Raw genomic sequence first — 1,153,433 nt, 5'->3', positions numbered from 1 at the left:
CATTTACCCATCTCTTGCTGTTGATTAGGATATTTCTGTTTTGGACTCTTATTAAGAAATCACTGGAGAAACTGAACATTTTGTTTTGCTTTATATAAAAAAATCACCATTAGTTGCCCCTAAATTAGACTTCTGTTGAAATACCCATAAATAAAGAACAATTACCATCTTTAGAGGTAATTTGTCAGTAAAGCCTAAAGGATATTAAATTATCATCTTCTTGTTACAGTTGTTAGGGTGGTTTTCTTAACTTCAAATTATTTAAATAAAAACATTCAGGCTATCTGATGCACTAATTACATGCTTGATTTATTATGTGTTGAATGTAGGTTGCTTAAAGTGCTCACAATTGTATTACATATCACTCAGAATCTAGTTATACAATACCATGATTTAGCATTCAACAAGTGAACAGGAAATCCCATTTATAATCACAGGGCAAAAAAACATTATTAGTTATTTTCAGGCTACGTTCTTTTAAACAGAGTGTTGATGCATTTTTTACTTTAAGGTTTTTGTCCTTATCTATCCTACTGGAACCTGAACATATTCAACTTAAGACCTTAAAGCTTGTTTTTCCTTGCTGGATATTGGTTGTAATTTATTTCCTTGCTGCCTTATTTAAGAAAGAAATGAATAAAAAGATACATAAATGTATTTTTAGATCTCGTCAACATCCAAGCCTGAACCAGGGGATTCTTGGGAACGCCCATCAGTATGGGTAACTGGGAAATGTCAGTATCTGAGTTCTGGAGATGTTTCCATCCTTTTATGCAACTGCTGGCCCCTTGAATCACGTCAGTACAAGTATGTGAGTAACTTAAGGACAGTGTTTCAGTGTGGTCCTGCATAATGTAGGTGACCGAAATTGTTTTCTGCAGCAGCCCAAGGACAAGATGAAATGTTCCCTATGCCAACTAACATGGGGCTACTTGCAATGCAGCACAACTGTGACGTGTCATAATCAACTTCTACAGGTTTTATTAGATTGACTCCAAAATTTGAAGGCTTATTTACTTATTGGTATAGGTTCTAGAGCCATAGTTATCCTGTTACAGATTGTTAACCCTCCCTGACAGATATCTCCTTCAAGCTAGAGTCTGGAAGGGAACTACTCTTTCTCGCTTAGCACGTGGATTGAATGTCAGAAGTAGCTGATTAGTTCCAAGTATATGGTTTGATCTCAGGGCACATTCCCTTAAAGCAGTCTTCTAAGAATGACCCAGTTATCTTTGTCTGGCTGGTGCCACTAGTTCTTCAGAGATTAGCACAGCTTTTTCTCCTGGACTGCCACTTTTCAAAACACTCTTCAGGACTTTCATGTTATTCTCCTTAACACCATTGCCATCCTTCTCTAGGCCATCCATGATATCAGAAATCTCATTAGGAACTCCTGCTGAGTTATTAATGATTTTTGAGCTATCTACACATCCAGCTATGATATATGAAGTAGTGATGCTGCTGCCCAAACGTTTTTAACCATGAAAATCTGACATACAAAATTCCCTCCCATGACTAAACTCTAATCTTCCTCGCTCCTCTGTGCACCAGATGGCTCAGTGCATCAGCAGACAATAAAGGAAAAGAGAAAAGCTGTTGAGCATTGAAGATGGAAAATAAAATTAACAGTTAGGTGTTGGATAGCTTGCATGTTCCCTGATTATAGCACATATGACATCTGAACAATTATTTAACTGCAGTCAACCTAACAGATTAGCATATAAAATAACAGGATGTTCCTGTTACTTCCACACAATTTAAATGTCAATCTTTTAGTATTAATACTTAACATTTCTTTTAATTGCATTCTTCACAAATTGTAAATTCCATATGCCGACTATTCAACCTACATATCAGTTTAATTACTCTTGTTGCAAATTAAGTTTTTGATAAATGCAAATAACAGCTCACTAGTCATAGCACCAAAAACATAATTTATTATATAGAGTATCATAATCGCTCACCAAATAGGGGGTGGTGATATTTCTTAGAATGAGAGAAGCATGCAACAGAAGGCTATTTAACCCATTGTGCATGTGTTGGTTATCTGAAAGGTCTACTTGATTTGTCCAAATTCCCCTTTGAAATTGCCCTGGATCTGCATTTTTTTTTATTTTCAATTACATATACGATTCCCTTTAGAAATTTTCCATTGGTTCTGTATTATAATCTTTTTACGTAAGGCATTCCAGATTGCAACAACTCATTATATAATTTTTTAGTGGAAATATTCAACCTTTAAAAATTAGGAGTGGAGCTAATGCTGTGCATTGTAACAGTTAAGATTCCTATAAATTCAAAATTTCCAGATCTAAATAAAATGTTTTAAAACTTTGCCTCAAATTCTGGCACGCGGTTTTGAACTTGTTACAATTCTGTCAGTTTTCACATTCCCCCACCAACACTAAATGCTTTTTAGGGTCAACTCATAGAATTGTAAATTAGAAAAGAAAATTAGATAGTTTCTATATCAGACAGCGAACCCACACCCAATTCACAGCATGCTACAGTTTATTTTATTAGCCAAAGTAGACATTCTTACGACATAATCATAATACACAATCAAAGTGGTCACCAATCTAATTGCACTTAGTCCATATCGTATGTACGTTGGCAGGAAACTTCCACCACTGGAATTCATAAAACGGTGAATTAAAAAAGTGTTATATACTAAATAGCTGCTTTATTTTCAAAACTTGAAATCTTCACTGGATGAATATGCATAAGCAGGCCTTTTGCTTATTGGCAAAATATGTGATATTGGTTTAAATGGTGAAGAAACAATAATGAATTGTAGGAAAATTAATTTGCTGATTTAATTAAATACCTGTGCAGATTTGTCAAAATTGCCACCTGTGTAGGGAATTTTCTCATATTTATACGAACCCCAATCTTAATGTTTTCTGAATCTAGGTATTATCCCATGGTCTCATAATTGGCAACTAAACTGAGAAAGACAAGAAGCACTGAGTCAAAAAGATTACAAGGGAAGATCCAAAACGCCTGAAATCATCAATAACGTTCCAATCCAATCCAGTCCCATTGTCAATCAGTGCACTCACAAATTTCCTTTAAACATATATGTGTAAGGATGAATAATGTAGTTTATGCATAATGTGAATGCTCAAATAAAATTCAATATGTTTAATTGGTCATATTACAGAATCAAACATACATATCCACGGTAGACTGTGGATTTTTAATGATAAAAGCTAAATAGATGCATAGTCCCTTCTACTAATGCTTGCCAGCTTTCTTAGGAACAGACACATTTTCTGTACACATATTCTCAGAGATCTTTGCACCTGCTTACCCATAAAGGAATATGGACCTATCTTATTATATCTGCATATTGCAGACACCTGAAGTCCTGTGAGAAAGTTGCAGTTGCACAGGAGTAAAATTCTTATTTCTATACTTTTGGACAAACTCCAAGATACGTACATCTGGGTTATATAAGAAAATAAACACAATTGATGACTAATAAATATATTGTAAAAACATCGTGCAGAAAATACGACCAGGTAATGAGTGGCCAACAATAGAAATCCTGACGAAGAACTTCTGCCCCTAAAGAAAAGGCTAAATTAAATCTGGCTGGGCCTTCTTGGTACTGACATTGGGTACTGGATATTTGATGTATCAGTGGTAAGGAAGTGACCTGTTCCTACCACTGATATACCAAAAAAAAAGATAATAGCACTTTATTTTGATTCCTACAGGATTAATAATAGCCTTGTAAATGGGACACTATTTAAAATGAAATAAAGTTTTCTTATTTTAATCTTGCATAAAGAGGCAGCATTTTGCCTGACATGAAATTACAACTTAATTTTACCAGCATCAGGACACTAGCAGCAAATAATTTGTAAGGATTTCACTGCCAGAACAGTCACATCAGCTGCAAGCAGAATCATGGCTGTATCTCTAACTTCTACTCGTGCATACCAAGGCAACACAATAGTAGAGAAGCCTTGTAGTTTCTGCACTTAAGTGTAAAGCTTACATGATTGACAAGTGTTTTTAAAGTGGCTACATATGCAGGTGACTTTCTAACACAGGTAACTTTTCATCTCAGGTTCCCTTTGTTCTTTATGATGATTTAAAACAGTGTATGGTCCAAATCTCTGTCATTTGCATGTATAAGAATTTTACAATAAATTTATGACATCAGTTATGTCTTTATTTTGCAGTTTTGTTCCCATTCATCCATTGTTACATTCAACTATGAGATTATTGGGTGTAAAAAAATTGGGAATTTATAAAGCAACTTACAAAGAGCACCCAAGGAGCTTCAGAGTCAATGATTAGCTGACTCTGTCACATGAAAGTAGATTCCTCATTTAGACTCCCCACCAAGGAAACCATCCTCATGGCATCCATCCTCTCAAGCCCCCTCAGAATCTTAAAATTTTCAATGAGATCACAGCTCATTGTTCTAATTTCTGGAGAATTTAAACCCATTCTGGTCAATCTTCATAAGACAACCCTCCCAGTCTAGGAATTTGTCTAGTGGACCTTTGATACACTGCCTGTAAGGTACATATATTCTTCCTTAAATAAGGAGATGGAACCAGCACGTGCCTTAGCTGTGGTTTCTCCAAAGCCCTGCACAGTTGCAGCCAGATTTCCATAGCCTTGCACTCCATTCCCCTTAATAAAGGTAAATATTCTGTTTGTCTTTTAACACTTGCTGTGCTTGTGCGAAGACTGTCTGCATTTCTTGTATGAGGACACCCAGATCTCCCTGAACGTCAACATTTAATAGGTTGACAGGATTTAAACATGTTCTGTTTTTTATATTCTTCCCACCAAAGTGGATAACCTCAACACACTTTACCTATTTTTATTGTCCACTCACTCCACCTACTTATATCCCTTTGTACACTGTTTGTGTCTTCCCTACATATTTTCTCCACTTTGTATAACCAGCAAACTTGGATACAGTGCTAGAGGACATTTTATATTCACCTGAGAAAGTAGAGGGAGCACCCTTTAATATTCATCCTGAAGATGCCACCTCAGACAGTGTGGGACTTTCTCACTGCCACACTGAAATGCCAGCCCAGATGTTTGTGCTCCAGACTCTGGAGTAGCTATTGAACCAATGTCTTCTGACTGAAAGGTGAAAATGCTACCAAATAAGCCAGAACTATTAATTTATAGAATTATTAATTTATTAAAATATCTGTGTTTAACATCAGTTTTTTACCAATATTTTTTGAGGAAGGTTCTGTTTTTTATGTGTACTTCTTGCATTTTACTGGAGTTATATTTCCAGAAGAACATCTAGTATTTTCATCACCTTCACGTCTGATGTAACATCAGCACAAAATATTGCTAAATGTTCTACACTTTTGCTCATTTTTGGTTTGCTAAAACATGGTCACTGGTGCCAAATTGGGTCCAGCAATAAGAGAAAGGCATCATCTCTTAAAGACACACTCCCCATGGCAGCCAGATAGAAGTCATGGAGGAGAGAGAAGCTGGAGAGGACGTGGAGAGGATAATTAGGTTCTCTGGGAGAGGGACATAAGTGCTGGTGAATAAGGGAGATGCCAGGTGCAAAAATCCATGTACAGAGCAACGCTGGAAAAATATGGTATCACTGGACATGTCAAGGCAGCCATAAATACTACTCTTTAATGCTGACACTAATTCAAAAACACACACAGTGTTCTTGCATGCATGTATCCAGTTACACACTCCTACAGTCCCGTCCTTTTTTCTCAGACATTCCCATAAACAGTTGCCCACTCCCCAAGCCCATCCACAAAGATTAAGCCTATAGATGTATAATGAAAGATTAATTGTTTTATATCTCCAATTAGACAGAAAATGCCAAGAATCATAGGAAGACAATTTGGATGGAAAGAAGAGAGGGTCCTCCTCATTGGTAGAAGTATTATCCAGTCATATATTCAATGATTCCTTCAGTAAGTCAGTTCTCTAAAAAGCTCCTTGCTGGTTTGTGCACAGTCTGAACACCTTGAAGGTGTGTGAACAATCTGCAGTGAATATTGGTGCTGCCTCGTGAATTGTTCCATTGTCAGCCCAGTGGCCCTTTAAATGGAACCTAACATGTATAACTCTCCAGATTGTTCTCCTTCTTTTGCTGAGACTGTCAACCACCATCATTTTCTGGACCAGGGATGCCCGCTTTATGGTGGAAAAGCTTCAAATGTGCATTGCATGACTATTAGTTACACAAGTAAAAGTCTGAGTTCAATGTTCAAGGAATTGCTGCTTGGTAGCCTGGATTCTGATTGGAAGTACACAGTTCAATTGGTATGATTTCACCCAGAACTTATCACTAAGGTGATCTATTCTGGGTCAGATTGGCATTAGATCACACAGTACTGAATAAAACCATCAATTCCTAGACAAATGGAGACACAGGAGACTGAAGATGCAAAGAATGACCTGGAGAAAAGAACAACCTGCTGGAGGAACTCATTGGGTCAGGCAGCAGGAATCCAGATGAAGGACCTCAAACGAAATGTTGGCGTCCATTTTTCTCCATGCGTGCTGCCTGAACCATTGAGTTCCTGCAGCAGATTGTTTTTTAATTCCTGGACAAGAGTGGGGATATACAATGGGATGACTTAATATGGGATGGATTGTCATTTCCTGCATATAAACACACGAATCAGGTGCAGACGTGGGCCACTTGGCCCCTTGGCTGATTTTATTACAACCTCATTTCTGCTTTCCTACCTACCCCTGGCGAATGTTCACCCTCTTGCCTATTAAGCATCTATCTACCACTATTTTAAAAATATTCAAAGACTCTGCTTCCACCATCCTTCCAAGGACTCACGACCCTCTCAGAGAAAAAAAGTTCACCTTATTCATGCCTTAACTGTTGTAGAGCGACCCCTAGCTCTAGATTGTCCCACAAGAAGAAACAACCGCTCCACATCCACCTTGTCAAGACTTCACAGGATCCTGAAGGTTCACTTAAGTTTACAATTGTTTTTAACCATTATCCTGGTGGGTGGTTACTTGTAGAAGCCATTCCATTCTCATAAGATTTTCCTGCATCTTTTTATTATTGCTAGCAATCCTGTTTAAACTAGAAACTACCCACCCAAGCAGAGATGTAACATTTGGCATAGTGCCACTACCCTTTATGCAATCGTGATGTCACAAAGTTTTTTTAAAATGTGGAGTTATTTTTGCAACCTTCAAAGTCATTATGAGGGAGGATAGGAAAGAAGAAATAATAATTAATGTTCTCCCTCTACTCTTCCTAAAGTTCCTGAAACTTGAACTCAGTTTTCTATTTGTATAACCAACCAGTCCAGGAATGAATCCATCTGCTTTTATTGATAGTGACAAGGCTTTTGTCACTGTCAGTCATTGTTGTATAGGGTTATTTTGTCAGGCTCACTTCCTGGTGTGACTCCTTGCTAGTTGGAAACACTACAGAGGTAAATTTGAGACCTGCACCTCTGCCGAATGGGGTTCTACATTGGGAGTTAAACTTCCTAAAATTAATAAAACACACTTGTGGATAAAAAGTAGATGTCTTACTGCATTCCTTGTGCAAGCTAAGATCTCTGAATATTTCCATTATCCCATCTCAACGTGCTCAGACACTGCAGTGCACAGAGTGTACAATTTGTGCACACTGTCCCAAACCAGGATATCATCACTAAATTCTGCAAAGACAGTGATCTTTAAAAAACAAGAAGCAATATTTGAGTTCAAGAGAGTTATCCAGTTTTTCAGTTCAGAAAGGGAGCAAAAAGTAGAAGTGATTCTAAAATCAGTTTATCATCCAGCTCTAAGTACATTGAGTAGTTGATTTGCCCACAATCCCCTGTCTAAAGAGGGGTTGTTATGCCACCTTTCGTACAAGGCTCTGTATATCAGATCATTCAGTCAGTTTGATTAATTTGAGTAAAGAGTACACTACATTTTAACAAGTCAGCATATGGTGTGTTTGATAGCAGACTGATGACCAAAAATCTATGGCAGTCGTGCAGTCAAAGGGTTCAAATGACGATTATATACTGCTTTTGTTTGCCTCTCGTAGTCTACAGCATTATGGAAACTCTTGCAGCCTCTAAAGTCAGAATGCTTACTTATTGTTTTATATCTTGTAACAAATACTATTTTCAAAACCAGTTTCAGGATATTAAAAGTTAATCAGAAACAACATGCAAATATGAAATAACATTGTTTCCCCTGGCCTTTTAGGGAATCACAGAACCAAACATGTGCCTTCAAAACACAGGTAGCTCTTTTAATTTGGAACGTCATAAATCAGCTGCAAATTGCAGACTCTTTGGCTGCCTTGGCTGCAGTCCCAGAATCCCTGCCAAGCCCTTGTGGCTGTCAAATGCTCCAGATCATGCCCCAGTGATCCATTTTCACGCTCAGACCCTGGAGCGCCAATGTGAAAGACCCCAGCCACACTCAGCAGATGGCCAACACACAATAAGCGGACAGAATGCCAGAGCCACATCATTAACAACACAAACAACATAACAATGGCAGAGCAGAGAGCCAGCCACCCTTCAGAGCAATCCATCCTCAATGCACTGTTTTGTTACCCATATATATATAAAACAGCTATCATAATGTTAATATTTAATGCTTGGGTATAAGAAGCAAAGCTAAAAATAAAATGCTACTTCAATAATTTACCTAGAATATATCAGTCAAAACTGTGGGTTAAGTTACAGTGCCAGCACTTTATTGTTTCTTCCAGGATTTGCTTGGTTAAAGAAACTCCAAATACACAGGAATAGAATTTGTGTGCTTGATTCATCTGTGGATCTGCACTGAGTCTTTAAAAGATGCTGGCTTATTGCTAGGGTGGGCACAACTTTCAAATGTTTTTCTGACATTGGAAGACTATTTGGATCTTGAAAATGTGTTGCGAATTGGCCTTGAGGCATTTTTCCATCTGCAAGGACGTTATGGGTTCTCAGGAGCCCATGGTATTTTAAGTAAGGGGCAGAATTTAGCAAATCTCACCATTTTCAAACCTCTTGCTAACTTTCGGTGGCTTCATTTTTGGACAATAGTTTACAATGGTTCTGGGCCTTCAGATAAGATTGTAGCACATGAATATGGTGAAAAACAGGTGAACAACAAACCTGGTGACCATCACCCAGGAGGATTTTGTTGTAAGAGAATGTGTATGCTTTTTTTTCAATCTAGCAACTGATTTCTTGATTCGTAGGAGCCTTTCTTCTGTGAATGGATCGGTGTTATTTAACAATCATCATGAGTACTTTCTAAAGAAAGAAATTGGATCAGGTGCCGTTTTCAATGCAGCAGAACAAGAACAATGGAAATTTTCAATTGTTTGGTCGTGTGTCCCAGTAAAAGTCTGCACTATTTTTCTTTGCAAAGAACCAAGTCAGCTGATCAATTTTTTATTTGTCACTTAATGCATCAGTGATACCAAAATGACCAGACCCTCTCTGTCCTTTAAGGAGATGGGCATATCCTGGTGATTCCCCAATGCCTGCCTCACACCAATCCCTACACCCCAATACACGCCTGGGCAGGGAAGTTTTGACTGCTAAAGGAAGTTATACAGTAGTAAATATGAAATAAGCACACTTACAGGAGATGGTCCTCAATGCATGATTCTAATACGAAGAAAATAATAAGGAGCTGACAATCTTCACACAAAACTATACATTTTAATCCAATTTTCTATGTCTAGCTGTTATTTTATATTCTAATTTATCACCTAATTATTTTGGGTAGTTATCATTCTGAGTGTTTCAAACAGAATCTTCCAGCAGATTGCTAAAGGCTTCACATGTACAAAAACACAGAGCAGCTTCAAGGAATAACTTGCTAAAGCAAAGTAAATTGAAAAAGTATGATTTACATAACCATGCAAGGGGACCTCCATCACTTATGGCAGGTTTTCACTGAAATTAGAGAGGCAAACTCCTTGAAAATCAACAGATTTTCAGGAGCCATTCAGATGAAGTGCAACAACCAACACCAAGAAGCTCTGACGATCTGGCATCTGATTGTTCGGAAACCTTGATAGTCCAGCATCTGGCTCACCATTCTCGGGCATCCAGAGCTGGGGTCTGGAAGAGTCAGGAGCATGGCTGCAGCCAGGTCTGGAATACCAGGGGTAGTTTTGCGCTCAGAGCTTGGTCCAGAGTGTTTGTATATTTTCTGCTCCCTTTAAACCCACTGGGTTCACTAGAACATTTATTATGTTATTGTGCAACATGTAAAAACAGTGAAATAAAACATGGTTTGAACATTAATGGGAGTAACACTCAATAGTCTGGAAAATCTGTTAGTCTGGCACCACCAAAATCCCAAGAGTACCAGATTATCAGAGTTTTACTGCAGGACAAAAGTGTTTCCTGCACTGCAGTGATCTGAGTGTTGTGTGTTGAAGATTAACATTGAGGATGTTAAAAGAATTATTGTCATTTTCCTTAGAAATATGAGGCCTTTCAATATGATCCTAATTTTTGTCCTAATTTATTCCATCATTTTAATTTTTGTTTTCATATTTTATTGCCTTGTGAGATAGGAGACCATCTGACCCATCAAGCCTCTATGCTAACTCTCAAAGCTATCCCATCACTCCATTTCCTCCATTCATTCTGACACGTCCATCAACTCCCCCCAATTGTACTGCCACCTACCAACACTAGGGATGATGTATAATCGCCAGTTAACCTTCTGCCCATCGTGTCTGTGGGATGTGGTAGGGATCCAGAACACCCGAGGGAACCCCATGTGTTCGCAGAGTAAATGTGTAAACTTCACACAGAGAGCACCTGAAATCAGAATCGAATCCAAGTCACTCAAACTGTGAGGCAGCAACACTAACTGCTGGACCACTGTGCAGGAGATCTATAAGAATCACATTCAGAAAACAGAGTAAAAATTGCCCTATTCCTTAAGGAGATTTAATTGCAAGTTATTAATTTGCTGCTCTTTCTGTGGTGGCTTTTATCCTACTTCACTGTCATTTCTTTCTGTCAGCTTCCTCTAATGCTGTGATAACTGTGTTCTAACCAATCTGTACTTTGGAGAGAGGTCATTTCACAGCAACACTAAAGTCTATTTGTACCATGTGTACAGTAGTGGGGCCAAATCTGTAAAACTAAATGCAAGCTAAGTACCAAAAGCTGCACCTGAGATCGTTTGACACCACAGAAATCAACTCCAGATGAACATGTAAAGAGGGCATGGGCCAGAGCACTATGCTGTTGAAATGAAAAGCATTGTAATGCCTTGCAGAAAATCAGTAATAACATCTAACTATAGCAAAATCGTGTGGTGGAGCAAACCATGAGTCTCTCAGTAATTCATTCCAAATAGTTGCCAACCAGTTCCAATTCTAGCTGGGTCCATGTAATCAATATGGCTTTAAATTATTTCACTCTATTGTACCATGGCCAATTATGAAAGTTCCTTTATTTAACAATGAACGCCTACAGTCATTGTTACATTTGATGGACTTCTACTTTACCATGTTATTAGGTACAGATGCCTGGAACTTGGATTCCCATTCATTTGGTCCATGAAACGTGCTGCATGTGGCAATATTTCCCATTCCAATTCCTGCCCCCCCCCAAAAAAATTTGCAAAGTTAGCCAGAAATATGTGAAAAGTAACACCGTGCTGTTGAGCACACAGATTCATCCACTAAACAGGATCTCATTGTTTCCCATCTGGACTCTTGTGCAGAGCCTGCTGCTGCCTTGTTATTGCCACAGTGACCACTGGCAACTGAGTCAAGGCTTAAAGAGCCCTCCTCATGTCTGCCACAGTGGAGCGGCTGAAGAGGCTGCCATAGAGAGGAGGGAAAACATGGGAGAGGGGCGATCTTGTTCTCCTATCTGCTTGTGCACTACCCAAATGGTAAACTGACCTGATTGACTCTTGTACCATGAGAGGAGCCAAGACACCCTATGTTACAGATTGATCAATAGGCTGGTGATTGCAGCACACAGCTCACACGTGAATATCAAACAAAAAGGCTGTGACTGGTGAAGGAAGCTCCAGTGAATAATGCACCTTAATGTTTGCCATTGAGAAGTAAGGCTCAGAGTTGCTAAGTGCAATGTTACAGTGCAAATCCTTTAATTAGTGACTCATTCCAAACACCTAGGCAATGTGTTCTTGCTTTTTTTTTGGAAGTTAATAAGGAAGGTCTTAGGTTTTGACCAAAATCACTAATTTTTGGCAATGAAGGAAATGTGTGCACCACTGACACCAGGCAAACCTTAGATATTCTAACCTGGATTCCACCTGTATTGCCAGTCCAACTGTTGTTAAGTGATCTAAAATTGATTGCTTGCACAATATTACATGTAAAGATGGCTTTTATGTACGTTTCGGACAAAAAGAATGTGCACAAATAGGTCCAACAGCTGGACTTCAATTTTACTTCAATCAAAACAGTACTTACCTAGTTCAATGCTTTCCCCCATGTTGTATCATCCACATGCAACTCTGTCCTTGGAGAAGGGCATTTTTGTGCAGAGACACAAAATGAGCAGTGGGAGAGGAACGAGAATCTATCAGCATGAAAGCTTTTTTTCACCCTAGACGCAATGAAGAGTGTTTTCAGTGGAAATTATTAAGAGGGTCAGGAATTAGATCTCAGGCTGATTTTTCTGCTCATTAGACAATAAGGTGAATTTCAGTGCTCCTGAAATGAGATCAGTTCACTCTTAGACAATGAGAATGAAAGTCTTACGATATGTTAGTGCACATTGTAAAAGAAAGGAACAGGTGGAATCTGTATCCTAAAGTATCCATAGCCTTTGATCCTGATACACCAGGATCTACCAGCCTAGAACCGCTCCCACTAATTCTGCTGGAGTAACTGGAATGTGGATAGGATGGGGGTTGCTTCAGTCAGTTTGATAAAACTGGTAGGCACCCACACCAACATGGACAGTTTTGAGGTATTCATAAAGCTATGGGAGGGGAAAGGGAAATGGATGGAAATGGTTGTGAGAAGTTGGGCCATTGTTACAGAAGGAGCAATGGTCAGCTCTTGCCTTTGGGACAACAGCAACAATATCAGCAATGGTCAACAAAGGGTGACAACCATGCAAAGGTTCTCAAATCATCTGATATTCCACACAAAGAAAATCCCATTTTTACAAAAGTATCAGAGGAAGATAAGATGAGACCATTGCACTGTCCATACATGGGAAGCAGAAACCATTATTCCACTTAAGTTTACCTTTGCAAGGAATTAAGCAAAGTCAGAAGATAAACCCACCATTTTAGTTATACTTGCACATATTTTATATTTTGAAACAGGGCATATGGCACTAAACAATAGAAGTCCAAAAAGTTAAAGCTTTTCACAATTTTTGATATTCTCAATAAACCTATTCTTTCTCTAATTTGTCACGGCCACTTGCATGAGTTTGGAAAACTCAGTGAGGTTCAGCTGCTGGACATTCACATTAACCTTGAAAACTGTGATCTGAATTCTGAAAACTGAAGAGTTAAAGCAGCCTTCCTCACCAACCCTGTTCCATATGTTGTACTCTGTAACTCACTAAACTCTCAGAATACAATAGGACTTGTCACAAACTAAGTTATTTAATAACAGACAGCTTCAGATTGACACCCAGGAACAAAGGGGATGCTGATCTCTGTTGTACAATGAACATGCTCGGCAGATGTCAACTGAGCACAAATCAGGCATCTACTCATCCAGAAATGTTGGGTCTGCTCAAGGGCACACCGATAATGATTTTCTTTCCGAACAGGTAGAAGATTATTGATAAATGATATAACCTTAGATATAACAGAGAAGACTTTTTTTTACGGAGACCACCCTCTGAGGAATCTCCTCACCTTTGCTACAGAGCCAGAATGAACATTCAGTCAATTAATGGGAAAAAAGAGAACAGGTGTGTGAGCCAGGGAATGGTTTGGGATTTTTAGCCCCAGATACTTCACATGTACTCGCCTAAGAGGTCTCACATGGAAGAATGCAATTAACAAGCTACAAGTCAATATTTAGTTAATTCTTATGGCACCAACCCCGCAGTGGTAGTTGTGGACATTTAACATCAGTTGTAGAGACCGTGTGGATGTGTGAGCGTTACACAAGCTCTGCTAGTTTTGAGCAGAGCATTGCAGAGTTGAAGATTTTCAGGGTGGGGGAAGGGGGTGGTAGGAGCTTAAATGGTGGGACTATGTGCCAGGCCTTATTTATAACTAAGTCCTCATTCCAGGACCATATGACCAGCTGTGCCAAGACTTGTTTACAACACCCCACTCTGGGATCATGTTACAGGCCCAGTAGCACTCCTGGCTTGCATCGATTCTGGCATGCAAGCCAAGATATCAATATTAATTATGTAGAGACTGTAATTAATTGAAAACTAATTTAATCTAATTTTCTCAACCTGAGTGGATAATGGGTACATGTAGGCATTAAAATTATTTTACACAGCTCTAATTTCTTTGATCAATGTTGATGGGAAGAGCCAATAAAAATCAGAATATAATTTTATAGACATACTTTTTAATGATTAAATTTTTAATTGGAACAGGTAGCTGCTAGTCAAAAGGAAAGAAATGGACTAATAGAGATCGCTGACATCTTTAGCAACAATGTCCTGCTCTGGAATAATAATAGTTGTTTTTGTTCATTGGTTGCAGTGACATATGGTTGTATGAATGGCACTCTGAGCCTGCCCTATGGTGAATCTGCCAAAGCTATTGCCCTTACCGCAACAGCATGAAATAGGGACTGACGAAATGCAGGCCAACATTTACGCCTGGAAACACAGGCAGTCACTGGAACTCAGGGGGCTAATCAATCTTTCAGGGTACTGAAGGGGACGGTTCAGGCATTACACACTGTCAGCTGGGAGAGCCAGTGGAGCATTGAAAACAGCACAATGATATGTTGTGGCAGTATAGGGTGGGAGTGGGACTTTATACTAAGAGCTGGAAAAAAATCATAAATATTAGATAGGAATAGTAAATATATTCACTCACACTGTGCATATCATAATTATACACATGATTTCAGAGATGTGATAGTCAATATTACTATTGTCTCAGCTTGAAAATTGCCCAATATTCCACAATACTAACGACACAAACAACTGAAATTATGTTTGTGGTGACCCACCACTAGCAGAACATATAATTGCCAGTCCTGGAATATGCCACTTTAACTAGTTTGTGATAAAGAAATCCACGTTAGCATATGATTGATGACAGAGCACCGTCACTGAATTAATGGACGCATGTTTCAATCTTAGTATGATTGAAAAAAAAAGATGCGGTGATAAAATTCTCAAAGCTGCACTGCAAATAGTCACTCTCAAGTGGCTATCACATGCCCTTTAGTGCTTCAGCAATTGGCTGGTAATTAATAAAATATAGTAATGTCAGCATATCTGGTTGTTGGTTAGTTAGGAAGTATTACATTTGCTTCACTGCCAGTCTGGTTCAGTTGATAATGTTCTCATTCTTGAATCACAAGGTCGGTGGATAAAGCCCCACCAGGGCATAAAATCAGAAGACTCAAGAGTACAGGGTGTGGCCTGTACGTCAGAGGAACTTGCAATGATCATAGAATCATAGAGTCGTACAAACTGTCATAGAAACTGGCCCTTCAGCCCGCTGAGTCTATGCCATCCATCAAGTACCCACCTCCACTAATCCTACACAAATCCCATTTTATTCCCACCACATTCTCAACAAATCCCCCCAATTCTAACAATCACCTTAACACTAGAGGCAATTTACAATGGCCAATTATCCAACCAACCCACACAGCTTTGGGATGTGGGAAGAAACCAGAGTACTCAGAGAAAACCTATACAGTCACGGGGAGAACGTGCAATCTGCACACAAACAGCACCCATGGTCAGGATCAAAATCTCTCCACTACTTGTGCCACTGTGCCAGCTGATGAAAACCTCCAAAGGAATTTTTACAACAAAAAAAGGGTTTTAAATCTCATATAATGGATAGGCATCCAGGGAAGTTAGAAGAATTAGGCAAGAAAAGATGCAAATGGTTCTGCGATGCACAAGCTGAAATATACCATGCTTGAATAATGCAAAACATGAGATAAAAGCATTTTGACAATTGAATCCAGGATAGAAGAAACATGGATGCCAGCAATGCAGGTGAGGTAAGTAAGAGGAAAAAGTTTATATTTCTTACTCTTCTCTTTCACCAATCCATTGGGATTGAGGATGACTTGCTTCCACTTCAGTTCCTTAGGTACAGATGTGACTGCTGAGGCTGATGTGGAAGCTGCAGACTCTGTCACAGGTGTCACAGGAGAAGTTTGCCAGGCCAGGTGAATAGGTGGTATGTGAGGTAATGCATACCTTCCACTGCTTACACTGGACTTCTATGTGCCACAACGAATGGCCTCAAGGTCACCAAACCACCCTGAACACTCCTCCTCCACTCTGAATGGTCATGGGCCCAGGATACTTATCTGTGAGGATATTACAAGTTTTCTTTCTCTCTCAAACTGGTTGTGTCATTTCTCAAAAGAATTCAGAATAAGATATCTATTCCGGGACTCTGATGCCGGGCATACAATTGATGTGTCCTGCCCAATGGAGCCAATTAAGCTCTCAAGGCTGAGGATGTGGGCCTACAAGAGGACATTGACATTAGATCACTTACCCTGCCTATGGATTTGGAGGATTGTGTAGAAACAGCGCTGTTGGTATCTCTGTAGCATTTCGAGATGCCTGCTGTAGGTAGTTCATATCTCAGAAGCATACAGGAGGACACTACTGCTCAGTGAATGATGAGCTTTACATAGGGTTTGAGTTCTTAATGTTCAATCATTTCTTTCCTCAAACGGCCACATGCTATGCTGCGCACTGAAGTTGACAATGAATTTCATTATCAAATCTGTCTTCAATGAGTGGCCCCTGAGATGTGAAAAGTGATCCATATTTTCCAGGGTCTCCTTTGACCTTCCAAAAGACTTTGACTACTTCAAGAATCAACTGAATATCCTTTGTAAACTTGGCTGCTCTTGGAAATTTTTCTCTGTCTTATATCTGCTTCAAGATGGCAAGCAAGCCATGATCTTAACCACTTCAGACCCAATTTCAGTGTAGATTGATGTCAAGTAGGCTGTGTTATCACTCTAATTTTCTTCACCACAGTTCTACATCTCACCTCCCACAAGCTTCCCACAGAAATGGAGCTAATCTACAGGACAAATGGAAACTTGTTCAAACCTACATCTCCTCTACACCAGAACCAATTCTGCCTACCCCCCCCCCCCACCTCACCCCCAATTTCAGTCACTGAACTGAATGTTCAGAGGCCAAGCTCCAAAGCGTTGTTGACTTATTCACTGAAACATTTGAAGGAAAGGGCCTTACACTCAACATCCATAAATCAAAGGTCTTGCACTAACCTACCCCTGCCTACAATAAAGGGCCACTGTGAAGAATGAAAGTGCAGACTGCACTAACTGCATGTGTGGAGAAATCTTTTCTTTTTTTTTTCTGTATTACATTCAGTCATTGGAATCTGCCGTAATTTTCATTATTATTTCTGCAAAGTTTCAATGGTGATCTTAGCCTATAACATAAATTTTGTAAAAATGCTGCAGGTATACCTTCAGTTATAATAAAGTTAAACTACTAAATTATACCAAAATATTCAAGCTATGATGGAGGCGTATCTAAGGGATGTTATAACTGTGACACATACATGTGTTTCATTTCATAGGCTGTGACAACCTATTGTTAACGTTGACAAGAACACATTAGTGAGTTTACAATTATTAGTGACACCCAATAATTATACAAAGAAGGCCCGAAGGTGGTTAGGAAGGTAGTTGGGAGAGACCAACTGATTCAGTTCACTTCTCCCTTCAGCAAAGCACAGTGCCCCGACGTGAGCTACTCCATCTAGTGGTTGAGTTGAAACCAAAAGTACTTGGGGTTGAGACTGTGCTTGAACCTGGTCAGAAAATAGTATAACTTCAGCCAATCCCTCAATCTCCCATAGTTGCTCCAGAATGCACACAAGCCTTCAATTTCAGAATAAAATTCCCCCTGAAGCAGAACACACACAAAGATTTTCTTTTGCTGTCTTTGAGAAACCTCTCTCTTTGTCTATCCCTTTGTTTTTTTTGAAATAGGGAGTTAATTTCCCCGAGTTTCCTTCTCAGCAATCCAAACGTAACCATAAGACGCACTGCGTATAATTTGAGTAAACATTCAAGTTTTATCTTGACTGGTTGAAGTAATTGAAATGTCATTAAATGTGTCATGTCCTCTATTAGTATGGACTTGTTTGTCTAAACTTGGCAGGGTAATAAATGGATCTGAAAGTTTGCTAATTGTAAATTCAATACTCACCAGCAATCAATTGTTGGTGAAAGTGGTTCACTGCAATCTAGATCTAAAAAAACAAACAACCACTCCCTAACTCCTTTATTCATATTAATATCGAATATGTATCAACTAATAATTCACGTACACAGAAACGTTGTTTAGGTCAGATATTCAATGCAAGGTTGATGTGAATGAACAGCTCAATGAAATTTTAGACTTGCAAAAAGTAACTCATTCTACATGAGTCATGATATTTTAAACCAACAGTGATAAACAGTGGACTGAAATCTTCTTTTATGGGGATTGGTTCATTTAATAAGTGCAATACTTAGCATCCAGTCAGAACAGGAGTTGCTTTTAGCTTCCAGATTCTTGTCACTTGCATCTGCCAGCAGATCCTTATTCTCTGAGCTGGGGAACACACTCCCTGCTCAACAGTCTTGAAGCACCATTGGCTTGATGTTAGCTTTGAATCTGAGCAGATTTTGTGATGATTGGCAGAACCTTAATGAAATTCAGCAAAATTTCATATAATGACACAGAAATTGATAATACATATTTTATAAAATGTATGCACCCAACCCATTGTTCAAAGTAAGAAATGATGAACTGAATTCAAGACAAATAATAAAATTAGATAGAAATAAATGACAAAGCACATTTTTCCCGAAGGATATTGCACAGACTTCTGGCCTGTCTGCCACTCAATGGATCACAGCTGACACTCTACCTCAAACCACTTGTCTCCCTGAGTCCTACAGTTTTCAAAACTCTATCAACCTTACCTTTGAATATATTCAAAGACTGAATGTTGATAGCCCTCTGAGATTACTTAACCATATATATTAATGGCTGGACTCTTCCTCTGAGACCATGCTTATGGAAGTCCCTTAGACCAAAGCAAATTGCCTTGCAGCATCTACCCTACCAATCCCTATCTAAATCTTGCAAGCCTCAAGGAGATTACCACTCATTCTTCTAAACTCCAATCCTACTCAACCTTTCCTCATCCAAAGTTTCATCCTTGTGATTCCAAGCTGCACTGCCTCTAAACCAAGTATATGCTTCCTGAAGGGCAGAGACCAGAACCTCACAAACAATTCCAGGTGAAGTCTCACCAAAGTCCCGTACAAGTGTGGCAAGATTTCCTTAGTCTCAAATTTAAAACCTCCTGCATTTGAAGGCAACATATCATTTCTCTCCCAATCCGTCTACGTTTCATGAATGAATGTACCAAGATCCAGTGGTCCATCAACATTTACCAATTTCTCACACTGTGCCCTCATCATGGCTGGAGTTCCCACCTAATTTTGTATGACATGTAGCAGAAGAAAACTAACAAAAAGACAAGTATGATATTGAATATAGGTTGAAAATTGATCAAGTACTATCATGTACACTTTTAATTTTTTTGGTCATTAAAGTACTGGGTGATAATTTTAACATGATAATACTTGTAGTTGTAACAGTACATTTTAAAAGCTGAATAGCCCAAGCTTATTAGGCCTGATATTGGGTTGTCATGCTTCACTGGAAGGGAACACTTCTCACAGCACTCCTGGACAATCCCTGTAGTGCTCACAGCAGTGCAGAACCCTGGTAAAGCTTGATGGATAGAATCATTTTCATTACTCTATTGCAAGGGTGATCTCAATCCAGGCAAGCTTCTGCAGGGCCAATATTCTTCATAATGAAGTGGTTTTGGACTCAACTCAGTTTAGACACACGAGTGAGTGCTCAATAATTAATGCACAATGAGTCCAAGTACAGTATCTCACTTATCTCACACTTTTTACTACTGACAGCAATGGCTTGTTAGACAGTGCAGTTGAGAGCCCACCACTTGGCTGAGTTTGAAGTCACATGCTGGCCAGGTGAGTAATAGATGATAGATTTCCCTTCCTGAGGTATAGTAGTGACTTGATGAGTTTATGATAATATGGTAGTTTCATGCTTTTTTTTCCACATTCATTTAATTCCTTCTATTTTAAGAGCCCATTTGCTGCATTGAGATTTGAAATCACCTTCAGACCAATACTTCTACACACTGTACTAGCCCAGCACCAAGCCCAAATACGTCCCCTCTTTATAGTTTCCAGCCACCATCAAAAGTATCTCCCTCCCCCCATCACCCTCACTTCCATCACCAAGTCACCGATGCCATTACATTGCACCAGAATTACAAGGACCAGTTGGGCCCATACTACCATTAGACACAGGGAAAATGAATCAAGGAGTCATGCAGCAACCCAGTCATTCTATATGTGCAAAGCTCAACTCAGATGAGATTCCTGATTTTAAGAACAGAGCAGGAACCAGGAACAGGCCCTTTGGCCCACAATGTTGTGAAAACTAATTAAGCTAGTAATTAAACGCCTAACTAAATTAATCTCTTCTACCTACACAATGTCCATATCCCTCCATTCTCTACACATCCATGTGTCTAACTAATAGCCTCTTAAACAACTCTATCATATTTGCCTCCACTACGACCCCTGGCAGTGCATTCCAGGCACCCACCACTCTCTGTGTAAAAACTTGCCTTATACATCTTCTTTGAACTTATCCCCTCTCACCTTAAATGCATGCCCTCTAGTATTAGGCATTTTGACCCTGGGAAAAAGATACTGGTTGTCTACTCTTATCTATGGCTCTTGTAATCTTATAACTATCAGGCCTCTGCCATTTCAGAGAAAACAATCCAAGTTTGTCCAACCTCTCCTTATAGCACATGCCATCTAATCCAGGCAGCATCCTGGTAAACCACTTCTGCATCCTCTCCAAAGTCTCCACATCCTTCCTATAATGGGATGACCAGAATTGAATGCAATATTCCAGATGTGGCCTAACCAGAGTTTTATAAAGCTGCAACATAACTTCCTGACTCTTGAACTCAGTGCCTTAACTAATAAAGGCAAGCATGCCATACACCTTCTTTACCGCCCTATCAACCTGTGCAGCCACTTTCAGAGAGCCATGGACTTGGACCACAAAATCCTTCTTTGCATCAACACTGTTAGGGGTCCTGTCATTAACAGTGTACTGTCCCTGAGGAGGAGGACCACAGCAAGTAGTTCTTCATTTCCCTTATCCTTAACTGGACCTGGCTCAGCAGCAGTAAGTAAAAAGCTTCTGCTTCTATCCACATATACCCGCCATAAGCTCCTGCAATGCTGACGTACCATGTGAACTTTGTTTTTGAAGCTTATGGGGCAAACTCAATCTCTTGGTGTTATTGCAATGTTTCACACTCCAGCCTAAACATAATCCTAAATATAACACCCTTCTGTGTATATACTATACCCTTCTGAATTAGTTAACTGACACATAGAATAGCCAAGACTGAGTGCTGTTCTGCAGAAAAGTCATCATTGTCTGTTATATAAAAGTTACTTCAATATTCTGGCAGTAATCTATTGACTGATGGCCCTGCTTTCAGACCAGCCATAGAGCTCAGAGATCAGCAGCTGTTTGATTGATTGGTTTTAAATTGGTGCAACTGACCTGAACTTGACAAGGGATCTTTAAAAAATGAGGAGGTGGCAATGCTGCAACTGTTTTAACCCTTTGACTATTGAGCTTTCAGGATAAAGTTCAGAAGCAATGCAGATTTAGTTGTAACTATAGAACATTAGCTCTACCTTCACAGGAAGAAAATGCTCATTTACAGCCAGACAAACTCAGTCACAACAAAACGGAATGTCACTTGAAGGAATGCTTTTGGGTGTTTGCAATTAAAGATGAGATTCACATTTTCAAATTTAATTCTGTGCTTGCTTGTTCCTTGGTGTGAGAGAAAGTCAGAAGGACAAGATTTCTCCTTTGTTGGGATACAGCTGTTAATCCATGAGGAGCTCTCGAGGAAGTAATACAAAACAGAACTTCAATCATTGAAGGTGATCATAAATAACCAATTGATGCATTTACAGAATAATTCATTGGTAACAAAGTGCTTTGGCATACCTGAAAACACAAAAGGCACCAGGATGTTTGTTCATCAATGTTTCAGCTTATGGTTTTTTATGGTTTATGGTTTTATGTTTTTGGTTTTGTGTGGCTATAATCACAGACTAACCTTTTGGGTGGAGTTAAATTCCTTTTTGTTCATGAAGATTACAGAATCAATGTTAGAAACTTGTAAGCAAATCACCAACAATACCCTGCACTTTTTGTAAAGCAATAACATGGAAAAAAGGTACTGTATTGTCTTGTGCTGATGCCTACTTTCCATGGGAAATGCATGAAGCAGTGACCCCTTGCAAGCTAAACACTAATCAGTCATTTGATGGCAACATTTGGCATTGGACCCCAGCTGTTACATGAAAGTATCTTAATGCATCAATATTGAGGGAGGTGGTCACTGTGACCCCTTTATCAGACCCTTCATAAGCACATTTGAAGATATGAATCTTTCCACCATCTCACAGGTGTGAGTGATAAACTCAGACTTGTCCAGGTTGATTGGTTTTTACCAGGCAAGCAAACTACAACTCTGTTGGAAAAGTTTTTCCAAGATTCATAAGAACATCCAAAAAGCGGCAAAATGAAGGTCACCTAGTGCATTGTGATCTTCTGAATTGGAGCTGTAGCAATTGCTACTGAAGTATGTCAAACCGGAACAATGCAGCAACTGACCAAACAGCAAGTGCAGCAGCAAAAATAATTCATGGTTTTCAATCACACTTCCTAAAAGGTGCAAAGTTACTAAAGGGACCTTCAAAGTACAAGTTTAGTCTTTTCTTAGTGTCAAAACAAAATGCTCCTGGACCTTTTGAATCTATTTGCAAATTTTTTAATGAAGAAGCTGCTTGAAAACATATAATCATCTGCCGATTTTAAATCATGCAATGCTTAAGAAATAGGGCTTTGGTCATCAGGTGACAAACAGGCGCCTAAGGCCAGAAATAGTATTGCAAAGAATAACTGGGAGAAATGGATGGCAGCACAGATTATCCACGGCTTTACAATACTCTTTGAAATATACTGTGGCCATATTAAATTGTGATTTTATACCCACAGATTGGTAAAAGATTGAATTTTTGAGACTGAGCCTTAGTTGGTTATTAACAGTGATCAGACTTCATGCTGGCCGACAATGCATTGGGTTGCCTGAACTAATTGTAAGGTGCATCTGCCAACCAGAGGAAGTGCAACTTGATGTTCAATGCAGCAATTGCTTCATGCCTGACAAAACATTCAGTGTAAGATTAGAGAGAAATTAGATCAGCAAAGTAATCAATATTGTTTACTATTTATCCTCTGTTGTCCAATCTGTTTCCTTAAAACTATCCATTGATTTTCATAATTCAAATTATTTGCATGGGATTGGCTAGAAATTGTTCTGCCTTTTATGAACATATTTTCATCATTCAATTCATTCTTTTCAAAATGTTCCTCTACTGACTGAAAATATTTCACTGTCAAATGATAAGTTAATAAGTCTCTATCAGTAAACTGTTTTCTATTTCTATTTCATATTTATTGCAATTCATCTTTTGATATTAAAAGTAACTAAACATAATTATCTAATACATATTTAAAAATATTTAAATACATATTTTTCTCATTAATTAATTAATTTACCAATTTAATTAGTACTTCTGGTATTTGAATCAGGTCACCTGATTTGAGTGACACAGATGGTTTCCTTTGATACACACGAGATGATCAATAGTAATAACTCCAAAGACTAACAGCTGCAGAAGAAGACCCCAAGTCTCTGACTCAGAGAGGAACTCACCACGCCAAATCCTGGGCAGGGTCATCTGGAGTGGGTAATATCTGAACAGACTTAATGAGTTTTATTGTGAAACTGCTAAAAGAGTTGTGTAACCAAAGAGTTCATGGTTTGTTTTAGTACTATGCAGTGAATCTGTGAGTTGTTTGAACTAATCGTGATTAATAAAGAAATACAGTTAATGGACAAAGTCATTGGTGTGCTGCATTTAACTTGGTTTAATTGGCAACACTATATACTTCATTCTCCAATCATTACTACAATGCATTTTTATCATAGAATCATAGAAATTTTACAACACAATTCAATCCATTGCGTCCCTGCCCACTGATTTCAACTTATTCCATTGCAAGTCATGGCTCTTCAATTACACATCCAAGTGCTTTTTAAGCATAATAATGTTTTCTGCTTTCACTGCCTCTTCGGAAAGTGAATTCCAGATCCCAGCCACTCATTGGGTGCTTCTACCAATAATTTTCAATCTATGCCCCTTGTTGTTAACCTTTCTGTTAAGGGAAATATTTACTCCATCTAATTTCAGACAACTCAACTAAGTTTCCCATCATTCTGTTCCAAAAATAAGACCAAATGAGTCTATGCAATCTTCCATCTTAGCCGAAGTTTGCCTTTGGAAACATCCACCTAAATCTCCACTGCACCATCTCCAGTGCAATCGCATCTGCCCTGTAATGCAGTGACCAAAATGATACACAATACTCAAGCTATGGCCAAACAAGAGTTGTATGCAATTGTAGAATAAACTCCTTTCCATCATTTGAAAAGGAACTTGCATTCAGAAAGAAACTTTAAGATTCTGATTAAGTTGCAAGTAATGAATTGCTGTTAAAGGATAGTCAGTGTTATTCTATCGGACAAATATTGCAGCCAACTTTCACACAGCAGGGTCCCACAAACAGTGTTGAAGGTAAGTGACCGGTTAATCTGTTTTGATTATGTTGGTTTAGGGAAAAATGTTGACTCGGGCATGTGGAATGTCTCATTGCTCTTACCTGAATAGTGGCCCGAGCAGCAACACGTTATATTGCACCATGATTTTGTGCACTGTGCAGTTCAGTTTCAGTGGAAAATAAAGTAATTCAAACTCATGGTATGAATTTGCAAATTCGATGAATTTTCTCCGAGGTCTTCTGTGCATCAAACACAAATATATGCAGAGGAACCCAAACATGCACTGGGTCATACAATGACGTGATACACACCTGGATACCATGTCTGTAACTTTTGTAGACACATGGCCCTCATTTTTCTCTGGACACATGCAGAAGCAGGCTGTCATGGACTGAGCAGATTCTAGTCCAGGATTGGGAACCAGGTCAAAGTAGGTCCCCTTTAGTTGATTTATTTACCCAGCTCTCCTCCAAGAATCCTCCCAACCCACTAGGGAGCTCCCAGCCACGCACAAGCTTGCAGCCTTCATCCAATAACTCTCGCCTTCTGATCTGCCAACCAATGCCCTCTGCTTGACCAAGAAGCCCACAACCACAACCCTTGATCACCAATTACACCATTCCAGCCACTGTTCAGACACCCGGTGATTGATTACATGTCCATCCTAACTGATCCCCAATAGCTGATCCTCATCCAACCTTGCTTAAGAACTTGTACCAGTGGCTCTATCATGGATTAGTGACAGTCTCTACTCTTCTAATGCCTGAATTTTGCAAAGGAAAAGTCATTTCATGCGCAAAGCTATTTCAATAATGCACTATGCCTTTGGCCTGTTGTGTTATTTAATTTCTCAATGATGGAATCACAGTCAAAATGTTCACTGGCCTGTTGAGAAGTAACTGACTATTGAGTCTTTACAGATGCCGACCAATATTGAGACGGATATCATTTAGTCCTGCCTGAACCATCAAACGCGGCCTTGCTTTCACAACTAATCAGTAAGGACTATTTCAGTAGTGCAGTGGTTTCATCCTAAACAACATGTCAAAATTCATGAGCAGGCAGAAGCTCGCAATCTTCTGGCAAAGAGCTGAGAACTGAGGCAACCTGATACATGGCCAGATGATTCCCCCTCGATAGTTCACACAGAGGGGATAGCTTTAATGTAGTGCAATGGCGTAAAATGAATGCTATCAAACCGCAGTCTGCTGTACAGTACCTGCAATTTTTATCTCTATAACAGTGACATTCAATTCAATCTCACCCATTTTACCCTTCAACATAAAATTGTAATTACCTCCTGGGATTTAAAACTAAGTGCAATCTTCAGGTGAAGTTGGGAATAATAACAGTAAATAATTGGTCCAGGGCTTGCATGTACAATTTGGAAGCCTTGTCTTCTCCCCTTATTTTGTTTACCAACTTGAGTTGGGATGACTGCTAGTCATAGTTCCACATAAGACCGACATTAACATTGATTTGCATTAGAGACAGAGGGGCAAGACGGTGTTAAAATGAGGCACTGTGATTGGTAGGAGTGTGACTAGTTCTTTCATAAATGTGGGATTAATTTATAATACAAAAAATGGCTTAACTAATGTTGGAAGTGCATTCTCAGACTTGTGGATGAAGAGGTTAGACTATGTCCCCATAACTCACTTCTAAGACAGGGGCTGAAGTTCAACTGTAAGTCAACATTTGAACTCAAGTCTTGTACCAGTTGCCAGGTGAGGCAGTTTATAGAATGCCATTCATTTAGGTGACAAATCAGCATGAAAATAAAAGGCCCCCATTGCATTGTTCTTTCACTCGAGGTTTTGCAGAAATACTGTTCCTAATTTCTCAGTGCTCAACTATTCCTGTTTCTCTGCTTCATCTTTCCTTAAGGTTCAATGTTAAAAATGTGATTAAAATGCATTTAATGGCATATAATCTTCATGGCACAAAAGGAGGGTTTCAGCCCATGAAGCCAACACAAGCTCCTTTTAGAGGAATCCCCTCAGTCCCATTCCCCTACTCGTTCTCCATTGCCCTACAAATGATTTTCATTCAGGTGCCTGTCAAATTCCTTTGAATCATCATCCACCATCTTTGCAGGTAGTAAGAAAGTTCTTCCCCACTTCTCCTCTATATTTTTTGCCCAACACTTTAAATGTGCCTCCTGATCCTTGAATCAATATGAAAACAGCTTCTATCTCTTCAACTTTTCGGGTGATATTGTACACCACACCGCTATCAAATTTCAGCTCAAACTTCTCTGCTCCAAAGAGAACAATCAGTCATCCTCGAGCCATTATAGTAACTCCCTCCTGTAACCTCTCCAGGGCCATCATATCCTTCTGAAGGTAAAGTGAACAGAATTGGATAAATTATCCAGTTGTGGCCTAACCAATGCTTTGCAAAGGTTCAACTCCCAACTGTTGGACTATCTGCCTCTCCTTATGAATCCCGCAATCTCATTTCCTTTACTAACCATTAACTCATCATAAACCGCCACTTTCAAAGGTTTATGCACATAAATAGCCAGGTCAGTCTGTTCCTTAGCACTCTTTAAGTCTGGTCATTTTATCTGTACTGTCTCACTTCATTCCTTCTGCCAAAGTGCATCACATATCTCTATTATATTTCATCTGCCCATTCTACTAGCCAATCCACAGCATCTTGCAAACTGTTACTATCTTACTCACTATCCATCGCATATAATGCCAGGACCAGAAGGCTTCAGGTTGCCCGGTAATAACTGCAGACCAACTCAATGACCATAGTAATGCTAAGATGCACCCATTGTTATTGGGGACATGAAAATTGGTGGTGTTGTGGATAGCAAGGAGGGTTGCCTAAGGCTGCGGCATGATACAGATCACCTGGAAAGTCCAGTAGAACAATGGTGGATGGAAGTTAATCCTGACAAGTGTCAGGTGATGTATGTTGGAAGGGGAATCAAGGGTAGGACATACACAATAAAATGTGGGGCCCCAGGGAGTGTTGATGAACAGTGACACATTGGGAAACAAGTCCGTAAATCCTTGAAACTGGCGACATCAGTGGAGAGGTAGTGAAGGCGGCATATGGGATGCTTGCTTTCATCAAGAGAGAATATTAGAGTTGGAAATTCATCTTACAAGTGAATAAAACATTGGTTAGGCCACATTTGGAGAAGTGTGTGCTATTCTGGTCACCACACTAAAGGAAGGATGTGATTGCTCCGGAGAGGGTGCAGAGGAGATTCACCAGGATGTTGCTTGGATTGGAGAATTTCAGTTACAGGAAGAGATTGGATAGACTAAGTTTGTCTTCCTTGGAGCAGAGGAGGCTAAGGGGTGACCTGATAGAGGTATACAAAATCATGAGGGAGATAGATAGGGTGGATTGTAAGAATCTTTTTCTCATGGTTTGGGTGTCTAAGACAAGAGGGCATAGGTTTAAGGCAAGATATAGGAAACTTAGAGGGGATTTTTTTCCACATAGAGTATGGTTAGAATCTGGAATGCGCTGCCTGAGGAGGGGGTGGAGGCAGGTACTCCCACAACATTTAAGAAGCATCCCAACAAGCACTTGAATCACCAAGCGATAAAAAGCTGTGGGACCTGATGCAGCTACGCGGGATCAGTATTGATCAGTCCAATGGGCGGGCATGGACATGGTGGGCTGAAGGGCCTGTTTCTGTGCTGTAAGACTCTTTGACTCTTTGGAAGGGCAAATGAAGGAAATTCATGATCCCCAGAACAACCTTGTTTATTACTATTGATACAAAACTCAAACAATGTTCACATAAAAGCTTTGCAAAATCTGTAGCTGTTTAAAAATCTGGACTAAAGAACTGCATTAGAATGCATCTGAGTCCTCAGGACACCTAAGATAAACAAGTCTCTGACATTTCTATAAACTCACAGAGTAAACAGAAGACACCAGGTTGCAGCCACTGAGTCAGAAAACAATAATTCAGGGAGTGGACTCAGGTAATGTCGCAAGCCTTATGAATGGTTGGATTACTGCTCACTCACGTCCATCCAGGATACTTTGCACCATTAAGTAGAGGTTGAATTTTTGCTGACACCGCGAGATTCAGCTTAAGGCAGGTTGGCAGCAGCCAGTTTCTTTGCTGTCACAATAGCATTGTGTTCCCATGTTCTGACAGCAAGGGCACACTCATTCTCCCTCAACCAGGACATGATGCAGTGGGTGAGGGAAGCAACCAGGAATCAAAGGAAGACAAACCAGGGCATTTAAACTAAGAACAAAGAAATGTTTTATCTCATTCTGACTCCAGCAAAGACGCAGTGATTTTAAAAGATACATAACATTTGTTCCTTTTCTATTTGATTTGATTTATAGAGGAACTCAAAATATAGAGCATTTATTGTGAACACCTCTAAATTAACAGTTGTATTAAATCTTTGTTGCACAATACAGGTTAATGGGGGTGACTGTAATGCAATCTTATTTTAGCAAGTTGCAATCTTGTTTGAAAATACTGACACATCCTCCTACCCAAAATGCAGTAAGAGTTGTGAGGCTTGTGTAGGGAAAGCTCAGCTCTACTCTGCATCCAACTGTCCACATCATCACCCCACCACCACCACCACCACCCCCAACCCAAGCTTAATCTGATTAAAAAAATATTTAGAAACACTAAAACGACTTTCCTTTCTCTAAAAGATCACTTTCAATGATCTAATCACCAACAATTGTATCAAGGTTTGGATGGAGAGGGGGAGAGCGGAGAATGGTTGGGTGGTGGTAAGAATGCTCCTGCTTTAATATTCTGAATAAACAGAGAATGCTAGTCTTGTTATTTGTGAAAATTGGTGAGGGCAAATCAATTCAGCACTACACATCTTTTAACTTCCTCTCTAATTGCTCCAAACATTGCGTTATATTCTTCGATACTTTTGGTATCTACTGACACAGCAGCAACCGACAGAAACAAATACAAGTCAGTCTGTAGAGAAGGAAAGAGCTCTGGTGTACCATCAGAGCCTTTGAAAGGTGCAGGGATAGGGTAAATGCAATGCCTTTATTAAGAATAAATTGTATTTGACATGATTTGCTTTGAACTCCAGCACATCATGCAATGTTGTATGATACAATGATTAGTTAGAATCTATTCTAAATACAATCAACATCATTTTATATGCATGAGTTTTCTTGGTTCAATGTGCACTATTAAGTGTAATTGCAGTACATAATTTAATATTCAGATTTATCATTTATCGTTTGATTTGCAGAGTTTAGTTAAATGGTTACTTCACAGACTTATAGCATATTTGTTTTGAATAAATTAGCTATCATTGTTATTGACAGTATTAGTTGAAGACAGAGCAAATGTATGTTTGGAGAAGTCTTTCTGCATATTGAGGTATAAATTAACACAGTTTTTTCAGAATGACAGGTCTTTCCTGTAACTATTTAATAAATTCAATAGAACAATTAGTACATTCTTCAGAGCAATTAATACAACATTAAATCACCAGAAGATGGTAATATTTCAACATATGGAACTACATGGAAAAAGAATGCATCCATGCTATCATACAGCCGGTACAGGTAAATGGTTTTATTTCCTAAGAGCTACAACATCCTAAAGTGGATGAAAAACGGGTGAGAGCTGAAACAAATAGCCGCACTGGGAGTAAATCTGGCATTGGCTTAAACAGAGCCATAAATCATTGACCTGACACAGTGTGTGAATGCACTCGCAGTGGCTGCCAGGGCCAGCAGAGCTGCAGGCAAACTCTGGGCAGGCCATTTATCTTTAATGAAACAACTCAGGACCCAGCCCACACAATGTACAATGGAGTACAGCTTTCTGCACACAGGCTCTCACCTATGATGACATTACAATGCAGTGCATTTCAAATAAAAAAATGCTAATGTGTACCATATATAATGGATGTGATTCCATCTATGGTTGATGGACTGTTGGGATATTATCAGAATTTATGCCTTATAAAAATTCTGGCTGGGAAATAAATGCAAAAAAACAAAAGCAAATAAGAAAGACTTGCATTTATATAGCGCCTTGCATGACTTCCAGACATCTCAAAAGAGCTTCACGGGCAATGAAATAGTTTTGAACTATGATTACTAAAGTATATACAGGAAATGCTGCAAGAAATTTGCATGCAATAACCTTTCACAAACCCTAGTGCAATAATAACCAGACAATTTTTTTTGTGTGATGTTGTTTAAAGGAAGAATTTTGGTCAGGGCATTGGAATAACTACTCCCCTTCAAAATAGCATTGGTTTCTGAGAGAGCAGGTGGGGATGGGAAAGCAAGTACTTCTGACAGTGCAGCACTGCCTCAGAACAGCACTAGAGTCTTTACTCTCTATTTTAGAGAATCTATGAATACAGTTAAGTGCAAGTCCGTGATCCCACACGATTACATGTTTTAGAAACATAACTTTCATTTCTGTGTGAGATATATTCACAGTTGTTAATAAAATCTCTTAAAAAACATATCAATGAACTTGCAATCTGCTGTTAGTGCGATAGTATTCTCCCTAGGCTGTGAATATTTTATGATTAATCATTTATTATGGTACAGGATCCCCCTCTTCCTAGGGCTGGACAAGGTATGGAGAGAAAGATGACGCATTAGAGGGATTTTAAAAAATGCTGAGAGTTTTAAAAGTAAGGCATTGTTTCACGGGCAATCATTCTGAGGCAGTATATTCAGGAGTGGTGAATGGTGGTGACTTGGTGCACAATAGGACACATGCTGTAGGGTTATCAATGACCTAAAACTTACATGATAGAAGCAGGATGGCTGGCAGGGAGTACACTGAAGTAGTCAAATGTGGAGGTTAAAAAAGTCCTGGTTGAAGGTTTCAGCATAAGATTAGATGAGGCAGGAGCCGATCCAGCCAATGTGCACAAAGGGGGAACCAGGTAACCTCGGTGGTATTACAAGAATGTAGTCCAAAGTCCATCTCAGCACCAACGCTGTCAGAAGTCTGCTTCAATTTCAAACGGATGTCAGGAAAAATATGGAGGGTGAAATATCTGTGACAGAGAAACATCATCAATCAGGAAACATTTATGCTCATCCAGCACTGGAGGCTGGACAAGCAGCCTAGCATTTCAGAGATACTGAAGGGTCGCGAGAAGCATTGGTGAAGTACAGCAGGGTGGTGTGAGCACACCTCCACACACACTGGAGCTGCTTTGCAGCAAATGCTTCCAATGACAATGTCAGGGAGCGGCCAACAGATAAGAAACAGGGGTGGGTTTTGGATAGCTATTTGATCGATATTAGTACAAACAGCATAACCACAGGAAAGGAGTCAATGCTGCTAATTTCTGGACAGGACTGAATAAATAAGAACAGAACCAGACAACAGCTCTGCACCCAGCTTCATGACATTGAAAGGTCATTGGAGAAGGATAGTGTGGCCAGCTGGCTGTGGACAGCTCAAGTTGCCACCCAGTTAAGATGCAAGCAGATCTGCCACCTTTTCAACCAAAGGCTGGGGCCGCTACCTCCACATTTCCCAGCCAATGGGTGCGATGAGGATGTGCAAAACTCAATTTCATCTTTACTATCAAAAGGCAGGTTGCAAGCATTTGCTGGATCAACAATGGATCCTGGATCCTGAACTTGGCTGCACTTCTCAAAATACCACGAGACGGATTGCAAGTGAACTAAGAGACTTCAAGATTTCTTCTTCTTCTTCTGTCCTTCAGGATTGAGAATGACTTGCTTCCTCTCTGTAGGTTCTGAAGTGACGGATGAGGACTATACGTGTAATTGGGGTGGGAGCTACCTAATGGGGCAGGCCAGTGGGTAGTTTGTGAGGTGGTTCACTCCCTCTGCCATTTCTGCTGTGCTCCCACTGCGTGGACTCGAGGTTCTTAATACCGTACTCAAGGTCCTTTACCACACTGAGCAGTCATGGGTTAGGGGATTCACAGGAGTCGGTGGGGGTGAGGCATTTTCTCCAGGCACATCAAAGAATCTTTTCCTCTGTCTGCCCGGTAATCTCTTCCCATGACAGACCACAGAATAAAGTGTCCATTTTGGGAAGTGAGTCTGGTATCAGTTTCAGGGTTTGCTGAATCTTGGGGGCAGGTATGAAGATGATGTAGCCTGCCCAGTGTAATTAGGACCTCAGTGCTGAGATGTCTGCCTGGGAGAGGGCACTGGCATTAGCTCACTCATCCTTCCAGTGGATTTGAAGGATTTTGTAGCAACACACTGATGGAACTCTCCAGTGTCTTGAGTTCCCTGTTCTAGGTAGTCCAAATCTCACAAGCATAAAGCTGCCCAGTAGACCATGAGTTTTGTGATTAGTCTGAGGTCTTGACCTTCAAACACCCTTTTCCTCAATTTTACTGCTGGCTGGATGGCATGGTGAGAGCTGCAGACACATACAGGCATTAAGCTCAGAGCGTGCTGACAGCTAACCTGGGATTCTGTTGAGAACTGTCAGCTAGCTTCAGTGAGTTCTGTACTTCCTATGCACCACAGTGCAAAGCTATGGAATGTGCTGGAGGGCAGATGTCAGTATATCTGACCTCTCACTTTGCTCTAGACTCACCATTGAGTGATTTCTGCAGCTTACCGAGCTAAAGGACCAGATCCACTTCATACCTGGACTTCATTATACACCAGTCACAACTGGCACATAAAATACAGTCCCATACATTTTCATGGGGTCACTGGCATTCACTAAAAAGGCAAGTTTAACTATGTTTTTGTTTATTTTTCCTTATTTCACTGAATGTTTATTTTAATTGATTGGTGGTAGTTTGACGTGTATTAAAACAAAATCTGTTAATTATGCACATTTTTCAATTGCTCATCTCAATCTATCCAGCTACTGACATTCAACCTCATAGATGGATGATGTCATTCCTCTGCCCATTCATTATCGGCGATGGGGAGATGCGGCCTCACAGCTACTTGGTGACAAAATTCTATCTCCAACAGCCAACGTTCAGTCATCATTGGGTAAGGTAGTTACTTGCACAGCGACAACTTTAAATATTCTTATCTTGACTGTTCTAATTCACATCTTCACTCCCCTACAGGGACTTCACTCATCCCACAAGATGGTACCAGCTCAGAGAAAGTCACTCAGAGAGCTCACCATCTCAGAGCTCATGCTGAACCATGAACCAACTCAAATACTCAGACTTCAGGGGGAGCAGGAACAGAACATCTCAGGGACAGAAGAAAAAAATTAATGCTAACAGGCCCCAGTATGCATGCTTGCATAGAAACTGGAGGTGTTGGTTGAACTATGATTGGTCTGAAGTACAGGATGAGTGGAACATCACGCAGGGCAATTAGACAAGTGCAGGCAGGCCCCCACTGACAGCTCATGCACTGTATATGTTGCCTTGAATTGGATGCATGATACCCTATGGCCATGTAGGTACCACCACTCTGCAGCATCATTCAGCAGCTCATCAGAAGCAGGGAAGTACAGGAGAGCCAAGGGAGGGATTATGATCAGGGAACTTGATCAAAGCACTTTTCCTCATTATTCTCTGCCCCTCACCACCCCATCCTCAGTCAATATCCCACGTGCTTTGCGTCTCAATGACTACGTCTGGCCCTGCAGAGGTGCAAATGGAGTAGCTCGTGGCTGGGCCTTCCTGGGCTGTAAGATATACGGTATATTGACCGAAAGTGTTTCACGATAGTGTAGCGGTTAGCATAACACTATTACAGTGCCAGCGACCCGGGTTCAATTTCGGCCACTGTCTGTAAGGAGTTTGTATGATCTCCCCGTGTCTGCGTGGGTTTCCTCTGGGTGCTCCGGTTTCCTGCCACATTCCAAAGACGTACGGGTTAGGAAGTTGTGGGCATGCTATGTTGGCGCCAGAAGCGTGGTGACACTTGTGGGCTGCCCCCAGAACACTCTACGCAAAAATATGTATTTCACTGTGTGTTTCGATGTACATGTGACCAATAAAGATATCTTATCTTATCTTAACCAGAACCTGTTGCCTGCCCTAACCTCTACTGAAGCCACAGGATTCAACCACTTGCATCTCCTGTAGGCCTAATCTTCAATACTGTGCTGTGCTGTGCTGTGCTGTACAAGGAGCTGTAAACCAATTCCATTCTGAAGACCTTGGCTGGTGTATCCAGAAAAGGGAGAGAGTTAAAATACTTTAAACGCATCCTCGGTTTGCTATGAATTGCTTAATGAGACTTCAAATGACTTTAATCATATTGCTTCTGTGTTACGTCCATTGTGTTCCCCATGGGTGTCATCTGCCATGTTTCAAGGGGCCATTCCTCCTCTCTGGGCAGCCAGCTGGTGATTCTCCCTGAACCTGGGAAGAGATCATGGAAGTTACACCACAGGACAAAGGCCTGGAAATCTTCACACCACTGTACAAACTGTGATTGCACATCAGCTGCATGTTAAACACGTAGAAACTATTGTAGTGGATGGACGTGCCTGGGTGATTTGGAGCTGCCTTGATTGCCACATGCACATGGTTGATCCCACTTTGCATCTCAGGGAAAAGAATGCTTGAAGACTAACATCACAAACCCAACATCACACTCACGGTCTACTGAGCAGCAGCAATCCCCATCCTCCTGTTTGCATCCAACGCCTGGATACCTCAAAGCACTGGAGACATACCACAAGCACTGCCTCTGTAAAATCTTCCAAATCCACTGGCAGCAGTCAGCAAGATCTGGCCTGATGCCTGTGTGCGTCTGCAACCCACACCATGCCTTCCCACAAGCAGTTGGATTGAGGACAAGAGTATTTGAAGATCAAGACTCTGGACAAGGGCAAGACTCATGATCCACAGGTCAGCTGTGGCCCGTGTCCTCCTGCACACTTCTGATGCCTGGACTACCTACAGCAGGCACCTCAAAGCACCAGAGAGGTACTAACAAGAGTGCCTCTGCAACATCCTCCAAATCCACTGAAAGCATAGGCAAACCATTCAGCATGTTCTACCAGCCCAACATCCCCAACATCAAGACTCCAATCAGCATCAACAGCTCTGGTGGGATGGCCACATCATTTCTATGTCTGACTTTTGGAACAATGACTCTACTGAGCTCCATCAAGTCAAGAGATTACCAGGAGGTTGGAGAAAACCCTTCATGAACATTCTCAATGCCTCTTTGGAAAAAATATAACATTCTCACCAACATGGAGATATCCCTAGCATAAGACCACTTAAAGTGAGAGATGTAGAGGAGAAGGGATGAACATACTGAAACTCTTGTGGAGGACAAGTATAATCAGCAGGAGTGCAACAAGAGTCTGAACAACCCACCTGCAGATCCTACACAGGACGCACAAGTCACATTAGAAGCTGCAGAGCTTCTGTGGAAGCAAGTTGCCCTCAACTCCGAGGGACTCCCCCTGAGTAGCCCATAAACCCAAGAACAAATTCTTTCTCTCTGCATTTTTTGCAAGCAAAGTTAAAGTAAATGGTCACCCTGGAAAGTAGTTTATCAGGCTCATGACCATCTGCAAGGCCCTACAAATGTCTCCAGAGCTCTGGGAAGAAACCCAAGGCAAAGAGCTGAAGGGGGTGGGGGGGGGGTGGGGTGCAGGGCAAGGTGTCATCACCGGGTCCAGCAGACAACTGATCTTGCTCCAGGATGCTGCAAGTATCTCCCACCATTTAATACCCTGAGCCCCGTCAGACTCTGGTGTTCGGTTATGAAGAGGAATAATTATCTGTACACCTTGTGTGGCAGGTATCATCTCCTCTGAGCTATTGCTCTCTCTGCTGATCCTTTCCCTCCTGTATGTATAAGAAGCAGCATACTGCTGCTCTTGAGACCATTGTTCATCATGATACAGCCATGAGGAACTGTGAAGTACAATTTACAAATTGCCAGCTCTAACGTTTGCAAACTGAAGGGAAATCAAAGTTAATAAACTTGGATCCAATCATGACAAAGCTTCTTGAGTCACATAGGATGGCAGACGCAAGGCCACTGTCATTAATGCCAGATTTGCTCTGTCATGTCTTCAGCCTCTCTATAATAGCACTGAAATCTCAACTTGGTTTTCACTGGCAAGCTCCAGGAAGCTCAGGAAACCTGTTTACAGTCATTCACTCATTTGTAGTCCCAAGCACTCGTTAATATTCATCTTAATGAGCAATTTCGACATTGAATTTGTCATCTGGTTCCACCCTTTGTAATTTCCCACACAGAGCCAAACGGGTTCAGGTGAAGATAGAAGACAAGGGTTGAGATCCCACTTCCAGCATACCATTGATTTTTTCACATTTAATCTTCTTCCTACTCACACAAACTCACCAGTCACAAAATCTCTCTCATTGCAACTGAATTTTTAATGATCAGTTTTGGAAGCCTGCAAAACTCATTTAAATTTGTCAACTTTCCACATTGAATCTACCACAATGATCCAATGTCGGAGGGGAATACAACAGCACACGGGGAACGCCTGCACAGGAATAACAGGGCTTCCACTTTAATTCACCATCCCACTCCTATTCTGGCCTCCTGCACTGTTATGAGGTCCACTGCAAGCTCGAGGGACAATACTTCAACTTCCATCACAGCCTTCCAGACACAATATGAAATTCTCTAACTTTCATTAATGTGCTTTCTCTTCCTGTCTGTATAGGAACCATTTAGGCTTGCCAGCCTTTTTTTTTCTTTCCTCTATGTATAGTCTGGCCTGCTGGATATGTCCCACATTGGCAGCACATTACACAGTCATAGTATCTCACCTGCCATGTTACTTCACTTTACTAAAGAAATTCCCTTCATTCTACTCGCACTTTGATGTTAAACTTACTTGCTTCTGTCTTTGTCGAGTCTGATGTAGGGTCTCTCACTGAAATGTTAACTATTTCTCTTTCCACAGATGCTGCCTGACCTGCTTCATTTTCCCAGCATTTTCTATTTGCTGGTTTTATATCATATTAGCTCAGATTTATATTTATCCTACTCATATTGGTTTAGTCTGTCAGGCAGGTCTCACCACCTTACCATTAACAACACATGATATAGACCAAGAAGCTTAGTGTGCTGGTAACTGCTGCCATTAGCCATTGTGACTCGTCCTATCACAGACATACCCTTTGTTCTACACATCCCTCCTCCATCTTCTCTCCCACTGAAACCTAACTTATATCTCCTTCTTTCCCAGTTCTGGCATATGTTGCAGACCCGAAACGTTGAACATTTGCCTTTCCACAGATGCTGCCTGACCTGCTGAGTTGTTCCAGCAATTTTTGTTTCAGATTTCCAGCATCTGCAGTTTATTTGATTTTCAAATTTCAATAGGCCTTAAATGCTCTATTGTATGTTCCAACCTTCTAGAGGAGGACTCGTGTCAATTTTAGAAGCTTTCTATAGTCTTTGCCTGGTTACATAAAAAAATCATTGTGGAACTTAAAAATCAGCACAGAAGCAAATGGCATGTCAATAGCACTGAATAAGGAATTAGTGAAAATAGTCAATAAATAGTGGTCACCTGTTTCCAATTGATCAGTGTCAGAGTTCTATGTCAGAAGAATTGTGTCCTGCAAATAGTCTGTGTGTGTGAAATCCCTGTCCAGCTCAATTTTGCTGCGGTGTGTCCTCCAGGCAGCCTCCGTTTTAACACATTTGCTGCAAACTCTTACATATGCAGATGGTTTACAGGGATTACTGGAGTTCTCTAGCCTGCTTTGAGCAAGGGCTCTTGTTCGTGGCTTCAAACCCATTTACTCTGTGCTAGACACAAACAGTAAAATGGGGAATACTCCCTGTGGATACAATGTTAATGCTGTTAGTATTCAAATCTGCATTTAAGCTGCAATTGATTCCTGATTTCTTATTCCTGTTCAGCATTGACATATTCAGTTAATGCTTACTTATGTCACAGTAATCTTTTCCTTCGGTTCCATTGTAATTAATCCAATAAGCTGCAAATAATATTCACACACACATGTGTGAGTGTATGTATATTTCTGCATTAATCTGTTGTTAAAGATACAAAAAATGAACATGCTTATAAACCTAAAAGTCCGTATGAATGTTACACATTGCAAAATGTGCATAACACAGACAGACAGAAACAATGTCTCCTCACACACACATGTAATGGCACCAATACAATTTTGATTTATTTATTTTTAAACAGAATGATAAGCATTTACATAAGAATGCAAGAAGTATCAGCGGGTATAGGTGTTTAACCCGGTTTTGCCATTCAGTAAAATTATGTCCAATCTTTTACCTCAGCATCACTTTCTTGCACTAATCTCACATTCCTTGATTTCATTAATATCTAAATATCTGAACATAATGTTAGCAAATATAGTAATGTTTAAGACAATGTAGAGTCATAGAGGCATACAGCATGAAAACAGGCCCTTCAGCCCAACTCATCAAGTTGCCTTCCTGAGCTACTCGCATTTGTCTGTATTTGGCCCAGATCCCTCGATAACTGTACTCGCTTCTACCATTTCCTCTTTAGATCATTCCATACACCTACCAACCTGTGTGAAAAACTTGCCTTTCAGGTCCCCTTTAAATCCTTCGCCTCTCACATTAAGTCTATGCCCTCTAGTTTTAACTCCCCTACCCTGGGAAAAAGACTGTGATCATCTATATTATCCATGCCCTCATGATTTTATAAATCTCTATAAGGTCACCCATCAGCCTCCTTTGCTCCAGGGAACACAGTCGCAGCCTATCCTGTCTCTCCTCATAACTTAGGCTCTCTTGTCCCTCCTCATAATTCAAGCCCTCCAGTCCAGGCAACATCATTGTGAATCTTTTCTGTGCCCTCTTTAGCTTATTCACAACCTTCCTATAGTATGGCGACCATAACTGCACACAATATTTCAGGTCCAATCTCACCAATGTCCTGTACAGCCGTAACATGATCTCCCAACTCTTGCACTCAATGCCCCATCCAATAAAGGCAAGTGTGACATACACCTTCTTCACCAGCTTGTCTACCTGCATCACCACTTTCAGGGATCTGTATATTAGTAACCCAGTTCTCTCTGTCCTACAACACTTTCCTCCCTCTGTCATTTACTGTGCAAGTCCTGCCCTGGGTTATCTTCCCAAATTGCATCATTTTATACTTGCCCGAGTTAAATTCCATCTGCCATTCCTTTGCCCTCTTTCCCACATGATCTAGATTCTGTTGTAACATAGACCACCTTCTCCACTGTCCACCACACCACCAATTTTGGTGTCATCTGCAAACTTACTAGTCAAGTCACCTACATTCTCATCCAAATCATCAACATATATGACAAACAACAGAGGGCCCAGCACTGATCCTACAGCACACCACTGGTCACAGGCACCTTCCGAATCCTCCCACCAAGCCAATTTTGTATCCAATTGGTAAGCTCAGCCTGGATCCCATGAGTTTTCACCTTCTGGACCAGCCTACCATGCGGGACCTTGTCAAAAGCCTTGCTAAAGTCCATGAAGACAATGTCTACTGCCCTGCCCTGATCAATCCTCTTGGTCACCTCTTCAAAAAACTCAATTAAATTCCTGAGACATGATCTCCCACACACAAAACCATATTGACTATCCCTAATCAGTTCTTGCCTTTCCAGATGCAGATAGACCTGTCTCTCAAAATCCCCAGCAGTAAATTACCCACCACTGATATTAGCTCATTGGCCTGTCGTTCCCTGCCTTGTCCTTGCAGCCCCTCTTAAGTAAAGCCACAACATTAGCCACCTTCTAGTCATCCAGTACCTCACCAGTGGAGAAGGAAGATATAAGAATCTCTGCCAGGGCTCCAGCAATTTCTTCCCTTGCTTCCTACAATGTCCAAGGATACTCTTGATCAGAACCCAGGGATTTATCAACCTTTATGTGCCTCAAGACTGCCAACACCTCCTCTTTCATCACATCAATATGTTTCAGTATATCACAGTTCACTTCCCTGAATTCCCTAACTTCCATGACCTTTTCCACAGTAAATACAGATGAGAAGTCATATTCATCACCCTGAATATTCACACCACCTTGAACATTCACATCCCCCATCACGTGAAGCTGCAATGCGTCCTCCACCAGAAAATGTATCGCAGCTTCACATCAAAGCTATTTCAATAGCATCATCATCACCAACAAGCACAGGGAAGTAAATGTTTGGGAACACAGCTGCAAGTTCTCTGCACACTAAAATAAAGCAGAAAATACTGACAAAGGGTCTTCAACCTGAAACTTTAACTGTGTTTCTCTTCCCACAGGCTGCCTGACCTGCTGAGTATTTCCAGCGTTTTCTGTTTTTATATGCAGTTTTTTGTATTCTCTGCACACTATCCTAACTTGGAAATGCATCTCAGTTTGTTCATTGCCACTCGATCAAAGTCCTGGGACTCTCTGCTGGCAGCATAGGGGGAGTCCTTCACCCAAAGGACTGCAGCAATTCAAGAAGACAGCTCACCATTACCTGCTCAAGAGCAATGAGCGATATTATTGGCACTCAGAGAGAATTTTTTTTTAAATGGCTGGAAATTCCTATTTGCCAATCATACTCACTGGTCATCTCCCTTCCAAATGTGCTCTTAACTGGAGCAGACCCCAATACAAACATCTATAAAAACATTGACTCCACACTGATCAGAGAGGCTCTGGACAATGCAAGCCCTTGACAATCATCAATGAGACCAAAATGCAGTGAGAACCAGTTAAGCCACGTCCGAGCCTGAACTTCCTGTTAAAGCTGTCAAGAAGCTTAAACATTCTGACATTCAAAAACAAAGACAATTCAAAAAGTATATATTGCTATTAATTTTTATATATTTATAAGAAAAACAAAGATATTTAAACATATGAAACAAATATATTTAAAATAACAATTGAATCAACATAATTTACCTTCTACCTACCCTTCTCCCTCACATATGGAAGTGCTGGGAAATTTGTGAAGGTTTGTGCTTCATTGCCAACTCTATGAGGTGTCCAACATCAGAGTCCAATCTGAAAATACTATTACTTGTGTAGAAGTTCAGGATTTTTATCTATATTTGCCCAAGAGTCCTGCAATTGTGCACAGTTACAGAGCTGAAAGCTAAAAGGTTCATGCAGTACCGTTGGCCTTTAAGCAGAAATTTTAAGCCACTGATAGATAAGAATGGTGAGAAAATGAAAAAAAGGACAAAAGGGCAGGAAGTTATCACTGAAATCATTGGCTCTCCTTTTGAAGTTCAAACTATCCCACATACAAAATATAACATGGGACACATTAAATTTGAAAACGAAAAACAACCATTTGTGCAAGCTGGTACTTCAGATATTTGTTTCAAAATTTACATTATAGTTGGTTTGTCAGACCAAGAGGAGATGTAAATTCTCTGTAGGTAATTTACTGACTACTAACATCAAACCTTCTCCTGTTCTTGTTTTGGGAGAATTGTTAATAAATACAGTAACTGCTGGTTAGTAAGGGCTGGCAGACCAAGCCCAAACCATACCCAGAACATCAATGGAGTAGTAAGCAGCAACTCCACAACACTTATTTTTAATTGTACAGTAAACAGTCAGACACGCCACCTTGATTTTGTTTCTGGCAGCAAGTGCAAGGGCTAGGTTGAGCTACGTTGAGCTAAAGGTAATTGTTACATTAGTCTTTGTGATTTTTTTTATGCCTATTTACTCGTTCTTAATCATTTCAATTCATAGACATCCATGTAGAAAACAGATTAACACAGAAAACTCTTTAATCTTCCATAGATTCTCATCATTTAGAAAATACACAGACAAACCAATGTGGCAGGCCAACAGCACGTGGCACAGGAAGCTAGGGATGGGCAGTCAGCAGCCACAATGGAACACCTGACAGTAAGGCTGGCCCCATCTCCTCCACCTACAAATACGCAGACACTGTTTCTATTTTCATAGATGCTGGCTGACCTGCTGAGTGTTTCCAGCATTTTCTGTTTTTGGATTCAGCAGATTTTTGGATTTTCAATTCAATCACCACGACCTGTTTAGGATTCAGGGCCTGGTACAGCAAACTGAACCATCAGATATTGGGAAATGCCATCATAAATGATTTGCTGCATAACACACACCTAAAAATTCCGCAGCTTTTTTCTGTTGATCTTCTCCAGATTGTGCTAATATTAGTGGGCACAAATAAGTGGAAACTCAGTTTTACAGTGTTTTCCCTAAATTAGAAATTTCTCCTAATACAGGTTTGCCTTAATGGAAAACACCCATCCCATACATCAATGTACCTTTAATATGCTGTTATACAGATGCAGCTTTTCAGGCAGTAGGTGAGGTGGATGCAGGGTTCCATTCTGAACATCGCCCTCTGCCAACATGCCAATGAAATGGGTTAGGAATCCATCCTCCATTGTATACACTGCATGAGTGACAGAGTGACATGTGCAACATGCAACAGAGCGACATGTGCACGTTGAACTCCAAAGTCATTGGAACAAAATTCAGAAGCAGAATTCAACCCTCACATGATGCCTCTCCTGCTTTTAGTTCATATAACATGAAACAAATTCCTCAGCTATTGTGCTCTATTAATACTATGTCCAATTTGGAACCAGAAAAATTCAGAATCATATTTTAGTCAAGATAGCAACAGCATTGGAAAGAGAGTCTGCAGGCCCCAGGTAGAGATATATTTAAGGTTTTCGTCCAGTTCCACAGAGTGGGAGTGGGATAGAAAATTAAATCCCTCTCTGACCTATTTGTCTGTGGCCTCTTGCATTGTAACAATGAGGCCCAATGCAAGCTTGAGGAACAGCACCACATCTTCTGTCTGGGCACATTGCAGCCTTCTGGACTCAATATGGTATTCTACAGCTTCAGTTAACTTGATTTCTTGGTCTATGTCAGTCATCCTTCTCTGGAGGTGGAGGGTATATCCAGCCTAACCTATCCGCCCATCTTCCTGCTCTGCATTTCACAACCCCTACATTCTTCAGTCTATGGTTTCAATCTCTATCTGCTCCCATTCACGCATTGACCAGATAACCTTGTTTACAGTTTATCCCCATGGTCACTCCATTTTTATCCTATCCTAGACATCCCCTCCCCCACCCTCCCTGTAGCTTAATGGGTTGCTTTACTCTCCTTATTTCTGATGAAGGGTCTTGGATCTTAAACATTAACTCTGTTTCCCTTCCCACAGTGGCAGTCCGACCTGCTGAGAATTCCCAACATTTTCCATGTCTCATTCTTTCCTTAGCTTCCCTGTCTCAAATTTTATACCAAGTTCTGTTAGTACAAATCACGTGAACCTCTCTTTATGCTCATAAGGGGGATTTTTCTTTGATTCTTTCAATTTCAGCATTGACAATTTATTAATAATAAAGGAATGTACTTGGGTGTTTAAAGATGAAAAGTAGTTTCAAGCAGGCAGTGCCACCCACAGGCCAATTTGTTGCAAGAACAACATACAAGGATATATGTGTCTTTATTTGAGTCCAACTGGATATCAGTGGATTAACAGCAAGAGATTTTGGGGGATAGTCCATATTTATTTTGTTTACGTATACTGGAAGCTTTTAAAGCTGACATAAATACGGAATGTTGTATGCCTCGTTTTTCACAAGATTCCGATCTATGGTGGTGCTGTCTTGTGTTGAATCTGACATAAAATTGATATCAAGCTCCAGGAATTTTTTAGGAAGCATAATGAGGCAGAAAATGGTAGACTTAATAAAAGATAAAGATGTTGCTAAAACCCTGTTAAATCAATGGTAGAGCTAATAAAAGATAAAGATGTTGCTAAAATGGCAATATATAACCAACACAGGAACAATTGAAACATGTTTAAGAGTGGAAGTAAGGATGAAGCAGGGACCTTCTAAGACAATTGCACTGATGCAATTAATTTTGAAGTAAGCTTGCTACGATTCCCCATGCAACCAAAGTGAAGGTGTTTCACTTTTGTCAAACTAAAGCTGCTGAATGTTTTTTTGGGACTGGATGAGGGATCAGGTAAAAGCCACAAAAGATTATGATGGTTGGAATCATTCTATTTAACAAGGGGGGTGAAAATTGTTCATTGTTGGCAACTACCTACTTTCAAGTCAGGCAGATCAATCTTTGATGAGATTTTCTCAACTTAAATGGAGGTCCACTCCAGATGGATTAGTTAACTTGTCCCTGGTGAACCGAAGGCTAATTACTTTATCCTGGAGTGTTTAATGGAATCCAATCTCTGGTAATCTAATGGCAATATATCTATAATATATTAAAAGTCTTACGTCTCCACTCATTTCCCGTCTTCAAAATATTACTGGTCTGACTTTTTGGCCACACTCTCATATCAACTTTCCCATTGTGAATTCCTCCATCTGTGTTTGTAAGATGAAAGTTGTGTCTCTGAAATTTATTGTCTCTCATCAACGTAACAATTCTTTTTGTATTTCTTAACTTGTTCACCTGAAGAGCACAGAAACTCCTCTTCAAATATCTCTGCCACCCTGTGTCCTTTATTATCTAATACTATATAAAGGAACAACAAATTGCATTTATGTAGCATTTTTAATACCCTCAACTGCTTCACAGCTAATTAAATACTTTTTATATATAGTAATGAAAGAAACGTGGCAGCTGAATGTGCCCACAGCTATTATATACACTTGGCAATGTGGTAATAACCATATCAACTGATTTAGTAACATTGGTGTAGGGAAAAGCATTGATCATTTACTAGGAGGAAAACCCTTGTTCTTTTTCTGAACATTCCCAAGCAATCTTTCCCATCCATCTGAGAGGGGAGGCAGGACTCTGAATTGAAAACGCATCAGAAAGCCAACACAACTGACAGTATAAAACAGATTCAGTATTCCACTGTCAGACAGCATTTTAAATATGTTATAATTATGTTTTAAAGGATTTGCTTGACATATTTAAGAAAGGTGACTATATGCATTGTAATAAATACAACTGAATCAAGTTTATTAAGGAAAGCATTTTAATCACAGCATAAATTATTATTTTTTAAATATAGGACTATTTAATCATGGTGTAAGTTATTGAAAATTGTTTTTAAAAATATACAGAAACAGTCTTTCTAGTTATATTTTGATTTTTTTTAATCCAAATATAACTAGTAAGATTTTTTTAATTAGTATTATTCAAAAGCTTTTAAAGCATTCTTATTAGTTTCCTTGCAAGTAAAAGAACCTTGCTTTTTTTTTGGGGGGGGGGGAAGGAGGTGGACTTCAACAAAGGTCTGCATTGGAGCACAATTAGCAAAATCTTGCCATGGTGACAAATTTATTCTACAGACGTGGCCAATTCAATTGGCAGGGCCTGCTTCTAGCACAATAATTTTTAAATTAGCCAAAGAAGTCTTTGAAATTCGAGTTAGTTGTCCTGAAGATAATATGTGCTCAAGTCTCTGTGATCATCCGTGCTGGTTTGTTTGCCAAAAAAATTGCAACTCTAGACAAATTTGTGAGACAGATGCAGAAAATGCCGTTGAGTTTTCATTCACCGTAAATATATTAAGAATCAGAAAATCTACTTTCTATCCCAAATTGTCTTTCACTTTGCTCTGCAAGCTGCTTTTGGGTCTATCTTACATCAATACTTTGTGTTCTTCCCTTAATGTCACCCCTTTTGTTGACACCACCTGCTCCAAACCACTTCCAGTCTCTCTCCTCTTGCCCATCTTTTCCAAATCAATTCCCCTCCTGCCCTGGATCCTTCCTTACAAACACAACCTACCCACACAAATCTAAAAAAAACAAATTCTGACAGAATCTTTGATACACTGCTTAATTATCCAACCTCGAAACTTAAAATTATACATTTGGGTCAAGGGTTTATGTTGTACATGACTGCAAATTCACACGCAGCAAATAACTTTATTAATGAGTCACCACCTCAGATATGAAGAGGTGATATAATTCTTGGATTTCACAGCAGGAAATAAATTCACCTTTACACCAAACTTGATCTTGAGGTGCTCTACAATTCAGGTTAAGCTTTCAACCATTATCACAATTCCAGAATTTGTATCTTTCTACTGCTGTTAATCAAACATTTCTGCAGTATTTTAGTGGTAGAAATAGATGCAGTTGCAGGTTTGAACATACATCTCACCAAACTAGGGCTTTAATCAGTACTGGAATATACTGTAGCAGTCGAATGCCACTTGTTGAGGAGGACTTATTGTGAACATTAATTTTTCATTTGCCACAGGAAATAAGCTGTAAAAAGACCAAAATAAATCGCATTACCTATGCTGGGGGAAAATTAGACAGAAAATTGGTTGAATATGAAAAATGGAGCATATGGGATAAGAGAATGCAAGAACATAGAAAAAGAAGCAATAAAATGTTGGAGAAAGTGAAGGAATTGTTTGAAAACTAATGCATTGCTCTGCTATTCAACTCACAACAGCCAATAGACTGCTTACCTCAAATTAAAAGACAATTGTTTCAGTATTGCAGGTCAGTGATTCACCAGCCAACACCAGCACTGGATAATTATCTGTGTTGGAATAGAATTGAGAAAAAAATGTAAATAAATAATTTATATTAACATAACACGTGTGAAATGCAATGATTCCAAAGCTATCAGAAAATAGAATCAAAATCTCAAAGAATGCTTTCTGTCAATCACATTGCAACATAAAAGCAATAGCTGTAATTTGAAGGTTTTTAAAAAAATTATCCTTAAGGCATAAGGAGGAAATTTGCAGAACAAGTTCCCAAAAGATGAAATGGTCTGGATAAAGTTCATGGTCAATCTTTATAGGAAGCAATTTCATTGTATAAAATGCCCTATTATCAGTAGGATATAGGAATATCCTTATTTTCGATACTGTTCTTTTTTCAAAGCAGGCTGTTCTAATTGCATAGAAGTGTGTTTCCTGATGACAGCCAGACTAAAGTTCCTCTTACCACAAGCAGAAAAAGGCCCTCAGTGACTTTAAGTTAGCAAAATAGGTGGAACAGAAGAAATAAAAACATTACAGAACACACTTCTAACAATGAGAACAATTTCCAGACATTTTTCGTTGAAGTTTATCTTCTATTTATCTCCCTTTCTAGGCAGTTTGACTGAGATTCTGTGTGTTCCTGTATAAGGGTCTTTTCCAGAATTGCCATTAATCACACTCTATTTGCCTTGAAAAATTGAATTGTGAATGAAGCAATCTGTAAATTCTTGAGATGGAATGCCTTTACAGCACTAAAGTAGTAACTATACAAGATCACTGCCTAAGGTTTACCAGCTTTTTAAATGCATTTGACATTTTGCTGTTTTATATGTCTTCCTGCTCTGTGACTCGGTGCTACCCCACCCTGCTCCCCCCACACAATCTTATGACCTTAATTCTTTAGTCCCATTGAGGGTAATTTCAAAATGGTGGGCACTCATTCTCCAAGGGAATATTACACTATTGAAGATGTCAACTTGCAAACAAAATATTAAACCAAGATTCCTTTAAAAGAAGGGCAATGCATTTCTCAGGCATCCTGGTCAGTACCTTGAGAACACACAGAACAGCTCAGATGGCCATTTATTTCATTGTTATTGTGAGTATTTTGGGTACAAATTAACTTATCTTCACATTATAACATTTCAAAATGATGGTGAAATGTTCTGAGGTCAGGATTATCATTATATGAATCAGCTCTTCAATCCTTCAGTGAGGAGCAATCTAACTTTTGGCAAACAACATGACAGCTTTGAGCAACTCTCATTAGAAATAAATTATAATGCTTATAAAATACCTACAGCCAGCAAAAGGACAATGGGTGGGATTTTGTGCCAAATGATGAGTTGCCCACACTCAACACTGACCTATTGCAAAGTCCATTCTTCCCTGGTGCAGGTCTCCTCACGAAAATTTCCCAGGTGAATCCTGAGCTGCAGAACAAGGCTTTGCCTTCTACACATAGATCTCATCATGAGGTGGGAAACCATAACCAGCACCATCTTAAAAAACGATAAAACTTTAATACCTGTCTAATTCATGCCTTTCAACTTAGCCAGCTGTCAAACCTGTCAAAGCTCCATGAATGTTGCTGACATTCAGAAACATTCAAAAACATTCCTAAAATATTGATAATAACTTTCAAACTACTTAAAAATAAATTCAAAATTATCTAAAAATTTAAAAAGAAAACTTAAAATACACTAAAATATCTCAAACCATTAGAGTTTTAAGATTCTTACACTTACCTTAATCTATCACTGATTCTTCCCCATTAAAATCAATGGGCAGTGAAATGTGAGAGAGAGAAATTAATATCAAGGAAGAGAAAGAGATAGTACTTCTCCAAGTCTAAGCTAGTGAAGATTCTACAAGCAGATTCTGCTGCTGGACTCCCTGAGGAGCCTGTTTTCACAGTACCGTCATACAATCCCCAGCAAACAGCTGCCAGAAACTCTGCATTCATGTACTCATGTATGGAAATCCCAAATTGCATGCTACTTATGTGGTTACGTGCAAACCCCTCAGTGTTTCCCCACAAGATTGTACCCAATCTAAATGGTTGTTGGATGCATTTGGGTATAAAGTAAATCTTCATAACTTGGCTGTAGCTTGTAATTCATTAGGGTTTTGAATCTCCTAAGAGAGTTTAACTTTCCATGGAAATTTATTCTCTAAGCTGAGTAAAAATCTACTTACAAAGTGATCACAAATTTGGCTGCAATCCCCTGCTTTGATCATGTGATTGATACACCTTTAATTTGGGCTACAACGGTGATGCTAATATACAATAATCTGAGCCCTTCAAAACAGCAGTAAATTTTTTGCATCCACTGCTTGCAACATTATAACCAAAGGTACAGGCAATTCAGCTGGAAAACGCACAACTTTAAGAAAGGATGAACAGGGATCTAAAGTGATATCAGCAACTTGGTTCTGAATCATTCCCTCTTGATTTTTTTCCACAAACCAACACTGACTTTTACATTAAACAAAAATATTTTATTTTGAAAGGTTACAAATGTTTGAATTCTGGGCAGCACGGTAGCATAGCAGTTAGCATGACGCTATTACAGCGCCAGCAATCGGGGTTCGATTCCCGTCGCTGTCTGTAAGGAGTTTGTACGTTCTCCCGTGTCTGCGTGGGTTTCCTCCGGGTGCTCCGGTTTCCTCCCACATTCCAAAGATGTACAGGTAGGTTAATTTGGGTTTAAAAAAAATGGGCGGCGTGGACTCGTTGGGCCGGAAGGGCCTGTTACCACATTGTAAATAAAAAAAAATTAAAAATTAAAAAATAAATTTCTTACCAGCATATTCTGTCCTGGGTACCACATAGAGAAACAGTGCTCTGAGGCTGACACAGTATTTAGTATTCAGATTGCAAAGTACATCATCCGTAAGGAGTGCTATAATAAGAAAATTATTCATAAAATCAACTGAAAGGTCAAGAAAGGTTAAAGAATTGTTTAGTAAGGTTAGGGAATTGTGATAGGAACCAGTTCCTTTCTAATTAGTGTAAAAATTGGTAATTTATTCATGCAGCACAGTATGGGTTTCTGCATGTCTCGAGGTCAGCTCCTGAATGAAGGTGCTGTTAAGTGGGTAAGAAGCCTACACAAGATCAATGGGCTGAATTTCAGGGTTGTAATGACAGCAAAGCCATTGTCATCAAAACACTGTGCAACTGAGAGCAAATGTGGGATTTCAGCGAATGTGTAATTTAATGGGGAAAATCTGACCAATGCTGTGGATGATTTAGGGGTCCTCCACTTGCTGCCTTCTCAAATGGAACCAGGAGAAATCTACGCAAGGTAAAATACCCTGGAAATGATACATTTTGTTGCCCAAGACCCAAGTGAATTTGTAAGATTGTACTAAGCCACAATTACTGCCCAGCCAACCCTCTGGCCTGTAATAAATAAATTTTATATATGTGAATTGTTATTCTCCTACATTAAAACTTGCATTGGGAGTACACAGAAATCCTGCTCAAGCAGTGGAAGGAACACACCTCCTCCCAAACTCCCGACCCACCAGCCATCTCCTGCCCCATCTGTGAAACGTCTGCAGTTTCCACATTGGCATAATTAGCCACCTCAGAACTCACAAAACCAGAGCAGAAGCAAATTACCCTTTATCTCAAGGGGTATTGGTTTATTATTGTCACGGGTACCAAGATACAGTGAAAAGCTTTTATTTTGCTTGCCATCCAGACAGATAGTGCCATATGTAATTACATTGAGGTAGTAAGAAGAAAACAGAATGCAGAATATAACGTTGCTGTTACAAAGAAACAGTACAGGTAGAGTGCACTTCAAGGGCCATGACAAGGTAGATTAAGAGATCAGGAGTTCACCTTTCAACGTATGAGAGGTCTGTTCAGGAATCTGGCAACAGTGGGATAGAAGCTGTTCTCGAGTCTGGTGGCTCATACTCTCAGACTTCTGTACCTTCTGCCTGCTGGGAGCGGGAGAAGAGTGAATGACCAGGGTGGGAGGGGTTCTTGATTATGTTAGCTACTTTCCTGAGGCAGAAGTCAGAAGATATATCCAAAAAAGTAGCGGTTTATTTACAAGGCAGAGCACTTAAAGCATTGATACATTGGGACTTTTAAGCTTTTGCTACTGCAGATTGACCTTCAGTGGCATTGTTACATCATTGAAAAATTAGACATACCACATGACTCTCCTGTCCAACAAGGTTGTTAGCATTAACACACACACAACAGCATGTCCATGTTTAAAAATACAGTTCCATGTTATAGTTGAATGATACCTGATGGGTAGTCAGCCAAAATATATTCCTGTGTTTAATAAAAAGAAGTATCTTTGTCAAAGAGGTGACAACAGCCAGTACATTTTCAGTGGAACAACTTAATATTTAAATGTTGTCATGTTATTTTCTACAGTGAAAACAAGCTATAACACCCAGCAAAGAAGCAAATATTTAACCATCATGTCCACTTGGCACTTATCTAAAGGAAAGATTAATTATGAGCAGAGAATATAATTGAATAGAAGCTAGAGGCGACCTGGAAACAAACAAGTGACAGGAAGGGTGCTGAATGGGTTTAACAATAAATTGAACTCAGGAAGACCAATTAAGTACCATCATCTCTAGTTCCAGCAAGATGACAGACTTCTTCCAATATGGCTTTGGTATAGTAGTGTTGAATAATAGCTGGTTAATAACCATGCAGTAGCTTGCACTTAATTGGACATAAGATTTTATGCTGATTAAAGTAAAATTCTATGATAGCATTGAGTTATTTTGTGAAGCTAATTGCCACTCATTTTGGAAATCATTGTCTTGATCTTAAATCAGATGTGTAACTCACTCCTCCTCTTACCTACTGTACTTCCTGATGTTCCTGATGCATGATGTTGGTGATAGGTTTGGCCCACAATGCAGACACCTTTGAGTAATAAATAGATGGAAAATCACTGGAACAAGCCTGACAAGCCTTAAAAATCACCCAAATGCTGCATTTAATTAAAATATAGCTTTTGAGTATTTATGGTCATTAACATGGGCTACGTGTATATCAGCACAAGAAAATTAAATAAGTTGTGCCAAGTAAATCACATCCATTTTTCAAATACTAAATGGTTGTCCAAGTCTTTAAAATGGCAGGCATGCCCATTAAGGTATAGATGTTACGGTAGTGTAGTGGTTAGCGTAACGCTATTACAGTGCCAGCAACCCAGGTTCAATTCCAGCTGCTATCTGTAAGGAGTTTGTATGTTCTCCCTGTGTCTGGGTGCTCCAGTTTCCTCCCACATTCCAGAGACGTACAGGTTAGGAGCTGTGGGCATGCTATGTTGGTGCCGGAAGAGTGGCAACACTTGCGGGCTGCCCCAGCACATTCTCAGTAATGCAAAAAGGTGCATTTTACTGTGTGTTTCGATGTACATGTGACTGATAAATATCATCATCATCATGTTACCCCACCTCCCATCTCCTCCTTTCATCATGATCCCAACATCCAGTCTTCACCACCATCCCCCCAACCCCAATGATCTTGTATCAGATATGTTACCACCACACACCTGAGAACTGACCTCCACCTCCTCCCACAATTGCTCGAGCCAATTTCACCCTCATTCCAGGCTGCCTTCCCTTTTCCATTAGAACCCAGCCCAGAGCTACTGCTGGAGTTTCAATGGTTAATGAGTACCTCAGTTGAGCAACGTAAGTATCTTTGCCTCATTCTTCCAGTACGGGAATTAACTTTCATGCCCATGCGGTCTGCCGAGGCAGTACTAACAAACTACAATCCTTTACACTTTGTTATCCAATGCCAGCATAAGACAAAAGCAGTACTCACCCCCAGCTTTGACAACAACCTCACTCAGGAGCCTGAACATGTACCGATTTATAATTTCCATTTGTCATTTCAGCCATCCCATGTCAGTGTTCATTTCTGGGTTAATTAATGGCAGATTTGTAATGCGAACCTAAACTCATTTGGGATTGGTTTGTTTTAGAATTGGTCAATGTACTTCCAGCAAGAGTCTAACCACCGATGCGCCACCATTACCAAATGCACTACCATCATCATCCAAGGGGGTCACCGTCATTGACCAAACACCAGGCTACTGGAGAATCACATGAAATGCTGGAGGGACTCAGCAGGTCAGGCAGCATCTATGGAGGGAAATGAACAGTCGACATTACAGACCGAGACCCTTCATCAGAACTTCATCTACTGGAGAATCAGAGGCAGGGTATCCTGCACTGAATGGCTCACGTTCTGATACCCAGAAGAATTACAGAGGCATGGAACACAGAGTCATACACCATGGAAACAGACTCTTTCAACAACTGAGTCTGCACCTACCATCAAGCACCATTTACACTAATCCTATGCTAATACCATTTTATTCTTCCCACATTCTCATCAAATCCCCCCAGTCCTACCACTTAACTACACACTAGAGACTATTTACAGTGCCCAATTAACCTACCAACCCACAGTTCTTTGGGTTGTGAAAGGAAACCAGAACACCCAGAGGAAATCTATACAATCACAGGGAGAACATGTAAACTCCACATAGTCAGCGCAAGAAGTCAGGATTAAACCTGGGTCCCTGGAGGGACAAGGCAGCATCTCTAAGTAACCCCTTGGTTGAAAATATGTCAACAATCTAACAGGCGCAAATCAGGAATGCGATAAAATACTCCCTACTTGTCTGGGTGCATTAAATTTCCATAACATTCAAAAGTTCACAGCACCCACAACAAGGCATCCCACTGGATAGGGACTCTAATCAGCACCCTGAAGATTCAGTTCCTCCACCAAAGGACAAAGGCAGGAGCCATGTGGTAACATCACCTCTGACAAATTCCTACCCGAGGCACACACCATCGCATTTGGAAATACGCCACGATTCCTGCATTGTCACTGGGTCAAAATCATGGAGATCTAACAGCAGGATGGGAAAGATTCCACCACACAGACTGTCGAGTTCAAGGAGGAAGCTCATTAATTACTAGCCTTGACAGTGATAGCTACCTTCAATGACAGAACAAGAGTAGAACCCTTAAATTTGGCAGAAACAGAATATTTACCATATGACAATCTGGGATGGATTCAAGTCTACTTCCTAGCAGTGATTGGATAATAGCTTCTCTAATTTATCCTTCATTGTACACTCCAGAGTAAATATTGGCTCTGTCCTGTAATCTACAATGATGATCACGGTCCACATTACATTTCTCCCCAGTTTCCAGGCACGTCAGTTTCATGAGTTGCTGTGAACTGAAATGTGCTCCTAAAAATAAGTGGTAGAAACAGATTCAATAGCAACATTCAAAAGTAACTGGATATTGTCTTCAAAAGGAAAACAGTTAGTGGATTATGGGAAAAGAGCAGGAGAGAGGAATCAATTGGGTAACTCGTACAAAGAATTATCACAGGCATGAAGTTCAGAGTTGGAATGGGGAGGGAAGGTGAGCAGATGGAGCAACAGGGATTGTTGGTTTACCAGCAAAGAAAAGGTGGAATTAGCAGATATGTCTGAATAGATGCTCTTGAGCCTGCTAACAAGATTTTCAGAGGCTCCACCCAGCTTTTGATAAAGGTGAAGGAGGAATGAACATTAGAAGCGGGTTAAAACCAGTTTCAGTCTTATGATTTCACCCTGCCCTCAGAACAAGAATCCATCAATTCAAATCCTTAGTCTCCCTAAATCCATCCTATAGTGCCAGTGAAGTCAGGTCAACAGATCCTCTAAGCATAAAAATATGAACCAACTCTTTGAGGTTCTGCCAGTTCTTCATGTCATTTATTCTGCTGAAGTCCAGGACCATCTTACAGTGCTTTCAAAACCCAGAACCATTCTCCAGTGCTATTTACGTTTAATGCCAAGGGAGACCACAGCATCTACTATCTGCTGTCATGTTATCATAATTAGCTGCATCTCCCTTAATCCATTTCACATCCATTCAGAACCCCTAAATTGCGTAACAATTTTAAAAAATCATTGTTTGCAGATAAGTATGCATGTGTCATATAATAGTTAACATCTGGAAATTATTTTAGGACTCTTAATAATTTTTGGTGTGCAAATATTTATTATTTGTTTGGTGGCACTGTCTTACGGTTAATGATGTTATCTAGACCTTTCAAAGGTGCATTGAAGATTTGTGAGTCACTCCCAGGTTTCTGCTTTTCTCTGATAGCTTGCACCTAGGGGACCGGTATGTTATTTTACAAGTGTAAGTTGCAGTCCCATCAAACTAACACTTTAATTGTCACACTGAGTTAATTATTCAATAGTAATTTGAGATGACTATTTAAATTATCATTCCTTTTTTTCAGTTATTTTGAGCGTTGGTCACACTCACATTTGGTTTATTTATTCTTTGCTTTTTTATCAGCATCATTGAGCTGCAAGCAGAAGATCTTTTATTCATCAGAGCACAATATAAAACAGTGGCTTCTGCGTAAAGTTGCTTTCTTATTGGAATCCTTTATTGAGTAACACAGGCCTTGGCTTCCAGCTGCTGAGGCAAAATGAGCATTATCTCATTGTAATAATGCAATTCTGTCACCTTCTTATTATCAGCATGATAAAAGATGAAATATTCACAGATGCTGCCCTTCTAACCTGATCACAGCTTGATATTGCAGGCTGAAAATGAGTTTTATAAGCTTTAATATACTCCTCTGCTGAGTGACCTCTGAAATTAAACATTATTACAGAGCGGATATTTAAAAAGCAGGGCTCAAATTACATCAAAATGAAAATATTAAGGAATATTAAGAATATATTGAGTGGTGTTCATTGCTTTTGGAAGAGTATGTGGTATATTACTGGTGGTGCCACAGACATCACAAATAAACAGCATTGCAAATAACCCACATGGAAATTCCTATATATAATTATGCCACATTAATCCATTGGGATGAATATTTTTTGCCTATTTAGAGAAATCAATAGCTATAAACAAACTTTCAAAGAAATATACTGAACAAAATCAAAGGTTCATTTTGTTAAAGAATGCCTTTATAAGCTCGGCAAAGTTTATATATGCATGAGCTGGGAGTAGCAGAATATGTATTTTAACAGTCATGACTCCAGGTTGAGTTTACAATTACAGTGGATGGCATAGCCTTATTTTGTACATATGGTTTTTGAAATTTGGATCAGAGAAGTTTATTTTCATTATTTAAAAACCCAATAGTGGATTTTTTTTACACACACCTTTTGAAAAATAATAACCTACAATTTATTCTCAAACCCTCCGTGTGTTTATAACAAAATCATCTCACACAATGTTTATAGTGGCATCAAATCATTCAGAGTAAATGGGAAACAGAGCAATTAGAGATGAGTGGTCTGAGCTGATTCCATAGTATTGCAGAGTAACTGCTAATTTATATCTTTAGTTATTTAATGAATTTTATAACATGAAAAGTCATGTCTCGAAAATAACACCGATTGAACAGTTTAAGTAAATTGGAAGGTGCACAGTGCTAATTGTATGTGACTAACACATGGGCTAAATTCCATTTTATAATTGGTGTTTATTATGGACATCTTCAATAAATTTTAATACATACTAATGCAGAAAAGCATGCAGCCTCCCAAACATGTCAAAACTCTGCCCACCAGCTTTTGTTTAAATAATTTAGTAGCAATCCTTCATTTCGTTAAAAATTTCCTATATAAAGTTTATGCAGAACTATTCTTTAACTATTTCATTAAATTACTAATAGAACATTCTTTTTAAATTGCAATTTTTATAGAAAGCAACACAAAATAAAAGTCTGAATCTACAATTAAGCAGATCATAAAAACTGTTACTATTGATTTCCATTTTATAGACACCACAGTTACTTTAGATGTATATTCTCTAATCATTTCAATAAAAAGGGAAAATATTTTCTGTTTGGTCCCTTGATTTTGATACTGGATCATGGCTTATCTGACCAGTTACCTGTTTTTGTTTCTTGTCACTTGGAAAGCTTATCCAACAAAAATCTATCAATCTCAGCCTCAAAACAATCAATTGACACAACTGCACGATTGACACAATTGGGCGATTGAGTTCCAAGTTTCTATTTATCTTTATATGATAAAGTGCTTCCCGATCTCACTCCTGAATTACCTAGCTGTAATTTTAAAATTATGACCCCTTTATTGTGAATAGTCACACCCAAACAATTAGATTTTCTGTACCCAACTTCTGGAATTTGTTTATCTGTGTTGATTGCCATCATATGCAAGTTCTGTAGCTATATTTTCCTTCAAGAATTAACTGCAAAATGCATCTGCAGTACAGTACTGCTATAATTGTTTCACAGCTTTTTTGCCAGTGATGGTGCCCTCTTAACAAAATTGCCTTCTATGTATTAATATAATAAATTAAAGAATTCCCATCGGTAATAGCAACCGACTATTTTCTAAAAGCAAAACAAAATTTTGAAATCTAACTGGGACAGGTAAAGGAAGGTTAACAGAACCAGTGCAATTTACTGTGCAAAATGTGAAGTGTTTTAGTGTAATTTTATGACCGATTATTGAGCCATTTAGAGTCTATACCATTGATTTGTTTGTTCTCCATTTGACAGGCTTCAATATTACTTCTTCATTAGTGTGATCTGGAGAAAGACACCTGGGGGTAAACTATTCCATTCTGCCTCTAAAGTGTTGTATGTATTGATATTGGGTTGGCAATTCTTAAGTTCCCAAAAAAAAATATTTTGTTTCTTCTAATATTTCAGTTGCTCCTCAATGCAAGGGTCAGCTCTTGAATTCCGCATTGGTCTGCTTTGGCGTATAATTTGACCAGAAATAAATCATGTTTAGTTTTAATAGTCCTGTGCTCAGGTCAATTTTCATAGTGCTGGAAATGCTCAGCAGGTCATAGAGTCATAGGGTAATACAGCACGGAAACAGGCCCTTTGGTCCAACTCATCCATGCCGACCAAGATGCCCATCTAAGCTGGTCCCATTTGCGCACATTTGGTACATATCCCTCTAAACCTTTCCTATCCATGTACTTGTCCAAGTATCTTTTAAATATTGTTATTGTACCTGTCTTAACCACTTTCTCCAGCAGCTCGTTCAGAACAGCACCTATGGAGAGGAAGATGGTGTTAATGCTCCAGGTCAAGAACGCCATCAATATTAACCCTGTTCTTTCTCAACAGATGCTGCCTGATCTGCTAAATACTTCCTGCATTTTCTGTTTTTATTTCAGATTTACAGCTTCTTTTTAATTTCTCAAGTTAATTCTAGAACATTATGACGATTTTGAAATATGAATATCTATAGCATTGCAGAGAGGAGGGGAGAAGCGATGGTGGAGGTGGAGACTATTAACAAGAATTCTAAAATCACAAATAATTAACCTACATAATGTTAGTGAAGGTCACCAGATCAAACCACTTACATGGACAATGCCTTCATTGTAGTGTGTGCACAAACATGACACCAAATGATCCCGGATCAACCTGGGCAGTAGATGACCATTATCCCTCTACAATGACAAGATTGAGCCAAATTTGGGGGGAGATGCTAAAAATGCAACCTGACTTCTCAGCATTCCACTTCCTGATTTGCGGTTTCTTACTGCATCCATTCAGGTTGCTCTCATGATGTATCTCAGGAGTTGTCCTGCAGTTCCAAAGATTTTTTACCATTTCCTCCACCAACTCCTGTTTCCCAGATTCCAACTGTTGTTCTGATCTTCCTGCAGCTGGTTTCATCTTTTCAGCATTAAATGGCCTATGTATACCTTTCTGGACTTGCTGCAATTAGATAGCACATTCTTATGTTTCATGCAGTGAATTTTGGGGGCACTCTAAGCAAGGAAAAGGAATCTTGTATTGAAACACACTATCAGGTCTTCATTAAGCCATTCTTCCTGTTAGTTATCTGTGGCTCACTTGGTAGCCCCCTTAACCTCTGAGTGAGAAGATCGTGGGCTCCAGTTCAAACCCAGACACATAAGCGACCACCATGTTGTTGGAGGTGCCAGATTTTAACTGAGACTTTAAATCAAGGTTCTATTTGCTTTCTTGGACATACTTAAAAATCTAATGCCACCATTTTGAAGAAAGACAGAGAAATTATCCCAGTCATGCTGAACACTATTTATCCCTCAGTTAACATCATTTAAACATGGTGTTTCAGAAGGGAACCAGTGGCATTCAGTTGCTCATGGGCAAGTATGTCCTGGTCTTATGTTGATCTGCCAGAGGTCCAGGACGATCTGAGTGATAGATGTCAGCACACCTCTCACCCTGCTCCATTGCCCACATGAAGCCCAACGTACCGATGTACTGGGATTTTTGAATATATTGCTAGGGAAACCCTCCCACGACCAGAAGGTAATCAGAACCTTATACAAGATCAGAATCCTCATTCATTTGAATAAGAATTCCAAACTGGAGTGTAGGAAAAAAGGGAAGTTTAGTTACTTTAACTTACTTTTAATATTTTAAATTAGTGTTTTAATGTTTTAATAATTGTTTTTACTTTTTAAAATATTAGTTTTATGTTTTTAATTACAGAAGGCAATGCTAGTACTTTATATGTGTCTAAGTATCAAAAGCATTAAATAACTGCTGTAAAACCTTACAGGATTTGCCAGCCAGTGAAGCCCCAGCCTTTTCCCCTGTCAAACTCTGTCAGGGCATTTCAAGGAATGGCACCTCAACAGCTAGCCATCTGAATTCTACTCACAAATGAGGCCTTGCTAATCTCACTGTACAGCTCCCAGATCAGGAGGTCAAGCACATTGAGTTCCATGATTCCATTCAAGTTTAGTACAGGTGTGGGGACCAAGCAGGGGCTGAGTCCAGGCTGTGGGCCTATCAGGGATTGATTGGGTCCATGACCTGGCCATCACTGCATTGCTGCTCTGAAAGCTTGCTGTGCACAACTTGGTTGGTAATCTTCATTCATTTTGACAGTGATGAAACTTCAAAAATATTTTATTAGCTCTGGAGCAATTTGGGATGTCCTGAAGCCATGAAAGGAGCAATATAAATGTAAGTCATTCTTTATAATGTAACAGGTACATACTGTACCCAAAGATGCCACAATGGCTAGGACCACCTAGGTAAAAGGAAAGCTCTTCACATAATGTTACCAAGTACAGGATTCTAAATGGAAAGAGATCCTGTTGATAATCCCCTGTTGCCTGCAGTCAAGGAGAAAGAGTGATCGTTTCTGTAAGATCTGATGGGATCCATAGAACAAAGTTTCGTATGTTCAGGAAAGGCGGCTCCTTGTTACACAAACTCCTTTCAATGTCTCGCCCTTTAAGAAAATTACTCCGCCTTTCCAGTTTTTAAGGCAGATGGCGCAATCTTTTTCTGCATTATAGTGCTTGCTCATTCATTTATCTTATCCAGATCCACTTGAAGCCTCTCAGCATCCTGCTCACAATCTATTCTGCCATCCGGTTCCGTATCAAATGCAAACTTGGATATATAACACTTGATCCACTCTTCCAAATCATTGCTGCAGATTGTGAGCTAGTCAGTGCCTCCCAACCCTAAAATAGCCTAATTATTCCTACTCATTGTTTTCTGTCAGCTATTCAAACCTCAATGAACACTAGTACACTATCCCATTTTCAATTTGTTCTAATTTTATTTAATAACTTTGTTCAATAGTGTGAGGTGTTACATTTGATCTCCCAAAATGCAAGGGGAAAGCATATGGTTAATGGAGGTACCCTCAGCAGTATTGATGTGCAGAGGGATCTTGGGGTTCAAGTCCATAGATCCCTAAAGCAGCAACACAAGTGGACAGGCTGATAAAAAAGGCACATGACATGCTTGCCTTCATCAGTCAGGGCATTGAGTATTAAAGTTGGCAAGTCACGTTGCAGCTGTATAAAACTTAAGTTAGCTCATATTTGGAGTATTGCATGCGGTTCAGGTCACACTATGGGATGTGGAAGCTTTGGAGAGGGTACAGAAGATGTTCACAAGGATGTTGCCTGGATTGGAGTGTATTAGCTACAAGGAGAGGTTGACAAACTTGGATTGTTTTCTCTGGAGTGTCAAAGGCTCAAGGAAGACCTGATGGAAGTATATAAGATCATGAGAGGCACAGACAGGGTAGATAGTCAGTCTTTTTCCCAGGGTGGGAAATTCATATACCTGAGGGCATAGATTTAAGGTGAGGGGGGAAAGTTTAAAAGGAGATTTATGAGGCAGAGGGGTAGGTGCCTGGAATGCACAGCCAGGGAAGGTAGTAGAAGCAGATAATATAGCAATGTTTAAGAGACATTCAGACAGACGAACAGGCAAGAAATAGAGGGAAATGGACTATGTGCAAGCAGAAGGGATTAGTTTAACTTGGCATCTTGGTCAACACAGACATGGTGGGCCCAAGGGCCTGTTCCAGTGTTGTACTTTTCTATGTTCTATCTTCTTCGGCGGCACCTAACTGAGGTGCCTTTTAGTGTGTGCCATCCGAATGTCCAAATACAACACAGGTATTGATTCACTCTCATTTATTTTGCTAATTTCAATCTCAAAACACTCTAACAGAGCTGTCAAACATGAATTCTCTTTCATAAATCAATGTTGACTCTGCTCTTTACTATTATTAACTTCTCAGTGCCCTGTTACCACCAGAACCTTGGAAGATGACAACCAATGCATCCATTATCTCTAGAGCCAACTCTTTCAAAATCTTGGAACACACTTTCTCCCAATCCATTTCACAGGATGGGATCTTACATTCAGTTAATTTAATTTGCCTCTGCAGAGGATACCTTCCCGGTTGCTTTGCTCTCTTAATCAACAGCACCTTGCACTCAAAGTGCAGCAAACATCCCAAAGCTTTGCACAGATAATACTCTACTGTCACTCTTTAAAATAGGTGAACATGTCTACTGAAATACCAGGCAGTGGAATATCTTTCGAGCACTTACCCAATAATATCATTGGCAGATTTTTATTTTCTTGAGAGTTATATTCTGTACTTTTACCAGGCAAGTGCTTCACTTTTATTATCTCTTTAGTTTATATGCTGGGATTGAGTTTCAGTGAAGGGAACTTCATTTGTGAAGGAATGGAGAAAATGATCAAATTTATAGATTTTCATCTTTGCCTAGTTGTGTTTAGGTAAGGGATTGATTCTGTGCTCAGAATATCACCTCTTTATCTGGCCCATAATTTGATACGACTTGTACTGCACTGTACAGCATAAAACAAGCAAGGATGGTATTTGAAGTATTTTTTTCCAGCTTCATTATCCATTATCTGAGCTAACTTCTTGCACCAGTCTCACTGCTCTGCCTCAGTACTTCCAGTATCTTTAGCGTGCATCTTCTTCTCCACCTTAGCTTTAGAGTCGTGCTTTAATTAATTCAACGTTTCCTTCCAACATGGGACTTTATGGATCAGGTGTCTTCTCTTTCCTCTCTCTATCTCTCACCATTCTAAGTATCAGAGTGTTCCAAAGCCACTCTAGTCACAGCTGTTCTCAGTCTGATGTATTTGTCATCATTTACAATGATTAAAAAATTCTTCTGGACTGTTCATTATTAGTGCACTTAAGGTAACATAGAATGCATGTGGATTGCCCTGGAATTTTTATAGTTAATAATAAATAGCGAAATTAAAGCTGGCAGTATGAAGAGAAATGGTTGATGCATGCTAATGACATTACTCTCTGCTGTTTTAACAGAGACGTTAAAGCATTTAAAATAAATGGGCACAACCTGGTTTACGGAAGGTTGCAGTGAGTTAAGGAAAAAAGCTGTTTTCTCTTGAGCTGATCACTTGATTCTTCATTATCCGCCCTGACAGAATTTATTCTTTCTTAGGCCAATCTTTAGTTGCCATAGTTACTAAAAGATAAAGGTGGAAAAGTCAAAACACTTTACGATGGGCCATAACCAATAATTGTCTCAGGAAACTGCTCTAAGAGAAGGTTTGTTAAAAGGTTTAACCCTCTATGTACTGAGCCATTGTGTTGGATTGCAATTTACTAAACAGCTTTTCAACTTTTACAACCTCTTGTTAGCTATGTTTAAACAAAAAAAAATGAATTATAAGCTATAACTCTGGGTCTGTGCATTGGTCCACCTTCTAAAAGTAATAGCAATCATATTTTTTCTATTGGTTAAAAATATCTTGAAAGAAAATTGAAGAGAAACTTCCTAAATTGCAGAGCCATTATTTCACATCTCCAGGTTTGCTTTTGTCTGTCCTGTGACTGAAAATACTTTCTTTTTGCCCTGCCTTTAAAATCAACAGGCTTTTCAATGGAAAATGTATTGTTACCTGCTCTCAGTTTGATTTTCTAATTTCCTTGTTACCCTTTGTTGTGGGATCCTCTGGGTTTCCTGAGCTTCCCTGCTCTGCTTCTCTCCTCTTACTCCAAACTTCAGCGAATCCTCCCCCATCCCCATTTCCCCTCGATTAGGTGGGTCACTGGCAGCCTGACTGCCAGCACTCCCCATTTTGTGAATTTTACTCCCACACAAATCCACAAGCCACTTTTGGGGCATTCACACAAGGCCAGGATGAAATTTCCTGAATCCCAGGCTACAGAGACAGTGGTGGTGTATGTAGGAGCAGGGAGGGGGGCAGTTGGTAAGGTCGGTCCCCTCCCTCCCATTTCATAGTTTGTCCTCACAGCTTTGATTCCCACCCCAAGCTATGGTCTCATTACTTCACAGGGAAGAATGGTTTTACCAAAAGCTAACTGCGCCAATTAGCAAATGGATATGGGGATTTTATATTCGATGTTTATGTTGTTGTCTTGGGCTTGTACGTCCATGAACAGCATATCAAGCAGTGTGCTCAAGCAGCAAAATTTTCATATTCACAACAACATCCAAGCTCTCCTTCTGTAGATGGGTGGTTATCATTCATTCAGACCTTCCATTTCTGCTTGATAAATGACACCCTGGGGGCTCAGGCCTTGCATCAAGAGCTGCATATTACTTCTCAGTTAAGAGGGAGGTGATTGGGCTTAAATAGGTTGTTCCAAAGGGCTCAGACATGATGCTGCAGCCACTATGCTATTCAGGCTGCAAATAACCAGGGATTAATTGAATGTCACCTACTACAGACATTTGTCAAGGGTACCATAATTAGTGGGTAAATCAGCTAATAGCCAGCTCATGCACTAATATCGTCAAAATGTGCTGCCTCTGTTTATGACTAGCCATTTCAAAACCATCATATTTAACCAACAACTTTGTTTGTACCCAATTTAGTACATCAAAACGTCGGGGCAACATCTTTATCTGTCAATGAAAATTGTTCTGATCAAAAATTCACCTTCCCAATATTACTAATGCGATCTGTCGATCTTACAGAATGAGACAAAAATCTGAAGAGTGAAGGATTCTGATCTTACTGGTAACACCACAGGCTCCAGCTCAGCACCATATCAGCTCTGTTCGCAATGCACAAGTACAAGCAGCAGCGTTCATTAGCGACAATCATTTCGCTCAGAGGATGGTTAAAAATCTAACAGCGTGTCCAGATGAGTATTTTAAATGTAAATTGTTATCGGTGCTGTTAAGCCCACTCAGTATCACATATATTTTAGGCTATATTCATCCTAATTATTTTATTTTTGTGTAACAGAAGGATTTCTCAAGATGGCAGCTAATCTGAAAAGAGTTACATCCGAAAAGAGATGGCAGGATCTTTATAAGACCTGATGGAAAATCTTGCTTTGGGGCTTTTGACTGGACAGTCAGAAATGTCACAGTTCAAATCCGATACCAAAAGAAAGATGTCATGCACTTTATTTGGATGTTGCTTCTGTTTCTCATGGTGTCGGGATTTACAATGAATTTTCATTGGCTGCAAAGAACTTTTGAAAGCTCAGGCAACGATTCTTGCTCCACAACTGTTTAGCCCCGTCAAGTTTCTGGTACAAGTTGTGATCCTTTTTTGTAATTATTTTGTTAGATTTATTTAATCAGATTATATGGAAGCTTTTTAAAAGCAAAATGATGGGAAGTAATCATAGGCATATTAAAATCAGAAAATTTGACAATTTTGTTATAATTAACCAAAAAATAAAATGAACAAAAATATTTAAAAGTCAAAATGTTCTTTTGAAATAATAATAACGACACTGAGATACAACCATATTGATCAACACATCACAATTTTTTAGATTAATACTTGATGAAACTTAATTGGACATAAAAACATGAAGTTCCAATAATGGAGTTACAGGGAAGAAAGGTGGATGAGCAGTTTGTATGACTTAGAGAAAAACTGACAATAAATTGCTCATGGCATTATCACTCATTAATGAATCAAACAACAACACTTACAGAGATGGTGATTCAAATTCGCTTGGACCATGGCACACTCCCTATTCAAAGTAGAATTGGTAAATATTTGAAATAGAATATAAGGCATTTATTTTACAAAATGTCTTTGTACAAAGGAATGATGTACCATTTGAGCGTCAGTGTTATTCATCAATAGCACAATGTGTCCCGCGGTTTAGCAGACACTTAATAATAGATAATTGCATTTTAACTGAAAGGAACTGGATTGTTTTCTTCAACAATTACTTCTATTTGATCTCAAAGAGTTATAAAGTACTGATCATTAGTGGCAGTATCAAGCTTTAGGCAATTTGTTAAGCTCAGGGAATACTATTAGCATATAAATAGCCTGAAGTGACTGCAAGGAGCCAGTATATTTTGATTGTTATTTTTTTTGTTTCACACCATAGTCAGAATCCAATTAGCATTTTTGAATTTGTTTTTATATAGCAGAATAGTGCACCCTTTTTTCCTTTATAATGTGGAATGTGCAGTGGAATATCAGGATTATGCTGGTATCTGTTAGAGTTGCCTGAGACTCGTATCAGAGAGGGGAACGTTTCACTGTTTTACAGGAATACTTGGGCTGCTGTACAACTGGCTTTATGAAGGTGTTTCGACTGACACGTCTTTAACTTCTGGGATCACAATTCTGCTGTCAGGATAGGCAAGCCAGTTTTAGCTAATTAACGACAGAGCGCGGGCACAAGGTTGCTGCTGCCTTTGCACTCCAAACTAAACAGGAATTAATGTAAAAGCAACATTGCAAATCAAGCAAAATTCGGCTCAAGTGTCAACCTCAAAGGACAATGTTGCACTAAATGGACTTTATTAGATTTTTCATGCCGCCAATGTAATTACCTTACATACTAGGTAAATATGATTAGTTCATTTACATGTCCAGCTGGGAATTGAAAGTTTAAAAATTAAAGGCAATTGTTCCCATCTTCTGTTAGAGAACATTTTCTGCTTCATTGTTCCCAATGCCTGCCAGGGCATATATCAGCAATTTGCACATCCATGGTCTATGATTTTCAGACCATTAAGTTTATTAGTCATAAATTCATGAGCTGGGTGTGAGGAGAATACACTCCTGGTGTGTACCATGACCACTAGCAAGGAAAATCTCTGTGTTCTGTCCCAATAGGAGATCACCAAGATCTTTTATGAATTTTCTTTCACCAGAAACACCGAAGTGCAACTCGAATCACAATCCCCTACCTCATTTATCCTCCTCCCATCCTGAAACCTCTCCAGTTTAGAATTTTGAGGAATGTAACTGACCAAAGAATTCAGTGGTAGGCACGGATATCAGCTCTCCTGAGAGTGGCAGAGTTAAGGACGCCAAAAATATTGTATCTGGTTGCCAAGGCTCCAGGATTACCTTGGAGTTAAAGATTAATCTTTATATGGAGAATTCCAAGCGCAAACTGGAGGAACAGCACCTCATCTTTTGTCTTGGAACCTTGTAGCCTAACAGCATGAACATTGAATTCTCCCACTTTAAGTAATCCCCACACCCACCCTCAACCATGCCTCTTCTTTTCTTCCCTTTCCTAGCCTATTTTTTCTACCCCATTTTTTCCCTCCTTCCCTTTGACCCATCCCCCAGTGGATCTGCTCTCCCCTCCTCCCCCGCATCTACCTATCACCACCTTGTGCCCACCCTACCGCCCCTCTTTTATCCACCTATCACTGCTCTGCTTTTCCCTCCTATACAGTATATCGGGCTTCCCCTTTTCCTATCTTCAGTCCTGAAGAAGGGTCCCGACCCAAAACGTTGACCCCCTGCTTTTCTCCACAGATGCTGCCTGGCCTGCTGTAGTGAGACAGCACATGGCTGTCACGTGACAGTAACGACACTGACCCCCGCTGGTCGGAGGACAGCATGACTCCTTGGATCGGAAGTGATACCACTGTCAATCAAGGTGCAGCTCCACCCACCCCTCAGGTGTGAGAGTACCTTTTGTCTCTGAACTTGCCTGACCATTGGCTGTGGCAGGCACCTTTGTCCTTGACCCTCAAACCATTGGCCTGTTTAAATCACTCAGTGAGGCTCCACCCAGCCTCCTAGCACCATAAAAAGGGTTGCAATCCCCTAGCCCTTCCTCTTTGATGACCCCAGGAGTAGTGAGAAAATGCTGCAGAGATCACTGGTAAGAGTGCATCACCACATGGTTTGGGAGCATTTCACTCAGACTCAGGGTGCATTAAGGGCCAATGCTAGTGTGGGTCAAGCATTGAAGTATTATATCCTGAAGTTGTACATTATTAGTGTGTGTGAGTGTGAGAGTGTGTGAGTGTGTGAGTGTGTGTGTGTGTATATATCTTATCCTAGTTGCAATCCCCCCCCCCCTCACGTTCGCGGTCTCCTGCATGTGTGTGTGTGTGTGTGTGTGTGTGTGTGTGTGTGTGTGTGTGTGTATCCGTTCCCATCCATTCTGTCCCAGTGTTTGCCTTTGTGATTAAACTAGTTTTGATATCCAAAGCTCGTGTCCAGAGTCCTTCATCCTTAAGGCTGAAAAAAACCATTTCACACAACACCTGCTGAGATCCTCCAGCATCATAGTGTTTTTAATCTCCAAGGTACTTTGGCAAAAAAGCCAGAAGTAAAATATTAAGGACTTATTGAAATTGTGTGTTTATTTTTAATTAGTATAGTGTGTGCATATATACCTTCAAGAACAACGTGTACCATATGGTATGACTTCTGACAATTGTTGTATCGGCCACTGCTGCTGCTTGAGTGTTAATTGCGTTCAATAAAGGATGTTTGATTAGAGGTACTGATCTTGCGTGTTACCTTACTGCACAACAATAAAGAAGAACTTATGGATGGCACTTAGCAAAACAACTGGAACTGGGTAAAATTTTGATCAGCTAAGTGGTGGCTGTTGAAAGCAAGATGATGCACCTTCTAGTATTTCATCCAATCAGATGTGGGAACTTTACTGCCACACCCAAAGTACAAATGAGCTTGGCTGCTTTTTGTTTTTAAAAAAGACTCAAGCTTTTCATTGCAACTTAAGTTAATATAGATGATGGAATGCAGGTTGGTTACTGGAAGCAAAATAAGTCAGAGCTTCGCTCTTTAATTATGGAGCTCCTGCAAAGCTAACAGTGAACTGTGTTGGATTTAATGTGGGTTAACCTTTATCAGTAAAATGGATAAAAAAGCCACGCTGAATTCAAGGGTCTTGTCCCTGTGCCAATACTGGAACACTGGCCATAAACTCTGAAGACATGGAAGTTTAAACTTACTCTGACTGCCTCTCAAGTGATTCAATTTCTTTCCTAGACTGTACGCTTTTCAAGGTCTTATCAATGTTTTATGGAACTACATTTTGGCCTGTTCCTTATAATATCAACATGTCATTACTCTCTTGGCCAGATTCTGGGACACAGCAGCTAAAATTAGCAATTGCTATCAAAAAGAAAACAATTTGATTCATTGTATGGATAAGTTCCATTGAAATGGAAATGAAAAGGAGCACCTCCCACTTCCATGCCAGCCTTACCTACCTCTAAAAACCCTCTTCTCTCTCACTGCAATACCCTCAGAACCTCAGGAAGAGCTGGTCACGTGAAAGCAGCAACTCCTTACCATCCAATGAGTGGCAACCGTGCTGTGGTTCTAAGAAAAGTGTTAACTACTGAATTCTGCTTCAGCCTGAAGTCCCACATCTCTAGGTTCTGTGGGAGTTGTGGGCACGCTAGGTTGGCACTGGAAGAGTGGTAACACTTGCGGGCTGCCCCCAGCACATTCTTAGCAACACAAAAAGACATATTTCACTGTGTGTTTTGATGTACATGTGACTAATAAATAAATATGTATATCAAGAACAGCTACTTCCCTTCAACCATTCAGTTCTTGAACCAGCTGGCACGACCCTAGTCACCAGAGCTCAGCAACACTATGACCACTTTGCACTAAAATGGACTTTGTCTTTTTTTTTGGTTTAATTGTGTTCTTTCTTGTAAAAGTTGTGTTGTTTAATTTATGCTTAATGTTTTTCTTGTGAATGCGGCTTATATGATGCTATGCACCTGTGATGCTGCTGCAAGTTAGTTTTACATTGCACCTGTGCATACATGTACTTGACCATATGACATTAAGTAAAAAGTTTTGCAGTTTATTATTCTGTTACAAAAAATTTTTGAAATTAAATAAAGTTCCTTAACATCCAAAAATACATCACACTCAGCCTTAAATATGCTCAGTGAGCGTGCAGGCACAATCCTTGGAAACAGAGTTCCAAAGACTTACAACCCTCTAAATAAAGAAATTTCTCCATCCAAAATAGCCAGCCCTACAACTTGAGGCCATGTTCCTTTCTCCTTTACTCTCAAACCAGTTTCTCAGCACGTATCCAGTCAACCTTTTTTTTTAAGTCATCACTCATCCTTTTTAAACTTTAGTGAATACAGACCTTAAATGCTCCTCATAAGCCCCTCATTCCAAGAATTAATCCAGTAAGTTTATGGGGCATTGTCTCAAAAACACATGCATCTATCTTCAGATACAGAGATCAAAACTGCACAAAAGAACTCCACATATAGTTTCACCAGATCTTTGTACAATTATGGCAGGATTTCTACTCTACCATAAACAAACATACCATTTGCCTTCCAAATTCCTTACTCTAGTCACATGTTAATTGTCCATCTTGCATTTGCTAATGCATGTAGTTTATTAGAGAAACAAGGGACTACAGATGCTGGAATCTAGATGAAAAACATTATGACGCTGGAGGAACTCAGCAGGCCAGGCAGCATCTGTGGAGAAAAGCAGGCAGTCAACGTTTGGGGTCAGGACTCTCCCCATGAATTCTGTTTGCTCTGTTGAGTCTTTCCAGCATTTTGCTGTTTGTTTCTTTTTTTTTTAAATCCTGCTCACTTTCCCACCTGTCTTGGTGTCATCAAACTTAGATACAGTCTATATCACGAACGTAGAATAAAAATAATCAAGATGCAGCATTGATCCCAGGAGCATTCCACTAATAACAGCCTAAGAACTTGACGGAGATTAATTTATTCTTACTCTCTACCCATTACCCAATCCTCTATCCATACTAACATGATAACCCCAATGTACTGAGGCCTTATTTTGTGGAGCAACCATTTCTGTGGTACCTTATCGCAGGCCTTTTAAGAAGTCAGATTTACTAAAGCTAGTAGTTCCCCCTTATTCATTCTGCTAGTTACATCCTCAACAAATTCCATTAGATTTGTCAAACATGACTTCACTTTCAGAAAGCCAGGTTTATGATGTTCTAAGTGCCCTTTTACAACATCCTGACAACGGATGTCAGACCAAGTTACCTGTCATTCTCGATTTTCTCCCTCTCTCTCCTTTTTTGAATAACACTGTCAAAAACTGATTTTGCTAACTTCCAATCATGTCAGACCTTTCCAGAATGTAGTGATCTTCCAGAATTCCCTACTAATACCTCTGCAAGATTTTAAAATTTTAAAGTGTGGGCCATTAAATCCAGGGGACTTATTGTATTTTAGTCCCTTTCATTTCTACAGTACTTTCTTTTTACAAATATTAGCTTTCTCTTTCTCATTAGATTCTTGATCCCTCGGTATTTTTGGTGAATTGAATTTATTGCACCTTGCACTGTGAAGATGCATGGAGAATATTTGTTTAATATCTTAGCCAATTCCTTATTCCACAAGATTACATTCTCTGCTTCTGCCTCATTTACTTTTGCAGCCTTCTTGCTTGTTACACAGTTCCAATAGCTCTTGCATTCTTTTTAGTAAGGGCCAGGCTTTCTGACCCAAAGCCTGCACTTGGCTGCACTCCTCAGTGGGATTCCAGGTGTCCAACAGGGGGCTGCACCAGAGGTACCATCTTCCACCCGTCTACCCTTGCTACTAGCAACCCTTGTGCTGCACTTGGGTTCCTCACCGAGTGCAGTAGAGCAGCACAAACCTCCACAGACTTCCCAGCTCCCAGGCCACTGAAGTGCAACTTTGCAGCTGCATTCAAGTGAAAAGAAGACATCAGCTGTCACAAAAAGTTTGAGCCTTCCTTTATAAATTTGTTTCACTGTTTTTGATTGTTTCTAAAAGTTTTGTCTCATCATACTTTTTTTTAAAAAGTTGATAATTACATTTTTAAATGTGCATTTTATTTTTTGCAAATTCCAATTGTTATTGAATATTCATGACTGTAAAAATATTCAAAGAGGGTTACATCTTTAACAGCTAATGAGCCTGAGGCAGGCCATCACGAGCCGTCAAAACCCTTCATGGGTATAGCTGGTAGCCTCCCCAAGGTAGCATCTATTCTGCACTCCCCTCATCCAAACCACCGCCACACAGTACCAGCGTAAAGTCCCATTCTACAGTGCTGGTTATCCAGTCAGGCTCAGCACAGTTCAACTGGTACCCATCCAAATGGAATAGCTCCCAGTACTGAACCAAACATCCTGCTGTGTACACCACACTTTGTAACGTACATTCAAATCTCCAAACTATTCAATCTTATGTCAATTTGCACATGGCTCAGGTAACAATACTTGAGATTCTGTGTTTTAATTTTATGCTTGGCTTCTTGTACTCTTTCAGTAGAACCTCATTCCTTGTTGTCCTTAGGTTATTGGTTCCTACATGTACAATGGCAGCTGGACCACCACCTTCCTTTCCAGTTTCAAGGAGATTTCATTACCTCTGGCTGTGGGCAGGTAATATAACTTCTGGAAACCCACAGACAACAGTATGTAGATCAACTCTAGGCTGTCCTATCTATTCTTCCACACCCCTCACCCCACTTTTTATACTGTCCACTGTCACTCCACACTCTTTTCATCATGCCCCTCCCATTTGAGTGGCTTCAAATGCTTTGATCAGATTGCCCATATTCCTTGTAGGCTTTGTGCTCGTTGTTACAGGCAGTGGGTATCTTGTATCTATAGGGCAGGACCAAAGGCTGCCAAAACAAAAATCACTGCTTTCATCTGACCCATAATGCACAATCTCCTGTCACTGATCACTAACCAAACATAAACCTTCACCTAACTGAAAGGTTTGAATGCCTTATGATCAAACTGTCTAGGTTACCCTCCCCTCGCTGATGCACCACAATATCTGCAGATCAGCATTTCTGAGCCAAAGTTGCTCAACAAGCAGATATATATATTACAAAGGTTAATGATCGAGACCTCACTGTTGTCGAGTTAATCACAAACTGTTACTTTTAATAGATTATAAACACAATTTGGGTCTATTAATAATCACATGCTTATTTTACAGAATTCCTCAACAAAAATGTCCTCAGATTCTTTTCTTAGCTGTGATAAGACTTCGCTATACTTATCAAGTATTTATCAAAGTGCCCACTTAATCACTTACTTTCTGTTCATTCTTGGTGAAGATCATAATCAAACCAATAAAGGATCAAGTAACTTCAAAAGACAGCTCCGTGATGAAGGGACTTCTTTAAATTCTTCATACTGCAGAATAATTACCTGTGCACTAGGTAAATACTGCTAGTTCATTCAGATCTGCAGTTGTTTGCTGCATGAATATTTAAATCTATGCTTCTATTTACATTTAAATTAAGTTTCTACTGTAATAGAAGAGCTAGTATACACAATATGGTAGAAATATTTAAGTAGATTATCAGCATGGATATCTTAACATTGAAATGAACAATATGATTTTAAGGCTTCAGTGAATTGCAATATAATGATTCAACAGAAATATCACAAACTCAGTTGATTGAGTGTCTTTGAATGAGCTCTTCATTGACTGTAGCTTGTGGAATTTATTATTTTAGCCTTTTATTTTACAATGCAGTGAGGTCCAGTGGCACAGCATTTGTCAGAGTTCAGTTAATAACAGAGACTTTCAGATGTTCAAAGCAAACTTATGTAAAGTTGCAATGTCATTTTAAGATCTTACACAAACATCTATCACAAACATTTCTAGGTCAGTGGAAATTCGCATAGAAATTCCTGTCCTTAATTATGGGCACAAAGTATTACCAACACAGACAGTGACTTTGGTCTGTTTGAAGGTGTCTGAAGTTTTAGTGTTTAAGATCGGTTGTTATATTGAATCAAATTTCAAAAGTGGTTCTATTTATACTATTTCTATGATACATACTGGATGTGTAGTTAAACACATTTGAGTGTTTAAACATTACATGCAGAGATGACGTTAATGGCGTGAAAAACCAACACATTTTTCTAATGTATGCTACTTATTAGCTTTGCCATTATTTTAAATTATAGCCACTTAGTGCTGAAATATTGAGGTCAGTGGCCTTCAACTACAGATCAAAAGACAATTTTTATTTGCAGTTTCAGCGGTTCATTTAAATATAGAAATTGTTTTATTATGTGATAGTTAATCTTTTAAAGTATTGCACAGGGAGAGTCAAGACCAAGTGTGCTCTTCAGGTGAAGGAGGGGTAGAGGGCAGGGAATAATTGGACCAGAACATACAGTCTAATTCAGCCAAGTTTTAAACCCTTTCATTTTGTCTTTGTTTTGTATGACACTGTGATTTCCTATGATAATTAGCTAATCTTAAAGGAATACAAGCAGCAGAGTAGAGGATAACTCCAAACATTAGCAGGAGGTGAAAACTAGCAACATTGGATTGGTCGTCTTCAAGTAAAGACGAGCAGAATGTATAAACTGTAAACAATTTCATGCATCCAGTTTTACTGTGGCTGATGTCGAAAGTTACTTCCCTCAGATTTCTTGAAGCATCAAAACTTCTCTGTAGTACAGATTATACATTAGTGGGTATTATAGTGTGAGCACTAATGGAAAGGTACAAATGTAGCAAAGTTTACAAAGGCAGTCTCTAATATAAATTTTGGTATGGGAATTTATGTTAAGATAAACTTCTATGGGCAGAAAGTGGAAATAAACATATGTTTTAAATTATACTGCAGACTTACCTTGCCATGTGAAAAAAGATTGTTTCAAGCTGTACCCGAACAGGTTAATAACCTTTATTTTACCAAATGAAGGGATATTGATCATTTTCGACACGTTCACCTGTGTTGAAGCATCCAGGGCAACGTGCTCCTCTGCTAATGAAACAGTAAGAACCAGAAGCCTTGTGTGGGGAGCACAACTGTATTCCAAGAGTCGAGTATCCATCATTCTTTCACCCTCAGTTCAAGCAGGCTTGTGCAATGATGCACATTTACTTGAGATGGTTCCTGAATAAATGGCCAGAGAAACAATGCTGCATTGCCAAAGATGACATATTTTAGCTGAAATGTTAAACAGAGACCTTGCATGCTTTGTTCAAGTGGCCAATGACATAAATGAAGACAAAGCCATGAAGCTCTTTCCAAGCATTTAACAAGGAACGCAAACAAAAGATTTTGATGTTAGTGGGATCTGGTGTGCACATGCTGCCATTACCTACACTTTCTGAATTTCAGGAGCACACTTACATCTTTTGCAAATGAAAATAAGGCCTGCCGGCAAAGACGTGCAATGAGTTTTGATGATGCCATTGATTCAGTCAGGACCTTCCTTCCCACTGCTCACACTTCAATATTGCAAGAAGATGGCTTTCTGCTCCAAACAGGCCCAAACTGTTTTGAGTTTGTGTAATGGTAGGTGCCAATCTACCGTTACACAATCTACCGACAACACAACTTCCCTCAAGTGGTGAACTGCTACTTCCTTGTCAAATTTTGCACAACCCAGCAATCAGCTCTCAGTGCAAGTTTTTCCCTTTATCTGCAGCCTATTCAACATATACTGTAGGTATCCAATATTTGGCATCGTCAACTCTCTGCACTTCTCGTAAAAGGGTGTAAGAGCATCCAGAGAGTGCAACCAGCCCTATTTTATTCAGTCACAAATTAGTGAGGCAAACAAAAAGTCCATGGATATCATCTGCCTGTACAAAAAAAATCTCACAGTATCAGACTGCTTGTGCTAAACCAGTCCTCAGAGCAAAAATCTGCACAAAACCTCATCATTAACAGCAGATGGATTTGGTCAAGCTTGGAATTCTTGTGCGTTACTTGTGAAATCCTTAATTCATCCTTTTGAGGCTTGTGCTCCTGAACTTACTGCAGCCGATGTTTAAACAGGAACATCACAAATGGTTTAATATAAAGATAGCTCTGATTTGTCAAAGCTTGTTGTAATAAGGTTTAATCAGAGGTTATATAAAAATTTGCTGGAAATATACGACATTGGTATCAGCAGAGATGGCAACCAAGATTCATGGCTAAAGCAACTCACATCAGGTACAGCACAGTTCAAAGTCTTCAGAACATTTAGTTTTTCTTCGCCTTGCAATATTGGCCTCAAAGTACTTTTCAAAGCTAGTTATAAACAAGGCTTTGACAATTTTGACAAAAATCCAATTTCACCTTAAGTACAAACTGTTTTTCCTCACAGCAATATTGAACCTCAAAGACTTTAAGGTTCAGTTGATGACACTAAATTCCAAAGCTTTATTAAATGAATCCGTTAAGTCTTATTACTTGAACCCCTTTGAGTATTTCTGCTGTTGACTACCAAATTATAACAAGATTATTCCTTTTCATCTCACTCATAAAATCCTAATACATTATTATAAAAACTTTTCTACTACAGGATTTTTTTATTATTTTTTTCATTACTTATAACCATAATTTCCCATAATATCATTTTCAGAACTAGAAGCCAATACCAAATTGACCTAATGTTTTACGAGGAAGTTTCTTTTTGTATAGATTATGCAGAAAGATATAGAAATATCCTATGTTCCTGTGGCCTGAGGCAGCTACACTTTGTACAGATAGTCCCTGCTTTATCAGCAATCCAAAGATGCCCTGTAAGCATTTGGCCCTAACCAAGGAATTCAAGCTGATCCTCAACTTGCCCGACTCCAGCGTCCCTCAACAGAACTTCCAACTTTTCCTACAGATGTGCGCGGTGCTCAAGGCTGTCCTGCCGTTAGTAACCGACAGAGATGCATGGTGTTCCCTCAGATGGGAGAACCAAGAACAGTTACAATCAGAGCTTAATATCAGACCTAGACTATTCAGGGAGGAAGAAGTAGTACTTTATATAGTAAGGGTTTTAAAAAAAGAGGCACCCTCTCCACAGAAATGTTGGGCAAATGGAGCTTTCAAAACTGAAACAGATGGATTTGTGTTCGTTATGGGTATCAGTAGATATGGAGTCAAGATTTGAAATTTTAAATGAGGTGCAGAGTAGGGCAGCCCGAGTGGCTTATTCCTGCTCTTAATGTTGCCACAATCTTTGATATCATTGGAAGATCATACTTTTCCCTTGGATCTTCTGCCACCTCATCATTTGGGTTATGGGATCTGATGGTCAGGATAGTACTAATAGTCATAATATTAAGACAGGATAGTGCCACGTGCATGAAACCAGAATAGGTTTATGCACAATTACCCAGAAATTGGATTTATTAACATGTTTTTTTGTGTGTGCAAATCACACACAAAGCTATTTTCCTCAAGTTAAATTGCCCTTGAGATCAGGTAAAATCATGCCCTTCAGAAAATTACACTGTGCACTTCCATGCGGTTTTAACTTTACTGTATCTGCTATTTTTCCATCATTACATGCACACCTAATTACATGACTATTTGCTCAGAGGCCACTTCTGTTCTTACTGACGTAAAGTGGAGCTTTTGGAGGCAACCTACAACTGTTGTTGAACAGTCACAGTAGAACTCGGCACACATCATGCTACCTTGTTGCATTATTTAAAGAGACACTTCTCTGTCATCTGCCTAGTCGTCTCTGCAACTTCAACGCTCCCTACAGGCTTTCAGCTTCCAAAGTCCGCAAATAGTTCTACAACTAACACCGAGTATTATCTCGTATTTAGCTACTGATTTACTAATTCAATGGATGTCTCAGTGGTAGCAACACTGACATTTCTCCATTACTAGAGTGCTATAATGCCAATGACTGGCCACACTGATTGGTCTGAGGACATTGGGGGAGGAACAAAGATACCCGTGAGTGAACAACCTTCTCCCATATCCCACCTGAACCTCTCTGAAGAACAGTGGGTCTGAGGGTCATGTTTTCCATGCCGTTATCCCCAAGAGCTGGAGTGTTGAGTCATCGAGTCTCCCTTGGTCTTCACCCAATCACAGACATTCCCTTTGTTCTCTTCACAGATCTGATGAAAGGTCATTGACCTGAAACATTGTCCGTTTCTCTCCACAGATGCTGTCTGACCTGCTGAATATTTTCAGGCATTTTCTGCTTTTATTTCAGCTTTAACTGTTAAAAAACTCAGTTTCTTAGTCTTCTCGCCTTCAGAACTATTCACTACAAACTGTACCGTATGCATTCCAGGCACAGATAACTTCAATGGATCGGTTCTCTATATAGAATGTATACACATATGGTCACACATCCTGTTCTGCAATTGTTGCTTCAGTATAATGGTCTTGTAATTGTGAATAAATTGCATTATATATTCTAAACACCAAATTACTCACGTTACATCTAACACTAGAATAATAATTTTTAAGAACTACTACAGCAGTTACAACTATACATTGTGTTTGGTGCATCACTGGATAACAGGAATTTATTTGTAACAATTACTACTTACTTGCTTCCTAAGACCCCTTGTGTCTCTCTTTTCATACCATCTGGCTTCCAATATGATTTCCCACGGAGACCAAACTTTTCCTTTCCCCTGCTCTACAATTTGAAACTCGTCATCTCTTCTGACTCTGCCTTCCTGGACTATCTCCAAGGTGTTCAACCCTGACATGATCTCTGCCTGCATCGCCGAATTATACCCCAGGCAAAAGTGCTCAACTCCTTAAGCATCATCAACATAGTGGCAGCTAATGGGAGAGTTAGTAAGTTCGCAGATGACACAAAGATTGGTGGCGTTGTGGATAGTGTAGAAGATTGCAAAAGCATATAGATCAGTTGCAAATATAGGCAGAGAAATAGCAGATGGAGCTTAATCCGGCCAAGTGTGATGTGTTGTACTTTGTGAGACCAAATGTAAAGGGACAGTACACAGTTAATGACACGACCCTTAAAAGTGTTGATGTACAGAGGAATCTTGGGATCCAAGCCTATAGCTCCCTGAAAGTGGCTGCACAAGTTGATAGGGTAGTAATGAAGGAGTACGGCATGCTTGCCTTTATTAGTCAAGGCATTGAGTTCAAGAATTAGGAACTTATGTTGCTGCTTTATACAAGTCTGGTTTGGCCACGTCTAGAGTATTGCATTCAATTCTGGTCACCCCATTATGGAAAGAATGTGGAGGCTTTGGAGAGGGTGCAGAAGAGGTTTACCAGGAAGCTGCCTGGATTCGAGGGCACATGCTACAAGGAGAGGTTGGACAAACGTAGGTTGCTTTCTCTGGAATGGTGGAGGCTGGAGGGGAGACCTGGTAGAAGTTTTTAAATACTGAGGGGCATGGATAGGGTGGACAGCTGGTATCTTTTTCCCCCAGGGTCAAAATGTCTAATACTTGAAGGCACACATTTACGGTGAGAGGGGGCAAGTTCAAAGGAGATGTGCAGGGCAAGTTTTGTTTTTTTAAAAATAGAGTGGTGGGTGCCTGGAATGTGCTGCTAGGGGTGGTAGTGGAGGCAAATATGATGGAGGTGTTTAAGAGGCTCTTAGATAGGCACATAAATGTGCAGAGAATGAAGGGATATGGACATGTAGGTAGAAGGGACTAGTTTAGTCGTTTTTTAATTACTAGTTTAATTAGCTCAGCACAACAGTGGGCCAAAGGGCCTGTTCCTGTGCTGTACTGCTCCACAATCTCTCAAATGTAAAGTCCAGCATATTAAACAGCTATGTCTGAATTCTCTTTTTTGCCTGTCTGCACACTAAGGAATCCAGCAACCCCTGATCCAAAAACATCTGGAAATTGCACCTCTTTGCCAGTGTCTTTACTCTGGCCAAGTACTTGCTACTTCTCCTACCCCCCACTTCTATGTGCTAAATTGTAACTTTTGAAAATTTCTGATATTGCAAAGTGAAAAGTATTTCTTTGGGGTTTTCACTACTTCCTCCTGAGACCTTGTCTGTACTTTGGGGTGCTGGTAGACTTACCAAGGTCTCGTTAGTCACCAGCCCTGCCATCAGTAACAATATCATCTTTTTCTTCTCACATAAGGCAGCCTTGCTCTGTTCTGTATCCTCCCCAGAACCTGTTTTCCCTCAGGAACCTTTTCATTTGTTTCATATACAGTAGCACACAAATAGTTGGGTATGCTTGCATCTCTGGACTTCACTAAGACATTTGCCATATCCATTGCCTGCTTTTGCTGCCCTAACCTGTACTGTTTTAACTTCACATGGGTCCTGCAACAACCCCAACAAACAACACCCCATCCTCATTGTCAATGTAGTGTCTGTAGACTTTTTAAGTGCTGCTGTTCACTAAAGCAAAAAATTTACTTAAATCTACCAAAAGAAAATTATTTAAGCCAGTAAACTTACGATTCTCGCATTGAAAAATGTCTCCTTCAACTCTACTCACTCTCTCCAGATCAAAGGTACATCTATGGGAACTCACCAGTCTTTCTGTGGGATAATGTGGAACAGTCTTTCAGTCCAGCTTGGGCCCCCACCCTCAACTTTATTTTTACTGTACATTGAGAACTGTATCAGTGCTGCTTTTTGCATTTATAGATAACTCAAAAATATCACTTTTGCTGCCAGTTTCTACCCTGCTCTCCCATTCACAAGGCCCATCTCTGACTCTTCCTTTTCTGAATCTCTCCATCGCCATCTCAGGGATAGCTATAAATATCCGTTACATGCCCATAAATTCCCACAACTATTTGAAAAATACTTGCTCCCACCCTACAATGACTTCATTTCAATTCTCCCAGTTCTTCTCTCTCCATTGTACCTACTCTGATGATGAGTATTTGTACTCAGGAGCCTCAGATGTCTTTATTCTTCCTGAACCATGGATTCTTCTCTACCATAGTTGACAAAGTCTTTGAAACATTCACCCCTTTTCTGCACTTCTGTTTTAGCCCCTCTCCTCCCAGACAGAACAGGGATAGATTTCCTCTTATCCTTGCTTTCAATGGATCATCTTTCACAATTTCTACCACCTTTGAAATTTTATCACCAGGCACATCTTCACCACCAACCCGCTTTCATAATTCTGAAGGGACTGTTCCCTTCAAGACTCCCTGGATTGGTCTTTTTTCTCCACCAACCACTCTCCCTCTCACCTCATTTTGCCCATGCAACCGCAGGGACATCTCTTCCTTTCCCACCATCCAAGGACCCAAAAAGTCCTTCCAGTTTGCTTGCACTTCTTCCAGTCTAGTGTACTGCATTTGGTGCTCACAATGTGGTCTCCTCTACAGTGGAGAAACCAAAGGCAGATTGAGTAACCACTTTGCAAACCACCTGGGTTTAGTTCACAGGACAACCCTGAGCTTCGTTGCCTGCCACTTTAATTCTCTAGCTCCGCACCCCCACCCCCCAACCTGCCTGTGCCCTCCTGCACTGTAATAATGAGGTTCACCTTCTGTCTGGTGAGATTGCAACCTTCAGGACTCATTGGTGAATTCTACAACTATCTCTGTCTGTATCAGAACTGGCCATTTCTGCAGTAGGTTATCCATCTGTAATACTGCCTCAGTTTTCCTCTCTCAATGGCACTGAATGCAGGATTTCACCCGAAACATCAGCAATTCCTTTCCTCCCACAGATGCTGCTCGACCTGCTGAGTTTCTCCAGCAGATTGTTGCACTATCTGAACTGCTGGATACTTCCCACAGAACTGTATTTCACTTTTACTTTGTATTATTTGCACACTCCCTCCCCCTCTCTAATTGCACTAATTTCATTGTACCTTTGTTCACATTCTCTAACTACCTTCATTAATACATCAGAATGACTTTATCTACTATCTTACTCCCATGGCAATCCTAGCCTTGTCCTATCAGAGGTGTTCCCTTTGTCCTATCCATTTCCAACCCCCTCCCTTCCCCACACACTCACTCTGCAACTTAAAACCAACTCAAGGAGGTCAAACAGCATCTGTGGAGGCAAAAGGCGCAAGTCGCTATTTCGGGTTGAGATCCTGCATGGATTTACACCTTCTGCCTCCACAGATGCTGCTCGACCCACTGAGTTCTTCCAGCTTTCTGTTTTTGTTCTAGATTCTGGCATTTGCAGTCTCTTTTGTCCTAAAACTACCTTGTTTGTTCTCTCTCTGCCAGTTCTGACAGACAGCCAGGCCTGGTACAACGATGTTCCAGAAGTCATACCACATGATACACTCAGTTCTTAAAAGTACAGTTCCATAAAACACAGCATATCCACACGAATGATGAATTTGAAGGTTTTAGACAACCACAGTAGCAGTGAATGGGATTTCAGGCTTGAAACATGTGCATAGTAAATCATTGACAAGTACAATTCACAGAAATGGAGGAAGAGGCTCAGGTGGCCTGGTAGCACAGACATGCATGACAGAACCAGTCTCACCCCAGGGATATCAAAGCAGAAACTGCTACCCAGGTAGGGCAAAAAGAGTCTCAGGTTTATGAAGCAGGTCATGGCTAAAGTGTTGTTTGAGTCATGGAGACCAGCAGAGATAATCAATCACCATCTGGTGCTGGTACCTGAAGGCACCAACCCTTTCTAACACAAAAGCTTTCAGGGAACCGAGAGGGATTCTCAGAAATTGCCCAGTTATTTGAATCTAATGCTTTATCCTTTATACACTGAAGAAAATGATTGACGACAAAGTACATTTACTTGTTTTCAATGTGTTTGTGCTGCTGCTCTTAACCCTTTCTCCATGCTGTCTGTGGATGACTCATTGTTACTGAACCCTTCCCTAGTTATAGAACTGCACTGATAAATGATAGCCAGCTGGCAAGCTCCATGGAATATAAAAGACTAGCGACTAGTGTCTAATCCCGATCAGTCCTTTTCAGCATCATGAGTCTGCTGTGCTGTGGATTAATTTATTTCAGAGGCATTGCCTGCAATTCATGCAAGACTAACTGATGAGGGTGAACCTGCTCCAACTGCGCTGTTTGGTGCGCGGAACTCCTGGAGAGCATTATTCAAGATGTCCGATGATCTGTGGGAACATAAAATGGTAGCGGCGTAGAGGCTTCAGAGTTATTCCCCTGCTGCTAGAGCCAGTCAGCAGTTATTCATGCATTATTGTCTGCATGTGCATACTGCCCAGGGATGTGGACCTTGTGCATTGTGCAATTTAGAGAAATCCCATTGTATCTCCCATCCCTCACATTGTAGTGACTAGAGCACTATTACAGTGCTTAATTGAAGATACTGATCTGTCTCCATAAGCTCACAGCACACCATTCCAAGTGGAAGCATTAACAAGTTAGGGCAATCCCGAAGTCAATTAGCAGTTAATGTTAAGCAAAGATTCTACAGGTTGGATGCTCTCTAGAATTCTCCAGTTGTTGTCCTAGGTACACTTAGTTAAAATTCAAAACAGTGTGACATAATTGGATTTATTTTTAAATAACAGTTTTGACTTTCAGAAGTAGCATCTCAATCCAGTCTCAGCATCTTGCAAATCCTCACTTCCAAGTCAATCAACATTGTAACAGAGGAATCTCCATCTGGTTGTAGCAGACACCAGCTTCCTGTCACTTTTCAATCCTTCCTTTAAATGTGAAAACAGGTGCAAAGAAGACAATGAGAGTGTATCTGTAGCAATACCTTCATTCTCTTGATCATCCTTGCATAAATAATTGGCATAATTATAATCAGCATATATATTAGGCATATATAATTGGCATAACTACTTTGTTCTCACATTCTCCATCTTTGATGATATTTCTTCACATAGCCTCATACTGCCCTTAAATGGTATTTAGCTTCATATCCACCAAGGTCCTCATACTGCTGTTAATTATCTCAATAACAAAATCTTGCTGGTTATCTCCTTGATATACTTTGGGGCAACTTGCCACATACAATATTCAGACAGTTATGTTTCATTGCCGTGGTCACCAATACAGAATGGGATCGGTAGTTAAATCAGGGTATTCTCAGTTATTGTTCAGCTACCAACTACAGTTAAAAATGAAACTCTGATAATCTGGTATCTGATTGTTCAGAGATCCTGATTGTTTGGCAATTGGCTCACTCATTAGTTCGGAGTGCAAGCCAGGGGTTCCAAGTGTGATTGGGGTGTGCAGCCAGCGTCAGGGGTGCATTCGAGGCCAGGCACAAAGCCAGAGCTGGGTTGGGGTCCAGAACACCAGTGGTCAGGAACAATGAGTAAGTTTGGAGCTGGAGTTGGAGTCCAGAGAGGTTGTACGTTTCCTGCTTCCTTTTAAACTCACCAGGTTCACTGGAAAATTATTATACTAATGTGTAACCTGTTAAAAAGTGAAATAAAAATGTTTGGGTATTATTAGGAGTAACATTTTATAGTCCAGAAAATCTGCTACTCTAGCACCATAGTGCTGAGGGTGCCAGATTATCAGAGCTTTACTATACAAGTAACATACCCCCTTACAGCCCATTCACAAGCAATTGATATTAACAGTGAGTAAGTGATTTCAGTGACCATGGGAAGTACCAAACAATTGTCACTGTGGGGACATTAGCTGCCTGGTTTCTTTACTACTAACAGAATTACACTCTTAGAGCATGAATACGTTCTCAGTTTCAGTAGTGGCGAATCGGCTACAATGAGAAGCGAAGGAGCCAGATCACCTTCAACCCAGTCGGCTCCTCATGTCTGCCCCAATGAATTAATTTACATTTTGTGACTGTGAAGTTCTCAATAACCCAAGGCCCTGCCACCACAGCCATTCGAGAGGTGGAGTGAGTCACAAACAGTGAATGAACTGTCCATGCCCTTGGACCATCCTGATTGCTTTCATTGCTGATTCCAGAGCAGCGGAAGGTAGTTGCTACCTTTTCAGACCTCTGGTATCTTCAAGTTTGTCGTTGTGGGCACACATACCCAGGATAGAAATGCCATGAAAATCAGCTCTTTGCAACAGCAGTGCAATACATTACAACCAAATTACATAAATTACCAAATTATACATAATTTAAGCAATAACAAACAACATTAGTTCAAGTTGAGGGAAATATAATCTGAGGTAGAATTAGGGCTTTCCCAAATTGGTTCAAGAACCTGATGGCAGTAGGGAAGAAGCTGCTGTTGAACCAGGAGGTGTGGGTCTTCAGGCTCCTGCCCGATGGCAGCAATGAGAAGAGGGCATGGCCCGGATGGTGGGGGTCCTTAATAGTGGATGTCACCTTCCTGAGACAGCATCTATTGTAGATGTCTTCTATATGTATGTGTATATATGTACCTTCTATACATCCACACTGTAATGCAGAGGCATAGAGGTCTGGAATGGTCTGACACATGCACTGCAGGTAGTGAATGGAATCACCAGTTCACTCACTACAATCCGACCTTTATTTTTAAAAAAGAAAATCTATCCCAGAGTTTTATCATCATTCCGTGGAAGAGCCTGTGATAGAAAACCTGATTTCATACAAGGCATAATTTCAACAATTTTAATAACTACAAGCTCTGAGACATTTAGTCAAAAATGTATTACTACATAAATATTTTATAGCTACCCCGTGCCAGCATCTTGTAAATCCTTGCGTAATGTGGTATATCTTGTATTACCATGTATATACTTGCCATTTCATACTCATTAACTATTCACTTTAGAACAGAGCACAGAGTAATGAACAGAAAGTGTTATAAATATCTGAACTCATAGCCGGGACCAATTTGTGATATAACTGAGACAGCAATGATTTGCATCAGACCTCTCTTTACCTGCAATGTCAACCAGTGTGGGATGACCTAATGGTCAGATCAATGCTGGAGTACTTATCACTGCTTAGCTGGTGTGCTTCTACCTGCCACCATATTGAAGGGGTGTCTGAGGCACTGTCCAAAGGCTCATAGGATGCCCTCATGACCACATTCAAATCCAAGTCCAATGATGCAATTCAGCCTCCAAACCCAAATATACCCCACAAAAAAATGCTGCAAACACTCAGGTCAGGCAGCATCAGTGGAGAGAGAAACAGGGTTGATGTCCCAGATCTGAGATTCATCAGAAATGGACACCTCCAATCCCAGTTTAACATGAGATCACACAGGTTCCAGCAGTAACATCTATCCAGATTAGTCTCCCCAAGTGGCAGAGATTGGATATTGGCACCTATTGCCACAATGCAGCTGGGATCGTCAGGAGAGTTTCCAGCATCTACAACATTTCGTTTCTATCTTATTTTGCCAAACTTGTCCTCTGCAGGCTTCAGCTGCTTATCAGTTGTGTTATTCATTAGGATGAAAGTGCAGTTGGATGAAAAGGAGAATTAAAAAAAAATAAGCATAGGTTTGGTGTAGTTGGGTGCTTGATGATTTGGCACAGACTTGGTGGGTTGAAGGGCCTGCTTCCTTACTGAATGACTAATTACCTACTAGGCAACACAAAGAGGTTATGAAGTGATGATTACACATGTCACATCCAGGTTTGGCATGCTAAAAGTTGATTCCTTGAGCACATGAAGAGCCAAACATCCAGAGGCTGCACTTCTCCCTGCAGCCTCCTGCACTGGAAGGTTACATTTTGCCAGCAGCCCTCAATGTCATCACAGCCTTTAACAGCATTGCCAGTGGCTCCTCCCCATCTCCAGGGGGGAAAATCAGCTACTTCTCAAATGCTGCACTATGCAGGTCAATGATGCTCCTCTCACCAAGGTTAAACAGTTCTATACCTTCCCACTGACCTCAACGTCAGCACGAGAGAATGGTTGGGGGGGGGGGGGGGTGGAATTACAGAGAGGGAATCTTCCTCACGTCAGATGTTGCTAACAGAGGCTAAGGCACCAACCAGCAGTCAGGTACAGTTAAAGCTGCCCACTCTGCCAATGTCCAAGCCATCTTTGATAAGAGGAAAGGTTCATGCAAATCAGTGCAAAGTATCCAGGCAGCTGCTAGAATTCATTCCTCTTGTGATAATCAATGATTCCAATATTCAGCACCTTCAGGGACGTGGCAGGAGAACAACTGGGCAACAGAGGGTATCACCTATAGCAGGTGATTGTGGCACCCCTCCACAATACCAGCACACCTGGGTAACACAGTAACACCAAGGTCAGGGACAAGCAGAGTTATTACTGAGCACACCACAGGAATGTAGCAGCAGATCAGAGGTTTGTCGTAGCATGTTTAGGGGCAAGATGAGGAAGTGGGGAGAAGAGAGCCACCATTGGACAATGCAGCAAGAGGTGCGAAGGGCAAGTTATCTGCTCTATGTGGCCTTTCTCCCATCACCCAAGAACTTTCACGGGAACCACCTGCACTAATACTTCTCATTATATCCTCCACCATTCCGTTCATGGTATATCCTTAAACATTAAGCTAACAGCCAACTTCCAATCTGTGAAGCACAGCGGATACAAAAGAAGCTACAAATCTGTACTGCAGACCAAGGCATCATGTCATACAAGCAATGAATCTCATTCCAACAACAACATTGTCTTCCAATCATTTCTCTCCCAAGGATCAACCTTGGTGCCTTCTTTATGAGATTTTCCTCACTACAAGGTGGACCCTGGTCATCTCAGCACAAGACGGCTGCTTAGATTGGGATTGTTGTCTGATCAGCCTAGTAAATGTCTGACTATGGACTGATGTACTTGGCTTCTCTGTGCATGTTCCTGGAAGGTCCCTTCCACTGGATATCCCTGCTACTCATTTAAGCTGGGTGTTTCATTCCTAGCCTCACAGAGGGAGGGATGGAGAGCATGGTCCCACACCTTTAGAAGGATTGGCCTCCCCTCAGGCCTGTCCTTCTGCAGGAGCCTGAAGCTTAGAATGAACTGGAGGAGCAAGAGAGCAAGAATAATACAGCTATATACTTGATAAATACTTATCAAAATAAGATTAGCAGTGGAGAGTCAGCAGCTTTAAATTCCTGGGCATTAACATATCAGATAACTGGTTCTGGGCCCAGCACAGAGGGAATCATAAGGTAAGCGCGCCAGCACTTTTACTATCTTAGGAGGTTAAGGAGATTCAGCTTGTCACCAAACACATTAACAAACTTCTACAGATGTATCGTTGAAAATATCCTGACTGGTTGCACCATGGTCAGATATGGCAATTCCAATGCGCAGGAATGCGAGAAGCTGCAGAGAGCATTGGACTCTGCCCAATAAATCACAGGCACATCCCTCCCCACCATCGGTAGTATCTACAGGAGGAGCTATCTCAAGAAGGCAATATCCAAAGATCCCCAGCATCCAGGCCATGCCATCTTCTCGCAGCTACCATCAGGCAGGAGGTACAGAAGCCTGAAGTCCCACACCACCAGGTTAAAGAACAGTTACTTCCCTCCAACAATCTGGTTCTTGAACCAACTGTCAAAACCCTAATCACTACAGTTCAGCAACACTATGTCCTTGGTCATTTTGCACTAAAATGGACTTTGTATTCTTTCTTGTAAAAATTATTTATGCTTTTCTTGTGAATGCTGCTTATCTGATGCTATGTGCCTGTGATGCTGCTTTCTCATTGCACCTGTGCATACATGTACTTGTGCATATGATAAACTTGAATTTGACTTTTAAAATACTCAAGGATACAAACATTCAGCTGTGACAATCTGCTAACCCTCATCCTTGTGGCATGCTGAGACTTCTAATGTCCTAGGCTTTGTACTTTGTTGAATAAAAAAAAACAAGGTACCTCTCCTAAACACACCCTGTCCCTAATTTCATGCGCAGTGTTGTTCTGCAGATTGTGAGAATGAGACTTCATGAGTGGTGATGGAGATGAGCAAGGACTAAATACAATGCACAAGCTCAGAGGCTGAAGAGAAGCAGGATGGAATGAAGATGGGAAGGTGTTAAATGTAAATCTAGATGGAATGTGCAGCTGGGAAAAAGTGTCAGAGTTGATGGATATGCAAGTGAATGCCACTGTGTGAAGAGAAAAAAATAGGAAGAAATTTGTTTTTGAGAAGAGGAAACATGTGCCATTCCTACTTTGAGATCACACCTCAAAAGATATAATGGAGAGGTCAGAATTGAGAATTCTGAGGAAAGAGTGAAAAAGAGTGTTAATTAAAGAAAAGAATTCACCTTTGATCCTGTGAGGTCCTTGAATCTCTTACTCTTACAGCAACTTTCATGGCATTGAATCTATCAACTACCTCTCCTGCTCCATGGATGCTCTTGTAGATGTTGAATGGCAGCTCTCTCCTTGCCTTGACCTCCTTCAGGTGGACCTTCAGGAGAGCATCACAACAGCTGCTTGATGACTCATTAGCCCCACCAGAATAGTCTCCACAGTGTTGGAGCAAAATGCAAGAACAGGAAATACTATCAGAGGTCTAGAGTGGGCCACATGGAGCAAAGTGGTTTTCTCCTCCCCCCCCCCAAAAACAACACAATCCGATGGGCAGTCCATCAGCCACATTAGAATAAGAGTCAGAAATCTAAAAAAACATTGCAACTAATACCCACCGAGAGTGCAAATACAACACCATTACATTTTAGTTCAGGTTTAATGGGCCATTTGTACTTTCTCTACCCTTTAGGTTCATATCCAACAATCATTCCCAATGAATATAAGTAGTGTATTCAAAACTGGATGCAGTTACATGCAGGGATAAATTGCCTGAGGTACATTGAGACATCAGTGGAACCCTTGTGAAACATCTGGTACAAAGAAAAGACTATAGTAGTAAATAATAAAATTGACAATAGAATCAATTTGGATTAGGTGCTCTGGTGTGTGGCAGTATTGTGATGACTTTACATATTTTCATGGCAACAAAAATTAGGATTTTGTTTAGTTGGTTATTTACAGAAAGTTGGTTAGTGAAGTAGAAAGAGCAATGTCCTTCAGGGACCCAAGTTCAAATCTTGATAGGACAAAAGCTTTCTGTGTCTGCTGGCTCTGGTGATCATAGATAAAATAAATTTGTTTAGTCTCAATCCATTTCCTTGAAGACATTTGGTCCTTAGCCCAAAACTGCCCCTACATTAGTGCCAGTTGTCAGTCTCATTCAGAGAGATTGTGGATGGCTGCTGTGGGAAATTAATACAGGTGCACTCAGGCCAACTCTTCTGAGAAGTGGTTGGTAAGTGAGTGGAGGCCACTAAAGTGTTACAGAAAGCAGCACAAAATATTTACAGCAGAAAAAGAGGCCATTCAGCCAGCAGGTCAGTGCTAGAATTAATGCTCCACACAAGCTTTCTCCCATCCTTCTAACACGGCCAATAATTGTCCCATTCAATTTTCCCCTCACACGCTTATCTGATGTCCCTTATCAATTTTGATAGCCAACACAGAAAATTTTAAACTCCCCATCTCCAGTACCCCTCATCTCAATGAGCACCAAAAATGTACCCAGATAATTGATTATTCAATGAAGGCAATCCAGTTACTTGTTGAACATGTTGTTTACCACCAAGTTTCTAATACTGCTTAGGGAGAGTCCAGCACATACTGCTATACCCCTGCAAGGAGGGAAAAAAGAAACCTCACATCTCTTCTTACGTAAAATATGTCATCAGCAGAAAAGTTCATAGTATAAGTATTTTCTTTGCCTTTTAAAAGACTTCTGACTTAGTCTGTCTTTCTCTGGGATGACAGGACCTATTCCTATTCAGGAACTTGGTTATTAACCATCTTCTGTGACAAACATCATGTGACTGGGGTCAGTAGCTCACTAGTCACTGGGAAGGACTACCTGCCCAGATTAGTTTTGCTTTGAGTGTGCACGTTAGTTAGCAATTAGAGCCTGGAAAGGACTGTTTAAAGTAAGTAAAAATGTTAACTAGTTGTCTGCCAAGTCACCATGATTTAATATGCATTAATATGGCATACATAATTTTCAGTTTATATCCATAGAGCAAAGAAAATATTGAACTGCATGCACTTTTAAAAACAAAATTAAATGCCATTTTAAGCTGTTAAATCCACATTGAACTCATGGTGAACATTCACCATAGCCAAAAGCCTTTAACCTGGAGAAGGTCTATTTGTAGGTTTCAAAGTAATATGGGTGGGAAAGGTTAAGTATCTGGTTGCCTTTTTCCATGAGAAATAAGGACCACAAAGAAGAGGGGAAAATCAAAAATAGCATTGCAATATTTGGAAGAAATAAGAAACTATTAGATTATTGAAACATTATAACTGGCTACCTATGGGACTACTCAGAAGACTTTTCAAAATACATTTCTAATAGCATAAAACCAATCAGAATGTTAAACCACTGTTGGTTCACTTAAGGTTCCATCAACTCTCTTCCCTTATTTTTGTCACCTCACCATTAAATGTCATTGATCCTCAATTGCCCAGTTCACCCCTTCCTTAAATCATTAAATTCACTATCCTCAGCATGGCTGTCAGAAGAATATGTAAATATTATGTCACAGGATCTGTGAGCGTGAGGTAATGTAATGACCTGACCAGAAGATAAATGACATAGAAATGTGATGAATGTCAAGCGATCTAATTCCAAGAAGGTTATTAAAATTATGAAAGAAATGCCCCAGGCCTCCTTCAGAAATCATATTGCCAGCAAGTTATTGTTTTGGGGGCAAAATGCTCTTGTAATGTAAAGCCGTCCACCCTGTAGAGTGTAGTCATGGTTTTGTAAGTGGATTAGGTAGTGAGGAATTGTTGAAGCTAAAGACAGAGTTTAGAAAAAAATATTTTGTCACAGATGTCATGGTATCTGTTTAATCTAGGTTTAAAATAGTGCAAGAAGAATGCAACACCTTTTTTAAAAATGATGAATAAATGTTTTGATTTTTATCTGGATGAAAAATATTTATCTTAAGGAATATTTATTATAATGTCACTTTATTTTCCTGTTATATTTATTAGTGCAGGAAATTTGGGTTCACCTCGTTGTGCTCATTAGAAGGCAGCAGGTTCTAAGTGGCACAGCAATGAATTCACATCCTGCACAAGTGTTTTAAGTCTGTGACCAGCACACTTTCCAGTTTTCTGGCCAAGCTTGGAAGGATATCTCACAACAATAAAGTCATCAACAAATAATGAAGCTGTCACATCGCTAACAATTATGGCAAATGCTGAAAATGCCTAATGTCCTAACTTCCGTTAGGTTGGAAAACAATGTTCTCAACCTTGAGTTTAAGCTCCAACTGAGAGAACTGTCATTACACATCCACACTCAAACATACCTTCATTAATTGATCAAGCTACTTCCTTTTGACTTAAAAACAAAATGGTAGCAATAAGATTTGAGTTTACATACATGTTTCCAATCCAGTGAATTAGTGATCTCAACCAAATGTCTGGTGGAAGTTACAATTGCCCACAAGGCAAGTCAATAGTTAATTGATGCTTGCATATGGTGTCTGGAAAAGATCTCAGAAGAGGCTTTGAAGTCCTCTAATTGATTAGTGCACCAAAACAAAAGGGGGGGGGGGGAAATGTTCATTAGAATTACAAAGAAATAAACAAATGTGAATTTGATCCTTTCAAATTTGGCAGATAGCAGTGATATTGTGTTATTAAACAGAGATTCCTAGTACCTAATCCAAGATCATTCTTCCTCCAAATAATTTGGCATAATATTCCCCTAGGGCATGCAAAATGAAGCAAATATGTCAGGTCACTAAGTTCCTGGTTAAATAAATATTTTGACATGAGCAGCAAATTGGAAGAAAAAAGACATACTTAAAAAAATTGTGAATTAAAGCAACATAATAAGCAGTGGAAAAATCCTACAACTAGTTCCAGAGCAGAACTTGGACAATAGGAGACTTTCAATGTCTCACCTTATGGGCAGAACATCATCACATAAGTGACAGTCCACATGGTGATGTAAAATATTCTTAACAACAATGTCAACAGCTTTTATTTGTAAGCATTTTCCACATTGGAAACTGTATCAAGATGCTCCAGAGAACTATTCTCAATCAAAATTTGGTACAGAGCCACATAAAAGATACTAGGACAGCTGCCTTATAGCTTAGTTAGAGAAGTAGGTTTTGGGGAATATTTTGCAAATGGAAAGAGATCCAGAGAGATGAAGAAACATTTCAAGCACTTAGGATCCAGGCAGCTGAAGCCACAGTCACCAATAGTGGGGCAAATGAGCAGGACTTGGTTAGGACAAAGGCAACAAAGCTTTGGTTGATCCTAAATTCATGAAGAATGTTGAGGAAGACTGATCAGGATCAGATTGGAATGGTTATGTATGATAGGTAACGAAGGGATTGTTACTGTTCCAACAGCAGATAAGCTGAGGCAGGGCCAGAGTATGGTGCATCACCAAAGACTCCTGCAAATTTCTACAGCTATACAGTGGAGAGCATTTTGTCTGGTTGCATCACCACCTGGTATGGAAGCTCCAATGTGCAGGATCAAAAGAGGCAACAGAAGGTTGTAGACTCAGCCCCCCTCACCATTAAGGACATCTTCAAGAGGCAGCGCCTCAAGGCAGCAGCATCCATCATTAAGGACCCTCACCATCCAGGACATGCCCTCTTTGCATTACTACCATCAGAGAGGAGGTACAGGAGCCTGAAGACCCACACTCAATGTTTTAGGAACGGCTTCTTCCCCTCTGCCATCAGATTTCTAAACAGTCTATGAACCCTAATTCATAATTCCTCTTTTGCACTATTTATTTTGTAACTTATAGTAATTTATGTCTTGCACTATACTACTGCCGCAAAACAAGACATTTTACAACATACATTAGTGATAATAAACCCAATTCTGATTCTGTTACAGAACTAAAAATGGCAGTCTGAGTAATGGCATAGTTTTGTGGTCAGAATCTCATCTTCAGGTCAAACAGTTGTGGAGGTCAGAGTCACTTTGAGAGATTTGTTGGGAGAGCTATGGCTCAGATGTGGAGTTTGTGGCAGGGACAGAAGACAATGTATTCCAGTGGTAAGTCAAAGGAAATTTCTGCTCATCCAGCAATGAATGTCAGACAAACTCAGTCTGACCATTTAGAGAGGATGAAGGGTTGATGCTGGGCAACACCAGCAATACGTGTGGAAACCGAACACGTTTCCAGATTATATTGCCGAGAAGCAGAATGTAGACAAGGATACAAGGATGTAACACTGATTATTACTTAGTCATTATACCTTTACTTTTAACTCCTCTCAACTCCAAACATTGAGCTTTTGGATTGTAATCCAGCAGGGATCAATCACCCTGTGATTCATCAATAACAGCCATTCTCCATGTGAATACCTGGAGAGGGCACATCAGTGGGCTGTGTGTGGCAACACAGAACAACTGTGACCACATGACTCCATCTCTTAGAGCAGAGATGGATCTGCCAATCAGCAGGAATTCATTGACTTAACAGTTCATCCAAATATAGCACCAGTGTGCTGCTTCAGGATATGTCAGCTAACGCCACTGACTGGCAAGCAGATCAGAGTCCCGATCTTGATCCAAAAGTCATTTGTCATAATTCTAGGAGTCCAACAAACAGAGAACCTGGTACTCTAAAGGTGCAGGAAAATGTGTGAATGAGAGCAGATTCAATTTACAGATCCTTTATTGGTCAAGGTAGCTCTCACTTCCTTCTAACTGACAACTGTTTCAGGCATATTACCACAGATTACTAAACCAATGTTTATGTCTTTCACTCCTAAAAAGAAATACTACCAACGTTAGATAAATTAGACAGAATTTCTTTGTTTTTCCACAGTGGTTATATCACAAGTTTCTACAAAACTTATTTGCATTATTACAAATGCAACCAGTCACCTTAAAAGAGTGCAATTATGTAGATTTTTCTTGCATTAGAAATATTGACTTTTGTATTTAAGAGAAGCAACAGGGTAGAGTTTTATTTATATAATGGAAAGTGGATCTAAAACAAAAATCACAAAAAGCGCTAATGGCTTAGTCTTACACTTATGAGTAAACTTATTTTAGATATTATTGACTTTAATATTACTTATACTGAACCATGTTTCAGATTTTGTTTAGACGCATTCACCTCATTCGTTGTGAATTATACATTCGTTAATGTGCAAATATTGTAAAACATACCCCATCGATTCCACTGCACCAAACAAAAGAGAGCTCCAACACTCGCAAAAGTCATTAATTCTATGCCCAATTTTGCGGGTAGGATCAGCTGACTAGCTAACTCACCATATACTCAGGTAACTTGTATTTAAAATTACCCAGGTTTTTTTTTGCATTGGCTCGGTCAACTTCAACCACATTGTACTGATAAAACTAATGCATCCTAAAGAAAATGCTGCATTTTAAATCCCAACAGGCACAAGAAAAATGAATCAGAAAACAGGATTTTTTTTGAGCTGCTTTCATCCTCTTAATTAAGATGATCACGACCCAAATGATTGCACGGGAATTATGCCTTGCTCGTCTCTGCCTAATTAGCAACGAACAAAATGCGGACTTTTAAAATAAAGCCGAGGAAAAACATCAGTGTAACATCTCTCGGCAGCGTCCCTACTTCAAAGGGACAACGGGCTGCTTTGTGTCGTAACGAAGTGAAAAAAAGTGACACAAGTACTCCGGTCACAGCGCACTGCTAATCAAGGGCAGCGAAGACAAACAATGTACCTTTGCGCCCATTAATGAGACCGTTTTCCTGTTAAGGAAAGGCTAACAACCTTTGATGTGCTCCATTTGATGCTTTGTTCGCTCAAAGAGTTGCTGCTATAGAGGGCATGTGAGCTTTCATCTCCATGTAAACACACACCACACACACAAAGGTAATATCTCCGTTAGATGCAAGAATAGGCCTTTTATTTTTAATAAATGATCTTTTATCAGCTGGCCTCAACCGAAAAAGGCTCTTTTTTTTTGTTTTTGGTGTATCGTGATCAAACGAAACATGCTTCACAGAAAAGACGTCTGAGACTTGCGAGAACCGAGATGCAAATAGCGTTTACCTGCAATTGAAAACTCTTAATTGGTCAGACAAAGAAGCAAATGCATCCAGCTTTAAACATAAATATATTATGCAAGCTATTGATTAATTATGCATGCAATCGGCAGAGTACTTCATCGTTTCTGCTGGAAAAAGTTTCACCAAAATAATGTAAAAAAAACCTTCCAATTTTCCGTTTGGTCTAATCTGAAAGTAACTCTGTGGAAAGGATTTTTGGTGATTAAGGTTCTGCGTCTAATTCTGCTCCTTATCGAGGATTCCACAAACTGATCAGTTACAAGCGATTGGATGTGACAGTAAAATAGCATGTATTAATTAATTACAATGTCACTGAACAAACCATAGTGTGAAAATACCAGGAGAGAAATAGTTACATCTTTAAATTGTTTAAAGACAGGTTAAGTGTTTGTTCTTCTTATTTTAAATTTTTGAATTATTGATTTTCAATAGCTTTTGAATATTTCCAAATATCAGCAGATATTTGACATCAGACTATCCTCGGGTGAGAGTTAGCCAGTTGGCAGAGTTTTCCAGCTACTTTACAGGCATAGCTTGTTCTCCCTCCCTAGGCATACAGCATAGCCATTTATGATTGGAACAGCTTTAGAGAGCAGGTTCACAAATGAAATCCTCACCACACAGGTCCATGAAGAAGGTGGGCAGCTCGCCACTGGCAATAAATTCTGGTCCAGACTTGTGTCAGGATGGGTCTGGGCTTCTGTCAGGATTGAATCTGGTTTGTGCCAGAATAGAACTGGGAATTAGGCCAAACTGCATCAGATTAGTGCAAAAATAGAATTGCGATTTTTGCAAGAAAGACTAGGGATTGTGCCAACACAAGCTGGGATCTTGCCAGATTTCATTTTGTATAGAATTCCATTTCAATCTAGTTATATGGCTTCTATTTTACTGAAGAAGTTGCAATAGCAAGACCAGTGTTATCTGTCAGTAAATGTTCAAATAGGATCAGACTCTGGGAGTTATTTGCATTTTCAAGATCGTTCTCAATTCCCTAAGATATGGTAAAGTAGACAAATCTCAATGAAATCTAAACTTTCCTCCATCAGTGTAAGGAAAAGCATGCTGCTTAATGGCATGTTCAGGCTGTAAGCACAGCCTATCCCCCACCTCCACTTAATCCTCTCAAGAGGACGAAAGCAGCTCAAAAGAACTGCTCCCTTCTTTTCACAAACTCCAGTCTGCTACGTGCCTGCACACTGGATTTACATTCTGATGGATGGACACATGCTCTGCACAGAGAATTCAAAATGCTGACGGATCGGTAGCAATGGTCGGCAGGTGGGAATGCCCAGTAAAATGGATCTCCTTGGCTGCTGGCGTTGGAAAATTTCTAGTTTTCATTACAATTGCTGTCAGCTGTACAAGACATTGCTGGGATGTAGCAGCATCAATATAGCACAACCCCAATGTATAAATGCCATTTTGCTTCAAGTGCAGCTCACTGATTTAAGAGAATTTAGATAAAACAAGGCCATGCATAATCATTGGTGTGGCAGCCAGTCTCGCTGACTGTTTTCCTCATTCATTTTAAGTTTTGGCAAGGGCCTGACCTTGATGAATATGCAAACAAGATGCACTGCAGGAACTTGCCAGGGCTCCTTTGACAGCACCACTCAGATCCACAGTCTGAACCACCTAAACATCTTAGGGCAGCAGGTGCGTGGGAACACCGTCACTTTCAAGTTCCCCTCTAATTCACACATCATCTTGACTTGGACATGCACAGCAATTCTTTCTTTATCTTGAAATCCTATCTCATAGCACTACGGGAGAACCTTGTTTACCTGGAATGCCATGCTTCAAGAAAATGGCTTTACACCTGGTTGTTAATTGTTAGCCTGATTTACATCCCAAGAATAAGTTAAACAAAATTTCATAAATGAGGATGAATGGAAAGCAAAACTTCCAGTGTAAAAAAATGACAAAGCAAATTCAAATGATGCCTTTTTACTCGTCAATTGACAAGAGACATTTCCATCATTTTAACATGGGCTTCATTTAAAAGAGCATTATTTTTTCTGTGCTGATGTGCATTATCTTGTACTTTTATAACATTTTCTGCCTCCATTGTGCCCCATTTGTAATGGTTCCTGCAGGGTTCTTCCTGTTGTAGCATTTGGAGGGTAATTCCATCTCTCACTCCATTGGCACATTGTGCAACTGTTTACCCATTATATTTAAGTCTAACGTATTTGGCAAAAACAGGATATTTTAGATGGTAGGCAAATGAAATAAAAACAGAAAATGCTGAAAATTCTCAGTGGGTCAGACATCATCTGTAGAGATAGAAACTGAGTTAATGTTCAGGTCAGGATTTTTCCTCAAAACTGTGATAAACGTTAGCTCTGTTTCTCTCTCCACAGATGCTGCCTGCTTAGCTATGCAAACGTAGCATTTTCTCTTATTGTTTTAGATCAATAATTTTTGGCAGGTTGTACAGTAACAGTAGAAAAGATTCAACCCCATTCTTACTGGATGTTCACACCCATCCATTTCCAACAGGGAAAAGGCAAAGTCTTGATTTTTATAAATCTGCTGAATTTGGTCTCTCTGCCAGGTGTATCAGCTGTGACTCAGATGGTGCAATCATGCCTGTAGGTCAAGAGGATTGTTGGAAGGTTATGGATTCAAGTCCATTCCAGGGTACAACTGCATTTCTTGGAAGGTATTGCATTGTTGGAGTTGACAGATGAGGTTCTACCTACTCTCTTGGGTGTGTGTGCTAAAGGATCCAAAGGCATTGTGTTGAAGAAGTTATCATAAGAAACCTGGCCAATATATGTTGCTTAATTGACATATTTAAAACAGATGATTTGATCATGCTCATTTTGTTCTTTGTGGGAGCTTGCTGTGCATAAACTGGCTGTCTCTTTCCTAACATTACACCTCCTTCTCTCAGTCAGTATTAATCTTCTCTCAGTCAGTATTAATCTGTAGTAATCACATAAAATGAATGGAGCCCTACTTATGTGTTGGGCTAAATGCTGGACAACTATTTCAATGGGTGGGAACGTTATGCAAATTTATACTCCAAATCTACAGTTAAAAACACTAAATATCCCAAATTATAACAGAAAATGTTGATCCAAGCAGATGACCTTCCATCACTTTCTCTCACCACAGATGCTGCCTGACTTCCTGAGTAATACCAGCATTTTTTGTTTTTATTTCAGATTTCTGGCATCTACAATTTTTCATAAACCTTTGCAAAGTAGAACAATGTACCATTACAAGAGAAATGTATGCTGAGAGTAAAATTAAAGGCCACTTTCTACTGCATTATATATTGCAACTTCATTCCAGTCTCAATTCAAGCAAGAACCCTGCAAGGCTACTTGGGCTGGTGAATATGGATTATATAACCTAGTGAAGAACAAGCTACTGTACAGAGAACTCATGAGATCTGATAGACCTTCTAAATACATTATAAACCTACTACAGAATATGCTTTCAAAGTTGTGAGAAACCAGGCTATTGGAAGGTCCAATATCTTGCAATTTCAGACTCAACACCTCCCTTTGCAACTAGATCCTTGACTTCCTAAGCAACAGACTGCAATCAGTAAGGATAGGCAGCAACACCTCTGCCACAAATACCTTTAACACTGGTGCCCCACAAGGTTGCATCCTCAGCCCCCTACTCTACTCCCTATACACTTACGACTGCGTGGCCAGATTCTGCTCTAACTCCATTTACAAGTTTGCAGATGATACCACTGTGGTGGGCCGTATCTCAAATAACGATGAGTTAGAGTACAGGAGGAGGTAGAGAGCCTAGAGGCATGGTGTCATGACAACAACCTTTCCCTCAATGTCAGCAAAACAAAAGAGCTGGTCATTGACTTCAGGAAGGGGAGCAGTGCACACACTCCTGTTTACATCAATGGTGCTAAGGTCAAGAGGGTTGAAAGCTTCAAGTTCCTTGGAGTGAACATCACCAATGGCCTGTCCTGGACCACGTAGACGCCAAGCAAGCTCACCGGCACCTCTACTTACTCAGGAGGCTAATGAAATTTGGCATGTCCTCTATGACCCTCACCAATTTTTATCAATGCGCCATAGAAAGCACCCAATCTAGATGTATCATGGCTTGGTACGGAAACTGCTCTGCCCGAGACCACAAGAAGCTGCAGGGTTGTGGACACATCCCAGCACATCACGGAAATCCGCCTCCCCTCCATGGGTTCTGTCTACACCTCTCGCTGCCTCAGTAAATCAGCCAGCATAATCAAAGACCCCACCCAGCCCAGACATTCTCTCTTCTCCCTCTCCCATTGGGCAGAAGATACAAAAGCCTGAAAGCACGTACCACCAGGCTCAAGGACAGCTTCTATCCCACTTTTATAAGACTATTGAATGGTTCCCTAGTATGATAAGATTGACTCTTGACCTCACAATCTACCTTGTTATGGACCTGCACCTTATTGTCTGCCTGCACTACACTTTCTCTGTAACTGTAACACTTTATTCTACATTCTATTATTGTTTTCCCTTGTACCACCTCCATGCTCTGTTGTAATGAAATGATCTGTATGGACAGCATGGAACACAAAGTTTTTCACTGTACGTCAGTACATGTGACAATAATAAACCAATTTACTAATTTTGAGTCTTAAAATGATCTCCTTCGCATAGAATGTAATCGAGCTAAACAGCTAGATTTCCACAAACCCTGACTCAACTCTAAACATTCTTTCTCTGTTTTATATAAACGTTATCTTCTTTTGCCGAAAGTAATTTTTTTTACCATTATTGGATAAAATAATGTAATTTTCAAGAACTGAGTTTACAAAAATGGGAGATTCCTAACAAATAAGTATGATAGGGTGTTGCCATGACTGGCCTTCTTAAAACCAGGAGATTACTGTAACTGGATTTGTTATAGGAAAATATTTCCACTGTGACTTTTAAGCTGATTTTATATTGGTAACTTCTTCCAGATTGTGAGAGCTGGGTGAATGTGGACTGCTGTTTCTCCCCTGTATGCTACTTAATCCCCTCTCCATAGCCCAGGTGGCAGCCTCTTGGATTCTGGTTAAACAGCTTTCTACTGTGATACTTGAAGGAGAGACTGCAGCAAAATGACCTGCATAATGAAAGCTAAACACTTCTTTCTTTAAAACACAATTCTGGGGCTCCAGGCAGTTGCAAGAGAATAGCGAATGGTGGTGAACATCTAACATCAGGATTAAGTGAAACATTAGACAGTTGGTAGCTGCAGTTCACAATACTTATTGCAGAGGCTGTCTGGTATTATAACCAGGTCTATTAATGAGCTTGGAATGCACATTTTAGCCTTTAATAATCTCGATGCATGATAAACCTGGAACAATATCTAAGAAAGTGAGATGGAATGCAAAATATGGAAAAGCAACACATTGGAAAATAATCATTTCAAACAATTGCAAAGGAGGGGGTAAATGGAGGGACACAGTGTTGATACATGTAAAAAGGATATTTACAAATAAATTTTCACTAACAAAAGAATACCCAAATTTTACTGAAATGAAAATTTGGTTTTCCATCCATAGAAAGAAGTGGGTCTCCATTACAAATGGGTATGATCAGGATACACCAGCAGTTCCTCTCCCTGCTCATGTGAATCAAAAATAAACGTATTTAGTTGAACTAGAATGATGAATACAGGTGACCCCTGTGTTACGGATGGGGGGAGGGGGTAGTTAGTTTGCATTCCTAGAAATAGTCAATATCACAATTTTCCACATTGCAAAACCATATTATCTACGCATGTGTCATGAAATATAAGGTGAAAAAAAATTGTGTTGATTCATTTGTTTTTTTTGCATAAGTTCAGTGAGAGCAAATTTTATTCCATATCTTAGATTTTGGGTAGTGATTTGTGAATTCAGTGAGGGTGAATATCCAATACCCGAATGGATGTAATGTGGACGTTGCCTGTAACTCTATTTATTCTGTACATACTTTGAAAAATAATACTAATTTGAGCAAATAGTTATCATTATTTCATGTTTAAATTGAAACCACTGCCACTACAACTTGGCTTTCTCAGGGATATTTCTGCAAATTAACGAGTTGAGGTCTGAATCAGGGGAAGCTCTAAAAGTAGCAGCAGTCTTGATGAGCAGGATAGGATCTCTTCTAGCTCTGTGCTTTCTAATGAGAAGTACGGGCTACCAGCTCATCTCACTGAGTAAGCAACTGCAATCCAAGAATTGAGAATGGCAAAAGTGCAGCTGATAAATTGGAAACTGGAACATTCTGAGGAAATGAGGGTGGAACCAAAGAAAGTAGGTTAGAAGAAAGTCTAGCAAAATAAAGAGGAAAAAAGAAGCAGGAAATCTCTTGAATTTCAGACAATGTTGACTCAATGGCACAGTTCTAAAGGATGTGCACGAGCAGAAAGTTCTGGGTGTAAGAATCCATTAATAGTTGAAAGTGATAGGGAATGTTGACAGAGCAGTTGGTAAAGTATATGGGATCCTGAGATTCATGAAAGGAAACATAGAGTACTAAAACAGGGACATCATGTTGAACCTGTACAAAATACTGGTTAGGCCACAAATGGAATCTTGTGCCCAGTTCTGGTAGTCTAACTTCAGGAAAGATGTGAAGGCTCTGGAAATGATGACTTAAGATTTTGCACAAAGAACACGGAGAGGATGTGAGGATAAACGTTCTTATCCAGAGAGTAGTTCTGATCTGGAACTCACTGCCTTGTAGAGGTGTGGAAACTGAATCCATCAGGGCGTTCAAAAGGGAATTCGACAAGAACTCTAAAAAGGTGCATTTGCAGAACTGGAGGGAAAGAGTGGTAAATATGGACTGACGGGATCGGTGCATAATGAGCCAGTATAGATTTGATGGGCAGGATGGTCTCCTTCTGTGCCATAATAACTATGATCTTTGATCTATTGCACTAACACCAAAAAAATGGGCAAGTTATTTATATCACACCAATAATGAATGAAGAACTAAAGGAACCATTAAATCTAACAAACAGGACATGGAAGTATTTAGATGCCATAAGAGAAGGAGACCAAAGGAAAAAGAAGATACTAGAGAAGTTTTAAAAAATCAGGAGGCAAATAGAAAATTTAAAAGTCAGACTATGAAGGAATGTACAAAGAAATGATAAAGTGTTCTATTAAAACTAAATTAATAATGTGAAAATTCAAGTAGGGATAAGACCACCAAAGGGTAAGCAAGATAAACTCGCAGGTAATGACAGTGAAATGACAGTATTGAACAATTACTTAGGCTCAGTTTTTACTAAAGAAGATAACAAAACAGACACATCAATCCAGGATATTAATATTAAAAAGAATATTAATAGAGTTGTGATAGAAGAGGAGAAAATAATTGGCAAACTTACAAAGCTACAAGAGAGTGAGACGCCAGGTCTGGTTTGCGTGCAATGTTATAGACCCCAGGCAACTGCAGGAAAGATTCCAAAATCACAAATTCAATCCCCATAAAGAGGAGGCAGTGCCAAAAGTGGTGAACAGCTGATATTTCTATAACCAAAAAAGGGATAAAGCAAAACTTGGGAAATATAAACCGGTCATATCGATATTAGTTTGACATCAGCCTAATGAATAAATACAGGAATCTATAGCAAAACGATAGTAAAGCATTTACTGGCAGAAAGTATAATCCAAAGAATTTGGTTTCTGAAATACTGTCATGCTTAACTAACCCAACAGAATTCTTTGTTGAGGTAATGTGTAGAGTGGACAAGGTTAATGCAGTCATTAACATATACATGGATTTTTAAAAGGCCCTCAACACCAGACAGTAAACTCATGACAAAGGTCAGAGCATGTGGAGTTGGGAGATAAATAACCAGTTAGATTACATATTAGGTAATCAGTATAAAGCAGAAAGAATGGGGTAAGGGATAGTTATGCAGATTACAGGAAAGCAGAAGCAGAGTTCCATACGGATCAGTGCTGGGATCAATGGGCCAGATTGTGCTGACAGCTACTGGGTGGTTTGGTCAGCAACCACTGTCCGCAGGTTCTAGACTTTGGGCGCTACAGCACAACAGTATGTAACTTACTGGAGGTTAGACAGTGGCACATCTGACCTCCCAATGCACCAAATGTTCAGCAGTGAGTCCAGGGGCAGTTCCTTATTTTACTGAGTCGAGGGTCTAGATAGATTTTCTATCTGGATCCTTAACTTCACGTCGGCCTTAGTAGGCACACGAGCAGTGACTCTATTCATTTCAATGGACATCAGTAAAAAGTGAGTGCAGATAAGTGATTTGTCTTTAATAATTTCAATTAATATTAATGTTTTCATTAACTTATATAAATTGTGTGCTTTTAAATTTTTTTAATTATGTAAATTTATTTCAACTAGTTCTAGTTCTCTCTGATCATCAGACACATTTAGAGAGAGTGGAAAAGGCCTTGGACAGCAGCAGTTGTCAGAAGGCCATCAGCGTGATCAGGGGGTGCGGGCACCTCTGATCGGCAGTGCCATGAAGAGCAATTGGTAATGTCCTGCCCACGCGTCAGCTCATCTCAGATTACTGCAGTGGTGAAGGTAGAGATGAGCTGGGAGTCTGCCTCCCACTGCACACTATAATCAGATTATAGCCATGTACTGCAAAGATATCAGTTACAAGTGAGTGAGGGGCTGCCTTACTGACCATGGTGTGTATTAGGCTGTTTCAAATATTGAAGTACTTATGGAATGAGACAAATCTCCCAGTGCAGAAAGACTCATTAATGCCACTCCATTCTGCAACCATCCACCATTGTGGATGCTGTTCAATGAAGAAGTACAAACGTACTGCGCACTTTGTATCCAGCACTTTGTTTTATTTTAAATTTTTAATCAGTATTTAAATTACTTAAAGCCATTTAATCTCTTTTTAAGTATTTTTGATTATCAGAGACATTTAAAAACAATTGAAGTTTGACAGGAAAAGGCCATCAAGGTAGTTCAGAGGTGGAGCCTTGGGATCTGCTGCCTGTTCCTCTTTGTGTGATCCTGATCGCCATGGCAGCCAGACTGAGGATGACTGGAACCACAGAGATGCATAGGGCAAGTGAATAGTGTGAGGATGGGCGGGAGGGGCTGCAGTGGTGGTGGGGGGCAATACAGGCATCGGACGAGATTGAGCCCATTGATAACGTCATTAATAAAGTACTTACACTGTTAATTACCAGGCTTATCCTCCAACCTCCCAGCTGACATGGATATGATTAACAATGTGTATGTTATAATAAGTTTTTTTTCAACCAGATCTGGCCCACTATTAAACAATGGCAGTTGTTGCAGTCTGCCCAAGGAAAAGCAGTGAATTTGTATCTCATATATTTATATCAGAGTATTTGTTGTACCATACACTTGGAGTCACAAACTGGGAGACCTGCTGCACTGGAATTGTAGTGCTGGTGCTGATTAATGGTTGAATTTAACTTTATAACAATGCCATACAAACAAATTTGATGATGCCCTCAGTGGCGAACATCATCATTTCTCTTAAACCATTCATATTGTTGGAATTATATAAAAAGAGAAAAATAAAATAGATCATATGTTGGAAAATATACTATGTTGTTTGCTACTTAGGTGAAATGAAAATGTTTATTAATCAAGATAATCTTTAAATATGAGCTTCAGTGGCACAATCAGTTAGCACGCGGCACTTATACAGCAGTACAGAGTCAGCAATGCCGAGGTTGTGAGTTCGAGTTTCACCTGGAGCGTATGTTTTGGACAGGCATGGTAGTGTAGCGGTTAGCATAACACTATTACAGTGCCAGCGACCCGGGTTCGATTCCGGCCGCCATCTGTAAGGAGTTTGTACGTTCTCCCCGTGTCTGTGTGGGTTTCCTCCGGGTGCTCCAGTTTCCTCCCACATTCCAAAGACGTTAGGGTTAGGAAGTTGTGGCCATACTATGTTGGCGCCGGAAGCGTGGTGACACTTGGGGGCTGCCCCCAGAACACTCTACACAAAAGATGCATTTCACTGTGTGTTTTGATGTACATGTGACTAATAAAGATGTTTTATCTTACCTTATATTTTAATTGTACTTAAATCTAATCCAATTATAGCCATTCATTACATGGTGTTAGTTACAAATGAATGAAGGAGCTGCATCATTTCTTGTCCCTAATCATCATGTGCATGAGGCTATTGCAAATATTAAAGTACTTACAGAATCAGAAAATCTTACAGCAAAGATTGAGATCGTTCGTGCCAGCACCCTCTGCTGATGGTATTGATTTCTGCTGGGTTATGACTCCACAGATGCAATGCTTCTCTCATGATCCAAGAGACTGAGCTTAGGCAGTTTGTCATCAGGCTACTTTGCTTCAGAGAGTACCAAAGCTAAAACCATTCCATTCTTATCCAACACTCTGGGAAGGACACCCCAGCTGGGGTCTAAGAACACCCAGACAACTCAGTGCACACCCCATCCCTTCTGTAGGCTGAGAGTCCTGAAGCTAATTATAACATTAACTGCATTCCAAGCTGAGCTGAGAACCCAGACTGAAGATTAAGTATGGTCCAATTGGTTGGCACCACACAGCAGAAGTAAAGAAAGATTAGTTCTCATGGTGTAAATTTGCTTTTTCCTCCATGATTTATTCCACCCTGCATTTGATTCATCATGCCACATAGAAGAAGTTTCCTTCCACACTATGCTACCAGTCCAGAGTGGCTGCCCTTTGCTTCATTATTTTCCCATTCCGCACTTTCACCTTTGTATCTCTCCATGCCAGTCTGGCCAGGTATGAGAATTTATTTAAGAAAAAGTCACCAGCAGGAGCCACATCTTTAGCTGATTAACTGGCCATCCTGGACAATCTATGATCATCAGATAGGAAGAAATTTTACCACCAAAAGACTACTTTCTAAATTAAATAACATTTTAAACACTGAATATTTTAGTCAAATTGGCTATGTATCTGAACTCTTACAGCGAACACTTTCTTGTGCACAAGAATGGAGCTGCTGATTGAGGTTTGTCAAATGTCCAATCTCGTCCTGTGGCCCAAGTAGGGCACACAATCCTGTCAAGGGATGTAAGTAGAGGCTTGGTTTCCTGGTATAGTTGCTCCTCAGGTAGGGTGTTGTGTGTGTGTGTGTGTGTGTGTGTGTGTGTGTGTGTGTGTGTGTGTGTGTGTGTGTGTGTGTGTGTGTGTGTGTGTCTGTCTGTCTGTCTGTCTGTCTGTGTTTGTGTGTGTATGTGTCTGTGTGTGTGTGTGTGGTGTCTGCATGGTGTGTGTGTGTGTGTGTGTGTGTGTGTGTGTGTGTGTGTGGTGTATGTGTTGTGGGAGTGTGAATGGAAGATAAATTAGAAAGGTGCTCTGCCTTGTTTTAAACCTCCTTCCCAGCTTTCGCTTGTATTGACCCAAACTGATGGATAGAAGCATCTGTGCTCGAATGATCACGTCTGTCTCATCCTGTTACAGTGTGTCACTTTGGACAGCTTAGATGAAATGTTCTGAGGTGAGGTGCATTCTGACTCCTGATGTCTAGAATATATCATGTACATTGAAGTTATCGCATACTTTTTCTGCAAGGCATGCCGCTGCTTGTACTTGTCAGCTTAGTTTGACAGAAGCCACTGTTCAAGACTGATGAAGCACTCCCAGTGTGCTTGCAACCAGAAACTTAACAAGACTTGGCTTCCAGTGCTAACCGACATGAGTATATATTTGTGTACGGCAATATAAACTGGAATACTTCTGAAAAAAGATCTTCAGTGTAACTCAAAGTTATGGAATTTTCAAACAAAAATATGAAATTAAAAATCTTTTGGGTAATGCCTTTTTATACTATGGCCAATGAGCTATAAGTAAATCCATTGCCTACTGAAGGCAAAGTAGCTGAGTTCTGAAAGATACAGGAATGTACTGTGAATAGGTTGCTGCAATCCATTAGCCAGAATAGGTTTTCTTTTTCTTCATTCAACTGTAATAAATCTTTCAGGAATCCTGTTAGCTGTCTTTAAGTGAACAAAATCTCATGCTAATACTCAAATGCCCATGATTTCCAATGGTTCAAGGTATACTGAGTTTGAGGGGGAATTTAAATGCTTAAGTTTTGAGGATGCCGTCTGTACTCTTGTTGTACCTTTAAACATGGGGAAAATGTTATACACCGGTGCCCTGCTTAGTGCTACCATACAGAGCGCTGAGTTGTTTTAGCACTCTAGTTCTCCAGGAACATACACCCGCTATACATAAGACATTCACTCAGACTGCATACTGAGCACTACTGTGTCAGAAGCTGGGTGCAGGGAACTGGTGTCATCCCTGCCAGAATCACTCATGGTTCAGTGGTGAGAGGCTGCCTGTGAGGGCTCGTGTTGAGCAGGCTGGGACCAGTGTGGTGGCCACTCATTGCTGAGATGTGGGACTCCAGACTGCACTATGGGTGGCACAGAGAGTGTGGGTCACTGGTGGGGACTGACAGCACCTGGCTCATGAGATGACACCCAGATCCTCTTACCTTCTCTTGTTGGACATGATGGAACCTGACGTTTCCTTTTTTCTTTGTTTAGCTGCACAGTTCTCCCCAGCCCAGTTATTTCCCTATGGTAACAAGGTCAACAGTATGTTGGCCATTGATCTTGTTACCTAGAGGGTGGAAAGGATAGTTGTTAGTGACAGGTTCACAATACAGGTCCTTCCTGGGTTACGGGCGCCTCGTACATTCGAACAAGCATTTGAGTGACTGACAGGACAGATGAGAATGGATTTGCCGGCTGCTGCGCGGTGCAGGCATCTTCTGCTGGATGGGAACGATGCACTTCCACGTGCCTTCTCTCCCTACACCACCTCTCCCCCCGTCCCCTGCCCCCCTGCCAATAACAATCAGGGGCGGGGTCGAGCCGAGCAGAGCTGGGAGCACTGAGCAGACTCGCTCGCTCAGTCACTGTGTCAGTGAGGGTGACTGGTGGCCGCTCTTCCCACACCTACTCACTCTCCTGCCACAGCTGTTTCCACGATCCTCTCCCACACATGGTCTATGTTCATCTCCAACACAAACAGTTTGAGTTAGGAACAGTTCTCAGGAACAGAACCCTGTCATAACCTGGGGACTGCCTGCATAATGCATCTCCCTATATAATCCTATAATGATCTATTTTAGCACTGATAAGATAAGATAAGATGAGATTATTTATTAATCACACGTACATTGAAACACACAGTGAAATACACCTTTTGTGTAGAGTGTTCTGGAGGCAGCCCGCAAGTGTCGCCACGCTTCCGGCGCCAACATAGCATGGCCACAACTTCCTAACCTGTACATCTTTGGAACGTGGAAGGAAACCGGAGCACCCGGAGGAAACCCACACAGACACGGGGAGAACGTACAAATTCCTTACACACAGTGGGGGGAATCGAACCTGGGTCGCTGGCACTGTAATAGCGTTATGCTAACTGCTGCACTCTGAGGTACCATGTAATATTTGATTTTCTGAACAGGTTTTTGGCTCTGCTGATTTCTAGAACTCTAGAGTCAGCTATTCAATGTTTGATTTATCAAGAATCCCAAAACAGGGTATACAAGAGACTGGCTCAATGGGAACCAATCCTATTTTATGCAGATCACCACCCATCCTCTTGTATAAGCTTCACCTGGAGTATTGTGTACAGTTTAGGTCACTCTGTTGTAGGAAAGACAACATTAAGCTGGAAAGACTGCAAAAAAAATTTATGAGAATGTTGTCAGGACTCAAGGGCCTGAGTTATAGGGAGAGGTTGGGTAAGCTAGGACTTTATTCACTGGAGCGTGGGATACTGAGGGGTGAATTTCTAAAGGTGTATAAAACTGTGAGGGACATAGATAGGGTGAATGCACATCTTTTTCCTGGGGAAAGGGAAACAAAAACTAGAGGACATAGGTTTAAGGTGAGAAGGGAAAGATTTAAAAGGAACCTGAGGGGCAACTTCTTGGGTTGCCATGGGAAGTGGTTGAAGCAGGTACAATAACAATGCTTAAAAGACATTTGCACAGGTACGTGGAAGGGAAAGGTTTAGAGGGATAAGGGCCAAATGCAGGCCTATGGGACTAGCTCAGATGGGCATTTTGATCAGGAAAGACGAATTGGGCCAAAGGGCCTGTTTCTATAGCTCTGTGACAAAGTAGGCCATCATATCCAGGGCCTCTAGCCTGTTCTGCCTTAATGAAGCATAATGCCAAATATTTGCCTTGTCCCTATATTCATTCATCTCTTGGTTTAACAAAAATCTGTCTCAGACTTTAAAGTAACAATCAGCCTAGCATCAATTGTCATTTTTGGAAGAGAGTTCCACATTTCTATCACCCTGTGCACGTAGAGCTCTTTCCTAAGTTTGTAACCCCTTCCTAATAATTTAACTCTTGCAGATCCGGAGCATGTTGATAGTTCCATGCTGCATTTTCTACAAGGCCAGCATATTGTTCAAAAAGAGTGGTGCTCAGAAGTGTTCACTATACTCCAGCTGTAGTCTATCCATGGCTTTCACAGTATAATCTCTGTTCCTTTTGTACTCAAAGCCTCTAAACATAATGGACAGCTTTTGATTATCTTCCAAACAAGTCCAGAACATTTTAATTATCAACATACATTTACCCCCTTCAACCTCCAAATTTTTGTAATTTTCCACCATTTAGGAAACATTCCATTCTATTTATGTCCAGGTGGATGATTTCCACCTGGCAAAGCTTCCTCCAATCACTTAGTCAACTAATCTCTAATTTTGCACTTCCATCCATGCTGCTTCTAATGCTGCCAATCTTTCAATGGCCACTTCCATGCTAGTAATCGCACTTTTATGTGTTTTTTACTTCTTTTGGTTTTATGTTTTCCCTTACCTCGAAACCATCCATGACTTTTTTTTGGCAAAGAGAGCTCTTTCCCCTGAGGGATGTACATTGGTTTTGTATCACTTGTTGGTTCAAAGTTCCACGTTCCACCTAATTTATCCTTTCAGTCTGGTCCAGCTCACATGAAACCTGCCCCAATTGTTCTTTCACACGCTGTTGTCATTGCTCCAAGTGATGAAGCCCCAACTATCTAAACCTTTCTTTCAGTCACATGTATATAAAAACTTTGGTTAGGCCACACTTGGAGTATTGTATGCAGTCCTGGTTGCCCCATTACACAAAGGCTGTGGAGGCTTTGGGGAGGGTGCAGAAGAGGTTTACCAGGATACCGCCTGGATTAGAGGGTGTGAGCTATAAGGGGAGGTTGGCCAAACTTGGGTTGCTTTCTCTGGAGCGTCGGAGGCTGAAGGGAGACCCGATAGAAGTTTATGATTATAAGTGGCATAGGTAGGGTAGACAGTCAGAATCATTTTCCCAGTGTAGAAATGTCGAATACCAGAGGACATGCATTTAAGGTGAGAGGGGGAAAGTTTAAGGGAGATGTGTTTTTTTACACAGAGTGGTAGGTGCCTGGAACAGGCTGCCGGGGGGGAGTGGTGGAAGTAGATACGATAGTGGCATTTAAAAGGCTATTAGATGGACACATGAATATGCAGGGAATTGAGGGATATGGATCACGTGCAGGCAGAAGAGAATTAGTTTAATTTGGCATCATGTTCAGCACAGGCATTGTGGACCAAAAGGTCTGTTCCTGTACTGTTCTTTGTTCTATGTTCACTTGAGAGTCATAGAGCCATACAGCATTGAAACAGGCCCAACTGGTCCATGCTGATCAAGATGCTCCATCCAGGCTAGTCCCATTTGCCAGCATTTGGCCCATAACCTTCTAGACCTTTCCTATCCATGTACCTATCCAACTGTCTTTTAAAAGTTGTTATTGTACCTGCCTCAACCATTTCCTCTGGCAGCTCATTCCATATACATACCACCCTTTGTGTAAAAAAGTTGCCCCTCAACTTTCTATTAAATCCTTCCCTTCTTTCTACCCTGCGAAAACAATTCTGACTGTCTACCCTACCTATGCCACTTATAATCTTATAAACTTCTATCACGTCTTCCCTCAGCCTCCAACGCTCCAGAGAAAGCAACCCAAGTTTGTCCAACTTCCCCTTATAGCTCACACCCTCTTGATTCCTCAACCCTGGGAAAAAGACTTGAATTGAATTGGTTTATTATTGCACCGAAATACAATGAAAAACTTTGTTGACTGATGAAGGCCAGCTGCCAACAGCTTTCTTCACCACCCTGTCTACCTGTGACTCCACTTGTCAAGGAACCATGTACTTGAACTCCAAGGGTCCCCTGTTCTACAGCACTCCCTAGAGCTCTACCATTCATGGTGAAAGTCCCAACTTAATTTGACTTTCTAAAATGCAACACCTCACACTCACCTGAATTAAACCCCATTTGCCATTCCTCGGCCCACTTACTCAGCTGATCAAGATCCCCCTGTAATTTTTGATAACCTTCTTCACTGTCCATTATACCGCCAAGTTTAGTATCACCTGCAAACTTACTAATCATGTCTTGTACATTCTTATCCAAATTGTTGATATAGATGACTTTCTTTTGCTAAATATCCTCAAATCAACTGGTAAATAATAATCCAGATATTATAAACCTGTAAGATCCTGTTCTTTAACTCCTAGTTCCTGATATTCTCCAAACAAACGTCTTATGTAGTTGGTTCCCTGTGAACGTAGAATGACTGGATCCTTTTCTACTGCCTCCACTATCCCTTCAAGCCATTTTAATATCCCTCACCTTAGCACCAATGAGACTCCCAATATTATTTATAAATGATGTTGAGTGCTGATTATTAAATCCCTTACAAATTCCAAATTTTGCTTCCCTACCTTTTTTTTTCTTTGAACAGCCTTCTGCTCTAAAAAAACTCGCAGTTCTTCTGGCATGTTTTATCCACAGCAAAAAACAAACTGCTGGTGGAACACAGCAGCATTGGAACCCAAGTTCCTCCAGCAGTTAGTTTTTTTTTGCTCCAGATTGCAGCATCTGCAGTCTCTTGTGCCTCAGTTTTATCCATACCCTCATAGATGGCGAGTACATTACACCTATTGAAGAGGATCCATTTCAAAATTTCCTCATAATCTGCTTCAGCTGGATTCCAATGCTCTTTCCATTACTGGTCACACCATTCTGATCCTGCACCTCTGTATGATGTATGACCATGATCTGAAGCAGGTTATCAGATTCTCCTCCCACATCATTATGTGCCTGAGGGTCCCCAAGTGGTTGTCCAGCTCAGTGACAGAGAGTTCTACATGGGAACCTTAGACAGATTTGCCACAACAGTATTGTTGTCTTCAAACTTCCATATTCTACAGCCCAGACAAAAAACCTGCTCCACTGTAACTAAAGTACTTACAGTTAAAATTAACCTGTAGGTTCATTTTAGCTTTAAGGCCGTTTAAGGCAAACTCAAATTCTAACCACTAACAAAAAAACTAAATACCAAATACATCAACCATCAAAACAACCACATTTACTAATCATTAAAAATAAGCAATAACTGAACTATTGAATGTAACCATTCCTCATGCTGTATAAGGCTATGATGTTACCTTTCCAGTCCTGCCTGTTGCTTGTACTCCAGTGGCATCTGCACTTCCTTCTCAGTGCTGGGTCTGCAGTTCCCCTCCACCGCTTCTGCTGCAGCTCTGCTCCACTGGAGTTCCTGCCGTTCCTCTTTGCAGAGATGTCTGCACCTCCCCCCAATAGTCTGTCTGCTGTTCCACTCCACAAGTGTGTTTGCAGCTCCTCTCCACTTTCTTTCCTTCCAATCTCTGCTGAAAACCTGCCCATATGGTGCATTCACCCTGTTGCCATATATTGAGGTTTAGCTTAACTTGGTGGTACAGACCATCGGCACCCTACAGCAACCATTATTTCTCTTTATGGCTTATATTGCCCCAGATTATTTTCAGAAGCTTAAATCTTCTTGCTCCTGGAGATTTGCAGGATATTCACTCCTGAAAGAATTAAACTTATTCTTCCTTAGGTGTTTGGGTATGTTGTTATTCACAGGAAAGGGACATCAGTGGACAGGCCAGCAGTTACTGGCCACCTATAATTGATCCTTGTGGCTTGCCCGGCCATTTCAATGGACAATTAGCTACAACCGCATTACCATGGGCCTGAGAACTATCAGACCAAATAATGATGCCAGATTCCACCCCCCCCCCCCCACAAGTGACAAAGTGAACTGGATGGGTTTTATTTCCATAATCACTCTCACAGATGCCACTTTTAAAAATCTTGACATTTATTTAATTAACTGAATTTAAAACCCTGACTGCCCAGGTGAGCACATGGTTCTGGATCATGAGTTGATTCAAGGTAAGTTCTGAGGAAGGCTCTCTGACCCGAAACCTTGACTGGTTTCTCATATGTGTCTTCTCCAACAAGGACGCGGTGGTAACTGGATTTGTACACTTGCAGAACTAATAACGTGGCAGTGCCTGATAGCCGATATCTCATCTTACATTACAGCACAGCAGAAGTTGTGGTAGAAGTTCAGACTCCCACCAACTAATCTCTGCCTGCTGCTCAGCGATCTCAGACCATGCCACCTTTATTCTGGGTTCCACTATTCAAATGGGCTTGCAGGGTCTCAGAGTAATCTGCCTTGAGGTTGCTGAGGTTACTGAGGACAGCTCACAGTGAGTAAAAGTGCCAGTGGATATGTTGTGGTCTGAAGCTGAGCCTTCCAAGTCTAGAAATGCTTGAGGTGTTTCTGCATTCTCCTCCACTGAAAGTCAGCAACCTTCTACCAGCAATGCTAGAACCATGAGGTTAGAGTTGCTTAAAGCAAATGGAAGACAGGCACTTAGAATATGTACAAGGGTAATTAATCGATATTAATATGTAATTTGGTGTGGTTTGAGTTACAAATTTAGTTGGAATATTAATTTTATGCTGGTTTTTAATTGAACATGTGTCATGGTTCGGAGTGCTGGTTCTTGATTCTGCCCCTTATCCCCATTGATGGGGCCTTGTTGTGCAGCACCTGGTTTCCATGCACTACTATTTGCCTAATGACACACACCTGAGTTCCATCAGGAGACTAGTATAAGAACCCTGGTTTCACAAACAGTGGTTGCCAGATTATTGGTCTATCTTTGGGTATGCTTTGTCTCCAGGCTGCTTAGAACTGTTAACTCTACAGCAGTCCCAGTTTTGTGGTTTCTCCTAGAAAATTCTCCTAGAAAACCCTGTTTCCATGTTGGGACTCCGTCTCAGAGTCCTGAGGCAAGATTCCTTTGGTTTGTCATTCTGCATTTGGTACCAAGGAGGCATCCTGACTCCAGTCTTGTCGTGGTGTTCTGCATTTGGGTTCTCTGTGATCTTGCTCTTCACGTGACATTGTGACAGCATATGTCTCGTCTTCCTTCTTGACCCACTCCACCATCTCTTCTTCCTCCTCAGCTGCTCAGAATTTGGCTGCTAACATTGGGTGAGCCCTGATGGTTTGGTGCTTGTGCTGCATATGGCAGACATTCGCCCTGCGAAGCACTTCAGGGCTCTTGTAGGGCTGTCCAGATCAAAAACACGATTGTGTGAGCGTGTCAGTAACCTGCAATTTTAGACTGCATGTGGCAAGGTGATGTTCATTATATCTACACCTATATTCACCTTGATTAAGGAAATGCATATCTTTGTTAATTGGAGACAGAAAATAAGAGTTTCACATTTATGATTACAATCTTTGGCGATGCAAATCTCCCACTGTTTAAACTAACAAAGAGAAGGTCTTGTCCTAATAAAGGTAGCTATGGATCTGTTTTTCACACTGGTGCAGGATCCCTCCTGCTTGGGGATAGGGCCGCTCGTCAGGATCATTCAGGGCACTGCAGCAGGGAGGTGACCTATAGTCAGGATAAAATATTAATGAGGCAGCTGAATTTTAATTTTGGTTAAATTCTTCTGACTTCAGGCTGTTAACTTTTTTCTAACTTGACTGGGCCAACAGTTCAGCTCAGCTGCACAAGAGCAAAAGCAAAAATAAAGAGAAGTTGAAAAAATATTCCCAGCTCTCAGTGGCAGCAATGATAGATGGTGAGTGTAGCTGTCCCCTTAAGAATAGCCTGAACATTAATGATAACTCATTCTGTTGGATGTATAGTCAGCTCTACATATCGTCTGCAGACACGTACACAGAGACACATACACACACTGAGGCATACACAGAGATACACACAAACACACACACACTCACAGAAGCACGTACACTGACAGACACACACATACATATTTGCATATACACATGCAGACACACATACAAATTTGCATATACGCACAGGCAGACATACACATACACAAAGAGGCGCGCACACACACACACACACACGCTGCCACATACCTTCATCTCCATGGTGGCATAAATAAACCTTGCTCCCACCTTCCCACTTCAATACTTCTGCCACCGTTGCTTATAGGAGTGTAGCAGCAATTGGAATAAATGGATTAAAAATGAAAATAAGACAAGGGAGAAGTGGATGAAAGTCTCTGTGAAATCAGGGGACTTGAAACATATTTCCTCCCTATAACTGCCTGGCCCTGTTATTGCACAACATCCCAGGCAGCTGGATGTTGCTGTACTACTTGCCCTTTGTGGAAGAGTTCTTCCAAGTAAACACCTTTAACCATGTCCATCAGGCAGTGATCAGTGTGGAATGACACTGTGGGACAGGGACAAGATGAATTCTTGTGGGTTTGTTCCCTCAGCAAATGGTCCAAGCCATCTCACCTCATGGCCAGATTTGACCAACAAGCACCAAGACCTCTCTTGGCTGGCGGTGAGACGTGCCCTCCCATTCAGAGCTTTCCTCTACAGATGACACATCACCCCAATGTATGCTGCCCTCAGGACAGCCGCGGTGGGGAAGAAAGGGTCACCCACCTTCTTGCAGACTGTGCATTTGCTAAGAAGGTGTGGAGAAGGATGCAAGGGTCCGTGTCCTGGTTCACCCCCTACAGCTGCGTAGCAGAGGACCCTCTGATCTACGGGCTGTTCCCGGGGACACACACCGAGACAGACATGAAGTGCTGCTGGAAGGTCATCAACTCGGTTAAGGACACCCTTTCGTCTGCCTGAAACTTGTTGGTCTTCCAGCACAGCGAGATGTCCGTAGGGGAATGCTGCCGACTGGCACATTCCAGGCTGCAGGAGTCCGTGCTGAGGGACGCACTGAAGCTCGGTGCAGCCAATGCTAAGGCTCTGTGGGGAAGGACCACAGTCTAGGCTCCTTCCACTACCACACATGGAGGGGCAGAGTTGGGTTGGGAAGCCCCTGGAGCAGTGAAAGGGGTTCACCTCAGGGAGTCATATGAGTGGCAATGGTGCTATGTTTGTTTGTGTTTTTTTTCCTCTTTAAAAGTTTACACTACTGAATGTAACAACCATGAATGTAATTTTTTTTGGCACTGTTTCTTCCTTTGTATATATTTCTTATTATGAATAAAGTTTGCTTTTGAAATAAAAAAAACTGTGCTAATAGGTCAATATGTTTATCAATAAGAGAGATCCTTGCAATCTGGTTCACTAGTAGGAATATCAAACATTTTCATGAAATATTTTAATCTGATACATTGCCTGAGAGCAGGACACCTTGTACACAACACCCTGCATTTTGGTTTGTCAGTAAAGAGCAGTGGAATTTCTTCAGATAGAGTACATTCACCATACTCTCTGGTTCATAGTTGAGAGGAGTGGAATGTATTCACAATATCCTGCAATCTGGTTCCATGAGAGAAAGTAGTGAATTATACACACAGCCCACATGGTTAACAACTGGGAAATTAATTTGCAGCTTCCCCACTCCCACAACGACAAAGTACAGTGCACTCATGGTCTTCTTCATAGATAGACGCTTGGGATGGAGGATGCACCACAGTGAAGAGTAGAAGATGAGTGCACGTGAATTCTTTCAACGTATGGCTGTCGCACACCAGCTCCAACACGGTCCCAACAGAGTTGGGTCTTAGTCTAAATTAGCACACACACTTACATGGACAGACACTCACAGACCACATGCAGAGCACTCAATACACACATACACACACACACACACACACACACACACACACACACACACACACACACACACACACACACACACACACACACACAAAAGGCCGAATCACACACATTTATCCACAGCCTCCCTCTTTCATCTCCAACCCCATCCCTTCCTAGTTTCCCCTCCCATCCATCTGACCCCTTCTCGCCCCCTTCCCTTGTCCAATATCCTAGTCTTCCTATCTGCCCTTTCCAGAAACACATTCCACCAGATCTCCTTCTTCTTACACCCCCTCCTCCTCGGCTCCCCACCCCACCCCCATGCTCCAGCCACCATCCAAGTTGTGGACCCTAAGCCCCCAACCACCACGATTTACATGCTTCATGGCATCATCCAACCCACCGCAGGAGTAACTCCAACCATCCTCCCACAGCAGTGCGAGTGGGTGAAGGAATTTCAGTGTTGGCTTTGCCAGTGGATGCAGGGGTGTGGGACCATTCACCTTACTCTGCCATCACTGTCCTGCTCAGGCTAATTTTGTCCCCTTCAGATTATTACCAAGTCTCAGGCCACCTGAGACCAGCACAGACAGCCAAAGGTGCAAGAAACCCTGGCACCTCTTTGCTCAGTGGCCTGTGTAACAGGCCTTCAAGATCAACAGCTGGAAGGCCTCAAGTGCCACCAATTTTGCAACACCATGTTCTGCATGACGTGTTTGAGTGAGTGACAATTTTTATACACATACTATTCTCACTTTCGGACTTTGCATTAAAGCCGCCAATACAGCATCAGAATAGTGATCAGTGCCCCTCAGTAGTCCCTTTGCTGATAGAACTGATTGACATTGACCATTTCTTACAGCCACAATCCACCCCCCCCCCCCCACCTTTAAGAGGTGCCAGGCTTTAATTAGTAAGGTACCTTAAGTGATCCCACTGATAATATGCAGCCAGTGAACAGTGTGGTCAGCACCAGAGTAATTGGGGACATGGTGATCACACCCAGCAATCTCTCTGATTGTTTCCAGGGACTGTCAACTTTATCAAACAACCCCTGGAGCTGCCCTGGACAAATGGGCTGAAAGTCTGCCTCCTGTGCCACTATAAGAAAAAAAGTAGCTAAGATATTGCCAAATGGTGTTTGGAATTAAAGGATTAAAATAATATTCCTCACCTTACTATTCACATCTCTCACCTTGATAAATAAATTAAATAATTGAAATAACTTCCCATATTATTGTAACACATTAAAAATAATTTGTGAAGTAATGAAGAATAAAAATTGGGGTTCTCCTATTGTCACAAGAGTTCTGGAAGCAAATCTAGAAGGCAGGTAAAGCTCTATGTGCTGCTGCCAATGCTAATTTATCGATCCTGAAGTGACGTTATTCAGAGAGTCAAGAGTGTGTACCATCGCTGCCAAATTGCCAAGACCACTGACAGTATCCTGAAATACTTATAATAGGAGTCAAATTCTTGGGAGTTGACATCTATCAGTACCCATAATCTAGCACAAGGTTTTTATAGTCTTCAAGGTGACAGGAAATAGAATATGTTTATAATAAAATTATATTCAGTCTCCTTCTCAAAGCTTATAGCCTGAGGATGAATGATGCTGTGTGTTTCTGTCATAGTCCAGGAGCTCCAATAAGTGCTAATATTATTTCCTTTCAGCACCATATTATTTTAATATACTATGTATTATAATTATTTAAAAAATTAACATGAGCGATACGTTAACAAGATATACCATGCACCACTGTGACAATAAGTCTCCAGAATACATAGCAGTGTTACCATGAACACTTTTTTAAGAAGTATTCAACTTGTGGTTAACCAAGTATTTAATTTGTCAATGATAGAACAGAACTTTTGCTGTTTCTCCTCAGTGTCTGAATCATCAAAACTAACTAAGTGGAAAATGTTATGGAAACTAAAGTCCAATTAGGTCGAAACTGTATTTCAGGATATTAAGAAAGTATCATTATTTCTGAAAATGTGTTTTAAATACTTGCTTCACTAATGAAGGAGCTATACATAATCTACATTACCTTTGAGCTTTCAATCACTATAATATCGACAATTCTTCCAACACTTTCTCTTTTTGTATCTTGCCAGTTCAGATTTCCATTTAAGTAATCCTTTATTGTAAGAATGAAATGAATGAAATAGCACACTGCATGGCAAATAGTGAACTCTTCTACCATTAGGGTATGTGTTGGGAATAGTATAGACTCCTCCCATACTGTACTATTCTCTTCCTGTGCTGATGAGTTTGTAGATTGGGATAAAATTACTTGCACTTAATGTGAGAAAATTTGGAGTACTAAAATAGTAGCATAGTTCTTAATTCCAACAAAGATTTTGAAATTATTTTCTACTGACTAAATAATAGTTTTTAATGAGCTTTGTTCATCAATTCATACCTTTGTTTTCATTGAGCTTCACCTTACCACAGTGACGACTACATCTGGTTCAGCTTATTATCTTCATGCCATGTACTGGGTCTATATACACCTTTAAGAACCATGTGTATTGTGTGGTAGAACTTTTGATAGATTTTTATATCAGACAATGCAATTAGTTGACTTTGGTCACCATCAATAAAAGGATGTTTGGTTAGTGTACAGCAATATAGAAAAGCCTACACATGTTACATTGGTGACTACTTTAGGAAATTGCTGGGGCTGTCGAGAAAGAGCAGTAAAGAAGGCAGATGGTGGATGTGGGGTGGGTTTGGCAGATATGTTGATAAGCTGGGGAAGGAGGAGAGGTCATAACTATTTTGCCATTACATAAAATGGATGGAGGTGTTCCTGAGAGCAAATAATATCATCCAGGTGCAGGGGAAAGCAAGAACAGAGCAACAGCCATTTGTGAGGAGGAGACAATAGTGCCCTAGTGATTGGACCCTAGACATACAAAATACCACAGACAAGATCACCCACAGGGATATTGGAAGAACTTTGAAGGGACATTTCACTCCAGCACCTTCAGAGGTTTTTGCAATTTACACATTCAGTTTGTGCAACCAAGGAGTAGAAGAAACAGGGAAATTACGTCACCAGGTTAAAGACATTGGCTGTAAGTGGCAACCTTCTGAATGTTTTGGATCAGGCAATGCAGGAATGTTTGGTGTACAAGCTGGCAAATGATAGAACTCAAGTAAAAGAGTTGGGCCTGCTGGATCTGCCATTCAGAATGCAGGTAGATTGTCACTGATGTAGAAAGGGCAATGAGCAATGTGCAAGTGTTTCACCTGGGAAGCAAACCCGGGAGTGGCGGTGTGGTCTTCCTCTTCATGCCTGAGTCACATGGATGCTACAAGCACCTTTTGCAATGCAGTAGGTTACACAAGTGTCAGAGTTGGGAATGCCATGAATCATGTGAGAGAGAGAGGAAGGATGCCTTGCTTTGGCTGTCATGGAAGCCTTCCAGCCTCAGATAGTCTGTTCAAGATAGTCTTAATTAATACTGAATAGAACACAACGCACAGGTGAACAGGTCTCTGAAGAGGACAACTGCTGTTAAGTACTGTAAGCCCTGTTTACCTTGGATGCAAGGAGGCAAATATGTGAATGGTCCTGTTGGGGCATCATCCACATGTTAGAATCAAAGAGCAAAGGGGTGGAGCTGGGTGCTGTAGGTCTCAACAACACATTGGCAGCTTCCTTATAAGTTGAACAATCAGTATGCTTATTGATACTGTATAATAGCAAATCCATCATTCAAAGAGCAAGATATGTCTGGGAAGTACCTCAAGCATTTTTTGTTGAGGCAGAGTACACCAGTGTTAGGCACCTCAGGAGTAAGCAGTTTTAAAAAGGACTGTGAGCTGTTTGGATGGTACAAGACAACCATTTCACCAGTGTTAACGCCACTGGAAAAATGGAAGTGAGAAGTTCAACACAGAATGTTATTGTGAATCCATTTCAGTTATTTTATGTTGTATTTAAGATTTAACTAATACAACAATTTAATGGATGTTGTAATGTAGCAATGGGTTTGTTATTTGTGCTTCAAGGGAGAGGATGCTGTATGTGCAGATATACTTTTATGAACTATGTGTAACATGTAATATGACTTTTGATACCCTGTTCTATCAGCCTCTGCTGTTGGTTGTTTGGCGTCAATAAAGAATGTTTGGTTGTAAGCCCTATCCTTGTTACTTGCCCTCCATGCTACCGTTATCAGGTCTGCAAAATTTCCCAAAAGTTTTGCAACCAATGGGTTATCTTTTGTAATATAGTGACTGTTACCATGCCAACAGACATGGGAGACAGGCTGGACATTGTAAGACTTCATAAACATCAAACTTTCTGATAATGGGTAGAAATTCATTCTCAGTTACCAGTACTAACAGACACATCTAGAAATTGGATTATGCCGTGCCACATTTTTGCAAGTTCTACAAATCACTTTAATGATAAGTAAGCAGAATGGAAAATCGGAGACTTGCTGGAGATTGCATAAAGACTCCTGCATGCTATCTACTCATCCAGGAGCATGCATTCACAGTGCCGGTAAAACCAGCTTCATTGCAACCTAAAAAGGATCTGCATTAACAAGTCTCAGTCTGGCATTGGTAACCCCTGGAAGTGATGTATTTACCTTGTATTCCCTCAACAACCCCACCACACCATCCAGCTGGTGACACCCAACCCTCCAATTCACAATGCTTGCTTGCACTTCCCCAACTCACTGATCTGCCAATACAATATACCCAGCCACTGACTACCAACCTCCCATGCCCTAACCATCATATTTCAACCCCTCATCTCAGCCCAGCCCAGTTTGCAGGCCCCCTGAAAACTCTTACAATCTCCTCACTACTGATGCCCCTGAATCCTACCCCAACTGGCAGAAGCAGTGTATTGTATGGTTCTAATATGCACTTTAACTTTGGTGACCAAGGATGAACTTTCACCCTGTCACTTTTGGCAGTGTTGGTTTAAGAAGAAAAGTTTATCAGGACCTTAAGCGAACCAGTTCCATTTTTTTAGAATAGTACCATGCAATATTTTTCATCCAAACCAAGATAGGTGTCTGATTATACCTCACCTGGATGTTGGCTGCTCTGTTAAGAGATAAGATAAGATATCTTTATTAGTCACATGAACATTGAAACACACGGTGAAATGCATCTTTTGTGTAGAGTGTTCTGGGGGCAGCCCGAAAGTGTCGCCACACTTCCAATGCCAACATAGCATATCCACAACTTTCTAACCCATATGTCTTTGGAATGTGAGAGGAAACCGGAGCACCTGGAGGAAACCCACGCAGACACAGGGACAACATATAAACTCCTTACAGGCAGTGGCCGGAATTGAACCCGGGTCACTGGCGCTGTAATAGCGTTACGCTGACCGCTTCTCCCCTGCTACTACACTGAAGTGTCTGCTCAAAGTCAAAGAGAATATTGAGTGATGCATCAATAGGTTTAATCTGACTGCGCAGCCATAGTTTTAAGGCAAAGTGGAGTTTTAGAAATAAGTGGAGTATAATAGATTTTGTTTTGCCAGTTTGAGATAAAGAAAATTCTTCTGCATCCAAGACTTGAAGCCACTCAAGTCATCAAGGAGCAAAGTAGTGGTGGAAGAATCAAGAGTGGCAGCAGAAAGTAAAGCTGGCATCACCACTACTTGTATGAAAGTTTTCCTCCCTACCAATGAATACCATCAGTGAGGGGTGACATTGAGTCAAAAAGAAAGGGAACAATGCTAAAGTTTTTATGCATGCCCAGTGCAAGTATAAGGATTGAAGGATAAACATCCATTCGAGAGATATAGACCAGGCAGCAACCAGAGAAGGACTGTGGGAGAGATAAAAATGTTAGGAGATTCATAAAGATGACCACAGATGGTTCTACTGAAGACTGAGAACTCCAGACACTGTAAATTTTACAGTGCATTGTTCAGTACTTTACACACTTGGTAATTTGGACCCAAACTGCAGAAGTTTGCATTTACAGTGTGATCTTCCCTTCACAGAGATCCACATTAGGAGCTGCTGTGCAAGCTACTCAGACATTGCTGGTATCTCTCTCTCTCTATTTGCATGCCACTGAAGTGATATCAAGTACAATGGCATATAGACTGACATCTTGATTGCTTAGGATCTCCATTGAGTGGGAATTCTGATACCAGCTGGTTCATGCTGTGGATGAGAGGGAAATATCCCCACTTGGCACAGCTTGAACAACCTTCCTAATATCATGATGAATGACTGGCCCATCAGGTTGCTTATTGCATGAAATTCATTCCCAGTCAGCAGCACTAAACATGCGATACGTTAGCAATAATGCATCCTACCATGAATGCAACATTCACTTCTAAATTTTGGAGCCAGACTGCAATGCACCATCACTACTCTGTCGCGTGTTCAGTGCCATTGACAAAAGAAAGATAGCTTTTCCACCTAGCTGAGCTATTGGCTCTGGAGCTGGTCAGCTGGAGTACAAGAATGCTTTGGTTCTTTCTAAAGGTGGCAGCACCCATCACACCACAATTCCATCCTTTGCAAAGAAATAAACAGAACAGTGAACAAGAGAATGTCATGAAGAATTTGCCAATATTAATTTCTGGGAATATGCTAAAAAGTACTTTTAATTTATACTCTTCAAAACACTTAGTATAAGAAACAGTCCTTTCAATGTCCAGAAACTGATTTGAGTTGCTGTGGTATTTATAACTGTGGAATTAGAGAACTCATATGCATAATCCCAAGTGTTTAATTAGATGGTTCTGTTTGAGTAATATTATTCTTTGACCAGTGCTGTCAGTGATCTGTTGCGTTCGGGTAATAAATCAGTTCATAAAGCATCAGCCATGAGTTACTAGAAGTGCAACTTAATTGAGCACTTAATCAAGCTCAATCTCTACAGAAAGTCCATCTTAAAATTTACAGGAATTTATGGACTTTACAAAAAACTTTAGCCATAGCTATATCATCATAGAATTATGACGATGGAGAAATAAAATGATAGTAAGTTAAAAACATTTCTTCAATTATTTCAAGCTAATGTTTATTGAATTCTAATAAATGGTCCATTAGTGTATGGGGAATACTGCTTGGATCTATGGACTGCTTACAAAAGATTGAGGGAACTTCACAAGTTTAATAGGTATTTTTTATTAACCTTTCCTTATATATTCAGATTTCCCTTTTTATTCCACAGTGGGTGCTTGCTGTATGCTTTAGCTGAAAGCCTGGGTGATGAGACGGTTGTGGAGCAGGGGAAAGAATGTTCTCACTGATTTGGTGGCATGTTTTGTTTCCAGAATGACAGACAAGGTGACATCTCCATCTCAGTTCTTCCTCTAATTTCCCAATGCAAAAAGTAATCGCAAGCAGCACCCTACATTATTCGATTAATCAACCTTTTCAGAATTAATGTCTCTTGTGTACAAAAGTTCAGATGAAAGTCTTCAGTGCAATTATAGTATGTCAATTTTGTCACTAAACGTTTGTTACTCTTAAAACTGCTTATGTCTACGAAAGCTATAATGACTGAAAAGAGAGCTTCCAATGTCGAGGAAGTTACATTAGCCACAACATCAACCTGAATGATATCAAGGCGCCAATCTTGCGACAGAACTCTTTGAGTCTGTGGGCAACAGCTATTTCAGTAACTGTGCCAGAGGACAACCTATCTAATGTGCCATCACCTCTCCTTTAATACGTACAGGATACATTTGCAAAGCATTGGTTAAAAAAAAATACATTCTCCTTTGCAAAAATGTAGAAAATTTTTAAGGAGTTAATACCCAAATAATTAAAACTTTCATTTTGTACTTTAACTGCACATCATTGTTGTTGGAAAATGTTTCTCATGTTCTACTTAGGAGCGAAAAAGTAATTATAGTCACCCAGCGAGATCGGGGTGCTGACCTCCTAGAGTGCTGTGTGTGACACACAGTAAAACGATCACGTATCTATTTCTGTGGCAGCTTATAACATCAAATCGCCAAGGATCAGGGGAAAATACATTGCGATCTGGTAAGTGGCAGAAGTTAATAATTAGTGACAATGATTGACAGGTATGCTCCATCTGCTGCACTGCAGCCGGAGAGCATACATTCAGCAACTGTCTCTAGGCAAAATTAATTCCTCTGGGAAAGAAAAAGACTATGATTGACAGCTACCTTGGAGACAGATCGAGCCACAATGTCGTTGCCAGTAATGACTTTTGTGTGTAAACATCTGAGCAGGAGAATGGGTGTGCAGATTAGTAGGCTAGCCACCAATTAATATATTTTTTTAAATAGTTATTCTCCTAAAGTCCTTAATTTACCACTCCCAAAGTTTTAATTTATTGTTTTTAAGCTTTTATTTCTGAAGCCTTCCCCATTTCATTATGAAGCAAAATATTTAAGAATCTTTATACCTTAGCACATTCCTGAGAAAGATGCTGAAGCTGAATAACAAGTAAATCTGTAAAAATAGCCTTATGGTTTGCGTTGGATTTACTTTTCACTGCACCACTGCTTTGGGAATCCAACTTCCACCAAATGAATCAACTTGCATATGGTTTAAAACAGTGAAAACTTGAGCCAATATGCACAATTAATTCTCAGAATAAACTGCTTACTTTAGTAAAATGATCCACCTACACAACAAAACGCATTGCAGTTGTTTTGTCCATTGTGAATATACATGTTGCTGGCAACAATGGTTGATTACATGTCGCACTTGGATGGAAGTAATTGACAAGCAAAGATATTTTCCTGCTTGTTTGGTGTTGATTTGGCTGCCTAATGCTCCCATCCCAGTTGATTTAGGTAGTGATTTGTTAACTACATACTTTTCCAGTATGTTCACTTCATGAACCAAGAGGGGTACCTGTATAAGTTATCCAGTTTTAACAGATTTTAATGAGCTAATTTCTCTAATAGTGTCACAATGATATAAAGCCTTGCTTAGGTCGCACCTACTGTTAGAAATTATGGGCTTGGCAACATTGGAAGGAAGGCCTTGAAAGGAGTATAGTGTATCACTATACCTACCTTGTTAAGAGCTAAGAGTCAAGTAAAAATAGATTACCCAAAGACATAATCTGAGGGAGGGAGGGAGAGAGGGAGAGAGAGAGAGCGCAAGGGAGAGAGAGAGAGACAGAGACAGAGAAAGAGAGAGAGAGAGAACGTGTGTGTGTGTGTGTGTGTGTGTGTGTGTGTGTGGTGTGTGTGTGTGTGTGTGTGTGTGTGTTTCAAATGAATGAACTAATCCCACGACCAGAAATGGCTAAAGATGAATGCACACTAACTCACTAAATGCTTGCATCCCAGAATCCAACAGTTTGGTTTCAGTTACATCATCTAACGCCTTAAACAAAAATTGCAAGTATCTCAATGCTTTGGTCTGGATCTTTCCTGTCACTAGAGAGTAATGACGTGCCTCACCATAAAGAAACCTTTTAAAAACCAAGCACTCACACAGAATTAAGCTCCTTTTGTTCTGCTCCATTCATTTTCATTGATTTTGTATTTAACCTTTCTGGCTAAATAATACAGGTTGGTGAAAGGATTTGGATTTCTGCCTGAGCAACTTACCAAAGCTCATCAGTGTTAGGGAGTTGAAGATAAATGTTGAAAAATATGTTTGGGTTAAATGTTGTTTTAATACAAATGGAAACTCAATTTCAGGCTCTTTGGTCTTATAACTCCATCACACCATCTTCTCCCACATTATTACAATACTGTGTCTAAATAGATAAGGGAGAGATACAACCAAACGTTCAAGTAAATCAACATTTTTTATAACTTTTATCTTAATCGGTTTCTCATGGGGCTTCTTGAACTGTGTGTCCTGGTAGGGTGCAGTAAAAGGATTGCATTTGTGCAATGGACGTTAGTAATTTCAGACTTCCTAATTGGTAACATGTTAGCTTTCACCATGGAGACCGGCAATTGAGTGGAATGTTTCTGCTGACTATATTAAATAATTGACTATAGCCAATTTCCCACCATTTAACAGGAGTCAACTGTTAAACCCCACTAGGATTCAAGCCTGTGCCAGGTAATCCATTGCCTCATTTCTTTACATGTTTTTACCAAAGCACAAGATAGCAATAATTTTGCTGAGTAAATACTTCTTTTGAAAATGTGTAACATAATTAAAACTTTTCCAGAGCTGAAAATCAGTAAGGGATCAACTCAGGCTTCTTCTGTTAAATATAGTGTCAAGCTACATAGATCAGAAGTTACTGACATCTTCAGGATTCCACTTATTTAAGATTTCAGACCCCCAGACATTTTATTAATAAGGGCAGTGGATTGTCGCTCAATATAATTTGGACATAAATGCAGAAGTGGTTTAAGGTACGGTAGTGTAGCAGTTAGTGTAAGGCTTTACAGCACCAGTGACCCGGGTTCAATTCTGGCCACTGTCTGTAAGGAGTTTGTACGTTCTCCTCGTGTCTGCGTGGGTTTCCTCTGGGTTTTCCGGTTTCCTCCCACATTCCAAAGATGTACAGGTTAGGAAGTTGTGGGCATGCTATGTTGGCACTGGAAGCGTGGCGACAATTGCGGGCTGCCCCCAGAATACTACGCAAAAGATGTATTTCACTGTGTGTTTCGATGTACATGTGACTAATAAAGATATCTTATCTTAGAATGTATCCAAGTATATATTTGCAATAGTAGCAAAGTCTCTAAACTTGATTCTCTCTTCTTCAGTACTTCTGCCATTGAATGGAATCTGCCATTTTATTATTTGTGTAACATCTGCCAGATTTTCAATATTAATTGCATAATCATTCTTCTCTGTATTTTCACACCTTAGAACCAGGATGCTTTAAGAGTTAGCTTTCTATTCTTCAGCTAGTTAGCCTGAGAGTCCAGCTGTAGTGCAGAGCGGACAATGTCCATTTATTTTCCTGCATTTCAGCAACCTGTTGTTGACTGTAATGTTTCAGTGTTCAGTAGAGATGTGAACCCAAGGAAAATGCAGAGAACTAGCAATAATCATTTAAATGTTTTAAAGTTTTTGAATTTGGAGGCCTTAAAATGTAGGTCTTTGAGATATTAAAGACCAGTGCAGCCAATGGAAGAGACAGGATAGGCTGGAGGGAAATAGAACTCACTATCATCTCCTTATGTTCTCACAAATTAGATATTCTTCATTACAGAGCATAACACAATTCACAATTTACACAGAACCCCTCTTTTGTCCATACTAGATTTCATACAAACCCAAACAGGTTTCTAAAACTAACAAGCTTTACAATCGCCCAAGCTCCAGAATTTGGTTTAATACGTATACATAAATCTCTAATGGAACGAGCTTAGTCATACAGCAAAGAAACGGGCCCTTCAGCCCAACTGGTTTATGCCAACCAAGATTCCTATTTAAGCTTGTCCAGTTTGCCTGCATTTGGCCCATATCCCTCTAAACCTTTCCTATGTACCTCTCCAAGTACCTTATAAATGCTATTAATGTACCTGCCTCAGCCACTTCCTCTGGCAGCTTATTCTATATACCGACCACGCTCTGGGTGAAAAAGTTGCCCCTCAGGTTTCTATTAAATCTTTCCCCTCTCACCTTTAACCTATGCCTTAGTTCTTGATTTCTCAACCCTAGGAAAAGGGCTGTGAGCATTGACCCAATCTATGCTCCTGATGAAAAACGTTATGATGCTGGAGACCTGGCCTGCAGCGTTCCTCCAGCATCATAGTGTTTTCATCTAAATATTGCAGCACCTGCAGTCCTTTGTTTCTCTATCTATGTCCCTCAGGATTTTATACACCATTGTCCAACCTCTGACAATGGAAACATTCTATTCAGTTCCCAGCCAACATGATGAAAGTTATAGGTTGGGGGGCCTGAAACTCCCTGCCATCAATTGCGGAAACCTCTAGCATGCATGTCAGTTAAGCCACACACTAGGTACCCACAAGAATTTTGGAATGATACTTTGTGAATTCTACTTCAGATGAAGAGTTAGTAACAAAACTAATTCATCTTATTTCCTAATGACCCCATCATTGGTAAGATCCTCAAGACAATGTTGCAGCAAATAAATCTTCTTTGTGCAGGCAAATGCCACCTTGGGGGCTAAGCATGATAGGATTTTGAAGGGAGACTTCATCTCGCTCATTTCAACACATTGAACCACAATGTGGCTGACAGTGCTGAACCCAGAGAAATGCCCCTTTCCATTGGAAGTGGAGGACTTGATGAAGTAGTATCAAGACCCAATGGTAGCAGACTCTGCTCCCATTTCCCCAAATCTTCCATTTGATGTGCATCCCAGTGAGGTTTGGTGATATTTTATATTTCCGCATGCAAGTCTAGTCAGCGGCTCTGCTGGTTACAATGGTACTTTACAACCATGGTACATTATGATACAATATTATTTAATATGATACAATAAAATACAATACAAAAATGGTACAATACAACCATGCAACTCTGTTGAAGCAGAATCAAATGATAAGGTTTAAAAATACCACTCTTTTACAAAGATAGTTGGCACAGAAACCTGTGCCTTTGTGCCCATTAGCATCAGTTTTCAGTAAAAGACATATATGCCTTAAAGTCCTCCAGATAAGCCTATTTGGTTTTGACCACTTTCAAGCCGTGGTGGGTTTGCATTTCAGTGTGGACTCGTCCATGCTGCTCAGTATTTTAAACTCATATTTGGCTAGAAATAAATATTCCCATTGGCACTCCCAAACCTCCATGACAAAATAATTTCAAAATCATTGTCTACTGCATTTACAGAGAGAAGCTATACCAGATCCTTTGGTTCTGCTGTGAAACTTTAATTCACAAAGGCAGCTTTGTAAAGCCCTAGTGCTGTTTCCTGATTACATTGGAACATTATGTTCAAAGAATGAATGGTTTTACATTTCAAAAGATAAGTGCTGGTTATTTATTATCAGTCTGAATACTCAGATTATTTGAATCTTCAAAATAAGTGTGTCCTTTTCTTTCATTCATCTTCAACAATGAATCAATTTCTAATGCTGATTATAATCGGAGTCGGAGACCTGCAGTGAATTAAACAATTCATAGTGCTCTTGGCATGAAATAAAACCTTTCGTTTGATTTCTATGCAAAAGTGCTCTTACAGTCCTCAAAGGTTAGGGGGACGCACCAAATATGAATTTAAGATTATTCGAATATAGCACTATCAAGCAAATGGTCATCTTATTTATTCAAATATTTGAGTTGAATAGTTTCCTAAAAAGTAGTTCATTATCCATATACTTTGTTGCATTTACCTCATAGGAAATACTAGATTGAGAGAACATTCTGTTTATGGCATGAAATTGCAAGTAATTATAACCTTATTTAACAATATCCCCACAATAAAATACTCCTAACAAAAGGGTGGGCAATTTTTCCTGTTTAAAACAAAGTATTTTTTAAGGTATCAGCATGCCTCACCAGTGAGGCCTTTACCCCCACACAGTCCACATGAGCCTGTCTGGAGGTCCCTACACCTCATTATCTGGACATACCATCCTCTACCCAATCTATCCCGACCTTGTCAGGAGCTCCAACCAGTATCACAGTAGGGTGTGAGAGATGGCCCGTGCATTTTCAGTCTTGTGTGACCTCTCCCTCATTTGTACGATCCCATGTGAAGTCACAGTCTGCTGGTGGAATGGAAGCCTTTGGGATTTAGCATTGAATTATTCCTGATGTTTTGTACAATACAAGTCCTTCAATCAACACCACTAAAATAGATTATTTAGTCAAAATTACATTGCTATTCCTGGGAACTTGCTCTGTGCAAATTGGCTGTCATGTTTTTTCAACAAACTACAGTTTATTGACTTCCAAACAAGACTTAATTGGTTGTAAAACACTTCAGCATATCCTGGGATGATGATGAAAGCACCATATAAATCCAGAGCTCAGATGCTGTGCAGGATGTCATCAATGCTACACTGAACCTAAAAAAAACTCTAAGCCTTAAATTGGATTGATTAGCACCCACCTTTTATGGAAAAATTGCATAAAAATCTATTTAACCCAGCATCAATCACACTAGCGATCATTTCTGGGTGAAATGTTGCCCAACAGAAAATTGGACCAGGAACTTCCACAAGCAGAAAATGCTGGAAATACTCAGCAGGTCTGACAGCGTTTGTGGAAAGATGTGCCAAAGTGTTTTATAGATAACTAAGTCTTTTTATTGATGTGCAAGTTTTGTTGTTTGACAATCTTCACACAGCAGGGACAATGTTTGGGTCAATGACCCTTTATCGCATTTCAGATTTTCAGCATTTGCAGTTTGGTTTCGATTTTCATTCCCATAGTGGCAGTTCAGACATTTTTCTGGCATCAGATAGGCACATTGTTCTTCACACATTGCTCATTTCTGACCTTATTGACAGAAACTGGGGCACAATGGCTCAATCTACAATCACCCAAGAACAGTCACAGTGGTGTCGGAACTGTGGCAGAGAAGTGTGCACGGAGGTGATTGACGCACAGCCTCCTCTTGTCATCCACATTTGGTGAGGCAGGCCTGACCATTTACTAACTGTCTGGCCGTGCATTCGTATCAGCCTTGGCATGAAATAAACCTCAATAAGTAATAATAAATAAATAATAAGTCCCAATCCTGGTCCTCATCTGAATTATCTGGAACAGTAGACATGAGCAGACTCTATCCTCCTCTCTTATGCCTGGAGCCTGCTGCCCACTAGTGTATCTCCCTGTGACTCACATCCTTCTAACTAAATCTGCTGACCAGTCTCCCAGGTGGTTTTGTGTCAGGCACAATGATGCTCTGTTATCATCAGTGACATCATCCTCTCCTCCTTCCATCCCCTCCTGATCCACATGCTCCTCTTCCAGGAAGGTGGGAAACAAGCAGGCCAAGTTATTATAAAAACAGAAACACCCAGCAGGTCAGGCAGCATCTGCGGGGAGAGAAACAGAGTTAACGCTTCAGGTCAATGACACTTTGTCAGAACCGAGAAAGAGAAAAGGAGGTAGATTTAAGTGGCAGAGAGGGTGGGGTGGGATAGATAGGTCAAAGGGAGTATCTCTTAGGATGAGGCCAGGGTTGCTGTGGACTTCAGTATAGATGAAGTCATCTGACTGAGGGGATAATGAGGGCAGTTAGAGAGATGGAGCGAGAGACAGACAGACAGACAGACAAAAGGAGAGAGATCATGAAGCTAGAAAATGAGGGCCACTCCCGTTGCGCTGCAAAGGAATAGTGGAGGATGGTTGCACTTATAAAACCTCCTGTCTGGCTCTTCTATCGGCAGCCCAGCCCAGGAACGTCTTCTGGCACCCCAGGACCTCCCTCCTGACATATATCTTATGGATGAGGACTTTAATGACCGAGTGAAATGTGGGTCTCCTCTCTCTCTAGCTCTCCCTCCCCCTCCTTCTCCCTCTCCATCTCCATCTCTCTCTCTCCCTTTCCCTCTCTCTCTCATCTACCCTGCAGTATCTTTCTCCTCCTTAGCCACCATAGTGTTTGTTGCCATGCACAGTGTGCAACAAGTTGTCAGCAACTTCAGATTTAAGTCGAGCCTGGACCTGTTGGGAACTGTGCAGGCCTTGTTTTAGTATACGTGTAAACTGGGTGTAAATTACCCACGCACTGTGTCCAACACCCTTTTTGCCAATGCCACGACCTGAACAGGAGTTAGTGCTAAACACGACAATAGTTTAGCACACTGAAAAATGAAATCCAGTATCTAGACATGAAGTAGCCAAGATAAATTTTACGGAGGGCTTTCATTCAACTGCCCTACCTACTGTCTTCCAATATTTCAACATGTCTTCTTGTAAATGTAATTTTTTGGATAAACACATTCCACTTGATCCCACGTGACCTGCCTTATATCCTTACCGTAACTAAGTTGTGCAAACTTAAATATGGTAGCCAAGGTCTTGGCTAAAAATCTTAAAAATACAGCGACAAAACTTAGCATTGAAAATAGCTCCAGCTCAAGAAAATTCCATCACTTTGATATTCTCCTCAGTACATGCCAGATCCACATTAGAATGCAGACGTTGTGCCAATGCCCAATGCAATTCTGTAATGAAAAACTCAGGATGTAGCAAGAATCTCAGGAACTTCAGCAAAAATCTATACAAGCCCTGTTATTACCATTGTTTAAGATTGCCAAAGAAATCATCTCTTAATTCCTCGCACACAACATGGGCTCCACACCAGCACAACCAGCAATGTTATGCAGAAAACCTATGCCAAGACTACAAAAGAGGATGAGATAACTTGAAGGCTAGAAATGAAAGAAAAACAAACAAGTGGATAATAGTCCTTATGTTGGAAAATATGGGGTTAATAGGCTTGGTGCATGCTTTCCTATTAAGGATGCTGGAATACGTTCTATTTAACCATCAATGGTAACAAGAAAGTTTGCAGTGGAACTAACTGGGGCAACTAAAGCTTTCGTCTCCAGAACCAGTGCTAGAGCTAGCATTGGCTCTAAGGTAAAGAGACCAGCTGATGAAACAACAAAATGACAAACAGGCTTGACCATCCCGGGAGCAGAAATCTATAATAAGAATCTAAGCTCCCTCCCCCCTCCAGCCCTGATGCAAGAAGATCTCTATATAAAGCAGGCAATTTGCTTCAGCCAGCACAAGCAGGTAGAAAAAGAAATTTTTTTGGAATAGATCCATGCTGACTGCAGTTAATATTCGGATTGGTTCAAAGGAGCAAGAAGTAATCCTAAATCAAACACCAAAGGGCTGAAGAAGTAGTAACAACTGTTCTGTACCCACTGCCTGTCTAATCTGGTTTGGTAACTGCATGAGCATCTCACATTATTAACTACCTACTGTGTAACATGTGAGTTACAACCTTACATGATCAGATAATAAGTCTTGTCAGTTTACCAGAATGGCTGAGGTCTGAACTCTTAAAATCCTGACAATGAAAACTCTCCTCAAATACAAAATTTGAATAACTCTAACCAACTTGAATATTATCAAAAGTTAATTGAAAGAAACTTAAATATTAAGCACAAAAGGGGAACATGCAGGCAGGTTCAGCAATGGAGAGGACAATGAGGCCAAATAGGTCAACAGACATGATAGGAAAGAGTGATACGTCAACAACTTGCATTTACGCAATGACATCAACACTGCAAAATATACCCATGATATTTCAAGGGAATGTTATTAAAATATTGTTACCAATCACATAATAGGATATGTTATCAATTGTTTAATGAAAGGGAAAGTCAAAGGAGCATCTTAAAGGAGTAAAGGTAAAGAAATAGAAAGATTGAGGCTTGAGGAGAATTCTAGAGCTTGGAACCCAGGCAGCTGAAATGGAAAGGCTGCAATTTTGGAAAATTAAGATGTTCAAGAAGGTAGAGTTGGAAGAATGCAGATATAATGAAGGGATGTGGGTCTGGAGAAGGTTATAGAGGTAGGGTGTGGTAGGGGCAAAGGAAGGATTTATATTTAAGGGTGAGAATTTTAAAAATGTGTTGGCCAATATTTAACAGTTGATTGGAAGTATGGAACCCACAAAGAAACATCTTCAAAGAATATACATATTCAGTAGACTACCCTGTCACCCATATAGTTCATATCCTTTCTGAACACATATCCTGCAAACCATCTGTACCTTTCATTAACGCAACATGAATATCTCTCACCATTTCCACAAATGCCGGGTTTCATTCTCCTTGAACTTCATCTCCTGCTGGGACATCAGGAAACAATGACAACATTTGGAGAACACTGACAGTGACCTGTGGGGAAGAAATCAGTGGGTTTAAGAGGAAATTGTTTTATATTAGTCTTATATTTCTCTTCAGATTGTTCTTTTGTCAACTATTAATTAAAAATGTCCTGGTGAATTTCTAAAATGCATTTTCAGAGCTTTTGGTTTGGAAAGATTTCATAGTAGAATTAAAAAAAACACAGTAAACTTGAATGGGATCACATTTTCTGCTACTTTCCAGTTCACATTTTGCCCCGTCTCTACCCTCCATAGACTACCGATGTTAAGCATTTCAATTGCCATCATGGCATTATCTTCTCATAGGTTATCCGTACCTTCCTGCAGCCAGCACTATCACCTCAAGGCTTACTATCCTTCCAAGCTCGTCACAATCTACCTGAGGCCACCAGGGTCCCTTTAGCCTCCAGGGATGTCTATTAGTCATGACATTCATAGTAACTAATTAGAGCATTCTCTGATACTTGTTGTGGTGAAGTTGTTTATTTGCTGGAACCATTTTGAATACATTTGATTAATTTACTTCTTTCTGGTTTGTGTTACCATTTCCCAATTTATGTGGAGATTAAAGTCTCATATTTTCATAGAACAGTACAGCACAGGAACAGGCCCTTCAGCCCACAATGTCTGCACTAAACACAATGCCAAATTAAACCAAATCTCTTCTGCCTGTACACGGTGCATTCCTTGATTCCCTGCATATTCATGTGTTTATCTAATAGCTTCTTAAACCCCACGACCATATCTGCTTCCACCACCACCCCTGGCAGCTCGTACCGGGCATCTATCACTCTCTGTCTAAAACACTTGCCCCACATATCTCCTTTAAAATTTCCCCCCTCACCTTAAATGCATGTCCTCTAGTACTTGGCATTTTGACCCTGGGAAAAAGATTCTGACTGTCTATCCTATCTACACCTCTCATAATTTTATAAACTTCTATCAGGTCTCCCCTCAGCCTCTGACACTTCAGAAAAAAATTCAAGTTTGCCCAGCCTCTCCTTATAGCACATACCCTCTTAATCCAGGCAACATCCTGGTAAACCTCTTCTGCACCCTTTCCAAAGCCTCCACATCCTTCCTGTAATGGGGTGACCAGAATTGCACACAATTTTCCCTCTTACATCTCCTTGATTGGAACATAGATATACTTCTCTAGTGAATTATTGCAATTAGGATACATCCTTCAATACTCTTTTGTAGTTTCACCTGTTAATTGGATGAGAAGATTCTATTGCCACAAGTGTATGGTTATGTCCTTTACTTTTACCATTTTTCCATACCTTTTCTACATTTTCAACCCTTGATTTTAACGCTGGGCAAGGGGTGAGCAAGGGTGTAGTGGAAAGGGAGCCAGTATCACTCCAGCTCAGCAAGACAAGGCAAGAGCCGTTTTAGTTCCCAGCCAGCATCTAAATCAGTTTGCAGAGGGGGCCAGGTTGGCAATCCAAACCACTTCTGATGGCTGCTCGTGTGAATGAGGACATGCTGAACTTCCTGAGAGGCCCTCATCATTGTCAGTCTGACTGCAGTCCAGTGTCAGACTCCTCAAGTGCTCCAGTTATAGACACCAGCTTCCTGCAGTTATACTGGGAAACGTGAGCACTAAGCCGGCAGCAAGTTAGAACAGGTGAGGGAACAGCAAGTCAATGCATTTCAATGGAGGGGAACAGTTTGAAGAGAAAGAAGCAAGTTTCAGGTAATAGATAATTTTTAATTTGTTGAGTTTTTAAAATCTATTTAATTGTTATATGTACTTTCTGGCATTTAAAGTGTTTTAAGTATTCAATTATTTAAAAATTGTAATCTAAATTTTAATGTTTTATTGGTGTGATTAATTTAAAATAGGCTTTGAATATTTTTCAGAGACATTCACAGATTTACAATGTCTTTTGACAGTTTTACAGGTGGGGAATGTTCAACCCCTAAGTGGCAACGTGATGCTGAACAACGCCTTGTCACTGTTTAGCTCCTTGCCACTAAAGATCAGGCCACGTCAGGAGCACAAGTTGACAAACGGCAGGTTTGCAAATGTTAAAGTTATACCTACCACATAGGTCAGCGTTGAGTGCAATGTCACTGGCTGCAAGTTATGGGCCAAACAGTTGAAAAGTTCCTAGACCTTCTTGTCACAGGCACAGACACTGCAAACAGAGTTGATGCTGGTAATCACAGAATGCTTCTCTCACCACTGTGAGTTGTTGCATTAATTCTCAAGATAGTTTAATTAGAGCATCAGCAACCTCAGCTCGAGAAATCCCTTACTAACCCTCTCATTCCTTTACTATTTTGCTTTTTAAAACCTTTTACCTTGATCTAGCTTTGGGTCATTTGTCTGACTACCTTCTCACATGGCTCCATGGTTGATAATCTTTAGTACCAGCTTGTGATGTTTTAGTTTGTTAAAGGAATTATGTGAGTATTTCTGTTGAAAGGAGGAAGGAAAAGTCACCACGAAGTAATACTGTCTCTTGCCCAACCTTCCCTAAGTAACAGCAGTGGCAATTCCTATGGGAGAATTTCAGGAACTAGCTCACTTCCCAGGCCTGATGCTGAGGGTGCTAGCCCAATTACACTTATGGATGCAGAGAAGCATACAACCTGACTTCTTGCAACCAAGAGGTGTCCTGCAAAATGAGTACGTACATATGCCTCAGCAGTTGTCACAGGCTTTTGAACTACTTTTAATGTCTGGATTCAGTGATGTGAACAGCAGTAGGGTGGGAGGCCAGGCTGTTTTGGACTTCCCTTCAGAACCAATTTAGCCCATTGGCACATACACGAGTACCATGAAAATGTCTAATAAATGTTTCTTTACACCAGGTACCTGTACCTCACCATACTTGTGCACATGGCAATAAACTCAGCTTCAGGTACATTGACAATATACAGTCAAAAGTAGAATCTTAAGTGAATTAATGATTATAATATTAAACCAGCAAACACAAGTATTTTAAGTGAATACTACATGGTTGGTAACAACTGAGTTAAAATATTAGGCCTTGGTAATATGTTGCAATCCAAGTGAAATTGTGCTAAACACTAATGAAAAATCTTCTCTTAGGCAAGCAATGGATGCCAGCACATGAGCTTAGCAATAATAACATAAAATAACAATATGCCATTTTTTTAAGAAGCTGTGAAAAGGATTAATGTACAATTTTTTACAAGAAATTAGTGACCTAATGAAGTGGCTAAGAATACTGTCATGGATTTTTTATTAGATCTAAATTATGTAGCACAGGAGTTAAGTGCCTAACACATAATGACATAATGAATAATGACTGAAGCTAGGCTGCTAATTTGTCCCAAATCGAGGCAAGGCTGAGGGTTAACTTGCCAGAAAATGTTATATTTTCACACCATTTAAAGGCTTCTGGGATCAGTACAACAAACCACTGACACTATACCTTGGGATGCATCAAATATGTTTGGCATAGTGCAAATCTTGAGTGTCCTGTTGTCTCCACAGTTGGATTTCTCTTCAATCTAGTCAAACTCAACAGTTCAGTAACTGCAATCATCCATCTTGTGCAATTGTGACTCTAGAGGCGGTTAGATTTTCTGATTTTACTCAATGTACATGACGTGGCGTCAGAGCAATCGTGAAGGAGTGAACACAGGGAGTCAATTTACCTTAAATCACTTGGATCAGTTAATTTGCATGAATGTATTATCTCCAGTTCAGATGCCCAGGAAATTAAAGATTCCAGTAAAATCTTGTATTTCAGATAATATATTACACCCACTTGGATAACTTTCCTGTTTTCATATCTTCAAGCCCTACCACTGAGTTAAGCATGTAATGTAAAGAGTTAGTTCAAACTGTACACACTAGAGAAATAGTAGTGGTTGGTTTGCCACTAGTTTTATATTCTTCCAACTTCCTCTTCTATTCAAGTCAATGGAGGCTGGTCCAGTAATATGACCTCTGACGTGCCCTTACAAGCTACTTAGTTTTTGTTAAAATAGTATGAAGGTCCACAGTAGGAGTAAAACCAAGAGACTACCCAGCAATGACACAGGCATCCAGTTCAATAGCAACAAAAGAGGTTCTGAACTCAAATCAATCCTGAATCACTCATCACAAAATCTGCTTTTTGGCAAAACGAGGATAGCTTGTCCCATAGATTAGTAAAAGGACAGCCTATGTTAGACATCAAAGACTCCAGTAACAGCAACCCTGGGTATGTGATCTCTCACTGGAGGTGTGATGCAGTGGTAAATATTCAGGGGGAGGTGCCTAGGATGCCTCAACATTGACTCCAGACGCCATGTAGTTCCCATGTCATCAGATCTAACCCAGGCAAGGGACACTCCTCCTAATCACCACCTGTGCCCTAAGCTGATAAATCAATACTCCTCCACATTAGTAACATTTAGAAGAAGCAAGGGCACAGAATGTACTATGATTTGGAGACTTCAAAGTCCATTTCTGAGAATGGCTCAGAAGCAGTTTATCTGACCAATCAGCCTGAATCCTGAAGGATAGACCCACTGTACTGAAGTTGCATCATCTAAGGGCAAAAAAAAACTGCTTCTTTTTCAACAACCTATTGCAGCTGTCCACAATAGTATAGCAAGAGTCCGCTTGGTAATAAAGTTCCATCATCACACTAAGACATTTCCCAATGGGTGGAGCCATCAGCATTTAAATGGGATTGAGTTAGAACAGGTTCAGACAATCAAAGCCAGGAATGCATGAGATGCTGTGAGCCATCAGCAGCAGAACTGTAGTCCAGATAGTCCTACAATCTGCAACCATATGGTCAGACATACATCTCACTTAGACAGGGGGCTATGCCTGATTCAAAGATGAATGCTGAAGAGCATGCCAGCAGCAACACTAGGTGCATCTAAAGATGAATCACCAACCCAGTGAAGCTATAACACATGCATGCTAAATAACAGAGTAATGTGTCATACACAAGCATTATTAGTCTCAAATGCAGCAAATTAAAGATCTTCAGAACTATAACTTCCACACGAGGATGGTGATGGACGATTAAACAATTTGCAGGATGGAGAGATTTCAGGAACATTTCCATCCTGAATGATGGTGGAGCACGACTCAAGTACAGGTGGCAATGCTCAACTATTTACAACCAACTTCAGCCACAAATGTGAGGTGAATAAAAAACAGGACGGCCACCTCCACGTCATCAAAGCCGGTCTTCAATCAATTCAATTCACTCCACGTTCTATTAAGAAGAAACGGTTTCCTGGCAATATCCCAGATCAACAATATCCACAATGAATACTGTTCCATGAGGAAACTGAAGGCTGGTTATTTTGTGATGAGTGATTCACCTTCTGAATTGGCAAAGGCCTTCTATCCTCTACAAGGCACAAGTCTGGTGTGTGATCAAATGTTGTCCACTTGCCTAGACCCTAATGCAACTGCAACAACATGAGAAGCTCAACATTCAGGACAAAGCAGCTCATATGATCAGCACACTAAAATACATTCGCTCTGCCCACCATCTATTACCTCAAGAAAATAGGCAGACCTGCAACTTGTCCCTAAAGTTGCACAGTGTCCCGATTTGGAAATATATTGCCATTCCTTCATTGATGTTGGGTCAAAATCCAGGAAGTCAGCACTAACGCTTGGTGTACCTTCACCATATATACTGCAGTGGTTCCGAAGGTGGTTCTCCAAAGGCAATTATTTATTGTTGGCCTTGCTCCCTACAGCTCTATTCCATGAATAAGTAAATAAAACAAATTGGTCCAATGTTAAATGGGTATCCAACTACAGCAACCTGTTTCTTCCCCACAGGAAATAGGTAGGTTGGGCACTCTAGACTGATAGTTCTATTAGTAGTGAGCAAGTGCTGAGTTGTCAGACAACATACTTTCTGGACGTTAAACCAAAGTCACAATCTGTAGCTCTTTTACCCATGCAACATTTTAACTGAACTTATTTTATTCTTAACAATTAAAACAAAAGCAAAATTAAACAAGAAAACCCAAAATTTTTGCCCATGACACAGGCACCCAGTTCAATAGCAGGAAAAGACGTTGTGCACAAGAGGTAGGTAGTGATGCTGAAATCAGGAATTAGAGTCAATTTTATTTCATTTTCTGGCCTCTGAATTCTGAGTGCTATTTTTGTAAGCAATCTGCAGTATTTGTCAGTATATGGCTGTTGTCTGTAACAACACATCCAGGTGGCATACTATTCCATATGTGCTAAATCTTGGTGTATTTGCTTTAAAAAGAAAAACATTTTGTATTAGTTAAATTAAATTATATGATAATCTCAAATGATTATTCATTGAACCCATGTATAGGAAGAGCCCATCTACAATGTAGGCTGTCAATGTGGTCACACGGAGAGATGACACTGCAGCATATGTCCTCCTACTGGTCTTAAATAGTTGCCTGGTGACCTGTTTTAATGCTTGGTCCATGAAACAGTTACCTGAAGACAAAGGCATATTTTAGAAGATTAATCTTGTTTGCACAGATAATATGTATTGTTCATTTTTTTTTCCTGTTGATATATTCAATTGAGTTACTGAATGGATGGTTGAATCTCATGCTTTGCAAAATCTCTCTTATCTGCAACAAATAGAAGTGTTAATCATTGTTCACATAAAAGTTCCTTGGGAAAGCAAAGAACACGTTTATCAGAGATGCAAAAGCTTCATTACTGAGTTGTGTAAGATTGCTCCCATCTCCTTCAAGTGAAGTTACTAGTATTCCTAGTTATTCTTTGCCAAATTATTTAATGTAATTTATAGAACTACTCTTGCAAATATTTCACAAGTGGGATAATTAAAACGAATGACAGAAATCTGATTTGTTTAAAAGGTCTCACGTGTTTCTAACTTCTTTCTTTGGCCATCTTCTAACTTTGCTTCTCCTCTCCGTAAAATTAAATAAATGCTAAGGTACAGTTGTTTCACAGGCACTGATTACCCCTCAGTACTTTACTCAAGGGTTCAAAATTGATCCTGGGGAATGATTGCCAGCAACTCAGACATGAACTAACTGGAGAAGAGCCTGACTGGCTGATGGGTGAGAAGACATTTTCAAAGTGTAGTCATTCACAGGATGAAGACCAACATTAACTTCCCATCTGCGAATCCCCTTAAGGACACAGCAGCAAAATGCTGACCTTTTCATGAAGGCACTTCCACAATAATGTTGGGCAGGAAGTTCCAAGACCTTAACCCAGCCACAAAACAGGTGATACATTTACAAATTTGCACGGCAGAGGACTTGGAGATGGTGCTGCACCCATACAACTACTGCCTTTGTTTCTTTAAGTACTTGAGATCCTTTGAGCTGCTCGTCACTAATGGTAAATCTACTGCACCAAGTGGTCAAAGTTCCAAACTTGGTTCTCTAGTTTCCCTGTTCTAAACGTCTCCCATTTATTTTCCTTTCACCATTTATACACACTTTAATGCTTTAATGGCTTTTAGATTTTGATTGAGAATCAGTTTATCTGTTGTTTACCAGTCTATTTCTTCATTTTCCCCAGCCCTTCCTTTTATCAGTCCTATTAATAGGCTTCTCCATCTCCTGTTCAGTGTTGAAGGATGCAACCCTAGATCCTAGAACATCTGTTCTCCACAGCACACACTGACTGACCTGCTGTGTGTTACCCACTTCAAGTGTTCCCAAACCATCTTGTAAATATTAAACCTGTATTGATTTGGAAACTATTTATATGCCCAGGAACTGCATTGCTTGACAAATCTGAAGTGTCATTTCTCACACTGGCTTTTCATATGCCAAATGCTCAAGATGACACACTCTTATTGTCAAGAAATGCTGCTGCTAGGCATTTAAATGCAAAACAAAAAAGAAATAAAATGTTTAATGGATCAGCAAATGAACTTGACCTTTTCAGAATTGCTCGCATGATGGTTTCAGACTGCCCACATCATATCAAAGCAATTAAAACAAATTAGCATCAACGATAGAAAACAGCTCCTACAAACCTAAGGTGTGCCCAGTCAAAGTGGCTTCCTGCAGATCAGCTGCAAAAGAGCTGCTTGAACATCACTTATGGATGCTGCCTTCTAATGTCATGTCACCAGTTTAATGAGACCTGAGGGACTGCCTAATATTTTTTGGCATAAATTGTTTTTTAATCTTTATGAAGTACTGCAGTAATAGGCTGAGTAGAATGTCGATGTCTGTCAGGTGGTGGTTAGATTTCAGTAGAAAATCATGCTGGGTGCAAATTATGAAAAATTATTTCATTAATCAAAATTCTTCACATTGCTTTCTTTACTAATTACATTTTGTTTATGACTTAAGGGCCGCTAATTTATTTTCATATTGAAATGCACCAGATTCAACCTACACTCTTTTGTAAAAAGCTTAAAGAATTTCATTGTTGTTGTTTTAATAATATTTTATTTCCATGTTTGCCAGTTATCATTGATGGTCAGTTTTATTAAATTGACATTGCTGTTAAGAGCTTGCTAGATTCATATATGTGTTAATATAATTCAGCTCAATTACTTTAAATAAATATTTAGTTTTGGATTGAGTCAATAAATTCATTTTGCACCAAATTACAACAAATATATGAAACTGTTCTAAGAGCATTGGAATAGATGAGAAATATAGATTAAGAGAGAGTTAACTTAAACACTATAATGATCATTTACCAATGCCTGCAGTTACTAAACTGCTTAGTTAGTAGGATCTGCTGATCAAGTGTGCCACCTGCTGACATGTCTCATAGATGCAACCAAAGCAAATTAGTTTTCACAAATTCAACATCATGAAAATGAATGACTGCAAATTCAGCTTGTTAACTCCTGGAGACAGGTTGGTAACAAGCTTTGTCCTCATTATGTGCATCTGTGGTTATACCTGTTGTTACTGCTCTAATCTTCATTAGCTGTCAATCATAAATTTTTGGATTCCTTCATTTATGAAATGTTTCAAATTAAAACAGTATGCAGCTTTTCAAAAAATTATTTGCTCAGTGGTAGGGGAAACCCACTGACATTTGCAAAAATAATGCAAAAACTTAAATCCTGCAGATCTTAGAATCCTGGAATAAAAATTATGAACATGGGCATGTCAGGCAGCATCCATGGAGAAGCATCCACTGTTTCAGGTCAACCAGCTTTCATCAGAGCTGATTAACTGAATAATTCATCATAGCTGAATAATTAACTTGCTTATTAGTCAGTTCTGAGGAAGTGAACAAATGAATTTATCACCTTGGGTTAACACAGAGGAATAGCAAATACTTCAATCTGCAAAGTGCTTCTGTAGGGTCTAGAATAAGTTATGCTTAATTATCTTAAGAAAAAGGCAAAGACTGAAAAGTGCAACAGTTCTTGGGCTGGTCTTAGCTAAAACCACTGGTTTATCATTAAGACTTTGAATTTTTTTTGCCAAAGGAATGCAATTTATAGCAGCAGTGGAATTGGAAATAATTGGGGAGGATGCATGTGCTGAAGGCATGAGGTGTTGTAAAGGACATTTCATGCACTAAAAACAAGTATTTTGAAGCTCATCATAATTAATTTAATCTTCACATATCTTTTCAAAGCCCAACACAATTCCAGCCCTATGATACTCAAGTTAATTTATTCACCCAAAAAACATTGAGGGAACTTTTATTAAAAGGAGAAAATTCTCACAACAGTTCACAGCTAACTAAATTAATAAAATTTGGCACGAAGCCACACAAGGAGAGACTCAAGCAAAGAAACAGGCTTTTAGAGTACCTTTAAAGGAGGAAAGAGGCAGATGGGTAGGGAAGGGAATTCCAGATCTTAGGCAGCTGAAGTTGCAGTTGCTAATGGTGAAAAAAATAAATTCAGGAATGGAGGTATTTTGCAGGGTGAAGTGAAATGGAAACAAGGATGACAGAGGCTATGAAGAGATTTGGAAACAAAGACAACAATTTTAAAATTGAGGCATTGTTTAATAGTGAACAAGCATGGCTGATCCGTGAGTGGGACTTGATGCAAGTTAGCACACAAGCAGCCAGGTTTTTAAATGATCTCAAGTTTAGAGGGATCAGTCACATTATACATTGCAATACTGAAGACTTTAGATAATGAAGGAATGAAGTTTTCAGCAGCGGATGGACCATTGCAATGGCCAAGTCAGGTGTTGTTACAGAGATGGAGATAAGTAATACCAGCCACAACACAATTTGCAGTTCAAACTCATCACGAGGGCAAAGGTCCTAAAATTACAAACTCTGGTTCAGTTTCATCCAGTTGCTTGGGAATATTTTGAAACTGGTGGCTGCAGAATAACGTTTACAGCAGGATCCAAAGACAATGGCCCATCCAATTTCTCACAGAAATAGGCTACAGAAGTTCTTGGAAGAAAATATTTATTTTTTTTTTACATATACACACACACACACACTTGTGCCTGACCCACCATTGTCCCAAACCTGTAAGGCCTGCAGTGTAGCAAATTTTTGTTTTGCGTTCACCTCCATTGGTGGGGAGAGGGGGGCAGATGGTTAAAGAATGAAAAAGTTTAAATCTTTCAGGCAGGAGCCAAATAGCCCATTTTATTTTTTCCCCCTTGGCTTTTAATTCAGGGAGAACTACTGCCTTCTGGTTTGAAGCACTCAGATGTTGATGAGGTGATTTGAACTCTCACCCTCAAGTTTAAATTCCAGCAGTATAACCACTGGCCTACTGGTCCAGCCTTTCCAAAAGATCTAAATGGTTGATACCGACAGCTTTCAATCCCAGAGAGTAGCAAAAAGCTGGTAAGCTGACCCCATTTATAACCGTCAGTTTAAATACTTGGCATCAATAAGAGGGTGCGTTGATACCTAATAACACATTTACCTTTTCTAAAGTGATAGGAGTTTCTCTTTCTCCTTCCTTCCTACCCACCCCCACCTCCAAAAGGGGAAACTATCAGCTGTGGAAGGAAGAGTACCTAGTATTTAAGAGTGTGTCTACCCTATTTAATGGTTTGAACCTGGAGGTTCCAGTACATAATTGAAAGTGCAGTTACACAGTAAATAGTAAAATAAAAATCCAGCACTTAATGTTCTGTAATCTAACTAAAGTTTTAGTCCCTGAACATGGAAAACTAAAGAAATTAGAACATTGCAATATGTTTAAGTTACCCTACCAAAAGATGGCAGACTTAATGGATCAAGTGACCTCCCTCTGCTATAAAATTATAGAAAATACAAAATATCCCCAGTGAAATAATACATAAGATTATAAGCCATCAGAAAGAAGGTAGATTTGACTAAAGATTCATCCATCATTCTGGCTGCACACTCCAGTTGTTGGACAGATTTTTCTACTGTGGATTTTTAGATGGCTCAAAGGCCAATCAGTAAAAGTAAGATGAGTATTTATAAACTTTTTTTTAAATTCTGATGTTCCTTTAAAGCACCATTTAACTGGGGAAGAATCACAATGGACATTGTTTTAGACTGTTTATTCAGCAAATATCAAACCAGCTTTTGGCGTTTTCCATTTGGGTTGAAACTGCAGGTGAAAGATTAGAGTTAATTATCTTTGTATTAAAATCCTTATGCATCTTCTAGTTGTAATACTAGACGTAGTTAAGATGGTTTTATATTAAAGATGCCCAAAAGCAAACAAAACATAATGGTAGTGGGTGACAAGAGACCACTCAAGATTTTTAGCTCAGTGGGTTTCTGATAAGTTGTCAGCAGATCCAAAGAAGTTGCCCTCACCAGATGCAAGTAGTTTTGCTTGATCCTGGTAACCCTACCCTAGAGTTATCCATTTCTCTGATTAAAGAGCATCCAATGCTCCATGTTCTCACAGACCACCACTCATTTATACTGTTGTGAATCTCCTGCCCTCTGCTGGTGCAGGGCAAAACAAAGTTACTGCAACAAGTTTATTTTTCTAATCCCAGATTATTTGTAACATTTGACAATGCTGGTTCAAAAGTCAAAATAATTATTGATTGCATTTCATAAAACATGAACAGTTAAATTGCATGCCTATAAATCCACTGGATGTCCTAGAAAAATGAAAGTAGATTGTTAATAATAAGTCACATACATCAGCTCCCAGGAACTTTTCATTTTTTTGCACTGCCTAGAACAACCAACTACTTTTGTCCAGCTGTACAACACCATTTGAAATTTGCAGCGTTAGACAGGCAAGCCCAGAATTGTAAGGTTAAACTTAAATTTCTTGCTGACATTGATGGACAAACTGCAAATTGAAATAACTATTGTAATTGAAATAATTGGAATTGAAATATTTGATTACAATTAGAGGAACTGGTTTAGTATGGGGAGGGAGGGCTACAGAGAATTAAACGTCAAGTGGGAGGAATGCAGGGAGCGGATGAAAGTAAACCAGGGAAAGTTGTGAGCGTGGCATGCAGCATTTTCTGCAGAGCTGGGAGCAACAACATGGTGAATGGAAATGGGGCTGAGGTGCAGTCAATAAAGGGAAAGTATACCCTCAGGACCTTATAGTAAACAAGTGTATGAATGGGAAGAAAGGGTCAGGGACCAAAGAGAAATAGCATGTTTCAGTTCTACATTGCAAGCTCCAACCACAGTACACATCAGTAGAGGGCAGTTACACGTGACAGCCGCAAACTGCAGTCTCACTCACTTGGAGCAATAAATCCCACAATCAAAAACCATCTGGAGATCATACTGAGTACGCAGTCAGGGCTCCAAGACTCACCCAAAATTAGGCCTCGGACCTCACCTTAATGACAGGCACATTCCTGCCACCTGCTGTATCTTTTAACATAGTGTAGATAACACATGGGACCAGACTTGAGCCAGTTGCATTGCTGGGCACGCAGCAGCAGCAAATCCAGGAGATCCTGGATAGGCCAAAAGGTGCACCCAGTGAAATTCTGAGATTTTATTTCTTTCATCTCCTGCAGCCATCCCTTTGAAAAGGTTGCTGAACTGTAAAATCTAGTCAGGAGCTTGCACACTGCATGTTGTTTATTCCACACTTTGAAGGCAAATTCTGAAACTGGGTTTGGACCTGCATTGTATATTCAGTTAAATGCTTACTTCTTACACTTATAAAGGGCTGCCTAAGAAATGTAGACTACAGCATAATAAAGGCCAGAATTCACATCCAGATACTGTAATACATTGCTTACATTAAAATATGCAAAACACAACTAATTCCCATCCAAATATGTCAAAATAGTTTTTGCTGAATACAGGCCAACTAGTGTGTGACCTTAGGCCCACCATGAAGGTAAAATCCCAATTTCTGGTGTAGAGCTATTTCAGGTGAATTAGGACAAAGAAAAAGGTCAGATCTTTAACTGGTCTTTCTTCTGGTGTTTCCTAAACCAGGTACAATTTGACAGATAGAAACTGGATACATTAACTATAGGTTCCAATTTGAAACAGTACACACAAATTAGTATCTTAACTTCAAAACAATGAAGATGGTGTTACCTACTGACGCAAAAGATTAGTGGGTTGCGTTAGTTTATTGTAATTTTGAACAAACCTTGGGTTATTTTCCTTTCGGGTCCCATTATCTTGGATTCTGATGGGCCTCTTGACAAACATATCAAAATACATTGAACATATACCACAATTCTTGTCAACAATACGAGTTACACACAGTTCTCTGATGTTGCAAGTCCAATAGTGTTTGTGAATTTGATCAGGCCAATTCTATATGTGGAATGCTACTGTTATCATGCACAAAATCCCAAAAGGAACAGGAATCTTTACTTTTATTAATACTTGCTATTCTCTATCAAAATATGACCAATTATCAAAGATAACCAGCATCAAAAGTTTGTCAATTATGACTTTCTCTGTAAAACGGTATTTAGGATGGCTACCAGCAAATGAGACAACTCAGTGCTTAATTAACACAATAACTACCAGTACTGTCTGAAAACTCTCAAAGAATTGTCTTGTAATTTCAATTATGGGCACCTTAAGTGTGGTTTTCCTAAAATCACCAATCGTTCTCATATTCTTTTGTTTTTAAGATTAGGGACAACAGACTGTCTCGGTAGGGAATGGAACAACAGGGAAAGGGGAAAGAAAACAATGCCACGCTGGAGATGAAAAATTACAATTTATTCTAGCACACGTTCTGACATCAGAATGTGCAGCTCCTTTTGGAGACAATACAAGGATTCAGTAGGCCATGTGTAAATATATAGTCTCATTACACAAATAATGAACCTGGGGGGGGGGGGGGGGGGGGGGGGGGGGGGGGGGGGGGGGGGGGGGGGGGGGGGGAGTGGAATTACAACGGCCATAACAGCAGCTTTGCAACAAACAAGTCAGCTTGGTGAAGTCTTAAAACAGGGTATTTCAAAGAAGCTGATAGTAGGCAAGCAGGCTCCATTTTGGTACAGGATGCCGATGCACAAGCAGTTTTTTTAAAAGATATCTTCCACTTCTAGGTCCCCATTTTTACCCATCACTTTAGAACAGGGACAGCAAATGAACAATACCAAGGACTCTTCCAAATGCAATCAGACACTGGGTGTGCTCCAATGGATTAAGGTTGACCACACCTCCCAATAAATTTACCAAGAAAATACCTCAGAGTTATCACTCTAACCATTAACAGATCAAATTACAATGGAAATAAAATTACTTTAGATTAGCTTGAAGACCTGTGTCTTAGTATTTCTAGGTACACTGTGTGGTTTAGACCAAAACCACATACGAGGCTGCACACTCTCCAAACTTCTTTAGAATTTAATATTTTATCAAAATGAAGCTTCTGAACAGTTTCTCACACCCTTCTGATTACAATTAAGAGATACATGGCAACTAAATCTATACTTCTGTTCCCTTGCTTCATGTGTTGATAAATTCTAAAATATTTTAATATAAATCTGCTTCTCTGACAGATTTTATTCAGCATTTTGGAGCAAGCAGATTCAATCATGGGAATACAACAGTTTTAGACCTGGAAAATTCAAACACATGCCTTTTTTTTTTTACAATAACTTGTATACCAACCACTGAACAGGACTGTTTCTGATGACCAATGGAAAATTTGAAACAAGTACTTACAAGCTGGACCCATGCTCAATGAAAAGAAACTTGGTTGTACTAATTCTCCATCTCACTTAAAATGTTAGAATAGTACTGAGAAGATTCAGGATTCCATGAAGAGTACAAAACATCTAATGCCAGTTACAGATTTATTGATAACCTAAGTTTAAAACAGTTTTGTGAAAGAAAGCTATAAATATAAAGGCATCACGTTACCAGATGAGGAATATGGAGAGTTTAAGTGAATACTGAAGCAAGTCAACATCACAGTACACTCAAGAATCACCTGCAGTGTGTCGGTATCAGATCTATTCACACTGTGAATGCATACAGTGGCTTTTTTTTAAGGGAGTGTGAAACACAGAAGTAGTAATAACAAGGGGATGTGCATTAGGATATGCAATATTGTTGTAAAAGTCTGTCATACAGTATTGTTTAAATACATGCTGGTTATTACTTAATTGCAATATCTCCCTCTTTTACCTATATTACTTGATTGACCATCTCGCCAAATTTTCCATCTGAGTAGTTTCCTTTTATCAAAGTAACGTCTCAATTCACTTTGTATTATTAATCATTGATGAAATCCAGTAATGACCACCAATGCTTGTAGTCATTATTTGTAGCATTTTGAATGAAATATTATTGAATATAATAAAGATAGGCTTCACACTCAATTCACCTCATTACTGGCACGTATGCAAATATTCTGCACCACTCAAAAAGAACTGGATCAAAATTAAATAAGCTTGTGACAATAGTTTCCTACACAAAACCGGGGCAGCTGCAATACAATTTGCAGAATGCTGACAATTACTACACAAAACCACACAGCAGGTTCAGCATTTCCATTTTACTTCACTCAAGCCTCCAGCCATTTTAGTGAAACCCAAACATCTCTCTTTCAGTTGTGCTTTTTTGGCATTTGCAGTGAAAGTGATATTTGACTGAAATTGTGGGGGAAAAGAAACTGCATTCTGCAGTGTGCTCAAGGAATGGTCTTAGTGCCAGCACTTGCATACACATTTGGAATCATTCTAAGCAGTAAGCAATGCAGATGGTATCTTCTTGTGACCTTGTACAAATCCCTCTCAAAACTATAATTGGTCTTTTCATAAAAGGTCAGGTGACTGTAGTTGTTTTAACATTGTAGTAGTATATGTGCTGCTACTTCCAATTATTTCAACTTTCACCTTGGGTCCACAAACCAAAGCCTTCAGATAGGGGGCACTGAGAGAAAATAAGTTGTGGGACGCAGTGGAATAGAGGGAGGGGTATTTATAGCAATAATTCAAGAGTTGTAGAAATATTTAGGCCATGAGAATGATGTTAACTTATTCTATCTGTACAATAGTCTGTACAAAAGGCTAATCCAATGGAAATATTATTCTGGCATGATTGTGGGTTTGGTACTTTGCAAAGCCAGCACTGCACTGACACAGCTAGACCTCCCAGTGTACAGATACAGCTTACAGAATCGCTTAGCGTTAATCCACAAAAGTTCAGTACACAATGTCCTTCTCATCAAGAGAGAGGGCACCACTCTAGTCCTTAATGCAAGTCCTGATGTGCTCTGCTTCATTTTCTGTCTACTGCTGCATTAGCAGACTTGGATCACAGGAAGGTTGGCACAGTCATCCTTTGGTTGGCTACACAGCAGCTCTGGGTGTGCCATTGTGAGTTACTGTCTTCATGTTCTGCATATTGACTTGGTGGCTGCTTGGTCTATGAGCACTTACTCCAACCTCAAATACCTCATGGATGGCTTTACGGAAACAATGGAAATTGTAGTCTATCAAACCTGTAAAAGAAAGCAGCAACTTAGAAACACTTCAGATCTTCACATTCATTCACCCAGTATCATAGCTGCACAGTTTTGTTGAGGTGGAAGATTCTGCCAAGATCATGAAGCACAAGGAAAAGAGGAAGTTATCCTGCTTGGAGGTGATGCAAATTACATTCAGCTTCATATATGCAAGAAGATACAGACAATATCCTTTAAAGTAGTTAATCCACTAAGTAGTAAATGCAAATCATTTGCAGCATTCTATAATACTGAAATTTCATTATACAGAGAAGTTCATTAAATAGTATATATATTATGTAGTCCAAGTGGGAATCCTTTGTTTTCATGGTATGGTGCTGACTGTTCCAGACAGGTTTTTCCACTGCAGTCATTTCCTGAAACAACTCATGACATGTCCACATTACATTCCTGCCACTGTCAAGTGTACCGGTCTTTCAACATCAGCTCGTTAATTTTTTCTTTAAAAAGGAAAGAACATTATAGAATCAAACTTCATATAGATTTATTAGATAGGTAAAATTACTGAATTGTACAAAAGTATTAAAAACAATACTGAAGGTAAAATCTGCAAGTAAGGAGTTTACAATATCAAATTAAAAGTACTTTGAATCTGACAGCAAACTGTTCTATTTAGTATAGTATAGATCCCTCGAAGTTGCCATGCAAGTTGATAGGGTGGTTAAGGCGGCTTATGGTATGCTGGCCTTCATTAGTCTGGGGAATTGAGTTCAAGAGCCGCGAGGTAATGTTGCGGCTCTGTAAAACTCTGATGGACCACAGTTCTGGTCACCTCATTATAGGATGTGGAAGCTTTAGACAGGTGCAGAGGAGATTTACCAGGATGCTGTCTGGATTAGAGAACGTCTTATGAGGAAAGGTTGAGTGAACTAAGGCTGTTCTCTTTGGAGCATAGGAGGATGAGAGGTGACTTGATAGAGGTGTATAAGATTATGAGAGGAATAGTTAGAGTGGACAGCCAGCACCTCTTTCCCTGCACAGAAATAGCCAATACCAAAGGACATTTGTTTAAGGTGAGTGGAGGAAACTTTAGAGGAGATATCAGAGGTAGGTTTTTTATTTTATATACACAGTGGTGGATACCTGGAATGCATTGCCAGGGATGGTGGTAGAGGCCAACGCAATAGGGACTTAGGTGCATGGATGCAAGAAAATTGGAGGGATATGGGATGTGTAGGAGGGATGGGTTAGATTGATCGTGGAATAGGTCGGCACAACATCACGGGCTGAAGGGCCCCACTATCCTATGTTAACTCATCCAAATAGCAATTTGCCCACGTACAGCAATGACACCCTCTTCCCAACAATACCTCTCTCTAACTCAGTCTCTGAATTGCCAGTTTGCTCAAAATCCAGTGCTAGATCAGCAGCAATTTCTCTGTAAAATTTTGGTTAAACCCTTGCTTCTGCAAGAAACTCCATTCCCTTGTTCCCATCCAGTCCGTCTATGCAGAACTAGACAACTCCCAATCTTGGGATCATAGTTTACACCAAGAGCCAACAACTAATCCATGCCATGATTATCCGATCATTCAATTCCACCTCTCTCAACTTCACCCTTACTTCATCTCACAAGCTGTTAAAAATCCCTTCCTTGCCTCTGTAACCTTAAGACATTACCACTCTTTGCTGGCCACTCTCTGCAAATCTAAGGTCCCCAAAACCTGCTGCCCTTGTCCTAACTTACACCAATTTCCATTCACTTATCACTCTGGTTAAAGTATCAACAATATCCTCACCTACAAGTACGTCCATGGTCTTGGCTCCCTTTTCCTGCAACTTTCAGTTGGGCCGAAGGGCCCGTTTCCATGCTGTATGACTCCAGGACCTTCACCTGCCCTGCAACCCTCCAAAATATTCATGGTCCTCCAATTCTGGCATCAAGCTTTCTAGATTTTCATTATTCCACCAACAGTGTCGGACTGCCTAGACCCTAGGTGCTGAAAATTACCTTATAAATTTCCCCACTCATTTCTCCTCCTTAACACACAAAAAAACTCCCACTTGATAAAACTTTGGGTCATCTGCACTAATATTTCCCTATGTACATCAGTGATAAGGATTGTTTCACGTTGAGTGGCAATTAAGCAATGAAGGGGTTGAGAGACATTGCAAGATAGAACTGGGTGTTAGTGTAACTGTGGAGACTGGCAGCTTTAGGCTAAAAGAGCTGTAGCAGAGCATGCAAATATGAAAAAATTTGCTTTGCATTATTTTTTAATTTTAATTGCACTAATAAACTCCACTTGCCATCAGGCTTAAAACTTTCTCAATTTAATGTTGTGCAATACTTTACTCAAAAGTCTGCAAGTAAACTGTTATATTCCTTTACCAAATTAAAAATACTATATAAACAACACTGAAAAATCTTAAATATTAGGACTATACCACGGGTTGTGTCCAATTAACAAAGTAAATTTCAGAGAACAAGAGATTTTGGTGAGCTAATCTAATCTGAAAAGTAACTGATGTCATTGTACATTTAACTTTTGCATTAAAAGAATTAAAAGCATCTAACATAGTAATTATATTTAAGACTTAAGTTATGCTAGTACATTTTAAACTAGAAAACCTTGTAGTTACTTTAGAAATCGGGTACAATAAATGAGAATGTCTTTTCTGCACCTGAAGTGTTCCAATGTACAATGAATATTATACACAAGTTAAATCTTTGGAGTGCAGTCATAGGTCCAAACATATTTCATGACTATTTCCAGTGGATGGTAATGTATCATATACACTAATGACAACTAAACAGCATCGTCTTGTGATACCAGCATTAGAACTGAATTGGACAAAACCTGTTGCATGCTCATTAACAAAATGGTAATTATTAATGGTAAAAGTTCTGTGTAGGAATTGGTTACTGATGCGTTCTCTCAAATTGGCATGAGGATTGTTCTTCATCTTTATCTATGATCTAATAAAGACATTACTCTGTGGATAATACAATATATACTCCTGCATGCATCTTTATGAGAAAAATAGATCACAGGCAGATCCAGAAGCTATTGGAAATGGCTGGTAGATTTTAATACTGATATGTGTTGTATTCACAAGGGTAGGGGAAATGCTAAGGAGTATGTTTACATCATGCATGATTGCAAGCTCAAGGTACTCAGTGGGAGAAGGTTATTAGACATGAATTACTGAAGATCCACAAACAGTGTGGTGAGGCTACTGCAGAAGAAATATTAGAACATTTTGACAGACCATTAAGTAAAGAAATCCTGTCCCTGTCCAAGCTCGTAGTTAGATTTTATCTAGGATATTGCATATAGTTATTAGTCTCATCAAATACCAATAATATAGGCAGAGAAAAGAGGGGGCTTTGAGATTAATACCAAATTTAAATGCCTTTAGTTACAATAAGCTAAGAGATCTCCCCATTTGGATAGGTACATGCAGGGGCAGGGCTTAAATGGATGAGCCGAATGCAGGAAATTGGGACTAGCTGGGTGGGCACTGAATTTGGCATGGACGAGTTGGGCCGAAGGGTCTGTATCCATGTAGTATTGCTCTATGACGCTCTACAATTCCTTGATCTCGCCCAGCACACAGTTTGGCTGTTAAGTGAATTTTTCACTAATTGGTCTACATTTTCTTTTCACATTTCCAAGGCATTTCCTTGGCTGGCAACCAGTTCACTTCATCTAGTCCTTCATTTTCGCATGTTCAGGAAACAAATATTCACTAAAGTTAATGGTATAACTCTGTAGCTCAGAACACTAGGAAACAACTGAAATTAATCTAGATAGAGATACAAAGCCAAAAAGTAACTTTTGGCTAAACAGTACCAATACAAATAAATTGCTAGCATTAGAGACCAAATCAGCACAAAGAAAAAAAATTGGAGAAATTCAAAAGCTATACAGGAAAGCTACTTTAATCCAACAAGTACAAAGTGTGAAAGTTAAGGTGATTAATGATAGGGAGATTTGGTAAGCATAACGAAACACTGCAGAAGACATTCAATACTGTTTAGCTTTAGCTGGTATTTCTAAATAGCTCAAATATAAAAGAAAATGCAATTTAAGCTACGAGTGGTACAGTGGCTAGAGAATTATGTTCAACATGATTAACATTCAGAAGCCATGTATCAAAGATCAGGAACCATGTATAGATATTTAAATTAATCTGCTTCAAAACATGCAAACTTACTCAAACTAGGAGGAACCATTCAGCAAAGCTTGAAGAAAACCAACAAAGACCATTAAAATAAATTAGGAAAGATAGTTAAATGGCTGTAACTAGAAGCTAGTGTAACCAAGTCTCTGAAAAACCAAGCAGAATAAATTGACCTGTACAAATCTGGTAGGGAGAAAATTTAGTGCATTTATGCTGCTACAACATTCTAGATCCTATTTTATATTACCTTTTCTCTCAAAGCTTTCTTCTCTCAGAATGCATACAAGAGCAAGAAACCTTGTCACTTCTTTAAGGTAGAGAACTGTTGTGTTGTTGAGTTTGATAATTGCCATAGACTCCTTATCATATGCACTTCCAGTGCCATCTTCTTTAAGTCTGCAACCAAGATAATTTATCATAATTTTACTTTCATGGGGTACTGATTATACAATTCCTACTACTACTACTAAGGAATGTGATTGGGCACCATGGATTGTATTTTAAAGAAGTTCAACTTACAGAAAAATAAACATTGAAATATTACTGCAATGAGGGGATTGGAAGTTATCATGCGATTTCAGAAAGTGATAGCCATTATACACCTACATTGTCTTTACCAACTTCACAGATCCAGTGGAAAGAGCATCTAAAATAGCTAAGGACTCTGCTCACCAACCTCAGTGCTAGCAGTCTTTGGCTGTCTTAAGGAGAGAGTGTTAAGTTTCAGACTTCAAACCCAGAACAAAGCTCATGGCCTACCAGACAGCAGTGATCCCAAACCGCCTGTATGCTTTGGGACATGAACAGGAGGCCTTTCAAAGCACTGGGGAGATACCAACAACACTGTCCGCACAAAATTCACCAACAGGATAAGTGAATCAATGGCAGCATGCTCTTCCAGGTCAACATCCCTGGCATTGCGACCTTAATCATATGCAATTCCCGTAAGCAGGCTACATTTGCACGCCTGACACCAAACTTCCAAAACAGATACACTGAAGAGGAAAGGATGCAAGGATGTTTGAGGGCTCCTTGAAAAAGTATCATATCCCCACTAATTTGTGGAAATCCCTCATAAATGATTGTTCAAAATAGAACAACAATATTTGAGACTCAAATCCATTTCTCAAGAGCACAATAGTACTATTTCCCAAAATGTCCCATCAAGCAGCTTCTGCCTCATTGATGGCAGAGTCTGCAGGTGCCACTTTAGCCTCAGCAGCTACCCATTAGTCCACAAAACTAGAACACAAGGTATCTTTTGAGTCCGAAGAAAAGGGAGTAGTATTTAGTTTCAGTCACTAGATGGCAGAATATGCACAGCTTCCCAAAAGTCCAATGTTCAAAATATTACATACTTATGGGCAGAAGTATACAGCACACTACTTATTAGAAAACTGACCACATTCTCATATGCAAACATTTTCAGTGTTATTCCATTTTAAATTTTAAAAGTAACAGACAAAACCGAAGTTGAGAATGCTGCTTTTCAAAAAAACATTGTACTCGTGGCTTCATAAGCAGAGGAAGTAGTACAAAGAAGTACTTTTATTTATTGACTGAATACGAATGTTGTATTTTTGCCCTTTCCCAATTGCCCTCAAAATGGTGGTGTTGAACTGGCTTCCTGAACCACATTTAGACTTTATAATAGTGATGTGCTACAACTTGGTAGCCTACTAGCTCTTTTCAGAGTCAACCACAATACAGTCTCAAACCAATCACACCACCAGTCTCAATCCCCGTCCTTCTCCAATAGCCCATCATATATTTCCCTTTTAATGATCACCCACTTCCCTTTTAAAACTTATTTTTCCAATCTGTGTTCACTCTCCTTTTTAGCAGTGTATTATAGATAATTACAACTATTTCCTGTTTTAAATTAAAAAAAACTTTTCACCTCTCCTCTGGTTCATTTGCTGGGAAGAGAGATCCAGCAAAGGCAATAAATTCATTTTCCTGTGAATAATTCTGTGGTTTCATGTTCACCTTTTAGTTGCAATTTTTACCTTCCCATTAACTAATTAAGTGAATTTAATTCTCCATATTGTCATGGTGGGCTTTGAACTGCTGCCATTTGATTTTTAGTCCATACCTCTAGATTAATAGTGCTATAAATGAACCATTATACTGGTATTCTCATTACACCCTTGCTGAGTTGTGTCCAATTCTGGGCATCAGAATTTAGAATAAAAATGTCAGCATCAGGAAGGCTACAGAGATATTTGGTTGAACGTTACCATGAATGCTGGATCTCTGTTACATGGAAAGTCCAGAGAAACTGGGGTTGTTTGCTTTAGAGTGGACACATATGGAAAAATTAATAAAGATACTCTTAATTATGAAGATTTTAGTTAGTGAATGAGAAACTATTTCCTATGTAGGAGAGTAGGTAACCAGATGCCACAGACTTAATATAATTGGCAAATGAACCAGGAGAGATGTGAAAAGTTTTGTTTAAAATAATAAACAGTTGTAATTATCTATAATGCACTGTGGGGAAAAAAGTGAACACAGATTCAAAAATAACTTTCAAGAGGGAAGTGGGTGATTGTTCATCCACTTCCCTCTTGAAAGGGAAGTGAATGAACTGGGCTACTGGAAAAGGACAGGGATTGAGACTGGTATTTCTTAGAGCCAGACAGATAATGGGCTAAATGGCATCCTTCTGTAATGCATCATTCTATAAATGTGTTAACAGAAGAACGTCCTCAAATTACGAACAAGTTGAAAATGCTGGCAAAATTATCTAAGTGCTATCTTTATCTCTCTCTCCACCCCCCCCCCCCCCCCCCCACTCTACAATAATCAGCTGTTATCTGTTTGGTTTCATGGTACAGAATGTGATCAAGAACTGCAAATGCTCATTCATGTTTATGCTTCTTGCTTACCCATAAATGCAGGAGACGTCAATCACCACATCTATCATATCACAGCATAGCTCATATGACTGCATGTCTACAGGTGAACTGTCTGTGGCAATATAGATTTTACTGACTACATCAAAAAGAAAGGCTTTTTCAATTCCTGAATTCTGTAGGGAAACAAAAAGTCAAAGTTTCAACATTTGACTTAAGCTTTTATAAAAATTATTAATTTAATAATCACCAACATAAAACTTCAATATGTTATACATTTTTAAAAAGCTTTTGAACTGTTACAGCAGTCACTGCAGTAAAAAGATGCCAAAACTGCTTAGATGATGATGCAAACAGAAGGAGGCACTCAGGATAGCAATAGCCTGTCTCTTGGGTTCAACTTTTCCCTTCAATGAATACATGGGTGAGTCTTCTACGATCTAATAATTCAGTTATTTCAATACTAAGCTCCCATTTTGCCAAGTTATTAATAATGCTTAAATTATTCATGATGCAAGCACTTAAGTATTATTGGTCTATAACTTTAAATAATTTTGAACAGCATCACTTACCAATTAAAAAACTTGGGCTGGAAGGGCAAAGCAAATTAACGGAAAAGGCTACAGATTTGCAAAGTCTAATGAATTATGGCATCCATTAAATACTGATCTCTAACAAGTATTTTGATGAAAACTTAGTGACTTAATTCACTGTGCTGGGAAGAGTGAAGGAGACCAAAAAAAATCTTCAGAAAACAAAGTTATAGAGAAAAAAATATCAAGGTAACCAAAGGCAGCTCATGTTATCCCAAAAACATGTGAAGAACTGATGAAAGGCTGCACTATTTCTCAGGTAAGCTGTTAACACATTTCTGGCATCCCATTATTGTCACAGATAGGCTTTATGATCCAGGCAATTTGCCTCAATTACTGAGCCAGTCCCAGTCTGAGAAGACCTCAAACAACATTATTGGGAAAGAGCTTGTAAACTAAAAAGTAAATACTGAAAAATCAGAAGTCAACCAGTTGTCTTCTGGGTCTATTATTGATTTACAGCTCAGAGCTGTCAAGTTTCAGAAGTGTTAAATGAACAGTTGACCAAAAAATTTGTAGTGAACCACAGCAGATGATCTTTACAATTCCATTTCCAAGAATACTTCAAAACTGCTGTCTATAATCTAGTTCATCCATCAAAGCTTAGTGGCCTACATTGGCTCCTAAATTTTAAAAACTCACCCCCATTTTCAAATCATTCCATGGTGTAGCCTCTAATTATAATCTTCTCCAGGCCTGGAACATACTGAAATATCAGTATTCCTCCAAATCTGCCTTCATTATCTTCAAATTTAAAATCGCTCTTCCAGCTGCCAAAGCCCCATGTTCTGGAATTTTTCTCACTAAACCTCTCCTTTCTTTATTTCTTAAAAATGGCTTCTTTAACCAAGCTTTTAAAAATGGCTTCTTTAACCAAGCTTTTGGCCATCTGTACCAAGTTCTCCTTATATACGTTAAATTGAACCTTTGTCTGAAAATACTGTTCACAAAAACGCCTGATGTGTTAAGGCACAATATTAATAGAAGCAGTTGCTGCATTTTGCATTGTTGTGATGGTTCAGCAAGACTACACAAGACACATGGTAAAACCATCAGTTAAATTCAGTGTGATAACAGATAGCTTCAGACTGTACAGCAGAATACAAAATATCAAGTAAATGTCTTTTTAAATAATAAAAAAAAGCTTTATGTTCAATTCTGCAATAAATACTCACCGATATAAAGATGTTAAGTAGATTTTCCAGTGTTGGTAGTTGTGGGATAAGTTTCTGTACTACTTTACTAAATGCTTCAAATATTGAATGATCATAGATGCTGGTTAAGTAAAAGCTGATAAAGGAAAGGGAATATTGTCAGTAACACTGAACAGATCTAAATCCATCAAGTCAGAAACATGAAGCTGTCAAGTAGTAAATTTACCCAAATAAAAAAAGTGTAGTAATCAACATTTTTGGGAAGCATATCAAAATAGATGGTGCACTTTCTTGAACAGGCCAGCTGCTGCAAGAAAACAATTAGTGAACATTAAACCCACTTGTTCCTACAGGTTACGTATTCTCATTTTCTGTTGTATATTGTAAAGACTTTTTCTTAACTCCCATTTCTGTAAAATTGGAAAGAGGCTGTTAACTATACTGCATTGTGGCAATGTAAGACTTTTTGGAATCTTTATAGCCACAAGTACAACTTGGAAAATTGACAGTATTAAACCAAGGTTTTAACTCTGTACTTTAGCCAATAGTGTATCATTTTTGTTTAATTTTCAGAGAATTCTGCAATGCAGACTCCTCTTTGTCAGACAAACCAGCCTAGTGGCCTATACAGGCAATTAAATTTCCCTGTGACTTGCACCAAAGCAACAAGATTGCATTATAACCATTGAGGATGGATTAGATTTTATTGCCAACAAATCACAAAGGATTGCCACTCATTTGATTATTTTCACCAGCATCTATAATTACAATTGCTTATTCTTTTTATGGCCACAAGAGGTGTCCGCCCTACAAACTGTTTCACCAGTTGTTACTTTTCTAACAGTAGGTAGCCTGTCTAAGAAACTACACCATCCATTTTGATAAGTTTCTCAGAAGTCTGTTTTTCTAATGTTTCTATTTTATATCATACCAAATTTGTGTAACCAACAGTCAGAGATAATGAATGCACTACAAGACTGTAATGTGACAGTGAATGTGCTGAGGTTACAGTGCACTGAAGCTCATGTTTAGGAGGTTTCTACGTAGAACTCCTCCTATGACGATCTCACCTTCTGCAGTTATGGAGACACACAGAAAATAACATGATGTCTGAAAATAAAACCAGTCATCTTGGACATGTTCTCTTGCATTACTGTTAAGTGCTGAGGAACAGATATCCATTTATTTATTACACAGGTAAAGATTCCAAAAAGTCTTACATTGCCACAATGCAGTATAGTTAACAGCCTCTTTCCAATTTTACAGAAATGGGTGTTAAGAAAAAGTCTTGTACAATACACAACGGAAAATGAGAATACGTAACCTGTAGGAACAAGTGGGTTTAATGTTAAACTGAAATAGTTTATTTTTGGAACTTAGGGTCTCTAGAGAATGTAGGCTGGGTAATAGCCTGCTGTACATTGCAGTTCAGTCTGCAAGGGTTACAGGAAGCTCGGAGTCACTTTAATTCTCAATCTCAACCTAACCACCCTACATTGCTCTAACAAAGCTCAAGGAACAGCACCTCATCTTCCATCTGGCCACTTTGCAGCTTTCATGAATCAATACTGAATTCAATAATTTCAGGTAACCAAACCTCTCTCTCCAAGACATGGTTGTATTTTTCTTTCAATTTATTTTTTCTCATTTCTGCCAGTTTTTAAAGTAATTGTTGCCTTGACAACTACAGTCTGCACAATATCCCCGTTCTTTCCACCTAGCACTCCTCTGCAATTTAAAACACACTGCTTTCTCACTTTTCCATTTCTGATGAAGGATCCACAATCTGAAACATCCACTGTGTTCCTCTACATCTGGATGCTGCATGACCTGCAGAGTGCTTCAAGCATTTTCTGTTTTTGTTTCATATTTTAGAAAGGGTTTCCTCAAATCATTGCATTAAAAATGGTACTAAAAGTAGGAGAGTGTCTTTCCCAAGTACTACATGACAAAAGAATCAACATCTTCCAATTCAAATAGAACACAAACTGGTTGGTTGGTGATTAGCCTGATTGAATTTATCCTGCTTTTTGTGAACATAGCTTACTTGTACAATTTTACCTGAAGCATCGTCAGGTGGAAGCTTCCTCTATCCGTTAACTATTTAATTGTTCACCATCATTCCAAACTAGATACGACAGATCTCTGACTTCAATTGGAAATGTTGTTTAAGGGATCACTTAGATCTGTCTACTGCATAATGTTGGAACTTCAAAAGGTTAACATCTCCTTTTCAGCATGCCAATTCTGGCGTGTCCTCCTGAATGTCTCATTTGAATCAAAGTTATCTCCCAGCTTAATTATTACAGTAGACTAGTGGTTAGTGTGACACTATTACAGTGCCAGCAATCAGGGTTCAATTCCCCGCTGTTAGGAGTTTGTACGTTCTCCCCGTCTGCGTGGGTTTCCTCCGGTTTCCTCCCACATTCCAAAGACGTATGGGTAGGTTAGCATGGGCGGCACAGACGCATTGGGCTGGAAGGGCCTGTTACCATGCCGTGAGTTAAGTTTTAAAGTTTTTTTTAAAAAATATGCCAGGCCAGCAGGTTACATATTGTAGTGGTATTGTACATTTTTGCTGCTACTGCTGGTCCATAGCACCTCATAGACCCCCAGGTGTGCAAGATATGTTTCGATTTGTACACCACATCATACAACTGGTGCCATACAACTCAAAGCAGCACGTCCTTAGTGTGAAGATGGTACTTCTCCACAAGGACCGTGTAGTGGGAACAGACAATGATGCACCTGCCACAGGAAGACTAGCAAGAAAAAGTTAAGGTCATTTCCCTCTCATCTGGTTTGCTTACTGCCTGTTGCAGACCCAATCTGCAGCTATATCCTTCAGGACTTGGTCAGCAGTGCAATTACCAAAGTACTAATGCCCCCACCGGATGCCCATGCCATTTGCCTCCTTGAAGTGCAGTACCACATGGAGATGTACCAATTCATTAGCTGAGAGAAAACAGTAGCTAGTTATCAGGAGGTTTCCTCACCCATATTTGTGGTGCTTGTAGTCAATGTTGAGGACTTCTGTAGTTACTTCCTCCTACCTGTATACCATTGTATCTCCCCCTCTGATAAGGTGAACCTGCCCAGAAACTATAATGGAACTTTATCTGCAACATGTGATTGTGAGCATCCCTGTCAAACCACAGGAACATTTTTCACAATTTAGATACCCTTGCCCCAGATGCTTGTGAGGAGCACCCTCCAAGGGTGAACTTATCCCAGAGCTGCAGTTAAAGCTATTTAGGCAAAGTTTCACCTGTCTAAAAAAAAGAGGCAAGAAAGCAACACTTGTAAATGATTAAGGTTAGCTGAAGCTCTAACAAAATGATGACTGTGAAACAAAATGGATTGCAATGATGGCAGAATACAAATAAACAGTTGAGCAACAACTGTCACCAAGGTGTCAAAAAAAAAGTTGAAAATAAATGATGCCAAGAACCAGAAGCAGAAAGAGAAAATGATGAATACACAAACCAGGTGAGCTAGCATCTGAATACTTTCCCACATCCTTCAATTTAAAACTTTTTCCCTGTTGCAATATGCAGGAAAGGCATGTTGCTAACAATGCAAGGGCAATAGGACATCTGGAACCTCAGCAAACAAGAGAACAACAGAATCTCACAGACAATGAGAGTCAAGTTCACTATTTGTTCCAATCCATGCAGCAGAGAGAATGAGAGTCAAATCAGATGCAGAAAGGATGAACATTCAATTAAGACACAGAAAGGAAAACCATTTAAAAAATCTTCACTATCTTTTTTTCAACAACCAGATAAGGCTTTCTGTGGCAAGTTTAACCAGCAATTAATGTGCAAATCCAGAAATCTCTATAAAATAGAGGAGATAAGGGCAAGGTGTTTATGCAAAGCAAATGGTGGAATACAATAAATTGGCCACTAAGTCACAATTCACTGTTTGTCTTTTAGAATTTACACTCCATTATTAATATGCATCATTAACATCTGTATCCAATCCTTAGAGAAGGATTATAAAAATGTTTTAGTTTGTCTTTTAGAATTTACACTCCATTATTAATATGCATCATTAACATCTGTATCCAATCCTTAGAGAAGGATTATAAAAATGTTTTAGTGTTCAGAACAACCACAAAGTTGGAAGCAATGAGTAAAAACCAAGACCTGTTACTTCAGAGATCCTCATCACAAAACTAACATGCTGTATTTCTTAAGGGGAAAGAATAGTTCACTTTAGTATTGAAACATCTGATAGCAACACTGCTTACCTTAGGTGGAGTTTCTCTAAACCAGCATCAGCAAGGTCATCATTGGCCCGCTGGTGAATGTCTCTTTGGGTTTCTATCTTGTGATCATCTGACAAACCATCTACTTTGTGGATGAATACTTCAAAATTAATTTCAGGATTGACTTTGTATGCTCTCGATACTGTCAGGTGAAGTCTTGCTAGAGCTTCCATATAATCATCCTGTCAAGGACAACATTCATCAGTAATCTGCTATTTGCATGGAGGCCAACAGAGCATCAAAAAATATTTGCAGCACACATGTGGACCAGTAAAAAGCAAATCCAAACAATCAGTTTTGCAAACCAGCGATCACTGTACTCTTCAATTTATTTTTCTGTCAGTCAGCCAACAGTCACTATTAGGGCTAACTAAAGAATTAATTAGAAGGGTATTTGGCAGGTGGGGAAAGATGAAGAAACAAGAAAAACAAAAGCATTTGACATTCCTATTAAATTTCACTAATTACTTTAAACTTTTTATAGGCTCTGTATAACATTTTCCTGGTGGAAACCAAATACTAATCCTGATAGGATATATTTACCGACAGGACATATATACTTCTGCAGCAAAGGACAGCAGTTTGCCCCTGGCACCATAATAGCACAGATGCACTGGGGCACAACACAATTTACCTTAGCATCAATTGCTGCACCTTCTGCTTTCTTCAATATATGTTTACACTTTTTCTTTCCCTTTGTTGAAAAGAAAACTCCATACCCTCAACCAAGTTTAAGATACTTATTCACAGGTTGTAGCTTTAACCAAGTAAGGAATGCCATCTCACAGCAACAGTTCACAGGTGCCATCAAGCCTGAGAGAGATAAGCTGCATCTATTTTAAGTATACAATCCACAAAAATAAAGACTAAAGCATTACAGATACTGTTTTCATACATTACTCTTACATGCTTTGTACTGAAGGCCAGTACTCATCATTTCATTTCCACAGCAAAAGCCTTCTCCAAATTATCACCCCGAAAGTAAAATACCAGAGATACTGGAAACATGCTATTAAAACAGAAAGTACTGGCAATTTACTCAGCAAGTCAGACAGCATCTGTTGAGAGAAACATCCAGTACTGAAGGTCAATGAGCTTTAGTTTTTAAAACTTTTCCCAAGTTCTGACGAAAATGTTTTAAGTTGCTGAAAAAAGTTGAGGGTGGGGGAATAAAGGGTGTTGAAAAAATGGAAAATTTGATTGGGTGGAGATCAGGAGAGATGACAAGTGGTAGCATCACCAGCTGAAAAAGGATGGTACAGGCTAATGAATAAACAAAAGCTATCTGGAGCTGGTGCTGAGCAGATGATGAATGGTATCTGAAATTCCCGAGAACGATAGAGAAAAGAAAACTGAAATGCGAGACAAGACTGGAATAGCTGATCATCTGAAGTTATTAAATTCATTGTTGAGTCCTGAAGGCTGCAATGTGTCAAGTTCCTCAAACTTATATTGAGATCTGTAGGCAGAATGTCAGTGTGAGAGTGGATGGAGAATTATAGTGACAGGCAATTGGAAGTTGTCGCCAATTCTCCACTCAACTTCCACTGACCTTCATGAACTTTAAACAATCAGCCTTTCCATTCTTGTATTGCACATTCTCACAGGAATTGTTTTTTTTTCACGCCCTTCTCTTTACAAACTTCGTTCAGCACCTCCTTTTTATACCACCTCCACTTAGCTTTATTCTCTAGTCTTTACCACTCTTTTTCAGCCAGGACCACCACTTGTGTAATTCAAACTCTCCTAATCTCTAACTCATCACAGATACTCTTTTCTCATCCCACCACATTTTCTCTGCAAAATAATTGTAAAAAAGTTAGAAATGAAACATGAGGAAAGACCATTGTTCTGAAGCATTACTTCTGTTTCACTTTTGACAGATGCAGCCTGACTTACTGAGTATTTTCAGCATTTTCTGCTTTTAATCCTTGAGCTTGAACCTTCTATTCCAGGGAGATATAAATCCTGAACTTATCTAATGTCCACAAGTAAACATGCAGAGCGCATTGATGGCGGAAGAGGAGAGAGAAATTGAGAGGGCCAGAGTGTGAAGGAGATGCAAAGAAATTGAGTGTGTGTGTAAGGAATGTCACAGAGGGTGCGGAGGTGAACACAAGAATCAGAAGGACATTCTTCCCCCCACCATTAAGTTCAAGGATCAACACCACTTTCTTGCACTAATCTCACATCCATTGATCTCTGTCATTGATATACTCAGCGACTGAGCATTAATCTGCAGAGAAGTTATTGTCTTCATCTCTTCATCTGTCCCATGGGATTGAGGACTACTTTCTTCCACTCCACTTGAGGAATGAAAGAGTCCTATATATAAATTCTTTTAATATGAGGCATTCCATTGTCTACATATCTTTGTACATTAGAATTAAATTTCATGACATTAGATAAGTCCACTAATTTCACCTTTCAATAATTCAAGACATTAGTTGATATCCAACATAGACAAGGAACGTCAAATATTATGTTTAGTTAAAACTGGGCGAGGTTAATTAAACCAGGAAGCACATAAAACAAGTAATTTTAAAGTCAATAAACTCTGTTCTCATATCTACATACCCCATTTCTGGTTACTTTTAACCCTACACACACCAAGATGTCAATATAGGGGCAGGAAGGTTAGTGAGCTACATTGGGAGTTTAGCAAGTACATAATGGAAACGACCCTTCCATGGTCCTCATTTGTATGTAATTATATCTGATCAATTGACACAAGTAGTTTCAATTACTATGTGAGCATAGGAATTTATAATGGAAAGATTTGACTAGAAGTCTCAGGTGGAAAATGTAATATAGCTTTTGCTTTGCATGGTCCACCACATCTCCCCCCTGCTCCCAAGAAAAATTACCTGCACAACATTCCCTCAGATGTACTAAAAATGTAGCTGTCAGTGACTGAACCTCATCAAGTGCTGAGTTTTATGAGAATTGCCTTGAATTCATCATGGAGCTCATTTGTATTGTAATTTATCAAATCAAGGCACATTTCAGGTGATCCGAGACCTGCATAAATGAAAAGTATCACTAAAAAATTGTACATGTACTGAACCCCAAGTCACCTTGCAGGAATGTTAAACAAAATCTGACAGTCACATAAGGCTTAACAGAAGAGATGTTGTTCAAAAAAATGTTTTAAATGAGCATCTTAAAAAAGGTGTGGAGATTTAGAAAGCGAGTTCCAAAACTTAAGATGTAGGCAAAGCACAGCCACCTACGGAATGATTAGAACTGAATATGCAACAGGCCAGAATTTGGTATCTTAACAGAATTTAGGACCGGAACAGGTTAGAAAGCCAGGAGGTAGCAAAGCCATAGAGGGATTTGAAAACAAAATTGAGAACTTTCCTCAAGAAGCCATGTTGGTTATAAAGCACAGGGTCAATGGGTGAACTAGCTACAAACAACAGAACTTTGGATGAATTTATGAGAGGATGGGAGGCTAACTATTCTGTTACATACATAGTTAATGTTTAAAGTTAAGTTTCAAATAAGCTATAGGGATAAAAACCCAACAAATCATGTAGCAATACATGATCTATATTTATAAAATTATGAGGGATAGATAGAGTTGAACATACATACATAGTGGTGGGTGCCTCAAATGCACTGCCAGGGATGGTGGTGGAGGCAGATTTGATAGAAACATTTAAGAGGCTTTTAGGTAGGCACACGAATATGCAGAGAATGAAGGGATATGGACCACGTGCAGGCACAAGGGATTAGATGTCATTAGCTTAATTAGTAGAGCATAACATCGTGGGCCAAAGGGCCTGTTCCTGTGCTGTATTGTTCCATGTTCTAATACACAATATGTCTTGTCTTATTCAGTCCATTAAGCTGCATTTCTATAAACCAAAGTATACTCTGTGATGGTCTGTATACTACCCATTATCTTTCACGTAGCAAGATTCTACAAGCTTCAATTCCCAAGAAGTACTGACCACAACTTAAATATCCATCCTCAATCACTGCAGGACCATTTCACCAATACAATGAAACAGATGCAGCATTATGTATGACAGCAAACAATCCAGGAGATCAAGATAACTCAATGAGTTAACATCTTGCACCCTTCCAAAGTTGTGGAAAGGATTGGGATTCTGTGTACTGCGCAATACAGCATTATAAATGAAATACTTAGGAAATTAGTTTGTCAATTTATTCCCTTCAAAATGGTTTGCCAATTTAATTAGGCAATATATATGGCAATTTGTGCAAAAATGGTGTTTGAAAAGCCAGGATTAGAAAAAGCTGCATCTTGTTTAAGCAACCTCTTTCACAATACACTGGTTTAAATGCAATGAGTACTGTACAAATTCCAATAATCACAGCACATAGTAAATTGCAAATGATGCCAACACAAAATCTTCCAATAACTGCTAAACTGCAAAGTTTGAATAACAGGATCTCAGAGTAAACTAAACTAGTTGCAAGGACTACCTTTTTCTCAAGGCAGACGTACTCAATTTTATATAACACAGCTGCAATGATACCCATGCTCCTTGCCACAAACTACGATATAATAAGTGTTTGGTCTTCGCACAAATCAAAATTTAAGAGACTTTTCATCCATGAAATAGTCAATAATTGAAAAGATAACTCCTCACAGAATGTTTTCAGCTTGTCAAGAGAAATAAAAGAACACATGTTATACCGAGTCTAAGGTGTTTCCAAAGGCAGCAAAGCTCACATCAGCTCAGTTCTTGCAAGAACAGTGGACAACAATTGTCTGTCCAAAGAGGTGTTACAGTTTACCATGCAACACATCCTATAGAGTGCACTGTTCAAGGTCATCACTAAATGACTTTTTCCAAAGCGCTCAAGTTGTGTCTGGTACAGCTTTGCTCTAATTGAAACAGCAACAATGTCCAGCTGACCAACTTCTGGTCACTCCATCAAATCAACATTCTTGATAATATGGTAGGAATTGCAAGGAACCACAAAAATCTAAGTGTGTTTACAAGTTCAACAATGAAAAGTAATCCATTCCACTACTAGCACAAAATGTTTCTATTAACAAAGTACAATCTTTTCTCGCATCTCAAGGTGACATTTATAAGCCTGAAGCTATCAAATGCCACAAAGCAGCCTGGTTATTGATGGTACTACAGGGGACAGATATGCAATTAAGGTAGTTGTCAAAAAGCTGTCCAACAATGAATATATTTGCCGCATTTTTATATTTCTGTACTAAAATAAGTGTTGCAGGTTTGCATAGCCAACTCAAGCTGGAATTACTGCACAGCACACCACAGGCAAATAGAATCATCAACTCACTGCCATGGCCGTGGTTCTGCAAGCAAGCAGTTTCAGCAATGAGAGTTTTGAAATCCAATGAATTTAAATGTAGGACACTGACAACTTGTATTATGCAAAGTTCAAGGTGACTCAAATGAAGTGCAGTATTCAAAAAGTTCAAGCTTTGCATTGTGTCTCACACAAAGACACACACATCTCTTTGAGGAAGAGAAACAAACCCAGCAAGTACTTGTTGCAACACATGACTGGAAACCACACATTTCATACAAAAATGACTATTCTCAATGAAGGCCTACCAGGTTTCATGTATGGACTTTCGAGATAAAGCTCCAGCTGTTTGAAAGCCAGCTGGTTAATGGCAAATTATTGGACTTCCCTTCAGCCTCTGTTATTTAAGGGACAGAACCACAACCACTACCCTTCAACAATGAAGACATGCACATTTGTCAACCTTTTCCAAGCATTCTGTAGCAGACCATCATAGCTGGAAGGTGTTGCATTCATCAACATTTACTGTATTCCAGTGCAATGACCAATTGAAATCCAGGGAGCAGCGAGTGCACCATTCTGTGAAGCACAAGATGCACTGCTGCCATCTGGGCAGACGCAAAGTGCAAATACTTCCACACATGAACTTCCAGGAGAAGGACTATTTTACTTTGTATGCCAAAGTTACCATTACTAATTTAATGCCAGGCAAAGCAGAAGCAAACTCAGTTAAGAAAGTGATTAATGGTGTTATGCAACAAATGGTGGTCCAAAAGTAAATTCTGTTGTAATTACAGGGTAGTGGTCTTGCATGCAAAACTGACAGTTTAATGATGTATTGGTATGAGCAATATTGAAAATTTCAAATTGCAGTCCCACTCGACACAATGTCAATCCCCACATGCTACTCACTGATCATTGACTCTGAAAATTTGCTTTTCCCCCACCAAAGGGGTTAGTCCACCCAGAATAACCTAGAGAAAACTAAAATAAAAACAAATATTGATTCTTATAACTTTTGCTATTTGTTTTTTTTTTAAAAACTGGTTGACCTTATACCAGGAATAGCAGCACTGCAGATGCAAGTATTTCAGGATTCTCAGTAAAAGATATGAACCCATTTCTTCTACTTTAGGTTAAAATTCAATTCAATAAAGAAACTAATCTGAAACTTACTGCAAAACAAATTCTTGGATTTATCTTCCAATATCTTTCCAAGGTACTTACAGGAAGACACAATAGAACTTTTTTTCTGGAAACAATGCATTCAAAACTAAAAGAGACATTCCAATAATTTTAGAACTTTACAGCTCAAGTATAAAACCATCTGTGATAATCTTCCAAATTCATATATTAGCTTATTTTCAATTGATTAAATGACTCCTAACTCCTAATTCAAAAGAGAAAAATGCATGCAGAATGTTGCTCCATATTGAAGCTGCAATAGCTTGATTATTGTAGTTGTACACAATAAATATTGTTTGAAGGAAGAGAAATGTTTTCTTACTAAACACAAGTTAAAAGCTTCAGGATAAAACCCAAATCATAACACTGTCAATAACAAAAATTACTCTTTTTTAAAATAAGTCTTGTGACATCACAATACTTCCAAAATGAGAAACAAGTCACTGGTACCCATTCTGATTTATATGCATCATATCAAGCAGTGAACATTAAAAATATGAAAACTGAGTGCAACACTAATGGGCAGCTAATGGCATTGCAGAAACCTTGAAGAAGTTTCAGAACTTGTCATTTTTCACTTATGCTTCATCAACTTTTCCAAATTCTCCCCTATCTGTGAAAACTGGCACTTCTTGCATTATGCATGTTCATGGGCAATGCCACTCACCACCTGGACCATAATTAAAAAGTGGTTATTTTCAGTTTAGGAGGACATGGAAATGGCATAGTAAGCTAGTGGTAAAGTGTTCAAAAACACCACCTCCAAAACTTTTACCTTCTAAAAAATTGAAGTGTCAATGTAAACTAATTTGACATTAAGGTGTGTGAGAATATTTCTTAAACTGAACTGAAAACATTGCCCTAAATAAAAATAGAGCAAAAAAAACCTCAATTCTGGAAATATTAAATTGTCTATAATTGATCAACACCCATACTAATGTAAACTAGTCACTGTAATAGTAGGATACAACTGCACTGAGGAGCACAAACTGTTCAAATATTGTTAATTACTGACCATAAAGAGAAGTCACATCTAAATGTATACGTGACAAAGGAAATCTCATCTCTTTTCATATGAAAAGTGGCATTAACTCAGTTACAGAAACAAAGTGCAGCAATTTCTTGTGTATTGAACTACTATATCCAAAATGAATAATTTCTGCCTATACTTTGTATGGAAAACTTACTTAATACCTTCCAAAACATAGTATTTATTTTGTTAATTAGATGTGCTGACCTTCCTACACTTTCAGTTATAGAGGTGTTATATACCAATTAACCTACTGTATGTCACCTTTCATAAATTACAATGCAAAACAAAAAGCCTCCAGTATTGGTGAAAAAGGACAAGGAGGGAGCATAACCTTAAATCTGCACAGTAGACCAGTTATTTGTTGATAGGTTCAGGCAACCTCTGAATCAGAAGATTCCAGATTGAAGTGCCATGTTGGAGACAAGTAGAAAAATCTGGACGTACACTCTAATATAATATTGAGAGAATACAACACCATCTGAGATGTCATCGTTCCATGTGACATTGCCTGTTCTGCCTGATACAACATCCTTTAGTGCTAATTTTAAGAGTATGTTATCCCTAGATTGCTAGCCAATACTTATCCTTCAACCACTATCACTGTTATTTACCCATTAATTATGAGAGTTTCTCTGAATGTAGATCAGCTGAGATATTTCTGACTACCACAGTGACTACACTGAAAGTAAATAATTGGCTGTAAAATATCTTGGGATGTGGTAAAGAGTCACAAAAGATTCTACATAAAGCAAACCTTTATAGATAAAATGCAAGTAAAATGTATTTTTCTTTTTTTTTTGTAAGTATCCTATGGCAATTTAGTACAGAAAATGTTTTGCTTCAAGAAGCTCACCATTAAGGAGCAACTAAAAGCCAATTACCAAATATTTTGTGAACATGTTGATTTAGATATGACAGAGTCCAAATGTTGTGCAATTGGTGAATGTAGAAATACTAGATCAGCTCAATGGCATTGCACAAAGGAAAAAAAACAAAAGTGCACATTTGTACAAATGAAGTATTGCTGCACACCAATCCTATAGCTGTCATAATCATACACAAGATTATGGCAAGAATAATAGTAACTCCATGGACATTGCTCATTCAAATCCTACTGTGCAAGCTCATCAGTCCAAGAGTGAAACCAGTTTACATCAGTACTGCAAATGCACCCAGTAGAGAAGAGACAGTTTGAAACAAAATGTAGAATATTCAGAGAGCAAACCTGAGGCAGGATTAGGAATGAAAAGCAGCTAATAGCTGAAGTTTCATAGAAGCAAAAGGCAAGGACACAGCAGATGGGACTGAAGTAATCAAAGGCCAAAATTTCAGTTGAGTTATTGCTGATTGTGATGCTGTTGGAAGCAAGTTTCTAAAGGTTATTGTGCCATGGTATCCAATTTAACTGTATATTCACATAGATACAGCATCCTATAGCACTAATTTTAAGAGTAGGATATTATCCCTAGATTGCTCAGCAATACTTATCCTTCAACCACTATTGTGCATTTGCAACCAGCAGATCAGAATGCTCACACTATTTCTCAATAACCCATTCAGAAAAGTATTGCTCAAAATGTCAGCCCTTCATGAAACTTTATTCAAACTTGACTGGAGGAAGTTTTTGTTATAATTGCTTGTAACCTTGTTTTTTTTTCTAAAATGTCTCTGCTCCCAGCTTCAAGCCAGAACTGTACAGACAACCATTACCTTCAGTTTTATTTGTCAAAAGATGTATTCCAAGCCAGAAAGTGTAGATGACTTTCTCTTCCAACTGATCTCACATAACTGCATTCCAAAGAAAGACGAGTTATATCCTACCATGAGTGTTGCTACACCTTCTGCATTAAATTTCTGTGTGATGGGAGGTTGGTTTGGGGTGGGCATGGAATTGTAGAAAACAGGAAGAATTAGGATTAGAACGTAGGATGAGAAGCCTAAAGGAGAAAATGTAAAAGACCCATTTCCCTTCGGATCAAAAATCAGGGCAAAATTAAAGTAATTAGAATCAAGAGAGAAAATGATAAATCTTTTCACCCAGAGGGTGGCAGGTGTAGAAATCATTACCACACATAAATCATGTCTGGATATGCATGCAATCTGCAACATGGATCAAATGCAGGGATGAGCTAGCTAATTCTTTCCTGACTACCATGGATACAAATGAACCAAATGGCCATCTGCACCATAAACATTCCATGATTCCGTACACACCTTATAGGAGGTATATAAAATCATGAGGGGCATAGATATGGTGGATGGTCACAGTCTTTTCTTCCCCACCACCAAGAGTAGCGGAGGGAAGTCTAAAACTAGAGGATATAGATTTAAGGCGAGAGGAGGAAAATTTAAAAGGAACCCAAGGGGAAACAGAGGGTGGTGGGTATATGGAACAAGCTGGAGGGATGGGTACAATTAAAGATATTAAGCCAAGAAATATGGAAAAAAATTTTAAAAAAGACCTGAACAAAGCTACCCTACTCAGATACATCAACAATATAACCTCTACAGAGATATATCATTCAGACACTTCATTCCAATGTTTGCTTACTTGATTTCAACTGCAAGTGCATTTGCTGAAACTATTTTCAAACCTATGAAAGAGATTACCACCATCATTGACTTCCATGTATAAACTTAAAATGGTCATGCTGTGTTACTTTAACTGTCAGTTTCAGTCAAGAATGAACAGAACAGTGGCACTACCAAGTTCAAATTAAAACCAGACAGAAACCCCCAAGGGAAACACTATCACCTTTTCTAGTAAGAAGCTTCCTTTCAGGCCATAGTTCCCCTAGCAGCATTATTCTTGATTTCTGGTGCCAGTATCTCCATTTATGTTGTTTACATCCTTTAAAATACAAATTGAAATAAAGAGAAAAAAAATACAGAATTCTGAAACTACACAGAATTGGACAATACTTCACTTTTAGTCTCAACATATAATGCAATGTAATGAATCCCAACACATCAGAATTCCATTGAAACATCCAGCTGCAATGAGATCAAGGAACCCTCTATTATCTAGAACAGATTCAAAAGCAGAATCTGGTGATTTGACCAAGAGCAGAAATAAGAACAGAACATAGACAGCCCAACACATTCCAAAAGCAAAAAACTGCAGGATGCTGCAAGTCAGAACTAAAAACAGAAAATGCTGAAAATACTCAGTAGTTTGAGCATTGGTAATGCAAGAAACAGTTACCATTTCAGATCAAAGACCTTCCATTAGAACACCAATAGCATTCCAAATTTAACAGAAATGGAAATGTTTAATTATTAGAACTGTAGCTTTCAGCATTTGTTAAAAAAAATGTAATAATAATGTCTGACAACTTGTTCCTGCTAACTTGACTTCAAGCACCAGAGGATCTGAAAGTGGCAAGTGAATTCCCCTACCTGACAGCTGCATGTTGAGTACTGGATTTAAACTTCTTGGTTATTTGCAGACAGAAATCACAGATGAAGACACGTCAAAACTAAAACTGCGATTTAAGTGCAAAAATCTTATTTATGGGATTGGTAACAGGAGTATTTACTAAAGTTCCAAACTTAACTGTGAGAGATCCAAGAAGTTGATTGTAAATTTCACTTCTAACAATAGCAAGATCTGAGACATACCAACATGCTACCCAAATTAGCAAGTCAGAAGTTAAAGATCATGAACCTCCTTTTTTGATATTTTCTTACAGAGAAAAGTTTAAAATGTTCCATTCTTACTTAAAAATGAGAATGGGCATGTCAAGCCCTGGGAGGTAAAAAAAAAATCCCAAGGCTTTGAAATGTACATGAAGTTTAATGCTAAAATTAGAAGAAATAACAGAGACAAGAAATAATACTTGTGCATGAACTGGAAACAAATACCCAAACTGCATAGTGCTGTCTTTAGCACTCAGATAGGGCACTCTTATTTTAAGGAAACATGCAGCAATTATGCTAACCTGCAGCAAAGAATGGAACAGAAATAAGATGATAACCATTTGCAATAAGAGAAAATCATAATGCTGCTATTCATATTTTGATTATTTTACACTAGGAATTCTGTTAGTATGGAACTGAACGCATTCTACAAATGCATATACATAATTTACTTTCTATTACCCACAATATATTAAGAATTATGAAAGGGGATGTTAAAAAGCACCAGGTAATTAATAATTACACAAGGTATTGACTGGCATTTTCTGGAGAAAAAGAGGTCACCATTTTCTTCAAGAAAGCACCATTCATTTTACGAAGAGAAACAAAGCACTGCAGAACTGTCCTGAAGGGTCCTGACCCGAAACATTGACCGCCTGCTTTTCTCCATGGATGCTGCCTGGCCTGCTGAGTTCCTCCAGCATCATTGTGTTTTTCATGCATTTTACAAATACTAGACAAGGATTGGATTATTTTTCATCTCAATTTAGGACAGAAGTCATCAGACGAGTGGGTGGGAATGTACAATCCTAGCTTAGCACCAAAATGCCAATGTGCCAACTTAAGATTGACCACGCAAGTCATATGCCAGCAGGTTCTGTATCTTTTAGATGACAGCTCCATTTTTAAGCATGGTGGTACTCCAAATACCAATTTTAATATTAAAGAACTGAAAGGATAGAATACTATTAGAATTTATTGTTTTAGAGGCAGTCTACTAAATTTCTTGTTCTAAAAGTTTGAAAATACTTCTGGAGGTTTGTCCATACCTGAACACTCCACAGTTCAGTACTTCCATTGCAACAAAAGTTGAATAGATAACATGATGTTACATATACTGTTCACTACTTCACCTCTAAAGATGCTTCAAAATAAGCATACCATGTGGAAACCCTCTGAAAAATAGTCATTGAGGGCCACAAAATAAACATATATATCACATTTGTAAAAGAACAAATACAGAATAGTAACTATTCCAAATGTAACACGGCATTCATCTGTCAACATAGTGAGAAACAAGCCTATTTAAGGTTTGCCTGGGCCAAAGCTCCTTAAACACATCCCGATAATCCCAAGGCACTTCAAGATATGGTTAGCTGTTGAATTCGATAAAACAAAGTATGGTGTTTAGGTAGGTAGGTATTTTTTTAATATGCAACGGAACCTACATAATTTCAAATATTCGAGAACTGCTCAGTGAAATTACCACTTAAAGAGGTTAGAGATAACTTCAGCAGTGTATCAGCTCCCTCCCCTCCATCTTAAAGAGATTACATCACTGGTATAAGGCTGTCCGCATTGTAAAGCCCTCCGTCAATGCGACTGGGTTTTACCTGCGCGTCTATCACGAAGATGAGCGCTCCAGTGCCCCTGAAGATCATCTCATAGTCAAAGGTAGGGTCGAAGAAGTCCACCTGCCCGGGGAAATCCCAGATCTGGAAGTTGACGAAGGAGCTGTTGGAGATGTCGTCCTTGTAGATCTTATTGGTGCTTTCCAAGAAGAGCGTCTCGTTGGGGGACATCTTGTGGAAGACCACCTTCTGGATGGACGACTTGCCGCTGCGCCTGAGGCCCATCAGCAGGATGCGGGGCTTGCTGTCCGACTGCGACTCGTTCCCTTCCATGTCGGCTTCTTCCACCCCATAGCCGAAGTCCTTGGGGAAGGAGTCCACTCCGCCGTAGCTGCCGGCCAGCGGCTCCTCGTCGCCGTACTGTATGGACATGTCCGAGGTTGAGCCGCCACTGCTACTGCTGCTGCTGCCGCCGCCCTGCCCGGACTCGGCCGCACTCCGCTGGACAACGGCGCTCGACGCTTCCCTGACCGCGCAACCTAACCCGCCTCACCTTACACCCCGCTTCCTCCTTGTCCGCCCGCTCCGCTGATTGGTTGCGCCCGCCCCCGGCGTCGGCCCCGGCCGCCCAGCGCCGCGCGCCCATTGGCCCTTCTCGACGTCCGTCAAGCGCTCGGCGCCGACAAGTTTGGTGGCGTCTGTCATGTGTTAGAATCACCTGACTTGTCCTGGCTTCCTCCCGTGCCAGGAAGCAGCTTTTGGCAATGGAGCAGAGGGGGAAGGAGGAGGATCAGGTGGAGCCGGAGGTATGAGAGCAGGACGGCAGCTAGGCTGATAGAGGGGGGTGCTGATGGCTGCTGTGGAGAAGTAGGATGGAAGGGAGAGATTGGTTTTAATGTGGTTGAATTCTGGCACTATGGTCGGTGCAGTCCCAGCCGGTGAGCTGCAGTCCCTGTGACCAGAGTACAGGCTGCATCATGTGACTGGTAGAACGTGATTTGTTTAACAATGTACAACAAATCCATGAATTGTTTAACTAATTTAAGGCAGGTTTGATCTCCTGATTTGATTGTAGAATGCTGTTGTCATGGTTTTTCTGAAAATATACAGCAAAAATTAAATACTTTATTTTCAAGGTTAGAGTGTCTATCCATTCTTAAGACTTTGATCTCCTCATTATAAAGAACAAATTCTTTAGGGTCTGGAAAGATGCATTAAAGTGTGCTACGTTGTAGGCTAATGTATTTTTTTCCATGGGCTCATTGTTGCACAATTCAATTACACACGAGGACCAAGGCTCAATGTTCCGATTTTTTTTCTTTCCTGTTCTTCAACATTAAGAAATGAGCAGGAGGAAATGGGTAGTTTGTGGATTTAGTTCATGGAGTAAGAGGTGAGGGATGCTGGGGTGTTGAGAGGGTCAGAGATGGCTGGGAAGGGTAGAGTAGGGCAGGGTGGGGGGAAGGGTAGGGTAGGGCAGGGTGGGTGGAAGAGTGGTCAAGGCATTAGTTGGGGAGGAGAGAAACTGGGATTTCTAGGGCCAAGTCAGACAATTAGTATGATGCAATGATATCTGCTGCTCAGGAGAGGAATCGGATAGGAATTAGGTTGGCGTTGCTATTCAAGGATGAGGGGCAAACTGGAGAACCTGAGAGAGAGTAACTGCAGGATGAGTTTTTACTTAAGTGTTGGACACCATGGGCTGCAACCTGCTCTGGTAGGACTGCTTTAAGTTACACTAAAGCAGGCCTCAAGGTCTTGCAAAGACCAGCTTCTGCATGAGTGACATGCAAGCACCAATGAAATTTGTGGAAGTAACATCTGTTGACACACATTGGACTCCACTTGCAACATCCGGCAATCTGGGTTTCTCCACGTCACATATGTGAACAACTCAAATGCAAAATTTTCAACTAGGCAAATTCTACTATGTGTCATGTATAAACATAACATTATGCAGTGGGATTTCTAGACAATGTCCTATATATAGCATCTCTGACACACAGATAATTAGACATAAATGGAAAAATCAAGCTGAGCCAAAAAGTAATTATGAAGAGAAGTGACTAAAAACTTTATCAAGGAAGTACATTTGAAGAACAGTCTTAAAATTGGGGGAAGTAGTGAAGTGCTAGAGGGCTTTTGAAAGAGAATTACTAAGTATGAGATCTGGAAGGCTGAAGCCACAGCCATCATTGATTATGATTCCATTTCAATTGCCAAAATTAGGGTTAAACTTGGTAAAGTTAGGAGAACTGAGCATGCTATAGTTTTGTTGTTCAGCCATTCCTTTTTTTAAATATAGTGTTTGTTCACCTTTGCCAACAGGAAGCATTAATGTTATGTACTTGTAGATGGCTAAATAGGGTTTCCTGGGGAAGAAGACATCAATTCCTTCTGCAATATACAGAGCAGACAGTTGAACCACGATATTAAAAAAAACTGTCTAATTTTCTCTGAAGAATTGAAGTATTTAAACTACTGTTTTCTGATTATGAACATTCAGTTTCATATTTTTTATACATATAATAGCACAGAAGAAGGCCACTGGCCTGTTGGGTCCATGCTAATCACCTTTGTTTATTTTTTCCTTTATCTTATACTACATAGTAATTTATAATAGTGAATTAACTTTCAAGCACATCCTTGGGGTGTGGGGGAAGACTGGAGTGCACAGAGTGAATCCATAGAGAGAATGAGACAAACCCTGCTTAGATGGCACTAAGGTCAGGATTGAATACGGGTCCTCAGAGCTGTGAGGCAGCAGCACTAACTGAGCACCACTGTGCCATCCTATTCAATCCACAGTGTACATTTACTTATATTTTAACATGCAACTTTTTTAGAAAAGGATCTGACTCAGAAAGAATAATAATACACACATGAAATGTTACCGTTCTGAGCTGTAAAACAATATTAACTGTGAAAACTTCATTTAAATTTATGTCATTCGTGACAGCCGTCCACTCTTGACAAACAAATGAAAAAAGTTGTACCTCTGTCTGTACATGCTGCAGTGTTTGCAAATTTTTATCCAACAGTTTACTTTTTGCAGAGGCAAAACTTTTTATGTAGAGGATTGCACAAATTAGTTGAAAAGTCATTAATCAGGTTTTATGGGTTCAATGAGGGAAAATATTAACTAAGGTATCAGTGGAATTCCCTGAGCTTTTGAAGAGCATCATGTGATTTTTGAACAAGAAGGCAGGTCCTGAATTTAATATCCCATCCAAAGGACAATAGCACTAACAATACAATGATGCACAGAAGTTTAGGTCTGGATCATGTGTTTAATTTCTGGTATGAGCCAGGCTTTGAAGTATCAGTGTTACAACTGAGAAAATCAGTCAGTGCTTTTAGAGGAAATTTAACTTCCAGGTCAACCAGTATAACTCAGGTTATTCAGGAGTTAAAATCTGTGATAGAGTAAACCCTGATTTCCTATCATCATCTTCCTGCTACTAGTTAAAATGCACCTGAATCAAGTAGCTAGAACACATTTCAGCCAAGATTCTATTGTGTAAGAAATATTTACAAGAACTAAAAAAAGGATGGTGGTATGGCCTTGCCTAACTTTAGATTATATTATTGGGCAATTAATATCAGATATTTAATTTTTTGGATACAAAATTTAGATGTAATTCATTGCCCCAAATGGGTACACCTTGAGCACCAATCAGTACTTGAATTTTCATTAGTTTCTATTTTAGGAGCTTCACTCCCTTTTGCACTTACCAAATTAAGTAAACACGAGTAACCCAATTGTTAAACATACAATACGAATATGGTTTCAATTTTGTAAATTTTTCGGATTGAATAAATTTAACTTGTCAAGTCCCCTTCAATCCAATTTTTTCTTTCATCCATCCATCCAGAGTTGACTCAGCTTTTTCCATATGGAAAAGGAAGGGAATAGTATGTTTTCATGATCTATTCATTGAAAACTGTTTTTCATCTTTTGAACAATTGTCTAACAAATACAATTTGCCTAGATCACACCTTTTTCAATATTTGCAGATTAGAATTTTTTTAAACGCTGCTATACCCTCTTTTCCGACACCTTACAAAACTGAAACTGCAGAAAAAAATTTTAGGTCTTACTCCTTATCAGAAGGGCTTGATAGCAATAATCTATGATTAATTATGAAAATACGTCCAGAATCATTGGACAAAATTAAGAATGAATGGGAAAGCGAACTCCAGACATCTTTACCTACAGAGACTTGGAAGAAAATTCTTCATTTAGTTAATACATCTCCAATGTGTGCCAGACACTTGTTGATACAGTTTAAGGTAGTTCACAGGACCCATATGTCCAAAAATAAGCTAGCTCATTTTTATAACCATATAAATCCTATATGTGATAGACGTAAATCGAATGTGGCTTCTTTGACACATGTTTTGGTCCTGTCTTGGAAAAATATTGGAAAGACATTTTTAACATTATTTCAAATGTATTGAAGATTGATTTATAGCCTCACCCTATCACTGCAATTTTTGGATTACCAAGGATAGAGTTTGGCCATTTATCTGCTTCTGCTAACCGTATGATTGCTTTTGTTACATTAATGGCCAAATGATCCATTTTGCTTAAATGGAAGGATCCAATACCTCCTACTGCTTTTCAATGGTTCTCTCAAACTATATCATGTTTAAACTTGGAAAAAAAATTAGGAGTGGTACTGTTGATCCTTTGAAGATATTTGGAGTCCATTTATTCAATATTTTCACATGATGTAGATCCTCTTTCAATAACTTTCCAACTTAGAGGAACGGAGTTGACGACATAATATTGTTCTGTTTCTACTGAGAAATTTTAGCCCAGTCTTTTTTTTTCTTTTTGTTTTTTTTTTGAAATTTTTCCGTTTAGTTTATATTGTTTATAATTTTCCTTATTGATTTGGGTTTTTTCTTTTTTTTAATCTATATAATCTTTTTCTTTCTTTTATATTATATTCATTTACTAAGAGATCGTTGGATCTACAGATTTTATATTTTATTGTTCTTTATGATTATCGATGCCATGATAGTTATCCTGATCTCTTTGTATTACACATATAAACATTGATGCTATATATCAATCTGTATTAATTTGAAAACTAATAAAAAGATTGAAAAAGAAACATCCTATTGCGCAGCGAGGGCCAAAGCCACTTTTTTGGTGTACTGGGCAGAGAATCAAAAAACCTGTTGACAAAGGAATGGATGCTATAAAAAAACCACGAAATAATAATTTACATGAGGATGTAAGGAACAGCAATGTACCACACTACCATGACAAAACCCTATCCAGGAACATGTCATTAGGTTGAAATTGAATGAGGTGATTGGTGACATTTGGGGGCATCAGTGGTGGGATGCAGTGAATGTAAAAAGATCCCATTTCACTTTTTATAGAAGAGCAGAGTAGTTCTTTCCAGCATTATGACCATGATGTGTCACTTAACCAACAGCACTAAAACATTGCTCTTTGTGGAATATTTCTACAAAAACTTAGTTGTCATATTTCCTATATTACAACAGTGACTCCACTTTAAAAATGTGTCATTAGTATAAAGTGTTTAGGAAGCTTAGTGTGAAAGTTTCTAAAGGAATGCAAGGTTTTTATTTATGTTATAATAATATTGGAGCCTGTTAAAATAATGTCCAAAACAATCAAGGCTGTTAAAATTCTGACCTATTATGCTTTGCTTGTGTTGGGTAATAACACAGCAATAGAAATGCAGTGCTTAGTTTTTAAGATGGAGATTACTTGTCAAGATGAGCTCTTTTAGAAATTGAAGATATAATAACATCAAGTGTAACATCTCATTAGTATGTTAATTGTAATCTATAAATTTGCCAATGACACTACTGTTGTTGGCAGAATCTCAGATGGCGATGAGGTGGTGTACAGGAGTGAGATAGATTGGCATGTTGAATGGTGTCACAACAACCACCTCGCATTCAACGTCAGCAAGAGCAAGGAATTGATTGTGGATATCAGGAAGGGGAGGTCAGGAGAACATCCACCAGTATTCATTGAGGGGTCAGTGGTGGAAAGGGTGAGCAGCTCCACGTTCCTGGGTGTCAACATCTCAGAGGATCTATCTTGGGGCCCAACACATTGATGCAATCATGAAGAAGGCACGCCAGTGGCTTTACTTCATTAGGAGTTTGAGGAGATTTGGTATGTCATCAAAGACACTTGCAAATTTTTACAGATGTACGGTGGAGAGCATTCTGACTGCATCACCGCTTGGTACACAGGCTCCAATGCACAAGATCGAAAGAGACTGCAGAGGGTTGTAGATTCAGCCAGCTCCACCATGGACACAACCCTCCCCGCCATCGAGGACATTTTCAAGAGATGGCGCCTCAAGAAGGTGGCATCCATCATTAAGGACCCTCACCATTTGGGACATGCATTTCTACCATCGGGAGGAGGTATAGGAGCCTGAAGACCCCCACTCAATGATTCAGCTTCTTCCCCTCCGCTATCAGTTTTCTAAACTGTCCATGAATCCATGAACACTACCTCATTATTCCTCTTTTGCACTATTTATTTATTTTTGTAACTTATAGTAGTTTTTATGTCTTGCACTGTATTGCTGTCGCAAAACAACAAATTTCACGACATATGTCAGCGATAATAAACCTGATTCTGAGTTGTTCTGGTTTTATTTTCTACATATGATCTAACCTGCTTTATACTAAAACTTAATTACAAGCTTAAAATGTGTTTTCAAATACGGGTGATGCCCTCTATTTGCTGTGAGTTAACTTCCCTGTAATGATGTTTCCTTTTGTGATACCTTTTTTAACATGAGGCACATTTGATGTATACCAGAGGTGTACCATTAAACTATTACAAGATTACATTGGAATCAATGGAAAAGTTTGCAATCATAATGCACAGATATTGAAATATATAAATTTTAAAAAATCTGGAGAACATATTATCTATGAAAAACCTTTCTACTCTGGAGGCTTTTTCAATCACTTGTTTCCATATTAATTCCTAGGTGACTGATATTCATTACATAATATATTTATATAATAATATAATTTTATAAACAAGAAGTCAATTAAAATGGACAAGCTAAGGGCCTATTTCTGGAATAAAATCAGTAAATTCTGAAATAGCATGTCAGGCCCCATCTGTGGGAAGAGAAACAGAGTTAACATTTCAGATTGAAGACCCTTCTTTCTAGAAATTGTTTAGTCTTCATTTGCTTAATCACATATTGGAGCATTAAAGTATGAATATTTCATGACAACATGCAAACAAATGGTATATTATATCACTTCAAAATAATTGAAATTAATTGTTAATGCACGAAATTGAAATCATTGCAAATCCATTTCCTTTATTTGCTTTAATATTATGAAGCATACAATGAAATATCAATGAGTACTCTTGGCATTTCAGCTGATTATTATTCTCTCAACCAATACCACTAAAACTGAATGAACTAGCAATTTCTCTTGTTGCTGTATGTGGGATCTTGTATAAATTGTATACCATGTACCATGTAACAGAGCTTTGTATTCTATTAGGTGTGAAATGTTTTGGAATTTGTGCCAAGAAACTGAATTGCATGATAAGCTTTGTTTCAGTGTTAAGTTGCATTAGCATGATCATTTGACATATCTGCTGATGTCACAGTACTTTTTTCTAGCATTGCTCTGTTATATATGGATTCTACCTCCTGGTGTATATATTGTTCACCAACACTTCTGTGTCTTTCTCAAGTAAATCCTGATGCTCTCTTCATGCCCTTTCCAGCCTCTTAGCCACTGGCAGCCACGCTGTTGGCTTCCCTGTTTGCTGAGCAGAAATGTGTTGAAGACGCAATAGACTTGGATGCTTCCACTGGACCTATGCAAGTCACAAGTGAATTATTGTCAGTCGAGAGCACTCAATTGTAGACTATTTTTCAGTCTTCTGGAGGACCCTATTTGGTGTTAGCACTAAATATAACAATGCTTTAGTGTACCATGAAATCCAATTTGTAGGCAAAGATATTATGGTCAATTTTCTTGATGATTTATTGGTTTATCCTGGTGACTTGTTTTTCTTTGACTATATAATAACACATAGCAGAGAGTATACACACAGGAAGCCGAAGGAAGGATTTTAATTGCTCAGCTGAATACTTCAGACACATTTGAGGTTTTCCTATATCCTTCTTTGTATATTAAATACTGTAATATTGTGACATTTTGATACATTTGCTAAGTATTGGGTTCCATCAATATTCTGACACATTTTATTTGATATTTTCCTGAGAATAATATAAATTCACCAAATTGTAATGCCTCAAAAGTTTTATTATATAAGACAAGCAGACACTGCCTCACTGCTCCGATGACCTGGGTTTGATCCTGACCTTGCATGCTCTCTGTGTGGAGTTTGCCTGTTCTTTTCATGATTGCATGAGTTTCTTCCCAGTGCTCGAGTTTCTTCTCCCATCTCAAAGATGTGCTAGCAGAGTAACTGACTATTGTAAGTTTCACCTTAATGGCTAAGGGAATCAAAGGGGAGTTCATGGGCATGTGTAAGAGAAAATAATATGCAGGGGTACAGGGAAATAAGGGAATAGAGAAAGAGGTTAAAGTGATTGCATTGGGAGCCAACGTGGGTGGAGTGCTGTTGGTTTACAACCTTCCCATTTGAAAATTCCTCTTCCAATTTTTACATTATTATATTACTATAAAAGGAGCTTATGGGAGTGATTCAATAAATGATTATGTTTTAAATAAAAAGTTTTGCTGTACATTTATTGCATTGCATAATATTTTAACTATTATTGTCATGACATATTGTCAGGTATGAATCCTGACTATATAATTTTGATCAGTGGGGTGCGCTATTGCAAGATCCATTGCCATTGAGACATGTTTCCAAAATGTGTATCTGCAGCAAAGTAATTATTGTCTTTTACAAAGTATTTGCTGATACTTTTTTTTCCCTTTGATTAGAATAAATGTCTCCTCTCTTTTAACTCACAGTTTTAAGGTGGCAAGGTGAGGAAGCAGCTGTTTGTTACTGTTTGTGAATATCACCGATTCCATGGAAATCCATACACCCCTCACCATTCCGGTTAATGGGATCTTTTCTGTAGATCCTTTACAAAGTTGGTTAAACATTAACATCTCATTAAACATCACAATCCAAACATTCATGAGATTAACTTCACGAAATTCTGCAATGTTTCCAAGTTTGAAAATTGTTGCTAGCCATTAATATGGCAATGTATGTTGACATTCCGGTTACAACAGTGACTAGAATTCAAAAATTCTTCATTGGTGTATTCTGAGGTCATGAAAGACGCCACAGTTCTTTAATGTGCATTAGCCCCAACCCCTCCAAATTCCTATCCATCTTACCTTGAACTCTTTGTTTAAAGTCTCCAATCAGCTTTAAATCATAGATCAAAGTCGCTATTGACATAAAATGTAATTACAGCAAAGATAGTGAAACTACAGTCTCTTGGTTCCAGTCATATAGAGAGAATCACTAGCAATGGTATTCCTTCTTATCTCCACATTACATTCATCCATCTCTGCAGCGCTTGTTGACCAACAGTGCATCCTGGTTAAACTATGCCATGATTTTTAAATTGTCATCTTTGTCTTCATATCTCTGAATACTCTCTGCATCTACAGTCCCCCCAGCCTAAAAGCCTCTGAAATATCTGCACTCCCCAGATTCTGCCCATTGGTTATACTTCGTTTTAATTGAACTACTTTTGGAGGCTGTTTCTTCAGCTCCCAAGACCCTGAGTTCTCAAATATTGTCCATAAAGCCTTCTGCTACTTTGCCTCTCATCCTTTCAGGTTCCTGTTGTGAGAAAGGTTGTTTTGGTATCTTAAAGATAAAAGGTATCTGGACACACAGTCTTTGTGCTTTAAAAGGAGGATCTTATTCACAAAGACCGACGTGGGAACAGAATGTGAGGGAACAAATGCACCCTCGCACACTCGCACTAGGGTGATCGCCAAACGCGGGGGGGGGGAGTCGCAACAGGGGTGAAGTGCACACACGCTCACACACGTGCAATGAACTAGTACAAACTATCAGGGAACGAACAAATACATTGTCTGGACCCCCTGAATCGGGACAAACAACGGCTCTACGCTACTGGGAATCTACTCAGGATGCTCCTAGACCCCTGTGGAAGTGCACCATCTCACCTGTGGTCCCGACCCCAGCAGCAATCGGAAAAAGAGGAAGAGAGCCCATGTGTACCGTCTTTTATAGGGCTGTAGCGAGGTGGAGCCCGCTCAGGTGAAGCAAGCCAATGATTCAGGGTCAAGAACAAGGGTGGGTTATGAGCCAATCCTCAGGTGTGCTCTTTAATGGGTGGGGCGGAGCCAGACCCCTGATTGACAGTGGTACAGCTTCCAACCTGATAGGCAACGGTATCATCCGACCATGGGGGTCAGTAGTGTTGTCACTGTCATCTGACCCCTGGCCTTTCATACTACACCTGTGTCTGCGTGGGTTTCCTCCGGGTGCTCCAGTTTCCTCCCACATTCCAAAGACGTATGGGTCAGTTAACATGGGTTTAAATGGGTGGGCATGGGCTGGAAGGTAACTCATTGTTACTGTGCTGTAAATAAAGTTTAAAGTTTAAAAAAAAGTAATAGAATTTTCATTTGTGACCCACACCGAAATATGAATCAGTATCCTCACGTCTTTGGATGGTTAACTTTCAGGTTCCTGTCAGAATGAGCAAGTTTACCAAAAGGTATTTTTCTGTGAGACTTCCTCAAAAAGTTTCACTCTGATCGTACAGTATTTATTTATATAATGCATTGTTGTTCTCTTTTATCTGAGATTCATCTGTTATTGTATCACCTTTACATTAGAGTGACTGGTAGAAATTCCAAAATAATTTCTATTAAAATTACAAAAAAAAACTACAGATGTAATTGTGGTAAATTTTGGAGACAGTTGCTTCATACATTTGCTTTCACACAGATGGTATTTGATCAATTACAGTAACTACCTATGAAGGTGCCTGACTAAAGTCCAACGCTATCTTTCATAGCTTGTGTAACACTTGCAGCATCATTAATAAAAGTGTCATCACTAACTGCAATTAGGGTAAAATGAACAGCTACTTAAACAAAACATTCCATCTGGTTCTTTAATTGGTAATTCTAAACCTGAAACAAAACAAAAATCACATTGATTATAGATGTAGCTTGGGGTCAGGACCTCGTGGACACATTGTGGATAGATTTCACCAATTTCATTCTTAGCTCTTCACATAATCATAGATGGTAATGTAGACTAGGATCAATGAATAAGTGGAGGGTGTCATAGAGAGAATGGGTTAGCTAAAAGGCTATTCGAGAAATATTGGGGAAGACAAAGCAAAAAGTTGAGTCAATTATTTTTGTATGGATAGCTTTTGATGTGCCTTAACAGTTTATTGTTTCAAGTTATAGCAACTTTAGCTATTAACTCTAAAACTGACCTTGGCCATAAATTAATTGATACCAGGAAAGCAGTAGACATAGAAATTTTTACTTTCTAGCGTTGTAAGACATTCAAGCTGGACCTTTCTCTTAGTTAAGTGACTCTCATTTTAAATAAATTTATTCTACAAATTCACATAAAGATACTTTTCATTATATTCTTACAATTAATGGAAAGGAACAAATGTGATATTCGTAATTTTCTGAATTTAAGAAACAATAGTCAATGTAGCAGTCTACTGAGATTGTTGTCAGCAGTTTTCAGAGGAACTACCTAAATACAGAGGAGAATAATAACACCAATCCTTCTGTGTATCTAATTACATGTTTCTCCATGTTGGAGGCAACTTAACAGGAACAATAAAATCTTATTGGACAAACAATTCTTAAAACTGCTGGTGGTGCTACATAGTTGAAGCAAGACCTATTTTGGACTCCCCAGTTTGTCTCTGAAGGCTTGTTCCAGATGTTAAATACCTAAATAAACTTGAGAATGCAACTCAGTAGTTGAATCGTTGTGGGGTAATTCTCCCATCGCCACCACCCCCATCGCACCTGGATGGGCAGGACAGAGACAGCAAGGGCTGTGGAGTGGGGAGAACATGAAAAACTTGAAGACAAGCCTGCTGTTCCTCCAAAACATTTCCAGTTTTGAGGGAAGCAGATTGGCAGACAGACAATAAATTGGCTCCAAGGAGGCATGTTCAGAAAGGAAGAGCAGGCATGTTTCCCCCTCCAACTACAACCCCACATTCCCCTCCACCATCCATCCTCTCCCAAGTTTGCCAAGCTTATATGCTTCTGTCTTCGTGATTTACTGATTCCACATTGTCAAAGTCAGAAGACCCCACCCTCAATCGTACTTGTGCAATCAGACACCCCATCAATCAGATCCCCACCTGCAAATACACACCTGTTTCCTCAGGCTTGTTTCCTTGGCTCTTCTCCAGATGTGATTCCTTCCCAAAACTATCCCCATCAGCTGACCTACAATCTCTCCCACCCTCTCTCCATGCTGCTCCCAGCTACCAACCTGCTTCTCAATCTGACATTTCCAGGATTCTGAAGCACTCCAATGTACGTGCTCCCATTCTGACTCCCAGTAAATATTGAAGTCTTTCTCACCCCAATTCCAGTAAAGAAACCATGTTCAGACTTAAATAAACATATACATTAAGCAAAAGATTCAAGTACCTGAGCCATTACTTCTATTACTAGTATGAGATGGCTCCAATTTTTCTTGAAGATTGCTGGCACAAAGATCAGGCACTACAATTTACTTCCCTTATTCTTCACTGCTGGTTGAACAATGTAATCTTAAAAAACTGGTAGCTCCTGAAGTAAAATGTGAACTTCAGGTCATGGATAATTTCAACGCACCCTCCTCTCTTGGTTAGCACATGAAAATGTATCCATTCCTTGATGTCTGTCCTGTCTTGTAGAAATGAGAATAAATATTTCTAATATAAAAAAGGCATCACAGTTTGATTTTAAACTTGGGATTGTTCTGTGAACTTGTATTAATTGAAATTTAGTGAGCTAATTTTAGATTTTTCAGGATTATATTATTGGGTATTGTGAATTTCATTATTAGCCATTTCTGACTATAGCAACTATGCAATATGCTTAATTAGTGACCTATACCAACAATCCCTATATAGGAGATTTTGTTGAGTGGTGAAAATCCATTTATTATAATGTCGCAGTACAGCATGAACTATTATAATGATACTGTTGGATTGCATTAAAATAGGTAAAATGGAAGAAATATGTTCATCACCTTGATAAATATTTTTCTAAGTGGTAATACACTTTAAATGGTACTTTTAAAAATGCACACACTGTCATTGTAAAGAGTACATCATATTTATCAGATAGAATAAATCTGCATGCAATAATCCTAGAAGTCATCTGAGATCAGATCTATTGGGATGTCTTAAAGAGAGACGGAGAGTCCAAAGCATTAGGCATTTTGGGAAGAGGTGGTTTAGAGTGAATATGTTAAGAAAAGGAACATGCGCTTTTAATGAGACAACTGCTGAGAACTGTTTAGTTTGCTTTATAGCAACACAACTTGCTTATATAGCATCTTTCATGAAGTAAAACATCCCTTGATACATCCCAGAAGAGTTATCAAACCAAATTTGACACGGAGCCTCAAAAAGACATATTAGGGCAGTTTACCAATCAGTTGGTTAAAGAATTGCATTTTAAGTAATGTCTTAAAGAAAAGAATCAATTAACCAAGAGATCACTGACCTGAAATAAATGGTCTTAGAAAAGGCATAATAGGGATTAGAAGCAAAACTGGAGAAAGATGTGAGTTCAATGCTTGGGCAAATGTGGATAATTTTATCATTGCATTGCTGTGAATTGACAATGGGTGTGCTTATCAAATACCTGTTAATTACTAATTGGTGATGTTAGAACATTAAGAAATTGTCACAATTAAAATGCCACATCATTATTATAACCTTTTTACTATAAGTGTTAAATTCTCCCTAGCTTTTCAACCATGTATTTTCATTTTCCCAAGGCCTATATGAATTAGACAACTTTCTCCCAGGCCTTCATTTGTGGCTGCCCTTAAGTAGCTTTGATAGGTGTGCAGCACTGTGGTGGTTCAGTAATTTTATTTTTCTCCGATTTTCTCTGTGGGGGAGTTGCTCCTCAGAAGATTAGAGCTTCCCTGGAAGTGAGGTGAGCACCTGGCATATTGTGGAATAAAACCTACTATACACTGCTCTCAGCACCATAGTTCACTGCACCAGCCTCTGGGACCACCTTTGCTCTATTACCAATATTAAACCAATTCTATAACCACAGTACAGTAGGAGTATCAAGTCTTTCCAAAATCCAAGTGGACAATTGGAGCATAGTTGACAGTAGCTGTATTGAAACATTGATGTCATTCAATTCCAGCACTTTCCTTCCTTACAAATGTCAGCTCATATTGTGATAAGAATGCCTCTATTGCCCCTCAGTGCAGTGAAATGAGAGATCTGTCTTCTCTCAGCCTATTAAGTACAGAACTCACTGCATTCCCAGTGAGTGGAGAACATATAATAATTCTTTCCAGTTCAAATGCAACATTTCAGCAGCTCCTAAAACCATTGGTCACTGACTCTGTTTTTTCATAATGGTTAAGAGCTGAAGTACTGTGATCTGAAAGGGAAAAAAGGAGAAATAAATGATCATGTCACAAGAATTAGGCAATCTTAACAATTATCTTACAGCTGAATGATGAGGAGGAATAAATTGCCACATTTTCCCAACATGTTGCAGCTGTAGTCTGCTAATTGAGTCAATTTGAGTGTTTTCCCAAGTAAGATCATGCTAATTACAGACAAACTCATGGATTTAAATAACAGTTATTACATCATTTAATTGCATCACTTCTATTTTCATACTTGGTGCCTTGGGACATTTTGCTGTATTAAAGACAGTACATAAATGCATATTGCTGTTACGCAGGCAGATATTTGTTTCCACCCTTTTTGCCGATCAAAAGGATTAAGAATATTTAATGATGAATCTATTGATCACCATCAGACCATCTGAAATATTAAATTATTGGTTCATTATATGTTTAAAAAGTATTTGAGGTAAATCAATATTATTATATTCATATTGATAATACTAGAGATACTGAGCTCTGAAAATAACCCTTTCTTTATGATGTTGTTACAGGAAAAGTTCAATGACGAAAAGTGTCATTTCATTCTCCTAGACGAGCCAGTTAAATATTATCCCTCACCCCAAAGATATGAGGACATCTGTAAAATCTCCGTTTGCCCGATAATGAGTGAACACTTCCTTCTCAAAGGAAGACACCCACCTATTTATGTGCAGGCTGAGAGAACCAGGACTTCAGGGACCTACCAATGTTCAAAGGTTATTTGATTCACCTTCACTTTCGTTTTACATTTGCATACTGATGAAGGTAAACAAAAATGAGGAATTCATGAAGGATAAAAGAAAGATAATAGCACAGCCCACCCAGCTGAAATTCAGCATATTATCAACCTTAATAAGTTAAGTCATCCTTTGATTCCAAAACCCTAAGTCAGCAAATCACACAAGGTTTTCTCATGGCCGCAGTATAAATCAGTCTCTTCCCCATTCCTTCCCCCCCCACCCCCCACCTCCCCACTTCCTCCCTCCCACAGACCTCATCAAATCTGGAACAAGGTTCAATAGCTTATGAAGGTATTAAAGATCTCTGCTGGTCACTGTAATAAAGAGGACTCTTTATAATACTGTACTGTATGGTTTGCCTAAGTATTTCCAGACGTATAGTTGAAGATAAAGCAGATCGTCCAAGCTAATTAAAGAGCCTGAAGTATATGACCTGAAAACTGCTGGTGGATGTGGCTTTAATTCTCTGACCTATATTGTTTACATTAAGTGAAATCTGAAGAGTTGCAATGGAGAGAAAATAATTGGGGAAAGAAAGGTCAGAATTATGCAACCTTTTGGAAGAATTCATTAAAGTATTATTGGCGATGGGCAGAAGAGGGAAGGTCAAAGACTGGGATTTTCAGTGAAGGTTCCCAACAGCTCAACACCCTTTCCCACACTACTTAGAAATATATAAAATCTCATGCACTATTCCATTATAATGAAGCTTTAATTTGTTACTACTGTAGACCCCAAGTGTGGTTACTTGGCATTCAACTAGTATCAGATTTATGGCACAGCCCATCATTGTTTCCCTTATACTAAAATAAATCTAAAATAATTCTGGAATGTTCACATTACAGTATGCAGTCAATGTGCCTCATTCTTCCATAAATAGAATGAAAACTGATGAAGGTAGAAGTATTAAAACGCTAAAATACATTGGATGTTCAATCACACTTAGGTGGAAAATTTGCTCATAACGACCTGGAGAATATTTGCAGATGCTCTCATTCCAAGACATGGCTTGTTTCATTAAAGTCCTTCCGGTCATGCTGGGAAACAGACTGCATTTCAGCAGATGGCTTATCTGCTGCAGTTCCATCCTTATCAGACACTTTTCAATGACGTGCAAGTACCATTTGAAGTGACACAAAGATGTATTGTTAATAATACAACCAAACTGATGCACTGTGCTTCCAAAATGCAAGTTTTTCTTTCATGATAACACAATCCCTTATAAAACTACATTTTTCTTGTAGTATCAGATTTGGTCCATCAAACAGCATATATGAATTATTCACTTTAAGGCAAAACCTTGATAAACTATTTGCAAATTCAACACATATGGATAAAAACAATTTATGCAATAAACAAGTTGTTTGGTTCTTCATTGTGTGCCCTCCAAGTAACCATTCTAAACCAGAAGCTGGAATTAGGACCAACTGATAAATTTGTTAAAAGTTTGGCAGCCACTCCATAACTAAAGGCTTGCACTCTCACTTTATTCCTACAGATGGTGCAATTCATAAGCTCTCCTTGCTGCAGAGCAGATCAGTAATACTTTATCTTAAATACATATCATGAAAGAGAACCAGACCCTATCCTCACCTAAAATCATAATATACCAGGTGATGATGAATCTGTGGAAGGATCAAAACCCTTCCTTGAAATGGAATGAAAGCTTTGTGTTGACTTACTTGCAGCAACATGCCACATTCTGACAATTTTATAAAATGAAACCAACATCTCAAACGGAAAAAAATGAAATCATGATTAGAAAAAAACACTTGTAAGAAGAAACGAAATGTACTAGACTGATTGTGAAACATTTTTATTAATATTGCACAAATACTCAGTAAAATTTAGAAAAAAGTTTCAGAATCAGCCTTTTACATTTCATTAAGTGCTCTTATATTTCCTCAATAGAACATGAAATATGTTGAGTCATTTGTTAAATTGGCCTTCATGGGCTTGCGGCTTCAATGACAGGTTTGAACCGAGATGGTAAGAATTAGCCTGTTTGCTCTGCAGAAACATTCAATGAAAGGGAAGACAGTTGTACTTCATGCCCTTTCATAAATATTTCTTGTGGATGTTATTTTATCATACTGCTTACTCCTATAATAGTGTAAAGATTGATGAAAAGCTCCTCTGACAGATTCAAATGGTGGCGAATTTAAAGTTGGTGCTTAGTTTTGAGTTATTTCTGGAACTACTTCTCTAAATATCTTTGGCTTTCTACACAATGGGCAGGCACAGTAGTGTAGCAGTTAGCGTAACGCTATTACAACTCCAGCGACCTGGGTTCAATTCCAGCCACTGTCTGTAAGAAGTACGTTCTCCCCGTGTCTGCATGGGTTTCCTCCAGGTGCTCCAGTTTCCTCCCACATTCCAAATATTTATGGGTTAGGAAGTTGTGTGCATGCTATGTTGGCACTGCAAGCGTGGTGACACTTGCAGGCTGCCCCCAGAACACTCTACGCAAAAGATGCATTTCACTGTGTGTTTCGATGTACATGTGACTAATAAATATTAATAAATAAATATTATACCAAGAAGTAATGAATCTGGTTGGATGATTTCAGTTTTTCCCCATCAGTAAGGAAAAAACTATTTTAAAATCCCCTTCTTGATATAATCTGAATAATCATTATATTATTTTATCTGATTGGGATATGCTTTGATAATTTTCAATCAGTTGCTTGTACTTTCACAGACCAAATTGTACGCAATATCTGTACCGAGCATCTGGGAAGATTGTAAAGGAATATATGTCCCCCTGAAGTCAATAATCAAAACTGACCTCCAATAACTGTTTTGACAAGCCTGCCCCGTGGCCAATACCAGTTTCACACTTCAATATTGGTCTGTTAAAATGTGTTGGCAGCATTGAAGATGGCACTGGCCTGTGACAAGCTAGACCCACACAGGGCACACTTCTACTTTAATAAGGATCTCAAAACTGAGGAATGCCTTAGCTCCCTCAGTCTGTCCTTCCTTGCTATAAACAAGAGAATTCACCTAACCACCATTTGAGAAATATTTCCATCCATTCCAATGAAGGGTCTTGGTCCCTGAACCGTTATCTGCTTCCCCGTCCACAGCTGCTGCCTGACCTGCTGAGTTTTTTTTTCCTTTTTTTGTTTTATTTCAGATTTGCAGCATCTGCAATTTTTTTAAAATTTTCATTTCGTAAATTACTTGTTTAAGTGTTAACTGTGTCTGATACAATGGGTTCCAAACCTTTCACTTCTTTCTCAATGGGAAAAAAACAAACTTTTGAAGGTCAAATAGCCTTAATGTGTATTCAATAGTGTCGAATAAAGAGAGATCTGTTTTGGGCAGCAGAGACTTTATTCACTATATCTTGGTCGTACTTTCATATGGCATGTTGTACTGGCATCACACCACCTTAATCTGATGATAACCTAAGAATCTGAGACAAAACAACCTTAGTTTGCTAAGAACCAAATTATATACTCTTGTATGCAACAGAGATAAGGTATTAATTAAACTAACGCTCATATCTGGAGATCGGTGGGAGCACGCCTGCCGCTGGCGTTACTTGCCAATGACATTCTCCGGGAGGGAGAGAGGGCCTGGGGGCTGTCGCCGTTTCCACTATGCTTCGATTCTGAGCTGGATTCACAAATTGAATCAGGGGTGTCAGGTCTGCTGGGCCGTTTGAGGTCTGTTTTTGAAGCTGCCCTGGACCGGGTAGCACTGAAGCCACATCTTCCCTTGTTACTTGGTTCGGATTCTGTGGCAGAGCCGCTGCGCTCTACCACTGTGGCGCAGTTAAAAGAGGCACTGACCCGACGTGGCTTGCGAGTGGTGCTGGCTGGAACTGCAGTGAATGATGCCATACCTGCGTGAAGGGACGGGTACAATACCCCGGCTGTCGATAGTTCCACCTGACTGGCTGAGTGGGAGCTCGGCATGGAGCTGCCAACCGGAGGGGAAGCAGCGTTTGGGTGCTCCAACTCTTCGCTACGTTGGCTTGGAATCTCTGATCCATTTGACTTTTTTTGTCTTTCATTGGTGCTGGATGCTGCATTGCAATTTGCGTTAAATTGGTTGGCCACTGGGTCCTGCTGCTCAACTTTCTGAAATTGTTTCTGGTCATCTTGAAGGGCTTTGAATCCAGAAGGCGGTGTAAATATTGGATACATTGTGGACTCCACTTGTTTCTCAAGCAACAGATTGTACCCGCTGGGGGCAGTGGGGATCATCGTTTGTGAGGGTCTGGATGTGGAGACACAGATTTGCTGAACACTCGAGTTTTTCTGTGACTTGTTTATGTAGAGATCACCCACGTCCTCTTTCAGTTTGGGGTAATATCCAAAGAGTCCCAGTTCAATCTTCTTACAGCCTAAATGGATGATTTCCAGGATGTTTAAGAACAAGGAAACCGCAGCAATACTCAACATGAATAACATGAAAACTGTTTTCTCAGTGGGTCTTGATACAAAGCAATCAACAATATTGGGGCAGGGTAACCGCTCACATTTGTACAGGGGATCCAGTTCAAGTCCATAGAGCAAAAGTTGGCCCATCATAAATCCCACCTCGACCACAGACCTGGTGAGGATGTGTAAGACGTAGGTGCGCAGAAGAGACCCTCTCAGTGGCGCCTTGTTCAACTTTCTGCGCTCTAACTGTCTTAACTCCCGTTCCAACCTTCGCCTGTCTTCCAGCATTGTCTCTGTTTCTTCCAGTTCACCCTTCAGCTCAACTTTCTTCTTCTGCCTTTCTTTTTCCAGTGCCCTGAGTCTGTACAGCGCATGGCCCATGTACACCAGGGATGGCGAAGACACAAAGATTACCTGCAAGACCCAATATCGGATGAGAGAGATTGGGAAAGCTTTGTCGTAGCACACGTTCCGGCATCCGGGCTGCTCTGTGTTGCAGATGAATTCTGACTGCTCGTCATTCCACACGTCTTCAGCAGCCACTCCAAGGACAAGCATGCGGAATATGAAAAGGATTGTCAGCCATATTTTCCCAACGATGGTGGAATGGACATGTACTTCCTCCAAAATCCCTCCGAGGAAATTCCAGTCCCCCATCCTCACTGCTTTATTTCAGTAGGGAATCCTGAGAACAAAGATTATTATAATGTTAGAAGCGCAATTTGATCAATTCATAGTAATTTGATGCTTTGTAAATCGACAGGTTTGTTAGGCAAGGTATTTGTGGGCGCATAAACAAGAGTAGTTGGAGTTAAGATACGGATCGGTCAAGGCACAAGTGCCATAAATTATGGAACAGGCTCGATGGGATAAATGATCCATTGTTGTTCCCACTTTCTTGTACTTTAAGGGGACTCCATGGTACCAAAGGAGATTGGCAGGTTAATTTTCTGTTTGGTCTGTACAGCATTTGACAAAATTACATTAGTGAACACCTCTTCAAAGTACCTGTTACCAACAAGTACCTTAGAATATATGTGGAACACCCAAATTAACTAACAATGATATTTAATTTTAATACATTCCATCTAATAATGTGCATATTTGGTATCAGCCTCGCTTATCTCCACAATCCCTTTCATGTACACTGGATAAAAATTATACTGAAGTGTTTTCATAAAGTTTAACTCACCATGGAATTAACCACCAGAAATTCGGAGTTCTGATGGATCCCATAAGCTCCCATAAGCTAAATGGGCAAGGGAAGGAAACATCATATTGGGCTTATATATAAATGGACAGGTTCACAGGATGGAAGCGATGAAGGAAAATTTACCTATAAAGACTTGTGCACAAGTGGAGTTCCCTGAGACAGAGAGGTATGATTTTCTCTGTGAATGTGGAAGTGGATTTATGATTAATTATACCTGACTTGAATCCTAGAGGTGTCAGTCACACTTTGGCACTTATGCTGCGACAAGATTCCACAAAATCTTAAAATACCATCACATGGTTTACCATATGTTATACCAGTCTTTAAAGGTCAAAAGACAGGTGCAGTAACAGCACATTGCCAAAGCACTCTGAATTTTAACATTGCAGTGTCAAGGAAGCCTGCTCCCAGCCATTTCATTTCAACTGTCAGGGAGACTACATAGGGAAAAGGGCAGGGTGGGGAATCAGCAGTTGACACTAGGAAGAAGATTGAGAGAAGGATCTCCTGTGGACTCAGGATATTACATTGGGGAGAGAATCAGTGTGGGGCCATTATTCTGCACTCAACCACGTAACTGCCTCTATAGCATCAAATGCCTAGTAATGGAAGAGACCCCCTTGTCTGCCATTCTTACGTAGCTCTGGAATATTCATTCAAAAATTGCAGAAGGAATGTGACAACATCTTGTGACTCCAACAACAATTATGTTATTTAAGCATGTCGAAAGATTGGAAAATCTAACCTCTTCTGTAAACTTTTTTTTCATGTCAAGTACACAAAATTGTTAATGTTTCAGAACTTCACACAATGTACCACAAACATTGTAGTTAAATTAAAACAATAACACATAAATGTTATTCAGAGTACAGTCACTGTAATAAGCTATACCTTATGTTTTTATGTATTTAGTATGTTTTTCAAAATTCAATTTCTGTAACTGTAGTGATTCTGCACCTAAAAAAATCTATGATTTACATAAAATTCCATATGGCTGCATCATTACAGTGAATGCTCTTCAGATTTACACTGAACGCAATTTTCAGAGTATAGCAGGAACTGACCTTTGTTAAATCCATTGAAGCACCTGGCTGTAGAATCCAAGCACATGCAGGTTATGTACCTATACTTTAGGTTCAGCAATCCACTGTCAAAATGGGAACAAACTGAAAGGTACTTTTTGATGGCTGTGCTAAAGTAAAGACCGGTGTGTTTGTGAGTGCTCCTGATCTGTGTCACTGAAGCATTTATAGCGAGAGATAAATCAATTTGCAATGGATTGCATTGTGGCTGCAAGAAGAATAACCTAAATCAACATCCCTGTAATGGTGAGATGGATGCCTGGAGGATATTCTGTCCTGCCTACAAAACAATTAAACTAAGACATTTCAACAATAAAGAAGAAAGATTTTGCATTCATATAAAATCAAAATCATCTACAATCTTTTGAATTAAATTATACATTTCTAAGTAAAGATGCGGATAAAGTGGATTTTGTGAGGTTCGTGTCATCTGGATAGGATCAGCTGATCAATAATGTTGTATTTAGAGTGAGGAACAAATCAATCGGTCATGTCCAATTTCACACTTAACTGAATAGTCACCCAATTCAATTCAAAAGTATATATTTCTACCAGCTGTGAGGTGATGTGACTTGCCAATCTCTTTTGGTCAATGTAATTAGGACAAAGCTTGAATTATTGATGCAAGGAACAGGTTTGATGGACCAGTGGTTGCTTCATGTTCAGCTCAGGATGTTCTCCTGGGTTTTTGAATTCCTGCACAACTGGAATGGCAAGTAGCAGAGATGTCTTCTATGTGCAGGAGGTCCTGGAAACACAGTCTGAGAAGACAATGAGCCCATATTACCTTGGTGACCGATGCCAGAGTAATGAAAAGTGAGCCTATATGAAACGCCAAAAGAAGTCTGATGACCTTATAAGATTGGTCAAGGTCAGTAAACACATCCTTAAACGCCATATTGAACTGACTCCATTCCTAGCCTCAAGCACTGCTCAAATTACTCCATCCCTATCACCCCCTCCCAATAATTTATACAAGTTTGGACTTGTGCTCATTTGCCTCACCAAACATACATCTTAGGCTTTCACACCACCAGCCAACCCACACATATGCTTTTTTTGGGAACACTAAGTGCTGTTTGAGTAACAAATGCAACTGCCTTGCACTACTGTCAAAGTAAAAGCCAAGGTCAGGGTCAATCTCATTCTTAGTAACTTGACCTGGGATCCTCTGCTGAGATATGGCACTCTGCTGCATTGCAGAAGATACACGTAGCTCTACCAACAAAGTGGGGAACCTACCTTTTTTGATAAGTGCAATTTTTACATCATACCTGGAGGGGGAATTGTCTGCAGTGCAGGGATCTCAAAAGTGCAAGCACTCGTAGAGAGTGCTCCTGCCTTTGCAGAGACCTCTCTGGCAACTTCATGCTATTAGTGCCCTTTACAGAATAAAGCTGCCTCCCGCATGGATTAATCTTCAGAAGCCTGTGCAGGTTCATCAAGAGATCTCTATTTCCACCAGCTCCCCTTCTGTCATTGTAACACACACTTGTTCTTTGCCAACACTCTCCCCAGCAGCTGAAAGAGTTTGGTTGTATAGTCAAGTAACTTTAAAGTGCTACTTCCTGCAGTCAGAGTTTTGAGAAAAGGTGCAAAATATAAGGAAAATTTGTAGCCTAAAGCCTACCGTTCCTGAAAGGGGGTTGTACTACAAATTCGAACCCATTATTGTGTTTTGAAACCAGTGCTAATGATCTTCACTTTTTTTAAAGAGCTCTTTGAAATGACATTAGGAAGATCACTAATATCAATTTTAGACACAGACAAATTTCTGGACTAAAATCCATGTGACATCACAGCTACTGTTGGGCAGGAGGTACAGAAGCCTGAAGTCCCACACCATCAGGTTCAAGAACAGCTACTTCCCTTCAACCACTTGGTTCTTGAACCAACTGGCACAACCCTAATGACTACAGTTTAGCAACACTATGACCACTTTAATCACTTTGCACTAAAATGGACTTCGGTTATTTTTGTTCTTGAAAAAGTTGTGAATAATTTATGTTTAATTTATGTTTTTCTTGTGAAGGTACGTGCAGGTAAGTTTTTCATTAACCTGTGCATACATGTACTTGTGCATATGACAATAAAGTCAACTTTGACTTATTGTGATAAAGAAATTCTGACTTTGTTTTAAAAATAGAAAATGCTGGAAACACTCAGCAGATCAGGCAGCATCTGTGAAAAGAGAAACAGTTAACATTTCAGGTCAGAGACCTTTGTCAGCACTGGAAAGAGAAAACAAGTTAATATTCAGGAGCAGAGAAGATGGGGGACAGAAGGGTAGAACAAAGGGACTATCTCAGATAGCATGAGACCAAATGAGTCAATATAATAGAGTAGCAGTTAGAACAGTTATTCTTCATGGTCTTTGTAATGTGTTGTTAATACCAATGCTGTAGCACATGCCCAGCTGAGCAGACTATACTAAATGAAAAGGAAAATAACTGAGCCAAGATGTTGTCAGGCAGAAATGGCCTGTTCAGTTACAGATAGAAAGGAAAAGATAATGAAGTAAAGCTGAAGAATTCAGTCTTGAATCCATTTTGCCTCATGCTTGCGTTGGGCCTTGTTGCAACAGTGCGGAAGGCCTCAGGCAGGTAGATCAGAGTAGGAGTAGCACAGGGAGTTACAGTGGCTTTGTTTTTCCTCTTGCAGCAGGAAGTTCTGTGCACCAACGAACAACAATGTGATTAAACTGTCAGTTAAATGTGAAAAGGATTAATGCCTAACATTAGAACACATAGCAAGGTAAGAAATACGAGTTGAAAGCAAAATACTGCGGTAATGTGGGTAGTAGTCCACATAGACCCTCAAACTTGTGTCTTTGTTCAACCAGATCATGACTGCTCGTCTGTCCTAACCCTTTTCCTCATACTCCTTGGTTTACTTTGTGTCAAAAAATGATTCCTGCTTGAATGTTTTCAAAAAGTAATTAACTAATAGACAGGGATTCATCTATGGACACTGTTTATATAGATTTCCAGAAGGCATTCAATTTTGTTCATCATACGAAACTATTAGCTAAAATTATAGCTCCTGAAATTCGTGTCCCACTATTGACCCATTTAGGAGAGTGGTTAAACTGAGAACACCACACCCCCCTCTGCCCACAAAATAAAGATTCTGGGGGTGCACTCAATATGGAAGCAAGTGGATATTTGTGTCCCTAAGGAAATTGCTGGGGCCACACATTCATTTCTTAATGGCCAAGATAACATAAGAGTTCATTCCTCTCCCTCACAGTGCAAACACTACAGCATTCATTCCCTCACTCTTACCAGTACAAACATTACATGGTTCACAATCTCACCCTCACATTGCAAACACCACCGGGTTCATTCGCTCACTCTTAACAGTGCAAGTACTTCATGTTTCATACCCTAGTCCATATGCCAAACCTTCTATGAACCACGCATGCTCAAGGTGCCAATTGTGAGCTGCAGAAAAACGCCAGCAGATCTTAATTGTTATGGCTCAGACCACATGCTAATATTCATAAGGCTCCATATCCTTGAGGCACACAACCAAAGGCAGGTTGGCATGAAACAGACACCACAGTATGTTAGACAAAGGGCGTTAGAAGGGGAAAGACAAATGCAGCAGCTGCCTCTCAATAGAACATCCACCATTGCAGTTTTGTTTGAGATGGAGGAGTGAAGCAATTAGACTTCTACTTCCATATTCATTGTGTGATATAATTGTAATTTCCCGAATAAATTTTCCAGTATTCAAGGATTATTGGATCCAATCTCATACTACTCCCTGCTGATCTTTTCAGTAACCTGCAGTATTTCCTTTATCTGTTATATTATGGTTGCTTTTCCCCCAATATTAGTCTGTTTTTAAATATGCCAGCAGATATATCTGCTTGCATAAGCTTCATCTTAATTAATGAAAGCATCTTATTTTGGGACATTTCAGGTCAGATTTTGATGTCCAGCAATTGCTAGCAATTTACTGGTGGTGTCAATAATTCCCTCTTAACTTTCAATGAAGTGATTTACAGGCTGCAAGGCACCCGTGACTTAAAATAGATAATGGTTTTCCATGTCACATTCTTACATTTACAGTCTTTGGAATCACCGTGGGTCATATTGAATTGTCAATTCATTTACATCATTACAACCAATTTTTCACTCAGCTGCTAACTGCACAACAGCAATATTTCACATCCCATAGTTTGGTGGCAATTGCATGTGGCAGGGCAGAGTGCAGTACAGATAGGGGGATCCAAGCCAAAGTCAGTTACATAAATTTCACTAAGGAAAGCATATTAAAGGCATAAAATGTAGCATTTGGCTCAAAGGTTCCTGAAATGGAATAGAACATCCATAAAGTTATGGTTATATGTATGTATAACATGTTAATTTAAGTTTATGTTAACTTATGTTTGTCATGTACTGTGCTACTGCTGCGAAAAGCTAATTTTCATGGCATTTAGCCCCTGTGTATGTACGCCTATGACAATAAACTTGAACTTGAAACTAGAAACTAAAAATGAAAATAATTTCAACTATTTGTTAATGATGGCAGTACACCATTCATCTTCAGACACTATGCATCAATTTTTATTTTGAATTGTGACTCTATAAAGGAGCAAAATCTTACACTACCTACACAAATAACCCATGTTATTCTTGTTAAATGCCCTCAAAGTAATGGAAAATTCTAAGTGCAAAAATCAATTTTGCTATATTTAACTAGATGTCACTGATGTTATGATCACTGACTAAATGAGGCCAATCATTACAGTTATTTGCATTTAAAGGAGAACTTATCCTTATTCCACAAAGTAGCTTGGTAATTTCTGTAAGAAGATGAAAACATTTTAATATAATATTTTACACTAATTTTACACTCTAGCAATTATATTATTCCACACCTGGTTGAAAATAATCTTCCCAGATCATTGACTAGATAAAGTGTTGTTGATCCACACTATGCTCGTGTGGATCAACTGTTCAGAATCCTGTAGTTTAATTGAGAAGCTGAGAACTATCCTGTAGAGGAACAGTACATTGGATGTGGCGAGGATGGTTGGGCGAATAAATGAAAGCCATTGTTGTTGTTGCTCTTTACATAAACAAGGGGCAACTTTTCCCAAAGTAATTTCTTAACACTCTAGTCAGCAACTTTGTGAACTATGTTCCAGGCATTCTAATCTAATGTCTATTAGATATCTTACAGGTCCTTGTGTTCACTATAATAGTCAATGGGTGGAATGACTACCAATCAAAATACTCCAGCACTGATAGTGTTGTCTATGCTGAGGTACATCAATATGATAAAAAAAATCTGCTACTGGTATCACTGAACCTAAAAAGATTCTTGTTCTGAATTATTCAGCTGCATCAGAGATTTGGAGCTACATTCATGATTCTAAACCACTAGTGATGAGCTGGTGATAAGGATTATGGAGATCCTAGTAAATCAGCATGTATTCTGTTGAAAATAATAACACACGTACATTTATAATAATGGAAACATTTGGAAAAATTCACCACTTTAGTTATATCCTAGTTAATTTTGCCTACACATGGACTTTGTGGGAAAGTACCCTTTGGTATTAGTTAATATTAAGATTGTTAATTTGAATTTTGACTATACATTTTTCTGAATTTAATTTTTTAACAATGCAAAAGTAATGAAACTTTTAAAAGAATACATTTAATGTAAGGTAAGTTCCACTTGAGTATTCATACAATTCTGAACGGACCCAAAGCAAGATGAATTTTGAGTGCAACAAAATACACTACACATGCATCATTAAAGTTCCACTTTAATTCAATTTATTTTTCACAATCAAAACATGTACAGGGAAATGAATTATTTAGATGTTCCATTCATTTGTTAATAGACAAAATTGGCATCAAAATCATTTTAAAGTACAGCAATTTCCCAACTTACAAAAATTTAATTTACAAATTTTTGCTAGAACAACATTTTGGGATACTTTTAGATATCCAGAAATATTTTTCACTATAACGAATAGTGCAGGAGTAGTGCAGAAATACTGTGCCGAAATGCCTATAATGCATTTCACTCAGCCTTTTCGATTTACCAAATTTTGCTTAATAAAGTGTTTGCCAGGAACGTCTCCCTTTCATAAGTCAATGAATAGCTGTACATCAGAGGTCCACATTTCTGCCCAGGCTTCCAGAAGTGGATCGAGACTGGACTGGAGTGCACTGGTCAGTTAGAAACTACAAAAGTGGTTCAGTTTGTTTTCACATTTAAAACAAATGATGCTTGACAAATAGAGCTAAATGGTGTTCAAGTTTGGCACTGGAGTAGCTGAGAGCACAGGCAACTTTGGGGAAACTGTACGGGTTCTAAAAAACATGCCAGTATCAGCTAAAATATGTGCTACCTGGCTGACCAGCAGACAATATTTTCAGTTATGAACATACATTAAAACATTTAATTATTAAACTATTAAAACTGTAAATAGACATTTAAAAACTTCCCAACAGATATAAAAATGATGGACTTGCCCTTTACAAATATGCAAGTTGAACTATTTGAAGCGTTTTAAGTATTAATTTAATAAAGAACTGCAAGACTTTCACTAAAATAAAATTAATAAAAACAGTATATTTATAAATCAGCCTTTGTAAAAGCAATGTATTTGTGTGCTCATTCTGGGGGGAGCAAATCATCTGTTCCCATACATCAATTTTCAAATGCTGTAATTTCTTTATTTCCCCCAACACACAGGCACCCTTGACCATCGCTCCAGCATCACTGAGGGCAGAGGGTTGGATCATCACTATACTGACTGCAAATGGTTGTACAATTAGGGCAAAAATAAATACTGCATGGTATTTTTTGCTGTCCAAACAGTGAAACTTGTCAAGGGTGAATCAAGGACTGCTGTAGGTCAGCCTGTCAGAAGAGCACTTTCAATTTGTTTTGTATCTCTCATTCCTGCACAGACTTTCAATGAGTGTCATTGGTTCATAATGCCTCTAATCTATAAAACCTCAAATAATCTCTTTCCGTTGTAAAGAGACTGCATGGTATACATTGCTGTCAAAACAGTGAAGCTTGTCAAGAATGATCATATGTGAGTGAGACTTGGGTTGTACTTTGTAGGTAGATGAGTTCCTGCCATAAATTTAAATACAGGCTTAAATATGATAGGTGTATTTTGGTACATACATAAAGGGCAGGTAACCAAACAAACGTAATCTCAATACAGGTATTAGTAACATTCTGTTGATAAAAATAAACCATATGTACCTGCATTCCTGCAAAACAAATGTTCACTTCTTCACTACTTTCCAGACCAAAGATCTTGTTAAACAAGCAACCAAGCAACTGCACACCTGAGTTATCAACCTCCAAGTTACTAGTGCAACATTAAACATTATGGTTTTGATATTTCCCACATCTCAGACATGTCCAATGTGACATGTGGATTAATTGGAATGTAAAACTTAGTGCCCCACCACTTTCAGAACAGATGTCTCCTCACCTTGAACAATTAAAGACTCTAAACATTGAATTACAGAAGCCAAAATTGCTTAGTCTAATCATACAGCACTTTGGACATCATGGAAGAACTGACATACAACCTTTAAGTTATTTCTAAAATATTATTTACAACATAATATCAAATATGCCTCTAACCTCTACTTCCTAAAATTGATACACACCTCATAATATTACCATGAAAGTGTTTGCCTTATTGAAATGAGCTTTTATATGACTTTAATATATGATATACACCTGTTACGAGGTTTCCTCACTGCAAACTCATCTCCTGAATTACGGAGTGGGTGTCCCATCATTTTCCATCCATTGAAATTAACAGACAAAATCGGGAAGCATGTACCCAAATTCCAGGTATATGTCTTCAGCTGACAAAAGGTACATGGCAGAAAAGCAATGAGTAAAATTACCTGTTACCTATTCATTCAGTACAGTATAAAGTAAATAAACCGATATATGCAGTTATTGGCTGTTAAAAAGGACAATATCCAATAACACAATTATCTTTTTGCCATTTACACATAAAAACTGCAAGCAATTTCTAATCTCCAATATTTCTAGTAATATAGTAGCTGCAGAACAGTCCTCCACCATGCTATAAACACATACTTAATGCTACATTTCAAGAATAATGGTAATCTGCAGCATGCATTTAACTTCTCGCCACCGCATACAAATCATATTTTTGAGATCATAATGTTTTTGTATCCATCATGTTCTTCGGGCAGATACTGCAACGTTTAAATTTCCACTTAGTCAGTCACTTGTCACGTGAAGATTATAATGGATTCAAAAACATCATTATCTTAAAATATGATTTCCACATAGCTTTAATAATCATATATAAAAGACAAATGCTCAAAACAGCTTTTAACCAAGGATACATTGGAAGGAAAAAGAGTAAAGCTTCCCTAAACTGTAGGGCAAACTACTGAACCATAGGGAACCAAGGGTTATGGGGTACAGGCAGGGAAATGGAGTTAAGGCCTGGATCATATCAGGCATGGTCTTATTGAATGGCAGAGCAGACTCAAGGGGTGATATGGCTGACTCCTGCTTCCATTCCACATGTTCATTGGTTTTTCAATGACAGCCAATGTAATCCAAGATAGAGACATAGAGTTGTACAGCATAGAAACAGATCTTTTGGCTCACCATGTCTATGCCGACCGTCTGCCTATTTATACTAATCCCACTTGCCTGCAATAATTCCATATCCCTCTATGTCTTGCTCATTCTGGTGCCTGTCCAAAATGAATCATAAGAAATAAGCCCCTTAGTTTAGATCTTTCAACTGGCATTATTTTAACATCAGTAATAGTCTCATTTATTTTAAACAGGTTAATGCCAGGGTTAAGATAAGATCACCTGGTAAAACAAAACAGGTGATTAACTGCCTTGGCACTGCTGACATTTCCTAAATTATTTATACTTTTTATGTGACACCTTACCTTACCAAGCAACATGGATGTATCTCAGAGAAAGAATGTCACAGAAGCAATGGCTGCCAATCAGGACACCACAGTATAAGAGGTTTTCCAATTAGAGTAAAATAATAGTGAACAAAATTTAGATATATAAAGGACCAAGTATGTACTGAGATAATTTAAAAACAACTTGCAGAAAAACAAAGAAAGTGGCTGGAATTCAAAGATGGTTTGGGAAATTCTACAACAGAAGTTTAAGGATCCAGTTGTCCTGAAAATGAGCCTTAAATTTCTAAATCTGAAAGTAGCCGGATTGTTGATATTAATGCAGATAATTCTAATCAAGCCACAGTGGGCACAGAGTTCAGTTTGCGGCTCATCCATTCAAGGTTGTAACTATTTTAGTGTACAAGAGTTTGCAATTTCGGAACTGGGCAGGGGGTGGGGAGGAGTAGATAAACCACTGACAGTCATCCTTCCTGACAGAAAGAAGGAAATTTATAGGACCATTATAAATTCAGGAACAAACAACTGACCAAGGAAAAAAGAGCAGTTTGTCACTCATTCTCTTTCTCCATGACATGATGTGATCAATAAAATATAAGACAAATTATCTTGTGGCAAGGATTAATAGTAAGTCACTTGGTGTTGTGTGGTGTCGTGCAAGATGATTGTTCCAACTGTGCTTCTCTGTGTTCATGTTGTTAATAAACCATCGATATTACTGTACATTTTAAAAAAACAATAAGACCAATTTATTACCCCTTCCCCTTACTGGTTAAGAAGCAGGAGACAGGAAGATGTTGAATATGATGGCAAACACTACACAGGCAAAATAGGCTAAAATCGAAGCCCAAAATCTAGGATCCTTCAAGAGTTTCTGGTCATAGCAGCTGAAAACCACGTAACCAATTGTCATTCCGGCTAAGCCACCTGCAATGTGAGCCACAAAGGACACCTGTAGAAAGTAAGAACCCCAATATTAGAACAAGGAATCAAAGTACTCCTTTGCAACCTGACTGTGGTGAATAAAGGATAATTACAGGCCAACAGCTTTTGGACTCAGTTTAATTCCTTCAAACCAATCATTGGAGTTCAGCACTTATTCCAGTTGACAGTTTAGAGCATTAAATTCATTCAGTAAAGTGACCTAATTTGTTGATCTACTTTCAGTTTACTTTCACATGCAGTCACTGTAGTTTGTTGATGGTTTAAGAAGAATGATTGCCATAGAAACACAGTGCTATATTTCCCTCCATCTGTTTGGTTACTAAAAAAGTTAATGTGCATATGAAGTAGTCTTTTCTGCTTTGCACAGGTGCCAGCCTTGGTAAAACATAAGCCTTAAAGTGAAAGCAGCTCTCCTCATCCCCTGCCAACAATGTCATTATAAAAAAATCAACTTACATTTTTTTTGTCTATTGAAAACTGTTGAGATTTTCACATAGCTATTCCAGAGTGACATTTTTTTGTGTATTAAAAACTGTTGAAATTGTCACAAAGCTGTTCCAGAGTGATATTATTGGACTGTTATTTATGGGACAAAACTTAATCCTGGAGACACAAGAGGAATGACACATGGCTGTTAATAAAACTTAATCCTGTTTTTCTTTGCTTCTTTGGAAACAAATAGGATTTTCTAATGCATCGGTGGAAACAAGCAGCAATTAGGGTGATATGACACCATAAAGACAAATTTAGTTTTTACTTTGTACGAATTGATAGCAGCTAAGCTGGTAATGGAGGTCCTGCAATGGATTCCACATCAAAAGTCAGTCACTGTTTCTACTGATTGGTATCTGGTGCAGTAGTTGACACATGAGCATAAAATGAGGACTAACTTGGCCTCAGCTGAGAACCTTTCCATACACAAATGGCCTAAGGAACCTGACCTTCCTACAGAGATCCACTTGGATGTTGCAGCAGAGAGTTTTGAAATGTCTGAGATAATAACCCAGCACAGAAAATGGTGAAGAGAAAAAATTAATGGAGAAGCAGTGCCAAGAGAAAGCAGGGGGGTGACTCCCTGAGCCCCAGTTTCAACATGTTTTAGAGGGCCAATGGATAATCAGAAATAAGGGAGCATATGAATTCAGGTAAGCTGTTTGGTGTGTTGCTATACAACATATATTGAGGAGCAATGAAGCAGACTTTCAGAAGTTTTGACTGGCACCAAAAGGAAGAAAGAATCTGCTGTTCAGATTTAGAGCATTGCCAGGTTGTGTCCAACCAGTGGATGAGACATGTTGGGGCATCTCATCCATACTTGTACAAGATATTGTGAAAGAACTGATGATGCCACAGCATCAGTACTCTAAATTGACGGGCAATCACTTATCCAATTTCGGGATGTAATTTAGTCAACACTTTTTCTAATGTAACCTATGTTCTCAGTAAATATCAGTTTTTACTATATATTGGCTGAAGCTTTCAAAATCTTTGAGATAATTACAAGCATACTTCTCAACTCTGATGCACTGTGGGGAGTGCTAGAAACAGAAATCCCACTCAGAATTCTGAATTACTTCCATCACTGTTATAAAATATTCCAGTATCTTAATGAATTAGAATTAGATCCTCATCTCATTGTGTCTCCATTTAGATCCTCATCTGTTTGTTTCAAGTTTAAGCAGTTGTTTTGCATCTCCTTGCATCCCTTTTCATGAGGCAATAAACTCCAGCAAGAACATTGTGCTATTCCACATCCTTGGAACTAATTTGCATCTAACACTGAGAAAAGCACGTAGTGAGTAATTCATCTGCATGCTTCATACACTGGTATTTTAATAAGTTGAGGCCTGTTATCTATCAGGATAACCTACTGTGTGCAACTGCCCAAAGACAAACACAAAAAGCATTATTATGGCTCCTGGTTGTTATTATTAAATAGAATTACAGCTCCAGTGAAGGACAATACAGTATAAATGCACTGAATCCCTTTTTACAATTTATACTTGATAGTTTTGTTCTTACCTTCTGCATGTATCTGTGGTTCAATTTGTTAAAGCAGGAATTAAAGCAGCTCTCAGCAGGGGGAAGCCACAGCAGCAAGGAAGGAAAGCCAGAAAAATGTTAAACTATTTCACCAAAAGCAGGAAAAGGCTGAAAGAGTGGGGGTGGGGCTATCAAAGTGGTTAGAGCTATTAATGGACTTCAGAAATATTCTACTTCAAAATATTTCCAAGCAAGTAAAGCTAATTATCAAATCACTAATATATATTTGTTTTTAACATTCTGGGTTGAGAATCTTGCAGGAACCCACCCAACACAACTGATTATGACAGTCGGATATTGTCAAAGGTTTTGCTGCTTATTACGGTGTCTGTAAGCTCCATATGGTCCTTTATACACCATGCAGAACTAATGTCAGCTTGGGAAACTAGGAGACTCTATACAGTGAGTTCATAGTGACATTCTGGGTAATTTTGAGTGCCTAGTAATGTAAAACAGATGGCATCATCACCCATTAAAAATTTCAAAATAAACAAAAATCATCCAAATGTCAAAACGACCCCAAAGATCTTCTTCACACTGAACACCAATCCAGCTCAAAATAATGGGATGAAGGTCACTTCCACCAGTACACTTGGAGAAATTAGCTCATAATGTCTCTGTTATTTGGGTAGCTGTCAGCAGGAACACTGGATCATGATTACAAGTTCACATCTGGCAGGCTGATGCTAGGAACTTACGGCAGTTAGAGAGACTACACCACAAAACTTTGTGTAGCATACAGCTGAGAATTTTTTTTCACGTAACAATATTGGATTCAGAATTGGATCGCCCATAGAAGAGAGAGGGTGGTGGTAGATGGAGCGTATTCTGCCTGGAGGTCGGTGACCAGTGGTGTTCTGCAGGGATCTGTTCTGGGACCCCTGCTCTTTGTGATTTTTATAAATGACTTGGATGAGGTTGTGGAAGGATGGGTTAGTAAGTTTGCTGATGATACAAAGGTTGGTGGTGGTGTGGATAGAGTAGAAGGTTGCTGTAGATTACAACAGGATATTGATAGAATGCAGAGCTGGGCTGAGAAGTGGCAGATAGAGTTCAACCTGGATAAGTATGAAGTGATATACTTCGGGAGATCGAATTTGAAGGCAGAATACAAGGTTAATGGCAGGACTCTTAGCAGTGTGGAAGAACAGAGGGATCTTGGGGTCCACGTCCATAGACCCCTCAAAGTTGCCACACAGGTCGATAGGGTTGTTAAGAAGGCATATGGAGTGTTGGCCTTCATTAGTCGGGGGATTGAGTTCAAGAGTCGCGAGGTGATGTTGCAGCTCTATAGAACTCTGGTCAAACCACACTTGGAGTATTGTGTTCAGTTCTGGTAGCCTCATTATAGGAAGGATGTGGAAGCTTTAGAGAGGGCGCAGAGGAGATTTACCAGGATGTTGCCTGGATTGGACAGCATGTCTTATGAGGATAGATTGAGCGAGCTAGGGCTTTTCTCTTTGGAGAGGAGGATGAGAGGTGACTTGATAGAGGTGTACAGGATGATAAGAGGCATTGATCAAGTGGACAGTCAGAGACTTTTTCCCAGTGCAACAATGGCTAACATGAGGGGACATAATTTTAAGGTGATTGGAGGAAGGTATAAGACTGGAACGCACTGCCTGCAGAGGTTGTGGGGGCAGATACATTAGGGACATTTAAGAGACTCTTAGATAAACATATGAATGATAGAAAAATAGGGGGCTATGTGGGAGGGAAGGGTTAGGTCGATCTTAGAACAGGATAAAATGTCGGCACAACATTGTGGGCCGAAGGGCCTGTACTGTGCTGTAGTGTTCTATGTTAGTAGCAGGTCCTATTGGTCACACTTGTAGACTGGATGTTTAAATGCTGCTCTGGAGTAAGGATGAGAAGGATGACACCTAGGAAGGAGAACATTCGTAAGCCCCTCTCAACCTCCACTGCACTGACCCACCTTCACTTCCCAATCTGTCAAATCCAACCCCCTGATCCACCAAGTACAAAGCTCTGAACCCCCTACATTGCCCTGCATTCGTTCAATCATCCATCACTATGTGAAATCTCTTCCTTACATTACCCCATGCTCATCCAACCATATATCACTCTGGCAAAATCTCCCCTTGCGTTGTCCATACACCCAGACAACCAGCTGTCACTGTTGGTTTCCTGACCTTGCTGCTGCAACCATTGAGCACGCACTTTAGGGTACACTAGCTGTACCTCTACAAAACAAAAACATCAGCACATGTGATGTTCTGATGAATATCAGAAAAAAGACTGAGAAGCTATCTAGAAGGTAATTTCACTTGGGAATGAAATCAAGACTAGGGACCTTAAACATAACAGGGAACGCTGGAGAAACTTTTTAATCCAGAGAGTGGTGGGAATGTAGAACTTGCTACCACAGGGAGTAGTTGAGGTAAATAATGAAGATGCATTTAAGGGGAAGCTGGAACAGCACATGAGGAAGAAAGGAATGGAAGACCTTTGTTGTTAACTGGTGGCGGGGGAGGCACCATGTGGGGCCATACACCAGCATGGATGTACGGAAATAAAGGGCTTATTTCTCTTTTAGTTTCATTTTTTAACAAGGACAGGAGCAGTGTTACCGTATAATTTTTAAAGAGGAAAGAAGCCATTCCTTTGAAAAAGAGATATTTGCTTCCAGAGTATTTTTATGGTGAAAATGGGAAGAAAAATATTGGATAAGAGATATGAAGCACATGGAGGAATACTCCTACATACTGCTTCAGGATTTTTCCCTACACTGGAAAAGTTGCTGAAAGACAAGAGACTTTGTCATTGGGCAATTTATGCACAGCAAGAGTGCACAAGGGTGAAATGACAAATGAGCAGCTAACATGTTTTAATGACAATGGTTGAGTAATTTATGTGGACTAGAACAATTGAGCAACCCTTCTAATTATCAACAGGTGGATGCCATTCCTAACTTGTCTTTGAAAGGACAGAAGGGACTTTACATCAATGCTTTATCTGAAGGATGGTGTCCTTTTAGTGCAGCACACCCCCAGTAGTGTAACAACGAATAAGCCTTAATTGTGTCTCAATTTTCAACACCAGGACTTAAACCAGCACCATTTAATTCAGATGTAAAAATGTAATCATTAATTTACAATTATTATACAACATTACCAAGCACTACTTTGTTTGCCATTAGAAAAAATATTTGTTTAATCCTTGGAGTAAGCCATTAAATGTTGCATACAAGAATCTATCAGTATCAAGAGGTTTTAATTAACATCTATAATACTTACACGGAAACCAGTTCCTTCAACAAAGAACCTTCTATATAGAGCAAAGCCCACATCAGTGCCCACTGAAAGAAATAAATTCACAATATTAATATGCTACATAATACAGAATAGCAAGGGAGTATAGGCCAATAACGGCAGTAAACGACACTAAATATTTCAGAACCAGGGTCCCAGAATCTGGGCACACAACGTCCACTTTTTCTTTAGTAAAGCGACAGAAGGCTGCATTTTAGGAGGTACCTTCTTCCTGGAATGAAAACATTTAAGCTAAAATCATTCATGGGAGAAGTATTAAAATAAACCAACGGTGTTGAGCATGGAATTGTATATTTTCAATAGAATACATGGATGGAATGTGGAAGGAACTACAGTCCCTGCTTCAAAAGGTGCGTTAAAGCAGTGGTGAGTGGGGAGAGATGTCAGTTCGTGCAAGACCACCCAACACTCAAATTCTATTGCACAAGGCCTTCTCTCCATCAAATCCATCATAGCAGAAATATATCTGCTAGGTCACAGATTACAGGAGTGCTTGGACAGCTTTAGCATGGAGAGAGCACTAGGTGCCAGGTGGGACCACTAGGGAGGATCAGGCATGGTGTGAGGGTGGGAAGGGCCAGAGCTATTTGGGAAGCCACATCAGAGGATGGAGCAGCATTAGAGAATGGGTATATTGGAAGACGGAATATCAGCTGACGATGTAATGAGAGTGTGCACCTCAGATTTTGTGTCTGTACAGTAAGCAAGCATGTCCCTCTTAACTAGTGCTGATGCAGACCTGAATTCTCCAGTTCGTTGGGAGTAACCTGTTCCATTTGCAAACTCGCAGAAGTATTCTACATATGAAGTGCCGGGCATGCTGTTTGATGTCACTGCACATGTCTGATAACCTCTGTCTGAAAGCATGTCGTACATGTGGAAAACTTGGAACAATGTTTGGTGGTGCACATCCCACACACAGTCGGGTTTTAGATTATCAGTCATGTAGCACAACATGAAAGAATTACTGGACATAGCATCCACCATTCTTGTCTTTTAGAAGCACTACAGGACATGAGCATTGGTAATAAAGTCAGCACTTATTGGTGAGTCTCTTTTGAATTGCTGCAGTTTGTGTGGTAACGAACAGAGGCTGACTGCAGGATTGGAAGATGCTGTCAAGGAAGGTTTTGCAAGTTGCTGCAGTACATTTCATGATGGTAAGTACTCCAGCCATAGTGCACCAGTGTAGTGGGAGTGACTGATTAAACTAGAGAAGGAGGTGTCAAGCAACTGGGCAGCCTTGTCCTGGATGGTGTCAAATTTCTAAGTGTTGCTGGAGCTGCACTTATCTAGACAAGTGAAGAGTATTCCATCATGCTCCTGACTTGTGGCTTGGAGATGGAGAAATGGATTTGGATGTCAGTAGGTGAATCACTCACAGTCTCTGACCAGCCTCTGACATGCTCTGAAAATATTTGTAATGCATGTTACTTAGGGCGTTTTATGACAAAGGTCACCTCACAATGTCAAATAAGCTCCTCCCACACAACACTATAGCAGTGCTGTAGCACCACTTAAAGCTACAAAAGACCTTTGCCTGATATTTTCTAACTATGTATATGGCAGCCAATGTCTACACCTAACTGGTAATGTTGGGTGGGTGGGGCTCAGGGACAGTCCTGTTAGGTGGGTGGACCACATTACTATAACACAATAATACAAAATTTAAGAACACTTACCTATTATCAAAATAAAGGCCAATCTGAAAACACCAAATAGTGGCACCATTTGCTTAAAGTTCTGAAATCAAACAAATAGACCTATTATAATTCTATGGTTGTTTTTAAGCACAAGATAGATTTATTTTCTGAAAATAGTATATTGTTAAAAATTAGCATCAGAATGTCTTTATTTATTGCTGTAAGAAAATCATTAACCAATTACCATATTTGTAAGGTCACATCAGGCAGTTCAAAAGTATCTTTTTATAATATGCCAATGCTTTAAGAGTTTTCCTATGAGAGGAATGTATAGAATGTTTGGTTGTGCAGCAGATGTGGGTAGATTTGCTGCTTTTGCATCAAATTTTCCTCCCACACCACTGATGAACATCATGATCTGTCGCATCTCATTACATCTGTGAGAATGTTCAATAGCCCCATGATCTATGTAATTGCAGAAGCCATTCTCCATTAACAAATCCTGAACTGCTTGCTTATTAAGTGTTTCTCAGAATCTGATAACAGCTAACGCTCTCAGTTAAAAATCCCAGCCCTTCACTGCAAAATCCAAGTAACCTAGTGAGTACCAAGCTTGTCATGGAACATTAGCTTCTTGCAGGTGTGGTTGGTTAATTGGATAGCTTAGTAAATTATAGATTCTCTTCACATTCACTAAATGCTATTGCTATACTACCACAGGGTGTTGGACTCATTGTGTATGTACAAGTGTAAAACTGGCATCAAATTGTGGTTCAACAATCAGTTATGAGGACGAAATGGTTCCCATGCAGCATTTCCTGTCAAAATTCTTTCATCTTCAGTAGAAAGGAAATGTTTTCTTAATATGTTATTCTGTTACAGTTTTTGTTGAATTTTGTAGAACTTTTGGCTGACTTGTATGCATCATTAGCAGATTTCAGCTGCTTCTGTGATTAAGAAAATATTGTGAGTCAGCATTGGCACCATTTTGTTAAAGCATCGCCATGGAGTTACACCTCTATCATATCTTAAATGATATTCGGCATGTCCCACGTTGGATGGGCATTGTAGATTACACATTGGCTTTAATGACCTGAATTAAATGAAATGTAAAGTTTATTGTCACTGTGTCCACGAAGATAGTCAATAAATGGGACTCCTGAGACAGATAAATTTCTGATAGGTGAGAGTACAGGGGATTCAAAATGAAAGCAATTAAATGGACTTTCAGCACAAATCAATCATAGGCTAACTGAATGGTAAAGCTGTCACAAAGGGTTAAATTATCTACTCTTGTTCCCATTTCTCTGAAATTCAGTTATGCAAGATGATGAAACATCTAGAGTTTACATTAGGTCAAAAAAGAACAATAGAAGCTCCATGCAGCAAATCCATACACAATGATTTCAAATTTCCGCTGTTTGGAAATCTTCTTCCTGAAATTTGTGGATAATAGCTAATTTCATGAAAGGACTATGTATAGTAATTCCAAACTAGATAGTAACACACAGGAGTCAGTAATAACCCAGAATGCGCATCTCTATCCCAAAAAAAAGCGAATTCTCCTCCACATAATCAAAAGCTGAGGTTTCCTTTAATGAAAACTTTATGGTTCTAATCCTATGACACCCGCCTGATGACTGATTCTCATTTAGAAATCCTATACAGCTTAGCTTAATTAACTTTCAAAAACAAACACCTAAGGCTAGTTAATAACACCTGACTCCTATAAAATGTGCTTTCATTGTTCAGTTCTAATTAAGAGCACTATGACATGAATGTTAACATATCCTTTCTCTCTTTGCGAAAGTTGAATAACTTTCTGAGTGCTTCTGGCATTTTCTGTTTATATGTTATTGTATGGTAGTTTGCAGTAGTTAATAATCTATTAAACATTCAGTGCATTGCTTTGGTCAGTCAGCTTTGCTTTCTTTACAGCTGGGGTCAATCAGTGACTGCAGAAAATGCATGCTAATTTTCAGTACTACAAGGGAAAAGGCCCCACATCACATTCATAATCTATGTAAAAGCACTAAAATTTAGTTTCTTAATTTTTGTTCAATAATACCATTACCATTCGTGCCAGAATGGAGATGGTTGGAGAGAGCCTGCTCATTCTGTACGTTTTCCATATCTGGAAATGATTTTCCATGGTTATAGATGAGAATCTAAGTTGGCCTTATCTACTGTATGTTCAGTTTGATATATCAAAAGATATCTGTCAGCTTTAAAACAAAGCACTGGTACAAAATTAAATCTTTGTTAAAAATCTGATGGACATAATGTACATCAGCATAATATACAAGTGTGTCTGTCCACACGCTCCCCATTTACAGTAATGCCCAGAGAGAGTCCATGGATTAACTAGAGTGTGGCAGGAAAACAAAAAAAAGGGGAAAGACAGTTGATCAAGAAGATCTAGCTTATGTTTAGGATCATTCCCATCCTTTACAACTACAAAATGTAGCTGCTTCACATTCATCATTAATAAATTCGACAGCTATGAAGAATTTTATGAACTGGAATGCAATCACTGACTTTCACTTCTCAGATCAACTCATCTTGTCATCATCCAGCAGCTTTCTGGTCATTCTTTTACTTTGATTTGGTGGTGGTTTCTGGAACTCAGGTGAAGATACAACCTGATATCAGCTTTCCACCAAGGCAAAGAGATTGGAATTCACAAGTACAATTTAAAAACGGTAACTTCCGATGCAAATGTATTTGAAACAAAAAGAGACAAAGCTGATGGATTTGCGAAAACGGAATTATGACCTCAATAAAGGGAACAGAAGTAAACATTTAGAATGAAAATTCATGGGGAATAAAGAGTGAAGGATAGCACTGCTCTACTTTGTGTTAGTAGTCTCCTTGATACCAACGTTTCTGTGTGAGATGCCCAGCGAGGCTAGGGAGGGTCTGAGTCTGATACCCAATTTACACCCAGCTATTTTACTAATATTCTAGTTGAGTAGGTTAGCATAAAGTCAGGACTGTTGTTACAATATGATCATTCTGCTGCACACTTAGAAATCCACAGTACTCATTTGTGGCAGGACTGAAGAAGGCAGGGATTCATGGATTCTTCAGCCCTGCCACCCTGCCACAAATGAGTACTGTGGATTTTTAAGCATGCAGCAGAATGATCATATTGTAACAACAGCCAGAGTAGCCACTCTACAAAGTGCCTTTTCATTCATTTTTACATATGAAAGATGGACATTCTTTATTGGTCATTGGGTTTGGAAGTCACAGCGCCAGCTGAATCCTAATTATAAAAAAGTTCCTCAAAGTAGCGCAAGAGACAAAGTTAAATGAACATAGACAGTGAGCTTCATACATCTGTGATGTAAACAGATGTACTTATTTCAAGTTTTAAATTTTTTTGTATGAAATCTCAGCCAGGAATATTGGCAACTTTTCACAGCTTTCTATTAACAATTCTCCCCAAGTAGTAGGTTTGGCTCTGGATATCCGTATTTATAAAAGAAAACAACAAAAAAGACAGTACAATGAAGGAGAAAGACTGTGAAATATTGGATAAGAGAGAGTAAAATAAATAATGAGGGATCTAAGAGCTGTAAAAGTAGATTGATTACCAGGCCTAGTTAAAATGTCCTTCAGCTCGTAAGAGAATTGAGGGAGAAAATAGTGGGGGCTCCAACCATAAATTCCTAATCCTCTTTAGCTCCAGGCAGAGCACCAGAGAATTAGAAAACCACTTGTTGGAATAAAGGAGGCTGATTGGAGTTTTAATCAAGATGTCTAAAATTCTGAGTGTGTGGACAAGAAGAAATCAATATTAGGGAATATAGATTTAAGTTAATTGGGAGAGTTAATGAAAACCAGGATATTTACATAGTTTGATCCAGGTCACTATCTTGCTGGGCTATTGCCAGTTTGTACAAAACAACAGAATGAAACAATCCAAGTTGCAAGTTGTCCTAATTCAAAGGAGGAAAATTCACAAAGGGACAAGAAATTAAGTGTAAAATGAGAAAATTTAATGAAAGCATTAAGATATTGAGATGTAATGAAACATTCATCACAAATGTAAATAGACTGAAAAAAATGCAAGAGAGGATACCAGCCCTAATAGTGTAATGATTTTTAAAATCACAATACCCCAATTACAAGCAAGAGATGTACTTTAAAAAATATTAAAATTAAACAACAATGCAGCTTTGTTGTTATTTATATTTTATTACTCCATCAGCCACAAAAAAACTCGGACATGGATTGGACAGTGGTTATGAGAAGAAAACATAATACAGAAAAGGCTTTAGAAAGAACTTATCAATGGTAATTTAAGTTTTTTTTAAAAGACTCGGTCAAACCATTTGCTCTATCATGCTCAACACATAGCCAGCTTACAACACATTGTGAAACAAATTTTCGTTAATTCTAACTACTTACCACTATTACATTCATAAAGTAGCCTCCCATTAGGGCATAGCCTCCACCTGAAGCTCCAACCAGACTGAGCAAGGGATCAAATATTGAGCTAGCCAATGAACCTGCAAAAATAAACGAAGGATAACTTCCCCTGCCCAACTTCAAGATGCCCAAGGGGTTGTCCAGTATTTTTAAAATCAATGTTCATCAAGAACAGTTTTGTTCTTTCTTTCAAGATGTCAATCAAATTATTCATATTAAAACTCACAGTTCCAATACCCAAAAAGAAAAATCATGCTATGCATAATATGCTCCATTTAATCTTTGCATTTGATTAATTGATTACCAGTCATTTAGAAAAAATTCAGAAATGCTTTACTTTCATGTTCCATTCAGAACAAAATACAATTTCAACTGGGTAAAATTCTAGCTAAGAGCAAAGGGATCATTTTCCAATAATTTGGATGGATCATATAAAAGATTAAATCACTTCTTGACAAAGTGATCTAGTTTCTCTCCTTTCCACCCTGACCCTCATTATATACTGCATTATTTGAAACTGGAGCAAACAAATGCTCCATGCATCTGAATGACTGGTAATACAATAAAGCACATTGCATGATGATTGAGTAAGCCATGGTATGTTACATGTGACCACATTCCCTACTATCACACAATCCTGTAGGTGACAAAGACAAGAAATTAACCAGCTTGATAAATTTAAGGTATAGTTTCCAAATTAGTCATCCTGCCATTGCATTATGATGTAATGTACCACAAAGTTAGTTCCTCAAAGCAGAAGCATGAGACCTAGTTGGAAAATGTGATTCCTATTAGCTTGTGGAAGCCCTAGTTATTTTAATATAGTTCCAATTTCTCATACAATCTCTGAGGCAGGATTTACACCGGTCACACACATCAGCTTGCAAGGATGGAACCATCACGGCAATATTCACATTTTTTATTTATTCATTCACACAATATGGATATTGCTGCCAATGCTGACATTTAGTATCCTCTCTAATTGCCCTTCCGCATTACAGGCAGTAAAGATTCAACTATGTTGGTGGGTTTGGCGTCATACTGGCTGGACTGGATAAGTGTTGTGGATTTCTTTTCCTGAAGGACATTAGTGAACAAAATGGATTTTTCCAACAATCTGTTTCTCAGACTTTAGTTTAAATTCCAGATTTATTAAATTAGTTTAATTTAACTTTTCCAGTTCCCATGTTGGGATTTAAATGTATGCCTCTGGGTCAATGTTTTAAGTTTTTTAATCCAGAAACTTAACCATTGTCTTACTGTGCCCCTTGGGGGGGGGTTTGACATCAGCATGGATTCAGTGCTTGAGTGGAGGGTGTGATGGGAATGGGGATGTGGTGATAGTGACTAATAAACGCACAACATTCTGGTACATGTTACAAAGTGCAATTTAAGCAAGGGTATCTCATTACTATTTTATTGCTGGGATTTACTCCTCCACTGTACATGAGCAGAACAGTGCATTACAGAACCACATGATCAAACTACATAAACAGTTCACAGATGCAATGGTGGAGGAGGCTCTGAGTTTGTGAAGAAGCAGGACATTGGAAGTAAGAAGGGTTGAAATGCACTGAGATATCCTAGGAGATCCTCCAGGTGAAGCAACAAAAAGGAAGGAGATCCTGTTTACCAACAAGATGAGACAGTAGCTTGCAGCTAAGGTAAAGGTATGGCTGGAGATGACTCAAGACACCTAGATTCCATTGTGTACACCACTCACCCAACAGCACCCTCGTAGTCCTGTCTTATCAACCGTACTCCTTTCACATCACTTGTTACACACATTGAAATATTAAAAGCATCTATCAATCTATCTCAATCACAGCCACCATGTGTAACCTGATAGAATTTCACTCTGCCCCTCTAATTCCCAACATGTGCCCACAAAAGACTGTTTTACACATCACTCAAAGGCACTCCAGATGTGATGCATCTACCTGGCTGGAACCCTCACTGAATGCACTGCATCCCTTGAATACATTCATGCCCGCAGACACTTTTTGACAAGTATTGAGAATGCAGAGTACAAGGGAGCAGGATGATCAGAGGTAGATCGATAAACATCAGCTCCTCACAGGAGCTGCTAGACATTCCTGCCTCTCTTGGAAATGGCTTTGGAGGTACTGGTGTGTTTTGCTGCGGGTGAAATGACTTAATCTCTCACACTCATAGTTCCTTCAAGGAAGAGTTATTTAAACATGTCCTTAATTAGTTATAGCCATCTTAATCCTATATATGTCAACAGCTCCACATTCCCATGTTTACATCATATCCTGTCTCTTCACTTCTTCAGGGCCAGTATACAGAACAGCAGCCTCCACCTCTTATTGAAAGAAATTCTTCTGAAGAGCTCACTCCTAGTGAAGGTGCACTGTTACGGGACACAGCAATGAATGTTTTTGTTGCTTACAAGCTACAGGAGTGGCTTTGCAAATTATGAATGCCAACTTGTCCATTGACATCAACCTCCAAAGCTTCACGATTTGATATACAGATGGCCCAGGAGGTATGATGCCAACAGGGAAGATGAATGCAAACACCTTTCAAACTGTTTCCATAACTCTGCTGTGGTTGTGATGAAGTTACCCCCACAATGGTATTAGGTAGCGACTTCCAGAGTTTTGACACCTCAGTGATGGAGGTTCCGCCAAGTCCAGATAGTATGCGTTTTGGATGTGAACATGCAGGTGGTAATCATTTCATGCAATTGGTGCCCTTAAATTTTAATTATAAGGTGTTGTTGGAGCAATATTCACCCAGTATAGAGTATTTCATCCTCACTCTTGTCTGGTCTTTCAGATGGTGGAAATCCTTTGTGGATTAAGTAGCGAGTCCCTCGCAGTAGGATCCACAGACTTTCAAATCCCCTTGGAGCTCCTGTTATTATCTGGCAGCTTCAGACGTGATTCCTGTCAACGATTGACCCCTGACTGTTGATAGCGGGGAGTTAGGTTGAACATGTGGTTAGAATCTCTCTCTCTCGTTGGATACGGCCACTGTTTGTACTTGTGTGGTGTATTGCTTGTCAATGATCGTCCAAGGCTGAATGTTGTTGAGGTTGTGCTGTGGCTCTCTCCCCTGCCCCTCTTAACTCACTCCCTTGTGGCTCCAGATGACATTTTCCAAGGGACATTTAACTTGTTCTTTCAACACATGAAGGGTGCTAATTTGTGTTGGAAAATAGGAACAGGGATCATGATGCATGATTAATCTGCACCCATTTCAGCCAAAGCAGAGAGCACACAAAATTCATCCTGGAGCCTCACTAACAGGTTGGTAATGACCAGCCAGTAATGAGGAAACAGTTAATTGTTATTGTCTTGTGCTACACCATGGGTTTAATTTTAGGAGTGGCTTTTATCACTGCAAGCTGTCCAAAGGTAATTAAGCTCAGGCTAGGAGCTCTTAATGGGGAAGTCTGTTGTGGCTTCAAATGGAGGTTCTTCCACTTCTGGTGAAATAGTGTTGTAGGAGATGGCAGAGGAAAACCAGGGAGCACGAATCCTGATTCTCAGCATCATCTACATAGGTATTGGTAGATGAAGTGGAAGGGAGAGAAGCCTTTTACCCTTATTGTCAAGGAGCAGTCAAAGCACAGAGCCAATTGGCAATGGGAGGAGATGGTAATCAAGGAGAACACTCGGAGTGCAGTCCCAGGGATGCGGAAACTGTGTCAAAGGATGTTTAAAGCTTTCACATAAGTAGTCAATGTCAATGAAACATCTTAAAAGTTCTCTCCTACTATTCAAACAGTGTGTGAAAGGCAATGCATTCATATCACTCACTCACCAACAATCTTTGTGAATCATTAGCCAGAACAAGCACTGATATACCCCGCCCATTCTAATGCACTTGTTACTTCTCTGAGCTTTACACTCACAGCTTGTGCACTCTGCCATATATCAGCAAGTACCTCACTCAGAATATTGCACAGCACATGTTACCTCACTCCCCCCTCTCTCTGCTGGATGCAGTGCCACAGAATTGGTGGTTACAGCAGAAGACCCGCAGGGAAGTAGTTGAATGCCCTGACTGGAGGGAATGATAGCAATAAGGAGAGGAGCAGTCACAGAATCTATCATCAGTGACAAAGCAAGGATGGTGGGAGTCCTCAAGGTGATGTGGGGACAGTCCAACCAACTGGAAGCTTGTAATGTTAGTGAGCCACCCTCCCTCACAATTCTTCTCCTGGAATAGAGAGCATCAATCACCCACCTAATTGAGCAGCACGCTCTCATTATGGTGGGCTGATGTCACCACCTGGAATGTGCCCAAGGTGAAGAAAACAAAGGCCATCATCACCCTCACAGCCACACACAGTGCGGTTCATGCCAAGCTCTGGGGCACAGTTGTTGTTGTGGCATGTTGGCAGATCTCAATCACTGTTTCCTTGATGAAGTGAAGTCTCTGAAGTTACTTCTCCTTAACCAGGTTACTTCTGCTTAACTCCTGCTCAATTACCTCTAGCCCTCCCTTGATAGGCAGGCTGCCCTGCTCTAGGAGTTCTCCCCTCCTTTTATCATTGCTGGAGGCCTTGAGTAACTGATACTCATGCATCCTATCTTGCTGGCAAGTGTTGGCTGATATTGTGATCTGCCTACCCAACAGATTTTCAGGGGTAATTGTATAAGTGTTCTGGTGTTTGCCCCAGTACGCCAGCCAGTGCGACTCCTGCCACAAATGTACACCTGTGTGCATGACAGGCACCATGTCGAAAGCACAGTTGGAACCACAGAAGAGAGGCAATGTTCAGCTGAATTCTGTGCCCAGGGATTTTTCTTGAAAGTATCAGGAAAAGGGAGACCCTTTAAAGTTGCAACACGTGTGACTTATAACAGCTTGGAGGAGTCAGGACAATTATGCTGCAAAACTAGCTCTTCCATGTTTTGCAGTCCTTTACAAAAGGATTTGTGTGTGAAAAGTGCATGATGCAGTGTGGAAAAGAGAATTATATTATAAAAGGCTGGTGCAAAAGGTTGCTCACAACATGAACTTGTATGTGAGCACAGATAAGTTTACTCCTGATAAACCTTCAGCCAGACTTTCCCGGTTGGCTGATTTCCCTTTCCCTTTTAAAATTAACTCATTCCTGAGTTCCAGACATATAATGTGCACCAGTCTACAATGTGGCACAGCAGGTAGGGCTGCTGAACTGCTCCAGCAATCCATGTTCGGTCCTGGCCTCCTATGCTGTCTGTGACTGCGAGCGTTTCCCCAGGTGCTCCAGTTTCCTCCCACATCTAAAGACTATTGTAACTTGGCTACTGTAAATTGCTCTTAGTGTAGATGGGTGACAGGACAATGTGGCGGAGTTGGTGGGCATGTGAGAGAGAATAGAGCTACTGGGAAATAAGTGGGGGTATGCAACTAATGGGATTGCTCTCAACAGACTCATGGGCCAAATGGGCACCTTCTGTGTCATAAAACTATGAGAATTATGAAACAGGAATTGTAACTCACCTCCAATCACACCTGCGATGTAGACCAGGCCAACCCGGTGGCCTTTGTGAACCAGCTCCAGAGGGATTCCCAGAATAAGCTGCATGAGAAGGTTCCCTATTAAGTGCTGAACACTGCCGATATATAAAAACACAAACAGGTTATTCCGAGTGATAATGCTCCCCAAGACATCTCCTTATTTCTTATACTTTCATGGCCTGTCTGCACATTTACTCCAGGGAGTCTAAATGAAAAAAAGCTGTTCAAATCTAGTCACTTTTGAAGTTGTAACATATATAAATATATATATTTAAGAGATTATAGTCACACCCTACTTATTTCTGCCACGTACAACCTTCAACCATAATTATGACACAGAGTTGTTTTCAGAAGTCAACATTACAACCATGTGATTTCAGACATTTTCTGCACATTAATATTCTACAATAAAACAAGATTAATTGGATAAACACTTACCCAGCATGCACCAGCATGTACGAAACAAACCTCCAGGCCTCCTGCCTCTTATCAGGCCTATAAATGAAGGGGCTTTCCCGCACTCCTGTATCAAGGGTAATCCACTGCTTCTGAGGCATCCAGACAGCATAATAAATAAAAATAGCCAGCTGAAAAATAAAATGAGAATTTCACAATGGAAAATGGAAACAAATTTTTTCTCAAGATAATTAACTTAATCCACCACAGATTACAGTTGCTGTCCTCTTTTAATATTCACAAAATCCCAGAAAGTGCACGTTTGGGTTGAAATTGGCTTTTTGCATCATTTGTTTTGTAGCAAATCCCCCTGTGGTATGGGTAATTGCCTCTGCAATGGAATTTTGGTTGTCAGTGTGATTAGAATCAGTGGAAGAAGCCAACCAGCACTTGCGACCTTGAGCAATCCCTGACCTGAGCTCCAAAGGGACACAAGTCGATTCTCCATGATGATTTCAATCTCAGTGCAGACAGTATCAAGAAACTCTGTGTCAGTACAATAATCAGCTTCCTTGTTCTAATACGTCCAATAGGCTTTCTGCTGGAGTGGAGGTCTTCTACTGGACGAGCGTGAGACTGTCTGATCTTCATTGACTCCACCCCAGAGGCAAGATCATTTCAACCTCAGCACACAGACCACTTGGGGTGTGTGTGTGTGTGTGTGTGTGTGTGTGTGTGTGTGTGTGTGTGTGTGTGTGTGTGTGTGTGTGTGTGTGTGTGTGTGTGTGTGTGTGTGTGTGTGTGTGTGTGTGTACACACACTTAGAGGCCAAGCTCCAAACCATTGTTAATTCCTTCACTGTGCAAGAGGATGGGCCTTACATTAAACATTCAGAAGGGAAAGATCCTCCAACAAATGCGCCACCACACAACACAGCCCTGCGACAGTTTGTATTCTCTTAAACTACTGAAATTGTATTGAACTACCTTTAAGTGTCTCTGATCACCAGAGGCATTTAAAAGCAGTTCAAATGCTTTGATCATAGACATAGAACTGGTCACTAAAGGATCTTACTGACAGACTAGTAAGCCATTAAGATCTTCCTCATGTCCCCATAAAAGGTTCCATCACAAGCATAAAGGATTCCAGGAAGATGGGAAGTTTCATTGTTATAATGCAGTAGGTATCATAGTTCTTCAACATAGACAGAACATCCAATGGACTCTAATTTCTCCATTAGAGTCATAGAATCATAGAGAGAAACAGCCCTTTGGCCCACTGAGTTTGCACTGACCACCAACCACACATTTACACTAATTCTATATCAATCCCATTTTTTCTATGACTCTATCAATCAAACTTCATAACTCATTTTATCATCAGTCCCCCTTATTTGTGTAAAAATCATAAAAAAACTGAATGCTTGCTACAGAGGATGTAATTCTGATCAAAGATTTCAGCTTATAACCCCAAAGTGCAAATGCACATCTCAAAACCTTGACAATCAGTTGAATACTGAGATTGAGGTGCTGACATCTGACGGAGAGGTTTTTTTTAATGCCGTTTGTTTCTTTTGATATTCTTAATTACTGATGAATAACAGAACAACTCAGCCACGATACTTTATCTCAGAATATATGAACATTGGTATGTAGTGAAAAAGGTTAATCTATCTAGTCATGCCCAACATGGGGCTGTGATATTAACTCTTGGGAAACAAGCTCATTTGCAATGGAGAAACTGAGATTTTTTTTTCCAATCATATGTTCTTCATTATATTTATGAGCTCAAGATTATAATATGTCATTATTGCAGACTCTACCTCAGCCAAACTTATGGAGATAATGAAGAGTGGTGGAGGGAGGCAATTTGCTCTTTCCAAGTAGCGACTCCTGACTTCTTCAGGAAGCATCCAATTAGACACAGTTGTATGAAGTTTGTCACACCATGTGCAACACTGAGATGATTCCCTGTTCGCCTCTTCATTAAGGTTTTCATTTTCTGCATGCCTGGGCTTCATCTCCATCTTTACACCTGAGCAAATCCTAATTCAATGTTACCTGCTTAAAAAGAAAGTCACAGCAGGCAATTACAAAGACATCAGTAGCCAACAGTTCCAAATTACATTCCCAAAATCAGGCATATCATGCTCAGTTGATGAGTAGAAACAGGAAACTGAGGCACATGCTGTATTTAGTGTGGTGCAGTGCCCTAATGTACCACTAGACCTGGCAACTATTAAAAGCACCAAACTCTGTTGAATGGTTAGCAAATCTGAAAATGTTCACTGAAGTAACTTTACCACACAATTCCCAAATCCTTTGTTTTTCTACCTAACTAAAACCAAAAGTATCTGCCCAGCCTATCTGGGCAATTGGAATTAGTAGATTATTGGCTGAAAAGAGTAAAGTTATCAGATCAGATCCAATGATTAATTAATGTCGCTCTTCAGGCATGTTCTGCAATGACCTATCTTTCCCCTATTTTCCCCAAGGGCCTGAATGGACCCTTTACTATTTCTTTTCTCCTTGGTGACATCATTTTGATGTATGCTATCAGATCCATGTATAGGATGATGAAGTGCTTCATTGCTACCATCTCCCTCAACCCCCCCACCCCCCACTTCTCAGTATTAAATGAAATTCAGTCTTTGATGAGCTAATATAGATTCATTTAAGCAAATTTATAGTATAGGAGGTAACGTATTGGCTTGGACAGAAACTAGGCATAAATGGGTCCTGTGCTACAATGAGTAGTGTGATCCAGGAATTGGTCCTGGGACCTCAACTTAATACAGTATATATAAATGACAGATGAAGGCACCAAATGTAAGGTTACTCAATTTGATGATGACACCAGGATAGACGGGAAAGTAAGTTATAAAGAAGACATAAGCAGGATCTGAAGGGATGTAGAGAGGTTAAGTGGATGAATACAAATCTGGAGTATGATATAGGAAAATGTGAAATTGGCCATTTTGGCAGGATTTATTTTTATAAAGCATGTTATGTAAATACTGGATGATTACAAAAAACTCTGAGATGCAGAGGATCTGGGTGTCCTATTGCATGATTCTCAAAAGTACATAATTACAAAAGTGTGTGTGTGTGTGTGTGTGTGTGTGTGTGTGTGTGTGTGTGTGTGTGTGTGTGTGTGTGTGTGTGTGTGTGTGTGTGTGTGTAGCATGCTTACATCAAAAGAAGATAAAGGACGTAATGACGTTGTTGAGGTGGTCAGTCGAAGTCAGAGGAGAGAGAGAGAGAGAGAGAGAGAGAGAGAGAGAGAGAGAGAGAGAGAGAGAGAGAGAGAGAGATAAAAGGGAGAGAGACACCAGCCTGCTAGTTTCTCTATCGATGGATGAGAAACAATAACTGTCTGTCACTGCAATCCACGTATGGAAATTGGAAGTAATCCGGTGGAGTTCACTTTGTTGCTGACCTGTAGAAGGAAACAGGTACTTGTGTGGACGGCCACGATTTGGATGCTTTTCGGGGTGAGGAAGGCACTACTGAGTAAACACTGAGGTGTCGTTTGGGTTCCATCATGGAACATTTGGATTTCATAATTACTCTCTCTATGTTCTCTACATCTACGTCTTATCTTCAGACAACGGTGGTTGTTGAAGAAGCCTTTGCTCATGTTTCACCTTATGGCTTGCTGAACTGAACTTTAAGAACCATTCCTGGACTTGGAGTTTGGGACTTTGCCACACACACACGAAGAGTTTAGTTTTGGGGTTAATGTTCAAGGTTTAACTTTCATTTTTCTTATTATCATAAGTAGTGATTAATAAAATAGTTCTCAACACTGAATCATGACTCAGTGTGTTTCTTTTGTTGCTGGTTTGTAACAAAATTGGGGGCTCGTCCGGGATTGTTCCCCAGATTGACGAGATTCGTTTGGGATCCAATCCTAAAATTGACGAGGGAGGTCTGAGTTTGAACAAATTGGGGTCTTAGTGGACGACTGATTGTGGTCGGTCTGATAAATTTTTTTTTAATTGGCTTGTGTGTGTGGAAACCAGCAGCAATGGATATTGAGGCATTTTTGGAGTCACCAACCCTAAAGGGATTGGAGGTGGTGAATAAGGATGATTTGGTAAAGATTGCTACAAGGCTAAACCTTAAAGCAGTAAAGCGGTCTATGAAAAAAGCAGTTATTCATAGAATGATAGTTGACTATTATTTGGAGAAGGAAGTGTTTGAGGTGAGTGAGGTAGTTGAGTTTCCTGAGATTAAACCAGTGATATTGGATGTGACTTCTCAACTAGTGGATTTGGAGGATTTGGAGGAGGAAGAATTAGAACAGTTAGAACAGTTTCCTGGGAGTGAGTCAGAGATTCCTGATGGCCAGGTGCAGATAGTAAAGATGGAGTTAGAACAAACGCGAATGAAGTTCGAGTTGGGACAAAAGACAAAGAGGCAGAACGAGAGCTAACTCGGATGAAGTTAGAGGCTGATCTAGCAATGAAGCAGATGGAATTGAGGAGGATGGAGCTGGATAGGGAGTTGAAGGAAAAACAGCAGCAGCATGAGTTAAAAATGAAGCGAGAGAGTTTAGAATCTGATTCTGTTGATGGTTTTTTAGCCAGTAGGGAGGTTCGATTAGTCCCTCCTTTTGAGGAAGATCAGGTTGATCAGTATTTCCAACATTTTGAAAAGGTTGCTGTGAGTTCAAACTGGCCAAAGGAAGGATGGGTTCTTATGTTACAGAGTGTAATTGAAGGTAAAGCTCAAGAAGCTTATTCTGCTTTGTCTGTTGAGGATGCAGCTGATTATACCAAGGTAAAACAAGCTGTGTTAAAAGCCTATGAATTGGTACCTGAAGCTTATAGACAAAAATTTAGAGACTTGAAGAAATCTGCAGATCGGACATACATGGAATTTGCCAATGGAAAGAGAATATGTCTTGAACCATGGTGCATGGCTAAAAATGTAGATGGGGATTATGTTAAATTGACAGAATTGATGTTAGTGGAAGACTTTAAAAGATGTGTCCCAGCTGAATTAACAACATATTTAAATGAAAAGGAGGTGGAAACTTTACAAGAAACTGCTAGGTTGGCAGATGATTATGTTTTAACCCATAAATCCAAATAGGAACCACCTAAATCCTTTCAAAAGAGTTATAAAGACAATCCAGGTAAACCGGAGATTAAATTGGGAGGTAATCAAAAAGGGAAGGATGAAAAGAAGCCAGTGCTGGAGAAACCTGTTGAGCGTACTTGTTATTACTGTAAGAAACCTGGCCATGTAATAGCTAATTGCGCCCTTTTGAAGAAAAGGAAGGAAGCCGTGCCCAATGCTTGCTTTCAGGTAATTAAAAATCAAAAAGATCTAGGAGATGTTGTTAAAGATCAGTCCTTGCCAAAGGTGAAAGCTGAAAAGTTGGAGGAGGTGAGAAAGGAATTCCGTTCTTATGTATCAGAGGGTTTTGTTTCACTGAAAGATGGGTCACCCCAGGTGCCAGTGAAAATCCTTAGAGAAACTGGGGCTTGCCAATCTCTCTTGCTGGACAGTGTTTTAAATTTTGGTGAAGAAACTGTCACTGGTGAGGTAAATCTAGTGCAAGGCATTACAGGTGACACCACGTCTGTCCCTTTGCACAAGGTGATTTTAAAGTCAAAGTTCGTAGAAGGACCTGTCGAGATAGGGATACAACCTAGTTTACCAGTGGAAGGAGTTTCTTTGTTATTGGGGAATGATCTTGCGGATGGAGAATTTGTCCCTGTGGTACGGTTAACGACCAAACCAAGGGTTGATGAGTCTGAGAATGATCCAGATGTTTACCCATTCTGTGCGGTGACTCGAGCTAGGGCTAAAGAATTAGCCAAGGCTGACAGTCCAGTGCAGCCTGATGTGGTTCCCTGTGACAGTCCTAAACAGGAAGAAAATTATGATGACTTGTCTGAGACTTTTCTCTCTTCACTGGAGGAACAAAATCCTTGTAGTGAGCCTGAATTTAAAGATTTGCCTTTGTCGAGGAAAGAATTTATGGTGGAACAGACGAAGGACCCTGAGCTTACAGAATTGCAAGGAAAAGCACTCTCATGTGATGAGATTGAAGAAGTGCCAATTGGATATTATGTCAAAAATGGAGTGTTAATGAGGAAATGGAGACCTCCTCATGTCCCTGTTAATGAGGAATGGGAAGTTATTCACCAGGTTGTGGTTCCAAAAGTTTATAGGAATGAGATTTTAAAAATGGCCCATAGTATGCCTTTAGGTGGTCATTTTGGTGTGAATAAAACTGTAGGGAAGATCTTGAAACAATTCTATTGGCCTGGTTTGAGAAAGGATGTGGCGATGTTTTGTCGAACCTGTCACACATGTCAGATGGTAGGTAAACCAAATCAAAAACCCCCTGTGGCTCCGTTGAAGCCAATTCCTGCTTTTGGTGAACCCTTTTCGAAGGTGATTGTGGACTGTGTTGGTCCATTGCCAAAGTCTAAGGCTGGAAATCAGTATTTGTTAACCATCATGTGCGCAACTTCTAGATTTCCAGAGGCAATACCCCTTAGAAATATTAAGGCCAAGACTGTGTCAACGGCTCTTTAAAATTTTTTACTTTGGTTGGTTTGCCAAAAGAAATCCAGTCTGATCAAGGCAGTAATTTTATGTCTAATTTCTTCCAACAACTAGTCTATGAGCTGGAGGCAAAGCAGATTGTATCATCTGTACATTACCCAGAACCTCAGGGAGCTCTGGAGAGATTTCATTCTACTCTCAACAATGTGCTGAAGACTTATTGCTTTGAAAACACAAAGGATTGGGACAAGGGCATTCATTTACTTTTGTTTGCCATTACAGAATCAATACAGGAGTCATTAGGACTTAGTCCGTTTGAGCTTGTATTTGGACATCGGGTGAGAGGACCTTTAGAATTGTTAAGAGAACAATGGGTTAATGAGGAAGTGCATTTGAGTCTGTTGGACTATGTCCAAAAATTTAAAACTCGGTTGGAGGGAGTCTGCCAGCTAGCGAGAGAGAATTTGAAAACCAGCCAGATAAGAATGAAGACATGTTTTGACAGATATGCTCGGCCTAGGACATTTGCAGTGGGACAAAAGGTGTTAGTATTTTTCCCTAGCCAAAATAATCCATTGCAGTCTCGTTTTTCTGGACCATATATTATTGAATCCCGAGTAACTGATTTGACATATATAATCAAAACACCAGATAGACACAAGAAACACAACTCTGTCATATAAACATGCTGAAGCCTTATTATGAGAGAGATTCAGTTGTGGCCATGGTGGATGATATGAAGGTTGTTTCTAGAATGCCTGATGTTGATAATGAGGAAGGCCAATTTAGACCAAATATTGTTCCATCGAAACTAAAAAACCAAAATATCCTGGAGAACCTTGAAACAAAGTTGGACCATTTACAAGTTTCGCAAAAGCAACAGATGAGAGAATTAATTTTAAAATTTAAAAATCTGTTCCCAGATGTTCCAAACAGAACGTCAATAATTACTCATGATGTTGATGTTGGGGATGCAAAACCAATCAAACAACACCCATATCGAATGAATGTAGAAGACAGAGTAGGAAAGGCTAAATTTCTTACAAAGATTGACTTATTAAAAGGGTACTGGTGTGTTCCATTAACAGATAGAGAGAAGGAGATTTCTGCCTTTGTAACCCCTTCTGGATTGTATGAATATAATGTTTTGCCATTTGGAATGAAAAATGCTCCGGCAACATTTCAAAGAATGGTTAATTCAGTGATTCATGGGTTAAAATATACAGATGCCTATATTGACGACTTAGTGACCAGGAATGATACATGGGAGGATCACATCTCTGCGTTAGAAAGGTTGTTTGAAAGATTTTCCAAAGCTAACCTTACAGTTAACTTGGCTAAAAGTGAATTTGGCCATGCCACTGTGACGTATCTTGGTTATGTTGTAGGTCAAGGCAAGCTAGCTCCAGTTCAGGCAAAAGTTCAAGCAATATCTGAGTTCCCTGTTCCCACGGGTACGAGAACTGTTAGAAGATTTTTGGGAATGGTTGGATATTATCGAAAATTTTGTAAAAATTTTGCTGATGTTGCTCTTCCCCTAACTAATCTTCTGAAGAAGGGAGTAAAGTTTGTTTGGACAGATTCTTGTCAAGAAGCATTTGAGAAACTGAAAGCCATTTTATGCTACCATCCTGTGCTCAAATCACCTGACATTGAAAAGCCATTTTCATTAGCAGTAGATGCCAGTGATGAAGCTGCAGGAGCTGACCTTGATGATAATGACCATCCTGTAGCTTACTTTTCAAAGAAATTTAATGAGCATCAAAAGAATTATTCCACCATAGAGAAAGAATTACTGTCGCTTGTTTTAGCCTTGCAACATTTCATTGTATATGTTTGCACCGCTCAGAAACCATTGACTGTGTATACAGATCATAACCCATTGGTGTTTCTGAGCCAAGTCAAAAACAAGAACAGAAGGGTGTTAAACTGGAGTTTAATTTTGCAAGAGTTTGATCTCATGATAACTCACATTAAAGGTAAAGATAATGTGATTGCTGATTGTCTTTCCCGATGTTAAATGGGAAACATGTATCTTTACTAATCTGATATTCTGTAATTCTGTAGCATGATAATTATTAACACTACTAACTGTAAGCATGGTAAAAAAAAATTTCTTGGAAAAAAATTCTCTTTAGGTGGGAGGTGTTACGGACTCGGTGAATGTCCCTTTAAGATAGAGTTAGTAGTGTGTGTGTGTGTGTGTGTGTATCTGTGTGTGTGTGTGTATCTGTGTGTGTGTAGCGTGCTTACGTCAACAGAAGATAAAGGACATAATGACGTTGTTAAGGAGGTCAGTCGAAGTCAGAGGAGAGAGAGAGAGAGAGAGAGAGAGAAAAGGGAGAGAGACACCAGCCTGCTAGTTTCTCTATCGATGGATGAGAAACAATAACTGTCTGTCACTGCAATCCATGCATGGAAATTGGAAGTAATCCGGTGGAGTTCACTTTGTTGCTGACCTGTAGAAGGAAACAGGTATTTGTGTGGACGGCCACGATTCAGATGCTTTTCGGGGTGAGGAAGGCACTACTGAGTAAACACTGAGGTGTTGTTTGGGTTCCATCGTGGAACACTTGGACTTCGTAATTACTCTCTCTATGTTCTCTACATCTATGTCTTATCTTCAGACAATGGTGGTTGTTGAAGAAGCTTTGCTCATGTTTCACCTTATGGCTTGCTGAACTGAACTTTAAGAACCATTCCTGGACTTGGAGTTTGGGACTTTGCCACACACACACGAAGAGTTTAGTTTTGGGGTTAATGTTCAAGGTTTAACATTTTTACTTCTAACATACTAACATTTTTACTTTTATTTTTCTTATTATCATAAGTAGTGATTAATAAAATAGTTTTTAACACTGAATCATGACTCAGTGTGTTTCTTTTGTTGCTGGTTCGTAACACTGGGGGAATGGAATGCAAATCCAGGGACATTATGCTCCAGTCATAAGGATCATTGGCAAGGCCACATCTGGAGTATCACGTCCAGTTGTGGTCTCTTTATTTAAGGAAGGATGCTAATGCATTGGAAGCAGTTCAGAGAAGCTTTACAGACCGACATCTGGCATGACAGATTACCTAATAAGGGAAGTTGGACAGGGGTAGGCTTGTATCTGCCAGAGTTTAGAAGAGTGAAAGGGGACTTGATTGAAACATAAAAGATCCTGAGAGGTCTTGACAGGATATGTGTGAAATGGGTGTTTCCTTTTGAACTAGGGATGACTGGATAAAAATAAGGGGTTGCACATTTAAGCCAAATAAGGCAAAATATTTTCTCTCAGAAGGTTGTGAATCTCAAATTCTCTTCCTCAAAGGGCGGTAGAGACAGACTCTTTGAATATTTTTAAGGAAAAGGTAGATAGATTCTTGATAAGCAAGGACTGATTGTTTACTGCGGATTGACTGGAATGCAGAGTTGAGATTACAATCAAATCAGCCATTATTTTCTTAAATGGCAGAGTAAGCACAAAGGGCCAAGAGACCTTCTCCTGCCCTTAATTTATATGTTCATATCCTTATAATATTTCCATTCATTTGAACATTGTAAAGGGCCACAACACAAACTCCTTTCAGCTAATGACTCTGCCTCACCATAAAAACATTTACTTCCACCACTGTAACTTTTCCCATCTGCATTCTGTCTCAATCCGTCTCTCCTGCAATTCTTACCTGAGTCTCTTTTACCTAGAGATTCAACTGTTCAAATGCTTCCTAAGTCCCTTCTCTCATCTTTTACCCTTCATAGATTTGAACTCATCCAAAACTCACATCCCAACTCACACTAATTTCCTTTCTCACATCACATGTGATCAAAGGCTAGCTTAGCATTGCCCCAGTTTTAAAATCCTCACCCTTTGTTTTTGACCTTCACCCTCCCCATGTTTTTAAGCATCCAGAACTTGTCCAACTCAGGACCCTTGTGAATGTCTGATTTCCATTGCCCCACTAGTGAATTAACCCTCGTGACCTGAAGCTTCTGAATTCCTGTCTAACACCTCTTTGCATTTCCGCCTCCCTGTTGAAATCTTGTAACCTACCTTTTAATTATGCCTCCTGATATTTCCTTCTTTAGTTGGTCTCAGTTCCTGTCTGATTATGCTCCTATGAAATGCCTTGAGCTATTTGCTATTTTAAAGGTGCTATGTAAATGCAAGTTTATATTATTGATGAGATCATGTGCTCCACAGGGTACGTGGGGAAGCTGGAGGAATGACTTTTTTAACTGGTAGATTGTGAGAAAACTGGGAAGTCAGTTGCAGCTAAAAATACATTGCAGTGATCTGAAGTTGCCTCAGATCCTGGGGAGGAGAGGCTGTGAGAATGAATGAGACTGAGAAGTTGCTTGAAAGTGGAGGTTGGGCAGTGAAGAGGGCAGTGCAGCTAAAGCAGAAGGGAGGAAGGGGAGGATTTGGAAGTAAAGGTGGAACAGAGGATGAAGCAGATTAAAGGAGAGCCTTAGTAAGAACACTGATGGGAAGCAGGAAAAAAAATCAAGGATTTTAAAGGAAATCCATGACGGAGGAAAGAAATTGAGTGAGGTGCTCAATGGGAGGTATTACCTCAGATGAATGGGAAGAGACAAAGGGAAAATTTGGGAACAGGTCCATTGTCACAAATGTTTGCATAGAACCAATGACACCCAGGTAATGAGGTGTATGTAAGGGGGGAGTCATTACTCGGGAACCTTTTTTTTGTCTGTCTGTCATCTAATCAGCCTGTCATTAGAATTATCTAAAATAAAATTATAATTGATCTTGCTTTTAAATGAAGTAATCACTGGGAGCAGAGGAAGAAGTCAAATAAGGGAGGGAGGGAAAGCAAAATTATGGACAATCTTGATATTTAAAGTACTTCATTATTTTTCTCCTGCAGGAACCTGTTCTAATAAAAAAGATTCTTCTCTCTGCAGGTTCTGACTTTGCATACAATATGGATCCTTCGGAGCATTTTCCTTCCCACACCCCAGATATTCTACCACCTCTTCTAATCAGTAAGCATGACAGATACAGAATAAAATACAGGAAGACTTCAGAGCATATTTGGAAACTGCAAAAGCACATCAGAACCATTATTCTACTGGAAAAACACACAAAAAGACAGGAAGTTGATTGCTGATTGTCTGGCCTATTCCCAAATTAATTGGTTGTTTACAAATCAATGTCTATTTAAACAGGAAATGACGCACAACAATTTAATTGTGGAGCATTGGAAAGACTAACAAGAAGTTTATAAATGACTCGTTCTGAACCCTTGACACCAGATTATCTGAGTGTGTGGTTACTTGCTTAATGAAAAGGGGGAAAAAATCCTTCAGACAAAATTATTTGGTTTGACCCTAGTTATTTATATGAATTACACCACAGACTCTTGTGTATGTATTTTTAGGGCCATAATCTTTCACTATGTCATAAATTCTAATTAAACTAGCAACAGATTCATCTGGAAAACACATGTTAATCTGAGGAAAACTTCCTCAGTTGTACAGTAACCCCTTACCATTTTTGTATTTAACTACCACAGTTTTGTGAATTCGCAGTTGAAACCCATGGGTACAGTTTTCCTCTACCTCCACCTGCATCCCATATGGGGAAGATTTGAGGTGGAAGTAGAAATGACTAAGGATGCTCAGCATAGAGGGTGAAGCAGGTAAGAAGGACACAGGTAAGGATTGGTGCTGGGTCAATGTAATAATCCAAGATCCCTCAATGTCCATCAGCATACATGGTTTAGTTGTCACTTTGAGCTCATTATCAATCACTTTCCTGTTTGTTCAAGCCACCCTCTATCCTACTAAGAATCTTCCAGCATCTCCTAGCCCTTTTTGCATTACCCTCTAGAATATCCATTGTCTGATGAACAAGGTTGTTGCCATCCCTGACATTATAGAACATAGAACATTACAGCACAGTACAGGCCCTTCGGCCCACAATGTTGTGCTGACCTTTTATCCTGCTCTAAGATCTATCTAACCTCTCCGTCCCACATAGCCCTCCATTTCTCTATCATTCATGTGGCTATCTAAGAGTCTCTTAAATGTCCCTAATGTATCTGCCCCCACAACCTCTGCCAGCAGTGCGTTCCACACACCCACCACTCTCTGTGTAAAAAAACTTACCCTGACATCCCCCTTATATCTTCCTCCAATCACCTTAAAATTATGCCCCCTCATGCTAGCCATTGTCATCCTGGGAAAAAGTCTCTGACTGTCCACTCGATCTATGCTTCTTATCATCTTGTACACCTCTATTAAGTCACCTCTCATCCTCCTCTCCAAAGAGAAAAGCCCCAGCTCACTCAACCTATCCTCATTAGTTTGGATGATTGCACCAACATCCTAGTAGACAGAAACATGGCTCAGAGATGATGACGCTCTTCCCCTGACTGAAGCCACATTTAAGAAGTACCTACAGCCCTTGAATTGCCAAGATATGGAAGGCTGTAAATGGGATTAGTATGAATTGGTATGATGGACATGATGAGCCGAAGGGCCTTTTTCTGTGCTGTATGAATCAATGATTCTAAAGTGTGATTTGAACCTGCTCTGATTTGCGCAAGGCTTATGTTGGAGGGTATAGTCAAGCAATTCAACTTAATTTCAAAGGGCACTCACTGTCTTGAGCGAGTTAAGTGGATGTCTGTTTAGTCACTTACCCCCAGACTTGCCGGGACCATACCGTTCTATTGGCCCTCAATCTGCTCTGGCAACAATCAATCATTAATCTAGGGTTATACCGAGAGCAAAGAAAACCCCAGCATTGTTTCTCCATCACCCTCTTTTTCCTTAAAGTTATTTCCTTCTCCCCTCACCTCCATTCCCATCTTCAGCTAGCTTGAGAGGCTTCATCAGCAATGCTCTGTTTTAACTCAGCCTGCCCAGGGAGAATGGGTGAGCTTTGGGTCTGATGCCCCTTTCACAACCCATTTAATTTTACTCTCCACTCTAATGAAAAATAAAATCAGAAGGGGCACAACATTGGATCCATCCCATATCTGACCTGGAAAAAATTGTCAACGCTTCAGATCTGAGATCCTTCATGAGAACTGGGAACAGAGAAGGTGAGGGAGGGATGGGTAGAACAGAGGGAGTATATCTGATAGGGTGAGACTCAGTGAGTTAATACAGCTGTTAGAGTAGCAGTTAGAAACACTTAAAGCTTCTTCGTCTGTGCGTAGTATAATATAGTCCCACAGTCTTGTTATTAAAAACACACTACAACGACAAAGAAGCATGATGTGTTTCTAACTGCTAATAACTGTTTTAACTCATTTGGTCTCACCCTATCAGAGATGTTCTCTCCATTCTACCCATCCCTCCCCCACCCTCTCTGCTAATGAAAGCTAACTTGCTTTCTCTCTTTCCCAGTTCTGACAAAGGGACACCGACCTGAACAGCTAACTTTCTCTTTCCACAGTGGCTGCCTGACTTACTGAATGTTTCCGGTGTTTTCCGTTTTTTGTTTCAGATTTCCAGCATCTGCAATTTGTTTCCGATTTTTTTTATTGACTCTTTAATTTAGCAAAATTTCAGCTTGTCACTGTATCTGCAGTGTATTCAATCCTCTCTGACTCCGACATTCCCTTATATTTCTTTGGCTCTGAGGACAATGTGTGTGTGTCAAAGACCTTACACGTTACAGGTAACTGTTTTGTTGTTCTTCCTTACTTCCTATGACTTTTCATTTACCCAAATCTCAGTCAGATCTTATACTGCTGAGATTCCCTGGGAAAATATTTAATGGCACAACTAATTAAATGTTTTAATAGTCACCAAGGTAATTACAGTGACAATTAATTTGTGTCACAGAAAAAAATTGTGTTTGGCCCTAGGTTTCTGAGATACAAAACAATTGCCTTAGAGATGGGAATCAAATTTCCATTAAATGAAGGCGCTCTTGTGCCTGAGTGAATAAATTACCATCTAAGGCACATTCACAAATTACATAGAGGAAAGAAAATAATTTAACTGAAACATGCTGTGCATTAAAATTCACCTTTTAATTTAAATCCCTATCTTTACTGAAAAGCAAAAATATAATTTTGAAGCAGGAATCCAATGTACCTATATTAAGCAGTACCAGCACAATTTATCCAAAACTGTGATCTCAGTCATAATATCAAAGCAAACAATTAGAGGCCTCACCATGCTGAACAGGAAGTTGTTGCCAAGGATGATTACACCAAGTGAGTCAACAATAGCTTTCAGTGTTTTGCACATTGTGCAGTGCCACAGTCATTCTTTTTGCCTCATCTGGGTCCTAACAGCCTTGGAAAAGCTCCAGAGCAGGGCTACGGAAATGATTCCTAGTCTTTAGAACTGTTGTTGACTCAGATAGGCAGTGTAGGTCCGATAAATTCATGGACTTCCTTGTTACTAAAAACGATTCCATCTGATCAACTGCCTATGTCACTTCCCTCTTTCCCATGGCCCACTGAGCCAAACTTCCTCTAATATTCCTGCTGACCTGATCCTCAATGTGCACCATCTTCTCATTTCTCTTTGTTCTCTCTTCATGCCCTCTCTGAACTCATTTTAACTATAAACCACACTTGCCACTCCTTCAAATTTAATCCCACTAAATTACTGACCATCCATCTTCTATTCCAGCTCCCAGGTTAGCTGATATTGTTAACAGTGCTCTCGCCTCTGATATAGTCTCTCTTGTTTTCAAATCTTACGTCATCACCTCTTCAAAAAAAACTCATCCTTAAACCCTTACATAATACATAGTTGTTGTAAAGGCATCCAAGTTGATGGAGAACCCAGATGCTAACTAGTACATGGAAGAATTGCACCACTATCCCTTTTTATTTTACTAATCCCATAATTTCTTTCAATTCTTCTCATTGTTCACCTCCACTGTCAGGGAGGTAAGCATTAAGTCGATGATTCTGGATAAGATCGAGACAGCAAAGAAATTTTCAAAATCGCCTCCAATATAGTCATATATTTTCCACACTATGTAAAGGGAACTCTGCCTCCCTGAATATTTTAGTCACATAAATCTGAAAACACCCTCATTCCTCCCTCCATTTTAGATGCTTCAAGCATTAGGAGAAGTCATCAGTGAACAGGTTCAGAAACTGCATGTTTGTAGGCAAATTATTCATCTGCAAAGGCATTGGGACAGTGATAGTGATGGATTGTAATGACTCTAATATTAATAATAATAAGGTTAGTATAAAAGGTATAGAGGGCACCAAATTCCTAAACTCAGGATTTTTTTAGTCACTATGGAGCAAGCTCAATAATGGAGGATAGGGTACATTTCTGGATTTGGCAATGCTAATATTTTTGCAATTATCATTGTTGCAAAATCTGCAATTTCGCTTTCAATAGTGTTAATCTTAACCCAACCACCCAGCAGAAATCACGCTGATTTTCAGACAAAACCATGCAGGGGACTTGGCCAACGTCATCCTGCACCAATCCCACTGCTTTCTACTGTAACCTCCTCTTCAGGACGGGTGTAAAGCTAGAAGGTAAAGAGGTCCATCTTTTAACTTTCGGATCATATCATTAAGTCCCTCTGCAATGTTAACTGCGGCCTAAGTAGGGAAGCCATTGAGGCTTTCCCCGCAGGCTGACAATAGCAGGACTAGCAGCCAAAGCCAAAAGGGATTTATGCAAGAAAATCTTCTTACTTTCCTTGTGGAAGAGCAAAAATGGACTATTTAAAGCTTCTTACTTCCCAAATTTCCTCCCAAAGCCCATCCCCTCAACTTTTCCTTTAATTGTTATTGCACCATGAAACTAACAGTGACAGATTTCTGCAAGTGCACAATTTAATAAGGAAATCTGAAATTCCTAGTAGTGACCCCTCCCTTCTCCACAATCTCTGCAGTTTGCAGACACTGTCAACAGAACTGACTTGAATTTACATGATCTTAAGGGACTTACAAACTAGTCTCACGTTGAAATACAACAAATACCTTAAAATGCAAGAACCTTGATGTTGGCAACCAGTCCTTTGGTGCTGGATGGCACCCTCCACCAAACATACTTCTGCTTGTATCAAGCGGACAGACGTTTGGTGGCATGGAGATAAGACCCAAGATTTGAAATCACTGATTTTGAAGAGCCTCATGCTTCCCATTAACCTTTCCCTATTAAAATCCAGGCTGATGTCCAATTCCATCTATCACATTTAAGAAAATAATTGGTTTTAAAAACATAGCAAGGCACAGAATTATAAAATGAAAAAATAATATATGAGTAAAAATATAAATTACTTATATTTTTATCATTTAAAGAGGAGTCTTTTACTTTGGGGGATATTCAAGAATACGATCTGGTAAACTCAATGGCAACATGTGGATTTAACAAGGTGAGGGTGCAACTTGTTTTGTTAATCCAGCTACCCCATAGTCCATGCAACCAAACTCATCTGCCCTATTCAAACTTGACTCATTTTGACCCCTTTCAAATCTCAAATTTGCTATTCCTTTTACGTGATGCTTTTACATTCAAACCTTTGAAATATACATCTTCATTTACAGTTCTTTAATTAGTGTTTGCAACAAACTACTCCCACTAAAAGGACACTATCACTTTTACTTTTGTTCGAGGAATGGTCTTTCACTTGAAATGTTAACTGTTTCTCTTCCCACAGATGCGGCCTGATCTGCTGAGTATTTCCAACATGTTTTTTTTTTACGATTTCCAGCTTCTGCAGTTTTTTTTGATTTTCAATTACTTTTAAGTATTTGGAATAATTGAAAAGTATCAAGGGTGAAAGTGGATATAATATAACCACATTTTTGCAAAACATTTTAAATTTTATATGTCAGTCTTTACAATCCTCAGACCAAGAATGTGCCAAATGTTTAATAAACTGTGATATTCCTTTGGTGTATGAAGTTTTTACAGTTAAAGAGTCTTATTTCAGGACCTGAAAGGGGGAGAGCAGTGTTAAATCATCGTTAATTTACTTAAATCAAGTGATGGAATTGCTGACTTTTGTGGAAGCATAGAACAAGGAATAGTAGCAATATCAACTTCAATGAAAGGGAAAATTGAGTGAGGTGTATAGTGATTGGCCCAATACCAGTTATTTTACACCTGTGGAAATTCAAAATTCCAACCACTGTTTCAACACAATTCAAACTGTTTGACAGACTGTCTCCTTGTCTATCAAAATGCTGCTAGGTGAAATTTGTTTGGCGATCTGAAGGTACTAAGCACACATGTAGAGCACAAAGCCATCCACAGTTCTACACAATTTACTATCCATTTGGCAGTGTCCCACACCTTGGGATGTTGACTTGACAAACTGAAATGAAACACCAGTACACCTCCTCTCAGTTAGGGATTATGAGCATTGTTGACAGATGTGAGAGATTCCACCCTAAGTCTAACTTTTGCAGTTCCTGTCGCTGGAGACATTGATGAATCTCCATGTATTTGCATAAATTTTACTTTTCAACAACTCCTACCAATAAACCAAAGTGATGTTTTTGCCATCGTTTATTACTGAGGTAATCCCAACCACATCAACCAATTGTGTCGTCATCACAATATGAGTATTCTCAGAGGTCAGATCTTTGGTTTCAGGCTTTGGCACTGAGCAGGCATGCAAAGAGCAACATTGAAAAGCTATATAAAAACTATGGAAATGTATTTTATGTAAGATACAAAAATATAAACAATACTATATACCTGTATAATAATCCAGATTATACATGGGTGGGGGGGGGGTCTGAATTGTTTGTGGGGTTGAAGTATAATAAAATGTCATGGATTGCAATTTACATAATCTCAGGCACATCAGTGACGAAAACCATGAGACGGAAAAATCAACCTGTGCTCCATGGGACACAATAGGAAATGTCAGAAGCTATTTGTGGAAAAAGTATTGTGTATTATTTCCCACTTGCTCAATGGCTAATCACATGAAAGTGCCTTTGCTGAGGTAAATGAACAATTACACACAGAACACACGTCTCATTATGTATTTCACTTTGTTGTTGTTTTCAAGTGCCCTTAATTTTTAAATGCACAGCAATAAATGGGGTGAAGTCACACTTATATTTTAGGATGATTCTCCTATATTATAAAGGCTGGATGAATGCAACTCTTATAACATTACAGATGTTAACATCTTTCAGAATTTATGTTCAGTGTTTATTTGTCCACTGATGATTTCTCAATTCTGCCCTCTTCTTTCAACTCTTCAACCACTTAATGAGTCACATCTTCCTACGTGCATTGAGAAGACCAAATCTCTAACCACCTCTTTCTTAATGGTGCAGCTAGTGGAGCCACTGCCTTGCAGTGCCAGAGACCTGGGTTCAATCCTGGCCTCAACTGCTAAATGTATGGAGTTTGCACATTCTCCTGTGACAACATGGGATTCCTCTGCATGCTCTGGTTTCCTCCCACATCCCAAAAATGTGCGGATTGGCTGGTTAATTGGCCACTGTAAATTTCCCCTAGTGTGTATGTGTGTGGTTGATGAGAACGTGGGGAGAATAAAATAGTGGGATTAAATGTAGGATTAGTGTGAATGGGTAATTAATGGTTGGCAGGGACTCAGGCTGAAAAACATGTTTCTGTGCTGTATCTCTCTGTGACTCTGACACTTTTACCATAGATCACTTTCACATGGAGCCAGACCATTTACAATCTTCCCCTGCTATTTGGTACTCAACTGAGCTTTCAACTATATATTCTATCAACTTCAAGTCTCCATGCTTTCTCATCTGCAACTTTTCTTATTTCTGCCCCCACTGCAGCATCCCTGAGGCGGAAACCAAATGGATGCCCTTCTCTTCTGAATACTAATAGTCTCTGCAGATTCTTTATCCTCTATAAACTTGAACTTGTTACAAATACTGCCACATGCATCCTATTCCATAATAAATCCTGCTTAACGATTATCAAGTTTCTCCTGCTCCCACAACATTCTTCTCAAAATAATTGGTTCTTTTCTATAAATCCCATCAGTATCGTGGCCAACTCCATCTCCTCAAACACTCTATCCCTCTGACCCAGGCCTTCTATGCATCGCCCCAGTTCTCCATTAGAGGTGTTGTCTTCAGCTGCCCCAGGGAGTTCCTGGAAACTCGGAATCTGGTTCACTCTCCCGCCAGCTTTCAAAGAGAAGTTCATTTGGGCGATTGAGTGATCAGCAGCCTTCAAAGAGAGAATAATCTGAGAGAGGTGGGGGGGGGGGGGGGGGGGGAGGGGTGGTGACATTGGTCAGAGAGAAAAATTGGAAATGTCAACGTTTTTCCTGATAATCCCAAACTTCCGAGAACGTAAATATTTCATGACCTGTTCCACGTTCACACTGGTCGGCTTCACTGAAATTGGCTTTTGAAAAACCATATTTTAATAAAATATAGCCATTTATATTTTAGGCAGAGAACTGCAGCTTTTAATTTGCAAACATGTCTATCCAGGCGCCACTGAAAGAAGAAAGCAACCCTGTTTAGTCTAATGCGGTAACCGAATATCCCTCCCTCTCACAGCATTTCCCGGGTGAACACATTAACTGCCACCAACATTGAAGGCTTCACCATGATGACAATTTAAGGAAAACTGCCGGCCAGATCAACTAATTGAAAGAGCAAGAACGGCTAAGTCATCTCACGGCTGTTGATTCCGATCGATAGTTTACAAGCGAATATTTCAACTGAACACAAGGATATCACGACCCATAAAATATTCTCGCTCGATACTTACAAGTTCAATAACCCCGGAGGACGAAGAAGAACTTGTTTACCTGGATCAGCGCTTTTCGTATAATGTCTGTCAGCTCGCTGTATATCAGATGCTTTTAAACGAGCTGGTGCTGTGATTCCGAAGCCCACGTCCACCAGTCCGTACGTTTTACAGATTCTCCGCAATCTCCCAAAACCTCGCTTTTGCCCATAAAAGTTTTGATCAATTTTCCGGACTCTCGGGACCGTGCTGATTGGTGCATCTGAAGCCGGAAGGATCTGCAGAGGCTGAACTAGCTGTCAATTATCTTTTGTCTCCGAGCAATATCCATTGTCTGCTGGGGGAAGAAGCTTTCGTAAAACATGGAAAAAAACACAAACATGAAGACAAATAGCCACCGAACTACTTAATCGTTTAAAGCTATACCATGTGATGCTGTCACCATTCAGTTGCGTACTTCAGGCCATTTTCAGGGCAAATGCCAGACAGTTTGGTAGGATAGAAACTTGTTAAAGGAAATGGCTGCATGCAAAAAGTGTTTGATAAAATAGTTTAGGCATCGAGAGGCAAAATGAGCCATCTTGCTCACATGACAATTTACGGTGATGGGTTTCTAGAATCACAGTTTAAAGTATCACATTAATTATGTTAATGCTATTTTAAAAGTTGTCTTTAAAAATGTACTTTCCAATGAAAATAAGGATAATTTCTTACATTGCAACAGTAACTGCATTTTCAAAATTCTTCATTAGTTGTAAGGTGCTTTGGGACGTGCAGAATTAAAAAAAACTCTATATAAATGACAATAACAACATGTATTTACCTAATGCCTCCAACCTAACTAAACATCCTAATCCCCTTCACAGAATAGTTATCAAACGGAATTTGACAGTGAGCCATTTAAGGGCAGATGAGCGAAAGCTTGGAAAAAGAACCAATAGGAGGAAAGAGAGGTAGAAAGTTTTAAGGAGGGCATGTTGGGGTTAGTGGCCTCAGTGACAGAAAACATAATCACCATTGATGGAACAATTCAGGAATGAACAAGAGACCAAAATTACAGAACACAGATATTTCGGAGAATTTCTCCCGGAGATCCAGTTTCCTCCCACAGGTTGGTAGGTTCATTGGCACTGTAAATTGTCCCAAGTGTGTAGGTGAGTGGTAGACTCTGGAAAAGGGGTGAGTTGATGGGAAGAATATATTTCAGGAAAAATTAGGGAGGGAATGAAATTTCTCTGTGAGTTGCCATGGACTCGATGGGCCGAACGCTGTCCTTTCTGCTACATGGAGGAAGAAGCTTTCAGCAAAATGTGTTTACATTACTGGGAAATATGGAAAGAGGGGAAGGACTGAGGCCATGGAAATTTTTTAAAACAAGCAGGTAAGTTTAAAAGTTGAGACATTGCCCGGCTGCTAGCCCCAGTTGATGTGTGAACGCGACTAGGCGTAGTTAGAATAAGGGCAACTGTGTTTCAAATGCTACGTATATGGAAGAAGATGAGAAAAATTCGCCAGGAGAGTGTTGGAATTGTCAAGGTCAAAGTTAACAAGACATGGATGAGGGTTATGGCTTCAGATTATCTGAACCAAGGCAAAATTGGACAATGATAGAGAGATGGGAATGAACAGTCTTTGTGAATCTGCAGGTATGTAGTTCGAAGCTCACCTCTAGGTCAAATATGACAACACCATGACAAATATTCAGTTGCCAGTGTGATCTGTGTAGTGACCAGGGAATGGAGAGGGAACAGAATTTGTGATGATAATGTCTTTGTGCTTCCCGATATCAAATTAGAGAAAAATTCCGTTTATCTAGTGCTGAGTGTGAGACAAGCAATTTGATCATTTAAATATATACAAAGAACCAAGATGGGTGGTAATAAGATAGGGTTGGATTCTCAGACAGAAGCCGAATGTTTTTTCAGATGATTTGCTAAAGGGCAGAATGAGAAATAAAAGGGAGCTAAGGAAAGATCTTTGAAGAACACCAACAGTAACAGCAAGGGAGCAGGAAGAGAAGCATCCCTATAACCAATGTATGGAAAAGAGTGGAACCAGGCAAATGTGATCCCAACTAGCTGGGCGATTGTGGAGGGGTATGGAAGGGGGATGGTGTGGTTAACCTTGTCAAAAAATACCCAAAGGGATGTGAGGAGATAGGTTACCTTTGTCATAATCATAAAGGATGCCACTAAGTAAATGCAAGTTGTTCTTTTATTCATCTTTAGTTTTATATTTCACTAATATCAAAAATCAATAATAAATCAAGAATTTTACATTTTTCTATTTTCAATTCTTTTTTCTTGTTCTTTTTCCTTCTAAGGTTCCATAGCTGTTGGTGCTCCTTTGGCACTTCAGTTTACAACCATTTCGGAATCTAACTTGGACAATTATCAGTAGTGGATTCTTCTGTTTCACGTTGCTTTAATTTTTTCCGCAAACATGCACTTCCAACAAATGTTATTGGAAAGTTTTAACAGAGATGCTCGGCTAAATCACTCCTTTCCTTGTGTCTTTCCGCAGGAGTACAAAATTGCTCCAACGTTTAAAAAGGAGAACTTCCTGTTTAAAAGTCACCTTCACCCATGGTAAAAGTCATTTCTGAAACATGTCTATACAAAAGACAATGCGGCAATGTCAAATATGGTGGCGGTTTTCCTCACAGAACGGCTGTTACTGTTATCGACAAGTTCTTAATTACTACAACACGAGATCATCACTCAGAAACATGTTCGGGTCAAACTTCTTCATTTCTCTGCAGAGATAGAGAACTCCGTTGTTACCCCGACTCACCGTTGGCTGCAGCTAGTCAGAGTCCAAGGGAGTCTGTCTGTACATTGATTAGCTAACAGATTTATACAGTTCGAGTACGTGAGAAATGCTACTATTTTCAGGATGAATTATGAGGCCTTTGAATTTCATAAAAGTAAATAACCAATGCAAGTTCAATAAAAGAACTGATAATAGCTCTGCTCAACTGCACAATTCTTTGCAAGATTTTACTTGTAAGTGCTCATTAATCCCTTCTGCTTATACTGTTCCATTACATTCATATAACTAAGCATCAAACTCAACATAAATAAAATATGGAAAAGAATATTGGTAAAACCTTGCCAAATCACTTTTTCCCAAATCCTGAGATTTGTGTGGTACTGAAATCTGTTTTTTTATTTTACAACCACCAAATATTTATGCAGTACCTTAAGCAGCAACTTACGGTAATTTAAGTTGTTACTGTTTACATCAGTGTAAGTATTTTTACTTCTCAAGACTCCCACATAAGTAAATAAATGCAGAATATAAAACAAAGCCAAATCTGATATTTCTCTTTGAAATCATCCTCAACATAGGACGGATTGGTTGCACTGTTCTATGATTCAACATTCTATATGCTGTCATTTCCGAAGTTATCTGGGGAGAATTTCTCTGGTTGTCATTGCAAAACACACAAGAGACTGTTAGATCACTGAGTTTACTTGCCTCCATACATTCAGTTCCACTGGTTAATAGACAAATTACTTCCCTCTTTTCATTATCCATTCAGTACCTTAACACGAAGTCCATGGACTATATATAAACCTCCTACTTTAAGCACTTTAACCTTCTGACCTTGAAAGACACTTCTTAAAATCTCTTTGACCAAATTCTTGGATGTTCCTTTTAATACTTTTTTTTCTTTGATTAGTCATCAATTTTGTTAGATTATTCCTCTGTCCACTTATGCATTGGATGTAAAAGGAGTAACCTTAATGGAAGGTGTTATTATACTAGAATCACTGGAAATATGCTTGGGGTTCAGAGCTTTTTTTTTAAACATTTCACATATTCTTGGTGCTGTGCCCATATTCTTTCACCTTTCCTGTCAAAGTTGGCACTTTTTTCCTCGTTCATACTGGTTCCTTTCCCCACTACCCTTCAGTTCCAGGTGACATTGTATTTCCTTAATTCTCTGCATTAAAGGCGGCTCATTGTCCCATTACTTAAACTCCATGCTGGTGCACTCTTTCCCACTGCTCAACTAACCCCATTTAACTCTAATATTGTCTACCCACTTCCTACTACAGCCAACTTTGTTTTGGTATTTTCCCCTGCCTATATTTAGCTGTGATCGATTCCATCTACCCTTCCCTTCCTTGTTGCTTCATGGTGGCACCAGCCAACCTAACCCATCCTGAATGTCACACTGACATTTTTAAGCATAATTTCTTATAATTAATGCTTTAAAATGTCTTAAGATCACTCTGGTGCATATAAATTAATTTAAAAATACAATGTGCAAATGAAAGCAAAGAAATGGCAAAAATGTAGTTTCATTCAATAAGTGTGCCTTCTTAGGCAGTCCCTTGAAATGAAGGATGTCTTGCTTCCATCCACTTCTGTAGGTTCTGAGGTGACCAAAGAGTACTGTGAAGGAATCATAGTCAGTAATAGGTGCTGCTTGAGGGGGCATGAGTGTATTTTATGAAGTGGTGCACTTCTTCCATTGTTTGCACATGGCCTCTGCATGCTCCTGTTACAGAACCAAGGTGCTCTGTGCTTACCTGGATGTTGCTTCTCCATCTTGAGCAGTCATGGAGCAGTGATTTGCATCAGTTGGCAAGGATATCACAATTTTTTTTCAGAGACTGAGAATTTGCTTGCAATCTAGCTAACATTGTGTATATACCAAATCAATCATCACTAAATACTGTAACTTGGACTTTTTTGGTAATGTAGACACAAAACAAATTAATAACAAATTACCACCCTTGGCTTGGTGATTTATGCAAAAAGAATTGTTTTATTGCCTTTACAAACTAGAACTCAAGGAACATTAGACCTTAGTGTGATATTCTATCACTTACAGGCATGGGAAGGAAATGTGATTTATAAGTAAATCATGGCTTGTTCCGCAAAGATTTTAAAAAATCTGGAAATTGTGGTTAAAGATGAGCAATGCAAAGCCTTCAAAGAGAAGACTGGACATATTCCAAAGAGGGGGAGGTGAAAGACAAAGCCACATATTTTGTCCAGGAGTAATGACTTAAGATTCCCCACCACCACCATTAGCCTACAATTATTGGGTTAAATCTGTAGCGTTTTCAAGCCTGCAGACTTTGGGAATGACTCAGGGAGTTTAATAGAGTAAATTAATAAATAACATAAAAGAAAACCAAAATGTCATAAATGGTACAACAGTCTAAGGGTGGGGCTAATTAGCAGCCATTAAAGAAATAGATTGTGAAGGCAGAGAGCATGTTTGAGGTATTAAATGATTACTTTGCATTTACTTCAGTAAAGAGATCTGTGTATGTCAAAACAATGATAGAGAAAATGGATAGAATAAAATGAAATACACTTAGATCATTTAAAATATAGGAACAACTCCAAGTGAAAAAGACAGAACATCTGGCCTTAAAACGGAATGTATCCTAGGCCAGAGCGAAAACTGAAAACTACAGATGCCATGGTTGCAATCATAGGAACATAAATAGAAAAAGAGGTATGCCTGTTCCGCCATTCAATACAATCATGACTGATCTTTTACCTCAGTGCAACTTCCCTGCGATAACCTTATTCTTCTTGATTTTTCTAGTACCCAAAAAGGCACAATTAATACAATTCTTCTTCCCCCTTGGTGGATAGCTACCACTTATTCTATCTCACTATCCTCTCTTCAGGGGAGTAATTTTGGACAATATCTGATATTGTTGAATAGTGGAGCAGCCTTGGAGGACCAATTGGCTTGCTTATGTTTTAAACTGCTGTCAAATTTGTGGCCATCTATTGCACCTGAGTGGACAGTGACAACAATCTCTATACCCACCGTTCTCTGTTGTCAAAAAACAAACTGCAGGGTCTTGACCTGAAACATCAACCATCCCTTTGCCTCCACAGATACTACCCAATTTGCTGAGATCCTCCAGCCGTTTGTTTTTTTTAACTCCAGATTACACAATCTGCAGCCTTTTATGTCTCCAGTCTCTGCTGTCACGCAGGTCCACAGGGTTTTAATTCCCTACTATGTATTAATGACATAGTATTAATATTGTATCATCAATACTCCAGGACATAAATGAGAAAAAATGTCCTTTCAGGGAATTAGAACTCAGGAAAATGAAGGAACAATTTCTAATTCCTGTAATGCACTGCATATTCATTCTAAGGCTTAATCTTATTTCCCCCATTTACATGATCTCCTTTAGAAAATCCGGACTAGACTTGTTGAAGTTGTTAAGATAATAATGTTCCTAAATTGCTGTTAGCAGTCAGATAGAACTGCAGGCTGCACATGTTATTTTACTGGTAACTGTTAATGCCCCAACAGCCTTCCATCACAACTAAGGTTGCTCTACGATCTATTGCCAACCATGTAAAACATTGAAATGAGTTTTATTAATTGATCTAATAACTCACATTAAATACCACAAACAGTAGAAAATCAGACTGATTACAAAAGTGAAATGAATCCTAACTGCAAGTAAAATACTTCAAGAACATGTACTAATTGTGATTAAAAAAACTTATTCATGAACAAATAACACATTGAAGAGATATATTAGCTTAATTTACCCCCCCCCCCCCCCTTATATTTGGAACCACTCGTTGCTGAACAATTCCTCAGTCCTGATTTAACTGGGTCTTGCTGTTAAGTTTTTCAGCTCCACTTTGGTGTAGTTCTATTTCCCCCGGAATCTCCGGTTGTTCTCCCATCAGTGCGTCTCCAGCTCCCTCCTGGCCCTCTGAAACTTCCGCCTCCTCTCTACCCCCCTCCGCTTCTTGCTCCTTCAGACTCGGTGCCTCTCGTCCCTCTTCTTCCAGCTCCGGCCCTTCTGCCCCTCGCTGCTCCTGCCGGCCCAGTTCTTCTCCTCGCTCCCCCGCTCGGCCCATCGGACTCCCCGGCTCCTCTGCCGCCGCTTGCCCGCCCTTCACGCCACCAAGCTCGGCGACAGCCTGGTCCTCCTCCTCCCCGCTGTTCTCCAGCTCGGCTCCCGGCGGCCCGGCTGGGGCTGGGTCCTCCTGCTGCTCAGGCTCCTCCGCTCCTGGGCTCCTCCTCGGCTGCTCCCCCTCCATCACCTTCTCCTCGGCGGCCGCGCGCTCCTCCCGGGCCGTTGAGCTGGGGCCCCTGGGCCCCTCACCCTCTGGGCCCGGCGAGTCGACGGCCCCCGGCTCTCTCTGCTTCGGCCCCCGCTGATCCTCCAGGCTCTCCGGGTCAGGCTCCCGGCGCTCCCCCTCTCCTTGCTTGTCCGTCCCCGCCCTCTCCTCCCCGGGCTGCAGCTCCCCCGCCAGGTCCTCGCTGCCCGACTGCCCCTCGGTGGCCTCCCTCTTCCTCCCGCCCCGGCGGTGCTTCTCCTTCTCCCGCCGGCTGGTCAGGTGCCTCTTCCTGCCGCGGACCTTGCAGCCCTTCTCTCGGTTTCTCCTCCTCCGCCGGATCCTCCAGCTCCGGTCCCATTTCTCCCTCTGGACCTCCATCGTCGACGCCTCCAACCGCCACTCGCTTCAAACGCCCATCCGCCGCCCTCGCGCTCCCCAACCGCCCCGCTCGCGCTCGGCCCCACCCGCCGGCGGGCGGCTGCAGCCGGCGCGCTTACCCGCCTCCCGCCAGAAGATGGAGCGCATGCTCAGTCCCACCCTGCAGCCGACTCGTGCACCCGCCAGAAGCAGGTGCGCATGCTCAATCCCAGCCGGCGCGTTTACCCGCCTCCCGCCAGAAGACGGAGCGCATGCTCAGTCCCACCCTGCAGCCGGCGCGCCTTCACTGGCGCCTCACGCCCACCAGCCCACGCTCAGTGCTACTTGCTCGGCCGGCTCCACCTCGGGGCTGACACGCGTGCTCTTTCTCCCCACCGTCGTCAAGCGCTGGAATGCCCAGCCGGCCGGTTATTTGCCCCGCACTAACTAGCACGTGGGTTACCTGGCTTGTTTGTAACCTTTTGCACCGCTGATACTGCCCTTGGGGCAAAGGCACTGTTCCTCGTCAGAAGGTGCAGCAAACCTAACCGCCCCCCCCCCCCCCGTGTCTTTACAAACGGTTGTAGAATTAATGAGTTTTCCAAGTAATCCTTTCCACATCAACTCTCGGTGTGGTCGCCGATGTTGGCATTGCAGTCGTTCCTCTTTTTCACAGCATTCAACATTGCTTGGCTTGGTCCTGCTCCCAAATAGCTTCATTTCAGCCCAACGCATGAATTCGATCTAAAAATTTAAAGTTGCTTGTACAATCATTTTTTCCCTTTTTTTAAACCGTGCTTTTTTTTTCAAAAAGAGCAACTCTCCTCCAATTTGAGCTGGATTTTCATGACTTCAGGGTAAATTACTGACATACTATAAGACACTTTAAAAGCAAAGGCACAGGCGATTGTATACTGTAAAAAGCAACAAATTCCTGGATTTAAGACCAATATCGCAAGAGGCTCCTTTGCTCCATTTAAGTCTTTGAGTCAGTTCACAGTCAATACTGGTGAGGTTCTCCACTGTTAAAGCCTCTTAAGAAAATTCTTTCACACGCTATTATTCGATGCGTGGAGCATGAGCAGTTAACCATACCTAACCTTATCTGACGAGACTTCTTGAAAAAAAAGTGAGTGCTTGTACAGTTTTGAAGTGAGCAGTTGCGGCCGTTGCAAAGAGAAACGCCGCTTCCTTCACGCTGGTCTTAAATCCTTCGCCCATAGCTTCCCCATCTTCGCCCAACAAGTGCTGCAGAGGGGCATGAGGCTAGAGCAGAGATTGGGTGCAAGAAAATACCAAACAGCTCTAGCGTCTTCATGGACTAGTGCAATTATAGGGCAATTTGATTCCAAGATGTTACAAAACCTAAAACCTTTCAATTACCGCATTATATCAGTTATTTCTCAAAAAGCCCATTACTCACATCCCGAGGGCCTCTATAAAGAACGACCAGTAACAGCAGCAAGTGGAGTTATAATTTACATGACAAAGCTAGTCCTACAGGCAGATTAGCCATATCCTGGGTGCAATCCATTTTGCAGTTTACAGTTGTATCTAGAGTGGAAGACAGCATAGGATGCAAAAGAATGAAGTAAAGCTGAAGTAAATTCGGTCATGTCTGGTGTTAACATGTCAGATAAACTTACCCTGGATCTCGAGGTCATTTTGTGTTTAAATGCTTTAATATCTTTAAATGTTCTGAGCTTGAGTACTGGTGGAGATCGCATAAGTAATGAAGGTGGCGAACTCCAAAGCGGAATAGAATAAACTGCAGGAAGACTTGAATATAGGATTGGAAGAGCAGATGAACACCACCTCTTAGAAACGAATTTCTCTGAAGTAACCCACTAGGGGACTTCAGAAACATTCAGGAAAAGACTGCTGCTCAAACTGAAAGGAAATATTTGCCCGACTCTTCTACGTAGTGGGACTGCCCAAGGTTGCCCATCACCTGCCCACATAAAATTGTTCAAGTTGAGCCTTGGTTAAAAAATAAACATTTTAAAGATTCAAAAGCATCAAATACATTTAACTCCATTAAATCGACGTGTAAATCACTTTGTACTTACCCAGTTCCCTCGTAAATAGATCGGAGTTGGGCTCCGTTGAGACCTAAACTACCGCGCAGTCATGGGAGTAAATTCCAAAAATTCCATAAGATATTGCTGCCAATTTTGTAGGAGATGCAAACACTGTGCTTGGAAAACAGGACCATGCTCAGGTTCCAAATGGACAATAAATTGAGGCTGTTGTAATAATGATCTGTAGCACTGAGTCCAATGTCTGATTTAAGGTTAGCATCAGCCAAAATAGTGAATTAATCCTGATGCAGATGATCAGTGCGCCCATATTTAAAATTGTGAGTAGAGATTAGCCCTCACCATAGCAAAAGGACACAGGTTTGTACTGTAAGAACTGATAAGAGCTACTGGAATGAGCGGGGGAAGAGAATATGAATGATTAATTCAAGAGATCAAATCGGCCCTGTACCCACTGAAAAAGTTTGAGAGATGATTTTTTCTTCAATAAAGGAGTAATGAAGGGGAAAAACTTCCGATGCTGAAAATCCGAAACAAAAATAGAAAATGGAGGAACTCTGTCAACTAGCATGGAGAGAGAAATAGTTTCGGGTCAATGACCTTCATCACAACTAGAAAAAACTACTATAAAATTTAAAATAGTATCATCTGGGATGTAGTTATATCTAAACATTAACTTACAGTAACTATGGTCCTTCATTATTCCACGGGATCATTAACACCCACCTACAAATGCCCCAGTTTAGCAATTCATCTGCGAAAGTTTTACATGCTAGCTTTTTGGGTACAGGCATTAAGACCAGCACCTTCTGATTAATTGACGAGATACTGCAACGCGCGTAGACTGAAAAATGAAGTACAATATTTGGGATGACCTACCCATTGGCAAAAGAGCTTTAAAAATCTTGGTATTACTGCTTTAGTCTGGAGATTATTCATTAATCTCTAATGGAATTCATTAGAGGATGAATTGCACAAATAAGCTAAAGACGACAGAGCAACTATCAGTTGTAACAGGTCTCCAATTATCCCTATGTAAAGTATCATATCTGGCCAAGCTCAAGACTGCCACAATGTGTTGCAAAGTGGGAAAACATTTATTCATGCAATTTATACACAATAGACCTAGCAAAATAACATTAAGTTTATCTGGTGGTCCCAACCATTTCAAATTAGCATGGTATACCTCTGGAAAGAAATTTTCCAGGACAAATCTCAAATGGATTTAAATTGGGTAGGACTCGATTAAGTATTTTTTTTCCAAAAAAAGTGTCACTATTATGCAAGCTTAGTTTTCTTGCAGCTTTAATTTGGTCATTTCCTCAATTTTAATATACTTTCCCCATTAGAAATCATATCTTTACTTCAGTTGCATTACTTGAGATTTCTACATAATTATCTTAAATACAAATTGTATTTACAAGCACTTTAGATGAAATTATTACATCTTACTTGAATCTTGGAACTTTTGAGTAAAGGCTGTATTTGAAGAAGACATTTCAATGATTTATGCTATTAAAAAACTTGACATGATAGGGTACTGATTAAAGAGCAAATTAGTAAGAACCCAGTCATTTTTCCTCCCCAATCTGTCTGTTTATACAGGAGAGCAAGATATTGGACTAATTTGACATAATAGATTTTGGGCTGAAGGAAATCTTTTCTGGTTAATATTTGCTCATCTTGAAGTGAAAAAGATTTGCAGAGATTTATAGAGTCAGTACCACAGATTGTCCCCAAATACTTTGCAGTTGGAGACTGATTGCAGTCAATGAAGAACCTGTTATACACAAGCAGCACAGTAGATAATTTGTCTACAGTAAGCTTTTATACAAAGAATACAGCAATAACCAATATTTATGTTGATGAATACTAGCTAAGACATGGGATAATTCCCTTGCTTTTTTGAAAATTGTTCCGGAGAGAAATACTTCCAGCTGCTGCTTCAGTTTAATATCACCTACAAGAGATGGCACATTGACCATTTAACAAACTACATTGGAATGTCAGCCTGTACTTGAGCTCAAGACATTGAAGTGGAGCATTGTCTCATGTGACATTCCCAAAGTCTCTTATCTAGTTAGCACAACCTTCTATTCCCTCATTCTTTATTGGGTATTTGTGATACTCCTATTGATGGTCTCTAGATGTTTCTCTCCCTCCTCCTCCCCACACACACACAAATGGATACATTACTTCCACTTTATCAAAACCTTTGCCAAATGTTCAAAACCCTCTACTAGATCACTTCTGACTTTTCTGGTGGAGACACCCAATCTGTTCAGCTTTTCCTGCAATACAGCCTTGCATTTCTGGTTCCTCAGATCTTCTCAGCACCATTCCCATGATTTCTAAATCATTTTGTAATATACTGCTATATCTTAACATGTCATTCAGACCCAAGTGTTTTGGTCACAATTGTAATAAAGGATATAGGGAGATCAACTCGGAGTGCAAATACAGCTAGTTTGCTCCACAACCTACAACTCAGGTCCTTGCTCCTTCACATGCTTAGAATTCTGCCACTGAATCAAAATTGCTTCTTTCTGCCAAAATGCTCCTCGTGTCTGTATTAAAATTTCATCTTCAAATTGTACCATTCCATGATCTTGACATCAATTTATGGATGACAATTTGGAAATACACATTTAAAAACACCATACATATTCAAGCCATCAAAAGGATATTAACACTGGGGTCTTGGGAACATCTTTGCCTCCAGTTTGCAAAATCATTTACTACAACTGATTTTATCTTAAGTCAATTTCTTTCTGCAAAGACCCATTCTTTATCTCAACTTCCCCTGCACCTTCACCTCCTGTTGCCAATACCCTGTTTATGAGAAACTGCCCCATTGGTAGAAGAGTGGGTGAGACTAGAACTAGAGGACATAGGTTTAGGGTGAAAGGTGAAGCATACAAGGGGAAATCTGTGGGGAAACTTCTTCACTCAGAGGGCGATGTGAGTGCAGAATGTGCTGCCAGCAGAACTGGTAGATGCAGGTTCAATTGTAACATTTAAGAGAAGTTTGGATAGGTGCATGGATGGGAGGGGTTTGGAGGGATATGCTCCAGGTAGATGGGACTAGGCATTAGATCAGGTTGGCATGGACCAGATGGGCCAAAGGGCCTGTTTCTGAGCTGTAGTACTCTATGACTCCAAGGACATCAGTTGGAAAGAGTCACAGGGGAGATGCCTCAGATGCATAACATCTGAAAATTTCAGAAGAGGATTTGGGGTATTTTAAAATGGCCCCGTTACTATAGTCTGCAGAGCAAAATTTAGCACACATAGTCCAATTTGCAACACATTATCCAAGCATAGACTTTGCCAGTAAAAATGCAACTCTGCTACCTCAACATCTTAGCAGGAGTTTAAACATAACAAATGGGACAATTAACCAATCTTCGATATCCTGGGTGATGTGCAACCAATGTAGCCATTACGCATGGCTATTGATAATACTCAAATACAGGTGCACTGGGTTACTGAACAGCACCCCAATATTTTTGCAAAAATAAATACTTTGCCATCATTGTTCTTGATAGAGGAACACAAATGAAATCCACACTAATGGACTATCATACACGCTGCACACTTAGGCATTAATTCTGAGATACCAAAAAACATTTGAACAATTTCACCAAGCCCACTGCTCTTTATTGCAATCTTCCAATTTCTATTTAATTGAGAGCTGATGTTTTTTTAAAATTATATAATATAGAAAGAAACTAGCCACGATCAGGAATAAAAGTGGAAACCAAAAAAAAACTTTATGCAGAAAGTTTACAAAACCCTTTCAAATATACAAAATTGAGAATCATAGTTGGTATTGTATTTGTTTAATGAATTTCAATGAAACAAATGGCATTGAATGGTGAAGTAAAGTAACTTTCTAGACAAAGGCATGGTCTCCACAAACAATACATCTATTACATGGAACACAAGTGGCAAATATTACCTCAACAGAAGGGCTATTATTTGCTTTATAAAGAGGCAACAGCCTTGCCTCTGGCTGTTCTGCATGTTAAGTAAGCACACATTCTAAAAATCATATGACATTCCATGAAAATGTTGAGTGATTAGAACAAGTTTGTGCCCCTTCTGCTACTTTAAAACCTAGATCTGTTTCCAATTTGTATTCCAAACATACACCTATGGAAAAACTAGTCCTAAGCACTTACAATTTTTAAACCTCCCGAAAATAAAAAAGCTACATACAAGTTTCAATTTTGACCTTTATTCTGTCATTTACATCCAGCAAGTTTAGTTGCTAGATATCCTAATGCAACAGGACTCAGCTCTCTTTTCATACTGCCATTTTCTATCTTGTGACCTCATTGAGTAATAGTCTGGGGGAAGGTACCAAGGCGGAATTGTAGAAGAATCAGAGGGAGAAAGTACAAAAGAAACAAGGTTTTAAATACATAAACACTTGCTTTACCATCACCCAAACCCACTCTTAATAAATTCCTCTTTGCTATCTCCCACAGTAGGATCAGCAGAAACCACTTTTGGAAAGCAAAGCTCACTTGCTCCAGTAACCTCCACTAACTCCAGTAACATTTCCTATGGCAAATTAGTTTAAAGGAACGGAAGATGGTGGGGGGGGGGGGAATGTGTGCCCAATCACAAACCAACTGATTTTAGCCATCCTTGATGCATGTAGCTCAGGAGGACTTTAAACCTTTCATGAAGGTTTATAAAACAGTAAAATCATGGAATGCAATCCAGTGTTCTAAGCCATTACTTAGAAAACTCCAGCAGTGATTTTTTTTTTAAAAAAGAGCTCAAGACCAATTGTAAAGAAAATCAGTGAACCTGACCCAGACTGGAAATAAAACACAGACAATATTCAGATGAAAAATGTGACACTAGAATTAATCCTGCATGATGTATTGGATACCAACCAACAGAAGGGAACTTGAACTTTTGATGAGAAAAAAGAAATTGTCAAGGGATACAGGAAGATACAAGAAAGGACAAGCATCTATAAACTGTTGATACACCAACCAACCTGATCAATGTTCTCCCTCAGCCCGTCCTCCCTCACTGCATTCAAGGAGCCCCAGTGTGGTCACTGTACTCCCAACCTTTATCACTAGTTCTAATAACCAAAGTCAAAGTACTGTTTATCGTTTCCAGCTGCACCAGTTACACCACTGAAAACTATAATATTGATCTTAGCATTCAGATGCAACTAAACATTGACAATAATAGTGAATCACTAAAGTTTGATGTTTTAACTTTTAATCTTAACATTCAATTTCAATTGTGAAAATGTACTCAAATCATGTAAATGCAATTTCCATTAAAAATGCCAAAGGGAAGAGAGAACTGAAAGAAAGCATTACTATAATACAAAATATCTTAAACTTCCTATCACATATGCAACTACATGGCAAGGTTTCAAGAAAGTGCAAGCTCCAAACTTAACAGCATGCTTCCTTGTATAATGGACACCACAAATGTGAATGTGTGTAGTCATGCAAAGGAGGTATGTAACTGCCTATAAGAACCCTCATTCTACAAAGTAACAAGTTGTTTTTAAATAAAAACACTAACTTACAATGGATTTCTGTGTCCTGACAACAGAGGCCAAAAACAGGTTTACCATCTGACTGTTTTCATAAGGCCACTCTAGATTTATTAACAGAAGTCAACTAAACCATAAGTAGATAAAAACTCAGGCAAACAAGCACATCCAAGACCATTAAATGTTGCAAAACCAAATTTCAAACAAGGTTTCACATCCCCAATTTATACTAAATGTTTACATCAAAATAGGATAAAGGAGATGTCTGATGTCAAGTTTTATTTTTTTTAAAAACTAAGCTTGTTAGTACCATACAGGGCAAAATATACAAAGAACAAGGTAAAAGTTGCACTTTTTGGTTAGGTATGTTTAAGAAAAAATTGGAATTCATTCTAACTGAACTAACCTTGTTATTTCAGAATATTGTGGAGACAATTGTCACTGCAATGCCACTATTCATCCTTGTAATCTGTTAATGGGATACTGAAAATCCTTCAGTTCTGTGGTCTAGATACAGATGACCAACAGCTGGATTTGGAGGTCTCCCAGATTAGATATTCAAATTAAGAGTCCGCACCATACCAAATTTCTCCAAAGAGGCCAGTTGCTGAATTTTAGCTTATTCCTCCAATGCATCTTGTGATATCAAATACGAATGTATTTGAAATACACTGCAAAAATCACACTGGCCAAGCTAAAGCCCAAAACAATTACCAACAACAGTGGGAATCAGAAGCATCTTAAGCTTTTTAAAAAAAAAATGCAGTTCACATCTTACAGACCTATCCAATTCTTAAATGTTGGCACAAGGTTCAAAGCCAATTTAAAACCACTGGTTCAGATGGTAAAAAGGCTACATTCGTTTAAACAGATCACCTCTACAAAACAGGGTTTAAAAGGAAGAGCACAAGAGTAGTTAAGGCCATTCAGACAATTTTAACCAAAATACAATGAAAAACAGCTTTACACCAGTTTACAAATGATTGTTTTTCTTCATTTACACAAGTTAGCTCCATCAAATTAATGGCATACACCAACCCATACCCAATTTGAAACCAATCTGTTTGGCAATATCCATGTATACAATTCATGTGTGATCAGTTAACCATGAAAGGACAGGTATTATTTCAGATCCAGTCTACTTCAGTCCAAGTGTGGAATTTAAGTCCCACTGCAGTTCCCCAGCTCAAACTGAACCCAATTACTTGATTGGATACACACATACCACTTGCCGTCAGGTAATAACATTACAAAATGTTTGCAGCTGACACAACACAATACTCCACTGAATAAAAAAATAAAATCTATTCTACAAGGGAGATTTCTGCAGTAATATTGTAGTGCACTATTTTTCAGATCAACAGAAACAAATTTCTACTTCAATGACATTCAAAATTCAGACTAAATCACTTGTGACAGAACTTTAATCCTTTCAAAAAGGTTTGAAGGTAACATTCCCATTTTCAGTGCCACTTCTTAAAAAGGCAGATTTAACAACTGTTGCTTGGTATTCAGCTTCTTGAACTGGAAATAAATGGCAGGTTATTCTCACAGTAGCAGAGTTAGCAGTGGAAAGTAGACAAATCTCTGTACTGACAGCACATTGACCAGTAAAGTCAGATTTTTGTTTTTTTTTTGTTTCATTTTTACAAGAGGTAGGGTGGGCCAGCGATGAAGAGTTAAAATCCCTCAAGTTGAAGGTGGGTAAAACATGGCACCAAAATTAGTTCTCATAAGTACAGCAGCTGACTTGAGGTGAAAGCCAACACCCGTTCAAGCACAAAATGCTTCAGGACACATCTGTAAGAGGAAAACAAAACTGTTATGCAAAGAAAAACAATTTCTACATTTAGAAATGTCTCTATGATCAAAGTTCAATGTACTCAGTCAGCCAGTTAAAATAAAAAGTTCCTTTAAAATATCCATGCAAATTACATTAAAGTAACATTATGAAACATTCTACAAAGAATTCTTCAAGGAAATATTAGAACTTCATTACCATAAACAGAAGTGCCAAGTGCATCAACTTGCACAAAATCAGCGTGGAACGTAAAACAGAAAATAGGAACAGTGAGCCACATGACCCCTCAAGTCTATGTCACCATTCAATATGATGGTTGGTCTGGCCCAGGTCTCACTGCCAGTTCCACATAGATCAGAGAATTGAAGGCTATCCTCTAGGATAAAATAAAAACTTGAGAATGTACAGCATTCATCCTTCTTAACATTAACATTTTGGAATTTAAAATATTGTACCAATCATGTAACTTTTTGGCTCAATCCATTGAGAATTATGCTCAAGGAAAAGGGAACTATTTCCCTCTTAGCTCATCACTTGATTGCAATAATTTATACATGGCTGGTCCAATATATGCCAGCTGCTCTCCAGTACTTCAAAACAGCCAGTCTTCCTTCATGCAGAAGCCATGGATGAAGAGTACTGACAGTTAAGTCAGAGGGAACTGTAGGCAAACGCACTGCACAGAACCCCACAATTAGGCTCACTGCAAATCAAGAAGTGATACCATTATCACAGCCACTCGTTCCTGAAAATCACAGGCAATATGGTAACCAGACTGAATAAATGCATTCCACATGAGGATCACAAAGGTCAGGAATGACTAGTGGCCCACCTCAGTATGCAGAAGTCTAGTGGGAGCTACATGTAGATTTGTGGAAGTTTGTTTCAAAAGATTCAGTTCTGGGATGTTGGATGTTCTACAATGCTTCCTAGATACTGAAACATCCACTGATATGCATCAGTGTTTCTTCAGACCAGAAGTTAGAATTGAAGCAAGTTTGGGGCTCTCCCCCCCCCCCCCCCCCCCCCCCCCCCCCCACCAGGCTGGGGGGAAAGACTAAAAGAGAAGTCATGGTGGTGCTGCCAGATGAAAAGAGGGATGTAATGGCTTGACTGGAGGCATAAACAGATGACTGTCTGAAATAGAGGACCGAAATATCAACTCTCTACAGATGCTGTCTGAGGCTCTGAAAATTTACTGCATTTTTTTACTTTTGTATTTCAAGCATTAATATTTTCTTAGATGACATTTTAAGCTCGCCTTGCTGACTTCCCATTCACTACCTTAAGCAAATTAGTACTTAAATATTGAAAAGTTTCATTGATCCATCACTCCAGATCTCAACTCACTACCTAGTTTCTAAAATCCCCAATTTAAATTCTCCACGATGGCCTTGTCCCACAATCTCTCACCAACTCCAGCCCTAAATCCTCAAGAGTACTACCTGTTTATTTCCCTCCTTAGATGCTGCCTGACCCGAGTTCCTCCAGCACTTTTTGTGTATTGCCCAAAAATTTGGCCTTCTGGTCATTTATTCAATTTCTGGTGGCCATTAATTTAGCAAGTAGATCCACACTTTTGAAGTCATCTTTAAATTGTCTGCCTCTCCAACTTCCTCTCAAAATGAAAATTTTAAACCACCGCACCCATTTAAACAAAGGGCTAAACCATCCAAAGTGTAGCCCTCCCAGCTTTTGGCCAAATTTTTGGTCAACCCTTCAAATATTCTTTGGCTCAACACCCCTTAACTGGCTACTCATCAAATTCAGCTTCAAAGGCCATCCTCTGCCTTCTCTTTTCAAGATACAGGACAAACTGCTTAACTGGAACCTAGTTAATCTTCCATCTTGTACTTTCACCACTATTGTGAAGTATGGTGGCAGTGTCCAACCATATACAAGATGCATTACTTCTATGGCACCTCCCAAAACCCCAAGTTGCCCTTGCTCTGCTGGGAAGTGTAGCAAGAGTACAAGGACACCATCACTACAACCTCCACAATCACATCGGTCAAACTTCAAAAAAAAAAAATCACTTATTCATTAGGACTGGAATTGGGAAAATTCCCTACCACTTATTATGAGTTCATGGCAAAGGCCATCACCATCCTGAGGGAAAATTAAGGATGGACAATCAAAGTTGACCTGTGATACCTACACATAAAATAAAAAGCATGTTAAAGACAACCTGATGACAGAATGAATCAAGTAATCCCACAATAAATGGATCACAGTGCACAGCAGAACTACAGTTATAACAACAATCGAGCTCCAGAACTCAGCACACCTAGCCAAGATGTTCAAGTGCAGACAAGCATTGATATCTGGCAAAGAAATATGGAGAAATACGAGGGCATGTCCAGCCTACAACAAAGAAACAAATCCAAATTCCACCCTATTCCCAATTATAGAAGTCCTCAACAGTACTTTAAAGTACCACCTGCTCAACAAACTTCCAACTCAATCAAGTGGACTTCACTAGGATAATTCTTCATTATTTAGTTAGACATGAAAAAAAAACAAAGTTGCAAGGTGAAAGTGACTGTACTTGTTATCAAGCAGAGTTTGAAGTCAGAAGCAGGAGTCAACAATCTGGAGGAAACTACTCCAGTAAATGGAAAATAAAGCTGTATCCAAGGTTGAACTACTACAATTACTAATTCTAGACTATAAAAGCTCAAAATTGCAATCATTAGCAAACCACTGCAATGTCACACTTCATTCATTCATCCTTAAATAAAGCAGCTCATACCAACATACTTGGGCTAATAAACAAGTGCCAATGATCAAAAAGGAATAAGTTAACCACCTTTTCACAGCATTCAATGAGTTCAGCATCAATATCCAGGTGATCACCATGCAGGAACAACTCCAAGTATTTTAATGCTGATGAGAACTATGAAAATGTCAGAAGCCAAGTGGCTCGAAGTATATGCTAACTAGCATGAAGAAATTCTCTCCACTTTCGTACTAAGGTACAGCAGCAAGAAACCCAAGCAATATGCTGTAATCCAGGAAAAATTCTGACTAGGCAATTCACCTTCCAGCTTGAACACCTATCCCTGACAAATATATACATTTGCATAATATGCTCAGCAACTCACCCAATCTTCAGCAACTCCCAACAAATCTCACCTTGTAAAGGTGCACAACTCAACAACCAAGGAATACCCTATCCTGAAGGAAAAGTCTTCTATCAACTGTGGTACCTGTTAGAATAAGTAGCCCATTCAGGGCCGAGACAAGAAAGTTCTTCACAGAGGGTGATGAATCTTTGGAATTTTCTACCTTGAGGCGGAGGAGGTTCAGTCATGAAGTTCATTCAAAACAAAGATTGATGGAGTTCTGTTTGTTAAAGATAATCAAAGGACATGGGCATACTGCAGGAAAGTGGCATGAAGGAGGAAATCAACCACAAACCTGCTGAACAGTAGAGCAGGCTCAAAAGGGCCTAATAGCCTAATCCTGCTCTTATTTTTTTAAATATGTTCACCATGTAACTCCATTTTATAGCATGGCGGTCACAAGGACTAGAGTGTTTGAGAGGCAATTCAATAAATTACAACTTTTTCACACTCCAAACAATGATAGACTATTAACAGAAACTTTACTTTTGGTGATGTTTAACTAGACTTTAAAGATCTTTGCCCTCCCAGTGCAACACGTCCATAATTTCAATAAAGTCAGAATTCACTTTTGCTCAAACTGGACAAACAGATAAATCAGTGGTCTACAAAATTGTTCAGAGCTAGTTGGAATACTGCTGCTCAGAAAAAGGTTTTAAATTGCTTTGAAACTTTCCATTTGGGAAAGAGTATTGAACAGCAAAAGTGAATCCACAATGGCCAGTCACATTATTTGACTGTCAACTGGGCCTGGAGTATGATCAAGTCTAATTACTCTCTACTTCCACATCTTCCCAAAAAATCTTCAATTCAACATAATTCCAAAGTCTACAGATGTCCACTTACAGCTGGCAGGTCGTTCTCCATATCGTCTCATAATCTGGTCATGTGTGAATTTCACAAAAGCATCATATTGTTCTAAAAAAAAAGGATTTAAAAAATTCAGCCCAGTTCTGACAGACTAAAGAATATTTGTTTTAAAATCACTTGGATTTGATTCAGTTGAGAATGTTACAAAGTTCACTATACACACTCATCGATATTACGATCAATGAAAAATTAGTTTGTAAAGAGCTTTTCATTATACATCTCTCACTACAAAAAAAATTCACTAAAAACAAGTTTTTGACATTCATCGTGCCATTTTACACAATGATCAATATTAAGTAATTTCTTTTCTTCCCCTCCCAAGCTGGAGGGCAAAGAATGATCACTGTACAAAGTGGAAAGGAAAAAGTTGCCTTTGGGAGAGCATTTTGGGAACAGTGATCACAACTCCCTAAGTTTTAATATAGTTATGAATAAGGACTAGACTGGATCTCAAGGGAAAGTGCCAAATTGGGAAAAGGCTCATTACAACAATATTAAACAGGAGCTGGAGAATGTAGGTTGGGAGTAGCTGTTATTCGGCAAGTCCACATCTGAGGTGAGAGTTGTTTAACGGCCAGCTGGTCAGAATTCAGGACCAATGTGCTCTTTTGAGGAAGACAAGGTTCATGAATCTTGGATGACAAGAGATGTTGCAAATTTAGTCAAAAAAAGAGCATAGGCAAGGCTTAACTCAGACAGGACCATTGTGAAATAAGAAAACAGAAGAGAATTTAAACAGAATCAGGAGGGCTAAAAGGGGCCATGAAATGTCCTTGGTGAATAGGATTAAAGAAGCCCAAGGTATTTTATACATACATTAAAAACAAGGTTAACTATGGATAGGGTAGGATCACTTAAAGGAGGGAATTTATGCCTGGAACCAGAAGTCAGTGAGATACAATGAGTACTTTGTATAGGTATTCACTGAGAAGGACATGGAGGATAGCAGATCAGGGAGGGGTATGCTGATATTGGTGTTGATATGAAGGACATGGTGGGGTGTTGGGGCTCTTTAACATTAAGGTAGATAAGTCCCCAAGACCTGAGGGAATCTATCCCAGGTTAATGAGAAAGGCAAAAGGAGATTGCTAGGGCTTTGACAAAGATCTTTGTATCCTCTTTAGCTACAGGCAAGGTCCCAGAGGATTGGAGAATAGCCAGTGTTGTTCCTCTGTTTAAGAGCAATAGAGACAAACCAGAAAATTATAGGCCAGTGAGCCCTCCATCAATGGTAGGGAAATTATTAAAGATTCATAGGGATAGGATTTACTCACATCTGGAAAAGCATCGACTTATTAGGGATAGTCAGCATGAGGATGTCATGTCTTAAACCAGAGGTGGTTTTATTTTGCGGTAACAAAGATAATTAATGAGAGTCGGGCAGTGGGTATTTCATACATGGACTTTAGGAAAGCTTTCAATAAAGTCCCTCATCGTAGGCTGATCCAGACGATCAAGGCATATGGAATCCATGGAGATTTGGTAGATTGGATTCAAAATTCACTTGGCCATAGGAGACAGAGGGCAGCGGTGGAGGGGTGTTATTGTGACTGGAGGTTTATGACCAGTGGTGTTCCATAAGGATCAGTGCAGGGACCTCTTGTTTGTGATTTATACAAATGACTTGGACAAAAAATGTAGGTGGGCTGATTAGCAAGTTTGCAGATGACAGAAAAATTGGTGGAGTTGTGGATAGTGAGGAAGGTTGTCCAAGGATTCAGGATATAGACCAGCTGGAAGTGTGGAGAGAAAGGGCAGATGGAGTTTAATCCAGACAAATGTGAGGTACCGCACTTTGGGAGGTCAAATGCAAGAGGAAAGTATATTGTAAATAGCAGGAGGACTTTTAAGAGCATTGATGTATGGAAGGATCCTGGAGTGCAAGTTCATTGTTCCCCAAAAGTGGCAACATAGTCAGGAATGGAACCATCATGCACCAACGTAAAAAAACTCTAAATGACCCACAGTTTTGAGCTCCACCCCCTTCCCCCACAATATAGTATATACCCATTTTCAACATTAATCACACACTTCTCCAAAAGTTAAATTGTCTCTATTGCCTTTGAAATTGCATTGTCTGAATACTGCATGTTAACAATTAACAGGAAGAGATAAGGGAAGACTGTTAGAGAAAAGACCTTGGAGATTTTAACTGAAAGCAGAGGAAATCTTTACTACTGTCAATTAACTCTATATTAAATTTGCAGGACTGAAAAGGAGACAGTAAGGGAGTGGCATTAATTGAATAATTACTTCAATGTGACCAACAAGGGCAGCATTCCTCTTTGTATGCTGAAGGGGTACTCCATTTATTAAAAGTCAGATTCTTCAGTACAAATCAAGAACCATTTCTCACAAAAGTTTATGTACTTTGATTTCTACAGACAATTTATCCTGGTGGCAAGTCTGGTACAAAGTGGAACATTCCATCTCACAGCTAAGTGAAAAAATCTTTACCATAAATATTCAAAGACCCACTCAAAATATTTGAAGTTTAAAAAAATCAAAATGAAGGTGGAGAATAGCAAGCACAATTGTCAGGAAAGAGGAGGGACTGAAGTTCCCAATCAAATTTTTAATATTGAAATGTAAAAGATTTCCAGAATTGTAGATTTCAGTGGGTGATCTGATGACAGATAGCTACAACTAGCAAGGACAGTCAAAATACTGAAGCCCATTTTACAGCTTCCACCTCCCCCCCCCGCCCCCCACCCCACAGCAGTGACAGGTGACATAGTACAAAAGCCTGTAAATACAGCATGCCAACAAAGATGGTCACCGCAACTTGTGTCTGACACTATTTTTGTGGTTACATTTTCCCCCATCTCTTCTGCATATATCCTTTTAACTCTCTAGGTGATTATTTTTGTGATGCTCTTGCCTGCAAGTTTTGTGTTTAGAACTTGTTCATATTCCTCCCGGATCTTGCTTTCATGGTCTTTAAGGAGACGCTCGCAGATTATCCCAACCTGTCGTAATGTGAACAATGGCTGATCTTTCTTTGATAATGTACCTATGAAAGAAACAAAGCTCAGACAAATATATGTAGCCAAAAATCACTATGGCCATGACTCCATTAAATACAAGGTTTATATGATATTGATTAAGTATTTACAGTTCTCATTTACTTTATGCCCCATATGTACTCCCAAACTGAAGTTACTTCTGCAAGGAAATTTGGAAACCACTGAGTGAGATGAAGTACAGAAACCTGCCAAATGATATATCAAATGGATAATGTACAATAGCCAGACAAAATAAAAGTAAAAAGACAATGACTAAATGACTCTGAAAAAGACTGGAAACTAACAGAGGGAACAGTCTGTGAGCACAAGGGGAGAGAATTGACTAAAAAGTCAGTTTTTGCATGGATGCAAAGGGCATGGCTGAAGTATACAAATTATTTTTATGTCATTATCAAAGTGGTGGTTGTTGCCAAAAACAGAAACAGTAAAAAGGGAAAGCTCAGGTAATAGATGGGTCAAACATTAAGGCAGCTGGCTGTGCTTAAAAACAGATGATACACAGCCCAGGGTGCATCCTATCTGGGCAATCAAGTGGCAGTAGACACCACAGAAGGGTTGACCATAATCCCCCAATCCTACCTGTAACAGAAGTGGTACTTGAAGATTGGAAAAAAATCTTATTCAAAAAAAGGATGCAAGGTCAAATCTGGCAATTACAGGCCAGATCAATGTTGTTGGCTAGGTAACTTTAATTAATTTTCCATGAATATTTCTTAAAACAGCTAAACTACTTAAGACCCATACAATTCCCAAGTAAAGAAACAGATCATGTAGATACAAACAAGTCTTCTGAAGGTGGCAAGAAAGACCAAATAAATGATTATAAGGACATTAGGCTTTATAAATAGAGCCGTAATTTAAATATTGTATCCAATTCAGGTCAACACATTTTGTGGAAGATGTAAAGGCCTTAGAGGAAGTAGAAAAAAAGTTTTACTAGCACTCTAATGATGAGGAAAATAATAGAGTACATTTGATAGCAGTGTACAAAACTCAAAGGCCTTTAATAAGGTAAAGTAAGGAATGTGATTTTAATAGAAAAGGATTTAATGACCAAAGGATATAGATTAAAAATAATTGGTTTAAAAAAAGGAGCACCAGTAGATATGTACTTAAATAACTGAGTAGGTAAGATCTAAAACACAGTATGGCAGATACAGATTCCATTGTAGCCAAAATGGAATTGGATCAATATTTGGAGAATTAATTCTTCAGGGATGAGCAAAAAGGCAGGAGAAATGAGTAACTCGATTGCAACAAAAAGTGGCAAAGGCAGTGGGCCAATGGTCTTGTGCGAGAACAATTTTATGAAGTGAGACAATATCCACCAGGATGTGGTTTGTAATAAACCTATATCAGATGTCAAATTCAACATATCCCGTCTTATTTTCTTTCCCTCACCAACCTGTGCCCCCAATCCTGCCCAGATTGCCTTCATTCTATGACTATAGTGAAATGCATTAAAGACAAGTACATTGCTCTTAGACAAAAAGACCAATTTTGCAGATTGCTCTTAACCGTTGGATGATTTCATCTTTTCCTGCAATTAATACATCTTAACTTCAAAATCACTACTGGACACGATGGACCCTTCCCAATTCAAAGTTCCAAAATGTAAAACTGGTGAAAGTACAATAGCTTAATGTGATAGTTTTTTTAAAAATTCTGGGACACCGTTCTGGTTAATTTTTTTTGCCCACTTTCACACATTGCCCTTTAACTTTCAGCTGTGACAGAAGAATATCATTATGTTACCACCTTCTCCAGAGTCATGGAAAATTGAAGCACTTCTGAATTTTTACAGCCACTGATCAATAACCCCACCTCATGCAACCACTCTCCAAATGAAATTCACTATAGTCTTCCATTTAAAATAATGCAAAAAGACAATTCATAAACCAGGGTCAGTCAGTGTGTCCAAGTTACAAGCCTGGCTCCAAAACACAAAAACATGGAGCCTACAGCATGCCTTGGTTTTGCTTCCTAGAATGTACTCTATTTGAAACATTTGCCCAAAAGAGTAATCATTTTAGGTTTGTCATTTACTGAATATACACACAGTTTGAAACATCAAACCATCTACTTTTTATTTCCATTAACCAGAGGCTTAATGGGAGGCAAATCAAGTGATTCTTCATCCTTTGATTTAAGTGGGCTAGAAAGTACTGAAAATTAAAATATTTTGGAAATCTTGCTTACCCGGTGAAGTTGGTGCATTTAATAACAAATTATTAGATGATCCCTCAGCAGAACAGTTTGTTTCACTTTGATTAAAACTTCCTTCTAACTGTCGCCTCCATTGGAAACGGCTATATTCTTGTTTGATGTTCTGAAATATTTGTTCTGAAATTTCAATAGGAAAGTGAAAGTGAGGAAAAATAAATGCAAATTATAGCTACATGTCTCAAGGCCAAGTTTTTGAAAAATCTAAAATCATAAATGCAACATACACAAGTGTATGCTGCACATTTAAAAAGGTGAACCTAGCACATGTTCTTTTAATGGTAAATTGAAACAAGACAAATCACAAACCTACCAGACTAGTGACCCAGATATTTGGTCTGAAATGAGAAGAGGGCTCAAAGTGACTCTCAGCAGCTGTGAAGATTTTTTTTAAATAAAATCTAGTCTTGGTAGTGTTGACAGAATTACTGGATTGTCATGGAAATGCATCTGGTTCACTCATGTCCTTCACAGAACTGGCATTAAAACAAGTCTGAACCTGCAACATACAGTTGAACCGAAATGGCTTAGCAGTTGCACCACCAAATGATACATTAAAGCTGAATAGAACCAGGTGGACCACCTGGCATGGACCTAGGTACCAAGCTTGGATAACCTAGTCCACTTTACAAAAAAAGTTGTCCTCACAAACATCTGAAGATTGGTATCTAAACTGGGAGAATCATTTCAGAGTAGTGAAGCAACCACCTGACAGTTGTACTGATAAACATAGCTTACAATGTATCAGACTCCTCCACAATTCCAGAGCCCCAACAAGACAAGGCTACCAGACGAGGCAGTACTGGAAAAGAAAGAGTAACTCAGGGAATCCTCAACATGATCTCTAAAACCAATGACATCTCATGGTATCAGGTCATGGGCAAGCGAGCTTCCTTCTAATCATCTCCTACAGACATGGCTGCCACTTTGAGTCTGTGGCAGGTAGTGAACCAATGAGGGAAAAAACAACACGACCACATTATCAATATGGCAAATGCATCTGTCCATGGAAGTATTGATAGAAATGACTATTGCACAGACCTTGAAGTGCCATCTTTACAAAGATGTCAAGAGGACTCAACAGAAATAAAAACAAACACCAATGACAACAGAAGATACCAGAAACACTCGGGTCCAATTGCACTTTTGCAGAGAGAAACAAGTAATATTTCAGGATGAATCACTGTCAGAAATGGGAAACAATCATTTCTCTCCCCACAGATGCTGCCTAACTGCTGAGCATCTCCAACACATTCCCATTTTCTTCACATGTCCAGCACCTCGTGTTTTGCTTTTAAACTCAAAACAGATCTGGCAGCTCAAAACTGGGCATCCACAAGATCCTGTAGACCTTCAGAAGTGTGACAAATCCAAACTGCATCATTCAAGCACTTGCCAAGCTACATGATCAGAATCAAGTTTTTGGGGGGGGGGGGGTGGGGGGGGGGTCATCAGACCTTGTTCAATGGGTGCAAAGGGGCATGCCAAGATTAACACCAGGTATACCAAGCCAAGCAAGTCTACGTCAACAGATCAGATCAAAACTCAGCAGTTCCTGCCATACCCCAGTTACAAATGGCAGGCAGCTTCAAGAACATACCATCCTCAGTGGCTGGAGAAATACAAAGGATAATATGGAAGCAGCCACAAGTACCAAGTAGATAATCCATCTCAACTTTCTCTTGGGATCCCCATCACAGAACCCTGCCTTCAGCCAATTTGATTCTATGTGGCCTCAAACAACTGAGAGCACTGGATAAAGGCCCTGGGACTTGTCTGCATTACAGCTGTAATATTGGTGACTCGCACTCCAGATTGCATAGTGTTCTGTGACCAAACCCAGACGAATATAATGTGGTCATTACTTCCTAGTCGACACGTGAAGCAGCACTTACCAAAGACCCAGTCTTTGTTTTGCTAAGACTACTCAGCTCCAGCCTTGGTCCAAGCATGCATTTTGTTTAGTAAAACTGAAATTAATGAGCATCAAGGGAAAACATGAAGTGGCAAATGTTCCTCAAGGCAGTCCTATAGCCAACATCAGTGACCACTCTTCTATAATTAGGTCAGTGACCGATTGTAGCTCTAACAAAAACACACCACCATTCAGGACAAGCAGTTTGCTGGAATGACACTCCATTCATCACCAGATCAGCTGCCACGTGCACCATCCACAAAATCCATGACATTTATTGAGAATAATGGCAGTAAACACATAGGAACATCACCTGCACATTCTCCTCCAAGCCACATACCATTCCAACTTGGAAATATAATAGCCATCCCTTCATTGTTGCTGGGGTTAAATCCCAAAACTCCCTAAACCAACTGTATAGTGGAAGCACTTGGAGGTCTGCATTTCCCATTATTGTTACTTGATACTCATCCTTTCTTCAACATCCCAATCATAAATCCTAACCTTTTGCATGACCAAGTTATTGAGTCTTAATCCCTGCCATATGAAGCATTTACGTCTGCAATTATTTCACTCTGCTACCCAACTTGCCGTTCTTGATTTTCAGTTTTTCTTTTGGATTTCCATCTGCAGTTTTGTCATTTCTGATTGCCTTTGTTTCATCTTGTAATTCAACTTCATTTTGTTTCCACATCCACCCAACACTAGTGAACTGAGATCAAGTCAAACTTGACTGAGCAACAGAGTCAACATTTTGGGCTCTGGTGAAACACTACATCGATTCCTATGTGCAGTGTTTGCATACAATTCCTTAAATGAAGTTCAAAATACCTAACTTTATAACAACATTAATTGGCCATCCTCAAAGTTAAACTCTCAATTTCAAAGTCTAATTTTCCTTTATTGTTGGTTTTAGAACAATACTCAAGTACATGCAAAGGCAGGAAGTGAATAACTTGTGTCACATCTTCCCACTGAGCAGCTAGAAAGCACCTGGTCTTCTCAGCTCATGTTTTCAACATAACAAGAGATGATTTTGACGTAATGAATACAACTTGAAAACTGCTTTGCTGTGCACCACCAAATTTGCTTCTAGACTTTTAGTTGCCTGCAAGTATTCTTGAGTTAGTTTAACTGAATTGAATTCAACCAAAAGCAAAGTTTGCATTAAGTAAATTACCACTATAATAATAGTCAAATATTTAAATTTGTTTCAACTTTCTAACAGTATTTCAGATACTTATACCAATGCTTCCTTTAAACATTGGTTTTGGAAGATAATATAGAAATTCCCAGTTAAGCCCATTTCCAAGGAGCCTCCAAATTAGAGGAATTTAGGTTATTCCCACTTCTGCACAATGTTCAAAAGCTCTTATTTTGCACTCAATTGCATGCCTACTTCCTATTCTGACTGAGAAGACTCCTTTTCCAAACAGCAAGTTCATCAACTGCTGCAGACCTCAAGGGTGCATCCACAGTGGTTGGTTAGGAAATTCAAGGTTTAAATCCAGCAAAGATGAAGGGATGACAATTATACGTCCAAGTCAGGAAGTATGCAGCTTGGAGAAGACTGTGCAGTAGGAACACCAGAAGTGTGCAGACGCACAAAAAAAATTGTACAAAGAACATTTCTCTACTTAGGTGACCATTTACGATTTAAATGAGATAGCAGTGGGAGCAGAAAATGCACACTTAGGAGCAAAAGCTGAATTCTGTCAGTGTTAAATTTTTTTAAAAAATCAGGGAAGTTAACCCCATTAAGGATGTGGAGGCTGTAGAGGGTGCAGAGGTGGTTCACCAGGATGCTGCCTGGATTAGAAAGTATTAGCCATAATGAGGGTGGACAGGTGGATTGATTTCTTTGGAGCAGAGGAGAGATCAGATAGAAGTTTACAAAATTATGAGAGGCACGAATAAGCTGGTAGTCAGAGGAGTCTCTTCCACTAGAGTAGAAATGTCAAATACTAGAGGGCATACCTTCAAGGTAAGAGGGGTAAAATTTAAGGGAGATATGCAGAGCAAGTTTTGTTTTTACACAGAGTGGTAGGTACCTGGAATCCAGTGCCAGGGCAGATGTGATAGTGGCATTCAGACAGACACACGAACATGAAGGCAACAGAGGGATTTGGATCACATGCAGGCATATAGAATTAGATTCATTTGCTATCATAGTTGGCACAGACATTGTGGACCAAAGGGCCTTTTGCTGTGCTGTCCTACGTTCTAGCATCCAGCATGAAGTATGCATTTTTCTATCATTCACAGGATGTGGGCAAGTGCAGTACATTTGTATTTGGTTATATACTGCAGCTACAGTGGCATCTTCAATATTGAAAGATATGATATTTAGTGCCTCTTACTTCCTTATTTCTCCTTCTCCAAGGGAGACACCTAAAAAATTCTCATATTGAAGTTTCCTTGCAAGAATCCTTAGCTGGCTTTGGTTTTATTGTAGCATTGTAACACTTCATTATAATTGATACAAGAATAAACAATTCCAAATGTTGCTTTCATTTCCATGACAGCAGAAATTACTGATAAGGAAAAGAGGTCCACAAAAAAAGTAGACAAAATTAAATCAGTGAAATAACCAAAACAACTGGGAACACAACGGTCTTGTAACCAACTAGAAAAATACTCCAGGATTCATCTGATTGAACTCTTCTTTCTGAAGGACTGATTACATTGGTTTTTAAAAACCATTTTTAAACTCATGAATGCAAAGATAGTGGTACAACTATTTTACACAAAGTATTTGTTCATGAAACTTTTTCCACAAGAAACTGCTTTATTTTGCACCCATTTTCTCAAACAAACTGGAATCTGTTCTAATGAAAGTGTTCAATAAGGTGAAATCTGGTTTCTAGTTTCTTACAAGACCAGTGTTGCCAGATGTTTTAGTTATTTTAAAATCATTGCAAATTTAAATTAAATCTACCAAAACTTCAGATGTCAACTCAGTACTCCCCAACAAGAGGCAAGATTGGCTTCATTTTTCTTGAAGACAGTTCTTCATTTTTGTTACAGATAAATTATGCTAGAACTGTTTAACATTTTAATGGGACTTGAACAATGTTTTAAACTTTAAAAAGTTGCCATTTTAAAAGTCTTGATGCAGCAACATATGGATTAAAAAAGCTGACAAGTTAATGACTGCATTTACTCATACAGTATCTGTAAAGCATTTATTACTTAAATTCCAATTTTAGGCACTAGAATGCCATTCCAATTCCATAACATTGCTGTCTTTAAAAATCTATTGACAAGTTGCCAAGACTAGCTAGTCCATCTTTAAAGCTAGAAGTACCTAGCTCCAACTGAAAGAAAATCCAGCTTTAGCAAATATTTGATCCTTTGTTTCATGTGCTCAAAGTTGGTTGTAAAGCACTTACTGACGTCTTGAGACAAGGCTACACAAATGAACAAATCTCAAAATGAAAGGCCAGAAAAATAAGATTTTTAAGATAATGCCATCACAATGGAATGAGTATACAATTAGGGGGCTTTACTCCAGTTATAAATCTATTTTATTCTCTACTTCCCTCTTTCCATTAAACTGTTTTGCTAACATGTAGGCTTAGAGAGCTTCAGACTGAATAAGATTGTAAACAATAGCAACCATTTGCATTTAAAACTGAATGCTTGAAGTGATTTATTGGACACTACTAAAATATGGCTTAGAATATTCCACCCAGGGGAAATTAAAATCTAGGACAAAAATATTCACTGTTGTTGTCAAGCATAAATTCACAACACAGTCAAATACAAAGTTAACAAAAAGTCATGGGGCACAAAAGAAACAAACATCACTAAGCAGTCAATGCTAGCAAAGGAAAACAAAAATCAAGCACTTATAAAGCAAGCTGTCAATTCTGAGACATCTAGATTAAACAGATAAAGCAATGTCCTGTACCCAGTTACAGGAATGAATTATGAGAGATCAGCTTTAAAGTAAAGGCAAACATGGAAGACCAGAGAAGCAGAATTCTGACATTTTTGAACAAGAAACTGAGAAATCAAAACATCATAAGTGGAGGCCAAAACTGTAGAGCTAAAATTTGGAATAAATTTCAATGTCAAATTATAACATGTACTGAGATAGATTAATCAGGAAGAGAGCAGAATGGCATCCTCAGAATAGTACCAATAAACCAAGTTTTCATGGCAGTAAACCAATGTCATTTTTAAAGAGCATGCTCAAAAATGAATGGTAGTTTTAGGCACCTCCTATCAACCAATTCTCAGGTTGGTGATGCCTATAGTTTCATAAGCATCACCAACCCAAGAACACCGTTCTCTAACTACCCTCTTCACCTCCCACACACCAACTAAGCTGACTGCTCAGTGCCAATTATGTGACAGCATACAGTGTGTGGGCCATTCCCATAAAGTTAGTTATTCACCTCATCAAATCTGTTTCCAACAAACTTCACTTCTCTTAACATTGTAGCACAAATACAAGAAGGACAGATTACCAATTGGGAGACCCTGCTGTGTTTAAACTTAAAGTTGCAAAGCAAAAGCATTTTTTTTATTGATCAAAGCACACCAACTAAGCTAACATCCACCTTGGATCCATAAATAGTGTACGTGCTTACTGTGCAAATTCACCAAATGCACACATCTACACAAAAACCCAAAATATTAATATTAATGAAGTTTATGCAGTGCCTTAAGAAACAGGCTTGCTTCCTCAATGCACCAATTAAATAATGGACCATTCAATGTTTTAAACCTATTCTGCCATTCAACAGCATGTCTGATCTTTTGCATCAGCACTTTTCTGCACTAACCCCATATCCCTTAATGTCTAAAAATCAGTCTCCAATACTCAGCAACTGAGCCTCCACAGTTCCTTTGAGCAAGGAATGTCAAAGGTTCACCAGCTCATGTGAAAGAAAAATTGTTTTCCTGAATGACTAACTTTTTTTTGAGACTGTGACCCCTGGTTCTGGACATGCATGCCAGAAGAAACACCAACTCACTGTGCCCCTAATCTTTGCAGGAAATTTGAAAGTGTCAGTAACATCAACTCAATCTTCTAAACTCCAGAAAATGTGGGATTAATGTGATTAAATCATTCTCCCTATAGCAAACCCATACATCCTGAAATCAAAGTGATCTTTTGCTGGATTCCTAACACAAGTACCATTCTTTAGTTAGGGAGACAAGACTGATACATAACATTCCAAATAGTGTCTCACCAAGGTCCTACAAATCAAAGTGAAACACTTCTACTCATGCTCCAATCGTTATTGAATAAACACCAACGTACACAAAACATCAACATGCCTTAACTACTCACTGAAACTGCTTGTTCAATTTCATTGATTCCCATTCAGTGAACCCAGGTGCCTCTGAACACCAACACCTTTCAGTCTCTTCCACTCATAATGAATCTGCATTTCTAATCTTTAATCAAAAGTGGATAATCTCAATTTTCCATATATGCCGTCTGCTATAGTCTTACCCAGTCACAGAGCCTACTCATATTGCCCTTCTGTATCCTCTTGAGTCCATACTGCCATCTAGCTTTGTATCATCAGCAAATGGCTCACCTCAAAACATATTTTTATCAATGATTAAAATCCTTGTTTCAGTTTAACGCGATATACATGGCCCTTTAACTATCCGGAAAGATCTGTTGTCCCCCACTTAAAAACTAAACGTCAGTTTTAAGTGCAACGTACACTTGGCTTCTGGATAAGATTGTAAAACAATTCTATACGAATTATTTTCTTCCTGCGTTACAAATATTACTACACCAGTATATTGTAATAAAAAGGATGCAATTGTTTTTTTTGCACCATGACGGTAACTACGACACCTAGTACAGACGATACAAGCAGCAAGGCTGGGAGACCTCACATTTCTGCCCCAAAGCTCTCCCGTCTCTGCCAAGTTGCACAGTGTTAAAATACTGACTGCATTCTCGTGAAAAAGCCTCCGAGGTGTGTGCAGCAGCGATCAAAGACGACTCCCCTCGCTAAACAAAAAAATGGCAGCCATTTCCGAGTGGGTGGCTGTGAAAAAGGAACGATGAACCGTATCGATTTTTAAGATTACCGGTCGTAATTTAACTACACACACAAAATAAAACAATCGGCGTTTCACAAGCAGGGCTGCGGGAGGCTCTACACCAGGGAGCGGAGTTGGGGAAGCAAGGCTGGATGCATTGCCCAGGAAGCTGCACCCTCTATCACCCAGACGCGTCAAACCTCCGGCGTTTTACTGCCATTGTCTGGCCGTGCCAGCGCTCTGTGGCGCCGACTCCCCCCCTTCCCCCGCCGCCTCACCTGGGGTGAGTCTGTGCGCCGACGAGCTCTCTCCGCCAAAGGCCGCCGCCTCCGTTTTCAGGTACTTCTGCGGCGAAGGTGCCCCGGCGCCGGGCCCCGTTAGAGGCATGCACCGCCTCCTCTTGGGCGACTGAGGGCTGAGCAGCGCGTCAAACTCGACGCTGCGCTTGAGAGTGGCCCCGCACGCCATGATCCGCCAACACCAGCTCGCCTCCAACGCCCAGAGCTTCGCAACTCCGACCGGCCCGGGAGGGAGGCAACGTCCGGGGGCCCGCCCGCCCGATTTAAAAAAAACACACAAATAATCTACTTCCAACGTATTGTTTCGCGAAAGGGTGTAAAACAAAGGTCGGGGAGCAGGGAGGGGGTCGGACAGCGGAGTGAGGCCGCCCTGTCGCTGTGGCGCTTCCCCCCCCTCCCTCAGCCACTCGCAGCTTCGGCTCCTCAAACAACAATGGCGTCTCCGGCCGGACTCCCCGCAACAGCCTCGCCTTCAGCCGCGGCGCCTGCGTCACAATGTGGGCAGTGCCACCCGCGGCCCTGTTTGGGGGGGGGGGGGCGGGTCGTGAGGCGACCCGGGCAAAATACACCTGCCTCAGCCAAACCTGCTCAGTCGGTTATCCCTTACAATTATTACTACTGATTTAATGGTGAGTAACGATCCTTTTCAATATTCCGTCAAGAGACGAGCTCTTGGGCGGATGTCATTCATGCGGAAATTACCTCCCCTCCCGATCATTTCCAGGAACATTATTAAAGAGACAGGATCCTTCCCAAGGCCCGCAGAGGCTGGGGTCAGCACTGAAAGTTCCCAGCTCCACCCATCTCCTCCAGTTCACTTCAAAACTAATCATTGGACGAAATCTATGACAAAATTGATACTTATTAAACATGTGAAAGCATCCTGAGAAAAGTAAGTTTGCAAGACTTTTCAATGTACACCTTGCCTTCAATGGAATAGTTTTGTTTTGCTGTTAAACATCAACATCACCTTTTCAAGATGTTCTCTGACTTTTCTTGCTCATTCAAAATAGTCATGGGAGCAAGAATATATCTAATCCTACGGCCACCAACACGTTGCCAAGTGGTGGCTGTTCAAATACATCTTAATAATGTCATCCATAACGATCAATTGGAGTCATACAGCATGGTTACAAGGCCCTTCGGACCAACTAGTCTATGCCAACCAAGATGCCCATCTGAGCTGGTACCATTTGTCAGTGTTTGGCCCATAACCTTCTAAACTTTTCCTATCCACGTACCTGTTCAACTGTCTTCTAAAAATTGTTATCGTACTTGTCTCAATCACTTCCTCTGATAGCTCATTTCACATGCATACCATTCTCTGTGTGAAAAAAAACTTGCCCCTCAAGTTCCTATTAAATCTTTCCCCTCTCACCTTAAACCTATGCCTTCTAGTTCTTGAATCCACAACCCTGGGAGAAAGACTGCATTCATACTTGACCACAGCCAACATTGTCACATTTCCAGCAAGGATCTCTTAATGATAATCAAAAATAACAACTGTAGTTAATAAACAAATATGATGGTATATCTAGCTGAGTAACTACCGATTTTAAAAATGACATTCAAAAGCAAAACACTGCACATTCTGGAACCGTAAGATAAAAACAGTCAATGCTGGAAGTACTCAGCTGATCAGGCAACACCTGTGAAGATAGAAACAGTTAACATTTCAGGTTGAGAACCCTTCATCACAGGTGGAAAAAGTTAGAAACAAAATAAGGTTTAAGTTTTAGAGAAAGCAGGAATGGGTGGAGAGAACAAAATGGAGAGAACAAAGTCCATAATGGAATGGAGGCCAAAAGAGACTGAATGACACAAGTGGAGGTGGTCCTGACTGAATGAGTGTGGTAAAGGTATGTCTGGAGGATGTGTAAATAGGAGACTATCAGCAACTACATTGCTGTAGGTCTGGAATTATATACAGATGAGACTAGGTAAAGGCTGCAGATTTTCTTTCCTCAGACACATTAGTGAATAGGATTGGTTTTCATGACTATCAGCAGTTACTGATGCTATTTTTTTTCTAGATTATTTAATTAAATTAATTTAGTCTCCCATTGTTATGCTGGATTCAAACTCATGCTTTTGAATCATTCAACCAGTCCTGTCAGTTACCCAGAAGGTATTTCACTATGCTACCAACAGCTTTGTCAATGGTTGGTTTTAAGGAGCATCTTAAAGGAAGAGAAATGGTGGAGGGGTTTATATATTGAGCTCCAGAGCTTCGAGCACAGAAGACATCAACACATTTCATTGGGAATTTGTCAAGTGATGACAGAAGTATTTTATAGGGACGCACCTCATCTCTGAGTTCTAGGCAAAAATCCTGAATCATTAGCAAATAATCAGCAGAGTAACATAGCTTTGCAGTGTGAAATGATGTAATGGAGATGCTGCTGAAATAAGTTAACTCAAAATAGAAGGTTGACTTCCTATTATCAGGTGGTTGCTGGTGTCCTAGCAATCAGTTCAAACTATATTGCAAGACATAGGCTGGTTAAGGTAGAAGAAAATGAGTGTTCTGAGAAATTGCATCAAGATAGGATATTTAATGCATCTTGGTATGTTTTAAGTCTGATATGTACACTTATAGTGGTATTATAATATGCTAAATGGCTCCCACCGATTCTCAGGAAATACTTCTTTGCATGATTCATCACTGGAAGGATTTTCTACCAGTACCAAAAAAGTGTTGGGAATTATTGAGAGCAAGCAGTTCAGAGTTGTGGGAGGGATCTTCGTTGTGTCCCATTTCTACCATTTGTTCAATGGGGAGACTGTGTTTGGGATTTTTCATTATGTTTTATGAGCATGTAGATTATGGCTCAACATAATTTGTGCCAGTGCTTTGGCAATGAAACTGAAGACCATTTGCCTCATGTACCTCTGTAGCTTTGCCCTTGGAGGACAGGGTCACTCTCGGTTTTGCTGCCCCAGGATTATTACAGGTTGCTGCTGCTGATCGCTGCCACTTCACAAAATTTGGTGCTGACTATTGCATTAGAGAAGTGATCCACACTCATACCCAAGGAGAGGAAAACATCTAGTTCTCCTTCAGCCCAGGGGTGAAGACAGAGTGGGGTTAGGCATTTGGCTGAATTGCAAGCTTTCCCAAAGCATAGGCCTTCAGAGACTGCACTCACATCCTTATAGTGACCTCTCTGGAACTTCCTGCCAGAAGCACCTGGCTGAGCTCTGGATGGTCTTTGTGACCCTCATTGAGAAGGAACAGACTTCCTGTGTACACTGCTCTTCACCAACCCATCCAGGTCATTTTGACCCCTATGGGGCACATTTCCACAGCTATACCATCTTTGGAGTATCAATTTAATTGGTAGCAATACTCTCATGTAGCTGGAAGAGTATTGTTTGTATTGTAGTATGTCCCTTTAAAAGCTGCTTCCAGAGATTGCAACTGCCATGCTAAATGCTGGGAGCTGCAAAAACTTGCAATGCATCAAAAGGGAACAGTGCTGAAATTGACAATGCCACTTTCAGCACAGCGTCATGCAGAGAAATCTTACAGCACTGTTCTGTGAAACTCACAATGAAGACCTTGTTCTTTATATGATTTTCACACAACGTTAGGGCAACTTAAAATGTTCTTTTAATGTGATTAAAAGGCAGTAAAACAATTTTTAATCCATAGTCTCAGTCAGGCGACAGAAATTCACCATTGTTCTCACTTCCTCCAGAATGTATGACTGAGAGTTACGTCATAGCCTCCTTCCAAAAATTCTAATGTTGTGTTGTCTTCACATGGTTTAAATCATTGAATGGGGCACTAAATCTCCAATGCAGTGTCTCAGAGTAGTCAAAGAATGATTTGGTTTTAAAACTACGTTTCTCCATCCACATGCTATTGAAAGGCACAGGTTCTTCGCTGCAGTCCCACATCTCGAATCAACGTAAACAACAACAGCTTTTTATATAAAGCATTAATACAGCAAAAGGTCCCAAGGTGCTTTATAGGTGTGCCATCAAACAAGGTTTGCCACCAAATCACATAAGGACGTACTGTGCTAGATGATGTAAAGCTGGATAAAGGAAGTGATTTTTAGCAGCTTTGTAAAGGAAGAAAAATTGGTGGACAGGTTTAAAGCCTTGACAACTGAAAGCCTGGCTATCAATGGTGATGCAACTATTTTTACAGTGCATAACTTGTAGTCTGGTCTACATTTGAAAAATGATTATTTAAATTTAACTGTAATCTGCTATTGTTTTTCCATATACTGCATCTGATTGTTTTTGGTTAGTTTAGAAACCTGCGACTTTGCCTATACATTAACATTAACAAGGAATGCAATTGACTGTTCTATTGAAACAGTAAAAGGTTGATCCATAACCATGATATCTGATGATCATAACTGTGAAAGAGTTAACCAGGAGGAGGCTTACAGGAAGGGAGAGTAATGGGACAGATTAGGTGGGATGGTCAAGGAAAAATGGAAAGTGGAAGGAGAGGCATCTATTTATTTGAATAAGAATGTTAATGTAACAGAATGTGTTTTGCATTCAAATAAGAATGAACACTGAACTTTGCAAATTAGGGTAGAAAGTGGTATCTCGGTGCTGGTATGTCAATAGCATTACCATCTGGTGATAGAAGGTTGTTAACAATCTACGAAGGCAGATATTGCTCACAGCCAGTTACATGGAAAACTTGTTATATTGTGTAAAATATTAAAAAATTATTTACTGCTTGAAGACAAAAAGGATTGTTGTGTATATATACATAAAAGGAGAGAGGTTCCCTGGAAATGAGACATGTTTAGGAAGAACTCGTGAGGATGGACATAATCTCATTTGAATTTTATGAGTACAATGTATATTCAAAATTGATTAGCAGAGTGTTTAATATTTTTTACTGTCTTTATTCTCATATAGCTTTTAAAAGGTCTTTTATTTCATTAACATAATAAAAAAAATTTGAGTCTATATTCAGGCATGTTTACCAATGGTCAGGGAAATTTTCACCTCCAGGAATAAGTAGCTGTGGGTTGGGTAGCAAATAAAAATGTAAAAAAATTGAAAAAGCCCTTATTCTGCTTTCAGCTTGCCCACTCTTGACTTTTACAGAGGCCCTTTGGTGGCACATTCAGTCATCAAGCTTACAAGAAGAGACATGGTCTTTTAAATATTATGAGGACGGGTACCTCTGAATTAAACACTTCCTTTAATTTGGCATACAAAAATAAACGAGGACTGATTAATCATGGATATAAGAGCCTTTCCATTTAGCTGTTGGATTCATTTTACCTTACGTGGATCACCTCATAATTGAGCAACCCTTCCAACCTTCTGATAACCCTGACCTTTCCACTCTTCCACAACTCCCTACCTTCAACCTTTACAACCTTGGGTCTCATCATGGTGGTGGTCCTTTTGGTTTCACCCCAACTCTTCCAATCTCTGCCCTCCAATGCCAGTATTGGTTCAACCTAGTCATTTTTGGTGACGACCATTAACATCCAATGTTCAGAGTATATGTCTTGCTTCATCCAAGTGGTGTTCAACATGCACAAGTATCGTTTCATCATCTAGGTGGTAATCAATGTGATAATTTCTGGCCATAAGACTTAATTAAGTCTGAAGCCAATGTTAGGGACTTCTAGGGTCACATCTCCTGACTATATATCACTGCTGCCACTGCTCGTGGTCTATCTATAGGGAAGAAATATTTGAAATGGTGATGGAAGAGTCTGGGACTTTGGTTAATATGTATGGTTCCAAGAGCATAAATCTGACAAACTAAGAACATAAGAAACGGAAGCAGGATTAGACCATTCAACCCCCCCTGCCTGATCTGCCATTCGGTAAGATCTTGGCCAACTTGTTACCTCAGTGCCACTAACCCCATCCCTTGATTCCATTAATAGCTAAAAATCTATTGATCTTAAATAGATTCAGAACCTCCAAAGCTTTATTGGTTTGAGTATTCCAAAGATTTGCTACCCTCTTTTCATTTCTGTCCTGAATGGCCAACCTCTTATTTTGACCTTGTGACACCTTATTCTTGATATCCCTGTCAGGCGAATATACTGTAGGACCAGTCTGTAGGATAACCCTGCCAATTTTGGCACAGGTTTCCAAATATGTCTGGTTCTATTCTTCAGATTTGTATTACAGCAAGTAATGATTTTTTTTACCTATTTTGTTGCCAATATTTTTCAACCACTATAATGCCAAGACATCCTGGCTTCTACCAGGAAATATCGGAAATGACCTATTCATCAGAAGTGCTGCTTTAATAGCCAAAAGAGATGCTGTAGTACATTCTTCTTGGAACTTTCTTGCTTTTGATAGATTCTTGAAAGATCTTGGAATTTGATAAAAGTTTGAGCAGTTAAATTTTCAGTAGGTTAGCATGTGTCTCCAAGGAGTTTACTATGCACTCAAGGTGAACAAATTGGGCTCTTTGATTCTGAAAACAATACACATTTCACACATATTTGTCCTTAATTACTTATCATCCAGTGTTAAGTAAGGAATAGCTGCTTCTATAGTCAAAAGTTTTGGTACTATGCTACACTGCACAAAAAAGAAATTGAATGTAATCACATCTCCCCTATACTGGCAGTCCCTGGGTTACATAATGGTTCCATTCCTGAGAAATGTCTAAAGCCCATCTCTTCATAAGTCAGAAACTTCCATTTTCTATAGTAACCCACATCATATGCTGTACATACATTTGCTTTAATTCTTCCATTTCATTAAATAATCACCCTAACACTACCCATAATTAAACTAAAGGAACTAAATAATTAAACTGTATCTGGTCATTAATAAATACTATGAAACGTTTTATTATTCATATTACTAGCCTGAAAGCTTCTTGAAAAATGTTTGGGAGAATTTGCATAAAGTCAGATTTCTGTAAGTCAGATCAGTCATAGTCTGGGAAGTCCCTGTACTCAAAGCATAACGTTCAAAGGAGTGAGTTCTCCCTTGTATGACCATTTGATTCTGTGTTGTGCCATTGAATTCTACATGAGCTAAGGTGGGTGAAGAACTGCCAAGGGCCTGAATTGAGTTGAGACGTTTTTCCATACTGTTCTTGGTGCAAAAGTAATGTTGTGGCTCACAATAATGTTACCTGTGAATATTGCATAAAGCATGACAACTTCAGCTGCGAGCTACATAAAACAGTGTGTTGGGTTTCCTTATATGATGTTCTCACAGTTCTCAGCATGTTGTACAGCTTTGAATGAGACAAAGTACAATTCAAGCAACATTCCTTCAGCCACATTGGAGTGTTGTTGGTAAGTGAAAGTTTGCACAGTAAAGGAGGAGGGTAACAGATTCTTCACAGAGGGATGGAAGGACCTGGACAAGTTCTTGAAGAGTAATGCCTGCTGAAGGCATGTTTTTTATTATGTAAGGAGACCATGGAGGCTTCTCAGAGCTAAGGGCAGTTTCTTCTGGATGGGGGTTGCTAGGAGGTCTCTTTAAGGGCATATGTTATTTCTGAATGCCTGCAATTTGGGTAAGACCATGATGCAGCCAAATGCCCATGCCTGCTCTACATGCTCCTGTAGGCTAAAGACTCATCTCCTTGAGTACAGACTTTGGCCCCTAAAGCAACAGAGATCAGCAAACAATGAACTGTAGCAGAGACCAGTGGTAGCCTGGAATGAGGCAATTAAGCTGAACATGGCTGTGATCCTGAAGTCCAGAGGCAAAAGCAACCAGGATCAAATGACATTGTTGGAGGCCAGAAATGTCACTGAGGACAAACAAAGGAAGATGGTTGTGGTCGGTGGAGGTCAATCATGCTTCCACTCCAAGAGTTCCTAAGGGCAATGATGAACTTCAGCTGCTTAATCAATAACCTTCCTTCCTTTAATTGCACAATGTTCAATTCCATTCATATACTCCTCAACAAATGAAGCAGCCTCACACTGCATGCAGCAAAACCTAGACAACATTCTAGCATGCGCTCCTATGTGGCAAGTAACTTTCACACTCCAAAAGCTTCAGGCACCGATCATCCCAGACAGGAAGGATCTAACCCCCCACCCTTGTTATTCAGTGGCATTACCATCATATTTTCCTCCATCAAAAGCCCACGGGGGTCACCACTGAGCAGAAATTCAACTTTACCAGCCACATAAATACATGTCTATAACTGCAGGTCGGAGGCTGGGCATCCTTCAGCGAGTGACTCACCTCCTGACACCCCAAGGCCTTTCTACCTTCTACAATGAATAAGTCACAAATGCAGTAGAATTTACCTGGATGAGTGCAGCGCCAACTATCAAGAAGTTCGACACTAGCCAGGACAAAGCAACCTACTTGATTGCCTCACCATTAATCACCATAAACATTAATTCCCTCCAATACACAGTGGTTGCAATGTATCCCCTCTCCAAACTTCCCTGCTGTTACTCACCCAGGCTACATTCACGGCACCTCCCAAACATGTGGATTCTGCCAAGGTCAGCCATGGGAATGCTACCCTCTGCAGGTTCCCCTGTAAGTTGCATACCCTCATCACCAGTTCTTCATCACCTTTGGGTCTAAATCCTGGAAACCCTGCCCAACAACACTGAAGGACTGATTAGTTCAAGATGGATGCTCATCACCACCTTCTTAAGAGCAATTAGGAATGGGGAATAAATGCTGCTGACACCCCAAATCCCAGAGAATGAATATAAAATAAAATGCAGTTTGAATATTTAACCTTTTAAATAGCATTATTTCAGAGGAATTGGGGTTAGAGAAACCTGGTTATTCCCTATGTAAGTCAGAGTTGTCGCATTTCAAATCAGTGGTGGTAAAAATCTCACTGGAAATGAATTTTACATCTAGCACCCCAGTAGGCATTCCCGTCCTGATGAAGGGTCTGGACCGGAAATGTCGATTGTTTATTTCTCTCCATAGATGCTGCCTGACCTGCTGAGTTCCTCCAGCACTTTTTGTGTGTGTTGCTCCAGATTCCAGCATCTGCAGAATCTCTAATGTCTCTGTAGACATTCGTGGGGTTGTTTTTTGCTGAAAACAAAATGCTACCGAATATGAAAGTTCCACGGAACAATGAGGAGTTGAATTTCCCAAGAGGCATCAAGAAACTCAGCTATGTACACAGATTAACTTGATTTTCAATAGCACAGCACTATTCTTTTTGGAGTTATATTAATGAATTTCTAGCATCATGTGGTCTCAATAGCTGACATGTTATTACTGTATTCTTGTTAGCCTGCATACTTACAGAGATTGTTCGGTTGTCTGCTGAAGACATTTGGTTTTCACATATAAGATATTTAATTGTAAGAATGAGAAGACTGGAACCTCTGGAAGATGTAACAAATAAATTCCCGAAGAACTACATTTGCTGCACACACATCCAAGGATGAGGATAATGTGCACAAATTAAAGGGAGGACCTCATTAAAATTGATTTACTCTGTTTCCTACCTGGCAACCAGCCAATGGGAAAGCCTGTTGCCTGATGGCCAGGAAAGCCTGTAGTTCAAGGCAGAAGCCAGCAATCACCGAAAATAATTCTCATCAATCAAGAAGATTGAGGTGGAGGAGACAGAAGGAGGAAGGGAGGAAAGGATCAGTATCAGGTTGGGCATGGTCATTGTTGGATGCAGAGTCCAAACAGAAGGAATCAGATGAGGAAGATTTGTTTGTAAGCCTGGTGGAAACATTGCTACTCCCTTTGGCCCATTAGTATTACAGGAAAGGTCTGTTTTTGCATTCCTACAGTTTACCCCTACCTTAAACTGGCTTTCTTAAGTCCTGGACGCTCAGCTACTAGTTCCAAACTGATGACAACTTTAAATATTGTAATTATTGTAAGTCTTATTTAAATATTGCAATTAGTGTGCAGTCTCCCAGAAAAATTATCTTGGCCAAACCCCAAACTTTAATGGTTTAAACCTGAAGTAGATATGGTCATTGCTGGTTGCAGTCAAAATTATTCAATGTTTCTCAGTTTTAACAATTTAACCACCCTTCCTCTCTTTGTCAAACCAAGTGTTGGGAGGAGATTAAAATGCCCCTCTTATGCAAGAGCAAGTCTCAAAAGGTTTTCCTACAGCTTTACACCTCCTTAGCAATAGTCTGCTGTCCGCTTTGTAAACTTCTGGAACCCTGTTGGAAAATTTTATTTCACATTTTGATTCTGATTAACAAGCGATTAACTGAGAAAAAAATCTGATCAACATCAACCTGTTTAATGTGCACTAATCCATTTCATGGAGTGTCTTGTGAAGCATGTTAGCACATAAACATATTTCTCCTTAATATTTTTTATTGTGACCAACCTATATCTGAATAAATTTGAAGCCTATAATTACAGTCTACTAATTTTATAATAGATATCATTGTGATTTATATTTTAATAATATTTTTGGTATATCTTATTTCCAAATTATTTACTAATTGGGGGCTTTCTGTAGGTTTACACCATAAAGAACACTTTGACCGAATTCCTCTGAATTAAACAAAGAATTTAAGAGTTTTAATTATTGTCCTAGAATGACACCAGGGGCAAGTGGTTTCAGCTCCAAGATGAGGCTGCAGAAGTGTTTCTTTGGGCAAAGGAGGCTGAGAGGAGCTTTGATAGAGGTGCACAAAATCATGATGTAGCTACATAGGGTCAATAGAGAGAAATTGTTCCCATTAGAGTAAGGATAAGGGGTCACAGTTTTAACGTGAAGAGCAAAAGATATAGAAGTGATGACCTGGGACTCCCAGCCTGTAAGTGCAGTGGAAATAGAGCCAATCAGTGCTTTCAAAAGGCATTAGAATGCACATTAGAAGGAACATAGTTTGTGGGCTCTGATGAAAGAACACAGTAATGGAACTGAATATGTTGCTCTTCAGGGAGTCAGGATAGAATGGATGGGGTGAATAACTTCCTTCTCTGTTTGGGGTTATATAATATGATTTTAATATTGCAGTGCCAACCAATTACAAATTTGAATAAAAGCCTTAGAACACATTTATTGTCTTTGCAGAGTAATCTGCATGTCACTTTGCTGGGTTTGTGACTGTGAAATGACGCCAAAGGTGGAACATTGTCATTATATCTGCCAGTAATGTATTCACCCTTATAGAAAGTTTATTTAAATATTCCAGGAGAGTCATGCCAGTGTGAACTTTTTCTAAAGCCTGTATAATAGCTCTGTGCTGTGCTGTGCTGCTATGGATGATCCTGTTGATATACTGGACTGGTGTGTTGTCACAGCATCAGGATAGGAGAGGATGGGGAACAGGGAGGTCATGTGGCCTGGTTATTTTAGTGTCTAATAACTAAAGCTCTTTTATTTATCTGTTTCCATAAAGTTATGTCAATTTCCCAATGACAATCATATTTACCAGGATTGCTTGCTTTTGATCACTGCATTCTGGTTGTCATCCATTTACTGTGGCAAGATAATGAATATATTCAGTGCCTAAAACACTCAAATTTCTCAAATGATTAAGGAAATGTTTCAGAGTGGGTTTGCAATACAAAGAAAGCTCAAATATGTCAAAGAGGCCATATAGTTTTCTCAAGGAAATTCTTGATTGCAATTGCTTTTGTCAAGAAAAATCCAAGGAATTTGTTGTGAGCAGGAACATCAGTCATGTATTGCACCACTTTAGCTCGTCCATCAAGGTCAGATCCTGCCACTGCAATATGTTGCATTCTGTGCTGTTACCAAAGGTGCATTTCTATTCAACACTTTAAAATGATGTAGCCAAGATTACAAACTGGCGTTACAGAATACTGCAAACAAAATCCCATGTTGTACCATTCAGTTGTACCACTTCAGTTTAATGAATATGTACAATAATGAAAAGTTAATCATATAGTTGATTTCCTTTGAAAGTAAAATCATTGGACAGAACATGGCTGCAATTCCAGTTCTCATCCAAACAAAATGATGCACACTTGAGTTCATAATATAATTTACTTAAATGATTTTTCTGTCTATGTTATGGAATATACACAAAATGGAATCCATAAACAATCCATAATTATATAAATATCACATTCTGGTTTCATTATTTTCTTTAATAATGCATGCAGATAATCAATAATGTGAAAGAAGCTGCTATTTATTATCATCAACCTCAGTAAAAGTTAAACAAGGTCCAATTATCAGTAATGACGATTTACCAAATGTTTATTTGGTGAGTTATCACAGGAGACTGGAAACTCCATCATAAATACTGTATATTATCACAGCTAGCAAACAAACTTAAGTAATAGATCAGGAATATACAGCAATCCATAGGTTAAAACAAGGATCTTTAAATCTAAAATGCAGCTGCTGGAAATCCAGAAAATGTTGTATATACTCAGAAGGTTAGGCAGCACATGTGAAAAGAGAAACAGAGTTAACATTTCTGCTCTAAGTCCTGTCATCAGAACTGGAAAAAAATGTTTTAAGTTGTAGAGAAGGTGAAGGGAGGAATGAATAGGACAAAGTGAACATCAGCGATAAGGTGACACCAAGGTTGCCAGGAGGATAAGTTGCAGAGGTCCTCCAGTCAGTGGGTTAATGGGGTAGTTAGAGAACAATAATACAAACAAAGATGCATAGATTGTTGTGAAATAAAGAGTGATGTCTTGAGGAGCAGCACCTCATCTTCTGTCTGGGCATGATGCAGCCTTCAGGACTCAATTTCAAATTCTACAACTTATGCTAACCTGTTTTCCCTGTCTGTATCAGAACTGGTCGTTTCTCCTGTAAGTCATCCATCTGTGATTCTGGCTCAGTTTTTCTCCTTCCGTTAGCAAAGACTGACCTGCTGGGCACGTCCCATAGCCCTGCATCTCAGAACATTTTACACTTCTTGGTGTGCTTTAGCATCCTCTAACTGCTCCAGTTAACCCAATGACCAGAAGAATTCTACAATGTATCCCCATGGTAATCCTAGCTTCACCCTGTTACAGATGTTCCCTTCATCCTATACATCCCTTCTCCCATCTTTCCTGTAAATTAAAAATAACTTGTTTTTCTCTCATTCCCAGTTCTGATGAAGGGCTTTTGACCAGAAATGTTAACTCTGTTTCTCTTTACACGAATATAGCCTGACCTGCTTTCCAACATTTTCTGTTTTTATTATCTTTAAATCTAAATTGTGAAACTCAACAGAACTTTTGTTTGTACCAGTTCTTGGACCAAACAGCAAAGCTATTACTATGTACAAAAATACATCAATAAAAAGTATTCACATTGTTATCAGCTCTTCTGGTTTGGCTCAGTAGACTTGTTTTAACATGATGAGAACTTATCATTTGCAAACAGATTAGTGGTTACAATGTGGGATTATGATCCAATGAGAAATTTTAATAAAGTTTCCCATTTCTGAACTTGTTCTATGTTACCTCTAAGATTAATTTGCCACGATGTTTATTGCACTAACTCGACAGAAAGGTATTTGTTTGTTAAAATTGTGCTACATATTGAAAATCCATTGCAGAATTTATGAAACATGGTCACCCATATACAGTGCTATTTGATAGTGAATGTGTAAAGGCGCTGTTAACATTTTGAAATGCTGATGAAATTGACACCAAAGTCAGGAATACATACTAATATTTTCCTACAGAAAAGTTGGCAAATGTGATTCTTAAATTCTGTAACATATCTGAAGTATCAGTACATAGAAATTCCATCAATGGGTGAATTGGGATCACTTGATGCCTGAAAATGTGTTCACTTGAAAGAAGTCCCCAGTCATGTGGATCCAAATAAGTACCATCAGCTAGACTGCTTTTCCTCTTTGCATAAAGTAAATTGTTGTTCTGAAAGTTTTGTTGTTCAAGCAACGAAATATTTCACACAGGCATGGTGGGTGAGGTACTATTTTCTGAAGTTACAGGGCTATACTTATCACATGATGAACAAACACTTATAATTTGGCTTTTGATCTGTCCATCAGACTCCATACTGCTCTCCAGAGATGACTGCTGCTTCTTGCACCCAGACAATATGTTTACTATTGAACGGCGCATATCTTTGCTCCTTAGCGCATAAACAATTGGATTCATGGTAGAATTTAGCAAACATAGCATGCTGCAAAAAGCAAACACCTTTTTGGTATCTTTGCTTACTTTGGCAAATACATCATATGTCATTAGAGCCAAGGCTGGAGACCAAAATGTAATCAAAATGATTAGTATTAGGCCTAGCGTTTTGGCAAGTTTAATGTCCATACGTTTGTGTCCTAATTTTACTTGACCTTTCCTTCCTTCTTTCTGTTTCTCCATGTAGACTGAATGAAAATGGGCCTTCCATAGAATATGTATATAGGCATGAATTATTAAAACTAACAGACAAGTTATAAGCATTATCCAGCAAATTAAATAGGCTTCATCAACTAAAGGAAATAGCTCGGAACAGTAATTATGTGACTCACAGCAATTCCATCCCATTAAAGGAAGTAAACCTATAAAAATAACAATTAACCACATAACTAAAATGCAGTTCACTGCTTTCCTCTTTGTTATAATTGCCCTGTATTCAGAAGGCCTGTGAATGCATATGTACCTGTCAATAGCAGTGAAGAGCAAACTGCCCACTGAAGCTGAGAACGATGCAATGACACATCCCAGTTTAAACAGAAAGATGTGCTTATTGTCCTTGTACTCAAAAACATGGAAGCCAACAAAACTGTAAACAAATACAGCACTTGCCATGAGGTCGGCAGTTGCAAGGCTAGTAATAAATAAATAAGAAGGTCGACTTCGGAGCTGTGGAGTAAAGAATATCACACATAAAATGAAGATGTTTTCCAAAATAGTAAAAGGCCCCACTGTCAAACACAATGTGGCAATAATTTTCTTTTGGCTTTCTGTAAGGATTAGGAAGTGTTCGATAGGCAATACTGTATGGTTACAAACTATTTTATCCTGTGTGACTGTAGTGTCAGAAATGAGTGAATTTGGAGTTGAGTTGGAATTTGGAGTTGAATCATTTCCATTCATTTTTACAAGCAGAATATTTAAGTTCTATCCTTCAGAATTACTCGGTGCTTCTAAAGTTGATTTAATCAGATTGAGGACCTCAAAAGATGATCTTAAACATGGAATTTTCAGTGTTCTTTAATCTCTTCAGCACCAATTCTCCACTTTATACCTAAAAAAGAGAGAACATAATTAAATTACTAAAGACACTTTAATTTGGCAATCTGATGTGTTCAGAAATTTGTAGAATACATATTATGGCAATAAAATTATTTGCATTGTTGTTTCGTTATCCAGAACTCAGTGGAGTCCAACACCACTTCTATCCCAAGGGACCTGCAATATTTCTGGGAGATCAATAACGTTTCAGATTTCTGGCCCTTCAGTACCATTTAGAACTAATTTAGAATAAGCATCAGGAAAAGTAAACTCACGAGAATGCATCTCATGCAAAACTCTTAACGTATCTTGTTGGTAAGAATTTTTTGTCAATTTTAAAGTGGTTATGTTGTGATATCATATTTTTGTAATATCATGAATGGCACAGTGACACTTGTAACAGACAGTGCTGTATTCAAGAAGTGGTAGAAAGACTTAGTGTTAAGAAAGGGTTGTCAGATTAGAATCTATTAAGGCAAGGGAGCTCATGCACAGTTTTCAATCACAGCTTCCTTGCTGCAGTGGTTATTGGTTTTGTTATTTCCCTCTTGCTGTACACAATCTCAGCCACCACCATTTGTTTCTACCTCTCCGTTGGCCCCTGGAATGCCAAGACATTCTTACTAGCACAGTTGAAGCATACACAGATGTAATGTTGCCTTTGTGCATTGCCTGGGTTATCTTCACCTAAATCCACCAAATGAATTACCCTTTTCTAGCCTTTATAATAGTATTACTTTGTACTAGTCAATTTCAGGGCAGATTTTTATTGACATTTCTGTATTTTTTTTATTCCCTCCATAGATGGCGCTGGATAATACAACATAATAATCCACCATCAGTCCATTAGTCAAATATGTAATAACTTTTAGAAACGCCAGTACTGATCAGATATGGATATATTAATGGGATGAAAAATATGTATAATATTATTCAGACAAATTAAGGTTGCCTGTGTTTTACAAGTCGAAATAACATCTGTTGAAGTCACCCTACCCTCAGGAATTTGAACAAAACAGAACCTAATTTATGTGGTTAAAATCTCAAACACCAATCAGCTTGCTTGGAAACAACATTTACAATAATTTTTATATAACTAATACAGACATACAGCTTTCATCCTAAACACTTTTGGATCTTGTTTTCCAGTAAGAAAACAATTTGTACAGAAATATTAAATGTTATTTAAATTCCTTTCTAACTCTTCACTCCAACTTCATGTAAACACAGTTCTTCCTATAATGCTGGGAGATTCCAAATGCATTGCATATCCCAAATGATAGATCTCTGAGAATATTTTGCATATGTTCACAACAGTGGGATCTCATTGAAGTTCCATACACCAGTGATAATGATTAATAAATAAATCAGTGGCACAAAATAAATAGTTAATTGTGCAACATTCCACTTAAACAGAAAATGTGCAACATTCCACTTAAACAGAAAATAAACATAAAAAGGGGTGGTATGTATGTGTTATAAAGTGCTGTTTGTGAATTATTGTATTGATGTCCCCTAAAAATATTTTACCTACTCTTTTCATGAAGGATTTGTCAACAAACAAATTAATAGACTATTAATATATAGATGTTAGCTATCAAATTGAGACAAACTCGTGATCTTTTGCATTTGATTAATTTAACAAAAAAAGAAGAAATGTCGCTTAGATGGTATATTGTTTGGGGTAAAAATATGGATGGAGGGAGTGTTGTAAGGTGAATGGAAAACCTGATGGGGTTGAGGTATTTGACTAATCTTGAGGTCCTGAATAAACAGGAAAAGAGCAGTAAAATAAGTTTTCTTTTGAATGCAGTGGGATGCAACAAGAAAGAAAGTAGTGCCTGACTATACTCAGAGTTTCACAGGAACAAGGAAAGATGTCCAGAGACACATTGGCCCTAATGCTTCAGCTGTAGTCAACAAGGAACAGAAGTGTGACAGAGTTGAGACGGAATAAGACAAGGGTTTGCAGATATAAGAGAAATTTTAAAGTCTTCAGTGGATCTGTGTTTTATCAATGGAAGTGTTTGGCGGAACATAGGAAATCTATTTCTTTGACTAACTTTAAATTTTTGACAATGTAGTTCCTCACATGATATATTTCAAATGATACAAAGGCTACCACTATAGGTTTTGGCTAATTATTTAATTCCCTTACTAAATTATATTTTGAGACTGGATGTTGAAGGGAAGTCTAAAGGTCTGGGATTATGCTCACCTAAGGTCTATACAAAATGCATGAAATCCACAGGCAAATTATCAAATTGAATTATAGCTTTACTGACATATTGGGTGTTGCAGGGATTTTTTTTCCAAGAGTTCAGTCTGATGATCACTTATCTGATTCATGTAAAAGTCTAATTTGAAATAAAAACTGAAAATGCTGTAAATACTCAGCAGGTCAGGCAGCATCTGCAGAGAGAGAAAGAGTTAATGTTTCAACCCAGTAACCTTTTGTCAGAGCTGATGAAAGAACTGACAGCTCTGATGAAAATTTAATTACCTAAAACCTTTCCTCACAGATGCTGCCTAATCTAATGAGTACTTACTGCATTTTCTGCTTTTATTTCAGATTTTCAGAATCTGCATTTTTTTCGCTTTTCGAAAGCCTAATATGAAAGAGCTGGTGTATAACCAAAAGAATTCCACCTCCATAAGCTTCACACCATAAGTATCTTGATAATTAGGGTTGGGGTTAGAATGTATTATTGGTGAATAAGTTAAAAATGATAAAAGCAGGTGTTTTCAGTGGTTTATGATTTCCATTTTGATTTCCCATTTCCATTATTTTTTCTCTATCAGTCTGATGTACAGTGTTCTAACCCTTCACCATAACATGTAAAATACATGATTCACTTTTCAGTAAACACATAATATCCCCTCTCAAGGAGAATCTATGATACAAAATGGTTTCTGTCTTAGTTCCAGTTAGCTTTAGAGGTCTCCAGCAGTTGCACGTAATGGGTAATCTACAACTAATTCAGAAATTCTGGCTCTGCTTTCCAAATACATTCTCATCCTATTTCATGCTTTTCCACAAAAAGAGGGTTGAAATTGAAAGAGCTATGTTTTAAAGAGCCATTGCGAGTCAAATAAACTATGTGGCATTCTTTGAGGAAGTCTGTTGATGCAAAGGGTGGACGATGACTGAAATAATTTAGTGGATAAGGAGACATAGACTCTAAAGGTTTTCAAATAGGAATGCTCACTTTGTGTTATGTTACTGAACTAATAAACTAGAAAATGCAAGTTCAAGTCCCACCATGGCAGTTGGCAAGTCCAGTTAAAAAATAATCTGGAAATAAAAATCTAGCAGCACTAAAAGATAATCACAAAACCATTCAGATTGTTTTGCCCATTGTTTAACTAATACAGGCAGTCCCCAGATTACAACAGGGTTCCATACCGGGGAACTGTTTGTAAGTCGGAAATGAACAAAAACCGCACGTGGGAGAGGATCGCAGAAACAGCTGTGACAGGAGAGTGAGCTGGTGAGGGAAGAGCAGCCATTAGCCATCTTCACTGACTCTGTGAGTGAGCAAGCAAGTCTGCTCAGTGCCCGCAACTCTACTTGGTTCGACCCAGCCTTGCCCCCAGTCGTTGCGGTTGGCAGAAGGACATGTAGGTTTTCAGAAAAGAAACTAGCCATCTCTACACAATTTGACTTGTTCATGCCTCCATTAGCACATCAATGTAGTTGACTCTTCACATTGAAGTAGCCTAGCAAAATACTCAGTGGCATCAAAACAATTAGAAATAGAAAATACTGATTAACTACCTTACAGTATCAATGCATGAAATCAAGACAAAAAAATTGTGAATCCAGGATTGTCAAACCTGTAACGCCTCCTTCATTAGCATCTAATGACTTAAGTCAAAGTTGAGAGAACTGTCCAGCAGATGTAGTCCCACTTAAATTACCACCCAATTAGCCAGTGATGAGTCCGACCTTGTGACCATATTTATCATTTTTCAAATGAAATCATGTCAAATGACTAACTCTGGTTGAATGAGAAGTCAGAAGATCATAATGGGAACTGCAATAGATCATCTTGATAATCAGGAGTCATGTCTCAACACTGAACTACACGTATGCCAAATGGTATAGGAAATCTGCAATGAAAGTGGTCCCACAACCAAAAGATTGTCAAAGTTTGAAATTCTGTCAAATACAGTCAGAAATGGCTGTAGATAATTAAGCAACAAGGAAGGTGGGTATCAATTAACACTCATTACCATTCATGGTCTGCCTTTAACTATACAAAAGTAGACTGATATATTGGTAAGCACCTTTAATAAGAAGTGTAGAGTGGATTATGCTCTTCAGTTTTCAATTCACAGAACTACTTGTGTCGAGATCCTAATACAGCTTTGACCTGAACACAGACACAAGATCTGAATTCCATATGGGACATGGATATTTTTGAGTCAACAGTTGATTGAAGGTGCCATCAATGGAGCTGGTTAACTTTCCCATGGCTTGCGTTATCCTGATTTAAAGGATGATGATGGAGCATATTGCTCTAGGAAATCTTAGACTCAAATATCTTCCATTGCTACATCAATAACTTTGCATTTGTTAGAAAGTTGGATGTGGAATTTTTCAATAATGATTTTTTCAAATTCCTCAGCCAACAAAATAGTGCAGCACAACCTGAAAATATCCAAGCTTTGGTTGGTATCTGCTAAGTAACATTTACTTCACTCAAGTGCCAGACATGAACATCTCCAACAAGAGGGAATCTATTTGCCTCCCACTGATGTTCAATGGGATTTTTTGTAAGTACTCCCTTGCAGTTGAGCCATGACTTTCTTCTGCTCCACATATGTGGTTCTGAGGGGACCTATGAGCCATACGTAGGATCTTTAGACTCTGCCACAGTGGGGCAAGAGGATAGAGCAGATGGGTGGTTAGCATGGGGGATGGAGGGCTCCTTCCACCATTTCTGATGGGCTTCTGTGTTCTCCCTATGAAAGGGCATGAAGTGCTCACTGCCTTCCTCAATGCATCTTCTCCATTTGGATCAGTTACAGGCCAGGAACTGCCATGATTCAGTGAGCATATTACAATTTTTCATGGAGGCTTTGAAAACATCCTTGAAGCATCTTCTCTGTTCTCTTGGTGGAGCTCAGAGAAGTGTGTTTGTTTCTGAGTCTGGTGCCAGCCATGCAAACAATGTGGCTCACCATTGGAGCTGGCTGAATACGATTAGAATCTCAATGCTGGGGAGGTTGGTCTGAGAGAGCGTGCTGCCAATGGTTTGCCTATTCTGCTAATAGATTTGGAGGTTTTGTGGAGTTCATGTTGATGGTATCACTTCAGTGCATTGAAGTGCCTGTTAGATGTAGTCCATGTTTCCAAAGAATTCAGAAGGCAGGGATCATGCTGGGGATCACCAGGAGCTTGGTGCCAGGTTTGAGGTCTTGATCTTCAAACATTCATTTCCTCAGATGGCCAAAGACTTGCCAAATACTGGAGGGGGCAATGAAGTTTGTAACTGATGTCCATCGTTGCTAAAAGATTGCACTTGTGGTATGGCCCATTTTGGTGGCAGCTAACAGGAATATAGATATATACTCAAGACCATTTAAAACTGAAAACTGTAGTGGAAACTACTGCAGTAAATAACGTGTTTTTAAGCCATTTAAATGTATTTGTGATCCTATGAATGTTAGACAGGCCCGACAGACTCGGCAGAACAGGCCAACCACAAGGTGAATTCAGCAGCTGGAAACATCAGGGAGGCCTCCATTGTGCCAGAAAATGTGGTGCTGAGGAGGACCTCAGGTAAGACTGAAACATAGGGGCTTAAGACCACCCCTCCCCAGCATCCTTCTGGCCAAAATACAATTGCTTGAGAACAAGACAGAAGACCTGAGAGCAAGATTGCTTTATCACAGGCATCTAAGGGACTGCTGTGTGCTCTGTTTCACAGAGACATGGCTCACCCCTAACTCTCCTGACACGGCACTTCAGCCCAAGGGGTTTTCAATCCACTGCATGGACCGGAATGCAACATTGGGTAAGGGAAAATGCAGTGGCGTCTGCTTTATGATAAACTCATTGTGGTGCACGGATGTGGCGGTCTTGTCTCATTCCTGCTCCCCCGACCTGGAACATCTGGCAGTGAAGTGCCGACCGTTCTACCTACCAAGAGAGTTCATCCTGACTGCAGTCTACATCTCAGTTCAGGCAGACATCGAGCTAACTCTTGAGGAACTAAGTGCCATCAACAAGAATGAAGAGGCATACCCCGACTCCTGTCACATCATGGCAGGAGACTTTAATTAGGCTAGTTTGAAGAAATCTCTGCCTAACTACCATCAACACAACATCTGCAACACCAGGGGACCCAACAAACCCGACCACTGCTATATCACTGTCAAGAGCATCAACCACTCCATCCCTCGACTGCACATTGGTAAATCCAGCCATGTGGCTGTGCTGTTTCTGCCTGTGTACAGACAGAGACTGAAGAGCGCAGCACTGGTGAAGAGGACAACGAAGAGCTGGACAGGAGAGGTGGAGGAGTGAATTCGGGATTGCTTCAAGTCAGTGGACTGGACCACGTTCAAGGATTCATCAGTGGACCTAAATGAATATGCCACAATAGTCATCAACGTCATAAGAAGAAACGTGGATAGGTGTGTATCCACAAAAACATTTCGAGTCTTCCCCAACCAGAGGCCCTGGATGAACCAGGAGATTTATAATCTGCTGAGGGCTAGATCTGTGGTGTTTAGGGCTGGTGACCCAGAGTCATATAAGAAGTCCTGGTATGACCTCCGGAAGGCCATTGCGAGCCGACTAAACTGGAATCATGGACGGACACTCAACAGCTGTGGCAGGGCTTGCACAATATTACTTCATACAAGGCAAGATTGGTCAGCATAAGTGGTAACCAACCGTCACTCCTAGCTAAACTCAATACCTTTTATACACGTTTTGATAGGGAGAACTATGACACACCCACATTTCCAGATGACCCTATAATCTCAAGAGGGTGAACCCATGAAACATGTCTGGTCTAGATGGCATACCAGGCCAAGTTCTAAAGATCTGTTTGGAGTAACTGGCTGGAATATTTATGGACATAGTCAACCTCTCGCTTCTGCAGTCTGAGGTTCCCACCTGCATCAAAAAGACACTTATTGTACCAATGCCCAAGAAGACCTGGTGACCTGCCTCAATGACTAGCATCCAGTCGCACTTACATCAGCTTCAAGGGGTTGGTTTTAGCGCAAATCAACTCTTGCCTCAGAGATTACCTGAATCCACTTCAATTTGCCTAGCATCACAATAGGTCAACAGCAGATGCGATTTCTTTGGCTCTTCACTCTGCTGTGGACCATCTGGACAACAGGAACATGTATGTCAGGTTGCTGTTCATTGACTACAGCTCGCGTTCAATACAATCATCCCATCCAAACTTATCATCAAGTTTCAAGACCTGGGTCTCTGTACTTCCCTCTGCAACTGGATACTCAACTTCTGCATCAGCAGACCTCAGTCAGTGAGGATTGGTGACAACATCTCCTCCTTGCTGACCATCAACACAGGTGCACCCCAAGGCTTGTGCTTAGCCCCCTGCTCTACTCCCTACATACACATAACTGTGTGACTAAGCACAGCTCCAATGCCATATACAAATTTGCCGATCACGCCACTGTTATTGGACAAATTACAGGTGGTGATGAGTCAGCGTACAGGAGCGAGATAGGACATCTGGTTGAGCGGTGCTGCAACAACAACCTCTTGCTCAACATCAGTAAAACTTAACTGATTGTTGACTTCAGGAAGAGGAAGGGGAGTGAACATGCGCCTGTCTACATTGGGGGATCGGCAGTGGAGTGGGTCAACAACTTTAAATTCCTGAGTGTTAACATATTGGATAACCTGTCCTGGGCCCAGCACATAGATGCAATCACAAGGAGGGTGCGCCAGCATCTTTACTTTCTTAGGAGGTTAAGGAGGTTCAGCTTGTCACTGAACACTAACAAACCTCTACAGATGTACTGTTGAAAGTATCCTGACTGGTTGCATCCTGGCCTGGTACGGCAATTCAAATGTGCAGGAACGTAAGCAGCTGCAGAGAGCAGTGGATTCAGCCCAATACATCACGGACACATCCCTCCCCACCATCGGTAGTATCTACATAAAGTGCTGCCTCAAGAAAGCAACATCTATCATCAAAGATCCCCAACATCCAGGCCATGCCATCTTCTCGCAGCTACCATCAGGCAGGAGGTACAGAAGCCTGAAGTCCCACACCACCAGGTTCAGGAATAGCCACTTCTTTCAGCCATTTGGTTCTTGAACCAACCTGCACAATCCTAATCACTATCTCAGTACAGCAACACCACTTTGACCAATTTGCACTGCAATAGACTTTGTTTTTTTTGTTCTAATTGTATTCTTTCTTGTATAATTTTATATGATTTATGTTTTTCTTATGAATGTTGTGTTCGTAATGCTATGTGCTTGTGATGCTGCTGCAAGTAAGTTTTTCATTGCACCTGTGCATACATGTACTTGTACATATGACAATAAATTCAACTTTGACTTTGGAGGGTGTTCCATGTTTTCAAGGGTCCCATTGTGGACCTTTCATGTCAGAGACAGTGTTGTGCTGCAGTGGCTTGTTGGCAGAGAACCTTTGTTCTGTGAATGTTTCGTGTAAAGCCCATTCTCTCATGGACTTCGGTGAACAGATCAACAATGACTTGGAACTCAGTATCAAGAGTTAATATACTTCAGTGTGTCTGCAAACTACAGCTCAATGACTGAGGTTGGAGCAACCGAGGAGCGGAGTGGAGGTGATGGAGGTTGAATGGTTTCGCATTCTTCCTGTGAATTAGCTCCACTTCAATGGGAAGTTTATTGGATATGAGAAGCAATATTGCAGCAAGAAAGGTCGAGAAGAGGGTTGAAGCAATAACACATACAAGGTGGTGATGAAATAATTTCATTTGCCTTGGTGCCTCAAGAAGCTTCACATCATCCAGGTAATGCACAGTCTACTGGATTGGTACCTCATCACTAGCCTAAGCATCCACAATTCTATCATTGGTATACCGTAGCTGCAGTGTATACGAAATACAGAATCCACAGCAGCAATTCACAAGGCTTCTTCAATAAGACTAAGCAAGCTCTTGATCCCCATTACCCAGAAGGTTAAAGCCAGTATTGGAACTCTGTCACCTTTCCAACTCTTTCTCTATCCTGACTTGGATAAGAGTCATTGGTCTTTGAACATTGCTGATTCAAATCACGGAACTCCTTAATGTGCTACTCTATTGGCATCTTTTGTGAACGGCATAACCTCTGCTTAGTTTAATGCAGTGCAGCCTCACCACTGAGCTCCCCTGGCCTCTTGTCCGATCTAAGTGCTCAACTCACTGAAACATGCTAGTTCACGAGAAAAATTGAACCCTAATGTGACCAATTTAGTGCCCGCGATGAGCAGTTTGACAACGGCTCTTCAAACAAGTGCCTGCTTTAGAGCCTCGCAAATTGGGCACAATCCTAGTCAAGGACTCAAAAGTCCGGGGATCTGTCAGAAGCAGCAGGTACTGGCCCAGTCCCAATATCGGCTTTACCACAAGGTGCGTGTCCGTCCTCCCCTTTCCCAATAACCAGAGGACCAGTTTTAGGACTTTCCAAAACAAACTTTTAAATGTTCAAGTGTCCTTTGTGAAGCCGATGTCTTTATCTCGCTGAGCAAACGGAACTACAGATGGACTGCCCAAGTAAAACTTCCCTGCTCACGGAGAACAAGCCCCCTCTTCTTCAATGCCCCGGAAGAAACGGGGCATGTACAGAGCAGAGCGAGATGCAGTATCTGAGGCACTCTAATGAATAGCCGCTGGTGAAGAGGGAGTCTAGATCAAATGAATCTGGCACCGCGCTCACCATGGCGCTTGGTGTGGGCTAAGAATCCTGTCAAATTTCCCATTCGCTGTTTTCAGAGCGGAATTGGATCATAACGGATGCCCCCGAGTCTGAGGTGACGAGAGCAGAGCCAGGTCCCAGGTTAAACGTGCAAGAGTGTCGCGCGGAGATTGCACCGGTTAAACTTCCCTTCCTTTAATCCCACGGCATTCTGGAGGCAAAGGCGACCCTTGCCCATCGCAGTTCTTCAGTCCAGGGTGGATCGAGCCTCCCCTACAGTCTGACGTAGACTGAAGCCAGCGAGTAAAACCAGGGGCAGTCACCAGTCTTCCTAGTGTGGACAACCGGCACCCAGCAGTGAACATCTGTTTTCCTTTTACATTAAACCATCCATCTAGCCATCCACATCTCTTCGAATTAAACCCTCACTTTAACCCAGAGCTGTGTCCACATTCGGTCCTTTTCAACTTTTTTCCCCTATTTCTCATTTCTTTTTCCCTTTCTTTTCTTTGGAGCCGACTCGATGGGCCGAATGGCCTACTCCCGCTCCCTTGTCTTGTGTGATCTTGTGAACTGTTTCAATGCTGCGGGACTTGAGTCAACAATTCAGATGAAAGATCAACGACCTGAAACTTTAACCATTTCTCTCTCACAGATGCTGCCTGACCTCTGACTATTCCCAGCTTTTTGTTTTCCTTTCCATTTCCCTCGTGAACCGCGTTTGCCCCAGGTGTGTCTGAACTGTAATTTCTGTGCATAAACCATGCCAGTGCTAAACGAGAGTTATCACCGTGTTATCACCAAGTTATCACTCGGGAATAGACTTGACAAAGTCTTCTGTATTCAAAAGCATGGAACAAAATGTATATAAAAATACCATAAATTCTTTGGTAGGAAAGCGATGCGTTTTTCATCGTTTTATTTGCTGCATGGGCAATTCTTCTATTCGCATATTCGGTTCTTCCCTCCATAGTGGCATCTAAATTGCCCGGACTGGGTCGCCATCGAGAACAGCACAATGACTTGGCAGGGGCTCCACTCTCGCGTTGGAAGCCCTTATAAACAGGTTAGGCTGCCGCTGATCTATTCTCGGTAAGTTTAGAGCAGTTTCACGTTTTCTTCAATCACACATATCTCCAACTCCCATCTCAGTACCTATCTCATTATCAAGAAATGTCAAGGCTGCATTCTTGTGAATTAACGAGAACTTGACTGACTGTTAAAAGGATACCGTTCATTCTGAGACACAAGAGACTGAAGGTGCTAGAATCTGGAGAAATAGACAATCTGCTGGAGGAACTCGGCGGGTCGAGCAGTATCTTTCTTAAGGGGTGGAGGAACTGTCGACCCCTCGGGTCGAAACCCTGTATGCTGATTTGGGACCTTCCACCCGCAGCCAGAGAGCTGAGAGCACCGGTTCCATTACCGGCGGAGACCGCTTCCAGCGAAGATCTCTCCATTTGCAACGCCCGGAGTCACGAATTTCAGATTATTTTGTGGTGAGGGCGAAAAAGTCGTCCCGAAGGCTGACCGGAGCTCGGATCAGTTACTTCCCGGGGCAGTGGAGGGAGCTCAGACCAACTTCTCCATGAAGGCTCCGCTACTCAAGACGCTGCCGGGGTATACAACCCACAAAACCGGCAGTTAAAACTGTCCCTACAATTCCGTGTGTCAATCCTAGATTATTGAAAACCGAAGGCAGTAATTTCGTTCGAACGAAAATCTTACCAAGCATGTAGCCAAATTATAACTTCTTGAATTTTTGGACGAAATATGTATTTACAAGGGCAGGGCAGAAATCAGTTTCAGTGGAAGGCTGCATTTTAATCTCTGGTATTTATTCTTACCTGATTACACTTCGCGTGTCCCATGCCAATCACCGTGTCTGGATACAACTGATCGCCTCCGAGGAATGTGAAGTTGGCTCCTGGCGTCTGACAGGTACCGCTGGACCCTGGATACCAAACCCCTCGGGTCGTGTATCGTCCTCCTCTCAGATCGCTTGCCGCCGCTCTGTTTAAACCACCTCTGTGTATGCGAGTTCCTCTTTGCCTCTCGCCCTCTTGCAGTCTTTCGGCTGCTGGTCTCCTGTCACTGGGTCCTCCGCTCTCAGTCTGCAGCTCGCTCTTTCACAGGTTACAAGGGAAATTCCCCAACACCACACGCTGGTGTTAGACCATCAGCGTTATCGATGCGTCACTCTCTGCGAGGAACCTGTTCTTACAGGGCAATGTATTGCCAGAGACCCAGAGAGACACACTGCCAACCAAGCTGTTTTGACTATGAGTTATTAACCTGTCCCTCACATAGCAACCAACCAATTATGTGTCTCCCTGCTGTACTGGTAGGCTGGACTCACTCTGAAAGGTCAAAGGAAAATTTACTGTAGAAAGAGCTTCAGGGGCACCAGTCTCCGGTGACTGGTAACTTTCGATTGGATCATTCTCACCAATCAGTGGCTCAACTGCTTTAAAGAAAGAGCATGGGATCCAGTCATAGCTTCATGGAATCAATCAGCACAGAAATCGGCCTTCCAGCTCACCACGTCCATGCCAACCATCAAGTACCCATCTATAGCATGTCTATAGTATAGCATGGTAGTGTAGTGATTAGCATAATGCTATTACAGAGCCAGCGACCCGGGTTCGATTCTGGCCACTGTAAGGACTTTGGATGTTCTCCCCTTGTCTGCGTGGGTTTCCTCCAGGTGCTCCAGTTTCCTCCCACATTCCAAAGACATAGGGGTTAGGAAGTTGTGGGCATGTTATGTTGGCGCCGGAAGCGTGGCAACACTTGCGGGCTGCCCCCAGAACACACTGCGCAAAAGGTGTATTCCACTGTGTGTTTCGATGTACATGTGACTAATAAAGATATCTTACTAAATGCTTATAGTAATGCTTGGTACCAGCTGCCTATTTCTCAGTAATTCAAGTGCTCATCTAGATCCACTACTTCTTGAATGTTCTGAAAGTATTTGCCTCCACCAACCCTTCTTGCAATGTATCTCAGATTCCAGCCATCCCATGGGTGAAAAGATCCTCCTCAGATCCCCTCTAAACCTCTTATCCCTTACCCTAAATCCATGCCCTCTTGGTTTTTGACACTCTCTCATGAGAAAAGTTTCTTACTTTCTATCCTATTTGTGCTCCTCACAATCTTGTATACCTCTATCAGCCTTCTCCACTCTACGGAAAACAAACACAGCCTACCCAGTCTCTCCTTGTGTTGAAAACCAAAATACTGTAGATGTTGGTAATCTGGAATAAGACAGAAAATTCTGGTAAATAATGTTTTGATCAAAGGTTGACAAACTGACCTGAATTTTTTTCCCCTCATTTTATGGGAAATATTGAGATCATTGGCAAGACACAAACGAGATATGATGAGTGAAGCACCTAGAGGACACCCTGAGAGGAATAACATGGTATTGAAGGGGGCACTGAGGTGGCAGTGAGAGGAGTTGTGTGAGAACAGTGACTGGAACAGTGAGGAGGCAGCAAATTCAGCACTGAGGACATTAACTTTATGCCTTAAAAATGACCAAATGTATCAGTATCTGGTTACATTCAGTTAAAATAAAACATAATTTTTATAAGTGACTCCTGGAAATGTTTTGGATTGTAAATTTCTTTCCTCCTTCCCCCTTAGAATGTACAACATCACTGTCCTGTTATTCATTTATACGGAGGTTACTTGTACTGTGAATCTTCAGATATTTCATTGACAACATCTGAAAGAATTGTTCCTGTTATTTGGGTTGCAGACCCTTGGCCTGTTGGAATGGGCAGATACATGGAAAATGAAATTTAATGCAGGGAAATGCAAAGGAACACATTTGATAGGAAGAGTGTGGAGAGACAATATAAATTCAATTACATAATTCTAAAGAGGGAGATTCTAAAGATCTTTGAAAGTAGCAGGCATGATTACAAAGTGTTTTGTAAAGCATATCAGGCCCTGGCCCTCATAAATAGAAGTTTAGAATCTTCTTTATTTCAAAAATATACTTTATTCATTTTATATATAAATACAGTTATTATTTTTTATTTTTGAAAATGTGAATATTTCACATTGAAAGCAACTGGCTCGGAACAATGTTTCCTCCAACATGGTAAAAGTGGGTTAGAGTGGGACTAGTGTAAATGGTGTTCGATAGTCGGCATGAACCCAGTGGGCCAAATGCCCTGTTTCTGTGCTGTATCTCTCTATGGTTCTACCTGTCCCCGGTGTTGCAAAGGATGGGCCTGGCCCTGTTGCTGTGCAATATCCCAGTCAGCTGGATGTTGCCGCACTACCTGTCCTTCGTGAAAAAGTTCTTCCAGACCAACACCTTTGACCACAAGTCCATCAGGCAGTGGTCAGCATGGAACATCCTGCCGACACTGCAGGAGAAGGACTCGATGGATACTGTGGGGTGGTTCCCTGAGCAGACTCTCCAGATCATCTGGCAGAATGCCTCATCACCAGAACTCACCAACAAGCACCAAGACCTTGCTTGGCTGGCGGTGAGAGGGACTCTCCCAGTCAGATCCTTCCTGCATGGTCGAAACACCAGTTCCAGCACACACTGCCCCCGGGAGGACTGCGCTGGGGACGAGACTGTTGCCCACCTCTTTGCGGGCTGTAGGTTTGCGAGGAGGGTGTGGCGAAAGATGCAATGGTCCTTGTCACGTTTCATCCCCAGCAGCTGTGTAACAGAGGATTCTCTGATCTACTGGCTGTTCCTGGGGACACACACAGAGACGGACATCAACTGCTGCTGGAAGGCCATCAACTCGGTGAAAGATGCCTTTTGGTCTGTCCGAAACTTGCTGGTCTCCCAGCACTGCGAGATGTCCGTAGAGGAATGCTGCTGACTGGCACATTCCAGGCTGCAGGAGTACGTGTTGAGGGACGCACTGAAGCTGGGTGCAGCCAACGCAAGGGCTCGGTGGGGAAGGACTACAGTTTAGGGTTCTTCTGCCACAGGAGAGGGAGGGGCAGGGTCAGGCAAGGAGCCCCTTAAAAATTGTAAATATGGGATTGGGGTATCTCCCCAGGGAGCCACACGAGTGGCATCGGTGCTGTGGTTCTTTATAAAAAGGTAACACCAATGATTGATCAGTACACGAATATAAAGGTTTGCACTGTTTTATGGTTGTATATAGATTTTATGATGAATAAAGTTTATTTTGGAATTTTAAAAAAGTATCTCTCTATGACTCCATGACTCTAAAATCAAGGAGGTAGACTTGCATTGAGAAACATTGGTTCGGCTACAAATGGAGCATTGCATCCCATTCTGGTCAAGCATATTAGGAAGAATGCGAAGGCCCTATATAGGGAGTGGAAATAACTTACGATAATGTTTTCAAGGATGAGAGATTTTAGTTATGATAATAGATTGGAGTCTAGAATTGTTCTTGGAGCAGAGGAAACTGAGATGAGATTTGATAGAGGTATGCATAATCTTGACAGGTTTAAAGAGGGTAAGCAGATGGAGAGAAACTGTTCCTGTTAGCAGTGCATCAAAAACAGAGGACAGAGGATTACAGTGAGGGCAAAAGGTCCAGGGGTAATACAAAAAAGAATAATTTTAAGCAGCAAATGGCTTTGATCTAAAATGAACTACGTGAAAGTTTGGTGGGTGCAATTTAAATTGAGGCTTTCAAAAGATAATTGAATAAATTTTTGAAGATTAAAAAAATTGCTCAACTATGTGGAAAGAACAGTGACAATGGAACAATCAGGCTGCTGTGGAAAGAGACTGCACAGAGTTAATGCCTGGAGAGGCCTCCTGCACTGTAATAATTCTGTGATCCTTTAATTCTATAACTCTACACACACACACTGAGTATTCAGACACAAGTCTCCATATTAAGACCTGAGATGCTTAAGAAAGAAAGCAAGTCACTCCTCAGTTTTTGCTTTAATCTACATGTTTTGATATTTCACTTATCTTGCACAAGACTTCTGATATGAAGGAAATTGCTTCATAGGAAATGACTATGAGATGTGGCAAGAGACTTTAGTGAAAGAAATACAAACATAACCTAACAGCTTAGATATCTAAAATCTGGTTTTTAAGATGAGGACCTGGCAGATGAGTATCACAATATGCAAAAGTTGTTTCACAGTGATCATAATCAAAGGTTTTCGCTGCCTTTGTTTGTATAAAATCATATATTCAATGTACTCATGTATCTGGAATCCACTTTCTATTTTATATTGCCTCTTTTGCCTTCTTACCAATCTTCAAAGATTTGTATATCAGCACACATATGGAAAGGCCTTAGGACAGAACTGGAACAAGACCAGAAGACTACGCGAACATCCTCATTCACGGCAGGTTAATCTAGGCTAATAGTCCAGTGCAATAGTAAGGGAGGGTTTCACCCTCTATCAGATGAGACATACAACTGAGGACATGTCTGCTTTCTCAGACGATATAAAAATTCCCATGGTGCTATTACAAAGTTTCCTCCTGTGTCCTGGCCAATGTTTTTCTTCTCACCCTGCATCACCAGGACAGGTTCACATTGCTGCTTGTAAGTACTTGTGGTGAAGAAATTACCAGCAATATTTCCTGCATTTCAACAGTGACTACATTTCAAAACTATCTCATTGGTTGTACAGAGCTTCTGTGGGTCCTGAGAATTACATGTAAAAGGTGATGTTGAAATTGCCAATCATTCTTCTTAGATGAAGCTCAAATAAGGGGCCTGAAGTCCAATGATTGAAGAAACTGGTGGCAACAGAGTTCTCTTATAGGTAAACACTGTGCCAATTATCCAATTATTTACTTTCCCCGCAATGATAAGAATTTTACTGTTTGCAGTGTGCTTACTTTGAATGTTCTTCCCTCTCCCCTGCTTACTTACCGCATCACCACCCCACAAGATATCCAATTGAGCCCTTTGCTTTGAATGGTTCAAGCTTCTGTTTGGCTGCTCTGTCCGTGTTCCTCCTGCAACTTCCCTCCGTTTTTGTTATTTACCAAGTTGAGTATAAAAAAAATTCAATCCATTTCATCTTATTCCTATTTAAAGCTAATTCATCTCAATAGAAAGCAAAGTAAGCTGTCCCAGATCAAATTCATGTGGCACAACATTAATGAAAGATATTAGAGGTGGGCTTTTGGGGACTGTACTAGTCTGGAGGAGAATGAGTGAACTGACTTGTTAAAAAAAGAAATTCTCTGCAATCCAGTGCTATAGCCCAGTAGACCAGATTGCAGGATGTTCCTGTCTGTTGCAGTTTGTTTTAATCACTGTGGATCTGGTCACTACCTAATTCATTCTGCTAGGTCCATCAACCTGGCCCTAAAACAGGAGGAACCATGCTCCAGACCATCATTGACTCATTCACTGAAGCTTCTGAAAGGACGGGCCTCATATACAACATCTGCAACACACACATCTTCTGCCAACCTCCCACTGCTATGCAACACCATCCTACATCAATAAAAGTTCCACGACAAGATTCTAGAAACTGTGGATCACCTCCCAAATCCCAGAGCTACCTCTAAGCAAAGACAGACAACAGTGATGGAATTCACCATTGCCTTTAATGCAACAACATATAATTTGGTCATCTTCAGAAAAAGGCATTTGAAGCTCAAGACTAGCAGTATTCCTGTCATATACACTTCTGACACTTGGACTTATTGCAGCAGGTGCCATAAGATAAGATATCTTATCTTAAGATATCTTTATTAGTCACATGTACATCAAAACACACAGTGAAATGCATCTTTTGCGTAGAGTGTTCTGGGGGCAGCCCCCAAGTGTCACCAAGCTTCCGGCGCCAACGTAGCATGCCCACAGCTCCTAACCTGTACGTCTTTAGAATGTGGGAGGAAACCAGAGCACCCAGAGCAAACCCATGCAAACACGGGGAGAACGTACAAACTCCTTACAGACAGTGGCTGGAATTTGCTGACAGTTTCTGGTGCTGTAATAGCGTTACGCTAACCGCTACACTACCCTACTTACCCCCAGGTATGCTGCCTCCACAGAGTTCTTCAAATACACTGCCAGGATAAGAGAATCTATGTTGATGTCCTCTCTCAGGACAGCATCCTCAGTACTGAGGTCCTAATTACACTCAGTTGGCCCTGTTGGACAAATTCACCAGACTATCGACACTAAACTCTTGAAACATACACTCTTTCATGAGCTCAGTCACAGGAAGAGAATACCTGGAGGACAGAAGAAAAGATTAAGGGATACTCTTAATATCTCCTGGAAAGAGTGCAACATCCCCAATTACTCCTGGGAATCCCTGGCCCATAACCACTCTGAGTGAAGAAGGAGCATTCAGGATGGCACTGAGAACCACAAGCCCTAACACACAGAAGACCAACATACGCAGCAGAAAGAGTTCACCATCTCCCATATCATCCACCCACCCATCCCTCAAAGCACCTTTAGCCCCACCTGTAGCAAAATCTGCAGGTCCCACATTGTTCTCATTCATCACCTCAGAGCCCACGGTACTGGAATGGTAGCAATTCATCCTCAATCCCAAAGGACCGATAATTAGAAGAGGGGTGTATATTCTATTGTTCATTATTTTGCCATAATTAATAGATAAATCACTTTGTTAGATGTTTTGTCATCAAACACACAGGATCTGCCAATAGCTTTGAGATCTTTCTTCAGTCTATAAAAGCCTTTGAGCTTGTAACTGATCTCTTTGAGGCTGTTTCCTCTAACCAGAGAGTCTACAACCAAGGAGCACAGTACCAGGATTGTCTCAGGAAGATTATCAAACTCATTTTGACATCAAGCCACAAGGTGGTATGAAGATAAATGACCAAATGTTTGGCTAAGAGTTAGAATTTAAGGATCATCTTAAAGGAGGATGAATCGGAGTTGTTTGGACAATTAATTGCAGGTAGGGCCTTGGTTCTGAATGCACTCATTGTCAGCAATGTTTGAGCATTTTGGAGTTGAGGAAGAGGCCAGGTCTGAAGGGGCAGAGAGATATTGTAAGGTTGTTGTTGGACTGAAGAAGATTTCAGAGATATGGAGGTAAAAGATCATGGGGGAATTGGAAAAGAAGAGTGAAAAATTTAAAATTTGAGGCCTTATTTATTTGAAGCCTAAGTAGGTAAGCAAGCTTAGGTTGATGAGTGCATAGGATTTTGAATGAGTTAGGGCATGGGATGGAAAAAAAATACATGAATAATTTATGGAGTGTAGATTGATGGAGACCAGCCTGAAATGCATTGGAATAATCAAGTCTGGTGATAAAAGAGGCATGTATTAGAGTTTCAGCTGCAGATGAGCTCATCTTGGGGTCAAATATAGCACAAGGATTGTGAACAGTTTGGTTGTGAACAGAAAGGGACAGAACAGTTGGCCCTCCAAGCAACACACAACATGCTGGAGGAACTCAGCAGGTCAGGCAGCATCTATGGAGGGAAATGGACAGTCGATGTTTCAGGTCAAGATCCTTCATCAGGTTGGCCCTCCGTCTGGCAGTACCTCCTGAATTTTCTTCAGTTCCAATGACTGGAGTTTCATATAGCTGTAACATAATTTCCTGACTCTTGAACTCAATGACTCGACTAATAAAGACAAGCATGCCATACATCTTCTTTACCGCCCTATCAACTTGTGCAGCCACAGGAGCTAGGGAACTATGGACTTGGACTCCAAAATGCCTCTGTACATCAACGCTGTTAAGAGTCCTGCCGTTAACTGTGTACTGTCCCTTTACATTGTATCTCCCAAAGTGCAACACCTCACACTTGGCTGGATTAAACTCCATCTGCCATTTTTCTACCCATGTCTGTTACTGAGCTATATCCCGCTATATCCTTTGGCAATCTTCTACACTACAACACCACCAAACTTTGTATCATCTGCAAACTTACTAACCTACCCATCCATGTTTTCATCCAAGTCATTTATATACATCACAAACAGCAGAGGTCCCAGTACGGATCCCTGCGGAACTCCAGCCAGAATAAGTCCCATCAACCACTACCCTCTCTCTTCTATGGGCAAGCCAATTTTGAATCCAAATGGCCAAGTCACTGTGGATCCCATGCATCTCAATCTTCTGGATGAACCTCCCATGAGGGACTTAGTCAAGCACCTTACTAAAATCCATGTAGACAACATCCACAGCTCTACCTTCATCAATCACCCTTGTCACCTCCTCAAAAAACTCAATCAAGTTAGTAAGACACAACTTGCCCCACACAAAACCATGCTGACTGTCCTTAATTAAGCTATGGTTTTCCAAATGCTCATGAATCCTATCCCTAAGAATACTCTCCAATAGCTTCCCTACCACTGCAGTGAGACTCACCGGCCTATAGTTTCCAGGCTTATTCCTATTTCCCTTCTTGAACAATGGAACAATATTAGCTACACGCCAGTCCTCCAGGACCTCACCTGTAGCTGTACAGGACACAAAGATCTTGATCAAGGCCCCAGCAACCTCATTTCTTGCCTCTCTTAATAACCTGGGGTACATCCCATCAGGCCCTGTGGACTTAACCACCTTAATGTTCATTTGCTTCGAGGAATAGAATTAATTATCAAATTTAATGATCAGCATTCTAATGCATAAAAGCAGAGGCACAGACCTGAGATTTACAGAAGACAGGAAGTGAAAACTCTCAAATGCTAGAAACATTATCACCATTTTTAGGTATCACCAGCAACCCAACTTTATATCCATCTGTCAGGATAACAATGCATTGTTAAACAATATAAATAGAGTTAATCGGGAAATTATGTTGAAATCTACCATTAAATCCTGGTATTTCCGAGCTCATAATGAAAAGTGCCATTGCAGATGCTGTTTATAATTTTATGTGACATTAATATTTACTCTTGTCTGTTTAAAGTGATTGATTTTATGTGTTAAACAGAGCAATTCAGCAGTGTTCGAAGAATCCAACCAATTTCAGGAGAAATAAGACGTTGGCAATGTAATCATTAATCTAATAAAGGAAATGACATGAAGAATCTTAAGATATGTGTAATATACATTAAATGGCAAGTGAATTATGGTCAGCAGCATAGGTGGGATGCAAATAAACTTTATTGTGTGATCCACACTGTTTCCCAACAGCAAGATAGAAAGATTGTACGAGGTAGAAATTTAAATGGGAACATATTGTGTGAATTGTAGCATTCATCTGTGGAAGTCTATGTGATGTTAATCCAGTTCTGAATTAGCTTGTTCACATTGGGGGTAGGGAATGAATCTTTAGGACGCTGGGCCATTGTGAATACAAAGAACCAGATAGAGGTTTATTCATTGTGGACCTGGCTATGGCCTATAAAACGGCCATTTATTAAACTCCATCTGAACCACTGAACACATTTTTTTTGTCATGCCAATTTTGAGTATTATGAACAATGGCCAAAGATTTCTATTTTACAAATGCAAGGACTTGAAGGAGACAAGTCAAGAGAAATAACTGGGTGTTCCATGTTGGATTTGGCCTGTTCCTGCACTCACTGCCCAAACTTAACTGTTCCAAACAGGAAGGATGGGATGAGGCAAGGCTTCAAGAGGCGACTGGGCTTCAAGTTTCATATCCTAAGGCTCCTTCCCCAGAATGCCCTGATGTCCTTTGACAACGCACCACTGTCAAAGACTTTAGGACTTTGATAGCCTGGAACATTTAAAAGCTATTCAAATAAGATTACAATTAACCCAAAAACAGTATTAACAAAGTTTAAAAAATATTAAGTAAAGCTCTGTGAAATGTCACAAAAATTAGAACCATAAAATAAAGTTAAATAATTTACATTCTACCATTTAGCATTTTCCACAGGCTCAGTGGCTGCTTCAGCTGAATAGGTTCACTATTCATATACCAACCAGTCCTGGTGTTAATCCGGGACTGGATTAAAACATTCAGAAAAGCCATTATGCATGGTGGGTTTTTCCAGTATAGCATTAAAAACCCAGCCAGTTATATTCTTAGTCACCTGCATTGATGAAATCACAAAACACATATCAAATATACTATAAAAATGGCTGAAGCCAACCTATTACCTAAAAATTGTTTACATCTAATCTCTTGCAGTTTAATGAGTTAAAAGATGATTCATGAATGAGAAATTTATTTAAACCTATTCCTTGCAGTAATCTTCCAAAGTAGTATCCCGTTACACACACATATATATCTATATATTAGGAATATAAGCTGAAAATGACTTTCATCATTATTACATACAAGAAACATGAATGAACCATAATTACTATTCTATGATTATCTATTTTTCTGGCCAATAAATGTTCTGGTTTAGTGATATTGCCAATTTCAGCTAAGTGAATATGAAGGTTTTCTTTTATGTTTTTTTTAATTGCTTTAGCAGTATGATTCAAACCATGAAAAGATGAGAAATTCATGGGAATTTTAGGTCAGAGATACTAAACAGCAATCTTGATTGTAGTAACTTGAAAACAAGAATAACAGCCGGTGGCTTCACATTACCAGTTTTTGTGCTTCTCTCCTTCCCACAACCACAACCTGATTACAATCTTTCAATAGAGTGATGTTTTATTAATGCTTCTGTCATCAAAAACTTAAAATCGCCTTACATTTTTACTTGCATGTTTCTTCCAACTTTTTTGGGCACAGAACAAGCACATTGGCTGTGGATTAGACTCGATAAGGAAATTAGCCGAATTAAGGCACTTTTTTTAATGAAGGTTTAATTGGAAAGCAGCAAGGATTGATGTTGGAAGCTTAATGTTCCTAGTTAGCATTCAGAACTTGGATCAAAATCTGAACATGAATTGATCAGATTTGTTGGTAATGTAAAATAAGTGCTGACAATATTGGAAAGGCAAATTTAGATTCAATCTGAGGAAACGTTCACGCAAAAAGTGCAATCAACCCATGGACCCATCTTCAGGAAAGATCAGTGCAAATGAGTGATTTGGATGCCTTGGCACATGTGTTATATAATTTCACCTGCTTTAATTAAATTTTAGATAGCTTAAAATCAGTTTAGGTGAATTAACCTCTGCTTGTCCGATTATTGATCCCTCTTTACTGATATATGCCTTTTGAGACTCCAAAATATCTAAATTTTAATGTAAACTTTTGTCATGAGGCAATTCAGTCATTTTATTGATTTGGTTATCGTTTTATAATTGATAGAAATTACAATTTGTGAATCACCCAGAACAGACGATTCATAATTTTTGGACTGTTTTGTTCAATTTTCCGAAGGACAAAAGAGTAAAGCTTTTATTAAAAAAAATCAGAGTTACAAGTTATAACTGATGATGAGGAAAATTTTAAATGTGATGGATTTACCACTTTCAACCAGGATGAGGAAGGAATTGATTGGGATGGAAATTATGAACAGAGTTAATGACCAGCTGTGATGAGATTTAAATTCAAAATGTACTGTATGGCTTACTCTCCCGTCTCCCCCCGTCAACTCGAAGACAGAAGTGCACCTTTAGACCAAGGCCTGTTTCCAACTGGATTTTCTGGGATATTTGTATCTGATAATAAGAGAAACCACAGCTTCAGTTGCTGCAATTGAACTGCAAGATGAAATCATAGTTTCTGTTATTCACTGAATGCTGAACATATTTTACCATCAAAGGCAGCCATTCTACCCCATCTCTGGAAGTCAGCTCATTTGTCATGATCAGCCAAAGCTGCCATGAGATCTGGAGGCACTTGGTCTTAACAGAACCCAAAATGACCATTGATGAGAAGGCTATTGGGATGTAAATGCTGCCTGATGGCTTTGCTGTTGACTCCTATTGGTTTACTGATTATTGGGAATAGGCATGAGGGATGCTAATTGGTTAGGTTTAATTTGTCTTGCATTTTGTAGACTGGGCAATTTTCAATGTTCTTACCAGTGTTGAAGTTTTAGGAGTGTGACCAGTATTGGAGTTGCATTCTATAGTATTATAATTCTCTAGATGGGTGTTGTCAGGGTCTGTATTCAATGCTGCTACAATTTGCTAATCTATTTCACACTGTTGTAATCATATTGGCTGAAGAAAGCTGGAGAACTCAAGAGGAGGCCCAGGAGGACACCCACTTAACATTTCTGGCTGAGATTGTTGGGGATGTTAGATATTGAATGGGGAGAGTCATCAAATTGATCTTTCCATTAATTGCATAATTGTCCACTACCATTATAACTGGCTATTGGCAGGGTTTTATTGCCTCATTCAAATTTGTTTGTTGTGGGATCACAGTTCAACCTTTAGCATGTACCTTCCATTTAGTAAGCAATGTGGCCCTTTCTCGCACCTTAATTACTGGGAGATTTTGATCTGCTCCTGACATGCCTTATTTGAAATAAATGTGATCAACTGTCTTGATGTTGGTGTAGAATTGAGGCATGTTCCAGGAAGATTGCAGATTGTGCTGGTATACAATTCTGCAGCTGCTGCTAACCCACAGCACGCGGTTTATAGATTTATTCTGAATCTATAATCATTATTGTAGTAGTGTAACATAACACTAAGAAAGGTGTTCCCAGTTTGAAGATGGAATTTGGTGCAGTGATCCATTCTGTTATGATTGCCATGGACCAGGTCATGTGGATTTTTCCTTAAGCCCAGTATGATAGTTCTGTTCTTAAGGACTAGGCCAGCTATATCATCCGGGACCTAATCAGTTTGATCACTGGTGCTTTGACAAAACCATGTTCTTTGAGGTCAACAATAATCATCATCCTGTATAATTCTATGAATCCTGAGGTGAGTAATAAGTCCCACACAAAGTCTGCAGTCTCTGCCACAGGTTGGGGCCAGTGCAGTTTGACAGGGTAAGTGGGTGGTTGTTTGGATTGTTGCTTATTGCATGTGCTCCCATTGGAGAGACTTGGTTCTCAATACTCTCCTGGATGCTTTTCTGTCAATTTGAGTGCAATTGGGAAAAGTATTCCCATGAGTTGGTGACTTGGCTCCCATCATATGGATATTACTAAATCTGTTCAGTAAACCACACAATGCTCTTTCCAAGTGAAGTTCAGCATGAAAGCTAAGAGAGGACAATAGACGATAGTTATCAGGATGTTTCTTTGTGCATGGTTGACCTGGTCATGAGACTAATTGGGCAAATAGGGTAATTCTCCCCCACACCACTAAACACTTACTACTGTGCCCTCACCTTTGATGAGTGTAATGGTGGGCAGGATATTCTACAAATTGTGATGCAAGAAGCCAGGATAGATATGATTTGATTAGTTTGACCAGCTGAGGTGTTGCTGAACTAACTTGTGGAATGACTCTCCAAAGCAGTGCCACAATGTTAATGGGGAGACACTGCAGGCTAGATGGGGCTGGGTCTGCCTGTCATCCTTTGGTCACAACAAGTTACTTCTGTTTGACTCCTGCAATGATTTAATTTCAAACCTGATGTGATACAAATGGACCAGGTTGAGAAGGATGGCAGGGTTCCTTATCCAGAGGACATCATTGAACCATGGTACTTTCATAAGCATCGGAGACCTTCAGTTATTTATACTTATATGCAAACTTTCTTTGGAAAAACTGTACTCAGACTGTCAGACAGGTGAGGTTTGAACTCGTGCTGTATGGATATTGATTGCAGTAACATAGCCATTGACTACCATAACCATGCACTACAGAAGTACCACAGAGTTAATTTTTCTGTGCAAGATAGGCATTAGATGGGCAACTAGCACAGTTTTCATTGGATGGCAGTATTCCTTTAACTATGAAGAATTATATTATATTTATGGGGTATTGAGACTCCCTATATCAGCCTGTCTTGGTTGAGACAAAAGTGACCGGAAACTAATAGTCATGTAAAAGACTGAGAGTTTATTAAGTACAAAATTGTGCAGTTAACAACAAATGACAATTAATTAGTTCACAGTTCTTAGTCTCTGGAATCACACAGGTGATGTTGTCGTCAGTCTGTTGTCTGTTCTGTCTTTCCTGTGTGAATCTTTCTTTCATGTGCTTTGCTTTATCCCTCAATCCTTAGGAAAAGGCCACTCAATGTGTTCATATAGCCTTTAACAGAGTCCACTTGATTTCATTGGCTGTAATAGTCAAAAAAGCTCCTCGCACTGAAAACCAAGGCAGTCATTGCCAACACATCTAGCATGGCTCCATTTCAGTTGTCAGCAAATTTCATTTAAAATTTGTTTCAATACATTTTAAATTTTTTTAAATTAATTTTGCTGTGTATTTATAATTTTAATCAATGAACTGCAGTTTAATATGTTTTAAACAAATTTATTTTTCCTTATTTTCATAGCTTTTTAAAACCATTTTTAATCATTTAATATTTTTCAACTATTTCCAAATATCTTTGGTCATTATGGACATTTACAGTAAGTATTAAGGCCTTTGAGCAGCACAACCTATCTGTGGGCAGAATCTTACTTCTGCTGCCTATGACTCAGTCACCATTTCACAGAATGACTGAAGCTGCAATGCAGGCAGGACATTAGGAAATGTGCAGGCATGAATGGTGAGTGCAGCCATAGGGCTAGTGCTGGAGCCTTTGTCTTCTCACCTTGTTTGTTGAGAGGGTTGTAGTATGTGAATAGTCAGCATGAGGTCTGAGTGATAGAGACTGTTGGTAGAGGAGTGGAAGACATGTGCTGTAGCTCCAGGGACCTGGGTTTAAACCTGACCTTGGCTGCTGACTGTGTGGAGCTGCACCTTCTCCTCGTGACTGCTTGAGTTTCCGCTGGGTGTCTTGGTTTCCTCCCACCTCCCAGAGGTGTGCTGGTTGGTTAATTGGCTACTGTAAATTAACTCTTTGGTGCCTGTCAAACAGAGGTAACAAACAGAATCAAAGGGGTGTTAATAGAATGGCCGAGAAAGAATAACTTGCAGAGCTACAGGGAAGTAGCAGAAGGGGAATTGATGGGTTTTCTCAGCCTGGAGTTAGCATGGACCTAATGTCCTTATTCTGGATGGTATTAAGTAAAACAGCAATGAGTGATATGAGGCTAATGGTGCACTTAGTGGGATGTAATGTTTAAGGAGAAGTTTATTGAGCTTTAACAAAAAGTAACAACATCAAACTTCTAGCATTTTGTTCTGAACTGTCTTCTCCTAGAACCTTTGCAATGTGTTCTTGGAGGATATTCTGGTAATCTGCCAATTGATCATATCTCTACTTCTTTGCAGCTGCCGAAACACACACAGCTTATCTCTCCATGGTGTGCCATGCTTATTTGAGCAATTTAAACCTGCTGTCTCATTCAATCCCACCAATTCCTGAAACAATGCACCTGCCCCTTGGCTTTCAGCAGTGCAGACTAACTTCAGCTGGTGCTAACCACACATGAAACTGCCCTCCAACCAAGCCGGAAATCAATGTAAGAGCACAGCTTCTTCTGGCCCAACACTACAAAGATGTTAATAAGGAAGCAGAGCAAAATTTGTGTGCTGTTTGCATAATGTGAAATAGGCAAAGGTCCATCAGACTTCACTATTCCTGCACTTGTTTTCCTGCTCTTTCCAAGCACGTTTTAATGAAATCTAGCATTTTGTCTGTTCTTTGTTTTTAATCGATAAATTTTGAGTTTGTAAGTTTGGTACAAGAGAGAAGGCAGAGGGTAGTGGTGGAGGGGTGTTTCTCTGACTGGAGGTCTGTGACAAGTGGTGTTCTGCAAGGATCAGTGCGGGGATCTCCATTGTTAGTGATGTATTTAAATGATCTGGATGTAGATGGTCTGATTAATAAATTTGCAGACAACATGAAAATTGGTGGAGTTGTGAATAGTGAGAAAGATTGTCACAGCATACTGTAGGATATGGATTTAGGCAGAGGGAAGTGTACAGTAATTGAAGGACCCTTAAGAGCATTGATGTACAAAGGGAGCTTGGGGTGCAAGTTCATAGTTCCCTGAAAATTGGATAGGGTGGTAAAGACAGTGTGAGACATGTTTGCCTTCATTGGTTGGGGCGCTGAGTATAAAAGTTGACAAGTCATGTTGCAGCTGTATAAAACTTTAGTCAGGCCACTTTAAGGATATTGTATGCAGTTCTGGTCACTGCATTACAGGAAGGATGTGGAGGCTTTGGAGAGGGTGCAGAAGAGGTTGATCAGGATGTTGCCTGGATTGGAGTATATTAGTTATAAGGAGAGGTTGGTGTTTCCCCTGGAGCATTGGAGGCTGAGGGACGACTTGATAGAAGTATATAAAATTATGAGAGGCATAGTTAGGATAGGTAGTCTACATTTAAAAAGACATATGAACAGAGGGATCTGGATCACGTGCAGGCAGATGGGATTAGTTAGATTGGTATCATGGTCTGTGCAGATATGGTGGGCCGAAGGGCCTGTTGCTGTGCTGTTCTATGTTTATGAAGTTTTATAGAGTCATAGAGTCATAAAGAGTCATAGAGTTGTACAGCACAGAATCTGGTCCTATGGCCCATCATGCCCATGTCGACCTTTCTGCCCATCTATACTAATCCAATTTGTGTGCATTGGATCCATGTGCTTCTATGCCTTGCCTATTTAAGTGCCTGTCTAAATATCTCTTAAATGACTCCACCACCTCTACTCTGAGTAAAACAAAATCTTTCTCCTCAAATCCCCTTTAGAACTCCTTTTCCGCACCTTAAACTTATGCCCTTTTATTTTTGATACCCTTACTGTCAGAAAAAGTTTCTATCTACCCTCTCTATACCTCTTACAATTTTATATACCTCTATTGGATCACTTCTCAGCCTCCTTCACTCCAGGGAAAACAAACCTAGAGGACCCCATAACTAAAGTCCTCCAATCCAGGCAACATCCTAGTGAATCTCCTCTGCACTCGCTCCAGCACAACCACATCCTTCTGGTAATGTGCAAACCAAAACTGCACGCAATACTCTAAGTGTGGTCTGACTAGTGGTCTGTAAAGTTGCGTCGTATCTTCCCAACATTTATATTCTCTGCCCCAACCTATGGAGGCAAGCATGCTATATGCCTTCTTCACCACCCTGTCTATCTATGTTGGCACTTTCAGGGAGCCATGGACTTGAACCCCAAAGTCCTTCTATTCATTAACATTCCTTAGCACCCTATCATTTATTGTATGTATCGTACCCCAATATGACTTCCCAAAATGTCAGGATTAATTTCCATCTGCCAACATTCTGCCCAGCTGTCCATCCAATCTATATGCTGTTGTAGTCTTAGACAACCTTCCTCGCAATCCACAACACCAGCAACTTTCACGTCATCTGCAAATATACTAATCATACCTGCTACATTCATATCCAGGTCGTTAATATATATCACAAACAACAAGGGTTCCAGCATCGATACCTGTAATACACCACCAGTCACAGACTTCCATCACTTCCACCACTACTCTCTGCTTCTAATCATTAAGACAATTTTGGATCCAATTAGCCAACTTGCCTTGGATGCCATGTGCCTTAATCTTCTGGCCAGCCTACCATCTGGGATCTTGTCAAATGCCTTATTAGAGTCCATATGGACAACATCCACCATCTTACTTTCATCAATCTTCTTGATTATCTCCTCAAAAAACTCAATTCAATTAGTGAGGCAGGATTTCCCCCTATCCCTGATCAGCCCTGTCGTTCCAAACGTACATAAATCCTATCCCTTAGGATTTTCTCCAGTAATTTCCTTACCACTGACGTAAGCCTCACCAACCTGTAGTTACCTGGTTTATCCCTGCTTCCCTTCTTAAATAAACAACATTAGCTATCCTCCAATCTTCTGACACCTCACCTGTGGCTAACAAAGATGCAAAAATCTCTGTCAGCGCCCCAACTATCTCCTTCCTAGCTTACCATAGCAACCTGGGATAGATCTCATCTGGCCCAGGGATTTATCACCCCTTATGTGTGCCATGACACCTAACACCTCTTCCTTCTTAATACTGCTCCAGGTTATCCAGAAACCTGTCACCTCCCAAACTCACGATCTCCCAAGTCCTTCATTTAGGACCTCACCCACATCACCTGGCTCATAGATAGATTACTCCTTCGGCCCGTAAGGAAACCCACTCTTTCCCTGGTTACCCTCTTGCTGCTGAAAGAATGTCCTGGGATTCTCCTTAATCTTAGTTGCCAAGGATATTTTGCTCTACTAATTTATTAAGTTCTGTCTTACACACCTTAAATTCCTTAAGAGACTTCATTGATCCCAGTTGGCCTCTACCTGCCACAATGTTTCTTTTTTTTCCCTGATCAAACTTTCAATATCCTTTGCCACCTAAGGTTCCCTAATCTTGCCATCTTTGCCTTCATCCTTAACAGAACATGCTGGCCCTGAACTCTTACTAACTCTCTTTTAAAGACTTTAGTTGACCTCTGCACTTTATGTACCACATCAATATACAATTGAGCAAACACTCATGTCCACAGTAAAAAATTATTCATCATAGATGCAACTGAATTTAACAGAGAATTCAAACTTTAACTGTACTCAGTGCAATATTAGCAATACAATGCTTACTATAATCTTAAGAAATGATTTTGCACCTGGATTTAATTGAAGGAAATTAATTTATATAAATCTTTGATTAACATAGATGTCAGTAAATTGCATTTTATGGATAAAGAAAAGATAGACGTATTTAAATGGTGCCTTTGCATCTCTATCAGGACATCCCAAAGTTTCTTTTACATTCAATGAAGTATTTCTGAAGTGAGGTTATGTTGTAATGTAGGTTCCATGGCAGCTACTGTACACAGTAAGATCCTACCAACATCAAAGGGATAATGAACAAATAATGTGTTTTGGTGCAATATTAAATGAGAGTAGTATTAACCAGAATGCTGGGGTCTCACCTCCACTCTTCTTCAAAATAATCCCATCAGATCATGAATATCCACCTGAGGGAGCAAAGGACATCAGTCTAATGTAATATCCAGAAGATAATGTGTCCAACATGGTAGCACTCCATAGGATTATCAACCTGGATTGCTGTGCTGAAGTTCCTGTTTGAGTCTTTAACCTGGAGCCATCTGAATCAAAGGCAAGGGAGCTACTAATTGAATCCAACATTTATACATAGTTATCACCGAGCCTGATTGTGGCTGTTAATGTCTAGTTGTTAAAATAATGGAAGTGGGTAGATTTTCCTAACAATTTTCAAAGTGATGAACACAGCAATGATAAACAAAACATTTAATTGTCACTGAAATACAGAACACTCTTAACATTACAGCATGAGTAGCAGAAACCGTGCTGGGGCTCGTTCAGCAAAATTATTTCAGATGTAAATATAATTCAGATAGTACCGTAGGAATTATCAAAGGCATGTCACTGGCTGCAGCAAAGAAAATTTTCCAGCTAAGTTGCATCCTTTGCTCCTACTGCACCCTTGTTATAAATCACAATGTCACTGAAAGACAAATGATTAAAATGTACCCCAAGTATGAGTTTCCTTTGCTATTGTTAACCACATTTCCCACTCACCTTCTGTATTCTTTGCAGCAAGAGATGTCTGAAGAAGCAATTGATAGAGGAGGTTCTGCAAAAAGGAAACAACTTTCAAAATTCTGTGATCAAATGTCAATAAAGCAGACTGTTATCTCTTTGCCCTGTATTTTACTTAAGCATCTCAGCAATAAAGTGTATAGATGTTTCTTTGCAATATTTATTAAAATTCATGGATTTCCCAGAGAAGGTATACTGTACCCGCAAGCACGGACAAACTGTAATCCATTTGGGGAAGGGAGTCATGTGATGTGCTTGATTGTAACAATAGAACAGTAATATTGACTCGAACAAGTTGTTTCATAATGGAATGTGAGAACTCATGTGTTCTGCTTTTCAAATAAACTACTACTTCTTCGATTATAAATACGCTGTGCCTTAATGTGTATAATGTGGAAGGGTAATTGGAAGATATTTTCTTAAGGCTTTGCCTCTAGGCTTTGTTTTCTCTTTGGATAAGAGAATTCCTTACCATTCAACGAGATGGATAAGAAGTGACAGACTTTTGTCTTTTTATTGTTCATTTGATGTTATCTACCAAGTCCATGATAGATACTGCACAGATGTACAAAACGTAAACATTACAAAAAAAGATGTTCCAAGTTTGCAGCTATTTGCATTATGCTGTTGGTGCCAGATTACAATCAATGCCAGACTTGATCTGACACATTATAGCAGGGCAATACATTTGTCAGTTACTGATGAACAGAAAGTAATTTTTCTTTTCAAGGTCAAGACCTTAAAGTCTGCACTTCAGTCAAGTAGATTGCATCTAATTCACAGAAAAGAAGTGAGTGACAGGAGAGTGGTTCCCTCTATCTGCACTGCTTCAATGTCTGTGTCACTTGTTCAGAAAGTTGTTTCTTCAGGGGACTTCCTTGGCATTTATCAACAGTCCAGGACAGTCTAGATCTGCAAGACTTTCTTCTTAGAAGAATCATGCATCTCTGCTGCATGCAGAATCAGGAATCTCAGCAATATCTGAGCCATCAATTTTTAAGGTGCATTTTGCTCTATCGGTCTCAGTCCAGATCTTTAGGAATGATGTAATTGATCTTATTAGATAATCAAGATCTGATCCAGATAATTTCATTGGGATCACAGAGTACAATGTTATAAGCTATTTCAGTCAAACTAGATTAGAATTGCCTGTTCTTGACCCTGTGGCCTTTGGATGAGATGAGCACGGAAAACAAAGGAAACATGGATGGAGAGGAAGACATGGTCTTAAGCGAGCTGTCAATTTTTTCCATTTACCCTACTTGTCACTTGTTCTATTGGCCTTACACATGTTCTTTCCTTGTTTTAAAACAAACTCTTTGGAATTGCTGGGAGGCCATTTAGAAGCCTATCACTAGCCTTTGTCAAGGGTGATTGTGCACAGCCACAGAGTAAAGGAACACCTTTTACTGTGTGTTGTGAATTTTGCATGAAATGTTTTCTAGGGCTAAGGATCATTGATTTTTTTTAACTTTCAAAACCATAGCTTTATTTGTTATATAACCACACTAGCAGTTTAGGTAGTGCTGTAGGAAGCCAATTTCAGTGATTCGCAATGGTCTCTTCAAGGAATCCATTCTTGAATCTCCAATACACCACTTCAGCTGCCTTATGTGACCTTATGTGTTTCTTCTTTTGACTTTCACTCTCCACTTAAATTTTTTTTCTTTACAGAGCAAGCATATTTACCACAGGTCGATTCCGACGGGTGAAATCCTTGAGCCCCACACTGCCAACAAAGAGTGTCTTCTGCCCCCTGCCAAATGACAATATTCCCTTCGTTATTTTCACTGTACCTATGTTACTCACTCATTAGGCCCTGGAATGTCAAGTAAATTCACTCTTTATTTGTACAGTAGGTATTCAACTAAAGCTGCAGGCATAAAAAAACATTGTTACAAGATACGTGACAAAGTCTCTAAAGGTACTAACCTTCAGGTATTGTTCTCTCAGCAATGAATGGGCGTACACCACACTTGCCACCAAGATCAGGAAGAACACTGGGCAGAATTTGTTCCTTATTCCTGTTAGTTTAAAGCACACTAAAACATCACCTGATTCCATTTCTAAAACCTTATCCAGAGAAGGAAAGCTTTAAGGAAAGTTATAAACAGTTCTGGATTTCATAGACCACAATATGGGAAATGTGAGGTTTGGTAGGAAGACTGAAAGTGGAGTTAATAGAGAAAGTGATGCTTCAGTGACCCAGGTTCAATCCTACCTTCCAGTGTAGAGTTTCCCCATGACCATGTGGTTTCCTCCAGGTTCTCCAGTTTCCTCCCACATGCCAAAGGTGTGCAGATTGTTGGGTTACTTGGCCAGTGTAAAATTGTCCTCAGTGTAGGTGAGTGGTAGAATTGGTGGGAATGTGGGGAGAGTAGGTTACATGGAAGATTAGTGGGGGAATGGAACTGCTCTGTGAGCCTGCATAGTCTTGGTGGGTCTAAGGATCTCATTGTATGCCGTAAGGAAATATGGAAAACAGAATGAGAAACCAGTGAATGTTGGTGGCCAGAGGAACCTGGACATTGCACAGTAAGCAGCCAAGAAAGCAAATGGTACATTCGTTTTTATTCTAAAAGGATTAGAGTACAGAAGTAATGTAATCTTGCTACACTTCTACAGGGCTTTGGTGAGACCACTTCGCAAGTGTTGTGCTTGATGTTTTGGTTTCCTTAGCGAAGGAAAAATGCACTGGTAGCCCAAAGTAGATTCACTGATGATTCCTGGAATGAGGGGGTTGTCACATTGAGCTGAATTGGCCAAACTGCCCTGCAGTTTAGAAGTATGGGAGGCTGGGAAGTAAAAGTCTCTGAGAGCTCTTAAGGGGAATAAGAAGGCTGGAGAGTCTAGACTCTGGATAAGGGGGACAGCCATTTAGGATGAAGTGAGGAGAAATATCTTCTCTCCTATGTTTTTGAATCTTTGGAATTCTCAGTGGGCTTTGGTTTTACAATATTTGAGTAGATTTAAGGGTGAGATCAATAGATTTTTGAATTTGAAAGTAATCAAGAAATGTGGTGATTACAGAAGACAGCGGGTTTGAGATTTAGGATAAGGCTTGATCTTGAGAATTGACACAACGTGCTCAAGGAGGAGTATAACCTGCTCTAAATCTCCTTCTTATGCTTATGTGCATGGTTTACTTTCTATATCAAGATGTTCAGAAATCCAAATTCTTCTTGTTGGTGCTAATAATTTCTCAGATGTTGACTTCTGTTTTCATGTATATTCAGATCCTTCACAAGAAATGTACTTATAACTTCTTCAGTATTATTTAACACATTGAAATTCAGGCACCTTGAAATTAATCTTCAATCTCAGTCAAGAAAAAAATGAGATAAATTAACCCATACTACTGTTGAATGTTCAGTGTGACGCAGCTTGGTTTTAGTTGAATTACTGCAAGAATATTTCTACCAGCTGCCAATAATTCAATGGCTACAAGAAGTTCTCTCTTGAATGTGGGAATTCCCACAGGCAGCCAATTCTTGTTATGGTGATGTTCCTTGGATTCAGTTGAATAAAGCCACCTAATTGAAAAGGCAAGGAAACCACTGCTGGAGAAATTTCAATCATTTTTGAAGTTAGACTTCTTCTCAAAGTTATCTCAAAGCATCAAAAGATAATTATCAGCATCAGTGGATTGTAGTTGGAATCAGTCCATTTAATTAATCAGTTATAGAGTAGTGTATGATAGCAACATAATTAATAAATATTGTCTTTGAATATTTTTTAAAATTGAATCACTGAATTGTAATAGTGTTTGAATATTTTTGGATGTTTCTGAATGTCAGGGTCATTCCAAAACATTCAAAGTCCTTGACAGGTTTGGCAGTCAGCTAAGGGGATGGGAGCAGCGACATGACTTAGCTGGCTGTTGACTCTTTCTTCAGCCATTTCGTGAGCAGGGATTGTTTTGACCTGTGCTGTCCCTCACCACTTCGACCAAAGTGCAACTTTCATTTGCACTGGCACCCCACTCAGTGTTACCTCGCAGTATGATGATTCATCAGAGTACTTTCGGTCATCCAGTTCAACCACTGACAGGTACATACCTCACTGTACTTTAAAAAAGACTTCTACTCAGACTGTGCACCAATGTGCCAGGAACCTGATGTGAACCCCTGGCCTCCCTACTGCTGTATACTGCTGTGCCTGAAACCTGGGTGCTGGGAACTTGGGACAAATCCAGCAATGGATCACCCATAACTCAGTGTTGGGAGTCATAGAGTCACAGAGTCATGAAGACACAACACAGAAACAGGCCCTTCGGCCCAACTGGTCCATGCCGACCAAGATTTCTAAGAGAGGCTGACTGTGAGGTCCGGTTTCAGGAGATCCGGAGTTAGTGGTGTGGCAGCTTAGCGTTGAGGTGTGGAGCTTGAGGCTGCACCCTGGCTAGTGTGGTAGGTGTGGGATTGGCAGTGGCTGTTCCATGTGTTGACAGACCACCCAGATTCTCTTGTTGGATGTAAAGAGAACTACTATTTGGTTGTACAGCTCTATTCTTATTACCATAGAGAAATCTCTGGGCTGGGAGATCTGTGCAGCCAGTAATAAAAGAGAAAGGGAAACAGCTGCTTCAATCACACCACAGCCTGCTCAGAACCAAGCCTCACAGGTAGCCTCTCTACACTGAGCTACAGGGAGATTCATTGATGGATTTATGCCAAGTTCCAAGAACAGCAGTACTGTAAGTAACACATCTATTTCTATATAATGCTATACTGATAATGCTGATTCCATTAGTGCTTGCTACTGGGGGTGAGTTCTGAGTGGTATCCGAGGTACCAGTATATGGAGAAGCACGGTATAATTAAGAACTTTGCGAAAATTAGGTAAACAGGGATTGCAGAATTACGGTGAATGCAGAAATACCAAAAATAATCATTGACGTGGTTAAATTTAGTAATACAGACTCATTACCCTCGAGAATTTAATTTTGCATTTGATGAAAAGGAGATCTTTCTGAATTGTGAATTGTATTGCAATCTTTTAACACCAGGGTTCCATTTTGAATACATGCTTCATGAAATTGTATGCTTATCAAAAAAGTAATTCCTGTAAATAAAATGCAGCAGGGAATTGTTTTAAAAATGTAGACAGAGATTTATGGCAACAATTATTTAAATCATAGGGAACAGGGTAACGTAGATCAAGTTTTTTCAAATGGAGATTTTACTGTAATTACCAATTGAGAGAAATATTCCACTGGAGTAAGCATGGCTTACAAAAGAAGCTAATGACAGTATTAGATCCAAGGATAAGGAAATGAAATTGCCATAAAAAGTAGCAAGCCTGATGAATAGTTTAGAATTCAGCGAGAAAGACCAAGAAGAGAATTAGCATATGAGAGTAAACGTGCAAGTAACATAGAAGCAGACTGTAAAATCTTCTACAATTCAGTAAAAAGCAATAGATTAGAGAATACACAGGTAAATCTCTTACGGTCAGAATTTATCATGGGGAAGAAAGAAATGGCAGTGCAATTAAAAAAATTATTCACAAAGAACTTCCCAGAAATGGCAGGGAGCAAAGGGTCTTGTGGAAATTACATCCAAAGACGTACGGGTAGGTTAATTTGGGTTTAAAATGAGCGGCGCAGACTCGTTGGGCCGGAAGGGCCTGTTACCATGCTGTAAATAAAATTTAAAAAAAAAGAAATTAGTATCAGTTAAAACAAGGTACTGGAGAAATTAATGGGACTGAAAACCAATAAATCCCCAGGGCCTGCTAATTTGCATCTCAGACTACTATAAAAATAGTGGAAGCATTGGTTGTCAAATTCCAAAATTCTATGGAATATGGAACAATTCCTGCAGATTAGAGGTGGCAAATGTAACCCCACTATTTTAAAAAGGAAGTAGAGTGAAAATATGGAACAACAGACCAGTTAGTCTAACATTAGTTGTGGACAAAATGCCAGTCTGTTACAAGGGATGTAATAACACAACATTTAGAAACTATCAATGGGATTACACAAAGTCAATATGGATTTATGAAAGAAAAATCATATTTGACAAACCTGCTGGAGTCTTTTGCAGATTTAACTGGTAGAGCAGGTAAGGGAGATCTAGTTAATATGGCATATTTGGGATTTTCAGATAAGAGATTAGTGTGCAAAATTAAACAACATGGGGTTGAGGGTAATATAGTTGCATAGATAGAAAATAGAGACTAGAGATAACTGAGACTTTCTTGGAGTGGTAGCTAGTGACTAATAGGGTACTACAGGAAACGAAATGTAAAATTTCTAAGTTGTTGACAGTGTAACACAGTGTAGGATTGTAAGTCGTGAGGAGGATGCAAGGAAACTTGGAGACAACTTAAACAAGTTGAGTAAGTGGGGTGTTACAAACCAGCAACAAAAGAAACACACCAAGTCATGTATCAGTGTTAAAAACTACTTTATTAATAACTACTTATAGTAATAAGAAATATAGAAATAAAAATGTTAGAATGTTAGAAGTAAAAATGTTAGATCTTAAACATTAACCCCAAAAACTAAACTCGTAGTGTGTGTGTGGCAAGCTCCCAAACTCCAATTCCAGGAATCGTTTTCAAAGTTCAGTTCGGCAAGCCATAAGGTGAAACGTGATCAAAGGCTTCTTCAAAACCACCATTGAGTGAAGAGGAAATTTGGATGCAGAGAGAAAATAGAGAGTAATTACGAAATCCAAATGTTCCACGATGGAACCCATACGACACCTCAGTGTCTACTCAGCAGTGACTACTCCACCGCATCTGCCTCACCCTGAAGAGCACTCGAATCATGGCCATCCACACAACTACCTATTTCCCTCTACAGGTCTCCCTCTCTCTTCATTGCAAGAGGTTTTGAGTACAGAAGCAAGGATGTCTTGTTACAATTATACAAGCCTTGGCGAGAACGCACCTGGAGTATTGTCTGCAGTTTTGTCTCCTTACCTAAGAAAGGATGTACTTACCAGAGAACAGACGCAGTGAATGTTCACCAGACCAATTTCTGGGATGGCAGGACTGTCACATGAGGAGAGATTGGGTCAACTAGGCCTGTATTTATCGGAGTTTAGGAGAGTTAAAGGGAATCTTACAGGAGAATTAAGGATATGAAAGGCCATGCTGTCTCCTTTAGTTCATCTATTCAGAGAGGTTCTAATATCCCACAGTGGTAGAATGTTTCTTGAAAGATTCCAAGATCTCTGTCTTCCCTGCTCTTTCCAGAAAGGAATTCTAAATGCTGACTACTCGATGTGTGAAGAATGTCCTAATTTCATTCCCAAGATTATATTTTCTACTTTGAACTGATATAGTCTGGCTCTGAATGCAACTGAAAATACATTTAATTGTGAAAGTTATGTATTTTCAAAATCAAAAGCAGCACATTTAGCAGGCCATCAGCACCTTTGGAGAGAAGAGATGAGGTTTTGGCTCAGATTTTGATGCCAAAGAAATAGAGTTTAATGGGATTCAATCATCTGGTAACTTGTGATGCGGAAGCAAATCACCTCAAATTTCTGTATTATTTGTTTTTTTTTTATTTTTATGGTTTTCTGTAATACACTTGCAGAAATGGTTGTTCACCTCTTAATCTTCCCAAGATTATCATAAACTGCTGAACTGTTGCATTAAACTTGCTATAGAAAGAAAGGGCTGCCTTTCACAGTAGAAAGACCCTTTTAATCAATTTGTAGCGACTCACCGTCCGGGCAAGCGAACCGGCTCAGCAGTCGGGTCGCACGGTGTCGGAGCAACGAGGCCCAAGATGGCGGCGGGCCTTCGTCTTCCCCGAGCGACGGGGAGAACCCGCGTGCGGGAAAGACTTGATGACGTAGCATATACGTCATTGTTGGTTGCATTGGGCGGGAACAGTCTCCCTTGAAATGCACCGCGCAAGGCGGGAAATAAACCAGTTCTTGTTTGGCAATCCTTCGACTAGCGTCTTGTTTTATTTCACGGTAGCAACCACTACATTGGTGACCCCAACAGTCCAAACGGATTTTGGACCCACATAATGGATGAGATGCTGGCATTGGCCGAGGGACACAAGCCATGCCTGATGTTCGAACAGGCCTTCCTCGAACAGCTCCCTGATGACATCCACCTGCTGTTAGCTGACGCCAACTTCAGCAACCCCCGTGAGGTAGCCGCCCGGGCAAATGTCCTATGGAAGGCCAAACGCGAGAGCGGTTCATCCATCGGCCAAATCACCAGGCCGCGAACCCAACGCCCACCTCATCTAGTCCCAGCAACTGAGCAGCCACACCCCAGGAAAACAGACGACGACACGGGCGACCAGCTGTGTTTCTACCATCAGAGGTGGGGTGCGGAGGCCCGTCGATGCCGCCCACCCTGCAAGTTTCAGGGAAACACCAGGGCCAGCCGTCGCTGATGGCTAGAGTGGCTGGCCGCCGACAGAGCCTCCTATTCATTCAGGACAAGAAATCTGGATGGCATTTCCTCATTGATACTGGAGCAGAGGTCAGTATTTTGCCCCCGACCGGCCACGACACTCGTAACAGGCAACCAGGTCCTGTACTCAATGCCGCCAACGGCACAACGATACGATCTTTTGGTACCCGTACACTTCAATTACAATTCAGCGGCAGCCGTTTTACCTGGACCTTTACCCTTGCCACCGTTGCCTGACCACTCCTAGGAGCCGATTTCCTTCGGGCCCACAACCTGTTAGTCGACCTGCGAGGGAAGCGGTTAGTCCACTCTAGCACTTTCCAGACCTATCCCCTGGGAGAAACCAGCCTACCAGCCCCGCACCTGGACTCCATTTCCCTTTCTGGCGATGATTTCACCAAGCTCCTAGCCGAATTCCCATCAATTTTGGCACCTCAGTTTACAAATCCTAGGCCCAAACACGGGGTACGACACCACATCATTACTACAGGGCCACCCCTTCACGCCCGAGCACGACGACTACCTCCAGACAAGCTCTGCCTGGCAAAGGAAGAGTTCCGTAACATGGAGGAGCTGGGAATTGTTCGCAGATCAGACAGCCCCTGGGCTTCCCCCCTGCACATGGTCCCCAAAGTCACCAGAGGGTGGATGCCATGCGGCGACTATCGCAGGCTGAATGACGCCACCACCCCGGACCGCTATCCCATCCCTCACATCCAGGACCTCGCAGCGAACTTACACGGGGCCCGCATCTTTCCCAAAGTGGACCTCGTTCAGGGATACCACCAAATCCCGGTCCATCCGGATGACGTCCCCAAAACTGCGATTATCACCCCATTCAGCCTGTTCGAATTCCTTCGAATGCCGTTCGGCCTTAAGAACGCCGCCAGACTTTCCAGCGACTTATGGACGCAGTAGGCCGAGACCTGAACTTCGTGTCCATTTACTTAGATGACATACTGATCACCAGCCGTAACCACCAAGAACACCTTTCCCACCTCCGCCAGCTGTATTCCCGTCTCCGCGATTTCGGCCTCACGATCAAACCGTCCAAGTGCCAATTCGGACTTGACTCTATCGATTTCCTCGGCCACAAAATCACCAGCGACGGGGCAACACCCCTACCCGCCAAGGTAGACGCTATCTGCCATTTTGCCCGCCCCAACACAGTCAAAGGCCTACAGGAATTCCTTGGGATGGTCAACTTTTACCATCGGTTCATCCCTGCAGCAGCCAGTATCATGCGCCCTCTGTTCTCACTGATGGCTGGTAAGGGCAAGGACATCACCTGGAATGACGAGGCTGCGGCTGCCTTCGTTAAGGCCAAGGACACCCTGGCAGACGCCACAATTCTTGTACACCCTAGGACAGATGTCCCAACTGCCCTCACGGTGGACGCGTCCAACACCGCGGTGGGTGGGGTACTGGAACAGCTAATCGAAGGCCGTTGGCAACCCCTGGCATTTTTCAGCAAGCACCTCAGACCACCTGAACTGACATACAGCACTTTTGATCGGGAACTTCTAGCACTGTATCTGGCGGTCAAGCATTTCCGGTACTTTCTAGAAGGCAGGCCTTTCACCGATCATAAGCCTTTGTCCTTTGTCTTCTCCAAAGTCTCCAACCCCTGGTCAGCTTGTCAGCAGAGACATTTATCCTACATTTCCGAATTCACAACGGATATCCAACATGTCTCCGGAAAGGATAATGTCGTTGCTGATGCACTTTCCAGACCAACCATCCACAACCTGTCCTTGGGTGTCGACTACACGGCCCTAGCTGATGCACAGCAAGCCGACGACGAGCTGCCCACCTACAGAACCGCAGTCTCGGGCCTGCAGCTCCGAGATTTCTTGGTTGGTCCAGGTCAGCAGACCCTACTTTGCGACATCGCAACAGGTCAGCCCCGCCCTATAGTCCCTGCAGCCTGGTGGAGACTCGTTTTCGACTTGGTACATGGGTTGGCGCACCCGTCCATTAGATCAACTGTCCGACTGGTCGCCAGCAAGTTTGTCTGGCATGGTCTGCGCAAACAGGTCCAGTGAGTGGGCCAGGACTTGTCCGCACTGCCAGACATCGAAAATCCAACGACACACCAAAGTCCAGCCACAGCAGTTTGAGCCTACCCGTAGGAGGTTCGACCACATACACGTCAACCTCGTGGGCCCTCTGCCGGTTTCAAGAGGACCCGGTACCTCCTTACCATCGTGGACTGGTTCACGAGGTGGCCAGAGGCAACCCCCTGACTGACATCACAACTGATTCCGCGCCTGGGCGCTGCTCACAACTTGGGTCTCACATTTTGGTGTTCCGGCCCACATCACCTCAGACAGAGGCACCCAATTCACCTCCAGCCTCTGGTCTGCATTAGCGAACCTGCTAGGGACGCAGCTGCACACCACCACAGCCTACCATCTTCAATCAAATGGGTTAGTGGAACGTTTTCACCGCCATCTGAAATCAGCCTTGATGGCCCGCCTGAAGGGTCCTAACTGGGTTGATGAACTGCCTTGGGTCCTGCTCAGCATACGCACTGCCCCCAAAGAAGACCTCCGCGCTTCGTCAGCTGAGCTTGTGTACGGGGCGCCCCTAGTTGTCCCAGGGGATTTCATACCTGCCCTTCGAGACCCAGGGGAACAACCCCCAGCTGTCCTACAAAGACTGCGCGACAAGCTCGGCAACTTGGCCCCGATTCCCACCTCGCGGCACAGTCAAGCCCCATCCTGTCAGCCCAAAGAACTACGAGACTGTAAGTTTGTTTTCATTCACAGGGGCACACCTCGGGCGCCGTTGCAACGACCATATGAGGGACCGTTCCGAGTCATCAGGAATAATGGATCCACCTTTGTTTGGACTTTGGGGGCAGGGAACAGGTTTTCACGACGAACCACCTCAAACTGGCCCATTTAGATCTGCAACAACCGGTCAAGGTTTCAACGCCGTGACGCAGAGGCCGACCCCCTAAGCGGCGGCTGGCACAGCCCGCGGACCTTGGGGACTGTATCGCCGGTTCTGGGGGGAGGGCGGGTTGTGTAGTGACTCACCGTCCAGGCAAGCGAACCGGCTCGGCAGTCGGGTTGCACGGCGTCAGAGTTACGAGGCCCAAGGTGGCGGCGGGCCTTCATCTTCCCCGAGCGACGGGGAGAACCCGCGCGCGGGAAAGACTTGATGACGTAGCATATACGTCATTGCCGGTTGCATTGGGCAGGAACAGTCTCCCTTAAAAGGCCCGCGCAAGGTGGGAACATAAACCAGTTCTTGTTTGGCAATCCTTCGACTAGCGTCTTGTTTTATTTCACAGTAGCAACCGCTACAAATTGGTCAATACCAAAGCTGCAGGCAGCCCTGCTGCAACATTGCCTCAGCAGAATGGTCTCATCCTCCCATATCCACAAGGGAAAGCAGGAGCTGCAATTAAGACCAGAAATGATTAAAATCAATATTTAAGCCAGAGGGGTGTGAAATGTCTAATTGCAGAATTACTTGTTATTCCTTACACTTAGATTCAGCTCAATTAGACAACATCAAAAGCCAACGGCAGATATCACAATGGGAGTGGGATGGATGTCCCCTGTCTAACAATCCCTAACAGGATGGATAATTTAAATTGCAAGTAACAGATTGTTTAGGGTTGCACTTACAGATACAATGGAAATACTTAGTAAATCAATTACATAATCATTGCTGATCTCCACATAATAGAAGTAGGTGTAATAGTTTCAAAATTATTCTACAGTATACATCTTCAGACCTGTCAATCAACCTTGTGTTCATGCCTAAAACTACAAATGTTCAGTTGATTAGAGTCTCAGGCATATCCAAATGGTCATCTGAGAAGTCCAGGATAAAAAATAAAAGAATGAGATCATGGGATTTCAAGGAAATTGCAATTTCATGCAGTGTTATTTTATAACAGTATTTCAATCATATTTTTATGAAATGGAGTCTTAATTTATGCATTATACATCCTGAGGAATAATAACTGCAAATTCTGATGTAAGTGAAGGAAGAGGACATACATGAAAGAAATATGGCACAAATGTTAAATCAACTGAAAGCAGTGGTTTGAATTTTACATTTGTGAAATGTAAGCCACAGAAGTGAACTGCTCTCATTAAAACAAAAACAGGAAATGCAGGTCAGCAGGTCTGTCCTTAAGCAATCACTTACCAGGTGGCTCCACTCCAGGACCATCAAGTTGCAGCCACTTACTTCGGAAGCGTGGTAAGAGGGCTGGGCTGCAGGTGAGGTTGAAACAGCGTTAATACAAGACCCTCCTCCCCATTATACTACTAGCTAACGTCCAGACCATTGAGAACAAAGTTGATGAACTAAGGGCAAGACTGACCTATCAAAGAGAACTGAGGGACTGCTGTGTGCTATGTCTCACTGAAACATGGCTTACACCTGCTTCACCTGACTGTGCCATTCAACCTGAGGGCTTCTCAATTCACCAAATGGACCGTACAGCATCCTCAGGCAAAGTTAGAGGCGGAGGGGTCTGCTTCTTAATCAATAACTCATGGTGCTCTGATGTGACGGTCCTAACAAGCTCCTGCTCACCCAGCCTGGAATATCTAACGGTGAAGTGTCGACCATACTACCTGCTACAGGAGTTCATTTCAGCTATCCTGATGGCAGTCTACATTCCCACCCCAGACAGACATGAAGCCTGCACTCTGTGGTCAACAACCTTGAAACAGGATACCCTTCATTATTGCAGGTGACTTCACCCAGGCCAACCTCAAGAGTGTGTTACCAAAGTAGTACCAGCACGTCTCCTGTCACACCAGGGGCCCTAGCACCCTTGACCATTGCTATTCAACCATCAAAGATGCCTTCTGAGCCACCCCTCACCCTCACTTTGGTAAATGTGACCACCAGGCTGTGCTCCTCCTCCCTGCATACAAACAGAAAGTGAAACAGGAGGATCCGGTACAGAGAATTGTGCAGTGCTGGTCTGAGGAAATAGATGAGCTTCTACATGACTGCTTTGAGACAGTGGACTGGTCCATATTCAAAGACTCAGCTGCCAGCCTTGATGAGCATGTCACCACCATCACAGACTTTATCAGCAAGTCTGTTGAGAACTGTGTACCAAAGAGTACAATACGGGTGTTACCATACAGGAAACCATGGTTGAACCGGCAGATCCACTCCTTACTGAAGTCCAGGACTGCTGCATTCAAATCAGGTGACCCGGACCTTTACAATAAGTCGAAATATGACCTCCAGAAAGCTATCAGGAATGCCAAGAGACAATACTGGTTCAAAATAGAGTCCCAGACCAGCCATCAGCTATGGCAGGGCTTACATGATATAACGGGCTACAAAACAAAGTTGGACAGCATAGTTAACAACAGCGCATCCCTTCCTGATGAGCTTAACGCATTCTATACACATTTTGAACAGAAGGGGTGTGGATTGTCACTACCCACCCTGATAGCCTCCATTGCAACTGAACCCATGGTGACCGCTGAGGACGTAAGATCAATCTTCTGGAGAGTGAACCCGAGGAAAGCATCTGGTCCGGATGGTGTCCCTGGCCGTGTGCTCAGATATTGTGCTGATCACCTGGCGGGGGTATTTTCAGACATATTTAACCTCTCCCTGCTTCAATCTGAGCTTCCCACCTGCTTTAAGAAGACCACTATCTTCCCGGTACCTAAGAAAAACAAGGACAGCTTCTATCCCGCAGTGATAAGACTATTGAATGGTTCCCTTATATGATGAGATGGACTCTTGACCTCCCAATCTACCTTGTTATGACTTTGCACCTTATTGTCTACTTACAATGCACCTCCTCTAGAGCTGTGACATTTTAGTCTGTATTCTGTTATTGTTTTTACCCTGTACTACCTCAATGATCTGTGTGAATGGTATGCAAGAAAATTTTTTTACTGTACCTCTGTACAAGTGACAATAATAAACCAATACCAATACCAAATCAAGCAGCATCAGTGGGGAGATAAAAAGAATCAACTTTTCTGATCCTTCATTGCAACTGGAAAAGTGAGAAAACAAGTGTGTTTTAAGTTGCAGCAAGGGGCAGGTGGAGAGAACAGAGGAATGTCTATGATAACGTCCAGACCAAAGTTGTAAAGGTAATAATACATAAAAAAACAGCATTTGGAACAAAATGATATAGAGACAAATTGAAACAATACAAATTTGAAACAAAGGTACAACTGAACAAAAGGGGTTTACCAGGAATCATTAAACTTAATATCAAGTCCCAAATCTCATAATATGCCTAGTTGGAAGATGAGGTGCTGTTCCTTGCTGACTTGGGCTTTGTTGGAGTAGCACAAGAGGTAAAAGACAGGTCAGAGTGGGAGTGGGACAGAGAATTGAAAATGACAGGTGACTGGAAACTAAGGGTCTCCCCTGCAGACTAAACAGAAGTCACTGAATCTACATTTGATTTTTCTGATGTAGAGGAGACCACATCAAGAAACCAAGTGTGCAGATAAAATTGGAAAAAGTTCTTCATCTGGAAGGACTGTTTGGATATCTGGAAGGTGGAAAGAGAAGAGGTAAAAGGACAGGTGTTGCATCCGCCACCGTTGCATGGCAAAGTGCCGTGAGAGGAGTGGTTGATGGCGAGGGAAGAATGGACCAGTAATTGCTGAAAGAACAGTCCCTTCAGAATGCTGAACAGCAAAGACCAGTGTCTGGTGGTGAAATCCTGTTAGAGATGATAGAAATTACAGCGGATGTGGAAGCTGGTTGGGTGGAAGGTGAAGACAAGAGGAACCCTCCCCTTGTTATGGCTAGGATGAGAGGAGTAAGGAGAGGCATGTGGGAAATAGAGGAGATGCTCTGTCAACTTTGGTAGAGGGAAAGCCACACTTGTCATAGAAAGCTGTCTGCCAATAGGTATCTAATAACACAAAGCAAGAGAACTTCCCTTATCTGAAATGGGAATTATTCAGTAAATGAAACAGATTACTGCTTCTTTAGCTTTACCGTTGTCACTGCAAAACCAATCTGTACAACTCTAACATAATTGCTGCCCATGTTTGAGTGGTATAAATTGAGCGAGGAAAGTAACAAGTGAGTGACTTACATGGGGAAATGTGACTTGATTTGCCTGGAATCCAGATAAGAGCCCAATCTGGTGAATAATGGCTGATTCAGAATTAAATATTTCATCAGGTCTCTTATAGTTTATAATAGGTAGTGATGCATAGAGTTTTGCTTAATAGAGCAGAAAGGAATTAAATCCTTTAAAGCAATTATAGTACCACTAATGGGAATTAACAACTCAATAAAATTATACAGTTGAATACTGTGGCGAGTTTCTCAGCTTGTAAGACTGCAATTTATTTTTTATCCTAATAGAACAAAGCCTTAAAATGCTTCTTAAGTCTCCGTTCTGCAAATCGAACAGGAGCCCACTCAATACTGAATAATGTAAGCAGGAAATGAGATAACATTGTACCACCAATTCTTTACTCCACAATTCCATCAAGCAAACTTCCCTGACTGAAGTAGGTGGACAGGTAGTGCTTGATGGGTTTGGTGGGTTGTTTTGGATATTTCACTCTTTCTTTTGTTTGCTCCTGACTTGATAGATTTATTGTTTTGGAAGTTGACTACTTTTTTTCTGTGAAAAGCTATTGAATAAATCGCAGTTACTTTGAGTTCTTCATTTCTCATGTGAATAGGTCTGTACATTTTACATTGGGCTTCATTAGAGGCTTAGAACCATTGACCATTCATACTTTATAATCATGTTTTAGAAATTCTGGGCTACTGCTTTCTCTTTGTCACCAGTTGAAATACATTGAGAAACTCATCCATCTGATCTATGACCTTTCTTGTGCAACTTCAACTGTCCACACATGTACGAAATGATCAGGTTTGCCGGTTAAAAATAGAAATGGTTGACATTCTCAGAGGGATTGAAGAACATAGTTTAACAATAATGAATGTTTTCTACAGCCTGTTACTTACCTCTGTCTGCCAGTGAAGAGTCTGTGTGGAAGAGATGTTGTTAAGGGTGCTACTTTTAACAGATGCCTGCTCAAATTTGAATCACTACACTGTACTATAAAACAGAATGTTTCTGCAGAAGAAAATCATGTTGAAAAACTTAAGTGGCTTACATTACTAACAAATAGAATGATATTTATCCTTCTGCAAGCAGATAGCAATACTTTGCTTTTGTGCTTTCTGTGCCCTTTGATCACCTGCAAAGGGCCTATGCACTATCCAAAACACTGAGCCGCCGAGCAAAGACCTCTTTGGCAGGGTAAATACAGTGCAGTTATTTATAGTACTCAGTCCAGAAGGTGTCATTACGGCCTTTCATTAGAACAGAATTACAAATGAATTACTGAAAAGTGGGCAGGTCTTCATTGATCACAGCATAATTTTAAATTGCAATCGATTTTTTTGTAATGTCCTCCCAAGTCATCAACTCAGTCCCTGTACGCCTGACCAAGAATTTAAAACAAGTGCTACATATTGATACATTTCTAAGCATTTGGCCAAAATCAAATCTTGGAACATGGTAATATATTTCTCATTCAAACAGAAGAGAATGAACTTATGCCCTTATCATTATTCAGTCCTGTTATTTTCCCTTCACCGCCCTTTCTCAATTTTTACATTATATTTAACTTTTCATGTTTACATAATTACATCTCTGTCAAATCTATGATTTTCAAATCACAGTTAAAAGGGTGAGATAGTGAAAATGGATTGGAATACATGGATATTAGTCAGATTCCTGTTTCCTTTGAATTTGGCATTGCATTCTGTGTGTCCTGTGTGTCAAAAAAACTTTTGTTAAGAAGTTTTAGATCCGGCAACAGGGAAGTAACAACACTCCTTTCAAGAATGACCCGATCCAATTTTCCAAGGATCTAGAAAGAAATTGTAATTGACTCAAGTAATTACTTATTGATGTTAGTAAACTGAGGCATGGAAATTCAGTTGGGTAGCTTCTTTTTTCCTGTACAACGTAAATGAAAGTTGTATATTTCTGGAGTGGACCACAACTGTGAACACTTCTGGAAGTTCAATTGGTCACTTCTGGTCGTGAATCGAATTGTGTCCTCAAGGAGTGAGGATACCCTGGCAATGGAGCATGGGTGCAAGGAATTTCATGACTTCATGAGATATGTCATGGTAAGCTGCAGATGCCTGAAAAGACAGAGAGACCATTCCAGAAGGAAACACAGAAATGTGCACATGGAAACACATACATGCATGCACGTACTCACACGGGCGCACACACACACACACACACACACACACACATGCACAAACCAGTCGATATATGCATAATCACATAGACCTCTACAGTGGCCTGGGCACATCTTTGATATGCAAGTTTCCTAACCCACTGACTCATTGAGCCACCATGACCATTATCTCTAGTTTGTTCACAAGAATAAGATGTGATCACTGTATGGTACACTGTCCTATTCATTCAGATTCTGTTGGAAACACTCAGCAGGTCAGGCAGCAAATGTGGAAAGAGAAACAGAATTAACATTTTATGTCAAAGACCTTTCATCAGAACTGGAATGGAGGTAAAAGGTCTTTGACTTGAAACTTTAACTCTGTTTCTCTTTCCACAGATGCTGCCTGACCTGCTGAGTGTTTCCAGCATTTGCTGTTTTTATTTCAGATTTCCAGTAGTGGCTTCATCACTCTGACTGACACTGTCTCACCTTCCATCCTGTGCCTCACTCAGGCTTTGAGACAACAGGCAGCATTGAGTAGAAGTTTCATCTAAGCACGTGACCTTGCTCATATTCTTCAGCCTCTCTACACTACAGACTGAGAAAACCTGTACCATATCACTGCAGCGGTAACAGCAGCCAGTCAGTAGAGAGAAGGGAAGGTGCTTGGTCAGGGAATTGGTTTTCCATTTGGAACTTGATGTGCAATGAGAATTCTAGCAGGACCTCAAACAAAGATAATGAAGAACCTGAGCCTTCTCAGCATGTGGGCTCAGAATAAATATTTATATATATCTTGAGATGAAAGTTGCTGGACTATGAATGTAAAGTTTCATGTGTTAAAGCCCAGAAGAACAAGACAAGAATGAAGGTGGAGTCTAAAGATGTCATGTGGGAACTTCACTCTTATTCACATCATTTTAAAATAGCTTCATTTGTGAGATAAAAGCAGAAATATTCAGTAGATCAGGTAACGTCTGTGGAGAGAAACAAAATTACCATTTCAGATCTGAAACATTGGGATGGAATATACTGAGGACTAGTATGTGCACCTGACTTCTTGCTCCCACCCATGGACCCACAACTCACCTGTGTCAGCTTTATGCTAGCTGTAGCTGGCTCATCTAGTATAATCCCATTCAGTTGAATGAGGTTGTTGACCTTAATTTAAAATGTAAGAGAAGTTAAGGTTTTTGTTATTTTTCTGTGTATTTATGTTTACAATTAATCAACATCAATTTAATGTATTTTTTAAATGTTTACTTATTTGATTTTTTTTTAAATACTCTTTAAATTTTTTGATCACACATAAAAAGGGTGAAACAGCTGTGGTTGGAGTGGGATCTCGTTATGCGACTGCTGAATACGGGGTTACCACTAATGGCTCACTCTGCTAACAGGACAACCACGGAATTGAAACCTCCAGGTCACTGGGAGCCATCCATTTGCAAAAGTTTAGTGTGGCTCCAGAGCTACCACAGGGGACAATCTATGGGCAGCGGGTTGAACTGAGTATGATCTGTCCCATCAATTTCGTTTCTCTCTCCATAGATGCTGCCTGACCTGCTCAGCATTTTCTGTTTTTATTTGAAATGTACAGCATCAGTAGTGTTTAGGTATTTTCATTTGTGGAGTGTGTTTTAAAGATTAATGTTGCCAGATCAAAATTTTCAACCTCATACCTTCAGTACAACAGACCAAGTATCTGCAGAACTATTTGGTTTAAGTAAAATATAATGATTTTTTATAGCTTGAAGAGAATTGGGAACACTGACCAACAATTACATAAATTGATGGAACTAATGTTGCTAATTGCTTGTATTCTGTTAAAACAAAATAACATAGACAAATTGTTCCCATTAAGCTGAATGAAATGTTAGTGACCCACTACTGGTTTTCTTCTCTTGGCCTTCTGTAGGTTAATTCCATTTTGTTTTGTCTGCTGTATTACTACATTTCCCAATTTTAGGTTATTGAAACTTATGTTCAAAAAAAAAGTCTCGTTTTGCAAAATACACCTGAATTTCGAAATGTATTAAAACAGAAGTGTGTCTGAACAAGCTTCATTATTCATTGTTTGGGGGAATTCCTTTGTGAACTGGGAGTTATCTATTTCATTACTGGTTCTGTTAAATTGTTTGTCAGTAGAGTTAACTTAATTACATTGTACATCTTGCTCACGCATTTTCAGGGGTGGGGTATTCAATGATATAGATAATATTATGTGCATAATCTTTTGCATTTCAATCCAATAGGGATGCAGGGACGTGCTTTCACCAAGTGATGCTAGAGTTGGTCATTTCATATGAAGTGGTTTTAAGTAGAGTGTAGTCAAGATTTATTGACTGTACTACTATTTTAATATATCAGGTTATAGAGCTTTAAGAGAAAGAATTATTTTATCCCCAATAAACTGTGCACAATAATACAAAATCATTACATTGAAAATCAAAACAAAACTGCAGATTCTGGAAAACTGAACTAAAAACATAAAATGCTGGAAACACTCAGCCGGTCAGGTAACATCCATGGAAAGAGAATCAGAGTTAACACTTTAGATTTGGGACTCTTCATCAGAACAGGGAACGAGAGAAAACAAGATAATTTTCAGTAGCAGGGAAGATGGCTGAAGGATGGGGCGAACAAAGAGAATATCTCTGATCGAGTGAGACCAAATGAGTTAAAGTGGAAATCAGAATCAGATTATGCCCATGTTATGTGTTGCCCAGGAGGCCTGACTCTACTAATGGAGAGAAACAACTGAGCAAAAATCACCAATGGATGATTGGCAGAAATGGCCTGTTCTGATGCAGGTAATAAGAAAAAGTGAGTTACGTAAAGCTGGAAAATTCAGTATTCAGTCCATGCGTAGATGGAAGATGAGGTATTGTTCCTCAAGTTTGCATCGGTTGTTGTTGTAAAAGTTTAAGAAGCCACAGACAGAAAAGTCAGAGTGGGATTGGGATTGTGAATTAAAGTGGCAGGCAACCATAAGCTTGGGGACACTCCCGCAGACTGAATTTAGGTGCTCTGCAAAGCGATCACTCAATCTGCTTTCGGTCTCTGCAAAGTAGAGGAGGCCACATTGTAAACAATAAATGCAGCAACCTGGATTGGAAGAAGTACAAGTAAACAACGGCTTCATTTGGAAAGATTGTTTGGGTCCCTGGATGATGGAAAGGGAAGATGTGAAAGGACTGGTGTCGTACCTCCTGCAGTTGCATGAGGTAAGATGGAGAATGGTTGGTGGGATGGACCATGGAATATGTGTTTGGTGGTGTCCTATGGGGAATTTTGTTGGAGCTGGCTGAATAGATTGTTGATTGCACTGTTATTACTGCAGTGAACCATTAGACTATATGACAAACATGCATCTATTTCAGGATTCTTCCAATGGATTTCATTTTAAATGTACACTGGAAATCCAGTGGAAAACCAGCCAGGCTATGTTGGAATATTAAAAAAAAGGTGGCAACGAGGTCATGTAAACACACGGCAAACCAATATTGATCAGAAGACAAATAGCCACTAGTAATTAACCATCCTAAAAGTTATCCAAACCAAAGTGATTAGTGGGCCTCTTAAGGGTAATATTGTGAAATTGCATCCAGCTGTAAAGCACTGTTGTATGGCCACAGGAGTGCGTACATTCTCAAATTCATGAGATGCATATTCCAAGATTAAAGCATGATGAGAAACTCAAAATATTAATTAGTTGTACAATGAACTCATGATTAAACTAAACTACATACTATGCTGACAATGGCAATTTGCTAATGCTATAGTAATTGCTTATCTAAAGTGTCAGATGAATCAAAGGGAAGTGAGTTGATGTGTATGAGAGAAAGAGGCCTACAGGGAAATAAGAAGAGAGGGAATGGGACGAGAGAGATTGATCTCCTGGGAGCCAGCATCAACGCAATGGGCTGAATTGTCTCTTTCTGTGTTGTAAGTTGGGTAATAAACATAGCAGAAATGTAGCAAAGGCATAATTAATTGTTGATTAACATACTCATGAAATATATAAATGTCTTGTTCTTATTACATTATATTTAAGGCTTAAACTTGCTGAATGAAGAGATAGAAATCCTAGGTGTCATAGAGTCATACAGCATGGAAACAGGTCCTCCAGCCAACTGGTCCATGCCAACCAAGACGCCCATCTAAGCTGGTCCCATTTCCCTGCGTTTGGCCCATATCCCTCTAAACCATACCTATCCGTGTACCTGTTGGTAGCGTACCTGCCTCAACCACTTCCTCTGGCAGCTCATTCCATATACTAACCACTTGTAACGAAAATATTTTAAAATTTGTTCCTTGTTCTTTCCTGATTCAGCAGCAAGAGGTGTTTGCAAACAAGGGAGGCACTGTACACATGTTAAAGGTTATAGAAGGTTATAGAAACTACTTTACTAGAGTTATATGAAGAATAAAATACAGAAAGGAAGAAGAATACTTAAAATACAGAAGGAAGCAAAATAATGCTATTCAACCAATCAATGAATTGATCTGTATAATGCCAGAGGGAGCCTTAGGTGTCCAACAGCCTTTCACACAGCCTTCTGTACTTTTCCATTCCTTAGTGGTTCCAGCCTGTACCTTCTTATCATTCACGACCTTCGGCCTAAGCACCTAACTTAGAAACAGAGACAACGGATCTGTAAGGAAGAAAACATTCTTCACCAGTATCTAATCTCAAGGATGTGCATCTGTACTCCCGTAAGTTCTCAGAACATTCCCACATTCTGAGCTGACACCATTTTGTGTTACACACTACTGCACATATCAAGGAGGAATCAGAAATGACTTTTGGTTAATTTAACTCTTTCCTTACACCACTCTCTGGGTGAAAAGGTTGCCCCTAGGTTCCTATTAAATCTCTCCCCTCTTGCCTTAAACCTATGTCCTCTTGTTCTTGATCCCCCAATTCTGGGGAAAAGACTTTGGGCATTCACCCTATAATTTTATATTATATAGCCCCTCATAATTTTATACACAAGGTCACGCCTCATTCTCTGACTCTCCAATGAAAAAAGTCCCAACCTGCTCAACTTCTCTCCATAACTCAATCCCTGGAGGCGCGGCAACATCCTTGTAAGTCTCCTCTGCACGCTTTCCAACTTAATAGCATCTTTCCTATAGCAGGGTGACCAAAACTGAACACAATATTCCAAATGCAGTCTCACCAACATCTTGTACAACTGCAAAATAACATCCCAACTTCTATACTCAGCGCTGTTACTGATTAAGGCCAGTGTGCCAAAAGCCTTCTTCACCACCTTGTCTACCTGTGAGCCACTTTCAGGGAAGCATGTACTTGTACTCCTATGTCCATCTGTTCTACAAACCAATAGAGTTCTTGTGCTAATGGTGTGCTTAAGTTGATGTTAGGTAGAATATTCCAGAATTTTGAGCAGTAGCAAAAAAAGAGGTTCCCTGGTATTAATTTTGCAGAAACATTTCCATCACACTTTGCAAGCCATAAACATCATAAAACATAATGTAATGCAGAGCAACTACAGTTTGATATTTGAATATCAATTTACAAAGCTGAGCATTTTTTCCTATTTCATTATATTATACTGGTTGAAATACCCAGCAAAATGTTGTATTTATTTAGCACCTTTAAAATTGGAAAATGCTTTTCACAGGAGCATTGTCAAATAAAATTTGGCACTAAGCCACATAACATTGTAACAGAACAGATAACCAAAAGTTTACTCACAGACGTAAGCTTCAAGGAGAGCCTTAGAGGAACAGAGGTGGAAAGATTTGCAGAGGGAATTTGAAATCTCAAGGCTTTTGGCAACTGAAGACATGACTGTGAGTGGTGGAATGATTAATTTCAAGGATAATCAAGAGGCCAAAATAAGAAGTAAGTCAAAATCTTGGAAAATTATTGTGGTAGAAGAAGTTACAGAGAGAGAATGAGTGAGTTTATTGGGGATGTGATAAAGAAATTATCAGACAAGGAACCTATGTTGGTGATGTCTTGGCACCAGAGTTGATGAGCTCACATTTTTGGAACATAAGATGGGAATCTGATCGGGAAAGCATCAGAATAGTGCAGTTTAAAGATGACAAAGTCATTGGTCAACTAAGCTAGTTATGGAAATATAAGTGGTAAGAAGGACTTGGGAAAATAATTTGAAAGATATGACAGTGGATAAGCAATGCAAGAAGTTTAAAGAAATAATTCCCAGCAAACATAACTTCCATTGAGGAACAAAATCTCTGCCGGAAATGTGACATGGCAACAGCTAACAAGGCTGGTTAAGGCCAATTACTAGATTTAAGGAGAATGCCTAAAATGGTGCCAAAAATATATCAAAGCTTGAGGATTGGGAGGATTATGATTTGACCCCTATGCTATCAGTCGTGTTATCCCACCAGAGAGGTCGTATTTGACAAATCTGATTTTTGAAGTTGTAACTAGAATAGATAAGGGAAAACCAGTAAATGTGGTGCAACAAACTATTAAACAAAATTAGAATGCATGGTATTGGTGGTAATTTACTATCACAGATTGCGGACTGGTTAATGGATGGAACACAGAGATAATGAATAAATGGATCATTTTTAGGTTTAGAACTTGTGACTGGTACGGTATTCAGGGTTTGATGCTAGGGCCCCAGCTGTTCAAAATCTGTATCAGTGGTTTTATCCATTGTATTTCAAGTGCATTTTATCCAAGGTTACTGATGATTCAGAACTATATGGCTGAGTGGACTATGAGGAGGATGTGGAGAAGCTACAGAGGGTTATGGAGTGGTTAAGTTGTTGATGTTTCCCAATTGTGTTATTATTTTCTAACTGCCTTGTCAGCACTTCTTCAATCATAGAGCCCAGCACTTATTCTACCACCAGTGGCAGGCTAACTGGTCTATAGTTCCATGGTTTTCTTTCCCCCTCTTTTCTTAAATAGTTAATGTGAAGAGGAATGTTAAATGTTATTGAACAGTCAACTGCACGGAATAATTCCTTCCCTTAATGCAAAAACTTTACTTCTTTCTACAATTTTCCAAAAACCAAGCATGGTATCAGCTGCCCATTGCTTTCTAATGAATCTTATTGTTTGGGATCTCAGTACAAAGTCCTAGTGGCAATGTATATGTGGATCCCTGCAAACCAATAAAGGAGAGACCCACTTTTGATATACATTTCACACTTATATTAAACCCAATTTCAATGCAATAAGTAATTTTTGTCAGATGAAGGACAAAATTAATAACTTGTTCCTGCCGTCATAGCAGATGGTGAGTCACCAGTTGTAGTAACTTCTTAATCAACAGCAGCTCAAGACTTGGAAATTTCCCCACTTCTGCTACCCATGGTCTGATGTTGAGGTATTTGGTTAACTTGCATCATGTGGCTGCTGTCTCACTTCCCCATTTATAAAAGCATCAATCTTCCAGACAGAGGGGGTGTGGGAAGTTAGCATACCAAGCATGGTTTTCTTCCCTTCAGCCTTTCCCAACCTACAGCAGTTACTACAGTCAGAAGCCCCACAATTCTTTATGAAATATCAGCCTATTTACCTAATTTGCATTGAGTTAATGGTCCACCTGAATAACATGTAAAAGAATAGTGAAGACCTTTATTTGGATGTTACAATGCAAGGGTACATAATTTATTTATTTTCCTCAATGGAACCTAGGTAGCCACATGCTTCCTTTTTATTGTACTGCTTTGTTACAAATAATGTAAATCTGCTGCACTTCACATCAAAGAATTGTCATGGCTCAGGAGACTATTCAGCCCATTGGCTTTATGCTAGCTGCTAATAGGGCAATTTGCCAGTCCCCTTCCACCATTCTCTCCCCACAGCCTTGAAAATTATTCCATTTAGGTATCTTTCCAATTCCCTTTGAAGACACTGATTGGTTTCTGCCATCCCTATAGGCAGTGAATTCCTAATCATGGCTTTTCTCAACTTAAAAATCTATTTTTGTTTCATTTCACCCTTGAAGCTTTAACCCAGCATTTAAAATCTGTGTCTCCTGGTCCTGCTAATAGGAACAGCTTCCCTCTGTTTGCCCTACCTAAACACGTTATGGCAAACAAAATAGTGAACCATAAACTATTTTACAAAAGAAACTGAGCAGAGAGATTATGGGAAGCTGCAACTTTGTGAAATCTCATCAACCTCGTACAATGCTCATATCAAGGAAAAGATTTCCAGCTCCTTTCTCATCCACATAAGGGGAACAAAGAAAACATGTTGCTCTATACGCAACCTCACTCTCAGGTCTGGCTCCAGTCTTTCCCTCTTTCTCTCCCTCCACCTCAACTTCCCTTATCTTGTTTATTAACGCAGCTCTTCAGTACCTTGTTGAACATTTAGCATATCAGAGTACATTCTTTTCTCTCTTTCTACATCCTCACCGTGAGGGGATGTATTGGTATTGGTATTGGTTTATTATTGTCACTTGTACCGAGGTACAGTGAAAAGCTTGTCTTACAAACCCATCGTACAGGTCAATTCATTACACAGTGCAGTTACATTGAGTTAGTACAAAGTGCATTGATGCAGTACAGGTAACAATAGTAACAGTACAACGTAAAGTGTCACAGCTACAGAGAAAGTGCAGTGCATTAAGGTGCAAGGTCACAACAAGATGTGTTAAAATGCATTGATTCATCTATTGTATTTAATAATTCTTGACCTTCACCACAAAACTATCTTTGCTTCTTCTTGCAATCTTCCAAAACCCAAGCATGGTATTAGCCATCTGTTGCTTTTTGATCTCTTTTGCCTATTCAGTATTGATCATGTCTTACACTACAGGCATAGCAACATCATAATGTGGGATAACCCATTGGCTTACTCCAATGCAGAACCAGCATGCTATGGTCATCAGTGCCTCTGTCCCAATTCTAGAAGGTGTGGATGTAGCAAAGGAAGCTTCTATTCCACCTTAAAAAAAAACCCTGGTTCACAACACAAAGAGAGACAAACTGATTCTCCTGGGTGACTCCAATACCAGGTTCACTGAAGACAAAATCCTCTGCATGCCATGATTAGATTTGAGGGAATAGGGACAATTAACTCCAATAGAGTCCTCTTCCTGTCAAAATACATCGAACACTGCCTTATCATAGCCATCAGATTATTTTGCCAGAGAGAGAAGCAAAAGACACCATAGTAACAATCTAACCCAGCCACTGGAACCCATTAGATTATATCATCGTTCAAGTAAGAGGCTGCAAGGATGCCTGCATCACCCGTGCTAATGGCAAGTACCAATTTTTCTCGGTGAGCTTGGCCACAAAACAACAGCGCCAACAAATAAGTTGCTGCAAGAAAATCTATACTAAAGCCCTCAAAGGACCTTCAAAGACAGCTGTTCTCAGTCACAATCATCAAACCAGATCTGGTAGTGAAGCCAAGAGTCTCTGCACAGGGGCTATTTATTGTGGGCTTCATGGCAGTACAGATATACTGCAACTCCTGTTGGTTAGGGGTTGTTTATGTTGAGGGTGAGGTATATTTCAACATTCAGAGGCTGTGCCCCAAGTCGCTGTCAATTTGTTTGCTGAAGTTTGAAGAGAATAGGCCTTATATACTTAACATTACAAGACAAAGACCTCTCCCAACCCTTCCCAAAACACCCTCACTGATGCAACAGTGCACTCCAACAACAATGGTCCACAAGGAGACACTGAAAAACATGGACTACTACCACACCTTGATGAAGGCAGACGTCAGTGATGAAATTCACCATTGTCTTCAGTGCACTAGCACAACTGTTGGCCGTCTGGGGAAAAGGCCATTTAAGGATCAAGACCTCAAGCCCGGCACAAAACTCAGTCTAAGGGGCAGCAGTGATCCTGCCTTCCTCTATGCATCTCAGACATGGACTGGCAGCCTCTTGCAGTCCAACATTCCCAGCATTGTGGCCCTCATTATACTCAGTCAGCTAGAAAAGGCAGATCATACCATTCACAAGCTCAACACCAGACTCTGAAACAGACATTCTATTCCAAGCACCATCATGGCAACAGATTACCAGATGCACAGAGGAAACGATGCAAGGATGTTCTGAAAGCTTCCTTGACAATGTAATGTTGCCACCATATTGTGAAAATTGTTAGCCTGTGACTGCTTAGAAGGAGGAGGAACATTTGGGGTGGCTTTGAATCTACACATCAGGTGTACAACAGAAGGAGTGCACAACCTTCCAAACTATTCACTGTCCCCTGTCCCCACATTGCCAAGCACCTCCTGCTCCACAGAACACAGAGTTGGCCGGCTCAAAGACTCACTAAATTGGAATAGAATAAGTTATCCTTGATCCAAGGGACTACATTATGTTACTTCATTAAACAGAGGATCACTGGGATTTGGAATATGTTTTGCCAATTACAGGGGATCAATACAGAAGCCAGAAGAGCTATTAAGAAGAAAAGTTGGCAATCATTAAAGAAAGATACTGGGAAAGAGTAGAGAAAAGGAGTCAAACAATCTTCCAAATAAAGCTATAGACTTATTAAGAATAATTAACATCTTTAATGTTGTTAAATTCTACAGCATTTCTAGCCCAAGAAGCAATGCTGTGATTTGACGTGATAAGAGTTTAACATTACACAGAAATTCATAACCTCAGTGCAAATGCAGTTAGATGAAGCCATACAAAATGGGATTATAGTGTTATGCACTGAACAGGTACGAAGGGCACCTTGCTTCTTGGTACAGCCACACTCGATTTTGAAAAAGCCAATAAAGCAAATGTGCAATGGCAGCTTTGAGGAACAATCCAATGAAGCCTTCAGTTTATTAGAATATAGAATATATTGTTAACTCTTCTAACAAATTTAAGGGCCAAGAAAATCAGATATTTTTCTCCTGAAAATAGACTATTTCACCTGAGGTAAAAGATCCATTAGCACTTAATTTGCCTCTGAAGAGCACCTTCAAAAGCTGTTTGACCACATATCATTAAGTAATGGAGTTTTATTCAGCAGAGTTTGTTGGCTACCTGGTGTATTTTAGTGAAATAGATTAGCTACCTTTTATTGCAAGAAGTAGTTTTTCTGTTTATTTTGGTTATATAAAAAGCACCAAGCAAAATGCAATAATTTATCAAATTAGATCCATTTTCTCTGTTCCTGTTTATTAAATGGCCATACCCAGATCGAAACCCATCCGAACTATTTAGGGTATGGTTGAAAGATAGTAAGTATCTCCACATCAAAATTTAATGTGCAAATAGAATAATATAAATTAGAGCCATCCAGCCCATCATGTTGATTCTGGCTGAAAAAGAGCAATCCAAACTAATCGCATTTCCCCAGCTCAGTCAGTCTGTAGCCTTGTAAATTATGGCACATCAAGTGCTCGTTCAGGTACATAAGTATACAGAAGTACATGGAATACTAAAGCAGAGAGGTAATGCATCAGTTATTTAAAGGACTGCTGAGACTACATCTGAAGTACTGTGTAGTGCGTTGGTCCCTTTATTTAAGAAAGGATATAAATGTGTTGGGAGTAATTCAAAGAAAGTTTACTCCACGAAAACCTGGAACAGGAGTGTTGTCTTAAGAGGAGAGGTTAGAATGGCTCAGCTTGTATCCACTGGAGTTTAGAGGAGTGAGAGGTGACTTGATTCCTGAGGGGTCTTAGCAGAGAGGATGTGAAGAGGATAGCATCATCTGGTCATGGAGTGTTCCCTTTTGTGAAAGACTCTACAACCAAGGGTCACTGTGTAAAAATAAGCAGTTACCTATTTATAACAGAGATGAGGCAATTTTTTTTTCTCAGAAGGTCATAAGCCTTTGGAAATCTCTTCCTCAAAGGGCATGGAAGCAGTCTTTGAATATTTTAAAGGCAGAAGTAGATGGATATTTGATGAGCAAGGGGATGAAGGCTACTGTGGGCTGACAGGAATGTAGAGCTGAAGTTACAACCTGATCATTCATAATCTTACTGAATGATGGAGCAGGCTTGAGGGGCAGGTGTTAGCAGTAGTCCTGCTTCTAAATCACATGTTGGCACATTCAAATGTGCTGTTTAAATGTGCTGAGGGTTTCTGCACCCACCACCCTTTCAGGCACCAAGACCCAGGTTTCCCGTCACACTCTGGGTGAAGTTTTTTCCATCAATGCCACCCTAACCTTCTACAAATTACCTTCAATCTATGCTGGTGTTGACTTCTCTGTTGGCAAAACAGGTGCTTCTTATTCAACCCATCTGAGCCTCATGTAATCTGATATACCCTGATTACAAATCCCCTTAGCCTATTGCATTCCAAAAAAACCTAAACAATATTTTAGCATATCTAAAATTCTTCATCCAAGGCAACATGCTTGAAAGTCTCCTCTGTGCCATCCTTAAACCATGGCAACCTTACTATAATGTGTTGATCAGAATTGTAGCTGTACTCTAACTGTGGTCTAACTACTATTTTACACACCCCAGTAATGATCCTCTATTCTTACGTTCTATGGAAAAAATATGTTGACAAACAAAGGAATAATGCATCTTATTGGGATTCATAATATAACAAGTATAAACAATAATAACTATATTACTTATGAAGATAGTTAAGATTTATAGTGGGGGTCAATTCAGTCTTTGTCCCCAGTCCTTCTGCCTTATTATATTGTGTCCTGGGGTTGAAATGATTGTCAAAGAAATGCCAAAATCTATAAGAACATTAATTACTTGTCCATTTCCATTTTCTTCAAATAATACCATGTTTGATGAAGCATATTGTAAGTGGAAACTCCTCATATTTACTGACACTTCAGAAACAATGGGGAACTAAGCTTTATAATTGGCTTTCTGGCACTTGACTGACAGCAGAGTTCAGCTGTTGATCAAATAATCTAAACCAAGGTTAAGAATAATGGTGAGCTTCTGGCACCCATTCCATCTCCAGAAGCAGCACACTGGTTTCCAGTTTGGGTTTGCTATTTTGTCAGCATTGCCTCATGACCCTCCTGCCCAACAAATGAAAAAACAAGGGATAGTGGAGAGGAATGAGCACAAGATAATAACCGTTTGCCTCTTCCCCTGGCTCCACACTGAGGCAGGCATATACTAATGCTATTGAGAAGTTTCCTTGAAGGCCTCTAGAGGTTTCTTTAAGGACTATGTGCTTGGTCTGCTGCTGACCTGGGAAAGCAATTCTGAGCTTGCAAGTTCGACTAACCTTGAGAACTCCAACATTCAAGCTGTGTATAAACTGTAATTACATTATTGAAGTAAGGCTTGAGCATCATTCAGACAGCTGCCACGGCCACCTAAAAGAAGCCCCTGGCTGATTTAGCAATGGATTGAATTCCAATGCAGTTTGGGTATGAGATATCACACTGTTGAAACCACTGTTGTCACAGCTGTAAAATAGCAGCCGTAGTGTTGAATTTTTCTCTTAGCTACCTTCACCATTTGTGAAAACAAATATCTGATCTCATCTCCCTGAAGCACCATACACATGATATATTGATCATACTTATACATTATTATAGAAAATGACATTGCAGCTCATCATCACTGTTTGCTTTTTCAAAGAGCTATCTAATTCATCCCACTAACTGGTTCTATCCCTCTAGCTCTGCAATTTTTCCCCCCTTACTGGCATTCATCTCTTTTGGAAATTACTATTGAATTTGTTTTATCTGCCTTTTCCTATAAAGCATTCCAACTCACTTGAATTTTAACTTGATTTTCTCAATCACAATGAATGAGATAGTTCCCCCAAAAGATAATGACACTGGCATATGATCAGTAATGAAATACTGTAACTTCTGTCAATTTGGTTATTATTCAATTTGTTACATACAACAGGTACTAAATGTAGCTACTGCCTGGTACATTATTACCAGAGATGCTGCACGTGTCATATGGCCCAAGAGGGTTGCAAATGCTGACTCATTGTCTATATTCAAAGTTGTGATTGATAGATTGTTGAATTCCAGGGATCAGGTGATACAGTGGTTTGATAGCAAAGTGGTTGACTGATATTAAGTAGCTAAGCTAAATACCCTGTAGCCAGGATTACATTGACCATCGACTTCTTTGAGGCAAGTCTCCTCTTGCCACTTCATCATAGTTAGCTGTTGTAACTTGCACCTCCAGTCCATCATCCTTAATTACTATACATCAGCCTTAATGACTATACCTGCTTTAAGAAGACCACTATCATCCCGGTATATATGAAAAACAAGGTAACGTGCCTTAATGACTACCGCCTGTTGGCTCTGACATCCACCATCATGAAGTGCTTTGAGAGGCTGGTCATGACACGTATTAATTCCAGCCTCCCAGACAACCTTGACCCACTGCAATTCGCCCTCCACCAAAACAGGTCTATGGTGGATACCATCTCCCTGGCCCTACACTCACCTCTGGAGCATCTGGACAGTAAAGGCACCTACGTTAGACTATTATTTATTGACTACAGCTCTGCCTTCAATATTATAGTTCCAAGCAAACTCATCACCAGACTCCAAGACCTGGGACTCGACACCTCCCTTTGCAAATTAATCCTTGAGTTCCTGAGCAACAGACCGCAATCAGTTAGGATAGGCAGCAACACGTCTCCCACAATTATTCTCAACACTGGTGCCCCACATGGCTGTGTCCTCAGCCCTCTACTCTACTCCCTATATACTCATGACTGTGTGGCCAGATTCTGCCCTAACTCCATCTACATGTTTGCAGATAATACCACCCTCGTGGGCCGTATCTCAAATAACGATGAGTCAGAGTACAGGAAGGAGATAGAGAGCTGAGTGACATAGTGTCATGACAACCACCTTTCCCTCAATGTCAGCAAAACAAAAGAGCTGGTCATTGACTTAAGGAAGGGGGTCGGTGCACATACACCTGTCTACATCAATGGTGCTGAGGTCAAGAGGGTTGAGGGCTTCAAGTTCCTTGGACTGAACATCACCAATAGCCCACCCTGGTCCAACCACATAGACGCCACAGCCAAGAAAACTCACCAGTGCCTCTACTTCCTCAGGAGGCTAAAGAAATTTGCCATGTCCCCTTTGACACTCACCACCTTTTATCAATGAACCATAGAAAGCATCCTATCTGGATGCATCACGGCTTGGTATGGCAACTGCTCTGCTCGGAACCGCAAGAAACTGCTGAGTGCTGTGGACATAGCTCAGCACATCACGGAAACCAGCCTCTCCTCCATGGACTCTGCCTATACTTCTCTCTGACTTGATAAAGCAGCCAGCATAATCAAAGACCCCACCCACCCCAGACATTCTCTCTCCTCCCTCTCCCATCGGGCAGAAGATACAAAAGCCATGAATAATGTACCACCAGGCTCAAGAACAGTTTCTATCCTGCTGTTACAAGACTATTGAAGGGTTCCCCCGTACAATAGATGAACTCTTGACCTCACAATCTACATGACCTTGCACCTTATTGTCTATCTGCATTGCACTTTCTCTGTAACTGTGATGCTCTATTCTGCATTCTGTTATTGTTTTATCTTGTACAACCTCAATGCACTGTGTAATGAATTGATCTGTATGAACGGTATGCAAGATAAGTGTTTCACTGTACCTCAGTACAAGAGACAATGATAAACCAATTCCAATTCACGTACTTTGTATATGCATTCCAATCTCACTTTATTCTGATTTTCATTCAGCCTCTGATCCTTCCTACTTCCGAACTATAGAATAGCAAAATTCATTTTGTAAATGGAATCTCACCACGGATTACATGGAACACTGCAGATTCAGCACAACAGGTGATAGACTCAATCACTGAATCTCCACTTTATGCTTACCAGCCAAGTAAAGATATACACACCTTACTTGAAATCAAGGAAGTAGAAAAATAATCCGTTTGCTGAGAACTTTCTGTCTGCATGGCTTCACTTGTGATGATGTTCAGCCTTCACCTGTGCCACTATCTCTATAGTTCATAAATGTGGTTCTCTCATGTTGCAATATCACATAATTAAAATAAAAGTTATACATTAACTTTGTTTGTTAGCATGGCTTCAATACAAATGACTTGCTTTTCCTTCTCCAGCCTTTTTCCCATGGCAAACCAAGCATGTTGTATCTTTGTATATCTGTTTCAGTACTCTTCAATTTCATATAAAATGACCAATAAAATTCAAATAGCAAATTGAGATAAAAAGCAACTGAAAGATTTTTCTAATGAGAGTCATTTTTGAATTTAACTCTAACTCACCGAACTGGTTAAAGTTTTAGTAATGGTGTCAAAGGAGTTAAATAGAAGTCTTCATCCAAGAAATATGAGTTCAAAGTAGGCAGGCAATTTAAATTTGTTTATTCCAAAAATATTCTGAAATCTTTATTTTTAGAAAAAGATAATATCAGTAAGAGTGACCGTGAAACAACTGGATTGCTGTAAAAAAACATGTACTTTATTAATATTTTGTTGAAAGCTGCTGTCCCCAGTAGGACTGGCCTATAGTGACTTGAGACCTGTGGCAATGTGTTTAATTGTCCCCTGAAGCAGCCCAACAAGTCACATAATTTAGGGGCAATTAGTGGAAGACAATAAATGCTGACCTTGCCAATGGCACCTATGTCTTATGAAAAATAAACTTTAAAAAATTGGAACATCTCATTGCCCTCTAAGATATGAAGTTGAAACATCAACAAGGACAAGATTTGAAAAAAACAGGTTAGTTGCTGCAGGGGTCAGGGAGTCTTAATGTAAGTTATTCAAATCAGTTTACCACATTGATCACAAGATCACAAGACAAAAGAGCAGAAGTAGGCCATTCGGCCCATCAAGTCTGCTCCATGAGCTAAACTAAACTATTCCTATCTAGCCCCAATTTCCAGCCTTTTCCCCATAGCCCTTCATACCTTGACTAATTAGATACCTATCAATCTCTTCCTTAAACACCCCCAACGATCGGGCCTCCACAGCTGTATGTGGCAAAGAATTCCATAAATCCATGACCCTCTGGCTAAAGAAATTTCTCCTCATTTCTGTTCTAAACGGGTACCCTCTAATTCTAACCCTAACCCTCTAAGATATAAAGTTGAAGCATCAACAAGGACAAGATTTTTAAAAAACGGGTTAGTTGCTGCAGGGGTCAGTGAGTCTTAATGTAAGTTATTCAAATCAGTTACTGCATTGATATGTTATGGACAATGTCCTATAATCAGTCTTCTCAGCAGGCTTTTGTGAAAGCTATTCTCAATTAATTCAGAACAAAACAACTTTAAAAAAGATGTCCAATTTAACTTTGTCCTTTATTTGTAAAGAACTGTGAAGCTAACTTTTAATAAGGCTGGTTAAGCAATGTTGCTGACATCAAAATTAGGGGTCATTTACAGAGAAATAGAAAATCAAGCAGTAAATAATTTGTGAAATTCAATTAGCTGAATTGTACTGGAGATTAGCGGACCCTACTCCCACTTGAGAACATCTGGTATAGTAATTATTGCATTATTATCCTCTTAATTGGAAGATGTTTACAAACCCTAAATAACATTCTGAAAGAGCTCAACTAAAACCACTGATGTGCTATTAACTTTTGGAGATTATGTAAAGGTTTGAGTAGGACATGAAGTCATTTTCTTCAACGAGGTAATAAAGCACAGTCTGCAACTCAGTAATAAATGATTCTGCACGCATTCCCTTTAAAGGAAATAATGATGAGAGAAAAGCCAATCAGGCCACGTTCTGAATGACTTTCCTGTTTATTTTCCTCTCTGCTGAATAACGCAATAAGGAAATTTTCACTTAAGTCATGCTTGTGCAGCTCAAACAGAGGGACTAATTAACCCACAGGGAACTCATCCGACTGAGTTTCTGCCCATTCTGCCTCCATATCAATCAATCTGTGACTGCCTTGGACAATAAAGCAGTAATGATGATGCAACATCCTCAGTCAAATGTTTTATCTTTACCACTGTTGGAGTACCGAATATGAGGAAACTGTACGCATTTAGCATGGTTATATTCCGGTGAATATAATCTGTCACGAGAACATTTGATTAGTGCTTTCGTACTGCACCATTCTGGATCACGGAAAGGGCAGGTGTTCTCTGGACTGGAGGAAGTCTGTGAGTTTAAGGTGTTGTAGCTGGACTCCTTTAGCATCAGGGATTTCCTGCAACTAATCACCGGGGAATCCCTGTGGCAGAGCACAAGAGGATTGCTCTGGTGCTTCCAGATTTTTCAGAATCAACTTACAAAAAAACCAGACAGGTGTAACTCTGTTTAATGTGCCTCCCACATTACAGTAAATAACTAAACTTGAGACACAAGAGAGACTGCAGATGCTGGAATTCGGAGCAATACACACAAAATGCTGGAGGAACTCAGCAGGTCAGGCAGCATCTATGGAGGCAAATGAACAGTCGATGTTTCAGGCCGAGACCCTTCATCAGCACTGGAAAGGAAGAGGGAAGAAGCCAGAATAAAAGGATGGTGGGGGAGGGGGAGCAGCACGAGCTGTCGGATGATGGGTGAGTTCAGGTGAGAGGGGAAAGGTCGGTAGGTGGGGGACGGGAGATGAAAGGGAATGATGTGAGAAGCTGGGAGGTGATAGTTGGAAGAGGCAAAGAGCTGAAGAAGAAGGAATCTGATAGGAGAGGACAGTAGACCATGGAATAAAGGGAAGGAGGTGGGCAGGTGGTGAGGGCTAGGGAGGGGAAAGAGAAGGGAGCACAGGAATGAGGGAAAACAAAGGGAGAGAGGGAAAAAAAGGTGGGGGGAGAACAAAAGGGGGAGAGAAAATGGAGGGAAAGATTACCGGAAGTTAGAGAAATCAATCTTGATGCTGTCAGGTTGGAGACTACGGAATATGAGGCGTTCTACCTCCAACCTGCATCTGGCCTCAATGGCAGTAGAGGAGGCTGTGGACAGACATGTCAGTGTGGGAGAGCTCGGGTCTCACCGAGGAGACCCGACACAGATTGGGGGACCACTTCACTGAGCACCTTCGCTCTGTCTGCCGCAACAGCCAGGATCTCCCGGTGGCCAGCTATTTTAATTCCACTTCCCATTCCCACACTGACGTGTCTGTCCACGGCCTCCTCTACTGCCACATTGAGGCCAGATGCAGGTTGGAGGAACAACGCCTCGTATTTCGTCTCGGTGGTCTCCAACCTGTAGGCATCATCATCATCGATTTCCCTAACTTCCAGTAACCACTCCCCTCTGTCTTCCTTCCCCCCCCACTTTGTTTTCCTTCATCCCTGTGGCCCCTTCACCCCTTCTCTTCCCCCTCCCCTGCCCTCACCACCTGCCCACTTCCTTCCCTTTATTCCATGGTCTACTGTCCTCTTCTATCAGATTCCATCTTCAGCCCTTTGCCTCTTCCACCGATCACCTCCCAGCTTCTCACATCATTCCTTTTTTTCCTCCACTTCCCCCCCAACCCCACCTACCTTCCCCTTCTCACCTGGACCCACCTATCACCTGCCAGCTTGTGCTCCTCCCCTTTTATTCTGGCTTCTGGCCTTCTCCTTTCCAATCCTGATGAAGGGTCTCGGCCCAAAACGTCAACTATTCATTTGCCTCCATAGATGCTGCCTGACCTGCTGAGTTCCTCCAGCACTTTGTGTGTGTTGCTCCAAATAGCTAAACTTGCAGAAATGGTTCTTCCATTCGAAATGTTCCACTTTATGCTAAAGTGATTGCCTGTCAGAAGAACAGTTATCCACTTCTGCTCAGCTGCCTCAGTAATACCTTTCTAATCCACTCACTTGGCCTGTGCATCTAATTATTCATGGCAATAAGCAGCAAGCCATCTGCAACTGGGCAACTACCCTGAGCACTGGCCCATAGATATTTTCAAAGGGTATTCATTTATTTGTTTTGATTCATTTTTAAGAGCAACTCAAAAATCATTAATGTTCTGTGAGTGGAAAATGTTGTCATGATTTCTCCAACAAAGATCAGGGTTGAGAAACATCTCTTTATAAAATGGAAGAATTTCAGTTAAAATATATACTGAACAATTTGGGATTGGACATAAGAGAGCCCATTGTCAGAACTGGCAGATGGCACAATATTAAGGAGCAATTAGCTGTACAGAGGATTGTGAGAGACTTCAGGACATTACTGGCAGGTTGATAGATCAGGGAGGTACGAGACGGACGGACTTTAATGAAGGGAAATGTAGGGGTGATATATTTTAGAGGTGGGGGAGAGATAAGGAGAGCAAATTTACACCACAGTATATAGCAAATAAGCAGTTTATGTGGGAATCATGCAATCAAACCATTTACGTGTGGAAGGATAAACTGCCATCTAAAAAGAAAGAAACAAGATTTTAGGCTTTATAGACAATTATGTATATTACAAAAACAAATAAATAATGCTGAATACAATTTGCAATCTAGATTTAATGAAAGTACTATGGCTTACTTTGAATAGCACCTATGGAGGTGCATGGGTGGGGCAGAGCACAGCAGGCTTTGTTTTTCGAGGCCCTGCCCCTGCAAAGTTCAGTAGACCCAAGGCAAAAGACATCATGTGTACAGGCTGTACACGTTGGAAAGCTATTCTTCTGTGTGCACTGTCATTAGTGGCCTGGAGCATTAGTTCGGGTGGGGAACTTTGGAGAGAGAAGCCTAGGTAGTTGGGTGTGGATTCAGACATTGATTGAAGGAGTGAAATTGAGACTTGGAGAGTGCCATTGCACTCATCTTTCCTGACCTGGTTAGGTCAAAAAAGTCATTGCTATGCCGAGTTCAATGCTTCTGTTGCCAACCTTCTCCACCAAATCCATGTATATCTACTGCATAGTGGCTGAGGGCTTCTTCCTTCCTCTGCTAGAGAAGAGCATCTCTCCAACTCTTTACTCTCCCACCAGTACACACAGCATGGGTTGTCCTGGCTTCATCTGCTACTTGTGTTAGCTTTGTCCCAAACCTCTCAATATCTTCAATTTCTTTCTGTTTATTAGCTTTTTATGTCCTCAATTGAGACCATATCATAAAAGTTTTCACCAAGGCCAATGCATTACATTCAAGGCCAAAACAAAGTAAAATTACAATGTGGAGCTGCAGTAAAATGCCCTAGCCAGATAGATTTGTTGAATATTAACCAGGTATCCCACCCAATATTAAGCACGAGTACCAACACACCCCTAATATTGAAGTCTTGGACTTCAGCAGAGCAGCAAAAGTCCAGAGAAGATTTAATGGATATCTTCGATGTTTGGAAAGCTTTTGCACATTTCAAACAGGAACCATTAACAAGTTTCTGTGAGAGACAATACAGCTAAGATTGCCATCAATAGCTTAAAAAGAGAGGTAGATTTTTGGGTGGATGTCCCATGGAATCCTTTGCTGGAAAACGTGGTAGAAACAAAGTTAAAATATCTGAGTATATAATTATTTGAGAAAGTAAAATAGTTTGGGGATAGCACCTAACTTGCAAACCACAATGGACCAGACTATACATATTCCTTTCTCTGTTGTATGAAGGACACGTGACTCTCATTTTAGAAGACAAAGTGGACTAACAAGCCTGTGGAAAATCATTGGCTCAGTCCATTAACCTAGATGTTACACACACAACTGAAGTGAAGGTATTCTTGTTATAACATATCGGGGAAACTAAACCAAGGGAAGTTGTTTCTAGGTTCTTATTTAAATGAGAAAACCTGATTTACTTCAAAGCCCAATATTAATTCTGTCCCTCAATCGCTATGGGAAATTCAATGTTATTGAAGAGACCTTCCTTCCATTACAAGGTCAGAGTAGTGCCGGCACATCCAATTCTAATTTGTGTAGCCTCTTCAGCAATGTATATTCACATTGCTCTTGGCACTTACATGTCCCAGTTTTATTACATTAATTTTCTGCAAGAAAATACTATCTTTTAGTTATTACTTTCTCTCTTGAGGAAACAGCATACTCTGACAGATGTGTCAACCAGTCAGAGATATTCCAATCATAGGAGTTTAAGTAGCTTTAGTTGACCTCTTGTTATTACCTGCTGGTCATGTTCATTTACAGCATTCTGTTTGCTAATCTTAAATGCTGAGTATACATACCAGTAACATTTGGCACAACTCTGTTCAAATATAGGGACACTCCAAATGGCTTTATGAATAATTACGGACTTCTGAAATATCATCATTGTTGTAATTTGAAAATGCAGGATATTGAAATTAGAAATCTGTTTCAACCTTGTGCCAAAGTTACTTGTGGTGCTTGATTATTTTTCTAACAGGATGAATGTGAAAGGCAAAGGTTCAGGCTGTTTGTACTATTTGGATGAGAGTGGATTGCATTTGGTTTCCTCTGACACAAAAAGAGTATTTTACAGAGATTGAGCAAGTGAACAGAGTTCCTAATGCTCATATGTAACAGGTATTGCAAAGGTTATACTCCAGTTAACCTAGTGAGTTTAGAATTATGGTGCATCCTGGAATATTTGCATACCTTGGACCTCTATTCAACAACATTGTAGCACCTTTACCACAGGGATTGCAGTGGTTCAATAAAAAAATCCATCCTCAAGGACAACTGCCTACACCGCCCAAATTGCAAGAGTGAAAGATTAAAACTACATCTTGGATTTTGACTCATTGCAAAACATCAGTTTGTTAAATACAAAACCTGTTCATGGAATTCAAAAATATTAGTTGCTTAAATGTTATTTGTTTTCCAAACACGTAACAAGAAATGGACTATTCACGGACAGTCTGTATGAATTTGTAAAGGCACAGTAATGCTTGACTGGTTCAGTTGGTTAATCTGGGGGATTTATGGGTGTTAAAATATATAAAGAGTAATAGATATAAAATAGGAGGATATTTTGGAAAGCTGTTCAATAAGTTGCTACACCGGACACACACAAAAAACTTGCATATAGCATTAGAATGATGCTACATCAATGGAAAAATGTTAAGGTAACAAAATCAGAACACAAAGAAGAAATGTGGCATTGAGATGTGTCCTTGCATCTGTTTCCCACTTTATTCTGTGCTGTAAAACTCTATGGCTCTATGTGAATGATTTGAATATAAACACAAGGGAAGTGATACCAGTAAATCTGTTTATACCACATCAGCAGCATGGCAAAGTGTGAGGATGTAGAGACTGCAGAAGGAAACAGTGGGTTGGTCTGGTGGAAAAATATGATGCAAATGGCAGTGGAATGTGGTAAGGCAAATTCTGGGAAAACTAGAATGTAAGAAATTTTATCTTAAATAGTTAGATCCTAAAGAGAATGGAGGCAAGTGAGATCCAAATCTTTAAAAGATGAGTGCAGGATTAAAAGATTAAAACAAAAAAAACATTAAGGTACATTGAATATAACTAGCAAAGTGTGATGTTGAATTCCTAACAAGACATTAGTTGGTCATAGGAAGAAGATTAGAATCAGGGAAAGAACATAACAAAGATCTTGCAGAAAAACATATAAAAATGGGAAGAAATGGGCACATGGTTAGACAATATTACAACATCTATCCATCTAATCAGCATTGGTATTTATCTTCAGAAAGAAGGAAAAAAGACTTATTTTTATAGCATCTTTTGTGGTCTCAGATGATCACTAAGTCAATTACACTCAACAAAGTACTTTCAAAGTGTGATCACTCTTACAATGTGAAAACAAGAGGTTTCAGATCTAATCTCACCCACTCCGTGCTCTGCTAATTCTTGGAAATTGTGCAGGAAGTTTAAAAAGTGCTTTCTCATTGGTATCGGTATTGGTTTATTATTGCCACTTGTACCGAGGTACAGTGAAAAACTTGTCTTGCATACTGATCATACAGATCAATTCATTACACAGTGCAGTTACATTGGGTTAGTACAGAGTGCATTGAGGTAGTACAGAGTGCACTGATGTAGTACAGGTAAAAACAATAACAGTACAGAGTAAAGTGTCACAGCTACAGAGAAAGTGCAGTGCAATAAGGTGCAAGGTCACAACAAGGTAGATCGTGAGGTCAGAGTCCATCTCATCGTATAAGGGAACCGTTCAATAGTCTTATCACAGTGGGGTAGAAGCTGTCCTTAAGTCTGGCGGTACATGCCCTCAGGCTCCTGTATCTTCTACCTGATGGAAGAGGAGAAAAGAGAGAATGATCCGGGTGGGTGGGGTCTTTGATTATGCTGGCTGCTTCACCAAGACAGTGAGAGGTAAAGACAGAGTCCAATCCTTCACGAATAGATAGTATTAGGTTTTTGATGCAAGGAAGATATTCAAAATTATGAGCAAAAGATATTTTGAATGTGTAGCAGTGCAAAGTTATTTCCACTCAAGGCAAGTTTGTAAAACTGTGGTAAGGACCGAGAATTATCATTGAAAGAATGAAGGAGATATTAGAAAATGTTTTCTGAAAGAATTATTCCAAAATGGAACATTTAATTTAAAGACTTTTGGGACAGAGTATATTACTAAAAATTAAATAGTGTTTCAATCTGAACAGGAAGAAGACAATAAGAGAAGGATGACAGAAATAAGATTGTTAATGTAGATACAAATTTATATTATGTATGTAATGTAAATTTCAAGGCAATGTCTTTAAAAGATGCATCTTGAGTGTATATTGGACACGGAGAAGGGCAGGAAATGGAAGGAAAGGTATACATTTAGTGCTATAGGAAGGGTGCAAATTAAGTAATTGATGGTTGGAAATTCTCTGTCTTCTAATTTTCAATCTAATGATCTTCATTGGCTAGACCAGTTTTCCCGTTTCTTAACTATTTATAAACAACTTTAAATGATTTGAAAATTCTCTATTATATAGCACCAAAACCCACAACTCTGTAATTAAAAACAATGCCATATTGATCTATTTGCAAATTTAACATTTTATAAATTTAAAAAATGCCAGAAGCACAATTACAGACAGGTCCAATCCCACATGCCAGAGCCACTTAAACACCAAAGGGACAACTGCTGGGTCTTGGCATAATGTCAGAATGGATCAAGTCCCAGCCTTAATGTGGAACGGCCAGAGCAGAAACAATGAATACAATACATTGAATATTTCTGACAGAATTAAGGCTTTGCAGCATCACAGAACAACAATGCCCATCCATCTTAGGAACTATTCAGTAAATCAATTTGACTATCTATTCCTCCAGTGTTAGAAACTTGGTATTTAAGATGCAATTTTATCTCATTTAAAGAGCCCAGTGTTAGTTCAGTACAATTGTATCCCTCAATAATTGAAATCCATGCCTTTAAATTTCTATCCCTTCATTAACTACAAAGTCAGTCTATATAGTTTATAGTTTTTCAGTGTGATGCATGCAGGAATTTATATAAAATTCTCAATTTGTCCATTGGATGCTGAAAACTATCAAATAAATTTGTGCAGCCAAAAGAACAAGTCAAATTTATCTTAAGATAAAAAGGATATGGAGTTAAATTGTGCCTACTTCCAATCAATGAATCTGTAGGGAACTATTGGAGGTTAACCATTTGTTGTCCAGAACATCTCAGACATGTGCATAGCTTGTTGAGACACAGAGGTCAGAGATCAGCTGGAGGTCAGGTGGTGATGGTGGAATGTGATGTTGGACCCACTGCACATCCGACCATCAGCTTCACAGCAGGGATACAAACAGCAACCTCATTTGCATGAATGGGGTGAACAACCATGTGGAAAAGCTACGTTCAGGTAAATACTGGAGTAATTTTATGTTATTTTAATTACTTGCTGGCATTTGCATGTGTTCTTAATTAAATTTACTTTATTTTTAACATTTTAAATAATTTTAATTTTTGTAACTATTTACATCTGGATGAATACTATTTAAATGTCTCTGAATAACACAGCTGTTAAAGATTGCAAAGGTGGTTCAAAGGTGAGGCTCCTTAAATATGCCAGCTGAGGCCTAATCACTGGTGGGGTCTTAATACATGATTCAGCCTGACTTCAGCCCCAGAAGGTCAAGAATGATTGGACAAGAAAGATCATGTTGTCAGCTATAGGACCAGGAGGGTTAGATAAATGATCAAGGGTGAGGGAAGTGGGGTATCTAGGAACAGAGGAAGAAGTTACTCTGAAGCGGGTGAGGAGAGACATGGAAAGGTTCAGGAGTTGTGTGGAGCTCACAGAAATAGTTGCAGGAAATGTATGAGCTCTTCACACTTGGAACTTGATGGTTTATCATGGAGAAATGTTTGTCCTTTGATTCTCCTTGTTTTGAAGGATTATTTTGGAATCCTAGAAGGTTTTCATAAAGCAGAATAACAATGGGAGAGTTTGACATGGCAATTGGTAGATAGGCCTATTATGCCCCTTCTTAAGATTGCCCACTCTGAATGTGAATATTAGAGTTGATTCAGGAAGGTTACATTCATGAGAAAGCAACAAAATTAGCTTTGAAAAAGGGCAGCAAGGACAAGAGCTCAGTTTAGAAGGGTAACAGCAGCTGAGGTATCAGAATCAGAATCAGGTTTATTATCACTGACTTATATGACCCAGCCTAGAATAACACATTAAGCTGAATTGCGTAAAATATCTCTACACTGGAGACAGAAAACTAATGTTTTGAGAGACATCATATCATGAATGCAACTGCCTGCAACAATCAATGGAAGTGGACCTCACCTTTCTATAGCAAGATATAGACATCGCACCATGGCAGACTACTCTTTCGCTTCAAGTTTACCTTTCATCAAGTACTATGCATTGTCATGTCCAAAGTTCAAATTTTATCCATCTGACTACTTGAGGCGTTTATCAGAATCAGAATAAGATTTATTATCACTGACTTGTATGACATGAAATTTGTTGTTTTGCGGCAGCAGTATAGTACAAAGATATAAAATTAATGTAAATTACAAAAATAAATAAATAGTGCAAAAGAAGGAATAACAAGGTAGTGTTCATGGGTTCATGGACCATTCAGAAGTCTGATGGCGGTGGGGAGAAGCTGTTCCTAAATCGTTGAGTGTGGGTCTTCAGGCTCCTGTAACTCCTCCTCGATGTTAGTAATGAGAAGAGTGTATGTCCCAGATGGTGAAGGTCCTTAGCGGTGGACTGGTCCACAAATTGTGATGGACTCCACAAATTCTGATATGATGTTTTTAGGTACTTCTGAAAGACTAGTAGTTAGGAAGAACTGTTCAGATTTATTCATTATAGTTCATTCATTTCATCATACATGGAAGGGCAGAAGAGAGGAAGAGGATTGAGAGTTAGGAAAAACATTTGAGGTAGTGGTCCAAGGTTTTCCTCTCATATATTGGGAAATATAACATCACCGAGCAAGATAGTACTATTCTCAACCATTGCTAAACTAGTGGCAAAGTCTTGTTTTGTGACCTATCCAGCACAGTGGTGTAGCTGGTTCAATCACTTCCTCTTTGCTTCAGTGACCAGGGTTCAATCCTGACCTTGGTCCTCTCTGTGTGGAGTTTGCATGTTCTCCCTGTGACCAGGTAAGCTGCCTCTAGGTGCTCCAATTTCCTCCCATATCCCAAAAACACGCAGGTTGGTAAGTTAATTGGCCACTGTAAAAATGCCTCTGGTGTGAAGGGTTAGCATGGGAATAGGATATGGGTGAAAATCAAAAACCCTGCAGATGCTGGAAATCTAAAACAAAAATGCTGGAAATACTCAGCAAGTCAGGCTGCGTCTGTGGGAAGAGAAACAGAGTTAACATTTCAGGTTGGAGACCCTTTGTCAGAACTCATGGGTACATGGGTGCAGAATGGCAGGCATGGACTTGATGCGCTGAAGCACCAGTTTCTGTGTTATATCTCTCCACGACTCTATTATGACAAAAAGAAGCGCATGGTCAAAGGAACAAATTAGCTTCAGTCCAGGTGAAGGGTCTCGACCCAAAACGTTGACTGTCCATTTCCCTTCGCAGATGTTGCCTGACTCGCTGAGTTCCTTCAGCATTATTTTGCTGCAGATTCCAGCATCTGCAGTCTCTTGTCTACAAATTACGTTATGATGCTTTTAGTTACTTCTCAAAGACTAGAACTTATGAAAGACTGTTCAAATTTATTCATTACAGTTCGTTCTTTACAGAAATTGAACCTGCATATGCAGCCAACAGAAAATGGACAAAAATCAAATTAATTTCCCTCAGCCTCTGTGTGTATGCTGTAAATATCTTGTACTTGGTAAAGGAATGTAGTAACTTGTGGCTGGGACACATACTTCATATACACACATGCAGATGTATACAAACAGACACAGTCCTTGAAGAATATTGCAATTAATAGCTCTCCTGACTAACATTTCCCCCTTGAGCAACTTCACCAAAAATGATTTTGTAATTTACCTGTAACTGTTTGTAAAATGAGAAAAGGTAAGGTCAATGTGCCATCAGCCATCTTCCCTTCCTCATAAAGTCTTAATTTCCCCTTATATGTGACAACACATGAGGGAGGAAATGTGATAGTTTATGAAATAGCATGTAGTACATTATAAATTATGGTCTGGTTTGTTACATTCCACATTTTTGTGATCATAAAAGTAAAAAAAAATAGGTTGGAATTTGAAAATAAATGTAGGTTAGTTCGCCCCTGTGACGGGAACAGGCTTTAATGTACAAAAGCTTGAAAGCACATACCAGCGGACTCGAGGACAGCTTCTATCCCACTGTTATCAGACTTTTCAATGGACCTCTCATATGCTAAAGATGAACTCTTGATCTTCCAGTCTACTGCCCTTGCACTTTATTTGTGTACCTGCACTGCACTTTCTCTGCAGCTGCAAAATTATATTCTGTTTTCTTTTTACTAGCTTGATGTACTTGTATATGGCATGATCTGACTGGATGACATGCAAACAAAAGCTTTTCTCTGTATATCGGTACATGTGACAATAATAAACCAATACCAACGCCAATGTTTGAGTTTTAGCTCTAGAGTTATTTACTTGAAAAACAACAGTGAAAGAGTGTCTCATTGCTTTTATATTGCCTTTGGCGGGGCTAAATGTCCCAACCAGCAATTTGCAGAAAACAGTAGTGACACACACCCACTATTTGTGTAAAATAGCCAGTTAGTAAAGTAAGTCTTCATTCCAAAACTGAATTAACAACTGTCCTACCAAACAGAGCTGCATCAATGAGCGTAACACACAGTGCTAAGAACAGGCATGAAGCTGGATGTTTAGCAGCAGGAAGGAGGAAGTGGAATATGAGAGAGAATTAGTCACGAGCAATACGTTATCTTTGATCATGTCTGCATCTCTCGTGGCCACGCATAGAGGTTATTAGATCAACCCCTTTGGCCTAAAGTGCAGGCACTGAATTCCACTAAAGTCCTCTCACTGCCATTGACAGCAAACCTTGATGGCTTTTTAAGGATCTCTCCACATTATCCTCCAGTGGCCCGAGAGCAAGCTGGTGGTGGGGGAGAGGTTGTCGCACTCATCTGTGGTCCAACACCTGCAGTGTTTGCCCAGCTGTGGAAGGGCTTCCATAAAGCACGTAGCCTTTATGGATTAGGGTTGCTTTAGTGAATTAGAGCTGGCTAATGCTACTACTGTGCTAATGAGGTCTGAGCACAAATTTCCTTCCACTGGCTCAAAGGAACACTGGCTAATCACATACTGCAAGTCCCAAGCCTATTTTCCAGCACCATCCAATTTGTAGCCTAATTATTTTTGCTTAAGGCTCAAAAATTTAAATTCATAACTTGATTTTGCATGGGCTGAAATTTCAAAATGTTTGACACTCTGAATGTACCAACCTATTGAATCCTGGGTTAAACAGATCCCCTGACTTTCACAGCGAGCTTGCTGCTAAAGCAGCAGGTTCCTAATTGGATTGTTCATATACTGCTGTTGGATTGATGATGAAGATTATGATAGTTGGCTGATTTATACTGTTGGTTTTCAACTGCAAGAGCTGCTGAACTCATTTTATTGCCCGTTTAAGCAGTCCAATGTTTTTGTGTTGCTCCTTATGATTTTTATTTGTGCTATTGCCCATGAATATTTCAGCAACATCTTGCATAGCGAAATGTAGATTAGATAACAATTTTTATCATAAGTTTTGCAAATTATGAGATATTTAGAACAAAGAACATAGAACAGTACAGCACAGGAACAGGCCCTTCGGCCCACAATGTTGTGCCGAACTAATTAAGCAAATGATGCCTAATTGCACTAATCCCTTCTGCCTGCACATGGTCTGTATCCCTCCATTCTCTGCGTACTCATGTGCCTATCTAAGAGCTTCTTAAATGTCACTATCGCACCTGCCTTCACCACCACCCCCGGCCCTGCATTCCAGGCACTCACTACTGTCTGTGTAAAAAGACTTGCCCTGCACATCTCCTTTGAATTTTCCCCTCTCACCTTAAAAGCATGCCCTCTAGTATTAGGTAGTTTATTAGGTAGTATTAAGTAGTTAATTTATTTGGCAGTCAAAGACATATGCTGCATTTGTAAACTTGTTTCTTTAAAGTGCATTTTCACCCCAGTTATCTGCCATGAAAAAGGAGTGCATGGTGTATGACAGAGAAACGAGGTTATTGTATTCTGACTGCAGGATTATGGGTAAAGGTTGTGTTCATGTCAGGATAATCCAGCCATCCAGTGAGAACTTAAAACAATCCTTACTCATTTGCTGCATTCAACTGATTCTAAAATGATTGCGAGGCTTTTAGCTCTGTTAGTTTAGTTAGATGTCCATTCCTCGACTGATGACACTGTGGGTGTTTTCATCCTATATTTCCCTTTCACTAGTGTGATAGCCAGGAATTATTTTGTTATCTAACTCTATGAAGATCACTTTCTTTTCATACAGAAAGTCTCTCCTCAATGCTCAGCTCTTTGACAAGAGAGATCAGGCTTGTAGTTCTTGTCCGACACTTGAATCTGTTCCTTGTCCCAAGATCGATCTGCGGTTAAACCGAAGCACCTTAGTCACAATTGCCGCCCACTTCCTCTGAATTAGGTTCGTAGGTCAATGTTCTGTTGGCTCAATTGATTGTTGCTCCAGGTTACTGGGCACTGAGCCAGACCACCAGTTCATTTTAATTTGATCCTATTCTATACCTGCACTGTTTATGGGCTTCTCTGAAAATGCTTCCTAGCCTGCTGAGAATGTTCAACATTCTCTTCCAGCATCTGTAATCTTTTCCTTTGGTGCTTGGTTTCCTTTCCTTTTGGCCTGTGGTAGTAGGTAGGTGGGTGGATGGAGTGGAAAGATTGGATATGGAAACTGGCATTTTCTGGGGGAGGGGGTTGGGATCAGAATGAGGGGACCGGCACATTGACAATGGTGTGGGTATAAAACACGCCATCCAATTTCTTAGGGATTGCAAGATTGGGAGGTTGGTGCATCACTCAGAGGTTGTGGTGATGGGTGTGAGTGGAGCGCAGGAAGTGAGGTGATGACTAGCATTTGTTGGGGTGAACATAAGAAATAGGAGCAGGAGTCGGCCATCTGGCCCGTCGAGCCTGCTCCGCCAGTCAATAAAATCATGGCTGATCTGGCCGTGGACTCAGATCCACCTACCTGCCTTTTCCCCATAACCCTTAATTCCCCTACTATGCAAAAATCTATCTAACTGTGTCTTAAATATATTTAATGAGGTAGCCTCCACTGCTTCCCTTGGCAGAGAATTCCACAGATTCACTTCTCCCTGGGAAAAGCAGTTTCTCCTCATCTCTGTCCTAAATCTACTCCCCCGAATCTTGAGGCTATGTCCCCTAGTTCTAGTCTCACTATCAGTGGAAACAACCTTCCTGCCTCTATCTTATCAATCCCTTTCACAATTTTGTTTCTATATGAAGGTGGTGGGGGAGCTGTAGGTTTAGGGTGGATTTTTGGATCAGGAGGCAGACTGGATATCAGGGAGTATTGAGGGTTCTTTCCAGTGTGACTAGAGGGGAGAGAGGACCCAAGAATATAGATGAGTACTTACTTATCTGCAGGCCTCCCAATTCACTGTGCCAGTGTGAAGACCATGAGGTCCTTAGAATGGTCAATAACAGGCACCCCCGGGACAACGAAGCCAAGTTCCTCTGCGGTGCGCCAAAATGAATATCACGTGGACCCCTGTGTCGTGATACAGAAATCACATCAAAGTTGCAATGGTGTTTGATGACAGGAAGTACTTGGTTGATTCTTCTGAGTGATAAGAAATGGTCTGGAGATGATTAAAATCATATTTTGCTCCAGACATAATAGGTTATCAACAGCCTAACTCTGGAAAAATTACATGGTGCTATTGATTTCCCAGACACAATTAATAGCAACTGAGGCAAGTACATAGTGCTGGCGAGAAACTTGATATTCAAAAACAATTTTATTTGCAGTTTACCTCTGCATTTGTAAAGTTATTTTTTCAAAGATCAAGTTCTTCCTTGGTAACTTTGACAATTCACTGCTTGAAAACTCAGCTCTCTAATAGGATCTAGTACTGTGTTGATGATCTGATTTTATGTAAAATCGGGTGTGGTTGGAGATGTGTGTAAACAGATCACAGAACTATAGCCTCCTTCAATCTAAACTGAGAGATACTCATGGTATTGGAGTGAGCAGCAGGACAGGAAGCATGTAACAAGCATGCACACATACTCAGATCTTATTATGGGTTCTTTCTTGCTGTTACAACAGACATTTTCATTTTTATCACTGCCTTCTTTGAAGATCTCCCAATGCTCCCCCACCACTGTCTCCCGATTGTCTCCTTCCCTGGGGAATCTCTCCACACCTCTCTCCAACCTACCCAACTACACCTTACCCTTTCCCACACCCCACCAAGATCTTCTCCCTATTGCCCCAGTACTACCTAATGATCATCTCCACTGAACCACATCTCCCCTTCCAACCAACATCCAATTCTGGTCCTCTATAATCTCACTTCTGTAATGGCAGGTCGTAGTATATATATGTGTGTGTATATATATATATATATATATATATATATATATATATACATATATCGGTTGGTAGACTTGAGATATGTGATCAACAAATTCCTGTGTTGTTGATACACTGTTTTAATGTATAAATTGCTGAAAAGTCTGTATGTATCTACAAAGAAAGCCACTTTAAGAATGCTACCTTCCACAATGCAAGTTCTTTTACAAATAAATAACCTTTGTTTGTAAGCTTAAATAATTGTCTATCCTCCAGTATATTAGAGAGCGATTGACAGAAGATACTGAGGCACAGAATACAAGCCTTTTGCATATGTCTGCACAGGTGAGCCCTCTCCTAGTATGTGCCCTACACTGAAATTTCTGGATCTTGATGTCCTGATGGGGAGTGGAGAGGATGTGTGGTGGTGTGGTGGGATGGGGTTCCCTGCACTGTCTCTTCAATATATGTTTTCGTTCATGTAAGAATCTCTAGATCAATAAATTTTGTAAATTGATTGCTCAGTTACCTTTAAGAAGTGTGACTTTTAGTATCTGTAGTGTATGTGAGTCCATGTATGACATACGTGATGGTGTATATGCACACATACATGGTACAGAGATGGAGTTGGTGAGAGCATAAAGGCGTTTCATAGGCTTTGATGATTCCCGATATTTCTCAGCAATCCCCACACTATTCTGGCGAACACACACATACATCAGTGTCCAAGGCATACTTTGCCTTTGGAGAAAGTAGCAATGACTTTAAGCAAAGCACTGGAATATGCTGTGAGAGTAATGGTGTCAATCACAGAGCAGGTCCAGCTGGGGAAAGCAATATTGTTCACAAGGAAATAAAATTCATTACGTAAGCCAGAAATATCAGCCTTTGCTCCTCAATGTCATTCATTCCTGTGACTCAACCAATATTACCCTTGGAGGATTTTTAGTGACATCCATAAGAATAAGGAACAAACCATTCAACCATCCATCCTTCTTGCTGGCCTGAAATTGCCAGGAACACACAAGGGACCACAGGTACAAACCAACAGCTCCCAGACCCTGTTGCAACACAATGATGGTGCAATTAACTTTGCCACAATACAATGCACTGATATTGATGTGGGTGGTCCGGCAATGATTGCACTTACCAGCTTGCTGAATTTGCTGCCACTCTTCTCATCCATCTACAGACAGTTCACATCCTTAGTTGCATGCTCCACATTTTATTACACCATTCGCACGGTGCAGGCATTCCATTCTAACGAGGACTGGTGATGCACATAATCCAGAACATTGTGGTGAACGTAGAGGGGGCAGTGTTACAAGACAGCTCACTTCTCTTTGCACCCCAGGAAAAACAGTCTTAATAGAAAACTGCAGAGTGGCCACTCACCATGTACCACTATTGTCTGGGCATTCAGCAGATATGTGCACTAAGTGAGAAGCTATTTGGCCAACAACTCACATTTTAAATGCATTATATACCATCAACAGCAGCTAAGTAGCAGCGTGTATTCAATACAATAAGATGCCATGTATTGCTTCATAGAAGCAGTGAAAGACTCATTTTGACATCATGGAGTCATGCAGTCATAGAATTGTACAACATTGAAACAGACCATTTGGCCCAACTCATCCATACCGCCTAGTGGGCACCCTTCCATATTAATCCCACCTCCCGGCACTTGGTCCATAACCCTCTGTGTCTAGGCAATTCAACTGCTTCTTAAATGCTGTCAGCAACTCAGCTTCAACCACTCTCTCAGGCAGTGCATTCCTGGTATTTACCACTCTATGGGCAAAGAAGGTCCCCCTCAGATTCTTAAATCTCTTCCCCCTTACTCTTCCTCACTACAATCAGGTTCTTGAACTGACCTAGACAACCTTAACACTACCTCAGACCATATATTTTTTCTCTCTCTCAATCTTACACGTGTCATTTATTTTGTTGTTTATTTTGTACATGTGTAAGTTATTGTATAATTTATGTTAATTTAAGCTTATGTTAACTATGTAATGGACTGTGCTGTGGCTGCAAAAAACTAATTTTCATGGCTTTTATACCCTGGGTATGTATTCCTATGACAACAACAAACTTCAATTTGAGCTTGAACTAAAACTGTGTCCTCTACTTTTATCTACCTTTGATCTGGAGAGAAGTTCTCTGCAGTCTATATCCCTCATAATTTTATATACATCAATCATATCCCTGCCTCACCTACTCTGCTGCAGGGAGAACAGACCTGGTTACTCCAGTGTCTCCTCATAACTCCAGTGCTCCATCTCAGACAACGTCCTGGTGACTCTCCCCTGCACCCTTTCCAATGCCATCACATCCTGGGAGGCCTGCTCACTTCACCACTGGATACCCTGCCAATGCTTAGACCACACTGCTGGAGTCCAGTGTGGATGGGACCAATGGCCCCCACCCCCAGAAACATCCTTGAAAATGTTGATAACCAGCAAAGCCCTACCCTAGCTAGAGAGATTTCTTTATTAGCCACATATACATCGAATCACACAGTAAAATGCATCTTTTGTATAGAGTGTTCTGGGGGCAGCCCACAAGTGTCGTCACGCTTCCAGTGCCAACATAGCATGCCCACAGCTCCTTAACCCGTACATCTTTGGAATGTGGGAGGAAACTGGAGCACCCAGAGGAAACCCATGCAGGACACGGGAAAGAACGTACAAACTCCTGTACAGCTTGTCAACTGTCAATGTTAAGTAATTTAATACATGTTTTCTGAAGTATAAAAAAAAAATTAAAATTAAAATTATGTTCTAGAGTAGTACCTGTAAAAATATTTACTGCTGAAACATTATGTAGTTTGCTTCCGGACTGCTGATTTGACCTGAAAAACTGAGAATTGAAGAGGTGATGATGCAATGACACAACATCGCCACATGAGAGGGTTCGGTATTGCCTTTGCACTGATAGGTGTGAATTTCCACCAATGAAGTGATGTAGTCAAAACAAAATTTGATTGACCATCGATCTGCAGCACTCATGGATAGAGCTTATTGAGTTCAAACCTTACAGTCAAGCGCCTCAACACAATGAACATGCCAAACCTTGAAAGTGTTAAATAAATGAAAACTTTAAAACTGCAGATGCTGGAAATCTGATAAACATGCGGAAAACACTCAACAGATCAGGCAGAGTCAGTGGAAAGAGAACTAGTTAACACTTCAGGTCAAAGACCATAAGAGCTGGGGGAAGAGGGAAAACAAGTTAGTCTGAAGTTGCAGAGAGGATGGGTGGGGGATAGGACAAAGGCAATATCTCTGATAGGCTGAGGCCATGATTGGCCTGGGGATAAGTTGTGGAGGTCGTCCATTCAATGGGTTGATGGGGACAGTTACAGAAAGAGAAAACTAGCAAGAGCTGTAAAGTGAACACAGTTGGAGAGTGAGAATACGAAGAAAGGACACGAATGTGGGGCAGTGGGACATGCCCAGCAGGTCAGGCTATGCTCATGGAAATGAGCCTTTATCACAGATGGATGAATTACAGCAGAAATGGCCAGTTCTGATACAGACAGAGAAAGTGAGATACCTGAAATTGTAGAATTGAATATTGAGTCTGGAAGGCTGCTACATGCCCAAAAGGAAGATGCTGTTCCTCAAATTTAGGTCTCATTATAACAATGCAGGAGGCTGCAGACAGAGGAATCAGAGCGGAAGAATTAAAATGTCAGGCAAGAGGAAACACTGAGCCCCTCTGTTGATTAAACACACTCACTGCTGGCATTCACCATTGGCTCCAAAGTCATAGTTAAAGATCTGCATTGTCAGCACCACCATCTTTTGGATTAGACATGGAAGTAAAGGTTTATTTGCACCTTCAACTGGATTCAAAAGATTTCCTGGCCCACCAAAAAAAATTCAGAGGAGTTTTCCTGGTGTTCTGGACATTGTTTTGCAAACAACATCACTGGGACAGATTGACTGACATTGATGAAAAACACTCTGATGCTGGAGGAACTCAGCAGGCCAGGCAGCATCTGTGGAGAAAAGCAGGTGGTCAATGTTTCGGGTCAGGACCCTTCTTCAGGGCTGAAGATAGGGAAAGGCGAAGCCCAATATATAGGAGGGAAAAGCAGAGCAGTGATAGGTAGATGCAGGTAAGAGATAGTGATAGGCACCTTGTGCTCACCCCACCTCCCCTCTTTTGTCCACCTATCACTGCTCTGCTTCTCCATGGATGCTGCCTGGCCTGCTGAGTTCCTCCAGCATCATTGTGTTTTTCATCTAGATTCTGGCATCTGCAGTCCTTTGTTTCTCTAGTATGACTAATTATTGATCATTCAATGCTACTTCAGGGACCTGGAATGTTTGCAGAATGGCTGCCTCATCCTACCTGTTACAACATGAACTGTACTTCACATCTGGCTCTAAAGTTTCTTGGAACATTTAAAAAATATACAGGTACATGTGGTTAATGGGTGTACTGAACGTTTGAAATACTTGCTTTGACCAAACTCACTTAGGTCAAACCATACAATTTATTTTTAAATATTAATAGAAAACCAAGAGCAAGACACATTAGTCAACATCTGAAAGTTTTCTCACTGGATTTAGATTAGCTAGATTCTGATTATTCTCCACCTCCACACCAATAAAAATTCTTCTCAGATTTTCTGTAAATGAATCCACCTGCCCTTTGTGGTGTCCTCTTTCTAAAAGCATCTCTCTTTGCCAGCCTGTGTCCCAATTAGTCTTTTCACCTCCCCAGCCACAGTGGGCTTTTAATGACTATACTGCTGCATGCACAGCTTCTGCAAAGCAACCTCCACCTAACAATTTAACTAATTTTTCTTCAGTTACCAATTATTAAGAAGATACTGATATATCAAATGCTATGGGATCAGCCAACATTCTAGCTATTGTTTTGAAGTCATATGGCCCAGAACCCAGCACAGTTCCAACACTGACATTGAACTGGACCTGGGCCATTCTGTGGATGATTTCTGAGCATCCACAGAAATCATCCACAGTAGAGAATTCCAAAGTTTCACAAACTTCTGTGAAAAAATTCCTCCTGACCTCACTCTTAAATGTTTGACCATCTATCCCAAGACTGTGCCCCTGGTTCTAGACTTTCTAGCCAAGGGAAATAATCTTTTAGCATCCAATCTGTTACATCTTTTCAGGATTATTTAAGGTTTAATGAGATTATCCCTCATTCTCTTAAACTCCAGATTTGTAGGCCCAATCCACTCATTCCTTCCTCATAAAACTTCCCCTTCAAAAATCAAAACTTGTTGCAGTCTATCAAGGTAAGTATAACCTGAGAAAAGGAGATAACTGTAAACTGTAACCTAAGTTATGTCATCAATGTCCTGTACAATTGTAGCAAGACTTTCTTTCTCTTGTATTCCAAACCAGACCCCTTACAATAAAGATCAACAAGCTGTTTGTCTTCCTGATTGTTTACAATTTCCATATGGCAACTTTCAAATACAAGGGCAACCAAATCTCTGACACTAACATTTATAAACATCCTATTTTCCTATCCTTTCTCTCAAAGTGAATAACTTCACATTTTCCCACATTATACTCCATCTGCCACCTGGTTGCCCGCTCACCAGCCTGTCTATAACTCTTTGCAATCTGTTTGTATCGTCATATCTTTGCAGCACTCAGTACTGAACTCTGGCAGTTATGCAGAAATTTTAACAATTCTATGTTACTGTTCTGCTGAGGTTAAAAATAGTCAGATAAACACACTGTTCACAGAAGCTCTATGCAGAAGCTTAGACACACATGTTTTTATCATTGCCAAGCACAGAGAAGGCTGATAACCCCCAACTTTATTGATAATTTCGGAGTGGATTGTCAATTTATTAAAGCTGTTTCTCCAAAGCTGAAGGAGAAGCAAAGTAATCTAAATTTTTACCTTGCTTGCATGTTCTACAACTTGTATAAATTTGTGAAAACTGGTGCTTCAGATGTAACTATAACTTAGAACTAATTAAGATAATTGTAAAGAGGTTATTGTTCTTTTTCAGTGAAAGATGAACAGAGAAGTTGGATCACTTTTCTCATATTTTCACAAACTAGAGATCAGATTTATAAATGTAAACTCTGTCATTCCTTTGTTGACATTTAGCTGGCCTTTATTGTCTGCAGTCCTGCTCTCTCTTGTGTTCTGCTGCTGCCTAGGAAGCCTAATGTGTGTCAACGGTGAAGTGGTTGTTTCCACCCCTTTCTCTTCATCGAGCTAAAAATAAGCCTTTAAAAGTAGTTATTAACAGCTGCCTACATATTCCTATGCCTTTGTCAAATGGTTTTATTTCTCCATAACCTCTGGTGGATGATTCCAACATCCTGTGCAGTTTAGAACAAATAATTCCAATCAATTGCTAAACTGTAGTTTGAAAGGAGAGCTTTATCCAGAATTGTGTAGTTCTGTTTCTGAGTGCCTACATCTTGTTCAGTCAACATAGAGGAATGAGTGTGGAGGTCTCAGATGGACGGCTTTATGAAGTAACTGCATGTTAGCATGCTGAGAAATGTTTGTACTGAAAGAGGTTTCCTGGTGCCTGATTCTCTGCAAAGTGTTTTCAGTCAGTACCAAAAAGTTGAAGTGCGTGCCTATTTGTGCAGAGTGTCCATGTGAACATGTGAGTTTCCTCTGGGTGCAAACTGGCAACTGTAAATTGCTCTTTGGTCTAGGTTAATGGGGGAGAAAAAGGATCAAAGAGGAGTTAATAGACATGTGAGAGAAAGTAAGTTGCAGGGGTACAGGGAAATAATGAAAGGGGGAATGGGACTGGTGGGATTACTTTCCTGGGAGCCAGCATGGATTTGATAGCCTGAGTGACCTCCTGTGTCATTATAAATATAAGACAAGATATTTAGGCTAAGTATTCATACTGCTTATTTTGTGTGATTAATTTCCAAATTATCTTGAATGTACTTACAAACTTGCGGTGCATATTAATTGGTGCTGCTCTCTCTCCAAATGAAGGTGGATTATTCATTAAACATCTTTGCTTTTAGTAACTGGTAGTTAACTGTTCCTTGAGACATTTTCAGTAACTGAAGTACGATAACCAAAACATCACAGTGAAAAGATGTTGTCCCTTTCTTATATCAATCAGTTCATTCTGATGGCTGAGGTAGTTCTGGGCAAATTTAATAGCTGAGCAGGTTTACTCAGTTTTCCAGGTATGGTGATGCATAGAGTGGATGAAGTCTTACACCTGAATGAATGCACTGAAGTGAAATTAAATTGTGCTCTCTGAGCTGATCAATTGTAAGATAACAATTACTTTAAAGAGCATGAGACAAACCTTACCCTTGAAAATGTTTTAAACTAATTGTTACATTGCACCCTATCATAGACGTTCACTCTGTACTCACAAATATTTGGCTCAGACACATTTCGACTTCATTCTTGTGCATTCATTCATCTATAAAACTTCATCCAGATCTGTCCATCATTATACCTGGAAACGTGAGTGAACTTGCTCAGCTTTGCCCAGAGCAAACTCTGCCGTCAGTATGAATTGATTTATGTAAGGGAGGAATAACAACTTTTCATGGTGATATAGTTGTTATAATGCTTTAGTCACTGAAAGTATGTCAGGAAACAATGAACTATCCACTATTAAAAAACAAAATTGTTTAATGAATAATGCACCTCCAATTATATCGCATGGGATCCGGGGGAGAGAGCAGATTGGATTCATAATTGGCTCGGTGGTAGGAAGCAGAGGGTGATGGTTGAGGGTTGTTTTTCGGACTGAAGGCCTGTATTTAGTGGTGTGCCACAGGGGTCGGTGCTGAGACCTTTGTTGTTTGCAACTTATATAAAGAATTTGGATGTGAATGTATAAGGAATGGTTAGTAAGTTTACAGATGATACTAAAATAGGTGGTGTTGTAGATAGTGGAGAAGTATATGAAAAATTACAGGGGAATCTTGGTCAGTGAGGTGTGTGGGCTGAGGATTGGCAAATGGCTTTCAGTCCAGATAAATGTGAGGTGTTGCATTTTTGGAGATCAAACCAGTGAATGGTAGGGCCCTGAGGAGTGTTATGGTACAGAGGGACCTAGGAGTGCATGTGCATAGTTCACTGAAAGTAGCGTCACAGGTAGATAGAGTGGTGAAGAAGGTACTTGGCACGTGGGCCTTCATCAGTCAGGGCACTGAGTATAGGAATTGGGAAGTAATGTTGCAGTTATATAAGACATTGGTGAGGCCACACTTGGAGTATTGTGTACAGTTTTGGTCACCCTGTTATAGGAAAGATGTTATTAAACTAGAAAGAGTCCAGAAAAGATTTACCAGAATGTTGCCTGGACTTGGGGGCCAGAGTTACAAGGAGAGGTTGCGTAGACTAGGTCTTTATTCCCCGGAACATAGGATTTGAGGGATGACCTGAAAAAAGTATATAGGATCATGAGGGGCATAGACAGAGTGAAAGCACATAGTCTTTTCCCAGGGAGGCGGTGCTAAGAACAAAAGGGCATAGGTTTAAGATCAGAGATGAGAGATCATCAGGGGCAGTTTCTTCATGCAAAGGGTGATACGTATTTGGAATGAGCTGCCAGAAATAGTGGTTGAGGCAGGCACATTAGCAACATTTAAAAGTCACTTAGATAAGTACATGGACAGGTGAAGTTTGGAGAGCTATAAGCCAAAGGTGGGCAGATGGGACTAGCTCACTGGGCAACACCGTCGGCATGGACGAGTTGGGCTGAAGGGCCTGTTTCCATGCTGTGTGACTCTATGACTCTAATTGATATGCACCGCAAGTTTGTAAGAACGTTCAAAATGGTAAGGAAAGTAATTACACATAATGAGCAGCACGACTACTTAAAGTTAAGAGAAAAAAAGAAACCAATTGAAACAGAAAGTTACATCCACATTTGTGGAGAGAAATAAAAGGCTGCTGACCTTAAAACTGTTAAATTTTGTACTAAGTCCTGACAGCTCGGCATACCCAGGCAGAAGATGATGTGTAGCCTACCCTGAGTATTGTTGGAGCAATGTAGGAAGTCAAGCCAGAGATGTCAAGGTGGAAGTGGGATGGAGAATTGAAGGACAGGTGTCCAGAACTCGGGGTCTCAGTTGTGGACAGAACAGAAATGTTCTGAGAAACAGTCACCCAGTCTGTGTTTGGTTTTAACAACGGCAACACTGGAGTTCTCATTGTGAGTGCCAAGTGCACCACTCTCAATTAGAAGTGCAAGTGAAGTGCTGAATCGCCTGGAAGGTTGAGTCCCTGGATGTTGGGAAGGGAAGAAGTGTAGGCAGAGCAACTCCTGCCATTCCATGGGAAAATGCCATGACAAGGGGTGTGTTTGGTGAAAGTAGAAGAATGGACCAGGAGTTCACAGAGGGAAGCGTCCCTTCGCATGCTGATAGGGGTAGGTGGGTTTGGTGGTGGAATCCCATGGAAAGTGATGAAATTATGGTGGATAATCTGTTAATCTGTTGAATGTGGAGACTGGTGGGTGAAAGGTGGAATCCTATCCTTGTTCTGACTGGGAGAAGAGGAGGTAGGAGAAATTAAGTAACCACTCCATCTTTGTTCTCCTTAGACATGGTTGTACCTTTCTGTTTGATTTTTTTTTCCTTTTTTCACATGTCTCTAACTACCAGCTTTTAAAGCAATTGTTGCCTTAACTTTGGTCTATTCCCTATCACAGATATTCCCTCTGTTCTTTCAACCTTCTCCTCTCTGGAACTGAAAACACTCTTGTTTTCTCACTTTTCCAATTCTGATGAAGAAATCTTGACCTGAAACATTGAATCCATTTCTCTCCCTGTGGATGTTGCCTGATTTGCTGAGTGCTGAGAGCATTTTCTGTTTTTATTTTGGATTTCCAGCAACTGCAATTTTTTTGCTTCTTCTGATCATGAGTTTTGTTTCTCTGCATATGGTGGGAAAAGGGCTTATTCTTTGTGGTGTAGTGGTTAGCGTAACGCTATTACAGTGCCAGTGACCCGAGTTCAATTCCGGCCACTGTCTGTAAAGAGTTTGTACGTTCTCCCTGTGTCTGTGTGGGTTTCCTCTGGGTGCTCCGGTTTCCTCCCACATTCCAAAGATGTATGGGTTAGGAAGTTGTGGGCATGCTATGTTGGCACTGGAAGTGTGGCAACACTTGTGGGCTGCCCCCAGAACACTCTACGCAAAAGATGCATTTCACTGTGTGTTTCGATGTACATGTGACTAATAAAGATATCTTATCTAACCTTATCTTAAATACATGTTACAGATGAGAAGAACATTTTCTTTCCCCTGCCTGATTTTTCACACTCTTTTGCTTTCAGTGGTATTAGGAAACCATCAGTTCTGAGCTGCTCTTGTCTGGGCAGCCAGCATGAATTATCTTGCTTCAGTGAGCAAGATTTTGTTTCACGGATGCATGAAAATGTCTGTGCAGCGATGGATTAATGATAGTGCTGCAATTGCTGGGCTCTGTCTAGAAATATATAATTTCTCAACATTGTCTTGAAAATAAACATCAGCCATCACTCATGAGGGTGTGTAGGGAAGGATGATTGAGCTGCTCATGTTTAGTATATTTTAGGATTAAAAAGTAAGCATTAAATTGTCAATCACCCATTCACCATTATTCTTCTCTTCAGGTTGAATTCAGTTCACCCGACCTGACTTCAATTCCAACCAAGTACCATCCTACGCAATGGGTGCAACATATCCAGGTTTTAGAAACAACTTATTCAATAGTAGGGAATGAATAAAATTCAGTTAATGTGCTCAGAGTGGTCAGCTAATGCAAACAATGGTTAGTTTCAGCCAACTTAATCCCTGGTGCATTTCAAAACCTGAAATGAAGGGTTTATAGATTGTTTGGTTTTGCATTCATTATTTTTACAAAGTTTTAATTGTTGAGTGTGAATGAGTGCATCAGTAGAAATGAAAGGAAAGAGTTACTTATGGTGACAGTACCGAGTTAACATAGCTTATCTTGTGCAATTTTCCTGCTAATTTATTTATCTTCAGTCTGCCTTGCTTTATTAACTTCTAAACCCAAACTCCCAATGTTCTTAATGTGTTTTATCCTTTTGGATATTGCTCAGGAAAAAGCAGATTAAGGGATGAAGTAAGATTAAATTTTATCCCTAATGTAAAGTAACATAATGTTTAATTGGCATAAAGCAAAAAATAAAAACAAAGCTATATTTTTATTCAGGCTGATCATTCACAGTGCATATGGAGAGACCCAGTTTAGTAAAGTGGAATTCGAAGAGTATGCTGGACTGCAGCTGCTGGGAAAACTTTTGAGACATTGAAGATCCAGAGAGAATTGTTTTTTCAGTGTAAGAGTTAATGATGGATGGCATTTTCACTGATTGCATTGTCACCAGAAAGTTACACAATCTATGCTCGAAAGAATACATCCTAACTCAAGGCAAAGGTGCTTTACAGACTGTACACAGTTATGATCGCAAGTGACAGTTTTCACAAATAAAAACAGAAAATGCTTGGATAACTCAGTAAGATAGACAGTATCTGTGAAAAAGAAAGCGTTAATGTTTCAAGTCCCAGATCCTTCATCAGAACTGGGAAAGAGAAAAACAAGTTAAGATAGCAGACAAGGTGGGGAAGAATGATGGGTGGAACAAAGGGCCTCTGATAGAGTGAGACCTAATCTGTTAGTTAAAGGGCAGATAAAATCTGATTAAGTTTATCCAAAAATAGGAAAAAGCAAAAAAAAAAGCTGGCATAAGTAGCTGGTTCTCATACAAACAGAAAGAGAGTAAGTCATCTAAAGTTGGAGAACTCACGAGTGAGCTGTCCCATCCCTGGGACAACCTGCCTGTCATCTTACACTCCTCTTCAGTCCACCAATCACCTTGGACTCCTTTCTTACTAACCGCCTCCTCCTCTTTCTGCGGGCCATCTCACCTCTCCACTCTCAGTGCTGATGCAGGGTCTTAACCCAAGATGTTGACGATTCCTTTCCTCCCACAGCTCCTGCTCAACCCGCTGATTTCTTCCAGCAGATTGTTTGTTGCCTCAGAATATGGCACCTGCAGTCTCTTGTGTCCTCACCATTGAGTCCTGCAGGCTACAGTGTGCTCAGACAGAAGATGAGGTGTTGTTTCTCGAGCTTGCATTGAACCTCGTTGTAATTGCGCAGGAGGTCACAGCCAGAAAGGTCAGAGTGGGAGCGGGATGGGAAATTAAAGTGGCGGGCAACCAGAAGCTCAGAGCCATTCCTGTGGTCTGAGTGCAGGTGCTCCACAAAGCTGTCACCCACTCTGCGTTTGGTCTCCCAAGCATACGAGAGGCCACATTGTGGACACTAAATGAACTACACTAGATTGGAAGACATGCAAGTGAATTGCTGCTTCCCCTGGAAAGACGGCTTGGATCCCTCGATTGAGGGAAGAGGTGAAGGGACAGGTGTTGCGCCCCCTGTGAAAGTTCTAGGTGATGGGGAGACAGGGACAGAGGGGCGGATCACAGAGTTGTGAAGGGAGCAATCCCTTCAGAATGCTGAAAGGTGAAGGGAGGGGAATGTGTGTCTGGCGGTGGAATCTTGTTGGAGTGGGCAGAAATTGTGAAGGACGATCCATTGAATATAGAGGCTGGAGGGGTGGAAGGTACGGACCAGGGGAATTCTGTTCTCACTCTTGTCAGGAGAAGGAGGGAGGAGAGCATAGGTGCGGGAAATAGATGAGAGGTGATCCAGGCTCTGTCCACTATGGTGGAGGGGAATCCATAGTTAAGAAGGAAGGCATTTGAGAGGCACCTGTGTGAAAGGTGCCATCATTGGAGCACGTGCTACAGAGACAGAGGAACTGAGGGAATAGGATGGAGTCCTTACGGGAGGTAGGGTGGGAGGAAGTATAACCGAGATAGCTGTGGGAGTCTGTGGTCTGGTGGTGGATGTTGGTGGCTAGCCTGTCCCCTGAGATGGAGATGGAGATGGAGAAATCCAAAAGGGAAGAGTCAGAGATGGACCATGTGAAAGAGAGAGCAGGGTAGAAATTGGCAGCAAAAATGATGACGTTTTCAAGTTCTGCTTGAGTGCAAGAAAAACATGAATGCTGTTATTGATGTAGAGGACCTGAGTAGAACTGAAACAAGGATTGTTCCGTGTTGGCCTGAAGAAATTAAAAATCTGCAAAACAGCTAGCTGGAACAAATCAAGTGCAGTCGATGAGTAGACAAATGTCTCTGTTTTCACCATGTGGAAGAAGTGGAGGCTGCTCTTGTGACCATTTTGTGAACTGGTTTTCTGAACTAATTCTTGTTGGATTAAAGTAGTCAAAAGTGGCCCTGCCGATGATCTGCTACACAAAGATAGTTTCCAAACAAGAAATTATTTGTGCAATGCTCTATGATTAGGTAGAAGAATCAACTTAGGCTTATAAGGAGATTAGTGTGTGTCCATAAACTGAAACAACCTGAGCCCAGTGTCTGATTTGAACTGGCTGTAACTGGCTTGAAATGGCCTGATTCAGGGAAAAGCAAAGGAATGACATCAGAGGCATGTCCTTATTTGGGAGAAGAGCAATGAGGTAATGCTACCTGTAGTCTTGGGCCAGAGCCAATGAAAAATGGACACAGGCTAGCTCAATAAATCAGAACCAACAGAATTGAAGTATAATGGTTTAGAACTGATAAGTAAAGAGAATGAAGGGTTTAGGATGTGTAGTAGCGAGAACTCTGGGGAGACTAACTATCGCAAGGAAGACCCCCATGCCTGGGGCAAGGAGAAAAAGGATCAATCATTTGGCCAACGGCAGATCCCGTATTTTGGTGTTGTAAGTGGGAGAAGTTGTTCGGGTGAGTACGGGTACCAAAGGAACAATAGCATTCAGGAATTGTTGACCCAGGGTCAACAAAACTTAGATCGATATTTGTATTGATTTAATAAAGTTGATACAGTAAAGTTACAAGTTTATGTGGTCATTTACCTAAACTAAGTTAGTTGAACAAGGCAAGGGTCAACAACTGGGAAACTTGGCCCCCAGAAAAAGAGCTGGGGGAGAAGTTTTCACTTTGTGGGATGAGTCAAACTGGAAGCATTTGCATAATTGCTCTGTATAAGCTCATTGTTACCTTGAATTTACAGTGCTCAGCAATTATGCATGCCATCTAGATTAAATAACATAACTTTGTGGTTCAGTAAAATCATAACACGAAAAAAACAGAAGCGGGGGTCATCCCTCATGGCTGCTCTCTCATTTAATAAGTTCATAGCTGATCTTTTATCACAATGAATGATACATTCCAATGGATTCTGGGCCATTCTATAGAATCATTACTGGCTTTGAAATTTATTAAATAAAGGTCCTATCAGCTTTTTTTCTAGATGGTAACCTAGTAGAGGTAATATTTAAATACTGAGTAATGTGAAAGTAGTTCATTGTCTTAATCGAAGCGCACCAATACACTTCGTAGACTGCAACGACTAATCTTCAATCAATAGTCTTCCTTCCCAGTGATAATATCCAGTACTCTCCAATATCAAAGTGTTTCTACATATTGATTTTCATGCTTCAATACAGAATATCCCACGCTTAATTTTATGACTTTGTCCCTTGGCATTGAGTCCATATATTTAGCAAAAAGGAATGGTCTAAACAATTATTTATTCTGTTAGCTGCAACTATTCTTATGTAACAGAATTGTGCCTGTAGGATTTGGGGAGTCAGGAGACGAGCTACTCACCACAGAGTATTTGGTCTCTGATGTGCTGTTGGGATCACAGGGAGTACGTGGTCGATTAAGTTTCTGATCAGGTTTGTGGCTGGTTTGGGTTTAGTGAGAACAATATCATGGAGTGTCAGGGAGACACACTTAAACGTTACCTTATGTTATATGGTTATATCCTGTCACTTGTGTGGGGCAAATATTCATTGCCATTTATCAGCCCATGCATGAATGCTGGCCAGATCTTAACTGCATGTGGGCATGGACTGCTTCACTACCTGAAGAGATGCAGATGGAACTAAACTGAACATTGTGTAACTGACAGTGAGTATCCTCATGGTCCTTACAGTGAGCACAGGAAGGGAAGCTGCTGGAAGGTCTCTCTCCTGCTGACATCAGCTGTCACTCCATGCGTATGCTCACACCTGCAGAATGGCTACTGTAAGGAGTACTGATAGCACAGCATCTTGTGACCTAAACTCTGAAGGAAAGCAAAGTTTATGCCAGCACAACACAAGAACTACTTCTTGCGTTTTACATGCAATAGGGCATGTGTTTTTGCTCAAAGATTCAGAAGAGGTCGCATTTTCAACATGCACATGTAGATGTGTAACATTGTCTAACGAAAAAATAAAGTGGGTTTACATTGTTAATCAGGCATAGATGCAACAACTATGCATCAGACCATTTCATATCTGACCTGGGAGTCCTCAGAGCCCACACTGGGTATAAGTGATGAAATATTGTTCATTTCTATCACTCCTGCTTCTTAGTTTAATAAAATCAAGGCTTAAAAAAGTTAAACAAACACAAAATTATATTCTGATGTTTAAATTAGTGGAACAGAAAATTAAAATGTCATATAAACAAAGACAGTGTCATACTCCATACACAAGGAAATTAGTCCTCAATAACAAGGCATAACATGTTGTCTCACAATTAGAGCAAATATTAGTAAATTATTCAGAGAATTGTGTAAACGATAAAATACAAGGTGATCATGAATAGTCACAAAATGGACTATTAACTGTCTTAATGATGTACAGTTTAAAACTGAATAAAAACAATAATTTGAGAACGAACATGAGAGTGAAACAATCTAATTTTCTAATTTCTTTCAGTACTTCTAAGTTAGAGTTGAATTTAAACTCCGTCTCACAAGAACACAAAGCAGGAGTAGGCCATCTGACACTCCAAGCCTACCCCACCATGTACTATGATCATGGCTGATCTATGCTAGCCTCAACTCCTCTTCTGTGCCATTTCTCCACACCCCTGTATTCCTCAGTCTATCAAATATTTATCCACCTCCACATTAAATATTCTAATGATCCAGCTTTCCCCACCCGCCGGGCAGAGAACTCCAGAGATTCACCACCCTCTGCGTGAAGAAATTTCTACATACATAATTTGCACCATATACACACAGTGAATGGGACGCATTTAGCCAGGTATCCAATTTACATCCCCCCTAATCTTTAGCACCAGTGAAGTCATTCAAATGTGAAGTTGGGGAAGACCTAAGTTGGTCTATCAACCCCACCATGATCTGAACCTGCCGCTTGCATTAGATTATAAGCAGGGCATTAGCATGAAGGAATCTATCAATACTGAATGTAAAATAACTTAAAACATATGAAATAAACTCAGATCCCAAAGATCCAAAGGGAATCTGCCCAACTTTAACCATTACTTTGGCAGCTGCTTGGCAGAACCAAATAGAAATTGTCAGGGATCAAGTTTAAGGAAGTCAAGGAGTCATGTAGCATGGAAGCAAACCCTTCGGCCCACCAAGTCTGCACTAACTATCAAGCACTCATTTATATTAAACCCATTTCATTCTCCCCCACAGTTCAACTCCCCCAAGATTCTATCACTCACCTACACACTAGAGGCAATTTTATCATAGCCCATTGACCTACCAACCTGTACATCTTTGGGATATTGGAGGAAACCCACTCAGTCACAAGGAGAATGTGCAAATTGTACAGAAAGCATCAGCTGGGGATTGAACCTGTGTCACCTGAGTTGTGAGGCATCACTATGCTGTTCAAGTTCTGATATACCTGCCCCTTAGAAGGAAAATTATCTCAATAGGGATGCACCAGAGTCAAGACCTCGCTGCAACTGGGTTCCTACTGCCTTCTTTGTGCTCCATCATGGATCAGCAGGCCTCGTGATGTTAGCCACATCTGCGTAGAACATAGAACAGTACAACACAGGGACAGACCCTTTGGCCCGCAAAGCCTGTGCCAAACATGATGTCGAATTAAACTGAATCTCTTCTACTGTGAAAGTCGACCCGCACTGTAACAAAGCAGACAACAGCAGAACCAAGGAGCGTACTAAAAGTTCTTTATTTCTAATGCTAGTGGGAGAGGGGGTACATGGAGGAGCAGTCAGCACCGCTCTTCCCTGAACGTGGTCCGACTCAAAGAATACAGAGTGCTAACTTAGTTTAAATGCATTGTTCTCCGGCTGGTGTCCACTTACTGCACAGGCGTACCCGTATTTGGGTATGCTTGACCAGCTCATGCTGCCATTGGTCAAGCCGAGACTGCTGTGTGCAGCCAGACAGGTTAACACATCTTTCACAGTTAGTCACAACCGTGTTTCCTTGTGGCCTTGAGGTTTCATAGCTCAGTAACTTCTTATCGATCACGCCACATTCTACAGAAAGCAGATGGCTAAAGCTTTTACAGCAGCTGTATAACTAGTAACCCTTTGTTCACCAGAGTTCCCTTCCCATTGTCCTCCACACTACCTGCACATGATCCATATCCCTCCATATTCATGTGTCTATCTAGAAACATCTTAAACGCTACTATCGTATCTGCTTCCACTGCTACCCCTGGCAGCCCATTCCAGGCACCTACCACCCTCTGTGTAAAAACTTCCCCCACAAATCTCCAGAGAAAACAACCCAAGGTTGTCCTTATCTCTATCTACAAAGGTCTCAACAGGTTGCTCCGTGGATCTTAGGCAAGGTGCTTTTTTAAATCTTATCACTAGAGGTTTCCCTGCAGGTTAGGCTGCCCTGGATATTGCACCCTCCAAAGCAGGCAGTTACAGATACTGCGGGCACACAGGATGAGCAGTGGAGGTACACTCGGAGTAAACTCAGCAACTATCGAAAATGAGGTGGACTCTTGATGACCTTACAGACTCTGGGAAGGCAGTGGTGAAGCCGTCAATGACCCAGGGGTTACAGCCTGTGGATTTTTGGGGCACAATCTGTAGCCTTGGTGATTCATGCACATCAAAATGTTGGTTGCTTGATACTCCTTTACTGCCATATCTGCATCTATTGAACCCACTTGTAATCCTCTCTATTCAAAGCCCTCCTGTCTCCCTGTTTGCTTTTCCTGAGTTTTTTTGTTTGAATATTTGTGAATGTTTAAAAACTTCAAAAACATTTAATACTATTGACAGCTTTAGCAGCTTTTAATCCGTGGGACAGGGCCTCACCATCTCTCAAGGCCATTCAGTGAGCGCAGCCAACCACTTGCTCAGAGAGTTCCTGTGCTGCATTACACTGTTCTGGGTATCTGATCATCTGAGAGTTAGATACCAGTGGAAAGCTACTACATCATGGACAAGGCTGGAAGAAACAGTGTGGTCCACGGACAGATGACTAGTGATTTTGCAGTCACTGGAAGATTTGTATTCACGTTGTCCAGGAATGCTGAATGGATGATGCCCCAAGACACCCTGGTCCAAGTTTCCCCACAAGTGCTCATTATGTGTATCATTGACTTGGAAATCATCTCAGGGTTGCCAGGGGAATCTGATGACAGGAAGTGTCCAGTACAAAGATTGCAGGTGATGCAAAACAACCCAGAAATGATCATTATCATGTATGACACAGGAAAAAAAATAACTGTGTAAGACTGAAAAAAAACATTATGCTATTACATTTCCAGCTAGCTCTTCCAGTATCATTGCCATCATGAGGATAAGTAGGCGACAAAAATGTTATTCATAGAATCACATTCATCCTCACATTACCATTAGTTTATCTTCCTCTCCCCTGAGTTGCATGTGTTTCTTTCTTTGTTTAACCAAATACAGAATGATTATTGCTGCAAATACCAGTAAAAGCAAGCCCAGAGCAATCCAGATGGCCATGGAAGTGATTTTCTTCTGTTCTTCCTCTCCTGAAACTGAACAATATGTAAAAGTGAAATAATCATCAATCATGTTAAGTCATCTTTCAAAACATCTGTGACTGCAACTTCAATGGAACTTTCCAATTTTCCCATTTACACCTTCCCTTCCAAGTTTCTGGTTACCGGAGGAGATCAGAAACCCCTATGAAAGCATCGCCACTGGTTTTTTGTCAAGATATCCTATAATTCTGTAAATGCACATCAAAAATTATTCATGCTGCAGTCTGAGAAAGAAATCCCCATTGTAAGAATTAAAACGATTTTGCAAATGTCTGCCCCCCTGCATTAAGCTCCACCCATTGGGAGTGTGTATCAGAAATTTACATAATTTCACCACAGATCATGACTAAACGTCAAAAAGTTGTAGGGCTCTGCCCTTAGGAGTTTCTATCCATTAAAAGGTACAAACTGGAAATTATAGAGAATGAGCCATGATGTCTTGCAAAATGTTCCACTTGTGTACATAGGTCTAGATGCAGATAATAGGGAAAAGTGACCATGTCCATATTCTTTATAACTGAACATACCAAATATCCAATTCACTGAAAATTCAAAGGAGAGAAACTTATTGTGGAGTAAAAGAAATAACTCACATGGCAAAAGGAGGTTGAACTTCCTGATAATAGTCTGGTTAACAAGATGGTTCTGTATTTCAACCATGAAGTTACAATAGGTCTTTGTGTAAACAACATCAAGGATACTTTCGAGTGAGTAAAGTCCATCTTCAGTTTTAGCAAATGAAACTTCAGGCTTAAAGAGCCTGCTATTATCTTCTGCACAATGCCAGAAAACAGATGCCTCAGGATAACCTTGAGATGTTAGAATGAAAGTCACACTAGATGACTGCAGTTTGACCAGCACTTCTGGCTCCTTGTAGTAAGCTGTGAGTTATAAAATGAAATTGATTAGATTATCCAGCAGAGATTTACTTCCTTTAATAATAAATAGCTCTTGATGCATCCACATGGTTTCTGCATGTTCCAGATATAAAACCAGATGAACATGTTGGAAAATCACCCATGTCACACAAGGAGAAACTGGTTATCTTGTAATTACTGTCTGCGGGGAATGACTCAGATCCTTGGAATATTTATCAGCATAAACACAGGAGGCTTTTGTTATACATGGAGAACGTAACATGGAATCTTGTCAAGTAAAGAAGGAAAATTAGATTATGAAAATAAGCTAGCAAGAAATATAAATACAGACAGTAAGAAGTTCTACATATACATAAAAAAGAGAGTAGCTAAGGTAGATTCAGTCTCCTGGAGGACAAAACTAGGGAATTAGTAATGCAAAATAAAGAAATAGCAGCAACATTGAATAAATATTTTGTAACTGTCTTCACAGCAGAAGATCCTAAAGGCATCCTAATAATGATAGGAAATCAGGGGAACAAAGGGGAGGAAGAACTCTAAACAATCACAATCACAAGAGAAAATGTACTAGACAAACTAATAAGATTAAGCGTTTATAAATCACCTGGACCCGATGGCCAGCATTCTAGGGTTTTAAAAGAATGGTTGAGGTGAATGCTTTGGTTGCAATCTTTCAAAATTTTCTGGATTCTAGAAACGTCCCTGTGGATTAGGAAAGTGAAAATATAATGACGCTATTCAAGAAAGTGAGGAAGCAGAAAGCAGGAAGCTATAGGCCAGTTAGTGTGACACCTGTCAAATGCTGGAATCCATTATTAGGGAAATTGTAGCAGCACATTTAGAAAATCAGGATATAATCAAACAAAGTCAGCCTGCTTTAATGAAAGGGAATTAGAGTTTTATTTGAGTCCTTTGAAAATGCAACAGGCAAAGGGAGTAGAGGAGAACCAGAAGACAGAGTGTATTTGGATTTCCACAAAGCATTCAAGAAGATGCTACATAAAAGGTGCTACATGCACAAGAGCTCATGGCATTAGGATCAGTGTTTTAGCATGGAGAGAAGCCATCCAGCAGGAAACAGAGGGTCAGGATAAATGGATCCTTTTCAGGTTGGCATGCTGTAACTGGTGGAGTGCTACAGGGATCAATGCTGGTGCCTCAATAGTCTATGAACTGTAGCTAAATTTGCTGACAATGCAAAGGCAGTTGAGAACACAAGTTGTAAGGAAGACACAGAGAGTCTGCCAGGTAATGTAGATAGGTTAGGTGTGCGAGCCAAAATGTGGCAGGTGGGTGTATTGTGAGGAAATGTGAGGTTCCAAGATTTAGGAGAGGAGGTTCCAAGATTTAGACCCAGCAATGATGAGACAGCAGTGGTATATTTCCAAGAAGGAGACGCAAGAGACTGCAGATGCTGTAAGCTGGAGCAAAAAATAAAATGCCAGAGGAACTCAACAGGTCAAGCAGTATCTGTGGGGGGAAAGGGATAGTCGACATTTTGGGTCAAGACCCTGCCAAGTCTGGATGGTGAGTAACGTAGGAGGAAAAACTGCAGGCAGTGGTGTTGCCATGTGCCTGCCACCCTTGTACTTCAGGGTGTGCTGTGGTGGAGAGAGTGGATGTTCAGGGTGGTGGAGAGGGGAGCTAATCAAGTGCCTACTTTGACTTGGACAACATTGAGGCTATTGAATGTTGTTGCACCCATCCAAGTAAATGGACAGAATTCCACCACACTCTTTGTTATGGTGGAAATGCTTTGGGTAGTAATAGGGTGAGTAACTCACCATCAGACCTGATCACAATATTTATGTGACTTAGTCCAGTTGTAGTCAAGAGAAACCCCCAGAATGTTGATACAAAAACAGAAAATGCTGGAAACATTCAGCACTGTCAATGGAATAAGAAACAGAGTTAACATTTCAAGTTGAAGACACCTTGTCAGAACTAATGAAGAGTCTCCGTGTGAAGAAGGCTCTTTGACTCATTAACTCTGTTTCTCTTTCCACAGATGCTGCTTGACCAGTTGAGTGCTTCCTGCATCTTCAGCTTTTGTTTCAAACTTCCAGCATCTTGATTTTCATTTAGCCCAGGATGTTGATGGTGGGGAATTTGTTGAAGGCAAAGCCATTGAAAGTCAAGGCTAGGTGATTAGCCTGCCTCTTGTTGAGGATGGGCATGACCATCAGCTCATGGTTAAATGCTGCTAAGGTCTTGCTGCTTCATTTTTTGAGGAGTCATGAATAGAATCGAACTCTGCAATCTTTAGTGAACCTCGCACTTCTGACCTTACAATGAAAGGAAGGTCAATGATGAAGACCTAGAACACTGCCCTAAGGAATTTCTAGAGCAAAAAACAAACTACTGGAGGAACTCAGTGGGTCAAGCAGCATCTGTGAGGGAAAGCAATTGTCGACGTTTGCTGGAGGTGATAAGCAAGGACCATTCCTGACACCCTTCACCCACCGGATCCCCTCCCACACCTGGTTTCATCTATCCTTCTCCTCTCCCCTAATGGCTCCCATTCTCACCTTCCCTACTTATTAGATTCCAGCACTGGGAACCTTTATGTCCCCACTTAATACCCTTCACACTCCCCCCTCCACCTGCATTTATTTTTCTTTGTCTGCACCTATAACCCAACTGCCTCTGTCTCCCAACCCCTTCCACACCTTCCCCCCCCCCCCCCCCAAACTGGCTCCATCTGTCCATCATCCTTCACCTATCGCCTACTGGCCCCTGTCTCACCCCTCCCCCTCTCCTCTTTATGCCACCTTCCCTCTCTACTCTCAGTCTGGATGCAGGGTCTCAACCTGAAACATCAACAATTCCATTCCCTCCACTGACGCTGCTCGACTTGCTGAGTTCCTCCAGCAGATTGTCTTTTTGCTCTAGATTCCAGCACCCGCAGTCTCTTGTGTCCCTAAGGAATTCCTGTTATAATATCCTGGGGCTGGAATGATCGACCTCCAACAGCCAGAGCTATTTTACTTTGTGTGAGGTATGACTCCAGCCAGAAGGAGTGCAAGTTGAGTGACCTTGCATTTGGATTTTTAAATGCAGTTTATAATGTCACATTGTAATTTGTTGTGATAAAAATAATTTCCACGAACCTACTTAATATTTTTCCCCAAAAAACTTGAACAAAGATTTAAAGCCAGCTTACCTGCAATTGCCAATGACATTGTAGCTTCAGCACTTCCCAATACACTGCTGACAAAACACATGTACAGGCCAGCGTCCTCAACTCTAAGTCCATCCAACTTCAGTGAAACATTGCCATTTTTGAATTCCTCAGGAAATAGACTTGTTCTGCCTGAATACTGTTTATTCTGTTGAGCAAGCTGATCTTTGCCATAATGGTAACTGTGCACCACCTCGTTGTCCGCAGTGCGTTGCCAGGTGATTACAATGTGTTCAAGTGAGGAGTTACCAGTAGCAGTAAAACTACATCCAAGGACAATACTTTGACTGTGGATACCAAGTAAAGTGGTCTTCGGTATGGTGACATCAAATGCATCTGGAAAAAAAATAGTTTTTAAAAATCTTTCAACATTTTTGCAGTCTACTGCTTATATACAGCTATGTTAGTTAGGGTGCCCTATGGGATCACAATTCAACGCTCTGAGTGGGAAGATCCCTCAAGGATCAGCAGCAACCACATCAAAGTAAAACTTGCACTATTACTGCCCAGTGAAGTTGCCAGTCAGTCAGCAAGTTCAGACAAGTGGTGCAATATCTCCTTTGGTGCGTGGTTTTCATGATGAAAACCGGTGTGAAGATATCTCTTTAAATTTTATACATGAAGAATGAGTGCTTTGAGCACAGGAGTAAGCGTGCTTGCTCATCTTCAGTGTGCCTGATTACGGGGTAGTGCAAAAATATATCACTCAGTCCTTGTGCCTTACCAGTGTGAAGCAGATACAGGTAGTTCCACTATGCCGTGTATTTAATTGCTTGTAATGCGATTAATGGATCAGGGAACACTACTCGCTTTACATGGGCCGCATGATGGCAATGGGGAAAACCTGTTCAAACCTGTGCAACTGCAACCAGTTCTGCTATAACATGACTTTCTATAACGCGAGGTTTCTTAGGAACATAACAATTGTGTTATAGCAGAACTAGCTGTACTCACAGTATATAAGACAAAACGGACAAGGGTCATACAGTGTTTGAGAGTATGGTTCAAAGATGTTCAGGAACTTTGGCACCAGCTTTCATAACTTGTAAAATTAGGCTGGAGTTAGCAGTCAATTCTAATTCCTCCAGACATGCATTAACGTTACAGGGTTATGGCTGAGTGATATTATCAGGAAATCAGCGGAGCCGATAGTCCAAATGGTAGGGGATCTTTGAAGACAGTAATTTTGTTGTTTAGGCATGGTTAGCCAAATAATAATGAAATGAAAACAAAAGAAATGGAGCAATTAACACATTGATGAAAGATCTGTTATTCAAAAGTTACAGTGCTGTAATTTTCACAGTATTCAGGTATTTCTCAGGCATTCAAGAAACTTAAGACATTTAGTTAAATGGTCCACACAGAGTAATTCCAGAACTGACTCAGTTCTATTGTATAAGTACTGCTGAGATTTATAACATCAGGCATTTGTAGGAAGGAAGCACATGGAATAGTGAACCACGGCCACAGAAATGACAGGATTTTAATTTACTGTTTACAAAGTTGATCAGTAATTGAATCTGGTACTGGATTATTGGTATTGGTATTGGTTTATTATTGTCACTTGTACCAAGGTACAGTGAAAAAACTTGTCTTGCATACCAATGGTATAGGTCAGTTCATTATATAGTGCAGTTGCATTGAGTTAGTACAGAGTGCATTGAGGTAGTACGGGTAAAAACAATAACAGTACAGAGTAAAGTGTCACAGTACAGAGAAAGTGCAGTGCAATAAGGTGCAAGGTCACAACAAGGTAGATCGTGAGGTCAGAGTCCATCTCATCGTATAAGGGAACCGTTCAACAGTCTTATCACGGTGGGATAGAAGCTGTCCTTAAGTCTGGTGGTACGTGCCCTCAGGCTCCTGTATCTTCTACCTGATGGAAGAAGAGAGAATGACCCGGGTGGGTGGGTCTTTGATTATGCTGTCCGCTTCGCCAAGGCAGCAAAAGGTAAAGACAGAGTCCAAGGAGGGGAGGCTAGTTTCTGTGACGCGCTGGGCTGTGTCCACAACTCTCTGCAGTTTCTTGCAGTCCTGTGCAGAGCAGTTGCCGTACCAAGCCATAATGCATCCAGATAGGATGCTTTCTATGGTGCATCGATAAAAGTTGGTGAGTGTCAAAGGGGACATACCAAATTTCTTTAGCCCCCTGAGGAAGTAGAGGCGCTGGTGAGCTTTCTTGGCCGTGGCATCTACGTGATTTGACCAAGACAGGATATTGATGATGTTCAAAAAAGCAACACTTACTAAAACGTTTAGTAGTAGAAAGATGTAGAGATGCAAAAAATAGTTGGTCCTGAAAACTAACTGCATATAAATTGTGATCAATTACTGAAATTGGTGACATCAATGTAAATTCACCACCATTTTTACAGTATTGAGCCTTCCCAAACATGCCTATGTTTCCCACTGATCAACAACTCTTAAATGACTGCAATTCACTTGCAAAGGTTTCTAGCATTTTTAAGGTTAAAGTTCCAGATAACTATTTTCCTCTGACACAACAAATGAAACGGCTTTTCTTTTGAAAACAGCAAGCATCATTAAATGGGTTTGAATATCAAAAAATAAACTGGAAATCTTAAATAAAAACAGAAAATGCTGGATGCACTCAGCAGATCAGGCAGCATCTGTGGAAAGGGAAACAGTTAATGTTTCAGGTCAAAGTCATTTTGTCAGGTCTTGACATGAAATATTAATTTTGCTTCCTTTCCACAGATGCTGACCTGCTGGGTGTTCCCTGCAGTTTCTGTGTTCCTTTCATAAGGTTACTGTTTTTATGTGAAATAAGACTTACCAGAAAGTATGGCATGTCCCCACAGAATTAAAATGTGAAGCATGAATTTCACTCTGTAATGGGGTCCCAGGAGATTAGATTCCTAGAAAGTGATTACATTTGCAATTGATTAAAAGTAATTCAAATACACATTTTTATAAAAGTTAATTCTGAAATCCAGTCCCATCATTTTAATTCTTGATCTCCTCACCATACATTTACTTGCTAGATCAGAGGTTCGCTGTTATGTTTTAATGAGGCCCACTAAGTTAAGGGGGTGAATCTTGTGAATGGCTCCTTATTACAATATTGCCATGTGAATCATGGGTTTACTTCCCGACTTTGCACATGGCACGCAAGCATCTCGCAGTGGAAGCACAAGTGAGAAGCGTAGAACTGGCTGGGGAGGGAAGTCTACAGCTCTGAACGAAAAGTTGGGAAAATACTCCTGCAGTATCAGATTTCATAAAATCAGGTCAAGGAGTTTGTGAATAAGAAAAACCAGATATCGTGCCATATATTACATTTCTGTCCTGACCATATGTGTTTGCAAACAAGCAAATACACTTACATGAAGACAGTGGTGGCAAACTTGACCTTTGATTTCCTTCCATGGAAAGGGACATTGGAGAGGATGTACACTTGGGTGGATGGTGAAGCAGCTGGTAAAGCTGTTGCCTCACAATTCTCGGGACTGGATCCTACCCTGACCTCCAGAGTTATCTATCTGGGGTTTGCATGTTCTGCCCTTGACCGGGTGGGTTTTTTCTGTGTTTTCTGGTTTCATCCCACATCCCAAATCATGCTGGTTGCTGGATTAATTGGCAAGTCTAAATTACCCCAAGTGCAAGTGGGTGGTAGGAGGGTCAGCGGGAGGGGATGGTTAATGTAACCTGTTCTCCCCCATATGCACAAGGAAATAAATGGGGGAATGGATTGGTCTGAGAGATAGAGAAGGAGGCTGAATGGCCTCCTTCTCCATCATAAGAAGGTATAAACAAGACAGTCACTTCACTGCAGTCCATTTTGTCCTGCCTCCATAGATTAACTTTCTTGCTGTTTCACTTAACTTAGGGTAAGGCTCAACCAGCAAAACATGCAGACTTCCCCAATGTTTCTTCAAAAATCAGCAAGTTCAGCTTGGCTTGTGCTAGGGTATCTCATCCAGCCGGATGCCAATTGAGGTCCATAAACAGCATCTTGCCTTGTATAACGATGAAATAGTGGACCAAGACTCTGCTTGTAAATGTTATTGATTCATTGATTGATGTTGGATATAGGCACAACCTGTCCTGGCTGCGATGCCATTTGCAATAAATGTTGCTCAGAGTCAATGTGTTGTGGTAGCTTGGGGAATGGGCAAGAAGGTGTTCTGTCAGAGACAATGGGAGAGGAGCCAAGGGAAAGGGAAGAACTGAACAAAACTTGGAAAAAACGCATTACGAAAATTCATTCCGTTTGATGCTTAAATTATGCTCAAACATGCCAATAAGTCTTGTTAAGGCTTGAATTTCAAGAGGAAGAGTGTCTGAGATATGGATTTGTACCTGGAATCATTCATTATAGATCTTGGCACAGATTCATAAGATGTCAGCAGTACAGTGGAACTGTACACCTGTTACACTGCAATGAAGAACATGTCTGATCTGGTAACAGCCTGTTACACAAGCCACTTTTAGCTGCTGTGTAAAAAAATTCTATCTTGGCTACAAACTATACAAACAGCTAAAAATTAGGCCACTTCAAAATTTTGATTGTTTTCCTGAATTAAAAATGTGACCAAAATTAGAGAATTTTACATTATTTATCAAAGTAATTAATTAATAACGCCTTTTGTGACTATCAGCAGATACAAAACTAATTCCTTACCCAGTCATACAAAGTTCTGACAGTCACTTTGTTCTGTGCCTCCATCCCCTTACCCTGTCCTGCCTGAAAAATATTTATCCTGAGTGAACATTCACTGTCCTGGCATCAACATTGAATTCTCTAGTCTCAGGTAACCCACATCCCCTCTGTTCCTTTCTCTCTCCTTCTGATCCACCTAAGTCCTCTTGCACACCTTTTTTCCATACCCTACCACCCCCTCCCCAGCCAGTTACCTAGTTTCTTTCCCCCTCCCCTACCTGGTTCCACCTGCCTATCACCTACACACTCAACCCAATGGGTCCCCTATCCCCTCCTCTCCCCCACTGTTCCCTTCTGGCCGGTGTCCCTCCTTCATCTGGTTCAATTCATCACCTTTCTTTCCCATCAGATTCCATAATGTGCAGCCCTTTGTTGTCTCCACTTATCACCTCCCAGCCTCCGTCGCTCTCTCCATCCCTCCCTCCCCACCTGACTCTAGCTATTTTTAATTTCAAAATAAACTTTATTCATAATAAAAAATATGCAAAGAAAGAAACAGAGCAAAAACAAACCTTAACACTCATGGTTGTTACGTTCAGTAGTGTAAACTTTAAAGAGAAGAACACACAAACATTGCACCATTGCCACTTATGTGACTCCCTGAGGTGATACCCCTTTCATTGTCTGAGGGGCTTCCCCACCCAACTCTGCCCCTCCATGTGCAGTAGTGGAAGGAGCCCAGACTGTGCTCCTTCCCCACAGAGCCTTGGCATTGACTGCACCCAGCTTCAGTGCGTCCCTCAGCACATAGTCCTGCAGCCTGGAATGTGCCAGTCGGCAGCATTCCCCTACGGACGTCTCGCTGTGCTGGAAGATCAACAAGTTTCGGGCAGACCAAAGGGTGTCCTTCACCAAGTTGATGACCTTCCAGCAGCACCTCATGTCTGTCTCGGGATGAGCCCGTGGATCAGAGTGTCCTCTGTCACGCTGCTGGTGGGAATGAACTGGGACACGGACCCTTGCATCCATCTCCACACCCTCTTCGCAAACCCACCTGGCTCCAGTTGCCCATTAACACCTTCTCACCTGGATCCACCTATCGCTTGTCAGCACATGCCTCACTTCTTTATACTGGCTATCTCCCCTTTACACTCACAGTCCTGATGCAGGGGCTTGACCCAAAACATCAACTATCCCTTTGCCTCCACAGATGGTGCCTGGCTCTGCTGAGTTCCTCCAGCAGTTTGTTTTTTAGAACACATAACACCCAAAAAACCAAACAAAACATTATTCCGGCCCCAGCCAACACATGGACATGTATTACAACACAGAGATGTATAACATAAAAGCAAACACATGCCAGCTGTGCACTACACACCAAAAAGACGCATTTCACTGTGTGTTTCGATGTACATGTGACTAATAAATAAATACCTTATAAACATCTTAACAGATATACAGCACCATCACTGTAGGAACGAAGGCAATAAGGAGTTGGTGTCCGAACAATGAACGATTTATTGAAAACTGGTGCGCACCAGGAGACCAAACAAAGCTGATCTACCTGAACATGATTTTGGGACAGCCTTATTCACCTCTCTGCATATGTGATTACTCAGAAAACTTAACTAAGTTTTGATTGTCACATTTCTCCAATTACATCATTACACAGACTTAATTACAGTAAAACTAGGTTTTCATTACAGAATAAAACACTTAATTATCCATAAGTCTAACTTAGTTAACAGCAAACCTAAGTTTCAGCCACAACAATAATGGCGTACTATAACATAATCATTAAGGCTCTGTACCTTGGTGCAGTTACAGCTGCATCCCATCTCTCTATTGTTGAACCTGATCAGTGATTCTATTACCACATCAGCACAAGCTACATCCTATTTTACTTGTTATTAACTCTCTCTATTCCTACCCCTACAACAATCACCAATATCAAACAGCATACATTACACACACAAACCAAATATACAGCATAAACGCACACACACACCACACAACATGCCATACATAACATTCACACACAAAATGAAAAGCATTTCTCCCACTCTCCAGTCTTTGCCGAGAAATGTTTCCGGATTTAACACTTGCAGCACAGCATACTTAACAGAATGAAAACAAAAAGTCACCATTTAAATCTTCCCTCAGCAACCTGGTGAGTCCACCGTTCCTCTCCTGTGTACTTCTATGTACTTCAGTCAAACTTTCTTTCCAAAGGACAGTCCCGTACTCACTGAAAGTGTGTTCAGCTGGCTTTATTTACTGGGAGTAGCCTAATGATGTTACGTCACATTGCTATGGCAATAATATGTTTACAAACTTTAACTGCATTCCAGAAAAAGTCTTAGTATTCGTTCCCATGTAAAACTGTATCCTTGGTAAACAGCTTAAAAGAACACAGAATATGGGATAAAAGCAATTACTTTATCCCTAAGTATTCCCAAACTTCTATGTACCTCAATCAAACTTTCTGTTCAAAGTCCTGTACCAATAAGTGCAGGAAGCATGAGATAAACTGTACCTACATTAACAAGGCTTGGTGGCTGTGCAGAAAAGGCAGTTTGTGGTCTGTACACATCAAGAAATTGACCAAACCTTTTGTCCCAGCATTCCTGAATGAAGCAAAGAACTATGTAACAAATTTCCAAAGAACAAACTGTCAGAGCAAGGAGATACAGGAAGCGTCGACATATATTTGTTGAAGTTTAACCAACCCTTTACTCTGATCCCCTCTGGCTTTGGCTGTCCACAGACCCCGAAGTTCATAGGAAAGTAACGCCTTGACTCCAATAAGTCTGGATTTATCCTCATGGCTTTGGAAATGTTAATGTTCTTATTATTTTTGGGAAAAAAATCCCTTGATCAACTCTATGCAAAAAATGCAGACAAACCCAGAGCTGTTCCAATCAAAACACCTTTGTGTGATGACTATTAACTTGTCATTTTTTCCATCTAGTTACACACATGTAATGCACTGAAATTATGCCAAAGGTAAGGATGGCATATGATATCAGACAAACAATGGGGAGATTGTTTGGGCTGAGTTGCAGCATACTTAAGACCAAATTGAGGAGGATGGGGTGGATTGTCAGTGTGGTAGATTTCAGCTTAAGGTCAAGGGGAAGGTGTACAGACAGCTGATGACAGCTAGAAGAGTTTTACCTTGAAGCGACAAACTCTCACCCAGTTGGTGGCTACAGTTGGGAGGGGTGACCAGGTCAGACACCAAAAGCCGTGCCTCATCAGATCACTTGCAGCTTGACTCCAATATTGGCCATGAGTTAAGCTAGTAACAGAGATGGAAATCTGAGGATACCATAATGTCAGCCATAAAGGAAGTATTACTGAAATCCCTCAGTCAAGTTCGGATTAATTCATCAGACTATGTAGTTGCTGTCCATTATCAATAATTAAATCCCTCTGTTGGCCTCTTTCACAACAGGCAACAGTTCAATCCCTGCCCATTGTAAACATAGGTAAGCATGGGAGTGATGTTTGCCCTTCAACTCTTGACGCTGCAATCCCTCCCTTTCCTGCCATGCATCCACTCTGCATGTGACCGCTTCCCCAACAGTCTGCTGACCTCTGATTCACCCATTCTGTCGCAAGGTTCTCACCTTCTATCCCCAATCCGCACACAGAGGAGTGGTTGGTTCCTGTTCCCAGTCGTACCACTCCCCCACCAAATGCTGGCCAATTAGAGGCGGTGCCTCAAGAAGGCAGTATCCATCATTAAGGACCCTCACCACCTGGGACATGCCCTTTTCCTGTTACTACCATTCAGGAGGAGGTACCCACACTCAACATTTCAGGAACAGCTTCTTCCCCTCCGCCATCAGATTCCTGAATGGTCCATGAACCTCATTATTCCTCTTTTGCACTATTTATTTATTTTTGTAACTTACAGTAATTTTTATATCTTTATGTTTGCACTGTACTGCTGCTGCAAAACAACAAGTTTCACAACATATGTCAGTGATAATAAACCTGATTCTGATTACTTGGGTTTAACCTCAGGATAGGAGGGAATGCTTTCCCCTGCAGAAATATACAGTGCCCAGCCTCTTGCAATTGAGGCCTTTGACCCTATGTTAGGATCATTCTGGCATACCTTAACGGGTATTCCAAAAGTTCTATACACAAATAAACACGAAGAATAGACAGACGCTTCTGCAACTGCAAACGCAAATTCAAGATGATGTATTGCCTATCTGGTGCTAGAGTCACAGAGCAGTTACGGGTCCTTCTAAAGGGGGATGACAAACAGCCAGAGGTTGTGGTCCCCATTGGAACTACAACATAAGTAAAACGAGGGATGAGGTCTTGCAACATGAATTTATGGAGCTAGGTCGCAGATTGAATAGCAGGTTGTAATTCCTGAATTACCTCCTGTGCCTTGTATCAGTGAGAGGGAGGAGTGAGACAGAGGCTGTTCGGTGGAACCAGAAGACATGAGTTGGGTGCAGAATGATGGGCAGATGGAGCCAGGAGGGAGAGGGGTGAGTACTGAGACAGACGCTGATAGGCGATATGTGAAAGCAGATGTGGGCTGGGAAGGAGGGGGGGGGGGGGAAGATGAGCAGTAGGAACCATGTGGGGGAGGGAATAGAGAAGATGAACCAAGGCAGAAGAAACCTGTCAGCCTCTGCCCCTGCCTTCGCCTCCCCCCCTGCCTTCGCCTCCCCCAACTGGTTCCATCTGCCTCATCAACAACCCCCTACCTGCTTCCACCTATCACCTACCAACCCATCTCCCCCCTCCCCCTCTCTATACGGCCTATCTTCCCTCTGCACCCTCCGTCCTAAGGCAGGCTCTTAACCTGAAATGTTGAGCATCCCTCTGCCTCCACCGATGTTGCTTGATCCACCAGTTTATGTTAGTTCTTTATTTTGCAGAGGTAACTGGGCCCCTTCTTTGAAATGTGAACCCAACATTTTAAAACTTTGTGGCTTTCACAGTTACACAAACAGCAGAATCACTCAAACTGCGTGACTAATACGGGGATTGTATCCTGGTAACATTTATACCCATAATATGAAAATATCTTCAATGAAACACAATTTGCATTCAAAGACTAAATTGCTTTAATATTCCATGTTCCACACTCTCTAAATCTGTCACTCTTTATGTATTGACTACAGCTGCACCTTCAGTACTATCATTCTAAGCAAACTCATCTCCAAAGTCCTAAACCTGGGACTCAACACCTCTCTTTGCAGCTCGATTCTTGACTTCCTAACCAACAGACTTCAGTAAGGATAAGCAGCAACACCTCCACCACTATTCTCAACGCTGGTGCCCTACAAGGCTGTGTCCTCAGCCCCCTACTCTACTCCCTATACACTCATGACTGCGTGGCCAGATTCTGCTCTAACTCCATCTACGAGTTTGCAGATGATACCTCCATAGCGGGCTGTATCTCAAATAATGATGAGTCAGAGTACAGGAAGGAAATAGAGAGCCTAGTAACATGGTGTCATGACGACAACCTTTCCCTGAATGTCAGCAAAACAAAAGAGCTGGTCATTGACTTCAGGAAGGGGAGTGGTGCACTTGTTCCTGTTTACATCAACAGTGCTGAGGATGAGAGGGTTAAGAGTTTCAAATCCCTAGGAGTGAACATCACCAATAGGCTGTCTTGGCCCAACCACTTTGACACCACAGCCAAAAAAGCTCACCAGAGAGTTGCGGACACGGCACAGCACATCACAGAAACCAGCCTCCCCTCCATGGACTCTGTCTACACCTCTCGCTGCCTCGGTGAATCAGCCAGCATAATCAAAGATCCAACCCACCCCGAACATTCTCTCTTCTCCCCCCTCCCATCCAGAAGAAGATACAAAAGCCTGAAAGCACATATCACCAGGCTCAAGGACAGCTTCTATCCCACTGTTATAAGACTATTGAATAGTTCCCTGGTACGTTAAGATGGACTCTTGACCTCACGATCTTCCTCATTGTGACCCTGCACCTTACTGCCTACTTGTACTGCACTTTCTCTGTACTGTAACATTTTATTCTGCACTCTGTTACTGTTTTTTTACCTTGTACTGCCTCAATGCACTGTTGTATTGATCTGTATGGACAATATGCAAGACAAGTTTTTCACTGTACTTGTACCAATTGAACAATTTACCAATTTATTTTCTTCACCATCTGCTCCATTAGAAGAAATTTGAACAAAACCCATAGAGAATACGCATCTAATTGTGCAGCAGCAACTACCTTAATTTGCTGCCAGTTCCAAAGTGCAATGATATTGTAAGATAACTGTTCACCCTCAGTGGTTTGTGCAGTAGCTTTACCAATTTCTTTCTTAATTTAACAAGTTCTTTATTTTTTTTCTTTCTGTATGTTCATTCAGTTTTCATCCTGTGTTTGATTAGATCGCAGAAATGCTTGTCCGTGCTCCACATTCACTACCCAGAAACGACTCCCGCAGACCGGGACAACACGCCAACAGACCCAATCCCGCCACCCAGCGATGGCCCTCGACGTCAGAGCCGTTACGTAATTCGAGAGGGCAGGGCCAGGACCCGTGCGTGAATGCGTGTTTGGAGAGGGCAGGGCCAGGACCCGTGCGTGATTGCGTGTTTGGAGAGGGCAGGGCCAGTATCCGTGCGTGATTGCGTGTTTGGAGAAGGCGGGACCAGTATCCATGAGTGACGAGTGACAACATGATTGGAGAAGGCGGGACCAGTATCCGTGAGTGACAACGTGATTGGAGAAGGCGGGACCAGTATCCGTGAGTGACAACGTGATTGGAGAAGGCGGGACCAGTATCCGTGAGTGACAACGTGATTGGAGAAAGCGGGCTGTTTTTTTTATTCATTCGAGGGATGTGGGCTTTGTAGGTTGGGTCAGTGTTCAATTACCCATCTCTGGTTGTTCTTGAGAAAGTTGTGGTGAGTTGCCTTTTTGAACTATTGCAGTCCTCGATATATGAGTGTGCCCACAATGTTATTTGGGTGGGGTTCCAGGATTTTGACCCAGAGACGGTGAAGGAACAGCAATGTGTTCCCAAATCAGGATGGTGTGTGCCTTGGAGGGGAACTTCCAGGTGGTGGTGTCCCCATGCTTTTGCTGCCCTTGTCCTTCTAGCGGGTAGAGGTTGTGGGTTTGGAAGGTGCTGTCTGAGGAGTCTTGGTGAGTTGCTGCAGTGCATCCTGTAGATGGTACAAACTGCTGCTACCGTGTGTCATTGGTGGAGTGAGTGAATGGTTGTGGTGTCTAAAAAGTGGGCTGATATGTCCTGTATTATGTTGAGCTTTTTGAGTGTTGTTGAAGTGACACTCATCCAGGTAAGCGGGTAGTATTCCCTCATACCCTTGACTTGAGCCTTGTAGATGATGGACAGGCTTTGAGGAGTTAGAAAGTGAGATACTCCACATGGGATTCCAGGCCTCTAACCTACTCTTGTGTAGATGGCTACTCCAGTATAGCTTCTAATTAATGGTAATCCCCAGGATATTGATAGTGGGTGGATTCAGTGATGGAAGTGCCGTTGAATGTCAGGGGGTGCTAGCTGGCTTTTCTCTTGTTGGATATCATCATTGCCTGGCATGTGTGGTGTGAATGTTACTTGCTACCTATCAGTCCAGGCCTGAATATTGTGCAGATCTTGCTGTATTTAGTTGTAGATTGCTTCATTATCTGAGAAGTTACGAATGGTGCTGAGCATTGCACAATCAGCTGTGAACAACCCTACTTCTGACCTTATGATTGAAGGAAGATTGTTGATGAAGCAGCTGCAGGTGCTTGGGCCTACCACACTAGCCTGCAGAACTCCTGGAGAGATGTCCTGTGGTTGAGATGATTGAGATGTCCTGTGGTTGAGATGATTGAGATGTCCTGTGGTTGAGATGCTAAGTCTAATTCCAACCAGCAGGTGGTTTCCCCCTGACTGCCTTTGACTCCAGTTTACCCTGGGCTCCTTGCTACCATACTTGACCAAATGCTGCTTAGATGTCAAGGAAAGTGACTCACTTCACCTCTGGAATTCAGCTCTTTTGTCTGTGTTTGGACCAAGACTGTAATGAAGTCAGGAGCTGAGTGACTTTGGTGGAACCCAAACTAAGCTTCTGAAAGCAGATTGTTGCTAAATAAATGCTACTTAATAGCACTGTCAATTATCCCTTCCATCACTTTGCTGATGATTGTCTGGGTTGGATTTGTCAACAGGACACACCTGAACAATTTTCCACATTATTGGTTAGATGCTAGTGGTGTAGCTGTATTGGAACAGCTTTTGGCCAAGGGCACAGCAAGTTCTGGAGCACAATACTATTGCTGGAATATTGTCAGGAATGTTGCTGTATCCAATGGCTTTAGCTATTTTGAGAGGGTGAGGCCATTACTTATGTGTGATGCTGTAATTGGAGAGGGTGGGGCTCATGTTTCTGGTGGAAGCAGTGATTGGACACCTCAGGTCAGGACCTGAATCGGAGTTCCAATTTTTAGATATCTTTATTAGTCACATGTACATCAAAACACAGTGAAATGCATCTTTTGCGTAGAGTGTTCTGGGGGCGGCCCACAAGTGTCGCCACGCTTCTGGTGCCAATGTAGCAGCTGGGGGCAAAAAATACTCGTGATCGAAATGTGAAACTAAAACAGAAAATGCTGGAAGCACTCTGCACGTCATCTGCATCTGTGGGGGAGAAAAACAGTTAATCTTCAAGATCCTTGGTCCAGTCTGGGAAAGAGAGAAAACAAGAGACTGGTAGTCCTTTGTGTTCCTGCTTATCACCCTCCAGCAGCTGTCTCCCTCTCCCTCTTCACCCTCTCCTCCCCTACCTCACTCCACTTGCCTCTCATTTTTTTCTCTTCGTTTGCCTCCCTCTATCATCCACCTGCCACTGCCTCCCAACTCCCCTTCCCTCTGCTATCTGGTGCAACCTGCTCATCATTTTTCACCACTCCTCAGTCCAGTAATCACCTCGGGCTCCTGTCTCGCCACTTCCCCCTCTCTTTATACTGGCCATCTCCCCTCTCCACTCTCAGTCCTGATGCAGGGCTTCAACCCGAAATGTCAACAATTCCTCCCTACCACCATCCACCGCCACCCCACTGATGCTGCTCAACCCACTGAGTTCCTCTAGCAGATTATTTGTTGCTGTGGGAGAGACAAAACAGTTTTCAGCAGCAGAGAAGGTGGGGGAGGGATGGGTAGAACAAAAGGAATGTCTCTGATAGGGTGAGACCATGTGGGTTAATAAATGCAGATACCAGCACACAAAGTTTCTTAACTGTTAGTCACATGTACATTGAAACACACAGTGAAATGCATCTTTTGCATCAAGTGTTCTGGGGGGCAGCCCACAAGTGTCGCCACACTTCTGGCACCAACATAGCATGCCCACAACTTCCTAACCCGTACGTCTTTGGAATGCGGGACGAAACCGGAGCACCCGGAGGAAACCCATGCAGACACGGGAAGAATGTACAAACTCCTTACGGACAGCGGCTGGAATTGTACCTGGGTCGCTGTCGCTACAATTACGCTAACCACTAAACTACTGTGTTGTTAACAGTGAGGCAATGGGCTGGACTTCTTGTCTGTATCAGAAATGGCCACTTCTGCCTGTCATTGTTTTGTTTCAGTTTTTCTTATTCTATTTGTGTACTCTGGCATGTCCACCTTAAAGTGTATATATAATGCACCCATTAACCCATTTGGACTTGTCCTATCGGAGATATGCCCTTTATTCTACCCATTCCTCCCCACTTGCTAATGAAAAGTAGTTTGTTTGCTCTCTTTCCCTTTTTAGAACAGATGCTGCTTGACCTGCAGAGTGTTTCCAACATTGTCATACTTCTCTAATCAAAGTGTCAAAATAACTTTTGATAGTGAATGTGTCAAGTCAGAGAAAATATAGATCGTACAGGTATTGTGCAAAAATTGGCGAGGTGATTGGATTTGATGTGATGTTGGGCCCATGGCTGTGCAGCACGAAGGCTGGGTCACTCCACAATGGGCTGAGGGTCACAGTACAGAAGGGTTGGATGGATGGCACCTATTGCCATTGATGAAGCAAAGGCTCATTATAAATTACGCAGTGCAAAGATGTGCAGTTTCTTAAGTAGTCCCTTGGCATGGAAGGGGACTGAAAAGAATATATAGCCCCACTTCAATAGGAAGCTTGTTAGGGTCAAAGTGCAGCTTTGTAGTGAGGAAAATTGGAAAAAGTGTCAGGGCAATAGCTATGAAATGGTCAGGTGGATCTCTGCAGTTTATATACTGAGGCATTAAATTCAAAAGCAGAAAATTTTCAGATTGAAATCATGGACAAGTTGTGTGCAATTCTGTCTCTGCTTCAGAAGTGATGTGCTGAGATCTCAACACTGAAAATGTTAAAATAACTGAGATTTATGTCTAGGTAAAAGGTTTCTGTGGGTGAAAGTTCACAGGAGGTAAAATGTGATGGAAGAAACTTGTTTGTAGTGAGCTGTGGGGGGCAATACCTTCCAAATTTTAGTAATTATTTCAGAGGATGAAGAAATGTATAGGAGTTAGTGGTGTTATAGGGTTCAGTGGTGAGGAGTTGGTGAAAGACAACTTGCAAGTATGGAGGCCTCATCATTATGTAGCAGGCAGAGAGATGTCAAGTACCCCAACAGGCTCTGCGAAAGAGATACTGGGAACCACCGAACAAAGAAACACAGTGAAGGCAGGTCTCATGATCGAAACCCAGTTAGTATCAAGGTGAGAACATAGCCGAGACAACTTTACAGCCCTGTGAACTATTACACAATTCTGGAGAAACAGAACGAGCAAGTAAGGATGTTCTATGTCTGATAAATTGTAAAGGCACAAACCCCACATTCATAATTAACAAAAATAATGCTTTACGTAATTGTGGAATTTGAAGGAGTTAAGGAAATGCATATGGATAAGGATTGGACTTGTAGCTGTCTAATTGTATTTTTAATTGTTTTTAATTTTAAAAAAATTAAGCAAGGTCTGGAAAGTATGCGAAGAAATCTATAAAAAGGTGCCTTATGAAGTAACTGACAGCAACAACTCTGGAGACCAACCATTGCAAGAAGACCCTGAGGCAGGGACTTGGAGAAAAATCTGTCAGATCGAACCCTGGCCAGGTTCATCTAGAGCAGTGAGTTTGGCAATTGTATGTGCACACGTGTGTAGTTGAGAATAATTGTGATTAACTGTCTGAACATGATGCCAATCTAATCCCATCCACCTGCACGTGGTCTGTATCACTCTATTCGCTGCCTGTTCATGTGTCTGTCTAAATGCCTCTTTTCTGGGAAAACAAACAATCTGCTGGAGGAACTCAGCACGTCAGGCAGCATCTATGGGAGGAAAGGAATTGTCGACGTTTCGGGTCGAAACCATCCTGACCCATCGACGATTCCTTTCCTCCCACAAATGCAGATTGTTTATGGCCTAACTTTAGTTTTATACAGCTACAACATGACTTCCCGACTTTTATACTCAATGCCCCAACTGACGAAGGCATTGTCTGGCATACTGTGACATAGTGTCTTGAAATCACAACAATTACCATATCTTGGCATCTGTTGTCAGCTAATTGCAATGACTTTTGCTTGCAGCCAGTATTAGCTGCTGTAACAGCAATGTCTCCAATATCATTAGTAACTTCTTTTAAGAGGTGAAATAAAATGTAACTGGAGAAGGTTTGGGGAATCACTCTGCAAGTTATTTGGATATAAGAAAGAGGAATAGGAGAATGTAAGACCCCAGGATTTTGGATATTATTGAGGGATTAGGAAGCCCTGAAGATGCACAGTGAGAAGGCAGTGAGAACCGCTAACAAATGGGTTAATGTCAAGAAACCCCAACCAGGAAGTCATTGCCCTCATGTGAGTGATCAAAATTGATTAGATTAGATTAGATTAGATTAGATGAGTTTGTTGTCATTTACACCAGGGTGCAATGAAATTCCTTGTTCGCATGAAGCTCACAGAGTAAACAGTGTACATGATAATATTACATACATAAATAAGTACAACAAGTGCAAAATGGCAGAATGGTACAAAGACTGTAGTGCAAAAAGAAATGCTAAAATGACATAGCGGAATAACAAAGAGATAATTAAGAGTATGACAACAAAGGTGACTGGTTCAGAAGTCTGATAGCAGTGGGGAAGAAGCTTTCTTAAGTCTGGATGTCCGGGCTTTCAAGCTTCTGTATCTTCTCATCAAAGGTAGTTGCTGAATGCTTCTTCAATGTCATGTCATCACAGTAGACTCACCCAATGTTCAATTCGTGCACACTACACATATCCCCACCACCCCACCCAGCAGCATCAGTCAACAAATAATTATCCGTTTCATCCAGGGTAGTGGATTCACATCGTATACAAAACATTGCAAGCCTCGGGCTCACAAACTGCTACTGTTGCACCCAGAACCACATCATCCAAATGGATTACACAACACTCACTGCTGCAGAAGGAGGTAATGCACTTTGGAGGAAAAAGAACTAACTGGGGGAGGGGCATTGTAATATACTAAAAGGCTCCTATTCTAACTGCATGTGGTGACAGGAATATAATGAATCACTTATCATTCTCCCATCAAGATTTGTCTCAACTAAACTTAATCAAGTCTGAGTCTTCTGTGCAAGGAGTATAACTTGTTCAGGAATGTGGTGTTCCTCTGTAGTTTAACAAAAGTTCTGCCAGTTGATGTCATATTAGACTCAGAAACCCTGGTAACAGTGCTGAGGAATGGTTTAAGTTCTGTAATGTTTGTGGTTTTCTTTCCCTCCACAAATGCTTCCACATTTTCTTTGACTGGGGTTACAGTGTATTTGCTTATACTTTATGTCCAAGATAAATTTCTTCTTTCTATATAAATGTGCATTTACTTCTTTTGAGCTTTATCTTGTATTCATGCAGCCACCTGAACAGTTCTTCTGGTATTTAAAGATGTTCTTTTCCAATAGATCTAAATCCTATAATATCTTGGAGACACAAGAGATGCTGGAATCTGGACCAAAAAGGCAGATGGAGCCAGGTGGGTGGGTGAAGGTGGAGACAGCTGGGTGGGTGATAAGCAGGAACACAGAGGTTATCGGTGCTGGATTCTGATAAGTAAAGAAGGTGATAATGGGAACCATCAGGGGAGAGGTGAAAGGTAGATGGAACCAGGGGCAGATAGAACCAGGACCAGATTTGGTGTGGGTGGCAGGGGGGAGCTAGTGGGTGAAATGTGCGGGTAGGGTGGATGAAATGAGGAGGGGGACGAAAGGTGGCGTTGGGGGAGGGGGTATGGGAAAGGGGACAAAAAAGGGGAAGACTGGAGAAGGAATAGAAAGGGGGATTGCGGGAGACAGTAGAAGAGAAGCCACATTTCTTGAATTCAGGAAATTTGGCTTCCCTTTTACTGTGGTCAATGAAACGTTTCTCAGACTCTGCTCTCACCCTACCTCCCTTCAAACAGAACAGAGATAGAGTTCCCCTAGTCCTCGCCTTTCAGCCTATGAGCCTCCACATCCGGCACAACATCCTTTGTCATTTCCGCCAGCTGCAATGAGATCCCACTATCAGATAAATCTCCTCCTCCCCGCCCCTTTCTGCCTTCTGCAGGGACCACTCCCTCCATGTCTCCCTGGCCCACTCATCCCTCCTCACCACCCGTCCCTGACCCCTGGCTCTTTCCCCAACAACCACAGGAGATGTAATACTTGTTCTTGCACCACCTCCCTCACCACCATCCAGGCACCCAAGCAGCCCTTCCAGGTGAGGCAGAGATTCGCATGCCCCTCTTCCAAACTCGTCTGCTGCACTTGTTGCTCCCAATGTGGTCTCCACTACATTGGCAAGATCAAGCACAGACTAGGCGATTGATTGGCAGGGCACCTGAGCTCTGTCTGCAAAGGCCATCCTGAGCTCCCAGTTGCACTGCCACTTCAATTCCCCTTCCCATTCCCACACCAACCTGTTTACCCCTGGATGTCTCCACTGCCGGGGGAGGCCCAATGCAAACTGGCGGAACAACGCCTTGTATTCAGCCTGGGTAGTCTACAACCCAATGGTATGAACATCAAATTTTCCAATTTTGGTAATCCACATCTCTGGTGTGTTTATCCCCCCCCCCCCCCCAAAACTCCTCTGGTCCTCCCATTTTAGTCCCCCTCCGCCACCTGGTTCCATCCACCTACTACCAATCCCACCCCCCATCTGGTTCCGTCTGCCCTTAACCTCTCCTTTAATGGTTCCCATCATAACCTTCCTCAGGTTCCAGCACTTGTTGCCTTTGTGTTCCTGCTTATCACCCACCAAGCTATCTTCATCTTCCCCTCCCTTCCCCTTACGTGGCTCTATCTGCCTTTTTTTTTGTGCCTACCTTCATCTATTATCCACCTGCCTGTGTCTACCAACTCCACCCCTCCCCATCACCTACCTGGTTCAATCTGCCTGTCATCCTTCACCCTTCCTCAGTCCACCAATCACCTACTGGCTGTTGTTTTGCCACCCCCTCCCCCTCTCCTCTTACATTGGCCATCTCCCCTCTCCGTCCTGATGCAGGGTTTTGACCCTGGAACATTGACAATTCCTCTCCCCCCACAGATGTTGCTCGACCTGCTAACTTGCTCCAACAGATTGTTTGTTGCTCCTGTAGTATTTTGTCTGTTGTACCTTGAAATATCTTTGGAGATGATTTCACACATAAGGTAGCCTTGTTTAGAAATACAGGCCTTTTGTGTGCATTAATTATCAAATATTGCTGACTCTTATCAGCATTCAACTGAGCAGATCAAGCTGGTGAAAACATTGGCTCCTGCATACAGTTAATTAGTACTGCTTGTTATCGGTTATCTGGCTTAATCTTCCCTTGTAATTACCAAATATTCAAACAGCTTTCCTTGCTTTAGGTAGTACCGCACTTGGTCTTACCCAGCTCCTCTGGCTTGTCGTCACTAGAACTCCATTTCATTCTAACTTGCCCTCCTCTTCCTGGTTCTTGAGCACACATAGGAGAGGTTGAGGCTCACTATAGGTCAGTTTTGATATGAAAGGGACATTACAATCTGTAATCCTGTGGAGATATCGCCACCTTTGCATGTGGGTGTCACTGGCAAGACCAGAATTTATTGCCTACCCCTAATTATCATTGGGAAGGTGGTGGGTGGTGAGTGCTTTCTTGAACTGCTTCTATCCTTCTAGACAAAGTACTGCCACACTGCTTGCTGATAGGGAGCTCCATGAGTTTAGACCCAGCAACAATGAAGGACTGGCAATGTATTTGCAAGTCAGGATGGTGTGTGATTTGGAGGGGATCCTGCAGGAGGTGGTGGAGCCATGCACTTGCTGCCTTTGTCTTTTCTGGTGGTAGAGGTTGTGGGTTTGGGAGGTGCTGCTGGACTAGCTTGGGTGAGTAACTGCAGTGCATTTTGTAGATTGGGCATATTGCACCTGCTGGTGGCGGAGGGAATGAATGTTTAGGGTGGTTGAAGGGGTGCCATTAAAGTGTTTGCTTTGTCCCAGCTGGTATCGAACTTCCTTCTTGTGAGTTGTTGGGGCTGCACTCATCCAGACAAGTAGAGTTTTCAGTCAAACCCTTGGCTTATCCATTGTAGGTGATGGAAAAACTCTGGGTGTCAGGAGGCAAGTCATTTGTCATAGGATACTAGTTTCTGATTTATGTTGTAGCCCTGTTGTTTATGGGAGTGTCCTAGTGAGTTTCTGCTCAGTGGTGATCTTGAGGATATTGATGGTGGGTAATTCAGTGGTGTAAATACCATTGAATATCAAGGACAGATGATTGGAGATGGCCATTACCTGACAACTCTGTACTACAGATATCACTTGCCATTCAGCAGCCCACACCAGAATGTCATCTGGGCCTTGCTGCATGCAGACATGGGCTGCTTCGTTCACTGAGGAGTTCCAAAGGGAATGGAGCTGTACAATCATCAGTGAATATCCCCACTTCTGACCTTGTGATGGAAGGAAAGTCATTGATGAAGCTCCTAAAGATGTCTGGATTGTACACTGCCTTCAGGAACTCCTGCAATGATTGACTCCCAAAAACTGCAATTATCTTCCTTTGTATGAAGTAGGATTCCAGCTATTGGATTACTTTTCCTTCTGATGCCCATGATTTTGACTTGGTTGTTCTGCTTTCTGCCTAGCCACAATATGTAAATACCACATAAACTCACTTCCTCATTGTTCGATGCTGTGTAGGCTTCTCTGTGACCTCATTGCTGTGAAAACTTCCCCTCTATGAAGAAATTGCACCATTGGAGTTGCTTTGGCCAACAACCTTAGCTGTAGACTTGCATGTTGAGGATATGTCCACTTTTTCTTGACAATGAAAATACTTTGCTATCTTAAATTAACATAGATGTGGTTGATGTCTTCTGTGGCAGCTCTTTTGTGCTATGGTCACTCATGTGCTTTGGATTCTGTGATGGAACTTTACGTGAGTTTCTCTCTGTGACTGTAAGCTGTTGGCCTTTTTGTACTTTGATATCTTTTAGCCTTCCTAGATATCATTTCACAGAATTGCAAGATCACATTTGAGATTCTCTGTATTTTATAACTTTGATTGAATTCATTCGATTAATCTACAAACTCATCACACCTCTGACTCATTAACCAAACTCAATGCCCTTCTTAATGCAAACCCACACTGTTGGGCATTTCAGGTGCTCTCTAATTCCAACACACATGCACACACATAGACTGTTACCTCACAGCTCCAGTGACACGGGTACAGTCCTGACCCTCTGGTGCTGTCTGTGTGGAGTTTTCACATTCTCCCAGTGACCGTGCAGGTTTCCTCCCACATATGTGGGTTGGCGGGTTAATTTGCCCCTTGTGTAGGTGAGTGGTGGAATCGGGGGGTAGTTCATGTGAATGTGAGGAGAATAAAATGGGTTAGGGTAGGATCAGTGTAAAAATGGGTGCTTGATGGTCAGCATGGATTCGATGGGCCTAAGGGCCTGTTTCCGTCAAGTTTATTGTCATGTGCCCAAGTACGGTGAGGTACAGGTACAATGAAAAACTTGCAGCAGCATCACAGGCATGTAGGTACAGACAGCACACAGAATATAAATTATACAAGACAGTGAAGAGCGAGCAGGGAAAAGGACTGGGGGTGAGGGGAGACCTTTAGTGCAAAAAAAAAGACACAATCAGTGCTAAGTCCACGGTAATGCAAGGATGGTCCGTAATGTTCCATTGCTGAAATAGGGTTGTGCAGGTCGGTTCAAGAACCTGATGCCTTTGTGACTCTCTGACAGATACAGCTTAAGCCGTTCCATGGGGTGCACCTACTTGGATAGCCCTACTCTTTGCAGGAATTGTTTTTTTTTATTTTTTTTATTTACATTGTGGTAACAGGCCCTTCCGGCCCAACAAGTCCACGCCGCCCATTTTTGTTTTTAAACCCAGATTAACCTACCCGTATGTCTTTGGAATGTGGGAGGAAACTGGAGCACCTGGAGGAAACCCACGCAGACACAGGAGAACATACAAACTCCTTACAGACAGCGACGGGAATTGAACCCTGATCGCTGGCGCTGTAATAGCGTCGCATTAACTGCTACGCTACCGTGCCGCTATCCATGCCCAGGGCCTTATTACACCTCACTGATCCTCCGACACATCCAGAGTTTTGGCCAGGATTCTCTCCTATGTCCACATTTGCCGGCACTCACTCACGATGCCCAGAAATGCTGTCATTGCTTCAAGCTGCTGCTTCGTTTTGCTTCCTGGTTCATTTCTTTCACGCAAAGTCCATTTTGTTTTTACATCCTCCTCGCCTCTATGGCCTGGCCTCACAAAGCCCTTCATCTCTCTGTACAGCAGTGCTTGTGTGGGAGGCTGAAACCTGAGGTGCCCTTTCTCTCTTTCCTGGGGTCATGGATCTACGCATGAGAGCTTTGGAGGAGTGTTTAACACTGAGAGAAGGCTCTAATTTATCCAGTGGTGTAATCCATTGTAAGTATCTGTCTAGTGTAAATCTTCTTAAAATTATCACTTCCTGATGAATGTTTGAATGAAGATCAGTTCAGGTCAAGGTTTTTAACTTCTTCCCTTTTGAACAGAAATATTAAAAATGCATGCACATCAAGCTTGTTTAAATTGTTAAAGTTACATTGCTTTTTTTTCTGTGTCAATATAGCAGGCTGAAAACTGCAACGTTATAGGGATTAATTACTGCAGATGGTTAAAGATTGCTTTTTTATACACAAGAATATAACCAACAGCAGAGTTCTCTATCTGTTGCCAGACTTCTAACATCTTTCGGCATTCTATATAATACCCAATCATCATTGAATGAAGGTGGTACATCAGTGTTAGTAATAATACTGATTTCATCCCAGCTATAAAGTTTGAGATCAGTAGAGAGGATGAGAAAGCGTTACTATGCCTCATTAATACTGAATATGTTTGTTGAAAAATAAATTACGGTCAACTGTATTAACATTGTCAGTGGAAGTTCTGGTAATGGTACTCCTGAAAACGTATAATGTCAGCAATTTTTGGCTTCTGGACATGGGAATTAGTCATAATGCCTCAAATCATTAACTCTCCAGCAGGGGAATGATATTCCCATCCACAAAGCATATCTTGTCAAAACCAGAATGTTGATATTAATGTGCACAGCGAAGTGGCTGAAGAATGAGCAGTATTCTGGACGGAAGAGGCATGCTGATTTTCTGCACTGTGATGGAATAAACAGGAAGGAGGTCAGTGCAGTTAGTCTCCAATGAACACATTGAACAGAAGGGCTGCTGAGATTAGAGACTGGGTCATTGGAGCTGCTCCATTAAAGGGCAGCACAGAGAGCCTGTTGGAGAATACCAAGAGGGTACGCAATGAATCCATTGACTTTCTAAAAGCATCTCACACCTCTCAAGAGAAGGTGGCTCTTAGCTTGCAATGGGTTGCAGTAGAATTCAGAAGGACCACGACCAAAAAACAGTGATGTGTGAAAAGAGAAGCAACAAATTTGGACCTTGGAGGGCTAAAGTGGATTAGAATAGTGGATCTGACAAAATGTAGTGGTTTATCTTTTAAAGGCAGAGAGGAGACAATATAAAACAATTTTGGATTTAAAATACGTGAACCAGCTGCCTGTAATTCACTTATAGACACAATGGTGGCAGTAGTGAAGAGATTTCCTTGTATCTGAAATGGGCTTCATATATTTAATGAATAGTTTTTTGAGGAACCAGTGACTAATTTGTCTGTCTGGTTACCCTGGAATCAAAGATAAGTGAGGGTTTCCTGGATATCCCAGACTGCCAGGAACTAACAGATCAAAGGTCTCTGTTTTCATGGTGCATCCAAATAAGATAAGATTCTTTATTAGTCACATGTACGTCGAAACACACAGTGAAATGCACCTTTTGCGTGGAATGTTCTGGGGGCAGCTCGCGAGTGTCGCCACGCTTCCGGCACCAACATAGCATGCCCACAACTTCCTAACCCGTACATCTTTGGAATGTGGGAGGAAACCGGAGCACCTGGAGGAGACCTACGCAGACACAGGGAGAATGTACAAACTCCTTACAAACAGTGGCTGGAATTGAACCCGGGTCGCTGGCTCTGTAATAGCGTCACGCTAACCGCTACACTACTGTGCCTGCCCCACTACCATGCTACCGTACTTTTTAAATATGATGAACACTTCCTCGTCTACCACCCTTTCAGTTAGAATTCCAGACCCATACCATGCCCTGGATAAAAATCCTCACCTCCTCTCTAAACTTTCTACCAATTACTTTAACTCAATGGCCCCTGGTTTTCATCCTGAAGGAAATTAATCCTTCCTATTTACTTTACTCATCATAATTTTATTCACCTCAATTAAGACTGCAGCTAGCTTCCTCTAGCCCAAAGAAAGCCATTCTACCCAACCCAATCTTTCTTTGCAGCTAAAATTTTCCATCCCTGATAGCCTCCTCTGGTCCAAAGGAAGCAATCCTGGCCTGTCCAATCTCTTCTCATAACTAAAATTTTCCAGTCTTGATGCATCCTTCAACGTCAACTAAGTTGTTCCATGTGTTACGGACTCAGTGAAAGTCCCTTTAAGGTAGAGAGTGTGTGTGTATTTGTGTGTGGGGCGTGCTTACGTCAATAGAAGATTAAGGACGTAATGACGTTGTTGAAAAAGAAGAGGAGAGGAGAGAAGAGGAAGGGAGAGAGACACCAGCCTGCTAGTGTTCTCTATCGATGGATGAGAAACAATAACTGTGTTTGCCACAGAAATCCATGTATGGAAGTTGGAAGTAATCCGGTGGAGTTCACTTTGTTTGCTGACCTGTAGAAGGAAACAGGTATTTGTGTGTGGACGACCACGATTTGGATGCTTTTCGGGGTGAGGAAGTCACTACCGAGTAAACACTGAAGTGTCGTTTGGGTTCCATCGTGGAACATTTGGATTTCGTATTTACTCTCTCTATGTTTCTCTACATCTACGTCTTATCTTCTGACAACGGTGGTTGTTGAAGAAGCCCTTGCTCATGTTTCACCTTATGGCTTGCGGAACTGAACGTTAAGAACCATTCCGGAACTGGGAGTTTTGGACTTTGCCACCCACACACACACGACGAGTTTAGTTTTGGGGTTAACGTTCGAGGTTTAACATTTTTGAATTCTAACATACTAACATTTTACTTTTATTTTACGTATTATCATAAGTCGTAATTAATAAAATAGTTTTTAACACTGAATCATGCTCAGTGTGTTTCTTTTGTTGCTGGTTCGTGACAAAATTGGGGGCTCGTCCGGGATAGTTCCCAAGGTTAACGAGATTCGTCCGGGATCCAATCCAAAGATTAACGAGTGTCGTCTGGGATCGTTTCCCAGATTGACAAGATTTGTTCGGGATTCAATCCAAAGATTTTTGAGGGAGGTCTGATAAATTCTTTTTAATTGGCTTGTGTGTGTGGAAACCAGCAGCAATGGATATTAAGGCATTTTTGGAGTCACCAACCCAAAAGGGATTGGAGGTGGCGAAAAAGGATGATCTGATAAAGATTGCTACAAGGCTAAACCTCACAGAAGTAAAGCAGCCTATGAGAAAGGCAGATATTCAGAGACTGATAGCTGGCCATTATGTGGAAAAGAAGGTGTTTGAGAAGGAAGTGTTAAAACAGTTTCCTGGCAGTGAAATAGCAATTTCTGAGGCACAGGTGCAGCTGGCAAAGATAGAGGCTGAACGAGAGCAAAATAAATTAGAAGCTGAACGAGAACAAAAGAGATTAGAGGCTGAACGAGAGCAAACCCAGTTAAAGAGAGGCTGAACGAGAGCAAAATAAATTAGAAGCTGAACGAGAGCAAGAGAAATTAGAGGCCGAACAAAAGATAACTCAGATGAAGTTAGAGGCTGAACGGGAACGGGAACTAATTCGGTTAAAGTTTGAGGCAGAGGAGAAGGAAAAACAGAGGCAGCATGAGTTACAAATGAAGCGAAAGAGTTCGGAATCTGATTCTGATGATGGTTTTTCAGCCAGCAGGGAGGTTCGATTAGTCCCTCCTTTTGAGGAAGATCAGGTTGATCAGTATTTCCAACATTTTGAAAAGGTTGCTGTGAGTTCAAACTGGCCAAGGAAAGGATGGGCTCTTATGGCACAGAGTGTGATTAAAGGTAAAGCTCAAAAAGCTTATTCTGCTTTGTCTGCTGAGGATGCAGCTGATTATACCAAGGTAAAACAAGCTATATTGAAGGCCTATGAATTGGTACCTGAAGCTTATAGACAAAAATTTAGAGACTTGAGGAAATCTGCAGATCAGACTTGTATGGAATTTGCCAATGGAAAGAGAATATGTTTTGAACGATGGTACATGGCTAAAAATGTAGATGGGGATTTTGATAAATTGAAAGAATTGATATTAGTGGAAGACTTTAAAAGATGTGTTCCAGCTGAATTAACAACATATTTAAATGAAAAAGCAGTGGAAACTTTACAAGAAACTGCTAGGTTGGCAGATGATTATGCTTTAACCCATAAACCAAAATGGGGACAACCTAAAACCTTTCAAAAGAGTTACAAGGACAATCCAGGTAAACCGGAGATTAAATTGGGAGGTAATCAAAAAGGGAAGGATGAAAAGAAGCCAGTGCTGGAGAAACCTGTTGAGCGTACTTGTTATTACTGTAAGAAACCTGGCCATGTGATATCTAATTGTGCCCTTTTGAAGAAAAGGAAGGAAGCTGTGCCCAATGCTTGCTTTCAGGCAATTAAAAATCAAAAAGGTTTAGGAGACATTGTTAAAGATCAGTCCTTGCAAGAGGTAAAAGCGGGAAAGTTGGAGGAGGTGAGAAAAGAATTCTGTTCTTATGTATCAGAGGGTTTTGTTTCACTGAATGATGAGTCACCCCAAGTGCCAGTGAAAATTCTTAGAGATACTGGGGCTAGTCAATCTCTCTTGCTGGACAGTGTTTTAAATTTTGGTGAAGAAAGTGACACTGGTGAGGTAAATCTAGTGCAAGGCGTTACAGATGACACCATGTCTGTCCCTTTACACAGGGTGATTTTAAAGTCAAAGTTCATAGAAGGACCAGTCGAGATAGGGATAAGACCTAGGTTGCCAGTGGAAGGAGTTTCTTTGTTATTGGGAAATGACCTTGCAGATGGAGAAATTGTTCCTGTGGTACGGTTAACAACCAAACCAAGGATTGATGAGTCTGAGAATGATCCAGATGTTTACCCATCATGTGCGGTGACTCGAGCTAGAGCTAAAGAATTAGCCAAGACAGACAGTCCGATGCAGTCTGATGTAGTTCCTTGTGACAGCCCTAAACAGGAAGAAAATTATGATGCCTTATCTGAGACTTTTCTGTCTTCATTGGAGGATCAACATCCTTATAGTGAGCCTGAATTTAAAGATTTGTCTTTGTCGAGGAAGGATTTTATGGTGGAACAGACAAAGGACCCTGAGTTGACAGAATTGAAAGAAAAAGCACTCTCATGTGAGGAGATTGAAAAAGTGCCAACTGGATACTATGTCAAAAATGGAGTGTTAATGAGGAAATGGAGACCTCCTCATGTTCCTGTTACTGAGGAATGGGAAGTTATTCATCAGGTTGTTGTTCCAAAGGTTTATAGGGATGAGATTTTAAACCTGGCCCACAGTATGCCTTTGGGTGGTCATTTTGGGGTGAATAAAACTGTAGGGAAGATCTTGAAACAATTCTATTGGCTTGGTTTGAGAAAAGATGTGGTGATGTTTTGTCGAACCTGTCACACATGTCAGATGGTAGGTAAACCAAATCAAAAACCCCCTGTGGCTCCGTTGAAACTAATTCCTGCTTTTGGTGAACCCTTTTCGAAGGTGATTGTGGACTGTGTTGGCCCCTTACCAAAGTCTAACACTGGAAATCAGTATTTGTTAACCATCATGTGTGCCACTTCTAGATTTCCAGAGGCAATACCCCTTAGAAATATTAAGGCCAAGACGGTGTCAAAGGCTCTTTTGAAATTTTTTACCTTGTTTGGTTTGCCAAAAGAAATCCAATCTGATCAAGGTAGTAATTTTATGTCAAATTTTTTTCAACAACTAGTCTATGAGCTGGGAGCAAAGCAGATTGTATCATCTGTATATCACCCAGAATCTCAAGGAGCTCTGGAGAGATTTCATTCTACTCTCAAAAATATGCTGAAAACTTATTGCTTTGAAAACACAAAGGATTGGGACGAAGGTATTCATTTACTTTTGTTTGCCGTTAGAGAATCAATCCAGGAGTCAATAGAATTTAGTCCGTTTGAGCTTGTATTTGGACAAAGAGTGAGAGGACCTTTGGAGTTGTTGAGAGAGCAATGGGTTAATGAGGAAGTGCACTTGAGTCTGTTGGACTATGTCCAAAAATTTAAAACTCGGTTGGAGAGAGTCTGCCAGCTAGCGAGAGAGAATTTGAAAAACTAGCCAGATAAGAATGAAGACATATTTTGATAGACGTGCTCGGCCTAGGATATTTGCAGTGGGGCAAAAGGTGTTGGTATTTTTCCCTAGCCAAAATAATCCCTTGCAATCTCGTTTTTCTGGACCCTATGTTATTGAATCTCGAGTGACTGATTTAACATATATAATCAAAACACCAGATAGACGCAAGAAAACACAACTCTGTCATGTAAACATGCTAAAACCTGTTTATGAGAGGGATTCAGTTGTGGCCTTGGTGGATGATGTAAAGGTTGTTTCTAGAATGCATGATGTTGATGTTGAGGAAGTCCAATTTAGACCAAATATTGTTCCATCGAAACTAAAAAACCAAAATATCCTGGAGAACCTTGAAACGAAGTTGGACCATTTACAAGTTTCACAAAAACAACAGATGAGAGAATTAATTTTAAAATTTAAAAATCTGTTCCCAGATGTTCCAAACAGAACATCGATAATTACCCATGATGTTGATGTTGGGGATGCAAAACCAATCAAACAACACCCATATCGAATGAATGTGGACAAAAGTAAACTTGTTGATCAGGAAATAAAATACATGTTGGAAAATGATATTATTAGACATTCAGCTTCAAATTGGAGTTCGCCCTGTGTTATTGTACCTAAACCTGATGGAACTGTTAGATTTTGCACAGATTACAGGAAGGTGAATGCTGTAACAAAGTCAGATGCTTACCCTATTCCTAGGGTGGATGATTGCATAGATAGAGTGGGAAAGGCAAAATTTCTTACAAAGATTGACTTATTAAAAGGGTACTGGTGTGTTCCATTAACAGATAGAGGAAGGGAGATTTCAGCCTTTGTAACCCCTTCTGGATTGTATGAATACAATGTTTTGCCATTTGGAATGAAAAATGCTCCGGCAACATTTCAAAGAATGATTAATTCAGTGATTCATGGGTTAAAACATACAGATGCCTACATTGACGACTTAGTGACTGGGAATGATACTTGGGAAGATCACATCTCTGCGTTAGAAAGGTTGTTTGAAAGACTTTCCAAGGCTAACCTTACAGTTAACTTGGCTAAAAGTGAATTTGGCCATGCCACTGTGACGTATCTTGGTTATGTTGTAGGTCAAGGCAAGCAAGCTCCTGTCAGGCAAAAGTTCAAGCAATATCTGAGTTCCCTATTCCCACAGGTACGAGGACTGTTAGAAGATTTTTGGGAATGGTTGGATATTATCGAAAATTTTGTAAAATTTTTGCTGATATTGCTCTTCCCCTAACTAATCCTTCTGAAGAAGGGAGTAAGTTTGTTTGGATAGATTCTCTGTCAATAAGCATTTGAGAAGCTAAAGCCATTTTATGCTACCATCCTGTGCTCAAAACACCTGACTTTGAAAAGCCATTTTCATTAGCAGTAGATGCCAGTGATGAAGCTGCAGGAGCTGTGTTATTGCAGAAGGGTGACCTGATGATATTGCCATCCTGTAGCTTACTTTTCAAAGAAATTTAATGAGCATCAAAAGAATTATTCCACCATAGAGAAAGAATTACTGTCGCTTGTTTTAGCCTTGCAACATTTCAGTGTATATGTTTGCACCGCTCAGAAACCATGACTGTATATACAGATCATAACCCATTGGTGGTTTCTGAGCCGAGTCAAAAACAAGAACAGAGGCTGTTAAACTGGAGTTTAATTTTGCAAGTTTGATCTCATGATAACTCACATTAAAGGCAAAGATAATGTGATTGCTGATTGCTTTCCCGATGTTAAATGGGAAACATGTATCTGTACTAATCTGATAGTCTGTAGTTGTATAGCATGATAATTATTAACATTAATTAACTGTATGCGCGGTTAAATTTTTTCTGGGAAATTTTTTTTTTAGGTGGGAGGTGTTACGGACTCAGTGAAAGTCCCTTTAAGGTAGAGAGTGTGTGTGTGTATTTGTGTGTGGGGTGTGCTTACGTCAATAGAAAATAAGGGACGTAATGACGTTGTTGAAGAAGAGAGGAGAGAGAGAGAGAGAAGGGAGAGAGACACCAGCCTGCTAGTTTTCTCTATCGATGGATGAGAAACAATCAACTGTGTTGCCACTAGAAATCCATGTATGGAAGTTGGAAGTAATCCGGTGGAGTTCACTTTGTTGCTGACCTGTAGAAGGAAACAGGTATTTGTGTGTGGACGACCACGATTCGGATGCTTTTCTGGGGTGAGGAAGTCACTACCGAGTAAACACTGAAGTGTCGTTTGGGTTCCATCGTGGAACATTTGGATTTCGTATTTACTCTCTCTATGTTTCTCTACATCTACGTCTTATCTTCTGACAACGGTGGTTGTTGAAGAAGCCCTTGCTCATGTTTCACCTTATGGCTTGCGGAACTGAACGTTAAGAACCATTCCGGAACTGGGAGTTTTGGACTTTGCCACTCACACACACACGACGAGTTTAGTTTTGGGGTTAACATTCGAGGTTTAACATTTTTTGAATTCTAACATACTAACATTTTTACTTTTATTTTACGTATTATCATAAGTCGTAATTAATAAAATAGTTTTTAACACTGAATCATGCTCAGTGTGTTTCTTTTGTTGCTGGTTTGTGACACATGTGATTCTTCTTGGACTGAAAATCCTGTTTCTATATCCAGTGTAGTGAGTGATCAGTGCAGGAGCTTAGGATCACTCCACATATACACATCTATAAACTACCAACACAGTGATCATAATATTTTGAAGCTCTTTGCCATAAGTTACTCATATGTTAGCTGTTCATGTGGGAAAACATGCAGGGAGGAAACAGTCCAAAGGAACAGATTATTTTTAATTGATGATTTTTTTTTCCAATCATGCTTCTGCTGTGTCTTTTGGTTCTATTCACATGGCTGTAATCAAAATATTCAAGTTTTTTTTTGGTACTGCAGTGATTATCAGGGAGATGGGTAATGCAGGTGCCCATTTCAGGGCTAGTGCCTTTTTTTGACATTGCAGGTGGCAGTGTTCCCATAGGCATGCTCCCCTTCTCCTCAGTGGTACAGACTGCCATTTTGGGAAGTGCTGTTGGAGTGGTCTGGGCGAGTATCTGCAGAGCATTTTGCAAATGATATACCTCACAGCCATTGTTGCTGGAGCTGGAGTGAATGCTTAGGTTGGTGAATGAGGTGCAAATCAAGTGAGAATTGGAATTGGTTTATTATTGTCACTTCTACTTAGGTACAGTGGAAAAACTTGTCCTACATACCGTTCATGCAGATTAATTCATTACACAGTGCATTGAAGTAGCACAAGGTAAAACAATACAGAATGCAGAGTAAAGTGTCACAACTACAGAGAAAATGCAGTGCAGATAAATAATAAGGTGCAAGGTCATAATGAGGTAGATTGTGAGGTCAAGAGTCAATCTTAACATACAAGAGAACCATTCAATAGTCTTATAACAGTGGGATAGAAGCTGTCCTTGAGCCTTGTGGTACATGCTTTCAGGCTCTTGTATCTTCTGCCCAATGGGAGAGGGGAGAAGAAAGAATGTCTGGGGTGGGTGGTGTATTTGATTATGCTAGCTGCTTTACCAAGGCAGCGAGAAGTATAGACTGGGTCCATGGAAGGGAGGCTGGTTTCTGTGATGTGCTGAGCTGTGTCTACAACTCTCTGCAGTTTCTTGCGGTCCTGGGCAGAGCAGTTGCCATACCGAGCCGTTATGCATCCAGATAGGATGCTTTCTATGGTGCATCGATAAAAGTTGGTGAGTGTCAAAGGGGATATGCCAAATTTCTTTAGCCTCCTGAGGAAGTGGAGGCACTAGTGAGCTTTCTTGCCTGTGGCATCTATGTGGTTGGACCAGGACAGGCTATTGGTGATGTTCACTCCTTGGAACTTGAAGCTCTCAACCCTCTCGACCTCAGCACCATTGATGTAGACAGGTGCATGTGTACTGCACCCCCCCCCCCCCCCACTAAGTCAATGACCAGCTCTTTTGTTTTTCTGACCTTGAGGGAAAGGTTGTTGTCATAACACCATGTGACTAGGCTCTCTATCTCCTTCCTGTATCTCTACTTCTGAAACTTATTCCATTAATGTTAATGGAATGAATTACAGAGGTATAGTACAATGCACTGTATGATTTTCTAAGCGTTTAGTAAATTCAAGTGTTTCTTTCTTTAACCAGTTTGCATTCAGTGAAAATTGGCTTTCTAATTAGTGATCAACTGCCCTTTCAATCTAGTATAAAGAAAATCAGCCACACACAGATAACCCCTTCCAGCACTCAACACACTGATGAACAAGGTTTTTACCTGGCTATTATTGTTTCCAATTTCATGAAATTTAACCTTCATGGAAATATTTCCACTGACTGATAGGTCACAACAGTGGGCTGCTTCGTCCTGGAAGCTGTTCTATTTCTTGGATCCATACTCACCCAGACAAATGGAGTTTTGGGTGTCAGGTGAATCTTTGTTGCAGGTTACTCAACCTCTGACTTGCTGTTGTAGCTATGCTATTTGTAGCTGGTGCATTTGAATTTCTAATCAATGGTATTCCCAGGATGTTGATGGTGGGGGCCCCAGCCATGCTATTGCCATGGAATGTCAAGAGTAAGGTGCTAGATTCTCTGTCAATGGAGGAAATCATTGCCTGATTGTTGTTTTTGCCATAAAACTAGTGGCTGGAAGAACCCAGTGGGTCTAGCAGCATCTCTGGAGGCAAAGGGATGGTTGACATTTTGGGTTGAGACCCTACATCAGGATACTTTGTGGCACTAATGTTACTTGCAGCTTATCAGCCCATACTGGAATGATGTCTAATAGTGCTGTGTGCTAGCATGAGCTGATTCAGTTGTTGAGTAGTTGCAAATAGAATTGAACATTGTACAATCATCAGCAACGTTCCCACTTATGATCTTTTATGATGGAAGTAAGGTCTTTGAAGCAGTTGAAAATACTTGAGCCTAGGACACTGCCCAGAGAAACTCCTGCAGTGATGTCCTGGGCTGGGATGATTAACCAACAACCAGCTTTCTTTGCTATATTGACTCTAACCACTGGAGTGTTTTCCTTTCACCATTTTTACTATTGCTCCTTGACATCACACGGGGTAGGTCAAATGCTGTCTTGCTGTCATCTTAATGTGCCTCTAGAGTTCAGTTAATTGTCCATGTTTGGACCAAGACTGTGGTGAGGTCTGGAGCTCAGTAGTCCTGGTGAAAACCCAAATGTGGCATCAGTTGGCAAGTTCATAGTGAATAAGTGCCACTTGATAGCACTGTTGATGACATCATCCATCACTGAGAGTAGACCAATGGGGCAGTAACTAGCCAGATTGGATTTCTTTTTTGTGGGCAGAACCTCATTGGGTACATGCCAGAACACTATGACTAGAGGGAGGATGGTTCTGGAGCACAGGTCTTCAGTTGGGATGTTGTTTGGCCAATAGCCTTTGCTGTAACCAGTTCTTTTACTGGGCTGAAAAGTACCCCACCTAAACATGGAAATCTTAATGCATGTGATGTATGCTCTCTGACTGAAGTATGATGCCTCACTGAATTATCTTCTGCTGCATGACAAACAACTTTAATCTGTCTGAGCTTCTCAATGTGGACAGGGTGGACTATATCACTGTATTTGTTGAAACAGCTAGCATACCATCATGAACAAAACAGTTAATTCATTCTCTAATAGAGAATAAGCAACAATTTCTGAACAAGGTGAATACAAGAGTAAAGAACAAATGACATGTTTCCAGTACAACTGCAGTTTATTTACTGTGATTACATCAATAACAAATCAAACTGCAGTATTTGTATGAATCAACAGATAGCCCCATGTTAGAAAGCTCCATTAAAATAGTTATACACCTTAATCCCAAAGCAATTCTGTAATATTGGAGTGAAGTTGGTAGAGAGGCTTCTTCCATTCTTCCATGACTGGCACCAATATTCTTGTATATCCTATGAAGCACCAGGGACTTGTTGTAGGATCTGGTCTTAGACATGAACTGATACTGATTTTGGAAAGCAGTAACTAAAGTGTTAATTTTCAAATCCCCAAAAAAATCATTTAACTTGCTTTCAATAAGCATCTATTAGTTTAGTTTCTCATTAGCAAAAATATTTGATCTTACCATTGTTGTAAAGATTTGTACATCAAGTTCACCTTCAAAAAAAAACTACTGGTATTACTTGGAGTATTGCTCAACAGTACTATCACCTGAGCTTTGCTCTAAACCAACCTTTGAAAACTCATGTTTTGATCATTAATCTTCCCCAGGTAGCACAATCTTTTTAAAATCACAAGTAATGCAAAGCAGTATGAAGTTATCAGTTTGCAAAAGTCATAGCACTTAACCTCAACATCTGGAATTTGTGGTCAATAATTCAAACCTTGGTCATGTTTTTCATTTCACATCCACTGTATAATCTTCATTAAAAAAAAATGATCAAAACAATCATGTTTATTCACTTTTAAAATCATAAACTAAAATTTGTTTCCTTTCTTATTCTCAGTGGAATTAACAGCTTTTGCTGATTATGAAACTCCTTCCATTTTCACTGTCCAACCATTTTTTGAGGGGACAGTAAATGGAGAAAGAGGGGACAAGAAGATGAGAATGCCTTTGGTGGGAGAAGTCTTCCATTTCAGAGGCCGTGGGATTCCCAGCATTGTTACCTGGAGAAAGGACAAGAACATGAAACAGAGGACACTCAATCCATCAAGCCTGTCTCTCTTCCCCACCCAAGCAGGTACAATCCACTCTACTACTGAGACTATACCATCATTTAAATCTCTTCAGGAAACTTCTCACTAATAAATCAAAGCAAATTCCAATATCCATATTACCCTATGCTCCACATTACTGCAGAGTTATATGTGCCTCAGGGAGATTCAAGAAGGAAGGATGCCAATCCCAAGGTGATTTAACTCTTAAAGAAACCATTGTTTCATGCAGTATTTAGTCCGCTAAACCAGAAGAACATAGACAGAAGCAAGAGTGGATGATTTGGTCACTTGCACCATTCTGCTGTTCAATAAGGTGGCTGTTTTTTTCCCTCAGCACCATTTTCTAGCATTAACCCCTATCCCTTGATTCCCTTAACATCCAGAAATCTATCAATCTGTCTTAACTGCACTCAGCAAATGAGCCTCTGCAGTCTTGGGTACAGATATCCTAAGGTTCACTACCCATTGTGTGAAGACATTCCTGAATGGCCAACCCCTTATTCTGAGACGATTCATTGTCTAGTCGGGCGAACCGGGTCGCGCAGCGTCGGAGCGACGAGGCCCAAGATGGCAGCGGGCCTCGTCTTTCCGAGCGACGGGGAGAACCCGCGCGCGGGAAAGTCCTGATGACGTAGCACTTACGTCATTGTCAGTTGTTTTGGGCGGGAACATTCTCCCTTAAAGGGCCCGCGCAAGGCGGGAAAATAAACCAGTTCTGTTTGGCAATCCTCCAAGTAGAGTCTTGTTTTATTCCGCGGTAGCAACCGCTACATTGGTGACCCCGACGGTCCAAACGGCTTTTGGACCCGCAAAATGAACGACAGCGCAGCAGCCAACGCAGTGGCCCTCAAGCTGCCCACCTTTTGGACACTTCGGCCCAGCGTCTGGTTTGACCAGGCCGAAGCGCAATTCCACCTTCGGCAGATCACCTCCGACTCCACGAAGTACTACCATGTGGTTAGCTCTCTGGACCAGGAGACAGCTGCCCAGGTTGGAGACTTCATCCAGTCGCCTCCGGAGGAAGATAAGTACCCGGCTTTCAAAGACCTTTTGATTCGGACCTTCGGCCTCTCCCGTCGTGAGCGCGCTGCACGCCTGCTTCATCTGGACGGCCTGGGGGACAGATCCCCATCCGCCCTAATGAATGAGATGCTGGCATTGGCCGAGGGACACAAGCCATGCCTGATGTTCAAACAAGCCTTCCTCGAACAGCTCCCCGATGACATCCACTTGTTGTTAGCTGACGCCGACTTCAGCAATCCCCGTGAGGTGGCTGCCCGGGCAGATGTCCTGTGGAGGGCCAAGCGCGAGAGCGGCTCATCCGTCAGTCAAATCACCAGGCCACGAGCCCAACGCCCGCCTCACCCGGCCCCAGCAACCACGCCCCAGGAACGCAGACGATGACATGGGTGACCAGCTGTGCTTCCACCATCAGGGGTGGGGCGCGGAGGCCCATCGATGCCGCCCACCCTGCAAGTTTCAGGGAAACGCCAGGGCCAGCCGCCGCTGATGGCTATGGCGGCTGGCCGCCGACAGAGCCTCCTATTCGTTCAGGACAAGAAATCTGGACGGCGATTCCTCGTTGATACTGGAGCGGAGGTCAGTATTTTGCCCCCAACAGGCCACGACACTCGTGACAGGCCACCAGGTCCTCTACTCAATGCCGCCAACGGTACAACGATACGGTCTTTCGGCACCCGTACGCTTCAATTACACTTTGGTGGCAGCCGTTTTACCTGGACTTTTACTCTTGCCACCGTCGCCCGACCACTCCTAGGAGCCGATTTCCTTCGGGCCCACAACCTGTTAGTCGACCTGCGAAGGAAGCAGTTAGTCCACTCTAGCACTCTCTGGACCTATCCCCTGGGAGAAATCAGCCCACCAGCCCCGCGCCTGGACTCCATTTCCCTTTCTGGCAATGATTTCATCAAGCTCCTAGCCGAATTCCCATTGATTTTAGCACCTTCGTTTACAAATTCTAGGCCCACACACGGGGTATGACACCACATCATTACCACAGGGCCACCCCTTCATGCCCGAGCACGACGATTACCTCCAGACAAGCTCCACCTGGCAAAGGAAGAGTTCCGTCACATGGAGGAGCTGGGGATTGTTCGCAGGTCAGACAGCCCCTGGGCCTCCCCCCTGCACATGGTCCCCAAAGCCACCGGAGGGTGGAGGCCCTGCGGCGACTACCGCAGGCTGAATGACGCCGCCACCCCAGACCACTATCCCATCCCTCACATCCAGGACTTCGCAGTGAACTTACACGGGGCCCGCATCTTTTCCAAAGTGGACCTCGTTAGGGGATACCACCAAATCCCGGTCCATCCGGATGACGTCCCCAAAACTGCGATTATCACCCCATTCGGCCTGTTCGAATTCCTTCGGATGCCGTTCGGCCTTAAGAACGCCACGCAGACCTTCCAGCGGCTGATGGACGCAGTAGGCCGAGACCTGGACTTCGTGTTCATTTACTTGGACGACATACTGATCGCCAGCCATAACCGCCAGGAACACCTTTCCCACCTCCGCCAGCTGTATTCCTGCCTCCGTGATTTTGGCCTCACGATCAACCCGTCCAAGTGCCAATTCGGACTTGACTCTATCGATTTCCTCGGCCACAAAATCACCAGCGATGGGGCAACACCCCTACCTGCCAAGGTGGATGCTATCCGCCATTTTGCCTGCCCTGACACAGTCAAAGGCCTACAGGAATTCCTTGGGATGGTCAACTTTTACCATCGTTTCATCCCTGCAGCAGCCCGTATCATGCGCCCTCTGTTCTCGCTGCTGGCTGGTAAGGGCAAGGACATCACCTGGACTGACGAGGCTGCGGCTGCTTTCGTTAAGGCCAAAGACGCCACAATGCTGGTACACCCCAGAACTGACGTCCCGACTGCCCTCACGGTAGACGCGTCCAACACCGCAGTGGGTGGGGTACTGGAACAGCTACTTGAAGGCTGCTGGCAACCCTTGGCATTTTTCAGCAAGCACCTTAGACCGCCCGAACTGAAGTACAGCGCTTTTGATCGGGAACTTCTAGCGCTGTATCTGGCGGTCCGGCATTTCCGATACTTTCTAGAAGGCAGGCCTTTCACCGATCATAAGCCTCTGTCCTTTGCCTTCTCCAAAGTCTCCGATCCCTGGTCAGCTCGTCAGCAGAGACATTTATCCTACATTTCCGAGTTCACAACTGACATCTAACATGTCTCCAGAAAGGATAATGTCATTGCTGATGCACTTTCCAGACCAACCATCCACAACCTATCCTTGGGTGTCGACTACACGGCCCTAGCTGACGCACAGCAAGCCGACGACGAACTGTCCAGCTACAGAACCGCAGTCTCGGGTCTGCAGCTCCGAGATTTCTTGGTTGGTCCAGGTCAGCGGACCCTACTTTGCGACGTTGCGACTGGTCAGCCCCGCCCTATAGTCCCTGCAGCCTGGCGGAGACGCGTTTTTGACTCGGTACATGGGTTGGCACACCCGTCCATCAGATCTACTGTCCGACTAGTCGCCAGCAAGTTTGTCTGGCATGGCCTGTGCAAACAGGTCAGTGAGTGGGCCAGGATTTGTCCGCACTGCCAGACGTCAAAAATCCAGCGACACACCAAGGTCCCACCACAGCAGTTCGAGCCTACCCGTAGGAGGTTCGACCACATACACGTCGACCTCGTGGGCCCTCTGCCGATTTCAAGAGGAGCCCGGTACCTCCTTACCATCGTGGACCAGTTCACGAGGTGGCCTGAGGCAACCCCCCTGACTGACATCACCACTGATTCCTGCGCCCGGGCGCTGCTCACAACTTGGGTCTCACGTTTTGGCGTTCCGGCCCACATCACTTCAGACAGAGGCACTCAATTCACTTCCAGTCTCTGGGCTGCATTAGCGAACCTGCTAGGGACGCAGCTGCACACCACCACGGCCTACCATCCTCAATCAAACGGGTTGGTGGAACGTTTTCACCGCCATCTGAAATCGGCCTTGATGGCCCGCCTGAAGGGTCCTAACTGGGTTGACGAGCTGCCTTGGGTCCTGCTCGGCATACGCACTGCCCCCAAAGAAGACCTCCGCACTTCGTCAGCTGAGCTTGTATACGGGGCGCCACTAGTTGTCCCCGGGGATTTCATACCTGCCCTTCGGGACCAAGGGGAACAACCCCCAGCAGTCCTACAAAGACTGTGCGAGAAGCTTGGCGACTTGACCCCGATTCCCACCTCACGGCACGGTCAAGCCCCATCCTGCCAGCCCAAGGAACTACGGGACTGTAAGTTTGTTTTCGTTCGCAGGGGCACACCTCGGGCGCCATTGCAATGACCACGAGGGACCGTTCCGAGTCATACGCAATAACGGATCCACTTTTATTTTGGACATTGGAGGCAGGGAACAGGTTTTCATGGCGGACCGCCTCAAACCGGCCCATTTGGATCTGCAACAGCCTGTCGAGGTTGCCACGCCGTGACGCAGAGGCCACCCCCCTAAGTGGCAGCTGGCACAGCCCACGGACCTTGGGGACTGTATCGCCGGTTCTGGGGGGGGGGTTGTGTGGCGACTCACCGTCTAGTCGGGCAAACCAGCTCGGCAGTCGGGTCACGCGGCGTCGGAGCGACGAGGCCCAAGATGGCGGCGGGCCTCGTCTTTCCGAGCGACGGGGAGAACCCGCGCGCGGGGAAGTCCTGATGACATAGGACTTGCGTCATTACCGGTTGTTTTGGGCGGGAACATTCTCCCTTAAAGGGCCCGCGCAAGGCGGGAAAATAAACCAGTTGTGTTTGGCAATCCTCCGAGTAGAGTCTTGTTTTATTCCGCGGTAGCAACCGCTACAAGTCTAAATTTATAGCTGGAGACGTCCCAATACCTATCTTTGGAGAAAATGTTATTTGGCCAAGCTTTAACTACACAAACTTAATGATTTGCAAGAACAGATCTATTAAATCTCATACAACTGTGGAAGGGTTTCATTGACACTGTTTTAATACTGCAATCTAACATGAGCAGGAGCAAAGATGCAGATGAGCAAGAGGTGGAAGAAAATAGAAAACAGAGTTACTGAAGCCTGGCTGAAGAGTTGGAATGCAGAATAAATATGCAGGTTTGTGTGCGCTTCAGGAAGATTAGAGGAGGAAGGATGCCACTATATCAAAAAGATTATTGAAAGGGAAGAGCTGGAACTGACACAAGGTCCTCTTGGATGGATCTGGATCTGGCATGACGAGCATCACAGGTGTCAACAAAAGTGGATGTACTGCTTAATGTGGCTTCAGTTGAAATAATAGTAAATGTCAATACCTGATTATCAGCTGGAACTTGGGGACAAAGTATTTGTGAGGTTATTTATTTCAAAGTCCTCTTCTTAAAGGGCCTTGAAATAGATTACCCAACAAATACTACACTGGGGGGAAAAAAGTTGAGGAAAACCCAAGGGGAGAACACTACTTACTTCATTCATAGCTAGTAAGGAAATAATAATAAACCAAGTTTACTGAGGAGCAAATTATCACAACAACATATTTTAACTACAAATTATTTGTAGAAGGATAAAGCCAAGTGAGAAAACAGCAAAATAAAAAGGATAAATAACTGAATTGCTGCAAAAAAAAGCCAGAAGGACTATTGAGATGGAGGAAAGTGGAAAGTAGATAGGGGACTTTTACAAATTTCTTTTATATACAAAAACAGTGCTATAATCCCAGGAACAAGTCAAGCATGCAACATGAAAACAAAGGATTACCTCAGGTATTCTGAATTATTCAAAGAATAAATAGAATGAAACAAACTTCAGAAAGTAATGAGGGGAAAATGGGGTAAAAAGTGAATACAGCAAAAACATATAGCTGGTGGCCACAAAACATTAAGTACGTCAGCAGCAAGAAATGATTCAAGAGGGATATTGGATCACTTTCAGTAGTGTGGGGTGAGTACAAGTAGATCATAGATGAGAATACAAAAGTGGAGGAATGACTACACCATACTTATGGTTCTGTTACCAGTCTAAGTGTGAACAGGGAGAGGATGTCCAAGTACAGAAGGTATGAGGGAAGCTATCAGACTGGGATATCCTTAGAATCAAAGGGGAGATATTATTTCCTCAAACAAAATAATTTTTTGGCATTTAACAAACATGCAAGTTCCAAAAGATATTCAGTACCCAGAGGATTAATACAGAATCAGACTACTGCAGACAAAAAATGCAAGGTGGACTCAGAATGACAAGGAACACAGAAAACTATCAGAAGTGACAAAAATAAACAAGAAAGCAGCAAACAATGAATTGAACAAGGAAGAGAAAAGGATTAGATGAGGAAAATGGAGTATAAATCTTATTCAATTTTAGGATAACAATTACAGAACTTGAGTAATGTCTGCATAATTCACAACTCCATGAATACCAGGGCAAAAGCAAAATCAGCAATGGAATTTCATGATCAATCTGTCCATCAGAACTGACTGAAATCATTGGGAAACAATGAAAGGCTAGGTAAAGGCCAAGAAGCTGGCATGGAACAAAACAAATCTGAAATACTTACAGTGGTGTTCAGCGATGTCTTTGGTGAATCCAGCTGAAGGGTATTGTCAGTGGGCCATTTTGTGAACACTGCATAAACTGAGGATCCCTTACTGGTGTACCTAGAAGAAAAAGCACGGTCCAAGGGTGAGCACGGAATTAAAACCAGAGCTTTCTGTGAAACAGGACTGAAGCCTAAACAGCGTGAGAATATGGTTATTGTCAAGTGCTGTCTGACTGATTAACTCAAGTGGGGTATATAAGCTGACGTGATCTAGTTCAGGTGAATGGTCTGGTTCAATCCTCTATACACCAAGTAATTCTAAGATTTGAGTACTCAGTCCAAGTGAAACTATCTGAAGAAATCAATGTGAGCATTGAACATTAAATTGACTTTTCCCACTTTTTCACTAATTACAATAAATTCAATTCTGACAGTCACAGACCTGAAACATTGACCATTTCTCCTTCCACAGATGCAGCTTGACCTGCTGAGTTTTTCCAGAATTCTTTTTATTTACATTAAGTTCACTACCCAGCACAATCTGTAGGATTCAGATTTTATGCATCTATTAACATACCAGCATTGAATCTCCCCACACAGTTCTAACAATGGCATGGTCTCCTACAATATACAAAAGCTAGATCACACAAGGACATGTCCTAAAACTAAGAAAAATAATGAAACAGAGACCCCCTGACGTCACATCATTTTGATGGTTAACAACTGCACACTGGTGATTAACTGAAGAATATCCTGACATTTTCACTGCTCAGACAGTAATATGTGGGTCTTCAAGTGTTCATCCAGTAGAACTGAAACAGATTTTATAACTAACATTTACCCCAAAAGGGACTGATAAATGTGAAAAGATGAACAACCACCACCACACAATCTGCTGCTACACACATGGCTACAAGTAGGAAAGGCTACATGCAAACCCTCGTGATGGCTGTCAGTAACCACGGCACATGGTGTGAAATATTACAAGAACAAAGTACCATGACTGACTTTCAAATTATGTCTAAATGAATTCATGACATTGGCACCACCAGATAGTAAATTGGAAATGTTTAGAGTTTTATGCTAAATACCTGTTTTTATACTTTTATTGCTCAAGATCTTTATTTTTGTTCAAACCCTCCAAGGCTCAACCATACCTTATTTCATTGATCCCTTCTACTGCAAATGGCCCATCATCAAACCTGTCACTTCCCTTTGCTCCTTTCTGCCTTCTGCATGGTATATACCCCATTCCCATGGCCCCTATACACATTAGCAGTGTTGATGAAAAGCACATTATTTTAAATTTACTAACTTATTCCAATGCTGCAGGAGGCCATTCAGTTCATTGGGTTCCATGCTGGCTCCCAGCAGAGCAATCTCATCAGTTCCATTCCCCCTTTCCTATCTTCCTGTAGCTTACAACTTGATCTCGCTCACATGCCCCTTTAATTCTTTTGCCACTTACCTACACAAGGGGCAATTTACAGTAACCAATTAAACTACCAACACGACTTTGGAATGTGGGAGAAAACAAAGTCGTCACAGGGAGAACATGCAAACTCCGCACAGACAGCATCCAAAGTCACGATTGGTCCCTGGAGTTGAGGCAGCAGCACTAACTGCTGCACCACTAGTGAATGTGAAGATAGGAATAAATGATGGTGCTACAAAATGAGAAGAAATGAAACAGTCGCACTGCATTTAATCCTGATAGATACCATATTATGTTGGTGGAGTTCTCTTTCTGAACTCGCCACGGTGTTGATGCATATATTGCTTCACCATTAACACGCAGCCACTGACCCATGCCACGCAACCTTTCCTCAAAGATTGGAGGGATGATGCCATCTTTGGTCGGACCAATGTTGAGCAGGAAGTTGCCACCATAAACAATGGTGTCCAGGAAACTCTGCCAGAAAAAAGGGAGATATTGCAATTGTCTACAATATCCAGTTTCTATTCTAATTCCAGGCCTTGTAACAACTATGAAACAGCATCTATTTACACCATTTCTCAACACCAGAGAACCTACCAATTTACTATTGTCCACATCACCCCCATTTTGCTAAATAAATAGTAGTAATTGCATATGATTAACTAGTTTTAAGTGTCAACACCATGACATAACAATACTTAGCGAAACGTTTCCAATGATTTTGCAAAACCATATGCATGAATGTAACTCAAGGCAAAGCACATCGCAACATCATTTGATGGCACTTTTGGGAAACTGACTTTTTTCCACTTGGATCTGTATTCTCTCCATGAATAATATGTTCGAAAGATGCTGATTCCATACAAACCAACCAAAATGTACAGAACTGGATTGAAGACATTTTACTGTGCCCTAATTAAATATTAATATTCATGGCTATTTACCAGTAGGCTTCACAACTGAACCCAACATCCCTGCACTTTCTATAATAATTGGAAACACCTTATCCAAAGTCAGTGGCACAAAGATGAATTGTAATGTCCACCACAGACTGAGAAACAAAGAGGAAACTATCTGGTCTGAGTGGCTTAGCTTCCCACAAGTTAAATTCTTTGATCTGCTTGTTTGTGAACAAAGGTCATCCCAGGAGGTCAATGCACATTTGCCTGGATTCACTTTCATTCTACTGACGTACAATATTGATTAACCTGGACTACATACAGTGATAATGGATGGCAGATCTTCCACGTCACTCATCCGCATATCTCTGCGATATCCCCATGACCATTTGTCGAGCGTGGTACACTTCTCCCATTTATGGTTCTGCAGTTTGGTGGGGCTGTATTTGTCTGCACAGTTGAAGAAGCCGCCATGTTTACAGGAACAGCCAGCTCCCCAGCGGTCATTAGTTGCCACAGTATCCTAGTGGCAAAATTATAAATACAAGATTTTTTTTTAAATAGCATTTTCACAACCTCAATGTTATCAAATACATTACAGCACTTTTTTTTTTAAAAGCTGGATAAATGTAAGAAACATGCTAACCAGTTATCACAAAGCAAGGTCTCAGTACAGCAAAGAAAAAGTGATGTTGGGCAAGGGATTTTGTTTTTTTTATATACATAATACACATAAAAATAACCAGGGAATACCATTTTTGTTTTACAAGTAGAATCAATATGCAGGGGGCTGGAATGGTTTCAATAAATTTCCTCTGCATACCATAAAGTGTGATGGAAAGTATCCTCATGGAGAAATAAAATTCAGTGATATAGAATGGCAAGAACACAAAATGGCACAACTCTACATGTCAAGGACATCTGGGAGGTAAATAAAATTAATGCTGCAAGAAACGAAGAAAGCACAAAATGAAATGGAAACAAAAACAAGCAAACCCAGAGTACTTGCACAATTAGATTACTGTAGGTACAAAAGGAATTTGAAGTAAGAAATATGCATGAAAGACGACATTATAATAAGACATTTCCATCAATTTAAAACAATTTTTTTTTAACAAACTCAAACAATTTAGAGTTGGTAAACAGATGAATGCTCCATCATCCATTACAGTCGTAAAATGCAGTGACATTGTGTTGCTGTCTGCAAATGACCCAAAGTGTGTAAACAAAGTGAAGTTTCAGCAGCCTCAGGTACAATGATCACAGTTTGACACGACCTACAGGCTCTCCCAAGACCAAAATCCAAATGCAGGATATTAACTCTGCTAAATTCATCAAAATATAGGGGAAAACAAAGCTAGGGAGGGGAATTGTTTAATTAAACTTGTTCATTGCAGATCCAATACCTTTAAAAGATATACTGCTAAACACAAATAAAATTAGCTTGGCTAAATAAGCCTGATCCTAGATGGGCTAAGGAGGAAATTAAAAATGAGATAACAATGGTCATTATTAACTGATAATCATCTGTACTGATCCTATGAATATTGTTAATATGTACCTTGACAGGGCTATCATTGTAAAGCCAGGCCAGAAATTCAGTGGAATTCCAGTAAGTGTCTGGTGCTTCCCAGGCACCATCTGACCAGATTATATCTGGTTTATACCTATCAGAATAAAAGAAAACAAATCCCAATTATTTCCAGACATCCATAATGTAAAACCCAACCTTGTTTACCAAGGACCAACACAGTCATATTTAAAAATGGCTCAGACTATTGATTGTTTTGGAATTCAACTGTAGGGAACTATAGCAACTCAATTAGTTTTAGGGCAACATTAAAGACACACAAGATATTTTCAGTATTGGTAATAGGATTACCAACATCATGAAGCTCAGAAATAAAGCTGCACAATATCATGCTGATGAATTGCGAATCTGAAATTATTTTGTCTGTTTACCCAATATAGTTGTTAAACCACATGGGGAAAAAAAGAAAATTCATCATATTATACTGCAATATAATTTTAATTAACTGGAGCAATATGACAGCCTTTCAGATGAAGTGGTGAAATGAATGATTCCTGCTAATATTTTCTGCCTGGAAGATTCTACAATGTTCAAGGCATCCCCTCGTCTCTGTCCTGCCATCAACTCCATAAATGAAACAGTAACTCTTCCTACAGATGCAGCCTGATCTGCTGAGTATTTCCAGCATTTTCTGTTTTTTATTTTAGACTTCCAGCATCTGTATTTTACTTGAGGCTGATCCTTGGCATAAAGCAAAAGTGCCATCTACTGGTCTACCTGATAAAGGGATAAAATTAGACACATGGTACACATCAATGTGTTAACTAGTGATGAGGAACATTCACAGATAATATTTCAAAGCTCTGTCATAGAAACTAATCATATTGCATTACCTTAAGACCAGATCGTACAGTTCTGGTAACGTTTTTTCCATAACAAATTTCTGGGTCTTGAATTTGTTTTGCTTATCGTATAAGTAGAGAGGGTTAAACCACTCAAAGAGAGAATGATACACTCCATAATGTAAATTCCTGTTGCAACAGAAGAACAATTCCAAATATTAAATTCAATTGGACTTTCAGCTTCTTTTACATCACCTTAATATATGGTTAAAAAAGACCCAGAAAAACAGTGCAAGATCAATAACAAAAGTCATACTGGTTATAAATGATCACAGGATTAAGCTTATTGTTCCTTTGACAAAAGAGGAGTGCATCCACTGGAGAAGCCATTGGAGTCCACAGTGCATTTGAGAATCCATGAGGATAGAGAACTGTGCCTCAAATTACTTAGTTGAGACTAAATGAGACATGTTTAAAAAAAGAGGCATTGCGTGGACATATACCATGACAAATATCAAGTGCTGCTGTAAGATCATCAGTAAAAACTGCACTTTGGTCTGCTCAATACTTGGTTTTCCAGCGCAACAAAGCGTCTGTAAGTGAATGCTGCCAACTGGCTCATTCCAGACTGCAGCAGTATGTGTCATGGGACTTTGTGAAGCCAATGCAAAGGTTTTGTTGAGAAAGGACAGAAATCCAAGGTCCTGCCTCCACCAGACATTGAGGAGTTGAATCCTGTATGACATCTCCTCAAACTCTTGAAGGGTGTATTCAAGGAGGCTACGAGTGGCATTGGTGTTTTGTAAATAGTATTGACTTGATGATACTATGAGTGTAAAGAAAGACATGTACTGTTTATATTGTGTATCCTGTATATATGTTAATGAATAAAGTTTATTTCTGAAATAAAAATAATTATGAAGTGTACAACTCACTTTACAAAGTGCCAAATCATTGCCCTCAGCAATGCATTTCAATGGATAAGATTCAGGTTCAATCTTTATGAAAAGAAACCTTAGCTTCTCACAGCAGTGCTTTCTTTCAGGCACACTTTAGCCCTTAATTAGCAAAATGAATTTGCTGTATGAATTTCCAAGAGCTGTAAACAAAAATAACCTTGGCATCTTTGTCAAGATGTTTCCCATTATAACTTTATATCTAGATGAAAACATCCCTGTTCAATTCAGAAATATCACAAAAATACACTAAAGGTCCAGATGAAATAAAGACCAACGTACCATTTGCCTTCCTACTTGCTTCCTGTCCTTGCATATTAACTTCTGCCGTTTATATACAAGGACACCCAGGTCCCTCTGAGCAGTGACACTTTTCAGTCTCTCACAATTGAAATAATATTCATTCTGTCATGTCTTTGCCTATTCACTTAGCCTGACTACATTCCCTGAAGTCTCTCTGCATCCTCCTCACAACTCACACTGCCACCAAAATGTATCATCAGCAAACTTGGATGTGTTATACCTGGACCCCTTATGATACAGACTGTGAATAGTTAGGGCCACAGCACTGATTCCTGTAGCATCCCAGTAGGTACAGCCTCCTACTCTGTATGTTCTGCCTGTTAACCATACTTTCATCCATGTAGTATATTACCCCAATTCCAAATGCTTTTTGCACCTTATTGAAGACCTTCTGAAAGTCTAAATAAACTCTATGTGCTGTGATCCTTTATTCATTCTGATAGTTACAACCTCAAAAATATTCAATGGATTTAACATAATCTCTTTCATAAATCCTTTATTATAAAATTCATAATTATTTTTTAAGCAGCCATGTGTTAAGAGGCAGCAAGAAAGATTGTCCAGAATCCATTAATACAGAGGCACCAGTCTTCAACCCATTTCTATTGTTACCTATATTGACATTATGGATCCTCAGTCTAACCCCATTGAACTGACACAGATCACATTGAAATCATACATAGACTCCTACTGGGCATAGCAGAAATATAGCTGGGGAAATCTCAAAATATACAGAAAAACACCATTAACCTGGAAGGATCAGGGCTATGATTTTTTTTTCAGTTAATTTGGGCAAGCAATGCATGTGACATGACTATGAGGCAATATGGGATACTTGGCCAAATGTACCGGAGACATCACTGCCAAGCTGGACAACACAAAGAGCTCGAGTATAGGAATGCAGGTTAACAAGGGCACATCAAAACTCTGAGCCAGGAACATTGAAAAATAGATGGATACCCATGGTATTTATGAGATGGACAGCAATCAACAGCAGACTGGTGTCAATGGGCCAAACACCAAAGGAACAATATGTGCAAAACTAAAGCCATCAGGAACTTCCCCAAATACATAATATTAAATACAGACCGCTTACGAACTGCAGCTGCCAGGTCACCCACTAGATCTCGATGTGGACCTGTGTCAATTGAGTTCCAGTTCCAGGACACAGGCGATCCCCAGTTTGTGAACCCTTCATGGTGCTTTGTTGTCAGCACCACATACCTGAAATTAAAAACCACAGGAACACATTTAAATACAAACAATCAATGCCAATGGGCAAAGAATTCTTGGATAGATCTAAGAGCTTTATTTCAGAAAAAATGCAGACCAATGCTTACAATTCAAGCTGTGTTCTTGGCATTTTAAAAAGAGTTCTATAAATTAGAATGTGTTTGAAATTTTTAGTGCTTTTAATTTAGAAGTACTGTAAAGATTTCCTTTTCACCAGTTTTTAGGGATACACAAGTAACATGAAGAAATACCATTCCTGGAACAAATCTGCATGCATTTAACAAAGATAAATAACCTGCCAAATTGCATTACAAGTTACTCCACTGGTTTTACAAACAGTGGTAGAAAAGCAGACTCTCATCATAGAAGCCCTCACTAGGAAATGCCAGTCATCACATCTGAAGCACTGCAATCCATTGCAAATTATCTTTGTAGTGACTACCTCAAATGTTTAAGTACATTAACTAAATGGAACCTTTATCCATCAAGATAAAGTACATTAATGAAACAGACTTTACTTCTTAAACAATGCAAAGATTATAAAGAAATCAATGTAGCCTCATTTCTGGTTTCAGATGCAATACCACCACCGAATCCTCTAGAAATGCTTCCCCGTTTTGCTCCACCCATCCACCATTAATAAATATTGTCTACCAATAAAACCAGATGGATTTGATTATATATTAATCTCACCTGGGACAAAGCTTATAGGAAAATATATTTTTAGTCTTACAGCACAGAAGGAAGCCCTTCAGCCCACCAAGTCTGATTCAGCTATTTATGACAATCATCCCATTTTATTCTCCCCACCAACTTCCCCAGATTCAACCACTCACTTAAACACCGACTATATTCTTCAGTGGGCTATTAATTTACTAATCTGCACATCTTTGGGATGTGGGATGAAACCCGTTCAGACACAGGGAGAACACGCAATATACACAGATAGCACCAGAAATTGGGATTGAACTTGCATCCTCAGAGATATGAGGCAACAGCTGCGCCACTATGCTACCCATATTTGTTGGGATGAGCAATCACAAATGCTTTTACATTGATGAGAGATCTCTGCAAGCTTTTGTGTTTACAGGTGCTACTAGACTGGAATGTTTCTGCTATTTTCTCTTTATATTTCAGGTTTCCAATTTTGATTTCCAACTTTCAATAAATTACAGAAGAAATAATTAATTGCTGATTTCCTTCAATTTTTACAGTGGAAACAAAAATCAATGAAGGGAAGCAAGTTAAAACACCACGCCTATCACAAGCCTGCAAGCCAGAAATCTCATGGAATGGGGGCGACAACACTACTGCTACGTCCTTCTGAGAAGAACTGGTGCCGAAATCAGTCAGTATCGAGTTCAACATACGTTCTAGAGTTGCGGAGAGGGAGTTGTCAGTACCAACCTTGTTTTTAACAAAAGATCATTACAAGTGCTAATCAACGTCAGTTCAAGAATTCTGCAGCCTTAATATATACCAATAATACTAATATATAATATATACCAGTTTCAGGTGTCTTATGATCGTGTCACGTGATCGCATCTCACGTGATCCCGAGTGTCACGTGTTTAATAATGGCACTGGGAGCGATGTTTCAAACTCAGCAATGTGACAAAGGCGGTATTCCCCAGACTAAGTAAAATTAATTAAACCCACTGAATTCCTCCTGCAGATTCGAGTGCTGCAAGGTCATATGTGTATTGATAAACACGTCACTGTGGCTTCTTTTAATATTTGCCTTTTGTCAACGTAGTAAATATTAAAACAGGTTTGCAATCTCAATCACTCGCTGAATGCTGACGGTCGCTAGGTTTTGACTGTTTTCTTCACTGTACCTGGCTCCGGATTCCTGGAACAATTCCGCCCATTGATCCGGATTGAAAAAGCTTGCGGTGAATTCTGGAGCGAACTCGCTGTATTCGAACCCCGGTGGGTAGTTCTTTGCCATAAACTCCACATATTTAAGTGAATGCGCCCCTTTCCAGTTCCACCAGAACCACTCGCTCCCGAAACTGGGCACAGAAAATACTCCCCAGTGGATGAAAATCCCAAATTTACTCTCGTCATACCAGCCGGGTAAAGGCCTGCTATCAAGACTCTTCCAGTTCGGTTGGTAGCGGCGATCGGAAGGATCCCCGGTACATAAATACCCAGTAAGGCAAATAAAACTAAAGAAAGTCTTCCACCTCATGATCTGCATCCTTTGCAAATAAAGCAGGAAATGAACGTGCCTGTTACGTCACTCTTCAAGTATCAGCTTTCAATTGAGCAACCAATGTTGTCATTAACTATGAAGACGGCAATAGCCTCTCTTCAGTGGAATTTTTTAAAATGTCGTTTTCATTCTAAATGCTATCTCTTAACACACGATGTGCTCTTTTTGGAATGAACATAGCTGCTTTGTATGTTAATTGTAATCGGAAATGTGATCATTACTGACGTGCTAGCTTTGATGGGATGACACGACTTGATATGAAAATGTTGACTTGAATGATCTGTATTAAAATATTGGAATATTTTATTAATAAAGTATATTTAAAAATTACAAACGTTTTCACACAAAGGCTGAATGGTTTGCCCTATATATAGAAGGGACATCTTGGAATTTACTGCTGGAAACCAAACCAAATCATCCAAAATTATATTTCCTCATGTCAATTTAACCAATGTCTTTGCACAATACATGCAAATTTCTGGTAACCTCATTAACAAGAATGTAAATAATCACCATCAAAAGTATAGAGCCCACTCCAAACTTCCTTTTCAAATATGAAAATCACAGTGAGGTCAAAGTTCATCATTGGTGGTCTGTGTGTTATGCACCACTTGCAAAGCTGGATTCTGTTGAAGTCAATGCCCAGAATTTGCAGTCAATGACAATGGTTTCTGTTCTTCCTGACATGGAGAAAAGAAAATATAACAAAAGATCATTACAAGTGCTAATCAATGTCAGTTCAAGGGTTCTACAGCCTTAATGATATTAAGCTGGATGAATTCTCACAGACAAGAAATCAGGAAGCAATTTTTAATTAAATTTCTAAACATTACAAAGTGTGCCAAAGACCAGAAGGTCTTGATGTTGATTGAAGCTGAAGTATCATTAACAATTATTTTTAATAATATTTTTAAATCCCTTATGTTTTGAAATATTCTTGAAAAGCAAGGAAATTGTAGTATATACAAATAATTTAATACTTAGAGCTATACATTCCCTTCCCGAGCATTAAGGCCCTAATGACAGTCATTTGATTCCATTGCATGCCTGATACCAGGCTCCCAAAACAGACACTCTATTCTGAGTTCTATGGGGGAAGAGATTACCAGGCAGCAATTGGAAAAGATTTAAGGATGCACTTAAAGCCTCCTTGAAAAAGTTTGCAAGATTCCCACTGACTTTTGAAAATCCCTCACATGACCACTCAAAGTGGACAAAGACCCACTGTTGTTGGTACTGAGAGCTTTGAGTCAATGCATCAGGAGCATACAGAAGCCCTGCATAAATGGCAGGAAGAGCAGACCACCTCACAAACCACTCACCCCTCAGGCACCTCCTGCTTCATCAATGGAAGAGTCTGCAGCTTCCACAAAGGCTTTAATCAGTCATCCCAGAACCCACAAAAACCAGAATGAAGGCAACTCAACTTCAATCCCAAGGGATAATCGAAGAAGAAGCAGTAATTATGGTGTTTAATGTCATTAAAAGCTTGCTTAGACTTCATGCAATTTTGCACAAGATTTTCAGGGTATTTTGTAATAGGATTAGTTCATAAATACCTTAAATCCACCTCAAATTCAAGTGATTGCAATGCAGAAGGCTGCAAACAGGCATGCTGAAACAGAGCAACTTCAGGATTTCCATTTTAAGTTATATGCGTGTGAATTAGTATAAAAATGCATTAAAAAAAGGAGCATAGGTCTTTGGAAGTGCAATGTAGAATATTGTTCTTGTATAAACTGAGCCCTGGTTGAATTGTGGAGCTGGTTTAATGGGCTGAATGACCTACTCCTGTCCTTTAAATCTGAATGCACTTTAAACCATCAGTGCACATTGATAAAGCAATGAAAGTAACTTTGCCAACAAAACCCGTAGGGCTGTTTATGATCCTGCATTGTAACTATAATCCACAGCAACACAACCTAAAGGTTAAAGATATTCTGCAAATGGTTTCACTTGGAGAATTAACTAATTAAAAATACGTACATAAATAGTACAAAATTCACCCCAGGTATGCACCTTCTGCTAGGTCTGTCATTTATCACCTGTTATTTTTCAACATTGTTAGAGTTTAATTTCTACTGAACACTGTAAAATGTAGGTTTTTTTTACAAATAATAATTGCATCAGTCAAAATTTGAACCCAACAACTCTGATGAGTTAGGCAGCTTGTCTGACATCGATTATTAGATGAACAGAAATGTCCCTCCATGAAATATTGGAAAAACCAAATCTTTAGTCCCTACCACAAATCCCCAGTTGCTGACTCCATCCCTCTCTCTGGCAACTTTCTGAAGCAAAATAAAACTGCAAAATAAAGCTAAGTTTTTGACTTCTTGTATGCTCCTTCATCAAGAGTGCTTAAATCCATTTCCATAACACTGCTTCACTCCATCCCTGTCTAAGTTCACCTGCTGCTAAGACTTTTATCCAGGCCTTTGTTATCTCTGGACTTGATTATTACAAAAAGAACAGAAAATGCTGTTTTGGTTAAATTAGTTTTTGATTAGTCAGTATGTTTAAAAATGACACCAAAATTGGTGGCATAGTGGGCAGTGGAGAAGATCATCGAAAATTACAGCAGGATCTAAATCAACTAGAAAATGAGCTAAGGAACAGCAGATGGAATTTAACTCAGACTAGTGCAAAGTGTTGCATTTTGGTAAGCTAAACCTGTATAAGACTTGCACAGTAAATGGAAGGGCCCTGGAGAGTGTTGTAGAACAACGAGACCTAGGAGTACAAGCACATAGCTCCCTGAAAGTGGTGACACAGATGGACAGGGTGGTGAAGAAGGTGTTTAGTACACTTGCCTTTATCAATCAGGGCAGTGAGTACAAGAGTTGGGACGTCATGTTACAACTGTACAACACACTTCGGAGTATTTTGTGCAATTCTAGTTGCCGAGCTATAAGAAGGATGTCATTAAGCTGGATGACCAGATTTGATTCACAAGGATGTTATCAGGTCTGGAGGGCGTGAGATATAAGGAGAGACTGGATAGGCTGGGGCTCTTTTCCCTTGAACATAGGAGGCTGAGGGGTGACCTTATCAAGGTTTATAAAATCATGGGAGGCATAGATGAGGTGAATGGTCACAGTCTTTTTCCCAAGGCAGGGTTGTCTAAAACTAGAGGACATAGATTTAAGGTGAGAGGGGAGAAATTTAAAGGGGCTTCAGGGGCAACTTCTTCACACAAAGGGTGGTGGGTATGTGGAACAAGCTGCCAGAGGAAGTGGTAGAGTTGGGTAGGATTACAATGTTTTAAAGACATTTGGACAGGTACATAGATGGGAAAGGTTTAGAGCGATAATAGGCCAAACTCCGGCAAATGGGACTAGTTCAGGAAGGCAATTTGGTCAGCATGGATGAGTTGGGCTGAAGGGCCTTTTCTTGTGCTGTTTCGTGCTCTGACTCAATTCAGCCTGGGTCAATGAGGACTTCTGGTCAGAAGAGTATAGATGGCCCTTTAATAAGGGCATTGCAGCATTCTTTGTTACTTTCATTGTTAAAACTTGCCCTGACATAGCACCTTCAACATAAAACACCTCCAGGAATTTCTCAGCGATGCAATTAAGCAAAAGTTAGAATATGTTAACTTGGTCAAAGAACTGGATTTTCAAATGACTCTTAAAGGAGGAAGTTAGTGAGTGCAGGAGTTAGGGGGGAACTGTGGCAGAGAAAGGAAGATGTCAGAAAATTTGAAGTTGAAATTACAGATGGCAATAGTGGGGCAAGAGAAAATGGAGGTGAGAAACATACCAATAAGTCAGAGCAACAGAATTTCCTCAAAGAGAGGCTTGAGGAAGGTATAAAAAGAGTTGAGGATGGTACAAAGTGATATTTACAAAGATAAGTGATGGTACAAAGATAGTGATATTTATAGTAAAGTTTCATTGTTTATTAATGTTACTTATAATCAGATTACTGATTTATAATTGGTCTCATCTCACCAGAGTATTAGCCTCCTTTGAGATGACTGGAGAAGCACACGTAAAGCCATGAGTCAAAATATAGCATCAAATTCATACAACAATGAAGTCTGTTACCTTTATACCTGGGATACTTTTATAGCATTAATACTGTGCAATGGAAAATATCTCTGCCACAAGGATGTGACATCTTGTGGGAGACCCTGAAACTAATAGGATATCTATTGAAGCTTCAAAATATATTACAACTTGCCCAGGATAATGGTATGGATAATCAATCGACAATAGTACTATATTGAAAATACCATCACCAAGCACAGACATAGTTCCAGTAACTGAAGCAGTTTGTGAAAAAAAATGTATTTTCATTTCTCGGACAATCATTCACATTTTTAAGTAAATGCATATTTTTCTATTCAATTTATATACAAACAAAAACAAATCTGGACCTCCAACTTGGGCATGATTTAAAATCATTATTGGTTTAAAGCATTACAGGTTCAATTATCAAAATCATATATAATCATTTAGAATACAACAATTATTCAAGCCTAAAAATAAATAATTAGGCTGACAGCAAATCTCAAAGCAATCACCTCAAACAAACACAGTCAGAATATAAAACAGACATTACAATAGAACAAGCTTAACAATTTCGGCAAGATCAAAATCAGGTGAACATTAAAATATATAAAATGTATTTATGTATATTGCAATATCATACATCTTGACCTGTACATTTTAAAACCATGATCACTTAAAGCATATCTATTCATCCTCCTTTCCCATGTAGCTCAATGATTTGGGTCCTCTTTGTATAAAGAATATTTAATAAGTAATACAAAACATATATCCAGCAGTGCCCATGGTCATGGAAGGCATCCAGTGAATTCATAGGCATCCTACATGTGCGCTCAAAATGTCACCTGACTGCTCACTAAATTTCAAAGCAAAGGCATAAAGTCAGAGAAACAATTTCTAACACTGTTCTCCACCTAGACAAGCAGATAGTGGAAATATAGTCTGACAATAACTTGAATGTGAAGAAGAATTGTGAATGTGGGAATATATCAGTTGATGAATATCTCTGTACTAATTAATGAGGCAAACAGAATATCAATGTAGTGAAAATAAATGCAAGTTATTAGGGTATGGGTACAAGCACTATATCTGTTCATTCAAAGAACATTTTATAAATATCCAGATATCTTAACATGAGGCAACAAAGGTTTCTTCACTGAAGGTCAATGAGCCCAAGAATGAAAGTTATTTACCTTAACAAACTGAGGTGCAAAAGTAGATAATAATGCAGTACATTAATTTCCTTAACCAAGAAACAAATAATATTGTTTCATGCTAAGTGAAAATACCTGCAGATGGCATGGGTATGCCGCAAACAAATGATGATTCGACAATAATAAGCAACTAAAAATGAGAAATGTTCTGTCACCTGCAAATACCTGAATTCTTAATAGCAAAGCAGGTAAACATATTGACGGATAAATAGATTGGTACTGCCTGCAGCACCATTTCCCAAGTTGGAATTAATATGATAATCAAATCCTCCTTTCTCTTACCACAGACTTTTACATTTCTAAAACAATCCAAACATATGGGCTCTACATTTTTGTTCATATCTGGTTCTGTGACATCTGGTTATAAACATACAATTTGAAGTCTATTTTGAGGATAAACATTTGTTGTGTATAAAAGGTATATTGAACAGAATCACAGACCGGTTCCAGTACAAGGCCATTTGACCCATCATGCCCATGCTGGCTCTCTACCAGAGCAACATGATGGTGAACATCTGAACATAAAAATAATTTTTAATATTATACCATGACAGAAACCTAGATATTTCTTCAAATCTAATCCTGCGGATCTATCTTCTCTTTAACAAACATGTGTTGTACAAGTTCTTCACCATAAGACTTAGTCCCTTTAAATATTTATACAATATTCATCATGTAACACTTTAAAACAAAGTTTTGCAATAGTAACTCAATATTTTGAAGAAATACCATCTCACTTTTCCTACTAAACAGAAATGAGAAACAACTAACAAATTGTTGTCATTAACATTTTGAGATGCAAATAAATGTGCAAGTTGATGCAACCTCTATTTAGAACCCCTCAGTTACTCTTATACTTTTCTTCCTTTAATAGAAATGTTCCAGCACAGAATGTTTCCTCAGACACCCTTCTCAATTTTATCATGAACTTACACTTACTCATCTGCATCGTCCAGGATTTCTTCTACTGCATGAACTTCGTTGCTCCCTGGATCTTCTCCCCCTGAACTCAGGATCTCAGTGTCACCATCAGGCTCTGTAGAAATCCAGCCAGATTCTTTGTCATTTTCCTGAAATTCCCTGTCATTGTCTGGATGTGCATCCAAGTCGATAGGCTCATCATCATGACCAGAATTCATTAGATTTACACAGTTATTGCAGAGCCCAAAGGATCTGCCATCATGTTGTACAATTTTGGCTGCAATGCCGGTGAATGGCTTCCTGCAAACTTTGCAAATAATGACCTTTCTAGACTTGTGGATCTGGGAAAAGTTCAAACAACACAAAGACATGAATGAAACAAAAAAGGAATGCACAATATCATTACGAACTGAAATAGACTTATTGCTCTTGATCCTATACAAACTGCTGGAGGAACTCAGTGGGTCAGGCAGCATCTGTGGAGGGAAATAGATAGTCGACATTTTGGGTCAAGATCCTTCATCTAGTTCATTGCTCTTGATAATCACAGAGATAATAAGACAAGTTGTAAATGTTGAAAAGGAGGATTAAGTGATGAATTTAAGAAAAAATGAAAGCAAAGTCATGTTGTAATGCAAGCAAACAGCATCAACTAACAAAATCAAGACTCATCAATAATTCAAGTTCAATTGCACCACTGGTAAATCAGAACGGTTCACTATTTACAATATATAGAAACACAATTGTGACACATAATAGCAGGATTCTCAGAGGTTGAGGAAAGGCAGAGCTTTAATAGTTTTAGAAGTTTTTATGTCATAAATTGTTTGTGATTTAATGGATTTTGATGTTAGGTAGAACTATTTATTCAACTTTCCCCTAACTTTGTCAATATCAACGAGAAAACCACAAAAAATAGATTATGAGGCAGAAAAAAGAGTTCCACAAATTAATATTTGATGTTGTCCAAGTGACAATGCCATTGTGGACCAGCTGATGTTTCTGCCAGTTGCACCTTATTACTTACATTATTGTCCAACAGGTGCTTTTTTATTTAAGAAGATAACAGCATAAGTAGGGGGTTGAGTTCCTATGTCTATTGCCAAAAAAAAATTGTCAGCTTTAATAAACATTGAGACTTCACACTCACAGTCAGGAGGTGACTGCGGAGATGCTCAAGTCGTGTGAATCTCTTTCCACAGGAATCACAAGGATATGGTCTCTCCCCTGTATGTGATCGAAGATGTCGCTTCAAGTCAGATTTCCGCTTCACTGTATGTGTACAGAAAGGGCACTTGAATCTCATCTTTGGTAATATATTGCAGTCCCCTTAGAAAAAAATGCAGACATTTAAATAAAATTGAAGATACTTGCAATTCTAAATCTGCATATAACTAGACCAGACAATGCAATACAAAAATGTGAATTATAACAATAGAACATTACTAATAGATTTTAAGCAGCTGAAAATCTAAGGAGGCTGATAATGTCTGACAATGAAAGTTGTATTCTTGTCAAAATCTATCTTACTTACTCAAAGTATGTAGTAACCTATTGTTTTCCCTCTGTATACCTGACATTTGCTCCTTACAACTTAATATTGGGCAAGTGCTTATATTTCCTGTCCTAATTTCTCCTCACAAAGCTGTCTATTTGATTAGATAACACCCCTGCAAAACACATTGGAATGTCTACGTGCTTATATAAATGGAAGCAGTTGCAGTTGTAAACAAAAAGCAATTGGAATGGACAACAGTGCCTTTCAAACAAATTAATGGGCTTTTGAAATGACTATGTACAACTAGACATGTATGCATTTGAACTGTATATTCATGGTTAAATGCCTTCAGATTAGCAAGGCAAAAGATAAAACAGATTTACGTTAAGATGATGAGATATCCAGACACTAAATACCAACACTTTGCCTCCACCTTTGGCATTAAAGAATGAGTGCTGTGCTTACCTGCACTTTCTCCATTCCAGTCACCTACAACTTCCACAATGGTAGGCATTGGAGGATACCAGTCTTCTGCCTTTCTACCTCTACCTCGAGAAGGTTGCTGTACTGAGTCACTGTTCCTTTGTGGCAGAGACAGCACATCTGCCTGATGCCTGAAATGATAACTCACTGGCAGGCCAATTGGCTCACAATCTGATCTTCTCTTCTCATCACCCTGGGGAACAGTGTTTGTGTGTTCAGGTGTTCTTGCATTTGCACCCGAACCACACAAGCTATTGGCTTTGTAAACAGCAAGTTCAGATACTTCCTGACGAGCTTGATTATTGACAAAAGAGATTGGCAACTGGTCCCTGGAGCAGGGAAGGTTTGAAACTGCCTGATGAAAGTTGAAATTCCTCCAGGAATGTCCGACAGTACCTCCCAGATCGGAGTTCTGAGCATAACAGGAGTTGCTCTCCAGACCACGGCTGCTGGTGAACAAGGGTGCTGCTTCCTCACATTTCATCTCACCATTACTGGAATGTCTCAAGTATCTCTCTTTTTCACTTATGTCTAGGGATGATTTGATGAAGTTCTTGCAGACACTGATCACATCTATCATCTGCAAGTAGCTGGCAGCTGACATCACATCAATCACATTTTGGCTTGTGAGGAGCAATCGCCCTGAATATATGAAATCTAAAATAATTGTAAATGCATCTGCAGAAAAGACGTCAAACGTGGCTACAGTGGGCTGTCCCAGATCCTGGGCATTATGCAGAAGCAGCATACGGAAGTAGCCACTGCTGGCAAACAAAACATTACGGTGACCCTTAAAGACTCTTCCCTCCACAATGATACTACAGTCACAAAACATTTCCTGTTTGCGTTGTTCATTTAACTGTTGAAATAAACGGGCTTGGTGTGAGGAGATCTCCATTTTGAGAGCTGCTTGAGGTTACATCAGTCTGCAAAGGACATGAATAATATTATTTTGCTAAGATTAGAAGAAAATACAAATCCATTCCATATTCCAGTTCATCCCAAACAGTTCAAGGTAGCGAAACTTAAAAGGACTTTGTATGTTTTTCTACAACTTTTAATCAACTTATGGAAGAAGATGACCATCCAGAGATCATAAATTTAAAATATGTATCAAAACAACCGAAAGGCAAATGAGGAGAATACACTCACTCCGACCCCACACTAAGATCTAAATACTATTACCCAAAAGGTTGATGGAAGCAGATTCCATTGAGATTTCAAATGGAAATTGAACATGTATTTGAAGACCAATCATTTGTAGGTTTATGGGGGAGAATGAGCCTAAGTTTAGAAAAGTGAGGTGGACGCATTGAAATACATCAGGTTGGCAATGAGGGGTTATAGGAATCAGACAGGAAAACAGAGCTGAGGCCAAAGTTCAAAACAACCACGGTTTTACTGAATGACACAGCAAGCTCAAGAGGCTGTGTATGCCACATCTTCTGTTTATGTTCTAATTGTATAGAAATAATAATTTTAAACAGTATGTCCATAAGGATGGAATTGGCACAGGTGTGATAGGCTAAGTGGTGGCCTTTGTCATAAAAGTCATTCATTCTCCAATTTTAGCTCATAAGTTGCAGGTATCCTCCATTTTTGGGGATTTAGATAGAAAGAAAATTATACACTTGGAACATAAAAAATAGGTCATATTACCCTTCAAGCCTGCTCTGCCATTCAATAGTATCACAGCCAATTTGATGAAAATCTGAAAAACCTGCAGATACTGGAAATCTGAAATGAAATCAGAAAATTCTGGATAAAAAATCTCAGCAAGTCAGACAGCATCTGTGGAAAGAGAAACAGACAACATTTCAGATCTGTGACCATTCGTGAGTCCAAAATCGTTGACTGTTTTTCTTTCCACAGATGCTGCCTGATGTGATGAGTTTCTCCAGCATTTTCCGTTTTTATTATGGCTGTTTTGATCTTTGGCCTCAACTCCATTTTCCTCCCTGATCCCCAGTCTGATATATTTCAATGGGGTCACCTCTCATTTTCCTGAAATCCAGGAAATATTGTCTCATTCTGTTCAATTATCTTCAAAAAGTTGTCCCAAGATAGAATTTGTATTTTAATAAAGCATGGCTTAAATAAGTGAAAGCTTTCAGGTCAACTTACAAATTTCCTAGTTCACTACAATTCATTATTGCCCAATTGAAAACTAGACCTTTCATATATAATTGGGCTTTGCCTTTCCCTAGCTCTTCCTGCCCTATCACTCTCCAGGAATGCCTCAACTTCTAACCCATTCCAACACACATGCAAGTTATGTAGAGTTTATATTAATTTAGATCATATACCAGTACAACGCTGGATAGGCCATTCGCCCCATGATGTTGTGCTGATCATGATGCCAATTTATATTAAATGTCCTCTTCCTGTGTATCATCCATACCCCTTCATATTCATGGGTCAAACTTAAGTTTATGTTAACTCGTAGCATTTTTACCCTGTATACAGTATGTATGCCTGACAACAATAAATTTGAACTATTCTTTGCTTTTTCATGAGCGACCGTGCTTTCACCAGCCTTGGACACGCCCTGGTATTCTCTCCGAAAACCTTACCAACCAGTGACTGTTGATGCCAACTTCCTTAAAACTTACCTCTTTTGGCCAAATCAACGCCTTTTTATGAGAAAAACAAAAAATGCTGGAAACACTCAGGCAGCAAGCATAGCGGTTAGCGTAATGCTTCACAGTGCCAGCGACCCGGGTTCAATTCCAGCCACTGTCTATAAGGAGTTTGTATGTTCTCCCCATGTCTGCATGGGTTTCCTCCGGGTGCTCCAGTTTCCTCCTACATTCCAAAGACGTACAGGTTAGGAAGTTTTGGGCATGCTACGTTGGTGCTGGAAGCATGGTGACACTTGCGGGCTGCCCCCAGAACACTCAGCACAAAAGATGTATTTCACTGTGTGTTTCGATGTACATGTGACTGATAAAGAAATCTTATCTTAAAAGAGAAACCGTTAACTTTTCAAATCAAAGACCCCTTCGCCAGACACTGCCTGACCTGCTGAGTGTTTCCAGGATTTTCTGATTTCACATTTCCAGCATCTGCAGTTTTTGTTTGATTTTCAATTGATGAAATCTTTTAATGTGACTTGGTATTCTCTGATCTGGGAATCACCCTTGGCCCGTTCAACGGTGTGAAAGGCGCTATACACGTGCAAGTTGGTGCCGGACGACCACACTGCTGCCGTCCAGGGTACGGGTGTCCGCACAGTGGGGCTGAGGGGGGCAGTGGTTGGGAAGGGACGACTTCATGGGGTTCCAAATCCCAATTTTAGCTTTTAAATCCTTGCTGGAAAATGAACCACCAGTGATTCGCTGAAGTTGAGCAGAAACAGCCTCTACACTTCCCTTGATGTTGAGAGGTCCAACTGATGGCCGTAACGTGACGAAATTGGACGTAGAATAGAGGGGAGGAATAAGATTTACTTTAATATGCAGACATTGCGCCCCCCCCCCCCTCCTCCAACGCGCAGAAAGGACTGGCATCGCACGACTGCAACTGGAGCAGAGCGCGGTCGCCTCAGGCTGTGCAGACCTGTGTCGTCCAGAGTCCGCACGATCCCGACTGGTCGCCTCGAGTGCTAATCAAATGGACGCTGTGCAAAGGACAGCAGGAGAGGAGAGCCCGGGTTTGATCCGCCCGCGCTCGACATCAGCGCCGCGCGCAGCTCCGGGCGGGCGGAGAGGAAACCGCGCGCGAGACCTGGGGCAGCTCCGGGCGGGCGGAGAGCCCGGCGCGAGACCAGGGCAGTGCCGGGCGGGGAGCCCGCGCTCGAGACCAGCGCCGCGCGCAGCCCGGGGGGAACCGCGCGCGAGACCAGGGGCAGCTCCGGGCGGGCGGAGAGCCCGGCGCGAGACTAGCGCCGTGCGCAGCCCGGGAGGAACGAGACGAAAGCCCGCTCGACATAAACGCCCGTCGCCCCAGTGCATGGGCTGCATCCTCTGCGGGCGGCAGCACCGCCAGGGTGGTAACCGCCCAGTCACCCGGTGTCCCTTCCCACCACCCTTCGGTGGGCTCGCTGCTGTTCCCTCCGTCTGGGAACCCCGGCCCGTTACAGTCAATCACAGCAGAAAGCCCCGAATCCCCTTACCCAGGACAGATGTCGCTCTCCACCCGGTCCGACCCGGACGTGCTTTTAACGCCCGGATTTACACCCGGAGGCACTTAAAAGCGAAGTATAGCAGACCACTAAAGCGCAATTGTCGTCCCAAGTACCGTGGTTTTACCTGTATTGGATACTCTCCAACTACACGGTTTGATTTAAGCATTTGCCTCGGAAGATCAGCGGGCGTCGGCCGCGGAGTCGCCTGAGATGGCAGGGTAGCGGGCTGTTCCGCCCACATAACTGGTGCCCTGGGGCTGGGCTGCAGAGGAACAGTGACCGCAGCCAGAGAATGGCGTTGAAAGGGGCGAAGCGCCAGACCAAAAACTAACAGGCGGAGACTGAACAAGTTCATTCCTAATCACACACTCACTCTGAACGGTTTATAAATGGTACACAGCGGTAGAAGGATTGAATGTTTAGAGCGATGGATTGGATAGCAGGCTGTAGAGAAATGGTTGTGAGTACTGGTTATAGCAAAGGCTTTGTCCCGGACACTCCCGATCACTCCAGTCACAGAAGTACTCTTGCAACTACACCATGACTCCTCGATGCCACACTGGGCCATGTGCTGCCTTAATGTCAACGGCAGTTATTCGCACCTTACCTTTGGACTTCAACTCTCATCCACATTTGGACCAAGGGTGTGCTGAGCTCTGGAGTCAAGTGGTCCTGGCCAAGCCCAAACGGGGCATCTGTGAGCAGGTTAGTGTTCAGTGCTGCTTGCTAACACTGTCAATGGCTTCTGTCACTGGCGGGGCAGTAATTGATCAGCCTGGATTTGTCTTGTTCTTTGCGAACATAACGCATCTGACCAATTTCCCATATTGTCCAATAGATGCCAGTGTTGTAACTGTTCTGAAACGGTTTGGCGGTTGCGTGACTGAAGCTGGAGCTCAGGGTTTTCAGAACAACAGATAGGATCTTACTGGATTCCAAAACCTTTGCTATAACCAGTAGTTACAACCATTTATCTACAGCACAGGGAGTTAATAAAATTAACTGAAGACTGGCTTTTGTGATGGTGGGAATAAGTGTTGTAACGTGGAAACAGGCCCTTCAGCCCGTCAAGTTCACACCCACCATCAAGTACTCATTAAAACTAATCTTACACTATTTCCATTTTATTCTCCACTCATTCCCATCAACTTCTTCACAGATTCAACCCTTCACCTGCATATTTGGGGCAATTTACAGTGGCCAATTTACAACTTGCACAAGTTTGGGATGTAGGAAGAAACCAAAGCACCGGGAGGCAACCCACACCATCACGGGGATAATGTGCAAACTCCACACAGGCAGCACTGAAGGTCAGGCTTGAACCCAGGTTGCTGGAGCTGCAAGGCAGGAGCTCTACTAGCTGTGTCACCCCATCCAGTCAGGAACACTGCTCTTCCACTTCGTAAGAATACCTGGATGAGAACAGAGATGCAAGGGTTGTCAATCATTTCCAAGAAAATTTAACATGGAAAGCCTGCATGTCACTTTCTGCAGTTAGTCATTTAGAGAGAACTATATAGCCAAAAGCTAGTTCACTAAAACAAAGCCAATACCTTTTTTTAAAAAAAACTTATTTTTAAAGGATAGAAGTTGAGCAAAGAAAATGTGCTTAATGTTGACTTGGGTCTGTAAAATAAAGCAGCGTAACAATTCAGACCAGGGTTCATCTTACTAAAGAGTTAAGTCCACCAATTAGATTAGAGAAGTTCAAATGAGGACAAATGTAAAATACATTATACCCATTGTGATCTTCACTGGATACGATTGTTACATCTATGGATTACATGGACATACATTAGATAATTGGACAAGGTACTCAAACCATTTGAGAAAGTGACCAAAGTTACAAAAGTTTGTAGCAAAAAGTTGAAAAAAGAAACTGCTTACTACCTCCAAATGGAACTAGCTTAGATGGGAATCTTAGTCAGCATGGACCAGTTGGGCTGAAGGGCCCATTTCCATGCTGAATGATTCTATGTCCTCCAATGAGTTTACCTCAATTTCCCATGATCCAGAATTGGCTGCATCACATCTGAATAATACAAAATATCTTAACTACATACAATATGAAAATGTATTTTAATAATCGTAATAGAGATACATGGCTACAATGTAGCTAACCTTTTAAGCACTAGATCACATTTGTTGTTGAGATTATGGTGATTATGCGAACAATTAAAGATGTCACATTCCACAAAAGATACCAGTTTTTTTCGTCTGATATTTGCAATATAGTTAACAGATATTAAATTATCAATTTAGAAAAAGTCAAAAACTGTCATATTGTTGAATGATCATAAAATACTCGAATTTACAATTCCATTGCACCTACTGGCACATTGACATCAACAATGTCCACAATCTATGAAATTCAATGCTGAAGCACCAAAACAGATGGTTCACTAAAATGTGAAGGGTGGAAAAAGAAACTTCCTTTGAAGGAAATAGGATAACATACTTAAAACAACAGGTTCACATCGAAAAAAAGTGTCCACCAAGTCACATTAGCATTTAGCATCCTATACATTGCAGAGTTGCAACCAGGATCAGTTTGCCCTGCAGCATTAAATGTCATCGTGGAAATGTATTGCAGCTGAAAGCGGATATAAACTCCGGATTTAAACCTACAATGTGGAATTAACATTTGTGCAGGCAAGATTGCTATGGGCATCATAAATTTTCTTATCAGTGTGGAGTTAAAAATGTAATCCTATTTAAATGCACTTTTCCTTTTGGGGAAAAAAATCCTTCCTGACCAGTGCAGTGATACAGGATTTTGGGTGGACCAGTTTTGCCAAAAGAGAACAGTGGAATAGGGAGTTACTGAACTGCTGTGGGAAGAGGCACAAAATAAAAAGGAATGGACACCACAAGTTGTGCATGCAAACATCTTCATGGCTACCGCAGAACAGCAACAGTGGAAAGAAGCTGGGAAGTTGCCTGCCGAGAACTCTATTCAAACAATATGAAACATTGTGGTACTTGATCCTATGGTGGAAAACAAGGGGCTCAAAAGTGGCCAATATATTTTAAAATTGAACCAAAGGAAAATCCAGTCAGATGTGCATCAGTTACGAAGTCTCAGAGTCTAATGCAGGGGAGCTAATTATTATTTCATCTGAAAGGCTTCAGAATGACTGTAATCATATACAGTCATAAATTCTATTCCTTTGCCAGAAGAAAGACTGTTACATGGGAGGTTGAGAAAAACAAATTCACTCTCTTTGTTCTTTTAAAAATATTTCTACTCGTCAGTAATAATATTGCAATCCCAACAACTCTGCTGTAAAGGAATATGCCTCTACAATAATTCTGCACTTGGAACCTGTACAAATTGTACAAGATTTTTTTGATTTTATTTTAAAGACAGAGCCCACTTTTAAGAGGACGTTAAAAGGTACACCTTAAAATTTAAAGAGCATTTGAAAAGGACATTAGTTATTTTATATCTCTGAATATTATGGCATCATCCAATGGGATTGAAAGTGCTTGAAATGTGGAGTGGGGCCGTGTCCTTTTTATTGTACTGATAATAGCAACTGAAACATCAAGTTCAAACACAATTTGTAGTTATATTACCTTTAACACAGCAAAGTATACGAAGGTAAAATTTGACACCAAGCCACAAAAGGAGATACTCGAGCCTATGATTGAAAACATAAGTTTTAAGGAATAAACAGAAGCAGGATGATTTAGGGTTAGAATTCATTAATGTTTCGATAGTTGAATGTGAGGTTCAAGGAGTCAAAAGTGGAAGTATAAAGATTTCTTAATGATTATAGACCTGAAGAGATTTATGAAAATTAGAGACAAGGCCATGTAAAGATTTGAAAATACATGAGATTTTTAAAAACCAAGGCATTGCTTAACAAGGAGCCAATGTTGGTCATCAAGCACAGAGGTGATGGGTGAGAGAAACTTGGGTATGCCGACCTTCTTTACAGTATGCTGTCCCTCATCTCATGATTGTTGTGTTATATACAAAATAAAAATATCATCTACTTTTATGGATTTCACTGCAACGAATTTTATTGATAACCAAGTATTTTTAAGCTGTGACATGTTTGCCCCTACTGGCAGAGACTGGGCAGAGTTGAGATTACAATCAGATCAGCCATAATATTATTAAAATAGCAGCAAAGGCCTACTCTTGTTCCTAATTCATATGCACCCTGTTCTCCCCATTCATCCTTCATTCCCTGCCCTCGGCCACTAGAAAAGTAATCTATATGTTACATCTATGTTAATAGCACTATTACTGCAGAGTATTATGTATCAGTCTGCACTTGAAACTGAAAACATTCTGGAAATTTGCACAGGAGATTGAAATTTGTTATAAAGCAACAATTTTAGAAAGTTTCATTTCAATGAATTAAAAAAATCCAAGAAGCTTTTAATTGTACTGGATCCAAGCATGAACAGGAATACTTGGATACTCCATGCCATCATCAAATAGGGAGCTACATATGGGTTCATTACTGGTAAAGGTTTCTCTGCAGATCTACAAAGTCTTCCATTTTCATTGATTGCTAGTAGCTGAGCTACTTTGCATCTCTTTGCTGCACTGGTAATATTGTTATACCCAGTGTAGCTGTAGATTAGAAATTCCTCTTCATCCACACACTCAAGTTTCCACTTGACCCTGCCCAACAGAGTGGGCAATTTAACTGATTGCATATGTTAGTGGTGTTAATTCCAAATTTGGTTAGATAACCAATGCAATAGCACAGTTTCCCTCAAATCATCTGTACCCCAAATAAAACTGCATAAATGATCCATAATTTATTGGCAATGTAGTCACATTTACTATCAATGGAAACAATTAGGTGAGATCCATATTCTATTACTCTAAACCAGATTTAATATCCAGGTGCCTGAATTAAGAGTACTAACTTGCTCACTTGATTTTTTTTTATTTACAGCATGGTAACAGGCCCTTCCGGCCCAACGAGTCCACGCTGCCCATTTTAAACCCCCAAATTAACCTACCCGTACGTCTTTAGATCTGTTTTACTCTCAACTCTAATCAGATCAAAAAGTTAAACTTATTGAATTTATGATATCACTGGAGTCCATCCAAACCATCCCATCCATTCTAGCTTCTAGCAAAGCTATCCCATCAGTCCCATTCCAACCACCCCCCACCCCCCGAACTGGCCTCCAGATCAAATACGAAAATCATTCCACAACTGTTGGTTATAACTTCAGCTCATGGCCCTAGGCTCTGGAATTCTATCCTTAATCCTCTCCATTCTTCTATGTATTTCCTTCTTAAACAAGGAAAAAATACGGAGCAAGTTTTAGGTTATTTTGCCTAATATCTCATTACGCAACGTGGTGTCAAATTTTGTTTGTTAATGTTACCATGATGCTTGTTGGGATCTTTTGGTACATCAAAAGTCTTATAGGTACAATTTTGTGTTGCAAACAAGTTTGTGCAGATAAATGACAAGTAAACATTCACAAAATGGGTTTCCTCACATGAACTATGGGAAGGGAATATATTTGAATCCATAGCAATGGGATGGGGACAAAGGAACATACAATCATTTTTTTGTTCATATTCTAAGATTAGTGCAGCATGATTCTGGCCTTAAGCTTAAAGGATTCTCTGTACCTAGTCAAAGAACATTAGACTCATTACAACTGAGAAACAAACTTTATAACATGCACACATACATTAAAATCACATCCAATCAGTAATTATTAAAAAGATGAGCTTTAAAATGGTGCCAGAACTAACAGCAAACATCTTGACACCAAGGGAATGATGCATCAATCACAGGGTCTTTGTTTCCACCCTATTATTATGTGGACAATACAAACAGTGACAGCTTATTGATTTAGGGCTATCAAACAGCAATATAACCTGTCAGAGTGACAATGGTGAGCATTCCTTTCAGACAAGCATTTTGGTCTTCTACTTGTTCCCTTTAAGAGGTCAAATGTGAATTAAGTAATTATTGCTGTTTAAAGCAGTTCTGATACATCAGAACAGTATTTTATATTGGACGAGTTTTAGCTTCTTTTCCAAGTTGCTTTTAAATGCTATTTTCTAGCCCTTAAATTTTACCTTCTAAAGTGAAGAATAGGGATCATCAAGCTCTCATCATTACAGCAATTCATTTTCCACTACTGTTTAACCAAACCTGCAGGTTTCCAGGAATGGGGACAAGTTTTCCCCACATACAATAAAAAGAAAGACAAGACAAACAGAAAAAGACAATAATGAGAATGGTTACAATTGTCATAAATATATAGTCAAGTGCTGGAGAACTTTCTTCAGTTGTTTGAAGTCCACCCTGCCTCCCTCCATTTGTGCCAGATCCTGGTTAAATAATGTTCAGTATCACACCCAGGACTACGCAATCCAGTGGCTCTGGCTATTGGCCCCTAAATAAGAGTCTCAGAGAACTGACTTTACTCGACCAAAGGAACACCAACACAATGTTCACTATGTACAAGTTAGAAAACATCCACATAAAATTCAAAGGAGATCTGAATGCACTACCACCATTTTTAGTGCTTTTTAAAAAAAATCTTAATCCACATATCTATGCAATGCAGAACATTTCAAGCTGTTTGATCTTGAACTAAGTGACTAATTAGCCAATGGCACCAGTCAACCAATATTTATTTGCCCAGAACAAGTCACTTAAAGTAGAATTAGCACAGTCCCATTGTATTTGTGGAGATTCTTTCTGGAAAAGATATTCACAAGCAATAATAATCAGCAAAGGCTGAAAGGGAATTGGCTCTGGATTTTACTTTGGTTGTACCAGCAGATATTTGGCTCTTTCCATTTAAGAAATTGTCACAGAAAGAGGCTTCCCAGCTTCTTCCATTCAGGTTGGCAACCATTCTGTAATATTCTTCTGTCCAGTTTACCAACTTCTTATTGGACTCCTTGGGCAGGGGTCCATTGCAACTGTTGATACCCCATTTGAAAATCAATAAGGGATCCATATTGACTGGAGTTTCTTTGGCCTTGAAGTTTCCAACATTGTATAATGGTAAGTAACTGCATTTGCTCACCATGATGCTTAGGGAAGAACATTTGCAACCCATCTGGAGCGGGAGGAGTAAAGTGTAGCACTAAATAAATCCTTCACTATCTGTTAAACTTCTCTGAATCTGTTGCTTGTCATCCACATTGTCTCCAGCAGACTCATTCTCTTCACTTGATTCTATGTACACAGGCCAGTTCGCATCTTTGTCCTCCTTCTCCTGGGTTTCCAAAACCTGCTCAGTCTGGCTTAGATTGACTGGAGATGTTTCCTCATTCGTTGTCATCACACACGTACAACTATCGCAGAGGCCAAACCGCCTTGCACCATGCTGCAGGTTGCTGGTAAACGTTCTCCTGCATCCTTTGCAGACAATCGGTCTGTTAGAACGGTGCACCTGAGGGAAGTGGAAGTCAACATGTGTACTTCAATCTTTGATGAAACACAGATGTTCGGATTGAATGGTACACTTCAGCATTTTAAAAAGTTAAAATAAGTCCACTATCACTACAGTCTTTTACTATTTTTGTTTCATATTTTAAAAACTATTTCTATCTTTGCGTCATCTGAAAACATGGGTATCTGACTTTCTATCCCATCATTTTACAAACTTCAGCAAGGTATTTCAAACATGTCATTCCCCATTCAATTTTATGCTGACTTTTTCCAACCAGCCGAGTATTTTTTTCCATGCCATGCTACATGACCTGGCATACAAAATATTAAAGAAACCTGCCACAAACAGACACTTCCTTTTGACTGAAAAATACAGCCATTTGTTCTCCATTTTCTGTGATCCTCACAAATCAGAATCTAAATTGACGGGTATTCTCTTCAATTTTCTGTTATCCTTGCTACTTGATAGCCTTATGTCGGGCATCACAACTGTGAAAAGAAAAATTGCTGCTTTGATAACTAAATCACTAGAGCAATCACCTACTGGATTCTAAAAGATGCAGAGCTGCAATCAAAAACAGTGCACAGGCAAGTCAAATTAATAAATATCACAGATCTGAGTCAAAAAAAAACAGCCTTGCACAAGTAATCATCAACCAAACTTGCAGCATTGTTTGAAAAAGTACAAGGTGTCCAAGTGTCACAGATGGTAAAGACCTAAGTGTTTAACTGATCCATAATAAAAATCTGTAACAATCCAGATTTGGATTATATCATATTTGTTTATCTTAGTTGGAATGGCAGATTGGTTGTTCCAGATCTTAGATAATCTGTTGTGTACAAATGGCAATGATGAATTTTATGGTGGTCCAACAGTGTTAAATTCAGCTGTGCATCTAAACAGCCCAATATATACCTTTACAACTGCATTGCGCATTGGTATAGCAATAGGAACTACTTGCATCTGAGCAGAGAGTATTGTATCTTTCACATGCACTACTTTATTCAAAGGAAGACAAGACTGAAACATTTCAGTGAAATGAGACCAGATATAAATTGTTATGCTACTTTATTTTACAGACAGCAATTCTGTAAAAACCAGTGTTGGCCGTGGATTGGTTGATGAAATCCTTGCCTCAAGGAATCAAAAGGTGGATTATCTAAATGCAGAGAGACTGCAAATGAGAGAAATTCAGAGGGATCCAGAGCAAAAAACACAAACTGCTAGAGGAACTCAGCAGGATCAAGGTGTTCTGGTGCACAAGTCACAAAAAGGTAGCAGGTCCAACAAGTAGTAAAAGCAGCAAACGGCACATTGCCCTTTATTGCAAAGAGGGTGGAGTTTAAGAATAGGGACGTCTTGTTACATTTGTACAGGGTGCTGGTGAGGCCAACTGGAATATTGTGCAGTTTTGGTCCCCTTACCTGAAAAATATAGTAGCATTGCAGGCAGTCCAAAAGAGATTCACCAGGATAGAACGACAGGATTGTCCTATCAAGAGAGGCTAGATGGTTTGAGTTTGTGTTCCTTGGAACGATCTTATTCAAACACATAACATCCTTGTGGGGCTTGACAGGGAGTTTGTTGCGATATTTTCACTAGTGGGAGTCACAAAAAAAGGGGACAAAGCCACAAAACAAGGGGCCAGACATTTAAAAATGAAGTGGGTAGAAATTTCTTCTCTCAGTGGGTAGTCAATCTTTGGAACTCTTTTCCCGCCCAGAGTGGTGGAAGCAGTTTAAGGTGGAGATAGATAAATATTTGAAAGATCAGGAATTGAGGGTTATAGGGAACTGGAGGAGTTGAGGTCAGCATAGATCAGCCAAGGTCATACTGAATGGCAGGACTGGCTTAAGGGGCCTGGTTGCCTACTCCTGCTCCCAGTTTCTTGTATTCTTGTAGCGGTTACATTTGTGTGGATTCAAATCTCAGTCCACAGACTAAGCACAAAAATCTAGACTGCCATTCCAGTACAATATTGAGAGAGTGCTGCACTGTTGAATGTTGTCTTTTAAATGAGATACTAAACCAACCCCATCTAATCAGGTGGACATAATCAGGCACTTATACTATTGGCACCAAGAACAACAAAATCCTTGCTTATCCTCATTGTCCTGGTAAACTTGTATTTCAATGAAAAAGTTAAATAGATCTGCATAAAAACTCTTTGGAATGGTAATCATGAGATACTGGAATTTGTGAAAACCCATTTGATTCACAAATATCATTCAAGGAAAGGAGATCTCCTATTCTTACCTATATGTGACACCAGACCAACCAACAGACAGGTTGCCTCAGCTTGGGGGGTAATAAATGGTGGATAATAAAAGCTGGCCTTGACAGTAACATCCATATCCCATAAAATTAAAACTCTCTTTTAAGTAATGAAAGTAGACCCACTTTCCTGACTGGCTGCTTGATTCTGACTGGATCTAGATTTTGAATACCAGATTTTCTTTCAGGCACAGCAGGCAAATTTGCATGTCTGCCTAATATTTTCCTTTGTCCTTTCCTCTATGTTCCCAACCAGAGTGCAGTTCCTCTAATATCTCTATTCCATAAATTACTAATAAATGTATTAAAAGAATTGGTTTCTTTTGGGCCCCAGGTTTAAAATGTTATCCTACTCTCAAAATTATTGTAAAAACCTACCCTATAGGCTACTTCCCCTTTTCAGTAAAGCCGCTTTCTTGAACAATTTCCAGCATCTTTGCACAACCTGTTCTCTATCGAAATGATTGACGATTGCTCACTTATAAACAATACACAGCACAGAATATGGACAACCTTCTTAGCCAGATCACAAGGTTCAAAAAGCAAATCTTGAAATTTATCCCTTCACCTGTAGCCTGTCTAGTTCAGTTGAACAGTCAAGAAACATGGTCTTTCACCATCAAGACCATGGGAGCAGAGTGGCTGCCCAGCAACAGACGTTCAGGGTAACATGGCAGAATGAATGTAGCCCCAGCTGATGCCACAACCCAGTCTGGAAAGACTCATCAAAAACACCACTGTATATGTTGCCTACCAATCCCACCTTTATGGTCCCTTAAAAAATTTCCAAGAAAATTCATCTTTCACACTGAATTCTACAATAATATGATGGAGATATATAAAATATAAGGCAGTGAACCACAATAATTTACAAACTGGATCAGCTAAGCATAATTAGAATTTCCAAAGGCACATAGGTTAAAATATTCAGATGGAAGAGGGGTATTAAGTAGCAAAAGTATTAAAGCGATAATAACAACATTAAGAGACATTTAGACAAGCACATGAACATGCAGGAATTGAAGGATATAGACCATATGTAGGCAGATATGCAGTTTAAATTGGTATTGTGGTCAACACAGACAACATGGGCCAGAGGGCCTGTTCTTGCGCTGTACTGTTCTATGTTCTAGGTTCATTGAAATTTTTGTTTATTTCAGTACTACTCAATTGAAAATAAACTTTTCACAAAGCAAATAACAATTCTGGGTTATTTTGCTTTACTCCATAAGTTCAACTGTGCACTCCCTGCTGTGGGTCATACTTATGCATCCGACAAGATGTCCATATCAAACATGCATCAAGTGACTTGATTCTCCAAGCAGCAGCTTTGGAGAGGAAAATAGCTCATGTTGCTCTGAGTGTATCTGTCATTAGGCACTCTGATGCTGCACCATGCTGACCCCCCATCATAAAAGACCCACTACTTTCCACTGTCTTATGGACATTTCCACTGATGGTACCATTCAGTGCACAACAAATCCCACATTCAACTGCACCCCTCTCCTTCCACCCCACAAAAATCAGCTGAGGCCTAAATGCCAACATCCTAAACTCTCTGACCACCTATGCTCCTGGATCTCTCCAAGTGTCTCCAAATGACATTGATCTTCAATCTACTGAACATTATTCCTCTTTTCTCCCCCAATCCATCTCAATCAGTTCTCTAACAGCAAAACCATCCCACCAGGGCCTAACCTGGTCCTCCATCCCAGGCACGGTACATTTGGAGTACATGAAGGAAAATGTGTAACAGCTATTCACTGATCCCCAAAACCTTGGGCCTTGAGTGCCACTGAAACCTACTGTGGCAGGCCAGAAATGATTCTTGGTGTACCAGACAATGACCACATAGCATTTTCAACATACTACTGTTTCTAGGCCTATTTTTAAAAAATGGTAGAAACAAACAGAATTGAAAGCAATGATAGTACAGCAAAGATTGCTAAGCAATCAAAATAAATTGATGGCAACATCTGTAGACAAACCCAAACAGTTTGCTCAAAAGTTAACATTATCGAGTTAAAATTTCTCAAAAGTAGATTTTTTTTTAAAAAGGAGTTTGTGGTGAAAGCAGATTTTTTTTTTGTTAAATAGTACGCCCATGATGGTTTCCTTGGTCAATAAACTGCTACCTGCAGAAGTATGCAGTACCAGACATGGTTACAGGATAAAATGTGGATCATTTGAGAAACTATGGCCACACTATAATGAGGTTCAGTGTTGACTGGAAAAAAAAACTACAACAGGATGAGACATTTTGCCAAAATAAATGGAAGGCAAAATTGAACAGAATTGTAAAACAGTAATAGGAAACATTTAAACAGGAAATGCAGAGTCTAGAAAAGGTAAAATGGCAGTGTGAAGAAATCCATGATTCATGAGTAGATCAGGTGGAGCTCAAATCTTAAACTACAGTTCTCTAAAGGACAGCTTTTGTTTCAACCACCTTGTTGGAACTTTTTGAGTACGTAACAGAATAGTGAAGAAAAATGTCGAGGATGTGATTTAAAATGGACTTTAGAAAAAGAATTCAATAAAATGCAAAGGAAATACAGCAAGGATATTAGCAAGGAATCTGATGATAGATTCTAATAATTTTCTGGTAATCAAATGACAGGTCCTCAGTTACTTATTTTTTCCTTTCTTCTTAAAAAATTGAGAGACATTGGCAATTTCCCAATTTAGGGACAATTCCTGAATATACAGCACTTTGGAAAATTATGACTAATGCATATACAATTTCCTAAACATTTTTTTTTAAATGCACAGGAACAGAAAGCATCTTAAAATCTGTGCACCTTGTATTTTCCCCCAAATAGCTGTCCCTAAGTAATAAATGGGTTCCGTTTTACAGGCATAAGTTGATTTTGTCTGCAAGTCGGAAAATGCACAAAAATCACTCGATATGGTAACCCATACCTCCACAATATTGTAATGAATGGCATCAAAAATCACACAAGACTGGTAAGAAAGAACAATTACTAAAAATGGAGAGAGAGAGGAAACTAGTTTTGCCGTTCATAGGAATGAACACATGTACGTACATCAGACTTTTGAATTTAGTAATATTACGGGAGCTCATATGTAGGGGTGTCCATAAGTCAGTGTTCTTAGCCCAGGGACGGCCTGTAATTTATTTTTGAATTTCTTTATACACTGTCCTCTTCCTCTACTGAGAAAAATAGATACAAATTTCAGGTTTTAATAAATCTGACAATGTATTATTCTTTACAGACTCATCGGCATCCATCTTGAATGGGGTAACATTCCCCTCCACCACTGTCTTTCTCTCATTATAATGATGAGATTTTTGCTGTTTACTAATTTTTTTATAAATATATTAATTCCCTTTATTACCCTCAACATTCTTGACATTGGTTTATTTTTATATTTCTCTAAATCCATTGGATCCCCTAGTTTGTAAGTGTTTTCTCTTAGCTTGATACAGCCTCTTCTTTTATTTTTCCTTCAATGGTTGTTTTTAACAAAAGTGAAGCCTTTGACTTTTAGCAAAATGTACTGGTTTTGCATTATACCACGGATTTCCTTGAATACTTCCAATTGTCTGTAAGATTACCCATTGGCATTTCAACCCAGTTTACAGTGACTAATTCATTCCTCAGCCATTCAAAGATGGTGTCTCTCAAATTTAAACTCCTGGTTTAAGTTTCTCCCTTTTCTCACTCAAACCTGGTCTTATATTCAATATCACATTATGGTCACTATTTGGAAAATACTTCCTTACTAAGAGTTTGTATACAAATTCTGAAATCCATTATCCAAGACAGAATGGTTATGCACTTGGATAAGCAACATCCAACTAAAAAAAAAGCCAGTATCGATTTGTGAAGAATAGGTCATTTTGACAAATGTAACTGATTTTTTTTTGTGGATGCCTTTAACATGGTGGATGGGGACAAAATTCCAGAAGGAATCTAACAATTTTCTGCATGAAAGGTTATTAGCAAAATTGAGCATGCAAGAAATTGGGGGGTAACCTAGGGACATGGGTCAGTAACTTATTGGAAGATAGTCAATAAGAGAGTGAGCAATTTATCCTACCTCTATTTTATGTGTTCACCTGACAGAAATTCAATTGTATTGTTTATGTTCTTTAATGTGCTACATTGTTGGTGCAGAACCTACTGTGAAAAGTGATTGTCACTTCCATGCATATATTGCGTGTAATGTTAAAGTGAACTGCTGGGCTCCATGTGCATGACATACCAAGGCAATGGGATTGCTAGGAGTAACTCCAATCAATATGTAATACATGTTCAAAGTTGGTAGTGGAATACAGGTGCTAAAACTAAGCAACCAAAAGACCAAAGGTTAACAGTAGAATGGCCTGCCCGAGCACAAGCTAGAGTCTGTCCTTACCTGAACTGCTGTTGAGAAGTCCACCACTGAAGCTGCTCAGAAATAAACAATTTAACTCCTTAATTTCTGATAAAGTTAAATGTATAAATGTAGCTTGTATGGCTCAATATATAAGATTGAGGGACAGTCCATTCAAAATTTTTAAATGAAAAATGGACTTAATAGGGTTTATATAATTTCCTTTAGTGGGATATCCAGAAAAGCAGACACAGTTTTAAAGCTAGAGATGAACTATTTAGGAATGAAATCAGAAAATACTTTTTATATAAATATTAAATGAACTCTAAAACACTCTGCCCAAAAGACTTTGAAAATTGGGTGAAGTGAAATTGAAGATCACTATCAATAGATTTTTGTTGGATTTAGATATCAAGAAATATTAAATAAAGGTGGGTTAATGGAACTAGGTACTGATCAGCCATGATCTTAAAGAACAGTGGGACAGCGTTGAGAGTCTAATAACCCACTTAGGTGTTCCTAATGCAGCCATAAATGGTGAGTTGGCTAGAAGTTAAAAAACGTTCGATGCAAAATGTTTCTCAGAACAGAAATGTTTCAGAGGTGTTGAGAGAATTTTAAAAAATGTACCAAAAACACAACTAATCCTCATAAAAATGAAGGTCAAATTTGTGAATTGTGACAAGGGCTATTGATAATCTCCTGAGGGATCAAGAAAAGTGACTACATGGTCAGCATTAATTCAATGTGTCTAATCCATTTAAAATTTTGCTACTTAAGGTACAGTTATTTCTTCTAGAGGAACCTTATGCAAATGCACAGATTAATAGCAGTTTAGATATGGGTGTATATATGATACAAGTAACCGAACAGAATCCTTGATTTTATATCTAAATTCACATATTACAAAAGGATTCAATATCAAACATTCAAGTTGGGAATAACGTGTTCAGTTTTGCGCATCTCATTTTATGACCTATATAAAAGTAATGAAAAGGGCACAACAATTATTCACAAGTTACTGAGGATAAGCAATTATACTTACATACAGAGACTTAAGAACATTACTTTCAGGGATGTTATGATTAAAAGGCTGTCATATTTATAAAAGATTATGGAAAAATAAATGGTAATGATTGTTTCTATTAATTGACATATTTCTAATGTCATGCTACAAATTTAAATTAAGTCATAACTAAAGAGAAAATTAGAAAATTTTGCTTTAACCAATAGAGTTAAAATTTGGCCCTCTGCCAGATTTAGTTATAGCAAGTCTCAAGTTAAAATTTTAAAATCAAATTGGTTTCTTTAAAAAAAATCATTGTCCCCCATGGGGAACAATCACAAGAGTGGGATTTGACTAGCTAATGAAAAATATCACCCATGAAGCAAAGTGTTGGTCCAATGATCCTTTATTGTGATGCAACTTTCTAAAGGTTCAAAGATTGCCAGGAAGTAGTGGAAATCAGCCAGCACTACTGGGATCCTACTCAGAATTAGTCAGATCAGAGAAGGAAGAACATATTAAAAAGTGGAAGACAATGAAGACTGAACATCTGAATGATTGACAGATATTGCCTTGTGAAATATTTGCTCACATTATTTAAAATAGTAAATCACCAGCATTTTTCATATATAAAAGACATCTAATTCACAGTATTAATATTCTATAAAGTATCTTTCAGAACTTTAAAATGTCTCAAAGATCTTTATAGCTAATTAAAGATGTCCAAACAGTCTTGATTATTGTATTATAGAAGATATGCTAGCCACTTTACATATAGCAAGGTCCAATAAGCAGCAAAGCACTAACAACCAGATCATATTTTAAGTATCGCTTCGGTCTAAATATTGGCAAGACAATTTTTCCTGTTCTTTATCAAAGTACTGCCATAGAATCTTTTAAATCTCCCCATGAGGGCAAACTAAACCTTGGTCTAACTTCTCATCCTAAAGTCACCATCTCCAACAGTTCAGCATTCCCTCATTACTGCAGTGGAGCAGCCGCCTGGATTTTGTGCCCAAATCCATGGAGTGGCTCTTGAAGACTAAGCTATAACTTTCATTGTTAAAACTGGTCAGGAAAACAACTGTAGAAATAAGGAGGTTTTAAATCATGGGCTCATGTCGAATGATTGTTGGGGAGGGGGAAGAAGTTGGTACAGTCACGAGATCTTTACTCACACTTAAAGCATGACTTCGAAGATGCTCAAGTCTGGTGAATCTCTTTCCACAGGTCTCGCAAGGGTATGGGCGCTCTCCTGTGTGGGAACGCATGTGTCGTTTCAAGATTCCTTTCTGTTTTGCTGTGTAGGTGCAAAATGGACACTTGTAGATCTTTTTTGGCACGATTATTCCATTCCCTAGAAATAGAAATCATCAAATGTTATCACATAGAACAATTCGAAGGAACTTATGGTCAGAAATGCAAATAAATAATTGAAACAGGATATTGTATATAAAGCATAAGAATAAATCAACCTATTTCTTTCCTAGGATCCATAGATCAAAGGAATCTGATATATCAGAGAGAGATACAACTGAGCTGATATTCCAGTGTCTGTTTTGCAATGGCAACCAAAAATGGTTTCTATCCCACTACCCCTACCTTGAATGTAACAGACAATAATCCAATGCAAGCAACCTTCTGTCAACCTGTACAATTCCATTTAAATATCTGCAGTTTAAAATACTGAATTGTGACCTCAGATATTTAACCTGGTAAATCCCTAATCCAGCAATTCCAAAACTAAAGCCAATAAGAAGAGAAGAGGTTTTAGTTTCCACACAATTTTGAAGGATGGATCTATCAAAGGCTTTCCCAAAAAAATCAAAATGGCTATGCAAGAAATCTCTAAATGAATGAAGAAAATACAAAAAAATTTATTTTTTTTAAAACAAAACATGGAAAAGAGCAAGAAAATACTGTTCTAAATATTAATTATTCATTGTTTGGACAGGCAGTGAGGGAAGGAGCCTTGCTAAATCTAGTTGTGAACAACAAAACAGGGTTAATACATGAGCAAAACAGCAGCAGTGATCACAATTGAGTTTAAGGTCCATGTAGAAAGAGAAAAAAAATATTAATATAAAACAAGCCACTTCCTTGCTTTTGTAGTTTATGTCTCATATGCCCTTGAACTGGTTTGCATCTTGAAACAGCTCTCTCAGCCTTTCCCCAAAGATTCCAACTATTTGCATATGTAATTCAGGTTTTCTGTTCCAGAATTCCCTTTAAATTGTATGGTTTAATAGATGTCATTCTTTCCTTGATAATGCATCATTTCACGCTTTGATTCATAGAATGATGTAACACAGAAGTTATTCAGCTCATTGTACCTTTGCAATATTCTGCATTAAATTTCCCCAATTTGTTGTCCAGCAGTCAGCTATTATCCACCTCACTTTTAACTGTATTTCCAAACTTGCATCATCCACAGACTTCAAAATTATGCCCAGTACATCCCAGTATGGGTCACTGAATCATATAAAACGTAGGGAAAACGATCTTAACTCCAGAAGAGAACAGGGGAAAAAAGTCCTTGTCTAGAAATAGTATTTCCATTGATTGTGGCTGCATGTAAGAGAATTGGATAATGGCCAATGTGATATCAACTTTCAGAAAAGAATATGGTGTAATTACAGCCCATGCATTTTAATATCTGCAGCAGAGAATAATTTGGAATCTTTCATTAAAGACAAACTTGCTTATTTGAGGAAAAAAAAACATTACAAGCAGCTAACAAATTCCTGAAAGCAAAATTAGTGCTAGACAATCCTGAGATGGTCCTTCAAGGGAATGATATGGATAGACGGGAACCACAGAAAATGTGGTATAAGCAAAACTTTCAAGAAGTCTTTGACAAGGCCCCAAACAGAATACTACTGAAGTAGATTAAAGGATTATGGAATTAAGGGAATCATAGCAAACTGGATTAAAAACTGATTTGAAGAGACGATACAGAAAGTTGAATTTAAGGACAACTTCCCCCTAGTGGACAGAAATGATTAACCATGTCTCACAGGGTTGTGCTTTGGGCCACTTCTGTTCATTGCATACTTCAATGATTTAGATACAGACCCACATGAAACTATGGTCAAACTTGCACATCATATTAAGATAGAAGACAATCTAAACAATGCTGAAGAGCAAAGGAAGTTGTAAGGGAATATTGCCAAGATGGTTAACCTGTCAAATAAATGGCAGATGTAGTCAATAATAACTGAGGTGGTATACGTACTTTGTTAAAAATAAGTACACTCTTAATGAGAGAAAGCTGGATTACAGGGAAGGACAGAAAGTTTTAGGAAAGCATATCCACAAAACATTAAAATACAACATGGAGATTTTCCTCCTTGGATTAGTGGCAAATTGGAAACTTATCCATGTTGCAATTCGCTTCAGGAATACCAGAAACAATGTATAATGCCCAAATGCTTCTATACCTTGCATTTAATGCTACTGATCTAAGGGATGAATTCCTAGGCATATATCCAGTAAATAATGCCGTTAAGAAAAGAAACAGAATATTGTGTGTTATGGCAAAAGGTGAGAATACACAAAACATTAGGCAGCTGAAATACTGTACTCTTTTCATACCACACTATACAAACAACATTACAGAATGACTGGGTTCTAGCATTCAGCCTGATACAAATGAAGATTAAAATAAAAATCAGTGGTGAGCACATGAAACTGAAGTCTGTGGAGCAGTTCAGGCAAATGGCATAATGGGAAGTTAGATGAGTACACATGGGAGAAAAAAAATATTGAGATGGTTAGATAAAGCGGGTGGAGAGGGAAGGCTCATATGGAGCAGAAACCCTAGCATAGGCTTGTTGGTCCATAAGGACAGCCTATGTGGTGCAAAACTGCAAGGAATTAGTGTTGTTATCATTAGATCAGAGGAGGTTATAAAGTGATTTGATAAAATAGCTTAATGTTATGAAGGGTGCATACTCTAGACCATTCCCTAAAGATATTCACCTTAAAATTCAGCCTTGGATCAGCAGTACTAACACATGATAAGTAACATCCGTGCTTTTGCTTCCAGAATTTTAAGTGGAATACAGCACACAATTTAGTATATTGCACGTTCAATACCACTGATCAAGGAGATACTGCCCCTGCTTTTTAATGTTTGTAAATGTGAATCTCCAAAGCTCTCTGCTCATCCCCATACCCAGACTTTAGTCAGAGTATAATTGTTACTTTATCTTTAAACAGTGGTTTCTAGTGAGATCTAGACAGAGAAGATTTGGTATGAGATTAAACAAAAGATTTAGGGCAAAGAGCAGAAAAAAATATTAAAAACACAGACGGCTCTGGAATTCATTACCAGGGTTAATATTGAAGCATTTAATAATTGTTTATAAAGTTGCTGAAGGAAGGAGATACAGACACCAAGTGGAAGAATGGGATTAGAGCTACTGCTCATGCAGAGGGTAAAATCCATATGCTTCTGATTGGCCCAAATCACCCATGTCTGTGTTAATGTAATGATTAGAGGTTTCTTTGAAGCTTTTATTAGCACTTTGATTGCAGGGTGTAGTACCAGCTCTCTAGACATATGGCTACTACATTAGCCATGAAACAGAAATACATTGTCAATTCATTCTGAGATCAACTATCTGACCTAATCTAGTTCTCTCAGCAAGATACAAACTGAAAATACTAAAGCAGCGCTCAGGCGAGATTACAAGATCATTGAATATACCTCTGACAGTTTACTTCTCATCGATTCCTTGCCATTGACACTGCCTTTTAGAACCCACTGATGTTTAAAATGATATTCATGACAGTACATTTAAACAGATTAAAAAGGTTCCAACCAATTTACAGTCAAGGGCTGGTTAACCTGGTACATTTCTATCTGCACAACGGCATTAGTGAGAAACCTTTTCAAAGTCTTGGGTATCATTCCTCGGGGTAAAACCATCCTGTTGTATTGTCAAGTGGTCACCAGTTAGGTATGAACCTCAACAACCAACTATTGACCAAAGGGCACCATATCTGAGAATCAGTGCCGTCCTCAATCAAAATGCATATAATTTTACAGCAGGAGTTATTGAATAATGAAGCAGAGCTGAAACCATCTCAAACCCAGTGGCTCCAAATCCAATTGTTGCAATCTCACTACCACTGTCATATAAACTAGTATGTACTATCAGACAAGAAAATGTTCTATAGTCCTAAATGACTTATATGCACTTCATTAAATATATTTCTTTTTCTGTATCAAGTAGATCTTACATTTTAAATTGGTATAAATGGCTGAATAAATTTAGGCTACTAGCCTCTTTCAAAAAAAATGGTCCATGCTAACCACATACATATGCTTAGCAGGGATTGATCAAATTCCACAAGCTTAAGAAACCATTCAAGCAACTGCATTTACTGTTTATGCAGTACATTCACCAGTAGATCCCAAGTCACAACTTACTCCATAAATATCTACCATTTCTGACTTTTTATCCTTCCTGGTTATTCCTGCTTCAACTGTGCAGTGATACCCTTGTAGTCTGATCCAGCTCTAGAATTAGTTCCTTTACTCCATTGGAAAGCCACAGACAACCTACCACTGGTTTAACATCATTAAAAATCAATCTGAATGATCACAAAAAATGGAAGACTTTTCAAAATAAGGGTCATACAAGCAGAGGCAATCTAATTTGAACAGTTCTTCTGTCAAAACTTTTTTCTTTCAGTGGAAATGTTCATCATTCTGCAGAAATTTTTGACTTTATTACATTCCTGCATTTACTTTCATGCCTACCTTAGAAGATAAAAGAAAACATCAGGAAAGTGTCTAAGAAGATCTGAAATGTTTCAAAATATCACACTAAGATGTGTGAGATTATAAATTACAGTAGCATTTCTTCACTATGAGGTTCAATTATTCATAGGGTAAACTCAAGCTGATCACAGATCATGTCAATAAATGTAATTCTCATCTTCATTTATAAATTCCTCCACAGCCTTACTCCCTTCTCTTGCTCTAATCAGCCCTGGTACTATCACCTTCAATTATCCACACACTATTTTCTGGCCCCCTTAATATTCCTAAAATTAATTGCTCCACCAACAGCAGAAATGCCGTCAGGTGCCAAGACCCTGTGAACTGGTATCTCCTGTCCAAAGATCTCTCTTCATAATTTATTAAAGATGCTCTTTTGGTCATCTGCTCTAATATATCCTTCTGTGGTACAGTATCCATAAGACATTTTGTTAAACTAAAGGTGCTATCTAAAAAATGAAAATTGTTGGTATTATATTTGATAAGTGGTTACAAAAAAGGTTGGAGCCAAGGAACTGTCTTGGGATCTTATTAATGATTTGACATCAAGGGGGCATTGTCTCATACAAAAGAATTGGTTGGGGGGGATTGGAAGCTCGAGATTGCACCACTATTGTTTTGGATAGGAAACAGATTTGGTGGTAGGAAACCAACTCTGATGGGCTGAATGATCTCCAACTGTGTTGAAACAAGTAGAAGATAACTAGTGTATGCTTAAATTGGCAAAATATGACTGGTGATGTTCTCCTAGCAATCTGGAAGGGGCTACAGCTTTTCATTACATTTGTAAATGACGTCGCAAAATGAACAGAAAATGGCAAATCTAAGTTTATTGATGGCACCAGGTTAGTTGGAGAGTAAATAATGTAGAGGAAAGTACAAACTTGCGAAGAACATTATAGGTTAAGTGAGAGAGCAACATTGTGGCAGATGGGGTTCAACTTGTGAAAATTAAAAATCTTTTGAACCTGGCAAAGAAAACTCAGAATATTCACTAAATAGCAAGTAGTTAGAAATCATGGATGATCAGAATTAGGAGTCCAAGTTCAGAAGACACTAAAGCATAGTACATTTTTTTGAAATTAAAAAGTTTAGTGGAATGTTGACTTTTATCTCAAGAGGTTTGGAATACAGAGAACTGGAAGTAAGTTTACAGCTGAACTGAATTCCAATTGTATCCCATCTGGAATACTGTGTTCAGTTTAGGGAGTTGTACATCTTTGGAATTCCCTTCTCCAGAGGGTTGTGTATGTTCATTAGGTATATTCAAAACCAATTTTAATAGATTTTCAGACACTAAGAGAATCTGTGGATATAGGTAAAGTGGATGAGGGACAAACTCAGCCAGGGTAGGTTTGAGGGACAGCACAATCTATTCCTGCTTCTGTTTTTATCTGGCAGAACAGAAACAAACTCTGCCCCCCTCATATACACACAGTTATTTGTTGATGGGAGGAAATGCACAGAATGTATTCAGCTTGTGGACTGGTGCCCAGACAACTTTACGTTGGGAAATATTATTTGACCCAATGCACAGACATTCCCACACAGTCACGAGTGTAATCTTGAAGATCTTGAGGAATTTAAAGTGTTAAATCAAACCCAATTTGAGTGTGTAGATGTTATATAAAAAAACATTAGTGCCACATCATGGCAATCCAAAACTAACATGGCTTATGCTTCCAAATTCACCAACAATTTTTTTCAGGACTGTAATAATTTTACTAAGGAGTATATGCTATTGAAGTAGTCAGTTACTCCCAGATTTCTTGTGGAGAAAATACTTTCAGTCTGAATCTTAGTATTTATGTCTAGTTTAATCATCCATTGCATCATCACAGGATGCAATGTTTTCTTATAAAAGCTCCTCCTGTTTTTACGATGCTGTTGTATAATTATGATGTTGTATATTTTATGATGCTGTTGTATAATTATTTCTTAGTAATAAAGATCTCACCTGCATCTTCCCCATACCAATCACTCTGTACATCCATCATATTCGAGAAGGTGCCCCCTCCATCTTCTGCACGCCCCCCACGGGAAAAGTGCTGCATGATGTCCTCTTTCCGCTGGACATTTCCTGTCCTCAATAAAACTTCCAGGAATTGTTTCATCTGATAATTTTCATAGGCTATTTCCATAGCTGGGGCAGACTGCAGTCTCTCCTCGGCCTGATCTGTGGCAGATGGTGTAAACTGTCGGAACCTGTCAACTGATTCTACTTCATCCTCATCAAATTCAACTTTAGGTTCTGGAAGCTTAGGTAACGAGGGAGGGTGCACTTTCTCTGGAGAAAGATTATCTTGATCCTTTTGAGCAAGATCTATGGGATGATAAGTACTGCATTCATTCCAGTTAAGTCCTTTATTATTCTCAGGGCTTGACTCCTTCTGTTGTTGAACTGATGGAACAGGGTTTGGACATTGATTCCTACAAAAAGATACCGCATCTCCAAAGGCATTTATATTATTTCCATTCTCCACATGACTGCAGTCATCATCCTTTTCATCTTTCACACAGATATCAAGAGAAGATCTAATGTACAACTTACAAAAGCTGACCACATCAGTCATCTGTAGATAACTAGCAGCTGACATAACTTCAATAACATTCTTACTGCAAAGGTTCAACTTTCCAGAATAAAGGAAGTCCAGAATAATTGAAAAGGCCTCAGATGTGACAATGTCCAATGATGCAGTGCTAGGACGTCCACTATCATGGATATAGTGAATTAACAAGGCTCTGAAGTAGCCACTGTTAGCAAATAGAATATTCCGGTGAGCTTTGAAGATTCTTCCCTCCACAATTATACTGCAGTCACAGAAGAAGTCCTGCTTACGCTGCTCATTTAGTTCTCCCAGAAGTTTAGTGTAATACGATGTGATCTCCATTTTTCATGAGCAGGGCTTTGTCAAAAGGTATTCCTTTGCCTGCAAAATAAACAAAAGGCAAGAGCTTTCAAAAATGAACTGTGGATTCCAAGATAAAGCAGCAAAAGAAAGTGTTTCCCACTTGGCCCTTGTATTAAAACAGGACTCGGGTTCTTTTGGGTTGCTTTCGAATGACAGAATTGGTAATGAAAGACACCACAATTTCACAAGAAGTTTGAGTAACTTTACTTAACACAACCAAAAACTAAACACAAAGGAAACTACAGCTCGAACCACAACCTAATCCAAATTAAAAGAAACAAGAACAAAAACCCAAACTCTCCCACTTAACACTTCCCTGGTAAAATCGAGCTCACGTTTGCATGCAGTTCTCAGTGATACTCGTCGGCATCCAGTACTTAGTAAAGTTGCGTTCTCTGCCACTCAGTCTATCACTGAAGGGCAGCCCCGGGTACTTCAGCAAGACGTGAAGGGGCTTGACAGTCGCCAGGCATGAACCAACCCGTGGAGAAGCTCTGAAGGACTCTCTTGCAGGGCACATCTTTATAGTCGAGGAGTGCTTTGTGGCCCCAGAATGCAAGCCCAGGTATTGGTATGCCAGTTTCCAGAAACGATTTTGGGAATGAATGTGCTTAAGGGCATGAGTGAAAAAACAAATGTGAGAAAATGTATGTTTGGAATTCGGAAGACCAATGTTTTTACAATGGGGACCACTAAATGGGAGCCTTTGGGTGAACCTCCACCTGATGGGGTAGTTTTCCACAAGCAGTGCAGAATCCCCGGGGGGCACAAAGAAATTATGGAGACCCTTAGGGAATTGGAACAACATGGGGTGGTAAGTCCAGCCACATCGCCGTACAATAGCCCTGTATGGCCAGTAAGGAAATCAGATGGGAGCTGGCGTATGACAGTCGATTATCGACAACTAAACAAGCATGCTCTGTCCCTAGCCTCGGCAGTGCCGGATATCGTTACTCTGGTGGAAAGCACGTCAGAGGGAGGACACGAGTGGTATGCAGTGATTGATCTAATGCCTTTTTCTCGATCCCTTTGGATGCAAGTTCTCAGGATCGGTTTGCTTTCACCTGGGAGGGGAAGCAGTACACATTTACCAGCATAACAAAGGATCCCACACCTTTGCTAAACCTTCCCATTGTTTTCAAGAGTCTGATCGGTCATTAGTGCAGAAAAATTCCACTGTTAATGAACAGATAAAATTTCCGACCTTCTCGAGGGCAGGTGGCTCCATGAGCATGTAACCGAGGAAGGTTTGTGATGAACTCAAACAAAGCCCTGGGCTTTGCCCTAGGCAAAGTCTGATGGGGCAAATTAACACTCCCCATTGTCTCGCTTGGCTGAAGCATACCCTGATTGTTTTGCAAAGCTGCCTGTTTAACTGCATCCAATTAATGCTTGGGGCTACCCATTAAAGTCACATCTCATTGTGACCCAAAAAGTCCAGAACCAAGTTAAAAGTAATCAACAGACCTTTATTGTTTCATGCTAGTGAGAGTAGGGGGGGGTACAAAGAGGAGCAAACAGACAGTGCTGCTCTTCCCTGCACATTGACCAACTCAAAGAAATACAGTGTGCTAACTTAGCTTAAATACTTTGTTCTCCGGTGGGTGTGCTTGGTCAGCTCGCGCTGCCATTGGTCAAAACGCGGCTGCTGTGTGTAGCCTTACATGTTCTTTACTGGTACCTTCCATTACACCCTGTACCCTGTTTCCTTCCTATACACCCTGTATCCTTCCTATCACGCTACATTTTGCAACTAGCAGATGGCTTAATCTTTTATAACCATTAACTCTTTGTTCACCAGAGTTCCCTTCCCATTGTCCTCAACAGAATGGGCTGTACAAAATGGTGCGAGCTGGGTATTTCACATTCCCCATTACCCCCAAGCTTCTAAATTAATCGAAAGGATGAATGGTCTCTTGAAGCAGCAGATTTGTGTGCTGACCCCCACAGATACAAAGCAGGGATGGCATTCTGTGTTATCCTTAGCACTGTATAATCTGAACAACAGATCCAGACCCCTGGGCACCCCTATGAGTAGGATGATTCAGTCAGACCCTTCTGTCACACCTGAATCGGAGGTAGAGGAGGAGCAAACTCCCTCAGCCGGACAAAAAGTATGGGTGCATTGGCCTAACCAAGCCCTGCAACAGGGTGCAGCAATAGCAAGCAGCAATGGCAATACCTCTTGGGTCATGTTAAGGGGGGGGGGGGGGGCTGAAAAACCCATTTGCATAAATCGTGGTAAACTGACTAAAAGAGAATGAAATGATAATGTCAAGACTGCCCTTTCTGTCATTACAGGATAACAAATAAGGATCAAAAAGCTGGAAAGAATGTTGTGAGGAGAGCCGTGATTTTCACATTTAGGTGGCATTGTCAGACTTTGCTTGGACTGACTTTATGGGCTCAAAAACAGTACTCAAAAATCTTGAATAAGATGCAGTTTTTGCTTATAATTAGTTTTATAGTTTCATTGTATTGTGATGTTATATTGAGGCACTGTAGAGATTTACATGTAAATACCTATTTGTATATGTCACGTACCTATGCTAAAAGTGTTGACGTAACAAGCTGTTGGGTGTGCTGCACATTCCCATACACTCCACGGGGGGGGGGGGGGTATCCTGCTGCGTCCTGTCCCCCTTAATAGAGCTGAAGTTTTATCTTGGTTAGCTTTTGATAATAATACTCTCATTACTGCCGAAGACACTATCCTCTCCTAACATTACTCCGAAATATAACTATCGGCATTTTGAAGGGTGGTATAATCCTCAGTATAACACTTCCCATACTCCACCATCTATGCCCTGACCAACACTTCAGGTATCAGCCGACCAATAGGGCTGCTTTGTTTTCAGAAGTTTAATGATTCCAGACCTTGGATTGGGAATAGCTCTTGTAATGTTGACATCTTTGTGGACCACAGCTATTATTTTATACCACCTCCTTTGAGTGGTATCTATTTTATCTGTGGCCATTGGGCATAGTACCAAATGGGTGACAAGGCTCCTGTTACATGGGCTTTGTGATACTACATATATATATTCCGATACACTCCCATGAGCTGAAGGGTGCAACAAGAGAGAGATCAGTCAAGTAGAGGGAGCATTTGCAGTTGTAGTCCCTATATATGGTACAGTAAGGGCGATAAAGGAGTTGCAAACTTTAGCCAGGTTACTGGACGAGGTAGCAAGTGCCACTACTGAAGCTTTAAGTGAAATTAATGCTGAAATGGTAGCTTTGAGGACCGTAGCATTGCAAAACTGAATGGCTTTAGATTTTATCCTCGCAAAAAAGGTGGTGGGGGGGGGGAACATGTGCAATTGTGGGAAGTGACTGTTGTACCCATGTTCCTGACAAATCAGAAAATATTACAAACTTGTCAGCTCACATCAGGAAGTTAGTAATGGAATCCCATCAGACAGAAACTAAATCCTTGTGGGCTTGGGCAGCCACCTGGATGGGTTCACTTGGGATTTCCATTATGCAGAGGATAACTTCCTTTATGCTTATCATAGTTGCTATTTTCTTATGAGTGGATTGTGGTGAGATTAAAAACAATCAATTTTTAACAATGGGTAGATTTAACTGAAGGGTTAAAAGAAGCTTCTTTCTCTTTAGGACTTTTTGATTTTTCCCCAGGAGTTACTGAAACCATGTGAAACAGCAAGACATCAATGTGAAAGGTAACCCAAGCAGTAATCGGATGCAGTTAAACAGGCAGCTTTGCAAAACAATCAGGGTCTGCTTCAGCCAAGTGAGACAATGGGGAGTGTTAATTTGCCCCATCAGACAAGATTCCAAGGTTTTGTTTGAGTTTATCACACTCCTGGAGCCACCCACCTTCTAGAAGATCAGTATTTTTATCTGTTCACTAACAGTGGAATTTTTCTGCACTAATGACTGATGAGACTCTTGAAAACAATGGGAAGGTATAGCAAAGGTGTGGAGTCCTTTGTTATGCTAGGACCAAACGGGGCACAAAGCCATCCTTGACTATTGGTTCGCAGCCAATGCCTGGCGACTGTCAAGCCCCTTCACGTCTTGCTGAAGTACCCGGGGCTCCCCTTTGGCGATAGACTGAGTGGCAGAGAATGCAACGTTGCTAAGAACTGGATGCCGATAAGTATCACTGAGAACTGCATGCAAACATGAGCTCGATTTTACCAGGGAGGTATTAAGTGAGAGAGTTTGGGTTTTTGGTCTTGTTTCTTTTAATTTGGATTAGGTTTGTGGTTAGAGCTGTAGTTTCCCTTGTGTTTAGTTGTATTTAATTGCGTTAAATAAAGTTACTCAAACTTTTTGTGAAATTGTGGTGTCTTTCATTACCAATTCTGTCATTCGTAAGCAACCCAAAAGAACCTGAGTCCTGTTTTAATACACTGGGGCATATGGCCTCAGGCCCCCATCAGGGCTTGGGAAATCCCATACACAGACAGGGGACCCTGGCCGTCCCTCTATGGGACAAGCCGACTGGCCTTCCATCCACTCTTTGACCCAGACATAGCTGTCCCTTGCTTCTCTAGAACCCAAATAATCTGTTTCAGACTCTCCAGGGAAGGATACAGCGTTGCACCTGGGTGTGCGGAAGGTGTTACCCTTGTATTCCCCTGCCCACACTTTACCTTCCACATAGCATGCATTGTTGTGGTAGTAATGCCATCGACCTCTTCTCTCGGGACCCCTGCCTTCAACAGAGGTAGAAATATTTCTTTGCGAGTAGGTCCCTGAGACGGTTTGACAATTCCCCGCTGATCTTTCTGGACAGCTTTTGACAAGTCACCGCTCCATTGTTTACATGGAGGTGCTTTCCTAATAGGTTGCATCTTGCTACTCCCCTCTATCGCGTTTTCCAATGTTCCCATAGCAAACGCTGCCTCCCCTATTGATTTATCTAGCATAGTGGTAGTTAGTGCTAACACCACCACTCTTAATGAACTAGCAGCTGACTGTACTAGTCTCACTTGAAGTCCCTGGGTAAAAGGGGCTTCATCTGGGCCCGTTGGCTGATCCTCGTATTGTGCCTTGAATGTCCATTTCCTGCAGCCACCGTACACCTTGTTCGGGTGTGCTCCACTCTGCTGGGCTTACATGCCAGTCTATCGGGCTGGGGTAACATGTCGAATAGCGTGCAGCACCCAGCTGAACAGGGAACCTGTTGCTGACCCAGCCCATACAGCTGCATTGATGTGGGCTTATGGATCCCAGCACAGCCACTTCGGCAGTGGACAGTTCAATTTCACCCCCACCTGCATCCTAGATTCGAGCTAGCCAGGCCGTGAGTGGCTCTGCTCTCTGCTGACAAAATCTATCCCGCAAATCCCTCAACTCCGTTCCACTATAATCCCGGGAAATGACCTGCTGTGGCTGGGCACGCCATTGGGGTGCCTACTGTTCTTGGTCATCCCGATCCTCATATCGTTCCCTACACTCACCACCCCATTCATCCTCACGCTTATTCACTATAGTTTTGAGGGGGCGGATCCGACAGGGAGATTTGTTATCGCCCACTCCCTCTATGGGTTGATTAACCTGTCTGTCGTCAGGGTCAGACCAGATACCCCCATCCCATGCGTCTGGATCCCAGCCTGTTATCATCATAGCTCAAACCTTTATTGGGTCTGGGGTACATCAATCTTCTCTGCTATTTTTGTTTAGCCACTGCAAGCTGGCAGGTGAGCGTGGCCCCTGACTGTTCAGCTCTCTCAGCCAGTTTTGGGCTGTGTGTACCGTTTCATGTGCTAAATTCAACTGCCTCCCCTTCTCCTCTAACTCATCCTCCAACCTGGAAACTTCTTTTCCCCCTCAAGGCATTTATTTGTTGCTCCCTATCCTTGAGTGCATCCATAAACATCCGAAGTGCAGCACCAGCAGTGCCCTTTTTAAACGGAAAGCCCGCTTCCTGTAACATCTGGGTCATCCGATGAGCGATCTTCTCTGGCCCTTGCAACAACCGAGTTTAAGTGCTACTAAATTAGCCAGGAGTACCAAAACCCTCAGAGTTATCCACCCAGTCAGGAATAAAACATTCTTCTGGCTTATCTCCATCTTTCTTTCCCCAAAACATCGTTCAGAAATGAACCCTGCTCGCAGAGCCAAATGTATTAAAACAGGACTCAGGTTATTTTGGGTTCCTTTTGAACGACAGAATCGGTAATGAAAGACACCACGATTTCATGAAAAGTTTGAGTAACTTTATTTAACACAACTAAAAGCAACTGAACACAAAGGAAACTACAGCTTGAACCACAGATCTAATTGGTCTTCTTTCTTTTAATTTGGGTTCAAAATCTCAGATTCTCTCACTTAACACTTCCCTGGTTAAATCGAGCTCACATTTGCATGCAGTTCTCAGTGATACTTATCGGCATCCAGTACCTTGCAACATTGCGTTCTCTGCCACTCAGTCTATCGCCAAAGGGGAGCCCCGGGGTACTTCAGCAAGACATGAAGGGGCTTGAGTCACCAGGCGTTGGCTGTGAACCAACCTGTGGAGAAGCTCCAAAGGACTCTCTTGTGGGGTGCATCTTTATAGTCAAGAAGGGCTTTGTACCCCACCTTTGCTAAACCTTCCCATTGTTTCATCAGTCATTAGTGCAGAAAAATTCCACTGTTAATGAACAGATAAAAATTCTGATTTCTAGAAGGTGGGTGGCTCTATGAGTGTGTAGCCAAGATAGGTTTGTGACAACCTCAAACAAAACCCTGGAATCTTGTCTGATGGGGCAAATTAACACTCCCCATTGTTTCACTTGGCTGAAGCAGACCCTGATTGTTTTGCAAAGCTGCCCGTTTAACTGCACCCGATTAATGCTTGCGTTACGTTTCACATTGATGTCTTGCTGTTTCATACGGTTTCAGTAACTCCTGGGGAAAAACAAATAGTCCTAAAGAGAAAGATGCTTCTTTTAACCCTTTTAGTTACATCCAGCCATTGGCAGCTGTTGCAACAGGGAAATCATTGATTGTTTTTCATCTTACCACAGCCCTTGGTGTCAACATCAAGCAGTCCCAGACCAAGTTTAGTAAAGCTTTTTTTTGTTGAGAATATAGTACTAATGATGGAAAATCTCTTGGGTATCTTAGAGAAAAAATAAGGTTCGTTTGTTTAGTCGCAAAAAATGCATTTAAACCATTATGTCAGAGCGCATTCCACTTCCCACTTTAGCTTTCCATACCAATTCACTGCCTACTATTGTGCTGTGAAATCATGCTTATTTGAAGCTAAACAAAATGCAGTCTAAACACTTGGCTGATGCTACATAAGGAAGTGAATGATTCCTTGAGATCAGCATTAATGAATTTAAAGATTACCAGTAAAAGTACAGGCAGTATCAAACCATTGCTGATTTCAGCTCGGAACCCATCAAGGTTTTCAATCAGGCTCTGAACAAAATAAGACTGGAATATTTAAATTCTAATTCAGGACAAGAAACCTACAAATGCCCATTTAGCACTAGATAAACTAGATGTTTGGCTTTCATTTTAAAGTGCTTGAACTGCATGGATAGGTAAAAGTAAAATAAATACATAATCCAATCTTGTAACTCCAGATGCAGGATTAAGTAGCATTAAATATTGAGTAAACAGATTAAAAATCATTGTTATTGTGTAGCAGTAGTATGTACTGTTAACAAAAACAAAGTCACTCAAAACATTAGGTAACGCTACTACTTTAAATAGTAATATTTTCATTCATAAATGCCAATCTTACACAATATTGCTTTCAGACAATGCATTGCTATCTTAAAAAAACTGCATTGGTTTTTCATGTAGCTATTAGGTACCATTAATTGTGTTACCTCAGTTTCAAATTAAAAACTGATTCAGAAAATATCAGACATCCACAATAACTGAATACTTTTTAACAAATGAACGTCTAAAATTTGAATACTATTCATTAGCAGTACTCAGGAAGCTCAGCTGGGCTATTGTTTCAGGTTCTGATCTGATGGGCTAATTTTTTTCAAAATAATTGGTTCAAGGCTCTTTTCATGACGTCACAAATTTTAATAGAGCCGCAAGAACCCTTCAAGATAAAAATAAACTCCCTATAAAATAGCAGACACATAAAAATAAATTATGCTAAGAATTAGACGTTAAACCATTTCAGTGGTTATAACTGTTCTGCTGCAACACAGCACTTAACAGTTCCCAATGAATACTCCAAGAGGTCAGAGCTTAGGGTTACAATCTCTAATTCTCTTTAACTGACATCCCTTACAGCTCAAATGTTATCTCATCAACTCGTTAAAAGCCAGAATTACCCATTTGTTTCTGTATTTACCTTTCCTCCCTTTAGTCAAGGCAGAGATCAAACCGATGCCCACACGTCTTGCCAACCTAATTTTACACCGGAAATCGCGGCGGTGCTTATTGATTGACAAAGGCAAGCAACCACTTAGAAGCCTTGCCTCATGCCGCAGCGAATGGGAAACAAGATAGTGGGCGGGACAATCGAGCTGCCAAGCTAGGTTACACGGGCCGAAGGCCTATGCGCGTGCGCATCACACCACATCTGGGAGTTGGAGTTTTTCCCCGAATCAGTTGCCAGGGCGAACCGCCGGGGAGGAACTACATTTCCCAGAGTGCGGTGCGCCGAATCGCCCCCCTGGTCCACGTCAATGGAATGGCAAGTGGCTGGCGTCCGCTAATGGTTTCCGCTCTCTTCATTGACATCGACGAGGGCAGTCGGCCTAATGTTCACCTGGCAGCATCAGCTCATGCAGTGTGCCCGGGAGGGAACGAGGATTGACAGGAGCGACCGTCCTCCCTGGTCCCGTTCGGCGCGGTCCTGGATTGTCATTCCGCCTGAAGGCTGCCAATGCGCCAAATTCACCAGCTGTCCCTCGGTTGCGCCCTCTGTTATGCATAGGTGTGTTCAGTGTTGTTCTGGTGTTTGTACCAGCGATAGCAACACCTTACCTCCCAACATGTTGGTGCCATTTCCCCTTTTGTGTTGAGGGGTTGCATGCCACTCTATGACATCTCCATACAGCCGCGTGGTAAATGAACCTAAATGTTGGCTATTAACTTCAAAAGTTAAAGGTCCTCGGATATTTTCTTATTGGCGGGTTTTATTTAATACATTAGGGTCAGGAGCAGGCTAGTTGGCCCCTCCTGCCCCGCCATTCAATGAGGTAGTGGCGAATCCAATCCTGGCTTCAGCTCAACTTTCCCAGTCTCTTCGCATTCCCCTTGACTCACTTCTATTTTGAATTTTTGCCTTAAAAATATTCAATGACTCTGCCTCCACAGATCTGGGGTAGAGAATGCAAAAGATTCAAAACCCTCTGAGAGAAGAAATTCCTCCTCATCTTCATCTGAAATGAATAATTCTTTATTCTGAAGCGTTGCTTTCTAGTTCTAGACATCTCCAGAAGGGGACACATCTACTTTAGCATCCGCCCTGTCAATCCCCCTCAGAATCTACGTGTCCAATGAGATCAGCTCTTATTCTTCTCTCGTCCAATGGGTTTAGGTCAACCACCTCAACCTTCCTTCATATGTCAACTCCCTCATCCAATGGATCAAACCAGTAGGTAGTGATACAGAAGATTAGAATGCATTGAATGATTCAGATCATCTCACTTTCTTTTGTGTTGTCATTGTATTTTGCTTTGCTTATTCTTACATCTGGTGTTTTGACACAATGTGGTGATTCTGTGAAGCAGAAGTAAGAAAAATAGTAACCCAGCCAATGTAAATTTCAATAGTTTTACCTACCTGATTAATCTGCCTGGACCCCGACCCACTCTAGAATATCACATCAAGCTGAATTGCACAAAATATCTCTACACCAGAGAAAGAAAACTAATGTTTTGAGAGATATCATGAATGCAACTGCCTGCAACAATCAACTGAAGTGGAACTTACCTTTCTACAGTAAGATTTAGACCACTCTTTTGCCCCAGGTTTACCTGTCATCAGGTACTATGCATTGTAACGTCCAAAATTCAAATCTTATCCATTTGACTGCCTGAGGCATTTGTTCCAAAGTGTCTACAGATTAGGTACAATGTAAATATATTTAAGAGATGTTGCTTATATCTTAGTTTTATTCCCATTATCCTGTTTTGGTTTTCCCTGCTTCATTTCATTTCCTATCCGTATCCCTTATTCTTCAGCTAGTTCCTCCTAACTTCTGGATTTTTCCAAACCATATTGGAATTGGATTAGCATGAGTTGAGTTCCATGCAAACAAAGCAACAATAGTGGCACCCTAAGTATTTCTAACCTATTATAAATAAATATGTCCCCATACTGATATAGGAACAAATGTGACAAAGAAATTTCAGTTGTGAAGACACTTTATTAAGACAAGGTTAGCACAAGCTTGTCAAGATTACTTAAACTAAAGCAATAAACTTGGGTGGTCATTTATATTACAATGTGGACCATTTTCTTCCCATATTAGTCTTGGAGGTGAAGCGCACCTGTTCTCTCAAAGCTTTTGATCATTGGGCTCTCCACCTTCTGAATCTTTTGTCTCATTATATCAGGTTCTTCTCCATTGTATTAGACCCCATCAAGAAAATATCTTTTATACTGGCTCTTTTCAATGCAATGCACTGGAAGATCCAGCCACAGTCAGACTCTAGTGCATCATCACATGTCTTTCGTTTGATTAATCATTGGTGAATTGATGGGACTGAACTTCTTGTGCATTATCCTGGTTTTGCATTCATCATTGTTTCGTTATCCTACTATCAATTCTGTACTTACTTATTTGAAATGACTCTCAACACATCTGTTGCACCTGTTTGTACAGGTTGTTCAATCAATTACCAAGGACCTTTAGGATTTTATCTTTTCTCTATAGGCTCTGTCTGCACAGTAAGACAGGTTCAGAATCCAGATGCCTGGTAGTTAAGGGAAGCTTAGAAAACCTCCTCAAGGAGAATTCCCATCTCCCAAGCAGAAGCTTCAAGGGTGGCTTTAATATTAGTTCCCAGGCAGTAGAAAGATCCCCAGGATATATTAGTTTGAAAGTGGTCCATGATTGCCTCCACCTTTCTATTGACCTCAGCTCCCAAGCCAGACACTCTGTATTGGAATATGTCAGAGGCCATGACTTTGTTGTGGTTGTTTCCCTCTGTTAGTGTTCACCTTCCTGTTTTACAATCAAAGTCACCACAGTGGGCTGCAACTGTCGAGCATTGGTTGCCCCATCTTTCTCAACCCCACAACTCTTCCCACTCCAACTCTCACACTGTATCCACAGGAAATTAGGGTGCTACTTATCACAGATGCTACAGATACAATTGCATGTTGTCTTCCCATATTTCCCCCCAGCTCATAAATTTTCAGGTGGCACTGTGAATAACCTGCTTCCCTTTGTGGTTTACCCATGACCTCCTTTCATGGTGTCCACCAATTTCTTTTTTATAAACCTTATTCTTCTGTTTTTGTTATTTCAACTAGTTTTTAGATTCCTGCCATCATTTGAGCTAAGGATGTGTTGTTGCTGTAATAAACCAGTGTACGCTGATTATGCATTGCTAACTCTCAAACCTGCTGGGTCAATTGTTTTATCTCCTGGTTCTGATGGCCAATAATTTTGTTACGCTGCTGAAAGTTAGCACCATAAGCCAGCATGTTCTTTGCTTTCTTGACCTTCATTTTCTTCTGATCCAGCCTATCCCAAATAAACTCAATGACTTCTTTGTATGGTTTCAGTCAGCTGTCTTCAGACATCCGCCCAGCAACTCCTGAACTTGGTTTTCAGGCACTTTACCTAACTTTTCCTCAAAGGCCCATTTGATGTCTTTAAACAACATGACTATATATGTATGTATTCTTGTACTAAGTGCACATACTCCATTAAAGTTTCCCTTCCAAAACACGTGTTTGCCAGACTTGCTAATCTCAAGCTTCTTCCTTTCTCTCAAAAAAGGGTCGCGACCCTAGTCACAGCCTGTCATGGGTTGGCATTTGTAAATAGTTATACGGTCCATCCCTCTGTTGGGTACTAGAAGGACCACAATGAAGGAAATTCAGTTGTGAATTTATCAACACAGAAAACATGTTTTTTATCAAGTTTACTTAAACTGAAGCAATAAATTCAGGCAGTGATTCACAGTCTGGCACAGGCTGTATAATTCCCATATTAGAACTGGACAGGAACATACAAACTTACAGATATACAAATTAGTTGCATAGACCATTGGCCCCTCATGTCTGGTCTGCATTTGGTAAAACGGTTGCTGATCTCACTGTAACCTCAAATCTGCATTCCCATCCACCCACGGTAACCTTTGGCCTATTGCCCATCAAGTATCTATCTTCCTCTGCCTTAAAAAGATTCAAGGATTCTGCTTCCACTGCCCTTTTTGGGAGAGAGTTTGAAAGATTCACAACCCTCAGAGGGAAAATGATGCTCATCCTTATGCATTCCAGCAGATAGAAGCTGGCCTATTCAACCTTTCCTCAAAGACAAATACCCTATTCCGATTATTTGTCCAGTAAAGTTTCTCTGAACTGCCTCCAATGCAGCACGGTAGCGTCGCGGTTAGCGCGATGCTATTAGAGCGCCAGCGATCGGGGTTCGATTCCCGTCGCTGTCTGTAAGGAGTTTGTACATTCTCCCGTGTCTGCGTGGGTTTCCTCCGGGTGTTCCGGTTTCCTCCCACATTGCAAAGACGTACAGGTAGGTTAATTGGGTTTAAAATGGGCTGCGCGGACTCGTTGGGCAGGAAGGGCCTGTTACTTCATTGTAAATAAAATTTTTAAAAAATTTTTAAAAATTTTAAAGAATTTAAATTTAACACCCTGCCTTAATAAGGAGAAAATACTATGTACATTACTCCTGTTGTGGTCTAATCAATGGTCCAGATATATCTAAAGTATAACCTTACTACTTTTTATTCAATTCCCCTGAGATTAAACCAGAACATTCTCTTAACTTTCCTAATTACTTGCTTCACCAATATACAGGTCTTTTGCAATTGATCTTCTCAGGTACTCAGATTCCTCTGTATATCAGACACTTGCAACCTCTCACCAGTTATGTAACATGCTTTTTCATTTTTTCTGCCAAAATGGATAATCTCATATTTTCCCACATTATACCACATTTGCCAGATCTTTGCCCACTCAACCTATCCATATCCCTTTGTAAACCTCTTAAAAACTTGCTTTCATGCATATCATTTTGCCATCAGCAAATTTAGAAACCATACCTTAAGTGCCTTCATCTAAGTTATATAAATTGTAAAGGTTGAGGCCCCAGCCCTGATCCCTGTGACACCTCACTCATTACAATTTGCCAACCATAAAAAAAGACCCATTAATGTCTAATCTCTGTTTCCAATTAGCTCCTATCTATGTCAATATGTTCCTACTTCATCATGAGCTTTTATTTCCTGCAATAACCTTTAGTGCTGCACCTTATCAATTGCCCTCTGGAAATCCACAGCACGTGTTACTTCTTCGAGGAAATCCATTAAAATTGGTCAACAAGATTTATACAAAGCTATCTTGACTTTACCTCATTACTTTGATTCTTTTCTAAGTGCCCTCCTATAACATCTCTAATAATAGCTTCTAACATTTTTCATATAACAGATGTTACAGGAACTGACCTCTGTTTCCTGCTTTCTCTCTCCCTCACTTTTTAAACAAATGAGTTACATTTGCAAGTTTTTTGGTCTTTGGACTCTCCATCTTCTGAATCTCTTCCATTTTTATCTCTGGATCTTCTCCATCATGCCAGATCCCAGCAGGAGGATTTCATTTGTCAATTAGATTCAAGCACCTTATCACAAGTCCATGTCTTTAATTAATTCAGTCGTCAGTGTGTTTACATGGACTGCACTCCCCTGGGCATGGGTTTTGTTCATCATTCTGTTTCTGCATTTGACATTGCTTCGTCACCTGTTGTCAGTTCTGTTTTTACTTACTTCTAATGTGTATCAGCACATCTGAGTTTTCAATTGTACACAAACAATTTAAAATTTTCTTTCAAGGATTCCATTATTTTGACTGATATAAGTAGATTTAAAACTTTAACGTTAGTTCCTATTAGCCTTCTAACACTAAATTATGGTATCCTACTTCTCCATTTGAAATTCATTAAAAAGCCCTAATTATTACACAGTTAACTTAAAATCAGCAATAATTGCAACCTTGCCTATAATCCAATAAATAATCTAGTCACAGTAATACAGCTTGGACATAGGCCTTTTGGTCCACCATGTCCATGCTGGCCATCAAATACCTATCAACATTGATTTGTCTACACCAGGTTGATGGATTGACAGCAATGCCATCAATCCCATTCCCCTACAAACCATTCCCTCCTGATTCTCCTGCCACTTATCTACACTAGGGGTAATTTACAGAAGTCAATTAATACCCAAGCACCAATTGGGATTTTGGTGAAAAAGGAGCATGTGGGGAAACCCACACAATCACACAAAGAACATGCAAACTCCAAGCACACAGTAGTCAAGGTCAGGGTTGAATTTGGTTCATTGGAGCTGTAAGGCAACAGCACTACCTGCTGCACCATTGTGCTACTCCAACTGAAGTTCCAATAATTATTTCTATTCAGTGATGCCTCCTTTCGTAAAAACCATATTCCCAACCAATGAGTAACATTCACAATGAGTTTTTTCAGGGCGGGCTTCAAAGGACGTCAATAAAATCTTACAGATAAATTTTCTTCTCTAAAAGTAAAATACTTTTTAGGATTATTTAAGTAAAGTTGGAAGATATTAAAACAGATTGAATACTTCTGCTCTCTTAGAACATAAGAAAAAGGTGCTAATGTGGGCCATTAGTTCCTGAGATCCACTTTAGTATTCTATAAGACTTTTGGTGATCTTCTATTGCAATTCCACTTAAGGAAATGTTAATTGTTAAATAATTGGCATTTTTTTTCTATCCTCCTTTAATCCGATTTACCCAGTCTGTTTTAGGCAACTCATTGTTCATGCTCATGGAGTGCTCTTTAGGATCCAGGTATCAGAAACTGGGTCTTAATATCATTGCCACAAGGCTATTATTTAATCCTGTCATAATGTGCAATACTAAATCTAAAACAGACTACCCTGATTGGTTCCTCCACAAACTGATCAAAAATCTCTTTAATATATTCCTAAATCATTCTCCACAATGCTACAAGAATTTTGGTTTGTCACTTCCTTACAAAGACCTAAGTCCAAATGATTGTTGTATTACCCTTATTACTTGCACCTGGTTTCCTCCCACATTCCAAAGACATACGTGTTAGGAAGTTGTGGGCATGCTATGTTGGCACTGGAAGCATGGCAACACTTGCGAGCTTCCCCCAGAAAAGTCTATGCAAAAGGTGTGTGTTTTGAAGTACGTGTGATTAATAAAGATACTTATCTACGTATCTATCTATCTATCTATAATTTCCTGAGTCATACTCTGCCCAAAAATTTCACCAATATTTTCTGCTCCTTGTTATTTATGTGTTCCATCCAAGTTGATTCTATATTCTGGTTTTCCAAGTGATTTTTTTTCTATTTTATCCCTCCCTTTATTGGCAGAGCCACCTGCACCCTCAGTTTTCCCCATCTCTTCCATTTCGTCAATTAATAGTGAAGCAGCTGGAGTATTTAATTCCCACCAATAGTCACTCTGTAACCATATCTCCACCACGGTTATTAAATCAAATCCATTTATTTCTATCTGTTATTAATTCATCTATTTTCTTGTACATGCTTTGCACACATAGAGTAAGTGTCTTCAGTTGTAGTTTATATTTATCTCTAATGTTGGCTTGGTCATTATTATCTGTTGTTATTGATTTAGCCTTCTTTCTCTTCTTGAGCCACTGTGCTTGCCTCAGATCATTATTTTGCTCTGTGGTCTTAACTTTCTCTATTGCTTCTGAATTTACTGTTTCCTAAATCATGTCCCCACCCCCATTTGTTTAGAGTCCTGCCCTATCCTGGTGTCCTTATTTGCTGGGACTTTGAGGTTGTTCTGGGAACTCATAAAACACATATTTTGGAATACTTGACATTCTGCAAAAAGGGTCAAAAGTTATAACAACCCCATAAAAGCTGACAACTCAAGTAGGGTCCCACTTAGAACAAAATGACATGAAAATGATCAATTACATTATAACATAATTCAAATACATATTCAGCAGTTTTCACACAAGTTGAAGTAAAAAGAGAAAAGAAACAGGTTTAATAAAAAACATGAAGCTAGTTTTAAATTTCACAATTCATTGATTTTTTAATCTAAAAAAACAGTGAACATTCATCATTTCTTCAAAAGTTATTTCATTAGTCACTCTGACTAATAGCCACTCAGACGCTGAAGCACTCTGATCCCTTCAGACCCAGTTCATAGACCCCCACCCAACTGCCCAACATTTAGACATGGACCCTTGCCTTCCCTGAACTTTAGTTTGTGTGGATATCCACCCTCTTTCCCTCAGTTTGCTTCCCCCTCTAACTCAGATACATCCAGCCTCATCCACCTCTAATTCAGTATATGCTTTCTCTTTTCCACAACTAATTCTTGCACACTTCCCCTCCATTTGACATTATTCCTCAGTCTTATTCTCCAGCCATAATCCCTCTTGATCAAGTCAATGACCTCTCCCACTTATCCACCCCTACATTATTCTTGGTCCTCTTTGCTAGATCCACCGAGGCTCCCATCGTTAGAACACCCAAAGTGCTGGGCTCAAATGCCTCATTCACTACCTCCAGCCAGCTGTCTTACCTGGTTTGTTGCTCTCTTCTGCTCATCTCTTTCACTATTCCATATTGAGAGACAGGCAGCAGTTTGTTATCCATTCCTTCTGGACTATTTTCTTCCTCGCAAATGAGTTCATGATATTGAAAGAAAGTAGGTTTACAGACGGTGAATCTTCCCTTCACCAGAGCCTAAACGTTCCATCACTTGCTACTTTCCCCACAGGAACTGCTATAAGGATGATACAGCTCTTTTCATAAGTCAGAACTTAATATATGCTAGCTTTGAGCATCTCACTCCAATGCTTCTATCACTAACTCAGGTATGCAATGTATCCTAACTATATCCCCTACTTTTCCCCTGGCAAGTCAAACACTTTTCAACCACACCTTCTAATCTCCACATACTTCTCCAGCTCCAAAGGAAGGAAAGAACATCTGAATTTCCTTGTTTCCAAGAAACTTCTTCACCGGTATTCCTATTTTTAGTTTCCTTGAAACTTCTCAATACTTCCCAATGCCATCTTTTCCAAAACTTCTCATTGAAATCCTTCCAGTCAGCTTCTGTCCTTTAGGACATATCTGGTACAGTTTCCTCTGGTGCAGACATTGAGATCAGTATCACCATTGGTCACAACTGATAACACATGAGGATAGGATGTGATTCACAGACACAGTTCCCCACATCGTGACTGTCATTCCAACTTCATCATAATGAGAGACTCTTTAGTGAGAGGGAAAGAGGGGAACAAATCCCTTCTTCATCCTTCTGGAATGAAATGAAGGACTAAAGTGGAGCAGACCATTTGCCACAATCAGTTGGATGAAGGAAAAGTGATCCATGTGACTGCTGCATTAAAAACCTGAACATGGCATCACAGGAGTGGTCTGACCAATTCATTGTGAAACACATGGCAACCTACAATATAGGAGAGAGTTTACACTTAAAAATTTAGATGGCTATAACTTTTTTTTTCTTTTTTTTGTTTATCTGGAACTTGCTGGGAAATTCTAAACAGCTGGGATTTTACCTTCCCCTGCCTCCACACACAAAGACAAGGTCAGGAAGTTCAGAACTCTTACGCAAATGCAGACGTCCTGTGCCTGCTGGTGGAGCTCTGCCAGCTCTAGATGGAGTCTAGTGATGAACAAAGTCTTGCTGACTTCCACAGTGCATAGACAGTGGAGGCTTAGACTCCAGTTAGACTTGGCACAGGAACAGGGAACACATTCATTTCAAAGGACAAGAATGTCTATGAGAGGGAAAGGTAACTAAGAGGTAACTTACATGTTTTTAATGGATTATGTTTTGTTTTATATTATTTATTAAAGATTTTTAGTTGTTCTGTCAATTTTTAATTTTTTTTGAATGCTTCTGAATATTCAAAGTTCTCAGTAGCTTTGACATGGATGTATCTTTGCCAAACATCTGTATTTTCCATCTGCCTTGTGGGCTTATGCTGGTGTTTATATGCGATTTAGTTATGTTGTTCAATGTCCCACATGCCAAGCAGGGCCTCACCATTCAAGTCCCAGAACCTAAGACAAAAGTGACTTCGGGAGATCTATAGAAGGTAAGTAGAAATGCCTTTTGTTACCTTGGCACCTGCTTGGCACATTACATGGTGCTATTATTTCATATTTCAAACATGTGCAGTTTTTAAAAATTTTCAAGTCTGGGGCCACTGTTGAGTCTGCCTGGTCAAAGGGAAGAACAAACCTGGGATAAGGGATACAGGACATGAGAGTGAAGAGGGAACCCTGCAATCAGAGGTTAGTTTGGGGTGGGGGATGGGAGTGTAATTTGGGTGATTGCTACCTGGTGGTGATTGGTGGTTGCAAGATTGATCAGTGGTTCAGTGGCTTCTGATCATGTGATCAGTACTAGGAGGATCTTGCCAGGTAATCAGTGAATGGGGCTTCTGATTGGGTGATCAGTGGTGGGGTGCAATAGGTGACTGTTCAATTGGTGAGGTATTGCCTTTTAAGGACTGCTTGCTGGGTGTCAGTTGATGCTGTGGGAGGGAGAATCAGTAAGCAATTAGCTTACCTGAGTTAGATTCTCAGAGCCAACTGTGGCCTGCTCCGTGATGTCCCAATTTATTTGTCCAGAAGGAAGTTTCACAGGTATGTTGGAAGCCTGCTTCTGCAGTTATAGCCAACGAAGTTCCTGGAACAGGTGTCCTAATGTACATTGTTGGACACCATTGTGTACGTTGGGGATCCTCTGTGCATCAAGCAATAGAAGCATGGGTAAACACAGAACAAACATCCTGGACTTTGTGACCAACACAGTAAATCCACAATATTATATTATTATTACTTTTCATATTAACATTGTTTCATAGTGAACAAAAATGTAGCCCACAAAATTTTTTCTTGGCAGAACTTTTTGGTATGTTGGCAATGAAATGAGCAGCTAGCTGCTGGCCTGTTGGTTCTCTGCTCAATAGTAACCAGTTACGGTGTAATATAATGTTATTAGTCCTATTTATAGCAAATCAGTGAACCTTTCTTATTTTGGTCAGTGTTTCCAATTGTGATTTCTTGCACTTGTATCTTTTCAATAAAAAGATTAACTTTTGTACATTCAGCAGAATGGTATTGTATGGAAAATATCCTTGATTTTATGTTAAACTAAAAGTCATTTTATTATTAATGTAATTAGTTTGGCACAACATTGTGGGCCAAAGGGCCAATTCCTGTGCTGTACTGTTCTATGTTCTCATTCTTGAAGAAACAGGCTGTTCTTGAATATTAAAAGAAATGGCCAGATCTGCCACTAAGGGGCACCAAAGAGCTAACAAAACTGATTGGAACTTCCGAGGAATTTGCAAGGCACTGATCTGTTTAAGGAAAGGGGGCAATCATAAAACTAACAACGTAAAATTTAATTTTTATTATCTTTGATTTCTAGTAGCCAAACTATATCAGATGATACAATTTGCACAATATCTAAGATTAAAAATGTAGGATGTGCAGTGCCATGTATTTCACATCTGGGATTTTGTATGGGATGCTTGGGACTACTTTAAACAGTATAACTCAAAATGGAATAATTTTCTATTGAGTAAATGAGGGATAAAGGTAGGGTACATGCTAACTAATGTATAATGTGACCGTTCTAAAATAGGCTATCTCAGATTTACTATAGGCGGTGTCATTTGGTTAGGTTAAAATGCACACTTTCCACAAATATCATGTCTATCTTGTTCATTTCTATTTGTGACAATTTTTGGCTAGCTTAATTAAAAAGAATCAGAACTCAAATCTACTAATTTGTTTATCTAAAGATTTGTGTATTAAAAAAATCTGCATAGTTAATCTCAATTTATTTCCACTTTTCATCGTGCACATTTTCCAGCCGTATCAGTATTTCAAATCTTCTCGATAACAAATCCTACAACTTTCTTTCACCCGTAAGTTTCAGGATTTCCCCTGCATTGTTCTTCAAAATCCTGGCATTCCTTTGCACTCATTTTGAGAAAGATTCTCTCTCTCCAGTGGTAGCTAAGTTCAAGGTTCATCCCTAGTACTATCTTATCTACAACTTGCTGTAAATAGCACTAAAGAGACCTGATAGCAACATATTAAAAGCAGATAATCAAAGAAGGTGCAAAACAATCATAAAATATGTTGCTTGTATTTATAGTTTGATGCTAGCAAGTATATTCAGAAGTTCCAATGCTTCCTAATGTAAACAAGAATGAAATTCAGGTCTGGAATCCCATAGGGGTATTAAGGATTTTGTTTATGCACCCTTTCCCCCACCCACAAGGGAAGTTAGTTATGCAGAATGCTCGAGAGGATATTATGAAGAATCAGTGATGAGGGATGGCCAAGTATTGGACAATTAAAGCATTGGTCACTTGATTCAGATCAGTGGTAGAGAATGTGGGCTGTGATCATCAGTCAGGGCTCCAGGATAAGGATTGACATGTCAGGAGCTCCCCTGCACAAGAGTTTCAGAGTTGGAGGGCTGTGATTGTTAGTTGGGGAGGGAGGTAATGGTGGTGATGGCAGTCGAATGTTATATTTAGAAAGGTATCGGTTGTTCCAGGAGATTGGTGTGTGTGTGGGAGGTGGTTGAGTAGGGAGATTGGTTGAGGGCCAAGGGTTATGAGTTTAAAGGGGTGGTTGAGATGGTTAAGTTGGTATGGGAGAATCATACCCAAGTCCGATTCCCAGCACCAGCCAAGGAGTCGTTTGAGGAAGTCCTCCTTGGGTTGAGCAGAAGTCTGCTTCTGCACAAGTTATGTTAAGATTGTGTGGGCTGGTAGGTGATCACAGAGTTGAGGAAGTGGTGGTTGGACACCATTCCCCAGCACCACACATGTCTGGGGTCCTCTATACTCCATCTGACACATGAAGATCTGAAGAAGCTCAGATTTCCAGTATAAACTCCCAACTTAATTATTGGTTTATTTTTCATAAAAATTAAGAGAAAAACTGGTCTCCACCATCCATTTTCTAAGCGTTAAATATCCTCAGGCTATGATTATTTAAAAAATTAGATTTGCAACATGGGCTCTTTTGCCATGGTGTATCATAACTCCTAATCCCTCCCAAAATCTCAACAACTTCTGCCTTAGGTCGAACCAGATTGAACACAACCTCAGTGTTTTATTTTACCCCAACCATATATTCTCTCCAACACTGGACAAAAGCAGCTGAAGCGCAACCACCAAAGTCAGACAAAGGAAGTAACGGTGTCAAGAGCATATAATCAGAGACCTGAGTAAGAAGTCCTGGAGTATCTGTACTATCACCAATATCCACTGCCTCCATTTATTTGATGCTAAACCTCTTCCTTATCTTACTTCTAGAACTAACTCTTCTGATGCTCCCTGTCTCCCTTGCCCTTCTTTCACCTACCAGAAACTTAATCTCATTTAAACTCTGCTACCCACAATTTCCTTCCACCCATCACACACAGATCCTGGATTTTTGTCAGAGCCCTGTTTTTGAAATTTCTATCCTCGTGTTCAAATCCCTCTGTGGCCTCACTCCTCCCTGTCTCTGTAACATACTTCAGTCTACAAGGACCTATGACCGAGGCCTCTGATTATGTGCTCTTGACACTTGCACTTCCTTTGTTCCAATTTTGGTGGTACTTAGTTCTCAAGCATTGGAATTCTGCCCCCTCCCCTGCTGTTTACTTCTTAACTGTCTTTCCCTTTAAGACTCTCCTCAAAAGTGTACCTTCTTGATAATATTTTAGCCACACCTTCCTTGGCACAGTCTCAGATTTTATCTTATTACTCTCCTATAATATGCAAAGATCCTAAAGTTGTGTTATTTTCTAGGTGGACTGAACTACAAAATACAAATCCCTATGTACCAGTGTAAAAGGAACTTGGTTGAATCAATGGAGTGGCACCATTTACACCACACAACAATTTTAATGTTTCAGATGACATCAAACTCCACCAAACATGGTGTTTATTTTGTTACGAAGTTCATTTACTTCTGTAGTATATGTAAATAAGTGTGACATCGGTGGTTTGCATTTTTTTTTGAAGATGTGTGGATGTCCATTGCAAGGACATAAGATTAAGACCTGAAATATTTGATTCAAGTCAAGTTTGGATACTGTCATCCAGTCTGTACCCAGTAATGTTGGTCCATATGAGCAGTCCAGAACCATGATGGCCAACTCAACCTCTTGCAATAAACAGGTTACAAAATCAGGTTGAGTATCTTTTTTTGAGCATATGCCTGGCACTACCCTACCCACCCCAGAAATTCTCTCTTCCCTCCCCTCCCATTGGGCAGAAGATACAAAATCCTGTAAGCACATACCACCAGGCTCAAGGACAGCTTCTATCCCACTGTTATAAAGCTATTGAACGGTCCCCTAGTATGATAAGATGGACTCTTGACCTTATTATGACCTTGCACCTTATTATCTACCTGCACTACACTTTCTCTGTAAGTGTAAGACTTTATTCTGCATTCTGTAATTGTTTTACATTGTACTACCTCAATAGACTGTTGTAATGAAATGATCTGTATTTAACGGTATGCAACACAAGTTTTTCACTGTACCTCGGTACATTTGACGATAATAAACCAATTTACCACTATATTGCTATCAGTCAATGGAATCTGTAGCTAAACCTGCAGGAAGAAATGCATTTCACTATGGTAGAAAACTTCAGTGTGAAACAGTTATGACATAGATCAGCCCATAAACCACACTATTGAGAATCTAAACCCATTGGGATATAAGGATGTTTTGGTTTTCTATAAATTGACCAAATTTCCAGAATACTTTGTGAAAGCCAACTGAATTTTAATCTCAATTTTTAAGAACTCAAGAGATTCTTTTTTTTTTGTGAAGTTGTTTTCCTTCAGATAAGAAATCAGACAAAGCTGAATGTGACAGCAAAGGACAGAATAACTTCATATAGCTGCCTAGACTTCATAAAGACATGATAATTAGCTCCTTTGGGACTTCAGGTACCAGAAGAAACCACCGATCAAAGGATAATTTGGCAGCTCAACAGTTGTGAATGAGATCACTTAATGAGAACCAATTGCAGCTCGCAACCATATGTTGACATGCTTAAACAAAATATCATGTGTTGCTATGCCTAGGTATACAGTGTGTGAGTGGATAAGGGAATATTAAGGATATATAGCTTACTTATTTGAAGGGTGGGTTACAATTTCCAAGGGAAAACAGGTCTGATCACATCCACCTATGGAAGCCAAGTTCTCATGCCTGATCATGGTGATGACCAGAGCTTAAGTTTAGACAGCCAAGTATTGTCACCTTTAAAATTTGTAAATTGCATCATTGGTAATAAATCACAAGACCCGAATTAACTGAGATATTTTGTGGTTAGCCTGAGTTGCCTACCCCATGAAATGAAGGGGGTTCAGATCACTCTTAGACTTGGGTAGGAACTGTGTGGAACCTTTCTACATATCTGCTTGATCTTTTATGATCTCTGCTAATGACTGAATGGACTCCAGCAGTATCCATGTAAGGAAGTGTTGTTGAGGCTCTACGGGGCACTAGTGAGGCCTCATTTGGAATATTGTGCGCAGTTTTGGGCCCCACATCTTAGGAAGGATGTGCTGACATTGGGGAGGGTTCAGAGGAGATTTACGAGGATGATTCCAGGAATGAAAGGGCTTACGTATGATGAGCGTTTGTCAGCTCTTGGACTGTACTCACTGGAGTACAGAAGAATGAGAGGGGACCTCATAGCGACATTTAAAATGTTGATAGGAAAGGACAGAGTAGAGGTGGCAAGGCTGTTTCCCTTGGTGGGTGAGTCCAGGACCAGAGGACACAATCTTAGAATTAGAGGGTACAGTTTCAAAACAGAGATGAGGAGAAATTTCTATAGCCAGAGGGTGGTGAATTTGTGGAACTCCTTGCCACGTACAGCAGTGGAGGCCAGATCAGTGGGGGCGTTCAAGGAGGAAGTAGATAGATATCTAAATAGTCAGGGTATCAAGGGATATGGGGATGAGGCCAGAAATTGGGATTAGAATAGGGTTTTTTTTGGTTTCCCCCCCCCCCATTCCTCATTTCTCATTTCTTTTTTCCCTTTTCCCTGGAGCAGACTCGATGGGCTGAATGGCCTGCTTCTGCTCCCTTGTCTTGTGATCTTGTGCTCTTCTCTATATTCTGGGCATTCAGCTTCACAGTGGGCTTAACAATGATGCAGTTTGCCTTTTGGAGATACAAGAGACTGCAGATGCTGGAATCTGGAGCAACACACAAAAAGCTGGAGGAACTCAACAGGTCAGGCAGCATCTATGGAGGGAAATGGACAGTCGACGCTGGCCAGCTCTTACTCCACCCCTTCTCTCCACCTTTTTATATTGGCTATCTCCCCTCTGCCTTTCAATCCAGATGCAGGGTCTTGACCTGAAACATTTCCCTCCATAGATGCTGCCTGACCTGTTGAGTTCCTCCAGCTTTTTGTGCATTGCTCCAGATTCCAGCATCTGCAGTCTCTTGAATCTCCAAAAGGCAAACTGCATCAGTGCTGCTCAAGTTTGTCTTTTGCCCAATATCCATAGCATAAACACCACTTAAAATACATTCCTCCTTATCCTCATTTACCTCAATGGTGTGTATGTTGGGGATTCAGGAGTTATGGAATTATGTGAATAAAGCAGAAATCAATTCAAACAAGAACCAGTCATCAGTTCTCAATGTAAATTGCAGGCAGTAATGAGGTTGAAGTTAAAAGGACAGCTTTGTAGATAGTACAGTTTGTTTACAGAGCACAGGCTGCTGGCCCACAGCAGGGGGCTGGCTGCTCAAGAGATATGGTTTGCAAAGTGAAGTGACCATGAGACGCAGCAGCCAAACCTAAGGCAATGGGAGTATGTTAATTGGCCTACATTAAACCAGGCAAGTATGGCTAAGTTATTTTGCACCATTGTGACTGAGTTCAAGGAAGCTTGCAGACCAGACTGATATTGTCACTTAACACATCAAACATGGTCATAGGCATATTTGGATATTTGTGTACTCAGAGAGTCAGCGCTCCCTGCATTAATTTTGGGGGTCTGGGTTCTCAGAAGTTCTAAACCATCTGTGTGAATTAGTTTGTACCAGCAAAGGTGTTTGAACATTCAGAGGTGTCTCCCATTGTAGATATGTAACTCAATAGAAGCATTGTCAGACTCAAGATATGGAAGTAAACAATGTCATTGTAGTTATTGAAATTGTATTGAATCACCTGCTGTTACCTTTGGGTATAAAAATGTGATGTACTTTGAGTTTGGGAGACTCCTTTAATATCACTTAGTTATAAACTTGGATATGAAGGAGATTTCTGCTAATGCGTTAGACAGTACCTGGTACTTTCAGAAGATGAGGGTACTGGCAGTTTCATCAATTGAGATTAATCAGTTTCTTCTTCAGCTTTGAGATTATCTCTTGGATTCACCAATGATGGATGATGTTTTGACCATATTAAAAAATTAAAGCTTTAAATTCCTGGGTGTCAACATCTCGGAGGATCTATTCTGGGACCAACACATTGATACAATCATGAAGAAGGCACACCAATGGCTCTAATTCATTAGGAGTTTGAGGAGATTTGGTATGTTACCAAAGATTATTGCAAATTTCTATAGATGTACAGTGGCGAGCATTCTGACTGGTTGCATCACAGCCTGGTGTGGAGGCTCCAATGTACAGGATCACAAGTGGCTGCAAAGGGTTTTAGACTCAGCCAGCTCCATCACAAGCACAACCCTCCTCACCGTTGAGGACATCTTCAGGAGGTGGTACCTCAAGAAGTCGGCATCCATCACTAAGGGTCCCCACCATCCAGGACATGGCCTCTTCTTGTTACTACCATTAGGGAGGAGGTACAGGAACCTGAAGGCCCACACTCAACGATTCAGAAACAGCTTCTTCCTCTCTGCTATCCAATTTCTGAACGGTCCATGAACCCATGAACACTACCTCACTATTCCCTTTTTTGCACTATTTATTTATTTTGTAATTTATGGTAATTTTATGTCTTTGCACTGTACTGCTGCCGCAAAACAACTAATTTCACGTCATATAAGACAGTGATAATAAACCTGTTTCTGATTCTGATATGCATTCCTCTGATACATTACGGAATATGCATTGGGTACTTCTTCATGGCTGTAACATCCAAAGCTATGTGTCACATGGAGTTAATTGCTTGCTTATGTAGTTATTGCATTTCACAAGCCCCAGTGACGTAGATCTGAATTTCCACATAAGCTTTGATGATTGTTCTTGACTTTGTCAAACCCATGTAAATGTTGATGACTTATCCCACGGCATATTTTTTAAAAATTTTATCTACAGCGTGGTAACAGGCCCTTCCGGCCCAACGGGTCCGCGCCGCCCATTTTAAACCCAAATTAACCTACGCGGACGTCTTTGCGATGTGGGAGGAAACCGGAGCACCTGGAGGAAACCCACACAGACACGGGAGAATGTACAAACTCCTTACAGACATCGACGGGAATTGAAACCCGATCACTGGCGCTGTAATAGCATCGTGCTAACTGCTACGCTACCGTGCCGCCCTCATATCTCAGGAAGATTTGTACACATTTCTTGTGCAAGAACAAGAGTGACTTGTGGTATTCCTCTCAGTGAATGCTCTGCAATTCCGTAAAAATCAAGTTCTTGCTTCTATGATTTCCCCTCAGATGACGTTCTTTAGTGTTTGCATAAATCTCCCTACTCGACCACTGGCTCCTAGCCAGGGAGATGTAATCTTGCTTCGTGAAATCTTGGCAGTTTACATATGTACTGAAAACATCACTGTTGAATGACGGTCTGCTATCTGACTTTACTCTTTGTGGTACACCAAACAGTGCAAAGATCGTATAAACCTTCAGAATGCTAGCCCTCACTGAAGTAGAACTAACAATATCTCTCTCAGGGAATCTGCTATAGCCTTTGCTAATCATGAACAAGTGATTGCCAGAATCTTGATTTGCAAAATAACACTAGCATATGGCTCTGGGTAATTTTAACCTGAGATTTGATATTGTGATTCCTTGACATGCTGGACATGTATTGATTTAGTATTCCTTGGAACCATACCTTCTTTGTTAAAGACTGCTTAGTTTACCTCATTCATCGACGACCTTTGAACAAAATCCATAATGCCTTCTATTAGCAACTGCAAAATGATTATGCAACCGGCTCATATGAAAGATCTGAGGTGGATGCAGTTGCAAGTTCATCATGAACTTCATGCAAGTTTTGTACAGAGCGTACAACATGACTGGAGGGTGTATTTTCTAGTTAGGTGAGTTATGAGGTTGTTAAACAGACTAACTGACAGCTTATGATACGTCACAACTTCAAAGTTTTTACTGTATGGATACAACTAATAATAATATAATTAATGCACCATAGATATCGGAGCCCAATTCCACAAGAAGAATGGCCTTATTCACTTCCCAATGACCTCGTTATCACTATAACTACCACTTGTTACCTCTGTCTTATCGTTAGCTGCAGTGTTCCATGCATTCCAGGTAGATACCAAGCTCTTCGAACCTGCCATTTTACATGTTCTCCTCTTTGCACATCTCTGGACTTGCTGTGGTAACTTGCAATGCTCTTATACTCACAGTCTCACCATCTTTAGTCCGAGTTTTCCATTATCCCACATCCTCATCACCTGTGCAATGTCTGGGTTCATTGCATGACCTTATGGTGAGGAATACAACAGGCTCAGCAGCTGCAGCACAACATGACTACTTATTACAAACAATTGGAAAGCTGTTATAACAATTGCTACAAGCTAGAGAGAATAGTCAACCACATTACTCTGTACTTAAACAGGAAGCAGCCTTAAACCCGCAGTCACCCTTTAACAGGATGTAGGTGTCACTGGTTTGGCTGAGATTTATTGCAAAGCCATTTTCAGAGGGCATTGAAAGTTTATATCTATGATCATATATAGGCCAGACTGGGTAAGGAAGGTAGATTTCTTTCCCTGATGGATCTTACAACAACCTAATAGCTTCATAATCATTATCACTGACACCGGGTTTTCATGCGAGATTTATTTAATTTCTTGAATTAAAATTCTCTGGCTGCCATGGTGGAATTCAAACATGTTTCCAAATTATCAATAATTGTAACTTATCCACTCTGCTATTGTACCCCATGTCCATTAAAAAAAACACTGGTCTCAACACCCGTCCTTGAGTGATACCACTAGACACGACTCCAATCTGAAAAAACAGCTGTTCACTACTATTCTCTGCTTTCAATTCCTCAATTTTGTATCCAAGCATCAACAGACCCATTTGTCCGACAGGTTTCAATTTCCTGTTGTGCTGTACTTTATCAAATGGTTTTGTAGATCCATGTACACAGCAAGAGCATCACTAAACTCATCAACCCTCTCTATTACTTCATTAAAGAACTCATAATCAAGTTAAACAAATACTATCTGGGTTTAGAAAGTCCATGCTTGTTTTCACTTATTGACCCATATATTTCAGAGTGGAGGTTAACTTCATCTAAATTTATCTGCCCTTGGATTCCCCACCAGTACTGTTAAGACAACTGGCCTATCACTGCTGGGGTTATCTATTCATTGTTTGTTAAATGGGGTGTTTGATTTCCAATTCTTCGCTCCTCTCATACCATTTGCACATCTACAAAACATAGAAAGGTTGTGGCCAGATCTTCTAAATTTTCATCCTTACTTTCCTCAGCGATCTAGGATGCTTCCCATCCAGGTAAGGCAACTTTTCTATCTTATGCAAATACCATATTTCTCATGCTCTTTCTTTCAATCCTGTCCAATTTATCCACCTTCTCCTCCTTTACTGTGACATTAATGTATGCTCCTCTTCAATGATTTTCAGGTGCATATACCTCAGCTGTATATAAAAGGTCTCTTTTATGGTTTATAACTGGCCTTAACATTCCTCTGTTTATCATCTTATTAAGGACTTTAGACTTCCCTTTTAGGTTACCCACAAATCTATCCCCATATACTCTTTGTTTCTCTTATTTCTATTTTCAGTTCTCTTTTGTACTTCTTGTAGTTTCGGTTCTCTATTCAATTATAATCCTAATATTTATCATAAGACTCCTTTACAAGTCAAGTCCAGTTTATTTTCACGTGCGGTACAGTGAGGTACAGGTACAGTGAAAAACTTGCTTGCAGTAGCATCATAGGCACGTAGGTACAGACAACACACAGAATATAAATTACACAAGACAGTGAAGAGAGAGAGGAAACAGAGACGTGCAAAAACAAGACCTTAGTACAAAAAAAAGACATAATCAGAGACAAATCCATGGTAGTGCAAGAGGTGGTTTGTAGTATTCATTGCTGAGAGAGTGTGAGAGTTGTGCAGGTCAGTTCAAGAACCTGATGGTTGTAGGAAAGTAGATGTTTCTGAACCTAGTGATGTGGGACTTCCCTGTGGAACACCATATTGGACTGCTTTACCCATGGAGGCCAAGGTTATCATCACCCTTAGCTTTCTAGCCAAGGTTGTTGCTGGTGATCTCTGCCACATCTCACCGTTAGCTGCTCCCTGTTGCATTAAGAAAGAACCCAAGCTCCTACCTAATGTCCCTCAGTAACCTCAGATACTTTCCATCTAGATAAAACGCATTTCTACTTTATGCAAATGCCATTTTTCTAGTGCTCCTTTTTCTTAATCCAATCCAGTTTATCCACTTCCTCTTCCCTTACCATGCCATTGAAGCATGCACCCCTTTAATGTCAAGGAGGTATTTTCTTCACCCCACAAGGAACAGCCAGAGCAGGCACATGGATTTGCAGGCTTTCCCAAAACCTTGACACTCATAGATTGTGTTCATGTAATTGTACTTTCTACAGAAACATTCCACAGCTACACCATTGATTTTGCAGCTGCCAATGCATAGCCTCATATCTGTGAACACAGCAGCCAGGACTTGAACGAACCACAACGCATTACTTTTCCAGCTGCTGGAACCATTGCTGCTTCAAGAAAGGAGGCATGTTCTTAGTGCAAGGGGCGATGGATACTCTGTAGGGCTATAGCCAGGCACTCCTAACAGAAGGTTTCCAGGGAGGTCTCTGTAAAGAAACCTGCCTATTGCAGCATGGAGCAGCAAACTGTGATATATGACTGAAATCAGTCACAAGAGTCTGGAATGATCTTGATGGCTAGGAAGCTGAGGGTGATATTGGCCATGATTTTTACTTGCAAAGCAGTCCTGGCAAGTGTGTGGAGTTCTATTTGAGGCTACATGAGTCACAGTTCTAAATATGGTCTGTCTTTGTGAAGCTTAGCCTACATGGACATTGCTTCTCAAAAAAGTCTAGCAACAAGGAATAGATTAATGTAAGGTCTGAGTGGATAGGTTCTTGGGCAATGAGCTCTTCTGTGCCTCCTTGGAAATGATCCCTGTGGCTGCCCGTGATTTCTAAGTTCCATCTCTGTGATATCCAGCATTAGGTGTAGAAAATCCCCATTGGAATTTAATTTTAAGTGCAAATTAAAAAATCACTGAAGTTGCAAAAAACCTCACTCCTGAGTGTGAACAGTGTTAGAGTAAGCTGTGAGGCTGCAGAATGCTGTGGAGAAACCTAGCATAGAATGTAATTTGAGTCTCGGCTCTTTAAGCAGCAGGGTTTCAGGGGAAATAGATTTAATAAATTGGAACTGTCATTTTTCAGATCAGTGATGCAGTATGTGCTGGATAAGAATTTTGGGCATTGCACTAATGTTGGCATCGTTTATCCTGTAAAAATAAATTCTGGAGCTAACAAAAGTCTCGCTAGTAATTCATGGATTGAAGTTTTCACTTTAAACCCCAGAAATGGGTGCAATATTGTTCTACTCCATGTTAACTCTATTTTTATCTGCACAGTATTGTTCTTCTTCAGCACTGCGAGAAGGAATTTCTTGTTCACAATCTTTTGTTCTCCAGGGAGCTTCAACATTCAATGCCTTTCATTTTCCACTGCAGAAATGTGTCCAGTCTCTATACCAACTATCTCTTCTTTTGAAGGCTTCCCAGTCCCATTGCTCACTTACTGTTTCACTTGGCAAACACTGACTCCAAGTTACATGTGCCAGACCCTCTTGCAACTGTAGCTGTCCTCAGCTGAGTATTTTCACATCTGATTTTCCTTGTCTTTTTCCTTAACCATTCTAAACTTAACATTGCAAACACTATTTTCCAACATTCCTTTACAAACATGTTCGCTACATGACCTACTTTGCTGCCCAGAACTAGATCCCACACTATTTCCTTCTTTGGTATGGAAATGCATTGAGAATTTTCTTTCTCATACAAATCTTAGAAATTCCTGTCATTCTATCTTTTACATTGATATTTTCCCAGAATTTTTTAATGGCAATCATTGTCACATTATAAATTATCTGAGTTTAAATTCCCCCGGGACTTTTGGATAGTCCAGCAATCTAACCGCTATGCTAACCATATCTAAATATTGTGAAGTGATACACATGTCTGTTTGAAGTCAAGCTTGATCCAAATCTTGTGATAGGAATATTGTTGAAGCTAACAACAGTCACCACGATTAAGCAGTAAATGGGGAAACAATTTCTGGCAATCATACTTGCACAGTCAATCATGGAAATCATTTGTCCAATTAGCCTTCCTTATCCATGAGCCCTGCTCTACAGGTACCTCATCAATAGATTCAGCATCCAATTTTACGAAGGCTATGAAGTTACAGTATTAATCACTAAATATGACTAAACAGCTCAAAATAAAGTTTGCGCTTATTCATTCAACTGTTATTTTTTAGGAGCATGGTAAGTTTTATTCACTGCCAAACAAAGACTATGGCACTGAGAGTTTGTTATTAGAAATATAATTCCTTCAGATTGTCATTATTTTTGGAGAACAAATTAAAAAAATTGTAAGTATTTTGGTTTCTTTTATCTCCTTTTTCAATTGATCTTTATTTATTTTGCTTTCTATAGTTAAAAATCCAAGGAAAACTGCAAGCATGAATTATGACTAACAACCTTCATTCACTGTTGAATGCTTGGACTTGACCCTAGGCAATATGGAATGTTTCTTTCTTTTTAGACACCTTGGCTTGCCATTTTCTTTTTTTTAAAGCTACCCACAAATCCTTTAGAGATTTAAATTGTGGAGTACTCCCCAGGGCTTGTTTCAGGAATACAATAAAAAATCTTACCACAAAATACAATTCGGCTCTTTAATTATGAAGTGTTTAGGCACAGTACATTCCACAATGTCATTTTTCACAGTGAGATTCATATTTATTCAATTCCAATAAGGCAAATTATTGTTTTTCAATTAAAATAAATATACAAATAGAGAATGAAAAAGTGATTTGAGTTTTGCCACATATATATTATCAATCCAAGCCTTTGATAATACTTAGCTTGAGAGCATCAAGTCATAAGGAAATGAAGCTTGTTTTCATGTGACCTATAAATAGCAATGTTACTGCAGTGTTGTGGCATTACTTTGTGTTCACAATGCATCCACTCCCTTTGGTTTAAGCTGGAATTGTAAACAGATTTATAAAATTTACTTAGCGTGGGAAAGATTTAACAACTTGTATGTTTTTTATAAGATGTAGTGTTCCAAATGGAATTCCCCCTTAAGCCAATGTAACCACAATAATGTGAAAGAGATGGATTGGTCTGAAATCAAGTTTTGTGGCCACAGGCTTGAAATGTCATCTCTTAATTCATAAAAGGTACAAGGACAATATCTTTCCACATCAAATAGATAACAAACAAGGATTCAGAATGAACTGTGAGCACCCCGTTGCTCTGGAAACCAGCAATACCTTCTGTGAGTCTGTACACTCTTCCCAGCTGTTCGACTGCAGGCCTCTAAAGTGAGTTTTGTGAAGTAGTGTGAGTCACATTCTGTGGTGTGGGAATGCTTGAAAGACCTGATTGCAAACAAAAAAGCTGCATTCCCCTTCCTGTGTCACCCAATTGTGTGACATTTCTGATATACACTAAGGACTTGTGTTTTCTCTTTCACAGTGGCAAATAAAAACAAAATTGTACTCTCCGTGATTGAGATACAAATCTTTGTACTTGCACTCAAACAAAAAGAGGTTTCCAATATTATAGGACAGAATAGGAGAAGCTGTCGTGCCCAGCATTGCAACGAGAATGTTGCAGTAAAGTAATGGTTTTCTCAAAGAAGTGTCTTATACCTCAGATTAAGAAGGTGGCTTAGAAATGCAGTCACTCAAAGTTTAAGGAAAAATAAGCTTAGAATGTTATCCATCCCATTGTTAGTAAGATAGGCACAAATCCAGTTTTAAGCTTTTTTAAAAAAATTCCCATTATGGATTTTTACGCACAAATTTTAAACACAACACATTACTTTGACGTCAATAAGATACAAAAGCTTGCTTAAAAGTTCTGCCAAATTTCATCATGGTTGTGCCATGAACAATCTAGCCCAAGAACTTCATTTATATCTAAAAACAGAACAAAGTCACATAAATATCAATGCCCTTCCGCAGTTAGACTCTCCACTTGGATCTGAATCTTGATCTAAGGAGTAGAGTAGGAAAGTTAGGCAAAACCTGTATAAAATCTTGGTTAAAATATCACATGCAGTTCTGCTGATCAAACCATTAAAAAAAGAGACACTGGAAAGGGTGCAGAGAAGATTTAAAGGATAATACCCCAAATGCCAGTTACACATATCAGGAAAGGGTGAACTGACTGTGTCTCTTGTCTTCTCAAAAAAGAAAGCTGAGGAATAATGTAAGAATTATGAAAAGCTTTGAAGGAGTAGATACAGATAAAATATTTCCTCTTGACCATAACCATAAGCTATCGATATTAGATAGTTCCCAAGAAATCTATTGGGGAATTCGAAAGAAACTTCATTACCCAAACAGTGGTGAGAATGTGGAACTCAGTCCAACAAGAAGTGTTTGAGGAAAATAGTATTGAGGATGGAGTAGGAAAAAGGTGATTGTACTGAATGAGGAATGGGATCTGGAAGAGAGAAGACAGTACTCCTTCTTGACATCTACTCATTTTGAAACTGAACTTTCCTAATTTAAATGTTCTTGCAACCATGTTGTGAATAATGTTCTTCAAAAGGATTGGGTGATATGGTGAATTATCACCACATTTTCACCCCAGATATCTGGTTTTGAGCCCCATTCAAAGCAATGGTCAGGAATTCAGTGCAATATTTGAATGTCATAAAATTGATTATTACGTTCCTTAATTGGTCGGCGGCAGAGTTACTCCACAATTATCATAGTGGAGACTCAACACCAGTAGAACCAACAAATGTCTCTGAAGCAATGGGAAAGGGTGATACATTAACTATTCTCTTTCGAAGCAACTTCCAGTTTTCCAAAGGTATCATCATTAAAGGAATCACTTCGTGTAATAGTTGAACTAAAATATTCTACATTGCAGGTGACTGTATTCTACTCAGGATTTAACAAAGCAAAAGATAACCAAACACAAGGGTTTGTTTCTGTAGGGAAAAGTAGAGAAGCAAAGCTAAGCTAAACCTGTATCAAATCTCAGCTCTAATATATTTGGACTGTTATGTGAAGTTCTTATTGCCATATTGTAAAAAATAATTTGAGCCAGATAGCACTGATGGACAGCTGGGGTTCTGCACGTGTGCCAATTTCAGCACATGTGCCAGTGTGTTCTGGACTTGGGGGCCTGCACTCTGTGGTGTGATGTGCAGAACTTCAGTCTGGTCTCCAGTGGGGGTTCCACAACGTACAAGCTGAGTGGCTTCCTATCAGATCTCTTAGCCTTACTCCCACTACTATAAAGAAAAATTAAGCAAGTTGGTGGATTTTTAAATATTTTGTTTTAATTAATACTAATGTTTTAATGAATTTACTTAAGTTTATTTTTTATTTTTCAATTTTTTAATCATTTACATTTTTCAACACAATCTGTCAGAAGCCCATCAGACAGTCTGTGGGTGGGGCTTTAATTTCCTCCCCCTGCAGTCTAGTTACCAATTTGGGCCCATTCCTCGAAGCTATAAGTCCAGCAGGAAGTTGGTTGCTATGCAGCCTCAAAAGGCAAGTACAATGGCAGACATCCTGCAGTCACAAGATAGGAGTCAGAAACAGTGCAATCTGGCTCAACAAGGCACAACTGAGGATGCAACAGGAGATTAAAAGGATGTTGGCTGTATTACAAGGTTGTATAGGGAAGTGTCTATTTTCCCTTACAAAGAAAAATCTGAGGGAGAACCAAATATGGCTCTTTGAAAATATGGAAGGATTGATGAAATATTTCCATTTTTTGGAACTGGTTGAATAGAGGCCATCAATCTAACGTGGTTACCGAGAAATCAAATAGGGAATTCAGGAGAAACCTCTTTAGTTAGAAAGTGATTGAAGTGCATGATTCGCTAATATAGGTAAAGCAAATAGTACTGGTGTACTCAAGAGGAAGCTTGGTAAGTGTATGAAGGAGAAGGAAATAGAGAATTATGCTAATAGAAGCTGACAAGAAAGGCTGACAGAAAGGAATTGAATAAATCTGAGCTGCAGCAATCTCACACTGGGTTTGTGGGTTGTAGAGGTGGGATGGGGGATGTGTGAATATTAATTTTTGATGACTATGTAGATCGGCTGCTCAAAATCTATTCCTCAATTCTTCTGGAATTGGGAATGGTCTATAACAAATGGTTTGTATGATGTTGTTGAATTTACACCATTGACTAAAGGTTAAAGTGATACCCAAGGGCGAACACAAACTTGCTGCTGTTTTCCATTCATCCTGTTAACTGTTTTGGACACATTTCTGAAGTGGAAAATGTAATTAAATATGATGGATATAAAATTGGGAATGGGTGGTTCATATAAAAAGTAATTCAATGAAGCTGTTATGTATTTAAATAAAAAAGACTGGACGCCTTATCACAGTTACATGGTCAATATTCTTAATTTCAAAACCAGAAGATTTCTATTTCTTCTTCCCTATATGCTTGTGATTATTCCAAGAATACAGAGCTGGCCAGCAACTAATGTGTCACCACCTAACTGGCAGTGGCCAATAAAGCAGTACTTAACCAGTGGATCGCCATAGATTTTAAAGGGGATACACCTATTATAATCAGTCTTGAGTATTTTTTGAAGGACTAGGTATAACACGTGATGAAATAAATCTCTCACACTGATTTCCTGGGACATTGATGCATCACTAGTCTCCAGCAACTTCTGAGATCATGAGCTGATCTCTTCTCCTGTTCTTTCATTATGTGGTTACAAGTTGTTATCATGGAACTGCAGTCAAATTTAGTGGCAATGAGAGTGTTTGGCGTAGGAACCCACTGTTCCACTGTCTCCTGGAACCTGAATCAAAATTCTCGAATGTAGAAACAGCTGAAAATAAAATTGGTTGGAATTGCTCCACCTGTGGGCTTATTTAATCATAGCTCATTACAGCAGAATTAAATAATCATGTTTGTTCAATGGTTATTTGTCACCAACTGGAAACCAAACTATGAAATTATTAGTTGGGTAACCAATATAACTGAATGGAAACTCACTTCTTAGTTCCAAACAGGCTAAATGAACTTCAAACCAGCATTTTAAGTTTGCAGAAAATTGCATGTTTAACTAAAAAGTTCAAGAAGCCAAGATTCACAAGACAAAGGGCCATTGTGAACACTCACAGAAAGCCATAGAAAGAAATTGCTATATGACTGTAATAAAAAGAACCTGCAATTCATATTGTTCAAGCAGATGGATATAGATAGGTACTTGCTGCTGAGCCAAAGGGCTTGTTTCCTTGCTGTATGATTCTAAGATGACCTTATGTCACTGCATCAGTCACATTCACCAGTTCAGACCTTGGCACTTGGAGAACAGTAGTTGGTAGGTTAGAGGGTGGATTTGTTATGTTGATTCACCAAACATGAGTGGACTGTAGCTAAAGGAGGAGAATGGGGTAGCTGGAGGATGTGTTCAGATACCAGTGGACTTGAATGAGGACTAAGTTGATAGGTGATCAACAAACATGGAAACACTTGAGGCATTATGCAACTTTTACTTGAGGTGCCTAGGAGCTTGAGGGACCCCAGTAACAAATTTACATGTGTGATTTGCTCAGAAGGAAACACTGAGATTATCAGTAACAGGAGAATGTCAGCAAAGAAACTCTATCACTCCGCGTATTCAGTTAGTTCTTTACTCATTATCACTCGTGTGGTGGGTGTCACTGAGTGAGAATTTATTGATTCTCCTTCGTGGTGAGGGTGAAGTTGGCGAGGAGTTAATCTCCTATCCAAATGGAGTGCTTGTGCTGGCACTCATCTTTATTCTGCCTGTGGTGGTGACAACTTTAAACTCCAGAGTTACAGTGTTGAAAACAGTATTATATCAAGCTGAAAAGTGTGCAAGTAATTTTGAAGCTGTACTGTAGAAATGTTAATAATGACAATGTTTATTTTTGGATGAAAGTCATGGAGTAATACAACACAAATAGGTCCCTGGGTCCAACGAGTCTGTGCTGACCATCAAATACCTATTTACACTAATTCTGCACTAATTCCTTTATGTTCTCCCCACATTCCCATCAACTCCCCCCCAAATTTTACCACATACTTGCACACTAGGGGCAATTTACGGTGGTCAATTGACCTACCAACCCGCTTGTCTTTGGGATGTGGGAGAAAACTGGAGCACCAGGGAAGACCTACATGATCACAGCAAGAACATGCAAAATCCATACTTAGAGCACTAGAGGTGAGGATTTTACCTGGGTCACTTGAGCAGTGAGGCAGCAGCGCTATTAGCTGGACCACTGTACCGTTTGATCAAGTAAATATGTTGCATTTGCTAAAAACTTGCAGGTAGAACAACCTTTATCCAGGTAGTTTTACATTAGGATTGTGGCTGGCTCCTTTGAGAAGTGGTGATGCAAGAAAATAAAAGCAGATCAGGATTTCTACTTGGATCAGATTAGTTAATAGCAATTTGAGTTTCAAAGGCAGAAGTCTGTGCTTCAGAGTCCCAAAATAAAAAAAAAGACTTATAACAGTTTTCTTGTGACAAAAACACTTTTGATAACAGGTCTTGCTCATACAGGGACTGTGCTGGAAGGCACGTTAGTGTATTTTTCTCAGCTTTATCAATTTTTTTTCACTGAAATTGTTTTCCCCACTTTGATGCTTTTTACTTTTGAGACAATTTAGAATATTGTTAATCTTCTATAGAATTGTTCATTACTCTACATTTGCATAATTACTATTTCATATTATATGCCTTGACTAAATTCCCACTGATTTCATTCTAAAGCACAGACCTCCAACTGTACCAATTGTTCTTCAAAATTCATTGTTTGAATGAATCTAACATTTTCCAAAATGTGCAACTGTTTTACAACCAAAACTGAACAAAGCATTCCAAAGAGATTCTACTCAGCACATTGGGTAAGATATTCAAGTAAGGCTTCTTAAATGTGCTAGTTTAATGCAATCTTAAAGCCTTTAATGTTAGTTCACTGGTTTACACATTCATGTTGAAATTCCAACATATGTCTTTTTAACAGGGTTGTTAACTCACTCATTTCAACTGGGAGGAGCTCTTATGCTCTCCGTCCCGGGTAAGTCTGTTACCAAATGACACACAAAAAGGTTTAGGAACTTGCTCTGATCTGCAATATTGTTTAGATAATGATTTAAAAGAAGAATTTAAGAAAAAAAATGATACAAAACAAAGTTTCTCACAGTCTGGAGCAGGAAGAATTTTTTTCAAAGAATGTTTGCTTTCCTAAACATTTGTATCAGTCTTTCACATCCTTATTCTTTGTAGCAGGGTAGCACAGTCACTTTAGGGTAAAATAAGATCACAGTAGTCATTTTAAAAACATTGAGAATATTACAATGCTAAGGATATTACAATTCAATATTAAGAATATTACAATTCAATTATTGCAAAATTATTAAAAGAAATACCAATGTCAAATTAAAGGGAGTACCAGTTTGTGGTTGGTGTTTCTAACATGACTATAAGTCACAACATGCAAAAGATTTTATCTTTCACTTCCCAGAGGCCTCCTCTCGAGACAATGCCAGGTATTTGTTATCTGAGTGGAAATGTAGTTCTAAAAATTTATTTGCTTAGTTTTTACAAAGTAGTTATGAAATAGAAAATTGATTGTTAAAACAGTCACACACTGCTTGCAATGGGAAGTTCTGTCACAGTCCTCTTTCTGTGATGCATTTATAAAGAGAGGCTGCTGAGTGCGCGGCTGTGATGTCAAACACATGCTGCAGGTTGATTGACAGATGCTGCTGCATCACACAAGCATGCATCTGCTGAAGAAATCACAATGACCTCTTGTTATGAGAAAAGGTTCTTTTGGATCTCAAAGATAGAAGTATCTGGACACACAGTCTTTGTACTTTAAAAAGGAGAATTTTATTTACAAAGACAGACGCAGGCACAGAATGGGAAGGAACAAATGCACACTCGCACTCGGGTGATCGCAAAACATGAGGGGAGTTGCAACAAGGGTGAAGTGCACACACACACACACACACACACACACACACACACACGTGCAATGAACTAGTACAAATGATCAGGGAACGAACAAATACGTTGTCTGAACCCCCTGAATCTGGACAAACAACGGCTCTACGTTACTGGGAATCTATTTAAGACACTCCTAGACCCCTGTGGAAGTGCACCCTCTCACCTGTAGTCTCGACCCCGGCAGCAATCAGAAAAGAGAAAGAGCTGCCCACGTGTACCATCCTTTATAGGGCTGGAGCTGGGTGGAGCCCGCTCAGGTAATTCAAACAAGCCAATGATTCAGGGTCAAGAATAAAGATGTGTTACAAAGCCAATCCTTAGGTGTACTGTTGATGGGTAGGGAGGAGCCAAACCCTTGATTGACAGTGGTGTAACTTCCGACCCGATGGGCAATGTTATCATCTGACCATGGGGGTCAGTAGTGTTGTCACTGTCATCTGACAGCCATGTCCTTTCATACTACACCTCTAATGCAGGAACAAGTTTTAAAGGGAGGAAGCTAGTCTGGTTTGAGAGTAAGTTAAAAGTTTATCCTTAACTGAGACATCGATAAAAGTCCACCCCTGAAGTCAATGATCAAATCTTCTACAATGATCTCATGTGTCCAATGTTGCAGACAAGGTGCATTTCTGCCTTAGGGTAGTGAGGGGGAGCAGTGGGGCAACTAGGCACATGAGCTGCCAACTTTGATCCTTGCCTCAGGTGAATATTCACAGTGGCACAGTCAAATATCAGAAATGTATCTCCAATACACCATTCAAAGAAGACTGCCATACTATTTGGAGTGGTGTTTCCTATTGACAACCAGCACTTTAAGAATTCCTGACATGACTGGAAATCAAGCTTTTAAATTTGCACTTCTAGCATGAGTTTGGAATTAATACAAGAATACTTCATTTAATCATTGCAGAAGGTCCAGGACATGCAATAGTTATGTTATTGATGTTTTGTCCCATCCACATTGGGATACTGCTCTTCTGTAGCCCTATACAACCTTCCTTGTGTTTCTTGTACAATGACTTTTCAGTTCATGCTTTCTAATGCTTAGGAATTTCTAAGAAGGTCTGAGATTTACAGCAGTCTTTTGTATGACTATTAATAAAACCATTAGCATTAATTTGTCATCTCAGCCAGTACATACTATAGCAACAGAAACTAACTGTAGTTTCATTGAAAATAACATTCCTATTTAATTAAGCATCTTGGAAGCAGAATTGGTAATCTTCGTAGTGGACAACTTGTGATAATTTGTGCTTTGTCCATAGTTGTGAAATTTAGGAGTAACCGGAGTTTGAAGTCACACAGTAGGTTAATCAATCACTTGTTGGATATTCTTTAGAAAAGAGCGAAAGCATTTGTCTATCAAACAAAATGCAAAGTGTTGGTATAACGTGCATGGGACTTGGAGGTCTCTGTTAGTAAAAGCAGCAGCTTGGATTTTGGCAGATTGGGAGTGCTGAATGGCATAACGGAACTCTGGGATTAGCTTCCTGCCATTGAGACTAACAGGATCATATTCATCAAGGGGGCAGTGGCTTTGACAAAACAATGACATGTCCTTCAATACAACATCTTGCCCAAATATTTTTAAAATGCCACCCACCTTGTAAAAGTTTGTCAGCTTAACATTATCTGGCATCATTCAAAGCTATCAGCTTATGAGTTAAAGATAAATTGTTTTCATAAGAAAGTATTTTCAAACTCAATTTTGTTGGAGCAGGATAAGAGGTAAAAAGTTATACTTCATTTTTGGCATAGTTGATGGCATGATTAATCTTGACAGGATTTACGTCATTTATATAGTTGGGTTACAAAGAAAAGCAGGTTTAACAAATATTTTGAGAGGCATTGCATCTTAAGAAAATCTATTTCCTCATCAAAAGGAGAATTTCCAGTATTTTTACATTTATTTTTAGTATAAAACTATGGCTACCTATAATTCCATAAAATAGATCAGTTTATTTGATTCAGCTAGTTTGCCTCCTGTCATATAGCACAAGAGTTAAGCATCAGATTGAAATGGATTTAAAATACAGGGGAAAAGTTGGACCAGAATATACTGACATAATTCTGCTTTAAAGAAACACAAAATTAAATGGGTACAGGGTGGACATCAACTTCACACACCATGCTCATTTGAATTTCTGGATTCAACCAGCACCAACTGCATTGTTTATTTGCAAGAAGGCAGGATCGTGAGTAGGTACTCCAGTGAAGGCAAGGCCGCAGTGCTTGAAGTTAGCCTGCATCCCTTCAAAGGAGATGCCTGATAACAGCAGCAAGTGCTGACGGTTATGTGGGGAGAGAATGTGACCAGGGAAACTTTGATCAATAACATATCATGAGAGGGGGTCTTCTCCAAGGTTTAGAGTTACCAGTGTAGCCTCAGTGAAGGAGCTGTACAGCAGAAGTGATGAGCTGGATATGCTTTTGGTCAGAAGGCCTTCCAGGCACATGCTCAGAAGGCTGTGGGACAGTTGGCCATGGAGGTCATGGCTAGGAGTTGAGCCCCAGGACCTAGATGCAGTGTCACAAAATAGTCAATGACCCCTCATGTGGTCAAAGTCAGTGAATACATTTTCAGATGCCCTATCCCACCCTCCTGCACTACCAACCTCAGGCACTGCTCAATTCACCACACCCTCGTTCTGCAGCTACCAACAATCTCTATTATCACATACTTAAAATTCAGCTGTTCCACAACACCCTTTATGATCAGTAAGCATATTTCATAGCTTGCACACTCTGCCAGCTACTCAACCATTACACAAACAAACTGCCTGTTACTGACACATTTGACTCCCTCTTGTAGGACAATGGGAAGCATATCCAGAGGCAGCTGGAGCCATCCATTGGGAACAGGTATGCATTCAAGTGATAATGCACAAAAAAGGTGCAGACCATTATTGGGATGGCTGATGGTGAGGCCATTACCAGAAGTGGAGCAGAAACCTTCTAAAATGACAGCATCTCCATAACTAATTGCCCTTCTCATTCTCTGTTATCTTCTGATTTACTAGCTTATGATAAGCAGGTGCTCTTTACCTCCCTTCTCCTCACACTCATGCCTTTCTCCTTTCAGGTGGCCAAGAACCAAAATCTTGCCAAGCAATGGAGGAACATCAAAAAGACAGTAAGGTGAAGTTGGACGGGGAAGGAATGGTGCGATTGCCAGCTAACTAGAGACAGAGGTTAAACACAAGCTCTGATAAGGAAAACTCGGATGAGGGAAGTAAGTGAATGAGGCCAATAATTATGCATAGTGTATTGGGGAAGCTTTCAGTAAGCCTGGGTTCATTTTCAATGACATGGAAAAATCCAGCAACAGATTATACAGGGCATTTTGTGGATCTTGGAACCTACCTTGTCCAGTGATGAAAAGGTAGCCAATTGTTGACCGTCCAGTAATACAGCATCCGATGGCCAATGTTGCAACTTCAATTTCAGCACAAAGGGCCTTAAATGAAATGGCTGCAAAGATAGTTGATTTCCCTGGAGTTTGGAAAGGTCCCAGAGGATTGGTAAACTGCAAATTTGAGAACGTGAGTAACTATAGGCTCGTTAGCTTAATATCTTCATTGGGAAAATGCTAGGATCTATTAGTAAGGAGGTAAAAGTAAGACATGTAGAAAAGCATAAGACAATAAGTCAAAACACTTTACAGAGGACTGGTGAAACCACACCTGGAATACTGTGTACAGTTTTGGTTTACATGTTTAAGGATGAAAGTGCTGACAGTACAGAGGTAGTGCTGACAGTACAGAGGTAGTGCTGACAGTACAGAGGTAGTGCAGAGAAAGTTCACTGGATTGATTCCTGAGAAGAATAACATTTAAAAGACATTTAGATAAATTCATGGATAGGAAAGGTTTAGAGGGATGTAGGCCAAACGCAGGTGAATGGGACCAACCTAGGTAGGCACCTTGGTCAGCATGGCTGATTTGGGCTGAAGGGCCTGTTTTCATGCTGTATTACTCTATAACTCTATGACCTAAGTTGGGCCTATACTTATTGGGGTATCAAAGAATAAGAAGTGATCTTATTGAAACATATAAGATTCTAAGGGAGATTGACAGGATGGAAGCTGAGAAAATGTTTTCCTTAGTAAGAGTATCTAAAATAGGGGACATAGTTTCAGATTAATGATGGATATTGGGAGGAATTTCTTCTCTCAGAGGGTCATGAATCTTTAGAATTCAGAGCTGTGAGGTGGAATTATTGAACATATTCAAGGATGAGGCTGACAGACCTTTAAACTATCAAAAGAAGTAGTGTTAAGACCAGGATTCGATCAGACATGATCTTACTGAACAGCAGAGCAGTCATGAAGGGCAATTGGCCCTTCCTAATCTTGTTTCTTATACTCTCATGTTCCTCCTCGTTTTGTTCTTGATCCTCAGCTGCTTGCCTTGCACAGGTTGTATAACCTGCTGCAGATGAGCAAAGATTTTGACATCTGCTCTGTTGATGAGTGCAGAGCTCCTCCAGAGTAGTCCAAACAGAGGACCCATTGTGTCAGTTGCTCTCCTTTAACTATCTTTCTATTTAGCTCAAATGCAGTTGGTACAGTGGAGTGCCACATAACTTCTTCAGTTCTTTCATATTTTATTGGCATCACTGGCAAGCCCATCACTTATTCAAACCCATTTCCTTTCAAAGTGGGTGGCTCACTGGGCCATTTCAGAAGCAGTTATAAGTTAACCATGTTGATGTGGGTCTAGTCATGTATGGACCAGGCCAGTTACTTAGTAGTTATCCAGGAGTTTAATTCTAGTGTTAATTATGGGTATTGGTTTATTCTTTCTTTTTCAATCTTTTTATTGAATTTCAAATTAATTCAAATTGATGTTCATAATATTAATAACTATACATATGATACAAAGAGATCGGGATAACAATAATGACAGTTAATATTTATACTCACAAGGAGTAAAATATATAATCTAGACCTCCCGCACTCTTGCTAAGTGGACATGATGGGAAAAAAAATTGAAAAGAAATTTAATTATATCAAGAGAAAATACCCAAATCAAAAAAATATATAATATTAAACAAGAGCAAACCAAAAAACTTCAAAAAAAAAACTGGACTGATAGTTCTTCAATTAAAAAAAAAACAAATTCTTTTGTTGTCAGCTCCGCTCCTCTATATTCAAAGGTTATTGAAGGGGATTCGAAAAAGGTCTGTTCATATCATATGGAAATATTGAATAAATGGATTCCAAACTTCCTCAAGTTTAAGCAAAGGATCAACAGTACCTCTCCTAATTTTTTCTAAGTTTAAACATGTTGTAGTTTGAGATAACCATGGAAATGTAGTAGGGGGTATAGGGTCCTTCCATTTAAATAGAATGGATCTCTTGGCCATTAATGTAACAAATGCAATCATACGACAAGCAGAAGCAGATAAATGGCCAGAATCCATCATTGGTAACCTAAAAATTTCAGTAATAGGATGGGGTTGTAAATCAATATTCCATAAAGTTGAAATAATATTAAAAATGCCTTTCCAATATTTTTCCAAAAGAGGACAGGACCAAAACATATGTGTCAGGGAAGCCACCTCCGAATTACATCTGTCACATATAGGGTTTATATGGTGATAAAAACGGGCTAACTTGTTCTTCAACATATGGGTCCTGTGGACCACCTTAAACTGTATCAAAGAGTGTCTAGCACACGTTGAAGAAGTATTAACTAATTGGAGAATTTTCTTCCATGTCTCTGTAGGTAAGAGTATCTGGAGTTCTCTTTCCCATTCATTCTTAATTTTATCAAGTGTCTCTAGATGTATTTTCATAATCAGATCATAAATTATTGCTATTAAGCCCTTCTGATGGGGATTAAAACCTAAGATTTTTCCTGTAATTTCAGTTTTATATAGTATCGGAAAGAAGGTAAAGTGACTTTTAAAAAGTTTCTAATCTGTAAATATCAAAAAAAATGTGATCTAGGCAAATTGTATTTATTAGACAACTGTTCAAAAGACATGAAACAGTTCTCAATGAATAAATCACGAAAACATGTTATTCCTTTCATTTTCCATAAAGAAAAAGCTAAGTCAATTCCAGATGGTTGAAAGAAAAAATTAGATTGGATAGGACTTGATAAAATGAATTTATTCAATCTAAAAAATTTATGAAATTGAAACCATATTCATATTGTATGTTTAACTATTGGGTTAATAATTTGTTTACTCAATTTAGTAAGTGCAAAAGGGAGTGAGGCTCCTAAAACAGAAGCTAATGAAAATCCTTGCACTGATTCATACTCAAGATACACCTATCGAGGACATTGAATTACATCTAAATCTTGTGCCCAGAAAATTAAGTATCTAATATTAATTGCCCAATAATAAAATCTAAAGTTAGGCAAAGCCATACCACCATCCTTTTTTAATTTTTGTAAATATTTCTTACTTAACCTTGGATTTTTATTCTGCCATATATATGAAAGAATTTTAGAATCAATAGAATTGAAAAAGGATTTCAAAATGAAAGTTGGAACCGCCTGAAATAAATACAAAAATTGTGGTAAAATATTCATCTTAACCGCGTTAATTCGACCAATCAATGTTAGAGACAATGGGGACCATTTAGTAAACAATTGTTTAACATGATCAATTAAAGGTAAAAAGTCAACTTTGAATAAATCCTTATGCTTCTTGGTAATTTTAATACCCAGATATGTAAAATAATCAGTCACTAATCTAAATGGTAATTGCCTATAAATTGGGACTTGCATATTTAATGGAAAAAATTCGCTCTTATCAAGATTTAATCTATAACCAGAGAAAATGCTAAACTGAGCAAACAATGATAATGCTGCAGGGATAGATTTCTCTGGGTTACAGATATAGAGTAACAGGTCATCTGCATATAGTGATATCATATGGATCCTCTTTCCATGAGAAATACCAAATATGTTAGAAGAGACCCGAAGGGCAATTGCCAAGGGTTCCAAAGTACTCAAAGGGCAACCCTGCCTAGTGCCTCGAAAAAGCCTAAAAAAGGGGGATCTCTGATTATTAGTAAGTATTGAAGCTGGTATTGGTTTATTATTGTCATTTGTACCGAGGTACAGTGAATCGTACAATCGTACAGATCAATTCATTACACAGTGCAATTACATTGAGTTAATATAGAGTGCATTGAGGTAGTACAGGTAAAACAATAACAGTACAGAGTAAAGTGTCACAGCTACAGAGAAAGTGTAGTGCAATAAGGTGCAAGGTCACAACGAGGTAGATTGTGAAGTCAGAGTCCATCTCATCGTATAAGGGATTAATTAAATCCAATTAATTAATTGGATTTAAATTCCCCAGCAACTATGTTGTGAATCAAACTCTTCTTCTGGATCACTGATCAGGTCTCTGGATTACGAGTCCAGCAATATAATCACAGTTTTAGCAGGGCATTGTGACTGTTGTCAGGCTTGTGAGATTTGGTCTGCAGTCCTAACAATACCAGGTGCTCACTCTGCCTGCCAGGAGTGAATGAAATAGAGTTTTTATTTCTTTAGTTGATTATCCCCCATGATCTATCTTACACAAAAGTGAACAACAAGTTACCCATGGCAGATTAGGATTTGTCAGAGCCCTGGGCAAGCATAAAATTAGACATCCCTCATTGTTATGGGTGGATCCTGGAGAGGGCAGGGCCAGCCAACATGCCTCACTGTATAACAGAAGATGCTGAGATAACCAAAATCTTATTGGATAAATTGTCCTCTGTAACTGCAGACTATGTGTGAAATGATATGAGGTTAAAAAGAAACACGGCACCTGTCAATTCGCTGTTTCTGAAATCTGATACACTGCAGTCCTCAATATGTGTGCTCTTACATTCAATACTCCAAGTTATTAAGAAATTAAAAAAATATATTTAATAGCTTGCATTCTCGGGAAGTTTGACCATTTTCTCAGGTAGCCCCAGATTGGCAGAGGTCCATAGCCCTGGGCATTAATCTGCCTCTTAAAGTTGCAGTCACACAAATATTTTCAATTCTAGTCTGGAAGGAGTCAAATGTGTCAAAGTTTATTACCAGAATCGCCTTACCTCCATCAGCGTGGTCCTGTCAGAGTTCAGTGAGCACAAACATCACACAGATCCATGGAGAAGTGCACCAACCCATGAGAGAGTTCTCTTCTTTCTCCTCCCTCTCCAGCAGCTCATCCTGTTCTGTTCCTGGTATATTCCCAGTAGGAGTGTTTACTAATGTAGGAATGTTTTACTAATGTGTGAGAACCATTTGCTCATGATTTCTGCATTTAACTGGAAATGTACAGGAGTCTTCACACTATATTTCTCCAGTCTGTCATTTGAATATCCAGAGACACCATTATCTAAAATAAATGCTGTGATGGCCATGAGCAAAGGAGAGGCATACCCAGTTGTCACATCTGCTTTAGTGACAAAGGTGGCACCTTTCTGTCTGTAGTAAGCTCATTAAAGTATGGAATTATTCATATATTTCTAAGAACTGGGAGTAAACCACTTAGCTAATTTATTGGCGGTAGCATGCAATCTGAAATAATGAAGGAAAGCACTGAGCCCAAGAGAAGTGTTAAATGAAACACAAAAGTTTTATTCATTCTATGAAAGCAGAAGAAATGAATGGATTATAAAGATCAGGCAAGTTTTTTCCTGAAAAAAAAACAAAAATGAGAAAATGAAGTAATAAGCAGAGGTTTATTGAAAATATTTTAAAGACTGAAGGGTGCCCAGTGTGAATATTCCACAATACTTGCATTTAAAAAATGGTGAGAATTAATCCATGCCTCCAAGTAATTGATTTTTGCAGAAGTTGTTTAAATTTGTCCAGTTCATGATCAAGAAGAGCATCATCTTGGATTCTGAACAACTACTTCACCGGTTGTGTCAAAGTCCAGAAACATTTCAGACTGGTAACATTATTGGGAGAGTCCCTTGCTATTGTGGCTAATGTGCCACTTCCCTCCTAGGACAACAGTGTAGATTTCTTTGTAATAATACCTCTCAAAGTTCACCAGTGATGTGACATAATCATCAGTAAAACAAAGTAGGACTAAAGACGTGATGTAACTTGTAGTTTCACCAATGATTATATCTCTAACCTGATACCAGGAGGTGACTGGGTATCGGGGTCCCATCCTTGTTTCCAGCTTGTTGCACTTCATTTTCAGGTACACCTGGGTCACTGCACACAGGAACATTGGTGTGCAAGTCACATTTTCTCTCTAAATATAAGGAAGTGATTTACACACAAGCTAAATTTTCTATTTGCTGGCCAGAACAGTAATTATTAAATAATTGACTGATTTATGATCTGATATGATTTATAATCCAGTTTCAGTTATTGTTAAAACCAAGGGAAAAAAAATGACAGAGGATTCCACTTAACATTTCAAGTGTCTTTGGTGAAACATCTTAAAAACCGTGGGAGTTCTCTAACTGCAAGAACAGGTTGTGCAGATTTGATTTCTGCTATTATTGCAGTAAATAAAGCCTGTGTAGTTAAATAGAAGGGTTCACTGTCGCTTCAAAGTGAATGGCAGGAAGATCTGATTTCCAATGCACAAAGTAGCGATTGTCAAGAATGTTGTGAAGTTACACTTTCTGACAGTTATTCAATATAACCTGTGGCAGGGTTTAAGAAGAGAGGTTTATTGGTTTTAGTGAAATAATACTGTTCCTCTTTCATACCTCATCTTTGTCAAAGCCTACAGTCACTAAACCCATTATGTTGGGATGTCCAACAATTGTCAGAATTGTTTGTCACCTCCCAGCTTCACAGCTGAATAAACATATTTTATGCTTAACCCATGATTTATTTGTCAGACATTAAGAATTTAAAATCATAATTATTGTAGGGTTTGTCACAAAGTCATTTCCTTAAAAATAAGTGTCACCAGGTTTAAAAAGCCACACAAATGACCTCTGAAGTTTCTCTTTTTGTGAAAAAAAAGAAAACACTTGCTTTCTCTACTATTAACCACTTGCTAGTCGAAGCAAGGTCCAAAATAGAATATTCTTTTAACAGGCTTACCTGTTGCATGCCACATATTCCATTAAAAAAAACATATTTTCAATGTACATTAATAAACCAATGATGAACATAATTTAATAGTGCTAATGAATCTACTCTCACACCACTGGTTCTGGCTCCAGTTAGTTTTCACTCATTGTTCAATCCTCATCCAGATTCCCAACCATTATCACCTCACCAACACCTAAGGAAATTGTAAACTTTATCTATGTACAAGTCTTGGATTGAGCACATGTCCTTCAGAGAGCAATCACCTTGCCACATGTTGTGTTCCAGATGCCAAATAATTTTAACACAAAGAGAAAGGACACTGAGAGACACATACTTATGAGTAATTACAATTATGTTCTGAATGACTTCAGAGAATGTCAAGTAACTAGTTGACAGGATTTGGCTATTTAAAAACAACTTCCTGACAGGAAACACTAGGCCTGTAGCTGTCAAGGAGCATGGGGGCATGTCAACATGTAAATATGACAACTGAGCTTGAATTCAAAATTAACTCTGAACAATATTGCTTGAGATCTGCTTATTATTACAGGAGAAAAACCAAATCTTTCCACCTGAGTGGGCTTTAGCTGAAGTTTTCAATAAAAAACCCATGGGCTGGATCAACATCGACCTAGCTCATGCCTTGTGCATACCAACTTCACCATCTCATCACACTACACCCCCACAACACCAACCCCACATGGCCACACTAATTTTCCATTGCCATATGCCTCCCAATTACCTCAAGGTCTTGTTGCTGCAGCCATTCCTCAAAGTGGATTGGGACAAAGTGTCCACCACGTAGCGCAAAATAAGACCGTGTTCTGGATTATCCCATTCACCTCTAACAACATCAGCTGCGGGAAGGCCTTGTCTCTCTTTCTAAATGTCTCTGATGATCAGAGACACCAGGAAACAGTTTTAAAAAATGTAAGACAAAAATCATTCATAGATTGACTTGAAAGCAGAATTAAATGTTGCAAATTAATTTAAAAATTAATATTAAAATAAAACAAAATAGAATGTTACTGGTGCAAGTCAGCAGTCCCATTTATTTGAACAAGGTTGTGCTAGATGGCTCGGCAGTGGCTGGCATAAATCTGAGGGGCCAGATGCATTTTGCATCTGGCCCTTTGCCTCACATCATTACGGACGTCCCTGGAGTGAGTCCAGGAGCAGAGTAGGAGATACACCCGCATCAACATCCAGTACGTCCTGCACCTCCACAAATGGCGCAGCTAATAGAGCTGCTGCCCCACAGCTCCAGCGACCCAGGTTTAATCCTGACCTCTGATGCTGTCTGTGTGACATTTTCCATGACTGCATGGGTTTCCTCCAGGTGCTCCAGTTTCCTCTAACATCCCAAAGATGTTCAGGTTGATAGTTATTGGCCCTAGTCCAGTGGAGAGTATGGTGGTAGTGATATTAGGTGCGAAGTTGACAGAAATGTGTTGAGGATAAAATGGGATTAGCGTAAATGGGTGCTAGAAGGCCAACATGGACTTGTTGGGCCGAAGGGCCTGTATCTGTGTTGTATGGCTCTGTTACATACTGCAGTGTGTGTAGATATAGAATGTAGAAGTCCACAACATGATGACACACATAATGTAGCATGTTTTTCTACAGATCTGCCAGCTAGCCATTACCATAATCTGGGATATTAAATGGTCTCTTAGGTAAAGGCCATGCTGAAGCCCAGTTTGATAAACCCTGCTTTCAAGGAAGTAGGCAAACAGATTTAAGGGTAATTTTTATGGCCAAGGAATCAGGTTTGCGGAAACTAAAGAGTTTATTTTGGTTCTTGATGCTCCAGGATGGTGCATTGGAAGTGTGACAGATTCTAACAATCTGACTCTGTGTGTGTGTGTGTGTGTGTGTGTGTGTGTGTGTGTGTGTGTGTGTGTGTGTGTGTGTGTGTGTGTGTGTGTGTGTGTGTGTGTGTGTGTGTGTGTGTGTGTGGTCAGCTCACTGTTTCCTGTGGAAAACTGCAGGGTGGACAGAACACCAGGCAGGCCAAGAGATGCCAACAGCAAGGATCTCATGAGAGGGATGGCAGCAAAGATTCAGACTTTTCTTTTGTAGCTCAGGGAATACTCGTCATTTAAAGCCCCTTTAAGAAAACTTCTTAAACTTCAGTGGCCTTGTGACAGACTCACTGAGCAGAACTGTCATGGTGAAAACCTTCCTCAGAAATGAAAGAGAAATACTCTTATGGGCTTAAGTACATCATGGGGTACTAATTTTTCATTTATCAAGAAGGCTCTTTTTGGACTGCATCAACTGCAGCCAAATCCAGTGATATCCATATCACAGACTGGCTAAAACAAAGCAGGAAATAATGGTGCATAATGTCAACTGCTCCCCAATCATGTTCCTGATGACTGGAGGGAGGTAAAATTATCCCTTAAGCTGCTGTACACAGCACAGGATGGAACCCAAGGATTGAGGGAGAGAGGAATATGGGAGGAAGTGCACCGCATGCTTCTTAGCCTTGAGTTGTTCCACATAATATTATGGCGTGTTGAATGAAAGCACATAATATTGCCCTTCAAGCACTGCAGGCCATTTCATTTTAGCTGACGTAGGCAGATCATCGTTTATAAAGTAAAGCAAAATAATTATGATTTTATAGCCTCGTGTAATATCCTCAATTAGAACTTCCTGGAAGTCACCAAGTATGCAAGATGACACTGCCTTCTCTGCCCGCTGATCCTCACATAAACTGGACTGAAAGATAACCAAACCACAGCATTAAATTGAATCATTACGAACTGTAGAAACAAAATTAACAAGGCTATTTTTAATAATATAATCAAATATCAGAATTCAGGTGATGAGTATAAACAGCTCCATCTCCTCTCTTCCAGTTTACAATGTTACCTGATCCCTCAAGTAGTAAATACCTCTCTTGTATTTATTGTTTTCCATGTAAGACGCTACTAGATATTTATTATCCTATGAATACTGTAGACTATTGATCTCGGCTTTGCACTGTTTACAGATTATGGAGATTACCAAAATAGTTTTCAAAAAATAACTATTCAACTAAGAGCTGTACTGTATTTCCAGTTCACTGGGTCTTGAAGGAGAGTATAATGTGACTAGAGCTGTGTCTGAAGAGACTCATTTTACTTTTGTATGGAAATTCATAGCTAGCTCAAGGGGAGTTCAGTTCAGTACACAAATACAGACACATAACACATCTCCATTGGCAATGAATAGTGAATAGCTCAGGACCCATACACGGAAACTGCAGGGAATGTGGGAATGAAATTCTGTGACTGCACAGTAATGAGACACTGTAATTGATCAGTTATAATATGATTGTAATGAATCTCATTATTTTGAATTGGTAAATAACCATTTAGAAGATGCTGTTGTTCTAACTGAGTGATTTACATCAGTGAGTGTGGGAATAGAACTGTGGGACAGGGCGGTTGCTTTCAAATCCTGCCCACACCCAGTCTTTTTCTATGCCCTTATCCTGATGCTATTATTTTCCCTTGTTGTTGCTGCTGATTCACAGAAGATTGTTTTCCCCATTTGAAAGGGTAAGGGTGTTTTCTTCTCAGCGTCAGACTTGCAGAGCGGTGAAAAAGCAGTGGACTTCACAGATAAGCAAAAGAAATTTAAACAGTTGTATCAGAGTTGGATTGGACCCTGGTGGAGTGTGGCTACAGAGCAAAGGACTGGAGAGGGAAAGGATATATCGTCTGTCTTGATGACTCTCTTCAAAATACTTACGATATAGCTGACAATTTACGAGTCAATTAGTCTTTTTTGGGATAGCTTCTTTCAAAATAATCAATTTCCTTAAAGAATTTTATTGAGAAGGCAACATTTAGTGCACTATAGTTCTAATTCAGTGGTTTTCATCTATGAGTTGTACCACCAGCTAGTTGTTAATGCCGGAAACGGAATAGTTAAAAGAATATTCCCCTTTCAATAACTTTCCAACTTGGAGGAATGGAGTTGATGACATAATATTGCTCTGTTTCTACTGAGAAATTTTAGCCTAGTTTTTTTTCTTTTTTTTTGTTGTTTGTTTTTTTTTAAATTTTTTTTTGTTTAGTTTATATCGTTTACAATTTTTCTTATTGATTTGGGTTTTTTTAATTTATATAATAAATCTTTTTCTTTCCTTTCTTTTATATTATATTCATTTACTAAGAGATCGTTGGATCTACAGATTTTTTTTATATTTTATTGTTCTTTATGATTATCTATGCTATGATAGTTATCCTGATCTCTTTGTATTACATGTATAAACATTGATGCTATATATCAATCTGTATTAATTTGAAAACTAATAAAAAGATTGAAAAAGAAAGAAAAGAATAAACTAAAATAACAATAAAGCAGACACCAATATGGAGAATGGCCCACCTAAGATAGAACCATGGCTTAAACCATTAGTTAGTTATCACGTTAGTCACATCATTTGATGTGTTGAAGCATAAAATATAAAAAGAAAAGGATAATTTATCATTGTAGTTAAAACGTCACAAAATAGATAAAACTGAACAGCCAAGTAAAACCCCTCCAGACAGTGAGGGGTTTAGATGGGGTGGAGTTTGTTAGGTGTGTTCAGGAAGGGTTCTTGACACAGTATGTAGATAGATCTACAAGAGGAGAGGCTGTGCTTGATTTGGTATTGGGAAATGAACCTGGTCAGGTGTCAGATCTCTCAGTGGGTGAACATTTTGGTGATAGTGATCATAATTCTATCTCCTTTATGTTAGCACTAGAGAGAGATAGGAACAGACAGACTAGAAAGGCATTTACTTGGAGTAAAGGGAATTATCAGGCTCTCAGGCAGGAAATTGCAAGATTAAACTGGGAACAGATGTTCTCTGGGAAAAGTACAGAAGATATGTGGCAAATATTCAGGGGGTATTTGTGTGGAGTTCTGCATAGACATGTTCCGATGAGACAGGGGAGTCACGAGAGGATACAGGAACTGTGGTGTACGAAGGCTATAATAAATCTATTCAAAAGGAAAAGAAAAGCATACAAAAGGTACAGAGAGCTAGATAATGTTAGAGATCTGGAAGAGTACAAGGCTAAAAGGAAGGAACTTAAGAAAGAGATTAGGAGAGCTAGAAGGGGACATGAGAAGGCCTTGGTTGGCAGGATTAAGGAAAACCCCAAGGCATTCTACAAGTATGTGAAGAGTAAGAAGATGAAATGTGAAAGGATAGGGCATATCAAGTGCAGCAGTAGGAAAGTGTATGTGGATCCGGAAGAAATAGCGGAGGTATTAATGAATACTTTACGTCATTATTCACTATGCAAAAAGATCTGGGGGATTGTAGTGGGGACTTGCAGCGGCCTTAAAATCTTGAGCATGTTGATATTAGAAAAGAGGTGGTGCTGAAACTTTTGGAAAGCATCAAGTTAGATAAGTCGCCGGGACCAGATGAGATGTACCCCAGGTTGCTGTGGGAGGCGAGGGAGGAGATTGTGGAGCCTCCGACGATGATCTTTGCATCGTCGATGGAGATGGAAGAGGTTCAGGAAGATTGGAGGGTTGTGGATGTTGTTCCTTTATTCAAGAAGGGGAGTAGGGATAGCCCAGGGAGTTATAGACCAGTGAGTCTTACCTCAGTGGTTGGTAAGCTGATGGAGAAGATCCTGAGAGGCAGGATTTATGAACATTTGGAGAGGTATAATCTGATCAGGAATAGTCAGCATGGCTTTGTCAAGGGCAGGTCCTGCCTTACGAGCCTGATTGAATTTTTTGAGGATGTGACTAAGCACATCGATGAAGGGAGAGCAGTAGATGTAGGGTATATGGATTTCAGCAAGGCGTTTGATAAGGTACCCCATGCAAGGCTTATGGAGAAGCTGAGGAGACATGGGATCCAAGGGGACATTGCAGTGTGGATTCAGAACTGGCTGGCCCACAGAAGGCAAAGAGTAGTTGTTGAAGGGTCGTATTCTGAGTGGAGGTCGGTGACCATGGTGTATCTCAGAGATCTGTACTGGGACCCCTACTCTTTGTGATTTTTATAAACGACCTGGATGAAGTAGTGGAGGGGTGGGTTAGTAAGTTTGCAGATGACACGAAGGTTGGGGGTGTTGTGGATAGTTTGGAGGGCTGTCAGAGGTTACAGAGGGATGTAGATAGGATGCAGAGTTGGGCTGAGAAGAGGTAGATGCAGTTCAACCCAGATAAGTGTGAAGTGCTTCATTTTGGTAGGTCAAATATGTTGGGGGAATATAGTATTAATGGTAGGACTCTTGGCAGTGTGGAGGATCAGAGGGATCTTGGGGTCTGAGTCCATAGGACGCTCAAGGCGGCTGCGCAGGTTGACTCTGTGATTAAGAAGGCATATGGTGTATTGTCCTTCATCAATCGTGGAATTGGATTTATGAGCCGAGAGGTATTGTTGCAGCTATATAGGTCCCTGGTCAGACCCAACTTGGAGTATTGTGCTCAGTTCTGGTCACCTCACTACAGGAAAGATATGGAAGCCATAGAGAGGGTGCAGAGGAGATTTACAAGGATGCTGCCTGGAATGCAGAGCATGCCTTATGAAAGCAGGCTGAGGGAACTCGGCCTTTTCTCCTTGGAGAGACGGAGGATGAGGGGGGACCTGATAGAAGTGTATAAGATGATGAGAGGTATTGATCAGGTAGATAATCAGAGGCTTTTCCCCAGGGCTGAAATGGTGGCCATAAGAGGACATAGGTTTAAGGTGCTGGGGAGTAGATATAGAGGAGATGTCGGGGTAAGCTTTTTACTCAGAGATTGGTGAGTGTGTGGAATGGGCTGCCGGAAACGGTGGTGGAGGCGGATACGATAGGATCTTTCAAGAGACTGTTAGATAGGTACATGGAGCTGAGTAAAATAGAGGGCTATGGGTAAGCCTAGTAAATTCTAGGGCGGGGACATGTTCGGCACAGCTTTGTGGGTCGAAGGGCCTGAATTGTGCTGTAGTTTTTCTATGTTTCTATGTTTCTAACATTAGAATGCCATCCCACAGAGCTGCTGTAATTAATTTAATATAACTTCACAAACAAAATGGTACCAATTAATAGTCCCTGAGACTATCTGGTGAAATTACTGGAGCAGTCAGTTCTCTTTGAGTATCATTCCATAAAAATGAAATAGTTATTTCATTGAAATCCTTCAGAAGTTTGAGCTGAAATTAGCATTAAAATATTGCAATGCTACAAGGGAATAACTGCCTGGATATTCAACTTCATAATGTGTTATTCATAGAACATAGAACATGGATCAGTACTGCAAGGGAACAGGCTCTTCAGCCCACAATGTCTGTGGCAACCTGATACCAAATTAAACTAATCTCATCTGACTGCACATGAGCCATATACCTCCAAACCCTGCGTCTTCATGTGCCTGTCTAAATGCCTCTTAAACATCATTATTGTATCTGCTTCCACCACCATGGTGAGCCTTACATCAGTGGTGAGAAATTTGCTGGAGGGAATTCTGAGATACAGGATCTACCTGCATTTGGAAGGGCAAGGACTGATTAGGGATAGTCAGCCTGGCTTTGTGCATGGGACATTGTGCCTCATGAACTTGATTGACTTTTTTGAAGAGGTGACCAAGAGGATTGACAAGAACAGACTGGTGAATGTTGTCTACATGGACTTTAGCAAGGCCTTTGCCAAGGTCCCACATGGTAGGCTGGTCTGGAAGATTAGATCACATGGGATCTAAGGTGAGCAAGCCAATGGATGCAAAATTGGCTTGGTGGAGGGCTTGTTTTCAGAGATTGGTGCTGGGTCCACTGTTGTTTGTCATCTACATTAACGGTTTGGATGAGAATGTCGTTGGTATTGTTGGTAACTTTGACACCAAAATTGGTGCTATATTGAACAGTGAAGAAGGTTATCTAAGATTACAACAGGGTCTAAATCAATTAGGAAAGTAGGCCAAGGAATGGCAGATAGAATTTAACTCAGACAAGGGCAGAGTGTTGCATTTTGGGAAGTTAAACCAGGGCAGGACTTGTACAGTAAATTGCAGGGCTCTGGAGAACAGAGAGACTTAAGGGTACAAATACGTAGTTTGCTGAAAGAGTTGACACAGGTAGACAGGGTGGTGAAAAAGACCTTTGGCACCTTTGTCTTCATTCAGTCAAGGCACTGAGTGCAAGAGTTGGGACGTCAGGTTACAGCTGTAGAAGACATTGGTGGGATCACACTTGGAGTATTGTGTGCAGCTCTGGTCACCTATCTATGGGAAGAACGTCAATAAGCTGGAAAGACACAGAAAAGATTCACAAGGGTGTTATCAGGTCTGGAGGGCTTGAATTATAAGGAGAAACTGAATTAGCTTGGATTCTTTTCCCTGGACCATAGGAGGTTGAGGGGTGACCTGATATAAAATCATGAGGGCATAGATAGGGTGTACAGACAGTCTTTTTGCCGGGGTAGAGGAATCTAAAACTAGAGGGCATCAATTTAAGGTCAGAGGGGAAAGATTTAAAGGGTACCTAAGGGGAACATTTTTCATTCAGAAGGTGGTGGGTATGTGAAACGAGCTGCCAGAGGAAGTGGTAGACGCTGGTACAATTACAACATTTAAATGACTGTTGGACAGGTATATGGATAGGAAAGGTTTAGAGGGATATGGGCCAAACACAGGCAAATGGGACTAGCTCAGGTAGGCAACTTGGTCAGGATGGACATGTTGGGCTGAAGGGCCTGTTTCCATGCTGTATAACTCTATAACTCTATGAATCTATGACACAATGAACCCCCTGGAAGTGCGTTCCAGTCACCTACCACTCTCCGGGTAAAAAAACGCTTCGCACATCTCCTTTAAACTTTTCCCCTCTCACCTTAATGCTTTGCCCTCTAGTATTTGACATTTCCACCTTGGGAAAAAGATCAACTGTCCATTCTATCACTGCCTCTCATAATTTGATAAACTTCTATCAGGTCTTCCTCGGTCTCTGGCACTCCCGAGAAAACAATCCAAGTTTGTCCAACCTCTTGCTATAGTTAATGCTCTCTAATCCAACATCATGGCGAACCTCTTCAGAACACTCTCCAAAGTCTCCTCATCCTTCCTGTAATGCGCTGACCAGAACTGCACACAATACTCCGACTGTGGACTAACCAAAGTTTTATACAGCTGCAACATGACTTCCCGACTTTTATACTCAATGCCCCGACAGACGAAGGTCAGCATGCTGTAGGCCTTCTTTACCACCCTATCTGAGGAATTTGGATCATGTTGTCTAAAAGTCTAAAGTTGAGTTTGTTGTCCTATGCACAAGTACATGTATGCACAGGTGCATGAAAATCTTCCTTGGAGGAGCCTCATAGGCACAGAGCATCAGATACACGACATTCACAAGTAAAACATAAATTATTTATAAATTATACGAAAATTAAAGAACACAATTGGAACAAAAAAAGTCCATTGTAGTGCAAAATGGTCATAGTGCTGCTATATTGAAGGAGTGATTAGGGTTATGCAGGTTGGTTCAAGAACCAAATGGTTGAAGGGAATTAACTGTTCTTGAACCTGGTGGTGTGGGACTCCAGACTTCTGTACCTCCTGCCCAATGGTAGCTGTGAGAAGATGGCACGGGCCGGGTGGTGGCAGTCCTGGGGACACCTGTTGTCAAGCACTTCTGGGACAAAGTGATGTTACTAGTGCAGCATGAGCTAGGAAGCCTGCAAGCTAAGTAAAATATAAATCTACTTCCCCAACCCAAAAGGTCCCAACCTCCAATCTCCTCCATGCATGCCCCACCAACCTTGTGATCTCCCCTCCTGGCCTCCTGTCACTCACAACATTGCCAGTTCAATCCCATCCTACATCCATCTCCACCAGTGCCAGAGTGCCCCCACCACTCTCCCACCCACCCCTCCACCACCAGCAAGAACATAGAACACTACAGCACAGTACAGGCCTTGGTAGGTGATCTATCCCTCCTAATCTCCATCGCCCACCCCACTGTTGGGAAGTCACAGATCCCACCTTAGCACATCAAATGTAGTCAATATTTTTGTCAAAAACAAAAATGTGCTGGGTTTTGTGATGAAAACCTTGGACTTCAGTCACAAGTGAATTTTGAAGCAGTGGGTCAACAACTTTCATGGTCTTGTTCTGCTGTAGTTTTGTTATTCAAATGTATGTGTTCAGATGCAATGGAATTGTTAGGCAATAAAGGAGGTATTCTTTTATGTATATTATGTGCACTGGCTTTCCGTGATTGATGAGCTATGACTGTAATGAGTCCCACTATTTTGAATCAATAATCGATCATTTAGAAGACACTATTGTTCTTAGAAGACACTACCGTAAGAGATTTACATCAGTGAGTGGAATAGAACTATGGGACCTCACTAACCAAAGTGAAGAAACTGTTTATCAAGAGGGTGTTGAGTAAAGGTGTTTGGTATATTATCACCTTGGTGTATTCAAAACCAACAAACATCAGCCTTGATTAGTATACATTTACTACAAATCAATACAAAAGTGCCATCATAGTATTGCATTTTTAGTCCCACCTAGATGACCCTTAGTAAGGGTGATGTTTATCAGAGAAGCCCATATATCAAACAACAATAGTCCTTGGAAATGGCCTCCCCTTGGGTTTTAAAAGAACTGTGCAGTCAACGAGGAACACAACGATAAAATTTCACTCCGCAGCATTAATACCATATGACACTGCAAATGGTTCATTTCTCCACCATATGAATAATGTCAGTCCAGAAAGTAAACAGAGAAATTTTACTTATATTACTCATATTGCAAAGCATTCTAAGAGTAAAGGATTAGTTAATTTTTAAGTAATTGTTGTTGGAAATGAATCAGAAGTATTAGCAATGCCCAGGTTTCCTGCAGCAACAGCTGACAACACACAAGTTCAACTCCATTGCCGCTCTACCATGTCTTCAACAGAGCAGAGGTGAGTTTAGAAACCTAGGTACCAAGCAACCAGGCAGCTGATAATCCAATGAATTCATAAGTTTAGTATTTGTGAAGCTTTGACTATTTAGTATATACTTTAAGCAGTAACATCAGAATAGCTTTTGTACATACATCAAAATGCAGTGTAGAGAAAAACATATGTGATGTGCTCTCTGATTAATGGAATTAATTAGTTTTAATTATGGATGAACTTTGATGGAATCTACAAATGCAGCCCAAAGGAATTGCATCTGAAACTTCTAAGAATACATTCAACCAGAGTAGCCAACCCCAAACCATGTGATCATCAACCGTGGTGTCTTAAGTTTTTGATCAGTACATTCCATTGACATCTTGTCCTTTTAGCCTCTGCATAGCAAGCAAGTTTCTAGCCAATGGGGTAAAGGGACAGAGAGATAACTCCTGCATAGTTGGCTTAATGACTCCCCTAATAAACATGAAATCACCAAACTTTGCCACAACTAAATCCATGAGTCAACTGAAGCTGTCAATGAGAGGAGAACTGGAGTACTTCACAAATGGGCAGTTTTGTGGATTTTTTCCAGTAGGGCTCAGAGAGATTTTCCTTTATTGCTTGACAGCAGGTACCACACATGCTTCTTTGCTCAGGGCAGTTAAACAGAAATTGAAGATACTGTAACTCAGATAACACTGGGAAGGCACGGAAGTACATAACACTCACACCAACTGTCAACCAGAGCTCTTCAGATCAACTGATTATCTGGACAATTCCTCCAACTCATGGAAGTGTCATAGAATTTCAAAAGGAGGTTCAGCCTCTTGTTTTCAAACCCATGACAGCATGGCATTGCACCCTGGGACTGACGGTGCTGGCACTTACTTGCCGCATATGTTTGGGCGAAGCAGATCATCCATTCAGGCCCTGCATTCTTCATTCAGCACTTTCACTACACAATCAGAAAATCGGGTGCCCTGGCCACTGACACTAGAACTGCTGCTCTCTGTTTCTCCACACAACACCAAGCAAAAATGCCAATTTAAAGCTGGCCTAAAATGCAGTAGGCTAGATTTCTCATCATCCGATTACTGATGCCAGCAAGCTGTTCAGGCTTAAATTATACCCAGTCTTCATTCATATTTAAGTTGCAATACCTTTCTAATATCATTGAGGATGTCTCACACACTCACCATGGTGTATTCAGCAACACATCTATCCTATTCAATCCTAGTTATTCAATGCAGACTTTCCAATTGGCTGTATATTTTGCCTATGATGTTAGACTTTTTATTTTAAACAGTTAAGGCCTTCCTTAAAATAAAAAAGCATAAAATTTAGACTTTATCCTCCAGTCTTGTAAGTATCACAGAATTTCAAGCAATGCCTGGAATGTTCTATTAATCTTATCACTCAAGAGTTCCTCATACTTGGAGAACATAAATAATATCTTGGATGTCGTTATAATCTATATGCCATACGGTAAAAATTAATATTGAAGAAAAAAGGTTAGGTAAAGTGGTAAAAGATGGATCGAATGTTTAGGCGTAAACTGAGTTCTCTGTGGTTTGGGTTCAGTGCAGCTGGAGACAGTGTGGGTACTTGTTGGGCTATTGTTGTGTGATGTGGCTTTAGGATGTTTATGCTTTGAACATTCTCTTCAAACAATCACTCAAATGAAAGAGTTTATGTAATTAGAATCTGATGTGATATCATCCCCATAAAATATCATAAATATTCCAAGCAAATAACACCATTGCATATGGTAAAAGAATCTTTAAAGTCAAAAGGCAAATGTAACGGGCTGGCTAAACTCTTTAAATCTTATTCAAAAGTGAAATCATTGCCCGAGATTCATGTGATTTTGGTACTTGTACCTTATTTGGCATAAGACTACTTTTCCCTGATTTAACCAACTTGTGTAACTTATTTATCTTGTTCAAATATTTGAACTTGAGAGGACAAATTATTAAATCCAGAATGTTTAAAAAAAAAGCATGTGGGAGCCTATATTTCATAAATGTGATATGCTGTGCATGAAAGAAAGAATGCATACCAGTTACATAGCACTTTCACTACCACGCAATGTCCCAGATGAAACATTTTTAAAGTGTGGTCACTGTTGAGAGAACCAAAGAAGTGATGTTAAAGTTAAACAAATGATTGGTTAGGATGTAGCTGGAGTAGCAATTCTTGATGCCTCCTCTGGCAAAGATCATGAAGTAAAAATGATTCACTCAGATGATGCCACAAGTAAAAGATCTGCCATGTGGATATACCTGACAAGAATGGAGTTTGTTTTGTTGGATGAGAGAAAACAATGAATAGATCAAATTGAAGTATTTAAAATTAAGTATTAAGTGTATCTGAAAAAATACTAGACATTAGTCAGTGAATCAGCAACTAGATGGTGTAAATTGAAAATGATAAAGAACAAAGGAAGACATTTTTATCAAGCAGAAAGTTGTAGGATTGGGAATGGTCAACCAGAAACAGCTGTGTTGTGAGTTTTTAAACAGTAATGCGGAAATGGTTAAAAGAAGTGATTCCATAGGACATTGAACCAAATCTGGTGTGGAATTCTATGAACTTGTCTAAGGAATATACAGTGGATATATTTTTGGTGAACAGTTTAATTTATCATGGAATGTTACTTAATAATTTTATATTAAATGGCCTTCTATACAATGCTAAGAATCCTATACCCATTTACACTGTCCTTTTCATTTGCATAACTCCCTCTGAGATCTCTGTGCTTCTGAACCCTCGTTCATCTCTGATTTTCTTCTCCCTACTGTGGAGGGTCCGTATTCTCCTATAGAATTCCTAAACACCAGCATTCCTAAATCATTCCATACCTTTGATAATGCTTATTAAGACCTATCCCTTTGACCAAACTTTTGATCATATCTATAATATTTTCTTATTTGACCTGGTGTAAGTATTCTCCAGGTGACACAGTGCCACACGAGTAGGGCTGTTGCCTCATCGCTCCAGTGACCTAGCTTCAATCCTGACCCCAGGTGCTGTATGTGTGAAGCTTGCACATTCTCTCTGTGACCAGGGGCTCCAGTCTCCTCACACGTCCAAAGATGAGCAAGTGGTAGGTTAATTAGGTGTTCTAAATTGCCCCTTGTCTGTTGTGGGAGTGAAAGGTAATGGAAATGTGGAGAGAATAAAATGGGATCAGGGTAGGATTAGTGTAAATCTGTGTTTGATGGTCAATGTGGACTTGATAGGGCAAAAGGCCTGTTTTTGTGCTATATGATTCTCCGATTCTATGATGCTATGATTGTTTAGCTGTATTCCTGCAAAGCACCTTGAGTATTAGAGTGTGATATAAAAGCTACTGTAGTTTGTTATTATTGAATGATCTCCGTTGATGTATGGTTCCTTTTTGTCATTAGGTATGTCAATGCTAAGTGTTATAAGACATGTCAGTGATGATGAATAGAACTTTTCCATTTTTGATACTAATATCAGATATTGATGAATAACGTATGAAGGAAGTCCTTATGCTGCTTAAGAATGCCCAAACCAAGCTATTTAAAAAAGGCACAGCTAGAATTTATAATGATATCGTCATAATTTCTGAATCCAAATGCTGTCCAAATTTTCATAAGTATTCAGGGTCAGGCTGAGGACAATCTTTGTACTTACTCATAAAAGGTATCTGTCCAGTTCACCCTCCAATCAGGTTCCAGTGGATGAAGCAGAGACTCCGTGTCCTATATGCTGTGTCGTGGCACCATTCCCACCACTTTTGTGCAGGTTAATGGAGCTCCTTTATTCAGGCAGGAACTTCAGTTGCCTACTCCTGGCCCCCATCAGTAGATGGGGTGGAAACCAAAACCAGATTTAAGAATCCTGCTGCTCTACCAGTACCCAAGACCTGGCCCAAATGAGGTGAAGAGAGCTTCTTAACCAGTATAATTGAAATTAACTCTGAAGGTGTGAAGGAATTGCAACACTCTTGGACATATTGTCTTCAAACTGTGTACCAGCGGAAACCTTTCTCTGGTGCCCCCACAGCTTTATTTTAATGAATCAAAAGTTGAAAATGCTGGTAGCACTCAGCAGGTCAGGCAGCATCTGTGGAGAAAGAAACAGAGTTAACATTTCATGTCAAAGACCCTTCATCAGAGTGTTTTTTTAACAAATATTTTCACGATCATCAGTTATCTTAAGTTACTTGACATTTTTGGCAAACCATTGTTGGGATTTTCATTCTCAGTTTGTCTAAATCTCAGATGAAGTGGCGCTGGGGATTCCCTCTAACCATCTCTGAACAAGTAGGTAGAAAAATCAGCTAGCCTTTTCAGTCAGCAGGTTAACCTAATGGGACGTTTGCATTCATAACCATCAGTTGAGCGTAGATTTGGTTGGGGCTCTGATACCTACTCATGGATGAATTCTCAGATAAGACCCGTACATGAATGGTACTCTTGTCTGACTACTAGTTATATGAGCCTTATCAGGGAATTCACCGGTGGTGCCATGGGTTAACCAACATCATGGACATCCCCCACCATCTGCCAACAACTTCCTTTATATCATCAGAATTGCAATATTGTCTAAATTAGGCTAAATTTAATAGCTTTGTTTATCAAAAATGCAAGTGATTTCATGTACCAAGAATTATTTAACAAATACAATGTAAAAATGCCATTTGTGACATATCTGCCATAATGCTCCATTCATATTCTTTGAAAGCAAGTAAGGCACTAACCTGATATAAAAGGTAAACATTTTGTTAATTCCCCTGTGGAGTTTACAAGTCTTTCATTAGTCCAGTTTATAAAGCATGTTCGAGTGACATGCTGTGGAAACCTTGAGGATCACAGTAAGAAACAGGAAGACTCTTTTGGTCAGGTTGGCAACTCAGAAACATGACTCATCAATGAAGAATGATCAATGTGGCAGTGAATTTAAACTCCATGATGAGAGGGCATCTGGAAGCAGTTTCACAAATTGTGACAGGACTACAAGGCAAGAATTCTGCTTCACAATAACGGCAACGTGCAGAGTGGATGTCAGTTTTGTAGCTATTTTCGAAAAACATGTTCGAAGAAATGAATGCATTTTCTTATGTCAAACTGTCCTCCCATCATCTGAAAATGGAGAAAATACACTGATTTAATCAGTAATCTATAAAAATGCCACAGTAATATTCAGGTAGTTGCGTCCATTGATAGACATAGAAGAAAGAAAAAATGAATTTCATTTTTATATATATATATGTGTGTGTATGTATATATATATATATGTAGATATATATATATATAGAACGTAGGACAGCAGAGGAACAGGCCCTTCAGCCTATGATGTTGTCCCAAACTAATTAAACTAGTAATTAAATGTCTAACTAAACTAATCCCTTCTACCTACACAACGTCCATATCTCTCCATTTTCTGCACATCCATATGCCTATCTAATAGCCTCTTAAATGCCTCTATTGTATTTGCCTCCACTATCACCCTTGGCAGTGCATTCCAGGCACCCACTACTCTCTGAATAAAACAAAATTTCCCCACACATCATGTTTGAACTTACCCCCTCTCACCTTAAATGCATGCCCTCTGGTATTAGACATTTCAACCCTGGGGAAAAAAATACTGACTCTCTACTCTATCTGCCTCTCATAATCTTAGAAACCTGATAGGTCTCCCCTCAGCCACCGCCGCTCTGGAGAAAACAACCCAAGTTTGTCCAACCTCTCGTTATAGCACGTGTCCTTTAATCCAGGCAGCATCCTGGTAAACCTCTTCTGCACCCTCTTAAAATCCTCCACATCCTTCCTATGATGGGGTGACCAGAATTGAATGCAATACTCCAGATGTGGCCTAACCAGACTTTTATAAAGCTGCAGCATAATTTCCCAACTCTTGAACTCAGTGCCTCGACTAATAAAGGCAGGTATGCCATACCCCTTTTTTTACCACCCTATCAACCTGTGCAGCCATTTTCAGGGAGCTATGGACTTGGACCCCCAGATTCCTCTGTACATCAACACTGTTAAGGGTCTTGTGTACCGTCCCTTTACATTTGATCTCCCAAAGTGCAACACCTCACACTTGGCCAGATTAAACTCCAGCTGCCATTTTTTCCACCCATTCCTGCAACTGATCTACATCCTGCTGTATCCTTTGGCAATCTTCTACACTATCCACAAAGCCGCCAATCTTTGTATCGTCTGCGAACTTACTAACCCGCCCATCCATGTTTTCATCCAAGTCATTTATATATATATATCGCAAACAGCAGAGATATCAGTAAGGACCCCTGCAGAACACCACTAGTCAAATATTAAGTGCCTTTTTTGAACTATCAAAATGTGTGATCTGTGATCATATGATGTCCAAGGTTTGCTCAGTGGAGACTGCAGTTCACAAATATGCCTCACTAGCTAGAAAGCCTCTCCAAAATGGAACCAGTAGAGGTGTTGCCAACTACATAAGGTGCCAGGAATCAATCACGTCTTCTTCAAAGGCACTAATTGATTCAAAAATTAACCAAGAATATTCACTTCTTACTTATCCAATTTGATTGGATGTACCTTGCATCAATCTTCGCTATAGAGGGTACATGTAACATCACAAAAATACCAGGAAGTGGAAAGAAGGGAGGAATTTGGGAAAATTACAATCACCAAGGCAGTGGTATAGAACTGTGGCTTAACAAGTCTCCAGGTCCTGATGGACTTTATTGTAGGATCTTAGAAGTGCCTGGTGAGAAAGTTGATATATTGGTTTTAATTTTCCAAAATTCTCTAGACTTGGGAAAAGCTCCATTAAATTAAAAACAGCAAACATAAGCTCTTTAATTTAAAATGGGAGACAGAAATCTGGAAACAAAGCCAGTTTAGCTTAACTTCATCACAGGGAAAATGTTAGAAGCTATTACTAGAGATGTTATAGCAGGGCACTGTTATATCAGGTAATCAGGCAAAATCAACATGGTTTTGTGAAGGGGAAAACAAGTTTTACCAATTTATTGGAGTTCTTTGAAAAAGCAAATAGTTGTTCTGAATGGATACAACGTAACTTGCTGACTCTTGAACTCAATGCCTTGACTAACTGGTGGATGTACTATTGTTAGATTTCTAAAAGGCATTTGATAAAGTGCTGCGTCAAAGGTTATTCTAGAAAATAAAAGCTCATGGTGCAGGAGGTTATATTTTGTAGGAGAAGGCATTGTTGGGTCTTTTTCTGGTTGGCAACATGTAACAAGTGGAGTGCCATAGAGATTTGTGCTGGGGCCACAACTGGTGAACAATTTATATTTGACTTGCATGAAGGCACTGAAGATATGATTGTACATTTGCTGACGACACAGAGATAAGTAGAAAAGCAGATTTTGAAGAGGACGTAGAGAGGCCAACAAAGGGATAGAGGTGGAAGATGTGAGTGGGCAAAGATCTGGCAAATGGATGTGGGAAAATGTGCAATTGTCCATTTTGGCAGAAAAAAATAAAAAAGGAAACACAGAAATTGCTGAGGGATCTGACTCCTCTTGTAAATGATTTTCAAAAGGTTAGTATGTACAGAGAGCAAATAGTTGAGGAAGCTATCAAAGTGTTATTGTTTATTGCTGGAAGGGCTGAATACAAAAGTAGGGAGGTTATACAGAGAACTGGTGAAACCACATCTGAAGCATTGTGCACAGTACCAGTCTCCTTATTTAAGGGAATTTGTTAATGCTTTAGAAGCAGTTCAGAAAAGATTTGCATAACATAAGAAATAGGTGCAAGAGTAGGCCATCCGGTCCTCTGAGCCTGCTCTACCGTTTGTCAACATGGCTAATCTTCTACCTCAGCTCGATTTCTCTACACTATTCCTATATCCTTTGTTTCCCTTAATATCCAGAAATCTATTGATCTCTGTTTTTACTCAAACCAGCACCTGAGCTTCCAAAGGTTTTCATGGTAGAGAATTTCAAGATTTACCACCCTGATGTGAAGAAATCTCATCAACTTCTAAGTCTGTCAGCCCTGGTTCAAGACTCCTCAACCAGGGGAAAAAAATCTTTCCTGCATCCAGCCTGTCAAGCCCTGTGAGAATTCTGTAAATTTCAATGAGTTCTCCTCTCATTCTTCTAAACTGGAGAGAGTATAGGCTTAGTCTGCTCACTTTCTCCTCGTATGACAAACAGCCATCCCTGGAACTGGTCTAATGAATCTTTCTTCCACTCCCTCAATGGCAAGTACATTCTTTTTTAACTAAGGAGATACAAACTGTACACTCCAGGTATAATATCCCTAAGGCCGTGCATAATTGCAGTAAGACTTCCTTGCTCCTATATTCAAATCTTTTTGTAATAAAAGGTAAAATATTATTTACTAAGACATGGATGGGCAGGTTGTCCTATGAGGCACTATTGGACAGGTTAGGCTTGTATCTGCTGCAGTTTAGAAGAATGATAGGGACTTGACTGAAACGTGTAAGATCCTGAGGTGGCTTTACAGGGTGGATGTGGAGAGGATGTCTAGAAATAGGGATTACTGTCTAAACAAGGGGGTTTCTCATTTAAGGCAGAGAAGAGGAGAAATAGTTTCACTCATAAGATCATCAGCATTTGGAACTGTGTTCTTCAAATGGCCATGGAAGCAGCTTCTTGGTATATTTTTATAGCGAAGGTAGGTAGACATATGATAAGCAAGAGTAGAAAGGGTTACTGCAGGTTAATGGGTTGCTGGGATGAGGCTATAACCAGTCATGTTCTTATTAAATAGAGGAGCACACTCCTACTCCTAACTCATATTTTTTTATGTTCACATGTATCATTTATCAAAGAAAAATTAGTGGACCATTAAAATTAATGGACGATTTAATCATAGATCTCTCACCTGGATGCTATCAAATTGAAAGTTCATTTCTTTTTTCAAGCAGCCAACATAGGTACCAATTAAAACTGGTGGGTTCCTTCAGATATTTTAGTCAGCCAATGATAACATCATATTTCTGACCTAGGCAGGAGAGCCATTGGGGTTCTGGTAGGTCAAAGAGATCATTCCTCTAGATTTCCTGCTTTCTTCCCTTGGGTCCATTCTTTTACCTCCTTCTGAATTACCTTCTTGCCCATGAATCTGGCTTTGGTGATAAAGGAAACTTTGTACCAATGAAGCATCTGTGCCCATCTGCCAATCTGCAGCAACTTGTGCTTGACAAGCAACAAGCAACCCTGGAAGTTAAAATTATCTGGAGTTTCTGCAGCTAAATGAGGCAGCTTTGCACACGTCACCCTGTCAAAGTCTTCTCGTGGTTAAAAATTTCCCAATGTGGTATTAACAGTATAGTTTTTGCATTTTTGCACTAATGGTCTTTACTAAGAAACTCACATAATAGGCATAACTGATTTCAACATAGTGGAGAAATCTGGAGGAGGAAAATGTTTAATTAGAGTCTAGAAGGAGTTGGAGAGGAAAATTCAAAAGAGAACTATTCATAGCAGCATGACAACAAAAGGTTATAACAAATAGCAAGATATTTGTGGTTAGATGTCAGTGAGGAATCAGACAACAGAGTTTTCTTTGTGTGCTATAAATAGTGTTAAAGTCTCAGATTTGTCTTATTGGTAAGTCTTTGGCTTTAAGAAGAGTTCTTAATTGTTGGCAAACGTGTTTGATAATGTTACAAGTATAGAGTTTAATTTAAGTAAACTGTCACTCCAGTAGGCACCCTGGATGCCTTATATTCTGCAGTGTGCTCATTTTTGTCCATATTTAATTATACAATAGAACAACAAAGGGCCTCATTGTGATTTGAATTGAATATTTTTTCCCTGTTCTGATGAAAGATCATTGACCTGAAACGTTATTCCTGCTTCTGTCTCCACAAGCACTGGTTGACCTGGTGACTATTTGCTGGATTTTCTGTTGTATGTCAGACAGACATAAGCAGACTGGTGAAATGGATTGAAGTGAGATGGATGAAATGAAAACAGACAGATGTATTTTTCCACAAAAGTCTTTGAAGGTGATTGGACAAGTTAAGAAGGCTGCTTAAAATTCTTAGTGATCCTTGGCTTTATTAATAGAGATACAAGATACAAATGTAAGGAAATTGTGTTAAACCTTTTTAAAGACACAAGAGATTCTGCAGATGCTGGAAATCTAGAACAACGCACACAAAATGCTGGAGGAACTCAGCAGGTCAGGCAGCATCTATGGAGGGAAATGAACAGTCAATGACTATTCATTTCCCTCAACAGATGCTGCCTGACCTGCTGAGTTCCTCCAGCATTTTGTGTATGTTAAACCTTTATAAGTTGTTAGCAGGCCCCAGTTGGAGTATTGGCTACTTCTGGGTATCACACCTCAGGAAAAGTTTCCCTGGAAAGTGAAGCCATTTGCAAACATTCTTATGAGTGATTTATGCATTAAGTACTGTTTTACGCCAGTGAACATTTTGAGCTCAATTAGTGACCATTAGGATATTGGCCCAGATTTTTCCAGATACAATTCACCTTAGCACATCTGATATTTACCCAACATCAAATATGGATCTAAAAACATCATCCAGAGTACAGGTGACATTTTGTGCATCTACTGAAAGCAGTTGGCCATTAGAGCTGAAATCTATGACCTTAGTTTTCATTTGCAGTAAAACAAGGGGCAAAGTCGGCAAAGACATGAATTAAAGATTTCAATGTTTTGCCCATAGCTTCGACCATAGTTATTTCATTGTGCCAGGTTTTTGTCCAGAAGCACCAGTGTCAAAGTTTGCAGTGTCTCCATATTATGCACCTCAATGCAATGTGTTGTGATCACTATTACCTTGATCAACCTGTACTTCACAATCTCTTGGGGCCACTTGAGCTGGGCCTTCACAGAGTGTGTACCCAGACACAGGGGGGGAGCACCATGCTACTGCATTTCCATCTTCCCCCTCCTCTTCACAACCTGCTGTGATCTCCCTCACCTCCATGGCAGCCTTTAATGCTGCTGTACCAGCATTGCCATGGAGACCATACTTTCAAGTCTGACTGATTTGCCAGCATCTGCACAAAGGTGATGACAAGGCATTCAGAGTTGGCTGCTGCCAAGAAATACACATGTAAATGTTTTACACATGATTCAAGGCAAAACCGTTCCATGCTCTCACTAACTGGCTTTTGTCACCTGATTGGATGTTTGTGCTAAAAGAAGCACCCATTTACTCAATGAGTGAATTTCAATTCCAAGTTCTCAGAGACCACGCAAAGGAGATTTAGATGAGTGGTACTGGGAATGAGGGTCTTCAATTATACGGAGAAGCGAGAAACCTTGGAGTATTTTCCTTCAAGCAAAGAAAGTTACGAGGAAATTTGATGGATATGTATATAATTGGTTTGGGTAGAATAAATAAGGAGAAAGTGCTTCCTGTGGGAAACGGTGGCCAAAGTGCACAGCTGTAAGGTAATTTTGTAAAGAGCTGAAGATGAGGGAAAACAAATTAAGCCCGAGCTGATGTAAAGCAGCACCTGAAAGGATGGTGAAACTAAAATTAGCAATAACTTTTAAAAGGGAATTGGATACCCGTAGCTCACTCAGAACTGGTACTCAGCCAGTTCCATCATGGGTACAGCTCTCCCCACCATCAATGACATCAACAAGAGGCGACGTCTCAGGAAGGGAACATCCTTCATTAAGGGCTCCCACCATCCGGGCCATGCTCTCTTCTCGATGCTGCCATCAGGCAGGTGGTATAGGAGCCTGAAGACCCACATCTCAAGGTTCAACAGCAGCTTCTTCCCCACTGCCATCAGGTTCTTGAACCAACCTGTAAAACCCTAACACTACCTCAGATTATATTTCTTTTTTTCTCTCTCTTATTTTGCACTAACGTCATTATGTTTATTTTGTTTATTTTTGTTGTGTAAGTTATGTATAATTTATGTTAATTTAAGTTGATGTTAACTTATATTTGTCATGTTTATAATGTACTGTGCCGCTGCTGCAAAAATGAACTTTCATGGCATTTGTACCCTGGGTATGCATGCCTATGACAATAAACTTGAAAAATTAGACTTGAACTTCAACTTGAAAATGAGATAACATCTTGAAATGGAAAATTTGCAAGAGTATGAGGAAAGAGTAGGTAGATGAGCCTAACTGGGTGCTTCTGTCAAACAGCTGCCACAGCCACAATGGACAAAATGGCTGGCTTCTGGGAAGGTTCCGGCTATGATTTTGTGAAACGGTTAATTGATAGGAACAGGATGGAAGAGAGAGCAGGTCCCTGGGATTTTGTGGATGATATCAGAGGATGAGGCTCCCACGAAAGTGCAGAAAAATCATATTGAGGATAGTGTTGTTTAAAATTAGATGCTTGCTGTTGAGGGTAATTTAGGCTTTTGTAAAAGATTACCACAATCACTCACTGTCCATACCACTTAGCAGAATAACAAAAGATCCTCTGAAATCTTGGAACAATATTTTTACTGCTCAGGGTGTGTTGGAGAGGAAGGCTAGAGAGGATCACTTCACCTAAGGGGAAACGCATACTTAAAATCCACCTGTGTAAATTAAACAATAAAAAAAATCAACTGAAAAATAAGTCAATAAATCAAGTCTCTTGAAGAAATTATTTCTTACTTTGTCCCTCTGGATCCAATTCCTCTCCCATTATGATTTAGACTGTAATGGATTCTTAAATCCTGCTGACGGTAATCATCTTGGCACCTAACATTCTAATCAACAAACTCATCCTCCCTTCAGAATTTCCCACACAATGAATCAGAGTTGGCACTGGTAACATGTCAACAGTGGAAAAGGACCAGCATCCCCTTATCTCTGAAGCAATGCTTCTCTGTTTAGAGCTGACAAGAGTGAACAGAATGATCTTTCTCTTGTCACATTTTTGTGAACTGCAGCAGCTTGAGTTGTTGAATTATGAGACTGATAGACTTAGGGCCAAAGCACTGGGCTTCATGATCATGAAGCTGAGTTCTTGGCTTGTGTTCAAATTTGGAACATTTTATGCACATTGCAACAAACAAAAGAAGCATTGCATAATGATGGTAATTTTCAAAATTCCAAGAGTCTGTGGATTTTGTAGATTTTACCAAGATACAATTATAGTTTTGAAGTTTTTGAAAACAATATAATTATACCCATAGTTCTACCACTTACTGCTCTTCAGACACTGCTAGAGTTGATCAAGTAGAATTAAATCTCTTCGAACAATAGCATAAAGTTTTCATAATTCTTTGTTTCATCCAAATAAAACTAAACCTCAGCCACAGCCTTGGATTTCACGTCAAATCTGATACAGTGTGAGCAATGCCCTGGTGTCATATGGCTGTCTAACAATTGGTTCTTCAGAACATCAAGAAATTGTAAAGTAATGGTGTGGTATCCTGCATTGTTTTATGATGAGATTTCTATCAATAGGTTAGTAATCTAGGTAAAAACATACATAACGATTTAGTTAAAGACACAAATTAGGATGATGCAAATTTGAATCCACATTCTGTCAACTTCTTCAACTCATTGCAAGCCACACAACATTGTTCAAGGAGAGAAATAAAGTTATAGAGGGTGTACAGTTTATTGCTGTATACTTTCCACAGTATGAAATTCACTTTCAGAGGCTTTAAATACTTGTATATGTATAGTAGCTTTTATATGCATACCAGTAAACTCCAAAGCACTTTATAAAAAATAAAATTCTTTTTAATGTATAGAGATTGTTGTAATGTAGGAAATGGAGCTGCCAATTTGCTTCCAGTAAGCCGCCACAAACACCAGTGTGGTAATAGGCATCATTAGTGATATTGATTGGGGGATAAATATTGGCCAGGATGCCAGAGTTAACTCCCTGCTATTCAAAATATTTCTATGGGGTCTTTTACCATGTAATTTGAAATAAGCCATCTGATAATTTGTTTTGGTGTCGTTGGTTGAAGGATTTCCATATTTCCTTAGGATGAGGAAGGTATTTCACCCCTCAACTCATTGCCAACTCACAGAGCAATCTCATTCCACACTAATTTTCCCTGTAACCTATCCTCCCTGCATTCCCATCAACTTCCCCCAGATTCTACCACACACCTACACTAGGGCCAACTTCCAGTAGGCAATTAACCTGCCAACCCACACATCTTTGGGAAGTGAGAGGAAACCAGAACACCCAGGGGAAACCCATACGGTCACAGAGAGAACATACAAACTCCACACAGACAGCACTGGAAGTCAGGATTGCACTTGGTTACTGGGGCTGTGAGGCAGTGGCTCTATTCACTGCCCCTTGTGACCCATGGATTCACAGTATAACATTTCATCCAAAAGAAATCACCCTTGAGTGTCTGCCTAGATTTTTGTGTTCATATCTGTGAAATGGGTCTATGAACCCACAACCTTCCAACATCTCCAAGTGACACTGCTGTGGACTATAAACCAACACAGCCTTGTGCTCTCATCTACCATCATTAACTACCAGGAGAAGGGAAAGCTTAAAAGAGTCTGACCCAAGAGTCTGAGCCAAAGAGGCTCACCCAAGGAATTAAATGCTTACTGCAAGCAAAACTACCATGAAAATTAATATGTGTTTAGAAGGAATTCTCACACCTTGTCACACCCAGAGGATCTGAGTTAAAATAAATAGCATAACTTTATAAATAAGAATTAAGTGTTAAAAGCAAGCTTTCAATGAATACAATTAGTTACATACATAATAACCATGTCATTTACAAAGCATATTATTATGGGTTTTCTTTGCCAATCTTGATAGCTATGGTTCTCTTGGAGACGTTTGGGGCAGCACAATGATGTCACTGGTGGATCTGCTGCCTGACAGCTCCAGAGACTGGGTTCACTCCTAACCTCCAGTGTTGTCTGTGTGGAGTTTCCACATTTTCCCTGTGACTGTGTAGGCTTTCTCTGGGCGCTCCGGTCAGTTCCAAAACACTAAAGATGTGCAGGTTGGTAAACCAGTTGGCCAAAGTAAATTATCTCTGGTGTGCAGGTGAGTGGTAGAGTCTGGGGGGAAGTTGATGGGAATGTGGGGAGAACGGAATAGATTACTGAAGAATTAATATAAGTGGGTGCTTGATAGTTGGCGAAGGTTTGGTGGATAGAAGGCCTGTTTCCATGGTGAATGACGCCACGACTCTGGTTGACTTGAACTGCTCACCCAAGGAATTAATCACGTCGCAGCTTTGAGGTTGTTCACACAGCCATGCTTGATTCTGTCTCACACACGTAACATCACCAGAAAGTATCAGAAAAGATGAGTGTTTTCCCTCCTGGTTAAAATCAATGTGGGCAGAGACCTGAATCAAGAAATTCTCTAGTCTGATTGCCCGCACACTGATTAAAATATCTGAGCAATCAAAGAAGTTCAGACTCTTTTGTGCAGCATGATGCCATGCTAAAACATAAACAGCGTGATTGTAATATGTCAGTACCTCTCACTTGAGACTTCCTGGTCATATTGGTTTCCATAATAATCTACCTTTCTGTGTGAAAATGTCTTTACTGAACACAATCATAAGGAAAACTGCAGAGTGCCAACTATCAGAATCAGGTTTATTATCACTGACATATGTCATGAAATTTGTTGTTTTGTGGCAGCAGTACAAGTGCAAGACATACAGACGTAAAAATTACAAGTTACAAAAAAAAATGAATAGTGCAAAAGAGGAATAATGAGGTTGTGTTCATGGGTTCATGGACCGTTCAGAAATCTGATGGCAGAGGGGAAGAAACTTCCTGAAATGTTGAGTGTGGGTCCTGTATCTCCTCCCTGATGGTAGTAACGTGAAGAGGGCATGTCCCAGGTGGTGAGGGTCCTTAATGATGGATGCCGCCACCTTGAGGCACCGCCTCTTAAAGATATCCTCTATGGCAGGGAGGGTTGTGCCCATGATGGAGCTGACTGAGTCTACAACTCTCTGCAGCCTCTTTCGATCCTGTGCATTGGAGCCTCCGTGCCAGGTGGTGATGCAACCAGTCAGAATGCTCTCCACCGTACATCTGTAGAAAATTGCAAGAGTCTTTGGTGACAGACCAAATCTCCTCAAACTCCTAACAAAGTAGAGCCACTGGTGTGCCTTCTTTGTGATTGGATCAATGTGTTGGGCCCAGGATAGATCCTCTGTGTTGTTGACACCCAGGACTTTGAAGCTGCACTATTTCTGAATTCTTTGAGATAGCTGGAGCTGATGATGCTCCAACTGGAAGAGAAGGGCCTCATTCAGTCCACATGTGACCAGGACCAAACAGAGGGAACTGAGTTATGACAATAGATTTTTGGGACATAGCTTGACAGAGAAAGAACACGCACCCATATACAACAACAGGGATATTCCCAACATCAGTTTTTCAACAGACTGACTTAGAAACTCTTAGCTTGGTGAAGGTTCCAATATTTCACCAAGGGCACAACATGAATCATTTTTAGTGCACAAATTGTAAGCATAATCTTCAAACCTCAGAGTTGGGTAGAACTTAAAATGTTACTGAATTGCATGGAAAAGTGTGTAACCAGATTACAAGCTGGGTACCAGAGCATCTTTACAGACTCCCAATAGTGTGCAAACACATTCAAAAGGTGGATGTATCCAATAAATGTATACTTGTAATGTCTTTTGTTGAGTGATCACATCCTTTCCCAATGGTGACATGTGGAAATAGTTGGTTAAGAATTCATCAGATTCCCTTTGTTGCTAATTTCAATTGCTGTTTGCAAATTTTATTAAATGTGGTGGGAACTTGATCGCCACAGTTTGAAGGGGTTAAATGATTTCCATCACTCTTCAGAAAGCTGACATGTATGCACTTCTGATTCTCACCACACTGCTGTTGAAGGAATGAAATTCCTGACATGGGTATTTTCTGACAGTTGGAACTCTGGGTTGGAAATTTCACAGACCCTGCGAAGACTCTGGTAAAGATTTCTCTAAAGGTCACTGCAGAGGTTTATGGATCTCCAGTCAGCAACAATTCAAATAGCTTAACTCTAAAACATTGTAACAAGACATGGAGTGCAGGTTAAATTGTCCAAACAACATTCATTGCAAATGATCAGTGAGTACAGTGGGCAGTTCTTAATGCACTCAAAATAAACCTGTCTAGTCAAGCAGTTCCTTAAGCAGGCTTTCAACATAAAGGAAAGAGTGTAATGTTGTTTTACACTAGAATTCAAGATAGGCATTATAATCAGTGCAACATATTGACATTCCAAAGCACTGTTGCTGGATGTGAATTTAGGCTGGTGTTTCATTAGATATGATTTTATCATACCAATAATAGGTTTACATAAACTACTATCTGTAGCGATTTAACATGGAGATGTATCCGTTTATTTTCAAAGAGTTAACATCCAAGATAGCAATTTATGGAAAAGCATCAAATTTGCACTAAAAATCTCACACAGGCGACATTAAACTTCCAAGTGAGTTCTCAGTCTTGGATTGCTTTCCTGAGAAATCACTGAACAAAGACCAGAGTCTCTCCCAAGTGGAAGGAGAGAAAATACAACATACATCTTCCAGACCGGTTCCTATTAACAGAAGAGCTGCCTCACAGAAGCCTGGAAGAATGTTGACTCCCTATGAGATTGGACAGTGTCCCGGAGAGGAGTAATGTTTGGAATTTATGAACATATTCACGCAGTTATACTCCTGCGTTTTGAACAGTGTCTTTCCTCATGAAGAATGCAGGGCAAACCCCAACTGCACCTTTAGCTATTGAAAAAAGAAAGTGCACAACATGCCTCAAATCCTCCACTTCACTTTCTTCTTTCCTCCTTTAACCTGCTGACCAGTCTGCTCTGCTTGGCCATCTGGAAGGTGAAAGGAACGAATCATTCGCACTACCTGCTGTTTGTACGTTAGACTGTGACTCGAGAACGATAATGAAGTAGAGGATAGTATGAGCCCCACTGTCGACAATGGGCTCCAACATGGCCAGTCCAGTAAGGGTGGACACTCTACGTTCTAGAGGAAGAAGGTGACGTGGCTGCACCTCTCCCCCTGCAGTGTGCTGCTGCTGCCCTCTGTTTCACACCAAGTCGCCTTACAAGAGAGGGAGAAATGTGTTTGCGTTGCACCATTCCCGAGGAGGTAGAGTGGACCTATTCTGGTGCTTGAAACGTTGTTGTTTGTTCCATTCGTACCAAATTGGATCCCCCTAAACAACGTGTTAAATTGTAAACGGCACAGATTCTAACAGGAGGGCTCCCAACTTAATGGGAGCAAAACAGTCAGAGAAAGACATCAGGCCTTTAAGGCATCCTCCCCATGTAAGCCAGATAGGGCAACATATATTTTTGTCTTCTGTGGTGGAGGAAGAGGCTGGACGGAACCTGAAGAGAGACAAGGGCTCCATGGTGAATGGAAGGAAGGAGAACCCATGTACCGTGGAACATGCTGAAGGAAGTACGAGGACAGCACTAGACACAGCACACTGAAAGGTACAATAAATTGGTAAGAGTAGCTGTTCCACTGTATTAATACAGTTTTCACCTAAAGAGGTGAGTTAAATTGTGAGGTACTTGATCCGTTTCCTTCACCAGAAAATGCCAGATTTAGGAGGGAGGTCACCCAAATGAGAAGGGGAGCCTATTGGGCAGAGCTGAAGGAGAGGGTCCTCCTCAGAGGCTTCTGGCACACCCAGCAATCTCCCGTGAGTGTTGGAGCAGCCTTGTGAAGTATCCTGTTGTGAGCCAAATGGCCTTTTAAATGTAGAACTTGCCAAGTGCTGCTCCTTATTTTACTGTGACTGCCAAAGGACCATTGTTTACTTGACTTGGGAGTTCAAGTGTTAATGTTTGCTTGGAAGGCTTTACATGTGAACTGCATGTCATCAGGTGCACTTCAGAGGCATAGCATGGATCCTGACCAGCAGTATCCAGACCAATTTCGCAGCTGGTATGATTTCACCTGTAAATGATCACTAACATGATTTGCTTATGGTTAAGATGCATTTTGAATTTTCTTCCTCTGGGGAAAAAAAACACTACTTTGTGATCCAATTGTAAGGCAAAATTGTTCATGTGATATGCCTGCTGTGGTTGAATAGCTGATGCAGTGTGTAAACTGTGAAATTTGGATGCAAGACTCGAAATAGCAGTGAATGTGTGAGGGAATGATTAGGTAAATATCCAGAAATTGTTGGTAAGTGGATGATGATACAGACTGTTCCCAGGTAATGAACAGGTTCCGTTTTTGCAGACATCCATAAGTCGATTTTGTCCATGTCAGAAATACACCTTTCAATATGGTAACCCATACCTCTGCAGTATTGTAACGAATGGCATCAAAGGCATATAAGACTGATAAGAAAGAATAATTACTAAAAGTGGAGAGAGAGAGGTAACTAGTTCTGCCGTTTGCGGGAACAAAGGTATGCATGTTCATTGGACGTTTGAATTTAATGATATTATGGGAGCTTCCTGGTACGTAGGGGTGTCCATAAGTAGGGTGTTCGCAACCTGGGGATGGCCTGTATTGACAAAGGTTTCCTACTCAATCTATGGACAAGTGAAGTCTGATGAAGCGTCTTCGACCTGAAACATTAACTTTTGTTTTCTCTCCATGGGTGCTGCCTAAACTGCTGAACATCTCTGACACTGCTGATGTTGTTTTACACATAAAGTCTTCCTTCTCCTGGGAGAGACAGGTCTGATTATGTATATTTAGGTATTGTGCAAGTATGTCACATGACTATCGTCCAATCAAGTACATTATGTTCAAATATGGAAATACACTACATTCTGTTGCTGTTATCCAACTGAATGCAGTGTGTCCATTAGTGGAAATATGAACATTCATTGGCTCCTATTAGGTAATATTTTATCCTCAAACACTCCGAAGAACTTGTAAGTAGTTTACTTCTGTGTGCACACTTAACCCCCTGACACTTATGCCTGCAACCGCACCAAGTGCTACACCTGTCCCTACACCTCCTCCCTCACCACCATTCAGGGTCACAAACAATCCTTCCAGGTGAGGCAACACTTCACCTGTGAGTCCGAGGGAGTCATTCATTGCATCCGGTGCTCCTGGTGTGGCCCCCTGTACATCGGTGAGAGTTGATGCAGATTGGGTGGCCGCTTCGTCGAGCACCTTCGCTCTGTCCGCCGCAACAGCCAGGACCTCCCGGTGGTCACCCACTTCAATTCCACATCCCATTCCCACACTGACATGTCTATCCATGGCCTCCTCTACTGCAATGTTGAGGTCAGTGAAGTGATGTGATGTGAAGTGATGGCCTTAACATTGATTTCTCTAACTTCGGTAACCCCTCCCCTTCTTTTTCTCCACCCACACCCCCACCCCACTCCTTTGTCTTCCTTTATTCCCATGGCTCCCTTCCCCCACTTTGATGACCTACCCATCTCCTCTCCTCCCCTCCCCCGTCCTTTATTCCATGGTCCACTGCCCTCTCCTACTAGATTCCTCCTCCTTCAGCCCTTGGCCTCTTCTACCTATCACCTCTCAGCTTATTACATATTCTCCCCCTCCCCCACCCACTACCTTCTCCCCCTCACCTGAACTCACCTCTCCCCTGCCTACGTGTGCTCCTCCCCCTCCCCCCCCCCCCACCTTATTCTGGCTTCTGCCCTCTTCCTTTCCGTCCTGATGAAGGGTCTCGGCCAGAAACGTCGACTGTTTATTTCCCTCCATGGATACTGCCTGACCTGCTGAGCTCCTCCAGCACTTTTTGTATATTGCTCCAAATGTATCCAGCATCTGCAGAATTTCTTGTGTATCATTCTTGGTTTCCTGTGTTTGCCAGGTGATGAGTGTAGGGTATGTGTCATCTGCTTCTTAAACCCATTCTCCTTAGGGCAAAGACCAAAGCTGCCATTGGATTTCTGTTATCCATTCAAGACCTCCATCAAGTGAAGACTGCCCTCTTTTTGTTGGGGCAGAAGATGTCCCTGATTCAATATTGTTATCTAACATCTTTTCGCAAATGTGTGAATTGGAGGATAAAGAGGAGGGAAAAGCTCACATTTGGGTGGGAGGGCAGTGAGGACTCCTGTCCACAACTACCCACCACTCTGAGGGCAGCACCTTAGATGAACCATGAAGTTTGAAGTTACCTCCACACACAGTCATCACAATGACAAACAACCTGCCTTTGACTATGTAAAGATTCTAAGTAAAATGCATTTAAGTATCACAACCCAGTCCCTAGAGAACATGGAGCTGTGAACAAACTGACCATTATCAGCAGTAAGATGGTGTTCTCACTTGGGGAAAGAATTGTTCTACTCCAGCACTTTTCTGAAGCAGGGTATCACTTGGCCCATAAAACATGAGCACTTTATGATGATGCAAGGCAGTGAAAACAAAATGCTGTAACATTTCGAAATGGGAACATTTGTTTTCTGGGCAGCACTTTATTCACCTGTCTAACAACTGAACACTGAGACAATTAATGTGAGATGTTAATTGGGTGAATGACAGATTATTTCAGTACTAGAAGTAAAATAAAAAACAACAAATAAAGATACTGTATGTGAAACACATATCTGCCACTTATTTTGGAACTTAGTGATACTAAAGAAGATATTTTATAAAATAATCTTGCAACAAAGGAGTGAACATTACCTCAGTTTGAATCTCATATGTCAAACTGTCAAAGAGAGATTTATGTGCTCAGAGAGTGAGATTGTATGCAAATGAGAATCACAGACAATGGACATTAGAGAAAGTGCAATTGCACCTTGTAAACAAGCAAAGGAAGCTACAGAGATTCTCAAGTCTCCTTATGGTTTGGTTCTCATCCAGCTTGTTAAAATGTTCAGTGCTTGTCTGTCTACATACTACTAATAGCATTGAGACAGTGGAAAATACTGAGATTCAAAGCATTCATAACTTGCCCTGAACATGAAATAGACTGTGCAACATATTTTGCCCCAGTATATATTCATTACTACATTTCAAAGGGTAAGAGCAAGAATAATGTTTAAAATCAGATCTAAAAGTTCATTTTTTGTGGTATCATTGCCCACCAGCCAATCATTCTTTATGTGCTGTTTTTGATTTTCTAAGAATCCGAGCTCTTTGATTAAGTTTAAAATGATAATTTATGGAAATAGATTTCCATAAGAGCATTAGAATTAGGAACAAGAGTAGACCATATTATCTGTCGAGTGTGCTTTGTGATTCACCACGGCTAATCTTCCAACTCAGCTCCGTTTTCCTGTACTCTCTTCATATCTTGATTTGCTTATTGATCTCTATTCTGAATGAACTCCATGACTGAGCCTCGCAGCTTGCTGAGGTAGAGAATTCAAAAGGTCCAGCAACCCTTGTACGAAAAATTTCTCCTCATCGCAGTCCAAAATGGACTATCCACTTCTCAATGAATGACCCCTGGTTCTAGACTCCTCTGCCAAGAGAAACATCCTCCCTGCATCCAGCATGTAACAATTTGGTACACTTTTATGAGATCTTCTCTCACTCTTCTAAACTCCAATGAACATAAGCCCAAGCTCTCCTCATGTAAAAGCCCACTGTCCCAGAAATGAGTCTGTCAATCTTTGTTGCATTCACTCTATGGTAAACATATCCTTTTGTAGTAAGGATAAAACTGTATCCAATACTCCAGGTCTGATCTATGGTAGTGGAAGCAAACACTCTGTATGTAAAATCATTGTCTCCAAAGGCAGTTAATAAATTTTCTACCAGTTTTTCCAGGGTTCGAGTTTTAATTGTGCAGATTTTACACATTTCATACTGGCTGATGGTGTGACCCAGAGGTACCTGATCTCTTTCCACCCCCAGCCATCTTGCACCCTTGTTGGTTGTTTGTTGTATCTGGACCTTCTTCAAGGTGACATCACATAGGTAGTGTTGTTGGAATTACGGAAGATAGTCTTAGGCTACAGGATGATCCTGATCAGATGGGAAGATGGGAAGAGCAATTACAAAGGGAATTTAATCATGTTAAGCATGAGGTGATGCACTCTGGGTAATGAACAGTTGACATTAAGGGTCAAGATGTTCATCCCAGTCCAAGATGAAGGGTCTCGACCCAAAACGTCAACTGTCCATTTCCCTCTCCTGATGCTGCCTGACCCACTGCATTCCTCCAGCATCCTGTTTTTTATTCCAGATTCCAGCATCTGCTGTCTCTTGCGTCTCCAGGCATATAGGTTACTTGCATTCATTAGCTGGGGCATAGATAATGAGAGCAGAGAGGTTATGGTACAATTCTATTGGTTAGACCACAGCTGGAATACTGTGTACAGTTCTTTTCACCACACTATAGGAAGAATGTGATTGCATTGGAGAGGGTGCAGAGAGGTTCCCCCGGGTGGGATGGAGTGTTTAAATTATGAGGGAAGGTGATAGGCTGGGTTTGCTTTCCTTGGAGCCGGAGAAGCCAGGAGTGGGGTTAGGGCGTGGCTGATAAAGTTACATAAAATTATGAGCAGCATAGATGAATTAGATGGGAGGAAACTTTCCCCCAGAGCAGAAGTGATTAAAACTAGTGGGCATAGGTTTAGGGTAAAGAGTAGGAGGTGTAGTGGGGATCTGTGAGGTATTTTTTCACCCAGAGGGTGGTTAAAATCTGGAACGCACTGCCTGGGGGGGTGGTGGAAGCAGGTTTGTAGAATTATCTCAACATGCACTTGCAACACATGGAAGGCTGCAGATCAAATGCTGGTAAATGAGATTAATATGGATGGGTTCTTGACGGGTGGCATGGACATGGTGGGCTGAGGGCTTGCTTCTGTGCTGTGTGATTCTATCGTTATCCCTGTACTCAAATCCTTTCACAGTAATGACCAAAGTACTATTGTCTTGCTAATTGCTTGGTGCACGTGTATTTTAGCTTTCAGTGACTCTTGTACAAGGACACGCAGGTCTCTTTGAACATTGGCATTTCTCGGTCTGTCAGCATTTAGAAGATACTCTGTCTTTCTTCATTATCCACTGAATTGGTTCCCCTCACATTTTCCATGTTATATGCCATCTATCATGTCTTCTACTCACTTAATTTGTCCAAATCCCCATGAAGCTTCTTCACATACCCCCCTCCCGACTCACAATCACCATTATGTAATCACATTAAAATTGAACGAATAGTTCTAAAATAACTATTTTTCAAGAACATCTTAAGTTGCTAACTACGCGCGTGGTAATCAGGCCTGGCTGATTGCACAGTGTATGGATGTTATTGTTTAATTTACTCTTACAGCGCACAGCCTTGTCCCATTACTTAATGGCAGATTTGAGTTCTCTATATCTCTCTGCTCTCTCATCTTTGCTTTTATTTGAAGTAGAATTAAAAAAGCAGGGATAGAACAGGAACAGAACAAATGTGGGAAAGGAGTACCATAACAGCTAAAGAGGGAAGTAAATCTGGTAGTAAAGTAGCTTTTAACAAATACTGTACCTCTACCCATAACAGCACATTCACACAGCGTTTGACAAATACAATGCAGCCAATAATTGTATGCACCTTAGTCGATACACTGAGCAAACATGCTCAAACATCCATCAAACAGAAGTGGTTTTGTTAATTTTTTTTATAGACATTTACAGGATGTGGGTGTCACTGGCAAGGACAGTAAGGCCAACATTTATTTCCCTTTCCTCATTTCCCCTGCAATGTGTAGCTTGCTCTGCCATTACTGAGGACACTTACAAATGCACCAGATTAATATACATTAAATGGACAATGAATACGGAAAATGCTAATAGTACTCAGCAGCTCATACAGCAACTGTTGTGAGGAAATCAGAGTCAACCCTTCAGAATGTTCTTTGAGCTTGGTGGACATTCCTGAGGCTGAGCATCCAGTTGCCTGTCACTTTATTTGTCTTTCCCACTCCCACACTGACCTTTCTGACCTTGGCCTCCTACACTGTTCCAACAAAGCTCAGAGCAAAATTAAGGACGGGTACCCTATTTTTCAGTTTAGCACAATACTGCCTCTGAACTCAACCTTGAAGTCAACTATTTTTATAATCAGTATTGCTAACATTTTCATTTCATATTTCCTACATCTCAGTTTATTTCCCTCCAATACTTTCAGATAATTCTGTTTTCCACTGTTACATTTTTTTGTGACCTTTTCTTCCCTTACTTGGCACGTGCTTTCATCTTACACCGTTTAATCTCTTCTGCCTTCAATCCTACTCCATATCTTTCCTTTTGTACACCCTCTCTTCCTGCTTTTCACTGCATCTTAAAATATATTTTATCTCTAACTTTTCCCAGTTCTGATGAAAGATCATTGATCCGAATCATTAACTCAGTTTCTGTCTCTAAAGCTGCTGCCTGGTCTATACTTCCAGCATTTCTCTTTCTATTTCAGATTTCCAAAATTGTATTGAAATGGCAAGCCCAATTCGTTAATACATTAAGCTAACAAGCTTGAACTGAAATGTACATAGAATAGATGGTTTGGAATTTTGCACTCTCTATACATTAAACAACAATACACATTTAATGGATATACTCGATTCATCTTTAAAATAAGATGATTGGATGCAATAGCATGGATAGGAAAGGTTTAAAGGGATATGGGCCTAACAGTGGCAAATGTGATTAGTTTGGATAAGCATTTTGGTTGGCGTGGATGACTTGGGCCGAAGGACCTGTTACTGTGCTGTATAATTCTATGAATCTGTACACAATGTTGAATTCATCTCTAGATTAAACAGATGCAGCTATATTCAGCTTTACATTAAGCAGACACATTTGCACTGCACATGCCCACATGCATGAACACTCTCTCTCTCTCCCTCTCTCTCTCTCACACACACACACAAACCTGTATACAGTTACATATTTGAAGACTAGCACACACCAGTGTATCCATGACAGATCCACACACCTTCAAATATTCATAAATCAGTACGTATTGTGAAATATTTCTAATAAATATAAAATCATCAGAGTCCAACAAAACACTAATATTAATTGATCATACACATACATGTACATATTGATAACTAATCACAAACAGGAAATCTGAAATAAATTAAAGCAAAAGCAACCACCCGCCTCATCTGCTTTTATTTAAGAATGTGTTCCATACATTTGTGTTCAGTTGGTAAAAGTATCTTCAAATGCTTCATCTCAATTGAGTCCTGATGAAGGGCCTTGGCCCTGAAACATCGACTGTTTTTTTCCCTCCATGGATGCTGCCTGACCTGCTGAGTTCCTCCAGCACTTTTTGTGTATTGCTCCAGATACATCCAGCATCTGCAGAATTTCTTGTGTCTATGATGCCAATTTTTGTTGTTTTATTATTTTAGCAGACACCAGTATGCGCATAATCAGTAGTGCAAAACTGATAGAATTTGGTGAGTTTCTCAACATTTACCATTTGTTTGAGGATTGCATGCAACAATGACTTCAGAGAAGTTAACAGAAAATGATAAGAAGGTTTTTATAACTTGTTAAGGTTATGTTACTGTAAATTGTGAACAATTGCAAATGATATTTACTCCAGATCAAATTAACAGATATTCCACAAGCAGTAACAGTCCCAGAGACCGGGTTCAATCCTGACCTCGGGTGCTGTCTGTGTGGACTCTGCGCATTCTTCCTGTGACCGCATGGGTTTCCTCCGAATACTTTGGTTTCCTCCAAAATCCCAAAACCTTGCGGGTTGGTAGATTAATTGGCCACTGTAAATCACCCCAAGTGTGTAAGTGGATGGTCGAGTCAGGAGAGAGTGCTGAGAAGGCGGGGAGAATAATAAAAATGTGATTAATGTAGAAATGGCTATGGCTCTAAATTGGCCACTATCAGGTATCTCATTCTAAAGCAGGAGAACAGGAAACCAGAGAGTGCAGACAACAAAGGAAGTGCATATCACTAGAGGTATTATCCCAGGAAGTGGAGATACCACTAAAGAGTCATGTGCGTTAGAATAAAAGACAAAGAGTGCAAAGAATGCCAGGGCTCAACATGCAGACTGTGCCGTGGGTCTCCCCTCTAACTCAAAAAGATCTTTTCCTTCTTCCTAATAAGCTGAAATTGGCATTTTCTGCTTCATACAACTGCCTCTTTAAGTCGTCCAGAGTTGCAGTTGGAATATTCCTGTGGTCTCTCATGACATTGCCATTACAATTCTGCTATTACTGCCACATGCTGACTTGGGTGCTGGAAGTTGTTCATTTTGACTCCCAATGTCATGTGCATGGCACCAACAAACTGCTGAACAGCAACCATGTATCCAATCATCAATTTCTGGAAAACAGACCAACGTGGGTGTGAATAGACTGCTTGAGTTTGTCCAGTCTCCCCACTTAGAATCCCTGTCCCATGGTCCAACTGTGCCCGCACTTACCCAGGCTGCATGCAGAGGACCTGTCTCACTGATGCTCCTGCACCCTAAGGTCCATTAGTCCCACAGAGACTGGACCACAGCTAGTGCACTGTCCCAAAAGGCCCCAACAGCCATTAACAACCAGGAAAGCTGGGAGATGGGGGTTGCTGAAAGTGAAAGTTGTGATTGATTATAATTGCTTACTAAAATTAATTTTCTTTCAAAAAAAGTAAATTAAAAAACATAAAAGCCCTTATAATTAATTTAAAAGCATTAACCCAGAAGCAAAGTAATTTCAGAATAGTAACTTTTCTTTCCTTTTGCCTGTGAAATCTATGCCTTGTAATCACCATTGAAATCAATGGACCCTTGGATCCTGTCCCAGGTCTTTGCTGAGGAATCCCAACTTGTTTGGCCCCACTGCTGAAATCCAGCAGCAGATCAAATGACAGATAGACCTAGACTTCTGTGTTTCACAGTGTCTGAATGGAAATTTGACACTTCTTTCGAAGGCAGAATGCCAGTGCAGCACAACCTGATCTACCAGCACAACAGAATGACAATTCTGACAGCTAATACCAGCAATTCTCGTATTGGTTTCTGGCAGCTACTCAGCATACTATTAGTACTCTCTCTCTACCAGGCCTCTCGCCTTGAACTGCCTCCTTAACCTTGCTATGAAATAACTTGCCTGCCTGAAAGTCCCTGTCTATGGCCATGCATGATTCAGTTTGGAACTACTTTTATGTTTTGTTTATTCAGTGATAGCAGCAGATAAGATGTTATGAGTACATTAATAAACCTCCTTTGGGCATTGTATTTTCATAATATGCAGCATTATGCTTTTATACACCATTAATTTATGTGCACATTGTAATGATGTGCATATGATTAATGTACTACATAAAAGTTAGTCAATTGTTGTCTTTCGAGATCTGCAAAGCCTCCTGCGTAAAAACCCTACGGGTTGAGATCAAAGGCCTCCGAAAGAAGGTGCATAGGTCGCAATATGGGGTTGAGCTTTGCCAATTGCTTCTGATGCAGACAGCTTTCCAACTATGAACTGTGGGTGTAGCATTTGTCAGTGCTAACCACAGGTTGTGGAAGGGACCAATACTGTGAACAGCTAGCACCACTACACACAGGGCTGCACCACTTAAGGCAATCCAAAACCCTCAAAAGGAAGGTCCATTGAGGCAAGGGCAGGAGGTGAAATTTGTTCTGATAAAATAATGCCATAACATGGGAGGGCGTAGCTTTAAGATTTTCCAGATTTGAGGCTTTAGTGAAGGTGATTGGTAGGGAGAGACCTGCTTTATCCACACAGGCCTGGAGAGGAACCAGACAAACTCTCTACAAGCAGTGGAAGCAGATAGCCAGAGTGACAACGTTAGGGCTCAAGTTTAAGGATCACGTATAGCAAAATGTTCCAACCTTCAGCCATGGTCAGCGATTGCACCTTCCGATGCCATGTCCTGTGAACTGCATCACCACCAGCCACAACAACCACACTGTGCATACTCGATACTCATTTTTATACTCAATACCCCTGGCAATAAAGGTCAATGTTCCACTTCCCTTCCTAATTACTTCATATACCTGTATGCTAACTTTGTATGTTTCATGTACTAGGACTCTCCCCTTCCCACCCCGGCCCCCACCCCCAATCCCTTTGTATTGCAACATATTATAGTGGTGCTCAATTTAAATAATATTTGATTTATCAATTTTCCTGCCACACTTTCCCACAATATACTCCTATCTGTAAATGTTTTGTCCACTCACTTAATCTATCTATATCCCCATTTATGTCCTCTTCACAACTTCCTAACCCACTTATTTTTGTACTTTAGTGAATTTAGTGACTGTATGCTTGGTCACTTTATCCAAGTGTTAGAATAAATTATTGGGGCCTATGACACTCCACTAATTACTGATTGTCAATCCAAAAATGACCCATTTGGTGAATCGGAAATTGGGGTGATGTGTGCTGTTATGTGTGTTGTTCGTGGAGGACCCAGCAAGAAAGTGAGTGACTAGGTTGCTTCTTCCCTTTCTCTTCCTCCTGCTTTTCAGCTACACACCGAGAAGCTAGTGGCAAGGGCTGCATCCTCATGATTAGGAGACTGTACAATATAGAACAGACCACTAAGAATCTTGCAACCACTGTCAAATACTGCAGACCAGAAGGCTCCTCTTTCACATCCGCATGGAGTTTAGCAAAAAACTGACCGACTTAGCATTTAGAACCACCAGCATTTACCAGCAAAATCCAGGCCTTTATCTTTTTTCTCTTGAACTATCATGTGATTAAATCCTGTACTGGAATAACTACTATGTTGCTTTTAATATTTGTATTTTTCCACAATAAAAGAATCCATTATTTAATTCATCATTTCCCGCTTGAATGTTTTATGCTCTGGAAATCATGAGTTTAATTTAAACAAGATTCAAATTATTATGAAAAAACTTGCATTTATATACAACCACAGGATGTTCTAAACCACTTCATAAGCAATAAAGAACTTTTGAAGTGTAGTCACTGTTTCGGTGATGTTAACTGAAGAATGAATGTTAGCCAGAGCAACTGGACACTCCCTTGTTTTTTTGAAAGTCTCAACTGATCCGTTGTATCCACCTGCATGAGATGGAGCTTCAGTTTAATATTTCATTCTAAAGTGCAGCACTTGTCTTTACTGTACTGTACGAAACTATCAGCACACTTTATATGTTCGGGTCTGAAGTGGGATTCAACCCACAACTTGAGCTGACTCAGAACTGTGGTTGACATTCTAATTAACATTTAACACTAGGCTCCATTGTATTCTTGGCAACTTGCTAATTGCAAACATATTCTCATATCCACTGCAGTAAAATTTCCAACAAATTATAACTTTTCAAACTTTTTGAACGTTCAAACAGTAGTTATGATTGTACAGCTAGCCTGGTGTAACTTGTCAAGAAATGTTTTAATCTCCAAAGATAGTGTGGTGAAAACTTATCAAAGCTTGACACAATACAACATTCCTACATGATGAAGTGTGAACATAATATGAATTGTAAATGCCAAGGACATCTGTACTTACATTTCAGGTACAGATTGTTCATTGTAATTTGCAATTCAGAAAGTTATGTTTTACAGTGCTTGTTAAATGAATCCTATGATGTAAGTGATAATTTGAGATCAGATCAGTTCTTTCCAGAATGCACTTTCACATATCATTTCTTGTTAATCACCCTGGAAGGCAGTAATTATTTGTGGTCAGTCAAACTATAGTATTCTTCATGTTTCCTCTGCCCATGAATGCAAAAACAAAGAATATTTTTCTGAAGGTCAATAAATCTGAGTGAAGTTTGTTACCTGTCATTTGTTGTAATCAGGCTCTTCATAGACAGTGTTCTTAATTCTTCTGTTTATGTCCTCCTGTGCAGAATTGCACCTTCTGTGACATCGGTTTAATAACAACATTTATAAAGTGACTTAAATGTAATAAGACATCCCAAGATACTCACAGGCAAAGCAACACGCACCTCTAAAGGTTGTTTTATTCCCTCTTACGAAACAAATCAAACTAATTCTTTCTTTCTCTCTAATTTCAGGGTAAATCTATGGTCAGTTTGTTCAGACCAAACTTAGTTGATTCTCCAAATGATATGGTAGGGGCAAGGAACAAATAATCCTTTCCTCCCCTCTTGCCAACCATTCTAAATAAAATCATATCAGAAAAGGATTAGTGACACTGATTAATGGTGAACTCTATTTATCAAACTGAAGTTGGTCAAATATATCTTTTGAAAGACAGTAAGTAAATAAAAGGATCAAACTTCAGAAAGAATATCCCTAAGTAAAAATGATAGTTGATATTGGGCTGGGTTATTCTGAACCTGTGCCCCACCCACCCTCACTAAACTGTCCCAGAAAGGCCTGGATAGTGTGGATGTCGAGAGGATGTTTCCATTAGTAGGAGAGTCTAGGATCCAAAGGCACAGCCTCAGAATAAAGGGATGTCCCTTTAGAACTGAGATGAGGAGGAACTTCTTCAGTCAGAAGATGGTGAATCTGTGGAATTCTTTGCCAGAGAGGGCTGTGCAGGCCAAGTCATTGGGTGTATTTTAGGCAGAGATTGACAGATTCTTGATTGGTAAGTGGGTTAAGGGTTATGGGGGAAAAGCGGGAGACTGGGGTTGAAAAAAAATCATCCATGATTGAATGGCAGAGCAGACTCAATGGGCTGAATGTCCTAATTCTGCTCCTATATCTTCTGGTCTTATGGTTTCGGATATGGAGAGCTGGCTTACTGCACCTGAGAAGCATCCCATGAAGCAGAGCAGGCTCCGTTCCACAAGCAGGCCTCAGCTGTCAGATCCTGAAAGGGTTGTCAGTTCTTAAGGCAATCATTCCAAGTGTAAAGCTGCCAGGCCAGATCCGGAGTTCATCCAGGCCCCTAGCCCCACTTCAGCACATCAGTGCTGGTCCAGCAGCAGATCAGATGCACCAACACCTGGCCTCCAACTCACCTTGGACTTCTGCACTCAACAGCCACAGTGAGGTCCAAGATGATCTGAAAAGCAAATGAGAGATAGCTGGTGGTTTCCTACTGAGCCATTGGCAAAAGGTAAGCACAATCTTCCTCTGAATCACTAAGACTTCAAATTAATTTATATCAGAAAGTTTCTAATGAATTTTCCCCTGCCTGGCTCTCATGATGAATTGACTCCTTGGATCTATAATAACAAATTACCCTGCTATATCTCACCAAATGCTCATCAATTATGTAAGAGATTTGGCAGTGACTGCACGTGAGTTGTGGTAATTGTAGATTGTAGATCAGTCGAGGTCTGCTTTCACTTGATGCACACACACGCTTATTTCAGTAACAGCCTGCAGGAAGGAGCAACAGTGATTAATTTTCTTCCCCTTGATACCAGGCCAGTTGACGTATCAGTACCATTCTGCTGATGAGATCTAAACAATAATTTAGCAAGTCACGCCTCTGGCATAAAACCAATCAACAGGAGTATGGATTTTTGAAATGGTCCATTTGTGTTATATCTCTGACTTGCAGCCATGTCTAATGGGACTCAATAACACAGTGCAGCTGGCAAAACTACTTCATCATTCTGCCTTTATGTTTGTGTAAAAGAGAGATGTAAAAGGTATAAAGACATGATTTTCCACTTAAGTGCTCTCATCCTCCCATCATGTGATTTCTGTTCATGCAACAAAAAATTGTGATGGAGAAACTCTCCACCTCAGTTAATGTCATAACAGATGAGCAGAAATTATTTATAGATCATAGTAGTCCCTTAAATAGAAATTTCCCAAGATGATTTTCCCAAAGTTTGTAAAGTTGAGTTTCAAGGTTTTGATTTCTGAATAAAAGGTATTAAACAACAGTTCGGTCTCATTGATGAAAGGGACAGTAGAGGGCCTTGCTATAGGTCAGCTGTCTACAAATGGTCATAACCCACTTCTGTCAGAAGGTTGCGGTTTCATGTCCCACTCTACTGACGTGAGCATGCAACTCTAAGCTGAGACTCCAGTACAATACCGAGGGAGCTCTGCAATGTCAGAGTTGGCATTTTTCAGATGAAACATAAAATCAAGACCTTATGAGCATTCTCATGATGAGAATAAGGTTTCCTATGGTGTCCTGGCTAATATTTACCTGTCACTAAAAGTGATCATTGGGCCACTTATCACAGTGCCGGTTATGGGAGATTACTGAAGGCAATTTCACTGCCGCGCTTCCGACATTATAACAGTAACCACAGTTCAAAATTGCTTTGAGGCATCCTGAGGTTGTGAAACACAAAGCATAAATGGAAGTCATTCTTCCATTTATGGCTCCAGTCAAATATTTTGTACAAGATTTGTCTCCATGGAATTAGTATGGAACTAGCCAAAATATAAGAAGACAAGTGAAGTTGAATGCTATTTCCAAACAAAATAATGATCTGCACTTTAATCATGAAACTTTTTCTCAACCCATAGATTTATTTTAAATCACCCTGATTTGAAGAGTTACATATTTGTATTTCCAGGCAACTGGTTTTCTGGATAAATTAATCTTGTTCTCTATATCATAAACTATAGACTGCATATGGGAACAATACAATAGCCAGCCAAGGCAGCAATAACTGAATGGTCCCCTTCTCAAACAATTACTAGAAGTTTTTTCCCTGCTTGTTGCCAAGATGGTTGAGAGAGATTCGATAGACATGTTCAAAATCACGAATGATTTGATAGAGGAAATAAGGAGCAACAGTTTTCAGTCAGAGAACAGCCATTTACTAGTCGGAGATTTAAGACGACTGACAGAAGAACCAGAGGTAGGATGATGAAACACAAGAACATATTAATAGGAGCAGGAGAGGGCCACTCAGCCCCTCAAGCATGCCTGCCTTCATTATGATCATGGCTGATCAGCCCCAGGCCGCCTCCTCTTCGTGTCTGTTCCCCATATCCCTCAATTCACTGATCTTTCAAAAATGTACCTACTCCCTCTTCAAGTATAAGATAAGATATCTTTATTAGTCACATGTACATCAAAACACACAGTGAAATACATCTTTTTGCGTAGAGTGTTCTGGAGGCAGCACGCAAGTGTCGCCACGCTTCCGGCGCCAACATAGCATGCCCACAACTTCCTAACCCATACGTCTTTGGAATGTGGGAGGAAACTGGAGCACCCAGAGGAAACCCACGCAGACATGGGGAGAACATACAAACTCCTTACAGACAGCGGCCGGATTTGAACCCAGGTCGCTGACGCTGTAAAACGTTACACTAACTGCTACACTACCATGCCCACCCCCATTGGTCCAGTCTCCACACCTCTCCAGGGTAGAGAATTCCAGAGCTCACCACCCTCTGAGAGAAACACTTCATCAGCATTTTGACATTCTTTTCCTTGTTTCCTGATGTTAACACCTTGTGTCCTGATGTTAACAACTTGTAACTTGCTACACAATTTCTGGCCTCGTCTACATCCACAGGTTCAATCCCTCCATTGTGCCTCTGGTTGACAAGGCCCTAATCTCTAGAATTCCCTCCCCAAACCTCCCCAACACACCACCTCTCTATCTTCATTTAAGAAACAGTTTCAAACCTATTTCTTTTAACAAACATATGATCATCTGCCCTGATATGTGACTGTCAGTTTTGATGGCAATTCTCCTTCGATGGATTTACTGTATGAAAAGCCCCATATAGATATATGAAGATTGATTGATTTTCCATTGGGCATGTAGTGGGCATAACTGAGTAATAAAATGCATAATCTTCTGCTGTTGCCATTCAATAGTATGAGGTTTAATAACTTCATGGCATATTCTTTTACTTTCTTGTGTCAGCCCTCTGTTATTGATGGAGTAATTATGGGAACACAGAAGTAAGAGTAGACGATTCAGCAACTCATTTTTGTTCTGCTATTTAATCAGCATCTCAGCTTCATGTATATCCATTTCCTTGGGAGTGAAGAACCTGGAGTGTGCAGAAACAATCATAAAGCTGCAATTCACCATCTTATCCAGATGCAGTGACAAAGTAGACTTAACCTCAGGAGAGTGAATTTCTGGCCAGGGACCACATCAGCAAAAAAACAACATGCTGAGATACCACCAGGACTGTTACATATCGAGGCATAATTGCTATATTACCAGACTGGTAATCAACAGACCTCGACTAATGATCCGAAGAAATGAATTCAAATCCCAACACGGCAATTGTGAAATTTAAATTCAATTAAAAATGAGGATAAAATTGCCAAAATCCCATCTAGTTCACAAATGTCCTTGAATACGAGAAGGTACAAAATAGGAGCAGGAGCATTTGGCGGCATTGTGGCAGTCCAACAAAAGCTTCAAGTGATATTCTTTGCTGCTGTTAGTGTGGAATTTGCACATTCTCCCTGTGGCCGCATGGCTTTCCCCCAGATGCTCTAGTTTCCCCCCATATCCCAAAGACATGCAGGTTGATAGATTGATTGGCCACTGTAAATTACCCCGAGTGTTGGTGGGTGAGAACAGAATCAAAGTGGAGTTAATGGAGGTAGTTTACGTGGAAAGAAATGGGATTGATGGCGTTGCATTGAGAGCCAGAACTCAATGGGCTAAATGACCTCTAAGAAATATGAACACAAGGATGTACATTATAGTCATGTTTTTTTTTACCTCAGCTCAGCATTCTCCCCCCTTGCTCAACATCCCATGAATCTCTTACAACCCAAAAATTGAATGAGCTCCCTGAGATGGAGAATTCCAAAGATTCACAATTTTCCAAGTAAAGAAGTAATTCTTTATTTCAGACTTCAGATTGTTAAGTAGCAATCCGTTTTCACACAATGGCCCTAGTTTTGAACATGCCAATGCAATAAAATAGGAGCAGGAGTTGGCCACCAAGCCCCTCAAGCCTGCGCCACCATTCAGTATGATCACGGCTGGCCTCAACTTCTCTGTGCAAGTTCCCCATAATCCTCAGTTCCTCGATCTGTCAAATATTTATCTATCTCAACCTTAAATATTTCTGATTATGGTCTCCACCACCCTCTTGGTCAGAAAATGTTAGAGATTCACTACCCTCTGACAGAAGAAATCACCACACCCCTCTTCAGCCTCTCAACATCTATTCTGTCAAGCCCCCTAAGAATTTTATGTTTTCATGTGATTACCTATCATTCTCCTAAACTCCAGAGAATGTAAACACATTTATTCAATCTCTTCTCAAAGAAAAATGACACATCTCAAGGTTCACCAAAGGTTTGCTCGATACCTGAGGTAAAGAGGCCTAAATAATAGGTCATACTCCATAAAGTCTCACCAAGCCTTCGTGACCTAGTGATTCTCTCAAAAGCACAACATTTTTATTTGTTATTTTATGCACATGCAATGCACTTCTGGATAGTTGTTCTGGGTTTGATAAGTTTGTGTATGAGATAGAGATTGTGGGGAAATGGCCTTGTGTGTGTTTGCCAATGTGAAGCCTCTTCTACAGCACTCAACATCTTGAACCTCATGTGGTATAATCTTGGAGCCTTGAACCTGGTGTGGACTTGGTGTGTTCAGTATCCTCCTGCTTTTCTAATCAAACCTACCACTTTTGGATAGTTGTTTCTATGTGTATGACACACATACACATAGAAACCTTGGGGTATTGATCAGGACACAGACTCAATTGATGTTACTTACACAAAATTCTATTGCCTATAAAAGGTTTGCAAAAAGAATGCTCAAACATGGAAATATTTGTTAACTGGATGCTTAAAAGTCATGACCATACCAGACTACTGTTGTGAATTAGGAGGATTTGATCCTCCTTGTGTTCTGTTTTCCTTCCTCTTCTTTGTGATTGCTACAAATCCCCCAGCTCCCATAATTTTCTGTCAATATCCTTAAAGCTCCTCAAATCCCTCCTTGAACTTCCCCCTGGTCTCCCATATCACCTCCAGAGGCTCCTCTCTCCTGCCCCAGTCAGTTCCTTGGTTGCACACCATCCCAACATCCTGAAATTTTCCTCATCTTCTCAGCCTCCCAATTATTTCCCCAGCAACTCACAAACACCTCTCCCTACCTTGGTCCTCTCCCACCACTATAACAGCTTCCCCACTCACCTACTCCCAGTCACCTGCTCAAAACAACTCCTTCACAATTTCTGCTCACTGCAATTGCGAGAGATTGTGGGGAAATGGCCTTGTGTGTGTTTGCCAACGTGAAGCCTCTTCTACAGCACTCAACATCTTGAACCTCATGTGGTATAATCTTGGAGTCTTGAAACTGGTGTGGACTTGATGTGTTCAGTATCCTCCTGCTTTTCTAATCAAACCTCTTTGTGATAAAGGCCAACATTTGGGTCCTTAATTGCTTGTTGTATGTTAGATTTCTATCATTTTTGTAGGATTCCTTACTAACCCTGTTGCTATTTCTCATGGAGTCATAGAGTAGTACAGCATAGAAACAGGCCCTTTGGTTCACTGTATCTACAATGACTATCATGCCTATCTATACTAACCCCACTTGCCTGCATTAGTTCCATATCACTCTATGCCCTGCTCATCCAAGTATCTGTCCAGATTCCTCTTAAATAGTATTACTGTTCCTGCCTCCACCACCTCCTTTGGCAGCTCATTCCAGATACCCAACTACTTTTTGTGTGAAAAAGTTATCCCTCAGATCCCCTTTTAACCTCCTCCCTCTCACCTTAAAACTATAATCTTTAAAAATAGACAACTCTTTTCTAAAAAATCCCCTATTCATGTGGATATTTTTATTATTCACATCATACTCCATTGGCTGAATGCTTGGCCATCAACTTAACCTCTCCATTGATCCACATAATTCTCATAGCTTAATTTCCCAATTAGCTTTGTACCACTAATTCCTCCATCCAATGGCAATGTCAATCACTCAGTGTAAATCCTCATGAGTTCCATGGTTGGTGTTCAATTGCAGACAGTTGCTGAGGATAGATTGAAGGAGGAAGAAGATACAATTGCTTTTATTTTTGGTTCTTTGTATCACCGTTTTTAACAACTAACAAAATAATTTCATTAGCCTATAGAGCAAATTTAGCTCATCTTCCTCTGAGGCAGTTCCTTGGTGTTGAGAATGAGTTATGTCCACTTCTGTGGGTTATATGGTGGCTTTAGAATCCTATGTGGGATCCATAGACTCAATGAGATCTTGGATATGTCTTCATTTTGATCAGTCATAGGCCAGGATTCCTGGAATCATGGGTTGGAGGGAATGTAATATCTTTTCATGGAGGCTTTAAGAACATCCTTGAAGATTTTCCTCCGTCCATTGGTAATCACTTTCAATGATAGAGTTCAAAATATATTGGCTGCTCAGGAGTCTAATGATGATGTGGTCTGCCCATCAGAGCTGGCTCAGTGTAAATGCAGCCTCCAAATCCACTGGCAGGGTAGGGGCACCAGTATCAGTGTTCTCTCCCATTTCAATTCACCTACCTGCCAAAAGATTTGGAGGATTTTGTGGAGATAGTACTAGTGGTAGCTCTCCAGTGCAGTGAGATGCCTGTTGTTGGTAGTTCAGAAGGATGGTGATCACTGCTACCCATCAGTTTCCTTGTAGATCAGACCTGAGATTGAACCAGGCAGTAGATGACTGCTGGATGTTATTGTGAAGCACTTTGCCCAGTCCTTTGCCTCCTTTCCTTCTGCCAAACTTGATGCTGCTTCTCACATATCCAAAAGGCATATAGGTACTCTGCTGAGGAACATTACTTTTAGATTAAGATGTCGACAGGCTGCTCATTAAAAAAGTATCTGGAATAATGTATCTTCTCTTTCTATTTCTTCTTCAATGTTAAAACCAAATTACTTAAGCCCTTTCATCATGCTGAATATATTTGCTCGCTTATAAGAATTTATATGCAGAAGATGTCTAACATATGCTCACAATATCCAATGTACAGAGCAAGGAAAATGGAAATAATTGGGTAATATTTTCTGCTTGGATGGCAACTATATATTTAATTGATAGTTTTGAATAAGGAATTCATTATAATGGAGTGAACATAAAGCTATTTGCTGCTTTGGAATTCTGTGGTTTATATTTGTATTTCCCTTGAGTTGTGATGGATTTGGAAGTAGGCCTGTAGTCATTCTCATCTTTGTAACTTCTCAACGTAGTCATTTACTGAATGGTATTACCAAAGTAAGGAGTGATAGGGTATACTGATTGGTAAGCTAGTGTTGTGAGATTAGGTGCACTAAAGCAATTCAATTTAGATTAGTTCATGCTAGCAATCATTTCTGGGAAAAAATCCAACCCATCAGGAAATTCACTTGCATTTAATGTTTTCCCTGCGTCACTTACATAACTAGTAGCATCACAAGGTACAGACACTTGTTCCCTTACCAGAGATATTGGTGCTTTAGGGTACAATCAATAACGTTCATTGAACAGTCTCAAAAAAACTACAGACACATCAATTAAATGGCTTCCATTCTGACACTGATGTCCTGTCCAGAGTAATGAAGAAATGCTGGAGAAGCTCAGCGGGTCAGGCAACAACTGTGGAGGGAAATGGACAGTTGATGTTTCGGATCGTGACCCTTCATCTGAACTGGTCAAGACCCTTTATTTGGACACCAAGTCCAGATGAAGGGTCCCGACCCAAAACATTGACTATCCATTTCGCTCCGTAGATGCTGTTTGACTTGCTGAGTTCCCCCAGTATCTTGTTCGTTGCTCCAGGTACCAGCACCTGTAGTCTCTTGTGTCTTGCTTGTCCAGATTATCTACTAGGCTGTTTTCAGTGCTCAAGATACTTGAAACCACATTCCTTCACTGATTGCAGTCTTTTTATTCAGATCACATCAGGGCTACAAGCTTCAATCTCTGAAGAGAATATGAGAAAGATGGATATACTTTACAACAGAGGCAATGCAGAGGTGAAGCTGTCTGTGGTCTCATGCACTGTTCTGATGAAGTCCAGTGAAAGCTTGGGGAACAGCATCTCACCTTCCATTTGGGCATGTTGCAGCCTTCTGTATGAAATACTGAAGTGAACAGACAATTCACTGTCTCTGTGCCAGAACCAGCCAGTTCTGCTCTAGTCTATCCATCTGTAACATATCTCAGTTTTTTTCTCTCCACTAATGCTGGGCATTTCCTACAGCTCCGACAGCATTTCATGGCTTTACACGTCCCTTTGTTTATTCCCCTCTCTCTTTAATGGCCTTCATTAATCTAGCAACAGGATGGCTTCATCACCACCTTATCATCATGGCAATCCTGGCCTCACTGCATCAGAGATATTCCCTTTGTCCAATCCATCCCCCTCCCACCCTCTCCGCAACTTAAACTAACTCGTTTTCTCCCTTTCTCAATTCTGATGGAGGATCTTTAACCTGAAACATTAGTGCTGTCTCCTTTTTCCACAGATGTTAGATGAAATCATTTCATTGCAAATACACTGCCTGGGTGGCCTCTGATCTGTATGAGCAGCAAATTGGAAGACGTGGCAGAAATCTGCAGCAGCTGCTTGGAAAGATCCTGTGGTGAGTAAGATAAGAGTTAACTTGACTTTGACCTCCAGCTCCATGGAGAGAGCAGTCCAAGCACTAGAATCTGGCTGAAGGTCTTCCTGTAGAATGTCATGCATCGCAGAGATGACTTGCTTTGAAAAACCTGAGCCTGTTCACCAGAGAAGTCCAGGTAGAATATACTATTTCTGAAGACCCTACCATCCATCCCCAAAATAATGCTTCCCATAATGGAATGTTGCTGGTGAGATCATGACTGAGGCACTTATGGAAAGGGTATCTCATCAACTGAGTACTGGAGAAAACAATTCTTGTTAGCTTTAGCACACTCTGTGGACTTTGGAAGGTGTGTGAACAACCTGCGGTCAATTCTGAAGCTCCCCAGTTACTGGAGTATTCCTTTAAACAGCCGCAATCAGTGAGGATAGGCAGCAATACCTCCAGCACAATTACTCTCAATACTGGTGCCCCACAAGGCTGCGTCCTCAGCCCTCTACTCTACTCCCTATATACTCATGACTGCATGGCTAGATTCTGCTCTAACTCCATCAACAAGTTTGCAGATGATACCACTGTAGTAGGTCATACCTCAAATAATGATGAGTCAGTGTACAGGAAGGAGATAGAGAGCTTAGTGACATGGTGTCATGACAACATCCTTTCCCTCAATGTCAACAAAACAAAAGAGCTGGTCATTGACTTCAGGAAAGGGGGCGGTGTACATGCACCTGTCTACATCAATGGTGCTGAGATCGAGAGGGTTGAGAGCTTCAAGTTCCGAGGAGCGAACATCACCAATAGCCTGTCCTGGTCCAACCATGTAGACGCCACAGCCAAGAAAGTTCACCAGCGCCTCTACTTCCTCAGGATGCTAAAGAAATTTGGTATGTCCCCTTTGACACTCACCAACTTTTATTGATGCACCATAGAAAGCATCCTATCTGGATGCATCATGGTTTGGTATGGCAACTGCTCTGTCCAGGACCTCAAGAAACTGCAGAGAGTTGTGGACATAGCCCAGCGTGTCATGGAAACCAGCCTCCCCTCCACGGATTCTGTCTTTACCTCTCGCTGCCTTGGTGAAGCAGCCAACATAATCAAAGACCACACCCACCCAGGTCATTCTCTCCTCTCTCCTCTCCCATCAGGCAAAAGATACAGGATCCTGAGGGCACATACCACCGGGCTCAAGGACAGCTTCTATCCCACTGTGATAAGACTATTGAACGGTTCTTTTATATGTTGAGATGGACTCTTAACCTCACAATCTTCCTTGTTATGACCTTGCACCTTACTGTCTATCTGCAATGCACTTCCCTGTAGCTGTGACACTTTACTATGTACTGTTTTTACCTGTACTACCTCAATGCACTCTGTACTAATTCAATGCATCTGTGTAATGAATTGATCTGTATGAACGGTATGCAAGACAAGTTTTTCACTGTACCTCGGTACAAGTGACAATAATAAACCAATACCAATACCAGATTAGTGTGACATGCTCCTAGTTCTATTGAGACAGTTCCCAAATGCTTGTATTGTGGAGCTTTGTGTTGAGAGTGAAGGAAGGGGGTAGGAGTGAGATGAGGAAGTGGAAGGATAGGAGAGATCAGGTAAGGGGGGGTTAGGGGCAGAAGTGGTGTAGGAAGAGGCAATTTGGGCACTGTCCTTAATTCAGCATGGAAATGGAGTCTTAATTTCACCATAGGATTCCCACTTACATTTATTCATCAGGTTCTCTCTGCTTCTGAGGTGATGGTTATGAAGATGCACAATAACCTGTGAATAACGTTGAATTCAATCGAATGCATACACACACAATTAGAGTAAGGTCCTGTGCTTTTTACAAGTATTTTAAAATATTTAATACTAGATTTTAAAACTGCATATCAGTAATGCTTTACCATCAAATAGGATAGTCTTTATGATTATTACTATTATTACTGTCCTTTCAAGACATTCTGTACTGCGGACAATTTGAGTTGAGTGGATTATTTACTGAAGGAAACTAACTCTTAGTTATATACAGTAACTCTTAGCTATAACGACTTGTCTTCCAGTTCTCTGTCTTCTGCTTAACAATCCAAGACATATTAAAACTGGTACACGGGGACGTTTGAACATAAACCTACATTCCAACCTACTCAGTGTCATCTTGTAAAAATTTGGGCACTCTCCCAACTGCATTCATGTTAGTAGTAAAACAGTTTCCATCGACTGTCCCACATCTGCTGTGATAAGAAACTGATAATCTCATATGTGGTGTGGCTAGAAGTGACTTGTTCTGAAATTAATTACAGCTTTTTAACTGAATTGTTTCTTACTGGCATTTGCCAGGAATGCTCACTGTGTAAATCACTTCACTCAGAAAGGTGAAACACATCATAATGCCAGCGATTAGTTCAATTTAAAACTAACACTTTGACTTAGTTCATGAGAATTATGATTGTACATAAGCAAGGTAAAAGCAAGATGTCAGTAATGCAGATCTATAGAACAGCATTAAGTACAAGGGGAAAGGAAATCTTACAGGGTGATCTGTGAGGAAGCATGATGATGTCAGCGTTTGGTAGAAGGCAGATGCGGATATGGACAAACATGGTGCTCAAGTCACAGTGGAGGGAAATATATAAGAAAGCTTATGTTGAGCAACTAGGTGCTGTCTCATTGGAAGGGATCAGTCTGCATGGCTTAGATGTGTAAAATTTAACAGAAGAGGTTCTCATTTAGTGCCTGCTGTTTCCTGGCTCCAAATCTGCTTTCTCTTCTTTACTTCCTCTTCTTCACCTTCCATTTCCTGCCACTTGTTGATTCTGCTCTTTCTCTTCACCTGTCTGCTACCTCATCCTTGCACTGCAACCACCTACTCTGCAAAACACAGCAGAGAACAATGTCTATGGAGACTTTTGCTGGGGTGTGCAGCCTCATGGGTCTAGGGAATGAAATCTTAACTTCCAGACAAAATCAAAGAAGAATGCAAAATCCAAAAACAAAAAACATGTTGGACTCTGTGGGAAATAAGTTCTTGGATACATGAAAGAATATTATGTTGAAAGGGAGTAGTCATTGAGAACTCTTGCATTGAAAAAATACGCCCTCTGCAGCTACAGGACTATGCACAATAAAGACATTTTAATAGGGAAAAATATACATTAAAGCTGATAGTTATAGGACACATAGTTCTACACGAGGTCTGACATGACTAACCAGTACATTAAAAATTAAGTAAAATATGGAATAAGTGTGTTGAAATTAGTTTGCGTAGCACTATGTTTATTGAAAAGTAAAATGTAAATCACAGGCTAACTGCAAGTATCATGAGGACCGTAATTTTCCTTCCAAGTTCTCCAAGCTTCTGATCTGCTAACAACCATCTGATTGGTTGAGTGTAGACATGGGTTGAAGTAGCCAAAGCGAGCAGTGCACTCATGAATGTCATTTCAAGAACTTCTGTTAACCCATGCCTGGCACATAGCAGGCAAGGGGCAATCATGTAGAAGGTCTTCAAATTATTTGAGGCCTCTTTCAGCATTGCCTGAAGGAAGTCCATGAAATCTGCCTCAGATATGTCTGCCCCAGACAGCTGCTGTTCAGATAATGTCCTTAACCAGCTCTTCCATAAGCCTGCCGAACTTCCCCATCTTGCTAGCGCCTCGTCTCTCCATTACTGACATTGGCAACTACTCGGTTTGTGATACTCAGCTGACTACTTCACTATTAATCTATCAACTCCCTACCACATTCTCCAGACTGACCCTCAGCAGCCTACCTTTGCCCAGCCTGCAGCATTATGTGTAAATTTCTCCCTTTGCTCCACCTATTTTTTTACAATTCCAAAATAAACTTTATTCATCATAAAAAAACAAACTATATACAACAATAAAACAGTGCAAACCTTTACATTCGTGTGCGGATCCATCAGTAGTTTTACATTTTTATTAAAAAACCACAGCACCGATGCCACTCGTGTGGCTCCCTGGGGTGCTAGCCCAATTCCATCTTTACAATATTTAAGGGGCTTCCTCGCCTGACCCTGGCCCTCTCTCTCCAGTGGCAGAAGAACCCTAAATTGTAGTCCTTCCCCACCGAGCCCTTGCGTTGGCTGCACCCAGCTTCAGTGCGTCCCTCAGCGCTTACTCCAGCAGCCTGGAATGTGCCAGCTGGCAGCATTCCCCTACGGACATCTCGCACTGCTGGGAGACCAATAAGTTTCGGGCAGACCACAGGGCGTCTTTCACCGAGTTGATGACCTTCCAGCAGCAGTTGATGTCCGTCTGTGTGTGTGTCCCCAGGAACAGCCTGTAGATCACCCATTCAACTGAACAAGTTGAGGATACAAAGAAGCTGTGAAAGAGCTATGCCATATCCTCCTTATGTGTAGTTCTGGTTTCCCCATTACAGGAAGGATGTGAAGGAGAGGTTCACCAGGATGCTGCCTGGATTAGAGAATATTAACTGTAAGGAGAGGTTGGACAAACTTGGATTGTTTTCTCTGGAGCTTCGGAGGCTGAGGGGAGACCCAATAGAGGTTTATAAAAATATGCGAGGAAAAGTTAGGGTAGAGAGTCAGAGTCTTTTTCCCAAGGTAGAAATGTCAAATACTAGAGGACATAGCTTTAAAGTGAAAGGGGGAAAGTTTAAAGGGGGTGTGCAGGGAAGGTTTTTTTTTACACAGAGAGCTGCAGGTGCCTGGAACATGCTTCCAGGGGTGGTGGTGGAAGCAGACATGATAGTGGCATTTAAGAGGTATTTAGACAGGCACATGGACATACAGGGAATGGAGGGATATGGATTATGTGCTGGCAGATAACTTTAGCTTAATTTGGCATTGTGGTCAGCACAGACCGTGGGCTGAAGGGCCTGTTCATGTGCTGTGCTGTTCTATGTTCAGTGTTCTAACACTTTTACCATCCTAACGATAAGACCTCTCTTCTGATTCCTGACCTGAAACCTCCACCAAGCTGAAAGCCTGACCTCTCTATCAACCTGCCAGTCTGATCCCTCCACCAGCCAACCTTTTGCCTTGGCCTATTTTTCAATCCATGGCCCAATGCCACTAACCTACTGTTCTGATTCCTCCTTCCTACTGATTCCTAATTTCTCCCTCCAACACCCACCACCACTGGGCCCCACTCCACTATGACCTGCCACCAGCCTTATTTGATTTCCTTCCTGCGCTCTACCCTGGTGGAGCATGCAAATGAAAGGCCTTTCTGGTGTAAGTGAAGGACACCTTGGGCTGCTTGCCCTGCTGAACTTTCCACCTGTGAGCCTCTGAATAAAATCTTTGTTGCCTGCCACACGCCAAGAGTTCACCACACTCAAAAGGCACCATTCAATTTCTAGGCTCAGAGCTTTTTAGATCGATTTTACTAATAATAAGGATAAACTATAATGTTCACTAGCAGCACTGCTAAAGAATACTTCAGATTGGTAGCAATTGGTTTGATCTGCCTTCGGCTATTTATTACCAGCTGTAGTTTGTATTGTTGAATTAAGTAGGGCCCAAAAGGAAAAACATTGAACTGTGGGGAAGTGGAACTCAATGGCACCCTTTCAGAGAGCTGACATGGACACAACGGGCCAATGGCCTCTTCCTATATTGCATGATACTGTGATTATCCCTGTCTAACCTTTACCTTTTTAATCTTTCTTTGCATTAATGGTCCCCCCACCTCCACCCACAACAAGGTGGTCTCAAAATACACATTTCTTAAAACCAAAGCCAGATGTCTCTGGACAGGGCTGCTATAAAATAAACAGTCAAAATGAAAAATAAAACTATGCTCCAAGTTCTCAGTAAGTGGTAATGTGTGGAGTTTGCACCTTCTCCCTGTGGAGGGGTTTCTTCCCACATCCCAATGACCTGTTGGTTAGAAGGTTAATTGGCTTCTGTAAATTGTGGGTGGTGAGGGAAATGGGGGGGGGGGTGAGCGGGGGGGGGGGTTGGTTGATGGACGTGAAGGAGAATGGTTACAGAGAAATAAGTGGAGGGTGGGATTGTTACTGTGAGAGTGCATAGATTTGATGGGCCAAGTGGCCTCCTTACTGTCGTAAGGAAATACGACAAAATATAAAAAAGTATGTAGTGTTTCCCATTCAGATTGTGTGTCTGTGTCTATGTGTGTGTGTGGTGTGTGTGTGTGGTGTGTGGTGTGTTTACTGGTGTGTATGTCTCTGTGTTACTGTGTGTGTGTCTGTGAGTGTGTGTCTGTGTCTGTATGTCTGTGTGTTACTCTGTGTGTGTTACTGTGTCTGTGTGTCCCCATTCGGGGTCCCAGTGCTGTTTGGCTCTGAGAGGCGAGCAGAGAGAGCGCTGGACGTGTCCGGGCCGCGGTTTCTCTCCCACAGGTGCTGCCGGATATCACGGATCTCCGGCTCCCTCTCCCGAAGTCCCACCCATCGGCTCCTTCTCACGTTTCAGCCGTCAGGACAACGGCATAACCTGCCTCTCAGGTGAGAGGCAGGGCTGGCAGCCCGCACCTCCGCTCTGTCTCCTGTGACCAGAAACCAGGCTCCTGCTGGAAGCAAAAGGACAGCCGGGGGAGAGAGAGAGGGGGGAGAGGAAAGGTTTGTCAGACGCCTTCGGGCGTTGAAAGTGAACAGGGAAACTTCAGAGAGAGAGAGGCAGTGGGTGCGATAGCAGAGGGAGGGAGAAAGACTGGCGTCTGAAATCTGGGGGAAAGCCAGGGCGACTTGGTCAGAAAGAAAAAAAATCAAAGGGACCACATGAGAGCGATCAAACCACAGGAAGAGCCTCGCGGGGAAAGAAAACCAGCAACTACAAGCAAGCCCGAGTCATCGCTTCTCCGGCTGAGAGCAGCGCGCTGGTGGGCACGGCCGGTGGACAGTGAAGCCGGGACTTCCTAGACCTGGGGCCAGGGTCGGCGCGGCGTTCACCCACAGCTCAGCCACCCGCAGGGCAGCGAGGACAAGCTCGCTGTCCGCTCCTGCAGCCGCATCACCTTCAGCACCAACGCCGGCAGCACTCTCAGCACCAACGCCACAGCGTTCACACCGGGAACGTTCCTCCAGCATCCAACAGACTACAACCTTCCCAGAATTGCAATTGACTTGCCCTGTCGAGATTCAGGAGCCCAAGGTAGGCGGAAGCCTCCGACTCTATCCGCACCTGTGAGTTGCAGTCAGACAGCCAGACATCACTCCCATATATATCTGTTTAAAAAAATTAAGACAATGAAGCGGCTCTATGATGAAACCTCCTCCGATAGCGATCTGGAGGAGATGATAGACGTTGGGAGAGAGGAGTATTACTGGTGAGTAACTTCATGTCTTGTTTTGATTTCCTATCTTGCCCTTCTCCCTCTCAGAACCAACCCCATCTCTGTCAGTAGTTTTCTGATATGTCAGAAAGTTGGAATGATTGACTTTGTTGCCCCGTGGATATTAACCCTTTGGAGGTTTAAGGTCAGCAGCAATTCCAATATTGCTTTTGGGTCAAGATTAGGATGAATAGTCATCGGTGCAGAACTCCACGTTCACCGGCGAGAACAAATCTATATATCCCCCGTTTTCTCTTGATTACATCGCTGGAAAGTGACATCCTGCTGTTTACAGCTTTCTGCCTTGTTTCAACGTAAATTGCACAAACGCTGAGCAACTGATGACAAAGGTGCATTTCATATTCAAGCCGCTGGAAACACTCAGCAGGTCAGGCAACACCCGTGGGAAGAGAAGCACGGGTAATGTTACAGCTCTGAAATCCTCTGTCAGAACCGATCCTTTCCCTGCCTTCCCTGATACAGAAAACTAACGTTTTCTTTCTTTCTCCGTTCTGACAAGGGTCTAGGAACTGAAAAGTTAACTGTTTCCCTTTCCGCAGATGCTGCCTGACCCTCAGAGGGTTTCTATATTTCTTTCAGATTTCCAGTATTTGCGGTTTATTCAATTTTTAGATATTTTGGTGAGAATTTAAAATATCACATCTTGACAACAGGCTAAGGATCAATGCATTCTGTCATATTTTATAAGACAATCTTATCCTTGCATCCAGATTGATGTCATTCATTTTATAGCAAGTTGCCCCGTTAGTGTTGTGATACATACATATAGACATTAACATAAAATATCATGTTTTTCTGTTTTCAGCCCTGTGACTAGATCAAGTTCACCAACTACAACTTCCCACATTTTGGCACGGAAGAAGAGGCGTGGAGTAAGTGGGAAAATCATCATTTCTGAAAGGCAAAATTCTGGTTGGATTTAATTTAAGTACATACTTAAATATGTTTCTTATAGATTATTGAAAAAAGAAGGCGAGACAGGATTAATAACAGTTTATGTGAATTACGTCGTTTGGTCCCAACAGCTTTTGAAAAACAGGTAATTAATGAACAGCAGAAATGTGAGCTTTAAAATCTAAACTCTGTTGAAATTATTTATCCTTCTGCAAAATATTTAGATTTGCACGTGCATTTAAGCACTGTGCAAACTTGAGTGGGTAACTTTGTATTATTTCTTCATATAGCTCTGATAACTAAAGGGGCTTCAAAACGTGCAAGATAATAAATCACATTATGCTATAGTGCAGTACAATTTCCATATGAAGTTTCCTGGGTCATACGAAAGAGGAAACAATGGACTGTATACTCCATGAATGAAGTTGTACAATTTTTATAGCAATATATCACTCCATCAAAGACAATATGTACTTCGATGTAAAATCTGGTCCCATTTCAATGTAGTCTCTAGGAGGAGTTGTGTTATAATAATGCTATAATGCTGTTGTGGTGTTCCAGTAATGAAAACTGTACACTGTTCAGTGTCACTGCAATCAAAGGGCCAGTTTCAGGTTTCAATGGGTTGACACTATGAGGGGATAACATAATTCTACCAAGACCAAGTGAACTTTCCAAACTTTTATATTTAGACATGGCCTGATCATTCTGTAAAGTGCAGCCTGGGAAAACTGCCCATAGATGAACAATAATGATTCATAATTTTGCAAAATCCTGGACAAGCTTTTAAACATACTTGTGCCATGCCTTTTCCTGATTAGAGAATAGTGCAGAGGTGACAGCATAGCTTGCTGCTGCCATCGCACAGTGCCCTCAAAGTAACAAATAGAACAATTCACAATTTATCCTTATATTTGCTGTTAGAAGGAATCTTTAGTCTAATTCACTATGAAGATTCTGCCAATTACAACACAGATTTTTCTCCATGGGTTTTAGATTGCCGTAACTACTTGTATCATATCATCATCATAATATAAGAACAAGCAAATACTATGCAGACCTATAACACTGATGGATTCTCATTCCACAGATGCTGCCTGACCTGCTAAGCTTTTCCAGCATTTTCTGTTTTTATTTCAAAACTCTATCCCTTGCAGTTGTTTTTTGATTTTCAAATACTACCGAACTAACTATGCTTATCTAGATATTTGCTTTATGTTTCTGAAGCCAGTCTAACCCATCTTCATTTTTCCCCAGCAATCCATATATCCTACAGCTTACAGAATCATAAATCTGCAGTTGGCTTTTGAAAGCTTTAGCAGTCTTTCATGTGCTTATGTAATCCAGCTGTCACTAACTTCAAGCTCAAAGGACAAAGTTCCTTCTGTCAAGATCAGCCTGTGGTTTCATTGTCATAGTCTTCATTTTTTTTACATGTGTTGCTACCAAAATACTCTTGCAGATCCCACCTCAATTTCAACTATTATTTTGAAAACTCACAGTATCTACTCATTCTCAGTGTAGAATTTGCTTAAATATTCTTTGTAATCCAATGGCGGCATTAGAATGAGTCAGTAAGATATTTCTGTCTTCTGTAAGGATTAGAAATGTGTCACAAATAGACTTCAATACTGAAAGTCACAATTCAATTCTTCATTTAATATTTCATTCATTCAATGGCTCATTCATTTACTCTCTGATGTAAATATTGACTCATTCATTTAGTATTCAGTATTGTTGAGTCTGTTTCTCATTAATTATGCATCTTACAATTAATATTCAGAAACAGATTTTTCCTTATTCCATTACACAGGGATCATCAAAGCTGGAAAAAGCTGAGATCCTGCAGATGACTGTGGATCATCTGAAATTGCTCCGTTCAACAGGGGGTAAAGGTAAGACTGAAGTACAGCGTATTTATTCCTTTGAAACCTAAGACATAGCAGTTATTTTGTCTGCAATGCTATTACTGTGTCAAAACTTTCATAAATTCTCGAGGGGTGGGGGGGAGCATGATATGGTGATGTTGAAATGTTTCCGCTCATGGGAGAATTTCCAACAAGGGGACATAGGGGGCAGTCTTTTAAAATGGAGGTATGCAGGAACTCTGCAAGTGATGTATCTCTGGAATTCTCTTCCCCAGAGAGTATGGAGGCTAGATCATTAGGGTATTCAAATAGGAAGGACATTAATTTTTGAAAGATCAGGGAATTGAGAACGATAGAGAACAAGCACAGAAGAGGAGATCAGCCATGATCATTTCGAAGTCAAGGCAGGCTTGAGAGGCTGAGTGGTCTGCTCATGCTCCTATTTTTTTATGTTCCTATCTGTTTTCCAGAGATCATAAAGTGGGTTGAAATTGCTGTTCTCATTAGTATTAAAGGTTATTTCATCGCATTTTGATCATGTCACTTTAATGTTAATTCATGCTTTAGGTCCTACCAAATTTGAAGAATTCAGGTTAATTGGGGTCAGAGTAGGAATTAGCCTGAGTGGATAAAATGATAATATTGTGGTTTCAGTATTTATAATTATACTTATTCCTTTATGGTGTTTATAATGATTCCATGTGACCTTGGCTCTGATGCCCAAAGACTTCAGCTGTAAGTTAAAAGCCAGAGTTGTTCTCTTTGAAGCAAAGAAGGTTGAGATGAGATTTGATGGAGGTGTACAAGGTCATGGCTGGTTTAAGTAGAAGAACACTGTTACCATTAGCAGATGGTTCAAGGACAAAGGGGCACATGCTTACAATTTTGGATAAAACTCACTCATTGAGTTCCAGAACATAAGTCCTTAGACAAGAAAGAAAAGTCTTTAGGCAGGAAGTAGTCATGTTCTGGAACTCAATAACTGTAAGGATGATTGAAACAGAGTCAATTAAGGTATCTGAAAGGGAATTGGATAGACATTTGAGAAGGAATAATTTGCAGTGCTGAATGGAAAAGGCAGGGGAATGAGAATAATGAAATTACTTCCCTGGGAACTGGCATAGACTCAATGGACCAATGTGCTATAAAAGTTTTGTGGTTCTAAGATTTTTTAGTTGGAAATTTGTGTGTTTTTGTGGCAAGCCCTCACTTCCTATGAACCAAAATCCAATTTTTTACATGAAACTTTCTGTGAAGGAAGACTGCAGGATGAACTAACAGATTTTATATTCTATGATGGTAGATGTATATCAAAGTCATAAAACCTGGGCTAAAAACTACAAATTGTCAAATAAGAAATGAGATTAACTGAAGTATTTTAAAAAAAGGTGAGCAGATTTCAGTGAATTGCTTTAGAAGTTCTCCACAGTGTTCTCTGGACTTTGGACCATGTGTACTTGACAAAGTACTTTTATATTAAAAAAATGAAGTCTGCATATGGTACAACCTTAACCACTAGAGTCTAGCAACACTATGACCACTTCGCACTAAAATGGAGGTTTTCTTGTTCTTAATTGTGTTCTGTCTTGTAAAAATTGTGCATAATTTATGTTTAATTTATGCTTTTCTTGTGAATGCTGCTTATATGATTCTATGTGCCAGTGATGCTGCTGCAAGTAAGTCTTTCATTGCACCTGTGCATACATGTACTTGTGCATATGACAATAAACTCAACTTTGACTTTGACTTTGACTTCCTTGTTCAGTCACTGACGCATTATGGTACATCAATAGAGAACTAAGTAAATCTGACCTGGCTGGGCTAGATCTGTAACACTCATATTCATATTAAAGAAGTAAACAATCTACATTTAAATAACATTTTTCCTGATAGTAGGACATCACAAAGGATTGCATAATTTACAAATTATCAATGAAGTATAGTCATTGATGTCATCTCGGCCAACTTGCATAGAACAAACTGATATAAAATAAATTATTCACTTTATTTTTGCCAACCGACTGTATAAACTTTCCTTATAGTAACAGGAATACTTTGTGTGGAATATTTGGAATTCTCTACCAAAGAAGAACGTGGAGGCTCAGTCACTCTATATATTCAAGACTGAGAATGGATAGATTTTTTGATATTAAGGGATATGGGGTTAGTTCCGGGAAGTGATGCTGAGGGAAAAGATTATCCATGATCTTATTGAATAGCAGAGCAGGTCCAAGGGGCCAGATGGCTTACTCCTAATTCTATTTCTTATGTTATCCCAGAAACCAACTGAACATTTAATATTCATTCCGAAATCAGACAAATTGTAGAAGTTTTATTTAAGGGGCCTGCTAATGAAACAATTGCAAAAGTTATAGATGAATGTCCTTCAGTTTAGGATCATTTCGCAAATTCTATATGACTGTGATCATGATAATCTAATTCTCCTTATCCTTCTCAATCTGCCTGCCATGGTTTACACAGTTGTTCAAAGTTCCCTCTACCAACACAATCCTGCCATTGAACAGTCTGGTGAGAATGCTCTTCACTAAATTTACCCTTAGATGTTCAGCCATGGTTATTAATCTGTGGTGGAAATCTCTCTTCCCAGCCCCACACCATTACTTATGATGTTCTCCCAAGGATTATCCTTGACCCCTTCCTATTTCTCACCTGTATGTCACACCTCAGCAACATCAGCTGAAAATGTCAGGGTCCCCAGTTATGCTTTTCTCCTTTATTCCTTTCTGTCTCCTTCTGATCCACCCAGGTCCTTCTTTACAACCCCACCACTTCCCCCCCTTGCCCCCTGTTCCAAGTTTCTTTCCCCTCCCCCATCCGGTTCCATGTACCCATCACCCACACATTCAACCCACTGGGTCCCTTATTCCCTCCCCCGACTGTTCCCATCTGCCCAGCATCCCTGCCTTATCTGGTTCCACATCACATTCCTTTCTTATCAAATTCCATTATCTGCAGCCCTTTGTTAACTCTACTTGTCACCTCTCAGCCTCTGTCACTATCTCCACCCTTCCCTTCCCCACCTGCCTCCACCTGCCCATCAATCCCTCCTCACCTGGATCCACCTATCGCTCGCCAGCTCCTGCCTCATCCCTCCCCTTCACAACTTTATGCCGGCTATCTCTCCTTTACACTTTCAGACCTGACCCCAAACAGCCTTGGCCCCAAACATCAACTATTCCTTTCCCTCCACATATGCTGCCTGACCCGCTGAGTTCCTCTGTCAGTTTGTCTTTTGCAGAAGATCTCAGCATCTGCAGTCTCTTGTGTCCCCCTTTATGTTTATGACAACCATTTCTAATTTACCTACACTTATCTCAATGCCTCTTCTGCCTTTATGCCGCTTGACAGCTTTTCCCAGGTGCAGTACTTGAACAGAAATTTCCTCTAGGTATATATTGAAGAGACATTGTCTTTGATCCTAGTCCCAGCACACCATATCTATCTCTTTCTCTCTCTTCCAACCGTCTGAAGCTGAGCCAGGCAATGGTCAAGCTTCGTATCAGATTTTACCCAACTTCATATCTACAACATCAGGAAGACCACCTCTGTCGCATCACCTGTCTCCACTCCAGCCTCAGCTCATTTGCTGCCCCTCACCTTTGCTTTTGTTACCTCTAAATCTGGTTATTCCAACCCACTCCCAGTCAGTGCCTCAATTTAAAAACTCTCATATTTGCTTTCCCTCCAATTCCACCCCATCCCCATCTCCCCCCCTGCTCCAGTCTACTCCATATATCCAGCCGTTACCAGCACTACCACTCTCTGAAATAACCGTGCTCCTCCAGTATTGGCATTTAGTACAATATAAGACTGTAGGACACAAGTTGTAGAATTCCTTCCTTAACCCTGCGGCCTCTTTACCAATGTGGTTCAGCAAACACAGGGTTGGTAGATGACTGGAGCATGGTGTGAGTGAGGACACAAGGGGCAGAGTCTTGGATAGAACATGGTATGTTGTCTGGGTTGGGTTTTACCTGTCTTACAACAGTCCTTATAATCCACCTCACTGACCGAACTATTGGTCATCTGTCCAAGCATTTGGCTTGGCATCAAATTTTCTTTGATCACACCCCTATGAAAGATTTTGGGACATTTCACGACATAAACGCAAAAGGTTGTCTAACAAGTGGTAACCTATTGATCAATATAAATACTGTTTAACTTGGAGAATCAATTTCTTTCCCAATATCTGTAAAGCAATTCAGTTAAGCTGAGGTCCATTTAAAGTTTATGAATGTATTTATGGGCATGGTTCAACTGGCAGACTTTCATTCATTGCCCATCCCGAGCTGGACTGGAGAATGTGTTAGTGAGTCTGCTGCAGTCCTTCCAGCGAAGGTACTTCTACAGTCTTGTTAAGTGGAGAATTTGAGGGTTCAGACCTATAATAATGAAGAAATTCTGATTATTACACTTAAGGGGAACTGATAGGTGGTGGTCCCAAAGACCTGCTGGCGATGCCATCCAAGATGCTGAGCTGTCACAGTTTTGGGAGGAGCTGCCAAAGTAGCCTTGGGAAGTAGTTGTAGTTCATCTTGCAGGTGGTCCGCACTGCAGTCACAGTGTACCATTTGTGGAGAAAGGGACTGTTAAGGGTGTAGGATGGGTGCCAATCAGGCTTTGACATGGAGACCATCAACCTTCTTGAGAATTGTTGGAGTTATTTTCATTCCACGAGGTAGAGACTATTCTATCACACTCCCAACTTATGCTTTGAAAAAGGTGGAAGACTCTGATGTGTCATTGGGAGATGTTACAGAGTTTCTGACTTGTTCTTGTGACCACAGTACTTATGTGGTTAACTGGGTTATGTTTCTGCTCAATGGGGCACAGAGATGGGTTCAAAGTAGGTCAGAGGTGGCTAATTGGAGAAGTTTAGTGAGGTAATTCCAGGGCAAGGAATGGCTGGGGATATGGCCACAAACATTATGATGAAGAAGGGGCTTCAAAATTAGAGGAAAGTACCTTTCCCAATTGATTATGGGGTGGGAAGAGGTTACAGAGATGGGGAGAGGCTTTATCGTGAGGATGAGAATGTTAAGGTTCCTCTGCTCATTTCCAGTCCTGGCACTGATTTGGAGAAAGTGCAGCAGCAACACCATTTATGTGTCTGAATCAGATTTCCACCGGCTTTCAGGTGAATACTGCCAGTGAAGCATAAGCAGATCGAAGGAACTTCCTCACTGCCATGACAACTTAAGCAGGTTCACCGAGATGAGTTAAGTTCGGCAAACCTGTCTCCGGTTTAGCGACGTGATCCTTGTTCGGGATAAACAGTTGGCTGCAGTGTAAACTAAGGTTGCTTTGGAGTGGAGCAGAGAACATTGAGGCATGACTTGCTTTGCAGGTGGTTAAATGAAAGTAGTTTTGGTGCAAGTTTTAAGAACCCATAAATGTGAACACCGTTCTTATTTTTTGGGTTAAGGTTACAGCAAGAAGCGATCTGAAATCCCAAGTAGGGTGGAATAAATTTTCCAGAAAGATGCGGAGAACTGGGCAATAAGTGTTTTTTTTAGACAAAAGTGAGTTTCTAGAAGACCTAATTATCTATTCACTCTCTAAGGATTCATGAGGATCTTGCAAAAGATTTTTCAAAGAGCCGCAGAACTTGTGGTGAAGAACCTACAGATAGATTTTTATTGTTGAGTGGGATGGGGGGAGGAGAGGAAGGAGGGGAAGGGAGTGGTGAGCACAGACTAGCTGCTGTTCATTTATTTCTCAATTGCAACATGACCCCAGAGATATGAATACTTCTAACTGCACAGAGGTACAGATCAAAAGTTTAACTATTTTTTTAACTGAACAGGACACATTTTAATGGTGTTTTCTGGGGATCTCTGAAATTTGCAATCAAATGGGAAACAACCTACAAGTTATTGATAGGGATACAACACTATAAATGGAGAAAGTACAAACTGCAGCCTTTACCTGCCTAAATCATCTTTACTTCTTCCCCACACTGCCCACTAATCCTCTTAGGCTTTGTTGCATTCCCTCATCCCACCACTTATAATCTTGGCCTGCCTCCAGTTTTCGAATCTATGCCACAGATAATATAGTTTTGTTAAAATACCATTACCAGAACATTATCAAAATAATTTAATGGCTACTTGCTATGTTTCTATTGCAGTTTTATATTGCCTTATGTTACAAATTCATTTTTTAAAATCATTATTAATTTGAAATTAATGTATAAGTAAATCAATTGCACATTAAAGGTTAAAATGCACTGATGTAACTTAGCAAAGTGCATCCAAGATGCCCGAAATTCCAGAAGTTTCAAACTCATTTCGATGGAATGTAAAGGCAGCTGGAATATTTTGGAAAATAAAAAAAAACTTTGCTGATATCTGTTTTCCTTTGGAAAAAATAGGAGCTAAAATATCAATTGTCAATTTCAGGATAAAGTAGACATGGACTTTTCGTGGTATTGGCAATATAACAAAAAGTAATTATTTAAATAAGTTAAGTACAGCTATTCTAAGCAGCCATATTCTAACTTTTGATTTAAAATTAGTCTTCAATCCTTTTTTTACACCAACAAGTTTATCGCTGTTTAGTGCCTACAAATAGGTCCCTCTATATCTCGCCTTTTAAATACTTTGAAATAGAGAAATGGAATTGATTACATGCACTAATTAGGCTTAAACATGTACATTATGGAAATTTGTTACTTCAAAAGCAATAAGATCAGTATTGTCAAATTAACAACATTTTAGCCTAGATTTTGCTGGTGAATGGAACCACCAGAACTTACCTGTTTAAGTGGAAGCAAGTCCAGGGTATTTATCTGTGTGTAATCAAAGGGGAAGCCCTGAAAGATGTTACTTAGCTGGAGATTTGGTTGTCACTTCCTGTGTCAGGTGAGATGTGGGAACCAAGATTCCCTTGATTTCAATGGGGATTGTAGGGTTGCAGTTAAGGAAGCAAAAGGGAAGGTAATTTCATTTTTTAAATTACTTATAAGCATCCTGGACAACTATTAAAACTACCTTTAATAGTTTTGAATTGTCTACTGAATGTGAAGGATACTTAAAAAACATCATAGCTTTAACAGCTGGCAAAGTGGGGCAGAACTTTGCTGGCTGTCAAAGCTTTCAGGTTGTTTGGGGGTGAGACCTCTTCCGTGAATTGTTGGAGGGCCTGCAGCTACTTGGGCTTCATCAGTGAAGTCCTGGACACTCCAGGCAGGCAAATAAAACCCTCCACATCTGGACCAGGTAAGGATAGACATGCGATGATTGTGGGCACTGTTTGAGGACAGAAGGTCTCTACTAGCAAGATCTGGTCTTTTATAAGATTTTTTTTTGAAGCTCAGATCATTTACCAGAAATCAAAGATCTCATAATGTAATGAATATCAACTGTTTTACAAAGGAAATCATAGAAATAATCATTGTGATTTGCCAAACATTTTCTTTATATACAAACTGTGAAAATTTTCACATGAAAAACATCGTGGTTTTGAAAAAGTTATACTTTTTAGCCAGCTAAATTCTTATAAAGTGGGATTAACTATAAACTAATACACTTCTCAGGACATGATTAAAAATGAGATCTATTTCTTGCAAACTAACAAGTTTCAAAATATCTTAATAATTAGTGTAGAATGTTGGTTAATAATGAGGTAAAAGAAAAACCTCAACCTCCAAAAAGACTAAAAAACACAAAAGTTATCAAAAGATGTAACTTTAAAATTCAGTTCCACTGCAGATAGATTCTATTAAAATAAAATAACAGAAAAATATAATTGGTTACTAAAGTCTATAATAGAATTTCTACTCTATAAGCATTTACTTCTTCAGCTTTGTAATTTTTTATATCTAGTGCAGTAAACATTTTATAATTGATGCACAATCAACACCTTGTGAACTACTGGAGCCATATGGCGTTTCAGCAAAAGAAAATATGGAGAGGGTATGAAAATGGCACTAAATAAATATCTGTTTCGGGTGCGATTGACTAAGGGCCTCTGTATATTTTAACTACTAGTGAACTAAGGACAATGGGGCTGATGCACCTAACATGTAGCAACTCTGAATACGTGTACAAGTACAGTGAGGTACGGGTACAATGAAAAACTTGCTTGCAGCAGCATCACAAGCACATAGGTTCAGACAACACACAAAACATAAATTACACATGACAGTGAAGAGAAAAAAAGTCTATCTTGCCACATTGTCAGGTCAAGTCCTGACTGACTAGAAATTCCTTTACTTTTTTTAAATAGTTAAAACAATGTTGTGTATCACGTGTGTGTGTGTGTGCGTGCGCACACACTAAGTCTGTGCAGCAGAGTCTAGCCTCCAGTCCTATTGAATTCGTTTGCCACAAACCAAGACCCAGCTTTGTTAGGGCCCTGTAGTGGCTGATGTATGTTAAAAGAAGTCACACGCAGGCATCTTCCACTCCTCAGGACTTGAGTGAAAGCAAGGTACCCTCAACTCCCTGGGTCTGCCTTAGGTGAAGAGCTATATATTGAATTGGTGTGTAGGAGACTGGATGGAACCTAAACTGATAACCAGTTCTTTAATCTTTGCAACCTGCTTTGATTCTGACCAATGAGGGAAAATCTTCTCTCTGCAAAGAGTTTGTACAGATTGATATCCGTTTCTAGTGGATGCAAATCCATACAATAAAATTAGAAAAAAATTGACACTTATCATTAATTCAGCAACTTCATTGAGAGATCCCCTAATGGTTACTGAGGGAAATGGAAATGTTTGCAGGCTAAATAATGTACATTGACAATACAGATTAAAGTTTAGAATGTTACCTAGCTTCAGATGAATTAGAAGTGGTTAAGCAAACCAAGGAGTCAAGCTGTGACCTTCTGAGAAAGAATCAGTAAAACACTCACGTTCCATTGCATCATGTCTGACATGATTATGACCTTCGAGTCAATGCCTCACACTCCAGCGACCAGGTTCAATCTTTGCATCCAGTGCCGTCTGTATGGAGTCTCCACGTTCTCCCTATGGCTGAGTGGGTTTGCCCAGGTGCTGCAGTTTCCTTCCATATCCCAAAGATCCATGGGTCAATGGGCTAATTGGCCTCTGTAAACTGCCCCTAGTGTAGATGGGTGGAGTTAATGGACATTGAGAGAGAATTGGTTACAGGGAAATAAATGTAGGAATGAGACTGATGGGAATGCTCTGAGAGTCAGCATAGATCTGGTGGGATGAAATTAATTGCTTCTATATCATGATAAATATTGAAGTACTATAAATGTGAAATTCAGTTGATAGAACATCTCCTTGGGATGCTCTTGATACAGACAGTGCAGCAAAATAACAGTGAGGTTTTGCTGTTCTGAACCGTGAGGTTTATGTTACCTCTTTGTCATCATAATATGACAGTGTATATAATTTTAAGTTATATATGAAAGGCAGCATTTATTGATTTACAAATAATAAAACAAAATCTACACATTTTCACTGTCCAGCCACAGGAAGGAGAAAGGTCAGTTAGCCTGTTAGCTCACGGCATCACTCAAGTCCACAAACAGGATTCCCCTCCCTTACCTCGATGCACTTAGCATCTTATTGGGAATTCATTCATTTTAATTTGTGCATCCACTGCAATCAATGGAAATTATTCCATGAACTATCTATAAAGTAGTTAGGATGGGTTCAAAATTTACCAAGCTTTTATTTGTCTCCCAGTTCAATGCACAGAGTTTTTTAAACTCACCCTTCAAATCACTTTATGATTTTAAAAACTGCATCCTAGTTTCTATAGTCTTTTCCTAAATTTACCCCCATGTCTTTTTTCTCATTATTGACAAGAATCAATACAGTTTTTATCCCTTTAGATGTCTTGTGCTGTTAATGGATGTTGGGGTCAACACAAATTACAGTGGGTCCAAATATTTACTTGGTCACCTTTTATTAACTAATTTTTACAAGGCTCCATAACTTAGACCTCTGAGAGTTCATCTTGCTATCAGTACTACATTCTTGGATTTATGATAAACAGGAACATTCAGAAGAAGAGTTTTTAAAACTAAATAATTGCATTATTTTTGAGTTGTACACATTCAACTTTGTAAAGGTTGGTCTATTAATAAACTGTAAAATAACTGAACAATGAGGAAGGTTTGTTGAGTACTTTTCCATCGATGAACTAACTATATTTATTTTCCTGATAGGTTATTTTGATCCTCATTTGCTCGCAGTGGATTACAGAAGCATGGGATTCAGAGAGTGTCTTGCTGAAGTCGTAAGGTACCTCAGCTCACTTGAACAATTTCAAGGCCGTGAAGGTGCTGATCCACTTAAGGATCGTCTAGTGTCTCATCTCAACAACTACATATCTGAAATAGAGCCTTCACCGTCTTCCTGGATCCATCGGGCCTGTACTTGGCCACATTACCATTTAGCTGCTTTGTTCCCACAGTCGACAGATGGAGCACAATTATCATGTAGGGACTCTTTTCATAACCCAACCTTCCTTACTGGCTCAGCACTGGCATACTCCAACTCAGCTCTGAGGGGAATTCCTCTTGACAGAATAGCATCTACTGTGATGCCATCTACTCACTGCCACCTCCCAAACATTACATCATCCAGTCTCTTATCAAATCTGACATCTCCTATTCACAGAGTCCTGTCCAACATGGCATGCACGCTGCCTGGTGTTCCATCCAACTCAAGCAACAAAATGTTAACTGGTGTTGCTGCATCTCCACAAATTACCCCACCCTTATTGTCACCGGCTTCTAACTCCAGCACCATTCATACAACTGCCACATCCATTCCAGGGTCTTTAGCAAGTTATCAGTCTGTAGCACATTTCCGACTTAATCCCTCCAGTCAGACAAACAATCTGGGCACTCGCAAGCCCCAGAGATCTTGGACAGCTGAGATTGGGGCTTTCTAAACCCAGTATATTAAGGGGGGGGGAAATGACATTTTTTTATAATGATGTAAGAAACTATTGAGCCAGAAAATGTTCTGTTAGATATAAACAGTTATACTCCTGACTGAAGTAAGAAAGAAAATAACTGAGGTTAGTATCTGTACACATCACAGAGTGCAGAGGTTTCCTTCAGCATTCTAGTCTGGGAAGCGATTGTTCTTTATCTGACAATGAATTACTATATTTTTCCAAACTTACTCCACCCTTCCTAACAGCACTGCGTTAGTTTTTTTTTCAGAAAAAGCTTGTTCTTAGAATATATCTTTGTTAGAATAAGCAGGGCAGTGGTTGTGTTCATTAGTCATCTGTCAGAGTTCCTTCATTCTTGATCACATCATGCAAAATAAATATTTTCAGTTCATGGTTAGTATGTCTGTTGCTGGTTTGCTTTACAAACCCTTGATGAGGGAGAGTAACCTGTGTGATGCATAAGTTTACCATTTACTGTCACATTCAGTTCTCAGTTGGCCACCTTGTTCTTCTCAAGTTGCCTTCACCCTTTTCCCCACCATCATACAACAAGGTGGAACTGCAATGAGCTGGTTCAATTCATATCTGCCCAATTGTAGTCAGAAAATCACCGAAAATGGCTTCCCTTAATGTTAGCATAGTTATCTTTGGTCTCCCTCAAGGAATTCTCCTTGGCTGCTTCCTATTTCTTATCTATGGGATGCCTTTGAGCAATATTACATGAAACAAAACAATTGTAAACGTAGCTGATGACAGAAATCTCTTTTTTTTGTGGACCATTCACTGACCCTAAATTGAAAGAGTGTTTGGCTCACTTCCTATACTGGATCTGCAGAAGTTTTGTCCAACTATTGGTGTAACTACAGCCATTGGTTTTGGTACCCCACAAACTCTATTCCATCCCTCTTTCTGGTAACTATATCAAGGTGAAGAAGAATATTCACAACCTAATGCTGTATTTGACTCCGAGATAAGCTTCCAAATGTACATAAGTGCCAATGCTAAGGCTGCTTATTTCTATCTGTTCACTCTGCCTGTCTCATAAACTGTTAGAATCCTCATTCATGCATTTGCTAACTTTAGATTTAACTGCTCCAGTGCATTTGTAGCTAGATTCCCACTTTCTACTCTTTGTAAACTTGAAGCCATTTCCAACATGCACCGCCCCGTTCATCAATCACCTATATTAATTCCTAGTTAAACAATGCATCAATTTTAACATTTTCTTCTCTGCTTTCAAATCCCTCCCAGTGTCTGGAAACTCCTCCAGCCCTCCAATCCTCAGATCTTTTGCAACCATGAATTTGCTCATTCCACCACTGGCAGCCTTAACTTCAGCTACCGAGGCTTTAAGTTCTGGAATTTCATCACTAAACTTCTTTGCCTCTTATCTTTCTTTCACCCTTTAAGATGCTCCTCAAAGCCTACTGCTTCAACAAAGCTGTTGGTCACCTGCTCTGTGTCAGGCTTGTTTATTAATGTTATCACAAAGCACTTTGTGACTATCTTAAAGGTGCTATATAAATACATGGTGGTTTTTTTGTGCCATCATTCCAATTAAGAACCTTTTTTTGAGTCAGTGCGGATAGTCTCCAGGTTACACAAGGGAATTCCTGAGAACTGTTCATAATCCGAACTGTTCGTAAGTTGGAAATGAACAAAGACAGTGTGTGGGAGAGGATCACAGAAACAGTTGTGATGGAAGAACGGGCAGGGGCAGAAGAGCGGCCACCAGCCGTCTCACTGACTCGGTGAGTGAGCGAGTGAGTCTGCTCAGCGCCCCCGGCTCTGCTCGGCTCCACCCAGCCCAATATCGTTGCAGCGCAGGGGTGTGGGGAGAGAAGGCGCATGGACGTGCCCTGTTCCCACCTGGCAGAAGGTGTCTGCAGCTCCACAGCAGCCGGCAAATCCCACCCCATCCATCCCGCCTGTCTCCCAAATGCTCGTTTGTACGTATGGGGTGTCCAAAGGTTGGGAGCTTGTAACCTGGGGACGACCTGTATAGATGATCTGAATTGTTCTCATTGACTATAGTCCATGCTCTTCTATGATGGCTTTATAGTGCTGAGGGGGAGAGCTAGTCCCTTAATTATGCCAATAGCTACTTCTATCTATAATGCAATATTTCACCTGACTGGGAAAAAAATACAAATCTTGCCCAAAAATAACAAATGGTAGTTAAAGCTGGGACTTTATAACTCAGGTTTTGGTATTCACAGATTCAATTGCCAAAACTATCAGACCATAGAAATTACTACCCAGAAAGCCATCCCCAGTAGGTAGTTATACAGGTGCTATATAGTATCATGTGGCCTCATGAATTTCAAAAGCAGGTTATGTTGAGCTACTGCTACCACAATGTAGCATGTGGAAGATTTTATCAGCATTTGTGTTTCACTTCATGATCAAGGATCTGAGGAGTCCAGCTCTCACCTTTCGAGAGAATGTGTAAGAAATGCTGGATCCAATAAAAGGTTCATTTTGTACAACTCCAAGAGGAGGTTGAACACTAGCACTGCTATAAATTTGGTATAATACTGACATAAATGTTAGCAATTTCTAAAGTGTGAGCTTTCCAGCTGGTACTGGAGATTCAAGGAGATCAGTTGGTGATATTTGCAATACAGCAATAGGAATAATGATTAGTGTACAGTGGTGGAGGACAATACTTGAAATGTGAACAAAGATAGAGATATGACCTGGTACTTATAATACTTCCACGGGCACTTATAGAGTTGTACAACACAGAAATGGACCCTTCTGCCCACCACATCCATGCCAACCATTAACCATTGTTGATCCCACTTGCCTGAATTAGGTACATAGCTAATTGATAATATATCTATTGATGATATTTAGCCTGCATAATTGGATAACTTACATTACAAACAGTTCAGAAACTTAGGGTGACATTTAATGTCTATATATGTCAATATAACAAAATATCAATTTTGAAGTGATTTAGGCCCGATGAAATTTTGTCAGAAATAATTGCAAATTGTTTGAAAGTGTGCAGTATACATCTGACTTAGGTGGTGCTGTAAATCAGGCAAGAGTGGATCTGCATCCCTCATTGTATTCTGCCCAGTTCTTCATTAGTCAGGCAAAGTTCAAAATGCTGCCCAGATCTGCTACCTCCCCTTCTGTCACTCAACCAATGCTTGTACCTCCTCCCAGACTCCTCACTCTTACCTGGGACACAACCCTTCCACTGCTCATCATCTCATTGAAAGAAGCACACCCACTGATCCTCCCTTCGTTCAGCTTCTCAACGGACCGATCTCATCCCCGCCGTCCCTTAACAGGTTCTCCCTGCAAGATCCATCCCTGCATCCAGTGCCCAGACTAGATCTCTTTTACCTAGAATGTTATTGTAATTTCACTATTTTAAAAAATATTTGATAAATCAGTTGCAGCATTTTTCTTAGAAATAGTGACATCCCACTTGTGCTGAGTGACACATTACATGTCAGGATAAAAGCACAGTTCTTAGTGTTACATTAGGACTTGAGTGTCCCATTACTTCTGGTGGTTGATGGTCTGTGAAGGTGATCTCACTGATCAATAATAGATTAGACTGCATTGCCCAGATTTTACCCCAAATCTTTATGGTCCAGCTTTGCTGATGACACAATGTAGATCAAACCCTCAAATTGCATTAAAAGAACAGGAAAAAACTGTGGCAACTTAATCTCAATGTAGATATATTTAAGGCCACCCACTTTGCAACTAAAAATAATAGACCACAGAACTTTATAACTTATGAAAAGTTAGAAGCAGAGGCATCTCAGAAAAATCTGGTGTGTTCCTGAACACAGATTATTTAAATATCATGGCAGGTGCTGGAAATAATCAATAAGAAAATAAAATGTAAGACCTTATATCTTGTGGACTGGCATACAAGGAGTTGGAAGTTATCATACATCTAAGCAAAGCATGGTTAGACCACACCTGGAATACTGTGAGCAGTTCTGTGCACCATGACATAGGAAGGATGCATAGACCTTGAAGTTGATAGTTTTTTGTTAAGCACATTAATGGTTTTGGGGAAAAAGACAGGTAGATAAAGCTAAGTCATAAATTAGGCTTGATCTTATTGAATGGCAGAGAAGCTCAAGTGGTTCACTAACCAATTCTTGTTTCAAAGTCACTATGAAATCACTTGTCTGCACTCTATGGAAAAGTACAAGTTTACATTGCAAAATTGCAAACAGTGCACATAAAAGCCGAACAAAAATACATTGGAAGATCTCAACCACAAAGCTACTACCGGGAGATTATCTTGTGAAATGCTGATGGATTGTTGCAGAACTATTCCTTAATCGGGGAATATTCCCTTTGGCAAAATGCATAATAAATAAATTCTAATTATAGAGGAGAAGTTTGTCTTTGATCACTAGTTCAGGAATCCTGTAGTACCCTCTACATGTTGTACTTGTCTTTGCACATTGGTTTCATTGACTTCAATGGAATCAAATATATGAAGCTGGGTATAATCATTGGCCAATAAATCCATCCTCCATGCTAAATGTACTTCATGGTCATTTCAACGTGTTGTGCTCGGCTCCAAAATTCATTCCATTGACATTAATAAATTTTGAAGGCAGAGAACAACAGGCTGATGCAGCTTTGTGATAAAATGACCTCTATCAACCGTATTGGTAAAGTGTTAGTGAGCTAAGACAAATTTCTTCCCCTACTGCAACGAGATATCAGGAATAAAATTAAGAGGGAAAATTGGAAGGAAGAGTAAAAGATGAAGAAATTGTTCTTGCGTATGTGTCACCTTCAATTATTCGTCTTCAACCTCCAGACAAGTGACTCTTGGCCCTAAATCCCATTCGTTTCTATAGCAGATAATGCAGACCACGTGTAGTGAGACACCTAGTGGAAAACGATGGCAATTATATTCTTATCTCTTGACTGAATTATATCGAAGTGAAACTGAAGCATTCCATAAATCCATTTCCACTTCTTCTAACACTCTTTCTTTAATCTTCCAATAATCAAGGATAAACTCCTTGCAGACATGTGGTGAGATTGCTTTGTTCCACAAACACCCCGATCACCAGCAGTAACTAATATTTATGCAGCAGTTCCAAGCAACAGGATATTAAGCACAAAAAATGAAGAAATTGTTAATTAATTTTGGGAGCAGAACAGACTGAAAACCCAAAGGTTTTAGGAAGCTTTTGAAAACAGTGAATTAACAAAGTGCTGAGTTTTTAGGGGAGCTTTCTGAAGGGAGCCATGTTGACTCTCCAAACCTGTAGGTCAATTAAGAGAGAAATTATAAAAAGAATAAGTCACAGAATTTCCTTCAACAAATTCTGATACCTATATCCCAATCAATATTTCACTCAGCAGCACAGGTGGGAATGAGCTGATTCTATCCAGCTGCCCTTTGCTTACTGAATGGAGGGAACTGAGATCAAGCACAGCAGCACCATGCACTAATGTGCAGAATAATGGTGTAAATAAAGCCAACAGTCTGGGGAAAAGAAGTTTATATAATGGAGTATTTTAATATAATATAGTTAATGTTATTAAATGAAGATCTGAAAAGCTTATTGTAATAGGTAGAAATATCATTAAAGTACTATGCAACTGATCAGTATGTAATTGCTGAATCAAATGCAATTGATCTCTCACTATGTGGGAAAGCCATAAGAAGCTCTATTGTAAATCTGAAATATAATATAGTGGACCCTACATGGTGTGTATTTTCAAACTGTATTGGATTCTGTATGACTTAAAGGTTTAATTATCCACAGAACTAATAAACATGCATTGATTTTAAAACATGGAACGTGTGAAGTAGCTTTATTTTACTTTTCCCTTGTGTAATTTTTGAATCGGAAAATCTTGCAGCTTATCCATCCCTGAAGAACCTACCTGGTATTGTTATAGGAAAACACTAAAGAGCAAATGTGATTAAACAAACAAGATCTGGGGTAGAAAAAAAGTTCACACACACACACACACACACACACACACACACACACAAATCAGGAGAAAGAAACAAGATGTTTAGCCCATTGTTTACTATACTTGAGCCACCCAGTTTAATCTCACTCAGTCTCCATGCCATTTTTAAGAGTTTAAGGCATGTCCTTCAGAAAATTTGGCATCAATGTAAAGATATTTTCCTGGCTTTTTGCAATCATTTTAAAATCCTTTCATCTCAATGTTATCATTCTGAATTCTGAGCAAACCTCATCAATCCAAACCACACTTCTTTTGTTGCTATTCCTCCTGATACCAGATGCCCCAAACTGCACATAGTCTAAATAAGATTTTGTGGAAGTTTTAAATACATTTTGAAAAAATATAGAAAGCACATCCACTTCTATCTTGTTACTTCAACTTTGTAACATTCTTCAGAACCAGAGGCACGGTAGTGTAGCGGTTAGTGTAACGCTTTACAGCGCCAGTGACCTGGGTTCAATTCCGGCCACTGTCTGTAAGGAGTTTGTACCATGTCTGTGTGGGTTTCCTCCGGGTGCTCCGGTTTCCTCCCACTTTCCAAAGACCTAGGGGTTAGGAAGTTGTGGGCATGCTATGTTGGCGCCGGAAATGTGGCGACATTTGCGGGCTGCCCCCAGAACACTCTGCATAAAAGATGCATTTCACTGTGTGTTTCGATGTACATGTGACTAATAAAAAGATATCTTGTATCTTGTATGAGGACTGTCTTTAATTCATTCCTTTCCAAGCATTTAGTAATTGCATTGCAGATTTATGGATGTCCAGTAGTTACCTAAAATTTCATGGCATCATTAGCACTATTTTGAAGGGGATGGGTAGTGTGGGAGAGGTGGGAGATTTATTTGTTGCCTTCCAGATCCCTAATGCAGTTTTCCTTCACACAGGACCTAAGAAAATTACAGTCTGTGCCACTTCTGTCTAATCCCAATTTTCCTGAGGGCTCTAGTGACTGGTCTGCCCCTAGTTTGAGTAATTACTTTAGTACTTATGTCCCTGAATAACGATTCTAACCAATTACTGATGGTGCTTCTAATCTTCTATGAAAATTCAGCAAAGTGCTCATTTAGTAATCTTGCCATTCTTCACCTTCCTTTGCAAATGTTCCTCTTTCATCAGTCACACAAACCACGGAGTCTGCCTCACATATTCTCTTGGTCACTCCATTAGCATGTTACAATTTGACAGTGCTGTCCAATGTCTAGTACAATAGCATGTAGGTGTGTAACAACAGGACCCCCTGGTGGTCTGAACAGCTTTTGCAGGTGCCTTCACGTGCACTTACTTTACAAAGTATTTCAAAGGCAGACTTACTGAAATGAGACCAGATGTGAATCGAGACGATACATTATTTCACAATCGAGAGTGAAAACTGAGTAAAGGGCAAAGCAAATTCTGCATGTTTCCCTCATAATTCTTCCCACAGGTAAACCATGCAATCTGTCCCTTGCTGATTGGCTTTTGATATAAACCTTTTAGCTTGTTTCTAAATCCAAAAATAAATGGCCTCCTGCAAATTTAGTTTCCACTGCAAGGTCAAGGGTAGTTTTCATAGTTCTCTCTTTTGTCCTTAACCAGACTACACTTCTGTTCCTTTCTCATGGTTAATTCTGGTTCCAGGAAACAGAGGCGTGATGTCCCTGATATCTACCCAGCCAAGATTCTGCAGTATGTGTGTCAATCATACTAACTGCTCCTCCAGGTGTATCCTCCATTGCATTCTCTAATGAATAGAAATAGCTGCAATTTAAGGGGTGCAAATATTTATTTGATAACCTGAGAAAAGATTACACATTGTTTGATGGCCTTGATCATCTCAGCAAATGAGCCTGTGTTGGGATTGTAAACTGTAAACTGTGACAGCCCCACGATTGGCTCATCATGCCCCGACACAGACTGCTCACTGCTGCAGCTTGCACATTTTGTTTTAAAACCTGGGCAATTTCACTTTGTTTGAAGGTAAGCCCCTAAATATTATTCTCCCTTCTGGCAAGAAAACACAAAGACACAAATATTTGAACTTGGTTGAGATCATATAGGGAATTATGAATATGCACCCACTTCCCACCACTGTTACTTCCCAAGCTTTGTGCCATTAAAATAAAAATCACAGCCGACACCAAGCCCTTTCATATTGTGAAAGATTTGCACAGTTATTCTGCGTTCGGTTTGGCACTGTCCAGTTCTATCACTGATTTGATAATTGCACATAAGCTATGCATTTCAGCTGGTTTATCATTTTACAAACATAACACCCAAGGAGCACAATTCACCCAGTGCTCATCAGTTCAAACTTAAATACTTTTCTCAGAATTCAATTGGCATCCATAACAAGGCTCCTGATAATAGAACATTCAGCACATATTTATTAACCTCCTCCCTGTGGGCATTTACTGCGGGCCTGTGCAGGAAATAGTTCAACCATCATGTGTTTTGGATTGCAATCTCACATTTCAGCAAAATTTAGGAAATGGTTTTATCATTTTTAGATCTCTCAAAAGGACAAATTAAAGGGCTATTGAATATCATATGTCGATGACAGGATATAAATTACAGTTCAAAACGCAAACATTTGGTTGAATGTTATAAATGAGAAGCTAATGAAAAATGCCATTACAATAAGATCACTCCCACAGTGACCACTTAAAATCAAAATTTCAATACATCAGAAATCTGGCTCCATTTTCCGCTGACAGCCCTTGATGTTTGAGGGGGAAAAAAAAATCACACAAGCATTTGTAGGATCACGTCATCAGTCAAAAATGCTAAATAGAAACAATGTGTGGACAATAACCTGCTGGGGCGAAGTATGGTTGTGACACATCGCCACAGGAGAAATAGAATGCAGCCGCTCAGCTGGCAGTGAGGATTTGTTGGTCCACAACTCACCGTGGACGGTTCTTACAGGTTTCCATTTTCAGACAGAAATATGACATTGTGCCTGAGGGGTAGTTATAAGCTGAAGCGGGAGGGGGGGGGGGCTGCAGGGACTGAAGGAGAGATCGCTTCTATGAAATGAAATTGAAAGGAGCTCTAGGGTTTCAGTGAGGCCTTCTCATATCCACAGCCCCGAGCCTGCCTCCCCATGGGACCAACCCTTTCTCATTCTTGCTGCATTATCCAAGTTTTCGATTCTGATAGAATTTCTGCACTGCCCCTTACGACTATTTTGTCTGTCACAGTCTCCTCGCTTCGCTTTGTTTTTTTTCTTCTCAATGATTCTGAAGCTTACCTGTTGCGTCTTAAACAGATAGCTGCAGAGAAATGCAGTTTCACCTACTTTCAAGGTTTGTCGGTGAAGCTCCTACTGTCTAAGTTGGACCTAGAGTTCGATTCCTGTCCTCTCTCTACATCTAGGAGCCGATCGCTGACTTTTGTGAATAGCGCAGCCACGACTTAATGGAATACCGTCCCAACTTGCCACACTTGGATATCCCCTCCACCTCCTTCTTCAGCTAGTTACACTTCAGGCCTTCTCTTTATTCTCCCTCCCATATTTAGGGCGTAGAAGAATAGTCACCAAAACCACTCCTCTGGAGTAGTTTCAAGCTAAACCCACAGCTCTCTCTTATGATTTCTCAAACTCTGAAACATTCCAATGATCAAACTCCAGCAAATCTCCACAATCAGCTCTCCTTCCAGTTCACCTCGTGAGTCTGCAAACTTCAACATGATGGCAGATCTCTGATTTCCATTCCAGGATTCAGACATCAGGGAACCCCTGCCTGGGCTGTAATGGAAGCTGGCTCATTAGCCATTGGATCTTGCACAATGACTGGGTGAGTCATTGTTGAAATGAGGCCGGCCGCCCATGCTGGAGATAACAGATTCTTGGTTCTGTGCAGAGTTTTGCGCAAGTTTGGACCTGGACTCTCCCACACAGCTCAACATTTCACTCATGCTCAAGGGCCGTAGACCTCCCCACCAAACTCCTTATCTGTGCCTCTGGACAGGAATTCACACATAACCTCACCCTCCCAAGCACCAGCACTTCTGCTACCTTCTCCCGTCATGACTTCAGACCACTCATTACCCAGTTACTCATCATGTGCAGATCCCCGATTTACATCTTGATTATGTGAAGTGTCAACATCCAGGCCAGTGCCTTCCGGAGCCAAACTAAGTGACACTGTGCCCTTTTCATCGGTGGCTTGCAATGCAGCCCCCACCACTGGGCAATGCAAGTGTTCTTAGCTCTCTGAAAGGGCATCACTGTGAGGCGACCTCCTCAAAGAGTTCTAACGGATTTGTCAGGCAAGATCTCCCCTTAACAAAATTGTGCAGACTTCGCCCTACTTGATCATGTACTTCAAAGTACTCTGAAATTTCATCCTTAATAATGGACTCTAAAATCTTACCGACCACTGAGGTCAGACTAACCGGCCTATAATTTCCTGTCTTTTGCCTCTCTCCCTTCTGAAACAGGGGTGTTATATTTACGATATGCTTCCTTCACTCCAACTCATTGCCCAAGTTCAGGAGATGCAGAACCTTCTCTGAAGTCCCATAAAACCTGATACTTCTCTTAAATTGCCATGACTCTGGCCCAGTACAGGAGACTTCCCAAAACTCCATGCCCCATGGATGACGATACCATTTTTCATGATCCATCTAGGTCCTGTGAACTTTGGCAGACTCTAATATGACAATCCATCCTGCGACAAACATAATGTACAAGTTTGGAACAAATAACAAAATCATAAAGTTAGAAAGATAAAGCAAATCAAACCAAACACAAACTTACTATTTCCTCTGATTGACAAGAGGTAACACCACATGAAGCTTGCTACTATTTTAAAAGTAAAACAATAAATGGGAGGACAGGTTGAAATGATCATCGTTCTTCACTGGTGTTTCATTTTTATGAAACTACATCAATTGAGCTGCAGATGCTATGAATTGAGTATGATGTCTACAACATTGCAATGGGTTCTTGCTTTAATGATCAAAGCATGCAAAACATTGAATGAAGCAAACAGTAAAATCGGTTAAACCAAAATTAAATGAGTAACATGTTTGACAACGTCATGTGTTCCCATTTGTTTGATCTTTGCTTAGACCTGGATAGGAAAATTATAAATTCACTGGCATTGACAACTGGTGATCAACAAAATCTCAGCAAATCTTCAACAGGTGGAAGTAACACTTCTTTCTTGTACTAAAGTTGGTGGATGTCCAAGCTTTCCAGCTGTATTGCATCAATGGGGAGAAATGTTCCCAAGTATTTTACAATCATGTTGGAGAGGCAATGGATTCAACAGGGCTCATGTTTAGAGAATTTCAACAGATTAAACTCACAAAACTGTGGTGCAGCTACCAGAGTCAAGGCTTCACAGTGTGTGGGATTCCAGTTCAATCCTGACCACGGGCCCTGTCTGTATGAAATTTGCACATTCTCCCTGTGACTGCATTCGCTTTCTCTGAGTGCTCCTCTTTCCTTCCACATCCCAATGACGTGCGGGTTGGTAGGTCAATTGGTCACTGTAAATTGTCCCTAGTGTGTAGGTGAGTGGTAGAATCCGGAGGAAGATGATGGGAATGTCTGGAGAGTACAAAAAAGGGATGAATGTAGGATTAGTGTAAATGGATGGTTGAGTGTCAGCACAGACTCAGCGGGTCAAAGGGCGTTTTTCCATGCTGTACATTTCAACGACTCTTTATGACTCCGTAACTGTCATGACACAATGAAAAACTAAATAAGTATGGCAGGAGCTAGTCTTACAGATAATCAGGTATGTTGTTTTAAAATCAATTCACCTCCAATGCATTTGATTCATTCTAGCATTGACACAATGGGTCAAATGTCCTCCAGTTTCCTAACATTCTGTGACATGACAGAACAGAATAATTGGAGGATTTTGCTCCCAGTACACATGATCTCATCATCTAATTCCTTACAAAGCAGTTTCTGCTGTGTCCTGGAGCTGGTGTAGTCACTTTGGTGCCTTTGTCCGTTAATGTCAATGGAGAAGATGGTTCATGGATCCCTGGTGGACACCCACCAGTTCATGGAGAATTTTCGTAGCCAAAGCCACCATATCAGAACTCAACCATCTTCACTATTTTCCTTAATCTGCTGCCTTCTTCATTCCCGTGCAATCTGTTGTAGAACAGCCTCAACAATTACCAGGACGACCAAAATCCATCAGAGTATAACCAAGGATTAAGGTATGGTAAGAGGTTTCACCAACTAGAATTGCATTTCCTGAAATTTAGATTAGAGGCTGATTTAATTGAAATTTTCAAAATTGTAAAAGGAACTGACATGGTGGACGGAGGGAAACTATTTCCCTTGGTCAGGGACTGTTGGAAAAGGGGCTACAGTCTAAAGTGAGAGACAAACCGAGTCCTGACAGCGATTGCTGACAGTTGTATCTGCAAAGCCCAGACCATCTCCACTGGAGCACCCAGTCCCCCTGTCAGTCCCGGCTGCTGCACCAGGGGGCAGCAGAGCCGCAGCGGTAACGACAGGCGGTGAACGTCGTAAACTTGGCGTCCGCTTTACGACCGGCCGGAAAGGGAGGCCGGGATCGGAAGGGCTGAAGGTGAGAGGGTCCGGTCCGGGGCCGATCCCGGGGACGGGACCTGGGCCTGGGCCTGGGCCTATCCCATCCCGGGGACGGGACCGGGGCCTGGGCCTGGGCCTATCCCTATCCCATCCCGGGGCCTGGGCCTGACCCTGACCCTGACCCTGACCCTGACCGGTTCGGTGGGAACCAGGAGAAGGGGGGCCGGGACTGGACAGGCCCGGTGTCGGGTGAGGAGGGAACCGGTGGGGCAAGGTCGGGCACCGCGGGGAGGGGGAGGGAATGGAGAGGGGAGGTGGGGCAGTGGGAGAGGGTGGGGAGGAGGAGTGGATGGAGGGTGGTGGTGAGGAGAAGGGGTGTGAAGAGGAGGGGTGGTGGAGGGAGTAGCGGGGGTGGGAGTGGGGCAGTGGGAGAGAGTGGGCTGGGGAGGAGGGGAAGAGAATTGGGTGGAGGAGGAGGAGTGGGTGGGTGGAGGGTGGTGAGGAGAAGAGGTGTGAAGAGAAGGAGGGAGAGAAAGGAGGAGGAGGGGGTATGGAGAGGAGGAGGGTGGGTGTGTGGGTGGGAATACGGGGAAAGGAGAAGGAGAGTATGTGGGGAGAAAGAGTATGGGCTGTGGGTGTGAAAGGAGGAGGGGTTGCAAGGGGTTAGAGTAACCTTTGGGAACAAAGGTTCAGTGAAACCATGGAGGAAAGGCAGTGAGATGGAATCTGGGCTCAGTTAAATGATATGGATTACGAGGAGCCCTGGTGCTTGAACTGGTATGTGCAGGTCTGTTTTCCCCCTTTGGATATGGAGTTAGGATAGGAAAATGATGCTGAGGTGAAGGATTAGCCATACTGTTGAATAGTGAAGTTGGTGCAAGGTGCTGGATGACCTACCCCTGCTGTGTCTTATGTTATGACCATTTCTGCATTCTAAAAATAGCAGGTGAAAGGTATTTTTTATACTTTTATCCGTAATTGTGGTCACGCCACTGCCAGACTACAATGGTCTGATGTACTTTGTGTACTTCAAAGTGAAATGGAATGTTTAGGAATTATAGACTATTTAACCAAAGCAACTGGTAAAACTGAAGTTGGGCATCGAGGGCTGGAGTCATGCCTTGCACAAAGGAAGATGGTTGTGGTTGTTGGAAGTCAATCATCCCAGGACATAACTGCAGAGATTCCCCAGGGTTGTGTCCTTGGCCCAATCATCATTGGCTGTTTCATCAATGACTTTCTGTCCATCATAAGATCAGAAGTGGGGTTGATTGCACAAAGTTCAGTTCCATTTGTGCCAGTCCACACCTGCATGCAGCAAGACCCAAACAACATTAGGGTATCAGCTGATACATGTTGAATAACATTTATGCCCCAGAAGTCCCAGACTATGTGTATTTTCATTGTCCACCTATTCTTGATGTTCTACAGCATTTCCATCACTGAATGCCACACCATCCATATCCATTGTCCAGAACCAGTTGGACCAGCCACACAAAAATCCTGGCTACAGGTACAAGTCAGAGACTTGGTATCTTGTGGTAGGTTTCTCACATCCTGACATCTGAAATCCTTTCAACCATCTACAAGCCATAAGTCAGGATTTGAAGGAATTCTTTGTAGTTCTGTGGATGAGTACAGTACCAACAATTCTCAAGAAGCTGATCAGCATCCAGGACAAAGCAGCCATTTGATTGGCACTCCATTCACCATCTGAAACATTCATTTGTTCCACCACCAAAACACAGTGGCTGCAGTGTATGCCATCTACAAAATGCAGTGCAGTTACTAGACTATTAGCAACACCTCCCAAACCTACATCCTCTATCGGCAAGAAGGATAAAGCAATAGACATGTCGGAACACTACTGACTACACATTTCCTTCCAAGCTATGACCCATTCTGATTTGGAAATGTGTCATGTGTCCTTCACTGTCAGTGGATCTAAATCCTGGAGCTCCAGTCCAACAGCACTGTGGGAATCCTTCACCAGAAATTCAAGAGGGCAGCTCACAGCCACTTTCTAATAGGCATTTAGGGACCGCACTTCACCTTGCGTATAATTTGGATTCTGGAGTTAAAAGTGCAATTTCAAAATTTACTGATGACAATAAACTAGAGGTGGACAAAATAAGGTGCTACATTTTTAGAATCAGTGTCTGAATGAATAGCTTTCAAAATAACTAAAGCTGAGGTGCATATTTTAGAAGGAATAAGGAGAAACTACCTCTGGAGTAATAAGTATCCAAAAAGGAATAAAATTATATGGGACTTCATTTTCAGAAATAACAAAGTGGTATTGCATGTAAACAAGGTCAGTGAATGAGTGATATGTTCCCACAGTGACCCACCCCATCTAAATATAAATATGGAAGCCACAAACAAGAATTCATCCAGTTCCCTTTTGTATGTTTGCAACCATTCTGCACAGGCTGGCAACATAGTAAAGGTTGTCTCTACAGCAGAAACAAATATTTCTATTATCTAGTCTTTCCTCTTCTGTATATTTTGCATAGCTTGTTTACTTTTAAGACCAGAGTAAAATGGTCTCATTATTTACATTTTCTGGAGACCTAGCTATCCAAGCCTATTGTGGTTAGTTTGAATTCTTGTTTCAAAGTAGCAGACCTCCACTGAACAGGACAGGGTGACTTGGTTCAGACCTGCCCACAGACTTGTTCAGAGACAGAATAGTATTTTTGTATTATTTTGCCTTGAACATTTGCCCCAACACTGCAAGAATCACTCAGGCATACAACACAACATTCCTTTTCCCACTGAGTAAGCTTAAACACACTGTATGATGTCAACAGTGCTTGCTGTTGCTCCTAGATATATAACGCTATTCTACTTCCATCAGATAGTTCCTGAGTGACCTCTTCCCAATCCCACAGCCATGCCGTTAATTGACCTCCAGGAAAAGCTGGGCATCAATATTGACAAATGGATGCTGATCCAAAGTGGTATACAGCCCCGTAATCGGCCAGCCCGTTGTCACGTATTCGAGAAAGATTGGATTGAATGTGCTCATGGAATTGGGAAAATCAGAGCCAAGAAGGAGTGCAAACTGGAGCTGGAGGATTTCTATGAATGTATGCACCGGAAGAAGTTGGTGAGTAGGCAGATCTTGAGGGTAGAAATGATATGCCGTGTTGTCACAGATACTGACCAAAACTGCAGCTGTGACATTTCCTTGCTTTGCTTAGTTGAACCATGTAGCTGTAAATTTATCATCTCACCATTGGATTGAATGTTAAATTGTTAATTGGCGATGCATTTATTTGAGGTGTGAATGTCACACCAAATTTGGTTCTGCCAGTTTTTCTATTAAATAACCAAAATGCTAAATGTACTCTTGACAGTCCTATTATGTTGTAAGTGTATTTTCCAATTGCCTGTAAATGACTAGATCTCCATGGCCTCGAGTGTTCTGCTGACATTGGTGGTTCATGTTTCCATGCTCACAGGATAAAAGGCTGACTGACATCAAAGCACAAAGAGAAAAGCTGATAAAGGAAGGCAAGTACACTCCTCCAGACCACCACACTGGCAAAAGTGATCAACGCCCATAAGTATTTCCCATATCTTCACTAACCGGACAGGAGCAAGCTTCAGAGGATCCTCCCAACAGTCTAAAAACTGCAGCATCACAGTTAGTCTATGGCAAAGTTTATGATGGGACAGTGCACAGTATTCGTTGAGTTGTTTTGGGATGGCTATTTGTGGGCAATAATTGTGCAACTTATCTATAAAGATCATTAAATTAATTACGATACTGCTTGTTAGCTTTGTTTGTTGTCTGTGGTGAGAGATTCTATGATTCCTGTCTTAGTGTCAGCTCTAGCTCAGTTGATAGCACTCCCACCAATATCAAAGAGTCCCAGCTTCAACTCCCGGTTCACAGACTTGTGCACAGAAATCTGGGCTGACATTCCAGTCCAGAACTGAAGAAATGCTGCACTGCTGGAGGTTCACTTTTGGATGAAGCGAAGACAGAGGTGCCCTCTGCTCTGTCCCATGGGAGTGAGGTTCTCTTGGCCATAATTCAAGGAAGAACAGCAATCCCTGGTTATCCATCTGACCTGACCATTACTTACGTGACCATTAATAAAACAGATTATTTGGACATTATCACCTGTTTTTAGTGGAAGTTTGCTGGGCATAGTTATGTGTTTCCTGTGACTACACTTCAAAGTGCCTCATTGACTGGAAAGTCTTTGAGATGGTTTGAAAGGGATGTGAAAAGTGCTATTTTGTTTTGTACTTGTTATTTTGTTGGCTGAGGTTGCAAAACAAATGTCATATTGCCTCGTCATCAACTCCATACCTCCACCTGACCACAGCATGAGAATGAACCAGATCATTTGCAATCTTGGCCCGCTGTTCATACCTGAGCTAAACTTCCTTCTAAGATACTCTCCAGCACAAAGACTTCAACAAATATAAAGACACCTGTTTCTGTCCGTTCTTTACTTCATCCGATCTGAAATAATCAACCAAGTCTTTATCTCTAGACCCGACAATTCCAGTGGTATCCTGGCTGCTGTCTATAAACTTGTAATCATCCAGAACTCTGAAGCCTGTGTCCTAATCCATATTGCACAACCACATTCAGTAGAACCATGAAGTCATTCTATGGCATTGCTGTTTTTATGCTTCGTTTGTCTCGGGGATCTTGGATGTCAATTCCTGCTATTTTGCTTTGCTTCAGCTGAAGTCATCCATAACAGTTTTATTTGCTGTATTACTCACTTTCCGTTGTTAGTTACAATTACTATTTGAAATGCTTGCTTACAAGTTTCTTAACTTGCTTCTTTCAAGTCAAAGGACCAGCAGTGAATTACTGTGGGACCCTGTGTGGGGTGTAGCTACACTTAACTCTTGCATAAAAATAGAAAGTGAAGGAAATATTCAGCAGGTCATGGAGCATTCTGTGGAGAGAGAAATAGATTAATGTTTCAGGTCAATGAATCGTCAAAGCTGGAGAAATACTGCTGATTATCATGATTGCTGGTAGAAAATCTGACAGTCTGTATTGTGGATGAGGACATAATTGAGCTTAGCTGTGATGACCCTTCGAAGTGAATAGCTGAGCAGAAAAGAAACAGGATGGGCTTACCCTTAAAGTTCTCTTGCCTCGATCACTTACTGACAGACCTGTGGCTGATGTCCAGCTGATAATTTCTGCACACAGCAATGGCGTGATGGCCTGATTGGAACTGAGCCCCAGCAAGAGGCAGCAGCCTCAGCAAGACAGACAAATCCCTTGTGGTGGAGTGAATGGCAATAAAATAACTCACGCCCAGAGCAAGGACCAGGTTCTCATTTTTCTCACCTTTCCTTTCACTATCCTCCACATTCAACAAATTGTCCTCCATCACATTCTACGTGATACCATCCTGAGACATTTTGCATCCTCTCCCATTTCAGCATTTTCATCACGAAGATTCCCTCCGTGACTCCCAGATTCACTCTTCCATCTCCAATAGCACTCACTCTCCATGGTGTCTTCCCCGTTTATTTTTTCCTCCCACCACACAGGATTCAAAACAATCTTCTAGGTGAAGCAGTGAATTACTGGTACTTTAGTGTTCTGCAGTGTGGTGTCTATACCTCAGTTCAGTCTGCAAAGAAAACTCTGGGCTTAAGTTGTCTTTAATTTCTGTTCTCCATCCACTCCCACTCTCGATCACAGTCTTTAGCAGATACAGGCTCCTCATTTTCCGACTAGGTGCTCTGCAGCCCTCCGAGCTCAATGTTGAATTCAACAACTTCAGATAATCAATTTGTATCGGAACTGGTCAACTCTGATAAAAGGTCATCAACGTGTAATGTCAACTCCGTACATTTATATCATTCAGTCTCTCCTGGTTTCCCCCCTTATCTTTGAACTCCATTTGTTCTTTCAACCCTTCCCCTTCTCTGCAAGTTAAGACATTTGATTTCTAACTCTTCCTAGTTCTGATGAAAGGTCTTCAACATGAAATGGTAACCTTCTCTCTCTATGGATACTGCCTAATTTGTGGAGTATTTCCAGCATTTTCTATTTTAACTTGAAACTGATTTATCTTCTGTGAGAAAGCTGCATATGCCAAGTCTCACTGAATGTGTTTGTGATCCATCAAGGCCCATTTGTAATTAAGTACAGATGGTTAGTCCTCACCAGCTTCATTCAGTGGCATTATCAGCTAGATAGTTTTAGCTGGTACTGTTGAGGTGGTCATTGGCACTGTCAAGCCATTTCATTCTCAGATGGAAGGCAGATGTGGGTTTGCTACACCTGGATTTGAGAAAATTATTGAGGTAGCAATCTGACATGTCGTGTAATGCTTTGTCCACAATCATCTCCATGTCCTCAGAATGTACCTCAGAAGAAATGATGCTGGGATCATCAGCTTAGATAAAATGCTGACATTCAACAGGTATTGCTTGGTTGATGGTATTAATATGGATTAAAAGACCTTGTGATAATCCATTATTTTAGAAATAATACCTACATTTATGACCCTATATTTCCACATGGGAATGTCTGTTCACCTACAGGCTGTGAATGGTCTGGTAAAGACCCAAACCATCCATCATAAAGCACTGTTTGTGAGACAGCATGTTATGTCTGACTGTATCATACACAGCATGTAAGTCAGTAAGTGCTGTGCCAGTGATCAACTACACTGAAGTTGTAGCATAGTTTGGGTCCTGCAGTAGTAAAAATCAATTTCCTAATCTTCTGACTCTGTAGCAAGAATGCCACCAACTGAGTCACACCAGCATATATACCAATGTTTGTATTTTACACATTTTCTGTTCTTGCAACAACCATGGCATGCTGGAGTTGTTTGGCACCTTTAACAGAACAAAAATGCCCAATGGGAGTTCATAGGGCCATGTGATTGTCACAGGTTATATGACTCAATTTTTAAGTTATTTTTATTTCCGTAAGTTGTCTAAAGGGGATTCCCATTTTACCCATCATAAAGGGAACTGGTTGTTATCATGTGATCAGAATCTCTCTCGCTCTCTATTGCTTTATGCTTTGTTAAAAATGTAAACACCTATTTAAACAAAGTTCTCTTGGCCTTTGGTGCTTTGATAGAGAACTTTTCTGCGAGTATGCATTATATTTTACTGAAGTCGGCACAATACTTTTTAACATTCAACTCTTGTCTCCTAATAACAAGTAAATTAGAACTTTTCTGTGTTCTAAAGGTCATCCTTGGTTCAAAGGTTAATTGATCATCTTAAGATTGTGTCCTGACACAATGTTAATTATTATTAGAATATACTGAAGTTCAAGTACCATGCTTCACTCTTGAATAGAATATGACAAAAAGATAACATTAATGCACTTATAAATAAATAGCATTACATTGATCCACATTATCAGTTTGATTAAACCTATGCTTAAACTCGAGGATTTTATTTAACTGAAATAAAAACAACCAATGTGATGATAATGATTATCTGCAGTCTTGAAATTTTAAATTTCTATTTGCACTAGAAGATTGAATTATATAATTTGAACTCATTCACATTCCCTACTAATGTTCTCAGAATAATTATTGGATATTTTGAATTGAGAAAAATAAACTACATAACTTTCCTTACCTTTGTACTACAGCATATCAGCTCATTCTAAAGGCACTGCTAAACTAATATCATAAAACATTTCCTCATCTGTATTCCCAATTTCTGAAAATTATTGTCAAGTGTATTGATGGAATAATGGTGATCACGGGAGCTGTAGCTAATTATCCTGTAATAAGCTGTGCTGAATTACCACCGGAAAGCATCCCACTCATTTCCTGCTTCGACTGTACCACCTTAGACACTTTTGTTATGTGGGAAATCTTGTGCTGTATCTGCCCACAGTCTTCCTTGTTCATTGTTTTATAATTTATTATTGATTTGTCCTATCCTTTTTGATCTCTATCTGTCTTACTCGGGCTGCAATAGCTGCTCACTTATGTGACTAATAGATTGCAAAAAGGAAACTGCAAGGCAGGAATACAATTGTAAGGCATGTTGTCGTCGAATCCCCAACAAGTGAGTTCTGACAGGCACCTGTTTAGCATCCTCTTGCCCCTGTACTTTCATGTCATAAGATCTATCATCCAGGGTCTCTGCAGAAAGTCAGACTCATTGACTGGCCAACCTTGTGACAGACATGGAAATTAGAAGCCATCTAGATTTATGAAACTTTATCAATTTTATATATAACAAATATGAAGGAAAAGGGTGAGTGTAGCACAGTGGTTTCACAATGAAAATAATTCAAGGACATTGAGTATTGATCCAGATAAATTAGATCAAATCCCACCATGCGGAGTTCAAAGTAATTAAATAAATTTGAAATAAGAAACTAGTATCATTCATGGTGACCTTAAAACTACGAGATTGTTGTAACACTATCTGAATTACCAATATTGCTTAAGAAGGACAATCTATTTTCCTCACCCAGGCTAGCCTTTATGTGGTAATGTTACAGTATAATAAGAAAAATCTCTAGATGGCCAACTTGGCATTATGATCAGGCACAACAAAACACATTCAGCCAAGTGAGCCTTACAGAGTCCTCTAAGATCTGGTGCCTTGTCCCAAAATTGGCCGTCCCACAGACTGGTCAACAACAGCTTGTTGTATCTGTGCTCAGAGAATCATAACTTTTATCCAACTTTACCAAATTCCCCAGTGTGATTCCTGGGTACATCCCATCTTAGGGGCAAAGCAGACCCACTGGAGATGGTGATTCAGTGTTCGTCAAACAGGAACAAGTGGGGAATTTAATGTTCACTCCAAATACCAGGAGGTGGTATATCATCATGGCGTTGTCAAACATGGGCAAGGAGACAAACCAATTAACATCTACTGCCTTTCATAAGAATAAAAGAAAGAGAAGCAGGAGTAAATCATTTGGCCCTCGAAGCCTGCTCTGCCACTCATCAAGATCATGGCTGATCATCTACTTCAACATCATTTTCCTGCACTATCTCTTGATTCCTTTAATATCCATAAATCGATTGATCTTTGTTTTGAAAGACTTCAATGTTCTTCAGGGTACAGAAATTACCCTGAAATCACAGTTGTCCAGGGTACAGAACTATAAAGATTCACCACCCACTCCTCAACTCAGCCCTAAATGTTCTACGTACTATTCTGAGACTGGTGGTCCTGGTTTTAGAATTTTGTAAGTTTCAATGAGATCTCCTCTCATTCTAAATAGGGAATCTCCTCAGTTAATGAATCAGTTCTTTTCCACATTGAACACCCTTAGAGGCAGCTGCAAGGACACCCTGTATTCTGAGGGGGGGGGGGGGCGTGGGGGAATCTTAATTATCCATTACCTTTGCGATTGGCTCCTGACCAAGGATGACCAGGTGATAAGAGAAACAGAAAAAAGTAACCCCGACGTTTTCCTCAGAATCAAGTTTATTATCACTGATATATATCGTGAAATTTGTTTTGCGGCAGCAGTACAGTGCAAGAAATAAAGATCTAAAAATTACTATAAGTTACAAAAATAAATAAATAGTACAAAAGAGGAATAATGAGGTGTGGGTTCATGGACCGTTCAGAAATCTGATGGTGGAGGGGAAGAAGTTGACTGTGGGTCACATTACTGATGTGTCTGTCCATGTAGGAGTGCCATTGCACAATGAGAACAGCCACCGTCGTGTGTGGCATTATCACTGTGCTAAATGGAAAAGGTCCAGAATAGTCCCAATGCAGGGTTTGACCCAAAATGTCGACAATTCCTTTCCTCCCACAGATGCTGTTCGACCTGCTGAGTTCCTCCATATTCCAGCATCTGCAGTCTCTTGTGCCTCCAGGATAATCTATACAGTTCAAAAATGGGCATCCATGATGCACAGAGGACCGTTATTAAAAATAGAATTATTTTCCACTACAATTTGAAAGTTCATAGCCCAACTGACGTCTCACTCTACTAGTACAATCAAGATAGGATACCACCTTGGTTCAATGAGGAGCTTGGAGCATGATAGGAACAGCATTAGCCATATCTAAAAATATATTGCTAATCTAGTGAAACCACCACATTGTACACTACTTCTGTTGTTTAGTAGCACTGTAAACACAGCTAGGTGATTCCACAAACATTGGATTAAATCAAAACTCAATCAAATATCTCCATCCCCAATAATGGTGGTATCCAACCTGTGCATCCTAAATGGAGGGCTGGAATATTTGCAACTATATTCACTCAGCAATATTTTGGTATCCTAAAACTTGCACCATCCTAGAAGTGAATCTTCAACCAAAGTGATTGACTACATGTAACGTCAATAAACTGCTGAATACAGTGAATGCAGTGAAGGCTATTGGGCCTGACAACATTTCTTGCTATAGTGCTGAATACCTGCTCCAAAGCTAGCCAGCTGTTCCAGACCAGCTGCAACAATGCATATAAGTGCCCAATTATTGTCCATAAACACCAGGGTAAATCCAACCTCAACAATTACCAACTGTTAGCCCACTCTCTATCATCAACAAAGTGCAGGGCATACACAGAAATATGACTGCTTTTAGAGGAACATACTAAATGCATTAAACAACAAAGGTGATGCACAAGAAATAACCTTTTAGATGTTATTAGCGGGCTCATTCCGCTGCTTGCTCTCCCTTGTGAGTGCTCCAGATAAGGATGGAAGAGGTTGGAAACAGAGTAACCAAGTGGCACTGGATAATAATCTGCTCACTGATGCTCAGTTTACTGCTTGACGCCAGACCTTATTGCAGTCTTGGTCCAGTGAAAAAATGATGTCTATTGGTAACGCGAGGAACTGCTCTTGACAAAGTCTGCCAACAAGGAGCCTTAGTAAAATTGAAATCAGTGCAAATCAGGGGGAAAACGATTCTCTGACTGGAGTCATAAACGGCACAAGGGAAGGACGTTGTGCTCATTGGATGGCAGTCATTTCATCTCGGGAGCTCCTCAGGACAGAGACTTAGACCTACCCACATTCAGATCCTTTATCAGTGACCTCCCTTTCATGATGTCAGAAGTGTTATGTTTGCTGATGCTTGCACAATGTTGAGTACTCCCTTGCAGATCATGCAATAAACCTAGAAAACATTCAGGCTTGAGCTGATAAGTGCAAGATTCATGCAATGCAAATGTCAGGTAGTGATCATGCCCAGCAAGAGTAAGTACTCAACTGCCCAGTGAAATTCAACAGCATTACTATTGCCTGGTCCTCCACTGTCAACATCCTTGGGAGTCATAATTAGCCATAAGATAATGTGCACCATTACATAAATACCATGACTGCAAGAACAGAAATTTCTGTGGTAGGTGACTCTCCTCCTGACATTCCAAAGCCTTTCTACCATGTACAAAGTACAAGTCAAGAGCACTCTCCATTTGACTGGATTAACTCTTAATTCTATACCAAGCCAAAATGTGTCCGAGAGTTACATATTCACTATTATCTAAGGAGCAGCATCTGACATCTCCCACACCACACAATAGACAGAAAAATGTTGTTGTCGAAAGAGAATTTTTCTCTCAAATCTCTCCAGTCTTTCACATCTTTTCCTGTCTATATAAACTTAGTAGCTCTGAACTTTGCTGCCCTGTTCCCCCAAGCTGCATTTGCACAAGCCTTCCTCCCTCATGAGCATCACTCTCAAATTAAAGTTATCGTGCTCAGGAGTGTAAAATCTGAATTTGTTATCCCTCTCCATATAATTAAAGAAGTAAACACTATTTCAAGATATTTTCTTATAATTTTTGACTCTGCACTGTACTTCTTTGCCACTTACTTAGATTTCCCAGTCAAAATGGCCTTTTTTCTCTTACTATTATGATGTAAATTAGTAAGATCTCAATGTACAAATGAAGAGCATAAATTCAATCAAACATTTCTGGAAGCAGTGTTACTAGCAAGAGTCTTGTTTTGTGCAATCTTTAACAAAAATAATATAAAACAGTTTTTGCATAATCTCATTGCCAGATACTTATTATGTTTTTATATATTCCACATTTAAACTAAAAAGAAAAATTGACCATAACATGGCAGCAGTGAGCCATTAGGACTGAAGCAGCATTTCAAGACTTTCTACACCTTTATCATGACATAGTGCTCTGGGACTGATGCAGTTTATCAAGATGAAAGCGAAGCATCAGTGCACTGTATCTGAAACACTGCACACATTTACTTCGGATGCACAAGATTAATTTACACTGGAGTCTCCCCACACATTGAAGGACTGTTCTCAGGCAGTGTCAGCTGTAAAAAGATGCTTCATGTTTATTCATAAGTATGGAAAAATAGAGACAAGAAAGCAGACAGCAAATCACCACTGTAAGCTAAGCATAAATTCCAAATAGTTTTAGATGCAGGAAGTGATGTACTTTCACAGCTTTTAATGAGGCATTAAGAATAAAGCATTTTACCATTCTGTCCAAATTATGGGATTTTACAAAGGTGCTGAAAGTTCCTATTATTACTTTGGAAGTGAGAGGAAATGGAAGAAATGCTGTATTAGAATAAGCCTCTCAGACCTAATGGGGAAGATTAATGGTGGAAAAACACCAAAGGCATGACGTGTTTACACATCATTATGCTTTGTTGGTCTCTTTTAAAAATATACTCTTTTGCAGAATGGTGGAAAACCAGTTACAATTTATATTAGGCACATGTTTAAAGTGTGATCCACTATTATACATTGCTTAATCTCTGGTGAATCTGTGTGTGTGTGAAGGCAGAGAGAGAAATGTAATCCAGGGCAAATCAATTCACTTCACCGACTCTGACCCCTGTATTGGGCTACAAGACCGAACAGTCGTAAATCATCCTCATTCACACATCCACTTCATTACTGCAGTTACTTCAAAAAAAAAGCTTATCTTTTTATTCAAATATACGGTTTGTTTAAACACAATGCCAGCATCAAAAGCAAAAAAATAATCTCGAAGTACTTGCCCATTGTGAAAGAGCTAACATATTGATAGTGCACAGGAAGAGGGCAATCCTCATTTGTTTCCAATTAACTGAAGCATATCAGTAGCACTCTTTCAAACAAAATATGCCCAGGTATTTCCAGAAATAAAACAATTATCCTGAGTTTGGCATCTAATATGTGAATAGTCATCACACAAATTCAATCCTGACATTTGTGCAATGAGATTTGTTTATGTATGAGCATATTTTGATTAATGCATATCTGTTACTTGTCAATCTTAAGACTGTATCTTCTTTCTACTCCCTGAATGGGTTCCTTCCTCCTTTCATGGAATTGCAGTAACTGTAACATCTGTTCAATCTATGAATCAAGATATCATGCAAATCACTGCCATATATTTACCTCTACAAATGACATGAAATATTATTTTTGAGGATAGAATAAAACCACCTGACATGGGAATAGTATCAAGGAAGGAGTGTTTTCCAGGAAAATGCTTTTGTTTTTCAAGCTGTTCATACAGGTGCATTGATTTACAAAAGTAAATGGCGGCAAAAATCAATTGAAGTTATGCTATCCTGCAGTAGAAATATTGAGAAAACTAAAATGGCAATTTACTATCCCAGATAAAGTCTGAGCTTTACAATTAAGATCTGCTGGACAGGATGAAAAAATCAAAGATGTGAAAAATAGAAAAAAGAAAGAAATATGAAATCTTTTGCCTCACACACTGATGCCTTCTTAATATAGTGACTACCGAGAATCTGCATCAATCAGCTCTCTACTTCCTCTTCCATTGTCTCACCATCTCTTTTTATAATATTTCAAAGAATAAAAAAAACCCATGTTTTCTGCCTTTGCTGATATACTTGCATCATTTACATCAGAGATCTGCTGAGTGCCTGCAGTTTGGATGTGTAACTTGAACAATGAAGCAGAATCTTGTTTTGGTGGCTCAAGGATTGAGGAGAGAAGTGAACATTCACCAAGTTCCCATTCCTAATCATTTATTTACTGGTTCCTGCAAGCGTACAGGTACTTGCGCCAGTTAGTATTGCTGATAGTGAAAGTGTGAAATAAAGCAAGTAGAACAAATGTTTGTTGGTGTTCATAAACTTTTCAAAATGTACTGTTTGTACATGGACATCCACTACAGTGGAAGAAAAAACTCTACAGTATTGTGGATAAAGATCAAACTTAAAGCCGCAAAATTTGAGATCTTTTGACTATTTCTTTCTTTGATCATAGTCACCTAAACCATGCGTGAAACCTTTCTCCTGGAATGAATGTTATCAGCCTTGATTCTGAGAAACGCCAACTCTTCAAATGTTTTCTGAGCACTCTGCTAGTAGTTTTGCTGCAGTGGTTTACATTTCGAATGCTATCGATAATAATGGTATGGCTGAGGAGGATGTTAATAATAAGGAACATCATGTGAATGCAATGCAACATGAAAGTTGTAAAGTTACTGAAAAATAATCTACCTGGTCTTTATTGGGAATAGAACTCATTCAAATTTAACATGTACAACAGTGTATTAGATCTTTATATGATTACAATGTAGATATTTTCTTTTGTAGTCTGCAATTTAAAAAAAACACTTAAGCCTCTACCTCAATGTAAAAAAATTGTGGAATAGTACATTCGATCATATTTAATTGGAAAATTATTTAACTCATTCTATGGTGACTTGGCCAATTACAGAGTCGGGATAGATGGATTATTTTCAGGTTGACAAACTGTAACTAGAAGGTTCTCACAGTTGGGGCCTCAACTACTTACAATCTATACTAACAATGGATGCAGGGAGCAAATTCATTGCAACCAAATATGCTGATAACACAGGTGGGAAAGCAAATTATGAAGAGGATGCAAAGAGTCTGAAAAGAATATAGATAAGAACATAGAACATAGAAGAGTAGAGCACAGGAACAGGCCCTTTGGCCCAGCATGAAGCCAAGTTAAACTAATCACTTCTGCTTGCATGTGATCCATATCCCTCCGTTCCCTGCATATTCATGCACCTATCTAAAAGCCTCTTGAATGCCACTATTGTATCTGCTTCCACCACGCCCCCTGGCAGCACGTTCCAGGCACTTACCACTCGCTGTGTAAAACAAAATAACTTGCCCCGTACATCCCCTGACTGAGTATTTTAGTTAAGTAACAGAGCTGATGAGAATAGTGCATTTTGTGTGTATGGACTTTCAAAAGGAGTTTTGCTAAATACTACATAATCCCCATGGGACTGAAGGGACAGAAGCTGTCTGTTTATGAATTTAGCTAAAGCACAGAAATCAGAAGAATAAAGGTGATTATCTTTTCTGAGAACTATCTCACCAGGTTTGGTGTTCGGTGCATGTTAGATCAAATGAATGGTCAAAAGTTTGCCAGATAGATATAATGTGAGGCATTGTGAGGTTATCTACTTTGGTGGAAATGCAGAATATTGCTTAAGTGGAGAGAGACTGCAAAATGCTGCTGTACAGAGGGATCTAGGTGTCCTCATCCATGAAAGACAGACAAACGTGCAGCCACAGCAAGTAATTAGGAAGACAATTGGAGTATAAGTGTAGGGGATTCTTGCTACAACTGTACAGGGTGTTTTGGTCCCTGTGCTTCAGGAGGGATATATTTGCATTGAAGGCAGTTCAGGGAAGGTTCACTAGCTCAGAGGTTTTCAACCTGTGGTCCACACACGGCGGGTTTCCAGGGGGTCCACGAGCAAGCCAAGAAAAAAATGGAAAAGCGATCTGTTACAAAGATGTAGCTTACTTGCTTGCTCCAGTTTTCCACTATTCAGAAAATCGGCCATATCTATTCTATCTGTTATAGGCAACAATCTTAGAGACTTAGACGGTGTTCCCTTCTGGTAAGCTGCCGCTTAATATTCAATTTGTGTAGTCGGAGTAGTCAGTAGTGTTCACTACTCACTAGTATCCTGTTGTGCACTGTAGTGTTAGCGAGACTGAGTGACGTTGTTGGTGTGCTTTAATTATATTGCTTACTTACCATGTATTTACGCCACAGTGACGTCACTGTTAAACGAAAAGTGCGCAAGCATGTAAATTTTAGATTAGTTTTGATAATTTTGTTTATCAGTAATAGTAATTAAACTGTCCAGCGTGTATTGCTGAGTATGGAGAAATTTCTGAAGAGAAAAGCTGACCAGAAACTGGAAGATTCTGATGACGAAGGGGATAAGGGTGACCGAAAGAGAAAACAACGCAAGTACGATCCAGAAAACATTTCATATGGCTTCATCGCAGTGGGGACAAATGCGGACCAACCTCTCTGTGTTGTGTGTTTGCAAACACTGTCCAACGATGCAATGAAACCAGCGAAACTGAAGCACCATTTAACAACAGTGCATCCATATATCGCCAGTAAGCCGAAGGAATATCTTGAGCGGCTAAAAGAGCTGTACCTCAAGCAGAAGGGCAAAATGACAGCCTGCGCTACTGTAAATGAGAAGGCTCTTCGCGCATCATATTTGGTAGCATTACGAATAGCACGTTCCAGAAAGCCTCACACAATTGGAAAAGAGCTTATACTGCCTGCAGCAGTAGATATGTGCAAAGTTGTACTGGGAAAAGAATCCAGTCAAAAACTGAAAGCCATTCCACTGTCTGATAACACAGTAAGCAGAAGAATTGGAGATATGGTGGAAGATATACAGAGCCAGCTGATAGCATGTCTTCAGCAAGTCAGATTTGCGATTCAGCTCGATGAAAGTACTGATGTTGCCAGTGCTGCGCAGTTGTTGGTTTATGTTCGATATTGCTGGGAAGGAGAGGCTTTGGAAGACTTTTTGTTTTGCAAGGCACTCCCAGGGCGTACAACTGGTGAAGAACCATGTGCTTGACACTTTTTTTGTACGATTGGCATTGGCGTGGACACAGTGTATTGGAGTATGCACGGATGGTGCTGCTGCAATGACGGGACGGAAGTCGGGTCTAGTCGCATGAGTGAAAGAAATAGCTCCACATGTAGCAGCAACCCACTGCATGATTCACTGTGAGGCTTTGGCTGCAAAGGATATAGATGAAAATCTTGCGGATGTGTTTTCCACGTGCATTAAAATCGTTAATTTTATCAAAGCCAGGCCGCGAGCATGACATGAGCATGTTTGATTGGATTCAAAATACGTTTGAATGCATGCTTACTGATTTAACTGGACATGAACAAGAAGAATTGGCTGAACTGTCATCTGACAGGACTTTGCGCTTGCAGTTCAACCGAATGTCACCGTTGTCATTCTGGATAGCATGTTCCCAGAAGTATCCACTGCTGTCCGGCAAAGCCGTCAATGTTCTGTTACCACTTGCAACCACTTGTGCAAACTAGCATTTTCTGCAGTCACTGCCATGAAAACCAAATACAGATCAAGACTGAATATTGAGGATGACATACGCGTATGTTTATCGTACATACCACCACATTTGGACAAACTCTGCAGTGCAAAACAGGCACAACCTTCACATTGAACTGAACGCTGAAAGACACCGCTGGTAATTATCGGTGATTGAAATAGTCACTATTTCAATAGGGCCTATGTGCAGTAATTTAAGTGTTGTATGCATGAATTATCGATTGTTTGATTTTGTGGGCTTTGGGGGTCCGCCATCTAACAAGGACATGTTCTGGGGGGGGCCACAGCATGAAAAAGGTTGAAAACCACTGCACTAGGTTGATTCCTGGGATGATTTATCAAGAAAGGTTGAGTAGATTGGACCTATACTCATTGGAGTTTTAAAGAGTGAAAGATGATTTTATTGAAACATAGAAGATTCTGAGGGGAGCTTGGCAACTTAGACACAGAGAGAATGTTTCCCCTCATGGGGGAGTTTAAAACTAAGAGGAATAATTTCAGAATAAGGGACCACCTATTTAAGACGGAAATGTGAAGGAATTTCTTCTCTCAAATGGCACGTGGATATTTGAACCTTTGCACAGCAGAGATTTGTGAAACCTGAATGTATTCAAGGCCGAGATGGACAGACTTCTGTTCCTTGGGGGAGTTAAGTGTTATGTGGCACAAGCAGGAAAATGAAGCTGAGGTCAAGATCGTATCAGCTACTCTCTTACTGAATTCGTCTACTTCTACTCCTTTTTCTTATGTTCTTATTATTCAGCTGGGGCAGTGTGTAGACATGGCAACCTGCTTCTGTGCCCTGAGCACTGGGGATGTGTGTGAGAGGAGGGAAGAGAACATCAACCAGTTTCCCACCCCTGATCATTTATTCGGTGAGTCCTGCTGGAAGTTATTTTGTGCAGTATTCTGGTGAAAAAAGCATTAGGCTTGGCTATGATGGTATCCACAGTGGATTAGTCTGACTCTCTAATCTATAGGTAACATTGCAGGCTCAACTGAATACTGAGAAGACAAACCGTAGCACTTTTGTGAAAGCTGGGGAGAAATTATCCTCAAAACAAGATTTTAAAACAGATTTCAGTAAAAGATTATCAAAAATAATGTCAAATAATATTGCCTCTCCTCTACTAACAGTAATATTTTTATGTTAACATTAAATGGAGTGCATTTAAAAAATCCATTATACATTTCTGCTCTGCAGATATAGATATAAAAGTGCAAGTACAAAGTTTCAGTTCTCCAAATCATTCCTATCAGGAAGTAACCTACAGATACTATGCTAAACATCCTCCAGAGTATCCGTGGAGAGCTCCTGACAGTTGGGGTGGATTTTACTAATGTGTCACATGGTACAGAATATTCAGACATTATCCATTGATTGCTGGGAACTGGTCCAAGCACAGCTCAGACTGATAGGATAAAAATCTGCTCTTTCTGATCATGGTAAGGATCAAATAAAATGAGTTTCAAGCAAATGTCACACTTGTGCAATAGGCAGCTTTTCTCTCAAGGCTGTGATTAAAGCATGTCGCTTAGAGAGTATGTCAGCTTCTAGGCTCTGCTGTGCTTACCTGGAACTGCAACATATTGGCATGCCATATAAAACTGGAAAAATCTTCCATTTCCAATTATCTCATCACTTAGATTTAAAAGAAAACTACAAAGCATATTTATTTTAGCTTAATCTAAAAATCCGCCTTGCGCCTTAGAAATATCTATTCCTTTGATTCGGAGGACTGTTTCTTTTCATGCAGAATATTAGTGTGATCATTAATCATTTATATTTCTGTAGGTAATTGCTGACTTCTGTCACATCCACTGCATCACTGCATTCAACATTGCACACGGGTTCAGAAAGGTCAGTCTCTACACTTCCTCAATCTTGACAGAGCTTAGCATTTCACATATTTCTATTATCTGAATACCTACCATAGTTTATGTATCTAAAAGGTCATTTGTGTTTTCAGTGAGAGGAATTTGCTGTTTACAAAACAACAGATTGTAGGCATGTTCTCAAATGAACTATGTATTTCCTTCAGTCAATTTCACTGTGTGTAGTAAAGTGTAAAATATTGATTCATCAGTAATTGCCGTATTCAGCAGATGGAGTGAAGATTGCATTTGCTGAGAGCTATCTCAAGATGTCTATAATGAGTGCCATTGTCCCAAAGCACTGAAATGTGCAGCTCTGTATTTTTGATTAAAATTTATTCTGACAGTTTTCAAATATCTGATATGTAAAGCAGAAATTCTTTCAATGAGTGAACCAACATAAAATAATTTCTACCCTCTGATTCGTGTGTCACCCCTCCTTTTTGCACTGAAGATGTTTATCTTTTTAGTTTTTCACACCATGACATAGTGTGTGCCCTGGGGCATTAATTTGTGTCACCTTTATAGAGAGGTTTCTATTTCCAGTATTTTGTGTTTCTGATTAAAATGTTGAAAGATCTTTTTCACTTTGTTTTTTTTGTTCTTAATTCATGAAATCAATACACTGAAGAACAATGATGGAAAACTCAGCCAACGTAATTCTTTCACAGTTCAGAAGATAATAATTAATGTTTCTTTTCAAAATATTCCAGTTTTTATCCAGATAGCTTCAGCAGGAATTATCTTCAATAATCCAATCAAATGAGCATCATAACTTCAAAAGGATAGTGGCCTCAGCGGAGCTGGCTTGTGCCTTTTGAAGCCATGTCTATATCCAAGGTCACCTGTGAATATTTTACTAAAAGATTACAATGCACATAAAGAAACAACTAATTAGTTTTCCTAACTGAATATTTGTAGACATTTATTGCCATTGTAAATGGTACACTTTCTCAAATGTGAAACTCTCTCCAGTTGCCCATATAAACTCTGCAAGTTTAGTTAGCCTGAACCATCACACAAGCAATATTATCCCACATTTTAGTGCAGAAGTGCATTTCTTCTGAAAGATAAATCAGATATACCAAAAATTACACTTTATCCTTCAATCCAGCTCATTAATTTCTTCAGAGACAAGGAATGAGGTATTTCAAAGCAATGACTGTTTAGAGAGAAAGAAAAATTGTCAGACTAGTAAACATATGCAAAAAGGTAAGCTGATACATTTACAGGCCCTCAATTACCAGCCTTCTAGCTTGCTGGAGCAGCAACACTTGCATAATGTAAACAGAATTAGCAAGGCCTACAGATTCACAGCTCTATCCAATAACTAAATCTGTCAGTCCCATCACTGCATTTAGCTGAGATTGGTAAACATGTATATGAAGAAAATATTCCCAATATGTTATGCATGTAAAAACAAGGTACCTGTAGATCAGTAACAGTGCTGTTGCATGTGTTGTCTCCCATACTTCCTTGTTAATTTTTGTTTAAAGTTTCTAAAAATCTCCTTCTCGAATGACTTATTTATTATGCATCAGAAACTTAAAAAAGGAGCATGCTTAAACCTACCTTTAATTGTGTGTTAGACAAAAATACATAGAAATCACAACACAGAAATGGGCCGCTCAGCTCCATCAATCTGTGTAGGTACTTTGGTTCTGAACAGTAGTCTTAATCGCACATGCCAATCTTGATCACCCATTCCCTTTTTAACCCTTTTCTGTTTTTTAAATTGTCTATCCAGATGACTCAAATGTTGTAACCCTTTCTGCTTCAATCATTAGCTCTGGTAATGATTCATGGATTTCTGTGTAAAAACCTCCCCCGTTCTACATCTCTTAGATTTAATGTTGTATCTATGCCACCCTCATTCTGTCATAGGGTAATAGAACATTCACAGCATAGAAGATGGCCATTCAGCCCATTGTGTCTATTTCAATTGAAGAAGAATTACTCAGCTTCTAGCACTAAGTCCACAGCTCTTCAGGTCCACATCCAAGTGGTTTTTCAATCTGAAAAGATTTTCTGCTTCTACCCCCAGATCTCTACCAGTCTATTAGAAGAAAAAATATCTCATCTGGTTCCTTTCTATCTATTCTTTCAAGACCCCACATAATGATACATACCTTAATTAACTCTTCCTTCGGCCTCCCATTCTAAAGAAAGCAATGGCACCTTATCCAATCTTTCCTTGTAGCTAATATTTTCCATTCCTAGCAACATCCTTATAAGTCTCCTCTCCATCCTCTCCAGTGTGCATTCTTTATTGTAATATGTACATCAGAGTAGGGCAGGCCATATAACCCTTCATGCCTGCTCTCCCCTTCAAAATCATGACAGATATTTTTACCTCAGTACCACTTTTCTGTATAAACCAATATCCCTCGATGCTCTTAATATCCAAAAATCTCGTATTTCTAGCCAGTGATTGAGCCTTGGGGAAAGAATTCTAAATATTCACTACCCTCTGGGTGAAAGAAGTGAAGTACTCAGATATGAGTACACAGTAATCAACCTTTGGTGTCTTAGGTGTTGTCTACAGTTCCAGCACAACCTCCTTGTTCTTATACTCAGCTAATAAAAGGAAGTATCCCAATATGCATTTTAATCACCTTAAAGATTTGTCCTGCTACCTTTAAGAATCTGTGGACATACGCTACAGGGTCTCACCGTTCCTTCCCGTCTCAATATTGTATATTCCAATGCCTTGTTGCACCTCCCCAATTACATTGCCTCTCACTTCTCTGGATTAAGTTCCATTTGCCATTTTTCTGCCCAAATGACCAGACCATCTATACCTTCCTACAGTCTAAAGCTTTCCACTTCCCTGTCAATCTCAAAGTCAATTTTTGTATCACCTGTAAGCTTCTTTATCGTGCTACATACATTTACATGTAAACCAAACAAAAAGCAAGGAACTGAGTACTATGGAACCCCAATAGTTACAACCACAAAACACCCATCAACAATTATCTTTTGCACCCTGCCAATGAGCCAAAGAGTTAAAGTTTACCACAATGTCTTAATGTTGAAAGCATGAAATATAATAAATCTACTACATACCTGAAAGAATTTAAAATCATAAACAATGTGTTTTTAACAAAGTTTGTATAAATACAAAACAACTAAAAAATTTATGCTTTTAAAATTCCAATTCAAGGAACCAGCTATTTAGAAGTGGAACGTGGAAAGATTACTTCACACAAAGGCTGTTCAATCTTTGGACTGCTGGAATGCTTTGAATGCTCAGCTTTAGAGAATGTTGGAGATAGATTGACATGTTTTTGAATATCAAAGACCTCAAGGGAGGAAACGTGTTGTTGTAAAAGTTCAGTTATGATCTTATTGAATGGCAGACCAGGCTCAAGAGAGCATGTTACATTCTCCTACTCCTTTTTCTGATGTTCTTTAATAACACACTGAGCTGCTACAGCTGAGTTATTTCCTGCAGGAGATAGAAATAAAACATACCCAGCCATCTAATTTGTGCTTGTGACAACAGGTATCAATGGAAAATAAATTGGAATGTTCTTGGAAGACTTTTATTATTTAATTGACAGGAATGGTAGTGTAGAGGTTCGCACAACGCTATTACAGTGCCAGTGACCCGGGTTCAATTCCAGTCGTTGTCTGTAAGGAGTTTGTACGTTCTCCCCGTGTCTGCGTGGGTTTCCTCTGGGTACTACTGTTTCCTCCCACATTCCAAAGACATATGGGTTAGGAAGTTGTGGGCAAGCTATGTTGGTGCCAGAAGTGTGGCGATACTTGCGGGCTGCCGCCAGAACACTCTACACAAAGATGCATTTCACTGTGTGTTTCGATGTACATGTGACTGATAAAGATATCTTATCTTATAATCAGCTAATCTAAATATACCAGTGCACATTTTTAATTTCTGTTTTAATTTCTGTTTTTCTATTAACACCCTCCATCCAGTGCAGCAAACAGCTGTCAAAAAGGAAATAACTCATCATTTAAGAAAGCTGAATATAATCAAACATTGTCAACATGGTTTTAAGAATTCATTGAGGATGTGATAGGGAGAGTTGATACAGGGGAACCTGTAGATGTGTATTTAGAATACCTAAAGGCATTTGATAACGTGCATCATAAAAGGCTGGTGCATAAATTAAGAGCCCGAGGTATTGGAGTACATGTGTTAGCATGGATTGAAAACGCGCTGTCACAGAAAAGACAATGAGCGTTGAAAAAAAATGATTTGTTTTCAGGCTGGAAGGATGTAAATGGTGGATTACCCCAGGGATCAGTTCTTGGTCCTCAGTTGTTTACTATTTACACTGATGACCTGGAGGAGGGAACAAAATGTAAGGTTTCTAAATTTGCCAATGATATGAAAATAGGTGGAAGGACATATTGTGAGAAGGGCACTGTGATTCTGCAATGGGAGATAGATTGAGTGATCCTGAGGAAATGTGAGGTCATGCACTTCAGAAAGAGGAATCAAAAGGTGGACTATTATATGTGAAGTTCACAGGAATATCAAAGTTCTTGTGCATGAATCACAAAATGTTAGCAGTCAGTCCAACAAGTATTTAGGAGTTTAGGAATAGGGAGGTTACAGTTGCATAAGGTGTTGGTGAGGCCACATTTGGAATATTGAGCACCATTTTGATCCCCTTACCCAAAAAAATTTAGAATAGCATTAGAGGTAGTCCAAAGGAAGCTCACCAGGCTAATTCCTGGGATGAGTGGGTTGTCCTATCAAAACAGGTGAGACAGGTTGGGTTTCTATTCCTTGGAGTTGAGAAGAATGAAGGATGACATTCAAAATATAAGAGTCTGAGGGAGCTTGACAAAGTAGATGTTGAGATGTTTTCTCTAGTGGCAGAGTCACAAACAATAGAACACAGCTACAAAATAATACAATTCCTCTCTCCCCTCCCCCACCCCTCACCCCCAAATCTCTGCTCATCTTTACCATAACTCAACGTCTGAATCGTTCCATTGCTGACAGTGTAGTGAAATTGCCCAATCAAAATCAAAAGTGAATTCATTTGGTAAATAAACAATTATTCCTTGCCCAATTCAGCCTCTCTCAACCTTTGATCAAACCATATACTATCACATGTTTCCTTTGCCATGTGGATTAATAAAACTGTCTTTGCATTCACTCTGGCGTTTCCAATTATAGTGAAAGCATCTCCTTTTCCCATCCCCTGCCTCTTGACTTAGGAGACGCCTCTATCCTTACCCACCTCCACAACTCCACCCCTCCTAAGCTTTATTACTGATCTCTCCTCTTCTTTTACATGACATCGTCTCAGATATGGCATAGAGTGGCTCATGTATGGGGAAGACATCCATCCATCACTATTTATCCACCACCTTCTTCAGTCTCTTCAATATCTCTGTACTCCAAGACAAATTATCTGGCCAGCAATCTTGAATAAACCAAAGCTGTCTATCTGACCTCCCATAATCCTCTTCTCTCCTATACCTCTCTGATTTCCACCTACCCATTGCCTCTGAGCTCGACATGTGGACGAGCTGAAGATTTTCATATTCTTGCTTCGTTGTCTCATATTTTCCTATCTCAGTAACTTTTTCCAGCACGACAATTCTCCATGAAGTCTGTTCCTCCATCCTTGTTATTTTCTGCACTGCACCTAGTTTGACCCACCACTAATGGTTGTACTTAAGGCCATCCAGAACCATGCTCTACATCACCACACTAACCTTTCTTCCTTTGAGGCCTACCTTAAAATCCACCTGAAATTCTCTTCAGGTCTGAGAACATCTGTGAAGAGAGAAATAGAGGTAACATTTCAGGTCAGTCCTTCCTGACCTGCTGCATACCTCAGCATTTTCTGTTTATATTTCAGATTTTCAGCATTGATTTAAAATCCACCTTCCTGACCAAGTCCATGTTCACCATGAGGACTGCAAAGGTTCAAGAAGGTGATTCACTACCACCTCTTCAAGGTATTGGTATTGGTTCATTGTTGCCACATGTACTGAGATACAGTGAAAAGCTTTTGTTTCGTGTGCCATCCGGACAGATCATGCCATACACAAATGCATTGAGGTAGTGAAAAGAAAACAGAATGCAGAATATAGTGTTGCAGTTACAGAGGAAGTGCAGTGTGGGTAGACAACTAAGGTGCAAGGGCCATGATGAAGTAGATTGGTGGATCAAGAGTTCAAGAACGCATCTTTTAGTGGATGAGAGGTCCATTCAAGAGTCTGATAACAGTGGGATAGAAACTGTCTTATGGCCTGGTGGTTCGTGCTCTCAAGATTTTGTATCTTCTGCTTGATGGGAGAGGGGAGAAGAGAGAATGATTGCAGTGGGAGGGGTCTTTAATTATGTTAGCTGATTTCCCGAGGCAGTGGCAAATTAGGGTTGAGCAATACATACCTTATTATCGAACCCTGCACCAAGTAAATGAATAAAAGTAAGGCTTCCAATTGGTGCTCCCTCCCACTTCCCAGCCCCACGTAACCCCCCCCCCCCCATAGCTCTTTCTTTGGCCCCATTCTATGACATAGCTAGGAATATTTTACTGTATTAAAAATTATACAGAAAAATAAGGCATTTCTTTTGTTAGAATAACCTGATAGAACCATGGTCAGAATCCATTTACCTTTAAATGCTGGGACAGGTTTATGTATCCTTATATAACAATATGTGATTCCAAGTAGTCTAGTCAGGAAGTGCCCTCAGCTTTGCAATGATATGTCAATGCACCAGCTCATCAAAACTTCTCTTAGAATATCTTATACATTATCAAAGCCTGAACTGAGATGTATGGAGAAAACTACTGATATTTTAACTTGGGAACTGCGCTTTCCAAACTTAAGAGTTCAGCTTCTCCATCAGTCCCTAAATACAAATTAACATCAGCACTCATCCCTGGTAGGAAATAACAGCCACTTCACATAATTGACCCAATTACTTCATCCAGAAACATCTCCGTTGGAGAATAACATAGACCTCGTACAATAAGAGATTTTTGTTCAGAAACAAAAGTATGACTAAAATTGAACCATTATTCCAGAGCACATTAACATTGGTACAATACGAGACTTTGAAAAGTAGCACAAGTTACCCAGTGAAGTAGCAGGAGGGAAAATGGTCTTTTATATACCTGCCAACCCTTAAACAAAACATGCACAAAAAAAAACTTGAACTGAATTACGCGAAATGTTTCCACTGGTGTCTGTAGGGAACTGGCCAGCAATCTCTGCCAGCAACAAACTTAAAAAGAATGCATGCATTCTTTTGGGGATGAAGAGAAATAAATGAATTTGGTCCCCCCTCCCCCACACCACATCAACACATTCTAGATTGTTTCCTTAAATAAATGTCTTACTTTACAGACTCTGTCTTCTGTTCAAAACATATTAAAATATTTTTTGTTGACATGCTTTGAGAAAACTATATTCAGAGCAGCATCAAACTGGTTCCAAGCCATTTTATTTTGGCAGCTGTTACTTCCCCACTTCAGATGTTGAAATAAACTATTTTGTGTTTCTTTTCCTACAATGAACTGACCAACAGTTCTTTTTATATTTAAATGCAATTTTCCCTGAGACAGAAATGTTTCACCCCAGATCAGCAGTTCTGATTTTATTCAGGCACTGTCAGAAAAAGAGACAATTTAAAGGGTAGCGATAATTACCTCATGGGAATTTAATTCTCACAATTTCTATCAAGTTATTAACAAACATTGCTGAGGGTTGTGTGTGAACTCACTGTGAAACGTACCAGGAATTGCTGCATCTGAAATATTGTCAAAGAACACTTTTTAGTATAAAAATAATGCAGACAGAACAAGAAATATGCAGATGGAACTATTTCCCATTCAAATAGTAATGTTCCATTTTTTTTCTTTGCAGCATAACACCATAATGCTTCCCAAAATAATCTGCGTTAAGATTCAAAGAGTTATATAGTATGGAGGTTGGCCCTTCAGCACATTGAGTCCACACTGACCATCAAGCCTCTTTTTACACAAACCCTACACTAATCCCATTTTACCCTCCTCACATTATCAATCTGTTTAACCTGTGACTTTATTTCGTTTATGGTGTGCTGTTTCATCACCACATCAGCTACGTACATTATATATGTCAAACAATAGGTAAATGAGTGTTGCATTTAAAGAAGGAATGGGTGACCAGAGGGAGACTAGGAGGACCCAGCAGGTAGTTCAGATGTCCCCTGACAGGTACTTACTTCTGAATACCTGAGTTTCTCGGTTCCTCAGGGGACTACAACCAGAGGTAGATCCACAGCACTGAGGTTGACCTGGTTGTATGTGATGGGATTAAACAGATAGGGAAGTGATAGTGCATTCAATAGTTAAGGTGGGTTGGTGGGGGGGGGGGGGGGAAGAGAAATATTTATGTGCTCACAGATCTGATTCTAGAATGATATGGTGCCTCCCTGGTCCTAGGGTCAAGGATGTCATGGTTGACTATAGAATACTCTGAAAGGAGGGGGTGAACAGCTAGGGACTGTGGTCCATGTTGGAACCAAGACAAAGGCAGAAGATAGGATGAGGCACTGCAGGCAAATAACAGAGAGCTAAATATGAAATTAAAAAGCAGGATCTCAAAGGTACTTCTTTCTGGATTTCTGTGCCTGTGTATAGAAATATAAGAGTAGTGCAAATCAATGCATGGCTGAGGGGGTGAGTCAGGAGAAAGGTTCCTGGAGCATAGACTTTTCGGGGGAGTGAGCATCTGTGTAAGGTGGATGGTTTGCAGCTTAATAGGTATGAGACCAATATCTCACAGGAAGGTTTGCCCATTCCATTAGGGAGGGTTTAAACAGCTTGAAAAGAGAATGGGTAATTTCACAAGAGAAAGAAGCAAACTTGGAAAGAAGTGATTTAGTAAACAAATCTGGTGGGTGGAGAAATGAGTTTGGAAAGCAGAAGGGAAAAAGGCAGAAATCTGGAAACAAAGATGTTTGGCAGCACATAGTTGTGTAAATTATTTCAAGGAGGTTTGGAAATAAAGACAATGAGCTATTGCCACAGATGAAAATGTGAGAGTATAATATTGTGGCAATTACTGGAGATGGCTTAAGAATGGACAGGATCAGCAATGCAACATTCCTGGTTGCAGGGTTTAAGTGAGGCAGGATGGCGAGTAATATTGGGTTAGGAAACAGTTACAGCTGTGATGGGAGATGATAGAAAGGTCATCGAATGAGGCCATATATGTTAAATTTCAGGGCATTCACATTACTGGAAGTGCACAGTAGGCCCCATAACAGGCAAAAGGTGACAGAAGAGCAAGTGTGTAAGCAGGTTTCTGAGGAACAAAAGCAGCATGCAGTCATGGTAGGGGATTTCAAATGCCCAACCATTAACTGGGACTCCAGGAGAGGAAAGGGTATAGTAATTGTGGAATTCCTGCAACACATTTATAACTCTGTGTGCAGCAAAATAGGGGCCATTTAGGGTTTAGTTTTAGGGAATGAGCTAAGGCGGTGAGAGAGCATTTTGGAGAAGTAATTGTAAATCTGTTAGATTTTGCGTAGTTACGAAAAAGAACAAAGATAAATCAGGATGAAAGTGTTAATTTGAGATAAGAACAATTTTACTGAGAAACATGATTTCACAAACATGGACTGGAAACAGCTACTTAAGAACATAAGGAATGGGAGCAGAACCAGGCCCCCATCAAGATCATGGCTGTTCTTCTACCTCAGCGCCACTTTCCAGCAGTGTCCCCACCTCCCTCAATTTCCTTAATGCCTAGAAATCTATCGATCTCTTCTGATAGCACTCTAGTCAGAACATATCTAGAATATTGTATTCCCTTCTGGTTGCCAAGACACGGAAAACATTCAGTTATTGGACAGATTGCAGAGATTGTGATCCCTATTGCTGAGGGTCTAAGTTAAGTGGAATTCTGAAGGAACTTGTACCTCTAAGTCTGGAAAGGACGCAAATCAGAATTGATGAATGCTTGTATGATTAGTTCAGGCGTAGAAAATGAATCTAGAATATAACTTTAAATTGAATTGAGGGAAAGGGCATGAGGAAGCAAAATGGATGGGGATCTAGATTTGGGTGCTCCCTCTTGTTATTCATTGCGAACAGATTTAGTCCGAGTCATTAGTATCCTATCCTATCTCCCACTGCTCTGACACTCCTTTACTTCAAGTGGCTTCACTCAGAGGGTCATGAACCTTTGGATTTTGTGGATGGAATCACCTGTTTACTACATAACTACAATTCAGTTGAGACTCAAATCAGGGAAGGAAAGTGTTCAGAAATCAGATCAGAGTTTGGTCCTGGCTTGTTTTTTTCCTACCAGCTATCCCTTATATTTTTTGTTTTGCTGCCAAAGTGGAAATTTGGGGAAGATTTGGGAATTTTCCCAATTCGGGTCTCTCCAATTCATTCTTCATAATGTCGATTTTTCCTAGTTTTGATTGTTATACTTCATTCTGTACTCCATCTGCTCTACATCTTGGACCATTGTCACATTTTGAACCAAAATTGTCCTGGTTTGAAATGAACACTTACTTCTGGTTTTTTTTGCTGCATTGTGGATCTGGCACAGATCTTGCTATGTGATGTGTTGGTCTGAGAAATACTTCAGCACGTGTATGCAGCCTCTAGATTCCCTTTCAGCAATGAAACAAGTATTGTCCAATACTTATGGATAGTAAATAAAATCCTATTGCCTTCACAGGTTCTTTCATCAACCAGTTTCCAATACTTGAACTGCTGGCATATCCACTTCATTTACCCATCTCCCTCACACTCCTAACCATGTTGTGCTGTGATTTAATTCTCATTTAATCTATTGTCTCAATATTCTCATTAATATCTTCAAATCTACTCTACAATCTCTTTCACTGGCCTACCGTTGGCATTCAATCATGTGTCAGTTATAGTAGTTTTGTTCATATTGATCGCAAATACTTCAATTCTGGTACATTATGAACATTGGGCAGGAGGTACAGAAGCCTGAAGTCCCACACCACCAGGTTCAAGAACAGCTACTTCCCTTCAACCATTCAGTTCTTGAACCAACCAGCAAAACCCTAATCACTACAATCTTGCAACACTATGACCACTTTGATCACTTTGCACTAAAATGGACTTTGTTTTTTTGTTCTAATTATGATCTTTCTTGTAAAAATTGCGTATAATTTATGTTATTTATGTTTAATTTATGTTTTTCTTGTGAATGCTGCTTATATGATGCTATGTGCCTGTGATGCTGCTGCAAGTAAGTTTTTCATTGCACCGGTGTACACATGTACTTGTGCATATGACAACAAACTCGACTTTGACTTTTCTACAAACCTGGTGATTCTATTGAAATGAATTCTGTTCATCCCTCCAATTTTCATTCTTTGCTCCACTCAGCAACAGTGGGTTCTGTCCTGACACATCTGATGTCTTCACATTCACTATTATTTCAGAATAATTCTGATCAGAACAATCTGAAGATTGCACATTACAGGTACTTAAATAACTGAACTCCAGCAGAGAGTAACAGCTCCCTTCTCAGCAAGTGAATTTCTTTCACCTGAATACTAAGTGTGCATCTGTTCACTGTAGAGCATCTATTTAGAATTTTCAAATATATTACAATTATTTCACAAGTTGTTCTTGCAGGTAAGAACTTCATGGACCCAGTCATCCACTCCTGAAACATTGGGTATTCACTTGGTAAGATGTTATAGATTAAACTTATATTTGTACTGATAGTATCGGTATTGGTTTATTATTGTCACTTGTACCGAGGTACAGCGAAAAACTTGTCTTGCATACCATTCATACAGGTCAATTCATTACACAGTGCATTGAGGTAGTACAGAGTGCATTGAGGTAGTACAGGGTAAAAACAACTACAGAATACAGAGTAAAGTGTCACAGCTACAGGAAGGTGCATTGCAGGTAGACAATAAGGTGCAAGGTCAAACAAGGTAGATTGTAAGGTCAAGAGTCCATTTCATTGTATAAGGGAATGGTTTGATAGTCTTATCACCGTGGGATAGAAGCTGTCCTTGAGCCTGGTGGTATGTGCTCTCAGGCTCCTGTATCTTTTGCCTGATGGGAAAGGAGAGAAGAGAGAATGACCCGGGTGGGTTGGGTCTTTGATTATGCTGGCTGCTTCACCAAGGCAGTGAGAGATATAGACAAGAGTCCATGGAGGGGAGGCTGGTTTCCGTGATGTGCTGGGCTGTGTCCACAACTCTCTGCAGTTTCTTGCGGTCCTGGGCAGAGCAGTTGCCATACCAAACCATGATGCATCCAGATAGGATCCATCGATAAAAGTTGGTGAGTGTCAAAGGGAACATGCCAAATTTCTTTAGCATCCTGAGGAATTAGAGGCGCTGGTGAGCTTTTTTGGCCATAGCGTCTATGTGTTTGGACCAGGACAGGCTATTGATGATGTTCATTCCTAGGAACTTGAGGCTCTCAACCCTCTCGATCTCAGCACCATTGATGTAGACAGGTGCATGTACACCGCCCCCTTTCCTGAAGTCAATGACCAACTCATTTGTTTTGCTGACACTGAGGGAAAGGTTGTTGTCATGGCACATGTCACTAAACTCTCTATGTCCTTCCTGTACTCTGACTCATCATTATTCGAGAAACGGCCTACTATGGTGGTATCATCTGCAAACTTGCAGGTGGAGTTAGAGCAGAATATGGCCACGCAGTCATGAGTATATAGGGAGTAGAGGGCTGAGGACGCAGCCTTGCGGGGCACCAGTGTTGAGACTAATAGTGCTGGAGGTATTGCTGCCTATCTTCAAGAACTTTTGTATATTTCCCTTGCTGAAAACAATATGCCTTGTTATGACCTTGCACCTTATTGTCTGCCTGCACTGCACTTTCTCTGTAACTGAAACATTTTTTCTGCACTGTGTTATTGTTTTATCTTGTACTACCTCGTTCAATGCACATTGTAATGAATTGATCTGTATGAATAGTATGCAAGGCAAGTTTTTCACCGTACCTCCGTACATGTGACAATAGTAAACCAATTTACCAATTATTATTTCTCCCGCTAGGGATCATTAACCCGCAAAACTAAACTTTCTCTGCTGAATCCTGTTTCCGAGGGACTGGATTGTCATTCCCTGTTTGCATTCTTATCTTTCATTGTGTGGGCCCTTCCTCGTTTACTCACATTTCGGTTGATGCATTTATGCCAAGTTTGACCCTGTTTGTCTGTTTTCAGCCGGAAGATAAATATCAATCCTGCCTTAATACCCCAATTTCAGAGGAGCATTTTGATGATCTCACAGAGAAGCTTAAAAAACAACATTTATTGTAATTGGGGATTGGGTTTGAATCGGTCACAGCCACCAATTACGGATATTAAAAGCAAGATTCGGTTATTTGACCATTGGCGCCCGTGCAATGTGTTTATGTTAACAGGTTTACACGTTGGGAGGCGCGGACAGGGATTTCCAATTTTAATTGACAGCGCAAGTAAGAAGTTTATGGGGAATGTATCCAGTGATACGACATTCTGGATCCATTGTGATTTTGGCTGTAGAGAAAAACTGAGAGTTTATATTCATTTATCTGGTTTCCGACCGTGACTACCGCAACGCGGCGCTCACTGTCCCCGTGACCAGGGGGACATATCTCGGCTTCTTATTTCCCCAGTGGGCAATCGGAATTCCTCGCTGCCTCCAACCCATGTTTTCCGATTTTTTAAGGGAGTTGCCACCTGATCTGTCAGAATTTCGGGCGCGGATTTAACAAAGAGCAGAAAAGCGCCGCGACATTTGCACACATTCCGTGTTCCCTGCAGTTAATAGAACACGCGGTTGCGGGGCTTTCTCCCTCACGTTTCCTGCGGGCGAATTCCCTCCTGGATAACTGGAGATGCGAGAAGAAAGCCGCCGCCTCGCACCGCGTCCCAGCCGGACCTTGCCCCATTCGCTTGTCACTTGAGTTTTATTTGAACAAATGGACATTCCCAAACATCCCCGACAACCAGTGAACAAAGCGGAGACAGAAAGCAACCCCCGCCTGCAACAGACACACATACACTCACATGTACACATGTACACTCACACACAGACACACCCAGAGACACGCAGAGACAGACACACACCTCTGTGCTGACAGACACACAGTTCCAACGTGGAGGGTAATACCCACACCAGCACACGTTCGGATACACACATTGATCATTTTGACACGCATTCATTCAAAGACACCTACACTTAACAGCTGATGTCGCGCAGCTCCAGAGACCCAGGTTCAGCCCTCACCTTGCGTCCTGTCTGTGTGGAGTTTGCATGTTCTTCCCTTGTGTGGGTTTCCCCGGGTGCTCTGGTTTCCTCCCACGTCCCAGCAGATGTGCTGATGGGCCGAACAGTACACTGATCCGAGTGAGGGTGGCCAGCGGGAATTGGTGGGCAAGTCAAAGAGAATAGATCACGGGCAGAAGGGTGGGGGAGTGCGATTTATGGGATGGCTCTGACAGCTATCATGGGCTCGACGGCCGCATGGCCTCTTCCCTGTCCTCAGAAAATATATGAGGAATATAAAACTATTACGCACACGCATGTAGTTAGATCCTTACAAATGCCCACGCAGTAATAATGAAAAGATCACAAAGGCTGCTTCAATCTTTGGTCATATTGAATTAGTCGTCTTTGGCGCGGTCGCGACCAGCGGGTCTGTTCAGTCAGAGAATGGCTTTAATGCTTCCCAAAGCATTTCACAAAAGGTAATCGAATAAAAATCAACAACCAATCAGAGATAAACTCTGGCTATTAGATCCAAAATGTTGTTCAAGGATTATATGGAAGTATAATTCAAGATGACATGTTCTCCCTAATTCAAGATGACATGTTCTCCCTGTGAGGCTTCCCCCGGGTGCTCCCAGGTCCCCCCCCCCCCCACCAATTAATTGGCCCTAGTGTGTAGGTGAGTGGTAGAATCTGGGGGGTGGGGGGGGGGGGTTGCTGAGAATGTGGGATTAGTGAAAGGGATATGAGTGGTTTATGTCGGGTCTGGGTCATCTTTCGTGCTCTATTTCTACAGGAGGGGACGGTGTGGGAAGGGCCTAGACACCTGAAGGCACCATTGCATGAGTGAGTCATGAGGATTTCAGGATGCAGAATAGTCCAGAGTGTTTGGACTGTTTCAACTCTGAAACAGCTCACAAAGCTGTAATCTTTAAATCTGAAGCGTTGTGAGACTGGCTCGTGTAAGTGTCTTATGGGATATGATCTAGCTGACTATTTTGGAATGCTTAAATATTTCAAAGGCTAATTATTGTCAGGTAGATATCCATTCTATTGTTAAATTTGATTCAAATAAAATTAATTACACATTTGTTGAAACGTGGGTTATAAACGTGTCAAATGTTAATTTTCCCAGCCGTGTATTAATGACACTAGAACATGGTGGATTGTGGAATCTTTCTGTGTAGTTCGCTCCAGTGATGCTGCAATTAATTTCATTCTCTGGCCTATTCACTGGCCAGGATATATAACTGCCTGGCATTGTAACAATCATTCCAAGTGGTTGGAGATTAACACTAGAATTCCCAGTGAGAATTTCCCTCTGCACATTTCAGCTCATTCATTGGTTGATCGGTTGCTTCGTGGGATCACAGATCGGATTCACGCGACAAGCGCGCCCAGTCCGGACCAGGCAGGGGTCGGAATTAAATTAAATCATATCATTGCATTTGGGAAGAAGTCATCAGCATTTCATAAAGATGAATGGTCAAGTACATATAGCCGCATGTCCTTTTGTTTGAAAGGGATTTCTTTTAGTTGAAGGTTTGCTTAGGGAGAAGGTTTTAATCTTATTTGGTTTCAAAGTTTTCAAATAAGCATCAGAAATTAGATTTCTGATAAATCGGTCGAGGGCATCAGGTTCACTCTGGGTTACTGAAGAAAAGCGAACATTTCGAAATATATAAATAATGTGCAACTACAGTCGGTCGAAAACACTGACAGTGCATTTTAGATCAAGAATTAATCTGTTCGGCGATACTTTAAAATGATACACATTTGGGGAGAGCAGAATTAACATATCCGTACATCGAGCATTCATTCAATGTGAGAGGTCTACTGATTGGGATTATGTTACAGCAATAACATTTAATAAAATAAAAGGAAGGTGATTAATATAAAATGAATGAGTAACGCCGCTAGTCTGGACCAATCCGGGTTGTGTGGAGGCAGAACGGACCAGTCTAAGGTTATGATGCGCGGAGATAATCCGTGTTTTTCTTGCCGCTAGCAGTAATCTCCCTTTCGCTCTCTCTCGCTCTCTCTCATTGCGAGTTGAGGGCGTTTGGGAAGGGAGGGGAAAAGGCCAGGAATTCTAAACAGAAAAATCAGAAATTCTGCCAGTTCGCTTCATCTTGGTACCGCGCCGGGGTAATCGGAGGCGGTGTCTGAAACTGCTGATACAGGAGGAGATTTGCAGTGGGGGTTCCACGCCTGGATTGCCTGGTTTTAGAGAATAAATGGCAATCGGCGGATATTTAGTGACAGCCATTGCAGAGTCATAGGTCCATCCACGGTGTACACAGAAGACAACTGGTGTCTTCCACACCAGTCCACAACTCGGGCTGGGAACCTACATCTCTGCAGGTCGGGAGCAGCAAGGGTGTTTCGGCGTTTTATTTCACCGAAGGCATTTAAAGGAGACGGACGATCTCGCTTTCTTTTTATCCTGCACAGGGAGTGTTGCTGCTTCCCCCGGATCATTGTGTGAAAGGGGAACAAGAGAGGACTGCGACCTCCTTCCTCCCTCCCGATGTCTTCTTCCGACGAAGAGAGTGTGAGCGAGAGATCGGGAAGCCTGTCCCCGTGTCCAGGCGACACTCTGCCCTGGAACCTTTCTAAGCATCAGCGGTCCAAAAGGCAAAGCCAGGAGTCGGTGTTGGACCCGGCAGAGAGAGCCGTGGTCAGAGTCGCTGGTAAGAAATGGCTTTGAACGGGGTGAGAATGTGGGTCGTGAGCGAGCTGCTCTCAGCCCACGCTCTCAATCTGTATCAAATGCTTCATTTAATCGTTGGTGTTAAATGATACCAGGACGCGCGGTCGGCGATGTAATCAATTGCGATAATCAAATATGCAGAGGACATAAAAGAATCTCAGCCTCACGCTAGGGTAATGGTGCCCGAAGCACGTGTGTGGCGAGAAATGAACCGTGGACATCAGAAATGTCCTATTACAAACCAGCCGAGTTACGGATTATTCCCTTAGTCATGGTCTGATTCACAGCCTGAATCGCCCAACCTTCCGGTAGAATGCCTGTTGGTCAGACATGTCAACCTGTGACTGGGCACGGTTGTATTTTGTTCGCCTGGCGTTCTGGCTGCGTCCTGTTGTCACTCTCTCCTCCGCCTTCTCTGCTGTCCTGTTGGAGAAAGGCTGGTGATATGTGAGAGAACTGGGGATCCCTCTTTCTGTTAGAACCATGCGATTTGTCTGTTCGACTGCATTCTTCAGTAGGAGATACATACCAGGCCAAAATCTAGAATTTATGACATAAAAATCATTTTTCTCACCGAGTGACAATCGGGTTAATGGTATTATACCATAGTATCGTCAGCAACCAATCTTCTTTATTTAAAATTGCCCAGAATATGAGAAGGGCTGGTGGCTCGGTTGCCATGGTTCCTCCGGAGGTGTAGTTTGCATTCCTAATAGTCTGTCTGAAGTGTTACAAGTGAAACACCCGCCATCAATCCCGATACTACCATTCTCTCCAGCGAGGAAACGTACCAGTAAAACTGTTGCAAATTCTGAGAACTTAAACGTTAGTATTTCGAATGTATTAAAATAATTAAGCTATTGGGTAATTAAGGCATTGCCCGTTATCTGTCAATCTATGTACCTAGGTAGAGCCATATCAACGATTATAATATCTGGTTGAAAAAAAACATGGCTTTTTAATATATGGAACACGCAATAGTCCTTCTGACGAAATGTTATTTTACACAGAGGCGTGCCACACGAAAACCTGTCAGTAATTGTGAGTATAAATCGCCAAGCAATAATTCCAATAAATTGGACAACAGTCGACAATGCTATGTCCCCAGTTAATAGTTATAATGTAAAAATAAAATAATATTAATCAATAAAAACAATGCAGTCTTCCTGAAATGTGGAAAGAAAACAGACAAAAACACCATTCTATTTTCTTAGACTTGGGCGGGTCAGATGAAAACTGCAAATAACACTGAAATATTTATCAACCACCATCAATTTTTAAAATGCAGCCCTAAATACAAGCATTCCTAAAATATATACAGCATCAAATAATCCTGAAAAATTATAACCAATAATTTTGATGGTTAGTAAAACTGATTGTACTAACTATATTTGGAATATGTATTTCAGATATCAAGATTACTGCTTATAATTCAGATTCTTACTTCCCACAAATCACGTCGTGCAAAAATTAGTTTTGTAGAATTAGAGCTATAATATTAACCCAGTAAAACTAAGCAACAATCTTTTCTGTTCTGTAATATTAATCACTGGTCAATATTTCATTATTATAAAGCAGAAGCTAATTATCTTGTGATGTAAAAATCAAACCAGTAATGATGAGGCAGAAGCAACAATAAATCAAGCGCAAAATAAAAACAACCGTCAGTAATTCACTAGTTACTAGCAATAGTAACTAACTATTTAGTTAATAAATATGCAATATTCATATGACTGATATTCATATGAAATAAAACTTAGACATTTTTCCTATTATATAAAATGGCAATAATCACCAAATTCAAAAAGTAGATAATCCTGCATTATAAAAGACCAACCAATAATTCTATAATACAAAAATTACTCATGTTAATGTAATCAGTCAGTTACCTTGTCATAAAAATGATCAATCAACAATACCTCATCCCTGTTACATAAAATGCTAATCCTCATTCATATAAAAAATGAGCATATTTTCTGCAAAATAAAACAAACTGAATAGTAATTATCTTACAAAACAATAGCCAATACCCAACCAAAGATCAATGAAAAATAATACAATATAAATTGGAAATAATAATACTATTGTATAAAACAACTGCCAGAAATCATGTAATATGAATTATTAGCCAATATTCCCATGATATAGCAGTCATTATATAATATGCAATACACTTCATTGGTCATTATTCTTGAAGTACAAAAGTCAAATAAATAATATTGTAATGTTAAGTACTGGCCTATTAAATTCTGTAATCATAAACACAAACTGGCATTCCTTTATCCTGAGCACTAACCTTTCATTCTGTAATAATGTGAGGTATCTTGGTGGTGGTGGTGGTACTGGACTAGTAACCAATTTGATGATTTTTGGGCCAATACCAAATAAAATGCCAACTAAAGCTACCACAATGTCATAAAAATCGAAATGTTTCACTAATTTTCATAAAAATCTGTCAAATTTAGAATTAGACGCCAATAATGTTAATGACTAACATACTTGGTCCAAAAAATTCAAAATTTTGTAATTAAATATATTTCACTTAGAAGATGGACAGAATACACTTGTTTTTCTTTCTCTTTGTGTCTTTCTCTCCATATCTTTCTCAGCCTCTCTATTTCTGCTGCATTGGTTACAGGAATCAGAATTTCTGATTGAATTTTCGTTATATTGATGTCTCTGGGAAGACGTTTTGGATGATGGGGACACAAGGAACTGCAGATGCTGGAAACTGGATCAACAAAGAAAATGCTGGAGGAACTCAGCGGGTCAGGCAGCATCTGTGGAGGGAAATGGACAATTGACATTTTGGGTTGAGACTTTTCATTAGTATCTGGCTATCTCCCCTCTATCTTTCAGTCCAGATGAAGGGTGTCGACCTGAAACATTAACTGTCCGTTTCCCTCCAGAGATGCTGCCTGACCCCCCCGAGCTCCTCCAGCATTTTGTTTGTTGCTATTGGATTATGGGGATGGGAGAGAAAGGAGGCAGAGAGAGGAAGGTCCCTTGCTAACTGCTGTAGGGGAGATAAAGAGGGATAGAGGAGTGGATGGGAGGCTACAGGTGAGGTAAGTTGTAGTTCAAGAAAGAGAAAACGGTTGACCAGCCAACTCAGATGGAAAGAAATAAGGTCAGTAATGGGAGTGAATGTGTAATAAAGGAGAGGATGAATACTGGGGAAATGCAGGGTTAGCAGAGGGGACGGGTCTGAGGAAGCATAGGGAGTGGTAGTGTGAAGGTCTTCATGGTATTCTTTGCTTCTACAAAGTGATTTTAAGGAAGTGTGGAAAGGAGGAATATGGAGCTAGTGACAATGATACTAATTATCCATCCATAGCTCTGTGTACAGTAACTATTTCCAGGGCCCCCTGCTCAGACAGCATTTATCCACATATCCACATGCACCACCCGGGACATCCTCTCTTCTCTCCTCTTCCATCGGGTAGAAGATACAGGAGCCTGAGGGCACGTACCACCAGACTTAAGGACAGCTTCTACCCCACTGTAATAAGACTATTGAACGGTTCCCCTATACAGTGAGATGGACTATGACCTCACGATCTACCTTGTTGTGACCTTGCACCTTATTGCACTGCACTTTCTCTGTAGCTGTGACACTTTACTCTGTACTGTTACTGTTTTTACCCATACTACATCAATGCACTCTGTACTGACTCAATGAAACTGCACTGTGTAATGAATTGACCTATACGATCGGTTTGTAAGACAAGCTTTTCACTGTACCTCAGTACAAGTGACAATAATAAACCAATACCAATACCACTGCAGATCATGATAGTGTCAGGCACAATTCTCTATTTATACAGTTAACTGATTTCAGCCAGAAAGATCAGAGAGAGACTACAGCTAGCCTGAGTAACACTGGGGTCATTGCAGTAAAACTGGCCAGAACTCCCAGTGCTGATTGGTATCATGATCTCTGTTGGAAGTAATTAGCTCTTGAATGAAGGCAGAATGAAAAGTTCTGGACCAACTTTGAATATTGGAAAATATACTTTTTGAAATGCATATCTGGAGATCATAAAAAAAGGAGCAAGAGTAAGCTAGGTGACCCCTCAAGCCTGCTCCAGCATTCAGTAGATGGTTTGTCCTCTACCCACTTTCCTGCCAGATCCCTATAACCCTTGATCCCCTGTGGTGAAAGATCTAAGGCTTGAACATGACCTTGCATTCATAGCTCTTGGATGTAGAGGACTATCAAGATTCATAAGCATCCGAGAGAAGAAATTCCTCCACATCTCCACCTTAAGTGGGTGTTCTTTTATCCTTAGAACATGCTCTGTGGTTCTGGATTCCCCCACCAAGTCATAACATCCATCCTGTTAAGAACATTCAAAATCAAATATGCCCCAATAAAATCATGTCTCATTCTTCTAAGCTGTCGCAAAGTCATAGCACATGCAGATAAATTGTTCCATGTTATTTGCATAACACAGGTAAGTTTTCACCTTTGGGAACACCCTTTACAGGGAGTTGCTCAAGGTATGACAAGAAACTGGGTGCCATTTGCACAGTTTAAAAGCTTGTAACAGCTTAAATTGTTAATAATGATGGGGTTTGATCAGGGACAGTGGAACTTTGGACCCGCAAGTACCATGCCTCCCCCTCCACCCCTCTTTCCCCATCCATCCCTACACCTGCTCTGGACTTTAGTACTTTGATATATTACTGTCAACTGGTCAACTTGCACAAACACAACACATTCTAACTCCTTCCCTCACAACCCTGTCCCCCTTACCATTCTATAAACATCCACAAACAGCCTGAGGCCATTGCTATGGTCTTTGGAAGATAGCAATTGTTTTGGGTGTACAATGTCTGGATGGAACAATACACCAACAGAGAACATCTAAATTTTCAGGCCAGGACATTGAAATTATGATAAAGTGAGACTCAGAAAGAGAGATTCTTTGAGGTCAAACATGATAGAACTCTCAGCAAAGTTATCCAACGTCTGCCAGGAAGTAATAACCATCAGCAATGTGTTGCCTGCTTGAAGACAATGTTGGAAGTGGCTTCATGATATTGCTGTCTTAAAGTAGGGAAAGACAATTTCATTCTACTAATTCAGGGTGGAAAACCCTTAGCACACTAACACCTCCTCTCCCTCATATTAAATATAGATGCACTTAGCAATAACAATTCTTCCATTGGCATCATATACAACAAGTTCTTTCTATTACTCTGCCACAATCCACTGGTCTTGCCTCGTACTGTGCAGGTAGCTGCTTTCTGGCTTTCTTCCAAATCCTCCAGAATACATCTTTCTGAGCATTTGCTGTGTGAATATGAAAGTGGACCCCATGTTCTCACATGCATTCTGGCCCAGTGGCTCAGCTACTCACTGCTCTTACATGCTGAGACATAATGTGAGATGAACAAGGCAAAATGTTTAGTTCTAGCACTTTCATATATCATTACTAAAAGCATAGAATTATGACCTAGCTGTTTTTTACAGCCTTATGCAACTGTAAAAAAATGTTTTTTTTTCTGAAATAAAAGACAGTATTAAACGTTTCCAACTCATTTTGTGTCACTCCAGAAATTCAGTTAGGCACTACCTGGCAAGAAGTGATCTCTGAGATGACATTGGTTGCCATTTAATGCTCTTTTTGGAGCATTGCAGAGGAAACTGTATCAGGTTATCCCAGCAACAGCCAGTCCTGGGTCAACCTGGCTTCTCAGTCCTGTGTCTGATTAGAATGCCTTTCAGCTAAGCCAATTACTTACTGTTCATCCTTCAAGTCCCACCACCCTCCACAGTGTACCTACCCAGGTCTCCAGCGCATCCCTCAACCACCACTCTGTGCTCCCTGACTTGAAGATACCTTCTGTGAAAGTGACTCTCTGATCTCCTCTGAGGCAACTAGTCAAATGCTGGTTAGCCCATGTCCTCTTTGTGGAGTTTGTACATTCTTCCTGTGAGCACGTGACTTTCCTCCAAGTGTTCCAGTTTCTCCCAGATCCCAAACATGTGTGGGTTAGAAAGTTAATTGACCACCATAATGTGCTGCTAGTGTGTAGGTGAGTGGTAAAATCCAGAGCAGGGGTAGAGGGAGTGAAGTTGATGGGAATGTTGGGAAAATAAAATGAGTTAGGGTTAGATTAGTGTAAATGTGAGTGCTTAATGGTTGGGATAGACTTGGGCTGTGCCCAATGACTTCTGATCTCTGAGAGGAGGACTGGACAGCACAGTTTTGGTTCAGAGAAAGTGTACTGCCCAATCACTTGTGCCTGAGGCCTCGAGTCTTTGTACCCTTATATGATGAGATAGACTCTTGACCTCACAATCTACCTTGTTATGACCTTGCACCTTATTGTCTACCTGCAGTGCATTTCCCTGTAGCTGTGATACTTTACTCTGTACTCTGTTATCATTTTTACCTGTACTACCTCAATGCACTCTGTACTAACTCAATGTTTCTGCACTGTATAATGAATTGACCTGTATGATCAGTACGCCATACAAGGTTTTCACTGTACCTCAGTACAAGTGACAATAATAAACCAGTACCAACACTAATTTTCACTGGAAGGCCAACAACCAAAACAGTTATTGGCACCCTAGCACTTTTCCCATCTAATACACCCCTTAGTAGGCACTGGAATTTCTAGGGAAACATTTTTACACTATTAGAAACACTCTGGTGTTTACTTTGAGCTAAGGCAGCTGCAAAGCATATTTTCAGTTTTATTTGAGACTCAAAATGCTCCAGAGCTGGAATAATGACCATTGTGTGACTCACCTTGTTTAATTCTAATAGTCGAGTAGAAGATTGTTCATGGCTGCCTCTCTTTTAGGCATCTGTGGTCTTTTAAAAGTAGTCTGAGAAACCTGAGACGTTTAGTTGCTAAATAATTTATTTTCATAACGTGTACCTTCTAATAATACAGTACAGTTTATTAAATGTTTATTAGCTTGATTTCCACCATATCTTGCTGTCACATCCCCTCCTCACCCCCCACATCCTCACACCACTCAGTCTTCTTCGCTGCACCATTTTCGGCAGAGCTTTTAACACAACCAATATATCAAATCACTCTGGAATTCACCCTTTCTCCCATTCTTTATTGCTATTTCTCATTCTATTTTGGAAACCTATTCTTTCTGTGTTTTCTCTCACTTCTGACCGGTTCTGACTCCAATTGTGAAACAGTTTGGGGCAATTTTCTGCATAAATTTGTTATTTAATGATTTCTCAGATACAAGTGGTTTACAATGAAGTGCTTTGATGTGCAATAGCTATTATCATGCAGGCAAATAATCTGGTGGCCATTTCAATGCAGTAAGCCTTTCAAACACTAGAGACGTGAATAACCAATTGACAACAACAAAGCAGTACGTCCCCAGCAATGGATTATCATCCTAAATCAAGTGCTCGGGTCTTTGAGTAGGCTAAATTCCACAATCTTCTGACTTTGTGACAGAAAACAATCTAATCCAATATTGTACATTAATATGCAAATTATGCAATTATAATTACTTAATTATACTTACATGAAAAGCAAAGTTAAGTTTTGTCAATAAAACATTTACCTTTAAAACATTTATTTTCAGGAATACAGACCTATCAACCAATGCCCTTGACTCTCCTATCACTATTCCTGGGGATGTCCCATCTCACTGGCAGGACAGACTCACCGGAGGTGGCAGTCAGGAGGGAGTGGCCCTGGAAGTCTTCAACAAAACCTCTGTACCCCACGAAATCTCATGGCTTCAGCCAAACAGGGGCAAGGAAACAACCCATGTTTGCCTGAAACCATCTACCATCCTCCTTCGGCTGATGAATCAGTACTTCTCCATTTTGAACACTGTACACTGGAGCAAAGGCAATGCAGGAGACTTTAATGTCTACCACTAAGATGGGCTTAGGGTTCCACTTCTTACTGAGGTAGCTGATTTCTGAAGGACTTAGACTGGACCTGTGGCAAGTGGTCAAACAACATGAGCAAAAATCTACTTGACTTAACCCTCATTCACCCATCATTCACGGACACATCTGTTATGGGGAGAAGGTGGAAGAATGGGGTCAAAACAAAAAAACAAAAATGAATGGTGAAGCAGACTCAATGGGCTGAATGGCCTAATTCTGCTCCTATATCTTATGGTCTTATGGTTCATGACAGTACTGGTAGGAGTGCTTGTGGAAACAAAATATTGTCCTCATATAGAGGATAATCCTCTATGTCGTGTGGCACAATTGCCATGTAAAATTGGATAGATTCAGAATTAATCTCACAATTTAAAACTGGGGCATAAAGAAGATGTTGGGCCATCAGCTGAAAGTATCATAGTCAGGCACATCCCTCACTTTAATGTTACCATAAAACCAGGCAAACAAACCTCGTTCATTGAGGAAAGCAGAACAGCCTGCCAGGTGCAGCATTTTTATCAAAAATGAGGTGCCAACCTGGTGAAGCTACATTATAGAATTAAACAGCAGAAGCAGTGTGCAGAGCTAAATGGCTCCACAACCAACAGATCAGATCAAAGTTCCACAGACCTGTCATGACCAGTTTTGTGTGCTGGTGGAGAGTTATGCCAATAACAGATGGAGGAGACTCCCATTCTCAGTGATGGTGGAGCCCAACATCTGACTGCAAAAAGTTGAAGCATTCACAACTATCTTCAGCCAGAGCTGCCAATGATCCCCTTTTGCTTCTACCTGAGGTTTTATTGATGAAAGAAGCCATTCTTCAGTCAATTCTATTGACTTTATGTGATACCAAGTATCTTCTGAGTGTTCCAGATACAATATAGACCTGGAATCTGACATCCTGGATATGATACTGCACAGTCATGTTCCAGAGCTAGTCATAACTCTAATGAAGGTGTTCCAGAATAACTACAGCATTGAAACCTGCACAGCAGAGTGGAAAATTGCCCGGGTAAACCTGCCCCACATAAAATAGGACAGATACAGTCTGGCCAATTACATCCACTGGTTTATTCCTAATCATCAGCAAAGTGATGGAAGTTAATATTAACAATGTTATCAAGTCATCCTTACTCAACGAGCTTTAGGTTCTGCCAGGATCATTTGGCTCCAGACCGCATGATTTTAAAACATTGTTTCTACATGTATGCATCAAGTGAATAATGAACCTGTTTATCATATCATCAAGTTTAATTTTATTTAAAATAAGAACAGAAAATGCTGGGAACACTCAGCAGGTCAAGCAACACACATGAAAAGAGAAACAGGGTTAATGTTTCAGGTCTGTGGCCCTTGGTCAGGTTGAACTCCCCCAACAAAGGGTCTTTGACCTGAAAAATTAACTCTGTTTCTCTCTCCACAGATGCTCCTGGCCTGCTGAGTACCTTTAGCTGTTCTGATCTAGGCACACAAAGACTCCACCAAGTGGAACACTTCTACTTTTGTGCTGATAGCTCCCACATACTTACAACTTTGCTGCTACTTTATAAACCTAAAATTAATTCCTTTGAATTAGGGCAGAATGTTTAAAATTATCATTTGCTCTGTTAGATTACAGCATTTATAAAGGCTACAACTCAGATGAAGCATAAATAAAATGAAATTGCTAGCTCCAAGTAAATGTTTAGAGGGACATCTAATTCTCTCAACCTGCCAATAATGGGGGAAGGGGTTAGTTAAAACTGAATGGAGAAATTAACATCCTGTTTATGCCATTTTTATAACAGCTTTTAACTGTTCACATTTTTCCACAAAATACATGAGTTGTTGGTCAGTGATCGTGATTACAGAATAATACAGGTCTGCACCAGGTCTGTCACAACACTTACATCCTCTGCCTGTCAGCCATTTCTCTACTATTCCAACCATCAAGGATTGCCAGAGAATGGCTGTTCTATATCTACTTTTAGTTGTTCACCTTTTTACGGAATTGAGATGACTGACAAAAGCAGGGAGTGTTTCATGAAAGTGTGCAACTATGGATTCTGTGAATCAGGACCTTTGACGTAATATTGGGCCCCAGTGAAAGACTTCCAGGGATTTTGCTGCAGCTGCTTTCACTTGTATATACACTGGGCACATATAGCCTTCAAGACACAGGAAGACCAGCCAGGAGCATTCACTGACAGGGGAAAGGATTTCACTCAATCAATGTGTTATTGGTCAGTGATCGCTATTACAGAATAATAAGGTCTGCACCAGGTCTGTCACAGCACCTACATCCTGCACCAGTCAATCATTTCTGTACCACACCAACCATCAAGGGATGCCAGAGGATGGCTGCGAAAGAACTAGTGCTTCCTAAATATGGCTGATGAAGTCCTTTTATAACCCATACATATTAATCCAATACAATCACAAGCCAAGGAATGATTATTGAACACATAAGACGGCTATGGTAACAATTGTTTAGGTACTTGGAGAGGTCTGGGTGTTCACAATAGTGCAACAATGCATGTTGAACAATCGTGTAAGCCAAAGGGCCTGTGGACTCAGGAAAAAAAAGGTAGAAGGAGTTCATCCATCTGATGGAGAAGACTTGGGTAAAAAGGAAAGAGCAGAAGAGGGAATGCCTCGACAAAATACAGAAGCTAGAGGTCCAGGGGTAAGATGATTTCTCCATCACTTCCCAGAAAATAATACACCCTCTCCTTCTGAGTTAATTACACAGACCACCTTCATTGCCCTCCTGCATTTCAGAAAATTTAAATATTCAATGGCTAAAATGTATTATATCCTGACAATGCAGATATAACATTATATGAAGCTATATAGCAGTCAAAGATAGCAACTGAGATAAAGTCAGTTCTTTAATGTCAAAATAATATTAACTCACCATGCTGTTCATCATGGGACTGACATGAGCGTTTGGCATAACTGGTGAAAGGCTGTTGATGCTCACTTCAGGATCCTTGAGGTGCTTTTCAACCTCTGGCTGGTCAAGTCTGAGTGAATCCAGCTGAAGAATGCAGTACTTAGTTATTGCCAGGACAGTCTGTTATATCCGATTTGTTAGCATCACAGGTACGAGCTGAGGGGAAGCAAAGGAGGAGTTATACTGACATCTTGAAGAAATAGCCCCATGGGTCACTCCCAAAGTGGTACTCCCAAAGAGCTCCAGCTCAACATTTCTACTGATCTCAGAGAACACACTGGGGCAGATCAGTGATGCCTTTGAAACTCTGGACATGTTGTCAAATTAGAGACAGGGTTGGTGTGCACAGGAGACGGAGTTCAAATGAATGCAGTTTGAGGTTCCAGGAGAACTCCTGGTGTGCAGCTGACACTGAGGTGAGGACACATTGTGTGGTAGACAATAAAATGCTTTTGCCCTGTGACAGAATAGCACACAAGTTGGAAGCAGATTTGCCCAAATCTGCTGTTACGGCAGGGCAACATTTTAGTCCTTCATTTACTTGAATGCAAAAAGGGAGTTTTCTTTTGAAGGCTGAGCCCCTGAAGTCAGTCTATCTCTTCCCTTCATCAGAGCTTGGAAATGGGTTTTCCCTATGGTAAACTAGCTGATGGGTTGCCTGAGCTACTAGACCCAGCTTCTGCTCACACCAGGGGCCTCCAAACTGCTTTAACTCAATCAAGTGCCAATCTCTATGCTTGTGCTTGGGAGAGATGAGTCCATGATGGTGCATCTTTCAAATAATCATTCTTTCCCAAATCTGCTATTACATGGTCAAAGTGCCAAGTAGATCCTTGAGCATGGATAAGAACTAGCATAAAATGGAAAATGCAGGAAACATTCAGCGGGTCAGGCAGCATTTGTGAAAAGAGAGGAAGTTAATGTTTCAGATCAAAGACGCTTCATAAGGGAGTTCTTTCTGATGCAGAGATTTCAAACTGAAACATAAAACTCTGTTTCTCTTTCCACAGATGCTGCCTGACCTGCTGAGTATTTCCAGTACTCTCTGTTTTTATTTCAGACTTCCAGCATCTGCAGTTTTATGATTTTTCTAAGAACTGGCATACTGTTGACAGGCCAGACAGTGGCAAATGCTAAACGTCACTATACAACATGATGTTGGCAAGCTGGTTAAATGTGCAATTGTTTAAGAAAAGGGTACAAATAATAGTTAAGTAACTTGCTCACTGTAGCCCCCAGCCCACCCAGCTCCATTTCACTGCTGAATTGACCTGTAATTCACACGCACTCACCCCTTACTCTTTTGCTATAAGACAAATTTTTATCTTGCAAAAACAAAGGGATACTTAGTGAGTGACTCTTGAATAAGAATATGCACTTAACTTATTAGTTAGTTCATGGGTTTGTGAGTTGAGAAGGGAAAAGACTATGTGTTATCAGAATAGTAGGACAATGAGTAGACTTGATGACAAATGAGTCATCACGGGAGTTCATTTTTCAATGAATGTCTCCAGGTGAGAACTGATTATTGATAAAATCCAGCAGTGAAGCAGAAACCAACAGATAAGGGTAAGTTTGGAATAAGAAACAGAAGCAGCACAAAATTTTCTGATTGATGGAGAGGATATGATGCAGAGCAGGGAACTGTTGAAGGTGCTGAGGAATGAAGGAGTGATGTTAGCAGATGAAATGAAGAAAAATAGAGATATTAAGTCCATGGTCCATGCTTTCAGCTGAAGCCCTAAGCTCTGGAATTCTCTACCAAAATCTTGTACTACCTCAAATCACTGTTGTAATGAAATGGTTTGTATGGATGGTATGCAAGACAAGTTTTTCACTGTACCTTGGTACATGTGACAATAATAAACCAATTTACCAATTTACCAACCTCTGCATCTCTACCTCTCTTTTCTCTTTAATACATCTCACTTAAAGCTATCCTTTTGATCAAGCATGTGGCCAACTCTCCTAATATCTCCTTCTGTGGACTGCTGCCTTTTTTTTTGTTTAATAGTGCTCTTGAGAAGAACTGTTTGCTACACTGGAGTTTCTGTATAAATGGAAGTTGATGTTGAAGTTCTCTTAGGCTAAGTGGTCATTTAATTGAGGTGTTCATAATCGAAAAGGATTTTCATAAAGCAGGTAGGTGTGGACACTATCTCTACTAGTTGGATGACAAAAGTAGCCAGAGTACAAAAGTTTATCATAAACATAGAACAGTACAGCACAGTACAGGCCCTTTGGCCCACAAGGTTGTGCCGATATTTTATCCTGCTCTAAGATCCATCTAACCCTTCCCTCCCACATACTACCCCCCCCACCCCCACCCCCATTTCTCTATCATTCATGTGTCTAAGAGTCTCTTAAATGTCCCTAATGAATCTGCCCCCACAACCTCTGCCGGCAGTGCATTCCATGCACCATGCACTCACCACTCCCTGTGTAAAAAACTTACCCCTGACATCCCCCTTATACCTTCCTCCAATCACCTTAAAATTATGTCTCCTCGTATTAGTCATGGTCACCCTGGAAAAAAGTCTCCGTCTGTATGAAAATAAGAAAAATGTCAGGGAGTAACTGAGGACAATTTCTATTTTAAAATAAAAGCAGGGAATAATGGAAATACTCAGCAGGTCAGGCAGCACCCGTGAAGTGGAAGAATAATGATTGTTCCAAGTTGATGAATTTTCATCAGAACTAGGAAAAGGTAGAAATCAAGCATGTTTTAAGTTGCAGAGATAGTGGGGCAGTGGAAGCAGTGTTGTTGGGGAGGTGGCTTAGTGAGTGGAAGGCTGCACAGTGGAATTAGGTTAATGTGCATAAGAAGAGTGGAGACAGTCAATTTCACACCAGGCATTTGTAATGAATAGATTAAGAAGCAAGAGAGAGGAGTCCAAATGGGTTAGGAATTCTGAAGAATGCAGTCTGGGGTGAAGACTCCTGGCAGAAGAAGTTAATACAGAGGTGAAGGCAGCAGATTTTTCAATTTTACCTAGTGAATTGTTATGATCTGAAATGCATTGTCTGAAAGGAGAGAGAGAACAGATTCAATAGCAACATTTAAAACGGAACTGGATATTTGCTTTAAAAGAAAAAAAAAGTAATTGCTGTGCTCTGTTAAAGAACAGGCAAGTGGAAGTAATTAGTTCTTTCATTGGGCCTGTGGGCTTCCTTTCTGCAGAGAATTCTGATTCTAATGGTGGGTGGTCTTGTTGAATGAGATGTGCAACATGCTAGGGAAGAGATTCATTTTAACAATAGCGAAAAAAATAGGGAAGGGCTTTTGAAGGTTGGCTTAACCCAGAGCACAGCAACCTTGTTCACACTCTTGGTGTCCTAGCGCTCATTGCAAAATTTGTCTTGTGAAAATCAAAAGCGACTGCAGATGCTGGATATTTAAAATAACAACAGAAAATGTTGGAAATACTCTGCAGGTCAGGCCGCATCTGTGGGAAGAGAGAGCTAACATTTCAGGTTGGAGATCCTTTGTCAGAACTGGGGAGGAGACAAAAGTTTGTTGAGCTGCAGGGAGGGTGGAGGAGGGGGGGTGTTCCGGGTGACCATGGGGATAAGCTGTAAACAGGTTATCTGGTCAATGAGTGAATGGGAACAATTAGAGAATGAGCACTTTATTTCCACCTTAAAACTGCTCTAAGTCATGTCAACTGAAATGCAACATGCAAAATTAATCTAATAATTAATTCCAGCGCAAATGGGTTTTAAAAACCTTGTTTCCTCTGAAACTATGCTACTTTATCCTCACTGAGATCTCTGACCTTCTGCTACATTAAGAATGAAGACATGTTTGCCTTGTTTGTTTTCCCCATGAAGCTTAGGGTGATGATTGCTCTCAGCTTCCAACCCTCAAGATCATTCCAGGCTGCTGTTACAGATTTCTGCCACATTAGTGTGCTACTCACGGTTGCATTAGGGAGGTCATGCAAACTACATAATCAGGAGAAGGAGACTTCATTTACTTTTCCTTCATTCCTCAGGAGCAGGCATGAGCATGTGCTTATATTACAGGATTTTGCAAAGTGCAGCCATTCTGGTGCCCTCATAGAGAACCCCTGACTATCTCCGACCAGGAGTACCAGCCATCATCTTGGAGGGTCCCTCTGGCCCCCTTCCACAAAGAACATGTTTCCTGTGGGTGATGTTCTTCATTAGCTTTTCCAGATACCTTCAATCATTAAAAGGTACGCTCCATCCTGCCTCCTAACATTGTAACATCATTTAATCAGTGGCAAGCACCATAGCTAGAAGAGTGTCACTTGTAAGTCCCTCTAAGAACTGGCCGTAAAGGTGAAATCTGCTGGATACATGCTGGCAATAACGGGCACTTACAACATATCACAAGGGAATGTTGCACTGAAACCCATAAAATCTGCTTCAGCTTGGCATAATGCAGGGAAACATGATAACACTCTTCTGTGAACATTGCAATTCTGTGAAGATTTTTTCTCTTTGTGCAATTTTCTCAAACACTGTTGGGGGCACACTTTTTGTGAGCAATTTCTAGCCCACTAAGTTGTAATAACTGCAGAATAACCTCTCTGGACTCAGCAAGCACAAGTTGTGAGTGTGATGTTATTCCCTCCATTCCATGATATCAATTGCAATGATTTAGAATAATAAAATATATATTTAACAGTTTTTTATCTGTATATGAAATTTCAGCTTCTTCTGTAAGTCTTAAACTTTATTGTTATTTCTAAAAGGTGTTTAGAAATGTTAATTATAATTACTGCATTCCACTTTCTAGTTTACTGCCTATGAAAATTCCTCAGTCTGATTGGGTGGAGAGCCTGCTTGATGATTTTTCACTGTTCCTGGATATCACAGATGCCCTATAGAAGACTCCAGATTGAAAGTCACAGCAGGAAAGTGGAAATCCAAGACGTTGTAATCATCCTTTTATGAGCTCAGCAGTCAGCAATATTGCATTGCTGCTGATTACAAATTCCAGGCCAATAGTTTACAATGTTTGCAGCAGCAGCTACATATTGATTGCAACAGTGAGTGGTATTTACTGAGCATCCAGCATCACTGGTGACCCACATGGCTGGTTCCAGCTGGTATGTACTACATTTGCCTGATTTGTCAATGTCTAGGGATTTTGGTCATATCACTAAATCATCAGCATTTGTCTGATTTTGGTTGTGTGAAGCACATGCAGGTATTTGGAAAACAAATTAGAGGAAACTCTTTTTATTGCACAACAAATCACTGGCAAGGAGGTGGAAAGGCAGCCCAATTTTGAAGCAATTCCCCCATTTCTGCTTTAATGAGTAAACAACAGTTTTGAATCTGACTCAGACTGCAATGTTCATGTCCCAAAGCAAAACATTGTGAGTTCAAGTCCTGATCCAGAAGCTTAATCATAGAAAATCTAAACTAAATTGCACAACACATTGTCAGAGGTGTTGCCTTTCAGGTAAGGTGTTAAATAGAGGCCTCCAGTTCTCTGTCAGATGAACGTAAACAATACCATGGCTCTTTCTCATAGAAGAGCAAGAAAGCTATCTTTGACAGTGCAATCCATATCTATCCCTCCATCAACAGAATATCTGCTCTTTATACCACTGTACGATAGACTCTCGCATTGAGTAAATAAGCAGTTGTATTTTTTATGTTACAACAAGGACTCTACTTCATTGGCTGTGAAGTACATCCCAAGGTTGTGAAAAGATATCCTGCTATAATTCTTTCATGATTTGTTTAGATTATTTTATCTACCATATCACCTCAGTGGGAGATAATGGCATTTGGAATGGGAAGAATATATAAGTTTGAAAATAATATGATTGCTATGAGGAGGGCAAGGAGACAGTGAGGTTACTTGTGTTAATGTATGAAGAAGTCAAGGAGACATTGTACCACCGCTGGTTCACTGGGGTGTTGTCAGTGTCATTGTGCACCCTCTAACTGAAGTGTGGGGCACAATCTGAAATGCAGAGAATTGTACCCTTTCCTCTATTTTCCAACACTCAGCTCCGAGATTCCACTTGAACTTACCAAAAGCACTATGTGCATTCTGAAGAAAACAATTAATTTTATTCAAATTGAAACATTGTTTACTCTTTCACAAAATGAATCATAAACATTATTTCTGAGCCCACGCTCCCCGGGTATCTTTACCGTAAGTAAATTTTCACAATGATGGGAATAAACATTCTTTATCTAGATTATTTTATTGTCTCTATGTTCAGTGGGAAGAACATTTCTTGTGAGGTGAGTAGCTGTGTAACATTGATGCAGGTAGTCTTATTAAATATGATAGCTTTACAAAGTGTCATACTGTTGGGGCAGGGATTCAGATGAATTGTACCAAAGATTGTGATGACTCCATTATCAAAATGCTGGAGCTAGAGAGCCTTTCCAGAAATGCAGGTTCAACATCAGACTTGTGCTGGATGGGCAATACTGCAGATTTGTTTTCAGGGACATGGATATAGCAATCTATTTCTCTCAATGTGGTGCAGACTAAGTGAGCTTATTGTGATATGTGGGGTTACAGCATTTCTTTAACAGCTACCCAGTGATTATCTGGAAAGGTATTCATCCATTACACTATTTTCTGGCAATTATCCGGGCAATAGCAGTGGTTGTTTGAAGTTCCTGTGTAATACAGTTTATAAATGATATTCAATAAATTACAGACTTTTGTCTAATAGTCCAGGTACTGCTATTTCAACTCCAGTAAAGGTTAGCATTCTTCCACCTTAATTGCCTTTCATGGTTCATGATTTCCTGTAACTTGCAAAGGACAATGGGTGCCACTGTCTTTCAATGCAGAAAAAACTGTGTGGTTGTTTGTCACCTGGATTTGTTTTAAATATCATGCAGTTACCATCTCGTTTTGCAGGCGCTGCCATCTTTTGACACAGTAATAGTAGTGTAAATAATCCCCTCTTTTCCACAATTCCATTATTACAGTTTGTACAGAAGTGAAGCTAAGAAGCTTCCCTTCTTACCTAATGCTTTAGGTGCCATTGTTTAATTATCTTTTTTCTCCTTTTCTCACCCAAGAGTAATAAAAATCTGATTCTTTTCTCATTTTTCCCTAACTTCCTTTATGAATTTCACTGTTGGGTGTTAACACAGTTTCATGTTGCAATAACTGCAGATTACTTTATTACATCCCAAATATCTCAATTGTCTTTGAGCTGCCTGGAGACCTGTTAGAGGCAGAGATCATACAGAATGATTGAAATATAGTTTGTGTAAAACATTGTGTTTTTAATTATGATAAGTGCTCTTATTGATAGGAGAAATTGAAGTTCAACATACTGTGTCAGGGTCATGAGAAAAGCTGAACGCAGACTTCATGAGACAGAACGATAGCTGTCATGACTCGAGGTGATGTAATCCTGAATTTGCACACTCGTAAGATTGGTTCGCCTCAGCTTTAATCTGATTACCAGACAGTGTTTGTCATATTCAAGTCTTATTGCCCCACAGTATCAACTGACTAATTCAGTTAATTGTTTGACCCATTTTGTACCGGGCAAGCACGGTAGTGTAGCGGTTAGTGTAACACTATTACAGCGCCAGCAACCCAGGTTCAATTCCGGCCACTGTCTGTAAGGGGTTTGTACCTTCTCCCCGTGTCTGCGTGGGTTTCCTCCGGGTGCTCCGGTTTCTTCCCACGTTCCAAAAGACATACGGGTTAGGAAGTTGTGGGCATGCTATGTTGGCGCCAGAAGCTTGGCGACACTTGTGGGCTGCCCCCAGAACACTCTGCGCAAAAGATGCATTCCACTGTGTGTTTCGATGTACATGTGACTAATAAAGAAATCTTATCTTACCTTATGGTGTCGAAAAGCAATAAAATGATTGGTGACTGCCCTGGTCTTTGCCAACATAAGTTAAGATAAGATAAGATAAGATGTCTTTATTAGTCACGTACATCGAAACACACAGTGAAATGCATCTTTTGCTTAGTGTTCTGGGGGGCAGCCCGCAAGTGTCGCCATGCTTCCGGCGCCAACATAGCATGCCCACAACTTCCTAACCCGTACATCTTTGGAATGTGGGAGGAAACCGGAGCACTGGAGGAAACCCACGCAGACACGGGGAGAACATACAAACTCCTTACAGACAGTGGCGGGAATTGAACCCGGGTCACTGGCACTGTAAAGTGTTACGCTAACCGTTACACTACCATGCCTGTCCCATGAGTGATCATCCAAATCTTATTCTCTTACTATTACTTTGTTCTGAAATGACAATATTATGATTGCTGTTACCCATCCAAACTCATGTGGTGACCTGGTTGAGGAGGAGTGGAAGGCACATAAGTTGTGTTGAACAAAGCTTAGTCGTGAGACTTTCCTGACCTATCATGACTTACATAAAGCATTATGGCTGTTGTGTGATGTCTCCAACTATGGAATCAAGTCATGGGCTGCCAATTGTTAAAGCTTCTTGCACTGTCACTTCCTGCAAGAAATATTATGCACAGATTGAAAAGAAGCCTTGGCTGTTATTCTTCGGAACACTCAATTTCAGAAGTTTCCATTTGGTGGGTATTTCACTGTGGTCATGGACAATAAATCATTGGTGGATATCTTGGGTTAAAGTAGGCTGTTCCAAAGATGGTACAAGAAAAATGTTAGAATAAGCTGGTATTGCATTAGGATTGAATACTCCACCATTGAAGCAGAAGGCTAATGCAGAGGCACTGTCTTGGCAGCCTTATGAGGAGACAACCACTAATTTGGAACAGGGAATTTTTCAACTAGAACTCCCTGGAGATGATTTTCCAGTCACTGCTGATGAGATGATCCAGTCCTGTGTGTACTAATGATCCTCTGCAGTAAGTGGATAGGAATGCTACATTAGGGTGGAGTGAATCAGAGTTGGCAGTGAGTGATTAGACCAGACCTTTCTAGAAAAGGTGCTGTGTTGGTATGCCAAAGCTGTCAGATGTTCAGCCACAGAGTAGTGGTTCCAAGTGTACTATAAGGAAATATATGGGAGTATTCATGCTCAGCATGTGGGCATTGTTCATATGAAGGCAGTAGCCAGAGGGTATTTATATTGTCCTGCTTGATATGTCAGGACTTGTCAGCCATAGCTGCCAACTGTTCTGGTCCAAACATGGAACTGGTTGGCTTATCTCTTTCAACAGGTGGATATACAGTTCTTTTACTTGGAATTGGACTATTTTTCCTTTGCAGGTTGACAGTGATTCATAATGATTAGAAGAATTACTGACTAGATCATGTACCTATATAGAATTGACCACTTAAACTTTGAGTTCAGATTTTGCACGTTTTGGAAGCCAGAAAATCAGGTTTTTGGCAAGTTGCCACAGTTTATCACATTCTTCCACTCTGATGGAATTGGAAATACCATAAAGCCTCCAAATCATCCTGTTTTCATGGAGAGATCAAATGCTCTGTCCACACATGAAGGACACATGAAGCAGCATACAAAATCCAAGTAATCCATGAGTCTTCAGCTAGCATTGTTTCTGATTATGTATAGGACCAGCCCACATTCCACCATTAGATATTCCCCACCTAAAATACTGATGGATCACTATTTGCACACCATTTGCTGCAGCCCAACAAGAAAGGACAAGTGGAACAAAAGCAGAGGAACCAGAAAATCATAAGGTTTAGAGAGACCATTCCAGGTGAGGAACATGAGAGTGCAAGGAGGAATGTTGAGATGGAATCTTGGGAAGATTTTGGAAGTATTGGGAGTTGGGAACTAGATGGTGAAAATAGGTGAAGGATGCTGAAAGGTGGATGTCGATCTGTTGGTGAATGTATATTGTGCTTGGGAGGATGGTGATCAAGAATATGATGCACAGGGTGTTCAGGGTGGACACCTCAGGGGTAAGAAAAACACCCTTGCAAATGTGAAGATCGCAGAGGTTAAAGTAGGTCAGTTAAATTTATGGCTATCAAATAAGTACTTATTTGTAAATATTTGACTCATATATGTAAATAGTTAACGTTTGATGTAACGTATATAGATAATCATTGTTAATGTGGATTTGAATTTTTAGTGTAAAACAATGTAGTAAATGAAAAACAAGATGTTGGAGGAACTCAGCAGGTCAGGCAGCAGCTGTGAAGAAAAGCAGATGGTCAACATTTCGGGTCAGGACCCTTCTTCAGGACTGAAGATAGGAAAAGGGGAAGCCCGATATACTGTATAGGAGGGAAAAGCAGAGCAGTGATAGGTGGAGAAAAGAGGGGAGGCGGGGTGGGGACAAGGTGGTGACAGGTAGATGCAGGTAAGAGATAGTGATAGGCAGATACAGGAGAGGAGGGGAGAGCAGATCCTCCGGGGGATGGGTCAAAGATCTGGTGGCAGGCGTCTGGGGGGAGGGGAGGAGAAGAAAACAACACCTCATTTTCCGTCTTGGGATCTTACAGCCTAATGGGATGAATATCGAATTCTCCCACTTTAAGTAAACCGGCCCCCCTCCCCACCCCCCACCTTGCCTCTTCTTTTCTTCCCTTTCCCATCGTATCTTTTTTCTCCTTGCCTTTTTTTTGCTCTCCTTTTCCTCTCCTCCCTTCCCCCCCCCCCCCCCATGCTGCCTGCCTCCATACCTTTGAACCATCCCCCAGTGGATCTGCTCTCCCCTCCTCCCCCACATCTGCCTATCACTATCTCTTACCTACATCTACCTATCACCACCCTGTGCCCACCCCGTCTCCCCTCTTTTGTCCACCTATCACTGCTCTGCTTTTCCATCCTATATATTGGGCTTCCCTTTTCCTATCTTCGGTCCCGAAGAAGGGTCCTGACCCAAAACATTGACCGTCTACTTTTCTCCACGGATGCTGCCTGGCCTGCTGAGTTCCTCCAGCATCTTGTTTTGTCATCTAGATTACAGCATTTGCAGTCCTTTGTTACAACATGATAAATATTGGTTGTATATACAGTCAAGAACTCTGTATATCATATTTTATGATTTTTGATATATTATATCAGCCACTGCAGTTAGTTGCAGTTCTATTTCTGTAAAAGGGCCTGCAAACTGAAACACTAACTCTGTTTCCTGATCTCCAGATGCTGTCTGACCTGCTGAGTGCTTCTAGCATTTTCTGTTTTTACTGCAGTTAGTTGAGTGTTCTTCATCAATATATCATCAACATAGGATGTTTGGTTTGAAGCCCCATCTTTGTTACTTGCTTTAATTAACACCCAGACAGAGAATAACCTAAGGATGCGACAGTGTTTCTGAAAGTGTCTTTTTGTCTCACAATGCAGCGCTGCGAATTGTGCCATTGAAGGTCTTGTGTCACATTCTGTAGATTAACTTTGATGCTTTAAATAATCAAATCTATTTTCTCAGTCTCATTTTACATGCTGTGCCAGGTCTAGTGTTTCAGTTGTCATTGAGTCCACTTGTAAATCTTAGTTGCTGCATTGGAACTCACAAGCATGGTCATGGGTTGAGATATTAGTCAATCAATCTCACAAGAAAGATTCTTGGGTTATAATATTTTCTCCCAGGCCAGAGAATGAGGTGATGTTGTTGATAATTTTAGCTACATTATTACTATTTAAATTTAATAATAGTTTATACATCTTCAGGCAATGTTCTGTCTGAAATGCAAGCCTTGTACATTAAGACTGGATTTAAGATAAGATAAGATATTTTTATTAGTCACATGTACATCGAAACACACAGTGAAATGCATCTTTTGCATAGGGTGTTCTGGGGGCAGCCCACAAGTGTCGCCACGCTTCCAGCGCCAACATAGCATGACCACAACTTCCTAACCTGTACATATTTGGAACGTGGGATGAAACCGGAGCACCTGGAGGAAACCCACGCAGGCACAGGGAGAACGTACAAACTCCTTACAGACAGCGGCTGGAATTGAACCCGGTCACTGGCACTGTGAAGCATTACGCTAACTGCTACAAACCTGGCTTATGGAAACAAGCTTTTGTAATAGCAAAAGTTAGGTTTTCTATAAAGTTTTGCACTTTCAGGAATGCTTTTCTTCATTTTGCCTTTGTTGTTCGTTGATTTATCCATCCTTCCTTACACGTGCAGTTTGCTGGTATCCTCCAGACTTAGTGCCACTTCCTTCTTGCCAGCTAGTGATACAATGTGAGTTGTTTGTATTCTCATATCTCATCTGTGATTTGTTGGCGTCATCCAATTTCATTTGGCAGTGCTGCCCTCATGTCTCAGTTGGCTGTGGTATGATGTTTGGTGAAATCTAAGCTCATCTGGCAGTCTTGTAAATGGTTAAACTTAATCACATTTGACATTGCTCTGATGAATTAGTCTTCCCAAAATCTCATTTGGGAGTAAAGTGGCTAGTTGTTTTTGCCGTAATTTCAGTGGTCAGTAATATTAGATGCTTATATATTCCCACCTCATTGTTTTGCAATTAGTTTTCTAATAATCTGATTTATCTAATATAGGAATGTTTACTGTTCTCATATCACTCATGCCTGTTACATGATGGATGGATCTTCTGTTAATCTCTCTTGGTGTTGATGTGATTGAAAATTCAAGAAGTAGGCAGAAACAGAGGATACAGCCAATAAGCAGAAGTGGACATAAGACAAAGTATAAAAAGAAATGGTGTTCCAAAGGCACGAGGGTGACATTGGACAGGCAGGCATCATAAACTCATGGGATCAACACACCAAAAATGCTGGAGGAACTCAGCAGGTCAGGCAGCATCTATGGAGGGAAACGGACAGTCGCTGTTTTGTGCTGAGACCCTTCATCAGGACTGGAAAGAAGGAGGCAGAAGCCAGAATAAAAGGATAGGGGGTGGGAGCAGAAGACCATGTGCTGGCGGGTGTCCCTCAAGCTCGTGGTCCTCCCCCCCCCCCCCACCTCCTCTCATCCTTTTATTCTGGCTTCTGTCCTCTTTCCAGTCCTGATGAAGGGTCTCGACCTAAAACGTCGACCGTCCATTTCCCTCCATAGATGCTGCCTGATCTGCTGAGTTCCTCCAGCATTTTTTGTCTGTTGCTCCAGATTTACAGCACCTTCAGTCTTTCTTGTGTATCCATAAGCTCATAGGAGGTGGCTCTGGCACATCAGGGATAGAAGATGGATAAGTTGGGGGAAGTATTAATAGTAAAGAATATGTCGGTTTGGAATGGTCATTAAAATCAGCAGAAGTGTCAATGCATCTGTAAGTTCCTCCAATTCTCCAGCTTCCAGGTATAACAGGTTTATTATCACTCCCCTGAGAAAATCTTACTGATGGTATTTAAATAAGGCAATTTGAATGAGAATTGAATTTAGTACAGTTCCTGTTGCTTTCTGAAACATTGTTGAAGTAAAGGCTCAAAGACTAGGGGACGGTTTATGGTGTTTGTTAAGAGTCCAGCAAAAGGACAAAAAAACTAAATACTATTAGTTGCTCTTTCTTCAACTTTAACAGCACTGACCCCACCCCTCAACATGACCACAAGGCTTCTTAACCCTTAGCCTAAGTCTTTCTGTAAGCTTATTGAACATAAATTGATTGGGTAAAAATTAGCAGCTGGGATTTGTTCTGCCTTGATGATGTTCCAGTTTGTTGGATAGATGCCAGTGTTGTCACTGCGCTGGTACATTCTGGTTAGAGGTGGGGCTAGTCCTGGAGCACATGGTCCACACCACCACCATCAGTTTCAAGAACAGTTACTCCCCTTCAACCATACGGTTCCTGAACCACCCTGCATAACCCTAATCACTACCTCAGTATAGCAACACTGTGACCACTCTGACCACTTTGCACTACAATGGACTTTGTTTTCACTTTATTTGTTCTAATTGTGTATAATTTATTATTAATTTATGCTTTTCTTGTGAATGTTGTGTCTCTGATGCTATCTGCCTGTGATGCTGTTGTAAGTAAGCCTTTCATTGCACCTGTGCATATACATACTTGTGTATATGACAATAAACTTGACTTTGACTGTGACTTTGACGTGCCTTTATCAATACAACTAGAATGTTGTTGAGGCCAATATCTTTGTCATATCCTGTGCATTCAATCATTTCTTAATATCGTCTGGAGTGAATTGAATTGGCTTCATGAAGTGGCTGAGATGGTTAGGAATCCTTTAGCTTTGTCTATTGCAGTTATGTTCTGATGTCACCATCATTGTGGGTGGGAATGTTTATGAAGCCTTCCATTAGACACTTGAGTGTCCACCACCAATCACATCTTGATGTGGCAGAGCTCCAAAGTTTTGATCTGATCTGTTTGTTGAGTGATCACTTTGCCCTCTCCATAGCGTTGCGCTTCCATTCTTTATCATGTATATAAAACAGGTTAATACATTATTTTTTGATACATCTGGTGCTGATCCCTTTCACAAACCATATTAACTTTGCCTGATTTCTTTCTGCTTTTCTAAATGCCCTGCTATATCTTCTTTAATAATAGCTTCTAACCTTTTCCACATAACAGATGTTAAGATAACTGGCCTGTTTTCCAGTTTTCTGACTCCCTTTTTGAATAAAGGAATTACATTTACTATTTTTCTGTCAAATGGAACCTTGCACAATTCAAGGGAGTTTTTAACTATTAAAACCAATGCAACAACTCACTTCTTTTAAGACCTTAGGTTGATGTCTATTATAACTTTTGGTGCAGCACCTTATCATATGCTTTCTGGAAGTTATAGTACATCCACTGCTTCCTCTTTATCCACAGCACATGTTACTTCTTCATAGGCATCCAATAAATTGATCAACATGATTTCTTTTTCACAAAACCGTGTAAGCTTTGCCTGATTACCTTGATTTTTTTCTAAATGCCCTGTTATGCAGTGTTGTACTTTCTTTGATAATAGCTTCTAACATTTTCCCCATGACAAAGTTAACTAGACTGTATTTTCTAATGATATGTTTCCTTTGCTGTTTTCCAATATAATGGAACCTTGCCCAAATCTAGAGAATTTTGAAAAATTAAAACCAATGCAATAACTCGCTGTAGGTAGCAACAGACTGGAAAACCACTTCTGTGGCTGCATTGTTCAAGAAGAAGGAAGACAAAAAGCTGGTAAGAATAACCAGCTAAATAACTGTGTCCACCAAGAATAACCATCCTCTTAGTTTAATCATGTGGAAACAGCTGGTCATCATAGAAGTTTGATGTAATCAAACCAAGTCAATATGGCTCTATCATATGTACATCATGTTTGATAAATTTGCTAGAGTTCTTTGAAGATGTAATAATCACTCCACAGAGGAGAAACCTGTAGATGTGGTATATTAGGATTTTCATAGGGTATTTGACAAAATGCTCCATGAAAGGCTGTGCAAGAAAAGTCATGGTTTTAGAGTAGGCTTGTTTGGACAGTTTGAAGATTATTTATCATACAGAAGACAGAGAGTTGAAATAAACAGATCTTTTTCAGGCTGGATGAATGTAACTAATGGAGTGCCTCAAGGATCAGTTTTTGGTCCTCAGTTATTTACAATTTCTATTAATGACCTGGAGGAGGGGGCAGAGTGTAAGGTATCCAAGTTTGCTGATGACACAAAAATAAGTGGGAGGTCATGTTGCCATGAGGATATGCGGGCTCTGCAACAGGATACACATGTTAAATGAGTGGGTGAAGACTTGGCAAATGGAGTTGAACATGGGGAAATGTGCGGTCATGCACTCTGGTAAGAGGAATCTAAAGGCATCTATTAGGTAACTGGAAAAAGACTGCAGTTGAATGAAATACAGAGAGATCTGGATGTTCTTGTGCATGAATCACAAAATATTAGCTGGCAAGTGCAGTAAGTGGTAAGGAAGGCAAATGACATGTTGGCCCTTATTGCTTGAGAGTTGAAGTTTAGCAATGGAGCAGTACTGTTACAATTGTACAAGGTACTAGTGAGGCCACATATGGAGTACTGTGCACAGATTTGGTCCCTTATTTAAGAAAGGATATTCTGGCATTGAAAGGAGGCTGTCCAAAAGAGATTCACTAGGGCAATTCCTAGGTTGAGAGGGTTGTCTTATCACCAGTGGCTAAAGAAATTAGATTTATATCCTTTGGAGTTTAGAAGAATGAGGGATGATCTTGTTAAAAGGTATAAGATCCTAAGGGGGCATGCAGGGTAGATATCAAGGTGTAGGATAATCTTGAATGAGGGGGTATAGTTACAAGATTAGGTCATGGTCATTTGAAACTGAGGTGTGCAGAAACTTATTTTCAAAGGGGATGGTTAATCTCTGGAATTCTCTGCACCAGAGAGTTATGGAGGCGGAGTTACTGGAGGTATTAGAGGAAGCAGATACATTTTAGAAAGATTAGGAAATTGAGGGCTATGGGTAGCTGGTACAGAAGAAGAGATGAGGTTTGTGGCAGATTAGTCCATGATCATACTGACTGGTGGGGCAAGCTTCAGAGGATGAATGGTCTAGCTCTTTTTTCTTAAGTTCTTTTAGTAACTTCTTTTAAGTCCCTAGGAGTCTGCAGCTTCACCATTTGCTCTGGTAATTGTAATTTCCCTGAGCGCAGGTCTTCAATATTACAGCTGGGATGTTGTATGGTTCCATAGCTTTTGCTGCATCCAGGGTCTTCAGCTGTTTCTTGGAGTGAATTGAATTGGCTGTAGGCTGACTCCTGTGTTGGTGGGGGATCACAGGAGGAAGCCAAGGTGAAACATCTACTCAGCACTTCTGGCTGAACATGGTTGCAAATGCTTCAGGCTTGCCTTTAGCACTTACACGCGGGGACCCACCATTGCTGAGGATGGGAATGTTCTTGGAGCCTCCTCTTCCTGTTTGCTGTTTAATTGTTCAGCACTGTTCATGACTTGTGGTAAGATCACTTATCTCTATCCATTGTATGTTGTTTTTGCTGTTTAACATGCTTACTTTGCTATGTTGATACCTGATTTTTAGGAATGCCCTTCCACACTCCTCAGGGAACCAAGGTTAATCCCCCGGCTTGAAAATAATTGAGCGATGGATGTGGTGAATGATGAATGTATAGATAGTGGTGGTGTGCCTTTATTCTTCTGCTGAAGTTCAATAGCACCTCATGGATACCCAGTTTTGAGCGGCTGGATTTCTTCTGAATTTATCCCATTGTAGTGCCCACAAAATAATACCGCTAATGATGTTACAAGTGTCTGAAAGAATTCAAATTTAAATTCCTGGATTAATAGGGCTTGTGTGCATTGTGTCGTCAGATTGAGTGAGCATTCCTGTTTATCTATAACTGCAGCTTGTAATCAACTACCCACACATGGCAGTCTGCCTACCCTCAGATCAAAGTAGCTTTTTATTAAGGAACAAGGTATTTCAACAACAATAAAAACTTGCATTTATATAGCACATCTAATAAAATGAAACATTCCAAGGCATTTAATAGGAATACTATCAGACAAAATTTTGGCAAAATTGTACACAGAATGGAGTATTGGCTAGAAAAAAGAGGGAGGTTTTGATCAGCATTTTGAAAATAAGGTTAGAGAGTTAGAACATTTTTGCAAGGGAGTTCCAGAACTTATCTCCTTGCAGATGAAGAAACATCTTTCAATGATGGAGCAGTTAAAATCAGGAACTTAAAGAAAAAAAATGAAGTAGTGCATCGATCAAGAAACCCTGTCGGACTGGAGGAAGTTGCGGTGGTGGGGAAGAGGGTGAGAAAAATCATGGATGGATTAGAAAGCATGATGAGAATTTTAAAACTGATGCATTGTAAGAACAGGAGCCAATGTAAGTCACCAATCACACGATTGAATGAAATTTGGAGTGAGTTAAGATATATGAGTTCTTGATGAGTGCAAATTACAAAGAAGGTGAAAGGCTGGCCATGACACCATTGGAACAGTTAAGTACAGAGGATGACAAAAGCAGCAATGGCTCTTAGCAACAGATAAGCAGAATTAGAGGCAGAACTGGGCAACGTTACAAAGGCAGAAACAAACAGTTTAATTTATTGATATATGGATGAAAACTCAGCCTTTGATGAACAACTTGGCTTTCATATTCCTTTCCCTATTGCTCCTATTTGGTGACACTCCTGAGACACCAACATGAATAGATGCAGGCCACCCAGATCACTAGTCAGATTGTTGCCAAATATTGCTCACCAAAACAGAGAGACCTAGGGGTACAGGTACATAGTGCACTGAAAGTGATGACACAGGTAGACAGAGTGGTGAAGGACATTGAAAACAGGAGTTGGAATGTCCTGTTACAATTGTAGAAGTCATTGGTGAGTATTGTGCACAGTTCTGGTTGTCTGGCTATAGGAAGGATATCATTAAGCTAAAAGTGTGCAGAAAAGATTCATGAGGATGTTACTGGGGCTGAGGACTTGAGTTATAAGAAGAGGCTGGGACTTTTTTCCCTGAAGGCTTTGAGGTTAGGCAACCTTACAGAGGGATGTAGATAGGGTGGATGGTCACAGTCGTATTCCCAGGATAGGGAGTCTAAAGCTGGAGGGCATAGGTTTAAGGTGAGAGGGGTAAGACTTAAAGGCGATCTGAAGTGCAAGTTTTTCACACAAAGGGTGGTAAGTATATGGAATGAGCTGCCAGAGGAAGCTGTAGAGGCAGGTACAATTACAACGTTTAATGTAATATATGGGCCAAATGCAGGCAAGTGGGACTAGCTCAGAGAGAAATCTTGGTCGAGTTGGGCCAAAGGGCCCGTTTCCCTGCTGTATAACTCTATGACACTAAAACTTGTGCAGGGACAGACTAGGCTTTTGGGAAAGGACACAGTGAGGTTGGGTGGATGCACCAATGGATGAAATGTGTGTGTTATAAATGGAGTTCAGATTTTCGTGTCCTTTTTGACTGTCGTCCCTTCTTGGCCCAGGCTCCCACCATTCTGTTGGAGATCACTTGATGCCGATTTAAGGGTGCAAGACATGTCAGCATCCAAAGCCCTGGTCAAGACCTACTTTTACATTTAATTGTTAGGATCTATTGTGTTCAGAAATCATCTTCACAATAGCCTGCAATTTAAACCCATTTATTCTTGATTTCACCTTTTCCATTCTCTCTGCAATTGTGGAGAGTGACTATGGAAGGCCTGGAATACATTAGAGATTATCCACAATAGTTGTGTTTTTTAATCGTTGGCTCTTGGATGCAAAGCCAAAGATGGCTGCAACCATTATTATGTACCCTCTGAAACTGTTCCAGGCATTGTCAGTGCTTGCTTACTTGTGAACTGTGAGTTCCCAGGTGAAATCTTAACCAACTGCCTACACAGACACAACAAACAGCAAATATCTGCTCTGGTGCGCAGTAGGTATAAATCCTGTGACAGTGCATTCTCAGAAGGAATCTCTGCATATTTGCCATCCAGGAATTCCATTGACAGCTGCTGTACATGTGAAGGCCCTGAATGGGGAGAAAGACAAGAATTTTCTGTTTAATATTTGAAAGGCAGGAATGTTACAAAATAGCACGATAAAGGTGATCACATTCACTCCTGGCTAAAACCATGTTCATGTGACTAAGTGTTGATTAACATGAACATTTAATTCTCCAATCAGGTAGCTGAAAGTCCCCAATCTCTCCACTTTTGATGGGGTAGAACACTAAAATATCCCTAATTTCCAGTGTTTCCTTCCCTGTAAGAGAAAACTGTATAATATGTGGAGGACCATCGGTCTTTCTGCCCCCTGAGGAGTCACACAAATTATAAATAAGGATAAGTTATAAGATTAAGTGTGCATGTTATTTTGGGTAAGAGCAATGTTCATCCGTTCTTCTTTTGCTTACTGGATGTGGAAGGGCTCCATTGTACCGATGGACACTGGATGCGCCTAGTTCATGGCATCCATTTCTTTCAGAAAGAGGGGACAGAAAGATTGACTAAAATGATTCCAGCAATGAGGGATTTTACCTACGAGAAGCTGGACTGGTTCCTCTTGAAACAGTCAAAGATGAGATCAGATAGAGAGATGTATTTACAATTATGAGAGATCTGCACAGATTAGATAGAGAGAAATTGTTTCCATTGCTGGAAGGGTGAGAACCAGAGAACATAGAACTGTGGAATTCAAAAAGAAACTGGAAAAGCACTTGAAATTAAAAGTTTTGTAGGGCTAAGGGGAGAAGGTGGTAGGGCTAAGGGGAGAAGGTCCAAGTACATCACTTCCAAGTGGGATTATGAGGATCTGAAGCAAGTTGACTTCCTCATTGTATGTCCTGACAGCAGTGTGATCTTTCTGCAATCTCATTTGGAATTGATGTGCGAGGTGATCGGTTCTCATGAATAATCCGAAGAGAGACAGTTGAAATTAAAGGCTAACTCTGTGCCTCCACTGGTGCTGCTTAACCTGTTGGGTATTTCCAGCATTTTAGAGTCATAGAGTTATGCAGCACGAAAACAGGCTCTTCACCCCAAGTCATCCATGCCAACCAAATTGTCTATTTGAGCTGGCCCCATTCCCCTGCATTTGGCCCATATCCGTCTAAACCTTTCCTATCCATGTACCTGTATAAATGTCCTTTAAATGTTGTAATTGTACCCGCCTCTACCACTTCCTCTGGCAGCTTGTTCCATATACTCACAATCTTCCATGTGAAAAAGTTGCCCCTCAGATCTCTTTGGAGACGCAAGAAATTCTGCAGATGCTGGAATCTGGAGCAATACACAAAAAGTGCTGGAGGAGCTCAGCAGGTCGGGCAGCATCCATGAGGGAAATAAACAGTCGACGTTTTGGGCCGAGACCCTTCATTCTCGGCCTGAAACGTCGACTGTTTATTTCTCTCCATGGATGCTGCTTGACCTGCTGAGTTCCTCCAGCACTTTTTATGTATTGCCTCAGATCCCTTTTAAAGCTTTCCCTTTCTCACCTTACACCTATGCCCTCTCATTTTAGACTGCCCTATCCTCGGAATAAGACTGTGACCATTCACCTACAGTATCTATGCCCCTCACGATTTTATAAACCTCTGTAAGGTCACCCCTCAGCCTGATATGCTCCAGGGAAAAAATGTCCCAATCTGTCATTGTGTGTACAGTTTTCGTCGCCCTGTTATAGGAAATATCTCATTAAGCTGGAAAGAGTGCAAAGAATATTTACAAGAAGGAGAAATAAAATATTCTGCAGATGCTGTAATCTGGAGCAATACACAAAAAGTGCTGGAGGAACTCAGCAGGTCAGGCAGCATCCACAGAGGGAAATAAATAGTTGATGTTTCAGGCCAAGACCCTTCATCAGGACTGGAAGGGAAGAGGGCAGAAGCCAGAATAAGAAGGTGGGGGGAGGGGGAGGAGCACATGCAGGCAGGTGATAGGTGAGTCCAGGTGAGGGGGGAAGGTAGGTGGGTGGGGAGGGGGAGAAGATGTAATAAGCTGAGGGGTGATAGGTAGAAAAGGCAAAGGACTGAAGAAGAAGGAATCCAGTAGGAGAGGGCAGTGGACCGTGGAATAAATCGCCAGGACTCAAGGGACTGAGTTATAGGGAGAGATTGGACAAGCTTGGACTTCATTCCTTAAAATGTGGGAGACTGAGGGGGTGACCTAATAGAGGTGTATAAAATCATGAGGGGCACTGATAGGGTCAATGCACACAGTCCTTTTCCTGGGGAAAGGGAACCAACAACCAGAGGGCATAGGCTTAAGGTGAGATGGGAAAGGTTTAAAAGGGATCTGAGGGGCAACTTCTTCACGTAGAGGGTGGTGCATAAATGGAACAAGCTGCCAGAGAAAGTAGTCGAGGCAGGTACATTAAAAACATCTAAAGGACATTTGGATAAGTACATGGATAGGAAAGGTTCAGAGGGATAAGGTGCCAAACGCGGGCAAATGGGACTCGCTTAGTGGGCACCTTGGTCGGCATGGACGAAATGGGCCGAAGGGCTGTTTCCATGATGTGACTCTCAGCTTTTAGTTCAGATTTCTGCTTCCAGTTCGGGTTTCTAGCCTCTGCCGCCAGTGGAGGTGATGTTGCCGAGGTTGCGCCTGCCTCCCTCCGCTGACTCGGGCGCCAGATGTCGCAGCGCTGCCTCTCCGCTGGGACGGTGCGGGGCGGGCGCGGGGAGGCGCTGCGTGAGGCCGGCTGCCAAGCCGGGCAGCCGGAGGCGGCTCTCTGGCTCCCCCTCCGTGCGCTCCCACAGGGAATGGGGTTGGCCTGCGTGCCAGACTGAGTCAGACTCCGGGCGGCGCTGCTACACAGTCCGTCAAGCAGGAGCAACCATTCATCAGCAGAAAATAAAAGGGGCAGGAATCGGCGGGGTGGGGGGAGAAAGAGAGAGAGAGAGAGCGGAGACGTTCATCCCGGAGAAACCTCTCGGAGTCCGCTCCAGCCCTACTCCAAGTCTGCGGCGCTGCCGGACGCCCAACCCCGGAGCCCGTGTTGTTGCGAGCAGCAGAGGGAGAAAGCGGCCCGTCGCAGCCGGTCTTCGGCGCCGGGAGCGGCGAGGATTCCTGCCGGAACACTCCCACCATGGCCGGCTATGTGCCGGGTCAGATCCCCAGCACCTTCGCCGAGGAGAAGGAGTACGTGCAGGCCTACGAGGACGTTCTGGAGAGGTACAAAGGTAATGGATAACTCTCATGGAATCACCGCATCCTTAGAGGGGAACCAGCTTCCCTTCTGTTGCCCGGCGTCCGCCCAAAGCCTGTACAGAATGGCTAGCAACATTTTTCTGTCTGTTCGCACCCGCAGCAGCATTGGGATGCATTTCCCATAATTGTGCATTTCCTTTTTAAAAATATTTTGTTTTTCCAACCCCTCCCTTTTCTCTCATCTTGTCCGAGGTCCGAATTAATCGCCGGAAGGATTGTTTTGGTATTGGTGACACGGATCCAGTATAAATTGTTTAAATGTCCTCTGTTGTAAATGAGAAATATACTTTCAAACCCTGTCGGGCTTTGATTCTCAGTTTTGTTAGGTCATAATTGTTCGTCAAATTCATGACGCCTTTTTTCTCATGCAAGTGACATCCCAGTGTTAATTTTTCACACCGTAGTATATTTCTGAGAAATTTTACTGTGTTTGGAAGATTTTATTAATTATCCTTGTGCGGATTATTTTAAAATGCTGTCTGATATCCTTCGATAAGCCTGGTATTTTCTGTCTGGAAAGTAGATTAGTATTAAAGATTTACAAGAAGAGCAATGACTCTCCAATTAATCTCTTTGTCTTTAGATATTGTTATCAGCAAATTACCAGTTGGTATGATGGGTTTGCTTTAAACTGTACTGCATTGGACGGATATATTTCATACAAGGTAAACGGTTGGATTGCGGATAACGTTTTTATTCGGAATAATGTTTAAACCATAACCTGCTTCACTAGGCGGGTGTGTGAGGGCAAGGTGTGTCAGACCTGTCTAGGGAGGCGGCTGCTTTGCAAGTTTAGACTCCTACTGACAATAGGAAAAGAATGTTTCTGTACTGGTGATATGTCTCAGAATTTCGTTTCCTGGTGATGTAATAAATCTGTCAGCCAAATATGAAAGTGTTAGGTACCATTCTATTTCCAGAGCGAAACTTGGATCAATTTCCTTCGAGTTGAAATTAAAAAAAACCGCAGACAAAGATATCCTGTGTTGTGATCTTCCTGCATTCCCGATTTACTTTTGTGACGAGATTTGACGTTTCCTGCTGCACTTAATGTACACTGTTTAGTGGTTCCTGATTTCCACTGTAGTGCCATTTCAAACTACAATGGATTCAATATATTCTGCAGCGGTTAGTAACTTGCCGCATATGGAATTTAACATTCGCCCCTGAAGAGACCTAACTGTATATAATTCATATCACATTAAATTTAAGTATTTAAAAGGTCGAGTTAAACTCGTTACACGAATGCAGTATTCTTTTACCTTTCTACAATGCTCCAAGTTTAATCTGGGTTGTTGGGAAGGTGCCACTCTGTAGACGCATGCGTATTAGCTGTGAGGCCTGGGATTGCGTGTAGGTTTAAAGACAGGTTGCATGCACAAGATCCAGTAGGTCGATGTTAGCATTTAACACAATGTAAAGGGCTAATGACCAATAATAGACATTTTTTTTGTTTTAGAAACAAAAAATATCCTTTGGAGACGGGGAATACTTCTACTCTGGTTAGGAGCTGGATGATGTGGGTACATCTGAGATTGGCCCACAGATGGGGCAGGCAGTATTTGACGGTTCATAGGTGTTGAGCGGAAGGCTGTGCACACCTTCTCCCATTTTCTCTGGGCTTCTCTGTGCTCCTGACAGAGACGAGAGGTTCACCTGCCTACTGTGTCTCAGTTGGGGCAGTGACAACAGTGTCAGAGCATCTGAGTTGCTGGGCTTTGATACCAGAATGGAGTTCAGGTCTGACACTATTGGGGTTGTATTCCAGAGGTTGAACTTTATATTGAGGAGAAGCGATGCATGGGATTGATTTCTTTTAACATGAGGAACCTGAAGCACACCAGGTAACATTGTCATGGTTCAGTGACAAGGGAATCTGAGAGACCATGCTCTGCTGCTTGGACATTAATATCTCTGCAATCACACTCGCGCCACACTCTCTCCCTGTCTCCTTTAGACCCCTTTACCTCCTTGTATATTTGGTCTCTCTCACTCTCATAATCTGTCTTTTCCTTTCTCTCTCTCTCTCCAGGTGATATCTGCCCTGTTCTCCTTTGCCATCTGGTGGGCATATTTAATGGAAATTACTTGATCATAAATATTTTGGCTCTATCATAAATACTATAGTACAGGCAATCCCCTGCATATGACAGTTTGTGTAATGGAAATTTGCCCTTATGGAATTCACAAATCACTACCAAAAATGTAATTTGTGGAATAACAATTTGCTGTTACAAAATTTATGTGAAAAAAGTCAATACAAAATTTACTTTTTTTCACCTCCTTTCTTGACATTGTGCAAATGACATGGCTTCGCATCATGGTAAATTTGTATTACGGACTGTTTTCCAGGAATACAAGCCCCCCACCCTGCAAGGTTTGCCTGTATATTCAGACTTTTGCATCCTAGAAGGGATTTGTCTTTCATTCATGTAATTTTACCTCAGAAAATTGAGAGGTGATCACAATGAAATGTACAAAATTGTTATAGGGCTTGATAGGGTTGACGTATCCCTTGGCTGGGTATCCAGAAGCAGAGGTCAAAGTTTCAAAACAAAGGGTCAAGCCAGAGATGAAATTACTTCATTCAATGGGGAATGATCTTTTGGAATTCTTTACCCAAGAAGATTGAGGAGTGTCAGTCGTAAAGTATATTCAAGACTGGTGAATAGATTTTTAGATGTTGGGGAATTGAGGGATTTGGGATTAGTGCACGGGAACTACCCCATCTTGTTGAATGATGGGGTAGACATGAGTGGCTGGGTGGCAGACTCTGATGTTTGAAGTTTGAACTTGGCTTGCAAAGTGTTGCCTCCTGAATAACTGCTAGTTTTTGAAAGCATTTTAAATAATTTAAAGATGTAATTTGAATGCCTGCTGGATTTCTTGTGATCAGTTTCCATTTAATGTGTCTATTGGGGGAAAAGGAGATTGAGGCAGGTGTAGCAGCTGGAGTGAAGAGTTGACATTGTGTGGTCACTGAAAACTTTCCTGAGGTTTCAGTCAACTTCACCGAATATTTTTTAATGAATGTGCTATTAAAGCTACAATGCTGTGACTAATATTAAAGCACAGTATCAAAAATAGTTACATTTTTGCACCTGCAGTGTAATGATACCATTTGTTAGATTTCAAAGCTGCTTTTGAAAAGATTTTGAGTGCTCTTTGAAACTCCATGGATACAAGTGCTTATTGTCTGATTTTTGTTTAATATAAATGTGATTATTTTTCACTTTTATTTGTGCCAAGCTTGTCTGTGATTTACTGAAGATGAGTCAGCCCCTGTTGTTGGTTGTGGCACTTATGTGCTTTCTGTATGTTACCCAATTGGTTGTATATCTCGTAATGCCTTTCACTTAATGTTGTGTTGATTTATCTTTGATATCATATTGAACTTTTTATTGCAAGTATGGAGTTAGTTCATTATAATGTGCTGCATGGTTTTTCATGATCATGTTGAAAACCTAGACTACTAAATAACAAGTTTCAGGAAAGTCTCCAGATGCTTGTGCTTTCTTTATGGCTTTTTTTTTTGTGTTCAATTTGTGAACCTATGATGCAAGAATAAAAGGTGCTTTCTAAGCCCAGCTGCAGTGTATTTTCCCATGGATTTTATCTATTTAAAGATTTTAGCTGAAATTTTAGATTGCTAATAGTGAGCACCTTGGTTGGCATAGGCGAGTTAGGCTAATTGGAATGGAAATCAATGACCATCTTAAATTTTTGTGGAGTTATTGCAGATTACATCATTTAAGCCATTATAATTATTCTTGGCTTTAGAATTCATAATATTTGAAGCTTTTAATATCTCAATCATTCAGTCTGTAAGGGGGAAAAATAACTTTCATTTCAGTGAGTCTTGTGCATTAAATTGATTCATTGAACCAGGAGTACGTTTTCAAAAATGTGCCTAAAAGAGTGGCTACTAGGCTTCATGAAATTTTGTCTAATATTCTGACAGATCTGGTGGTTGTATTGTTGGAGGGAACAGTGCTTAAGAGTTCACAATGGTTTTTTTTGGGAGGGGTGGAGAGGGACAAGAATTTTTATAGTTTTCACAAAGCATGCTGTCATTTCCCTTGTATTGGTGGTATCCAGAATGAGGGAAATGACAACATGCTGATGACTAGCTCCCAGGATCCTGCAATGTGCTTGCCCTTGCCTCTGCTCTGTACTTCGTGACCTCCCAGTAACGTGTCCCTTCTACTTTCTGTCAAACTTTGCTTGTCCAAAATTTTGCTGCAAGCCCAATTCGCCAACCACAATAGTGCTTTGGTGATCTAGACAGGCTTGTCATTGAATTGAAGGTTGCTGTTGACCAGAAACTCAACTACACCAGCCACAAATACTATGGCTATAAGAGCAGGTGAGAGATCCTGCAGGAAGTAACTTTTTTCTCCTGATTTCCATCATCTAGAAGGCCCAAATTGGAAGCCTGATGAAATGGTCTCCACTTGCCTGGATGAGTAGAATGCCAAACTCTCCTGCTTGAATGGCACCCTATTAACCACACTAAACACTCATTCCCTTCAATAGTATTGAACAGTGGCTGCAGTATGTATTATGCACAAAATACACCACATTTACTTGCCCAGGCTACTCCAAGGTACCTCCAAAACCCCTGACCTCTACCGCTAAGAAGATGTATGGAAGCAGCAACACTTGCGGGTTCCCTTCCAAGTTGCCGCTATCCCAACGTGGAACTATGTTGCTATTCCTTCATTGTTGCTGAGCCTATATCTTGGAACAACTTGCTCATCAGCGCTAGGGGCGTATCATCACCAGAAGGACTGCAGAAGTTCCAGAAAAGCTTCTCACCATCTTGAGGGCAATTGAGGATAGCCAGTAAATGTGGTTCTTGCCAGTGATGAACAGATCCCAAAAATTAATATTTAAAAACAAATAAAGCAACTCCCTGCCTATAACCTCTTTCAACTCTACAAGGTGTCCAAGTTCTCAGGCCACTTCCTGGCTGCTGCTGTTTTTTTGCTGCCTTCAGGGCCACTTCCTAGCTATTCCCCCTTTTTCCCATTCCTGTCAATTCTTATCCTACCCAGTCCCAACAACTGTTCCTTGACTGCTAGTTGTCCTCTCTCTTTGTTCTCGGCCACCATGCCATCGGAGGCCTGCAGACCAGCACAGACACCCGGACACTCCTGCAAAACCTTCATTGTGAAAATTTTTTGGATAATTGCAGTTGTCTGGAGAATGCCGCTTGGTGTTGCAGAGTGTTCAATTGCTGCACTGCAAGCAAGTTGATGGATTTCGGCAGGTTTTCCCAGACAATGAGTATTCACTGTGCAAGTAAATTTCTCATGGCCATTGCCATTGCATAGCTGGTGTTAAGGCCAACAATGATGCATGTAAAAGGTTTGAAGAAAATTGGGTGTCTTATCCTTGGCAAGGTAGATGCCTCAGTCAAACTGTTCAAACACATTTGATCATTTTTTGACATTGCTGTGTGTAAAATTGGCTGCTGTTAACCCAACATTACAATAATGACAGCACTTCCAAAAAAAAACTTAAACACATGGCAAAATATTTACAACCCAATTATGAAAGGCACTATAAAAACATTGACGTTGCAAAAATTAGCTTTAGTATGCAGAAGCAAGACAAAACCTAAATTCTTGTGTAGCCTTTCATCAGCATTGTTGCTAGGTCAAAGTGAAGTAAAACTCCCTTTATTTTCCTTGAACAATAAAGCCAGACACTAACTTCTGATAAGCACCTTTTTGCAACATTAGTATGCTGGTTTTTTCCCCCACTACTGTATAAGATTGTTACTTGGTACCAAATTCAGATTTCAGCTACTTTTTGTCTGGTCAGAGCTTTCAAAGGTTAGGCTTTAAACAAAGCTCTATGGAAGCTGGATTTTTTTTTAATCAGTGGTTCCTGAAATAAATTTTTGTGAAATGAGATTTTTATTTTGATCTTGCAAACATCAACAAGAATCTATTACAAATGTTCCTAAGATCTAGCTGATGGAACACAATTATGAGTGTATTTTGAGGATTGGTTTAAAGGAGTAGCATGATCCAGTGAGAGTGATTAAATTCTCTGGAGCCCAAAATCTAAACATTTCTAGAATAAAACGTGCATTTTAATTATTTGTGGAGATAATTTACCCTTCAATGAAGAACAGACATCCTGACTTGTTCCCACAATTTCCCACTAGGATTAATTGAATGGTGTGTAGTCTACATCTTGAGCTCTTCTGGTATAGACCTTGGCAAAGTAGCCCCTTGCAATGGGTAATTTTTCCACCCCACTTCCCCACCTCTGCTCTGTACTTAAACCAATGGTAAAGATTTGTATTGTTAACTGAGAAACCAAGAGGTTTAAAAACCAGAATCTTTTTTGGCCCAACTTGTAGGTTTAGCCTTTCCTTGCATTATCTCTTTTACTTGGCCATAAGTCTCTTTGTATTGAAGTGATGGTTTGTGCCAACAAGTGCAGATCAACGTTTGAAAGGATTAGTGTATGATCTTGACAAGGGAAATTCTGTTGTTCAATTCCTAACGTGAAGTGAATTGCCTAAGCATGTGCAAGGCAGTAATGGGAAATAGTATTGCTTTTGCTGATCATCAGGTGTATGAGCAATAATTGACTCGGTGGTTTAGAGTCCTGGTGATGAAGCATGGAAATGGGGCCTTCAGCCCAATGGGACGATGCCAAACATCAAGAATCCATTTACACTAATCTCACTTTATTTTCCACACACTTCCATCAATCATTGTAGCTTCTACCAGCTCCCTGCACACTAGGGACGATTAAAAGTGGTCAATTAACCAACTAATCTGCAATCTTTGGCTTGTGGGAGGAAACTCGTTCACCTGGATTACAGGAACATGCAAATTCCACAATGCAGCACCAGAGGTCAGGATCTAAACCAGATTACTAGAGCTGTAAGACAGATAGCTGTATCATGGTGCTGTTTCTTCTTGGTCTGTTGTGTCATCAAAAGAAGGACCCTTTTATTTTGACTCTAAATGTAATTTTCCTGACCTGCATTCTATGGATTTGTTGCAGTGACAGAATATATTTATTTGAATCCTAAATACAAGTGATTGATTGTATTTCACATCTATGTTTATGGAAGCCACAAACAGTCATATAAAAGATGTTGTAATAAAGTATTCTTTGTATACATTTAGGTGTTCTGCTATTTTCCTTGTGCCAACTCACTAACATTGAATGGTTCAATGTGTAATAATAGCCGTTTGTTATGGATGAACCCAATCAGTAACTTTTTTGATTACAGGAATCTTGTATGTCTTTCTAGTGGGAATCAGCAGACCGAGAACCCCAACTATTTTTGTTTGTTAAAGCACCCCCTCCCCCATCCCTTTTACCTGGTGTATGGAGTCAACTGCAGCTATAGAATATTGGCCTTCTCTGCAGTCGGTATATCTTCATTGTGAAAAGTGAAGCAATCGAGCATCAGGAAGCTAATACAGAACAATTGTCATGCCCAAAACATGTTCTGTAATGTGAACTGAAATTCTTGTACTTGTTAGTGGTTTATGGACTAGTGAAGGAAACATTTTTAGAACATTTTGGTAAAGTCACATCTTGTCCTGTTCACTGATCTCTTGTTCTTTCTGATTCCTGCCACTTTGTGGTACAGAGTTAATAAAAACTGAAAGTTTCCAATTTCTCTTTTGTTTGGCCAATCTGTGTGGTCAGACCAAACAAATTTATATTTCATTTGTAGACCAAGGATTTGAATTGGGTTTCAAACTGCTAAAACCCAATATTTATTATATCTACACCAAAACCCTTTTATCATGTTAAAGATCCTAAATAGACTGATTCTGGGAGAGATGGGGAAGGGATTTGGGGAATATGGAGTTGATGAAATAGAAGATAAGGACAAATGATGGGTTCTATGGCTTTGGGTGATGACGGGAAAGGGAGGGGGAATGGAAAGGAGCACCTTAAACATCCTGTGTGGGGGAAATGTGTTCCATTAAGTTTGAAAGGTCTGTAATTGGACAAAAAAAAATAACCTGAGCAACATAATGTTAGGGAATTGAGATAGTTATTGATTTGATATTGTGAAGCTAGAAAGGTGTAAGGAATGGATTCTGGAATTTGGTAGCATGGTAGTTGAAACAATCTGTCCATGATAGGGAGTGACTACCAAGTTCTGAGGGTAGTAGCAATGGAGGCAGTGGGGAGGATTAATGCCACAATGCATTTTAGGCATTGATGGCTTTGAACTGAGGTGCTCAAGGAAGAGCCTGTGCAGATCTCATTCAAAAGTCAGGAAGATGGGACTTGACACAGATTAAAAGAGAACTAGTGTGATTTTTGTATGATGTAAAGTTTGAAGCTGTTCAAGCGATCATTAGTACAGTATAGTAATGTCTGAAAGGCACGAACAATAGTTTTTGCCACAGATGAGTTGAGGTGGTCTTCTTAATAGAGGAAATTAATTTGAAGTTCTACATGTAGTCTAAAAAGAGACTTGAAGTGGTGAATTGTCTCAATTTCCTTGTAAAAATTGCCAGAGAAGAGAATAGAATTGGTTGGTGAGGATAGGAGCTTGTGTTGGAAGGCCTAAATTGCACTTTAGTTTCCTAATGTTCATTTGGAGAGATCTGTGGCTTATCCAACTCCTGATGTACAGTCTGGCAATGTTGAAGTGTTATGGGGTGAAGAAGTGGAGATCAGTGCCACAGGGGAACTCATGGAACCTAATGACATGTCTGTGGATGATTCCATAACTTGTTAGCACAAAGTAATAGTATGCAGTTGACCAGTTCTCCAACCTTGTACATTTTGAGTCAGTGCTCTGCAAAATGTCTCTTTAATGTTCTCATTAAAAGCTCTATCCGAGTGGAATTTTTCCTTGTAGTGTCAATCAAATGAATTCCTAACAAGCAAATAGCTGTACTTTATAAAGGTACCAGCATCTACCAGGCAGCTTCTCATAATCTTGTTAGTCACTTTCATGTATTGTATTTGACAGAGCAGTATGTACTCGTTTTGTGGTTCACTGCAAATGTCTGTCCTTGTAAAGGTGTTCAGTTAGACCACTAAGTTAGAGATCCTGTGCATTATAAACTTTTTTTAAGATTAAAAGTTGCCAGTTTATGCCACTTTAATGTGGTGTGCTGTGTTATTTATCACATGCATGTTTTTGAGGGCAAACCTAAATACCCTTCAAGTCAATGGTCCTGCTGTTAATTTTGTGCTTTGGAAAGGATTTTTATGTAGCAAATGTTTTTAAAACCAAAAGTTCTACTTTTTTTTGATACTTGGCCCAATAAGACCACCTTGATTCGACTAATCCATTCAACCTTTTTAGGCACTGCACGGGTTTGTGATTACCAAAAAGGATGCCAGTGTATCATACAGTATTTGTTCTGGGTAAGTGGAAGAACTCTGGAAAAAGTGGAAGGCTGGTTTAGAAAGAGAAGCTGGATTTGACAAAGCCAGTTTGGATTTGTGCTATCTGCATGGTTGGGATCTCATCTATTTGGTACTGCCCAGAAAATGTACATTGCTTTCTGTGTTGGTTGTAAATGATTTAAGGACATTGTAAAACCAAAATTTTAGTGAGAAGGGGTGGGGCCTATTGCAGGAATGTAGGCTTAATCTGAATTGCTAAATACGTAATATGGATAAACCAGTCGTCTGTGATACATGATTCCTGCCAGTTCCAAGGATTAGGTCATCATTTCTTTCAGCTGATCTTTTATCACATGCTACCAAAGATTGCTTACTGTAGTTGTCACACCCAACAGATTTACAGTAAGTCATCAGTTAAAGTTGAGTAATTAACTTGGCACTCACACTGCAATCATGAATTTAAAGTCTTCTGGAAACTCTTAAATTCTTGCAGATGACTGTTATTAAAACCACATCTTTCTTTAAATGCTGGGTGGGGAGGTAGTATGCTTGATCAGTAGAACTTTTAAAAGTAACTTCATGGACTGATTTGATAATGTATCTTTAAAGCATAAGGAGATTGATAATGGTTCAGGAGAAGGGTGGCATTTGTACTTCCAAAAATAATTGTGATTTGTCTTTAATTAAAAGTTTGTGCCCATGACTGACATTTTGTTTTAATCTGAGGCCTGGAAATTCGAAGGCCAGAGCTAAGAATCTGGAATTGTGTCCCCAAATCCCACCATGACAATTTGTGAATGGAATTTGGTTAATCAGATAAATCTGGAATAAAAAGTGCAGTAGAAATATATGGCACAGAGGCCATTTATTCTATGTTTATGCTGACCAAGAATGGATTTTGTGTGGCTATTAGTCCATTGTCTGGCAGATTATAGCTCTTGAAGTGCTCATCCAGGTACCCTTTTAAATGCAGTGCATGTTTTTGCTTCCTGACTGTTTCAGGCAATATCCTACTAATCACAGTTAACTTGAATTATGCCCCTAATTACTGACCTCTGCTCAGGGATCTGGGTCCTTTGTATACACCACCTAGAGCTCTTGCTTTATGTACCTCTAATTAAATCTCCTCCCCCCCCCCCCCCCCCCTTGCAAACTTCCTGAGATTGAATTCCACTTCGCACTTTCTTACCTCTTAACCAGTCCATTTTGTCCTTTCCTGTTACCCAGAATGTACCTTGCTATCAAACAACACAATTTTTGCAACTTTGGCAAATTTCTTAATTTGTATGCCCCTACATTATGTCTAGTTCATATACTCAATGAAAATCTGTTACTGAGCCCTGCAGAACCCAACAGCAAACTTCCATCCTTCTACCGCTGAATCAGTTTTTAATCCAACCAGTCTCTTGCATTTGCACCCCATAAGGATTTACTTATTTGATCAATCTGCTATGTGGTACTTTGTCAAATGTAATTCTAAAATCAAATATTCTATCTCAACAATACCATCTAAAAGGTGAAAGGTTGTGTGGCCCTGAGATGCAGAAGGGTTTTGGTACATGATTAGAAAAATGCAAGAATACAAGTAATGGGAAGACTAACAATGTTGTTGTTTAATGCAAGAGGAACTGAATATGAAAGTAGGAAGGCTTGTGCTTCATTTACATGAGGCATTGGTGAGATCAAATTTGGAGTACTGTGTACAGTATTAATCTTATTTAAGGAAGGATGTTAATATTTTGAAAGATTGAAAGACGTTCAGAGAAGGCTTGTTAGACATCTGCAAAAGGTGGTTTGTCATGGGGGGGAGGCGCAGGGGAAGGTTGAACAAGTTAGACTTGGGTGGATGGAATGTAGAAGTAGGGTTACAATCAGATCGGCCTTCTGTGTTTACATGTATGAACCTTCAAAGTCTGAACCTATGCTATTTTCTCTTACTCAAGAGTCTGGGATACTTATTTATCTAGGTCTGCTGCACCTTTCACTCACCACCCCCTTCCTCTTCCTCCCTTCCCGCCCCCCCCCCCCCACTCCAACCACCACATACACACCAACCCTCAATTCTGGGTCTTTGACCTTGGAGATTCCACAGATGCTGCCTAACATGCTGTATATTTCCAGCATTTTCTGTTTTTATTTAATTTTTCCAGCATCTGCAGATCTTTGACTTTTGGTTTCTGTTAGTTTATTCACTTGTGAAAGTGCTGGATCCTTTTTAATGTGTCCCTTCTGTTTATCATTTACAATATTTCATATTCTTATTGTCAATGGCTATTATTTACCACCCCCCCCCCCCACTCAAACAAGTGTAAACTGTTCATTTGGAACTTTATATATTGCCCACCTTCCATACACAGACTGCTGGTTTCTATTAAGTGACATTCTTTGTAATATGCTTTCACTTGGCATGTTTAGACTATCTTCTGAGTTTCCCTGATTTTTGTCTTTATTTATCTTGCCAATATTGTTTGCATGTCCACTTTATCTTCTAAATTTCTCTTTCCAATTGCACTCTTGCACCTTCTGTGCTTTTTTAGGATATTGAAGCTTTGATCTCACGGTGCCTGTAACTAATTTTCCTTCTTTGCTTTATTCCTGGGGTTCTAGAATTTGGAGCTTTCATTAAATGATGTTCTGAACCCTCATTATGCACATGCATACACACTCTGAACCTCAGTCCCCTTTGAATATCACCTTCCACCCCAATACTAAAACCTAGAAGTAGCTGTTTCCTTTGTGAAATTGTATCTCAATCCAGTAAAGTTTGCCTTGACCAAATTTAGACCTCTTATTTCTGGTCTGCTTTTGTTCCTTTCCATAATAATGCAAAATTTAACTGAATTATATACACAATTCTAGAATCAATAATTTATTTCACTTGTTTGGGCATGACTGGCAAAAATAGTATTTATTGCCCATCTGAAGTTGCTCTTGAGAAGGTGGTGGTAAACTGCAGCCACTGTCCGAATAACTTCACCAGGAATCTGGCAGTCTGAGTCAGGAGTTCCAGGATGTAGGATCAATGATGATGGACTGTTGACGTGTTACCAAGTCGCGTTTCCCATGGGCCTGTTGCCCTTTACCTTGGTGGTAGAGGGGTTTGGGCCTTCAGAGTAACCTAGGTGAGTAATTGCCGTGCATATTATAGATGTGCACTGCAGCCACTGTGCTAGTGGTGTCGGGAATGAATGTATAGGATGGTGGATTGAGTATCAATAAAGCAGGCTGCTTGGTCGTGGATGGTGTCAAGCTTCAAGAGTTGCTGGAGCCACACTCATTCAGGCAAGTGGAGAGCATTCCATCGCACTCCTGGCTGTGCCTTGTAGATGTGGATAGATAGGTCAGTCACTTGCCACAGGATCCCCAGCTTTCAGCATGCCCTTTTAGTGACAGTATTTACTCGGCTGGTCCAGTTGAGTATTTTGTTAGTGGTAACGTCCCAGGTATTGGTGGGGGGGATTGGCAATGGTAATGCCTTTAACTGTCAAGGGTAGGTGGCCTGAGAGCTTTAAGAGTCATACAGCATGGAAATGGGGCATTCAGCCCACTACATGCAGGCTGACCAGTGGGCACCCACCTGTATTAATCCTACCTCCCACCATTTGGCCCATAGTCTTCTATGCCTAGGTGATTCAAGTGCTCATCTAGACATTTCTTAAATGCTGTCAGTGACTCTGCTTCCACCATTCTCCCAGGCTAGACATTATCTTGTTCGAGATGGTTATTGTCTGGCACTGGTGTGGCATGAATGATACTTGCCACCTATGAGCCCATGCCTGAGTGTCATCTTCATCTTGCAGCGTGCATGCAGGCATGGATTGGTCTATGTGCTAAGCAGTTGAGTGGAATTGAGTATTGTGTAATCCAGAGAACATCTGCAAACTTCTGTCTTTTATGATGAAAGGAAGGTTGTTGATAAGGCAGCTGAAGATAGTGGGGCCCAAGATGCTGCCCTGAGGAACATTTATACTAATGTCCCATGGCTGAGATGATTGACCTGCAGTAACTGTAATCCTCTTACTTTTGTGCAAGGTATGACTCCAGCCATTGGGGTATTTGCTCATTAATTACTGTTTCATCAAGGTTCCTTGGTTAGATTCTGCCTTGATAATCACAGGCAATCGCTCTCAATTCGGCACCTTGGTCCACGTTTGGACAAAGGCTATAATGAGGTCTGGAGCTGAGTGGCCAAGATCCTGTTGAGTCTCTAGCTGGTCATTGGTGAGTAAGTGCTGCTTGAAAGCACTGTTGATGATGCCTTCCATTTGCTGATGATTAGGTTGTGGTTAGCCAGGTTGGATTTGTTATGAATATGACATAACTGGGAAGTATTTAAAACGGCCAGTTAGATGCCAGTGCATTATTGTACTGGAACAGCCTGGCTTGGGGTATGGGCAGGTCTTCAGTACTACTTCTGAAATGTCATTTGGACCTGTAGTCTTTGCTGTACCCATTGCTCCCAGCCATTTCTCGAGTTCAAATGGAGTGAATTGAATTGGTTGAAGCCTGGCTTTTGATCGTGGAGACCTTGGGAGAAAACCAAGATGCATTGTCAATTCTGATTGAACGTGAAGCATTCGTGCACGAGGTTGATCCATTGTTGAGGATGGGGATGTCCTTGAGGGCACCAACTCCTTTGCTATTTAATTGCCCGCTGCTATTTGGGAGTAGATGTGGTAGGACTGCAGAATTTCAATCTGATCTGTTGGTTGTGGGATTGCTTAGTCCTATGTTGCTGCTTCATTTACAGTTATGTCTGGTTCTGCTCTCTGTATGCACTTCTACTCCCTAAACTAGGGCTGATTTCCCCAGCTTGATCACACAAGTAAAGTGAGAGATATGCCTGGCCATGAGGTTACAGATTGTGATGGAGTTGTGATTCAGTCTCATAATGGAGTGCATTTTGGAGTAACTGTGGCAATTAGGCTTCCAGTGTCATTAACAACCTGTGTAATTCACTAATGATGTTGTAGAGAAGGAACCCTAATGCCCTTACCCGACGTGTGACACTAGATCCATATCAATGTGATTGATACGATGATCCTGTGATGTGGCCTGCTAAGAGACAACGGCAACTTTCCATAACCTCTAACCAAGCCAAATCTTTTTAACATGTTAATTGCAATCTTTCTGAGCAGGGTAATTTATAGATGCTGGAATGAAATTTTAATTTTGGAACAGATGACATTCATAGCAGCAGTTGTTAGAACTTTGTATGTGGTTTTTTTTCAATGTTGGGGATAAGTACCTTCACATTGCTGTTGAAAGTAAAACCTGGGCTCACATTTCTGTACAAGCTGCAGGTCAGGATCTTTGAGGAAGATGGATTTTGTGATAATACAGCAGTTGCAAATCAGAAAAAACAAGTTTGCAGATGACCTGCTGGTATTGTAGCATATCTTTGGAGCACATACAGAATGATGAACCTGTTACAGTAGTAGTATATATGATTTAAAACAGAATGCTGAAAATATTCAGCAGGTCGGGATGCATATGTATGTGAAGAGAGAAATCATTATTCTGCCTGACCAGGTTATTTCCACCATTCTTTTATTTTGGATTCCTAGCAACTGTGGTGTTCAAGCATTGTTTTTTCTCCTGTGTTTATCATTCTATTTGCTTTGCATCCCATCCTATGAATTGGCAGAGACTAAGAAACGACCTGCACGTTCTCTCAGCCATACCAACACTGTCTGTGTCATGCATTCTTTCTGTCTTCACCCTATTACAGACATTTTTGTTTAATCCACCCCCTCTCTCTCTCTCTCTCTCTCCCCCTCTCTCTCTCTCTCTCTCTCTCTCTCTCTCTCTCTCTCTCTCTCTCTGCAACTTTAAAAACTTTGATTTTTAAACATTCTCTAGTTGTCAGGATAGGCCCCTGACGAAATGTTAACTCTATTCCTTTCAAAAATGCTGTCTAACCTGTTATTTCCAGCATATTTTGTTCTTTATTTTTTTTGGTGTTTACAAAGCCACGTGTTCAATTGTCTTCCCATATTATGATTTCAAATAAGATTCATAAGCTAGTTTGGCTCATTGTTAAGTCACCTTTTGTGGGTTCAAAGTTCAGTGCATAACTTGGCATGTAGGCTGGCAATGTTTGCAGTATTGAACAAATGCTGAATTGCCAGGGATGTCATCTTTTAAACAAGAGTTTAACCAAGGCCCCATTTGTCTTCTCAGATGGTCATTTTTAAAAATCCCCTGGCATAAGGAGATAGATTAAATAGCCATCGTCTTCATAATTCTTCCTTTCTTGTGAGCACTTCTGACTTTTCTCCTGAGGCTTTCCCTTTTTTTTCTTTTTGAAATCGTGTGGTACTGAATAGGGGGAAATAATTATTGTTTTAATCTATATAGTGAAGTGGTAACATTATTCAGCCTTTTGGGGAAAGGAAAATTTAAATACAATGTAAAATTTTGTTTCTAGCCACCTTTTTAGTTTTCTCCTTTCCTTTTTGCTTTATTGCTTGGTGCTAAGTTCCCTGACCACGAGGAGTTAGGCAACCAACTGTTTAATCTCTATTTTATTCAATGTCATCTGCATTGTTTTAGTTATTTAAAAGCAGCACAGGTGTGGTGGATAATCCTACAACCTCAAACTGGAAACTCTTTCACTTGGAACTTACATTAACAAGATTTTGGATACCTAATTTAATTTGTGACGAAATGGAAATGTAAACCCATGCCTCCCAATTCTCCTTGGCTTTTTCAGTTTAACCGTTTGTATGTGATGCAATTTCACAAGTGCTTTTCATGGTACAGATAAGTGATGGGAAGCTTTTTTTAAGAATTCATATCAATGGCCTACTTAACAGTTCGATAAATTGAGGCAAATTTGTGTGAGCATTTTATTGAGGAAAATTTATAAATACTTAAATTAGCATAAACTAATGAAATACACATGGTACCTTCAGTGTATTGCATGGAACATTTTAAGTTTGCATATGGGATGGCACAACAATCAGTGTGTGTGAAGTTCATCTGCACAATAGTGCTATTTAAAAGATTAGTAGTAAGCAATACTGTCTTATCCTTGGAACTCCATAACATAAAGCTGGTTTGAAGATCTGTAATACCATCTGAGTCTTAAGATTAAGTGAATCAGATTTGTGCTAGAGAGCCAATTGGATTCTTCAAGACTGGATATCAGAATTTAAACCAATAATGAAAAATTTGACCTACATTCTAATTCCAAATAATAATGCATTGATTTAGCTTAAGTAACTTATTAATGGTTATGGTGTATAACTGAATGAGTTCTGTTCCAGACTAGACATCTGTAAACCTACTAAAGCCTCCTCATTACTGATGAGGAAACGTCACAACTGCATGATAAGTGAACCCATGTAATTAATGATTATAACTATTAAAATCTTCTTTTACTGAGCAGCAATCCTTTCTATCATGTCTATGTTTGTCTTCAGCAATTTATTTTCTCTATTTTTGAGGTGTATGTCAGGTGTGATGCTGCTCTTTTTTTTTGAGTCTCCAAGGAACAAAAACAACTAATTTACTGCTATTGGGCTGCCAGATTTATGGAGGATGGTAAAGCCTGACAGTACCTGACTGTCTTGGGTTTGGTTATGTTTATTCTGACAAAACATTCATGTATGCAATAGGCTATGCCAGCCTGCTTTGTATTTTATCCAGGTCAGGATGATTTGCAGATGTCTTCTGTCATTGATCATTACTACAATATAGCACACTTTTTTTATTTTCGGCTTTTCTGCAAATGCCTTTGGGTTGGTTATGGAAAGTATTCTAAGCATTTGGGTTGGGTGTGAATGGGTCGGGTTTTAATTTTACATTTTGTTCAGACATCTAACGTTTGGCCATTCTACCATATGTTAAAATGTATAGTGCCTTTTAATATGACCAAGATATCAGTGTTCTTAGCAGCTATATTGCATCAGAGAGCTGTTCTTGTTTCGGTTCAATTAATGTTTATTTTTGTCCAGCTACCATCTCTGTTCATTGTTCCGTATCAACATTCTGTCTTGTGGTATAAATAAAGCTGCGTTGGAAGCTACAGAGCATTGCAAGTTACATATGTCTCGGCTATTAAGAATGACAATTGAGACCTATATAGACAAGTCAGTGCTCCATTTAGTTCTGTCTATCAGTCTCATCTGGGGAACTGAAGTTTGTCTGATTTATTGATGGATCTCTGATTGGGGGAGGAGAGGAGGAAAATAAAAAGAAAGTAACCAATTATCCTCCTTTGCACAAATGTGATGTTGGATGAAGATGGGATTACCTCCCTATGAATTGCTTTCCAAGCTTGGATACCTATTTGGAATCTATAGAAGATCTTACAAAATTTGATGGCTTTGGATATGGCTAAGAGGGGGTGATGGTTATAGGAACAAGGGAAACAAAACTGACCTTCAATTCAAATTGCTTTACTTGGAGAGTTTCATTGTATTCTGTAATACAGTTCCCATTTGATATGGTAAACAGTTTTTCTATATTTTGAGAGTTCTTTTTGGATACATTCCAGGTACCTGCAGCTTTCACTTATCCATGATTTCTGAAAGGTTGTTACTTTATTCCAAATGTAAGGTTTTGAAAAATGGAAATAGATTTGATTTGTAGTAATTTACAAATTTAACTACAAACACTGGAAATTGTATAATCACTTAGAAAATTACTTAGTTATAGCAAAAGTTTTGAAATTGAACAAAATTTGTTACTCTAACTCCAAGTTGTGTAGTTGATGTGATTATGTTTTGTCCAGATAGAAAATTTGCATTTCATTTGGATATGTATTAAATATTGTTTTCTCTAACTTTTTGTCTTTGCATGTATTGTTGACAGATGTATGGATCTAGTTGATGCTGGTCTGTAATGGTGGATTTTTAACCAAAAGATTTAAAGTTGGGCAGTATAGATAATAACTGTTCAAAACAAAATGTGTCCATAACCTCTTTGATATCATTTATAATCAATTAGTTAACCTGACTGTAACCGTAAAGTAGCAGTGACATTGAAATAATCCAATCAGACATAACATAGTTGATTTTTTTAATACTAAATCAGTGGTCTGTTAATGTATACTGTACCTTCTTAATCTTTTTAGCCTGGATGTATTTAAATGCAGAAAATGTGCAGTGCAGGGATAACTTATTTCTGTGGGATTTTACTATTTATTTAGTTTTGAATACAAACAGATAATTCAGCTCAACCTTGCTCACTAGCGTAAAATATTCAAGAAGTGAGACGTATCTGTTTAGATGGAAATAGTGTTAACATTTCAAGTAGTTGACTTTATCAGAACTGGACTAGTTGGTGATGAATAGGTTTTCAAATGCAGAGAAAGCAGGAGGGGTAAAGAAGCAAAGGTCATTAAGAGCATGGAAGGCAGGAGAGATGAAATGTCAAAAATTCTGATAGCTGAGAGTGCTGTAGGCCAGTTAGCTCCTTGAGCCAATTCCAGAAAAATGTGGAATCGGTTCAAGGTTTTAACTGGCTTACTCTAGTACTTGTGTGCCTGTGAATGTTGAAGTATTTGTGCTGCATCTGAACCCCAAATATCATTTATTTTAAAACAAAAATCCTCCTTAATCCTCCATAAAATATCACATTGGGCATCTGGTGGCAAGTTCATACTATTTGTCTGTGGTGAGACATTGGTTTGTATTATGTGCTTTCTGGAATTGTGTATTTTTGATTTCACGTACCTTATTTCCCTACTGTGCATGAAGGCCAAGGTGTAGGAAACTGGTATAATTGGGACTGACCAAGTGGGATAACTATGGAATGTTGGAATAATTCCTGGAATCTATATGGTAGCCGAGAAGTCTGTATCTGAACTTGTGCTGAACACGGAATCAACTGTTCAATATTGTATCACCCAGGAAGCCAACTGTGGCATACCTTCTATTTGGGAATTTGAGGAACTTGAAGCAAACCCACAGAGGGTCGTACAGATATCAGTAAATGACTTTATCGTACAGTAATGCAAAGCTTAGCAAAAATCCTTTTGGATATTTGAGAACCACTAACTCGAGGGACTGATGGTCTTCAAGAACACATTGCTACTGTTAGTTCATTGTGACTAGTTTATTGCTCAGCATTTGGTGTTAATGCTGTATATGTATTGTCTTTTTCTGACATTTATTTTAACTTTAAAATATGCTTTTCAAAATTTAATGGCATCTTTCTGTGGTATATCCTTTTTGAGGCCTTTTCTCCATGTGAACTTATTTTTGTGTTTAAACTTTAACTTCATTTGTGTATAGACTAAAAATTACTTCCCACTATGCAAAGTGCAAATACCATATTCTACATTTTAGGCCTGAAACAATACAATTATTAGTGGGAATTAATAGTGATTGCACTGTGAGATTGCCAGTAATGCTCTTGCTTTTACCCATGTCATCTGTGATATGAGCTTACAAATATTTGATTTGGTTCATATTCTACAAATGAGGAAATGGTTGGAATTGTCCACATGCACAGTGATGAAGTGTATTTTTTTCCCCTTCCTCTGTTGCTGGGGAGCAGTTGTTCAAATAGATTAATCGTGAACCAATGATGTTGAATAACACAACTCTGGAATCAATATATTGTGTAATTTTCTTTTAACAGTTATGATTTGAATGATGTTTGAAGATTTTCTCTTACCACAAGCCACAGAGTGGGGTGAACAAGATGTCATGCTTTCCTTTCTAGTCACCTTGTCAGTAGCTTCCACACTGATCTTAGAAAAATTACAGTATTTGTTGACAATGCCCACCCTAGCTACATAAAGGGCATCTGTGTGAATTGATTGACACAAACATTCAGAAATCGGGTAGTGTTACATTCAACTCAACCTTGCCCACTTGTGTAAAGCCCACAAGTTGCCTTTCTACTGATTTTTAAATTTGGCTACCTTAATGAAATCGGTCTGCTGAGACTGCTAACAGAATCATTAGAAGTTAACATGTTTATTCTTTTGGGTCAAAATTTAGAGCTGGGAGGGGGATTTTAGCTGAACCTCAATGGAGTTGACGTTTTGTAAATGGGATAGCTTTGAGTTGACTCATCAGTTCATTCAACTGATGCACCCATCGTATTCTGAACAGAGCTGAGCAACTTGGAGAAATGTGGGTGGGGAATTTTGAACTCCTTACAGTATCTCTGTACATAAATTGCCATATTCCAGAAACGTTTGAGTGTTTGTTTTCATTATGGCAGATGATTAGTTCATGTTTGGATGTTGGGAACTATCCCATGTCTTTTGAAGATGACTGAAGGGTGTATGGGGTGGGGGAGGGGAAATGTAAATTTAGATTTGGTTTTAAATTTGTGAATAGTAAGATCAATGAAGGTGATCAAAGGAAACCTTTAACTGAATTAGGTAAAGCTCACTTTATTGCTCTTTGCAGAGCAATATTCTGAATGGCCAAGATCCAAAGCAATATCGTCTGGATTTTACAGGTAAAGCTTGACTGAAAGGAATGCTGCGACTTGATGCACAACGGCATGGTCAAATACCGAATCTCAGTTTATTCTGCTGCTGGACTTCCAATATTCCAATGACAGAGCTCAGTCAGGTTAGACCTGGAGCAGGATCTGCAATCCCATCACTTTAATGAGCAATTGTAATGCTGCAGGGGAAAGCAGGCCTGGGCCAGTAATATTGGGCCAATGGTGTGGCAGTCTTTCAATTCAGAAAATGAATTTGGTAAGAGGCTGAAGTGTGTGGGAGAGAAATAAACACCATTTTCTGTATGCAGCCCTATAACTGCAACGTTCCAATGGTTGTCTGTTTTGGAAATCTTTACTTGTATGGGGTTGTGTTTTTAACAAATCTACTGAAAGCTGAAGTTAGTCTGTATAATTGCTAAGTGGTTAAATACTTTTGAAAGGTTATTTGCAATCTGGAAGGTTTTTTAACTATTGTTGCTGTGCCATTTTTTAATGACATCTTCATTGTCCATATTTGGCCTGTTTGTCACATTTTTGACAGACTGTTTCATTGTTGATATTTCGGTCACCCTCTACCAACTGCCCCTCGTTCCCTGCAACTAAGATAAGAGATCTTTATTAGTTGCGTGTACATCAAAACACACAATGAAATGCATCTTTTGCGTAGAGTGTTCTGGGGACAGCTCACAAGTGTTGCCACGCTTCCAGCGCCAACATAGCATGCCCACAACTTCCTTAACCCGTACGTCTTTGGAATGTGGGAGGATACCGGAGCACCCGGAGGAAACCTACGCAGACGCGGGGAAAAAATACAAACTCCTTACAGACAGCGGTCGTAATTGAACCCAGGTCTCTGGCGCTGTTAAAGCTTTACGCTAACCACTACACTACCATGCCTGCCCCTGACATGATGCCTTGCTCACTTTGTAGCTTGAGACAGTGGGTATCTTTAGAATTCACAATAGCAGCATGTAAATAAGGCTGCAGTATTTAAGAAATCATATTGGCAGCCAAAAAAAAGTTTATGGGATATTTGTTTCTTGGCTATTCTTGATTAATTTAACCAAATTTGTTGCAAATGCCCAATGTTATAATATTGTAAATTCATGTACAATAGACCTCTTAAAAGCAGATAAATAGTAAGGGCCATGCTAATTGTTGGGGTGATGAAATATTGACCTCAATCAGGTGGTTGATATGAAATTTGAGACAGTTCAGCACAGGACTATAAGGGGGTGGGGAGTTGAAGGAGGAAGATTTGATTGCCTTGTATACTATGTCATCAAAATGTTTCTTACAGGATTGTTAAAGGGCTTGATAAGCTAGATACAGAGAGAACATTTCCTCTGGCTGAGGAGTTTAGGACCAGTGGGCAAAGATGCAGAATGAGGGGTAGGTTGTTTAGGACTCCTGAGGAAAAATTTGTTTATGTAATGGGTGTTGAGACTTTGGAATTCTCCACATGAGAGCTGTGGTGACTTATTGATCTCTGCTTTGAACAAATAAATAACTGGGATTTTTGGATATTAAGGGAAATGTGAGACAGTGCTGGAAACAGTGGCAAGGTAGCAATGATTTTAATGGTGGAGCAGGTTTGAAGGGTCACATGGCCTTGGTCCTGATCCTGTTTCTCATGTTCTCATTACATTTTCTTAGGACCAGAATGTCAAATATTTCATTCCCTCAGGGAAGCTATGTTCTCAGCTGGATTTCATGCAGCTGGCATGATTAATTCCAGGTGATATTGTTGAAAGGTAGTGTTCAACTGGTAAACCTTCTGTGCCTGAGTGACTGAAGCTTTCTACTGAGTTAACAGTTGTTGCTCTGAAACTGGCTAATAATTGAAATATTCAGGAGTTTCCCAGACTCTAAATTTTTTTTTTGCTTCCATTCTTTAAAATCCTGGAAGCTGAAGCTTTACTTTTGTTTTGTTTTAGAAATGTAAAGAAAATGAAGTTAATTGGAGTGGATAAATGAAATTAATTCATGGAAATGAAGTTAATTGTACTCCATGGAGCATATTCCCTCAACGTGAATATTAAATCAGATTATAATGAATCTTGACTGCCATGAACATGATTTGTTGTGTAATGTAGGAATAGAAGTTTTTCTTTGAAAAAGGGGGGGGGGGGGGGTGGTATTAGATTATGTAGCCAAGTGGTAGCTCATTCAGATAGAGTATTCCAGAAATTTGTTGTCTGGACATTCAAATATTATGTGTGGGATAGTTTGAACTCTGCACACAGAATGGTGATTTCTCAATCTTCCACTTGTGCACAGCTTTCTTGTCCTTCACTGATTCCAGTGAGCATGTCCAATCCTTCCTAATGAAACCAGAGAGTTTAAATGTTGGATCTAATGAGGTGTATGTTTTGGATTGTTGTTTCATTTCTGCTAGCACAATACCAACAAGGATAATTTGGGGGAGCAATGACTTTCCATCTGGAAAAATATTTAAATAAGGTGTTGTAAGAATAAATAATATACACCCTGCTACTATGCTGATTCCACAATCATCTCTTTTATTAGCATTTGAAATAGCTGGTTAAAAATCTGCTTAACTATGGACCTGCCCTTTATCTTGTATTCCTGGTCTACTAACTCTGTCTTTGTAACTTAAACAGGGGCAATTTCAAAGGTGACGACATTGATTTTGGACCTGTTCAGTATTCACCCTTTAAACTGTATCTGGGATTCTATTCTAGCCCTCTCATCCCAAGAATCAATCTTGTAAACCTCCCATGGAATTCCCTGCAAGGCACTTGTGTCCTCCCTTGGATAAAGGGTCCAAAACTGTATAGTGTACTTCATCTGTAATCTCATCAATGTTATGTACAATTGCAGCAAGACTTCTTTACTTTTATGCTATGAACCCTTGAAATAAAAGCTAATATGCCATTTGGCTTAATTAGTTCCCTTGCCTGTGTGAACTTTGATTTGTATAAAGCTGCACACTTGCATTTAAATATCAACATTTACCAATGTTCTTTCTGGAAGGTAAATAATTTTGTCCATTCTTCCTAGCAAAAGATGATTTCACACTACTGCACACAAGATGGTCTTTGCCATCTCCCCCTCAATAACGTAACAAATGTTTTTATCTGCCCTTCCGCTTGAGGGCCAATTAATAGATGAGATGGTTCCCCCTTTACTCACCCAAAATGCAAGTTTATCTACTTTTTGTAATGATGGTATCACGAAGAATCGGTGTCATTAGAGCTGTGGAATCAACATGTTCTTAAAAGCACCCTGGGATTAACACTTCTTTAAAAACTCAATGCATTATTCCTAATGGTGAAAGGCAATAGGATCTAGAGATCCTTATGAAAGTAGTTATGAATCTTCAGCTTTCATTTTGTATAATGCTTTTTTTAATGCAACAAAAACGTTCAAGAGTACAGACAAAAAACTGGGGCTGAGCCTCTATTTTGGGGTAAATTGCCAAAAATCTGGTCAAATGTGCAAGGAGCTCCTCGAAGATGGAAAGAGATTTAGATATCAAATTCTCTTCCTTTTCAGACGAGTTAAAGCCATTCTTTGAAGGAGAAGTTCCCATGTCATCCACTTAGAAGTTTTTATTTTTTTTGGGGGGGTGGGGGGGGGGGGGGTGGAGAATGGAGATTTAATTTTGGAAGAATCTTCAATTTCTATTGGGGAAACCAAAATTGAGAGAGACAATTGCAGTATGAGTCTGCAAGCAGAAATGTATTTTTGCTATCTCTACTCACAAAATGACTTGTTTTCCTTTCAAGTCCTGTTGCAAATAGAAGAATTTTTGGCATTTGAAAACATAATTCTATGCCTTCAACCTGCAGGAGGAATAACACTAATTAAGAGTTTTAAACAGGCATGAAGTTAAGGAACAAACAATTGAATGTGTTTTGTGACCTTCTCAGCAATGTTACTGGATTGAATATGCATTATTTAGAAAATACCTTCTTGACAGCTTTATAATCCATCTTGTATCTTTGCAAATATAGATCTTGTGCAAATATGATCTCTCAGCAATTTAAGGTAGCTCCTGGAATAACCTGTGGAAGTTCATTTATCATGGTTCAGAATTTAAGTGAAGTTTGGAATAAATGACATCCACATCAAACAGAATTTCATTAATTTTAGTTGAAGTCCAAGATCAATGGACAGATATCAAAATGAGTTGAACAAGGTGATTTGGGATATCTGCTCCTTATCACTTCATTGTGGAATACTTTATTACATGAAACCAACTCTCAAATTTGAAACAATGGATTTGTTTTTAGTATAATTCTAGAAATCTGAAATAGAAAATCCTGGAACTGCTCAGCAAGTCGGGCACTCACTTTTGGAGAGTTGGAGAGTGAGTGACTTGATATTTCAAGCTGATGAAACTTTTTCATCAGAATAGTTTGGAGTTTGATACTTGCATTTGGCATGATGGAGTGAATGCCAATTTATTTGACTTGCTACTTTCACTATTCACTAGTTTTCCTGTCACCTTGTAACACTTAACATTGCTAAAAACTGAGTGTGGGGAATGTTGTTGCTCTCCTGGATTTTCAGCTTTTACTAAGGTATATCATTCAGTGTTTAATTAGAGCATGTTTACTAAAATTAGAAGTGTATTGATGGAGTAAATTTAAATTGGGATGCCAATTATTTTAATGAGTCAGCTAAACAAAGACCAGATTGACAACAGCTCTGAAACACTTTTTGAGATGTGTCACAGGAAGAGATTACTAGGTTGATTTTGATGGGGGAGGGAAAAGATTTGAGGATGTGTCAAAGCTTCCTGTGGAGGGGGGAAATATAGTCTTACCCAGCGCTACCTCTGGGCCATGACCTGCTCAACACCTGAGAGAGAGCATTTGGGATGGGATTGAGGCCCTTGCTCATTTACAGATACCCTGTGTAAACGGCAGAAGTATTCAGACTCTCGAACCACTTGCCTTACAAGTAGTGATCCTCTGCCTATCTATGGCAGAGTCTGTGGTTACCACATTGTCCTTGTCTATTGCCTTGGAGCCCACTGAACTGGAGTGGAAGCAAAACTCCCGATGCTCCACACCAGCGTGGAGGTTTTGTCACAGTGATTGCCATTCACTAAAACTTTACCCATAAATTGTGTATTTCTTTTGAAAATAAGAAACATAGGAAGTTTTTTTTCAGGAGAACATTTAAATTGGAAATATTGCGCAAGTACTTTCCTCCTCCTTGAACCTATGGTTTTCATTTGAGGAAGTTTACTTCAGTACATTGAATGTATTGCCTTTTCTTTCAAGGTTTTACTACAATGGGCTTTATCTAAATCTTCTACTCCGTCAAGAGATACTGAGGAGGCCAGCTATTGCCCATTACCTTGTGAATAGCTGGTCTGAACAATTCTTCAAGAAATCTATACCTCGCATGAAGAGGATGTGTAGGGTGCAGCAGAAATCTCCAAAATAAATTTTTATGGGAGGAAGTTTTAATATCACCATGACTTTAATTATAACTTAAAACTGCAGACCTGAATTCAGCCCTTCCAAGTTAATGTGATTTTTTTTAAGCCTAACGACAGAAATATTTTGGATATTTTCAGAAACACTTGATATTGAGAGCTTGTCACTTAAGAATTTTCAGTTTAGCATTGTATCTGTTGTCAAGAGATTAATTTACTCTGCTGCCATGGTAAAAAGACTCCACTATTTTACTGACTTGTAAGTAAAAGACTTGGATTTACGTGGTTCCTTCCTGTGCCTTGACATTGAAAGTTTTGCTGTCAATTAAGTACTTTAAATGTCACTGTTATGTAGGGACCTTGGCAGCCGATTTGCGAAAAGTGGCCTCTCACAACTGATAACATGGTAATGACAAATAAACTTAGTTCCTGGTAATGACAAATAAACTTAGTTCCTGATGTTGATTTGGGAGACAAATATTGTTCAAGAAAATGGTGATGAATCCCCTTCAGAATATTCCTATAAGATCTTTTTATGGATATTTTGAGAGGTCTTCTGTTTAATTTCTCGTATTTAAGATGGTACTGTTGATGGTAAAGCATTTCTACGATAGATCACCGAAGTGCCATTGGATGAAAATGGGAAGTTACTAGACGCTTAACACTACTTGCTTCAGTGAAATGTTAATGTTAAATTTTGTTATTTAAATATCACACCAGATGCAGATTGTTACTGTAATCTGATCATTTAAAATTTAGCAAACTTCTGTGTAGCTTTAAATAAAAGTAGTAGAAGAAATTCTGTAGTTTATAAAAATGTGTCGCTGCTTCTCTGGTGAAAATTCACATATTCAAGGAACGTGGAGTTTCTAAACATTTGTGCCTGTGATTCAAGCAGACATCCAGTTGCTGCTGTCTGACTTCTGTAATACTGAAATAGCTCCTGAGCCCATAGCTCAGTTGCTTTTCACCTGTCCTGTGGTTTAAAGAAAATTTTTGCAGGCAGTATCTGTCATTTGATACTGAGGACCCCCTTTCTACATCTGATATTTTATTGAGCACAGACATCATTCTTAAAGACACTGAACAGTACCCAGTTATTTTTCACTCTGTTTGCTATACAGCAGTGAGTGAAATTGCCATCCTAAAAAGCAGTGCATGGATTTTGAAAATTGTTTTTTTAAAAAAAATAATTATCTTGCTTTTGATACAAAATGGGGCTACTCAAGGTAAAATTAATGAATATGAAGTATGGCAGTTTATTTTGAGTCCTTGGAGTACAGTTGCACACTTGGGTTACTTCAGTTAATCAATTCCTGTGTGTTAATTCGAAGCTTGTAAGTCTTGTCACTTAAGATTTTTCCATTTACTTGACCAGTTGCACAATCAAAAAAAACTGCTGTCATCTACGTGGCTTTCAGTACTTCAGTTTAATATATTTAAAGCAAATTTGTATTGTGTAAATACATAAGTACTCAAAGATTCAGGTTTTTAAAGATTGTTCTGTACTACTTATGACGGACATTAATTAGAAGCTGTAGAACTAACTGAGAAAATCATTTCTCACCTGTTTTTGTCAGTTAAAACAAACATTCCTGAGATTTGTATGTGCAGATGTAACTTGTTGCCTTAGTAACAGCCTGTGATCTGCAGTGAGGTTTCTATTAGAATAAGCTAACCATTTTCCAGCTGGTTTGTAGTTGCTAGTGACTGATCAATAATGCTTGTACACTTACAAGTTAATCAGTCACTAAACAGTAGTTTTCTAAAGGCTGTAAAAATAGAATTGTGCTTTTCAGTATGAACTGATATTTGCTGTTACTATATGGTATGTAAAACTGGCTTAACCTTGGTAGATGAAAATATCTTTATTCTTAATAAAACTGACCAATTTTGATTTTTTCCTATAGCCAGTTATTAACTTTTTTAATGGAACTTTTGTATCTAACATTTTTTACTGTATGCAGAGGTGGTTGTACCTTTTCTAATAATAAAGGTTTAGCACAAATAACTCCTAGTTTGTCACTGAACCTTTTTTCTGTCTATTTCTCCCATGATTGGTTTATATTCCTGCAGAATCAGATGGCAAAAGGCCAATTTTTTTTAATACCTTCCTCACTCCCATACCTTTCTTTTTGGCAAATCATTTAATCGACATGTCAAATGATGCTTGCTAGAATGTTTCGGGGCACATTGGAAAGTAACCCTTTTTAAAAAAAGTTTAGGTGGTACTTTAGCTAGTTTCTTGCTCCATCCCCAATAAGATATTGAATATTTTCATGGAATCATTCATATCTATGACATAGAAACCCATTTTGTCTATCACGTTCATTCTGTTTTGCAGCCCTTGTCCATTACTCTGCAGCTGATGGCTCATCCAGGCCCTTTTTAAATGTGGTGAGAGCTTCGACCTCTACCATCCATTCAGGCGAAGTTCCATAGCTCTATCACTTGATGAATAAACTTTATTATTTTTTTTCTCAGCTACCTTTTTTCTTTTCCTCCAAATTAACCTAACTTAAATCTATGGTCTCTAATTACTGACTTAAATTTTTTTTTCTATTTACACTGTGTGGATCTCTCATTTTGTGCACTTTCAATTAAACCTTCCCTCTGTGTTCCAAAAAAAAATTCCAGCCTCTTTGTCATAATTTTCTGGCTCTGGCAATATCCTTGTAAATCTCCTCTGTACTGTCATGTTCTGTAGTGCGGTTACCAGAACTCTTCATGGTGCTCTACTGTGGTGTAATGTTTTATGTAGTTCTTACATAACCTCCCTTCTCTTGTATTCTGACCCTTGGCCAGGAAAAGCAAGTAACCTACATGCTGCCTTAACAACCTTCTCCACTGCTTGTCCTGCTATCTTCAAGGATTTGTGGACAAGTACTTCAAGATCCCTCTGTTTCTCTATACCTCTTTTAGTATTGAGTAATCCCTCCTGCTGATCATACAGTCCTCCCAGACTGAATTGCATATGCCAAATTTTTGCTCACCCAACTAGTCCATTGATGTCTTCCTTGAGTCTAGAACTTTCTTCCTTGCCATTAACCCCACATGTAAAGTCTAAATCATTACTATATACCACAAAGAGCAAGGAATCTAGTACTGAACCCTGGAGAACCCCACTGAAAACTACTTCAGATCACTAAAATTCCCATCAATCATTATCCTCTACTTTTCTGCTGCTGAGCCAGGTTTTAACTGACCATCTGCCCATGGAATCTGAAGGCTTTTTACTTTCTTGATCAATCTGAAATATGAGAGTTATTCGAGCACCCTGCTAAAATCCATTTGTACAATGTCAAGTACGATACCACATCCAATCCTTGATTCCATATTTGCAACATTCTAATCCTTTGTCAGCACTCCTGCGGCTAGGGGATTACAAAATTAGACTTGGAGTCTGTGGTACATCCTTTTTAAAAGCATGGGATAGTTTTTAACCTGGGTCTTGCAAATTATCTATCTTTTCAAAAATGCTAGACCCCTTAATAAACCCTTTTTTTCTCTCTCTACCAATTTTCATGCTCTTTCTCATTATTGTTAAGACCTGTATCATCCACTCTACCCTGAAGATTTTGTGTATTACATGCGGAGTGAGCTGAGAGGCATGGAACATTTTATTGTGTGTGTAAATCCTTGGCAATATTGCTAATTGCTTTTCTTTTATGGAAAATGTGTTATTAGTGTTTGCTGCAAAGTGAGTAAGCTATTTGACGCAGAAAAAAGTAAAATGACCGTATTTGGTCTTTGTCCCCTTCTTGAACACGACTCTAGCTGAGATCACTGAATAAAAAATGAGCAGGAAAATGCTTCTCCTCCCCCTTAACTAGACTTGCTTCACATCAGGTCTGCTAAATCAGCACAGATCAGTAATTTATGTCCAATTCCTTCTACAATCAATACTATATTTAGTCCCCACCAAGATTTGGGTGACTAATGAATACATTTTGTATGGCTGCTTTTTGTTTATTTTGCTTCATAGTTAATTGTATTGGGGGAACTAAAATTGAGGATAAATTTAGAGAGTAAAAGCCAATTTCCAGTGCAATACAGAATTCTAATCTCAAGATGCAATAGCAGGTCTTTACGAGTACGACCAGAAATTTAAAGCCTGGACCTTCATTAGTGTTCTGCTTGTCCAAAACATTTTATACATGGTGGTCCATTCGAGATTTCTGAAATAGTAAAACTCCAATAATCCAGCACAAGTCCTCTAACAGTTCCAGACTTCAACCATTTCACAAAAATCTTCCCCTCCAATCTTCCAGAGCTTCAGGGTATCGTTTCACAATGATACCTACTTGCCAAATTTGTAGCTCTTTCTACTAGCAACCAATGCTTTCAAATTCAAGCTTATTACTAATTTACCACAATCAAAACCTACAACCACATTTGCAATAAACTGAAAACAAAATAAATGAGGAAATAAAGACACATAATAGCTCCCAAGCTATGACAAATGAGTCATATTCTGACCTCTGAATAGCTTCATCAAAAATGCACATAATCTTTGACTATTTTGACATTTTTTGAATACCTAATGTTACTAATAATCAAAATATTAAAATATAATATTGAGAGAACAGCGTGAAGGTTTTACTGATCTGGGAAAGCCAGTTTTAGTTGAGTATTAAATATGCATGTGACAGAACTTTTGCATCACCATTAACAGGATGGGCAGGAACCTAATGAAAAATGCAGCTGTTCTGCACAGAATAGTTGGCATTTCTCAGCGTGAATGCAGAAGTTTCAAGATACCTGGCTTCTTTGTTGGCAGTTCTCTCACTGTGTTCTGACTTTGGACTGCACATGAAATCCAGCAGCAACTGTGACTTTATTTGCAATTCCGCAGCATTTACATGAGGGGACCTGGCTGCTGAAGAGGAATGATTATGTGAAACCGAGATATCTGTTAAATAATTGGCTTGAAATTTTATTTTTCATTTTTAATATTAATTCTCAATATCTTTATTGTTGAGAACACTAAGTCCTTGACTGTTGTGACATTGGCTAAGTTGGGGTGGAGCTTAGTCAAGTCTTCTTATCCCCCCCCCCACCCCCCTCCCCCCCGCTGTTTCATTAGCAGGGCTTGTTGTGGCCCTCCCACGTCACGGCAGTGACCTTGCCATTTTGGATTGGGGAAGCTTCAGGTAGCTGGGTAGGGAAAGGTTTAAGACCGTATTTGCCAGGTAGGTCATTGGTGTATGTGTGATGCTTGTTGGTGGCAGCAGGTACAGTCCCTACAAGTGTAATCAGTGCGTAAAATGTGCTCTATGCTGGACAAATCACTTTGTACGAACATCTATACTGGCACTTCTGGTCATGATCCAGGAGTTGGTTTTTGGTTCTTTTGGAGCATTATCATTGGTGAGCAGCTTATTGGAGACCTATGTGCTGTTTATTAGCATTGGAGTGGTTATTAGTTTGGGTAATGTCTGATCTCACAGCTTTTGCTGTACCTTGATGTAAACAGATGCAAGGTTAACAGGTTGGGTTGTGCAAGACCTAGCTGCCACTGCACTAGCACACTCTGGCTGGATGTGGAACGCCAATCTTGCTGCCTATCGCCAGCCTGGCCTCTGACAACAATGTCTCATCGAAACTAAGCCTCCCGGCATGGAGCAAAGGCTCTGCCGTGGGAAGCCCCGACCAGCTTTAACAGCAGATGAGTGGAGTTTGGCTGCCCATAAAACTGTGATCCATTTTCATAGTTTTTAGATCTCATTTGATTTTTAGATGTATTTAAGAACCACTAAAACTTATAGCTGTAGAAACCAACATTTAAAACATTTTTAAATTTAAAAACCGAAACTACTTGGAAATAATTAAAAGCATCAACTAAAATTTAATTTTCCTTCTGTTTTGTTACCAATCTGCAGATCTGGAATCCCCTTTTGAAATCAATGGGATCTTTGATCCTGCGGATGATTTGAGTGGTTCTTTTGCCCCAGAGTAAAACTGGGGAATGCCAGCAAGACTAAGCTCTCTTGCTGGACTCTACGTGGGTATAATGGTGGACCCATCACCATTTGTCACTCAGTAAACCTCAAAGTATAGGAAGGATGAGATGTACTAAATGTAGGAAGTTCTGATTAGAACAACAGATGTCAGCCGGCAAGACTCTCTCCCATATTTTCTGGGATCATCTTAATCATTATTAGTTAGCATATTGGCATGTCTTCTAAGAATCTAGCATAAATTAATATTTTATGAACTGTGTGCTGTATATTTACTCTTTGTAAATTGTGACATTCATTTTATTCCTATGTTTTATTAAAGCAACATTAGATTATATGTAATGAAGTGAGAAAGACAATTTGCTACTCTTTAAACTGACAGCAAGCAGGATTAGTTCCAGCTGGCACCACTAAGTTCATCAAACATGCAGCTGTGGAGATCATGTTTAGGTATTGTCTATCTGTATATACATACCTCTGGTGTTGCTCATTTAAATTGCATTTGGGTATTATAATGCAGGTATTAGTGCAGCGTACAAAGTTTTTAAACTAAACTGTTTTAACCATTCTGTGATGTCCTGGCTGTTTTTAAAGACCAGGTGAAGAGGTATGCTAATTTGTTTTGCTTAAATAAACAAGGAAGTCAAAGCCCTGCGCCTAAGCACAGTGGAATCAAGGTCTTGTTCCTGTGCTGTTAGGAAAGGATTGTATGTAGGTTATTGTACTGCTATAAAGTTTCTGAAACGATTACCTAGATGAAGTCATACCAATTTTTTATGCAAGAAATTGCAACATTGAAGGGTAAGTTTACTTCGGTCTCTCGAGCTGTTGCATGGTAAATTTTACAGATTCAGTAAAACGGAGTAAGCTGAACTATGTTTGCTGTGCGTCAGCTTTTTTTTTCTCCTCTGGAATTTTAAGCTACAGTTACAGTTCAAAACAGAGTTATATTTAAAATTTATAAAAATGCTGGCAGCTATGTGCTTCATAATCTTTTGTTCTTGTGGAAACAATTTTTTTTGCATGGCATTTCATGAATAAAATTGAATTCTAAATAATTTTAGAAAAGGTGGAACTCTCTTTTGGTTGCGGCCTTAATCTGATGTCCAACTGTGAGATTTATGCAATTAAAGCTATGTGTGATATAGTCCTTCATCAATTGTTATAACATAAATTGTAACAGAGAGTAAAGTTTGGAGTGGTGGGGGGGGGGGGGGGTGAGAAGTCTGAAGCTTAATAGGAAAATTAGATGTACTCATTCAGTATCTGCTTTGTAAAATCCTGTTTCACTTGGATTTCCTTATAGGAAAAAAAACTAATTCTGAATCTGCACGGAAATGTTCCAAAAATTTGGAATATGAAGGAACTGTAAACATAATTAAGTTATTACTTGGTCAGATCAAAAAGAATGCACACTTCACTCCAATTCGTGTTTTAGTGCTGGATCAACTTGTACCAGCTTTGTCAAGTTTCTCTAAGAAAATTAACCAAGAAATTTGTGATCCATTCTTTTGCAGTTTTAAGAACACCTCTCAAATTTGTATGTTTGTTTGTAGCCCCAATGGACTTTTGGACCTAATGCACTGAATAAACCTCAGTTTGTAATTTACTGTGTAAATTTAACCTGTTAATCTTTCTTTTTGTTTATGCAATCATTATTCCCTCTTCACAAAACCTGTGAAACAAAACTGCAATCATGGGTGGAAGAAACAGAATCCAGAGTTCTCATTAGTCTATATATTCCCTTCCTCCTATTTACATGTATTTAAAAACTTGGAATCATTCAGTGATTCATGAACAAAATTCTTATTTGTGCTGCTGTAGTGTTTATAGAAAGTGACTGGTCAGCCTCTGTTATTGTAATCTGCATAGAAAACTTGAACTTTTGGTTTTATGATTTAGTGCAGTGTAGTAGGTTCCTAATTGTTTAATGAATTCCTTTGTAAAGTAGTTCTGAATAGACTGATATATTGTAGTTAATAGCACTATTGGCATTTTGATCTTTAATGTCTATACATGTAAATAGTAATTTCTGTACCAAAATGTGGTAGTTGTTTATAACCTTAGTTATAACGCATCCTGATGACCCTATCATAATGCAGGTTCACATGATTAGTTTGCGCACTGGCAACGTAATGGTTGTGTACAGTGTTTGCTTCATAAGGACTGGCTTCGAAAGCCAGTTAAAGCAGAACATTCTGGATTGTCACGGTCTCCACTGGAGCCCACATTACTCTGTTTAGTAGTTGCACTTCATTTTGCATGTTGTATTCTGACAGCAAGCTCTAAAGATTATAGGAAAAGTTATTTAGCTTATTAAAATCAGTGGTAATTTTTATATTTGCTCTTGCCATTTGGGAAAAGATTGCTGTAATAATATGCAAGATGAGCCTCTGTTAATTTGCTCTCTTTTTCTTGTTCTGAATTGTTGTCTTGTGTCCTTGTGCACAAGTCACTGAAAGGCAAGATGCGGGCATAGTAAGTGACTACGAAGGCAAATGTTATGTTGACCTCTAGAGGATTTGAGAGCGGGAGTTTAAAAGAATTACCTTGCCTGATTGCAATTATGGCCTTGGTATGACTGCATCTAGCATAATGTATATAGTAACAAACAATCTGTTGAAGGAATTTGGTGGGTCGAGCAATGCCTATGGGTGGAAAGGAATTGTTGGCATTTCAAATTGAAACCCTGCATCAGTCCTGAAACGTCACCAATTCCTTTCCTCCCACAGATGCTGCTCAACCCGCTGAGTTCCTGCATCAGATTGTGTGTTGCTCCAGATTCCATCATCTGCAGTCTCTTGTTTCCATCATGTACATAGTTTTTGGTTTGCTCGTCGAAAAAATGAGTGCAATGGAGGGGGAGCATTTGGGACTCACTAGACTGGTTCCTGGGGTGGAAGGTATGTTGTATGAGAAGAGAGTTGAGTAGGCTAAAGCTGGGCTCCCCAAAGTTTGGAGGAAAGAGGAGATCTCATTGAAACTTAAATTCGTTATGGGTCTTGACAGGATGGATTCGGGGAGAATGTTGTTCTGGAACAAAGGTCATAGTTTCAGAATAAGAGGTAGCTATCTAAGACTGATGAGAAATTTCTTCATGGAGAGGATGAATCTTTAGAATTCTTTACCCTGGAAGGCTGTGGAAGTTGTCTTTTGAGTTCATTCAACACCAAGATGGATAAATTTCTCAATATTATAGGGGTATGGGGAAAGCGCAGGAAAGTGGCATTGTCGATGATCAACTATGAAGTTCTTGAATGGTGGAGCATTCATATGCCCTACTCCAGCTCCCTTAAGTTCTAAAACAAAAACAGAAAATGCTAGAGATATCCAGTAAGTCGGGCTGCATCTGTGGGAAGAGAAACAGTCAATAAATCAGGTCAAAGTCCCTTCATTAGAACTGAAAAGACAAAAGCTTGTAAAACTTCAGGGTGGGTGGGGGAGCAGGAAATCTCTGATAGGGTGAAACCAGGTGACCATAGGGGTAAAGTTATCTGGTTGATGAGTGGATGGGAGCAGTTGGAGAGTGAGGACATAGTCAAAAGAATGTGGGAGTTGCAAAATACAGAGCCGGAAGACATACGCAGCAGGTCAGGCTGGGCATGTTTTCCATTCCCAGAGAGGAAAATAGAAAGGGTTGGGGGGGGGGGGGGGTGGGGAAAGTGGGGAATAAACAAGCTGAGCTAATATTACAATCAGATGACTGATACAGGCTGAGAAATCAATTTATCTGAAGCTGTAGAAGTCAATAGTGAGTCCAGAAGGCTGCAATGTTCCCAGACAGAAAATGAGGTGCTGTTCCTCAAACTTGCATTGGGCCTCACTGTGACAGTACAGGAGGCTATAGACTGATGGGGCCATAGTGGGATGGGGAATTGAAGTGGCAGGCAACTGGAAGCTTCGTCACCCATGTGGACTTATTGCTTTGCAGAACACTTGCATTGAACCAGTGTGCTTGGTTTCTCCAACATAGTGGTTTGTGCAGCAATTTCCAACCTCCTGCAGAGAATTAGTTACATTCATGGCTGACTGTAGGGATTGTGAAATTTTGTGTTGCATATATGATTAAACATCAGGATTTTTCTGTGTCACAACTAGAATTGGGTGGGAAGGAATTCTGTTCTAAAGCTTCTGTCACCTCCACCTGGAGAGGGGCAGCTTGTGGATTAGACTGTTCATATTATCATTTTTAAATACCTGCCTTTCTGTTCAATTCCTTTACATGGAATTGTGATTCTAAGTGGATTTGAAGTAAAGTAAGTCTGCCTTATGAAAGTATTAAAATTTTATTGATTGTAAGAAGAAAATTAAATTGTGTCCTATTCAGTTTTGATGTTATCTGTATTGGTGGTTTCTCACTTTGCTGTTGTCAAATTTAGCCCACTTTGGCAACCATGCTAAAATGCACCTGACTTCGAATTTCATCTCCCCTTTTAAAAGTGAACTGCTTAAAGGAAAAAAAAAGGTTCCTTCTGATGATTGTGCAATTTGCATCTGTCCAAATAAATGGGAATTCCTATCATTTAAATTCTTAATAACTCAGTACTTTGAGCATTTGATGTGCCTTCAGAAGTTAAATATGATAAAATGAAACCAGAGTGTTTAATATGCAGCATTCTGGAGGGAAATGGGCCAAATGCAGGCAAATGGGACTTGGTCAGTATGGATGAGTTGGGCCGAAGGGCCTGTTTTCTGTGCTGTATAGCTCAATCTCTAATATTTACGAAGATTGGGCCAAAATAAAGATGATAATTTAAACAGTCTATTAGGAAACTATTTAAAATAAATTCTTTCATAAGTCATGCTGTCCTGATGTGCATAATTTTTAAATAAATTTATGCATTGAACTCTACCACTAAACTATCACTGAGCAGTTTTATAATATTAGTAGACCTGTGACCTGACCCAAGTCCTACCATGGCAGTTGAGAGTGTGAATAAATCTAAAACAAAATGCTTATAACTTCATGTTCTCCATTACTGATGTAGTATTTAGGGAAAGTGATCATCCTTGCCCAGTTGGGCCTATTTGTGATCCAAACCTGTAGCAACATTGATTCTTGCCCACCAGCTGATATTTTAATTTTTGTTTCCCTTTATGGCTGCTCTGTCATTCAGCCCATATAGTCCATGCTGGCTTTCAGAGCAAGCTCATCAATTGCCACTTATTTCCTTGTAATCTATTCTCTCCATCTCCTCCCCCCCCCCCCCCCCCCCCCCCATGATTCTCTTATCACCCAACTGCACCAGGGGCAATGTATAACAGCCAGTTAGCCTAACAACCAGCACATCTTGGAGGTGGGGGGGAAAAGCACCAGTGGAGAAACCTATGCTGTCACAGGAAGAATGTGCAAACTCCATGTGGACGGCAGCAGAAGTCTGGATTGGGCCCAGGCTGCTACAGATGAGTCAGCAACATTACCTGTAAGCCCAATAAACTACTTGATTGTAGCAAATTGCTCTTAAATGATAAAACAAGATGGACCATCCAGTATCAATGCCAGCATTGATTTTGGGATCCACAGATGTGTTCTCCAGTCCTCTGTAGTGTCCTCACCACTAATATCTTAAAGCTGTTCCACAGACTGCTGAATGGTGCCATAATTCATTCTACCCTTTTGGCAAAATAGCTTCACTATTCCTGGATACATTTCTGTCCCTCTAGCAGGTCAGACACAACAGCAATGTGGACACAAAGAAATGTAATCAATGGATTTGCTCTTGGAAGTTCTAAACGTTAATTCTAGACTCTGAAATCTCTTGGCCCTGTTGCTTGTGTTTAATCTGAAGATGTTTAGCAAGTTCCTCCATCTTGACTCAGCCAAAGCTCTCACATAAATACAAGAATAAATTTGGAGGCTGGCTGATTTTTGTTATTAGCGACAAAATAATAAAACCCCCCACAATGCTGGAGGGATATCTTCATCAGATAGGCCGTAGAGGTGGTCAAATGTGACTTATCTCCAAGGGTAACCCAGAAACTTTGTTTTTGCCCATGAATATTAATTAAATTAGTATTGATCCTCCATAACTAGTGATTTTTCTAAAAACTTTAATTAGATAGTAGTCATCAAAACTGTTTATTGCATAGTGGCATGTTTCTCTAGCCTGATATTGAATTGTCCTTGTAAATAGAACTACTGATGCCTGCAGCAGAATACTTCAATCAATATTTCATTGGAAATTATGGCATTTGATTTGCTTTTGTGTTATACTTATGATTTATTCTCTTTGGCATCTGTGACCATGTATTTTACAGCTATTTTCAAGGTACAATTGAAAGCTTAGTTAATTCAATTGACAAAGTTTATTACAGTTAACTGAACTTTACTGAATCAGAGATAAGTCAACAATGTTATACCAAAATTACATTAGACAAGTAGTTATAGCTCACAGGTCATAACATGTAACACACCACTTGAGGAATTTGGACTCCTTCAGTGGTTGCATTGCAAGGATGTTTTGGCGTGCTGATGTCTCCCCTTTTTCTCCTTCCTGGTATCTCTTATCAGGCACAGCTGTAGCTTGCATAAAAGGCAATTTCTAGACGGTGTTCCTGGTAATTAATGATCCATGTGAAGAAACTTTTTATTCTGCAATTTTTATTACCTCCTTGCCTTTACTTTTTCTTTATTTTGAAGTTTCAGAGTACTGCTGTGATTTCAAGACATAATCTTAATTAACAATTACATAACATAGAATTTCGAACAGTACAGCAGAGGAACAGGCCCTTCGGCCCACAATTTTGTGCTGAACCAATAACATTAGTAATAAAATGCCCAACTAAGCTAATCCCTTCTGCCTACACAGTGTCCATATCCTACCACTTCCCTCACATTCATGTGCCTGTCTAAAAGCTTCTTGAACTCCCCTATCATATTTGCCTCCACCATCACCCCAGGCAGTGCATTCCAGGCACCCACCACTCTGTGTATAAAAGAAAAACAAACTTGCCCCGCATATCTCCTTTGAACTTGCCCCCTGTAACCTTTAAATGTATGCTCTCTGGTAGTAGACATTTCAATCACAGGGAATAGATACTGGCTGTCTATATGTATGCCTCTCATAATCTCATAAACCTCCTACCAGATCTCCCCTCAGCCTCTGCTGCTCGAGAGAGAACAACCCAAGTTTATCCAACCTATCTCATAGCACATGCCCTCTAATCTAGGCAGCATTTTTATAAACCTCTTCTGCACCCTCTCCAAAGCTTTGATGTCTTTCCTATAATGGGGCAACCACAATTGAATGCAGTACTCCAGATGTGGCCTAACTAAAGTTTTATGAAGCTGCAGCATAACTTTCTGACTCTTGAACTCAATGCCTCGACTAATGAAGGCAAGTATGCCATATGCCGCCTTTACCGCCCTATGAATCTGTGTAGCCACTTTCAGGGAGCTATGAACTTGGACCCCAAGATCCCTCTGCTCATCAACAATGTTAAGGGTTTTGCCATTAACAGTGCACTGTCTCTTTACATTTGATCTCCCAATGTGCAACACTTCACATTTAGCCAGGTTGAACTCCATCTGCTATTTCTATGCCTATATCTGCAACTGATCTATATCCTGCTGTATCCTTTGCCAGTCTTCTACATTATCCACAACTCCACTAATCTTCATATCATCTGCAAACTTACTAACCCACCCATATACATCTTTCATCCAGGTCACTTATGTACATTACAAAACAGCGGAGGTCCAGTATGGATCCCTGAGGAACACCACTTGTCACAGACCTCCAGCTAGAATGAGTTCCCTTGACCACTACCCTCTGTCTTCTACAGGCAAGCCAGTTCTGAATCCAAATGGCCAATTCACTGTGGATCCCAGGCATCTTAATCTTCTGGATCCATGAGGGACCTTGTCAAACGCCTTGCTAAAATCCATGTAGCCAACATCCACAGCTCTACTTTCATCAATCACCCTCGTCACCTCATCAAAAAACTCAATCAAGTTAGTAAGGCACAACTTGTCCTGCACAAAGCAATGCTGACTGACCCTAATTAGGCTATGGTTTTCCAAATGCTCATAAATCCTATCCCTAAGGATTCTCTCCAGTAACTTCCCTGCCACTGGAGTGAGACTCACTAGTCTATAATTACCAGGATTATCTCTGTTTCCCTCCTTGAATAATGGAACAACATTAGCTACTTGCCAGTCTTCCGAGACCTCACCTATGGTTAGAGAGGACACGAAGATATTGGTCAAGGCCCAAGAAATCTCATCTCTTGCCTCTCTCAATAACCTGAGATATATCCCATCAGGCCCTGGGACATCCACCTTAATGCTCTTTAAGAGACCCAGCACTACCTCTTCCTTTATCTGGAAATGTCCCAGCATATTAGCGTGCTCCACACAGATCTCCCTATCCTCCATGTCCTTCTCCTTGGTAAATACTGATGCAGTAGTAGAGTCTGCCCTCCATTGAGTTATTGAGGGTCAGTCTATATATCTTTATCCATCCTAAAGTGCAGGGCAAGTCAAATGCCTGCAGGGCACAAAGCTTTCAGCTGAATGCCATTTATCTGTAAACATTGTACTAAAGGGCAATAGCATTAAGTGCAGTAAGGGCAATAGCATTAAGTGCAGTAAGCTATAATACAGATTTTTTTTCCCTTGAATGAACAAAACATTGAATTGCGGGGGGGGGGGGGGTAGGAAGATAGTCCTATTTATCTACTTTAACAGAAGATGACAGTAAATTTTGCAATATAAACTTTAAATTTATTTTCAAATTCACTTGGATCTTTCCTGAAACCTCTCTCCCCTTTTCTCGACCTGTCTCCATCTCAGTAGACAAACTATCCACTGACATTTACTACAAACCCACACCTTGTAATACACCTCCTTCCACCCTGTCTCTTGTGAGAATGCCATTCCTCTTTCTCCATCTCTCCTGCATTGTCCCATCTGTCCTCTGCCTCCACTACAGCCAGGGTGAGGCCAAGTACAACAGAACCTCGTATTCCGCCTGGGCAATCCAACACCCGGTGGCATGAACATTTGAATTCTGCAGTTTCAGGTACCTGCTCCCCCTCTGTCTCTTCGCTCTCTTCCATATATCTTACTCAGTTTTTCCTGCAGACACACCCCCCCCCCCCCCTTAGACCCCAGTCATGTTTCTTTCCCCTCCTCCACACACCCCATCTGCCCATCACCCACACACTCCTCCCACTGGGACCCCTCCTGCCCCACTGTTCATATCTGCCCCTTTCCCTCGCCTCTTCATACTGGCCATCCCCCACCCCCACCATAACTCAGATGAAGGGTCTCAACCTGAAACGTCAGCTCTCCATTTCCCTCTACGGATGTTGCCTGACCTGTTGAGTTCCTCCAGCAGTTTGTTTTTTGCATAAATTTTAAAAATACTGTTTTCAGAAAAGTGACAACTGAAATGGCTTGTTCTTTCTCACCTTCCTTAGCCCTACTATGAAGTAAGTACAGTTCATGTTGTTTTTCAAGTAAGATTGATTTTAGTTCTGCTAACTGCACTCCTTTACAGGCTTTCAAGGAGGCTCTCAAAATTAAGCTGGTTCTTTTTGCTGCAAGGATACTTGTAAGCATGCAAATATTTTTTAATTTGCTATTAAACTGATTAAAATCTAATTTTGAGTTGTGTAATTTAAATTAGGTTTATCTGGTGATCAGGGATTAAAATGCTTATGAAATCATTTAGAACTGCTTTAATTAAATTGCACAAGTTGTGACACAAGTGTACAAAAGATTTTTTTAATGCAAAATTTTATTTTTTAATGAGATTCAAAGATTTCTGTCGGCCAGTGGTGCTTCACAGTAGGTTTATGTATTTGAATGTGAAATTGATTTTGAAAGAAAATTGAAAGGAAAAACTTAGCAGAAATGTCCAAATTGCCATTTGTGCTCTCAAGAATCACTGCAAAGAGAATGTTGTGCATTGGTGTTTAAAAATGTTTTTGAGATTTCAAAATTGCCTTCAGTCCTGCTGACTACATTAGACAAAGCTTGTCTTTTGGCCCCCTCTGATTTTTTTTTGGCACAACTAGTAGAGCTGCTACTTTGAAGCTTCAGTGACCAGAGTTTAATCCTGACCTCTGGTGCTGTCCGTGAGGAGCTCGCATGTTCTCCTTGTGACTGCGTGGATATCCTTCAGGAGCTCCTGTTTCTTCCCACATCCCAGGGATGTGAATTGGTAGGTTAGTTGGCTTCTGTAAACTGCCCTTGGTGTAGGTGGATGGTAGAATGTGGAGGGAGTGGTAGAACGGGGGGGATTAGTGTAGGATTAATGTTCAAGTGTGCCGAAGGGCCTGTTTCCAGTTCTATGACTCTGATTCTCTTATCTTCAATAACTCTTTCTGACTTTTTCATAGACCACATTTAAACAGATGTTCAACTTCTTAAAAATTGTTTACATTCTGTTTCATCCATTTTTTTTTGTTTTAATAAAACACTAACTCTTAAGCTTAACTAATTAATAGTGTTGGTTAAATCAGCCCTTGGCTTTTCAGCTTCAAAGAAACTGGTCCAATTCTTCCTGCAAAAACCAACTGCTGGAGGAACCCAGCAGGTCAGGCAGCGTCTGTGGAGACAAAAGGACAGTTGACGTATGGGGTCTTGGGACTCGTGGATCCAATTTATCCTAACGTCTTCAGTTGTTGCTTTTGTGTTCTAATTATTGACTTGGAACCAAAGGGGAAAAACTATTTCCATATCAAAAATAATTATAATTTTCAGCCCTTTTTTCTGGATAATTATAAAATGGATTTTTTTTTACAAAACTCAAAAGCACATTTGCCAGAAGTCTGGAATGAAAACAAAATGCTGGAAACAGATTTTATTTTAACACCTGAGGCTTGCTGTTAAAGGCTTTTACCTCGCTCTTACCACCTTTTTGTTTTTCCAAGGTACTACATCTTTGCATTCCAAGGCTTGCATTTTATTGCATTTAAATGTTTGTTATTTTCTCAGCATTTTACCCACTTTAACATTTTTTTGCAATTTTATGCTTTCTTTTTAAATTATGGAATGGAAGCACTCTGATTTCAGCATTGATCCTTGGGATTAAACTGCTTTGGACTCCCAACCATTTTTTTTCCATACCATGAAATTGACTTCTTTATCTCACCCATGTGTGAATGTTAATATCTATGTATATAGTTTATATTGATCATCTTTGAGTTTACTCAATCATTTAGTAAATTAATTACACTGCTGAATCAGTTGTATTTTACCAAATGCTTGGGTGCCTTTTGGTTTTAATTGCCATCAGAGATTGTCAAACTTACTACTGGGTGGTACCATGTTTCAAGACCCACTACTACCTACTAGGGTAATGGGGGAATGGACAATATATGAGAGCCTTGACAATGATGCTAATGTCTCGTGTATTGGTTTTATGAAAAATGATTCTGGACTTGCATAATGTATAAGGTGTAACAGTAAAACTTAGTTGAACTGGATATTGAGATTTATTATTTATGGTTAATGTAACATGCAGGCAACATATTGAAATGTTTGTATTAATACTATTTAACTAGTCCTTCATTGAAATCAAAAGCTCTTTATGTATCACCTTCTTGTGAGCTCTTTCAATGAATCAGACCTGGGCGAGGTTGCTTTTTTTTTAAGCACTAGGTGTTACTTATGCCTTGTCAGCAAAAGTTGATAATTGATTTCATAATGTTGTGCTCATCTAGCTTTCTGGTAAGCAGAAAATTGAAAGCTGAACTCTTGAACCATTTCATGTCAATGATTTGGACAGAAGAGCTGCCCTTTGGGTATGGTGGTAGCTCGGGTGCACTTTCCATTCTGGTCCAATCCAGGACTCTGGGTTGCATAACCTAGCAAAGAAAAGTCCTTTTATGGCACTTCAATTCAATTAATAGCATGAGTATTTTTTAATGGAATGATATAGAGGAGCTCTGGGAGTCAATATCTATTTCGGACCCCGTGAAGTCTCATGGCCTCTGGTCAAATATGAACAAGGAAGTCTTCTTCTGAGATTTCCACCAACCATTCTCTTGCAGCTGTTGCTCCAGTGCTCCTCCATATTAAACAACAAGTGAGAGGCAAGGGCTCATAATATACTCCATGTTGGAGGTTTCCATGTTCATTGCTAAAAGTGGCTTAATAGAGACACCACTGACTGTGGGCAAATCTTGAAAAATGTAGCTGCCAGACTAGGTATGTGGCAGCTAGTGACAGGCCAATGTGAAGGATAAACGTACTTGACTTTGTCCTTCACAATTAACCTGGTTGCAGATGCATTCTGTCTCATCAAAGCCACATCCTGATACTGAGGGCACCCTCTGTTGTGCAATGCAAAAGTGGGGTTGACTCAGAACAAATATGGCAGCCTAAAATGGGGCCTCTGCAAGTCATTGTGAACGACAAGCAGCAGAAATGTACACCACGATCTGCATCCTCGTGGCCCAGCATATTCTCTGTTACATTCAAGCCGGGGCATTATCATACCACGTCATGGTGCTGGGCAACTAATCAGCACGCATGAGGAGGTTCAAAATCTCCATCCTAGATGGTGGGGTCCAGCATGTGGGTGCTGAAGGAAAGACTGAAGTGTTAGCAAACATTTTGGCCAAAAGTGCCTGGTATATTATTCATCTCTGCTTCCTTCCTCTCATCTTGGAAGCCAGTCTATAGCCAAGTCCATTTACTCTGGAATCGGGAAATAGCTGAGAGGACTAGAATTGCTGAGGATAGAAGATCAGACAGAATCCCATCTATATAACTGATGACCTATGCTCCAAAACTAGCTACACCTATAGCCAAGCTGTTTTGGCATTACTACAGTGGCATCCACCTGACAATGTGGAAAATTGCCCAGGTGTTCAGAAAATGCAGGACAAATGGGTACAACTAATTACCACCTGACTAATCTACTCAATCATCAGAAAAGTAGTGGAAGATGTCATCAATAGTGCCTTCAAGCAGCACTTACCAATTTAGCTGTAGATGCCTAGTTTGGATTTTGGCAGGAGCACTCAGCTCCAGACGTCATCACAGCCTTTATCCAAACATTGATCAAAGAACTAAATTCCAGATGTGCAATGAGAGTGACCAGTCTTGACAATGAGACCGTATTTGTCTGAGACATCATATAAAACTGAAGTAAGGACATCAATCGGAAAGCACTCCAATGGTTGGAGTCGCATCTCACACAAATGAAGTTAGTTTTGGTTATTAGAGATCAATCCACATCTTAGAGGCACGTGTTATGAGTGTGATAGGATACTCTCCAAGATGTCTCCACTTTGGCTCCTGCAAGCCATTGGGCATGCTAGTAGTTAAAGACCTGACTGAGTACAGCTCCAAAGCAAAAACTTGATGACTTGAGTACACCAGAGCCTACTTGATTGGCACCCATCTCCTATAATGTATTCCCTCCACCACAAGTGCACTGTGTTTGCAGTGTGTAATGTGTAAACAAAACAAAAAAAAAAGTTGACCAGAGTTGATCACTCAGGCTAGTCCAATAGCACCTCCTAACTTTGTCCATCAAGAAGGACAAGGACAGCAGGAACCTTCAGGTTGCTCTCCAAATTACTCACTAACCTGGCTTAGAAATCGGTGTTCTTTAATCAGTGCAAGAGCTGCCTACCCAACAACATAATAGGAATGCTTTCACTGAAAGGACTGTAGTGGTTCCACCACTACATCAAGGCATTGGGAAGAGCAAAAATTGATTTTTGCCAGTGATGCCCATGTCTGAATAATGAATAACTAAAACTAAATTAAATTAGCCTTTCCTAGCCAATTTAATCTCAAACCTCAAGGAAGCATGCTTAGCCCACTGCTCTGCTCTCTCTATACTCATGACTGTGTGGCGAGGCACAGCTCAAATGCCATCTATAAATTTGCTGATGGCACCACTGGCAGAATCTAAGATGGCGATGAGGTATAGAGGAGTGAGATGGATCAGTTGGTTGAGTGGCGTCGCAACAACAACCTTGCACTCAACATTCTCAAGACCAAGGAACTGATTGTGGACTTCAGGAAGGGGAGGTCTGGAGAACACACACTAGTATTCATTGAAGGGTCGGCAGTGGAAAGGGTGAGCAGCTTCAAGTTCCTGAGTGTCAACATCTCAGAGGATCTATCTTGGGGGCCCAACACATTGATGCGATCACGAAGAAGGCGTGCTAGTGGCTCTACTACATTAGGAATTTGAGGAGATTTGGGATGTCACCAAAGGCTCTTGCAAATCTCTACAGATGTATGGTGAAGAGCATTCTGACTGGTTGCATCACCTGGTTTGGAGGCTCCAATGTGCAGGATCAAAAGAGGCTGCAGAGGGTTGTTGACTCAGTCAGCTCCATCACGGGCACAACCCTCCCTGCCATCGAGGACATCTTCAAGAGTTGGTGCCTCAAGAAGGCAGTATCCACCATTAAGGACCTTCGCCATCCAGGACATACCCCCTTCACATTACTACCATCGGGGTGGAGGTATAGGAGCCTGAAGATCTACCCTCAACATTTTGTGAACAGCTTCTTCCCCTCCATCAGATTTCTGAATGATCCATGAACCTGAGTAATTTTAGTAACTTCTAGTAATTTTTGTCTTTGTCTTGCACTGTACTGCTGCTGCAAAGCAACAAGTTTCATGACATATGTCAATGATAATAGACCTGATTCTGATAATCTGATTTCCCCTTTTCTAGCTGTGATGTATTTTTTTAAAATGTAGCTCTTCACTTTATGAAGGAATTTGATTACCCCAATGTTGTGTGAATCTGATCCATAAGAATGGTTTCTTTATTTTTAATTTGGAATTAAGAGTGCATTATTGCACCAATTTCACTGGATCTGGTTTGTTTCTAAGTTGCAGTCATCCTATAAAATTGTGGTTCCAATTTTATGAATTTTTGAGTCTTTTAAATATTGATTGAAATCTCTAATGTCAACACTATGGACACCAGCATATTGAAGCATGTGCCATCTTGTGCAAATCCTATCCAAATAAATGAAAACTTGAACAACCTTAGCTAAAAGCATTGTGGTTTAAGTTGGAAGTAGATCCCATTTACAATGTACTTTAAGTTCCAATAATGGTTATTTGTCTAATGGACTGCTTTTACACTTGAAACAGAGGGGTGTGTTGCCTGCAAGTTTTAACATTTACTTAACTCCAGCTGCTGAATACGTCTGGTATGCAAATTGTGAACACTTTTTGCCTTTGTATAATATGAAACTGAAAGTACTTCACACGGGGGCCTTAATTTGTTTACTGTATTTGGTAATTCATTTGCTAAACATCTGAGTGCAGTATGGGTGTTGGAACTTCAAGGTGGAATCATATGATAAGTGTCCAGCATTTAAAATCTTTATGTAACAAAATAGGGTGGGTCTGGTTTATTGAACACTTCACTGTTCGCAGAATGTATTAGAAACCAAACTTTTTAGTCCATGCTGCTGGTTTTCTACCAAATGCCTCAAATGTGTGGACATTTTAAGGATAAAGCCTACCTTAAATAGTTCTGCTTATTGAAACTAAAATACAATTTAACACAAAACTTAAGTTCCCATCCACTGCAACATACACTTGCAAATAAAGAGATTTTCTTAATTTTTTCTGACATGCTGTAGAACATGGAATAGCTGTTGTAGATTCTCACTACCTGCTCCCAATCCCTTGCATTAAATTGGGTGCCTGACCAGAACAGAGATGCAAGAGAAAGTGGCAAGATACTCTGCCCAGTCACACTTGCATCATTGAGTCTATAAACTGGAAAATTCATTAGTCACAAGATGATTAATACTTGTTAATTTGATAGAATTTAATACATTTACAAGAAGAAGCTACTTGTATTGATAAAGAATGCAGATCTGCGACGTAGTCGGGTTGTAACAGGAGACCCTTGAGTGAAAATTTCTCCTTTGGGGAATTCTGGGAAGCTTTCTAAGAAACGTTGATAAAAGTGAGCCCTCAGATGAGGCCCATGTTTAAAGGATTTTCATCATGTTGCAAAAGAAGTTTCAATAAGCTGCAAGGAAAATGTGCTTAAACTTCATTGTACTTCAGGCTGCCGCTTTAAATTCTAGAATTATTGCAGAAACCTTCTGCAAGCCCATATACGGGATAACCAAACTCTGAAAGGTAGGCCCTGAGCCAGCCTCTTCTTGTTCAGCCAGGTGAGCAACAGATTGTCCATGGCTGGGTGGCTCTCTTCCCGAAAAGACTGCTTCTGGTATAACCCTTTTTATGCTTAATTCACTGTGACCCTTACTGAGAATACAAGTTTTGGCTTTTAAATAGTGGGATTCTGATTTGCCTTAATTTGCAACGGAGAATAAAATCACCAAACACCACTTACAAATAAAGAAGGGAGTATGAATTAAGAGTACTGAATAAATGGGAGGACATGGTAGTTACGACCTATGCTGACTCTCATTTTGAGACCATCTTCTAGAGCGCACACATAATGGCTAGAGGACAAGAGTCTTGAGCTCTGTCACTGCCTCCTTTCAGCTTCTGTTACTGATTTGCACTCTCGATTCAGTAGCACTGATGTCTACTTGTATTACATCACTAATTTTGAAATAGCAATAGATTGCTTGGTCTTTGCTGCTGACCTCCAAGTGGCACTGATGTACTCGTGCAAAGATGCAGAGAACCCGAGATGCCAATGTGCAGTCACTTGTATTAAATGGAGTGTTTTATTTTTAAAAGTGAAGGTTTCTAGAATTGCATTTGTTATTTCCCTTTTGTGTAATTGCATACATCTGAAGAGGCAATGTCAGAGAGCCAGTTCTGCAGCTGAGGGCCATGTCCCCTTACAGCTCTTTTCATTATAGCTGTGGTTGTCCTGGAACAGCTGGGTTGATGGTCAACGTGCCATATAGGAAGTTCAAAGAGCAGATTGGCTAGTTGATGTTGGGGAAACAGCTTGCAAGTAAATTGTGCAAGCTTGGATCATCTTTGGAAAGCAGATTGAGCTACATGTGCATGCCAAGTGTTGACTGATTTTTTTTTTTCTTTTTCCATCATTTCTTCCTGCCTATTTTTAACAGATGGATTCAAGCCATTAAAATGTGCCTGGATCTTTAGTTGGATGCGCAAACTGCGAGCCCTTCTGTATGGGAAGCAAGGAGTCAGCCAACCCATTGTAGCCCAAATCAATTTGTCATATTTTCAATGTCAAGCTCCTGAAAGTAGAGTCAGCAGCTTTTTTACTTGGCGATGCTAACCATGTCTCTACATGGTCACTTGAGGTCAGGAATAAATGCAGATTTTTTTCTAAAAGCTTGAAGTCAAATTGGGGGAAGAAAGAATTAAGATCCTAAAGAGCAGATAGAGCATGGAAAGAATGAAGGAGATCCAGCAAATTGACAATAATGACACAGCTGTCAAGACTTTATGTGGCTCAAACATTAAATGACACATCCTGGATGACACATTTGGATGATTTTTCATTATGTTGAGCTGCCTCTGTGAAGGCAGATATCTGATGTTGAAACTTGCTACTGCTTCCAGTTCAGCAGTACAGCCTTTGGCCATCTGGGGAAAAGCATATTCAAAGACTGTGCCTCCAAACTGGTGTCAAAGTCATGGTCCACAGGTCAGCATTGATCCCTGCCCTTCCATATGGGCAACCTACATTTGGCAGTTACAGAACTGGGGCAATATGAACAACCTGACACTGCAAAATCCACCAAATTCATTGGAAGGATTGATGAATCAAATTTAGCACCCTCTCCTAGGCTCAGAGCATAGTGACTCCAATCATACTTTATCAGCCTCATTGGACATCACATCAACATGGCTAATGTCAGATTCCTGAAACATGTATTCTGCTCTGAGCTCTGGGGAAAGAGATTAGCAGGGTGAAGTGCAAACACTTTACTTCCTTCCGGGTTAATAGTTCACTGACCTCAATCCTGGTGGATTTTTAGAACAAAGCTGAAAATGCACCTTGGGCAATTTTTAGTTAACTGGCAAATACAGGCTTCATTTAGTTGTAGGATCAGTTGGGGTAAGATGTGGGCATTCTTTTATTGACAATTGAATAGGAGTCTGCAGCATTTGATAAATTGTATCAGCGGTTGCTTTTTACACTCAAAATTTAAGGATAATGTCCTATCAGCGGGCTGCAATGCTGTGCTATTTCGCTCATTGTTGGAGTTAAGTCCTTGGATTTGCTTTATCTCCCTCTCGGTCACGAGGTGAGAAAACATTCTCAATTCTGGATAAAACCTGCTCCAGTGGGACATTTGAGTGTCTGGTAACTGTGGCAAAGAAATTATTATCCACCACCTAGACTAGTGTCACTATTTAACATGAAGGGACCTGCAGGATTTGTTCAAATTTTAAATACTTGTAGTCCACTAAGCTGTTGAAGATGGTTTCAAGATTATTGATTTTCCCTGTTCTATCACAAGTTACACCCTCATTCTTGGTACTGAAAGCAACTGCTTTGCTGAACCTGTTATATTACTCCGGTAGTTTAAACATACAGAAGCATCTTCCCGAGAAATTTATTTTGAAAGTTCTTCTTCTGTTGGTGATAACTGTAGATGTTGTGATTTGCTGTTTTATTTTGTCAATTAACTGACATGTCCATCATTGGTCATCATTCACTACTGGAGTTTTTCCTTGCTGCAGCAGAGTTTTATCTAATCTCCCTAAAGCATTAACAATAGAACTTCCTCCTCCCACAATGTCAGAGCTGCATGGAAATTCAAGCTCATGATGTACAGTCATGTCAATGCAGCAGAACCACAGCCTTCTCCCTCAATGGATAATGAATTGTAATCAGAAGTCACGCAAGCAGTGCCTGAGCTTTAGGGATATGATGCGTTAAAGATATAAATTAGGAAATGCACTTCATCTCCAGCTTGCAGCTTCCTCTTTTGAAGTAATGCGAAAGAATGATCGAGAATTTTAGGCTTTTTGTGTCTCCTATTCTTCAGAACTGTCAAAGGAGACATGTTATATATTCCACTCCAGTCTTCCTGATCTACGTGACTATCCAGTGTCTGTGGATAGAATGTACTGTTGTATAATAAACTCCTACAATCTATGCACTTAATATAGACAATGGCTCTTTCCAGTTAACTACTTGATATTGTTGTCAGGAAGCACTAGTTTCAATATGGGTACAATCTCGATCAATTGATCGATTCTCTCTCAGCTATAATGGAGCAGCCCTGTTAAATGTGCTTGATCATACTTAATGTGCCCAGGCTAATTTTTAGAAAGCTTGCCTCCAGCTGAGGAAGGTTTTGAGCTGATTTGTGATTCTCCACAGTGAGGGTTATTGTGGTGTCCAACAACACAGCTGATCATGCAAATTTACAAAGTGGACCTTCCATTGGTGTTCTCAGACTTTGACTGCCTGTTTTGATGACACTGTCTGCACAAACAGATTACAGGTGATGGGAATGAACCTCATAGCTAGGAGCATCAGAATTAATTTTTCCTTCAAGCTGTCTTCGATTATTAAAGAGGTGATGTAGCCCAGAATTTTAACCTATTTTCTGTGTTTAATGTCCATCCTTGTTTAATAGTTAACTGACTAAGGAGCAAGCCACAGGTTCTATTCATCGCACTTTTTTAACTGGATGATTTTCTGCATTGTCCACGAAGAGTAGGATGTTCTTACTAATAGCTCCAAGCACATTGGCAGATACTGATTTATTGAATTCTAATTTATTTTCATTAATATAGGAATGAACCTGCAGAATGTACTTCATGACATGCCCCATACCAGGGAGATGAGCTGATGACAGCCTTGTGTATACTTTGCCATTTGATGGAAACCCTCTTTCAAAGTAATTGCAAGTACTACTTGCAAACCCCCTATACTATTCTGTGAATCTGGAACCCAGGCACATTGCCAGATGTTGTTGAGAAGCAAAGCAAAAAAACTCCAGATGCTGGAAATATGAAATAATAATGCTGGAGGTTGGGCAGAATCTATGGAGCAATGTGTGCTCTACTTCTCTCAGTTTTATTTTTCCTTCCTCTGCCTTTATTCATCCCCAGTGTTTCCTGACTCTTCAGAACTTTCCCCAGACCTTGGCATTCTTTCTATTGCTCAGATCCTGCTCGAGCCAGTCCATTTAGTACCTTAAGATTTCATACATGGCAGATTCTGCATATTTGTCTCCAGGATCTTTGGGTATTCCCCAATCATTCCCACCTCCTGTCATTTAACACACTCATAAATTACTGACAACTACGGGATAAAATAACATAACGTATTTTCACAGCAGGGAGATCCAGCACAAATTTGTTAAAGGGTAAATCGTGACTGATGAGCAAAAACTGGACAAGAAAATGGATATTATTTGTGTTGGCTCCAGATGACATTTGGTAATGTCCCTCAAGAGAATTTAAGAATCAGAAAATTGCAATGCACAAGGAGGCTATTCTGTGCAAAATATCAATGCTGGTCAGCAAAGAGCGATCCAACCTTCTAGCACTAAATCTCTTGCCCTGCTGGTCATAGCACTTAGAATAAAATAAAATGCCTGATGTGTTCTTTAAAAGTAGTGAGAATTTCGATCTCTGCTTGCCCTTTAGATAGTAACATCCAGATGCCTATCAAGCCCTGGATAGAAAAAGGAAATCCTTTGATCTTTTTACCAATTAGTTTAAATCTATGCCCTGGGTTTTTGACACAGGAAATTGACCCTTCCAATTTTCTCTATTGATGCAGTTAACTGGAATGCAGTGTATATTTTTAAAAAAAACTGTCCAGAAGATGGCTCCTAATCCTCAAAGCTAAATTTCTCCAGTCCTGGAAACATCCATGTAAATCTGCTCTGCTCATTCAACAGTGCAATTCTGTCTTTCCTCTATTGCATCAACCTGGATGATTATACATACTTGAGCTGTGGCCTAAAAAGCATTGTGTTCAACCCTAACATAACCTCCCTGCTCTTTATGTTCAATGCCTCTGGCATTTAAAAAAAAGGCATCATATATTTAAAAAAAAACACTTCTTGTGTTCCTCCCACAATTCTCAATATTTAGCCATTTATTGTATATTCCCTTGCCTTGTTGCTGCTCCGCAAATATTTTACATTGCACTTCTCTGGATTAAATTCCATTTGTTGCTCTTCTGCTGAGCTAACCAAACCGTCTATATTCTCCTTGTCAACCAGAACCAATTGTTGTATCAGTGGTAAACTATTTTATCATGCTTCTCCCCCCCCCCCCCCCCCCCACCCCCCACCCCCCCCCACCTTTAAATCTAAGTCATTAGTACATGCAACAAAAAGCTAGGGACTGAGCATTGTGGAACCCCACTGGTAATGACCCTTTCAGTCACAAAAGCATCCATCAATCATTCCCCGTGACTTCCTATAGATGAATTTTTAATTCAATTTGCCACTCTCCTTTTGGGTTCTATCCACCTTTACCTTTTTTCACTAGCCTTCTGGCAGAACCTTCTTAAGAGACATGCTTAAATCGATGCCAAATGGATGATCCCCCTTGGCCCTCATCAAAAAATTCTCTGGTTATTCACATGTGACCTTTAACAAATCCAAGCCTACCTTATTTAGAAGGTGCAGATCAATTGAAGTTTAATGCTATACCTCAAATGATTCCAGTAATCTGCCCATTACTGAAATTAAATTTACTGGTGTACAATTATTCGGTTTATTCTTTCTCTCCTTTTAAACAACAGCATAACATTAGCAGTCCTCCAATCCTTTTGGCCGCACTCCTTGATATCTATTTTGCCTTTTCCTAATCTCAGTGGAGGTTATCATTATTGGGGCTCAATCTTTAGCAGTCTTGTCCTTCAGTGCCTTCCATTGCTCTTGAGATTGGATTTGCAATCAAGAAGCTGCTTCTAATTCAGTTTTGGTAAAACACTTCTGAGCCTAATAAAACTGGTCTTACCAGAACTTTTATGCCTATTTTATTTTTTGTTCTTCTCCATAACTGTTTTAAATTGAATTATGTTAACTACCTCAAAAACATTGTTCCCACTGATAATCCTTCCAAATGCTTGGCTCATTCCCTAATGCTAAATCTAATATCCCCCAGACCCCTTATTGGGCATTGTACATACTGGCTAAAAGGGCTCTCTTAAATGCAATTTAGGAATTCTGTACTCTACCCAATTATTAACTGGGTACAGCCGATGAAAGTCCCCTACTATAGCAGAAATACAAACAAAAAATGCTGAAAAAAAACTCAACAGATCACACAGCATATGTGGACAGAGAAATGGTCAATGTTCCAAGTCTGTAACCATTTGTTAGAACTGGGAAGGAGATGCAAGTTGGACTTCAGTAGGAGAGAAAGTGAGGGAGGGATGTGTAGAACAAAGGGAACTTCTGTGATAGGATGAATCAAAATAACTTGAAGGCAGCAGTTTCATTTTCCCTGACAAAATAGCCTGATTGCTTTTGCAGTTGTCAGACATTTGCCTATGAATATGCTAGTCAGTTTTATTTGGACATTTCAGAGGACTTTGAGTGCACTGTTTATGGAGTGTGGACTTGGTGAGTAATTTTTAAGCATCAATTTGTTTGATTTGGATTTACTTTTAGATTTTCTTAATCTTATGGTTTTCATTGTGGTGGTAAATAAAAGACTTTAACCTGCCAGTCTCCCAGATAGTTAATTAACCAAGTAGGTCTGGTTAATTAAAGTCAGCTGACTTGTTGAGTACCTGAGAATATTACGTTCGTGGGTTCTGCTATGGTGCAGTGTGTTTTAGTACAGCATGCAGTGTCTTTGGAGTATGGAATTTGGCAAGCTAATTTGCTTTCGTGGGATTTTAACCTACATATTAGCAGGACAAATCATGTTCACAATAACATAATGCAGAGGATGAATTACTGGAGTATTTAGGTGATGTTTTCTAGATAAGTATGTTGAAGAACCAAATGAGGAACAGGCTATTTTAGATCTTGTGTTGTGTAATGCCAAAAGATTAATAATCTGATGGTTTGGAGCCTTTTAGGGGAAGTGTGGTCATAATATGATAGAATGAAATTACCTTCAATCTTTAGATAAGATTCTGTCTGAAATAGGGTCTTGAACTGAGGCCCAAGTTGGTTTTGATAGATTAAAAAAATCAGATAATAAGGCATGTAAATTTCTTTTTGGGCAATGTCTCTGGATCACTCATTATTCCTTTTCCTTGCACCATTTATTATTGTAATTTGTAGTAATCTTGTATCTTTTGCACTGTAGTGCTGCCACAAAACAAATTTCATGACACAAGTCAGTGATAATAAACTTGATTCTGAATCTGACTTCCATTTGGGTTTTATGGATTCTGTGGAAAACTCTCTAGTTCTCTCAGTTAGGGTAGACAGTGGCCAACGAGGTAGTTGGTTGGTAGTTCGTGAGGTGGTGTGCACTTCCTGTCCTTTATGCAGGGCACCTGTGTGCTTCCTGTGCTCCCAGTACTATCCTCAATGCTGCTGCTCCACTTTGAGCATTTGTGGGCCAGAGATTCCCATCAAGTCAGTTGGGATGGTTCTGATGATTTCTTCAAAGGCTTGGAGTACATCTCGAATTAGTTTATTATTGTCACTTTACCAAGGTACAGTGAAAAACTTGTCTTGCATACTGCCCATACAGATCAAATCATTACTCTGCAATCTGTATTTTACCTTGTACTACCTCAGTGCACTGTGTAAAATGTCACAGCTACAGAGAGTGCAGTGCCGGTGGACAATAAGGTGCAATTCATAACGAGGTAGATTGTGAGGTCAAGAGTCCATTTTATCGTACTAGGGGACTGTTCAATAGTCTTATAACACTGGGATAGAAGCTGTCCTTGAACCTGGTGGTATGTGCTTTCAGGCTTTTGTATTTTCTGCCTGATGGGAGAGGGGGGAAGAGAGAATGTCCTGGCTGGGGTCTTTGATTATGCTAGCTGCTTCACTGAGGCAGCGAGAGGTATAGGCAGAATCCTTGGAAGGGAAGCTGGTTTCCGTGAAGTGCTGAGCTGTGTCCACAGCTCCCTGCAGTTTCTTGCAGTCCCAGGCAGCGCAGTTGCCATACCAAGCCATGATGCATCCAAATAGATGCATTGATAAATGTTGGTGAGTGTCAAGGGGGACATGCCAAACTTTAGCCTCCTGAGGAAGTAGAGGTGCTGGTGAGCTTTCTTGGCCGTGGCATCGGCATGGTTGGACCAGGACAGGTTATTGGTGATGTTCACTCCTAGGAACCTGAAGCTCTCAACCCTCTCAACCTCTGCACCGTTGATCTAGACAGGTGTTTGTGCACCACCCCCTTCCTAAAGTCAATGATCAGCTCCCTTGTTTTGCTGACACTGAGGGAAAGGTTGTTGTCATGACACCATGTCTCTAAGCTCTATCTCCTTCCTGTACTATGACTCATCATTATTTGATATATGGCCCACTCTGGTGGTATCATCTGCAAACTTTTAGATGGCATTAGAGCAGAATCTGGCCACGCAGTCATGAGTGTATAGGGAGTAGAGTAAGGGGCTGAGGACACATCCGTGTGGGGCACCGGTGTTGAGAATAATCGTGCTGGAGGTGTTGCTGCCTATCCTTACATCCTTTTGAATGTTTTCTTCTGTGCATCTTTTCTGTCTTCCCACAACAGATTTCAGACTGGAATTCCAGGCACATAAATTACATGGCCAGCTTAAAGTAGCTGACAGAGTGAAGCTAGGGCCTCTGGATTGTTTCAGGTACCTGGGAGACTGGCAGGCTACAGGCTCTTATTTACCATTATAAATGAAAACCACAAGATTAAGAAAATCCAATAGTAAATTCAAGTGAAACAAATTGATGCATAAAAGTGAAATTGTCCTTTACTCACCAAGTCCACATTCCATTTTAGGATTTTGCAGAGACAACATTGGTTGTATTTTTTCTGTTGCCCTAATATCTGGTCTCAAAAGCATGTGACGCAGGGATAATTGTTGCCTGATAGACCATGAATTTGTGCCATGTCTGAGGTCTTGATCTTGAAATGCCCTTTTCCTCAATGTCCAACTTCACTGAGATTATGGCAATAAAGTAATAGCTTACTTTTAACCAATTAATACATCATCTATGATGAATATATATCCCTTTTTTTTTAAAAGGCATAATACCACAACAGGAAAAGTGGTCTAGCTGTGGCTAATGAGAGAAGTTCAAGGCTCTATTAGGTCGAAGGGAAAGGCTTGGAGACCATACCTGGTTAACAGGTTCCCTTTTTACAAAAGTTCATAAATCAATTGTGTCCACAAGTCAGAAGATGCACAAAAATCACTCGCTGGTAACCGTGCCTCCATGGTATTGTAATGAATGGCATCAGAAGTACATTGGACTGAAAAAAGAGACCAATGATGAAAATAGGGAGGGGAAACTAGTTCTGCTGTTTGTAGGAACAAACACATGGACATACATAAGACGTTTGAATTTAGAAGTTTTATGTGAGCTCGTTCGTAAGTCTGAGAATAGGGAAAATGTATTTTTTTAAAAAGTATTAGATCAGGAATAGCTACCTCTACTTGCAGTTTAAGGGATATTAATGATGACACATTCTATGTAATAAATTTGATTGACAATTTGGCAGTGCTTTAATCCAGTTGCATGGGAAAATGTGAAACGGTGGTAGTGCTCAGAAATAAAATATGCAATAATGGAGAATGCTAAATTACATTAAGGACCAGTCTGACAGACTTGTAATTCCAACAAGTTTAAATTTGTTGTTTTTCACTGCCATATATTATCCTCTGAAATTCCCATCCATTTCTGATGTGAGATTTCATTACCAGTAGTCTTATTATATAAAGGGTGCATAGTCCATACATTACATGGTAAATTATCTGGACACCATAATTATTCATTTAGACAGTCCGCTAGTAAAAATGAGATGGAAAGATTTATTTGATGTTTCTTGTATTCTTTTGAGGAATTTGCATGTGAACATGGTTAATGTAAGTGGATGTTTAACAGGGCGAAAGGTACTTCAGTTATTTATTGCCACCCTGTGAACCATATAGTGGCTCGTTGCAGAACTGTGTGTTGAAGGCTGTAGAATTAGTCTCAGGAAAATGAGGATTATGTTCAGAATTTAGATTGATTAACAAAACAAAGTTTGGAAATTAGATCACCTGAACCACACCCAAGGTGGGACTGCACTCTGATCCTGTTCCAAGCCAACGCCCTATAGTCAGAACTTGTGATTGTCTAGGAAGGTGATTTGAGTTCTTTATGATAGCTATGTAGTTTTTTTTTGCTGCACATGCAGAAACCTGTTTTGGTGTTGAGATTCTGTGTAACACCAACCCTAGGATACAGTTACACAAAATACAGCATTGATTTCCTTGCATTGTATTTCTTGTCAGTTCAAATGCTAATGTGCAAACATTATGCCTTAAGAGCTTATTGTATTAGCGTACCATGCTAACTGCTGTTCCCAATGCCTTTTGGATGTCAGTGATGATCTTGAGTAATAACTAAATTGTAGTGATCACTTGAATTGAAATAGTGAAGTACAAACTGTTGGGTAAAGCAAATTCTGTATAGATCTTTTTGTACAACTTTCTAAATCATTTAAAATCCTCCTTCTCCACAGACCATCTAAGTTTCCTGCTGAGATCTCTTCAATGTTTTTCTCCCTGACCTCTGCATCAAGTACTTTATGTCATCGACCACACTTCCACATTTTGCCCTTCATCCTTTGTGTTCATTCCCCAAATTTTCCTTTATGCTACACTATTACTTGTAGAAAACCCATGAGATGCATTCAGATTTCCAGTGTCCCAATTGTAGACGGTCATCTCTGACTACTTACAAATTCTCCTTGCCTACTCTTTTAAACTCACTCACCTAATCATCTGAACTTAGAAAATCTCCCTTAAATCACTTAAAATCACACCCTTACAAGCTACTAGAACTGTATAGACTTTGGCCTTCCATTTGCCAGCTATTCATCTGTTCAATTATACTTTGACCTCAACCTTTTGAGGCCTTTTGTCCACAGTAAAGCTCCTGTTCTTTCCTGTTTGGATGTTTTTCTGCTATAAGTTGAAGTCAGCCAGACTTGAATATAAATAGTTAACATTGCTTCTGGTGATGCTTAATTCATTCATCATCATGTATTACTCAGTTGAGCCCAGCTGCCTTTTCCTGAATCTTCTGGTGACCAAATTTCCCCTCTTGGCCATTGTTGAAATAATAAACCTTTTCCCCTCTCTTCCAAATGTAGTGATTTATAACCTTTTTCTGTAATAAAAAAAAATCCTATCGTCAACTGCTTCCCTCTTTTAGTTCTCGATCATGATAAGGCAGCAAGGAGTATTGTGAAACAATTGGATTTTGGTGTACAAGCCCATGGATCCCTGAAGGTGGCAGTGCAAATAAGGTGGTTGAAGAAGGAATATGACCTCCTTCAGCTTGGGCACAGAATGCAAGGGCATGGAGATTGTGTTAAGATTTTATAAACATTGGTTTAGCCTCTGCTGGAGTACTACATATGGCTCTGTTCAACACACTGTAGGAGGGATGTGATTGCACTGGAGAAGCTGCAGAGAAAATATGCCAGTGTCTTGCCTGGGATGGCGTGTTTTAGTGATGAGGAGGAGAAAATATGCCAGTGTCTTGCCTGGGATGGCGTGTTTTAGTGATGAGGAGAGTCGGGATCAGCTTGGTTTGTGTTCTTTGGAGTGGAGGAGGCTGAGAAGTGACCGGATAGAGGTATACAAAAATGTAGCGGCCGTACCCTTGCTCCCTTGCCCTTGCAGTCTATGCCAAGGGCCCTAGGACAAGCAAGGGCTTGTCCATGCCCTTGCTCTCTTTTAGAAAATGCATCCCAGAACTTTTTTTCTTCTAACTCTGACCTTTTCCATTTGCCTCAGCATTAATAGAATACAGCCAATTAGCCCTTGAACTATTAAATGCTCATGCTAAATCTTATCCTCCTCCTTTCATCTTAAAACCTAATCTTTGGCTAAGCTTAGTCACCCATCCTAATTTCTGTTGCAGATCGGGCAATGTCTGTGGAAAAAGAGAGCATTATTGTTTCAGGTCAATTATTGTTCTGATGAGAGATTATTGACCTGAAATGTTAATTGTTTCTCTTTTACAGATACTACTTGACCTGCTGAGCAGCTCCAGAAATTTTTTGTTTTATTTCAGATTTCCAGCATCTGTAATTTGTCATTTTTGTTTCTTCCCCCCCCCCCCCCTCTCATTTTATGGCACCATTTGATTACTCTGCCTTGCAGATGTTATATTTGGTAAAAAAAAATCAAAAATATTCAGATCAAAAATATTTGGGTCAAAAATGCTGAAAGGTAATATCTGGAACTTGCATTTGAAAATAAATATGGGTATTTTGCTTGGGGTTCAGGGTTACTTTTATGGAGGGGGAGAACAAAGAAATTGGGGCTTTTACCACTTCGTACATACGAGATTAAGTGTCTTCCTGTTAGTAGTCTTCACAGTTCTGGAGGATTATGATATGGAAATAGAATGTTGGGAGAACATTTAATTTAGGAAGAATTTCTAAGGAATGCTTGAATCCATTTTCCCACCAAGTATGCACAGTGTGATTGGGATGCTGGCTGGTGCATCACATATACTTTGTGCTCCAGTATTTTTCTGTTTGTCAATACCCCTTATGGTGCAGCATCTGCATTTGTTTCAGAGAATTTGGGTTGTCTCTCATCCTTAGACACAGACTTTATATTGTTGTCTTAGTCTCTACCACCTGCCCCTGCTTACCTTGGTTTGAAAAACCTAGGTATCTTAATGGACTCAAGAAATTGTAAGTATTTCATGTGGTGTCTGGTAGGCATAAGTGAACACTCATCATTGTCCATCCTCGTGTTTTGTGGAATGGTTAAGAGCCCCATGGGGGGATTCAAAATTTAAATATTACCATTATTTATCATTATGCACATGATTACTTATCCCTCATGGCTGACTTCAGGCTTATACCTGTGAATGTTCCAACCACTGGGAGCTTCCACTGCACTGTAAATCTTCAGAGCTCGAGAATGCAAAACTTCCTGAATGTTGAGTGGCAGAAGGGGAAACTTCAGCATCAGAATGTTTGCTTTGTAACTTTGTGTCAAGGTGGGACATGGGGCTTTATCAGATAGCAAAACTCAACTTCAATTTAGTTAGTTCAAATTGACATTTAATGCTGTCCTTTTTTTCTTTGTTTTTAACAAATTAGTGTTACAAGGGGCTTCTCCACTGTGTCGATAAAATGGTCAATATAATATTAAAATCCTAGGTTATGGTGACCCCAAGTTTGTTATTTACAATTTATCCTATCTAGATAGACAATCTAAATATCATTAATCCCAATGAGTTTACTGTGCAGAATCTCATTTGAGTAACACCAGATCACTGAATCAATCCAATTTAAAAGTACCTCAGTCACAGTAATGAGGCTTTGCCAGTAGATATTTCCGTTTTATGGCATGCCAGAGAAACAATTCGCAGTATTCAATTTGGAATATTTCCCAGCAAACCAGTAGTAATTATATCAAAATTAGTCCATTCTACTGTGTATCGAAGGTCTTGATAAAATGGTAGCACCACTACCAGTTTTTATTGGTTCAGTAACTGATTAATATCTCTGATAAAACTTCTACTTAATTTTTAAATTGTAATAATGTGATGTTCAGTGTGATTACATGATTTTGCAAAGATTGTTACAAGTCATTCAGTTTGGTTTACACTTACTGTTATAATGCAAACCTGATATACAATTATGCCAGTACAAGTTTACCTGGATATCTAATGTTATTTAATGCAATATTTTCTGATAATTACGTAACTTGTAAAACTCAACAGTACAGTCAAAGTGAATGCAAATGAATCTGTTACAATATCAATTTGTGGAAAAATTTTTTTAAAAAATTTAAAGCCAAGTGAAATGGGAAGAGAAAGATCTTGGAAGGAGCTTTAGATTTGTATAATAGCCAAATGCCCAAATTTTGTGGGTCTACTCTTAATGGGGAGAAGTTTAAATGTGAGCTTATGGATGTGGAATTAGAATTTATCATTATTCATACTTTTTGTAACTGTAGTTGTAAGTTACTAACTTTTGCTACACAATATTGTGCCACTTAAAATGATTGTTGAAGGTATTAGCTCTTTCTATTCCTACTATCTTCAGTTTCTAATTTTACCTTTATTTTTGTATAGGAATATAATATTCCTATATGGAAGAAATACTTCTGTACTCCACGTTAAATTATGATTTTCGTGACTAAGAATTTTAGAAATGGAGTAAAATCATTTGCCATAACTAGCCCATCTTTTTACCAGTTAAGTGAGGATGTAATATTTTTGAGCATTACTCATTGGGTGTTGCAGTGAGTGAAAAAATTCAGAATGAGAATTATCCTGAGTTGTTTCCAGCCACTTTTTTCTACTTTCAAAAATGAAGACTCGTGAGGGAATATCAATAAGAGCTGGAGGGTAATACTGGGAGGTGTAGCGATGAAAGTCCATGCAACCTAAATACATGATGAATTGGGGCATAAACATGATATAATAAAAGGAAAGGAATAAAAATAATAAAATCACTTTTTAAAAAAAAACTCTATAGCTTTTATCCCACACCAAATGTTTTTTCCATATTCAGAGCTATGAACAGCCATTTTCATGTAAATATTGCTGCAAGGAATTTATTCAATGAAGCAATAAAAATGAAATGCTGGAAGCATTTATCAGGTTAGCCAGTCTCTGTACAAAGAGAACAATTAATGTGTCAGCTTAATGACTTCAGAATACCTACTGAGCATTTCTAGTTGTTGTTTCAGATTTCCAGCATCTGTGGTTTCTATTTTTTGTAATTTGGTTGAGGAACATTCCAATTTTCTTGAAGTTGTTTATTTGTCATGGGAATCAGTATTGAAAGATTGCTGCTTGTTCCTTGCTTTCTGTTTCACTTGCTATGGGCAGCTATTGTTCCTGAAAAAACTGTACAATGGATCGCTGATGAATCAAACAGAGCCGATATTGCACAACTGGGATATGAATCTCTCCATATTTTGCTGTATATTTGTTTAATTTTTAAGTTTGGCAGCCGGTTTAGTAAAACTAAGTGTTCTGTGCAGCAAAATATGTATGGAAGATTATTATCTGGAAGCCCTTTACAAATTTTGTATTGTATTTAACGAGTAAACATTCAGCTGGGAGTGCATCTTGCAAAATTATTTAACTGGAGGTCTCCGTATAAAGTCATGGGCACAAGGCATCAAATTTGCAATATAAGCAGAATGTTCACTGCGGCTAATGATTCACTTGCAAGCCTGGTACTTGGAATCGTCCTGAAGTTGCTGATGTGATACTGGGCAAGCGTGTATAGATGCTGCTTGAATTATTTATAGTAAAATGCCTCTGAGCATTAGGTCATGCAATAGGACATTGCAGCTCAACTTCCTGTTCTTTCAGATTCCACATACACACACTTCCACTAAGAGGCACTGAAATGTATTTCTATTCTTATCTTTTCCTCGTGGATCAGAGGCTAAATGTAGGCTACTTCTGCCTTGTGGCAGAGATAATCTATCTCCCATAATACAAATCATTGAATCTAAATCTGTAACGTAGCTACTTGCTGAATCAGCTTGCTGTGCTCTCAGGAATTCACTGCATTTAAAAATGGGATTTTAAATTAATTTTGTAGTAAATTAAGTATTGTAACTGTCAGTAATCTGTCACATTTTGATGATTACCATGGGTTTGCTCTAATACAAGAATTTATTTTTCAAATTTCCATTATGTTCAAAAATTAAGTGAGTTTGAAAGTATTAAACATTTTATTTCAATAATTTACCATATCCATCACGTGCTTGCTTTGCATTAATCGATCACTTGATGGAACCTCAATTGTGACCTACCACTCAGCATATCAGTAAGTCTTGATGCTTGCACTTCAGCTTTTTTTATATAAGGCTGATCTATTAACCCTGGTGTTTTAGTTGCTTATCTACTTGTGTTTTAGTTTTGAATATTTTGACCATCTTATTTTGTGCCCTCTCCCTTTTTATTGTTCTTTAACTTCATTAGTTTAGTATTTTGGAAAGAAGCTAGAAAACGTATGCAAAGAAAAATGTATTTTAATTTGCTGACCTTTCCCTCTTTTTGTCCATTGTCGTTAGATGGTACGCATACAGCAAATTTAGATTTTGCTGCCCAGAATGTATATTCTTTCCAGCCAGTTTAAATCCTAACTTTCAATTCTACATAGTGAACAATATTTTTCCTCTTATTGTGATTCGTAAGTTAGTGTGGTCTTTGAAGTTCTGTACCATATGTCGGACTTGTGCTGCTCTAGTAAATATTCTCCAGGTGTTGTGATTTCAGTATAAATACTAATGCAATGTAATTCTGATTTAGGCCTGATTTGAATGTCATGAAGTGTGTGTCGCTCAGAATTACAGCATGATATTATAGAAGTTGCTTGCTGACTATAGCCTTGCAATTTTCTAAATGTCTGGTTAATGCTCAATGTAGTGAGGAATAAAATGACAGCATTTGGTTAAATTGTTCAATCAATGCTAAAGAAGCCTGGAATGTTATAATGTGAGGATTAATTCCACTCTAACCTGAGACCTTGTTAAACTGACCAGATGTCCATCCCTTATTATTTTTGTAGAATTTCACTTTCGATGCTTTTTTTTTTGTAGTAGATTTTTATTTTTGCAAACTGGAATTTTGTTTAAAAAGATTTCTCATCAATATTTTGAACACTACTTTTTAATGTTGCAGAATGTATACATTTTTATGAACCTGTACTTCTCTGTCCTGCCATTTTGTTCCTGTCACTTTCAGGAAGTTGAATAGTCCACCTTGGGGTAAGTTGCTGATAAGTTATTAATGGATGATGTCATTCTGTGCTTTTATTTATATAATCAGTAACTACAGCAAACTAGTTAGTTTGCTGATTCACTGAAAAAATAATGAATAAGAGACTTGGTTAATTACTAGACTACCAGATCAAAGACAATAAGGATACTACAAGCTCATCATAGTGGATATAATTTTAGAATTATATTTAAGCCTCTAAAATTGCAGAAATGTTGCTGCACTTTTTAAAAAAAAAATTCTACAATGAGTTTTTAAAATAAAATGCAGAACAGACGGTGTTTAGTGCAAGCCGTAAAAATTGGTGCAGATTGCACCATTTGATAACACTCCCAGAATCAACTCACTTGGGAAGGAAACAAATTGGTTAGAAAGTTTATTTATCCCAGTTGCCATATTTCAGCAATGCAATAGCAGGATCTCCCTGTTCTGAACCTGTTTTTGGAATAGTCTTGGTGAGAGGAATGTGAACCATAAATTTGGCCCAGTTTCCTCCTCCTTAATGTGCGTTCATTATAAACATCAAGATTTGTACAATCTGATATTCTGTAGCTGAAAAGTTTAATGCAAAGCATGCCAATGTATAATTTGCTTATACATATCGCAAGCTAAATGTTTAAAATGAGTATTTTGAAGAATTTGGAATTCTAAAGTAACTACTTGAACAAAAATCACACATTTTTGTTGGAAATTAGGTTTTGGGAATTCCTGTGGTAATTTGAAAGCAGTTGAAATAATTGGTGCAATAATAGTTCTCCAGACTCTAACAATTTTCATTGCATCACTGCCTGATGCAGTATATGTTGAGAAACTGCTTCAGGCATTGCAACCTTACTGATTTAAGGTTTCTTAGAAAATAGAAGAAAAGTAGTGTTTGTCTCGTGAATTGTACAAAAACAAGCTGTACCATTTAGAAAGTATTTTTTCCCCTGGGCCTATGAATAATTATTACAAAAAATGTTTTCTTGTGGCTATTAGGGATTACAAGAATAAGTATAAGCTGAGAGAATTGTCAAAAAATTGTAGTAATTTGGGAGACTTGTAAACCATGCTAACATTATTCCAATTGGCATTCAATGGAAGAGCCAAGTCTTGGTGAGATTCCATAGTATTGCTTTGGAGAATTGTCATTCCCATCCTGTTGCAGGCATGACCTGGCGAAGAATACAGGGCCGTATTAATGTCAATAGGCATTATGGAACTATGAATTAAGAGGCAAAAAAGGTAAATTAACTTTTTAATTCTTTGCTTTAGATTAATACATTTTAATTGTTTAAGGATTTTGTTAACCATTGAATTTATTTGGATTTATTTTTAAATCTCCCATTTTAAAAATCTTTGCAAGATGTATACCTTTAAGTGCAAACAAGATGTACACTATTTTCATATTGTGATTCTTTTGGTCAAGAGTCATGTGGGTCAGACAACAACATTTTGCTGCATAGCACAATCTGGAGCATGAGTGACCAAACTCCCAGAAGCATTTATCTTGTGTATATAGAATAAATAAATGCATCCTTTAAAGGAAACTATAATGTTGAGGTTGAAGGAAAAGTTGATAAATTGAAAACAATGCAATCTGAGTGTGTGTGGGGGAAAAAGTAATACTTCTGTTGGAGGTAAGGCCAGAAATATGTAGCATACTGGCAAATCTCCTTGCACTGCAAAGTGAAAAGTTGTGCAGAAACTAGAAATACAAGTTTGAGACGAGGAGCCTAAAGCAGGATGAGATGATTAGTAAGCACATTCTTTCATTAAAGAACTTGCCCTTGCCTCAAACAATAGGGGCGTGGGTGTGTGTGGGCTGGTAGAGGAAAGACTTGAAAGAAAGCAGTTGAACAGGCAAAATGTGATATCCAAACTTGCATGTAAAATTGCTGTACTGATGAAATTGGAATCTAAGGATGCAAGAGTTTCATGAATTGTGGGTAACTAGTATAACTGCAGTCTACAGTCAAAACCTTGGCAACATCCAGAGCTGTGAAGCATGCTGGTGAGATGCATTCTGTTGGTTGCTATCATTGCAATGACCATCATGAACTTTAGTCTTGTGAGTTTACAACAACCATTGGTCATATTTGAACAGCCTTCAGATCCAAGGGCAGGATGAACAATAATAGCATTTTCAGCGGTAATTCAAAGTAGCAACAATTTATACCAATAGTTTAGGCAGTGGGGAACTGGTATTACAGTATCTTCACCATAAGAGTAGAAACAGCAAACAAAATTTACTGATTTTGTTTTAAAACACAGTTTTAAAAAAAAAATCTGCTTTCTGCCAGTTTGGCATGTAACTCACCTGGTGATGTTTCCTATGCCCCCTTTAAACTTGATGGGGCCACTTCCCCATGCTTACAATGTGCTGGCTGTTGCTCTTTGCTCATTCTCTAAATTCTACAACACAACATTAAAAAAAAATTTGAATTCAAAGTGGGTTGGGCTTTTAATAGGAATATCCAATGTCCTGAATAATTGCCAATCTGGCACTACTGAAGTCTTGAGGCTGCTGGATTATTGGAGATTTACTGTATTGTCACACAAATTGATATAGGCACAGATTGATAATGAGTCAACAAACTAGCAAAGTCAGCTGGTGTGGTTTTCCAGATGATGGGAAAGGATTGGCTGAGATGACTTGAACTGGATTGGAAGAATGATTTGTAGCACTGAGGCTTCCAAGTTGCACCATAACACATTGTTGGAAAGGTATGATGACTTGTTTATTTTTTGAGACAGCTACACTGGCATCATATGCACATTGGCACCAGACCAGATATAAAGAAAATCCTTTGCAAGCCCAAACGAGTCCTACTGTTCGAAAGAGTCAAGTTATGATGAAACAGGATGTTAGGAAAAAAAGGTGTTCTTGTAAGATTTGACCATGGTGAATGGACCACTCCTGTAGTGCCCAAGACGAACAGACCACTGCAGTTGTACTAAGTCTGCAAATTCAAAGTAGACCAAGTTATGAACAATGTGTGCTGCCCATTTTACAGGAGTTGTATGTGGAGTAAAGGGAAAATTTGTATCTCTCATGCCTAGCACAAATGAACATGGCCAGAGATGGTCAGTGATATCTCATCTCAAACAGGTCAAAAGAGCTGCACCATAAATAACTGGATTTTCTAGCCATAATATATAGAATCTTCCAAGAAATGGATCATGCTTATTTAACTAAGTTTGAGTGTCACGAGCAAAGGAATGATTATTTGAAGGATGTATTCAGGAGATTACATGAGCACTGTGTGAATATGAGGTGAAGCAAATGTATGTTTTGTAACAATAAGTAGTGTAGTTTGGTTTGAAGGTTTAATGCTAATGGCTTAGAGCCAATGAAAGAGAAAGTAGAGGCCATTACCATTGCACTAAAGCCTGAAAATGTAGCAGAGCTAAGGTTATTCTAACATGCATTATTGCATGGAATTTCTCTAGTTGGTGCTCAGATCATTGCTTTATTTGTTGGAAAAAGACGTAAAATAGAGGAGGTGCAAGGAGTAACAAAGTACCTAAGACGTTTTAAATAAAAACTAGCATCTGGAGCTGTTGTTCATTACAATAACGCACATGGGCCTATGACTTTTTGAATTAAGTTGTTGCAGTAATAAGCCATGAGATGAATGATAGACAAGAAAAACTCATTTTTCACTTGTATCCATGCATGGCCAAGTGCAATTATGTATTAATTGAAAAGGAAGCACCTGGGATAGTGTTTAATCAGAAGATTCCACTGGTTGTAATAGGCAGGTCCTTTACCCTAGCCATAGATCATAAACAGCCACTAGCAATATTGGGTCCCAAATCAGCAAACATTGGGGTTTAAAGACGCAAAGATTTGTGCAATCCTTCTATCGATCCATAACACAGGAGTTCCAAGCACAATGCCATGGTAGGTGCTCTGTTGTACCAACTGCATGAGAACTTTTAATTATGGAAGTGAAAATGTGATTTCAGCATTTAAATGCCAATGATGGGGACTTTCCAGTGACTGTCTGAAATCATAGACATAGCCAGAAAGACTGTTGCAGAGTCTTTGAAAAGACATTGAAAGGATGGACAGAATTTGACTAATATAGATGAAGTGGCAGCATTCCACAATGGGACCAGGGATGTATCAAGTTGGGTCATACATAGTGTGCTGTTACCTATCACTTTGAGAGAATATTTTGGCTGAACTATATAGTGAACACAGGAGTAGTTTGTATGAAGGCAATGGAGGCTTTGTTTATAGGCCCTGTTTGGATAGATGACCTTGGATCATTATAAGAAAATACACAGTATTTGCCAAAGTTGGAGGAACAAGCAATCAAAACTTCCTTTGTAGTCATGTTTATGGCCTAACAGACTCTTCCAGAGATCATGCGTAGACTTTGTAAAAACAAATAGGGAATGGCCGTTTTTGATATTGATTGACAATCACTCAGTTGATATTACTACTGAACATACTAGAGACGGTGAGATCTATGTATGCAAATGTCTTTTCTGAAGAACTCTTTTCTGATTATGGCCCTCTGTTTCAATCTATCCTGTTCAGAAACTATGCAATGGAATAGTATCGGATATATTCTCATTCCTTCACTTGTCTGACTTTCAACAGAGCAGCTGAGAGGTCGGGGGATAACAAAGCTTTAAAGAAGCAAGTGTTAAAGGGATATTTAAAACTCAGAATGAAGCATGGCTTGGCCAACTTCTTGTTGAAATGCAGAGTGCCTCAGATGTCATCAGTGTTTACCATTTCAGAACTCGTGAAGAAGATTTAAGAGCATGCTTGAGTCTTGTTCAATTAAGTTTTCTTTGGAGTTCAGTGGAAACAATTGAATCAAAGTCACAATTGCACTATTAAGAAAAAGAAGAAAATCAGTGCATTTGTCTCTTCACTTCCCAAAGCAAGTCAAACTCAAATGGAATTTGAGAACTGTCATGGTGGTTTGCAGAACCAAGAGACGTTTGGATGAAATTGGTGACAAACTCCAATGTTCATGTCGATTAAATGATCTCTGCTTGGAGATGGATGGCATATCATATGAGGGTGTGTCTGAGTTGGATCTGGTCCAGACTTCAGGAAGTGAAGTATCAAAATTCAATAAAGTCTAACAAAGAGAGTGTTTTCTTTTGAGTTCAAATCCAGAACCTAAATAGTCCAAAATTGATTCAACGCCAAATCTTGAGGAGATTGGCGAAATTCTGAAAACAATTACTTGATTTAGATTTACACTTCATTTTTTTTTTATTTGGGCATGTTGGGATTGATGACAAGAACAGCATTTATTTCCCATCAGTAATCACTCTTAATCAGTCACTTATTTGAACTGTGTCCTTTTGGCAGAGGTACTCCCGTAAAGCTTTTCTGTAAAGTGTTCAGGATGGATTAAGGCCAAGTTGTGATGATGAAGTGACACATTTCTCAGTCAGAATGGTACGTGATTTGGAGGAGAACCTAAAGGTGGAAACGTTCCCATTCATCTGCTGCCATTGTCATTGAGGGATTAGAGAGAAGCAGGTAACTGTAATGCATTTTGCAGTTGGCACACACTTCAGGCTCTAGTAGTGGAGGGAATAGACGGTGCATCAGGTGTCCATAAGTTTGGCATTCTTAACCCAGGACGGCTTGTACATTAAAAAAAAACACAAACGTGCGGGAATATTCATTTGGTCAGATCTTGCTGACAGAATCCAGCCACCTGGAATAATTGCGTGCAACTTCCTGCATAACTGAACAGATGTAAAGGACCAACCTTGCTAGCCTGAAGAATCTAGGACCCAAGCAGTGTTGTCTTGCCGGAGGCAGGGTTTCCAGTGAAACAGTGATTAAATAACTCACCCAAAAACTTTTACAGCTTACAAAGCCTTATTGTAACTTTGCAAGTTGTAAAAAGCTGTGTTGAAAGGACATTAACGCACTACAAAATACACCCACACTCCTTACATATGCATTCATATATAATGTAAGCAGACATCGCATTGGGGCAAAGTAGCCAGACCCTACACAATTTGCTTTCCAATGGATCACATTATGAATACACACAGTTATAGAGATAACTGCACATACATATACTTAAAGATACTACTCCCTTTTACTTCAAAGATTAGACTTGCCCTTTGCGTTCAAGGAAAAGAAAATTACAGTAGTCCTCCAAGCGGTACAAAGCCAAGAGTATGATTTCTAATGTGCTTTAATTCAGCTCTTTCAACTATGGTATTAAATCGCAAGGTATGTTCGAATGAATCAAGGGCTTCAACCCATTTAATGTTCATTCTCTGTTCTTTATCTTCACGATATAATATTTAGCTCATTCTTTGTCTGCTATCCTGGATTTAGCAATTTTTACTGAATTTATGCCAGCTGTGAATTGTTCTTTATATATAATTACTTGATGTCTGTCCTGTCTATATCCTTTAGAGCTCAACTTGTGCTTTTTTTTCTTGGTGCCCTGGAGTATATTAAAATAATGACGTGTTTATTTTCTCTAACCCATCAGATATTCTGTAATCTGGCCTATTTTTGAAGCTAAAAAGTCCTGGTTTGTCAAGTTATCTGCCAAGTACTTTGCTCTAACTTGGTTGAATTGTGCAGTTTCAGAACTGGGTGGTTTGTGCATGGCACTGTGCTGCTTCAGCATGATTCCAGCTCTTGTAAATTGCTAATATTAAGCAGCACATTTCCCTAGGATTTATTTCTTGTTGCCTCATGCTTTAAGATGACAAAATTTAACTTTGTTCGTCTTCATGTTCTGTCCCACTCATGAAGTGCATATGCCCTTCAGAAGCAACAATAATTTTCTACTGATCAACCTAGTGGCTGTTAAACCCCAAGTTTTTAACAGGTTCCTTTGAAGCTCTAGCCATAACTTACTTCTGCATACCTAATCCTATTTCTACAAACTTGTATTGAGAAAATTAGTGAGTTATAGACAGATGGTAAGTAAAGTTTTAAAAATTTTGGCCCTGAGGCGCTCTATCTGGATCTAACGGAGGTGTGCTCAGGGTTTTGATGACCCTAAATTTGTGCAATGCAACACAGAAACCCAGAATGGGGTGGAGCACCAAGTGCAGGGGTGGAGCTCGTCTGAGCTGAGCTGCTTAGTACTGTTGGACAGAAATTGAACTAGTGGTGATGAAGCCTTTTTTTTACTAGATGTGCTGATGTTTGTGCATACAATAAATATCCTCCTTCTAAACCTGTAATTTTTGCCTTCCCAGTAGTGCTTGGCATGTACTGAATAGCTTTTACCAGCAGCATATGTAGTCAGCAGGACACTGGATTAGTTATTATAAATCAAAGCCATTTTAGTGTTGCAGTGTACAATATTTTAATCAATGAATTTTCTACTTTTAATCAGTGGGACATCAAATCTACAATCTATGACCAGAGACCAAAACCTGAAAATCTTCTGTCCTTGGTTGTTTAAATGCAGTGAGAATGTGTTGGGGAGGAAAAGCTGCATTGACCTTGCACAGTACCTTAGACCTCAGTGTGAACTTTGACAATACTATTAGAATGAATGAGATTGCTGACTGTTGTCAGACAATCAATCCAATGGAGCATACACTGCAGTGTAATGTGCCAGATGTGACGGATCAGTAATGAGACTGGAATCTTGCAAACTAGTTTTTCCTGTTTATAGCTACTGTTGAACAGTCTAAGACTTAAATTTAATTGTAAAACTCACTTCACTGGAGTCCACTCTATATGCTGCAAGTATGTAATTGCCATGTTGGTGTACATTAATAGATACCGTGATAGACTTTGAACATGATTATGTATTCACTCTTCACGAATGTTTGCAGGTTGAATTTGGAATGGTACTGACATTAGTACAATTGTAAGCTTGGAATATTTTGTAGCACCAGATGAGCAAGCTGGTACAATTACAAGTTGGGAATTTGTTATGGCATCAGATGAACAGGATTTTGAGGGTGATAAATTCTTCATAGAAGATGATTTGAAGCTGTAGAAGTATGAGTTTATGCTGTGCAAATGTTAAGCTTTTGCCATGTTGTCTGAAGCAAAGTATTAATGATTATACCAGCACTTTTCATCCCTCAGCTAGTAATCCAAATTAGTCATCTTTTTTGGTTTGCCTTACTTTGGTTTGCCGAATTTAACTTTGCCAGACCTCCATTAAATGGTTTAAAAAATACTTCTAACCTTTGCAATTCACAAATATCAAAACTGAACTGTAGTTTCAATTGCTATTCCTGATTAATCAAGAAATTCAACGTGCATATTGAAGCATTTTGTGTTTTTCAGTCTGATTAAAACTTGCTCTCCTGATTAAATAAATAGCCTGTGCCACCAAGATTTGCAAATTCTCATGTCATTCCATTGTGAATCAGAGCTAGTTCATTGTGATGGGATCTTTTGCTAGTTTGTGTCACACTGATTGAAATTGCTCATAAATAACTTTTTAAAAAAAAAATAATTTATGATAAATGCAAGATTGAAAACCTGTATCAGGTTACTTAATTATTCACTAGAGCTCTTGTATGGTTCCTTTTAACTGCATTTTGATTTGTGCTTTTATTGTTGTTAACCCAGTATTGATTAGTTGTTAACCTTTTGGCTGCATATTTCTACCAACAATTGTTGGATTTTGTGCACACTAATTGCCAAGTATTATTTTCTAATAGAAAGGCATTCCATACCTTAATCTCACTTCAATGTTTTGGCAATGGGATTGGAGACCAGTTTTGGCTTGTTTACTGCAGCACATGTACAGTAGATTTGAGTTGTGGCCATGTTTTATAGCAGCAAGTTGTACTGAAGAGACCATTTGTTTATAAACTCAAACACAAGTTACATTTTTGAGGTACAGTAGAATGGTTTTTTGTCTGTGGTCTAAGAATTGCAAGAGAAGCTTATGCAGCTTCATATTCTGGTTTCACTGTTATTAAAAGTGTGTGATTTGGATCTTCTCTTAACAAATAAATCTCAAGCTACTTTTAGGGTTTAAGACTTCAAAAGCCTCCCCCTTTGAGACTTCTGCTCATGGAAAGCAAAGAGCAAAAGAGCTTTGCAGAAACGTGGACTTAATAATGAAATCTTTATTATTGTTTAGTATTGTTGGACAATGGCCATGTGCTTTTGGAATGATTTGACAAAGGGTCAGATTTGAGGTCAGGAATGTGGTTTTTTTTTGCAATCTGTAATTAGTATGGCTTTCTGATCTATTTTAGCATCCTGAATAAATGTGGGATAAATGCTCATTGCCACTGCAGTGAATGAGCTTTCCAGTCCACAGCTCAAATCTGATCTGCGGTAACTCTTCCTCCTGACGACAGGAGGATACTTCAGGCAAATATGGGCTTGTCTGTCATTTCTTTTAAGCAAGCTGTTTCTTTCTAGATCTAAATCTTAATCTTCTAAAGTACTCTGCAATTACCTTGTACTTTATAAATGCTAGATATAAACACATTTTCCATGGAATGGTTTGTGCTGAATGAGGAGTAGTGGAAACTTTATTATATTAAAAAGAAATAGTTAATGTGGCCTGGAAAAAGACATGGCTACCTAAGATTATTGCAGTAAACTATCTGTTACTTCAGGAGGGTTTATGAAGAGATACAGCATGGATTATTGCTTTTGACCCCCTTAAACCAGTTGTGCACAAAATTTTCAAGTGAAGGACCAGGTTAACAATCTAAATCATGACTAATGATCACTTGTGTGAAAGATGTTTCTTTACCATCTTGTTAACCAGGTTCTTGTATCTTTACTCGTCTTATTGAAGGCAATGCTAAGATTTATTAAGAACTTAGCTTCTGTTCATTTTGCAACCAACAGCAAGCCAATGATGTTTCCTTATTTTAACTTGTGATTTTTGTCTTTTCAGCTTTCATCATTCTTTGACACTCAAAATTAGGTTGGATTTGTATCCACGCAGCATCCCATCATTGATGTTAATGCATTTACTGCTTTATGAATTACATGACATTTTGGTTATTATACAAAATTTCTTCCTATTATCCTGTACCCACATTTGTTGGTCACTCAGTTGTATGAACTTTTTTTTAAAAACAAGACAAACCAAGTTACAGAATTTCTGTGCTTAATATTCAGCATGTTATCCTACCTCTCTTCCCACCTCCACCTCTGCCAAAATCTCATTATTGTCCACTTAAACATACATGTTAAACATACATGAGTTTGGGAACAGATTACTGAAGCTTTTTTTTTAAAAAAGCTATTTAACCTATAAAGCTTGCAGGTCCTAAGGGCCATATAGTGTATTTACTTTAGAGATCCTCCTCTTCATTTAAAATAAACAGACCAGAAATTTCCCAGGACTTTTCCCTGTATACACCACATGTCAATTACCAGACATTTGAAAGTGGAGTTCACTGGTGGAGAAATGTGTGATGTGCACTGTATATCAGACAAGACAGAAATTTAGCAAGTTCTGAATTTTCAGTGGCTAAAAGATCGTCTTTTTTTGAAATGATCAGAAAGTCAAGTGGCAAATAAAACAAATTAATATCATTCATATAGGGGCCAAATGGAAGAGTGATCCTTGCCAGTCAGAGTTTTCTCTCCATTCCCTGTGGGAACTCGCAATAACAGCATCAGCAGCATGCCTAGAAATGGCATAGTATTTGGGGGTCCCCTCAAGGTACCAAACAGCTGGTGTAAATTGGAAAATCCCTCTATCCCCTCTTCCTTTATTTCAGGTATTGAAATAAAGGATGATAGGATATTATTTCCAATTTTAAATTTTTCATTCTTTAACTCCTGAATTTTATGAAGCCTTTCTATCTGCTGAGGATCTAAGCAATGGCATTAGACTATGAGCAGCATTTGTGTATCCTTTTGTCTTGATGAATGGGCTGGAGGTATTTTCCTAGTTGCAAACCTCCCCACCCTGTGCCACTTTAGAAACTGATCTAATGAGGTGTTGCTTATAACAGTGTAGGTAGAGGCCACAGGCACTCTGCAGGGGCAATTCTGAGCTCCCTGTTGCCTGCCACTTTAATTATCCATCCACTCTCAATCTGACCTAACTGTCTGTGGCCCCATGCAGTGTTGTAATGAAGCCTGAGTAATGGCACTTCATATTCCATCTGGGCACATTGCAGCCTCCAGACTCTGAATTCTAAAACTTCAGGTAACTTATTTTATCTTGGTATCACTTATCCATCTGCAGTATAGGTCCAATTTTTTCCCCCTCACTCCAACTGCACAGCTGGACTTGCTGGACATGTCCTACAGCCCTGAATTGTACTTTTTTTAATGCTCTTTTGATTGTATTTTCACCCATCAATTGGATGATCCCTACAACTACCTAGAGCTACCCTGGCTCCACCCTGACAGATACTCCCTTTTTGTCCTATCCGTACCTTCCAAAGTCCAAAAAAAGTCTTCATTGTCATATGCAAACATACATGTATGCACAGGAACAATGGAAAAACATCCTCACCTTTTCTGCAATTTAAAATCAACTTGTTTTTCTCTCTTTCCTACTTATCAGGTTAAAGTCCTCTGTCATATGTTAGCTTTCTCTTTCTACTGATGCTTGACCTGCTGAGTGTTTTCCAGCATTTTGTTTTGTTCTTTCCCTGAAGCCAAGGGGTACAGGCAGAATTTCTTTGTGGACGCAAAAGGAGATCACTCAGATCATCATCAGGTCCATGTTGAGTCCCAGGAGAACGATCTGGTTTGGTCCCATTCTTCTTATTTTCCTGCAACTGCTTCTCTCTCATGTTCCTCAACTCCCCCTTCATTCTTTTCACCATTAATGTACAAATCGCAGTAATTCACAGTAGCCAATTAGCCTATCATTGTACCTTTAGGATGTGGGAGGGAACTGGAGTATCCAGAGGAAATCCACATTGTCACAGAAAGATGATGCAAATTCTGCACAAGGTTGGATCCAACCACAGGTCCCTGGGGTTATGATGCAGCAGCATTAACTGCTGCATCACTGCTGTCCTTGCAGGAGAGAATTTTCAAGAGAATTTGCAATATGCATTTTTTTTGTGTTCAGTTCATTTGTTTTTGTTTTAAAGATTTGTTTGTTATTTACTATGTCCAGTATCTTGTGCTTGTAGAGATGAATGGCAATTGATGTTGCATTGTGTACAAGTATTCCATTAAGCATTCATATTCAAGGGTATAATTAAATATTGGAGATCAGTTCAGTTTTTATATGCCTATGCAGCCAATTTGATCTTAGAACCATGACTATCATATAATTTTCAGCTGGTTTACTTCCAGGAATATCCAATTCATATTAAAAACCTTGAGGCAGTTTCCATGACCACTGCTCAGCACAATATACGGGACTAAAAAGAATATTTCTCATGTACTAAACACAATTCTTATTTCAGCAGGACAAACTTCCCATCTCATTCTTAACATTTGAATTTTCTTCCCTCCCTGCTAAATGCCTTCCATTAGATGTCAATTCTTTGTTTTTTGCTATCCATGATCGTGCACTACCTGCATCAGCTGTAATTTGTATTTTTGCATTGCTGTTGGTACATGGGTTGGGTGGTATCACTTGGTCACCGGGAAAGTGAAATACTGTGGAGTTTAACTTTGGTTTAATATGCAATGATTTTGGCATATCAAAGCACTTGAACTCTAACAATTTTTCATTCAGTACAGTAAAAATGATATTTAATGGTTTTGTTCAATAGCAATGTTTAATAGGGATGCAGTATTTGTATTTGACAACCATGTTCAACTTGTGCATGATTTCGTTTTGTCATTGTAAAGAAACTCTAAGTGTTAGATTGTTAATGTGTCTGTAAATACTGTATAAGCTTCATGTAAGTATTCTGTAAAAACAATATTTTGGGTTACTTAACAGCAGTTTGGGAGCTTGATAAAGGTGGGATCATCAATCCAAATGTATGAGGAGGGAGCTTCCCCTTTAGTTCTGTTTGTGAAAGTCATAAAAGTTGCTCAGTTGCCAAAAGTGAACTGGAGTGCAGTCAGTAAATACGCCTTGAGTATTTTTGGGAAGTGCAGATAATGTAGCACAAGATGTTGATCAGTGCTCTCTGGTGAGGTAGCTGGAGAACTAGTGGGGATTAGCCAGAAATTCCCTTCTATCACCATATAACCTTGTGGAAAAAATCCTGCTGGGGTTTGTTTGGTGAATTTTATTTCACTGGTTATGGTTTACTTTATTAATTGTTAATGGACTGGTGTTGAGAAGTTTATAAAGCACAGATTCAATTTTATCGGGAGTAATATTTGAACTAAAATTGTATTCCTCTACCAAACATGGAAGTACAGTTAACTGAAAATTAAAGTGACCTAAAATTTCACAATTCTCTTTTGCGTTGGAAGGTCATCGGTTCTGAGGTTTAAGCATGAAATCTAGGTGGTTGGCTGAATACTTTATTGAAGGAATGCTTCATTTTTAGTGGAGTATTGTTTCAATTGAGATACAAGACTTTGAGGATATAGTAAAATCCCCATATACAACTGAGAGTTAAGCAGTTCTTGTGTCATAGCCAATATTCCTCAACCAATCTCACTAAAACATGTTATCTAGACATCTTGCTGTTTGTGGGACCTTGCTGTGTGCAATTTGATTGCCCCATTTCTGGCACTATATAATAGCAATGATACTTGGGAGTTCTTCAAAGTTCTTTTGGAGGAACATGAGATCACAAAAGATGCAATAAAAATATTTTAATTATTGCTTTCCTTGTACTTTGTCATAAAATATGTTAATTATCCATTTTATTTGAAAATACTTGAACTGTTTTTAAAATTGAGCATTATAGTTTGCTTATTTGAGGTACAACTGAATGGGTTAAGGAAATTACTATTTATTTAATTCCAGACAGCTGCCAAAGGCACGAATGCACCAACATTCTGTTAATTAGTAGACCATAGAGCACTGAGGAGAATGAATTGAGCCAATGCAAACTCATGCTAAATCAGGTGTAATAAAATCAGTAACAATATTGTCATGATTTATTCTGGAATATTGGCATGGTACAAAGTAGTTGTACGATCTCACTCTTGTCTAGTTCTTAATAGTTTGTTTGCCTCATTATTTGTCTGGACCATGCCTAGAAGATTAATCGGAATGTATTTTGATCCAGGTATTCTTTTAAAGCAAGTTACCACCTCACCTAGATCCTTTCTCCTTTGTTTGTTCAATGTATTCAATCACCTTTAAAATCAAAATAATTGCTTGGAGCGTGCAAATTTTGCATGTCCTCCCACCTTGTGCTTTTTCATTCCACATCCATGTTTTTGAGTTATTTTTAAGATCTGGATCATATCTCCCATCAGTCTTCTCTGTCACAGAAATAATTTGTGTGACTTGTCCATATTAACTTTATTGCTCAGTACACCTTTTGAGAGCCTTTTCTTGATGGAACATGTGCCAAGAATAGTCTGTCTAAAGTCTTTTCTCCTCTCTTCTGCCCCTTCAAGAAATGAAAATGGGATAAAGCAACAAATAAGTGAAGAGCAGTTGTTTTCCATGAGGTTCACAGGGACTGGATGTGGACTATGATCCAAAGTTTGGACATTCTTGATCTAAAGTTTGGAACTATTCTACTTTGAGCTTTTCTAAATATTTAGATCATTCTTGAGAGAGGGCAGTGGGGCACTTTTTTTTTGGAGGTTTCTTGGATGGTGGTGGTGAACAGCTGAATTCACAATTTGAAAATTATAGATTCCCAATATAGGAACACAAAACATGAGAGGTCTGCATGGTTCTGTTGGGTCTCAAGGTTGAACTAATTGCAGTTTCCTCTCCATTTGTTTTGGTGGAAAAAGAACACCTTTTAAGTGAGAAAGGGAAGTTTCAGATAACTTGCATATTTAGGATTAATTGAATAAATTTGAGTGTATCTTAAGTTAATTGAAATGTATTTAACTATTTCTAGTTTTCTAGTGTCTGGATATTATTTTAAAAGTAGGATTAATTTTTAAGTTTTGAATGTCTTAGTGTATGAATGTCAGAGACTCTGTTTCAAAATCCTTTTGGCAGTTTTGACAGCTGGTGAGCCATGGAGTGTGGCTTGACCAGCTACCAAAGCATTTCTGGTGGCAGGGCTTGCCATTTGTACAGGCTCTTGCTAATTGAAAACTTGGTTTGGAAGTCATCTTGTTACAGGGAAGAAGTGCGTGCTGGCTGTTCTCTGGACACTGAGGCAGGCCAAACAAACGTCTTGCTGGAAGTTGTGCATCGCTGATAAAGGGTCATTACTGATCACCAAATGTGAGAACTGCTCTTATCACTAATTACATTCCAGTATCTGATATTTTTTTGTCTCTTGTATATTGTCTCCTTCTGTGCTCCACAATTCTTTGTGACTTGCTTACGTGGACAAAACACTATGGTTAGCCATCGTTCCCAAATCCTTTGGGTAATTGCAGTGGATAAAACCTTAATGGTGCCTTTTCTATGCTATAGACATAGGTGCGTTTTCTTGTTTTTATTTTGTAAAAGTAATTTACTTTATGAAATTCAGTTGCTTCTGTTTTTTCCTCAAATGTAGACAGATGATTTGTCAGACTAGGAATTCTTTGAGTAGTTTAAGAAATAGATAACTTCCCGTGAAATGAACTGGAATTATCTCATCTCACTAATATAACCACCCTAATGTAAATCTTGATCATCACTAGTGCCTGGTAAGTTTTGCAAATGAATCTATGGTCTTTGTGATCCTATATAATCAAACTTTGAAGATTTGGAGTTGCCAATATTCTGTGTTCCACCACACTATATTCAATAGCTCCACTATCTACAGCAAAAGCCTGAGACCTCCTTTGTTCCTATTGTGCACAGAGCTATCATGCATGATGGGAAAGAACTATGATGTTAATATTTCAATAGCAGTTCATACTCTGCTTAAAATAAAAGGTGTGTCTTACATAACGAGGCCATCACCTTCATTTGATTTCCCACTGTATGACAAAGCTCTGTGGCACATCTCCATTGTTTTGTTGCATTTTGAAAAGTTTGAGTTGGATGTTGCCTGTAATGTACCCAGCCTGAAGTCAATTTGGAATATTAATAAATGACATGAGTTGAATTGCAAATAGGTCAATGCATGAAGTCCTTGGATAAGTAAGTGACAAGGCTTTCTGTAGTTTCTTAAAGTTCAAATATGTCTTACTGGAGTACAGGTCTATGTGTATTGTGACAGAAAAGATCGTAGGGTTGTATTGAGACTAGTACAGTTAGGGTGGGTGAAAAATGATATTAAATGCATCAGCATGTGAAAAATGACACTGTTGGGTACTATTGTCAATTTCTTCTGAGCTTGTTCATGGATTTACAGAAAATCCATCTTTTCTGCTGAGTGTGTCCTTGTTCTTGCTCTCTGAATGGCATGGAGTAGGCTGTGATTACTGGGGATTTCCAAATTAACATCATTCTCTAACGCAAAATTGGTGGGAAGCTAAATAAAAAAAAAATGCAGCTGGGTATTTCTTTTAACCTCTGGCAGGGTTACAGCGGATAATCAGGGGCACCTCGAAGGATACTTCCTAGTGCATGGGATGTGGAAATCTTTGAATTAAGTCAACTGTTTGGCATGCAGATGTGGCAATACTTGAGTGATCCGCTCATTTAGATTTGCATTTTCAATTCCACACTACGTACATTGTACATAGTGTAAACTGCAAAACAAAAAGCAGTGACTTGCTGTGCCACACATCTGTATTTCCTGCTTCTGATATGCTCTTTATTTCCCATGTTAAGTTGTCAGCCTTGGCTCATAGCAAGCTCACCTCCCAGTCAGAATTCCTTGGGTTTAAGTTTCATTCTGGCTCTTGAGCTTGACATGCAGACTTTCTCAATATTAGATAATGCTATCTTTTATGCTGAACTGAAGCCCCACCTGTACAAATTTGGCATTGCAATTCCTTGCACCAGTGACATGATGCCCTTTGGGATGTCTTGACATTTTGAAGGCATATTTTATTTCTTACCACTTCAATAGAGAGGGAATTGTGTAAGATATTGTTGTAAACCATTTTTCTTTTGTACAATAATTTTTTATTCTCGGGTTCAACAATAATACAATCAAATGTTAAACAAATTACTGGAAAGAAGTGGTTAATGTATAATATGATTTGATTGTACTGTGTGGTCTAATTATGAACCAATAAAAATCTCATTGAATACATGGAAATATACTGGCAGAGCATGTTGCTAAAAGTCAGCAAAATTCAGTTGGTGCCACAACTAGTCTTTCAGTGAATTTTTACTTGGAGCCTGGCTTCTGAAAGGCATTGAGCATGGTCAAGGATCTATGAAAGGAAAAAAAAATGTTTGAACCTTGTATGTAGTTGTGGAGCAGGACTGGTAGAAGATAGAAAATAGATTTTTTACAGTTCCTGTTGGGGATTTCTAGTTGATGCCATAACTGGGTACAAAATATTTTTTGAACTTCAAAGCAATTTGTCAATGTGGATTCTTGTATAAATTCTTAAGTGTAATCTTATTGTAACAAAATGTCATGAGACGCCGAGGGCACAAGCAGATGTTTGAGAGTATACGTATACATCTTTGGTATTGCATTTGGGAAAATTTTAATGTTTACAATTTTTTTGGTGAATATGTTGAAATTAAAGCCTGAACCCTTGGTTTCCTCTCTGTATTTGTGCCCATACATAATATAAAAATATTAACTAAACTGATACACCATAGTGTAATCATAAACTTTAGGACTGACTCAAAATATTAAAATTGTATTGAATGCTGTTGTAACTCAAAGAACAATAAACTAATGATGGGACTTGCCATTTCGACTAGCTTGGTTATATTTTTCACCACTTGCTTTCAGTAATCACCAAATCCAGTGGATAATTGTATTGGGCCAAATGAAGTGTCCTCTTTTTGGCCTTTGGCAGCACTCAGAACTAGATGTGGTTTCCCTTGTGCAAATGTGCTGAAAGTGTTTTTACCTTGAAGTGGTATTTTCAATTATATAAACAAAGTTTCTGGCTGCATTAGTTATGCTAACATCCCTTTTTCTTTTGGATTGGCTGAAGGATTTGGAGTCCTATAATGATGTGCATTTCTGTGAGAGAGCACCTTCATTTCAATAAGATTTAGTTCATTTGAGTTGCCATTCCTTACTCTCATTTGCAATAACACCATTACCAGTTTTTAATGTACCTCTGGTGTTCTTAACCATATTTTTCTCTGATATCGCATTTTTAAATTTTTCTTGCAATTTTTCATATTCAGATTGTAACTCCTATCATTCATTTTATTAGCCAGTTCCATTTTTGCCTCCTCTCCCTTTTGTAGGAATCTAGAGAGACTCTTCCTTTCAGTATGCATTTTCTGCTGGCTTAGTGGTCCTTTATTTCTTTAGTGGTCCTTTATTTCTTTAGTGGTCCATAGTTATTCTGTTTTCTTTCCAAGTCGAGCTCTTGTCACTTCAGGGTGTCTACTGCTTCTGCATCAATTTAAGTTTTTTTTTGAATACCTGTCACTGATCTTGTTGAATTTGTGCATTAGCAGTAGCGATCATAAACTGGAAAAATAAGTCCCATTATAGAGCCTTGTTTCTTCCCTTCAAATGCAACATTGAACTTGGTTGTATTATAATTGCTAGTAGATATCAACATGGTGTTTAGGGTCGAGCTAAATCTGGTTCATTTAATGAACAATCTAGAATGACTTGCTCTCTTGTTGGCTCAAGGAAGTGTTGTTGCAGAAGGCTATTCTGAGCACAAGTCAATAACTAAACAAGATTCTAATTTAACCTCTTCTGCTAATGCTGAACCTTGTTTTTTTTAAAAAAAAACCATTAATAACGCTCAACCTTCAGGCTTTTCCTAATGCATCCTGCAGCATAACTATTTCTACTAGGATGTTTCTATGACCATCTTTAATTCTACTAAAATCTCCAATGCTTGTTTGCTTATTATACAATCGATTTTAAATGCAGTACAGAATTTAAAATCAGTATTCATCAATGTTGTCTTCAACACTTCTCCCATTTACCATATTTCTTCTGTAGATCTTGCTGCTGAGTATATTTAGTTCTAGACTCTGACTTTTGTTTGTCATAAATGGGACATGGCTGCAAGTTACTGTCCAAGTTAAAATTGAAGAAATTTTAAATTCATTCAGTTGTTTCTTGAATTGTGGCTATGTAAAGACTGATTTATATTGGCCATGAACCTGAATCTCCTTTGTATAACAATATTTCCTTTTGAAATACTCTCATCCTAATTTTCTTTACTTTGTATCTATTATATATTCCTTTGCCTGTCATCATGTTTTGCAGAATTTCTGACTTGCTCTATTGATTCCCTTTCCATTGGTTATAGAATTATTATCTGCACTTAATTTTCTACCTGGGCTCCTATTTATCTTGCATCGTTATTTGTAAGTTCCATCTAAATTACCATGTGGTATCAGATAGTGTAGCTTTTATGACCTCCAAGGGGGTGAAGAGATAAGTAATATCTTTTAATTATATGATATTTAAATGTAATAAAAAGTGCTTCACTTGTGTTTACCTAACAAAATTCTTCATTGAGTTCCACAAGGACCCAGATCTAAAATGCCAGTCACCAGCTTTTGTTGTAAGATGGAGTTTGGCAGTCAGCTTGAGTGGTATCCATGGCATGGTGCCACGTTCATCAGCATGTACTCAAGAACATCTGATATGTGTGCTTATGTCACAGTTAAAGGCATACCCACAAAATCTATGATGGTTCTTTTTGTATTGGGGCTTTTTTTTTAGTGAGGCCACTTGTCCTGTTGTCCATCCAAGAAGAAAGCACCTTGCTGTCACAATACAAGCAGTTCTTTTTCATGAAGCGTGATTCTTTTAGAGGCCCGACTTCCAATTTTCAACACCCATTAACCATGCCCCAAAACTGATTTGTACATCAATATAATTTCGTAATTGTTTATTATGTGCATTTTAAAATATTGCACATTATTTCATCTAGTGTTTTATCATAGAATTGTTCTGTTTGAATCATTGTCTGTGTGCTATGGCAGAATAAATAGATGTTTTGTTTCTAATTAGCTGCATGACATAGCAGCATTCAGTACCTGAGTATACATAACATAAGATGGAACTTAAGAATTTTGATAAGAAATTCAAGATGTCATTGGAGCAAAACTGCAGATGCTGGAAATTCAAAACACTCGCAGCTAAAGCAACATTAGTGAGGAGAGGACCCTTCATTAGAACTGTGCAAAATTTTAGTGAGAGTTGATGGGAATGTGGGAAGAATAAAATGGAATTGATGTAAATGTGTGTTTCATGGTCGTCACAGGCCATCTGTATGATTCCCTGCTGTATGATTCTGGCACGGTAACAGACGAGAACTTTGGCCAGGCAGGAGCGCAGGCCAAACACAGCCATTTCTTTGGCTACCCCAGCAACATCCTAACCCCAATCCCCTCATTGGCTGCTGTCTGCTCACTCTGGGCTGGAATAGAGCCACACTAATTTATCCTTGAACCTTGCATAGCACCTAGGTTATTATGGTCCTACTGTCCTGTATCTTTGTGGTTTTAAAATGTCATGATTTTGTAGCATCGTACTGCACTCCTGGGTCTTCCTTTTGTAACCTGGAGCACATTCAGATTGTTTGATTATTCCCCATTTCAAGATTCATATTTGCCGGCCTCCCTCTGTCCTAGTTCCCCAGGGGCCCTGACAGAAACTGACAAACATGAGGAGCTTGGAACGACACTGAGAACGTGTTAATTCTGAAGAGCTCTGCATTGTGTGCAGATGTTCCAGGATTGGCATTCACACAGATTGAAGGTTTGGCAGGATGCAACTACTCTGGAGAACTGATTCTGAGTAGACAAGTTGGTATGTATCAGCAGTACGGGTGGTAATATATCACTCAGTATACAATAGAAGTGTTCTAAAAATTGAACCTTTCATTATATTCAAAGTTGACTGTACATTGTAGTAATTACTTTATCTGGTTGCATTCTTACCGATCACAAAAATGAGTCGCTGAAGAACGTTGTGGTCAACTATATTCACCAGCAAAAAAAATAATACATTTTTTTAAAAAAAGAAAAATCAATGTAACATTTCATCATGCAAGGCTACTTAGTCTATAATTGTATCAATTAGGAGTGATTGATGCCATTGGTCTTGGTGTAGGAGCATACTTGCCTATGCCATTCGAGAAATGCTTCTCTGGCTTTGGGTTCAATATCACCTCCTGTGCCTAATCATGAATGATGAAGCTGGCTGAAGTAATTGTCACTTTGAAAGTAGTAACCTCTCACAAAGAAAACAAAGACATTTAAAAAGACAAGAAAATTATACAAAGTAGTACACATTATAAGTGTTCAATTGTCTCTTTAAGATCACAGAGTAGAGACTGTATTATGTCCAAGGCACTCCTGCCTGTGGTCGCTTGAGAGAACAATGAGCCGTAGCAAGGCCTTGCCAGCAAGTAGGCCTTGGGCAGTGTAAAGCTGAGGCCCTGCCTCCTGGAAAGCCCTGACATTCTGACAAAAATAAACTGAGGGTGAGTTTTGTCTCCTATCAAAACCTGAAGAATTCTTAGTTTTGGAGACAATTCTAAAACACTTGTTTTAATCAGATTTTGAAAAAATTCACATTGAAATTATTTATTCTTTTCATTTATTTTAACACAACTATCTTCTCCCCTCACCCAGGTCTGGTCTGACTGGTGAGGGATCAGAGATGGATTCTCCAGTGTAAAGGTGCATTTCAGCAAGGCAGGGCTCTTGTTATTGGACACCATGCAGATTCGAGCAATGGAACAAAATGACTGATGCACCAACTGACATTCAGCACATCTTGGATGTGTAGTATGTCCATGTAAGTCGTGGATGGGAGTGGCTGAATGCTCGCAATTCTACATGGCCAATGTGTTTCAGCCTATTACTTTTCTATTCTGTTGGTTGGCTGTAAGCTGACTGTTTATTTGCACTTTAATTTTTCAAGAATTATTTTTTATTTTACAAGTAGTGCAAAAACTTGGTAGGTCAGGCAACATCTGTGAGGAGTGAAAGAGTTGACATTTCTGGTAATAGAGCTGCTGCGTATTTCCAGGCAAACAGTTCCTTGCTAAGCAGACGCTGTCTGACCTGGTTAGCATTTCTGGCTTTTGTGTTTCTGATTTCTAGCATCTGCAGTTTTTCTTTCAAATAGAATTCTTTTGGATGGTTTCATTTTTCTTTGCATTGCAAACTCTTGGTTTTGTCTGGCACTTTTTAAAAAGACATTGGCATGCATTATGTGGAAGTGCAGCAGTCCAGCTGGGTCTTCCAACCCAACACCTACAATTGCAACATCCTGTGCCACACTGTTAGGAAGTAGATTTACACTTTCTATACTTTGTCCCATGGTTATACTTCAAATTCCAGAATTTGCTAAAAACTTGAGATTGTATTCCCATTTGAAAAATAGCCTTTTTCATTGGTCCCCAGAGACTCTGGGGGTGAGGGTAGCAGTTAAGTCCCACCAGAGAATACGTCTTTTTTTTCAATGCCAGCTGGAAGGAGCATGTCGAAGGACTACTCAACTTGTACTAGGTCTTTGTCCTTCACTCTATCTGAGAATGCACTATCTAGTCCGGACCCATTAGTTACCCAGTCCTATACGAAGTTGAAGAAACGTGTGCTAGCTGATTAAACAAGGCCTCTGGGTAGATGGTACCTCTGAAGTTCTAAAACTTAGCAGAGGATAACCTGGGCATGAATTCACACTCATCACCTTCATCTGGGAGGTAAAAAGCACACCAGGATCTCCACAATTGTGACTATCTTTAAGAAAAGAGACACATCTGGTGTTAATTACAGAAGTCTCCTGGATGTCTGTCAGAGAAAGTCAATGCAACCTTCCAGTGGCTAAAGAGCTCCACCCTGAGTCATAAAGTGGATTCTCTGCATGAAGAGATTTAATGGGCATGATCTTCCAAGAAAAATTCACTGTACGTGACCTTTTTCAACATTGTCAGAGCCTTTAACTCTGTCAACTGAGAGGGGTTATGGAAAATTCTCTTCAAAAGGTGTCCTTCAGGAATTTGCCGCCTTTTTATGCTTGTTATCTGAAGGCCTGGATGCCATGAATCTAACGAATGGGCCCATCACAAACCTAATCCTGGTACAGATAAGAGTCAGACGAGGCTGTCATTGCTCCAACCCTCATGTTGCCCTTTTCTTATTACAGTATTGCACCTTGTGTCCTGCAAGCTCCTTGCTAATTTACAGGACAAATGTAAAACAATTTAGTCTTTGCTGCTTCCGCTCCACAATCAAGGTCACTCCAATCTCCATCATCTAGATAGTGCATGGTTGAATGCTGAGCTCTAAGGAATCACTGCAGCATACAAGGAATAGATAATGTGTTAAACATCATTAAGACACACATCTACCAAACTGTTCCCACTGCACAACACTGCCCCAACCCCAACAATCAAGATCTATGGTGATACCTTGGAAAAATATCACTTTCATTACTTCCCTCACCCCCATGAAGACTGACATTAATGACACAATTCAATACTACTGCCAGTGCCCCAGTACTGCCCCTGAGACTGCCTGAGGATAAAAGCATTCAAAGATCAAGATCTCAAACCCTGTACTAAGTTCACGACCAGCCAGCAGTGATCTGTGCCGCCTTGTATACTTGGGATATATGAACTAGTACAGTAGGTGTAGTGTAGCACTGGAGAGGAACTGGATAAGTGAACTAATGTCACTATCGTCTCCCAGACCAGGGTCCCCAGTATTAAGATTCTAGGCAATCATCTGCATCATCATTCTACTGCATCATCATTCTACCACATCATCTGCATGCCTGACTCAAGACTCCTGAAACAGATATTCAGAACTACTTCACAGTAATGGATTTCCACAAGGGGAGAGAACATGCTTCAAGGATGTTCTCAAAGCTGCCTTGAGAGGGGAATGTAGAATCTTCAACCAATGTGAATCCCTGGCTGCAACTACTCAAACTAGAGAAGGAGCAAAGGAGTACAGGAAAATAGGAGCAGTAGTAGGCCACCTGGTCCCTCAAGCCTGCCCTGCCATTGGGTGTGATCATGGCTGATCCATGTTCGCCTCAACTCCTCTTCTGTGCTAGTTTCTTATAAACCTTCATTCTTGAGCATCAGGAAAAGCATTGAACATTATGAATCTCTAAGACAGGAGCACCCAGAGGCTATGAAAGCAGCAAATGGATTCAAAATCTCTCAAACAATCCATTCACCCATCCCCCTCCAGTTCCACCTGTGGTAGTGGCTGCATACCTTGCATAATATTCTTCAGCCACCTCAGAACCCACAGGACAGGAGAACCTGCACTCTCTGCAACATTCAACTTGGGCTTCCAGTTGTATGTCATTTTAATGCTCCTTTCCATTCCCACACGAACCTGTCTTCTGCCTTCTCCATTGCTATAGAGAGGCCAAAGGTAAATTAAAAGAACAAAATTTTGTATTCTACTTGGGTAGTTTACAACCCAATGGTATGAATATTAAATTTTCCAGTTTCAGGTAACCCACACCCCTGTGCTGCTGGCCCTCCCACACATTCATGTGTCCACCTACTTTTCTCTTTTTTTGTTCCTCCATCCCATCACTTCCTCCATTTGGCTCCACCTATAACCTATCAGCCTCTGTCCTACCCCTCCGTCCCCTTCTCTCCCCCCCCCCCCCCCCCCAAACCTAGTTCCATCTTCCCATCCCAAAATAGTTTCACCTACCAGCCTCCATTCAACCCTCCTGTGTTCCACTATATACTAGCTATTTTTCCCGTTCCCCCTCAGTCCTGATGAAAGGTCTCAACCCGAAACATCAACTTGCACCTTTTGCCTCTGTAGATGCTGCTTGTCCCACTGAGTTCTTCCATCATTCTGTTTTTGTTTTAGATTTCAACATCTGCAGTCTCTCTCATCTTGAAGCAATTCTTCCTTGGTCCTGAGAGGTTACTCAAGAAAAGATTTTCTAGGGTTCCTAATCTCCTGAACTGTATTCTCTAATTGTTGGAATTTCTTCAAAATACCTTAACATTTCCAAGCCTGCTGTAGCGGCCATGCTGTAAAATCTGGCAAGGTAATTCTCCTTTAAGCTATTGCTCCATGAAAAATTGATAAAGGGATGATGATATGGATAGTGAGCAGCTTCCCTCGTTCCATTATTTGTTACATGATGTTCCAGTGAAACCATGGAAAGCAAAGTATTAAATTTTGGGTCTGAATCATCCATTAGAAATGAACACTCAGAAGTATGATTTAGAAAGGTAGGAAAAGTAAAAATTCTCTATTAATATAAGATTACAAATCTTGGCTCCCTTAAGGCACTCGTGGTATGCCCAGCTGTAGGTTAAAAGAGCAAGTTGTATCTCCCAACTTGGTGTCCAAAACCTATTTATATTTTGTTATATTTTTAATTCAAGCAATGTGTCAGACCCAAACATGGAGTAATAGTTGTAGAGATTTGCATCCGTACAATCACAGCATTCCATTTTGCAGGTGGGTCCCTCATGTCAGAACTGTAGAATTTTCACAGAGTGGATGTGAGCCATTTATAATGAAACATTCAGACATGCCTAACAACATATTCATCATTGTCACTGCTAAAACATTTTGAAATTCAGTGGGCACATTTGGACTTTGAGTTTTGATCCTCTCCTCTCAGCCAGCTTTTCAAACAGTACAATCAGCTTGTGCCCCCAAATTAGTAAAGGGCAAAATTAGCCACTGCTTGATATGTTCAGGCTTGCCCTTGGTTCCCCCACTGACCCACCCCGCAATGTTTAACAGCTTATCAACGTTGCCTAGGTTCTCACAGGGAAGAATAACTGCTTGGAAGAGATACTGGAGAGTTGCCAGTACCCACTCAAGCCTGCATCAGCATAAATCATGCCTTCAAGAGGTGTGGAGGTGGGGTATGAGGAGAAGAGGTGATTGAACAGCAGCAAGAATATCACCAAACAAAATGGGAGGATGGCTTTTCCTATCATCCATGCAGCTTGAATGCCAGAAGACCAACTTGTGAATCTGAAATATCCTTTAAATCTTACTGCACTGGTCATTGTAAATGTGAGAGCCTTGGCAATGTTGTGAAGCTATTTAACCTTTGGGGGATAGGTAGGAGCTAAAACAATTAAGTCTATGCCTCTTCTCATCAGATACGAGCTGCATAGAATAAGCAACATGTTCATACTTGTTTTTAATAGTTTGCATCTAGAGTAATTAAATCATTGACACATAAGGAAAACCAGTAGAATAGCAGATGTCAAGAGTAATTACATTAAATATAAAGGAAGTAGAAAAAAACAGACATGATGAATTGATGTAGTAGTCCTGCCAGACAAAGTATTACATACCTGAATTTCAAGATTGGGTGAGGCGAAACCATGGAAGAGGTCTGAGTTCCTGAGTGACTGCTGAGCTTTGTCAAGTACCAGAATGTTTTATAAATGACCTCAGTATTCCAACCAGTTGCAATTTAGCTAATAGTTTGGTGACTTGCCTCTTTGATTTAATGACATTGTATTGTTAATCATACTGGTTTTCTCATTTGAATTCTCAATTAACATTCTAGTGCAATGCCCCAAGGCATTTCAAAGTGCCTTATTACAAAATTTGACATCCAGTTAGGTAAGTAGATATTGGGACAGAAAGACTGGCCAATGAGAGATTGTAAGAAGAGATGGAAGCAAATGCCATCATCAGCACCAGTGGAGTGATTAAAATAGGGGAAGTGCAGATCAGAATTGGACACATCTCAAGAGATTGTAGGACTGACAAGGTTTATGGATGTATGGGGGAAAGGACCCTCAGTAGGAATTAAAAGCCAGGAAAATGATTTTAAACTCAAGGTGATGTTTAATAGCGCCAGGTGGCTTCAATCATATTTTGGGAAATATATTTTGGGGAAGGCACAGTAGCATAGTGGTTAGCATAATGCTTTATAGCGCCAGTGACCTGGGTTCAATTCCGGTTGCTGTCTGTAAGGAGTTTGTACGTTCTTCCCGTGTCTGTGTGGGTTTCCTCCGGGTGCTCTGGTTTCCTCCCACATTCCAAAGATGTACAGGTTAGGAAGTTATGGGCATGCTATGTTAGCGCTGGAAGCATGGCGACACTTGCGCGCTGCTCCCCAAAATCACTATGCAACAGATGTATTTCACTGTGTTTCAATGTACATGTGACTAATAAAGATCTTATCTTGACTTTTTTTTGGAAGTGTTAGTGCATCTAAGAACAAAATTGTGAAGAATTGCCTGGGTTTGTTTTTATGATTTCCTGAGCATTAAGAAGTTCAACACACTCAGGATATCAGGTTGTTAGGAGAGCAGTTTTCAATCCAACCTGTTATTGGTTTGTCGATGATAAGATGGTTAACAGCTGGTGTGCTTAATTTTAATAGTATTAAATTTAATATTTTAAATAATTTTGGAACAAAAATTCACATTTTTATGTGAATTTGATGTAAAATATGTTAATATTTATTTGATTGCTCCTTATATCCTTGTTACCCTCTTTTGAGCAGCACCCCAAAATTGCCACTTCACATGGCTGTGTAAGATTTCCCACCCACATACATCCTGTACTACCAACCCACACCCCCTATTTTAAAAAATAACCTCCATTTATCACAGATACACCTCATTGTTTCTGGCTACTAGAGTTAGCCAAAAAGGTATTTGACTATTTGCTTAGTGTGATGCTGCTATCAGTATTTCTTATTTTTATTGTGTTTAATACATTTGTTCATCCTGCTCACATGCATTGGCACAGCTCCTTGTTTAGAAACTGTTACTTTGAATGCTTTATACCTTTTATTATTCAAATGACGTTTCTATCTAGCACTCTGGCTACGCAAGATGTGATAATGATAGTAAACAAAGTAAAACCTGTCTGCCTATTTTTGAGGCTTTCGTATATATTGTCATGTGTGTGTTTGTATATAAAAATATATATAACACTTATAGCAAATATAACAAGGAGCTCTTTGTGAAATTGTAAGGTTATAACATTTTCTCTGTTAAATTAAGCTTTTTAGTCTTTTGCTGGTATGTAGATCCATAAGCACACTGATGCTTTTACCAACCAATCATCCTTGCAATTAAATGAATGGTGAATGCCACCAATGTACATGGCTATTAGAAACTTTGTATTCTGCCCTCGTCAAGTGTTCTCATTTGTGTATTTCATAATTCCACCATGGGCCATTGCTTAGTGATCAGAAGGAAACTTGGCTGTATTTTTTTTTGCTTCTTGCATGCCAGCAAAATGCACTGGCCGACTTTTAAACCTGAAATTCAAAAGACCTTTAATCAAAGCTTGTTCAATAAATTAATTTAACAATTAGTAGTTAACATGATTACTGTTGTCTGACATTGCAACTTCTGTCCAGCCAGAAAGGCGTCCTGCCCTTGTCTTAAATTGGTCAGCATAATTATAACACATTAAGCCTAGTTCTGCCTTAACTTTGTGTGTGTGTGTGACCTCTGGTCCCTATATATTTACTTTAGTTGCAAAAATGTTTATCCATGCAGCTTGTGTATGCATTATAAGTCTCTGTTAATTGGGCTTTCATTGTTAAAAATACCTATCACTCTGTTTTTGTCTTCATCTTCCATTCATTTTGTTTTTGTTCTCGCTGTGTGTCATGAGACACTTTATTCATTCACCTGTAAATCTTATCTACTAGAGAACCAAAACATAAAGATTTTTTGTTTGTTTGGTTGGCTCCTTTTATTTCTCCAAAGTTATCTTGTTTTTGCAAGTTGTCTTTTACAGAAGTAGTCATTTCTAACTTCATACCAGCAAGATGGTAAACTAACTCCATTTAATTTGAGGTGGGCAGTTATATGTCAAGCAGACAGAAGAAATAGTGAAGAAAATAGAACTTGTGCAGGTCAAACTGAGGATCTGGAGTATTTAGGCTGGGATGGAGTCAAATGAGATCAGATGTTGAGGTTAATGAGAATTTGAAAATCAAGTGATTACTTTTGGGGTGTTGATCAGAGGAGGCTAGCAGAATTAAATCTGCCCTTCATTGTAACTTCCCATGAGCACAGATAACAGCTCTGTGATCAAACATAGGATTCTATGAAGAGACCACAGCTAGAGATGTCATTCACAAATACCAGGCACCAAGAATGGGGAACCCGGCAAAATAACTAGGATTAATGCAATCTCCCTCTATCTTGAACAAAAAAATCGAGCTGCTAGAGGAACTTGGGTCATGCAACATTTGTAGAAGGAAACAGACGGTCAACATTTCAGGTCAAAATGCTTCATCGGGACTTCTCTGGATTCCAGAATCCGCAGTCTGTTGTGTCTCCCTCCATCTGGACTTGGGTCAATGAAATAAATTATTACTATTACACAGCTCAAGCAGTGTACCATGTGGTATCACTTTAAAATAAGTAGGGAAACAATGATCCAGGATGCAGATCAACAAGCCTCCTTTAATAAATACCATCTGAACTAGATTCAAGGTGGATAATTATTAAGGTGATATGAAACATGTACATTTTCTATTTCTTACATATAAATATTTACTTGTATTGCACATTTACAATTTTATATCCAAGATGAGGCTTGTACCAAAAGGCAGTTGCTATGTTACCTTATTCTTTGGTGCTTTTCCAATCTGAGAACGGAACAGTAGAGAACAAATTAAAGTTTAAATTGGTCAAATTCAGCAGGTTTTGCTGCACATTTCAACAGATATGGAGATTAAATGTGCAATGGAGAACAAAAAAAGTTCTGTAATTAGTTACTAACATTTTTAAATTGAATTACTTCAATGCAAATGAATTTTCTGGTTAAGTGTTTAGGGTTAAAACAGTGACATGCAGTTTTCATAAAATTGCAGATATTTGGAGAGAAGACACATATTTTGATCATTAAAACAAGATTAACAAAATATCAAATCTCTGCTTAAATACAAATTAATGTTAGCATTGAAATTATAAACTTGCCTATTTTACCAGAATTAGTTAAATGATATGTGGGCCTTTTTAATTCTGTACACATTGCTGAAGTTTCGTACAAATGCTATCATTCTCTGCCTAGAGTATTTGCAGTGCAATTAATTACTGCATAATGTTGCCTAGTAATAAATTTTTGTTGGAACTTGGTTGGAATACTATCATTTTGAACCCCTCACTGAGTGATATTGAAACTTTGCAGAACATTTATAAGAAGACCAAGATTAATACTAGGTGTGAGATGCCTAATTTATACGAGATGTGCTGTGACTCTTTTTGTATAACTCATTGATTCCATAACTTGTTGATGCCTGCTACCTGCATTTATGTAAGAAATAGGTCACCTGGACAAGATGCCACATGACTGCAAATACATGTAAAACCATTCTTATATGAGTCACCACTGTGTTGGGGAGGTGGCAGAGAATGTGTCATTCTTTTAGTACTTTGGAAATTTCTGTTTGACCATTTTTTGTTTTGTAGTCTCGTGGTGGTTATTTCCACGAATTGAGATCTAACTGTTGATACGATTAGAGTCTTGCGTGATATTAGTGAAAATCATGTTCATTGAAGGTTGTGTTGCGTGCCAGTGAACGTAATGCAGCCTTTGCTAAAACTACACAGTATCTTGAATATAGAACTAGGGGTATTTTGACCAATCTTATAAGGAAGACTATTCTTTATCTCAAATAATTATTTTATTCCCTTGACAGTAACATGAATGCTAAAAGGTTATTTAATTGATGGGTTATAATTTATACATTGATAAGTAAAACAATCAGAAGTTTTATACCTTTTTCAAGCAAGAGTGAAGTTTTTTTTTGTAAATATTACACTGCACTATAACAAAAAAAGTGAAGAAATGGGAGCGTATTATTAGAATAGTAATGTAGAAACATTTCCATAAAATTAGGAGTAAACTATTCATGCTGTTGAATAAAAGAACAAACAAATTATAGCTAATCTGCACCTCGGTTCCACCTGCATGACTTTCAGAAGACATTCAATAAGGAGCAATAGATTATTTGAATAATATATTGATGTACAAAGAGCGAGAAAACAAACTGCCAGAAGAACTCAGTGGGTCAATTGGCATCAGTGAAGGCAAGGGGATGGTTGACATTTTGGGTCAAGACACTGTTCTGATCCAGGGTCTCGACCTGAAATGTTGATCATCCCTTTGTCTCTGCAGATGCTGCTTGACCCACTGAGTTCTTTAAGTAGTTCATTTTTTTTGGTTCAGATTCCATAACCAGCACTTTCTTGCAGCACAGAAAAAGGATTGGTTAAAGGACAGCAAACAGCAAGAATAAATAGGTAATTTTTTGGGTTAGGAGACTGCAAGTAGTGAGGTGCTACAGGAATTGGTGCTAGGGCCTTAGTTGTTCAGTCTGAAGGAATGATTTGGATCACTAAAGTATAGCAAAAGTTGCTGCTGACACAAAGCAGGGTTGCAGTGTGGGCTGTTAGGCGAATGCAAAGACTTCATGGGACATAGGTTGAATGAATGGGCGATGGGTGAAAAAATGGCAGGTAGAATGTAATGTTGAAAAAAAATGCTGTCATCTATTCTGGTAGAAAAAACAGAAACATTGATTTTTTTTTAAATGGTGACAAATGAAAGGTGTTGGTGTTCAGAGTGACCTGGTGATCTTGTGTACAAATCACTTAAAGTTGACATGAAGGTTTAGCAAGCAATTGGGAAGTTAAATAGTGTGTTAACCTTTTTATTGCAAAAGGATCTGACATCATTGGCTCATAATAATTGGAGACATCAGCTCTGATTGTTTAGATCCCTGGTGAGACCCATATCTGGAATGCCCTGCACTGATCAGGAAAGTGTTGCTGAGGTAAAAAGTCCATCGTGATCTTGTAGAACGATGGAGCAATTGCAAAGGGCTGAATGGCCTATTTCTATATCTTGTGCCACAAATTACGCCATTCAGAGATCTGTACCTCCCGCTTCTGATTTTTTTTTTCAAGCTTTCTTTAAACAATCCCAGTAATAAGGCATCTTGCTTTCTCAACAATCCTTAATAGCAAGATATTTCTGCTAATTTCACAGCAGATTTTTCAGTGGTATTTTTATTTAAGTTTTTAATTTCCAAACAAAAATATTTACTGTCAAAGGCTCATAATTTTTGGTGCACGACTGTAAACTTGTATGCAAGAGAAGTTTTTCATTGTACCTTGGTACAAGTGACAATAATAAACCAATTTACCAATACCAATAAATATGGCATGTAAAGGCACTCCACTAAACAATTGGGTACCATTTCTGATAGTTTAGCAAATCTAATGTTTGTGCTGTGTCATTTAAGTTCTGTTCTACAAAAATGCAGGTGATTATATACCATCAGAGCATTTTTTTCCCCTTTTCATATAAAATTGTTGATGTGGGGAATAAAATCTGAATCAAGGGCCTTGATTCAAGCACTGTTATTAAAAATTTTCTTATGAATCTTTGTAATTATTCCACAGCCCAATACAGATAAATATTTACAAGCTTTCTGACTGTTCTCCTAAACATTGATATCATTGTACCAGATATTCTATTATAATAATAAGCCGAGAGATGGTTAAACTTTTAATTTAATCCATCTTTTTAAAAATCGCTTATGTGCATTTATTTCCTGGATAAATAATTGTAGAAAGGTAAAGTGCAGCTATGTATTAATGCTTTCTATTTTCAAGTATGCCCCATATCATGGTTAACAATTAAACTAAATAACTGTTTTTTCCCGTGTTTCTAATAATGCAAAAAAATTTTTTTTGAAAAGCATTTGCTAGTCAGATACAAAGCTAAACATAGATCAAGGAAACCTTGTATTGGTAATGCTTTTGATTCAGGCAGAGAGAAAAATAGTTTGCATATAGAAATAAAAAGCAAAGAACAAACTGCAGATAGTGGAAATACTGGCCAGGCAGCAATTGTGGACAGTGAAACCATTAACTTTTCAAATTGGCTTTTCTTCAGAACTCTGGAAAATTTAGAAAATAGGCATATGGCCTCAGGCATGGAGGGCAGCTTGCAGGTAGTGGTGGTCCCATGCTTTTGCTGCCCTTGTCCTTCTAACTGGTAGAGAATGTGGGTTTGGAAGGTGTTATCTAAGGAGTCTTGGTGAGTTGCTGCAGTGCATCCTGTAGGTGGTGCAGACTGCTACTGTGCATTGGTGGTGGAGTGAGTAAATAGTTGAGAATGGGGTGCCTGTCAAGTGGGCTGCTATGTCCTCTTTGGTATAGAGCTGCTTGAGTGTTGTTGAAGCTGCACTCATCCAGGCAAGTAGTGAGTATTTCATCACATTCCTGACTTGAACCTTGTAGATGATGGACAGGCTCTTGTAGCTACATTGTGTATACGGCTACTGCAGTTCAGTTTCTAGTCAGTGATAATCCCCAGAATATTGATTGTGGGGGAATTCAGTGATGGTAATGCCACTGTCAGCCCAGCCTGGATAATGTTCAGGTCTTGCTGCATTTGGATGTGGGCTGCTTCATTATTTGAGGGGTCAAGAATGGTGCTGAACTTGTTCCATCTTGTCCTTGATTCAATCTTGTCCACTGTTTATCTATTCAAGCAGTATCTCTGGATAGAAGCAAAAATAAAAAAAATTAGAAAAGGAACCTGTGACCAATTCAAGAACCATTCTGGAAATTTGTAGTCAAAACTAAGGATATTCAAGCTGTTGTAGGCCTTTCAATCTAGTTAATCCAATCATTTAAGTTGTGATTTATTAATGTGCATTATATTCATGTTTATACCCAGCAGTTGAGTGGTTGCTTTATTTTCGTCTCCTTCTAATTGATAGTATTTGCATACCTCTGTGGTTTTTCTTAGAAAAGTCTCTGTTTTGTAGCCATGGTGTCAGACATTTGGCTTGTTACCCACAAATATGTTGATGGAGGTTGTGGTGATATTACCACTGTTTAACAGTGTAGTAGTTCAGTAGAGTGGGCTTGAAGTCCAAAACAGGTAGACAGATGATACAGGTGTATACATTTCAAATTATTTTAAGTTTTGTTTATTTATCTACTTTTCTCTCCAGTTATTATTTCTTAAAGAAAATGGTTAGAATGCTGCCATTGCAAAACTGGGGTTGTTTCACTACGTTGTAGAAGAGACTATTTCTTGTCAAACATCTGCCAATAGAACATTAATGTTGAAACTTGGGTTCTTTCCCCAACTCCATGTTCATGGAGCCCCCTGTGCAATTGCACCAGGGCAACATATTAAAGCAGTAGATTGAATGATGGAAAGTCGGCAGCATCTGTACTACAAGCTGGCTTTTAATATTGTGGATCAAAGCAATGCTTTGCTTTTCATATAGATGAACTGACACATTTAACCATGAAATTTGATAGTTTTGTTAATATTGATATTTATGTTACATACCAAATAGCTTAACTGGCTTCAAACTGATTAACATAGGACTCACGCAAGACTGAATCTGCCAATAATTTTAACAGCTCAAAGCTGGATTTCCAATTCTAGGTCACTACGAAATGTTAGACTGTCCCTTTTTCCCCCTTCTGAAAGCTTCATAACCATCTCCATTTTATCTGCATTTTCTATCTCCCCCCCCCCCCACCCCACAGAAAAGGCAAGAATTCTTTTCAGAAAGCAGTTAATAAGGATTTTGTTTACAATCATGATGTATTAGGCTGCCCTAAACTTCATATGTAATCTGCATATAGATCTTTAATATTTAAAGCTGAGATGGAATTCAGCTTTGGTTGAACAATGAAATTGCACAATAACAAACCTAACCTCCAAGTAACATTTCAAGAAAAATACTCCTATTTTGTTCATATACAGATCATTGCTGAAAAATCAGCTATTTCCCTAAACTTGGGTGTACTAGTTTGTCCTTTATCAAATGGATAAGTGAGACCATTTGTGCAATATGTTGAATTTCCAAGTACCCCAGGAAGGATACTGCCAAAATAGTTTAAATGGTTCAGAAGTAATAGTTACAAAGAATGGCTTTAAAATGGGTGTCTTTGTAGAAGTAGAAAAGGATCAGGGGTATTGTTTGGTAAAATGGTAACAAGAATATGCAAAGCACTGCTTGTCAGCTCCAGAACATGCACGTAACCAACGAAGTATTACGCTGTCACCCTTCCAGTTGCTCACTGTCCCAGATGTTGTTAGCCTTGCAGCATTTCCTGTAGCCAATCTGCATCCAAACAAGATCAGTGATATAACACGAATAAAAAGTGGGAAAGTTGATTAGAGGGTTATTTATAAAATTTACTTACCACAGGTATTTACTGGAGAAAAATCTAGAGCCCCAGTGAAAAGTAAGGATGTGGAGTGTGTCATGAAGGGCATAAAAATGTGGCATGTCTGGTATGAAGAGCTGGCACTATCTCAGGCTAAAAGGTGGCATGGCCTCTTATGCCTAAAATTTCTCTGATTAAGGTTGGAAAGAATGGTTGGTAGAGTTAGGATGCTGAAGGAATGAATTGTATTGAGTATCTGGTACCTTCCAGTGTACCTTCTGGAATTGTGCACTTTACAGCAATGACCTCTGATGCAGGCTAATGAAAGAACTAATAAAAATGTACATAAAAGCAACTTTCCTGCAAATACTCAGATCGGACAGCATTTTCAAGGATTGGTGCAGTATTACTGCTCCTTTGCAAAAGGCTGTTCAAATCCTATACATGTTTAATCACCATCCTGTTTTTTTTCTCATGTTATTTCTTGGCTCCATTTTTATTATTGAGACCTCCCACAATACTGCACTAAAATGTTAGTCAACCTTGTGCCATAAGCTTTAGAATGTGGGCTAATGTTAAGCTTCAGAAATTTAATTTGACTTGGAGTTATCACTTCTGCATTGGCACAAGCAATTATAGACTTTCGATTTTACACACTTTTATGCATGATATTTTGGGTGAATGGTTCTTGGTTTGATTGGTTTCACTTCCACCAAAACACCATCTTTGTTCAGAATATTCCATTTTCTGTTGTAATCTCATGTAAACCAAACAGGTTCTTAGATTGAGTAAAAGGAACATATTATTCTCATTTTTCAATGAGTATTTCTACAATATATTAAAAAAAAATTGTCCTGAGTCATTACAAATTATTTTAAACCTGTTACCACAAGTTATTTAACCATATTCTACTAAGAGATTCAGATTATTTTGTGAGGGCACACCCTAGCTGTTTGCAGAAATCCAGCTATGATAATTTTGATGGAAATTTGTTAAAACCCACTTCTATTTTTGTTTAACTATGATTTTTGATTCCTGTCTCCACAGGATCCTCAAGTCGCCTAACTTATGGTAGACTAATAGTTACACATTAAGGAAAATACAGTGTGCATCTCGCCAAGTGTTTTATTAGTTAATAATTGTATATGCACTTGCTTTCCTAAATTCTTGTCATTTAAGGCAGTTGCCTAATCTGACCTTATCCACATTGGGCCAGATCAGCTTGATCAAAGCTCCTGGAGTTGTATTTGCCAACTCTGCTAACCTTCCGGGCAGACTAAAATTTCATAGCCGCACAGTTCCTGACTTGCTAGTGCAAGGCTTAGTGAGCTGTGAATGGGAATGAAGCTCCTACCCAAAGACAGATGAACAATTAATCATGTTGTTTTAGGCTGATAGTTGATGTCCATACTGTATGCAATAGCAAGTTGTGTATCAGAACTAACAGAGTTACAATCAAAGTGAAGTTGGATCATTTGATTTTTGTATCAGGATCATCCTTCGAAACTGGAGTCTTTAGCTTGTACTGTTATAAAACAGTATATTTTGACTATTTGACCACACCTTTTAGCCCAGACATCAATTGATGGTTGATGTGGCAACCATTACAGTTGCCATAGATTGTAATTGAGAACTGTTATCAAATCTTCAAATCTAACGTGCCTATTATGCTTAACCATCTCTCCACTGACTGCTCGCTTTCTGAGATGACATCTGTAGCACATGGTTAGGTTCCAGATATATTGCTGATATCCAAAATAACCACTTCTTTACTCTGAGTACCTGTTTAATGCAGTTACTGATGAGTTGATAATTCTTGCTGAATTCCTATAAATTCTAACGCGTTACTAATTCTATCCCTTGCTAGGCGTCTGATAAGACTAACCAGAATAAGTAAATTGCGGTAGTTGAAAGCTCAACCTCAAAGTTCACTTCCATTTCATCAGGAACTGCAATTCATTGACATCTCTGCATGTTGTAAAGTTATAAAATTGTAAAGAGACTGAGTTGGGGGGAAGAAAACCTGCTTGACCTTAAAATATTTTTTTTCAAGTTATTTATTTCAAAAGCTGGTTAAGCACCGGAAATATATGTATGCAGGAAGCTGCCGTGGTTATTCCCTTGAAGAGCTGAAAAATTACCTAATTTTAAGTGCAGAAGCATAAACTGAGAAGAATCTGTTGTAGATAGCTTCTGGTTTCCAAGGAGGATTGTTGGTGGAAAAATGCCAGTACGCAGCTCTTCCTTGTTACTGCCTGCATTATTTGTTGTTGGACATTTTCTCATCATTATTACCCACTGGTTCTATTGCAGACGTAATCTAGGCAGAAAAAGTAAGTATTCTCCATATTGTGATGCATGATTCTGCCTGGAGTAGGAGTTAAGCATTTCAAATAAACTTTGAACCTTGCGTGTGTGTGTGTGTGTGATGCCTGTTTTCTTTATTCTGCTTAAGTTGTTCTGGCACTTAACTGGGAGTTGTTAACTGTGCAATGAAATGCACTCAAGCTCCATTTATTTCCATTCCTTTTTGGGATTGGGCTGCAGCAGTGGTACAAAACCAACCAGATACATTAAACAGGGTTTGAAACCTCATTTTTGTCTGGAGCACATTGGTGTTGGGATGAAAAGCATTATTCAAATCACAATTATTCAAAATTTAAAATGCTATTTTGGGTACAAGCTTTTTTTAAAAAAACTTGTTTAATAACTTATGAACAGGAGTAATTTCACTTTAAATGAAAAATTTAAAAACCATATTTTTCTTCCTGAATTTCTAAAATACAACTCTAAATTCTCTTAAATACCAAAACAAAAATAACTAAGGATAATTTGTTGTAAATGTTATTTTGAAAAAAGCAAAGTTGATGTCAAAAAGAATTCGGTTTGACGTGATTTCTTAGAACTGAAGTCAACATTTGCATCTTTTTGTTTCCCAAGGAGTTAGAAAAAAATAAATTGCTAGTACAGTTGATGCCAATTAAAAGGAGTAATTGCACATAATGTTTATTTTAATAGAAAACAACTTGCATTTGCATAACTAAACCTGGAGCATTCTGGGTATATGGTGCATTACAAAGTAAATTAAATGGAAATTCAGTACTTTATTATAGTTTGCTGTTTTGAAAATTGAATAAAAACAAACACATGCTCACATTGATTTATTTGTAATAGTTTGACTTGAAAATGGGATCTTGAATCAAGATTAAGTATCCCTTTTTGTTCTATTTTGTTACAAGATTTAGGTGGTCAGCTCTTACTGCAGCTGAACAGGGTTTTTGGTTTTGATAGTGCATTTGATGTTCATTAATATCTGTCACTGATCAAAAGTTTGATTTTTTTTTTACACTGTCACTTTAAATATTGTTTCATGTACTGGAATAAATTTCTGGAAAAAATTGAGTGGTTGTAATGAAAATCTTTATGACCTTATTGGAACTGTACCTATAAGGATGTAAAATAGAATGTAGATGTATTTTAATTCACTGCCGCCAATTTGTACCCTTTGAAAACCATTCAGTGGTGCATGCAGTTCATTCTAAAATGGGCATTTAAAAAAAATTGTCAGTAATTTATCAACAGCATAAACAAAGTGTTTAAGCCACTCCATTTCTCCAAGACTGAACAAGCAGCTCCTTAGAGTAAAACACCAGCAGAGCTGAATGAAGCAGGGCTTTGGCAGTTTAAGAAAGCAGATCAGCATCACTTTCCCAAAGGCAACTAATGAAAGTTAATAAATGTCAGTCCTTCCTGTAAGGCCACATACCAAAAAATGAAATAACAATGTTTCAAGAAATTAATGGGGCAAGATTTGCAACTTAATCATCTGGTTGCTGTGACATAATCCTATTATGCAACACTGTCTAAAACAACTTCATTAAAATTAAATATGGACTTGTGAAATATTCCATGTAAATACATCATCAAGATGCCCCAAAGCATTTCCAGCCAATGCAGTAATGTTGAAGTGGAATCACTACTGTAATGTATGAAATGGCTGGTTTGCAGATGACAAACTTCCCCAGACAGCAAAGCAGTAGTGGCCAGATAATCTGTTAAGAGTGATGTTGATTGACGGATAAGTTTTGGCTGAGCCACAGATGATAATTTATCTGTTAATCATGGGTATACTGCATAACATCTTTTAATTCTGGCAGAACAGACAGGGCCTCTATTTAGTTTTTCATCCAAAGGGTGGCATAATTTGGTAGTGCAATACATCTTCAGTTTTTATTCACACTTGGGAATCTGGGTGCTGCCAGCATTTACCATCCATTTAACCTTTCCCTGAGAAGGTGGTGATGAGTTTAGAACCCCTGCGATCTTTTTGTTATAAATCTTATCTCTTGGTGCTGTTAGTTAAGTCTTGGAACTTCAACCTTCTGAAGAATTGTTGATACTTTTCCAAATCAAATGGTGTGTGATTTGGAGGGAGACATGGTGGCGATGGTTTTCAATTGTGCCTGCTTTCTTTGCTCTTCCTAAATACTAGATGTTGCAAGTTTGGGAGGTTATTTGATGAAGACTATGATGGTCTAGTTGACCTATTTTGTGTTCCAGTCTTTGGAATGGGGTCAAAAAGCTGCCAACTAATCTAGATCTCTCTAAGGTACCTGCTATCAGGTTTTGTTTTAGAGTTCCTAATTGTCAATAGTCCCTCAATAATTGCAGATGAGAAGCAAGAGTTAGCATATTAACTGCTTTCCTCTGTCTGGACTGTGACTGTGAGGGAGTTGTTGCCTCTTGGCTGTCATAGGAAATTCCCTTCTGTTTTCATCCTCTGTCTTAATTTTTCAGGAACTATTTGTTACTCAGAAAGCAAAGTCTTAAATCGTTCTCCATTGATTAATAATGTTATTCAATGGAATTTGAAATTAGTAATGTTAAGATGAGGAAAGTAATATTATTAATTTATTTGAGTTCATAATTGTATTGCTAAGCTGGGAGGGTTAAACAATGTAAATTATTTTATGTGCGTAGCATTTTTTGCTTACCAATGAAGAAGGGGTTCTTCTGTTGAGAGAATCAAAATGAAATCTATTTCATCCAATCAACAATTTGGCCTGCCTCATTGAAATGTTGGTTTTATCACAGGGAAGTTGCAGTATAGTTTATGAAACAAAGGCCTAGAATTTCCAAGTTAATTTTTTTACATTTGAAGAGGAAGCTGGATAAATGGAAGATTAGAAGGATGAGCAGATGGTATTGGGCGGAAATAATTAGGAGCAAAATGATTTAACACAATGTGGATTGTGGAATTCCACTTAATATAGGGGGGAAGAAAATGCTCTGTGGTGAGATGGAAGGGAACGAGCAATAGGAATGCCAGTTAAAATGGCCATCCAGGCACCCAACAGAAGATCATCTCTAGGGAAGTACTTGGTGCCATGCAAAATGGAGTACCTGGGCAACTTTCCACTTTGGATAGATGTCATTGTTGTACCTATACTGGTACAGCTTGGCTAGAGATGCAACTAGCACTAGAACTCAAGCCATCAGTCCTTGCCTGGATGTTGTCTGATTCTGTAGCCTTTGCCGATTCCAGCAGTCTTGGCTGTTTCATAATATGTGTAAGGAATTGAATTGGCTGAAGCCTGGTTTCTGTAATTGTGAGGAACTTGAAAGAAAATCTGGTTCATCAATTCAGCACTTCTGACTGAATATGGCTGTGAATGCTTCACCCATCTCTTTTAGCACACGTGCTGGGTCCCACCATTGTTAAGGATGGGGATGCTCTTGGAGTCTTCTTCCCTAAGCTGTTTAACTGTCCACCACTATTTATGACATGGCTTGATATGGCAGGACTGTAGAGCATTGATCTGAGCCATTGGTTTGGAGTCATTTACCTCTATCTACTTGATGCTATTTTGTTTTTGCTATTTAGCATGCATGTTGAATTGCAGCTTCAGCAGGTTGGTACATCAATTTTAGTTATATCTGCTGCTTCTCCTGATGTACCGTTCTGTACCCCTCCATGAACCATGGTTGATCACCTGTTGTAGTTTTAAGGGTAGAGTGAGATGTCCTAGGCCATTTGGTTATGGCTTATGGTGTGCACATTTCTGCCACTTCTGATGGTCCACAAGTGCCCAGTTTTGGGTTACCAGACAGTACTAATTTAGTTCCCTGCACAACATGAAGCTGTGAGGATGGAACTTCACCTCCACAAGGGCAGTGTATTGGTCACTTCTACCAGTGCAATCAGACAGGTGATCTGCCACAGGTGATTGGTGGGGTCACAAATAGGTCATGCAGGTTAAAGTTGGTAGGTTTCCCACCCTGAAGGATATTATCCCTTGTGTTGGTTTGTGCACTACCTTCTGCAGACCCAAGACATGGCTTGCTTGGTCAAAGGTGGTGCTGCCAAGGCACTTTGAGATGGTCATTGAAGTCTCCTACCCAAAGTAAATTCTTTCCTCTTGCTACTTTACTGCTTCAAGCATTGCTCAACAAAAGCTGAAGAAAGGTGCTAGGTGATAATCTGGTTTCCTTGCCCATGTTTAACTTCATGCCTTGAATTAATGACGTCTTAGGGTGTAGCCTGAGAGTCCTCAATACTCCAGATGTATAGCAGTGTGTACCCTCTGTTTGGTCTGTCCTGCTGCTGAGGGAGGATGTATCCAGGGATTATGACTGAGGTGTCTGACATATTGTGTATGAAGCATGATCTGAATGCAAGGGTATTACCTGACTAATATTGTGAGGATGACTTTGCAAAGCTGACTGGGCTGGTAGAGATTTTGTCTGTATTTGGTGTTTTGGTCAATGCCAAGGTGGTCAGTTGGTTTATCTAATTCTCTTTCAACATGGTGGTTACGATGCAGCTATGTGGCTTGCTTGCCAGTTTCAGAGAGGAGTTAAGAGTCGACCACATTGCTGCATGTGTGGATGGAAGTGAAAGAAAATCTGTACATGATGGAAATATGAAATAAAAGCCAAGTGCTGTAAACACTGAGCAGATCAGGCAGTGTTTTGCCCCCACCACTCACAAGGGACATTAGTGAAGCAGATGGGTTTTTAATGATAAATTGGTATTTTCAAGGTTATTATCAGTAAGGCTAGTTTTTGCTTTTTATTTTATTCCTAATTACTAATTGAATTTAAATCCTGCAGCTGCCATGGCAATATTTGCTCATCCAGAATATTGGTCCGGGCCTTTTGAGTACCTAGACAACTTATTCAATCACTGGACTGCCAATACCATTTAATGGAGGATCTGAGCTTGAAGCTGGTAATAATTACCCTAGGAAAGGGTAGCCCAGAGAAGACTGGAATTTTGAAGGATTTCAGTAGTGTCTACATACCAAATTTCATACAATTTTCCTCTTCCAAGTTGGAGTCGTACCACCAGTCCTAAATAATTTGCATTTAACTACATGCAGGAAAATGACCAAAATACTAAAAAGTCTGAGCAAAAATATTACTGAATTTCCTCTGATTTCTCTTCGGCCAAGAGGTGAAGACTGTGTGTTACATGCAGAATTTTTTTTACAATAGCCCAGATACACTGTTGTGGCCTTTTTAAAAATTCTATCAAATCCTATTCTCCTTCAGTAGTGGAAAGCGTGCGCATTCTTAAAAGGGACTTTTTCAAGTGATTTTTATTTTTGTTTGACTGTAAAATCGACAGCATTATGAAACTTGTGTGATATCTTACAATCTTAATGCCTTTCAAAGAAAATAACAGATTATTTAAAAATAGAAAATAATTTAAGAATGTTGCTAATTTCTAATTTCATCGTGTTTTTTGTTAACACTGGTTCCCTTTTGTGTTTTAATCAGTTCAGTTAGCTTCATTGCTTCAGTATTTCTGTGAACCACTATCAGCCTTTGAGGAAATGACGTTTGACTGCCATGTTTTGAGGAGGTTGATCTGAGCAGTGTACTGGAAGCAATGCAGCACAGATACTGCAGCAATCGCAGGTGAATGCAGCAGAGAAGTTAGGAAATTATTACCATACCGGATTAAAAGCTTGCTGCCTAATACCAGAGCTGTGGAAGATATTTATAGCTCTGAACAATTTGCTCATGCTGTCAGGTCGAAGCAAGAAAAAAGGGAAATGGTTGCAGCTTGTGTACATTCCTGCATGCCTGATTCAGTTCAGTACTGTGGATCACTGGAAAATTAATTATTAGAGAAGAATGAAGACACAATTCTTTTGATTTGTCTGTAATTTTCTTGGCAACTGGGCGACTGAAGCAAGCTTGTTTGGAATTTGTAAGACATTGCACTAACTGTAGAAATGTGCTGATGCAAGTGGCAGTGTTACTCTTTACTGAGAGACTGATCTTTTCTTCACCTCTGCTGCTATTAGTTCAAGTTCTCCTCAATAAATCCATCGAACATTTTGTTTCTAATCTTTGGATTCAAAGTTTGAATGTCTCCCACAGACATCAGTGACATTCAGCTTAATATAGACTTCTAAGCTCAGTAATGTACAAAGGCAGTTAAGGTGGTTTGAACAGAAGAGGAAATGAACAAATCCTTCAATGAGGAGTTTTCAGAAAGTGGGAAGTTTATAACATCTTGCCGCACACTTGGCTAATTGCTTCATAATTTGCATTCCACTGTTCTAAAGTTTCAAACTTGCAGGCGAAAAGGAAAGCATGTCAGCATTGCGTGCCGCAAACATGTGGGGTCTCTACAGTAATGACAGAGAACTAAATGCAAGCCTGGTCTCCTTGATGTGTTGCATGGGTCAGTACAATGCTTTCATTCTATTTCTTCTGTAGTTATGGTAATGGTGCAATTGAGGCTGTTTGGTTTTTAATTGTTGGAGTAATATGAACATGTATCATTTATAAATCTTGAATAGTTGCAAGTGAGAATAATTATCTTTGCAGTGATAGCACTTAGTATATTGGTTAAAGTTTGTGTCCTCCATTTTTCTTTCCAAACTGCCACTCTTTGTCCCATTGTCCCCACACTGAAATAAAATTGGATATGATAATTTAGGAAGCTCTTCTCACTGGGGATAAGAAAAGTGAGATGATCTCACTGAGCCATACAAGATTTTGTGAGGGATTGACTGGGTAGCTGTCAAAAGGTTATTTCCTCTAGTTGGAGAACCTACAACTAGGGACATAATCTCATGGCAAGGAGTTGGTCATTTAGGACCAAGATGCAAAATTTCCATAAGCGGGGGTTTTAGAATTCTGCAGGTAGGCCGTGCATTATGTCGTTGATTGATAGATTTTTAGACACTAAGGAAATTAACTAAGGGGAAAATGTGTAAAAGTAAGTTGAGGCACAGGATTTACCATGGTATTACACCCATGTGGCCTACTGTTGGATTTATTCTTGCAAGTAATGTTTCATGGCTATCAAGCTGCTGATAAATATTAGTGGAGCTTTAAATACTAGCAACAGAATGAAGAAATACTTTTTCGAGTTTGTTATCCAGTTAATCAGGAATATGTGGCATTCAAGTATTGGACGTGATGGTGTAAATCCGGCATAATTTGTATTCTCATGAGAGTTCTTATTTACTCATGGAAATTGTTTATCTTTCTGGATTTTTTTTCATTAAGCGAATGTCTGCAACCCACTTAGGTGGTGATGCATTAAATCATGAAAGAGTTGTATGCAGATTTGGGTTACACATTCCTTGAAATGGACATTAAATTCCTCATTATCTGGGAGCTGTAACTGGTTATGACAGATCTTCATAGAGGGGAAGTGAAATATGCAAAAAAAAATTAAAATGATACTGTTCTATTTTTAAACCATTTACCATTATATGACACATGATTGTCAGATACCTCCCTCCTTTTCTGATACCAGCTACAAATTTTATTTAAATAAATAAGCTTATTTTTAAAAAAAAATTGGGATGGTGTTTAGTTATTTCCAAAAAAAATCAATTTATATCTAATTTATTATTGAAATGGATCTATTGTGTTTTGAATCTGCATTACTTCAGCATTCTCCATATAACCCTGGTATTCACCGTGAGATGATACTGAATAGCACAGAACTAAAACTTTAAATTATCCGTGTTATCTTAAATTATACAATGCAAGTTCATTTTATATTGGCATTCGTGTTATTGCTGAGCATACTCATGACCAGACTGGATTTATAATCTTCAGAACCTGTATCCTTTGATGGGCTGAAACATTGGAACAAGATGAGGGCAGGTTGGAAAGTGATTTTTTTTAAATTTTGGTCTTTAAACTTCCTATTACTAAATTTTGAAGGAAGCACTTAAAGTAGATAGTCAAATTAATATTCTGTTTAAAAGATAAAACTTGCTGTAGCTCTGTAATAGCCTCTGCTTTTTGTGCAGGCCCATATTATAGCAGATGATGTACATTATCTAACAGTATGCCCTGATCATTGCGTGTTGCACTTGACTGAACCTGCCCACAATGATTCATTAGTAATCCTCTCACTTAAGGCTGTGTCCCCAAGCTCCACTCCAGAAATGTGAGCACAAAGTCTAGGATAACACCATGGTCAGTGGTGTTACTCAGATGCTTAACTGCCCTTTGAACTGGGAAAGGCTTCTAAGTGTCCTGGTCGTATTTATCCCTCAAATGACAACATTAGGACATTTAGTTATTTTCACATTAGTGTGTGGGACCTTGCTAAACACAAATTGGTTGCCCTATTTCTTGAAGTAATTACATTTCAATTGTAAAAGTATTTCAGGATGATAAAAGGTAAGTTTATCTCTGTCATGGTGAGGACTTGAACTGATAAAATTTATTTTTACTACTTTCAACTCTTCCAGGTAGATGATGCAATTTTTGTGTGTGTGTATATTTATATCATTCCCAAGACTTTCTGCTGGAAATGTGATTAACTCTTCAGTTCTTAATCTTATGCTTAAATTCTGATTTAAAAGAATGCATTTTGAATATTTTGTAATACATTTTGCTGCAACGTTTTAAGACATTGATCATTCATTTTCTGTATTTAAAACTGCTCCTTATTAATCAATGCACGAGGTTTATTAAACATGAAGGCAGAAGATCTGACAAGCAAACAAGACCATTGAATGAAAATCAAAAAATCTGCAAATCCTGGGAATCTGAAATAAAAACAAATTGCTGGGAACACTCAGGTCAGGCAGCATCTGTGGTAAAAGAAACATTTCGGATTCAGCACCCTTTGTCAGAACTTGGCTAGTAGCCTAGACTACCACTGGCTAGTAGTCTAGCCTGGGCGTTTCAGCAGACGTGGGCAATTTCAAGGCTAATTCAAACCCATATTTTGAAACTGTCCAGGAGGCTCTTGTGTTGCCTGGAAATGTCAATTTGTTTTTAACACAGAACAATATAGTTAAACCATTCTCTTAAATGATAAAATTAATTTGGAGAAGTTTTGCTTCAGTTAGTTGTTGGCGATGATAAGATGGTAGGTGGCATGTAAAAAAAAGTGCTCCGTATGTATGTTGAACCTTTTACTGCTTTTGCTTAAGCTGTCTGTCCAGAAGTAAGGCATACACAGGCAATAATACTTGAGCTATATATTACAGTGGGACAATGTAAAAACTAGTTAAATCTGCCAATTTTATATTGCAGTAATTACAGAAATTGAAGTCAGAGTAAGGTAGTGATGGTGGCCAAAATTAACAGCATACAAATTGATCACCTACCTCATGTGGAGCATGTTCTTTTGAATAATTGGTGTGGGGACTATTGAAGTAGGGAAGGAGATCTTCATGAACTTGCATTTGCCAAATAGTACTTGACCTAACATGGGGGTTTAATATTTGTTTAACCTGGGCACTCAGCGAATATAAAGCTGATTAGGCAAATGTTTGTGCAAAGTTCATTGTGGGCTTGATGTACATTATTTAAAATTGTAGCACTAATGCCTGGTCATTGTTTCAGAGGCGCTATCTGTACTCGTTAATGAGCTGAGCAAGATTATCTTCAGTTCGTTCCAATATTTAATTTATATTGCTCTACTTGGCACTTTGTTCAGAGATCACGGTGAGCATGGAGTGGATTTTCTGCCAGCACCTTGATATTTGAACTGTTAGTTCGGCCCGCAGTCTCACTGGAGCCAATATCAAAGGATTGGGTTGTTGGTGGGAAGGTTGGGCAGGTCAGGCTGAGCTGAGTGAGATCTTCTCTCCAAACCTCATGCATCATGAGTGAGACTTATTTGGGACACTATCAAGTGCTCCCAACCCCAGTTGCTGTAACTTTTGATACCAGGTTGGTGGAAACTCTAGAATAAATTTGCAAGTTATTTCAAAAGGCACAGTTCTTACATGGGAGGAGAAAGGCAATGGGGATAATCCAGGAAATTGTAGGTCAGTGAGCTTTTCATCAGTTGTAGCAAAATTATTGGAGAAGATTCATAAGGACAGGATTTACTTGCATTTGGAAAAGCATGGACTTCATAGGGAGGGTCAGTGTGGCTTTGTGCTGGGAAGGTCTGGTCTCACAAATTTGATTAGAGTTTTTTGAGGAGGTTACAAAGATAGTTGAATAGAGTAGGGCATTTTGGATGTTTTCTACATGTACTTCAGTATAGCAATTGACATTGTCCCTCGTGGTAGACAGGTCCAGAAGATTAAGCCACATGGGATCCACAGTGAGTTGGTAAGGTGGATGCAAAATTGACTTGGTCATAGAAGACAGAGGGTAGTGGTGGTTGGCTGGAGTCTGTGACCAGAGGTATTCCACAAGGATCAGTGCTGGGACCTTGTCTTTAAAAAGATGTGGATGAAAATGTAGGTGAATTAGTATGTTTGCAGATGTCACCAGATTAGTGGAGTTGTGAATAGTGAGGAATGTTGTCAACTGATCTGTAGATCAGTTGGAAATTTGGATGGAGAAATGGAGCTTAATTTGGACAAGTCTGAGGTGATGCATTTGGGGAAGTGAAATGTAAGAGGAAAGTGTATAGTAAATGGCATTGATGTACAAAAGGATCTTGGGATCCAAGTCTGTGGTTCCTTGAAAGTGGCAACACAAATGGATGGGGTGGTAAAGAAGTACAGCATGTTTGCCTTCATCAGTCGGGGCATTGAGTATAAAGGTTGACAAGTAATGTTGCAGCTGTATAAAACTTTTTGGTTAGGTCATTTTTGGAGTTCTGGTGGCCACGCTACGAGAAGGATGTGGAGGCTTTGGAGAGGGTGTAGAAGAGGTTCACTGTGATGTTGCCTGGATTAGAATGTGTTAGCTAAAAGAAGTTGGACAAACTTGGATTGTCCTCTCTGGAGCAGAGGAGGCTGAGGGGAAACCTGATAGAAGTATATAAAATTATGAGAAGCAAAGACAGGGTAGATAGTCGGAATATTTTTCCCAGGGTGGAAATGTCAAATACCAGAGAGCATAGGTTTAAGGTGAGAGGGAGAAAATTTAACTGTGATTTGCAAGACAAGTTTTGTTTTGCACAGAGAGTGGTAGGTGCCTGGAACTAGCTGCCAGGGGAAGTGGTGGAAATGGATACGATAGCAATATTTAAGAAGCATTTAGGCAGACATATGAACAGGCAGGGAATAGAGGGATATGGACCATTTGCAGGCAGATGGAATTAGATTGACACCATGGTTGACAGACTTGATGGGCTGAAGGGTCTGTTCCAGTGCTGTACTGTTCTATTACAGCTTCTGTTGAGCTGAAGTAACTTACGGTGTTCTTCAAATTTTGCCAGATTCAGGTAACTCTTCATTATCTTGGTTTCTGTTCTTGCTTGCACACTCCAGAGCGCACTTTCTACTGCTCGCCCCACGTTTTCTCAGGAGAATGGACCAACACCATGACAATGATCGTTGGGAACTGAAATTACGGTTGTCTCTTAGGTCTGTTTCAACTTGACCAATCAGCTCTGCCATTTTGGTCCTTCAGTGTTCAGCTGACCAGATTACAAGTGTAATAAAAGACAATTGGACCAATTCCTTTGTCCCAGAACCCAATCAGGATGCCCTTGGAACAAAGTCTGGATGATCCCAATGTTCTGATCTATGGTCTCCCTGGGTGGGAATGTTGACATTTTTGAAACTGGTGCATGAAACAAAATATTATTTCGCCTGCTTATAAATGACCAGCAATAAAAGCCTTTTTAAAATATCATAATCTTTTTTAATGTTCTGCAATAGACAAAAAAAATTTTCTCCTGGAAAATATTTCTGAATCTATTTTGCCATGATAAGTTTATCTATGATTTTAAAAGTGTTTACTGGAGAAAATAATAGGCAATCTAATTTTTCAAGTTTGCAGCATCTTTACATGAATAAAGCTCTTGAAGTCTTGCCCATAAGCATGATGTTCTGTCTTTTCATTAAACAAGTGGGAACTTTTTCTACTGAATGGGTAAAATAATCATTTGGAACAAAAAAACAGTATTGGAGGAACTCAGCAGTTCAGGCAGGTAGAGGGAAATGGACAGCTGATGACCTTTCATGTGCACTGAAAGATAGAGGAGATAGCCAGTATAAAGAGGTAGGGGCATGGGGTGGAGCAGGAGCTGGCAAATGATAGGTGGATGTAGGTGAGGAGGGGTGATAGGCAGATGGAGGAGTGAAGAGTGGAAATAGCAACAGAGACTGGGAGGTGATGGCTGGAGGCAACAAAAGGCTGCAGCTGATCATTTGGAATTTAGGTTAATTGGCTATTAAGTTTTAGTAACTTAAAGACTCTGAACATTGCTTCTGATTATCATGAATCAGTTTGCATCCTAAAAATGGTTATAACATTTATTCTGATGTTTCCACTGATCTGGTTGCTAGGTTGGGCATTAAAAGGTATGTGTTGGTAACTATAGATGAAGTGCTTTTACTTGAAAAGATATTCCCTTGTGAGGAGTCAGTAGCTACCACTTGCCACTCATCCAAGTGATGTAAGCATAGTCACAGCTTAGCACTTGTGGAATTGTGCAATTCAAGATGTTTGCAAGTTAAGTGTAGTTTATTTGCATCTTTAATTTATAATTGTATCAAAGTATGGAAAATCATAACTTCCAAACCTACTAACAATAGAAGTTTTCATTAGTGAAATGCTGTACATGAATGATTGACATGTGAGAGGAATCTAGGAAGTACTGGTGAAGTAGAAACATGTGCAAGATCACAATCTTGAGCCAAGAGTTTGAGAAATTGTGCTTGGACATAGTGATCCTGCCAAATGTACAAGAATCAAATGCAGGAAAACTGACCTTTTGATTTGCCAGATGTTGTTGTCTTGGATCCAGTTGTTGAACTCTTATTTAAAAGAAGTGCTTTTATATAAAATGTGCTTTCATGTGCAGAATTGAAAAGACTTTACATCGTCATTTTTAAAACATTGGTTCGGAAACCCATTGGGATTTGTATAGTATGAACCACACTAGTTCCCACAATTTTTAAAATGTCCCTGCATGTGATCATTGTTAAATAGTCACACTATTCACTATGACTTCCCTCTTAATCAAACTTGGCAGTTTGCTGGATTTTTTAAAATGTAGGTTAAGCATTCATCTTCTGTTATATGCGTTATACAAAGTCATGGGAACCAAGTCTCTGAGGAGTTCAAATTGCATATTACTACATTGTGCATCTAGTACATAAGCCAGACAATGAATTTCTACTCAATATTTTAGAATGTTTTAAGTAAAGTTGATTATCGTCAGCAATGGGAAAAGTGTTGACAGATAAGTCTAACAAATAGACCACATTTTTAAGTGTTTACTGAAGATGGTGACTCCAAATGAGAGGCTTGGGATACAAGTGGCCATGTGTTTTTCCGTACAATTAATATTTGCTTGAGTGAACTATGGGCTAGTGAAGGAGTTAAGTAATCTAATATATGGCAGTTTTGTTTCTATGTTCTATTGACTGTCCTCAAATTTTCTTTTGTGGATGTAATTTGCTCATCTTTGTTCTCAGAATGAGGGTTTGTGGTGGGAATAGAAAGCAGATCCCAGTTAGGAATGGTACAGGTATGTATCTGTCTTAATGCTGTCCCTTAATTCCAACTGTACCTCGCTACAAGTGACAATAATAAATCATTTCCAATTCCAATGTCAGAGCACTCTAACAGTCTTGGGAAGAAATTTCTGACACCAGCCACACCTTTACCTACTGAATGAATTTTTCAAAGCCAAATCATTGTGCATGGCAAGAAATAACTGGATTGATGTCAATTGGGATTAACATTGTTTTTGGACACCCATATTTCTCCTCCCTATTATTTTGGAAGTTAAAAAAACAATAGGCTCTCATTTTCATATACAATCAGAAAATTATGAAAAAACAGCAAAGCATTAGAGGTGATTGAGGTTACCGATGTTTTTGGAAATAATCAGATGAAAAATAATTGACCAGAAATGTAGAGTCTATTTCTGTCATTGCAGATTCTTCAGGACCTGCTGAGCAGTTCCAGTATTTATTGTTTTTATTTCCAGTTTTCCATGGTTCACTATTTTCCTTTTTGTTGAAGGTTATCTCATAAAATACTGAGGTACACGGTTTCTACTGCAGTTTTATGACAGTACATAAAATGCATGTTCCCATTGTGCTCTTTTATTATTTCAGAATGTTATTCATTGTTTTAGAAGCCAACATTTTAAGTTAACAATAGCTATTTGAGTGGTTTACAAGCAGCCTCAAAGTGGAGTAGAAACAGACAGGAAATTTATTTCTTATTCTGAGACCAGGCTTACACCTGAACACAATATTAATCAGATGCCCTTGAAAGAAGGCATGGTAGAGATCAAGTCTCTACACTAATAAAATTGGTTAATCATCAGATATTATTGTTAACAATGACAAGCTTCATTGCTTATACTATGCAGGTCTCACAATTATTATGATAAATATATTTTAATATTAAGTTGTAATATTTTAAAACAATTGGTTGAAAAATAACTTTTTAATTGTTTTTGCAGATGAACGTGACAGAGTACAGAAAAAGACGTTCACAAAATGGATCAATAAACATCTTATAAAGGTACAGTTTGACTCGCTCCTGGGAGGGGCCCAGAGCAAAAGGCTTTTCTTATATTTGCAGCTGCTTTTCATCAGCAAATAGCAGTGAAAGTGACACCCATCCTTGATGTGCTAACTCTGTGGGATACTTCTGTTAGATGTTCATTTTTGCTTTCCATTCTGTGTTTTCACCAAAATTTGTTGTAGATCTATTTTAGTATTCTTTATAGTTGAGAAACATTTTAAAGCTGTATCAAATACTGATTTTTATTTGGAGGTTGAAGTCAGATTCATAATAGACACGTCCAATACCATGATTCTTAGTTGCTACTTTTTCCAGAATTTTTTTTTAGGGCATAAATGCTGGCTTATTTTGTTTGCAGTGATATCACACAAACAGCAATGAACAGTGTAGCAGTTAGTCTGTTGACTGAAGGAAATAGCGTTTTGATGCAACATCAGGAGAAACCATGATCCTCTGACATACAGTAATGTTACTAAAGCCAGCTTAGTTTGATTGTTTAAAAAGCAAGAGTTTTACACGTAGGGTTCCTGGGTTGGAGTTCTTGGATCATGTATATTCTGCAAGGTACTGGGATATCTGTTTGGAATCAGATGTGCATTTTAAACTAAATTATTTTCTGAATCAAATGAGTATTTAATGTGAAATTAATGTATTAGAAAATGCTGTTTTTATTTTGTAATTTTAGGGAGTACCCAATCTGCTTTGCTAAATAATACTTGAGATTGTTACTCTTTCCTGTTAATCTTGCAAATATTTCTATTTTTGGGCAAGTGTTTGGAAATTGCATTTGATCAGTCCATCCAATGCTTGATATTTGTACTCATTTCTATTGCCAAGTATCTTTCTTTCTTGTCCATCCTGAGAAATGAACAAGGTCAATATTTATTATTCAGAAAGATACTGCATATCTCAAAGAAAATCTTGGGATAAAACTGAGAAATAGAAAATTTCCAAACTATAACTAATGGTAGTATTTCTCACCCACCCCCACCCCCTATGGACTGTTTCCAAACAAGTGCTGATTATGAAAGCACATCACTAACCTTTCATCCATCTTGCTGGGGTAAAGGAAGTTTAACATTCTTGAAGCCTCTGGCTTTCTCTGTCATTCATTGTGGTTGAAATGTGTCACATGTCCTGGACAACCTGTTTGTTTCCCTGCAAGCTTGCATTCTAAGTCATATAATTATACTCAACCAAATCCTGTAAGGATTTAAGGACAAGCCTCTCATTGTCTGTTTTAAAATGCAACATTTTCCACATTTGGATTAATTTTTGTTCCCTGCTGCTCATTAATTTATTTCCCAGTTGGTTTCGCATAGTTTTTTTTACTCTTTCTCCACTGGGCATGCATAATTACTGTACTGCAGGTGCTTTCGTCTTGTTTACATCTTTCTAGGATTGAAGTGACATTTAAAGATCTCTTGCCTTGTCAATAGCTTAAAATTCCTGGATAGGCCAACTGTAGGGAGGTAAATGGTGTGTTTAATCTCTATTATGAGACAATTTGAGTACAAGAGCAAGCAAGTTTTACTGACTTGTATAGGGCCTGAGAGTGCATCTAGAGTATTGTGTACAGTTTTGGGTCTCTATCCAAGAAAGGATACACTTGCCATGGAGGGAATGAGAGACAGATTCACTAGGTTGATTCCAAGGATGGTGGATTTACTGAACAAGGAGAAATTGAGTAGGCTTTAGGGTTTTGAAGAATGCAAAGGGATCTCTTTGAAACTTAAAATTATTAATGAGTTTGACAGGCTGGATGCAGGGAGGATACTTCCCCTGGAGGAGTCTAGGACCAGGGGTCACAGTTTTAGAACAAGGGGTAGGGTGCTTCAGATTGAGGTGAGAAATTTCTTCACTCAGATGGTTAAATCTTTGGAATTCTGTAAGAAAGATGGCTATGGATGCTTGGTCATTGAGTTAATTCAAAGAAGGTAATGATAGATTTCCTGACATTATGGAAATTAAGATATGAGGATCCAGGAAAATAGTGCTGAGGTAGAAGTTCAGATATGATCTCCATTAATGGCAGTGCAGATTCAAAGACCTTGGTCACCCTGTTACTAAAATAATATCCATGCTATTGTTAACTGTAGCCTCCATAGAGTTCAGACTATTTTACCTCTTCACAATGGGATGGGATACAAAAGTGCTTTAAATCTCAAAGCTGAGCTCAGCTTGCCTTTGTCTCTGTTTAACAGAAACAGGATGGGATAAATAGTCTGTCTGCTCTCAGGAGCAAGTTCGCCATTTAAATATTGAGGCTTGAAGCCTTGCATTTAACTAATTTTGCAAACTTAACATTTACTGGTTGGATTTTAAGGTTTTTTCAAAAAAAAAAGCTCCTGATGAAGCATAGAGAGTTTTGGGAGCAGGACGGGTGTTGGGAAATTTGTTAGCAAATCTGTGGGGCAGAAGTAGGAGTTTTCCAAACCCCTGACACTCTTCATTTAGAGTTAAGATTTCAGTCCCAGCACCTGTCAGCTTCATAGCTACGTCTGTGATGTAGTCTGGGGTGTTTATCTCCGTACTCAGACATGTACACGGCTCCCCACCAACCCTTCCTAGCTGACTGGCTGTAAGGCAAGTCCATCAATATAAACCGGCTGACATCTGTGCAGGGATCCTGTCAAAAAAATGTTTTATTTGAAACTGGAGAAACCTGATACAGAATTCTGTTCACCCCACACTTGCCTTTATCACCATTTTCTACCTGCAGCCTCTCCCAAAACCTTGTTTATAGACCTAGATTACTTCTCCAAGGTTGTTTATTCTCATATTCTATTGCCCATCCTCCATGAAGTATTCACAACTTGTCCAAAAGAAAGCTGCTTGCATCCTCTTCTTCTCACCTGCAGCCTACGTTATTATTTATATACATCACTTTCAGATCCCTCAACATTAAATCAATTATTATTATCCTACAATTCAGTTCTAGCCATTATTTTATTCTCTCCATTATCTGCTTTTCTCAAGTTCCATTTGTTTCCTGTTTTTGTTTTTTTGCAATTTTGTTCAAACTTTCATGCTTCTGTATCAGCTTTGGCACATGCATCACACTTTAACTTCTCGCCTGTCCTTTTCTTCCCATGGTCCCAAAATCATTCAGATCAGTGTTTTTAAGCAGGCATTGATCGCCATGCCTAATGTGACCCTCCAATGGAGTTTGTACTGTTTTCTTTCGTACAAGCAATAAGTAAATAGTAACTGTAAATCAGTTTGAAAATCTAATTATCCTTGTGACATTAAGGGTGAGAGTCTTAAAGCACGATTGAAATGGAAAATAATGGAAGTAAAAGCTAAAAGTAGTTATTTATCATTTTCATACAGCAGTTGTGTCAAGCAGGGGCTGATTCCTGATGCACTTCATAAAGCCCTAAATAGCTGTATGCATCACCATCCTCTAAATAGCCTTGCAGGCTGTCTCGCCTGATAACTATTCTGTGGTCACATGGATACTTCCATGGCATATGAGTATTGTAGGTATTTTAGGAAGGATTAATGGATTGTCAAGATTAGGCATGACAAGATAAATTTTGTAAATGTCTTTAATCAAAGAGCTTTCAAGCTTTTTTTTCAGTTTTACTATCTCAATTCTCCCTGTAGCTGATAGGGCAGAATGCACCTCCCTTCCTCTATCATAAATATAGAATGTGCTGTTAACATGCAAGTACCCTTACTGGTTATACAGGTGAAACTTTGCCATCATTTTAGGATTCTCTCTCTCGGGGCACAAGTATAATATTTAGTTCAGATCACTTGGGGCTGTAGTAGTACATGTCCATGTTGGCCAATAATGTAGTTGGATATTAAACAGAGCTGGTATACTTTTGAGTACAAGGTGCTGATAATGTTTTGAGTATTTAGCAATTGGTACTTGAGGCAGAGACAGAATGTCAGTCTGGTAAGTTTACTATCAAAACTTGCAATCCTCCAAGCTGGGTGTTCTAGAGCAAATGAACCTGGTAAGTTTACTATCAAAACTTGCAATCCTCCAAGCTGGGTGTTCTAGAGCAAATGAACCATCAGTTTTCTTTTAACATTTTTAAGAGCAGTCAGCATTTACAGAAATGCAGAACTAAATGTCATCTTATAGTACCCACTATTTATGTGCAAGACCAGATGGGATGCCATTGAGCCATCTGACCATGGGATTCTAAATACAAAATCTGATGCTATCTAATCACAACATGATCCGTGGATTATGTTCAGGGGTCATTAATCTTTTTTAAAAAAAACTAGTTAGGGTAACTGGCTGTCTCCCCTAAGGGCAACAATTGGGGAATGAATAAAAAAAAACTGGGAAGGCTTGTAGCAACAGAAGAAGAATAATCATGGAATGTAATCTTCATTAACAATGGGCTGTTCAAATTGGAAGTCTTCATAAGATGCATTTGGGACAAAATTCTGGAAGAAACTAGAAAACTGGCAATCTTAGACCTGATTCCCTCAGCCCCCTATATTCTACAGTGACCTGCTCTCTGATGCCCACTTTGCCAGTACCACATTAGTCCAAGCATGTGTCAAAAAGCTGAATTCCAGAAGTGAGGTGAGTCTTGACAATAACTATATTTGATTGTGATGATCCTAATATGAAACTGCATCAAGGGAAAAACACTCTACTGCTTGGCATTATACCCTGCACAAGGCAGATGATCATTGAAGGTCAATGGTCACAGCCTCAGGATATCAATGCACAATTTTGTCATGACATTAATCTTCAGCTGTTTCATTAATGCCCTTTCTTCCGTTTGGGGAAAATTCAGAAGAAGGGGTGTTTGCTAATAATTAACACTGTTCAATTCTGATACATCAGCAAATGACTTTACTTTGTACTTTTATTGTTTTTACCTGTACCACATCGATGCACTCTGTACTAACTCAATGTAACTGCACTGTGTAATGAATTGACCTGTACGATCCGTATGCAAGACAAGTTTTTCACTGTACCTCGGTACAAGTGACAATAATAAACCAGTACCAATGCCTGTATTCAGCGAGACCTAGACAATATTCTGGCATGAACTGATAAGTGGCAATTAACATTCAGACTCCAAGGGTACTAGGCAATAACCACCTCCAACAAGAGAGTGCAGCTGACTATCTTTTGACATTCAATGTTTTTACCATTGCTGACTTCTCCACCAACAACGTCCTGGTAGTCACCATCGAGCAGAAAGGCAACTGGACTGGCCACATTGATCTGCTGCTGAAGCCAGTTTAGAGGCTGGGGGTCCTTCAGTGAATGACTTAGCTTGTGATATCCTAGAGTTTTTCCATGATCTACAAGGCACAATTCAGAAGTATGATGGAATATTCTCCACTTGTCTGAATCCATGCAAATCCAACAATACTCAAAGAAAAACTTGACGCCACCCCATCCTTAATATTCACTCCTCTGTCACTGGTGCACCGTGCCTACAATAGGTACCATCTGTATAATGCACTGCAGTTACTTGCATATACAACTCCAGCACCAGCTCCCAAACTTGCAACCACAACCATCAAAGGACAAGGAAAACTGACACTTGGAACACACTACCTGCAAGTCGCACATTATCCTGTCTTGGAAATTTATTGCTGTTAACTAATTGCTGGGTCTAAATCCTGGAACACTCTATTCAGCAGTATTGTGAGAACATGCTGACCAGAATGACAGCAACAGTCCAAGAAGGTGGCTCACCAGCAATTAAAAACAGGTGATAAATGTGGGCCTTGCCAGTGACCCCCACATCCCATATTTCTTTTTGTTTAAAAGTTAATTAGTAATCTCATTAATTCTCTAAGGCAATCATGTTCTGAATTTTGTATTTTTGCATACAGTTCATGAGAGGCTTGGTTCAGTCATTCATTTACAGGATACGGGCATTGTCCCAGAGAACATGGAATGGTACAGCACAGGAACAGGCACTTCAGGCCATGATGCCAAATTAACCTGAATCCATCTGCCTGCATGTGATCCATATCCCTCCATTCCCTGCATGTTCATGTGCCAGTCTAAATGCCTCTTAACCACCACTATCGTGTCTGCTTCCACCACTTCCCCTGGCAGCACTTCTCCTTTTGGTTTTGCCTCTCTGCCACAGCTCTGAACTGTATTCATAAACAATTCACCGTGACAATCCTTGGCTCACTCTAACACCCATTCCCTTTGTCCTATCCTTTCCTCCTCCACCTCTCTGAAATTTGAAACAAAATGTTTTCTCACTTTTCCAGCACTTTGTCTTCAACCTGAAACATTAAGACTTTTTTTTAGTTTTCCACAGATGCTGAAAGATCCAAGTGTTTCCAACATATGGTATCCATGCTATTCTCATTTATCCTGAAACACTTTAAGAAATTACTGTAACCTGAACTGAAAATGACCTGTATTTCAGTTTTAACATGTCCCTTTTATTTTTTCTTTTTGTCCAAATTAAACTATTAACCAGTAAGCTCTTGAAATCTCAGTGATCTTGGCAACTTTGACCTCACCCAATTAGAGACATTTCATTTGTCGAATCCCTGCCTCCCTCATCCTTTCAGTAACTTGTTTTTTTTTCCACTTTCTTACTCTGATGAAGGACCTTTCCCAATGTCTGTCTTTCCACAGATGCTGCCTGACCTGTTGAGTATTTCCATCTCTTTTTGTTTTTGTCAATTCAGTCTTCCTTCCCCTTTCTTAATTTTGCTTTCTGAACCTGAGTTGACATAAAATTCAATATGCTCATTCACACTTCCTAAATCTACATTCTGCTCTGCTCACTAACAATTCGTTACTCTGATTAAGAAGATGCATAGTTGATTGTCCTGTTTGCACAGTCCCAAATGCTCTGTTTTGGGTACTCAGTTTATATAATTTACTGACTGGATCATTTATGCAAAAGCTCATGGACAAATGTACCAAAAGGTCCTTGCCCTTCATTCATCTCCAGTAACAAAGTGCACCCAAAACTTATCCATCACTTGGGATCTCGGAGGGAAAATGTGTCTCAATAATTTGATCTTTTGCAAATGTTACAAGTGTGCTATGTATCTGCCTGCAGCATCTGAAAACTTGGTCGATAATTTTGTTATTTAAGAATTTGGCTTTGGGTTGTTTGTGTTTTTATATGAAGTTGATGGTCAATGCAAGTTTGATACCTGCAGTATTTTGAATAATCCAAAACTATTTGTCTCTGGCGGAGTTGCACACAAAATGTTGCATAGAACCATAGAACACTACAGCACAGAAAACAGGCTATTCAGCCCTTCTAGTCTGTGCCCGAAATTTTATTCCGCTAGTCCCATTGACCTGCACCCAGTCTATTACCTTCCAGACCTCCCTCATCCATGTATCTATCCAATTTATTCTTTAAATTTTAATAGTGAGCCCGCATTTACCACATCAGATGGCAGCTTGTTCCACACTCCCACCACTCTCTGAGTGAAGAAGTTCCCTCTAGTGTTCCCCCTAAACCTTTCCCCTTTCACCCTAAAGCCATGTCCTCTCACTCCAAATTCAAAATCAGATTAGGTATAATTTGGGGAAGGAGATTAAGCTATAAATGCATAGAAACAGCAAATGAAAAATAATCATTTTGTATATGCCTAAGTTGTAATTTAGAAAAAAATGGACCCATCAACAGGGTTTTTAAAGAAATGATCAGCACTTGCATTTGAAGAAATTTTACCACAAACGGATAGCCTCACGGACCATCCTCTGGTCCTTGTTTTTAAAAAAAATATTAAATAGAGCAGATAATCTTGGTGTGGGGGTGATATAGTTGCATTTCAGATGTAACCCAGAAAATACTAAGACTACCTTACCTTGTTTGGACTCTGCCTGACTGCTGGTCTTCAGATTTGAGATTTGCACATAGGCATTCCATAACAGGAGTACTGAGTATTGTTTGTGCTGTCAGAGACACCTTGCAGCAGTGGTTGATCGACCTTGATATTCATATGTATTTGCTGAGTTCCTGTTTACGACTACTGATGCATAAAACTTGGTTAACAGGCTTTTATGCATCACCCAGGTTGTTGGTTGATAAGTTAGATGCTCTAAGATGTTGATCATACTGATATACTGTCTATTTTGAAAAACAATCCGATGCAAACTCTTATCTGAGACCCAGGCTTCGAGTAGTTTCTGGGAATAATCATAGATGTAGGTCTGTAGAGTGATGTGGCACAGAAATGGGCCCTTTGGTCCACCAAGTCCATACTAGCCATCAAGCACCCATTTACACTAATACATTCCTATTCATCCTGCATTCCCCTCACCTCGCCCCAGGGAAAATTTACAGTGGCCAATTAACTTACCAATATGCAAGTCTTTGAGATGTGGGAGGAAACTGAAGCACTGGAGAGAAGCCGACATAGTCACAGGAAGAACATGCAAACTCTGCAGACAGCACCAGAAGTCAGGATTGAACCCAAGTTGCTGGACTTAATGAGACAGCAACTCTACCAACTGTGCACATTGCGCCGCTCCCATCTTAATGTGTTGTGCGTGAAGGATAATTGAGATTTTATTCTGTGGTATGAAACTAAAATTGGTCATTTTGTTTTGTCAAACACTATGGAAATTGGTTTAACTTGTGGAATCGACTGTATGAACATGTAAAATAAGAATTGTACACTTCTGGCCAATGAGAGACTTGTATTCATTGTGCAGAGATTTCTATAGTTGTACAAAATGTATCTTTATGATCTAATGGGTATTCATATTGTATACTAGCAGAGTAAGAAATATTCACACCATCCCAAAGAAACTTGTATCACTGAAAGATGGTTTATCTTTTAACATTCAGCGTTTCACAATGTTCAGTAAGAAAACTGATGTAGTAATAAATCATACAAAGTTCTGCCAGCTACATCACCAGCCCCATCTTCCCCTCATGAATCAATCAGATTTATTATCACTGACATATGACGTGAAATTTGTTGTTTTGCAGTAGCAGTATAGTGCAAAGACAAAATTAATGTAAGATATCTTTATTAGTCGCATGTACATGGAAACACAGTGAAATACACCGTTTGCGCAGAGTGTTCTGGGGGCAGCCCACAAGTGTCACCGCGCTTCGGGCACCAAATTACTATAAATTACAAATATAAATAGTGCAAGAGAAAGAAGAATAATAAGGTAGTGTTCATAGACCATTCAGAAATCTGATGGCAGAGGGGAAGAAGCTTTTCCTGAATCGTTGAGTGTGGGTCTTCAGGCTCCTGTACCTCCTCCCTGATGGTAGTAATGAGAAGAGGGCTTGTCCTGGATGGTGAGGGTCCTTAGTGATGGATGCCACCCATTTCTGCTTTTCACAGGGATCAATCTCTCTGTGACTCCCTGGTCTGCTTATCCTTCCCTGCCCATCCCTCACTCTCCCCAGTCACTTTCCTGTGTATTTGTAGGAGGCGTAACACCTGTCCCTATGTCTCCTCCCTCACCACCATCCAGGGCCCTAAACAGCCCTTCCAGGTGAGGCAGCCATTCACATGCAAATCCTCCAGCCTTATATCTGGTGCTCCCTCCTCTACATTGGTGAGACAAGCAGCAAACTGGGCGACGGCTTCACTGAGCACCTTTGCTCTGTCCGCCATGGCCAGCTGGAGCTCCCAGTTGCTAGCCATTTTAATTCTCCTCCCCATTCCCACACTGACACAAATGTCCTCAGCTACGTCACTGCCAGGGTGAGGCTAAATGCAAACAGAGGAACAGCACCTCTTATTCCAACTGATGATAGTCTACAACCCGACAACATGAACGTTGAGTTCTCCAACTTCTGGTAAAGTGCTTCCCCTCTGATTCTCTCTCTCACTCTCTCTCACTCTCTCTCACTCTCTCTCACTCTCTCTCTCTCTCTCTCTCTCTCTCTCTCTCTCTCTCTCTCTCTCTCTCTCACTCTCTCTCTCACTCTCTCTCTCACTCTCTCTCTCACTCTCTCTCTCACTCTCTCTCTCACTCTCACTCTCACTCTCACTCTCACTCTCTCTCTCTCTCTCCCCCTCCCTCCCTCCCTCCCTCCCTCCCTGATCTTGCCCAGTTCTTCCTACACTTGCCCCAGACCCCATCATCCTGTTTCTTCCCCACCACCACCACTCCATCTTCCCGTCACCCACACACTCTTCCCACTGGGTACCCTCCCCAGCTGTTCCCATCTGCCCACTCCACTTCCCTCACTTGATGCCATGTTCCTCCTTCCTCTCCCATCAGATTCCATCACCTTCAACCCTTTGTTACCTCCACCAATCACCTCCCAACTTCTGTCGCTACTTCCACTCTTTCTATCACCCCTTCTCACCCATCACTTACTAGCTCTTGCTCCACCCTATCCCTCCACCTATTCCTTTTTGCTATCTCCCTGCTATCTTCCAGTCCAGATGAAGGGCCTCAACCCAAAACATTGATTGTCCATTTCCCTCCAGAGATGTCTGACCTGCTGAGTTCTTCCAGAATCTTGTGTGTTGCTGTACAATGATATGTACAGCAGAGCATGTTGAAGAACAGAAGAACCTTGGTGTACAAGTATCCCTGATGTGGCAACACTGGTATATAAGGTTGTGAAGAATATACAGAGGATACTTACCTTCCTTAGCTGGGGCATAGCATATAAGAGCACAGGTTATGGTACAACTTGTATATAATATAAACAAAAATGATTAGACCTGGAGCACAGTGTGCAGTTACGGTCACCACATGTCAGGAAGGATGTGATAGCACTGGAGGGGGTGCAGAGGTACGTTGTGTTTATGTTCTGTGCCAGAGAACAATGGTATTGTTTCAATTGAATGACCAACAAATCTAATCAGTGTCTGAGTTTCATTCACTATATAGATAATTAAGTTTAGAAATCTGAGCATGTGGGCTTTTGTTTGCCTAATTTGCAGGCTACAGAAGAAAAAGTGATGTTATCCCTAGGAACAAAAAAACTGCATTAATAGATTACCTTATATACAAGTAGTTTTAAAATACTTAATGATAGAGATGAATAGAAAAAAAAATTCTGACCTTGGGTAAGGGGGGGGGGGGGGAAGGTCAGGGCAGGTGAACATTGGGTATTAAGGAACTTAAAGAAAGAATGAGGAACAGAAAGGCAGGAAGATTTCAAAGGGAATCTGGGACCTATCAGCTAAGGCAGCTCAAAGCATCAGCGCCTCTGATGGAGAGAAAAATTGGGAGCCTTCAGAGTTTTGGAGTACAAATTCAGCTCGGTGGAAGGACAACATTGTAAACAAATCCTTAAAGCCAGAAAAAGGTATGGATTTTGAAAGTTCCTTGTAAGGTTACTGGGCAATTGTGACACCAGTGGGTATTATTACCTGAAGGAGACTTTAGTTTTAAATACACACTACTCCCACACCTCCAATCATATGATGAACAGGAAAAGCCAGCTGGAAGTCCAGGTCCCACTGAGAATTGGCAAAATTCATGCCATTGATGAAGCCTCAGCTAAAAACAGACCAAGGTCTACCTAAGATGCATAGATGTATTCTGATGAGAAGTGCATAGCTGAGATCCAAGATTTGCATCGAGCCAGGGTGGTGATTTGTGAACTTTCTGCTACCAGACACTGAACCATGGTTTGAGGAGCTAACTCGCAAGCAGCTAAGTGTGGGCCATGAGCAATAGTTATGCAAAAATCCATGGCCAAATGAAATGTTTACTAGCATGCACTAATTTAAATGTAATATTTTACCATCAATTGTGTTCTATTTATAAATTTTTGCATATATATTCACAGGAATATTGGATTATTCAATACTGAAACAGCTGTGCTAAATAAAACTACAAAAAAACTGTTCTCTCACTTTTCAAGTCTCCTTGAAGCTGTTCTGTTTCCTTTAAATTTCAGTCTTTTTCTGGGACATTTTTAAGTGGTTTGAGATGTCTGTTTTGTGTAGACCATTGCTTTTATCATCGTGTCACTGAGCAGAGCTTTTCCTCAATTTTCTTCTTTTACATGCAGCCTTGTGGTCAGGGATGCCAAAGCTAGCAATGAAATATAGTGGAAAAGTCAAACTTCTGAGAATTTCAATTTAATTCAGAGACTCTGCTGGAGTGGAAAGTTATTGCACAGGAAGAGGCAGTTCTGCACATTGTGTCCATTCTGGCCACAAATGAAGTACAAAATAGGTATCCCCTTCCCAGCACTTGATCCAACACCTTGCAGGTTACAGCTCTTCAAGTGCTTATTCAGGCACCTTTCTAATATCGTTGGTGTTTGTGATTTCTGTTATCCCTTCAAGCAGTGAGTTCTGGACCCCACAATTTATCCATCCCTTGGAATGATGATCCGAACTCAACATGCTGAACTACAGGCCGTCCCTGGGTTCTGAATCTCTGACCTGCAGACTCGTATACATTTGAACAAGCTCCCATATTATTAAATACAAAAGTCGGATGTCTGAACAGGACTAGTTCCCTCCTCCCCACCCCCCCGCCCTCCCCCAGTAATGATGCCATTCATTACAATACCATAGTGGTATAGTTAACATTTTGAGTGATTTGTTTCCTATATATTTTCTGACTTGTGGACAAAATCGACTTAAGGCTGTGAAAATATGAACCTGTTCATTCCCAGCCTGTAATGTTTCATACAGTTCTGACTTGAATTTTTTTTCCCAATGCCTTGACTATTAAAAGTAATATTCATATCCCTCTTTAACCCCCATTACCTTTGAGTCCCTCTGGCTTCAATGATCTGTGGATATGTATCCTGAGATCCATCTGTTACACTGCAATATTCTACTAATTATCATTATCATTTGGAATGATTGTTCCAAACATGAAGCATTCACAAATAAAATGAGTACTGTTACTTGGAGTATTTTTGCAATGACATTTTCTACTTAAGAAAATGTAATTTCTTCCCACTATTTTCTGTAGTTTGAGCAAATGAAATGCAATTTAGATTATTAGGATTTTATCTATTTGTATATCTGTATAACTGTTCAAAATGTTGAAGTGAAGAAAAATTACATAAATATCAGTTTTCAATCAAATTAAGTTGCTGAATGCTGCAGTTTTAAACACAGCTGGTGAATGGTGTATATTTTAGGAGCATACTAAAGTTGTATTTACATTAAGGTATTTGTCTTTGTAGTTAAAATTGAAGTGTGTAATGTATAGCCCGTGACAACTTTGGCTCTTCCTTTAGCATAAATAAAGAGGTATAGAATGGTATGTGCAATCATATACGTGATAGGGCCATTGATTCTATCAGTTCTCAGATTCTGCTTTGAACCAGAAATTCAAATTGCATTTTTTAAAGATAATTATCAATGAAGACCTTCGGTGGTTTAAAACAGAATGAGTTGGCACTTTTCATGAGAATAACAGTTCATAGGATAAATTTTAATGCTTTTAACTAAAGAGCAACAAACTTGCTGGTTCCAATTGAAATTTAATGCTGTATGATTAAACATGAAAATTAATTTGGGAATTATTACATTTTGAAAGTGATGATGAGAAACCTTGAGCTAATTAATGAATTTCTCTAAAAATATTTAAGAAAATTTCAAAGTTTCCTGATAAGAAATAAGGAAATACTGAAGATGTTGGACTCAATCTTGCAAAATGTTCATACAACTCTATCAGTTGACTGATGTTATTTACAGGGAAGTCCACTTGAAGGAAATAATTCCACTTGACATCTTATTTTCCTTAATAGGATGGTTCCTGCAGGGTAACACCATGTCCACTTGTACAATTTTAGAAAGCCACTTCTCAAATGTGTCATCAATGTACTGGAACTGAGAGATCTGTAAAAAGATTAAAACCAGCTAACTGCAGTCCCATCTAGTGGAATGATGGTGGAGAGGCAATGCAAGAATCTGGTGTAGCTAACTGCTGGCAGGTCAAGAAGGACAAGTAGGGATAGATTACCTTTATCACAGTAAAATAATCCAGGAGTCATTTACTTCTGCCTGCTATATATAGTTATATATGCATAGTATTTCTTGGGTCTGAGAACTGGCAAAGTGGCACCTGTAATATTCTGGAGGAACAGATGGAGAATTACCATTTCAAATGCATAATCTAGATCAGCATTGAATTGCTTATAAACTGTGCTTGGAAGTTTTTTTTGGTTTGAGAATTATGATGTCAGAAGAAAAATTCGAACAACTATTTCATAATTTTAAAATTTAACCTGTCCTTCTAATCTCTACAAATAAAAGTATGCTGAGTTTGTTGATACTTCCTTACCAATTGTGTATATCCAACTCTGTCATCCTGCACTGTTATTTAAATGCATTGCAGCATGACTTTTGAAGTCAGTAGAATATCAAGCCCAAATTGCTTTGATTTAGTTTAATTTCATTCAATTTGTACATTGTATCAAGTGGATATAAATTTGTGTTTATATGGTGAGCATGTATATGAAACAGCTACTGCCAAACGTGCTATGATGAGTTAACTGACTATTAGTCTGTGATGAAGAACACAGCCCTTTTCAACAATATACAGCATCTTTGGTGGCAGTGAAGTTGTATGTTTATAGCCCTTGGTATATTGCAGCAAAAATACAATGTGCCATAATTACCAGAGCACATGCAATGTCTCTGTTACGAGAAGTATCCACATAGCTACAGATTGTGTAACACCTGCATTGGTATTTACATCAGTACTAAAATGGTTTATTTTGTTCTATTTTGTGGTTCATTATTTTTTGAAAGCTCGGTTAATATTTTTCTGCCTGGATAAAGTCAGAATTCAAAGCTTAATGGACTGTCACATTACCCAAGGCTCCTCAGACAAAACCTGTCTGTCCAGTGCATCTGCTCTACTGATTGCTATACTTATTACCACCTCCAACCATTGACCTTGATTTTTCCCTGTCCTCTCCTTTCAAGCACATCGCCTTGTTTCAATCCTCTTCTGTTGTCATTAAAATCCATGTAGTTTACTACCCTCGTTTAAATTCTTTGAAATATTTTTGATCTGCTTCTGCTTCCACCTCTGCACTACCCCCTTATCCTCTGGTTCAAGTACCATTTTGATTTGCCTTTTGGAGTCCCTCTCTATTTTGATTTCTCCTTGTCCTCCTACCCCACCCCAATAAATTCTCTTAGCTACAGAAACAAGAAAATAAGAACAATGGTAGACCATTCAGCCCTTTGAGCTTACTCTGCTGTTCAGTACAATCACAACTGAACTTCTGCTTGTCTGAACTTCATCTGATGTGCCCGTGATGAATTGGGCAGAGTTTATTACTCTCTGCAGAGTCTTGCGTTCCTGCACACTTGAATTGCCGTACCAGACCATGATGCAACCAGTCAGGATACTTTCAACAGTACATCTGTAAAAGTTTGTTAGAGTGTTCGGTGACAAGCCGTACCTCCTTAACCTCCAAAGAAAGTGTCTCTACTGATGCACTTGTCATTGCATCTATGTGCAGAACCCAGGACAAGTCATCTGATATATTAACACCCAGGAATTTAGAGCTTCTGACTCTCTCCACTGTCGATCCCCAATATAGACTAACACATGTTCACCCTCCTTCCTGAGGTCAACAATCATCTCTTTAGTTTTACTGATGTTGAGTGAGAGATTGTTGTGGTACCTCTCAACCAGGTATCTCATTCCAGTAAGCTGCCTTATCAACACCTGTGATTCGTCCAACACATCTTTATTGTTCTGATGTTTGTCCTTTCATTCTGATTGCCTTGTGTAAGGCAACAGAAGCTGACTAACTTGGAGTAAAATAGATTAATCCTTCACCTTTTTGATATGATGAAAACTTGATATACTTGTTGACATTTTATTTGTAGTTAGTTCTTTATGTATTGTTTGATCTCATTTAATTTAATTTAACTACATGGAAAATGCTTTTTTGTTTAATGTAGAAAATGCTTTGCATTTTCTCCTGAACAACTGTTCACCACAGCTGAGCTTTAAACAGTGACAGTATATATACTGAAACAGCTGTGCTATGACATTCTTTAAGAGAAAGCTGCCTGGAATAGTGGGTGTGGGAGATCTGGAGGGTAATGATTGATGAGTTGTTTAGGACAAAAACAGAAATAACACGTATAACTTAGTATTATTGAAGATTTGTAATCAATACTATTTTATCACACATGGATAGAATATTTATTTGTAAAACCAGCCATCTTGGATTTGTAAATCATATGAATATCACAAATGCAAAATGTTGGAAATACTTAGCAGATCCAGCTTAATCTAAGAAGAGAAAAATCAGCTGACTTTGATATCAATGGCTTTTCTTTAGAAAAGGGGAAAAAATACTGAAGGGACCTTGGATGTGGAGACGCAGGGGATTGCAGATGATCAGGACTACTGTGGCATCTTGACCTGAAACGTTAACTATCCCTTTGCCTGCACAGTTGCTGCCTGACCTGCTGAGTTCCTCCAGCAGTTTGTCTTTAGACCTGGGAATGTGAACTATTCCTCTCTCGAGTGATACTGCCTGAGCTATTTTCAGCATAAAAAATACTTTTTCATTATTGTGAGAAATCTTTGCAGGCACTTGGCAAATTGTGTTCACCACTAAAAAAAAAATGCACAGGCTAAACATTTGTACCAAGCTCATACTAAATATTGTCACAAGACAATTTGTCTCAGAGCATGAAACTCTTCCTGACAATATCTTCCTCCTTAAATCATTAGATTTTTTTAGCCTTCAATGTCAAATTTATTAAATCAAATAACATGCTGAAAGAAGATTACAAAATAACACATAATAATACAAAATTAGAAATAATTTCTAGAATCAGATATCTGCTGTAGTGTTTCCTGACAAAATGTCACTTGGTTTATGGAGAATAAGCCACTTGAATAGAGCTTTATCTCAATTTGCTTTCATGTTTGTATATTAGACACTTTTTGTTTTCCTCTGAAAACTATTAAGACTTTGAGAAATATCGTGTTATTTAAGTTAATTCTTCAACAGTTCCTCAGTCTTGAGGATGATTTTCTTCTGCTGCAGTTCTGTGTGTTGTGAGGTGTGTAGTGAAACAACTGAGAAACCTGTAAATCTGCCGCCAGTGAGGCTAGTGGGGCTTGAGGGAGAGCATGGGTAGTTTGGGGCATGGTGCCTTTCCTCTGCCATTGAAGCTGGGCTTCTGTGTGCTTGTAATGCATGAACTTTATTAGAGTCATGGAGCAATACAGCATGGATACAGGCCCTTCAGCCCAACTAGTGCATACTGACTGTTGTGCCCACCCAGCTACTCCCAATTTCCTGTGTTAGGCCCATATCCCTCTAAGCCCCACCTGTCCACGTACCTAACCAAGTGCTTCTTAAATGATATTATTGTACCTGTCTCAACTACTTCCTCTGGCAGTATATGATGAAGCTTTAAACTTGTATTATACATTTCTTAAGTGATGGAAAGAGGTCACCAATGATTCTAGAATACCAGGACCATCCTGTCTAAGATTAGGTACCTACAACAATGCAATCCCTATTAGATTTTGCACTATATGCTGCCATGGGTTCAAGAAAATCCAACAAATTAATTCACATTAAAGCAGTTTTTTATTCTCCCCATGTTCTTGTCAACTCCTCCAGATATCTCGCTGTACCTCACTGATTCTGGAAATTATTTCTAATTTATATGAAATAAAATTGTTTCTAGAGTTCCTGTACATGGCAATCAAGGAACTTTAACTGAAAAATAGATAATTTCTGACTCAGTGTATGTTTATCTCTCTATGTATCTCTTCTGAGCATCATCTACTGCTTGATCGTTTTTTTCTTGTCAGAAATTTCTGGAAATATTAAGGAGGTCAGTCAGCATCAATGGAGATAGAAATAGCTTTCCATTTTAATTATTTTCTTCTCTCAAAGCTGAATTGTTTTAACACCCCCCCCCACACCCCATCATCCTCATAACTATTGTACCCAAAGAAAGTGTCCCTAAAGCTAAATTAAACTATTGACAAAGACTAGAATTAAAGATCATAAATTCTCACAGAATTACACCCTAGACTTTAAGCACAACCACTCCCTAACTGGTAGGCAAGGAACAAAATAAAGGAAGAAATTAGGGAGAATAACTTTGATAGTTAAAGTTCACATGAAAGTCTTTAGACAATATTCTACATTACTCCTGTACAAACTTTTATTTAGGACTGTATTTCAGACATTATCCTGTTGCAAATTTTGTTTGTCTTTATGCAAATTAGGCAAAAACTCTACATAAGGGAATACAATTATCAGCAAAAATTAGAGCTGTTAAGAGAACAGACTACCAGAAATCTTATTTTTCATTTAGGGTGTTAAGAACTAAATTGAGAATTTTGCATTACAGATTGTGTTTCCTTCCATTGCCATGGTCAAGGTTAATATCACTGGAAAGCAGCAAAGTTGTAAATATCAATTGATTTTATAAAATGACCCTTGCCTTGGTAGTAAAGTGTCTTAAATTGTTCTATATTGTTCTTGTTGGTGATGTGCTAAATGAATAAATAGATCTGCAGGAAAACATTCATAATCTCCTTTCACATTCATATCTTGTGTCCAAGTTAATGTAGTATTGCCACTAATGGTGCATAAACAAATGTCCAGCCAAAGATGCCCAGGATCTGACTTTACATCCTGATGCAAGGTTTCAACCCAAAACATCGACAGTTCCTCCCTGACCACCCCCCCACCCCCCCCGACTGACGCTGCTCAACCCGCTGAGTTCCCCCAGCAGATTGTTGCTCCAGATTCCAGCATCTGCAGTCTCTTGTGTCTCCTCTGACTTTACATGATGGGCACCAAGATGTAATGCAAAAATTAGTAGATAATGTGGAATGTTACTGAAGTGGTAAATTCTTGACTTGCTTTAAAGGGGTGTGAATTACTGAAGCTAATTTAAGATGTGAAAGGAAATAAAGTAATAGAACTGGAGAAAAATCCAGGAGTTAAACTTGAGGAGTGTCTCTTTTAAGTGTGATGAACTTGTGCAATAGAGTGCCACCTAGTGCACTGAATAATGATTTGAATTGAGTAATCAAAAGAGATTTCAATTAACACACGAGTCGTCAGGGCAAAGGCAAGAAAGGTTTAAGTTGAGGGGTGCCAGATTGGGTTCTGAAACAATGAGTTAAAATAAAAAAGGAAATTGGCATCCATAAGCAATGTGATTGAGAGGGAGCACGTGTTACTACATTTTTTTTCCAAACAAAGTACTACTCAGCACTAGGGTTTAATATCTAAGTTTCCAGCAGATGGATTGCCTTTGGCTTTCTCGTGATTTTTGCATTTGTAGAGAGGTTTGGTGCTGTTCAGTTGTCTTGCACGCATCCAGGCTATTGGTGTTCCTCACTTGTTTCATCAATAACAATTTTCTGTAATTCACCTGTGAGTCACCCTCTAGCCTTTCTCAGCAGTTCACTCCCCACCCTATCTATCAAGCACGATGTGGAGCAACTAGCTTTCTGCTCAGCTTGACTCATTCTTGGAGGAAGCATTTTAATTTTCATGCAGACAAAAACTGTCACACATTTTGCATACATTTTTATCTGAATTGGCTTATTAATTCATTCACAGAGGAGAACTGATATCATTCAACAATATCCCATTTTCCTCCTCAGTTGTAAACTAAATCGCAAACCACCATTTGTTTCACTTACGAGTTTGAAATAAAGTACCAAAGCATCAAAATTGTTCATGTCTTCGACTCTTTATCTAGTTTTAATAAAGCTAAATTCGTGTTGCTTTAGCAGCATTACTTTTACTAGTCAGAGGTCCTGACAACTAAGTCACGTTTTCCTAGAACTGACTTGTCATCCAAACTGAATCATCCTTTGTTAATTACTTTGAGCCATCCACATCAGCAGCCAGTAATTTTTTTTTCGCTTTGCACATTGTTGTGCAAAATTCAGCTGAAAATCCTCAGTTACTTGCTGCAAAATCAATTTGTTGGCAAAAGCACGTTATTTATTTACCATTTATTTAATTAGTACCTTGTATATCTAAATTAAGTGAAGTATTTTCCTCAAAAATGCAAATCTAAACCTAGGTTAAGAACCTGATTCAAGCAAAGACAATTCTTGTGTTCATCAATTTCGGGTTGCTCAATGGGTTGTTAGATATGTATTTAAAAAAAATTAGGTCACTTCTAGGTAATTATTTTTGATCAAAGCAAACAGTATGTTAATCCAAAACTGGGCAATGAATATGCATCAAAATCATTGCAGTCTGCAGCTTTTTTTTGCTTTTGCATGACAAATGAGCAAAGGAATACACTTTCTTCCCACCTGGTTGCTTGTGCTATTGTTTTAGCAACTGTACTCTAAATAACTTTGGTTCAGCAGCCAAAATAGAATAGAAATGCTAGATAAGGATGATGACTGTCCATTGAATAATTTTTGGTTAAAAAATATGGATAGTTTTTATTTTTAGAATTTCCACATAATGAAAATATATATATTTTTAATATGTTAGTGTCTTTATGGATTTCATAGTTTCTTAACTGCACAGATTCTCTTTGCACGTGTTTACTTATTTTCACTTCTGAGGGTTAGTGCCCTGAAGATTCACTCATTTAATGGCACAGAGTTTCATTCAATTTTGCATATAATTTTTGAAAGGAATGTTCACATTTATTCAAGTCTTGTCCAGTTCTGTGCAGTTTGTTATCTACTTGATTATGTTGAGCCAAGATGTAGTAACTGTGTTAGTTGACTATTGTTTTAACATGATAATTTTGCCTGTTTAGAGATTAGCAAGGAGTAGAAGGTAACGTAAGCAATGGAACACTATTTTTAAATCAATACTACAGATGGAAATGTGAAATAAAAGCAAAATGGTGGAAGCCTTCAAGTCAGTTGACATCTGTGGAAGGAGAACCAGTGTTAATGTTTAAAGTCACATCCTTCAGAGTGAGAAAAGTGAGCAAACAAGTTAGTTTCATGTTGCAGTGAGGATAGAGGAAGGATGGATTAGACTTTGGGAATGTCTGATTGGGTGAGGCCAAGGTCAACTGAGTCATCCACATAGAAATAGAGAGAGCAGTCCGATAGTTTAATATGGGAAGTTAGAGAGGGAGAGAAAACAATGGGACATGTTAAAGCTGTGAAACGTAGGTTGTTTTCAATTTCTATTCCGGTAATTTCTACAATTTGTTTCTGGATAATTTATATACTAACGTCTTGGTGGGGGATTGATTAAAGATTAGAAATTTCTAAGAGTACCATTCACTTGGAAGACTGAGATAATAATGAGCATATTTATTCATAAAGCAGTTAGTGTAACGCTATTACAGCGCTAGCGATCCAGGTTCAATTCCAGCTGCTGTCTGTAAGGAGTTTGTACGTTCTCCCCGTGTCTGTGTGGGTCTCCTCCGGGTGCTCCGGTTTCCTCCCACATTCCAAAGACGTATGGGTTAGGAAGTGGTGGGCATGCTATGTTGGCGCTGGAAGCATGGCAACACTTACGGGCTGTCCCCAGAACATTCTACACAAAAAGATGCATTTCACTGTGTGTTTCAATGTACATGTGTTTAATAAAGATACCTTACCTTATCAACTGTAAACTTGCTCATAATCTCATATTTAGAAAAAAATTGTCTTGTGTTAAAGATGAATTGGAAACTACCAATGTGTCCCACTGCATTCAATTTTCCATTACCTATTAACAAATATAGTATTCTCAAAGCTGTGTCTGCCTGTTACAACAGTCACTTGCTTTTAACGGTGAAGACTGCGAGCAGAAATTAAGACAATTATCCTGCATTTATTTGAATTATTTGAATCAGTTATTTGAGTTTGAACTCAATGTACATTCTTTAATGGTTAAAGGAAGAGAAGTAATTGCCGTTTTCTCAATTTGTATAAGACTAATAATTGCTTAATATGCTGTATGCTTTCCTTTTATTTGTAATGCATATAGTCGAAGGATAGTCATGTAATTGAAGGTCTGGAAGTTGTAATGAGTATAAAGTATGTGCTGGAAGCTTAATGTCTGCACATCTTCATTGCCTTCCATATGTTGCAGCAGTGAGAGCTGAGTTCTTGCATTCTTACAGTCTGATTGAATCATTCAACAAATAGCTACTGCAGAATTCTGCTCAAGATCAGATGCTTGAATTCCATTCCAAATGAGAAAATGCTGAAGCAGTGTTCTCTGTCTCCATTTGAACCATTTTTTTCTAAACTAGTGTATTTATAAAATCATAAGGAAAATTTATGACATGGAGGAGGCCAACAGCATATTGAGTTTGTGCCACTCAAAAAATGCTGTACATCTTCTTTAACACATACAAGATGCTGGAGGAGCTCAGCAGGTTAGGCAGCATCTATGGAGGGAAATAAACAGTCGACGTTTTGGGTTGAGACCCTTCATCAGGACAAAAGGAAGAGAGCAGAAGCCAGAATAAGAAGTAGGGGGAGGAGCATGAGTTGGCAGGTGATGGGTGAGTCCAGGTGAGAGGGGGAAGGTAGGTGGGTGGGGTAGGGGGATGAAAGGGAATGATGTGAGAAACTGGGAGGTGATAGGTGGAAGAGGCAAAGGGCTGAAGAAGAAGGAATCCAATAGGAGAGGACAGTAGACTATGGAATAAAGGGAAGGAGGTGGGGAACCAGAGGGAGGTGATGGCAGGTCATGAGGATGGAGGAGGGGAAAAAGAGGGGGTGAGGGAAAACAAAGGGGGGGGGGAGGGGAAAACAGGGAAGTGGTTACTGGAAGTTAGAGAAATTGATGTTGATGCCTACATCTTCATCCCACCTTTCAGCATGGGTCCGTGGCCCTGCAGGTCGTGCCTCTTCAAGTACACACCCAAGTAATTGATAAAGGTGAGAAGTGTTTCTGCCTCTATAGGCAGAGGATTCCAGTTTACCAACCATCCTCTGGGTGGAAAAATAAATTTTCACATCCCCCTTTTAATCCTTCTACCAGTTATTTTAAATCTATGTTTCATGCGTTTTGACCCTAGCGCTAAGGAAAATAGATCTTTCCTATTACACTGTCTAGGTGACTCGTACACCTCGGTTTCCCTTCAGTCTCCTCTGTTCCAAAGAAAACAACACTAACATAAATCTTTCCCCATTTCTGCTATTTTTGAGTCCTGGTAGCATCCATTGCAAATCTTCTCTGTATCCTATCCAGTGCAATCATGTCATTCCTGAACATGAGCTGTACACAGGTACTCACAACTGCAGTCCAACTAATACTGCAGACAATTCAAGTGTGACCTCCAAGCTCATTTACTCAATGCCTTGGATAATAAAAGAGAAGCATCATTTGATTTTTGTTTTAAAACTAGCTTATTTGCCTTTCATAATACCTTTTTTTTAATAAAAATGACCACTGCTGGAGATACTTGGCAGTTCAGGCAGCATCTGTAGAGAAAGAAGCAGATTTATCAAGTACATCGATGTGTACTTGAAGAAACATTAGTTCTTATTTTCTGTTTCTATTTTGAAGCTTTTTCACTGTATGCGACTTTTATGTATCTGTGCGCATAGGTCAAGGTCTCTGGTTCCTTGACGCTGCTCAATATCTTTCCATTTGTTGATTTTCCCTTGCCTTGTTGCACCTTCCAAATGTATTACTCTGCAGTTCTTCAGGTTGTGTTCTATTTGTCATTTTTCTGGCCAGCTGACAAGACCATCTCCATCTTCCAACAATCTATTGTCAACCACCTGGCCAATTTCTGTATGCTCTGCAAACTCTTTATCATCTCGCCTGAAATTTAAATCTAAGTCATTAAGACGTCTATATATCACTGAAAGAGGTGACAGAGTACTGAGCCCTGTGGAACCTTCTGATGGCATCCTTTCGGTCACAAATCACCTGGCAGCCATGATCCTTTGCCTTCCAATTTTGGGGTAAAAAATTGTCCCTCATCCTCTAATTCCATGGGCTTTTACCTTTTCAACCAGTCTACCACACAACCCCATCTCAAAAGTCTTATTAAAATCCAAATGGGCTGCATCAAAATCAATTTAGTCAGACAAGACCATACCTTAACAAATCCATGCTGTCTACTGCTGATTGGTAATGAACATTTATACCCTTCTTCAGAGTTGCTTCCGATTATTTAACTCAACCTGAATTATACCAGCCTGCAATTACTCCTTATCTCTTTCTCTGCATGCTTTTTTAGAGAAAAGCACAGTGCCAGCAGTCCTCTGCCACCATTTCTGTGGTGAAAAAAGATTTTAAAATTGTATTTGGAGCCTCTGCAGTTTCTTTTTAACAGACCTAGTGATTTATTTATTTTTGAAGATATTAAATCCCTTAATACTTCATCTTTAACTAGAGTCATACAGCATGGAAACAGGCCATTCGGCCCACCTTGTCCATGCCAATCAGTGGGCATCTATCCGTTATAATACCATCTTCCAGCACTTGGCCTGTAGCCTTCAATGCTTAGGCCTTTTCAGTGTTTGTCTAGCAGCTTCTTAAATGCTGTTGGCAACTCTGTTTCCACCACACTCTCAGGCAGTGTACTCCTAGTACTTGCCACTCTTTGGGTGAAGAAGTCCCCTTGGGTCCCCTCTAAATCTCTTACCCCTTACCCTTGCCCTCTAGTTTTATCTATCTCTTATGGAGAAAGTTTACTATCTATACCCATCATATTTTATATACCTCAGTCATGTCACCCTTATCCTCTCCTCCAGTTAAAACAGATCTAGCCTGTCCAATCTCTCTTTGCAGTTGAATCGCTCCTACCCAGGCAACATCCTGGTGAATCCCCTCTGCATCCTGTCCAGTGCTGTCCAGTTCTGATCACCACATCCTTCCTATGGTGTGGTGATCAGAACTGCATGCAGTACTCCAGCTGAGGTCTACCCATGCCTTATAAAGTTGGAGCATAACCTCCCTGCTGTTGTATTCAATGCCCCGATTAATGAAGGCCAGTATCCCATATACAGCATTAAACCATGTTATCTCCCTGCACTGCCACCTTCAATGATCTTTGGACTTGTACAGCAAGGTCTTTCTGTTCCTCAGTACTCCCTAGGACCCTACCTTTCATGATGTAACTCCTAGCCTCATTAGTACTTGCATAATGCACCACCTCACGTTTATCAGGATTAAAGTCCATCTGCCATTTCTCAGTTCATTCCACCAACACATCGATATCACCCTCTGGCCTAAGACTATCCTTCAAACTATCAGCAACTCTACCAATCTTTGTGTCATCTGGAGACTTACTGATCATGCTTCCCACATGCACATGCACACCTACCTTAGAGTCCGACAACACAGAAACAGTCCCTTTGACCCAACGGGTCCAAATCCTGCTAAACCTTTCCTATCTATGCACCTGTCCAAGTGGTTCTTCCGGCAGCTCATTCCATATACTGGCTGAAAATGTTGCCTCTCCCCTCTCACCTCAACGTTATGCTCTCTAATTCTTGATTCCCCAACCCTGGGAAAAATACTGTGTGAGTTCATGATTTCTCTGCTCCTCATAATTTTATACACCTTTGTAAGATCAGCCCTCATTCTCCTGTGCTCCAATGAAAAAAGTCCCAATCTACTCAACCTCTCTCCGTGACTCAGTCCCTCGAGTCCTGGCAACATCCTTGTAAATCCCCTCTGTGCTTTTTCCAGCTTAATGGTATCGTTCCTATAGCAAGGTGAACAAAACTGAACGCAATATTCCAATCTTCCCATAACTTGGAAGGGAGTGTCTGTTTCAAGAATTTGATGTTGGGTATGTGAATGACATTGCCTGCCTGCACCAATTAGCTGATTTCAGTCCACCTTTTGCTAAATCACTTCAATCTTGTAAAGTTGGTCATACCTCAATTTAGAAACTTATCTGCTATCCTTGAAAGACTGAATCTTGTAGATGGATAGCAATGACATCAACTTTGGCTTAAGGTCCAAACATGGAGCTTGAGCTGCTCCAGCTGACAATACTTCCAGCACCTGTTGTTCTCCAGGACATTATGAGGAATATCCTGGAGTTTTCACATGGGACAGGATGTGCATTGCATGGGTTTGGCATGCCCTTTCATGCTTTAATAAGGTTATCTCACTGGGCAGAGAACCAGAAAAATACATCACTGTACCAAATCCTGCACTCACTGAATTACTGAGTTTCATATTCAAGTGGAAAAAGTACTCCAAGCAACTTGACTCCATGCTACTTGCTTTTTATCCTTGGCAAGCACAGGGACATTTCAGTCAATATCAGTATCTGGCAAAATGTATTGGCTTTAAAATAGGACAAACCTAGCTTGTTTACCCATTCATATTGCATTCAAATTTCAAACTGCTATCATAAAAGGATTCAGTGAGATGATTCATAAACATCAATGTTCTAGTTGTGAGTGATTTATCACTGTGGATTCAGAAAATAGGAGGTAGATGGATTTGTAGATTAAAAGCATAATAGACAATAGTTGCATTGACCTATTCCTGCCTGTGCTTTATATTGTTAAGAACTTTAATCTGTGATAATCTTGGATGGTTGCAGTTCACATGAAACTGATATTTTGAATCTGTACAATCTTATTAAGAACAAGAACCTTGCTTGTTTGTTATACTGCTGCGATGAAGTTTTGTTGGACTGAATTCATCCTAGGATTCTGCACTGCAGTGGAAATGGAGAACCTTGTGCTTCAATATGACCTTTCATGGAATAAATCTCCTTTGTATGTTTGGGATATATTATCAAGGACTTCTGAAATTACCTGAGAGGTTGGTGGAATGATGACTGTTGTGTACAGTTATCGTATTACTGTCATCTCTGGACTTGAGTCATTTGAGAACAAAACCACTTATTTAGTGACATTTCCATGACAATGATATTTGGTGTTTTCTACTTAGGGCTTAATATTCTTTCGATCCTCCCTTAACAAAAAAATGTCTCAACAGAATAAATAGACTTTGGCAAATGTTATCTTTTTCAGTTTTAAGGCCTGCATTTCTCTAGTTAATGCAAAATCAAAATATTCAAGGACATGTCAAGACGTGTTAAATATTATTTGGGTCTCTATCATGTCTGAGAGTATATTTCTTAGCTTTAAATATGATAGAACATGGACAGCATTGCAATCATTATAAAGGGTATTGGGAATATTTTAAGCTAAGGTGATAATACCTCTATTAAAGAATTAAGCACTTTAATATAGGGTTAATTATTAGATTAAATGTTAGCTTTGTGAAACTCCTGCATGCATTTTTGCTTTTATATCTTTGCCCTAAAGTTAATCCTGTCTTGGACCCGGAAGAAAGATCTTTTCATTTTATGTGACATTGCACATAGAAGCGTCTTTCTTTTCTGAAGGTAGATGGTTAATATGTTTTTAAACAATGCAACAATTAAAATTTAAAACAAGTTCAAGAGAAAAAATGTAATAAGTATAAAGAATAATAGAGATTGGGTAACTTTTATTCGTGTTTTAAAGCAAAATAAAATCTTTTGCAACTCTTTTAGGACAATCCAAAGTTCTTTTACAGACAAATAACTTTTTGAACATAGTCTCTGCTGTAGAAAACTTGGCAACTAATGTGCACACAGTAAGCCCGCACAAACAACAATATGATCATGACCAAACTTAGAAATGCTGATTGAGAGATAAATATTGATCATGATACTGGAGACATTTCACCTGCATGAAATCTAATGCACTACCTGAGGGACCAGGCAGGATCTCAGTTTACCATCTTGTCTAAAAGATGGCACCTCTGTGAAGAACGTCCTCAGTACTGCACTGTGAGGTCAGCCTAAGTTTTGGTACACATGCTTTAGACCATGTACTTGCAATGTGCTGCACCAGTGCCAAAGTATAAAGCACTTTTTGTTTCTAAATAGGTAGATAAAACCTTTTCCAGATTCAGTTCTCAAACTATTTTGCTGATCATAGTTAGATTTCTCAATAGGTTTGAACACATCTGGACTTGGGAGGAAAATTATCCTGTGTTTCTAGCTATTGACATCTATTAAATTTTCCCACAATAATATTGAATGATAACATTAGTCTCTGCTATGGTTCCCCTCGAATTACAGCTTACTGAAGCTATCTGGGCATGACGGTTCTGTGATTGTGGAACTATGTGAAGTCAAGCATGTTCTATCCTGAATTCTTGTAGATTTTATTTTAATTGCAAGTGTTCTGTATGGAATTATATCAAAAGCTTTCTGAAAATCTGGAAAAGCTATAATTATTCATATTTGTTAAACTATTTCCAGTTTTTCTGTTGTTGAAATTATACTTTGCATTTTATGTTCTTTGCCATTTCTTTATTGTTTGATTACACTCTCCATGGTATTATGGTTTGCCATATGTTGCTTAAACTTACTTCAATTTACATTTCTTTATAAATGTAAGGAATTTAAACTGTAGCTATATCTTTTTTACTTGTATGAAAAATATCTTGTGGAATCACCTTTTTAAAGATCTCCCATTGTTTGTCCTGTGTCTTGTATATAATTTTTATGATCGTGCTTCCGGGTTGTACTGTTTTATCCTATTGAAGATCAAGAAGCTGGTTATAAGTTTTTTAAAAATGTCTTTGGGTTGATAATGTACAATAAGTATAATTATATTCTTTTTTCAAATCAGCATGTCAATGTTTAGACTAGCAAAAGCATTTAATGCCTGGCCCTCTTTGATATAATCAAGTCGTAGTGAATCACGTTCTTGAATAACTGCAGTCACTGTGGTGATGTTGCTCCTCAAATGCTGTTGGGAAGAAAATTTTAGTAATTTAGTAAATGAGCAACAATGAGAGATTGGTGATGAATGTCCCAAGTTAGGATGGTGTGTAACCCGGAGGTGACTATGTTCTCATGCAGCTTTTGCCACCTTGTTCTTGGACACTATTGCCAAAGGACCTTTGTCAATTTGGTAATGTGAATTTGAGAATAGTGCCCTGCAGCCACAGTGCTCTGCTGGTGGAGGGAATAGAATTAAGAGCATGGATGAGATACTGATGAAGTGAATTTGTTGGAGCTACCCAACCAGGCATTGCATTATATTTTTTGTTCTTTATAGTTGTGGAGAGGTGTTAGATAGTCGGAAGGTAAAATGAAATTCTACTCCAGTAGCCAGACTCTGCAGTGATGTTGATAGTATTTAACTTGGCAATGATAATGTCACTGTGAAAGGCCGATGTTATATGTTATTTTACTATCACTAGTCAGCCTAATTCTGAGTGTTCTACAATTCTTGTTGTATATAGGTACAAAACTTTTTTTTTATCTGAGGAATTGTGAATAATGAGGAACATTGAATAATGAGGAACATTGCAAGAGATTGTAGATACTGGAATCAGGAGCTCGAAACAAACCACTGGAGGAACTCAGTGGGTCGAGCAGCATCTGCAGAGGCAAAGGGATGGTTTGCATTTTGGGTCAAGACTTTGCATCCGTCTTGATGCAGGGCCTTCACCTGAAATATCGACCATCCCCTTGCCTCCACAGGAACATTGCAACCATTGGTGTCAGTTCCCAATTCTGACATTGTTATTGAGTGGGAAGTAAAGTGAAAGATTTTTTGTACTATTAGGTGGATACCAGTGTTGTAGCTGTACTGGAACAGCTTGGTCAAGAGCACTTTGAGTTTTGAAGCACAGATCCTTTGCACTCCAGCTGAGATATTGATATGTCCTGTGCACCAATCCATTTCTTGATGTCAAATGAATTAGCAAGCTGGCTGCATTTGTTATAATGGAGAACTTCGGAGAAGGTACGGCATGGCAGCATAGCAATTAGCGTAATGCTATTACAGCGCCAGCGATTGGGGTTCGATTCCCACCGCTGTCTGTAAGGAGTTTGTATGTTCTCCCCGTGACTGCGTGGGTTTCCTCCCGGTGCTCCGGTTTCCTCCCACATTCCAAAGATGTACAGGTTAGTTGGTTAACATGGGTGTAATTGGGTAGCGTGGGCTCATTGGGCCGGAAGGGCCCGTTACTGTGCTGTATAAATAAAGTTTTTAAGAAGGTTTAAAGGTTAGGAAGGATAATTCAGTTGGAATGTTTGGCATAAGATGATTTTGAACTGCATTTTATCTTGTGCATTTCTCTGCAAGAATACTCGTTGGTCACCTTCCTTTGGGTAATAAATGGTACTAGTTTTGACTGTCAATTTGATGGTTCTTGTTTCTATGGACTAGTTAGTGACATTCAACATGCATGCATTTTGAATAATAATTTATATTTGATCTAGTTTGAACTTTGCTAATCTTTGCACCCTGATCTCCTCTTCAGCTACTCTCATATATTGTATTTTAATCTGGAAAAGCCTTTTAAAGCTAAGGTTAACACCTTTCAGTTATTCTCACTTCTTGGCCATCTTAGTACTACTAATGTCCAATTTACTGTGCTTAAGGAAAATCCTATACACTCTTTGGAGTGTCTTTCCTCATTTTCCCTGTACGTGTTGTCAAGGTTGAAGGATGCTTATATAGCTTAATGTTATTTCATTTGGTCCCCAGTGACCTTCACCAATGTTTAAAGAGCATTAACTTTAATGGATGTGTGAACCACTATGTAACAGCACCTTATCTCATCTCCAGGCTTAACTAACTTTAAAATCCAAGACAAAACAAAAAAAAAGAAGAAATCTGGCTTGATATCTTTGCAAAGTCAGTAGTATGCATTTAATAATCAAATTTAAAAAATGTTAAAGGGTGAAAGGTTGCCATGAGTATGTGAGGTTGCAGTCAGATCAGCTGTGATCTTATTGAATGGTGGAGCAGGCCTGGGAGTCAAGTGGCCTACTGCTCTGAATTTGTATGCTCTTGTGTATGTTCATAGCAGTGCTGTAAAATCTGTAAGTGTGGGGTTGGGTGAAGGGAAGAAGATGCTATTTCATAATGTGGTTAAAAATGTGAGCTGGTCCATTTGGTACAAGGAAATAAAAATGCAGGGTATCAATTAAATAGCGTTTGGAATGACCTGGATGTCCTTGTGAACAAATTATTCAAAGTTAATGTGCAGGTTATAGCAACCAGTTAGAAAAGTAAATGGCCTCTTGTATTCAGATCCTCTTAAAATAGAGGCACCTTTCTGTAATTCTGCAAATGTGTACACATCTGGTCTCCTGAGCTATGGAAGGGTATTTGTGGTGGAGGAAATGTAGAAAAGGTTCACCAGATTGAATCATGCGGTAATGGGCTTGTTGTATGAGGAGAAATTAGACACAGTGGGCCTGTACTCTATTGAATTTATGAAGGGTGAATGCTTTGAAATGTACAGTTCTTAAAGAGCTTGACAAGGATAATTATTCTGCTGGTTGAGGTGCTTAGAATCAGGAATCACAGTCTCAAAATAAGGGTTTGACCATTGAAGACAGGAGAAGAAATTTCCATAACATGCAGGTTGTGAATCTTTGGAATTCTCTGTTCAAGCAGGCTGTGGAGACTTAGTTGCTGAATATATTCAAGATGGAGATCAACGGATTGTTGGATATTAAGGATATCAAAGAATTGTGGGTTTTTACTTCAGAACAATCTGATTCCTACCACCTATTTTATCATTAGAGTGTATAACTGAAAGCAAGCATGCTTTGTGTTAGAGCAGAAATGTGGTTCATTTTAATAAGTATGTCAAGAATCCTTTTGAATACAAGTAGGACCTAATTAAATAACTTGCAGCTGTGGTGGAGAAGAACACAATTTAATGGAACACATTTTCATAAAAGCTCTCCATCAGTCAATTGCCAATGTTAGTTTTAACAACTGAACTGGTTAGAAAGCAACCTGACTCTAACCTACAAAACCAACCCATAACTGCAGCAGAATACTACTTTCATGGAGGTTTTTTTCTGACATTAATTTTGTATCTATGATCATATCACGTTTTTGAATCTGTTGGCAGCCTACATTTTTGTGACTCAGTCAAGTAGGCTTATGTAACAAAAACTTATTCCAAATGTTAGGACATGGCTTGAGGGTGGCTGATCTCAGCAAGAATGGTCAAAAGCAGAGGATTTATTTTGTCATCTTGGGTTAGGAAGAGGGAAATTTGTAAGACCTCTTCTTACCACTACCCATTGACCCTTGCTGTTACTGGTCACATGTGGATGCACATTGAGGTTTAGAAGTAGATGAAATTGAATCCCATGTTAGAATAGAATAATTATCCCAGCTCACAGTTTTTCCACTTGGGCATTTTGCTGGCTGCTGGAGAGCTGACATTTGTTGAATTGTATTCATGATTAATTGCAGTTTTCATAAACACTGGAGAAGAGGTCATCTGAGTAATTGAAAAATGCCAAAGCTTCAATTGTTATTCCATATAGTTACTTTACTATTGCCTTTCCTTTAGGTACGGAAACATATAAATGATCTTTATGAAGATCTAAGAGATGGACATAACTTGATCTCCCTCCTAGAGGTCCTCTCTGGGGTGACTCTAGTAAGTACTCATTTTATAATTTGAATCAAGTACTTTGTGCATTTCTTTATATGAACTTTAACTACTGCCCAACAATTTTTACAACATACCAGTTTTGTAGAATATGTATTAAAATAATAATATTGAAGCCTTCCTATTGCATCACACGATCTGGTTATTGAGAGGGTGCATTCGTGTTTCTCCAAATATTCACAATTCTACAGGAGATCTGTATTTTGTAAATTGCAATTAAAGGAATTCTATTTTTCTTAACAAACATTATCTTAAATGTCATGTTAAAACTATTTTCTTTGTCGATTCTTTTTAACCTATGGTTTCAGCTGGTTGTAGGTGCTTGAAAACCATCGAGCTGGTTTGGTGGTTTTCAGGTTTTCAATCCAACATTAGTTTGGACTGAGTACTGTCCCCATAACAACATGGCAGAGAGGGCAAATAAAGCATCTGGATAACCCGATGTAATTTCAGAAGATTGCATTGTTCCCTTGAAACATTGAACAGGATTTAATTTGTAACGCACACTTCTGACATCTAGTGGATGAAAACCAGTACTCCACCAATAATGATTTAACATTTTTGGGGAAAAGAACAAAGATGGACCTTGAATACAAGTTCCAAATTGAGATAAGTCCAGTTTTAGCAGAAGTGAATTACGAACAGCTATCTGAAGATAAATCAGTGAAAGAGACAGAAGAACGAAGACGCCTGTGCGTGTATTTGTTTAACGTGTACTTGATGTTGCACTACAAAAAACACATGATACTTCACAAATCAACCAACTGATTCCAAAGGCATGGAAACCACGATGATCGGAGCTGATGGATTTGTTGCAGCCTTCATCCACCTTCACAGCCGTTGAGTTCAAGTAACTTCATCCGCCTGTTCCACCGTTGAGGTCTTGGTTGGATTGTTCTTTGTCAGGGACCTCACCATCGACCTTACCGCCATGGGTGACCCTACCAGGAGCATAGCTCCACACGGCATCGCTCTCGGGATCTCAGGACCACACGAGCTTCTCCACCACAACGAGGTGACAATCCACGGAGATGAGTGAAAGGTATTCAGTGAGGAGATGATAATTCAGACCAGATATATTCCCAAGAAAGGAGGGAACTTCCAAATCTAAATCCCCAGGATATCTAGGATTATGTGGAGTAAAAATGAGGCAACTGAGAACTCAACACAACAGAAATATAGGAGTATAGAAAGTGCAGGGATCAATTTAGAAATAAATTAGGATAGCAAAGAACCGTGCATGGAAAAAATATTGGTGGGGTATAATCGAGAAAAATACGAGGGCAGTTATTCAATTCTGCCTTGAGAATGAGTCTCATCAATTTCTTTAGAAATACATGAAAGGATGGACCCTCTTGAGGTCTAACGTAGTATTTCTTAAAAAAAAGTAGAAATGGCCTGTTGTGTGGAGGCTATTGTTCTAAATGAGTATATTGTATGTCTTCATGGAAGAAAGAATTGACACAGACATCAGTGTTAGGGAGGAAGGAATGATGTGCATGGACAGCATATTAAGGAGTCCAGGATCTTTAAAGCTGGATTAATCATGAGACCCAGAAAAATAATGCATATCTTAAAAGAAGCAAGCGACTAAATTGTACAGGCATTGGCTATCATTTTCCAATACACTTTGGGTATAGGCTTTGTGACAAAGGACTGGAAAATAACCAAGATAGCATTTTTTTTTGTAAAAGGACAAAAGGATAGACCAAATAACACCAGGCCAGTCAGGTTAATATTGGGAAATTCAGCATTTAAATGGCATGGGTTTAATTGAGTACTATCAGCATGCACTTGTTATGGGAAGATCTTATCTGACCAACAATTTAATTTTATGAGGATGAAATAATGAGAGTCAATAAGGGTAGTACATTTTTTTTAATTCTGCACAGTTTATAACAAAGCATTTGACTAAGTCATAAAAGGCAGGTTGATCTGGAACATAACAGTCCAAGAGATCCAAAGCTAAAGCAAGGAAATAAAATAAACAGTAAAACAGTAGAGAAAAGAAAGGAACTTGGAATTTATGTACACAGATCCCTGAAAGTAGCAGGATTGGTTGTGAATAAGAAGGCATAAGGGATAATTATTGGGTGAAACATAGAATATAAGACCCAGGAGGTCATGTTAAAACTCGAGTTAAACAAGAGTTGGAGAATTGTGCTGTAATGGCCATTGTTCTTTGGAAGGATGTGATAGCACTAGGGAGAGGACTGCAGATGATATCTGCAAGGATATTGGTGGGGTTGGAGAATTCTCGTTATTAAGACAGATTGAATAGGCAATCTTAGATTTCTTTGGAATAAAGGAGTCTTAAGAGAAGATTTGATTGTGGAATGTGCATTTGTGTGAGGACAAGAGTGAGTGAACAGGAAGGACCAATTTCTCTTGGCAAAAGGTTAATAACTAGAGATTATAGATTTAAGTTCATTGGTAGAAAGATTAGAGGGATTGAGGAAGTACATTATTCACCCAATAGTGGAGTCCTGAAATGGTGATGAAAGCAGAAATGCTCATCCCATTTTAAAGGGAATCCTGATGCAGGGTCTTGACCTGAAACGTCGATCATCCTTTTGCCTCCACAGATGCTGCTTGACTAACTAGGAAGTTGGATAAACCTAAATATTCAGCATGGACAGCATGGGCCAGATTGCCACCTCCTGTATTAGGAGTTTCTACAATTCAACCTAACATATGGATTGACAATGACAGGCAGCAATAGATAAAGTAACTTTTTACATGATGATGGGTGATGTACTTATTTAGGTAGAAATAGGAATTAACTATTTGGCTCCTTTATGTTTTGCTGTTCAACTTCTGATCTGTGCCTCAGATGCAGTTGCATCTTATTTTCCTTTTCAAAAAGTCCATTGATCCTGAAAATTTCAAGCAAACATGCATCTAACTTTTTGGGAAGGGTGGGGGTTTAATTCCAAATCTCTGCCATCATTTGTATTGGAGGGAGGGGGTTGTACTTAATGACTTTACTCTTGAATGGCCTGGCTCTAATTTAAGATATAACCTGCCTATTCTGGATTTCCCCACCAAACAAAATAGTTTCTATATATCTACCTGATTCAAACCCTTTTATCATTTCAGGAATTCCAATCAGAAAAGGAAATTCAAGCCAAGTTTATGAAACCTATTCTCATAATATAATCCTCTTAAACCCAAGTGTTATTCTGGTGAATCTGCTCATTTAACCTCAGTAAGATTAATAGTTTAGTCATTTTTTTTCAGAAACTTGAATATATTAACACTCAAGTTTGCATAGCTTTAGAGAATTCCAAAGGTCTTAATCATGAATGGAAGACTTTTCTGCGCCTATGACCCCAAGTTCTATGTTCCCCTACTTGAGGCATCCTTTCAGCATGCAGCCTATCATGTCTCATCAGGATCTTAAAATGTTTCCATAGGATCATTTCTTATTCCCCTGAATACCAGACAGAAAATTTTCTTCACCTTCACTCATAAAGTAACCCTTTCTTGTAATCAATGGAGTGAGCCTTCTCTGCCTTCTTCCAAAGGGACCAAAAGTGAAATTTAAGGAACTTCCTAAATCCTCTATTCTCCTTCCCCTGACGAAGGGTTTTTGACCTGAACTGTTAACTGTTTCTCTTTCCACAGATGCTGCCTAACCTCAGTGTATCCGGCATTTTCTGTTTTGTTTTCATATTTTCTGCATCTGCATAACAGTATTTTGATTCTTATTGCCTCACTAGATCTTACATACTGAATAGATATGATGGTTGAGTTCAATAACATAATAAATTTTAAGCTTCACATTTCATGATGTAACACTGAAAACATTACTACTTTGAGGAATGTTATATTTTGACACAAAGCTGGAGGCTGAGATTTGCCCTTCGGGAAATTTGTTAATTCTCTTCGAGCCTGCTGAGAGCACATCTGTAAACAGTCCTTACAGAGATCAACCAACATGGTATCTGCCTAAGTTCAAAATAGTGACACAATATAAGCCTCCAAGAGCACCATGATCCCTTGATATCTTGGAGGAGAACAACTATCAATGGTACTTACTTGCTGTTTGATGCTTCAGCATATCCTTGAATCATAAAAAGTTCCATGTAATGCACTTTCCTTTTTCTTTCCAAGTGTGATGTGTTCTGTTAGTGAAAACTGTAATCTATTTTTCTTTGTAATGGTACAAGGGGACTTTAATAGTTAAATGCATCTTCATTTTCCTATTGAAGTCCAGCAAACTTGTTTGATGGAATGAAAATAGGTTCTTGTTGCAGCTTATTGGTGAATGGATATATTGAAACGCTCAACCTTCCTTTCATGAATTGTCAAGCGTTGATAGTAGAAGTTTCTTGGAAAAAGTAAAATTGTGTTCCCAATGCACTTCTGCCAGCCTAAAGCATTATTTTCACTGGCCATTTCAAAAACATCTATAGCAGAGGCTTGCCTGTCTTTACAGAAAGAGGCATTCTTTGTGCTAAGCACCATTGGGGATCATAAAGCATTAACAATTCAAAGAAATCCTTGTATTATAAATTAACACAGTATACGTTGAATGTATGTTGAGGACAAAATTTGCTGGTTGATTTTATTCACTCACAGGAAACTGAGGGCCTTGTGTGTGTAGATTTTGTTTTTATTTAATTTACTCTTCCTTTGCTCTTTTTTTTATTTACCCTTTGCTTTTTCATTTACTCTTCCTTTGCTTCTGCTATTCTCTTTATTTTTATTTTATGCTGATTAGCAAAAGGAGCAATTTGTCGTGAAGACTTTGCGCTTGCCGAGACCGCCATTCTGCGTTTCTGAACGCAGTCAAGAGGAGGCGGATGATGTTGAGGGGGTAGGTGCCACAACACAAGGCGGTGCAATAAATACTGTATCACTGCTAGGTAATCCACATTGTTTTTAAAGGAGTGCATATCTCAATTACACAGACATTTATAAAAGACTGACTTGACTTAGGGATTTTTTGTTTGCAGTAAGAATGTTTTTTTTGCTTTGAATGTTTTAACTAGGGTTTGCCCCATTTTTCATGCCTGATTCGCCAGTGCCTGCTGCAGTAGCTGGAACAACTTGATTTTTATCCACAGTTCAAATTATCATTTCTTTGGGAAGAGTGGCATGTACCATTTTGTTCCTAAGAGGAGGAGATCTGTCTCTGCACAATCATGGTTCATCTGGGTAGGGGGATTCGGATTCTGGTGCTGGAATCCCATGCGTAATATCTTGGCTATGTTATTATACATTGTACTACCATGGAGCCCAGGCCATTGTTACGTCATTAAAAAGGCCATTGATATTTAATATTTGATATATCAGAACCCAAAGCAGATAAATGATGCTGCTGATCAATGAGGAAATGCACAAAATCACCAAGCTTTCACATATTGCAATTGGTGTTGAGACCGGCTTGAAGTTGGTATTGATTCAACTGTACAAATGGTTTTCTGTGGATTATTCTTAATTGATACAGTATCTTGCTTGTGGCAACAATATGTATGAAAACAGCACAACTAATTCTAATCTTTCCTTCATTTTGTTCCTTCATTTATCATAGTTTGGGGCATTTTGGGTTAATTCAGTATTTGATTCAATCCTATAATTGTAAATACTATCTGGGGTAAATAACGTGGAGAGTGTAGACCTCAGGTCAAATTGATTTTCTTATTTTATATGAATTAAAAATCAATAAAATATGATGAGGATTGGAAAGAAAATTGTATTATGCTGAATGATGCAGCGATGCTTTCATTTAACAGAAAATAAGGCTGCCCAATTAGTGTGCAGTACATTGTTTAAAAAAAATACAGTTCTAGATACTTTCACATTAAATTTCCTTTGACCCAGATAGCTCTAATTAGTGGAAGATTTGATGACATGTTTACTAGATATTTCAATTGTGAGCGTTTGCTGTAACAATGAAGGGAACAGCAATATTGGGAGAAGGTTAGTGTTTGTGTGCTGCCTGGCAATTTGGCAATGTTTTCAACTATGCTATTAACCCAGTGTTTGCTGAGATGTGAACTAACATTGCACATCTTTCTCTTAAAACAAAATGTTCACTTCCTGATTACTTATTAATACCAGAAGCCGTTATGAGGAATGAAATGGTAGGTTGGCATGCAAGAAATATTTCCAGTGTGTGATGTAAGATATACAATTCTGCTTACTCTTCCATGTTTTGGGTTATATGTTTTACATGTACATTGGCAAAATAGTGGTTACAAGTCAGTCATAATTGTTTTTAATAAAATTCTTATTCTTAATATATTAATACATTTCAGATGATATATTGGTTGGTAATCTGTATATGTTTTTCATAATAATGGGAATATCATTTTTGCCTCACCTAGCAATGCAAATTTTGATATGCCAGATTCCTGGTGTGCAGTCTTATCCAATTACAGTGGAACTATTTTAAAACGTTTCCTGTCCTTCAATCTTCATGGATAAGTAGCTACAGAAAGATATCAGTGGACTAGTAGGTGGGTGCAAAAGTGACAAATGGAATTCAGTCTGAAGATGTGGGGAATGGGTTTGTGTAGGGCAAACCAGGTAAGGGTATATGTGATCAATGTAAAGCTTTCGAATACTAAATTTGGTTTTGCAACGAGCCAATCAACCCTCTACATAGTTCCTATAAGGAAAATCATAGGATGGGGAATAAGGTAAGAAGGACCTCTTTGGTCAAATTGAATTTTTTACAATTTTCGTATCTTTTTTCTTTATTTTTAAGTTATTTTGTGTTGTCCCTTTTAAAGCATTATTAAATTTTACTCCAAAGTTGCAATGTAACCAAGTCAACTATCCCTAGGTCTGCATAGTGAGATCACACACAAGCCAAGGGAGGAATTATAGTACCAAACTTTCGTTTTGACTGCCCCCTCCGCAATAAAATAGCAATGTGCTGCAATGTCACATTGAGCTAAATACTCGGACATGTTGAGTCCTCATAAAATATGTATATATTTGCACAGTGTATGCATATAAGAAAATAAAAGATTGCATTTCATATAACAGTTTTTAATGTATCATTGGAATATGTCTTTTTTCAATATTTTTGTGAAGCAGCAAGTGGAGCAGTTTCAATTATTAGTTTCATCCATTATGGCACTGAGGGATTTGTAATTCAAAGTCAATAAGCTATTGTTATTAGTTGATTTGAATATAATGTTATATAGCAGTATGTATTATATTTGAGATTTTAACTCTCAAATCCCCTGAAGAGTAATTTCCTTCCTACTGCTAAACTTGAAAATTGATAGAGGCTTCCTTTACTACACTAATACACTGCAAAATGAATGTGCACTTCTCAGTTTTGATGACTTGGGACAAATTTTATCTGAAAATTTAATGGCACAGCATTATTTAAAAATTTATAGTATCCTCCATTGAATGTATTGCAGGGCTTGAGTTTGGTTGTCAGGAAGTGTGGTTGAATGTTTGGATTGGAAAAGCTGCAGAGCTTTAGGGTGAGAGGAAACCATGGTTGAATTGGAAGCTAGTGAGGGGATGAAGAGGAAATCAACAATGAATCACTTGGGCTGCAGGGTGAAAAGAATGTCCATCTACTGATGGCCAGATGCAAGGCAGAATCATCGAAGGATGTGGATAGAAGGGAAGAGTTCCTTTGTGCCTTATTCAAAGTAACACAGCTGCCATATGTTCAATGTTAAGGAGCTGAATGTACTCTCAACTTACAACACTGTCCCACCCCTTGTAAAAACTTGAGGCTAAATTTGTTGGAGATATCGTAGATGAGCAAAAGACTGACATTGTGACCTATTTTGTAATGTTGTCTTCTACACATAATGGCAATTGTTTCAAAACACTTATTAACCTGAATGTGAGTGGAAGTCGATAAAATTGACACAGAAAATATTCTGCTTTGTATTAGTCAAACCTAAAGTAACTTCTTAATTTGTGCACAAGTTAAAATCTGCATTAATCTTTCTCTTTTCTTGTTAGCCTCGTGAGAAAGGACGCATGCGTTTTCACAGATTACAAAATGTACAGATTGCACTTGACTATTTAAAGCAACGGCAGGTAGGTCATTTTAGTTGTAGTTGCCTAGTAATTATGGAATTGGACTATCAGTCCTGATGTACATTCAAATCCCAGCATAGGAAGGTATTAAACTGAATTTACAAATGATAAGATTTTTATTTTCCACCTTGCACCCCTCCTCTATAACTTCCATCAGTGAGTAGAACAAGATCAGCAAAGCCTCCATCATCAACACTTCCAAGGTTCATTCTGTCACATACCATCCTGATTTAGATACATGGCTGTTCCCTCATTGTTACCGATCAATATCCCGCAATTATTTATATGGAGAGTATCATCAACACCACCATATTAGCAGTAACCAGATCCTAGCCCATACCTCGATACAAATGGGATAACTTGTTTTCTGCACTGGATGCCACCTACATTATTTTATCATTTTGTTTATTGGATTTTTTGACAACAACTTTAACTCTGCCAGGTTGGGTTATTATAATTTGATAAAAAGTTTGTTTTCCCACCATAACTTAATAGGTCGTTGCATTGCACTGTTTGGATCTAAGTGCACAAACCCAAGAAGATGCTAAGACAAGTTGTTTATCTACCTCCTACATTCATTTACCCTTCAGCTAAAACTGTTGCTGGAGCACTAGAATGAGTTTCAGTATTAGTCTGGGGAAAAACAAAGAGTGGTACTAATAAATCTGACTAGTATCAGTACATTTGGGCTTGAGAGTGGTGTCCTGACTACCAGCAGAGAGCTCTGGATGCAGCAAAAGCTATGGGATCAGAAAACATCCTGGTAGTAATAAAGAAGACCTCTGCATCAGAACTAACTGTGTCTCTAGCCAAGTTTTTCCAGTACAATTACAACACCAACACCTTCCAGCAGTGGTATTAAGCAGCAGTTGCTTACCAATATCTAGTTTGCATTTCAACAAGACTGCTCAGCTCCAGAGCCTTGGTCCAAACGCAGCCCAAAGATCTGAGATAAGTGGGACGTACTTTGACATTAGGGGAGCAGGAGGCCCGGATAAAACTGAAGTCAGTGGGCATCACTCCAATGACAGGAGATGATGATTATGATTGTTAGAGGTCAATCATCCCAGTCCCAGGACATCATTTCAGGAGTTCCCCAGGGCAGTGTCCTTGGCCCAACCATCTTCAGCTGCTTTATCAATAACCAACATTCCATCATAAGATAAGAAGTGGGGAAGTTCGCTGATAATTGTCCAATTTACAATTTCATTTGTAGTTCTTCAGCAAATGTAGTCCAGGCCCTCATGCAGCAAGACCTAAACAACTTTCAGGCACAGGCTAATAAATGGCAAGTAATGAAAGTGCCCAGGCAATGGCCATTTCCAACAAGAAAGTCTAATCACTTATCCTTGACATTCAACATAATTGCATCGATATCCATGGGGGTCACATTGATCAAGTTCATGTGCACTAGCTGAACATGCACTGTGGCTGCAAGAGGCTTGGCATCATGTGGCAAGGGACTCAACACTCGCCAGCCCAAAGCCTTTCCACTAAGTACAAGGCATGAATCAATCGCGTCATGGAACACCCTCCGCTTACCAGGATGAGTACAGGTTCAACAATATTCGAACCTCAACATCATCTAGGATAAACCAGCCTGCTTGATTGTCATCCAATGGAACACATTATGTAAAAAAAAAATTCATCCCCTCCATCATCAGTGTACAGTGGCTGTAGTGTGTACCATCGACAAAATGCCATGCAGTTATTTGCCCAGGCCACTCCAACAGCACCTTTGAAATATGATCCCTACCACCAAGAAGGATAAGGCTTCAGGTGCATATAAATACTAGCTGCATATTCACTTGACACCAAGTCACGTCATCATGACTTGGAAATGTATTCCCATCCCTTCATTGTTGCTGAGTCTAAATCCTGGAACTCCTGACCCAACAGCATTGTGGGAATACCTTCACCAGGGGACTGCAGTGGTTCAAGATGGTGAATCATAACCAAAATCTCTAGAGTAATTAAAAACAGATAATGAATGCCGGCCTTGCATCCAAGGCCTAGATCTCAAAAATCAAATAAATAAACCCAGTCACATTATCTAATTTTGATATGCTACCGAAATACATCAGCCTGCAAGATCGTTCCTGACTTTTGAAGAGAAGACAATATTAGACATGCAATTTTTAACAGATTTTGGGCTCAGTTAAATATAAACAAAATTAAATTTTCAGCAGTTGGATGTAAACAAATCATTTACTTCAGTAATCACATGAAGTAGCCACTATCTTTTGAACTAACTCCATAGTATAACAGTGTACAGTAAATATTTTTTTTTCAAATTTCCAAATGAATTAACATGTTGATAAATTATGTTGGATGATTTTGACTTGGGTTGTAAAAGCACAATCCTTTGTTCTTTATTGCCAAAAGACAAACAGTTACCTGATTAATGACAAACTTAAGATATTTTGTGTCAAATAAAAAAATCAATAATAATATTATATTAGTGTGTCTTCTGTGGCTTGAGTAGAACTGTCATCTTCACTTTACTGGATCACAATTTTAATTTGTGTAGTTGGATGAATTAAAAACCAAATTTATTAATCTCCAAGTTTCGTTTAAAGTCCAGAAACTACCTAAGTGATCAGTAAGGTCCTGATTTCTGTTTTTATGGACTTGTGCAAATTTGACAAATGTAATTTATCACATGATTCCTAATTCACCAGTTGCAATGGTTCTTCCTTGTTCAGCAGTGTAAGTATTTAAGAACACAACCTTCTCAAGAATGCATATACTTGGAATTTATTAAGTATGGAAAGTGGTGTAAATATGCCTTAAAAAAAAAGTAGTGCACTGATTATGTTTACACTCTTGCAGGTGAAATTAGTGAACATTAGAAATGATGACATTACTGATGGGAATCCCAAGCTAACACTTGGTTTAATTTGGACCATAATTCTACATTTCCAGGTAAGGGTGTTTCAGTTGTGTTTATGGATTATCTCATTATAAATCTATGTACTTGAACAACAAATTAAATACTACAATAGTACTATGTATGAACCACTAAATACATGGAAACAATAAAGTCTATAGCGTAATAATTTACAGACGAGGTGAAATATCAGTCAAAACTGATGTTCAATTAATGATATTTTGTGCAAAATGAATTATAACTTTGACTATAGATGCCTCTATGTGTCAAATTTGGTTGTCTAAGGTCAATGAGGAATGGACCGGGGCAATATGCAGAAGCAGGTACTTTTATGATTGAGCCTGTATAACATGGTAAGTTCATCTTGTGACCATTTTAAGTAGCGCAGTTATGGATTGGTTCGTGCTAACTTATTGGCCATGAATTGGTGGCAAGAGCATGGTTTTCATGCTGGTTGCCTGAGATGATTCTCAATGTTTAGGTGAAGAAAGTTATTTATGCAGGTGATGCTGACAAGAGGCAGCCTGCAGTTGTGGAAGATGTGGTTGAGGATGATCCCAGGGAACTTCAGAAGTTTCAGATATGCAAGGGGGAGAAGAAATGTCATTGCTTTTGATGCATTGATTGTAATCAGACCATGAATGAACCAAGTGAAGTATCACTATTGTAGGGAATGTCATCTATGATATTACTTTGGACAGTTTCACTGCTGTACACATGTTAGAAACTTGATAGGAAAGAGTAGTAGCTCAGCTACATTTGATACCAAAGTAGCAATGTTTAAATTGAGGATGTCCTTTTAACTATCCAATTTATCTTCAGCTCAAACATTGTTTATCAATATACTACGACTGATTATTTTAAGCTATTGGATCTAATACCTGTAATTTCTACATAGGAAAATTCATTTGTGTTTGTGATGTAATTTTGTTGAACCTGGTATATTTTCTGCATTTGTTTATCCTTTGACAGCTTGTTGGAACATTTATATGATGGCTGAATCCTATCTGTGTGGTCTTTTTAATCATTGTTTTTAAACTATTGCCAAAACCTCTTGTACATTTCAGTGCTTATTTGAGGGTAAATCTTAGCTCCATTACTGATCAGAGCATCAAAGTTAGGAAATTGATTGTAAATTGGAACTTTATCCATTGATTAATTTAAATTTATTTTGAAAAGTTCAAAATATTCGTATTCAGAGTTCTAATGTTTTGTAATACTTGTGATGTGATTTTAATCTCTGCTTCAGTTACTTATTATAGTGTTTGGGATGCCCCGTGGTGTGCTTTGCCTCAACGAATGGTAAAATGGGCCCGTTGTCAGATGTTTTTCTGAGATTCCAGTATGATGGTCTCATAGTTTGTATAGAGTTCAAGTGTTGTTGAATTGTACTTGATACTAGAATGAGTGCCTGCTTTGGTTTACACATTTCTCTATGTGTGTGTTCTGATAACACAGTCAATCTGACGGATGTACTTCAGATTCTAAGTTGCATTCTTCAGAGCTGAAACTGTCATGCTGCTAACAACCATTGTGTGTGTTGGTGGCAAGCTGGAAGTGCATTATGTGGGAGATTATCTATTTCTATAGCTGAAATCTTTTCAAGTTGCTTGCGGGAGGTGGGGTAGGGGTTGGTGCAGAGAGGAAACTGGCTGAATGTTTACAAAGATAGTTTTCAAGGGTTTTTTTGGTACAAGCTAGCACTTGACTAGTTTTTCTAAAGAAATTCTAAATCTGTTTTCTCTTATATTTCATTGGGACCATTCCAGGACCTGTTTCTATAAACAGTGAATTCAAAGCTGTGCTGTTATCTCCAGATGATGCAGCAAGGACTCCTTTCAAAAGGTGGAGCCCAGGGATATGTTATACTGATAGATTAGATGCAGTCAACATTCCGCTCTAAAACATTGAGTAATTAAAAATACAAACTGACAATATAATTGGAAAAGGATGTGAAGTATGTTCAAATTTCTTTTCAATCTAACAGTGAAGGACATCTGGAATGTCTGATATAGTGGTTGTGGCGGCAGAAACCCTGAACCTATTTAAAAAGTACATGGGTGCAAAAGCTTACAAAACTAAAGGATGAGGACTGGGATGTAGGGGTAGTCTGAATAGCTCCCTTTTAATAAGCATGGGCATGATGAGTTATGTGGTGTATTTACATATAAACTTCTATGATTCCCTGAATAAATTGTATCATAAATATAGTGAAATACATTCTTGCTGTAGATTGTACAGAATGGTATTTCTATATCAAGTAATCTTGCAGAAATTGATAAATTAAAATCTCAATGGCAAAAAGTGCATAATTTGTGTCTAAAGAAGTTACGGAAAGTATTAGATTGAAAGAGAAGCTTACAATGTTGACTGAAAGAGTAGTTAAAACATAGAACACTACAGCACAGTACAGGCCCTTCGGCCCACAATGTTGTGCCAACATTTTATCCTCCTCTAAGATCTATCTAACCCTTCCCTCCCACATAGCCCCCTATTTTTCTATCATTTGTGTGTCTATTTAAGAGTCTCGTAAATGTCCCTAATGTATCTGCCCCCACAACCTCTACCGGCAGTGCGTTCCACACACCCACCATTCTATCTATAAAAAAGAACTTACCCCTGACATCCCCTTATACCTTCCTCCAATCACCTTAAAATTATGTCCCCTCGTGTTAGCCATTGTCGCCCTGGGAAAAAGTCTCTGACTGTCCACTCGATCTATGCCTCTTATCATCTTGTACACCTCTATCAAGCCACCGCTCAACCTCCTTCTCTCCAAAGAGAAAAGCCCTGGCTTGCTCAACCTATCCTCATAAGACATGCTCTCCAATCCAGGCAACTTCCTGGTAAATCTCTTCTGCACCCTCTCTAAAGCTTCCACATCCTTTCTATAATGAGGCAACCAGAACTGAACACAATACTTCAAACGTGGTCTAACCAGAGTTCTATAGAGCTTAAGGTTGAAGATTGGAAGGATTTTGGCAAACAAGAATGACCAAAAAAAACTGATGAAGGGAAATGATAAAAGATGAGAGTAAACAGGCAAAGAAGATGGCTGGATTGTGTTGGATACAACCTGCAGTCCTTGCCTGTCTGTGTTCAGCTGAGCTAGATGCAAAGCATTGATCTCACTGGGCCTCAGCACCTGGGAGTTAGGCAGTGAGGAGGCCTTGGACAACATATTCTCAAGGCTCTGTCTCAGTAATGCTCCTGACAAAGCTGAGGCCATGCTTTGCCTGCGTCAAAGCTTATATATTTAAAAAAAAACCTCTGCATTTTGAGATGTATAAAAACTATTAAAATTGATGTGTTTTTAAATTGCATAATTAAAATAAAGTTCATTATTAACACATTAAACTCAATGATTTTTAAGTATTTTAATCTAAAGGGAAATGGTTAAAAATAAGGACTTGCTTTCTGTATTCCACAAGTTAAAAATTCCCATTCAAATAGGAGTAACCAATGATAATTTGACAGTAGTGTGAAAATAAGATCATGTACTTTATATTTGAATGTGTATTTAAATCAAAAATTCAAGTGCTTGATAGTTTCAGGCGAGATATTGAATTCTGAATGATTTGTCCAAATATGATTTTGACATAAGCTATAATGTCTTCATGCAATGCTATTTATCAAGCTTTATCTTTTACTAAACATATTTCAATTGATCTATATCAGATCTCAAAGCTGACATGCATATCCATCAACCCTTTTGGTTCTCAACCTATAAAAGAACTTTCAACCCTATAAATGTTTCCAGAACTTGAAATTTAGCTAGAAACAAATTTTAAAATATAACAACAATGCACAAAACAAACAAAATGCAGACCATATTCACTGAAGCTTGCAAAAAAAATTGCTGTACTTGTTATTAAAATTGACTAAATTGCATAATTTGTTAAACAATAATGGAATATCAATATTTTTGAAAATAAGAAGACTGAAAGCTTTGCCTCAGAGGAGAGAGTGAGGTCAGAGTGCTGGGGCTTGGCGGGGAAGCATAGGATGTTGCTTGGGGGTGAGGGGGCATGGGTCATTGCTTGGAGACGGGGGAAGAGCTGGCAGGGAGGAGGGATCTACAGGAAGTTTACTTGGAGGGAGTGGAGGGAAAAAGAGGTAGCTGAGTCTAGGGGAGCCAAGCTGAGGGGAGTTGTTACAAAGGAAAGAGGAGCTGAGACCTGGGGTTCCTGGAGGGATGGGATGCTGGAGCTTGAGGGGTTTACATAGAGGAAGACAGAGTGGGAGTGTTGAGGGTGGGGTTGCATGGAGGGTGGGGGGTGAAGAGGGAGGGAGTGCAGCCTGGCTGTTGCCTTGCTTCAAGCAATCGTGCATCTCCTTTCACATTCTCAGAATGCTGCAAACTGCACCACAACAATGACTGACTTTCAAAGTAAAATCTTTATTTTGCAAGCAAGTATTTCCACCAATTTATATGTAGCAATGTCTCATTGACCTGTGTATGACAAATGCTCGGTTGGAAAGGATTTGGTGTTGTCTGAATTATGTACATAACAATGGTATTGGTATGTATGCCACCGCAGTGCTGTATATGAGTAACTTGCGTTTCTGTTTTTTTTATTCTCCAAAGCTCTTCCAGCATACTTGTTTAATTTTGATTGCTCAATGCATGGCTTCTCATTTGCTGTGCATTTCATTTGCAGGTTGGTACCTTTTCATGTTCAAACAAATCTGTTGAAATGAGCCATTGATGAAAATGGTTCCAGTCCAGCAGAGGGAGCACTTGGTTGAAGTACAGAAGGGCTGTCCTGTATCACAGAAATATTTGACATCAGCACAAGTCAATTAGGAGGACCACTTGTGTCCATTTTTGGTTAGCATAGTTCCAGCCGATCTTGTCCCAGTCCCATGCTGAAAGACAGTGGAATAATATTTGCCTCCAAGTCCCAAAAGCCATTTTATGCTCAATCCTCAGCCCATCGTGGCTTATGTAGGCCCAGTTACCAGCAGCTTCTGAACTCTAACTCCCAGTGTTCTTTTTGCTTTGTTAATTCATCCAGTAAGTGAAGCCAACACTCCTCCTCCCTCACTTGGAGCTGAACATTGATGCTATTGGTCAACAACACTGACTTTGATTGGCAAGGGAGCTGGCCCTGGCCACTTGTGGAAACCTGAAAACCAGGAGGAATGTGGAGACAACATGAACGTGGGGGCTGGAGGCAGTGAGACTCAAGTTGCAGCTGATGTCGGGGGGGGGGGGGGGAAGGTGGGGGTTGGGGGGAGGTGGTTTTATAGACTGTGAACTTGGGGGCTGGCTGCCAGGGTCCTGGAGAGTACTATGGAAATAGGTAAAAAATAGTTTCCTAGTTCTGAGAGAGAGCAGGGAGCAACACAGATAATGGATCAATGTACAAGAAGAGGGACAAAGGAAGGTACCTGAATGGGAATGAAGAATTTTGTTGATTTTCTACAAATGGGCAGGCATGACCTGGTTCACAGAGTTTTCCATAGCAGCATCTTTTATTTGTAGAAAGTGGAGCCAGAGGATAAATTATTCATTGTGGAAATAAGTTCAATGGGTAGAGAACAGTGGTGATGGGAAGACACAGATTGGGGCTCTGCTCATGGAAGCAGTGAGGGGGTCATCAGCTTATCCAATATGGAATGCAAGTGTAGATGAATTGGGTGCTCATAGTGAAAATGAAACTGTTTAGGCAAGGAGGACAATACTGTTAAAGTGGTTGAGGGCACCCAGACTGCCATGGGAATGGAGGTGAGAAAAGGAAAAGTAGCCAACAGATAGGAATGAGTTACCTGTGACAGGAAAAGTCTGAAGCAAATGAGTCTCTTGGTGGAGTACTGTTTGTGGATCTTGGGGAGAAGGTAGAAATGGACCATGCATGGTTGTGGATTAGGGGGTTGCACGTTTTGAAGGGAAGATCGCTGGAAATTAACTGGGAAATGCTGTTCTGATGTTTCACAGGGGGGTTATGTTCCAAAGGTCATTCCAGAGAAACATTCAAAGGAAAAATGGCAAGTTCAAAGCCAGGGTAACAAATATAAGGAACCCTGGATGTTGAGGGATATTGGGAGTTGGAGAAAGAGAAAAAAGAAAGCATATGATAGGCATAAGGAACTAAAGACTGCATAGGCCTGTCAAGAGTATAAGAAGTGCAGGAAGGTTTTTGAAAAGGAAATCAGGAAGGCAAAGTGGGGTCACAAGAAGTAACAGGCAGACAGCATTAAGGTAAATCCAAAGGCATAAAAGTATATTAAGGGCAAAAGAATAAACAGGGGAAACGTAGGGCCCATTAAGGTCAACAGAAACAATATGTGCATAGAACCAGAAGGTATGGGTGAGATCCTAAATGAATGCTTTTCATAGGTATTCACAAAGGAAACAGAAGTTGTAGTTGAAGAATTCAGTGAAGGGGGTACGTGAAAGTCTCCTAGGAGATACTTGATGCCTTGGTAGGGACTTATCCCAGGCTGCTGCAGAGGCAAGGGGAAAGATTACAAGCTAAGATTTTTATATCTTCACTGGAAGCAAGTGAGGTACCCAATGATTGGAGGACAGCAAACATGATCCCCCTTTTCTATAAGTACCAGGCTTTTCCCTGCTGCCTTTCCTTTTCAAGCCTGACATCCAATAGTAGAGAAGAAACCAGAAAAAAAATTCTGAGGGAGAGGATTAATGATCACTTGGAAAGGTGGGAACAAATCAGTGACAGCCAACGTGGCTTTGTCAAGGGCAGGTGTATCGATGGGGGCAGGATAGTAGATGTGACTTACGTAGACTTTAGTAAAGCCTTTGACAAGGTGCCGCATGAGTGACTGGTTCAAAAGATTAGGGCTCATGGGATCCAGTGCAAGTTGGCAAATGGGATCCAAAATTGGCTTGGCAATAGGAGTTAGTGGGTGTTGGTAGAGGGTTGTTTTTGCAATTAGATGCCTGTGACTAGTGTTGTGCCACAAGAATTGGTGCTGGGCCCTTTGTTTGTAATACACGTGAATGACTTGGATCTGGATGTGGGAGGCAAGATCAGTAAGTTTGTGGATGCCACAAAGATTGGCAGAGTTGTTGATAGTGTGGAAGGTGGTCTTGGGCTGCAGAGAGATATTGGTACTTTAGTCAAATGTGCTGAAAAAGGGAGTTTTTAGGGGGAAAAAGAATCTCAGAGTACAAGTCTGTAGATCCTTGAAGGTGGCAGGGCAGGCTGACAATGTAGTTAGGAAGGCATATGGGATACCAGTCTTCATTAGTCACGGCATTGAATACAGAAATAGGAAAGTTGTGCTCCAGTTTTATAAAACCTTGGTCATATTTCAGCTGGAGTACCACGTGCAGTTCTTGGCACCAAGGTACGGAAAGGATGCAGTGGCACTGAAGAGGGTGCGGAGGAGGTTCACCAGTATGTTGTTTGAGATGGAGCAGTTCAGTTATGAGGCGAGACTGGAAAAGCTAGGTCTTAGAGCAGAGGAGGTTAAGGGGGGATATGTTTGAGGTATATAAATTTATGAGGGATAGAGATACAGAAGGTTGCAGGAAACTTTTGCCATATCAGAGATAGATAAAACTAGAGGACATGGGTTTAGAGTAAGGGGGAACAGATTTGGGATATGAGGGGGACCTTTTTCAGCCAAAGTACCTGGAATGCACTGCCTGAGAGTGATTGAAGCTAGGTCACTGACAGTGTTTAAGTAGTGCCTGGATGAAGGCTTGAGTCACTTTGGCACAGAGGCCATGGAACAAGTGCTGGACAATGGGGTTAATATGGAAGGGTGTCCACTGGCCAGCATGGATGAGTTGGGCCAAATGGCTTGTTTCCATGTTGTAGGATTCTATGAAAGAGGTATAAGGTGTCAAAAAGCTGGCATGTGGCCTGCGTGAGGCAGAGATATGTTTGCCAATGACAGTGTTTGGATTTGTCCTTGGGGGAAACAAAGTATTGCAAGTCCAGAGGGGGTGGGTTAGTGTGAGTGGAGTGGGGGTAAAATAATACCCACTGGAACCATATTACATCCTTCATTCCCATGATCATTGTTTGGCCACGTCTCTGACAGTCTCCCCTTTTCTCCCTCACACTTCCGATCCACAGGCCAGAAAAATGGTGAGAGTAATCCTGAGGTGGTTATACCTAAACACTTGGAGAAGAATGAATAAGACAATATTGCTTGTGATTTTTTTTTTAAAAATCACCAATGGAGATGGGATGAATCCAGGTTTCACATTGTTGCACCCCTGCTGGTCCAGTTACTTTCAACAAACTGCGTCAAGTTTGGGGACAACTGCTTCATGTAGCCTGACCCATTTTCCTTGAGAATGTGGGGTGAGGAGAGGTTCCCTGAACTTCCTCTACCTGACCCTCTTGACTGCAAAAGCTGGTTAAAAGTTTGCCATCAGTGAAGATGTTCTAATAGAAAGAGCAGAATAAATACTACATAGCTCCTTATATAAAATAAGCCCCGTCAAATAAATAAAATTCATGCCAGATACATGTTGTGTTAAATCTGAGCAGTGTGTTGAAACAGGAGGTTTTATGACCATTTCTAAGCTTTGAAGATGTTGCGATCTTTCTTGGAGTTAGATTATTAATAATCCAACTCAATCTTATCCAGTGAGACGAGCAATATTAAACAACAGATGATTCCACTAGTGTGGCTGGTGAAGCACAATTCCTTGTAATACTGAGCTATTTTAAACAATTAAGATGTGCTCCATCCGATATGCTAATTCGAGTTGCTACGCTGCACGGTAGTATTTGACTCCACCTTGCTCGATGTATATCTGCAGTAATGATTTTAAATTCTGCATTGTACAATCCTAATCATGACCACCGAGTAAATATTTATCGCCTTTTACCCGGTGAGGATGATGTAGTTTCATTTATTCTGCAGAATGCCACTGACCTTATTTTTGACATGACGCAGCCGTCTGCTTTTGCTGCTGAGACTGCAGTATCGTTTATTGAGTTAGCAGATGAATACGACGCGAGTGTGTTGCATAGACTTTACTGGCTGCCTGGGTGTGGTATGTCGCAGGTTGAAAGAATTTTATTTTTTGCTGACAGATATTAGAGATTTGTTTTTGCGCCAGCCGTGTACGGAGGCTTAGTGTTGCACGTTTGATCCTCAGAAGGTGACTGCACCAGTGTTCAAACCGTGCCATGGAAATCTGACAGTTTGCACGATGACTAGTTGAAGAATGCCGCTGTAAGAGCGCTGCACTTCAACCAAATGTCCCCGTGAGCTCATGTCACTCTGTGAGGGCGGTCGAATTGTCCATCGGGCGAAGGTGGTTCTCGGCAGCGAGAAGAACTGCCGGCCAATCGAGGGTCGGCTGCCTTGCGGTCAGATGATGCGAACTATGGTGACACACGCCGCGGCGGGCTGCCTCTTACACAGACGTTTCCTGAAGATGGCTGGCCGCCGCCGCTGCTGGTTACAATGTTGAATCGCGTTTAGCTTCTCCCGGGGAGAGCTGGAACTTCTCTCAGTGGTGGGGTGGAGGAGGATGCTGCCCGCTGCTTTCATACCGACACAATGGGAAACACTTTAGGATGCGTCCGAAAGCAACAAGAGGCTGCAGAAGCGGATCGGAAAAAAACTCCCCTCACGCCGCGGAAAAAGATCAAATTCAGGCGCTTCAGGAGAACCAGGAAAGCCGCTTCACACGCTGCAGGGGAAGCGGAGGGAAGGCTGCCGGCCACACCGGCTACATTGCGGAGAGAAGGCGATGAGACGCGTCTCTATACGGCTGCAGCTGCGGGAGAATTGTCAACAGGAGCCCACACCGATCCCGATCTCAATCCGGTAAACGGGGAACCTGCTGAGCACCTGTCAAGTGTGTTGCAAAAGCCGGTGTCTCTTGGGGACTTGTCAGATCTTCCCACTAAAGCGGCGATCGCTCCGGAGAAATCCATAGATGTCCATGTCGGAGGCAGTGGGGAAAGTACGCAGCGGGTGCTTTCGGTCAGGGCTGAAATCCAACCAGTTGGCGAACATGTGATTCCATTTGAAGAGGACGTGTGTCTGCTTGATCAAGTCACGGCGGGAGAAGAACGCTGTGATCCAGCTGTACAACCTGCAGAAGCTAAAATGAAAGGAGATTTGATTTGTCCTGCTCCAGTGTCTGGGGAAGAGGACATTACTCGGAGCCTGAACGCGGGCAATAAAATAATTGCGAATATCCCCGAAGCTGCTGGCTTTGACTCTAATGAAATAGAAGCTGATGTTGAAAGTCCCATCTTATCCAAAGAGACGCCAGAAGTGCAGCTTGACTGGGAAGGGAGCAACGCAACTCGGTCGAATGCACTTGACAAGTTGTGTATAACTCTACATAGTGAGCGCATGCATGGCAAGAACGGTCAGTCAGCATTGCACAGGGAAAATGAGGCTCTTGAAGAGGAAGCAGAGTTAGTGAGGCAGTCTCCTTTAAAGAGGGACTTCACTGTAGAGCTGCAGATCAGCAACACTCTGTTCTCCTCCGGTTACGGCAGCAATTTGCCATCTGCGGAAATAAATGAAAGTGAATCTGGAAGAACAAGCAGCAGAGATTTTGAGCTGTCTTCCTCGATACCTGATGGCGATACCTTGTCCATTTCAGAAAATGAGTTTGGGTTATCGACCAGTAATGAATGTGACGATATCAGTTTAGGGCAGATTGTACACCTGAGCCAGGAACTGGTTAGTGGAAGCTTGCTTAATATTATGAAGAAACACATCTTTCATTATTTAAGACAAAATCTCCAAAATGTTTCTCTTAACCTGCTATTGTGCACAGTGACATTGAAATGCCATTACTTAAAAAATTCAACTGCACTTGCTTGATAGAGCACTCCATAATTGTGTGTAGTTAATGTTATTGGTACTGCATTCATTTACTTGAAATAAAGTCAGCTAAGAATTGATTTAATTAGTACCTGCCTATAGATCATCTCCATAGTGTTAATTTAAAACTGATTTGTTTTCAGTAGGGTTTTCATTTGTGTGGCCATGAATCATGTTATTTACTGAAGTGCCATGCATGTGGAGCACATAAACACGACAGGATAATCTGCAATTGAAATAGTAAGCTCCATTGTGGTTTTTGTTCCATTTGGGGTAGGGCAGGTTCTGTGGAGCAGTGAGTGTTGGTGGGAAAGAGGTCTCTGGCAGTAGCTCCTCTGGACCCCATGGACACAGATTGTGAGTTATCTTTGCCGCTTCTCTTCATTACTTTCACACAGAGCCCACGTTGTGCCCACTGGCACTGGGGTGCAGTGTGACAGTAATTGAAGTTCTAGGATCCTAATTTGTACATTAAAAATGAGCCTATTGCCTGAAATAGGCGGGCGCTTTGGGTACCCAGTGGTAAGCCCTTTGGAAAATATCATTGGCATATCTTCCATGTTAAAGGCAATGAGGCCAGTGGGGCCCCATGTATTTTGCGTTTCAGCAAGTGACCAGTTATAAAGATATCCACGGTGATACAAAGAATTTGGAAAGTAAACTAATTTTAAGGCTCCTTTAAAATCTGCCTCATTGATCATGTCCACATGTCTCCTTCTAGTTCTGTATTAGTTTTCATATTGTTTGGTATTGCTCATTTGAAGTGCCTTGGGACATTTTACCATTGAAGATGCTAAATAAATCTGGGATGTTCTTCTGTCAAGGACTTCAAGTTAATGTGTTGATGTTTCTAATTTTGCCTACAATGTAAATCAGTTCATTTTGGCAAAACAAGCTCTTTAGTTCCATTACAGCAGCACAAAGCAAGATAAAGCATAAGGGCTCATGGGATTGGACTACACAGTTGATGTAAGATTGTTAAAGGACAGAAAACAATAAGTGGATCACTTTCAGATTGAAAGGTAATTACTAATGGGAAGCTGCATATATAATTGCTAAGATCTAGCTGTTTACAATTTGTACTAACCACTTGGTTGAAGGACTGATTGTAAATGTATCCAAATTTACTGCAAGTACAGAGCTAGTGAGAAAGTAAGTTCTGAGGAGGATGCAAAGAGATTGCAAAGGAATGGTTACTGGCAAAAAAGTGGTAAATATGAGTTTTTCAATTCTATATGCCATAGTGATATAGTTAAATGTTGACCACATTGGTGCATGTGGAGTCACATATTGACCAGAATGGGTGAGGGTTACAAGTTTGCTTCCTCAAAAGAAATTGGACAGCAAAGTGGGTTTTTACAACAATCTGGTGGTTTGTGGCTGCTATTACTGAGTCTAATTTTTAATTCCAGATGTACTTAACTACTTGAATTTAAATTCCCCAGGTGCAACAATGGGATTGAACTCCTGTCTCTGGCTCAAAAGAGCACTAATATAGCTGCTGGTCCACTGGCAACTGTATCCCACCTTATTGCAAGGGTTTAGGAGCACAGGAGTAAGAAAGTCTTGGTACAATTGAATTGGACACTGAGACCACATCTAGAGTCACCTCATCTCAGGAAGAATATATTTGGCAATGCAGCAAAGGATAATGTGTTTGAATCTATGGGGGAAGAGTGAATAGACTTGGACTTTATTTACTGGAATTTAAAAGAATAGGTGATCTCATTAAAACACAAAGAAGGGCAGTCATAGGGTTGATATTAATGGATTGTTTTTCTTGGCTGGACAATCTAGAGCTAGAAAGCTTATCCTCAGGATAAGATTAGACATTTTAGATTTGGGTCTGGAAAATTTTCTTTGCTGAGAGGGTTGTGAATCTCCAATCTGGATGTTCAGCTGTTGAGAATATTCAGGTTTGAAAGAGACTAATAATCCAGGGAAATGAACGTGTGCAGATCAGGCTGGTAAATGTTGGGGTAAAAGATCAACCATGATCTTGGTGAATGCTAAAGGCCATTGTGGCTTACTTTGCTCCTTTTTTATGTTAAGGCTTTTGTAAAAGTTTAGGAGAGATGAGAATAGTTTTTACTGGAGTGCTGTGCCTGATTCATTGCTAATTTACAAAAGGTAATTGGATAAGTACTGAAAAGTGGAAAAAAATTGTACTTTTGTAAGTAAAGAGCATCAAAATGGAACCAACTGCATAGCCTGATTGGCCAGACCTACTCAATGGCTTTATTAAACCTGTCTGAGATTTTGCTAGAACTGATATAAACTACTAAAATTTGTTTGGATTGAGGATGTAATTATTTGAGGGTTATAGTTATTAAATAGAGTTTTCACGATCTTATGATTGAAAGGATTAGGAAGTATTGGATCTTCTAGGTAAGTAGCACTCTTTATGGAGACTTTCTAAAGAGAAAACTACATTTTTCAGAACCTTAAAATCCTCCGATAAAACATTTATGACAAAGATGGTATTGTAAGGTTTAACAGACATCTAAAAAGCTGTCAAAGTAATTCAGTACATTGAACGATAAGTACACAAGTGCAGTTGTGACTTTCTTTAAACTCAAGTAGTAGAAATGGTGATTCATTTGTTCTCGTGGCAAATTAATCAAAAATTAACATTGTAATGATTTTGGCATATTGATTTTTATGTGACCTTTCTAAATAAAGCTGGAACTTAGAGGTGAATATATTATTGCAGTGATTGGTAAATCACTTCCCAGTGCATTATACTTCAAATTTCTGCAATGGAATTGATGCTTGGAATAGCTTGATGGCAGTACTTTCGGATCTATTTTGCAGAATGTGAACATACTAAATCACAATTAGCAAGTTATCTCCAATATTTCACTTCACATTATCATATTTCGTTTTCAAGGTGATTTTTTTCCTCTTTTTTTATCTTTTATATTCTCCTCCATCTCAGCAGTGTTTCAGAGTTATTCCAATTTGAGCCTCTTTTTCCCCTACCAATAGTAGCTCTACTTTCAGCTGGCCAACTAGGGAATTCTATTTCTGAGCCACTGCTTAAAGCATAGCACCTTTTACAGGATTTTGGCCAGCTTTTCTGCTGATGTCTCCTCTGCTTTAATGTTAATTTTTATTCGATTATGAAGTTGTGAACCACCTAGTATTACACATGTGTTATATAAATACTGGTTGTTCTAAGTGATTCTCCTTAGGCAATTGTTCTGAAATGCTTTACATTAACTACTTGATTATCTTTTTATGAATGAGTTTTGTGACACTTCCCGAACACACTTACCTATCATATTCTCCCCATTAAAACTCCAGTTTTTATATCTATATTCAAATATTAGACAGAATAAACACTTTTCAAATAAAAATTTCGCTCTTTTGTGCTTGGAAAAGCATCTTATTTTATTGTATAAACATAATACTGGTATTTAAACCAATGATATTGTGAAAGTTCTAAGAATGTTAAGCACAGGTATCTACTAACATTTCAAAATCTGAAATAAAAACATAATTGACCATTTTATATTGGATCGCACAGTCAAGATTGGGGAGAATTTCTGACTATAACACAGTTGCTGATGGTGGATGGTCAACTATCATTGTGTACCAATATTCTATTTTACCCATCAATTCAGCAAAAGGATTCTCCTCCTGTCCCGGTGCTGGTCCACAATTCTTCCTGAAGCATTAACTTGTCTTTTCAAGTGTTGGCTGACCAACTACATTTCGAGAAGTGTCCCTATTTTGGATTGCCAACTTTCGTGTCCAATTTTTAAAATGATCATCATAATTGTAGTGATTCGGTTTGTTGTCTTAACATATAAATTAAAGTCTTGTTGATTTTGTTAGAATTTTACCAATTTGAAGATGCAAAATCCTATGTGAATCTTTTATGTTGGCAATAAATCCATTGAAGAATTTTGCACCCAAAAAAGCTAGACAGGAACAAACAAGGGAGATCTTTAGCACCTTGTGTAGGTTTGGTCAAAATAATTCATGTTGAGTCTGGTTTTTGGATGATCATTAAAATGAATACAATGGCATTGTTTAGCTATGAGCCAGACTTCTGGGTCTGCAGTATTTGTCTTAAGTGATTTGGGATACATTCTTTACAAATCTTCTTTTGCAGATCTCAGAAATTTATGTGAGTGGAGAATCCGGTGACATGTCTGCTAAGGAAAAGTTGCTACTTTGGACACAGAAGTTGACGGAAGGATATTCTGGTTTAAAGTGCTCCAATTTTACCTCCAGCTGGAGTGATGGAAAAGTATTTAATGCTATCATACATAAATACAGGTGAACTATTACAATTAAGACGATTTTGTTAAATTTTCATTTGAATTGCTATGTGATACATGAGATTTATTAGAAAAACATAAGCGACAGGACCACAATGAAAATAAATGCCAGTCTCTTGTGTGTATGTTCAATAAAATGTAACTATTGTGTTATTTTCAAACTCACTTTAACTTCAGTGTTGATTGAGATTTTACAGAGAATTTACATGTTTATTCTTTAGGCATTATATTGACAATCTTGATCTTGTAGATTATACTATTTACATTGTGAGCCTGGTAATAATAAAGAAACTGTAATCTTTGAGATCCTGTATTATAGTTTAGCTCCTGACTATTCAAGTTTGCAGTGATTCAGAAATTGGATGTGTGATTATGACTAAGAAAGCCATGAACTGGCGAAGATATCAGTGGCCTGGTCAGATGGGCAAAAATTGTCAATTAGAATTCAATCCAGAAAAGTACGGGGTTTTGGATTCGTGGACAGCGAAAGAGGCAAGAATATTCACGTTGTGCTGAAACGTGCTTCCCTCTGGCCGAGAGTTCCATGGAGAACTATCCACGATGTTCTCTTCAGGGGGTCACCTGGTCTCTGACTTCTGCACTTGTGTATGGAAACATGGAAGTCGGAGACCAGTCGGTGCATTTGGCCTTTTGATTTGCAAAATTGTTCATTTAAAAAGGATAGCTGACCTTGGATAAACAAAACAAGTACAGGTAGATGGTTTGTTTTTCTAAATTTTACTTTCCTTTGCTAATTTCTAATCTTTTAAGATATTAATGATTTAAAAATATACTTGAAATTTAACTTTTTTTAAGGGTCTGATTTTCAATAACACTTTAACTATTAAAAAGCCTTTTGACAGCCTGGCCTCTCAGTTGACTGGTCAGAAAGCTAGGTATGGTCGCAGAAAAAGAGTAAGGTGAGTGCGAGTAGTGGGCCTGATCCACCCTGATTGTTGGAATAGTGAGGAAGGTAGAAGTACCGAGGAACCTTGGAGATCCCACAAGGAGCAAGGTGATAAGGTGCATAAGATTTTCTTCTTTATCAGTATATATGCAATATAATAGCAGAGGATTTGTGCTAGAACTGTATAAAGGGCTTGGCAGGATTATATTTTTATTGGTAAATGTTGATTTGACTTCACACGCTCAAATTTAAAACAGAATCCACTGTTAATTATTGGAATTATTTAACTTTTGCATGCAGTAACTAACAAAAGAATTGAATTTTTGAGTATTCAACTTTTTTCAAATAAATAAAATGTCTCTGTCAAATGACTACTGGATCATATCAAGCATGGTTTGGTTTTTCTTCTTTGACAGACGATTGTATAAAATTTTTAATAGTATATAGTCAATGAGTGGTCAGTCCCTGCATGCCCTGATTTTGTACAATCCTGAAATTTTAAACAAAATAGCTGTTTTGCTTAAAGATTTATTTATTGAAGATTTAGAGTTTTGTCATGCTCATATAGAAAATACAAGTTAGACTATGGCTACAGTATTTTCACTAGTTCTGGTACCACATTATTGGAAGAATATGATTGGACTAGGGAATGGAGAAAGATTGGGATTGTTGATTTAATTGAGGTGCATAAGATTATAATGGACCTAAATAGGGTGGACAGGAACGCTCCTGTTTCCCTAAGTGCAGATGTCAGGAAACTGTGTGCATGGAGAAGAGATCTAAGGAGAATTCTTTTTTCACCCAGAAGGTCAGGCTCACTGTCTGAAAGAAATGTTGAGGCAGAAACATTGAACACATTTTAAAAGTGCTTGAATGTGTACTTGAAGTGGTATAACCTGCAATACTCTCATATCAGAGCTGGAAGTGGGTTAGGCTGCATATTTATCTACAGCCAGCAAATGTGTTTTGAATTAAATGACATCCTCAGTGCCTTTATCTTCTATGATTTGAAATATGTGAAAGCATAGCAACCAAGTTGTCACTATTGCCCAGATAAACCTTTGATTTTTCAGTCGGGGGATATAGGAAATGTGAATAATTAGTGTACCCACTTTGGAAATTTCCATTTCCTAATATAAAAAACCTTTTACTTAACAGATGCAGCTGCTGTTTAATTTTTGGATCTGATTTACAGTTTTCAACATGCATCAAATCGATTGAAAGGCTTGATACATTTTATACAATAAATTTTGGTGCATTGAAGCTCAATTGGATGCTTGCTTTTACAGACCAGACCTCATAGATATGGAGAAAGTTTCAATTCAGAGCAATCAAGAGAATCTGGAGCAAGCCTTTGCTGTTGCTGAAGCACTTGGTGTTACACGACTATTGGATCCAGAAGGTATACAACAATTGTGGAACTGCACTGTGCAAGAGAACTGTCTGTCCTTTGCTTAACTTGGTTATGATTATTCTTGTCCATCCATCTATGCTTGATTTTTAGCCAAAGGTTCACTGGTATGTTTCAAAATTAATCTTAAGATATTTTTCAGTATCCTTTTATTTAGTAAAGTTGGATGATTTTAGTAGTGACCCTTTTCAAAATCTTTTCTTGCAAGAGTTTTAAGATTGTCTTATAACACTTGTAAACCTGAAATCCATGGCCACCAAGGGGAAAATATGCAATAATTGGAGTCCTACCTCATGCACAGGAAGATGCCTATGGTTGGATGTCAATCATTCCAGCCCCAGCACATCGCTGCAGGGTTTCCTCAGGGCAGCGTCCTTGGCTCAACCATCTTAAACTGCTTCACCAATGACCCTTTTTCCATTATATGTTCAGAAGTGGGAACGTTTGCTGATAATTGCAAGATTCCATTCATGGTTCTGAAACCGTTCATGTCTGTGACATTCGGGCATTGGCTAGTAAATGTCAAATGACATTCCTGCTGCAAAAGTGCCAGATAATGGCTCTTTCCATTTAAAAAAAAAGGTTCAGCCACCTGCCCTGGATATTCAATGATGTTACCATCTGAGAGTTGCCCATCATCAAACATACTGGAGGTTACCATTGACCAGAAACTCGTCTAGACAAGCCGCAAAATACTCTAGCTACAAGATCAGGTCAGAAGCAGAGTATCTTGTAGTAAGCTACTTGTCTCTTGTCATGTTAACCCTTTCCTCCATCTTGACATGGTACGTCAGCGTGTCATGTAATAACCTCCACTTTCCTGGATGAAGTCATCTCTGACAATGTTGCAACAAGCTCTAAAGCATTCAGGACAAAGCAGCAACACCCTACGCATTTCTTTCCTCCTGTGCCCACTGGCTGCAGTGTGAACTATCTACAAGTGCGTTGCTGTTACTTGCCATTACTACTCCAGCAGTGGTTCCCAAACCTGAGACCTCTACCACCAAGAAGAACAAGGGCAACAGGCACACGGGGACACTACCATTTGCAGGTTTCCCTCCCAGATTGTACACCTTGCTGACTTGGAAATGTATCGTGAGCCCTGGAACTCTCTCACCAATATGTTTGTGGGAGTACCCGCACCCGAAGGACTGCAGAGGTTCAAGGAGCAAGCTGATCACCGCCTCCTTGAGGACACTTAGAATTGTACTATAAATGATAAATTTGCTAGTGATGATCAAATCTCAAAAAAAAAGTGGTAGCAAAGTAGAGTGTTTACGTATTTACTCTATTTAAAAGAAAAACTGGCAGGGTAGAGTAGTTTTTATTATGAGATGTATCTACCTTTAGAACAAATATGAATGGACAATAAATGTTGGCATTTACAATGGCATTCATATCCTGGAGATAATCAAGCAAAATCAAAATTTGACATAAATGTATCTTAACTAAGGTGTTGCCAATTTTAGGAAATTGCACACTTGTGACAGCATAGATTTATGAGGGGAAGTTATGTTTGACTAATCTATTGGATTGTTTGAGGATTTGTATTGTCGAGCAGATGAGAGGGAACCAGTGGATATGATGTATTTGGGTTTTCTGTAAGTTTTTAACAAGGTCCAACAGAGGCAGTTGCTGAACAAAGTTAGTGCATGTGGAATGAAATGAAAGTAACTAGGGCCTCGCTGGTTGGCCTGGGAGAGGACACTGAAGTTGGTTTGCTTGTACTTTAAGTGAATTTGGAGGATTTTGTGGCAACAAACTTGGAGGATTTCTCCAGTGCCTTGAGATGCCTGCTGTATGTAGCCCAGGTCTTAGTAGCATTTTGGAGGGCAGAGGTCTCTATTGGGCAATAGATCATAACTTTTGTGCTAGGTCTGAGTTCTTGATCTTAAAATACCATTTTCCTCAATCAACCAAAGGCTGTGCTGGCCTTTGAAAGCATTACTGACTTACATCATCGATGTGTGTCTTTGCCAGGAGGTGGCTCCCAAGAGTTGGGAATTGATCCACATTTTTTAGTGTTTCATCATGAACCTTTATTTTTGGGCGACAGTGTGCTTTAGCAGAGGAAAGTTGGTAGAGGACCTTGGTCTTTCAGATGTTGAATGTAAAGTCCAACTTCTCGTTTGCTTAAGTGAATGAGTTAAATTAAATTTAAATTTAAATTTTACTTACAGTGTGGTAACGGGCCCTTCTGGCCCAATGAGTCCGTGCCGCCCATCTTTTAAACCCAAATTAATCTACCTGTACATCTTTGGAATGTGGGAGGAAACGGGAGCTCCCGGAGGAAACCCATGCAGACACAGGAGAACATACAAACTCCTTACAGACAGCTACGGGAATCGAACCCCGATCGCTGGCGCTGTAATAGTGTCATGCTAACCGCTACGCTACCGTCCAGGAGTTATCTCAGTCAGCTGTGTTGAGTGGGTCACATCATTTGCATGCCTTACAATAAACTCCTGAGACATACAAATTATTCCAAGCTTAATGGTGAGAAGAGGTTGCCTGGTCATCAGAAAGAGATTCAAGGATTTTCTCAAAGCTTCTTTAAAGTGAAACATTCCCATTGATTCCTGGGAAATTGTGGCCCATGAGTACTTCAAATGGAGAAGAAACGTTCCGGATGATACTGAGAACTTGAGGCCATGCCTTGGGAGCATATGGAACTCCAAGGGGCAGCAGGAGCATGCCACTTCATTTTTCTACCTACCTGCCCTGTCAGCCATGTCCTATCCCATCTGCGGAAAGGTTGGGTGTTCCCACATTGGCCTCATTAGCCATCTCAGAATGCACAAAAACAGAGTGGAAGTAAGTCAGCTTTTATGCTGAGGGACTGCCTAAAAAGATTAACAGAGAAAACAATATCATAGAAACATACAGCACAGAAACTGGCCCTTACGGCCCACCTCATCCATGCCAACTGTGAGACCTATGGACGCCAATCCCATTTGCCCATGTTAGGTCCATGTCCCTCTACTCATTTCCTATCAGAGTATCTGTCCAAATGCCATTTAAACGTTGTGATAGTATCTGCCTCCACTCACTTCTTTGGCAGCTCATACCAAATATTCACCACCCTCAGATCTCCTTTAAATTTCTCCCCTCTTGCCTTAAACCTGTGCCCTCTAGTTCTAAGTTCCCCTGCCCTGGGAGAAGGCCTATCCTATCTGGGCCTCACTATAATTTTGTAGACTTCTGTAAAGTTACCCCTCACAGTCTCCTGCATTCCAGTGAGAATAAATCCCGCCTATCCAATCTCTTCTTATAACTATAGACCTCCATTCCAGGCAACATCCTGGTGAATCTCTTCTGTACTCTCTCTTGCTATCTCATTCTTCCAGGTGTAGCAACGAGAACTGTAGATAATACTCTAAGTGTGGCTTAACTGATATTTTATACAACTTCAATGTGGCAGCCCAGCTCTTATACTCAATGCCTCACCATTACTCAAATTGACTAATCTGATCAGCTACATTTTAATCCAAGTCATGTATGTATGCATTACAAACAATAAAGGTCCCAGCACTGATCCCGGTAGTACATCAAATGTTACAGTTCTACAGTCAATTTTGGATCCATTTCACCAACAAGCCTCGCATTCTGGACCAACCTACCATGCAGGATCTTGTCAAAAACCTCACTAAAGTCCAGATAGACAACATCTACTGCCCTGCCTTCAATCTAAAGCAGACAAAAACTGATTCCTCTTGCATTAGCAGGTTGTGAATTGTGGGCTCCCACAGCGATTGGTGCCTGGACCCCTACTATTCACAATCCTTATCAACAGTTTGACTAACTGGATTAAATAAAACATTTCCAGATTTACTGATGATGCAAAACAAACTGATATGCAAGTAGTGACGTGTTTGTGAAGAGGCTTCAAGAGAATGTGGTCAAGCTGAGTGGTGGTCAACAACTTAGCAAATGCAGTACAATGTGGGCAAGTGCAATGTGGGCAAATGTGAGGTTATCCATTCTTGTTGAAAACAACAGAAATGCTGACTTTTTTAAATGCTGCGAGATTGGCAAGTAATGATGTTCAAAGGGATCTGGGTCCCTGCACACAAGTCACTCAAAGCTAATATGCAGGTACAGTAGGCAATAAGGAAAGCAACTGGTGTGTTGATCCTTATTGCTACAAAGTTTAAGTACAAGAGTAATCTGGACCACTGTAAACAATTATGGCATCTTAATTAATAAGAAAAAGTATATTTTTTAGAGGGTGTACAACAAAGATTCATGAGACAGGCTACTGGGATGGCAGGTCTGCCATGCGAGGAGAGATTGAGTAGGCAAGGCTGCTGTTCTTTTACGGTATAGAAGATCTCATTGAAATGTACAAAGCTCTTGATAGCTTAACAGGGTAGACACAAAGGATGTTTCCCCTCGCTAACAAATAAGGGGTAGGCTATGTGTTATAGAGATAAGGAGAAATCTTTTTATGCAGTGGATGGTGAATCTCTGGAATTTTCTACTGTTGACGGGTTTGGCAGCTTATTTATTCAAAATAAAATTGATTCATTTTTATGTATTAGAGCAATGAAGGAAAATGGAAATGTGGCAGGAAAAAGTTGAGGTCAAAAATCAACCGTGGTCTTGTTGAATGGTGAAGTAGGCTCGAAGGGCTGAATGGCCTATTCCTGTTCTTCTGTTCATTGCTTGTATAAATGTCTTTTTTTAAAGAAGGAAGCTATTGGATGCATTTGATGTATCACTTATGAGTGGCTGATATTGTCGAGTTAACATAGACTTGTTCTTTCAGATGTTGATGTTCCATCTCCTGATGAGAAGTCGGTGCTCACTTATGTCTCCTCTATTTATGAATCATTCCCCAAGGTCCCAGAAGGTGGTGAAGGTATTAGTGCAAATGTAAGAATTCACATTTCCATACGTTAACATGGTTATATAGTATGTGTGGTGAAGGAGTTTTCGGTGCAAGTGCAAAGAGTGAACTAATGTTTCTCATGCTAAATCAGGAATGTATTTTGCTAATAGTTCATATGATCCAGTAAAATTGCAGCTAGAATTTGTCACTTTCTTGACAAATGCATCAATGTGTCAAATTTACAATAACTTTCAAACAGATATTTTCCTCTCACATACGTAATATTGGTGAAGTACTTGTATTCAAACCTGGAGTGGGTTCAGAGGTTAGATTCAACAGTGTAATTGCTGGAGAATTGCAGGAAATTTACTCACTGGATTTAACGAGGATTACAGTCATGAAATACAGACAAGCATTGCTGAGAAAGTTTGGAATGTCCATGTTCATATGCACTCTAGTGGGCATCATGAATCCCTTGACAACTATGGACAGTTATTAAAAACTGAAATATCTTTTTCATGTATATTATTTGTATGTTAGCCCAATATTTGTGTGATTATTCAATTTATTAGTTGTATAGCCTTGCAACACAGAAGGAATAAGTTTTGCTCAGGATCCCAAATTGTAATGATATATTCACTTGCCCTATGCATTCAAGAATTTGTGTTTATGTATCTCCAGTTCTCTGTTCCAACAGACCTTTTAAATTATTTGATTTAGTTTATCTTGCCCCTCCCCATTTGTATTTTCAATATATATTGCATACTTTTTTGAATTAAATTTTATTTGCTATTTTTTTAAAACTGTTTTTCTGAACTCGGCTACTTTTCTCACTGTTAACTACATTTCCAACTTCTGCCTCTTCCACAGACTGAATTTTTTTCTCGTATTCCCAAGTTCCTTGCATTAACAAGTCTCAATAAGAGCCCTAATACTGGCCCTAAGAGGATGCCATTGCATTTTTCCCTCCAGTCCATAAACAACTTCACCTTTGCTCTCTGTTTTCTCTTAAACAGTTTAATATCTCTGTTGCCACTGTCTCATTATGCCCATCTGCTTCCTTTATGCTAAAATGAATATGTGGTAATTTATCGCTTGATTTCTGGTTACTTATGCATATATCATCCATACTACTTTCATCAAACCTTGGTTTCAACAATAACTCAGACAAGTTGTTATGCAACTTGCGATGAATTTCAAGCCTGGAAATATGTTAGCATCATGCCTGGTAGTTAATCAGCATTAATTACATGATTAACGCACAGCAGATTATTGCATTCATTTTGTAAAGATATTTTTCTTATAAATTATTAATTAGTGAAAGCCTTGTATTAACAGAATTTTCAACTAAAAAGTAAATAGTTTGGCAAACAAAATATTAAGATTTGTTGTAGTTTTAGTTCGAGGATACAAAACCCTATGCGCCTGTTGTACAGGAAAATCTAAGTTGATGAGAGTTGTTTGAGACAAACTTGACATTTTTGGATGAACTGACAAGACTGATGATGAAAGTATAAATGCTTAAGTACACAAACCTTGTTGAAAAAGTGTTGTCATTGCATCTATGTTGTAATTGAGCTGATGTCTTGCATGTTGTGAATTTTATCAGTTGTTAAAATTTTTTCTGATTATTGTTACTGTGTTAATACCCAGGAGGTTGACTCCAAATGGCAGGAATACCAGAATAAAGTAAACTACCTCTTCCAGTGGATCAGGCAGCACATCACGCTGATGTCCGATAAAGCTTTTCCACACAATCCTGTAGAACTTAAGGTGATCTCCATGTTATCTTGCTTTGTCATTTACAGCAAAATGAAGAAACCAAATAACTTGTAAATGATCCTGATAGCAATTTAAGTGAAACTCATGTTATGTTTTCTTCTGATCTATTATTTGAACAAATAAGTTGCTGAAAGTATAAAACTGAGAATTACGTCACATAGTCGTTCCAGCTTTTATATACGCAGCAAAATTATTTGTATCTAAGTTCATTGTTTCTACAGCTAAATTAATTACCTTACTTCAAATGAATTAATTTAGATCTCCCAGAATTCCCAGACTTCGGAGCAATAGCTGTGAATTGCAAGGTGCCAACAGTTAAAGAAAGGGGAAACAGAAAATCAGGAACTCCATGTTGCATAGACTTATGACAGTAATACGCAAACTGGAAATGTCTGCTATGACACATGTGGTCTTAGAAAATCATAATGTGATTTGAGAGTCAGTATGGATTTATGGTGAAGAAAATGCATTTAACAAATGTAAATTGCAGGGTGGATAAGGGAGATGCGGTCAATCAGAATCAGGTTTATTATCACTGACTTGTATGACATGAAATTTGTTGTTTTGTGGCAGCAGTGCAGTACAAAGACAGAAAAATCACTCTAAATTACAAAAATGGTGCAAAAAAAGTGGAATAACGAGGTAGTGTTCATGGGTTCATGAACCGTTCAGAAATCTGATGGCAGAAGATATTTATTTGGTATATTTGGATTTTCCAAAAAAATTGATGAGGTGCAAGATGAAATTATTTCAAAAATAGTCAGAACTCCTGGGATTGTGGGTAATATATATGAATACTTGGAGGATTGGTTGAAGGACAGCAGAAAAAGAATAAATAGAGACACAAAAGAGACAGCAGATGCTGGAAATCTGGAGCAACACAAAAAGCTGGAGGAAATCAGCAGGTCAGGCAGCATCTATGGAGGGAAAGGAACAGTCGACATTTCGAGTCGAGACTCTTCATCAGGACTGGGTGTCGTTATTCAAGAATAAATGGGATATTTTCAGGTTGGAAGGATGTACTTACTACGGTACTACAGGAATAAACGATTTACAGTTCATACGATGACGTAAATCTGATGTAACATTTCTAAATTTGCACACAATATAAAGCTAGGTAGGAAAGTTAGCTGTGAAAGGGCTGAGAAAAAATGCATGGAGGTTAAGTTATCTGCTAAAGGGTGCCAACTGGAGTACTGAGTGTGGAACAGAAAAACAATTTATTTTAGTAGGAAGAAATTTCTTTTTAATATTAGAGACAACTAAACATTGATAATTGGAGAAAATTGGATGTAGATTGTTAATGACATCAAGAAATTTGGAAAGCAAATTTTGTTGGCCTTTATTATTAAGGTTATGAGATGTAAGATTAAAGAAATCTTGCTGCATTTTTTTGGGGGATGTGATGAAGGTTCACCAGACCAAATTGTGGTTTGAGAGCCCTCACCTGTTTGCCTTGTGAAAAGAGAAGTCTGATTACAGGAAGGTAGAGTTAAGGTAGAAGGTCAGCTGTGATTGTAGCAGGAGCAAATGCTCTTTTTATTATTTGACACTGGTTTAAATTAAAAAATAATCAATTTATCTTAATTGTTTTGAATTGCATTGTTTGCTTGTTTACAGAATAGGGCATTAGATTTGACAATATATTTACAGAATGTTAAACTAGGTGACTGATGTTCAAACTTACAGTGCATATTGAATGAACTTTGCCATTTTATAGATGTGATTGGTTTTCATTTGCTTACCGTATACTGTCTTGAATGCTTAAACTGGAAAGAGTTAGGAAAGGAGAAAGTAAGATGACATAGCTAGATTCATTGAATACAAACCTTCTTGCAGTAAATTAGAATAACAATGTTTGTGCAGGACAGAGGACTGAAGTCTACAGCCCAGGCAGATGCATCCTTTGGCCAAAACAGGTTTGATTGTGGGAGCTATAGTGCAGAAGCTAAAGAAGAAAGGAAAGTTAGAAAGGATTCTAAGGGATAGGATCTATGAACACCTGGAGAATCATGGACTGATTAGGGACAGCCGGTATGGCTTTGTGAAGGGAAGATCTTGCCTCACAAGCCTGATAGAGTTCTTTGAGGAGGTGACGAGGAAGATTGATGAGGGTAGTGCGGTGGATGTGGTCTATATGGATTTTAGTAAGGCGTTTGATAAGGTTCCTCATAGTAGGCTTCTTCAGAAGGTCAGAGGCCAAGGGATCCAGGGAAGCTTGGCTGTGTGGATTAGGAATTGGCTTGCCTGTAGAAAGCAGAGGGTTGTGGTGGAAGGAGTGCCCTCGGATTGGAGGGCAGTGACTAGTGGTGTCCTGCAGGGATCTGTTCTGGGACCTCTACTTTTTGTGATATTTATAGATGACTTAGATGAGGGGGTGGAAGGCTGGGTTAGTAAGTTTGTGGACGACACTAAGATCGGTGGTGTTGTGGATAGTGTGGAGGGCTGTCGGAGTTTACAGAGGGCTATTGATAGGATGCAGAGCTGGGCTGACAAGTGGCAGATGGAGTTCAATCTGGAGAAGTGTGAGGTGGTATACTTTGGAAGGACAAACTCCAGGGCAGAGTACAGGGTAAATGGCAAGGTACTTGGCAGTGTAGAGGAGCAGAGGGATCTGGGGGTTCATATTCACAGTTCACTGAAAGTTGCCTCACAGCTGGATAGAGCAGTTAAGGAGGCCTATGGGATGTTTGCTTTCATAAGTCGGGGGATTGAGTTTAAGAGCCGCGAAGTAATGATGCGGCTTTACGAAACTCTAGTTAGACCACACTTAGAGTACTGTGTTCAGTTCTGGTCGCCACATTATAGGAAGGATGTGGAGGCGTTGGAGAGGGTGCAGAGGAGATTTACCAGGATTAGAGCGTATGGAATATGAGGAAAGGCTTAAGGTGCTAGGGCTTTATTCACTGGAAAGGAGGAGGATGAGAGGAGACATGATAGTGGTATATAAAATATTGAGAGGAATAGATAGAGTAGACAGTCAGCACCTCCTTCCCAGGGCACCAATGCTGAAGACGAGAGGGCATGGCTTTAAGGTTATGGGTGGGAGGTTCAGGGGAGATGTCAGGGGGAGGTTTTTCACCCAGAGAGTGGTTGGTGCATGGAATGCACTGCCTGGAGTGGTAGTGGAGGCAGATACATTGGACAGGTTCAAGAGTTTCTTGGATAGGCACATGGAGGAATGTGAGATAGAGGGATATGCAGGAGGAAAGGGTTAGATAGTGTGAAGGTGGTTTGATGGACGGCACAACATGGTGGGCCGAAGGGCCTGTTTTTTGCTGTATGGTTCTATGGAATGGATTTATTAATCATTTTAAACAGAACCACAGGTAAAGGTACATAGTTCCCTGAAAGTGGCAATGCAGGTAGACAGTGTAGTGAAGAAGACATTTGGCATGCTGGCCTTCATTGGTCAAGGTATTGAGAATAAGAGTTGGGACATCATGTTACAGCTTTACTAGACATTGGCAAAGCCACACTTGGGAGCATTGTGCACAGTTCTGGTCGCCAAGCTTTAGAAAGGATGTCATTAAGCTGGAGAGGGTGCAGAAAAGATTCACAAGGATGTTGCCAGAACTGCATGTTTTGTGTTATAAGAAGAGACCGGATAGACTGCAGCTTTTTTCTCTGGAGCGTAGGAGGCTGAGGGGTGACCTTATGGAGGTTTATAAAGTAATGAGGGACATAGATAAGTTGAATGACCACAATCTTTTTTCCCAGGATAGGGAAGTCCAAACCTAGTGTGCATAGTGTTAAAGTGAGAGGGGCAAGATTTATAGGGGACCTGAGTGGCATGTTCTTCACACAGAGGGCGGTGAGCATATGGAATGAGCTGCCAGGGGAGGTGGTAGAGGCAGGTACAATTACAATGTATAAAAGACATTTGGACAGGTACACGGATAGAAAAGGTTCAGAGCAATATGGGCTAAACACAAGCAAATGGGACTAGCTCGGGTAGGTATCTCAATCAGCATGGAAGAGTTGGGCTGAAGGGCCTGTTTCCATGCTGTATAAACTCTGAATCTGTGACTTGTTTCATTCTCCAAAATGTCATGTTTTATAATTCAATAAGCAGGTGAAGGCTTTTTGTTTCCATGGACTGAATGTCTCCTTTGTCTTCTTTCATGCAGGCACTTTATAATGAATATGTACATTTTAAAGAAACTGAATTACCAGCAAAAGAAGTAGAAAAGGCACAAATACAACATTTATATAAATTGTTTGAGGTAAGACATCGTGTCCCAGAAACTGATTTGAGCATAAATAATGGTGCTGTCTGAAGGAGGAAGTTTGATTCTCATTGATGAGGCAGGGCTTCATTTGGGTAATGTTATTGTCGCAGAAATTCTATTCTTCCACAGTTGTCAATCTGCATGTGCTGGCTGGAGGAGCCAGATGCTGAATGGGGTATGTTGGAATGTATGGCAGTGAGTAGCTGCAGAGAGTTTGGGTGGGAATGTGGAAGGGATAAAATGATGGCTAAATGCTGGCTGTGATTTTAATGTGGATTATTGGCAGTCATCTGCTTCCTCTAGTTCACAACAGCACATAATGTGCTTTAAGGTATTTCATAATGTAGTTTAGAGGACATAATTTATTGATAGCTAGGTTAAGGGATCAATTTTCCTGTATCAGAGTTTGCTTTTCAATTTATATATGTTTAGAGCCTTCTGAATTAGTGGTGAAAGCTGTGCTCCTACGTGCATTGTATTTTATGTACAAGGTACAGGTCCTCCTCAGGTTACAATTGTCGGACTTACCTACAGCCTGTCCAGATGAATGAGTGTTTTGAGACTGCCAGGATGGATTTGTCAACTGCTGCAGGCATCTTCTGCCCTGTGGGAACTCAGTTCGTGGCAATATCCAGTTGAGTGAAACACCCTGGTTTGTCTACAAGTTGTCTGTGATTGGCCTATGTTTTTAGTTAACTATATTACCAGGAGGCCGCATTTCTGACTTGCGAACTGTTCAGGTTACGAACAATTCTTGGGAGCAGAGCCCTGTCGTAACCTGGGAGGACCTGTATATGTCACTGATTATATGAATTAGTTATTTGCAAATAGTTTGAAAATCCTCTTGGTATACAAGCTCATTGTTGTTTTACTCCAATGTTTGATCAAGACTTCCTCAACTAACAGTTATTGACATCTTTGAAGAACAAGGTTCATCAGCTACTACTTTACTATAGTGCACTCGATGGATAGCTCTACTTATGATTTTATTTTAGTCCTAAAGGTTGGATTTTACTTAAACTGTTGATCTTTTAAATATCTGTGGTTTAAAACTTGGATCCAGGAGAAGCATTCCTGCTTATCTCACCCTGATACTAAGGTAATTTTGAAAAAAAAAATGTCTTTATGGTGAGTTTTATAGCTGTCCCTTTGAGGATGTGGGTCTGGACAGCAGGAAACGGAATCATCATGTCCCCCTGGATCCTTCAGGCAAGTCCTGATCAATGTAATGGAGAATGAAGTTCTGGAATAAATCTTATTAGATATTTTTCAATAGATATCCATCTTTTCCCCTAGGTTTGGATAGAGTTTGGTCGAATTTTGCTTCCCCAAGGTTTCCACCCCAATGATGTAGAAGAAGAATGGGGCAAACTGATCATTGAAATGTTAGATCGAGAGAAAGCCCTCAGACCTGCAGTAGAAAGGTTTGTGTGTGTAATATAATGACTGGTTTTACAGGTGAATGTAATTGGTTTGAGTGACATTCTCATGCTATTCTCTACAAAGTTAGCCATGGAAATATTTAACTTTCTATCAGTACTCTTAGCAAAGTAATTTATGAGCTTTTTGATTGTCATCATTCAATCTTCTAAGGTAAAAATTAATTCGGTATTAGAAATTTTCAATGTATCAGTGGTGGACACAAAAGGGCTAAGAGTGTTTTCACTGCAGATTTTGCAGCAATGGGCCATTTTGATATTACATTTGATGTTGCAAATGTTCAAAATTGAAACAAAATGTATTTATTTATGAAATTCAGGGCAGAGTATATTGAATGGGGTTGACTCATCAGCATTTCTGAATATTATAAATACTGAACAGCTTCCAAATTTGAGTTGTGAATTTCTTGCTACAGTAATAGAGAATTTCATTCTATGGGCAGGATGAACTTGGAGGGATGATTTTGGCAAATTCAATTTTTTTTTAACTTGGGCAAGTTTGGTTTTGCTAGTTTAATGAGGCGGGGGAGTTAGTTCATATATTATACCACTTTGAACATTGTGCAAAAAAGTAAACTGCTGGAGGAAGTCAGTGGTAAAAGCAGCAAATGAGAGGGAAAGGAATTGTTGTGTTTCGGGTTGAGACGTACATCAGGACTCATTGAACATTGTTCATGTTCTTAAATAAACTGATTTCAATATATTTATTTTTAATTGTTCATAGCAGTCTTGGTGCAGATTATTTTTCTCCTATTGGATTCTTTTTTTTAAATATAGAAAATAGTTGTATTTATTACCTTTGCCCAGTTTAAAAAAATATATATATTTTTGCTTTTAGAAACAAAAATCTAACCTAACCCTATCCCTCCAATCCCTAATGCTGTGAATTTTCACATATGAACGTGACTTCTTACAAAAACTGCAATGATCATGTAGCTGGTGTTTCACAACTATTTAAATTAGTGCTGTTAATCTGCAGTAATGTGTGCAATTAAATGGAAAACAAATTTTGCATTAATTTTGTAAACACGTTAATTGTGTCACTGACATAAAAAGAAAAGCATAACACATTAGCATTGGAAGTAAATACCTCTTCAAGCCTTTGGCCAGTAATTCCACTGAGTGAGCTGCAAGCCAACCAGCCAACTTTTCAAGGTACATGCTGCCTTCAATTTTACTTTTCAGATAAACTGGTTGGATGGTTTAAAGTTATGTTTTCATGTGGCATTGTTTGAATTGTTTCCTGAGGCGCATGAAGCTGCACCACAAGGTTGCAATCATTTGTGTCATTAGATTTGCTTTACCTATTTCCCATCACACTGAAACTGTGCTCCAGTAGTCTGTGCCCAGACATGGAAAGCTGAACCATCATCAAAGGCCAAATCGCAGTGAGATGTTCACAATGAGTCTGTATCATTGAGCAACCAGGGGAGCAGGTTGTGAGCAGTGGAAAGTAAGGAAGGGCAGATATGCCATGTGAAAAGAGGCTTTGAGATTTTGTATACTGTAAGATCTCACAAAAATAAAGTGTGACAATTGAAGGGAGATGAGAGGGAGTGAGAGAGACTTCTGATCTCAGTCCAACTCGATCAAAAACAGCCAGAGCAGATGGGGAAAGAGAGAGGGAGAGACTCATACACATTCAAACCCAAACCAACTTCCCCAGATTCCTTCCTGTTCTCCTTGGATTTGCTTCTCTCCCTTGCTGTGTTGTATCCCTTTCTAAGCTGAGCATTGTGTGTCAACGAGCTGTATAAGGTGGCCAAAGGGGGAGTGAAGGAAATTAGGGATGTGTAAAAATCTGGAATTGAAGGAATGCAGAAATGTTAGTTTTATGGGACTGGAGGAAGTTGCAAATATCGGTAGAGGCAAGAGGGATTTGAACACACTGAAAATTTGTAATTTTATGTTTGGGAACTTTAAATGCAAAATATTTCAGTTTGCATCAATCTTTTCTATAATTCAATGTGAACAACTTTGATGACAAATTCCATAAATATTAATTTTGAAATGTGTCTAATTTTTCTATTTTCCTTTCATTTTCCAATTTTGTGTAACAACCAAGTTTTTCCTTTTCACCCAGGCACAATTAAGAGGAGTGGTAGTTAAATTTTCCAAGCTGTTAAGTTTCTAGGAGAAATCAATTTCTATTCATACATATGATAAAATATTTAAGGTTATTCTTTTTAACTGTTTGCTTTAACTGTGTTATAATAGAATAAAATAGTTTGATGGAAACAAATGTTTTATAAAAACGAATACAAATGATTGCTTTACAGAAGGCACCCTCTGTAAATTGAAATTAATTTTTTCTGTTATATATTATATTCAAGGCTGGAACTACTACTGCAGATTGCAAACAAAATCCAAAATGGAGCTTTAAACTGTGAGGAAAAATTAACATTAGCCAAAAATACCCTGCAGGCTGTAAGTAAAGATATCAATTACAAAGAAATTTGAGAGCAATTCTGCCCAGCAGAGGAAAGATTAGTGGATTTATCTTGACATGTTCTAAATGGAATTTCTTTTTCCAGGATGCTGCTCATTTAGAATCAAGTCAGCAGTTTCAATATGAAACAGAAGTGGTTATGTACTTAGAAGAGTGTGAACGATTAATACGGCAGCTACAAATTGATGTGCAGATTCTCCGAGATGAGAAGTATTATCAAGTGGAACAGATCGTTATGAAGTAAGACAAAATGTGTTTTTTTTTACGCACTGATAAACTCATTACTCCTGTATTGACATACATGCAACTCTGCTTAGTTACCATGCTTCAATATGTTATTATCACAAAATCAAATCGCTACATGTGAATTAGCAACTGGAACATTGAAAGAGGCATGCGCATTCACTAGGATGCAATGAGGCTTCCAGTTTAAATAACCTGGTGCCACAGTTCAATACTTAACACAATTGTGATTGAAGTTCTGGATTTGATTCTTCATTGCAAAAATCATTGAAATAAAGCAAATGAATCATTTAACATAATTGTTATTTATTTACAATTATCATTGTTCTGCCTGAAATATTCTGTTAGTTTTATATTTTGTGTAACTGCATTAGCTCATTTTACACAAGAATGTGCAAATTAGGAGGAGGAAGAGGCCATTTGGCTCCTTGAGCCTGTTCTACCATTCAGTAAGATGATGGCTGATCAGCTGGTCACCTCACATTCACATTCCTGCAGTACAGACAGTCCATTTCACACCCTTGCTTAAGTTTATTTAACTCCCTTAAAAATATTCAAAAGTTCTGCTTCCACTGGCCTTTGAGGAAGAGAATTCCAAGGACCCATGACCTCCAGGAGGGACAGGCAAGGGTTAAATTTCACCTCATTTGTCTTAAGTGGATGACCCCTTGTTTTTAAATAGTGACTCCTAGCTCTAGCTTCTCTCACAAGAGGAAATGTCTTCTCCACAGCCACCCTGTCATTGATTTCTCAGGACCTTGTATGTTTGAATTAAATCACCTTGCTCTTCTAAACTCCAGTGAGAAAAGCCTAGCCTGTCCAACCTTTCCTCATGAGAGTATTCTAGATCCAAAAGTTCTCTGAACTGATTCTAATGCATTTATACTTGTAAATGAAGAGATCAATAGTGTACACAGTAATCTAGTTCTGTAACTGTAACAGAACCATAACCTCCCTATTTTTGTTTTCAGTCCCTCTCATTATAAACAACAAAATTCTGTTAGGGTTTCCAATTATCGTCCTGTACCTGTCTACTAACCTTATGTGAATCTTCACGAGGTTATCCAAATCCCTCTGCATCTGAGCTCTGCAATCTTTCAACAAGTAGATAATATGCTCTTTTTGAAATTTCCCTGCCAATTTGACATTTTCCCAAATAATACTTCTACTGGATCTTTGCTCACTCATATAATCTGTTTAAATTATTATCTAGCGTCCTATTGATCTCTCTGCAACTCATTTTCTTTTCTATCTTTGTGTCATAGCAATCATACTTTCATTGCCATCATCCAAGTCTTCTATTTAAATTGTAAAAAGGTGAGGCTCCCAGCACCACACACTACTGTTGCTGACCAGAAACTGACCCACTTACACCTTCTCTCAGTTTTAACATTCTGAAATGCTGACTCACAATCTGTAATGATTGTTCTATGGAAGTTCTTCCCTTATATGGTAATGATGCTCCTCAAGCTGATTGTCTTATTGGGAACTTCTTGAGAACTGAAATGGCAGGATTCCCATAAACAATTTTTCTGTGAAGTTGTGATGGTGAACATGCATTAAATTAAACAGGTACACTCATTTTGCCTTGTAGCTTGCATTTGTTAACAATAAGTCACAAAGAAGATTTGGAAACTATAATCTTGCTAAAGGCACCTGAATGATAGCAAGGGAGGAGTTAAAAGGGTGGCTGTTGTCTCACCTGATTTCATATAGAAATGTTCCATGAGGAGAAGAGACATGTGGTTGAGGAGTGGAACAGGGTGTTGTGGGAGGGAATGGTGGCATCACTTTGGATGTAGCTTGAATGACAGAGGATGATCCTGTAAATGTGCCGAATGGAGAGGTGAAATGTGAAGGTAAGTGGAACACAGTCTGTTCATTGGATTGCAGGTTTGTCAATGTATGTGGAATAGAGGAAGTGTAACTGTAAACTATATTCAATGTATAGAATGCCCCCAGTTTCATATTTTGTAATTGGACCTGCAGGATAAATTTCTTTCTATCTGCTTCAGTCATACACTTAGGCTCAAGTGTATACAAAAGCCCTATGATGAAGTTATGAATATTCATACTGGTGAATCTTGTGACATTTCTAAATTAAAAATATAATTTTAATTTTGTGGTGAAGTGTGTGGAATTCTTATGTATGTCAAATTGTAGTTCAACTGAAGTGGTTCAAATGACTTTGACATTAAGTACTTAGAGTAACATGAAGCAAGATGGGAAAAGTCTTGTGCGGAGTATAAACACCTGCTCAGGGCAAGTGAGCTGCTGCTGTAACCATTCTACAATCAATGGAGGAGGTCTTTAACTCACAAGTTTCTCTCTGGTTTGAACCTAGTTAAGGATCTAGGGAGGGAATGGATATTACTCAAATCATCCTCAAAGTGTTTCTTCAAATATCAATCAGTCACCTCTGAAGCATGCCAAGAGTCTGTTTGTATGCCTTAATAGAAGTATTAAAATGGGTATAGTGAGTTTTTCCATTTATGTATTGCATCTTGGAAATGTAACCTCCTAAAGTATAACTGCGGGTGAATTGTAATGAGTGTTGTAAGCTTGCAGAGAGACCTTGGCATTAACGAAAATAAATGTGGAGTGGTTATAAACGTAATCTGTGGCATACAATTTTGGATGGCCTGAAGCTCCATGGAAACGTGAGACATTTTGATAATGCCAGAATGTTTTGTGTGTTCATATCTTATTTACTTGTTCCCAAGGTTTTAAAATAATGTAAAAAAACTTTGTGTCCTGTTAGCACTTGCTTTATGGAGTTCCATATTAGGGTGTCCTCCTGAATGTACTTCACAGTATACATTAATGACCTAATGAAAAGACAGAATGTGACATATCCAAACTTGTGATATTAAGCTAGGTGGGGAAGTATGCCTTGAGCAGAACACGAGTCTGCAGAAGATTTAATGAGTAGGCGAGATGGTGGAAGGAATACAACACGATGCGATGCACCTTTGCAGGAAGAGGGGAATAGCAGAGTATTTAAATGGTGGGAAACTAATTTGAGTCCAGAGGGATCTGGGTATGCTGCCTCAGGTGACACAAAGTACACACAGGTATAGCAAGCAGTTAGGAAGACAAATGGTATGTTCACCTTCTGTACAAGGTGGTTGGAGTACCAGGGTAAAGAAATCCTTCTGAGATTTGTGCAGGGTTTTGATGAAACCATGTTTGGAGTTCAGAGTGCTGCAGGAAAATCATCAACGTAGTTAAAGATGCAGTTTGGTCTGCCCAAAACTTGATGGTCTTCCAGTACAATGGGATGTCCACAATAAAATGCTGTCAAATGGTACGTTCCAGTTTGCAGGAGTACATGCTAAGGGATGGACTGAAGCTTGGTGCAGCTAGTGCAAAGGCTTTGTGGGGAAGGTAGCTGTCTAAGGTCCTTCTACCATTAGACATTCAAGGGTTAAGCCCTGTGAAGAAGCCCCTCAAACAATTGAAGTTTGAATTGTCCCAGGAGGTCACATGAGTGGCAATGTTGCTCTGTACACAGAATAGGCTAACACTATAAATGTATAGAACCGATGTCACTATGAATGTATAGACTGAATGACACTCCGAATGTAAAGAAAGCCTTACATTTTTTTAGTATTTCGTGGATGTATTTTAATGAATAAAGAATATTTCTGAAATAATCAAAAAAATTGGTCTAAGAGGGAGGATGTATTGGCAATAGAGTCAGTGCAGTGTAGCTTTACAGTATTGATTCCTGTACTAAGAAAGTTGTCCTAATAAAAGCAACTCAGTAAGACTGGTGTATGCTTGCTGGAGATTTAGAAGAATGAGAGGTGATCTTGTTGAGGCGTACAAGATGTTGAGAGAAATTGATGAGATGGGGGACATAGTCTCGGGGAAATGTAATATCCATTTAAAACTGAGATGTGAAGAACTTCTACACAAAGGATTATAAATCTTTAGAATTGTTCTCACTGGCTTGTATGTGCACAGTTCAAAAATATACCTGCTGAATTTTATGTTCCAGTATAAAGTTATGTATTTTCTTTTAGAAAATCTTGAATTCTCCAGCATGCTTTACATCTTTTTACAGAATCATTAAACTGCAGGATGAACTGGTGACGTTGAGGCTTGAGTGCACCAACTTGTACAGAAAAGGACACTTTATCTCCTCCACAGACCACTTACAGCCTTTGAACCTGACTGCCACTGAATTAACAACTGATGTTGGTCCAAGCACTTTGCACATCACCTCCCTCACAGGATTTAAAAAACCCATGACAAGGTCAGAATTGATTGCAGTCTCTTCAACACAAGATGAAGGAAGCCTGCGATTTGTCTATGAGCTTTTGGCCTGGGTGGAGGAAGTACAGGTACTGAACATATTTCCATTTTAACAAAAATGTGTGTTAAGTGCTACACCTTAAACTATAAAGTTCTCGTGATAATTAGAATCATGTTATCAAGAGCCTGATGATCCCCAGTTCTGGTAAGCAATTTTTTTGTAAGGCTCTATTTCTGATCATTCCTACATCCTCTCCTCTCATCCAAGCATGATCCCTTTCTATGCTCTGGTCATACCATGATGCTATTCAAGAATAACCTTGGATGCCTTTGCTAATGTACTTTTTTATTTTCTTGAAAGGAGACATATGCAGATCTCCAATAAACTCAGGTTTATGTTTCAACACAAGGATTTTTGATGCTATTACCAATATTGGAAGGAAAATACAGTTCAGGCTACACATGCTAGATTTATTGGAGTCCTTTTCACACATCAAAAATTAAAACTCAAGAAATGTATTGTTCAGGTTTTGTTTACCCATTCATTACTCTGTTTCTGTCCTTGGAAATCACTAATAAATATTGAACAGCTCTTTGGAGATACTTTGGCTGGCGCCAGCAATCACTATTCTCTCAAGTTGTCATGATGCAAATATACATCCTCCAAGGTCCACAAAATATAATGCAAAAACTTGCAAACTTGTTTTTAAGTGATCTGTCCCCCAACATAAACTATGCTATCCCTGTTCTTGAACTATCCTACTTGTCAGTCACATGGAGGTTTGGGGCTCATTGTGACTGAAAGACAGTATTTTTTCTGTAAGTGTGATCTGATGTGGGTTAATGCACATTTTTCTGATGGTGTAATTATTATATGTAATGTTACTGTCATTATTTTCATGCTGTCACACCAGTTAAGAATCTGTTGTTCAGTGTACACATTTGTTTTTGTATTAGATTCAGTAACGCCTTTCTGCCAACCCTCCTTTCTTAGTCTTTTGCAACTATTGGATACACCAAAGCAATATTGGCAGTCTCAGTAAAGCCAGAAATCAGACTCATTTTTATCAAAGTTTAATTTGGAGTTGGAATTGGTTGAGCAAACTACTCATACTGGGAGGTAGTCCTAGCACATGATCTACACAATATAAGGCACCTTAAGCACTTCCAGTGCTGAAATGGTGTAGAGCTGATAATGCATGGTTTGCTTCTGCAGGTAAGACTTGACCGAGCTGAATGGGGTACTGACTTGCCTAATGTGGAGATGCAACTTGAAACACACAAGACAATCCATACCGCTGTGGAAGAACTGGACTCTAGTCTAAAAGAAGCTAAAATTTATGAAGTAAGTCTTTTTCTATTATTATGTATCTCAATTTGGGGAAAAAATAGTTTCTTACAACCACATAATTAATTCAAATCTTAATTTTAGCAGTTGCAAAAATGCTCCAACTATATAATTTTATCAAATCCTAAACATACTACTCTGTGTAGAGCAACACAATATACTGTTTAACAACATCACTCTTTTCCTCAAAGAAAAAATACTGGCCAGTGCTATTAAAATGTTCCAATGCATTTCCAGGCTGTTTATAAAAAAAAATATTTTGCCCTCTTTGAATTCCTGCACTCTTTTATATTTATCCTAAACTGCTTCAAATCCCATTCACTTCTTATTCCTGCGCTTGCACATATGTGCTGACTCCTGATTAAGGAATGCCTCACTTTAGATATTTTCATCCTTGTTATTAAATCCCTAAGTCTTACTGTAATGCCCTTCCCTACCTCTGTAATCTCCTCCTCCACAATAGTCTTCAATCTAATTCTGGTTTCTTGAATATCCTCATTTTTAGTCACTCTTTCATTGGTAGCTGGGTCTTTGGATGCTTAAGCCTTAAGCTCTGGAATTGCCTCCCTGAATCTTGCCAGTTACCTTGCCTTGCCTCTAATGGGTGGATAAATAGCCAGTAATATTCATGCCACTTATTGCCAAGGAATAACACTCCCAAACCACCTGTTCTTGATATTAAATGGTATTACTATTACTGAATCCCCGCTATCAACATATTGGGAGACACCATTGACGAGAAACTGAATAAGACCAGCCACAGTGGCTACGAGAACAGATCAGAGCTGGGTGACTTGCAGCATGATTCACTTTCTGACACCCCAAGGCCTTCCACCATATACAAGGCGTAAGAAAAGGTCTATTTTCTTATACAGCTCTAATGACACGCAGAAAGTTCAGCACCACCAAAGCAGCTGAGTTGATTAGGGACCCCATCTATCATCCTAAACATTCATTCCATCCACCACTATTGCACCATGGCTGCAATGAGTACCATCTACAAAGTGCACTGCAGTTACTTGCACCAGGCTACACCAACAGCACCTCTCAGACTCTCTACTTCTAGCACAAAGAAGGACAAGGGCATGAAGTACATGGGAACACCACCTGAGACATTCCTCTCCAAATTGCATGTCTTCCTGACTTGGAAATATATCACCATTCCTTCACTGCGGCAAGATCTAATTACAGAGATTTCCTCCCCTGTGCTGTCAGAAAAATAAGAAATACTGTTTAATTATATGGCTCTTTATGGCTTTTGGTGGCTTCTGAGCATTTTAGAATTACTCGAGATTTAAGTTACTTTTTTAAATTAATTTATAAGATTGGGCATCACTTGCAAGATTGCATTTTTTTGCCCATCTTCCTGGTGCTGTTGACCCACCTAAGATCTTCGCAGTCCATCTGGTGGTGGTACTCCTACTGTGCTGTCAGATGGGGAGTTCCAAGATTTGAAATGAGCAATTATGAAGAAATACAAATTCCACATCTGCCTTGATGTGGGGAAAATGCATTTGCTTCTTTATGTGGTTTTACAGAAACCTTAAAATCCTTCATTTGAATAAATATACTTGCTCTTTACAGGGCCAAATCTCTTCAAACTTCAAGACTAGTTATTCAGATACATTAAGTAAACTGGAAGTACAATACCTCAAGCTACTGGTAAGTTAATTATTTGAAGTATTCAATTGTTTCTTTAAAACTAGGCAGTAAATGCACAGACTATTAAGAGCACTAAAAGTAATAACGTTTTGTGTGCAAGTATTGCAAGCTCCCAGTTGTCTAATCAAATCCTGTCTTTAAAAATAATTAAATTAAACCACAGCAGAAGTAAATATTTTTCATTTGAATGACTTTTTGGTGAAAACTGCACTGATTTGTTTTGAGGCACTTCTTCACTGAAACAAAGCAGACTTGTTCTTGAATCCACTTGCATTAGTCCCAGCCTATTTGAACCAGTATATCTAAAATTCTGTTGTCACATTTAGGTCAGTTTCTGCACTGTCAAAGCACATTCAAAATATCTATTTATATTTATGGTTTAAAAATGTAACTAATTTTACCCATTTAGGCAATTGCACTTCTACTAAATTACAACAGAAGGAGAAAGGGGAAACTAACTGCTTTGTGCTCTAACAAAGACAATGAAGTCATTGTCACTCTGCACCAGCCAAAAGATGTGAGCAACTTATTGGCATTATTTTTAAAAATTTGAAAGTTAATAGATTCCATACTCAAAAATGTTATCTAAAAGGAACTTTGAATTAAATGTTAAATTCATTAAATAAGTGTAATTGCAGTTTATCATGAACATTTTATAATTGCTTGAGGCCATGCAACTTCAACTTATTATGATGCAGAAGGACCCTTTGGCCCATCAGGTCCATGCCAACAACTGGCAGATCAATCCTGTCAGTTTCGTTCCCCCTCTGCCATTTCCTTGTAGCTTTGCAACTTCTTTCTCACATGTCCATCAACTTGCATTTAATTCTTCTTGCCACTTACCTATATACTAATAGGCAATTTACAGCAGCCAGTTAAACAACCAGCACACCTTTGGGAGGTGTGAGGAAACTAGAGCAACCATGGGATAGCCACATGTTCAATGGAGAACATGTAAAGTCCATAGAGTTGGGATTAAACTGGGTCCAAGCAGCAGTGTGAACCACTGTGCAACCATTGCCACCAACATCACAATTTAGTTACTTGATAAAGTGATAGTATTTTGTCCTAGTGTTGAACACAGATGAAGAGCTACAGTCCTTGTTCTATGGCCAATATTTAACACTTTTTTTTATCCTCAGGAAACATCAAGGTTGCGTTTGAGACACTTGCTAAGTTTGCACAGTTTTGTATCAAAAGTCACAACAGAGCTTATTTGGCTAAATGAAAAGGAGGAGGAAGAATTGGCTTATGATTGGAGTGACAATAATACAAATATTTCTGCCAAGAAAGAATATTTCATCGTAAGTTTTATGTTTAAAATTAAACCCACTTTCAGCTGGCAAATTGCATTCCAAGACCCACAGACCTGTCTGCAGAGTACCTGGTGGCCATGATTCGCCAAAATTGGGTAGCTGAAGATTCTCCCAAGGTTTTCAGGGGATCTAGGCTGGACTGCAGGCCGTTGCTTTAACCAGCGGGGTGAGAAGTCAGGGTGTGGCCAAAGCGAGGAAGGGGACATACTTGGGGGTTGAGTGGGCAAACAACTTCAACGTGGAAGAGTGGTGTGCCTGGCAGCTGGAGAGTGGAAGATGCTGGGGTGGGAGGGGACATCTTTGTGGTATTGGACAAGATCTTATTCTGCATCAATTTTTTTATTGTTAACAACGTTACTTGCAAGGCCAGTAGTAAAGTGCAAATTCCATTACCTCCATTGACACATGAGAGCCCTTGAGAAATGTGTTTTTTTTAAAACAAGATTATGTGAATTATATTAGGCTTGGCAAGGGTAAATGGAAAAAATGGTGTAAGAGGTACTAACTGGGCTTAAAGCTGTGGGGAAGGAGAGCTATTTGAGGTGTGTTAATGGGATGTTTTCAGTCACACAAATACAGATTTGCCTAACTTTTAATAATAGAGGTTTATTCACCAAGTTAATGATTATCTCAATTGAAGTTCCAGCCCTTTATAATTGTTTTAAGGCTATTGTTTAATTGTGCTGTAGAGCATCTACTGTCATTGGCCTATTGCTTAACTGCAATTTTGAAATCACATAATACTTGACATTTACAAATTTTTATGGGTCTTAAATTGCTGTTTTTCTTGAATTGTGTGCTGGAAGATGATTATGCTATATGTCTGAGATTTTCCTCTAAATAGATATGCTTCCTTAATTTCGTAAGTTATTAATAGCAGATTAGAATGTTGTTTATGAGTCTGGACTGGATTTCTTTCTCTCTTAATCTTGGATAGCAACTATGATCAGGTTAGATGAAAATAGCATATAGGTTCAGGAAAACAAATTAAGTTCTCAATTATGGAGACAAATGGAATTTTTTTTAACCTGAACTTATGTAATTGACCGAACTTTTCCGAACAAAAGTGAAAAGATGAAACTGAGCCAACAGATTTCAATGCTCCTCAATGACTAATTCCACTTATTCATTGAAATTGACCATTAGAGCACAAGAGTTGAGCAAAATTATTAACTCTCTCTCTGGTAATCATATAGCTTAACAGAGGTACTAACTTTACACGATTGAAATTGTGATTCATTGAAAACTACATGTGTTTTATGGGGAAAATTGGTATGTGTCTGGCAAAATTAATTCTAATATTGGTAGAGATTTACAGTCTGGTTAGTTAATGGAAAATTCACTTGAACTTGTTCTTTACATTTGTTGAGCTTGATTACAAATTCCAAGATATTGCTCTAATCTTTGCTATTGACAGCCACAGAAACTTCTTGTTCCTCAGTTATTTATATTCTGTCCTTATTCAACTTGATAATTAATATGACCATTGAAGCAATTAACTGAAGGCTAATTAAAAATAAATCTTATCCTATATTCTGTAGGAACTGAAGAAAGAACTAGAGCAAAAACAGATGGTTATCAAGTCCCACCAGGAGACAGGAGAACAGCTTTCACTGGAGAACCATCCAGCCCGGCAGACGGTTGAGGTAGTTTGTCCAACTTGTATGTAAAGTTTGATAAATGATTACTGAATTTTAATTTCATGGCTGAACTAAGTTGGGCTTATTGCTTCCTCTGTTGTTCAATTTATTATGTAATTAAATTATATGATAATTGTGCTGCCCTAAGTTTAGATTTAAAATTCATGGCAGTTGTATCATTACCTTATGATCTCCTGAGCAGCCGTTAAAACCCCAGCCTCAAATTTGTGCTCACCTGCTGCTCATTGAGTGCCTAAATTTTAAAGTGGCTGTCAAGATATCAGACAGGAATTCTGAAAGGATTACCTCTGCTTACTGAAATGTAACGGATGTTAATTATAATGTTAATTCATAAACAATTGATCCTGGTCTTGCCAACCTTGCTAATATGATGTCATTGTAAGGGTTGGCGAGCAGGGACAGTGAGTCATCTTATTAATGATTATGTTGCTTTCAGGATTTAGAACATCCATCATTCAGTGAACATAGAGATAGATGACATTGGCATATTTTCTGTGCATTTCCATTAATGGATACAAACTAGTCAAAAAACAACATATTGCAATATTCTCAGTTGTAATGAACAGATATTTTGATTTTATTGTTAGACTAACACAGGAACATACCTTTATTATACCTTTACTTTTATTATTAGTCACATGTACATAGAAACACACAGTGAAATGAATCTTTTGCGTAGAGTGTTCTGGGGGCAGCCCACAAGTGTCACCACGCTTACGGCACCAATGTAGCCTGCCCACAACTTCCTTTGGAAAGACACCACCAAAGTTGTCCCCACAAAATTCTCCAAATCCACGACAAGGATAAACAAATCAATGCTATGGTCCTCTACCTGGCCAGCATTCCCAGTATTGATCCTCTAATGACACTCAGTTGGCACATTTTCTCAGAAATCATATGGTCATTGAATAATAAAATAGGATAAGATAATCTAGGATGTGGTGATGGAAAGCTTGAAACTGTAGGCAAGTTAGCCCAATATTTATCTTTGGGAAGATGCTGGAATCCATTATTAAGGAGATAATAGCAAGACATTCAGAAAATCATAAGATGATCAGGTAGGGTCAACATGGTTTTATGAAAGGGAAATAGCATTTGACAAATTTGCTTAAGTTGTTTGAGGATGTAACAAAGTGAATACAAGGGAACCATGAGATGTAATGTGTTTGGATTTTCAGAAGGCATTTGATAAGGTGTCACATAAAATCTAATGCGTAAGGTATGAAAGCATGGGGTTGGGGGTAACATTGACACGGATAAACAGAGAATCGGGATGAATGGGACATTTTCAGACTGGCAGTGTGGGTGTTTCAGGGATCAGTGCTGTGTTTTCAACTATTTATAATCTCTGTCGATGACCAAGTTTGCTGCTGATATAAAAATGGGTGGGTTAGCAAGATGTGAGGAGGACACAAAGCGCCTGCAAAGGGATACTGATAGATAAAACTGAGTGAGGAAGAAGTTGGCAGATGGAGTGCAATGTGGGAAAATGTGAGGTTACCCACTTTGGAAGAAAGGTTGAAAAAGCAGATGATTTTTAAAATTGAGTGAGACTACAAAATGTTTTGGAACTAATGGATCTGGAGGACCTGGAATATGAAGCATTATTAGTTAGCATTAGGTACAGTAAGTGGTAATTACATTGTGTATGCAGTGTAAAAATAGGGAAGATATGATGCAATTTTAAAAGGCATTGAGATCACCACTGGAGTACTGCATTACAGTTTTGGTATCTATGTATAAGGAAGGATGCGTTTGTATTGGAGGCAGTATGGAGAAGGTTTATCAGGTTGATTCCTGGGTGAAGAAGCTGATGTGCAAAGAAAGGTTGAGCAAGTTGGGTCTATATTCATTGAAGTTTAGAAGAACAGTGATCTTATTGAAACAAACACGATTCTGAGGGGGTTCAGCCGAGTGGATGGTGAGGGGATGTTTCCCTTTTGGGTGTATCAAGAACTAAGGGGCATACCTTCAGGTTAAGGGCCCACCCACTTAAGATGGAGATAAACAGGAATTACTTCTGAGGGTTATGAATCTTTGGAATTCTCTGTCCTTGAGAGCTGTAAGGGTGGATTCATTGAATATGCTTAATGAAGAGATTGACACATTTTTAAACTGCAAAGGAGTTTGGAGGTATTGAGAGAGAATGGGAAAATACTATTCAAGACTGGATCAACCATGATCTTATTGAATGATGGACTAGGCTTGAGGGACTGATTGGCCAACTCCTGCTCCTGTTTCTTATGTAATTTTGATTGTTGCATAACATTTCAAGACACATCCAACAAATGCTGCATTCAGTTCCTTTAGTATTCCACAGGTATTCTGACTGCTGTTTCCCTTCAAGTTGAGTCAATGAGGGGGTGGGGTGGGGGGAGAAGGTTTCGGAGCTGAGGAATGGGGAAACAGACAAACTGGTCATTCAGCTCCTTTATTTTTGTAATAACTTCCTATATTCAGTTGGTTCCTCCGTTTACAATATAATAGCAATGATAACGTTCCGAAATTTAGTTGTGAAATGGTTTGTGGTGGCTTGAGAATGTGATGTTGCGTCCTATCATAAGTTCTAATTGGGAGAATGCAATTCATCACTTATTAGACAAGAATGCATATGCCTTTATCATATCATAACAAATAATACAGGCTGCTCTTCTGTGTGACATGGTTTCAAATGAAAAACTCAACATAAGGAACTTTAAGTGCATGCATCATCTAATTAAGCTGCCTTTCATCACTTTCAAGGCATACAGTGCAGCACTTCAGACGCAATGGCAGTGGATCAAACAGTTGTGCTGCTGTGTGGAGCAACATGTGAAAGATAATACTACCTACTTCCAGGTAAAAGACACTGCTTCAGTTACAGCAAACATACCAGCTATAAAGATCCATATACTGTACCTGGAAAGATAATAACATAAATGAATGATAATCTATGTACTGATTACTGAAAGTAATTGGAATGTTTCAACCAAATGAGTGATTTTACAGGTCCATGCTGTTTGTAGGGTGAACTTCTGGCGGTTAGGGCAAGTTGGAAGTGCATCTGGCTTTCGTACTATTCTGACCACAATATTACATACCAGCAGTGGGGATTCCTGTTTGGGCAGAATATTATAGTGGATGGTCAACACAGTAAAATGGGTATTCAGGGTCAAAGTCTCAGCCATTGCTGAGTCCAACCCATCAACCAACTTGGTGCCAAGTAGCTGCAGGAGAAATATTAACTGCTTTCAGTTGTGCAAGGGTGTGATAAGTAAACTAAAACAATCTATCTCTATAACACCGATAAACACTATAATACTGACATTATCGAACTGTGGAAAATATATTTAAAGAAAAAACTCAAACTTGAATATGCCCAAGGCTTAGTCACTTATTGAACTCCATTATAAGTAAACTGTGTATGGGCATTTCATAACATAGGAACTGGAATAGGTTATTTACACTCTTGAGAAGTATGTGCCCACACCCCAGGTGTTCATCTTTTCCCCTTCTATGATCAAAAAAATCTCTCAATCTCAGTTATAAGTAAGTAATCTTGCAACAATTGTCATTTATAGAAATGAGTTCTAGATTTCTCTCACCATGTCCATTTTGAAGTGTTTTCTAGCTTCTCTCCTCAAAGGGCTGACTCTAATTTTTTAGATTATGCCCTCTAGTCCCAAACACTCCAACCAGCTTATGTCTATCTAGCTTATCGGATCCCCTTAATATATGAAAATTTCAATCAAATCCAACCTTGATCCAGGTCACATTCTGTCACACGTATAAATTTTGTTTTCCTTAGTATTCCAGGTGTGGTCTAACGGGCTTTCTATATCTGTAGCAGCATAACTTCTATCCCTTGGATTCGTGTATTTTCTTTACCTGCCTATGACATTTTAATTACTTATATGCATGATCAATCTCTTTAGACCTGCTTCTGACCTTTTAAACATTTAGGATATATTTTATCCATTTTAAATTCAATATGGATAACCTCACATTTACCTATATTGAAATCTTTTTGCCCATTTGACCAATCATGGAAACAAGCCCTTTGGCCCAACTGGAAGTCAATGAATATCTTTTATCTTTTAAAAAAAAGTTATTGCTTCCATCTGCACAACTAAAAATGCCTTTTATCTGTGTCATCAATAAACTTCCATAATTATGTTAAACCTTGTCAGTTATGTTAGGTATAGATATTTGACTCTTGATGTGTTTCGTAGTGCTTGTTCCATTGCCTTTTTGGTAGAACATTTAGCATTTATTCATTATTGTGCACTGATTGCCTTCATTAGTTTCTCTTGAGCAATCTGAAATTGGAACTCAGTTTCTGCAGTTAGAATGTTTCACAGTACTAATATGTAGCTGATCACCTAAGCAGAAGTTTGGAAGAATAGTATCATTTCCTTCAGCCATTTCTGAATATTAAGATGTATGCTATTTGTATTCCTCTTGTCTTGCAGTTTTTAAGTGATGTTAAAGAAGCAGAGCAATATCTACGAAACCTGCAGGAGACAATAAGGAGAAAGTATAAGTGCGACCGGACCAGTAGTCTGTCAAAACTGGAGGATCTACTTCAAGATTCAATGGTATGGACAGAGTCACACCTGTTGGATGTATGCATGAATCTAGTCTATTAATAGTTACCTTGAGAAATAAAGAAAAGGTAGCTTTATGGAAGATTGCCTATCCTATTATCCAAAATTCTTTCTGACAAGGACCTGAATTAAGCAGTGATAAATAAATCTGCTACCAAGTTTTGAACTTGAGTAACAGAGACATCATAGTGCATTTACAGTTTGTGAGCTGCCCTGTATTATTTCCTCTGTCATGGAAAACATCTGTTGCATAGAAAGTGAAGAATCTCTGAGATGATAAAATGCTGGGACATATTACCTGAAAGCTCAGTATAAGCATATGCATTTAAAAGTCATGACTCTGCATCTGCCTTAATTGGATTAGAAAGAGGTAAATAGTTGTTCTGAAGTTCCTTCAGGTGAAACAGTCATTGAAGAGCTGTCAAAGATATGCTGGATATAAAAAGGCAGCATTAGTGTATTCATACATTGAAAAACGAGTTGTGTGCTGCGCACCCTGCCACTGTCAGCCGTTCCTTGACAGTGAGTAGCTGATCAGAGCTTAAACCCATTTTGATCAACAAGTGACTTTCCTCCTCTTGGACGATAAGTAGGTCATTTTGAGGTGATGTGATAAGCTACTATGTATGACAGCTATGGTAACCTAAGTAATTTGATACTGGAACAGAACAACTCTACAACACACAGATGTACTAACCAGCTTGATTAAAGAATAAAAGTGGGCCTGCCAATGAAGGCTGAAATTTTCCTTGTCCTGCTCCAGACAATGCTATAAACCAATGATCCAATGAACTGTTATATCAGGGGATTGTAAGATTGTCAGCATCATATGCTGGGAAACTGCACAGTTTATCTGTTTAAATCAGTCAATTTTGATTTTTACGAAGCTTTCTTTGGAGATTCTTAGTCATTACATTCTTTCTATGTTAGGTTCTCAGCTAACTTAAAAAAAACACAACATTTCTTCATTTGTAATCTACAAATAAAACAAATATTTTGCTAGTTATCTTTTGGTTAAGATCAAAAGCAAATTATATTTGATTATCAATGTTTGACCTTGCCAATACAACCAAATTAATCCACTGCAGTCCTGATGCAGGGTTTCAACCCAAAACATCGACAATTCCTTTCCTCCCAAAGATGCTGTTCGACCCACTGAGTTCCTCCAGATTGTTTGTTGCTCCATATTCCAGCATCTGCAGTCTCTTGCATCTCTAAATTAATCCAATGCACTTTATCTATCCACTTGATGTTTATCCAAAAGAATACAAACATTTTGCAGATGTGGCTTAATGTGAAGTCATTTTGTGATCATTTCAAGTACACAAAAGTTGTGAGAGCATAACTGTTGGACTTTTTTTTCCTTTTGGGAGTTAGACTTTGCTTGCATTGTGTAAGCATGTCCCCTAGAGGGCAAAAAAGAAAGTAAAATATGTTGTGTCAAATTGAAATTCAACTCTAAAACAGTTTCTTTTAAAATATAGAAAATATGTTAACTTTATTTTGGCTGGCATTTGAAGATTTCTTATATTAGTTTTGTTAAATGAAATTACCTTTTGTAGTTTTGAATTTATAAATTAAAGCTGCCTTTAATTTGGATTTTTCAGTGATTTTGATTTTTAGTCAATTATAAATGGTTTGTACATTCCATGTGCAAATCATCCTGTTCAACAGTTCTAATTTGTTTATTTTATATGGGATTGTTTTCTCTTTGAATATTGAGGAGTTTAAATATAATTTTCTTCCTGTAGGATGAAAAGGAGCAGCTGATAAAGTATAAGAGTTGCATAGCGGGTCTCGTTGGAAGAGCGAAAACAATTGTTCAGTTGAAACCAAGAAATCCCGATAATGTTCTAAAAGCCACAATCCCAATCAAGGCAATCTGTGACTATAGGCAAATTGAGGTATGACCTCTATATCTGTACATGGTAAAAGATTGAAAAGAGAAGAAAATACTGTTGAAATCAATATTAAAATATATTAAATACAGTCTCCATATTTAGCCTTGGGTGGCTTGTACCTAGCATTGGCACTGACATCTTGTTCGTATAGTATCATAAATTTTCAACTCTGTAGTGTTTTATTAAGTAAGAAATTTAATGAATGTTGCAAACAATTTTTTTATCCCTATTCCCTCACTTCCCCCTGCCCTGTCTCTGTTATTTCTCATGGGAGCCGCTTGGCACCATGCAGCATCCATCAACTGGGAAGGTTACAGGGTCTGGGCCGCAGTCTTCACTCCATTACCACTGTCAATATCACTTCGGGATTGGCCAACAGGAGGTACGTTTTCATTGGGGTCATCCAACCATGCCAGTTTTTCCCTTCGTCAGAGATGGTGCATTGTGCAATGCACCTTGCTAATTTTTTTAAAAAATATATATGCAATACAACTTGGAAATATCGCTCCCAAGCAATTGTACTGTAATACATGCTTTAATAATTGTCACTATTCAAAACCCATAACCATTTGGTTGAGGAGCGGGTTTTCAAGAATTGAAAAGAATTTTTTTAATCACAAATGTATGGTAATTTAATCCAAAATTTGTGACAAACTATGCACTAATTTTATAATTTCACAAGTCCTTATCCTCATTCAAAGAAAATTTGACAAACTATAGTGTAAATAGCTGGAATTCTACGATTAGTAGATCATGAATTGTCTTGATTTTTTTGGTTCATTGGGTCAGCACCAGAGAGCACTGGATCCCTTGCAACACTTCACATTCATTATTTATGCACAAATTCTTTTCAGTGGCCATGGACCAACACTTTCTCTACAATATCATGAGGAAATTAAAATGTGTAGTCGCTTCATTTTCTATTTAAGTAAGTTTGAGTGTGCTTCTGTCGATATCATGACAAAATGGAATGGTGAAGCATAAATATCGATTAATGTGCTAGAGTCTTAACTTTGTAATTATTAACAGATCACTGTTTGTAAGAATGATGAGTGTGTTCTGGAGGATAACTCTCACCGAACAAAATGGAAGGTTATTAGTCCCACTGGTAATGAGGCAATGGTTCCATCAGTATGCTTCACAATCCCTGCACCCAACCAGGAAGCCATTGACACTGGCAGCAGGTAATAAACAATATAAACCATTTCATTCCTGTTTTATAGTTTCATATAGTTATCTTGTCACAGAGTACAATCAACTGATTATATTTTTAAAAGATTCAGAATTTTCATATTCTAATTAATAAGAAATTTTAGATCTTTTCATTGTAGAAAACATTTTTACAGAGGATTTGTCATAGTTTTAACAATTTGCATTTGTGAAGATAAGGTGACTGATGGGTCAGATGTTCATCTTATTAATGACATAATATGCTGATCATATCCTGAAGCCTTCATTCTCCTGTGATATTACATTTGAAGTTATAACCAATGCATATCAGAATAAAATTTTTATTTGACCTTAGTTGTAATCATAATTCTTTTGAATTGAAATTTGCCTTGGTACCTTTTTTTTCCCCACAAGAGAAATCTACTTTATTAAAAACTTAGGCAGTTTGTTAAAATATTTGTTATAGGTCTGACGGCAGAACCCCAATTTCAATATTTTAGAGAAATGGATAACAAGTATAAAACTTTGTGGATGATCAGCTAAGTATGAGCTCTTGCTATGATGTAAAATGAATGATATGTTCAGAGTTTTCTTATTATGTGTTTCAGAGTTGAACAGATGTATCAGAATGTTATGGCTCTGTGGCATCAGCTGCACATTAATATGAAAAGTGTTGTGTCATGGAACTATCTAGTGAAAGATATTGAAACTATTCACACTTGGAACAAAGACACTGTAAGTATCCACTGCTTTACTAAAAAAAAATTGCAGTCAATCCCTTTCGAAATAGTATAATTCCATAGTCATACTCTGTGACCTGCAATTCATTCCTGATTATGTTTTGTACAAGTTGTGTCCTTCTGGTTTGCAGAAGTTGCTGTTGTAAAATGCGTCTCATGTAAAGTTGTGTGTAATATTGGTAATATATTCATTTTCTGTTAAAATAAGCTCTTTAATGTGATTGATCTTTTGCATTTGTTTACATCAAAAATTGATTAAATATGAAATATTATACAACTATTAATTTCCTTAGAATATTTTTTATATGTTGAGTAGCAACGTTTTTATAAAACATAGATCAACAGGTGACTGATAGAGATAGTAACTTCTCTAAATGTGTTTGTTGTCAAAGAATTAAGACCACTTGTAACAATCTCAACACTTTTCTCATTTCAGTTTAAAACACTAGAAACAAGTGAGCAGCAACAGGTGATGAAAAATCTCCAGGTGCATTATGAGGATTTCCTTGAAGACAGCCAGGAGTCTCAAGTCTTTTCCATTGCAGACAGACTGCGGTTAGAGGAAGAGGTGGATAGTTGTAAGGACCATTATGAGCAGCTACTGGTAACCATGGAAACAGGTCCGTTCTTAAAAAAACATAAAATATGACATTAAATGCCCTTAGATTAGTGTCTTCAATATAATTATTTTATATAAAAGGGACCTATTGTTGAAGTAGTATACTAAGTTTATTTGAAATGCATCCTGTGGATTTAGATTTTCACTTTTTATATTAAAAAATCTGCCTATTCTTTCCAACAAGGTGATCAGTTATTGTAACTTTGTTTCCAGCAATAACAATGTAGGAGATTTGCTTATTTTAATTCATAATGCCAGTGCTATCACAGATGACAAGACTTCCTTTGAAGTCGCCTTTTTGAGTTAACCACTTTACCTCTGGAGACAAACCAAAGTGGTATTCGTTACCAGAATTAAGGTCAACATTGTACTTTTAGTTTTTCCACTGTCAGTGCTGCTCTGATGTTCATGTCTAAATAACAGGTAGAGCCTTTTAATACCTGTTGGTGTTTGTAGTGAATGCTTGTTGAGAAGAAACCAAGAGGGGAAGAGGAAAGGGAGCTTCTGCATAAAGTCACTTTCCTTGAGCTGCACGCGGCAAGAGTTTCCAACATCAAACCTAAGCTGAAACTGCTCAGTGAAGCTTCAGTTTTCCAATCACTCCGTCACCCTGCTCAAGTTGTCCTCAGCAACCTGACATTTAACAAAGGAATGTGTTGTCCAAGTCAGTCCTATAAAGGAATTAGAATAGAGACTGAAATAAATCATTGGACAATGAATAAATAACTTCACATTGCAACCTACTTATAGATAGGATTGCTGTGAGATATTCACCAAATGTCAGCACAACATCGTGGGCCGAAGGGCCTGTATTGTGCTGTAATGTTCTATATATGCCCAGTCATTAAGCTAAAATATTACATTTCCAACCATGCTGAGTTTCCAGGCAACAGTGTTGACTGGTGCAATATTTGATTCTATAAGCAGGTAGATTTCCAATAAGAGTTAGAAAATTGAAAAGCTAATTTAATGATTCCATACTTTTAATGTTTACTTTCTGATATGTGACTTTAAAATAGCAGGGAAGGTTGGTTTAATTTGAATTTTAGAATTGTCGTCTATTTATTTAACAGAAGAAAAAGATGAAACACTGAGTAAGACGTGCATCTCAGAGCTACAAAATATATGTCTGCGTCTGGAAAAGTATAAAGACCGATTAATAAGGAGGCTTCAGACTTCAGTAGAAGGGGATGCCATACAAGAAAATACTTTCAGAATGGCTCAACAGGAGGTTTGTCTGTGCAATATATATCAATAGCATGTTGCAATTGATTGGTGATCGCAACGGTCTAACTGTATTTTGATAGCATGCTGTGATAAAGTTGCCGTATTTCAATATTACCCATGTGACAAATGCATATGAATATCTAATTATCTCTAGCTACGTCTGTATTTACCTGTCTTTCAAGTCAACTTACTTAAATCTGTATAGTGATTATATGATCATTTACTCCTTTTACAGCACATGCAGCAGGAACTAAATGGGTTGAAATCTGATCTGGATGAAGTGACAAAGAAATGTGAGAGTTTTTTCTGCCAGTCTCCGTCTGCGGCTAGTATCCCAGTTCTGCGCTCTGAGTTGGACCTGGTGGTACAGAAGATGGACCAAGTGCATTCATTGTCCTCGACCTACATGGACAAGTGAGTCTGAATTTATATAAAAAGCATTAATGAAATAATCTATTACTAAATATGGGTGATTTTAAAATGACTGCTTTATCTTATTTTTCATGGTCTAGCTGAAATAGTACCTGTGACCAGTCAATACTTTTGAATCTGTCATATATATCTGATTAATAGATGAAAAGGGATGAATTTGCCAAAAACGAAAAAATGTAAAATTGTTGGTTTGGATCTTAATTGGACTTATCTTAAATTTACCAATTTCATCATCTGTGCAAAAAATACTTATTTTCAGTGTAAAATGCATTTTAATTTCTTTTAGGCTGAAAACGGTGGATGTAATGCTGAAAAGTAGCCAAGGAGCGGAGATGCTGGTTAAAATGTATGAAATGAAGCTGAGTGAGGAGGATGTAGTTCCAGTTGACCTGCAAGCTATTGAAGAACACAGAAGTGTATTACAGGTTCGAATGAATATTTGATGAATGTGAACACAATCCTACACGATTGCTTCTGGAAATCCTGGTACTGGCCAAGTAGGAGACAACCAAAGCAATTTAAATTTTTCATACTCGTACAGCACGGAAACAGGCCTTTTAGTCCATTGCATCAATGCCGATCATCAAGCACTCAACACAAATCCCATGTTTCTACCTCATGGATCCCCATCAACTTTTCCCCTCCCTACACCACACTCAAGTTCCTTTTCTCACCCACGCCAATTCTCCTGCCACCGATGTACGCTAGAGACAATTTACAGCAGTCAATTAACCCACCAGTTCAGCACACCTTTGGCATGTGGGAGCAAACCGCAGCACTTGGGGGAAGTCCACGTAAATGCATGTCTTTAATGTAGAAACATTTCCCAAGGCACCTAACATAACTATAATATAATTACATTGGCATAATTTCAATTCTTATGGAGAGGAAATCTGTAAACATTCTCAACAAAAAAGGTTTAAAGGATGTTGATGAAGACCGAGGGATGTAAGGGCTTTATAGACAATGGTAGGCAGAGGAAGTTTGAGCAGTGGGATTGTAGGAAGCCCATATTGCGGAAAATAAAACTTCTTCGAAGATATCAGAATGGAAGAAGTGCGGATGTTGACTCGGGATAGGGGTGGAGGAAGGGGTGCACAGCAAGACTGTGGAGGAATTTCAGTAGCATTATTTTAATATCAAGCTGCACCAGGCTGCAAATATAAATGCAGTAGGTTTGTGGGAGTTGATGTGGGTTAGAACACGGGTAGCAGAGTTTGTTCTGATCTCACGTTTTGGGGGATGGAAGGTGTGAGACTCTCCAAAGACCATTGAAATAGATGATTTGAAAGCAACAAAGCGTAGTTCAGGGTATCAGCTCGGAGAGTTCAGGTGGGGATTGGAACAGGTGATGTTATGGAGTTGGATGTAGATATGATAAAGAGAGAAAACGATCAGGAGCTTAACTTGGACAAATTTGGTACTGCTGATTTCAGCAAAATGAGATATTGTCCACAGTAATGTAAACAACTTTGAATCTTTAAGAAGTGTATCAGAAGACCTTGAGGGTCCTAATGGGAAACTAGTTAAAGTTGAAGCCTAAGGAATTGAGGTTAAGATTAAGTAACAGAAGTCAGGATAATGGGCAATGCCTTAAACATCATGATGTGACTTGTGCCATTTCACAGGGATTGTGTTGAAACCTCTGTCATTCATTGTTCCAGCAGCCGAGATGGTGGACCAGGAAGCTGCATTTTCAAGTTTGCCAGCAACAGACTTAAGCATCTGAGAATGATTAAAATGGGCACATTTGTCTAACTAGATGTTTGTTTAAATACACTAAACAATACATCAGACATCATTTTATTCTGAAATATTATGCTCATACAGTTTATCCACTATGAGCATTACATCTGAGCTTATTATGGAGGCCCAAATGAGGATAACGAAACAATGTATAATTTTGTTTTTAATAATTTATTGATATTTAGCATTTAGAGACACTCTAATATTTTCATCCTAAAACAAAGCAAATAAACAAGTAACTTCTGCTACTTGCAGCAATGGCTCAGTGATGTGACTGATAAACAGGAAGTGTTTTCCTCTTTGGAAGAGGAAATGCAACGAGCACAAATGGTTTGCAAACATCTCTTCGAAATGCACAGTGAGCGCAGCCTGGATTTGGAACGATATCAAGAAAAAGCGGTACAGCTGAAAGACCGATGGCGAAATGTCCAAACACAGATTGAGACCAGGTTAGTCATGTTTTTGATTTCGTGAAGCAATCACTTTTTTTTTGGCTTTGAAGAAATCTTGATTTCGAAATTTTTCAGGCAGTTATTTTCCCTAAGGTGCAGAGTTTATTTATATTTGGCATTTTATCTTCTTAAAGCAAATCTGTTCATTCGGCCTAGCTCTGAAATCTTTTGATTTGTTTCAATTCTATGTTTTAAGATCTGTGTTGAAAAAAAGTAACTTATTTTTTAGGCTCACAAAATTGCTGCCTGCCATCTAATTAGAAATTAGAAAGAATACCATAACAGAAGTACTTGAAATCCTTTAAAATAGAATGAACTAATGAAATAGAGCACTACTAAGGGAGTGTACACTTAAAAAGATTTAATGTCGATTGCTTATATTTTTCCCTTTTGCTCACTTTCTGCATTTCTGCAAGGTTACTTTCCTGAAGCTAAATAGCAGAATACCTCTGTATTAAGTTCATTTCCCCACACACCTTGACTGTATTGTAACAAAGTTCCTTACATAATCTTCCATTTTGTCTTTTTATTTCCAAAGTTAACATTTTAAAATAACTTATTTCACTCCTTTTCTCCTTTATGTCACCAAATAGTTACTTTTAGATCTACCCAGTTTTCTAATTTAGTTATTTTAAGCTTAGAAGTGGATTGCACAACAAGCAATGGCCTTTCACTTGGTTTCTCAGCAATTTAAACAAAAAGTCAAAAAACTATGCAGATTAATACTTGCACCATTTTTGTTTTCTGAGTTAATATTTGAGGAAGTTTCTCTACATGATATCTATCTGACAGCCAGTCAGTGCGTTCATGCTCCAAGCTGATCTGTACAATGTAGTTCATCACAATTTCACAAGCAATGTCTGAACTACATAATCCTAGATGTATGTTGTAGCTCCATCTCTCCTATTTATCCATTTTTCTTGACCTGTTAAGTTGAAGCTGTTGTGTTGGCTGATCACTCGGGTTCTTTGATACTACCTTTTGTAGAAAACTATTGGTTTGTTCAACAGTCATAGAGTTCTGCAGCAAAGAAAGGAGTCCTTTGGCCCAAACGTCCATGCTGAACTTTCTGCCTATCTATACTAATTGTACTTGCCCATGTTAAGACCATATCCTTCTTACTTTCCTATTTAAGTATCTGTCTAAATGCCTCTTAAATGTAGTAATTGTATCTTGTTGCACCACCGTCTCTGGCAGTACATTCCCGATATTGACCAGTCTCTGTTAAAACTTACCCCTCAGATCCCCTTGAAAACGTCTTTCCCTCACCTTAAACCTCTGCCCTCTTGTTTTTGATATACTGTACTTACTGGGGGGGGGGGGAGAAAGTTTGACTCTCTCCCCTATCTATGCCTCTCATAATCTTATGCACCTCTATCAGGTCACCCCTCAGCCCCCTTCACTCCAGGGAAAACAAGCCAAATCTATCCAACCCATAACTCAAGTCCTCCACTCCAGGTACCATCCTGGTTAATCTCCTTTGCATTCTCCCCAGTGCAATCACATCCTTCTTGTGGTTTAGTAACCAGAACCGCACACAATACTCCAAGTACAGCCTAACCAGCATTTCATAACATTGCAACATTACGTCCCAACTCTTGTATTTTATGCCCCAACTTATGAAGGCAAGCATGCCATATGCTACCTTCACCACCCTATCGAAATGTATTGCCACTTTCAGGAAACTATAGACTTGGACCCCTCTGTTCATCAATATTTCTTTGTGCCCTTCCATTTACTGTCTATGTCCTTACCCTAGAATGAAGCATGTGCAGCAGACTAGGAGAGCTGGCCATAACCCCATCTTAAGTCACTTCACTTTGCTCTTTCCTGCACCATACAGAGAATCTGAATTGTCAACCATTGAAGAATTGCTGAAGAATTACAGGGGATGCCATCAGTCACTGATAGATTGGATTGAGGAGACTACTGCTCAGCAAGGGAAGATGGAGCCAGGCAAGGCAGAAGATACAAAGATCCTGTCGGAGCAGCTGAGTCAACAGACGGTAGGAAATACCACATCTACTTAACGTGTCAGTATCCATTGTAACAATGGAAGTGCCTGAAGTGATTTCAATAAAATAAAATGAACTATTTAAATAGAGCACTCCTTGGGGAGTAACACTTCAAAAGTAAAGTTTCTGTGTTGATTACTTGTATTGTTTTACCTTGCCCTGGCCTTTAGACCCTTTCATGCCGCTGCATAAACTTTATATCCCATAACGTAATATATTCCAAAAGATTAAGAAATGTGCAGAAATTGTGAATCACATAAAATAGGCTTACCCTTAAATTCAAATTACTTATTTCTGTTTAGGCATTGGTTGCTGAAATTGAAAATAATCAAATAAAACTTGATGAATGCCAGAATCTGTCTAAACAGTACTCTGCAGCTGTGAAGGTAAGCCTTTGCATTTATTGGATCAAATATTTAAACAAATTGGATTGATTTGTTCACCGAAAAAGCAACAGTATTTCAAACAGCCTCATTTGATTTGCTCAGGATTACGAACTGCAATTGATGACCTACAGAGCTTTTGTTGAATCTCACCAAAAATCACCTGTAAAGCGCCGGAGAATGCATTCATCGTCGGATGTCATAACCCAAGAGGTAGGAAATGTTTGCAATATGTAACCAAGAATCATTTTTTTCTGACATCTACATTGTAAACTTAATAGCTAATTTTGAAGTTTTTACTACCATTTAGTAGTCTCTTATCCTTTCCATAGTTCATGGACCTCAGAACCCAATATACAGCTCTAGTGACTCTAACAACTCAACACGTGAAGTACATCAGTGATGCCTTGAGGCGACTGGAAGAAGAAGAGGTAAGAGTCAAGTTCAAGTTTATTGTCACGGGCACACATACCCAGGGTATAAATGCCATGAAAACTAGCTTTTTGCAGCAGCAGCACAGTACATTACAAACATGATAAACATAAATTAGCATGAACTTAAATTAACATAAATTATACATAACTTAGATGACAAATAAAAATAAACATGATGACATTGGTGCAAGTTGAGGGAAACATAGACCGAGGTAGAATTAGGATTTTTCAGATCAGTCAAGAACCTGAAGGCAGTGGGGAAGAAGCTGTAGTTGAACCTTGAGGTGTGGGTCTTCAGGCTCCTGTACCTCCTGCCTGAGGGCAGCATTGAGAAGAGGGCATGATCCAGATGGTGGGGGTCCCCGATGATGGATGCTGCCTTCCTGAGACATCGCCTCTTGTATATGTCCTCTAGGGAAGAGCTGTACCCGCGATGGAACTGGTTGAGTCCATCACTCTCTGTATTCTCTTGCACTGCTGTGCAATGGAAGTTCCATACCAGGCAGTGATGCAACCAGTCTGAATGCTTTCCACTGTACAGCTGTAGAAGTTTGTCAGAGTCTTCAATGACAAGCCAAATCTCCTTAAACTTCTCAGAAAGTAGAGATGCTGGCGCACCTCCTTCATAGTCGTATCTATGTCCTAGGCCAAGAAATTACAAAAACTTAAAGGATTTAACTAAACTTGAACACTTGGAGTAGGCTAAAACAACTCCTTTAAAATTTAATTATAGAAACCATGGTGTTGCAGTTAAGACATATTAATTCCAGAATTTTGGATTTCAACCAAAGCAGATTAACAAACACACCAGAAGAGTAATTGTGTGTGTATTTGTGTGCATTGAGTCTCATTGTAGTCTATGTAAAGGAGCTTTTACTTTTGGATAATGAAATGACTATATCCAAGTTGCTGGGACAGGCTAAGGATGGAAGAAGGGCCTCAAACACAGCACCCAAAGCAAGTGCAAAGTCAGTGTCACATCTGATCTGCCAAATTGATACCCCATTGCAGTTTACTTGTTCATTAAATGAAAGGGGAGATATGATCCAAGAAATCCAGGGATACTCTAACTAGTTCATTAAGGACTTGTTTTAGGTCATTCTTGATTTGCATTATTCACATCCATTCAATGACAACTAATGAGCAAAATTAGTAGGTTAGTTTCACATCACTTGGAACCACAATTACAGCCTGTAGCATTTCTCAGTCCATCCTTGGGATCCGTTCTTAAAAGCAAACACAGTTACAAAGGAGATCATGGAATAACATAATGCAAAATGGCACAATCACAATGTAGATCATCAGAAAATACAATGCAGATTATACCATTTGACCTATGGTATCTGAGCCACCTCTTTTAAAGACTATCCAGTCAGCTTCATTCCCCTACCCTTTCCCCAGAGCCCTGGAATTTTTCTCTTTCGAGTACATATAAAGTTATAGACAGCCAGAATCTCTTTCTTTCCCAGGGTAGAAATGTCACGTACTAGATGACATAGCTTTAAGGTGAGAGAGGGAAAGTTTAAAAGGGACGTGTGGGGCAGGATTTTTACACAGGGGTAGTGGTGGAAGCAGATACAATAGTAACGTTCAAGGCTTTTAGATGGGTGCTTGAATAAGCTGAGAATGGGAGGATATGGATCACGCGTAGACAGAGGGATTAGTTTACTTTGGCATTATGCTTGCACAGACATTGTGGGCCAAAAGGCCTGTTGCTGTGCTGTACTGTGTTCTATGTTTATACCCAGTTCTGTTTTGAACCTGAATGTGTTTAATCATCTTTTAGACAATGCATATTTTTCTTTTTATTCCTGACTACAGAAAATTGTTGAGGAGGAAAAACAGGAACATGTTGAGAAAATGAAGGAACTTTTAGGCTGGGTTTTGAACACTGATCAGATGCTAAAAAACAAGACCATTGTGCCAGAAGCAGCAGGGCTGGAAACCATTGAGCAGTCATTTTGTGAGCAACAGGTATGTGTACACCTATGTCTGGCAATGTAAATTATCAGGATAAAAAGTGAACGGCATATGATGAAAAGCTCGCATTAAAACAGATAATCCTCCAAATGCACAACTGAACCACCCACGTTTGACGGAGGAATTGAAGCCAGTATTTCAGATGGAGAAGCTTCATCAAAATTGAGGTCTCACCTCCACCTTCACTGGCTGCCAACCCATAACCATTGGAATGGAAAGGTTTTGGGAATCAAGGTTCTTTCCTCAGTTTGATTTAGCACATACACAGGGATAATACTAATGAACTTCATTGCATTTTAGTTTTCAGTTCATTGAGTTTGTGTATTAATCGTTACAAGTCACTTCTTCTCAGTATCATCTTTATCAAAATATTTCAAACAGAACCAACTAAAACTAGCTACAGCCAACCAGAAACTTATTACTACATTTTATTATTTCTGTAGATGTAACATGTTGTATGCAGCTTGGAAACAATTTTTAACTCAAATCAGAAAATGCTAACCTCATCAGAACCAGGAGGACTTGGTGATGTTTTAAGATGCATAAAAAGGGCAGGGGAAGGAAGAGGATAAAAGAAAGTCTCTGGTAGGATAGGAGGCAGTAAATATTTAAATGGAAAAGGGGGTGAAAATGCTAATAAAAATCTGTAGGGGGTGTAGATGTGCAATAATTACCTTAAGTTACCAAAGAAATGTGAAAGGAATTGGAATAAAAATGCTGGCTATGCTTACTGACTGAGATTGTTGAACTCTGTGTTCACTCCAGAAGGCTGTAATATATCTCATCAGAAAAATGAGGTACTATTAAGCTTCCTTGGAACGATGTAGGAAGCCAAGGATAGAGAAGTCAGAAAGAGCAAGAATTAAAGTGATGGGTGACCGGATGCTCCTGGTCATGCTTGTGATCTGAACTGAAGCATTCCGTAAAGCAGCTACCCAATCAATATTTGGTCTCTGCAGTGTAGAGGCAACCACATTATAAGCACTGAATTTAAAAGTCTAAAGTGAAAATAGTACAAGTGAATTACTGATTCATATTAGAAGAATGTATAAAGTCAGCGATGACAGAAGAGGTGGAGGTAAAAGGGTGAATGAAGATTGAAAAGCAAATAAATTTGGGAGCTGGAAATCTGAAATAAAAGCATAGAAGGTTGGGAAAAATCAGCAATATAGATGGCATCTGTGAAGAGAGAAAAGGAATTGATATTTGAAGTCAATAAAATAGCACACAACTGGAGAATCTCAGCAAGGTGGGACTCTGCTGCTGGACTCCATCAACATTCCTGCATTACAGCCAGGAAAGTTTGGCCAGTAATTTTGGGACTTCCTTGGTCACATGGGAGTACTGAACATCGGCAATCGCACAAAGAAATGTCAGCATTCAGTGCAGAACTGCCAGCATTTCCCTGCAAAATCCAGGCTATTTTCAGTTATCTTAATATTTAGCTTTAGTATTGTTCTCATGTGTTCAAAGTTAAAGAAATACATTTTGTTTCTGTTGTTTTCTAAAATGAAATATTTTAAAACTGATTCCAAACATATGCAGTTTTGCATTTCTAATGGTAATTTGATATTGATAACGTATCGTTGCTCTTTTCATGAAAAATTCTAAAACAAATTCTAATGACTATAAACTAGGTTCACACTCATTTTACTTGTCGTTTTATTGTCCACTTGCCAGATATAATCTCAATTCTTATTCATGTGGCATTTGCATATTCTATGACATTTTTTTTACGTGCAATTTTAATTAAAATGGTGTGATGATAAGTGTGTGGTCATTTTGATAAGTGATTTTCTTGTTTTCTGAACTTTGGTAAATGTTAAGTAAATTTACTCATGAAGTATATTTACTTGTTTTGAGCAAGCATATGCAAGCAATTTCTACTAAGATTAGTGCATGTTGTTAAAACTATGTAGCCACATCTGTGCAAAGTTAACAATTTCTGTTGGAAGACATAGTTTTAAGTGGAAGAGAGTCAACAAAGCATAGAAATGGAGCCTCAAAATATTTATTAATGTTGTAGGCAATCACTGAGGAACTCAATGCCAAGAAAGATCAAGTAGCAGAAGCAATCAAAACGGCACAGATTTTTCTTGCCAAACATGGCAACAGGTTAGTTGTTTTTCAATATTATATTCATGTTGAAGCATCAGTTGATACCCTGAGAATATATCACTAAAATAGCACAGCTGGGATTGGAAAATATCTGTTTCCCCTCTTAATTATATATAGGTATGGAAAATGAGATCGTATCAGTTGAAATTCCTGTTGAGATCATGCTTTTACACAAATGTGCAAAATAATCCTTGTAAAGGAAGTTCTATTGTTTTCTTTAATCAGTCTGCCCAGAAAAAAACTGTTTCGGCATTGGCGCCACCACGATAATCAGTGATTTCAACAGCTCCGCAATAGATACCAGCACCATAAGTAATACCACAGAATTATAGGTAGCCCTTTCACTGGTGGCACCTGTGACAGGTCTGTCTGTTTTAGAATTGGCTTACTTCGTCATAAGCAGAAATACAGTCTGTGATATTGCCTCACTAAAGTCTCATGATGTATACTTAGTAATGCACATATATGATATGCTAATCTATAGTTCGACCAGAAAAAAAACTGAACACATACAGTTTTGTACATGATTATCATTTGCACTGTAAAATGGCATCTGTCTTTACAGAAGTACTAACAGTTTGACTTATTTATTTGGTTGAAACCTATGGTTGTAATCAGCAGTCTGCTACTGTTTGGCCATTCCCACGTAAGTAGGTCTCAGATTTGCCCAGAATTGCCACATGCCTGGGGTGAGCTGGATGCTGGCACAGTAGTCACTTCACTCTGTTGCTGGGATCCATAGGAAGTCCAGTGATGGATGTGAAGCCCAGAATTACATTGGAGAAACAGCCTATGCATTCCTATAGCAGCCAGATCTGACGTAGAATCAGAAGATTATTTTTACAAACATACAAATATACAAATTAGGAACAGAAATAACCCATTTGGTTCCTTAAATTTGCTCCTCCATTTAAGAAAATAATGCCTGATCTGATTGTAACCTCAGCACTGCATTCCAGTTCACCCAGCCTTTAATCATTGTGTGCTTACCAAGAATCTATCTGACCCTGCCGTAAAAGTATTCAGAATTTGTTTCCACCGGCCTTTGAAGGAAAAGAATATTATCTCTCTTAAATGAGCAACGCCTTATTTTAAATAGTGACCCCTTGTTCTAGATTTTCTCATAAGAAAAAAAAACATCCTCTCCACATTCTCCCTGTCAGCGCACCTCAGGATCTTAAATGTTTCAGTCAAGTCCTTTCTTGCTCTCCCAAACTCCAGCAGATGCAAGCCTAGCCTTTGGGATCTTTCCTTGTAAGATGAGCCACCCATTCCAGATGTCATCCAGTAAACGTTCTCTAAAATGCTTTCAATGCCTTAACATTTTTCATTAAATAAAGAGACCAATACTGCACACAATGCTCTTACATTTAATTTTGTTTTTGAAATGTATTTTGTAATTTTCTAAAATTATTTATAATGATTTTAACAGTATTTAAATATATCTGAATTGAAACACAATTGAAAATTCTCCCAGTTCTGACAGGACATTCAGAGAATGAGGATTCCATGGTATATCATCTAAGACCTAGTTACATGACTTTTAATGTACTTTTTTGGGATCTGGGCATTGCCAGCAATGCCAGCATTTATTATCCATCCGAAATTGGCCTTGAGGAGGTGTGGTGAGACGCCTTCTTGAACGGCTACTGTCCTTCAGGTGAAGTTACTCCCATAGTGATTTTGGGAACTGGGTTTCTGCCCTTGTCTTCCTCGATGGTAGAAATCCTGGGAGTAGAAGAGGAACTGCAGTCACTGCTGAGAGCTTGTCGCCCGACTCCCAGTATTGGAGGGTCAGCTCATCCAGCCCTTTGCAGCCTACCTGAGGGTATGTGGCCAGACAAGTGGTTTGGGTAGATGGTTCAGCCCAATGTGATTGTATAAAAATCCAAAAACCTTTAGATACTGAAAATCTGAAATAAAAATAGAAAATGCTGGAAAACTGCAGCAGGTCAGGCAGCATCAGTGGAAAGAGAGTTAACCAATGCTTCACCTATCTCATTTGCCACTTCTGAGACCCAAGAATGAAGTCTCAGGTCTCAGATCCTTCATCAGAATAAGATGAATATTATGTGGAATGAGATTTATAGTTGGTAACCCCATAGATAATATCATCTTTCCATTGCTATTTAAATGTAACTTGGTCCAATCTGTTTAAAGCTTGTTGTATTTTCATCGTCTAATTTAAAAAATCTTGTATTACTATGTGTTTGATATCTAATTCAGCCTTTTAAGAAGAATTCCAAGATGTGACTTCAATAGAGCTGTGACTTCTAACTGAATTAAAGGATCATGCCTGTCATTAAGAGAGCTGAAATCAAGTCTGTGGAAATATAAACGTATTTCCAGATCATGAAAGGTTACCTCCTTGCATTGGCTCAAAATCTGTCAAGACTTTGTGATATTTTTCCAGTGTCAGTAAGGTATTTTCATATTTTGTGATGATGTGGGACAGCACAATGGCACAGCTAGTCCTGCTACCTTGCAGTTACTGTATAGCAACTCAGGTTCAATCCTGACATCTGGTGCTGTCTGTGTTGAGTTTACACATTCACCCTGTTTCTGTTCTTTGTGACACACTTACTAGGACTCTGGGGGCAGCTCGCAAGTGTCGCCACGCTTTCGGCGCCAACATAGCTTGCCCACAACTTCCTAACCTGTGTGTCTTTAGAATGTGGGAGGAAACTGGAGCACCTAGAGGAAACCCACACAGACACGGGGAAAACATACAGACTCCTTGCAGGCTGTGGCCGGAATTGAACCCAGGTCGCTGGTGCTGTAATAGCGTTACGCTAACTGCTACACTACCATGATACATACCTTGATGTTCACTGTTGCTTGTAGTCAAGTGCTCAGTGAAATTAGAATTTGAATTTTCAAAGCCAACTATGGAATTAGTTTTTAAAGAATGAAGGCAGTTGGCTCATTGTTTACGTATAGGTCAGATTTATAAAAACAAGTAGAAGAACATCTTGTCATAATATCTATGCTAAAAGGACAGGGAAGTACACAGATCATGTAAGCTCTGTTGAGCCATTTAACTAAGTAGGTCTAAGAAAGAAACACATTTTGGAAAAATCCAGTTTTGTTACAGAAGAATATGATTTTCTTTGTCTTTCCCTTCATCTCTTTTGCCTTCCTTTTGTCCTGTTCGTAGACCGTCTTAATTGATAAACTATTTGTCTTCACAGGATATCTCCAGAAGAACAGCAACAGGTGATGTCACAGTTGAATACGCTAAAGGAAACCTATGGCAAACTCTGTGACCAGTCTGCAGAAGAACTCCAACGACTACAAAATAAACTCACTCATGAAGTGCAACGAAAGGTACACTATTGGGGGTTAAAATGTTATTTAGAAGTTAATATTTCAAATGTGTTTTATCATATCAAAGATTAGATAATTTGACCTGCATGCATCAGTGTATGAATGTATTGGTGAATGTATAAATGAACGTAAATTACACTGCATGGTGTGTTTTACCTGTAAGAGCACGAACTTCATTACTCACATTACATCAGACTACTCATCATATAAAGACAATTTTGCGTTTCTCAGCCAATTATTTCCAATTCAGTGTGCTGCATTTTATGGTAAATTATTTATGCTTTGCCTTGTCTTTTTCCAAGGCATGCACACAAGTGCGTGCATTTATCCCAAGTGTGTGTAGTTTATCCCAGGAACTTAAACAAGGTAATAATCAAGCTAATCCTATTTGGAATTTAAACATTCCTATTTTATATATTGGTCTGTATGTCATTCAGTGAACAAGTAGTCTTATTTGTGCAAATTAAAATGAAAGACTTCATATTTATACATTTCCTTTCACAGCTTTAGGTTATCCCAAGATACTTAGTGAGCTACATTGAAGTGCAAATCATAAAACTGCAAATGCTGGATGTCTGAAATAAAAACAGAAAATGCTGGAAACTCAGAACATCTGGATGTGATGGACCTGCTGATTGTTTCCAACGTTTTCTGTTCTTATATTTGAAGTATAGTTATTTATATAGGGTAGTTCGTGCACAATAGGCTGTCAGAAGCAGAATGAAATTGTATTTGTTACTTCAGTAATAATGGTTTAAGAGGAAATATTAACCAAGACCCCAAGGAGAACTTGTCTTGCTTTTTCTTTGATTTGTGCCCTGGAATCTTTCGCATCTACCAGAGATGAAAGATGGGGTCCCAGTTTTATTGCTTAATCCAAATTGATAGTGAAATGCTGAGCATATCTGATAACTCATGATGAAAACATCTTCCATCCAATGAGATGAGTATATATTGTCTGAGAAACATAATCTGAATGTGTTCCGACTTCCTGTTAATTGTATATTGCTTCAACTGCGCATGACCGTGTGTGTGGGGATGAGAATAGTATGATTCGGTAGGTTTCTTTGTTCTCTACCAGTTTTCCAAATTTTCTTTCCTATCATCTAGGACAGATGTACATGTGTATGTAGATACAAAATGTTGCCTTGTATACAGTGATGCACTGTGAAATGGAAAATATAATTTAAATGATAATGTGAGCACGCCACAAATTTATTTTATTGATCTATTTCAGTATTTTTTAAAGTCTTTTGGTTATTTATCACAAATCAATTCATCTTCAAACCTACTTTGCCTGTATCGTTCAGGAAAAAGGAGGATGTGTATCTAGTGTCTTTTTTGCTTCACTGTGGAAGGGAACCCATGTTTGAAGTATGGTATAATCTTTGCTTGCTGTAAACAGCATAGTGCGATCATTATCAAGTCTAAATTTCCATGACAAGTTGAGCATGATGTGTCACTATGAATTTCCTGTGAATAAATATGTCAAATTAACCAGCATCCTTGCTTACAACTCAAAACTAACCATTCTGAAATAGAAGATGGATTAAAATTTGATACCAAAAATCCCTATAAAAGCCGCATGCTGGACCTAACAACAGCTTACACTGTGTGTGTGATACTGCTGAAATACTCGCATTAGCTCTGTTTTGCCACTGGCAAGCCGCCATTGCTGGTAAGTAAATGTTTTTGTCTTCTTCTGTTCTAAATGTGTTATATTAAACCTTTGTCACATTTCTGTATTTGTCCTTTGTGACTCTAATTCAAATTAAAATATTAGACAATAACAAAAAAAACACTCTAAGTAAACAGTAGGCATGGTTGACTTAAATTCCAACGCAGCCTCAAAATTATCTTGACTTGTCCCAAAAAGCAACATAATTGTTTCATATTGATTCTTGAATCACCTACACAAATGCATGTAAAATGCCTTCTAGCAAGTCCATGCTTAATGATGATCTTGCCTCCCGTCCACTGGAGCGGACAGCAATCTAACTCCATTTGTCTAGAATTTGATGGAAGTCCCAATGCTTTCCCACAAGGTGGAAGAGAAAATCCGTGCACTTAAAGCCAAGGAACAGGTTAAGTGAACACCACCTTCATCAGGAATTTGTTTTATGAGTGAGGAAATAAAATTAGGAGAGGGAGAACAAATTATGGAGCATTTTCGTGTGCACAGACCCATTCTTGATTTGTTTGCCATCATTTTGAATATAGGAATCCAATTATATTTGGAAATCATATATAATGTTATTTTTTTTAAATGCTCTATTCCAGTTCACTAACTGAACTAGATAGGTTAACATTCCTATGGCAATACATAACTACCTTTTGAAATGAAAAATATGTGCAAATCTATTGTTTAGTCTACAGAAAGAAATGAAATTCAACCCGGAGACCAGGAGAAAATGATATCTGATTTCTTAACCTGTTTCCTTTCTGTCCCGTTAATGACTTAAATCTTGTCAGAATTCGGTATAAGCATTGTTGAGAAGCATAGCTTTAAAGCTGTCTTAAGTAACAGATGTTATGAAAAATGTTGTGAAATTCCAGATCCTCTGCATTTTAATGCACTGATCTGGATTTCATTCTAAAAGGGTTACCCTGCATTAAATAAGCAGTTCTGAAAGGAGTAATAAATTTCATATAATCTATTTCTGGTGTTTAAGTCTAATACTCCTAATGACTAAGGAAGTCTTTAAACAACAATAAATTCAAAGGTTTACATATTTCAAAAGTGCAGACATTTTACCAAGCATTTTGTTTGAACAATATTTTCTGTTACGTTTGCTGTGTTGCTTGCTTTTTTTGTGCAAAATATTATGCTCACTGTATTTCTGTCCCACGATACCACAAGCTCAGAGGTAATGCAGAAGTTATTCACTCCATTGTCTACTGTCTAATATCTATGAATAATATGTCTGGTTCTTGAATTACTTCAGTTTTGAAAAGCCCTACACCAGCATTAGCGTGTGCATGACTTCTTAGTTTACAAATATGAATCATTAATCATAAAAGGAAAAATCATGATTTTGCAGTCAGTGCAGCTTGACAGCTCTTTAATAACATGGTTTTCATACTTAGAATACATTTTAAATCATGGCTCCTGTTCAGATTGAGGGTCATTATTCCTATGAATATAATTATTCCACAGATTATCAGTAACTCCAGAGATTATTTGTTCCACATTTTTTTTCAAACCGCATCCCTCCAATTATTCCTAACAATGGACATAACTTCTTATAACCTTAATATATTGCAGTATGAGCAAAAACATTTTTATGTAGTCCTTTAGGATTTGGAAGGCAATAATGGGTATCTATTCAAAAGTAGCTTTAAAAAAGCAATTGTATAAATACTTGGGGGGGGAAAAAGTAATCAAAGGCTACAGGGAAAGTGCTGGGCAGTGCGACCAACTAAATTTCTTTTAAAAAGAACTGGCTCAGATTCAATGAGCTGAATAGCCACTGCCTCCTGCGCTGTATTATTCTATAATCCTGTTTTATTTTAATGATCACGTTATGTACCTTGGTCACGCAATTATATTCACAATTTCTAAAGAGTGTCCAAAGAGTACATAAGTGTTTAAAGCAATGAAACAGCACAAGGATTAACTTAATGTTGTACCACTTCAGGAAGGGCAATACGTTATGCCACATTAATGTGCATTGATGCATATTTGATTCTGGCATGAGCCAGCTTTAAAGATTTTGCCAAAGCTGGCACAGAGCTGTTCACCATCAGTGATCCAACTGGTGGTGATGTGGGTGATAGTGTGAATTTATTACTTTCCAGTGGAAACTTTGTGTCAATTTCAAAACTGCAAGTGCAAAATTGATGGAAATAAATATGAAATTTGCACAGTAAGAAAATTGATTAAACTCTTTTCAACCAGGGCATGTAAATGAAAGGGGTTGACAATTATAAACCAGTTAAAAACGAAATTCAGTAATTAGAACTTTGTTTTATTTATATATAGCTACAGTTGTAAGGCCTGTTTATTACTTTCACCTTTCTTCCCCAATATTTTGTTGGGAACGGTTCAGACAAAATAAACCTATATTAATATTCTCTGCCTAAAATTAAAAGTATGTTTGATTTATTGATTGCTAGAAGTTCAGAGGTCTAACTTGTGGTTTACATTTTCCAGGAGAATGAAACAATTGCAGGTGTGATTGACCTGGGAACAGTAGAAATCTTTTCAATTTTCCGTGCCATGCAGAAGGGTTTTATAGACCAGGACACAGGCCTCGCTCTGCTACAGATTCAAGTGATTAATTCTGGCCTCCTTATTCCTGAAACATGTGAATGCCTGTCAGCGGAGCAAGCTTTAGAGAGAGGTGCAATAGATGATCGAACAGCTAAATCCTTGAAAGAACTGCAGGCTGCCACACAGCTCTTGAAAAGCACAAACTTTAAAAACAATAAGCTGCTTCCTGTTGCTGCTGCCGTTGAAGAAAATAAAATTGAAGAGACTGTGGGACTGAAAATTTTGGAGCTGCAGCTTAGCTATGGTCTTGGTAACCTACCAACAGCTGAAGCTGTAGATCTGGAGAGAGCTTTCCAACAGGGCCTGATCAGTGCTTCCCTGCACTCTAAAATGAAGGCTAGACAAAGAATACAGAAAGGTTTGATTGATCCCAATACAGGAGAAAAGCTTGGTCTTTCGGAGCTGATGCAACGATGCATTGTAGATAAAGAAACTGGATTAACTTTATTTCCAATAAAGCAACTCGCTGGCGGGATGATATGTCTGAAATCAGGAAGGAAAGTCAGCATATTCCGTGCTATCCAAGAAGGACTGATAGATCAACAGGTGATGGTCAGACTTTTAGAGACCCAATTATTTGCAGGAGGCATTGTTGACCCCAGAACAGGGCACCGATTAACAGTGGATGAAGCAGTGAGATATAATCTAATCGATCATGATATAGCTTGTTCTATATTAATTCGTCAGATCCAGATGGGTGGTATTATTGACCCTGTCTCAGCTCAACGACTGACTTTAGATGAAGCTGTGCAACGGGATTTGATGACTTCAAGAAGTGCATTGGTTGTACTGGAGTCACAGCTATCCTTTAAGGGACTGCTGTGGCCAAAATCTGGTGAAGTTCTTCCTGTGGCTAGTGCATTGCAACAGGGTCTTGTCTCCACAGAACTCGCACATACCATCCTGAAGAAGAGACCCATTATATCAGGACTTTATTTCCCAGAAACCACTGAGGTGCTGTCATGGGAAGAATCAATTGAGCAAGGAATTTTAGACGACAAAGTTGCTGAGGTGTTGAAGTCCATTCGTATTCCTGATGCAATGCCAAATATCAAAGAAGTTGGTTTCCCAAGCATAGACAGATTGAATTGGAGGACAGCGGTTGGAATGCTGCCAAGTTCTAATCTGAAATCCCTGGATGCAGACAACAGTACAGAAGTCTCAGACAGTCAAATGGAAGAAGAAAGACTGTTGTCTTACTTAATGACCCAAAGTTACATGAACGTGCATAATGGTAACCGATTGCTTTTGATTGATGCCAAGTTGAATGATGTCACAAAAGAGTTCATAAAAGCAAGAGTAAACACTGCAGTATTAAAAATTGAAGCTGTGTCAGAAGAATGCAATAACGAATATGATACTATCATGGATTCTGTTGAATTATACCATCCAGACAAGCTAATATTAGAGCAAAGTGACAGCTTAAAAGCAAGTGATAAGTTAGAACCTGGTTATGGAATGACTGAGAGACAATCAGATGGATGGATTAAGGAAAGTAGAAACAGTGAGGAAATACCATTCAAGAAGAATGTGGATTTTCCAGCCTATGAAGAAAGAAATGATAAGACTGAAATCTGTTGCAGGGATATTGTGGCTAATGAGCAGCCAACAGTTGGAAGGGAACAGAACCCAGTGGAATATGACACTGGTGAAAAAGAAAAACTGAAAATACTGCTCGGTAAATCTAAATCTGAAGCCAATGTAATTAGTGATGAATCAAATATTGCTGAAAAATCAACAAAAAGATCACAGAAAGCAAATATGCCTAGCATAGATACTGAAACTTCACTGTATGCAATAAGTGATGTAAAACTTAAATTGCCTTCACAGGATCAAGTCGGCAATAAATGCTTTGAGGAAGAAGCCATAGATTTGCAGACAGTTGAACCATTCCATCTGCCAGACTCTCAAATTACTTCAACCAGTTCAGTTTTAGGTGTTCCAACATCAGCATTGCAAGAATCACAGTGCAGTTTAATATCAAATAATGAAGCCAAAGCTGTGGTAAGTGTTAACAGGATTAAACCAACATCATGTGATATTAAAAATGGAATTAGCCAAGGCAATGTGAATGGGACTTCAGAAGGGAAAATTGAAGAATTGCTTAGTTGTGGAAAAAATCCTGAGCGAAATTATCCTGTTAAGTCTTTCCAATACCAGGAATTGGCAATAATTTCAAATCCAGCAGAAGATAGTTTGGACGATGATTCCACTTTAAATCTTCTGATTGGCCAGCTTCAAAGTGGTGGTGTCATTGATGAACAGACTGGACAAAGACTAGCACTGAATGAAGCAGTAGCCAAGGGAGTGCTACAAAGCCACACTGCTCTCAAACTAATGGAAAAACTGGGCATCTTCAGTGGCTTCTTTGATCCACAGACTTGTGAAACACTGACAGTAGCTGAGGCAGTGGATGAAGGACTTGTGAATGAACAGCTGATTCAGAAGATCTTGAACTCTGAGAAAGTTATCTGTGGCATAATTTACCCAGGTTGCGCTTCTGTACATTCAGTCAAGGATGCAGCTAAACTTGGGCTTCTGGATCAAGAAACTGCAGCAAGAATCCTGGAGGGGCAGGTTGTTTCTGGTGGAATCGTAGATTTAAAACGAGGCAAACAATTATCAGTGACTTTAGCTTCAAAAATGGGCCTAGTGGATAAAGTGCATCAGGATAATTTGATAAATCTAGAAAAGGCTACAAAAGGAAAAGGATCTGATGAAAAAGCAAAACTACGTATGATTTCTTTACAAATGGAAATGAATGGCATAGTAGATCCACAAACAAAAGAACACATAACTGTTGTTGAAGCAAAGAGAAGGGGAATCATTGATAAAGAAGCTGTTTTTAACATTTTGAAAAAGCAGGTGGCTTTTGGAGGAATTAATCATCACCTGTCAGGAATGAGACTTTCTGTGACAGATGCTGTTAAATGTGGCCTGATTGATCAGGATGTAGCTAATGAATTGATTGAAGTAGAAAAAGCCAGTCAGCATGCGTGTGTCCGTCCAAAGATAATGCAGCCAATTACTTTATCTGATGCAGCATCATTAGGCTTCGAGGACACAGGATTTGTTTTCGAAACTGAAGAAGTCCAAGCGTCAAGTGGAAAGCTTAAGGAACCAGTAACTTCCAAAAGTCTGATATTAACACAGACTGCAAATCAAGAAATAACATCTGCACTGGAAAAAGCAGTGTCCTCTCCTGATCAAAATCAAGGAATTGTGGATCCTGAGCAATGTATGGTAATACCTTACTCGGAGCTAATAAAAAAAGGGAAAATAGACTTGGAATCTGGCCAAAGATATATGGAAGCCAGATATTTCACAGGGGTTATAGATGAACTAACCGGCAAGAACTTAACAGTTGCTGAAGCAGTAAAAACAATGAAAGTGGATCCAGTCCCTGCCATGCGACTGCTGCAAGCCCAAGCTGATAGTGGTGGGATTGTGGAAGGTACCACTGGAAACAGAATGACACTGAAAAAAGCTGCAGAATGTGAGTTATTAGATGACAACATGTTAAAGGTTATTGTCACCAATCAGCTTCTGAGCGGAGGAATAATTGATACACTCACTGGAGATAGAGTTCCACTCACTCAAGCAGCTGAAAATGGTCTGATCAGTCATAAGACGGTTGAGGAAATCCAGTCCAATGCGGTATCTATTGGTGAATATTCTCATCCTGACCCAGGCATTGCCACAGAGACGGTAATTAAGCCAATTGTGCAAAGCACATCTTTCAAAGAGATGTCCTCAAATAAAGGGAGTCAGGTATTAAGTCCAGGAATGGAAAAGGATGACCAAATGAAGATTAGTGATGAAAATTCAGTAATCAGTTCTAAAAACAAAATGCTTGTTTTTCATGACAACCCAGTGCCTTTATCATCTGAATTACTGTTAGAAAAAATACTTGATGCAAAGGATTCATTTCCTCTGAAATCCGTTGATGATACAAAACACACATTACATCAGAATAAAGAAGAATTCGATACACCCGCTTTACTTGCCCCAGAAGCAATAGTGTATATGGACACAGAAACAAACTTGAGCAATGTGGGGAGAATGGCTAAGGAAGAAATGGAGCTTGATAATTACTCAATGGACTGCTTCAACATTGTGGCAAATGTGCAGGATGTCTTTAATTTGGAAATGACTGATGCACAGCAATTTATGAAAGGAAAAGAGGATCATTCTGCTAATGAAATACAAATGATGATTTCTAATGATGCAGAGAATAAGAGTGATCAAAGAGTTTATTTGACAATGGATCATGAAGTGAAAGAATTTGAAGCAGATGAAAGAAAACATACCTTTTCAAGTAGGAAAGGACTTTCCGATTATTCACAGAAGGAAATTGAGGAAATGGCCGAACAAAAAATGATTGATGAAATTTCAGGAGGGAGCATGTTGAAAAATAAGGAAGATGGAGAAATGCTTCCAAAACAAATAAAGGAGACCTTTGCAAAGCAGGTTCATGAAAGTTCGAATGAATTGCAGTCATTTGTTGAAATGGCCAAACATATTGGATGCACTGAAGAACCAAATGGTAAAGTAAGGGAACTGGAATGTCCAAGTGAAGATGGAAAATTAGCAGGAAAACTATCAGAAGTTGAAAATAAATTCTCAGATGTTAGAAAACCAAATGTGCCAGTTGTGCCCACAAAGAACACAGTTCTGACTGATTACGGTGAGAATGTGGCAGTGCTTTCAGAAGGCAGGAAACCAAGTGCAGAACCCAAAAATGTATTAGCCTTGAAGATCAATGAAGGGTGTGATCCAATAAAAGCTGCAGAAGAACAGGGAAAAAATGAATTAACAGACTTGGACCAAAAAATTAATTCCAATTTTGAAGCTGATAATAAAAGTACCCAGGTGATGATAAACAAAGACTTCCTACAGAACCAAATTGATGAACCAATATTTATGGTCTTGAATAAACAAGAACAGGTTACCAATGAAGATACTGAAAACGACAGGGACAAAACAGAAGAAGTAGCTGAAAAACAGGTAAGCACACTGCAGTATTCTTTTAAAAATTGGAATTATTTTTATATTTTCTGTCTTTTCACATACTTTGGTTCCTTCAAGCCATTTGAGAAGAATTTAGGATTTCCGTGAATGCTGTTCCCTACCTGCAGGTGGCCTGGTACAACTTTCTCCTTTGAATACCTGTTTCTGAACTTAGTGTTGAGTATTCTTTTAAATATTATACAGTCAAATTGATGGCAGGTGATGAAAGAGTCAAATTAAGATAACTGACTGCTCCAAAGAATTTATTTACAGTTTACTGCATAACATGGCTGCAGTGTTGCACTTCCCTAACCCATATGTTTGTTTTAAATAATTTTAGGCAGCTGTGGTATTTTAAATTGCTCAACAATGTAATATTGAGAATGGGATGACTGTATTAATATTTCATTTTCAAGTTATTGCGAATAAAGATCAACAAAGCCGTCTGAAATGAGGTCTATCTTTAAATAAAGATGAACTTTTTTCTTTACTGTTTGCCTTGAAAAGTGACACTTTGTAACCTTAAAATGAAAACATTTACTTTTGTTTCTACTTCTAATTTTAGGATACTTGCATGAGTCTGCATACTGTAGGTAGAATTCAGTTAAAACAGAAATTCAGGAACAGTTTGAAGTTTCGGTCATTCTTTTCGCCTTTGCATTTGCATTCTTGTATTTAAGATGATCCATGTGAGAGTTTTTTTTTAACTGGTAGATCAGTGGCATTAGAAGTGAAATGGGTCTGATGACCTGAGTTGGGATCCAGTAAACAATAAACCGCAGTTAAACAGGTTTGGGGGGAAAAACTGCCTCATTGGCTTTGTTAGCTTGGATTCAAATAAGCCATTATTTACTGATAAAATGCACATTTCTGTTTTATGATGAAGCTCTTTAAATTTTTTTATTCCATGCAAAATACTTCATTCTGTGAAGAAAATACACAAATGGCCTGGTCACTTCCCATCTTGTAAAAACTGAACTTGACTTATAACAAAGCCTAAAACAGGACAACTGTTTGATCTGGTCCATGTTGGAATCAAAAAAGTTACCCTGCTCAGTTATTTCATCTGATTTTCAACAGTCTAAAACCATATTATTTGCGGAGATTGAGTGGTTGGAAAGCAAATAAGTTGCAGGGAAGTGATGAGTTGGGGTGAGGATGGGGGTGGATTGAGGAATAAAGAAATAAAAATAAATGTAAGTATATTTCAGAAGTCTTTGTAAAAGTCTCTTAGTTAAAATAACTAAATCAACTTCAAAGAGCCAACACATGCATGATTGCCTGAATGGCAGCCTCCTGTGCTGAAAGATTCACTGATCAACATGACTCCCTCTGGATAGATCTCCTAGTGTCTGATTAAGGTTTATATGAACATGAACATGCAAACCCTTGCAAATTGTGGACAAAGTGTTCTGGGGATTGCAATAGGCTGTGTGCCATTTCACTTGTAATTCCAGACAGCCATCATGCTGAATTCATGCCAGTTCCTCCCTTTCTTCCCTCTGTTCTTTGTGTAGATACTCTTATCTGCTTCCTTGCTGCTTCCTATAATGTATGTAAAATCTTTTCAAAATAGAAATTACTTAAGTAGTTTTATTGTTAACAAGCCAGTAAGGATTGAACAGCGGTGGGGATGAGATCAGAATTACGGTGTTTTCAACATCTACCTAAAACTGAATATAGTGTTGTCTAAGTGAGAGATCTGATTGCATGCTTTCAGAGCGAGACATTACCAGCAATTTGATGGAATACCAAGGAAAACAGAGCAATCAGTTGATGGAGTTTAAATTTCTTGGTTGGGAAATTTGCTACACAACCTTCATAAGTATCCAAGAAAGTACAATATATATTTTTGGATCAGCTGAAACAACCATCTTGGAACCAATATATCATAGTTTTTTTTACCCTTCTGGCAGGATAGCTTAACTAAAGCAGTCTTACCCATAGTTATTGGCTTGAATTTGATGACTAAGATGTGATGCTTTTTGCCACTCCAGAGCTGGCCACAACATTGAAATTCTTACAAATATATGTTTTACTGAGGTCAAAAACATCATGAGCTGTATTTGTCTGTTTTGGTACCTTTTCTTTGCCAAGTTCCAAAGAAATCCTTTTATTTTGTATTGTATTTGCAATAAATCTGCTCTTCCCATTTCCTCAAGTATGCACTGTTCTGTTTAATGATTATTTTACATCTTCAATAATTTAATAACCAGGCTGTTTATTGCAGTCAGATGTCATTCAGCATACTTGGGCTCAGACCTTTGGAGTGATTTTTTTTTTGCAGTGGAATATAAGATTTGAGATCTAAGATTAGTGCCCTTCATGATGCATCTGTCACTTGTGTTACCATGACCAGCTACTATATATCACCTCAAACAAACAGATTGAAGGAGGTAAACACTCTGAATTATGATTCTTCCATTGCTTCATCAAGTAAAGAAAGGAAAATACAGAGAGGGAAAGAAAGAGTGGATTAAAAGAGAAAAGGAATATAAAGAGTAGAGTGTTTTTTCTCTCCACCCGTTGACAGTGTGAATAGACTGGCTTGAAAAGCTAATTTTCAGTGACACCACTGATATTTGGCAATTGTCAATACCTACCAAGCTGTAAAAGTGTTCTTAAACTGGAATTGGTGAGTCCTAACTTCTGATAACTGCAGTTCATATTTATCAATTAAGCACATCAATTTCATGCCATTCGACATAGCTGAATAGTGAGTCTCTCAGTGAGGTATCATTTCTGTGAAGCTCTTGATGGATCAAGGCATCTTGGACATTAGCTTCCACATTTCCATATTTAACTCTGCACGTGTAGCAATAGAACATTTCGGTTCTGATCTCTCCACAAACATTGGCGAGCATTATTAGCAAAATCCAGCCGAGTTCCAGCCAGTGTTCCTTCATTATTTTTCTGATGTGCTTTTCTTTAGTTTTACTCATCCCTGCTGTCCTGCCAATGCCCATTTCTCATTTTTCTTCTATTTTCATTATAACTCCTTGACCTCTTTAGTGTTCCATCAAGTAATCTGCAGAGATTATTTTAAAGGTTCTCTTTGTAAATACATTCTTGGAGATGCTTGGCTGTTTTCTTAGATTGACAACTATTTCAAAAATAAGTCACTTTTAACCTAACAAGAAGTTGCACAATTGAAGTCAACAGAGTTTTGGTCATTGATATGAGGTTGACCCATGCTGTCTTGCATGTTTACCTGCTTTTCTGACTATAAATGTGCAGATTGGGATCATATTGTGTTTGGACCCTGACTGTAGCTTTAACAGAATGAGGCATCATTCTGAGAATGAGAAGAAGTGATCCAAGGAAGTTCTGTTTTTTTAAACATCTTAACTTGTGTCACCTGAAGGAATGGAAATTCTTCTTGGGGGTCAATGCCCTGTGCTGGGGTCATCGCTCCTCTTTCTAAAAGCAAGACTCTTATGAAACAATATTTTCCTAGCCTGTGGTAGCTTGGCACTCAACATCGTGCTTGTGGACAGCTTCCCCATCCATCCATAACAGACGGGCAACAAACAGGAGGAAGACACGAGACTGTAGACGCTGGAATGTGGAGCAACACCGTAGACGCTGGAGGAACTCAGTGGGTCAGTCAGCATCTATGGAGGGAAATGGACAGTCGATGTTTCGGGATGAGACCCTTCATCTGGACTGAAAGATAAAGGGGTGATGGCCGGTATAAAAAGGTGGAGGGAAGAGCTGGCAGGCGATAGGTGGATCCAGGTGAGGGAGAGGTGGGTGGTGTGATAGGCACTTGGAGGAAGGGAGAATGGGGATAGTGCCAGAAGGCTACAGTCAGGGTCCAAACACAACATGATCCCAATCTGCACATTTATATTCAGAAAAGCAGGGAAATGTGGAAGACAGCATGGGTCAATCTCATATCAACGACCAAAACGCTGGAAGATGGAGCATGGAGGGAGGTGAGAGAGGCAAGTGGGAGTAGCAGGGGGAGGGGAACCAGTGGAAGGAATGTATGGGTGATGGGTAGATGGACAGGGTGGAGGAGGGGAAAGAGACATGGTGATGGGGGCTGGGTAGACCAGGAGGAAGGAGAAAAGGGACAGAGGGAGGCAGTTACCGGAAGTTGGAGAATTCAATGTTCATGCCGCCAAGTTGTAGGCTACCCAGGCGGAATACCAGGTGCGCTTCGTCTAGTTTGTGTTTAGCCTCAACTAGGCAATAAACAAGGTTTGTGCAGATGAGTCCCAGGAGTTAAAATTTCCCAGGTTCTGTGACGCTGAGGTTTGGGAAATATGGCATTCCTTTGTGCCTTACTTGTCCAAATCTAGTTTGGGTCTTATAATAGAGCCTTCACAGTTATCATAGGGCAATCAATAAAATTTTGTCCCATCGTGCAATTGGAGCACAACAGTAATGCTCCCTCTCTCCAGTCAGCAAAATGCAGGAGGAATCCAACCCTTCCAATTACCATCCCAATCATCCAGAGTGCTCTCAACCTGCTCATCAATGCTCAGTTTGAGCTCCTCCAAAACTGTTTGACCTCATACTACTTTACTGCTCTGACTTATACAAGGTCACACACTCAGTTCCAGAAGTAAGTTGAGAATGAATGTCCTGGATAGGAAAGCATCCTCTAAAGCATCATGTAAAGCATGGAATTCCAGCAAACAGTCACAGGGACAGTGAAGTCTCACCCATGAGTGAGGATGTACTTGCACAAAGGATTGGAAACATCACTTCAGCCTCAGGATAATGCTGCAGGAGTTCGTCAGGCCAGCATTTTAATCACAACTACCTGCATTTGGTTCTTCAACAACCTTCCTTCTGTCTTAATGTCAGAAGTGGTATGTTTGCTGATGACTAAAAGGAGTTCTGCTCAATTCATAATTCTTCAGATAAAGAAGTACTCCATTTTGTGATTCTAGCATTCATTATCTTCACCATCAGCTTCCTGTGGATCATGGTTACAACAAAGGAACCGCAATTTTATGTCCAAGTCAAGATGGTATTAGATTTTCAAGGGATCATTGAAGATGATATTCCTTTGAAATTGAAGTGTTATCCTTAAGAGCGTCTGAAGCAAACATGATAAATTACTGCCATACTTCCTGCAGATTGTATAAACTATAGACTCTGAGACATTGAATAGGGGGTTGAGCAATAAATATTTAGTCTGGTGACAAGCGAGGTAATGACTGAACTGTTCTTCCTTCTACTGTTGAACCTGACTGAACTTCAACATTCTACCCATTCAGTTGAGTTGAGAATTCCATCACATTTCTGATCTGAATCATGTAGGTAGACTTTAAAGGATCATGGAACAAATTTAGTTACTCTTCATCAAGTATCAAGCTGTTGGTTAATTGTAAGGTGTCAGTAATGATGTAATTGAAAGTCAAGACACGATGGCAAGGTTTTATTTTGTTGGAGGTGATCACTCACTAGCATTTGTGCAACACAAACGTCAGAATCAGGTTTATTATCACTGACTTGTATGTTGTGAAATTTTTTGTTTGTGGCAGCAGTGCAGTGCAAAGACATAAAATTACTGTAAATTACAGAATAAATAGTGCAAAAAAAAAAGGAATAATGAAGTAGTGTTCATGGGTTCATGGACCGTTCAGGAATCTGATGGCAGAGGGGAAGAAACTGCTCCTGAATCATTGAGTGTGGGTCTTCAAGCTCCTGTACCAACACCTCCTTCACGTACCAGTTATCAGCCTAAGCAAGAATGATTGTAGAGTTCATGATGGAGGGTGACCTGAACAGTTTTTTATTCTTGGAAGAGTTGTTAATGGAGCCAAACACTGGCATTTTCAATAAAGACCTGACCTTATGGTGATCATTGAAAGCTGAAGATAGTTTACTAAGCAACTTGTGTCAGGGACAGTGTTTTTGATGCCATTGTTTGGTCTGATTGCTGTTCCTTCTTTCACCTGTTCCTTCAAAATTCTCCCCACTCAACTTGTGACCATTTTACTTTCCTCACCTCTGTACTCACATTCCCACTACATGGCTCAAAGCTGATATCATTTGCTCCTGAAAATGCAGGCAGTCTGACCTCCACAACTGCTGCTGAACCTGCAATGTCTCTTTCTTCTCCTGAGTCCATGAAATTAATGGTGCCACTGTTCATTTTGCTCATCACTTCCTGTTTCAATTCCTTCAATCTTTTTTCTGCATTCTGTGCATCACTAAAATTGTCCTGGAGAAGCATTAATAATTAATGAAAGTGGCTTCAGCATGTTGTCCTTCCTGTCTCCTTTGCCTCTCTTTGACACTTCAATGCACTTGCACTTTTTCCTGTGTCCATGCAGGCAGTTTACCTCCAAAAATGGCTTCTCTTTCCAGCATCTTGACTCTGCTTTTGATCACCATTCTTAAAACTTTCAGTTGCATTAGATTACTTTATTCTTTTTTGTAGCACCTTGAGATTTTCCTGTGTTTAAGATGCTGCCTGTGTGTAAATTGTAATCTTACAGCTTTGATTGTTTTTACTTTATTGCGTCCAGTATTCCATGTCCTTGTGATTGTCCTCTGGGAACAGAACGGTGAACACATGGATATGTGGAGAATAAATTCTGTTGAAAGATCATACCAATGGCAGAAATTTATGTTTCCACTTTTGTCAACCTACTGGGAAGTATTCATTAACATAGGGCAAAATAGTCAATATGGCTACACTTATCCTGAATTTATGCTTACTGCTGGTATTTTGTATGAGCACAGATCAATCAGCATTGCAGTAAAGAAAATCCGTGCAAAGTAAGATTGTTTCAATTGAATCCTATGAAATTCTAATTTTAGAATTTTTTTCTTATTGCCTGCATCACCAGCCTTTGTATAGTAAGCAGCAATGCCTAGAACACGACGAGAATCTTGTTTCTTACCTCTCTCATGTGCTGGATATTGAGGTCAGACTGAAGCAGCAAAAGCCAGTTGGTACCAACCCTGCGATGCTTCTTGAACAATTGCACTTGGCAGAGGTTAGTGCGTTATGTTTAATAGTTTAGAATTATTTTTATTTAGCAGTATTGTATTCTGCATTGGACCTAAACCTTAAGATTTGCTCGATCTTAGTGGTTCAGCATTGCATTTTATTTATTTGTTTTGATTTCTGATTTTTGTCATCATTGAAAAGCTGGTGTCTTTCACACTGTTTTAGGGTTTTGAAACAGAACTCGAGAAGCTATCAGTCCAGATTGATCAAGAGCTGACATTGGTTAATGAGATACTTGAAGGATGCACACAAAATGTACCCGATCAATTACTGAAGGCACTTGAGAAAGACTCAAAAAGCTTGCAGATATCATTTACCTCAGTCCGTGAGGTGTTAAAAACTTGGCATGGAGTTTTGACAGACATACTGGCAACCAAGAAGGTAAGCTAAGTGAAAGATGGAATTTTAAGGTCTTTTATTTATTCAGTGTTCTCTCTTCCTTTTATATGTATTATCCATGATCAGTTTATGGAATTAAGGTATGTAATTCCATAACTTGGTTAGTAACCAAACTTGGTTAGTTTGCCTTCAAATGGAACCTGGGAAGGATAACAAGTAATCAAAGGTAAAATAATATTATCAGTGTTCAACATTGGGGTGAATTGTTGCAAATCCAGCAGTTTATATTTGCAGTTGCTGAATTACCAGTTAAGCTCATGTTATTCAACTATTATATTCTGTGAATGTTTGTCTGAATCAATCTTTGACCAACTTATCTCTGACTTTAGTAACCAGAATTTGTGATAGTTCATTACCATCATAATGTTGATCCTTGATAAATTGTTTTTCCTGGAATTGAGACCAAATTATGCTTGTGTTTTGACTCTTCATCTGATGAAGCATTTGCCTTTTAGAGGTAGTAAGCTATCCCCAAGATATGGTATTAATATCTTGTAATAACTGAAGCACATTTGGCAATTACGTTAAGTGTGCTGATTTTTTTTGTCACTGTGTCCTAAAGCAAAGGTGTCAGAGTAAATCAGTTAAAATGAGAAGAAACAAATAGGAAGAAACATAGAAAGGTAAAATGTTGGCTTTTTTCTGTTATGAGTAGAGAAATGCTTTCTCAAAAGCTCCTTGAAACAGTTTTAATTTGATAGGTGTTCACGTAATAGCACCAACCTTGTGATATCTTCAGTTTATTTCCTATTGATGAAACAGTTGCTGTAAAACTAAGCTTTGATCAATTTTCCAACATCTGGGCACAATATGTTGCATTTAAATCTGTACCATTGCCAAAATTATGACAGCATTATTTCAGCACAATACTTCAACATCAATCCTAAAATATACACTTGTTTAGTCAGAAAAGTGAGCATTACGTGAGATTAGATAACTTTTTTCTTCGAACTACTTCCTTTGTATCAAAATCAGTATTCATGAATGAGAGTACAATTATTTTAGTTGGTGTAGATTAAATGGGTTTGTTAAATAACCTGAAAAGTACCTAAACTCTTTCATGAAATTCAGTGATTAGTATCCGTGTCTGCTAACACACTTGACTTGGCAGAGTTTTATCAGTAATCAGACCACTAGGAAGATCGTCGGAAGCAAAATTCGACAAATTGGCTTGACTTGTTACATTGCGATTAATTTAGTGGGGAAAAAAGAATGTCTTTAGTATTTATGTAAAACAGCAGGCCAGAACTTGCTAGAAATATTTCCAGCATTTCTGACCTGGGATTCATTTCATTAATAGATTGGCAATGTCCAGTTAATCTGTTTCCAGTTTGATTGATTGAGAAAAGTGTCGGCTAAGACTTTGGGGATTATTCCCCTTCTCTTCAAAATCTTTGAGCAAAGTTGGGACTTCGATTTTAAAATCTGTCCATTTAATGGCATCTCTTGATTGAGTAGAAGTCACTCTGAACTGCAATGTTAGCCTAGATTTTTAAGGAGAGCTTGAACCCTTAAGTTTTAATTGGTTACTTGCAGAAGGACAATAGGTGGGGGGGTGAGCAAGGAGGAAAAGAGGAGATGCTCATTTCCCAATACATAATTTAGGAAAGTAAATAGCCAAAGATTAAATTGTGCGCTGGAAGTGTACAGTGCTATAATTCTTTTATTTCCATTCTAAAGTATTCACTGAGTACAAGTAGCTCCACAAGAAACAAGTAGCATTTAGCAACTTCAAAATTGACATTACGCCATCTGTGTATGAATTGGAATCTGAGACACTAAATGACTTAGTCCTAAACAGAATCTGCAGCATTATAAAGTAAGCTATTCATTTCAGATTAGTTCACAAATAAATAATTAGTAGGCAGTACATTGCTCACTGGAGATTCTTTGCAAAAAAAAAAGGTGATTTTGGTAAAATATAAATTTGTTTTTTAGCAGATGATTCTCTAACTAAAATATTTTATTCATAAGAACATCATCTCTTGATGAAGCAATAGTTCAAACCAAATCCAAAAGATACTGTATATTGGTCAAAAATTGATGTTTCAAAGATAGGAGGAATGCATTTACCTCTTGGAATACCCAATTTTTTTTCTTCTTTACTTATTTTAAATGCAAAGTTTCCAGCTGTGTCTCTCTAAGTTTCAGAAAAGCAATTTATTCTTCACCCCTGCATTGTAATGGAATTTAAATGTCTGGATAATTATCCTTAATCTCAAAGTTATCACGTTCTTTCTGAAGATGCAACAAACACTATTCCGATTGTGATCTTAAAAACATATTATTCAGAACTTGTTTTACATTAGACACCCTGGAGACTATCTAAAACTTACTAGGATGTGTTCATGTCAGTTTTTTTTATTGTTGACTGTATGTTTTTGATGAATAGTTAACTATTGGATTTGAGTCCTTTTCCAGGTTTTATTAAAAAGTGTGTGTGTGTGTGTGTGTATGTACGTGTGTGTGTGTGTGTGTGTGTATATATATATAAATAACATTTATTAAATGACATGCAGCTTGCATAAATACTCCAGCATTTTGTGTCTGTTTAATATGCTCCAGGTCCTTTTGAATGATTACATTCTTCACTTTGACCTCATAACTTGGAATCTTCAAATTAATTTTAGCTGCACAGATATCACTAGTTTCCAATTCACTTGCAAGTCCTGGTAGATTGCTAAACGCTAAATCTTAATATAGCTGGTTTCCAAGAACCCTGCCTTGCTTATTATGGTTAATATGCAGTTGAGTAATCTCATTGCATTCTCCTATTAGGGAGACCACACTATCTATTTTGCATGTTAATTTCTTCAGAAACTCAAAATAAAAATTGCAGATGATCACAATTTTGTAGCTTCTAGGTGCAGTAATGATTTTGAATTTAAGTGGAAGCCAGGAAGACACAGTAATTACCCTATGAGCTGATCACCTACATGAGGCACAGGGTTAGAAATTGGTAATGTGTTATCCCAATACCTAAGTGTGCCAAAATAAGACTTTGGTATTTAAATGAAATTTTTATTCTAAATATATGAAATTCCTTTACAATTATATAATTTATTGAGCTAAAATAACTGGCTTTGGAGGTGCTCTGTTATTTCTATAAAATATTTTTGTTAATATCCTCATGTTATTTAATTCAATAACAAAATGTAGATGTGCATTTTGCAATTTGGGATTTTAACATGTTATTTTTTTCTCCCTATCTTTTCTAGGAGCTAAAGGAATCCTTGTCACACACTAAAACAGATAGTGATGACGTGGATTTTGCTATCCAGCAGTTTAATTCTGAAAGTGCTCAAGACCTCAGCCCTCAACAAAGCGGACAGTTGCATAAACAATTAAATGAGCCATGCAGGTCATTCATAGATACTTCTGTAAAAACTGAGGTACAAACAGAAGCACCAGATCTTCAATTTCAGGATAAAGTACCTGTGGAATCCAAGAAGGTTTGGACCAGCCAGCTGTTTGGATTTAATATACAGTAGTTTAAAACCTCAGAAAACATTTCTAAAGCTAATTGTCAAATGGGATATAATGCATTAATCAGGGAATGGACACAAGTGAGAACTTAATTATTTTGAATATTACAGCATGTCAACTAAATTTCAGGTCCAACCAACTGAAAAAGTGAAAAGGGACATTCTAGCTTGTATGTCATAGGCTGAAATTTTTTTTACTGTTGACGTCTCTAGACATCGAATATATAAATAAAACTCCAATAATCCGCTGTCCAGCAACTGGAAATCCTGATGGTTCAACATCTGGCTCAACAGATGATGTTTGTGATTTCCACTCACTGGGGACCCAGCTCTCGTGCTTCCTTTCCACTCGCCCGGTGTCCGGTGGCCATGCTCCTTTCCAGTTCTGGTGCCCCCCTTCCTACTGGCCAGGGCCCTGGTTCCTGTGCTCTGTGTCTGCTCTCTGAGGCTCGGGTTCCAACCTCCACTTCCGCTCACCGGGGCTCCAGTTCCCACTCTCCCTTTAAACTCGTCCGGCTCTGGTGGCCACCCTCCTTTGAAATTTATCTGGTTCCATTTCCCATGCTCCCTCAAAATCTACCCTGTTCTGTTTCCCACACTCCCTTTTAAACTTACTGGGTTAACTAAAATGTTATGGCGTAACGTCTTTTAAAAAGTGAATTAAAAGGCGATTGGAATATTGATTAAATGACATCCAATAGTCTGGAAAATTTGCTAATCTGGCACCATCAAAGTCCCAAGTATGCTGGATTAATGGAGTCTTACTGTAAATAGATTTGTATAATAATTGAATTAATTTAGAAATAAACTGGGATCTATTGGCTATTTGAGAGAAATTGTGTTCAACTATATTCAGATGATATAAATATTGGTTGGTAGTACTCCAGCTGATTTTTAGTAAGGTTTAACGTGAACTGGGCAAAACAGTGCGAAATCCAAGTACTTACAAGAAATTCCATGGAATTTGAACCAGTGTGTGTATTGTATATAAGTGTGATACCTAAACAGACTGTGTGGATTATTTGTGTGTCTTTTGTTCAGCTGCAATGCTTTCAGTAACCCTCTAACCAATGTTCATTGGGTCAATCTTGTAACCTGTTTTGCCTTGCTTTTTCCAGATACTTTTGTTCCGTTAACCGCCATGGCTCACATAATGAAGATAATGCTTTGCAGTGGATCTGAAAATGGTCATTGAAGTGTTAATTGTGGTTTTTAACTACAAGACCACATGCTAATAGTTCTTGTCATTGTCGTTCAATAACAACTGATACTTTGCTGCTTCTAAAATGTATTTCTGTGAAGTCTCCACACAGTGGCTTCCCTGTGTATTTGTGACACATCTTGCTCAATTGTACTAATTCATAATGTGGTATCTGTAGTGCATCTAAGGGCTGGAGATGGGAACATATTGCTCGTGACTGCTGTCTACTTTCAAGCAGCTCTTTGAAAATTGCCTCAGCCAAATGTTCTTCACAGATATCTGAATGTGTCGTGCAGGTTTTTTATCTACATGTCACAGTACATAAATTTTTAAATGGCAACAACACCCATTGATTGTTTTTCATCTGTCATGAAATCAAATGCATTAAAATTTAATCAACCCGTTTCCATCCATCTAGTTTTATAGATGACAGATTATTAGTTTTCAAGCACAGCTTTCAAAATCTTAAATATTCCAAATCAATTCCTAATTATATTTGATTCCAAACGTGCTGGAACTGGAAATTTTGATGATTTGTAGACCATTTGTACAATTACATGTTCGTGATGGTCCTTATTGAGCTCGCTCAAGTAACGTTGAAAATTTAATTGCCTTGTATCAAAAATCCGCATATATCTATTGTGTCCACCCAGCCAAAGATGTTCTATAGACATCATTTAAGTTGTATTTAAAAATGCCAGTTATGAGAATTAGCAGCACACAGATGGAAATGGGGAATGTACATTTTTGTTTCTTTACAGACTCGACAGGAGCAACAGGAGGAATGCAAGCAAAAGCTGGATGAGCTTGGTACGTGGCTGACTCAGACAGCTAACGTGGTGGCCAATCACCAGGTGGCAGTTAGTGAATGTGACCTTCCAGCTCTTCATGAGCAACAGAATGCGATTCAGGTTTGTGATGGCAATTTTATAACCAAAGAGCATCTTTTGCATTAGCTCAATCCATTTTTCCAACATCAGATTTAAAATGTGAAAAAGACAAAACCAAAGGGAAATTCTCTTTTGAAAGATAATAGCAAGTATAGAATTCATATTGCTTAACAAGTATCAGCTTCAGCACTGGCAACTGGGATGGCTAAAGTAATTCCTCTATTTATACAGGAAGTCAGTATGAGTCCAAGGATCCTACAGACCATTTAACATAACATTCACGGATGAAAAAGATAATTAAATTTTTATGTGAAAATCAACAATAAGAAAATACAAACTGAAAATATAATTAAGTAGTCAGCACAGATTTCAAGAAGGAAGTTCCTGACCAGCTTTACTGTATATCAGAGTTCATAAGGGTACTGTAATAGTTTCAGATTTCTGAAAGATCTGTGTAATTACAGACAAGCTGTGAACTGGATTGCAAGATGACCCTGAAATTATGATGACCAGTTGATCCTTAGTTTAAAATAGTGAACAGTGATTCCCAGCATCCCTTCCTTTGGAACATCACTGCCCCCATTTTTCCAGTCTTAGTGAGTCCCTTTAATTCCTAAAAGAGAAACAGAAAATGTTGGGGATTAGGATTTAAAGGTAATTGAAAAACTGCAAATGCTGGAAGTCTGAAATAAACAGAAAATTTTGGATATGCAGCAGATCAGGCACTAGCTGTTCTGATAAAAGTTCATTAACCTAAAGATTTAACTCTATTACTCAGGTGCTGAGTATCCCCAATATTCCTTCATCTGGGCATTCTTGACCTGAAACATTGACCGTCCATTTGCCTCCACAGATGCTGCCGGACAGGCTGAGTTCTTCCAGCCGTTTGCCTTTTGCTCTGGATTCCAACATCTGCAGCCTCTTCCTATAACTATCTTTTGATGTTACAGCCCCCAATCTTTCTGGTGGGACTCTACCTGCTGCCCACCTATTCAGGGTTTATGACAACTCCATAATCTCCCTCACTCATGTTTATCTACTCTTGTAGACACTTTCTGCAACCTTGTTAAGCAACCGCCACTTCCACCTCCCTCCCACACCCCTCCCGCCCCAGAATTCCAAACCACCAGGCTTAATATCTAGATGGAGTAGAAAAATGGAGATTTCTGGATGATGTGAAGTAGTAGTAATGGCAGGCCAATATTATTAGAAAAATAAAGCGAGTTTAAGGATAATTTCTAGCACTGAAAATTGGGGTTTGTAAATATAGTAATAATGAAGTGAAGCAGAAATTTGTAAATAAAGTAATTTACCTACGAGGGTGATTAGAATGTAGAACTTGCTATGATGAGGAGTACACTTGACTCTCGAATAGCTCCAGGATAATTAACTTTTGACTCCAGGATAATGAAATGGAGCAGCTCCTTAGAAATGCATAAACACAGATGGTGCAAAACACATTAAAAGACATGAAACTTGTTGCACCATACTTAATATTTATTAATTATGTAAAATGACTTGGAGATTCCTCAACTGAGAGTAGATCAGTAGCTAAGTAAATACTATATCTAAATGTGCTTCAGTTGGAACAGCAGCTGCGCACCAGTCTCCAGCCAGGACAGTAGCAACCCCACCCTGGGATTCCAGCTGGGTGAGAAACTGGAAGGATGATCAGAGCGTCAGAACCGGGGCACTGACATGTAGGAACTGGGATTAGGTGACATAGTTGATCCACAAATTGGATGAACTGTTGTCGGTTGCATGGGAATTAACTGGCATTGATACATTTAAGGGAGAGTTATATTAAACACTTGTGGAAGCAAGAGGAAGGCTTTATAGACAGAGGAGGTTCATGAAGAACGTGGCATTGAGGTTAGTGGTCCACTTCTGTGTCGTGAGAACGTTGCAAGGTGAAAAGATGATGGTATGGAAGTGGCAGTGTGTTTACAAATTACAATAGAGAAGCTCTAGTTGAGAAATTAGACTATCATCAGTTCTTAAAACTTATTTACAAATGTGCACACAAAAGCCTCAATATCAAAATTATCTTTCAGATATTCTACAACAGTAAAATAATCCGACATGTCCTTTGTAATTTATACATGAATCAATGACTTGAAACTCTTCAGATGAAGCAAAGATAATATTAATTTTACAGCACAAGAATTTTTAAGTTTCTGTGCAATAAAGCCTGTATTTTGACTTTTCTCTAAATCATTTTTATGAGATGAACCATCACTTTTGGAACTCAATTCACTTAAACTATTCTTAAAACATTTTTTTTAGATCTCCAGTTTGATAGTTTAAATGAAATTCAGTACCATTACAAATGTCATTGAGGTATTTAGCAGAAGCATAGTTAATATCACTTTGAGATATGGAAGATATTTTCCATATCTCAAAGTGCTTGTAGTAGCTTGCTTTCTTCAAAACATAATAGCAACTGTGAAATATCTTCGGATTTTCAGAATTTATACCTGGATCCACTCTGTATGGTAAGAAAGAAATAGCAGGGGGTTGACTATGAACTGCTTTTGTCATTGACACAAATATCAACTGCTACTCAACTGTACAGTGGTATGAACTGGGTAACCTTGAGAGAAATTCTGCTGTGTCAGAGACCAGTTATTTAACTTCAGTAATCAACATGTATTTGAGCACTTTATTCCAGCTATTGAACCTAACCTACTCAACTTTAGCACCTAATATAGAGATTCCTGAACAAAGGGAGGAGGGGTGGGTGGGGAAGTAAACTAAAATATTTAAGAATGTGTTGAATTATCCTCCAGAGAAAAAGATTGGCAGGCAGTTAGTCTAAGACTTTTCACAGGTGTACGCCTGGAAACTACCAGGTCCTATATGCAGTGACTCAGTGACCAAAACAGAATGTGTCAAGTTTACTTGGGTAAAATCCTTTGGAATTTTGGGAATGATCTTTTGTTTATTAAAAATAAGTGTGCCCAAAACAAGGCTACAAAAATTTGGTTGATACAGGCTGGAAGTGCATGTATGTATAAGATATATTGTCAGTTTAATTTTATTTTTTGTTTCTTTTTTCACAGAAAATCAATTAAATTGATTTGCTATTACGTTCCCTCTTAGGCATTACAAAAAGACATGCAATCACGTGCTGCTGTTATAGAGGATGTGATCAAAGCCACAGAACATTTATTGGAGGAGAACCAGGGAAAATTGGATACTGAAGAATTGGCAAAAGTTGAAACAAAACTATTGGAAGTTAAGGCTCAGCACAAAGTCTTGAGTCAAAGTGCTGAGAAACTTCAGAAACAAGTAGACAGTGCCTTAACAAAAGCTGTCCAGCAAGAATCCGAAAAGGTAATACCCAAGAGAAAATCTGTAGAAGTGTTGAAAGTCAGTACAGTGTTATCCCACATTATGGCCATTCAGGTAACAGAGATTCACCCTTATGGAATTCATAAATCACTACCAAAATATTTGAGATATGGAATAAAAATTCACACTTCACAGAATTTATGTGAGGAAAAAAATAACTAAATAAAGACAATGCAAAAGAAACAACAAATTTTGTCAAGTGCTCACAATACGGAAAATCGCGCTATGAATGGTTTTTTAGGAACAAGTGCCAAGTTTAGAAGTAGTAATCCACACTTATGAAAAACAGGTTCCAGTCAAAGTACAGTGGATAAGAACATAAAAGTTTTGTTATCGTACCTGTTCTAAAATAATTTTCCTATACTTGTTAGCTTTTGAAATAATAAAGATGCAGATGGACCTTGTGGTACGTGTAGCAATGTGAGCGTTAGTGGTGGGTTGTGGAACTGGAGTTGGGTTTGGCCTTTAATTGGCTGAAGAGTATGAGGCAGAGCAGTGGAAATAGCTGCTGTGCAATGGGATCCTGAGCAATGAAGCTATCATTGAAGTACAGAGCATAGGGCATGTGACTGAAAATTTTCCTTAAATTTTCTGGGAGAGATTCACAAGGTATAAGCTAGGCCACAGGCTTTGTGTAACCGAGGGTGGGGGTGGCATTGTTGGTGGTGGAAGAGTGATTGGCAATGACACAGCAATCCTGTAGAGTGTAAGTGGTGGCAGTGGAAGTGACCTCACACGAGGAGAGAGTAGTTGACCAGGAGGTAGAGATTTGGGGGCTGTGGGGGAGAGCATGGGGAAATGAAGATGGAAAGCAAGGGGCTAAGAGGAAAGGTGAGTTCAGGGGGAGGGAGCTGAGAAGAAAGTGGATCAAGAAAGCAATGGAGAAAGCCAGGGCAGGGAGAAACAATGGGAGGAAGCTGAGGAAGAGGGAGTGGGTAAGATCATATATTTGTCTGTGTGTGTGTGGTTAAAGAGTATCAGTGTACCTGTCTGTTCAGCAGAACCTGGTCTTCAGTATTTTCAAGCTTCTTCCGATTGGACCATGGCTGTGGGCAAGACCATGTATTTATCCATATGTATGTTTAATTGAAATGGTGTGCAAAAGTCACAGAATTTATGCATGGGAGCCTTCCACTCATCTGACTGAGAGTCGACCCAAGGGTTTGCCCAAGAACATGAGAGAATGTTTAAATGCCACTGAAATTTTGCAAAACATCAGAGCTTCTATGAAAACTTCATTATATCTTCAAACTAACAGAATTTTGTGATTACAGGCCAAAGCAGAAGAGGAGCTTGAAGAAAATAAGGTAAAAATAGACGGTCTCTTGGAGTGGCTGTCAGCCCTGGGGCAGCAGACAGCATCATATTCTCATCGTGCACGGCCTCGGGAGGAACGGAATGAAAAGCATGGAGTTTGCATCAATGAAGATGAATTTGATGCATTAGGAAATGGTTTACAGCTGCAAGACCAGAATGATGTAATGGATACACTAGCTGGGATGGATGGAAACCTGAACCAGCAGCAACAGGCGCTGAAGGTATGAACACTCCCAGAGGTTTTGGACATGTGCATGTTTGAACAATTGCAATAATGAATAAAAGAAAATCTCTGCTCTGTTGTTTTGACCTTAATGTCAAATAGAAATAATACTACAACTTAAAGAGAACTTCTGTACATTATCTGCTTAGGTGCAAGAAATCAATGTTGGTAAACATCTGAAAATTTTGGAAATATGTAGCAGGTCAGGCAGCATCTCTGTTTTCAGAATTTTCTGTTTCTATTTCATATTTCTAACCTTTTGCAATAATTTGCTTACTAAATTTGTTTTGTTTAATTTACTGTTATTTTTACTGTGAAAGCAAAATGCTGTTGGAAATCCAAAATAAAAACAAAGTATTCAACAGGTCTTTGGAGGGAAAAACAAAATTAATGTTTCAAGTTGTCATCCTTTCATCCTTTCATCAAAATTGGGAGAAGTCAGTGATGGACGAAATTTGAGATGCAGAGATAGAGGGGGATGGGAGGAGAGAACAGAAGGGAAAGCGTGTGATAAGGATGGATAGCTGGAAAGGTTAAAAAGCAGAAAAATGCATTGATGCAAGGCAGAGGAAGGTAATGAGAGAACAAACTGAAGGCAAGTCTGAAGGAGGAGTACATGGGAAAGGGCAAATTATTAATTGGAAATAGTTTGAATGTTGGAAATCTGAAATAAAAATGGTGGGGCATTCTGACCATCTGAAACTGTCAAACATGGTGAATGTGGCTGTAATGTCGGTGGTTGGAAGATGAGGTTCTCTTCTCTGAGCTTGTGTTGAACTTCATTGGAACAGGTTTCAAGAATAAGGACATAAATCAGGCTGCATCTTAAAACCTTTCCCCAGTTCTGATAAAAGTAATTAAGATGAAGAAGTAGCTCTGTTTCTCTCTCCACAGATTACGTCTGAATATTTCCAGCATTTTCTGATTTTGTTAGCTGTGAATTTCTGTTCCTCTCCTAGCTGCCTAATCAGCTCCATTCTAATTAAACAATTTATTATGTAACAGAACCAAGATACTGCAAATGTTATATATCTAAAATAATCAGCAGGTTGAGCAGTATCTGTAGAGATAAACTATTAACATTTCAGATTGGATTTTTCATCAGAACTCCTGAGCAGAACAGATCTGATGAAATGTCACTGACGTGAAGAGTTCTATCTTTCTTTCAATATAATGACCAACTTAAGTTCTAATTAAGCTTGAATTGAATTTTGATAGGCCTTTGATTGCCTTGTCCCAATCATATTCAAAGACCTTCTAGATCCTCTTAAACCACATTAATAACTAAGTGCTGCAGTCTGCTCTTTGCTCTTGCCCTGTCATGCAAGTTGTGAAAGATAATGGCAATGCGATTAACTCACCAATGATGGAGCAGTGTTTGGTAAGGGTGACCAGGGGGCCTGGACTAACAATCCAGAGACATTAGTTCAAATCTCACCATGGCAGCTTTTCTATCTTAAAAAAAAGACAAATCTTAGTAGTAATGTATCATTACAAAATCTGGGCATTGATGTTCTTCAGGGGAGGAAGGATATCCTTTCCCAGTTTGGTGACCCCAGACCCTCCAAAATGTGATCACCTCTTAATAACCCACTGAATTAGCCTTGCAAGCTATTCACAACTGCCATTTTAGAACAGAAAACATCTCTGTAATGAATTCTAACATGGCAAAGTCACTGCTTGTCCACTCAACCTTGCAAAGTCCTCCTCATGAAGATCTACGAACTGGTTTGGAACAGCTTGTGAGTAAACCTACTCAACCTACCCATAATGATCTACCATTTGCAGATGTATCTGTTTTTGACAGCAGAAGAAGAAGCTACCTCCACAGTGGAAAAGGAGTCCTATTTCACTCCAAGGGCACCTATTCTGCTGCATGGTACCGTCATGGTGCTAAATAGAATGAATTCAGGACAAATCTGACAGCTCAAAACTGAGTAGCCAAGAAGTGCAAAGGACCATTAGCAGCAGCAGCAGGAAGGTGTAACCTCTCATCGTGAGCTCTGCCATCACAACCAAGCCAAGGAATCAACCCTGGTTTAATAAGGAATGCAGACATGCACGATAGAACAATAGGCTCACTTATAAATGGGGGCCAATCTGGTGATGTTACAACACAGGACAAGGTGCATCTGAACAGCATTCAATAGACAGAATTAAGAGATACCGCAAACAACATTTGAAATTTGAACTCTGCAGTGCTGTCGTATCAAGTCATGAAAGGTGGTAGACAGTTAACAGGAGAAAGAGGCACCAAGAATATCCCCATTCTCAAGAGTGGCAGGTCCCAGCTTTTGAAAACCAAAGTCGAGGTTAAAACATTTGCAGTCATGTTCAGCCAGCAGTGCTAAGTGGGTGATCCACCTTGACTTCCTCCTGACACTATTACAGAAATCATCTTCGCCTAAAAATGCCCAAGGACCTGAACAGGGGTGCAAAGCAGCTGGCTTGATTGGCATCCATACACCATCCTAAGCATTTATTCTCTCCACCAACATTGTGCTGAGATTGTGTGTATGCCGTCAACAGAATGAACTGCATCCGGACAACTCCAAAACGAGTGACCTCTGTCATCGAGAAGGAGATGCATGGGAACACTACTACCCTCTGCTTCCCCTCCAAGTTGCACTCCATTCCGACTGGGAAACAAATTGCCATTCGTTCACCATTGCAGGGTCTAAACCCCAGAACTCCCAACCTAACAGCTGTATAGGAGGATTTTCACCAGAAGGACTACAGCAGTTCCAGAAAGTGCCTCAAAATGACCTTGAGGGCATTTAGGCCTTGTCAGTGACACCTGCATCTTGAAAAATGAATCCGTAAATAACAATCACGTAGAATACTTTCACCACAGCTTTTACTTCATTTTCACTTCTGTCATTCTGTAACATGTAGCGCTCAAGTTATGTTTTCATAGTGGAGGGAAATTGGGCAAGGAATATTAAGCATTTGCCAATTGACTTTAACTTTCTTTAGTAAAGCACTGCTTAAAATGTACACAGATTATTCTCCTGTGTACATCTGGAATAATGCCACTTGAATAAAGTCTAGTAAGTACCAAAGAACATTAAATAAAATAGTAAGGATAAAAAACAATGAAGTCAGCTATGGTTGGGTTTTTTAATGTGTTAACTTGTACCTCATGAAAGAATATTAAATCCTGAAATGCAAAGATAAGAATGAGATACTTTGAAATTCTAATAGTAAGTGTTTAATGACCTAAAGTTTAAATAAAGCTAAGTCTGTTTATTTGACAAGGAAGGAAATGTATATAAACATTAGGAGTAGGCAGTTTATTTTCTTGTTAGTTAAAAATGTGATGTATTCTAGTTATACATGCATTCTCAGCATTACTCATTATTTTACAAATAAAAGGATCCCAAAGCTTTAATTTTAAATATTTTGCCTTCACAAGCTGATTTGTGATTAAAAAATAATTGATTGGGTGTCTGATATGATGATACTATTTAAGGTTCTAGACATAAAGCAAATCTGCGATGTAGCTCTAATGTCTTTTTTTGTATGTACTTTATTTCAATTGCACTTGTGCTAAATAGAAATCTTAAATCCTGAAGACAACTTACAGCAATGAAAATGAACTTAGTACACTTTGCCTTTGTTTTTTAGGAACATCATGAAATGTTGTTATCGCAACAGCAAGCTTTTGTATTAGCGACACAGTCAGCTCAGTCCTTTCTGGACAAACATGGCCATAATCTTTTGCCAGAAGAGAAAAAACAACTGCAGAGTAATCTGAATGATTTGAAGGAGCAGTATGAGACAGCACTGTTACATGCAGACACTCAGCTGAAACATATTCATGCCCTACAGGAAGAACTCCAAAAGTTTCTAAAAGGTAATTGAAAGAATTGATTTGTTTTCTAAATTTCAATACAAGTCTGCTTACTGAGAACTGAAAAGAATTATAAGTAAAATGACACAAAGCTGCATATGGTTTGGAATAACATGATCTGGAGATTAGCACTAGTAATTGTTACCAAGTAAAGTCTAAATAACTTGGGACATTTTCTGACCATTTTGAATGCTCTAAAACACATAGTAATCATCTTTATTATTTGATAACCATCTAATTTTTTTAAAAATAGATCATGGTGAATTTGAGGCTTGGCTAATTCAGTCTGAGTATGAACTAGAAGAGATAAAAGCTGGTGAAATGGACTCCAATTCATTGCAAATCAAGCTGCAGAAACAGAAGTGTTTCTCTGAAGATGTTATTTCTCACAAAGGGGATCTAAGATATATCACAATCTCTGGGCAAAAGGTCTTGGATGCTGCAGATGCCTTCGCTGAAGCTAATGCAAATGAAGATGTTAAGACCCCTATCGATCCCTCTGTCACCAGCACACTAGTGAAGGAGAAGTTAGAAGATGCCAACAATCGTTACAGCATGCTTCATTCCAAAGTATGACATAATTTATTTTCTTACTATGATGGCATTTAAAGGCTTGCATTGTATTTGAAAATTCCAGTTATGCTTCTCAGTAAATTCGTATGCATGTAGATAGACTGACAAAATTATTTAAGTTTTAAGTCACGTTAGAGGAACTGTGAGAACCTCTGAACAGTTTAGTTCAGCTAAATAATACTGGTAAAGAACAGTAACCATTCTCAGGTGATCTAAGCATCTTCAATCTCTCTCAGTAGCCCAACTCACTTTGGTTAGACAGAGATCATTGCAGGAAATAATCATGATTTAGTACAAATGATCTAATTTGCTTTGGAAAAATCAAATGTAGAATAGATCATAAATGGTAAGGATTTTCCTGACTCAGGCCAACCACATACATTCACCATTGAACACTCCTGATACTGCATACTTTGTCCAAATCCAAAAAGGTCATCTTGTTGGCAAAGAATGTTCTGAGCCAAGTGGTGAGGCTGAAATGGCATAACAGAAACACACACACAATGGTGGGCCGAAACAAGCTCCACCCAAGGATTATTTCTGCTAAATCATCACTGGCACCAAAGTTGTAAAGGTTTTCGAAGCTTCTGTATATCCCTGACCTTGAGAAATAGTTTCTTAAAAAAAAGCTATCAAAAAAAGCAATTAAAATTATTATTTAAGTAATTACATTTTTTTAAATCACCTAAAAACTTCTAAAAGCACTTTTAAATAATTGATGCAAATGCACATAATTTTAAAAAAGAATACCTTAGTCTTCCTTCCTCTTAGGTGTAAAATCCCAGATTTAAAAAAAATAGGCTTGCAAACCCCATACCAGGTCTAACCTGATGCTGGACCTGAGAGTAGGTTTCCAAGCTAGAGAATCTCAGCAAGCTTTTGAACTTCTGGAGCAGAGTGCAGCAATGAAGCACAGCTGGGAAAATGCTGATGGAGCTTCCCACCTCCTGCCTCTCCCCCCCCACACCCCAGCCCAGCCCAGCAAGTTGAAGACTTCCGTGTTTGCATGGGAATCCCAAACTGGCTGGCATACTGGAACTGCTGGCAAGACCCAAGCAAAATCTGAGCTTTTGAATAAATTAGTGTTCTTGTTGGACCTCCTACTGTTAAACATTACTGTTACACTATGGCATTGTTTTGAAAGCTAATTTGTTTTTAACTTTTATTTAGTGTCCTCCACACGCCAACCACGTAACTTGAAAAATTATTCTTGTCGCCTTTTATATTTCTCTATTCAGAGCAGCCTTCATTAGCATTGAACATTCCCTGCTCAAGGACAGCACATGTTGGTTCAGAGTAAAGCTCACTTCTCGATCATCAATGTGGCTCAGTGCAAGATCAGAAGCAATCTCCCACTGCACTGACATGAGATTTCTTAGTTCAGTGAAGAGTGATCAAAGTGGATCATTTTAGTTGGGATCCTTAACAGTAGCAGAAAAGGGAGTCTACACTTTGAATATCTTTGATCGGAGATGAAACCCAAGTTTAGCTTTGCTTCCTGTCGTAGGCTATCATGACTTTCAACACGTAGGGTCTTGGGACCATCCTTCCTGAGGCTTACATACCTCTGAGCTCTCCATAAGCCTTGTCACCAAAGCCCCCAGATATAGAAGTTCTGTAAGATCTGCCCCCTACATCTAGATCAGGTGTGGGTGGGCAGGTGATGTGGGGTCTACAAGTGGCAAACTTGGACAAGTCCAGCCACTTCCATCTCTTTGTGTACTACTCTCCTGCTTGGTTTGCACCCAACCCGTTTCAATGAATATTTTCCAGGGTAAAGTTGATTGTCAAACTGAGATTCAAATTACTCCTCTGCTTTAAAATTGTGTTGCTTCATCCATCACGAGATTCAGATTCATCATTAAGTTTATTGCATCTTATTCCACAAAGCTGGTCTTGTGGAATTTAATGACATTGTTGTGTCATTTAAGGCGCTCATGCAGTTAGTTGCCCTGTGTTTGCCCTGTCATATTTTCATGATGGTAGCTACCTTGCCCATCTCAAGGCACTCTAATTAGCTTGAAGTGGACAATTATCATTCAGTCATAAATATCTGCATTAAGAGCCTGGAAATACACATAGTATTTTGTTCATGTGGGTGTTCGCTGATATGGAAATTGGCAGCTCAAAGGCTTCATCAAAGAAGTTTAATACTGTTGGATGTTTTGAAATCTCTCCTTCCTAGCAAACATTTCAATTGATTTTGAATATGTCCTTCTCATTTTCAGACCAAGATATGAATTGGATTTTTGCTTCCGTCAATTAACCATTTCATTGCTAAGATCATGAGGGTCTTGGGGACATGATTGAGTGGTGAATGTGGTATCTGGATGGATGGAGAGATTGAGAAGGCTGTCTAAAAACTAATAGGATTCTTGTTAGAAATAGAATTAGAAAGTTAATTTGGCTGGGCCTCAGCTGGAGTATTGTGTTCACACTGGGCCATCGTGCTTTGGAAAGTATGCTAATGCTTGGAGTCATTGCAGAGACCTGCTTGAATGTTGAGGATTAGGGATCTAATTTGTATGGAGAGATGAGAGAAATCAAGGTTTTTCTCCCTAGAGCTGGGAAAATTAAAGATTTGGTAGAGATGCTTAAAGATTAAAAGGGTGGTGGAAACAAATTCAGTAACTTTCAAAAGGTAATAGACTAAATTGAAAAAAATGAACTTACAGAACTGCAAGATTGTTGGGAAAGAACAGGGGTGTGCTATTGTATATAGCATTTGGCAGCGTTTCACCAAAATTCTAAATTTTAAACATCCATATAATCATTTATTTGTTCGGTTCACAGTGCACTAAACTTGGCACTCACCTAGCCAATATGTTGGAGAAATATGAACATTTCCATGAGATTGTCGATGAGCTGAATATGTGGCTAAAGAGCTCAGAGGCAACTGGAGATAGGCTTCTGTTGGAAACAATTTCTTCTGATCCAGAAAACTTGCAGAAACAGCTGGAAGATATCAAGGTAAATTGAAGTTGTTATTCTGTAAATCACTGTATATTATTGCTTATTCTGAATTATAAGTAGAGATGTGAATGCCTTGAAATAATGCTAATGTGCACCTCAATCAATGGGGGTTAAGGCCAGATGGGAGGTTTTTAAGCTTGATGTCTGAAATAGGAACCCGGGCCACCTTTAATCCATCTTCTTTTAATGGAATCCTGACAAAGAACAGGGAGCCAATCTCCTTCCAGGTGTTGGGTCGATCTTTGAAACTTTTTAGAGGCCAAACAATCTGCTATTACTGTGTGTATATTTTTAACTATGTTGTATGGGTTTCCTAGACTTTGGTAGCCCACATTGACATTTAACTGGGACCTGGTGACTGACAACATTGATGGCAGAGTTTTGGATTGTCTCAAGTTTACAATAGTAGAACCGGGGAGGCCAGCAAAGTGTTGTTGGAATTATCAGGTATGCAGATTACAAAGACCATGGATGAGGGTTTCAGCAGTAGATGAGGTGAGGTGGGAGGAAAGTGGTGATTTTGGGCTTGAATATATGATGCAAAGTTCATTTTGAGGAGAGATTTGTTTGCAATGTTACAAAGAGTGGGGTTCATTGTAAAGAAATCTGGAGTTGGTGATTAGGGAATTGGAATCTGTGGCAGAAAGACAAATTGGTGCTTCAGTTTTCACAATATTAAGTTGGAGGGTATTTCTGTTCCTCCAGTCAGAGAAACAGTCTGACCACTTAGTGTGAATAGATGGGTTGGGGGTTGAAGTTGGTGAGGTAAAGCTGTGTGCCATCAGTGTCCGTGTGGAAATTGATGTTGTGTAATTGGGGAGGATTGCTGAGGTGCATCACATATTAGTGTGAGGGAGCAAAAAGCAGTTATATGGAACTCAATGTAACACAACCTATTGTAGTCAAATCTGTGTCCTTGGTGCTGAAGAGCCAAATGAGCTCTGCATATGAAGCAATCTATCATAAAGTTTTCTGCATGTGGCACAAACTATCATAAAGTTTTTGAATATTTTCTTGGGACCTGGTGAACCTGCCAAGGTTGGTGATTATTGGCTATTCATTCTTGACCTATTTGTGGTTTACTGGGGGCATTTCAAGGCCAATCAAGAGACTGGAGTTGCGTATAGACTACATGAGGAGGGTGAGCTCAACAACAACGGAGAATGCTCAAACACCAGACACATTAAATACTTATGTATAAACTAATAATGATAAATGTCGATTTTTTTTGATCTGGTGTTATGTTAAAGCCAGGAACCACTTTTTATTTTAATATGTTTTACCAATTAGTGGTTAATTAGTAATATATACTGGGAAAGGATATATTATTCCGAAATCCTGGGGTTGTTAGGTCCTTGCTAATCCAAACATCCCCACCCACAAAGCAGGCCATTGTGCTGAGGTTACTTGTGATGTTTTTACTTAATCTTCTTTCCAGTTTATGCATCTCTGTGACACACAAGTACAATATCTAAATCCATCAAGGCATCAGTTGAGCTAAGTGGTCCTTTATACAGAAAGAAGGATTAATTTAATGATGGATGAGTCATTGTGTAATTTTGCAATTACAGGTGCTTCAGGGAGATGTAGCTGAACACCAAGTCAGTGTAGAAAAGTTACAGAAAGCAGCAAACTCCCTAATGTTATTGGATGATGACCTCGTTCCAAACCAGGATCAAATTCGACAAACAACAGGTATAATTTCAGCTTTAGCTGTTTATATCAAAATGTGGTTCTGTAATTACAACAAGTAGAAAGTAATGCTGCTTTCCAGTAAATCATACATCTTCAATATATGTAAATAATACTGGTGATCCACCAACCTCTCTGAATCTTTCTAAAATATTTATTATAATTGATTAGCTTTCAAATGTTGAGTTATCTTTACCTAGCAGATCATAAATGTGCTATCATTTGATAAACAGTACTGAACACCTTGAAGTAAACAAAATTTATCATCTTTTAAAGACGTGTACATCTAAAGAAAGGTTTCAAATTAAAGTGCAGTATTTCAGAAAGTTCAATAATACTTCAAAAATAGCCTTTCTCTACTAAATTGTGGGTAGTGATTCAGACAAGTATGTCAGAATCCCAATAGTATTGCAAAATGCATATTTATTGAATGATGTTTCTGCTAGAGTGGCACATAGTTTAAGTGTTAGGTTGTATGAAACTATTGCCTGAGAAGTATCTAATGGTTTAGAATTGTTGGGCTAATTTTGCCTTATTTGGACCACTGAAAGTGAAAATAGCACCAAATGGGAATTCCTGCAGAGAATTGTTTCAATCAAAGCAAGACATCAGCATTAAGTTATTAAAGAAACTAATTAGGCTCTAGTTGTGCCATACCTGTCAGCTGCTCTTCAAATGCTGAGGAAATTGATTGGAAATCAGACAACTTTCTAATAATAGACAAAATAAAATTTTACGGGGAATCTGAAACAAATCAAAAAAAAATGCTGAAAGTACAGAGTTCAGTCAGGAGTTGGAATGAACAAAGAATAATTGAAATTTCAGTGTTGCTTCTCTTTTTCCAGATGATTTATCAACTTAACTATTTTCTACATATTCTTGTTATTTATTCTGTTTTTTCCTAAATTCCAAATTGGCTATAATTTCTACTATTTTTCTGCATTTATCTTGTAAGTAATTTATAAAAATAAATATATTGTGGTCAAATAAATGGTTATAAAGAAATGGTATAGTATTAAGCAAAAGGCACTTAGCAAATGTGAACATCTGGTAGTGATGTACTCAAGGAAGTATTTGGGCTGTGACGGCACAAAGACCCACGATGAGAGCTAATTTTTCATGCTCTGCTGGGAGTACAGTGAGGAACCAGGCAACTGAGCACCCCAACAGTGCAGGATGTGCTGCTGGAACCACAGTTCTGGTGAGAACTTTCGCAGCTGTTATCAGAGCCTGCCCCGTCCGGCAGAATACTCTTTTGTGTTTTTGCTGCTGCTCCTCCTCCCTCCCCTTCACCTGCTCCTCTTGTTGGCGGGTAAAAGGAGTTAAAGTAAAAGTGATTTTTTAAAAAAAGTTGCACATGGCTGAATGGTTTAATCCTGTTCTGTTTCTCTCCCCTCACTTTGCTTTTGCAAATGCCCCCTTCTCTTCCCTATTCCTCATTTTACTCCTAACATGCATTTCAATCCAACTTCCCCTCCCTTTTATCTCATTCCTTGCTCACTTTTTTTTCTCTCACTCTTCCCTTTTTACTCCTGTCTCCTTCCTTCAACAATTTACTTAAAAGCGCAATTCATCTTTAATCTGTGTTACTGTCTCCAAATAAATATTAAATTTATTTTTATGAAAACTCTGAAACTTTCTATGGTAAGATCTTTGAAAACACTTCTAAATGTCTGTGTAACAGAGTCTTGTGTTCCTTTTAGATTCCATTGCACAGAGGTACAAGAGTTTGTCCAAAGTAGTTTCAGAGCACAACGAGAAGTTGCAAGTGTCAATTGCTCAGTCTCAAAATGTTCAAGAAGGTTTGGATAATTTACTGAACTGGTTGGAAGGTGTTGAAAAGAGTTTGAAAAATCAGGATAATTTGCCACTGTCGTCTGCTGCATTCCAGGATGCCCTTGCCCAAAACACTGTGAGTTTTCGCCTGGGCTATTGCTTTTTGGAGCAGTTAAATGAGCCATAATTTGAAAAGCTTTGATAGTTTTGTCATGTTTTGTGTCACAGTTTCATAATCATATTCTGATTTTCTGGCATACTCTACCTAAGCAGTTTCCTTGCCTGGTCAGCAAATGTTTTACGGTTAGAAGACCCACTGATGGTTAATGCTTTTTCTATGCATAATCACCCCCCTCCCTCCCCCTCTCATTACAGTACAGATATTATTCTCAATCAAAGCATACTGAAACAAGCAATTGCTGCTTAGAGTAACAAAATTAGAATTATGAAATGTATGCTGAAATCCAATTATGTACAGTATTTTAAATAATGTGTTTTCTAAAATTTTTCAGAAATTAAAACAGGATATTGCTAGTCATCAAAGCAGCATTAACGCAATCCAGGATATGGTTCATGGTTTTATTGAAAATACAGATGGAGCGACTGCTTCCTCGCTGCAAGAGAAGCTTGAACAGTTAAATAGCCACGTGCAAGCGGTGTGTATTGAACAGCAGGAGAAGGAGGAGAAGCTGAGAAAACTGCTACCCAAAATGGAGCAGTTTGAGAAACTGGTGCAGGACGTTGGACAGTTCATGGAAAGTAAATCTCAGAGCCTGGCAGCTGGAGGAGATCCCAATAAAGATATCGCTCACTTTTCACAGAAAATGCTGGTGAATACATTGTAAACTTCTACTTCTAGCTTAAGTACATCACTGTTCATTTAAACAACGCTAAAAATATTATACATAACTGAATGCTCAAACAAAACTACTACTGTTGACCTGATAGATATTTGACATATTAAACAGCTTGCTATATCTAGCTCCATTCACAACTACTTAGCTAATGAAGTATTCCCTGTCCAATATATATATATTTTTATATTCTCTTTTGGAATCTGGGCTCTTGTAGCTTGTCCTTAATTGCTCTTGTGAAGGTGAAGATGAACTACCTTCTTGATAGGTGATGGTACTTCCACATGGCCAACATGTGTGCCGCACTACTGTTAAATAAGCAAGAACTTGACCACTTTCCATGGATGTGCCACTGCTCAGATTCCCCGCACCAAGCTCTTGAGTCCCGATCTAAACTGGAATAGACAGGAGGCTGGGTTTCTGAAGGAATTGGCTCAATTTCTGACTGCCCATTGCTCCAATTTCAAGGCGCATAATGAGTATGATGGAATGTGCTCCACTCACCTGAACAACACGGCTACTACGTAGGCCGACCTTTGAGATTGAGGATGATTTGTACCACCCTGGATCCAATGAGGCCAATGCTGAAACCAAGAGGCTTCCACAGAAGGAGCAGGAGATGCCAGTATAAGTACAGCTGCAACAATACCAAGGACATACAACATCATCCAGGATGCTGCAGTTCACTTGATTAGTGCTTTGTCACATAGATGATAGAATTAGATGCATAAGCTATCACCATGGTAGTGTGCACCACCTACTGGATGCAGTGTAAAAGCTCGCCAACATTCTTGAACATCATTTCCCAAATCCATGATCTAAATCACAAAACCTCAAAGAATAACATCAGATACACAGCAGCATAATTAGCTCCTGGTTCCCCTCCTAATCACCTCCTCACCACGTTGCTGACTTGGACATGAACTACCATTTCTTTGTTGTTGCTGGTTTGGAAGCCTGAAACGTCACCCACATCCTCACTGTCCCAACCAACCTCACTCTCCAAACTCAATAGAATTGTGCAGTTCCTTCATTACATGTCAAGGGTTGGAGAATGTGCTCCACCACAACCACCTTGAAGGTGTACAATAAGCTCTGAACCAACCAGTGATGATCTCGTCTCAAAAATAAATTAAATACTTCTTTTAAATGAGTTTGAAGTATCCTTAGTTTATTTTTCAACACGTAATTATATTATTGTAATACTGCTCTCGGGCAACACCTTCCTTTGATAAGCATGTTAATTTGATACTTCTTGTGCTCTTGAATCAATTTATCAGAATTCTATAATATTAATTTAGGAGAGTGCTGCGATTGGGGAAGAATCCCTCTCAAGTGTGATTTGTATCATTTTCATTCAAAGAGCAGCACTGGCATTGGTCAGTGAGAGCAGCTCATTTGAACATGAAAAAAGAGCAGCCAGTCTACCATTTTTAATTACAAGTGACCATGTGTTTACTTATCACAGGACGCAAGCACAGAAATGGTGAAGCAAAGAGGAGACCTACAGGCTCTACAGCAACTAGCAGAAGAGCTGACTGCATTTGGCATGTCGACAGAAAAGAATCAGCTCATGGAGACTGTCAAAGACCTAACCAGAGGATACAAAAAACTAGAACTGAATATTAAAAAGAGGTAACAGACAATGATTCTTTGTAAGGACTTTTCTGGGCCACTTATGAGCCATATTTGGCTCTATGGAGCTATAGGCCCAGAGTTCATTAAATTAATGAATTATCGCTGCTTTGAAAAAAAATATGCTGTCTAAAATGTCAAAGTGGATATGATTATGTTGAGCAGCTTGCTTCAGCATGAATTTGTCTTTTAAGTTTTATCCCACTGTTTTTCTTCCTGTTTGATTTTCTTTTTTAGACCCATCAATTTCCATCCAATGATCAAATAGCTTTTTTTGCAGGCCTCCAGTAACATTGCCCTTCAACCAGGCAATAGATTGTGTGAGATTGGTCAGGTCATTTCTCTGCAGTGATGGAATGAGTTACATCTTAGATGAATAATAGAATGCAGCCAGGGAAGCATTTAAGACATGATGTCTGCAAGTGGCAAAGGTGTGAATGGGGTTTTAATGGTAGTTGAGGTAACAAAGCACAAGAAAGGTGTTCTTTGTGATGGCCAGAATGTCGGGTTGGAACAACGCTCAAGATTATAAATTGTTTATCGTCTAAATTTAGGTGAAAGGTAGTGTTATCTCAATACTTCCAGCAAACTCTTTGAACACCAGATTTTTTAAATGGAAAAGGAACAATTCTGGATCACCTCAATTTTACTGCAGTAATTCCATTAAACCTTAGATTATCCACTGTGATCACTTTTGGATTCCTTTTATAATTGGGTATAATGAGAATCATAAACATTTTGGTCCTCAGCTGTTCAATATTCTTTATTTGAAAGACATTAGACATTGTTTTGCCAAACTTAGTGAAATATTTTCTCTCATCAGAATCTTTGCAGTTGGGCATATTATGTTGCCATAAATATAAGGCCTACTTGTTGATTTGTTCAGCAACATTGAATTGTAGCCCCAAGTTGTCCATTCTTAGAATTTTCAATCAAAATTAAAGCTGACTTTTTCTTTGAGAATCACTGGATTTGTTTGAAATGAGCAGGTTTGTACCATTCTATTTGTATGCACATGATTACTTGTTCCCTAAATACAAAGCAACATATTTATCATCTCTCAAATTCTTTCTCAGCAGTTTAAAAAAAGTGCTTTATAAATAACAGGCTCAAACTGGCTTTGTGTTCTGAAAGAGATAAAGCTATTGATAATATGCTATAAAATTGACATTGATTTTCAGCAAAACCTGATTTGATATCAGTTATTTTTTGCCCACATAGTTTTAAAGCCAATTAATTGGCCACAGAGTCAGGGTGATGATCAATAGCTCAGAATTTCCAGGCAGTGGTGAGCTGTCACACTTGCTACTTCATATCTCCCAGGTCCACACTAAGCTGCATTGTCTCTTCTGGCAACTTCCTGAACAAAGCTGGATTCAACAGGGCTGAAGAGGCCCTGTGCAGTGCAGGGCCTTGGAGCTGTATGTGGCAGACCCTGCCCAGAGGCCTCCAGCTTACCTGTCATCAACGCCCAGAGCTTCAATGTTTTTGAATATCTGTGACAGTCACAAACATTCAAAATTAATTTTTTATCGCATGTTTAACTATAAAATGTATTTTTATATAGGCAATAATGAATACTTGCACGTAATTAATCATTTTTGTTTTAAGTTAATGACCTAAACTTGCCTTGCACTCTCATTGCTGTTCCTCTCTATTTAAATGAATGGAGTCACTGAATAGCAGACAGATCTTCTGGGATAACTGCTGGGAAATGGCAGGAAATTGCCACTTCGTCTTGGACCCCAAGCAGAGTGCAATATTGGTGTGCAGTTGGGAAATTCAGAAGTTCAGGACCCCCCATTCTTGAGAATTATGGGGGGGATATGCTGGCAATTCCACATGAAAAATTGGGACCAATGTGAATAAGTGCCTGCTTGGATTTAACACATGATGCCCTATCTGAAATCCATCCTACTATTGAGAAACAAATAAAGGTGTTACTCAGTGTGGTCTTTATCTAGTAGTCAGCATAACCATGGGAAATTAGGAATGGTGGTGGGGAAGCAGCAAATAAAATAAGAAGAATAATTAACTTTGTAATTGTATCAGTAAGCCAGGTATGTATTCTGAAATAGTTTTATATGCCCAGCAATTCCATATTAGTGGCATTTTCTAGTAAAAGAAGAACATGTATGGCACTGATTGAGTCTCCATTTTTCAGGGAGGAAGAGGCAATATCCTGCCAGCAGTCTCTGAGCGAGTTCACTTCTCTGGTTGAATCCATTAGAAAATGGTTAAAGGAAACCGAGGCAAACATTCCAAATTTTGAATCGGCATTTAATACAGACATGATCGAGAAACAGATCCAAGAAGTAACGGTATGTTTACATAAAATATGTGGTAATTGTGTTTGTTTAAGGAATGTCATGAATTTTTAATTTTAATGTGCAGGATGACTTGAAGATTAAATAATCTGTATACAGGCTTTCCAAGTTTTAGTCAGGCAAGTTTACTCGGCATGTTATGTGGAAACACTTCCTGTTATTTGTTGGAGATGGGAGGGAGAATGATCCCATCCAGGATGATGAAGTCATCATGTGAACTAATTGTTCACAACATTCTCAGAAAAGAAGCACAATAAAAACAAGTCTCTGTTGGCAAAAGTTTGAATAAAATAGTATGATGTGGCTTATTTTGATCAACAGGTCCTGTTGGAAGATTGGTCAGCAAAATCTCCACAAATTCAAGAAATAAACCATAAAGGAACTGAGTTAGAAAGTCTCATCATGGAAATAACATCACCTGATACAACTTTGTTAACCAGCAAAACAGGTATCATCATGGATCAAGAAAGTGCAGTTAACTTGCTGTGTTTTAAATAATTTTATCTTCTGCTTTAATGTTCCATTTACCATTGAAAGAAGGTATACAAGTTATTTGCTGAAAAACTCTTTCAAAACAATTCTAGCATCATCTTAGAAAATGTAAGAGTGAATATGAATTATTTAAGTTTTCTTTTATCTCTAATAGAGTCATTAGGAACGGGAATAGGCCCTTTAGTCCACTGAGTCCATGCTGACCATCAAGCACCCATTTGCACTAATCCGATTTTATTCTCCCACATTCCCGTCAACTCTTCCCAGGTTCTGCCATTTACCTACATATTAGGGGCAATTTATAGAGGCCAATTACCTTACCAACCCATATGTCTTTGGGATGTGGGAAGAAATCTGAGCACCCAGAGGAAACCCATGTCATCACAGGGAGAACATGCAAACTCTATATAGACAGTTGCCGAGGTCAGAATCAAACCCGGGTCACTGGAGCTGTGAGGCAGTGGCTCTTCCAGCTGCACCACTGTGCCCCCCAACCTGACCCTGAAATTTTCCACCCACGAATTCATGCCTGTGCTACCATATTTATTTTTTCTGAATCATTTTGTAATGCGACATATGAAATATGCACAGGAACTAATAAGATTGTGTTACTAGTTGTTTCTTGTAATGTTGTCCTATTGTTTTGCATGTTTCTGTTTTTAATTATATATTTAAATGTGATTTAATTTCTTACTGATAACAGTTTCTAATTAGTGTATTCTTCATCAGTGTGCTTGCCATGTTAACATAGACAAATTTGGTCAATATTCTTTTCATCTCTAGTTTATATTTTTTATTAGGAAAGCAGCAGTGTACTTATTTAATCTTATAACTGATTTGACTTTATATATCTAATTATAAGTACTGTATATATATTCAAGTGTACAACTTATTCTTAACTGTCTCTCAATGTGACTAATAAGTTGTTGCACTTTTCATAGCTTAATCTGCAATCAATTGAATTGTTTTAAAGTAAAATCTATGTGCTGCAGAAGAATCTTGTCCATGGATAAATTTGAGAGACAAGTCACTGCAGACGCTGGAATCTGGAGCAAAAACTCCTCCAGCAGAGTGTTTTTTGCTCCATGGATACATTTATCTGCAATGTGATACTAAAACTATATAATCTATGATGCAGTAGGTTTTGTGTGTTGTACTTCACCTGCAGAACTCTGTTCCATTCACTTCGGCGAAATCAAATTTTGGAAGCAGGGTACAACACACTAATTTGCACTTTGAGAGCATGCAGTAGAGAATAAAGTTTCAATGACACCCAAACACAACTGCTTACATGAGGCAGTTGGTTACCCTGAACTAAACTGGTCTCTGCAGTCCGTGGGAGTTATTTCCAGCAAGGGGAAGACGATGTATCCAAAGAATTCAAATTAACTACTCTTGAATAGAAATGAAAAGGAAAAAAAAAGTTTACTTTTACCTTGCACTTTTCACAACCCTTTACTTTACAAATATTGGCTTTACAGCAATATTTGTGAAGTGGAGCCTCTGACGTAAAGTAGGGAACCATGATAGCTGGTTTGCACACTTTAAGATTCCCCAAACAACAATGCAAAAATGACCAAATGACATTGATTGCAGGATAAATATTGGCCTGGACTCTGGAGAGCACCCTTGCTGCTCTTCAAATGGTACCATGGTATCTTCTACATTCATTCAAGAAAGCAGATAATTTATGGTTTGAGGGCTTATCCAAAACTTTGCACCTGCATTAATACAATTGTATTTCACTGCTCAAAAAATGTGTCAATCTGAAGTACACAATCTCTGAGGTGATGTATGAAGTCATAGTCATCTGAAACAGAAGCAAATGTGCTATCACTATTAAAGCTGAACACTTGCACGTTAGGAGAGTTTCCAAAGAAAAATTAAAGATGCTGCCCAGTTCAATACATACACTAGTGTATACAAAATGGAGTGTAACTGAAAATATCCATGATTGCTGCATCCAAGAGTATATCTAAGATTTGTGCACTGCTGCAACACAGTTCAAAGCTTTTTTTTCCCACTCTTTAACAAAATGCTTCATCTGTAAACTTATGTGCTTGTTCTTGTCTTGTAATGTTCCACTAAGGGAACCCGTGTCTGTGCTCAGAGTTTGTTCTTAACATTGGCTGTCCCGTGCACTGTTCTGTCTCCCTGTTGTTTACTTAGGTTCTGTGATGATGAATGGTGGAGTGACTGCACCTAGTATGAATGGGTACCACAGAAACAAAGGTGAGAATGTTAGAAATCTGAGGTGTGTCTATGTTGGATATTCTAACCATTTTACTCCTGAATTAGATTCTCATTGTTGGGAAGTGAATAATGATTGCATTTCTTATTTGTATGTCATTGAGGAAAAATGGAAAATACAGAATTACATATTTTCATAATTCTTTACAATACAGCGGGTGACCAGTTGGCCCATCGAATCTATGCCAGCTGTCAACACATTCCCATCAGCCCCATTCTCCCACTTATCTTCCTGTGACTTATTCAACTCCCCTGAATCTCCTGATTGCCACCTACACTAGGAGTAATTTGCAGTAGCCAATTAACCTTCCATCCAACACGTCATGTCTTCGAATGTGAGAAGAAACCTGCGTAGTCACAGCGAAAAGGTGCAAACTCCACACAGACAGTACTGGAGGCCAGGACTGAACTTGGTTTGCTGGAACTGAGAAGCAGTGGTGCCACTGTCCCTCCCGGTAGAACCCCACCCACCCAAATAAAATTGCAAGAATGTTGTGCCCATACAGTCACAAAAAGAATGTATGCACATATTGACTCATAGTCTAATCCAAAGTCATGTTCTGGAATTTGCAATGAGATGTAAGTAGTGTAGCTTTCGCCAACACCATTATAATGGGTAAATCTCATAGAACTAAATCACAGAATGGTTACAGCGCAGAAGAAGGCCATTTAGCCCATCATGTCCATGTCAGCACTCTGTGGAGATGTTCAGTAGTTCCACATGCCTGGCTAATTCTCTGTGGCCTTGCAAATTTTTCCTCACCATATATTTTTCCAATTCTGCCCTGAAGGTCACAGTGGAACCTGTCTCCATGTTCTAGATTCCAAACACACACCATGAGCTTCAAAAAAAAGGCTTTTTCTTATATCATTCTTAATTCTTTTCCCTTTAATTATGCCCTGTGACCTCTAATTCTTGACCCCTCCACCAGCAGAAATAGCCTCTCATCCACCCTGTCAACACCCCTCATCATTTTGTGCAATTTAGAAATTGTGGCTTACCCTTCCATAATATAGGATTTTGTTTTTAAAAGAAGCAATAATCCCTGCAGAATACCACTATTCCCCTTCTTCCTGTCCAAAAGCAACTGTCTGAAGCAACCTCTGGTGCACGCACATATGCAGTTATCCAAATATACTGTCCGTGTTTCCTTGCTTTTCCTTGGTGTGTTGTTTTGTTCTCTTCTCCAACATAAGCTTCAGAAATCCATCTGCTAATGAAAATGGCATATATTTAAAAACTATTCCTACTATTTAGATAAAATGCCCTGAAAATGTTTTGCTTTGTGGGTGTAATGCGTAAGAGTTAATGAAATACTAAATCTAATTATAGCTGAACCTCTTTAGCCCTGAAGATAAATATTTCAAAATTCTATGGATTTTAACTTCATTACAGTGTTTGCTATTTCAGCATCCACCTCAATCTTGTTTGAACATCTCCATCTTCACTCACTTGTTAATTTAAGAATTAAAGTTTAATTTGATCTGCTGTGCAAATTCTTCAATATTATTGGCTGGTCATACTGATGACATTGTTATTACTGGATGTCTTGATATCCCAGAAGTGATGCCCAGCAGAAACTGACACTGGGATAGGTGAAATTCACGTCACCGGTATCATTAGATTTTTGGGGTAGCTTACTTTGAGGTCAGCAATGAAAGCTGTTGTTATGTCTCTGATTCTTTTAAAACAATAGGTAAATCACACTTGCTCACTGACTTATTCAACTTTTTGTAGAACTTGCAGAAATCCAACAGAATGTCTCTGATGTGAACCATAATTATAAAACCCTTGGTAATATGCTAAAGGAATGTCAGGACCATCTAATGGCCACACTTAACCAAATGCAGGAGGTGCAGGAAGAAACTGCTTCTATCATGAACTGGCTGGAATTAAAAGAACAGACTTTAACCTCTTTAAGTTCATCATCAATCAAAACACAAGCAATGAAGGAGCAAGTGGAGCAAAACAAGGTGATTTTCTTTAATAAATGTGATATAGTTCCCAGAAGGATAATGCCACAGTTAAAATGAACCAGCTGAATTTCAACTTGTGAGTAGCTTGAGTATTTTTCAAGTAGCGTATTTGGCAGGGAAAAGGGAAAGTTAGGAATTGGTCATGATGACTAATACCGGAAGAAGTTTCCTTTGTCAGTTTGAGTTGAACAAAACTAGAGGAGTGTATAATTTCATTTAAAATGGGAGAATGAGTACTTGCGTCAGGCCACGATTAATCACCTATTGTATTGAATACTGTGTCTCCATTGTTCTCCAGACCACAAGATAATGTCATGTTGTTCATCTGGAGACCTGAATCTTCATTACCATTAAAGAAAATAAACAATTGCCTTCTAATTGAAAAGCAAATTAAATTGGAATGATTTTCACTTTTCAAATATTGTCAGAATGATGGAAGAAATGGGGGGAAAATTATGGTGAACTTCTTGAATCTTAATAAGCTCTAGAAAAATTCCACTTGTATTCCAAGTTTAAAAAAATGTGTAGTTCATATAAAAGAAGAATTGCATTTTGAAATCAATAATGAACACTTGATTCTTGAAGAACAAACAGATTAACAAAAAAACATGCGATGAATTGACCAAATACAGGACACAATGGGTGAATGTTACAGATAATGAACCCAACGTTGCCTATTAGTCAAAGCACATTTGCAAAGTTGTTGTAAATCACTGAACTTCTCTTTTGTTTAGGCCTATCTTGCTGAGCTTGAACAGAATGCTGGTAAGATTGATAAACTTAAAGGCGCATTGAAAGACTTACTGAAGAAAAATCCAGACTCACCAGAAGCCAAGAAATGGACAGAAATGCTCGAACACATAGGTAAAGCCAGTGCTATTCTCATACCAATATTCCAGTTTATGGGATGGAAAGCTTTGCACTTAACAAATTAAGAAGTAGATCGCAAGAGAGCTGTCATGAGATTTGGACCATTACTTTTGTATAGGATAAGCACCAAAGGGATAATTTGGGCTAAAGGTCCTGTGGGGAAATTAAATCTTGATCAAACGTGAAGAAAGTAGGAGAAACTAAATGACTCTGGTAATTCATGAAAAACTTTGGTCATTTAACTGCATATTGCAAATTGTTATAAATAATTAAAAACTCTTAAATATCAAATAGATACCTGTTTCCTGTAGCACTCCAAACATGGCTTCTGTTTTCAAAATCGGAAGAGATCATATGTTTAAAGCCATTGATTCAAGTGGAAATCACAACACTCATGATTTCCCATAAAGTATGTCTGTTAAGTATTGAATTTTAATAGCCTCCTTTAACCCTTGTAATAAATTAATGTGACTCCATTATAATATATTTCATAAGTTTCTTCCACTTTGGAGAAAGAATACCTCAGTATGGAAATGTTATCTTTGTTCACTTGTGCTAAATGCCCCTATAGTATCAGCTCATTGCTATATTTTCTCTTTATACTCTAGTCCACACCAGTCAGTAATTGTGTGGAACTGAATGTGGAAAGGTGAATACAATCATTAGCCAATATTTTAACACGAGCAATCTAGCATCTCTTTTTGTATCTAGTTTCAAACTTGTCTGCTACACTTGTGAGCAGTCTTGCACATGATGGAATATATTCAGCATTGATGTCCTATGTCTGTAGCTTCCTACAAAATTTTTAATTTTTGATATCGAAGGGTATGTTGTTTTAAAGTGTTTTCAGATTATAAAATTAGCTCCTGAGCTCTACATAATGTAAATAATTTGTAGATTATTTACTGCAAAGAAAATAGCGTGTTTTTTACTTCCCTCCAAGTTGTTGTTAATGTACACATGGAGAAAAGTGTACTCCTAAAGTAAGGAATATTTCAAAATTACCATATGAAGAGCCAAGATTCCATATTTAAATAATGCCAAGTTAGGACTCAAATGCACATATTGAGAGAAGAAATTGACCAGAGTGGAATGACTGCAGTTTACTAAATTATCAAATCCTGAAAGTCATTGTGAGGTGTTCCATTCTAAATGTTAGTTTGGAGCTTCCAGTTTTGGATGTTCAGTTCTGGTCGCCGCATTATAGGAAGGATGTGGAGGCGTTGGAGAGGGTGCAGAGGAGATTTACCAGGATGCTGCCTGGATTAGAGCGTATGGAATATGAGGAGAGGCTTAAGGTGCTAGGGCTTTATTCACTGGAAAGGAGGAGGATGAGAGGAGACATGATAGAGGTATATAAAATATTGAGAGGAATAGATAGAGTAGACAGTTAACGCCTCCTTCCCAGGGCACCAATGCTCAAGACGAGAGGGCATGGCTTTAAGGTTATGGGTGGGAGGTTCAGGGGAGATGTCAGGGGGAGGTTTTTCACCCAGAGAGTGGTTGGTGCGTGGAATGCACTGCCTGGGGTGGTGGTGGAGGCAGATACATTGGACAGGTTCAAGAGTTTGTTGGATAGGTATATGGACGAATGTGAGATAGAGGGATATGCGGGAGGAAAGGGTTAGATAGTGTGAAGGTGGTTTGATGGATGGCACAACATGGTGGGCCGAAGGGCCTGTTTTGTGCTGTATGGTTTTATGGTTTTGCTTTATAACTTATATTAACTACTTGGGTTAAAGCACAATTTTAACTCTGATTTTAAAATTGTCTTTATCGTAAGTTAACATTATGGAATTGCAAATTTTTCAATCATTTTGCATTGCATTGATGGTAAGCACAAAATGTCTTAATATGGCAAAATCAGAAGGATGAACCATTCTGTATAATATTGCATGAAATTTTTCTCAGCATAAATTATCATTGTTATTTGTGTTATTTTTAGAGTCAAAGTGGGCTCATGCCAATCAGGCAATAACTGAAAGGCAACAAAAACTAGAAGAATCAGCAGATCTTCTTTCAAGTTTCCAGAACACAGAATCACAGCTCAGTCCATGGTTATCAGAAAAGGAATTAATGATGAGTGTACTGGGTCCTCTATCAATTGATCCAAATATGCTACGTGCTCAGAAACAACAAGTGCAGGTAATATTAAAAAAACACTAAACAAGAACTGGAAATGTTTTTTTTGGGTATTGCTTGGCTTTTAACTGCAGCGTGAAGGAAGAATTACAGTTGAATGATTAACTAAATACGAATATGGGTAGACGACACATCTTGTGATTCATTACATCTTTTTGCCTGTGCTTCCATATACAAGGTATCTCAATTCAAGTATGACTTCTCTGTTCATTCTTGCAGTTGGCTTTGTATTCCGATGTTAGATCCATTCACAAAGACTGTGTTACCCTTGGTAGTTGCCTTGCCTCAAAAGACTCTGCTCCACTGCCAGAGTCTTCAGGGTGCTAAATGGTGGCAAGCTGTGCTTGGCAGGCATATAAATATGTGATAGCTGGCAACACTGTAGACTGTTGCCTTCTTGCACAGCATTTAAAGACATTATGTGGCCTCTGCCTGTGCCATGATGAAAACTAATGGGTACTATTGCCATGAGTTTGCTCCACTGTGGCTGGATCTCCACCCACTGCGTAATGTGTACACCATCCCAACTAGCAAAGTGGGGCTCCAGGCAAAGTCCTGCGAAAGGTTGAAAAAAGAGACTCTGCAGTGCCTTTCAAGATCTCTCACCAGCTTTCACACAGGCAAGGCCATATGGCAAGAACCTTCATTAGATCTGCCTCAGCTTTCTCATTTAAGCTGCCTGTCTTAGCCCTCATCTGAGGCCTGTGGGGTAGCACTGGTGTGCAATGTCAGTCCTTCCCCCTGGGGAGTTAGCACATTAGCTACCCAAGGCCCCTGTCCTGGCTAGTTCACCAGCACTGATCTCTCAACAAGTGAAATTAGCACTTCTATCACCATTCTCATTTTGAAGTGCAGGGATTGGAGCTGATGTCGAGTGCACTGGTATAGTGACTTCCCCATTGTAGTGGGCTGCTCAACAATGGAGCTGATAGGTTGGGAACTGGGCAGTTTGGATCTTCTATGATTCCACATTAATAAAGGCACGCTAGGGGAGGATGAGGGTAAAAGACGTGCCATTGGATAGTCAGATGAGGGTGATGGGGTATAAAGAGCATGCCCTGATTCATAATAATTTCAGACTCTCCTCATGTCATTGATACCACAGAGTTATACCTGTGATCTCCACCTCATTCTCCTTCCAATGTATCAATCACCAGGACAGGAAAAGGAGCAGCACTGGCACACCTAGTTAAACGGACCTCCCTTGGCCCTTTGTTTATCATGAGTATGTCTGGGTTACCTCAACTAGATCTGGAGCCTTTTGTCCTGCCCAGTTGTAGATCACTTACAGTTATCAGTAGACACTAATACAAATGTAATTCACACTGACCTATAGCAGTAGTGCAAATTAGTAGTCATTTCCCTTTTTAAGAGCAGTTACTTTTTGGTAAGTTTTTACAGGTCCACAGCATTGTTGAAATGAGTAGAGTTTAATGTACAATAATAGAAAAGTCAAGGTTCTGCAACTGTTAAATGCCCATGTGCTCTTGCTTATCCAAAAACATGTTTTTGCCTCCATCCTCCCCACACATGCAGCACTCCTTTGGTACAAGGACAAATGGATAGTTCCCCAGGCAGAATCATTTTTAGGAATAAAAGAATTTCTAGCCCACTATTATTCACTCATGTGCCACGGAAGATTAAATATGAATTTGTTCCCAGTATCTCTAATTAATGTTTTTTTGTTTGTTTGTGATAGTTCATGCTGAAGGAATTTGAGACTCGTAAACCCCAATATGAACAACTTAACCAAGCAGCAGATGGCATACTCTGTGCAGCTGGTGATGTGTCTCCTTCTGACAGCCAGGTGAGAGACCAGCACAGAGCCATCAATGAAAAATGGGATAACCTTACTCACCAGCTCAGCAGTCGTTCTAATCAAATTGATCAGGCCACAGCCAAGAGTACAGAGTACCAAGAGTTACTGCAGAGACTCAGCGACAAAGTCAGGATCCTGAATAATAAATTAAACAGTCAATCAGTGATCAGCACACAACCAGACATTGTCAAACAGCAACTCGAAGAAATCAGTGAAATCCGTTCAGATTTAGAACAGCAGAAGGAGCAGATTGAAGAAGCCCAAAATCTCTGTGATGACCTGTCCTCCCTTATTGGTGAACAGTATTTAAAGGATGAGCTTCGTAAGCGACTAGATGCGGTCTTGATGCCATTTAATGGTCTTGAAGAGAGAGCAGGTTGGTATAGATGCTACAGATTTATTTGCATTGTGCCAAAGAACAAGATTATGTAATTTCAAAATAAGTTAATCAATCCTACCAGAAGAAATAACAGCGAGCTTCTGTAACTTTTCATCTTGTGAACTTTTATTTTGGGAGCAGTCCACTCTTCCATCAGTTTGTTGCTGAAACCCTGCTATTAAAGCCTGGTACTTGAAACATTTCTAATGGACTAATCCAGTACAGGCGAATACTGTACCAGTACAGTACCGATTGTACAGGCTAAGCTAATGCTTTAAGGATAGATCCTTATCTGAGCCTGAAAACTGCTCCTTAATTTACTCCCTAAAAATTATGTGCTGATAACTTTACCTTATTTCTATCACTACATCTTGTCATTATTCTTTTCCCAATTGTTTTTACTTTTAGCTCCTGCAATTATTATTTCATATTGGTTCCCTGTTTCACCCTCTGCTTAGAAAGTTGATATTTATGGGTTAAATCTGCTTTCCGGAATCTAAATAGACACCTATAGTGTGTGAACATTGAGGATGAGAGTTAATAGGCTGAGTAACTGTGGAGAGCCTTGCTTTTAAAACCTATTCTGTTCTCGTTTAACACCTATGCACATGTACTTTCACGTCACTAGAAAATGAGAACATGTTCCAATCTTTTTCCCCTTTGTAGCTCAGATGCACTAAGATTTACTTATCGTCCCAGTCACTCCCTAGGTAATATCAATTAAATTAGCACAAAAATTCTGATTTGATCCTGGGATGTTCTGATCCATGTGTCAATGTGGTACCTATAATTAAGAATCTTTATAATTTGGATTTTTGAACTGATGGCTTTATTTCTATTTGAAATTTGGTTTTTAAGGAAACAAATACAATCAGCTGCAGACAAACTACACTTTTGCAGATTAAGAATCACACTTATAAAAGTTAAGGAGAATTCTGCAGAGAGTTTGGTGAAGGATATATTTAACAATTAGTGAATGCTCATAAACGTCTTCGTTGTATGTGCAATGCTAAAATAGTTGAAGGACATTATAGCCACATTATATAACTGTTTCCAGTCATGTATGAATTAGGCATCAAATATTACCCATCATAATGCAGGAAAAATTAAATGGTTACTATGCCAAATGTTGAGAGCATCTGCAAGTGTCAACGAAACTCCATTAACTAGTTATTAGATTTAACCCAAAACATGGTCTAACATATTCCTGATATTTTATGATAAATCAATGGTCTATAGGTATTAAAGCATTCATGTTATAATTTATGATACATGGATTATTATTCTGAAGTTAAACTAGGGTATGGTCTTATGAAACAAAAAAAAGCCTATTTTCTTTTAGCTAACATAGCTTCAGGTTATTCAGAATTTAACTGTTAGTGTTCATAAGTGCAAGGAACAGTGGATCAAAAAAGTTAAGCTTGTCCATAAATATTAAATAAATATTGCATTCTGAAGTTTGCTTTCAGTTCCAGATTACAGTGCTTCAGAAAAAAACACTCTTAAATCTATAATTTGGCAAATTTGAGGAATACTCCTGTTTCAGAATTAATTATGAAGCAACATGTCCTTAATGATTTGTCATCTCCAGGTGATCGCATAAATCAGCTTCAAACAACTCTGGCCAGTTCTCAGCAGTTTCAACAAACCTTTGATGAACTCAGGCTGTGGCTGGATGGGAAATGCAGTGAGCATACACGGAAACCTCTTGTGTCTGCAAACCTGGACACTTTACAATCTCAAATAAGTGAGCAGGAGGAGTTCCAAAAAAGTCTGAATCAGCATTCGGGCTCCTATGAGATGATCCTGGCTGAAGGAGAGTCTCTTGTTCGAAGTGCCCAAACAGGAGAAGAAAAGATGAATCTTCAGAGTCAGTTGTCAACTCTTAAAGGACAGTGGGATGAGCTATGGAAGCAGGCAGCAGGTAGACATTCTAAACTCAAAGACTGTGTTCAAAAAGCACAGAAATACAGACAGTACATGGAAGATCTACTCCCATGGATAGGAGAATGTGAATGTAAAGTGGAAGAACTAGAGATCACCATTGATCCAGCACAACTGAACTCCTCTTTGGCTAATGCAAAGGATCTACAACATGATGTGGAGAAACATCGTTCATTGCTGGAGATGATGAACACTGCTGCTGACATCCTTGTAGATTCCTGTCAGGTGGATGAAGAAGATATTAGAGATGAAAAGACAGATATAAACCAGAGGATGGACCTTGTTACAGAACAACTTCAAGCCAAAAGTGAATCAATTGAAGAAATGGCCCAAAGGCTGAAGGAGTTCCAGGATTCCCTCAAGAGCATTCAAATGAAGCTTGATGGTGCTAAACAACAGCTTGAAATATATGATGCTCTTGGATCACAAGCCTACAGTAATAAGAACCTGGAAAAGTTGAGGACACGCCAGGAAGCTCTTCAGATCTTAGAATCGCAAGTAGAATACCTGAGAGACCTGGCTCGAGGACTGGTAGAGGACACCCCTGATGGTGCAGATTCATCACAGCTCCTACAGCAAGCAGAATTAGTTCAGCAAGAGTATGGCAATGTAAAACAGAGAGTGGATGAAAGCTGTTTGGCAATGGAAAACAGACTTCAAGGAATCGGACATTTCCAGAACCGTATTCGGGAAATGTTTTCTCATCTTGCGGATTTGGATGACGAATTGGACAGCATGAGTCCTATTGGGAGAGACCTGGACAGTCTGCAGTCACAGACTGATGATATTAAGCAGTTTATGAGCAAGCTTAAAAAACTAAAGAAAGATATTGAAACTTCAGAAGAAGAATGCAAACAGATGCTAGAGGTAGAAGGCAGTCCAGATCTACAAGGACTGAAACGAGAGCTTGAAGCCTTGAACAAGCAATGTGGTAAACTACTTGAACGCGGAAGAAACAGACAAGAGCAAGTAGAGACGACTGTGGGACGTGTTGAAGATTTCTATGAAAAACTCAAGGAATTAAATAACCTTCTTACCAAAACAGAAGAGGGTGAAGAATTGCAAGGAAATGTGGGTACAGAAGTTGATATTATCAATCAGCAACTGGCAGACTTTAAGGTAAGATTTGTTTACTTTAGCCCATGGCACTTTTTTGAACTTCCCTAAGTGATAAACAAATTATAACTTTGTTTAAAGCTTTATAATTGTTTGAACAGTGGTTCAAATATATCCCTTTATAGTCTATGTATATACATTTATGCATGGTATTTTGCCTGTAAAGACAGAATCTTAAGTGTCACTAGTTATGATGTGGTGTTTAAACTTGTTTTTGTGGCAACGTCTGCAATGAAAGTCATTATGCCTCTCAAAGCCAGCTATTCTAATTGGCTGGAACTTCAGGTCGAGATGGTGTGTATCGTTTGTATATTGTGGACAGGAATTTTCACAAAACAAACGTTAACACTAGCTCAAAGTGTGGAGTGGTATAGATCTAAAATAAATCACTTATGGTCATCTGTGTATCCACAAGTCTATAATATGGTTCTTTAATGGAAAATCGTTTGCAAGTCTATTTACACCAACATAACCACAGTCCCCTCTTTACCCCACACTGTAATTTTTTTTCAAAGAATTCAATCAAAGTAGTCAAATGCAATTTACCTGTAACTTTTATTCTTCCAGTCATTTCAAAGTGCCACTTAAATGTATCCTGTTGCTCATCATTTTTTACTACATTTTTGAATGTCATGCTGCCTATTATTATCTTAATGCCTTAAAATTTTCCCACCACTGTCAATGGGCTGACTGCCCTGTTATTGTCAGGGCTACGTCTCACCTTGAGAGGAGGAGTAATATTTAAAGTCTTTATGTCCTCGTGTATCTCTTCCATACCTAAGGGAGAATGAAAGATCATGATCAGAGCCTCTGCAATTTCCACCCTCTTTTATCAAGGCAACATTATGTATCCCATTCTGACTGGGTGATTTTTTTTCTGTGTTGCCAGCCTTTAGGTACCATTTTTATCCTATTAAGTTTCCGTTAACCACTGCCTTTGTTGTGGCTTGCAATGTGGATGTTTGCAAATTACTCGTTTGGTATCTCAGCCATACTCTGCTTTCACAGAAGATCTCCTTTACTTAAGAATTAGCTCCACCCTTCAGTTGACCACCCTTTCTGTTATTTTTGTCTCAAAGACTTTGTATTTCTCTTTTACATTATTCACTAATGTATTCTTGATGCATGCTTTTGCACTCATTTCTTTTTAAAGTTCTCTGAGCCTGTAAGAAAAGTATTCAGCTTGATTCATTGCTGAATTGTATGAGTTACCGTGCACTTTTATTTATTTTGTTTAAATCTCCATATGTTTTGTTATCCAGGGAGCTCGAGATTTGACTACCTTTTTTTTTAATCCCTTTGTGGAAATGTGTCCAGTCTGTACCTTTATTTATTTTTGAAGACCTTGTATTGTTCACTTAACTTTACCTTCCAGGCTTTGCTTGATTCATGTGGGCCAGATGCCTTTGTAACTTACTGGAATTATTTTGTATGTGGGATGGAAGCAGGCCATTTGGCCCGTTGAGTCTGTGCTGCCTGTAATGGTTCTTGGCACATTCTCATCAGTCCCATTTCCCCTCTTTTTCAAAGTAGTCCTACTTCAATTGAGTATTTAAACCTTGGATATTTTTCATGCCCTTTTCCATAATTGCTATAAATTGCATAAAACTGTGATCACTGTTTCCTAAATGCTGTCACACTGCAACATTCACTACCTGCCCCACTGCATTTTCCAGAACTAGATCCAGCACTGTCTCAGACTTGATCCAAATGTTAGGGACATCATCGCCTTTCAGAACTTAGGCATTTGCAGTCTTCAGTGCTGAAACTATATTCTTGACATCACATTAATAAAAAAAAATACTTGAGTCAGAATGGTTTTTGTATTCATTAGACACTCTGCTAGCTAGCTTTCCGTTCTGAAGCAGATGGACTGACTGCTACAAGTTTTCCACTTTTGGACCCTGACCAAAATAGTTTTGGCAAAAGCTGCAAGCTTTAAGAAGGGCCTCTTTACGCTTCACTTGTCAGGGTCCTAGGTGATACTTATGACACAGATACAACATAGCAAATTATTCTCTCAGAAGAATGCAGCATACTCTGGAAATTTTCAGAAGAAAAATTGTACCTAACACCCAAATAAAAATTCTCACTTATCAAACATTCGGTTCACTTGAAAGGAAATATTAATTTAGATTAATGGAGCAGTAACTTGTTTTAGGAACATGTTCAGGCTATGTTTAAAATCTTGGCCATCACAATCAACCTGCAAGAAAACTTCTTTAAAGAACATTTCTGGGAAAAATGTATTGAAAATTATCATAAAACCAATTGCCGTGAAAGCATATTTTCTTCTCCAGCCCATGCTGTTGGACAACCATTTCTGAAAAATAAACTAGGGCTTTAACTGCACTAGTCTTTATATTTGTGTTGAGGAGGCAGCCAATAGATTTTCAAGAAGACCACAGGCTACAACTAGCACCTCCTCCTATCCATTGTCAATGCTCAGTCTGCACTGGAAAATCTGATGTGGGGAGAAGCGTTGCAACTAATATTTGTGGTTGAAAAGTAGATATTTCATCATTTTGAGAAATAGGGTGAGCAAGACTCTGCCCACACATTACTGGGATTTCCCAAGTTTCAAGTAGTTATTTTGTAGATAGTCATTTCTTCTAACAAACATTAATGTAAATATTTCTGTTTTCACAAGAAATGCAAAAGCTTTCTTACTCCACAAGATATTAAAGTTTCATGTCCCTTTTCTTTTGCAACAAATATGAAAAAATATATTTCAGTGTATTACCACATACAGGAGAAAAGTAACTGCCTCTGCATCTCAGAGGGAAAAAAAGGAAAGGGGTTTAATTAACGTTATTACCCTTCCCTAACTTTCAGGATCTGATTTGTCTCTGTACATAATAAACATTATATAAATAGGTTGTTCTTAAAGAATAATATTAAATTTGTATGGCAGTTTCTGAAAAGTTTGATCTTCCTGCCCAGAATATTTGATGATGGCTGTTGCGCACCACCCATGCGATGGGTTGAAAATATAAATTATTGTTGCAGTCTTTGGTCTATCTTATTTTTGGGGGGATGGGGATGGTTTCAAGGGTGTTCATCACTGCCATAAGTCACTTCCGTTCAGAATACTCCCCTGCTGCCCAGTATCTAATAATATGGTAATATACTAGCAAACACACAATAAGACCACCTTTAGATCGAAATTACATCATGTCGCTCGTCCACGTGCTTTTCTCACAAAACTGCAATAATTTGGTGAGTAGATTAGTAAAACTTCATGAAGAAAAGAACAATTTTTCTTTCATGCAGCAAATTAAATTACAGAGAATTTTCTAGGGAATGGTCAGCAGTTCTTTACATGGCTAGTAGCTTTATCTTGCCTAAGTGCCAGATAGTTTGGGATTCCTGCATAGTAGACCCAAACTGCTGTCTGCTGTTTGCCAAGGAATCTTCCATTACAGTCAAATGCTGAACTCCCCATGGAGTACAGCAGCAGAACGTAATGTTATGGCAACTCTCCACCACGTAATGGTGGGGAATCCACTTGCGCAACCTGCACCAGCTTGGACCTGGTACAGGAGCAGTGTCTCAGTTCATCTGAATGGAGAGGTAAACCTGTGAAAGGAATAAGTTATCCATTGGTTAATTTGAAATTTTGTAAATATTCTTAAATTTTAATTTTAAATGTTCTAAAGCTAGGGATACTTATGGCTTCTGCATGTTTTTGAATGTGAATATTTTGAAGCTCAAGTAGCTAGATGCATAACTTTACTAGCAGTCAAAGTTTTTATTAGCTGTTTGGTAACCAGGGTCTTGCTCTGGTCCTCCCTTCTGATGGGCTTTGCATTGCCATAATTAAGTCCCATACTTATCCAACTCACTTTTTTCTCCTTGTGTGCAGGCAAAATAAATAGTATGCTGACTCTTTTTAGCTCTCTAAATCTCTGCTGATCGAACAGCATCTCGCTATCTTTTCTCTGGCCCATTATCCTTCAGCTATATATTGTTAGTTCGTGTATAAAATACAGTATCAAGCTTGTAGGGGAATTAAGAGCAAGTTATTAACTATATTTAATCTGAATTTTAAAAGATATCCGATTTATATTTTCCTGACATTTTTGTTGTAATTGCCTTTTACTTGGGGCCTAAACAATCCTGAAACTGCGATTACAAAAGCTAGAATTGGTCTTATTAATATCTCTCCATGATTCTGTTGACACAGTAGCTTACAGCATTGATGGAGACCATTTGATCCATTCTGCCATTGCTTGCTCTTGGTAGGAATAGTTTTATTTAGCCTACTTCCTTGCCTTGGATGTTTCTTATTAAGCAGCTGTCCAATTCCCTTTTAAAATTATTTATGGATCAACTTCAACTACCTTTTCAGTTAAATATTCTTGATCTTGATATCTATATTTCCTGCTAACCCAGTTTAGATCTCTCTGTTCCAAGGGAAGCTAAACTGGGCTAGAATACATTTTGAATCTGCATACAGCTGGCAACTGCCACTTGAACTAATATAGCTGCTTCGGGGAAGATTTGCCCTCGAGTGGTAATAGAGTTAATGCATACAAGTACTGCATATCTCTAATGACCAGTGTTACATTGTTCTGCTAAAAGTGAACACCTGGGGCAGGAATTATGGTTGTCAGGCCCACCGCCTCACTACTCGCAGATAAAGGATGAACTTGCCTTGAAGGAGGAGCATCTTGAGGTCATTTAACTTCTCGAGAACCCAACAGCGGCCTCCCAGGAACAGACCTTTTAACTAAGGCAGGAGCTGACCTTCAATCTCTGCAGAAAGCCAGCTGTTAAGATGAGAATTGAAAACTATGTATTTGCAACAGAAAAATTGTAGTAAAGCAATGGTATTCGTGCATTGCTCATGAACTGATGTCACTGCCCAGAGTGTATTAATGTGTCATACACACAGAGGGCTACATGACAATTTCTGTGAGCGAGTAATGCATCCATGGAGTTCCCAATTACTTCATAGAAATGGTTTCACATAAAATTCCATCACATCATGAAAATGTTGACCTCTTGTTAGAATTTCTATACCCTGACCTTACCAGCCGTTATTCATCCTCATTCCAGGTAATATTTTGGTAAACCACCTCTCTCCTCTTCAGTTTGTGCCATTTGTTTAAATGGGCACAAGAAATGTCTTCAAAGGTGCTAGACTAATAATTATAGTATACATTTCAAATGAGAATTGTTAACGTATTATTGAGATTCTTTAGTTGAAGGCATTGTTTTTATATAGCTTGGGAAAAAAATGGATGATGCACATTACTGCAGACGCTTCCAGTTACCTGCAAGTAATTTAAATTGCCCTAATTCCATTAATGAGCAGCTGGGCTGAGCTAGCTGGTTATTCTCTTTTAAAATAGCATGTAGAATCTGTCACCTGTCTTCAGCTATTTGTGTTCCTCCCCAATTCTTGTCATAGCAGTCAGTGTCTGGAGTTCTACAGCTCTACGCCTGTTGTCTCAGGACCCCTCCCTATTGAAGCATGGGCTTGAATATCATGGCTTTGCTATTTTTAAGAAATGATGCAGAGTAGAGAGAATTTAACAGCCGCCTTAATGGGCTCTCAATTTTTTTAAAATTAAATGCACCCATGATTAAAGTGATCTAAAACCTACGTTGCTTTCTTATTTTAATTGTGGGATTTTCACTTTACTAGCATTTTTCTCATGACTTATTGCCCTTATCCTGCCCCTTTTCTGCAGGCATTCCCTGAGGAATGCTTCCACAGGTGTAATTGCTCTTCAGGGCCTTGCACAAGTGTAAGCCCCACACAGTGATTGTTAGCAGGACATTGACGCACATGGCGCATTACAATCTTGACTAATTTGTCAATCTTGACGGACATCCATGTACTTGTCCTCATTGTAGATCACTGAATAGCTATGGTTTGGGCATTTTTATCTGTCTATTTTCCCTTCGCTAAACCATGCAAGTCAAGCCCAGTTGTAGGTACTTTGTCAATAGGTTGGCTGACATCTGCTAGCATATTTCTGAGCACAGATTAAATTGGGACTTTCACAGTCTATGTGATGCAGCTATTCAGAGCACTAATAACTGAACTGAAAGGAAATCTTACGTTTGTGTTTTGTTTTCCAAAATCCAAACTTTAAAAATGTCTAGACTCCACACAGAAGTTAATAAATTATTCAGTTATATTAAATATCTAGTTTCATTTGATACAGTTAAGCATTACCACTCAATTACATAATCAAGACAAATCAATCATAATACCAATACATTTACATCAGACAATGCATAAAGCAGGTTGGAGGTTTCAACAATCTCAATTCACAATTGATCAATAATGATTCCTTTTCCCATCTGAAGGGCAATCTTGAACTAATACAAAATATTGCAAAAGGCTTTTTGATCAAAAATAATGATGTGATTGAACTGGAAAAAAGATTAGTTTCATAATTTAATTTGGCCTCTATTTCTTAGTATTCACTGCTCGCCTAATCAAAGACTTAGTGCCGGAAGTGACAGTATTGCTTGTTAAAATAATTGCTGCATATAAACATGGCTCAGCTCTGTTACAAACAAAATATTCCCATTGTATAACTTTGTCTTGAGAACATGCTGCTGTATTAAAGGGGAAATAAATTAATAGTCAGTTAAATGATCCACAAGAATAAATATTTCATTAACCTATCCTTGGTTCATTTGATATTAACAATAGTTAGAAATTAATTTGAAAAGGATAACTTATTTTTTATGTTGCAATAGATAAAATAACGACGTCATGAACAGACGTCTTCAGAAGACATCAATCTGCCAACCATCTCAATATTGCAGTCATAAGCATTGTCCTACTACGATTAGTCCTTTTTCAAATAATCTGTTATTTTACATAGATTTGTAACTTGTGTGGCTTCCAACAGAGCATTTTATAATGTGTCACATTTCCTCATTATGTTTCATTATTTATGGCATAGAAATGTGTTTTAAATCACTGTACTTGCTAATAGTGTCACAAATATTCAACTGAAGAACAGTACACAAGAGCTATATCAGCTTATAAATAGAAATGTTGTGAAAATGACTGCCTTGACATGTTGATGCATTGCAGGAGTGGTATTCTAGTTTCAAATATAACTTCATAACAGCAGTAACTATTGTTGTGTGAAGTTGTTCAGCGATGCATTCAGACAGCATTATCAGTGATCAGCCATCCATGTAGCACCATGAGAGTTGAGGTTAAACTATCTACATTTGCTATATTGTGGTGTCTCTTCTCATAAACTTTGCAGGGCAGAGGATTAAACTGCTTTGGCAGTCTACTTAGATGGGTTGTTTCCAAATAGTAATGTTTCTTCAGATCATTCCAGTCATCTGCTAAATACTTGTCTGTTTATTTAAGATGTTCCACAATAAAGGTTTCTGCACATGGGCTTTGGCATATTTTAGTTCTTCAATCTTCATAAGGGTATATCTGAATGCATGTTAAAGTCCCCAATCAAATGGCATGCATCCAACTGCCATCTTAGATATTTATCACAAATATATATAAAACATTGTATTGTCATTTCTAGAGCCCCAAAGGTTCAATCTTGGCCCTTTCTTCTGTATGTATATGTGTTCTTATTTTAGGTGCTCAACTTTTATATTACTAATGAAAAATGCACCTGAATAATACCTAGTGAACTCTGATCCTGACCTTGGATAAAGTTTGCATGTTCTCCCTCTGAGCATAGAGTGGAGGTTGGTAATAGATACCAATGGTTGGTCTTAATCTTTGAAAAAGAATGGATTGGAAACATGGATGAATTAAGACTATGTAATGTAGCAGGGAGATGGAGTTAATGTTTATAGTACAGAGCGTGCACTAATGGTGACTTCAGTCTTTTGGATGTTTAATTGGATGAAAGTACGCATGATTCAAGACTGGATGTCAGTCAGTTTCTTCAGACCACTCCTTTATTACTGGTAACGTTCTTCAGTCACCTGCCCACCAACCCAGCCCAACCCCACAAATTTTGGGATGACCCACACTTTTTCATCTCCCTGCCCTCTTCCTTCCTCAGAAGATGTTGTCATCTTCAAACCTTTAAATAGCGGCATTAGTATTCACTTCATTTGTGCATCTGACCACTCATTTGGTACATTATATTGCTTAATAGTTCTAAAGTAATAGGGCATGGAAACAATCCTTTGTCTTGCCAAGTCTGCACTGACCAGCAAGCACCCAGTTACACCAATCCTACACAAATCTTAATTTATTCTCTGTACATTCCTATCCACCCAAATTCTACCACTCACCTGCATACTAGGGGCAAATTACAGTGGCCAGTTAACCAACCAAATTGTACAGGAAACCAGAGCACTTGAAGGAAACCCATACAGTCATTGGGAAAGTGTGCAAACTCCACATAGACAGCACCCATGGTCAAGATCGAAGCTAGGTTGCTGGAGTTTGAGCCCACATTTTTACTCACTACATGCTGCTGTGCAGCACCAGTTCTGTTTTAGATCTTATCCCAGTATTTTTCCATGTTTGCCCGTGCACACAAAGGGAAAATGAAATTTCCAGGCCTGGAATGTTCACTATGGCTTGGAATTTATTTGCTGTTTCACCTGTTCTAAATCATTTTTAGGGTAGATTTTTGATAGCTGCTCATACTGAAAGAGGGAGATGACTTTGTGTTTTTAAAACTATGTCGTTAAATTATTGCCATTTTTGCTGTTGAAGTGGAGAGAGCAACTCTTACCTTTGATTACCCCGATATGATGTAATGTTTACCAGTCTGAGGGAACACTGAAGTATAACAGTCACTCAAATAAGCAACTATGATTGTGATGCGTCTCAGTTTACCAATTACTATGTGTGAGTGGAAGGTGGAATTTTAATATCAAGAAATGTAACCTTTCATTCAGGTTTTCTGCAGGATTTCATCATCTGATATTGTAATGGTTCATAAAATAGATTCACAAAAATTTAAAGTGGAAGTTTGGGACACACTTCTGTACACTCCTCTCTGGTTCTCCTATCAAAGACGTCTGTATACTATACTAAGAAGACACTGAAATTCTTGTACATGAACAAGGTGCATAAACGTTCTGCATCTAATATACTTAGCATTGTTGAAAGGCAGCAGATTCTTTTCAATGATATATAAACTGAGAATTAAAATAGGAACAGGGTTCATGAAAAATCAGAATAGCACTACAATCTGGGATAAGAGTTCTAATTAGTCGGTACCTCCCAGATTAATTTTTGTCACTATTATTGCTGTGCTAATATCTCATTGTTCTAGTGTTCAGGAAAAAAACAGCAAGACAATGCAACACCACTAATCATTTGAACTATCACTAAAAGAGAGCATTTATGGTTCAAGTAGTTTATGGCTTTGGTTTCTGAACCCTGGATAGGTCAGTGAAAGATAAACTCACCATTTTAAACCACTTTTTAGAGGCATTGCGCAGAATCGCATTCAGCCTATAAGCATCTGATACCTAACTTTTTATAGATTGGCTGCTGTGGTTAGAAATAGCAATGCAAAGTATTTTTTTACATCATGAATCAGAAAATACATACCCATCAGATTTTTCAAGAGCACCTTAAAATATGAAATTCTGACTGACTGCCATTGCTTAAAATATAATACATTTCTTTGATGTGCTCATTGCACTGTTTTTGATGCTTCATTGAGCGATGATGTTGACTAACTGTTGAAAGGCTTCAGTTTGTTTTATAATACATCAGACGCTTCCCATGATCAGCAGTTCCCCATGTTGTTATTACTCGGTGCAACTCATTTCCACTGCATAATGTAGAGTTTGCAGCTGAAGGAGAATTGCTCAAACAGAAACTGTTCCCAATTTAACCATTTTGCTTTTATCATACAATTCTTAATCCAGTGATAATCTTTATTTGTATGTAAAATTGTGCATATCTGAGCCTGGTGGTAATAATCACCTCAAAACATTACCCTTTAAAGATTGTCTTGATATGGAAAAGTGACCAACAGTTTTTACAGACCAATATTTATAAGATTAAATATGGATTACATTTACTCAGCACATTCAAAATGCCATTGCTGTTTCAGTGCTGTGTGTAATGCAAGTCATATTGACTGAATTGAAATTAGCATTTAGAAACTAACTTGCTACTGTCCCTACTTGGGCATGTATGACTTAACAGTCCAATTTTTAAATGTGTCAATAATCTCCTTTTGAGAACATCATGTTATAGAATAAACATGGATATAATAGCGTTTCTGCATTTAAGGTTATTCTAAATACACAGAACTATCTGGTTGTAGAATGTGCTAAAAGCAAGACAAATTCTGATCTCATCTCTTGTGCACCTGGTTTCACTGCTTATGGTGAACAAATTAATGACTTTTTGCATGGCTGCTTCTAAAGTTAATTACAAGGTTATAGTATATTAGTTCCTACTAAAATACATTTTTTAGGGTAGTGTTCTTCTAAAAATAGTTTCTTATATTTCAAATTCTTTAAGTCTAAAGTGCATCAATAAATGGTGGTTTTGAGGCAATGTGCTGCTGAAATTTGGAGCCAGCTATTAATAAGTTATGGTGCCAAGGTGTACTCTTGTTGACCTTTCCTCAAGTCTTGGTGTTAATGTGTTATTCTGCATGACAGACTCTGCCTGCTTACGAGTCCAATATCCCCACCCCCTCTTGGTGGATTAAATTACCAACTGGCAGACAAAAAAGCAATGCTGTGGTATTCTAATTTCCATGAAACTGTTGAAAATTCTTGAATCCAGACATGGTAACGTTTGTGTGCACTTCGAACCAGGGAGGTAATTGCATTGTAGAACGCAGATTGCAACATATCAAACCACTAATAAGCAGAGTAGAAAGGCCAAGAGAATATAGTGAAAATATTGAACAAACATTATTGTAAATTAAGTTAAAATGGAGTATTTTCTTCATTGAAAAACTTGTTAGCAGTGGTTTGTATGTCCCAATAAATGAAGAGTGTTTTTTTTTGCTTTTATTGCCAAAAACCTATCAAGTCATTAGTTCGGATGGTCCTTTTCAAAATCTCACCCAGTATGCTGTTAGGAAAGAGTTATCTGTATTTCATTCAATAACTTAGTAAATAAATAATATCACTTAGTGTAGCACCAAACAATGCAGGTGCAAAAGACCAGAGATCATATTCCAGTCATTATCTCGGGGGCGTCACTTGACTCTGCAATTAGCTCTGGAATCCTTAGGAAAATAAACATTTGCTGTGCTTCCCATTTCTTCTGCAGCAACCCCTCTTGATTGAGGATGACTTAATTCTGCTTTGGCCTCATTAGCCACCTCAGAACCCACAATGTGGGATCCACAGACTCTTCTACAGATGGGGTAGTTTGAGGCCAGCAGGATAGGCAAGTGGTTGGGTGGGTGGTTTCTAAGGTAATCTATTCCTCCTTCCTCTGTGTATTCTCAGTGCGTGGCCTTGAGGTTCTCAGTACTATCCAGATTACTCCTACACTGTAAGAATCTATTGCCGAGAGATTCCCAGGAATCAGTGGAAATGTTGCATTTCTTGAAGGAGGCTTTGAGGACATCTATGAATTGCTTCCTCTGCCTACCTTGTAATTTCTTTCCATGGAATAGGGTATCTGTTTCAGAAGCGTAGTGTCAGAATGCAAACGGCATGGCCTGCCTAAACTAACCATCTGAGTGTAAATAGGATTTCAGTGCCTATTGTGTGTGTATGTGTGTGTTGCTTCATTGCCACGGGTGTTGGTCTGGGAGAAGACAGTGATATTGATCCGCTTGTCCTTCCAGTGAATTTGGAGGATTTTGCAGGGACACTGTAGTTGTAAGTTATCCAGGTCTCAGAAATGTAGGAGGGCAGAAATCACTGACATACCATTCCTGATCCAGTGACTTCTGCCTGATGGATGTGTAGCAATACGGGACCCTAGTGTCAATGAAATTAGAGAGCCAAGAGAGATGCAGAGTATCTAAAATGGAAACTAAAAAGCATCAAAGATATTTATTAGTTTTAAACAAATTAGCAGTATCTTTTGGCAGCAACATAAAAATACAATTCTATGCAATGTATCTTCTGAAGGATCTTTAAAATTACTCTCAGACATATTATATAACTATTAATTTTTCTGTTGTTTGATATTCTGCCTTAATTGACACATCTGAAATTTAAATTGGGCAATTATGCTTGCTTTGGAGATTGAAGCCTCAAGTTAAATTGTTAATTTTAGGACCTGGTAATAAGATATTTCTACCTAAAGAAGGGAACAAGACTCAGACCTCTCCTGTTTCCTCAGTATCTGTGGATAAACTCCATGTTCTGTGCTGACCAATCAAATCTTCCACCTGTTACGTTAAACTGAGCACACACTAATTGGGGAAGGGAAGGGGGGGGGGAGTTCACAGGGAAAAAAGCAGCAGCTTACCAAAATAGCAGATTAATAGAACAGATAATTAATCATTAATGTTTTCTATTTCTTGTCCTCCTTGTTCTTAAATGCAAAGACTGTACTTTTACAGCACGTTAGGACTACAGTTACAGCTGTTATTGCCAGTGGCGATTTTGAGTTAGCTTATTTTTTTGAAAAAAGCGCATATAAGTTGCAATGCAAAATCAGAACAATTTTCCATATTTTCTGCTTTGGTCATCGGATAGGTGCGTGTGTAGTGTACCCAGCCTGGATATATTGCATTCATGAATCACAATGCTCCCCAGTTCTTTCCAGCATTTTTCAGCCAGGGCTCCTGTTTCTGATGAACACACTTCCTGCATCACTGTGAATCCTTCACCTTTTCCCATGTTAGCCACTCTGTGGCCTTTTGGTATGAGGTTGCCAAATAGCATTTTGTTTTGCAACCTTTATCTACCTGTGGTACCAATAAAAACAGATGTTAGTTTTTCTTTTTCTTTAAGATTTTATTAATACAAATTAAATATCAGAATGTGAAGGGACAGTGTGGTAATTCACTTGGCCTCCAGTTCTTTTTATTAATCATTCTGCATTTCAATTTTCTTTAAGAGTGACTGGAATTGTTCAGAGATGAAAGATTTTCACAAATTTAAAAATGACCTACTTTTATTGGGGTACAATAAAGTATGTTCCATAAAAGGCAAGCTTAATTTTTAAAATTTAGATTTTTATTTTCTTGGATTAAGTTACTTAATAGCAATTGAACTAGCAGAAGAAAATGAAAGGAAAACAAAGATAAAAGCAGATTCAAAACAGGACAAAGGTACAGATAGGGGAGCAAGGAGGAATCAAGGAAATAAGATTTAGTTCTTTTGATTTATTGACCGAAATTGACACAGTTTCCTATGCACATTTGTTCAAACCCATTAAGTAATAAAAGAACTGTGGATTGTATAATTCATATCATCATCAATCATTGTGATGCCAGTTTATTATTTATCTATGTTGCTTGGATAATCGTCTGGTAGGAGACTTTGGTACACATTTTTTCCATATTTCCCTTTTGATTGAGCTCCTCAGTGCTCTTAAATGCAACCAGAACAGGAACTTAAGCAATTTTAGCATAACTCTGTTTTGTTACTTTGTTAATTTGCTGATCATATTGCTTATATTCACCTGTACTTTGATTCTATCACAACATTTGTAAAACAGCACTGCAATGAAGCATGCAGACTGGGTTAGCCATAAAAGGATTAATTTTAATCCCCTTGATTTAAATCAGTGAATAATTTGTAATCTAAGGATTTCTATGGGAATGACTGTGCACAGCAAAAGAGCAAATGTTTTCATTTGGAAAATTTACTATCAATGTAGTACTGTACTCTCATAAATGTAAACATTTGATTTTGTGGGAAAATCTTAGTGACTGCAAACTATTGTATTAAATTACTGTTGGCGTGCAGGCCCTAGGTTGACTGTAAATACTAAGCACTTATGCCCCCCTTCCAAAAGCATGGTTTTGAGAAAGTGCTCAAAACCAAAGAAGTGTTTGAAAAGATAAAGAATATATTGTGACTTTGAATATTATTATTTCATGAACTCCACCGGGTACAGACAATTATCATATCTGAATTTCCATAGGTTCTGCACAAAATTTTTGATTATGTTGTAAAAGAATATACGAGGGAATGTTTTCTTAAACTGGTGGACTGATTGCTGTTTATCCTCAGCACTGTGGTTGTATCATTGTTAAAAGGATGAGAGAAGCAAAACAAGGAAGCCAAAGCAAGAATTGGAGAGGCACCCAGGATGTGACAAAACAGAAAAGGAATTTGAGTTGATTAGTGTTTCCGTGGCAAGACTGTACTGAAAAGGATGCACGTATTTTCCCTTAGAATTCTTACATTACATTGGCTGAACCTGTCTTATTAAAAATTCTTTTGCATTGCACATTGGATTTATTTTGGTTAATTAAAAGGATTGTTTTGTTGAATTCAAGAGTCACCTTGTTAAATCATTTAATATTCTTTAAAATCCCTGATAAGCCAACATAAATATTTATCATAAGATTATGTAACCATTCACAGTAGGATTTTGTAAATAAAGCAATTTGTAAGAAGTTTAAAGAAATGTAAAAGATTTAAGATCAATATCTTTATTAGTTTGCTTTTAAATTAAAAGCAAAATTATATCATTTTTAAATGCTAAATTAAATGCATGGTGTGGAATTTTCGAATTTTTAATTCTTTTAAGTCTTATATTTTGATTTGGAATGAAAACTGACAGGGTAGAGTCGACGTTCCTGAGGCATACTTTTTGCTGGGTAACTTGCAAAGTACTTCAATAGAGTTTTAATCGGGAGATTTGAAGGCTTTTTCTCCTGTAGCACACTTCCCACAGTTATGTCTCATATGCAAACTAAAGCAAAAGCAGGAGACAAACAGCCATTAAAGAGTCAACTTTCTGAGAAGCTGCAGTTTGACCACATGGGGCTGAAACGTAATAGGGGAAGGGGAGAGTGCACAAGGTCGTATCTTCAGTGGCATTCATAATGTTGCACGATTGGTGGTGAAAATAGGATCACAACAGATGCTATTCAGCGTTGTGACAGAGAGAGAGAGAGAGAGAGAGAGAGAGAGAGAGCACAAGAGAGAGCGACCAAAAAAGGGCGTTTCTTTGTCTGTACAGCAGGGAGACACTGAAGTCGGTTGAGAGAAAAAAAATGCGGTGGAAACCATTTGCCTAGAGTACTGCTTAAGATCCTGTGGCAGTTTTACAATCAAATAAAAGAAGTAAGTGTTTAAAACTCTTTTTAACCTCTACCTAAGTTCTGGAAAGTTGACAGGGCTGCTACAGGATTCTTTGTGGCTGAGAAAGCGTAACTGCATCTAATTAGCCACAGAAGCTGACGTAGGCTATGGGATTAATCACAGCAGCTTTAGATTGCCCATGAGCCAACCAGTCGTGCTAACTTTCTTTAGACAGCACATGCTAAGGAAGGAGCTGCCCTGGGATTTTTGGAAAAGCTGGATAGAACGTGGAAGCTCTCAACACTCTTTTGTTCAACAGTAAAAGTTTGCCTTGCACAATGTGACAACTGGACACAACGTTTTCGAGAAAATTAAGTCAGTCATACCTCTCGCAGCTGGTTGTTACTGTTCATAAACCGAGGAGAAAGGAATTTTTTTTCCCGACATCTGGAGATTTAAGAAAAAAATCACCTGGATTAAAACAGGAATAAATAAATAAGTGAACCTTGTTGGATGAGGATCTGAGCTGTTAGGCACCAGTGCATTTTAAGTTGGAGTTAAACAGTGTAAACTTGTGCACTGACTGGAATTGCAGGATTATGCCAAATATCTTCAACCTGAAAAGGATTGATTTATAAGTAATAAATGAACAATATTCTCTTTAAAGAAAAGCTCATCTGGAAACTTTTAGCCATTGTTCTGAAGTTGCACAGTTTTAAAAAATGCCATGATGTTGCTAAGAAAGGAAGCAGCTGAAGCTCCACTGATTGAAGAACTTCCTGTCTTTGAATCTGCCGGAATATCCGCCAAGAATCACTTTTCAAAAGAAAACATGTGGAATTTCAAGGACTGCCTCTCTTGCAGCAGCCGGGTATTTGGGCATTGTAGTTTGTGGTTAAAATGAAAGGAATTTGCACAGAGTTGGAATACAGCAATTGAAATACCTTATTCTTATCAGCCATGATGCATTTGAACAGAAAACTAGAAAGAATCTGACTTGAATGCACAAATGTGATCTGGCTGTTTTTCGTGGAATGATTTTATAGATTGCCTGAGCTTCATTGATATGACAAGTGAGTAATATGTTGTTGGAATATCTAAACATTACAGAGTGTCTTTTGAATTAAAATATTCGTACACATTTCTGTTTTGGATTTGGAATACAGTTCATTAACTGTTTAAAAAAATTGATCTATCTTTGTGGATTTTTGAAATTCCATTATAATTATGGGGAAGCCACTCAGCAGGCCGGACTGTTTGCGACGTAATAATCCCACCTGTTTAAGAAAAAGTGAAGAGGACGATATGTACATTGAAGATTGTTACATTCCACAAAGATCCATATATGACACTATGAGAATTAATGAACAGATAGACCTTGGGACAAAGGCTAACCAGCCATCAAGAAGTTTTGTTGATCACACACATTCGCAAAGCCAGAGAGCTGTAGATACTAGCACTTTATCAAGTAATGGAACTCCCACTACATCAAATGTATTTGAAACACGGACTAGTTCTGAAAGTAAAAAATTAGATGAAAGACTCATATTTGATGCATTAAAACTGAGCAGTGATGTTATTCGGTCCTCTGGTCCACCAAAGAGGAGACCCCATGTAGAGAGGAAAGAAAACACAAACAGGAGGTCCTGGAAAGCTTTCCTGCCTCCAAACTTCCCAGACTTCACAGAAAGAACAGAGATCTCAGCAAATGAGCCGACAGGTAGTTCTAATTCAGTTAAAGAGAAGAGGCATTCTAGCCACTTGCCTGTTGAAAGTCCTAATCTATCTCCTGAAAAAGAACTAGTCATAGTTAAATCAGCATTAAAAAATGAAAACCAATCTGCAGGAACCCTGGCCTTTCAGCAAGGAGCAGAAAATAAATTGAAAGCTGCTGCAGTTTTATCTCAAAGTTCAGAAAGTGAAAGTGTTCCATTAATGGAGTACAAAAATGTACTGGAGGTGACAAGATTTTTACCGGAGCATCATACAAGTATATCTGCAACATGGCCAAGAGCATTCAAGGCCAAAGGGATGTTAGAAGATGCCTCATTTCTACATAAGAGGACAAATGATCTGGCACAAGAAAGGAAAGTTACATATGCAGCATCTACAGAATGCCGAGGGGTGTTGGATTCTGGTGCAACCAAACTAGATATGCGAGAGGTTACAGCTGAATTTAATGAACAGAATTATGAAGCAGAATGTAAATGCCATGTAAATCTTGAAATGGTGCAACAGTGTGAAACTGAAGAAATGCTTTTTGCTTCAGAATTTCTTAGTGAAGAATTAGCGCTTCAGCAGTTAGATGCAATAATCCTAGAGGGCAGAGAGGAAGACACTGATTCCTTATTACAGTTTGAGCAAGAAGAGCGAAGATTGACTGAGGAAAAAGACCTCATTGAAGATTTAGCACTTCAACAGCTAGATGGTGTAATCATTAAAAATATAGATGACACGGTCATGCCAAGATTTGAAGAAGAACAAAAACTGATTGATGATGTGGAACCTGGAAAGAAACCATTTCAACAATATGCTGTAATAGAAACCATGCAGGGAGATACTGAATCTCTTATACAATTTAAACATAATAGAAACCCTGTTGAGGATAAAGGATGTATTTCTAAAGAATCACTTCATCTAGATGCTGCAACCTTAAGGGAGACAGAGGGGGATACAGATTCTCTGATACAGTTTGAAGAAATAGAGCGAAGCCTGATTGAAGACAGAGAATTTTATGATGAGTTGGCATTTCAGCAACTCAATGCTGTCATTTTGGAAAACACAGAGGGGTTCAATTTGAGGATGCAGTTTGAAGAAGAAGATCGAAGACTGATCGAAGACGCAGAATTTCTGGATGAAAGATCAGCACTTCAGCATCTAGATGCTGTCATCTTGGAAAATACAGAGAGAAATACAGACTCTCTTACACGGTTTGAAGAAGAGCAAAGCCAGGCTGAAGATGTAAAATTCCATTTTGAAGAGTCTGCACTTCAATTGGAAGCTGTAACCTTGGAAAGCAATGAAGGAGATGCCGACTCCCTCCTACAGTTTGAAGAAGAAGAGCGAAAGATGATTGAAGACAGCAAAGTTCTCTATGAAGAATCGGTGTTTCAGCAGCTAGATGCTGTAATGCTGGCAAGCACAGAAGGAGGTTCAAATTCTTTGAGGTTTGACCAAGAAGAGAAAAGAGTAATGGGCAAAGATGAAATAATGGAAACTGACATGTTAATAGAAGGGGAAAAAGAGTTTGTAGCTTTTCAAAAATTAAGCACTCCAGTTAATAGGAGTTCGGAGGAAGAGAAAATCTTTGAAGAGTTAGAAAGTAAACAGCAACACAGGAGAATGACTACAACTGAACAAAGATCAACAACTTGTACAGATTGGAAAAATAACATTAATCGGAAAGAGATATCTGAGTGTACCCTTCTACAAGAATGTGAAGCTAATCTTGGTGCCAGTGTAAATCAGCAAGAGGTTACAAGTGTATCTAAAGAGGACTGTAATTTAAAAATCAGTCATGATGCCTCTGAAGAAATTATGATCGATGCAGATGAGGTGCGCATTGATGAAAACATTAACAATGATGAAGAAACTGTATTTGCGACAGGAACTACAGGTATTGAATCAGAAGCCTTAATTGATGGATGTGGAATGCTTAATACTATTATAAAACATGAACAACTAAACTCTATTCAGTTAGAAGAATATGAAACAATTGCTCTGTGTCCTACAGCAGATCCATGCACAACATCAGATTTAAATCTTGCTTGTAATGCTCAGGAAGTGGTCGTGTTGCCTACTGTTGAGGAAAATCAAGATATGCAGACAAACTTTGTCCAATCAAATGAACATTTTGTTATTGAAAATTGTTCAACAGACTCCATTGAAGCGTCTTGTCTAGATCTCTCACATTGTGCTCAGCAGATGGCAACATTGCACAATGTGGTGGAGACCAAGGATATACAAGCAGCTTGTGTCCAGTTAGAAGAATGTGAAATGGTTGTTGAGCCACCTACTGCAAGTTATTCTCTCTATCCTTTAAAACCTAATGTAGATCTCACAAACTGTTCTCAGGAAGAAATATTTTTGAATGTAATTGAAGAAGACTCTGATGTGGAGAAACTTCCTGGTGATTCTGATAAAGGAGACCAAGATTTTATTTCAGAAATTAAGAGCAGTAAATGCCTTGAATTTGAAGAATGTGAAGTGCATGTTCAATCAGAGTTATCAAACTTGGAATTGGAATCTGAAGCAATAGAGGTTCATGTGCTTCAGAAAGACAATCTTACTGATTTTCAGTTGGATGAACAGAAAGGTTTAATAGATTCTGATGCAATAATATGCTCAGATGTTATAGACCCTGTCGCTTTACATCCAGTGGACATAGATGCTACAGAAGAACCATGTGATAGTGATACCTCAAAAATAAATTCTGCATCCGATATGGTTGTTGAAAACATTACATGTTGTAATGAGGTATTGTTAATTGATGTGGATACTGAGCAGCTACTTGAAGCAGTCAGGTTCCTTTTCCAATCTGATGAAGATGAGGATATTGTTAAAACAAGTGTGGAAGTACAAGCGAACAGAGCTCAAAGTTGGAAATCTGGCCTACAGGCTGATTTGCAAGAAAATGTTTCCAGTTCATACCTTGATGATGACTTTATTGAAGCGGGAATGCTGGAGTATTTATTTGAGTCAGAGACACAGGAAGAATGCAATGAATCCAGTCCATGGGGATTGTCCTTGGACCCAGGTCCACTTGGTAAAATTTTAGAGACCTGTGGAGACTGCTTCAATGTGAAAACAGATAAACTCGAGTCTTCTGCTTTAAGTGAAGAGTTGGATACAGATGATGAGGTATTTATCTTCCTATCTGATGCTTATCATGTTTCCTGGGAAAATAGGTCCTTGGGCATTACACAGAAACCTTTTCAACTACTGAGCTTTGTTTACAGTGTCCTGTGAATAAATTAGAAATGTAGAACTTCTACTTTTTGGTGGATTTTCAAGTGCATCTGCAGTATTTGTGAAAGTTTTAAGAAAACTGTAATGCCACTTGTGTAAATTCAACTTCTCAAGGTCTTTCACCTCAAGGTGTATTAACTGTAGTGTTTGTGAAATATATTTACAATAATGAGGGAACATAAGCTGTCCTCAAGACACAAATACTGCAGCTATGTTGTTGCCTGTTACTCATCTAATTATTTAGAACACAAAATGTATTTGTCTACAAGGATGGCAAGTTCAGTTATGAGGAGAAACTGGATTGGCCGGGTTTATTTTCCTTGGAGCACAGGAAGCTGAGGGGGAATTTGACAGAAATGTACTGTTACACGAGGCATAGGTGGGATGGATAATGAGGTACTTAACCCATAGCCAAGATGTCTAAAACTAGAGGGCATAGGCTTAAGGTGAGGATTAGAGGGGATCTGATCCCAGGAGGTGGTTGCAATCTGGAATGTACTGCCTGAAAACATGGTGGAGGCTGGTTTTCTCACAACATTTAAAATGTATTTGGACAAGCACTTGAATCTCCAAAGCAAGGGTGGCTATGGACTAAGTGCTGGTAAGTGGGATTAGTGTAGATGGTCGGCATGGACATGTGGGCCAAAGGGCCTGTTTCTGTGCTGTATGAGCATCATGCTCAAAATTTCAGTTATGTAACAGCGAAAGGTATAATGGGAGAAAACAAATGCACAATTGGCTGTCATGATTATTTCAAACAGTAATAGGTTAATATTTCAATACTGAAATAAGGATTATGTAGATTCATATTGTATAAAGATTGCTTATTCAGTAGCTCTGAAGTCTACAAGTGCATACATCAGATTACAAGTCAGGGCTCAGACTTAACATTTTGGTGATTTGTATGTATGACTTGAATCTTAATGTGCAGATGCAGGCAGACATATGTTTGATTGTTAAAAATATTTCTGGTAATCTGATTTTAAAAAACCTTTTGTTTTGTGTTCATTCACCAGATAGAGTTGTAGCTGGTAAGGCCAACATTACTCTTCACTCATTGTGCGAGCATCCAGTGGTGTACTGCCTTCTCTAACTGTTGCATTCTATTGATGAAGATGCTTAGAGAAGGCCGTTAGAGAGTTCAGCACATTTTCTCAGCAATAATAATGGAACAGCAACATGGTGTGCAACTTGGAGGTTGTTTTCTCTTGCACCTGCAGCCATTGTCCTGCTAGTTAGAACAGGTCATGAGTATAGTCAAAGAAATTTTGGCAAGTTGATGCAATATTGATGATAAACATGACTGCCACTGGATGCTGGTGGTGGGTGGGTGGCAACGATTGTGAATGAGGAGATAATTAAGCAGCTTGCTCTGTTCTGGATAGAGTGAGTTTCTTAAATATTTTTGCATTTTGTGGGTGATGGAGAGGTGTTAATTGGTTGGGAGATGAACCCATTCACTGCAGAATACCAATCATTTTATTCTTATTCATCTTCTGGGATCTGAGTTTAGCTAATCCATACCTAGTACCTAATGCTCATACCTAAACAGACCAGTGATGTATTTCCAAATTGGTCATAAAGTTGGACAACACAGAAGCAGGCCCTACAGCTCATCACGTCTTTGCCAACCTTTTGGCCTATATACACTAGTTCCATTTGTCCATATTAGGGCTGTATTCTTCTGTACCCTGAGTATTTAAGTGCTTGTCTAAATGTCTCTACAATGTGGTGATTGTATCTGACTTCATCTCTTCCTCTGGCAGTGAGTTCAAAATAGCAACCATTCTCTGTGTTTTCTAAAAAAAACATTCCCCTCAAATCCCCTTTTAATTCCCATCCTCCCACCTTAAACCTATGCCGTTTTGCTTTTGATACCCCTACCTTGGGAAAAGGATCCTGATCATCTACCCTACCTATGCCTTTTATAATTTTATATACTGCTGTCAGGCCACCCCTCAGCCTCTTTCACTCCAGGGAAAATAAACCCAGCTTATATAATCTCTTCACATAACTAAAGAGCAACATCCTGGTGAATCTCCTCTGCTTTCTCTCCAACGCAACCACATTCTTCTTATAATGTGGCAACCAGAACTACACGCAATACTGCAAGTGAGCTCTAACCAGTGTTTTGTAAACCTACACAATAACATCCCAACTTTTATATTCTGTGCTCCGACCTATAAAAGCAAGCATGCCAAACGCCTTCTTCACCAGCCTCTCTATCTGTGTTGCTACTTTACGAGAACTGTGGACTTGAACCCCAAAGTCCCTTTGTTCATCAGCATTCCTTAGTGCCTTACTATTTACCATACGTATACCACCCCTTATTTTACTTCCCAAAATGCATCACCTCGCACCTCTTCAATAAAGGAACATCACTAGCTATCCTCCAGTCTTCTGGGACCTCACCTCTGGCTAACAAAGAGATGCAAAAATCTCCATCAGGGTCGCAACTATCTCCTCCCTTGCTTCCCATGGCAACCTGAGGTAGATCTCATCCAATTTATCAACGCTTGTGCATTCCATAATGGTTTGTGACTTGGAGGGGAAACTGTTGGTAGTGATGCTCCCAGGCACAAGCTGTCCTTGTCTTCCTCCATGGTAGAGGTTGGAGGCTTGGGAGGTGCTGTCAAAGGAGCCCAAATGAGCAACTGCAAAGCATTTTGTAGGTGGTGAACTCTGTAGCCACTGTGCGCCAGGGAATGAATGCTATTTTAGTGGATGGGCTGCCAGTCGAGCTGGCTACTTTGCCTGGATGGTGCTGTACTTATCAGGAATTGCACTCAACCAGGCAAGTATCCCATCATACTCTTCACTTCTGCTGTGCAGACAGGAAGTCAAGGGGTGAGACATTTGTCATACAACATTCAGTTTCTGACCTGCAAGCATAGCCATGGTACTTGCTTATCTGGCTATTCAGCTGAGATTTTGGTTAACAATGACCACTTGTCCTTAGGTGTTGATGGTGGGGGCAAATTGGTGTTTGTTCATCAAAGGTAGGTGTTTAGATTCTCTCTTGTTGGAGGTGATCTTTGCTTGACGGGTGACCCATGTGCTATTTGCTACTTGTTAGCCCATGCCTGAATGTTGTCTAAGTCTTACTGCATGCAGGCGTGAACCATTTCATTTGCCGAACAGTTGTGAATGAAATTGAATATTGTGTTACATCCCCCTGAGGATCTCCTGCAGTGATGATTGACCTCCAGCTACCACAGTCATCTTCATTTACTTGAGGATGACTCCAGTCAATGGACTGTTTTCCTTGTTAACCAGTCTTACCAGTGCTCTTTGCTGCCACACTCAGTCAAATGCTGCCTTGACATCAAGGGCAGTCACTCTGGTCTAACCTCTGGAATTTAGCTCTGTGGTCCATGCTTGGACTAAGGCTGTGATGAGATCTGGAGCCAAGTGATAATGAAACCCAAGCTGGGCATTGGCAAGCAACTTATTGGTGAGTAAGTACTGCTGGATAGTATTGACAATAACATTTTCCTTCACATTGATTGAGAGTAGACAGATTGCAGTAATGAACCAGAATGGATTTGGCCTGCTTTTTGTGAACTGGACATTCCTGGGCAATTTTCCACGATGTCGAGCAGACATTCCATGGAGTGAATTGAAGATTGGCTTTTCTGATGGTGTGGGTCTCAGCTGGAGACCTACTCCGCCAGCCACAGGATTTTGTGCGGATAGTTAAGTTGATTATTTGGTCAATGGGTGATACCTCTATGCAACTCAGGATAGGTCATCAGTATTCTACCTCAGTTGTCGCTCATAACAGAGAGGCTGCAAAAGAGATTCAGCAGGATGTCATCTAGGATGGAGCATTTCAGCTGCAAGGAGCGACTGGTAGACTGTGTTTGTTTTCTTTCGAGTGAAAAAGATTGGGGTGGGGGAGCGAGACCTGGCTGAGGTATATGAAATTATGAGAAAGCGTAGATGGGGTAAAGGTTTAACGTAAGGGGTGGTTGAAATCCGGAATGCACTACCTCAGATAGATAGTTGAGGTAGCTATTCTGACATTTAAAAAGTAATTAGATGAGCAAATGGTAGAGAAGTTCATGGGTCGAGTGCTGGAAAATGGGCAGCACGCACACAATGTGCCAAAGGCCCTGTTTTTGTATTGTCTGATTCTTTGGCTGAGATTTGCTTTTTTTTTATATTTTCAGGTGTTTTATGTGCATTAAAAGTATTCATATTGCATGATAAGTTTATGCCAAGGTCTTGTGCTTTCACATTCCTTCTCTATTTTGAATATACTGTGTTTATAACTGTGAAAGCTATTAGATCATTTTCTGGTGTTGATCATTTATAAGGTCATGCTTGGACTCTTGGATCAATTCATTCTTGGATCTCTAAAAGCAGAAGTCTTAAAAACATCTTGAGTATTTGCACAAGGTTGTCGTGATGGAATCAGTAACCTGTGTAGCATGTTGTCAAAATGTTTTTTTCAAATGTTCATCTGAAGTTGTCTGTTTTGTGTCATGGCCTAACACAAAATGAAAGTGTAATCTTTTGTTAATAACCTGCACATACTATGCCCTTTTCCTTGGTTTGGGAAATCACTTGAATGTTAAGACATGGGAATATAGAATCCATGGGCATTGGCTTTGTGTGGCAGATGGATAGAATTGAAAGTTGATTCTTCCATTCATTGCTGAAACTGCTAACAAATTGGTCTTTCCAGATATGTTTAAAAAATAGATTTAGTTTTAATTAAGATAAAATGTTACTGGTCAGTGTTTTCAGTTGCTTTGCTGGTGCCAGATAACACGCACTTCTCAACCATTGGGGAGGATTTCCAATCCCGTTGACACAAGTAGTAAAAGCTAGAGTAAGTTATTTGATCACTTGTGGCTGTTCTACTATTCAGTGAGATCATGGCTGATCTTTTGCTTCAGTGCCTCTTTCCTGCACTAACCCCATATCCCTTGGTTCCCTTAACTATTTAATAACGTTTTACTCTCTGTCTCAGCAAAGTCACTTTACAGCCTACCAGAGTGGTGAATTACCAAGATTCGCTGCCTTCTAGATGAAAAAAATATATTTCCTCATCTCCATCCTGAATGGCTAACCCCTTATTTTGAGACTGTGACCTCTAGTTCTAGACACTTAAGACACCTTAACCAAGGGAAACTTCAATTTTGTATTGGCCTTGTCAAGCCCATTTTGATGTTTCAATGAAATTACCTCTTTTAGACTTCCAGGCTTGAGAGTACAAGTCTAGTCTGCTTAATCTCTTCTCATACGATAAACCTGCCATTTCAGAACTCAACTCATTGAACCTTTGTTACGCTGCTTCTGTCACAGAATATCCTTCCTTGGGTAGAGAGACCAAATCTGTACCCAATATTTTCAGTCACCTGGGACTCTATAATTAGAGAAAAACAGTTCATCTTGTACTAAAAGTCACTTTTATTAAAGACCAACATACCATATGCACTCCTAATTGCTTGCTGAACCTGCATATTAGCTTTCAGTGACTCAGGTACAAGGATTCCCAGACTTCTCTTGACGCCAATAACTTATGATCTCTCTCCATTTAAAAACAAAACTGTCTTTTATTTTTCCTTCTTCCAAAATGACTGATTCACATTTTCCATGTTGTGTTCCACCAGCCATTCATTTACCCTGACTGTATTCCCCTGAGGCCTCTCTGCATTCTCCTTGAAGCCCGTTCTGTTACTTAATTAGTATTTATCAGGGAACATGGGTATATTATATTTGGTCCCCTTATCCAAATCATTGTTAAAGATTGGGAACAGCTGGTGCCTTAGTACCAATCCCCTTAGTACCCCATTTGTCACAACTTGAAAATGACCCATTTATTCCTCTGTTTCTTGTCAGGTAACCAATGCTCAATCCACACAAATATATTGTCCACAATATCATGTGCTCTAATTTTATTTAATGATCTCTTACCAAAAGCCTTGTGAGAGTCCAAATATACCACATCAACTGGTTCAGCATTGTCTATTCTGCTAATTGCAGCCTCAGAAATTCCAATAGATTTGTCAAATATTTTTCTCTTTCAGAAATCCATGTTGACGCTCCCAAATCCTCTTTGTTTTCCACTTCCCTAATAACAAATTCCAGCATATGTCAGGCCAACTGGATCAATAGATCCCTGTCTTCTCTCTTAAGTAGTAGCTCCCTTCCAATCTGTAGGAACTCTTCCAGAATCTAATGTAGAATTTTGAAAGGTGATAATCAATGATTCTACCATCACCAAAGCAGCTTCCTTGAAAGCTGTAGGATGCATGTCATCAAGTCATGGGGATTTATGTCCTTTCAGTCCTATTAATTTTTCCAACACCTTGTTTTGTTTTTCTTTTACTAATGCTGATTACTTTCAGCTCCTCATTCACTCTAGACCGAGATACCTCCACAACTTCTAAGCTTTTTTCTGTCTTCCACAATGACAGAATCAAAATGCTTGTTTAATTTCTTTGCCATTTCCTTATTCACTAATATAGTTCTCCCATCTCAGTCAAAAAACGACCCTCTTTAACTTATGCTAATCTTTTCCTTTTACACATCTATAGGGGCTCTTACAGTTAGTTTGTTCCTCACTAGCTTACACTGGTATTCTACTTCTCCTTTCCTTATCAATGCCTGTTAAATCACTTGGCTCATGCATGTTGAGTTTATACTTAATATTTATAAATTGTTATCTGAAGATTGTGATCATCTGAAATTATGCATTTGGCCTCTACAAACTATTTTTGAACATATGGCGTCAGCAATTTTTGTATGACTTTCCATGGTATGACTATAGTATGCAATGATTACTCCAAACATAAAAGAATTAACCTGGTGACTTTTTATCTAGCTAGTTCTATGCATAGTTATCTCAAAAGCCATTATATGCGTAAAAACCATTTTGTAAGAGTTGGATATCTGTTTCAGTTTCCCAGAAATGTGCAGGTGAATCCTGTGGTCAAGGAAATGTTTTATACCCAGCTTTATGCTCCTTGAAGATAATTCCACAGAGAGAATTGAATCAAAACATGATTTTCTTTTATACCTTGTAGGAACAGACCAAGTGAAAGGTATTTTCTCTTCTGCAGATGACAAGCAAGAACTCTTCTGGAAGGGCTGAAATTAGTTTAAATAAAATCTTAAACAAATAAAGGAATTATTTTAAGTGATAGTTGTGAATAACTAAAATACAGAATCTTCAAAATTTTACCGAAGACGACTAATAGAATCAGAAAAATATCAACACAGGAAACCCACTAAAAAAATGATGATAGGAAATATCAACAAACCACACGCCTTTCATACTCTTTCTTCCAGGCCTGTGATATGTATAGAATAACATTATTTATAACTTGAGGGGAAGGCTGGAGTTTCTATAGATTTTTACGTTTATTTGGTCATCATACATGTGTTATTCACATTCCTTAGTGTTCTTTTAAATATCTCCATCTGATAATGTTGAGTAATGAGTTTTTTTATATATCTAGGTTGAAATGTGATCTGAGTTCCTATGTTTTCAGATCTCTGGAGGTAGCGTTACTTTCACGTCAACTTTATTACCATCTTTGGCTTGCTCTTTGTCTTGGATAACGTTTGTAAAAAAAAAGATTGCATAGATCTTTCAAACTAAAATTCAAGCTATTCTTCCATTTTGTACCTTTGAGCTTGATTTCAATCTGTCCTGTTTTCCAAGAGATCTTTGTGTATCTAAGTTATTTTAATTTTGTATTGTCTTTAGTATAGTTCACACCATAAATCCTCTATCCCTTGAGGAAATTTAATTGGATAATATTTCATTGTGACCTTTTGTGAGCAGTATTGTTTTTCATTCTTCCATTTCAGACATTCCAAAAGGTTCAGGTGGATCCTATACAATACAAACTTCAGCAGGCCAATGGAGTAGGCCAGGGTCTTATTCAGAGTGCTGCAAAGAATGCTAATACACAAGGACTTGAACATGATCTAGATGAAATTAATACCAGGTGGAACACACTCAACAAGAAGGTCAGTTTTTCCTTTTCATTTGTGAAAAGCAACTTTTTTTGGTGGGGCGGGGGGGGGGGGGTGGGGAGGGTAATATAAGTCATTTATTCTAAAGGAAAAGTATTTGAAAATATCTTTAATAATCTTTGTATATTGAGACTATGTATAAGCAATGATTAGTTCAAAGGAATTTTGGTTCATTCCTTAAAATTTGTATGTCGAGTTTCCATGATGACCGAGCAAGTTAATCCATCAATCAAGACTTCGCCACTTGTCTCTGGGTCTGTTGCAATGTTGACTTTGCAGATTTACAGCAGGTAAACATACAGAAGTGGCAGGCACAGGTGACAGATCCCTCTCAAGAAAATCGAGACCACCATATTTCGTGACAGTTTGAAACACATAATATAGGACAAATTATTTAGAAGTGCAATCACAGATGCTTTTGAGTTGAACCTTGCAGCCATTTTCCACGTGTAGATGCCAACAAATCTTCCACTAAATCAAGCCAACACTTAAAGAACAGAAAGAGACCAACTTCAATCCAGCCCATATGAATGATATGCTGCCCTACCAAAGCTAAATGTGGTTTCCACTCCTGAGAACTTCCAGATATCTCTATTGAAACTGCAAGTACACATAACGAATGATGGAAGATCTCGGTTCCCTCTGTGTTCCTATGCAATTGAATAGCCAAACATCACTCATTGTGAGCTGATACGAATAAAAGGCAATTGGATGAGCATGCGAGTGTACCTAATCACCGTTACACATAGAGCAATGAGAAAAAGATTTTATGAAGATCATGAATTGATAAAGATAATTAGATGTTTAGGTTCCAGGGTTGAAAGAAATATTTGCAATTTAGACAAGAACAATGGAGTCTGCTTCAAATGAAATACAAAAGAATAATTCAACAGGTCTTAATTCATAAAAGCAATGTTTGAACATTTGCTTTGTTTCAGTTACTGTTTAAACTGATTGATAATCATCTACTCTCTGTTAGTCCCCTGTGGGACAGCAGGTGGTGAGTCATGTCCACCGTGGCAGATGATTGTCCACTTTTAGCTATTCCTTCCCTTTGCCTCTGCCACTTCACTTCTTCCCTACCCCCAACTCTTACCTGCTCCACCCCCACTTCCCAGCCCTCTCTGTTCTTCTCTTCCTTCCCTCCAATCAGTTCACTCTTAATATTTGCCTTGTTATTTGCCTTCTACTTGAGGAGCGGAATCCTAAATTAAAATTGTTAATACTGTTTGTAACTTTTTTTCCAGGTGGCAGAACGTATATCACAGTTACAAGAAGCACTGTTACATCGTGGAAAGTTCCAGGATGCTTTGGAACCTTTGTTGAGTTGGCTTACTGATACAGAAGAGCTAATTGCCAATCAGAAACCTCCTTCAGCAGAATATAAAGTGGTGAAGGCACAAATTCAGGAGCAGAAGGTATTTTCTGTTCTGTGAGTGGTGTTATATGTGGAATGTTTGCAGTACTTGCACTTGGCTGTTTATATTTCAATAGCCATACACTAAAAGGGTAAAACTTAAAACATGAGGCAAACTTGTAAAGTACCTTATTGCATTTTTCATTTCCAGCATATGGGCTACAAAGAGACATTTGTTCCATTTGCAGAGATGAACAAATGGCTCTCCATTGGATCTATGCCAAATTGGAATAGCTAAAATCACTGCTTCTCTGCAGTTCTTTGGAAGAATGATACTCATTTCAATGCCAGTTTTCCATCTTTTCTTAAAGGGTCCTGGCCTGACGGAAGTATTTGGAAAAACAGGTTTTTTTTCCCCACAGATGCACAATGTGATAACTTAACTCCATTAAAATATCTCCCATGTTGCTTGTGTAACTTGAACATAAGGAAACAGATGTTCAGTCTTTCACTTCCCTCAGCTCAAAAGCAGCAGGCCAGCAAATGTTTTCTTCAAGGCCATGTCACTACAGAATTCAGTGGTGTGCAAGACACATCGCTTTAAGGAAATAAACTAAATGTGGGTCTAGTAGCTCACTGGATGGGCAGATTGTTATCAAGGATTAAATCAGTTTGGGGTGCCAGTCATGGTAGATCAAGAAGTGAAGTTAATTTGCATCATCAAATATGGGTCATGATTGGCAAAGAAGTCGGGCCAGAAAATCATTCTGAGAGGTTGGTAGGGAGCTTTGAGATGAAAGTTGGCTTCTGATAAATAGTAGGCAAAATGAGGGCAAATGTCAATTGCCAAGGCTAGATAGAGGGATTGGGTTAAGATTTGAACCATAAGGTAAGGAGCTGAAGCAGCAGACGATGAAGAGGGTACTGTTGCATGGCAGATCAGTGGTTGGGGCATTCAGGTAAGGGAATCAATGTCGTGAAGGGGGATATTAGGGTTTGTGATAAGGATGGCGCAGAAAAATATTATGGACCATGGAACTCATTAAGTGCACCATTTTCCTTTACAAGTGATTTTTCATTGAAATTGGATTGCTTAGTGCCCAAAAATGACGCTGCACAATCCACCATTTAATCAAATGACTTTTCAAACCCATTCAGTCCTGAACATATAACCACTGTTTAGAAACTCTAGTGCACCCTAAAGGGCACATTATACTAGCGTAGATGTAGTGGAAGAATGATCATAATGGTTGTTGTCCCACTGCGTCAAAATTCAGGTGCAGCCAAGGGGAAACTGTGGGCATTCTGCTTGGTGATCAGGGTGTTTGTGATAGTCACTGGGATTCAGATGGGAAGGAAGGGATCTCATAGGTAGGTTGAAGATCTGGTGAAAGGCTGATGGGGTTAATCAGTGCAGGATTAGGATTTTGTGGGTGCCTCAGGACCTAGCTGAGTATTTTACTTGCAGTCCACTTAAGGCAATGCTGCATTTTAAGCCCGTGTTTTCCAGGGACCACCCAATTAAAGACATCCCTATGACAATGTAAAGGCAATTTACGCCAGATTAAATTGATTTTCAATGAACTTCGTGGCCCACATTTTAATTAAACATTTAAACCGTAAGGCTATGAGAGGTGTTTAACATTGTTGAAAATGGCTTAGCAGTGGGGTAAATGTGATTTAGATCATAAGTTTATATGAATCATTCTAAAGCAGTTTTGGAATTCTAGAGTTTCATTTGTGTTGTATATTGTTTTAAGCTCGGTATTCCATGTTCCTGTCCCTTTTATAGTGTGGTATAATTTGTGGATGAGAGGATTCAATAACAAAATAAACAAAGAAAGATTTCAAGTGGGAGAGATTAGTTCCAGGCTCCCAATAAACTTTTCAGATTTTACTGTATTAAAAGAATGATTTCTCTGCATTGAGGAAGATCAGAGTTGTGTTTATGGATATCTTTGGAGATAAGAGAATGCAGTTCTATCGGGGTTGTGATATGGACTATTCTGATGGTACTGGAACAGTTCCAGCTTTGTGAGGTTAAATTTGCCTACTCATAGTTAGAAAAGCATAATTCCTGGAAGTCTGAAAAGGTTGGCAACCTGGTGATACCTCACAATCTGTCTGCAGTAGCATTCTTGAATGTTATTGATGCATTAAACTCAGATGTAAAACTAATCAAATCAATGGGGTCTTTATCATGGAGCATTTTTGGCTGACAGTTTTGGCATAGTTTCCAGCTGCTTTTCTGTGAGCATTGCTATGTTTAATCTTTATATTTGTAGTTTTCCCAATGCCTGTTTTGGAAAAACACATGGTAAGTCTGTAGGTTAAGAGAAGGGGAAGTAAATTTATTCATGCTTGATATAACTGCTAAGGAATTGAAAAACTTTCACAGAACAAATGCTTATTTTTCCATTAAAATTCAATCATTCTTACAGGACAGTATGGTTTAAGATATGGAAAAGAAAATTCTGCATATTTTAAGAAGTTTATGGAAAGTGTAGGAAAGCTCAGATCATCCAATACCCAATTGTTTGGACTTCCTGATGGTTTAGCAACAAACAATCTGCTGGGGGAACTCAGCGGGTCAAGGAGCATCTGTGGAAGGAAAGGAATTGTCAACGTTTTGGGTTGAAACCCTGCATCAGGGTCCTGATACAGGGTTTTGAACTGAAACATTGACATTTCATTTCCTTTTCTTCCACAGATGCTGCTTGACCCACTGAGTTCCTCCAGCAGATTGTTTGTTGCTCCAAATTCCAGCATCTGCAGTGTCTTGTGTCTCTGATGGTTCAGCATCTGGTGCACTCATAAGTCCAGAATACGAGCTGGGGATCCAGAGTACAAGCAAGGTGTGTGGCCAGACAGGAGTTTGCGTGTGGCTGGGGCAAGCATCGTGACTATGGGTCAGGTGTTTTGTGGTGCTGGGGCCAAGAACGTGGGTAGGTTTGTGGCCAGAGACAGGGTCTGGAGGGCTTCTATATTTGCTACTTTTTTTAAACTAACCAGGTTCACTAGAAAATTGTATCATGTAAAATATAATGAAATAAAAGTGTGTGTAGGTTAATAACAAGAGTAACATCCAATAGTCCAAAAATCCACAAGTCTAGCAGTACCAAAATCCCAGAAGTGTCTTGCTATATTAAATATTGGTACCTTTAGGTATTCAGGGCCAGTGCTTCACAATATTGTTCTATGGGGAAAGCAAAAACAAATTTAAATCTCAGGTTCTTGAAAATCTTTGCCACTTGTGCTAATTATTTTTTTCCCTCAGCTCCTGCAAAGACTACTAGATGATCGCAAATCCACAGTGGAGATCATTAAGGCCGAGGGAGAGAGGATTGCAGAGTCTGCAGAAACGGCAGAAAAGGATAAAATCCAGAAACAACTGCAAAACCTGCGAGAGAGATGGGACGGTTTGCTTAACAAGGCTGCTGCAAGGTATAAGGCCTTTTTACTTTCATGTAGGTGGAGACAAATCAAGGTGCTCTTAGAATGGTCTAGAAACATTCTTCACTTTTTCAGAACTAGTCATTCTTAGCCAGGCACAGAATTTGAGGTTCAAATATCTTAGGATGTATTTTAATGAGCCAGATCTCCACCCGTACTTGTCACCCACCTATGTGGTGAGTGCAAGCTTATCTAATATAGATCCACAGTTGTCAGCTTGCACTCCCAAACCTCAATGGTAATCACCTGCATGGCATAAGGAACTTGCACAATATAACATCAGCACTTTTCAGAATCATTGGAAACTCACTTTGAAGAATTTAAAATATTTTTATTAACATGATCACAAACTGAAACACTTCAAAAGCGGCCAGCACTATTTAAAAAAACAAACCATACTTAAGCAATTTACATTTTTTTTAATCAATTAATGTTTTTCTCCCTCAGACCACCTCTCTATTATTCAAATGAATGAGTCACTGTTTGTGCACTTGATGTAACCTGACAAGGTTTCAAAAGCAGGTTTCCACTATAAGTGCTGGAGAATTGCCAAACTACCATGATCTGCTGCTGGATTCTGTGAGGTGTCCAACAGCAGACTGTACTCATGAAATGACAGGTGAAGAATGCCCTGCAAGTCTGAGATTTTTCTCTTTCTGGCATTTTTTCACTTGGTGACATTTATGCAGGGAAATACCAGAAGTTCAACTTTGAAATGTCAGCATTTCACGGTAAAATCCAACCCAAAAACCCGGTTGCTCAAATAATAGTGTAATGATGCAGTAATTGCTGAGATTCATATCAGTATTATGGGAGGACAAACAATAAAACAGCATTTACAGAACTTTCAGTGTTTCTAAAATTATAGATGTGTGTCATTATACAAACAGAATGTCAGAGGAGAACACTTAAACTTGATCTACATCTATATTGTTGATTATATTATTTTCATACATTTGAAAAGAGAAAATGTCTTAATGGAAAAGCTTACTCTTGTTGCATTTGAACTGAAAAATCTCAACATGTGCTTTAAAAACCTTTGTATGAGCACTGTGTGTGAACTAATGATGAGGTTTTGTTGCAGCTGGTGTGGAGTAGATTTTGTAATAATCTTTGGGTTGGTAAACATTTGACTGCATTTGTGCTATAATAACTTCATGAATCATTTGTGTGTGCAGCTGCATAGCAGATCACTGTCAACATCCTTTACAACAGCTTAATGCAGACCCAAAATAATAGTTACTCCATTTTAGGTTCATAGTCCCATTCATGTACTCAAGTGTTTAGGATTTGGAAGAAATGCAAGTGTGTTTCTACTGAGGATCATACACTAGGGGAACAACTCATTTTATTTGAATATTTTATTTTAAATACTATGTATATGGATAAGACTTGGTATGAATCCAATGATTCTGATTATAGATACGTGTCCTTATTTAAAAAGGAACACCCTTATTTAGGGATTTGCAAATGGAAAATTCTGCACAGAGGTGCACATAGTTCCTATGGCGTTCATCTTAATCATAGTAATCACACAGGATAGATTTAAAAATACATGTCCCTTGCCCTGTAGCTTAGTGAAATCTTCTGAATCCATGGTTGTGTAGTAACATTAGGATCTGAATTTATACATTCTGCAATTCCAGGAGCTGGCGTTTCTCCCCCTCAAGGAATATGAACTGCAGAGCTTGCAAAAGATATTGCAATTTTATTTTGCAAACTCTAATGCAATTGTGCGATTTGATGCATTAAAAACTCTGACTAATTGACGATCCTACTTATTTGATTTAGTCACATCTTGATGTTAATTTTTTCTTGTGTGGGGTCAAGTGATGTGAAGCAGCTGTTTTTGCACGTTAACTGATTTAAGCAGTCACAGCTTGGTCAGTTAGCTTAGCTGGAAGTTGTTGCTGATCTCTCTAAATTGGGATATATTAAATGGCACATTTGGTTTATATTGATTTGTGATTCTGTTTGCATGAATATTTGCACTGCAAAAATACTTAAAGCCGATTAGAACCATCACAATGCCTTGCTTTATATATTGATACAGGCAGAAGCAGTTGGACGATATTTTGGTCATTGCAAAGCAGTTCCATGAGACTGCAGAACCCCTGAATGACTGGTTGACCAGTAAAGAGAAGAAATTGGCCAACTCTGAACCTGTAGGAACTCAAACTGCTAAAATACAACAGCAAATTACACGCCACAAGGTAAGAGATAGCACTCCATATCAATTCAAACTTGTGTATGGACTGTTTTTAATTGAAAACTATCCTCACGGTGCAGTTTCTTTGTTTTTGATATTGAAAAATACAGTAACCTGTTAGAACAAGGAATGAAATGGTACAAAATGCCCTGTGGTACAAAATGCCCAATGATTTGGAATAAATTATTGAAATGTACAAGATTCCAGATTGATTTCAGGTAATTGCAGTGCTGGGATGAAAATCTCTACCCTTCATAAAACAAAATGTACCCAATACAGGAAGTAGCAAAAAATACTTGGGTTTAAATTTCAGGCCTTTTTAAATTTTTCATGAATGGCATGGAAGAAAAGATAAGCCAGGAGTAGGCCACTTGCATAATGTCGTTATGCTAAAGGAAGCAATACTACTAATGTTGCAAATAAGCCAGAATTTGTCCGTTTGAACTTACAGACATTGACTTTGTCTTTAGCAAAAGTCTTGTCTGCAATGCATGTAAATGAAACAATTATGCAAATTCTTGCCAAAACACTTATGCAAGTTGCATAAGCAATCTACTCTCATATCTTACAATCTCTTTGGTGCTAACTTCATAAATAGGTATGATGTACATCTCCCCACTATTGAAAGAAATTAATATTGGGATTTTGTGTCTTACTGCATTGATTTTGTATTCAATTAAGAAACTCCTATAAATGGACCTCCTTTAAAAATATCCTTGTAACTTGTAGTGAAGCTCCTCCACCCTACCCCCATCAATTCATCATGAGCAATTGGGCTCCACTCAAGACTCTTAATTTCTAGTTTCCTCACCTTGTTTGTTAGGTGTCCACTGGGATCTTTTAATGCTCCATGCAGGTGGCCTTTAGTGTTGGCAGTAATCATGGCAGTAATCAGAGGGCATGGAAGAGGTGGAATCAGAATCAAGCCAATCATGTCTTTATCTAACATCCATGTTCAAATAAAATTCACCATTAGATGATAGAATCCTGCTTGTTTTCCCTCTTTCAGAACTGTACTTATTGTTGTTCCACCTGATATTAGCTAAATTCTACATAACCTTGACCCTTGCTGTTTTGTATAGCTCATCCATTCACTGGATGAACTAGCTCATTGGGAATGCAGTTTGAGAATGTAGTTAGATTTCATAGTTATTCGATCTCTGCCACTCTAATTGATAGCATTCAAAGCGAACAGCGGAGATGAGCTTTATTTTGAAAAATAGGAAAAACTGCTAATAATCAGTAATTTATGACTTTGCACCACATGTTGGTAATTAGCAAGCAACATCCTTGGGAATGTTGAGAAATTCACAGCCCAAAGTTGTCCATGTGACCAAAGGAATAATCAATTTTCTGAGATACTGTACAGCAAAGTATGAATATATGGTTAGTAGTGTCTGTGTGGAGCATTTGCTAACACTGTTGTTTTATGTTTAGAGCATGTGTTAAAATACTGCCCAAATTAATGATTTGAAAGTCTCCAGTGTCCAGTTATAAATAATGTTCAATTTGTTGGCCAAACATAATTCTCTATCTTTTTTTTAAATTGTACAATATTAATGTAGAAATGTTCCACAATAAAAGCAATATCAGCACAAGGATGTTTTCTGCATTACTAAATTGTGAAGAATTAGCTTGCAGATGTTTGCTTTCTTGCACCAAGAGAGCTCAGTTATTATTCTGTTTGATTTTAGCTTTAAAAGTGTTTTAGAATTGTCTTTGAAGTTGTATCAAGAATTTTTTTGTCTGGCCTGGCTATCGTAAATTTTTGTTGCAGTACATTTTAAGCTTTGTCAAATTTGCCAGTTTATAGCCTACTTTTTTTCTACTAGGGCCTATAAGAATTGTATCTGTTCTAATTTGGAGATTTTCCAGCTCAATCTAAATGTTTATTCTCTCCTCCCTTTTTGCAACACCTTGGAAGAATTTGCAATGTTGAAGATTCAAATTAATTGCAAGTTACTGAGTTTATGTTGATGCATGTCTTTCATATATTAGTTCCATTTTCTTTTCTTTTGTTGAAATTTTTCAATTCATAATTCAGTTTCTTCATGCTGTAATTTTATCCTTGGTTCAGGCATTAGAGGATGACGTCACAAACCAAAGGGAGAACGTTCAACAGGCAGTCGATGTCGGCCAGTTTCTCACGACATTAAGTGCAAAACCAGACCAGGAAATGGTAGAGGACAAGTTGGAGTCTATCCAGACTCGGTATAGGGAGATTAGGGACAAGTGCAGCCGAAAGGCAGTCCTGCTCCAGCAAGCCCTTGCCAATGCCAAGATCTTTGGAGAGGAGGAGGTGGAGGTGTTGAATTGGCTGGCTGACGTTCAGGACAAACTAAGTCTGGTGACCATCAAAGATTACAAATCTGACATCCTGCTTAAACAGCACAAAGAGCAGCTGGTATTTCATTTTTTATGTGTTTTTTTTTCCATTTGTTGTATTAATTTATTTAATTTAATCTCTGCTTCTCTATTTTTATGTTCCATTGATTTTCACTTAGTTTGATTTGAGTTTCTTCATATTGTTTCTGTTATAGTTTTTGGTTGAATCTTAGCACATGTTCCAAGGCTGTCTCCAAGGAGTATAAAAGGTGCAATTAAAGTAACCTTTTCCAAACTAACTTGCTGAGAACCAACTTTCTCTAAACATTCTTAAAAATAATAGCCTAAAAATTCAACCACATAGAACAATAGTTATAATGATTCCAATCTATAACTCTCTTTCCCCCCACCCCTCTTAAATCTACAGATTCCCAATCCTATCCCAGGCCATCTACCCCCTAACACCTGGGTCCCTTCCTGTTCTCCTACTTGCCTCTGTGAACGACAGTGAATTTCTAGGTCATTGTCTCTTTGTTTTACAAATCAGTAGGTTTTCCTTCAGTTTTCTTCCTCATCTGCAGTACTAGATGTCTCAATATGTCTTGACACATTGTGATACTCTTGACTATTTTAAAATAAGATAAAATACACTTAAGTGTTGTCAGATTAATGTAGTAGCCAAAAATTCAAATATATTTAGGTATATAATCACAATAATCATACCACCTTGACCATTTTAGAAATCTGTTAATTTGTTTTAAAAAAAGATTATTTTATTTAGAAGTTAATGCTGCTTTGATCCTTCATAACAATCATTTAATTGTTGCATACTAAAGACCAGCTCAGACCCACTTACCATCCAAGTAAATGGAGTAAACACATTTGGAATAAGGGTTTAGTCTAAATTCTGTGGATATTTACAATAAAATAGTTAAATAAGTTGAAAGAAAAAATAATGTTTTAAAAGCAGGAGCAGAGAAACGAATCTTCAGATATTTAGTATTTTGGTTTAACTATGGATTTTCTCACAAAAATATATTTCCCTTATTCAAATTGCATTTAGTTTTAAATGGCATCTATTTGGTTTAAGAGCTTTAACTTCTGTGAGGATTAACAAGTAACAATTCATAATTGATACATAGAACAGCTAAGCTATGACTAACTTTTAGGTTAATTTTAGCTTAAAATAATTTAATGATGTAACTAGAGCTGAGGAAGGCATATAAGTATGTATTATAAGAGGAGGTTTTAAGAATGGCTGCTCATCTCACTGTACTTTCAGCACTGGTAAAAGCAGCTGCTCTTCAATTTTACTTTCTTTTGGCTGCAATTCAATTTTAGTTCCCTGGTGTTAGAACCATGAGAAGTAGGAATGATGTTTCCATAGAAACCTCACCATCCTTTTATTAAGCAGCTGCAATGATCTTTTTGTAGGCTCTGAATGATGACATTATATCCCGGAAGAAGAATGTAGATCAAGCAGTTAGAAATGGGCAGGCCCTTCTTAAACAAACCACAGGTAACAGTTCAGAAAAATTTACAACATTTATTTTGAGTATTTGGTGTCCATTTTCTACATATATTTTGATGATGCCTGGAGTTACTGAATACTGAACTTGTACAATAAGTGGCGAAGGATTTTTCTTTGTTCAAGGATGTAAACTTTATTCAAATCTTTTAATTCATTTATTCTGTGTTGCCATTGTGTTGTCACTTGAAGTCCAACATCCATTGTGATCTATACATAAAGACACCATCTGCCCAGTTCCTGGCATCAAGAGTTGCAGTTGTAACAAATCCCTTTCATATCCTTAGTAGTGAATGCTAAATATGCACTCCTTAGAAACATGTCAATTAATGCTCAACAAGGCAATAAGAGGTTTTTTAAAAAAGGAAATTACATTCCAATCTTAACTTTTTTTCAACCTTTTTATCACTTGGACCTTTTCTATCAAATTAGAAACAGAATTTCTGAATTATAATTGCCTGCAGGATATAAATTTTGATTTTATGCAACTTCTATGTTATTGATCAAAAATCTCTATTAAAGAGTGCAAACAAGCAGCCTGGTTCTCATCTTTTTCTTGAACTGGCTGCTAAGAGATGGCAGAACTGAACACTTGACTTTTTTTTTAAACTTCCTCCCTAATCTTTGCAGTGCAGCCTTTAACAGCAGAACCTTAGATGGAAACTTGGTAGAGATTGTGTGTATGAATTGGATGTTGTAACTTTGGGGCAGGGAGGCACTGTGCCATCCTGCAGTACTTAATTGAGTGAGATTCTTATCATCTTATGCCAACAGTATTAAGAACATGTCTGAAACATATTTGATTTTACAGTCAATCTTTTCTTCATGAGATCCTCGAAAATAGCATGTGTTTATTTGAGAAATGTTTCCAAATATGATACAAGACTGTTACCACTCTCCTTAAGAGGTTTTTCAAAAAAGAACAGCAGGTGTTCAATTCTGTTTTTCAGATGCATTCTCACTTTAGCAGTAATCAGGTCACTTGCCTCCACGTTAGTTATCCACGGCTTGCTGAAGTCAGTTCCACAAAGCAACTTGCATTTTGTTGCTTTTGAATGAGTGGCTTCCTGTCAATTTAATGCAGTGAAAGCCAAATTATGTTGGTTTAGTATTTATAATTCTGAACTTATTTCAAAAATATTATGTAAGGAAAATTTAATTTTGGCATTTTATCACCTCAGTCCCTAATATCCTCTTGACAAAAGTTTCCATTGGTACACTGAATACTGTTTTGCTGATTGTCAACCTTAAAAATGCTTACGTGATGTGGAGTTTTCTTACCTTGAATTGTGATTAGTTGCTAAGCAAATCAAATTTTTAGAACAAAAAATCTCATATTTATTCACACACAATCTTGATGCACAATCACAAAGGTTAAGAACAAGATAAGAAAATATATTAGTTCAAGATAGTGCATTGCATGTTGTTACCAATTTCCAGTCTGCCTGATTTTTTTTTAAATAAGACCTTCACCACTGGGGTACCTGCAATTTAGTTGCATTCTCCTGACTTTGCTAAGCAAAGCAACATGGCTGTTTGTGAAAAAGCATATACAAAGCTGTTAGTGCAAATGTGCAAAATGAGAACACGTGCCATTTTGTGGTTGGTTAATTTTGAGATACATACTTAGTAATTTATCCCTGTTGGTTGTGCTAAATGTGTTATGCCATGGCAAAAGTAGGTCATACTCTGGCCTGAAATTCATTCCACTGAAGTTAGTGGAATGCATTTCAAAGGCAGGGTTAAATCCATTTCCCCACAGTTCATAGTGTATTTGAAGCTACAGCGTGAAATGAATTTCTAGGCAAACAGTCAAAATAATACTGAGTCCTGCAAATAAGACAAAATCTCACATCAGCTATTTAAGTTGTTTCAAGTTGGTGATTTTCTACCTTAGTGTGAATCAATTATTGGAGCAATGTTTAAAACAAAAGTGAGAAATATGCCTGTATTATGCAGGTGTATTGACAATGTAACTTTTAATACCTGTTTAAATAATTTGTTAATTTCATTGAATATTCACATGGTCCTATTTCTTTGAGGTTAACCACACAGTATTTTATTTACTAATATTGTTTTCTTAGGTGAAGAGGTGATCATAATTCAGGAGAAATTGGATGGTATTAAGAGTCGTTATGGAGAAATTACTACCTCTAGTTCCAGGGCACTGAAAACATTAGAGCAGGTTCTACAACTTGCCACAAAATTCCAAGCCTTCAATGAAGAGCTTTGTGGCTGGCTTGATTCAGTGGAAGCTGAGCTTGCTGCAAGCACACCACAATCACCAATTGGAGAGCAGATTCCACAGCTCCATGAGAGACAGAAGGTAAGCAGAACAGTCAGACATCCAGACTCGACAGACGTACGTTGTGAGAGGAAGGAAAATGGGATAATGTATCTGTGTTTTTCCAGTAATCAAAGAATATGAGAAATAGCAGGGGTAGGTCAAAGGACCTCTCAAACCTACTCTGCCATTCAGTTAAATAATGTACGCTCTGTATCTCAAGTACCTTTACCTACCTCGTAACTCTTGACTCCCTCACTGTCCAGAATCTGCTGATCTCAGGCTTGAATGTTGTCAATCACAGAGCACCATGAGCCATCTGATAACCATCAAGATTTGCACCACTCTTGAGCAAAGAAATTTCACTTCATGTAGGTTGTAAATGTCCAGGACCCTAATTTGTCCAGCAGAAGCAGCATCTTGACGTCAATCCTTTTCAAATTTATTGTTTCAACAGCGTCACCTCTTTTCTAAATTCCTGTGTAAGTGTTCTCCAGTAGCTCCTCATGAGACAACTCCCAAATTCCAAGACTCAATATGCTGCTTCCAAGGGGAGAATATCCTTCCTTAGGTGTGGAGCCCCAAGTTGCACACTGTACTCAATCCAAAACCCATCCACATGTACAAGGTGTTAATCTAGATCTCCAGATCCCTTGCAGTGAAGGTTGATGTATCATTTATCATCAAAATTGCTTGCCAAACCTACACATTAACTGTCTACATTTCAGGAATCTGCTCACCTAGGTCTCTTCTACACCAACATTTGCTGGTTTCTCACCATTTAAAATATATTGCCTTCTGTTCTTCTTTGCATTCTGGCATTTTCTGCCACTATCATATCTACTCATTTATCCTGTGTGGAACTCTTGATATTCTTTTCCTAGCTCACTTTCCCAAATGGCCATGCATCATTGTTTGAAAAAAAATGTTGTGCTTATTTATTTACGACTGTTTCACGTAAATTCAGTGAGAGTGGACTTTATTCCATATCTTAAGGTTTTGGGTAGTGATTTGTGAATTCAGTAAGGCAAATCGCTATTGGTGGGGGTCATTTGTACTCTTTTTTTCCTTTAACCAGTCCTCCTCCATGATAATATGATAATCCAACCCCTTAATTTTATGTAACAACCTTTTAAATTCCATCTTATGTAATGGCTGTTAAAATTTAGATGTGCTATATCCTCTTGCTCTCCTTTATCTAATCTAGTAGTTAATCACAAAAACCCAGATTGTTACTTGCTCCCTTTTATAAACAATGCTGATTCTGCCAAACTGTATTTTGATAAAATTGCCCTGCCACTATGCAGAAGGATCTGATGTGTTCAGTTAAATAATGCAGATGATGTTCTGTTGAACTGATTAACAAACTTAATGTTCAGGAGTTGAAAAAAGAAGTAATGGAATACAGGCTGGTCCTGGACACCATTAATGAAGTGAGCAATGCATTACTGGAGTTGGTGCCATGGAGAGCACGAGAGGGTCTGGATCGACAAGTGGCAGAAGCCAATGAGCGATACAGAACGGTCAGTGACACTGTGACACAGAAGGTTGAAGCAATAGATGCTGCTATTCAGAGGTCACAACAGGTAGGTTGAATTTAATATGCATGTTTGTTCATTAGTTTAACCATGTGAGTTGTGTTTGCAGATGTTCTAAAACCTATGCAAGTGAAATTGACCAGTACAAATATTGAATACTGCAAACAGGACTACAGAGCAAACATGAACAGGAGCTGTAAGATGTTTATTGTAGCAATAATATCTGAAGAGTGGGATTGTGCAAATTATATCCTGTATGGCCCATGAGTTGCAGAAATCTGGACTGGAAGTTGACATACTTCCTTACTATTTCTCATTCATTGATTGCTCCTCTTAGAATTTTATGGGCCTGTACTTAGTGACTTTGGTGAATGCTTGGGAACAGATTGCTTATTCTTCAGTCAGAAATGGATTATAATATAAAGATGTCTGGGGAAGAGAAGAAAACCCCACACGTTATCTTCTAGTGTGTCATTGTCGATAATAACCTAAGTAATATAGATACTGTAAACTACATGTATTCTAGCCTGATTGTCAATAATCAGGAGGAAATATTGCTCCATGTGCTATGTAATGGCTCTATAAATGCACAAGCTGGATATGTTTGCCCCTAAATTAACTTCTCATATCTCTCATAATAAATATTGCCAGCTCCCAACTCTGCCTTACCTCAATCTATCCATTGATGAAATCTTTATTCGAGTCTGCAAGACTTGATTATGTCGATCTTTTCCTGACCTGGCGTACTCTTAAGGGTTCTTAAAACCCATTTCCAGCGACCTTATAACCTGCTTTCTTTGATATGGTGTCAGTTTTCCTTGCATCCTTGGAGTAAATTAAACGGTCCTCTGTTAAATGGTGCGAATATCAAAACCCATTACAACTGGAGATACCTTCCCCAAACTCCAAGAAAAGTAACAATAAAGTAATTTGTTTATGCATCTGATCATTTTGAAGTTTATTTTTGTGTGCATGTGAATCAACATTCTGGTATTGTAGTGTGAATTCACTGACCATTACAGCAATGGCCTAGGTAAACCTAGATATTTGCATGCTGCATGTTGCAAACATTCAAAATCTGTTTCATATTTGTGCTTTGCTTTCCTTGCTGGATAGCACATTCACCCTATGATGATTTGCAGAATGCGATGTATATTACATAAGATGCCCCAAATGATGGTGTTTCCATAAACTGGAGGAACGACAGAATCTAACCAATATCTTCCAACAAATAGAAGGTCTATAGTAGAAATTAAATCTACCTGATTTAATGTTTCCTGTGCTTGCATGGTTGTCCAATACTTGTTTAAGCTGTGAAATAGTTTTGAAAAATATTAAATGCGTTGGTTTTTTTTCTGAACGGGCATACAATTGAAATCAGTAACATTATTTGTAAAGATGTGATCTAGCTTAACTGACCAAATTGCTCAGTTAAAATCAGGTCACGTCTTTACAAACGGTTATCAGCATCACAGACAAAAAACCTAGACTACTCTTTCTGCATCAGGAAAATGGGCACCAGTTGGTGATTTTATGATATAAACTCATGATTGACTATAAGGACTTAAGTCATTACACAAAAATGTCCTTGTTAATGTTGTCAGTTTTAATTGAGAGGCAATAGTCTCTTAATAATCAAAAGATGGTGGTGGATTTTTACCGTATATGGTTTCACTCTGCTTTAAACTCTGTACACATTTGCACACTTAAGAATGTTTGAAAGCAGTCGATCACACACTAGTTTTCTGTGGCCTAGTATTTATAAGCTACCAAATATTTATATATATTCAGTTTACCATGTTTGTGGGTGTTTTCTTTGTGTAAATGAGATGGTTTACATGATCCCAACTCTTGGTTCATATATCAGTAACTGGTAGCCTTGACCCCAAATAAATCTGATAAATCCCTAGAAACTGATGACCTTCATCTTGAGGTTTTTTAAAGAGGAAGATATGGAGATAGTGGAAACAGTGGAAATTATCTTCTATAATTTCATAGATTCTAGGAAGGTTCTCACCAATTGAAAGGTAGCAAATGTAACCCCACCAGATAGGAGAGGGGGAAAATGGGTACCTACAGACCAATTAGCCTAACATCAGTAGTAAAGAAAATGCTAAAATCCTTTATTCGGGAGGTGGTAACAGGCATTTAGAAAATGAAAATAGGATTGGTCAAAACCAACATAGATTGACAAATTTTCTAAAGATTTTCAAGGAGGATTCAGATGCACCAAGGCATACAGTATAATCAAACTGAGTGATTGGGCAAGGATTTGACAGATAGAATAGAGTGTGGAAAAATGTGAGGTCAATCACTTTGGTAGAAAAGAATAGAAGGACAGAATATTTTTTAAATGATGAGAGTTGAAAGTTGTTGGTGCTCAGCAGGGCCACGGTATTCTTATACACAGATCACTGAATGTGCAAAAACAGCAATCAGTTCGGAAGGCAAATCGTGTTTTGGCCTTTATTGAAAGAGGAATTGAACGCAAGAGTAAAGACATTTTACTGCGATTGTGTAGGGCCTTGATGGGAAATTATGTACAAATGTACAAGGATTTACTTGCAATAAGAGAGAGTGCAACAAAGGTTAACCAGTTTGATTCCTGGGGCATGGGAGTTGTCTTTTGAGAAGAACGTAAGCAGACTGAGTTTATATTTTCTTGGGTTTAGAAGAATGATAGCTAATCTCGTTGAAATGTGCGAAATTCTTATGGGGCTTGACATAGTTAATGCAGTGATGAAGTTTCCTCTGGCTATCAGTCTCAACTGGGGTTGGCCATCAGTACTGAAGAAGTTTCTTCATCCAGCAAGAAGTAAATCTTTGAAATCCTGTGGTCAAGGCTGAGTCGCTGAGCATATTCAAAACAAATGCTTAGATATTAAAGGAATTGTGGAATATGCAACCTATGCAGGAAGATGGTACTGAAGTACTAAGTCAGCCATGATCATGTTGAATTGTGAAGCAGGTTGCAAGAAGCTGAATGACCTACTACTGCTTCTGTTTCTTATGTTCATATAAACGTTTGGCTACAACTTATTGCAGTATTGTGTGCTTCATCACAATTATTTGTTTATTGTTGTTTGCTTAACCCTTTAAGGGCTAATTATCCACAAAAAATAAATTACATAAGAAAGTACAGATTATTTAGTTTGTTCCTGCTTTCAAGTGCAATTTTGCACAAGAGCAGTATTTTCAGATTAAGTCTGTTAAATAGAAATGGAAGATCTGGTTTGCAAGATTCTGTTGAACAAATTCTGCACTCAAAGGGTTAAATCTGGCTATGATTTTTGTATCCTTTGTTTCCATGATTTTCTCCACTATTAATCCAGACATTTTTTCTACCTTCTAGTCTCTCTCCTTAAAGTCTTGAAGATATATACAGAATTTAAATGAAATATTCTAAGTTATTGCCAAATGTTTGCAGTACTTTAATCATGAATTTGGTACATAATATCTTACAGCAGCAATATTTTAAAATAATGATACAACTTGCAACCTTTTTCTTTAATGGAACCAGTGCAATTGATCATTTACCTTACAGCAGGATAGAGGTGATTTTGCAGCTATTCAATACATTCTAATAACTCAAAATATCTGACATAATTTCCCTACAATTTTTAGTACCTTGCAAGATAAAAAAGTTAACTAGCTGTTATCCTACATTTCTTTTACCCGCCACTCTTCAAGTTTGCTTTGCCAAATATGCTTTGTAAAGTGCTTTAATCCTCTCCTATTCAACCTTAATGAACCCAGGCCAGTGTGGACAACTGATTTCTCTTCCCATCTTTTCTTTTCTCAATTTGACTTGCATTATCATATGTCCAAATCAGAACATGTAGATCAGAGCAGGCTGCTAAGTATAAATTATGGAGAAGCTCAAGAAGTCATGAATACTTTCAGCAAGATTTAACTTCCATTAGACAAGAGAACTGAAGTTGGCATTCTTGGAATTTAACTTCAGCGGTTTTGTAAAGTCTGTTCCTCTTAATATTGTCAGTTATCTTCCTCTTTAAAAAAAATTGTTCAACAAATATTGAATTGAAAATAGTCTTGAGGTTTTAGGGATGTCTGGATAAGAATACTTTAATCCTTTTCAGCTGAGTCAGGTAATCTACTATAATTCAAAGCAGAAATAAATAGTTAATTTATTTAGTTAAATAGATATAGTACAACTTCATTTAGTGGTCTTTGTGAGCGATAGAGACACAGTTTATTAATATATTCTAATAGATAATTGACAGAGAAACAAGAGACTGCTGGAAATGTAGACCAACACACAAAGGAGCTGGAGGAACTCAGTGGGTCAAGCAGCGTCTACGGAGGGAAACAGCCAATGTTTCAAAAAAAAATCAACACAAATGGACACATTGACTGTCCACTTCCCTCCATAGATGCTGCCTGACCCACTGAATTCCTTCAGATAATTGACAGAAGCCATGTTGCATATGGTTTGTGAAATGAACTGCCTCAATGTATGAAGTGACCGTTTTACAGTCCATACTCTTGTTCCTAAACAGTAGATTTGCATGAGTTGACAAGTTATAAGTTTTTAACTGGTAGCATTTGGTAGACTAAAGTGTGCAAGGACAATATCTGGGATGATAAATTATAATTCTAACAAGAACAATGGGGCCATTTCCTCTTGAGTGGAGAAGGCAAAGAAAAGACTTGACAAGAATTTTTCAAATTGTGTACAATTGTGAGGCAAAACTATTTCCTCTGGGTAGCAGTATAAAATCCTTACTGAAAATGAGGAGATGGAGTCAAAAAACATTCATGCGCAATTAACTGTTAGGTCATGGAATGCTTTGCTTCATGGCATCGATGAGGCTGAAAAAAATCTAAAAATAAATAATTGCTGTTCAGGTGACATGCTGACTATAAAGAGTACATTAACATCGTTGCATAGGAGACGATTAAATTCAGGGACAAAGCTGAGTGTTGCTAAATATTACTTCCTCTATTCCTTCCCACTTGTCTACACTGCAAATCAAACTCAGATGCCCTTTGGTGATGTCAAGGGTTAATACAGCAAAACAACTTTTAAATCTGTTTTATTAAAAAGCTTTGAGTGCAAATAAATGTGTTCTGGTCAGCCTTTTAAAGCACTGTCAATTTGCACTAAACATTATTGTGAATGTACACATTTCATTTTTAAATTAAATGAATTTGTGTGTTTTTATGAATACATTAGCATGTCAATTAGGAAATAATAACAAATAATTATACATTATTTATAAAATATATCCATACATATTAACTTTAATTTATCACTGCTGCTGTGCACTTACATACTATTTAAAAATAACTATGAAACTATAACAAGTGATGATGATTATAATAATTAAGGTTCAGAGTGATTTTGCTCGGTGTGATTTTCTTTTCTTGCTCTACCTGTGTCTGATTGCAGTTCTGCGTCATTTCTATCCGTCTCTTTGTACGTACAGCTGTTTGTCTGCTTTGTTTCCTTAATGTATCCTGCTGCTTCTCCTTTCTGCTAGTATGAGCAAGCCACTGACTCCGAGCTTACCTGGGTGGCAGAAACTGTGCGAAAGTTAACAGCCTTGGGTCCAATAAGGCTGGAACAAGATCAGACAACAGCTCAGCTACAGGTGCAGAAGGTAGGAATATATGGGGTGATGGAATCCTTGTATCTGACAATCTTTCAAACAAATGTTGTGTTTTACTACATACAGAACATTTTATTCACTGCATGACCAATAAAATAAAACCCTCTGAAAAGAAGCTATTGTTATATTGTTGGCTTTCAGTCAAAAACCAGAATTATTCGTAATCTCACAAAGCCCTGACCAAAACAAAAGAAACGCTCTGGAAACATTAACACTAACAAAAAAGTAAAAAAGCAAATATTACTGCTAATATAGTTTAATTCCTTTCATTTCATTCATAGCTTGAAGATAATGGTGGTTGTTCCTTTTCACGCTTACATAAATGAGATGGGGTTAAAAGGAACAAATTCTCAGAGACTGTGTTCTATTTCAGTTTAATCTGAATTCTGTAATGAATAGTGAGGCTACTTTCCATTAGTGAATGTCTGTGTGGTAGATTACTGAATCTGGATTAAACCTAAAAACAGATTTGGCAGGTGGAATTTAAATTTACATAATCAATTGTGCTCAGTATTTGAGGATATACAGTATCTGTCATCAGATTTAAGGTGATTTATCTTTTTTCTCTTTATTCCTTCACAATGTTCCATTGTGCATTAATATTGCTCTCTGGGCTGGTTATTGACTGCTTTTACCCTTTGGCTGCTGACAAACTGAGTTCATCAAAAGTTTATGCTCAAATTGTTTTACACAGTCAAATCCAGATGGGATGCTTGTGTCCCTTTCTCAATAGCCCTTGCATAAAAGACTGAAGCCTAGTTTATTTTAAATACACAGATAGTTGCAGTGTTCCCAAAATATAATCACAGGAGGGGAGCCAGTCTATATCCCCTGGTGGACCAAATAAGCAACTAACTCTACAGTTCGCATACATTCCATTTGCATGACAGATAACAGTCGGCTGTCCTAAACTCTTGATTTGTTTTAATGAATCTGACTAGGATCCAGGCTTCCATAACTTTGTTTCACCATCATGTTAAGAAAACAAAATGAAAATTAGCAATCTCTGGCACTGGGGATCTTGTATCAGGGTTACCAATTTCTCATTTTAAGAAATTTACTTTGATGCCTTCAGGCCTTTTCGATTGACATCATACGGCACAAGGATTCTATAGATGAGTTGATAAACACGCAAGATGAAATTCTTAGTACCTGTGGAGATGAACAAAAGACCGCACTGCAGGTATTATTTTTGTATTTCTGAAGTATTCTACTATGACTCTAGAGTGGGTATTGCAAACTAAATAAATATATAAGCTCAATGGGTGGTCTTGGAAATTGTGAGTTTGTGTATTTTCCATCTGTAAAATTATTATTTGCAGACCATAATAAAAAAAACTCAATAAATGGAAATATTAACATTGAGGAAAGATTTGTCATGGTTCTGATGTGGATATTTTGCTGTTAAGTTATAACACAAATCTAATTATTTCTCAGTCTGATACTTTTATCATGAATTTAATGACAATGCCAAGTTTCAAATGCATATGTCCATGCACTCTTACTCATAGGAGAAGATGAACTTATTGCAGCAGCAATATGAGATGGTCAGTCAGATGAACACCGAAAGGTACTCGCAATTGGAGAGGGCTCAAGTCTTGATTAACCAGTTTTGGGAAACCTATGAAGAGCTATGTCCATGGCTTGATGAGACCAGATCTCTGATAATGCAGCTCCCACCACCAGCTGTTGACCATGAGATCTTGAAACAACAACAAGAAGAAATGAGGGTAAGAACAACATAGGTTAGACTGTTCATTTAAAGACCTGTTGTGTATGCATATTCTGGTATGGATCAGCTACCCAGGTTCTCTTTTGCCACCAGTAGACCATGTGGGATTGAGAAAATGGCAAAAGGTGAGGGGGTCTAAGTTTGTTGTTTGTACTTGTCTATTGTATATGCTGTTCTTTTTAACCAATAAAGCGGAAGACTGAAATAATATTTTGGAAGAGGTATAACATTTTTGGTTATGAAGTTGTAATTTCTGGCTCATTAATCAAGTTTATGTTGTACAAAATATGAGTAACATGCTACATCATGTTTGTATAAAATTACAAAAAAAGGATTTTGTGCTCTCAACAGGCATCTATACTTGAAGCTGGTCCATGGTGGAGCATAGCAATGTTGTAGTCATGTTCTGACCCAAATTCCCTTTGGTTGTGGCAGATATTGAGAGTGCCAGACAGCCAAACTTGTCCTTTAGTCCTTTTTTCTTATAACGATAATCTTAGATCAGAATGTATTGCTTCCGGAATCAGATGCTTCCAGAACTTAAGACCTATACATTATTTTACAACAGCAACTGCGTGAATCAATCTCTGAGCACAAGCCTCACATTGATAAGCTAATGAAGATTGGGCCTCAGTTGATGGTATTGAATCCAGATGAAGGCAGAATGGTTCATGAGAAACATACCACGGCTGAAGCACTCTATGCTAAAATAAAACACGATGCACGAGAGAGAGCTTTGGCATTGGATGAAGCAATTTCACAGTCTGCTCAGGTACTTTCTACTAAAGATTGCTGCATATAATTGAGTTTTTAATGGTTGTTTGTCAGAAAGGAATCTTGTGTTAGTTTCCCATTGCTGCCACAACCTACTATAATTTCTGCTGCCCATAATTATAGGTATATCATGTTCAACATCAGTGGTCTTTAAAAATGAGAGGTGCATTCTAGAGCCTTTGCTCCTTTGTGATTGATTTTAGAACCATCACAGTAATTAAATAACAGGAGCAGATGAGCAGTGAATGACAAACTCACCAGGCAGCATGCTTGAAGTATTTGGAATTATCGACCAAATATATAAAAAAAAGTCAATTTCCTTTGCAAGCCCCATCATACTTTCCTATACTGCGATTGGGAATCCATTTGCTTTCCTTCAGTTGAAGATATCTTTATATAATTTTCAAATAGCTATTGATATTTGCTTAATCCTTCCATCAATGGAGTATTTAATAAAGTTACCCATAGTTTGACATGTTGTTCTATCTAGTTATTAATGCTGTGAAAGCAAAATTGAGGAAGCAAGCCAATCCAGTAGAATAAAAAGCACACTGTGGCATCCTACTTTCTAGATGTACAGAAGCACTACGACATAACATTAGTCATGTTTGTAAATTGTATTCATTCCATGTTTGTCCTGTTTAAGACACTCCCGTATGTTATCCCTTCACAGTTTTCTCATACTAACATGTCATTTGTTTTCCATTCCGCCCACCTCGTGGAATTAAATATTTATTTGCCGACACGTCCTGCTACGTTGTGTTTAATTGTTGTGTTCATCACATCCACTCATTAGTTTGCTGAGGTAAGCAGAACTCCTTGCACACTCGCTACTGCTGCACATAAGGGTTGCTTTCTTGTTCTATTTTCTATTTGGGTATATCATTCGCTAAAGCTGGTTGCCGAATAGCTTTGCTGGAAATAAAGAACAAAGCCTGCATGTGTTTATAGATTCATTTATTCTAAGTAAGTTACTTATTATTTAACAAATAATTTTGGATTCAACTTTGCTAAATTTTACCAAATAATGGGCTGCTTCGGACTGTAGGATTTGAGCTATTTCTTCTGTAGCACTGAACTCAAGAAGAGGCATTCTTGTTAAAATGAATTTCCATCATTTTTAATACTCAGTAATTCTTTGTCATTATCCAGACTATTTTTGTATTTATAATTCTGTTGGAGTGCCCAGATTAGGTGGAAATGCCTCTCATAACAACACTTTGGATGGGTTTGAGTCCAACTTCAAAAAAAAAAGCTATCTGTGGAATAGAATAAAGATTTCATTTTCACTTCTCGTGCTTGTTGACTTTTGAGATGTGATTGCTTAATTATTGTTGGTTCTGGGCTCTTATCTGTTTCTAACTTCATTAAGATCTACTCAGACTGATTTAGATTGGGACCTCCTTAGTGATATGAGAAAGTCCAGTTTTCTCCCAAACATATGGATTTAATTTGAATCTGGATCTCGGGGTGAAAGAAAACATTTCAAGGCTGAGTTATTATAAACACTGACATTTTTTTCCTGAGCTAAATTTTTGTTCAAAATAGTATATGCATTTAAAAGTCCTTTCATGGCTCCCTTATTACCTGTGATTGAAAATGGTCTAACTTGGGTCAACTAAGGTGTATCAATTGCTTGTCCTGCTGCTCTTACAATATGAATATACAGAAAAGATCTCTTAAAATGACAAGCAACATATGAGATTCAATTCCCTAGTTTTAATTTTGTGGAATGTTTTGGTGTTAAGCAAAAGAAAATTTAGCACTTGTCTTTCTTAATCGAATCGATTTATTTAGTTTTTGACTGGTCAATCAAACACAAGGTCTTGTTGAATTAGCCTTGTGCAGAAAAGGTGGATTATAATGTCTTTCAATTAGTTTTTTATTATGATCTCAAAACAGATTTTATATGAATTCTCTGTAGGCCCAGGCTTTGCAGATAACAATATGCGAGCCACATAGCACTGACTAATGATAAGGTATTGCAGATCTTCTGAGGGCAACTTGCTGGCTACAGGTGACTCCAACATCAACAGCAAAGTCCAGTGGAATCTCCCAAGCATAAATCCGTCTCATGGGAAGGCCTGCAGAACAAGCCCTTCCTATGAAAAATCTGTGGAATAAAAAACATTGATAACTGGCTAAACCATGGCCTTGTATGTTTCTGAATGTAAGCATTCACAAACATTCCAAAGCTATTCATTTTCTTAGTCATTTGAAAATTAATGAAAATGTTAAAGGAATCTAAAGAGTTAACTTCACTTAAGCAGTTTAAAAACAATTAATTGAACTAAAACGATTCAAAGATTATAAATGAAGTAAGACTTAGTCCCTTGCAGCTATTCATCTCTTTTCAAATAAAAGCAGAGGCTGTTCTTGCAGTGGGTCAGGGGTCAAGCCACAGAGAATAGTTTTAGATTCCCTGATGAATAAGTGCCAGTAAGTTCAGCATTTCTGCATTCATGTGTGTATATCGCAAATCCTAAACTTGCTGCAACTTATGTGGGGAAAATCTTGCAGAATGGCCAGAACTTACCTGCACAATCTGCTTGTGTATTTTTCTGAAAATGCACTGTAAAATGAGATTGTTTAATGCTTAATTAGAAATTAGACCTTTCAAAATAAATGGGAATTCTGAGAAAATCCTAAGGCAAAACCAACAACTTGTGTTTTTGGTTTGTTTAGTTTCATGATAAGATTGATCCAATGCTAGAGTCTCTGGAACACATTGCTGACCGGATGCGGATGCCTCCTTCAATACCAGCTGAGGTTGAAAAGATCCGAGAGCACATCAACGAGAATAAAAATATTGCAATGGAGCTTGAAAAACTCCAGCCATCTTTTGAAGCTCTTAAACGTCGTGGTGAGGAATTGATCGGTCGGTCATCTGGAGCAGAAGAGGATCCTGCAGCCAAAGGTATTGAATTTTGCATTCGTTTCCAGATGTGTATATAAATTAGAAGTCTATTCGCTATTGTTAAGGCTGCTCTTACTCCGTGCATCACTGACCTGATGAAGATAAATGACCCAACTTCTAGATTTCAAATTAACAGTTTATAATGTTCTTGGGAATATTGGGTCAAAATTCCTCAATCTGTTCTGCATATGTTAAAGCCAAAGTAAAAAGTACCTTAACATCTTTTTCCTTAAGACCCAAGTTTCCAAACAGTCTGGTTCCAGTGGAGGCTGACTCCAATGAGTGTGAACAGAATTTGGAATCAGAATTAGAAGCAATAACTTGGGTCTTCATAATTTTTAGCTGAAGGAAATGTCAATATATTCAATTCTGGATATCAGGTAAAGAGGCTAACCACTTAGTGGAGGTGATGGTGAAGTAATTTGGCTGTCATTGGCATACATGTTGAAATTGACATTGTGTTCAAATAATATTGGGAAGGGGCATGTGAAAGAGAAACAGGATGGGACTAAGAATAGATCCATTGGCGACCCCAGGGATATTGCAAATGTGGAAAGGCAAGTCTTTGCAAGTGATTCACTAAATACAGCTGGAGTGGAACCAAACAAGTCCCACCCAGGGTTCCTACACCCCATTTGTACGCGCGGGGCCCCAGTTCCCACGTCCCCTTTGTACGCACCAGGGCCACAGTTCCCGCGCTTCCTTTAAGCTCATCGGGTTCGCTGGGAAACTTTTTATGCTACTGCATAACAACCTCCTTTTAAATTAAAAGTGTGTTGGAGTATCAATTGAAATAACATCCAATGGTTGAGAAAATCTGCCAGTTCAGGAGCACCAAATTTCCTAGTGTGGCAGATTTAACAGAGCTTTACTTACAACATTTGTGTTTTGTTCTCATTCAGTTGATGAGTGACCCAATTTTGGGTGGGGTACTGCAAAATCAGCATTAGCAAACAATTCCCAGTTGTTCTATATAACATTTTAAAAACTGCCAATGCTAGAAATCCAAAATAAAAGTAGAAAATGCTGGAAACACTCAGCAGATCAGGCAGCACCTGTGGAAAGAGAAACAGACCTAATGTTTACAGATGCTGCCTTATCTGCTGACTGTTTCCAGCATTTTCTATTTTTATCTCAGTTGTTAGATAATAGTTTTTTTTTAAGTTTGGTTGTGTTTAATGCAGTTACCCCTGGGAGCAGAAATGCCATCTTAAAAATGTTAACTATTTTGTTTTTCCCATTTATAACACATCAGCTATTCAGGACAAGTTGGACCAGATGGTATTTTACTGGGAAGATATCAAAGCTCGTGGTGAAGAGAGGGATATTAAGCTTCTCGATGTACTTGACCTCGCTGAAAAGTTCTGGTACGATATGGCTGCCCTGATGACTACCATTAAGGACACACAGGAAATAGTGCGAGACCTGGAGAGTCCCGGTATTGATCCTTCAATCATTAAACAACAGCAGGAGGCTGCAGAGGTATGGATATGGTTCTCGCACAGAAAACATTACAATTTTGATATATGAACCATGACTAATACTAAGCATGTTCCAACTATTTACTTACTGTACTTGTCTTGTTTATATCACATAAACCAATTGATTTTCTGAAACATTGAATAGTAGTGTGCTTAACACAGTGAATTGTTAATGATTTTGTGAATATTTGTTGATATCAGACAATTAAAGAGGAGACAGATGGACTTCACGAGGAACTGGAATTTGTGCGAATCTTGGGAGCAGACCTCATCTTTGCCTGTGGGGAATTAGAAAAACCTGAAGTGAAAAAAAGTATAGATGAGGTAAAATATTAATAGAAATAATAAATAAGTAATAATGTATGGTATTAAATGTGCTGAAACTTGTTTAAAACCAGGTTAAGGAAGGACAAAAGTATATCAGCTCATTATTTCAACAATTGAATAGTTAAATTAATTTTCCATTGTAAACAGTGAATCCTAATATAACATAAGATCATAATAAAAGAATCAGGAGTAGGCTATTCTGCCCTTTCTGCCTGCTCTGTCATTTGATAAGGTCACAGTTGATTATTTTTAATCCGTGTCACTTTCTTGAACCAAACATAGATCTCTTTTGTCCCTTAATATCAAAAAATGTGTTGATTTGTCATGAGCATAGGCAGTGATTGATCCTCCACAGCCCTCTTAGGAAGTGAATTCCAAAGATTCCCACCCTCTGGGTTAAGAAATTTCATCTTGGATCTTTATTTTGGTACTGTTAACCTCTGGCTCTAAACGCCCCAACCAGGGAACAATGCAAAGTCCTGTCAGGATTTTACATGCTTTAATGAGATCTCTTATTCTTTTAAGCATAAGAGAACAGGCCTAAACTTGCCATCCCAAGAATCAATCTGGTGAATCTTCACTGCACTATCTTTATCATAGGTATATCTTTCTTTGGGTAGGAACATCAGACCTTCATCCAGTATTCCAGATATGTTTTCACCAGAGCTCTATATAGTTGGAGCGCAACTCAAGTTCTCTTACAGAAGTACTAGTGAAGACACCATAATATGTTACGCAATACATTGTATGTTTGTGTTCAGCTCCGTTCTGCTGATATCTTTTTCATTAATACTAGAATACTTAATTAAATTGACATTGTGTCTTCGATCTTCTATAATATGTGAAAACTCTGTTTAAAATATTTTTTTGGCAAAAACGCAACACATTTGAAAAATCAATATGCTGCTTCCTGTTTTATCAAAAATCCATTTTAAGTGAAGTTTGAGATATGGACTGGATGTTGTAATGTACACAATAGCAGTCCAAATGAAATAGGGTTATATTTAAGTGTAATGAATCACTAAATCTCAGCTGAGAGTTCTCAATTTATTAACTGTTAGACCACTAGGATGAAATTTGTACAAAGTATGATAAAATCAATGCATTGCTACCAGGTTTTGAATGCGTTATGGGGAAAACGTCAATGAGGCATAAGTGAGTTTGATTGAATATGGGAAATATTTATACTACAGGTAGCTTTTAGAGAGTGTTACACATCCTTATCTTCATAGGCTGACAACTGACAGATCTCTTCGCTCTTCTGGTTCTGGCCTCTTTAAATTTTAAATTTTCCTTCCAAAATGTCATTGTCCCAACTCTGTCTCATCCATTAATAAGGTCCTTAAAAGCTTGCTCTTTGACCAAGATTTTGGTCATCTGGTTGAATATCTTTTTACATGAATCAGATTCATGCACATTGGAATATTTTGCTGCATTAAAAGCACCATAAGTGTTACCATTCTTATGGATTATTTGATTGTGTATCTAGCTCAATCATACATGGGATAACCTGAACAAAACCTGGAAGGAGCGAATGGACAAACTGGAAGAAGCCATGCAAGCAGCTGTCCAATACCAAGATGCATTGCAAGTAAGGAATGCTTTGCATAAAATCTGTTTATTTGCAAATATGGCATTATCATTCCTAATCTGCTTATTGTGACTTTTTAGGCAATGTTTGACTGGCTGGATAACACGGTAATAAAACTGGGTGAGATGTCTCCAGTTGGCACAGATATCAGCACTGTCAAGCAACAAATAAATGAAATGAAGGTGGGTAAATCTTGCAAGAGGAGTATACTGAACCCAAATCTTTAGAAAAGCAGCATGGAAAGATAAAATGATAGTAATTCTCTACTTCTGTTTTTTCTGTAATTTTTTTTCAACCATTTCTTAATAGTTTCCATTTAAAATGAAAACTCCATTAATGTATTTATTATGTCTACCAAATATCACTTGTTAAATGATTCAATTGATTTAGCAGTGAACAGCTGAACCCACAAAGTGCCAGGTTTGTGCTGATTTTGGCCAACTTAGGAAGTAGCAGTGTCATGATTATTGGTCCTGCACCCATTGTGTTCGGTGCTGGGACCTTTGTTGTTCATTATTTATATAAATGATTTGGATGTGAATGTACAAGGCATGGTTAGTAAGTTTGTGGGAGTTACTAAAATGGTTGGTATCATAGACAGTGAAGAAAGTTATCACAAATTACAGGGGGATCTTGATCAGCTAAGTAAGTGGGCCAAGGATTGGCAAATGGCTTTGGTAAGTGTAACCTGTTGCATTTTGGGAATTCAAACCAGGATAGGACTTGAACAGTGAATCGACGTGCCCTAGGGAGTGTTGTGGGACCTAGGAGTACAAATACATAGTTCACTGAAAGCCGAAGAACTGGTAGACAGGGTGGTGAAGAAGGCATTTGGCATGCTGGCCTTCATCAGTCAGGTTATTGAGTGTAGGAGTCAGGACATTATGTTGCAGTTGTACAAGACGTTGGTGAGTCCGCACTTGAAGAATTGTGTATAGTTTTGGTTACCCTGTTACAGGAAAGACATCATTTAAACTGGGAAGAGTGCAGAGAAGATTTACAAGGATGCTGCGGATCTCAAGGGACTGAGTTATCGGGAGAGGTTGGGCAGGCTAGGATTTTATTCCTTGAAACGTAGGAGATTGAAGGGTAATCTTATAGAGGTGTGTAAAATCACGAGGGGCATAGGGTGAATACACAGTCTTTTTCTCATTGAAGGGGAACTAAAAACTAGAGGGCATAAGTGTAGGGTGAGAGGTGAAAGATTTAAAAGGGGCCTGACGGGCAACTCCCTCATGCAGAGGGTGTTGGGATTAAGGAGTGAGCTGCCAAAGAAAGTGGTTGAGGCAGCTTCACTAACAACATTTAAAACACTTTTGGCGGGTAAATGGATAGGAAGGGTTTAGGGGGATGTGGGCCAGACATGGGCAAATGGGACTGGCTTGATCAGCACCTTGGTTGGCAAGGACGAGTTGGGCCAAAGGGCCTGTTTCCATGCAATATTGCTCGATGATTCTCAGAAAATGCCAAGGCTTCCAGCAAGTACAGAATCAAGCTCACAAGGCCAGTTCCTTCATTTCAATAGCATGTGATAAATCTGTCTGAGCTAGCATGGACAGTATGGTATCATGCCTTTAAGGCTTTGTTCAGGTTACCATAGGGGTGACCAACTTCTTTCATAGCAACATGTGAACAGCTTAAGAAAGAATAAGGGGAAATATTGGTGGAAAAAAGTAGGAAGGAAAAACTATCTGTCATTTGATCATGATTTAAAATTTGTTATACTCTTCATTGCATAAAATTGATTTACCCTTCTGGATGACTTGTAACGTTCCCACTATGTCTACATGCCACAGGAATTTAAAATGGAGGTGTACCAGCAGCAAATAGAGATGGAAAAACTTAACCACCAGGGGGAGCTCCTACTAAAGAGAGCCTCAGATGAGACTGATCAAGACATAATTCAACAGCCACTCAATGAGCTCCAGCATCTCTGGGAAGATCTGGGAGAGAAGATTATTAACAGACAGGTACAAGAGGGCATGGTATAACCAAATCCCCAGCCGCTGTTTCTCGCATATTAAAAATCAACATGCATTGCCAACGTACGAGCCACAAACTCCTACAAAACTGTGGTATCTTACATTGCACTGTGTTGCATGAGATCTAAATGGGTTTTAATTGTACACGAATCAATAATTATTGTTTAGCAAATTTTCTGACCCTAAAAGAACCGATTTTTTTTTTTGTTTAGATGTACATTGTAGTTCCCTTAAGTGCTTCCGATTACAAGATTTCAAAATAAATTTTCTTTCTTAAAAAGGTAATTTAAAAATTAAGCTTTCTGCTTTCTAGCATGCAGTTTATGAGAATTTTAACTTGATTGGCACTTGAATCATCTTAGTAAGAATATAGCTGCTGAAAGCCAGGGATCCCTTTGAACTGACGCTTGGAAACGAGGAAGTTCTCAGCACAAAGGTGGATAGATCTTTGTGAAGAACTTTGAGATCAGTGAATCTATTGCTTCATTGCTGATTTCAAATTCTGGTCCGATATGCCTACAAATGCAAAAGGGAAGTATATGAGCTGCTCTTCGGCAACTATTATTCTCATTCAGTGCAATTAGTAGAAAGTGAGCACAGTCAAATGTCAATGCCAGGCTGTCACTTCTCAGTCACTGTGATTGGTGCCATAAATATTGGCCCATGCCCTGTTACTGTAAAATATATTGGTTTGACTAACAAGCATAATGACCTTCAAAATATGTTTGAGTAATCAGTACTCAATAGATTTTTTTTCTACTTTGATAAATACTTCATAGGCCCAATCTGAACACAGTATTTTGGAAGATATTTCTGAGAAAATGATATAATATTTGTTCTGCCCATTTGTGTGTTCTGAACGATTATGAATTTACTTTTTCTCCACAGCACAAGGTGGAGGGTGCACTGTTGGCACTGGGTCAGTTTCAACATGCATTGGCTGAACTTATGACCTGGTTGAATCATACAGAGGAGCTTCTGGATGGACAAAGACCAATCACTGGAGACCCAAAGGCCATAGAAATTGAACTGGCAAAGCATCACGTAATTGCAAAATTATATATTCATTACACCAAGTGAATTAACTGCTTGCAAAATGGTCATGATATTATCACAGTATATAACCAATACAAATTTATTAGCTGATATCATTAAATCAAGAAAGCACGTTAGTTTTTATCTGTGTTTTATATCCTTCATAGAGCTGTAAAAGCTCAGCCTAGCCGTCATGTCCACTCCTCTGTCACTCAGTGAGTAGCAAGACAGTACAGGTGATCTTGTACAGTGTCAAAATTACTAAAGGCCAAATTCTTCCTTTTCAGAGATTTTAAGAGATGAACTAAAGAGAAGGGAAGAGCCCAGGATGGCTGAAGATCCATTTGCTTATAAAGGGGTTGAGGAATTGGGAGGGTATTCCAAAATTCAGATTAAGAAGATGATTGAGGGAGGTTCTGCATAAGTCAACAAAGCCAATAATGCTGAATATAGCTTCTTTTAAGGCTGAATTGTGTGGCTTTTTTTTAAGCAATGTGTTGGAGGATGAGAAGTTAACAGTGAAAGATGATGGTTCGACTTAGATTTGATTTGATAGAGATGGCAGTGTTCTACCCAAGGTGGAATGCTGGGCGATGAGAGGAGACTAGTTATCAGATGGTCCCTCTACCTTTTCTCATTAGAGGTACTGAAGATCTGTTATTTATTTGATAAAGCGAGTCTTACTTTAAGTATGTCTGTTAAGAGCTAGCTAAATTGGACAGGAAAATTTTAATAACTGGAACTTCAATATATCCATAGGTCCTGAAAAATGATGTCCTTGCACATAAATCTACAGTTGACACTGTTAATAAAGCTGGGAATGAACTTCTGGAATCAAGTGCAGGGGAGGATGCCAATAACCTAAAGCATCGACTAGACACGCTAAATCAGAGTTGGCAGTCTCTGCTTAGGAAAACTGAAGGGAGGGAGCAGCAACTGGAGGCTGCCCTGCAGCAGGTAAGCAATGAGGGAAAGATGTGGGGATGGAGCCAGTGAGGGGGAGAATGCTGGAGGATGGAGGTAGGGTCTTAAACATGACAAGTTCAGACTTGGCATTGCTTATGATGTTGTTTTATAATTGGGTAATAAAGAACATATTTTAATTCTCAAACTGAATTTAATCAATAGATAATGTGAGACAAATTTCATGCTGATAAAATAAACATTGACAACCTTTGTTAATCATTATATTTTTCTGAATGGTGCCTCTTATTTCATAGGCTGAAGGATTTCATGGAGAGATTGAGGACTTTTTGCAGTGGCTGAGTCGGGTTGAGAATCAATTGGCAATTTCAAAGTCCACTGGAGGTTTACCTGAGACGGCTCGAGAACAACTCAATGCACACTTGGTAATGACTTTACCTTATGGCTTGATAATCAAAACATTTAACACAGTGGCATTCCTTTAAGTTTTAATGTGACAGAATTTAATTAGACTTTCTCACTTAAGGCATCCAAATGTAATCTGAAAGAGTTTCAATGCTGTCAAGTTGTTTTGAGTAAGTCATGGCATTTTATATATGCTGTGTTTCCTATCTAAATTCAAGCTGAAGTGCCATTCTAATAAACTTTGGTGCATTCTTTGTAATTCCCATTTACAGTCGGGAAGATGACTAAATGAAGGCAGTAAAGAGGATGGAGCATAGGAGCAGAATTAGGCTATTTAGCCTTTTCAGTCTGTTCTGTCAGATTGTGAAATTAAGACTCGTCTATGGCAGAACACAATCTTTTCCCCTTATTCCTTTGGTTAACAAAATTGTATCAGTCTAGTGTCAATTGTGGAAGAGTGTTCCAAATTTCTAGCACCATTTGTATGTGCAAAATGTTATCTTTCTTTACTCCTGAAAGACCAGACTTTTGCAAGGGTCAAATAATGTAATTCTGATTTATACCTACCATTTAAGGTGCTATTTCTTAAGCAGAATTCAAACCAACACTTGCAAAGGTCTCAATGAAGCACTTGTAAATAGTGCCAATTGATTTCTTCTGCCCCTTTTATTCTGGTAACTTTCCAAGAAATCATGTTGTAATCATGTTGTTCCCTCGTAGCATAGTGTGCTTATTAGTATTTTACAAGTTGTATTGAGTTCCCATTCAAGATCCAAAAAACACAAGGCCTCGTCCATATAACAAAGTCAAAAGATTGTAAATTTATACCAAATTAATGCACAATGTTTTTTGGGTTGAAGTTGTGTTGTGTAATATTAATCTGTTCATGCCTTTGTATGAAATGTATCCCCTGTTTTACTTAAATGGATGATTATCTGCATCTGCACTTTCTCTTAGGCATTTGAATATTTACATTTTCAGTGAGTTTGAAGTGCAAATTATGAAAAGTGAATACCAAAAAAATGCATTTGTTGGAAATCTGAAACAAAAACAAAATGCTGGAAAATCTCAGCAGGTCAGGCAGCATCTGCAGAAGGCAAAAACAGTCAATGTTTCAGGCCTGCAACCCTCTATCAGAATTCTGACAAAGTCAATTCTGTAAATGCTGCCTGACTTGACGAGTTTTTCCAGCGCTTTCTGTTTTCCTATACATCTTTTCCATACATTAAAACTTTGTACAGAAAAACACCAATTCATGATACTAAAATAAAAACAGAAAATGCTGAAGACACTCAGCAAGTCAGGCAGCATCCATGGAGAGGGAAGTGGAATTAATGGTTCAAGTTTTTATTTCAGATTTCCAGCATCTGCAGTGCTTTGATTTTCTTTCCTGATACCAGTTAATTATGGAAAATCCAACAAAAAACTGCAGATGCTGGAAAAGTGAAGTCAAAGCAGAAAATGCAGGAGACACTCAGCAAGTCAGGCAGCTTCCATGGCAAGAGAAGCAGAGTTAATATTCTGGCAAAGGGTCTCCAACCTGAAATTGGTCAGTTACATATGTGTACCAATGCACTCTGCTCTAAATAAACTACACAGTCTTTTCACAAAGTACACATATGCACATGGTCCTTTCTGCAATAAATATTAAAATAAACGAGGTAAAGCCTTGAGTGGGGGAACTATTTGCTGATTACACTAAAAGGAGTAACATTTTAGCTGCCAAAAATTCACAAAGATTCCTCTTTATTTTAGGACTTATATGGGGAATTCCGTGCTAATGAGGAGACGTACAAGAATTTGCACGATAAAGGTCGGCTGTTGCTGAGTAGCCGTGATGATGCTACAGGATCCAATGTTGAACAGTGTGTGGCATTATTGGAACAGAAATGGCAATTGATGAGCACAAAGATGGAGGAAAGAAAGGTAAGAGAACCAGCAACATGAGCAATGTCAATATTTTTTTCTAACAAAAAAAAAGCCTCCATAGTTTCAACCTGGAGTCTGAAGTCTTTGCAATAAAGAAAGAAACTCTGTTCACTCTTGGTGTGCTTATTGTTTCTCTGTAATCCTCGTTTTTACTGAACTTGTGCTATTTTTCCTGTTCAGACCAAGCTGGAAGAGGCTCTCAATCTCGCAACTGAATTTCAGAATTCTTTACAAGATTTCATTAACTGGCTTACACAGGCAGAGCAGAGCCTGAACATCGCAGCTCCTCCTAGTCTTATACTCGATACAGTCCTTTTCCAGATAGATGAACACAAGGTACTAAAGTTCTGCACCAGATTTTGTGTGAAGGTAGCTTGTGCTGACAAACAGACCTCTGGAGTATTGAGGATGGTTAAAGGAATTACCTCACTTAAGGAACTAAGGGATAGCAAGGCTTGTTCATCTCAATTCCTTGGATGGTAATGTGTTGGCTGCACTAATATTGGGGACTGTTACTGACTTAATAATGCAGATGAGAATATTGTGAGTAGTAAAGGGGTGACACCTTGGTGTAAAGATGATGATAACTTGACTGCCTTGAAAATGGGGATGAGAACGAGTTGGCAGCCTGGAAGCAGGTGACTGCTTTGATACAGGGAATAGGGGTAGAGCAGTTCCTAGATAATGGGTCTGGGGTGCCTGCTCAAAACCAGGCTTGGTAATGGAATGATTCCTCACAGCTGGATGTGGGTGTGGGGTAATTTTTCAATGCTGGGGATGAGTGCTGTGTGACACGTCGGTGTTGGGAATGCATACATGGTTTATTCAAAGCTAAGGGTCCTGACAGGGGCAACAGCCTCCAGTGGCAATTGGGTGACTCCTTGATACTAGGTACAGCATCGGAATGACCATCCTCCCCAGCAGGTCTGGAAGATTGTAGCAATTCAGAACACTAAAGGTAGATTAACAATCAGAAAATATGTAATTTCATCATGGCCTTCCAAGATGTCTTAGCAGTTAGTAGTTTGTAAAAAAAAAATAGATGGCTGCAATACAGGCAAGTAGATAAACACACACACACCTTGGAATTTTTGTGAAGAACTTCACTTACATTTAAAAATATAATTCTTTCATAAAAATAACATCCATTAAGCAAAGTCCTGGCCAAGAAAAACTTGATTCTTTAATTTTCAATCTCAGCTGTATATTCTGAAAACAATGAGAATATAAAACAGTGGTGTCTTTTCCACAGTGAGAAACATGCAAATGTTATACAGCAGTACTGATGGATCACATGCAGAGTGCCTCCTATCTAAGCTGTAATGAGGCCCTGAGAATGGAAAGAACAAAAGGGCAAAGCTGTAGAGATTTGTTTTAATTTATCAGTTCTTGTTTAGCTAATACCTGCTACTATTTTCCAGATTTTTGCCAACGAAGTAAATTCTCATCGGGATCAAATCATTGACCTGGATAAAACTGGAAATCAGCTAAAGTTTCTCAGCCAGAAACAAGATGTGGTCCTAATAAAGAATCTTCTGTTTAGTGTGCAATCACGCTGGGAGAAAGTGGTACAACGCTCTGTTGAGAGAGGAAGGGCACTTGATGAGGCCAGGAAGCGTGCAAAGCAGGTATACAAAATCAAAGTTAATATCAAAGAGACTGGATTTTTACTTTGACATTTACCAAAAGTACACCTGGGGAGATTTGTTGCTTAACTACTTAAAGACAAAGACGGAAGAGTTAACATTTCTATGTAATCAATGCATACAAACAGACACGGCAATGGCTGCCTTGTTTGCTAAATTCAATGTGGTCAGACACTGTGGAGGACGATGCATGACAACATGTAACTTTGGGCCATAGCTGCAAAATGGGGTAGTGTGAAAGTAAATTTTGGCTGCACTAGTCTTTGTACTGTTTAAAATTTGCAAAACTGATAAGATGATAAGCTGGTCTTGAGAAATTGTTCTTCACTTCCACTGGTGTAGTAGATTGCTCCAAGATAGGGTTCTAAGATGAGAAATGAACAGCAGATGGATTCAACATGTTGTCTGTAAAGGTGGGTCATGTTCAGCATGAATGTTTTCAGTCAGTTTGCTGGTCTCTAACTGGCAGCCCATATCTGGGGAGTGATGTTAGCAATTAAGACAGCTGAGGTAGAAGAGTTGAATAGAAAAAGTTACTGCAATCATCTGGGCATTCATGGGAAAACATGATAACCAGTGCTACCAGATGCCTGATATTTCGCTACTTAGTTTGAAAAGGCAAGGGGTGAAGGTCTGAAATGTTTTTGCCTTGACTTCCCACATTGACTCAGGCTAACTCAGTACTCTCCAAAATCCTAATGTGCACACAGCTCTGGGACAATGAAACTTCCTGGTTTCATTGAAGCTGCCCACGTAATAGAAACATTATAAATTATTGTAATGCCTACCAAAATGTTTTAAAAGATCCACAAATTATTTTTCTTTTTTTTATCATGTTTACTATTTGAATCTATTTAATTTTGATTTTAAGTCTCAGTATTTCTCCCGTTATCTTTACATTGTGCTTATTCAGCCCAACACTCTGTTTAATTATTATGTTGTCTTAAACATAAGTTCAGATCCAGAGTGTGACTTGTCACTTTACTGCACTATTCAAAAACACTACATCAAAAACAGAGAGAATTTGGAACATCAAATTGGTTGGCGTTAATCCATGTATTCCACAGGCAGAAACAAATGATCTCATCTGTGTGTCTACAAGGTTAACATAACAAAACATTTGAAACTTTGTTAGTTTAGTAATTCTATAAAGTGTTTTTAAAGGTTTCTGAAAAGCAGTGTAATTCACTTAAATATTTTATTCATGTTCTTTTAGCCCATTTCACAAATTTTGTGGTTGAAATAGAAATGTTTTCCTTCCGTCTCTTGGCTAAAATCTTTATTTAATTCCTTTGGGTTGTGAACAATATTTTCAGTCATGATCAACAGTCTTTTGTTCCAGTATAGCTTAAATGGTTTCTCAGCAATTCTTCCAAACTAGGAAGAAGCAAAAACGGTCATTTTCAAAAAATGTTGTTGTGGCCCCCAATATCATATACTCTAAGAATAGCTCTCATTCAAAGTAGAAACCACAATGAAACAGAATTGTATTTGAAGATGTAGAATTATAATAAAGGAAAACATATGATAATGATGTTGTGACTAGAAATTAGTCTGAAGGTGTGCAAGAGAGTCAGTTTCTTGGAAGCATTGAACTTTTGTTCATGTGTTACAATGCACTGGATTCGGTAAAGGTGCTGTGAACGGCATCTGACGAGGGTAGAGTGCTTCTTTGTACTGAGGTGCGTTTATTTTGGTTAATTATCACTTTTGTGTTACATGTATAATGTAATTCATACATTGAACATACCTACCTGTAGATTCAAAATATATCCGCATCCAACCCCATCAATTGGTACCCACTTCAGATGCAATTCACAATGACTGTTCCCCATCCAGTATCCCGGCCTTCCACATTCCTTTTGTTTTGGTTTTATTCATTTTGAGGATTTTGGCATCACTGGCAAGGCCAGCATTTACTGCCCATCCCAAACTGTCCTTGAGAAAGTGGTGGTGAGCTGCCACCTCAAACTGCAGCAGTCTTTTGGTGTAGGTACTCTGAGTGAATTTCAGGACTTGGACCCAGTGACAATAAAGGATCAGAGATGCATTTCCAAAACAGAATGGTGTGCAACTTGGAGGAGACCTTTCAAATGGTGGTGTTCACATGTAACTGGTGCCCTCATCTCTTTTAGCGGTTGAGGTCGTGGGTTTGGAAATTGCTGTCAGAGTAGCCTGGGCAAGTAACATTGTACGTGGTGTACATTGCAGACACTGTGCGTCAGTGGGAGAGAGAATGAATGTTGATGGAGTGCCAAGCATGCAGGCTGCTTTGTCTTGGATAATATCAATATTCTTGAGACTCTTGGCACTGCACTCATCCAGGCAACTCTCCCAGTTTAGATCAACACACTACTCTATTTGAAGTAGCACTCTTCTTTATCCCTGTTCATTTCAATTATGGCACGTTTCTCTCATCCATATCCTCTCTCAGATAATGTAATTTTGTACCTCAGAATACAGTGTCTCCCAAGTCTTACTGTAAATTGCTTCCAGACCTGCATGCAACAAAGTAAAAAATTTTAAACGACTTTAAAAATAATTGCAGTCATGAATCTTCAGTGAATTTCCAAGGACAGAGATGCTAAGGTGGACACTAACCAAGCAGTACCAGGCATTATTTCATTGCAGAGCTTAGGAAAGAAGGCTTGACCTGCATTTATTTTTGTTAACAAACACTTTTTCTACAATCCTAGCTTTTTGTATAATAGGTTGACAGTTGGATATATTTGAAAGCATTTCTCTCATCTATCCACTGTGTATTTCTGTCTGAAAATCATGAAAAATTATCATGTTAACAGAAGCTCTATATCCTTTTATGCCCTGCCTATTCAACTGTCTGTCTAAATGCCTCTTAACCACAGTGATTGTATCTGTTTCCACCACCTCCCTTGGCAGCGTGTCCCAGATATCAACCACTCTAAGTTTTTGAAAAAAAACTTTCCCCTCAGATTCCCTTTAAAACTCCTTCTTCTCACCTTAAACCTATGACCTCTTGCTTTTGATACCCATATCATGGGAAAAAGATTCTATCTACTCTCTCTTACACTTTTATATACCTCTATCAGTTCACCCCTTGGCCTCCTTCACTCCAAGGAAAACAAACCCAGCCTTTCCACTCTCTGCACTTTTGCTACTTTTAAGGAGTTGGAGCTGATCTGAGAATTCCTGGAAACTCTTCGCAAGCCTATGGTCAGGATAGCAAGTGTGGTGAGCAGGGTGAGGAGACAGAAGTAGACCAGCAAGGCAACCTGTATGTTAATCCTTATTGACTTCCCATATTGTCTTTCCTAAACAGAGAGAGAACTTCAGTAATCCAATCAGTAGCACTCCATGTGCTCACAGAAATATTCCTGACAATTTTTCCTCCCTCTCTCTGTTACCGTGGTGAAGACGGGAAAAGATTGTTTTCTAGAATGCTAGAATCCACATTCCACAATCATAAAATTATGATTTCCAATGTGGAGTCCTTGCTTAAAACAACTTGTTTGCAGTTTATTTTGTTAACACTTAATAGTTTGGAATATTACCATGATTTTCAAACACTGAAACACTGAAGATAATTTGTTTGAATATATTTATATTTCTTTACTCGATCTGAACTGAAAAAAAGCAAGTAAGTGCAAAAGTTAAGGAATTTTTCGCCAGTTTTATCCTGCCTCTAGTTTTTGAAATATTTGCTAACTCCATGAGATCGGACTGTCAACCCATTTTAATGGTGCAAGTATTTTGTGATGATGCAACTAAGTGGGTCCTATTGCAGATTCTCACCTGAAATGTACATCTGATTTTGATCCAAGTGAGTTTAGTTCAGAATATTTTGTTTTAATCCCAGTTCTATGAAGCCTGGAAAAAGTTGATTGACTGGCTGGAGGAAGCGGAAAACAATCTGGATACTGACCTTGAAATCTCCAATGATCCAGATAAAATCAAACTGCAGCTTACAAAGCACAAGGTAAGAAATCTGTTGTTCCATAAGATCAGATTGAATTTGTTTAAGAATCAAAGTACAACCTCCTTCAGTATTCCCAGCTCTGGTGAGAAGGATGCTTTTTATTGGTGCCCTTTCCCATAGACAGCTTCAGCTCATGAATGTTATTAAAGTGACCATTTTTCTTGTCTAATCTGAGGTGAAAGCTTCTGCATCATGGCGACCAATGCAACAGAATCCAATCCTGCAGTTTGATGTCCAAATGTTTCCACTTTGGATGAGTTGCTGACTAACAAGGAGTTGCAGGAACCCTTGCTAATTTAATTTTTTTTTGCCATTTCCTGAAGAATGTTGAGGTCCTTTGACATTATGAACTCGGTTCCACTTGAGATTGTCTAATTGAGCTCATACTAAAGAGTCTCTTGGTTTTGTGTGTTTTGGTACCACAGCAACCAATGCAGAAAACTAGTATCAACTCGAATAACAAAAGCGAAATTTGAAATGGGAGCAGAAGAGAAGAGCATCCTTTATGTATCAATACCTACCAACATCATCTCAGGCAAAGCCTCGGAATAGAGGATGACTTGCTTCTACTTGGATTTTGTGGGTTCTGGGGTGAATGATGAAGCCATTATGGAGAACCATGGGCTCTTCCACAAATTGTGCAGAGGGTGTCTATGGAGGTGGATGGGTGGATAGTGCGTGAGGTGGTTTTTCCTTCTGTCATTTATGCGGGGCTCCAGACCCTCAGTACCATCCCAAATGCTCCTTCTTTGCTTTGAACAGTCATGGGCCAGGAATCCAAAGAGTTGCTGGGATACTGCATTTTCTCAAGGAGGCTTTGAACACATCCTTGAATCTTTTCCTCTCTCTCCCTGGTAATTCTTCCTAAGATGGAGCTTGGTATCAAGTGTTTATTTTGTCGGTCTAATGTCAGGATTACAGTTGACCCGGCTATCCAGTGGAGCCATCTGAATGTAATTTGAGGTTCAGTGCTGGGGAGGTTGGCCAAAGAGAGGACACGAACATTAGTTTGCTCATCATTCTGGTGAATTTGGAGGATTTTGCAGAGGCGGCATTGATGGTATCTTTCCAGTGTCTTGAGGTGCCTGCTGAAGGTAATCCAGATGCCAGAGCACCTCGGAATACAGGGATCACTGCTGCCTGGTAGGCCTTGAATTTTGTGCTCGTTCTGAGGTTTTTACGCATCTTTTCCTATTGACCAAAGGCTGTGCTGGCACATTGAAAGTGGTGTTGAATCTCACCATTGATATCTGCCTTCACTGAGAGGTAACACCCAAGAGATGAGGATGTTCCATGATTTCCAGAGCCTCACCGTGAACCTTAATTATTGGTGGTAGTATTGTGTAGCGGGGGGCCAGTTTGGTAGAGGACTTCTGTCTTGCAGATGTTGAATGAGGCCAACTTCTTGTATGCCTCAGTGAACAAGTCTGCATGTAGCAAAACCCTGCCCCTTTGGTATAAACTAAATTCTGTTTTTCATTTTCATTTTGAAATCATCTGAAAATAACACTAATGCAACTAAGAGGTTAAAATCATCCAGCAGGTATACTTACACTAGCTTTTTTTTCACTCCAGCTTGCCAGAGTTAAATTGTTAGGATTGCTGTCAATGCTGGTCTCTGGTGAGAGAGAAAGAAATGTGACCAATCTTGTATAACAGTGAATGGCAAATTGCTAGATGTATAAAAGGTCATTACCTTTGTTATCCAGACCGTACAACCATGCAGAACTTTCCTTGCTCTATGTTTACAATTGTGACATTAGCAGGTGACGGACTTCAGTAAGAATCTCACTGTTGAAATGCAGACATCTTGCCCATTGTTCCTTGCTGAGCATCTTCCCTGGACAGATAGTGATTCTGTGAAAGCCCACCCAACTGAACTGCTTGAACAGTGTACTTTCTGCTCATTTCTGGTCTTGCTTTTATCCAATGAGCATGCAAACTGTTGCACCAATTTCTGTGAACATTTTGTTTTTCCAGAAGCCTTTAAATGAGCTCATTTAAAGGCTTCTCACACTGCTCCCTACAGACATTAGCAACATGAAGATCCTATATAAAGCACCAAACTCTGTGAATCATAACGCAAGTTAAAAGAAATCAACCAACAGTCAACCTATAAAGTCATAGATGTTTCCTTTTAAATATCACTAGTGGGTGGGTCTTTGCTGCTGAATGCCTGCTGAACTGTGTGAGATTGAGAGAACATTGGGCGCAGAGCTGACTTCAAAATGACAGCACTGGAGTCAATCACTGTCACATGCTGATCAACATTGTGATCTGCCAACAACATGTACTTCCAGAAGACATTCAATCTGTGTATTTTAATGCCCTCAACAAAAAGGGATCAGCACGATTAATCACACAAATGTGTGCCCACCCAATAAAATGCTGGTTTCAAATCCAATTTCTCATCAATAGAAAGACTTCTGCCAACCTGGGTGGTTTCTTCAGAAATTAATCCAGGGAAAGAATTAAATTCTTCAAATGGCAGCTGCATCTGTAATTGAATCTATATAATATTTCTAATTGGAAAATCAATTCTGCTTGTAAAACTGTTGGTTAAATAAAGCTCTGTAAATAAGCAGTTTAAATGTTACCAAAGATGTGCAGACCTTGAATTATTATTGTTTTGAACCATTTAGATCATACAAATATAATATTGTGAAACCAGTTACAAAATTTGTTGCCAAATTCTGTGGGCTAAGAAGTCCCAGTGGCAATTAAATGTTTAGGCATGAACTCAAAAATGTGAATGCTTTAAATGACCAAACTAGTGATTGCCAGTATGAGATCTAATGTTTTACTCAGAGATGTACAGTCTGTGCCCTTTTAAATCTAACGTTGCTGTGGTTTTCTTTCAAATTAAACTAGGATTTCCAAAAAACGCTGGGTGGGAAACAGCCAGTGTATGACACCACAATCCGAATGGGCCGCTCGATGAAAGATAAGGCTTCACATGCAGATGATCGTCAGAAATTGGATAATCTCCTTGGAGAAGTGCGAGACAAGTGGGACACCGTCTGTGGCAAATCAGTCGAGAGGTGAGGGAGGAAAAATTAAAGTTTTAACAGTTGTTTATTAAAATCAAGTGAGGTTTTCTAGTTAAGGAAGTGATAAACTATTAGCTTACCATTTAGTAACAGTTAGCAGTTTATGACTGGCAATTGTTCTGTTTAAAAATTATATATCATAATTAAGCTAGTTTTAACACATTTTGTTAAATAGAATAATTGCAATAGAATTGGTGTGCTTTATCAATATTTATTCATACTTATGGAATCTTATTGCAGAGATGATGCATGATATCATGTTAAAATGCAAGTGAAAACATTGATGCTTTTAAACTGGTTATATACTAACAATGTCTACCTTGTTTGGCTGTGAGATATTGTTTCATAATTGTATGCTTAATATTTACGTGTAACTTCCCCAAATATCAAGGATTGTTTATTTCCTAATCCTATTCAGGCAGCACAAGTTGGAAGAGGCCCTTCTGTTTTCAGGGCAGTTTACTGATGCACTCCAGGCATTAGTTGATTGGCTGTACAAGGTCGAGCCACAGTTAGCTGAAGATCAACCCGTCCATGGAGATCTCGATCTGGTGATGAACTTGATGGATGCCCACAAGGTAAAGTTTTATTGTTAAGAAGGCATTGCATTCATTGTTGCACAAACTAACATGAACTTGCATTAACTACTAACTGAAAGTCCCTATATGGCTATTCATTTCTGAAAAAAGTACATTTTTTTCATTTGTGCTGAAAACTTTACAAGAAATAGTTTTTGAAAGTTTTACTTATTAATCGATTTTACACACAAACATACCGGGTTTTTTTTGTAGGTTTTCCAGAAAGAACTTGGTAAGCGCACAAGTAGTGTACAGGTCCTGAAACGATCGGCTCGTGAACTGATTGAGAACAGCCATGATGATACAACCTGGGTGAAAGTTCAACTGCAGGAACTGAGTATACGATGGGACACAGTGTGCAAACTCTCAGTGTCTAAACAGACGCGGCTTGAGCAGGCACTTAAGCAGGTGAAGATAATTTTTGGAATCCATTTTAACTTAAACTTTGCCAAATATAAAGGAATCCAATTATTGCTATTGCTTCAGTTAAACTTTGATGCACTGTTTCATGCAATGCTGATAGCTAATAATGTAGGTTATTATCAGTAACGAAAATCATTTCACAGCTGCTGAGAGAAGTCTAGAGTAACGTGTACATTTTTTGTAATGCATTTCAACCTTAGTAGGTCAGTCAGAGCCATGATGCATTACGTTGTCCATAATTTTCACTCCATGCTCATTTTGTATAAAGAAATTATTTGCCAGTTCCACCATTCATTCAGATCATGCTTGATCTGTACCTTAGTTCCAGCTACGTACATTTGTTTCATTACTGTTGATGTCCCAAATTAACAAAAATCTTTTGATCTGAGTCTCAGAAATTTACATTGACCCAGCATTTTGCAGACCTGTATGATAAAAAGTCCAAATTCTGCTATCTTCATTGAAAGTAAATGCTTACTCCTGGGACCCCCACCTTCTCAGAATCCAATATTTGGCTAACTCATTTCACTCCAAGAAACAGCTAAGAGCACTGGATGCAGCAAAAGCCATGGGACAAGACAATAGCCCCATTGCAGTGATGAAGATTTCTGTTCCAGTACTAGCTGCACCTCTAGCCAAGCTGTCCAGTACAGTTACAGCGTTGGCATTTACTCAGCCATGTGGAAAGCTCCTCAGATATGTTCTGATCACAAAAATATGACAAATCCATTATGGCCAATTAGCACCTAATCGGTCTGCTCTCAATCATTAGTAAAATCATTGACAACGGTGTCATGTGGCACTTACTCACTAAACCAGTTGGGTTTCAGGACCAACAGCTCTAGACCTCATCGCACCCGAGGTCAAAACAAGGACTAATGAGCTGAAATCTAGAGGTGAGGCGAAAGTGACTGTGGTTGACATTAAGGCAACATTTGAGAGAGTGTAGTATCAAGGAGCCGTGTTAAAACTGAACTACACAATATCAGGTTTCATAAACTTGGTTCGTGGACCCTTAAGGTATGAACAAGAACAAACTATACAACCCTAAAGTCGGAGCTTAGGCCATTTAGGGGGCATTTATTTTAATCATTTTCTGTATCTGGGCTAGCATTTATTGCCCATCTCTAATTTACTTTTTGATGACAAAAGTGAGTCAGGAGGGGAAAAATAACTCCAGTGGTTGGAGTCAGACTTTCCACAAAGAAAGAAGGTTGTTGTTGTTGGAGGTCTCACTGCAGGAAGTGCAAGATGGTGGCCAATGCCCAACCATCTCCATCTGCTTCATTAATGATTGACTTTTCATCATGGGATCAGAAGTAGAAATATACGTTGATGATTGCACTATGTTCACTTCAATTCACAACTCTTCAGCGTGCAACAGGACCTGGACAACATTCAAGCATAGGCTGATAACTGGCAAGTAGCAGTCACGCCAGAAAAATGTCAAGAGCAACCATCTCCAACAAGAGAGAATCTTAACTACCTACTCTTGACATTAAGTGCCATTATCATTCCTGAACCCCACCATCAGCATCCGGGGGAGGGACATGTGGTGGGCATCATTGACCATAAACTCAATTGGACCAACTTCATGTCACGATAAGATCAGAGGCTGGATAACCTATGGAGAGTGATTCACCCCCTGACATCCCAAGGCCTTTCCACCATCTACAAGCCACAAGTCAGGAGGGTGATGGAATACTCTCCACTTGCCTGAGTGAGTCAACCATGAACAAACATCAGGAAGCTTGACAACATCCAGGACACAGCTTGACTGGCAGCCTATCCAACACCCTAAACATTCATTCTCTCCACCACCAGCAATCAGTGACTGCAGTGTGTGCCATTGACAAGATGCACAACAGTTGCTTGCCTGGGCTGTTGTGATAGCACCTCCCAAACCCAGAGCCCACACTACCAAGAAGTACAAGGGCTTCAGCCGCATCCTGACTTGGAACTATGCTGCACATCTTTGTTGCTGGGTTTACATATGAAACTCCTTCCCCAACAGCACTGTTGAAGTACTTTGGCCAGAAGAACTGCAGCAGTGGCTCACTTTTGTCATTGAAAGGTAAATTAGAGATGGGCAATAAACACTGGCCTTGCCAACAATGCCCAGATACAGAAAACTTCTTTAAAAATTTTAAAAATAGATGCTCCCTAAATGGCCCAGCTCTGATTTTTAGGATTAGGTATTTTGTTCTTGTTCATATCTTAAAGGTCTACAAACCAAGTTTATGAAACCTGCCAGTGAATCTGCGCAATACCTTTTGAAATGTCAGCATAGCCGGTAATGTACCACTGATCATTCTTCCTCCCTTCCATATTCCACTCACTTTTGAGATAAAGGGATTATTCCATTTTCCAATTTGATTAATTTCTATACATAAGCATAATCTTTGGTAATTTACATCCATCTACTGTGCCTACCATTCAGAAAGAATTTTGATTCCTTATTTAAATTGCTTGTTAAATGAAATTTGGATAAGATGATGGGCAATACAATAAGAAACTTGTATCAAAATCTTCTGATTCACTGTATTCTGCAATAATGCAGAGCCTTCAATCCACAACCATTCCAAAGTAAAGTGAAGGAAAAAATAGAATTTCTTTTTGTTTCATGCACATTGAAAATTTTAGGAAGATAGCACAGTAATCTTTCCAAAAATTCTACTTTGATTGTCAGAAAATAACTGATGTGATGGTAATTGTTGAATTCTGTCCCAGGCAGAGGAATTCCGCAATGCTGTCCATGTGCTACTAGAGTGGCTTTCTGAGGCTGAGCAATCGCTTCGATTCCGGGGAGTTCTACCAGATGATGTGGAAGCTCTGCAGTCCTTGATTGATTTACACAAGGTGGGTTGTCCAGTTAAATGTGATTTTCTAAAATAAAATCAGTATGTTCACTTAAAAGGGCTAAATATTTAAACTATAGAATGACATTCATTATGAAATGTATACATTTGACCTTCTGTATGTCCAAAAGAAAAGTATTTTATTTGAACTTCAAAGTTACTTTTAGTTAGAGCATTATTTAAAAGTTATTTAAAGTTAGAGCATTAAAGGCTAAGTACTATTAAATATTAACAGTATTAAAGAAGGATCATCTAAATCCCAGGATTTGGGAAAATGTAAGAGAATGTTCCTGGAAATAATATTTTAAAAAGCTCTTTTTAGACACCTCAAAAGACATGGCAATGTACAATTGTGTAATATGAGTACTTAATCAAATATTTGTCCCATAATTAATGCTGATTCATTGACTTTGCTTTAAAAATGCAGAAATGAATTTCTTAAACAGTGAACTGATTGTGAATTTGAAAAACTTCCTTGAGCATTTCTTTTGTGTTCAATTCAGTAAAATTTAGCTATAAATCAAGTAGCATAAAACATACTGTGCTTTTAACAGGATTCTGGGAAAATAATTTATTTTTGGACACATTTAGTTGATGGTGATGAAATTGATGTAAGGTGTGTCTTTGTGCTATGGTTTAACAGTTTTTTCTTGAATCCAATGTACATTTTTTTTCTTTCACAAGTATTGTGCTGTTACTTATTCAATATTTCAGGAATTTATGAAGAAAGTAGAGGAGAAGCGTGTAGACGTAAATAAGGCAGCGGGCATGGGAGAAGCCATATTAGCTGTGTGCCACCCAGACTGTGTCACCACTGTCAAACATTGGATCACAATCATCCGAGCCCGCTTTGAAGAAGTAAGTGGGAGTAATGCAGCGATTCAGAGCAGTGACAAGAAGCTTTATTACATAAAGTGTAATTAAGATACTTAAGCTTAATGCAAGTTGTACAGACTTAAATACCTGAAGGGCATTTCTTCTAATATGCCTTTCTATCAAAGGATGTATTTATTAGTCTTGAAAACTAAAATGGTGATCAGAAAATGTCCAGAAGTAGAAGCACTTGTAGTTCAAGCTGTACTGATGAATTTCATGAATGTTTCCATGTGCTGAATTATTCCAGTATAAATGGAGAAAGATGATGGGACAGAAATAAAAGATGAAGTACACAATTGCATCTCATTATAGGATTTAATATCCATTTTTCTGTTTTAATGAAACATCAGGGCCTAGTTCCTTTTTTTTGCAACGGATCATTCATGGCTTATGTGAAACCACAGCTAGGAGTAACATCTGAATATTTTACCATAGAACCATACAGCACAAAACAGGGCCTTCGGCCCACCATGTTGTGCCGTCCATCAAACCACCCTCACACTATCTAACCCTTTCCTCCCGCATATCCCTCTATCTCACATTCCTCCATGTGCCTATCCAACAAACTCTTGAACCTGTCCAATGTATCTGCCTCCACCACCACCCAGGCAGCGCATTCCATGCACCAACCACTCTCTGGGTGAAAACTTTCCAAGTCGAGCCAAAAGGCACTCAAATGGTCAATAACTCAATGGGTACAGTGTGCTGAGTTTTCAAGTAAGAGTCCCTGCCTAATATGTGTACACTGCAGGCATGTAAATAATTTGCCCATAGAACACAACTGTGAAGTGGAAAATCTAGCTATTGAGGAATAACTGATGCCATTATAAATTTAATGGCTGCAGAAATTTTGATCGTGGTGGATCATTTCTTAGGACTGTTGTATGTCCAGTTTATCTGAGCAGAGACTTGCCCAAAGTCAGGATATTTCACTTGAAATCTTAACTCAAATGTTGAAACATGACCCATGCTCATCTGATGCAAAGCCTCAGTTTCAGTCCCCAGGTTATCCCTTGGAAAACTGGATTACCTGCATAGTGATCACACAGTTAACTCTGTCTGGCAAAGCTCCTTTTGCTAGCAAGGCTTCTGAAAACCAACTTGCATCTCGGCTGATGTTTATTTCTGTACTGCAACCTGATTAACCAAGCAGTTAAAGTTCTACAGTTACAATTGCAGCTGTCTTTGCTAATGAAGTTTGTGATATGTAACCTAGCTAATTGAAACTGATCAGAAAGATCTTAAGTTTGAAAGTTATTCATTTAAAATAAGTGCATCGGAAATGACATTTATGGGGAAAAGAATTCTTTCTATTAGGTTATTTTTATGCTTTCCCCATCTGATTGAATGGTGCAGTAGTCTTGAGGAGGCTGAATACCCTAATCAAGCTCGTATTTCTTTCATTTTTCACCGGTTGTTACTGCAACGTGTATTGTATCATTTTCTTTGTTCCTAGTTTCCCTGACTTTCACTCTGAATGGCTATCCTCATGGTTACACCCATTTATGAGAAATCACCTCATCGTCTGCTGTTATAATGTGTTCATTATTTGGCACATAATAATTAACAAGGTGCCATGTCCTTTTATACGAAGTAGATGACATCATCCATGACAGTAGACTGTATTTTGAGAGAACAGCAGGTTCCCAGTGACCTCACAAAATTTGCACATCTGTTGAGTGTAAATTTAAATTGAAAGGCTACAACTAGTAATCATTTATATCATTTTATGCCACCCAATGTTCAGCACCACAAGAAATAGAATCCAGACCCCATTTTCTGGTCTAGCACCTCTCTGGAGTGAGGGCAGCTCAGCTTGTTATTTCAGCTCATTCCTTGTTGCTTCATCCTGTTGAGCAACCTGATGGGTTCAGTAAGGTGGACTGTTGCAGGGATGGTCTAAAGATGGAGAGCAACTGCACATTTATTCCCCCCTTCATTGAGTCAATGTATTGTGCAGATCAGCTCATCTGGTTAGGCCTGGATCACTTACAATCTACAGAAAAAAGGAACTGGAAGTTTTCCAAGGCCGGCCAGAGGTTGGTCTCAGTTTGCTGGAATCCAGTTTAAAGTGGGCATGGGAGCGGATTGGGTAGATTGTAATTTGTTAAGGACCATCTATGACAACACCCCTGTTGTGTTTTTAAAACTGATGGTATTCTGTAGTGTATGGTCTTAATCCCTTCCCTGAGATATCTGGAATAGGATAAGCATATAAATCATTTACTTTAGCTAATTGAAGTATATCATGCCTTTTAATAGGCAGAAATAAAGTTTTAACCTCTGAAATGAAATTCCACTTCTTAGACTTGATTACAGTATTTATTTAATTGTTTTAAATACTGTACTTAGTGTTCTTGTACCTTCTTTCCCTGTGTATATTTTTAATGAAGATGCAGTCCAGAAATTCAGACTTCCAATTTTTTTACAAAATGATCTTTCACAAGAGGTTGATCAGTTTTCTACTTGTAGAACTTTATGTTAGTCACCAAATCAAGTAAAGCAATATTTATAGTTCTGCCTGTCATTTTACATCTAGGTGCTGACGTGGGCAAAACAGCACCAACAACGGTTGGCATCTGCACTGTCTGAGTTGGTTACCAATGCTGAATTGTTGGAAGAGTTGTTGGCCTGGTTACAATGGGCTGAAACGACACTAATACAAAGGGATCAGGAGTCTATGCCAAAGGATATTGAACAGGTCAAAACAATCATCACAGAGCACCAGGTATACACAAAGCTGAACAACCAAACAAATATATTAACAAGATTGTTTCTGAAACTATGTTTGTAGTGAAGCAATTTCTTTGTCTGGTACACCTCTAGCTCGCCAATAAGTTCTTCAAAAATTCTCATCCCTGCATTAATGATGAAATTCCAACCATCCATGTGTTAAATTTCAAATGAGGACTGTCCAACTTTCTGATTTTGCCATCACTTTCATGGGGCACAGCCTAAGGACCCCATCCAGTTCTCGGGTGGGTCTGTCTGCCCTTGATGTATCTGTTATGTCGAGGCACCGATCATGCCACTGGTCACACGGCAGGAATCCTGTCTTCAAGTAATTGAAGTATTTTCAGCAGTTTATTAAATTATATAATGTTTAAAAATAACTAATTAGTGCACTGGATTCCCGTTGTTAAAAATGTTTGAAGATTTGCTCCAAGCATATGGCCAAAACACAAAGCAGAAATATTGCACGTTCTTAATAGTTCTGAGGGCTTGAAAAGTTTAATCACATCGTGTGAGCCTGTAATCTACATTAGGCCAAACTCAACAGTGGGGTGACAGGTTCTTTTTACTGGAGCAAGTACTTAGACCATTTTAGTTTTAAGTACAAACTGGCAATTATTAGTCATCTTCTGATCGCAGCTCATAAATTATCATATTTACTGAACTCATTTTCACAACAAACTACTGAAGGATTTTCATAACATCATTTGGTTCCTGAACACACCCATATCCTAATTATGAGATATTGATGTCTGGAAATGTGTTATTATTTCCTTTTCTCAGAATGGAAGAGCCTACCATTTGACGATTTCATTAAATCTCCTGCTAAACTAAGTAAAGGCATAAAGTATTTTTAACTATTGAGGCCTGTTCACCTTCCTGTTTAATTTTTTTTATCCTTTTTCTCAGTCTTTCATGGAAGAAATGACTCGGAAACAGCCAGATGTGGATAAAGTTACAAAAACATACAAGCGGAAAGCAGCAGAACCATCGCACGTGCGAGGAAGTAAGCCCCTTTCATTCAAAGGAGGGAGAGAGAGTGCAGATAAATCATGGAAGAATTTTCCAAAACTATGGTTAGGGATTTGGTCATTGTTTACAAAATGAATAGGTGCAGTGTCTGATGTATAACTGCTGAGTGTTGTATGATCTCATCAACAGCATGGCCATGAATGAGAAAATTACCTCTTTATTCATACATTGGATAAGAGCATCCACTGCAAGGACAGTATTTAGTGCTCTTCACTGATTGCTCCCGGATAGCTCATGAGTCACCACCTTGAGTTGTTGCAATCTCTATGCTGGTGATACTTCCACAGTGCAGTTAATTAAGGAGCTACAAATGTTAATCCAGCAACTGTGAAGGCACAGTGACATGTGTCTTGTAGATTAAGGAAAGGCTTTGGGAATTGAAGGTGACCCATGCATCACAGGCTCCCAGTCTCTAAACTTCTCTTGTATACAAAGTATTCACGGAGATGCTCTAGCCAATTTTCTGGGAAGTGACATTCCCCAGGTGTTGACGATGAATAACTCAAAGTGACAAAAAAACTGTTCCTCAATTTTGATTCATGAAGAAGTAATTGTTGTTCATGAAATTGATTTTTTTTCATAAACATCAGCTACATGAGTCCATATTTTTATTGAAAAGATCTTTTTTTTTGAAGTGCCACAGCATCTTCCTATTTAAAAGTAAATTGTTTGAACCTTCTAGCATTTAAAATAATACACACTGATGATCTTTTTTTGTGTGTTGCAGGGAAACCTCTAAATCAAATGACTAATCCACCTGCACCCACAGCTGTCCCAGCACAGACTGAAGCAAAGAATCCCCAGATTAATCTGCTTTCTGGCAGATGGCAGCAGGTCTGGTTACTGGCACTGGAGAGACAACGCAAGCTGCACGACTGTCTGGACCGATTGGAGGAAGTAAGCCTATAATTTGTGAAACCATGTTACATTGAACTACTACAGCCTCTTACAACAGAGGTGTAGACCTTTGGCCAATCATCCTATGTCAGCTCTTTGAAAGAGTTGATTATTTATTTATTCCTACTCCCTTGCTCTTTTTCCATCAACCGATGAAATAATTCCCTTTCAAATATGTGGTCAGGTCATGTAGCACAGAAACGGGCCATCTGACCCACCATACCAACCATTCACCAGCACTTGGTCTGATGCCATATATGCCTTAGCAATTCAAGTGAGCATCTAGATCTTCTTCAATGTTGTAAAAGTTCCGGCTCTACCACCCACCCAGGTCCCTTTGGAAAGTTATGTTGAATCTGACTTCAACCTTCAATGCAGGCCATTCCAAATCAAACGAGTCATTTAAAAATACAGTAAACGAAAATAAAAGAAAACTGCAGCTGCTGGAAATCTGAAATAAATACCGAAAGTGCTGGAAACATTCTGCAGGTCAGGCATAAAAAAGTGAATGTTTCAGGTTAGGGGTGGGGGTGAGGGGAAGCAAGTGTGGGCAAGAAGAGCTAACCCCCAGCACTCAAAACTCTCCCACCACAGACACCCGGTACACCCCTGGGTTTTCCCCTTCCTTCTCCCACCCATCACAGGTTTGAGACTCAGACCTGCCCCAGTCTCCACCATTTTGGAGATCTATTTATTCAAACACCCTCCTCCCAATAACCAACCTGGGCAACAGCTCAGACCACCCCCACTCCCAGATAAAGGGCTTGGACCACCCCTCTTTTTTGGAGGTTAGGACTCGAGCACACTCTCTTCTGAGTCGGTGGTTTAGACCTACCTGGCCCTGTAACAATGTCAAGAACTCATCCTGTCCTGTGCGAAACCTCTCAGTCAGACTGATATGTAAAGAGCAATTCCACTTATATCCAGAACTTAACCTGCACTGTCGTTATGTAGCCTGCCTCCATAAATAGGTTCACGCAAAACTCCATATGAGGACTAGACAGTGATTTACATGGATTTTTTTCTCTTGTATTTTATGTGTCTATTTATAAAGCTGAATTATCCACACCTTTTTTAGGTTTTTATTAAAAGTTTTATTTTTAAAAATCTTTTTAATAGCAATGCACAGTTCTAATTTGGAATTGAACTGCTCTTACAGTTCTCAAATAAAATGCTGCTTTTAATTTCAGTTGAAAGAATTTGCCAACTTTGATTTTGATGTGTGGCGGAAAAAATACATGCGATGGATGAACCACAAGAAGTCTCGAGTGATGGATTTCTTCCGGCGCATTGATAAGGATCAGGATGGAAAGATCACACGGCAGGAATTCATTGATGGAATCCTGTCTTCAAGTAATTGAAATAGTTTCAGTAGTTTATTAAATTATATAATGTTTAGATTGGCTGAAATATTACTTTAATTTTGCATTAGTTAGACCAAATGCCATAATTATTTTATAATGAAGGTTACAAGTAGGAAGCTAATGTTAAAAAGGCATAATTTCTTCAAAAATAGTCAGGATCTGGACTGAACAGAATGGTGCTCTTGCATGCTTTGGTTTAGAATAGCAAGATGCAGTTCACTCTCAACGGTGCACAAGTTGTAGATCTTGTTAATTGAGGCTCAGGATGACAGCTGAGTAATTAGAGGGTAGTAAAGAAAATCCAAGGAGTTTTTTTTACCAGCAGTACCTCTTTCCACTCTCACCACCACCCACCCTAACAAACACCATTTCTGTCTCAATGGGTAAGAGAGATGCAGTTCACTGTCAATCATCTCACACCAGTTCCTGCAAATAGAATGCCTGTTCCTTGTTTGGACAATTATCAATGATACTAGGAAAAGTAACTGTTATTGCTACTTGCACCAGATCACTTGCAATTTTTTATCTTGCTTTATTTTTTAAGGTCATATCTGTCAGTACTATAACATTCCCTTATACTCTGAGTTAAATACAGTATCTCCAATTGACTGTACAAGCTTGCTCTAGAGCAGATTTGTTACTGAAGTAAGAATTACACTTTCATGAAATCTGGAGACAATATTTAAAATTGTCTGATCTTGTGTTCTGTTGTTTCGTATTTCAGAGTTCCCCACCAGTAAACTGGAAATGACTGCTGTTGCTGACATCTTTGATGGAGATGGAGATGGTTACATTGATTATTATGAATTTGTGGCTGCACTTCATCCAAATAAAGATGCCTACCGGCCTGTTACTGATGCCGACAAAATTGAGGATGAGGTCCACAATTCACTATTTTTACTTGAATGTAGTTGTTGTTGAAGTTCTATATTTATGTTAAGTAGAAAAATTGGAAAAGGGAAATAATTTGTGATCCATAAGACACAAGTTCTTCAATTTTGCATTTGGGAATTTCAGAGGAACAGAAGTTGTCCAAGGAGAAAAATATCAACTGATCCATCAACCCTGTGTCATTCAGCTATGATGCAACTTAATCAAATCCAGTTCCCACAATCCCACCTGCCTCCCCCAACCTACTTTCTGCCAAGATCAACCAAGCAAGCCACAGGAAACTATAATAACTCATATCTGAGCTACCTGCATGTGCTGAAACTGCCTTCCTTGCTTTATTGTTCTGACATAATAGTTCTTGTAAATGCTAGAGCCAGGCTCAAAACATGTAATTGTAGTAGGGAAACTGGACACTTACAGAGAGTTCTTGCATTATACCAATGTGTGAAGTAGACAGTTTTTTTGTAGTAATACCATTTGAACATTTTTGGGTTCTAATTTTAAAAGTCTCTGCTTTACAGGTGACTAGACAGGTGGCACAGTGTAAATGTGCAAAACGATTTCAGGTGGAGCAGATTGGAGAAAACAAGTATAGAGTAAGTAACTAACTTGACTTTAAACTTTGAAATAAAATATAATGAACATTTTAATAAGTTTTATAAAGCATATTCATAAAATAATACAAGTTGTGATTGATTGGATTTAAGTATTCTTTAGCATGAACTTTTTGAAGGAAATAATATGTATAATGTGCTGAATTTCAGAACTTTGGACTTTAGATGGGCTGATTGCCCAGTTCATGCTGGGGCAGGCACGAGGCCCAGGGCTGATACCCACAACCCCTGTATGCTTGCTCTTCTCTGGGACAGTGTCCACTTTGGCCCACTGAATCCTGAGGTCCTACTGACCATAGGTCTTCTGTCAAAGCTTCTATCGTGTTCTGGGACATTGTAAAATTATTAAATTTGGAATATTTGTTTTAAGTGGTTTTAAAAGAATTCTTTTAAAAAAATAGTTAAAGCAGAAGAATTCTTTGCCTCCTAAACTGCAAGCTTAGAATCCTGATTGAAATAGGTTGCATTTTGGATCCCCTGCCAGGTCTGACCTTGCATAGGATCTGAATGACACTTAGAACATAGAACACTACAGCGCAGTACAGTGCAGGCCCTTCGGCCCACAATGTTGTCCAACATTTTATCCTGCTCTAAGATCTGTAATTTAGTTCTGTGAGATTTCCCATCATAACGGTGTTGGTGAAAGTTACACTAGAACATAGAACACTACAGCACAGTACAGGCCCTTTGGCCCACAATGTTGTGCCAACATTTAATCCTGCTCTAAGATCTATCTAGCCCTTCCCTCCCACATAGCCCCCTATTTTTCTATCATTCATGTGTCTATCTAAGAGTCTCTTAAATGTCCCTAATGTATCTGTCCTCACAACCTCTGCAGACAGTGTGTTCCACGCACCCACCACTCTCTGTGTAAAAAAAACTTAACCCCTGACATTCCCCTTATGCCTTCCTCCAATCGCCTTAAAATTATGTCCCCTCATGTTAGCCATTGTCGCACGGGGAAAATTTTCTATTTTCATTCTGAAGAATCCCTTCAAGACTGAGCCATGCTACTGAATTCCATGAGGAATCAAATGCCAGAGTGTAGTGACAGATTTGGTCTCCCAGATTGTCAACATGTGTACATAAATTCAAGAGTTACCCTTGTTCTAGATTTTCCCACAAGAGGAATTCTTCTCACCACATCCATACTGTTGAGATTGTAAACATTTCAACCAAATCACCTCTCATTCTTGCAAATTCCATTGGATACAATCCTAGCCTGTCTAATCTTTCCTGATAAGATAAACCACCTATTCTGCCCAATGAGAGTCATTATCATTTGTTTGAGATGTGTGTCAATGACTTTTAATAAAAAGACTTCTAATAAAAAGTCATTGACACACATCTCAAACAAATGATAATGAAAAAATAACAAATGAAAACAAAGAATGTGTACCATACATTTAAAACATTATTAAAGATAATGTTTGAAATGTATGGTACACATTCTTTGTTTTCTTTGAAGTATACAGAAAATGTAGACCGAATACTTCAAAGAAAACAAAGAATGTATACAAACACTGTAGATAGTAAATGGATGCATTCCAAGCCCAAAAAAATCATTATCAGTGAATCTATTGTGGTTTTGAAATGTCTAGTAAATGGTGAGCTCCTTTGAAACCAATAATACTCGTTATGACAGCTGTTCTCTGTCATTAAATGGAGCATGGAAAATTGAAGTGCCCTCCCTCCCACCCCCATAGGATTTAGAAATATTCAACTAAAACGTAACCATTGTTGAATGGGATAATCAATTCACGTCACAAGATGAAATAATTTGAGGAAAAGTAATTTCATTGATAGAGGTGCTGAGATAAAAATTGTATTTTCTGAAGAGACATCTGAAGTTGCTGGATTTCTGATGGACAAAACTGGTGTCTTTATTACCTCCTGGGAACTTTTTCATAAAATGATCAAGGTAATCATGGAGAAAGAAAAGGTTGGTCCTAGAGTTAAGGTATGAAATTGGAAGAAGGCTGATTTCAACAGTGTAACACAGGACCTGGCAGATTAGGAGCATCTGCTAGAGGGAAACACTACATCTGATAAGTGAGAGGTGTTTAAAGATTCAGAGTCAGCTTGCCCCTGTAAGGGTAAAAAGCAAAAGTGGTAAGATTAAGGAACCTTGGTTTAACAAAGGAAATTGAAGGTTTGATCAGAAAGAAGAAGGAAGTATATGTAAGGTATAGGCATTTGGTTTCAAGTGAGTCCTTTGATGTTTATAAGGGGATGTAGGCGAGATCTTGAGATTAAGAAGAATCCCAAAACCTCTTATAAGTATATTGGAAGTAAGAGGGTAGCTAGGGATGGAGTAGGTCCCCTCAGACACCAAAGGTCAAAGTCAAATTTATTGTCATATGCACAAGTACATGTATGCACAGGTGCAATGAAAAACTTGCAGCTGCATCACAAAAGGGAAATCTGTGTGTGGAGCTGGAGCATATGAGCAGGATCCTAAATGAATACTTCTCATTGGTATTTGCCAGGGTGGAGAATGAAGAGTTGGGAGGGAGGGTACACTGATATTCTGGAAAATGTCTGTGTCAGCAAGGAGGAAGTATTAGAGATGCTGGCACACATAAAGGTGGATAAATCCCCAGGGCCTGACGGGATCTATCCCAGGATGCTATGGGATGTAAAGGAGGAGATTGCTGGGGCTCCAACAGAGATTCTTGCATCTTCATTGGCCTAGGGTGAGATAGCAAAAGACTGTGAGGGTAGCTAATGTTGTTCCCTTTTTCAAGAAGGGCAGTTAGGGATAAGCCAGGAAACTACAGGCTAGTGATCCTTGCATCACTGATAGGAAAATTATTGGAAAGAATTGTAAGGGACAGGATTTATGTTCACTTGGAAAGGCAGGGACTGTTTAGGAGGAGTCTCCAAGGAATCAATGTTTGACATGTACGTAAATGACTCGGATGAGAGTGTAAGTGGACCGATTTGTAAATTTGCCAATGACACAAAAATTACTGTAGATAGCGAAGGATACAGAGGGACATCAGTTGGAAAGTTGGGCTGAGCAGTGGCAAATGGAATTTAATCCAGACAAGTGTAAGGTAATGCACCTTGTGACACCAAATACTAACAGGACATATACAAGGGGACCTTGGAGTGCGAGTTCAGAGCTCCCTGAAAATGGCAACGCCTGTGGATAGGGTTGTGAAGAAGGCATTTGGCATACTTGCCTTCATAGGCCAAGGCAATGAGTATAAGAGCTGGGATTTCATGTTGCAGCTGTACAAAATGTTGGTCAGGCTACACTTGGAGTGTTGTGTATATTTCTAGTCACCACACTACAGGAAAGATGTGGTAGCATTGGAAAGAGGGCGGAAGATTTTCACCAGGATGTTGCCTGGAATGGAGGGCTGTAGTTATAAGAAAAGATTAGATAGGCTGGGTTTATTCTCACTGGAAAGTAGAAGGCTGAGGGGTGACTTTACAGAAGTTTATAAAATTATGAGGGGTGTAGATAGTCAGAGTCTTTTCCCTAAGGTGGGGGAATCTAAAGCTAGAGGGCATAGGTTTATTGCTGAAGAATAACTTCCCTACTTTTCCACTCAGTTTCCCCTCACAATAAACAATAATATTTTGTTAGCTTCCCTAATTATTCCATGTACTTGCAAAGTAGCCTTTAGTAAATCATGCACAAGAGCATCTCGATCCCTTAGCATCTCGGAGCTCCACAATCCATCACTATTTAAATAATGTGTTTTTTTTAATTTTCCTGTCGAAATTTATCTATTTCACATTTTCCCAGATTATACTTCATTCACCAAATCTTTACTCATTCACTTGACCTATCTATATTCCTTCATAGCCTCCTTAATCCTCTTCACAACTTTCCTACCTATCTTTGTGTCATCATCAGCAAATTTAGCAACCCATACTTTGCCAAGTCATTTATGTAAATTGTAAAAAGTACCAATCATTTTGGCACGCTGCTTGGTACATCCTGCCACCAGAAAAAGGCCTGCTTCTGCCTTCTCTGTTCTCTGTACCCTGTTAGCCAGCCAATATACTACCTCCTACACCATGAGTTTTATTTTCTGAAATAACCTTTGAAGCAGCATGTTATCCAATGGCTTCTGGCAATCTAAGCATAGTATATTCACTGGTTCTCCATTAATCACAGCACAAGTTACCTCTTCAGAGAACTCCAATAGACTGGTCAAGCATGATTTCTCATTCACAAAACCAATTCCACAAGTATATTGTCCTTTACATTTCAATTTTCTTAGTTCATTTTGCTTTTGCATCATTGCAGTTGTATCATAAGTGATTTGTTGTGAAATGGAGTACACTGTACCTGAATGTTTCTGGTAATAATCTCAGTTGTCCTGTGTGTATGAAATTTGCCTTGCATGCAAGTTTTTTGGAAAGAACACAGCCACCATTCAGACGTGAAAGGTTTCCAAAGATGAAGCTGGCTATAATCTAAGATTCTTCCTTACAGAAGTGATAAATATTTTTCATATTGATGGTCCCAGAAAATTCTATGCTGTTTTGAGCAGTATGTTTGAGATTACAACATGGTTTCAGATTCTGTAAAGAAGAAAAACTAAAAGCAATATGAGATTGTTAATTGGGTTCAACGTGGGCAGAAAAGCAAAACAAATTTTAGAACAAGGCAGGTTTATCTTAAAACCATTTCACACCCAATGTTGCTCACTCAAAATAAATTAAAGTGATTCCTTTGTGAAATCTGCAGCCAAGACATTTTGGTGACAGCAGATTGGTTTGATTAAATTAAATGTTCAAAGTTGAGAAATGAGCATGAATATAATAATTTGTATCACCTTTAGCCTGATAAATTCTGTAGTATATATTATACCACTAAATTAGAATCCTACTTCTGAATGTGCTTATTTGTGTCTCTAAAAGTTTTTTTTTCCTTTTCTTCACGTTCTCTTGCTGCAAATAGTTCTTCCTTGGAAATCAGGTACTGTGCACTCAGTGTGCTAAGAGTTATGTGATGTATGTGGTGTGATTGTCCACTTTGATCTGCATGTAAATAGTTCTTTCTATTGTCCAGAGCACCTAGAAAAATTCTGTCAACCATTCCAAACATATTTTGGTAGAAAAAAAGCTTATTGATTACTTATGGAAATAATGATTAAGAAAGATGATATTAAACATGCAAGCATTGTCAGTAAATAATTTACTAATGCAGAGATTTTCTTTGTGCTAGAAATTTGTTTACTGATTACAGTACTTAATTGTATCCTGTTGGACTCAACATCTAAACAAAATATTGTAGAGGTATACCAATTTAACATTAGATGATAACTTCTTTGATGGTTCAGATTCCTTTTATGTCAAAATATTTGCTAATATTTTATCCCACTCATAATTAGTGCTTAAAGGAACAATAATTATGTCCTTTGTCTGAAACATTTACTTTAAACAGCATCAGTACTTAAGGAACAATAAAATTGGTAAAGAATATTTCACAGTTGAGGGAATTTTCAGATGCTCTCTTAGTTTTAATCTACACGAGATCCTCTGTATTACTGTACTGTGATGGATCGACTGTGAAAATGGTGACACACAAATGCAGTTTACTCTGTATGCGTGAAGTTTTGATAGCTGATGAATCAGGATGCCGGCTATTAATTAAGATTACTAGATTAATTTCACAAAATCTTTCTGATTCAATATACTGGATCTTCACGTATGTAAAATAAACTATATCACACAGTGTGTTGGATCTAGTTTTGAGGAACTATCCCTTTCAGGCATGTACAGTTCACAACTGTATGAGTGTATCAACTTGTGTAACATGTTCATAATTTTTAATTTGAAATGCATATTAATTGAAGTGTTTTAAAATGTTGATTTTGTTTTGAAAGTATATTATTACAAAAGGCTCTTCAAAATTTATATATATCTGCACTCATGCCTCAAGATGCCGTTAAAGACCATAATGAGACATCACTTTGCTTGCAGAGTTGCATAAAAGCTATGATTGTTCTAGAACACTGTGTGATATTTTGCACCTCACTAGCTTAAAAAAGGAAAAAAACTTGCTACCAGATTTATTCACTAATATGGAATGTGCAAGTAATACCATGGTTCTATTTAGCTAAAATTAGCATGTTCCCTATTGAGATACACAATATGCAAATCATGTACACAATTCATAATTCCAGGATTGTAGGAATGGTAAATTAGCAGAATGATGTTGGATAAGTCTGGTGGCATGTGTTTAGTCTAAAAAAGATATCTTACCACCACACTAATTACCAATTTGCATGCCTTTTTCTAAGTTATGCATGCATAGAAGTGTTACTCAAAATCAAGGTTATTAGGCAGCCAAGCCTATCTCCTCCTCCCCCCACACTATTATAATTTAGATTTGGGTCTAATCATTTATATTTTGTGCTCATTGTTTCACTCCATTTGCTGATTATTACCTTGAACAATACAATGTGTGCTGTTTCCAAGCAATACTAGGGAATAAAATGTTTCCCAATTTTAGAATGTTTTGTAATCTGTCCATAGGAAATAGCTCGCTATTATTTTATTTGTTCTACTTTGACACATCACGTGTGATTGCTGTGAGTTCCACACTGCGCAAAATGATTTTCATTGGCTTCTGTACAATCAAGGAAATCAAAGGGGTTTACAAACCTCTGTAAATACTTAGGCCAAAACCTCTTGAAAAAATTGATTATTTGAATACTTTCATTCCTTTGAAGGCTTCCAGCTTATTAGCCTTAGTAGGAGTAAGTCAATTTCATTTTATGTTAATGATGGGGGAAATGTGTGTTAGAAATTGATTTTTCTCCATGATCTTTATGTGTTATTATATGGGCTTGTTATCAAATGGCTACTGAGAACTCCTGCAGCTAACTTTTTTGGGGGTACTTAGAGTTGCCTTTTTATTTATTGAAGTTTAAACGTGAATAATTTATGCTTCACCGAAGTACTTTGTCGTTTGTCAACGACCCTCCTTCATACAACAATGTCCTGGGCAGCAAGGATTCTAAACTTTTGAGATTATATCTCCAAGGAACACCAAGAGCAAGGCCCTTTGATGCATGAAGGAGAAATAGTATCATCACCAATGGCAGCGCTAATACAAACTTGACAGTTTGATTAATGCAAGCCATGATGACATACTTCAGCATTGCTTGACAGACTCAACCTTATTTGTAAATAAGTTACAGCAAATGTAGTTTAAAATAGGGTAAATTTGCCATTGAAAGGTTCAAGATGTATCCTGTCGCCATTACCTACTCCCACTATTGAATATGTGAAATAAGTTAGTTTGGTAGGTCAGAAACAGTGATATAGGCAATGCAGCTGCCATTTGTGCCCATGTAATAAAATCTAATTGTCTTGGCCTTTTTCACAACCACAAATGTATAATTATTCCTTGTGATTTTGAAGTGAAAGTTAAGCTGCACTGAATGCAGTTAGTGAAACTCGCATTTTTTAATTTTTTTAAGTCTTTAAAGTGATGAATATGCATGACACTTTGGGTGAAAACTTGTAAAATCTGCCACACGGGCTCTTGCATGAAATGGCTGATAAATTAATTAAATGAGTTAAACCAGCATTGCGTTATTACACTGCATGGAAAAGTGAAATGACATCCTTGTGCAATCATGTACAATTAATGGAGAAGATCACCATTCAAAGGTCATAATGAAGTGAATCTTCTACAAATCTTATGTTGCTGCATCTGGGCATGTGAATTATGTATGCCTTTTCAGATATTAAATATTATGAAGCATAGTATTCTGTTAAACTATGAAAAGCATAAAATAACTTTCAACATGGCAGCAGTTGCTGGTTTAAATCATTAGCATTCACTTGATTTAACTTCAAATGTGGTGGAATGGAATTTTTAATTCAGTTCTGGTTTTAAAAAGTCACAAAGCAAAAGCTTCCCACTGGCCAATCTGATGGTGTTCAAATTGGAAGAAAGATTTACCCCTTTTTTGGCTAAAATATAGGGGGCAACAACCCATCAAGAGCTTCTAGACTTATTTTTCTAATGCTTTGACAGATCTTGTTAATGATTATGAATTTTTTTTCTAAACAAGTTATTTGTCCTCTTTATTTCCAATGACTGTGGAAAGGCCTCCGATCTGTTTTATTTTAACTACTGGTATTATATTGCTGACGTGAGGAAATTGGCTATGGAGAATTAGAGAAAAGAATTCCCACACTCTACCTGCAATATATGTTGACACTCCAGTGGTCTTGTTGTTGCACTGCCCATATCTTAAAACTACTTTGGCTTTCTAAATTTAGCTCTGACAAGAGTACATTCATTGAATGGAAATCAGAGATTACCAGAAATTGTCTCCGGTCACTATAAACCTATCAAATTTCCAGTTTAAATGGCATTGGCAAAACCTTTGAATTAGAAGATTCACTTGTTTTTTAAGTAAAAGAGAAAAGAAAAAAATATATATATATTAGGTGGAAATTGCTTCATTTGGCCTGTGGAAAGCTGAGAAGTGGCAATTGTTGATCTTCAGAATTAAACTTCATTTGTTTTGATTCCCACAGTTTGGGGATTCCCAGCAGTTGCGCCTTGTGCGTATTCTGCGAAGCACCGTAATGGTCCGTGTTGGAGGAGGCTGGATGGCATTGGATGAATTCTTAGTGAAAAATGATCCCTGCAGAGGTAAGGCTGGATGGCAGTAGAATCCCCTAACTTTTGCCCGCCCTACCATGAGGAATTATTTGAACTATTTTACCTTCGTGGGTAGTGTGAGTATTTTATACATGGTATATCCATCTAGGATGCAGGTATCGTTTTTCAGGAATGAAGAAAATGCAGAGAGAGCATCTTAATGCTTGAAACTCAAAGTTAAAATGATGTTGCATTTTAATTACTTCTAAGGGAAATGGAATCATTTTATTACTGCCCTAAAATTCATTTCTTTACCCTTTTTGTCTTGTTGGTCTGGAAAAATATAACCAATGGTTTGTGAAATAAAATTTACAATCTGATCATTGTTGCTAGAGTTTAGTAGGTTGTAATGAGAGTTATTTTATGTGTTTCACCCAAATTCTCATACTTTTAGTGCAGGATGTAATTAAAAAGCTTCAAGAAATGTACTTATACTGACTCAGGAACTTCCCCATCGTCATGTACAAATTAAATTGAAAAACGTACAATAGTGACATCTAAATGCTAAAATTAAAGTTGGTGTGTTTTGTGAATAAATGGATTTTGTAACAACTCTCAAAGAAGGTTGGAAGTGAATTGTACAAGATTTAATAAGTGCTAAGAATGGAGGATGTGGTTCGGTGTGGATAGATGTGAACAAAATGGGGGAATGTTATGAGTGTTCAGGGAAAAGGTGGCGGTGGATGTGGATATTGTCATTTAAGAACATTGAGAGATTTTTATGTTTACAGAAGGATATAGAAAAAGGGGTTAAATTCCAATGATCAACGGGTTTAAGACGTTTTTAAAGCCGGGATACTGTGCTCCAACTTATTGAAAGAGTTATGCTGTAAAACAAAAAAAAGGCATAATTCCGCTAGTATGTACCTGGGAGAGAAACAATATATGTTAACAATCCGCTATAGCTGAAAGGAAATGTGATAGAGGTTTTTAAGTATATGATGGTTTCAAATAGAGTGATAGCAAAAGATTGTTTTCTCAGTTTTGAAAATCAGTTGACGCAAAGAGCGAGTAAAGAGTTTGGAATAACAATCCTCATATTGCTAGTTGTTAGCGGACTAAGTATTAAACAGAGAAAGTTTCATCCTTTAAAAAAAGAACTGGATTAAAAAGAAGCTGCAGAAGAAAATGGTTGTGTGGGGATAGATGAAGAGTAAGGCACAAGGATTTGTTCGCATTGCTTCAGCGAAGTGAGCACAGATTAAACAGCTCGTGTGCTGTAAGTTTCAATAATTGTATTTGGAATGTACATTCACTTATAAGTCTTTGTACAGCCAGGGGATAAAAAGAATAAATTGAGTACCTTAATTTTGAAGCCCAGATGAAATGGTTCATAACTGCAGAACTATCGATGCTAAGCTTCTGTTTTCTAACTCTCTAACGGTCTTTAAGTTCCTTTTATTCCCTTTGCTAAGGCTCTTATCTGTTTATCTATCTGACTGAAGATGATTTTCTACTTGATGCTCTTGCACATATTCAGATCTGTGTTCCAGCACAAGGTTACAAGAAACTAAAGGTATGATAGAGATCATTAAATGTCCAACCTTAAAAGAAACCTTTCAAAGATCTTCTTTGTAAACATTTCAATCAGGAAATTGGTCCCAGAGTTAACCCTTCATATCCATCAGACTCAGTATTGATTGTCAGTCATTTTTTTATTTTAAAGAAAACAATTTCTTAATCCCATTTGACTAAAGTCAACCAATCTCCACCCCCCCCCCCACCCCCATCTTTCAAATGAAGGATCAGGACAGACTATTGCAGATGTTTCTGCCACTCACAATTGAAGAATTTCAAATCGTCACAAACCTGTGCTTATTAAGGCCAATCAACTCGTGCATCTCTTCAAAACAAAATTCTGGAACTGAGCAAATTCAACTTTAAAATATTTTCACAATCTTGGCTTAACCAATTAAGATTTGAATGAAAGTTGATCAATCAAGTCTAACTGCCTCATGGTGACTGAGCAAACTGCAGGGTTCCCATTGGTGAAGCAAAATGGACTCCTGCCTAACATAGTTATCATTAAAAGATCACCAAAAAAACACAGGCCTTCCCATGTTGATGAGCTTGTTACAGATGAGTTTGAATCAACCCTGGAATTTAAGCGTGACAGCTGGATTGTGAAATGAATGGCAATGTTAAGCTAGGTGGAGAAGTGCAACTTCAATTACGTGGGTAATTTTAAAAAAAAGAGTTAATACACATGGCAAAAATTAAATTCAAATAGTTACACATTAATCATCAATTTGATTATCAAATGGCTCGAGATTGTTTTCAAATTTCCACAAATGCTGCTCTATAACCAACAATACAAAATTATTCAAGGTCACCAAATCTTGAACTGTTTCTCAGTCGCAGAATGATGAAGATCAAGGTTTCAAATATGAACTGAAGTCTGAGCCCATATCCTTCTGATCCATGGCTGCATACCTAGCAGCTCCAATGTACAACATTGATCAGATTCCTTTTTCAGGTTCTTTACAGTCTTTTTCATGGTCACTTCAAGTTATGCACTTTCTCTGTAGCTATGACACTTTACTCTGTACTGTTAATTGTTTTTACCTGTACTACATCAATGCACTCTGTACTAACTCAACGTAACTGCACTGTGTAATGAATTGACCTGTACAATCAGTTTGTAAGACAAGCTTTTCACTGTACCTTGGTACAAGTGACAATAATAAACCAATACCAATATTTTAGTTAGCATTGGACAAAAAGGGCATGTACTGAAGGGAAATGGTTAAGGTGTTGTCACGTGCAAGTCCACTAAGTAAACAACTCTGTTATTCTTTTCCAGTCTGTCTGCTTATTGAGTTTCAGATTTTTATGTCATTTTTTTTCTAGTTCATCATCAGGGGAATAAACTGTTACGATCGGAATCAAATTCTTCGATTTCCAGTCACTCTCCGATAGGTTGGCAATTCTTCTCTGTCCAGCTCTTTCTCACTTTCTTTCTCTATCCTCCTCCTTGCCATGAATGACTTGGCTTTGTTCCATCAGCTAGGTTGACAGGCTGCCCCTCTGCACACAGTATCGCAGCCAGGCTATCAGAATGCACTATTTTATTCTCTTCCTTTGACTTCTTAACCTATTTCCCATAGTTTCAATGTGATCTTTTTTAAATTAAGGTTTTGAATTAGAACAGGCAGAAATCAAAAAACAAAACTGATCCAATTAGAATCTTCATTATAATTAATGTTTCAAATTATTAGATGACATAAATTGAAAGATTAAGGAATTATTAATATTTTGGGCCAAGCATGTGCAATCGGTTGCCAAAAACACAGTGCATTCAATAGATTATTATAAAAATTTCAGGAAAAAAAAGAGATTGAGTGTTTAGATCTGAAAGTTGATCTATCACAGAGATGGGTTTCCTTTGCAGATCACTGTGGCATATTTGGCCGGCATCTAACATTATTGGAAGACTTGTATTACCCTGGCATTTTTGTCCAGAGTGGAATGTGGTTCATTTTCCATTCCCATTTCCAGAGTGGAAAGTGATTTTGGTGTTTAATTGACTTGTATGTTTCATCCATCACCAAAGTATCTTTGGTCAGAAGACCATCCTCAGATATTCAACTAGCAAAAAAAGGCAAAGACTGTTAAAATAAAATTCTGACTGCTTAGATCATTGGCATTTAATGTGATCTGATAATTTTCCTTTCTGCTTTAAATTGGAAAGTCCCAAATAAAAGTCAAAATAAGAGTGTTGCTTCTATGTTTCTGTCTGTTCTAATGCAAGGAAGTAAGTTACAAAATCAAAAAGCAGTTAATGACTGTGAACATGCTATTTGTTGCAACACCCAAATATAAAAATGGAATATCTTTGAAGAAAGATACAAGAAATGAAGTACCTATTGGTTAATAACAACACAAGTTAATTTTGAAAAGCCAGGCTGTACTGTGTGCTGAGCCAATTGCACCAATTTCCAAATTGCATGTAAACTGCTCACCACTTTCACTACTTAGATTCTTTTTCACAAAAGTAGTGCAGACTTCCATAATGCAGTTCCACACTTGAGTGAGTTCTAGAAACCTGCTGGCTTTTATTTCATTATAGCAGTGTTATTTTGAAAACCTTGTCACAAGGATTGATCTGAAGATGTGTTTCTTTAACACATCTGGCTAGATTGTTTCCATAATTTTTAATGTTCAATCTAATTTGTTTCACATTTCTACTGATATAACTTAGTTTTACTTTTGCTGGGGGAATGGATGGATTAAAATTGGTGTAAAACAAAATATTTTCTAGAAGAAGCTTAGACTTAAAAGAAAATTTATAAGATGCAATATATAGAGAATTGGTGAAAGTAAATATATTAAATCTAACAACTTTTCTAAATAACTACATTCACCATGATTGGATCAGTGTACCAATTACCATGATGTAGTAAATAGTTGGGGAAGGGTGCAGTGCATTGATGGACTGGGGAGAGAAGGCACATGGAAATGCTCCGTTCCCACCCTATAATCTCTTTTGGACCCTTTCTGATGCCCTTGCATCCTTCCTATAGTGTTTTATAAAGATTCAACATAAATTCCCTGCTTTTATATTCTCTTCCTTTTGATAAAGCCTAGAATTGTGCATGCCTTATTTAACTACTTCATCTACCTACCTGACCACTTTCAGTCATTTGTGTACATCTATCCAAGTGGCATTTGCTTATGCACCCCTTTTAGAATGGAGTTCTTTAAATAAAGTTTAATGTGAAGAAATTGGAGGTTCTGCATTTTGGTAGGACAAATGAGGAGAAGCATCTGCCCATTCTAACAGCTTGTCTATATCGAGCTGCAATCTATCACCATCCTCTTCACAGTTTTGTGTCATCTACAAACTTAGAAGTTTTGGCTTGCACTTCCAAGTCTAGGTCACTGATATAGATAAAAAAAATCAATGCCCTTTACACCAATCCCTGGAGAAACACCACTGTTCACCTTTCCTCAGCCCAAAAAAAATTTGCCATGATGCTCTGTTGTCTGTTATTTAGCCAACTTCATATCATGCATTCAATTCCTTTTTCTGCCATGGTCTTCAACTTTGCTGATAAGCCTGCTTTGGAAGTCCATGTACATCATATCAACTACAATACTCTCATCAACTCTATCCATTACCTCATTAAAAACTTTCCATCAAATTGGTTAAACATAATTTGCTCTCAGTGAAGCATGCTGGCTTGCATTAAATTAACCTATTTTCTTCCAAGTAGCTGTTAATTCCTTTCCAGATAAACATTTCTAAGTTTTCCCACCACTAGGGTCAAACTAACTGGCCTGTAGTCACTGAACTTATCTTAACATTTGCCACTCTCCAGTCTGCTGGTACCATCTCTGTATCCAAAGAGCTCTGGAGATTATGGATGCCTCCTTAAAGTTCAGACAATTTTTCTAATACCTCTTTGTTATCAAATTTAAGCATACCTAGTGTCTCATTTGTCTCTTCTTTCACTACTACTTTGGAAACACCTTTTTCCCTGGTGAAGATGCATGCAAATTACTCATTTAGTACCTTAACAGTGCCCTCAGCATCCATTTGCAAGTTAATATTTTTGTCCTTCATGGCCCCCACTACTCCATTTACTAACTTTCTACTACTTATATGCGTATAGCACATGTTTAAATTCCCATTTATGTTGGCAGTAAATCTCAATCTTTTCTCGTATGCTGTCTCTGCCTCTTAATTTTCACTTCCTCTCCAGTTCTTTCATAATCAGCCTGATTCTTGCTGGTACTTACAAAGTGACTCTTGTCATTCACACCCTTTTTATGCTTTTTCTTCTTCTCAACTTCTTTTGTCATTCAGGGTGCTCTGAATTTGTTAGTTCTTCCTTTGCCAGTCTCAACCATACCTGTACCATTTCTTCCTTAAAGGCAGCCCATTGTTCTTTACAGTTTTACCTGTCAAGTTTTGTTTCCAATTTACCTGGGCCAGATCCACAACAACCTTGTTGAAACTGGCCGTCTTCCCGAAGTAGAAAAATAGTAAAGGTGTAAGGATGAGTAGTATAGAGGGTGTATGAGTAAGACAGCAAAGATGCATACTTGCTGTCTTTCATGAATTAGCAGTTAGGCTTCAACATTCTACAGAAAAAACAAGTCGAATGATAGTTTAGAGATAGGGAGGACAATAAAATCCTCGACTAACCTTGAGAGGGTTGGATCCATGGACAGCCTGGCTTCTGCTGGAATGCATCTAAGGTAAGAGCTGGTCAGAACTAGCCCCATTATAGTGAGTAATTAGGACTGATAATGTGTGGGCTGTGCCTATGAGGGCAGATAGGCCATTCACCCATTTGTAAGTGTAAGTAATCCTTTGTACTGCAACACTCCAATTAATTATTTTTACTCTGGCTTCCTCCTTCTCCTTTGCTACAGCTGGCCTAATCTTAATGTTATGATCACCATCTTCTGAATAGTTCCCTCCTGAAACGTGATTCATTTGGCCCACCTCAGTCGCAAATGAGATTCAGTCATGCTTCTTCCTCACTGGACCAGAAACATATTGCTCTCAAAATTTATTCTGGACATATTTTGGAAACTCTTCACCTTCTCAGCCCTTATTTTTATCCATGTTTACATTGAGATAATTAAAGCCCCCCATTCTAACTACCCTATAGTTCTTGCACTTCTCTGTAATCTCCATGCATATTTGCTCCTTCAGCAGATAAATTCATCTTTGCACAATGCAAATTAGTTTTAGATTAATCTTTTAAGGATTTTTTAAAATTTGGGTCATGTTGCAAATTTATCTTTGGGTAGAAATTAATCTCTGATTATGTCAAGTGTATTGTTAGTCTCACTAAAATTTGATTCCATTAACTTCAGAAGTAGAACGTAAAGCACATAGGCTAAAAGTGAATTAGAGTAGCGTATGTAACTGAGGACAAACCAGTGGATGTAGTGTGTCAGATTTCCATAAGGTTAGGGCTCCTGGTATTGGCACAGTTAAAAGATTGATTAAGTGAAAGAAACCAAGGGTTGTGGATAAATAGGTCTTTTTCAAGTTGGCAACCTATAACTAGTGGCATGCCAAATGGATCAGTGCTGAGTCGGTTACTGAGAATTTATATTAATGACTTGGAGGAAGGCACTGAGTATATTGTATCCAAGTTCACTGGCAATACAAAGATAGGTGCCAGGAGGACAGAAAAAAAATCTGTGGACAGATTATAGACTGGTTAAGTAATTGGACAAAAAAAAGCAAATGGAGTATAATATGTTAAAGTCCTACTACAATTGCAAAGGGTTTAATAAAGCCTTACCTGCATTGCATACAATTTTGATCTCCTTATTTTAAGGAGGGATACACTTGAGACAGTGCCGAGAAAGTTCACTAGATTCCCCTGATAAAGGAGGTTTTCTTAAAAGGAAAGATTCATGAGATAGGGCCTATAAATTCCCCACACCATTATTAATAGCTCTCAACCTCCAGTTTATTTTTAACGACTTTGCCAATTCTTTATGCACTATTGGTGGTGTCAGTCTCAATAGGGTTTGCTTTAAAAGTGGCAGAGTCCAGTGTTTTCATCTCATCCTAATTGCAGTTCATTTTTAAAGTATGTTTCATAGTGATTAGATTTGTTTTATTGTTTAAGTAGTATCGGTGTAGTCAGTTTAACTCAGCCATCTGAATAAGCAGCTAAAAGTAAGGCTAGATGGATACATGGAGAGATAGATTCAAATGTCTCTTCCTTTATAACTTTTGAAAGATTATTTTTGAATATTCCAATTCAGTCCCTTTTACAGAGAGCCTCGTGCTTCTGAGTAATTGGCTGAAACTATTTTGATCTATTAATCCACTTGAAAGAAACTTGGGAAAAGAAATTTAGAGACCTACCATTTTTCCTTAACATTTAGTTTTTAAAAGATATGCTAATAGTCAAATGCCCAACTTGTACCAGCAGAGAATGCCTTTTTCAAAGTCATTTATCCCTCTTATGCATACTTTGCTCCACTTGGGAAGGTGGTGTAGTTCAGGCTGTGAACAATTCTAGCATTACCATGATGTTGCCTTTTGATCAGATCAGAGATGTGCATGTAGCATGGCAAGAATGGCACTGTCAAGCTGGCCTTCAGTTTTTCCATTTTCTCACAAACTGTTACAACTATTTGGAGACTCAAACAAATCAGGCCCTTAATCTTGTCCCATAACTGAATAAATTGTTTTGTCTTTAGTCACTGAATTTGAGCTTGAGTATCCTTACAGGAAACCACCAACAACTGCATTTGATTGTATTTTAAACAAGAATATAATCTATATCATCAAAATTCATAAAACTGTATTGCTAAAATTCATTGTATTGTAAACCAAACTTAAACATGCTGCATGATCAGCAGTTTCAATACAGTTGCTGATTTGAACTGCAATTTTTTGGTATAGTTTATTGTACTGATATCATGGGTAGCTGTTTTGAATTGATTTTTGCTTGCTTTCCTGCAACAGCAATATATAGACTTTGGTTTCATTATTTTATCACTTTTTTTCAAAATTTTCCTTCAGCAAGGGGACGAACCAATTTAGAACTGCGAGAGAAATTTATATTACCAGAGGGAGCACCTCAGGGCATGGCTCCCTTCAGGATGAGAGGTCGCAAATCCAAGCCTTCTTCCAGGGCTGCATCTCCAACCCGATCCAGCTCCAGTGCCAGCCATAGTAACCACAGTTGCACATCCATGCCTTCGTCACCTGCAACTCCAGCCAGTGGAAACAGGGTAGGTATTTTATCTTGTTTCTTCCTATAGCGTTAAAATATTAACTCTTTAATTTTAGTCCAAAACTGGATGAAATTTTAATTCCAAATAAAATATATCAATAACATACTATCACTATTGTTACAAATACATTACACATAAATCAATATTAACAAAAATTATGTTCCCTGGTATTTTATGGTATAACTTTCATTAAATGCACAGAGTAAAATGTTGTGCGTACCAGAAACATTAAATTGAAAGCTCCTTTTAAGGCTTGGTAAATTTATAGATATCATGTTTGGTATCGTGTAATGCTATTGTCAGCCATATAGTCACCCAAGCACACCCCATAACTGAATCAAAAATAATAGAGTTTGGACTTATTACCTGCCTTTTTAAGTTTCTAAAAAGCTCAATGTTCAGATGTGTAAAAGTGCAAAAAAATGTTCATCAATAATGAATATGACACTTAATGTGTGTTGGTGTATTTCCCCTTCACTTGTTCATTGTTCATGCAAAATAAATTGATCTGTAATTTTGATTTTACTCTCATGGAACTTTCAGGAAAACTTCATTGCTGAAAATATATCTTCAATGTTTCTCATTAGTCTATAATTGCATCAAAGCAAATAGATCTCAAAGCAGCTTTTGATGTCAGAGTTATCCATATTAGAGTTAACAGACCACTTGGTGAAGCAGGGAAAAAGTTGTCTGCTCACAGCAAAAAAATCTTTATTTTCTCTCTGTAAAACAAATTGATGTTGTTACATACTAATAATCTTTGTACAGGGACACAGGTCATATTTCTTTATCATTACTCAAGTCTATGGCATTTTTTTCTGTTGCATTCATTTTTAATTGGTAATATCACCCTTACATTGAACAAGATTGAGTGTTTGGAATGACCAGAAGTTAACTCAGCCAAAGTAAATTAACGATGTCTGAATCCACGTTCTGGACTTCTGTCATCTGTTTTTTTTAATGCACAGCATTCATGAAGCTTTCTTGGTAAATTTAAATTTGAAATTAAACATCTGTGTCTAATTAGAATTTGTACAAAAATTAACTCTTACAAAGGCACACAAATGTGTGATTTGTTTTTTTTAAGGCAAGGCAAAGGCTACAACATTTTGGTAAATATATTTTTGAACACAGGAATAGCCTGGTCTCATTTTATTATTTGTGAAGAAAGGAAGTTTCTTGTTCAATGTTTTATAAAGATGCAAGTTGTCCTTGAAATCTGTGAATTTGTTCACACAAGTTTCTTATATTTCAGTTATTTAATTTTCATTTACATTTGTTTATTATTTGGTGATTTTTAACATTTCATTGTTCAACATTAATTTTATGTTAACATTTGCCCATCCTTTTAATCCCTTTTCTTTTACCATCTATTATCCATCTTGCTTCTAATCCTCTCCTACTCCATCCTACCTTCCTTTCCCACCTCACAGACGCCCCAGACCTTCACACGTTGTTATGACAAACCTTGGTTGACAAACAGTAAAGCCTCTACTCCCACTAAGTGCCTAGACTCACATGTGTTCCAGATCCCCAGCATTGAGGTACAGTATAAAACACACAAAGGTAGTAAGAAGACTCAATGACAAAACAGAGCAGTGGTCAATGAGTGGCATCTGCTGCCTAGTTAAGCCACAAAATTGTACTCGGATTTACTCTTGAGGTATGTGATCCTCAATTCAAATTAAAATTCACTGTTTGGACATCATTGAAAAATAATATTTAGTAATTATCAGAATATATAATATTATCTACACATTTTAAAGATAAGTATTGTGACATAGAATTACATTAATAATGTTTTTAATTAACAGCACCAAGAATTACAGAAATGTGTGCACCAACTATCTTTTAAACTTAAGCTTTGGTAGAAAAATATACTTTTGAGTAGAGACTTTGTTCTGAAACTAAAAACTCTATTTTGTTGAAAAAAATTTACAAATAAATAACATAGCTTTTGTTTATTGCATATCGCATTTTTTTAATCAGCATCACTTATCCAAAAACTTGGTTCCAAATGAAGCACAAGAAAAAAGAATGCACGTGAAAGAAGAATGTGTTCCCTACTCCATCCAAAACAGGCACTCTTCCTGTCTCTGCCTTGGATTGGTTTCTTTAAATAATTCAATAACTCAAATATGTGGTCAACATTGCAGTTGTGTACTATATATGGGTCCTTCATTATTCCTGAGTGTCCAAATAGATTTAGTATTTCGGAAATACTCCAACTATATTACATTTACATTTATGAATCTTTAGTTATAATTAGAGTGGAGAATTTATATCACATTTTTGGTAATAGAGAAGCAGCTGGTTCTTAATATTTGCGTAGTTGGCTTTCTGAGTAATCAGTTGCGAAAGTAAGAATTGGTACCTTTAAAATCTCTAAACTGGTTCCTCTACTGAGAATTGGTTTTAGTCTGTTTTTGACCATGATGCTGAAAAAGGAAGGGCTTGCCCATAAAGAGTTCTTTGTCTAGACTGTTCCATACTAAAGAAAATTGCTTGGGAGGTGTTTGAAATCACATGTGAGTGAAAGAACATTTAGGGAAAAACTGGAAAGTATTGAAAATGGAACTACCAAAGCAGTGTTGGAGATGACTGCCTGTCCTGGTGGAGTTACTGGAACTTAAATGTTAGTGCCATGAAAATTGCCATGATCATTTTTTAAACTATAACCAATTTTTAATAGGAAGCAGGTACACTCATGTTACACCATTGCTCTGTCATAGAATCTGCTTTCAGCTTGTTTGTTTGTCATATTCCAAATTTTGTGCCTCTTATCCATCATCAGAATGTTTCGTGTACCAAATGAAATGCTTTCTCTCCATATTAGTTAAATACACCAGGATTTCTATATTTCTAGATTTATATAATGGCTTGATCATATGCTCAGGACATTCCAAAACTAGTGAATCATTTTGAAATGAGGATTTTGCTGTAATTTATAAAACACAATCCCATGATGGGTAATTAGGAAGAAATCTGGTTTGGTAGCAACAGTTGGAAGGACACCAGAAAACTCTCTGCTCCTCTTTTGAATGGTTCCATGCGACATTTGCGTGGATGGAGCCCCAGATTAACACCTAATCCAAAAGGCACCACTTCTGATCCCTTTCTCTCTATACTGCAAAAGTATCATTTTTAATTATGCGCTCAAGATCTGGAGTGAGATTTAAAACTATAATCTTTTATTTTAAGTGCCAAGCTGACTCTTAATGTGCTTTTGTGTTAAATGAATCCTCAGTTCCCTGCCTAATATGATAGGAAAACTAGCATTAAATATTGGTACCAATGAACACAATGACATTAAGAAAGAAGTTTGTTTTATGTTAGCTTCTCAGAATGTTAAATGCCGGGTATAATTTGTGTTTATGTTCTCTATGGTTGAAGTATATTTATCATTTGGTATATGGGAAAGATCTTAAATTCTTTACATAAATGTAATTTGACATATAACATGTTAAGCACAGTTCCAGTTGCTCAGGGTTAATATTACATAATATTATGATACGCTTGGCTGGATAGATTAGCAGCATTCTAGATTCTTGCTTTCAATCGAGACCACAGTGAACTCATCGAGTCATATAATTCAGACAGTAACATTCAGTTTCTAGAAGGAATTTGCAAATTTTTAAAGAAAACAAGATTAGTTACACTTGGAGCCCTAAGTAACTAAGAGAAAGGATTTCCTCAGTACCTGAATGTTCTACATCCCATCTGAATTATCCTGTTATGATTGACAAGAAACCATTTGTAACTGACTGGAAAATTAAGATAATCAATTATGAATGACGTAATCTATTGGGATTGTGTTTATTGTTCTTCATTCATCTTTCAAGTGGCATTTTAAAACTTCTGTACTTCAAACTAGGTGACTCCTGTGCAGGGAAGTAAACTCAGACGACCAAGCTACCACTCCAGTAAGGTTTCACTCACTGGAGACAATGGCAATGTGCCTGCTACCACCAAGTCCAGCAAAACTGGTGAGTTCTGAAGATGATCAAGAAATGGATGAAAATGAATGGGGTTGGTCGCAGCTGAGACGGCAGGGGTGCAGAATCTTCCTCTTTGAGCCTTTAATCTTGAGTGGGAATGTGCTATGAATTTTGTGGTATTTACAGTTGTGCTTTTATAAAACTCCAAGACATTTAAGGTAATGTATTGTGACCAGTGTTCCAAGTCCTAGGCTTATGTGCTCATGTTGAGAGAGGACCAAAGGTGTCACTGTGTTCCATTTGCAGACTCCCTGTGACTTCCAGAGACAGGACCCATGCCCTCTCAGGTTCTCTGCCAGTCAGACCTGGTGGGGGATCTGAGATCCCATTAATTTCAATGTGAATTTTAACCCTGTGTATTATTATGTTTCATTTAATGCTTCTGATTATTTCTCAGTGATATATGTGTTCTTAATTAACTTCTTTTAAATTTGTTTTTAATTTACTTCCATTTAAAAAAAAGATTTTTAAAGCTTCTGGTTATCTTATGCTTTCAAATGTTAGAAAAATGAACATGCCTGCTCATGTCTCACACAAATATATCATTGGATTTTTTTTTGTTTCTTAATTATTAAGATATAACTGTTATATTTGTGACCATAAATGCTTATTTAGCAGTGAACAGATAATTACATAAAATCTGTACATCTGATTTTGTAGAATGTCTGTCTTTTTTTCCCATTTTCAGTTAAATATGAAAATAATTTTCAAAATAATTGTTAGAAATATAAATGAATGACACCTCTGAAGAATAGTAAGATTTCACTATTATTTGCATCTGTGCAGTTTTTATATTTTTTTATCTTTAACATTGAAAGAATAGCCGATCCTCAATTTATAATTCCCTCTTTCATGCCACAATTTTTATCACTCAAAAGCATAAGTTTTCACATTGAGAATAATCATTGTTCTTTCACATTGTAACTCTTGAACTGGTTGACCTGAGCCAAGGTAGCAGACAATGTGATAAATATTCAGCAGATTAGGCAGCTTCTGTGGAGAGAGAAACAAGATTAATGTTTCAGGTCAATGACCCTTCAACAGTAACTCTGATTTAACTGTCCACAATCCCCTAGGTTAATTTAAAAATATATTGACAAGATGCCCTAAAATTATTGTTGTTTGGCAACTCTTCTGCAGAGTGTGATGATGTGAAGAGGACCAGGATCAAATGTAGTGATCTCATGAATCAAATGCTCACTGTTAAATCTGACACATGAATAGTGAACAGATGACAACTCAAACTCATAAAACTTAACCAAACAAAGAGGATTGGAGGGTGAAATAGTCTGTGAAATCCAACTTTATCAAAAAATAGGCTGAAGTTAAATATGCTGGACGCTCTTTTAGTTTTTGGTAGACAATCAAGCTTTTCCCATTTGTTTGTTCCCTAGGTGCATGAGAAGATAACTATATTTATGTACTTAGTCTTGAACGATTTCATAAAAATTATTCTAGGTAGTATCCAGGATGGATCAAACCAGTCTATAGGTCTAAACTCAATAGAGTTAGTGTCACATGACTGCTATCAAATCTCCCAACATTTAAGACAACTTTTGAAGTTGATAGAATAGACCTCCTGACACCTTTTAAGGTAATAATATCACATCAACATTAACCATACAATGATTACATGTACTGAAAATAGAATTTAGTGCAGCACAGGAACGGGTTCTTCAGCCTGTAATGTCTGCGCCAACCATGATAACTATCTAAACTAATTCCATCTGCCTGCACAAGGTCCATATCTCTCTATTCCCTGCCTGTTCATATGTCTGTCTAAATGCTTCTTAAACATCGCTATCATATCTGTTCTACTACATCCGCTGGCAGTGCGTTCCAGGCACCTACAACCCTCTGTTTAGAAAAATCTCCTTTAAACCACTTCCCCCCCCCCCCACCTTAAATCTATGCCCTCTAGTGTTTGACATTTTCACCCTGGAGGGAAAAAGACTCTGACCATCTACTCTGTCTATGTCCCTCAATGTTATATACTGAAGGGTGACCTTATATTTTGTATCAGTTTGTCCCTCAGCCTCCTACACTCCAGAGCAAACAATCCAAATTTATCCAACCTCTAATAACTAATACTCTCCAATCTAGGCAACATCCTGGTGAACTTCTTCTGCACCCTCTCCAAAGCCTTCAATTTCTTTCTGTAATGCAATGACCAGAACTGAACACAATACTCCAATTATGGCCTAACCAAAGTTTTATACAGCTGCAACATGACTTGTCAACTTCTATAGTCAGAGCCCTGACTGATGAAGGCAAACATGCCGTACGCCTTCTTTACCACCCCATCCACTTGTGTTGCCACTTTCAGGCAGCTATGAACTTGCACCCCAAGATCTCTCTATACATCAATGTTCCCGAGGATCCTACCCTTTACTGTATACCTTCCTCTTGCACTTGACCTCCTGAAGTGCAGCACCTCACACTTGTCAGGATTAAACTCCATCTGCCATTTCTCCACCCAACTTTCCAATTGATCTATATCCTGCTGTATCCTTTGACAACCTTCCTCACTATCTGCATTTCCACCATTTTTTGTGTCATCTGCAAACTTGCTAATCAGACTACCCACATTTTCATCCAAATCATAAATATATATTTAGGACAACAGAGGTCCCAGCACTGATCCAAGTGGAACACTACTGGTAACAGACCTCCAGTCAGAAGTCCACCCCTCCACCACTACCCTCTGTTTTCCATGACCAAGGCAGTTTTGAATCCAACCTACCAACTCCCTGTGGATCGCATGTGATATAATCTTCTGGATCAGCCTATCATGAGGGACCTTGTCAAGTGCTTTTCTAGAGTCCATGTAGACAACATCCACTGCCCTGACCTCATGAATCACCTTTAATACCTCTCAAAAAAAACTCCAAGTTTATGAAACATGGCCCTCCCCCACAAATAATTGTTGAACCTTCCCTTTAAGGTTACAGTGGTCAACACCACACAAAAATTGGATCCATTAAGTTAAAACATATGCTGCAAACCTAAATGGTTTATATATTTTGATAATGCACATACTGATTTGACATTTACATCTTTTAATTCAGAATTTGGTTTGTTATCACTAAGTTATGTAGTAAAATTTGCTGTTTTGTGGTAGCAGTACAGTGCAAAGACATAAAATTACTATAACTTACAAAATAAATAGTGCTAAAACAGAAATAACAAGGTAGTGCTCATGGGTTCATGGACTGCTCACAAATCTGATGGCAAAGGGGAAGAAGCTGTTCCTAAATCATTGAGTGCAGGTCTTCAGGCTCCCGTACCTCCTCCCCGATGGTGGTAACGAGAGGGTACAGGAGCCTGAAGACCCACACTCAGCTTGAATAGAAAATAAGTGAGCAGGCTTGCTCCCAATGACAATCTGGTCTTCCCTACTGGAAATGTGGTTGTTTATTTGTAAGTCCAGTGAGGACAGTAATGGTTCCGCTGCCATACCTCTTTCCAAAGTCATAAGCTCACATTTCAAAGGTGGTTGGTTGAGCAGGTGAACCTTTATAGAATGAAAATATGGGAGAGGGGAACACAAAAGGATTTATATTGTCTCAGTTTCTGGATCAAAATAAAATCCCACAACAAAGCTCATTTTGTGGGGAAAGATCATCAGTTGGCTTAGTGGCATCTTGGTTAAAACTGTATGCAGCTGTTCCCCAGAATAACTTTTTTTTTAACTTGCTTGTAGATTCCAAAAGGACACCAAGCAGGCCAACAAGTCGGGCCGGAAGTCGTGCTGGTAGCAGGGCGAACAGTCGGCGAGGCAGTGATGCTTCTGATTTTGACGTTTTGGAGACACAGTCAATGTGTTCAGATATTTCTGAATCCAGCACAGGAGGATCCCAAGCAAGTTCAAGAAGGGGTTCTGCAAAACCTTCAAAAATCCCAACACCCTCAAAGAAAACTACAACCCCAAAAACCACAAGCACCAGAAGATAATACAAGCGCGCGTACACACACACACACACACACACACACACACACACACACACACACACACACACACACACACACACACACACACACAGAGTTTCAGAAGCCACCAGATGTATAATATTCTACAAAAAGTACTGTTGTCAAGCATTGTAAAAGATTAATTGTGGTCTAATGCTGCCTTATCATTGTACTTTCTCTGTTTTTTGTTTTTGTAAGTTAAAAGTTTTTCATGTGAATATTTATGTAGATAAAACATCCATGTTTTGTTCCCATGGCCTCTGTGTCAGAGGGAAGTGAGAATGCTTTTAAAGAAAAAGGAAATTTAAATGTGTTCGTGTTCTATTAAAAATTTGAACTACTGCTTTTTAAAAAAAACTTGCATTTAGGATATGACCCTCTAACGAGAACTTGACTTGCTATGGAGGCAAGACAAATGCTGCAGTGTTTGTTAGAAATCACGGATACCTCACGGAGTATTTAAGTGGGAAAAAAAAATGGAGCGATGTACAGTTTTACTTATTTTTAAGATTGTTCATTTTTTGCCTGCTGAAAGTTACACAAATAATAATTATGACAAAAAGTGCACATGCAAGTTGTAAAAGACTATTGCTATCTTGTAAGCAGTATAAAGGACACTTTAATAGCAGCTGATGATCATTGTGGGCCACACCAGCAATTGCTAGCAAGGCCTTTCTCACTTTTTTATGCTGCTTTTTGTTCATTTGAACTGACCACTGGGGCTACATGAGCAGCCGTATTTATATTCTATTGATATCTAGTCTGACCATGTCGCTGTGTGAATCCACAATTGAAATTGTACCAATGAGTCAAACGTTCATTTTTTTGTATTCAAAAACAAATGTGCTTGCAGTAACTTAAAAAGAATATTAAGTACTGCTTTACTTGTCTCAGTGGTCTTTATTCAAGAGATTGAAGATTCTCCCTGTTCTGTAGACGTATTTTTTGTTTAACTTATGCATACATTACACATTTCTATTGATAGGGTAGGATTTCTGCAAGAATGAACAAATCGATCTACATACTATTTTTGGATGCAAGTGTGCATGTGTCCCTAGCGTTGATTTCCATGTATACAGAAAATCGGATTTGGATCGCTCATGTGTTTATCAGGATTCTACAGCAATTGGTGTATAAAATCCTATTTACAGGAATAGTAAAAGATTGAAAAAAATGACTATCATTGGCATCAAAAAACAAACTGCTGGAGGAACTCAGTGGGTCAGGCAGCATCTGTGGAGGCAAAAGGATAGTCGGCGTTTTGGGTGGAGACCCTGCATGAACCTGAAACGGCAGCTATCCCTTTGCCCCCACAGATGCTGCCTGACCCGCTGAGTTCCTACAGCAGCTTGTTTCTTGCTCCACATCCCAGCATCTTCAGTCTCTTGTGTCTTCACTATCATTGACATCTCTGAATTGTCAATCATGCACAGGTAGAAGGGAGAAAAATTGTCAGCAATCCATCATTACAGTTCTGGTTTTCACCTTAGAGTTTTTAGTGTACTTTTGCTTGCAAGGTATATGAAGTAAACTGAGGAGTCAGACAGAGAATCCTTGTCACTGTATTTGACTTACTCAACACAGCATGTGCCTGATGCAAGTGGTTAAGAAAATTGTTACATTAGAATGTGGCTTAAACTGCCAACCAGATTGACTAAATAGTAAACGATGAAGTCAATTGTGGTGATGACACATTATATATTTGCAATCATTTCAGACTTAACTAAGAAGAAGCAAGCCACAACACTAAACTTAAATATGGGGTGGATCTGTCTTAATAATCTGATATGCTTCTGACTGCTCTGACTTAATCCATCAGCCCCCATTCATGGCTTCAGATTACCCAACCGGAACAAGATAGGTTCAGTTGTACTCTAAAAATTCCATTCAACTTGGACATTTCATCACAGTAAGAAATGGTAATGAAGGTAAATTGCTTGACTTGATTATTTAACTATTGGATTGTTTTGATGTATATTTTGATCTTAATAGTTTTCTAGAATTAAGTCAATAGCAGGAGTTTCTGCACTGAGCAACCACTCAAGTCAGCAGAGCAGATCTGTACAGAGGAAGACACAGAACAGCAACAACATACCTTTATAAAGCTCCACTTACGAGAAAACAAACTCAAGATTCTTCACAAAAGTGCATTCTGCCAAAAATGGAATATGAGGAAAGAAGATATTAGGAGGGATGGATAGAATCTTAAGGGGAAGTGGAGGATTTGAGGGAGGCATTGCTGGGCTTAGATGGTTGAAGGTTTGAGCCTCGCTATTGGGCTAAAGTGAGGTGGGGAAACACTGAAGTTTAGAGTTGGAGGAATGAAAGGTTTTTGGGTTGCAGAGCAGAAGGAAGTTATAAGAACAATGAGGAGCAATGGATGTAAACTCAGATTTTTGCAGATTGAAAGCCTTTTGATCATGGGAGTTAATGTAGGTTATAGGTGCAGAAGACTTGGTGCAAGCTAGACTAAAGGAAGCAGTGTTTTGGATGAGCTGAAAGATTACTTGGGCGGAGATGATAAATAGTTGTGAGGGCTTTAGTAGTAGATTGGTTGAGCTGTGGAGAATAATATTGCAGAGGTGTAATGTGTGATCTTTGTTACTGTGCATTTGCAGGCAAGCTCAACATGAAGCAGAAGTGATCAAACTTCTATCAAATTTCAGATGCATTTGAAGAGGGAATGTGGAGAATGCAGAGTTTGGGCAGGTCCTGCATTTAATAGCTTCAGTTTTCCCAATGATTCATTTTAATCCACAGACTGTATCTGTGGATTAGTGGTAGATAAAATGTTTGAACACTGCAACGTGGTTATTAAGGTTAACAATTCAAAGGAGGGATAGGATGGCACATGCAAGTTTGATTGAGGCAAGGAGAGAAACTCACATTGTACGGCAAAGAGACAAATCTGGAGTTTGTGATCAAAGGTCTATTTATGCACATGCAAGGGGGGAGCTCTCAACATACCAAAGTGTCTCAAATTGAAAGTAGTTATGGCAAATTTTAATCTATCTCAGAATAAATGCTGAACTCAGCAGTGGACAGAGACATGTTCCATGTATGGCTTTTAATCTTGCTCCCAGCACATGCTCCCTGTTAACAACCATCGCATTTAGCCATTGACCCCTTATCTCTCTGTTAGTCCAGTGTTGACGTCTCAGTACTGCCAATTCTGAACATAAAGAATTATAAAGTCATACAGCACAGAAACCGGCCCTTCAGCCCACCATGTCTGTGCCACCATCAAGTATCCACCTATCCTAATCCCATTTACTAGCAATTGGTCTGCAGCCTTCTATATCTTGACAATTCAAGTGGTCATCTAGATACTTGTAAAATGTTGTGAGAGTGCCTACTTCAGGCAGCGCGTTCCAGATTCCAGCCACCCTCTGGGTGAAAAAAGCTCCTCCTCGGATCCTCTCTAAAACTCTTACCCTTGATCCTAAACCTACGCCCTCTAGTTTTAGACACCTCTGCCATGGGGAAAATTTCCTACTGTTTACCACCATAATTTTGTTTACCTCGATCAGGACCTACCTCTGCCCCAAGGAAAACAAACCCAGCCCACCCAGTCTCTCCTCACAATTGAAAACAATGATTCACACGTGTACAAAATTGTTGTGTGTCCTGCAGATAAATCTCTTCAACCTGCCATTTTTACTGTTTCCTTTATAAGTCAAGTCCCCCTTCTGGTCCTTGATCAGATCTATTTGTCACAGGCAGGACACCATAATTTTTTTGACCCAGTGATCTCTCTAAGGATCCAACTGGAGGCCAGTGAGTTTCAAACCTTGTATATTCCTTTTGTTCTCTTGTGGCCTTATTGAAGCCATAGTGACGTGGGCTAAGCCTAGAGCAGCCACCTTTAAACAGCAAAAGTTTTGTATACCCCAATTTCTCTTGGAGTGTTTTGACAGCTTCAGATACTGGAACATACACTTTAGCACCATCATCATCTGCACCACTTGAAATACCATCAGCTTCTCAAGTTGAGGAACGCTGTCAGTGCCAAGGTTGCTGCATTTTTACTGCTTCCCACCAGTCATATTGCATTCTTGCTCTCATGGCCTGGGTACTAGCAGGATCTTTTAGTACCTTTGTTTCACCTCTTGTCAGGTCCACCTGCATCCCCTTCATGAGTGTTTGACAACTGATTAGAAAGTCTCCTGTGCTGGTTAGTGCTGCTGTGATAGCTGCCGGGATCACCTTCTGTGGGATGTCATTTATTCACACCATAGGCTAAACACAGAGCCAACAAGGGCCCTGTCTGCATGGTGGAAATCTCTGATTGAGGAACAGTCAGTAATTTGTAACTAAAAGATGGGATAAAGCTTGTTACATCTGTCAAAAAGCACCTCCGTATTGGGAAGTCTTTAACCAATTTGAGGAGACTGACCGATACTCCTAAATAAGGATTCATTGCTGATGGGTTTCGGGGTGTTGCGGGTGCAGATGATTCAGTGCATCATTCCTGTATGTTCATCCAGGGGGCACTCTCCAGGCCTGGGACAGTGTACCCTTGAGATCCCATCTCATATACCAGTCCTTCCCTTTGAATCCTAAGATTCAAAATTGTACCCTCCCAGGTATATACCATTGACAGTATTATCATCAAGAACCTAACCATGTTTTCTACTTTCCCAATTATGCGTTGAGTAACCTTAAGTTCCTGTTTGTCTACTTGTAAACTCATGAGATCCAGTTGCCCAAGGGAAGATGGCTGAAGGTATGTGGCAAGATGATGTGTCAAATATTATATCTTAAATATCCAAGTAACACTCTCCTACTTTACAGGCTCCCTTTGCTCTTCTGGGTGTGTATTCTCGTGCAGTCTTTTAACATTAACCTTTTCATAACTGTTGCACCAATGGCCATTAACATAGAAGCCAGTGTTATATTTACCCTGGCGTCTTTCACTGACTGATCTACCCCTCATTTTCTTTATTGGATGGGGTCATCTATGTTTAGTGGTGCCCCGACCTTTTTATCTGCACCTCCTCAAAGAGGCCTGTGGCTTCTACCAGAAATCAAACTATTTTCCACATTTTCTTAATGTGGCTTCATCCCAGGCTACCATATAGTTGTGCACTTCCACAAAGGTGTATTGATGTAGATTTCCCCACGTAATGCCTCAGTAAGCAACACCAACTTGGCTACCTGAGCAGAGATTCCCCCCCAGTACACCTTGTTTCATTATGTTTTCCATTAGATTTTCCCCACAGTGCAGGCAGTCTTGGGTTTCCCATCTAAGTATTTTCTAGACCCATCCACAAACAGTTCCTCTACCGTTCTTAACAGTAGCCTAACTATGCTGACTTTGCCCTTCTGACAGCATGCCCTCTGCATGGTTGACTGGCAGATCTCGTGTGTGTTACTTAAATGGATTTATCTTTGAAAATCAGGACTGTCTCCCATGCAGCCCTTCACCTGTCTGATACTGATCTTGGGTTGCTGATGTTCAACAGTTTTACAGGGGTATGGCAGGTATGAAGAATGACTTCTCTGATTGATTATTACTGTCAGTCAGTTCACTAACCCTTTCCATCCATTCCATTCATGATCAGATCTTTATTAGTCACATGTACATCGAAACACACAGTGAAATGCATCTTTTGCGTAGAGTTTTCTGGGGGCAGCCCTTAAGTGTCGCCACGCTTCCGGCACCAACATAGCATGCCCACAACTTCCTAACCCATACGTCTTTGGAATGTGGGAGGAAACCGAAGCACCCGGAGGAAACCCACGCAGACACGGGGAGAACGTACAAACTCCTTACAGGAAACGGCGGGAATTGAACCCGGGTCACTGGCGCTGTAAAGCGTTACACTAACCACTACACTACTGTGCCTGCCAGGCAGCACAATCCAGTGCAGCCACACAGCAAGGGAACTTACAACCCTTGCCTACTGTCTAATGCAGTGGTAAGCTACCAAGCATTTCCAGTCAACAATCCACTGCATCAGTACTCCAGTGTTGTGATCTTCACTGTTACAGCAGTACAGATAAAATGGCTGTTCTATAGTCAGCAGTCCAAGGCTGGGGCATTTATGTATGCTTATTTAATTTGTGCAGTCAGTAGCTCCATTAATCCTGTTTCACCCTCACAGCACAACTTCTGCACTGCAATCATCACACTCCATCTCTTTGATTTATTTAAACATGTATTGTTTTTTAAGCATTTGACGTAGTTGTGCAATTTTTAGTTATATGGTATTTCAAGACAAGAATATAAACTCTTTGCTTCTATCTCAAAGCAATGTCATATGATGAAGATTATAAATGTGTTACTGTCTCATGATCATAATGTTAACTATGATTATTTAGCACTTTGGGGATGATGCATTTGCAAGGAAGACTGTCCCTTTAGTGCTGTGAATGAAAAGATTTTGATTGAAAATTATGTACCAACTCCCAATATCTGCATCCATCTTCAGGAGACACTGGACCTGGTAAGTGAGCATAAAGCTAACTTTTCTTTTAAGTTGTGATCATATATTAATTTGCACAGTTTTCCAGATAAAAAGACACGGGGTGCAAGATATTTAGCTTCTATTCTTCGCTGCACTTAACACAGAGTTAAAATGGAGAACCGCTCCTGATACATTATTCTCAAAAGATAAGTGCTAGTTATGCAGGAAGGCTGGAAGTTTTCACAGATAGCCTGTCTATAATTAGACTATGTTGCTGTTTTCTCCCGTTCTGACGGATAGTTTGTGGAATAGCCTGATGTCTGTGCTTATCTTAAAGAAGGGACTAGAGAAACAAAGGACTGCAGATGCTGGAATCAGGATGAAAAACACTATGATGCTGGAGGAACTCAGCAGGCCAAGCAGCATCCATGGAGAATAGCAGGCGGTCAACATTTTGGGTCAGGACACTACTTCAGGACTGAAGATAGGGAAAGGGGAAGCCCAATATATAGAAGGGAAAAGCAGAGCAGTGATAGGTGGACAAAAGAGGGGAGGCGAGGTGAGCACAAGGGAGTGATGCTGGTAGGATGAAAACTGACGGCAAGGGGTCCCTATCCCTGTTGGGTCTGGGAGGGGTGGGGGTGAGAGCAGAGATACAGGTGCGAGCTCTCTCAACCACAGGGGGGAAGCCACGGTTACTAAAGAGGTTGGACATCTCTGATGTCCTGGAGTGGAAAGCCTCATCATGGGGGCAGAGGCAGAGAAATTGAGAAAAAGGGATCATGTCCTTGCAAGAGACAGGGTGGGAGGAGCTGTAATCGGTAGCTGTGGGCATCAATGGGTTTGTAGAAGATGTCAGTGGATAAGGAATCTCTTGAGATGGAGATGGAAAGATCGAGGAAGGAGAGAAGGGTGTCGGAGATGGTCCAAGTGAATTGGAGAGGAGGGTGAAAACTAGTGGCAAAATTTATGAAACTGTCAAGTTCCACATGGGTGCAAGAGGTGGCACCAATGCAGTCGTCGATATAGCGGAGAAAGAGTTGAGGAATGGGGTGGAGTAGTCACCACCTTGTGCCCACCCCGCCTCCCCTCTTTCGTCCACCTATCACTGCTCTGCTTTTCCCTCCGATATATTGGGCTTCTCCTTTTCCTATCTTCAGTCCTGACCCGAAACGTTGACCGCCTGCTTTTCTCCATGGATGCTGCCTGGCCTGCTGAGTTCCTCCAGCATCAGTGTTTCTCATCTTAAAAAATGGACTACCCACGGAAAACAATAGTAGATAGTTCACTATAGGTAGGGAGGTAGCGAAACACTCCATAGTGCAAACATAAGTGGAGGAGAAGAATGGTTTTAACACCCGAATGGGAACCTATTGACAGATCCAGGAGTCCAGATGTGAGGCCTGGCTAATGATGACTCCTGGGATTCATTTACATCCCAGCAGTCACCTGCCCACCCAAGATAGATACAAAGAGGCAGCTAGCTCGCACAAAGTCTCCCAAACACCTCATTATGCCACTGTGCATCAGAAGAGTCCAACCTCAGCAGAACTATGGGAGTTTAAGATAAGAATGGGGTGAAAAATAGATCCCCTTGACTTTACCTCTTGTTTCAATTGGTTTCTTTGATCATGAGTTTAAATTACTTTGTCTTCTTGTGGTTACAAAGCTACTTTAGTTAGTTCAAAGAATTTTAATCCGTATTTACAAGCCAGTCAGCATCCCCACATGAGCACAGAAGAAATACTGGAGGATAAGTATTTCCTACACTTGTCCAGCCAGGACTAACTTGTCCACTGGAGATTAAAAGTTTATCTAAAACTTGCTGGTAGTGTTCCCAATTCCCAAGGACGGATAGATCACTCTTAATTCTTGTCAGCCAATCTGGCAGGCTGTTCTAAGTACCACTACCTGGATCAGGTACCTGATCATTTTGACCATTATGCATCATTAATATGGTGCTGTAGCCGCACGCAACACACTACTAAAGGAACACACGGAAGCAGAGAGTGCTGAACTCAAAAACCCTTTACTCAATCAAAAACACACACTTAAATCTCCCATCCCATGGGCCCCTGCGGCTCGCGGGGCAGCCCTGACGTCAGCCCCGAGCGGGTAGTTCCAAACACGCTACCGCGTGTCTGCCAGCGGCTCCCAATGGCGGTTCGAGTCCCGCGTGTGCGGGCTGCCACAGTGCTGAACTTTTATGACAAGGCATAACTCCTCATCAAAAATCCCTTAGTAACAAAGAGACCCTTCTATTTCTTTCCAATGAGAAACACCATGTTCTAAGGCAATAAAGGCCATTTGTCACAGATATAGTCACTAAAGATTCAGTTGAAAACAAACTTTATTCTGGAGACTGTTATTTGAGAGTATGCTGAGAAGAATGAAAGGTGTTTTTCAACTTTCTTCAATGATTCCAACTCGCAATGAAATTTGTGCCTGTGATATACTTGGCAGATATCTAAACAGCTCTCCTTCACAGTTTGGAACCCCATGCAAGCATCTGAGAAGCTTCCATAAGTCAAGCCTAATTTGTGAGGATGTAAATCTTTGTTTAAAAGGTTATAGACATATAAGGCATTGACTAATAGCATCCTATTACTGAAAAGCACCTAGTCTCATGGTGGACAGTGGGGAACACGTGGATTGAGCAGTTAATGAAAAGTAAACCTGTTGCATCTCATTAGGCTGGGACATAGAACATTGGGTTGCCAGGCATATCCTCTTTAGTTTTCTGACAGATGTCTGCCTTCCTTGCCAACATAGGTCCTTTGTCACAAGGAAAGCAGACATCTGTCATAAAACTAAAGAGGAAACAGAAGCTTGGGATGACTGCTGACAGAACGTACTATCCAGTGATGAGATGTTTACTACAATGTTCGTTTTTGTGTAGAAACTGTAAATCAAGTACAAAAGCCTATAAAAGCTTTGCCCTTGTAGTAGAATTGCAATGAGGTTTATTGGGATAGCAAGGAAGCGAGTACAATGCAGACATGCACCACATTAATAATACATAGAGACTTTGCTGAACTAATGGTGGATGTGAGTATGGAGCTGCAAACATCTGATATCCACTTTAATTTGCAAGTGATGGACTGAATTGAATTTTCTTTAAAAACTAGCCTGGCACTATTTCCAACCACAAATATGAACTCCTGATCCACTGTAACTTTTGTTTCCACTCGCACAATGTTTCCCTGACAAAAGAGTTAGATGCTTGTAAAAACTAATTGTTACCTTCTCAAAGAAAACATGTGCAACACCTTACCAGTCCTGGTTCAGTGATCCAAATTAAATGAAACAGTGCCTCACTCAGTTAGCATTGCATTGAACTGCTGCCAACTCCAGTTCTGACTGCCCAGCACCACAGCATCAAGGAGCCCTTTGTCCCCTCAAAGGTAGGCTTCCAATCCTTGCAATATGAAGCTGCTGGAAAAAAATGCCCAAATGTGAAGCAGCAAGTACTAAATGTTTGATGGTTCCATTGCTCTTTGGAGAATTCTTGTTCATGGGTTTCTTTAAGATTGCACTGAAAATATCATTTTTGTTTTAAATTGTTGGTTGGATGGGGGCTAGGGTACATCAATTGTCCAACCCTGGTTTCCTATACAATAGTGAGGCTCACCTGGGGAGGAAGGAGAGTCCTTGATGCACAGTGGAAGTGGAGGCACATTTATCCCAGACCTTCTCTTACTTTTGAGAACAAAGTGAATCCGGTGGGTTTTTAAGGCAACCAAAGGGCTCCAAGTGATAAATGACTAAGTCATTTGAATTCAGCTTCACAAATTGCAGGGTTTTTTTGTTGAGCTTAACAATTATTTTACTGAATCACAGTTCTACTTTTCTTGACTTTGCCAAGTCAAGCACCAATTTCACTTTTCATATTTCCTTATGACTTCAAGGCCATTCTGAAATATGACAGAAATAAGCAATGTTTTAATTTATATTAGCTGCTAATGTATTGTTCTTTCTCTTTGCCTTCCTTATACATTTTTTGAATCTCCTATATTTTCTACATTGCCTACTTTGTTTAGATCCTTAAAATCATCATATGCTTCACTTTTTGGCTCATTTGAGTCTCTATATTTTTGTACTTGCATATTCAGATGAAAACTTGTGTAGTCTTTTCCACATCATAAATACATGTACCTGAAACATTTCTTTGAAGGCCTTGCATTGCTCAGTAACTGATTTGCTGTTCATTTTTTATTCCGACCCACACCACCACCTTTCCCAACCCCAGACCAGATCTGTTTATGATTTGTTGACATTAGATTGCCTGCTGTTCAGTAATTTTACATTTGACTGTACTAGATCCTTTGCTACCATTATTCTAAATCTGTTAATGTTGAGGTCACTTTTATCCATATGTTTTCAGTCAGCTCGGCCCACTACGTTCCCCAGAATCAGATCCTGTAGTAATACATGCTACATCCAATTGGAAACACTGCTTAAGAAAGTTGTCATAGATTGTAGATTTGTACAACACAGAAACAGGCCATGCAGCCCATTGAATCTGCTCTGACCATTACTTACCCATTCACACTAACCCCACACCAATCCCATTCTATTCTCCCGCATTTCCTTTTCTTGTACACATTTCAGAAATTCCTCATTCTTTGCCCTTCATGGAATCAAGTCCTTTTGCCCACAGAGTCCGCACCAACCATTAAGCACCCTTTCTTTTTACATGCTGATCCTTCTCTAACCCATTTTATTCTCACCACATTCCTATGAACTCCCCCTAGATTCTCACCACTCATCAACATGCCAGAGGCAATTTATAGTGTCCCGTTAAACTACCAACCCACACATTTTTTTGGGATGTGGAAGGAAACTGGAGAACCCAGAGAAAACCCATATAGTTTACAGGGAGAACATGCAGTCAGCACCAGAGATCAGGATTGAACCCAGGTTACTGGAGATGTAAGGCAGCACCTCAACTAGCTGTGCCACTGTGCTGCCCTTGAAAGTCAAATGGTTGAATTCTCCCTTGTTTGAGATGTTTATCATCCGGCACTTTTGTCATTGAGCCAGATGATTTTACGATGTGACAACCTGTAACTCAGCTCATCCATGTGTACATTTACCCATATGCACTCCAAACTCATCTTGAAATAATTTGCATATGTTTCCTGCCTGAATTCTCAAATTCCTGAATTATTGTTAATGCTGTGCTATTTCCCAATCTAAGCCTTCTGCACCTTTTTCTGCCTCTTTAACAACATTTTGTCTTAGTTCCCATACCACTGTCAAGTTTAAATCTTTCTTTTTCAATCTTTTTATTGAATTTCAAATTAATTCAAATTAATATGCATAACATTAATGATTATACACATGGTGCGAAGACATTGGGATAACAATAATAACAGTAAATTTATATACTCACAAGGAATAAAATATAATCTGGACCTCCCGCTCTCTTGTTAAGTGAGCGTGATACAAAAAAAATTGAAAAGAAATTTAATTATATGAAAAGAGAACCCCCAAATCAAAAAAAATAGTAATAAACAAAAGCAAACAAAAAACTTCAAAAAAAAAAACTGGACTGATATTTCTTCGGTTAGAAAAGACATTATTATGTCGTCAGCTCCGCTCCTCTATATTCAAAGGCTATTGAAAGGGATTTGAAAAAGGTCTGCTTATATCATATGGAAATACTGAATAAATGGACTCCAAACTTCCTCAAATTTAAGTGAAGGATCAACAGTACCACACCTAATTTATAGTTTGAGAAAACTATTGAAATGTGGTAGGAGGTATAGGATCCTTCCATTTAAATGGAATGGATCTCTTGGCCATTAATGTAACAAAAGCAATCATACGACAAGCAGAAGCGGATGAATGGCCAGAGCCCATCATTGGTAACCCAAGTTTAAATCTTCCCCAATCTTCTTAACTTTCTCACAAGGAATAGGTCCCAGCTCTTCTGAAGTACTATCCATCTGCCTTGAGTGTTCCCTTATGGCCAAGCATTCCTGGAATTTGAAACATACCCTCCTCCAGTGTTTATCCTCCCAGATGTTAACCTCCCTTTATTCTAGCATTTCAGTGCATAGTAGTGCATGGTATTGGAAGTAATCAAGAGCATCTTTTCAGTTCCCCCTGAGTGCCAGAGACTAACTGTGGGATTTCTCATTCTTACAACATTGGTTCCCACTTAGACGACTATTTCTGGCCGTTACCCTTTCCTCTTCAAAATGTTCTTCTCGCTTTTTAATGATATCCTTTATCTTGGCACCAGGGAGGTAACAGGTGATGTAGGATTCACATCACAGAAACAAGAGTTTTGGGGTTCCTACATGACACAATTAATGTATTTTTTTTCAAGGTGGTTTTGGCTAAGAATATAATGGGAGAACTCATTTTTTGAATACTACCATGCATCCCCCTAAATATTACAACAGGCAGTCAGGGGATCTGCTCAACTTTTCATTTGAAAGAGCACCTTTGATAATGTTCTTGAGAGAGACAACCAGACAGACTGGCAGACAGAAAGAAAAGGGGAAAGAAAGATCATGTAAAATGGGCTTGAGTTAGAGTGAAGAGTAATGTGGCTGTTAGTTTATGTATTGTACTTTTGGTGAACAAAGCCTTGCAGAGCAGACTGGAAGGCTTTGTGTTAATGAAAATAAGAATACGGGAACAGACAAAGCATCAAATAAAAGGAAAAACCATGGCACAGACAAAACTGCTGGCAAGCAAAAGCAAAGAAAATCAAACATTAAAGAATGATAGCAAAAAAAACAAAATTACACATTGACAATTTGAAAGTGAGCATGTAAATACAAAAAAGCAGAGAGTACATGAAGAGAAATATATTATCTCCAAGCACAATGGATATTCCTAAACAGCACTGTGATGACAAAAACTTGACTGTTTGTCAACCAAAATTACTACTTACACTGACATGAATGAATTGTAGCTACCCATCAAAATTTCTCCCTACCTGTCTCTATTTCCTGAAAGTTTGCCTCTGACCAAACATTTAGTCACCTCTCCTGATATCTCCTCCTTTTGTTTGATTATATTTCATGGGACGTATTATTGAATTAGCATGTTGGCTGAAAAGTTAACAACTTCATTGGAAAACATGATTAAACTGAATATCATTGCCATTCACTCTAGTCTGTCTTCCATGAGTAACCATCAAATCCACAGGTTTACCTTCATTCTCAGTTGCATCTTTGTTGAATTCCAAGAAAATGTTTATGGTAAAACCTTTTTCCATAAACACATTTGGTTTCAATTTAGTGTCCTCATTTTAAGTGAGAGATTGGGAAATTATTGAATTTCATAAATATGGCTGAGATTTTTTTTGTTGTTGACCACTTGAGTGATACACGTTTTTAGTAGAGTTGTAACTCTTGGATCCTGAGATGTTTGTGGACCTATAATTATCTCAATATTCAATCAACAATTTTCTGCGTGCTTTGGATTATATAAATGAAGACCACATGCATCAAATATGGTTAAATTAATTCTGTTTGAAATTCTCAGTGTCATCAGGACTCAATATCATGACTTAGAGGTTACATGTTGACCTATCGATAAACAGTTTATATGTCAATGTTTATCAATCTGTTATTTAAAAGTGCAGGGATGGGAAAACATCTATTCCCCACCCATACACACAAATGGAGAAATCATTTAAAATGGCCAATCCACAAAGTACACAAAATATTTTTATCCACAAAACAAGTAAAAATGGTATTATACTTTCAAGAACAGAATTATTTTGATTTTTAGGTTGAACTTGTATCCAACTTTTTCATATAAAATAACCCTGTCACCAACAACTTTTCATTTGTAACCACAGTTTCTGAACTTCTGAGGGTCAAACATCTATAACGTTCTCTTTGCAGATTCTCAAAGCCTACCCTGCACAAAAATTGTTTCCAAAACTCTGCTCTTCAATCTTCCCCCTCATTAAACCTTGCTCACTTGTCACGTCTGTCGTCAATCAGCCACATTTGCTGTCAGTGCATTGAATTTAAAATCCCATTGTCTCACTGAATGCTGCATTGCCTCATCCTTCCTCACAAAACTATCTGCCTACAACTCAGTCAATTCTATTTAGTCATCCAAATTAGTGCATGTTAATAATATAATTGCAATTAAAATCAAGTGAAACGATGTTCTAATGCTGATCGACTGCATAGGTGAGAGTAATGCTGTACAAATCCAATTTCTGTCCAAAGTCTTGATGAGTAAAGTAGAAGAAAACTGATGATACTAAAAACCTTCTTAAAAAATGTATAGTTTGCTTCCTATATTCCTTCCCCATTCCTAGAACAATTCAAGCATAAGGTAAAAGCAAATTTCTCCTTTGAATTTAAATGGAATGTAAGTGAGAGTAAACGAATAACAGCATTGAAACTGTAAATTAGTCAGTTCTGGTTAGTTCATAAAGAAAAATGAACTGCAATTGTACTCTAATGCTCAAATCACATCTTAATGGAGCTTTTATAGAGTCAGAGTTAGCTAGCACAGAAACAGACCCTTTGGTCCAACTCGTCCATGCCATCTGAGATGCCTGCCTGAGCTAGTCCCATTTGCCTGTGTTTGGCCCATATCCTTTTAAACGTTTCCTTTCAATGAATCTGTCCAGATGTCTTTTAAATGTTATAATTGTTCCTGCCTCTACAGCTTCCTCTGGCAGCTGATTCCATATACCCACCACTTTCTGTGTGGAAAAGCTTTTCCCTTGGATCCCATCTAAATCTTCCCCCCCTCTAACCTTAAACCTACGCCCTCTAGTTTTAGATTCCCCTGCCTTCGGAAAAAGACTGTGACCATCCACCTTATCTATGCCCCTCATGATTTTATAATGCATTATAAGGTCACCCCTCAGCCTCCTACACTCCAGGGAAAATGGTCCCAGCCCTTCCAGTCTCTCCTTATGACTCAAGCCTTCCAGTCCTGAAAAACATTCTTGTGAATCTTTGCTGCACGCTCTCTATATTTACTCACAGCCGTCCTGTAGTATGGCGACCAGAACTGAACACAATACTCCAAGTGCAGTCTCGCCAACATCTTCTACAGCTGTAAACATGATGTCCCAATCCTTGTTCTTGACTACCTGGTCTAACTGTGTTGCCACTATCACGAACTATGTAATGTACTCCTAGATCTCTCTGTTCTATAATACTCCCCAGCACCCTGCCATTCACTGTACATGTCCTGCCCTTGTTTAACTTCCCAAAATGCAACACTTTGCACTTGTCTCAGTTAAATTCTATCTGCCATTCATTTGGCCACTTTCCCATTTGATCTATATCCTGTTGCATGCTCAGACAATTTTTCTTTGTCAACTATACCACCAATTTTGGTGCCATTTGCAAATTTACTCATCATTCCATCTACATTCTCATCCAAACCATTCATGTTTATGACAAACAACAGTGGTCTCAGCACTGATCCCTGCAGCACACTACTGGGCGTAGACCTCCAGTTTGGAGAAACAACCCTCCACCACCATCCTCTGACCCCTTCCACCAAGCCTACTTTGTATCCAATTGGTAGCTCACCCTGGATTCCATGTGATCGAACCTTCCGGACCAGCCTACCATGTTGGACCTTGTCAAAGGCCTTTTTGACAATGTCTACAGCTCTGCCCTTGTCAGTCCTCTTGGTCACCCCTTCAAGAAAAAACTCAATCAAATTCCTTAGTCATGATTTCCCACGCACAAAGCCATGCTGACTGTCCCTAATCAGTCCTTAACTTTCCAAATGCAGATAGATCCCATCTCTCAGAATCCCCTCCATTAACTTACCCACCACTGACGTTAGGCTCATTGACTTGTCCTTACAGCCCTTCTTAAATAAAGGCACAACATTAGCCACCCTCCAGTCATCCGCTACCTCACCTGTGGCTAACGAAGATACTGCCAAAATTGTTTTCTACATTTAAGGAAGTGACAAATGCTGGTATAAAACAGAAAATGTTGGAAGTACTTGTACCTTCAGACTGTATTTGTGGGGAGTGAAACAGAGTTAATGTTTCAAGTTTCAGGTTTTATTTCTGATTCCAGCACCTGCATATTGCTGTTGGGTAAATACTGGTGAGCTCATCATTGCCTTAAAATTACATTTTTTTTTCATTGATCAAAGTCAAAAGTTCCCAGCAATCTGAACTTTTAATTAGGCACAATACACCAGGGGAGAGATCCATGTAGCAACAGAAATACCCAATGTAAACAAACTACTCACTTGGCAGCAACTGCCCTGGTAATAAGCTGAGAGTCTGCTGCAGTGATTCCAGTTTCAGGTTGGTCAGCGAGTTCTTCAAATTAGAGCCTTCCTTAAAAGGTCCTGCTTTTGTAACTTACTCAATGATTGCATTATTGAAAATCTTAAAGCAACTTTGTTATTGTTACTAAGGTGGTTATTTAAGCTGAGCATTCCAGTCTTCCTATCCATAATAGGAAAGCAGGAATATATAAGGAGATGGTGGGAGTAGGTAGGACATTCAATATAAGAGAACACAATCTTAATAAGTAACAAAGCAGTTGCAGAAAACCTTCACTTTGTGATAAATTAAATCAATAATAACGGGCATTTATACAGTCTCTTTATTGTAAATGTCCCTAGGCAAACATGTATTATCAAACAAAAATTGCCACTAAGCCACATATGACACATTGCACTTTATATTAAAGGTTGATCAATTATTTTATAGAAGATTGAACTAGACATCCACAATGTGATCTTACCTCCAAAGAATCAGTAGCATTATCAGAAACTATGATTATCTCCACAACCACCACCAGCAAAATGGAGGACAGGTAACTTATTTCCAATTTTCTCTCTGAGCAATTACTTACTAGTGCCTTGACTTTTTTTCTGAACAATTACTATTATTTCACAAGGTCTTTAATTGTTTCCTTTCTTTTGATCCTGAAGTAGCTGAAGCTAACACAAGATGGTTGACTGAAAGTCTGTACCAAAGCTGGCAGCTGAGACAGGCAGGCAACTGCCCAGTGGACTTTTGATGGCTGCCTCACCCATCCTGTCTGATTAGCAATCTCAGCTCCGATCTCTACAGTGTCTGGGAGCTTATGTTGTCAATGCCATGTAGGGTTTTGTTGTTGCTGCTATAAACTACAATGTGTAAAATATTCAGTTAATTATACCCAACTCACGTCAGACTTACTGGTCACCCCTTTGTGTCATTGCTATGTTATCTTTCTTACCTTTAAACATTTTCTATTTCCCAATCATTTTCACGCTGTTAACAATTTGCCCAACAGAAGGACAGTCTCACACATATGTGAGAAAAAAATATCCAGGAAGATAGAAGCAGACAGATATAAAAATCCCAATTTACTAAAGAATCTGGAGCAACAGTAACTGATGTTTACTGCTCTCCCAGTACCTTGTAATTTTGCACAGTTGATTAATGTTTTTATCTGCAGGTTCTCTGAGCTGGAGCTGCTGTGAAGCAGATGAAGTTCAGTTTGAATTTTATAGAACTCGTAAAACAAAATAAACAGTCAAATTGCAAACATCCAAAATTTAAACACAGCTTAAAAACACTTGAAAATTAACTAACTAAATGAAAAATGAGCACTAACAAACTAAGTAAGTGAAAGAGTTAAGCCCATTTTAAATGACGGGCTACATTGGAGTATGAATTTGGGCACTGTGTAACCTCAAGATTCTGTGAATATGCTGTGATTAGTCTATATATAGATGGTAAGGCTCAAGTCTGGAGTATGCGGATACTGTGGTGTTTGAATGGCCTGGGGTTGTACCTATCATCCAACAGCCAAACCAGTCAGATAGTAACGTACCCTGGGGAATCAGCTGAGTCATTTCAACAGCTTGAGACTCAATAAATACAGGCTCTGGAGGCTCGGGGGCTGAATGTGGAAGTCTGCAACTGAAGTCAACTGTCTTATTTGCTGAAGAAATGAAAGCTCATGGATCCATTTAAACTTTGACTGGTAGCCATGACTATCAAAGGGCAACACTAAGCTAGCACATTTTTTTCCAACTTCATTGCAATTTTTTCCTCTTGTAAGATTTTTATTTTCATTGGAGCAGAAAGTTTTCATCTTCAGAAACTTTTTTTCATACTTACATGCTTGTGAAGAATTTCAAAGGATTTTTTTGATATTTTCAGTACAGAGATATCCTATCAATACTAAGATAAAATAAATTAAGAGAACAACAATTGTCGGTAATGGCTGGAATGCAGAGATGTGACAAGACCGTTTTTCTTCTGATGTGTTTACTGGGACTGTTTGTGGAGTTGGTGAACGGGAGCTTGTTGAAGCAGCATTCACATTCAAGCTTTATCCATCGAAGGCTGAACAGCAGGGAGAGGCGAGAGATGCAAAAAGAGATCTTGTCTATTCTGGGCCTACCTCGCCGCCCCAAACCTCTGCTCTCCATCAAACGCTCATCTTCTGCCCCAGTTTTCATGTTGGATCTTTATCGTACTTTGGCCAACGAAGAGTCAGACCGGTGGCAGGGGGCTCCATTGCCTTTTCATGTGTTCCAGAGCACTCAGAGACCCCTGGAAGAGACCTTCCTCAGTCAAGCAGATACTGTTATGAGCTTTGTTAATGTAGGTAAGTGTGTGTTTAAAACAAAAATGCAGTTTTAGACTTGCTACACTATAGATTTGGCTTTCTGTTGATCTACTCTATCGTATAACTTGGCCCATAAAGTTAGTTTTCAATGATGCTTAAGATTTTAGCAAAGAGTGGAAGATTAGGTGGTGAAACTAATCTCGTAGAACATTAGCAGTAGCTCCAGTATAACTTCCAATTTAACAGATTACACAAAAGTATTGCCTTAGCGAGATTATGCTGAATTGAGTCGATGCAGATGAGGTAGATGGACACCGATGTGCAGCTGACACCTTTTATTCAGTGTTAAGATATCCAAAAACCCAGCTGTACTTTAATACTGAGCTGAGGTGGATTCTCATGTATGAGTTTGCTAAATGATAAAATATTTTAAATAGAGGTCAAGGTTAGCTCAGCAAAACTTCCTTTAGAATTGTGTTTATTTTCTGTGTTTGCAGAGACCAATTAACTGAGTAGTAAGCATTTTAATAAGAATGACTTTATTGTTACAAAATTCATAAATTAACAAAAGATTGGTACCAGATATAACATGCCAATTTGTAGAATAAGGCTCCAGATGCTAGAAATATATGCTATGTGAATCTCATAGTTTGCTGAAATACTAACAGTATGTCCTTTCCAAAGTTTGCTGTTATACCAAAATTGGAAACATAAAAATCAAGCTTCAACTGTTGAACTGTTATAAGATATAGTATTTGCATCTTGTTCCTGAACTTAATGCAACCTAGTGTTAACTTTAGAAACCTTTGCTGGAGTTATAGAATAACTAACTTGACTGGGCAGCTGAATGCTGAGCTGATTTTACAAGTAGTTCCAGGCACTACCTTAGCAATTTTCTAACCATTGGAGACGTGTATTACAAATAGCCTATTTCTTTGTTGTAGTTTCCATGTAATTCCTTTATGTAAGTGTCATAAATCTATCAACCTCACTGGAAAAATGCACCCATCCGAGACCATAATTTAGTATTGCTGTATAATTTTAAGAAGTCATGGATATCTTGAAGTACAATGTAAAATGCTTTTGTGGTAAAGATTCTCCCATCTTAAGGAAAAGTTCTACTCTTCCAAGCTTCCATCTGTATGACAAGAAGTTGAGTATAACGCCAGGCATACAACAGTGACAGTAACCATTAATCTCGCGTGGCAGAACATCTGAAGGTGACAGCCTTTAGTCAGAATTTTCTCTGCATTTTTGGTTTCTGACAGTTTTTGTGTGGCAAGTTGCTGAAAGTGTGGAGAGGGAAACAGGCCAACTGGGGCTTAATCTTAAATTCACTCACAGGATTTGGGCATTGCTGGGCAAGTCCTCTATTTATTGCCTATACTTAATTGCCCTTGAAAAGGTCATTTTAGAGGGCAGTTAAGAATCAACCACTTTGCTGTAGATTTGGACTCAAATGTAATCCAGACGTATTATCCAGGTTAAATAAAGCAGATTTCTTATAGGCACTGGTAGACTAGATGGGTTTTCTGCCTACCTAGGTCATTATTTTTGAACCTACCTTTTCAAATCCAGATTTATTTAGCTAACTGAATTTAAATTCCCCAACTGACAGGATGGGATTTGAACTTCTGTCATGGAATCTTTAATCCAGTCCTCTGGATTGTTAGTCCATAAATGTTACCCTGAGCTTGACCACACTCTCCTGGGCTGTAGGGGCTGGTATCTGTTTCTTCAATCATTCATAATGAAGGATTGTAAAACAGTGCAGGGATTGAGAGCTAAATATAAATTAGAGTGGCTGAATTCAATGTAAAATCAGATATAGGCGCAGAAATTAGAGGGAAACAGAGACTGAATTAAGAGAGAGAAAATAAATTTTAATCTCCAATTAAAAATAAAAAACAAAATCCATACATGTAATCATTAATTTTCAACACAGGAATGAGCATTTATCACAGTACTTGAAATGACAAGACTTAATGTTGCATGGTGACTTTAGCTTGTGTCTATTATGCAAAGACAGCAATTTTGCAGCATTTTCTGATTTCAGATTTCCAGCATCAGCAGTTTTTGTTTTGCTTTTATGATGACCCATTTGTACCTCAGCTGTATTTGCACAAATTTATTTCATATCCCTTTCTGCTCCTACCCAACCAAAACCTATTGACCGATAGTCAAAAAAAAATTGCAGGTGCTGGAAATCTGAAATCAGAACAGACAATGCAACAGGTCAGGCAGCATCTGTGGGAAGTGAAACAAAGTTAAGATTTCAGTTTGATGACCTACCTGAATCTATTGATCATGGGTCTTGGAAGTTTCAATTTGTCCCATGTTCACATTCTTTTAACAGAGTAAGTTCCAGATTTTCTGTAACATTTGTGTGGAATGTGTACTTCCTGATTTCACTCATTGTAAGGGATCTTATCAAACACTTTCTATAACTCCATGTAAGCATTATCCATTGAAACTCTGCAATCTACATACCAGTGAGCTCTTCAAAAGTTAACTCAACTCATCAGCATGAAAAACTCTTTTCAAATCCATGCTGATTCTTCGATCTACTGATAATTGTTCAAGTGAGCAGCTGATCTGTCCTTGTGTTGGATTCCATGATGTCCCCAGACGTGAAAGGTTTCACTCTCCTTCCCTGCTTAAATAGTGACGTAGTGTTTTCGATTTTCCAATCCAAATGCTTCATTCAAAATGGAAAATATTACCAACATCTGCTTAATCACACATTGATTTGTTTATCAGGTGCTCTTACCCTGATTGAGAGATGAGGGTTACGGCAGCAAATGTGAGCACAAGCAGGACAGACAAAATAAGTGAGCATATCAGAATTAGAAAGACATGGCAGTGCAAACGCAGCCTGGAATCAAATAACACGCATTGGTTATAGACAGTCTGCTTCAGAACTAGATAGTGAATGAGCAGGGAATGGAATTAATGGCAAGGGTGCAGAGTTTGGTGGAGACCAAAGATGGTAGCTTTGAGCTTTCTAGGTTTAGCTGGAGGAAACTGCAGCTCTTATAGGGATGAAAGTCAGGCAAGTGATCTATAACACACAGTTCTGTGTTACAAGGACCTGATCTGTGTCTAAGGACAACGTTTCAAAAGGTTAACATGAGGATAAGCAAGAAGATGAGACCTTGAGAGATTCCAGAAGTCACTGCAGGGATATAGAGAGAAACCAAAAAAGTTCTGCTTATATCTGCATACTCTAGTGGAACCATAAGAGGGTGGATTAAATTAAATCATTTACTCTTTCAACAATACCCTCTTTAACTTCTTTGGTTAGCTCTGGTTGGTCCATTCCTTCCTTACAATCTTTCCTCCTTATCTGGATAGATGTTTGCTGAGTTGAGTACACTAAAATACCACCGACAGGGCTTTCACAAAATCCTGTAAATGCACTTACAGGATAAACAAACCAACATAACATCCTCTTCCATCCCCAATGCTGAGGTTCACGTTCAAACAGCTCCAGTTGGCAGGTCACATCATCCTCTTGTCTGACACCACAACCCAAAACAATCAATCCACTCCAGTTGGACAGAGAAATCACTCCAAGTACATCCTCAAAGCCTCCTTGAAAATGCAACATCGTCTCCAACTCATGGGAATCTCTGACCCAAGACAAACAGGCAGAGAAGTATTTGGAAAGGCATGGAGCACCTTGAGTACCTCTGGTTGAAGCACATGGGGATCATGTGCAGCCAGCTAAAGGAATGCACAACAATCCAAATATTGCCCCCCCCACCCCCACTGCCTGTCCCATCATGCACCACCTGTGGCAAAGTCTGCAGCTCTCGCACAGGACACTTCAGCCACCACAGAACACACAGCAAGGCAGTGGAAGCAAGTCATCCTCAAGCCCAAGGGACTGACCAAGTAAAAGAAAGGTTTCAGAGCCATGGCAGAGAGGAAACCTAACTGGAGAAGCTCAAAGTGCAAACATCAAAAAACAGTTCAATATCTACAGTATACAAAAATATTTCACTCTTTTCTTTGTATTTCACATTTTCTGTCCAATCTTGTACTTATCCACCTGTCGTCTCTATTTAGCACATTAAATTATGCCAACACCCATAACATATTTCACTGCTCACACTGAGCTCCAATCACCATTGAACACCACCTTATATCAAGTCTGTAGACTTGGTGTGGACAGGTTGTAGCTGCAGATTCTGATATAGATGACTGCCATCGACCACCTGGGTGAGACTCCACTCATTTTCATCCATTCTTCTCTATTCAGTGACAGCCAGAGAATCAGAATCAGGTTTATTATCACTGACTTGTATGACGTGAAATTTATTGTTTTACAGCAGCAGTACAGTGCAAATTCATAAAATTACTATAAATTACAAAATAAATAAATAGTGCAAAAGAAAAGGAATAACGAGGTAGTGTTCATGGGTTCATAGACTGTTCAGAAACCTGAAGGCGGAGGGGAAGAAGCTGTTCCTAACTCATTGAGTGTGGGTCTTCAGGCTCCTGTACCTCTTCCTTGATGGCAGTAACGAGAAGAGGGCATGTCCCGAATGGTGAGGGTCCTTAGTGATGGATGCCGCCTTCTTAAGACACCACCTCTTGAAGATGTCCTTGACGATGGGGAGAGTTATTTTCCCTAATGCCATATCTCTGGTATAAAATTCCACATAGGATGTCTGCAGTGGTGCAACATAACATTTCACTCCCATGAGTTTTCAACCTGAAAACTGGCAGTTCTTATTTGCTCTCTCAGCAATCAGGCTTTGTTCACCTTGAAATTGCAATTAAAACTGTGAACTCTCAAACTGCGCTCTTTGTCCTCACTATGACCTCATATACCACTTCAATGCTTTATCACTGGAGATCAGAGTCAGAGTCAGTATCAGCTTCCTCAGGATCATTCCAGGCTGCTGCTGTTTGCCACTTCTCACTGCTTGCTGGTCATTGCTGCATCAGGGAATGACTGGGCACCTGCTTTGAGCATGTGATACTTGGTCCTGGACTCCCCAGCTGGAGAAACATCATCCCTGCATCTACTCTGTTCTACCCCATACAAATTTTGTATGTTTTCATGCGATCAGCTCTCTTTCTTCTGCACTCCTCATGGGGGAAGAATGTCCCAGGGATCAACGTGGTGACCTTTCATTCCACCCATTCTCTCACAGTTATATCCTTTCTTGGGTAGGGAGAGCAGACCTGTAAATAATATTCCAGGTGTGGTCTCACCAGGGCCCTATAGAATTGGGGTAAGAGATCAATACACTTGTACTCATATCCTCTTTGAGTAAAGGTCAACAAAGTGTCTGCCTTCCTGCTTGTTAACCCTGCATGGCACCACAGATTTGTTGTGGCATTATCCTGTTTGCTTGTTAGTTATTTTGGCATGCAATACAAAATGTACCCAGAACATGTTTCTCATTACCTTTTTTAAATCTTAATGTATTGTGATATCTGGAAATGGTGATACTGAATTATCAGGAAAGGTGATCCCTGACGCAAATGGTGCAATGAAGGTTTAGTCTACAGTTATACCATAGATACTGATCTCAGATCAGCTTTCAACACCATTTTTGCAGCCAAGAGTAATTATTTTTGTGGTATTGACTGCAAATACACCTGTCAGGAAAGTGAGTTATAATTTGGGATTGTAACAACACTGTTTATCCAAGCTCACTGCATAGGAAAGCACAAATAAATAGCTCTACCCTTCCTCTGAAACAAAAAGTAACTGGTATAGAATGCTTCATAAGACTTCATAAGACTTAATAAAATGTGAGCATTTTGGGATGCAAAATGAATCACATCAACTACAAATGTAGAGTTGGCAACCACTTTGCTGAGCTCCTGCATTCAGTCCACAGGGGTGACCCTGAACTTCCTCTCACCTGCTACTTTAATTCTCCATCCCACTAGCACTCTGACCTGCCTGTCTGTCAGTTGCCTTCTGCACTGTTGTAACAAGGCTCAGTATAAGTTTGAGAAACAGTATCTCATCTTCTATCTGGACATACTTGCAACCTTTCAGATGTAATACTGAATCCTGCATCTTGTATTTGCATCAGAAATGGCCAGTTCTGCTGTGAGTTGTCCGTCTGTAATACTGGTTCAGTTTTATTCTCTCTCCATTAGCACAGCCTGGCCTGCTGGGCAGGTCCTATACTCTGTACCTTACAGTTTGTAAAGGCCTTTCTTTGTGTTCTTTCTCTCTAACTGCCCTCGCTCCCAAGCTTTCATTTTCCTTTGTTCATGATTTCTCTCTAACTTCCCTCATTAATCTATTAACTGGATGATTTCATCGACAGTTTATCCCCATAGCAACCCTGGCCTCATCCAATCAGATATATTCCCCTTGTCCTATCCATCCTATCCCCACCCTCTCTGCAACTTAAAACGTTCTCTCTCTCTCTCTCCCAGTTTTGACAAAAGGTCTCTGACTTGAAACATGAACTGTTTCCCTTTCCATAGACCCTGCCTGATCTGCTGAGTGTTTCCAGCATTTTCTGCTTTTATTATGTGAACTATGTACTTTGGGCTAAACTGAAACAGCATTTGTTGTATAACATAAATTTCATTTGGAGAAAGATAAATGAATGGAAGTGCATCAACAAACAGAAAATGCTGGTTATATCCCACAGGTCAGACTCCATTGGCAAAAGTGAATGCTTTAGCTTACAATAGACTTATAGTCTATTTGCAAGCTGAACCAGGAACAGTAGTCCTGAAAGTTATACTTAAGTTTATGACCTGTACCACACTGCAGGAACAAAATGATATAGCCACAGAAATGTTCTATGGAGTTGGCACTGAAAATAAATAAAAGCCTATTGCTGTCTTGTGTTCTGATTTGGCACTGCTAATTCACATCCACCTCCCTGGATTTGCCTATGCCCAATTACTTGACGTGCTCCTGAAGCCCAACGTGGTATCTTAGTATTCATCATGCTTCAGGAAAGATGCAGCAAGAACTCAGTAGATTAGAAATGCCCAGACTACAGCCAGAGGCCATATTTGATCCACAGTATATCTACTCTTGGCCTGGCGTGCTCAAGGAGTGACTGCGAAGCAAACGTTCAAATACTCTACCACTCATAAGGCTAAAAGTGTTCTGTTCAAAGGTATCTTTTTTTCTTCGGTAATTACTTTCCACTGAGGGGGGGTTAGTTGGGAGGAATTGCTGTGGAAGGTGGTGTTGGAGGTCAGACAGAGGGTTAATAGGGTAAAACGTAGTAGGAATTGAGAGGTTGCAATGTGGGAGTGGGAAGAGAAGCCATTACAGCAGATTCGCTTCTTATGTCAGGAACTGGGTGTTGGCAGTCCAACTCAGCTGGACAAGAGATGTCAGAACAAGATTATGCTATCAATCACATTAAAGGGTGCAGGCAGATAAAGATCAATGGGGGAATGAGGGATGATGCACAAAATTGCAGACACAAAGGATGACATTTACGACTATAATTAAGACTGATTCAGAGCTGTGGTGGGGTGGAAAACCAGACTGAAGAGGTTCAAACAATGGAGTTTCACAATATCACAATTGACAACTTTAGAGAGGAAAGGAAGATTGAAGGTAAGGTTGGGTTTGCAATGATGTGTCATTTCCAAAGCATAGTTACATTGGAGCAGGACAGTAACTCTTAATGATATCGCCCAGTATAGGTTCAAAATAAGTGGTAAAGAGATTTGAGGTCAGTGGGGGATATATTTTTTACCTAGAGCTTGGTAAGAGTCTGGAATTTACTGCTGAAAAGGCTGGTAGAGATAGGAAACCTTATCATGTGTTTAAAAATAAACTGCCCAAATGTGTATTTGAAGAGTTATGACCTATAGGGCTATGAATTAAGTCCTCCCTCTTTGACTTACAACACCACTTTCTGCAGCAATTCCCCCCCAACATATCCCTGCAATAGAAGCTGATTACAGAAGAAAAGCCTGTACTGTCGCATAGAACACTTTCAGCATTGCACCAAACTTCAGTCTGTCCTTCAGCAAGTCATCCTGGACTTTAGAAAGTGCTAATGTGCAACATTGTGCTGGAAGATCAACAAGCTTCAGGCAAGTTAAAGTACCTTTCTCACCAAGTCGATAATCTTGCAGCAGTAGTTGATGTTTGTCTCAGTGTGGGTCTCTGGGAACAGTGCCTGGAATACAGAGTGTTGTGTTTCACGGCTGTACAGGATGAACCTTGACAAAGACCCTTGCATTCCTTTCCAGACCTTCTTGGCAAACGTACAGTCCAGAAGGAGGCAGACAGTGGTCTCATCCAGCCGCTTTGTGGGCAGTGTGTGATGGTGTTGACATCTATTTGTGTAGGAGGGATCCTGCAGGGATGGCTCTTATCACCACCAGCCAGCCAAGGTCTTGGTGCTTGTTTGAAAGTTCAGGTGATGATCATTCTGCGAAGTAACTTTGACAGTCTGTTCAGGAAACCATCCTCTGGAGCTACGCAAATGAAATACTAAGAGGCAGGTTGGAACTGTTCTTCCACGTTTCATTAACTGCAGCTGGAGGGCTGGGCAGAACGGGGTAGAACAAAGGCAGCTCATTAAGGCAGGGAAAAGCAGTTCTCAATGAGTGCCGTCATGCTGTCATCCACCTGCTCCGCAGTTATTGTAACCATGCATCCAATCTACATACAGCTGCCTGTCTTGAATCAGACAAGTGTTACTGTTTCATATGCAAAACAGCTTGAGTTATTGAGACGCAAAATCTTCACTACAGTAGATGTACAACACTAAACAATAACGATCTTACAATCTGTTAAGCATTTTACTTGCAGACATGATGTCAATATACTGAATAAAACTGTGTGCCCATCCTCTACAAAAAAAATCTTCCTGTGAGACACACAACATTCTGTTTATTATATTGTTGGAAGAAGAGAAATCTTTTGCTGCTCAATTTGTACCACCCATGGTTTCAGGGGACAGTGCTAATAAACATGAAAATTGCCCCTGGGTCTTAACAGCAACAGTTGACCTGTGTTTCAGTGTTATAATTAGGCCCCATCCTACTTCCATTAGAAAGGCGAGTTGCTTAACTCAGAATCTCTCAGACAATGCAAATGAGCAAACCTCCAGCAGCAAATCTGGGGATCCATTTTCTTCATTTCTCTGCCTGCCCATTTTTAGAGTTAATTTAAAAACTTGGGACTGCCAACCAAAAAAAGTCTGATATCCCTTCTACTATCTGATGATTGCAAAATCTGATGACAATAGAATCGGTGACGTGCCAGAGCAGCATATTCAATCATTTCATCTACAGCCAACCCAGGCATGACACAAGGATAACCCTGATGGTGGAAAGTTTTGGAGCTATGATTTCAAAGTCATCTGTTCCTCACAAAGAGAACTGCATTGAGACAAAAATGGTCCAATTTGTTCTAAATGCTGAAACTCACTGAGTGCCTGCTGCTCAGCTGATATATGTCTGTTAGTATCAGGATCAAATTTTACAGTGCAATTAAGAGAAGAATTTTGACAAGAGCATTTGTTAAAGACTCACTATAGCCTTAAGATGATGCCGGTGACTCTCAGATCTTATCTTGATCACATGAAATGACACATTATTCCATTTGGCAACCTGTCACCCACATCATGGCCCTGCAGTCATGTGAAGGCTTTCCTGGGTAGTGGCGCCAAGTTCCTTTTCCTGAAAAACCTCATTAGACTATCATTTCTCATGAGCATTTTCTGCTACTAATGTGTTGAGCTCAAGTTATTAAACCAGTGCTAGAACTTTCAGGAAGTGAAGACTGAATCAAATACCCTTGCACTACTATAAATTGACAAGAAATGGTACGTTGGCAGTCTGGCATAAATGGAATTGAGATGTTGTTCAAGAAAGATAAAAGACCAAGTCCTTTTGCTAAACCTTCGTAGAGTTTGTGTTTCTTATTTTTACAATAGACTCCCAGTCAATATAATTCAATGTGTGATGGCCTCACATGCTGCATCTTCCTGCCTGTGCCATTAATTATCTACACGTGATATGTTAACTTTGGATTTAAAATGAGGAGAAACTGTTGAGCAGATAGAAGGTTCCTTTCCACAAAGAAGCAGAAGTTTTGGAGCTGGACTCTTTTCTAGCCTCTCTGTCGAAGAGTGGTGCAGTGGGGTTTAGATAAGGGGGAAAAGTCCATGACGTTTTTAAAATAAGCTAACATGCCTTCCTAAATTTATTTTTCTCCATTAACAGAAACAAAAATCCTTTGAGTAGCCTGACTTTTCTAGTTACAAGACCAGTTGCAAGATCTGAGCTGAGTCTCGCTCTCTGTCACCCTCACTTGAGTTTTCACTCCTTCCCTGGAGGAATCACTTTGTCTCCACTGAAAGCCTACTCCATACTTACATCGATGATTTAATCAGTAGTGGCCACAGACACAAAAACAGTTTCACACCACTCAGTTTTGCTGTGGTTTGCCATTTCATGGCTTCTGTTTGCCAGTTAGCTAATGAAATTTCCAAAACTTTTAGCTCTTCTTGTGTTAGTTTTATTCTGTCAAGTTTTGCTTCTGTAATAAACTCATTATTGTTGATTAAAACATCATAAAATATAATTTAAAGTTTGAAATTAATATTTAACTTTGTACTCATTGACTGAGAAGTTTCATTAATAAGACTATAATTCCTGCTTCTTTTAAAAATATTTACCCTGTATGTGAAATAACTAAAGCCTCCAATGTCCAATTGCCAGGATTGTGTTGTTATGGTGAAGAAGTTTGCAGTGTGCCATTTCTGCTCCCTCTCCCTCTCTGACGTCAGCTGAGCTTTTGTAACGTTAGTTGTTACTGCTGCTCTGAAGTGGTCCAGGGAATTGTTTGCACAGCCAGCTCTGAAAACTCAAACAAAACTTTGAATAGCTGACACTACTTCTGTAAGTCTGCTCCAGTCTTGAGGCATCCAGCATCAGGAAGTTCTCAGAAGCCAGTTAAGTTGATTTTTTTTAAACTTTCTGAAATGGACCTCCTCTAGGGCTTTGCTGAGAAGTCCAGGCATTCACTGTGCCAGGCTCCACCACCCCTAGTCACCTTCCTTCTACAGCTGCAAGATGCTCCTGGACTTATCTGTCTCCAGTAGAGTTCTCGTGATGGTGATACATGGTCTCTACGCCACCTGACTTCTAACCTTCACAAAAAAAGTTAACTGAACTCCTCCTGAATTTCCACACTCTTATTGTGGCTTTTTTGTCAGGAAATATTGTTGTGCAATGGGGGCAGATTAGTAGAGGGTCTTTGTCATGCAGATGTTCAATCTAAACACCATCACAGCAAGAGATTACCTGGTGAAAATGATTCAAGGAGACTCTCAAAGCCTTCTTGAAAAGTACAGCATCACCCACTGCTCCATTCTGGTCAACATGGAGAAGGACATTTGGGAAGGCTTGTCGAGGGAGTGCAAAAGCTCAGAATAAACAGCAGAAGGAGAACAGGACCCCCCATTACCTCCTGCCCACCTGTGGCTCAGTGTGCAGCTCCTATATTTTCCTCATTACCACCTCAGAACCCACAAAACTGGAGTGTAGACAAGTCATCTGCAATTCCAAGGGACTGCTTAAGATGAGGAAAAGGCTAGGATGCAAATCAAAAAATTGCAGATAATAGCGACCAAATTTTTCTGTTATTTCCAAAGGCAGAAAATAGCTCTTAAGACCAATGCATGCACAGTAAAGCAATCTAATTAAATTTACATTCAGTATCAATGATATAATAAGCCATTATGTGTTTAATATTGGTACTGTACCTCTACTTTTGCCACAGATGTAATACCTGTGGTCCTTTTTTGGATCTCAAGGGAAGAGGGTGGCTTTCCTTTCAACTTTTTATTTGTGTGAAATAGAGACACAGGCATTGACATTTAACTGGAGTTTGTCCAGCTTTGTGTTGTAACTTTAGTGTGAGAACAGTAGAATACTCTAGAGAAAGAGAATAAATGCGTGTTCTTACTACTGATCTTGGTTGCCAGGGACTCTTCTCATTTCTGCCAAACCTAGGGCAGAAAACTGGGAACAAACACTGGAATTCTAATACAGAATTTTTTCCATCTGATATAAAAAGGTTATGTTTGAAAGCTTCAGTCTTTCTGATGCTAAATGATCTGTGTCCTATTTTACGTTTTATTAGCAAGAGGTAGTATTTATTGCAGTTATTTTTTAATTGATTGTGAGCATGTGTATATGTTTGTGTGTGTGTGTGTGACTGTGGAAATGACTGAGGCAAAGTTATGCTGCAACAATAGGTATTCAGTAGGAAACCCAGCAACAACCATTAATCCCTCCCCCACCAGGAATCTCAAGAAATGTGATTTATAAGTGAACATTTGTTACCTAATTATTACATAAACTCCTCTTTGAAATGAATCAAAATTTTATTTTGGAACAGAAGAGGCAAATATTATTGTAGATTTATATGTCAATATATTTAAAAACTACGGAATTGAAATAACAGGACAGAGGCAGGATTCATGGAAAATTGCTTAAGAAACAGTAGAGAGTACTGATAAACAATTATTTTATGGAAATGAGGTAAGTATACAGTGGCATTCCCCATGATTAGGATTATAAACCACTGCTCCTTTTAATAATGACTGAACTTTAAAATTTGCAGATGATTTGCAATGAAGCAGATAGTTACAGATGTAAACAGGCTGGTGAAATGAGCAGACACATCGGAGAAGTGTGAAGTGATATATTTTATTAAGAAAAAGCAGACACGAATTAAATTTATACATTTTAAAGGGAGTGCTAGAACATGAGGTACACATGCACAGATGTTTGAATGTGTCAGGGAAAGTTGAGAAGGTACATTTTAAACAAAATGCTTTAATGAGATTCCTGGCTTTGTTGGGATGTAGAATACAAAAGTAGTGAAGCTCTGCTAAACTTTTGCCAATGTGTGTTATATCTCAGCTGGTTGAATTCAGAAAAGCTGCAGAAAAGATTTATTGGAATGGTTCCAGGTGTAAAGGTCTTCAGCAATGTAGGAGACAGTAGTTGTTCTCCTTTGAGCACAGAAAGTGCAATGAGATTTGGTCAAAATGTGGAGAAAATTGGAAGCAATACGATAGAGCAAAAAAACTGAAGCATTTTTCAGTAGCAGTGATTTTAAGTAGTTAAAGGAAATACAGTTTAAGTGATGGGCAATAAAACTAGAGGCAGCTCTGAGTTATTGTGAACTGGAATGGACTGGAAAGTTGAGGAAAGCAGGTTTATTAGTAACCTTCAAAAATGAATTAGACAAAGCTTGAAGAGATGTATAAAAATAATACCAGGTTATGGGTGATGAGCAGGCAAATAGGACAAATTGGAGAGCTCTGTCAGAGCGCCAGCGGATATGCTGAATGATCTCCTTTAGTGCTGCTTTTAACAATAAATTGCAAATCCATTTATATCACACTAACACAACCCTAAATAGTGTCACATAGATAAAAGGCACTTTATTGCCAGAACAAAAATTAATATTGCCCATTTTAGGAACATTCTGCAACTGAAAGAAAAATCTTTCATAACTTCAGAAAGCCTCAAAGTGCTCCACATCCCAATGCTGTATGATATGTAAGTCACTGTTATCAAGTAAGAAACTGGGCAGTCAATTTGCAACAATAAGTGCACATAAACATCAATAATATAATGACATCAAAATCTGTTTACTAAGATGATTGAGGAATTAATATTTGGCCAGGACAATCTTTACAGTGCTATGAGATCTTTTGCATCCATCCAAGAGTCACCAGAACTTCAGGTTAACATCGCATCCCAATGTTGGTACATCTAACAGTGAAGCAGTCCCCCAATACTGCGCTTAATGTCAGCTGGATTTTTTTTTTATTAAGCCTACACAATGGAACATAGAGTCATGCAGCATGGAAGCAGGTCCTTCAGCCCAACTGGTCCATGCCGACTGTGTTGCCCAGTGAGCTAGTCCCATCTGCCCACGTTTGGCCCATAGCCCTCTAAACCTCTCCTCTTCATGTTCTTATCTAGATGTCTTTTAAATGTTGCTAATGTGCCCGCCTCAACCACTATTTCTGGCAGCTCATTCCAAATACACACAACGTTTGTGTGAAGCTGCCCTTGATGTCCATTTAAATCACTCACCACTGATCTTAAACCTATGCCCTCTCATTTTTAGCATCCCTCCCTGGGAAAAAGACTATGTGCTTTCACCCTGTGTATGCCCCTCATGATCTTGTATACCACTATCAGGTCACCCCTCAATCTCCTACGTTCCAGGGAATAAAGTCCTAGTCTACACAACCTCTCCTTGTAACTCAGGCCCCCAAGCCCAGGCAACATCCTGGTAAATCTTTTCTGCACTCTTTCTAGTTTAATAACATTTTTTCTATACAGGGTGACCACACAATACTCCAAGTGTGGCTAACCAACATCATATGTAACTGCAACATAATGTCCCAGTTCCTATACTCAATGCCCTGACTGATGAAGGTCAGCGTGCCAAATGCCTTCTTCACCACCCTATCTACCCGTGACGCCACTTTCACCAAACCCTGCATTTGCACTCCTAGGTCCCTCTGTTCCACAACACTCCCCAGGGCCCTACCATTCACTGTATAGGTCCTACCCTGGTCTGATCTCCCAAAATACAATACCTCACATTCATCTGGATTGAAAGCCATTTACTAATCCTCAGCCCACATACCTAGCTGATCAAGATCACCCTGTAATTTTTCTTAATCTTCTACACTATTGACACCACCTATTTTAGTATCATCCACAAACTTACTAACCATTCCTTATACATTCACATCCAAATTGTTTATATAAATTACAAACAACAAAAGTCCCACACCAACCCCTGTGGCACACCACTAGACACAGCCTCCAGTCCAAGAAACAACCCTCAACCACCACCCACTGCTTCCTACCAATGAGCCAATTATGAATCCAATCCGCTATCTCCCCCTGGATGGAATATATCTGCAATCTACTGACGCAGAGGCTAGACTGCCACGACGAGTACTGTTGAATGGGATCAAATGTTTGTATCATTAGTTACTGTTAATTATTTCACAACCAAGTTTCACTTCTGAAGATTATGATCACAGAGAGCCACAGAGTGATTTGTGAATCATCTTTGAGTTTTAGATTCAAACCCTGGATACTGTAACTGAGGATTAATTACTAATTATTTAAAAATCCAATTACTTCCTCCTCCTCCCTACTTCCCTCTTTTTCTTTTCCTCCCCATAACCCCATTCCCTCCAGAGGTCTGGCCTAACAATCCCGACATGAGTTCAAATCACAAACTACTGAATTTAAATTCAGTTAATTAAATGATCTATATTTTTGTAAAAAAAAAGTCTTGTTGCAATAAGGGTGATCATGAAACTCCAGAATTGTTATAAAACCTGATGTGGTATACAGTTGTCTTTTGGGGAAAGAAATCTGCCAACTTTACCTGGCCTTGTAGATATGTGACTTCAGACCCATGGTGATGTGGTAGACTTTTAACTGAAAATGGCCTAGCAAGCCATCCATTTGTGCCCTTACTGCTCATTAAGGTGCTTCACCATCACCTTTCCAAGAGCATTTAGGGATGGACAATAACACTGGCCTTGCCAGCACCATCCTCACCTGGAGAAATGAATAAATTTTAAAAGTGAATGCTCCCTGATCCCACTCCTGAATTTGCTCTGATTTTAAGATTATGTCTCTTGTTTTTGTTCAGCTCTCACTTTAAAGTCATGGGACTACAAACCAAATCAATTACATTGACTGTAATGTAAAATTCCCTTTTACAGAAGCTGTAAAGATCTTGGGTGTGGGATAATGATCCTCTGCTGATGTCAAGACATCACAGAGCAAATCTTCCTTTACTCTGTCTCAATGTACTTAATGGTACAATGCTGATGGTTATTAGATACACAAATGAATATTTCATTCTCCAGCACTAGCACCTCTCACTTTGAGAAATTCATAAATGCATCCCTAATAAAGCACTGAGTGCTAGTTCCAGAGCTATCCTGGTGCGGGAACTTCCTCAGTCTTCAAACAAGCTACATAATTATGCAGTTGACGGACTGTCCAATTCCATGGACACAGAAAGCTACCTTATCATCAGTAATCTGTAAGGGGAGAAAAAGATGCGCAATGATTAGATATTGGGCGAGAAAATCATCATAGTTCAAACAAATCATATTGCTTTGGTCAGCTGTTTCATCTCACCACCCAATATTCAGCTCTACTGATGTCAACATAACCAAATTTCAAGCAGGGAATATAAAAGATGATCCACATGAAACTGCCCTGTCTATCCTACTGTTAATAATAATTTTCTATCCCTTGTAATGATGAAAATGCACCAAGTTTTACTGTGGATGCAGTAAAACATTTGGACAAGCTTGGCTTTGTATAAATCTGATCAATTTACATTGTGGTTTATTAGTTTATATTACACATCTGCTGTGACTAGCTTCATATGTGGCTTCCTCCCATTGACAAAAACATTTATATTTAATATTCCATTGATTTCAGACTCGAGCTCCAACCACATGATCGCACCTGTTCGTGTGACCCTTCACCAGTTAACCAGACAGTCACAAATCTGTTTTCATAGTGAAGAAACCATCAGCCCTTTGGGCATAAACAAATCACAAGAATTATTAGTTCAGTATTGAAGTAGAATTAAATGGGGAAAAACTCAGTGAATTACAACAGTATTTCCCAGAAACTAGACCTGTTTGTACATGGCTTTTCATGTGTATCAGACATTTTCTTGGTATCAGATGTGCTCCTAAAGATGTCATTAATGTGCATGATGCTCATTTCTGCCCTTACTGGTATAGTTTGGAACTGAAGACTGCAATATATGAGCTTTGCTGATTGGTCATAGTTCTGCTTGATGCACAGATGCACATTGCCCTACTTTGTGCTTTGTTTGTGATTTAAAAAGATGCTGTTCTGACATCAGGAAACTCGACTAAGTAACTTCAGGCTGCTCAAACACAAAAGAAATCAGATTTATGCAACTCTTTGGTGTGCACTACAGCTAACAGGGAACACTTTTACCACCACTTAGCTTCCAAGATACTCATAGAATGGTGCCTCAGTTGTGACACCACTGATAATACTCCATTGCTAGAGGAGATGGTATGATGATTGACTTTGTATAATAGGTCAGAGACCTTGAGTCAGAGGCACAAATATTCCTATCTCCCAGAGAGAGAGAGTCCCATCTCAGCAGTCTACTTCCAAAGAGAGTCTCAGGACAACTACATCCTACCTGGATGTTCCTGATGAACAAAGCCTTTACAGGTTCAGGTTTTCCAAGATGTTCGTCACAGAGATATTGATGTGGTCAGGAAAATCTTCAGCCATGCTCTCACGCAGAGAAGGTTCCATTGTATTCTCAAGGCATTAGCAACTCTACTATGTGGAACATGACAGGGTATTCACTAAAACCAACATCTGCCTCCCCAGCACAAACGTTATTTGCATGAAATGAGGCTGCTTTTCAAAAGTGCTGGTGCATTCACAAAACTTTCCAACAATTGCAAATGAGATGAAACCCTATTGGAAATTAAGTTATACACTCTAGTGCACTCCATGCTTCACGTCCTTGTATGTGGGTTTGTAAGTTCCAGCACTATGACTCAGTGTCCCCTGTGTGGCTGCAGTCTGGATATGGAAGGCTTTTCCCATCAGCTGCCCCAGATTCTACCACTCACCTACACACGGGGGAAAATTTTCAAATTACCAACCCACAAGTCTTTCAGATATGTGGGGAGTTCTGAGCACCCAAGGAAAACTCACATGGTCACAGGCAGACCATACAAACTCCATATCGACAGTGCCAGAGGTTAGGATTGAACCTGGGTCACTGGAGCTGTGAGACAGCAGCACTACTAGCTGTGCCATCATGCTGCCTCCTAGTGGTATATCCTCCTTGGTGTTTCAAGGTGCTCCTGTGTAGCAGAGATCAGATGTGTAGCTAAGTTGGTGCAAGGCTACAGAGGGGCAGATATGGTTGGTGCAACCCCTGTCTGAGGTTCCACAGCAGCCATCACCTGATCTGTGTAAGAGGATTGACACCAAACCCAAACAAAAAAGTACCCAATGCTTCCTGGCTCTGCAGAGTCTCCTGTGGAGACATGGAGATGGACTCCTCCATCTCCTTACATTTCCTGCATTCAGTCAGACAGGCCTGGAAGCACACTCACTATCTCAGTGGGCAACTGCATCAGACTTGTGACAGTACTGAGGGACTGCTGCACTGTCATCTTTCAAGAAAGACTTTAAACTGAAACCTCATTTGTTCTCAAATAATGTAAAAGGTCTTATGGTATATTTGGAAGAGGAGCAGGGGAATTAGCCCAGGTGAGCTAGTTAATAATTAGCAGGCAGGCATGGTAGTGTAACTGTTAGTGTAACGCTATTACAGCGCCAGTGACCCAGGTTAAATTCCGGCCGCTGTCTGCAAGGAGTTTGTACGTTCTCCCCGTGTCTGCGTGGGTTTCCTCCAGGTGCTCCGGTTTCCTCCTTCATTCCATAGACGTACGAGTTAGGAAGATGTGGGAATGCTTTGTTGGCGCCAGAAGCGTGGCGACACTTGTGGGCTACCCCCAGAACACTCTATGCAAAAGATGCATTTCACTGTGTGTTTTGACGTACATGTGACTAATAAAGATATCTTATCATGAATCAATAACAGTAAGACCGTCAAACTCGTCCATTATTACATTACTATTAATGGGAGCATGCTGTGTGAAAATTGGCTGCCATATTTCCCACATTACGACGTTTACTAATTTCAACAATACCCCATTGGCTAAGGAGGTTTGAGATCTGAGAGACACAACATTGCATAGACACTACCAAAAGCCATGCCAACCATGGAGGAAGGGAACTTGCATTTGAGACAGTGTACCATGGTTGATTCTTGTTCCTGTTTAGAAAGGACACAATCAGTCTTTCCCAAAATGTTGAGTCTTCTACAACAACCACATTACACTTCCCCTCATCCACTTTGGGCAACCTGCTCCCAAGGTGCCCTGGTGAGCATTCTGCCTTTACTTCCAATGGTCCATATCCTTGTACACACAAGCAGCAGGTACCTTGTGCTTGTTGGATTGATTAGTTTCTGAAGATCGTCATTCTTTACTTACGTGGATTCCATTTGTTCCCGTGACCTTTCTGAACCCTCTCCCTACAAGATCCCATTATTTCCCCCCTTTATGTGTTAAGAGTACTTTGAACTTGCATTCCAGTTCAATGACTCTGAAATGAAGAATTTCAATTTGCAGATAGGTTCATGAGAAATAGGATCATAGAAATTTACAGCACAGAACCAGGCCACTCATTCCATTGTGTCCATGCTGTCCAAAGATACATTTTAGATTATTCCAGTTTCCATCTCTTAGTTCACAGCCAGGCGGACTCGTCCTGTCACCTACCTTGCCCACATGCTGTGGGCTGGAAATGCAATCTGTTCTACTGCATCTTAGTTTATGTTATCTGCTATTTTAGTCTGTTTGAAGTTTTTTTCACAAAATCTGCATTTAGAGCTAAAACTGTGGACAAAATATTAAATACTAACATTGCGTGTATGGAAAACACAAAAGCAGCTTCTCTTCTTCCCTCTGTACTGAATTCCCACTCTTCAGTTTTTCACTTTGCATGCTATTTATGACTCACGATGTTTATGACCAGTCTATGAAGCAAATCTTGGTGGATAACACAACAGACAAAAAGATTTCTGATACATTTGTCACATGACATTAGAATGCACTCCACGTCTAAAATGACCTGAAAACAATACATGTTAGAATTTGCATGGGTATGAAGACAATTTATTGAGAACATACAACAGCAATACGTCACTACTTAAGGAAAAAACACATTCTTAGTATTCACGTTCCCTCTGAAGACCGATTGAAACACATCATTTTAGTTCAAAAACATTTAGTTAGTTGACATCTGTAATAAGCACCATCAGAGACTGGTTTCAGACAGTCTACTGACGATGAACGTTGTTTCTGTCCTATTTCTAAAATAAGGATTTGGTGCTGATTGGGAGGTGTTAAAGACATGGAGATTCAGAACTGGTCTGATAATGCCAATGGCTCTCATGAGTAGCTCCTTGGAGAATGTGAGGTCCTCTTGGGTTGGACTGATGACTCCGCCAACTTATTTCATAAATTAGCTGAGTTAAGAAATAATTTTTACTTAAGTATGAAAATTAATTTAGGCTGGAAATAATTTCACACAAATGTAAAATGTAGGTTAAAGTCTCTGAAATTCAGTTCTTCCCTCCAAACTATTTTCTGTGTCATTTCCCCCACTTTAGATGCTATTCTGTGTACCATTCCCAACAAAAAGCTGAATCTTTATAGATTCCAGACAGTTTGTGCAGAGGATTTTTAAATAAAAGCTAGACACCACTTGTCTGATTTTCAAAATAGAGGTCCACTTTTGGATTTAATTACATAGTGCAATTATTGACATTAATTAAGGTCCTTCTTCTTTGACAGAACTTCAATTCTGCTCCAACATCCAGATACCTTTTTCATTTCCTACAACCTTCTACTTGGTAATCCTGTCAGTCATAGCTCATAGAGAAATGTCTGCTTGATTCTCATTCTGAATTTCCCTTATTTCTTATGGAGAGGAATATTTCGTCTTCAGAAGACGTGGCATAACTCACAGGCTTCCTATATGTGGAATTGCAGAATAAAATTAGTATTACGCTCATGCATACTGCCCTGAAGCTATGCAGTTGAATTCCTCTTCAATGTATGATTCTTTCGTGAATTTCTAGAATGGTAGAAAAAGCAGAATTGAAAAGAATAGTATGCTGGCAGAAAGATGGAATCATCACAAGCTGATGGACCTGAAGTTCACCTCCAATTCTCCATTATATGCACAAACATGAAATCAGTGGGAAAGATGTAACTGACTGCCAATTCCCTGTCACTTTTGCACAAAGTCAGGATCTTGTCACTAAGTCAATGACACTTGTCCATAAGAAAGAAAGGGCATCTAATTAGAGTGTTCTCATGTGTCTCCTGCCAGTGTTAGTGTAACAGTATGAAGAGAGGTCAGCTAGTGGTTGGCCTGTGAAACAGGGAGGACAAGGAGAAAGTAAAATGAGAAGTAACTTACAAAATGTAGACCTGCACCGTTCCAGTACTCAAATCAGATCCAAAACTGGACACAGGGCAGGATAAGGGAGAGGTAAGAAATCTGTTCTGGCACAAAGTACATCAACAAATCTCAAAGTTCACTGCACACTGTGCACAACAGAAATTGTTGCCTTACGTAATTTTGTTTTAAGAAGTATCATAGATGAAGGGGTCAGCACAGGTAATGGGAAGTTTCAGTAGCTGAATAGCTGAGAACTGTATCCTGGAGAATTGGGTGGGGGGGGGGGGGGAACACAGAGACACAAGAGACTGCAGATGCTGGAATCTGGTGCAAAAAAAAACTGCCTGGGGAGCTCAGTGGATCGAGCAACATCTGTGAAGGGAAACGGAGGAACAACATACCTCTCCACATACTTTCTTTTCCTGCAGTAACTCAATTGCCTGCCTTCCAATTTGACGAAAGAAGTTTCATTTGCTTTCACTTGTATGACATGGCCATCCCTTTATTGCCCATCCTTGCCTGCCCCTGAGAAACTAAAAAACTACTGCAGTCCTTGTGGTGAAGGGACTCTCCGAGCGCTGTTGAATAAGACGCTCTAGGATCTTAGATCCAGTAACGATGAAGGAATGATGTATTCTGAGGCACAATGGGATGTAACTTGGCGTGGAATCAGCAGGTTCTGGTGTTCCCCTATACCTGCTGCCCTTCCCCTTCCTGGTGGTAGAGGCTGCATTCTGGGAGGATCTGGAGATGTAGTGATCAGGAGCAACTGCAGTGCAATCTGTAAATGGCACACACCGGTCCTGTGGTGGAGGGAATGAATGATTAGGGTGGCAAATGGAGTGCCAATCAAATGGGCTGCTTTGTTCTGATTGATCTTATTAAGTGTTATTGGAATTGCAGTCATCCAAGCAGATGGAGAATATTCTAGCACTTTCCTGATTGTGCCTTGCAGACGTTGGAAAGACTTTGGGATGTCAGGAAGGAAGTCACTTGCTGCCAGATACTCCGTCTCTGTCCTGCTGTTTTAGCTGTAATATTTATGTGATTGGTCCATCTAAATTTCTTATCAATGGTGCCCATTATCAAGTTGATAGTGGGGTCAGTGACGGTAAAGTTATTGAATTCCAAGCATTCAGTAGTTACTCTCCCTCTTTTGTGGATAATCATTGCCGAGCATTTGTGTGGTGTGAGGTTTATTTGCTTTTTATTTGTCTGTGCATGAATGTTGTCTAGGTCCTGCTGCATGGAAGCATGGGCTAATTCATTATCTGATTTTGTGAACAATGGTGAGCCACAGGATTAGTCTTGGGACCACAACAGTTTACAATAGCCATGAATGGCTTGGAGGAAGGAAATGAATGTTTGAGTAAACAGATTTGTGGAAGACACAAAAATAGGCAAGAGTACAAGTTGCAAGGAGGATACAAAGGGTTTACAGAGAAATATTGATAAGGTAGATGAGCAGGGAGAAAAGTTAGCAAATGGAGTATAACGTGGGATAATAATGTGAAGTTGTTCACTTTGGAAGGAAGAACCAAAAAAAAGTATTACTTCAAAGGGATTTAGGAGTCCCTATGCATGGAACCCAGAAAGCTGGAACATAAGCTAATGGAATATTGGCCCTTATTTCAAGGCGATTGGAGTATAACAGTGAGGAAGTCTTACTCCAACTAGTGAGACCACATGTAGAGTACTGTGAATAACTTTGTTCTGCTTATTTAAGGAAAGATATGATTTCATTGGAGGCAGTTTCAGAGAAGATTCACAAGGATGATCCCAGGTATGGAGGAGTTGTTCTACGAGGAAAGGTTACATAGGTTACTGGAGTTAAATAGGAACCTGGAGTTTGGAAAGGTGATCTTACTGAGACGCAAGTTTCTAAAGGTGTGAGATGGGGTAAATGCTGAGGTGATGTTTCCTCTCATGGGAAGTACAGAACCAGAGGGCAAGGTCTCTGAATAAGGCGGTGTCCATTTAACACCACAATGAGGAAGAATTTCTTCTCTCAGAGTGTTGCAAGTCTTTGGAACTCTTTGCTACTGACAACAATGGGGGCAGATTGGGAATATGTAAGGCAAGGATAGATAGATTTCTAATCAGTAAGGGAATCAAGGGCTCTGGGGAAATGGCAGGAAATCGGGCTTGAATGTCAGATCATCCATGAACCAATAGAATAGTTGAGCAGCTTTGAGTGGCTGAATGGCCTACAGCTGATCCTACTTCTCATGGCCTTATGGTCAACCGCTGGTCAACTGCTGGAAATCCACCTAATGGTGTCTGTTTTGTTTAATTTTAGCCACTTCCTGCCATGTCATCTGCTGTCTACTGAAAAACTGCCTGAATAGCTACAGTTCTATCCAATGAAAAATAACTTCTCTAAATTAGCTGCTTCACTTTCAGATAACATTTATATTTGCCCTGTGTATTTTCCTACTTTTGATTATAATTAAAGTCTCAAGTATGAAAGAATTCTTGCACGAGAAAAGAAGGCCCTGCCAAGGGTTTTCAGGAGGGTTGCTCCACTGGGGCAGAAATCCTTCCCAGTGCGTGATCATCGTACACTTCAGATTAGATGATCTCAGAAGATACTTTAAGTAAATAAGGATAAAAAGCAATGTAATTGTAAGTTTGTTCCTTTTAATGTGGTGAGCCCTTCTCAGCAAGTCCCTGAAGATGAGATGCTGTCACGCAGATGGCAAACATTTTAATTCCATCTGCCTGTGAATAGCCTTTCCACAGTTGTGGCTGGACTGAGCCAAAGACTCCCATATTCCAGCAACTTTTTCAGCGCATACCTGCAATAGTCTTGCTCTCATTGTGCTTTTATGTTTTGTAACTAACTGCTTTCGCTGGATACTGCATAAAACATAGAGCTGTCTTAAATTTCAAATCATCATTTTCTTTCCTACCTCAATAAAATATCTCTGTTCTCAGTTTTCTTTTCTATTTTTCCTGCTGTGATGTTGAAGATGCTGACCTTATCCAAGTTCCAGTTCTACCAGCACTTGATGCTCTTGTTGTGCATCTCACTCAATGCCTGGACTGAAAGGCTTGAAGGGGTATGTTCTCAGAACCACACCCTTCAGACTGATGAACTTTGGGGTGTTCTATAACAGTGGTGTGGGCTTGGTGTAGAAATTTTGTGCAGAAATTGAGCAAAACTTTCAGCCTTACTGGGGCAAAATGTGGGTAGTAATGAACCAGCCACTTGTCATAAACTCTTCCAGTTCTCCTTTCCATTGACCAATGTAAGAGGGTTGTCAGTGCAGAAGGGAAGACATAAGAGGCAATGCTCAACATAAAATGGTACTTGTAAATGACCCAGACATCATATCAGAAATGTTAGTCAAAGCACCTCTTGGGATTCAATGACGCAAATGTATCAAAGGCCAGGAGCCATGTTTGTGGTTTAAAAGCATTACACTACAGAAGAATTAAAAACAAATGGATTAGAGGAGGATATTTGTTAATGTTTCAGTAAAGGACAAATGGGTCCCCTTTTTAAAAAAATTAAAGATTCAGGGGATGTAATACTTATAATTAACAAATTCACACTGAGCAAATGCAAAAACACTAAGTGCCTCAAGTACTCGATTGGTCAGGCAGCATCTGTGGAGAAAAAATAGGGTCAATGTATCAGGTCAATTGGAGAAAACAAATATGTTTCCACAACTGCTGCCTTATCTGCTGGGTGTTTCTGGCATTTTCTGTGGTTTTTGTTTCAGATTTTCAGTAATTGCAATTCTTTTCTTCAGTTGCTCAACAAATTCAACATGGAACAAATTCACAAAGTTAAAAATGTAATAAGGAAGGAAACACCCTCTACAAATTGTACAACGTGAAAGAAAGGGATCACTGGGATAAATATAAGATCATGGGAAAAGGGTTAAATGCTGATTAAAAGAGCTTAGAGAGACTGAGAGAAAGAGCAGTGAAACTGCTGGCTTTTCTCTGCCTAAGTACTGCCAGAATCAGAATTCTGGTGCAAGAGCAGAAGCCCCAAACTTGATGAGTGCTCTGTTCCTGCTCAAGGCTATCTTCCAACCCTGTGAAGTTACAAAAATTCCCCAGCACTTACAATGGGCATTCCACCTGCTGAACCTACACCCAGGCAATACACAAGGACCCGCTGCCAGTAAGGATGACAGAGGTAGGAACACACGTCCCATTCAAAGAGTACTTGAACTTTCAGTTCTAGAGTCATGATCTGCTATGGGCCAAGTGTCGGATGGTGAGATTAGGCTGAATTGCTCTTTAACAACTTGCCCAGACTCGATGGGTTAAATGTTCCCCATCCTCATTGTTAATTTTCTATGGTTCATTTGAGGGACTGGATAAGTATTGAGTAATTTACATGTTTTGGAATTAACTTAACTTGGCTAAATGTTTATACATGTTTAAAAATGTTTTAAGCATTTTAGCTTTTAATCATGTTCAATATTTCAAATTGTTTTTTTTTAATTATAGATTTTGTATGTTTTTGTATGTCAGAGACATTTAGAACTTTCAGTTCCTTTGACACATTTAACCACTAGCAAAGCCAGGGTGTAGTTGAGCCAGAAGTCAAAGTTTTCTCAGCTGTTTCTAGGGCAGGGTTTGTTCTGCATCCACCCACATCACATGACAGCAGTGCAGATGGCCTTGCCACTGAGGACAGAGCCAGTTTCGAGTGCAAGTTGATAACAGCAGGTCCCCAAAGGCAGGTTCATCCTTATCATGAGTGCTCCTCAGTGAGTGCAGGCAGCTTGCTCCTGGGAGTTTATCTGGCCAATATCCTGCTGTTACAAGACTATTGAATGGTTTCCTAGTACAAAAAAAGATGGACTCTTGACCTCACAATCTACCTTGTTATGACCTTGCACCTTATTGTCTACCTGCACTGCACTTTCTCTGTAGCTGTGACTCTTTACTCTGCATTCTGTATTTTACTTTGTACTACCTCAATGCACCGTGTAATGAATTGATCTGTACGAACGGTATGCAAGATGAGTTTTTCACTGTACCTCGGTACAAGTGACAATAATAAACCAATTCCAATTCAGAGGCTGTGGTTGAGAAAACTAAAGGAAGTCCAAATATTGCAGTCGGTTACTAAACTCCATACAACTGCCCGCCTCACAGCACAGAGGTTGGTGAGGTTAGTTCACAGGGTGAAAGGCAGTGTCTGAGGGAAACCGATGACAAACAAATCATTGATATTTCCTCCCGAGTGAATGAAAAGCAGGTGTAAAGCTTTCCCATTGATTGACCTTGATTCAGAAACCATGGAAACACAGCAGAACGGAATATGTTTCCTAGCACCTTGTAGGCTTGTCCTAGCCCATTTGTAAAGATCAGTGACTGAAGATAGAGCTACGTATCACCTCGATGCTACAACATTTACTTCAGGGCACCAGTAGAGATAGCAACATGAGAAACAGGAGCTGGAGTATTCACACTTCAAGCCTGCTCCTCGTACGATAACTGTCTACACTTCTCGCTGCCTCAGTAAAGCAGCCAACATAATTAAAGACCCCACCCAGCCCAGACCTTCTTTCTTCTTCCCCCTCCCATTGGACAGAAGATACAAAAACCTGAAAGCACGAGGAACAAGGACAGCTTCTACCCCGCTGTTATAAAACTATTGAACGGTTCCCTAGTACGATCAGATGGACTCTTGACCTCATAATCTACCTCGTTGTGGCCTTGCACCTTATTATCTGCCTGCACTTTCTCTGTAAATGTAACACTATATTCTGCATTCTGTTATTGTTTTTCCCTTGTACTGCCTCAATGCACTGTGTAATGAAATGATACGTATGGACGGCATGCAAGACAAGTTTTTCACTGTACCTCGGTACATGTGACAATAATAAACCAATTTACCAATACCACAAGCACAAGACTACTGTCAGGAAAGAGGTGAAAAAATTTCAAGATGCTAATGTTGAAGAGCAAAGAAGAGTAAATATTAACGATTAGAGTAAAACTTCAATAATCTGGTTTCCTTTGAACTACAGGTAGTGTTGGACCACCAGATTTTTTGGATGATTAGATTTTATTCCTATTAGTACCCAAACACACTTTTAATTCCACTTTTTCTATACAATACACATTAGTATAATTAATTTTCCAGTGAACCTAGTGATTAAAGGCAGCAGGAAATGAACAGGCACCCTGAACCCTGGCTCTAGCCACACATCCCCTTTGCACTCTGGATCCCTGGCTCAGATTATAGACTGAGTGAGCCAGATGCCAGACCAGCAGGATTTCCAAGCAATCAGATGCCAGATTATTCGAGCTTTCCTGTGCTTTGTTCAGCTGCTAGAGGGATGTTTGGCAGAGCAAGGAGAGTCAAATAAACTGGAAGGAAACTAATGTGGAGAAAAGATATTGGCATGGTCCATTTGAGCTGAACTGTCCTTGCACCTTAAATTCTAATTCTGGATTGCAGTGGGTCAAATGCTTTTCCTTATCCCAGTGATTTTACTTCTTGGGTTCTTGGAGAGCCAAAACGTATTTTTTTCTAAGAATACTTTGATAATCAGGAAATACCTTAGTGCTAGGAATGTGTATTTTTTTTCTTCCACTAAGCTGTGAGGTTGTGAATTCTGTCCAAACTGCAGCAAATCCGCATTCCAGTCTTCAACAGTTTGAAGTTGCTATTTATTCTCACCTTCTGACCAGTTTGTAAAAATATAAACTGTTTGGATAAAATCAATCAATGAGAAGCAATGTATTGACTCCTACAGCGTCTGCCAAGCCACCATTTTCTGATTCAACATTTCACCATGTGTGTGTGGCTGAAAAGCATTTATGTCCCTTTCCATCTCCACTCACACATTCTAAAATGTTTAATGAATAAAACAGTGGCTTCCTGCTTTTAAACCACTGTTGCTCGTGTAAAAATTAAAATGTGGGGAACATACTGATCTCCACAACTGGTGTTAATACTCTTATTGTACTGTGATTTAAATAATGTGTAGAGGCAGTGTTTAAAATTTTCTGTTAAAAATATTCTATATTTGAGGTTCATTAACTATTTTATAACATTTATTCCACTTAAAATTATTTTTTTCTTCAGTATTGTACTAAATACATTATAAGTAGCAAAAACTCCAAACTATAGCCAGTGAATTCATAGGCAGTTCTGGTTACACAATTAAATATTCTGTATATGGCATGTTGTATTGAAAATCTGAATAGTACATCTTAATTATTGACTGAAACAGGATCTATTTAGTTAACCATGCTGGTTTAGTGAAATAGTTAGAGATCTGGGAAAAGTTAACACATCAATCAAGAACAAGGAGCCTCCACCCAAACATGCCACCCATTTGCTTTCATATTCAGCCATTAAAGCAAGATATTTTAAGTGTTATCAGCTGCCCTTGCAATTTCTGAACAAGTTGAGCATAAATGATACTTAGAACATTGTAACTATCTGGAAAGAAATGATAAGCTCCCCTACTGGGTTATTCATGTTGTATAGCAAATGACTTCAAAAGGTTTTCCACCACATGAAGCCTGTGATCTCTGAGGTTAAGGGCTTGAAGTCTCCTGATTTTTCCATTTTGTATTATATTTCTGGGTTTTGCCTGATCAAAATTATTCAGGGACACAGTTCCCAGAAATCAATTTGTCATCTCCCATACAGTCAGGCCATTTTGCAAACAGGACATTCTGGAGTGCTTTACATGGCCAGTCGTCTTATCAATCATAAAAAAAAATGATTTTTTTAAAAATTGCAGGGATATAAGGGCATAATTAGAAAAAAATACCCCTGCACTGAGCCTTCTAATTTGAAATCAGATTAAGGATTTTTAAAAAGAGTAAATTCTGTTGCAAAGATAAAATTGATGTCCAACAGACCACCCAGCATCAGCCTCAATACTGGACATGACAAAGGCACACCTGCACTAATAACCCTACTAAGTACTCATCTGGAGATCCAATCCTATACTGTCTAAAGGAAGTGGCTCTGGGAAACCTTGATACTGACTTCAAACTCCTTGAAGACTCATGGCATTGGGTCAAACATGAATGAAACCTCCTGTTGATCATCACCAACCTCAGCTGATGAATAAGTTGTTTACCATGTTAAACACCACTTGAAAAAAGCACCAAGAATAAAAGACCACAGAATGTACTTGGAGTAGGAAAAATTAACATCAATCACCAAGCTCAGTAGAGTAACAACCATTAACCTAGCTGAGTCCTGAGGGACAGAGCTATTACACTGAGCATGAAGAGATCAAAGCCAGAACAACTCCTAACTCCAAAGCTGAAAAACCTTTCCAGCCACCCAAGCCTCATCCATGGAACAGTCAAAGCATTGATTTGCAAAAAAAATTCTAAAAGCTATTTAAATCAATTAAGAACTATTCTAGCTGTAAAGTATTAACATAACTTAAAATGCTTAAAAACATTTAAATGCATGCATTTCTTTAAAAATCCATATTAACTATTACTTGCCTTCGTCCCTTGCAGCCATTCCCCTCCACTGAAACACTGTCTAACCTGACTTCATGAGTCCAGTGTCAGATCCTGGTGCAAAAAACAACCACAAAGAACCCACTACATCCCTGGGACTGTTGTGTTGGCATGCACATGCAAAAAGTCCAGAAGTTGTTCTTAGTTACACTGAATAATGTCAATACACACATGCTTTCACTGAGATTTCCCTTCAAAATCTCAGCTATCATAACCACAGTGTGGCTCATGCATGCAAGGGTAAAAGCAGTGGTATCTGGATTGTGACACCAAAGCAGCAACACTGCTTTGTAGCAGGATCTCAGCAGCACAGTAGCATAAGGCAGGGAGAAAGCGCAGACCCTCTCTTCCACCCCAGCCCCTCCCCAGCTTTGCAGCATCACTACCTGGTCTCACCCTGTCAGAGATAAACAACATTTTTAGGAGAACTTAATTAATTTAAAAATAACATTAATTTGTAAAAATAAGTTGTTACTTGCTGGAACTAGATCTCACAGTCCAGAGACAGCTCAATCCCTTTCTCAGAAGCCCCTGCACATCCACAGGGCCTCCTACATATTTAAGTCATCACGTGTGTGGAACTCATTATGGCTCTGCCTGCAAAAGCTTGCCAGGTCTTGTCTCCCAACTCTTCCCCCTACACACCATAAATTTCCCTTTTCACTATTTCTTTATGCTCTTCACTTAGGTCCCTTCCCACGAGACTCTTCCCACTTCTGTGGATGACTCTGTAAGACCATGGCTTCTGTCAATTCTTGGTTTCCTTGACTGACTGTTGTCTTTGTGATGAAGTTAACTCCACAATCTTGATAAATAGAAGCTTGTGGAAAATTGACCCAGCAAAACTAAAGGAACTGCAATGCAATTCTAAATCAAATTGGTGCATGACTTGGAGATGTTCTTTCAGGTGTTGGCATTCCCCCAACATTCCTACTTCCATCCTACATATTGGTAGAGATGACAGGAAGAGGAAGTGTTAACAAGAAGGACATTTGTTGCAAAATTGCCCAGATGTACCTACCATTGCCCAAATGTCACCTCTATTCCTGGCTCCTTCCCATGTCTCTACTTCAGTGCGAGCTGTCCTGAGCTTTCTTTTCCCTGTGTCCTCCGCAAAACTGAACAAGGTTGGACATTACCACTTAAATGCAAATTCTCCCATGAACCATCAGATTTGTTTCAGAATAACAGGATTTATAGAAAATTTATGACAGGAAGAAGACCATTCAATCCATTGAGTCTGTGCTTGTCGAAAAAGAATGACCCAACCTAATACCACTTTCCAGAACTTGATTTGTTGTCCTACTGGTCACGGATCTTCAAACACACATCCAGACCTTTTTTTAAAATCTGGTGAGGGCGTTGGCCTCTACTACATGGTAAATTCCAGACCCCACATTGTCCTCAGCCTTCTCCCATTTATTTTAAATTCATGCAAAGAGAAATGGTTATAATTCACTCACAAGTTTACATTGCTTGATTAACATTTCCTATTTCAAGGAAAACAATCCCATGTTTCATCAAAACTTATATTTTCCAGTCCTGGCAACATCTTGGTAAATCTCCTCTGCACCCTCTCCAGTGCAATCTTATTGTTCCTCTAATGAAGTCATGAGAACTGTACGCAATAATTAAATTGTGGTCAAACAAGCATGATAAGAAAACCTAGCATAATCTGCCTGCTCCTTTACTCCATGCTTTAGCTAATAAAGGTTAACATCCCATATGTCTTTAAACCACTTTTCTTCCTATCTGCTATCTTAAAGGGCCATTGGACATAAACTCCAAGGTCACTCTATTCCTTCACACTTCTCAATTTCCTCCCATTTATTAGATATTCCTCTGCCTCTGGCATTTTCCTAAATGCATTATCGTCTTAGTTGCAGTAAAGTTATTCTTTATTATACTTTAGAGTTGTAAATGGGTCTAATCTTATTCATACAGATGATAATTGGTTTAACTAAAAGAACATTTCAATAATAGTAGTCTGTACTTATGAGCAACATGACTTTAAACACCAGAAAATGACAAAGAACCTGCACAGAACCATTTGTAGGTTTCATTGTTGTACTCTAGTTATTTTCTTAGCAAATTGATTTTGTTTAATATTTAAAAGCTTTCAGAAATATCTTGAAAATCCTCCTCTTAATTTGAAGAGACTGATTAAGGAAGAACAAACAGGTACAATTAGCAAGTAATCATCAGGCTGATTAATTCTATCTGGGGTAGGGCCAGATTTATGGTCAGAGCTGGATTCTATTTAAATCAATGCAAATGAATGCAAGCTCAATTTATGTTTGTAAATTCTCAATCTTGACCAATATCAAATGACAGAACCTCACTGAAACTTCATGACATATCTGTTTCTGGGAGGTAGATCCAAAAACAGTCAGATCAAGTATCATCCTGGCTTCAGAATAGGGCACTTGGTTTTGAAAATCATGAAATCAATAACCTTTTTATTTCTGAAACACACCCTGTTTTTTTTTGCCCTTTAATTAATTCCTTCTCTTTAGGAGTTTATTTTTGAAGGTTGACCATTCCTATAATTATGCCTCTGGGTTTCATTCTGGTTTGTGAATTCACCACACTCCCTTTGCTTTATATGAAGGAAATAAGATCAGTGGAAGGTGAGGTTACTGCATTGTGGAACATGACAGTTGAAGTAAATCAAAGTACAACTAATAACAAATTTTATAATTCCTTTTACCAAATCATTCACTGATCCACAATGCTACAGTATCTAGTCACAGTGGGCTGCTGGTACAAAATAAAACGTACCTAAATTTTTACTTACATACCAGGAGTGACACTCCAGTAAATTACAGATTACTTGACAATGGACGCTTATTGTGTTTTAAGTTCCTTAGGTAATTGAAAAACATTTATCATTTATAAGTCTAGACAGTAACCAGTGATTATGTTGATTTTATCTGATCATGTAAACTGGTTAATGACTAATTGCCAGCACACTTTATATCTTTCCTGAAATTGGGAATAAATGTCTGGAGCCAATCATTTGTTAGAAACATTATGTTCCAAAATAAACAGTTCAACCAGAAGCCGCAACACGTTCCAGCCTGACCTTGTCTTCACCTGACTTACATACCAGCAGGATTCTCAGAATCAGATTTAATTTCACTAATTTAGATGACATGAAATTTGTTCTCGTGGCAGCAAAGTTATTCTCTGGATAAGTTTTTTTTCAAAGAGACGCATTCCCTTGAACTTCCATTGCTTAATGGACATTTAAAGAATAGAAATATACAATTAATTATAAACTGTGAATTCTGTGCCATTCTGTGTTGGTGCTGATGACAGACTGTTCTCTGTAATTCTCCATGTGCAGAATTGGGATTTCATTTGAGAGCAGTTTCCAACTGGAAACACTCCCATCGCATCTGGTTCCCAATTATGGAGCACCATTGATAAAGAATTGCAAACCAAGCATAAGTAATCAATGATTCTCTTTGTTGTTGTTTTGACAGTGGAGCACAATGAAGATGCTTTTCACAATGAGGCACAGTGGAAAGAATTTAAGTTTGATTTAACTCAGATTCCTCAAGGTGAAATGGTAACTGCAGCAGAGTTTAGGATCTACAAAGGAGCAAATGAGAGTTTTCATGGAAACATGACTCTTCACATCACAATTTACCAAGTGCTGCAGGAGTTCAAGGACAGGTTAGTGCATATTATCAAACACTGATGCAGTTATGTAATCTATTGTTCACAGAACTGGGAATTTGTTCTCCATCAATCCCCGGGCCTCACCCCATTCTCTAATCCACCACTAAAGAAGGTTTCTTTACTGATAATATTTTCAAAACACTTTCCTTTTATTTCTTCTCTGCAGTGGTAGTTTCTACAGGTGCTAACAGTGTTCATGTGTTTATCTAGACAATAACTGGAGGTGTTGTTAACATTATCCCACAGCGTAAAGCAGTTAGTAACTAACTGCCAACATTGTTGCACGCTATCTAAGAATAAAAGTAAATATCTGGAGAGGCGACGACAGGCTGACTGCGCTCCATCGTTCAAGTACATTATGGCACAGTTAAAAATGGCTTGCCTTGGGACATCAGAGTGGTGCTACCAATACAGCTGCTGCCTCACAACTCCAATGACCTGGGTTAAATCCTGATTTCTGCTGTTGGCTGTGTGGAGTTGTACGTCCTCTGGTTTCTTTCCATGTCCAACAGACGTGCTGGTGGGTTAATTGGTTACTGTAAATTGCCCCTGATGTAGGTGGGTGAGAGAATTTATGGGAATGTGGGAAGAATAGGTTACAGGGAAAATTAGTGGGAGGGATGGGATGGCTCTGCAAAATGGCTTAGACTTGATGGGCTGAGTGGCCTCCTATGTCACAAGGAAACATGGAGATGTGAATATGTTAGCCGGCTATTCAACTACTGGCAGCATCACAATTGAGCCAGATCTTGTCCTCCCCTGATGCACAGGCCAGCAGGGTTTACTACCTATTGATCAGCAAAAGGAACTGTAAACAATTTTTCCCTTCCCTCTCAGAGTTAGTGAGGCTCACTGTAAACCCTGATTTTGGTCTGACTGGCATCAGATCGTTCAAAATTCACTGAGGTTGAAGCCAGGATCGCTATGGTAAAAGATGTTCAGGAACTCATTGTTTATTGGTGCTGAGCCATTAGGGTATCCCACTTCAGAATCTCCCTCAGTGAATACGTATTACAAAGTGATATACTGCCTCACCACTGAATGTTCTCATGGAGCTAGATCGTGCTATATGTGTTATGTACCCTACTGTGCAGAATTGGCTCCTCCAGTCCCTGCCTTCCCTGGCTAATCTGGGCCAGATGCTGAGGGTTGATCTCACTGATCTTCCATACCTGGGAGCCAGGTACAGTGAAGCCTCAACAGTGAACAGGCCTCAGGGATGTAACACTGAAGCTTGGCCCTCGAATGGTCTGACAGCCTTTGACAAAAGATAAAGATAAAGTGAGACTTTGCCTTCTGGAAAAGCTGGGAGGCGTTTTCAGAACTTTAAAATTTCTCTGATAATCATTGATATCTAAAGACCAAGAAAATATTAAAATTAAAAAAATAAAAAAACGTTCACAAATAAGGTAAGATATATCTATAATCACATGTACATCGAAACACACAGTGAAATGCATCTTTTGCGTAGTGTTCTGGGGGCAGCCCACAAGTGTTGCCACGCTTCCGGTGCCAACATAGCATGCCCACAACTTCCTAACCCATATGTCTTTGGAATGTGGGAGGAAACTGGAGCACCTGGAGGAAACCCACGCAGACACAGGGAGAACGTACAAACTCCTTACAGACAGTGGCCAGAACTGAACCCGGGTCGCTGGCGCTGTAATAGCATTATGCTAACCGCTACACTACCGTGCCTGCCCAATCAATGAAGTCATTAAAATACTGCAAAATAATTAAAAGTGAACACTTACCATCCCCTGTTTCCCAGACTGAGAATCCCCATTGAAATGAATGGGGTCTCTGAACCGATGGCATGTGTGGTTGGCATCAGTCTGGAGAAGTGGATTCCCTTGCATAGTGGTGGGGAGTCCTAGCAAGCCTGAACTTTGCCATGAATCCATGTGGAGTCCAATGTCAAAATAACATTTACCACTCAGCAATTCCCAGAATTGGTCTGTATAAGTCTGGGACTTACTCCTTAGGGAATGGCTGTAAAGGGGTGGTTGCCTTTGGAACCAATGTTTACAGCCAGCACAGCTTGGCACAGTTATTTTTTAAAACTGACATGACCTGTTGGCCATACTGGTCGGTCAGAACAACCAAACAATGGAGTGGCAGAACCTGAGTCACAGGAAGGAGATGGTGTGCAAGGAAAGAACAGTTTACTCGTATGCAGAGAGTTAAAATGAAAGGAATTCAGCTCAGTTCAGTGGTGTTCATGTCCCAAAGTCACTGATACTAGGAATCAAAACTGAATATATTCAGCAAAACAAGTAGAATGAAAAGTCACAGCAGCAGTTTGCCTTTGAATTATTTAGACGTAACTCAGTTTTCAAAAATAAAATGTACAGAATGTTAGAATTATACAGTCAGCCGTTAGGGAAAAGTTTTATTAGTATTTAGGGTGGAGCTCTTCATCGGAGCTGTTACTTGGATTTTTGCTTCTTTTTATAACTGTTTTCAGTAAATTGGTTTCCCTCCCCTCGAGACCCAACAAACCATTAATTGAAAATAACACTTCCTGGGTAGAGTAAGGAGCTGAGATAAAATCATAAGATCAAAGGACCTTAAGTGAGGCAGTCTAGTCATTCCTGCTGACGGCTTGTCTGGCAAGCTGATAGTTCGAGTCTCAGGGTTACCTAACCCCTGATGTGCCTTCAGGATTTTCGGTTAGCTAGCTTACTGCTCAATTAACCTGCAATAGAGAGGTCCCACCTCAAAGGGAGGGAGGTTTATGTTTATAGTCCAAAAATATTCTTAGGAATCAGCTGCACGGTGGATGATTTCGAGTGATGGAAGGCCTATGGACTCAAATACAGATGTAGAAAATCAACATCACTTTTCTGGTATTCCTCATTTTCATGTGTCAGTGGTGGCTCAGTTGGAGGTACTCATACCTCTGAGTCAGAGGACTATGAGTTCAAAACCCTTTCAGAGACTTGACCACAAAAGTCAAAGGAGCGCTCCACTGTTGGAGGTGCTGCCTGACGAATGAGACTGTTCTTGGAGGTGGATGTAAAAGATCCCACACCACTACTTTGAAGAACAGGGCAGCTTTCCTAGTTTTCCAGCCAATATGTAATTCTCAACAAACTCCTAAAACAGATTACTAATCACATAGCTCTTAGTGGGAGCTTGATGTATGCAAATTGACTGTTGTACTTCCTACAGAAGAACAGCATGTACACTTCAAAAATACTTCATGGGATATAAAATGCTTTGGTGTGGTGGTACACAAGTGCAAATCCTTCATTGAAAGTAAAAGAAACTGCAGATACTGCAAGTCTAACACAAAATTCGTATATGATGAAAATACTCAGCAAGTCAGGCAGCATCTGTGGAAAGAGAATCAGAGTTAACATTTCAATTTGGAGACCTTCCATCAGAACTGGGAACATGAAGAAAAAAGTTGAAGGTGCAGAGAGGATGGGACAGGGGTGGACAGGGAAAAGGCAGTGTCTGTAACAACAGAACTGGCCATTTCTGATACAACCAGAAAAAGCAAGTTATCTGAGATTGTTAAATTCAGTATTGAGTCCCAAAGGCCACATTATGCCCAAATGGTGCTTTAATTTTCCAGCCCACTCTGACTTTGATCTGTCTGTCTATTCCAACAATGCCCAATGTAGGCTTGAGGAACAGCATGTCATAATCAGTCTGGTGCTCCTCTTCATCAGTTGCCTTCAGAAATTGAAGAAGAATGTACAAGGCATTGTTAGTAATTTTGCAGATGACACTAAAATAGGTGGTATAGTGGACAATGAAGAAGGTCATCAAAAATTACAGGGGGATCTTGATCAGCTGAGTAAGTGAGCTGAGGAATGGCAAATGGAGTTTAATTCAGATAAGTGCAAGGTGTTGCATTTTGGAAAGTCAAATCCAGGTAGGACTTTCACAGTGAATGGCAGGGCCCTGGGGAGTGTTGTAGAACAGAGGGACCTTGGAGTACGAGTGGAGTCACAGGTAGATAGGGTGGTGAAGAAGGCCTTTGACATGCTGGCCTTCAAAAGTCAGTGCATTGAGTATAAAAGTTGGGAGGTCATGGTGTGGTTGTACAGGAAGCTGGTGAGGCCACACTTGGAGTATTGTGTTCAGTTTTGGTCACCCTGATATAGGAAAGATGTTAATAAACTAGAAAGAGTGCAGAAAAGATTTACAAGAATGTTGCCAGGGCTTGAGAGGCTGAGTTGTAGGGAGAGGTTGGACAGGCTAGGACTTTATTCCTTGGAGCGTAGGAGACTGAGAGGTGATCTTGTAGAGGTGTATAAGATCATGAGGGGCATAGATAGGGTGAATGCACTCAGACTTTTTCCAGGGTTGGGGTATCAGGAACTAGAGGGCATAGGTTTAAGGTGAGAGGGGAATGATTTAATGGGAACTTGAGGGGCAAATTTTTTTTACACAAAGGGTGGTATGTATGTGGAATGAGCTGCCAGAGGAAGTAGTTGAAGCAGGTAAAATAACAACTTTTAAAAGACAGTTGGACAGGTACATGGATAGGAAAGGTTTAGAAGGTTATGGGCCAAATGCTGGCAAATAGCTTGGATGGAGCATCTTGATCAGCATTTGGGCCAAAGGGCATGTTTCCGTGCTGTATAACTCTATGACTCTATGATTCTAATTCTGCAGTTGTGCCAGTCAAAGGATTATGATTAGCTGTAGTCTGACTGTGTCTATAACCACTCCTAAGTCCTTGACTGAGGAAATTCAATCTCCCTGTCCTCCTGTTAATGAGGTATTACTACAACACTGCAATGTCTCCTGGCCCCCTCAGTAGACAGAAATTGGACAGTTGAAAATATTTGTGTTTGCCATCCTTCCTTGGTCTTTTTGTCCATGACACCTTTACAAAAATATTCTGCTAAGGTATTTCTGCAGCAGAATGTGCCAAGTTATTAAATGTATATTTATTGGACCCAATTTGTTTTTATTTTGAATAAACTCCCATTGCTGGAGACATCATCAATGGACTGGCCTGTGACCTCAATGCTCTGCTTCTGTTTCATTTCTGTTCTTGCAGCATCTTTGCTTTCAGCTTCAGCATACACAATGCCTTGAGTTTCAGAACCAACATGAGAGACAAGCGTTCCAATACTAATAGCGTTTGATACCATTCTATATTATTTTGCACGGGAGGTTGTTGACAAATAATGTTCTGCAATGCCTTTCTGTTACTGGATTTCTTCTCTTGCTGCCTGCTTTGCCAAGTTTGACTGCAAGCCCCAGCAGTTTGTTCATATTGAGCTCCAATGCTCCCTTCAGTGTTTCAAGCTCTACATAATCAAATTCTTGTTCGGTCCATTCCAGATGTCAACAAGTGGTAGATCCTTTTTATTGAAGAAGTGATTAATGTCTTCTTCAATTCCTCAAATTTTTTTTCCCCAAAGTTCACATATGCAACAAATAGTGAGAAATGCAACTGCCATGCTTCTGCTTTTTGGTTTGATTCACTGTTTCTGCTCCTATTTTGTTTCCTTGCCAGCTTTTGGCTCAGCTTCATGTGTGCCTTCCTTTACCATTGCCATCATCGTTTTCTTGGTGCAGTATCAATTGTCTCATCCTCTTCCTGTGCTGTGAGGACATAAGATTGCGACCCACAATGCATCAGGTTAGCATTCCGCTGAGTTTGAGTATGATGCCCATTATAGGAAGGTATGAGTTTGTTCGAACTGTGTACACTGTATGAAGACTGGATATTCGATTCCGACCAATTTGAGCACCATCATCCAATTGCAACCAGCAATGTTGGTGTATTCATGCAATCTAACACAACAATTGGAAATTCAGCTTCTTGAAAACTGTGGGGGAAAAAATGAACGTCATCTAAACCGGTGTCTTCACCATCTCATGTTGACTGTCTATTTCCCTCTCCAGATGCTGCTTGACCCATTGAGTTCCTCCAGCAGTTTGTTTTTTGCTCCAGATTTCAGCATCTGTAGTCTCTTGTGTCTCAACTTCACATTTTACTGTCTGGACTTCCCATCCTCATTACCAGTAGAGTGTCTGGATTCCTTTTTGAAACCTTGTGACTAAGAAACTGAACAAACTCACTGACAAAAGAATTCAGCAGAACAAGACCATTTATTCCAAGGGCCACTTCAGACTGACCCAGCAAGCCTCTATAGACATGCTACAAGTAAACGAGCAGCCAATCATGACTCTACACTTAAGAGAGTAGCCACACTACAATAAGGGGTTTTATTTCAGCATATGTTCTCTACATTGTTTCTCTAACCAAACCCAGCAAACCTAGTCAAGCTTGCCCTTGAGGTGACTGGAGTCCAAATATTAATCAGAATGGGATTCAATTTCTGGTGTTTGTCATGAAGCAACAGTGGTTCATGAAGCAACACCAAAGCAGCCATGGTTCTTGAAGCTATGAGGTGAATCTTCCATTTCTACACCCAGGTGCAAAGCTTTGCCCACTGGGAGTACACATTAGGAAATTACAAACAGGCTTTGGTAAGCCATTAGCAGATACTCAAAGCTGCTATTGGCCAGATTCCTGATATGCATTCTCAAAGGAAAGAAGTGTTGCACTAAAAACACAAAGTAGCAAATTATCCTTCGGTTCCGGAATGGTCATTCTTTTGAATACTTCCAGCATCAAAGTTAGGTTTTTTTTTCAGAATTTCATGAATGATGATCCTCTTAAACTAATTAACTGTGGGATTGTATTGAAATATGATGAGCTATCTTAAACATATGAAGACTTTGATTTGAAATAATAATGCTCAATGGGAATCAATAACTTTACTGAGGTCTGAGGATAAAATTGGGGTGATTTTAATTATGGTGAATGCTTCCTTAGTTAACCAAATAAAGTCAAATGAGAATGCCGCCTTGCTATGATATGGAAATGCTGCTACAGTCCTCCAGTAGTTAATCAAGAGCGAACAACTGAAAGCTATGACCCTGAAGTATATTACAATAGAATGTGTTGTATGTAAAATGCGGTGAGTTTAAAAATAGCTTGAAGGAAATAGATGACAGAAATGCCAGGAATTGTCAATTACTGTGCTAGAAATTGGTGAAGGTTTGAGAATGGAGCTCAGGCAGAATGGAAATGAAAGAGAGATTGGGATTGAGATTGCTAGAAAAGAGAAACTGAACAGGTTTATCACAAATGGACATCAGTAGTCAGCAGTGTAGAATGCATTGGGTTGGCACCACTTGTCTTTCTGGAATAAAAATGTGATTTTCTTGAAATCTGAAGGTTAACACCAATAGCAGAGGGAAGAAGTTGAAGCCTATACTTCTTTCATTACCTGCCACAAAGCTCTGGGAACTAGTTAATATAATTCATGAGACCTTCAGTAATAAAGCAATCATACTGAACCAGGCTTCAGTCTGAGTTTGTGACTCAATGTCAACAACAAAGTCTGCAATGCTGTTGGATTCATTTGATTCCTCTTTTGACAGTTCCTCTTAACTGGGTGAGAGATTCCATTCATTTGCCAATCTGTGCAGCTTTCTTCCACACAAGGACAGGGCCTCCTTTAACCTGAGACACCACACTCACTGCATTATGTTACCTCATCATATCAGTACTTGAACCTGGAACACTGCAGATAAAATTCTACCTAAAGAGCACAGCTCCTCTCAAAAGAATTTGATAAAATAATATTCAGGACTGATAATTGCTTTAAATTTATGTGAATTGGAATTAAAAACATGACTTTGTAATAAATAACATAGAAAATAATTCTACATTATTTACTACAAGGCTTCGCTTTGAAATAAATAATAATAAAAAAGAAAATTATTAGCAAGTCTTGCTTATATTTCCAATTCACACGTTTTCTTAATATAGAAAGGTCACTAACCTGCCATTCCAATTATACTTTTATTCCTAATAGCTCCCAAGTGTATTCTGATTGTTGCTAATAGTTATTTCCTGGTGCTGTTTCCATTTGCACAGAAAGGAGAAACTGAACTGGTTTCTCACTCCATCTTCTCCAGCAACAACAACAACCTACATTTATAGAATGCCTTTAAAATGTCCAAAGGCACCTTGCAGTATCGTTATCAAATAAATTTTGATCCCAGGCTACTTAAGGAAAGATTAGGACAAGTGGTCATGGAGGTAAGTTTTAAGAAATTTCTTAAAGGAGGAGAGAAATGCTGAAATACCCAAAAAGAGCTTTGGTAGATAATTTAAGAGCTGAGGGCCCAGGCAGCTGAAGACACCGTCACCAGTGGGAGAAATATTAAAATCAACATTGCGCAAAAGGTTACAATTGGAGGTTTCAAGAGAGCTTGGAGTGTTCACAGTGTCAAAGAGTCAAAGAAAGCCACAGCGCAGGACCTTCAGCCCAACAAGACCACACCAACCATCAGTCACCCATTTACACTAATCCTACATTAATCCCGCGCTCTATTCGCCACACATTCTCATCAACTGATTCTACCACTCACCCACACACAGGGGACAGTTTACCATGGCCAATTAACCTACAACCCACACATCTTTAAATGTGGGAGTAAACTGGAGCACCTAGAGGAAACCCACACAGTCACAGGGAGAATGTGCAAACTCCATATATTCAGCACCAGTGGTTGGGATTGGACCCAGGTCTCTGGCACTGGAAGACAGCATCTCTACTAGCTCGCTCACCACTGTGACATCCTATAGGAATTTGAAAATAGGAATACGATTTGACCATGAGCCAGTTCAGGTAAGCCAGCAGACCGTCAATGAGTGAACAGAAATTTGTGGGAATCAAGATACAGAAAGCAGAGCTTTGGATGAGTTTGGGGTCACAGATTGTGAGTCCAAGAGGGAGGTCATTGAAAAATTCAGCCCCATTGAACAAAAACATGGCTGAGGATATTGGCCACAAATGGGCCATGGACACAAGGGATATTGAAAAGAATGGTCTAGGTGATTGAACAGATACGTGGTGAGAAGCTGACTGCAATATCAGATAGGATGTCAAGGTTCTGATTCAGCTTGCACAGTGACCAAGGAGAAGGATGGGGTGATAAGTAAGGAAAGAGGTTCATGATAAGGACAATTGCTTTTGGGCTTCATAATTTAGCTGGGAGAAATCTCTGCTTATCCAATGCCAGATGCTGGACAAGCAGCATTGCAAATCAGTGCAATAGGAGTTTGTGTAATAGGAAGAGAGCAATAGGCATGCTAGAAGTCAGTAATATTATTGTAATATTAGTTTAGTTATTTACACAGAAGTGTTCAGTGATATTTTGCACTGTTACAAAGAAGGAAGGAAAATGCAATTTACCCTTCTGAGATTTGAATTACATAATATTTTTTGGCCTTCACTTGGACTCCAACCTGATGGGCAATAAAAGTGAAGAGACGTGGCACCCTTGTGGAATATGCAAGGATTCCTCCTGTGACCACTGTACTCTTGGTGATCCCTTCCCAAAACCACTTCCTCAGCCTCCAGAATGGAGTGCTCTGGGCCTCAAGGATGGTAGAGTAACCAAGCTTCTCCCTCAGAAATATTTACTTTTAGTGAGGCCAGCCAAAAGTTGTGTGAGATTTATATATAATTATTTATTCATTATCGATAAAAGTAACAGCATTTCTCTGACCTTCATTCACATTACATTAGTAGTGATGTGCATATCTTGATAACTGTCAAAGTTCAATCACTTTCTTTCATCACCCTAACCTGTCCCACCCTAGGTAATGTCACAGGAGGCCTTCCAGTTTAGTAAATCTGACTCAGCAATGAATGCAGCATTAACACATTAAAAGAACATTCCCTTTTGCGGTCTCAAATCAGGGTATTACTCAAATTCCTGCATGTCTGCCTCATGTTAAATTTACTTTTTTCCACCGATAGAGAACCAGAGCTCCTCCTATTGGACAATCAAGAAGTGTGGCCTGCAGAAGAAGGGTGGCTGGAGTTTGATATCACGGCAACGAGTAATCATTGGCTGATGAACCCTCATTATAATCTTGGCCTGCGACTGTGTGTGAAGACTGATGAAGGTACTATATTTAACAGCCACATAGAATATGTTCCAAGCTCAAAAAGGCACTGTCTAGGATGTCACCTAACAATTACATTGTTGATCTGGAGTACTTGCTGTAAACGTTTCTACTAAAGGCTAATTTCCTTATGTTCTCGAGTCTTATCCTAAAATATTTCCACAATGGAAATGTAAATGAGAATTTTTTTAATTAGACATTGATTCAATATTCATTCATTTCAATGGAAAAACCATCTGCTTTATGTAAAGATCTAGAATGCTCATAACCAACTATACAAATAGCTTATTACTGGAAAAGCAAATGCCTCAGTAACACTATAGCATTGGATACCTAGGACAACTTTAGCAGTCGGTTCTCCTAACTCACACAGCAGGTTCAAGAATTGGAAGGATGGAAGTATGGTCTGTTTTGTCCGTGGCACCTCCTTTTCCTTATTCATTTTAACTGTTAACTCCCTGTCTGTAGTTCTGGGTGTCACGTGGTCCATCTGGAGTAGTTTTACTGAATTCATTGATGCCCACAAGTCCTGCCCACAAACTGTCCTCTATTCCTGGGATCCAATGGCACCCTAATGGGGTACGTTAAAATGTTCAATGTTTTTCTTTGTAATTCTGAATCACAACAGATACCTGCTTCATAAAATGAACAGGTAGATTCCTGCCAGGTGGTTGATAATATGGTTCTGAAACTTTCCAAGGAAGGCACGCAGTGCAGTGCTCCTGTAAGGTGGTTCCTTTAAGTTTCCTATTTTATAGGGAAGTGACTACAGGCCCCACGGTGATGCACCTGTAGAGAACGAGCAACTTAATACATGGTAAATTAGATGGGAGTTCCTACTACTCCATGGCATAGCTTGTAGATGGCCCCATATATTATACAGCTATGAATTCCAATTTTGTATATTTTCATAGCAATTTATTAAGAATTTCTGATGAATGGAAGCTTAACAATCTAGAAATTCATCGTATGAAAGAGCTGATATTATAATGATATGTGGAAGACAACTCCAGTCCATTAATATAGGGAAACTCAGAGAACCACTGGCAAGAGCACCTCGGTGCACTTCCTCACAAATAGGTTCAGAATGGCATTGCAAGGCCAAGCAGCCTGATACATGAACCAACTAAGGAACATAGTTTAGAGTGACAGGGAGATAGAAAAACAAATAGGGTAATAAAGAAAAAACTAATTATTTTATAAAATTAAATCTGTCCCAAATTGCATTTAATGTTGTGAACATTTAAGCGAGTTCATTTGCTGAATGTTTATTTCATTTTCTTAAGCTTCAGGGCACAGCCTGGACCCCGATTCCATTGGACTGGTGGGACGAAAAGGGGCCCGCTCTAAGCAGCCATTCATGGTGACTTTCTTCAGAGCAAGTCAAGCACCTATTCGTACAATACGGTCTGCGAAACCACGCAGAGGTCGTAGGAAATATAGCCAGTCAAATGAATCCTGTGAAAAGCTGCCCAGTATGTCAGGTAACATAGTAAACATAAAATAAAATATGATAGAGGCAAACAGCTAAATGTATAATCTTGATCCCCTCTTATGTCATGAAAGACATACAAAGGTGATTTAAAATAATTCGTAGAAGGTTTAGTGTATCTTTGAATTTGTGCAGAATTTTTCTCACAGTTGTTAAGGGCCAATGTTTGGTTAGAATTTCTGATAACTGAATAAACAAAGTGGAGTGGTTAAAGAGTGTATAGCTTGCAAGGAGACTTAGTAAGTACAGTACCAGGAGAAACGGTAAATTATTAGTGAACGTAAACCTTGCTTTAATAATGTTATGCACTGTGTGCAGTCTAATGGGAGACACTTCCATTACCATCTCCCCACAAGGTCACTTAGAGGGAGAAGCCCTCTGCTAATGGCACAAGGCTCCTAATAAATGCCTGCATATAACAGGAGTATGCAGTGGCATGCAACCAAGTGCCAGAGTGGGGAGTGGTGGTCGTACCAGTGGAGTACCAACACCCTAATAATTATTAAGCATGTTAATGCTGTGCACATGTATGTTTAACAAGGCCATCCAAAGCCAGTCAAATTTTATTTCTGCTTGGTATTGGTTTATTATTGTCACTTGTACCGAGGTACAGTGAAAAACTTGTCTTGCAAACCGATCATACAGGTCAATTCATTACACAGTACAGTTACATTGAGTTAGTACAGAGTGCATTGAGGTAGTACAGCTAGAAACAATAACAGTACAGAGTAAAGTGTCACAGCTACAGAGAAAGTGCAGTGCAGTAAGGTGCAAGGTCACAACAAGGTAGATCGTGAGGTCAAAGTCTCATCGTATGAGAGAACCGTTCAATAGTCTCATCACAATGGGGTAGAAGCTGTCCTTAAGTCTAGTGGTACGTGCCCTCAGGCTCCTGTATCTTCTACCTGATGGAAGAGGAGAGAAGAGAGAATGTCCTGGGTGGGTGGCATCTTTGATTATGCTGGCTGCTTCACCAAGACAACGAGAGGTAAAATCTCCAGTGCTTATCTCCACTCAAGCAAAAGAACTGCCAGAATCACCAAAATCTGATACTAGCTTCCTTTATATAAATTTAAACAAAAAGACAGATTGGTTACAAAAATATTACTTGTCATTTTTTTCTATTTTTGTGTGTAAGCAGCCCATAATTCTGGAGATCAGAAGCGAGTATGCAAGAGGCACGAAATGTATGTTAGCTTCCGAGATCTTGGCTGGCAGGTAAGACGACCCAGAATTTTTTAAGATTGTTTTGAGAATGTTTAGGGAGTGAGAAAATTGGCTACCATTGACCTTTACTTCTAAAAGGCAATTGTCTATAAATTGAAGGGTATTTACTTTTGTGGGTTGGCCACTTAGTTTGCGGTCAGCCAATGGATGTTTTGAAACGGGCCCTTCGGCTTGATCCATACTTGCTGGCTGAGATGCCAGTCTGTGCTAGTCCCATTTACCTGCATTTGGCCCTTGTCCCTCTAAACCTTCCCTGTCCATGAACCTGTCCAAATGCTTTTTGAGCATTGGAATTGTACCCACTTCTGCCACTTCCTCTGGCAGCTCGTTCCATGTGCCCACCACCCTCTGTGTGGAAAACATACCCCTCAGGACTCCTTTGAATCTTTCCCCTCTCACCTTAAATCTATGACCTCTTGTTTCAGATTCCCCTACCCCAGAGAAAAGACTGACCATGTACCCTAATTATTTCCAGGCACAGTAGTATAGTAGTTAGTCTGACACTATTACAGCACCAGCGACCCAGCTTCAATCCCAGCCACTGTCTGTAAGGAGTTTGTATGTTCTCCCTGTGTCTGTGTGGGTTTCCTCCAGGTGCTCTGGTTTCCTCCTACATTCCAAAGATGTACGGGTTAAGAAGTTGAGGGCATGCTATGTTGGTGCCAGAAGTGTGGCGACACTTGCGGGCTGCCCCCAGAACACTTTACGCAAAAGATGCATTTCACTGTGTGTTTCAGTGTACATGTGAATAAATAAATATCTTGTATTGAACAATCACATGACAAGAGACCTTTCCTTCTTCCGATGTAGGACTGGATAATCGCACCAGAAGGATATGCAGCATTTTACTGTGAGGGGGAATGTTCATTTCCACTTAACTCCCACATGAATGCAACCAACCATGCGATTGTTCAGACACTGGTAAGGTGCAGAACCCCTGGTCATGATTGGATTGTTATGAAGATGTCCAATGTATTTTATTCTAAATATCACTTTATGGTATTCAGTCAATAGTGAAACATACATCAAAATCCTAACTCTACTTTGCTGACATTTAAAGAAATCCTGTTTGTAGATCCAGTATATCTCTGGGTAGCCAAAGCTTTGTGGAGGAAAGAATTACACTGGGAAGAAGATGGTAACATGACATTCACAAGTTGAATGTTAGAGCCAAAAGATATGTACAAATGGCATTAACTGTGGCTGTCAGATATTCCTCAAAGTTCACAAATGGTATATTCACATAGATCAACAAATGTAAAAACTGCAGCTATTTTCACACAGAAGGTTTATACAAGCAGCAGTAAGGTGAATAAGAATATTTAAATCCAAGTGACAGCATTTCTTAATGTATAATTCTATTTTAATAATGCACTGAGGAATCAACTTAGGTTACCTGCTAAAATCCTAGGGTAGGATTGAATCCATTACCGTATAAACTAAACCAGCAGGTGAGGTCTAGTTATTTTTGTCATACTGGGTATGAGGTGGACCTACTTCCTGTCTTAAGGCTGACTTTGTCCCAAATTAAGGTAGGGTTGGACTCCTTACACTTGCATAAAGCAGCAAGTAGAGACTGTTTTGGCCAATTGTTCAAATTATTTTAAATTAATTAACAAGTTGTAACAATTTAACTCCAGGAGAGAAAGAAAGTGTATTTGGGACTGGGAGAAAAAAGAAATAAACAGATTTTATTTCTTTAACAGGTTCATCTGTTGAAGCCAGACACTGTGCCAAAACCATGCTGTGCACCAACCAAACTCAGTGCTACAACAGTACTCTACTTTGATGAGAAATACAATGTGATATTAAAAAAGTACCGGAATATGGTGGCAAAGTCATGTGGCTGTCAGTGAAACGTCTCCACTTATGGTGTAATTACATTTGTCAAGTATCCAATGTATTAGGCAGCTGGACAAATAATATCAAAAAAGGATGCAATGAAGATGAAAACTGCCAGTCCCCATTTGTCAATACTGTATAAATATACAGTATTTAATATGTGATTCAAGATAAGGATCCAAGCATACTGAAGAGTTACACATTTCAACAACACTGAAGACAAGAAGAACTTCGAAAATAATAGTTGTGATAATAAAGTTAAAAATTATATCAACTATTTTTGCCCATGCTTAAACAAAATCGGCAATGGAGACAAGACATTGAGTTCTCATGTTGGTGACTAAGAAGGGGATTTTAGCAAGTGGGGATGTGGGATCAGATGTGCTTAGGTGTTCAATGGAGGGAAGTTGCAAGCATGTCAGGAACTTAGATCCAACCTGCCATCCTCTAAGTTTACTAAGGGCGAGCAAAAGGAGGACAGCCAATCCACTCCCAGGAGGCAGGCTGTATTTAAATATTTTAATGAGGCTGGCTTAACCTGCCTTCCAGAGCTAAATGTGTGCAGACTTGATTTCCAGACTTGAAAAATCACGATAGCAAAAGTAGGTCAAGTAGAGCTTTGGGAAGAAGTTAAGTGTCTTCACAGGTCTCTTTAGTAACTAAGAGTGTAATTCCATGGCATTCCAACTCATCCCACTCCCCTTCCCCACCATTGCCTGATGTCTTCCTTAATTCTGAGATCGTCCCAAACCCCAGCTCACTACCCACAACCTCACCAATGTCATGAATCTGACTTCTTTGGTTCCTCCCCCAAAATCTTTGTGTCTTATTGGAAGCCAAGTCTGCCAACGAGGCAGACTATATGCGAGAAACTTGCCAATGGCAAAATTAGCAAACTCCAGAACTAAAATTACATAACATATGGAAAAAAAAGTTTCCTGTCCATAAGTTTACCCATCTACATAACCTAGCACAATAATTGTCAAGACCTGAAAATCTAAGTCACTGATGCAGGATATTGCTCTACACTATGTTCATTCTCTCGCTGAATAAAAAAAGTATTTTGTATATTGAATATTGAAACAACACTGCCGATTGAAAAAGCACATATTAAACTTTTTAATAAACTTAACCCTTGTTAATGCATTTTTGTTATTTCACATATCATAAATAGGAAGGACCCTGATGCAACATTGAGATACTGATTATTCCATTGGGTGCTTTGTCGCTGATGAGTTAAGAGATCTTTATTGCTGTTTCTTATTTTGATAACTTCCATTTTACATCACTTTAGGATCTCTGATCCCTATCGTACAAAAGATTAGACTTTACAGAGGCAACTTTGTCTGTTGATAACTTGCAGCAAGAAATGTAAATACGATAGCTTTTCCTGAAATGATATTCAGAACAAGTCTACAAAAACACCTCAGGAGACATTGAGAAGCAAACAACAAAATAGTTTGGGGTAAATTACCCACAACTGGCTGAACTGATGGTACAAAGAATAAAGAAAAAAAGCTGATAAATAGATAAATCATCTGGTCCAAATAGAATGCATCCTAGCTGAGGAAGTTAGTGAAATAAATTGCAGGTGTCCTGCCCATAATCTTCCATAGTCAGTGGTGTCAGAAAACCCAAAAATTAGAAATGCTATTCTCTTATTCAAAACAGGGTGTGTTGAAAGCCCTAGTTTCTGCAGACCAATCAGTTTAACCACAGTGGGGAAAGTTATAGACAGAATTAGCAGTCACATGGACAGGTGTTGATTGATTAGAGAAAGTCAGCATAGACTTAATAAGGGAAAATTGTGTTGAGTTTTTCTGGTGAAGTAACAGAGAAGGTTGATGAGGAATTGAAGTTAATGAACTTCCAAAAGCTGTTTGATAAGTGCTACATAAAAGGCTTGTCATCGAGACTGAAGGGTGTGGAACAAGAGACCCTATACCAGCATGGTTAAAAAATACGGTTAAGTAACAGGAATCCAAAAGCATCGAAAGGTTGTTTTTCAGAATGGAGTTCCCCAGGTCCCAGTACCATTGCTCTTCCTAATTAATGACCTTGTCAGGCAGACTTTCCAGATTTGCAGATGACATGAAACTTGGAGGCATCATGAACTGTGAGGATAGTAATAAACTTCAAATATAGACAGGCTAATGCAATAAGCAAATAAGTGGCAGGTGAAATCTAATGCTGGGAAATGCAAAATCTTACATTTTGGTCAGGAAAATGAATAGAGGTGATATAAACGAGGGGGAATAGTTCCAAAAGAGGTAGAAGAACAAAGAGATTTGTGGTATAGTTCCTTGAATACGGTAGGGCAAGATGAGAAGGTATTTAAAAAAAGCTTACAAGATCCTAGGCTTTGTAAATAGTGGCAAGGGGTATAAATCAAGGAAGACATGCTGAACCTTTATAAAACACTGGGATGAGGGTCTTTACTTAAATGGATAAACTGGAGAAGCTGGGTTAGTCCCTTTGGAACAGAAAAGGTTGAGGAATCTGATGCAGCTTAACATCATAAAGAGTATAGACAGCTGATAAAGATGTTCATATTGCTAAGAGAGTCAAGCACCTGGGAACAAAGAATGAAGATGAAAATCAATTAAAAAAGGGAGAAAAAATATTGGAAGCACTCAGCAGGTCAGGTAACATTCTTGGAAACAGAAACAGTTAACAATTAAGATCAAATACTCTTCATCAGCTCAAAAAACTGAAATGTTAACTTTGTTTCTCTTTCTGCCAAGTGTTTCCGATGGATTGAAGATAATTGGCAAAAGCTCCAAGGTGACAGGTGACAACTTCTCCACACAGCACTTGGTTAGGGTCTGGAATGCACTACCAAGGCAGTGATGGCGGCAGATTTAATTGCAGCACTCAAAATAGAGGTGGATAAATATATGAATGAAAGATATTCCAGGCCTATGAGGAGGGGGAGAGAGAGTGGGACTGGCTGGATTGCTCTTATACTGAGTATGAATGGACTCAATGGGCCATATAGTATCCCTCAAAAACAGTAAAGTGCGTGAATGGGCCAATGTGCATTTTCTGCAATAGCATTTCATGGATTTGTCCAATGTGCCAACACCAACCACCAGGAAAAGAAAACCTCAATAAATGATCGTTTTCCTGTTTCATTTACAGTGTGTGTTCTACTTCTAGGTTTACTACATTTATATGTTCAAATCAATATTTAATGAAATGCATTGCCTCATCAAATTCTATTCACTGAAGCCAAAGCAGATGCTGTTGCCTGGAAACTCATCCCTGGTCCCGAGCACTAAAATCACTAAATATTAGCTTTAACACATTGTACCCTTGCCTCCAAAATTCATTTCAATTTTACTGATTGGGGATAAATTTCTAGGAAGTATATTTTTTGTAGAAATTATGTTAGATCAAGAAGAAAGCTCTCTGGTATTTTCCTTTAGTGCTAAACAATATTTGTAATCATA

At 39.5% G+C, this 1,153,433-nt stretch overlaps 14 protein-coding genes across 46 annotated transcripts; 4 read left to right on the top strand and 10 right to left on the bottom strand.

Moving 5' to 3' along the window:
* Positions 1-149,185: 149,185 nt before the first annotated feature.
* rragca (Ras-related GTP binding Ca) lies at positions 149,186-178,555 on the bottom strand. The gene is made up of 6 exons (XM_052036439.1): positions 177,704-178,555; positions 164,951-165,150; positions 160,717-160,831; positions 158,982-159,124; positions 156,338-156,486; positions 149,186-151,938 (listed from the first exon to the last, which is right to left on the bottom strand). The coding sequence occupies exons 1-6, from the start codon at positions 178,091-178,093 to the stop codon at positions 151,787-151,789; spliced, it is 1,149 nt and encodes a 382-aa protein (XP_051892399.1). The 5' UTR covers positions 178,094-178,555; the 3' UTR covers positions 149,186-151,786.
* An 18,002-nt stretch (positions 178,556-196,557) lies between these two features.
* gja9a (gap junction protein alpha 9a) lies at positions 196,558-198,105 on the bottom strand. Its single transcript, XM_052036030.1, has one exon. The coding sequence runs from the start codon at positions 198,103-198,105 to the stop codon at positions 196,558-196,560; it is 1,548 nt and encodes a 515-aa protein (XP_051891990.1).
* Positions 198,106-205,508: 7,403 nt separating this feature from the next.
* On the bottom strand, positions 205,509-247,568 carry rhbdl2 (rhomboid, veinlet-like 2 (Drosophila)). 7 transcript variants are annotated; one of them, XM_052036663.1, is made up of 8 exons: positions 247,166-247,568; positions 228,737-228,977; positions 226,957-227,105; positions 226,501-226,613; positions 221,017-221,117; positions 216,640-216,700; positions 214,922-214,983; positions 205,509-207,611 (listed from the first exon to the last, which is right to left on the bottom strand). In XM_052036663.1, exons 2-8 carry the CDS (start codon positions 228,938-228,940, stop codon positions 207,453-207,455), a joined length of 849 nt encoding a protein of 282 aa, XP_051892623.1. In that variant the 5' UTR covers positions 228,941-228,977; positions 247,166-247,568; the 3' UTR covers positions 205,509-207,452. The 7 variants fall into 7 exon arrangements, with proteins under 7 accessions (XP_051892623.1, XP_051892617.1, XP_051892621.1 ...); XM_052036657.1 differs by having other exon boundaries at positions 205,509-209,628; positions 228,737-228,974; XM_052036661.1 differs by having other exon boundaries at positions 207,469-209,628; positions 247,126-247,568.
* A 6,136-nt stretch (positions 247,569-253,704) lies between these two features.
* On the bottom strand, positions 253,705-254,556 carry LOC127581564 (brain acid soluble protein 1-like). Its single transcript, XM_052036029.1, has one exon. The coding sequence runs from the start codon at positions 254,554-254,556 to the stop codon at positions 253,705-253,707; it is 852 nt and encodes a 283-aa protein (XP_051891989.1).
* Positions 254,557-260,400: 5,844 nt separating this feature from the next.
* Positions 260,401-282,035, bottom strand: akirin1 (akirin 1). Its single transcript, XM_052036665.1, has 5 exons — positions 281,367-282,035; positions 273,132-273,275; positions 270,788-270,919; positions 267,883-267,954; positions 260,401-263,910 (listed from the first exon to the last, which is right to left on the bottom strand). Exons 1-5 carry the CDS (start codon positions 281,554-281,556, stop codon positions 263,900-263,902), a joined length of 549 nt encoding a protein of 182 aa, XP_051892625.1. The 5' UTR covers positions 281,557-282,035; the 3' UTR covers positions 260,401-263,899.
* An 11,186-nt stretch (positions 282,036-293,221) lies between these two features.
* Positions 293,222-308,642, bottom strand: cnr2 (cannabinoid receptor 2). The gene is made up of 2 exons (XM_052036655.1): positions 308,205-308,642; positions 293,222-296,478 (listed from the first exon to the last, which is right to left on the bottom strand). Exon 2 carries the CDS (start codon positions 296,325-296,327, stop codon positions 295,179-295,181), a length of 1,149 nt encoding a protein of 382 aa, XP_051892615.1. The 5' UTR covers positions 296,328-296,478; positions 308,205-308,642; the 3' UTR covers positions 293,222-295,178.
* Positions 308,643-395,066: 86,424 nt separating this feature from the next.
* On the bottom strand, positions 395,067-407,844 carry LOC127581855 (CD276 antigen-like). The gene is made up of 5 exons (XM_052036656.1): positions 407,724-407,844; positions 403,753-403,834; positions 400,938-401,291; positions 397,490-397,777; positions 395,067-396,890 (listed from the first exon to the last, which is right to left on the bottom strand). The coding sequence occupies exons 1-5, from the start codon at positions 407,724-407,726 to the stop codon at positions 396,727-396,729; spliced, it is 891 nt and encodes a 296-aa protein (XP_051892616.1). The 5' UTR covers positions 407,727-407,844; the 3' UTR covers positions 395,067-396,726.
* A 27,343-nt stretch (positions 407,845-435,187) lies between these two features.
* On the bottom strand, positions 435,188-452,267 carry LOC127581823 (tissue alpha-L-fucosidase-like). The gene is made up of 8 exons (XM_052036578.1): positions 451,721-452,267; positions 449,739-449,873; positions 447,442-447,579; positions 446,579-446,684; positions 445,340-445,540; positions 444,402-444,592; positions 442,699-442,798; positions 435,188-436,117 (listed from the first exon to the last, which is right to left on the bottom strand). Exons 1-8 carry the CDS (start codon positions 452,083-452,085, stop codon positions 435,977-435,979), a joined length of 1,377 nt encoding a protein of 458 aa, XP_051892538.1. The 5' UTR covers positions 452,086-452,267; the 3' UTR covers positions 435,188-435,976.
* A 225-nt stretch (positions 452,268-452,492) lies between these two features.
* LOC127581747 (zinc finger and BTB domain-containing protein 8A-like) lies at positions 452,493-465,803 on the bottom strand. 3 transcript variants are annotated; one of them, XM_052036426.1, is made up of 5 exons: positions 464,480-465,803; positions 460,212-461,155; positions 459,399-459,577; positions 458,267-458,589; positions 452,493-452,780 (listed from the first exon to the last, which is right to left on the bottom strand). In XM_052036426.1, exons 2-5 carry the CDS (start codon positions 461,125-461,127, stop codon positions 452,756-452,758), a joined length of 1,443 nt encoding a protein of 480 aa, XP_051892386.1. In that variant the 5' UTR covers positions 461,128-461,155; positions 464,480-465,803; the 3' UTR covers positions 452,493-452,755. The 3 variants fall into 3 exon arrangements, with proteins under 3 accessions (XP_051892386.1, XP_051892387.1, XP_051892388.1); XM_052036427.1 differs by lacking the exon at positions 464,480-465,803 and adding an exon at positions 462,842-462,979; XM_052036428.1 differs by lacking the exon at positions 464,480-465,803 and having other exon boundaries at positions 460,212-461,167.
* Positions 465,804-466,466: 663 nt separating this feature from the next.
* Positions 466,467-496,461, bottom strand: zbtb8b (zinc finger and BTB domain containing 8B). The gene is made up of 4 exons (XM_052036671.1): positions 496,371-496,461; positions 487,129-488,101; positions 480,559-480,737; positions 466,467-471,759 (listed from the first exon to the last, which is right to left on the bottom strand). Exons 2-4 carry the CDS (start codon positions 488,060-488,062, stop codon positions 471,451-471,453), a joined length of 1,422 nt encoding a protein of 473 aa, XP_051892631.1. The 5' UTR covers positions 488,063-488,101; positions 496,371-496,461; the 3' UTR covers positions 466,467-471,450.
* Positions 496,462-595,662: 99,201 nt separating this feature from the next.
* Positions 595,663-615,627, top strand: LOC127581699 (hairy/enhancer-of-split related with YRPW motif protein 1-like). Its single transcript, XM_052036339.1, has 5 exons — positions 595,663-596,196; positions 597,029-597,095; positions 597,179-597,262; positions 598,931-599,012; positions 609,156-615,627. Exons 1-5 carry the CDS (start codon positions 596,117-596,119, stop codon positions 609,884-609,886), a joined length of 1,044 nt encoding a protein of 347 aa, XP_051892299.1. The 5' UTR covers positions 595,663-596,116; the 3' UTR covers positions 609,887-615,627.
* A 6,712-nt stretch (positions 615,628-622,339) lies between these two features.
* On the top strand, positions 622,340-626,166 carry ndufs5 (NADH:ubiquinone oxidoreductase subunit S5). 6 transcript variants are annotated; one of them, XM_052036346.1, is made up of 3 exons: positions 622,340-622,425; positions 625,283-625,500; positions 625,856-626,166. In XM_052036346.1, the coding sequence occupies exons 2-3, from the start codon at positions 625,285-625,287 to the stop codon at positions 625,958-625,960; spliced, it is 321 nt and encodes a 106-aa protein (XP_051892306.1). In that variant the 5' UTR covers positions 622,340-622,425; positions 625,283-625,284; the 3' UTR covers positions 625,961-626,166. The 6 variants fall into 6 exon arrangements, with proteins under 6 accessions (XP_051892306.1, XP_051892302.1, XP_051892303.1 ...); XM_052036342.1 differs by having other exon boundaries at positions 622,343-622,425; positions 625,249-625,500; XM_052036343.1 differs by having other exon boundaries at positions 622,393-622,637; positions 625,253-625,500.
* Positions 626,167-658,051: 31,885 nt separating this feature from the next.
* On the top strand, positions 658,052-1,084,119 carry macf1a (microtubule actin crosslinking factor 1a). 20 transcript variants are annotated; one of them, XM_052036533.1, is made up of 100 exons: positions 658,052-658,473; positions 808,693-808,754; positions 840,908-840,997; positions 848,960-849,037; positions 851,870-851,962; positions 866,836-867,002; positions 869,201-869,313; positions 874,091-874,197; positions 875,807-875,926; positions 880,066-880,161; positions 881,464-881,591; positions 883,940-884,033; positions 884,141-884,295; positions 888,368-888,647; positions 889,775-889,903; positions 891,491-891,568; positions 892,711-892,872; positions 894,426-894,530; positions 897,288-897,383; positions 898,997-899,122; positions 900,883-901,035; positions 901,307-901,414; positions 902,062-902,216; positions 902,811-902,937; positions 903,379-903,562; positions 904,635-904,792; positions 905,024-905,202; positions 905,507-905,645; positions 907,222-907,415; positions 909,262-909,424; positions 909,736-909,819; positions 909,922-910,029; positions 910,149-910,247; positions 912,072-912,224; positions 914,257-914,345; positions 917,540-917,675; positions 921,829-926,955; positions 933,774-933,923; positions 934,103-934,318; positions 937,555-937,788; positions 939,784-939,933; positions 943,015-943,248; positions 944,541-944,804; positions 948,434-948,662; positions 948,913-949,229; positions 952,026-952,202; positions 953,777-953,900; positions 955,601-955,809; positions 956,186-956,503; positions 957,996-958,162; positions 960,327-960,483; positions 960,811-960,937; positions 963,151-963,213; positions 964,970-965,205; positions 965,943-966,072; positions 968,024-968,223; positions 969,920-970,415; positions 972,010-973,481; positions 1,001,391-1,001,552; positions 1,002,806-1,002,976; positions 1,006,193-1,006,359; positions 1,008,422-1,008,581; positions 1,010,655-1,010,981; positions 1,012,337-1,012,421; positions 1,014,515-1,014,756; positions 1,016,094-1,016,300; positions 1,021,757-1,021,876; positions 1,022,961-1,023,068; positions 1,023,397-1,023,615; positions 1,024,186-1,024,389; positions 1,027,077-1,027,308; positions 1,028,564-1,028,790; positions 1,028,991-1,029,113; positions 1,030,606-1,030,707; positions 1,030,788-1,030,889; positions 1,032,504-1,032,677; positions 1,033,578-1,033,733; positions 1,034,484-1,034,681; positions 1,034,945-1,035,073; positions 1,036,809-1,036,979; positions 1,037,163-1,037,318; positions 1,038,404-1,038,610; positions 1,042,464-1,042,583; positions 1,045,455-1,045,624; positions 1,046,052-1,046,211; positions 1,046,425-1,046,619; positions 1,049,365-1,049,493; positions 1,050,207-1,050,350; positions 1,052,908-1,053,096; positions 1,054,011-1,054,107; positions 1,054,861-1,055,030; positions 1,056,221-1,056,383; positions 1,057,119-1,057,273; positions 1,057,807-1,057,881; positions 1,062,824-1,062,841; positions 1,066,426-1,066,543; positions 1,075,059-1,075,270; positions 1,076,707-1,076,817; positions 1,079,148-1,079,259; positions 1,082,975-1,084,119. In XM_052036533.1, exons 1-100 carry the CDS (start codon positions 658,311-658,313, stop codon positions 1,083,223-1,083,225), a joined length of 22,206 nt encoding a protein of 7,401 aa, XP_051892493.1. In that variant the 5' UTR covers positions 658,052-658,310; the 3' UTR covers positions 1,083,226-1,084,119. The 20 variants fall into 20 exon arrangements, with proteins under 20 accessions (XP_051892493.1, XP_051892496.1, XP_051892503.1 ...); XM_052036534.1 differs by lacking the exon at positions 658,052-658,473 and adding an exon at positions 691,443-691,785; XM_052036535.1 differs by lacking the exon at positions 658,052-658,473 and adding an exon at positions 799,902-800,559.
* A 17,724-nt stretch (positions 1,084,120-1,101,843) lies between these two features.
* On the top strand, positions 1,101,844-1,149,995 carry LOC127581902 (bone morphogenetic protein 7-like). The gene is made up of 7 exons (XM_052036732.1): positions 1,101,844-1,102,234; positions 1,135,255-1,135,447; positions 1,145,272-1,145,420; positions 1,146,707-1,146,904; positions 1,148,054-1,148,130; positions 1,148,950-1,149,060; positions 1,149,846-1,149,995. The coding sequence occupies exons 1-7, from the start codon at positions 1,101,844-1,101,846 to the stop codon at positions 1,149,993-1,149,995; spliced, it is 1,269 nt and encodes a 422-aa protein (XP_051892692.1).
* The last annotated feature ends 3,438 nt before the right edge of the window (positions 1,149,996-1,153,433 follow it).

The sequence above is a fragment of the Pristis pectinata genome, chromosome 22 (assembly GCF_009764475.1).
Source record: "Pristis pectinata isolate sPriPec2 chromosome 22, sPriPec2.1.pri, whole genome shotgun sequence".
Lineage (NCBI taxonomy): Eukaryota > Metazoa > Chordata > Chondrichthyes > Rhinopristiformes > Pristidae > Pristis > Pristis pectinata.
Note: the sequence above shows the minus strand (reverse complement) of the source record. Positions and strands in the feature narration are given on the sequence as shown.

Excerpts from the sequence above, each read along its gene's own strand:
- rragca (XM_052036439.1), bottom strand. The coding sequence starts at position 178,093 with ATGTCCATACAGTACGGCGACGAGGAGCCGCTGGCCGGCAGCTACGGC. Across the intron at positions 160,832-164,950 it reads TTAGAGAAACTCCACCTAAG|CTTTTACTTAACCAGCATCT; the intron begins GTAAGCAGTGTT and ends TTCCTTTATCAG. Across the intron at positions 159,125-160,716 it reads TACTTAACATCTTTATATCG|AATTCAGGAATTGAAAAAGC; the intron begins GTGAGTATTTAT and ends GTTTCCCTACAG.
- gja9a (XM_052036030.1), bottom strand. The coding sequence starts at position 198,105 with ATGGGGGACTGGAATTTCCTCGGAGGGATTTTGGAGGAAGTACATGTC.
- rhbdl2 (XM_052036657.1), bottom strand. The coding sequence starts at position 228,940 with ATGGAGATGAAGCCCAGGCATGCAGAAAATGAAAACCTTAATGAAGAG. Across the intron at positions 227,106-228,736 it reads TCTCCATAAGTTTGGCTGAG|CTGGCTATTTTTATTTATTA; the intron begins GTAGAGTCTGCA and ends TTTATTTTTCAG. Across the intron at positions 209,629-214,921 it reads TTGAAGGAACTGGTTTCCGT|GTGTCCTTTGTGGCTCACAT; the intron begins GTAAGTATTATA and ends TACTTTCTACAG.
- LOC127581564 (XM_052036029.1), bottom strand. The coding sequence starts at position 254,556 with ATGGAGGTCCAGAGGGAGAAATGGGACCGGAGCTGGAGGATCCGGCGG.
- akirin1 (XM_052036665.1), bottom strand. The coding sequence starts at position 281,556 with ATGGCGTGCGGGGCCACTCTCAAGCGCAGCGTCGAGTTTGACGCGCTG. Across the intron at positions 273,276-281,366 it reads GGCGCACAGACTCACCCCAG|AACAAATATTTCAGAACATC; the intron begins GTGAGGCGGCGG and ends TTGAAATTTCAG. Across the intron at positions 267,955-270,787 it reads TCTAAACACAAAACTTGCAG|AACAATATGATGCTTTTGTG; the intron begins GCAAGAGCATCA and ends CTTTTTTTTTAG.
- cnr2 (XM_052036655.1), bottom strand. The coding sequence starts at position 296,327 with ATGAATGGAAATGATTCAACTCCAAATTCCAACTCAACTCCAAATTCA.
- LOC127581855 (XM_052036656.1), bottom strand. Across the intron at positions 401,292-403,752 it reads GGGACATGCCATACTTTCTG|ATGCATTTGATGTCACCATA; the intron begins GTAAGTCTTATT and ends TTTTTTTTCCAG. Across the intron at positions 397,778-400,937 it reads AATGTCATTGGCAATTGCAG|CTTACTACAAGGAGCCAGAA; the intron begins GTAAGCTGGCTT and ends TATAACTCACAG.
- LOC127581823 (XM_052036578.1), bottom strand. The coding sequence starts at position 452,085 with ATGCAGATCATGAGGTGGAAGACTTTCTTTAGTTTTATTTGCCTTACT. Across the intron at positions 446,685-447,441 it reads CTGTACGATCTGGTCTTAAG|GTATAAACCAGATATAATCT; the intron begins GTAATGCAATAT and ends TTATTCTGATAG. Across the intron at positions 444,593-445,339 it reads ATCTGCCATCCATTATCACT|AGTTTCCTGGACACCATTGT; the intron begins GTATGTAGTCCA and ends TTTTTCTGGCAG.
- LOC127581747 (XM_052036426.1), bottom strand. The coding sequence starts at position 461,127 with ATGGAGATCTCCTCACACCAAGCCCGTTTATTTCAACAGTTAAATGAA. Across the intron at positions 459,578-460,211 it reads CTGGAATGGAGAAAGTGCAG|GGGACTGCAATATATTACCA; the intron begins GTAAGCACAGCA and ends TTTTTTTCTAAG. Across the intron at positions 458,590-459,398 it reads TCCGCAGTCACCTCCTGACT|ATCCACAAGTCTAGAAAGGT; the intron begins GTGAGTGTGAAG and ends AACTTTTCCCAG.
- zbtb8b (XM_052036671.1), bottom strand. The coding sequence starts at position 488,062 with ATGGAGATCACATCGTATTACACTAAACTTCTGGGAGAACTAAATGAG. Across the intron at positions 480,738-487,128 it reads TTGGTATGGGGAAGATGCAG|GGAATGGAATAATCGTGCCA; the intron begins GTGAGATCTTTA and ends TTCTATTTCTAG. Across the intron at positions 471,760-480,558 it reads TTCGAAGTCATGCTTTAAGT|GTGCACCGTTCTAACAGACC; the intron begins GTGAGTAAAGAT and ends CACTTCCCTCAG.
- LOC127581699 (XM_052036339.1), top strand. The coding sequence starts at position 596,117 with ATGAAGCGGCTCTATGATGAAACCTCCTCCGATAGCGATCTGGAGGAG. Across the intron at positions 596,197-597,028 it reads GGGAGAGAGGAGTATTACTG|CCCTGTGACTAGATCAAGTT; the intron begins GTGAGTAACTTC and ends TTCTGTTTTCAG. Across the intron at positions 597,096-597,178 it reads CACGGAAGAAGAGGCGTGGA|ATTATTGAAAAAAGAAGGCG; the intron begins GTAAGTGGGAAA and ends TGTTTCTTATAG.
- ndufs5 (XM_052036346.1), top strand. The coding sequence starts at position 625,285 with ATGCCGTTAATTGACCTCCAGGAAAAGCTGGGCATCAATATTGACAAA. Across the intron at positions 625,501-625,855 it reads GTATGCACCGGAAGAAGTTG|GATAAAAGGCTGACTGACAT; the intron begins GTGAGTAGGCAG and ends CCATGCTCACAG.
- macf1a (XM_052036522.1), top strand. The coding sequence starts at position 861,429 with ATGGGAAACACTTTAGGATGCGTCCGAAAGCAACAAGAGGCTGCAGAA. Across the intron at positions 880,162-881,463 it reads ATTTATATAAATTGTTTGAG|GTTTGGATAGAGTTTGGTCG; the intron begins GTAAGACATCGT and ends CTTTTCCCCTAG. Across the intron at positions 899,123-900,882 it reads ATCTACTTCAAGATTCAATG|GATGAAAAGGAGCAGCTGAT; the intron begins GTATGGACAGAG and ends TTCTTCCTGTAG.
- LOC127581902 (XM_052036732.1), top strand. The coding sequence starts at position 1,101,844 with ATGGCTGGAATGCAGAGATGTGACAAGACCGTTTTTCTTCTGATGTGT. Across the intron at positions 1,102,235-1,135,254 it reads TATGAGCTTTGTTAATGTAG|TGGAGCACAATGAAGATGCT; the intron begins GTAAGTGTGTGT and ends TTGTTTTGACAG. Across the intron at positions 1,146,905-1,148,053 it reads AAAGCTGCCCAGTATGTCAG|CCCATAATTCTGGAGATCAG; the intron begins GTAACATAGTAA and ends GTGTGTAAGCAG.